This window comes from Chiloscyllium punctatum, chromosome 23 (assembly GCF_047496795.1).
Source record: "Chiloscyllium punctatum isolate Juve2018m chromosome 23, sChiPun1.3, whole genome shotgun sequence".
In the NCBI taxonomy this organism is placed as follows: Eukaryota; Metazoa; Chordata; class Chondrichthyes; order Orectolobiformes; family Hemiscylliidae; genus Chiloscyllium; species Chiloscyllium punctatum.
The window spans coordinates 83305955-84459387 of record NC_092761.1 but is presented as its reverse complement, the minus strand read 5'-3'; the positions used below and the strand labels follow the sequence as shown (position 1 = coordinate 84459387).

Below are 1153433 nucleotides of genomic sequence, written 5' to 3'. Positions count from 1 at the left end.
GTGGCAACCTCCTCATACATCTTTTCTGAACCATTTCTAGTTTAACAGCAACTTTTCTGTAACAGGAAGATGAGAATTGAATGCAGTATTTTAAAAGTGCCCTCCCCAACTTTCGGTATAGCTGCAACATACATCACAATTCCTATACAAAATGCACTGACCAATGAAGGCAACACGTGCCAAACACTGTCTTCACCACCCTGACTATCTGCAACTTCATTTTCAAAGAATTACTCACCTCCACCCCTTGGTCTCTTTGTTTGGCAACACTCCCCAGGGCCCTACCATTAACTGCATAAGTGCTGCCTGGTTTGTGTTTAGGGAGATTGCATATCATATAGTGAGAAGGTTTCCAATCTGTTGTTCATATCTGCAATTCAAATGTCAGTGCATTCTGAAACCTTGGTTAAGAGTGGCAGTTCAAAGCACGACAAATATTTGTATTTTTCTATGAAAATTCTGGATCCATACACAAGCCTAAACAAGAAATACAACCCCACCTAGTTGAACTACACCTCTGAGGAGAATAGTCTTGAACCTCAGAAAATGTAATGTCAAAGCCTTCCTCCACACTCTCCATTAACTTAGAATCGTTTACATTAGTGGGTAAGTGCACCTGGAGTACTCTTGGAGTTGCATTCTGCTATGCATAGCACTGACCCAGTTCTGTAGGTAGACACAGACGAAATGGCTGAGGTCACTAACTCATGAGATTTCTGGCAAACAGGCCCCAACTGGACCCAGTATAAATGATGAGGTTTGGGATTGATCCCTTAATTAGCTGGTGAAAATGCAAGGGAGTGTTTAACAGAGGTACTAGAGATCATGTGCAGAAAGGAGCAAAGGACAGAGAAGTTTGCCCAAATCCTGTCAGATGTGGCTTGGTGTATACATGGCAATCTCCATGCAGTGGCCATCTTGGACAGTCAAGTCCAACAAAACAAGCAGAATCTAATGGATATGCATTGGGAATCATCATGCTATCATATAAACACTGCTAGACCAGCAGGAGGCTGGACGAACACAGCACTTGAACCATGGATGTATTCATTCACTGGCTAGGTAAGGGAAAACCTTGGTCTCCCTCCAGGTGTCTCAGTGCCTTGACTAGTGAGGGATGTGCCATTATGCAGCAAGAGGGAGAAGGGGCGACAGAAAGGAACCTAGGGATTTTCACCTTCGGCCGCTCCAATGTGGTGTGCCACACTACTTTCCTTTTGCTTGGGACCTGATAATCTCCATCAGCTCATCCCATGAATCTGTGTGCCACTGGAGGACACCTGACCATCTGAGCTGAAGCAATCTGGTAAAGCATTTGGCCAGCTTCCTCAGTTCAGCTGCAGCTGCCGACGTGACATCAAGATGAAAGATGAAATATCATTGAAGTCACTTTAGATGCACTGTTGTCAACCTTCCCTATGACGAGATACTTGACACAAATATAATACTGTGGTCTTGTGGTCTCTTTCAATCTGAAAAGGATTCTGACTGTTTTCCTTGGACACTACTTTGAGAGACACTGATCACTACAAATACTTAAATGCGTGTCATGTGGAGCACTTCCAAACTTTAATTCTCTCTGTTGCCCCTGGTGTAGTGATAGTGTCAAGGTCAGCCAGGAGGACCTCATAGAATGAGTCTGTGATTTGGGCTGTTAATTTGGTCTAATCACGGACCATTGGCTGACTGATATAAACAGGAGTGTCAAAGGTTATGTTCATCTGAGAGCTAGCTCTGAGAGGGCTGAGTCATTGCCAAGGACCCTCTACATGTAATTAAAAAGTGACTTGGTGATAGGACAATGGCCTCTGTGGAGTTAGTTTTGTAGCGACAAGAGTGGGATTAATGATTTAACCATGAAAACATGCCTAATAGCTGGATTCCAACTGGACTTCAAATAGACACTACAACTGGCTTTATCATTGGAAAATGTGGCAAATGAAGCATGAGTTGCAGGGTAGTTCGATGGAAGTCGATACCCAAACCAGTCCAACTGAGCTTGGGGAACACCACTTGAGTGAAGGCAATTGCATAACCTCATTCAGGACATATCCTAAATAGAAGTACTCTAGGTCAGCCCACAGCAGAGCCCCAAAACAAAGTCAACTCTCAGCCAAACGGTTAAAATCTCCTTCATGATCCAGGCCAGTAGTCCATTATAGTTGATGCCGGTATGCAGACTTGAGACAGCAAAAGACCTAACTTGAGTAAGAGAACTCGTAGGATGGTATTCAGGAGAGTGCACGCCCTGAGAAAGTCCACTACATGTGGTTTGGAGCATTAAATTCTTTGCAACATCCAAATCAGAACCAATTAAAATTAATGTCTGGTTTAATGGTCATCTATTTCTAATGAAGGTTGATATTGACCCAGCAGTTTCAGTGATTGCAGAATTAGTCTTTAACAAAATTCAGTCTGGACTCTAACCCTTATGTTTGCGCAAGACCTCAGCTAGACTGAGAACGTAAATTGCAGATTAAGGGTACAACTTCGTTTCTGGTCTCTCACAAGAAATAGCTGATTGTAGTTGCCACTGATTATGGGAAAAGTCTCAGACCCAAGCTTAATGAAGCAGAATTGGTTGAAAAAGATTCACCTCGACTGGCTCAACATTTTTCAATTAGAAAATAGCTGCTAGAGTGAAGTCCTGAATAAAATACCGAGAAGGTTTTCAGGAAGATCGAGTAACTATCAAAGGAGCCAAGGCCACCTTGCATGTTGACCGGGAAGCAATTTCACGATTCAGCAATGCCGCCCAGTCCTATTTGCCTTATGTGCAAAAGTAGAGGCAGAAATCAGAAGACTGAAAAACGAAGGAATCATCAAAACAGTCCAGTTTTCAGAATGGGCAGCATTGGTCAGAACAATAGTGAAGCCCGACAGGTCAGTTCACCTTTGTGAGGATTTTAAACAAACAGTAAAGTGCTTTTCACTGCTGGATAAATACCCAGTCCTTCACATAGAAGAGTTAAACACAAAGTTGGGGGTGGTGGGGTGGTTGTTCTACATGAGCGATGCGCACTTACAATTGTGGTTAGATGAGGATTCTCAGACGTATGCTACAATTAATGCCCATAAGGATTTGTACCTGTATATGAAACTGCTGCTCAGGATATCATCACCTTGTGCAGTTTTTCAGTGATGGATGGAGAATGTTTTACAAGTTCTACTACCCCAGTTTACCATTTCTCTAGATGGCATGCTAATAATAGCGAAGACTAATAAGGAGCACTTAGAGTATTTGGACGTAGTTCTCAGACATTTCTCCCAGGGTGGGCTTAGGCCATAGAAGGGAAAAATGTGTGTTCCAGGCACCCCTAGTGATCCACTTGGAGCTACAGTCATCAAGGCTGGGTTACACATTTTGCAAAATAAAGTGAGGGTGATAGAAGGTGCTTTGGACTTTCTTTGGGCTGGTGAATTATCGCAGAAAGTTCCTACATAAGCTGGCCTGATTCTGGCACTTCTACTTCACCTCTTTAAAAAGGCCAGCCTTTGAAATGGTCACGTAGACAAGCCATAGTCTTCAAGGAAGTGAAGAAACAGCTATCGTCCTCGAAGGTGTTGGCACGCTGTGATCCCAAGCAGGTTCTGTTATTGAAATGCGACGCCTCCCTGGGGTAGTATTAACTCGTAGGGGGCCCAATGGAGCGGTACGTCCAATAGCGTTTGTATCCTAGACTTTGTGTTAGCCAAAGTGTAAGTATGCCTAGACAGAGAAGGAAGGTTTGCTGGTCATATTTGGAGTCAGGAAGTTGCACCAACACATTTATGGATGTAAATTTGTTGTAATAATAGACCACACACCCCTGCTTGGTCTACTTAAAGGGACAAGGCAGTGCTGCCCATAGCTTCAGGCTGAATTCAGTGGTGTGCTCTAATACTAGCTCTATATCATTACAAGTTGGAATACCACCCGGGAGGCCAGGTAGCAAATACAGATCCATTGAGCTGCCTCCCGCTGGCAGACCCACCACCGGTGGTACCACCATTGGAACAGGCCATAATGGTTTTAAATTTTCTGACAAACTTCCAGTCACAGCTGACAGTATCAGACTTTGGATGCAGAAAGATCTGGTCCTGGCAAAACTGAAACAGCTGGTGGTGATGGGGGAAACCAAAGGGCCCGGACAGACCAGATTGCAGTCGAGGATGGTATATTATTATGGGGAGTGAGAGTGATTGTCCTGAGCCAAGGTCACTGCTAGATACTGGCTGAATTCCATCAGGGTTTCCAAAATGAAGATGTTGGTGCCAAGTTCTGTCTGGTGGCCAGGACGTAGCCGCATTGGTAGGGCAGTGCCTAGAGTGCCAAGAAGGACAGATGTTACCACCAGCAGCTCCCCCACATTTGCGGGAAAGGCCAGGTAAACCCTGGACTTGGTTACACATCAACAATGCAGGTCTTTTCATGGGCTCAATGTGCTTAGTTACTGTGAATGTTCACTCAAAGTGGCTGAACATACGTAGAGTCCATTCATCAAACACTGAGCCAACAATAGAAAATCTGTGCACATGTTTTACAATCCACTAAGTCTCAGTAGTGTTAGTCACAGATAATGTTTACCAGCAGGGAATTTGAGTATTTCATAAAGTCAAATATATATAAGGACAGCTCCATTTCATCCATCATCCAATGGTCTGGCACAAAGAATAGTCCAAACTTTGAAGGCAAGATTAAAGAAATAGCGTGCAGCTTCAACAGATACCAAACTATCCTGGTTCCTATCTGATTATAGGACCAACCCTCATTCAACCCCAGCAAGGGTGCTAATGGAGACAAGACTCCATACCAAATTAAATCTGATCTTCCTGGACATGGAGGGGGGGGGGGGGGGGGGGGAGGTGGGGGAGAGGGTGAAACGGCATCAGGAATGCCATTGCTGGACACAAGACTGCTAAGCAAGAGAGAGCGAGTTCACTTCAGGGAACAACGTTTGGTGTAGGAGCCATGGGAATGGCCCTGTATGGGTAAGAGGTATGGTCAACACAAAGTCCGGTCCAGTGACTTATAAAATTTGGGTAGGTGCAATGGTCCTGAATAAGCACGTGGACCATATGAAAGCTGCAAGCTCCCAAATGCTGCCTTTCTGATTGTTCCAGAACTTGTGTGTTCTCCCTGTCTGTCAAGTGCTGAAGATACCTGAGAATCTGAGACATGGTGAATGTATCCTTGAAGCCTTTTCTGCCTGAAAAGGAGAATGAATTTCTTCTGAGAACTCCCGCAAGAGGCGAGCTACTGTCCATATCAAAGGCAGAATTGGAGGAACCTGACCTGGTGTTAAAACACCTTCAAGAGGAGCTACAAAAAAAGTCTATGTCCTCAGACTCTGAGGGGGGGGATGTAGTAATTGTAACAAGGTCAGCCAGGTGGACCTTAGAGTAAGGGTACCCTGATTGGGGCTATTAATCTGGTTCAATCAGGGAGCCCTGGCTGACGGATATAAGCAGAGGAATCACAGGTTCTGTTTACTCTGAGATCTGGCTCTGAGGGAACTGGATCAGTGTCAAGGCCTCTCCACATGTGAACAAGGATTTGGTGATGGGATACTGGCCTTTGTGGAATTATTTCACTTGAGAGGTACCTACCAATAGAAAGTGGAAACCTAAGATATTTGGATGTCAGTGGTCAATCAGCACGGTTGAGGCCTTCTTCATCTCTTTTAATAGATGCATCTGCCTTTCACACTGAATGATATAAGCACAGCTTCAATGTAACCCTGCATAACTTGATACTGATGCTCTGGCCATGATGTTGAACAGGAGATTATTGGTGCAAAATGAACAAATTAACTTACAACTAATGACAAAATAACTTAACCACTCACAGGTATAAAGTGAGTGGCTCCTGGAGGGTATGAATTGCCTCTGCACTATATTTGGTTCATAGTTCGGATTATTGCATACATTAATGTAAAATCTCAATCAGGATCAGAAATGTCAGGTTCTTTTGGGCCTGTCTGCCCTGGCATCTTCAACATCATCGACATCATCAGTGACTACATCCTCAGCATTTCCATCAGACTTCCTTTCTCCTCATCTTAGAATATCAGTAGCTGCTCCATCTTCTCCTGATTTCCATATGAAAAACATAAGAAGTAGGAACTAGAGTGGGTCATTGGGCCCTTCATGCTTGCTCTGCCAGTCAATAAGGCTATAGCTTCTCAGAGTTTAGATCAGAGTAGTGCTAGAAAAGCACAGCAGGTCAGGCAGCATCCGAGGAGCAGGAAAATCAACGTTTCGGGCAAAAGCCCTTCACCACTCTGATCTAAACTCTGGTTTCCAGAATCTGCAGTCCTCACTTTTGCCTATAACTTCTCAGTCCAAGGCCTCAGTTCTGTTTTCTTGCCAGCTCCTCATAGACTTCATCTCAAGCAATCCAACAAAGCACTCAGCCAGATCCCTCAACTCAGCTGCTGGTGCTGAGGTGATATTAAGATGAAAGATTAAATTACACTGAAGTCATTTTGGATGCATTAGTATCAATCTTCTGTATGACATGATACTTGACACAAGTACCCAAGCTTTCAAAATCTAGCTACTTCCTCTTTAAATATTTGCATTGATTTAACCTTAGCAAATCTTTGACTAGAGAATTGCAGCCATTTCCTATCCTCTGGGATAGGAAATTCCTTTGCAGTGTTCCCGTATTCTGTAACTGCAGCACCTAGTTTGAGATTCCCTGCTCGTTGGTTCCCGTCTTCAGGCCCTGCTTCCTTGTCTGCAGCTGCAGCTCTTTGAGTCTCATGCTCTGGCCCTGAGAATCCTATCTTCATCTCCTCCTTCCACCTAACTGCAGCAATGCTAAGTTGCCCAAACCTTGGTAAGGAAGTACTGACCTTTGAAGATTTATCAAAATCTTGATTTATATATACTTAAATATCAATATCAAAAAGGAGAGGCTGGATAGGCTCAGGCTCCTTTCACTGAGTTAGTGAGTTTTGAGAAGATTTGTAGCTCAGGTTGGGGTTCTGGATGTAGGTTTACTCACTGAGCTGGAAGGTTCATTTTCAGACATTTCGTCACCATACTAGGTAACATCTTCATTGAGCCTCCGGACAAAGCACTGCTGATGATTCCTGCTTTCTATTTATGTGTTTGGGTTTCTTTGGGCTGGTGATGTAATTTCCTATGGTGATGTCATTTCCTGTTCTTTTTCTCAGGGGGTGGTAAATTGAGACCAAGTCAATGTGTTTGTTGATAGACTTGGACCCGATTTACCACCCCCTGAGGCTGAATGGCAGGTGTCTTCCCTAGAGTGGGGGGGATTTCAAGACTAGACAGCATAATTTTCAGAGGAGAGGGGAAACATTTAAATAATACGTGACAGGCAATTGTTTTTCGAATGGCTCATGTGTGGAATGAACTTCCAAAGGAAGTGGTGGATGTGGGTCCAGTTTAAAAGACAATTAGATAACCACATGAATATGGAGCATTTGGCGGGATGTGGACCAAGAGCAGGCAGGTGGGACTAGTTTAGTTGGAATTAGTTGGGACTGGTTGGACGGAAGGGTCTGTTTTTGTGCTATATGACTATAACTCAGTCAGGAAGTGAGATTTCTGTTTTCCATTTGAGATCTTGACATAGTCAAGATACTTGTTGGGCCCTTATCAGGCTACTCCATACACAACCCCAAACTGGTCAGGCACGTCAGCATAACCCACAACTGTTCTCCTCATCACTCTGCCACTTGCAGGACCTTTGTAGACTTTATCTCTATGTAGCTTTTCATGTATGTGCCAATGAGCTCAGTCTGATTCCTGGTGATCTTCATTATCCCCTGTAATATAGCTTTACAATCTTGGAATGCACAGCCTGTATAACAGTATCATGGTTATGTCCTTCACTTGCAGAAACACAGGCCTGTGAGTGTTCCTGCATGATTTCTTCCAGGCTAGACCATCCTCCAAACCACTCAAGCTCCCCCAACAGCACCACCATCTCTGCCTTTCTTCTCAGTTAATTGAATCATAGGACGTAGTAATGTCCTTGTCATCACTCTCTACCCTCCTCCTCTGCAGTATACATTTCTCCCACATCACTGCAGATGTCTTATTCCATTTACTCTGGTTTCCTATCTGTCCTTCTTTAAACTCCTTCTGTGACTGTCGACCCTTTCATTATACCCGAAGTATTCCAGCTCTTCTTATTAGATCCTCATTCAGATCCTCAGGCATAACCTGACACTGTCACCTATTCATTTCACCAAATTGACTTAATTGCCCCATTGTATTCCCCAGGCTAACTATGCAGTGCCTTCTTGTCCCCCTTTCTCCCAACTCTGACCCTCCTGTTTTGTCCCCCTTTCTCCCTCATTCTGACCCTCCTGTTTTATCCCCCTCGCTATGACACTCCTGTTTTGTCCCCCTTTCCCCCTCACTCTGACCCTCCTATCTTGTCCCCCTTCTCCTCCTCACTCTTACCCTCCTTCTTGTCCCCCTTTCCCCCTCACTACGACACTCCTGTTTTGTCCCCCTTTCCCCCTCACTATGACCGTCCTGTTTTGTCCCCCTTTCCCCCTCACTTTGACCCTCCTGTTTTGTCCCCTGTTCCCCCCTCAATCTGACCCTCCTCTCTTGTCCCCCTTTCCACCTCACTCTGACCCTCCTGTTTTGTCCCCATTTCCCCCTCACTCTGACCCTCCTGTTTTGTCCCCCGTTCCCCCCTCAATCTGACCTTCCTCTCTCGTCGCCCTTTCCCCCTCACTCTGACCCTCCTATCTTGTCCCCTTTTCCCCCTCACTCTGACCCTCCTGTTTTGTCCCCCTTTCCTCCTCACTCTGACCCTCCTTCTTGTCCCCCTTTCCCCCTCACTCTGACCCTCCTATCATGTCCTGTCCCCCTTTCCCCCTCACTGTGACCGTCCTGTTTTGTCCCCCTTTCCCCCTCACTCTGACCCTCCTGTCTTGTCCCCCTTTCCCCCTCAATCAGACCCTCCTGTTTTGTCCCCCTTTCCACCTCACTCTGACCCTCCTCTCTTGACCCCTTTTCCCCCTCACTCTGACCCTCCTGTTTTGTCCCCCTTTCCCCCTCACTGTGACCGTCCTGTTTTGTCCCCCTTTCCTCCTCACTCTGACCCTCCTGTTTTGTCCCCATTTCCCCCTCACTCTGACCGTCCTCTCTTGTCCCCCTTTCCTCCTCACTCTGACCCTCCTTCTTGTCCCCCTTTCCCACTCACTCTGACCCTCCAGTCATGTCCTGTCCCCCTTTCCCCCTCACTGTGACCGTCCTGTTTTGTCCCCCTTTCCCCCTCACTCTGACCCTCCTATCTTGTCCCCTTTTCCCCCTCACTCTGACCCTCCTCTCTCGTCGCCCTTTCCACCTCCCTCTGACCCTCCTGTCTTGTCCCCTTTTCCCCCTCACTCTGACCCTCCTGTTTTGTCCCCCTTTCCCCATCAGTCTGACCCTCCTGTTTTGTCCCCCTTTCCTCCTCACTCTGACCCTCCTTCTTGTCCCCCTTTCCCCTCACTATGACACTCCTGTTTTGTCCCCCTTTCCCCCTGACTCTGACCCTCCTCTCTTGTCCCCCTCTCGCCCTCACTCTGACCCTCCTGTCCTGTCCCCCTTTCCCCCCTCCCCCTCACTATGACCGTCCTGTTTTGTCCCCCTTTCCCCCTCACTCTGACCCTCCTGTCCTGTCCCCCTTTCATCCCTCCCCCTCACTATGACCGTCCTGTTTTGTCCCCCTTTCCCACTCACTCTGACCCTCCTGTCTTGTCCACCTTTCCCCCTCACTCTTACCCTCCTGTCTTGTCCCCCTTTCCCCTCACTCTGGCCCTCCTGTTTTGTCCCCCTTTCCCTCTCACTCTGACCCTCCTGTCTTGTCCTCCTTTCCCCTCACTCTGGCCGTCTTGTTTTGTTCCCCTTTTCCCCTCACTCTGACCCTCCTTCTTGTCGCCCTTTCCCCCTCACTCTGACCTTCCTGTTTTGTCCCCCTCACTCTGACCCTCCTGCCCTGTCCCCCTTTCCCCCCTCCCCCTCACTATGACCGTCCTGTTTTGTCCCCCTTTCCCCCTCACTCTGACCCTCCTGTCTTGTCCTCCTTTCCCCCTCACTCTGACCCTCCTCTCTTGTCCCCCTTTTCCCCCTCACTCTGGCCCTCCTGTTTTGTTCCCCTTTCCCCCTCACTCTCTACTCTTCTGTTTTGTCCCCCTTTCACCCTCACTCTGACCCTCCTGTTTTGTTCCCCTTTTCCCCTCACTCTGACCCTCCTTCTTGTCGCCCTTTCCCCCTCACTCTGACCTTCCTGTTGTGTCCCCCTTTTCCCCCTCACTCTGACCCTCCTGTCCTGTCCTGTCCCCCTTTCCCCCTCACTGTGACCCTCTTGTTTTGTCCCCCTTTTCTCCTCACTCTGACACTCCGGTCCTAACCCCCTTTCCCCCTCAATCTCTACTCTTCTGTTTTGTCCCTCTTTACCCCTCACGCTGACACTCCTGTTTTGTCCCCCTAACCCCCTCACAATGACCCTCCTGTCTTGTCCCCCTTTCCCCTCACTCTGGCCCTTCTGTTTTGATCCCCTTTCCCCTCACTCTGACCCTCCTGTTTTGTCCCCCTTTCCCCCTCACTCTGACCCACCTGTCCTGTCCCCCTTTTCCCCCTCACTGTGACCCTCCTATCTTGTCCCCTATTCCCCCTCACTCTGACCCCTCCTCTCTTGACCCCCTTTTCCCCTCACTCTGACCCTCCTCTCTTGTCTCCCTTTCCCCCTCACTCTGACCCTCCGAACTTGTCCCCCTTTCCCCTCACTCTGGCCCTCCTGTTTTGATCCCCTTTCCCCCTCACTCTGACCCTCCTGTTTTGTCCCCCTTTCCCCCTCATTCTGACCCTCCTCTCTTGACCCCCTTTCCCCCTCACTCTGACCCTCCTCTCTTGTCTCCCTTTCCCCCTCACTCTGACCCTCCTGTCTTGTCCCCCTTTCCCCCTCACTCTGACCCTCCTGTTTTGTCCCGCTTTCCCCCTCACTCTGACCCTCCTGTCATGTCCTGTCCCCCTTTCCCCTCACTCTGACACTCCTGTTTTGTCCCCATATCCACCTCACTCTGACCCTCCTGTCTTGTCCCCCTTTCCCCTCATTCTGACCCTCCTGTTTTGTCCCCCTTTCCCCCTCACTCTGACCCTCCTGTTTTGTCCCCTTTTCCTCCTCACTCTGACCCTCCTGTCATGTCCTGTCCCCCTTTCCCCCTCACTATGACCCTCCTGTTTTGTCCCCCTTTCCCCCTCACTATGACCCTCCTGTTTTGTCCCCCTTTCCCCCTCACTATGACCCTCCTGTTTTGTCCCCCTTTCCCCCTCACTCTGACCCTCCTATTTTGTCCCCATTTCCCCCTCACTCTGACCCTCCTATTTTGTCCCCCTTTCCCCTCACTCTGACACTCCTGTTTTGTCCCGCTTTCCCCTCACTCTGACCCTCCTGACATGTCCTGTCCCCCTTTCCCCCTCACTATGACCGTCCTGTTTTGTCCCCCTTTCCCCCTCAATCTGACCCTCCTCTCTTGTCCCCCTTTCCACCTCACTCTGACCCTCCTGTTTTGTCCCCATTTCCCCCTCACTCTGACCCTCCTGCCTTGTCCCCCTTTCCCCTCACTCTGACCCTCCTGTTTTGTCCCCATTTCCCCCTCACTCTGACCCTCCTGCCTTGTCCCCCTTTCCCCCTCACTCTGACCCTCCTATCTTGTCCCCTTTTCCCCCTCACTATGACCCTCCTATCTTGTCCCCCTTCTCCTCCTCACTCTGACCCTCCTTCTTGTCCCCCTTTCCCCCTCAGTATGACACTCCTGTTTTGTCCCCCTTTCACCCTCACTATGACCGTCCTGTTTTGTCCCCCTTTCCCCCTGACTCTGACCCTCCTGTCTTGTCCCCCTTTCCCCTCACTCTGACCGTCCTGTTTTGTCCCCCTTTCCCCCTGACTCTGACCCTCCTGTCCTGTCCCCCTTTCCCCCTCTCCCCCTCACTATGACCGTCCTGTTTTGTCCCCCTTTCCCCCTCACTCTGACCCTCCTGCCCTGTCCCCCTTTCCCCCCTCTCCCTCACTATGACCGTCCTGTTTTGTCCCCCTTTCCCACTCACTCTGACCCTCCTGCCCTGTCCCCCTTTCCCCCCTCTCCCTCACTATGACCGTCCTGTTTTGTCCCCCTTTCCCCCTCACTCTGACCCTCCTGTCCTGTCCCCCTTTCCCCCCTCTCCCTCACTATGACCGTCCTGTTTTGTCCCCCTTTCCCCCTCACTCTGACCCTCCTGTCCTGTCCTGTCCTCCTTTCCCCCTCACTCTGACCCTCCTGTCTTGTCCCCCTTTCCCCTCACTCTGGCCCTCCTGTTTTGTTCCCCTTTTCCCCTCACTCTGACCCTGCTTCTTGTCCCCCTTTCCCCCTCACTCTGACCCTCATTTTTGTCCCCCTTTCCCCCTCACTCTGACCCTCCTGTCCTGTCCTGTCCCCCTTTTCCCCTCACTCTGACCCTCTTGTTTTGTCCCCCTTTTCTCCTCACTCTGACACTCCGGTCCTATCCCCCTTTCCCCCTCACTCTCTACTCTTCTGTTTTGTCCCTCTTTCCCCCTCACTCTAACACTCCTGTTTTGTCCCCCTAACCCCCTCACAATGACCCTCCTGTCTTGTCCCCCTTTCCCCTCACTCTGACCCTCCTGTTTTGTCCCCCTTTCCCCCTCACTCTGACCCTCCTGTCTTGTCCCCCTTTCCCCTCACTCTGGCCCTCCTGTTTTGTTCCCCTTTTCCCCTCACTCTGACCCTCCTGTTTTGTCCCCCTTTTCCCCCTCACTCTGACCCTCCTATCTTGTCCCCTATTCCCCCTCACTCTGATCCTCCTCTCTTGTCCCCCTTTCCCCTTCACTCTGACTCTCCTGTTTTGTTCCCCTTTCCCCCTCACTCTGACCCTCCTCTCTTGTCCCCTTTCCCCCTCACTCTGACCCTGTTGTTTTGTCCCTCTTTCCCCCTCACTCTGACTCTCCTGTTTTGTCCCCCTTTCCCCCTCACTCTGACCCTCCTGTCTTGTCCCCTTTCCCCCTCACTCTGACCCTCTTGTTTTGTCCCTCTTTCCCCCTCACTCTGACCCTCCTGTTTTGTCCCCCTTTCCCCCTCACTCTGACCCTCCTGTCTGCTTCTCCATTTCTGCTGTCTAATCCCCAGGATCATCTCAGTGCCTCCCACAACAACGCCCTTTACGTTCTGTTCCCTACCATTGCTTTCTACCTAATGCCCCTTAATCCTAACTGTTTGGGTTGTGTCCTGCTTATCAGCTAACCTGACTGGGGCAGGCATCAGCCCAGCTGGTTACCTTGCTTGGGCAGACCTTTTGACTCTTTGAGACTTTTCCCCTTGCATTAAGTGTTTGAGCAAAGAAATGCCTTATTTGGGAAGGTTTGAAATTACTGAAGAAGGTTGAACTAGGTGGAGGTTGGAGAGAGAAGTCAACCCTGCCAGGCAAATGCCTAATGTATAGTCAGGTTTGTGAACGTGTTTTTCTCATTTCTGCTGAACAACATTGCACCTCTGAGAGTATTTCCAGTGAGCTGGGATGTTGATGATTGTTTGTGATACGCTAAAGAATATAAAACAGGTTCCCACCCATGAAGAGACTACCTTACTGACAAGGTTATGAGAACGGAGAAGCAGACAGGAGGGTCAGAGTGAGGGGGAAAGGGGGACAAAACAGGAGGGTCATTGTGAGGGGGTTAGGGGGACAAAACAGGAGTGTTAGAGTGAGGGGGAAAGAGGGACAAAACCGTGGGCGGCACGGTGGCACAGTGGTTAGCACTGCCTCACGGCGCCAGACACCTGGGTTCAATTCCCGCCTCAGGCGACTGACTGTGTGGAGTTTGCACGTTCTCCCCGTGTCTGCGTGGGTTTCCTCCCACATTCCAAAGATGCAGGTTAGGTGAATTGGCCATCCTAAATTGCCTGTAGTGTAGGTTAGGGGTATGGGTGGGTTGCGCTTCGGCGGGGCGGTGTGGACTTGTTGGGCCGAAGGGCCTGTTTCCACACTGTAAGTAATCTAATCTAATCTAATCTAAACTCGATATCAAAACTTTAAACTGCCATCAGGGAGCAGGACTTTACCCTCCAACCCAGTTAAGCGCTCGTACCTGCCCTTCCTAAAGCTCTGTGTGGGCTGAGAAGATTCTACCCTTTGTGTCCATTTCATGTATACAAAGCTCACCAACTATGTAACTGATCAATAAACCAACTGGTTTACTTATGGTTGAAGAAATGGCTAATGTGCCTTTCAATGTTCTTGCCTTCCAGCATTTTGTAGTTTAGGGACATTTGCAGTAGAGGGCAGCATTGCCCAATTTGTTTTTAGTTACTCTATAACTGCCTTTATCCAGTTATAGATTATTCATTTCAACATGATGTCGTTGATCGGTTAGCTAAATCTTTCGTCTCAATGTAACCAATTTTTAAAATCTGTACATCTTATTGAAACTTTGCATATCCTATCCACATCGGACAACAGCATAATCGTGCTTCATGATTAACTCCTATTTTCCCTCTTTTTTTTCCTTTTGAAAGCAAGTGAATAGTTTAAGACCACAGGTTTAGGAGGAGAATTTCGTCTGTCATGTCTGTTCCACCATCCAGTGGGAACATGGCTAATCTGATAATCCTCAGGCTCACTTTCCTGTCTTTTCCTTGATTCCTTTACTAATTAAAAATCCCTGTCTCAGCCTTGAATATTCTTAATGGCGCAGCGTTGAACCCCCTCTGCAGTAAAGAATTCCACAGATTCCCTACCCTCGGAGAAAAAACTCCTCTTAATCTCTGACTTGAATGGGTGACTCTGAGATATTTTGTTGGTTGTAAACTCTAGGGCTTTTGCCCGAAACGTTGATTCTCCTGCTCCTCGGATGCTGCCTGACCTGCTGTGCTTTTCCAGCACCACACTTTCAACTCTGATCTTCAGCATCTGCAATCTTCACTTTCACAAGGAGAAGTAGCCTCTCCACATCTACTCTGTCAAGCTCCTAAGAATTTCACATGTTTCATTTACATTGCATCTAATTCTTCAAAAATCCAATGAGTAATGGCCCAAACTACTTCTCATAAGAACATTTCTCCAAGATCAATGTTATGAACCTTCACTGGACTGCCCCATTGTCAGTACTATGTCTTGTCTTGGATAACGGGACCAAAACTGTTCACAATATTCCAGGTGTGGTCTGACCTTTGCCTTGTGTAGTTTTAGCAAGACTTCCTTGTGTATTTTATTGAATTTCCTTTGAAATAAAAGCCAACATTTCATTTGATTTCCTGTTACCTGCTGAACTTGTTACATGTGCACAACAGTAGTTAAATACGTGTCTTTCTCCACGTTCATGCTCGGAGCCATGTAGCACATTGACACCACAGACAGTGGGACTATCTGCTATTGTTCTCACTTGATGACCACACAAGTACTTTTCAGGAACTGCAGTGGGAATCCTGTGATTGTGTTTTCAATTCTTTGGGATGGGTTGGGGTAGTTTTATTGTCTCCACTCTTACTGACTAGAATCATTCATTTAACCCAATGAAAACTAAGGTTTAAATTTGAAGCCCTCTGATCTGCATGTCTTTGACATAACTACACAATATATTTACCAACAATATTATTTGGGTTCTTTACTTCTAATTCTAATATACTTCTGTATATATATTAAAATTACAAAGTTTTACAAAAGCCATTATTTATACTCTCTGTCCCTTATGTGATCAGTATAGCTAAGTAATCAGGCTCTGAGCAGTTGAGGTTTCGAACTGGTAGCCAAAGGCATTATCAAAGAGCAGAGTTTTGAGAAGTCTTTTTTACGGAAATAGTAACAATAATACTTGGAGTCCTTTGGCACAATCTCTGGAAAAGGTTGGGTTGAAGTTTGTGGCTTAATACTTGGGACCTTTCAATTTATATTTTCACACTCCTGATTTTATTTCATCAGCTTTTTGCAACAGATTAATGTCACAATGAATCTGTGGCTTGTAGCTGCAGGAGATGAATTATGAGTTCTCTTCTGCATAAAGATGACACAACCAATAATGCAGCAGACAATAGATAGATCTCTCCAAGCATGAGACAGCTAACTTTGACTGATGGTGACTGTTTAGTGTGCATGCGTTAATTTGCCATGCTCAGAAATGTAGTGGCTGCTGTTGTGGTTCAGTGTGAATCTTTAGTTGATGCGTTTCAACCAGAATGTGCTTTATAGTTTACATCTTTCAGTACAATGAGATATTTTCAACTTGAAGCAGAGGAAAATTCTGGTTCACTATATAAATTGTGGCCGATCTGATATCTGAGCACAAATTTGAAAATTCATATTCTACCTAAGCACTTTCTTTCTTATCCAGTATGTATCACTGATTTCAATCATAAAGCTTAGAGAGAATATAGAAGCAAAAGAAGAGCAACACCATGCCGCAGTGGTTAGCACTGCTGCCTCACAGTGCCAGGGACTTGGGGAGAATTCCCCTCTTGGGCAGCTGTCTGTGTGGAGTTCCCTGTGTCTACATGGGTTTCCTCCCACAGCCCAAAGATGTGCAGGTTTGGTGCATTGGCCATGCTAAATTGTCCATAGTGTCCAGGGATGTGTCAGCTAGGAAATGCAGGATTATAGGGATAGGGTAGCAGGATGGGTCTGGGTGGGGTGCTGTTCAGAGGGTCTGTGTGAACTCAATGGGTCGAATGACCCACTGCCAAACTGTAGGGATTCTATGAAAGGATTGAAATTATATGACTTAAGCCTGTTAGTTTCTCCACTTCCAATATTTCTTACAAGATGATATGCTCTCTGGATTTGTAGGAAACCAGTGTGTTAAATTCTATTATTATTTTCTGATTAATTTAGAGGTATCTTCTCTCCACAAACTTCCAGTCCGAAGAACACCTTGCTTCTTTAATGTCTCGCTCCTGAGCTTTTCAAGACACAGTAGAAGGAATTATTAAAATTGTTACTTAATATTTAAATGATTACAAAGAATTGTTTAACTTGTTTAATCTTCTTCAGAAATCCAGGAGTATGCTCGTGAGATAGGAATTGATCCTGAAAATGAGCCAGAGCTTATGTGGTTAGCAAGAGAAGGCATTGTAGCACCTTTGCCCCAAGAATGGAAACCCTGGTAAGTTGACAGCAGACTATTTAAGTTTTCAATACGATTTAAGAAAATATAATAATATGGAAGTGAAAAATATACAACAATATTATTGTGCGTTGAGTGCTTCCAAACTTGGGTGTTGTCAAATGAGGGAATTTTGGATTATGTATTATTGATAGTTACATGTCTGTCACTGATTGTGATAATAGTTTGAGTTGTTGAAGCATATTTATATGGTAGTGGAATGAAGGTTGTTTTTTACTGTAGCTTACTACCACACTGATGAATATGCCTAGAGATTACAATCTCTCTCCTATACATGTAGAATTTTCAGAGCTTCTTTCTGGTAATATCCCAACTGCATGTAATATTTGTAAGTCCAAATCCTGCTGCCTCTGTCATGTGGAATGAAGAAGAATCTGGTTGACCACTAAGGCTCACTACTTTGATCGCTGTGACAACTCTTTTTTTTGTTTAATCCCTCCTCTCCAACACTTACTTTCTCCAAGTCTTTTAATATCCTTCCTAAGTAATTAGCTGAACATCTCAGTTGATTTTACATCAAGAACACAACATTTCACATTCTAACAACCTTTAATGATGACAGACTAAGAACTGGACAGGAACGAAGGGATTTGGGTATTAGTGAACACAAATCGCCTGAAGGTGAAGTGTGTGTAGAAAAGGCTGATGGAATATTGGCTTTTATCTTAAGTGGTTATAACAGAATGGGAAAGAAATTATGCTTCAGTTGTGTTAGGCCTTGGTCAGATGCATTTGAGTACTACATTCAGTTCTGGGTGTGACAGTTCTGGACAGTTTATACAATAGGATTTTAAAACTTACAGAAGTTTGAAGTATATTCCTTTCGTCTTCAATGGCAGAGCAGATCGTCCAGTATTATGGAAGGTAAAGAAATTAGAAAGGGTAGGCATGGAGAAACTATTTTCTCTGGTGAACGATATTTCAAGCAAATTAGTGAAGTTTTAAAATTAGATCTCAACTATTCAGGAGCACTATTAGGAAGCTATTTTGTGCCTTAGAAGTCTGGAACTGTTGGTTTGCTGCTGCCATCTCCTTCCAATCAAAAAAAAAGCCCGCTTCCTTACAAAAGCTCTGGACACTGAGGTTATCAGGGATCGGCTAGTTAAGTTGAGGTACAAATCACCCATAATGTGATCCAATAGTGGAACAGCTTAACGGGTTGAATTGCATCCTATTGCCCATATGTAAAAATAGTACTGATCCTGATTTATGTAACGTACCTAGACCATTTTCTAAACATCTCTGTGGTCATCGTATCTTAAGGCGGGACTTGAAGCTAACCCTTCTGGCCCAGAAGCCAAGTAACTGCTGCTGCAACACATGTCCATTATGGTGCCTGGGCATTTTGGCTACTTAGACTCATTACGTAAAACACGTTAGTTATTCTTCCATCTTCCTGCAGTATCCAAAGAAAAATGTTGCACATATAAACACTGTAAAGACAGCTGTTCTTTATGAATGGGTATTTCCTTTTACCCATTAATTCCTGCTCAAGGATTCAGACATTCATGTTTGAGAACATAAATCCCTTTTTAATAGACTTTGTAGATTAATGACAGAATGGCAAATTCTGGTATATTCGGACTTGGGCAATGTGTCTGGCTACACTGCTCAGATATGCACTGTGTTCTTGCATAAAAATCATGAGTGTTTACATGCAAAAGACAAAGGAGAGGTATTTCACATAAAGCAGGATTATGGTATTTGAACTGACGGTGCTTTATTCATACAATATTAACTTTCCAACCTAGTACAAATTACACTGTAGCAGTCACATCTTGGAAATAGTATCAGTGCTACAGAGTTACTATTGCAATATACGTAACTTCATTCTTGTTTAGCTTTTGTTTTATTGGATCCTAATAAAATGATGCTGTTTGCATAGCTGCACAAGTTCAACACCATTGAAAACAGTGCAGGAAGCTGTAGAGAAAAGAATTGCAAACGAGGGAAAGTAGTTGGGTGGGAGGAATTGGTGAGAGTATCCAAGTTGGTTTTATGTAAACAACTGTATTGATGTTACACAGTAGCTTCATAACGCTTCCATTTTAACTTATAAATTAAAAATGCACATCCTCTAAAAATTCAAATGAACCAATCAGCAATAAATGTTGGCAGTCTAGTGTTCACCTGGCAAAAAATAAAACCAGCTGCTGCCTGATGATTAAGTGCCAGGAAGCACACAGGAGCCATTTATTCCTTTGTATACTCTGGGCTCCTGACATTTATTGCTTAATTATAAGTTTCAGTATAGAATAGACAGTGTTTGTTTAGTCATAAATGCACCATTTTAAAGTTCAGTGCAGCCTGCATAAAATCAGTTAATAAAGTCATATTCCTCTTAAAATTTGATCCAGAGTATAGTAATTTATATTGTGATAAATTGATCTTAAGTGACATTAAAAATGGATCTAAAATTTAAATTTCATCTGTGGATTAACTTCTAAAAATGTTGTGTTTGAATTAGCCTAAATTTTTAATACGTTATCATTAAAGATATATTTTTCTCTCCTGTTTTGCATATGAGCAAGGACTGTCTGTTTAGGTGATCAAGTTTGCTGTCACATTATACTCGTTCCCAACCTTTTCTCAACTGGAGTTAATTTTATGCATAAAGCACTCTCAACGGGCAAGTTGCATCCAAACTGATCTGCAGATTAATTGCAATGTTGTTGTCTCCATACTCTGACCCATTCTTTTGCCAGTGTGGAAGTAATTTACCTGATCTTTCATTGTGGCCAAGTCCGTTCATTCCAATAACCCTGAAAAATCATTGTTATACATCCATTCTAGTCTTTCTGAAAATGGAACACTCAGAACTGAACACAGTATTCAAAATTACATCTCACCAGTTTTCTGTATAAAAATAGCAGTAGCAATTTATTTGGTTTGATAAAATGGTAGAAATTGCTGCAGAGAATGAAGGGAGCTCTTTGACCCATTGTGAACTCTTCAGCTTGAGCTAGCTACACTTTCCATTTCTTGCACTTTCTCCATGTTGGCTTATTTATTACCTTGGGGGAAAGTGAGGGCTTCAGATGCTAGAGATCAGAGTCAAGAGTGTGTTGTTGGGAAAGTACAGCAGGTCAGGCAACATCCGAGGAGCAGGAGAATCGATGTTTCAGGCATAAGCCCTTCATCAGGAATTTGGCAATCAGGCATTTGGATGGGTATATGAATAGGAAGGGTTTGGAGGGATATGGGTCGGGTGCTGGCAGGTGGGACTAGATTGAGTTGGGATATCTGGTCGGCATGGACAGGTTGGACTGAAGGGTCTGTTTCCATGCTGTACATCTCTACGACTCTATGACCTGCTGTGCTTTTCCAGCAACACACTTATTTATTATCCTGCCACATACTTATCCAGTTTTCTCCTAAGTTGTGTTAAACAGGATAAATGTTCCTTTAACCTTCTGCGCCGTGGTCGTTTCACTGTGTCACTCATTCCACCTGCTCAAAGATTATTTATTGTACAAGAACATTTCAAATTTATCCTCAATAGCATGACTAAATTCAAACTAAAACTAAGAAGATGTGAAGGTTTTTTTATAGTTGGGTTAGATTGTAGCTTTACACAAGTGTTTGGTAAAGTAAAATAAATCTAATACTCTATCATAACTCAACCAATCGTTTTGGTTAAACTTGAAATTTTGTGCTGTTTTCTCAATACGAGTTCCTTTGTCTATCTCTGCTTTCTGTGTGTCAATGATAACTAGTATGCTATCAAACTGTGATGTTATCACAGAAAAGCTAGATTATCATGGATTTTAGAAATGGTTAAAAGAAATACATTTTTGCATGATTAATTTCTCTTGTCCGAGGCAGCCAAGATGTCACTGGAGATGTTTATTACTTTAACTTTGTATCGGGCCAGTCAACGTGGGATCATCCGTGTGATGAACAATATCGAAATCTGGTTTCTTTGGAGCGTGAGAAATTGCAAGCTCTGAGTGGAAGCAAAAAGAAAGAAAAGAAAAAGAAGAAGGAAAAAAAAGAGAAGAAAGAAAAAGACCAACTTAAATCTGCCACAGTGAGTCTTAATTAATGAATCCAAATTTAGTTATGTCAGCTGTGTATTTTTGTCCCCTCCTTGTCTGTTTTAATTCCACCTTTAACTTCTCTCCTCTTAAAAGACATTGATCTTCTTGCTGCTGTACAATTCCGCAGCTGTTGGTGGTCATCTCGAAGAAGTAGCATTACCCACAATGATCATCAACAAGCTCTTTGCTGGGTCCCAAGCTCACTTGTTATTCACAATTGCATATTTTTGGCAATGTTTTCTGTAGTAAATTTGGGTTGGGAGCTTGGTCAAATTGCCTTGAATCCACTTGTTCCCTAACCTAAGCGTATTTAGACGAATTGTCTCACTAACTGAGTTAATTTAGCACATAGTGCGATCAAACTTGTGCATGTGTAGATGAATTTGGGCAGAATGGCCTGTTTCTCTGTTGTAACTTGTGTATGTTTCTATATAAGTATTCTCGCTATATCTCAGCTATTTGATGTATAAATGGACAGAGCCATTAGACATGGCTTTTTTAAAATTCCTGTTTGAGGCACCAAAGACATTCTAAATTGAAATTTTATTTGTAGTTATGCAAAATAAGTATTTGGTATCAAAGTAATTTAATAAAGACTTGAAAATCCTCTTCAGTCTTCAATGCAATCATTTCTTTGGTGTCTTGCACTACCACTTTTCTCAATTAATATTCACAGTTCATATTTAATTAGCATTAAGAGTGAATGAAACATTGCTTTCCACAAAGTAACTCATTCATGTATGAACTGCAATTCCTATTTCTCCTAGTTGTTTTTCAGAGGAGAAATATGACAAAATATGATATACGAGTTGCAAATATTGTAATTTCAAGTTCCAATTATTTTCACAGAAAAAGGTCTAAGTGATTATGAGAGTCTTTGTCACCTGCAAGTTAGCATGACTATTAAAATAATTATATATATTTTAAAAATGTTATTACTATGATGCTGAATTGTAAGTCTTTGCAAATATGATGATTTTAGAAGAATGAAGGTGATTTTACATTCAGATGGCAAAGCTGCAGCTACAAAGCAAGAGACAGCTGCAAATAGGATTACTGCACATGTGACCCTGACTCTGTTCCAAACAGTGCTCTGCTTCAGTACAGGACTGCAGTATCACATCTATGTTTTCAACGGAAAGTGCTGGAAACCTCAGCAAGCCAGACAACATCTATGCAGAAATGGAAAGAGTTAATGTTTAATGAATGTTTTGTGTCACTGACCTTTCATCAGAACTCAGAAAGAAGAATTTCATTAATTTGAAATATTGACTTTGTTTTTCTCTTTATGAATGCTGCCTCACCTGCTGCGTTTTCCAGTATCTTCCGCTTCTACTTTACTGAAATAAAATTTGTTTTCTATAATTTTTTTAACTCTGTCAAGAACGTGAGAACTTCAATTTTAAAATACTATGTCTTTTTGTCACTTAAGGAGCAAATGTTGACACTAAACCCGTTCTCTAAGCTATAAATGATTAGTCTGATTGGACTTTTGTAGTTTTAAAGCTTTGATTTACCGATCTATTTGTTATGAGTAAGTAGATCATAAGCAGAACGTGCTGGCGAAGCTGGCAGATCTGAACGTGAATAAATCACCAGGACTACACTCCAGAGTTCTGAATGAGATAGTTGAGGAGATTGTGGAGACATCGGTGGTGATCTTTCACGAATTGCTGGAGTCAGGGTCCCAGATGACTGGAAAATGACAAATGTCATGCTTTTTAAGAAGGGAGAGAGGCAGAAGATGGGAAATCATAGGCAGGTTAACCTCACCTTGGTTGTTTGTAAGATGTCAGAAACCATGATGAAAGATGAGATTGTGGAATATTTGGATACGTCTGGTAAAATGGGGCTGAGTCAGCATTGAAGACAGGTCATGCCTGATATGTCTAGTAGAGTTCTTTGTGATAGTAACAAACGTGTTAGACAAAGGAGAACCAATCGTGATCTATTTGGATTTCCAGAAGAGCCATATAAGATGAACCTTGCAGGGTTGGCTGACTGTCAGAAGGCAGGGGATAAAGGAGTCTTTTTGAGGATAGCAACTGGTGACTAGTAGAGTTCTGTAGAGGTCAGTATTGGGACAACAACTATTCATGTTATACTTTAATGATTTGGATGAAGGAACTGAGGGCATTAGTGCTAGGTTTATAGGTGACACAAAAAGATATGGGAGAACAGATAGTTTTGAGAAAATTGGGAAGTGCGGAAAGACTTGACAGGTGAGGAGAGTGGGCAAAGAAGTGGCAAATGGAATACAGTGTTGTAAATTATAAGGTTATGCACTTTGATAGGAAGATTAGATAGAGATTGAGGTTTAGACTATTTTCTAAATGGTGAAAGGCTTCAGAAATCTAAAGTTTAAAGAGACTTGAAAGTCCCAGTTTCAGATTTTATTAGGGTATGCACTTAGATTCATTTGGCAATTAGGAATGCAAATACAATATTGGCGTTCCTTTTGAGAGTGTGAAAATACAAGCGTAGAGATGTACTGCTGAGTCTATATAAGGCTCTGGTCAGACCACATTTGGAATGTTGTGAGCAGTTTGGGCCCCGTATCTAAGGAAGGAAGTGCTGGTCTTTGAGGGGGTCCAGAAGACAAAGAATGATCCCAGGAATGAAGGGCTAGTCATATGAGGAGTGGTTGATGACTCTGGCTCTGTACTTGGAGTTTAGAAAGATGAGAGGGGATCTGATTGAAACTTGAAGAATCCTGACTTGCCTGGATAGAGTGGAGGTGGAGAAAGTCCCTCCTACTCTCCATCTCTACTACTTTCCACTAGTAGAGAGACTATGACCCAAGGACACAACCTCAGAGTGAAGGGACAATCCTTCAGAACTGAAATGAGGAGAAATCTTTTCAGCCAGAGGGTGGTGAATCTATGGAACTCATTGCTGTTGAGGCCAAGTCTTGAAACAGATAGGTTATTCATTAGTTAGAGGTTCATGGGTTACAAGGAGAAGGCAGCAGAATGGAGCTGAGAAACGTAACAGCTACAATCAAATGGCAAAGCAGACTTAATAGGGTGAATGGTCTTGTTCTGCTCCTGAAGCTTGTGGTCTAATAATCTAAATGGTGAAGTGAAAAATAATCTTACAGCAGAACAGGGCTACTATTATATTTTATATCTTTTAAAATAGTTCTTTATTCATTACCTCAGCTTGTATTTTATTTCTATGCTTTTGTCAGTTTTTTAAAATATATGATCTGTGGAAAAAATATAGCGTAGCAAAATTAAACCAGTCTAAAATGATAACTGCAATGTGTCCAGCCTTTCTCCACTTTATCCTATGTTATAAACGGGTTTTTAAAAAAAAAGCCCACTTGTTTGGGGTTGCAGCTATCAATGTAGAGGTTTGTTTACTTTTCTGAAATATTGGACAATAGGGAATTAGCCTGTCAACAAAGTTCCATAATCGTAAACAGCGTAGCAACATGTAGCATAATTTGCAGTTAGGAGAGGAAATATTTAAATTATCTCCTAGCTGAATTATATATTATCTTCAAGCCTTTTTTTATCTTTGTTTAGGGAAACCAGTTAGAACCAGGAATACTTCCTTCTTCATCTTATTGTAACCTAGCTCATGATCCTCTTCACCATTTTGCAAGTCTTGAGTATTTGCCTGATACTCAGATTAGGATTGAGGATACAGACCAGAAAGAGGTCAGGCCTTTGCAACCATCTTTGAAGCCATTACTAGTCAATAAATCTATAACTGTCAATTTCTCAAGTAATCTACAACCTCTTAAAAGAGAAAATGATAATCAAAAAATATTTGCAGACCTCGAGGAAATTCTAGGAAGAACAGTTTCTTTCAGTTCAAGACTTATAGCTAGTCGCAGTGATCTGGATAGGCCGGAAGAAACCAGGAAAGGTCCTGAGGCAGGTACATGCTGGAGTTTCTCTGACTCCAGTTTGGATAGAATGAGCTTGGGACATGCAATAAGTAAACAGCCAGCTAACATACCAAAGAAGTCAACAAATTGTAAGACATTTGCAGAAACGCTACAGCCTGACAACAAAAGAATATCATTTGCACTTGAGGAGCAGGTAATTGTATTCAGTGACATAGAAAACAAGCAAATACCCATTGAAAATCTTCAGAAAAGTAACTCAATTCAGAATAAACAACCAATTGATGAGATACCACAGAGTTTTGTAGAAGAAAACCAAGTTAATGAAAACTTGCCAGCAGGCTGTATTGAGGGGGTTGTTGTCTTGCCAGTTTGTGACACACAAAATTCATGTTGCATTACACCGCAGAGTGACTACTTAAAGATGTCAACATTCAGTGTTGAAGAATGCTTGATGACTAAGGTGCAAACCGATCAGAACAAATTTAATAGGGTAATGAATGAGCCCTGGCTGCGAGACACCAAAGTCATGCAAAATGGACAAACCGCCGAATGTTTTGAGAATCTAGCAACTGGAAACACCAACCTTAAATCAGTTGACTGCTTAAGCAAGGTCTTAACCATAAAAAGGCTTCATGAAACAGAAGGCATTAGGATGAAAACACTGAACAATATTAATATTCCTGAATCGAATTTGAGTGAATTTGTTAATGAAGAATTAGTTACTGAAAAAGTTGATATAAACTCTTTTATTTCAAGTTCCTTAAATCATATGTCACAGAAAGCTGACCACATTATGTATGATATTCTTGAACAGGATAAGGATTTTAAATCAGAGAAAAAAGTCACCATAGCTGCTGTAGATTGTGATCTTCGTAACCTCTTTAACAAGCAGAACTTGAACAATTCAGGAAAAGATTTTGACAGCTTGTCATCTTCATGTGCATTCCTGAAAGAAAAAAGTGCCACTGCTTATAACAGCTGGATTCACAGTTCAGTCTGCCAGGAGTATGAGGATGATTCTTATTCAGAGGATCAGAGATTTTACCAGGAAATTCTCAAAAAAGTAAAAGCAAACCAAGAAGTTAATAAAGAATTTCGTGAAAACAAACAGAAAATTACACAAGGAGGACAACCTCCTGATTTGTGTAACAATCAAAGTGAAGATTTTGATTATGGATTTCATTCAGATGTTTATAATTATGAGCCTCATCCAATTCTTTTAGCCACCTCACATAGTGAGGATGAAATTATTAGAGTTGATCTTGGAGTTGCAGGATGTATAGATGAGCTGCATGAAACAGTTGAATGTTCAGGGTGTGGAGAAGCAGCCTATTTGAACTCCCAGTTCTGCCTTCAAACAGGACCAATCTCTGGAGCAGCAGTACTAACTGGATTAAGAGGTTTGGAAGAAGATTCTATTGTGAATTTTGATCAAGAGGCATGCAATAGCACTAATTGGAATCTTAAAACTGAGGAGCATCAGGCAGAGAGTAATGGAAAGGCAGATGAAACTGTAAGTAAGATAATTGCTGCCTATATACAGTCTAGAATTGTTAAATTTTTAAACAAAGAATTTGGGAAATGTGGAAATGTGCAGAAAGATAAACGTTGTATATCTTTTACTAGAATTGTACACTGGACAGATTATGTTCAAAGATCTTCAGCTATGCACTAACAGAAATTTCAATTCCACTGATATTAACTGGCATAGATGACAAGCAGCCACAGGTGCAATTACATCCTCTCCACGAATAGTTAATGTCAGATTGAAGGCAGGAGAGTGCTACGTTTTGGCAGTTACCATGATCACATAGGCCCTGTAAACCTTTATGAAGGATGCCATCTTGTATTTTGTTTTTGTTTCTAGTTTATTCTGTACCACGTGACTAAGAAGCAAATATTTACTCAACCAAGTGACTGAATGACTAGCATCCCCTAATTATTGCTGGATCTTCTACACTTCTTTTGAATTAGGTTGAAACTTATTGTGTTTGGGTTCGCAATCGTTATTTCTAATGTTTTAAAAATAATCCTAGCCCATTTGATAGTCACAATTAACAGTAAAATAAATCTGGGATTACACAATAGGATTGCCAGGTTAAATTTGAACTAAATCCAGTAATTTGACTAAAGATCAGTGTAATAAAGATTTCTCAACATTAGACTCCTTTAAGCATTCTGAATTACCCTAGATTTTGAATGCCAGTAATCTGTGTAAATCTGGTGCTCTCATTTGGCTGCTTGTATTTCTCAAGTACTGCAAAGGCTAGGCTAATGTTAGACAGTAATTGTCTCTGCAGTACCAAGATTAAAACACAGGTTCTTCCGAGTGTTAGTTTGTCAACTTCCCAAATCTTGTTCATGTCATGGAAAAGTGAACATACCAAAATAAAATTGTGTTTGCAATCTAAAAATGGAGGCATCCCTTGTGGCACAGTGGTAGCATTCCTACCCTGGGCTGGGAGGCCTGACTTCTATTTCCACCTGCTTGAGAGCTGTATAATATCTCTGAGCAGGTTGATTGGGGAAAAAATATGAAATATAAGAAATGGACCCTCAAAGATTGCAATGCTATGGTTTATGGTATTGCAAGTACATTGTATACAGTACTGTAATTAATCACATGATTTGAAGTTCTCATTTTCTGATTACGTTTAGAATTGGTAGTGAACAGTGAGAGTCCAGACCCTATGTTTGTAACTGTTGAACAGTTATTTTAATTTTTGCATACTTCCTGATATGTCTTAAAAAATTGTGAGTCAATTGAAGAAAAGTCCCCTTCAATTTTTTTGATGTACCCTATCTTTTTAAATGCGTGGTATAATATTAGAAATAATAGTAAAAGTTTCTTTCAGTACATAAGAGACATTGGGCCACTTCAAACTGATGCAGGGAGCCTAGTGATGGGAGATAAGGAAATAGCAGGAGAACTTAACAAGTACTTTGCGTCAGTTTTCACAGTGGAAGACATGAGTAATATCCCAAAAATTAAAGGGTGTCACGGGGCTGAGTTGAGTATGGTTGCCATTATGAAAGAGATAGTGCTAGAAAAGTTAAAAAGTCTTAAAATTGATAAATCTCCTGGCCCCGATGGGATACACCCTAGAGTTCTGAGAGAGGTTGCTGAGGAAATAGCAGAGGCATTGGTTGAGATCTTTCAAGAGTCACTGGAGTCAGGAAAGGTCCCGGATGATTGGAAGATGGCTGTAGTAAACCCCTTGTTCAAGAAAGGATCAAGGCAAAAGATGGAAAATTATAGGCCAATCAGCTTAACCTCGGTTGTTGGTAAAATTCTAGAATCCATCATTAAGGATGAGGTTTCTAAATTCTTGGAAGAGCAGAGTCTGATTAGAACAAGTCAACATGGATTTAGTAAAGGGAGGTCATGCCTGACAAACCTGTTGGAATTTTTTGAAGAGGTAACAAGTAGGTTAGACCAGGGAAACCCAGTGGATGTGGTCTATCTGGACTTTCAAAAGGCCTTTGATAAGGTGCCACACGGGAGGCTGCTGAGCAAGGTGAGGGCCCATGGTGTTCGAGGTGAGCTGCTGGGATGGATTGGGGATTGGCTATCTAACAGAAGGCAGAGAGTTGGGATAAAAGGTTCTTTTTCAGAATGGCAGCCGGTGACGAGCGGTGTCCCGCAGGGTTCGGTGCTGGGGCCACAGCTGTTCGCATTATATATTAATGATTTGGATGAGGGAACCGGGGGCATTCTAGCGAAGTTTGCCGATGATACGAAGTTAGGTGGACAGGCAGGTAGTACTGAGGAAGTGGGGAGGCTACAGAAGGATCTAGACAGGTTGGGAGAGTGGTCCAGGAAATGGCTGATGGAATTTAACGTGAGCAAGTGCGAGGTCTTGCACTTTGGCAAAAAGAATAAAAGAATGGACTACTTTCTAAATGGTGAGAAAATTAATAAAGCCAAAGCACAAAGGGATCTGGGAGTGCTAGTCGAGGATTCTCTAAAGGTAAACATGCAGATTGAGTCTGTGATTAAGAAAGCGAATGCAATGTTGTCTCTTATCTCAAGAGGGTTGGAATATAAAAGCAGAGATGTACTACTAAGACTTTATAAAGCTCTGGTTAGGCCACATTTGGAGTACTGTGTCCAGTTTTGGTCCCCACACCTCAGGAAGGACATACTGGCACTGGAACGTGTCCAGCGGAGATTCACACGGATGATCCCTGGAATGACAGGTCTAGCATATGAGGAACGGCTGAGGATACTGGGATTGTATTCGTTGGAGTTTAGAAGATTAAGGGGAGATCTAATAGAGACGTACAAAATAATACATGGCTTTGAAAAGGTGGATGCTAGAAAATTGTTTCTGTTAGGCGAGGAGACTAGGACCCGTGGACACAGCCTTAGAATTAGAGGGGGTCATTTCAGAACAGAAATGCGGAGACATTTCTTCAGCCAGAGAGTGGTGGGCCTGTGGAATTCATTGCCACAGAGTGCAGTGGAAGCCGGGACGCTAAATGTCTTCAAGGCCGAGATTGATAGGTTCTTGTCTAGAGGGATTAAGGGCTACGGGGAGAATGCGGGCAAGTGGAGCTGAAATGCGCATCAGCCATGCTTGAATGGCGGAGTGGACTCGATGGGCCGAATGGCCTTACTTCCACTCCTATGTCTTATGGTCTTATTCAAAATTCTTTGCATGGCCATGCGAGGGGTTGATTTTCACAGGTCTACACAATAATGTCTTACTTACTGTGTTGCTGTGCATGCATGCAGTGCCAGGGAAAGCTTGCGGGTTTGTCAACATTAGTGCATAAGACTGAAACTCCTTCCTTCTACTTTGGGTACCAAATGGCAGTATCCAATGTTCCCTTGTTGTGCTCTAGCCATGTGCTCAGCCCTTTCTCAGAACAGCATCTCTTTCACACCAGTACAATATTTCCCTTACCAATGAACTGCCTCTAGATGAGAGATTGCAAGTTTAGTGCTAATTCAGTGATAGCTTTGCGCTCAGACATCTATTCCATGAGGAAGTAGTTATAGATGTGTCATTGTTAACTTTCAAAATCAGTGAGGCAAAAGTGAGGACTGGAGATTCTGGAGAAGAGATTTTCCTGATGCAGGACTTTTCCCAAAACGTCGATTCTCCTGCTCCTCGGATGCTGCCTGACCTGCTGTGCTTTTCCAGCAACACACTCTTGACTTTAAAAATCAGTGATCTATTTACAGATACTTGAAATAAGTAAATTTTGAAGCCACTTGTATGATACTGTCAGAAGTGAAGTGTTCTTTTGACTGGGGTACCATTATGTTCTTCTATCCTGTGCCTTTGCTTCCATTGCACTCAACATTTTGAAGAAATGTGTGACTATTATGGGAGATAAATGAGTGAAGCAGAAGAGCACCAAAGTCATTGAGTTATCAAAAGCAGCCAGTGAAACAGAAGTTTCCTTTCCATTTCTGGAAATTTCTTTTTCAATTTTTTTTTCCATTTTAATATATTTTTCCACCTGTTGGTCTGCAATCTACTGACATCAGACCATTAGAGGAATCAATGTGCAACCATAAGACATTAGACCATAAGAGGAATCTTAATGATCCACATCATCCTCTACTTTCTCATTCACTGTGCTAATTGGTGCTGCTTACTGTTGATGAGCAGCCCACTGCCTTGGGAAAATGATGTCCTATTCAAGGCAGAGATTATGACTTTAAGCATTGTTACACTCTTCTTTGGAACTGAGTCCAGAAATTAGGGAGCGAAAATGCTACAAACAATGAGCAGGTCAACCCTCATTTTTTGTGGTATGTTATCATCTAGTATGATCTGAAGGTAATCTTGAGACCTAATGAATTGAGAAAATAAGTAGTGCATGTATTAAGTAAGAGTTAATTGGGTTTGAATTGGCTGTATTAATATGGGAGCAAGTAATCAGTGGGGTGAGAGTTTTAGATATCACATGTAAGTTTGGATTTGAATTCTGTTCAAATGCAGTTCTTTTGTGTATAACATTGTTATTCTATGTTAATTGAGTCAAATTGTTAAGTTTTGGGTATGACCATCATTGTTTCCTGAAAGTGAGCCTTAGGATCAGTGAAATAATGAAGCATCTGGGTTATGTCTTTTCCAAAGAGGAAATGAGGTATGGGCTTAACACTTGTATTGTCATACAGAAACAAGACAAGGAAATTAGACCCTTGTGAATAGTTTGAACAGATTGTTAACTTCATGCAGAATATTTATCAAAAACAAGATTTATTGAGTACTTATGAGTCATGGCCATTTTTTTGACAAGTTTAGGAAGACTGAGGACAATACTATGGAAAGTACATTATGAAATTCAATACATCGTACACCAAACTACAGAGGTTTCATTTGGGAACTCCCCAGTCTGTGCTGACCTTTTAAGTTATTGGACTGTGTCAAAGTACCATGCATGAATAGACGTACAATTTTGATAGGAATTACATTTGTGGATAAGCTTCACATAAACACTTCTGGGTTTTCATTTTAACTAAACACTTTTGGACTGGAGCTTTTAAATTAAGCTCCTTACACTGAGCTGATCTATTTAAGGGTTCTAAGAAATTTCCTTTCTTCAGGAGCATCTGTTTTACACATCGAGCTTCCACATAGACTTCTACAAAAGGGAAAAGCAAAACGTTTCTTGAAGTTCTTGATGTTTTCCCTAAGCCAAAAAAAAACACAATTTAATGCTTCTTACTGAAGAATAATGTTCACCAGTTTATGCAGTTCGCTTGTGAAAGTCACCCATTGAAACATCATAGAATCTGTGCAGTGTGGAAGCAGGCCATTCAACCCATCAAGTCCACACCGACCCTCTGAAGGGCAGCCCACCCAGACTCACACTATCCCAGTAGTCCTGATTTTCCCATGGCTAATCCACCTAGTCAGCATATCCCCGAACACTATGGACAATTTAGCATGGCCAATCCACCTAACCTGCACATCTTTAGACTGTGGGAGGAAACCAGAGCACCCGAAGGAAACCCACTCAGACACAAGAAAACTTCGTTCCCCCGAGGGTCAAATCCAATCTGGGCTGTGAGTCAACAGTGCTAACCACTAAGCCACTGTGCCTCCATATTAAAATTTGTCTCCACAAAATATCTCTCTCTGTCCGAAACGTTAGAGATAGAAAGACTGGAAGCATTCAGCCCCAGTTGGTCCTGTCTTTGTTTCTAGGTGTGTAAATTTTGTAAAAAAACAAAAAAAAACTGTGGATCAGAAACAGAAATTGCTGGAAAAGCTCAACAGGTCTGGCAAATCTGTGGAGAGAATTCAGAGTCAATGTTTTGGTTAAGTGACCCTTCCTCAGAACAGTTCTAAGCTTTTCCAGCAATTTCTGTTTTGTCTGTGTAAACTTTGACCCTGTTCAGCATAAATCCTGAATCCCCAAAAGATGTGCCATTCTGTTTTGACTTTTAATTACTACAAAGGACACCTGTGAATGGCCATAAAAAGTCTGTTACCAATTGCAAGTGTAATGACTAGCAAGAACTAATTGTTTACTGCTACCTGCAAAATCGGAGTTTTTTTTCTGAAAAGCAGCAAGTGAAATAACACATGAATTTTGGCAATATAATAATTTGCTCATTTGTCAAATGTAGCTTTTGACTCTGCAAAGATCTTTCATTATAATGCCAAAGCATATTGTGTCTGTCTGAAAATAAAATAAAAAAGAAATTCCATTTTTGGGTTACAAAATGAGCACAAGGGTGTGTTGGTTAATGCAGTTACACGTTAACAGGGCTACAGATGACCCTGTTCATCAGCTTAATTGTTTGTAAGCAGGAGGGTGTGGTTTCTTGCTGTTCTATTCATATGATAATGTAATCAGGCACCAATTCAAGATGTCATTCATAGTGGCATGACACTTAACCCAAGCATGGAAATTGAGGATGAACAATCCTTTAGTGTTTCTTTGCAAAAGATCACTACATTCCATTTTGATTTTCAGATTCAAGAATTCTGAGGAGAAATGACCATGACTATTCCAAATAATCTTCCATACCCATTCATTTTGTTTATTTATTTTCTCATTTGATGTGGCTGTTGCTGAGCGGACCAGCCTTCATGTCAATGCATACCTCCGCCAGCTAATCCACACAGGATCTAAGTGCATGGCCGGGAATTCTGTCTGGGCCTATTGCTTTCCATGAGTTGACTCCCAGGAAGACCGATTTGACGTCTGCAGTGGTAGCAGAGGGAACAGGTGCATCTGGGATTGTCGGGGGGGGGGGGGGTCAGATAGAAAGCATTGAGCGCATCATGGAGGAATGTTCACTATCTTGCTCTGCTTGATTTTCTATCCTGTTATGTCACAGGCAGCGGGAGCCTGTATAGTTGGTTTAGGCCTCTAACTTGGTCCAGTACTGCCTCTTGACATTTCTGATGGTTTTGCAGAGGTCATATCTGGATTTTCTGTATAGGTCAGGGTTGTCCGACTTGAATGGTGCACATCTGGTCTTCAGTAGGGAGTGGATATCCCGGTTCACCCAAGGTTTCCAGTTGCTGCTAATGCTGTTTGGTACACAAATAGTCCTGTTTGGTAACTTCACCAGGTTGTCACCTCGTTTGTAGCACGTCTTCCTGCACTTCCCATTAAACCAGCGTTGATCCCCTGGCTTGATAGCAGTGGTTGAGTGGGGAATATCTTGGACCATGAGGTTGCAGATTGGGTTGGAGTAGAATTCTGTGCTGTTGATCGCCTATAGCGCCTCTCAGAATCATTGAATCATAGAATCCCTACAGTGCAGAAAGAGGCCATTTGACCCATAAAGTGTGCATCAAACCTCTGAAGACCATCACACCGAGACCCTGACCCTGACCCTGCATTTCCCATGGCTAATCCACCTAGCTTGCACTTTCCTGGACACTGTGGGCCCATTTAACATGTTTAATCCATCTAACCTGCACATTTTTGGACTGTGGGAGGAAACCAGAAAAAAACTGGAGGGAACCCACAAAGAAATAGGGAGAATATGTAAGCGCCACGCAGACAGTTGCCCGAGGCTGGAATTGAATCCAGTTTCCTGGGGCTGTGAGGTAGCCATTGAGCCTCTGTGCCACCCTATGCGTTGATACATGCAATTCCGTCATGGATGCACAGTCTTGAGTTGCTGGATCTGCTCGATTCCTGTCCCATTTAGCACTATGGTAATGCCACACAACATGATGAAGGATATTCTCAATGTCAAGATGGGACTTTGTCTCCACAAGGACCATGCAGTGGTCACTTACTGATATTAGAACATTGAACAATACGGCACAGAATGGGCCCTTTAACCGATGATGTTGTGCAGAACGTGATGCCATTTTCATGGACAGATGAATCTGCAGCCAGCAGATTGGTAAAGATAAGGTCAAGTATGTGCTTCCCTCTCACTAGTTCCCTCACTACCTGCTGCAGACCCAGTCTAGCAGCTATGTCCTTTAGAATGTGACAAGCTTGATCTGTAATGTTACTGCCAAGCCATTGTTGGTGATGGACATTGAAATCTCCACCCCAAAGTTCATTCTGTGCCATTGCCACCCTCAATGCTTACGAATGAAGTCCAAATGGCCAGCCAATGCGCAAGAGTATTTAGACAAGTCTGAAACAATCATGTAATAACTGCTGGGGATCGAAAGGAGAAATCATTGCAAATATGCAGCACATCAGTTAGCATCTTTGAAGAAAGAGCATGTATTAATGTCTCACCTGCTGACCCTTTCCCAGAATTTAAATGGTGTATTTTGTTATGCGATGTCCTGGGCAATTCAGAGTTTCAACAAGGTTTCTGATTTTTAACATTTTTTTCAAGGTAGTCACCTGCTTGAATGGAATTAGTAAGTGAATGCGATGTGAGTTTAGAATGCTGTAATGGGTATTATAGTAGGATTGGTTCTTGGTGAAATATTATTAATTTTATCCATTCAAAAATAGATAATTTCATAACCCTCCTGAAAGGGTTGTGATGAGCAAATGTAATTCTTGTTGAATTTTTTGTGTCTCTTGCAGACTCACCATGATTGCTTAATTAAGGTAGGCTCTCTGCAATTACAGTGAGAAAGCCATAGATTTCCTATTCTGCATTCATGTTGTTGGTTTAATTTGTTAGCAACACTTCACTGTGGTCCTGGTACTAAAGCAGGGGAGGGAGAGAGGATGCGAGTATCTAAATTGACTTAAACCATATGAAACATCATTGTTTCATATTCCATATTAAGTTGGAACATTCAGTAGAACCACTACATTTGGTGTTCACGAAACATTCTGGTACATCTTGAGCCATACATATATTTTGTGACACTTAATATGTATGCCCTGATTCGACCGATGTTTTGTAGTCTCCTGAAAGGATGAACTGGTGCCTTGTCCCTGGTCTGTCTGAAAAAAAGGAAATATGACAAAAGGCCCTCAGTGACTTTCCAGTTGTCTTTTTTTTCCTCTCCCTCCATCCCCAGCCCACAGTCATCACTCATGTGAAAGCTTTGACAATGAATGTTGGCAAGCTATTCAATCATGTTAGTGGTAGGGAGGGAACAGCATTACAACTGAGCTCAATCCTGTTTACAATAGAAATAGGAATTGACTTTGTTTTACATGATTTAGTTGGGGTAAATTCAAGTTTAAAATTGCATACCCCAGTTTTGTCTATTCAATAGTTCCTTAATTTAGTGAAATTAGTGCTTAACTGATCATAACAATACAACAAGAACTTTGTAATTATATAATGCTTTCTAATATCGGAAAAAAATCCTACAGAAATGTAATCAGACAAAATTGACATACTCAAAAGAGAATACAGGAGAATTTTATTAAAGGATTGAAATTTTTGTCAAAGATAATCTGTTTTCGAGAGAGGTAAAGAGGTTCATGGATGGAAGTTAAGAGTTTAAAGCCCAAGTAGTTGAAAGCATAGCTACCAACATTGGGGGTTAAAGCTCACATGAAGCAAAATTCAAGAGTAGGCTTTTAGAAGTAAATCAGTAGCAAAAGGAGGAATAGAGCTGATTAGTGACCAAAAATGGTGAAGTGTGGCTGACACACTAAATGAGCATTTTGCATTTGCCTTTAGTTCTTGAGCAGAATCCTTAGTAATGAAAGAGAAGGTAGTTGAGCCACACACAGATAACAAGGTGGTATGAGAGAGACTGGCTGTTCCTAAACTTGTCAAATCATCAAGAACAGATAGGGTGTAAGCAGTGGCCTGCACTGATTCACAAGTTTAATGTGAATCTGGGACAGCAACTTCTGCCTGCAAAATAAGGTAATTTTAAAAAAAATCTTGTGATGACAGCTTTCATGACTGATGGGTCCCTTTGAAGATTGCTGACCCAGTGCCTGAGACTACCTACTCCAACATATTGGGTCGTATTATCCAATTGTCAGGTCTGTGTTTCTACATACATTATAACAGCTGTGGATACACTTTTAAATGGTCAAGCCAGTTTATGCAAAATATATATGCTGTGCTGTTAGCGTATTATCAATCATATGATCCTTTTATTTTTATTTGTAAATAAATCTGGAGGATTTGGCTTGTGTTTGATAGTGCAACGTGGTAATTTTCTGTCTTCAGAAACATTAGGTGAACTTTCTATATATTTTTCAGTAGTCAATTTCCAACTCATCAGGTTGAAATTTTAAGGTTATTACTAACCCAAGCTTTGGCTAAACAAATCTGATATAGAAAAACGTTGGAGGTTTCAGTTGAGAAGTGACTTTACATGTGTTTGGAAGCAGTGAACAAAAATGGTTGGAGGTCGGTTTTGTGGAGATAATAAGGTGCAAGACTGCCACATTTATAAATGAACTTATCAGGATCTCCAGTTGATAGAAGTAATGAGCTGATATTTCTGCTTTAATTTAAATCTCTCCTGTATTGGAGAAGCAAGGTCAACTGTAGCAGCCTTTTGGAGCCTTTGCTTTCGTTTAGTGTGGTTTTTAGAGTTTCCTGGTCTGTATGGCTTAGTCTTAACAGTGGGTGATTCATCAAGTGAAAATGAAAGAGGAAGAGTGTTTTGAGAAATAAAATCTTTGAGTTTGCAGTATTATAAAGAGGATAAAGAGTAGCAGTTGTGGTTCTACTGAATACCCAGATACAGGATCCAACAGTGCAATAAGAAACTGAGCTCCTATTCAAGAAATGTTTGTTTTAGGAAATAATTCTGGATTAAGGAGTCATGTTCAGTTTTTGTTTCCCTCCATCAATACTCAATATCGCGGCAATTAAAGTGCCTCTGAATGCTTTACAGATGCAGTCAGATGATGCTATGCATAGATTACTTTTTTAATTCTCCTTTGAACTCAATCCGACAAATAGACAGAATTCTTGTCTGTAAACCTGGAGTTTGGGAATAGAATTGAGGATTAACCTAGTATACTGATCTCTGCCAAAATTGATATTTAAAATCAGCCTTGCTGTAAAATCCTTATGCCAGCTTATACAAATCTATATTGTCTTAATTATGTGGTGGAGAAATGTTTATTAATTTTTAAAAAATATTTATTGTGCTCCTTAATCATTGTGAGAGTGTTGAAATAAAATAATCAGAATCTTGTCTTTAGAAAACATTTTCAGTGGTGGAAAATTATCTGTATTATCAGCATAAATTAAAATTTCAGCTTGATTAGGCTTCATTAGTGCAGCATCATCAGACAGCATTAATCTCCCTGGTCTAGGCACGGAAACTGACTAGCTGTGTTGCTTCATAAATGGTGCACCACAAAGCTTGATGCAGTATGCCTAATAATACTTTACTGCTTTGCACAGCAATTCGGGACACTGAGTCGATTGAGAGTTTACGATAAAGTGTGAGGAGATCCTTCTTCATCTGCTCCTTTCACCCCCAAACACTATATGTTCCAGCCTGCCTTCCCATGCATTTTTTATATGAGAATCTGCTATAATTTTCCACAAAATAATTGTCTTCACTGCTTAGTTTTGAGTTTTTCTTTAAATTACACACTTGTATTCACTCACATCACAAGATGCTTTTGTGCTGCTTGCTATAAACTGCTGTCATTTGACAGCAGAAGTAGAATGATGTGTTTGTAGTAAAGTGAATTTATTTTGAACTAACGTATCAGCAGTAAGAATTTGGTTTCATTACATAAGCTTTACAGCAAACACCACAGATAGAGTTGACATGTTTGATAAGCCTTATGTTTAGCAGTGACACATTTACTATCAATTAACTGTTGCTATGCCCATGTGTACGAATGGAATTTATATCAAATGTCTTTGTAGCTGAAGAAGTAAAGTGTTTGTACTCTGAATGGAATCAGATATTTACATAATTGATTAATTTAATTCCATTTACAATAACTAATAAACCTTTCTTTTGACTCTTCACAGCATTTTTACTTTAAAAACATTGTAATATCCTTGGCCAGTCTCTATTCCGTGATACAGAGGGCAGACCTTTAAGCAATATGAGAGCAGACTAGTTCTTTTTAAATGTATCTGGGATCAAGGGCACATAGTGGTAGAGACTAATTTTACCTCCCGCTGCTTACAATGTGACTATGATATCAGCATTATGTTTTTGATTGTTGGTGTGCATGCATTCTTCCACTTGTGTGATTTATTGAAGTAGCTATATCCACACTAGGCATATGTAATATTAAATAAGCCTGCTTTTAATTACTAATACTTCCTGAGCAAATCTTCATACCACATTTGGATAACTCAGCATTCACTATTACATCACTCATCAATCAAAGCATTTGTGAATTAATGTAACTCAATTTTTTTCCAAAATAAGTTACCACAGTTGGCTGTTTAAATAAAATCCATTGCTCCATCGGTACTGCAAATAAGGTTGACGTGTTTGTGAATTTAAATTCAGTCAGATTAATGGGTTGGAAGTCTGTTCCAGTATTCAACAAGACTCTTGTATCAAATGGGTAGGTTCAATCCTAGTTCACCATTGACAATCTCATTTAGAGAGAGCCACAAATATATTTACTATCTGGATGGTTCCTGACTTTGTGGTAGCAAATGGGAACCTTTATTTTATATTTGACCAATGATATCCTTGATCTCGTAATTCTTCATTTTTGTACTGAAGCTTTGAAGTTGCCAACTTTTCACCAGTGCTTTGCCTGACCAAAAGTCTAAATTTGAGGACTATTCTGCAAATGCAGTTTCACTTAAAGATTTAATATCATCTTAAATTCAAAACCATAGGCACATTCTTTTTAAAGCAATGAATTGCTGTTTAGATCTTGCATATCGGAGGAAGCTAACTCTCAAAATTGTGGCATGTATTTAAACTAATTTATATCAAGATCCCACTAGGGTGGCAATTCATGGATTCTTATTTATGAATCTCTTGGGTTACAAAATGTTCATTAACTAAATTAGATCATATAAGTTAGTGCTTAATATTTTAAAAGGGGATAAGTTTCATGAATAATCAAGAGAACGAGTTAGAGAAATGCACTTGTAGTCAGAATGCAGGACTTCTTTTCCATTTCTACTGAGGCCAGATGAATCAAACTAGAGCTGGAACCTCAACCTATGTTAATAAGTACATGTCATATATACAGATGTCATTGTACTCTAATCCTTTTGAACATGTAATTATAAGAACATAGGAACAGGAGGAGACCATCAAGCTCTTTAAGCCTGTTCAAGCATTCAATGAGATCGTGGCTGATCTATGGTCCAACTCATATGCCTGTCTTTGGCTCATATCCCTTAATACCTTTACTTAACAAAAAATTATCATTCTCAGATTTTATAAATACTGTCAGGATCAGAATGTAGGTGTTCATTTTAGTGCCTGTGTCCAGTATGTTTACATGTAGGTCTTCTTTCTCCCAGAGTGAGTGTCCCAATTTCTGTAAATAATTCCAACTGTTGCAGCCAAGTCCAGAGGGATGAATAAATTCTTCCCTTTTAGTTACTCCCAAGTTTAGCATAATTAGGTTTTAAATTTTTAAACAGATGTTTTATTCTCCATTCAGTGTGTACTCAAACATGCATTAAAGTGAAGAAACAAGCAGATTGCCAAAGTAATCAAAATTGTGAATTTTAAGTATTGTAAACTCACCGAGGTAAAGTATCACATTTTTTAAAAACGTAAAAGCTTGTCCTGAATTCTGTGACAGAGTGTGTGTCTCTCTCGCACGCATACACACACTCGCACACACATTTGGCTAAGCAAATAGAACAAAGTACAGGGTAGAAGGAGTATAACTGAAAAAAGTGCAGTTCTTGGGTGAAGGAACTATGCATTTTGATGCTGATCTTGAAGTTCCGGAAGAGGTTGTGGCTTGTTCTTTGGGAGAGTCTTTTAAAATTACAGTCAGTCCTTTTTCCAGAGTGGATGCTATGATGCTTGGAGTTCCTTTTTGTTTTTAAGTTCTCAGTATAAGTGTATACCAACTTGTAACAAAGACAGAGTTTCAGCTTGAGAAATTGTAGAGTGAAGGAAATGCTGTTGCATTGTGTGAGGAGGCTTTCTTCAATATTTTATTGGATGTTCCTAGATTCTGCAACAAACTCGCAAGCTTCTTATCATTGCTTTCCTTGGAGGGTTTTTTTTTGTGAAGACTCGGCGTCCACAACGGTGATCATTTATTTTTAACCGTGTGTTTCAATGGTCCAAGATCAGTGGTCCAAAATTACCTGTCAATATCGATAGAGGTGTTTCCGTCCTCCCTTTTGCAGAATGAATTTTGGAAGATGGCCTTTGTTCCGGCAATAGTCGTGAAGTCTTGTCCACCGAGACATTTAAAGGTCACATTGTAGATTCCAGATGGTGAATTTGAATGCCCATGCACCTTTGGATTAATTAATTACCCTTAGATCGTCTTTCCAGGGTATGATGGACAGATTCAGCCATGTTATTTAGACATTCCCTTGTAATTTCCTATTAAGCTTGGCTACTTTAAAGAAGCAATATTACAATGTTCATTTTTGACTCTTCTCTCTCAAACCAAAGTCCAACACTTTTGAGCTAGAGATCTATGGGATTTAAAAATTAGCCGTCCATATTTAGTATCATCATGTCACAGTAGCAAATATTTTGTGAGTTTTAAAGTAAAGAAGTTCATTTATCATCAGACTCTTAATCTGTATTTTAAAGATAAATCTCAATTACATGTCTGTCTCAGAGGCTCACATCCAATACGATGAAGGTAAAATGATATGATTAAACTTCTAATTATCTGTCTTTTTCACGACAGGACAGATGAAGGCAATGAATTGCATTTAAGGTTTCCTACAGTGAAATTTTCAGGAGATTATTTCACAATGTTGAAACAGGTTTTCCCACTTGCAGGGTATTTGCTGTTTATTATCTTGACTACCTGGATAACTCAGATCTATTTTGATAGTTTTCTTTTTTGCAGCTTCTTGCTGTTTTCAAAAAGGAAACATAACGGCTTTCTCACAAGTCAAAAGTCCTTTTTCCATAGAAAGGGTGGTGTGTTGATTATATATCCTGTGTGTTGTGTTTAGTACCTGAAAAGTTTGGGACATAATGAGGGATAGGGGACTTTCATAATGCAATGGGGCATTGATGGGATCCATTCACATTCATCTTACACTTGTTGACTTTTGATGTTTAATTTGATTTTCTCTAATGAAATAGAGATAGGTTGGGTGATATTCCATAACTGTTTTGATGATGTTTCAGTCTTAGCAAAGAATATCCTAGATGGCTGCGAATGTCTGTATTTAATTAGGTATTGCTTCAGATTCAGGATTGTTTACAGCTCAAAGTATCAAAGGACATTTTATCCTCTGTGGTCTCTTCAATAGCCTATCATCAAGATTTTATTGGCCGTAAGTTCTTAATATACTGGAACATGGCAATGCAAAGACAGAGTTTAATGTTGCACAGTATATAGGAAGTACTGAGTAATAAGAAGTGATTCCAAGGAGCTAGTCTCACTGGAGAATCCCAGTCATAAACTATAAAAGCAAAATTTGAGTGATTGACTGTAAACCCAACAATGGGACTAGAGATTAAAAATCACTGTTAGCAAAACCATAATTAATTACCTTGCTCAATCCACTACCTTAAACAGATGAATACCTTCATGGACTATGAAATGCTGTGCAATGTCATGCAAGTACATTAGGTATTTTTCAGCTGTTGTTGTGACCAATAATTTCTAGTCTTAAAGCTCCCCGATACTCTTGCTAGTGGATAAAAACAATGCCTAGTATACCAATAAACCAAGTAATCCAGGATGCTCCAGAGACATCTTGGTCAGATTAGGTTAAATGACAATAGAGAAAAATTAGCCAATGCCTATCTGATGCACACTGACCCTTTTTATATTTGTGTAGAGATTGGGGAAGGCAAGGGCCAGCTTGGCTTTGGTGAATATTTTTCTGGCATTTTCTTGCTCAACTTGTACTTGAAATCCCTTTGTCTGTATGTAAGATTTAAATGAGATAGAAACAGTTGCAGTTGTACAAAGGGAACAAATTATAAGAGGCAGATTTGAGCTAATGTCATTTTAGATTAGATTAGATTAAATTACTTACAGTGTGGAAACAGGCCCTTCGGCCCAACAAGTCCACACCGCCCCGCCGAAGCGTAACCCACCCATACCCCTACCCCTACATCTACCCCTTACCTAACACAATGGGCAATTTTAGCAATGGCCAATTCACCTGACCTGCACATCTTTTGGACTGTGGGAGGAAACCGGAGCACCCGGAGGAAACCCACGCAGACACGGGGAGAACGTGCAAACTCCACACAGTCAGTCGCCTGAGGCGGGACACTTTTGTTTGGAATTCTGGGTCAGGAATTGGAGACAAATTCCCAAATCTTTCAAGATGGCTGTAGAGATGTAAATTTCAATATCTGATGAGCTGAATGATCTCTCATCTATGGCTGTTATTCTGAAAGCTTAAGTAGAAAAATCGAAGACATTTAGTGCCTGTAGAAATATATTAAAATAATCCTGGCCATCAAGGAATGGGGCAGGCTTCATAGCCCAGCATGATTTTTTTCTCTGCTTGTCAATTTTATAAGAATCAATGCCTTCAGGGAGAGAAACTTATTGAATATAAATAGTTACAAACTGATTTCCTATACTAACCAAGGCAATAAAAATATGAACAAACATTTTATGTTGGAAGTGTATATACAACACTGGTTAGACTATTTCTTAGTGTTGCTTATAGTTCTGGTCACCATATTAAAGAAAAGATGTGCTTGTACTCGAGGATGCAGAGGAAGTTTGCAAGAATGTTGCCAGGACTGGAAGATTTAGCTGAAAGGAAAGATTGAATAAGCTTGGGTTTTCTTTCATACTTTGGAGACTAAGGAGTGACCTAATTGAGATGTCAGGTGAAGAATTGTGACATTCAGTGTTATGGACCTAATGCAAGAAGGTGGCATAAGACTTGGGTGTCTTCTCATCCACTGGCACAGGCATAATGCACCAAATAACTCCCTTCTGTGTCACAAACTTCTATGATTTCTATGAATTATTTTCAGTTTATACTTGTTCTCTCTACTTCACCCTTTTAAGGCGCTGTTAGGCCTTTCTTGCACTTCCAGTGTGTAAGGCTGGCTAACTCCAATCAGAGGTTGAATTTCCATGTGTAATTCTGTACCTTTGAGTAATAAATGAAGTCACACTTCATTGTCAAAGGGATATTTGTTTTGAGCCGGTATTTTCCACTACCGGCAGTTGTTATGCCAACATCAACTTAATTTAGCCAACTCATAATCCGCATCCTAATGTGCCGATTAAATTTACAGTGTTATTGCTGCACGATTGCAAGAACTTAATATGTAGTAAATTAATAGGAAATGACACTCTCCTATGTAAAATATATAAAACAAATTTCACAATGTCTGCCACATGAAATATTGCATTGCAGTATTTTAATGGATTGATTGAATGTGCAGCTCTGAGTAATATGTTATTCACACTTTTAATAAATGATCAGGCCTTTATATTCCATCTTTTTCTACACAACTTTGCTGCATTTGTCTGTTATGCACTGAGTTATTGTAAAATTTTTTCAATGTTTTAACCTATTTGGAAAATGCTACTTCTGCTGTCCCAATGGCGAACAGTTTTAGCTGTTCCTCACAGACCACAACTGCCTCAGGAGGAAGCTACTTGGTGCATCATGCTTGTGCTAGTGAAATAAGAGGTACCCAGTCTTATGCCATCTTCTTGCATTAGGTCAATATTATTGCAGGTCACAATGGCTGTCTGTGCTGAGGAAATTCCTGTCCACTGAAGCAATGAAGAGGTGTGGGTGTTATGATTAGCATCAGTACCTCTAGATCAGGAAAAGGGAAATAAGGAATAATTCTGCTGATGGGTGTTGTCCACTGGACATTGCTGGTAACACACCAGTGTGTTAGGTAAAGGTTTGATCAGGTTCAGTTCTGATTCCTCTTCTCTCTTTCTGAACATTCTGCTGCTGCTTGCAGTTAGGATCCCACATAAAGAATGATCACTGAGGCGTGGTACCAAACTCTGCTAGTACAATTGGTAAGACGCAACATCAAGAAATTAATATCTTTGGGTTATAAGAAAAGGCGGGAACAAATCACCAGTACCGATTTGATGATAAACTGATGTTTGATTAGATTACTTACAGTGTGGAAACAGACCTCTCGGCCCAACAAATCCACACTGACCCTCCGAAGAGTAACCCACCCAGACCCATTCCCCTACACCTAACACTACAGGCAATTTAGCCTGGCCAATTCACTTAACCCGCACATCTTTGGATTGTGGGAGGAAACTGGAGCACCCGGAGGAAAACCACGCAGACACAGGGAGAATGTGCAAACTCCACACAGACAGTTGCCTGAGGTAGGAATTGAACCCGGGTTTCTGGTGCTGTGAGGCAGCAGTGCTAACCACTATGCTACCGTGTCACCCTATGTTCTTATGTGGTGGGCAAATCTAGTAGCACATTAGTTTATATCCACAAATTTAAATTTAAATGTATTCTGGGCTGTAAGATGAGAGTTAGAATTCCTTCACAAAACAGCAGTGTAAGAATGTCTTTTTTGTGGAACTATGGTGGCATTTTGGTTTGTTTATTCTTCCATGGGATGTGAAAGCTGCTAGCTTTCCCAGCCAACATTTCTTGCCAATCCCCAAGTGGTGGTAGTGAGCTGTCATCTTGGACTGCTGTAGTCCATTGGGGTAGATGCTGTTAGCAAAGGATTTCTGGGATTTTGACCCAGTGACAGTGACAAAATAGCTATATAATTCCAAGTGAGAATTGTCTGTAGCTTAGAGAGAAACTTTCAGATGATAGCACATTTGAAGCAGAACAGGGGTTGTGGTTTCTTTGTGGTTGCAGATGTGGAAAAAAGTGTTATTAAAATGGAGATGAACAAAATAATGCAGATGTGAAATAACATAAATTAAGTACTTATGAACATATCTGATTATCAGTTTGTCAATAATGAGGAATTGAAGTGACCCATTTAGATGATCAATTAGTAGATTAACATTTTCGAAGATTAGAAATTGAGGCCATTAATCTGTTGCATGAGTGAACATGCTATTTGTGGATTACATAACAACACAACAAAAGCAAATATGAATGTTATTTATTCGTGTCCTTCAATTTTCCCTGTCAGTTTGCCGTTTCATAATTGAAACTTGTCTTTTTGCACATGCCAGTAATCCAAAACAACAGGAGAAAATTCTGCAAACATTCTACAGGTCAATGGAGTGAACAGATAAGGTGATGTTTAGGTTTTATCAATTATACTATTATTACTGATTACAGATTAGTAGACTATTGCAAAATTACCTCTTTCACACCTTAGGCATACCATTCAGCAATTCAGATTGAGGGAGTCAGGATTGGTCTATGTAATAATGTGCAGATTCTGAGAGATGAACTTCAAATATTGTAACACGTGAAGGGACCTAAGACTGCCACTTTCAGACCAAAAAATGCCTATCTGCATCAAATTACCCGAAGTATTGTTTGTATGTTTTTACTATGCAAAAGCAGCATGAGTGATATTTTTCATTAACAGGATGGAGACATTAAGTCCTGTCTCACCTGTCTCCAGCATTTTTGCCCTCACCTTTCTCTTCTTTCCAAGAAAAGTGATGGGGCCCCTGATCCTCACATACCATCTCAAGGAGCATCCATATCTAAAAGATCCACTCCTCCTGCATTCCCCACATCTCCCCATGCTGCCACAGCACCTTCCCATGCAATTGCCGAGGGTGTAACATGTGCTGGTTTGCTTCCTCCTCCTCACTATCCAAGGCCACAGACAAGGCTCACAATATGGCTCACTTATCCTTGCTGGAGTTAGCATATATACATGTTTGGGGCCAAGCCTCTGCGTGATAAAGGAACTTATGCATGCATTGCATCTTTTCAATTAAATAAATCTTGGGAGATACTGTTCAATTGTACATTCCCCACAGTGTGTTTCAACCAGTTAGAATCCCCTTGCAACTGCTTACCACTGTATTTCCCATGCAGTATAAATTTTTGCTCCCTTTAAGATTTGATATGCTTGCATTTGACCTGATGAGTGGAAGATGAGAACCTTCAACCGCATATTTTTTTCAGTAGTACTGAAGTTCTGCTATCACAGGTGGCATGGTGGCACAGTGGTTAGCACTGCTGTCTCACAGTGCCAGAGACTCGGGTTCAATTCCCGCCTCAGGCAACACACTGTGTGGAGTTTGCACATTCTCCCCGTGTCTGAGTGGGTTTCCTCCGGGTCCTCCGGTTTCCTCCTACAGTCCAAAAATGTGCAGGTTAGGTGAATCGGCCATGCTAAATTGCCTGTAGTGTTAGGTTTAGGGGAATGGGTCTGGGTGGGTTATTCTTCGGAGGGTCAGTGTGGACTTGTTGAGCAAAGGGCCTGTTTCCACACTAAGTAATCTAATCAAGTGACTGTTTAATTTTACCTATGTTAAGAATAGGCAGGACCATGAAGTACTAACTAAATTATCAATGAGTTGCTTCAGTAAAGTGTCCAGGAGGTATGACAAACTCCTCAAGCAGTCTGAGACAGGCTGCTCTGGAGGTTTTCCACTCAGTCCCAGGTTATAATCCACTTCCAGAAATCTACATCAATGCTGAAAGTACCATATAAACATACTTTTAAAGCCCTGCAAGCTTTGCTGTGATTTTCCCATGTGTTTAAATAGTCTTGTAACATTCTGTGCCTCTACTCCTATTGAACAATGGAAGGGTTTCACAGAATTCAGCCTAGGCACTTGGGATTATATTCAAGCCGAAGTTTGAACTTTCAGGCAAAGATGGCAGAAATTGAAAGGAATACTTCCTTTAAAGTTTCTGGCATAGACCCGATGGGCCAAATAGTCTCCAAATGGCATCTGTGGCCTATAGACTCTGTGAAGTAAGTGGAGGGTGCCCTTTCTTTAATTATGTTACGATGCTGCTCCTTTAACAAGTTCTTTTTCAAAAGTGTTGTACAAGGCAGAGTTGCCAGGGTTTATCTACTTGACAGGTTTTCAAGTTAAAAAAAACACTTGTACAATGAAAAGGAGAGTGGCCAGTTCTCCCAGCTCAGCTTTTCTCTGGTTTGTTTTGGTTTTAGCAATTAGTTAGTTTTGAGGCTGCTGGTCAAAGAAACAGCTATATGGAAGAAGGTGTTTCATGCTGAATCTCTCTTCCATCTCTGTCTCTGTCTCTCTCTCTCCTGTAAGACCCTGTATTTGATCTTACCTTTTTTGCACAGGGTATTTATGGGGATTGTTGCAGTAATTTGGAACAGCGCCATTAAGTTGGGATAGTCAGTTGGATTTTAAGGTAGTTTTTAAGTTATTCTGTGTTCTGTTCTCTTTTCTTTGTGTTTCATTTGGTACTCTGTAAATGAATTACGTTTTGTTTAAAACTGAAGGGTTTTGACCAGCTGTATCACTCCTGGAATATCTACTTTACAAAACAACTAAAAAAGTTAGGGTCTGGGCTACTTCTTGAAATGTTTTGAGGATGTCTGGCCTGGTTCATAAGAGATTGGAGGCTCATCCACGATTTGTTCTATGGTTCTGATTTGCGATTAGGGCTATTGGACTCAAAGGTAGCAAGTGGTAGGCGTTGGTGTCTTTTGTTCTGGAGGTTGATTTTGGTTGGTTTAAACAGTGCTTGGGAAAGCAATAGCTCTTGCAGTCACTTAAGAGTTTTAGGGTGGTGGAAGAAGTGACTTTGGGGTTTTAGAAAAGGAGAATAAGGCCAAGCTGGTAGAATTATCAGGCAAACTGGGGTTGGAGCTGCCTCCTTCCATGAGAAAAGGAGAGATAATTATAGCAATAGCTCAGCATTTAAGCTTGCTGGAAATGCCATCAGAATCTTTAGAGATGACTAAAATCTAATTGAAAGCAAAACAGCTTGAATTAGAGGCAAAAGACAAGGAAAGGGAAAAAAAATGAAACTGTTTGAATTACGATTGAAAGCAGAGAAAAGAGAAAAAGCAAATCGCTTGAGTAGAACAAAAAGTAAAAGAGAGAGAAAAGGAGAGAAAGGAAGAAAGAGAGAGTGTTTGAACTTCAGAAATTGGCACTTAGACAGGAAAGTCAGCTTAAAAGGATGGAGATGAAGGCTGAGGGTAAGCTTATTGAGGAAGAGCAGAGTGTTAAAACAGCACGTTTAGCAGCTGAAATGGCTGATAATTATGAGTTGGTCCATAAATCAAAGTTTGGCTTCCAACATCAATTTCAATCCGTGAGGGATAGAAATTGGGGAAAAGAGAAAACCTCACATGGAAAAAGAAAGGTAGATCTCGATGAAGATCATAAGGATAACTTAACATAGGGCAAAAAGGAAACCCGTGAAGGAGAAAGAGGAGGTAAAAAGCTCTGGTGTGTTCACTGCAATAAAATGCATGAAATCACAGTGTTGTTGGGTTAGGAAAAGCAATAGGAAGACATATGTAGGAAAACAGGATAAGCCAGTGACTTTTGTTGGAGTGGTTGAAAAGCCAGTGAAAACTCAGGCAACTAAACTACTGAAAGATACAAATCCTGGGATTTTTCCAGACCATGTGGTAATGTGGTCACAAAGTCACCAGTTGAAACAGGAGAGTTCAAAGAGTACAGATAAGAAGGTTAAAGTGGAATTAGCAGAGATCTTGTTTGATCAGATGGTTGAGACAAATCAGGAACAGATAGATGAAAAAGCAGACATCTTTAGTTCAGAGAAATTACTGACTTATAGCAGAAAGATGAGAAACTAAACCAATTGTATCAAAAAGCATACATGGAAGAGGAATCTGATGTATCCTGATGTGCTACTATCTTAAAAATGATGTCCTAATGAAGAAATGGAGACCATCACATAATCAGGTAGATGAGAAATTGGCAGACGTTTGTCAAGTCGTGTTGCCAGTGGGTCACAGAAAGGAGATATTGTGGGTAGTGCACAAATTGCCGGTAGGAGGCCATTTAGGGCTAAGAAACACCCAAGCTAAAATGGTCTGGACTGCACAAGGACGTAGTTGAATTTTGCCAGACCTGTCATACATGTCCAGTAATCGGAAAATCACAGGCAGTAGTAAAACCCATACCTTTACATACCTATTCCTGCATTTGAGGAACCCTTTACAAGAGTTTTAATTGATTGCATAGGACCCCTATCTAAAACAAAAAGTGGGAATCAGTATTCATTAACAATAATGGATGTGTCCACTAGATTTCCAGAGGCCACTCCATTACACAATATCACAGCTAAAAGGATTATAGAGGAGTTAGTCAAATATTTCACTAGATATGACTACTCACACAGATGCAATCAGATCAAGGGCCTAACTTTACATCAAAATTGTTCAAGGAAGTTATGGGCAGCTTTGGAATAAAACAATTCAAATCTACTGCGTACCATCCAGAATCACGGGGAGCGCTGAAAAAGTGGCATTAGACATTAACACCACATTGAGGGCTTATAGTCAAGTCTATCCAGATTGATTGGGATAAGGGAATTCCATTGGTACTTTTTGCTATCAGAGGTGCACCAAATGAGTCGACCAAATTCAGTCCATTTGAATTATGTTTTGGGCATGAAGTGAGGAGACTGCTAAAATTGATTAAGGAGAAATTAGTAAGTCATAGTCCAAATAGGTGGTCTCTGAATTATGTGTCAGATTTTCAGGAATGATTAAATAGAGCAAGGGAGTTGGCTGGACAGCATTTAAAAGTATCACAGCATACAATGAAATGGGAAGCAGACAATAAATCAGAAATTCGCCAGTTTGCTATTGGGGATAAAGTGTTTGTATTACTTCCAGTGATAGGTGAACCTTTAAATGCAAGATTTAGTAGACCCTATTCAAGTCAAAATGTGGTTGAGTGAGGTGAGCTATTTGATAAGGACTCCAGACAGAAAGAAACCTCACAGAGTGTGTCATTTGAATATGTTCAAAAGATAGGGACGGAAAGCAGGAGAAGAATATGTTATTGGTTACAACACAGAGTGAAGAACCTAAATTGGACATTCCTCAAATTAAATCGAATAATAAGGAAGTTGTCAAAAATTAGGATAAATTATTGAGTTATCTTCCAGAGAAAAATCGAAATGACCTGGAAGAGTTATTGCTATTGCATGGGGAGATATGTGGAAATAAGCTGGGAAATATTAACCTAAATATGCATCATTTAGATACAGAAGATGCTGTTCCGAGTAAGTAACATCCTTGTAGGCATAACCCTCTAAAATTGGCACAGGTTCAAAAAGAGGTTGACCACATGCTCCAAGACAACATAATCGAAGTGCGTTACAGTAATTGGAGTTCATCAATAGTAATGGTACCAAAACCAGATGGTACCCAACAGTTGTATGGACTGTCGCAAAGTCAATGCAGTTATAAACACTGATGCGTATCGGATTCCATGTTTGGAAGACCATGTTGTAAAAGTGGGACAAGCAACTTATATTTCTAAGTTGGACTTGCTCAGAGCATACTGGCAGGTACCGTTGTCTGAACAAACAAGACAATTTCGGATTTCGTAACGCCGAATGGACTGTACCAATTTAAAGTCATGCTATTTAGTATGAAAAATGTGCCGGCCACATTTTAAACAATAACCAATAAGGTCATGTCCGGATATATATAGACGAACTAGTGATTTTTCGTCACGTGGAAGGAACATGTGCAACATTCATCAGAATTGTTCAATTGACTTCGGGAGGCAGGCTTGGTGATAAACCTGGGTAAACGACTTTGCCAACTGTCAAATCACCTTCCTGGGCCATGTCATTGGTAATGGACAAATGGCTCCATAGAATGCAAAAACAAAAGTAATTGAGGAGTTTCCCAAATCATCGACAAACAGAGCAGTACTACGATTCCTGGGATTGAGTGGATTATATCAAAAATTCATACCAAATTTTAACAATGTGGTTGCTCCACTCACTGAATTGCTGAAGAAAGTCAAGAAGTTTCAGTAGACAGTGGACTGTCAGAAGGCATTTGACAGCCTGAAAGCTGCGTTAACCACTGCCATGGTATTAGCCACACCTAATTACGCAAAGCTGTTCAAGGTGGCCTTGATGCGAGTGATGTGGGTGTCGGTGCTGTGCTCTTACAAAAACATGACGAGAATACAGAAAGACCTATCGGGTGTTTCTCCAGGAAATTGAATATTCATCAGCAGAAATATTCGACAATTTAGAAGGAGACTGTGCTGGGTGTTGATATAACAAAATTTCAATGCTTATGTTACCAATAATGTATCTGAGGCAATTATATACACTGATCATAATAGATCGATGTTTGTGGAGAAATTTAAGGACAAAAATTCCAAATTGTTTAGATGGAACTTGTTGTTACAGCCATTTTGAAAATTGTGCATATGGCAGGATGAGAAAACGTGATTGGCGACGCATTGTCTAGACTTGGGTGAGGAAAGGAGGTGTTCAGTCTCGGGAGAAAAACAGACTGTAATGTATATCTACATTGTAGTGTACTAACAGTGTAAGATTAAGGGGTTTTAAAATGAAACCAGTTTGGATATTGATGATTTTTTTTAAAGAGGGAGGTGAGATGATGCTGCCCCTTTACCAAGGTTGTGTTGTCCTTGGTGTTTTTCAAAAGTGTTGTAGAAGGCAGAGTTGCCGAGATGGCAGGGTTTATCTGCTTGAAAAGGTTTTCAAAGTTTTAAAAACCACTTGTAAAATGAAAGGGGAGTGGCCGGTTCTCCCAGCTCAGCTTTACTCTGGCTTGTTTTGGGTTTAGCATTCAGTCAGTTTGAGGCTGCTGGTCAAAGAAACAGCTACATGGAAGAAGGTGTTCCAGGCTGAAACTCTTTGCCATCGCGCTCTCTCTCCTGTAAGACCCTGTGTTTTGATCTTACCTTTTTGCCAAGGTTTATGGAGGCTTATGGGAATTGTTGCAGAAATTTGGAACAGCACCATTAAGTTGGGATAGTCTGTTGAGTTTTCAGATAGAACAGAGTACAGAATAACTTAATCTGTTTTGTTTGTGTTTCATTTGGTACTCTGTAAATCATTTCTGTTTTGTTTAAAACAGAGGGGTTTTGTCCAGCTGCATCACTTCTGGAATATCCACTTTACATCTGCTCAAAATAAACACAAAACTCAGGGTGTGGGCAACCTTAGAGTCATAGAGTCATAGAGATGTACAGCACGGAAACAGACTCTTCAGTCCAACCCATCCATGCCAACCAGATATCCCAGCCCAATCTAGTCCCACCTGCCAGCACCCGGCCCATATCCCTCCAAACCCTTCCTATTCATATACCCATCCAAATGCCTCTTAAATGTTGCAATTGTACCAGCCTCCACCACATCCTCTGGCAGCTCATTCCATACACTTATCGCCCTCTGTGTGAAAAAGTTGCCCCCTAGCTCTCTTTTATATCTTTCCCCTCTCACCCTAAACCTATGCCCTCTAGTTCTGGACTCCCCGACCCCCAGGGAAAAGACCTTGTCTATTTATCCTATCCATGCCCCTCATAATTTTGTAAACCTCTATAAGGTCACCCCCTCAGCCTCCGACTCTCCAGGGAAAACAGCCCCAGCCTGTTCAGCCTCTCCCTGTAGCTCAGATCCTCCAACCGTAGCAACATCCTTGTAAATCTTTTCTGAACCCTTTCAAGTTTCACAACATCTTTCCGATAGGAAGGAGACTAAAATTGCACGCAATATTTCAACAGTGGCCTAACCAATGTCCTGTACAGCCGAAACATGATCTCCCAACTCCTGTATTCAATACTCTGACCAATAAAGGAAAACATACCAAACACCTTTTTCACTATCCTATCTACCTGCGACTCCACTTTCAAGGAGCTGTGAACCTGCACTATAAGGTCTCTTTGTTCAGCAACACTCCCTAGGACCTTACCATTAAGTGTATAAGTCCTGCTAAGATTTGCTTTCCCAAAAATGCAGCACCTCGCATTTATCTGAATTAAACTCCATCTGCCACTTCTCAGCCCATTGGACCATCTGGTCCAGATCCTGTTGTAATCTGAGGTAACCCTCTTCACTGTCCACTACACCTCCATTTTTGGTGTCATCTGCAAACTTACTAACTGTACCTCTTATGCTCGCAGCCAAATCATTTATGTAAATGGCAAAACATAGAGGGCCCAGCACAGATCCTTGTGGCACTCCACTGGTCACAGGCCTCCAGTCTGAAAAACAACCCTCCACCACCACCCTCTGTCTTCTACCTTTGAGCCAGTTCTGTATCCAAATGGCTAGTTCTCCCTGTATTCCATGAGATCTAACCATTGCTAATTAGTCTCCCATGGGGAACCTTGTCGAACGCCTGACTGAAGTCCAAATAGATCATATTTACTGCTCTGCCCTCATCAATATTCTTTGCTACTTCAAAAAACTCAATCAAGTTTGTGAGACATGATTTCCCACACACAAAGCCATGTTGACTATCCCGAATCAGTCCTTGCCTTTCCAAATACATGTACATCCTGTCCCTCAGGATTCCCTCCAACAACTTGCCTACCACCGAGGTCAGACTCAGCGGTCTATAGTTCCCTGGCTTATCTTTACCGCCCTTCTTAAACAATGGCACCACATTTGCCAACCTCCAGTCTTCCGGTACCTCACCTGTGACTATTGATGATACAAATATCTCAGCAAGAGGCCCAGCAGTCACTTCTCTATCTTCCCACAGAGTTCTAGGCTACACCTGATCAGGTCCTGGGGATTTATGCACCTTCACCCGTTTCAAGACATCCAGCACTTCCTCCTGTGTAATCTGGACATTTTGCATAATGTCATCATCTATTTCCCTACAGTCTATATCTTCCATATCCTTTTCCACATTAAATACTGATGCAAAATATTCATTTAGAATCTCCCCCATTTTCTGCGTCTCCACACAAAGGCCACCTTGCTGATCTTTGAGGGCCCTATTCTCTCCCTAGTTATCCTTTTGTCCTTAATATATTTGTAAAAACCCTTTAGACTCTCCTTGATTCTATTTGCCAAAGCTATCTCATGTCCCTGTTTTGCCCTCCTGATTTCCCTCTTAAGTATACTCCTACTTCCTTTATACCCTTCTAAGGATTCACTCAATCTATCCTGTCTATACCTGACATATGCTTCGTTCTTTTTCTTAACCAAACCCTCAATTTCTTTAGTCATCCAGCATTCCCTATACCTACCAGCCTTCCCTTTCACCCTAACAGGAATACACTTTCTCTGGATTCTTGTTATCTCATTTCTGAAGGCTTCCCATTTTCCAAAAATCCCTTTACCTGCGAACATCTGCCTCCAATCAGCTTTCAAAAGTTCTTGCTGGAAAAGCGCAGCAGGTCAGGCAGCATCCAAGAAGCAGGAGAATCGACGTTTCGGGCATGAGCCCTTCCTGAAGAAGGAAGCTCTGATCTCCAGCATCTGCAGTCCTCACTTTCTCCTTTCAAAGGTTCTCGCCTAATACCATCAAAATTGGCCTTTCTCCAGTTTAGAACTTAACTTTTAGATCTGGTCTATCCTTTTCCATCACTATTTCAAAACAAATAGAATTATGGTCGCTGGCCCCAAAGTGCTTGCCCACTGACACTTCAGTCACCTGCCCTGCCTTATTTCCCAAGAGTAGGTCAAGTTTTGCACCTTCTCTAGTAGGTACATCCACATACTGAATCAGAAAATTGTCTTGTACACACTTAAGAAATTCCTCTCCATCTAAGTCTTTAATACTATGGCAGTCCCAGTCAATGTTTGGAAAGCTAAAATCCCCTACCGTAACCACCCTATTCTTCTTACAGATAGCTGAGATCTCCTTACAAGTTTGTTTCTCAATTTCCCCCTATTGGGAGGTCTACAATACAATCCCAATAAGGTGATCATCCCTTTCTTATTTCTCAGTTCCACCCAAATAACTTCCCTGGATGTATTTCTGGGAATATCATGCCTCAGCACAGCTGTGATGCTATCCTTGATCAAAAATGCCACTCCCCCTCCTCTCTTGCCTCCCTTTCTATCCTTCCTGTAGCATTTGTATCCTGGAACATTAAGCTGCCAGTCCTGCCCATCCTTGAGCCATGTTTCCATAATTGCTATGATATCCCAGTCCCATATTCTTAACCATGCCCTGAGTTCATCTGCCTTCCCTGTTAGGCCCCTTGCATTGAAATAAATGCAGTTTAATTTATTAGTCCTATCTTGTCCCTGCCTGCCCTGACTGTTTGACTCACTTCTGTTCTCAGCTGTACCCGTCTCAGATCAATCTCTTTCCTCACTATCTCCTTGGGTCCCACCTCCCCCCACCCCCCCCCCCCCCCCCCCACCCCAGCCCCCCACCCCCCCACCCCCCCAGGTCTCTTTTATATCTTTCCCTCTCACCCTAAACGTAGGAGGATTTACTAGTTTAAATCCTCCCAAGCAGTTGTGGCAAATTTCCCTGCCAGGATATTAGTCCCTTCCAATTTAGGTGCAATCCGTTATTCTTGTACAGGTCACTTCTACCCCAAAAGAGATTCCAATGATCCAAAAATGTGAATCCTTCTCCCATACACCAGCTCCTCAGCCATGCATTCATCTGCTCTATCCTCCTATTCCTGCCCTCACTAGCTCGTAACACCGGGAGTAATCCAGATATTACTACCCTTGAGGACCTTCTTTTTAAATTTCTGCCTAACTCTCTGTAATCTCCCTTCAGAATCTCAATCTTCTCCCTTCCAATGTCGTTGGTTCCAATGTGGACAATGACCTCCTGCTGGCCCCTCTCCCCCGTGAGAACATCCTTGATCCTGGCACCAGGGAAACAACACACCATTCTGCCTTTTTGCTGCTGGCCACAGAAACGTCTGTCTGTACCTCGGACTACAGATTCCCTGAACACAATTGATCTCTTGAAACCCGACGTACGCCTCGTTGCATTACAGCCAGTCTCAATACCAGAAACTTGGCTGTTCGTGCTACATTCCCCTGAGAATCCATCACCCCCTACATTTTCCAAAACAGCATACCTGTTTGAAATGGGTATATCCACAAAAGACTCCCGCACTAGCTGCCTTACCTCTCTTACCTTTCCTGGAGTTAACCCATCTATGTGACTGTATCTGAGACTTTCCCCCCTTCCTATAACTGCCATCCATCACATACTGTTGCTGTTGCAAATTCCTCATCGCTTCTATCGGTCTCTCCAACCAATCCACTCGATCTGATAAGATTCGCATCCAACAGCATTTATGGCAGATATAATCCGCAGTAACCCTTAAACTGTCTTTAAACTCCCACATCTGACAAGAAGTACATATCACTGCAAAGACATATTTTTGCTCCTTCACAATCTACAGACCCAAAAATAAAAGTTTTGATAACATGTTGTGTGTGTGTGTGTGTCATAGAGATGTACAGCACAGAAACAGACCCTTTGGTCTGACTCATCCATGTTGACCAGATATCCCAACCCAGTCTAGTCCCACCTGCCAGCACTCTGCTCATATCCCTCTAAACCCTTCCTATTCATATACTCATCCAGATGCCTTTAAAATGCTGAAATTGTACCAGCCTCCATCACTTCCTCAGGTAGCCCATTCCATACACGCACTACCCTCTGAAAACGTTGCCCCTTAGGTCTCTTTTATATCTTTCCCTCTCACCCTAAACGTATACCCTCTTGTTCTGAAGACCCCACCCCAGGGAAAAGACCTTGTCTATTTATCCTATACTTGCCCCTCATGCTTTTATAATCTTCTATAAGGTCACCTCAGCCTCTGACGCTCCATGGAAAACACCCCAGCCTATTCAGCCTCTCCCTGTAGCTCAGATCCTCCAACCCTGGCAACATCCTTGTAAATCTTTTCTGAACCCTTTCAAGTTTCACAACATCTTTCCAATAGAAGGGAGACCAGAACTGCACACAATATTTCAAAAGTGGCCTAACCAATGTCCTGTACAGCCGCAAGTCCATGTTGTGCTTTCAGAATTGTTGCAAATTTGTGACCCTTTTTCCATCTCCATCTTTCTTAGGTACTGGGTTTACAACCAAGTCTTGTCCAGGCACCTCAAGGAGGCCTTGCTCCCCTACGTGGCCTTGGGGACTTCCCAGTGAGTACAGTCTGTGGTTCACTGAGCAATATATCTGGAACTGCCGGGGGACTGATGAAGGGTACTCTAGCAAGCTCTGCCACTTTCAGGGTAAGGGTAACTATGGAGTTACTATGGAAGACTGATTTTGTTTCACCACCGGAATTGTAATTTGAAATTAACTGGATATGTTACCCAAGTAAAAAGAATGCAGCAGATCAAGCATTAAGTGGACTGACTAGTGACCAGTAAAAAACAAATTGTAAGTGTCTATGACAATAAGTTGAAAACATTTCAATGCACCCAACTGTTTCAACCTGATAACAAATGGCAAATAGCTATAAAGTAAGGATTGTCTCTCAAAACCAAGTGGTTGCAGTAAATTATCGCCTTAGTTTAATGTTCTATCTATTTCTACCTGATATTAAGTTATTTTTCCCCTCTCCTATTAATTTTCTCACCTTTCCTCATTGTGTGGCATTGTCTTGTTGGGATACAATTCACAGGTGCTCAGAAGTACCTCACTCCTGGCTTATTCATCATGCGTGAGCTGAAGAGTGAGCGTCAGCAGATATTTACCCACAGGTGGCATCACAGCTGAGTCCAATCTTATTTTCAGCACATATGCATTTTCCAGCAGGGAGCACAGGATATTGAAAGTGGAATCCTTGCTGATTTGTCCTTATCCACTTTGGAGGTTTTTTATAACAAGCCCCTCGACTGTTGTTCAGAGACTTGCTATCGCAGCACCGGGCAAAGAGTAAACTTTCACACTCTGCATGGCCCATGTATTCATTGTCCTCATCAGCATTGTCCCTCTCTTAAAGAAGTGTGTATTATTTTTGATTGTGTGTTTTAATGTTTGAATGCTAAGATTTCCATCTGCAAACCACAAACATAAATTATGCGGTACTTGAATTGCAAGAACAAAAGGTACTCTTAAAAAGTGACATTCAGAAAAGAAGAAGTTAGTATTTCGGACATCTGATCACAGCTGAAAAGCTATAATCATCTCTTCCATTGAGCAAAGTGGATTCGGACAATGGGTGTTTTAGAGTGGTTACAGATGAGTTTGAGTGGATGTGTGAGGATTGATGCAAGACAGACAAGTGTGACATGCCTTGACAGCATATCTCCTGGAAGAAATAGCTTCAAGCAACATTAATGATTACTTAATAGAAACCCTTGCAGCACTTCGCTGAAACTGTAGTGTAATCAAACTAATGAACAGACACAATAGAAGAGTTGCATTAATTCATAATATCCCCAGTTGATTTAGATTTTCTTAATTTTAGGAAAGCAAATCTCAGTAGGACTTATACACTTAATGATAAGGTCCTAGAGAGTGTTGCTGAACAAAGAGACCTTGGAGTGCAGGTTCATAGCTCCTTGAAAGTGGAGTCGCAGGTAGATAGGATAGTGGAGAAGGCGTTTAGTTTACTTTCTTTTATTGGTCAGAGTATTGAGTACAGAAGTTGGGAGGTCATGTTGCAGCTGTGCAGGACATTGGTTAGGCCACTGATGGAATATTGCGTGCAATTCTGGTCTCCTTCCTATTGGAAAGATGTTTTGAAACTTGAAAGGGTTCAGAAATGATTTGTAAGGATGTTACCAGGGTTGGAGGATTTGAGCTATAAGGAGAGGCTGAACAGGCTGGAGCTGTTTTCCCTGGAGCGTTGGAGGCTGAGGGGTGACCTTATAGAGGATTATAAAATTATGAGGGGCATGGATAGAGTAAATAGGCAAAGTCTTTTCCCTGAGGTGTGGGAGTCCAGAGCTATAGGGCATTGGTTTAGGGTGAGAGGGGAAAGATATAAAAGGGACCTAAGGGGCAACCTTTTCACACAGAGGGTGGTATGTGTATGAAATGAGCTGCCAGAGGAAGTGGTGGAGGCTGGTACAATTGCAACATTTAAGAGGCATTTGGATGGGTATATGAATAGGAAGGGTTTGGAGGGATATGGGCTGGGTGATGGCAGGTGGGACTAGATTGGGTTGGGATATCTGGTCGGCATGGATTGGTTGGACCGAAGGGTCTGTTTCCGTGCTGTACATCTCTATGACTCTATGAGTTACCTGCAGATTGCAAAGAGCAATTGTTGGAGGCCACAACGTTGTATTAGTGACAACTGATGTGGAATTGGAAATGCATTTGAGGTCAAATGGGGCAAATAACATATTTCATCTGAATGGAATGTATAAAGAAGGCATGGTACAAAAGTTTCATACATTGGCACAGTATCACAGGATCTTTGTGCCATTCTCCTGGCCTTTCCCCATAAATCTGAATGTTATTTCTGTTCAAATAATCACCTAATGCCCACTTGAATACCTTGAATGAACCTGCCTCCTTCAACTGAAGATGTTCTAAAATAATCAATGTAAGACCTGACAGATGACTTGTAGAGATTTGTAATCTCCAATTTGCTGCAGATCATTTTTTGGTTGTTATTCCATGAAATATTCAGTCCTAAAACTGCTGCCAATGTATGGAATTATTTCTCACCTGTGCATTTTTCACTCAACTGCACGTCCCTACATATTGAAATTATATAACTTCAATATAACGAAACATTGGGTCTATTCTGTCATCTGATGTGAAATAACACACTTCCATTGTCATAGTATTTTCATCAGGATGTTCTCATATTTTGCATATTATTACACATTCAATAATCCTATCCTGTCTTGGGGTTGGTGCGGGGTGCTAAAGATCCCTAAAACAGGTGGCCTTACAAGTCTTCTGGGAGTAAAGCCTGAAGAGAAGATTTCGATGAACTTGGTCGACTTTAGTGAAGATGACGATGACATGAGTGAAGAGAAGGTAGGCACAGAAGTCTTATGATCTATGTACTAAACTCGTAGTCCCAAAATGATGTTGCATTTTCACAATAGCAAAATGTAGTGTGGGTAAGACAATGACACAATAACCCAGAGACCAGGCTAATGCTTCTTGAGGCATAGATTCACATCTCACCATGGCAACTGGTGAGATTTAAATTTAATTATTACTGATAAAGATCTACAATTGAAAGCTAGTTTCAATGTTGGTGATTATGAAACTATCACTGATTGTCGTAAATTCCTTTCTGGTTCACTAATATCCATTTTGGGAATGAAATCAGCCATTCTTACCCTGTTTTGCCTACATGTGACTTCATACCTACAGCAGTGACAAATTAAGTTATTTGTGGTGAATATGTAATTTATTGATTAATGTTTCTCAGAATGTGACTTCTGGTTTTGGTGCTTGAATTTTGAATGTAGGATTAATGGAAAAATTACTGAGAAACTCAAACACTCCTGAGATAATTGCCATTTGAGGTAGTCCATGTTTATTTAAGGAGGACAGAGGTGGACATGTAAGTATTAAGCAGGGTAACCCTTTCCTGAGTCTTGATTCAGGCAAAAAGTCTACAACTGTCTTCGTACAAGATTTAAGTTATTCACAAAGATCCCAGATCAAAGAAAGTTTGGTGCATATCCTAGCACCCAGAGCAAGGAGCATAGAGACCTTTAAGAACCAGTGATGTTCTTGAGTTGAAAGCGCAAACCAGAATTTGTGAATGTGGTTCATGCTTGGAAAGAAAAGTCCAAAATGAACATGGAATGAAAAGTGTCAGATCTGTCTGGTAAAACTAATGGAAGACATTGACAGTGGAAACCTCACAGTGAGAGAATGAGCTTTGGAAGTCAAACTGCCAAACTGAGTAATTGAGGAGAGTCAAAATGAATTGTGAGGGTCTGTGACAAATTGTAGTTTGGTCCTAGGAGAAGTGAAAGAACTCTCACGATCCTGAGAAGTATGGGCGAATGGGATTAAAAACAGAACGGGAGGTGATCTGTTAAGATTTTTAGGTTTGAAGATTGTAGGTTTGCAAAATATGATGTTAAATTAGCAGTAATTGCTTTATTTAATCCTTGTACAGTAAACGATTTTGCTTAAAACATAATACCTAGTGGCAGAGATTATTCATGAAATCACCAGGAGTTTGGACTTCTTTGTTAAATAGTTGATGGTCTGCCTTGAAATTGTAACAAATTAAATTGAAGGAATCAAATAATTCGTGAGTTTGCACAAGAAAAAACATTGCTAGTAACCAGAATGTCATTTGAAGATCCATCCATTTCACAAGGCTCTATAGGGAAGGGAGCTGCCATCTTTATCTGTCAAAGCTGCCTATAAATAAAGCTGTTCTGCACTGTGTGGTTGATTCTTGATGGTCTATGTCTGGACTTCTCAAAAAAGGGGGCTCGACGGGGTGGTATGAGGAGAAGGATGGGATCCCATTTTGGGTTTGCGAGCTCAGATGTAGCAGTGATTGCCTGTAGTGCTGCATCTTCCCATATCTGTCATAGGTCTCTGACCAGTGTTGTCATTTATCTTCCCAAACACAACATTCAGATGTCTCAGAGAGGCTGCAATAATTTTCAAGCCTTGAAATGCAAACACAAGCGGAAAATCTTTGAAAAACACTGCTGTAATAAGTGACAGTCAGATGTAAAAACATTATTCATGAGGAGGACTACTGTCACTCAAGGCAATCAGATGAGTACATAGTGTACCCCATATCTCTTTTAACAAGAAAAAGCAGAAACAGAGTATTGAGTTGGATGATCGGTCTTGATCATAATGAGTGGTGGAGCAGACTCAAAGAGAGACAAATGGCCTGCTGCTGCTTCTACGTTGTTTGGGCATCACCCAGTTATATTTGTTAAGGGCGGAATTAGTGGCCGTATGAAAGTTGACATTCAAATCAGGCCTTTGTTCCCAGTGGATCTACATACAGCTCCCAAAGGTAATGAGAATGTGAACAATGCATCATATCAGCATAATACCTTCGACAGTTTGTGTTTGATTTTTTTTGGTGTTTTCTTTATTTGTTAACTTACTATCAGTATTTCTATTATTGAATGTAAACTAAATGTTCCTATATGTTTCCTTTGGTGGAGATAACTGTTTAATCTGTCACTATTTGCAGCATTGCCTAGGAATGAGAGAATCAATGTAAGGAATATCTAATGTGAAAAAAAATTAAAAGCCACTGCTCTCTTCTCCATCAGTCTTCTTCAGAAATGATAATAAAAAGAAGTAGCAATCTTAAGAAACTCTGAACTAGGTTCTGTGCACTCACATATCATTGCTCTTACATTATTTTGTCATTGAACTGTGTAACAACAACGTGCTTTGATCAGACAGCTTTTATGAAAATGGAATTGTTGCATAATGTTTCTGAATATTAATATCATATACATTATTTATGCAGTATTGGGTTGATATGCCTTAGTATGGCATTTTGTAGACAAAAATAGATTCTTTCCTGCTGATTTCATGAACAAGTGTTTGACTGATGTTGCTTAGCTCTTGTCTTTGTTAATGCACTTGCTTCACCCTATATGCTATGTAATGTCATATTTCGTTCAACAAAGACATTAGGGTTCAATAGGAACTCTGATAAATCTAATGTAAATTGCTGCTTGAACAATGTGCACATATGGGATTTCTGGTATCTGGGGTAGGGTGGTTAGAAAATGATTTTGAGGAGTTCAGAATTAATACAGAATACAAATAATCTATTTCCACAGAGTGCTCCTGATAGTGCTCACCTCATGAAAAACCTGCACATAGATGTGGGGACCTTAGGTGATGGTTTTGAATATGAGGTATGTCTGAGTTTTATTTTGAAGCTTGTTCTATTATATCAAAAAACAAATACAATCTGATCATATTGGCATAAACCTAATTTTCTGACTTTCAATAAAATTGTATTATTAATTCCAAAATAATAGCTCTTTCAAATTCATAGTGTAAGAAACCCATACATCATCAAAGAGCTTGGGATGAATTTGGTTGGGTATGCAGTCTGAACATTTATTCACGACATGTTACTGACAAATAATAAATTCATACGGTGATCCTTATTTTACCTTGATTCCACTGTTGCTTTCTCAACCCCTGCCTTTGCTTCTGATCCCATTCTCAACCAGTTTCCTTGTACATTATTAATCTGTAGCAAAAATATGTCATGAGTGGTGAATTTGAAAAGACTGCATACAACTTGAACTGTAAATGTGAAACCAGTGACTGGCAATGTTACAAGGCAATAATTTACTTTAGCAATTCTGTCGACATCCTAAACCACAGGAGCACAACTTGATTGCTTTATAAAAGTCAGAAAAACAGCAAGACTGAGCTGTTGCTTTCAACCTGTGGGAAGACATTTTGTCATTTTATAATAATACACACTGACGATCCTGTTAATGTAAACTTGTTTGTTTGGACTAAAAAAAACTTGGAACAATCAAAGTTGAATTAAGCAATGTTAGACTGCAGTAAGGATTTTGTGCAAAAAAGAATTCAGTTGAATTAGATGCTCCTATTTAAAAGTAGGCTCCAGCTTTTCTAAATCTGTTAAATTTTTTAATTAATTGTATGTTAGGTGTGCTGAGTTCGCTGGAGATGTGGCACCTTGTACATTATAAGGTAATAAGGGAGACAGTAATGATATAGGAACTGAGCACAGGCTTGACTTCGTAATATTGTGTTCCCAGATTTTTATTTGTTCCCCAGGAGCTGATTACTGGCAAATGCACTAGTTATAATTATTATAGCTACATATTAATTATAGAAGATTATTGCCTATTGAACCATTCTTATTGAAAAACTATGTAAAAATTACATCCTCAAATTCAGGCTTTAACATGGGATAAATATTTCAAAAGTGTTAAGATTAAATTTTTTGAGTAGCATAGTTCGTAAAGGAAGGTTTTGATTCACCAACTTGCTGTAGACATTCCTTCAACCTTTCTATCAGTCTTACGAACAGAATGCAAGTTGTAATGTTCATTAGGTACAAAAATACAACCTTAAATTAAATTTTATTACAATAAACATATAGATGGCAACAATAATATTTTGGGAAAAAAATTCTCACCCGATCTAAATATCATAAGATGCAGTTTTGGACTGAGTGTCTCCAGTGGGGGGCAGTAAAGCGCAGCTATCATAGCTGACCACATCCTGCATAATTGCATTGCAAACAGCTTTAAAAATGTAACATCTGTTGTTTGTGCTCGCCTAAACAAATACAGAATAAAGTCCATTCATAATCAATATACCTAATCTATGACATATGAAGTAGCAGAGTTAATTATTATTTTAACTTAAGTCTCAAGTTTTTTTTCTGCTGTTAACAACTGTCATGCTGTCTGTCACCCATGGTTGCTTTGTCAACGCGTGCCAACTCCATATGTCATTGACTTGCAGTAGCCATCTGACTATTGTTTATGACCATTTGATCTGATCTTCACTATAGATATCAAATTATATTTGATGTTTCAAATATTGAAATGACACTATTTCAAAGAAGAACAGGCTGTCCTGGCAATATTTGCACCTCATACAACATCACAGAACAAGATACCTGTCCCTGTGCAGTTTGTGGGAGTACTGCCATACACTACAGCAATGTTCCAACTGCAAATAATTTTTGCCTTCGCCAATAATAATCTCCAATATGTTCTATGCCGCCCTTAGAATGATGATGGTCCTGCTAATTTCCATGGGATTTCCTTTGGGACATACACAAAGGTTCTGATGCACCTCTTGAGCAGGTGAGACCTGAACCTGGTCCACCTGGTTCAGAGGTAGGCACACTACCACTGCATCACAAGACTCTATCCATTTGTTATGTACAGTTGGGTTGTAAAGCCTCAGCACCATAAAGCGATTGATTATTGTTTTGAATGTCAATGCTTCTAACTGAGCATAATATATTTGACAAAGATTCCATTCAATTAGGCTGCTCAGATAAATAGTGACTGCACTCATAGCTCCAGTTAAGCATAAAGCCAAGTGAAGAAGACTAGAAAAAACTTTGGAATCAGGGAGGATCAGTTCTTAGTGGATCTTTTATTGCATTACTTAAGTGAATACTTTAACCCTTTCAGAAGATTTTCTGACAGTAGAAAGTGCTCTAATATTGGAAATTACTCAATTTATCCCACTTACAGAAAATAGGTAAATCAGATCTGCAGAAATCTCTCCACCAGGAACAGACTGTACTGTACACTATTGACGTGTATAATTTTAAAAATGGTACATTGTTCCATTTTCTTCACAAAACCTAAATAGTCTGAGTTGGAAAGAACGTTAAATTTGATGCACTGAAGGACTGGGAACAGTTGTGGGTCGCCAAAGACATATGTAATGGCTGTGTTAGTCCTAGTGAGGTCTTGCATTATGATTGTGGATAAATAGATTATTGTGAGTGAATGATGGGAGACTACTGGTAGAGTATTGGAATAGCCAATCTGGGAAATATCTATAAAGGCACAAACGGATGTTGCAGCAAGAAGTGGAGAAAGGTAAGTTCAGAGGTGATTTTATAGAGTTGGGAGGGAATGGTCTTTACTGCATAGGATATGTGGTGAAAAAATTCATATAGCATTTTAAATATTATGGGCACATTCTACACTGTTTGTCAATAAATTATATAAGGTAAGAGCACAGGGGAATAAAAAGAGCATCAAGAGAGGCATTGCAAGACCAACAGGAGAGTCATAGTACAGTGGGTGTGAGGAGCAGAAAGAGAGAGTTGGTCTGAGACTAGTTGGAGAGTTGACAGCACAGTGGGGATAAAGAGAGCGGTGAAGAAAGTAAGAGAGGGACTGCATAAACAGCAGAGGGTATCCAGAGTAAATCAATACGTGACATTGCAGGAAACAGGGTAAGTGTATGGGTGGGCGATACTTTGCTTTTTCCTTCAGAAGTTAACAGATTAAAATTTTATTTCAGGTCATTGTTGTGATAAGTGAACTTATTAATTGTAGTAAGGTTTACAATCAGCAGTTACATTTATTAGCTGTGGTGTCTTGAGACATTGTGGGAGGTGAGACAGAATCTGACCTGTCAGGGAAATACCATATTTTATGAATAAAAATGGGATTGTGATGTCACAGGAAAGTCAGGAGTTGACATTGCTCAGAGACATAAGGCAAAATTCTCCCAATCTTAACCAGCATGGGCAATGCAGAGAAAGTTGTGAAAATGAAACAAAACCTGCATCTCAACATTGGAGAAAGAAATCTGATTTTCCCCTTCAGGTTTAAATAGCAAGTTCTGAACACCATGAATGAGTGGTGACTATCTGAGTTCTATTCATCTCATTGGGTAGCTAAACTCAAGTAATACCTATGCAAGTCTGTATTCTCTCCTTCCTTGAGAAACTAGACAGTGCCAATTCCTGACTTGAAAGAGCGTTACCTGGTGCTGATAGCTAGCTGCTTCTCTGGGCTTCAGAAAACTCCACTTCCATCACAATTTTCTTGCTTACTCCATGGACACTGATCTCCTCCACCCTTTGTCCATGCAAATCAATATGGTCACACCACCGGCCTCACCACAACATTGGCTGCTTTCAGACCAATATACGCACGCCTTCAACCCTTCAGGGCTTCACTTTGGATTTTGGGTATTGACTTGTGTGTGCTTCACCCCTGTGGCTTTATGCACAGGGATACAGTTGTATATCATGCATCTACAGAGGATGCATCTTATGGCTGTTAGTTTCCTTTACTCACTTTAACATCCTCTGTTTCTTATATTGGTTTTCAGTACATGGACTCTTCAGTGCTAACTTACAGACAGCCAATCTCTATGATTTGCAATTCTTTTTAACATCGCGTGAGATGTAGGCAGCTTGTCACAGTTCAGAGCACTGAACCAGTCAAGGGGGTGGATATGTTGCTGTTTGGCACCACACTACATCAATGTCAAATATACAGCATGCACCAGCAGTTTATATTGCAAGCACACTATGTGCTTGAAGCAAATGACCACGTCTGAAAGTCCAAGTGGACCAGTTCTTAATGGAGTCAGAGGAAACAACAGTTAATCAGGAGATACTGCCACACAGACAGTAGGCTTCCTTAAGATGAGGTTCAGTGCGAGGACTGCTGCGGCAGGGCCTTACAGGATCACCCAGACAGGATGTGCTGCATAATTGTGGACATCATTCATAACTGAAGCTGACAGAGGGGGGGATGTCCTGGATGCAGAGGAAATGGAAGATCGCCTGCAATCTTCTGAAAATCCATTTGTGCAAGAAGTCTCATTAGTTGCAGTAGTTTGATTTCCAGGTTTCAGAACTTGAGCAGCAACTTGTTCACTGTTGTGTGGTCATGTGCTGGGAGCTTTGTGGGTACCATGTTTATAGATGTGATCATTCCACAGCTTAGGGAAGTTAAGAAATGGTTGACCGCCAGACAGTCAAGCAGAAGCAGGCAGTTAGTGCAGGAGTTCCCTGCACACATGAGAATCAACTTTGAAAGGAAGGGAGATCTAAGAATATTTGATGTGGTTTGCACCATTGAATGTGAGAAGTCAGGCAGAACCTGGTTAAATAAAAGCAAAATACTGCAGATGTTGGAAATCTGAAAAAGAAAGAGATGATGCTGGAAAAATTCAGCTGATCTGGCAGCATCAATGCAAAGAAAATCTGAGTTGATATATCAAGTCCAATATGACACTTCTTCAGAAATGGAGTTGGAATTGAGGGTCTGTGTAGCTGCCCTATTCTCGTTAGAGGTTTGCAGTGTCTGTGTAAGAGAGGGAATAAACTTTGTAAATGTGGTAAAAGCTTGTGCAGAAAAAAGAATTTGTTAGCATTGATGGTAGTGGGAAAACAGAGATTAACAGCACAGTGAAGCATGCAGGGCTGGTTGTTCATTGGAGGTCTCTGCATACCCACGTAAGAGGTCATGCTCCTCTCTGGCTAATTCATGCATTTTCTCCTCATGTAGGATGAAGACTCATGGTGGGTTAGCAGATGCACGTCTTCATCCTCTCAAGCCAATTGTGAGGTTTTTATTTTCCTGGAATGAGACTGAAGGAGCATTGTGTTTTATGGAAGTGGATGGGTGAGCCATTAGTAATGATGCAGCGACAGGACAGATGGTGAGGTGCCCCCACTGAGTAAGTAAGTAGCACAGAGGGCTGGAGGTATTAGTAGTTTGGGAGGGCGAGGTATGTGAAAACATGAACATGATGCATGCAATAGTGAGTGTTGGAGTCCCTGAGCCTTAATGAGAGGTGTCTGCATTGGCAGAGTTTGAGTGAATGATAGCTCTGAGAATGAGAGAAAGAAGATAGAAAATGGTGGCACATAACATTGTGGAGCACATAAGATCAGTCACGTTCTTCCTTCACTCCTGCAAAAAGTGTTTCACCCAGGAAACTACACTGAACCAAGCCTACTACCTTAGCTCAGGCTGCTTAGCATGGTGACAAGGCCTCCCTTGGCAGTCACAAGAGAAAGATGGCCCTCCTTTCTACCATCCTGTCTAGCAGCACCTCTAGGTCTACCTCAGTGAAGTGGGATTCGAGCTTTCGTTTCTAGGCTGTGTCCTTGGGAATAAAAAGGAGTACCAGAAAGTGAAGACCAGTTCCAAGCTTGAAGTGCCATTAAAGTAATTCAGTCCCAAGGATCAACAACTGGCAGGTAAAAAGACTTTTAAAATATCAAGTTTTGATGACAAGTAACATGTGAATCTTGTTTTTTTTTGGATTCTGGTAGGTATATTCAGTAGTGGTATGGTTTATCAGTTTTAGTGAGGTTTATGGTATTAATAAAAGTTTATTAGCAGTAGCAAGGTTATTAATCTGTAGTGGAATAATTGGGGTGCTGCAGTCTCTAGAATGCACATCGTGTGGTACGTGGAAATTATGGAACCATTTGTGCAAGAAGTCTCATCAGTTGTACTAGCTTGACCTCCAGGTTTCAGAACTTGAGCAGCAACCCCCTAGTTCAGTGCTGTGTGATCATGTGCTGGGAGCTTTGTGTACCATGTTTATAGATGTGATCGCTCCATAGCTTAAGGAAGTTAAGAAATAGTTGACTGCCAGATAGTCAAGCAGCAGGCAGTTAGTGCAGGACTTCCCTGCTCACAATCCCCTCTCCAGCCAGTATTCAGAACACTGATGAAAGTAATGGTACATCAAGGAAGTGTAACTCAGAAAATGGAAAAAGCAATAGTCATAGTTGATTTGCTACTTAGGGGAATATACAGGCATTCTAAGTAAATCCCACAGTAGTGTGTTTCCTGGTGCTAAAGTTGAGGATGTCCCTGAACATCTTTAGAGCACACTGAGAGGGCAGGTTGAAAAACTTGTTGTTGTTGTCCATGTCATTGACATAGACAGAAAGAGGGATGTGGGTCTGCAGTCAGAATTTAGGAGACAAAGGAGGAAGTTAACATGCAGCATCTTGAAACTAGTATTGTCTGGATTGCCACCTTTACTAAATGCATATATAAGATAAATAAAACCTTAATTTTATTGCATAAAGAATGGCACCACCAACAATATAGCATTCCCTCAGTACTGCATTGAAGTGACAGGCTAGATGATTTACTCAAGTAACATGGAACACCTTAAACATGTAACCTTCTAGTATGGGACAGTTTCCAGTCATTCCCCAATGGAGTCTTTAAACCTGGACTTATCTGGCATTGTTGGCTATAATAGCTTCAAAGCATCATATTTAGAAAGCCTTTTAGAGAGTCTACTGCAGTTCAGAATTTTTAATATTTGGAGATGAGACCAATTTAAATCATTTAATTTTGTTTTCACTTAGTCATACTGGAATTGCACTGACCCAAGATATACATCAAGTAATAACCCGAAACTTATTTATAAAGTTCCAATCCAGTCTGAAAATATATATGTTCACTTATATTGTGGGTTTCTTACCACAGTGTGAGGCAAGCATAATTGAACTATTTACCTTTTCTTGATATATCAGGTGTAGGACAGCTCATTTGAGTTGTTATATATGAGCCCATTGTCCAAGCAGCTTGACCTACAGAAGATGGCTAAGAAGGAAGTCGGTAACAGGGAGAAAGAGGGAGAATTGGGAGCAGCCTGTTATCTCAGTTCAACTGTGTTGTCTTAAAAAACAATAGCTTGATACCTTGCACATTTTAAATTGGCTTGCAAAAAATCGTTTACATTTGAGAGACCATTAACATGCCTAAACATGTAAATTACCATGGAAATTAACATTTAATATTCAAAGGGATTTCCATTATAATTCTGAAACAGAATTTTGTGATTGAGTCTGTCATCCTGTACCAGTAAGAATCTCTTTTTGCTTAAATTGCTTTCCTGTGGAAAAAGACAGCTGTTTGGAAATGAAAAATGAAACAATACTCATTTGGTTATGGAGATAATGGAGTATTTAGCTGGATTCCAATGTTCAGTCTAATGACAATGTTAATAAGAACAAAAACTAAGTTATTTTGACTGTAATTTGAATCCAAAACACATCTTTTTTTATTAACATGTGCGGTGAAGTTTATTGGAATTGATTTTGTTCTTCTCTCCTTCCACTGAAGATGGCTGTCATGGCAATATCTGTATACAATTGTACACAGTTCTGGATATGAAATCATACACACAACAAAGGACTAACGATTGTGACTCAATTGTTTCAGATTTATCAAATAATTCATTGACAATTGAGTACTAGGTATTAATTGTGGCAGTGATTGCATCTCATTGAGTTGTTTGGAATAACCTTGCAAAGCATAAACTTTGATCTGCTCATGACTGTCAGTCATCTGAATTCTGAGATAATAGGTACAACAATTAATATGAACAATTTACAGTGACTTAAGTTTTCTCAGTCAGGCCTCCTTTTTCTTCTTGTCCTACACGTCCTGAAGACATTGGTTCATATTGCAATACCATTCCGTACTAAACAGTAGACCTCTGATAACTTTACCCAAAAAGGCCATTCAAATTTAGTTCTGGGCAGTGAATGCAAGCTAGCTATTCAATTATTGATTTGAAACTCATTCTGAAATTAGATGCTGCCTTTGATGATGCTTTCTAGCGTGAAATTTTAAATGTTTCAATAAAGACATCTTTAAATACATACGTTTTCACCTATAATGTAGTATTGCCTTTGTTCAAAGAACATCAACTTGCATTTGTGTGGAACCTTTCAATATAGAAAAACCAAGAGAGAAGGTGCTCTGGAGGTAGAAGCAGGTGCTTGTGATGGAGAAGGTATGGACTGAAAGGTTCAACTTGAGGTTGAATGGGATGTCAAGGTTGTAAGCTGTCTAGTTTAGTTTGATATAGTACCCAAAGAGGGGAATCAAGTTGGTGACAAGGGAACAGAGTTTGTGGCAAGTGCTGAAGACATATTTCTGTTCCAAACCTTTAATTGAAGAAAATTGAGGCTCATTCTGGACTGGATGTTGGACAAGTAGATAAATGATACAGAACCAATGAAGGGATTGGAAAAAGTCATGGTAAGGCAGAGATGGACCTGACTACTGCACATGTAGATTATGTAGGGGCTAAGAATAGATTCATGATGGATTCCAGGAGTGGGAAGAGAAACCATTGGAGGAAATTCTTTAAGTATGATTGGATAGGTACACATGAAAACAACAAAATACATATTGTGGCATGCATGCAATTTGAAGTCACTGGTATGTTCCCTTTAAATGTATTGAATTTTTAATTCTCACATACTTAATATGTGGAATGTCACATAAAGTCTAAAAGTTCTCCAGCTGAGCTGAGTGGAGAATCATACAAAAACAAAAATGATTTTCTCTGCATTTTATTTTGAACATAGAATGGAAACTTATGAAGTTATTAATTGCATTTGCAATTTTCAGTGTTTTCTAGACAACCTGAGATTTCTATGTAGATGTTTTTAATGCTGCCTTACTCACAGGGTTAAAGATTGTATCTCCAGTATACTCTCCAGCTGTGGTATAGATGAAGTACCACCCCTGCTGACAGAACGAATCGGGTAACAGTAATTAGATTTTTCCCTCTGGGATTTACAAAAAGCAACACCAAATTAATTCCTAGTTGCTTGAGCTGTTTAATAATTATCTGAGGTGTGTGTGAGTGTGAAAGGAAAAGGAATCTACTGCAGCATTTTCTTCACCATCAGTGTTTTAAAATCTATTTAGTTACTGGTTTATATCCTTATGTTTCTAGGTTTAGCCTTTATCTAGTATTCTTTCAAATATTTTGGATTTTTAGTGTTTTTAGTGAAAAAAAAATGGGAGTACCCGAAAGGAAAGATACAACTAGCTTGTCAAGATCTTACATTTTATTACAGCAGATTTGTAGAATGGTGCTGGATGATTTGCATTTGTGTACCTTAGCAAAAAAAAAATTCCTCAGATTGCATGCATGAAATTCTTAACTGGTGTTAAACACACTGCAGCAGAGGATACTACCAGGATTGGGACACACTTTGCTTTAAAACATATTGAGTTTTCTGTCCATTCTCAGTACAGAGGGCACAATCGAACAAAGAAGAAATGAACGGAAAGTAACTTTTGAGTTTACACTCATAGTTATTACACAGAGTTGCATAGAATTTACATGACAGCAATAGGGCAGTTGGCCTAACTGATCCTTGCTAGAGTTTGTACTCCACATAAATCTCACATGACCCTTTCAACTTAAACTTCTATTCCTCTTGATGAAGGATCCTGCCCGAAAGCTCATCTCTCCTGCTCCTTGGATACTGCCTGACCTGCTGAGCTTTTTCCAGTGCCATACTTTATCGATTCATTCCTCTTGTTATGATACAGCAACAGACAGTTCAACCAAATCAGCCTTCCTACCTTTGTGTTCACAACACTGTATCATTAAAACCTTTAAAGATTCTCAAAGTTGGTCCCAATGATTCCTTAGCAGACTTTTGGATAATAAATCCCAGACTCTGTGAATTGTCAATTCCAGACACTGGTTTGAATCTTAAACAAACAATTTTGCAATTTATTAATGATATAGTAACTTTAGCAGGGTAAAATTAAACAAAGTAATCTAATTGGCCTAAGCTATAAATTCAAAACTGCTTGTTTTCAGCTCTATTCATACAAAAGACAGACAGATAGGCAATCAGACATACTTAAGGGATATGTAAAAGAATAACAAAACTTGCCAGGTTACTGAAGTAGTTTTCATCATGCATTATTCCACTGGCCTAGATAATTTATTTATTGGAGATGTACATCAGGATCATCTTTTCAGTTCACTCAGATAAAGGCAGTAATACTTACAACTTAGCTTTCTTTTCTGAGTTTCCAAGAGCTGGTCTTGGGAGGTTAGGCAAACAGCTATCAAATCTTCATGCTATAGCACCAACATTCAGCTTCCTTTTTCCAACAAACCTTAGTCCAAACCCAATTCAAACTCTGACCACTCCCTGATACACTGACAATCTCCTCCACAAGGTCCGAGTTGCCATTCAGCACCTGCCATGTGCTTGAATATTAAGGTCGTTTTCAGACTTGTTGGAGCCAATTCCCAGACACTGACCTTGTTAATATCCAATTTCTGCAATATATTTAGGTATAATGCTCTTCCCCAGTGACAAAGTACCTGCAGAATCTTGACAAGGAACTAATCTGTAATTGACTTCTAGGCCTAGCCTCACGAATAAACCAAAGCTTCTTTGGTCTGTTTTCCTTCTAACACAAGCTGTTATGTACAGTTCAAAAGCCATCTTTAGTTCACAGTTCCCAGGTCCCAGCTCCAATCCAAAATTAATAAAAGAATAAAGTAAAAATAATGAATAATCGACAAGGATTCCAATGCAGTAATCTTCATGTATTTATCTAATTTACCTTTAAATGCATCTCTGCTGTTTTACCATGTGGTGCCTAGTTCTGGATTCTAACCACTTTTTGGGTAAAGAAGAATATCTGTAAATTTTTAATAGTTTCTCCTGTGGCATTGTACAGAAGGGCATACAATATTAGGAGAACAATTTTTAAAACTGGATTCATCAGAATTTCTGCCACTGGGCCTATTTGTGAAACAGCAACTTGTTTGCCCTGTCTAGTAATGATGGTGGACCCTTTGTGTATTTCCAGCATTTTATTTTTAGACAACCTTTTGTGAACATCCTTGGCAAAGAATCAAAGTTAGGGACTGCCAACTTTCTGGAGAAAGAAGTAAGATCCTACTGCATTATACTTTTTACATTAAATGTATTCCTTTGTCTCATGAGATGTGAAAAAGTAGTAAACAAAATAAGATAGTCACACTAAGACAGCAGTATCTATGACTTCAGATTCATATTGCAATTATTGCAAGACAAATATCATCTGCACATTTGTTTATAGATTTGGCACTTACTGAGAGATTGTATACTGGAGTAACTTCCACCAACTAGTTTGACAGCTAAAGACAAAACCCAGACTGAATCTGATTAAGAAAATTATAACTAGATAGGTGACCTTCAAAAGATCTCTTATTCTTACAGAGGACAAGTTAATGGAAACTCCTGCCTTTGTTTTAATCAATCTGATGATCAGTATATTCCTTTGAATTTTAATTTACACAGCTTTTGTCCATGGTTTGCCCCCTTACAAGAAATTTTAAGATGCAACATCCCATGGTACAGCTTAGGTTGTGTTCTTCATGCCCCTTATATTCTCATTAATTTGAAATGTAATTTGAGAATAAATTTAGTATTTTAAATGACAAAAGTATTTGTCATTTTTCACTGAACTATAGTTAGTAATTTTCAGATCTCCTTATGCAGGTTTATGAAATTGCTGAAAGTACACTTGCAAATGCTAGTATGGAATTGAATTGAATTGAATTGAATTGAATTTATTGTCACATGTACTGAGGCACAGTGAAAAGCTTTATCTTGTAAGCAATACAGGCAGATCAGATCGTTAAATAGCATAGATAAGTAAATAATAGGTAAACAGAGGCAAAAACCAAAACACAGGGACAGGGGAATGCTAGGAGTTTCTGAGTCCATTCAGTATTCTAACAGCAGTAGGTTAGAAACTGTTTTGAAACCGGCTGGTGAGTGTGTTCAGGCTTATGTACCTTCTCCCCAGTGGTAGATGTTGGAGAAAAGCATTGCCAGGGTGGGATGGATCTTTGAGAATGCTGGTGGCCTTTTATTGACAGCAGATTCTATAAATGGGAGGTTGGCCTTTGTGATTGTCCGGGCCGAGTTCAATACTCTCTATAACCGATCTTGAATGGTACAGTTGCCATACTAGATAGTGATACATCCAGACAGAATGCTCTCGATGGTGCACCTATAAAAGTTGGCAAGGGTATTTGCTGACATGCCAAGTTTTCTCAGCTGCCTGAGGAAGAAGAAATGTTGTTGGTCTTTGTAACCCGTGCATCCACATGAAGAGTCCAAGAAAGCTTCTTGTGGATGACCACTGCCTGGAGCTTGATTCTCTCTACTTGTTTCACCGCCGAAAGTCAAAAATGAGTTCCTTGGTTTTTCTGGCATTGAGAGCTAGGTTGTTCTCAGTGCACCATCTTTCCAGGTCTTCCACCTTCTGTCTGTAGTCTGTTTCATCGCCATCTGAGATTTGACCGACTGTGGTGGTGTCATCAGCGAAGTTGTAAATGGCATTAGTCTGGTATTTGGCGACACAGGCATGGGTATACAGTGAGTACAGTAGGGGGCTGAGTACGCACCCCGGGGGCTCCAGTGTTGAGTGTTAGTGAGGATGAAATATTGTCCCCAGTCTTCACTGATTGTGGCCTGTGGGTCAGGAAACTGAGGATCCAGTTGCAGAGGGTGGGGCTTAGTCTGAGATTACTAAGTTTAGTAATCATTCTCAAGGAGATAATAGTGTTGAAGGCTGAACTGAAGTCAATGAGTAGGATTCTTCCATAGCTGTTCTTGGTGTCATGATGTTCTAAGGAGGAATGAGGGGCAAGTGATATGGCATCTGACATGGATCTGTTGGTCTGATAGGCCAATTGGAGTGGGTCAAGAATAATGGGGAGGTTGGAGTTGATTAATAACATCACCAATCTTTCAAAGTACTTCATGGCCATTGTTTTGTGTTATGCTGGTTTTGTATTCTGATTGTTTACAGCAGATATGAAAAAATTAGATCATAGAAATAACAGAATAGGTTTCACATATAGGGGTTAGGTAGGCATTTGTTTGCCATTGATTATGCTGTACATGTTTATTGTTCATTGGTATAACCATTGGATATTTACTTCAGGAAAGTGCAGAAATCGATGAGGATGCAGATCATGACCATGTTGAAGAAGGGACTGAACCTGAGCTTCAAAACCTCCCAGGGTCTGATGAAGAAGCTGGAAGTCAGAAAGAGGTGATTAACTGTGTTGGCATCACAAGACTAATGTCACTGAATATTTGTAGCCTGACCTTCGTAATTCCCTTCCCACCCATTACTAATTACCCTGTTTGTCTCTATTTCTGGATTATAAGCTTTAGAGCTTTTCTTTTGTAGATGGGTTGGTGGCTGTGTACAAAGAATTGGCAAAACTAATTCCTAGATTCAGAGAAAAAACTGAACGACCACACCAAATTTGGCTGGCTGACCAACAGTTGGTATGTGCTCAAAAAACAGAAATTGCTGGAAAAGCTCAGCAGGTCTGTTAGCATCTGTGCAGAGAAATCAGAGATAACATTTCGGGTCCAGTGACCCTTCCTCAGAACTTGCAAGAATTAGTTCTGAGGAAGGGTCATGGACCCGAAACTCTGATTTCTCTGCACAGATGCTGCCAGACCTACTGTGCTTTTCCAGCATTTTCGGTTTTTGTTTCTGATTTACAGCATCCACAGTTCCTTCAGTTTTTAGTTACTACATGCTATTATTTGTGCAATTCATGTCGGTTCTGTGCACCAGATAGTCAAAAAGCTTACTGTCTTCTAGGCTGAGTTTATTGCTTTAAAAAAGCAAGCCAAGAATTCTCGGTGAGGTCAAATATATTCAGCAAGGTAATACATTGTGACACATTAGTTTTCTTCACTGTTTCTAGTTTAGAAATCTGGAATAACTGAGCTGAAATGGAATCCATCTACGTAAAAATGTTTTGATACGTAACTTTCAAAATATAGTCCACTTTCATTAAACCAGGCAACATACTCCATCCTTGTAAAAATTATTTTCTCTGCTCTCTGGTTATTCTGTCCATGTGTGGGAGCCACTTACATTATCTGGAAAAAGGAAGCTCAAGTTTATACTGGTATAAAATTCTTCTCCTCCTCCCCTGAAATAAGCTCTAGCACGTATCACTTCAATGCCTTTTAAAAAGAAATGACTGGAGACTTAGCATCTCTGGTACCCAGTTTTTTTAGCTTACGCTTAACCTCTGAATTGTAAACCCTGTGGTGCTCAATTCCATTCTCCACTTGTCGCATTTTTCATATTGGTCTGCAGAAATCCATTGACTGTTTATAACATGCCAAATTCCATATTCCATTCTCTTCTTCAATGTTGACTGAGTTTATCTGCAGTGAATTATATCCAACACAGCTTAACAAAATATTATCTTTCTTTTAATGAATATGACCATGTCACGTCTCTCTTTGAAGTTGTTCCACACAGCACATCAGTCACACTTGGGATGAATTTGCCCATTTGTGCTGATGTATGCCACAAGATTATGCATGCCACGTAGCATATGCCTGTATTGTGTAGTGGTATCAATGGATGCTTTAACAAAAAAAATCCAAGCAATACAGTTAAAGTTTATCAAACATTTATGTTTTGCTAACCCTTTAAACCTATTACTCTCAATAATTGTAAGCATATTTTACTTCAATGCAACTTAGAGAAAGTGATTTTAAAAAAAGGTTGGCATTGGCTGCTAAGCAGAACTTACTGACCTGTTGTTTTTGATGATTTGCAACTTGCAAATGCAAAACAGGTATCGTATGAGCAAAGCCAGGAAAGAAGTCTACCTGGAAGTGTGCTTGACTCAGAAAGTCGAGATGTGCAGCCCCCAACCCCAAACAAGTTAATCCCTGATAAAGAAGCTGATAATGACATTGACAGTATTGAAGAGAAATTAGACATCCAAAATAAAAGTGGGAGTGACACAGAAAATGATGTCATTCTAATGCAAGCTGAAAAACCAGGTGTCAAGGAATGTTCAATGGCAATTAACGGAGAAGAAAATGATGAAATTGGAGCTGGAGATAGTAAATGTGATTCTGCGGGTAACTCGTCAAAATTGCCTCCAGTTGATGGTGAAGATGTAAAGTCTCAACATAAGAATGGGGATGACCACAAATCAGGCTGTGACACCAAAGATGTGAAAATTAAGGCAGACAATGGATCGAAAGATGGGGACAAAGAAGACTCCATGATGACTCGCGGTAATCCTCATGAACCTCACAAGGTATGATACATAACAAATGAAATATTTAACCCTGTTCACTTCCCATTTTTTTGCAGACTTCTATCAGGTTGGAAAGGACTATTTGCATACTAGTTTCTCTGAATGATTCATAGAGTCATAGAGATGTACAGCATGGAAACAGACCCTTCGGTCCAACCTGTCCATGCCGACCAGATAGCCCAACCCAATCTAGTCCCACCTGCCAGCACCCGGTCCATATCCCTCCAAACACTTCCTATTCATATACCCATCCAAATGCTTCTTAAATGTTGCAATTGTACCAGCCTCCACCACATCCTCTGGCAGCTCATTCCATACACGTACCACCCTCTGCATGAAAATGTTTCCCCTTAGGTCTCTTTTATATCTTTCCCCTCTCACCCTAAACCTATGCCCTCTAGTTCTCGACTCCCTGACCCCAAGGAAAATACTGTGTCTGTTTATCCTATCCATGCCCCTCAATTTTGTAAACCTCTGTACAGTCACCCTTCAGCCTCTGACGCTCCAGGGAAAACAGCCCCAGCCTGTTCAGCCTTTCCCTATACCTCAGATCCTCCAACCCTGGCAACATCCTTGTAAATCTTTTCTGAACCCTTTCAAGTTTCGCAACATCTTTCCGATGGGAAGGAGACCAGACTTGCACGCAATATTTCAACAGTGGCCTAACCAATGTCCTGTACAGCTGCAACATGACCTCCCAACTCCTGTACTCAATACTCTGACCGATAAAGGAAAGCATACCAAACGCCTTCTTCACTATCCTATCTACCTGCGACTCCCCTTTCAAGGAGCTGTGAACCTGCACTCTAAGGTCTCTTTGTTCAGCAACACTCCCTAGGACCTTACCATTAAGTGTATAAGTCCTGCTAAGATTTGCTTTCCCAAAAATGCAGCACCTCACATTTATCTGAATTAAACTCCATCTGCCACTTCTCAGCCCATTGGACAATCTGGTCCAGATCCTGTTGTAATCTGAGTTAACCCTCTTCGGTGTCATCTGCAAACTTACTAACTATACCTCATATGCTCGCTTCCAACACTGATTCTTGTGGCACTCCACTGGTCACAGGCCTCCAGTCTGAAAAACAACCCTCCACCACCACCCTCTGTCTTCTACCTTTGAGCCAGTTCTGTATCCAAATGGCTAGTTCTCCCTGTATTCCATGAGATCTAACCTTGCTAATCAGTCTCCCATGGGAAACCTTATCGAACGCCTTACTGAAGTCCATATAGATCACATATCTGCCCTCATCAATCTTCTTTGTTACTTCTTCAAAAAACTCAATCAAGTTTGTGAGACATGATTTCCCACACACAAAGCCGTGTTGACTATCCCTAATCAGTCTTTGCCTTTCCAAATACGTGTACATCCTGTCCCTCAGGATTCCCTCCAACAACTTGCCCACCACCGAGGTCAGACTCAGTGGTCTATAGTTCCCTGGCTTGTCTTTACCGCCCCTCTTAAACAGTGGTACCATGTTTGCCATCCTCCAGTCTTCTGGCACCTCACCTATGACTATCGATGATACAAATATCTCAGCAAGAGGCTCAGCAATCACTTCTCTATCTTCCCACAGAGTTCTCGGGGACACCTGATCAGGTCCTGGGGAGTTATCCACCTTTAACCGTTTCAAGCCATCCAGCACTTCCTCCTCTGTCATCTGGACATTTTGCAAGATGTCACCATCTATTTCCCTGCAGTCTATATCTTCCATATGCTTTTCCACATTAAATACTGATGCAAAATATTCATTTAGTATCTCTCCCATTTTCTGTGGCTCCACACAAAGGCCGCCTTGCTGATCTTTGAGGGGCCCTATTCTCTCCCTAGTTACCCTTTTGTCCTATATATATTTGTAAAAACCCTTTGGATTCTCCTTAATTCTGTTTGCCAAAGCTATCTCATGTCCTCGTTTTGCCCTCCTGATTTCCCTCTTAAATATACTCCTACTTCCTTTATACTCTTCTCATGATTCACTCGATCTATCCTGTCTATACCTGACATATACTTCCTTCTTTTTCTTAACCAAACCCTCAATTTCTTTAGTTATACAGCATTCCCAATGCCTACCAGCCTTCCCTTTCACCCTGACAGGAATATACTTTCTCTAGATTCTTGTTATCTCATTTCTGAAGACTTCCCATTTTCCAGCCGTCTCTTTACCTGCCTCCAATCAGCTTTTGAAAGTTCTTGCCTAATACGATCAAGATTAGCCTTTCTCCAGTTTAGAAGTTCAACTTTTAGATCTGGTCTATCCTTTTCCATCATGATTTTAAAACAAATAGAATTATGGTCGCTGGCCCCAAAGTGCTCCCCCACTGACACTTGAGTCACCTGCCCTGCCTTATTTCCCAAGAATAGGTCAAGTTTTGCACCTTCTCTAGTAGGTACATCCACATACTGAATCAGAAAATTGTCTTGTACACACTTAAGAAATTCCTCTCCATCTAAACTTTTAACACTATAGCAGTTCCAGTTGATATTTGGAAAGTTAAAATCCCCTACCATAACTAGCCTATTATTCTTACAGACAGCTGAGATCTCCTTACAAGTTTGTTTCTCAATTTCCCCCTATTGGGGGTCTACAACACAATCCCAATAAGGTGATCATCCCACCTTACTAGTTTAAATCCTCCCAAGCAGTTGTGGCAAATTTCCCTGCCAGTATATTAGTCCCTTCCAATTTAGGTGCAATCTGTCCTTCTTGTATCGGTCACTTCTACCCCAAAAGAGATTCCAATGATCCAAAAATGTGAATCCTTCTCCCATACACCAGCTCCTCAGCCATGCATTCATCTGCTCTATCCTCCTATTCCTGCCCTCACTAGCTCGTAGCACTAGGAGTAATCCAGATATTACTACCTTTGAGGACCTCCTTTTTAAATTTCTGCCTAACTCTCTGTAATCTCCCTTCAGAATCTCAACCTTTTCCCTTCCAATGTCGTTGGGTCCAATGTGGACAATGACCTCCTGCTGGCCCCTCTCCCCCGTGAGAACATTCTGCACCCTCTCTGAGACATCCTTGATCCTGGCACCAGGGAAACAACACACCATTCTGCCTTTTCTCTGCCGGCCACAGAAACGTCTGTCTGTACCTCGGACTACAGAATCCCCGAACACAATTGATCTCCTGGAACCCGATGTACGCCTCGTTGCATTACAGCCAGTCTCAATACCAGAAACTTGGCTGTTCGTGCTACATTCCCCTGAGAATCCATCACCCCCTACATTTTCCAAAACAGCATACCTGTTTGAAATGGGTATATCCACAAAAGACTCCCGCACTAGCTGCCTTACCTCTCTTACCTTTCCTGGAGTTAACCCATCTATGTGACTGTATCTGAGACTTTCCCCCCTTCCTATAACTGCCATCCATCACATACTGTTGCTGTTGCAAATTCCTCATCGCTTCTATCTGTCTCTCCAACCGATCCACTCGATCTGATAAGGTTCATATCCAACAGCATTTATGGCAGATATAATCCGCAGTAACCCTTAAACTCTCTTTAAACTCCCACATCTGACAAGAAGTACACATCTCTGCAAAGGCCATTTTTGCTCTTTCACAATCTACAGACCCAGAAAATAACACCGTCTTATCCCTCTACAAACACTGCCCCAGGTTAAATTAATAGCTATAGCTTATATTTTAAGTTTAATCAAGAGACTTATCTCCAAAAACATATAATCAAGAAAGAATCCACTAAACTCACTACTGCAGCCTTTCTCTTGGACAGACCTAAAACAACAATTAACTTCTCTGATTCTGTGCTGTGAACTTCGCCCAACAGTTCTTCCAAGATTAGTTATGAATTGTTACTTTTCCCAGATACACTCCGATTTCCAATGATACACAAATTCAAACAGCAAAGGCGGTAACTGTGCAGGTTTGTTTTCTCTCTCTCTCTCTCTCTCTCTCTCTCTCTCTCCTGCACTGTCCTCACCATGTGCTTCCTTTGTCTGCTCTTCTCCCTTTAAAAACTGCTGTTGTTTTGACTTTTTTTTTCCGAAGTTCCAAAACAATGCAACAGCATATAAAACAGTAATTGCTGCTCCTGGAATTCAAGGAAATCACCTCCAACACCTAAAATACCTCAAAAAAAGGAGCAGCTCTTACAGCCAGAGATTTTTCCCGTCCTACATCTTGGATTACCCAGAATCCAACCTTCCATGTTTAAAATCTTCATCATAACTCCCCTTACCAAAATAATTTGTTTCGTGACTGCTAGAATAAAACACAATTTTCAAATAAAACATTTACTTTGCAAATCTGTTGTATTTTCTCTCCAGAATTTAGTTTACCCTTCCCCAGTAGTTAAGTTAACCTCACCTGACCTGATACAAGATTTGATTGGCATCACATCTGCCTGCTTAAAGATGTACAGTGGCACCAGCATGTACCATTCTACAAGATGCACTCCAGCAACTTAACAAGAATTGTACATGAACACCTTCCAAATCCGCAACCTCTACCAGTCACAAAAGGCAAGGAAAGCAGATGCATAAGAACACCACCACTTACAAGGTCCCATCTAAATCACATTCCATCCTGACTGAAAGCTATATCACTGGTCCTACACTGTTGCTGACGGAACTTAGTTTACCTATACCACATGAACCACAGTAAATCATGAAGGCAGCTTACCACCACTTTCTAAAAGGCAATTAGGGATGGGCTTTAAATGCAGACCTAGTCAGTGATGCCCACATCCTGTGAAAGAATTAAAAGCAAAAGAGGATTTTTCTATCAGGTTTTGGCTAAGCAACCCACCAACATTTCTTCAAAGACATCCTGACAGTGGATTTCTCAAATCCCTATACTGACAGTTGGCAAAAATCAACTGCTTTCCAAGCTAACTCTGCTCACTGCAACAAGACTTTGTGAGGATCTTCTAAATCTCTTCCTCTTGGTTCCAGTTTGACAGACTTCCCAGCTCCCTCTCCCCCTCAAAAATGGTTCCCTCTCTACCCCTGACAATCCTTGTTTATCCTGTTTAGAATCTATCCACCTCTATCTTAGAAATATCCATTGACCCAGCCTCACAGACCTCTGAGACAGAGAATTCCAAAGTTACACAATCCTATGAGAGAAAAAGAAGTTCTCTCTCTCTAAAGGGCAGTCCCTAATTTTAAAACCATTCTCCCTTGTTCTAGACTGTCCATAGAAGAAATGTCCTTTCTATTTCCACCTGTCAAGACATTCATGTTCTTTCAAGTTACTTTTATTCTTCCAAACTCTAATGGAAATTTGTCTAGACAGTCCAACAATCCATTCATTCTAGTTATCAATTTAGTAAACCTCCTCTGAACCTCCTCCAATACATTTTCAACCTTACTTAACTAGGAAACCAAAACAACATACAGTATTTGAGATTTGGCCTCATCAGTGGCCAACATAACTGAATCATTTTGTTGTTAGTGTTGACTTCCATTCCTCTTGTAATAAAAGGGTAGCATTCCATTAGTTGCCTTGTTTATGTGTTGAACCTGCATGCTAACTTTATTTGTTCTTTGTTAAGTAATACTCTACTTTTTTATTTTTCCCAGCAAACATGTTTTCTCCCATTCTACTCCATCTTTCAGGTTTTTGCAGACGCACTCGACCTATCTATATATTCATCTGCAATTTACTTTTTTTTTTCATTAATTCATGGGATGAAGGCGTCACTGGCTAGGCTAGCGTTTATTCCTCATCCCAGAAGGCAGTTAAGAGTCAGCCATGTTGCTGTGGGTCTGGAGTCACGTGTAGGCCAGACCAGGTAAGGATGGCAGTTTCCTTCCCTAAAGGACATTTGGGAACCAAATGGGTTTTTCTGATACCTGCCATAGTCATCATTGGACTCTTAATTGCAGTATTTTTTTAATTGAATTCAACATCCACTATCTGTCATGGTGGGATCCAAGCCCAGGTCCCCAGAACATTATCTGAGTCTCTGGATTAACTGTCCAGCGATAATACCACTAGACCATTACCTCCCCATTTTGTCGTCATCAAAATATACATTCCTATTTCTGAAGAAGTGTCACTAAACTCAAAATGTTAACTCTACTTTTTCTCCACAGATGCTGCCAGCACTCACAGTTCTTTGATTTATGTTAATCGAGGGTTATGGGAAAAATTCAGGAAAGTGGATATGAGGAATGTTGGATCAGCCATGATCCTATTTAATATCAGAGCAAACTTGAGGGCTGAGAAGCCTACTCATTTTCAAATTTCTTATTGTCTTATGGCCTTATTCCTATCACCTTGGTGTTGTTTATAAACGTAGCTACCATGCTGTTGCTAACTCAACAAAGTCATTGATGTTTTTATAATATGCTGAGGCCCAAGAACAGTGAGACTCTGCTTGTCACATCCTGCCAATCAGACAATGATCCATTTATAACAATAGACAGAATGCTAAAGAAACTTGACAGGTCTGGCAGCATCTGTGGTGAGAGAAAAACAGATGCACTAATGTATGTTTCCTGTTTTCTGCCAGCTAGCCCATCTTCAATCCATGCTAATATGCTACCTCCTACAGCATCAGCTTTTATTTTCTGCATTAATCTTTGTAGCACCTTATTTAGTGTCTTTTGGAAATCCAAATATAGTATGTCCACAGGCTGCCCTTTATCGTCAGTATAACTCCTTGAAATAACTTGATTAAATTGTTTTCGCCAAAGGAAAATCTGTTTAACCATACTGACCTAGCTAGATTACCATATGGTTTTCAAATTGCACTGCTATAATCTCATTAATGATTAAGTCTAGCATCTTCCCCATAATTGACGTTAAGCTAACTGGGCTATGGCTTCCTGTTTTCTGCCTCTCTCCCTTCTTGAGTGGAGGGGTTATATTTGCTACTTTTAAGTCAAATGGAACCTTTTCTGAATCTAGTAACTTTTGGAACATTAATACTAATGCCTCTAATCATCAATAGCAACGTCTGTTAAGACTGTAGAATGAAATCCATCTGGACCTGAAGACATATCAGCTCACATGCCATTTGAGACTTAGTGCCACTTCTGTCATGATTGTAATTTTGCTAAGTTCCTTTCTCCCATCACTTTCTGATTTAGAGCTTTCCCGTCCTGTGTAATGAACACAAAAGCAAAATATTTGCACATTTCATCTGCTGTTTCCATTCTATCAATTATTAACTGCTCATTCTCTCTCTCTGTCTCGAGGACCTTTACCTCGAGGGTCTCTCTCTTTACTTCTTTACTTTATAATTACCTGTATGTACTCTTGCTATCTATTTTTACATACCTAGCTAGCTTCCTTTCATGCTCTTTTTCTTTTATTTAATGATAATCCTTTAGTCATTTTCTGCCATTCATATTCTGATCAATAATTTGATCTTTATGCAGCTATATACTTTAGTTTTATGTTTTCCTTGACTAAGTTAGTTCACTAGGGATAGTGGGTCCTCCCTTTAGAGTTTTCCTTTGCAGTAAGAGTGTACTTATTCTGAATATTCTGAAATAACCCCGAGGAGCAGGAAAATCGACATTTCGGGCAAAAGCCCTTCATCAAGATTTATTGCTGTCTCTTTCTCATGAGTGTCCAATATTTCTTTATCTCCTGTTGTGTTTACTGTTGGGGAACCTAGAGATGAGTCGGATTAGTTTCTTGTTTTACCTAATGTTCTTCATCTCCACCCATGCTAATGTTGTATCCTGATCTTTGAACATATTTAACTATTGCACAAATGCCATCCTTGATTAATATTGCTACCCCTTCACCTTTACCTAGCCTCTTGGTTTTCTTAAATGTTGTATGCCCTCAAATTCAAGACCCAATCTTTGTCATCTTGCAATCATGTCTCAGGCATGGCTTCAGATTGCATATGTTTACTTCAAAATGTGCTATCAATTTGTTTACTTAATTTTGAATGCTACATGAATTCAAGGTCCAGGATCAATTCGTATTTATCTCCAACTGTTCTCTCAACTCCATGAGTTGCAGTGTGCACCAGACCAAAGAGACAACTGTCTTCTGTGAGAAAAATCCAGTTAAATTAACAAAAGCACTATCTCACATCCACAGTCCATCTCCATGATAATATACAGGCTTTGGAATGGTTCAAATAGAATTATATATTAAATGTCTTTTTCTTTCAAAATCAAACCCTTTGACCCACATGCATAATCAATAAGTCTAATGGATATAATTGCCCTGTCTCTATGCTTGTTATTTTCTCCAGATGTCTTTAGCTTCTTTCGTATGGGAACTACATAAACAATTTAAATTTTTTAATGAGGCAAGGGTAGGCCTTTTAGCTCTTTTACAAGCTTTAGAGATGGGTCACCCATTGTTCAAGTTATCAACTCTGACCTTGTCAGATAAATAGAGGTTATCTGTGAATTATAATTAACTCAAGCTTATTTAATTTGCTGAGGTACACAGCAGAAATTGTAACCAAGCATTTCCAACATTCCACCACTTAGGGAATATGTCTGGATTATTTCTAGTTCCAAGATCCACCCTAAGGTTTGAGGGGTTTTCAGGTCAATTAAGGGTGAGCTTTCTAAGCTGGAGGGTCTCCTGGACGCCTTCCAGACTGAGAGGAACAGCAGGCTTCTTGAGTGGTATGCAACAGGAAAGTTGTTTCAACATGGAGGTGTCCTTTCTTCAGCTTTGGAAGAACCTTAAATAGAAGACATTCATTAGTTAGGCTACCACAAAGTGGTGTTGGGGAAGTGGGGGTCGTATCTTCTACAGCCTGGTCCACAATTGGCTTCACATCCAGTTAGGCAGAGAGGACTTACAAGACTTCTGCAAGTTCAGGCCCTGAACTGTTGTTTTAATTGGCAAAATTAGCCTTCATTGGCTACCTGACAAATGGATAGCCCTACGGACCTCAGTTTTCCTTCTTCAAAACAGCAAGTGCACAAAGTGATATAGAGTCATGCAACATGGAAACAGACCCTTCGGTTCAACTCATGCGTGCCAACCAGACATCCCAATCTGACCTATGGCCCATAGGCCAGCATTTGGCCAGTATCCCTCTAAACCCTTCCTATTCATATACCCATCCAGATGCCTTTTAAATGTTGTAATTGTACCTACCTCCACCACTGCTTCTGGCAGCTCATTCCATATGTGCACTATTCTCACCACCGTATCTATCTGTGCCTCCACATTCAGTGAATTATGCACCTGCACCCCAGGTCTCTTTATTTGGCAACATTCCCCAGGACCCTACGTTTAAGTGTATAAGTCCTGCCCTGGTTTGTCTTACTAAAATGCAACACCTCACATTAACTAAATTAAATTCCATCTGCCACTCCTTGGCACATTGGCCCCTCTGATCAAGGTCTGATTGTACTCTGAGATAATCTTCTTCGCTGTCCACTGACCACCTATTTTGGTGTCATCTGAAAATTTATTGATCATACCTCATATTCACATCCAAAGCATTTATGTGCATAATGAAAAGCAATGGACCTAGCACTGAACCTAAGCAAGAACAAAATCAATTCATCATTTTTCTAAACTGAAAATAAGCTAATGCTTTTCAAGTTTACTCTGTCCAAATTATAAAACACTCACAATGCAAGCAAATTCCCATTATCACTTCAGAGACTCTGCAGTCATACTGGTTTAAAAAATACATGGCTCCTGAAACGTTGACAAGTTGATCATTAAACCCCCTCATGCACACAGACCTAAACCCACATGCCATAAGTTCAAAATCTAACTCTAAAGTAAATGGTATTTTGCACAGCTATCCAAAAGGAAAGTACAGACCAAGCCCTTACCTGGTCTTGTCTCCACACCAGGCTCCAAACTTCCATGGACTCCAAAATTTGATTTCATTGGGCCTTTGTCATACAGGTGTGTTTTCATAACCCTATGAACTATTGATCTGATCTGCTGAAACTTCCTGCAGTCTTGCTTCAAGTGAACTGACATGGAGACAAGTTGAGGGATAAGGAAAAGGATGGCAATCTGCCAAGTTAAAGTGCAATTCAGAAAGAGAGGGCATACAGGCAATGGTTACAAAGTTGGAAACTAACAGAATAAAAATGGGAAAATTAGAAGATTTGGGGTTTTTTAAGCAGAAAGCAGAAAATTGAGTGATAGGAGCAGAAAAATGAATGTTTCTAGAAAAAAATACAGTGAAAGCTTGCTTTGGAGAGTTGCATACTGTAACAAGGAAAATGGGCCTGACTTGGCTGTGATGTTGTTTGGTGCTGACAAGCCTGCTAATACTGGCCTGAATTCACATAAATAAAGGTGATTTGCACATTTCCAGAGGATAATTGCTTATTGTGCTATACACATGTGGTTGTATAACTGTTAGTAACAGAGTTAAACCTAGCCAGAGGCAGTACATTTAGGAGAAATAGGTAAAAAGAGTTCCTCTTAAAGGGATCAGCTCTGTTACTAACAGTTATACAACCACACGTGTATAGCACAACAAGCAATTATCCTCTGGAAACGTGCAAATCACCTTTATTTATGTGAATTCAGGCAAGTATTAGCAGGCTAGTCAGCACCAAATCTTACAATAATAGAAAATCCATATAACAATTACAACTAATCTCATGTTGATGCTACTTTAACTTTATCCATTTTGAGAAAATGCGAATTAATCGTCTTTTGTTCACATGATCTCAGCTGACACATGTGAGGGGTGACTTTAATAGAGGTTTAAGGCATCATGAGGGGAATAGGTAAGGTGAATAGCAGTTTTTTTTACGTGGAGGATTTCAAGACTAGGGGACATATTTTTAAGGTGAGAGTAGAAATATTTTTAAGAAGACATGGGGGCAATTTTTTTTACACAGAGTGGTTAGTGAGTGGAATGAACTTGCAGAGGAAGTGGTGGATGCGGGTACAGTTACAACATTTGAAAGACTTTTGAACATGAATTGGAATAGTGGGATATGGACCAAGTACAGGCAGATGGGGCTAGTTAGGATTATGGTCGGCATGGATTGGTTGGCCCCAAGAGTCTGTTTCCATGCTGTATGACTATAAGTGCAGCATTTGAGGGATTGCTCCTTTGCCATATCTATTTCAGGTGCGATGTATACCCAAGGTTTTGTCTACCCTCACAGATGCATATGTTAACATTCCTACACACACTATTTAAAGGAGATTACCTGGTATCTTGCTAATATTCAATCCTTTAATTAAGGTCACATAAACAGTATCAGTTAATTATCACATTGCGTTTTAGTGGGCCCTTGCTGTGTGCAACTTTGTTGCCACATTTTCTCTGTCACAACAGTACCCGCACTTTAATAAAAATACCATCTCATTATCTGTAAAGCACTTTGGGAAGTCTTAAGGTTGTGGAAGGTATTATATAGATGCAGACCATTTGTTTTACCAATTGTAAAATAGTTGTTTCCAATCATTCTTTAAACTTCAACACGCCAGTTAGAGTTTGTGCACTGAGTCAGTTAACCTTGCTGTGTTTCCTAGGATACTAAGCATCCTCATCATCTTTGATGCACAGTATGCTTTAACCTGCTCTGTGCATGGCTTCCAAAACTAATATTATAGATGAAAGTCTGATGTATTCTGATTCAAACTGAAATTGTATTTTTTTAATTGTTTTCAACTAATTAATTTGTCAAGAATTCCAGTCAAGTAACTGCAATTAACAACTGACAACACTATTAGTCTTCATTATATTTATTTTGCATGCTTTTGACGTACAATAATGCTGAGCCTCAAATAAGATTTATAAAAATCAATTGCATTCAGATTTAATTAGTCTACAGTTGCCATTTCTGTTGGTAAATTAGTCAATTACTTTTTTTAAAAAAAGAAAAATATAATTTAAAGGAGATTAATATTCGATCTCTGAAGGGCTATTTATTGTTATTGCCTATATATACTTATCAAAAACTGTTGAAAATTTGTAAGAGATTTTCCTTCTGACCAACAACATTGTTCTGCAACTTCATGTTTCAATATTCACATTTAACAGGGATCTGGGGGGATATATTTTGCTACATCTGTATATAAGCATGCAGATCTTCAGAACCAGGAGAACACATGCAAAGCATTTCTGCTCAACAATATTGGTAATGTGATTAAATCTTAGAGATATGTTTTAACTCAAAACATGATGGTTAATTTTCCCACTGAATTTGAAATATGACAATTATCTCATCATCTTGCACAAACATGTTCTAAAATATTGAACTTTCCTTCATTTGTATATTTTAGTTTCATCAGCAATTTTTAAACATCTAGAAGTAAAATACTGGATAAGATGCACAGTATTTTTATATAGCTTCACTATATTCCAAAAAGACTTGTGCTATTATTTTCCCTTTTGCTATTGCTACCAATTTCCACCGAATTTGATGTCCAGTCAGGTATTTGAAGAGAAGGGAAGTTGGTGGAAGTGTAAAGTGTATCAGGTCAGCTATCAGATGCCTGGATACAAGGCATATCAACATACTGTAACTTGACCTGGATGAACCACATCTTTATTGTATCATTATATCCCTGTTGTAGTACACACAGCATTACTGCAAATCCCTCCAAATAGGCTTATTGGTGTGGGGGTTTGTTTGAGAATAGAGGGCAAATATTACCTGAAAACCTTGCAAGATGATAAGCAACAGCCTAGCTTATCATTTTGAAAATACCTCATTGGACGCTTTGTTCTTGGTTTATAAATAATTTAATGTGCTCATTGTTAATTTAACTCTTCAATTCTTTTCAAGAAGTGTCTCAGTTGGATAACTATAACCAAGAGTAGAAGACCAATAAAGATAATGCTGACAATCAATGGGAGCACATTCAAAGATGCATTATAAAATTCAATTCATTGATAAGCTAAAAGAAATTACACATTTCTGTTCAAGGCATTGAAAGTCCAGACTAATCACTCACCATATACATGACTTACTTTTCTCATAGATCCCTAATGACACTGAAAGAGTCCATTTGGCATGTGAAGTCTGTGCCAGTTTTCTGTAGAGCAATCCAGTCAGTCCACTTCTCTAGCCCTATGGCCGTGGATGTCTATTTTCCAGAAGTGCCTGTCTCAATACCTTTTGAAAGCATTAATCATCTTTATTTCCACTATCCTTGCAGGCTGTGAATTCCAGGTCATGAATGGCCTACTTCTGCTCCTACGTTCAATCTATTCATGCAGTTTAAATCCCTAGCCCCAGGACTCATTCTAGTAAATCTCTTCTGCACCCTCTCCCAGGACCTTCACATCTTTCCTAAATTGTTCCAGTTAGAACTAGACTTAAAACTGTAGCCATAGTCTAACTGGAACTTTATAAATTTTCAGCACTTTTTCCATGCTTCTTTACTGAATATCTCAATTTTAAAGCCAAGGACCCCATTAGCCTTTGCTAACTACATTTTCAATATATCCTGCCACCTTGAAAGCTCTGTGCACATGAACTCCCAGGCTCATCCATCCCTGAACATTTTAAAAAAACTGTGCCATGAAGTTGCTTCTTCCCAGCCCTTCTGCCAAAATGCATCACTTCGCAGCTTGGATTGAACATTGTTCCTCTCTCAACCTCATGTATTTGGTCTGGTTCACATACACAATCCTTGTTTTTGTTTTATCAGTCTCCCTCATGATGTAAGGAGCTCTGGCCTTGGATTTTCCTGTATTTCCTTTTTTTTTCAAATGTGCTTACTCTCTGCCTGAAAAGTTACACTATTCTCACTTTCTTCTTTGAAGATGCTCCTTATGTGGTTCAGTGTAAGACTTTATTTTGAAATGCTTTTGTGAAGCACCTTAGGATATTTTTATATATTAAAAGCACTTTCAATAATATAAAGTGTTGATGTTATAGCTTTTCTTGCCAATCTTCAGGTCCATTTTACTCTAGCTAGATCTTCTCTCATCCTATTGAAAATAGCCCTCCTCCAATTTCAAAAAATATTTTAGATTATGTCTTGCTCATTTCCTTAATTCATTTAAATATATTGAAATGATCACTCTTTAGTATTTTACTTAACTTATTTGTTCTAATCAACTTGTTCAGAGCAGGTGGGGCTTGAATCTGCTCCCCCTCCCAGTCCAAGAATACGGACACACCGCAGTGTCACAAAGAAAGTCCAATTGTCCAAGTATTACCCCACAGACCATTTGGCCCACCTCATTCCCCAGCACTGGGTCCAGCAATATCTCCTTAACAAAAGACATACAGGTGAAGGAAATTCTCCTGAACACATTTCAGGAATTCCTTTCCATCCCTTCATTTATTTTCTTAACATTATCTCAATGGTACCCCACACCCCCTGTAATTTCTTTTTCCTTCCAAATTATTGTTTCTAAAATCCAACTTGCCACTGGTGTTAAACTCATCAATTTGTAGTTAGGTATGGCTCTGTGATCCTCAGTGATGCTTGCATATCTGATTTCCTTGTGGATTTGCTCCTGTATCTCACTTCTACTATTTGCCTGGCTGTAGAAAACGCCAGTAACATGATCATCTTTTTACTTTTTGTTTCTAACTGACTGTATTCTCTCTTGTCCCTTGACAAGGCTGAGGTAGAGAGATTTTTAAGCAGTAAAGGAATTGAGGCTGATCGGGAAAAGATAGAAAGATGGAGTTGAGGATTATCAGATCAGCCATGCATTCATTGAATTGTGGCGGCAGACCTGATGATCTGAGTAGCCAATTTCTACTCCTACGTCTTATGGTCTTCTTGCCCTCTAAAGTGCATGCTCTTTTTCCAATATTACACTGGATTTTGTTGCTGGGTAATCCAACAGATAGGTGAGGTTTTCCAATGCATTTAAGTTTATAACAGTTGCCTTGCAGCATTCTGTGGACCAGGAAGCATTACTGATATCAACAGCTGCAGTGTTGCTCATTAAACACCCCAGTAGTCAAAAGCTACTGCCTGAGAAAAACAGGCATCAAAAGGAGACAAATTATTTAAATGAAGGAGGAGTTATGAAGTGAAAGACTTACATCTATATCATATCCTTAAAAAGTTTCAAAACCCTTGAAGAATTTTATTTGATAAATCCTGCCAAATCTACGCCTTTAATGGAGCTCCTGACTTTAATGTACTAGGCAATTGAGGTCATCTAATTTGCCACTGATCATCTGTTCAAAGCTCCTGTAAGGATGAAAACAACAGTAAATGATAGCTGTTTATCATATACATTTTAAAATTAATTCTATTTTTATTTGTCCACAGGACTCTGAGCCCAGTCAACAACTTAAGGGACTGCAAGCATCTGAGGACTTTGATGAAAGTGATTCAAATTTTGTAAGTTATCTTACGTGTAAAATGGCAATATTACATCTATATCATGAATGTATTAACTGGTTGTATCGCTTAGTGCACTGTAATAGAAACTAAGATAACAGTAAGGATATTAACACTAGCCAAATCCTGGATCCCAGCCAATTCATTTGCATGCCCATGCCAAAGAATTGGTTGATTGAGTGAAACAACGGGGGTGTTAACCCTGTGAAGAGCCAGCACATCCATGAAAGGAAGGGTGAAAATTGGATTGAGGGAAGTTTATTTTATAATTCCAAGTTTTTTTTGGAAAACTTCCATCATGTTGCCATCACCCAAGCAACTATTCTCATTCTTGCCATTCTCTATATACTAAAACAACAAGCACCTGAGCTAATGGTTTTGCAGGGATAAATGCAAGCAGAAAAACTGTAGTTCAGTGGTTACAAATTGAAACACTGATTTGGTGACAAATTATTTTTTAAATGGAGATGTTTGTTGCTTTATAGGGCATTAATTCTATATGTTATATTCTATTTATTAAAAACAACTCATTGATCAAAACTGAAGCAGTCTAAAGCTCAAAAAATTAGCTTCAGTGACATTCTTGTAGTTGTCAGGGGAAGCCTTTATTTTGTAGAGCATTTGATCTGTCCTGACCAGTGCATTGTTCAGATAAATATTTGCACAAAGAAGCCTAGCTTGTCAACTTGCCACCAAAGCCTATAGCTGACTGGTAGTGAAATACAAGGCAGTAATGTGATCTGAATCAAGCTGTGTTTGCAGTTCGCTAAACCATCCACTGCTCAAGTGCTTTATAGCTGTTGTAGAATCTTGATACATTGATTCTTTGCAGGTTTAAACTCTTTTTGATGTTTTCTTCATATTATATCTTAAAATTTGTCATCTGACTTATATACTGTGATGAATTCCTTAATTGATGGATTCAAAATTTTAGCAAACCACTTCTTAAATTAATGAAGATACAAATTAATCTGTTTATGATTTCAGCTGTTAATAGTGGACAAGTCTGAAATCTGGCTAGATAGATCGTATTTTGTTTTTTTCTGTTTCAACAATGTGGCCTCTCACCAAAACATAAGCATGCAATGTTACTGATTTGGTTTTAACAATAAAAACAGAATTTATTATGCAAAACAAATTAAGGTTAATAGAATAAACAAAATAGAAAACGTGTTTAAAGATTTTGAAATATGATGTTAAAGCGTAATCCCATTAATCCCAAAAACACGCTTTTACAGTACTTGGACCAGAGAGAATTCCCTTCTCTATCACACTTATAGGGCTTAATTTAGCAGTGGCTTCAACTCTCAGTCTAGAGTATCTGATAGCCTCTTTCACAGCCCTGTATATAACTAAACTTAAATTTTCTCAGCTTCAAATAACCAATCCGACAATTCTACTAAACTCCTTACACTAAAGTCTCACAGCACCAGGTTATAGTCCAACAGGTCTATTTGGAAGTATAAACTTTAGGAGCACTGCTCCTTCGTCAGGTACCTACCTGACGAAGGAGCAGCGCTCCGAAAGCTTGTACTTCCAAATATAAACCTGTTAGACTATAACCTGGTGTTGTGTGATTTTTAACTTTGTCCACCCCAGTCTAACACTGGCACCTCCACATCGTCATTACACTAAGGTAACTTATATTTTAATCACGCTAAATTATCTTTTCCTTTTTTTGAGGAGTAACTGCTTTGCATTTCCAGCTTCAACTAAGACCCTGCAGAACTGTCCAAAACTCAAACTAAGATAAACTTTTTTGTTCCAGCAGTGTCTGCTTCCCCTAATTAGAAAAAAAACCTGAGCATCTAAACTGGAACCTAATTCATAATTGGTTATTTTGCTTGCTCATAAAATTCTTCCAATGTTAAAAAAAAACCATTACACTCCAGAATGTCTTTCCCTCACATTGTGTTTTTAAAAAAAAGTACAGTAGCTACAGAAATACTTAAAAGTTAATCAAAAACACCTTCAGATACACAGAAAACCCATATGCCACTGTTTCAAAATCCAAACTCAGAATTAAAGTTACATAAAAATAAATATATATATAAATCACACACCTTATATCAGAATTACTCATTGTTGAAAGCAGCCTGAATATTCAGGCAGGCTAAGTTAAAAATGTCAAGATTAGAGTGGTGCTAGAAAAGCACAGCAGGTCAGGCAGCATCCAAGGAGCAGGAAAATCAATGTTTTCGGCAGGAGCCCTTCATCAGGAATGAGGGAGGATTTGAAAGAGAAAGAGCATTCCTGATGAAGGGCTCCTGCCCAAAACATTGATTTTCCTGCTCCTCGGATGCTGCTTGACCTGCTGTGCTTTTCCAGCACCACTCTAATCTCCAGCGTCTGCAGTCCTCACTTTTGCCTAAGTTAAAAATGTGCAGAATCACATGATTGATACCATAGTGCTGTATTTGCTTTGACAGCACATAAAGGAAGTGTGTGTGTATATCATATGTAAATATTTTTGCCACTTGCCTCACGTAAGATAGAGAGGTAGATGATTGGCCTCAGCAAAAATGGGGAAATATTAGTCAGAATTTCCACTTTTGGTCACTATTTAGTGACATCACTTATGTAAAAGATGTCTGAGGACAGTTCAAGCTCACAATTGTGGGGAAAGGGCTCCACCACACTTTAGCTAGCACTTGGAAGTGGCCCATTTGGTCGGTTAGGCAACACCTGCAAACCTTTCCTCCATATGAGTCATATCAGGTAGGTTTTCCAAAAAAGAATAATGGGGAAATCTATCTGCTGCAAATACCTGTGTCTTAAATTGCAACGAACCTTAAAAATTAATTGGAAAATGCTTTATGAAAATATGCTCACTTAATTTAAGCATGCTTAATTTAAAGTTGATTTTTATATTCTATGAGTGCATGTTGTTAAAAAAAAGTCAGTCCCTATGGGAATGTGCACAATTTAAATATTCAGAGCTAGGAGGACTGATCTCGCTGCCTGGTTAAAATGAGCTTTTTGAATATCTTACTATCCTGGCCTAATTTCACTGCAATGCTTTCGAATTCCTCATTTAATTGTGCACCAAACTGAAGCATGGGTATGCAATTAAATCTGTTTAAAATGCAGAAGGTGTAAGCACACACAAGCAGAAGAAAAGCGTTAAGCCCTTCCAACATCTGTTCGACTCTGCAGGAAGTGACATTGCCACCTGCCAATGGGAGCAGTCTACACCACTTCTCTGTTGTTGGGAAGGGATAAAAATATTTGTAAATACTAACAAGCACTACAAAGCAAGGTGGTCAATTGGTGATTCTTTGTATTGGTTTAATCTTCCTGTTATTTTAAGAACAGTTACCAAGTTTTGTTAGTATTATTAGAAGAGTGAATTAATTTTTAGGGCAATTTTTCTTTGTTTCTCTTTGTCATTCACGTTCATTGTGTTTCACATTTTTGTGTTTAAAATAACTTTTTTTAAAACAAGGAACAAGCCATAGAACAAGTAAAAGAACTGCTGAACACAAAACCTGGATGCTGAAGAGATGAGAACACATTGTGTTTTTACACCTTTTCTCAAGCCAGTGCATTGTGCTCGGAACAGCAGGCTGCAAGATGACTTGTTGCATTTCACATACGGCAAGTCAATAGTCATACTTGGGCAATCAGGGAGTTTGAGGCTGGCTACTCATCCTGGCTCACTGAATATAGGGCAATTGCAAATAGTGCAGATGCTGAAAATCTGAAACAAGACAAAATTGAAAATGATAGAATTACCCAGTCAGTCAGGTAGCATCTGCATAGAAGGAAACTTAGTATTTCAGGTCCATAACCTCACATCAGAATGGATGGAGTGGGGTTAATGGAATATGGTTTTGTGCTTTATTTATTTCTTTTAATGCAGTGCACAAATCCAATTGGAACCTTTAGTATTCCTTTGGGAGCGATTTAGTTTTATTTTAAACTTGTGTGACAGTAAGTCCAAGTTAATAATCCCAATGCTGAATTAATTTAGCGCATGTAGCTCTGCACTTAATTACTCAACATATTCAAAACTCTAATTAAATAAAATTATAATACTGACATATTTATGGATTAAGTTCCATATCCTACCTTGTGCATCAATTAACATTAGGTAATTTTCTTTTGGCTTAAGTTCACAGGATGGCTTCTAACAATATTTATCTGCTGCAATTGATGCTAAGAGGTCAGGCTAATGATCTTTTACCAGACTCTTCACAACCTTGTTTTAATACCTAACTTGGACATGAGTTTCAAACTTCACAAATGTGCACCATCATCATGAACACCTGTTTATGGATTTGTAAATGTTATTATTTCATTGCCTAGGGAAACTGCCATAGTTTGTTTTCAAGATCAACAATCCATTTAGCAGTCTTTTAGTTGCTGTTGTGGGAAAGTTGTAATGGTATCGAGAATGGAACAAAAATTAAATTTATGAGCGACAGTCAGACTTGGGTTATTCCTGTTCTATTTGTGGTGCATTTGGCCACATCTTCGTTGGCCAGCCCTCAAGCAGTTAAGGATTGTACAGACTTCCTGCGGAAGGTTGCAACATGGAACTTCACTAGGTGGATCAGTTTCCAAGTTATTGATGTTTGCAATTAACCAGGTACTATAGAAATTCAAAGTGTATTTTCATGTTTTGAGAACATGAATCAGTGGGAATGCTTTGCTCACTGTCAGCCAATAATGTTCTCTTAGAGGTCTTTCCCTGCAGATATCAGAAAGTTCAATATGCACTGGCAAAGGAAGCAACTCCAGCTATGTCAACATTGCAGAGCTGTTTCTTATGACTGCCCAGAATTAGATACTACTATATTTGTTTGATGGCTCCTGAGCCAGGTTGAGTAGCAGTAATCTACTGTTTGACCCACTATACCTGACCCATCATCTCAATATTTCAGGTTTGAATTTTCCCCACACTTCACTAGAGTACGTCTGGACATAGCTGATATGGCTACCTGAAAGTTGTAACTGAAAACCTTGTCTGGCTGAAACTGCTGAAACCCTGAACAAATCATGGAGCACATAATTACATTTTCGCTCAGCTCAAATTTCAAGGCAACATCTTTAAGTTATGGTTGCTGTCAAGCAGGACATTGGTCTGGTTAGGGAACTTGATACTAAAACTGTGACAAGAGCTTAGTATATCTTTTGACTCCTAGTGAAGATTGCCTGAGGAAACAAAAGCCACATGAAAGAAGAAGAAAGAAAGAAACATGCTTTATTTCACTCTGCATTATATTAATCTAGTCCTAGAATGGGGTTTGAATGCTTGCTCCTTTTATTTGACAAGAGCCAACTGAAGATGTCTACCCTTAATGCCAACAGTATCTTTACTGCCTTATCCTCATTGAAGTCTGTGTTCCTGCAAAACATCTTTTTGCACTAGCTATAACTCTTAACATTCGGAATTCCAAATCATTATAAATCACTGTGCAATTGCAAAAATGAATGCCGCATCACTACAGCAAACAATGTAGCTGTAGGCTTTCTGATTCCAGGGTTTGACATGAATTTTCATTTTCTTTCCTTTTTAATTTTAAATATATAATGTACACATAATATTTTTGCTTTTGAATAGAAATAATGTTGTCCCACTTTTTTGCATAAACCAGGAAACCTCTGGAGCATGTGTCAGTTTTGAAATTGAGAAAAAAAAGATTTCCAAGGTAGCAAGAATTCTAACCACCTTTTTCAATGTACTAACCTTACTATGAAATGTAACAATGCAGATTCTGTTACCCTTAATACATGCTACAGCTTTGGTAATGGTAACTATTCCTTCCTTTAATGTAGCTTTCCTTTCATACATCCTGCAGTTCACATTATCTGACAATCATTTGAGGTCTATAATAACACTTCACTGTAAACCTATGAACAACTAGGTCATTTTTTACTGATCAAGGTTCAAAGGATACATGAAGCTTATGGGCCACTCGGTTCTCGCATTCTACTTTTCCTAGTCATTATGGATAAATAAGACTTTCAAGTCTCTTGGCACATCTTTTGACTCCTAGAGAAGATAGCCTCAGGAAATAAAAGTGGTTTATTTAGAATGGAAAAGAACCGTTTTTATTGATGACTGAAAATATATTAGTGCTTTGGATCTGGCTGAAGGCTTGCTTATTGAAATCACTTCACATTTAGAGAACAATCAGTGCATCTGCCATCTGGTTAGACCACAGCTGGAGTACTGTTTGCAGTCTGGTTACCTATACTACAGGAAGGATGTGATTGTACTGGAGGGAGTGCAAAGGAGATTTACCAGGATATTGCCTGGGATGGAACATTTCAGCTGTGAAAGAAGGCTGGTTGTTTTATTTGGAGCAGAGAAGGTTGAGGAAGAACATGACAGAGATGTATTAATATTGAGGGACATGGATGTGGTGAATAGAAAGCAGCTGTTTTTCTTGTTGAAGGGTCAGAAAGAGGCATAATTTTAAAGTGAAATACAGGAGGTTTAGTGGGGATTTGAGGAAAATCTTTTTTATCCAAAGGTTGATAGAGGTCTTCAATGCACTGCCTTGGTGGGTAATTGCGGCAGGAATCTTCACAACCTTTAAAAAAGTACTTAGGTGAGCACTTTAAATTTCATAACATTCAAAGCTGTGGGACTAAAACAGGTAATAATATATTTTTGGCAATACAGACTCATTGGACTCATTCTGTACTGTATGATTCTATAATAGCTTTAAAATTAATATTCAAAAGTTTGTCTGATCTATCAGGTGCATATTTTCTTTTCTTATTTGTTGAAGTGTCTGACATTCTGTGGCATGCAAGCTACACAGCTTCCACTAATGCTTGATTGATATAGAAAAGATGTTTCCTCAATTGGGTGTGACCAAAACTAGATACCCATAAATACAACATAGTCATGAATAAATCCACTAGGGAATTCAGTAGAAATTTATTCACCCTGAGAGTATCAGTAGCTGGAATGTAGAACAAACTGTCACATGGAATAGTTGAATTGAATAGCATTCATACATTTAAAGTCAAGCTGGATGAACACGAAAGAGAATGGAAAAGAAGGCTATGCTAATATAGTTAGATGAGCAAGGATGGGAGATGGCTTATCTGGAGTATAAGGATTGGCATGGAACAGTTGTATGCTGTAATCCTTCAAACAAACTCACAAAAATAAAACTGATCAACTGGTTACTTTCACGTTACTGTTTGCGTGTGCTTGCGTTTTGCAAATTGACTGCTGTGTTACCATTATAACAGTGATTTCATTCAAAGAGTGGTCTGCAGTGATGCATTTTCAGATATTCTGTAGTCTTGGAAGGTATTATGTAAAAGCAAGTCTTTCATTTCACTTCATTATTTTAAAAGACAGCATATGAGAAACACCCTGGAGAACTGTGAAATGTGCCACAAAAGTTACTATCATTCACTGAGGTAATTTTACAGCCTAGTTTCCAAAAGAAAAGTGTTCAGATTTATCTGAAGCAGCCATAGACAGCAAAATACAAAACTAAAGTGGGACTGTTTATACCTTTCTTTTCTGTGGTAATAATTATTATTATTATCCTGACAGTGACTTTTGTTCAAAACACTGTTTTAATAAAATTACTGAAACTGAACTGCATATGACATGGGACAAAATGAACTTGTTAATATTCCTATTTACTTTGCAAGAGCCCTGCTTCTCATTGAATTTTTAGAGTCATAGAGATGTACAACATGGAAACAGACCTTTCAGTCTAACTCTTCCATGCTGATCAGACATCCCAAATAAATCTATTCCCATTTGCCAGCATTTGGCCCATAACCCTCTCAACCCTTCCTATTCATGTACCCATCCATATGCCTTTTAAATGTTATAATTGTATCAGCCTCCACCACTTCCTCTGGCAGCTCATTACATACATGCACCACCCTCTCCATGAAAAAGTTGCCCCTTGGTTCTTTTTAAAATCTTTCCCCTCTCACCCTAAACCTATGCCCTCTAGTTCTGGACTCCCCCATCCCAGGGAAAAGACTTTATCTATTTATCCTATCCATGCCCCTCATAATTTTGTAAACCTTTATAAGGTCACCCCTCAGCCTCCGATGCTCCAGGAAAAACAGCACCAGCCTATTCAGCTTCTCCTTATAGCTCAACCCCTCCAACCCTAGCAACATCTTTGTAAATCTTTTCTGAATGTTTTCAAGTTTCACAACATCCTTCCTGTAGCAGGGAGACCAGAATTGAATGCAGTATTCCATTGGCGTAACTAGGTCCTGTACAGCTGAAACATGACCTCCCAACTCCGATACTCAATGCATAGACCAGTAAAGGTAATAGTAGTCACCGAATCTCCTACTATTAACATCATTGGGGTAACCTTTGATCAGAAACTGACCTGAACTAGCCATATAAATACTGTGGCTATAAGAGCAAGTCAGAAGTTGTGAATAAATCTTCAGTACCTCCTTACCTCTATGTCAATCTACTGAAGAATGCCTAAGTCCTTATATCTGAATTTTGCATATAAATCCTTCTGTTCACACTTGGAGACAGATCTGAAGCACTAGTTTAACACTCTTTAAATGCGCTGTGGCTCCATACACACGTTTCCCCCTGGATCCCTGGTGGATGTTGCTGTTTCCCTGGTTATCCTCTTGCCCTTATTATACGTAGAGCATATCTTGTGATTCTCCTTAGTTTTACCTGCCAGTGTTTTTACACGTCCCCTTTTTGCTCTCTTAATTGCTTTCTTAAGTTCTCCCCTGCACTGTCTGTACTCCACTGGAGACTCTGTTGTTTTGCTCCCTTTGTGCCTGCTAAGATTTAGATTTAGATTTCTTACAGTGTGGAAACAGGCCCTTCAGCCCAACAAGTCCACACCGCCCCGCCGAAGCGAAACCCACCCATACTCCTACATCTACCCCTTACCTAACACTACGGGCAATTTAGCATGGCCAATTCACCTGACCTGCATATCTTTGGACTGTGGGAGGAAACCGGAGCACCCGGAGGAAACCCACGCAGACACGGGGAGAACGTGCAAACTCCACACAGTCAGTCGCCAGAGGCGGGAACTGAACCCGGGTCTCTGGCGCTGTGAGGCAGCAATGCTAACCATTGTGCCCCCGTGCCGCCCACCTAAAAGCTTTCTTTCTCGTCTTATCCAATCCTGAATATTCCTTGCTATCCTTGGTTCTCTACATTTGTTGCTCCTAAATTTCATCTTTGAGGGAACATGTTGGACCTATACTCTCCCTGAATCCTTTTTGAATAAACCTTTGTTTTTATTTATCTACGGGATGAGGGTGTCGCTGGATAGGCAGCATTTCTTGCCCATCCCTAATTGCCCAGAGGGCAGTTAAGAATCAACCACATTGCTGTAGCTCTGCAGTCACATGTAGGCCAGACCAGGTAAGGAAGGACATTAGTGATCCAGATGCGTTTTCACAACAATCTTAGACTCTTAATTCCAGATTTTTTTATTGAATTCAAATTCCACTCTCTACCATGGTGGGATTCGAACCTGGGTCTCCAGAACATTATCTGGGTCTTTGGATTAACAGTCAAGCGATAGTACCACTAGCCCCTGTCTTGCTGGAGACATGAAGTAGTTTCTCGTAATGTACTTTGGCCGGATCCTGCCTTATTTTAATATAATCGGCCTTCCTCAATCCAATATTTTCTTGCAGACTATCTTTTTCCTTTCCCATTACAAACTTAAATCATGCCATGTTATCACTATAATACTTCCCCTTACCCGACCTCCAACACCTGTCTTACTTCATTCCAACAAATTAGGTCCAGCATTGCAGCATCCCTGATGGACCTTTACATATTAACTATACAAAGCCTGTCTGCTATGTACATCAGAAGTGTTGTGGAATATTCTTCACTCACTTGGAACAACACTCAAGAAGATCATCACCATTCAGGTCAAAGCAGCCCAAGCACCAACTCGAGCATTCACTCATTCCATCATAAATACATAATGACACAGGGTGTGCAGGGTGTTCTAGCTAGGTGGATAAAGAACTGGTTGAGCAACAGGAGACAGGGAGTAGTAGTTGAAGGGAGTTTCTCGAAATGGAGAAAGGTGACCAGTGGTGTTCCTCAGGGGTCAGTATTGGGGCCACTGTTATTTGTAAAATACATAAATGATCTAGAAGAGGGCACTGTTGGTATGATCAGCAAGTTTGCAGATGACACAAAGATTGGTGGAGTAGCAGAAAGCATAAGGGACTGTCAGAGAATACAGGAGGATATAGATAGGCTGGAGAGTTGGGCGGAAAAGTGGCAGATGGCTTTCAATCCCGACAAATGTGAGGTGATGCATTTAGGCAAGTCTAATTATAGAGCGAATTATACAATGAATGGAAGAGCCTTGGGAAATGTTGATGGGCAGAGAGATCTGGGAGTGCAGGTCCATTGTACCCTGAAGGTTGCTGCACAGGTGGATAGAGTGGTCAAGAAAGCATATAGTATGCTTAGCTTATTGGATGAGGTATTGAGTATAAGAGCTGACAAGTCATGTTAAAATTATACAAGACATTGGTTCGGCTGCATTTAGAATATTGCGTACAGTTCTGGTCGCCACATTACCAAAAGGATGTGAACGCTTTGGAAAGGGTGCAGAGAAGGTTTACGAGGATGTTGCCTAGTATGGAAGGTGCTAGCTATGAAGAGAGGTTGAGTAGGTTAGGTTTATTTTCACTAGAAAACAGGAGATTGAGCGGGGACCTGATTGAGGTTTACAAAATCATGAAGGGTATAGATAGGGTGGATAGAGACAAGCTTTTTCCCAGGGTGAAGGATTCAATAATGAGAGGTCATGATTTCAAGGTGAGAGGTGGAAAGTTTAAGGGGGATACATGTGGCAAGTACTTCACACAGAGGGTGGTGGGCGTTTGGAACGCGTTGCCAGCAGAGGTGGTAGAGGCAGGCACAGTAGATTCATTTAAGATGCGTCTGGATAGATGCATGAGAAGGTGGGGAGCAAAGGGATACAAATGTTTAGGAATTGACTGACAGGTTTATACAGTACATTTGGATCGGCTCAGGCTTGAAGGGCCGAAGGGCCTGTTCCTGGTTTGTAAATTTTCCTTATTTCTTTCTTTGTTTACACCAGTGTATATTAAGTGTATTGCAGCAAGGGCGGCACTGTGGCTCAGTGGTTAGCATTGCTGTCTCACAGCACCAGGGTCCCAGGTTCATTTCCAGCCTTGGGCGACTGTCTGTGTGGAGTTTGCACATTCTCCCCGTGTCTATGTGGGTTTCCTCCAGGTGATCCGGTTTCCTCCCACAATCCAAAGATGTGCAGGTCAAGTGAATTGGCTGTAGTGTTAGGTGTGTTAGTCAGAGGGAAATGGGTCTGGGTGGGTTACTCTTTAGAGAGTTGATGTGGACTGGTTGGGCCGAAGGGCCTGTTTCCACACTGTAGGGAATCTAATAAACTGATCAAAAGTCTTCAGTAGCACCTTCCAAATCTGCAACCCCTATGCAACCTAAAAGGACAAGGGCAGTAATGCATGGAAATACTACCACTTGCAGATTCTCCTCCAAGCTATACACCATCCCAGCTTGGAATTACATTCTTATTTCTACACTATTCCAATATCAAAATCCTGGACACCCTTCTAAATGACAGTTTGGTGCACTTGTATCAGATGGACTGCAGTGCTTTCAGGCAACATCTCAGCAACAACATTTTGAGGTTAGGTATGCCTAATAAAAGCTGGCCTTGCCAGCAATACCCACATCCAATGAATGAATCTTAAAAAGTGTGATTTTTCACAAAATGTAACTGTTACACATCAGTTTAATTAGTTATGACTTCATAACTGAACTTGATTCTGTTTACACATGACGTCCACCTTCCACGTAGATTCTTGATTAGCACTCAGGGTTGGATGATCTTTTTTGGTCCCCTACAGCCCAAGGGCACTGTAGTTGGCTATAATTGCAACTCCTTCCCTCTCTACCATCAGCTAATTCCTCACAGATAGGGCAGTAAACTAGGTACATAAAGCAGAAGTGAGGACTGCAGATGCTGGAAACCAGATTTTAGATTAGAGTGGTGCTGGAAAAGCACAGCAGGTCAGGCAGCATCCGAGGAGCAGGAAAATCGCTGTTTCGGGCAAAAGCCTTTCATCAGGAATGGACAGAGGCCACCACTACGTACATAAGGCAGTTAAGGAGGGAGATGGTTGCAAAGTGATTATGTAACTGGGCTATTAATCCAGAAACCACAGGTGCACATTCTGAGGGTCACAGGTTTGAATCCCACTTTGGCAGATGATGAACTTTGAATTCACTTTTTTAAAAAGTGGAATAAAGACCAAACCTAATGGCCAGGCGACCTTTACCGATTGCTGTTAAAACCCATAAAGCAGTTAATGGGCACACCTAATGATGTGTATGTACATTTATAAATGGAACATTTACTCAGGCATCCATCATTTCACTATAGGTGTAATGTTTATCTATTCAGAAGAATTGTAAATCTTTTTACTTAATGGATGTCATTATGAAAATGCTTCTATCATCTTGTCTTATCATGTCAATAATTGTGATTCTATTTGTGTGTCTAGCATTTTAAAAATAATTTTTAATGTCTATCTCCCCTTTGAGCAATGTCATTAATTCATCTCGTCAAAAGTGTTTTGAGACGGTTGGATTATAAAATTGCTTATTGCACAGTGTAGCCTTACATTGCCAGCCCTCGTGTTTGTGCCTTGGTTAATATTTGTAAGTGCTACCTGACAGGATTTTATTGAGTTTTATTTAGAAGAGGCCGTTGATATATATTTGGTGTATTAGACCTGGGACATCAAATCGAAATAAAAATGAGAACATTGTGCCATTCATCTTTAAATAATGAAAGGGAGAACCTGCTTCCACTTCTTGAAGAGTATTTTAAATTATATCCTAAAATTTGTAGTCTACAGTTAAAGACAGATTCAAAATGATTTGTAACACTGCAGTATGAAAGCGACCAGCTTTGAGAAAAGTGAGGGGAGCAAATGAGTAAACTCAGATCCTTCTAGCAATACTATCTTTTCCTATTAACTGCCCCTTTCTGGAAGTGTTATCTTTTGTGGGCATTCTGTTCAGTATCCCCAAACATTACCAATTCTGACCATATTTGCATTTTCAACACAGTTAAGCGACCTCTCCATCTCCATTTGTGACGACCGACTTGACACTGACATTTTTTACAAACCCACAGACTCCCACAGCTACCTGGATTACACCTCTTCCCACCCTATCTCTTGCAAAAATGCCAACCCGTATTCCCAATTTCTCCGCCTCCGCCGTATCTGCTCCCAGGAGGACCAGTTCCACCATAGAACACACAAGATGGCCTCCTTCTTTAGAGACCGCAATTTCCATTCCCATGTGGTTAAAGATGCCCTCCAATGCATCTCGTCCACATCCCGCACCTCCGCCCTCAGACCCCACCCCTCCAACCGTAACAAGGACAGAACGCCCCTGGTGCTCACCTTCCACCTACAAACCTTCACATAAACCAAATCATCCGCCGACATTTCCACCACCTCCAAAAAGACCCCACCACCAGGGATATATTTCCCTCCCCACCCCTTTCCGCCTTCCGCAAAGACCGTTCCCTCCGTGACTACCTGGTCAGGTCCACAACCCCCAATGACCCACCCTCCCATTCTGGCTCTTTCCCCTGCCACCGCAGGAACTGTAAAACCTGTGCCCACACCTCCTCCCTCACCTCTATCCAAGGCCCTAAAGGAGCCTTCCACATCCATCAAAGTTTTACCTGCACATCCACTAATATCATTTATTGTATCCGTTGCTCCCAATGTGGTCTCCTTTACATTGGGGAGACTGGGCGCCTCCTAACAGAGCGCTTTAGGGAACATCTCCGAGACACCCGCACCAATCAACCACACCGCCCCGTGGCCCAACATTTCAACTCCCCCTCCCACTCTGCCGAGGACATGGAGGTCCTAGGCCTCCTTATCGCCGCTCCCTCACCACCAGATGCCTGGAGGAAGAACGCCTCATCTTCCGCCTCGGAACACTTCAACCCCAGGGTATCAATGTGGACTTCAACAGCTTCCTCATTTCCCCTTCCCCCACCTCATCCTAGTTTCAAACTTCCAGTTCAGCACTGTCTCCTTGACTTGTCCGGACTTGTCCAACCTGCCTAGCTCCTTTTCCACCTATCCACTCCACCCTCCCCTCCCTGACCTATCACCTTCATCTCCTCCCCCACTCACCCATTGTACTCTATGCTACTCTCTCCCCACCCCCACCCTCCTCTAGCTTATCTCTCCACGCTTCAGGCTCACTGCCTTTATTCCTGATGAAGGGCTTTTGCCCGAAACGTCGATTTTGCTGCTCGTTGGATGCTGCCTGAACTGCTGTGCTCTTCCAGCACCACTAATCCAGAAGAGAGCAAGTAAGGTTCACTTTACTTTCCCTTCTTAGTCCAATGACGCAGCATCACCAGTCCTCAAAAAGTTTGCTTAACTTTGTAAAAGCTATAAATCAAACCTTAAATCATCCTTAAATCCCACAACATATAGGGGTGATTCTTATAGGATTTTTTGGGCTAAGTTTCAGGTTTCTCAAATTTAATGAAGGACTTTTCTCCATAAGGCCTAGTAAGCACTCTTGCCATATCTAATCAGACTTAGCCTTGTTAACTACATACCACATCCCTAGCGCACTTCTCTCATCCCATTCTAGCCCCATTCTACCATTCAGCCTACCTGGAATAACTCACATTTGCTGAGATACCCTGGAATTGACCAGCATTCCTAGCACTGACACCGTCTTTAAAAGGCTATTGTGCACTCGGGCAAACACTGTTAGTTGATGCTGCCATGTCCTGGACATTGCAGAGAAGTCAAAGTTGGCACCTTGCTTTATGGACAGGAACTTGGTGGTCCTGGTGGATGGGATAGAGAAGAAATGGGATCCCTCTTTCCTGAGGACCAGCAGAGGAGGTCATGATTCAGACCATGCCATCCTGGTCTGAAGTTTCCATCCAGCTCAGTGCAGATTCAGTCATCTGGAGGAATCCATAGCAATACAAATAGAAAGTCAATGACCTTCTCCACTCTGCCATCTTCTCTCTAGTACCTTACTCTCACACAAACTCTGCAACTGTGTCAACCTCCCACCAAGGCTCATGCTCAACTGCAAACTAAAACATAAATTGCTGGAAAAGCTCAGCAGGTTTGGCAGCATCAGAGTTAACATGTCGGGTTAAGTGACCTTTTCTCAAAGCCTGTAAGAAGGGTCTCTCGACCAGAAAATCTAACTCTGATTTCTCTCCTTAGATGCTACCAGACTAACTGTTTCTATTTCTGATTTATAGCTTCTGCAGTTCTTTCACTTTTCATATTCTACCACTCTCTTTATTGCCTGTTACATTTCCCTTATTTGCTGTCACTCACCTCAACCACTAACACTCACTAATCCTGCATGCCCTACTCTTTTGATCTGAACACCTCAAACGTATTAGCTGTGCCACTCACTTTCATCTCCAGTAATATCTTTCTCGCTCATTCCAGAAGGAAAACAACCCACAGTAAAACAAAGAGTCAGGTTAGTGAGCAACCTAATATTTGGTTCCTCACCCCTTATGGAGAGAAGTTCATGACACTGACCACACTGAGCTGCAGACTGACTGTGTCCAACCCTCTAGACTGGTATTGAAGGTTGCTGTTGACTTATTAATTGAATCATAGAATCCTAGAATCCCTACAGTGTGGAAACAGGCCATTTGGCCCATCGAGTCCACACTGACCCTCTGAAGAGCAGCCCACCCAGACCCAGACCCTTACACTATCCTTGTAACCCTGCATTTCCCATGGCTAATCCACTTATCCCGCACATCCCTGGACACTATGGGGTAATATAGCATGGCCAATCCACCTAACCTGCTCAGGGTTGGAGCGTGGGAGGAAGCTAGAGCACCCGGAGGAAACCCACGCAGACACGAGACTGTTGCCTGAAGGTGGAATCGAATCCGGGTCCCTGGTGCTGTGAGGCAGCAGTGCTGACCACTGACCATCATGCTGCCCAGGTTTGTGCCGGCACTCCCTGAGTTAGGCCTTTAACTCATTGACAACCATGCCAAGCTTCTGCCTTTATGTCTGCAATACAAAAATGCAGTACTATGACGCGCAATCCTTTAGTGAGGGGTAATGTGCAAAGCATGGTAGGAAGAGTTGCAATTCGTGAGCATTCAAGTTGGCTGAAAGTGAGTGAGCATGAAGAGTGCAGACTGGACCACCCTGCATCTCAGGCTGGCTTCGTATCCCTGAGCACAAAATGTTCTTGCTGCAGCTTTGCAATGATACTTACTGTTGAAGTGTAGAGCCTACTGTAAGAGAGATGTGTCATGATGGTTCATGTGGAACACCAATGTCCATGGACAGAGGGTGCATGTGGCCAGTGCAGATGAAACATGCCTTGAGATGCTGTTCCATGGTGACCAGCATGTAAGGTCTTCATAGTCAGTGGTGAGCTGGAGTCACCAGGCGTCCACGCAGACTTCCATGTCGAGAATTCTCAGCATCTACATTGCGGATGGTTAGATAGAACGCTGCTGATTAATGAAGTGAGACGTGCAGCAATAATTCTCTTTCATAAACAACTCTCTGCTGCCTAGTGAAAATCTCACCTTGACTCCTGAAACTCCATTAAAAGTTGCAGCAGTTGTTTCCAATGTCAAGATGTCATTGGACTCCTCGGGTGATTCTACCACATTTTATCACCGCAGCCCACGTTGTTCAGATCGCTATAGGATTCCATTCATAGCGTCTTATCACTGACCCATTCGGGGAATCAAGATTAATAATTTAACAAATCAGTAAAATTTCAAGCAATACTCTTCCTCTAGGATGAAATGTAAAATATTATATGATCTCAACTTTAAAACTGAGACCAGTTTTTTTTTCCAATCAATGGATCTTTATTAGTTATAGATCTTTTCTAATCATTATTATACACCTCTATAATAAAGACTGGGATTTGAACTCAGACCTTCTAGCCAGAAGTAGGGACACTATCAATGCATCACAAGAGCCCTTTCATTAGTTATACAAAGGTTCACTGATTACCATATTGAGGTGTTACTTTACTTTTTTTAAGATTTTATTTTTAATCAACCTGTTCAGACATGTTTTTATATACCTGTGGAGCAGGACTTGAACTGGGGTCTCTTGGTTCAGGGGTGGGGACTCTATATCACTGCACAACATGAACCTTTGAGATTTTACTTTGAAAATTTAAAGGGGGCAGCATGGTGGCACAGTGGGTAGCACTGCTGTATCGCAGCACCAGGGACCCAGGATTGATTCCAGCATCAGGCGACTGTGTGGAGTTTGTACATTCTCCCGTGTCTGTGTGGGTTTCTTCTGAATGCTCCAGTTTCCTCCCACATTCAAAGATGAGCAAGGTAGGTGGATTGGCCATGCTAACTTGTCCATAGTGTCCAGGAATGTGCAGGCTAGATGGATTAGCCATGGGAAATGCAGGGTTTCAGGGATAGGGTAGGGGAGAGTGGGTTTGGCTGGGATACTGTTTGGAGGGTTGTTGTGGACTTGATGAGCCAACTGGCCTGCTTCCACACGGTAGGGATTCTGTGATTTAATGACTAATTAACTGACAGTTGCTTCCAGCCTACTCCAGATTGACGTGGTTGTATTATCAACAGGTGCTGTTTGTCAGTCAAGCTCTAGCCTAAGGCCACATCGCAGCAGCCAGTCAGAGATCCAGCAGTTCAGGCAAATTTAGAAGCCCTCTGAGGGTGCAGCAGGCAGGCACAGGCCTTCCTGGAGATAGAGGACACCTCTATTTTGAAGCATTCTGTCCCTTGCCTACCATCCATTCCATCCTGCTGCTCTTTTAAGCTCAGAAGTGACTGACTTTCCTGTTACCCATTACCCATTGTTACACAGGGAGACCACCCTCTGGCCGTTAATTGCTTGGTCTGTGGTAAACTATGTTGAGTGACTTTCTCACATAGAATTAGAAACTTGGAATAGAGTAGGCCATTCGGACCATCAAACCAGCTCCATCATTTAATATGATCATAATCGATGATTTTGGGTGGCACGGTGGCACAGTGGTTAGCACTGCTGCCTCACAGCGCCAGAGACCCGGGTTCAATTCCCGCCTCAGGCAACTATCTGTGTGGAGTTTGCACATTCTCCCCAAGTCTGCGTGGGTTTCCTCCAGGTGCTCCGGTTTCCTCCCACAGTCCAAAAAAAATGTGCAGGTTAGGTGAATTGGCCATGCTAAGTTGCCTGTAATGTTAGGTGAAGGAGTAAATGTAGGGGGATGGGATGCTCTTCGGAGGGTCGGTGTGGACTTTGGGCAGCACGGTGGCACAGTGGTTAGCACTGCTGCCTCACAGCGCCAGAGACCCGGGTTCAATTCCTGCCTCAGGCGACTCTCTGTGTGGAGTTTGCACATTCTCCCCGTGTCTGCGTGGATTTCCTCCGGGTGCTCCGGTTTCCTCCCACACTCCAAAGATGTGCAGGTCAGGTGAATTGGCCATGCTAAATTGCCCGTAGTGTTAGGTAAGGGGTAGATGTAGGGGTATGGGTGGGTTGCGCTTCGGCGGGGCGGTGTGGACTTGTTGGGCCGAAGGGCCTGTTTCCACACTGTAAGTAATCTAATCTAATCTAAACCTCAATGACTTTCACCCATGAATCTCCAAAATCCTGTATGCCATTGGTATTCAGAAATCTATTTCTTCTTAACACATACTCCTAAATGGAGTTTCCACAGCCTACTGAAGTAGAGAAATCGAAAAATTCACAATCCTCTCAGTAAGAAAAATTCTCTTCATCTCAGACCCAAGTCTTAACTAGAACAGGGTTTGCTGTGGTGGTGGTGGGAAACAGCAAGAGTTGATGGAATATTGTCCAAAAACTTAAAGTCACAAACCAACCATAAAAAAAATACTGCCCTAGAGCAACATAAAGCTGCAGGCAGGAGCTTTTTCAAGTATATTGCAAGGCTTCTCCCTCTCAGTGGAAGGGGTCCTTGGGCCATCAGATCACATAGTCCCAACAGCAACATAACTCAATAACACACACTGCCAGGACTTCACACAGACTTGAGAAGAAGGCAACATGGATCCTGGACTTGGGGTAAATATGGGATTTTTGAACAGGATGGATTAGAGAAAGAGAGGGTGGCCGGGGGGTGCTTTTTGAAATATAGTCTCGGTACCATTTTGGTGATGGTGGTGCCCTTGATGAACTGCAGAGCACTTCCAAAGCTGAGTACAACCATTCTTTCCCATAGCTTCACAAGAGTTGGTGAGAAGGCTGCCTTCTTAATCTCACCCACCGTCCCCCTATATTGTAGCATTGGCCTGGAACTGGTCAGTTGTTTTGTCAACAAGCTGAATTGCCCATTTATATGTGATTTAAAACCAATCACAAGCTACAGTTTTGTCACCTGACTACCGTATTATTTTGGGAAATCAGGAGTTGATGTCATGTTCATCATCTGACATCATCATGATTGAATTTATGCATGCGCAGGGCAGTATGAGTCCAATTTCCACAGTTAAAATCACAGCACTGGCTTCTGACTCCAATTTGAGAGTGCAAACAAAGTCCAGAAGCCCATGAAAGCATTCTTGCCAGGTGTTTCTGATGAAGCCTGGCATGGAAATATTGGAGGAAATTATTTGAATACAAGTGCATTTGGTATGATGGTAAACTCTCATGATAAGTCTCTACTTATGCGCAGTTGAAACTAAATGTTATTTAAAAAGTATTTTGCAAAATCTTTGTTTAAGTATTTTCTCTAGAGCATTGCATTAAATGTTTTTTTTGTGTCGAAAATGTACTGTGTTTTACTTTCTAAATTGTTCATTTAAAGAACTCTCCATTCTTTTTGTCCCGATTGTATTCAGGATCTAGGGATCCAGATTCAGGCTGTAGAAAGAATCCTGAATGTGGGAACACTGTCACCTGCCTTAGACCGACAACTTACATCTGAGGTAAACAGATCAAAATCACTTCCCTTATTTACTCCACAGTTGTCTGACAGTTTCAAGTTCACAGTTGCTGAGATGTTACTGCCTTTTGAGGAGCTGTCTTAAATTGTACAACTTCAGCTTTAGTATAGTCCTGCAGCTTTTCCTGTGTTTATTTATACAGGGATCCCTTTGTTAAAGATGGCGGAGGATTTCTCTTTCTCACTCCTCTCCAAATTATTAATTGCCTCTTTTCTCTGTGTTTTGATGCTGAATCACTTTATTGAAACCATTATTTTTCACTCAAATCAGCATTCCCTTTCATTGGCAGAGGGAAAATCTGTAACTAGACAATGCTGGAGACATTGCCAGCTAATGTAGTGTGAAATAGCTGTTTGTCAAAGGTGATTGAAATATTGATGTTTGTATGAGTAGCTTTTACATAAAGTTTTTATGAAATTTGATTTGCTTTCCAACTTAATCTCTCCTTGTCACCTGCATATCTCCATTGTTGAGGACCAGCAAATCTGTATTAAAGACAATAGAACTGCAGCTGAAGCCACATCATAGCCAATATACAAGCATGGCCATAGCCATTAGTCAAACTGACATGTTAACAATTAAAAGTGGAGCTGTCTTTAAAAGCTGTTATAACGATTAAATTAGCTTGAGATATTTTGTCCACGATTTCTCAGCAATGGAGTGGCCAAGTGGGCGGCACAGTGGCACAGTGGTTAGCACTGCTGCCTCACAGAGCCAGAGACCCAGGTTCAATTCCCGCCTCAGGCGACTCTCTGTGTGGAGTTTGCACATTCTCCCCGTGTTTGCGTGGGTTTCCTCCGGGTGCTCCGGTTTCCTCCCACAATCCAAAAATGTGCAGGTTAGGTGAATTGGCCATGCTAAATTGCCCGTAGTGTTCGGTGAAGGGGTAAATGTAGGAGTATGGGTCTGGGTGGTATGCAGGTCGGTGTGGACTTGTTGGGCCGAAGGGCCTGTTTCCACACTGTAAGTAATCTAATCTAAAAAAAAAACAATTTTACAGTGGTATCCTCTTTGAATCCCTTTACATTTTGATTTAATGTTAATGATAAACAAGTATTCTGCCAACGTTTGATTTTTAGTGTGGGTGGACAAAGGAGATTTGCCACAACATGTACATTTCCACTTGCAAACTGATCTTTTTCCAAAGTTGTATCAATAGTGAACGGCTTATCATCCTTGCCATTTCCTAGAGATAGCAGAGAACGGTGGGCTACTTAGTCAGAAGTTGAACTGTTCGAAATATTTCTTGAAGCTTCTGCTGGTAAATTGACAGCATGTGTAAATATAACTGAATTGTTAGTCAGTAAGGCTTTAGATCTCTGACATACCCTGGATTAGCAAACATGAAGTGGAGTGATAAGATTGCCACTGAGCGAGCGATATCAGGATGAATCATTACAATTTTTTTGGAGAACGTCAGAAGCTGTGCATGTAGATGTGAGTGAAATCACTTTAGACTTTTGCTGTTGTTACATAAGCTGAATTTCATGAGAGTTTATCAACTGTTGTCTTTCACTGAAGATAAAATGGAGCACTTTGGGAAGACGGGGCATCTCATCTCCACTGAAATCTTCCCCAAGGTAAACCCTGTGGCCTGTTTCTTAAGGAGACAGAAACTCAAAACTTGATTCTCATACGATGTGACACAAAGGATATAGAGCTGGCTTTGCTGGTACAGGCTCTATCTTAGAGTCAATGAGGCAGAGGTATGGGTAAGAGGACCCACAATAGGCACTGCTGAGCCAAGAGGGGAAAAGGAGTAATCTTGGCTCAACAACCAAGCAGAGTGATGGTGAAGACAGATCCTTCAGACAAATTGTATGGAGATTTAAAGATGAAAGAAAAGATTGGTCCACGAAAAGATAATGAAGGAAGGCTGTGTGCCAAACCTGAGAGAATGGGTGAGATTTTAAATGATTACTTTGCATCAGTGTTCACTGAGGAGACGAACATGATGAATCTTGAGATTAGAGATAGAAGTTTGATTAGTCTGGAACATGTTGGCATAAGTAGGGAAGATGTGTTGGGTATGCTAGAGATTATTAAGGTGGACAAATCTCCAGGACCGGATGGGATCTATCCCAGGTTGCTGAAGGAGGTGAGAGAGGAAATTGCTGGGGCCCTGACAGATATCATGGTGGCATCCTTAAGTACCGGTGAGGTGCCAGAGGACTGGAAGGTTGCTCATGTTGTCCCTTTGTACAAGAAGGGTAGTAGGGATATTCCGGAAAATTACAGACCAGTGAGTCTGACGTCGGTGGTGGGGAAGTTGCTGGAGAGGGTACTGAGAGATAGGGTCTATTTATATTTAGAAAAGAATGAGCTTATCAGTGATAGGCAACATGGTTTTGTGCGGGGGAGATCGTGCCTTACCAACTTAATTGAGTTCTTTGAGGAAGTGACCAAATTGTTACATGAAGGAAGGGCTGTTGATGTCATATACATGGAATTTAGTAAGGTGTTTGATAAGGTTCCACATTGTAGACAAATGGAGAAAGTGAAGTCACATGGTGTTCAGTGTGTTAGCAAGGTGGATAAAGAACTGGTTGAACAACAGGAGACAGAGAGTAATAGTTGAAGGGAGTTTCTCAAAATGGAGAAAGGTGGAGAAAAGTGGTGTTCCACAGGGGTCAGTATTCGGTCCACTGTTGTTTACAATATAACATAAATGATCTGGAAGAGGGCACTGTTGGTATGATCAAGTTTGCAGATGACACAAAGATTGGTGGAGTAGCAGAAAGCATAAGGGACTGTCAGAGAACACAGGAGGATATAGATAGACTGGAGAGTTGGGCAGAAAAGTGGCAGATGGCTTTCAACCGACAAATGTGAGGTGATGCATTTCGGCAAGTCTAATTCTAGACCAAATTTGCAATGAATGGAAAGCCTTGGGAAAAGTTGCTGGCCAGAGAGATCTGGGAGTGCAGGTCCATTGTACCCTGAAGATTGCTGCACAGGTGGATAGAGAGGTCAAGAAGGCATATAGTATACTTGCCTTCAACGGACGGGGTATTGAGTATAAGAGCTGGCAAGTTATGTTAAAATTGTACAAGACATTGGTTCGGCTGCATTTAGAATGTTGTGTACAGTTCTGGTCGCCACATTACCAAAAGGATGTGGACGCTTTGGAGAGGGTGCAGAGAAGGTTTACGAGGATGTTGCCTGGTATGGAAGGTGCTAGCTATGAAGAGAGGTTGAGTAGGTTAGGTTTATTTTCACTAGAAAACAGGAGATTGAGGGGGGACCTGATTGAGGTTTACAAAATCATGAAGGGTATAGTCAGGGTGGATAGAGACAAGCTTTTTCCCAGGGTGAAGGATTCAATAATGAGAGGTCATGCTTTCAAGGTGAGAGGTGTAAAATTTAAGGGGGATACATGTGGCAAGTACTTCACACAGAGGGTGGTGGGCATTTGGAATGCGTTGCTGGCAGAGGTGGTAGAGGCAGGCACGGTAGATTCATTTAAGATGCGCCTGGACAGATGCATGAGAAGATGGGGAGCAGAGGGATACAAATGTTTAGGAATTGACCAACAGGTTTATACAGTACATTTGGATCGGCTCAGGCTTGGAGGGCCGAAGGGCCTGTTCCTGGGCTGTAAATTTTCTTTGTTCTAATTTTGAGTCGTGCTTCACTACTGGAAGCCCATTGGAAAATGTTCAGAAGACTGAGTGTTGGTACTGAATTTTAAAAGACATTGAAGAACTGAATGGTGAGGCAGGAATGAGACATCCTATTAAAGCAAGCAGGAGCTTAGGGGTTTAAGCACAAGACTACATTTCATTTGAGCTTGATGCTTCTGTGTTAAGAAGTTAACGTGGAGTTTTTTATGTAATTTAGTGCATTAGTATCTAATAAATAATGTATAGTTGATTTTGAGTTAAGTTTATTTATTATAGTAGGAAAGTTGTAAAACTTGAAATGTTGTTGTGCAGTCCTTTGAGTCTATCACTCGAAAATTCACATCTCTTTTAAAATGTAATCAGTCTCTCCTAGGATTGCAACACTGTTGTTCCCCGCAGTCAAATAATCCATTGACAATTCATTAGATGGTTTTGTTTTATGGAAATTAATATGTAAAAATTGGTCAGAATCTTTGGCAAAGGTGTGGTTCGTTCATATGAGAAGTAAGTTTTAAGTTTTTTCAAGAGGATGAGAATACGTAACTATGTTTATGTTGTATGTAGGGATGTATTTGGAAATTTGATACTGTGGTCACTTGATAATGTTTATCGATAATGTGTACCTTTCTAAAATAATCTTGATTGAGTTCAACTCTAAGTAACTTTGTACAGATGCTATAATGTGGTATTTCAAGTGCTATTTTAAGTACTACTTAATAAATTAGTTGCAGGAAAGCTTATATATTATGCACAGTATGCTATGAAAATGGTGTAAATATTCCAATCTACTGACACTTTCTAAGTATGATAGTAAATTAGTATCACAGTCCAGAAGGAGTCATTTAAGGAAAACAACCTGTCACAAGAAATGCCGGTTCAATGATATGTTTGTGGTATGATGCTGGGGATTCCGTCTGTTGATTCTGTTGAGGAATTCCCATGGCTTCTCAGCTGTTTTGGAGAATTCTATTTCTGGACTATTTGTCTGTGCTTGTACCCCCAAGAACAGATGGCAGAGTCACCTTTTAAATACTAAAGGGCTGTGAATAAGGACTTGTATAATTACATTCAGTGATGTAATAGCATGTGGTAGAACTGGCAGCTGCATCTGACTATCCCAAATGACCACATAAATCCCCTATAACCTTTAAAATTACAATTATAAAACATGGATATTTTCCATTCTTTGGGCATCCAGGATGAGAATCAACCACTTAATCGGTTAAATTAGAGTAAGACTCATTCTGCACTTTAATAAATCGCTGGGACTCACCTCCAACCTCTGAAGTACATCCATACTACACTCGTGGCATTTCTTTTGAATGGGATTACCCAAAACAGTTCACAGTTGACCTATTGGAAACAGAGAAGCTTTTCATCTCCTTCTTCACACTGGACTGGTCTGAACCCAAAAGTGAGTGGACAATGTGTTTAATCCACTGCACCACTCAATACTCTTGAAAGTATTTTAAATATATAATGCATATGTATTTTAGATACCTGCTTTTTAGCCTAAAGTTTGTCGTAACAGAATTAATAGAGTTTGGAACGTGCTTTGAGGTGCCACCACATTCTAGGGTTGACATTGCACTCTGAATGTCAAGAGTTTTGGCTCTGTCTTGGGAAGTTAGCTTTTATATTATGAAATGGTGATCTGAGCATTTTCAATTTTATCGTATCTGGGGCACCTAGAATTTTAATAAGTTGGAAAGTAAAGCACAAACAATTCCTTTTGCTTTTGACAAACGAAAGCAGTTGAAAATGTTGTTCGCTGTGAATCTTCCTTCACTGCATTAAAAATCATACAACACCAGGTTATAGTCCCAGCAGGTTTATTTAGAAGTGCTACTTTTTCATCAGGTGGTTGCCAGCCTGATGAAGATGCAGCACTTCGAAAGCTAGTGCTTGTAAATAAACTTGTTGGACTGTAACCTGGTGTTGTGATTTTTAACTTTGTCCACCCCAGTCCAACACCGACTCCTCCAAATCATTCCTTCACTGCTGTTGGATCAAAACCCAGGATTTCCCTCCTTAACTGCATTGTGGATCTACCTACAGCAATCAGATTGCAGCGATTCAAGAAAGCAGCCCACCACCACCTTCTCAAGGGCAACTAGAAACTGGCAGTAAATGTTAGCCAGATAATATTGCCCATATGCCACAAGTGAAATGCAAAACAAAAAGCTGACATTTAAAGTGTACAGTTTAATTTATCAACTTAACTGTAACTAAATTATTGTCTTGATGAGTGAAAAATTAAAAGGTTTTGACCAACATCTTTTTTTTCCAGCAATTGTCAAATTATTTACTGTACTTTGAAGAAGGAATAGATCTGATTATTTTCAAAAAAATTTAAAGTTAGGATGGGTAGAGTGTCAATAGCGTTTAAGGTTTACATAAACCCTTAGTAAAATGTATTGGTCATGGAGAAAAGAAAACCTAGAAGGCTAATAGAATAAAAACTGAAAGAACTGTAGATGCTGCGAATCTAAAACAAAAACAGAAATTACCGGAAAAGCTCAGCAGTTCTGGCAGCATCTGTTCAGAGAAATCAGAGTTAACGTTTCAGGTCCGGTGACCTTTCCTCACACACAGCCATTGGACCTGAAACTTTAACTCTGATTTCTCTTCACAGATGCTGCCAGACCTGATGAGCTTTTCCAGCAATTTCTATTTTTGTTAGGCCAATAGAACTTTAGCTTTGATCAAGAGAGCCAGGATATGAAGTGAAAGGTGTTTTGTCATACTTATACATAGTCCTGGTTAGATCACAACTGAAGTATTGTATATAGGTCTAGGCAACATATCTTAGGATGCATCAGAGGGAGTGAAAGATATACCAAAATTGTACTAGGGTTCCACAGATGCATTGTTTATGAAAAGAAACTATGTAAACCCAGCTGTATTCACTGGAATACAGAAGGTTAATTACTGATTTTTATGAGGTTGTTAGAATATTTGTAGGATAGCAACAGAAGAATCTTTAAACACAAGGGAACATCAATTAAAAAAATAAAGTCAGGCCTTTCAGGGGAGAAGTTAGGAAATACTACTTCTCCTAAATAGTAATAGAAGTACGAAATTTGTTCCCATAAAAAGCAATAGCTGCTAGTTCAATTAGTGATTAAAATCTAAGGTTGGTAGATTTTTGCTAGCCAACAATATTAAAGAATATGGAGTCAAGCTGGGTAGAATGCAGATAAACCAAGATCTTATTGATTGGATGAATAGCCTCAAGAATGTGAATGATTCCCTCCCGTTCCTATGTTCCCATCATTACTGTGTTTGGTTCGTAATAGTTAACGATTATCAGCTAAACACCTTGTTCTGAGATTATCAAAAGATTAATGTGTGAACTGACATGTATTTGTTGTAAGAGATTAAACAAAGTATCAGGTTACAGTCAAAATTCTAATTTTTTTCTCCAAAAGCAGGAAGATGAGGATGACAAGAAGCAAAATGTTGAAAATGTTGAAAGAAGAAAAAGAGCAGAAGTTGCTGAAAGGTAATTATCAGATAATTATCAATAATTACTATATAATATTATGTAACCCTGACTTTGTTGTCCAATCAGATGAGAAGATTGATACTGTTGTCATCTGGATTGTCGACCTTTACCTTGTAGAGGTTGAGCTCTAACTCAAGAACACTTCTTCCTATGTCCCCATCAATGAAAGGAAATATCAAGCAATTGTTTCCAGGACTGTCATTGACCTCTGGAGATCTCACCTCCTCCACAGCTTATCACCTCATAGTACCCATCCAGCACAGCTGGCTCTAACTCCTTCCCAAAACCTACAAACAGGACTCCCCTGACAGATCCATCATTTCAGCCTGTTCTTGCACCAGCGCAATCTTGACACTAGTTTTTCTCCCCTCATCCTGTCTGGTTCTACTTTCCTTCATAAATCTCCTGACAATTTATGTCAGTTCCATAATTTTCACTTTTTGACCCCAGGCACAGGGCCTCTTTACCATGAATGTACAACACCTCTGCCAATCCATCCCTCATCAGGTTGGTCTGATCTTCTTCCTTGAATGAAGATTTGAATGATTCCATCCATCATCACCCTTTCTTTACCTGGCTGAGCTCGTTCTCAGTTTAAATTATTTCTTCTTTGACTGATATTCCTTACTCCAAGTCCAAGGTGTGTCAGTGGGTACCCATATAGATCCTAGTTGTGCCTGTTTCTTTGTGAGTGATGTGGAACATTCCTTGTTCCAGTCTTAATCAGGTCACCTCCTACTACTCATTCTCTAACACGTTGAAAACATAATTGGTGCTGTTTTGATTTTAATTGTTTTGATTTGAAAAATTAATCAATTTTGCTTCCACTTCTCATTCTCTCACCGTCTCCTAGTTCACCTTTAACTCTTCCCTTCCATTAATCATCTTTTTCCATTTCTGCAGATAAATGTCCACCAATACTCATTAAGGTCTGCCAGCTCCCACAAATACCTGACTACACTTTGTTACAGCCTCCTTCCTGGAAAAACTCCATTCCAATCTCTCAGTTCCTCTGTTTCTATCACATCTCTTCCAATTATGGCATCTTCTATAGACTGGCTGTCTCATGTCCTCCTATTTCCTCAGCAGAAAACTGAACGTACCCCACCCCCACACCGCACACGCCTCCAAGGTTTAACCTGCCCTCTCTCTCCCCTCCCCCTGACAGAACACTCAGCCATGTCTGACCTATTTCCTGCACCTTTGCCCTTGACCCTTTTCTTCCCTTCCAGAACAACAAAAGCATTCCCCTCATCCTCACTTTCCCCCCCACTGGACTCCATACTCAAAAGGGTCATCCTGCTCCATTTCCACCACTTCGAGCAGGAAGCCACCACCAAACACAACAAAACATAGAACGTTGAACAGGACAGCACAGTACAGTCATTTCGACCCTTGATGTTGTGCCAACCTTTTATCCTACTCTAAGATCAGACTAGCCTATATACCCTTCAATGTGCCATCTTCTATGTGCCATCTTCTCCTTCCTTTCTTTTGTCAGCATTCTGCAGGAGCCATTCCCTTAACACTCTAGTTCAGTCATAAGACCTCTTCACTAGCACCCCCACCCCATCCCCTCCTCACCCCATGAAACCTTCCCATGTAATCATAGAAGGTGTAGCATTTGCCCTTTTACATCCTCCGTGATTTGTTTGTACTTCTTTCAGTCTTGTTCACTGTGTTCACAATGCTGTGTCTTTTATATTTGCATAACCAAACACAGATTGGGCTTTGGGGAAGAGCTCTGCTCCGTCTGTCAGAATGACCCCGTCTTTCCAGTTGCTAGTTATTTCAGTAAACCATATTGCTCTTGCGCAGTCAATGCTGTCTTACGCCTGCTGTAGTATTCCAGTGAAGCCCAATCAAACTGAAGGGACAGCACCTCATTTTCCACCTAGGCACTTTTGCAACCTTCAGGACACGATATTGAATTCAGCAATTTCCGAGCATGAACACATCATCCATTTGATTACGTACAACACTTTCACTGTCTTGTTTGCATGGGTTTGCTGTCAGAAAAGTTGACCCATTTTCCAGTAGTCACACCTACAATCAGCACCTATTTTGCATCTATATCTTTCTCCTTCTACTACCATTAGCACTCCCTATGTGTTTTGCTCTGGGCAGCCTCACCACCTTTTCTACTCATTCCTCCTTCCCCTTGGTCATCTATAGTGTTCGAGTCCCTTTCATTTCCAAGGAAGAGTCTTATCAGACTCAAAATTTTAACTTTGTTTCTCTCTCCACAGATGCTGCCAGCCCTTCCTGTTTCTATTTCAATTTGTTTCTGTGTGAACAGTCAACCCAAATACCAGTCCTGTTACCACAGCATTGCATTAATAGTGGTCCACAAACTGTGAGCACTCATAGCATGGCATAGTGTAAAGATGCATCTGATAAACAGGTCATATTATAGACAAAACAGGTTTTGTTTCACTCTGTGTGCAAGCTTCATTTCCTCTGGGCTTGTTTAACAGCATTACTTGGTAATTGACCTAAACATGGTGAATAGTACCTATAGTGAGTTATCCTGTTGTGAGGATGCTCCTACACATCCAGTTTGGTACTACCTTTTCGACTTTTCTGTGTTGTAGAATAATGATAGATTGCTTTCCTGTTGCTAATTGTTCTTCTTTAAAAATTAAGGAATTTGTGACTAATAGTAATTTGAAGTTCTTGGGTTCACAGTGATGGGAATCTGATTTATTTCCTTGAAATAAACATATTCTTTTAGTTCTCCATGAAGTGTTAATGTAAAATTTGCAACTGAAGTGGATTTCACCTGACAAAGGAGCAGAGCTCTGAGAGCTTGTATCTATTGAACTATAACCTGGTGTCATGTGACTTCTTGCCTACCCCAGTCTAACACTGGCACCTCCAAATCATTTTTTAGATTGTCTTTTTTTAAACAGTCTATTCCATTCCCTTTCATTTTCCCAACTGAATATTCTGACACTCGGGAATCTGGTATTACTGCTGTCAGTGTGACTGCTTTCAGTGCAGTGTTCAGATGATTGAAGCAGTATCACCTTCACAGACCTTCCATCAGGATTTGACGATTGTATATAATGACAGACAGGAGATGAAAAGAATGAGTCTTTTAAGTAATCTGCCAGACAAGATGGAAGGTAATGATTGCCTTAAATATGATCGAAATATAGTGGAACTAATGACCAGCCTACTGCCTCTTTGGAACAATAAGGTTTCTGAATGAGCTGGTTTTGGATAGTATGTTGGATTATGCATGTTGTCACTGTAGTTTTCTAATACTGCATGTTTTGTGTCTTGCCTTGGTTGTTGACAGGCTGTCCGTAACTGAATATTATTTGCTTTCTCATTCCATCACTAAATTAAATTCTTGCTCTCCCTGTGATTTTTCAATCTACCTGTACACCACAAATTGAATTCAGCTGTTTTGACAGCTGAGCTGCCCAGACAGAAAGAACGTACAGTTGTGACAAAATCATGGAATCACCTAACATAGAAGAAGGCCATTCATCCCGTATTTTTTATGCTAACTCTTTGAAAGCATTATCCATTTACTCCCACTCCACTTTTCCCACAGCCCTGCAACATTCCACCCTTCAAGCAAGCATTCAATTCCCTCTTGAAAATTACTATTGAATCTGCTTTCACTATCCTTTCAGGCAGTGCAGTCTAAATCATAATAACTTTGTATACAACAAGGTCTCATTTCACTGCTGGATGCTAATGGGATAAAATGCTTTCAGCAGTTGCAGTGAAAAAATTTAGTGTTTGCAGTAGTGTCATTTCGAAAATGCTTAAAAATGACCTTTTGTTTGGAAACTTTTAGGCCAGAATTGATAAAGGCTGTAAAAGTAAGGGTAGGGATACCATGACATTGTCACCTTGGATTCTACATAACTAAGTGCATCAGGAATTGGTGTTGGGCTATTCATGATCACCAGGAGAAGAAAAGTCAATGCTCAGCTGTTAACACTACAAAATGTATAGATCTTCATATTCATTTAATATTTAATGTGCAAAAATATACTTTCTATAGACTTTGACAGTTCTCCAGCAGAAATAGAGAAATTGAGAGAAATGAAAGCATGTTTTCGTTTGCGTGAGCTGATTCAATGAACCAGTGTTTGAATTTGAAGCCCAAATATTATCGGTCAACTATCTTTGGAGAGGGTGCTGCTTAAGTCTTTTTATGTGTATTCTTTCTTGGGATGCACAGATTTATGGGACACTAATTTCACTGAGGTATTCATATTGGAGTTGCTGAGATTCCCACTTGGCGAGAAGAATGCCAGTTTATTGATAGTTTGAAAATAGGGGTGAATGGCCCAAAATTGAGAATCCTGCAAAAGATTCAAAAGCTTAGGCATTTGGTCAGGTGAAACCGAGTTTACATTTGAATGTTAAATCAGAGGGAGAAAGGCTGCTGGTTGGAGCCAAACAACTGACATCTCCACTGAGCTTTGACATGAGGTATAACTAGACTTCTCAGAATCCAACTCTAAAGCAAGCCTTCTCACTATCAATCAGATGGACAAGTACGTAATAACACAGAAGATCGTTTTGTGGTTTCTGTGAAGAGAGAAATTCAGAATTTGCGAAGAAATACGGTAGCTTATGACAATCTTGCTCTATTAGGTTTACTTTATTTTTATTCTGAAACACAGATGCATTCAAAATAGATGGAAGCAAGAGCACAAACAGAAGAATAAGGAGCCACTGCAGACACAGAAATCTGTGGAGATGCTACAAGACAAATTGGGTGAGGAGCGAGCAAAAGAAGAAAGACAGATTCTCCATGAGAGAAAGAAGCAGCTTTGTAAACTTCGAGATAAACTCCAGCATGAGGAGGAAGAGGAAACACAGCAAATTTATCGTGAAAAAGAAAACAAAATCAGGTATCATACTCTGAGAAACAGGCAACAATCTTCTTCCATGACTACTAGAAGCTTGAGATTATAAAATAAAATAACAATTTAGCCCTATATTGATGAAGTACCGCATTACTGGGAATTCTATCCTCTAGAAGCAGTGTTAAATAAAGGCTACTGAATCTGCCTATTCAGGTGTTCATTTAAAATCTCATGGCAGTACTTGAATGAAGCAGGATTTACTCCATGTGCTCATCAACATTTCTCCATTAATCACTATATTCAAAGCACGTTATCTATTATTCACCCCATTGCAATTTGCAAGATGTTGCTGTGTAAATTATCATGAGATTTCTCTGCATGTAATATGTTGCATTTTAAACTAATTAAGGGGTCCCCAATTTACAAATGTCCAACTTATGAATACTTGTACTTCGGAGAATGATCCCATACAGAGGTGTAGTTTGAAAGATTCAACATATGAACATGTCATGTACTTACATAGGGTAACTTTATATCATCTTGCATTATGTTCCAACTTGATACAAATCGACTTGTAAACGCACTCAAGAATAGAACCTGTTTGCAACCCGGGAACTCCCTGTGGTTTGGGATAACTTTAAGATAACCTCCCAGCCACTGAGAATAAGATGTAAATAATTCAAATCTTTGAATCTGCCCAATGTCACTCCCTGCTGACCTCAGTAAACCTAGTTTTGTGCCATTCTCGCAGTATCTTGGATTATGTTAAAGTTGTCCCAGCTGTATACATATAAAGTTAATCTTCCTTTTTAATTGGCATCAATCCATTTTTTTTTGTGATTAAAGCAAAAAAATGACTTATTATCTTATCAGTTGATTAGGAGAATCATTTTGGACATATATGACATAACATAATATACCTTTAGTTACGGTCATGTCTTTGTGCATGATCATTGAGAGTTTTTAGTTTTAGACTTTGTGTCCCACTCTGCCACTTCAACTCTTTAAAATGACTTAGTAATGTAGCTTTAAACTGCAGTATTTGGAGCAGTATTGTGTTTCTAAGTTGTCATTGTATATGAGCTTATTATTTCCAGGGATCTTGGTGACCTTCAAAATTCACCACTGAAGTGGTTCCAGTACAATTATAATTCAAAAGATTATTGTCAATGATATTGGACCATGAAGATTGTGACTGTCCAGCTAAACCTTGGTGTACACCAGTGTTCATCTGTATGAATTTACAAGCAGAAATTACTGGAATCCTGATTCTATCCCCCTGCCTATACCCCAAGAGCATTGAGTCGAACTCCAAATAGTGGCTAGCAGAATTCGGCGTTTAAACCTTAAATCATCTTGTCTATCTGAGTTATTGTCATTTTACGAAGGAAAGTCCATTCCACGTCACTAGATGTTAGCCATGTACGAAATCTCATTTTTTTTTATTTCAATCTTCCAGGTTACTAAAAGAGCAGCTCAGTATTGAACAAGGGGAAGAGGAGGCACGACTGAAACAAGAGCAGAGCAACTTGCTTCTCAAACTGCAAACCCAGATTAAAAATGAAGTTGAAACAACAGAAAGGGAAATTAGGTAACAAACAAGAAAAAATGTAAAGTTGAACTGTCTGCGCTGCTCTTGAATCCTGAATTAATTTTCCCAACTAAATTGAAGATTTGAAGCCTGATCTTTTCTAAAAAAAACAACTTTCTGTATTTAGTATTCGTTTATTTGCCCTTACCATGTCCCTGTGGTTTCTTAAGAAAATGGCAGAGCTTATTTTTATTTCAGTGCTCTTAGTGTCATGGCATGTTGTTTTGTATGTTTGGTGTACCTGGTAAATATAAACATTCATAAGATAATTGATAACATTTTTTAAATTTGGTCCCCAAGCTGCTGCCACAATACAAACAGGCTTCTTGTTGGCCAACCACGAATTGCTGCATCGTGCTGAGTTTGTTTGACTTATTGAGCTGCTTCATTCTCAGTTACCAAGTCTGCATGTTTGATTCATGTTAAAATTATTTTACCATACCTTGCATTTATATTGCACTCTTAACCTAATAACATGCCCCAAAGCACTTTATCAGCGCATTGTAACACATTAAGCCATATGAAGAAATGGCAGATAAATGAAAGATAACCAAAAGCTTAGTCAAAGAGGCAGGCTTTACTGTGCCTTAAAGGGAAAGAAAGAGACTTATAGAGGAGATCTTGGTGATGTCCTTATCTGTTAGCCAAGAACTCCAGATTCAAAATCCATATTAGGATTTGATGGCCGTGGGAAATGCGTTCATAATGTGGCCAAACACATTCATTATCAGCTTGTAAATCCTTTCAGTAGACCTGATGGCAGGTTGTAAGAGTGAGAGAAGTTCCTTGTCAGCCATATGCAGAAGACACCAGCAAGCCACTGCAGTACTTTGCAAAGAGTCATTATGGACCAAACCATGACCACCAACACTCGTAGGGTTTGGCACCTGAAAGACAAGGAGAGAATATTAGGGAGAGTCCAGAGCTTGCATCTTGACAGCTGGCTACCAGTGGTGAAGTGATTAAAATCAGGGTATTGAAGATGTTGGACTTGGATGAATGCAGATATGAGTCTTGAAAGGCTGAAAGAGGTTTAATGACTCTAGTGAAGAATTGGAAAGCATGGGTGGGAATCTGGAGAACAAGTCTCCACTGATTGGAGTCTTACCTTTCACAAAGAAAAATGGCTCTGATTGTCAGAGGTCAGTCATCTTGGCTCCAGGATATCTTGCAGGTGTTCCTCAGGGCAATGTCCCAGACAGCTGCTTCATCAATGAACTTCCCTCCAGCATTAAGGTCAGGATTCAGGATTTTCACTGATGACTGTACAATGCTCAGCACCAATCAAGCCTTCTCAAAATTCCGCATGCAGCCAGACCTGGGTAATACTTTAGGTTGACACGTGACATGTAACATTCGTACCACACAGATGCCAGACAATGACCTTGTTCAATGACATAGAATCTAATCATTGAATCTTGATGTTCCGTGGCATTAACATCACTGAATCCCTAACTACCAAACACGATTTTTCTCTAACACAGGGTGGCATGCGAACGCAAGCATCGTGTTATAGAAGAACTAACCGTATGCTGATCAAAGTGACAAGTGAACAGTGGTTGGGTAATAACCTTGGTGGCCTTCGAAGATATTGATTTAATGCTGGTTAGAATGCCTTTATTTTCAATATTCCAGGGCAGAGAATGAGGCTACACTACAACAACTTAGAGATGAATTGAGATCACAGCAGGCTACCGAACAGCAAAATTTGGAAGCCAAAAAATGTGCTGTTCTGGAGCAGATGAAGAAGGAGGCAGATGAAATCTTGAATAAAGAGAAAGTTGCTCTGGAAAAGAAGAAAGAGAACGCTCTTAATGAGCTGAGGGAACAGTTAGAAAAAGAAATAACAGAGGTAGGCCTCAGTTCTTGTCTCCAAATTTGTTGAACTGACCTTGAATATCTGATGCTAACAAAAAAGAATCAATGCTGCTGAACTTATGATAGCATTAGAAAAGCTCAACAGATGTGACAGCATCTGTGGAGAGAAATCAAAGTTGGGTCCAGTGACCCGAGTGTTCTGAAGAAGGGTCGCTCGACCCAAAAGGTTAACTCTGATTTCTCTCCACAGATGCTGCCAGACCTGTTGAGCTTTTCCAGCAGTTTCTGTTTTAATTTTTGATTTACAGCATCTGCAGTTCTTTCGGTTTTTATGTGATATCACTTACTGTGTCCCTGAATGCTGAGTGCCTATGTTAATTTGGAAGAAAGACTGCCATCCAAGAAAGAAAAACAGGTTCTTCTAAAATTAATTGAAAAATGACACTATTTACCAAAGTGTTGACTATTAAAGTCATTAATTCAAGGTGGTAGATTGAGATTGTGGTTATAGTTTTATGATCCAATTTTTTTCAGAATAATTAATAAATGTTTTCTTACCAACCACAGTATTTTCACATGAACTTCAAGTTGATAGAGATAGTTGCTTTGAGAATGGAATAATCCTCAAAGCTAATTCTAACTTTGGGAAAATACATCAAAATGAGGCTGATTTCCTTTGTGTCCTTTAGTGTTTATATCCTTCTTGTTTGGAGCTTGCAATGACTTTATCTTGTTTCAGTTGGATAATGCAATACCTCAGAAGTATTGTCCTGTACCTAGAGCATGGGTTTGATTAGTAGAACATTCATTGCAATTTCGTCCAGAGTTGTACCACTTCTGTGAATGCTCATGAAAAACGATTGAACATTTCAATCTATAGGCAAAAGTTACAGACCGTGCTGCAAGCAGCTTGTTATGGAATGGTTACAACACGGGGTACCGAAAAGATTTTCTGCTAACGTACAGTACTCTCATGGTTTAATGCATCGATGTACAAAGATTTAGTGTTGAAATTTTTGTCGAAATTAGGGGAGGCAATGGCCTAGTGGTATTATCGCTGGACTGTTAATCCAGAGACCCAGAGAATGTTCTGGGAATCCAAGTATGAATCCAACCATGATAGATGGTAAAATTTGATTTCAATAAACATCTGTAATTAAGCGTCTAATGATGACCTTGAATCTGTTGTCAGTTGTTGGTAAAACCCATCTGGTTTGCTAATGTCCTTTACCTGGTCTGTACTACATATAACTGCAGACCCACTATAACGTGGTCACCTCTTAACTGCACTCAAGGCACTTAGGAATGGACAATAAATGTTGGCCTAGCTGTTAATGCCCAGATTAATGAATAAATAAAACAAAAAGAGTATTTGGTTTTCTGCAAAATCCAAGCCTTATTCAAATGTTTAGTCCAGGATTCCATCCCAACTGGATGCTGTCAACTGATCATTTTCAATATCTGTTGTTGCAACCAGATCCCAGGACATTTCTATTCCTTTCTTGATCTCCTATTTGTAGTTTTACTAGCTCTGTATAGGTGTGACATTCCAGAATTTCTGTCCAGACAACCCACTGAATTTCCATCAGCAGTCCATTGTACGTCCATTTTTTAAAAGAAAGCACGTGCTGGAATTAAAGGTTTGAAATGTCTACAGACATTCACAGCTATAATCTGTGGGAAAGCATAATCATTATTCAAGTCAACAGTAGTAGCATAATCACTATCGTGGCATATTCACTTAAGGCATGCTTTGTGCAGTGTTTTATAACTGTTTATATATATACACTGGGTGGAATTTTCTTTTCAGCTACTTGTTTATATATTATAACTTTATTTCCCCTGCAGGAGCTGGAGGAGCTAAAGAACAAACACAGTAGTGACCTTCAAGGACTGAAAACAACAACTGAGGAAAAACATCAAGAAGTGAGTTATAAAAGAAAAAGGATATATTTCTTTCCATAGACAGAATCCAATTCACAACGCTAGGGCAGCTGATGGTGGGGGGGGGTTAATTGAATCAGAAAATCTGTTTTACACAAGCGAAGAGGAATCTCTCCACATGATTCTTTACTTTATCCTGGTCCAAGTTCTGCTGTACTTCAAATGACATAAGAATTAAACCCCAGGGTGACCAGATGGAGGGACACCCCATGGTGCATCAAAAATAATGAGCACACGAGCTGTTAGTACTCAGTGTACATCACAGACTTTGCGAAATGAGTTCTCCAAACTTGAGTGTTTCTGCACTTGTTAATGATGATTTTTTTTTGTACACTCTTCTGTTTGTACAACTCTGCGGAGCTACCTTATCTAAAGGCCTACATTTTTCAGTCTTTTTTGGTGCTTCTTGTCCCACTTGTCAATTTGATGAGAAAGTCAATCCTATCTATCCCTGTGCTTATTTTAGAACGGGTGGGTGGATGCGCATCAGATTTGTCTAGGCTAACAAAATATCCCACATTAGCCCTCACCCCCGTCCCACTCCCATGGGATGCAGATAACCTTTCTACTCAGCACATTCTCAGAAAGCCACAGATGAAGTCAGAATGCAGCAATTAATGCCCAGTGCACTGTAAATTGTGCTCCTGCTGATTACTGTATCTTTCCAGATTCTAAATTATTTTTATATATAATATCAACAAAAACAGAAAATGCTGGTGAAACTCAGCAGCTCTGGCAGCATCTGTGGAGAGAGAAACAAAGTTAATGTTTCAAGTCCGATTTTGACTCTTCTTCAAAACTGTTCTTATATAAATGATGCAACTTTTCAACTGTGCTTAAGTTGTAGATCTTACCACTAACTAGTTTGTGGGTTCAGGTTCCACTCTAGATACTTGAATGCAAAATCGAGTCAAACACTTCAGTACAGTACTGAGGGAGTGGTGCATTGTTCGAGTTGCTGGCTTTTAGATGTGGTGTTAAACTGAGGCCAACATCTAAAACTAGTCATTATTACATTGCTGTTTATGGGGACTTGCTGTGTATAAATCACCTGCTGTATTGCCTACTATAAACAGAAAATCATAAAAAGTAGGAGCAAGAATAGACCATTCAGCCCCTCAAGCCTGCCCTGCCTTTCTATAAGATCATAGCTGCTCTGCTCCAGGCCTCAACTCCTCTTCTGTGATAGTTCATTCAAGTAGTGGAGTTAAGGGGACAATTATTGCTACATAATATAGACAAAGTCACAGTTAAGAGAAGGTTCAGTGCACACAAGAGATGGAAGGGAATATCAGGATATGATGGCTGTGTGAAATGCTGCATTAAAGTTGGCTGAGGCTTGTAAGGAATTTAAAGTGCAGTATAGACTAGTTTGTGCAGAACATTCTGATTCTATGCAAATTCGGTTGATTCTGTATAAAGGATGTGCAGTAAACCATTTGTCTGATGTATTTTACAGCTGATGCAACAGAAATTGATGGAAGTGTGAGAATTAGACTATAAATAAATTACCATTATCTCTAACAAGTTCTTCCTTTTGATTATTCTGTGATATGACCAATTATTTTTGATTTCACTGTGAAAATTGATGAGTTCAAACAAATTATTTTGGAAGGTTTGGTGATGCTCATGGTATAGCAAAGTTGATCTGACATTAACTGTTCGCATGTATTATTAAAGTGAAGTCATCTTCCAATGCCAGTAATGTTAATTCAACTTCCACTTTTTTGGGATCGACTTGTTCCTCCAAACCATTTATGTTATCCTCATGCATTGTCGAAATGAGATACACTGGGAGAATCTATTAGGACATGTTAAGAGAGTGCAGAGCAAAATATCATTGACGGAGAGGCAATGGAACATTTGCATTCATAATTTGCTAAGTGTCAGATGACCAGTAAAATACTATCAATATTGAGGAGTGATCTCCCTCATTCGCAATTGCATTCAGTAAAAACAAAATGCATCAGTATTGACCCTCCAAAGAAAGATGTCCATTGCTCATAGAGCTCTATTTGAATATTCAGGGCCCGACGATCAACACGAGACCAAATTGAAGATTTAACAAAGCTAACCAGTTACGTCATTACTCTAGTGTTTAAACTATTCATTTCTGCTTCTGTTCCAAGCTACTTTCTAATCTTCGGAAACAGATGGCCGATGCCCACAATAATGAGGAAGCCCAGCTACAGCGAGACCTTCAGAAAGTACAGAAGAAAGTGCAACAAATTGCAGACTATGAGCGAGAGGTCAGCAGCCATGTGTTCTCTGAACTCCTCTGGAAAGGACTTATAACATTTGATAATGCATTTGAATATTTTTCGCAGGAATTTTAAGTATAAAAAAGTCCCTGAAAATGCTCTTTTAAAAAAAAAACCATAAAATTGTACAGACTTTGTGTGGTTATGCAATTTTTGGACAATTGACTGCCATTGTGTAATAACAAATTGATCTCTGCAGCCCCTGTGGAATTCTAGTAAGTGTGTTGTGTAGCTGCAGATTCATTTGCATCTTGCTGGATTTTAAAGATTAATTAATAAGAATTGGGCCATGTCCTTCAGGACTAGTCTTGCAGACCAATTAGGCTATATACAGACCTGTCTCACATAGTGGCCATTCTGTGAGTTGCGCTGCACCTTTCCCCTCTTTCAAAGCACTGAAAATGCATTTTATAGATCAAATAGATTTTCTTTCTTGTGATGTTCAAGGCAGTAGCCTATGAAGTATTTTCAAGAAGTGAGTCAAATGTTACATTCATCCTTAACACTGGATGCGTGAATATGGCTTTGTGGCTCTGCATCATGGAACCAAACAGAAATTGCCTCATCTCCTCCTATTTGTGCTGGCCTTAGAACTCCTAGTGAAATGCCAGACATCCACAGAGTACAGGCTGAAGAAACTCCAAAGTAAAACATAGAACCACTTCACCCTATTTTACAACCCCACTTATCAAAGCGTCATTGATTTTGGACAATTATAGGGTATAAGCTCAACTAGTCTAGAGTGTGGTGCTGGAAAAGTACAGCAGATCAGGCAGCACCCAAGGAGCCTCAGATGCTGCCTGACCTCTTGTGCTTTACCAGCACCACACTCTCGACTCTGATCTTCAGTGTCTGCAGTCCTCACTTTCTACTATAAGCTCAACTGGTTGAATAGAGACCATGCAGTAGAAAGTAGACAGCTTTCAGGTGTAGAATCTATTCATAAATATTCAATGGCACATAAAGAAAGGGTGAGGTAATTTTTTTAGGTATCTGGAAAGGGCACTTAAATGGATCTTGGGACCCTTACAAGCCTCAAACCAGAGGCCTAAGACCTGCTTTAGTTGGTTTCTCAAAGTTGGTCTGTTCTGAGCAGACTAGGCAGCTCAATCACTCCGGGTTTAGACATGGTCCAACAAGTAACTGATTCCAAAAAGGCAAGTCATGTTGCTGTTGTACAGTTGACATGAAGCCACGAGCAGAAGGAACATCTGTCCTGCTCCACAACAATCCAAAGATGTGCAGGTCCCAAGTGAATTGGCCATGCTAAATGGCCCATAGTGTTAGGTGCATTAGTCAGGGGTAAATATAGGGTAGGGGAATGGATCTGGTTGGATTCTGTTTAGTGGGTCAGTGTAGACTTATTGCGCCGAAGGGCCTGTTTCCATACTATGGGGAATCTAATCAATCCTGATTGCTGCTACCATCCAGAAAACTTCATCCTCCCAGCACTTACCTGGGAGGGCTACTGGCACGTAATCAGAAAATCATCTGCTTTAAATAGTTGAGCAACCTCTATAATGAAATGACTAATTTCCATAATTATGTCCCTTACTGTATATCACTTCTTTCCCTGCTCCCTGGTACCACCATGAAACAGCGTAATCAAATAGGGTAGTTTGACCACATGACATCTAGATATGGGAAAAGTCTGGGCTGTGGAGCTGGATTGGGTGGCTCCATCAAAGGCCAGTGCAGCACAATGGGCCATATTCTGTGCTGCAGGATTCAATGTGACAGGACAAGCACTTGAAATGAAAATGCTTGTCCAAATACTCCATGTATTCCAACTGAGACCGATTAAGATTACAGCCCAAAGGTTCTGAGACCTGGCCAGTTACATTGTCCTATTCCTTTAGGAAGGCAACAAGCTGCAAGTATGCCCCAGGCACTTCCATATGGAGGTGGAAGGAAGGTCTTTCGAACATCAGGCAAAACACTGGACAGCTCTGATCCAAGACTCTTCCTGCAAAACTAATGACTGGATATGTAAATTAGTATCTCACTATCCACTCCTTTGCCCAACAACCACATTAGAAGGTGTCATTACATGCACATTTATGCTTTGCTAACATTTAGACTTTTCTGATAACTCATCAAAACATGCTTCTGCATTGATGCACTTTCTTCCATAGTTTTACATTGATTTTATTATTTAAAAGAACTGTATTAAACCTGATGTTGGGCACCGTTTAGTTCTGTACATACCTGTAAATCTTTCTGTACATTCCATCTCATCACACATCAGTAATGAAGGATTACTGGCAGTAAATGAGTTAAATTGTGTTATTGTTGTTTGTAGTTGAGTGATTTACTGCAAGACAAACGAGAGGAAGTCGAGAAAGATCATGAATGGAAAATGGAACAAATTAAACAAGAACATAAACAAACCATGGAGAGAATTAGGGAGAAGTATGAAGAAGAGGTGAGCTAAGCAGAATTTCACCTTTCAGCTTGCTACTGTAATTCCCATCTAGATTTTAAAATATTTAAGATTTTCACGATTTGAAGTTTAGCTACTTCGATTAAGAGTAAAGCTTCACATAGATGTTGGGATCATAAAGTTGGCCTTATTTCATTCGCTAATTCTTACATTTCTCCATGTCTGTGCTGACAGGAGGGGAGTATACAGTTGTTCACAGTAAATAGTTGCCTGATTAAAGATGCTGCAAGCAGCCAAAGAATAGCCATCAGATTTGATTTAATTCACCATGATCCCATTTAGTTGTACTCCAATCCATTTTATTTCTCTACATAAAAATTGAAATGAAAAAGACTCTTGCATTCAGACACCATATTTCCACATCCATCACTTTGCTTGTCCTGATCAATGTATTCATTGATTACCATTGTTAGGAGAGGCAGCAGAGAGATAGACTCCTGAAGCAATTACAGGAAGAACATGAACGATTAACTCAGTTCCATGAGCGTGAACTATCGGAGCTTCGTCAGGAATTGGAACAGCATCTTGATGAGTTAAGAAAATCACACAGAGAGAAAGTAAGTGAAACAACAGCTGTGTGCAATGATTTGCCAAATCGTTTTGGATTATAAGGTGCAAAATATGCAGATATGTTCAAGGCGATTTGGAGGCTCTCCTGGAGGTCAGTACATTCCTCTCATTAAGTCCTCAAAATACCATTACCATCTGCAGGAACCAAGTGAACATTGACCCACACAACATCGCCAGAGAAGGTGGAGTAATTCCTGTGCACTTTGCATCAACTAGATTTAGTTGTTTTAGGCACTTTTTAAGTAACTAATTGGCAAGTCCGAATATGTCCTGGCAATACTGTCTTACTTAAGAGAGAGATCATTCCTTTGGAATGCATATCAATATTCCAACTTTATTAACAGTGCAGTTGCAATGTCAATAAACTTCAGGGATCTAAACTTTCCAATGCTGTGCCAGGAACAGAGTTCTGGAGACAACATTTAGGAGAATTGAGTCTGCCACTGCAACTGCGGCCATGCATGATTTCTCAACCAATGATTTTACAGCAAAATAAACAATTACATATAGGACTTATTAACACTGAATAATTATTCAAATTACTTCTTCACCCAAAATTTTAAGAAACTGTCCACTGTGCAGTCATCTGGGATCCTGGGGGCTTCCTTGAAGACTGGTACAATTGTGACCCACTGCCAAAAGAAATTAGTGCTCTTTGGTTCATAGATTTTAGCAGGGAACATTTTTTCGCTGTCCCAACTCTTCAGACCCATTTAGCTTCTATCTTCCAATTAAAAATAACTGCTGAAAATATACAAAGGCAAAGTACAGACTGAACCAAACCTCCTCGAAATATATTAAGAAGACAGCCAAGACCTTAACTTTTTCTTATTTTAAAGGTAAGTCTAAGGCGTTGCATTCCAGATGCAATTCAATTGGTCAAACTACTCAACTTACAATAAAACACACTTTGTCTTTGCACTACAGTTAAAATAGAGAAAACATAAAAATAAAATTTTAAAAATTGATTTACGTGTAACTATTTATAAATAGATATTTTACTAAGCATTTCAAAACTACTGCTAATTGACTATGCCAAAAAATGTGGTGCTGGAAAAGCAGAGCCGGTCAGGCAGCATCCGAGGAGCAGGAGAGTCGACGTTCTTCATCAGGAATGTGATTGCTACATTTTTTGACTCTGATCTCCAGCACCTGCAGTCCTCATTTTTTCCCTGCTAATTAACTATTCCAGTGTAGTAACATCCCATAAACACACCCTCGACAAAGGCAAATTCAGTAAAATAGATTATCTCAGGTGCAATTCGAGCAGCAAGAAGAGAATCCCAGCCTTGAGCTGGAACAGAGACAGAAGAAGAGCTTCCACATCCAGCTTCAAAAACCCAGCAACTGCTAACAGTTAAAACTAAAGGTCCAGGTTCTGGGACCTTGACCCTATCCACTTAGGCTGCTTCTATTGTTCCAACTTTTAAAAAAAACAAAGCCTCACAAGCTGTTTGCTTTATTGACTTTGAGCACATCGCCCTGTTGTCTCTCTCTCCACTTTTTCTCATTTAAAAAAAGAGCAAAATATACCTCTTAAAGTCATAGTATCAACACAAAAATAATGCAGATGTTGGACACCATTGACCAGAAGTTGAACTGGACCAGCCATATAAATACTGCAGTCACAAGAACAGGTGAGAGACATCAAGTGTACAACTCACCTTCAGATGCCCCAAATTGTCTACCAGACACAAGTCACAAGTGTAAAGGAAGGCTCCCCACTTTCCTGGCTGAGTACAGTTCCAATAACACTTGAGAAGTTGGATACCATCTGGGGCAAGCAGTCTCTTGGCTTTCTCTGTGTTGAATTTTAAAATCCTGTTTCGTAATTATTGCATGAGTCTGTTTTCTCTGAAAGACATCCCACAGATTTGTAGGAATACCTGTCGCAAAGCTCTTTTATATTTTTTTTTCTCTCCCACCATTGTATAGAAGCTTTTCATAGCATCTTGAATTTCACATTGCCTTTTGCCATAAAAGTCGTTTTCCATTACCATGGGAAAGTCCCTGCTGTTTACACTACACTTAAAGTGCCACACTTTGTTGTGGGTGTGAAACAATTCCAAAATAGGAAAGCTATTCATTGACCTTGAGCTGAAGCTTTATAATCTTTATAACTGCCCTTTAACTGATGTCCATTTAGTAAGGATTTCCCATTACCTAAATTTTCCTACTTAGAGGAGAGTTCTAAAGGTGGACAAAACTTAACAGTTGAACAGTAGAAAATCTGTTTATGCTCGAGTTATATAAGTAACACGTTTTCTGACTTATTCATGCATCTGCAGGAATTGAAAGTTCAGGAGGCTGAGGAACAGCTGGAGATGAGAATCAAGGATCTAAAAGCAAAGTCCAATCTGCTGCAGAACGAGGTAAGTTAGACACCCAGGGCTGAGCAAAGCAGAAAAGGAAAACATAGTAAAAAACAAACCAGTTCAGTCTCAGCGTGGCGGTTTCTTAATCTCGAAGCCATATTACCAACCATTTGTTTCAAAAAAACCAAAACAAGGCTTTACCTGTTATTTGTAATAACCATTACAAATTCATGGGGCCATCAATGAGTCATAAAGTATAGTGTGTTCTGGGCAGCATGGTGGCTCAGTGGTTAGACTGCTGCTTCACAGTACCAGGGACCTGGGTTCGATTCCAGCCGCGGCAATTGTCTGTGTGGAGTTTGCATATTCTCCCTGTGTCTATGTGGGCTTCCTCCCACAGTCCAAAGATGTGCAGGTTAGGTGCATTAGTCAGGGGTAATTGTAGAGGTTTGGGTGGGTTACTTTTAGAATGGGTGGCACAGTGGTTAGCACTGCTGCCTCACAGCGCCAGAGACCCGGGTTCAATTCCCGCCTCAGGCGACTCTCTGGAGTTTGCACGTTCTCCCCGTGTCTGCGTGGGTTTCCTCCGGGTGCTCCGGTTTCCTCCCACAATTCAAAAATGTGCAGGTTAGGTGAATTGGCCATGCTAAATTGCCCATAGTGTTAGGTGAAGGGGTAAATGTAGGGGAATGGGTCTGGGTGGGTACGCTTCGGTGGGTCGGTGTGGACTTGTTGGGCCGAAGGGCCTGTTTCCACACTGTAAGTAATCTAATAACTAGGATTTTGCAAAAAAAAGGAGGCATGTCTTTTCCTAATTCATGTGCAAGAAATAATTTGTATCTATTTCAGAAATTAAAAAAACAGAAAATGCTGGAAGTGCACAGTGTATCTGTGGGGAAAGAAAATATTAATGTTTCAGGTCAATTACCTTTAATCAGAACATGAAGGTGTCAGAGATGAATAGCTTTAAAGCAAGTAAAAAATCAGCAAAATATATTTGTGGAAAAAAGATGAGAGCGACAAGGTCTGTAATAAGTGTAAGGCCAAAGTGTTTCAGAGACAGGTGGAATCACGGAAAATGAAGGGGGGAATGTATGAAAGATAAAGAAATAATTTTCAACGAAGTCTCAACCAGAGTGGATGCAAGAGGACCAGTAGCTGTGATATGAAGTAGAAAGTGTGAAGCTGTTCATTTTGGAAGCAAGAACAAAAGGGCAGATTATTATTTAACTAGAGAAAACTGCAGAAAGCTGCAACACAAAGTGACTTGGGAGTACTTGTGCACAAAACACAGAAAGTTAGCACAGAAGTACAGCAGCTAATCAGAAAGGCAAATGGAATATTGGCCTTTATTTCTAGAGGGTTGAAAGTAAGAGTAGGGAAATCTTACTGCAAATGTACAAGATGCTGGTGAGACCATATCTGGAGTACTGCAAGCAGCTTTGGTCTTATCTAAGGGAAGATCGCATTTCAGAGGAGATTCACTAAGATTATCCCACTATGGAAGGATTGTCTTATGAGCAAAGGCTGAACAGGTGGGGATTCTCCTCACTGAAGTTTAGAAGCATGAGAGTTGACCTCATTGAAGCATGAATGATTCTTAAGGGACTTGACATGGTAAATGCTGAGAGGATGTTTCCCCTCATGGGAGAGTCCAGGACCAGATTGCGTAACCTCAGAACTAAGGGATGCCAATTTAAAACCCAGATGCGGAGGAATTTCTTCCCTCAAGGCTGAAATAGGCATATAGATTCTTGAACAGTAGGGAGAATCAAAGATTATGGGGAAAGGGCAGGAAAGTGGATGATGTGAGGAAAATATGATCATGAGCAGGCTCAAGGGGTCAAACAGCCTACTTCTGTTCCTATTTCTTATGGCCTTATATTTAGATGTTCAGCATGTGTTCAATAAGGTACTACATGTAAGGCTACTTAATAAGATAAGAACCATGATGTTGGGGGTTGTATATTGCATGGACACAGGAGGATTTGCTTACATACAGAAGGTGAAAATTTGGGATAAGGGATGCATTTTCTAAATGGCAAGCTGTGACTAGTGGGATATCATAGAGATCAATTATTTATAATATATATTCATGATTTGGATCAGGGAAGTGAATGTACGATAGCCAAGTTTGCTGATGACACACAAATTAATGGAAAGCAACTGATGACAATGACACAAAGAGTCTACAGAGGAATTGACCGGAAGAGGAGCCTAGCAGGAAAGACAGTTGAACCGCACTGGCAGGAGTTTCTGGGAGTAACTCAGGAGACACAGCAGAGATTCATCCCGAGGAAAACGAAGCTTGGCACAGGGAGGATGAGGCAACCATGGCTGACTAGGGAAGTCAGGGATAGTATAAAAGCAAAAGAGAAAACCCATAATGTGGTGAAGGCCAATGGGAAATCCAGAGGATTGAGAAGCTTACAAAGACCAACAGAGGGCAACAAAAAAAGAACTAAGGAGGGAGAAGTTTAAATATGAGGGGAAGCTAGCCAGTGATATAAAGGAAGACTGTAAGAGTTTCTTTCAATATATGAAGGAGAAAAAAAAGGCAAAAGTGGACATTGACCCCTGGAAAATGACACTGGAGAGATAGTAGCGAGGAACAAGCAAATGGCTGAGGAACTGAATAATTACTTCATGTCAGTCTTCATGGTGGAAAACACGAGTATTATTCCAAAATTCAAGCGAGTGAGGGGCAGAGGGGAGTATGGTGGCCATCACCAAGGAGAAGGTACTAGAAAAACTGAATGGCCTGAAGGTGGATAAGTCACCTGGACCAGATGTACTACACCCCAGACTTCTGAGGGAGATAGCTGAAGAGATAGCGGAGGCATTAATAGTGATCTTTCAGGAATCAGTAGAATCAAGGAGGGGACTAGAGGACGAGAAAATTGCTAACTTGACCACCCCTGTTTTAAGAGGGAGTAAGGCAAAAGACAGACAATTACAGACCAATTAGCCTAATCTTGGTTGTGGATAAGATCACAATGGAATCCATTGTGAAGGGTGAGATTTCTGAATACTTGGAAGTGTATGGCAAAATAGGGCAAAGTCAGCATGGTTTCATCAGGGGGAGCTCACGCCTGACAAATCTGCCAGAATTCTTTGAGGAAGTAATCAGCAGGTTGGACCTAGGAGGGTCAATGAATGTTATCTACCTGGATTTCAAGAAGGCCTTTGACAAGTTGACACATAGGAGGCTACTGAGTAAGGTAAGGGCCCGGGGTGTTGGAGGCAAGGCCTTGTTGGAGGCTAGCATGGATAGGAGCTTGGCTGTCTGGCAGAAAGCAGAGAGTGGGGATGAAAGGGTCCTTCTCAGGATGGTAGCCAGTGACAAGTGGTGTTCCGCAAGACCCAGTGTTGAGCCACAGCTTTTCACTTTATATATTAATGATCTGGATGAAGGAACTGAGGGCATTCTGGCAAAGTTTGCAGACGATGCAAAGATAGGCAGGGGAACAGGTAGCATTGAGGAGGCAGGGAGGCTGCAGAAGAATTTGGACAGGTTAGGAGAGTGGGCAAAGAAGTGGCAGGTGGAGTACAACATTGGAAAGTGTGAGGTCATGCACTTTAGTAAGATGAATAGAGGCATAGAGTATTTTCTAAATGGGAAGAAAATTCAGAAGTCTGAAGTGCAAAGAGACTTGGTTGTTTTCATCCAAGATTCTGTCAAGGTAAACTTTCAGGTTGAGTCAGTAGTTAGGAAGGCAAATGCAATGATGGTATTTATTTTGAGAGAACTTGAATATAAAATCAGGGATGTACTTCTGAGGGTCTATAAGGCTCTGGTCAGACTACATTAGGAGTATTATGTGCAGTTTTGAACCCCATATCTCAGGAAGGATGTACTGGCCCTGGGAGCATGTTGAGACGAGGTTGACGAGAATGGTCCCAAGAATGAAAAGCTTAACATATGAGGAACACTTGAGGACTTTGGGATTTTACTCAAAGGAGTTCAGAAGGATTAAGGGGGCTCTAATTAACACATATGGAATACAGAATGGCCTGGACAGAGTAGATGTTGGGAAGATGTTTCTATTGGTAAGAGAGACATACCAGAGGGCATAGCCTTAGAGTAAATGGAGATAAGGAGAAACTTCTTCAGCCAGAGAGTGGTGAATATATGGAATTCATTGTCACAGAAGGCTGTGGAGGCCAGGTCATTGAGTATATTTAGGACTGAGATGGATAGGTTCTTGAGTATCAAGGGGATCAAGGGTTATGAGGAGAAAGCAGGAGAATGGGGTTGAGGAACTTATCAACCATGATTGAATGGCGGAGCAGACTCAATGGGCTGAGTGGTCTAATTTCTGCTCCTGTGTCTTATGGGCTTATGGATATAGAGAGGTTAAGTGGTCAAAACTTCAATAGATAAGATATAATGTAGGAAAATGTGAGGTTGTGTACTTTGCAGAAAGCACATTATTTAAATGGAGAAGAGGACAGAAGACCGCAGCACCAAAAGGTTAGGAAGAGGTTAGGCAATGGAGACTGTCTGAACAAAGTTCATGGAATCCCTACAGTGTGGAAGCAGGCCATTTGGCCCACTGAGTCCACGCCAACCCTCCAAAGAACATCCCATCGAAACCCACCCTGCTACCCTATCCCAGTAACCCTGCATTTCCTATGGCCAATCCACCTAGCCTGCATATCTTTGTACTGTGGGAGGAAACCAGAGCACCCGGAGGAACTGCATGCAGACATGGGAAGAATGTGCAAACTACACACAGCCAGTTGCCTGAGGATGGAATCAGACCTGGGTCCCTGGCACTGTGAGGCAGCAGTGCTAACCACTTAGCCACCGTGCCATCCTGTTCATTAAGTTCTGTATGCATTGGAGTTTAGAAGAATGTGATTTGACCTTATTGATACATATAATGTTCTTTGGAAGGTTGAATGGTAGATACAGGGAGGTTTTGTTTGTGGGAGAGTCTAGGTTCAGAGAACATCATCTTAAAGTAAGAAGTCACCTATTTAAAACAGCAGGTGAGGAATTTCTTATCTCAGAGGTTAGTGAATTTGTGGAATTCTTTACTGCAGAATTAATTAAAAGTTGTGTCATTAAAATTATATTCAAGGCTGAGATAGACAAATCTTTAATCAGTAAAGGAATGAAGGGATATGGAGAAAAGGCAGGAAAGAGCTGTTGAAGATTATCAGATCAGCCTTGATCTTATTGAATAGTAGAGCTGAATGGCCTATTTTCTGCTCCAATGTCTTAGGGCTCTGTGGTCTCCATGACTAATTTTCAACCAAATCAGGGGGCTGTTTCAGCATCTTTCTGCTATTTATTAAAATAACTTTCCAATACCTTTTGCATTTAAGCTTTCAAAAGATAACAATGAATGGGATACCCTAATCTTCGTATATACATCGAGAATGAACCTTTGTCAATTGCTGCACTGCATTGTTGAAACATATTGAATATCAGCAGTAGTCGAGAGTGTGGTGCTGGAAAAGCACAGCAGGTCAGGTGGGAGAATCGATGTTTCAGGCATAAGCCCTTCATCAGGAATAAGCCCTTCATCAGAAATTAATCAGCCCTTGAATATCAGCAGTAGCCAAAGCAGCCCATAGTTGACAGCTGTTTGTGGGACAAATACAGCTATGTCCTCAAATTTTGAATTAATAAAACCAGGCAGTTAACTTTGAGATTTGAACTGTTTCCAGGAAATGTCATTGAAATTGAAAAGGCAACAACTTCATACTGAAGAAAAGCAGTTGGAAAAGGACCATGCTGTAAGTATACAACTGATTGTTGAATTTCTGCACGATCTGAACTGCATGTTGAGTGGTAACAGATCAGAGTCAAAAAGTGTGGTGCTGGAAAAGCACAGCCGGTCAGGCAGCATCTGAGGAACAGGAGAATTGATGTTTCGAGCATAAGCTCTTCATTAGAAATATGCGCTATCTGCAGTCCTCACTTTCTCCTAGTAACAGATCACCCAAAGGGTATTTGCATGTAAGCCGGTGCTCAAACCAATTTATTTTTTTCCAATGATTGATCTGGCATCCGTTTATACCAATTTCTGTTTCTTTAGATTGCCAGGGTTCATGTTTTGTTCTGCCTATCATTGGGCAAACCTTTGTGCATATATGGATGGGAAAGTATTTTCAGACTTCCACCATCATCATCACAACTGCAAGATGGAGAAAGTTGGACTGGATGTTAAGTTTAAATAGGAACCCAAACCCCAGTCCAGTTATAACAAGAATGGTCTCCTTGTCTACGGTCGCTCCTCTGGACATCCTGCTTCTCCTTCACTCTCAGCTGTTATACTCTGTTATATATTCCCTCCCCAGCAACCAGTCCCCAGAATGCCAGCTGTAATTCTTTGAATAAAAGAGTTCTGATGAAGAGTTACTGGACTCAAAACACTAACTCTGCTTTCTTCCTGCTGGTGCTGCCGGACCTGCTGAGTTTCGCCAGCAATTTCTGTTTTCGTTGCACTTTTTTGAACACTAGCTTTCCTGCCCAGAAATCTGCTGAGCAGAGAACCTAATTTAAATACAAATGCTAATAAGATGCGCCCTTGAAATGTAGCAAGACCTCTGTGCTCCTGACTTTTCCAGATTTCCCACTACAAACATGAATTTCCATATCTTCCTCACCTTCCTATAAAAGTTTAGAAACAAAATAGCACGGATGCAAAATTATTAAGTGTAGCTATGTGGATTTTTAAATGTTGATCATAAATTTTTCCCTTCAGGTAAGTGTTTCAAATTTTTGGAATTTTTTTTTGTGTTCTGTGCATTTTTCTTTTGGTCCTCATGCAGGAAATCCTTCTGTCACGACCAAATAAACAAGAAGTAGAACAAGCAAAGCGTGAGCACTCCACATTGCAGGATTCAATCCGGAAGGCTCACCAGAACCTGGATAAGCTACAGGACCAACAAGTGGAACTGCAACTAGAGGTTGACACACTCAGGAAAGAAAGCCAGCAACTCCAGCATAAACTTAGGTAACTTGCTTTTGTTCAGCAGAGATTGAAAGAAAGAAGTGCTCGGACTTCACCAAAGAATAGCAAGTTCTGAATCTTATGCTTTTTTTTTGGCCAAGTCTAAGTTATGGCAAGTTTTTTTGGATGGTATGTTTGCCACAATACCTTGAAACTTTTCTCTCTATAATCTTACCGAACTCACCTTATTCGTTACCGTGTGGCATCTCTCACCTCTGCTTTCTTGCAGCAATGTGCCACTTAGCAGTATTCACCCAAAGACCACATCACTTGATTACACGTTGTCTTTTAAGAGTGCAGTGCACTCAGATGGGCACTGGCTTTTCAAATCTGCCCTACTCATTGATGGGCAACATGGTGGAGAAGGGAAAGGTTTGAATTTTTCCAATAGGGCTGTGGACATCAGTGGATGGAGTAGTGCAAAGGAAAGCATTTCTGTTCCTGGAGGAACAGCAGGGGAGGCCATGCCGCCAGCCTAGCCTGCCATTGCTAACTGATTCACTGCCAGGATACAGAAGAATGGCTAGCAATGCAGGAGGAAGGTCATTAACATCTGTTCTGCCAGGTAAGTTCTGCAATGGGATGCAATGACCCTCATTGCCCAGAAGCTGCAACAGTGCAGTGAGTCATGGGACTCTCTGTCTGCCTCCATGGTCAGGTTGATGGCTGTCATGGAAAGCCAGGCCCAGCCACCATCGGGGCTGCTGGAGAGGCACACATACCTACACTCCATCTCCCAGCTATTCTTCCCTAGGACCGAAGGCATGGCAACAGGGAGAAGTGGAATGTTGATTACAATTGCCCTTTGCCCTTCAGTTTCTGTAGATGGACACGTTGGACTGACTGTGGCCTAGGACTGGCATGACTGGTCAGCCTCAGGCAAGATGTGCCCAGACCCCTGACTTGTGCCTATACACCTTCATGACTACATAAGCCCTACCCCCTTACCAGAAGTCTGGGGGTTACCGTCTTAGAGCCAACGGACTGACTATGGCCCATTCCCTGGACTGCAGTGGCATGGATCTGCAGACCAGACACCGTGACTGGGGCTAATTTTCTAGACTGGTATGGGAGTCTGCCCTTGACATACTGTGCCAGGACCCCTGGCTGAGGGCTGCCTCCATGGACTTCAGTGAGGACTACTTCCTTAAGACTTTGAGATTTGCCGCTTGCTTGCTGTGTAATATGCTGGCACGCAGAGCAGGTGTGAGATTTTTTTAAAATTAATTTGTCGGATTAGTGTCACTGGCTGAACCAGCATTTATAGCCCGTCCCTTGCTCCCCTTGAGAAGATGGTGATGAGCTGCCTTCTTGAACCGCTGCAGACCACCTGCTGTGGGTTGACCAACAATGCTATTAAGGAGGGAACTCCAGGACTTTGATCCAACAACTGTGAAGGAACGGTGATATATTTCCAAGTCAGGATGGTGCGTGGCTTAGAGGTGGTGGTGTTCCCATGTAACAGCTGCCCTTGTCCCCCTCATTGGTAATGGTCATGTGTTTAGAAGGTGCTGTATGAGGATCTTTGGTGAATTTCTGCAGTGCATCTTGTTGAAAGTACACACTGTTGTTACTGAGCATCAGTGGTGGAGGGAGTGGATGTTTAGAACATAGAACATTACAGCGCAGTACAGGCCCTTCGGCCCTCGATGTTGCGCCGATCAAAGCAGACCTAACCTACACTAAGCCACTATCCTCCATATACCTATCCAATGCCCGCTTAAATACCCATAAAGAGGGAGAGTCCACTACTGCTACTGGCAGGGCATTCCATGAACTTACGACTCGCTGAGTGAAGAACCTACCCCTAACGTCAGTCCTATATCTACCCCCCCTTAATTTAAAGCTATGCCCCCTTGTAATAGCTGACTCCATACGTGGAAACAGGTTCTCACTGTCAACCCTATCTAACCCCCTAATCATCTTGTACACCTCTATCAAGTCACCCCTAAACCTTCTTTTCTCCAATGAAAACAACCCCAAGTGCCTCAGCCTTTCCTCAAAGGATCTTCCTACCATACCAGGCAACATCCTGGTAAACTTCCTCTGCACCCGTTCCAGTGCCTCCACATCCTTCCTATAGTATGGCGACCAAAACTGCACACAATATTCCAGATGCGGCCGCACCAGAGTCTTATACAACTGCAGCATGACCTCAGGACTCCGGAACTCAATTCGTCTACCAATAAAAGCCAGTACGCCATATGCCTTCTTCACTGCACTATTTACCTGGGTGGCAACTTTCAGAGATCTGTGTACATGGACACCAAGATCCCTCTGCTCTTCCACACTACCAAGTATCCGACCATTAGCCCAGTACCCCATCTTTTTATTACACTTATATTATCTCTTTGTGGGTATGATGCCAGTCAAGCAGGCTGCTTTGACCTGGATGGTGTCAAGCTTCTTGAATGTTGTTGGAGCTGCAGCTGTCCAGGCAAGTGTAAAATATTCCATCACACTCCTTGTAGATGATGGACAGGCTTTTGGGAGTCAGGAGGTGAGTTACTCACCGCAGTATTCCCAGCCTCTGACCTGCTGTGATTATGTGGTGAGTCCAACTGAGTTCCTGGTCAGTGGTAGTCCCAGGATGTTGATAGTGGAATGATTCAGTGATGCTAATACCATTGAATGACAAGGGGCGGTGGTTATATTGTCTCTCATTGGTGATGGTTATAGTCTGACATTTATCTGGTGTCAATGTTACTTGCCACTTATTAGCTCAAACCTGGGCATTGTCCAGATCTTATTGCATTTGAACACTTGCCAATGGGGCCTTTGCATATTGCCATGGCTGAGGACTGTTTAGCATCAATGCAGGCTGCCTGTTTCTGTGACAGCACTAATTGGCACAATATGGCAAGGATGGGATGCTTTAAGCATGTAAGTAGGCACTAAGTGAGTGAGCACTAAAAAATCAAACCCTGAGATGTAGCTTGGCCCTGTCTGAGAGCTGGCTGGGTGCCTGCGCTCACAGTGTCCCGGCTACAGCCTTTCAGTGATAGATGCTGGTGCTCCCTGCTATACAAGTCTGCCCTTTCGCACTGCCTTCCAAGAACTATGCCAGGATGATCATGATGGGTTGGCAGATGCCAGTGTCCACCGACAATGGATGAATGCAGCTGGTGCCTTTGAATTGTGTCCTGAGATGATATTGCTCAGTGTCCAGCATGGATGTTGTTCAGAGAAAGTGGCCAGTTGAGTCTGCCAGGTAGAAGCTCTGATTTCCTGCAACTTTTTCTGACATCCGTCACGTTTGGTGAATTGGATAAAGTGGGAGTGTGAAAATGCACAGGGTGAGTTGTGGTTTATAACAGGGTATTTAATCAGAGTTCATCCTTGTCATTTTGCATCTCCCCTCTGCCAATTGACAATCTTACCACACTGCTTGGGAAAAGCAAAAAAGATAGTGCAAGATCATTTTGACATTATGATGGGTATCGCTGCATTCTCACCCAATTTTGCCACACATCTTGCCAAGGATGCGTTGCTCAGACCTCTGCAGGACTTTGCTGAAATATTGAGGATCAGCCTCTGTAATGTAGAGGTCAGTCCACCAGAGAACAACAGTACCACCCTCATCATCAGGCTTAATTGTAAATTCAGCATTGGATCTGAGATCATAGGATGCAGTCAGTTCACAAGGAGACAGATTGGAATGGGTAGGAGGGCAGAGCAATTGAGATGACCAATGTCACGTCGACAATTCTCAATGAACAGATTGAATGCAGGTAAAAGGCTATAGGAAAGGGGTCAAGGTGGAGGAAGAATGATAGTGGTGGACAAAGGAGTCTGTGAGACAGGACAAGAACCCTTAACCAAAGAATGGGCACAGAGGCGAAGGTGATGGAAGAAACATTCAACATTATGTCCTGCCTGAAATCTATTGTGGTGGAGATGCAGAGGGATAAAACTGAGACCTTTGCTGACTACAGAGCGTTCAGCTTTGGAGAGCAGAAGGTCAGGAGGGACAGCAAATACACCACAGGAGATGGGGTTGTGAGAGGGGCTGGAATCAGAGGGAAGGGGAGGAAGGTTCCAGGGGGTGTGGGTTTCCGAGTTGCTGCATTTTGTTGCAGATTTGTCATTATAGTGCGTAATCCCATCTCTCAGGAATGGCCACAAAGCATTTCAAATATAGCAAATTAATTCGAAGTGCAATGTCTGAAGTAATTCTGTGGAAAATGCAGAAATCATTCTATTCATAATAAACTTCTGCAGTATCAATGAGATGAATGCCTAGTTGATCTGATCTTGGTGATTTTGGTTGAAGGAGGAATATTTACCAAGGCAGCAGGAGAATTGCCTTCACTTCTTCAAGTGACATTGAAATATAAGGTCTGTCAGAAATGTGCAAGAAAAGTCTTAGAATAACATAGCATTTTTAAAATGCTTTATTTAAAAAAAAGATTAGACTATATTACAAAATGCTCCACAATCACAATTACTTGTGTTGTATTAAGATGTGACATCTATAGCCAAACAGTACTTAATGCAATTTAATTCTAAGAAGTACAATTTTGCAGTGAGTTGGAGGTGACAATCAAAAAGAAACAAGAGATGCTAAAGGAAGTGCCTGTAATCAACGGAACCTCTGGTGGTGCAGAAGAGGATGAACTTCATATTGAGGATTTAAACCTACACGTTAAACCGGTGAGAATGAAATTTTAAAGCAAATGTGACCCCTTTTTAAGCCCTGTATTTTTAAAAATTGAGCCTTATTAATCCAGAAAGACCAAGTTTCTTAAACTTTTATACCCTCACATTTTGCCATATTTCTCAACTGATGATCAGACTTGTACATTTTGCAGTTTTATGGGTTTCAGAGGTTTGGAGTTCTATACTGTCTTATTAATACTGAATTTAGACATTTTCTTTGGTTCCCATTCAGTGAAAGGATATCAGTAATAAAAATGAAAAGTGCTCAAAATAGATAGCAGAATCTTAGAAATGGGTGGAAATGCTCAGATTTTGTAAGGAGATCGTTCATTAGAGTTGGCACTTTTTCAAATTTTCAGTTTCTCAGTTTTCTTTTAATTCTGTTCACAAGGAAGTATTTTTGCACATGTATCGTTGCTATCAGTATCAAGCTCTCCTACTTCATTTGTGGCACAGTCAAATGAAGGTCAGAACTATTACTACCTTTACACCTAGCCTCAGAAGGGAAATATTCCCTCAGTTACCACGGCAGCGTTTGTCATTTCTGAAATTATCCACTCTTATGGCCTGCCTAGGTAAGATTGCTAGTTAAAATACTGGGTTTAGCTGAATTGTGGTCACTTTAGTGCTACAAACCCTGACCAAATAATTAATGGACTGAAACTGTCAGAGCAGTACACTGGTAAGATAGGAACCCTATTGAACTCTTCAATTCCTGGACTATCAAAACAGGCAGTTTTGAGGAACTGGATTTCTGTACTGTATCCATGCAATGAATAAAATTACTTTGGGTTTGCTTATTTCTCTGACTTCTCATCTGTTGTATGAAGATTTATTGCTGAGAGATCATAATGCAGCTGTCCATTTCTTGTTTATGCATGTTTAACATTGTCTAAAATATTAATTTTTAACGTTTCAGACAAGCATTCCAACAGCTGGTTTATTTAATAGTCAATTGTAATTTGCCACAAAATCCATTTATAAATTGTTTCATTTGTTTCAACATCTTCAGAATCCAAATCGCAGCAGCTCCCCAGTTCTCAGAACTGAAGATGAGGAAGTCAGCATGGATAAGTAAGTGGGGAATATGCAGCAATTTCAGACCACTTTGCTTCCTGTCATGTCTTCGAATCACGTAATTGTTACAGTGCAGAACGAGGCTGTTTAGCCCATCATGTCAGCACTGGCTATTCCACTTTTGATGTTCAGAAGTAAAAAAGCGAATAAAGTTATTGTGTATGTTTTTAACAGCAATTTTTATATTCGAAGAGTGTGGTGCTGAAAGAGCACAGCCGCTCAGGCAGCATCCAAGGAGCAGGAGAATCGACATTTCGGGCATAAGCCCTTCATCAGGAATGAGGGTGTGGCCCAAGGGGGCTGAGAGATAAATGGGAGGGGAGTGGGGCTAGGGAAAAGGTAGCTGAGAATGTGATAGGTAGATGAAGATGGGGGTGAAGGTGATAGGTTGGAGAGGAGGGCGGAGTGGATACATGGGAAGATGGACAGGTATGACAGGTCAAGAGAGTGGTGTCAAGTTGAAAGTTTGGATCTGGCATAAAGTGGGAGAGGTGAGATGAGGGAACTGGTGAAATCGACATTTATTCTGTGTGGTTAGAGGGTCCCAAGGTGGAAGATGAGGCGTTCTTCCTCCAGTCGTTGGTTGACTAGGATTTGGCCATGGAGGAGGCCCAGGACTTGCATGTCCTTGGCGGAGTAGGACGAGGAGTTGAAATGGTTGGCCACAGGGAGGTGCGGTTGTTTAGCATTTATGTTCCAGAGATGTTCTCTGAAACATTCCACAAGTTGGCTTTCTGTCTCTCCAATGTAGAGGAGACCACACCGACAGCAAAGGACACAGTAGAGGAGGTGTATGAATGTGCAGGATAATCTCTACCAGATGTGGAAGGATCCTTAGGGGCCTTGGATGGAGGTGAGGGGGGAGGCATGGCCGCAGGTTTTACACCTCTGTGGTGGCAAGGGAAGGTGCCAGGAGTGGAAGATGGGTTGGTGGGAGGTGTTGACTAATGAGGAGTCACGGAGAGAATGGCCTCCACAGAGCTGGAAAAGGAAATATATGTCCGGTGGTGGGGTCCGACTGTGGGTGGCTGAAATTGCGGAGGATAATGTGTTTTATTCAGAGATTGATGGGGTGGAAGGTGAGGAGCGGGCTATCCTTGTTGCACTTGGAGGGATCGGGTTCAAGGACTGAAGCAGTCTATGAAGCAACAGGCTATCTGGGATGTTCTGGAATGGATTTGATCCTCCTGGGAGCAGATGTGGAGGAATTGGCAGTAAGAGATAGTGTTCTTGCGGGGTGGGGTGTTGGTTGTGGGAGGAGGTTTAGTCCAGGTAGCTAGCGAGGCAGTGGGTTTGAAGTGATGTCTGCATTGAGTCGATCAAGGAAATTGAGATGGAGAGGTCCAGTAAAAGAAGGGAGGTGTCCGAGATGATCCAGGTGAACTTGAGGTCAGTGTGGAAGGTGATCATGAATTTGATGAACTGTTCAACCTCCTCATGGGAGCACGAGGTGGTGCTGATACAGTCATCGATGTAGCAGAGGAAAAGGTGGGGAATGGTGTCGGTGTAGCTGCAGAAGATGGACTGTTCCACATACCCGACAGAGGTAGGCTTAGCTGGGGCCCATGTGGGTTCCCATGGCTACCCCTTTGGTCTGAAGGAAGTGAGAGGATTTGAAGAAGAAATTGTTGAGGGTGATGACCAGTTCAGCCAATCGAATGAGTACAGTGGAAGGGTACTGGTTGGTTCGGCAGGAGAGGAAGAAACGGAGGGCTTAGGGGGCCCTCATCATGGCAGATGGACATGTACAAGGACTGAATGTCCATGGTGAAGATAAGTGTGTAAAGTTTGGGTAAGACTCTCCCTCCCATTCTGCCAATTTCACATATGTCCTGAGCCTCTTCCATGGCCAAATCCTAGCCACCCAACAACTAGAGGAAGAACACCTCATCTTTCGCCTTGAGATACTCCAACCACATGGAATCCATGTCAATTTTGCCTGTCTACCCATTTCCCGTACATCCACGTAACCCCGAGCTAACCCTCCAACTCGGCAACACTCTCTTGAACTGTCCTCCCCGTCCATCTTCTTTCCCACCCGTCCGCTCCACCCTCTGCTCTGACCTATCACCATCACCCCACACCTTCATCTACCCATCGCCTTCCTAGCTACCTTCACCCAAGCCCCACCCCCTCCCATTTATCTCTCAGCTCCCTTGTGTCCCCCCATCCCCCATTCCTGATGAAGAGCTTATTCTTGAAATGTCGACCCTTCTGCTCCTCAGATGCTGCTTGGTTAGCTGTGCTTTTGCAGCACCACATTTTTTTGACTCATTGGAAGGCCTCTTGTTCAGAACTCCTATATTTTGCATTGATTCTTTATGCAACATTGTCCCAAGGATGTTTATTTCCATGTTTTTGTATTCCCATTTAAAGCAATAGGAAATATATTTTAAAATGAACACAGATTGGAACTTTGAATGCCTTTGACAAGTCATACCAGAATGTGGTTATAATATGGCCAATTTTTGAGTAGCTCTCACTTTGTTCAATCCTACACGAGCAAAGTACTTTTATGAAAATCCCCCTTTAACTCATCAGTGTGTTTTGTCACTTTGGGGTAAAAGATATCCTTGAAAATGGTGACCACTATAACATGGTAGAATTTAACATTCAGTTTGAGAGTAAGAATCTTGGGTCAGAAACAGCTATGTTAAACTTAAGTAATAGTAATTACAAAGGATGAGGGCAGAATTGGCTGGAGTGGATTGAGGAAGGTGTTTAGCAGGAAAGATGGTTGAGGAACAATGGCTGATGTTTCCAGAAATAATGACTCACAGCAAAGATACATGCCACTGTGAAGGTAGGATTCTAGGAAAGGGATTGACCATCCAAGGAAGTAGGATAGTATCAAATTGAAAGAAAAAAAATTCAATGTGGCAAAGATTAGCAGTAGGTAAATCAAAGGATTAAGAAAGTTTTAAAAACCAGCAAAAAAAGGCTGAAAAAAAAGGGAGAAAGTAAATTTAGAGGATAATTTTGCAAGTAATATCAAGACAGACAGCAAGAACTTCTTTAAATATATAAACAGAAGTGAAAGGCCAAAGTGAGCATAAACTGCTTATTGAGTAGGTTGTGTTGGTATTTATTGGAGTTTAAAAAATGAAAGGCAACCTTATCGAAACGTACATTTTTAGTCAGCTTGACAGGATAGTGCTGAGAAGTTGTTTCTGCTTGGTGAAGAGACTAGGACCAGAGGCATAACCGCAGTGTGAAGAGTTAGGACAGAGATGCAGAGGAATTTCTTATGTGAGGATAGTGAATATGTGGAATTCTTTCCTAGAGGGCTTTAGAGGCTGGAACTTTTAGTATATTCAAGGCGAAGATAGATCTTCAATCAGTAAGGGAATTGAGAAATGGCGGGAATATGAGAATATGGAAAATGAAAATATGGCAAAAAGGCAGGAAAGTGCAGTTGAGAATTTTCAGATCAGTCATGATCTCATTGAATGGTAGACCAGACTCGATTGGCTAAATGGCCTGTTTCTGCTTCTATATCTTATAGTTTTATTATGGTTATTATTATGGTCTTAGGTGTATATGAAGCGGCAAGTGTCAAGAAGGATTTGACAGTGAAGATGAGGTAACTCAAAGTTGTAATGACACAAAGTTAGAGTTTTGGAAGTCTATAAATCGTAAGAGATGAAGAGTTTCCAAGTTATCTTAGCATGCAGTGATGAGTGCAGTCATGTAATAAGTCTTGATTTCAAAACTGGAAGGATTTCAAAACTTGTGAATTTTATGAAGATTCAAACTAACCTACATGACTTCTATTACAAATTAAAATGGACTGGTTACTCTACTTTTCCCAGTGTAAGGTACTATATCTCTGCTGAAGGACTATCCATCAATAAAGCCAAAGAATTCCTAATGAGACAGACCCGCTCACTTCGGAAGCGGCAGACAGCACTTAAGTCGGCTAAGCAGCAGTGGAGGCATGACGTCAGAAAAGCACAGAATGACGTGCAAGATCCAAAGAGTAGTCAAATCCTGCAGGATGCCTACAAAAACCTGGAACAGGTGAGTGGATTAGCCTAAAGGAACACCCAATGAAAGCAGAAAATTCACACTCCTGTTAACAGTGTGTGCATATTTTCAACCCTCTGAGTCTTCCGTGAGATGCATTTAAATAGCTTCTGTGAAGGAACAATAGATCAATGATGTGTTTGAAATACATAGATATTAACCAACAAAAAGTTGAAATGCTTCTTCCAAACAATTAAAGGGATCAAAGAAAGCAGATTAGGAGAGATTTTCAATTTAATTTTCTTTCTTTTCCTGGATTATGATTTCACCAGTTTTGGTGATCATTTAGTACCCTGGTCAAATGATTTTGTAAATCCAATGAGGTTGAACAGGCAGCATGACTGCTTATTTCAGTTCTTGCCCTGATTGCATATTAATGTTCACTGATGTGAGAGTTTAGTTTGAAACTCTGAGGTTCATGGCTGAGTGCCGCATTCAAGTACATGAACCTACTCATTCACCAAGGAATAAATTAGCTACTTTAAAACAGTGGCTTAGTGAAACCTAAAGGATTTTGTTTTTGTTTTTGTTGATTCCTTAATATGATGGTCAGTAATGCAGGTGCAAGTGCAGCATTGAATATTAAAAGTAAAAATAATTCTATCAATATAATTGAATGGCACGGTGGTTCAGTGGTTAGCACTGCTGCCTCACAACACCAGGAATCCACAATTTGATTCCAGCCTTGGGCAACTGTCTGTGCCAAGTTTTCACATTCTCCCTTTGTCCGCATGGATTTCCTGTGGGTGCTCCGGTTTCCTCCCACAGTCCAACGATGTGCAGGCTAGCTGGATTGGCAATGGAAAATTGTCCCTAATGTCCAGGAATGTGGAGGCTAAGTGGATTAGCCATGGAAAATGCGGGGTTACAGTGATAACATAGGAGGTGGATCTGATGTTGTTCGGTGGGTCGGTGTCGTCTTGATGAGCCGAATGGCCTGCTTCCCCACTTTAGGGATTCTATGATCCTGTGAAAAGGTTTGAGTACTTGGCTCAGTGCTCATGTTCTTCTGTATTGCTTTAGGAAGCCCAACATCTGGATGAGATGAAAATGACAATGAGGCAGGGCCAGGTGTTATTACAAAAGAAGGAGGAGAAGCTTAATCAGCTGGAATCATCGCTTACTGAAGGGGTGGGTATCTTTTGAACACAACTCACTTAGGTGACTCAGGTCATACCTCTGCAATGCCGAAGGCTCATCTCAATGAATCCAGAGGTGGAAAATGTTCAGCCCTGAGAGATGGTTTCCAAGCTTCTCTAATGGAACCAGCATCATAGAGAAGTGGTTCTTTGCTGTTTTTTGCAAGGAAAACTTTGGGAAAATTGAGTGGCAATGTTCATTTTTGAATCAGAATGACCTGTGTTTTTATGTTACCTGGACTTCCTTCTCCCAGGAATAAGAATTTGAAAATATTGCTCTTCTAATTTCTTCTCCTGTTCTCCTTATTACTTGCAGCAGTACCATTTTACTACCTTACACAAGTAGACACAGCATACACAAGCCTGTACGGTGAATAAATTTGATAGTAGCGCTATTAGTTTCAGCTGAGCCCAGACCTATCACCACTTGTTTTCCAAATTTATGCTTCCTAAAATGGGTGGACGAACTAGCCCATTCTAATCCAGTGGTATCACCCCACCTGAAACCTGCTAACTGAGCACACAGAAGGAAAATTGTATTTTTAAAATGTTTGCCTGCTGTAGATTGTGTGAATTTAAACTTTTCAATCCATTAGATTTCAGATGAAGAAGCACCAAAAGGCACAGGGGACAAGAAAGCAGTGACTTTTGACCTTACAGACTCTGATGACATCAGCAGCATTGCCAGCATCAATTCACCTCAGCAGAAAAGTGAGCTCAAAAACAAGCATTGTTAGTTCTGTAATAAGCAATATTCCCACTGCACATTCTAGTTACAATTACCAAATTTATTTCTGCATTGATCTTGTGTGTCTGTAATATGACTTTTTTAGCTGTCTTACCTTTCATTCTTTCTTTGTTGACCATTTAATGTTCTTCTGCCTTCCATGAGTGTAGATAACCTGCTTTACCAGTCATGATTTGGAGATGCCAGTGTTGTATTGGGGTGTACAAAGTTACAGGTTTTAGTCCAACAGGTTTATTTGGAAGCACCAGCTTTCGGAATGCTGCTCCTTCGTCAGGTGATTGTGGAGAATAAGATTGTAAGACACAGAACTTATAGCAAAAGTTTACAGTGTGGTGTACCTGAAATTATATATTGAAAAAGACCCGGATTGTTTGTTAAGTCTCTCATTTTTAGACTGACCATGTTGGTTTCAGTTCTTTCATATGTAGATCACAGAAATTATTTTTAAAGTTTACATCACACTGTAAACCTTTGCTATAAATTCTGTGTCTTACAATCTTATTCTCCACAATCACCTGATGAAGGAGCAGCGCTCCAAAAGCTAGTGTTTCCAAATAATCCTGTTGGACTATAACCTGGTGTTGTGTGATTTTTAACGTTGCTTTACCAGTGGACCACTAAAAGTGGCCAGTAACCACTGGACAATACAATATGAACATGTTAAAAATACTCAGCACATCATGCAAAATCTTTAGAGAGCAAAAGGGTCAGTGTTTTATGACAATGGCCATTCATCAAAACTGAATAGAGATACAAATGTAATTGCAGTAGGCTTTGAAATATTGGGATATTTCACTCTCAGTTTCACAAGCTGAGCATTCCTTACCTCACTGTATCAATAAATGAAGACAGGAGAGATGGATCAAGATTTGTGACAAACTGAATCAAGTGAAATGCAAGTAAGGCTGTAGTCTAGCATTAGATAGGAGAAAGTGAAGACTGCAGATGTTGGGGATCAGTCTCGAAAAGTGTGACGCTGGTAAAGCACAGCAGGTCAGGCAGCTCCCGAGGAGCAGGAGAATTGACGTTTTTGGCGCAACCCCTTCATCAGGAAGGGCTTTTGCCTGAAATGTCGATTCTCCTGCTTCTTGGATGTTGCTTGACCTGCTGTGCTTTTCCAGTGCCACACTCCTCGACTAGCATTAGATAGACATGTTGTTCCTGAATGAAATCTCAACTTTTCCGAATGCTAGTATTTCAGATAGCTTATGCTCCCAAACAAAAATCCCTGGCTCAACTGCCAGTTACTGAGGGGAACTTTGCAATTGAGCCTGATACTGTCTTCACTTAAGGTCATTTGGGAAAATCATTTCTTTCAAAAAAATAATGGGGCTCTTGTGCAGTGATAGTGTCTGTAACTCTGGAATGGGAGGCCCAATTTCAAGTGCCACCTTCTCCAAAGGTGGGTCATATCATCTCTGAACAGGTTGATTAAAAAAAAGTTCTAAGAATTTTAATTCTCATGACTTGAACATTTTGAATTATCTTTTGTTCTTCTCACAGCAGATTTAAAGAACGAGTTGTCCTTTGCTCAACGTGCCAACATACAGTATCTCAGTGACTCCGTTCAAAAAATTACCAATGATCTTAACAGCGTTCTCTGTGTTCTTGGATCATTGGGAATGCAACAGTCACCTCTTTTTTCCACAGCACAGACCCTCAATGTCCCACCTCCCAGCAATAGTGTGCCTTTGTCTGTGTATACTTCCATGTCAAGGACCCAGAACAGTGGGTCTTTACTTTCCTCCAACACTATTCCCTTGCCTTCGCAGTGGATTTGGAACAAAGGAACAAATGCCACCACCCATCTTCCCACATCTCAATCTGTAGATGATGCATTAAGTGAGAAGTGGCACAAGTACTTCCCAGGTCAGATGTTAATCTTATCTAATCACTAAAGCTTGTTGCAAGTTACCTTTAAACTTCCAACAAAATATTTCCTACTTAAGCTGTATATGATGTTTATTCCTATATATTTTACCTGCCAAGAGGTTGGGAAGTTTGAACAAATGGACTAGTCAATTATTGCAAACTAAAATACTTAGGACATTTGGATCCAGCTTACTCTTTTGAAAAATTTTTTTTGGGGAAAGAAGCTGACTGGTCTTCTGTCCAACATGGGGACCTGCACTTCTATAGTTGATTTTTAAGTGACAGGAAACTTTATACAGTGTATAATCAAATTCAAATTGTGTTTCAAACCTTAGTTTCCATTCTTGGTGATTTGCATTCATTAGGCAAAACTGAAACTGGCACAAAGCACATTTTTATAATGCGCAAATATTTCATGTAATCAGAATTTGACTTGTTTAAATGCACACAGTTATAATTTTTTGTAGCAATTTATAAATTTGTTTCTAATTTTTATTAGGAAAATTACTTGGTAAATAATCTGTGAATTTGATGAGAATACATGCTTGCATCGTGAACTTGTGTAGAAAACAGCATCTAAATGCTTTCTTCAACATTATGGATAACTTTTTAGATGGATGCTATATGCTGAAAATCGTACCAAGTGCAGAGATGCAATAAAATGTGGAGTAATCAAGACTGGCTGTTGAGGTTTCCAAATGATCTTTTAGGAAAGTTTAAAAAAAGGTTGTTTCACCTAGCTGGTGATCCGATAACAAGGAGGTATAGATTCAGAGCTTTCTATAGTAGGCAAGATGAAATTTAGAATGTTTTGTCACACAGCCTAATTAGATACAGCCAGTTCTGCTATAATGCGCATTTCTTCAATGTAAATTGGCTTTAACACAATTGAAGAACTTATATGGTTAAGTATTGGCTATAAAGTGATTCCCGCCCTCGTAGCTTGAATGGGGCAGCTCTAGCGCATTTTTAATATTATGTGTGATCACAGTAAAGTTATAAGAAGAACAAAGTGGCAGAGTATTATTTAAATGATAATAGATTGGGATATGTTGATTTTTTTTAAAGAAAGGACCCTTGTATCCTTTTACCCAAGTCACTGAAAGCAGACAAGTAGTTGCAGCAAGCAGTTTGTAAGGCAAATGGTATGTTAGACTTCATTGATATATTCAAACCCTCTTGCAAAGATGTCCACTTGCAGCTGTGCATAGCCTTGGTGAGACCATACTCGAATCCATGTATACAGTTTATGTCTCTCTACCCAACAAAGGTTGCACAGAGGGTAGTGTGTGTGTCGATTGGGCTGCCAGAGGAAATGGTGAGGGCCGGTACAATTGCAACATTTAAAAAAGCATCTGGATGGGTATATGAATAGGAAAGGTTTAGAGGGATATGGGCTGGGTGCTGGCAGGTGGGACTAGATTGGATTGGGATATCTGGTCGGCATGGATGGGTTGGACTGAAGAGTCTGTTTCTGTGCTGTACATCTCTATGACTCTATGACACGAGAACAGAACTATCATCTTACGTCAGAACCGACTGTATTAAATACCTTTTATCAAAAGTTTGATTGAGGCAGAGACAGCTCTTCTCTGCAACCCAGCACATGTCGGAAAATAATCAATGGGCAGCCCATGATTTTCTATCAAAGAGTATCACTTGATAGTAAGAGCTTTCAAAATCCAATCAATACTTCTTAATTTACCTTATTTGCACTCTCACATTTCTATTTTTAGTTTTGACAGTATTCCAAGCTTATGACCATTTGCTCCTCAGTTGCTTCCCCATCAAAAAATCAAAAGGTCACAAGAGCAGGTCACCTGTCTATCATCTTGGTCAGTGAATGCTCTTTGAAATAGGAAAACTAAATGAGGAGAGAGCAGAAAGAGTTAACTGTAGTATTGAGTGGTAAATTCTTGGATCATTCATATCACATTTTCCTGCTTAGTTCATAAACTATGAAAGCAAATCATTGGATTTTTGTTGATTATTTTTGTTTTTAATCTGATCATATTTTGCTTGTGACCAGGAGGAATCCCAACATTAAGAAGCTCTGCACCCTTTGAGAGCCGTTTGGGATATGTTTCTGCAAGGTAAAACTTCATTTGAGGATAATTCCGTTTGCTTTGAGGTTATTTACCCATTCCATTAAAATTGGGTAACACTTTACTGTGCACGAGAGTGGGTTAGAACTGGGTGCTCCTTGAAACTTTCATTTTATTGAGTTCATTTTCACCCAAGCAGGTCCAACCTCCAGAATTGTCTAGCAGCCTTCAGATCCCTGTTTGAGTTCCTCTCTCTCTAATGCAGAAGTATTCTACTGAGCTAACATCCAGTTCACCAATAAATAACAACTCCCAGAGCTGTGACTAGCAGATTATGGTGCTGAGGAATCCAAGATGTTTCAATCCAGCAGATTAATCATCACCATACCGTGTTTGAAACCATGTGAAATATGGCTTATCGAAAATGAAATGACAAACTCCCTACCAAAAAAAATTTCATGAATGAAGGTTCTTCCAATCTATGCAGTGTTTTGAGCTTTCGCTAAAATCTTCCAACACCTTGTAGGTGTTGTACACTAATGTGTATATTTTTTTCAAAATCAACTTTTTAAATGAGCCCAGACACATTTCTTCTCTATATAATTTGTACACTCAAGGTGAGTCAGCAGTGCAAGAGATCATGGTGTTCCAATCTAGCATTAGTCATCTTTCATCCAAAGCCAACCAACGTCTACTGATGTTATCATCTGATGTGAAGGGTGACAGACGTTTTTTGTGAACACTGCCCGTATATATATATGAGAAAGTCATCATCTAAATATGTGTCACTATCATATAACTCCTTTCCTGTAAAACTATTTGAATAACCTCTGTTATATGACTGCTGAGGAAGCAAATACATCATTGCAGCACCCTTGGACCATGGAAGGATCTAATGAAATAGTAACAGGAGAAGGCTGTCCTACCCCTAGAGCCTGCTCCACCATTCAGTAGGATCATGGCTGATCCGACATTGCTCACGTTCGCGTTTTGCCCTTTCCCCTACTGATCAAGAATCTATCCATATGTCAACCTTAAATATGTATATGGATTCTGCCCTACTGCTCTCTGTGTTAAGGAGTTCCAAAGACTCTCAACCCTCTGAGAGAAATTCCTTCTCATCTAAGTCTCAAATTGGCATCTCAGATTGTGAGACTGTACCCTCTGGTCCTAAACTCTCCCATAAGGGGAAATATTCTCTCATCATTGACCTTATCAAGCCCCTCAAGAACCTGTTGTTGTCAGAGAAACAAGTTGATGTGTGATCAGTAACTTACCAGCAGAATTAGACAGCACAAATATACAGATTTAATTGGTTTTCCAATTGCTAAACAAATTCACAAAAATGATCAGGCAAGTACAGTTTCTTTTCTATGTATGCAAAGTTTCTTTTAGATTTTCTTTCCCTTTTAAATATGAGTTTTCAAGGCAGTTACCAATAAAAATTTTTTGTGGAATTAGCTCTGGGGGACAGCTATTTTTCAGTTCACAGAATCTGGACATACTCTTCAGCTTGTTGGCTGCAATTTAGCAGATATTCAGACTCAAAAAAAATCAGCCATGCCTGTTGGAAGAATGTATCGCACCATAGTGATGCATTTTAGTTTCATATTGTTTTCTGTGCTTAAATCTCAAGACCAATTATCATCTGAATGTATTCTTATTATTTTTTAAACTTATCTTGGCAATAATCTGCAACGTGTGACTCTATTCATGACAGTATGAAGTGTGTCACATTGCTTGACAGTCCTATGAACTTCTTATGCAAACAAGTATGGTTGACTAAAATATGCATTTTGTCTGTCTTTTTATCTGCTTTGATCACCCTTAATGAAAAATAGACAATCTGCATGCTTTCTAGTTTTCATATGTGTTATCTGCAAATATGTTCACAAACAGACCTGTGTCTCATTGAGCTTCCACTTCCTAGTCTATCATGCTATTCCTGATTCCTACTCTCCCTGCTCTTAGTTCCTCCCCACTTTCAATTACGTGTTATGTGGCTCAAATTGGCAGCATTGCTCGGCAATAGTGGTGAAATCCTTTGGAACCTTGAAACTGTTTAATACAGATGAAACGATCTGTGACTAAGCTTTCTTTTATATGGAATATGTTTTTGCAGTCTTTATCTTTTCTCACCAGCATCTGCAGAAATACTCCCTCTGTGTCTTCAAACAACTGGAATCTCTATAACAATCCGCAGTGTATCTTAGCACCACACTAAGTATTGAATCATATGTATCAACTATATGATGTATTCTGTTTTTTTCTCTGAATTTAGTTAAGGAGTAACTATTATTATTAGAAATTCTCAGAAATACACACCGGATCCACCATTGTATGAAAAGAGAAATGTCAAGTTAATTATTTAAGTATAGTCCCATAATCAGAATTTCCTGGTACAAGTAGTTCTTGTACCCTTAAGATAGCAAATTATATAAATATTGTGGATACAGCCAGGGCCAGACGAGATTTGTCCTCGGCTGCTTTGGGGAGCGAGAAATTTGATTGCTTCGCCACTTGCGAAGATCTTTGCATCCTCGCTCTCCACCGGAGTCGTACCTGAGGACTGGAGGGAGGCAAATGTAATTCCTCTCTTCAAGAAAGGAAATAGGGAAATCCCCGGCAATTACAGACCAGTCTGTCTCACGTCTGTCGTCTGCAAGGTGTTAGAAAGGATGCTGAGGGATATGATTTATGACCATCTGGAAGAGCATGGCTTGATTAAAGGCAGTCAGCACAGCTTTGTGAGGGCAGGTCATGCCTCACAAATCTTATTGAGTTCTTTGAGGATGTTACTAGACAAGTTGGTGAGGGTCGAACTGTGGATGTGGTGTATCTGGACTTCAGTAAGGCATTTGATAAGGTTCCCCATGGTACGCTCGTTCAGAAGGTCAGGCGGAATGGAATACAGGGAACTTTAGCTGTCTGGATACAGAATTGGCTGTTGGATAGAAGACAGCAAGTGGTAGTGGAAGGAAAGTATTCTGCCTGGAAGTCTGTGGTGAGTGGTGTTCCACAGGGCTTTGTTCTTGGGACTCTACTCTTTGTAATTTTTATTAATGACTTGGATGAGGAGATTGAAGGATGGGTTCGCAAGTTTGCAGACGACACTAAGATTGGAGGTCTGGTTGACAGTATATAGGGCTGTTGTAGGCTATAGCATGACATTGACAGGATGCAGAGATGGGCTGAGAGGTGGCAGGTGGAGTTCAACCCGGATAAATGCGAAGTGATGCATTTTGGAAGGTCCAACTTGAACGCTGAGTGCAGGATTAAGGACAGGATTCTTGGCAGTGTGGAGGAACAGAGGGATCCCTTAAAATGGCCACCCAAGTGGATAGGGTTGTTAAGAAAGCATATGGTGTTTTGGCTTTCATTAACAGGGGGATGGAGTTTAAGAGCTGTGAGATCTTGTTGCAACTCTATAAAACTTTGGTTAGATCGCACTTGGAATACTGCATCCAGTTCTGGTTGCCCTATTATAGGAAAGATGTGGATGCTTTGGAGAGGGTTCAGAGGAGATTTACCAGAATGCTGCCTGGAATGGAGGGCTTACCTTACGAAGAGAGGTTGACTGAGCTCGGACTTTTTTCATTGGAAAAAAGAAGGAAGAGCTGGGACCTAATTGAGGTATACAAGATAATGAGAGGCATAGATAGAGTTGATAGCCAGAGTCTTTTTCCCAGGGCAGAAATTGTTAACACGAGGGATCATAGTTTTATGCTGTTTGGCAGAAAGGATAGAGGGGATGTCAGAGGCGGGTTCTTTACACAGAGAGTTGTGAGAGCATGGAATGCGTTGCCAGCTGCAGTTGTGGAAGCAAGGTCATTGGGGATATTTAAGAGGCTGCTGGACGTGCATATGGTCACAAACATTTGAGGGTTCGTACATTCGGTTTACCTTATGTGAGGATCAGTGGTCGGCACAACATCTTGGGCTGAATGGCCTGTTCTGTGCTGTACTGTTCTATATTCTATGTTCTAAGAGCAGGTCAGAGACTGGGAATTCTGTGGTGAGTAACTCGCTATTTGTCAACAGCAAGGCAGAAGTCAGGAATGTGACAAAATATTCCTTAGTTGTCTGGATGGGTGCAGCTGTAACAACAATAATGAAGTTTGATACCATTCAGTTAAACCAGACAGCTTGATTGGCATCCCATCTAATATCTTCAACATGTAATACCTCCACCACCATTCCTTCACTATCACCAGGTCAAAAGCTTGAAATTTTCTCCCTAACTGCACAGTGAACATACCTACACCACATGGACTCTGCAACTGTTAAAGAAGACAGCTCATCACCACCTTCTCAACCACAATTAGGGACAGCATCAAGTCAAGGCATAACAGCTAACACCCCCAATAAACCCCTTCCCCCCCCCACTGCTGCAATGAAGAAGTTTTACAACAGAGTTGAATAGTCATCTTTGTAAGTATAACTGTGTAGAAGAGCTGAAGGGTTTGTGAACCTGGTCTCAGTCTCCCTGAGTTGGGAACAAGAAGCTGGCTCGGATATCCACTTGTGCTTTCATTGAACCAAAATAGCAGCAGAGAGAGTGGGAGTTGATACTACAAGATGCATGCTGACATATGGAATGAAGATTTAGCACACACAAGCTCACTTATATTTGGGAGTAATTTGTAAATATACATTTCTGAGTGAGCTTGGTTGTAATGATTGCAAGTGTTCATTCACCTGTTGTGATAAAGTGATGAGATCAGGTACGACACTTGTTTACGTGCTGCTCAGTTGTACACTTTTAGAAAGCAACAACCAACCACCACGTTCCAGTTGGTCCTATGGGATTTTCGCTAACTAAGTTATGTTCAAATTACTCCCCCAAATGTTTGGAGTGACAGTTTGGACAAGTTGCTTAGAAGCAATCAAGACTTTTCAAAGACTCAACACAAAGTAGAAAGAGTAAAAGGGAAATAAATGCATCCCTACGGTACTTTTTCAAAATCTAATTTTATCAGTTTGACAGTAAAGACTATGGTTAATAAGCTAAATATGTCAGATGTGGCAACAAGAAAAATTGTGATCAGTCAATTTAAGACTATTACTTAAGCTCTGCTCTGCAATCCTTTTGAATTTAGCTATTTTTCTGTAAAGTACTTATTTCAAATAGACCAGAGCACATTCACAAAAACATTTTTAAGTCAGAACAGTAAGGTTTTAGGTAAATTGAAATGATAGCCAAATAATCTGAAATTAAATAAACATGAATATGAGAGCAATGGTGAGTTGCTATATTGACCTAACGGAATGTCAACAAACAAAAGTGGTAGAAGGGTTAGTCATCAGCCTGTGCAAAGATAATGTTTTCCTGTTCTATTCACTTGGTACTGTTTAATAAAGGAGGTAAATTTGCACAAATTGTATTTTTATGGTTAATCTGCATTTCATGTTGCTGTTCTGCTGACATTTTGTTTTATTTGAACTGTTGCTTTCTGCAGTGATCAGGTAAAAATGTTACACCAATCGCAATCCAAGATTACACAAGGGGACAGGGACTCTATTCAAGGAATGATTGATGCTAATAAAAAATGGCTGGAAAGCTTCAAGAAGGACCCAAAAACGTATCCTTTAAAAAATTCTGAAACCATATCTAGTGCTGATAGTACGGAGATTCAAGAACCATTCTGTCACTTCTGACTTAAATATGTGAATCTTTTAAAAGAACAAGGATTTAGCTTGCTTCAACCAGGAACAATGTATGGAAAATAAGAAAGAATCATGTAAGCATTTGACTTAGTGCTGATAAGGCAGCACAAAATGCTGGTCTTTATTTGTGCCAATTATAGGTTACTTATGGTGCTGTTAAGCTAAAGAGCAGAGTTTTTAAAACCACTATGAAATATTACAGCAGTAGCGGGGGTGTAGCAGCTGTTGTGGTATCAGAAGAGGGAAAGAAGCACGTCTGCATCTGTTGCTGAGTTAATCCATGGCTCATAGAAATGGAAGTTGTCAAAGAATATACCCAGAGGATTGAGGATATGACAACAGAGCTGGAATGGCAAAGACAGTGACGTCTTTAAATCTGTATTTTAAACAATGATAAATTTTCCTTTGTGAAAAGTGGCTGAATGATGAGTAAGTTGTTGCAGAGATAGGTTTCGGTTTAGATTAGTATTAGGAGAGCTAGGCTGTTTTTAACTTAGCTGTATCTCTACAAGATTAGTTAAATGAAATTAATATTTTTCCCTTGAATAATTGCTTATTCCAGTAATTAATGGTCATTGCATTTGGGGCATAATTTGAATGTAATTCTTTGACCTTTTTAGCTTAATAGGTACAAAATTCATATTAATATTTGCTGTTTGATTATTCATGTGTGTAATTTAGTCTTGGAAATTTCAGACAACTCAGTGGATTGGTCAAATGAAGGAGGGACTGAAATCCTTTCTCTCAGAGCTAAGGTTAAGAGTGTATTTAGTAGATTCATACAGCACAGAAAAGTCCTTCTGGCCCATTGAATCTGCACCGATATAACAACCAGTAAAAATGCCCTAATTCCAATGTCCTTGAATGTTATGATATTTGAAGAACTCATCTAAATATCTTTTACACGTTGCAAATATCTTTTAAAGGTTGCAAGTTTTCAGCCCCCTCTACCTTCCCAGGCAATGCGTTCCAGACTTTCGCCGCCTGCTAAGTGAAAACATTTTTTTTCCCAAATCTCCTCTGAATCTCCTACCCTAGCCCCTTACCCTAAAATTATGCCCTGTTATGATTGACTCCTCAACCAAGGAGAACAGCTGCTCTCTATTCACTGTGTCCATACCCTTCATAATCTTATACACCTCAGTCTTCTCCGTTCTATAGCAAACAATCCACGCCTATCTAGTCTCTCCTTGGAGCTCAATTTCTCCATCCTAGGCAACTCCTGGTGAACCTCCTCTGTACCCCCTCTAGGGCTATCACATCCTTCCTGTAGTGAGGTGACCAGAACTGGACACAGTACACCAGTTGCGGCCTGACCAACATACTGTACAACTTCAACATTATCTCCTTGCTGTTAGAGTCTGTGCCACACGACTGATGAAAGCAAATGTTCCATATGCCTTCTTAACTATCCTATTCACATGCTCTGCTAACTTCAGGGATCTGTAAATAATTACCTCAAGATCCCTCTGTTCCTGTAAGCTATCCAGTGCCCTGCCATTTGTTAAATACTTCCTCATCTTGTTTCTTCTCCCAAAGAGTTTCACTTTGCACTTTAAATACCGTCTGCCCATCTGACCAACCCAGCTATATCTTCCTGCAACCTAAAATCATCATCTTCATTACCAATCTTGGTGTTGTCTGCAAATTTCCCTAACACACCCCTCCAAATTATCATCTATGTCGTTTATGTATATAACAAACAATGAGGGTCCTAATACTGATCCTTGTGGAACACCATTGGACATTGGCCTTCAGTCACTCAAACGGCCTTCTACCACCATCTTTTGTGTCCTATTACTCAGCCAGTTTATGATTCATCTTGCCAAGTTTCCCTCAGTTCCATGTGCCTTAACCTTCTCAATCAGTTTGTACATGTCCCACCTTCCCCAAAAACAGTCCCAGTGATCCAGGAATCTAAAACCTCCTCTGTTGCACCAACTCTTGAGCCACCCATACATGTATCCTATTTTCCTATTTCTAAACTAAACTTGCGAAATAGAGAGCTTGCAGCAATATGAGCTTGTCTGCAACCCAACCATCCTAATTAGTTGTTTCACCTGCTAGATTTTTGTTCTAATGGAAGGAAGAGCTCTTTATTAATAGAACTCACCTCATTCATCTGAGTTCCTTTGTGAAGAGTAAAAGGCAGGTTTGTTGGCAGGACCCATTGTTGGAGAATGTTATGGAGTGTGGGAGAAACTGGTGGGTGTTTTCAACAAATTCCAAGAATTACCAGAGAGAAAATTGAAGGATCTGTTACTTCTGTGACAGAGGTACTACTATAATCATAGATTTTTGAAGAGTAGCTGGAATCAACACTAATGTTAAATCAAAGATTTTGGTTGGAGAGTTGTTATGATGCCATACAACTATCTGAGACTTCATACTGTCTCATTTTCCAAAGCCTTTATGAGCAAAGTGCCAACAGTGGCCAAGTAACTGAAAGAAGTCTCTGCTCCAGGGAGCTATAAATGCTGTTTTGTATGAATCACTAGGAACTGTGCATTGGTGCCCATTAATGAGCTGCTGTGATTTATCTGCTCTCTGACTTTTAGATACCATCTGCTGCAGTGGGTATGAATCATTCTGTGAAGAAAAGGACACGAGTTTTAATTATTTCAAATGCACACTCAAATTTATGTTCTAGTGTTGTAGAATTGATTTGGGCATAAATACCTCACCTTCACTTGATGCCTCCCAAAGCAGTCTGGTCGAAACCAGGAAGTCATGGCATATTTGATCTCATAGACATTAAACTTTGCTGCACTAACACTTAAACTTGTGTTTAGCCCTGTCACTGTGCTATCTATTTAAAAACATTGAGGCTGTTTTTGGGGTTTCTTTAAATTAAACTGCACTGGTGGCATCATCAGAAGAAATGGCTCGAAGGGGTCACTGAGGCTATTAACATAACATATGCACTCGGAGCAGGAGTAGGCAATTCAGCCCCTCCAGCCTGCACCACCATTTGATGTGACTATGACTGATCTCACCTCAACCTCAACTCCACTTCCCTGCCCACTCTCCATGGCCCCTTAATCAATTATTAAATATCTGTTTTTTACCTTCTTAGATTTAATCAATGTACCAGCATCCACCAGACTCCGAATAGTCAATTCCAGAGATTCACAATCCTTTAAGAGAAGTAAATTCTCCTCCTCTCTCTCTTAAATTTGCTACTGCTATCCTAATAGCAGGACCTCTTGTTCTAGATTGTTTCATGTGATGAATCTTTCTACATCTACCTTGTCAATCCTTTCTGCATTTTATATACCTCAGTTAGACCCCCTCTCATCCTTCTAAACTGCAGAGAGTATAAGCCTAAACTGTTTAATCTCTGTTCATAAGACCTCTTTTTTTCATAAACTCCTCATCTCTGGAATCAATCCCGTGAATCTCTCCTGCACTGCCACCAGTAAAACTACATCTCTTCTCACGTAAGGGAACCATGGGAAATGCAGGGTTTCAGGGATAGGGTAGAGAAGTGGGTCTGGGTGGGATGCTGTTCTGAGGGTCAGTGTAAACTTGATGGGATGAAAGGCTTGGTTCCACATTTATGGATTCTATGATTATACATAAATAAATATTGTGCCAAGCAAAATGTCAGGAAGGTATCGAAATCTTGTTATATTTCCTTTACATATGTTTTTAGCCCTCTCTTCACAAGGACAAGCAGGACTCCATCCACTCAAGGTTTAATCCAGCTTGGATTGGATGAAAACAACCAAATCAAAGTCTACCACTTTTGAGAAGCTGAAGTCCTCTAGTGGTAGCTTCCCTGTCAGATGGGTGCATACATTAATATTATATCTGATGTATCTTGAAAAGCACCTATTTAATAAACTGAAATAGTAAATATTTTGAATCAGTTATTGTGAGGAATAAAGTATTTTCTACTCAGTATTTTTCTAAATAACCCAACTGATTATTAAGCATGTTTGTACAAAGTATCAGAAATTGTGGTGGTGGGGTGACCATGATTTTTGCCAGAGATATAATTGATTGAAGTGTGCATAAAATGCTTTATTTATTTTAAAATGCAATGACTTGATGTTTCATTTTGTATACTGTAGTGTTACTGTTGTGTCACTTATTACCCAGAAAAAATATCTGAACCTGGCCATAAAGGAGAATGCAAGAATTTGCAAAGGGACTCTTCTTCTCAGGCTATTTTTTTTCTACAAATCCCAACTGTACTTCATATTATACTCAAGATGTACAATTGCATAGATTGACATCAATCTTAACATCACTTTACCCACAATTCATCATATTCTTCTATCACTTATCTTTCCATGAACATTTCTAGAGGATTTTTGCTTCAGTAGCTGTTGCTGCTAATTTATTCCATGGCCTGTTACCCATTTTATATATAAAAAAAACTTTATTAGTTTCCCCCCTTCTGGTTCTAATCATTTTATGTTCTTAGTACTACAGTTCATGAGGTCATCTTGAAGTCTCCAAAGTTGAACTTTTCATCAACACTGAAATGTTAGAAATGTAACTTGTAAAATTGTGTGGGGGGGGGTGTGGAAGAGTGGAAAAAGTATAAAATGGAAGATCTGTAATAAAATGGAGGACAGGAGGGATTAAATGATAAAAGAGCTGCTTAGTGCTGCCAGAAGCTTTTCTCCACTTATTTACATGGTATATATTGGTCAAATCTTTTACAACTCTTTATTAATTTTACAAGAAAAGCTTTTCATTGTTTTTGAATGTTTTTTATTTGCTTTTGCTTTCTATGATTGACAGTATCAAATCTTCAAACCTGTCAATACTTTGACTATTTAAAAAGTTTTGTCTAGCTCAAAGCATCTTTATTTCTCTGTTTAATCATACTAACCTCTGTTGCCCTGAATCTACTTGGTTTAAGCCAGAGTTAATTTTTAAGTGTAATGTTAGTAATAATTTGTTAAATTCTCTGCACTTATTTATTATGAATTATTATTCAGTGGTTTATCTTGATTTGATGTGGACATAAAATGTCTTGTACTAAACAGAATCAAAAAGTGAAACAACTTCATTTTGTAGTATCTTTGAGATATGTATCAAGATGAACACCGCATCTCAGACCTTGAGCTGACTATACACCATGGGATGTTTCCTTTCATGGTTTATAACACTACCTGAACTTTTCAGTGAACTTTCTATCACTTGTCGATGATACCAAACTTGGAGGAGTGACAATACCAAACAGCTATAACCGAACATAGAAAAATTGGCAGAATAGGTAGACAAGTGGCAAATGTAATTTAATACAGAGATATGCAAGCTGATGTATTTTGGCAGCATAGGTGGTAAGAAGCAAAACAAATAAATCATGGCAAAGTTCAAAAGAGTGCAGTAACTGAGGGACCTGGGTGTCACAGGACATCAGTCCTTAGTGGTAGGGCATATTGAGTGTCTGATTATGCAATGTATATGCAATCTCAGGCTTCATAAATAGAGGTGAGTTTGCAGAAAGTTATACTAACTCTTGATGAAGCTGTGGTTAGGCCCTAACTAGAGTATTGCTTCAAGTTCTGGTCATCGTGTTTTAGGAAGGGAGAGTCCTTGAGAAGGTACAGGATTGGATTATGACAGGATTGGCTGAAGTAGATGAGTAAAAAAAAAATGTTCTCATTAGATAATGGTGCTGATGCAACAAAAAGAGAACACAGTTTTAAAGTCTTCAGCAAGAGATGCAGGGGGGATGTGAGGAAGAATACGTGCATGTGGTAATAGGTGGAAGGTGATGGCCTGGTGGTGTTATCACTAGACTATTAACCCAGAGACCAAGGTAATATTCTGGGGACTCTGGTTCAAATGTTGCCACAGCAGATGTTGGAATTTGAATTCCAGTTTTAAAAAATGTGGAATTAAGAGTCGATGACATGAAATCATTGTCAGTTGTTGGAAAAACCCAGCTGGTTTACTAATGTCCTTTAGGGAAGGAAACTGCCATCCTTACCTGGTCTGGCCTACATGTGACTCCACACGCATGGTAATGTGGTTGACTCTTAAACAGACTTCTGGGCAATTATGCCATCCTGTGAATCAATTTTAAAAAAGAATAAAAAGTACATTATTTAAATGGTGAGAGGTTGCAGAACCCTGAAATGGAGAGCGAGCTGGGAGTCCTAATGCATAAATCACAAAAGGCAGGTACAGTAAGAAGTAATAAAGCAAATAGAAACTTATCATTTATTCATCGAATCGTAGAAGCCTTACAGTGTGGAAAGAGGATCTTCAGCTCAAGTCTGCTCCAGTCCTCCAAAGGACATCCCATCAAGGCTCATCCCCTTACTCTGTTCCTGTAACCGTCCATTTATCTTAGCTAATCTGCCTAGTCTAACAGGTGAATTATTATGCTTCAGTTATACAGGGCAATGTTGAGACTACTTCTGGAGTAATGCGCACAGTATTGGTCTCCTTATTTAAGAAATGATGTGAAGACATTGGAAGCAGTTCAGAAAAGGTTTGCTACGCTCATACCTATGGCCAGTTTGTCTGATGAAAGCTTGGAAGACCTGCCTTTTATCTGTTGTGGTTTAGAAGAGTAAAAGGCCACTTGATTGAAAGACAGAAGATCCTGAGGGGTTCAGACAGAGTGGATGTAGAGAGGGTGTTTCCTGTGTTGGGCGAATCAGAGCCAGGGGTCATTGTTTCAAAACAAGGAATCGCCTATTTAAGACAGAGGAAAGAAATTTCTCACGGGCTCTTGAGTCTTTGGAACTCTCTTCCAGAAAAGAAAGTCGAAACAGAGCCCTTGAATATTTTTAACGTAGGGGGAGATTGATTTTTGATAAGCAACAGAGTGAAATCTTCACTGGATGGGTTAGATTGCTGAGTGTTCAGATCAGCTATGGTCTTAGTAATGGCAGAACCGGCTCAAGGGACAAAGTGGCCAATTCCTGCTAATTTGTATGTTGAATCCATCCTTTCTTATATCCCATTTATCCATCCAAAGAAGGTAGTGGTCAGCAGCTGTCTTGAATTGCTGCACTTCTTGTGGGCAGACCCACAGTGCTGTGAGGACAGGTAAATCCAAGTAAACACCATTGAATTTTGGTGAATAGACAGTATGAGCCTATGATGGTAGTACTGTGATTGCTTTGGTTTGAGTTTCATCTAAATTTACGTCAAGTAGAGGAGTCCAAAATTGCTCAGAAACAAGAAAAATAGCACCTTCCCCAGTCCTTTGGGAAATATTTAAATCCTGTTTTATTTCTGATGAAGAAATCTATGCACTTCTTGCATTACATTTTTGTGATCCTTTGAGGAGTGGAACTTAAAAGCCAAATCTCAAATCTTCATTACTAAGTACTCAGTAAACCAGCCTTTAATGTGGTTTATGATACCTTGAAGCTTCATCGCTCAAGGGTATAAAAAATAGACAAGCATGCAATATTTTAGAAAGTGTTCTAATTCAATTGCCAGACTCAAAATTAGGAGTACTAATTTCAACATTTCCCAAGGCAAAAATATGACATAAAATACACCAATCATTATGCATATTTCATTATACTCTGCCATGTGTGGAACATGTTTAGTTCTCTGACCCTTATTATCATACCAGTTAAAGCGATATCTTGAAAAGTATGACAAACCTGATTAGTGTTGAAATTAAAGGTGTTGAAGGCAAACTGCCATTAATTAATCAGCAATAAATGTTGAGTTTCCTGACTGAATGAATTGAGCTGGACCAGTCAAGTTTCCACTTTCTCCTCTGTATACACAAAGCCCATTCGTGTTCTGACAAATTGAGCTATTTCCTAGTGACGAGCCACTTCTCATCATTTCAGGGGCATGGTTGGAAGATGATAATTATGTTCAACAAGAGAAAGGCCTCAAAGTTGTTGTATACAACATAGGAGGCAGAGTACAAAGAAAGAGCTTGAACTTTTATTGCACCTTTCACACTCTCAGGACGACGCCACAAAACATTTTGCTTGCAATGAAATAAACGTATTCACTACAGTTTAGGAAATGTAACAACAAAATTATGTGGAGCAAGATTCCACAGACAGCACCATGATGATGATCCCATTATTTGTTTTAATGATGTCGGTTGTGGGATAAATATTGAACAGAATCAATAAGAACTTTCATCCTCTTCAAACAATTCCATAGTGCCTTAGGAACTCTTGCACCTAACTGACTGGCCCCATTTAAAGGCTAATCTGGCAGGTCTGATGGCAAAATATTTCCTCAGGATTGTTACTGGAGTGTCAGCCGAGATTGTTCATTCATGTCTGTGGGTTAGGACTTCGATCCACACCCTAGAAGTTAGAAGCAAATGTGATACCACTGAGCTATGGTTGGTACATATTATCTCTCAGTTCAGGTGCCAGTTACAATGATTGTAACGAGGTTAGCCAGATGGACCTCATCGAATATGAGTTCTCTGATTGGACCAGATTAACAGCCCCAATCAGAGAGCCCAGGCTGACAGATAAGAACCAGAGTATCAGACATCCTGTTCATTCTGAGAGCTGTTCTAAACAAAAGGAAAAAAATGGAAAAAAAAAACAAAATTTAACTGTCAGGGGTTCTGTTCACTCTGAAAAAAAATTTAATAGTGTCAGAGGTTCTGTTCACTCTGAGAGCTGGCTCTGAGGGAGCTGGGTCAGTCACAAGGACACTCTACGTATAAGTAAAGGGGGACTTGGTGATGGGATACTGGCCTCTGTGGCTTTAGTTCACCCAGAAAAAAAAAGAACCAGAGGGTCAGACATCCTGTTCACTCTGAGAGCTAGCCCTGAGAGAGCTGGATTAATGTGTGATGGACTCGGTATTTTTGTGTGTAAAGAAGGAGAGGAGACTGACCTCTGAATTTCCTGGACCACACAGTCTATGTGGTCTATTACTGCTGTCGGGGTTTTCTACTGAGGAGGAGAGTGTCTTCCCCTTGTTTCAGATAGACTTTATTTTGATTTCTTTATTTTTCTTTATTATTTATTGTGATTGTTTGTTTTATGGGTTTCTTTCTGTTAATTTGAAGCTGTGCTCAGCTTCACAGGCAGCTACCACCACACAAAAAAAACAGGACGATCAGAGGTTCTGTTCCCTCTGAGAGCTGCCTCTGAGGGATCTGGATCAGTGTAAAAAAAAGAACCAGAGTGTCAGACATCCTGTTCACTCTGAGAGCTGGTTCTGAGGGGTTGGGTATGTTTTGGCGCCACCTTTTGGCACCAATCATTTGGCCCCGCCGTTTTGGCGCTAAACTGGTTTGGCAATCGTTACTTTGGCACTGAGCTGTTTTGGTGCCAATTCAGAATACAAAAAAAAGTCTTGTTTGGTTAAAGAAGAGAGGATGACTAACGACCCGATATAATTTTCTCAACTATCAACTCTTACTAGTTGAGAAAATTACATCGGGTCATTAGTCATCCTTTCTTCTTTAACCAAACAAGACTTTTTTGGTGTGTTCTGAATTGGCACCAAAACAGCTCAGCGCCAAAGTAACGAGCACCAAAACAGTTTAGGGCCAAATGAACTGCGCCAAAAGTGCAGTGCCAAATAGTCCCATTCCGGCTCTGAGGAAGCTGGATCAGTGTCAAGGACTCTTCCACATGTAAATAAAGGGTGACTTAGTGATGGGATATCAATCTCTTGAGTTATTTCAGTGATGAGAGAAAAGCGAGCTCCTGAAGAAATTTGCTCACAACAGTCAACTTTAAGTTGAAGTAAGTATTTTTGTCATCGTGCCATTATTTGTGAAACTTGACTTGTTCAATCCCTCCATCAATGACTGGGCATATTGAGTAGAAAGAATGCAATATTCTTCCAGTCAAATGACGTTGGGGCAAATGAAAAGCAATGACTAATTCTCCTGAGCTTGTGACCGGCAGATTTTTTGTTATTAGGGGCGTGGATTTCCCTGAGGCACCAGATACCAAAACCTTTCAAGAGTTAAGGAATACTACGACTCCAAGCCTCCTATTTCTGAGATACTATCAGTTTTATTCAAGAACCAGAAGAATCCAAAAATGGGATTTTTGACTAGGTTAAGATGATTGGTAGAAACAAGTGACTATAGTTTAACCGTTAATGAGATGTTAAGAGACTGTTTAGTATGTGGGATTAATGATGTGACCATCCAAAAGTACCTACTAGCTGAAGCCCAACTGGATCTCAGAGAGACACTACAACTGACTTCATCACTGGAAAATGTGACAAGTGAAGCATGAGTTGCAAGCTATTCTGATAGAAGTGGATACCGTCACCAGCTGAACTGAGCTTGGGGAACACCACTTGAGTAATGTCAATTGCATAGCCTCACTTAGGACATATTTTGAACAGAGGGACTCTCGGTCAGCCCACAGCAAAACCGCAAAACAAAGCCAAGACTCGGTGAAACGGTTAAAATTTCAAAAATCTGGGCTGGCCAGCCATTGTACTTTCTGCCAGTGTATGCACTCAAGACAGCAAAAGAGGCCCACTGGCCTTAAATTGAATAAGAAAGTACATCGGCCAATAACCAGGAGAGTGAACACCGTGGAAAATCCACCTACATCAGTTGGAACTGATAATTCTTAGTAACATCCAAATCAGAACTAGTCAAAGTGAACATCTGATTAAATAGTCACCTGGTTTGAATGAAAGTCGATACCAGCATGGCCATTTCAGTGATTGCAGAACCACTCTTTAAGAAAATTTGCTCTAGACTTCAACCCTTACGTTTGCAGAAGACCTCGACTGAAAAACTGGAAATGTATATCGGAGAATAATCTTTACAGATTAAGGGGACACTTCAGTTCGGGTCTCTCACGAGCAGCAGCTGATTGTAGTAGCCACTGATTGTGGTAACAGGCTCGGGCCCAAGCTTAATGGGGCAACAGTGTTTGAGAAAGATTCACCTAGATTGGCTTAATTATTTTTTGATTAGAAAATGGCTGCTTGAGTGAAGTCCTAATTCAATACCTGGACCTTTTTTTTCAGGAAGGTCTAGTGACTATCAAAGGAGCTGAAAATGTGTTGCTGGAAAAGCGCAGCAGGTCAGGCAGCATCCAAGGAGCAGGAGAACCAACGTTTCGGGCATGAGCCCTTCTTCAGGCTGAAGAAGGGCTCATGCCCGAAACGTCGATTCTCCTGCTCCTTGGATGCTGCCTGACCTGCTGCGCTTTTCTAGCAACACATTTTCAACTCTGATCTCCAGCATCTGTAGTCCTCACTTTCCCCCCTGAATATCAAAGGAGCCAAGGACAACTTGCATGTTGACTAGGAAGCAATTTCCTGATTCTGCAAGGCATGCCCAGTGCCAATTGCCTTATGGGCAAAAGTAAATCAGAAGGGTGGAAAGTGAAGGGAATCATCAAACCTGCGGAATGGGCAGCACTGGTCATACTGATTGTGAAGCCTGATGGGTCGGTTTGCCTTTGTGGGGATTTTAAAGAAACGGTAAACTGCTTTTTGTAGTTGGATAAATACCCAATTCCTCGCAGAGAGAAGTTGTATGCAAAGCTGTGAAGGGGAGTTGTCCTCCATGTAGCTGGACATGAGCCATGTGTATTTGCAATTGGTATTAGATGAGGATTCCCAGAGGTCTGATACAATTAATACCCATAACAGTTTGTACTAATAAAGAAGACTGACATTTGTGGTATCATCAACCTGTGCAACTTTTCCAACAGATGATAGAGAACATTTTACAAGGTCTACCACAGGTCATCATTTACCTAGATGGTGTGCTAATAACAGAGAAGACCAATAGGAGCACTTAGAGAATTTGGGCATAGTCCTTAGACCTTTCTCCCAGGTATGGGGATATGCCTTGGAAGGGAAAAATGTGTGTTCCGGGCACTCCATGTGACCTACTTGGGCCACAGAGTCGACAAGACCAGGTTACACCCATTGGAAGATAAGGTGATGGCGATAAAGATACCCTGGCTCCCATGTCTGTATTGGTGCTGAGGTCTTTCCTTGGGCTGGTGAATCATTACTGAAAGTTCACACAACCTGGCCTCTGTCCTAGCACCTTTGCATCAACTCTTTAAAGAAAGGGTCAGCCTTGGAAATGGTGCCGTAGCCAAGCCATAGCTTTCAGGGAAGTGAAGAAACAGCTATCAACCTCTAAGGTGTCAGCACACTGTGATCCCAAGTGAGATCTGGTATTGACATGTGATGCTTCCACTAATGACATTGCGGTAGCATTAACTCATAGATGTTCCAATGGAGAGGAATGCCCAATAGCATATGCATCCAGGGCTCTGTCTAATGCACAGTGTAAATGCACCTAGATAGAGAAGGAAGGTTTGGCATTTGTATTGGGAGTCAAGAAGTTCCACCAATACCTTTATGGATGTAAATTTGTAATGTTATCAGGTTTGCCAACTTCAGTGGTGAGCTCTAAAACTAATTGTGTGTAATTAATCAGCGGGGAGGCACGGTTGTTCAGTGGTCAGCACTGATGCCTCACAGCACCAGGGACCCGGGTTCAATTCCAGCCTTGGGCGACTGTGTGGAGTTTGCACATTCTCCCCGTTCTGTGTGGGTTTACTCTGGGTGCTCTGGTTTCCTCCCACAGTCCAAAGATGTGCAGGTTAGGTGAATTGGCCATGCTAAATTGCCCAAAGTTTTCAAGGATGTGTAGGTTAGTGCATTATTCAGAGGGAAATGTAGAGTAATTGGGGAATGGGTCTGGGTGGGTTACTCTTTGGAAGGTCGCTGTGGACTTGTTGGGCTGAAGGACCTGTTTTGACACTGTAGGAATTCTAGATTTGAGAAAATTATAAATTTGAACACCGTCCAGGTAGCAAATGTGGATCCATCGATCTGCCTCCTGCTGGCAGATATACCACCGGTGATACCACCACTGGAAGAGGCTGTAGTGGTTTTAAATTTTCTGGACACACTTCCAGTCACAGCTGACAGTATCAGACTTTGGATACAGAAAGATCCGATCCTGGCAAAACTGAAACAGCTGATGGTGATGGGGGAAACCAAAGGACCATCACAACTAGAATTGAAACCATTTTGGACCTGAAGAGACAAGATCACAGGACAAGATGGCATATTGTTACGGGGAGCATGAGTGATTGGCCCGAGAAAAGGTCACCCCCAGATACTGGCTGAACTCCACCAGGTTCATCCAAGGGTTTCCAGAATGAAGATGTTAGTGAGAAGCAATGTCTGGTGGTCAGGATTGGATGAAGACTTAGCTATGTTGGTGGGACAGTGCCCAAAGTGGCATCAAGGTAAAAAATTACCACCAACAGCTCCCCCACATTCACAGGAATGGTTGGGTAAACCCTAGACTCAGTTACACATTGACTTCATGGGCTCAATGTTCTTGGTCATTGTGGACGCCCACTCAAAATGGCTGGACGTGCACAGGGTTAATTCATCAAACATGGGGATGACAATAGCAAAACTGCACACATATTTTGCAATCCACAGAGTCCCAGACATTTTGGTCACAGACTCTCTGGGTGTAAATAAAGGATGACTCGGTAATGGGATGGCCTCTGGAGTTGTTTCACCAATCATGGCATGAGAATTTTGCTTTTTCTGACTTGTTGCCATTTTGAATTTTTAGTAACAGTTCTGCTGTTTGAGCAAAACAGTACATTTAAAAGTGTACTTTGACGCAACCATAGATAGTTGAGCATCATAATGTGTATTTTTTATTAAATTCCTCTCATGTGTTGAGATGTTAATTTCTGAAGATGTTGAACTTCTGGAAAATCTCCCCAGCTGCTGCACGAGTAGACAGCAACTGACAAGATATAATGCCCTTCTGCACACACACCAGGCCTGAGCATATCCAACTACACAGCAAAGTTTTCGTTGCAATGGACATTGTCTTTGTAAGTGAACTATGTGGAGACCCTTTTGTGATGCAATGATAGTGTCCCTACCCCTGAACTGAGAGGTCTGGGTTCAAGTCCCACCTGCTCCAGAGGTGTGTAATAACTGGTTGATTTTTAAAAAAGACTAAGAGTGCGCAAGCAGTATGATTAATTTGACCTGACACTGTTTCGTGATGTGAACAGAATTAATTTTGGGGTCTTCTCTGACGCACAATGCTTCCCATATCTGCAGCCGCAGGTGGAATCAGCTCCTGTGCTATGTTAAGGTATTTAACCTGGCTCTATTATACTAAGTGTGAGGCTTTCGAAATCTTGAATTGTCATGAGCAGTGGAGCACAAAACTGTCCAGGTTGCCATTAGCAGCATAGACGTCCATTTGAAAGGAATTGGCAGTTTCTCAGTGTGATGTTCATGTTTATTTTCCAAGTGCAAAGTCTACTTTAGGCCATTATTCAAAAGGATGTACCACGCAACACACTGCAGCTGAGGTTCAAGTCCAAGTAAATCCCATGTTGATGCAGTTTATACCACATTCATAGTTCTTGGTTTGTGCTTCGTGTCAACAATTCACTTCACAGGCTTAAGAGCTAGCAGCCAGACAAGACTAATTTTATTACTTCACTTCTTGAAACTATCTGCCTTTGGCATCTGTTCACATTTAATCTACAGTCTTTAGATTTAATTGCGATGTAATGTATACAACTAGAAAGAAAGCTTTTCTGAATTTAGTTAAACTAAACAGTTGCAGAGAAACTGAAGTCAGGCTGTAATGTGTGCTGTGTAGGGGTAAGGACTGTACGCCCTTCACTTTTCTGAGTATCTGCATTCATATTGCTACACTTTGATGTAAATTAAGTGCTTTAAAACTCTTCTAATGTCTCAGGGGAGGCAATAGCCCTGGTGGTATTATTGCTAGACTATTAATTCACAGATCTGGACATTGGTCTGGAGACCCTCGTTCAAATCCTGCCATAGCAGATAGTGGAATTTGAATTCAACAAATACCTGGAATTAGGATTTTAATAGTGTCCATGAAACTATTGTCAATTGTTGGGAAAAATCCATCTGGTTCACTAATGTCCTTTAGTGAAGGAAACTGCTATCCTTACCTGGTCTACATGTGACTCCAGTCCCACACAATATGATTGGGATTTAACTGTCCTCTGGGCAATTAGCGATGGGTAATAATTGCTGGTCTGGCCATTGATGCTCATATCTGGCGTGCATCACTCAAAAGCCACATTTCAGAGTTGATTTCCACACCCATGTTTTAGACCACTCAAAGTTCAGACAGAAGACAGTAGAAACATTCAGTTTTCTCTCTTGTGGTCTCTATTCTGGACTCTTATGGTGCAGTGGTAGTGTCTTTACTTCTCAGCTAGGAGGCCTGTGTTGAAGTCCCACCTCCTCTAGAGCTATGATGTAATACAGATGAACAGTTGGATTTCCAAATATGTGTGACCTCTATTCTGCATCTCCTTTTGGTGTAATCAAGGAGGACATCTTTGTCAGGAAGTAGAACTGTTGTTGGGAAAATCACCAGCCTCTGAGTCAAAGTCGGGGTTCAACAACAGAGTTTATTGTACAAGGAAATACCGGAGCTCTGGGGAGAGAAAAACACTAACACCACAGTGGTCAACAGTCAGTTTCAATGTCTGTGCGGAAGTCCATTGCTGTAGTAATGGGCACTAATCGCTCTTCCTGAGAAGGACGATTACTACAGCCCTGGCTATTATCCCTTTGCATTGAGTCCATATCAAACTGTTAGCATTTCTATCAAAGGTGTTGTCTGGGCAGTATATGTTACTCGTGTACTCTCTCCCCCACCAGCCTTAAACTAATCAACTAGGTTGTGAGTGCATTGTGCTGGCATTCAGGTGGCCCCAGGCAGTGTCTGTGTTTGCTCTGTTGTCTCACTCCATATTGTGGTTTGGCGGCCATCTTGTGTGTCAAGTGGCCAATTTATGGCTTAGCGACCATCTTGTGTGTCCATGTGCATAGTGTCACCCTGCCGCATGCCATCTCCCACTTCAGAATCATCCGTTATGTACATTGGAAAGTCATCTTATGTATGTCTCTCTGTTTCTTCACATGTATTGAAATATCCTTATCGTAAAGAATTGACAATATCTTAATTCTAGTTCAGTTTGTTACTAATACAGATTGGCAATGAATTTGATGATGAGGTAGTTTGATTATCTGTGACGTTTAGAAAAACTGACCTAATTTTTCATGTAAGATTTGTGGTGATGCTACATTTACTGGTGATGATGTTAGTATCTGAGACCTCTGATTTAGTTGTTTAGTTTTGCTGCTAACATCAGATTACATGCAAGTATTACCAGTTTATGCACATTTACTGTAATGCTTCTCAATTCTCTTTACAGTACTTATTCAGACAAAGAAAAATTCAAAATTCTTAGTAAAACTTGCTGTGTGTTGGTTTCTCAAGTAATTTTCCAGACAGTTCGAATTTATCCTTCTCCCAAACTGTTATCAGATCATAAGTCATCTGATCATCAACTGAGTTTCACCTCTTGAGAAACTTTTGGAAGTGTGAAGAAATGAGTCACAGACTGTTTCTCTTGAACACTGAATTGTGGCAGACACTGGCTGTCACCAAACACTATTTTTGTAGCTTGGAGAGGCTATTGTCTGAGTTTCCTTTTAGATTACGTGACACAATCTTCTTTGCTGAAAAACAGACTGTCTAATAACATTGCAAGAAAGGTGTTGTTTTTTTCATAAAATCTCTGATAGGACTTTGGGTGCAAATGCGCAACATGTGAGCTCTCAAACAAATGAAGAACTTTGGATGATGGAGATCTGAAACATCAAAAAACAGAAGTTGCTGGAGAAACTCAGTAGGTATTCCAGCAATTTCTGATTTGGTTCATGTATGAACTCTTTTATTTTTATGTTTGTATTTGTTTGCAGTCAGGACCCTTCCCTGGCTGGGGCAGGTGAGAAGTTTTAGGAAAATCAGGTTGCAGGGAGTTCTAGTAGATATGAAGATTAAGCTTTAAAAAGATTTCACAACGGAAAATGGATCATGATTTTACCCTGAATGGCTCAGCAGCCAGGCATGAAATTTTATTTTAAGAAAGAGCATGTGTTTTGTCTGTGCAGTTTCCCAATGATCAGCTGTCTTTAGCTTGATGGAAAAGTCAAGGTAATGTTCCACCTCAGGCTCGAGTGAAAATCACAGTCAGCAGCCAATAATGCTGACAGTGCAGATTCTATGCCTTGCCTTATGCCAGCCTGCACCAATGTTCTTGGCAGTGGGACATGTTGCGGGGCAAGGATAATGCAGGGAGGGTGAGGGCAATACATATACATCACGTTGTGGAACAGTCACGTAGAGGTAATGTCGCTGGCTTAGCAAACCAGAGGCCCAGGCAAAAATGTTCCAGAGATGAGGATTCAAATCCCACCATGGCAGCTGGTAGAATTTAATTTAAATTCAATTCATTAAAAATTTGGAATTGAATGCTGGTTGCAATAATGGTGACAATGAAGCAATCATGAATTATTGTAAAAACCCATCTGGTGTACTAATGATGCAAATTTACCATCCTTACCTTGTCAGCTTCCACGTGATGCAGACGAACAGAAATGTAGTTAACTCATCTCAAGGGCAGCTAGGAATGGCCAACAAATACAGACATCACATGAAAGGTGTGCAAAGTCAGAAGTTAGGAAAAGGTGATAGAGTAACTCTGTTAAATAAAGGATGTAATTAGTACAATAGTGAAAGTTGGCCTCTGCTTGAAACAGCAAGATGGATAATCTGAGTGGAGCGAAGTAATAACAAAGGTTAGAGGTCACTTGTGAAAATAGTTTATTGGTTCCCTAACAGTAATTAGACTAGTGGTACAGAGTATTCAGGTATAAATAAATGGAGTACGCAAGTAGAGTGCCACAATAATCATGGGTGCCATTGACTTACCTGTAGATTGAGCAAATCAGAATGACAAAGTATCTTGGAAAATTATGAAATATGTTTGCAACAATTTATTAGAGTCCTGTATTCTACAGCCACCCAAAGAGCAGGCTAATCTAGATCTGCTAATGGGCATTGAGACAAGGTTAATCAATAGCCTCGTGGTAAATAAGTCTCAAAGTTATAGCAACCACATCATGATAGAATTTCATGCACTATCTGAAGGTGAGAAGTGTGTGTCTAAAACGTGTTTTGAACTTAAGTAAAAATTATGGAGTAAAACTAGCTAAAATGAAATGGTTACAAAATATAGGATGGTGAAGATGCTGTGGCAGACTTTTCAGGAGATATTTAATTACAGCAAAGATTCGTCCCAGTAAGAAAGGAAGGCTCTGTGAGAAAGATGCATCATCTGTGGCTGAATGAGGAAGTTCACTCCATTGTGGTTCGTGATCACTGAGAAAAAAAACTTCTGGGATTTTTATTTTGAACAAATTAACCCCTTAAGAAATAAAATTGTTTGTTTCAGTAACAAAATGCTGGAGAAACTTAGAAGGTCTGTCCAAACCTGTGGAGAGAATGCAGAGTTAACGTTTTGAGTCCAGTGACCCTTCATCAGAACTTCTCGGAAGAAGTGGTATTTATCTTGATAGCAGGAGGCAGGAGTGAGCAGAAAGGTGGAGAGGGAACCAGAGAGAGAGAGAGAGAGAGGAAAATGGTTAGACTTACAAAAGGATTATTGATAGTATACTAGGGATGAGGACATCGAGATTGCTGATGATGGGGGTTATGAGCCGGTGAAATTGAGTTGATTCTGCTGAAAGCAACCTATGTAATGACAGGACATGGGCTTGGGCAAAAGGAGGTCTTCAGGCTCAACGTTATTGAACTCGAAATTGAACCCTGAAGACCGCAGGGTCCCCAGATGTAAAATAAAATGTTGTTCCTCCAGCTTGTGCTGAGCCTCACTGGAACACTGCACCAGGCCCGAGCCAGCAATGTCAGCCAGGGAACATGGTGGTGTGTTGAAGTGGCAGACAACTATTTGTTTTATTGTCACATTGATGTGAACTAAAAGAAAAACACCCTTACCTTTGCTTTTGATTTATTTACTTCTCTTTGGAACATCACAGCAAAAGAAAGTGAGAGAAATGGGAAAAACAAACAACAGACTATGCAAGTAGCGTTATAACATTTAAAAGTTTTAAAAATGTTGATACATTCAAAGAAAAGCTGGATTTAGTTTCATTGAAGATGATCAGTCCAGGTTGCTTGTGTCTGATACCCTGAAAATATTGAGTCCACAGGCAGAGGTTCTGATGAGTTTTGGTTTCACTCAGCTGCTTCCTGGAATTGACCTAACTATAAACTTGTACCAAATAGTCTTTCATTAAAATGTTCTACCATCCAACGGTTGTTTTCTGCAACAAAATCAGCCATGTGTCTAGATTAGAGTGGTGCTGGAAAAGCACAGCAGGTCAGGCAGCATCCGAGGAGCAGGAAGATAGACGTTTCGGGCAAAAGCCCTTCATCAGGAATCCTCTAGCTATTTCATAGAGTACTTCTCTTCATTGATTGGTGGTTAGAATATAATGAGCAAACTAATCATTGGGCAGATCGGAGGAAGCTAAATGGATGGGAGCAGAGGGGTGCAATTTATTGCATTAATCTGTAAATTTGTGAACATGGAGTGGGCTGAATCGAGAGCTAACATGAAAATTCATTCTAGGGACTACAGTGGTTCAAGATGGCAGCTTGTCACCCACCTCAAGGACAACTAGGAACAGGCAGTAAATGGGAGCCAGCCAGTGACACCCAAGTCCCCTGAGTGAGTTTTGTTTTAAATTTAAAATGCTCCCAAAATGTTACCAGCCTTCCTCTTCACAACATTGGTTTCTGTACCTCCAGCAGCTTTTATTTCAGAAAACCACCATTTGGGGATTTTTTTTGTAATTCAAATATTTCTAGACATTTTAATTTGTCAATTTCCCCCAAATAACGCAGACCAATTTTATTTCAGGCTACTGGGGAATAATTCATTCATGCAGACTTACGTCATTCCTGTGAGTGAGGCCATGCTTCAAGCTGCTACCTGTGCAGCGTCCTTTGTTAATATCATCAGCTCTCCTCAATTAGCACAAGTTTTCTTAATCCCATTGAAAGCAATGCTGCTCAAATTAATTTCTCCCACATTGTCTTTTCGTAAAACTTAATCACATTTATCATGTAGCACAGGTTCTGCTTCAGGACCATTTCAACTAAAGGAGACTTTTATTTTTATTCTTCTACGTTGCAAAACAGCAAATAGAGAAACAACAAGCAGGGACCTGGATTCAATCCCACCCTCAGGTGACTGTCTGTGTGGAGCTTACACATTATTTCAGTGTTTGCATGGGTCCTCTGATTTCCTCCCACAGTCCAAAGATGTGCAGGTTAGGGTGGATTGGCCATACTAAATTGCCTATAATGTGCAGGGTTGTGCAGGTTGGGTGAATTAGCCTTGGAAAGTGCTGAGATAGGGTAGGGGGTGGGTCTGAATGGGATGCTCTTCGGTGGGTCGGTGTAGACCTGATGGACCAAATGGCTTGTTTCCACACTAGGGATTCTAGAATTGTGAATCATGATTTTGGGTATGAGGCAACTTGCAATAATCCTTTTAATTTGATGCTTTAGGTATCTGGTAGTAACAGGGGCCATTGGTTTATTAGTGACTAAATGCCATTAGATGTTTTTTAACCTACAGTTTGGAACTGTTGAACCAGTAGCCTTGATCATAAAGATCCAGTCACCTAACAACTTGGTTTTGATTAATCCAATTTATATGGTGATGTGAATTTTATAGAAGCTTTGCTGATGAATACTCATGACACCAGAAGTGTATGATGTTTAATTTTCTTGGGCACAACTTTCATATCTTGTGACCGGTGTATAATATTTCTTCCTTTTATTAAACTTCTTTTGTATTCTGTACTGGTCGTTCTGCTATACCATGCGTTTAATTAACACAAAATCGCTGTAACACGATTGACAATTAGGGACACTATTTCTAAAGCGCGAACTTTTAAAATGTGTTGGATTTGTAACGCGATTACATCACCAACACTTTAAGCACTATTTCTAAAGCGCGATTTTTCTATAATGCAGAGTTGCACAAGAATGCAATCATCTCTGTAGAAGAGCTATCTGTAGCTAGAAGCGTTATTTTTTGATCACAAATGCTGTGTTTAGTAAAACCTACTGATTATTGTTAATCAAAAACAAGTCACAGTTCAGGCTGATATGAGTGTGTGGTGCTGGAAAAGCACAGCGGGTCTGGCAGCATCCGAGGAGAAGGAAAATCAACGTTTCAGGCAAGAGCCCTTCATCAGGCTAATGCCCGAAATGTTGGCTCTCCTGCTCTGATTTCCACCATCTGCAGTCTTCACTTTCTCCGTGAGGCTGATATCCCTGTTTATGGAGTCTGTTGAAACAATGTTTCATTTGTAACAAACCTGCAAGATTGATACACGAGTTTTATAATCCTATATCATCCATTTAAAATTGTTTTCTGAAATGAAATGTTCAGATTATTTTTCTTCCATTTCAGTCTCTGGCTCATGCTTTTACAAGGTAGCCTCAATAATTGGGTAAAAACAAGGACTGCAGATGCTGGAAACCCAAGTCTGGATTAGAGTGATACTGGAAAAGCACAGCAGGTCAGGCAGCATCCAAGGAGTAGGAAAATCGACGTTTCAGACAAAAGTCCTTCATCAGGAATAGAGGAATAGCTCTATTCTTGATGAAGGGCCTTTGCCCGAAACGTCAATTTTCCTGTTCCTTGGATGCTGCCTGATCTGCTGTGCTTTTCCAGCACCACTCTAATCCAGCCTCAATAATTGAATGATTTACAAACCCTAGACTAAACCTGAACATTGTAATTTTTTGCATTATTCCATCTACTCTCTTTTCCTCAACTATTCTGTCCAATAAACTACTTGTTTTGCAGTTCTTAAAGAGTTACTTCATCTCCACTGGTAAACAGTGGCTCCATATATCTTCCCTCCCAAGTAGCTCACAAAGTCATTTCTGTGACTGCTCAAATGCAAAATGAACTTTAGTAACATTGCAGTATGTTGCAATGCTGATCTCTCAGCATCTATTCCACACAAAAGGCTGCACTCCCGCCATCCACTTCCTGTTAATTGGCTTCGCCTCAGAAAGGAAAATGTGTCAAGACACAATATTATCACATCATTTAATAAATTACATATCTTACCAGAGGTAACAAGATCACACAGGTTACACAAACTTTTCTGCTAACTCTTTAGACGAGTTAACACTTTTTTTTCTGCAGTGATTAAATCTTAGTTGCTTTTCTAACTGGATTTCATTTCACAAAGCAGGCTTCTGCAGGGGGGTGGATCACAAAATGCTGTACCAATCCGACCAACACTGAACACGGGCTGTCAGCAATGACTCTATAAACAGTGCTAATTGTGTTTAAACAAATGTATTCTTTGTACAGAGACTTGATGAATTGTGTGGGTCTCTCCCCGGTAATAAAATATCATTTGATAGGTGATGTTTCTTTCATTGCTTATTAATGTGACAGCATTGAATTACTTTTAGACATCTAATATAAGTCATAATCAGAAATCGGTTCTGGATATTGCACATAGGAAAAAAAATCATTTTACATCTTAAGATGGATCTCAGTTTGAACGAGAGCTGGCAAAGCCTCATTCCAATGCTTTTCGATTACAGCATACCACATAACCATAAGAAATAGGAACAGGATTTAGCCGTTCAGTTGTGCCATTCAGCAGGATTATGGTTGATCCAACATTCCTCATGACCACTTTCCCTGAAACCCTCGGTTCCCCAGCTGATCAAGAGTCTCTCTATCTCAACCTTAAATATACACAAAGTCTCTGACCTCCAGCTCGCTTTGGTAAGGAGTTCCAAAGACACTCCGTCCTGTGAGAGAGGAAAATCCTCCTCACCCCAATCTTACATTAGCATCCTTTTATTCTGAGACTATGCCCTCTAGTCCTAGACTCTCCTATGAGGGGAAGCATCCTCTCATGTCAAACCCCTTATGAATCCTTGAAGATTCAATGAGATCACCTCTCATTCTTCTAAATCCCAATGAGTCGACTCCCAATATGTTTAAACTTTACTCATGAGACATTCCCTGCATACTGGAGATCATCCTATACTGGATTAGTGGTGCCGGAAGAGCACAGCAGTTCAGGCAGCATCCAACGAGCAGCGCTGCTCGTTGGATGCTGCCTGAACTGCTGTGCTCTTCCAGCACCACTAATCCAGTATTTGGTTTTCAGCATCTGCAGTCATTGTTTTTACCTTGGAGATCATCCTGGTGAGTCTTCTCTGAACTGGCCCCAATGAAATGAAACTTTCCTTAAGCAAAGGGACCAAAACTTCACAATACTCTAGATGTAGTCTGACCAACACCTTGTACATTTGCAGCAAGACTTCCTTACCCTCTTACTACCCTCCTCCCTTTTAACAATATACTTCCCCAAGCAGAGTTTCATAACTGGACATGAAGAGTATATACCTACTGGGAATGTGAACTTTTCAATCAGGGGTAGATTTTAGTGATGGATGGAATTGGCCATATTTTATTCTGGATTGGAGAATGCATACTCCCTCACATGCTAAGAAATAACCAGTTGTAGGATTAGGATATCCTAAAGTGCCATCCAGCCAATGAAGATTTTCTTTTAACAATATAATTACTGTTGTGAGGTCAGAAAAGTGGAAGCCAATTCACACATCACATAGTTTTCTTTATTTATTCATGGGATGTGGACTCTCTGGCTAGGCCAGCACTTATTGCCCACCATAATTGCCCAGAGGCTAGTTAAGAGCCATTCACATTGCTGTGGGTCTGGAGTCACTTGTAGCCCAGACCAGGTAAGGATGACAGTTTCCTTCCCTAAAGGGTCGTTAGTGAACCAGATGGGCTTTTCCCAACAATGGATTCATGCTTGTCATTAGACTTTTAACTTCAAGATATTTTTTATTGAATTCAAGTTCCATCTGCTGTAGCAGGATTCGAACCTGGGTCCCCAGAATATTATCTGGGTCTCTGCATTAACAGTCCAGTGATAATAATACTACCAGGCCACCTCCTTCCCCCTAAGCATAAGCAGTAATGTAGGGATATTAATAAAAGGATTTATATTTACCAGACACCAGGAACAACTCCCTGCATACTGTTCTATAAATGGTGTAGTGGTGTCTTTTATATCCATCTGACAGAACAGGAGAGAGCTTGCTTTAAAGTTTCATTTGAATAACTGCATCTTCTTTGGAGTAGTTCCCAGGTATTGGAATTAAGGGCGGAATTCTGTGAAGAGGACTTGGATGAATGACTGCTGATTTAATTGTCTTTCCATGTATAGAAAATGGAGTAGGATGTACAGAAAGATGTGTAAATTGTTTATAATGTTCTTTAGAGCATTGAAGATCAATTAAAATTTACACAAAATTGTTCAAGAATGTTTGCATTTCTGCTTCTACTTTACACAATTGTAAATCTATATCTGGAATAAAACTAATGCAATTATACATTATGTTGGACAAATTCAATATTGATCATTACTTCAAACATTAAATTATTGATTAGATTCCCTTCCTTAATGCCCCAAATAAAAATCTAAAAATGGCTTCAGTAATGTGTTAGTATTTAAATTTGATAGTAATGATATAATTTTTAATCTTGCCCCAATTAATAGTGATAACTCTGATTACTGCAAGGGACCTTCTTTCAAGAATGAGTTATGTTATCTTCAACCCACTTCCTCAACAACATTTAAAATCATAAAGGTGGTGAGCAGTATATAAATATTGCATGCCAAAGTTGTTCTGAAATTGTTACAAAGGTACATTATTGGAACAATATAAAGAGCTGTACACTACATCAGACCCTAAATGCCTAACCAAAACTGTAGTTGTTGGGAAAAGCTCAACAGATCTGGCAGCATCTGTGTCAAGAAATCAAAGTTAAAGTTTTGGGTCCAGTGACCCTTCCTCATAACTCCTAAAATGCCTAAAGCTGACATAGTACTAAGCATTAAAAAGGGGCAAAATGTTTAATGATCTAGCATTGTCTTTTTTTTCTGTAAATTATCCCATACCCAGAATCTGATCTTTCAGAGTAAATTTGGAGTTGTGCATCAATTCAAAGTTAAAGGTAAATTTACCCAACACCAGAATTCATCCTGTAAATAATTGGCAATGTGCAGATTTTTCATACTTTACTATTTTGAAATCAATATGTTCAGATGTTTGTAGCAGTCCACAGAAAGTTGTTTGGTATTCTCAGAGAAAAATATTCTTCAGACCTCACTTTATCCCAAAACTCCTCCAAATAGTAAGTCTGCATTTTTAAATTATGGAAGGTACTTTTCCAAGGAAGGGTAGGCTGTGGTCCTTCATTAGCTAAATGCTTAGGCAGAACCAACTGTGCAGAGACAGTTGCTTGGTGGTAATGTTCTCAGGATTATTATTCTACTGACCAGGCAATGCTTTAGAGACCTTAAAATCTTACCTTGGCAGCTGGTAGAATTTGAAGTCAGTTATAGAGTCATAGAGATGTACAGCACGGAAACAGACCCTTCGGTCCAACCCGTCCACGCCGACCAGATATCCCAACACAATCTAGTCCCACCTGCCAGCACCCGGCCTGTATGCCTCCAAACCCTTTCTATTCATATACCCATCCAAGTGCCTTTTAAATGTTGCAATTGTACCAGCCTCCACCACATCCTCTGGAAGTTCTTTCCATACACGTACCACCCTCTGCATGAAAAGGTTGCCCCTTAGGTCACTTTTATCTTTCCCCTCTCACCCTAAACCTATGCCCTCTAGTTCTGGACTCCCCCACCCCTGGGTAAAGACCTTGTCTTTTAATCCTATCCATGCCCCTCATGATTTTATAAACCTCTATAAGATCACCCCCTAGCCTCCAACACTCCAGCCCTAGCCTATTCAACCTCTCCCTATAGCTCAAATCTTCCAATCCTGACAACATCCTTGTAAATATTTACTGAATCCTTTCAAGTTTCACAACATCTTTCCGATAGGAAGACCAGAATTGCATGCAATATTTCAACAGTGTCTAACCAGTGTCCTATACAGCTGCAATATGATCTTCCAACTCCTGTACTCAGTACTCTGACCAATAAAGGAAAGCATACCAAACGCCTTCTTCACTATCCTTTCTACCTGTGACTCCATGTTTAAGGAGCTATGAACCTGTACTCCAAAGTCTCTTTGTTCAGCAACACTCCCTAGGACCTAACCATTAAATGTATAAGTCCTGCTAAGATTTGCTTTCCCAAAATGCAGCACCTCACATTTATCTAAATTAAACTTTATCTGCCACTTCAGTCCATTGGCCCATCTGATCAAGGTCCCGTTGTAATCTGAGGTAACCTTCTTCGCTGTTCACTACACCTCCAACTTTGGTGTCATCTGCAAACTTACTAACTATACCTCTTATGTTCACATCCAAATTATTTAAATAAAAGACAAAAAGTAGAGGGCCCAGCACCGATCCTTGTGGCACTTCACTGGTCACAGGTTTCAGTCTGAAAAACAACCCTCCACCACCACCCTCTGTCTTCTACGTTTGAGACAGTTCTGTATCCAAATGGCTAGTTCTCCCTGTATTCCATGAGATCTAACCTTGCTAACCAGTCTCCCATGGGGAACCTTGTCGAATGCCTTACTGAAGTCCAAATAGATCACATCTACCACTTTGCCCTCATTAATCCTCTTTGTTACTTCTTCAAAAAACTCAATCAAGTTTGTGAGACATGATTTCCCACACACAAAGCCATGTTGACTATGCCTAATCAGTCCTTGCCTTTCTGCCCCTCAGGATTCCCTCCAACAACTTGCCCACCACTGAGGTCAGACTCACCGGTCTATAGTTCCCTGGCTTGTCCTTACCACCTTTCTTAAACAGTGGCACCACATTTGCCAACCTCCAGTCCTCCGGCACCTCACTTGTGACTATCGATGATACAAATTTCTCAGTAAGAGGCCCAGCAATCACTTCTCTAGCTTCCCACAGAGTTCGAGGGTACACCTGATCAGGTCCTGGGGATTTATCCACTTTTATGGATTTCAAGCCATCCAGCACTTCCTCCTCTGTGTAATGGACATTTTTCAAGATGTCACCATCTATTTCCCCACATTCAATATCTTTCATGTCCTTCTCCACAGTAAACACTGATGCAAAATACTCGTTTAGTATCTCCCCCACCTCCTGCGGCTCCACACAAAAGCTGCCTTGCTGATCTTTGAGGGGCCCTATTCTCTCCCTCATTACCCTTTTGTCCTTATTGTATTTGTAAAAACCCTTTGGATTCTTCTTAACTCTATTTGCCAAAGGTATCTCACGTCCCCTTTTTGCCCTCCTGATTTCCCTCTTAAGTATACTCCTACTGCCTTTATACTCTAAGGATTCACTTGATCTATCCTGTCTATACTTGACAGATGCTTCCTTCTTTTACTTACCAAACCCACAATTTCTCTAGTTATCTAGCATTCCCTGTACCAACCAGACTTTCCTTTCACCCTGACAGGAATATACTTTCTCTTGACTCTTGTTATCTCATTTCTGAAGGCTTCCCATTTTCCAGCCGTCCCTTTACCTGCGAACATCTGCCCCCAATCAGCTTTTCAAAGTTCTTGCCTAATACCGTCAAACTTGACCTTTCTCCAATTTAGAACTTCAACTTTTAGATCCAGTTTATCCTTTTCCATCACTATTTTAATACAAATAAAATTATGGTCGCTGGCCCCAAAGTGCTCCTCCACTGACACCCCAGTCACCTGCCCTACCTTATTTCCCAAGAGTAGGTCATGTTTTGCACCTTCTCTAGTAGGTACATCCTCATACGGAATCAGAAAACTTTCTTGTACACACTTAACAAATTTCACTCCATCTAAACCATTTACACTATGGCAGTCCCAGTCTTTGTTTGGAAAGTTAAAATCTCCTCCCATAATCACCCTATTAATCTTACAGATAGCTGAGATCTCCTTACAAAGTATTTTCTCAATTTCCTGCTGACTACTGGGGGTCTATAATACAATCCCAATAAGGTGATCATCCCTTTCTTATTTCTCAGTTCCACCGGTTAATTAAAGACAAACCTGGAATTGGAAACTAGTTTCCATAATTCTAACTAAAGCCATCATTGTTTATCATAGGAACCCACATGGTTTATTAGTGTCATTTACAGAAGGAGATCTGACACCCTTATCTGGTTTTTCCTACGTTTGACTTCACATGCAATGTGGTTGACTTATAAATGCCCACTGAAATGGTCTGACCTTATTAGTTAGTTCAAGGGCAATTAGAGATGAGTAACAAATCCTAGCCCTAGCAATGTCATAACCAAAGAACAAAGGAAAAGTTGAATCAAATAAAGTCATTTGCATTCCAGATCGGCAGCGCCTAAACACTTATTCAATAGTCATCATTACTGCAGAAAATTTGTCAGTGTTCACATGGAAATGTCATGTCTTCCTGTTACATTATAGCGTCCTATTTTGACATTATTATTACAGCTGTTGTTCTTTCCTCCTCCTCATGTCATTTCAGTGTTGAATCAAGACTGATCATGTGATCTGTTCTATCTCATCATTTAGGAGCCCCTGAACTGAAGAATCTCTTGCCTTTATCTGGTTCAATATACAACACAACAGACTTTTAAAACCCAAGTTTATCATTAACTAATCTGTGTTTAGATCATTTTTTGTAACACTGATGTTTTCACGTGGGAACAGTAATAAGCTCGTTGTACTGTCATTCAGCTCGATCATGGCTTCTACCAATCATAGATCCGTCCACCTTGGTGCCCTGAACTAAAGTCTGTTAATGTTTTGAATATTTCAGTTCATTTCAGGAAGAGAATTTCAGATTTCCACTATACTCTGTGCGTAGAACTACTTCTCCTTTTCACTTCTGAAAGACAGAGCTCTAGTTTTAACAATCTAATTTTTAAAACCTTTTTCCCAATTTCTCAGTAAAACTTCCCTAGAAATCTCACCTAGTTGCTCCAATGTTGTTTCTAAATTTCAGACCTCACATCATTAGGGTGGTGTCCTAGGAATGGTTTTCCATGGCAATGCATTGAAATGCATTGAAATGCTAGAGGATGCGCTGGTTTGGATCTAATAATTAATTACCTTGTTGGGAAAGGACCTTAAGAGTTGAGTGGCCATATTGTGATAGACTTTTATGTTATTCTTGAAGGAAATGGAGTTTAAGCTGGGGCAAAGGTGTTAAATCTGAATAAAGGAAATTATGAACACGAGGCCCAAGTTGGCTGTGCCGAATTGGGAAAATACATTAAAGACTTAACTGTACATTCTTTAAAGAATGATTACATGGCTAACAATAGCTATACCTTAAAGTGCAAAAACTCAAAATAGGTTAGTCAACTGTGGCTGACAGAGGAAGTTAAGGATTGAGTAAGATTAAGAGGGAAGGTTTGTAAAATGGCCATAAATTATTGTGAATCTGAGGATTGGGAAGTTTTTAGGATACAGCAAAGAAAGACCAAGAAAATTCTAAGTAAAGAAAGAATGGAATACAAACGCAATCTCGTGAAAAGAAAAAAACGTAAAAACAGACTGTAATAGCTTCTACAGGTATATTAAAAAGAAACATTTGGTTAATACCAATTGTGTTTCCATTAAAAGCAGAGTCAGGAGAATTTATAATGGGAAATAGAGAAACGACAGAGAAACTAAATGATTATTTTATGTCTATTTTCACTGAGAAAACACAAGAAATCTCCCAGAATTAGCAATCCAAGTGACTAGGGAAAATGAAGAATTGAAGGAAATTAGCATTAGTAATAAAGTTGTGTTGGAGAAATTATTTTGGTGAAAGTTGTTAAGTCCCTGGGGACTGATAATCTGCATCCCAGGGTGTTGAATAAGGTGGCTATAGTGATAGTTGATATATTGATAATTTTCTTCAAAAATTCCATTGATTATGGAGTGACTCCTGTAGATTGGAAGCTTGCAAATGTCACCACATTATTTAAAAAGAGACCTAAGAGGAATCAAACAGGTAACTACAGCCCCTTTCAACCTTGTACCAGTAAACATGAAATCACTACAATCTATCATGGGGGATGTGATAAAAATGATTGATTCGGCATAATCAGCAGAAATTTGAGAATGACAGACCACTTTGACTCACCTGTAGAGGTTTTTGAGGATGTTACAACCTTGATAAGAGGCTTTTGATAGGGTCCTTCACAGGAGAGTGGTGAGCAAACATAAAACTTATAGGAAAGGAGGTAATGTCTTGGCAAGAATTAAGGATTAACTGAAAGACAGAAATCAAAGTGTGGTTTAAATGGATAATTCTCACATCGATAGTCTGTGACTAGTGGTATCGCAAAGTACTTGAACACTAGCTGTTCACAATACATATTAGAGAGTTGGGGACTGTGTAATATTTCTAAATTTGTAGCTGAAACAAAGCTAAATATGAATATGGTATGAGGAAGGTATGAAACATTATCAGGAAGATTTGGACAGGCTTATTGATTGGGCAAGAATATGGCAGATGGAATACAGTGAGGTAAAAGGTGAGATTATACATTTTGCCAAAAGAAACAGATGCTTTTAAAGGGTGAGAGGTTGGACAGTGTAGATGAGCCAACGGATTTGGATGTCCTTGCTAATAAGTTACTAAAGGCTAACATGCAGGTGCAGCAAGCTATTGGGAAGGTTAATGGAATATGAGCCTATATTGCAAGAGTATTTGAATACAGGAGCAGCAAAGTCTTGTTTCAATTTTAGGAGCTTGGTTAGATCACACCTGGAATACTGTGTGCAGTTTTGGTTTCCTTACCTCAGGAAAGATATTATTGTTGTAGAGAGCTCAGTGAATACTCACCAGACATTTTGTTTGGGATGTCAGAACTGTCTAATGTTGGACTTATAGTCTCTGAGGTTTTAAAGAATGAGAGGCGATCATGTCGAAACTCAAAAATACTTAAAGGAATAGACTGAGTAAATGAGAGTATGGTGTTTCCCTTGGCTGTGGAGTGTAGAACCAGAGAGTGCAATCATTAAAAAAGGGGACTGTCATTTTGCACCGAGGTGAAAAGAGATGTTTCTACTTGGAAGGTGGTGAATGTTTAGAATTCTGTACCTGAGAGGGCTGTGAAAGCTCAGTTATTGAGTATGTTTAAGGTGGAGATTGATAAATAATTTTGGTGTATCAATGGCATAAAGTGTTATAGGAATAATGTGGATAAAATGCATTGGACTGTTAGATCAACTGCGATGGTATTAAGTGTGGAGTGGGATGGATGGGCTGAATACTCCTGTTCCTGTGATTCTATCTTGAACAAACTGTATCTTCAAACTGTTCCAACATTTGAAATGGGATGGAACTGTCCCACTAAGCTGACTTTAAAAAAGTTAAGGGACTCCACGGACTGTGGCCTGAGCTGTTGGTGACTGATGGAGGTCCAGAGGAGCGAGGCGTGAGCTGGAGTCACCAGACCACTTGGACTTCCATTACATAACAGAATAGAATCCCGACAATGCACAAAAAGGCCATTCAGCCCATTGAGTCTGCACTGACCCTCCAAAAAGCATCCCACCCCTACCTCCTCAACCCACATTTCCCATGGCTAACCCACCTTAGTCGCCCATGTCCTTAGACACTACAGAAAATTTTAAGTAACCGATCCACTACAACCTGCACATCTTTGGACTGTGGGAGGAAACCCATCTAGACACAAGGAGAATGTACAAACTCCACACAGACAGTTGCCCACCGGTGGGATTGAACCCAGGTCACTGGCACAGTGAGACAGCAGTGTTAACCACTGTGCCACCATGCTGCCTGGTTTCTAGATAGTGGTGAGAATGAGAAGCTATATGTCAATGAGGTGTCATGATGATATAATGAGGATATAACTGTGTGGAAATAAAACTCTCAACATCAAAAAGCTCCTCACTGGACATCTCATGGGATTTTCTCAACTTCTCCATCATGCACACATTGTTCAGGGACTGGGAATATTCCACCTAATGTAACAATCCTGGGTGTGCTGTGCCTTCAGTTGGAATGCAAAAAAAATGAGTTCAAACGGCCATTTTACAGCCAATGATCGATCTGGGGCACCCTCACCCAACTGTTAATTTGGTGCTAATTTGTGTTTTTATTCTGAGATTTTACACAAGCAACAATCAGTACGGCTGGAATCCTGCAAAGCCCTGGAACAGATATGTTGCTGGCTTTGTCTGAATAAAAAGCTCTGCAATTTCAGGAGAATATTTGACGTCAGAAGTCAGTATGTCATGAAATGGGGGAAAGTCAATTTCCCAACACCATCATTCTTCATTTTGATGAGGATATGCAAAAGGACAGCGAGAATATTATGATATGCAAATACATTGAATTTCCAATATCCTCAGCAGTCTCAGCTGATCCATATTTCATAAGCAATTATCCTGTGGAAGCAACATCAGAGTGCATTGCAGCTAATCCAAAATGCTATCTGCAATTATTCTAGTTTTAAAACAACAGCAAATATTGTCCCATAATGCTCCATTCTTATTCAGTTCAAATTTTTTAACCTTTCATCCACTGAGCTCTGTATCTAGACTTACTTCAGTTAAGATTTCCATCAATAAAATTGCATTATGCAAAGTAAGTCAATGAAATCATGACTTATTTCGTAACATTGGCATATCATTTATGTAAAAGATAGTGTTCACCTGAATACATTGTGATGAAAAATGTCTTGTTTATAAACAGAGGATTAGATAGCTTAGACAGTGAAAGTCTTTTTCCTAGGATGATGATGCCAGCTTGTACGAGGGGGTATAACTACAAATTGAGGGGTGATAGGGGCAGCACGGTGGCACAGTGGTTAGCACTGCTGCCTCACAGCGCCAGAGACCTGGGCTCATTTCCTGCCTCAGGCAACTGACTGTGTGGAATTTGCACATTCTCCCTGAGTCTGCATGGGTTTCTAGATTAGATTAGATTACTTACAGTGTGGAAACAGGCCCTTCGGCTCAACAAGTCCACACCGCCCCGCCGAAGCGCAACCCACCCATACCCCTACATCTACCCCTTACCTAACACTACGGGCAATTTAGCATGGCCAATTCACCTGACCTGCACATCTTTGGACTGTGGGAGGAAACCGGAGCACCCGGAGGAAACCCACGCAGACACGGGGTTTGCTCTGGTTTCCTCCCACAGTCCAAAATGTGCAGGCGAGGTGAATTGGCCATGGTAAATTGCCCGTAGTGTTAGGTGAAGGGGTAAATGTAGGGGAATGGGTCTGGGTGGGTTGTGCTTCGGCGGGTTGGTGTGGACTTGTTGGGCCGAAGGGCCTGTTTCCACACTGTAAGTAATCTAATCTAATCTAAATAGATTTAAGACAGATGTCAGAGGCAGGTTCTTTACGCAGAGAGTGGTATGGGCGTGGAATGCCCTACCTGCTAATGTAGTCAACTCAGCCACATTAGGGAGATTTAAATAATCCTTAGATAATCAGATGGATGATTTTGGGAGAGTGTAGGGGGAATAGCTGAGAATAGTTCACAGGTCGGTGCAACATCGATGGCCGAAGGGCCTGTTCTGCGCTCTTTGTTCTATGTTCTATAAAATCTCAAGAATTTCTGCCTTGATGAAGGGTCCCGCCTAAAATGTCAACCCCACACTCCCCCCCCCCCCCCCCACCCCCACCCCCCCCTTCCCCACCCTGCCACTCTTCTGATGCTGCTTGACCTGCTTGAGCCTTTTTCCAGCCCCACGTTTCACCCACTCTGTTTCTGAAACTACCTACCTTTGTGTGTAGTTATGAGGGCTGTGTATGCACTACAATAACTGAACTGGTCATTTTTCTAAGCTGATGCTATCTGACTGACAGAGAGAGACACATGATAGGTTAATGTTGCCCTTATCCAACACTGGACAGTAAGGTTCAGGAATATCCTGCCTGATTACTGTCTCTGCAGCCACAGTTGCTGAAATTAACTTTTAACAGCGTTACATTTCTGAAATTGCACTGACCATAAAGACCAAGAAGATTTTTAAAAATCCTTTTATGTTAGCATTGCTGGATAGGAATTTCCCCAACTCTAATTGCCCAGAGGCCAGTTAAGCGTCAACCACATTGCTGTGGGTCTGGAGTCTCATGTAGGCCAGACCAGCTAAGGATGGCTGATTCCTTCCCTAAAGGACATTCGTGAGCCAGATGGGCATTTATGATAATCAACATGATCACCATTAGTTTAGTTCATCATGCCAGGTGAATTTTGAAGTCATATTTCAAAATTTGCCATAGTAAGATTCAGGGACTTGCACCCCCCAGAAGATTAGCCTGGCGTCCTGCATGATTAGTCCCATGACATTGCCATCATTATATTACGAGTTTGGTTAACCCAGTTTGAAATAGCATTTAGTTTAAGCAGAGATAGGTGAGGAATAATCTTCTGGTCCAGTCAGCCTGTTTGTGAAACATGCTAAAATATACAGACCCCAAACGACCTGGAAACAGATATCCTGTGAAAGACAGCAGAAGCAGATGAAATCACAGGCCAAATGGGGATTGGGGCAATGGGGAGGATTGAAATCTGAAACATTCTTCTCTAACCCTCTTATAAATTCAAAGCTGGCCCAAGACATGATAGTCTTTATTAATGTCATGCAATAGGTACCTTTTGCTCATGGTGACTTCCCAATGAAGAAGCATATCAAGATTTCACTCTGATTGAATTTTGTAAGTCAGTACTTGGTTTGTGTTGCCATGAGGCCTGTGGTTTTAGGCACACTGGCCAGATAATAAATCCTTGTCTCAACCTGGTGCTGTATGGCCTTGTAAATGTTTCCCCTTTTCGATTAGTGACTACTGTCTGACTCTAGAAATTTCTGCAAATTCTTTTATTTACATGACTGTACATAATTTTGCTCTCTGATAACAAATAATTACTTGGTAGCACAGAATGTATACTTTGCTGAAACAAAATACCAAGGTTGAAGCATTTCATCAGAATTGAATGCAAAAATCAAACAAAACAAGAGCACACCAATTTATACAGCTTGAGATGAGGATGCTGTTTGGTTGGCATGGTGATGTAACTGGACATACTAATTGGCCATGGAGACTGCCAATCCCTGCTGTATTCCCCATCGCAACATCCTGACCAATCAGTCACCCAGCTTGGTTTGAGGTTAATCAGCATGATACTGAAGTTTCCTTTCAAACTTTGGATACTTGCATTCTAACTAGGTCAAGAAAAGAAGTTTTGACTCAGTCTCCTTTTAACAATGTTTGTGTTCTGTTCTCTGTAAATGTGTCTGTCTGGTACAGATTGTTCCATCGTTTCTTCACACCATCTCATACATGACTGTTACTGTCATACCATGATATACATCACTATCTCATTATCATATCCATGCTTGTTACGCAACAGAGTTCGCTACGTGGAACCAGCTGCCTGTTCAGCAGCCCCTTAACTCTCTGGAAATTGAACCATCACTTAATCTTCAACCTAACTCTGCCTTATGTTCTTGATTTCTTTACATTTTCATCTCTCAGCTTCCAAATATAATTAGCTCAAGTGAGCTGTCAACATATGTTCCCTAAATTACACAAACCTTGAACAATTCTTCCCGAAAATGGTACCAACCCTTTCTAATAAATACTGGTTCAAATGATTCATCGTTCTATCCCTTTCTAATGACTTGCTGGTGCATCTTGCCTTGAATTCTGTGTAGAGTGATATCATTATAAACAGCTTGAGCTAATGAATCTTCCAAAGAATTTTGGCTGCAATGTATGTGCATCTGTTTATGGGCTTTTTTAAAACTTTGACATCAGCTGATGAAAGGGGCAAGTTGACAATTTTTTTCAGCATTTTTTATGATTTGAGTAATGGATTTGAAGGGTTTCTGGGAAGTTTTCTCTGAAGTCAGGATTGGAAACCAACATTTAGTTGGGCTTCCATAATGAAAATTGAAGAAAATCCCCCACATTACCTCAAAATGATTTGCTTTCAGTTCAGATCCTCACTGCAGCTGCATGTACTCTCTGGGGCTGCGTATCTGAAGAGAGGTGATGGCATCACTGGGCTACTGTTTTTGGGACATGGGTTCAAATCCCACTATGACAAATGGCGACATTTGAATTCAGTAGAAATCTGGAACAAAAGGCATGTCTAATAGTGAACATGTAGCCATTGCCAATTGTTGTAAAAATCCATCAGGTTCAGTAATGTCCTGAAGGGAAATCTGCTGTCGTTATCTGGTCTGTGTGTGATTCCAGCAATGTGGTTGACTCTTAACTGGTGGCTGAAAGAGTTACTGAGCTCAAGGGAGATTGGAGACGGGCCACAAATGCTGGCCTTATGAGCAGCTCCCACATCCCACACAAGAATAAAGGAAAAATAGCTGGTTTTAGGGGACTTCCTCATTAGCTATTGAAATAGCCTTTCTCTTATGCATTTTAAATGTTTGAGCAGCTGTCATTATGATACTCTACTGTAACCCTACAAAGATATAATTGGGAGGTATGCAGTGCAACGATGTTGACCTCTTGATTAGAAACAGCATTCTCAAGTCTCATTCGCCACTGAAATTGGCACTTGAAATCCCCTGGAAGAGAAGCTTCATCAGTCCTGAATATCTGGTGGAGTTGCAAGAGCACTACATGGTTCTTGAAGTGTTTTAAATGTGTGATCTGAGCCTCACTCAAACGTTTAATTTTAATAAAGTATTATAGCAAGCCATATTGAACTTTGGCTACTTTACAACTCTCACGAATGTCAAACAGCAAGAAAAGCAACTAGAAAGAAGCTCTGACCCATCTTTTGATCCTTTGACCCGTTGTAGATAGCCCATTTCTATCCAATGAGTCTTGGCTAACTGACCTGCTAGACCTGAGCTTAGTTTATGCTTCCAATTCATTTTCACGAGTTTGTCCAGTTGAATTTCAGTGACTTGATATTGGAAAGGACAGTTCTTGATTAGCCAGAGTGTCTGGGCTTGGACAGTGGTGTGAACTGTGCTGTATTAGACAGTCACCAGTTATGTCCAGTTTGATATTTCACTGATTGCAATGGCAACTAATTATCGGACAATTTATGATGAGCAGCTAATCTGATAGTGGCCCAGTTTTGTGTCATCATTTAAGTTGAATTTCTAGACCTTGGAGATTTTCGAAAATTTGTTGGGAGGATGGGAAAAAAATTGTGGCTGTAAGAGCTGCTCCTTTTTTGAGGTAGTTTAGGTGTTGGAGGTGATTTCCTCAAATTCCAGGAGCAGCAATTACTGTTTTACATGCTGTTGCATTGTTTTGGAACTTTGGGGAGAAAAGATCAAAACAATGGAGGAAGACAGACAAATGGCAGTGACCACAATGACAGAGAGAGAGAAACAAAACCTACACTGCCAACTGACACAGCAGTGAATCTGCACAATTACTGCCTTTGATGTTTGAGTTCATGTATCTCTGGACATCGGACTGCGTCTGGGAAAAATTAACAAACAGCAAAATTCACAGCTGACCTTGGAGGAACCTGTGTGGGAGAGCTCACAGCACAGGAACAGGTAAGTGCATAGTTTTTCAGTGTGGCCTTGCTGAAAGTCTGCAGTAATGAGCAGAGTGGGTTATTTCTTGGTTGTATGTTTTATTGAGATCTGTCTCTTGATTAATTTTTTAAAATATAAACCACAAATACTAAGTTAGCCTGGAGCACTGTTTTTTAGAGTAAAAAGAGAGTGCTATTTTCTGGTAAATTGTAAAGGAGCAAAGGTGGCCTTTAGTAGAATGATATGTTCTTCCTGCTGAATGTGGGAGTTTAGGGAGCGTTTCCATGTTATTGATGTCTGCAGGAAGTGTCTTTAGTTACAAATCCTATCATATCGCATGGATCAGTTGGAATGGTAGTTAGAGGCAATAAGAAGTTTACAAGAGCTAGGGGGTGTGATGGATGGCAGTTATCAGAAGGAAGAAAAGCCACAGATACAGTCAGGTAGGTGGGTTAACTCCAGGAAAGGTAGCAGGGATATGCAGGTAGTATAGAAGTCTTCTGTGGCTATCCTCATTTCAAACAAGTATGCTGTTTTGAAAAATGTAGATGGTGATGGACTCTCAGGGGAATGTAGCATAAACAGCCAAGATTCTGGTATCGCGACAGGCTCTAATGTAATGAGGGGTACATCGGGTTCCAAGTGATCGATTGTGATAGGGGATTCTCTAATCAGAGGCACAGACAGACGTTTCTGCAGCCAGCAGCGAAAAATCAGAATGGTATGTGCCTCCCTGGTACCAGGATCAAGGATGTCTCAGAGAGAGTGCAGAATGTTCTCGAAGGGGAGAGGGACCAGCAAGAGGTCATGTACACATTTGGAACTAATGACATAGGAAGGGAAAAGGATGAGATTCTGAAGGGAGAATATAGAAAGTTATGCAAGAATTAAAAAAGGAGGTCCTCGAGGGTAGTAATATCTGAATTACACTCAGTGCTTTGAGCTAGTGAGGGTAGGAATAGGACGATGGAGCAAATGAATGCATGGCTGAGGAGCGTGTGCTGGGGAGAAGGATTTACATTTTTGGATCATTGGAATCTCTTCTGAGGTAGAAGTGACCTGTACAAGAAGGACGGATTGCATCTGAATTAGAAGGGTTCTAATATACTGGCAGGGAGATTTGCTAGAGCTGCCTAACAGGGAGGCAGATGAACTCAGGGCATGTTAGGGACATGGGATGGGGATATCATAGCAATTACAGAGACATGGCTCAGGGATGGACAGAACTGGCAGCTTAATTTTCCAGGGTACAAATTTCTTGGGGTCTATGTTCATAGATCTTTGAAAGTTGCCTCTCAGGTGGATAGAGCTTGTAAGAAGGTCTATGGTGTATTAGCGTTCATTAGCAGAGGGATTGAATTCAAGAGTCGTGAAGTGATGTTGCAGCTGTACAGGACCTTGGTTAGGCCACATTTGGAGTACTGTGTGCAGTTCTGGTCACCTCACTTTAGGAAAGATGTGGAAGCTTTGGAGAGGGTACAGAGGAGATTTACCAGGATGTTGCCTGGAATGGAGAATAGGTCGTACGAGGATAGGTTGAGAGTGCGAGGCCTTTTCTCTTTGGAACGGCGAAGGATGAGGGGTGACTTGATAGAGGTTTATAAGATGATCAGAGGAATAGATAGAGTAGACAGTCAGAAACTTTTTCCCTGGGTACAACAGAGTGTTACAAGGGGACATAAATTTAAGGTGAAGGGTGGAAGGTATAGGGAGATGTCAGGGGTGGGTTCTTTACCCAGAGAGTGGTGGGGGCATGGAATGCGCTGCCTGTGGGAGTGGCAGAGTCAGAATCATTGGCGACCTTTAAGCGGCAATTGGATAGGTACATGGATAGGTGCTTAAGCTAGGACAAATGTTCGGCACAACATCGTGGGCCGAAGGGCCTGTTCTGTGCTGTATTGTTCTATGTTCCAAGTTCTAAATGCTACAGGAAGGATAGAAAGGAGGGGAGCCAGAGAGGAGAGGGGGTGGTGTTTTTGGTAAGGGAGAGCATTACTGCTATACTTAGGGAGGATATTCCTGGGAATACATCCAGGGAAGTCATTTGGGTGAAACTGAAAAATAAGAAAGGAATGGTCCTCGTATTGAGATTGTATTATAGCCTGCCTAATAGTCAGTGGGAAATTGAGAAACAAATTTACATTTGATTTTTTTTTGATTACATTACAATGTGGAAACAGGCCCTTCGGCCCAACAAGTCCACACCGACCCGCTGAAGCGCAACCCACCCATACCCCTACATTTGCCCCTTACCTAACACTATGGGCAATTTAGCATGGCCAATTCACCTGACCTGCACATCTTTTGGACTGTGGGAGGAAACCGGAGCACCCGGAGGAAACCCACGCAGACACGGGGAGAACATGCAAACTCCACACAGTCAGTCGCCTGAGGCGGGAATTGAACCCGGGTCTCTGGCGCTGTGAGGCAGTAGTGCTAACCACTGTGCCACCGTGCCGCCCATAATTTGTAAGGAGATCTCAGTATTCTGTGTCGAAGAGTTTGGTGGTGGAAAAGCACAGCAGGTCAGGCAGTATCTGAGGAGAAGGAGGGTCGCTGTTTCAGGCATAAACCCTTCATTAGGAATGTTCATGCCCGAAACGTCGTCTCTCCTGATCTTCGGATGCTGCCTGACCGGCTGTGCTTTTCCAGCACCACACTCTTCGTTTCTGATCTCCAACATCTGCAGTCCTTACTTTCCCCTTGGTTTCAGTTATCTGTAAGAATAAGAGGGTGGTTATGGTAGGGGATTTTAACTTTCCAAACATAGGCTGGGACTGCCATAGTGTTAATTTGCTAAGCGTGTACAAGAAAATTTTCTGATTCAGTTTGTGGATGTACCTACTAGAGAAGGTGCAAAAATTATGGCCAGTGACCATAATTCTATTAGTTTTAAAATAGTGATGGAAAAGGATCTAAAGGTTGAAGTTCTAAATTGGAGAAATGCCAATTTTGACGGTATTAGGCAAGAACTTTCAAAAGCTGATTGGGGGCAGATGTTCGCAGGTAAAGGGACGGCTGGAAAATGGGAAGCCTTTAAAAACAAGATAATGAGAATCCAGAGACAGTATATTCCTGTTAGGGTGAAAGGAAAGGCTGGTAGCTATAGGGAATGCTGGAAAACTGGAGAAATTGAGGTTTAGGTTACAAAAAAGAAGGAAGCATCTGTCAGGTATAGACAGTGGAGGTCGAGTGAATCCTTAGAAGAGTATAAAGGAAGTAGGAGTATAATAAAAGGGGATACAGGAGGGCAAAAATGGGACATGAGATAGCTTTGGCAAATAGTGTTAAGGAGAATCCAAAGGAATTCTATAAATACATTAGGGACAAAAGGATAACTAGGGATAGAAAAGGGCCCCTCAGAGATTAGCAAGGCAGCCCATGTGTGGAAGAGCATGAGATGGGGGAGCTACTAAATGAGTATTTTGTATCATTGTTTACTGTGGAGAAAGACATGAAGACATTGAATGTGGGAAATAGATGGTGACATCTTAAAAAATGTCCATATTACAGAGGAGGTGCTGGATATCTTGAAGTGCATAAAAGTAGATAAATCTCCAGGACATGACCAGGTCTACCCTAGAACTCTGTGGGAAACTAGGGAAGTGATTGCTGGGCCTCTTGCTGAGATATTTGTATCATCGATAGTCACAGGTGAGGAGCCAAAAGACTGGACGTTGTCTAACATGGTGCCACTATTTAAGAAAGGTGGTAAGGAAAAGCCAAGGAACAATAGACTGGTGAGCCTGACCTCGGCTGGGCAAATTGTTGATGGGAATCCTGATAGACAGGATTGACACATATTTGGAAAGGCAAGGACTGATTAGGGATAGTCAGCATAGCTTTGTACTTTGGAAAATGTCTCATGAATTTACTTAGTTTTTTAAATAAGTAAAAAGGAGGATCGATGAGGGCAGAGCAGTGGACATGATCTATATGGATTTCAGTATGGTGTTTGACAAGGTTCCTCATGGGAGATTTGTTAGCAAGGTTAGAGCTCATGGAAAACAGGGAGAACTTGCCATTTGGATACAAAACTGGCTCGATGTTAAAAGACAGAGGCTGATGGTGGAGGGTTGCTGTTTAGATTAGAGGGCCTGTGACCAGTGAAGTGCCACAAGGATCGGTGCTGGGTCCACTGCATTCGGTCATTTATATAAATTATTTAGATGTGAACATAGGAGGTATAGTTAGTAAGTTTGCAGATGACAGCAAAATTGGAGGTGTAGTGGACAGCGAAGAAGGTTACCTCACAGTATAACAGGATCTTGATTAGATGGGCCAATGGGTTGAGGAGCGGCAGATGGAGTTTAATTTAGATAAATGCGAGGTGCCACATTTTTGGAAACTCAAATCTTAGCAGATCTTATACACTTAATGATAAGGTCCTAGGGAGTGTTGCTAAGCAAAGAGACCTTGGAGTGCAGGTTCATAGTTCCTTGAAAGTGGAGTCTCATGTAGATAGGATAGTGAAGAAGGTGTTTGGTATGCTTTCCTTTTTTGGTCAGAGCTTTGAGTACAGGAGTTGGGAGGTCATGTTGCAGCTGTACAGGACATTGGTTATGCCACTATTGGAATATTGCGTGCAATTCTGGCCTCCTTCCTATCGGAAAGATGTTGTGAAATTTGAAAGGGTTCAGAAAAGATTTACAAGGATGTTGCCAGGGTTGGAAGATTTGAGCTATAAGGAGAGGCAGAACAGGCTGGGGCTGTTCTCCCTAGAGTGTCAGATGCTGAGGGGTGACCTTATAGAAGATTATAACATCATGAGGGGCATGGGTAGGGTAAATAGACAAAGTATTTTCCCTGGGGTGGGGGAGTCCAGGTCTTGAGGGCATAGGTTTAGGGTGAGAGGGGAAAGATATAAAAGGGACCTGAGGGGCAACTGTTTCATGCAGAGGGTGGTACATGTATGGAATGAGCTTCCAGAGGAGGTAGTGGAGGCTAGTACAATGACACATTTTAAAGGCATCTGGATGGGTATATGAATAAGAAGGGTTTAAAGGGATATGGGACAAGTGCTGGCAAATGGGACTAGATTAGGTTAGGTTATCTGGTTGGCATGGATGAGTTGGAACAAAGGGTCTGTTTCCGTGATGTACAACTGTATGACTCTGTGATCTTAAGTTTCCATAACGCCTGCAAGGATTTCAATCTGTGTAGCACAGTGCACAGGAGTATAGGCTAGCCTGGGTCCATTGTAAGTGTAATTGTCTTTCTTCCAACTCTTTGGGTAATCCAACCTTAAGGCCTGTTAAAAGAGGTTATTGGTGTTAGCATTGGGTTAAAGAATTAGGTGAGATTCTGAACAATCTGGGGCTGGTGTAATTCAACTCCAGGAAATCTCCCCTCTCACTGAAAACCAACTTTGATATTTTCCTTTGTGCATCACAATAATTTTAACGACGTTACAGAGATGCTATTTGTAAATGTGTTAAGTTATTGCACAGAGCAAAATGTCCAGCCAAAAGCAAATAAAACTCCTCCCCTTGAAGAGGCACTCCATAAGTAACAAAACATACCCACGTCCGCTGAATGCCTACACTGGGACTTCATCTCAATTATAAAAAAACATTGCACTGCAGTAATGATTTTTTTTCATATTTTCCTGGACCAGTCATGTCCATTCTGTGACCTCTTACCACCTGTTCCTGCTTCATCCCCCTACCTTTTGGTGCTAAATGTGACTGTCAATAGAACCATTTCAGTTTTGCAGACCCCTCTGACTTTTTTAATCACTAACACTGATAACTCTTGTTTTGTTAAACTAGGGGGAGGAGTTGGATGTGGCTAATAACCATGCAACCAATGATTTGACTTCCACAGTTCAGTTAGAGAACAGTAAGTGCCCACCTTGACGTAATCTCTCACATGGGCATCAGGCTGACACTATAGATCATATGAAATCACTGGAGGTGGGAAGGGTTCTGGAACAGGCAATGGGACAGTGTGTTGTTTGTGGGGAATCAAGGGTTATGGGGAAGGGGCAAGAACATGGATGTGAGGCATCTTGGATCAGCCATGATCCTATTGGAATAGGTGGGGTAGGCTCGAGGGGCTGAATGGCCTCTTCCTGCTCCTTTTTTTTGGGTCTTACAGCTTGCAATGAAGCTCAATTCTCTCACTCAAAATAATTGGACCACTGTTCAAGGTGGAGGGGAGAAGGAGCCTGTGTGTGCCTTGATCAGCTCTTTGCAGGAACTATCTGATTAATCCCACTCATCTGCTCCTTCCTCATTGCTCTATTACGTTTCTTCCTTTTCGAGTATCTGTCTAATTTCCCTTTATGAGCATCCTTTCAGGCAGTGTGTTCCAGACCATCAATATGTAAGGAAAAAATTTGATGGGAAAATGAGTAAAAAGATGTGTAAAATATTAGATTAATCAATAAAACCATTGCTTGTGAAAAGGGGCCATGCCAAAAAATTATCATTATTTTAATTAACTTTACGTTTCAGGAGAATTGTAGAGTTGACACTATGTATATAATTTACTTGATATAGTCAAACTAAAAGTATGAATGCCATTCCCACTTGTCTCCAGTACAGCAGATTACTGCAGTACAGGCCCTGTATGTGTGGTGCAGTTTAGCATGTAACATTAATCATCCTTTTACAGATCACTAGGGATCTTGCTTTCCAATACAAATTATGCATAAATAAATAAATGATAATGGCGTTGTCAAAGCGGAGAAGGAAGTGTTTGTAGCCCTGTCAATGGGTTGAACTCAATTATATATTGTACCTGTTGTTTTCACTGCTCATTTCAAAAGAAAATATGGAATTATCTTCAAAAATTGACATTGTAGATATCTAGTGCACAAGTCCCAGTTTCATTGCAAAATCCCTATATTCCCTCTGTATTAGGGAGGAAAAGGGCCATTGTATCTCCATATGATCAACTGCTCATTAATGAGTTAGCATCTTTGAGCGCTGTCATAAAATTTTTAGACCTCCTTCCTTTCTTTATTAATATGTTTATATATAAATACTAAATATGACCTGCAGCAAAGTAGCTGGGTCGGATTTATATTAGACTTAATAAATAATACAAAATGTTGGTGGTTTATTTCCATTATTTCTTAATGTTTGTCCCGGCATTTAATGCTGACTCGTTCCTTTTTCATCAAAGAAACTGGGATCATTTGGCATCATTTCATCAGCCAATGTGAGAATTTTTATACCGGAAATTACTTGTCCTCAAGTTCGGGCAACCCCTAATCTAACAGGGGAATTAAGTGGTACATAGATTCTAACACAAATCAGAAAGCATTATGAAAACAGGCGCTCCAACCTTTTCCCATGGGGCTCACCAACAACTGAAGGTCATGGCCACTGAGAGAATGGAATGATCTCTGAGGCAGAGACTGAAGTCATACAGCACGGAAACAGTCCAACGTGTCCATGCGGACCAACGTTCCCCAAGTAGACTAGTCCCACTTGTCTGCATTTGGTCCATACCCCTTGAAATCTTTCCTTTTCATATACCTACACCAAGGTCTTTTAAATGTTGTAACTGTTACCTGCATCTACCACTTCCTGAGGCAGTACATTCTACACACAAACCACCCTCTCTGTGAAAAAGCTGCCTCTGAAGTCGCTTTTAAATCTTTCTCCTCTAGGCTTCAAAATATGCTCCCCTGTTTTGAACTCCCTTACCCGAGGGAAAAGACCTTTGTTTTTTTGTCTTCCCTCTGCCACCATAATTCGAAAGTACTCCTGATTGATGTGGAATGTGAACAGCTTGGTGAAGGGTGAATCCTTCATTCGAAGATGGCCGTTCAGCTGAAGTGGAGAAACACACATTCTCACTGAAAAGTTGATTTTTAAAGCAAAACTAGAATTGTCAGCCCCTTTTGCAATAAGTGGAAGGAGTTTTGGAACACAGGTTGTCTGTCAGAAAACTGCTGGAGATTATTTCAGGGCGTGAAGTGATGCTTGCAAAAGCCCAGATGAGAGTGTGAGATTGCCAACGGTGAACGTAACAGTGTCTTTATTTACAGATAAACCCGAATTCTCGACAAGAGCTGTAATCAATCTGAAGCAGAATGGAAGGTGGGTGGTGTTTCAAAGACATTGGATACATTTGCAGTGAATCGTCTTTTCCAGTGCTTTTCCATTAAACTTATAGGGACCTACAAGGAGAATTATCCCAGGAAAACTGATCACTGAATAAGATGGAAATCAAAGGAAAATATTCCTTGTTGATGTACAACAGTTGATAAACTAAATGAAGGTATCATTCGCTCCTAGATATGGGTGGTTATCTCGAGATTAGATGTAAAGAGATGAGGTTGTGAATGTGATTTTTTTTGTTGATGAATGTTGTTGTCAGGCTATTAATCCCATTAATGACCTGGAAGAGGGGATCGCTCTCTGCAATAACTTATTTTAACAATGTTGTTGATGTAAGTGCCCATAGCTTCTACAACCAGAGTCTAAGATACATGTGAGATACTGAACTATTAACTAACCTCATTTGCCAGAGATCAGGTAACTTGTTATCATCCCAGCTGATGTTCTTGAAGGACAATTCAGATTCAGACTGCAATTTGGCTTGATACTTTTTTTTGAAACGCAAATACACAATGCTGCAGATTTGATTTTATCAATCAAGCAGAAGTTTATTGTGCACAGAAAAAGACAAAAAAAAGCAATATATTCACACATAACACCATTTGAGAGAACAAACAGTGATGCATGTTTTTAACAAGGCATTTTTTGTCTGGTGGTGACTTCTTGTTCATTGGAGTCCCCTGCCTAGTATTAGGACTATCAGGTTGTTTTAGTGATTGTTTTGTATTTTAGTGAGTTTGAAGAAGATTTGTAGCTCAGGTTGAGGTTCTGAATGTAGGCTCGCTCACTGAGCTGGAAGGCTTGTTTTCAGATGTTTCGGCATCATACTGGGTAACATCTTCAGCCTCCAAAGGAAGCACTGGTGGTGTAGCCCACTTACTATTTATATATTTGAGTTTCCTTGGGTCCGTGATGTCATTTCCTGTGGTGATGCCATTGCCTGTGGTGATGTCAGTTCCTGTTATTTTTCTCAAGGGGTGTTATATGTTTATTTTTTGTGTTTTTGTTTTTTTTTAAAATTGATGGCCAGCCTGAGGAAGAAACAAAGCTTCCCAGCTCAGCTTTCTTCATAAAGCTCTTTTCTGAAACTACCCTGTGGTTCCGGTGCAGTAGCAGGAACTTTACCCTTATCTGATCTCTGATGTACATTGAGAAGAATCCTCAATACCATGGTTCATGAGAAAGCTGAGTTAGAAATGATCCCAGAGACATCAGTTTGTGTTTGGTGACATTTGTCTTTGTGTACAGGAAGGTTAGACTGATAACCATCTGAACATCACACACCTTGTCCTTTTGTCTTTCCTATAATAGTGAACAATGATTGACCAAAAGCATTTTTGTGGTGAATCTCTTTGAAGAGGGATTTTTTTTTCCCTTTATAAAGTCTTTATTTGTGAGTAGCAGCAATAGATTTATCTCAGTCGGTTGGATTGTTGGTTTGCTGAGTAGTGTGATGCCAACAGTGTGGGTTCAATTCCAATCACTGGTTTGAGGTTACCATGAAGGACTCTCCTTCTCAACCTACTCCCTTGCATGAGGTCTGGTCGCCCCTGGGTTAAATCACCACCAGTTGTTTCTCTCTAGTGAGAGAGCAGCCCCTATGGGCTGGTAAGACTATGGTGACACAACATGTGTGAGCATCTATTTGTTCACTTTTGTGTTATTTAGAGGAATAAACATTCATGTTTTCATATTATAAACTAAGTATGTTAACCAATTTTGCATCTTCAGTTTGTGTAATAAAAGTAACAATAGAATTATGTTTCTTTTTTAAAAGAAACTTGGTTCATGAACCTTTTTTTCATTCTTTCTAATATAGAGAAAGCACATTATTGACCATATCGGGAACTGGGGAAAACAATTCAATTTATGTTGTGCCTTTTAGTGCAGTAGGGCTAGAGAAGGACAATGCATCCTGCCACCTTAATCATTTTTAAACATTCTACAGAACATTCACTCTGAAATGGATGTGGCCCTATATAAAATAGCTCCATTATTTGTTGCTGCCTACAAAGAGATGTGAACCAGATAAAATAACATGAATGAGCGGTTGCGACAATCTACAATGGAATCTTCTTGGATGCAGGGGACAGTGCAGTTATGAAACTAATTTGTGAAACTTAGTTAACTAGCAATGGAAAAAAAGAAGAAGGAAAGTTAATGGATTGCATTTCTGGAGCAAGGAAGGCAAAGGAAGAGAGCTGAGATTGTTCCCCAACAGCCTCACCAAAGGAATACCCATAGCTGACTGTAAAACTACATTAAGGTGAATGTGGCTCAATCAGTCCTGTATATGGCTTTTGTTCTCTCCTTGCAAAAAATCCTATTCACTCCCTAAAGATATGAAGTGCAATAATGATGCTATTGTGTCTCTTATGTCTGAATTATCATGTCCAAAATGGTTATCATTTGATATTCTGGAGAATTGTAATTGCATGTGCATCAGTGAGAGTTATCAGAAGTGATCAACAGGGTACAGATATGTTACAAAGACACTTAAGCCTGTTTGAAGGTGACTTGATTACAACTGGATTATCTTTCGATGCTGTGCATTCACATTCACTACAAAGAACAGCTTCTGTTTGCAGATCTGTGCCTCCTGTGAAATATAGCTTAACACTATGCGTGAATAGAAATGCACAGGGAGGAACAGTCCCACAGAGGTATCCAGAGGAATATTATGAGATTAGTTACTTAATGGATAGATCTAATTTCTCCATTGAAGAGAAGATAGCATACCAACTAATTACATATTTCAGGCTAAACTACAAATCAAATTTATTATAAGGTGAAAATTATACAGAAGCAAAGTACATAAGCAGATGAAATATTTCAAAATTCTTAGATTACTTTAACTCTGAAATGAAGACTGCTGAAATCATAGGAAGCGAGGGGTGAGCAGTAAACACTGCAAGTGGCATCACATCTCCATAGAAAGTAAAATATGAAGTCATTATTCATAGCATTGAATGCAGATGCAGATATGACCAGTAACAGCACCTGGTTAAAATAAGACAGGGTGCAGCAAGTGTCTGTACAGGCTGTGATGAGATCACTGTTTTCTGTGCTCAGTGAATTATCATTAGTGCAGGTACGTTTGAAAGTGAGCTGGGAAGGTGAGGTGCAGGCTGGGGCCCTGCTCGAAGCAGAGACAAAGGTCTGTACCAGGAGGAGAAGTAGTAATGGGAGGGGTGGGGATGCTGTCTGAATGGGAGCAGGAGCATGAGCAGCCATCCTTCATTTGTCTATTTTAGAGTCATGGAGTCAAACAGCATTGGAAACAAGCCCTCTGGCCCAATAATATTGACCAACAAACCACAAACTACACTAATCCTATTTACCCGCACTTGGTCCATAGACTACTGTGCTCTGGCATTTTAAGTGCATGTTGAGGTGATTCTTTAATGTTGAGAGAGTACCTGCTTCCACAGCTCTCTTAGGCAATGTGCCCAATATTTCTACCACCATCCATTTGAAAACTCTTTCCTCAAGTCTCCTCTAAACCATTTGCTCTCACCTTAAACTTATATCCTTTGGTCTTAGACATAGCTGCCACATGGGGAATAGAATCTTATGACCTTCCCTACCTATGCCTCTAATAATTCTGTCTATCTACTTTCTGCATTCGTTTTTGTTAAGAGATCATTTAAGAATCTGAAGATATTTCCAAAAGGCACACTCCCTGCTGCACCACCTTTGAGACTGCTGTCCATTGCTTACCAATGACATTAAATTTATTTTTGTGTGGGAACGGTCTTTGTACAACTTATAGTTGGCATTCATAGGAATAAAAAAAACACTTTAGCACAATTGAATTTGATCTCATTAGTGTGGAGAGAATTATTGGAGGTAAATGACAGCAAAAGAAAGTAGGAAATGCACTTGGCTTGTCTGGTTTCTTAGCTCAGATTACAATAGGAAAAAGTCCAGATGAAAACCTAACTTCGTCCCCCATGACTGGTAATTGATATTAATGATTGTTATCACCCAGCATGGATGTGTGATGGAATTACACAGACAGAGTCAGAGTCATTCAGTAACAGTCAGCCAACCCAGGTCAATATGGTGATTAAAGTATCTGATAGACTGCAAAGAGGTTGGGTTCTTATTATCATCTTCCAAGAATTTCGGGAAATTCCAAAGGATAGTCACATCAAGATGAATCAAATTTCACGGATAGATGTTTTGAAGATTGTGCTGAAAAGAAAGTTCTCAGTTTCTTGGCTATAAATCTTAGACTAAACACAGATCTCATCCTATTTGGACACCAATAGAAGATTATCTAACAAATCCCTGGCCTGTCCAAAAAAGATACATCATCTACCATGGTGAATGTTTAAGACAACTTTTACTTTGTCCAATTTTTGAACTATCAGTCCTGAAGGTAGGGGATAAAAATAAATGTTGAAAGATGTTTGTTACTTAAGTGTCCCAATGCCATTGAGCTTCATGGTTTTGAAGACAAGCCATTTCTGATATTAGAAGTAATTTCAGTTTTGGCAAAAGATCATCAACCTGAAACATTAATTCTGTCTTGCACTTCACAAAAGGTGCTTGCATTGCTGAATAATTTCAGGATTTTCTATTTTTAGTCTGGAGTTCCAGTATTTTGTATTGGAATTTTTTGGTGTACACGCTTGTAATTCTATGTTGAATCTCAGCCAATGTGAGAAATAGCCTATACTTTGTCCAGGATTCCAAGTCAAGGTTCTGCCATGGGTCTGGTGAGCACTGAGTTTAATGTTGTATTTATGGGCAATGCAGTGAATGAACATGTACAGTAATAATGTTACAGTGCAACATTGTTTGACAATTAATTTCAATTAGTCTTGTTTCAAACTATAAGCTGAAAACAATAAGCAACATGTTACACTTGGATCTATTAATTTTCCATGTAAATATCTATAGTTTACATTTATTCGTTATTACTGTGTTTAGTTATTTTATTCCATTCATTCTTTTTATCAGCCATTCCTTTTCTTTATATATTTTAACAGATATTTAAGCTGCACTCTGCTCTTTGAGTCCATAATGTAGATGTCAATGGTGAATAACATTGTCCTTAGTTCTGCTGTTTGAGGAACATCAGTTCACAAGTTCCACCAAATCTGAATAAATACTTTAAACCTCTGTGCTCCCTGTTCATTATTTATTCCGCTCTGCTGTATTTCCAGGGACAGTTGTGGTTTCCCAGCTGTGTGTGTGTTTCCCTTAGATTCAGGAGCTGAAAATAATTCCATGTTACGTTCGCGCACATCAGCTGCAACTGTGCATGGGCAGGTGGATAGTGGCAGAGACTTCTGTGTTGGCAAGTGAAGGAAAGGAAATGTTGACATTGGAAGAAAGAAATAAATATCAATGACATTTAATGAATCAGAACAGTGTTCTCCTTTAATTCCTCTCACTTTCCTCAGGTCAATGGCATGGCCATAGGTACCCACATGGGCCCCAGTTTTGCCTGTATGTTTGTGGGGTATATGGAACATTCGTTGTTCCAATCCTATTCCAGACCCCACCCATAACTCTTTCTCTGGTACGTTCATGATATCATCAATGCTGCTTCTCTCTCTCTCTCATTCCGAACTGGAAAAGTGAATCAATTTCATTTCCAGTTTCTGCTGTGTCCTCACCTTTGCCTGGTTTATTTCTGACTCCTCCCTTTCCTTCCTCCATATCTCTGTTTTCATTTCTGAGGACAGGCTGGCCAGTGATAAAGACAAACTCACTAACTCCCACAATTACCTTGACTATACGTCCTTACACCCTGCTTGCTGTAAGGGCTCCATCCTCTTCTCTCAGTTTCTCCTGCTCTGTTGCTTGACGTTAGCTTCTGCAAAGCGGCCTCCAAAATGTCTGCCTTTTTCCTCAACTGAGGATTCCCCACCACCGTGGGATACAGCGCTCTCAGACATGCTGCACTTCAGTCCTCACCCCTTCTCTTCCCTCCCACAACAGCGATAGGCTGTTCCTCATTCTCGCCCACCATCCCAGCATTTTTGTCACTGCCATGATCAGACACATATTTCCCTCCCCTCCTTTGTCAGCCTTCCACAGGGACTGTTCCTTCTTGGACACCTTGGTGCACTCCCATCACCCTCTCCATACTCCCATGCCATCTTCCCATGCAATCACAGAAGGTGTAACACCTGCCCGGTTACTTCCTCCCTCCTCAGTATCCAAGGGCCCAAACACACTGATCAGGTGAAGCAGCACTTTACCCGCACTTCAATCACTCTAGTTTACTGCACTCACTGCTCACAATGTGGTCTCCTCCAAACTGGGGAGATGAAAAGTGGACTGGTGACCGCTTCACAGAACACCTACGTACTGTCCACAAAAATGCCCCTGAGCTTCCTGTTGCCTTCAACATCATCACATCACCTTGTTTCCTGGCTAACATGTCTGTCTCAAACTTGCTGCAGTGCTCCAACGAGGCTCATCACAAGCTGGAAGTACGTTTTCTGCTTGGGGACTCTGCAGCCTTCTGGACCTCAATATCAAGTTTGATAATATTAGGGCCTGAGCAGATTCTCCCATGACCTTACCCCAACCCCCACACACCAGGCCTTGTCATCATGGGGGCGACTTCAACAACCAATCCATTGTCTGCTAGTAATGGTCCCCAATAGCAGCTAATGATTCCTCCATATTGACCTTTAGCCATTTCTTTGTCTATCCAACTGGTTTTCACTCTCTCTGGGTTCCATCTTGACCTATCATTTAGTCTTCCCTACCCCTCATCGAGAGCATGCATACCAACTTTCTTCTTGCTGTAAATCAAGTTCTGAAGAAGGATCGCTAGACCCGAAATGTTAACTCTACTTTCTCTCCACAGATGCTGCCAGACTTGCTGAGTTTTTCCAGCAATTTCTGCTTTTGTGTCTGATTTCCAACATCCGCAATTCTTTGTTTTGTTCCTTGAATAGAGTCTGTTTGGCTGATTTGTTTCAATTGTCATCTCAAAGTTCAAAGATTGTGTGTTCAAGTCCCATTTGGCAATTGAATACATGGAAAGACATTTAAACCTGACTCACCAGGTGAGTTTAGATTTAGATTAGTTACAAGTTCACACCGACCCTCCGAAGAGTAACCCACCCAGACCCATTCTCCTACATTTACCCCTTCACCTAACACTACGGGCAATTTAGCATGGCCAATTCACCTGACCTGCACATTTTTGGACCGTGGGAGGAAACCGGAGCACCCGGAGGAAACCCACGCATTGCGGGGAGAGTTTAGGTTGGAGTTTTATAGCTGCTGATGCAGAGTTAAATCAGGGTGAGGTGTAAAACCTGAGATTGCAGGTATTTGTATTTCTGACTCCCACATTCTGACCAGTGTGTATTTGTGTTCATTCTCTATTTTTTTAACTGGTCATATCTCACTTTCATTTCCTCGGTCTTTGAAGAATAATGCTTCGTGTATCAGAATGGTTAGACAATTGGTTTACACTCACTTTCCGAACATGGGAATGATAATGCCTTCTCTCAGAACATGATACAGTTAATTAACAAGACGACATAACCCACTACACTGACTAGGCAGGTGTTAAGAATGTGCACAATGTAAGAACGTTGATGAAATGCACAAGTAACTGAGTCTGGAGGAGTCATTAGCTGCCAGTGGGGACCATTACTAGCAGATAATGGATAACCAAGCTTGTTAACCTCAGACGTGTGTTAATGGTATAAGAAGATTTTATGGCCATTAATATAGTGTGCCCTGTAAAGGTTGGTGGACATGTCCTGAAAGATCAACACAGGAGCTTGTTACCACCAGACATCCTTGAACCTCAGCAAGTGGTATTCCATGCTACAACTTGCAAACAATCATTTCACTTTTATATCATGGAATACCAATTCAGATCACCAATTGGCACAATCACTGTGCAAATGTGCAAACTCAACTTGGCTTTCAGAAATCTGCAATATAATGGATGCTAACAGTACTGCAGCCACAGGGTTACCTGTTTGTACAGATCTCTGTATAGTGTAGCATATGAGTTTAAAACCACAGCTACTGCAGTATAACAAAGTACATGTCACAATCAAAACAGCTGAAGCTGAAGGCACTCTTAACCTGGATCTGGTCAGTGTCAATGTAAACTGCTGTGATTGGCAACTTCTGAAAGAGTTACAGATTATTATCCACGGATGGCCTCACTGCATTGAGGAAATACCTGAGAACTTCTGTTAATTTCGGCCGTCCAGAGAGGCACTTGGTAAATCTTGGTAAATTTTCAAGGGCAAATAAGGCTTATTGCCAAAAGTATTGTGACAGCGACACAGGTAATGAATACACCAGAGAGCTAGCATGTGAGTCTGTGTCTTGGCCAGTGATCGATCCAGATATTTAGCAACTTGTGAATACATGTGAGGCATGTCAGATGTATCCACCCCACAGCAGGTGGGCGCTTACATCAACACAATGTTCCATCCATTCCTTGGACTCGCCAAACTTATACATGGTGCACAGGGAAGATAAATCCTTGCAATGGATTACTTCTCCAAATTTCCCACTGTTTGATGAGTTATCAACAAAAAGAGTGTGACCATCACTGAAATGAACACTGCTATTTGGCCTACTGGAAGGGACAGTGCTTGATAATGAACTGCAATTTGCTGGGAGACTGTTTCACGACATGTGATCTGGGAGTGACCAGAATCATGTCATCACCCCACAATCTGCATGGTCTACTAGAGCTTTCAATACATAATATCAAATTTATGATCAAATGTCTAGCAACAGAGCAGGATTTTTGCATTACCATTGCTGTATTTTTGTTCAAGACCAAAGAACAAAGAATTACCATCCCCATTGCAACCTGTGCTGAGGAAGCAAATGCAACCAATAGGTTCCTAGAGCCATTTGTCAAACCAATCTGAGACCTATTTCTCTCGAAAGACAAAAGAGAGTGAAAGAGATACATAACAAAGCAAGCAGACAGAGAACTAGCACAACAGCATCAGGCAACTGTCTGTGTGGAGTTTGCACATTCTCCCTGTGTCTATGTGGGTTTCCTCCAGGTGCTCCGATTTCCTCCCACAGTCACAAAGATGTGCAGGTCAGGTGAATTGGCCATGCTAAATTGCCAATAGTGTTAGAAGCATTAGTTAGAGGGAAATGAGTCTGGGTGGGTTACTCTTTGGAGGGTCGGTGTGGACTGGTTGGGCCAAAAGGCCTGTTTCCACACTGTTGGGAATCTAATCTAAAAGAAAACTGTGTACTGGACAGGAAATGTCAGAAGTGCAAATACAAACGCTTAGATACCAGCAAAGGTCCATGTAATTCCTGAACAAAAATAGGAATTGCTGGAGAAGCTCAGCAGGTCTAGCAGCATCTGTGAAGAGAAATCAGAGTTAGCATTTCGGGTCCAGTGATCCTTCCTCAGAACATAGCTCACTGGACCTGAAACGTTAACTCTGATTTCTCTTCACAGATACTGCCAGACCTGCTGAGCTTTTCCAGCAATTTCTAATTTTGTTCCTGATTTACAGCATCTGCAGTTCTTTCAGTTTTATGTAGAATTCCCTTCACATGTTTCTCCACCTCTGTCTTCCACACTCTCCACTAAGATAATCCTTCTTAGTCGTCCAAGTCTCGGGTCATCTTCCCTGATGCTTTCATACGTGACTCATCCAATTGTATTTGATGACTCTCTTGTAAAGCGCCTTGTTTTACCACGTTAAAGACGCTTCATAAATGCAAGTTGTTGGACTGAGATCATTTGTCTATGTAAGCTTTCCAGTGTGTTACTATTAGAATGCAGATACCTCCAGGGGTCAGTGTGGGGTATATCGCAGTGACAGTGTGGGGCGTATTGCAGTGACAGTGTGGGGTATATCACAGTGACAGTGTGGCGTGTATCAACTGTCGGAGGGTCAGTGCTGAGGGAGTGGGCACTGTCGGAGGGTCAATGCTGAGGGAGTGGGCACTGTCGGAGGGTCAGTGCTGAGGGAGGGGGCACTGTCGGAGGGTCAGTGCTGAGGGAGGGGGCACTGTCGGAGGGTCAGTGCTGAGGGAGTGGGCGCTGTCGGAGGGTCAGTGCTGAGGGAGTGGGCACTGTCGGAGGGTCAGTGGTGAGGGAGTGGGCGCTGTCAGAGGATCAGTGCTGAGGGAGTGGGCACTGTCGGAGGGTCAGTGCTGAGGGAGTGGACACTGTCGGAGGGTCAGTGCTGAGGGAGGGGGCACTGTCGGAGGGTCAGTGCTGAGGGAGTGGGTGCTGTCGGAGGGTCAGTGCTGAGGGAGTGGGCACTGTTGGAGGGTCAGTGCTGAGGGAGTGGGCACTGTTGATTGAAAGTAGGCAATGGAGTTTGAGGAGGTCCCTCTCCAACTCCATTAGAATTTAGTCCCCCCTCTCTCCTCCTTCCCTTGTTTTTGGGCATTGCTAATAAATTTGTCGCTTTATTAGAAACACAGGTCGTATGTTGGTGGTAATTAAAAGAAATTCAGAGATGCATAAAAGCATCTTATATAAGGAAAATAAAGAGGTGGGTTCCTTAGGGGCTTTTGTGATGCAGTGGTGGTGTCCCTAATGTTGGATCAGAAGGCCAAGGTCCTGCCTCTCTCCAGAGTTGTGTTATGACATGCCTGGCCAATTAGATTATAGAAATTTTAGAAAGTGCGGTGTTCTTTCTGCTTCTCTTTCGCAGTTAGGTTCATGTCCAGGTGAGTTTGACCAGTGAGAATGCAGTGTTCATCAATGGTCTTGAAGCCTTTAGAGATAGATGAGGACTATAAGAGCTGGGGTGCAATATGCCCTTGGATTTAGTCTCATTCCCCCATTTTCCCCCTTTCTGTGCCTTTTTTAGTTCTTATTACAGTGCCCCTGATAGGCAATGATTGTTGGGTTGTTGGATTGATGATTTTTTTTAAGAGAGCTGGGTTTTTCACTGCCATTCAGCTTATGTTATCATGGCTTACTTCCTTTCTGTTTCTCCCCGTTTAATGAATTATATGCTCCTGGGTTGTTGCCAGCATGGAATTAGCTTTTGGACAGGGGAAGGATCTGAAAGGGAAAGGTGGAAACTGTTAGTGCTAAAGTAAGGACTGACAATAAAATGCACATAAACCTTTCAAAGTCTTCTGCTGTTTAATGCAACATACAGTCCTGGTCTGTTAAAACAGGACAGAATGTAGCACTTTAAACTAGTAACTGAAATATGCAAAAATCTTAGTCCAATTCTCTCCATCCTCAACAAATTCTGATTTGAAAGTGACAGGCTTAATTCTCCATGTAAAATGCCACAAGAAATTGATTAGTAATTCCAGAATTGATAATGCTATTTGTATTAAATTCAGAGAAAATGACATTCCAAGTCAGCAATGGAAAGATGATAGTGTTCGACTATAAAGGCAAGTGCAATTTCAAACTAGTGATGAAGAGAGATCAGGTTTAAAATTATTAGCATAAATAACGAAAGAAAATAGAAAGTTTACAAATAACTACAGTAAAAACTCAAGCTGTGAGATTTATGTTTCTATTTAAAATATGAATTCCCCATTCCCCAGTCCACCAAACTCCCACCCAAAGCACTTCGGCAATTTTCAAGATGTGTGACAATCCAATATGAATGCACAATGAGGCGACTATATTAAAGAGCAATAAACTGAGAGACTGACATTTCCATGCTGTTCACTCTCAACACTTGTCAAGTCTGAATGAAAAACCCAACCACTGTGAGACCTGGATGTGGAATACAAGGTTCTTGTTGAACTATTAGTTCGGACTGTGGCAGAGGTATGCAACAGGAATCAATAGCAAGGATATTAATCTAAACAATCACATAGCCCATTTGCATCTACTGGGATTTCACCTCCAATGTAATTGGACAGGAACGAACAGTGTCCCTGGAACAGTCTTATAATTGTTTGATTAAATTAGGACCAACTTTGGAGTGAGTGGTGAGAAGTTGAACTGGAATATTTCTCTAGAATGTTGCAAAAAAATCAGTCGTTCTTGTAGTGTGAGTGAGGTGTGCAATGCGTCCATTGCTCATTTGCCCCCTCCTGCTTGAACCCTCACCCACACGCCTCCTCTCCACTTCCCCCTCTCCTCTTCCTTTACCACAGCAATTGTGTTTCCAACTGCTCCTACCTTGGTATTTTCTCCTGTTTCCTGTTCTTCACTTGTTGTGAAACACTTGGGGATGCTCTGCAGTTCGGATAGGTACCACAGAACTGCAAGTCATGTTGTGGCATTCATTAATGATGTTGGAAAGAGTCTAATTGCACGCGTATATTACACCACCATAAAATGGAAGGCTATTAATGTGCACATTTATATTGATGATCCTGTAATGAATAAGTCATTACTTGACCTTGTTTAGCCCTTTCCAAACAGGACATCAAGATCCACTATGAACTTTCTTATCACGATCGATGGCTTTTACATAATATAGCTGTGATATTCAGTCCACGCCTGACTATTGAACCCCAGTTTGGGATGCAGTAGTGGCATTCTCACTGGCCTTAAAACCTTGAGGCCCACATTAATGCTCATTGCTTCAAACCTCAGTACACCAGCTGGTGCAGTTTAAGCTCAATTCATGAATGTGGAATATAAAGCTAGTCTCAATAAACTATTTTCATGAAAGTCCATCTGGTTCACTCATGCACTTCAGGGGAGGAAATCTGCCCTTTACGTTTGACTACAGACCCACAGCTGCACGGACAACTCTAGCATTCTCTTTATAATGGACTGACTGGCTACTCTGTTCAAGGCAATTCAGGACAGGCAGTAACTTCAGACCACATCGGTGACACCCACATCCTATGAAAGATTAAAGAGTAATCAAAGCATTTTGGTACAACAGAGAAAAAAAAACATTTGTGCCCTATTTGGCTCTTTGAAAGAGCACCTATTCCTCTTCTTTCCCTGATAGCCTTTTATATTTTGTTTTCCATTAATATCCCTTTTGAAGTTAGTATTAAATGTGCTTGCCCTAACTCTGCAATAACCAGACCATTTCAGATGTCCTGTGACTTATTGCACCCTACCTGACCTGGTCATGATTGATGCTGACACTGTAAAGACAAAAAAAGGGTCCTCAACGCTGAGTACTTTCAAATCACTGAGAGAGAACAAAATCTTAAGAGATGTCATTCATATTATTAGGCAGAATGATTAACTCTAGAATTTGCAGGTCATGTCCAAGTTGTTTTAATGTCTTCACAGGATGTAAGTATCACAGGTTATATTACCTGGAAAAGGTCACAAACTGCATACTTCAATGGCTACAGTCCATAAGGTGTAGAAACATCCACATTGCTGTTAGGGAGGGAGTTCAAGGCTTTTGATCCTGTGAAAGTGTAGGATCAGAGACACAACAGGACTCAGGGAGGCAATGGCCCAGTAATATGGTACCTGGATTGTTAATTGAGAGGCTCAGGAAGTGTTCTGGGGAATCTAAGTTCACATCCTGCTATGGCTAATAGTGGAACTTGAATTCAATAAAGAAATATGGAATTAAGAGTCTAATGGCCATGAAACTGTTGTCGATTGTTGAAAAATCCATCTATTTCACTAATGCCCTTTAGGGAAAGGGAACTGCCATCCTTGTATGGTCTGGTCTACATGTGACTCCAGACCCACAGCAGTGTGGTTGACTCTTAAGTGACCTCTGGGTAATTAGGGATGAACAATAAACAATGGCCTGACCAGCAAAGTCCACAATCTATGAATTTCTTTTTATAAATTCCCTTTTGAGATATATTGAGACTTCGAGGGGAGCTTGCAGGTTGTGGTGTTCCTGTGTGCCTTCTGAGTGATTGATATTATGGGTTTGGTCAGTGCTGGCAGAGGAGTTTTGAGAAGTTGCTGTAGTGTATTTTGTAACTGGTACACGCTGGTATCCATTGGGAGATAGGTGGCGGGATGAAGACAATTCAGCCTCACAGCGCCAGAGACCCAGGTTCAATTCCCGCCTCAGGTGACTCTCTGTGTGGAGTTTGCACGTTCTCCCCGTGTCTGCGTGGGTTTCCTCCTGGTGCTCCAGTTTCCTTCCACAATCCAAAAATGTGCAGGTCAGGTGAATTGGCCATGCTAAATTGCCCGTAGTGTTAGGTGAAGGGGTAAATGTAGGGGAATGGGTCTGGGTGGGTTACGCTTCGGCGGGTCGGTGTGGAATTGTTGGGCCGAAGGGTCTGTTTCCACACTGTAAATAATCTAATCTAATCTAATCATACTGGTGACTTTGTTCTAGAAGAAAGTGAGGACTGCAGATGCTGGAATGTCAGAGTCAAAAGGTCAGGCAGCATCCGAGGAGCAGGAGAGTCGAAGTTTCAAGAGTAAGCTCTCATGAAGGGCTCATGCCCGAAACGTCGACTCTCCTGCTCCTCAGATGCTGCCTGACCTGCTGTGCTTTTCCAGCGCCACACTTTTCAACTCTGGTTAATTTGTTCTGAATAATGTAAAATTGTTTGGGTGGTGTTGACTCTGCACTCACCCAAACAAAGTGGAGAGTTTTCTATCATAATCCTGCCTCGTGTCTTATTGATGATGGACAGGCTTTGAGGAGTCAGGAGCCGAATTACTCAGTCCAGAATTCCCAGCCTCTGACTGCTCAGGTAGACACAGCATTTAATGGTTGGTCCACTTCACAGTATGGTCAATTAGAAACTTCCCAGGATATCAACAGGATATGACTGTTGTCCATTATCAGAAGTAAAACTCATCTGGTTCACTAATGCATTTTAGGACAGGGAACTGCCATCCCTACCTAGTCTAGCCTATATGTGACTCTAAGCCCACACAGATATGCTTGTAACTACCCTGTAGGTTAGATTAGTTACATTCTTACAGTGTGGAAACAGGTCCTTCGGCCCAACAAGTCCACACCAACCCGCTGAAGCGTAACCCACCCAGACCCATTCCCCTACATTTACCCCTTCACCTAACACTACGGGCAATTTAGCATGGCCAATTCGCCTAACCTGCACATTTTTTGGATTGTGGGAGGAAACCGGAGCACCTGCAGGAAACCCACGCAGACACGGGGAGAATGTGCAAACTCCACACAGTCAGTCACCTGAGGCGGGAATTGAACTCGGGTCTCTGGTGCTGTGCGGCAACAGTGCTAACCACTGTGCCACCGTGCCGCCCACGGTAGGGATAGGCAATAATTATGATCCAACCAGTGATGCCCAATTCACTGGTTAGTGAATGTCAATTAGAGTAGTTGGACTGTCTCTCATTGGAGATGGTCATTGTCTGCTACTGGTGTGGCCTAAATTTCTCTTGAGTACATTCTGAGAGAACAGAGTTGGAAAACTTACTAAAAATGATTGGCAAGTTAATAAAAATGCTTAACTAACACTTTTCAATAAAAAAGCAATTCAGTGTAGGCTACAGAAAAATATTAAATTTTAATAAAAGTAAAAGAATTAGCTTATTCACTTACACATATACTTTGACAGTGTCTAATCATGTTTAGATATCACACTTCCAATGATACATTGTCACATTTTGTATACAAAACCAACAAATCACAACAAATAGAATTTTTAAAAAGTATATGAAGTGAAAAATAAACCTAGAGGCTCAAAGCATAGCTTGAGATAACCTGAAGAGATTATTACTGCAATAACAACAACCAACAAATTGTCAAATCTCCAAATGACCTCGGGCCTATTTATCATTCATTCACAGGATGTGGGCATCTCTGGCTGGATCATCATTTATTGCCCATCCTTAGAGGGTTGTTACAAGTATATCGATGTCACATGTAGGCCAGACTAGGTAGGGATGGCCATTTCCTCTCCTAAGATTGTATTAGTGAACCAGATGAGTTTTTCTTTTGATAATTGGTAACAGTCATTATTAGACTCTTAACTCCAGATTTTTATTGAATTTAAATTCTACCATCTGCCATGGCAAAATTAAATCCAAGTGCCTGGATTAATAGACAAGTGATAATGTCACAAGGTCACCACCTTCCTGAGGATTGCTGCTACAAATGGGTGTAACTACATGTTAATATAGTTATGCAAGAGATTGGGGTAACTTGATTAATTAACTGACTGAGTAAATATAAGGGGGGGGGGGGGAGCAGGTGGGATTGGTGTGTGACAGAAGCTGTGAGACTGAGTATTTAATTACTTCTGTCCACACAAAAGATGTCATGGTTCCAGCTTGACATTAAGCAATTCCCTTAAAATGTCAGGCTTGGTTCAAATGTTTCTCAAGAGCACAACCACAATAAATGAGCAAGCGTAATTATTCATGTCTGTGTTCACCATAGCTACTGAATTCTGTTCATCACTAGCACAAAGGCAATTCACAAATCAAATCTTCTGTGCCAATAAGGTTAAGAGTAAAAAGTTCTACCTCTGGACTTTGAGTTTCTATAGATGTGTACATCATCATCATCACACGTGTATCAAACTGGCACAGCTGTCCAATTGAGTGACTCATCATCTCTTCAGCAACTTAAGCAAATACATTTAAAAATAAAATCCGTGCTATCCAGATGTCTGATGCATGTAATGGGGTATAGGCAATGTTAGTACTTTGAAATCTCCAACAAAATTGTAAACTGATCCTGTTCATCAACCACAACTTCAATTGTGATGTTAATTCTTCACAACCTGTTGATCTTCCAGCTGAAGGAATTGACCCCGACCGAGTGCTGCAGACTGGCACATTCCAAGGTCCAAGACTATGTGTTGAGGGACGCGCTGAAGCTTGGGGCAGCTGCCGCCAAGGCGCGGTGGGGAAAGACCACCGTGTAAGATCGGCCTGCCTAAAGAAGAACAGGGGGCCCATGCGGACGTTTTTTGGGCTCTGCTGATGCCTCAGCCAAATATATGTATAAGATTGAAAAATGCACAGACCTGTATATGACAATGATAAATTCGAATCTGTGTTTGTAAATGTGGACATATGTATGGCATGACCAAATGTACAGACCATCAAATCATTTTATGAATAAAGTATATTTTTGAAATTAAAAAAAAGTTAATTCTTCACATGAGAAGTGCAATAATTAGTGCAGGACTGAGTCTGAGTTGAGATAGAGGATGGTGATTTGAGTGACCACAGTTTCACAAAGTTGCCTTAGCCAGTGGAGGAGAAAATTCATTCAGTAAACCTTCTCATGATTCAGTTAAAAAATGCATATGTGTGTCACCTAGTTAGGTAAGTATATAGTTCAGCAGTTTTACACCATCATAATGTGAGTGTCTTCAACAGAAACCCTTCAAGAGATGGAATAGCTTAGAATGAGTCAGCCAAAGGAAGGAAAACATTGGAGAAAATGTAACTAAAATAAACCAGAACAAATTACCCATGATCAAATGACAAGAAAAATGATCTTTTTAGAAGTAGGAATGTTGGACAAGGTGAGGGAGCTTTATCTCTGACAGGTTAGGCAAGCGTGCCTTTAGGACTCAAAAATGGTGGCACTGGAAAAGCACGGCCGGTCAGGCAGCATTCAAGGAGCAGGACAGTCGATGTTTCGGGCAGAAGCCCTTCATCAGTAATGTGGAGGGGAAGGGGGCTGAGAGATAAATGGGGGCGGGGGGGGGGGGGAGCTGGGGACAAGGTAGCTGGGAAGGCAATAGGGGAAAGCAGGTAGGGGGTAATATTAAAAGGTCAGTGGGGAGAGTGGAGCAGTTAGGTGGGAAGGAAGGTGGACAGGTAGGTTATATAAATGACTTGGATGTGAACATAGGAGGTATGGTTGATAAGTTTGTAGATTACACCAAAATTGGAGGTGTAGTGGACAGCAAAGAAGGTTACCACAAAGTACAATGGGGCCTTGATCGGATGAGCCAATGGGCTGAGGAGTGGCAGATTGAATTCAATTTAGATAAATGCAAAGTGCTGCATTTCGGAAAAACAAATCTGACCAGGACTTATACACTTAATGGGAAGGTCCTAGGGAGTGTTGCTGAACAAAAAGATCTTGGAGAGCTTCTTGAAAGTTCTTGCAGGTAGATAGGATAGTGAAGAAGGCATTTGGTATGCTTTCGTTTATTGGTCAGAGCATTGAGTGTAGGAGTTGGGAGGTGATGTTGTGGCTGTACAGGACATTGGTTAGGGCACCTTTGGAATAGTGCATGCAATTCTGGTCTCCTTCCCATCGGAAGGATTTTATGAAACTTGAAAAGGTACAGAAAAGGACGTTGCCAAGGTTGCAGGATTTGAGCTATAGGGAGATGCTGAATAAGCTGGAACTGTTTTCCCTGGAGTGTTGGAGGCTGAGTGATGACCTTATAGAGGTTTAGAAAATCATGAGGGCATGGATAGAATAATTAGACAAGATCTTTTCCCTGCGGTGGGGGAGTCTAGAATGAGAGGGCATAGGTTTAGAGTGAGAGGGGAAAAATATAAAAGGGAACTAAGGGGCAACTTTTCCACACAGAGGGTGGTGCATGTATGGAATGAGCTGCCAGAGGAAGTGGTGGTGGTTGGTATAATTACAGCTGGTAAATTAAAAGGCATCTGGATGTGTACATGAATAGGAGGGTTTAGTGGGATATGAACCAGGTGTTGGCAAATGGAACTAGATTAGGTTAGGATATCTGATTGGCATGGATGAGTTGGACTAAAAGATCTGTTTCTGTGCTGTATGTTTCTATGACTCTATGACAAGTCAAGAGGGCAGTGCTGAGTGGGAGGGTTGGATCTGGAATGAGGTGGGCGAGGGGAGATTTGGAAACTGGTGAAGTCAATGTTAATGCCTACAGGGCTAAAGACAAGTGGTTGTCTAGATTCAGAAACCATGGACGTAGTAATGTAATTATTATGCTCCAATCAAAACTTACAGATTTAAATAACAGCCATAGCTCAGAATTTCTTTATGGCCAGCCATGAAGATATGCAAAGAGTGAACCTACTAGAACCTCACACTCGGGTATCGTGCAACCAACAATGCTCCTTGTAAGTGGAGTCGCAGGTAGATAGGACAGTGAAGAAGGCGCTTGGTATGCTTTCCTTTATTGGTCAGAGTATTGAGTACAGGAGCTGGGAGGTCATGTTGTGGCTGTACAGGACATTGGTTAGGCCACTGTTGGAATATTGAGTGCAATTCTGGTCTCCTTCCTATCGGAAAGATGTTGTGAAACTTGAGAGGGTTCAGAAAAGATTTACAAGGCTGTTGCCAGAGTTGGAGGATCTGAGCTACAGGGAGAGGCTGAACAGGCTGGGGCTGTTTTCCCTGGAGCGTCAGAGGCTGAAGTGTGACCTTATAGAGGTTTACAAAATTATGAGGGGCATGGATAGGATAAATAGACAAAGTCTTTTCCCTGGGGTCGTGGAGTCCAGAACTAGAGGGCATAGGTTTAGGGTGAGAGGGGAAAGATATAAAAGAGACCTAAGGGGCAACTTTTTCACACAGAGGGTGGTACGTGTATGGAATGAGCTGCCAGAGGATGTGGTAGAGGCTGGTACAACTGCAACATTTAAGAGGCATTTGGTTGGGTATATGAATAGGAAAGGTTTGGAGGGATATGGGCCGGGCGCTGACAGGTGGGATTAGATTGGGTTGGGATATCTGGTCGGCATGGACGGGTTGGACTGAAGGGTCTGTTTCCACGCTGTACATCTCTATGACTCTAATTGTTTCAATAAGGCAGCAATAGATTAATGCACTGTCTCTGTTTAAAGTGACAATGCCATGGTTGATAGCTGCATGTTGCTGTTGAAAGCACATTTGGAGATTAATAGCATTGGATTAAACCCCTGAGGCTCATTAATATCTATGAGGTTAACTCTATGGGGTTTTAAATGCCCTTGGATGCCACACCAGTGAGGGAACAAGCATTAACTGGGACATTATGTGTGTTGAGGAAATGACCCATAAAGAATGTTAAATAAAAATGGATTAATCGTTTTTAAAAAGTGAGAACCTTTGTGGTTACAGTTGATTGGTATTCTTACTCTATAGGTTATGGCACATGTTAGAGTACATCCCAGAAATAATAACAGATAATTGAACTGTGAAATAGTTTGGGACGAAGATACAATTTCTACCTTGGGGCTCATCCCTTTGAAGGCCCTGAGCATGGACCATGGTAATTTTTTAAATGCATAAATAGCCAATCAGTTTCCTGTGGTTTTGATCATGAATAATCAAACAAAGCATCAGCTTCAGTTGGAATTGGATTAAAAAGCAAAGACAATGGCTAAAGGCTGGACCTCAGGCCCAGTTTTATCGACCTTCATTCTGCCCTATTTTTATGCATCACTTATACTTCATACATTATACTTTGTAGGTAAGTGAAACTGACGTCAAAACCATTAGGACAGTTTGAAAGCTAGTAAACAGAGTTGCTTAGAACTTGTCAAAAAGTGACCAAGAAAGTAAAACGATACAAAACCAAGAAGTTATGGAACTTGAAACGGTGCAGAAAAGATTTACAAGAATGTTGCTAGGGTTGGAGGGTCTGAGCTAAAGGGAGAGGCTGAGTAGGCAGAGGCTATGTTCCCTGAAGCGTTGGAGGCTCAGGGGTGACCTCATAGAGGTTTATAAAATCATGAAGGACATAGATAGGATAAATAGACAAAGTCTTTTCCCCAGCATAGGGGAAGCCAGAACTAAAGGTTTAAGGTGAGAGGGGAAAGATTTAAAAGGCACCTAAGGGGAAACTTTTTCACACAGAAGGAGGTGCATGTATGGAATGAGCTGCCACAGGAAGTGATGGAGTTAACGATAACATTTAAATGGCATCTAGATGGGTACATGAATAGGATGGATTTAGAGGGATATGGGCCAAATGCTGGCAACTGGGACTAATTTAGGACATCTGATCGGACTGGATGAGTTGGACCGAAGGATCTACTTCTGTGTTGTACAACTTTATGACTCTATGACTGTATGTGACCGTGCCATAATTGGTACAAAACCATTATTCACTGTGCAACTAGTTTGTAGTAGCAATTTCAATTCAACATTTGGACATGGCAAAATCCAATATGAAAAAAAAACATAGCAATGTGACAAAAATTGAAATTAAGTTTTGTTTTTAGAGCAACAGCATATACAGACATGAGGATGTTAGTAATGTTACCTCTCTGTATTTTATACATTACATGTACATTTATCTTCTATTTAAGTCTGAAAGAGAAATCAGTTGTTCAAAGAGCTCCAGAGGATTGTTATTTTATTTTCTTTACTCTTTTGGGGAATGTGGACAAGGGTAGAATTTGTTGCCCATCCTTCATGTCCTTGAACTGAGAAACTTACTAGGTCAATTTCAGAGGGCAGTTAAGAGTCAACCACATTACTGAGGGTCTGGAGTCACATGTAGGCCAGAACAGATAAGGACGGCAGACTTCCTTCCCGTAAAGGCAGAAGTGAACCAGATGGAATTTTACAGCAATTGATTTACAGTCACCATTGTGGATGATCAGCTTTTAATTCCAGATTTTCTGGTGGGATTTCAACGCATGTCACCAAAGTAATAGCCTAATCTCTAGATTACTGGTTCTAGCATCATCTACTCCCACCCAATTTCCAAGCCCCACCCCCCCACCATCCCACCCCAGTTCTATTGAGTATATTCAAGGCAGTGCTCAGTAGATAATTGGGTACTAAAAGAATTTAGGAATATGAGGAATGTGCAGATACTCTGGCGGTTTATCTGCTATGCTCTTGTCAAATGGTACAGCATATTTATATGCTCTTATATTTGTCATTCCTAGTACATTTTCCACTTCTCAAGATTCTTCTCCACTTTCTCCCAGTACCACTTGACAACATAGACCTGTCAGCTGAATGAATCATTCCTTTGCTGCATTCTATCTAACCTAATTCATGGCATACTGCATTAGGGATGAATATTCTGCAGCATAAGTACACAGAGTTTATATTAATGACTGGGCATTTTATAACAGTGGCAGAACGTTTGACGAGGACAGCTCCTATGTCGAGAAAGTAAAGCCAGGCTATCCCAATGATCGAGTCAGTAAAATGCAAAGACAATTAGGCCCCTCCTCCTTGCTGCTCAGTTAGATGGTCTCAGCAGGGACAAGAGTCAGATGGATCAAATTAGCTTCACAGTCCATCTCTAAAATAAATTTCCATGTTAAAGCCATCGCTGACATTTATTACCAACCCTTAGCATTTATTGCCCTGCACTGGTTGCTCAGAGGAAATATTGGTGGACCTTTCTATTTCAATCACTGCCATTGAGTGCTTTGCTTGTTCAATTCAAAAGGTAGTTAAGGCCACATTAGTAAGAGACTGTAGTCACAAACCAGATGAGAACATTTGGTTTCAGTTCCTTGATGTGAAATGCAAGGAATAAAAGGGAAGTACCAGATGGTTGGCTGAGCGGTGGGAAACAAAAGTAGTAGCGAATTGTTATTATTTGGTCTGGGGAAAATATGTAGTGGGATTCCCCAGGGACTAGGCCTGTCTTCATTTTCAATGTTGACCTGGGTTTAGCTGTAGAGGACTCAATTTCAACATTTGTGGATGGCACAAAGGCAAAAGTATTGTGAGTTGTGAGGAAGATAGTAATAGATTTCAAGAAGACATTGACAGGTCAAATGGCTGGAGCAGAGGCAGTTGAAATGTAGTGCAAACAAAGTGATCCATTTTGATGCAATGGTTGACGAGAAGCAATACATTGCAAAGAGTAAAGTTCCAACAGGGTACAGTTCTAAAGAGGATGCAGTTCTAGAGAGGGTGCCCAGAGTGGGACACAATATTCCAGGTGAATGTATATATGTGAACAAATCATCAAAGGTATCAGCATAAGTTGAAAAAGTGATTGAAAAGGTCTACAGACTCATTAATTAAGGTGCATAGTACAAAAGCAAAAACGTTATGACAGATTTTTCCAGCATACTACTTCAACCTCACCTGGAATATTGTGTCCAATTCTGGGCTCTGCACTTTATGAAAGATGTGAATGCTAACAGGGGGTACATCGCGCTGAATTCCTATTTTTCTAATCAGTATGCACATGACAGGCTGAATGGTCTCCTGCTGTAGCCATTTTACAATTCTATGCTGCTGCAGCTCAAAGTACCAAATTTATATCCAAAATCAAACTGTCACAGAAGTAGACCATTCAGCCCTTCATGTCTGCTTTGTCATTCAATAAAATCATGGCTGATCTGTTTGTGTTCTGAATTCCACATTCTCGTCTACCCTTGATAACACATCAACAACATAGAAACATAAAATAACCCTTGAGACTCCTGTCCGACAAGAATCTGTCCACGCCAACCCTAAAAATATGCAATGATCCACTTCCTTAGAGAGTTTCAAACTTACAAAACCCTCTCGAGAAAAGGTTCCTACTCATTTCTGTCATAAAACGGTCACCCCTAATTTTGAAGCAATGCCCTGTCAATGTGAGATTAGTGCAGAAGAGGGAATATCCTTTTTATATCAGATGCACAGTGGTTAGCATGGCTGCCTTACAGCACCAGGGATCCGGGTTTGATTCCACATTCAGATGACAGTCTGTTTGGAGTGTGCATGTTCTCTCTGGGTTTCCTCTGGGTGCTCTGGTTTCCTCCCACAGTTCAAAGATGTCCAGGTTAGATAGATTAACCATGCTAAATTGTCCAGTGTCTAGGTGAATTGGGCATGGGCAATGCAGTGTTGTTGGGTTTAGGTGGGATGCTCTTTGGAAGTTTGCTATAGACTGAATGGCCTGCTTCCACACTGTAGAGATTCTATGATCCATCTTATCAAGAATCTTATATGCTTCAATCAAGTCATCCCTCACTCTTTTAAACTCGAGTGGAAATAGGCTCAGTCTGCCCAAACTTTCTTCATTAGACACCCACTCATTCCAGGTATCAATCTGGGAAACATCCTCTGAACATCTTTCTTTAAATAAGCAGACTAAGACTGCTCATGGTATTTGAGGTGTGGAATCACTAATTCCCTCTATAACTGAAAATTAACATCCTTAACTTTGCGTTCAATTCCTCTTGTAACAATGCCAGCATTCCTTTAGCCTTCTCAATCACTCGCTGCACCTGCATACTAACTCTTGTGACCCATCCATTCGAACATCTAGATCCCTCTGCACCTTGAAATTCTGCAGTCATTCTCTGTTTATGTATCACAGAAGTGGTTAATTGTAGAAAGTAGCTATTCAGCCCATTGTTCCTGCACCAGCTCGGCTTGTTCATTCTTCCTGCCAAAGTGAACAACTTCACATTTTTCCTCATTAAGCTCCATCGACCAGATTTTTCCCATTAACTCAACCTATCGACATCAGTCTGCATAATTGTTCTTGGAACCATAGAATCATAGAATCTCTACAGTATGGAAACAGGCCATTTGGCCAATCAAGTCCACACTGACCCTCCAAAGAGTATCCCACCCAAGCGCTCCCATAACCCTGTAACCTGACATCCCGCATAGCGAACCCAACTAGCCTGCACATTCCTGCACACTATGGCCAATTTAGCCTGGCCAATCCACCCTGACATGCACTCCTTTGGACTGTGGGAGGAACCGGAGTATCTGGAGGAAACCCACACAGACATAGGGAGAATGTTCAGACTCCACACAGACAGTTGCCAGAAGTGTGGAATCGGGCGCGGCTCCCGTTATTTGTTGTAGAGCTCCTTGCCTTTTAGGGTGCTATATAAATGTAAGTCATCCTTTTCCTTCTTCCAGGGGTTTTTTTTTGGGCTTCCAGCTAAGGAACACCTGGCAATTCTCCCCGTCAAGGTTCATCAATGAAAAATGGCCAACTGGGTGTTGCGCCAGAAAAGAGTTGGCGTTGGGGAGAAAGTGTGAGCCAGCAGAAGAAAACGTTTTGACAAAAACATAAATAATTTGCATCTGGTTTTTGTTTGGTCTTGAGGGAGTGTGCAACTTTGGTGTTGTGAGACAGTGGGCCAATATGTTTCAACATTAAACAAAGCAGGTTAAACTACACCAATCACTGTAATTTCCTATTTCCCTCTGTCAACAGACCCTTTGAGGACATGGCTGCTGAGATAGAACAGCATCTTGTCCTGTCTTGCCCACTGCAAGCCACAACTTGTTTCTGCCTCAGTTTTAAATCCCATTACTGCTTTTCCCTCCTGGTATCTTGAACAAGTTCACCTCAGAAGTCCTCCTCTTCAATGGGTCATTACTAAAAAAATAGCTACAGCTCATCTTTCAAACAGCTTTGAATCTGGACTTGTAATTGGTGAAGTTATGTTTAGTAAACTGTTTTCCAAGCTTCAATTCTCAAAGCTGAAGTGTCTTTTATTGTTCATTGGTAACAAGGATAAAATATTGTTTACGCAATGTCGCTATTGCATATTCATGGATTTGAATCAGTATGTCCTCAAATAAATCATCATTAAAGAACCCTATAATTTCATTTTTAAAACATGGACCTAACAAATTCGGAGAATCAGGACTGAATATGGAATTATTGATCTTGCATGTTTCTTTAAATACAGGTGATTGACTAAGCGGGGCGTGAGGGAAGGATTGCTTTTTATGTCTATTCATGATAGGCGTTAGTATGATACTGGAAAATCAATGATTAACAAATTAACTAAGTTTATTCACCACATCCATTCCATTAAAGCAATATAAACATTGCATCTGACCGCTCCTTAAAACTTGGCAAGTGAACCACTTTTTGATCAACGTGTGCACATTGACTCTTTAATAGAACTGATTCGTTACCCCTGTAGGCTTCACTCCTGTTGTGCAAGACAGAATGGATTTGCACAACCTACAGCCAGAAAGGGAAAAATGATGTCCTTCCAAACCTGTCATTGTACTGTTTGAGAGAGAGAGGGAGAGAGAGAGAGAGGAAAAGAAAGGGGGTGGGGGGGGAAGGGGGGAGCCGGGGGAGGTGGGTGCGGTGTGGAAATATGTACTCTCTTTGTCTGTTTAATCATTTACAGCAATAACAAACTCAGAAAATGCTGGAAACACACAGCAGGTCTGGTCGCAGCTGTGGGGAGGTTTCTGAGTCTGAGATGATGGTTCTTGCTGGACTCTGAAAAAGAACCACATTTAATTGACAATGTTAACTCAGTCCGACCTGCTGAGTTTTTCCAGCATGTTTCAGATCTCCATTACCAGCAACATTCTTTTGCTTTTTTATATAACACCCACTGAATTTAGACATCATGGGGTCATCCTACCATGACAGGAAGGATGTGAATGCATTGCAGAGATTAAGGGGTGACCTTAGAGGAGTTTATAAAATCATGAGGGGCATGGATCGGGTGAACAGTCTTTTTCCCAAGGTTGGGGAGTCCAAAACTAGAAGACATGGGTTTAAGGTGAGAGGGATGGAGGTTTGCAGATGACACCAACTTTGGAGGTGTAGTGGACAGCAAGGAAGGTTACCTCAGGGTACAATGGGATCTTGATCAGATGGGTCAATGGGTTGAGGAGTGGCAGATGGAGTTTAATTTAGATAAATGTGAGGTGTTGCATTTTGGAAAAGCAAGACCATTGCACAAGGGTTAACTTTTCCACACAGAGGGTGGGGTATGGAACAAGCTGGCAGAGGAAGTTGTGGGAGTGGGTACAAATACAATATTTAAAAGACATCTGGATGGGTGGACAAATTAGAAAGGTTGAGAGGGATATGGGCCAAATGGTGGTAAATGAGACTGGGACAGATTGGGATACCTGGTCGGCACAGATGAGTTGGACCGAAGGATCTGTTTCTGTGCAATATGAATCTATAATTGATTTACAAGAATAGTTCAGGACCTTTAGTGACGAGGATAGTTTGAAGGAATTGGGAGAAGGAGGCTAAAAGGTCAGCTGATGGAGGTTTTCAAAATCATGAGCAGACTGGATAGATTACAGGATATTGGGTGGCATGATGACTCAATAGTTAGTACTGTTGCCTTACAGCACCAGGGACCCGGGTTTGATTCCATCCTCAGGCGTTTACCTGTGTGGAGTTTGCACATTTTCCCCATGTTTCCTCAGATGCTCCGGTTCTTCACACACTCCAAAGATGTGCAGATTAGGTGAATTGCCATACTAAATTACCCATAGTGTTCAGGGATGAGTAGGCTACATGCATTAGCCAGGGGCAAACATGCAAAGTTATAGGGAAAGGGTCTGGGTGGGATTCTCTATGGAGGGTTGGTGTGGACTTGTTGGGCTGAATGGCCTGTTTCCATGCTGTTGGGATTCCATGGTACGTAGTAGGTACACATAAACTGCTTTCAGTCCTAATGTGGCCAAGAACCAGAGGACACAGGTTTAAAATGACTTACAAAAGTAATAAATCCAAGGTGAGAGAAAACGTTATCATACAGTGAGTAGTTAGAGTCTGGAATGCACTGTCTTAGTCATAGAGTCATAGAGATGTATAGCAAGGAAACAGACCCTTCGGCGCAACTCATCCATGCTGACCAGACACCCTGAATTAGTCCCATTTGCCAACATTTGGCCCATCTCCCTCTAAATCCTTCCAATTCATGTACCTATCCAGATGCCTTTTAAATGTTGCCATTGTCTCCACCACTTCCTCTGGCAGCTCGTTCCATGCACGCACCACCCTCTGTGTAAAAATATTGTCCCTTAGATCCTTTTTATATCTTTCCCCTCTCATTCTAAACCTATACCCTCTAGTTCTGGACTCCCTCACCCTAGGGAATAGAACTTGTCTATTTATCCTATTCATGCCCCTCATGATTTTATAATCCTCTATTAAGGTCACCCCTCAGCCTATGATGCTCCAGGGAAAACAGCCCCAGCCTATTCAGCCTCTCCCGACAGCTCAAATCCTGGCAACATCCTTGTAAGTCTTTTCTGAACCCTCCCAAAGTTTCACAACATCCTTCCAATAGGAAGGAGACCAGAATTGCATGCAATATTCCAACAGTGGCCTAACCAATGTCTTGTACACCTGCGACATGACCTCACAACTCCTGTACTCAATACTCTGACCAATAAAGGGAAGTGTACCAAATGCCTTCTTCACTATTCTATCTACATGAGACTCCACTTTCAAGGAGCTATGAACCTGCACTCCAAGGTCTCTTTGTTCAGCAACACTCCCAAGGACCTTACCATTAAGTGTAATGCTCCTGCTCTAATTTGCCTTTCCAAAATGCAGCACTTCACATTTATCTAAATTAAACTCCATCTACCACTCCTCAGCCCATTGGCCCATCTGATCAAGATCCTATTGTATCCTGAGGTAACCTTCTTCGCTGTCCATTATATCTCCAATATTGGTGTCATCTGCAAACTTACTAACTATACCTCTTATACTCACATCTAAATCATTTATATAAATGATGTAGAGTAGTGGACCCAGCACCGATCCCTGTAGCATTCCACTGGTCACAGGTATCCAGTCTGAAAAACAACCCTCCACCCCCTTTGTCTTCAACCTTCGAACCAATTCCGTATCCAAATGGCTAGTTCTCCCTGTATTCCTTGGGATCTAACCTTGCTAACCAGTCTACTATGAAGAACCTTGTTGAATGCATTACTGAAGTCCATAGTTATCACATCCACTGCTCTGATCTCATCAGTCCTCTTTGTTACTTCTTCAAAAAAGCTCTATCAAGTTTGTAAGACATGATTTCCCACACACAAAGCCATGTTGACTATCCCTAATCAGTCCTTGCCTTTTCAAATGCATATACATCCTGTCCCTCAGGATTCCCTCCAACAACATGCCCACCACTGACGTCAGGCTCACTGGTCCATAGTTCCATGGTTTTTCCTTACCAACTTTCTTAAATAATGGCACCACATTAACCAACTTCCAGTCTTCCGGAACCTCAGTTTTGACTATTGAAATACAAATATCCCAGCAAGGGTTCCAGCAATCACTTCCCTAGCTTCCCACAGACTTCGAGGTTACACCTGATCAGGTCCTGGAGATTTATCCACTTTTATGTATTTCAAGACATCCAGCACCTCCTTTGTAATATGGACATTTTTCAAGATGTCACCATCTATTTCCCCACATTTGATGTCTTCATGTCCTTCTCCACAGTAAACAATGATACAAAATACTCATTTAGGATCTCCCCCACCTCATGCTCTTCCACACATAGGCTGCCTTGCTAATCTCTGAGATGCCCTTTTCTATCCTTAGTTACCCTTTTGTCCTTAATGTATTTATAGAATCCCTTTGCATTCTCCTTAACTCTATTTGCCAAAGCTATCTCATGTCCCCTTTTTGTCCTCCTGAATTCCTCTTAATTATACTCCTACTTCCTTTATACTCTTCTAAGTATTCACTTGGAGAAAGTGAGGTCTGCAGAAGCTGGAGATCAGAGCTGAAAATGTGTTGCTGGAAAAGCATAGCAGGTCATTCCTGAAGAAGGGCTCATGCCCGAAACGTCGATTCTCCTGCTCTTTGGATGCTGCCTGACCTGCTGCGCTTTTCCAGCAACACATTTTCAGCTAAGTATTCACTTGCTCTGTTCTGTCTATACCTGATATAAGATTCCTTCTGTTTCTTAACCAAAACCTCAATTTCTTTAGCCAGTCAGCATTCCCTACACCTACCAGCCTTTCCTTTCACCCTATAAACACCCTAATATACTTTCTCTGGACTCTCATTATCTCATTTCTGAAGGATTCCTTTTTTTTTCCAGCCATCCCTTTACCTGTGAACATCTGTCCCAGTCGGCTTTTGAAAGTTTTTGCCTAATACCATCAAAACTAGCCTTCCTTGAATTTAGAACTTCAACTTTAGATCTGGTCTATCCTTTTCCATCACTACTTTAAAACTAATAGAATTATGGTCACTGGCCCCAAAGTGCTCTCCCACTGACACCTCAGTCACCTGCCCTGCCTTATTTCCCAAGGGTAGGTCAAGTCTTTCATGTTCTCTAGTAGGTACATCCACATACTGAATCAGAAAATTGTCTTGTACACACTTAACAAATTCCTCTTCATCTAAACCCTTAACATCATGGCAGTCCCAGTCTATGTTTGGAAAGTTAAAATCCCCTACCATAACCACCCTTTTATTCTTACAGATAGCTGAGATCTCCTTACAAATTTGTTTCGCAATTACTCGCTGACTATTAGTGGGTCTTTCATACAATCCTAATAAGGTTATAATCTCTTTCCTATTTCTCAATTCCACCCAAATAACTTGTAGTGGAGACAGATTCAATTGAGGCAGTGAGGAGGGGCACAAGCTGGTTCTTTCGATAGATACAGTGTGCATGGACACAGGTCGAAAGCAGGACATTGACACTGGGTAATGACGCTTGTTGGAAGAGCCGGTGAAGTCATGATGGGTCGAATAACTTTCAGAATTCTAATGTGCAAAAGAAGGCCATTTGGCCCATCATGGGAATGCCCTCCTGAGATTCTGTGATTCATAGAATCATAGAGATTGGAGGATTTGAGCTGTAGGGAGAGGCTGAACAGGCTGGGACTGTTTTCGCTGGAGCATCGGAGGCTGAGGAGTGATCTTATAGAGGTTTATAAAATCATGACGGGCATGGATATGATAAATAGATGAAGTCTTTTCCTTGGGGTGGGGGAGTCCAGAACTGGAGGGCATAGGTTTAGGGTGAGAGGGGAAAGATATAAAAGAGACCTAAGGGGCAACTTTTTCATGCAGAGGGTGGTACGTGTGTGGAATGAGCTGCCAGAGGAAGTGGTGGAGGCTGGTTCAATTGCAACATTTAAAAGGCATTTGGATGGGTATATGAATAGGAAGGGTTTGGAGGGATGTGGGCTGGGTGCTGGCAGGTGGGACTAGATTGGGTTGAGATATCTGGTCGGCATGGACGGGTTGGACCGAAGGATCTGTTTCCCGGAAGAGTATATTTTCAAAACGAATCCATTGGTGAATGAATCGGTTTCAGAGAACCAACAGAGAGTGTCCAGTTTAAATATTGAAATGCATATTCATGTTCCATTTCGTTTTATCTTCGCGTGTGTCTTTTGTGCCTTCTGGTTGTGATTTGGGGGTTCCTGTCTCAAACGTGTGGGCATTTATTTCTCTTCCGCTCGACTCCTTACAGTCCAGCAGTACTTCCTTCACCGTCCTCACTTCTCACTACCACACAAATGTCAAACATCGAAAACTTCACAACTCAGACTTTGTCAAAGCTTTTGGTTTTGGAGCGGATTTTTTTGTAACCACTGAGATTCTTTGGAATATTGGTGGAAGGTGAGTTGGATATAATTACAGAGCCGGACGGGGGGGGGGGGGGGGGGCGGAGAGTGAAATAGCTCTTTTATAAGAGCTAGTATAGTCACTGTGACTGAATGGCCTCCTTGCACTGTCCCGGTCTATGACCCTGAAACAGAAAATCCATGGACGCTTTTTGTACAATGAAGCACTTGGCCAGTAGAGGGAGTCTAGACACACACGGCTGGAACAGAAACTTTTAGGAAAGATTTGAAACTTTTCAACTTGTGTCTGGGTCAAGTGTCACTGAGACCCACTTTCCCATCTCCGGGGACATTTGACAGTCCGTAGATTTAACATGTGTGTAATATATCATCTTTTTTTAAAAAGTAAAATGCTTGCATTTCCCACATTTATTTTTTGGAATCAAAGCCTGAATCGTGACAGATTGTGCTGAAGGGTCACTCTAAGACAGTTCCTGCGCTCTCTGCTTCTTCCCGCGATTTTCCTTTTTTTGGGGGTGAAAAAATTCTCTGCTGAGCCCCGCTCCCCCAGCCCTTGCCCAATGTTAATTCTTTTCCTGCCCTCAGATCTTTTTGTCCATTGGCTGGCAGTTCAAAGCCTTTCAAATAAAACACACATCTCTTTTAACACAAAAGAGCAGCCTCGCTGACTTCACATGATCTTTGCAACCTGGACAGTAACGACTCCGTGAACACATAACATCATTTAGCATCCCTGGCTTTTTGTTGCTATCATCTCTCTGAATTCGTAAAGACAAGGGCAGACTTTCGGTGACTTTAAATCGAAAATTGGCACCCTTACTCTCCATTTTTTAAAAAAAACCTTACGGTGTGATTTGTCCCTTTAACTGACAAGTGTTAAAATCCCGGTGGGTTTTAACCCCTAGAGTCGTGCAGCATCAGGGACACGTGGTGTCTACACTAGATCTCTGCATGGATATACTCAAAACTATCACTATTTCCCCTGCTTTCATTCTCATGGGGGCTCGTCTCCTTCCTCTTGAGCAAATCCACCGATGTTATTTGGTTTTGCTGTTTTAAAACAAAACGATCAGACAGTCTTGGGTTCGTTAGCTGGTGTACACAGTACGCACGGTGACTGCTGCGTGCGTGTGTGTGTGTGTGTGTTATCTCCAGATTTCTGGAGCTGGGCGGGGCGAGGTTCCTATCCTCCACCTTGCAAGTGATGACATGTCCCGAGTAGGCAGTCGCTGGGAACCGCTGGTTACCTTCACCTCGCACACTCCGGTTACCAAAGCTCAGGATCAGAGCTCTCTCTCTCTCTCTCTCTGTACTGCACTGAGACTTAACACACACACACACACATACACACAGGGAAATAGGTGTTTATGGTATGTGGCTGACCACTCTACTCCTGGTGTATTCTTTAACTCGAGGTACGTCCAATGTATTTTCAAACGGGTGAGATGAGAAGTACAATGTAATTTGCTGCCTGTTATGTTAAACAAATATGATCCATTTTGTTGATTGCAATCTTTAATTTTTACTGTAGACAGGGTTGATTTTCGTTTAAAAATGAGTTTTGAATGTGGGGCTTCTTAAATGTTCTAAATATAAAGCACGTTTCTCTTAAATATGAGCATTTTCACCAAAGGCAAGTATGGAACCAGTACTTTTACATCAACGATTTAAGGCCAATTACATTGAGGATGGTTGTATTCAGGAAGATTTATTGAGGGTGATTACATTGGGGTGATGTATTGGGGTGATTGTATTGAGATGATTATAATGAGGCTGATTGCATGGAGGGTGATTGTAATGAGGCGATTATATATATTGAGGGTAATTGTATGAGTGTAAATGTATAGAGGGTGATTGTATTGAGGACAATTGTATGAGAGTAAATGTATAGAGGGTGATTATATTGAGGGTAATTGTATGAGGGTAAATGTATAGAGGGTGATAAATGTATAGAGGGTGATTATATTGAGGACAATTGTATGAAGGTAAATGTATAGAGGGTGATTATATTGAGGGTAATTGTATGAGGGTAAATGTATAGAGGGTGATTATGTTGAGGACAATTGTATGAGAGTAAATGTATAGAGGGTGATTATATTGAGGGTAATTGTATGAGAGTAAATGTATAGAGGGTGATAAATGTATAGAGGGTGATTATATTGAGGACAATTGTATGAAGGTAAATGTATTGAGGGTGATTATATTGAGGGTGATTGTATGATTTGAGGAGGGAAAAGTAACTCCTGTCTACGTAATGATGTGAGCGTGTTAGGATTATAGATTGTATCAACAATAATCAAAGCCTCGGATATACAGTCTTGCAATGTCTGTTTAAAAGAAGCAGTTTCTTCCTTTTATCACAAGCGGATAGCAATGACTGAGAGACCCAATTTTCCAGGAAAAAAAAGCATGCTGTTTTTATTTTGGCATTATAGATGAAAAATTGAACCGAGCAAATGTATTTATTTCCCTGCAGCTGCCTGGCGTTTTGTTTCCCAGTATCTTATTTTTCATTCATTGTTGGTCCTTGTTCAGAGTGTTTGGTGTGGGTGCTAGGTGTTCCACTCCGGACCCTCTACAGGATTGTCCACCGCCTCCTCATCCCAGCTCACAAGGTGACCCCCCCGCCCCGATACATACACACACCAGGCATGCCCGTGGTGTTGGGGGGAGAATTGGAGCGGAGACCCCCACTTAGAGGGTGAGCTGAAATATTGGTCGGGTTGATTTGACACGCAGGGTATAGTCTGACTACCGAGGCTGCCCATTCGCAGGAGGTGTGTGGCTGGCGTTACAGGAATGTTCACCACTCCTGCTCGCTTCAGAGTCAAGCCCAATTTCCATCGAAATTCTCGGCTCCATCCAGGGACCCTCTCGCTAAGACAGACCCAGACCAGTGCCGGGCAGAGTCCGCAGCAGCCTTCCAGAGAGAGAGAGAGAGAGAGAGAGCCTTTTCCTAGCGGGGACTCACATCTGAAAGTGTTAATCAGCTGTGCCATCTCTGATGGACCTGTCTCTGAATGATAAATTTCTGCAAGGTGCAATGAACTGAAAATTCTGAAATACTGTTGCAGTAGAATCCCCAGTGTGCTCTGTCTGGACTAAACAATGCAAGTGTCTGTAGTGCAGATTCGGGACAATGTCTTGTTGCAAAATCTCTACAGAATTTAGATAATTTTTCCACTTTTGTTTGATTGTGATGATGAAAAGGGGGTGAGGGTGTGTTGGCTGGAGATCTCTTTTATCCTGTTCGCTGGAAGTAACGACAATTGGACAAAATTGCTCTCTCCGGTAGACTCAGTGTCACTAATCAGCTAACGTCACATAACAGCTTTCATTTATCGGTACAATTCTTCATGAAGCATCTTTGTAAACCTTTAAAAAGACAACGTATCTTTAAAACAAAACCTTCAAATGCACTTTAAGGAAATAGATTTTTGCAACTAAGAGGAAGCTGTCTGAAATGTGTTCTCTCTCTGTCTGTCACACTCTGTCTGTCTCCCTCTCTCTATCGTTGTCTTCCTGTTTCTCACCCCATTCCACATGATGGGAAGTGTTCAGATGTATTTGCACGTGTCCCGGAGTTAGGTGCTAGCCCGGAATTATTCTCAGAAAACGCGGCGCAGTCCGACCCCTGGTGACATGTCAGAACCGATGGAAAAATAATTGATTTTTTTTTCCACTTGACAACGGAAAGCCCCAGTGGGAATTTGTCAAGGTTTGCTTGGGGCGGTCAGATGCGTAATTTTCGCTCTCAGTTCGCTCCTCGCTGTTGAATGTATAAGTGGCCGCTCCGTCCAGTTCCTTACCAATTCCATTCTTGCCTGTAGACTCACAGACTGGGTTTCATATAGGATTTCATTTAGCAGTGGTTTGAAGGGGATTCAGTGTTAAAAAAAAGAGACAATTTCAAATAATGAAGTTAGCAGGTGTTGTGGAAATGAATTCGGATGATCCGCTCATTTCTAATGAATTTCTCATTTTACAATCCTGCTTGAAATGTGAATGGTCAGTTTCTGGGGCGCAAACTGGTTCTTTGTGCAATCCAAGCTAAATGCTTGAAAGCTAGAGTTGCTTTCAGTTATAGTTAAACGCATCACACTGAGAAACATATCAATCGCAAACAATGAATTATCATAGTCATGGAGTTGTAGAGAGGTGTCCAGCACGGAAACAGACCCAATCCGGGCCAACTGGTCCTCAGCATTCCGCTTGTGAACAAAAGATTAAAGGACACATCTATACCACAAAATGGAATTACAATCAACATTTGTAATTTTACCAGACTGTGAATGGGAATTAGAATAGTGAAACAAACACTGGTAAATAGCCCTCCCCTCTCAAGTATTTCTTTATTTGGATGTTTTGCTACCAGGATGTATTTTTTTACTGGTTGGTACACAGACTCTGGGGCTGACACACAGAGCAATGCTGTATGTCCCCTCTGGGGATTCCCCTTTATTGTTAGACAATAGAGTGGAGGACTTTCCAATTAGCTTCCCCCTCTGGTGTTGCTGTTCAGAAGCATGGGCACACGTAGGGTTGATACAGGCTACTTATCAACATTAAGAGCTGGAAATCTCTCTATCACCACCCCTCCCCCACCCCACCAAGCACTCGTGCATTTTCTGCATCCACATAAGATAGCAACTGAACGTCTTTTATTGTTCGTTTGGTCAGAAATCAGAATATTTGTTTCCTTTGCTGGGAAACATTGTGTTTTAATTTAGTTTTGGACTCAGCACAATGATAAGAATATAGGTTGAGAGGGATGTGGTTGCTATATAAATGAATTGGGGGGGGGGGGGTTGGTGAGACAATGGAATCATTACAGTTGAAGTAATAATATAAAACAAAAGAAGTGCAGATGCTGGAAATCTGAAACCAAAACAGAATCTCAGCAGGATTGGCTGCATCTGTGCAGAGAGAGCAGAGGGAATGTTTCGGGTCCAGTGGCCCTCATTTAGAACTGCTTTTCATTATTTGAAGCCATGTTGCTGGTCTCTGTGAATGCCCACCCTCAAAATCACTGAGATATTGCTGATTAACCTGCTCAAACATGTCGTGACACATCTCTGGAGCAGGTGGGACTTAAATCCAGGCCTGCTGGCCTAGAGGTAGGGACACTACCACCACAAGACTTCCCCTACCCTCCCCACCCCCCAGAAAACAAAGTCGCAAAGGGGAAGTGAAGTTTGTTGATGACAGTCTTCCAACAGAAAAGTGTCGACATGATAGGTATGCAGTGCACAAAGCTCGGGAAAATCATAAATATTATTTTCTAAACCTGCTGTGGGCATTGGTGACAAAGTCGGAATGTATTAGCCAACCATTTTGTTGCTCTGAATTACAGGTTGTGCAATGTGAGTGTCCATGTCTGTTTTAATGCTACAAAGTGTCTGTCAGTGTCATCTCAGAGGGCATTTAAGAATGAGGTCCATTGATGTCAGAGCTAGAAACACATAAAGCCAGGCTTCCTTCATCCTGAAGGATAATGCTTCAGTTAAGATGTTATGACAATCTAACAGTTTCATTGTCACTCTTATTAATATCAGATTTCATTGAAATTGAAATCTACTGCTGGTGGAAGTTTGAACTCATGTTTGCTAGATTATTAGTTCTGACCTCTGGATCACTCGTCCAAAAACATAACCAACAATACTGTACATTCTGCTCATATTTCATGTTCGCTGGTTTGTCCTTATATGAGTTTTGTTATTCTAAAATATTATTAAAGGCTACTTTTAGTGCTGCTGCCTCAGTTGAGGAGAAACTTTTAAGATGAACACCAGGATTTGTTAGCAACACCAGCTTGGCATACAGGCAATTTAATGGAATAATAGACTTAAGTAATGTGGCTACAGTAGCTCCATGCCATTTATCTAAATAATCCATGAAGTGAAAACATTGAATGTTCTCACTCACTATCTGCATTTGTACCGAGCTCCCCGTGGAACCAAGTGGAATCAAGGCGGGCTATTTTGGAGAACAAGGAAACCAAAAAACTTTTTAAGGTATCGTCAGCCATACCTAGTCAATGAGATTTGGACAATAGTTTCATATAACTGGGGAATTGAGGCTAGAGTTGGTAAGAGTGGAAGATGTTGCAAATGAACAATGTGTGTGTGTTGGGCCAAATGCCAGGCTAATGGAACAGACGCCTCACAAATCTTGATGGAGACAAGAATGTTGAGTTTGATTTGCTGAAGCATTGGGATCTAACTGAGAGGATGTGGAACAATTCTTTAGTTCCTTCTCTGTTTTTCTGTTCAAAGAGGTTCTTAGCAGTTTTTTGTTCCCTCAGTTAGATGTCACCTAATTTAGCACGTGCTCAGATAGCTCAGTTGGCTGCCTACTGTATAGGTTGGTACCAGCAGTGTGGCTTTGATACCTGCACCAGCTGAAGTTACCATGAAAAACTCTCCTTTTCAATGTCTCAGCTCACCTGAGATATGGTGACTCTCATGTTAAACTACCATCAGTCATCTCAATAATGAAGGATCTGCCAGTAGGGCTTCGGTGACTTGACCTCATTTAGATATTGTGTCTTGGTATTCATGTCAGTGTGGTGCACTTCAGTTGTTTTTTGCCATGGTTTTATATGAAGTAAGAGATACCTACCTTAAGAGGTTCTCCTTGGGGTTAAGGTAAAGTAACCATAGTCCCAGATGACCATAGGGCTGCTCTCTCATAGAGAGATGCAACTGGTGAGGGTTTAATATGAGTGTTACCATGCCTCAGGTAAGGAGGTTAAGTACATAGGACCTTCATGGTGACATCAGCTGGTACAGAAATGGAACCAGCACTGTTGGTGTCTCTCTATATCACAAAGCAGCCAGCTGTGCTGACCAAAGCATGCTGACTATTTTCAATAGTTGGAGGCACAAATGAATAATGTCAACATTATGAAGGTTATTATTTTGTGCACTGAAGGTACACGTTCATTCATTTAAATTTACCTCTTTAGAGACCATGAGAATCCGAGTGTAACATACAGTAAGAGTACTGTGCATGGTGATGATCTGAACTTGCCAGAAGGGGTGGAAATAGCCATTGTTATTGGCTGCAGGCAAACTGAATGGCCCAGTGCACATGAATAGGACAACACTGCAGTTTGTTGACTTGCTGGCTAATGTGAGGAGAAAGTGAGGACTGCAGCTGCTGGAGATCAGAGCTGAAAATGTGTTGCTGGAAAAGCGCAACAGGTCAGGCAGCATCCAAGGAACAGGAGAATCGACGTTTCGGGCATAAGCCCTTCTTCAGTTGCTGGCTAATGTGACCATCTCAGAAGCAGCTCCAAATTGTCAAAGTTTTGAATAACTATGCATACATAATAGATGTTTTTCTGATCCAGCTGTTATAGAATCCTTCTGACAGTATAAATGGGGAATTTCATGAGAAACTAGGTTCCTGGGCAATGTTGCTGAACCCTACTCACACCATGAAATAAATAGACTGTAAGAATAATATTAAAGGGTGAGACTGTCATTGTAAAGAGGAGATCCACATTTCATATTACACAGTAGGTAATAACAATAATGTCATTAAAAGTAGACTAATGAATGATCAACCATATCAGGAATTGATAGGGAAACTATTTCTGAGGTGGGAAATGCCTTAAAATTAGAGATGGTGACAACTGTTGATACCAGGGAGCTCTTCTTCCTACAGTGGTCGTGGAAATCTGGAATTCTCACCCCTACTGAGCTGTTAATGTTGGAGGGCAGGGTGAGAGGATGGGTGTGGGAAGGGGTGATCCAACTGAAAATTTGAAAGTGGAGATTGATGGATTTTTGGCAAAGGCTGAAGTGGCAATGGGAAAAAGGTGGCTAGATGCACAAAAGTTACAGGATCTAATTGAACAGTGGAATAACTTGAATGGGCCAAATAGCTAACTCCTGTTGCTAAGTTCCTAATTAGCATTCAAAGAGCAAATCTAAATGAGTAAATTCAGAGTGCTCTGCTTAGAGGAATAATATATACAGGTGGTAGTTCTCTCCATAGTTGTCTGTCATGAGCTAATTCCCCAACAAAATAATCAATGCCCATAGATGATGGAGTATCTGTGCAATGGGAAGTACTCTTCGATGCAAGTCCATAGTTTGATGACTAATGGCTGAAATGAAGGCTTGTAGGCCACAAGATAAAGTTGTAAATTGGATTTTTAATCAGATAGATAATGGGAAACAGAAGGTAGTTATTATTGATAAAAATTCTAATTGGGCAGTTGTGATTGACAGAGTCGCACAGGGATTCCTGTAGTAAATAATAGTGACATTGGTGGAGTTATTGCTGCTGGAATATTTGTGAGTGACAGTAAGTGCTGTGGGAAAGTAAAGCAGTTGAGGAAAATGACGCAGTGACATTGTTCAAGAGAAATCCAGAGGCACTGACTGACTGGGTGGATGAATGGAGAGTGTCATTTAATATTGAAAAATGTAAGCTAATGCATAAGGCAAGGCTATTTTGGGTGTGTTGTCCAAATATTGAAACCATTGTATGGCAGCCAGTAGTTGGCACAGCCCATATAAACTCAGCGTGGATGACAATCTGACATTGGACCTAATATAGAAACCCTGATGAGTGCATGCAACATCTTAAAGTTTCCCCACAGAGGAAGATGAAAAAATTAAGCCGAGGAAATTGTTTAATAACGGTAAAGAAAGGAGATGGAGATATTTTCATGTTGGATGTCATGATTAGATAAAGAAACTAAATTTAAGGGGAACAAAGCCTGAGTATCTTTTCTTGGAGCTAATTTCATATACAAATAGACTTGTTAAACAATTCAGTGAATGTTGAACTACTCAAAAAAAAAGGGAAAAGTTATTTAACTCAAAAAGATTCCAGAAAGATAGAAGCTTGCTAACTGTGCATTTGGATAAATGGAGAGGAATCAAAATAAATGACTTTTTGAATAAAAATTGATGGATCACCAAGAATGGAAGTGTTTGAGGTGGGGAAGTTTGATTCAGAATGATGCCTACTTTACTCTGCTTCAGCAATGTCCTGTAGAACCAAAATCAATGTTAGAACATAGAACATAGAACATAGAACAATACAGCACAGAACAGGCCCTTCGGCTCACGATGTTGTGCCGAACTTCTAACCTAGATTAAGCACCCATCCATGTACCTATCCAAATGCCGCTTAAAGGTCGCCAATGATTCTGACTCTACCACTCCCATGGGCAGCGCATTCCATGCCCCCACCACTCTCTGGGTAAAGAACCCACCCCTGACATCTCCCCTATACGTTCCACCCTTCACCTTAAATTTATGTCCCCTTGTAACACTCTGTTGTACCCGGGGAAAAAGTTTCTGACTGTCTACTCTATCTATTACTCTGATCATCTTATAAACATCTATCAAGTCACCCCTCATCCTTCGCCGTTCCAACGAGAAAAGGCCAAGAACTCTCAACCTATCCTCGTACGACCTACTCTCCATTCCAGGCAACATCCTGGTAAATCTTCTCTGCACCCTCTCCAAAGCTTCCACAACTTTCCTAAAGTGAGGCGACCAGAACTGCACACAGTACTCCAACTGTGGCCTAACCAAAGTCCTGTACAGCTGCAACATCACTTCACGACTCTTGAATTCAATCCCTCTGCTAATGAACAATAATACTCCATAGGCCTTCTTACAAACTCTATCCACCTGAGTGGCAACTTTCAAAGATCTATGTACATAGACCCCAAGATTCCTCTGTTCCTCCACCTGACTAAGAACCCTACCATTAACCCTGTATTCCGCATTCTTATTTGTTCTTCCAAAATGACAGAGTAGAGTCATAGAGTTGTACAGCTCAGAAACAGACCCTTCAGTCCAACTTATCCATGCTGACCAGATATCCTAAACTAATCTAGTTCCATTTGCCAGCATTTGGCCCATATCCCTCCAAACCCTTCCTATTCATATACCTATCCAGATGCCTTTAAAATATTGTAATTGTAACAGCCACCACCACTTCCTCTGGCAGCTCAATCCATACATGCACCACTCTCTACATAAAAAAGTTGCCCCTTAGTTCCTTTTAAACCTTTCCCCTCTCACCATAAACCTATGTCCTCTAGTTTTGAACTTCCCTACCCTGGGGAAAAGACCTTGGCTATCCATGTGCCTCATGATTTTATAAACTTCAGCCTCTCATGCTCCAGGGAAAGTAGCCTCAGTCTATTCAGCCTCTCTCTATAGCTCAAACCCTCCAACCCCAGCAACATCCTTGTAAATCTTTTCTGCACCCTCTCAAGTTTAACAACATATTTCCTATAGCAAGGAGACCAGAATTTAATACATATTCCAAAAGTGGCCTGACCAATGTCTTGTACAAATACCACACTGACCGTGCCATTTTACCATTCATGTTTGTCATTCTGTGGTCCCTCTAGGTGGGACTGTCATGTTATGGGCAGTTTATACTTTGGCTTTTTGCCCAATGGGACCTGGATCAAGACTGCTCAGAAGCATTCATAGACATGGCCTTTTTTTGTTGCAGTATTCTCAAAGATTAGAGCCCTGATCAGAAAGCTCAATGATACCACTATAGGACATGTACTGAGTACAAAAAACATCAAATTAAATTGCTGGAACCTTCTGTTGTGGGGAAAAACACCAGTCTCAGTGTCAGAGTCAGGGGTTCAATGACAGAGTTCATTGCACAAGGAAATATCGGAGCTCCGGGGAGAGAAAGACACCAACAGCATAGTGGTCAGCTATGAGTCTTCTCTTGACCCGGAGCACTTTTATACATCTTGTGATACAATAGGTCAGTGATGAGATTACTGCCTTTGTAACATGGTTTGTTTATGGCAATCATTGCAGAATTGTTGATAGTTTTGATCCAGTCTTCGTCAGTTCCAGCACAGCCTTTGTTAAGTTCTGTGTGGTCATTGTCAGTTTCAGTGTAGATATTGTCAGTTTCAATGTCTGTGCGGAAGTCCATTGCTGTAGTAATGGGCGCTAATCGCTCTTCCTGAGAAGGACGATTACTGCAGCCCTGGCTATTAGCACTCTGTATTGAGTCAAACTGCATCAAACTGTTAGCATTTCTATAAGAGGTGTTGGCTGGGCCCAGATTTTTCGGCGGGACCCAGATATTTCAGCGGGCAGTGCACGTTACTCATGTGTATTCTCTCCCCCCACCCGCCTTAAACTGTGTTGTAAGTACATTGTGCTGGCATTCTGGTGGCCCCAGGCAGTGTCTGTATCTGCTCTGCTGTTTCTCTCCATATTGTGATCCGACGGCCATCTTGTGTGTTAAAGGTTTGTGCGAAGACTTGTAGCTCGGGTGCTCGTTGTTGTGGTCCTGTTCGCTGAGCTGGGAATTTGTGTTGCAGACGTTTCGTCCCCTGTCTAGCTGACATCCTCAGTGCTTGGGAGCCTCCTGTGAAGTGCTTCTGTGATCTTTCCTCCGGTATTTGTAGTGGTTTGAATCTGCCGCTTCCGGTTGTCAGTTCCAGCTGTCCGCTGCAGTGGTCGGTATATTGGGTCCAGGTCGATGTGATTGTTGATTGAATCTGTGGATGAGTGCCATGCCTCTAGGAATTCCCTGGCTGTTCTCTGTTTGGCTGTCAGTTCAGAAATGTTCTTGATGTATGGTAAAGTGATTAGTCCTTTGGGTTGTGGCATGTCCTCGTTCCATTGTCTTTCCCTTAGGCATCTGTTGAGAAATTGCGGGGGTATCCGTTTTTGGCGAATACATTGTATAGGTGTTCTTCTTCCTCTTTTTGCAGTTCTGGTGTACTGCAGTGTGTTGTGGCCCTTTTGAACAGTGTCTTGATGCAACTTCTTTTGCGTGTGTTGGGGTGATTGCTTTCGTAGTTCAGGACTTGGTCTGTGTGTGTGGCTTTCCTGTATACCTTTGTGGTGAATTCTCCTTTCGGTGTTCTCTGTACCATCACGTCTAGGAATGGGAGTTGGTTGTCCTTTTCTTCCTCTCTAGTGAATCGGATTCCTGTGAGTGTGGCGTTGATGATCCGGTGTGTGTTCTCTATTTCTGTGTTTTTAATGATTACAAAGGTGTCATCCACATATCTGACCCAGAGTTTGGGTTGAATTTGCGGTATGACTGTTTGTTCTAATCTTTGCATTACCGCTTCTGCTATGAGTCCAGAGATGGGTGAGCCCATGGGTGCGCCGTTGATTTGTTCATATATTTGGTTGTTGAATGTGAAGTGTGTTGTGTGTTAAGTTAACCAACCGATGGCTCAGTGGCCATCTTGTGTGTCTGTGTGCCTAGTATCACCCTGCTCCATGCCGTGTCCCTCTTCACCTCCTTGTATTCTATTCTTGAATAATAAAAAATTGTGATTGTTGGATAGAGATTTTCAATGTGCCCTGTTGGTTTGTCCCACTTTTGTGATGAATATAGTTGGTCTCAATTGAGTCCTTAGTTTGCTCAAGGTGTCCATACACAGGATTTGTCACTAAATTTAAGACTAAACTGGAAGTCATTGTTGGTCTTAGATTTTGGGTCAGAAGTTTGGAAGAGACTTTATCTATTGAAATTTGTAGTGAATATTCTGTCAGTGAAACATCTATCAGGTCTCAAGCTGAAAACATACTCTTGGGTTTTGGATACTTTAACCTATAGTCCTGCAGACCCTAGTGTTAGGAAATTGAAATAGTTGTGTTGTAGATTTGATTCTCTACAGTGTGGAAAAAGGCCCTTTGGCCCAACCAGTGTACACTGACCCTCCGAAGGATAACTCACCCAGACCCATTTCATTCTGACTAATGCACCTAGCAATATGGGCAATTTAGCATGGCCAATTCACCTTGCCTGCACATCTTTGGACAATGGGAGGAAACCAGAGCAAACCGACACAGACATGGGGAGAATGTGCAAACTCTACACAGACAGTCACCCAACGCTGGAATTGAACCTGGGACGCTGGTGCTCTGAGGCAGCAGTGCCACCCACTGAGCCACTATGCTGCCCAGTTAGGCTCTAAAGTTCATTCATGTTGGTGCAGTGCAAATGTGACTTTTCTGTCATTCTGACACATCTACATTTTTATTTATTAATTCATTGATGAGATGTGGGTGTTACTGGCAAAGCCAGTATTTACTGCTCAAATCTAATTTCTCTTTGTAAGATGATAGTGAACTACTTCTTGAACTGTTGCAGTCCATCAAGGGTGTTGATGCACCCACAATGCTGTGGGGAAGGGAGCTTGACCTAGTAACAAGGAAGAAATGTGATATATTTCCAAGTCAGGATGGTGCATGGCTTGAAGGGAGTCTTGCAGGCAGTGGTGTTCCAATCGACCTGCTGCTCTTGGCTGAACATTAACTCTGTAAATGCAAATATATTCTTTTACTAACTATCTTTTAAATTTGTGAGCTTATCCACCCACCACCACCTCCCTATCCTCAGTGATACTAACTTCCAGAGATACATCTCTGAGACATAGCACCAGGGCTGCAGATCTCCAGCATGAGAATAACAAGGGAATGATTCCTTATGAATTTTCTGCAAATCCAAGTTTAGTATCTCATCTGGAATTTACAGAGGTGCAATCTTTGAGAAAAAAGGAACGTTTGTTATGATGATGGTCACACATTGGGCAAGCTTATACAGATTATCTATGACTTCCTCAAAAAATGTTGGTTTTACAGATGCTTGTATGTGAATATTTATATGAAAAACACAGATGCCCATTAATAAAGGTAAGGTTGCCATAGTCCTAGAAGAGTGTTTTTATTAGAGAGAGACAACTAGTGGTGGTTTACCATGAAGGTCACTTCAGGTGTAGGGCAAAATTGAAAATATGGGAACAGCATAGAAACCTCAGCCTGAACAGGAACTGAACCCATGCTGTTGGCATCACCCTACACTAAAAAAAAGCTGACTAGCCAAGTGAGCTAACCAACCCCAACAAGCCCCAGTTGCTGACTTTATCAAAGCTTCTGAAAAATAGCAGTTGTAGTGTGTTGCAAGATTTAAGCATTTTATTACAATAGCCTTTCTTTCATTGGAGTAAACGCAGTGAGTCCAGTTGTGGCTGTCTGAGGCTCAGAGTACAATACACAACAGGAAGAAGACAGTGAGGCTGGGATGAAATCTTCATTTACATTTCATTTGAGAAATTAAAGACTGAACAACATTGTTGTACATATTTGGAACTCCTAAAGTTGGTTTTAAGCAATTTGAAAGCTCGCTGTGCACGTACATTGTGTTCAGGTACACAATGAGTCAGTACGCTATGTAATTGAAGAAATTGCACTGAGGCATACTTGAAGACAATGAGAGAATTCATACAGTCATAGTCATAGAGATGTACATAGAGAAACAGACCCTTAGGTCCAACTTGTCCATGCTGACCAGATATCCTAGTTAATCTAGTCCTATTTGCCAGCACTTGGCCCATATCCCACTAAACCCTTCCTATTCATATACCCATCCAGATGCATTTTAAATGTTGTAATTATACCAGCCTTCACCAGCTCATTCCATACATGCAGGAAAAAGTTGCCCCATAGGTCCCTTTGAAATCTTATCCTTCTCAACCTAAACCTATGCCCTCTAGTTCTGAACTTCCCCAACTCAGGGAAAAGACCCCGTATATTTACCCTATCCATGCCCCTCATGATTTTATAACCCTCTATAAGCTCACCCCTCAGCATCCAAATCTCCAGGGAAAACAGCCCCAGTTTATTCAGCCTCTCCCTATAGTTCAAACGCTACGATCCTGAGAACATCCTTATAAATCTTTTCAAAACCTTTTCAAGTTTCACAAGACCCTTCCTTTTGGAGGGAGACAGAATTGCACACAATATTCCAAAAGTGGCCTCAGAAATGTCCTGTACAGCCACAACATGAAGTCCCAACAAAAAGAACTGGCATATTCATGAAGAAAGGTTTCACACTTTGACTGAAAATGAATAAAATAGAGATGAAGATAACTGAAAGACTTCCTCACCGTCATGGGATGAGATGTTTTGACATAGTTTCTAACCAATGTTGCCTGCGAGATCTTGGTTTTAGGTACTCTTCTGAGCTTATTGATATAAGGGCTCAAATCATAGCATGACCAAGAGTACAGTTGCACTGAGATTTGCAAACTCTGAAAGCAGCACTTGCAAGTGAGACTGTTACATTCTTGAATTGAAAGGGTTTAGAAAAGATTTACAAGGATGTTGCCAGGGTTGGAGGATTTGAGCTATAGGGAGAGGCTGAATAGGCTGGGGCTGTTTTCCCTGGAGCGTCGGAGGCTGACCGGTGATCTTATAGAGGTTTATAAAATCTTGAGGGGATGGATAGGATAAATAGGCAAGGTCTTTTCTCTGTGGTGTGGGAGCCCAGAACTAGAGGGCATAGGTTTAGGGTGAGTGGGGAAAAACTTAAAAAGGGACCTGAGGGGCAACTTTTTCACACAGAGTGTGGTGCATGTATGGAATGAGCTGCCAGAGGAAGTGGTGGAGGCTGGAACAATTACAACTTTCAAAAGACATCTGGATGGGTATATAAATAGGAAAGGTTTAGAGGGATATGGGCCAAGTGCTGGCAAGTTGGACTAGATTATGTTGGAATATCTGGTTGGCATGGATGAGTTGGACGGAAGGGTCTGTTGCCGTGCTGTACATCTCTATGACTCTAAGCCCTTTCTTCATTGTGGGTATGGTGTGAACTTAGAAATCAACCTTAGAGATACATTGTAAATGGCTTTAAGAACAATAAAATCTGGGCTAAACTTGTGCCGAAAAGTGTGGTGCTGGAAAAACACAGCTGGTCAGGCAGCATCCGAGGAGTAGGAGAGTCGACACTTTGAGCAACAGCTCTTCATCAATCTACATTTGTGACTAAGCAGGGCAAATAAGCTGAAATGGAAGGAGGCCTGCAATGACACTTAAGCTGTGGAAAAGACGTAACAAGATATTCATACATTGAAAGAGAATTCTTTTCCTGAGCCAACAGGAAAGGTGTATTGGATTTCATTGAGATCCAGGTCAAATGGCAAGGTCTCAAGGTCCGAGATCTCAGAATTATCACTATGATCACCACCAGCCTTTGAAGTCTTTCAATTTCGAGGCAAAGTGCTCTACCTTTTTGAATGTTGGTCATATCCAGATGGCATATGGAACAGAGGTCACAGAAATACTGCAGGTTGCAGTCATGGACCAGGTTGAGGACATGGTAGATCTAAAGATAGGAATAGCATCTCGAAATCCTCAAACAGTTGAGTTCGCTAAAGTCTGACATCAAGAGCAAAAGTAAGAGAAAAGCAAGACAAAGTGAAGATATATTATGATACAACAGGCATGAACCTTGGAAAATCACTGAGCTGGGTGATCAGGAAAAGCATTGTAGTTGGAGCCGTTGTAAAGAGACTTGGCACATTCACATATCTAGTGAAGATTAGAGAGTATCTGTCGATAACATATTTTATTTGAATGAAAGAGGAAATATGAAGAAGGGAAAGCATAAGAAGCCTCCTATAAACCAAATTATTCCAATAGCTCCAAGTGAAGGAAAAGAAAGTCAACAAGAAACTGCAAAGTTTGCTGATATTACAGAACCCACTGGTGGGGCAAAGTAAATCAGCGTCTTTGATTAAGACAAATCAAACATTGTAACAGTCCCAACAATTTCATGGAGTTGGTTGTCAGAAAGTTCAGGATTGGCACAGTCTGAGATGTTGAGAGATCAGAGTCAGGAAACTGAAAATGAGAGAAGGTACCCAGACAGAAAGAGAAAGAAGCCAGACAGGTTAGTTGTTAAGATGTAGGAAGGATGAAGAAATAAGCTTCATTACACCTTGTCAATAATATTTTTGTAAACACGGACTGGTGTTTAGCAAAACCACTTCTGTTTCACAGGTAAATTAATCTACCACTATCGGTCATTGGGTTTTTGTTTAGAGTACTGTAAAAATAAGTATGCAACCCAACTTGTTAATTTTAAGGTATTGTTGATGTAGTCATATTGTATTCTGGGAAGTTACCAAAATGTATGCTTTGGCATTTTAATTGACTAGCTTTTTTAAAAATGTAGGATCAGAATGTTATTTATTGCAAGATCTGCGTATTTTGTGATAAAACCCTCTCTGTTGCTCTTACAATGGGGAGGTGTAAATAAAGCTAATTCATTAATAGCCACCTGTTAGTCTTACTGCAATGTGTAACAATGTTCATTTCATATTAGATTCCCTACAGTGTGGAAACAGGCCCTTCGGTTCAACAAGTCCACACTGACCCTCCGAAGAGCAACCCACCCAGACCCATTCCCCTACATTTACCCCTGACTAATCCACCTAACACTATGGGCAATTTAGCATGGCCAATTCACCAGACCTGCACATCTTTGGACTGTGGGAGGAAACCGGAGCACCTGGAGGAAACCCATGCAGACACGGGGAGAATGTGCAAACTCCACACAGATTGTGTTACCCGAAAATGTTTTATCCAGTAAGCAGAGAATCTGTACTGGGTCACTTGCCAGTGGTGGTCAACATTGTTCAAGTTGTAGTTGACAGTTTAAAACAGCAGACTATACCTAGTCTGGTGCACAGGGATGTGATTAAGTTATCAAGCTAGATAGATCCCATTGTCAACAGGAACCATGTGCCTTGACTTCACTCAATGGGCCTCGTCTTTGTTATCTGTCATATTCTTTGTGGTTCTCAACATCCTTTACAATTGGCCTGTTTGTTACAAAGTTCTAGGAAGAAGAAAGATCTTTTGACAATCTGTGCTCACGAGGAATTATTTGGCAATGTCATGTGTGGCCTCATATTGATTATGCAGTTGTTGCCTGGATTTGATGTAGGAGTTCTGACTTTATATGTTTTCTGGTGTCAGGCAAAATTTGAAGCTGGAGTGAGCAAATGGGACAAATATCGACCAAAACTCTCACCATGAGTTAAGGTTTTCATTTCTGATGTTGCTTGCCACTTTTCAAGTTGTCAACAGGTGGCTAGAGAGTAAGGAATAATGAGTTAGTCACTGAACTCCCAACAGCAGATAAAAGATGACTTGTCAGAGGGAAGCATAGTGTTAGATAGGCAGCTATCGAAGAGAGCCAGATTGCAGGCAGGCATTTTGAGCTTAGCTGTGTTTATGACCATCAGTTCTAATGTTCTTAATTCTAATCCTCTCTGTCCATTCTGACTTTGCCATTATCCTGTGTAGATCATTACATGAAAAAAAAGACATTGCCACTGGGTTTTCTTCAAGAATTGCATAGCGACCGACAAAATGGCTTAATCCATGTACCAGTTTTGTTTTGGAAGAATACCTTGCAAATAGTATAATTATTAAGTAAAATCCTAATTCTGGTAACTAAGACCCAAACGAGGATGCATGACACCTTTGATTCTGATTTGACTCGGAGAATGTCCCTGCTTCATCTGGGGTTGCCAACCGTGATTGGGCATTTTCCTGGAGGTCTCATTACAAGACTCCTGTCCATTTGAAAATCCTTTTTCTTCCTTGATCTTTGATAATTAACATTATGAAAACATTTTTGCTCAGATCCTCCTCTGATTTTTAATCACTGTGTTTTGAAGAATAGCCCTTGTTTGTGGGATGACTCAAGAACAACTCTGGGATGTTGGCAATGTGCTGTTCAAGATCATTTTTAATCAACCTATTCAGAAACATTTATTACACACCTGCAGAACAACTGGGGCTTGAACCCAGACTTCCTAGCTTAGAGGAAGGAACATTCCCACAGTGCCACTAGAGCACTCTCAATGAGCTTGTTCAAAATTATTATTGATACGTTCTAATCAACCTTTCAGAACTGTTATTACACATATGGGACTTGAACTCAGGCTGTCTGGCTCAGAGGTAGGGATACTACTGTATCACAAGAATCCCACCAATGTATTATTCAATTGTTCTTCTGTGTTTGACTTTATTAGTCTGATAACTGCTCATGGTGCTTGATTAGTTTAGCCTGTTCAATGTTACTGAGAAAAGTAAGGGGTTACCATAGAAAGACTGGAATCCTACAGAAACATGAAAGAGTACGTCTTTTAAAACATGTCTGCAACAAGCAATCCCTAATATTAATATAAAATAGTTCTGAGGCTGATACTAAGTGAGAACCAATATATTCCAGTGTCCAATCTGGTCAATGTGTGCAGCCGACAAACCCAATAAAAAAAAACCTCGTAGCTAAAACTCACATTTCTTATTATGTAGTCGGGGAGATTATCAATTAAAAAGTCAATGATACGGTTCTAATTAATGTTTTTTTGCTAGATAAGCGCAAAATGAGGTTTGTTTCTGGGATCTTCATGAGTATTGCCTTCAAAACAGCAGGTTCAAATCTCACTTCAGGCCTTGGGTCTGTAATTGTTAGGTCAGAGGGAAAGCTGGACTATCAGAGAACTATCAGACTATCATTGTTCCATGAGAAATACACAGTAACTATGGAATTAGTCAGAAATTTTGAGTGGCAATGGACATCGCAAGCAACTATAAAGAGACCGAGATCACACTCGGCATACAGAAGTTACAATAATAAATGGAATTGAATCAAATTGAATTTATTGTCACATGTACCAAGGCACAGTGAAAAGCTTTGTCTTGCAAGCAATACAGGCAGGTCACACAGCTAAATAGCATAGTTAAGTAAATAATAGGTAAACAGCAGCAAAAACAAAAAACCACAGGTACAGACAAATGCTAAGAGTTCGTGAGTCCATTCAGTATTCTAACAACAGTAGGGTAGAAACTGTTTCAAAACCGGTTGGTGTGTGCGTTCAGGCTTCTGTACCTTCTCCCCGATGGTAGAGGTTGTAGAAAAGTATTGCCAGAGTGGGATGGATCTTTGAGAACCTGGTTATTACCAGATCAGGTATGCCTACCTTTAATAATCTTCAATCCAGTACCATCTCATAGCTGCAGCCTATTGGAAGGATTTTGTGAAACCTGAAAGAGTTCAGAAAAGATTTGCAAGGATGATTCCAGGATTGGAGAGTTTGAGCTATAGGAAAAGACTGAACAGGCTGGGTCTGTTTTCCCTGGAGCGTAGGAGGCTGAGGGATGTCCTTATAGAGGTTTATAAAATCATCAGGGGCAAGGAGAGGGTAAAGAGTCTGGGTCTTTTCCCTGGGATGGGGGAGTTCAGAATTAGAGAGCATTTGTTTAGGGTGAAAGGGGCAAAATTTAAAAGGGACTAAAGGGGCAACTTTTTCACACAGAGGGTGGTGTGTGTGTGGAATGAGCTGTCAGAGGAAGTGGTGGAGGCTTGAACAATTACAATATTTAAAAGGCATCTGGATGGGTATATGAATAGGAAGGGTTCAGAGGGATATGGGCCAAGTGCTGGCAAATAGGATTAATTTAGGATATCTGGTTGGCATGGACGAGTTGGATGGAAGGGTCTGTTTTTGTGCTGTACATCTCTATGACTATGATTCTGTCACCAATGGAATGCTGATTACATATAATCCTCGCTTGAAAGACTAAGACGTTAAGCTATGAGGAGAGGTTATATAAATTAAGCCTGTTTTTCTAAAATTTAGAAGGTTAAGGAGTGTTGGATTGAAGTCTTCAATTGAGGTATTTCAAGATACAGTACTAACAGGTAAAGGTGGGGTCATAGAAAAATAAACTATTTCTGCTGGTTGGGAATTCTACAACTAGGGGGCACAGTCTGAGAATTAGGGCCAGACCAATCACGATAGTTGTTAGGAAGCACTACTACACACAAACCATGGTAGGGGTTTGGAACTCTTTTCCACTAATGGAAGTGGATGCTGGATCAGTTGCTAATTTCAAATCTGATAGAGATTGATTTTTTGAGAAAGATACAAAGATATTAAAGGATACGTGCCACAGGTGTACAGAGCTTGGCTACAGATCCACCATGTTCTTATTGAATGGCAGGACAAGCTCGGCAGCTTGAATGGCCAACTCCTGTTCCTACATTCCTCTGTTGCTACGTTCCTAACTTGCCTGAAATTGTCTGGTGGGAAATGGGATTTAATTTCATGAGAACGTTTCTGTCAATTTCATGTTCAACTATTTGATGTCCTCTCATTAAAAGTGGAAAATTCTGAGCATAAAACAAATTAGTTGGTACCTGAAAGAGAAAGGTGGAAATGTCTTTTAGGTGGGAATCTTTAATGGGAGCTTGAACGTTTATGGGTGGCATGGTGGTACAGTGGTCAGCACTGCTGTCTCACAACTCCAGAGATCTGGGTTCAATTCCTATCTCAGGCAACTGTCTGTGTGGAGTTTGCACATTCTCCCTGTGTCTGTGTGGGTTTCCTCCCATCGTCCAAAAATGTGCAGGTTAGGTGAATTGGCCATGCTAAATTGCCCATAGTTTTAGGGGAATGGGTCTGGGTGGGTTGCTCTTTGGAGGGTAGGAGTGGACTAGTAGGGCCGAAGGGCCTGTTTCCACACTAAAAAAAACTTGTTCAATTGCATTATTTAAAGGGATGAAGGAACCCAGGGTTAAGAGGAGATTTGATTGAAGTAGTCAAAATTATGAATTTGATGGAATAGTCCACTCTCTTTTGATTGGAGAGAGATATTTAGTTATGTAGATCTTGAGGTTAAATGTTAATTAGCATGGAAACAGGTGAGGACAGAAGCCTCCATGAACTATCACAGCCAAGTACAGGGAGGGAAAGCACTCTGTCCTAAACTCCAGTGGTTGAGTTAACTCAACTAACTGAACCCCCTTCCCTCACTATTTTAATCTGTTTAAACTGCTTCCAGTGGCAGAGGAGTAAGCAATGAGAGTACATGAATTTGGGATAATTAACGAAAAGGCAGGGATGAGAAAGTTTCTGCTACCACGAGTTATCACAAGATGATTAATCCAAAGACCCAGGTAATGTTCTAAGGACCTGGATTCAAATCCCACCATGGCTGATGGTGGAATTTAAATCCAGTAAAAATCTAGATTTAAGAGTTAAATGATTGTCAATTATCAGGACAAGCAAATCTGGTTAACTCATGTCTTTTAGGGAAGGAAACTGCCATCCTTATCTGGTCTGGCCTTCACGTTACTCCAGATGAATAGCAATGTGATTGACTCAACTGCCCCTGGGCAATTAGGGATGGGCAATAAATGCTGGCCTAGCCAATGGTACCCACATCTGTGAATGATTACAAAGCACTACCCAAAAAGAATAGAATGGAATAACAACTTATTGTCACTTGTATTTATGAAAATATTTATGTACATGTCGCCAGAATTTTGGTGCCACTTTAAAACAGAAATTATGAAAATAAATAATCGATATGAAGTTAGGATGAAGTTAATCTTTTGTTCCCTCTACGGAAATATGGGTTTCTGATGTGGTGACCATTTGCCACTACCAAAGCAAGGATTTCCCAGCTGGACCCACCATATTGTGACTGCTGAAGCTGACATCGAAGTCATAGCCGGGGGGCAGACCAGACCTACCAGGAGGGGCAGACCAGACCCACGAAGTCACTGATGTTGAAGCCGTCACCACTTCAGTCACTGCCTGAAGCCGCTATATTGTTACCATAGCCATGAGGAGCGAACAGAAACCACCGTGCCACCATACCGGTATAGACACCAATGAACCCGCTGGCAGAAGGAATGGACCATCCCCACTGACAATGGAGCCTTCGGTAAAGCTGTGGCCACTATGGCCACACAGATCAGACACCTGGATCCACCACACTGCCGCCACTGCGGGCCCTCGCAACCTCCTTCCACAGCTACAGAAAAGAGAGAACGGGCAACTTTGATACAAAAGAGAAACGATGAAACAAACCAAAACACACCAAAAAAGAATGCAGCCAGCCAGGTGAGCAGGAGCATGTGGACAAAGAGTCCGAAAACCCCCCTACCCTGCCACCGCCGCCATCTTGAAACAATAAAGGTGGTGGAAACAGATTTGATAGTAAATTTCAGAAGAGAATTGGATAAAAGTTCAGAGGGAAACATTTTGCAGGACAGTGAGGATTGAGGTTGAGCTAACTGCATAATTCTTTCAAGGAGCATACATAAATATGATTGTCCAAATGGCCTCTTCCCGCACTGTATCCTTGTATAATATTTAAATGCATTCGTATTCTTATATTCAGGAGAACACACGCCATTTTCATCTGTTTTTGTCTGAGGAACTATCTTCATTTTTTCATTGTACATCCCTATCTCATTATGTACATACAATCTACTTGGGAGACAAAATCACAATGCTTATTGATTCCGACAGCAATTGTAAGTGATCAGAATTGTGATAATTGAACATACAGCCATTGAGTCCATAAATGAGCAGGTTCTCTTTGACTGAAAGGAAATACATTTCTCTGACTCAACAAACGTCTCTGAATAATCAGTGCAGAGGGTTTGATCATTTTTTTTCACCTCGTTCAGAATGGTGTGATGCTTTAGCGATTAATGGCTGTCACAGGCAAAGCACTCTCAAGGAATCAGGCTTGTCAAATCCAGCTGGAGATAGGAGTTGAGAAACAGAGAATTCTGGAAAAGCTAAGGTCTGGCACTGTCTGTTGAGAGAGAAACAGAGTCGATGTTTTGAGTGTGGTATGATGCTTCTTCAGGATAACTGAGAAAACTGCCTCACCTCCCTTTTAAAGGAGTAATGAGGGGACACAGTGGCACGTTGCAACATGTCCTGTGTTTTCGACCAAGTTACAAATGTGACAACAGTTTGCAGAGTGGGCGGTTACCAACCCTTCAGAATCGGCCTGGAATCTTCAAGAATTTAACATCGTTCTCCAGCCACGTGACGGATAAATATTAGTCATGATACCAGGTGTGGTTGGGGACTCTGGGTCTGCACTCGATGGAGTTCCAAACGATGAGAGGAGGATCTGATTGGATCTGATTAGAAGATGCTTCTATTATCAGGAGAGACTAGACCCAAGGGAATAACCTCCAAGTGAAGGGATGGCCCCTTAGAACTGAGATGAAGAAGAATTTCTTTAAGTCAGAGGATGGGTACGGGTAGAAAGCAAGACAATGGGGTTGAGAAATATATCAGCCATGATTGAATGACAGAGCAGACTTGCTGAGCCAAATGGTTTAATTGCTTCCAACTGAGAGGGTAGATAAGCCCTCGGTTTCATGTTTCATCTGGAAGTGCCTGTGACCATGCAGTTCTCCCTTGGTACTGCACGAGAATGTCAGCCTAGAGTAAGTGCATTTGAATGGGACTTGAACCCATGACTGCTTTGTAAAAGGGTGTGCCACCACACATTAATTTATAATTTGTGAAGACTCAAGGAAAACCGTGAAGGATTGCTGAATGTATGGGCTTGATGGTGCTGCATTAAAACATTTGGAGTGGGGGATGGTGCAGTGTTCTGGTCACAGATGGCTCCTGATGTTGCTGTGATAACAGCAGACACTGAAATGTGTTTTTGCCATTCAGTATGTTTAACTGAGTGACTGTCAGCTGTGAAAACCAACCTTTATGAGCTGTTCTAGATCCAGGGCAGTATTATTGCTTTGCACTGCTGGGCGTTGTGAGCATATTTTAATCTATTGTCCATTTGGATCTATATTTTACTTTGGTTCATTGTGTCATTATGGGCTCAGTGTTTATTGGAATAATTGACACTTGATTAACACAATTTTTCATGTCATGGACATCTGAAAAAAAGGACAGATTTCATTTGGAAGTCAGCGTCCCCTGATTCAGGCGACCTACTGATGATGATTGGTTTTGTTTATTTGTCTTGTTTTTCATTCTCCTCTTGACAAGATGAGTAAAACAGTTTGAATAATGTAATCCATGCAGGTTGCATGGTTTGGGTCTCTTTTCCACACCCAATCTCCCCTGTTCCATATACATTGTAATTCACCTCCTGTTTCAAAGTGTAAGCACATGGCCAACTTCTAGGTCTTGTTGCAATGATATAAATCACCATCAGGAGGAGCACATGAGCAGCATTATTTGAATGGACCAATACTGCCAAGTATCCGTTCCCAATCCCACTCAAATCAGGACTTCAGCTCTTTGGGCGCAGAGAGACACCAACCATTAGTACTCCTGTGTTTTGATTGCTGGGGGTTGGTACTCCTTTTTGATAAAGTCACCATAGTCTTACTGGATCATAAGCTGCTCTCTCATTAGGGAGAGATGACTAATGGTAACTTAACCTGAGCCTCACCACACCTCAGTCAAGGGGAGAAGTTGTGAAGGAGGATCTTTCATGGTAACCTCAGTCAGTGTTGGATTTATAAGACCATAAGAACATAAGATATAGTAGCAGAATTAGGCTATTTGATTCATCAAGTCTACTACACCATTCAATTATGGCTGATATGTTTCTCAACCCCATTCTTCTGCCTTCTCCCTGTAACCCTTGATCCCTTTACCAATAAAGAACCTATCTATCTCTGTCTTAAATACACTCAATGAGTTGGCCTCCACAGCCCTCTTCAGCAATGAACTCCCAAGATTAACCACCCTCTGGCTGAAGAAATTCCTCCTCGTCTCAGTTTTAAAGGGCCTTCACTCTGAGGCAGACCCATTATATCCTAGTCTCTCCTACTAGTGGAAAAATCGTCTCCACGTCCACTCTATCCAGGCCTTTCAGTATTCTGTAAGTTTCAATCAGCTTTCCCCCATATCCTTCTAAACTCCACTGAATACAGGGGCTCTGCTTTTGACTTGCTGACTGCAAACTGAACCTGCAAGTTAACCTTAAGAGAATCCTGAACTAGGATTTCCAAGTCCCTGTGTGCTTCAGATTTCCAAAGCCTTTCCCCATTTAGAAAATAGTCTATGCCTCTACTCTTCCTATAAACATGCATAACCTCAATTTTCCATCTTAGATTCCATCTGCCTCTCTCCTAGCCTGTCCAAACCCTTCTGCAGCTTCTCCCCTTCCTCAACGATGCCAGTCTGTCAACCTATTTTAGTGGCATCTGCACATTTAACAATACAGTAGTGCCCTTAGTTCCTTCATAGCTAGGTAAAGATCGGTATTTATGCCTTACCCCAACCCCCACACAAATGGGCTGCTAACACACAACCCATTGTCAGTCCCTAATAGTCTCCAATAGCAACTAATCATTCTCCTAGGTTGACCTTTACCCGAACCTTTGTCTGTCCAACTGTTTTGCTCTCTCTTTGGGCTTTATCTCCACCTGTGAACCCTCCCCCCAAGTCTACTTCTGCATAAATACCTCTCCTAGCTACCACCAGTTCTGAAGGAGGAGCATGGGATCCAAAATGTTAATTCTGATTTCCCTCCACAGATGCTGCCAGACTTGCTGAGTTTTTCCAGCAATTTCTGTTTTTGTTTCTGATTTCCAACATCCACAGTTCTTTCATTTTTTTAGTTGAAACTTTAAGGTGGCTCGGTTAACTCATTCAATCTGAGGAAAAGGACATTGCCCATGTCCAGAAATACGAATGGACAGCGGCAGAGGGCAGTTAATGGTCAAGGATAATTGTAGCAGCATAATTTTGGCAATGAATATAGAAACAAAAGATTGTGCTCATGTTTTATATAGATCTCTGGTTAGGCATCAGCTGGAGTTGCTCTTACATCACACATTAGTGGAACAAAAGTGGTTAAATTCAAATATCCAGATTTTGTGTCCAAGCTTGTACTTTGTTAAATTTTGCAAGGAAGATACTTGTCTATTTTTATATTTTGCTGGAGTACATCTTTCAAATGAATTTTGATGAATCTGCTGCTGTTCCTGACCTAAGCAGTGAGCCCCATCGTCTCTGGCCTGTCACACCGGACAGCCTGGGGAATGGGCTTGGGCTGCCCAGGGTGGATGTAGACTCTTGGAATTCCATCTGCCTGACCATGTTCGAAGTGTCCGCCTTAGAGGGGTCGTGGGAATGCTCCAGTGGAATGGTCTTCTAATGAGTTTAAAGGAAATCTGGCAGACAGTAAGGATGAGCAATTCCCAAAAGAATGGTCGGAGTTTCATTGGATTTTCTTAATGGGAGGTGTGGGGGGGATGGGAAGAGGAGAAACTGTCGGCGTGATAGTGATGTGATGTACCAGCAGGTCAGATGACGCTTTTTGGTGGGGTTTTACAGTAAAGCTCTTCCAGCAGGTTCATGGAAGGTGTCACTGCATGTGGACATGTACTACTTCAGAACCTCAGGAGTCGTGAATAGAGTCACTCTGTGATTATTGGCAAATAACCCCAATTCTGACCTCATGATGAAAGGAAAGCCATTGATGAAAGAATTGAAGATGGTTGGGCCAGCACATTCCCCTGACACAATTGACTCAACATCTACCAACCAACTTTCTTGGTGTTTGCGATGAATGGAAAGCTTTCCCGTTGATTTACGTTGACTCTAGTTTTGCTTGGACTCTTTGATGCCACACCGAGACAAATGTAGCATGGATGTCAAGGGCAATCAATCTCATCTCATCCCTTGAGTTCAGCTCTTTTGCCCATTTTTTGAAAAATGCTGCAGTGAATGGCCCTGAACAGACCCTGGCAGAAGCTGACCTGAGCCTCAGTGAGCAGGCTGGGGGTGTTTAGTAAGATCCACTCGATAGCACCATCATTGATACCGTTTCATCCCTCCTCTGATAGCTGGAAGTGGACAGATGCGGTCAGATTTTGCATTTCGTGGGCAGGACATTCCTTGCCAGTTTACCACACTGCCAGGTAGATGCCAGCTTTTCTGTAGCTTTATTGTATTTGAAATAATTTGAAGACGCCCATGAGAAAAATGCTGCTCCAGTTTCATTTCCAAATGAAAAAATACTGATATTTGATTTCTCTTTAGGTATGAAACAGGGTTATCACCTCTTTAAAAATCTGGTGCTGTTGCTTGGCAAATGTGTAATTTTCTAGCTTTCCCTGAACAGTTTTATGAAGTATTAATAGCATATATGTTGTGACGGATTGAAGCCAGAGGATTAAAGGTTTTACTTTGAGTCTATTGTACAAATACCAATCATGAAACTTGCATTAATATTAGAAAACCATTAGTGTTGACCCAGGCAATGCAGAATTGTATTTCATATACTTAGGCACCATAATGCTCTTTCTTGCTGCTTGAGAACTTGGCTTTGCTCAGCTATGTCTTTAACTCCTTTGTTACCAGATAGAATAGTAGCAATTCTTTGTTCGATATCATATTGAAATAGGGGATATAGTGAGTTTTTTAGTTTCAATGAAAGAGAAAAATTGCTTTTTAAAAAATTTTTTCCATGAGAATGAGCCATTCAGCTCATCTGGATTACAGATTGTTTATGAAAATTCACCATCCCTTAGTTGACACAAAACTAGGTGGGAAGGCAAGTGTTGAGCATGACACAATAAGCTTGCAGAGGGACATAAACAGTTTAATTGCATGAGCAAAAATTTATAATATGGGGAATACGCAAAGGTATGTACTTTGCAAGGAAGAATAGAGGAGCTGAAATTTTTAAAAATGGAGAAAGACTGCAGAAAGCTACAGCACAGAGTGGGGGTGGGGGGGGGCGGGTTACTGTTACAAAAAACACAAATGGTGAGCAAGCAGGTTCATTGCATATTAGGATGGGCAAATAGGATGTTTCAGAGGGAATGAAATATAAAAGTTAGGACGTTTTGCTAAACTTTTACAAGGCATTAGACAGCTGCTAATATACAAGGTGCTCACTGCCTTTATTCCTGATGAAGGGCTTTTGCCCGAAACGTCGATTTCGAAGCTACTTGGATGCTGCCTGAACTGCTGTGCTCTTCCAGCACCACTAATCCAGAAACTGCTCATATACTGTGACTATTGCAAGGTTTGTAGCTCAGGTTGAGGTTTAAGGTGTAGCTTTGCTCGTTGAGCTGTAGGTTTGATGTCCAGACATTTCATTATCTGGCTAGGTAACAACATCAGTGGCAACTTCCAAGTGAAGCGAAGCTGTTGTCTCCTGCTTTCTATTTATATGTTTGTCCTGGATGGGGTTCCTGGGGTTTGTGGTGAAGTCATTTCCTGTTCGTTTTCTGAGGGGTTGATAGATGGTATCTAGATCTATGTGTTTGTTTATGGCGTTGTAGTTGGAGTGCCAGACCTCTAGGAATTCTCTGGCATGTCTTTGCTTAGCCTGTCCCAGGATAGATGTGTTGTCCCACGTGTGTAGGGCTATGAGGGAGAGAGTAGTGTTTGTAGCAGCCCTTGCATGGAATTTTGTAGATGACGTTGGTTGGGTTGTACTGGGTCTTTTAGGTTTGTTAGTTTTTGTTTGAGAGTGTTGGTAGGTTTGTGTGCTACTAGGATTCCGAGGGGTCTTAGTAGTCTGCCTGTCATTTCTGAAACTTGTTTGATGTATGGTAATGTGGTTAGGGTTTCTGGCTGTGTTTGGTACAACCCATGGACAAAACCAACGTCATCTACAAAATTCCATGCAAGGACTGCCACAAACACTCTGTCGGACAAACAGGAAGAAAGTTAGCCACCAGGATTCACGAACACCAGCGAGCCACAAAAAGATACGACCCTCTCTCCCTCGTAGCCCTACACACAGATGAAAAAAAAAACACCAACTCGACTGGGACAACACATCTATCCTGGGACAGGCTAAACAAAGACATGCCAGAGAATTCCTAGAGGTCTGGCACTCCAACCACAACGCCATAAACAAACACATAGATCCAGATTCCATCTATCAACCCCTCAGAACACGAACAGGAAATGACATCACCACAAACCTCAGGAACCCCATCCAGGACAAACATATAAATAGAAAGCAGGAGACAACAGCTTCGCTTCACTTGGAGGTCGCCACTGATGATGTTACCTAGCCAGATAATGAAACATCTGGATATCAAACCTACAGCTCAGCGAGCAAACCTACACCCTAAATACTGTGACTAGTTTGGACCTGTTATGCCAGGAAATGTACACTGAAATTGGAGGCTATCCAGAGAACAGTGACTAGAAAATATACTGGGTTTGGAGGGACTGTCTTATGAGAGGTTAGTCAGGTTGGGCCTTAACTTATTGTAATGTAGAAAAATGCAAGGCTACCTGATTGAAACATACAGGGTTCTTTGATGACTTGAGCTGGGTAGATGAGAGAGATTACTTCCCCTTGTGGGAGAGTTGAGGACTAGAGGAAAAAATCTCAGGGTAAGGGGTCACCCATTTAAGACAAAGGTGAGGAAGAATTTCTTCTCTTGGAGGGAAGTGAATCTGTGGAATTTCTTTCAACAGTGGGCTGTTGAAGCTGCATCATTAAGGATTTTCAAGGTTGAGATGGATTTTTAAATCAGTAAAGGGAGAAGACAGAAAAGGCGAATTGAGGATTATTTGAGGAGCCATGATCTCATTGAATGGTGAAGCAGACTCGGTGGGCTGAATGGCCCCCTTCAGCTGCTATGTCTATTGATCTTCTAGCCTAGCCCCCACCCTTTCACTCTACTCATCAAAGCACCATTTGGATTGTTTCCTAGGAGGTGGTGGGTCTAATGGTATTGTCAGTGGATTTGTAATCCAACAGGTCAGGCTCTGGGAATACACATTCAAATCCCACCTTGGCAGCAGCTGGAATTTGCATTCAGTTAATAAATCTGACAGATAAAGCTGCACCTCATAGGGTGGTAGAGTGGTAATGTCGCTGGACTAGTAAGTTATTCCTGAGGAAGGGCTTTTGCCCGAAACGTCGATTTCGCTGCTTGTTGGATGCTGCCTGAACTGCTGTGCTCTTCCAGCACCACTAATCCAGTAGTAAGTCAATAGACCCAGGCTAATTTGAAACAAAGAAACTTAAAACTGTGAAGTCTGGAGATCTGAAACGGACAGAAAGTACAGAGAAACTCAGCAGATCTTGCAGCATCTGTGGAGAGAAAGCAGAGTTAATCTTTTTGAGTTCAGTGACCCTTTTCCAGAAGCTGATAGTAGAAGCTGGGAAAAGGTGATATTAATGTTGATGACGGGAGTGGGGGAATGTGGTGAGGGGAAAGGTATAGACAGAGCCCAGAGAATCACAGAACCGAATTATGGAATTCCTACAGTGGGGAAGCTGGCCATTTGGCCCATTCAGTCCACACCAAAGAACATCCCACCCAGACCCAACCCTCCCACCCTATTCCCATAACCCTGCATTTCCCCATCTAGCCTGCACATCCCTGGACACTATGGGGAATTTAGCACGGCCAATCCACCTAACCTGCACATTTTTGGATATCTTTGAAAGAGAAAAAGGTAGGCAGATAGAGGGATTATTGATAGCAAGACAGGAAAGAAGACAGACCCAAGCTAATTAATGCATTGACAGCTTGGTTTCAAATCCCATCACGGCAGCCAGTGGAATCTAAATTGAATTAACAATATCTGGAATTGAAAGCTAGTCTCAGTAAAGGTGGCCATTGATTTATTGTTGATTGTAATTAAAAAAAAACCATCTCACTCCCTAAGGGCCTTTCAGAAAGGGAATCTGCTACCCTTACCTAGTCTGGGAGAAAGTGAGGACTGCAGATGCTGGAGATCAGAGTCGAGAGTGCGGTGCCGGAAAAGCACAGCAGGTCAGGCAGCTTCCAAGGAGCAGGAGAATCGATGTTTCGGCCTAAGTCCATCATCATTCCTGATGAAGGGCTTAGGCCCATAACATTGAATCTCCTGCTCCTCAGATGCTGTCTGACCTGCTGTGCTTTTCCAGTACCACACTCTTGACCCTTATCTGGTCTGGCCTACGTGCGACTCCAGACCTGCTGCAATGCGGTTGACTCTTAACCACCCACTGAAACGGTCCGAGCAGGCTGCACAGTTCAAGGGCAATTAAGGATTGGCCAACAAATTCCGGCCACGCCAGAGACACCCACCTACTATGAAAGAATTTTAAAAACAATTTTAGTAATTTTATATTAAGGTAAAAATCACACAACACCAGGTTATAGTCCAACAGGTTTAATTGGAAGCACTAGCTTTCGGAGCATCGCTCCTTCATCAGGTGGTAGTGGAGGCCTCAATCCTAACACAGAATTTATAGCAAAAATTTACAGTGTGATGTAACTGAAATTATACTTTGAAAAATTGATTGTCTGTTAAACCTTTCATCTGTTAGAATATCATGATATTTTCGTTTCTTTCATGTGTAAATCACAAAACCTCTTTTTCAAAACGTTGCATTCTCGGGTTAGCTGTTAACAATGGTGATAGCTAGACAATATGTTGACGGTGTTAGCCCCCTGTGTTCTCTGTCTATGCCATGATGTTTAGATTGATTCTAATCTAAAAAGTGAGATAACGGAGTTTTACATGAATTCATGCAGTTTTTGAGCTCATAGTTCTACATGAATGCATGCAGTTTTTGAGTAAAGTACAATGTAACCCTGCAAGTACAAATTCACCCCACAAACTATATGTGTGCATGTGGGTCTTTGTGTGTGTGTGTGTGTGTGTCTGGGTTGGGGGTTGAGAGTGTGAGAAAGTGTGTGTTTGTGTGTGTGTGTAGTGAGTGCAGAGTGTCTTAAGTCTGTCAGGGGATGCATGTGTGAGTGTGGGAGTGTGTGTCTGTAAGGGTGTGTGTGGCTCTCTGTGTGCGTGTCTGTGTGTATGTGTGTCTGTGTGTGTGTGTGTGTGTGTGTGTGTATAGGAGTGCCTGTGTGTCTGTGTGCGTGTGTGAGTGTGTGTAGGAGTGTCTGTGTGTGTGTATAGTGCAATGGTGGTCACCTGTAATGTGACACGAACCCAAGGTCCTGGTTGAGGCCCTCCCTATGGGTACCGAACTTAGCTATCAGCCTCTGCTCGGCCACTTTTCGCTGCTGCCTGTCCCGATAGTCACCCGAAGGTCCAAGGCTGAATGTCCTGGACCACTGAAGTGTTCCCCAACTGGGAGGGAACCCTCCTGTCTGTTGATTGTTGTGCGGTGCCCATTCATCCGTTGTTGTAGCCTTTGCTCGGTTTCCCCAATGTACCATGCCTCCGGGCATCCTTGCCTGCAACATATAAGATAGACAATGTTGGCTGAGTCACATGAGTACCTGCCATGTACAAGGTGGAAGGTGTCCCCACATGTAATGGTGGTATCTATGTCCACACTCTGACACGTCTTGCAGAGCCTACCGTGACAGGGTTGTATGGAGTTGTCCTGAGAGCCAGGCAGCTTGCTACGAACAATGATCTGTTTGAGGTTTGGCGGTTGTCTAAAGGCAAGTAGTGGAGGTATGGGGAAGGTCTTGGTGAGGTACTCATCCTCATTGATAATGTGTTGCAGGTCACGAAGAACATGGTGTAGTTTTTCAGCTCCTGGGAAGTACTGAACAATGAAGGGTACCTTGTCGGTTGCAGCACGTGTCTGTCTCCTGAGGAGGTCATTACGGTTCCTTGCTGTGGCACGTCGGAAATGATGAGTTGGGCATCGTACCCTGTTCTTGTGAGGGCATCCCTGAGTACTTCCAGGTGTCCATCATGTTCCTCCTCATCTGAGCAGATCTGGTGTACGCGTAGGGCTTGTCCATAGGGGATGGCTGTTTTAATATGTTTTGGGTGGAAGCTGGAGAAGTGTAGTATTGTGAGATTGTCTATGAGTTTGCGGTAGAGTGTGGAGCTGAGGTTCCCATCCTTGATGGAGATGCATGTGTCCAAGAATGAGACAGATAGTTGAGAATCGTCCATGGTGAGTTTGATGATGGGATGAAACTTGTTGATGTCACTGTGTAGTTTTATCAGTGACTCCTTGCCATGTCATCAGTGTACCTGGTGTATAATGTTGGTTGGAGATCTTGCATAGCGGAGAAGTCTTGATCGAACCTGTGCATAAAAATGTTGGCATATTGGGGTGCAAATTTGGTCCCCATGGCTGTTCCGTGTGTCTGGATGAAGAACTGGTTGTCAAAGGTGAAGACGTGATCAAGAATAAAGGGGATGAGTTGTAGGATGGTGTTTGGAGATTGGCAGTTGTTGGTGTTGAGCACTGAGGCTGTTGCCACGATGCCACCATTGTGGGGGATGCTGGTGTAGAGTGCGGAAACGTCCATGGTGACAAGGAATGTTCCTGGTTCGACTGGTCCGTGGGTACTGAGTTTCTGTAAGAAATCCGTAGTGTCGCAACAGAAGCTGGAGATCCCCTGTACAATAGGTTTCAAGATGCCTTCCACATAGCCGGAGAGATTCTCACAGAGGGTCCCATTGCCCGACACGATGGGATGTCCTGGTGTGTTGGTTTTGTGTACCTTTGGAAGGCAGTAGAAGTCGCCTACATGAGAAGTACGTGGGATGAAGGCGCGTAGGGAGCTCTGATGGACTGGATCTAAAGTTCTGATCAGTGTGTTTAATTGACGGGTGTGTGGTTGGATCAGCTGGTAGGTGCCTATAGTGTTCCTTGTTGTGCAGTTGTCGGTACATTTTCTTGCAGTAATCTGTTCTATTCTGAATGACAATGACTCCTCCTTTACCTGCTGGTTTGATGACAATGTTGTGATCGGTTTTGAGAACCTGGATGGCATTGCACTGTGAACGGGTGATGTCTTGCTCTACCTTGTGGGTACGGCTGATGAATCTGGCATTTATATATTTCCTGACGGTATATTAAGGTAGTGTGTCAGGAGTAAGGGGATGAAATGCCTCCTTGGTGTTTGTGAGTGAGGCCTAGCAAGCCATTCAGATCCAGGGGAACTGGGAAGAAACAACAAGTGCTTGCCCAGTCAGTGTCCTTCCTGTCTCATGGAGGAACAAAGAGAGAAAGAAAAATCCCTCTTTTGCCAAAAAGATCTGGAAATCTGAAATAAAAACAGGAATTGCTGAAAACACTGGGGAGTCCCTACCAATGAGATAAACGTTTTAGGTTTTGCGATAAAATGTCCTGAACAGTTGACTAGTCTATTCTCATTACAGGTTTGGCTGATGTTTTCTGCGTGGTTTATTCACATTATGCCCTGAAGAGCCCTTTCAATGTCCTCTGTCAATCACACACAACTTTGTTGCGAGCTGTGGTGAGGCACTTTTTGAAGTGCTGCAGTCATAGATGTTCACAAAATGCCCACAGTGTGGAAGCAGGCCATTCAGCCCATCAAATCCACACTAACCCTCTGAAGAACATCCCTTAAAATCCAAATTTACCATGTTAACCCACCTGGTCTACACATCCCTGGGCACTACAGGGTAATTTAGCAGGGCCAATCAACCTAACCTGCGCATCTTTGGACTGTGGGTGGGAATCAGAGCATCTGGACAAAACCCACACAGACACAGTGTGAAACATGAAAACTCCACAAAGCCAGTCACTCACGGTTGGAATCGAACCCACCTCCTTGGTGCTGTGAGGTAGCAGTGAGAATCACTGTGCCACCTGGAACAATGTTACATACTAATGTTTGGGGAGGTTGATTCTGTATTTAACTTGAAAATGCTTAGGATGGGCGCTGGCAAGGTCTTTCACTTGTCTTGAATCTGGTCTTCTCTTTGGTTGATTGTAGATATGAAATTATATTCTTGTACTACAAGGACAAAATGCTTGAATGTGGGCCATGACTAAAGATCTGATGATTCTGGAGTACATTTCGAGTGTGTGTGTGTGTGTGTAAATTAACAGCAATTCTAATGTATAACTCCATTCCTGTAAGATTTATTATCTCCATACATTGGGTCACTGACTTATAAGAACGGAATAAATGAATTCTCATTGCCATTGTGGGGTTCTGGGAATTCTAACAGATTGACAACTTTGTCCATTTGTTTCAGAAGGCCAGGGGTCTTGTTTATTAGGATAACAGATGATGTCACATTAGAGTTTGATTTGTTATTGTTTGGCTGTGACATTTTGCCCCATAAAAGGACAATTTATATCCTCTTTGTCAAGAAGACTCAGGAGATTCATTTAATATTTGATATTAATGTCCTTTCAACAGTAATGGAATTGTTCAGGGCGATGTCATTGTAATGACATGAGGTAATTTCTCGCTCATATCAAGTTTTATAAACAGTGTCCATTTCTCTGTTGTTTTGATGAGATAAAGGAGTATGTCAGTTGGACACTTTGGGCTGCTGTGTGTGTAATTGTACTTTGTAGCATTACAGCTGACTGTTTACCCCCTGCCAGCTACTGCACTAAAACAATAGGAACTAGACACTCATCTTGTGGGATCATGCCGTGTGCGTAATGGATGCAACATTAAGCTGGATTGCAAAACCATGCTCCAAACGAGTAGTTGTGTGTGTGTAAGGGCTTTGAGATATTTCTGAGGAACATGATTATTTTTGTCACCTTCACCTCCTACAAGTATAGAGGAAAGCTCTCAAAGCTCTTGGTCCCAACTGAAGTAGTAAATTCCTTTGGCATTGAGGTAGCAGTGCCCATCAAACTCTGCGCAGGCCACATCGGATTCTGACAGACCTGTCTTTTGAAAGATTTCTTCCCACCTTCTCTGAGTTGGTTCACCTGCATTAACCTCCACCAGGAAATTGACAGTAAACCCACCTCTTAAACACCTTTGTTCTGATTACCCAGAGATTGCCAACTCCCCTAACTGCTACCAATCATTGAAAGATAGTCAAGAAATTGTGATGTTCTAATTTGCCCTTTCGTGCAGCAGGTTAATTGAAATATTAGTTCAAATTCCAGCCAATGCACTGAGAATAGGAAATGTAAATTTTTAAAAAGGATTAACCAATCTTCTCTTTAACACATCAATTTGCAAACATTTTATCAAATATAGGCACCCACTTCCAAGAAGTCCCTTCTAAAATGAATACATCTTCAGATAATCTGTCTTAATTCCCGTCAGATAATGTTGGGCAAGCAAAGAGAAACAGCAGCAGCATTGCAGGGAAAAAATGCATTCACATAAAAACAAATAGATTGGCGCACCTGTTAGTTATCTCACACAGAAATCTAAAAGGCTGTAAGAAACTGTTAACTTGAAAAACCCCTCACAACTCCCTTCTGCTGAAACCCGGTGCTTGAGGAACCCCTTTCTGAATACCTATGTAGTAACAAACGATTATATCTTCAAACATGGCCTAGAGGAATTAATAGTAAATGAAGAACAAAAGCTAATGGATGGTGTGAGATTGTGTTAGAAAACAAATCTCTCTGAATTTCAGTCCAAGTGACACTGATTGCCATTATAATGACATAATTCAGTCTCTTTACTGTTTGCTTGCCATCTTCAGCTTATAGATTTTTGTCTGACAGATTACCTTTCAATGTGTTTCATTGCCTCAGTTTTGGAAACATTACAGCAGCCCATGTAAATTGCAGATGAATACCATTGCCCATCCTTTATGCTAAAGTTAGACAAGGAAGACCGGAATTTACACAGTGCCTCACACATCCCTCTAGTGCTTTATACAAAATGGTTTATCATTGGTGTATAGACAAATGCAATGGACACAGTGACGCTATAGGTTGTAGGAGCAGAAGTTGGCCATTCAGCCTATCAATCCTGTTCCTCCATTTCAGTGAAATCACAGCTGATCTGATCATATTTAATGCCACTTTCCTACCTTGTCCCCATAACCCTTGATTCCCTTAATAATTAAAAATCTATCTTAGCCTGAGTGACCCAGCCTTGACAGCACTCTGTGAGAAGGAATTCCTGGGATTGACTTTAATCTGTTTAGTAGCTATCCAAGGAGAAGTGGATGTTGGGAATCTGGAACTTGTTGCCTGCAAGGCTAGATAAAGGTAGAAATCCTCGTAATATTTCAGAACTATTTAGGTATACACTCATGTTGGGGAGGGATAAAGGACTACAAACCCAGTGCTGGAAAATGTGATTACAATAGTTAGGTAGTTGTTTTTGACTGGCACAAGCCAGATGGCCTTTTACTGTGAATGTCTATGACTCTAATTTCCCTGTTCATTGTTTTGAATCATGCCTTTGAATTCGTAAGCCCTGGTTGCAACACAGTAACTGAGACGTCAGCTTAACAGCAGACAAGTCTATGAAAGTTAGAAAACCACTTGTATTCCCATTCAGCCTTCCTCAGTTAGGATGCTTGAATTTTTGCAATGAGATATAAACTTCAAAGGCAGGAACCAAAACAAAACCCAAGGCCAATTGTATTGTGTTCAGTTCTGGTCACCTCATTATAGGAAGGATGTGGAAGCTTTATGTGGAGGAGATTTACCAGGATGCTGCCTGGACCGGAGCCTTATGAAGAAAGGTTGAGGGAGTTTGGGCTTTTCTCATTGGAGCGAAGAAGGATGAGAGGTGACTTGATAGAGGTGTACAAGATGATACGAGGCATAGATAGCCAGAGACTTTTTCCCATGGCAGAAATGGCTTTCACAAGGGGGCATAATTTTAGGTGACTGGGGGAAGGTTCAGGGGAGATGTCAGAGGGAGGTTCTTTACACAGAGAGTGGTGGGTGCATGAAATGCCAGCGGTGGGGGGTAGTAGAGTCAGATACATTAGGGACATTTAAGCGACTCTTGGATAGGCAAATGGATGATAGTACAATGAAGGATATGTAGGTTAGTCTGATCTTAGAGTAGGATAAAAGGCTGGCACAACATCGAGGACTGAAGGGCCTGTACTGTGCTGTACTGTTCTATGTTCGAACTGGAGGTAAAACACTGGGATTGGGAAGACACAGTGCCAGAAGATCTCCCTTTTTTCAAACCTAGATGGAATTGAATTGAGTTTGAATTAGCTCTATTGTCACATGTGCTCACATGAGTACAGTGAAAGTTTACAAGTTACGGGTCTAACCTGAAGATTCCTGAAGAAGGGTTATACCCAAAATGTTGACTTCTCCACCTCCTGATGCTGCCTGGCTTGCTGTGTTCTTCCAGCCTCCTGCTTGTCTTCTTTATAAAGAAGGTAGAGCTTAGAACAGTACAGCACAGGAACAGGCTGATATACATGGTATATACATGGTATAAGAGCTAGGGACTGAGTACCACTGCTCTTAAAACCAGTGGGAAAGGAGCTAAATGGCACCAGTTGAAGACAAGCCAATATTCCTCCTTGAAACAGTTTCACGTCTGTTTATGTGACAACACTGGTGAATGGGCTGGCTGCTGCTTTGTCCTGCAAGAAGATGACACTGCGCTCTGAATAAACAATTGTTTGTGTGGAATTGAAAAACTTGGGCAGTGATGAACGCGTACCATATAATCAATCTGACATTCATTCAGGTTTACCAAAATCACCAGTGGCAGAGTTTCATCAGAACGACCACTAGATGGTGCAGCATGTGACTTCTGAGAGGGGTTCATCACTCAATACTATCACATCTACTCACCTGAATACACATCAGCAGACTTGTGTGCAAATTGATAAGAATCCATTATCTCATGAGTATAAATGTCCCTGAGTAAAATGTAGGATGACTTGGTGGGGAATTGAAGAAGCAGCTTAAAAACTTCTAGGGATAAGACATTTACTGTCTGATTGTGGCTGACACCTCAAACAATCATGTGTACATTTTTCTTCAAAGCCCTGATATTTAATCTTCAGCACCCCCTCCTCCACCCCATCCCACCACACATGCCACCCACATTACATTTTAAAATCACACTCGCATGTCAATACGTTTCTATATTAACTCAGGCTTCAGCAAGTACTCATGGAGATTGTATCTATTGTCCTTTTTAAAGTTCATTTCCTCTTTCAAATTTCACTCCAATCTCACAGCAAGTCTGTAGATCTCTTCACAGTGCAGTGATTCAGCTAAAGCTTCATTTGCACTCAATTTCCAATATCAGTTCTTTGTATTCCAGCCATCTCCCTATTTTAAATAAACATTGAACTGATTTAATGGCAACTGTAGGTTTTGTTTACTTTCAGGAAGGAGGAATTAAGAGTAAACTCTGTTGTCCTTAATAATCTAGTGATGCAGCTCTTAAAACTAGTCAGAATACTGTGGGTCCAAATCCTGTTGTAGGGACATGAGAATGTAATCTATCCTGACCATCCAGTACAATATGGAGAGATGCTGCCATTTTGGAGGTGTTAGACTATAGAGTGGATAGGGAAGACTCTGTGGCACTATTAAAATTAGGGGGAGGGATATATCTCAAGTCACAACAAAAATAGAAATTGTTGGAGAAACTCAGCAGGTCTGGCAGCATCTATGGGAAGAAAGCAGAGTTAATGTTGCGAGTTCAGTGACTCTTCGTTGGAACTGATTTATCTTAAGTGTCCAGGCTGATATTTACTCATCCACCAACCACCAATCTACTTCTACTTAGGAGTGCTTGCTTTGTGCAAGTTGGCAGGGTCATTAAGTGTGTTCAAGTCTGAGATTGACAGATTTTTAATCAGACAGGGAACGAAGATTAATGGGGGTGAAGCAGGAATTGAAAAATGTGGTGCTGGAAAAACACAGCAGGCCAGGCAGCATCCTAGGAGCAAGAGAATCGACGCTTCAGGCATAAACCCTTCTTCAGGAATGAGGCTGATGTACCAAGCGGGCTGAGATAAAGGGTAGGGTGGAGGGAATTTGGGGGAGGGGCACTGGGAATACGATAGGTGGAGGAGGTGAGGGTGAGGGTGATAGGCCGGAGAGGGGATGGGGACGGAGAGGTCGGAAAGAAGATTGCAGGTCAAGAAGGCAGTGCTGAATCCAGGGGTTGGGACTGAGATGAGGTGGGGGAGAGGGGAAATGAGGAAGCTGGAGAAATCTACATTCATTCCGTGGGGTTGGAGGGTTCCTAGGCGGAAGATGAGGCGCTCTTCCTCCAGGTGTCGTGTGGTCAGGGTCTGGCAATGGAGGAGGCCAAGGACCTGCATGTCACTGGTGGAGTGGGAGGGGGAGTTATTCAGGACGTGGCTGAAGAGCTTCAGGGAAGAGGAGATGACCTGGGGGGTGCAGGGAGAGAGGGACTCACTGAGATCCTTGTAGAGGGAGGAGGAGAGCTTCTTCAAGGTAGGCATCCTTGAAAGAGGATTCGCAGTAGAGTTGAAATCAACTCAGAGAAAGTGAAGACTGCAGATGCTGGAGACCAGAGTTGAAAAATGTGGTGCTGGAAAAACACAGTAGGCCAGGCAGCACCCGGATTCAGCACCGCCCTCTTGACCTGCAATCTTCTTTCCGACCTCTCTGTCCCCATCCCCTCTCCGGCCTATCACCCTCACCCTCACCTCCTTCCACCTATCGTATTCCCAGTGCCCCTCCCCCAAATTCCCTCCACCCTACCCTTTATCTCAGCCCGCTTGGCACACCAGCCTCGTTCCTGAAGAAGGGCTTATGCCCGAAACGTAGATTCTCCTGCTCCTCGGATACTGCCTGGCTTGCTGTGTTTTTCCAGCACCACATTTTTCAACCCTGGTCTCCAGCATCTGCAGTGCTCACTTTCTCCTAGTGAAGCAGGAATTGAGTTCAGAGTTTTCCGAACAGCCATGACCTCACTGAATGACAGAGCAGACATGATGGGCTGAATGGCCTTTTTCTGCTCCTGCATGCTAATATCTTATAGCTACCACTGTTAGAAGAGTGACTACACTCTAGTTATAGCGTTATACAATCATAGATCTGTACAGCACAGAAACAGACCCTTTCAACCAACTTGTCCATGCTGACCAGATATCCTAAATAAATTGAGTGCTATTTGCCAACTTTTGTCCCATGTCCCTCCAAACCCTTCCTATTCATATCCCCATCCAGATGCCTTTTAACAGTTGTCATTGTACCAACCTCCTCCACTTCCTCTGGCAACTCATTCCACACACACACCACCCTCTGTGTGAAAAGGTTGCCCCTTAGGTCCCTTTTAAATCTTTCCTCTCTCACCTTAAACCTATGCCCTCTGGTTTTGGATTTCCCCACCCCGGGAAACAGACCTTGTCTATTCACCCTATCTGTGCCCCTCATGATTTTATAAACCTCTATTAGGTCACCCCTCAGCCTCCGATGCTCCAGGGAAAACAGCTCCAGCCTGTTCAGCCTCTCCCTTTGGCTCAAACCCTCCAACCCTGGCAACATCCTTGTCTATCTTTTCTGAACCCTTTCATGTTTCACAACATCCTTCCAATAGCAGGGGGACCAGAATTGCACATACCATTCCAAAAGTGGCCTAACTAATGTCCTTACGCTGCAACATGACCTCCCAACTCCTATACTCTGTACTTTGACTGATAAAGGAAAGCATACCAAACACCTTCTTCCCTATCCTAGCCACCTGTGACACCAGTTTCAAAGAACTATGAACCTGCACTCCAAAGTCTCTTTGTTCTGCAACACTCCCTAGAACCTTACCATTAAGTATATAAATCCTATCCTGATTTACCGTTCCAAAATGCAGAACCTCACATTTATCTAAATTAAATTCCATCTGCCATTCCTCAGCCCATTGGTCCATCTGATCAAGGTCCCGTTGTACTCTGAGGTAACCGTCTTTGCTGTCCACCTCCAATTTTAGTATCATCTGCAAATTTACTAACCAGACCTCCTATATTCACATCCAAGTCATTTATATAAATGACAAAGCAGTAGATTCAGCACTGATCCTTGTGGAGCTCCGCTGGTCACAGGCCTCCAGTCTGAAAGGCAATCCTCCACCACTACCCTCTGTCTTCTACCTTTGAGCCGGTTCAGTATCCAAGTCGCTAGTTCTCCCTGTATTCCATGTGGTCTAACCTTGCTCACCAGTTTCCAATGAAGAACCTCGTTGAACACCTTACTGAAGTCCAAGTTCTGAAGAAGTCATTGGTGTTGAACTGTTAACTCTCGCAGAGATGCTGACAGCCCTGTTGGGATACTCCAGCCCTTTCTGTTTTTATCTTCATGCAGTGGTGTGTTTTCAGATGTCCTGAGGCTGTTAAAGACAGCAACAATTCCATGTCTTTTTTTAAAATGTAGAAATGATTTTAATGCAGGAGAGAAGTTACACCTGAACCTGTCTGAGACTGACTTCATTTTCACAGCTGACAGTGTCAGTGGTTTTTGTTACAATTGTGGATAATGACATTGAAGCCTGCAGGGTGTTTTCTGATAGATAACTGTACCTCTTTCAAAGGGCAGTAAGGTCTGGGACCAATGTAGGTGCTGCGAATTCATCTCAGGATCCCAATGTTTCTGGGATAGTTTTAAACTTTCAAAGGGTCAGTGGGGAAGAAGACAGGAGACCCACTCACCAGCAATTAGCAGCACTGTAAGTTTCATAAGGACCATGTTATGGTACCTGCAATTTTGAAGAAGGGCTACTGGACGCAAAATGTTAACTCTGATTTCTCTCCACACATGCTACCAAGCCTGCTGAGCTTCTCCAGCAATTTCTGACCCTGCCTGGTAACAATTACTACTTTTAAAGCTTACTCTGTCAAACCCAAACAATCTGCACATTGGCGCCTAGTTGTCAGACATTATGCAGACATCAAATCCTTTGAACTTGTGTAATATTGGACATTAGAAAGGCCAACTGGTACTGCTTTGAATCCTGTACCTAAAGTGTATGCTCACTTCCATCTTGCTGGACACTGCTGCCTTTCTAGGGAGCTGCCTGTTCACCTTGATAAGGCAATAGCAGCCTCCAACATGGCTGCCACCAACATGGCCACCACCTGTTTTTGCTACATGCAAAAGGCGGGCAGCTCTCAATTCCTGGAGGCAATTGATGTTGCCAAGTGGTCACTGGGTTCACCTTTGGACCAATTAGGCCAGTTGTATGGTGGTGTTAGAATGATTCAATTAATTTTTTAACATTGTTCTTTCCTGGGACATGGATATGACTGGCAAGATCATCCTTAGTTATACATCCTTAATGGCCCTTGAACTGACTGGCTTGGCTATTTTGGAGGGAAGGCAAGAGTCATACACGTTGCTGTGGCTCACATTTAGGTGACATAGAATCCTACAGTGGGGAAGCAGGCCATTTGGCCCAGCATATCCACACTGACCCTCCAAACAGCATCCCACCGAGCCTCACCCCATTCCTGCACTTACCATGTGGACAATTCGCCATGGCCAATCCACCTAGCTTGCACATCTTTGGACTGTGGGAGGTAACCCATGCAGACACAGGGAGAATTTGCAAACAGACTATCACCAGAGGCTGGGATCGAACCCAAGCCCTTGGTACTGTGAGGCAACAGTGCGGACCACTGAGCTACCATACCGCCCAAAGCTGGAACCTGGCTCTTGCAGATGTCCTACACGTGGCAAAGGTTGATGGGTTTTTGTGATCAATTGCTGATCTTTTCACGATCACTACTACTGAGACCAGCGCTTCATTCCAGACTTTATTAATTGAATTGAAATTCATTCAGCTTTGGTGAGATTTGAACTCATGGACCTAGAAACATTAATTAGTTATTAACTAACATCACTGTCCCCCTTTCTTCAGTGGGGGTTTCATGTGGTCCCCAAAACCAGATGAAAATCCGGTGTCTGCTTTTCTTTTCCTGCCCACGTGGGACAAGTGAAAGGGAGAGAAAGAAGAAGGATCGGGGATGGCACTTTGAGCAGACCGTCAGCCCCAAGTTAGGTCCCCTGAACAATCGCTCCCACCGCTCCCTGCTTCCGAAAGGAACATTTACAGATCCCAAATTCTGAACAGAATGAAATCCCAAATCTGTGAGAGGGACCACCGTAGGGAAGCGAGACCAATCATAGAGAAAGCTTTGAAAACATAACATTTCTCTTTGATGGGCAGTCACAATAATTGGAGTCAATGCCAGCTGTGACCCTTCATCCACTCCATCAGGTGATATATTGAAATAAGCAGCGGCAAGATTGAAGTCCCTGGAAAGCACAATGCAAGCCCTTCACAAATTAAACTCACTGAGAATTATTGCTCATTTTTCATTGTGCAAACTTTAATCGTTTACTCTGGAAGGTGAGGAATGGGAAGAGTTGATTCCATTTTTCTTTCCTCAATCTGTTTCTACCACGACTAAAGTCAATCTTTGAGTCACCAATTCCTGTAGGAATGTCCTGGAGTATGAAGCAATTAAACCTTAAATCTCAAGTTATTGCGGTGACTAAACTCCCTGGAGCAATAACATCAGAGTATTAAAACACAACACAAAAATATTCCATGTCAGCCTTCTCCTGCTAGTGATAAAAATATGGTATCAGTTCTGGTGAAGGGTCACTGGATTTGAAATGATAACTCTTTCTCTCCATGGATGCTGCCAGACTTGCTGAGTTTCTCCAGCAATTTCTGTTTTTGTTTCAGATCTTCAGGATCTGCAGTTCTTTGTTTTATTACAACATTGGCTTTCTGATTGTTGTGTGAATGTGATATGCAGTGAGGTGCTAGGTGACAAGTGGTGGATGGATTAATTGAGATCATACGATGAGACCTCCAGCTCTAGAACCAGCCAGAGTTGGGAACCCCAGTGCTTTATGATCTGGCATGAAATACAATGTTATATTTTCTATTGTCTTTCTAAAGTTGCTGGCCTTGTATGTTGCAAGGTAGTGTAAAGCAGAACTATCCCACATTCAGTGATATGATCTGAACTGAGGTAACTAAATCCAATTGGGTCTAGGGGTCCCAAGTAATTATCAGGCTTCTGGCTCATGTATTACCCAGTGACTAGCGCTGAAAATGTGTTGCTGGAAAAGCGCAGCAGGTCAGGCAGCATCCAAAGAGCAGGAGAATCGACGTTTCGGGCATGAGCCCTTCTTCAGGAATGAGGAAAGTGTGTCCAGCAGGCTAAGATAAAAGGTAGGGAGGAGGGACTTGGGGGAGGGGCGTTGGAAATGCGATAGGTGGAAGGAGGTTAAGGTGAGGGTGATAGGCCAGAGAGGGGGTGGGGGCGGGGATGTCAGGAAGAAGATTGCAGATTTGGAAGGTGGTGCTGAGTTCGAGGGATTTGACTGAGACAAGGTGGGGGGAGGGGAAATGAGGAAACTGGAGAAATCTGAGTTCATCCCTTGTGGTTGGAGGGTTCCTAGGCGGAAGATGAGGCGCTCTTCCTCCAACCATCGTGTTGCTATGGTCTGGCGATGGAGGAGTCCAAGGACCTGCATGTCCTTGGTGGAGTGGGAGGGGGAGTTGAAGTGTTGAGCCACGGGGTGGTTGGGTCGGTTGGTCCGGGTGTTCCAGAGGTGTTCTCTGAAACGTTCCGCAAGTAGGCGGCCTGTCTCCCCAATATACAGGAGGCCACATCGGGTGCAGCGGATGCAATAAATGATGTGTGTGGAGGTGCAGGTGAATTTGTGGCGGATATGGAAGTGTCCCTTGGGGCCTTGGAGGAAGTAAGGGGGGAGGTGTAGGCACAAGTTTTGCATTTCTTGTGGTTTAAGGGGAAGGTGCCGGGAGCGGAGGTTGGGTTGGTGGGGGGTGTGGACCTGACGAGGGAGTCACGGAGGAAGTGGTCTTTTCGAAATGCTGATAGGGGAGGGGAGGGAAATATATCCCTGGTGGTGGGGTCTGTTTGGAGGTGGCAGAAATGACGATGGATGATACGATGTATATGGAGGTTGTTGAGGTGGTAGGTGAGGACCAGTGGGGTTCTGTCCTGGTGGCGATTAGAGGGGCGGGGCTCAAGGGCGGAGGAACGGGAAGTGGAGGAGATGCGGTGGAGAGCATTGTCGATCACGTCTGGGGGGAAATTGTGGTCTTTGAAGAAGGAGGCCATCTGGGTTGTACGGTATTGGAACTGGCCCTCCTGGGAGCAGATGCAGCGGAAATGAAGGAATTGTGAATATGGGATGGCGTTTTTACAGGGGGCAGGGTGGGAGGAGGTGTAGTCTAGGTAGCTGTGGGAGTCGGTCGGTTTATACTTATACAATAGAATAGATGAGATTTTATTGTCACATATACTCAATGAGTATCGTGAAAAGTTTATACATTGCCAATTATAGCACTGACTTAGAAGGACCTCTGCACAGCTTCTCTAGTTATTGGGTGGCACAGTGGTTAGCACTGTTGCCTCACAGTGCCAGGGTCCCAAGTTCAATTCCACCCTCAAGGCAGTTGTCTGTGTGGAGTTCCTCCCACAGTTTAAAGATGTGCAGATTAGGTGGATTGGCTCATGCTGAATTGCCTAGGGATGTTGAGGCTCACCATAGGAAATGCAAAGTTATAGGGATGGGGTTAGTAAATAGAACATAGAACATTACAGCGCAGCACAGGCCTTTTGGCCCTCGATGTTGTGCCGCCCTGTCTTACTAATCTGAAGGTAAAAACAATGACTGCAGATGCTGGAAACCAGATTCTGGATTAGTGGGGCTGGAAGAGCACAACAGTTCAGGCAGCATCCGAGGAGCAGTAAAATCGACGTTTCGGGCAAAAGCCCTTCATCAGGAATACCACTAATCTGAAGCCCATCCATCTACACTATTCCATTTATATCCATATGCCTGTCCAATGAAGACTTAAATGAACTTAAACTTGGCGAATCTACTACCATTGCAGGCAATGCATTCCATATCCGTACTACTCTCTGAGTAAAGAAACTACCTCTGACATCTGTCTTATACCTATCTCCCCTCACTTTAAAGCTGTGTCCCCTCGTGTTTGCCTTCCCCATGCTTGGAAAAAGACTCTCCCTGTCCACCTATCTAACCCTCTGATTATCTTGTACATCTCTATTAAGTCACCTCTCAACCTTCTCTCTAGCAAGAATAGCCTCAAGGCCCTCAGCCTTTCCTCGTAAGACATTCCGTCCATACCAGGCAGCATCCTAGTAAATCTCCTCTGCACCCTTTCCAAAGCTTTCACATCCTTCTTATAATGCAGTGACCAGAACTGTACACAATACTCCAAGTGTGGCCGCACCACAGCTTTGTACAGCTGCAGCATAAGCTCCTGGTTCTGGAACTCAATCCCTCTATTAATAAACGCCAAAACACTGTATGCCTTCTTAACAACCCTGTCAATCTGGGTGGCAACTTTCAGGGATCTGTGTACATGGACACTGAAATCCTTCTGCTCATTCGCACTCCCTAGAATCCTACCATTAGTCCAGTACTCTGCATTCCGATTACTCCGTCCAAAGTGTATCACCTCACACTTGTCCACATTAAATTGCATCTGCCACCTCTCAGACCAGCTCTGCATCCTATCTATGTCTCTCTGCAACCTATTACATCCTTCATCACTATCCACAACTCCACCTACCTTAGTGTCGTCCACAAATTTGCTAACCCATCCTTCTATGCCCTCATCCATGTCATTTATAAAAATGATGAACAGCAGTAGACCTAACACTGACCCTTGTGGTACGCTGCTAGTAACTGGACACCAAGATGAACATGTTCCATCAACTACAACCCTCTGTTTTCTTTCAGCAAGCCAATTACTTATCCAAACCGCTATGTCTCCCACAATCCCATTCCTCCGCATTTTGTACAATAGCCTACTGTGGGGAACCTTATCGAATGCCTTGCTGAAATCCATATACACCACATCAACCGGTTTACTCTCATCTACCTGTTTGGTCACTTTGTCAAAAAACTCAGTAAGATTCATTAGGCATGACCTACCCTTCACAAAACCATGCTGACTGTCCCTGATCAGATTATTCTTTTCTAGATAGTTATAAATCCTATCTCTTATAACCTTTTCCAACACTTTACCAACAACTGAAGTGAGACTCACTGATCTGTAATTACCAGCATTGTCTCTACTACTCTTTTTGAACAAGGGAACCACATTTGCTATCCTCCAGTCCTCAAACACTATTCCTGCAGACAATGATGATTTGAAGATCAATGCCAAAGGCTTGGCAATCTCTTCCCTTGCTTCCCAGAGGATCCTAGGATAGATCCCATCTGGCCCAGGGGACTTGTCTATCTTCACATACTGTAATAATTCCAATACCTCTTCCTTATGAACCTCAATTTCTCCTAGTCTAGATGAAAGTATCTCTGTATCTTCCTCGCCAACACTGTCATTTTCTATGTTGAACACTATTGAAAAATATTTATTTAGTGTTTCCCCTATCTCCTCTGCCTCCACACACAACTTCCCACTACTATCCTGGATTGGCCCTAATTTAACACTCGTCATTCTTTTATTCCTGACATACCCACGGAAAGCCTTAGGATTAACCCTGATCCTATCTGCCAACAACTTCTCATGTCTCCTCCTGGCTCTTCTGAGCTCTCTTTTTAGGTCTGATTACATTCCCATACAGAGTGGAAACAGGCCATTTGGCCCAACAGGTCTATACCAACCCTCTGAAGAGTAGTCCACCCAGACCCATTTCCCTCTGAGTAATGCACCTAACACGATGGGTAATTTAGCATGGCCAATTCACCTGATCTGTACATCTTTGGACTGTGGGAGGCACCCAGAATAAACCCACACAGACATGGGGAGAACGTGCAAACTCCACAAAGACAGGAAGGAAACAAATCTGGTTCTGTGGTGCTGTGAGGCAGCAGTGCTAACCACTGAACCACCGTGCTGCCCCAGGTCTGGATGAGAGGGCTGGTACGGATTTGATGGGCCAAATGGCCTGCTTCCACACTATATGGATTCTATGAAACAGTTTAATTTATTTAATGTAATGGCGCTCTCACTGACATTTTTGAAAACACGCTGCTAAAGATACGACATAATACAAAATATTTTCAATGTGTGTTTGATATTGCAAGAGAGTTGTAGTCGTTTTTCAAATTGTGGATTTGCCATCTTGCCCAAGGTGGATTTTGAAACAAGATGTCGCAGGACTTCAGGACCGCAGATTTCCTAAGGAAATAGATCGATTTTAAGTCTGTCCAGACAGAGAGGATGGTGAGGTTAATTGGGTAGCCCATTCCAAAATAGCCACAAGTTTTCAAGCAATTGAAATAGGGTCACAGTGAGAAAAACCTTTAGGAGACACCATTGTCAGGCTGTGAGACTGTCAGATCATACTTAGCACGGAGTCATTTAAGGATGCATGTTCACAGATATAGGGTTTAAGGAACATCTTACAGGAGGAAGGAAAAAGAGGTAGAGACTTTTTGGGAGGAAATTCTATAACAATCCTCCCAACCTTTTGAAAATTGTTCGTGACTCCCTCACTAGTGGTAGACCTCTGAAGGGGGGGAGGGGAGTGTAAGTGTGGGGGCTTTCTGAAGGGCCAACCCTTGGTACCTTTGAGCTTGCAACCCCAAAATCTCAGCAGGTGACAATGTTTGAAGTCTTGACTCACACTTTGACAAGCCATGCTTTGTTTTAAAGAATCTGGAGACAATGCAGGTATGTGTACCACTGGTGGGGAGATTAGAAATCAGCAATGGGCAGAAACTGGAGGTGTGCAGGTATCTCACAGGGTGGTACAGTTGGAGGATGTTCCAGAAATATGGATCAGATTGCAGTTATGATGGATCTTGATTGTTTGCACGATTTCCACTCTATGATATGTCGTAACTTTTGCGTTCCTCTTCAAAGTCATGATGAAAGATTAAGGTGTGAAATTTAACTCTGTGCCAAACTAACTGAATTTCCATCTCCTCTTTCCCCCCTTCCACCAGCATACAGTGAGGATCCCAGGACAAGCTTGTACTTTGTAAATGACTCACTGCAGCAGGTGATCTTCTCCAGCTCAGTGGGCACGGTGTTGCCGTGCCCGGCTGCCGGGACCCCTGGCACCATCCTCCGCTGGTACCTTGCTACGAAAGACGACATCTACGACGTGCCCAATATTCGCCACGTTCACCTTAACGGCACGCTGCAGCTCTATCCCTTCTCGCCATCCGGGTTTAATAGCTTTATCCATGACAATGACTACTTCTGCACAGCGGAAAATGTAGCTGGCAAGATCAGGAGCCCAAATATCCGAGTCAAAGCAGGTGAGCCTTTCAGATTCGCGGGATTGGAGGCTTAGGTCAGAATACAGGATTAGGCCTTGGGTTTGTACAGTAACATGTGCTCTCCTTGTTTGACTTTGGGGGGAATCTATATACATTGCTTCGTCCCTGTGTTTACCAAGATGGATGAAAACTACTTTCTTCTTTATCTCCAAAACAAAGCATTAATTCATCTTGTGAATATAATGCCGACTGCTGTGATTTGTTCCCTCACCTTTAAGGTGGCCAGGAACATGTTCTTACAGGTTGAATAACTGAACAAAAGCTTGGAAAACCATCAGCCCATCAGGGAAAGGCTAAGGAGAATGTTCATGTTTCAGATTAACTATTTCTTATCAGAGTGCTTCGGGGTGCTCAGTTATCCAGCAGGGATGGTCCTCCATTTGATGCACCTTCACCAAAACAACTTGTGAAGGAAAAATTGAAGAATTATGTCTGGGTAGTCGTGTTGTAAAGCTGCCCTTTATTTGAGGAAGTCATGTGGCCTTGTGAACCATAATTACCAATTGGATTTATGGCTGTCCATGTTAACCTCTTGATTAAATGATCATTTTATTATTCACTCTCAAATGTATACTTTATTCTCCATAAAATATTAAAAGTAGTGCTGAAGGGACATTGAAAAGTGAGAGTCAATTGTGATGATATGGTGGAATAATGTGATTATAATGAATATAATGATGGAATTATTTGAAATCCTACAATAGGTTTGTAAGTCCCAGTGTAATATGAGGTTAGTGACTACCATATTATTGATAATGTTTAATGTGATTATAAAAACTCTTTCTTCATTGTTTCTGAGGAGGCATTAGTGACCTAAGACATATTAATGTAGACAGGTATATCATCTCTCCTTCTGCAGCCAGTTTGAAGTAAACTAAAGTGTCATTAAGAATTTCTCTTGCTGCATAATGTATTTTACAGAAATGAATGGTAAGTAGGTGATCTATTCACAGGTCTCCATTGTAAATCTGATCTCAAGGCAAGTGCTGTTTGCTGTTGTGAAATTCTGAGTGCAAATGTGGGTGGCACAGTGGCTAGCACTGCTGCCTCACAGCAACAGGAGCTGGGTATGATTCCACCATCAACCCAATATCTGTGTGAAGTCTGCACGCTCTCCCTGTATCTGTGCGGGTCTCCTCCCACAGTCCAAAGATGTGCAGCATAGGTGGGTTGGCCATGAAAGCCTCAGAGTTATAGGGTGATGGGATGTGGATCTGAGTAGGGTGCTCTTTGAAGGGTCGGTACGGCCTACTTCCACACTGTAGCGATTCTATGAATGTGTCAGACTGATGGTTGGGCAGTCATGTTGTGGCAGTACAGGACATTGGGCCGGCTACTTTTGGAATATTGCATGCAATTCTGGTCTCCCTGCTATAGGAAGGATGTTGTGAAACTTGAAAGGATTCAGAAAAGATTTACAAGGATGTTGCCAGGGTTGGAGGATTTGAGCTAAGGGAGAGGCTGAATAAACTGGGGTTGTTTTCCCTGGAGCGTCGGAGGCTGAGGGGTGACCTTATAGAGGTTTATAAAATTATGAGGGGCACAGATAGGGTAAATAGACAAGGTCTTTTTCCCCAGAATGGGGCAGTACAAAACTAGAGGGCATAGGTTTAGGGTGAGAGGGGAAAGATTTAAAAGGGACTTAAGGTGCAAAGTTTTCATGCAGAGGTTGGTGGATGTATGGAATGAGCTGCCAGAGGAAGTGGTCGAGGCTGGTGCAATGGCAACATTTAAAATGCATCTGGATGGGTATATGAATATGAAGGGTTTAGAGGGATATAGGCCAAGTGCTAGCACATGGAGCTAGATTAATTTAGGATATCTGATTGGCATGGACAAATTCGACCGAAGGGTCTGTTTTTGTGCTGTACAGCTCAATGACTCTACCTGAACTTGCTATATCTCTATTGGTGACCTTAACCAACTTCAATGGTTTTATGACGATGATGTTAGTTTCTGAACAATGGGTCTCTCCTCTATGTGATCCACTGAGGAAAAGATGAGGATGGTGAAAGGGGAATGGGGTGAGGGGAAGATGGATATTTCAGCTGGACATTTCAGTCAGCAACTCTGTCTGGCTGGTCGTTTTGTGAAAGAGAAATGGTAGCTTATCACAGGATATAATTTTAAAAACAGATTCCAGGAAATGTGATCAAACTGCTTGGATACAATGTGGCCCCACTGAGGTAATGTTGAAGAAATTGTTAAAAAAGCTGATACAAAATGTTCCATTTCCCTATTGAAGCCAACAAAATGCACAACCTGATATTTCTTCATCAAGGCACTGGGAGGGAGAAGAGAAATGTTATTTTAATTTTGTCACATTACAACTTTTAAAAGACCTGCTCCAAAATGATTTCTGTCAGGATGATATATGGATAAGATTTCTACTCCTGAGACTGATAAATCTTGTCATGATGATCTGTTCAATTACCTTACTCCCTTGCAAGACCTCTTCTCCTCTCTACCCCGTTATCATTAGCTTTTAAATATCCATCTACCTGTCGATGTCTCCATGGTTACAATCAATGGTGGGGAGGCTTTTTTAGGTATGCCTGATCTGGTCTACCTGGATATATTCCCAACTAGTCCAACCTCAGTTAACCCACAATAAAACATAACCTTCCAGAGCAACAGCTTCCTTCACCCATGCTGCCTCATTTCTAACAAACCACTGTTCTAAATTATGGAAAAATTATATGTGCAATGCCTATTTTAGTATGAACACAGATGTCATATCATTCAATATAAATGGCTCCTTCGCATTTGAATGATATCAAGACAAACAAAAATGGCTAGAGCCAATTTGACTGCAGTGTTTTCTATTTAATGCACCTCTACCCATGCAGTTGTTAATGCGGGAGTCAGAAGACTGTAAGACATAGAAACAGATGCAGGCCATTCAGCCCATCGAGTCTGCTCTGAAATTCAATGAGAGAGATCATGGCTGACCTGATAATCCTCACCTACTCTTTCCTGTCTTTCCCCATAACCTTTGATTTCTTTGCCCGAACTAAAATCTGTCTGTCTATCTCAGCCTTAAATTTACCTAATGTATACTCTTTTTATACACAGTGACATCTTGACATGTTCTGTTAGCCACCTCCATCCTTTCTTCAAAAGATTGCCCACTCATTCCAGGTATTAATCTATTAAACCTTCACTTACCTACTTCCAATGCATTTACATACTTCCTGAAGTAAGGTGCCCATTATTGAATGTAATACTCCAGTACAGTCTCACCAGTGCCCTGTGTAACTGAAGCATAAACTCCTTATTTCTGTATTCATACCCCTTGAGACAAATGATATAATTCTGTTAGCTTTCCTCATTACTTGCTATCCTTGTGGGCTAACCTTTCATAACTCACACATTATGACACTCAGGTTCCTCTGAATTTTTATATTTTGCCTGTCAAAATGGACAATTTCCCACAGTATACTTCATTTCAGAGATCTTTGCTCACTCACGTAAATGATGTATATCCCTTTGTTACATCCTTATGTAACAATTTGCTTTCTGATCTATATTGTGTCATCGGCAATTATACCTTCAGTCTCTTTATCCCAATGGTTTATATAAATGCTGAGGTCCCAGCACTAATCTCCTTGACATACACTTATTGCATTTTGCTTCCATTATGCAACCAATCTGCTAGCCATGCCAATATACTAGTCCCAATACAACAACCATTTATTATCAAAATAACTTTTGTTGTGGTAGATTATCAAATGCTTTCAGGAAACCTAAGAACAGTATATCCACTGGTTCCCTTTTATCCACTACAAGTATTACATCCTCAAAGTGCTTCAATAGATTTCTGAAACATGATTTCTCTTTCAGAAACTGTATAGACTCTAATTATCTTGAACATCTGTTATAAGTAGTCTGTTACAACTTCTTCAATGATGTAACTAATTGTGTATTCTTGATGTACATGTTTGGATAACTGACCCAATCAGACCTCTTGGCATTGAGTCTGAACCTAATGTTGCTGTTAAAGTCCTCTCAGTCAGTGACCCCAGGGCGGCACGGTGGCACAGTGGTTAGCACTGCTGCCTCACAGCACCAGAGACCTGGGTTCAATTCCCGCCTCAGGCGACTGACTGTGTGGAGTTTGCACGTTCTCCCCGTGTCTGCGTGGGTTTCCTCCGGGTGCTCCGGTTTCCTCCCACAGTCCAAAGATGTGCAGGTCAGGTGAATTGGCCATGCTAAATTGCCCGTAGTGTTAGGTAGGGGTATGGGTGGGTTACGCTTCGGTGGGGCGGTGTGGACTTGTTGGGCCGAAGGGCCTGTTTCCACACTGTAAGTAATCTAATCTAATCTAATCTAATTTGGGATACACACCGGTTGCTGGGATTTCTGATCTCCTAAACTGACCAAATCAATTCAGGTGATCATGGATCTGAATCCCTAGCACCACTGGTTCTTTGTGAGTGGGCATTGCCATGTTTTATTGAACTAGGTTACCCGTTGTTGTTGAACATTGTTCCTGAGGAAGTAAGGAAGACCCTGTTTGTTATAATATGCTGGAAAGATGAGCTGGTGATCACTCTGGAAGTATTGATGGAACTTACAGAATAACACTGTCCCGTAGAGAACAAATAACTCAAGAACCAAGGGAAGGGCTTGGATATTTAGGGTGAAGTCAGGAAACAAATGTCACACAAAGTGAGTGGAACTTTACACTTTCCTCCCTCAAAAGCTATTGAGGCTAGAGTCAAAGACAGTTTCAAAAATGAGATTAATCCAGTTTGTAGGCTAGATACAGATGTTATTGAATCAACCTGTTCAGAGATATTGTTACAAACCTCTAGACCAGGTGGGAACTTGAAGACAGACCCGTTGGCTCAGAGGTTCGGATACTATCACTGCACCGTAACAGCCATTATGTAACTGGTCACAAAATCAAGGTGTTTAATTGGAGTTACGATACAAAAATCAGCACAATTTAATTAAATGGCAGAGTAAGTTAGAGGGGCTGAATGAATGCACTGTGTGTCTCTTTTGCTATTGGAGAAAATATAGAAATTGTGGACCAAGGGATGCTGTTTTCAGGGAGCAGAAAGGCACAATTCAGATGAACAGCCTTCTCCTAATGCAAAATGCATGTGTCCATTCTGAGTGACCTGTGGTTGCCAGCGAACCCTTGAATCAAAATGGGATCATTAGCTCTTATGTGTATACACCCAAAAGCATTTGGGAGGGTTTCCCTCAAAGGATCCCAGTTTCACTATATGTGGCAACATCAAACAGAGTGGCCACAGCTACTGTTCACTGTAAACACACTAGTGAACCAATTGCTTTTTGCAGCAATATTGACTTAACAAAGTGCTGTCGCAGTAATAGGCACCATTTGGGTCAGAGTCTTATCCCATTGGAAAGGGGGAATTGCATGACTACAGTATTGTTAAGGATCTTGAAATGATATGAAGACAATTTGATTATCGAGCCATGGACATCTTGACAGATTCTTGAAACATTCTGACTAACAGTGGACATGATTAACTGGAAGAGTTTTTGAGCCATAGTTTCCCAGACCTCTGTTATTAAACACAAAGGAAAGGATAAAATGATGACTGAGATGAGGAGGAATTTCTTCATTATAACATTATGAATTCTCTTTTATGGAGAGCTGTGGGTGATCAGCCAATGAATATATTCACAACTGAGGTTAAGGGAATTATGGGCACAAAGGGACTAGGTTGGGGAGTTGAGATTGATTTAGAATGTCAGCCATGATATTGTTGAATGCAGAGTAAGTTTAGACGGCCATATAGTTTACCCCTTGTTACGCCCATGGTGAGCACTCTTGTTTTTAAGCCACCGGTCATGGGTTTAAGTCCTACTCCAATAACTTGAGAACAAAATCATAGTCTGATTCTCTGGCTAGTCTTGTGATGTTGTCCATCAAGTGACATGTTAAACCGGGATGCTGTTTACTGTCTGGGGTGGAATGTCATAGGACATAGAAACAGGCCCTCCGGCCCAACTTGTCCATGCTGACCAGGTTTCCAAAACTGAACTATTGCCTGTGTTTGGTCCATATCCCTCTAAATCTTTCTGATCCATGAACCTGTCATAAAAAACATAAGCAATAGGAGCAGGAGTCAGCCATCTGGCCCGTTGAGACTACTCTATCATTCAATAAGATCATAGCTGACTTTTTTGTGGAGTCAGCTCACTTACTCACCCTTTCACCATAAACTCTTAGTTACTTTACTGTTCAAAAAAATCTACCTACCTTTGCCTTAAAAACATTCAATGAGGTAGCCTCAACTGCTTCACTGGGCAAGGAATTCCAAGATTCACAACCCTGTGGGTGAAGAACTACCTCCTCAACTCAGTCCTGAATCTGCTCCCCCTTTATTTTGAGGCTATGCCCTCTAGTTCTAGTTTCACCTGCCCGTGAAAACAACCTTCCTGCTTCCATCTCATCCAATCCTTTCATAATTGCATATGTTTCTGTCAGACTCCCCCCTCATTTTTCTAAATTCCAATGAGTATAGATACATTCTACTCAATCTCTCCTCAGTAGCCAATCCCCTCGACTCCACAATCAACTTCATGAATCTCCTCCACACTCCCTCCAGTGCCAAATGTCAGATTTCTTTTAAATGTTGTAATTGTACCTGCTTCTAACACTTGCTCTGGCAGTTTGTTCCATATACACACTACCCTCCATGTGAAAAAGTTGCCCAGTAGGTCCCTTTTAAATCTTTCCCCTCACACCTTAAATCTATGTCTTTTAGTTTTGGACTCAAGTACCCTGGGGAAAAGACCTGTAAGATATTCATTTTTGAAAATAAGAAGGTGAATGGTCTCCTTTGTCCGAGTCACCATTTATTCCACAATTACTGTCATTCCACACAGATTATGTGGTCATTATCACATTGTGGAAGCTTGCTGTGTGCAAGATGGCTGCTGCATTTCTTATGTCCTGTTAGGGAGTATTACGTTTGAAAAGTAATCCAGTATATATGTACTGCTTAGAGATGTCTTGAGGTTGTGAAAGGTGCTATGTGAATGCTCATTTTCTCCTTTTTAAACCTCGTGTTCTTATGTTTCAGTGTCTCACCAGATCAGGAACCATTTTCAGTTTGAGGAAGACGGTTAAATGGTTCTAATCAGGTCCCAGAGTGGCTGATTGACAGTCCAGAACAGTTTGTGAACATGTTGCTTTCGCATTCAAACAGTTTCGTTCACCATATTTACATGCTTTGTGTTTTCCTAGTTTTCAGGGAACCCTACACCGTAAGGGTGGAGGATCAAAGGTCAATGCGTGGAAGCGTGGCTGTCTTCAAGTGCCTCATTCCTCCTTCGGTGCAGGAGTATGTTAGCGTTGTGTCTTGGGAAAAAGATACAGTCTCAATTATCCCAGGTAGGACCAGAAAATGCAAATCTAAGATGAGGCTCCTTGCATTTCCCTTGTTTGTGTCTCCTGTCCAAACCTTGTGAAATTGCAATGCGGTATTCGATTGTCTCACTCTGACTGCTTTCCAAAAAGAAATGCAATCCTCAAAATGACTGTTGATAAAATATTTTACTGTTCTTAGCTGTTTATGGGCTTTACCCAGAGACTGTTGCCTTTGTTGAATGTGTCAACTGGTTTTGACTTATGAATTGAGCAGATGATCCGTCTTGGTGCACCAGCCTGAGATAGGACTGAGAAGCTGCTGGGTTTGTAATCTGCAGCACTAAATGACTGCTGCGTCCATAGTTTGTGTTGTTCTAAACAGAATTTGGAATTCTCACGGTTGGTGGTTGTCAAGTTGTCAATTCCGTAGCTGAGTTGCTTAATGGTTTGCTTTTGAGGATGTTAAGGTCACGTGCAAAGCTATGTGCAGCAAGGCAAGATACTTACACAAGTACATGACCTTTTACACTGGCAGATTGTTGTAATAAAAGGTCACACAATGTGTATAGCAGCTGATTGAGTGTTAATGCGTAGCAAAGTATGTGGACAGAGGGTGAAAGATGATGCTAATTTTTGCTGGTTGGGTTCAGGTCGAACAAATGTGTGTGTAGGCCAGGTCAATGAGGCCCCCTTCTCTAATAAACATAGAAATTGGTCATTTCTCTTTGCACTCAGTTTTTAAAGATTGTTATTAATTCATATTTTGCATAGGTCCTGAGGGGTATCATTACCCATGTATTTTGAAATGATGCAAGTTCCTTCATCCTTCCAGCAGAGCTCTTATAGTGATGTTGTACTCTGTCAATCCCTGCTTCAGAGCCAGGAGCTGTGGGTTCATATCAGGGCATTGAAGGTGCATTCATAATGCAGTGAAAACAAGTTGAGTATTAACCTGCAAATCCTTCCAACATGTGCCAAAGGCAGGTGGTAAGAAGGGGAGAGATTGCTGGTCACCAAGTGCTTAACCATCACTAACAATAGCTCCATACGATAACATGCAGGTAAAAGAGCATGTTGCTATAGAAATCTGGATGCATGAGCAAACTATTTTATATACATATGCGTTTGCACACATGCATATGAACACACGCTCGTGCTTGCATATACAATTGCACATAAGTACACACTAACAAATGCAGGCACGTACAAAAATGTATGCATGCATATACAAATATGCACTCATGCACATCTACAAATGTGAACACACATATGTATGTGTGTACATATATGCAAACTCTCATATGCACACATGCACATGAGTACATATAGATACATGCGTATATATACTAATGCATGCACACGTACACTCACTCCTTGACACTTTTTCCAAAAATGTTTGTTGTTGATGCCAAAGGGCGAGGTGGAAACAAAATCAAACTGTTGAGGAGAACTAAGAGCAGCATGACCCAGGAACATTTGAGTTGGATTTTTCTCTTTGACACGATAGATCAGGAGACAAAGACGACTTTGAAGTCAGAAGTGCAGAAGATTATTGGTCATTTCCGAAAGCATTGTCAAGCTTTAACAGTCAATAATTTAAGTGTAATATTGTTGGCCTAAGGCCAATATTGTGTTGAAACCCTGAAGAAACCTCTGGCTTTTATTTTTTCAACCTTGGTGTACAAAGGCTTTGTGAGTGTGTGTTCAGAGTCTTCTGCAGCGGTGCTTATTTAAGTGGAAAGCATGGTTTGGCAATGGGAGTTAGTCACTAACTTGTAGTGCACATTGGAAGAGTTTTTACATTTGCTTCTGCTAAAATTAGGTCAAATAATGCTGAACTGGTGCAGCATGAGAGAGCTTGTATGAGCTGCTTGTTGATGGGAGTTATTATCAGTGTCTGCCTGCCAAATGCATATCCTTCACGATCTGTCTCCTTGCTCTCATTACATCCTTCAGGGAAGGAAATAAGGCCATTTGACCATAAGACATAGGAGCAGAAATTAGGCCATTCAGCCCATCAAGTCAACTCAATCATGGCTGATAAGTTTCTCAACCCTATTCTCCCCCTTTCTCCCCGTAACCCTTGATCCCCTTGACAATCAAGAACCTATCTATCTATTTCATATACTTATTGACCTGTGGCAGTGAATTCCATAGATTAGCCACTCTGGCTGAAAACATTTCTCCTTATCTCTGTTCTGCAAGGTCTTCTCTTTACTCTAAGGCTGTGCCTTCAGGTCCTAGTCTCTCCTACCAATCGAAACATCTTTCCAACATCCAATCTGTCCAGGCCATTCAGTATTCTGTATGTTTCAATTAGATTCCCCCAACCATCCCTCCAAACTCCATCGAATATAGACCCAAAGTCCTCAAGCATTCCCCATATGTTAAGCTTTTCATTCCAGGCAACTGCCAACCTTACCTGGCGTGGCCTATAATGTGACTGCAGTGGTACATGTGGTAGCTGCCTTCTCAACTGGCTTGGTGCACGAGCAAATCTCTCATTTATGTATCGGTAATGTGAGTTGTGCAATAAATTCCAGTGACACCCACATCCCTGGAATGCATAAAAGCAAAGAAATAACATCTTTTGAAGTTGAGTAAGCTCTCAAAAGTAGAAGTAGAAATAGAAGGGATGCTCAACACAAAGGAGTCATTGGGGAGGGTGTGGGTGATGCAAACATTGGCCGAGGAGGTTGGGTTTTGAGGATGGTCTTAAAGAAAGATGGGAAGGTGGACTGACAGCAAAGTTTAGCGAGACATTCACCAGCACAGGCACGAAACAGCTGAAGGTGTTTTCAGAGGACATCGGGAAGATTGGAACGTACAAGAGGTGAGAGGAAGAGAGAATTTGGAGGATGGACGTGTGTAGGGTGGGTGGGAGAGAATGGAGGTGGAGGTGTTGGTTTTTGAGCTGTGCTCTAGGATGAAATCGGAGCACAGGTTGGTCACAAGTTGCCAGTAGAACAATGCATTGAGAAAAACTGCTTGTTCTCTTTGGATACAATTTGACATTGAGATAGAGAACAGGAAGCTTTGAGAGCCAGCAAAACCTCTAAAATGACTGAGTGAGAGGAGAAATTTGGGGATAGACATAATTGAGAGTGCTGAGATTTGTGCTGAGTAGATTGTTCAATTCATTTAAACAGCACGACACTGTTGGGAGATGCAAGGAAAGGTAAATGAACAATTTAAATCTATTTGTCTCAAATAATAACAGGGAAATCTTGCTAAAGCTGTACAAGGCACTGGTCAGACCACAGCTGGAATAATGTGAACAGTTTAGGCCCTTAAGAAAGATAGACTAGCATTGGAGGCAGTACATAGAAGGTTCACTTAGTTGATCCTGGGTATGCTGGGATTGTCTAAACTGGATAGATGCAGACCAGTTGTTGGTGAGACAAGGACCAGAGGACATCATCTCAGAATGAGGTGTCACTCAGTTACAACAGAGATAAGAAGGAATTTCCTCTCTCAGAGGGTTGTGAATCTGTAGAACTCTTTACCATAGATGGCAGCCGAGGCTGGGACACTAACGATATTAGGCTGAGACAGATAGCTATTAAAGAGTGAGGGAATCAGAAGTTATAGGGAGATGGCAGGAAAGTGGAGTTGAGGATTTTCAAATCAGCCATGATCTCATTAAATCGTGGAACAGACATGGGCTTACTTGCGCCCATACATCTTATAGTCTATTCATGGATTATTCATTTATCCAGTGCTTGTTGGAGTTAGTGTCATTGCATTTTCATTCTGTTTTGTGAAATATCCTGCTGTCTAATGAAGAGATTGCCTTGGAAAACCCATTGGTTAAAAGTCTGGTGGTTAATTACATCTGAAAGGGACCTGGCCAGGAATGGGGATAATTACCTTTTAGGAGCAGATTTTGTTGTTATACAAATCTTTTTGGCTTGAGGTGCATGAGGACTTGTAGAAATGTACATACATATACTTGGATGCTGCCTGAACTGCTGTGCTCTTCCAGTATCACTAATCCAGAATCTGGTTTCCAGCATCTGCAGTCATTGTTTTTACCTAGAACCAGCAGGAGGCCATTCAGCCCCTTGAGTCTGCTCTGCCATTCAGTAAGATCATGGCTGCTCTGATTGGAACTGGAAATCGATATTCGCGCTTACTCCTGATAACCTCGCATTCCTTTGCTTAACCAAAATCTATCTGCCTCTGCCTTAAAATATTGAAGGACTCTTCCTGGAAAAGTAGTTGGATTAGAGTTCCAAAGATTTATGAGCCTTTCAGAGAAGAAAAACTTGCTTCATTTGTTTTAATGGACCACCCCTGATTTTTAAATAATAACTTATAGTTCTAAATTGTCCCACAAGTGGAAACATCCACTCCCCATCTATCCTGTCCATCACAAGCTTATATGATTTAACCAAGTTGCCTCTTACTTTTCTAAACTCCAATGGACACAATTCTAACACTTTTAACCTTACCTCATAAGGCACGCCTTTCTTCTCAGGTTTTAGTCTAGTAAACCTTCTCTGAACTGCTTTTAATGCAGCCTGGACAACTTTATGTTTGCAGAAATTAATTGTGAATATTCACTTCTTGGTCCGATTGAGATGTTTTCTACAGCATTCCTATCCTTTGGACCCTCGGGCTGCACTTGCCTTTTTCAATCGTTATTCATTCATTTTAATTTTATTCCTGTTTGATATTTAAAGCTAACCGCCTCTTAATGTGTCCATCAATTGATTCTATATCCGACTATTGTGTCCTGAAGAGGTTTCTGGTGATAGTGGGAAAAGACTTCGAGTTTAAGTTGAGGAGAGAACATAGGATATATCTATTCGAGGATAAGAAACAAACAAAGCATTTGGGGCTCATTAAAGTCAATGTTGTTCAACAAAAGGTTTAAACGTTAAGATTATTATAGGATCTTTTCATATTCATACAGACTTACAACATATACAGTTGATGTGTTAAGTGGCACTTGTTTGGAATGAGTCTCACTTACATTGCTTATAAAAGATTTCACTATCTTGTCTGTACATGCCTTATGCTTTGAAAGCAAACAATACATTTCATTGAGGCTGTGACCTATCTTGTTTCCATCACTTGGTATTATCATTGGCAAAGGGCTTTCCATTGATACTGAGATTGAGTTGTGCGAATGAAGGTTATTTCAGCATTAAGTGGATATAGGTTTCCTCGCTTGTCAGCTGGCGGAAATGGAATAATGCAGCAAGGTTTTCTTTCACCTTGGGGTAATGAGGGAATGTAAAATGCAGGAAATTTAAATAAAGTGCCAGGGGGTTGGAAGAAGTACACAGGGCAGGAGGATTCCACATGGCCGCTGACTGAGGGCTAGATAAATACATTGAAGCAAAATGAGCCCAAATGCATCGACAGCCAATCTGTTTTCTCCCAAACCTCCTCCTGTTACAGAAAGTAAAGGCTATGGTGCTGGAAATCTGAACTGAAGACATAATACTGGAAATGCTCAGCAGGTCTGGCAGTATCAGCAGAGAGGGAGAGACGGAGAGAGCAAGAACGTGAATTACTGTCCAAGGTAAATGACATTCCATCAGAACTGGGAAAGGTTCAAGAGATGTAACAGATTTTAAGCAAGGGAAAGGGCAAGGTGAATAAAACATAGGAGAAAGGTTTGTGGTGCTGTGAATGGCAGGAGAATTCATGTTAATACTACACTGATAGTCTCATACACCCAGTGGTTAGGTTGGGATTGGTTAGCTCAGTTGGCTGGCTGACTGGTTTATAATTCAGAGTGATGCCAACAGCATGGGTTCAATTCCCCCACTGACTGAGGTTACCATTGAAGGACTGTCCTTCTTGCCTGAGGTTTGGTCTTGTCTTGCTTCATGTGCTGAGGGAACAAACATATTTGACATTGTCCTCTCCAATCTACCAGTAGTAGATGCAACTGATTTTGGCAGTATTGGTCAGAGTGACCATTGCACAATCCTGTGGAGATTGGCGATCTCTTCATCACATCATGTGGAATCACCACTGTGCTAAACGGAATGGATTTCAAACATCTAGCAACTCAAGAATGAGTTGCTATACGGTACAGTGGAGCACCAGAGGCAACAAAACTGTATTCAACCACAATCTGTGTGAGCTCAAGGCCTGACATATCACAAATTAATCAATAAAAGTAAAAGTCACCTAGAAAGTGGAAGGCGAGTATTGAATGCCAGTCCTGTTTTTAAAAAAACAATTCCTTTCAGTGTATATGCAGCAATGCTGGTGACAAGAAGAATATGCCAATGGCTTGGAGCATCACTGTGTTCCTGACTGAAAGAGGAAATATCACAGTAGGACCTGATACTGGGTGAAAGGTTAATTTTAGTTCTCTGCTATAAATACAGCTCCAGTCGCACACCTGGGATTTTAGATTCTGTCTTCTTGCAAAATTACATTTTACTGGCTAGGCAGTATCCTTTGAACACATTAACGCCAGCTTGTCATGACTCCGACATCACTGAATCCAGGAAAAATACTGGGCTGATGAGACCATTCGGCCTTCAGGAGCTGGGGTGGATCTTGCAAACAGTTGTCCAGTCAATCAGCTTCCCCTTCCGTGTAGCAGTACAAACTGTCACTCCTTTGAGTATTTAACCAAATTCCATTCCAAATGTTGCAACTAGAGCTGCTACCTCTGCTATCGGACAGTGTGTCTCACATCATGATCCCATGGTGCCCAGCTGGGTTTTTCATTAAGATCCCACTGATTCCTCTGCCCGTTATCTTAGATCTGTCCCCTTTCAATATTGTTTCCCATGGCCCTTGGAACAGTTTCACATTGGCTTCAGCAATTGGTCCTTGGGAGAAGGATCAGAATCTTGGACAAATTATTCCAGCTGGACAATATCTTTGCCCCTTTGGCCTAGTCTGGCCTAGCATGGTGGGCAGGCTGTGTGGGTGAGGGAGCCCATTGGAATGCCCGAGGTTCTGGGTAGCCATCACATTGATTGGGGGGAAGTGGGCATTGTCAACACAGGATGTGGATAACCGGATAATCTTGTGAGGGATAGGGGTGTGTTGCTGTAAGACGGAGGCAACCTCGAAAAATGTAAAACAGATTTGACTTAAATTGCAGAGGAAAAGACCTCCCATGGAATGACCTGCATAGAACCCTTTTGGAGATGGGGGTCCAGACCTTTGTCAGAGATCTCACTGTGTCCCTGGCCTTCTGCTCAGTGGTGGCCAACATCCTGGTAAATCTCTTCAGAACCCTTTCAAGTTTCACAATGTCCTTCCTGTAGAAGGGCCTTGGGAATGGAGCTGGCAATAAAATCCTGGCAATGCCACAAATGGGCATGGGCTGGTTACTATCGCATGTCATTGGCCACACCTCTACAAAATTGCTTCATGATAGGAGAGAAACCAGGCCACCAACCCTGGCCCACTACTTTTCATCATTTATATAAATGATTTGGTTGTGAGTATAAGGGGTATACTTAGTAAGTTTGCAGATGACACCAAGATTGGAGGTGCAGCGGATAGCGAAGAAGATTACATCAGATTACAACGAGATCTTGACCAGATGGGCCAATGGGCTGAGAAGTAGCAGATGGAGTTTAATTTAGATAAATGTGAGGTGCTGTATTTTGGGAAAACAAATCTTAGCAGGACTTATACACTTTATGTAAGGTCCATGGGAATGTTGCTGAGCAAAGAGACCTTGGAGTGCAGGTTCATAGCTCCTTGGAAGCGGAATCACAGTAGATAGGATAGTGAAGGTGGTGCTTGGTATGCTTCCCTTTATTGGTCATAGCACTGAGTATAGGAGTTGGGAGGTCATGTTGCAACATAAGGACATTAGTTCGACCACTTTTGGAATACAGTGTGCAATTCTGGTCTCCCTTCTACAGGAAGTATATTGTGAAACTTGAAAGGGTTCAGAAGAGATTTACCAGGATGTTGCTAGGGTTGGAGGATTTGAGCTACAGGGAGAGGTTGAACAGGCTGGGGTTGTTTTCCCTGGAGAATCAGAGGCTGAGGGGTGACCTTTTAGAGGTTTATAAAATCATGAGGGGCACGGATTGGATAAATAGACAAAGTCTCTTTCCTGGGGTGGGGGAGTTGAGAACTAGAGGGCATAGGTTTAGGGTGAGAGGGGAAAAATAAAAGAGACCAGAGGGGAAACATTTTCACACAGAGAGTGGTGTGTGTGTGGAATGAACTGCCAGAGGAAGTGGTGGAGGCTGGTTCAATTGCAACAATTAAAAGGCATCTGAATGCGTATATGAATAGAAAGGGTTTGGAAGGATATGGGCCTTGGGATATGGGATATGGTGCTGGCAGGTGGGACTAGATTGGGTTGGGATATCTGGTTGGTATGGACGAGTCGGACCGAAAGGTCTGTTTCCATGCTGTACATCTCTATGACTCGAAATATAGTTTGCTACAGCGAGAAGATTCTCCCACAGGAGAGGGAGGTTGTCCCCTCGACATTCAAACTCTGTTGAGCGAAGATACGGGAAGGAACATTACAACATGCTGGAATGGAAAACAACCTAACTGTATCACAACAATGATCTGTGTACTTATGAATCTGCAGTTCAAGTTAAGACAGGATGATTAATGATAAAGATCAAAGGTGAAGTCTATCAGTTGTAGCCTATTCTTAGCTTGGCAAGACAGTAGGCATGTGTGTCCATTATTGTTTGATTAATTACCTGTGAACTTGGAAGAAAGGTGCCTCTGAGTCCCCAGAATGCAATCATTAATGAAAGGCATGTTACGACTTGTAATGTTGACACTGAGACCTTGGGAGCATGCAATTCTGTTTGTTTTGACTCTTTCTTTAACCCATGGCATCCTGCAGCATATTGTGCGTTATGTTTTGGTATCCTTTCTTTCACAATTTCAAAATTAAGTGCCAAATGCCTTTTGCAGCTTCTTTTCCAAGCATGCTTTATTGAAGGGGAGACAAATCGCTTTGTGGTAATGTTTCTAGACTAGTAATCCAGAGGCCAACAGCAATCACTTCCTGAAAAAGGGAAATTTGCAACACCTGGGGGAGAAAACGAAGGGGTTTGACACTCGGTGAATTGTTCCTTCTGAGAGTCAGCATAGACATGGCAGGCCAAATGGCCTCCTTCTGTGCAGAATCGGTTTTCTCGAGTCTGTGAAAAGAGTCAGTTCATAAAAGATTTCTCCTTGTAACTTTTTTAACCTTTTGCAACCAGAGTTCACTTGGTCTTCTCCAAAACAATGGATTTTTTAATTCACTCGGGGAGATGTGGACATCGCTGGCTGGCAGCTGCTCCTAGGTGCTCTTGAGCTGGTGATGTTGAGCTGTCTACATGAATCGCTGCAGTCCATGTGCTGTAGGTAGATCCACAATGACTTTAGGGAAGGAGTTCTAGATGTCATGGCATCTTTCAGTTGGCTTGAAAGAATTAACTCGGAAACTTTTGTACAGTCTCCACCCAATGAGAGATAAATGACTGGAAGGAGACAATCAATTCTAGTTGCCTGTTGTAGTTGTTCTCATTTGTTAATCTTATCTCTACTGTTAACAGCCATGTAACATTGGTTAGTCTGGTATCTCGTAGGTGACTCCAATGTCTCTTACTAAGTGCGGTACAATTAACCTGTCTTGAGCTATTCTGACTTGTCAGCTTACTATTATGTAATAAACTACTTAGAGTGGTAGAGTCACACAAATGTATAGTACAGAAACAGACCCTTTGGTCCAACTTATCCAGGCCGAATAGATATCCTAACCTAATTTAGTCTCATTTAAGACCATAAGACATAGGAGTGGAAGTAAGGCCATTCATCCATTTAATCACGGCTGATGGGCATTTCAAATCCACTTACCCGCACTCTTTCCCATATCCCTTAATTCCTTTCGAGATCAAGAATTTATCAATCTCTGCCTTGAAGACATTTAACGTCCTGGCCTCCATTGCACTCTGTCTAATAAATTCCATAGGCCCACCACTCTCTGGCTGAAGAAATGCCTTCTCATTTCTGTTCTAATTTGACCCCCTCTAATTCTAAGGCTTTGCCCACAGGTCCTAGTCTCACCGCCTAATGGAACCAACTTCCCAGCGTCCACCCTTTCTAAGCCATGCATTATCTTGTAAGTTTCTATTAGATCTCCCCTCAACCTTCTAAACTCTAATGAATACAATCCAGGATCCTCAGCTGTTCATTGTATGTTAGGCCTACCATTCCAGGGATCATCCGTATGAATCTCTGCTGGACATGCTCCAGTGCCAGTATGTCCTTTCTGAGGCGTGGGGCCCAAAATTGGACACAGTATTCTAAGTGGGGCCTAACTAGAGTTTTATAAAGTCTCAGAAGTGCATTGCTACTTTTATATTCCAACTCTCTCTTGAGATAAATGACAACATTACATTCGCTTTCTTAATCAACTTGCAAGTTAACCTTTAGAGAATCCTGGACTATCACTCCCAGATCCCTTCGTACTTTGGCTTTATGAATTTTCTCACCTTTTAGAAAATAGTCCATGCCTGTATTCTTTTTTCCAAAGTGCAAGACCTCGCATTTGCCCACATTGAATTTCATCAGCCATTTCTTGGACCATTCTCCTAAACTGTCTAAATGTTTCTGCAGCCTCCCCACCTCCTCAGTACTACCTGCTTGCCCACCTAACTTCATGTCAGCAGCAAATTTCGCCAGAATGCACCCATTCCCTTCATCTAGATCAATAATATGCGGCCTCAACACTGAACCCTGTAGGACATCACTTGTCACCGAAAAGGAAGCTTTTATCCCAGCACTTGGCCCATATCCCTCTAGACCTTTCCTATTCATATGCCCATCCGGGTGCCTTTTAAATGTTGTAATTGTACCAGACTCCACCACTTCTTCTGGCAGCCCATGCACCAATGTGTGCCTTTTATGCTGAAGAATTATTTACATTCATCCTTTGACACTTAATGCAAATAAGTCCCAATATTACAAGAGGGATGTCTACCCAAACGACCTACCAGCAGAGCATCCCTTAAAATGCACATTTGTCTGAGAAGATGCACAAATGCACAGTTTAAGAGATGGTACCTTTGGCGTTGTTGCACTCACTCACATTGGTGCTGCAATGGTGTGTTTGTCTCAAGAGTTTACGCTTCATCTCTATCAGAGGCTGTTACAGCTGAGCCACTTCCCATGGTACTGGTGTATGCACAGGATACCAAAACTTTGGTCAAAGAAATAACTTTTAAGGAGCATCTGTTTTTTTAAAATTCATTCTCAGGGTGAGGATGTTGCTGGCTAGGCCAGCATTTATTGTCCACCCCAGAGGGCAGTTAAGAGTCAACCACATTGCTGTGGGTATGGAGTCACATGTCGTCCAGAACAGGTAAGGAGGGCATTAGTGAACCAGGTGTGTTTTTCCAACAATTGACAATGGATTCATGGTCATCATTAGAGTCTTAATTCCAGATTTTTATTAAATTCAAATTCCACCGTCTGCCATGCTGGGATTCAAGCCTGTGTCCCCAGAACGTTATCTGTGTTTGTGGATTAACAGTCCAGCAATAATACCACTAGGACATCACCTTGAAGGGGAAAGAGAGATAGAGGCTTTTAAAGGTTTAGGACAAGGATTCTAGAGGGCCTAAGAAACTCCAGTATGAGTTCTCTCTCTGATAACAAGTGTTGAATTTGAGATGTCCCTTTATTATTATTGTAGATCATACACATTTGTCAAGCTTTTCTCTTTTGAAAAGAGGATCCTTCAAATTTTGGTTGAAATATTTAACTTAAATTGATGTCACTGACTCTCAAAAAATAAATACAGCTTCACATTTAACTGGGCTTGTGACCTCTTCTTTTCATCTCATCCCATTCTCCTGATGTTGACAGCTTTGACACAAACTGTCTGGGAGATGTGTCAAAAGGAGCGAGAATGATGGAACGTGAGCAATGAGAATCCAAAGCAGATAAACCTTGGGTCACAGTGGGGCACTCCCTATTACAGATTCCCAAACAAAACAATCTTCTCTTTAACTCTGTTTTTTTGTCTGTGTTATTAATGTTAAGCTATGTAAACAAAAGAGCAAGGTGAACGGGGAAGAGTTTTACGAAGTTTTAAATGATCTAATGATATGATTCAAGCAACTTTGAATTAAGGATAGGCTTTATCAATAGGAATCTGAGGTCTGCTAACTCAATCATCATCTCATTTGGAGAACTGAATGGGACATCAAGAGATGGGGTATTCACAAGCTGAGCAATGGTTTCTCCAACCACTTTCACTAACAATGCACCAGACTAACATTTATTTTCTGTTTTCCTTGACATATTTACCAGATTGAATTTAACATTTAATTTGTAAAACACATACAGGCTGCCCAGAGGCATTCCACTTGTATCAATTTTATCAAGGTATGCAACCTTTCAAAAATCCTGGCATAATGTACAATTGTTAGTGGGCCACCTGTGGCATTGATCTCAATATGCCCGAAAATGTGGTGGGAGTTTTGGAGACCTTTGAACTGAGGGCCGAGGGATTCTGCTTGGCCTAGCCAGTGACGCCCTCATCCCACGATTGAATAAAAGACAATTTTGCAAGAATCAGTCAAAAAAGGAGTAGGAACGTTTTCATTGTTGCATGTTCTATTTGTATCTTGCCTTTAAGGATGCCATCTGCTGTATGTATACAATCTTGTGACTCTGCCTGCCTATTAGTCAGTAATGGAGTTATAAACTCCACACACAGGAATCATTTGGTTGCTATGGTGCCTGCTTTATAATTTATAATCTGTTCTGCTGTTTTAAATTAACTAAACCCATGGACTGAACAATCCCTGATGACCAATTGATTATTGGATCATTACCACCAACGTGACATTATGGCACATTAACATTGTAATGTACTGTGTATGAGATGGTGAGACATCAGGATGAGGTAGGGGAATAGCAGTGACTGTGTTGTTCTACGAAGAGACTCTTTGGGGGGGGAGTTCCTCCTTTCTGTTTCATTACGGTTCATTGCCTATACCGAGGAACCTCGATTATCTGAAAGAGTTGGGCGGGCACTATTTCGTTCAGATAATTGATGATTCGGACAATCAATTTTACCTAAACAAGGGAAGTCATGCTGATCTAACGCTGGGCTCGACTAGAGAATTTGTTTAAATCGATAATTTTAACGTATCGAGCGCAAGAGGACACAGATTTCAGATGATGAACAAAATAAAACAATGATAACATGGGAAAACTTTTTTAAAAATGCAGCAGTAGTTAGCATTTGGCAAGGAGTGGTGGAGACAGGATTAAACAAGGCCTAGAAAAGCTTCCAAGATCGCAAGAGCATTTGTCAGTTTCTGGGAACTGAGTCTCGTGACAGAAAGACAGGAGCACAGCCTTGCGCACATGTTTACGTTCTTGGCCATTTTTTCATTAATGGCCCAGTAAAGTGATGGGAATACAATACTGTAAAACACTTAGTTTTGCAAAGAGCTGTGTAACAACCTTTACCTAAAGAATATCCAGTCGCTGATGCTTGAGCTGTTTGAATTTCTTTGTTTTTGCCAGCGTTTTCACATGTCTTTCAGTACAGGTACTCCCAATACATTCACCTCTTTGATTGAATGTTTTTGTGGGACCTTGAAATCTTCTTTGAATCATCCAAAATTCGGATAATCGGCATTCGGATAATTGAAGTTCCTCTGTATATCCAGCCATCAAACACATTTCAGAAAAATTGTTGACGTTCATGTATTCAATCGTATAGAGCCCATTGTAACATCATCCCATACAATACCTGGCCTAAGTGATTGCATTGAGGAATTAATAAGCTTTTATTTATTAAGTAAGACACATTCATTAAAAAATTCTTAAAAATAAGTTTTTTAAACTTATTTTTAAAATATTAGTTTCTTAAAAAATAAGTTTTTAAGCACCAATTTTTGACACTAGGGAAGAGAGAATTAACTCTTGCATTAGAGGACTGATGGTTAAGGTTCCCAGAGCATCAATGTAATGCACTGTTGAGTGATTTACAGAGTGAACCCTGGAAAAGGGCTTTCTTTTATGCCTGCTCTGTTATTCAGTTTGACTGAGTTTGATCTGTACCACAACTGCCTGCCATTTATCCATATTCCTTAATACCCTTACCCACAATGCTATCAATGAAGGAGTTTGGGGATTTCTACCCAGCCACATTGAAAGAAAAGTGATGTATTTTGAAGTTAGGATAGTGAGTGGCTTGGAGGTAGTGGTGTCCCAATATATCTGCTGCCCTCATCCTTCTAGACAGTAGTGGCCATGGGTTTGGATGATGATTTTTCAGGAACCTTGGCAAACTTCTGCAATGCATCTTGTAAATGGCACACACCGCTGCTATTGAGCATAGAGGGTGGAGGAAGTGAATGTTTGTGGATGAAGTGCTGGTTAAGCGGGTTGCTTTGTCCTGGATGGTGTCAAGCTTCTTGAATTTTGTTGCAGCTGCACGCATCCAGGCAGGTATGTAAGGTGTGATTTGTCATGTTAGCAATACTTTTCAATATATCTCGTTACACATGACAATATTAAATCACTTTTGAGGCCCAAAGTAATTGTTAAGTATTTCTCGTTTCCATGTTTGATTTTAATGTCCGAATACAATTGTGGAAAATGTAGATAAATAATAGAGAAGTGGACTAGAACATGTAACAGGGTGTGTAATTAGGGTGATGTTAGGTAACAGCATCTTCAACAATGTTTTGTGGCTTATAATTACTTTTCTTTAAGCAAACTTTCTTTAAATACAACGGTTCAAGGGGCAGCTTACAACCTCCTTCTCAAGGGGCAGGTAAGGAGGGGCAATGAATGCTGGCCACGCCAATGACACTCACATCCCTAAGTGAATGGGAAAATAAGTATTTCATTGGCTGTACAGCATTTTGAAGATATGAAATGTGTAACTTCTTTCTGTTAATTGGCAACATACAGAATTAACTTTGTATCAACCTTTCCAAGCTACACAATGTGTTTGGTTATGAAAGTGAAAAATCACCACTGTACTATGTCATCAGAGAGAGATGACTGATCGCCATTTTAACTTTGAGGGTCACCATGATTCAGGAAAAGGGCGGGTTGAGAAGGCAGACACTTCATGGTGAACTCAGCCAATGTGGAAACTGAACCAATTCCTGTTGGTGTTTGGCTGCATCACAAAGCTCCTGTCCAGCCAACTGAGCTGACTGGAAGCATTTCTGATTACCCGGTTCATAGGATACTATTGAGCAAGATGTAGAAGTGAACATTGATGATGACAGCCTTAAATTATGAGGAGCAGTCCAGGCTAGTTTTCATTGGAACAAGACATCAAACCAATTTTAATTTCAAGATTACGAGGGGAATTGGCACAGTTAGTGCAGGTGAGTTGTCATCAAGGCCGGAGGTTTTGTGAAGAAGAGAGATAAAAGAAAATTAGCAATTTGAAGATAAGTCAAATGTAACCTTTTCACCCAGAGGGGATATGAAAGACATTGCTGGCGAAGATTATTGAAACAGAGAGGATCAATGGATTCAGGAGCTAATTAGATCCATTCCAGAGAGAGCAGGGATTGAGGGATATGCTAAGAAAGCTGGTAAGTAGTATGAATCCAATAAAGGTGCTTGTTAAGCCTTGTGCCCTTTCTCTTGTTTTTAAAATGTTTTATACCATGTTGTAGTTCAAATGTTGCTTCCCTTTAAACAATTTTCTGCAATAGTTTTATTCCTGTGAAGGGTAAAGGAAGGACCTTTTGAGGGTATTCAGTCAGCATTGATTCTTCTTATTGTTCTGAATCACAGAATATTTCTTGGAGATGTATGTTAGCTAACAGAGAGCCTCTGGTAACAGGGAGCAGAAGTTCAGCCATATCTGGTCAATATTCTTTCACCCATTTACATAGAATTTACATTCGGCCCAAATAGTTTACGTTGTTGTTTATGCTCCTCCTGTTGGTACCAACTACTGCTTGCTTGTGTGGCATCCTCGCACCAATCCTTCTTTTCATTGCTGAGTCTAAGGGCCTACCTAATTAGCAACAGAAGGTAAACCACTCTTGAGTCTTAATGAGAAGAGAAATTTGTCTTACGTAACAAGATGTAGGCAGAGATGACACGTGTCTCCAAAGGGATCCTGAACTAGACAACTTCAGCTCCACCCCAGACTGTATGATATCATCATCTTGGGTGGAGCCTAATGCAATCTCCAATATTAACCCTCTCACTCCTCCCATTCTTGTTTTTTCCACCTTATTAGTTTAAACCTCTATACTTCTCTTCCACATGGATTGGTCTCGTTTCTCCTCAAATATGTCAATGCTATTCACTTCAACCACTCATTGTGCTCTTGAGTACTGCCTGCTAACCATGTTTCAGCTATATTGCATCTGCTGGTGGTTATCTTGTATGCACATGGCTCCCAGTTTTGCTTTAGATGGTCAAACATCCAAAGACAGCTTACCACCTAATTCCCACTCTGTGGATGAGACTCCTCAACATAGAGGGAGGTTAAAATAATAGCCATTTATTTTCCATCGGGGAGCAGGAGTACACTGAAGCGCAAGATCTGGTTTGTATTGAATGTTATTATGTTTCTGATTATCTAAGTATGCTGGGATTGACAAGAGGTTGGAGTTTTTAATGACTCGAACTCAGAAGTAGATTTGACCTGTAACACTTCATTTCTTGGCATTTTGTTTCTTCTCTGTTTGTGAAGATTGACCATAGTCCATCCCATCCCTTCACCCCCTACTTTAGTCCTTAGTTTCCCTCCCTTTAAATTATGAGGATGAGCAGCTGTACGTTTTTCTCCAAAGCACTGTTGAGTTTTTTTGTTTACTTAATTGAGTAGGAGGTGGTTTGTGTGACAAGTAGACTCCGATCTCATGAAATCTCCAATATTAACCCTCTCAGAGCCATTACATTATACAACACCCCCCTATTCTTCATCTTCCCAACTTAATCCTCTCTTCCATATGAATTGACCAGCTTAGACTGTGGTGTAAATGGAACTCCTCCATTAATTTGGCCAGCTTCAAATGCAGTGCTTTCCCCCACCCCCACCACACCCCTCACCCCCAACCCTGTATCTCTCCCATTGTGAACACCATGGGCCACATTTGATGCAATTCTCCTCCCCCATCCCACACCTCCTCAACATCAGCTTTCCAGCTGGACCCTAGGGCTGTATCGACCGAGTAGCACCTCTGCTGATATCAGCTAACTTGGCATGAACCAGGAAATCAAAGCTTGGGTTTCATGATTTCAATGCCACACCACATAGAGTGGTTGCTCTCTGGGCCACTGAGAGAAGGAGACAGTACTGCTGTTTGAAGAATGAAATTGTTGGCTATTAACAAATTGTTGACCACAGCAAATTGCCTTTCACATTCTATAAAAGCTCCTTGGGAAAAGTAATAATTTAAATTTTGTGTGCAATAAACCTAGATTGCAGTTCAGCATGATTGCTTTGAATTAGCAGAGATTGCAAACTGGCCAACATTTCGAGGATTCTCCACAGGAACAGTTCAGCCAAATCCATGAAGCAAGCACAAAATTTGTGAGCAAACAAGTGAAGGTTCAGTGAGATTTGGTTTCGGAACAACTTCCAATTTGAGTTTAAGTTATTTATTTCTGGTGCAGCAAATCCTGTACTCCGTGATTCAGGTGTAAATGTCAAAGCTTCGAATTGACTGATGGGAATATTAATGTTCAAATGCTCAACGTGTTGAGAAATGGATAGGAGCAGGCAATTCAGCCCTCAAGCCTGTTGCATGATTGCATTAGCTCCTGGCTAAGTTCCTTAAAACATCACCAGCTGTAAAACTCATTGCAGTGATGCTTCTTCCTCATGGCCATGTCAGAACAATCCTTTGAAACTGTAGGATGCATCTCTTTTGAGTAGAAACACTTCCCCTCCTGCATCCAGCTATGGTAACAATCAAAGGAAAAACACCTTTCTTTTTGCTAAATGCACAGGACCTGTCTGTCTGTCTGTGGTAGCTGTGGACCTGTTAGGAAACCTGTGATCAGATCTCAAAAATGGCTTTCTCTGTTCTCTTCCCCATGGCACCATCAAACACATTAAGCTTGCATTTGTGTAGGGGTGGCTCAGTGGTTAGCACTGCTGCCTCACAGCACCAGGGTCTCAGATTCAATCCCAGCCTTGGGCAGTGTGGAGTTTGCACATTCTCCCAGTGTCTGTGTGGGTTTCCTCCCACAGTCCAAAGATATGCAGGTCAGGTGAATTGGAAGTGCTAAATTGCCCACAGTGTTAAATGCGTTTGTCAGAGGGAAATGGGTTTGGGTGGGTTACCCTTTGGAGGGTCGGTGTGGATTTGTTGGGCTGTAGGGAATCTAATCTAAATGCGGTTTGTGACCCCAACTTTCTTCCACTTCAGTAGTGAATGGACTGTTCACAACCTGATTTCCTCAATAACTTTGGAAGACTTTGGGAATTTGACAGCCTATCTGTTGTGAACTCAGAACTGCTGCCAACAACTTCAAGTGTAAACACCTTGCTCCATCTTCTCCATAAAACAACCGAAGCGTTCTTTTGATCCTGAACCAACAAATTGCCAGGCATGCAGTTTCAGGTCACATGACTTCCTTCATTTGTCCTAAGTTTAAATACACAGTCCCAAAATGTAATAATCTTATAAACCAGAAAATGATAACAGCAATAACCCTTTAATATTCAGATTACAAAGCATTATCACGACTGAGTTCAGATAATGTCATCAAGTTCAGTATACATACAGGGAAATGTATTTGAATGTCTAGGGTTTTTTTTTAGAATTGCTGTATTGTGATAGGAGTTCAAGGCAATTGGGAATTTCCTCTTGGGACTGGGAGTGATTAACCTGTTTCAGACTCAGACATTTCATCACAAATTAATTATGGTAAACCCAGCAGTGCTCTCTTTTTGCTACGCAGTTTTAATTTTCTTAATTCTCCAGTTACCGCAAGTCTCAAGACCTCTTCACCTCCAGCTGCTCGCCCCAGGTATACTAGCTTAAAAGGACAGTCATCATTAACTGGCAGAGTGGGCGACACAGTGGCTCAGTGGTTAGCACTGCTGCCTCACCGTGCCAGGGATCCAGGTTCAATTCCCATCTCAGGCAACTGTCTGTGTGGAGTTTGCACATTCTCCCAGTGTCTGCGTTGGTTTCCTCTGGGTGCTCCTGTTTCCTCCCACAATCCAAAGATGTGCAGGTTAGGTGAATTGGCCATGTTAAATTGCCCATAGTATTAGGTGCATTAGTCAGAGGGAGGTGGGTTACTCTTCGGAGGGTCAGTGTGGACTTGTCGGGTCGAAGGGCCTGTTTCCACACTGTAGGGAATCTAATCTAATCTAAACCATGATGACCTCACTTGAGATCGCCTTATTTATGTGTGTTCCAAGTGGGAGTCCATTTGGAGAAGAGTTGTTTGCAGAGGGTATGGGTCAATTTAGTCAAGCTTAGTCCTGCCCCTGACAAAAACAGAAATTGCTGGAAAGGCTCAGGTTAGCCACTGAGGTTAGCATTTCAGATTGAGTGACCCTACCTCAGAACCCTATTCCCGTTTCTGTCTAGGAGAATGTGAGGACTGCAGATCAGTGTCGAAAAGTGTGATGCTGGAAAAGTACAGCAGGTCAGGCAGCATCCGAGGAGCGGGAAAATCGACATTTCAGGCTTGTGGCCAAAATGTCGATTCTCCAGCTCCTCAGATGCTGCCTGACCTGCTGTGCTTTTCCAGCACCACACATTTTGACCATGTCCCTGTCTGCAGAGGAGGAGCTGAACTGAAAGCCTCTGCACAAACCAGAGATTAGAATGTGAGACTCTGGGCACTTATTCCTGAGGCCAGTGTGAAATGAAGACTCTGATTTTGAGCCAGATGTTTGTGCACACGCGAGTGCATGAAAAGATATTCTCTAGCTCTGCAAAGCTGCTGCTATGACCCAGTCCGTATTTCTGGAATTACAGACTGGAAGTTAGGATAAAAGCTTTCCCTCAATTTACATGCAGTCCCAGCTGGATTATCTATGAAATGAAAAAGTCTTTTATTTTTCATCATGTAGAGTCAGCATTAGCAATTGGTGAGCTGGCCCATTGCCAGAGCACAGCTGGAATGATGAAGACTAATCCTTTAATAATATATACAAGGTACTGGGAAATAGACCCAGTGTCAAACTGCAGAACAACCCTTTCAGTACCTGTCCTGTACTATTTTACTGCTGTTCTCCCCTTTATGTAGCTTGATGCATTTGTCTTATATCTGGTCTTTGGCCCTCTGTGTGGTTTCCTATGTCCACATGCAGTTGATCATAACTGACTGCCCTTACCCAGCACACAACACTTTGAAGTACCACCACTCAAAAATACAGCAAGGATTGGCAACCATTAACAGCTTTGGACAGATGAGGCCATTTGGCCCATTGTACCTCATGCAGTCCTCTGCCTTTTCCCCTAAGGCCTTCAAATGTTTCCTAAATACCTATCCGATTTCCTTTCGAAAGTTGTCGTTGAATCTGCCTCCACTGCTCTTTCAGGTAGTGTGTTCCAGACCCTCAAAACTTGCTGATGTTTGAAATATTTTTCTTAACATGACGACAAGGGAAAACGTTTTTACTCAGTGCTTGGTTAGGATCTGGCATGAGCTGCTTAAATGTGTAGCAGAGGCAATTTTGATTGTTATCCAACTCCTTTTTTGAACGCCACAATGTGAAGGGTGAAACATTCTAAGGTTACAGGGAAAAGATTAAGGAGTGGGACGAGTTGAGTTGTTCTTACAGAGAGCCAGCATTGGTGTGTTGGTCCAGCTTTGGTGACTTCAGGAATACTTTTTGACACATTCACATGTGCACAAATATTTGGCTAAGGATCGGAGTCATCTTCTCATTAGTGGCTTCGGGAATAAGTGTTCAGAGTCGCACATTCAGATCATATTCCAATCTTGGGCTTGTGCAGAGGCTTAATGTTCAGAGCTACTGTCCTCCTCACCCCCTCCTCTGGAGGCATCAGGGGCAGGACTCAGATTGTCTGAGTCAACTGGTCTTCAATTGCATTCCAGCTGGGATCGCAAGTAAATAATGTGACCTCAAATGAGGTTCACAAGGATTAGGGATGACTCCTACACTGGAACAATTCTGTGATTCAGCTCCCAGCGTTTTTCTGCCCATTATCATTGATCAGAATCCTCTGATTTCTGGCTGTTCCTGCCTGTTGAAATGGTTTCTTCCTAATTACTTTTTTTATCATAATTTTGAATGTTATATGATCTTTATTTCCCCCTTTCCCCCATCCAACTTATTGCATCAAGGAGCTTGAGTTAAACCATATAGTTTAGCAGTGTGGAGTGATAATTTCTGTCTGAACATCTCATTGAAAGCAAGTCATTTGAAAACTGTGAAATTCTTCTGATTTTTGTATCTTTTAAATATTTGTATAGGGCAAAATCCTAACTATGTGTGAAGTATGAAATTGCAAGACAGGTTGTCAGTGCATCATCCTATCTGATGTACATCCATAAATATGTTAAGACCTTCCAGTATTCCTTCAGCTATCTGATGCACGAAGTAACAATTATGAAATGAATGTTTTTAGATTGAAAAGCCTTAGTTTCCCTATCTTACAAATTACATTTGTGAAGTCGTGAGATATTAAAAGTGATTCTAATCTTTTGATTTGATGTGTTTTTAAAACATTTCCGAGAGAGCCAGCCTTGGCAGATAACTGGTTTTGGATATTGCTGCAAGGGCTGACACAACAAAAACAAAAATAATTTTAGAAAGAATGATGGCGTATTTAATGAAAGCTGCCTTCACAATGCAGAGAGCTGGAGAAGTGTGCTTTGTGATTGCCTTGTACAATTGCTTTGTATCTCACCTTGACTCATCAGTTCCAGGGTAGAGGGTTGGGGTTGTCAGGGTAAAGGCCCTGTCAATAATGGCACATATCAAGTGAGTTTTAAAGAACGGAAGGACTTGCATTAATGCACCATCACTCACAACCTCAGGGCATCCTCAAAGGCAACGAAGCAGTCATAATCACAGTCATAGAGTCATACAGCATGGGGTCAGGCCCTTCAGTCCAACCAGTCCATGCCGACCATGTTCCCAAACTAAACTAGTTCCACCTGCCTGTGCTTGGTCCATATCCCTCCAAACTTTTTCTATTCCTGTACTTATCCAAATTTCGTAACTGTGCCTGCATCCACCACTTCCACTGCCAGTTCATTCCACACATTAATCACTCTGTGTAAAAACGTTGCCCCTCAGGTCCTTTTTAAACCTTTTTCCTCTCACCTTGAGAATATGGTCCCTAGTTTTGAACTCCCCCTCCTTAGAGAAAAGGCCTTTGCTATTTAGCTTATCTATGCCCCTCATGATGTTATACATCTCGAGAAGGTCAGCCCTCAACCTCCTAGGCACCAGTGAAAGAGGTCCCAGCCTGTCCAACCTATTTTTGTAACTGAAACCCTCCATCTCTTCTGAACCCTCTCCAATTTAGTAAGATCCTTCCTATAACAGGGCGACCAGAACTGCACACAGGACTCCAGAAAAGGCCTCACCAGTGTCCTGTACAACCACAATAAGATGTCTCAATTCCTGTACTCAAAGGTCTCTGCAATGAAGGCAAGTGTGCTAAACTCCTTCTTAACCACCCTGCCTATATGCAAGGCAAATTTCAATGATTTGTATACCTAAACCCCAAATCACTCTTTACAACAACGCTACACGGGGCCCTGCCATTGATTCTATAAGTCCTGCCTTTAATTGTGAAAGCAAGCTCCCATAAACAGTAATAACTGACTGATCTGACACTTTTAAGTTCTGTTGGCTGAAGGTTAGGGACACTGGGGAAAGGTCCACTGGGGAGAATATTGCAGGGATGGGTACACCATCTGAGGAGGTGGGCCAGACCTTGCATTTACAGAAATGAGAGAACAAGAATCCAGAGAAAGCATATACCTGTCAAGGTGAAAGGGAAGGCTGGTATGTATAGGGAATGCTGGATGACTAAAGAAATGAGGGTTTGGTTAAGAAAAAGAAGGAAGCATATGTCAGGTATAGACCAGATAGATCGAGTGAATCCTTAGAAGAGTATAAAGAAAGTAGGAGTATACTTAAGAGGGAAATCAGGAGGGCAACACGGGGACATGAGATAGCTTTGGCAAGTAGAATTAAGGAGAATCCAAAGGGTTTTTACAAATATATTAAGGCCAAAGGGTTAATAGGGAGAGAATAGGGCCCCTCAAAGATCAGCAAGGCGGCCTTTGTGTGGAGCCACAGAAAATGGGTGAGATACTAAATGAATATTTTGCATCAGTATTTACTGTGGAAAAGGATATGGAAGATAAAGACTGTAGGGAAATAGATGGTGACATTATGCAAAATGTCCAGATTACAGAGGAGGAAGTGCTGAATGTCTTGAAACGGTTAAAGGTGGATAAATCCCCAGGACCTGATCAGGTGTACCCTAGAACTCTGTGGAAAGCTAGAGAAGTGATTGCTGGGCCTCTTGCGGAGATATTTGTATCATCGATAGTCACAGGTGAGGTGCCGGAAGACTGGAAGTTGGCAAACGTGGTGCCACTGTTTAAGAAGGGCGGTAAAGACAAGCCAGGGAACTATAGACCTGTGAGCCTGACCTCGGTGGTGGGCAAGTTGTTGGACGGAATCCTGAGGGACAGGATGTACATGTATTTGGAAAGGCAAGGACTGATTCGGGATAGTCAACATGGCTTTGTACGTGGGAAATCATGTCTCACAAACTTGAGTTTTTTGAAGAAGTAACAAAGACAGAGCAGTAGATGTGATCTATATGGACTTGAGTAAGGCGTTCGACAAGGTTCCCCTTGGGAGACTGATTAGCAAGCTTAGACCTCATGGAATACAGGGAGAACTAGCCATTTGGCTACAGAACTGGCTGAAAGGTAGAAGACAGAGGGTGGTGGTGGATGGTTGTTTTTCAGACTGGAGGTCTGTGATCAGTGGAGTGCCACAAGGATCGGTTCTGGGCCCTCTACTTTTTGTCATTTACATAAATGATTTGGATGCGAGCATAAGAGGTACAGTTAGTAAGTTTGCAGATGACACCAAAAATGGAGGTGTAGTGGACAGCAAAGAGGGTTACCTCAGATTACAACAGGATCTGGACCAGATGGGCCAATGGGCTGAGAAGTGGAAGATGGAGTTCAATTCAGATAAATGCGAGGTGCTGCATTTTGGGAAAGCAAATCTTAGCAGGACTTATACACTTAATGGTAAGGTCCTAGGGAGTGTTGTTGAACAAAGAGACCTTGGAGTACAGGTTCATAGCTCCTTGAAAGTGGAGTCACAGGTAGATAGGATAGTGAAAAGGGCATTTGGTATGCTATCTTTTATTGGTCAGAGCATCGAGTACAGGATTTGGGATGTCATGTTGCAGCTGTACAGGACATTGGTTAGGCCACTGTTGGAATATTGCGTGCAATTCTGGTCTCCTTCCTATTGGAAAGATGTTGTGAAACTTGAAAGGGTTCAGAAAAGATTTACAGGGATGTTGCCAGGGTTGGAGGATCTGAGCTACAGGGAGAGGCTGAACAGGCTGGGGCTGTTTTCCCTGGAGCGTCAGAGGCTGAGGGGTGACCTTATAGAGGTTTACAAAATTATGAGGGGCATGGAAAGGATAAATAGACAAACTCTTTTCCCTGGAGTTGGGGAGTCCAGAACTAGAGGACATAGTTATAGGGTGAGAGGGGAAAGATATAAAAGAGACCTAAGGGGAAAGTTTTTCATGCAGGGGGTGGTACATTTATGGAATGAGCTGCCAGAGGAAATGATGGAGGCTGGTACAATTGCAACATTTAAGAGGCATTTGGATGGGTATATGAATAGGAAGGGTTTGGAAGGATATGGGCCAGGTGCTGGCAGGTGGGACTAGATTGGGTTGGGATATCTGATTGGCATGGACGAGTTGGACTGAAGGGTCTGTTTCCATGCTGTACATCTCTATGACTCTATGACATCTAACCAGAAACCCAGCCCAAACAACAATGTGGTACTCCCTCAGGAGGGTAGTGTTCTAAAACCTTTCCAACTTGGAGGCAAGAGCGTTGAGCCAAAGCTAACACAATATAATCACTTGAATGCTCCTGGCATTGGGCATTTAATGTTAGTGGCTTCAGGAATAAGTGCACAGAGTTACACATTCAGATCACATTCAAATCTCTGGTTAATGCAGAGGCTTTAAGCTTAGTGTTGCTGCCCAGTGAATGCCTGTCACCCCCTCCTCTGGAGATATCAGGAGCAGGGCTAAGCTTGACTGAAGTGCCCATACCCCTTAGAATCAACTAGTCTTTGAATGCACTCCAACTGTGATCAGAAATACATAATGTGATCTCAAGTGAGCTGTATAAGGATCAGAGTTACTAGCTAAGATAGGCTCTAAGACAACCAATGGGGAACGTGCTCACATAACAGACTGACATCCTCCTATCACCATGCTTGTGCTGCCCTGGAATTCCAATTTTACCCAAACTACAACTGCTCTTCCACCAATGTCGATCACTCATGATGATGACCCCAGATTCATTCATCATCTCAGCATCATGGCCTGGGACCTCCCAGTACTGTTCTTCAAAAATGGCCAGAGATTTGTTTCAGGGAGGATGCAGAGAAAGAGAAAAACCTTGAAGAAATCATGTGTTGTCCCCCTCGGTGAAGTCAATAGCCAGGATCACATGTAAAGCTGTGGATAGATATATGAGATGTGATTTTGCAGTCATCTGACTCCATTACTGATTTGAACATCACCTCCCCTTCCTAATCTTCACACTGCCAGAATGCACTAAGATTCTGTTTTGTACACGGCTTTATTTTCTGTCTCTTGTTTGTCTTGTACAGGACTCCATGCACCTGGTTCCATTCTTTTCTTTCCAATCACAACCAGGGAATCATTAGAAATGGCTTCTCTTCCTGTCCATGCAATGTAACCTCTGGGAGCCCCCAAAGAATCGATCTTTGGATTGATTTCAATTTCTCATCCAATTTCTCATCTACGTGCTGTCCCAATACCTGGGGAAAATAGAATGTCCCTTTTCCACAGATGTGCTCACAATCTCCAGCACTACTTCATATGATCATAAGAAATAGGAGCAAAGGTAGGCCATTCAGCCCCTTGAGCTAGCTCTGCAAATAGCAAGGTGATGGGTGATCTGATTGTGACCTCAAATCCACACTCCTGCCTGCTTCCTGGAGCTCTGCACTTCCCTGGAGACCACACCACTTCTCTTGACCTGTCAGTACCTCTGAAAGATCAGAAACATCGTCTCATATTCAGCATTTGATGAGCAAAGCATTTCCTCCAGTTAAAAGTTGAAGAGACTGAAGCCATTGAGTCTTGACCCTTTCAGCAATTTTGTTCTTTAGCTATTAACTCCATCCCTGTCAATGACTACTTTACAAATCTTATACACCATCGTGGCATTTTATTGGACTATGAACTGATAGCCTGATCCCATCACTAAGGCTATCTCTGAGACAATGCCCATCTTTCCAACTCATCTGTAACTGTAATGGTCATTGCAACTTTTTTGTTTGGGGAGTGAGTCAGTTAGTTCAGTTAGCTGGCTTATGATGCACAGTAATGCCAACAGCACGGGTTCAATTCTGGCCGAGGTTAATTTAAATGTCCCATCTCTCAACCTCTCCTTTCAACTGAAGCATGGTGATCCTCAGCTTAAACGACCACCAGTCTCTCTCTCTCTCTAATGACAGCACAGTCCTATGGTCTGGTAGGACTTGGGTAACTTTGCCTTTACATTGTTAAATATGAGTCTGATTATTCCTGTCTGTCCTCCCTACCTTCTAAACTCTGTAAACTTCGGCTCATCTGAAATTCGAGTGTCTAGATCCAAATTTGTGTTGTTCACCACTGCACATGCTCTGGACATGCCTCAATTTTAAAATTCTTACATATTTTCAAATCCTTCCATGGCTTCACACCTCCCTATCGATGTAACCTTCCCCAGTTCCACAGATTACTACTTCTGGTGTTTTGCACAATCCCAAATTTCATCACTCCATCATTGCCTGTGGAGATCCTAACTTCTGGAATTCCCTCCCTAAATCTCTGTGCTTACTACAAACATATGAATTCAGAGCAGGAGGAAACACTGGAACCCGCACTGGTGTTTGATGAATTCATGGATAACTCAACAGTCCCACCTACTCCCTGCCTCTTTACCCCGTCTCTCTCTCTCCTTTAAACTGCTCCACAAATCCAAAGTGCCCTCTATTTCTTTCCTGCTGCTTCGTGGACCTCCGAAATCTATGTGCGGCAGTACGTTCCAAAGGGATAGCAATGTGTCAGCACACTCGTTGTTGCTTCAATCCAATCTCTTTGTCCAAGTTTTTGACCAGCTGCCCTAACATCTCTTTCTGTGGCTCAATGTCAAATTTTCTTTGATAAATTGTCCTGTAAGTAATGGGATGTTCTGCTATGTTGATGCTGTCGACGTACAAAAAAGGAATTCCTCATAAAGCCATCACTGCTCTACTTTCTACCTTCTCTACTTGCACACCTCAGAGAAGGTCAGGAGTGTTTGGGGAACCCAGGGCCCTGCTTAACAACAGATGTGATCAAATGTATCTGATAAAATAATACTCCAGGATGCACATTCCCATCATCTATTTAACTAAAATCCCTTCTCCTGACTAGATTCATGCTATTCCATTTATTATACATTATACAAGGTGCATTAAACATGTATGCAGTCAGATGACTAGCTATTTTGCAGCTGAAAATCTCAATGATTAATGAAGTATCACTGTGATACTGTTGATATCTGTACAAGGCTAATCCTGTTTGCTATAGTTAACTCAATAGTAGCATCTGTGGTGTTTTTCAAAGGGAACTTGAGCTTTGAGTGCCTAATCCCATGTTATAAAACACATTTCCATGGAATGCATGGCTGTCCTGGTAAAGCAATTGCCTGATTTTAAAATATTCATGTTGGTTTTTCAATCCCTCTATGGCCTCACCCCTCCTGATCTTTAAGTGCCAATCCCACGAACCTCTGAGATATCTGCACGCCACTAATTCTCTCCAGAGCATCCTAGCTTTTAATCATTGCACCAGTGGTGATCTTGCCCAGACTCCAATCTCTGGAGGAACCACTTTAGGCCTCTGCCTCTCCACTTCTATCTCTCTTTCTTCCTTTGAGATGATCCTTAAAATTTAACTTTGAGCAAGCTTTTGATCATCTGTTCTAATATCTTTCTTCATACCGCGCTGTTATCTTTTCCCATACAATCCTTCTGTAAATCACCTTGGCATTATTATTTTGTGTTAAATGTGCTACCAACGCAGGTTGCTGTTCATGTTGCAGTTATGGATCTTTATAGTTTACGTCACTGACAGTGCCAAGGAACTTTAAGAGAGCTCAGTATCTTAGTGAGCTTTTTAATTGAATTTCTCTTTGGGGTCAGAGAACTAGACATATTTCTTTCTTAGTCAAAAAGTGTGGCGCTGGAAAAGCACAGCGGGGCAGGCAGCATCGGAGGAGCAGGAGAGTTGATGTTTCAGGCATAAGCTCTTCATCAGAAATGTGATCGAGGGATATTTCTTTCTTATCCTGATGTTGAGCCAAAGGGAGAGGTTGAATAGGCTGGAGTATTGGAGAGGTAAAAACAATGACTGCAGATGCTGGAAACCAGATTCTGGATTAGTGGTGCTGGAAGAGCACAGTAGTTCAGGCAGCATCCAAGGAACTTCGAGTATTGGAGGCTGAGGGATGGCTTTACAGAGGTTTATAAAATCATGAGGGGCATGGATAGGGTAAACAGGCAAGATCTTTTCCCCAGGATACGGGAGTCCTAAACCAGATGGCATAGGTTTAAAGTGAGAGGGACAAGATTTAAAATGGACCAGAGTTCAAATTTTTCACACAGACGGTGGTGCAGGCATGGAATGAACTGTCAAGAGTAGGTGGCGGATCTGGTACAATTGCAACATTAAAAAGGCATTTAGGGAGTGTTTTGAGGAATATGGGCCAACTGCTGATAAATGGGACTAGATTATTTTGGGATATCTGGTCGGTATGAATGAATTGGTGAATGGTCTATTTCCGTGCTGTACATCTCTGTGACTGCATTTCTTGCTTCACTTGATTTCCCATTTGACAGAAATCTTTCGGAGATTTTGGCAAGCTACAAGTTCATTTGCTATCTCTGGCTTTGTCACCATAGGCTGTATGGCTCAAAGCTATTAACAATTTGGGATAATTGGCAAAAAAACGGCCATCAATGCCATGAGGAAAAGCCCTTCCATGCCATGAACGGCCATGATTTGGGATGCATGGTGTAGTGGGAATACATTCAATGCTGGCTTTCAGAGGACAATTGGATCAGCACTTGAACTCCAGGACTGCGGAGAAAGGACAAGGATTGGAATGGGATGAGTAACTCTTGCAGTTAGCTGGCTCAGGCAGAATGGTCTCCCCTGCTGTCACTGATCAATGATTAATGTAAAAAAGACCCAGAAATTGCATCAGTTCCTGTTAACCAACTGGAACAATCCCACTGAATCACATTTTCCTGGTCTTTCCCACCTTATCCCTTTTACATTTTTTTAAAGTGCTGCCAATCACCCCCAAGAGAAAAAAAAAGTGACTTGCTTTTTATACGAAGCCTTTCATGACCTTAGAATGTGCACATAATGAAATAATTTTGAAAAGTGTTTCAATGTAGGAAACCCGACACTGGAGCGACCCTCAAACAGCATGATGATGACCAGATAAGCTCTTAGTTGTTGGATAAATATTGGTCGGAAGACGTGAGAGAACACTCCCGCTTAGCTTTGAAGTCAAGTAATGCTGGGGTAAGGTTGCAGTTTAACGTCTGACTTGAAAGAGCACTTTTGACTCTGCAGCTCTCCCTCAGATTAGATTCCCTACAGTGTGGAAACAGGCCCTTTGGCCCAACAACTCCACATTGACCCTCCGAAGAGTAACCCACCCAGACCCATTTCCCTCTGACTAATGCACCTAACACTAAGGGCAATTTAGCATGGCCAATTCACCTGAACTGCACATCTTTGGACAGTGGGAGGAAACCAGTGCACCCGGAGGAAACCCACGCAGACACAGGGAGAATGTGCAAACTCCACACAGGCAGACACCCAAGGTCTGGAATCAAACCAGGGACCCTGATGCTGTGAGGCAGCAGTGCTAACCCCTGAGCCACCGTGCTGCCCACAAGTACTGCAGTGGAGTATTAGCCCAGATTTGGTGGTATAGTCTCATGAGTTGGAACCCACACAGTTTCACTTGGAGACAAGAATGTGACAGGGCGTTTTTTTTGCAAGTGACAGATGTGCTTTTCAAACCAGTTTCTGAAAATTGCTACACATATGGAAAAGGCATGCCAATTGCTATGTTTCTGCTCGTGATCTCCCAGCTATCTGTGAAGTGCACATGGTGGATATTGACCTGTCTTTCATTTATCCTTCAGCCAGTTACTTTCTATGGTGTAAACCACATGTCACTTTCAGTACTTTGCGCTCAGCTGGCCTGTCTGACATCAAGAACTTTGGAAGGAGGGCTGTTTGCAGCTTGTTTACTGACTCCACTGGCTCATGTTGTCACCAGGTCTGAATAATGTATTGGACCATGACTTGCTGCAGTAGGTCATCGAATTGTCTCTGTGGTTAGTTAGCTCTTGCACAAAGGGCACTAAAACTGAAATAAATTTTTAATGGCTTGTTTAATTCATATCTACGAAGACAATACAGGAACTTCTTGCTCTGTTCAATGAACTTCAAAGCTGAAACGGGCAGCAGGATTCTGCTTCACTAGGCTGAAGGCAAAACAACTGAAATAATTAACGAAGTTAAAAATCACATAACACCAGGGTATAGTCCAACAGGTTTAATTGGAAGCACACTAGCTTTCAGAGCACTCCTCCTTCATCAGATGAAGGACAATCACCTGATGAAGGAGCGTCGCTCCGTAAGCTAGTGTGCTTCCAATTAAACCTGTTGGACTATAACCTGGTGTGTGATTTTTAACTTTGTATACCCCAGTCCAACACCAGCATCTCCAAATCAGAAATAATTAACATTGGGGTTTGGTGTGTAACTGCACAACAGTCTGAAGTTGCTCTGCTTTGTCTTTAAATATCAATATAAGCACTATCACCCTTACCATTATTTTGACAGTCACTTGTGTGAAATTGTGCTTTCCACATTCAGCTGGATTGATTCCTAGATGCTAGTTCAAATGTTCACTTTTTAAGGATTAAATTCTTATATTGGTTGAGAGTTTCCTCTCTCCTTTCAACTGTGGGACTCTCAACGATTTCACATAAAGACAAATTATTCTTTCATTTTTGCAACAAAGGGCCTCTGTTTATTTATTCTTATGTTATTCTTTGTAAGTCAAAGATATTGAACAGTTCAGAAAATTAGAATGTATATGATGCTTGGGGCAATGGACAAGATAAACTCTAAGGATGGATATATATATATTTAGAAATCTGGATTTCTTATTGATCCATGAAATTAGAAAGAATATGAGTTCAAGTGTGAGTTTATTTTATGCTGCTTGATGGTCTGATGTGAATTTACTGAGACAGATCATCAGCTTGTTTTGTGACAAATGTGGAAATCAGTGTCAGATGCCGTCAAGGATCACAGTAATAATGTTTTATCTGATGTGACAGTTTTCTGATATTGTCTGTGGATGCTATTACACTTGGAGAGCCCCTGGCTACTACGCTTTTCAATAAAGACACTAATGTAGCAGAAGTAATTGACATAACACACCCATCGCTGTTTCCAAGCTGAGTAATCAGGAGGAACCACATTGGTCCGGTCAACACAAAGTGTGGTCTGATTTTCCTACCAACACTAAGGTTATTCCCCACCTCAGTTTCCCAACCATTTTTCCTCTTTGTAGCCAAAGAATCATTCCTTTGGAAGATGACTACACTAAACAGTTAAATAACAATGAGAAGGATGATTTTTCATCTGAGCAAATTGAATCGAGATTGGATTATTAAAATGAGACCAAACATTGAAAATGAAGTGATTTGTGTGGGCTCAAATACACCACACATTTCAGTTTTGCTCAAGGATGATGTTTTGCCCAATCTTATATAGCTATGAATATTTTGTGTCAGAAATATTTGGAGACAACTCAAAGTCATTTCTATCCATTTCGAATCTACCTCGATGCCCTTAATTTGTTGCTTTCTCTTTTCAGATGGATGACTGGCATCTTGGAAGACTTGCTACATGAAAAGAATAACCTTGCTCTGCTCAGACAGGGCAGCTTGTTATCTATGATAGCACAAGCAAGTGCGACCAGCTATTGACTAGCCAGGCAGGTGACACCTCTGACTGGCATTAGAGTCATAGAGTCATACAGCATGGAAACAGACCCTTCGATCCCATCATGTTCCCAAACTAAACTAGCCCCACCTGCTTGGCCCATATCTCTCCAAAACCTTCTATTCATGAACTTATCCAAATGTCTTCTTGAGAGGAGAAAGATTTTAAAAAGACATGAGAGGCAACTTTTTTTTTTACACAGAGTGGGTCATGTGTGGAATGAACTGCCAGAGAAAGTGGTGGAGAGAGACAGAAAAAATTGCAGATGCTGGAATGTTGTAACTGTACCTGCACCCATCACTTTCTTCCAGTCTCCTGATTGTCTACCTTGGATTCCAGCAACTGCAATTTTTTTGCCTCTCTCCACCACTTTCTCTGGTAATTCGTTCCACACATGACCCACTCTCTGTGTTAAAAAAAAGTTGCCCCTCATGCCCATTTTAAATCTTTCCCTCTCACCTTTAAAAATATGCCCCCTAGTTTTGAACTCCCTCACCCCAGGGAAAAGACCCTGGTCATTCACCTTATCCATGCGCCTCATGATTTTATAAACCTCAATAAGGTCACCCCTCAACTGCTTACACTCCAGTGGAAAAAGTCCCAGTCGTTCCAGTCTATTTTTATATTTCAAACCTTTCCTTCCTGGCAAAGCCCTGGTAAATCATTTCTGAACCTTCTCCAGTTTGAAGACTGGGCTTTCTTCAAGTCATTTTGGCTTATTCATTCAGTATCTCTGGGACATGGGTATAGGAGTACCACAAACCTGTTCTGTTGCTCAGTCAGGTCATGGTTGATCTGTATCTTAACTTTGTTCACCTGTTTTTGTTCACCAAGCTTATTATCCTTACCTAAAAATAAAAGCCTATTTGTCTCAAAAGTCTATTTGACATCTTCAGTAGATCCCCAGCTTCAGCTTTTGGGAGTGAGAGTTCCAAATTTCTGTGGAGTAAAGGGTTAACTATACCTTTACATTATGATTAGCTGATGAGCATGTGTTCAATTAGCTATGTCACAGTGATGTCAGACCATATGAATCTACGCCCTGAATCTGAAGGATTCTCATTTTGAGCCCAGCATGACTCTTCTTCAGAATTCAGTTTTAAAGAAGAGTCTTGGTGCATTTGAAACATTAACTCTTTTCCTCTCTCCACTGATGCTATCTGGCCTGTTGAGCTTCTCCAGCACTTTGTTTTTATTTCAAATTTCCAGCATTTTGCTTTTATTTGAGCACTATGGACAACCTGTTCCAAATTTGTATGCTAGTAAATTTGACAAACCAATGAAAAAGATAGGCACAAATATGGTTGAATTGTCAGAGACCCAGGATGTCAGGGGCCTTTAGAGAGACAGAGGGCTATACAGGGAGTAGGGACTGCATGTGCACTATATGTAGTGTGATGGGCTACTGTTGTAGCGTTATAATGCTGCTGTATAGCTCCTACCCTGTCGCTTTCTATTGTCTTTAACAATTTCCTCAGAAGACCCTACTTAAGCATGCATTGAAAGGAGGTAGAATGAATTGATGAATGTTTCATGTGTTGCATACTATACCTATACGATGCTTTAAAAAATTAATTTGCATCATATGATACCAAGAGTATTTGAAAGGGAAGCCTTTTGGTCAAAATTAATATGGACCATGTTGAATAATCTATCTGCTCCAATGGGGGATATTTATTTATCTTACTCTCAGTTCTACCTTTTTGAACCTCCATAATATTTTTAACTTAAGTTATGATAATAAAATATAAAGGCACTGCTCAGCTGGATGTCGTATCAATGCAGTTAGCTTTAATGGTTGGTCCCTTGATGACAGATCTGACTCAGAGGAATTGCTAAACACTGTGTGTCAAGGCATTGAATATGCAGTCATTAAGAGAGGAGGAAATTCTAGAGAACGTGCACTTGCTGTTCAAAGGCTTCTGATTTCTTAGGGAAGTTATAGCCAGAAATACTTCAGACATCTTCTAAAGAGAAGTATTTCAACTGCAGCCTGGCTCAGTGGTCGTGCTTTTCACTCTGACTAAGAGGATTGCTGATTTAAATTCCACTCTGGAGATTTACTTAATTACATAATCCAGATTGCCACTGTGGTGTAGTCCTGAAGCAGTGCTCCATTGTATGCTAATGCCCATGAATATGGGGTGCTTATGGCTGGTGCCCTTGGAGCTTGCCCTAACAACGTTGGTGTCCACTGTCTAACCTGGAGACTGCTTGGAGGAAGCGGTGACAGAAAGTTTCCAAGTGCCTGTACTGAACTCCATCTGCCCTTCTAGGTAAATGCAAATGATACCCTAGTCCTGGCTGGTAGAAGAGAGGTTGAACTCTTCCTGGTGGCATGACCAGAACTTCATCCCTTAGTGCTATTCAATTGGGTGGTCATTGCAATAAATGGGACCATGCATGACTGGTTTCTCTTACCCTTCTCTGTAGAAAGTACCAGTTTTTGCTTTACACCTTCTTTCAGAGAATGCTTGCACTTCCGGAACTGACAAGACATCGATGAATTGCCAATTAAAAAGGATTATAGATTGTTAAACACAATATTAATAACACAATGACCTTCTTTAGTATTCATCTTATCAAACGTGCTGAACAAGCTGGACATTAAGAATTCTCCACACGGTGTTCAGTGCAAGTATTTGGCAACTTCCTGTCATTGCTTCCTCCAACAACCGCTGGGTTAGACAATGGACACCAATGTTCTCAGGGTATGCTCCTTGGGCATTGGCATCCAAAATGTCTCAGCCTCTAAGGACCCATATGGTACATCTCTGCTTCACTCACAGTAAGTTTCTGCGCTTCAGTGATGCACCACCACTTCTCTCTTCCCTCTAGCCTTGGAATATTCTTCTCTACTCAAGACCCTTCTGTGTAGTCATTGTAATGAAGGCCAGGTGGATCTCATTGACGGAGATTCTTGATTAGGGCTGTTAACCGGGGCCAATCAGGGAGCCCTGGCTGACCATAGAAACAGGAGTTTCCACTCTGAGGGCTGGGTCAGTGAAAAAAATAAAAAATAGAAACAGGAGTTTCAGAAAGTCTTTTCATTCTAGGGAGTAGGTCTGAGCTGGCTGGTCAGAGTCCATGTACTGTGCACATGTAACTAAAGGGTGATTTGGTGACAGGATACCTGCTGCTATACAGTTATTTCATTTTGAAAGCCATTATTGGATCACCACTATAGTTTCAGACAGTACATTTCTTATGCTAACTGTCGTGCTATCACATAGATTTTAGACTAGACAAGCCTGGACCTTTAAGTCAGTCACATGACATCACAACATGGCACACTCCAGTATAAAAATACACACCTCACCTTCCGAGTCAGTGTTGTGACTTTGATGAGCTCTGTAGATATGACGTACAGTACCATATAAACAGCAGTAGGCCATTCAGCCCCTCAAGTTTATTCCACCATTCAATGTGATCATGTCCTGTCTATTGCCTAGCTCTATAAACCTACCCTTGGCCCATATACCTTAATGCCTTTGCTGAACAAAACTTTATCTACCTCAGTTTGAAAATTAATAACTGACCCATCTTCCACTGCCATCTGTGGAAGAGAATTCTGAATATTTACCGCCCTTTGTGTGGAGAAGTGCTCCCGAACATCAATCCTTTTTAGACTATCCCCTCTAATTCTCAAGTCGCCAATCAATGGAAATCAGTTATCTTTATCTCCCCTGTGTTTTCGTGTTAATGTCTTCAAAACTTCAATCATTCAGCCCACATCAACTATTGCAGAACACAGACTGCATGTCTTTGACACTGTAACCATGTGAATAGTCTGTATTGCAAATATACTTAAAAGATATCTGACTCAACAAGAAACTGACTGTGCTGTATGCTACTTGGCATATGTTTTGAATCTATATGACTCTCTACGGAGCCAGCATTTCCTGTTTTCATAACAAATACTCCTGCTCTGTAGACTTGAAAAATACAATACACTCTTTTCTACTAAACGTTTATCTTTATTTATGGTTAAGGTGAATAATTTCATTAATTGGTGAGGTACAAGGAAGAAAACCCAGGGAAACCTTCATTTGACTCCATCTCTAGGCACAGTCAGCTGTTGGATTGAAATATAGGAAATTACAAAGCACAGCAGTAACCAGTATGTGTGTTTTTTAAAATAAAATGATTTCCTAATGTTGCCGTTAATTCTTTTGCAAATTACCTTAAATTGTTGGCATCTGTTTCTCGCCTTTTCGACCAATGGGAATAGTTTCTCTCTAAATACTCTGTCCATGCTCCACATGGTGCTGATTGATCCCCTCTTAATCTTAAAGAGGACAGCCTCAGCTTCTCCAATATATCCACAGAACAAAAATTCCTCATCTCCTGGCTTCCTGTGTTACATTACTGGCCCTAATGAACCCTTGCTCTCCAGAAACTAATTAAATGTTTCATTGTGAAAGCCAATACACAAACGCAAATACAATATGATTTTCCTCTAGGAAGAAAGGTTCCCATTCTCTAATCTCGTTCATTTTCCCAGAGTTTGAGAGAGAGTCAGAGGGGCGTGGGTTACAGCAATTTTCCATCAGTGCAGTTCTTGGCTTGACCACTAGGAGATGCATGAGATCAGCTGTTACAAGGACAATACAAATAATAGGCACTGGGAGGCAGTAAGGGGAGGGCGATGGTGATTGGTGGGAGGTGAGAACATATTACATTTCCATTTCTGGATTTAATAAAATTACATTGTACCTTTATTCACCCTGCCAGACATGACAGGAGGAATTAGCAGGATGCTGCCTTTGATTGTAGGCCTGAATTTACAGGTGTGTTAGCACAATCGGGTGTGTGTGATCCATTTAAAGTGTGACACTGCATTTAATATCTTCCAATCTCAAACTTCCTTCAGAAAATTATGCTGAATACTTCCAGTGCTGATCAAAATGTAATTAAACAGCTATATTCTTTAAACAAGAAGAAAGTACTGTGGATGCTGGAGATCGGAAATAAAAATAGAAATTGCTGGAGAAACTCAGCAGGTCTGGCAGCATCTGCAGACAAAGAAACAGTTAATGCTTTGAATCTAATATAACTCTCTACGGAGCCAACATTCCCTGTTTTTGTAATAAATATTCCTGCTCTATAGACTTGAAAAATACAAAACACTCTTTTCTACCAGGCTTTTATCTTTATTTGTGGTTAAGATGAACAATTTCATCACTTGGTGAGGTACAAGGAAGGAAGCCCAGGGAAACCTTCATTTGACCCCCATCTCGAGACACAGTCAGCTTGTGTGAACCTGGTGTGATAGTGGAAGAGTTTACGTTATTCAGAAATGGTGGCCATGGTACATTTTTCTATTCTTGTTTTCTGGAAACTTGCTCCAGCCTTTAATAGGGTGAAATACAATGTCCTCCTCTACAACCTTTTCTCCATAGTCTAGTTTAGTGGGTCTGCCCCTCATTTGGTTCCAAGCTAATCTGGGCTATTGTACCCAGAGCATCTCCATTCTCTTCACAGGTGCTGCCAGACCTGATGAGCTTTTCCAGCAATTTCTGTTTTTGTTTCAATCTCCATATCTGGTTTCACTTTCTGTGCCACAATGTTAGCTCTGGAATCCTACATGCTTTGATCCTTAGCTCCCTCATCTTTCTCATCCACAAGAAGAAAAATGATATCACTAAGAGTTAGCTCTCAGTGTTCACTGATCACTCTCGGCTCAAGGTCTCTGAGTCATTTCTCAATGTCTGCACTCTCTCTATGTTTTCAGACTGCTTTAAAGCAAAGTGCAGATGTTGGAAATCTGAAACAAACACAGAAAGTGCTGGAGAACCTCAGCAGATCCAGGAGTATCCGTGGACAGAAACAGAGTTAACGTTTCGAATCCAGTATGACTCATCATCAGAATTGAACGCTAACTCTGTTATTTTTCCACAGACACTGAGTTTCTCCAGCCTTCTCTATGTAGTCAGACTGTGTGTCTGAGATGAAGAGAATTTTCTTCACCCAGAGAATGGTAGAAATAGTGGTCAAACAAGGTGGTTGAGACCAATGCATTGAATGATTTCAAGAAGATGTTTAGATATAATTTTTAGGGCTAAAGGGATCTAAGGGTATGGAGATAAAGCAGAAATATGCCATTGAGATAGAGGATCAGCTGTGATCCAATTGAGTAACACAGAAGGCTCAAAGGACTGAGTATCCTACTTCAGATCATCATTTCTATATATGTTTCCTTCATTGAACTGGTCTTGTGCAAGTCATAGAATACAATCTCCTGAACTGGAGAAAAGGTTTATTAGGATGTTGACAAGGTTGGAAGATTTCAGCTCCATGGAGAGGTTGAATAGCCTAAGCTGTTTTCCCAGAAGATCTTATAGAGGTTTATAAAATCAAGAAGGGCATGAATAGGGTGAATGACCAATGTCTTTTCTTCATAGTAGGAAAGTTCAAAACTAGAGGGTGTAGGTTTAGGGTGAGAGGGGAAAGCTATGAAAAGGACCTAAGGAGTAAATTTTTCACACAGAGGTCGGTGCGTGTATGGAATAAGGTGCCAGAGGAAGTGGTAGAGGCTGATACAATTACAATTTTCAAAAGCATCTGGATGGGTACGTGAATAGGAAGGGTTTAGAGGGATATTGATCAAATGTTAGCAAATAGGACTTCATTAATGTAGGATATCTGGTCGGAATGGACAAGTTGGACCGAATGGTCTGTTTCCGTGCTGTACAGCTGTATGACTCTGTGACTGTAATTGTCTGAGAGGAATTTTCCAGGGCAATTCCTGTTAATGGTTTTGGGTCTTCTCCTCTGGCATTGTGACTTTGCCAGACATTACAATATTATGGAAGGGAATACGGGTCATGGAATGATGTCAGGGGAGAGGATGGATCGTGAAAAAGTTTACTCATGACCTTGGAGCCATCATGGTCTTGGGAATCCCCACTCGATCCTTTCCAATCTGCCAATGTCATTTTTTTTTATGGTAGTAATTTCACTATTCCCTCTACCTCACACCTCCGGAAAGTTCCACACTTGAAGGGAAGACAGAATACGGCATAATTGTCCTTTGACAGTATCTCCTCACAGGGAGTGGAGTGGGGCTGGAAATGCAATCTTATTCTGGATTTCAGTTTTCTGTTGTTACTCTTCATAGAGAAAGATACTCAATTGTCAGGGACCAATTTCACTGCTTGTATGCTTTGATTTCTGTAATGAGAATCACTGAATTTTTCACACCTTGAAAACAGATCAGGATCTCTCGTCTACAAATACAAGAGGGAAAAATCTTATGCATCATTGAATTTTTTTCTTAGACAGGAAACAGCCTTAAGAAGGCTGAAAGTCACCAAGAATCAATGAGACTTGCCATGCCCTACAAAACATCAAAAGCTATGAAGCATAAGAAGCATTTTTGTAACAGTCCCAGCATTGAATAATATCAGCATAAATGCTTTTACAAAGTTTTGGCTGCTGATTATCAGAAAAAATGGAGCACAAGTAGCCTTTACAGTGTAAACATTGATACACTCATTAGGAGACAGGCAAATAGGTGAAAGGGCTTTCTGGGCTTTTCATTAGTGAGAAGATTGTAACTGCTATTGCATTACATCTCCAAGACTGAAGCATGTTACAAGAAAATATTTTAAGAGCAATTGTGAGCCTTGCCTTATTAATAGGCGATCCTTTGAAATAAATCTCAGCGCAAAAGAGAATTTTGACATACAGCTCAGCCCAAGGATACAACAACAAATTGTCGAGATTAAAGGCAAGGGAAAACTCTCATCTGCAGCTCATATGTCGAATATTCTTACACTGTCACTTTGCATTTTGCTACAATCTGCCAATCTCTGCTCTGCTGGATTCTGAGTGGTTGAAGTTTTGTTTTCCAAATGTTGACTGAGTCCAAGGTGAACAAAACCAAAATTCTGCTCGCAAAGGATTTCATTTTCTCGTGAGCCAAAGGGATGACAAAAGTCATGTTTTGTGTCATCCATTGGGGTTGCACTGAGAATAGTTTCAGCTCTTCAACCTGAACGGAATGAAGCTGGTCGGGATTATGTTTAACCCCCAACAATAGGCAGTGGCTGTTCTGTGAGCCAAACCTCCAGCACACTTTCCCCTAAGAAATACCAAACCATGTCAGAGCCTGCTGCTCGTCACCTCTGTCCAGTGGAACATTCTTAACACAAGCTTCCAACTGATCACACTGCTCGGTCTGGTATTGAAGCTGCAAATCAGGAGCCACCTCAATCGGAATTATGACTTGTGTTCTGGAGGACAGTGTGGAGACAGGAGGGAGCAAAACTCTCGAGGGAATTAAGTTGAAGAACAAGGAGCTTAGCAACAGGGACAGGAAGCCAGTGAAAGGAATGAACAATGGGGACATGTTACGGGCCCCACGTTCCAAACCTGCTGAGGTTTGCAGGTTATGCATTGTTGGATGGTGTTACAAAAATCAAATCTAGAGCTGATGGAAACTGCGAAGGTAGCTTGGTGCAGGCAGCAAACCCAAGGGGGAATGTGAGGTTTGTGCTAAATGGGACACTGGGATTGCACATTGGCTGATGTAACCTGAATAAGCAATCAAGGATGGTGCAGAAGTCAATAGCAAAGGAGCCAAATTTATGGCAGAACAATGCCTTAAGTCTTCCAAGAGACGAAACAAAATCTCCATGTTCTGAATTATACTTCAAAGTAGCCAGTCCTTCAGAGAGTCCAGCTCTGGTGGTTATATGTTTGTCTTTCTGAAATGATATATTGTACATGTGATTGTTTTACCAATCATTTTGTGTCACTGGTTGTTTAGAATGAGTTGTATCTAAATTATGTCGCCAGGAAAACAGCAGCAATATTCTATTCATTATGATTCAGTAAATGCATATTGCACAAATACAAATGACAGAGAATGTCATTTTGAACAACCCTTCTGTATATTTTCCCACAACAGCTGCCTGAGTAGGTCACTGTTGCAATGTAATGCATAAACTATATTCGCAATCAATTCACCTTGTCCAGCATTTCCTCATTCAATTTTTCCCATCAATCCTCCCTAACACACAGTTATATTGATGAACTGATTGGAAAAGGTTTGCATTGATATAGATTTTCCTTCTGGAGCACTCAAGCATTCAGGGTTGGTGTCTGAAGGTATGAAGCGAGATGTTTCAAACGATTAGCTTGCTTATCTAACATGATTCTCTGATGATTACTATTCTTCCTTTCAGATGTACAACAACCCATTGCAGCTAGTAAATCACATCCATTGCCAAAGACCCACTGTATTCTTTGTTAAAATATGCAATTGGCCATGCAAAATTGTCAAGAGTGTTCAGGGATGGGCTGGCTAAGTAGATTATCCATGGTAAATACAGGGATGAGGTGGGTATGGTGGGATGCTTAGTGCAGAGCCGATGGCCTTTTTCTGCACTGTAGAGACTCTATGATTTTAAATAGGGTAGCACTCCTTCAGAGTCGGTCTAGATCATGAAATCAAATTATGCAGTTGAGTTGAAATTTGAACTCTCAACCTTTCCAGATGAAAGGTTTCAACGTTTCCTGATGAAGGGCTTATGCCCAAAATGTTGACTCTCCTGCTCCTCGGATACTGCCTGACCTGCTGTGCTTTCCCAGCAACACACTCTTGACTCTGAGGTCCAGCGTCTGCAGTCCTCACTTTCTCCACGATTAGCTCAGCACAGGCCAAGAATTTGACTTGGCGTCTTCCTGAAATGTGCAGCTCAGCACTGGACCAGGGGGTAATAAAATGAGAGAGCTAAAGTGGGAATAGAGAATGTAATAAGGGATAAAGATGAAGATGAAATGAAAAGAAGAAGAAAACCTTTCTGAAGAAGGGCCACTGGATCCGAAATGTTAATTCTGCTTTTTCTGCACAGATGCTGCTAGATCTGTGGAGCTTTTCCAGCAATTTCTGTTTTTTATCCGATTTCCAGCAGCCACGGTTCTTTTGCTTTTTGTAAAATGAAACGACTCAAGTTTTCCTATTCACACTTTCATTAACAGCACTATCTCTCCTTTATCACCATTAACACTTTCTTTGCTTTTTCCTCTGGGCACCCTCACTATCGGTTCTGATTGCTCTTCCTTCTCCCTCTGTCAACGTTATAAACAACATCATTTTCCGCTCTCTTTCAATTTTGAAGAGGAGTCAGATTGGACTCGATGTTAACACTATTTTTAGCTCCAGAGATGCTACCAGACCTGCTGAGTTTCTCCAGTGCTGTCTGTTTTTATTTCAAATTTCTAGCATCTGCAGCATTTTGCTTTTACTAGATCAGCAGGTGCTGCACGTACTTGATAAAGCACAAAGGAGAGAGTGGGGCTAAAGCATTTCTAATCAGATTTATACCGATTTCAATGTCCTGTAGATAATTTTATGCACTAATGATCAAGTTATCTGGTCTTTATCACATTGCTACTTTGTGGGAGTGCAAATTGACTGCTGCTTTTCCACAAGTTGAGAGAATAATTCATTGATTCTAAAGTGCTTTGAGATAACCTGAGGTTGTGAATCATTCTTTCAGCATCTAACTCTTCTGCGATCCTCTGAGTAAGGGGCTTCATATTCTGGTGTGCCGGACTTGGTGACTTGCCATTGCTTGCACATATTTAAATATTAAGGGAGTAGAGCCTTTTCAATTTTTTTCTGAAGTCCCAGTGCAAGTCTGGTGGCCTTTTTGTGCAGATTTAATACAAATGCAGTTTTGATGTGGTTTCCCAGCACTCAGGCAGTGCACCTTAATGGATTCTGCTGTGCCCTTGTTCATTAATTCAGACAGACTTTAATGGCATTTTCTTCACCAGTTTGTTCTGGAGGGGCGGGCTGTAGCTAATTTGATCATTGGAGAGAACAGTAAATTGCTTTTAACATAAATATTCAAAAAAGTAAAATGTAAATAATTAATTCTGAAAGCTTGGCTCAGTGTGTCCTTCAGCATATAGGACTGGGTGAAACTGACAGTGATTGTGATGTGGAAATTGTCATATAACTTGGGACTTTGACTTTGACCTCTACCCGTATGATTACAGATACTAGTTTTTTTTTCTGAAAGCAACACAAACGTGACAATATCTTACTGCTTTTATGATAAAGTGGTCAAATGATGCACCTCAAAAATTACTGCTGAAATCACTGGGGCAGGATTCCATCTTTAAACCCCCTTTACCCAACAAGAATGGCAGCGAGTGCAAAATGGAAAATAACATCATTTCTGCAAGACCTCTGCAAGCGAGAACTCCAACTGCAAGCTCCTCTCCAAGTCTCACACACATCCTGACTAGGAATGATATCAATGTTCCTTCACTGCATCAAACTCCCTTCTTCACAGATATTGTGGTATCCCCACACATGATGGATCGCAATGGTGGAAAAAGGCAGTTCACTACCATAACGTCATGGGTAAATCAGGGGTGGGCTTGAAATGCTAGCCTTGCCAATGATACCTGTATTGTCTAAACTAATAATATAAATTCTTTCTTGTCCTAACCTCAAGTAATGTGTAACCCCAGCTCCTCAAAGAAGCTGCTACATGACATCATGCACAAATGTGTAATGTGATGCCCAAGGTCTAGCAGTGTCTGTGGAGAGAGAGGATTAGATAAGATTCCCTACAGTATGGAAACAGACCCTTCAGCCCAACAAGTCGACACTGACCTTCCAAAGAGTAACCCACCCACACCCTGTGTTTACCCCCGACTAATGCACCTAACACTACGGGCAATTTAACATGGCCAATTCACCTAACCTGCACATCTTTGGACTGTGGGAGGAAAATGGAGCACCCGGAGGAAACCCACGCCGACACAGGGAAAACGTGCAAACTCCACACAGTCAGTTGCCCAAGGCAGGAATCGAACTCGGGACCCTAGCGCTGTGAGGCAGCAGTGCTAACCACTGAGGCACCGTGCCGCCAGAGTTAACAATTTGAGTCTGCTATGAATCTTCTTTAGAATATTAAGGCAGTTTCTCTGTCCACAGACGCTGCCAGGCTTATGCGATGTCTAGCCCTCCCAGTACTTTGTTTTTATGCCTCTAGGCTTTTGTTAGTTTCTGGTTAACCTGGGAGAAAACATTGTGGTAAGTGGATTAGAGACATCGAGCAACCATTCCTTAATGGAGCGGTGGAGCAAATTCAAAGGTGCTGAATGATCGATTGACTGATAGAACCATACAATTATTCTGGCACAGAAAGAGGCCATTGAGCCCACCCTGTCTGCAAAGACTTTGAGCATTTTGACTTTGCGTCTCATTCCTGACTTTTCCCATTACCCTGCACCTTATTTCTCTTTAAATAATCATCAATGCCCTGTTCTTGATGTTCCATGCTTTGTACGTACATGGGCTTATAGGACAACATTACCTCTCGTTCGTATCATAGAATCCCTAGAGTGTGGAAGTAGACCCTTCAGTCCATCAAGTCTATACTGACCCTCCAAAGAGCATCACACCCAGACCCAACCCCTTACCCTCTTCTTGTTACCCTACATTTCCCATGGCTGATCCACCCAGCCTGCACATCATGAGCAATTTCGCACAGCCAATCCGCCCTAACCTGCACATCATTGGATTATGGAAGGAAACCAGAGCACTCAGAAGAAACCCGCAGCAGATGTGCAGAGAATATGCAAATTCCACACAGACAGTCATCCAAGGGTGGAATCGAACCCAGGTCCCTGGCACTGTGAGGTTGTATTGCTAACCACTGACCCACCATATAGTTACTGATTCTAATTTGATACAGTAAGCCGTGGGATCCTCAATATATAGAATACTGTGCTGGATTGAGGGTGCACTTTTGGTGCAGAGTAGTGGGGAGTCTTAAAGTATATTGAGAGCACTTAAAGTGGACAGTGAAACAGAAATTATTCTGTTTTCCGCACTAATGTCTCTCACCTGGTGCACAGGAACTTCACGAATACAAAATGAGCTGCACTGTTTGTGAGCTGTCTTTGTATAATACCTTATTTCAATATGTGGTGCTTATTTTAATGTGTAGAAAGAGGAGGCAGCAGCAAAAAGATGGGTCAACTAAAATATTGCATATTCATTTATTCTGCTTTCCTTATGGTGAACATTTTGCTTTATAATAGCAAGTGTAACACAGAAAGCCTTCTTTGTGTGTGTGTGTGTGTTTGTGTGTGTGTGTGTGTGTTTGTGTGTGTGTGTGTTTGTGTTTGAGTGTGTGTGTTGTGTGTGTGTTTGTGTGTGTGTGTGTTTGTGTGCGCGTTTATGTATGTGTTTGTGTGTGTGTGTGTTTGTGTGTGTGTGTGTTTGTGTGTGTGTGTGTGTTTGTGTGTTTGTGTGTGTGTGTTTGTGTTTGTGTGTGTGTTGTGTGTGTGTTTGTGTGTGTGTTTGTGTGTGTGTGTGTTTGTGTTTGTGTTTGTGTGTGTGTGTGTTTGTGTGTGTGTGTGTGTGTGTATACATGTATTATATTTTATACATAAGCAGTCATGTTAAATACCAGTAAAATGGTTGAAACTGGATAATATTGGAGAGGATTTATAAGCTTCCTTGCAGCACAAAAGTAGACTTAATTCCAGTAGGTTTCTTTCACATGAATCACTGACGCAGCTCATATATTGCTTATGTGTTACTATCTAATAACACTTTCTTTAAATCACTTTGTAATCCCCACTCACTCTAATGCGCTCAGATGTACCTCAGAATTTGATAATATATATTGTTTATAGGCCTCTCTTTTACAAAGATTCTCTATTTTTGGAACAGGCATTCAGCTTGGTTCTCAAAGGTCTCATTATAAAGGCAAGTGTGCTTTATCTGAAAGTCCATGTGATGTTGCACAAGTCCCACAGCTTGGCTTCGAGTTGAAGGAACTTATTGTATGGTGACAGGTGGCATATGAAGACCTAGCTTTATTACTTTATTGCAAGCTAAAATTGCTTCTCCCTTTCTCTAAACAGCGCGGGTTGTTCTGCGTGGCTTGAGGTTGCATCTGTAGCACGAGCGACTCTTTCTGTAATGTTGCTTTTTCACTTTAATGGGCAGAACTTTCATCCAGAGGCTGCTGGGTGAAGACTACATTGCTTGAGTTCTTCAAACAAAAATGTGACTGAACACACTTATGTCAGATTTGCATTCTTCTGAAGCGACACTGAAATGAAAATGATGTTTCCCTTGAGAAAGCAGCCGCAGAATAGGGTTGTGGGAAACATAAGAACATAAGAAATTGGAGCAGGAATAAGCTTTACTGTGGCTTGAACCTGATTCACTATTCAATGAACATGGTTGATTTTCATTCTCAGCTCACTTTGCACAGTCTTCATATCACTTGATTCCCTTAATGACTGATTGACGTGATGCCTATTGATCTCTGTCTCAAATGATTGAATATCTGCAGCTCTCTGGGCTAGAGAATTCCAAAGATTCACAACCTTTCAAAATTTCTTCTGTTCTCAGTAGCCAATGTCCTATCTCGCGTCTGTAACCAATACCACCCAGTTCCAGGCTCTCCAAGCGAAATGACCTTTCAGCATCTGTCAATGCTTGGTTCTTGAGTACATTCTAGACAGAGGTTGATAGAGTTTTGCCCACTGAGAGAAGCAAGAGATATGCTGAATGGTTAGGAAATGTTGAGGTACAAGATCAGTCACGATCATTGAACGGCGAAGCAGGCTTGAGGGGTCTCTTTGCTCATCCCGTGTGTTATTAAGTTTTTGGACACAATTGAACTTGCTTTTAAAGTGTAACTATCCTAAGCCTAGGTTCCACAAATGTTTTTTGGTTGTAGTTAAGCGACATTGCTTTCCTCTCTTTCTTATTGTACATGTTTGATCAAGCCTAGCATATTGTATTACTTCTTCAGTCCTTTGCCCAATGCAGATTATAGAATTGGTACAGTGTGGAAGCAGGCCATTCAGCCCATCGTGTCACACTGACTCGCCAAAGAGCATCCCACCCAGACCACACTGCTACCCTATTCCCCTGCGTGTCCCATGATCAATCCATATGGCCTACACATCTTTGGACTGTGGGAGCAAACCAGAACACTCAGAGGAAACCCACATAGACATGAGGAGAATGTACAAACTCCCCATAGTCAGTCACCCAAGAGTGGATTTAAACCTGGGTCCCTGGTGCTGTAAGGCAGGAGTGCTAACAACTGAGCCACTGTGCCTCGCCAATAGTTCAGTGATTCCCCCCACAGGCCAAAAGGCAGGTCGCAAATCCACCTCAGGCAGAATGACGTTCGAAGTGTATGCTGTTGGGACCAATCTGATCCAGGTAAAAACAATGACTGCAGATGCTGGAAACCAGATTCTGGATTAATGGTGCTGGAAGAGCACAGCAGTTCAGGTGCGAAGCTCTGTGGATGCTGCCTGAACTGCTGTGCTCTTCCAGCACCACTAATCCAGAACCAATCTGATCCACACCAGTCATCCAGCCAACTGATAGGAGTCTGAGTTGCTGTGACAACAGAGACTTTTACATGTATAGTGTTGGCTGGAGCTGCTGATAGTGCCGGCAGAGGCTCCAATTTTCCTTCCATCTCATACTTCTATCCCCTGACAATGGCATATGTCGGAAGGATTCACAAATTCACACTGAACTTGATGGGTCATATAAAGGACAGTTTCCTTGGTGGAAGTAGGATCTGGAGTGGGATTTGAACCCAGAGCTTTTTTGGCTGAGACGCAGGAACATAATGCCATCCACAGCAGGGAAAAATATTCTGCTCAAGTGGCGCAACGTCTGCGTGTCTGCGTGGGTTTCCTCCGGGTGCTCCGGTTTCCTCCCACAGTCCAAAAATGTGCAGGTGAGGTGAATTGGCCATCCTAAATTGTCCATAGTGTTAGGTAAGGGGGTAGACGTAGGGGTATGGGTGGGTTGCGCTTCAGCGGGGCGGTGTGGACTTGTTGGGCCGAAGGGCCTGTTTCCACACTGTAAGTAATCTAATCTAAAAAAAAACGTCCTTTCTGCCTCAGTGATAGGGATGTGGAGCTAAAGCAACTTCTATCATGATGCAAATGTGATTTGGAATTCAATAGAAAACCACATTGGATAAGCCAATGTAGGAACACTTTTTGAACTATTCCACCTTTTCACCCACCTCAAACATTTACCAAGACAAACACCCGGTAAAAAGATTAATTTATCCGTAATTCTCCTCCATAAACTTAAGAATGGTTCAATGAAATTGTCAAGGATTTAGTCCAATGCTGACTTTAGTGTGAATGGATTTGATCATTTCTAGGTCCAAATATCTAAACCAAGGGCCAAAGTGTGTTGCAGCAGGAGGAAGTTAATATCAGGGCTCTCTGTACGGCTTGTACAGAATTGTTACTGGCCACTGTTCATTTTGACGGGCGCTGTTCATTTGGACTAAATGAGAGCATCCGGCAGCTGTTGGTTTTCTACAAAAGATGTGCATTTCCACCATGGTTTACTTTACAGGGTTTCAGTTTTCAGGTCTTGCAGTGGTAATGAATTTGCTTAATTATCTCAGCTATATTGGATGACATCATCCTGAATGCTGCACAGAGTCAGAGGAAAGCAGCATTAAGCAGCATCCCTGCCTTCTCTTTATTCCTGTCCCAATTTGCCATTGATGAGGGTCTTTAAGATACGTACATATGCTTAAATGCATACATGTTTGCACACACATACAGGCAAGCACACATAAATGCCCGCAGGGGCATGAATAAATACCCACAAATGCATATATGCCTACAACCTCACAGACATAAATGCATGCATTAAATGTGCATATACATACACACACAGAGACACACACACACACAGTATACAGTACAGTCACATTCACATTCAGCTGTTAATACAGATGCCTGCTGCTGTGCAACACGACCGTTGGATTAATTCTTTTGTGAAAAGCCTTTGTCAACATAATGAGATGAGGTTGCAGGTAATAGATCTGTAAACACAGCTGAGGCTCAGGGTTCAAACACACAATGTGCGGAATCTAAACTGAAGGGGTGGGGGGAGCGTTGGGCCGCGGTACAGAGGGAAGCGAACACCGAGATCTGCTGCAGATTAATAGACTGCGAGAATAGAACCCGACTTTTTCAAAATCACAAATGTTAAGGTGTAGTTTGATTAGAACCATGTCTAGAGCTATTGCCCAGAACCACAGGACGTCACCGTTCAGTCCATCCAGAAACTCCCGCTCACTGTCCTTATCCACAGCTACCTTTCAAACACTTGTCCAAATGCCTAACCTTAGGCAGGAAAGCAAGGGACGTGGAGAGAAAGTGGAAGTGTTGCATTGTGACACAGGATCAGCTCTGATCGTGTTGAACGGTGGAGCAGGTTCCAGGAGCCTACTCCTTCTCTGAGTTTCTATGTTGCTATTTAGGTAACAATGGCGAATGACCCAAAGCAGTGGTCTGGAAAAGCTACACAGTCAGTTTGAGAGATTCCTGTAGTAACTTCTCAATTAACAGTGAAATCCTGTGGGTGCTACAATTCTAAAAATGCTGGAGAAAGGTTTGGCAGCGTCTATGGAGAAAATCATAGAATACCTACAGTGTGGAAGCAGGCCATTTGACCCATTGACCCTCCAAAGAGCATCCCAGCTAGACTCACCCCATCCCTATAATCTCACATTTGCCACAGCCGATCCACCTAACCTGCACATCTTTGGACTGTGGGAGGAAACTGGAGCACTGGAGGAAATACAGACAGACAGGCGCTGCCTGAGGGTAGAATCCCTCAGGGTCCCTGGCACGGTGAGGCCGCAGTGCTGACCACTGAATCACCATGCTGCCCATGAGGAACAGAATTAAAGTTTTGAATCCAGTATGACTGTCCTTCAGCTGAGACCTGCTGAGTTACCACAGGGATAGACATGGAAAATTCTGAAGAAAATCAGCAGGTCTGGCAGCATCTGTAGAAAATTAACTTTTCCAGTCCAGAGCTGAAGAACGGTCATATCGGTCTCGAAATGTTAACTCTACTTCTCTCTCCACAGATGCTACCAAACCAGCTAAGTTTCTCCAGCATTTTCTGTCCCTGTCCCTGTGGTAACTCACCACTCAAGCTGCTGGAACAACTACAGTCTCAACGACAACTCTGACTTGCTGGGCTTCAGACAGAAGAAAAGTTACCCATCAATAGTGTAAGGGGGGTAGCAACTTCTCCATCCATTATAAACCCAATTTGAGAACATGTTTTTACATCCCTTTGAGGATTGTTTGAGCTTGCATTGATGATTCAGTAATGAAGAAGCCTCAGTGGATTTAGTTGTTGTTGAAAGGACTGGAATTGGAACATACAGGACAGAAAGGAATCATTGGACGAGCCTGGTGTTATGCTCTGCATGAACATCTCCACATTCAACTTTATCTTGTTCTTTCAGCATATCTCTCTGTTTCGTTCTCTCACACTTGATAATCCAATTTCGACATTAGCATATCTATGTTATTCATGTCAGCTATTCCCGGTGGTACCATGCTCTGTCTTCTAACTACTAACTGAGTCTTCTGCTGAATTTCATCGTTGTGATTACCTCGTGCTTAGAAGGCGCAAATATCATCAATTTGTAAAGATTTGGGAGGGAGTGATACATTTCAAACCAGGCTGCGTAATGAGTGTGTGCCAACCTCACCTTTCAATTGGTGCCAAGAATGTTTTATAGGACAATGCCAGAATCTAATAGGAAAATATAATCACAGTTTGATACACAGTTCTGAAATTATTTTCTTCAGCTGTTTTAAGATGGCGATTGTGGACATTTTGAAGCTTAGAAGACAATTCTACCCAATAATAGGTTAACTAGCGTGATTTGCAAATCCAGCCATCTGTAAATTCAACACTTATTCCAGAGGGACATTGAGCAGGCTTTAGGGAGTTGGAATGCTTCAGGAAAATCTCTAACAATATTGGCTGTTACCATGGGTTCCACTCTACTCCAATCAGGATAGCTCTCCATCACAAGTACGACTGCTTATTATTGGTCAAATTGTAGTGTCACTCTGAATGAATGTGTCGCAACATTTTTTTGGGGGGTAGGACTGAATTATTGTCTTCAATTGATGGATACATCTGTCTGAGGCAGTAAATGAAAATAATTAAATTGTTTCTTTCTCAAAATAAATATGCTTGAGTTCTTGATAGATCTCTCTAATTATTTCCAATTGTCAGGGATGCACAGAGCAAATAGAGGTAGAAATTATTGAATGGAATAGATAGAACATGGGAATATGACAGTTAGATTGAGGATCAGCCATAATCACATTGAATTGCATAGCAGGCTTGAAAGACTGAATGGTCTACTCCTATTCCGAGTTTCTAGCCTGTGGGATTTTCTGCCTTAGGAAATGGTTGAGACCAACACATTGAATGCTTTCAAGAAGGATTTGGATATAATTTTTAGCACTAAAGGAATCAAAAGGTATGGTGAAAAAGTGGGTACAGGTTACTGAGTTGGATATGATAATGTTGAAATGCAGAGCAGATTTGAAGGGCTGAATGGCCTACTCTCGCTCCTAGTTTCTAATTTGATTTGTTTTTTTGACCAACTTCTTTTCATTTTACGAGTTTGAATAGTCACAAAGGGATGTTGAAATGGAACGAGACCTATTCTACCACTCAGCTGGATAATTGGGGTCTTAACACCATTTGCTCACCTTGGTTCCATCATATTTAACATCCTTGCTTACAAAGTTCTCTTATTCTCTGTTTTGAAATTTTTAATTATTCAGGAACAGACATGTCCAAGTCTTCTCACTGCCTGTTTTATGAAGGATTGCTTCTTGCTATCACTGATGAATGGCCTAATACTAAATAAATTAGCCCATGGTATGGCACAGTGGCTCAGTATTTAGCGCGACTGCCTGACAGTGCCAGGGACCCGGGTTTGATTCCAGCCTCGGGTGACTGACTGTGTGGAGTTTGCAATTCTCCCTGTGACTGCATGGGTTTCCTCTTGGTGCTCCGGTTTCCTCCCACAGTCCAAAGATGTGCAGGTTAGGCGGATTGATCATGCTAAATTGTCTGATGAAGGGCTTATGCCCAAAACGTCGATTCTCCTGCTCCTCAGATGCTGCCTGCCCTGCTGTGCTTTTCCAGCAATACGCTCTTGGCTTTGATACTCCAGCATCTGCAGTCCTCACTTCCTCCTAAATTGCCCATTGTGTCCAGGAATGTGCAGGCTAGGTAGATTAGCCCTGGGAAATGCTGGGTTATATGGCGGTACGGTGGCTCAGTGGTTAGCACTGCTGCCTCACAGCACCAGTATCCCAGGTTCAATTCCAGCCTTAGGCAACTGTCTATGTGGAGTTTGCACATTCCCCTAGTGTCTGCGTGGGTTTCCTCCGGGTGCTCTGGTTTCCTCCCACAGTCCAAAGCTGTGCCAGCCAGGTGAATTGGCCATGCTAAATTGCCCATAGTGTTAGGTGCATTAGTCAGAGGGAAATGGGTCTGGGTGGGTTACTCTTTGGAGGGTCAGTGTGGACTTGTTGGGCTGAAGGGCCTGTTTCCACACTGTAACGAATCTAATCATAAGGTAAGGCGGTGGGTCTAGATGTGAGGCCCTTCAGAGGGTTGGTGTGGACTCAATGGGATGAATGGCCTGCCCCCACACTTTGGGGATTCTATGATTCTAATGTTCAAGCGTTATTCTGCAGACCTGCATATATGGAATAATCTGTCAGTATGCTCCTTTTATTGGATAAAATGATAATTTTGTAACATTAATATTTTAATAGCCTGATACTAATTTAACCAAACAGTGATGCTGATAGCCATAAAAATATTTAGATGCTACTTTATCTCAAGATGTATTTTGAGTAAGGTACCATTAATAAGGTAAAATTTCACATGAACTGTCTATCCTTATCAGTGCAGGGTCAGACCTAATTGAAATGGGAATATAGAATAACTATTTACAGTTTACAATGGCAACACAAAAATCAAGAGATGCTAATTATGCCCTTTGAAAGGGTGTATTATCTTCCCCCATTTGGCACAGTTCTATTTTACATTGTGTCAATAAGTTACGCAGTGAAGGGATTATGGATCCCCTCACCTCCATAATCTATACTAATCTATACTTCTAGCCATGATCAGATCCAACACTCCCCTGCAAATCTATGACTTCACTTTTTAAAAAAATGCACTTCATTTAGTGAAAGAACAGCAAAACAACCATTACAAAAGCAACTCTCCACACCTGAGGCTAGAGGAATATAGTTCACTCAAAATGAAATAAACTGAAAAAAAAACTGCAGATGCTGTAAGTCAGAAACAAAAACAGAAGTTGCTGGAAAAGCTCAGCAGGTTTGGCAGCATCTGTGAAGAGAAGTCAGAGTTAATGTTGCAGGTTGAGTGAACTGAGGAAGGGTCACTTGACCCGAAATGTTAACTCTGATTTCTTTCCACAGATGCTGTCAAACCTGCTGAGCTTTTCCAGCAATTTCTGTTCTTGTTTCACACAAAATGGCACCAATTGCCTTTTTCACATTTCCTTCTTTTTCTCGTCGTCATTTTGGGCAGTACTTGTACAAATCACAGCTAATTTATGCTCCAGACTCATAGGCTCATTAGAAACTAAGGTCTTCAAGTTGTCAATAAATCTCCATTTCTCTCTTCCAGATTCTAATATTAGATATAAAGACCCAAATTTCCATCGACTGTGCCCATCATTCCCATATTAGCAGGACAATATAGCTTTAACTATTCATTTTTAAAATTAATCTGTGGGATATGGGCGTCGCTGGCTGGGCCCAGCATTTATCGTTGTCCCTAGCTGCCCCGGAGAAGGTGCGGGTGAGCTGCTTTCTTGAACCACTGCAACACACCTGCTGTGGGTTGACCCACAATGCTAATTGTGGGGGAATTCCAGGTTTTTAACCCAGTGGCAGTGAAGGAATGGCGATATATTCCCAAGTCAGGATGTAGAGTGGCGTGGAGCAGACCTGAAGGTGGTGGTGTTCTCAAAGATCTGCTGCCCTTGTCCTTCTAGATGGAAAGGGCTGTGGGTTTAGGGCTATTGGGACCAGTGTTTGCCTAAATTAGGGCACTGAGACGGTCCAGGAGTATGGAGATAGGGGCTAAGAAGTGAAAATAAGGAAGGTCAGCCATTAGATGTGCTTTTAATGTTCTTATTCTTGTATCAAACTATAATTTAGAGATGGTGTCATGTATAGTTGTGCTTTTACACAGTGAGGGGGAAGAAAAGAGGTCCCATCATCTTGTGTGGTTAAGATAAATTTCTGTAAGATAAAGGTAGAATAATCATCTGGGAAGAAATGCAGAGAAAAATGCAAGTAAGATGTTTCTGAAGGCCCTTATTAAATTGTATGTTTTCTATCTGCTGGATGTTTTCAAAAGGCTTTTAGTGAATGACAGTACTTTTTAAATAAGTGCATCGGCACATATATATTAAAATGAAATTACTAGCCTTGACTGCTCCCGCTAACAAGCTGTGCTGTCGTAACAATTTAGTTCCTGATTCTAAGAGCAGAATGTATCATTCTCTCTGTATTTGGAGCACTCAATGTTGTATGTGTGCTGACATACAATATTTCAAATGATGTTTTGGCTGGAGGAAGGAGTGTATAAATCAGAATAATGGTTTGTATGGGAATGACAGCAAACATGTGGGAAGCCAAGGGGACATCCTGAGGGCCTATCCTTTTATGGATCACGGATATCCATGCTTTGCGTTGAGGAATTTTTCTTGCTTTTTTTTCTCTTTTATTGTCTTCAGTTTGCTGCACGGCTTTTCAAACTGGGATCCCTGGTCCCTAAGGGCGGTGCCTACCAGCTCATCAGCATTCTGCCTGTCATCAGATTTCTGTCTTTTTTCAGGAATGTAGGGGGTTGAGGGGTGACCTTATTGAGGTTTATAAAATCATGAAAGGCGTAGATAAGGTTAATATTCCAGGTCTTTTCTCTAGGGTGGGGGAGTTCAAAACTAGAGGGCATTTCTTTAAGGTGAGAGGAGAAAAATTTAAGACACCTGCAGAGCAACCTTTTCACACAGAAGGGGTTCATACGTGGAATGAACGGTCAGAGGATGTGGTAGGTGCAGGGGACAGTTAAAAGAAATTTGGGACAGGTACATGAATGAAAAATGTTTAGACGGATATGGGTCAAATGTTGGCAAGTGGGATTAGTTGAGGAAGTCTGATCAGCATGAACGAGTAGGACTTAAATGTACGCTGGGTTCACACTTCATTACATTGGGCTCATTCCGCTGGATGTTTTCAAAAGGCTTTTAATGGATATCAGGCAACATATGTTTGAAGAACCATGTAGCACAATGTATTCTATTGGATATTGGGTTGCTACTATAACTGTGGCGATGCAACATAATGATTTAGAGTCTCATACAGCCCTGTGGAAGATGTAGGATAGAATTGTAAGCTGTTGTTCAGTTCCTATTTCGCGTACATCAGCAAACTCCTCAAGTGTTTTATATTAATCTAATAACACTACAAAAATTGTAGAACATACAGTTAATGACTGGGATTTCTTTAATTGGCTGTCCTGCTCTATCTCTGCGGTAACCCATTTCGAGGGAAGACTCCTGCACATGTAGGTATTACCTACCTTCCTCTCTCACATACCCCTGCTATACACTTCTGAGAATGTTTTACCAAGTCATGGCACCAACCCTGAACCTTCAGTATGATTTAAAATCACTTGCATCTTCAGGGAATGACTTGCAGGCAGAGGCATTGCATTGATATCGGTCATCAAGAAAATGTTTATCAGTTTGGTGCTGCTTTTATTGCTATATGTGTTTCATTGGGAATTATCTGATAATTAGAATATCCACCACAAATATTTATTGCCAGCTATGTGAGTATGGGAAGACATTTCATACAGACAGCCTCTGGATTATGAACAGATTCTGTGTTGGAATCAATTCACAAGTCGATTTCTACGCAAATCAGAACAAATCCAAAATTACAGCTCTGTATGGGATTAGTGAGTACCAGCGTTTGGAAGTTCAATGTTTCTAAGTCGTTGACTCCTTCTCATGTAAACTGGAAACAAGAAATGCTGGAGATCACAGATGGTCAGGCAGCATCCATGGAGAGAGAGTGAGCTAATGTTTTGAGTCTGGATAACTCTTCATCAGAGATGATGTGAAGTGTGGAGGGGCAATATCTACGCAATTTCACTGGTGTTGAACAATATGTTTACCAAAACTCGCTTTCGCAGCGTATTTCCTTTCTCAGCGACTGCGAATGACTCAGACCTACCCAGTATGGATTTCAACTCAAGTTTACCAACATCCTTTCTCCCTCAGCACTCCAAACCCCCAGTCCCACCCCATCCCACTATTCTGTCCGCTCCACACTCCATTTCAGTTCTGATGAAGAGCCATTTAGACTCGAAACGTTAGCTTGCTCTCTCTCCACAGATGCTGCCTGATCAGCTGTGATCTCCAGTATTTCTTGTTTTCAGTACAGATTTCAGCATCACAGTAATTTACCCATTCTAGTGGGTTTCATGGCCTAGAACAATAGAACCATACAAATGATACAGCAAAGAAAGGGGCCATTTGGTCCATCTTATTCATGGTGATCCAAAGGCACTCAGAAACCTTCTAATTCCATCTTCCTGCATGCATAGAATGTCCAAGGGTATCCCAGAAGCATTATACTGTAAATTAAGTCTGTGTTGAAGTGTGGTCACTGCCATGGTGTCGGAAATCATTGTTGTACTGGTTAAAGCAGGCTTCCTAACCCAGTCCTATTTCCATTCACTGCTGTTCTCCAGACAAAAATTTGTTATTCATGTCCTGATTCTAACTCATTATTCACTTTGAATTAAAATCAGGCTAGTGTTTCTTGAACTCTGGCCTTCAGTAAACCTAATTAGAATTTAAAACCTTTGTATAATGTGTTTCATTTCAACCCTCAAAATGTCTCTTTCATTCCTTGAAGCATCAATCTTATTTACCTGATTAGTTGACCTTTTGAGCGGTTTGAGTATAATTTGAAATATAGACTTGCCTCCTCCTTTGCACTTGCTTCTAAAATATTATCCTAGGGATTCTGCAGAATACGGGGACAGGACGAAACTGACGGACGCTGAGGGAAGGGATCTGATTTATTATGGAAAACATGCACACTCATTCAGCTGAGCAGTGGGACACTGCATAAATCCAATTCATTGCATGTGATTGTCAGAGCGCAGAGGTACTTTCTATATACTCACTGAATCAAATGCAAACACTATAGATTGTCCAAGTATTGATTGCAGAGAGACAACTTGGTAAAGATATTGACCTCAATGTTACAGAGTATGTCAACAATTTTTTTAAAAATAGTCACTTCTGTGATGAAATTCAAAATGCTCAGCACATCTCTGGCTAGAGATCTTCTGTCTACCTGTAACATCCCTGAAGTGGAATTCTTGGGGTTGGATATTTCCGGATTCTTCAGAGATGTGGCAATACCCCTCGCTGTTCTCCCTCGCTGCTGGGTATGTCCCTCGGGAACCTCCAGTCTGTTGCTTGAGTGGACACTCAGCACAGATGAGATTGGACAGTGATGCTTACGCTGCGGGGATGGAGGAATATCACAACTGGGCCTTAGCCTAATTCACAGATGTGCGTTCCAGGGGAAATCACTGAACCAAAACCAATCAGTGCTGGATTTTTCCTTTGTCTTGCCAGAGGGAGCAAAGGTTTGTTGAAACAGCACACAGGAACTAAACTCAAGACTTTTGGGTTCGATACGACTTAACAGCAGATGACCATGCAGGTCTGTTTTGGTATAATGTTATAAAGTTTGTTATAAAGGGATACAGAGACCTGCTGAATTTTCAACTTTCAGAACAAAGAGTCTAGAAGATTATTTTGTCCAAACCCCTCTCTAAACTGCAAAAGTGAATACCTTTTGGTTTCAAATTGTATCTTTCCTTCTCCTGATTTTTCCTTTCCTCTGTGCCAGCTTCCATCTAGTCGATTGAGATCATGCTATGGACAGACTATCCATCTGTCATGAGTGATGCAGATGACCCCCTCCTGCTCCTCAATCATTATAAGACAGCCCAATGTCTACACTGGTGCCAGTGTCATCTAGGGTTAGTGGCTATTGATTAGGAGCAGCTCTCCTGGTTGAATTCTTTTTGAGAAAAGAATGGGGGAGCACGGTCTCTGGAGTGATCAATCTTGGGTCCTCATTACTCTACATGCTTCAATGCCACACTGGATAGCAAATAGAGTCATAGAGATGTACAGCACAGAAACAGACCCTTTGGTCCAACTCGTCCATGCTGACCAGATATCCCAACCCAATCTAGTCCCACCTGCCAGCGCCCGGCCCACATCCCTCCAAACCCTTCCTATTCATTTACCCATCCAGATGCCTTTTAAATGTTGCAATTGCACCAGCCTCCACCACTTCCTCTGGCAGCTCATCCCATATACGTACGACCCTCTGCATGAAAAGGCTGCTCTTTAGTTCCCTTTTATATCTTTCCCCTCTCACCCTAAACCTATGCCCTCTATGTCTTGACTCCCCCACCCCAGAGAAAAGACCTTGTCTATTTACCCTATCCATGCCCCTCATGATTTTATAAACCTCCATAAGGTCACCCCTCAGCCTCTGACACTCCAGGGAAAACAACCCCAGCCTGTTCAGCCTCTCCCTATAGCTCAAACCCCCCAACCCTGGCAACATCCTTGTAAATCTTTTCTGAACCCTTTCAGGTTTCACAATGCAATTTGGGAATTTTATTTTGTTGGGTGGAGTGGGGGTGGGAGCAGGGTGCATATACAGCAACCAACCCCCACCCCGTTCACTCTTATTGTATGAGATAGTCTTCATGCCAGCGTTGACAAGGCTGACTTTTACCTTACCGCTCTATTTCAGCCAGATTTAACCTGGTTAAAGCATCCATCAGTTCAAACCCGTTTTAAGGCATTACTAACTGGGAATTTCAGAACCTATCAATCTGACATTGCCTCACTGTTTCGGAAAGGAAAGGCGATGATCACATTGTGTGCTGTTTAGGCTACAAAATGGGGTTGGAGCGTGCAGGCAAGCTGCATTAATGAGCTCCAGTCCTCTGCTTCCAATGAGCCTTTTGGGCAATTTGTTAAATTCAGAATCAACCAAGCGATGATCGTTTAGAACCTGAGGTGATTCTGTTCATTTTTTAAAAATGTATCTGTTGTGCTTTCAATCAATTGATTATCGAAAGAAAAGAAATGAGAAAACTTGTTGCCATGTTTCACATGGTTCAAGGGGAAATAAAAAGAATTAGTCAGCGTTTATTAGGTGATGACGCTGTTTCACAAACAACAACCCCAGGGTGGGGAATTATGATTGTTATTTCTACGTGAACTGTGACCTTTACAGAGTTGACCAAACTAGGAAATTTATTCTTTCATAAACTGGATTATTCTCTAAATTGTTACAGACAGTTACTTTGCCACCTAAACATTTGCCTACGGATACTGTTCAAACTAAATATTTGGAATGAGAAAGGCAACCACCTTGGAAGTAGGCCCCAAGCCTTGATGTTGCCTTGGTAACCCTTTTTGAGGTTCAGAAAAAGAGGCAGCAAATTGCAGGGCTTAGGAGTGAATTTGTAACTTGTGTTCCATTGCTTGTTTGGATATTGTTGAACGTTCATCAAAAACAATAATAATTTATAACTTTCACAGAAAGGCACAGTGGGATAAACTGATTTATATTTTAGACACATCAGTTTTAATGCTACAGTTGCAGAAATTATTTCTCTTTCTTGTTATCAGGATGTGACAGTTGCAATGCTATATTTATGGCCAATCTCTAGTTGCTCCGAGCATTTTCTCAGCCAAAAAAGGAGAAGAAAATCAGAAGGACATATTACACAAGGACAGAGCGAGACAGACAGCGTGAGAGACAGAGAAAGAGAGACAGAGACAGAGTCAGAGAGAGAAAGAGAGACAGCTACAAGAAACACTTGTGGCAATTCAGCCACTGTGTCCAGGCTCTTGGTCCTTACAGCCCAAGCCAGAAAGAAAGATTTAGTGGAGGGGAAGAATGGAAACTTGTCCAAAAGTCTGATATTGATGTAGCTATCTGAAAATGGACACTTCTTCATTTCCTGGCATTCCTTTCCACCTTCTCTTTAGTGCAAAATTCACTTTTTTAAAAATTGTTATGAGCATTTAATGGAATAGCCCTCTGATCTGAACATGACACTTCTGCTAACCTGGTCACACTACAGTACATCAGTTGCCAAGTCCAGCTTGCTGTCTGGATCAATATAGGTTGAAGCTGTGTAAAAGATCCAGTAATAAGTGATTCGCTTTTACATAGTGTGATAGTAACACAGTTCATTTTCTCTGTTACGTTGGAACAAGATGAGGACATTCAGCCCCTCAAACCTGTTTCACCATTCAATTTGACTGAACTGCATCATTGCTCATTTTACTTGCCTTGTTTCCATTGGTGGAAAAGGGACATAGAAACACATGGACAGAGTTAGACCAATTCATCCTTTGAACCTATCCCACCATTTACTAACATCATGGTACATTTGGCTATGGTCTCTACCCACTTTCCTGTCTATCCCCTGACCCCTCCCTATAGTTGCTGAATCAGTTAACTATCAAAAACCTTGATTAATTGCAATGACTGGCCTCCACTACTTCCTAGGCCTGGGAATTAATGAAACAGCCCATGGGCTAACAGGCCTCAGAGAAATAAAACTCCTCTTCCCTGCCTTAAAACTTGACACCTCATATTCTCAAACTATGAAAAGTAGGAACAGATATGGGCTGCTTGGCCCTTTAAGCTTGCTCTACCATTCAATTCAATCATGGCTGATCCCACATTCCTCATGTCCACTTTCCTGCCTTTTCTCCATTGACTTTGATTCCTGTCGTGATCAAGAATCTATTCATCTCAACCTCATATACAAGGACTCTGTTCCCACAGCTGCCTGTGTCAGGGAGACTCTCAATCCTCTGATAGAAGAAATCCTTCCTCATCTCAGTATTGAACTGCCACCCCTTTATTCTGAGATTATGCTTTCCTGTCCTAGACTCACCCATAAGAGGATACATCTCCTCAGTTATGTCTAATCCAACCATGCTCCCTAATTTTAGTCTGTGTTATAAGGGAAAAATCATCCCACTATACCCCTCTACAAATATAGTGTCTTTGGATGAATGTGGAAACCAAGTGGTTTCAATAGCTCCTAACGAACCATTGTTTGTTTCTCATGTAACACTATTTGAAAAGAGGATCTGATTGGCATGCAATTGTTTGAAGTGGGGTGGGATTCAATTAGTGACAACAAATTAAAGTCACATTTGTCATGGAGTTTAACAGGCTGTTTGAACTGGTTTTGTGAGGTGTTTTAGCATTGATTTAATGGAGTGTTATATTGTGTTGGTTTAATGAGGTGTTAGTTTTACTGATTTAATGGGACGTTCTTGGCTCTGGGTGTAATGGGATGTTGTGTTGGTGTTGGCGCTGTGGCAAATATCCTTAAACTTGGTTGAAGTATTGTTTAATTAAGATGTGACCTAAAGAAAGAGAGCAATGTGGAGAGCTGGAGAGGTCTAGGAAGGGAATTCCAGTGCTTCGAGGCCAGACAGATATGACTGCTAACATGGAGGGCAGGAATTTGAGGATATGCAAGAGGCCAAAATTGGAACCTTTTAGAGATCTCCTCTCTGAATAGAAGATGTCATAGATAGGAAGAGGTGACAACCTCTGTATTACCAAAGCATCTATATTAAAGAAATAACTTTCCTCCTCAATCCAGGGGGTATTAACAGAAATTCTGAGACACACATACTCCCACAGTGGGAAGAGCAACATTGGATGGTCCTTCACACTATCAATTTCCAAGTATATCATTCCACTGTGGAAATCTTCACACCAGAAGCACACACCTTGATAGATATGGCTTGAGGATGACATTGGAAGCAAATTGTGTTAGCTTTAGAAAAGGTGAAGAAACTGCTTGAATTCCCTCCATCTTCCTTTTCCTTCACCTGCTGCTAGTTCCTGGCAGACATATTGAGCTTGCTTAGTTCCACATCACTGTAGCGAATAAGTCAATAACAAAAAAAAAATTCTCAAAGGGAATACATTTGTAAGAGTGCGCGACTTGCAGTGATGCCAAGTGGAAATCATTTGTATAACTCCAGTTAGACGACTTGGAGTATTAGAAACCATTCTAGGGCAAATAAACTAAGGAAAGCTATATTGACTTTGAAGAGAATGCAGTGTAGATTTTCCAGACTATGGACTGTAAGGGTTAAATTATAAGGATAAAACAAACAAACTGGGATTGTAATGCTTGGAGTTAGAGAGTTAAGAGGTAATTTTGATGTTTGCTGTAGATAGGGATTAGATGAGCTACATAGCAGCAAACTACTTTCACTGGTTGAGGAGTTAAGAGCTTTGTGTGCAGTCTGAAAATTAAAGTTAGACCTTTCACAAGTGAAGCAAGGGAATTGTTCCACACACAAGAGGTTGCAGAAATGTGTAACTCTCTTCCACAAATGGCAATTTGTTTAAAACCAATATTGGTAGACTTTTGTTCACCAATAATATTAAGGAAAATGAGGTAAATATAGGAATGTGGAGTAGGGTCACAGATTAGCCAAGTTGGGTCACAGATCGTGAGGTATTTGTCACTGCAGCCTCTTCTGCATTCCAGCCTGCAACTTGCTCTAATGGTTTTAACAAAATCTATCCCTCAATGTCTGCAACTTCCTGACTACATAAATAAATGCATATCCATATTAACCAGTTTGCATATTTGTTGTCTTTTTCTCTGTTTGCTCTCATTTAATTTCCTTGCATGCTGTTTTAGTTCATTTTCAAGTTTTTGTTAAACTGCTGTCTGTGTTATTCCAACAAGGCTGTTCAACCTGTTTAGAATAAGTGGGTTAATGATTCCATTAAAATAGCACAGATGAGAACTTGGCAACTGTGTGAACTAATACACCTAAATCAAGGCACACAGAAACTTAAACCTGTCTAGATGTTTCCCTCTTTAGGTAGTCTAAGGGAGATCTCTTTACCTCTTTTGTGTGCTCCTTTGGATTTGCAGGGGATAGTTTCCAAACACCATTAGGAATCTAGTACAAGGGAACTAGCCATTGCTGAGGAGAGGTGATGGTCATAGAGATGTGCAGCATGGAAACAGACCCTTCCGTCCAACTCGTCCATGCCGACCAGACATCCCAACCCAATTTGGTCCCACCTGTCAGTACCCAGCCCATATGCCTTCAAACCCTTCCTATTCATCTACCCACCTAGATGTCTTTTAAATGTTGTAATTGTACCAGTCTCCACCATTTTCGCTGGCAGCTCATTCCATACATGTACCACCCTTTGTGTGAAACAGTTGCCCTTTAGGTCTATTTTATATCTTTCCCCTCTCACCCTAAACTGTGCCCTCTAGTTATGGACACCTCCAGCCCAGGGTAAAGACTTTGTCTATTTACCCTATGCATGCCCCTCATGATTTTATAAACCTCTACAAGGTCACCCCTCAGCCTCCGACGGTCCAGGGAAAACAGCCCTACCCTATTCAACCTCTCCCTATAGCTCAAATCCTCCAACCCTGGCAACATCCTTGTAAATCTTTTCTGAACCCTTTCAAGTTTCACAACATCTTTCAGATAGGAAGGAGACCAGAATTGCAAGCAATATTCCAACAGTTGCCTAACCAATGTCTTGAATAGTCACAACATGACCTCCCAACTCCTGTACTCAGTACTCTGACCAATAAAGGAAAGCAAATCAAATGCCTTCTTCACTATCCTATCTACCTGCGACTCCACTTTCAATGAGCTATGAACCTGCACGCCAAGGTTTCTTTGTTCAGCGACACTCCCTAGGACCTTACCATTAAGTGTATAAGTCTTCTTGTGGTATTATTACTGGATTATTAATTCAGGAAATCCAGGTTGTTCAAATCCTGCCATGACTGATGTTGGGATTTGAATTCAATAACAAATTTGGAACTAGCTGTCTAATGATGACCATGAAACTGTTACTGGCTGTTCACTAATGTCCTTTAGGGAAGGAAACTGCCTTATTTGGTCTGACCTGCATGTAACTTCAGAGCTATACCAACGTGATTGACTCTTAACTGTCTTATGGGTAATTAAGGATGGGCAATAAACGCTGGCCTATCCAATGATGTCTATGTCCTGTGAATGAATAAAAAAGAAAATTCAACACAATTATCTTTTCATCCTACTATTGGACACGAGAAGCTGTTTAAAGGAGATGGAGTATAGTCAATGAAAGCATGGGACTATGTTACTGAAGATTTACCTGGTTTTACCCCATTTCTTCTAGCATTTCTGCCTGAGGTCACTCCTTTCAAGGATTCAACCTTTAATTATTACATAGAATGTACAAAATGTAAACAGTCCATTCAGCCCAACTGGTCCGCGATGGTATTTATGTTCCACTCAAGCCCCTGTCCATTCTCTCTTCATCTCACCCCTTCAACATAATGCTCCAATTTATTCACACTCACCAGGTCATTGAGCTTCTCCCTCAATACAAAAATGCTAGTTCATCCTGTCCCACATTCCTGCCTCTCTGCAGTAAAAACTTATTTCCTTATTGGATTTGTTAGTTACCATCTTATATGTATGACTCCAGTCTGGTGATTCACATTTTTAAAAATATTCATTCATGGAACACAGGTGCCACTGGATAGGTCAACATTTATTGCTTAATCCTAATGACCCAGAGCACAAACTAACTTGTGGAAGTTGAAACATCTACCCGACATAAATCCACAAGACATAGTAACAAAAGATTCCTGATGAAGGGCTCCTGCCTGAAATGTCCATTATCCTGCTCCTGACCTGCTGTGCTTTTTAGTAACAAAAGTAGACCATTCAACCCATTGAGTCTCCTTTGCCATTCAATAAGAAGCTTCAACTCCACTTTCTTGCCTCTTCCCCACAATCCTTGATTCGTGACTGATTAAAACTCTGTCTGTCTCAACCTTGAATATACTTAATGTGCTAGCCTCAACAGCCTTCTGTGATAAAGAATTCCACAGATTCACTATCCTCTGAGCAAAAAAAATCCTCCGAATTTCAGTTTTAAATGGACAGCCTTAAGTTCTGAGATTGTGTCCTGTGGTCCTAGACTCTCCCAGAGGTGGTAACAACTTTTCTACATTTACCCTATTAAGCCTCTGAAGAATTGTACATGTTTCAATAATGTCGCTTCTCATTTATCTAAATTCCAATGACGACAGGTCCATCTGATTTAATGTATCCCCATGAAACAGTCCCTCCATATCTGCTTACATTTATTTGATCAAACCCAATCATAATCTTAATAACCACAAATAGGTCACTCTTTAGTGTAGAGAGTGTGGTGCTGGAAAACCATAGCAGGTCAGGCAGCATCCGAGGAGCAGGAGAATCGATGTTTCAGGCAAAAGCACTTCATCAGGAATGATCCTCCTCATTCCTCATCCTCATTCATGATGAAGGGCCTTTGTCCAAAACGTCCATTCTCCTGCTCCTCGGATGCTGCCTGACCTGCTGTGCTTTTCCAGCTCCACACTCTTGACTCTAATCTCCAGCATTTGCAGTCCTCACTTTCACTCTTTAGTGTTGCCTTTTCTGGAGAAAAGAGCTGACCAGCTTCTTCACTGTTCTTTGATGGCGTAACCTCCTTAATTTGTTTCCATGTTTTTAAGGTCCTTTTGGTGCACCTTCTTCAGTAGCTTGGTATCGTTTCATCACGTGAAAGCCGGGATTGCCAGTATGTTTTAATGGGTCTATATATAGAATTCATGCAAAATAACATGTTTGATCTGTGGAGAAAGTTCTGCCATAAAGTAGCACAGAATTATAAGCACACTCTAGATAGAACTTGTACATGGACAGAATCATAGAATCTCTGCAATGTGGAAAGAGGCTATTCAGCCCATTGACTCTGCACCAACCCTCCAAAGAGCATCCCACCCAGCTCCAGCCCTATTCCAGTAACCCCAAATTTACCATGGCTAATCCACCTAGCCTGCACATCCTTGAACACTGAGGACAATTTAGCCTGGTCAATCCACCTGACCAGTACATCTTTGGACTGTGGGAGGAAACCAGAACATGTGGCAGGAACTCAAGCAGACTCTGGGAGAACATGCAAACTCAACAAAGACAGTCACCCAAAATTGGAATCGAACCTGAGTTCTTGGCACTGTGAGGCAGCAGTGCTAACCACTGTACTACAGTGCCACCCAATTCCAGAAGCCAATTCCAGCCACTAGTTTGCTCACATCGACATAAATGAAGAGATTGATTCTGACTGGGTTTGTTCATACTGTGTGTCTGCCAGTGCATCAGCCCCTGACTCAAGTACCTGATGATATACGCTGACCTTCACTGTAGTTCCATAGCCTTCAGGTTGCCCTGCTCTCAGCGAAACAATTTAAATGTCCTCTATGTAACCTTCCCTCAGCAATTGTCTGCTGTAAGAACCGTACCACTGCTATACAAACACACTGTTTATACCTGATGCTAAGGAAGCCCCATTAAACCATCTGCTCCGTAAGTAGCCTCTGACTAGCTCTTTAGATTGCACCATTATCTTTGGCACATATATGTTTTATGGTTGCCTCACTTAAAGGGACATTATCTGCATGAAAAATGGCCAAGCTGATCTCTTTGTGAATATTCAGTGCAAAAACGAAGGTGGTTCAGGAGGAAGAGCTTGAATTTGATGTCCTCCGGCAATCACAAAACACCTTGAGGCCAATGAATTAATTTTGAAGTGCAGCCACTAGTATGTAGGCAGCGCTGCGAGAAGCTACAGTTATATCGTCCCTTTAGCCTGAGGAAAGCGACCCGTAATGTACCCTGGCAATGTATTAAAAAAATAACATGACAATGAGCTGAGGAAGAGGTTTAAAAGCTGGAGGAGTTTAGAATCTTTTGGAGGCCAAGCCCATAGAGAGATATGGACACCAGAATCCCATGATCCCTGTTGGTGTGGCTTGTTGGTGTTAAGTATTGGGAGAGGCAAAATATTTTCAGGGCATTGAGAGAATATACCTCCTTTCATAAAGTCATAGCTTTTTTCTGCGTAGACCTGCCTCATTGAGGCTCTCTGTATAGCAATTTAATCAGTCCACATTCCCTGCTTTGTGCCCATAGCATTATTCGTTTAATTCCCTCAAAGGCTCTTCCAGTTTTATTCCAAAATCGTTCATGGTCGCTGCTTCCACCTCCCTTGTGAACAGCAAATTCCAGATCACTACCTCTCACTGTGTTATTTCTGATGTCACAACCTGCAGCTCTTCCAGAAAACCTTACATCAGGGGCGGCATGGTGGCTCAGTGGTTAGCACTGCTGCCTCACAGCGCCAGGGTCCCAGGTTTGATTCCAGCCTTGGGAAACTGTCTGTGTGGAGTTTGCACATTCTACCTGTGTCTGTGTGGGTTTTCTCCAGGTGATCTGGTTTCCTCCCACAATCCAAAGATGTGTAGGGCAGGCGAACTGGCCATTCTAAATTGTCCACAGTGTTAGGTGTGTTAGTCAGAGAGGGGTGGGTTACACTTCAGAGGGTCAGTGTGGACTTGTTGGGCCAAAGGGCCTGTTTCCACACTGTAGGGAATCTAGTCTAATCTAGTCACCCTCATCCTCAGAAAAGCAACCGCCCTTGCCTAAACTTGCCTTGTATATCTCCACCAAACCATCCAAGTTTGAAGGAGGACAAGCCTTGATTGTCCAGCGTAAATGAAATTAAAAGCTCTCACCCATAGAACTATTCTGATAAATCGCCTCTGCACCGTCTGAAGGACCTTCACATCCTTCTTAAAGTGTGACAATAGAGCTGGGTGCAATTCTCTAGTTGTGACTTAATCAGAGCTTAATTGTGGTTCCTTGCTCTTTGACTTGATAACTCAACTTATGAAGCTCAAGGTCCCATGTACATTTCTAATTCTTTCTCAGGTTATTCTGCCACATTCATGCATACCTGACTGTCCATCCCTGTCCATTCTTTAGAATTGTCTTAATAATATATATTGCCTCTTCCTATTTTGTCTGTCCAAAACCTTTCATTTCTCTGTATTAAGCTTAAATTTAGTCTGCCTATTCTCTTCACTTGCTTCTATTGTCCTGTTGCAATATATTAGTATCATCCTCACTGTCACACCTCCACAATTGATAGCATTTGCAAATTTTGAAATTGTACTTCATACACCCACGTCTCAGTCATTAATATTGATGAAGGGAAGCATGTCCTAGAACTGACCCATGGGGAACAGCACGGCATTCCTGCTTTATTCTGGAAAACAAATGTTTACCACCACTCTCTATTTCATGTCACTTAATCAACATCTTGCCTGTGCGGTCAGAATCCTTTTTATCACATAGAGTCATAGAGATGTACAGCATGGAAACAGACCCTTCGGTCCAACCCATCCATGCCGACCAGATGTCCCAACCCCAATCTAGCCCCATCTACCAGCACCCGGCCCATATCCCTCTAAACCCTTCCGATTCATACACCCATCCAAATGCCTCTTAAATGTTGCAATTGTGCCTCAGTTTTGCAAATGAGTTGTCATACTTTATTAGCCACCTTTTGGAAGTCCATTTACATTGCAGGAAACACATTATCTTTTGAAATTTAAAATAATAGAAAACACTGTACAAGCTGAAGATCTAAAGGGAACAAAAGCCAAAGTCGTTGGTGAAAATCAGCAGGTCTGGCAGCATCTGTGAAGAAGAGTTAAAAAAGGATCTGAAGAAGGGTCACAGGACTTGAAATGCCAGTTCTTTTCTCTTCACAGATGTTGCCAGAGCTGCTGAGTTGCTCCAGAATACTTCCCTCAGAACGCTTCTTGGTTACCACATCAAAAAACTCAAGTTAATGAAACTTCTTTTGTCTTAAATAAATCTATGTTGCCTTTCCTTAATTAATCCAGCCCTGTCCAAATTATATTCACTTTTGTCCCAAATGATCATTTCACAAAGTTTCATCTCAATTGAGATGGGCTGTGGTCAATGGGCTAATCTTTACCAACTTTTTAATCACCAAGAGCATAAGATTTGCAATTCTCAAGCCCTCCAGCACCATCTCTGAGTCTAAGGAGGGTTGGGAAATCATGGCTGTTGCACATTCTCAATTATTGCCTGGAATTCCCTCACCATTCTAGGATGCATCCTGGTGACCTGTCAATGCTTCCCCCAAAACCAGGTTAAATATCCAAAGCCTGGCACCCTCATGCCCGAGACTGTGCTGGAATTTGGATTTTCTCAGATTTTCGATTGCCTGCCTATGGAATGGGCAGCTTTGTCAGCAGTGAAAGAGAGTTAGTAAGAGACAGATCTTCAAACACAGCAAAGGACTCTGGTCTGAGCTGGTAAATTAAAGCCAGCTAGCAAAAAGAATCATTTTGGCATATCTGAACATAACTGTTATAAAGGTTTTGGACCCAAGAGATATCTGTAATTTCCCTTTTATTATACAAAATTATCATGGCTTTTGAAGTCTGTTGAAACCATTTTCTTTTTGGAAGAATATGCATATGGCGGACACTAGTAAATGCACAAATGAACAATCAAAAGGTTTAACTACTGTTCCAGAAGAAGTGGCCAGGTGTCCTTAGAGGGAAATGCCCTGTTTCCAAACGTTTCCAGTTTTCAGACTGTCAGATTTTAGGTAATGTATCTGTAATGCTAAATGTTCACGTGAAGAGGCAGATGTAGCCTTGCTCAGTGTCTTATCTGGAAGTAGATGCATATTGTTGTTGCCACCCAGAATGTAAGTAGGGTGGAAGCCATAGCCCTGGGGGCTTCAACACATGACAGAACCAATCACAGTAACAGTTGTGTAACATAGCTGGAGTGTTTCATTATGATCACATACTGTTGATGGATGTCTCTCATTAATAAACATTGTAAAACATCTTTTCCATAACTTGCGATTTATCATTATGTGCTTTGTATACAGTGCCAGTATGTTATGTCTTTCAAGGACTGTTACAGCAGAGGTCAGCTGGATTTTGATATTAATTTATATGGAGTCGTACAAACCTCCAGTTTACTGCTCCCTAAGCTGTCCAGATTCTGAAATTCTGAATTACAAATCTTGAAAGGTCCCATTTTTCTTTTTGCAGCCTTTATATGATGGTAAGTGAATATAATTTGAAAATGACAAAGGATGCCTGATGCATGAGAGGTTCACATTATCCTGGGATGGCCTGAGGGAAAGGAGAATGGTCTCTGCAATTAAATGCAAATAACATCTTGGTCAGAGCTTTCTAATTTTGACTGAAATTCTTTTAAAACCGTCCAGATTTTTTCTAGCAAAACTGCACCTTGTCGTCAGGAGAACGGTGGTGGAAGTGTATTGTATCACTGGGGAATAATGTCGACACTTGGGGCTGGATTTTCCTGTGCACTTTTCAAGATGTGGAATTGCCTGCCTCCACAGCGTGAGTCCTACAATGCAAGTTGTGGACTCAATCTAAGGACTAACAGTTTGGGAGATTCAGCAACTTCATTGGAGAAGGTGGATGTTGCAGAGGCAGTGAATGAACTGTAAGGGCATGGCTCACACTTGCAAACGCATTACACCAAAGACTCCAGAAACCCAGAGGGGTATCAGGTTGGAGAGAAACACTTGTACATAACTGGAGATAGCTGTGATTGTGGTCTTTTATCCATGTAATATTGTCTTTGTGGCAAGGAGCATCCTTCTCCAATGGGCCTCTCCATAAGATCATTACAGTAAATATAGAAATAAGAAGTAAAGGATCCCACAGATTCACTACCCTCTGAGAGAAGAAAGAATCCTCCGCATCTCAGTCTCTCCCCTCAGATCTTTGCACGTGACCAATTGGTACATCAATGGGAGACTTTTGGCATTACCGGAAAACTGTGTTAATTTGCTCCTTAATTGTTCTGATTGGCTGTTCACCCCTTCCCAGCCATCACTACTACCAGCCACGCCAGGGAATAGTCTGTGGCTTTTTGACCTCCGGAACAGGTGGGACTTGTACCTGGGTCTTCTGTCTCGGAGATAGGGACACTATCCACAGCACCAATAGAACCCTAATGAGTATATGGGTTTGACGTATTTGGGAGTGCTTTGAGGTTATCCTGAAGTGTTTCTGCTGTTCTCTTGGACATCTCCCACCACAACCGAGCTCTGTGTAAAGCAGTTGTTTTGGGAGTTTGAGGTCTGACGTTAGATGTGATGTGCATGTTGGCTTGGGAAAGGACATACTTTTGGATCACCTTGTCACCAGATTAGCAGGATCTTGAGAAAGTATTATTGGTGGTATTTTTCCCTGTTTTGAGATGTCTGCTTAGATCATCCAATGCATATATGAGCATGCAATCACTGCTACCTGATAAACCATGGCATTAGCCTCTGTCTTGGGATCCTGGCCCTCAAATACTCCCTTCCTCAGTTGGCTGAAGGCCTGAGCAGACACATTGGAGCTGATGAACCTGATTTAAATTGTGGAACCTCCCAAGTCTCTGAGGTGTGGCTTCCCACTAGATAGGGGTTAAACAACTAAATAGAATTCACAGTGCAGCTGGAAGTTCAACATTTAATTTAACCCATTAAGACACAAGCTTCTCTTTCAATGTCAATGTAAACTGAAATGAACGGAAATGGGATTTTCTGAATCTCATCTGTGCAGGAAGATATATTTGAGCAGTTGAGCTTTAGTTGTTTATTGTAAATCTTCAGGGCATCTTGGTGATAGGTTTTTCATTTAACAAGAATCAACAGCACTTCCTTTGTTCAAGTGACAGGTCATCAATAATGTTAATACACTGGCAATGTGTTAAAGTCCCTGCTTGGGTTGATTCAGTTGCAGGATTCTGCTCCGTCAGCTTTGTAGTGCTGGCGGTATGCAAGCAACACTTCTCCTAATCTCTGACTGAATTAAAGAGCTTTTGTACAACTTGGTCTGGTGCTTGGGGAAGGCTTAAGGGCTAATACGTAGAGGATGGAGAGGAAACACTGGTAGGTTTGTTGCTGCCTATTGAGCTGGTTGGAACTCTTGGGATCAGGGAGTGAGGTCAGGGTGGGGTATGAAAGGGTGTTCGGTACAGTGTTGCGACTCTCCCTAACCCCTGAGGGAACACAGATGGCTGGCGTGGAGCAATAGATGCACCGACATGGATAGTTATAAGGTCATGTGACCCCGTATGAGGATTATCTGTGTTGGTTTAATTAGCTTGTACTCACTCATGTATTGTCTGGAAGACATCAAATGAAGCAATTGTAACACAAGATGTTAGGATTTTCTACTCTATACACATGAGGCTGATGCGGTCTCCAAAGATAGCAGGAGAGTGTTTGCAGAATTTTGTTTCTGTCATTTCAAAATCGTTTGACATTTTCTTGGCACTTGTTCCAATGTAGAGTCTGGCTGTCGTGTTTACACTGCATCATATGTGAAGGATAATCTGTGTGCCGCATAGCTAGAACGTCAAGGGGTACTTGGTGAAGAGATGGCAGAATCCAAAGTCAGGGGAAACTGGGATATTTGGGGAGAAAAAAATCCCAAAGGAACGTGGATAGGGAGAATAGCCAAGGTCTTTTTCCGAGGATGGGATAGTCCAAAACTAGAGGGCGTGTGTTTAAGGTGAGAGGGGAAAGATGTAAAATTGGACCTGAGAGGTAACTTTTCCACACAGAGGGTGGAGCGTATATGGAATTAGCTGTCGCAATGGAGTGTGTGTGTGGTGTGTATGTGTGTGTGTGTATATGTGAGCGTGTGTGTGCAAATATGTATGTGGCTATATGTGTGTGTGTGCACGTGAATGGATTCTTATTTATGTGTGTGTGCATTTCTATGTGTGCAAGTATGTATGTTATTGGTGGGGGAGAGGGCTTAGTACAGTGTGTTTGCAGAAGTAGTAGCAAGGGGAGCTTTATTGAGTCTATCACAAAGGAATCTGGAGACCTTGGCTGAAACCTGTATGAGGTCATTAAATAATATTTGTACAAAGTACTTTAAAACATGATTTTTACGTTTATATGATTCACTTTATATGATGTATAATAACCAAACTTTGTGCAATGAACACTTTATAACTGATTTGTTTGGTGGGGTGTGAGGGTTGTGTTAATTTCCTGGTGTAAGAATAAGTTAACATTGAGAGCCAGTGTGGGAAGCTGTACCCAAATTTGCTGAGGATATGACCTTCAATGGGAGGGCTCAGAAACTTGGGAGGGTGGGCTCGGAGGAGGGTTGGTGGGGAGTGTGTGCCAGTGATAGAGGAACACCAACTGCTCAGGGGGTATTCGAGCCAGATGAGGTTATGGAATTAGGGAGGATTTAACCTATTGAAGGATTTAAACATTAGGCTGACCTGAGTCTAGTGTTTGTTCTCATGGTCCTAAAAACAAGTGGAACAAGTGGTCCGCCGTAAGGGATAAATATAGGGGTGGCACAGTGTTTAGCACTGCTGCCTTACAGCACCAGGGATCTGGGTACGATTCCAGCCTCGGGTGACCGTCTGTGTGGATTTTGCACATTTTCCCTGTGTCTGTGTGCGTCTGCTCCGGTTTCCTCCCACAATCCAAAGATGTGCAGGTCTTCTGAATTGGCCATGCTAAATTGTCCATTGTGTTCAGGAATGTATAGGTTAGATGCATTAGTCAGGCGTAAATGTAGAGTAGTAAGGGAATGGGTTTAGGTGGGTTACTCTTTGGAGGGTCAGTATGGACTTGTTGGGCCGAAGGGCCTGTTTCCACATTGTGTGAATTCTGTGAACATTTACACATGATCCCATGTTATGTTATTAAATACTGAATCATATTGAAAGGAATGCTACACAAATATTGGTTAGGATTGATCTGCAAATATCACCATCATAATTCCTACATGTTAATCAATAATTTTATCCGATGGAAACTGAGCCCTTAACCTCATTCCTTGAAATTTTAATCTTAATCTTCTTTGCTGCAAAGTTTTATCATTTATTTCAGTAAATCTTGCATTATTCTGCTGGATTAAGCGTGTTGTGCACTTTATCATTGAGTTCCGAGTGACCTCTGACTTTCTCTGTTGTGTTTAGCTGTTTTTAAAGCTAAGGGGAAGGGGCTGCCCAAATTAGCACCCAGCTTGCAATTGGGGCTATAGACTCAGTCAGGGTATAGCACAATCCTTCCCCTTGTGACGGACATCCCCATATGACTGGTGTACCTGCAGTGGAGAATTGTCCCTTCCTATTTTGTGCTTTATTTTTTCATGAAGGGTAGGGGCTTGTTTTCCTTTTCTGAAGTGTCAAAGTTCAATGGTAACAGCTTGCGTTTGGGAAGGTTATAAACATTGTGAATCAACAGTTTGGCCATTCAGCCCCTCAACCATGCTCCCTCATTCAACAAAATTGGGGCTGATCTGATTGTAATTCATATCCACATTCCGCTGATGACCTCTGAATCACTTAACAAGCGCCTGTTAAATTGTGCCTGAGAAATATTCAAGGACTCTGCTTTTCATGGGGAGAGTTCCAAAGACTCATGATTCTCTGAGAAGACATCTTTGGTGAACCTCAATTTTAAATGCACAACCCCTGAGTTGGAAGCAGTGGCTCTTGATTGTAGTGTCTTTTATAAGAGGAAACATCCTTTCTACATCTCATCTTTCAAGACCCTTCAGGATTGTATCTACCGTATTTCAATCATATCACCTCTTTTCTTCCCAACTGCTACAAGCCTAGTCTGTGCAGCCTTTTATCAGAAGACAATTTGCCCATTCCAGGTATTTGTGAGATCAACCTTCTTATGGGGATAAGGCAGGAGCAGGATACTGATTGTGGATGATCAGCCATGATCATAACGACTGATGGTGCAGGCTTCAAGGGTCAAATGACCTACTGTTGCACCTATTGTCTACTGTCTATTATCAACCTTCTCTGAACTGCTTCCAACATATTTACATCCTTCCTCAACCAAGATGACCAATAATGTACACAGTTGTCCAGATTTGGTCACACCAGTGACCTGTATAACTGATGATGTGGTGGTACTGGTGTTGGATTAGAATGGACAAGGTCAGAAGTCACACGACACCAGGTTATAGTCTAACAGGTTTATTTGAAATCACAGGCTTTCAGAGCCCCGCTCCTGGTGAAGTCTTCACCTGACAAAGGAGTGGCATTCCGAAAGCTTGTCGCTTCAAATAAACCTGTTGGACTATAGCCTCATGTTGTTTGACTTCTGACCCTGTATCACAACCTCCCTATTTGTACTCAGTTCTCCTTGCAATATGTAATAATATTCTATTAGCTTTCCTGATTATGTACTAACCTTTTGTGATTCATGCAAAAAGCTATAGGTCCATCTGCATCTCAGAGCTCTGTCATCTGTCACTATCTAGATAATGCGTTTTGTTTTTATTCCTCCCTCCAAAATAAACAATCTCAAGTTATACTCTGTTTTCTATTTCTTCACTTACCCTATCGGTATCTTTCTGTAACCTCCTTGTATTCTCTTCCTTTCTTTCCTTTCTTTGTGTTGTCTTCAAATTTGACACCATACCTTCCACCCTTCCATCTAAGTCATGTATGTAAATTACGAGGTCCCAGTGCTGATTCCTGTGGCACACCATTGGTTACAAAGTGCCAACTAGAAAAAGACCTTGGGTGAGTTGTTGGAATGACGGCCGAGCTGTGGGCCTTTACTTAGTCGGAGAGATTAGAAATTTAGGGATTTGAGCAGAGTCAGCCAATGGGATATTTCGTAGAGGTGTTCAAAGTCACGAAGGACCTTAAAATGTGAGCTAAAGGGAAGCACAAATTTATAGAAAGGAGGCAGAAGATCGGATGCATTGATAATAAATGGTAGAATAGACTTGAGACACCACATCATTTACTCCTGCTCCTACTTCTCATGTGAAAGAGGTGGAGGTGAGAAGAGATTGTATTTTACACAGTGAGTAGTTGGTATCCGGATGGCACTGCCTGAAAGGGTGATGCAAACTGGATTCAATAGCAAGTACATTCAAAAAGAAACTAAATTTGCGAAACAATTTTCAGCATTATGGAAAAAGAGGAAGAAATTAAGACAAACTGGATGGCACTTTCAAAGAGCCAGCACAACTATGAATGGCCTCTGTTTGTACTCTAAAAGTAGCCAGGTTGTAGCTAAAAGTCTGTTTGTTTAAATGTGTAACATTTGGCTCTGAAGTTCCCTAATACGTAGATGATGCCACGGCATTACCCTTGATTGGCACACAATCAATTTTCACATTGGACTTTGTGGGCTTTTCAGTGCTGACTGGGCCAAATGTGTGCACTTGACCGAGTCAGTTTTTATCCATATATGATCAAGGCACCTGTTGCACAGATAAGGGATGCAGGACTAACAGAATCTGTGCCAGACAGACTAATAAAGGCAAGGGATTGAGAGCCTGTGAGCATCATAGGATCCCGACAGTGCGGGAGCAGGCCATGCTCATTGAGTCCACACTGACCCCCCGCACAGTGAGGCAGCAGTGCTAACCACTGAGCCACCATGCCACCCTACAAAAGCATACATCCAGAACCCTGGATAATTTACTGACCGAACTACAGCTAAACTGTCAACATGTTGCTTAAACTGTTTATGAGAGACAATCGGTGAGGTAACCTCTAGGCGAACCTAATTAGAATTACAGCCCTGAGTCAATAAATACTTTCCTGTTGGCAATCTGTCTGAAGTTGGAAGGACAAAGTATTATTCACCAACTGCCTTTTTAAGAAGCATTTACATTTTAAAGCTAGAACATTTTTACTGATGTTTTCAGGTTAATTCTGGGCTTAATTTCATGATCAATTTCAAAAACAAACTAGCACAATATTTCTTTTAAAGCAAAAGGTTTTTAGTCACACAATAAAATTGTGAGGGAAGATCAAGGTTGGGGCCAGAAATGGTGGCTAAAAGATAGCATCAAATGAATATCTCTGGTGCATGTTTCAAAGCAGATTCAGAAGATTCTTTTCCTTTCTGTCTGGCATATTCTTCAAACTGTTAAACCTAAAAACACTTCAAAAATAATGATTTTCTTTAAAAATGCAGTGATCCACAAGGGAATTATGTAGTTGTCTTCATATTGGTTGGGAATAGTGTTATCACTGTACACAACTTCAAAACAAAAACTGTTTTAAAACCAAAGATTGTAGAAAGAATTGTTGCACCTTTAAAAAAATCGATCATATTGTGCTATTTACACGAGTGTTTGTTCAACCAGTCAGGAAGGTTTATTTGCAGACTAACTGGTGCCAAAGCGTATGTAAAAAAGAATTCGGCCGTCAACAAGTAGCTGATTGGTCTGTGGATCGGTGAGTAGTTGTCAATGATAAAGGTCTTCTGCTTGCCAACAATTAGATAATTGGCTCCCAAACAGCCTGTAGATGTGACTGATACTGTTAAAAGCCATTGGACTTCTAGAAAAGAAGTATTGTCTCCGTCTCTGCTGTGAGAAAAACAGTGAAGACAGCTAATTTATTTTCTTTCTATAAGCTGTTGCTCTTAATCAATAAGTCAGAGACCTTATAATTTGTGAACCAGTTGCTCTGTGCTTCCTGCAAGGAAGTGAAAATTACTGGAAGAGTGAGAGAGCATAATCAGCAAGTAGTCAAGTCTTGACAAATCAGAAGGTCAGCTCAGTGACCCCTGAGGTCAGGACCCACCAAACTGCCTTCCCAGCTTTTCCCTTTACCTGTTGCACCAATGTTTCTGTGTCTGTCTGCGTACGTGTGTGGAGGAGTTTTATAAGGGGTTAAAGCTTTAGCTGGTAGAATAATATGTCAATGATTCATAATTGTTTACTATAGGCGGCATCTATTTATTTGTAATGTACAGTAATCCTTGTTAAATACAGAAACCTGATCTGTGCTTTTGGTCAACATGGATGTCAAAGACAGATAAATTGGGGAATTTCATTTTGTAACATCTGTAACTTTTCTGATGATACTGGGAATGGTTGGGGTGTGGTGGTGGGGGTGGGGGGTGCGGGAGAGGGGAGTACTGCTTGATTTCCAGCGTGCAACTGCAGTGAGGCGTTACAAATCTGCAAACTAACATTCGAATCTAATTTGTCTGCAACATGATAAAGAGTGGCAAATAGAATCGTGGAGCAGATTCAATGGCCTACCCCTTTGTTCACTTCACAGTGAACCTTATTAACTCAGTGTCATGCAAAGATTCTCTCTTTGGTAAATAATCTTCATCTTGAAGTATTATAATGTGTTCTTGCACAGAAGACACAGCAAAATCATGGCTCCTGCAGATTCCATTTGCAGTCAATATTGTTACTCTAATTGGGGAGAGAAGAATAATTATTTTGATCCATGGCCTCAAAAGACTGCACTTGGTTTTTGATTTAATGAGAAGCTGAATGCTCTGTGGCCTGTGCAAATGCCTGAAGCTGAACTGAATTATGGACAGCTGCCTTGTATCCTAACTAATTGCAAATAAAGTTGGACTGTAGATGCGTACAGCTGGTGCTGAGGAAACAAACAATAACTAGCCACTGAGGACAAGGGGCAAACCTACTCTGCAGGGTGTCAACAGTCCTCTAGGCCCCGACTTCCATCAAATTATAGACTGAATTGCGCAGCATGGAAACAGACCCTTCGGCCCAATTCGTCCATGCTGACCATATTCCCAAACTAAACAAGTCCCACCTGCCTGCATTTGGCCCGTAACTCTCCAAACATTTCCTATTCATGGACTTAAGAACTAGGAGCAGGAGTAGGCCATCTGCTGCCTCGAGCCTGCTCCTCCATTCAATGAGATCATGATTAATCTCTTCATGGACTCAACTCCACTTATTCACTCTCTCATCATAAACTCTTCATTCTTTTGCTGTTCAAAAACCTATCTACCTTTGCCTTAAAAACATTCAATGAGGTAGCCTCAACACATGACTGGACAAGGAATTCCACAGATTCACAACCCTCTGGCTGAAGAATTTTGTCCTTCTTATCCAAATGTCTTTTAAACACTGTCACTGTACCCGCATCCACCACTTCCTCTGACAGTTCATTACACACATCAACCACTCACTGTGTAAATTAGTTGCTCCTCATTTCCTTTTTTTAAAGCTTTCACCTGTCACATTAAAAATATGTCCCCTAGTTTTGAACTCCCCACCCAAGGGAAAAGACCCTTGCTATTCACCTTATCTATTTCCCTCAAGAATTTATAAACCTCTATCAGGTCACCCTTCAACCTCCTACACTCCAGTGAAAAAGTCCCAGCCTATCCAGCCTATTTTTATAACTCAAACCCTCCATTCCTGGCAACATTCTGGTAAATCTTTTCTGAACCCTCTCTAATTTAATAATACCCTTCCAATAACTTGGCAACCAGAACTGCACAAAGTATTCCAGAAGAGGCCTCACCAATATCCTGCACAACCTCAACATGGCATCCCAACTCCTATACTCAATGAAAGCCAGTGTGCTAAGTGCCTTGGTAAACCACCCTGTCTACCTGTGACACAAATTTTAAAGAATTATGCACCTGAACCCTAGGTCTCTCTGTTTTACCGCACGACCCATGGCCCTACCAGTATTCGTATAAGACCTGCCCTTGTTTGTTTTACAAAAATGCAATACTTCACATTTATCTAAATTAAACTTCACCTGCCACTCCTCAGCCCATTGACCCTAGTGATCAAGATATCTTTGTAGTCTTTTCACTGTCCACTATAACACCAATTTAGGTGTCATCTGCAAACTTTCTAATTATGCTTCCTATATTCTCATCCAAGCCGTTTATATCAATGACAAGCAGAAATGTACCGATTCCTGTAGAACACTACTAGTCACCGGGTTCCAGTCTGAAAAACAACCCCACACCACTACCCTGTGACTCCTACTGTCAAGCCAATTTTGTATCCAATTGGCAAGCTCACCGTGAATCCCATGTGATCTAAATTTATTAATTAATCTACCGTGGGGAACCTAGTCAAAGGCTCAAATGTATGGCAATTGGCAGAATTAATACTGGCAGGATGTTAGTATTATACTAATACTTAGTACAAGGTGTCTTGCAACAATCCATAAGCTTCAGAAACCTTGAGGAGGGTGTTGGGATAGGCAGTGGCAAAGGTGAACCTTTTGAATGTGGACTGCTTTGTACTGTGAGAAAAGTCTGTCCTTTTTAGCAAAACTGCATTTTCAAGGCAAAATTGTACAAGATTTTGTCCCTTCATTGAAATATTTTTGATTAAACGACCACATTTAATTGTGTCGATGCATTTACTTAAAGTGCTGAAGAAGAGTTGAATGGATAATATATTTGAAGCTTTTGTGATTTTGTTTGTTGTATGTATCATCATTGCTTTGTGTTGTGCATGGAGAGAGTATCTGTCATATTGTTACACTTGATAGTCTTCCATATTTATACATGCTATCTAGGTCAACATTTGTTATCTCTGCATTTTCACATCAGGAAAAAAAAATTACACTTGCATTTATATAATCTCATCCCTGACCTCCAGAATATCCGAAACTTCTTATAGCTGAAGAAGCACATTTGCTGTGGGGTCACTGTTTATGGGATCTGCAATTGATCCTCCGAATATCACAGATATTCCTACTCCAGGTTCAGGGGAAGAATGGTAAATTCTGAGCTGCTTGCTTGTGAGCACAAGTCTTGCTTATTATTTTGTTTCTGTTCAGGGACTATGCCTTTTCATTGCGATTTTTCACAGTTGATGTGATTAATTTGAGACAGAATCACACAAACAAAGACAATCTTCGCTGGGTGATATTGTACCCGGTGGAACTTATATTCTTCATAGTAATTGAAGCAGGAAAAGGCCATTTGGCCCATCGAGCCTGCTCCTCCATTTATTAAGATCATAGCTGATCTATCCATTGTCTCAGCTCCTTCTACCTGCATTATCCTGACATCCTTAAGTCCCCTCCCATCCAAAAAAACTATCCAACTGTGTCTTGAATATACTTAACTTCTGAAAGTTCACCCAGATAACCCTAATCAAACAGGATTTCAATCCCAAGAAAACACTGAGAATTAAACTCCTTTCTTTATTGTGAGTCTTATTTCATTTATAAGAATTCATAAGGAGATAATTATCATCAAATCAACAACTCACCAACTTCCAACCCTTTATCAATGCCTGTTTACTGTATACAGAAACAAATGGAGAACAAGGTGATTCTTTGTTAACCATATCTCTTGCTCTCCCTTTGATTATGTGTTCAATATGAGTGCAACTGCAAAAGAGAAACAGCCCATGTAGAATAGTTGGCCTTACCATTGTGCTTTTGTGGCTTCAGGCATTGCTGATTGCTCGAGATACAAAAGCACTCCCAAGTACAAATGCTACTAAATGGTATTAAAATGATATAGTCTCCTGGAACCACAGTTTTCTCTTGTCTTCGAATAAATGTTTCAAGTCCTAATAAATAATGCAGCTACAAGGGATATTGTGTGAACATTTATGTGGGTTTGTACGTACACTTGAATGCGTTTAGTCATGAGATTTTTTTTCAATGTGTCTGTGTATACATGATTTATTAGATTGTGGACAACATGTTGCTTGAACAAGGTGAGAGAAACTTCTGTTTTATAAATCGGCAGCAAAATTCTGGAACGAAAGCAGAAGTTGCTGAAAAAGTTCAGCATCTGTGAGGAAGAATCAGAGTTAATGTTTCGGGTCCAGTGATCCTTCCTCAGTTCTAGGAGGAAGTGAGGACTGCAGATGCTGGAGATCAGAGTCACAAAATGTGGCGCTGGAAAAGTACAGCAGGTCAGCCAGCATCCGAGGAGCAGGAGAATTGACATTTTGGGCAAAAGCCCTTCCTCAGGTCTGTCAGATCTGCTGAGCTTTTCCAGCAATTTCTATTTTTGTTTCTCATTTATATCATCAGCAGTTCTATTGGTTGTAATTTAGTGAAATTCTGGAATTGGGATCAAACTCCTCCTCCTAGTTCTATACACGTGTGTGAGTCTTTATCCAGGGAAAGTCAGTCAGTGATTGCCATTCACAATTGTTTGAACTCTCCTGCAGTAACGTGTTGGATTTTCCCTCCCTCCAGGAGGGAAGAGAATGGGATACCAAAACCTATTGGAAGTAGAGGCTTTAGGTCCTTTCTGAACAAGGGTTGCATATGATTCTCAATCAAATCAAGATTCTATGTTTGACCTGTGCCTGATTATTGATGTACTGGTTAAAAAAGAGTTTATTTAACTTAAACCTTTTCATCAGTATTTTTCTTGGTCTCACATCAGGATGAAGATAGTGTACCTTTGCATTTTTATGAACGGTCATAAATATTTGCATAGTTGTACAACATGTAGCATGGGCAAATTTAGCCAAAAATGTTCATGCACAGTAAATTTATTTCTCTACATCACTCTCTCATTAATGGCAATGTTGGATCTTCAGTTTTGGACAGAGAGACTGTGACATTGTCACACACCTCCATCCTTTGGCGCAGTACAGAGTGAGACATTGTCAGGGTGTTTGGTTTCCGGTCATGACCTTATCCTCTGCCTTAACCAACTAACACACTAGAGTTACTCTAGAATAGGAATCCTTTCAAGGACACCTTTAATTTGTGGAGAGAGAGGGAAGCTAGGATTTTGAGTTTAGATGACACTTCTCCACCCGCTCCTGGTGAATCAGGCCGCGGAGGTGGTTTGTAATGAAGAGTCATCTAGATTTGAAACATTAGCTTGCTCTCTCTCCATGGATGCTGCCTGACCCACTGTGACCTCCAGCATTTGTTGGTTTCAGTACAGATTCCAGCATCTGCAGCCATTTGCTCACCCCTTTATTTTAAATTATGTATGATTAACAGTCTCCATTAAATTCAACCAGTGTCGATATTTTGAATGTATCTGCATATCTTTCTTCTGAGAGCAATTTCCATTTGAGGGAACTTATGCTACTGTTACTGTCCAGATCTTTCACAACTCTATTTTTCTTGCTGTAGTTTTCTCGCCATGTTGTGGTCAGAGTTAATTGTACAGGGAATCAGCTGAAAAGGAATTGTACTTCACACACAATTCATGTTGTTTAACCCTTCTTTGGGTGCAATGCTACCCCTTCCTGGATAGACTGATATGAAGTCCATAAAGATCAATGACCAGTTAACAAAACCCATTCCACTGTTTACAGGCCAATCAAAACACTGACAGGATTACTTTAAATAAACTAATGATTTGCTTCCATTTAGAATAGAGTCAAAAAACGTGGCGCTGGAAGAGCACAGCAGGTCAGGCAGTATCCAAGGAGCAGGAGGGTCAACGTTTTGGGCATAAGCCCTTTATCATATGTGGGCGGCACAGTGGTTAGCACTGCTGCCTCACAGCGCCAGAGACCTGGGTTCAATTCCTGCCTCAGGCGACTGACTGTGTGGAGTTTGCACATTCTCCCCATGTCTGCATGGGTTTCCTCTGGGTGCTCCAGTTTCCTCTCACAGTCCAAAAACGTGCAGGTTAGATGAATTGGCCATGCTAAATTGCCCGTGGTGTTAGGTGAAGGGATAAATGTAGGGGAATGGGTCTGGGTGGGTTGCGCTTCGGCGGGTCAGTGTGGACTTGTTGGGCTGAAGGGTCTGTTTCCACACTGTAAGTAATCTAATCGCAAAATAGACTCATTGCATCCACCTAGCCATTCAGCTCACCTGATGTAGGGCTCCTGACCAGTCTGAAATAGACTTTTCTGTTGACCATTCCACTTGTTTTGTCTTGGTGCCATCAAATAGCTTAGAGCAAATTATTTCAGCATTTCTAGATCGCTAGTGGCAAACCCAGCTTGGATTGGCGTCAGTACTATTACCAAAATGTTGTTAAGGCCCATGATCCCTGCAGTATCTAGTGCCTTCAGCTGTTTTGTGATATCACATGGAGTAAATCAAACTGACTGAAGACTGGCGTTTGTGATGTTGGGATGTCTGGGACATCACTGATTAGGCTGTCATTTATTGCCCATCAGTTGCCCCTTGAGAAAACATGACTCTTGGATCCAGCTCTTGCTTAGAAGCTCTTTTCCAATTAGAGAAAGGAAATATAGACAGTTAGCAGACTGAGGGGGGAATCAACTGACATCACAGGATAACTCTTCCCAATTGAACCTTGGGTGGGGGGAGTGTGTCCATCCATCTGTCTGGTAATGCACGTTTACGCATACGTCCATCCCAGATTCCAGTAGAGACCATCATCTCTTTCAGAGTGAATGTAAATAGTCATTCAATACGATGTAATGAGACTATTTATCAAGACTGTGCCTCTTTCCTGTTGAAGGCTTCATCTGTGTATCCTTCCCCACTTGATTAACATCAAGATGGAGGATTGGCAGCAGTGAATCTACCCAGCCATTAACCATTTCTGGTGAACACAACATCAACATTTGCCATGTTGGCAGAGTGGTGGATTTTCACCTTATATACCAGTAAACACCTACTGGATGCATGTTCACTGAGTAATAATTAACCAGTAACTCGCTACTGCAGCAAGTATGGCGTGATTTACAACAGAGCAGCCAGTGCCCGTAGCAAATAGGTGCCATTTTCAGGAGAAGAGGAGATTATTGATAAGGAGACAGCAGAGAAATCTACCATTTGCTGCCTGCGTGGATGTGAATTTGTTGTGTTACAGTGCAGTCTAGACAACTCGGCAATTTGTTTTTAAATGATAGCCCTCTGACAGTTGTGTTTTCCAGTTTCTATTTTGCAAATATCAAGATGACAGAAAGCACAACCTGTCGCAACATCCCGGTGTCAATCAAAAGAAAGACTTGACGCTTGTTAAAAGTTAAATCCCAGGTGCAACTGCAATGATGTCAAGTCAGGCAGTGAAGAATTTGACAGGCTGCTCTAGTCACTGGGTTTGTTATGCAGCTGATTGGCTACAGTAGCCTCCGTTAAGGCCTGTTTTAAATCCCAAAGTGCATAAGGAAGATCTGAAGGCCCTGTAAATCAGTCGTGGTGGCTCCCAGCACAACTGAGGACCTTTGGTGTGTGGTTATGCGATATAACCTAGAAAGAAGAGAAAAGCATAAGTGAGTGATTGATTAGATTCAATACAGTGTGGAAACAAGCCCTTTAGCCCAGCAAGTAAACCACCCAGACCCATTTTCCTCTGTCTAATGCACCTAACACTATGGGTAATTTAGCATAGCCAATTCACCTGACCTGCACATGTTTGGAGGGTGGGAGGAAACCAGAGCACCCAGAGGAAACCCACACAGAATGTGTAAACTCCACAATGACAGTTGCCTGAGGCTGGAATTGAACCTGGGTCTCTGGTGCTGTGAGGCAGCAGTGCTAACCACTGAGCCACCATGCCACTCATAACTACCACGCCGCCCATATGAATGAGTGAGTGAGCGAATAAGTGAGTGAATGACTGAGTCAGCATTTTATCTCCATGACCGAGACTCCCAAAGCAGGTGCTCTACTCCCTGCTCTGAAATGGCAAGCAAGCCCCAGGTGAACAGAGGAAGTGCTTCAGGGATATCCTCAAGGCCTCACTGGCAAAGTGCATTATTCCCACCGACGCTTGGGAATCACTAGCCCAAGACTGTCCAAAGCAGAGGAGGAATATCTGGCAAGACATTGGATATCTGGAGACTTGCCAACTGGAAGAAGCTGAAGCCAGGAGGAAACAGTGAAAAGAATGCCCTGCTCCACCCACCCCTTCTCACAACCACCACCTGCCCCAGGTGTAGCAGAACTATATTGGTCTGTAGAGTCACCTATGGACTGCCCTGAGAGTGGAAGAGAGTCACCATCATCTACGAGGGACCACTGATAATGAGTGAGTGAGTGAATGAGGAAGTGAGAAGCAAGCTCACTGATGCAACCTCAGGATATTGCAGCCAATGAAGCACTTCGTTTCTGTTGTCAAGTCCACAAAGTGGCAGCCATTTTGTGCTCAGAAAGTTGTCACAAACAACCATGTGGCAATGTCCTTTTTTTTTATTTAAAGAGTTGTTTGGGAGTAAACATTGCGAAGGACATGAACTGAATTATTTGAAAGAGTACCAGTGCATTGTCTGCCTCCACATGAGAGGGCAGATGGAATCACCTGAAAAATGGCATCTTTGACAATGTAGCATTGCTTCCCATTGAATGTGTGAGTGTGTGTATGCCCAAACGTGTGCACCAGATGGGATGTACACAAGAGAAGAGAGTGCTTCCAGCAAGCTTCATCTGACATCTAAGTTACTGATGATTTATGTCCAGAGATACTACTAGGGTATAGGTTGTAAGCGAAAGTGACCCTGCAGTGAATTCCTGTGCACTGCATGTTAAAATTTATATGTAATTATGAATTTTAAATGCAGACTCCACATAGTGTTATAACGTACATTCTACAAGGTTTTCACTTGCTCACTGGTTTATTTTTCACACACGCAATTTCTAGAAAGATTCTGCTTGTGAGTGAATCCAGAACAAGATGCTGTTAATGGAAATTCACTGTAAATCTAATAAAGAAATAGGGAGAACCCTTCTTTATCTAGAGAGAAGTTAGAACGTGGCACTACCACAGAGTACAGCAGACCGAGCAGATAGCACTGATGTTTTCAAATGGAAGCTTGGTGCATTTGTGAGGGAAAAAGGATCGGAGAATATATTGATGAATAGGGTTCAATGAAGGGCTTAAGAGGAGCATAAACAGCAATAAATCTAAAACAAGGGCATTCTTTCAAAATAAGGATTAAGGTCATTTAAGGCAGAGATGAGGAGGATTTCTTCACTCAGAGGGTAATAAATCGTTAGTATTCGCTTCTTTTGGAAGCTCAGTCATTGAATATGTTTAAGACAAGAGATTAATAGAATTCTATGTACAAATGACATCAAGGGTGACAGGGATAATATGGGGAAGTGGCACTGAGATAAATGATTGTCAGCAAGAGAGTTAGGAGTGAGATGAGGAGAAACGTCTTTACTCAGAGAATTGTTAGGATTTGGAATGTGCTGCCTGGGAGAGTGATGGAGGGGGATTCCACAGGAGGTTTCAAAAGTGAGCTGGATAGATATTTGAAAGGGATGAAGTTAGAGGGATACTGTGATAGTGCTGGAGAGTGGGACTAGCTGGATAGCTCTTTTGGAAGCCAGACTGGGTCAAATAGCCTTTGTCTGTGCTGTACAATTCTCTGATTCTATCAGTCATGCTTCAGAATGGCAGAGCAGACTTGAGAGGCTGAATGGCCTTCTTCTGCTCCTATGTTCTATGTTGTTTGAACACAATCTTCACCACTTCTACTGCCCATGCTCAGTGCAGGTGGCCGTCTAAAGATATTTTTAGGAGAAAGTGAGGACTGCAGATGCTGGAGATCAGAGCTGAAAATGTGTTGCTGGAAAAGTGCAGCAGGTCAGGCAGCATCCAAGGAGCAGGAGAATCGACGTTTCGGGCATGAGCCCTTCTTCAGGAATCTCTCAGGAAAAAATAAAGATATTTTTAATCAACTTGTTCAGACACATTACGACACACCTCTGGAGTGGGTGGAACTTGAACCCAGACCTTCTGGCCCAGAAAAATGAACACTACCACAGTTCCACAACAGCCCTAAGTAACTACTTGTACCACTGGGCAATTAACGCTTGTCATTTTCCATTCGTATAGAATCAATTACAGCATATTAAGTGAGCCTGCCTTTCAGGCAGTTTTGTAACCTCTTTGCACCTTCATTGCAGATGGAGAGCATTTGTATTCCAATAAATTACCCTGATTTTTCGACTGCAAAGTTAATTAAACAAGTCAAAGGAAACTGCACTTACCCATTTCTCTATCAAAGAGGTTGAAGGTTATAGTTAATGGCTACAAACTGCCCTTGTGAAAAGTTCAAAGTTCCCAAACCTCCAGTCTTTATATTTAATGAAGCAATAATTTGAATACATTAAAATCAACTTTGTGCCTCTAAGTGAAGCAGAGGATTTAGACTAGAGAGTTTCTATATCATGTGGTGGTAACCATCCATCACTAACAGTAGGTGTATTATGTTACCTCCACCATTGCTACTGTAAGTATTATGAACCAAAATAATAAGACATTGATGTGCCCACAATCCAGGAGCTAAAGTGACAAAGGCACCTAATTGCTTTGTCATCAAAAGGTCAGACCTGTCCTTCTTTTAACTCTTGTCCTTGCATTTCACACTGAGAGATCAAAGTTGAAATCACAGCAAATTCATCAATGATCCTCAGCCAATGCCTTCAAAACCCACAATCGCTTCCATCTAGAAGGACAAAGACAGCAAATAGATGGGAACACCACCCCCTGCAAGTTTCTCTCCAATTCACTCACCATCCAGACTTGGAAATATATCACCATTCCTTCACTGTTGCTGGATCACAATCTTGGAATTCCCTCCCTAATGGCATTGTGGGTCTGCAGCTGTTCAAGAAGGCAGCTCACCACCACCTTCTCAAGGGGAACAAGGGATGGGCAATAAATGCTGGCTCAGCCAGTGACACTCATGAGTGAATTGAAAAAAAAATAAGTTCAATAATGCAGTGAGTCAAAATGCCCCATTCTGAGCTGTGACTTCTCTGAACCATGAACATAAATTAATAGAATCACAGAATTGTTACAGTAGAGAAGGAGGTGGTTCAGTCCATGATGTTTCCACTGGCTTGCCATGATCATTTTGATGTAATTTTTAATATATGTTTTTTGGGACTTGGTGCAACACCTATGCTTTGTCCAATCCAGGGAAGGCAAATGGCTGCTGTTCCAGCATCTACCTGGATTATCCAGTTTTTCTGTTTCTGTTTCTCTTTCATGTCCTTTAGGGAAGGAAATGGCCTTCCTTACCCAGCCTGGCCTACATGTGACTCCAGCCCTGGAGCAACGTGGTGTGTTCTTTGCTGCCCTCTCTGGAATGGCCCAGTAAGCCATTCAGTTCCAGGGCTATCGTGGGTGGGCAACAAATACTGGCTATCCTGTGATGTCCACATCTAATGAACATGTAATTTTTAAAAAATGCCATTACCCCTCTAATGCAACCCACCTCACTCCCACCTTCATCACAAAGGTCATGTGTGGGCTTTAGTTCTTCTGGAAGCCCATTATCTCTACTCTTTAACCCCCAATCTCTGAGTACTCACAAATGCAGGTCGATGGAAGTGAAGCTTCCATCTGGGGCCATTTATTCTTTCCCACATTGATGTAATTTAATTTTAAATAATAGAATGGCATAAGTAGGATGGGTTTTCATAACCCTGTGCAGCTTCTCACTGAAAGAGCCCACTTTGCCTGTGGCAACTCTTTGACAGAACTTTCCAATTAGTCCTAATGCATCCCCTCAGAGAAGACCTGCAAATGTTTCCTTTTCAAGTATTTATCCACTTCCCTGTTGAAAGTCACTCTTGAACCTGTTTCTATTATCCTTTCAAGTAGAGGATTTCAAGTTGTAAGAAGTAGTTGAGCAAAACAAAAAGCAATGAGGCGATGATGAGTTTTTTTTTGTTGAGTATCCTCTGATGATTGACCTTCCTACTGATGGGAGCCATTTCTCCTTCTCTGTTGTCTGAAAGCACAGTGTAACTTTAATCATCAAATGGTGATTGTCTCTCACCTCCCCTCATGGACTTCTTTGAGATGTGGTTTGTGAGATATGTCCTGGGGATTGTCTGATATAACTGGTCTCATAGTGGTAATCTAACACGGGAAATCTGTGCATTTGAATGTGCTGCCCCTTCCTCACCAGCACATGCAAACCGAAAAACAAATGTGCCATCAGATACGAATGCCCTGCAGAGCACTTGCATTATGAAGAGCCCATTGCCACGGCATCACGCTTGGTGTTGGCAGTCTGAGTTGAGTCAAGGTTGAAACCATACCAACATCCTTGGGTGGTTCAGGAATGGTTGTTATGTAGCCACTTTGTTTGTATTCCTGATGTGTGCCTAGTCTTGTCTTCATTATTCAGTCCCACGAGTTGGTATATTTAATTTGTATTTTCCGGCTGTTATTGTATTTCTTGTTTGGATCACTCCTTCCCTCCAACTAAAGCATAATTGAGCTGTCAACAAAGGCAGGTGATGCAGTCAAAGTAAGGTCCCTGCAGTGGGAACTTCATTAGTTGCTGAGTTTTGTCAAACATAGCTGTTCTATTCAGCCTCTGAATTATCATCTAATTTTGTTCCACATACAAGCAGCTGAACTCAACAATTAATATGAAGAGAAATCACTCAAAATAAATTGCACAGGAAGATCCCATGTTGCTGTATGATGCACTCTCTGCTCGAGGTGTGGCAATGGGGCAGTTAGGGATGTTGTGAGTTTAATTCTCATCATGGTGATTTGCAGAACTGCATTCAAATATGGTTGTTTGTGAGCAGACTCCAAGAAGCAATAACTGTGGAAGTTACCAGATTGTCATTCAAAAAAAAAGAAGGAATTTGCCACATATGACTCCACTCCTCTAACTCTCCTAGAGGTAACGCTACTTTAGAAACAATTTAGATTTCCCAAAAATATGCTTTATTTATAGAATTTGTAAATATACATAGCAAATATATTAGCAGGACAGCAGGGTGGCTCAGTGATTAGCACTGCTGCTTCACAGCACCAGGTACCAGGGTTTGATTCCAACCTCAGGTTTCTGTCTGTGGAGAGTTTGCACACTTTTCCTGTGTGTCTGCATGGGTTTCTTCCGGTTGCTTTGACTACTTCCCACAGTCCAATGATGTGCAGGTTAGGGTGGATTAGCAATGGGTAATGCAGGGTTAAAGGGATGGGAGTAGGAGGATCGGTGTGGGCTTAATGGGCTGAATGGCCTGCTTGCACACTGTAGGGATTCTATGAGTTCTAAATCATTACAACTTGAATATTATCAAAATTACATTACAATTCAACACATCTCCATACAATGTGTTTGTAATCCTCTTAATATTAGGCTCTTGTTAGTTAAGAAGAGGTGCTGGCATAATGGTAATATTCCTGGGCTAGTCACCCAAAATCCCAGGATAATATTCTGGGGAAATGCATTCGAATTTCATCACTGCAGATGGTGAAATGTGCATTCAGTAAAATTCTAGAATTACCAAACTAATTTAATCGTGACTGTGTAACCACTGTTAATTGTCATTTTTAAAAAAGAAGTTTGGATCATTAATGTCCTTCAGGGAAGGAAATCTGCCTGTATTACCTGGTCTGGCCTACATGTGACTCCAGACCCACAGCAATGGGGTCGACTCTTAACTTTAGGATAATGAGAGGTAGGCAAAAACTGCTAGCCAGCAACACCCCCATCCACAAACAAATAATTGAAAGAAACACAATATACATTTCATCTCCAGTATACAGCCCGAGGGGGACAAACATTTCAAATTGTAAATTACCAGAAGTGCAATAAGAGTAGACTTTTCTTTATAAACCATGTTCCACTGTGAGGTCCATATAAAAACAATTGCTTTCAAGAAGTGAGTGTTAGATTGTGTCCTGATCCGAGTTCTCCAGGTCTCCATATAAGGTCAGGCTTGACTTTTTCATTACTGTTTATTATTACAATGCTCAGTATATGATGGTGGGGCTATAGAGCAACATACTTTGAGCTATACCACATCCACCGTCTTCGTTGAACATTTCCTAATACAACTGAGGTCGCAGTCACATCAGAGACTCTTCTATACATTAATTAAGTTTTCGTCTACACGAGGAATGGGTGACAACAGTAGCCTATTGGTGTCATCTGAGTTCTAACACTAGAAATCATCCCATTTTTACTCCATCAGCTCCTCTCTCCAAGGACTAATTTCCTATGATTTCTTGTCACATGTACTACAATACAGTGAAAAGTATTGTTTTGTGTGCTATCCAGGCAAATCATACCTTACATCAGGGTAATAGAACAGAATATAGAATACAGTGTTACAGCTACAGAGAAGGTGAGGAGAAAGATCAACTCTAATATATGAGAGGTCTATTAATAAGTCTGATAACAGCAGGAAAGAAGCTGTTCTTGAATCCGTTGTACGTGTTTTCAAACTTTTGTACCTTCTACCCAATGGAAGAGGCTGGAAGAGAGTATAACTGGGTTGGGAGGGGTCTCTGATGATGTTGGTTGCTCTCCCGGGCCAGGGGGGAGTATAGACTAAGTCATTGGATAGAAGGCTCGTTTGCATGATGGACTGGACCGTGTTCACAACTCTCTGTAATTTCTTGCAGTCTTGGGCAAAGCAATTGCCGTACCACGCTGTGATGTACCTGGATAGAATGCTTTCTGTGCAGCATCTGTGAAAATTGGTAAGAGTCATTGTGGACATGTTGAGTTTCCATAGCCATCTGAGGAAGTAGAGGCATTGGTGTCTTTCTTGACTGTAGTGCTGAAATAGATGGACCAGGCCAGATTGTTGGTGATATTTACTCTTAGGAACTTGAAGCTTTCAAGCGCCTCCACTTCAGCACCATTGATACAGACATGGTCATAAAGCAGGGTGTCAGCTGTGATAGCATGAATGGCTATCTTACACAGCTTCATGGATGAGCCTGGTCAAATGATGAATTCAACCCCGTAAGAATCAAGATGCTGCCAAAATTTGCCCCTAATGCTAGTTTCTAGCAAGAATTGGGAAGACAGTTGTGTGGTGAAAATGTCACTGGATCATGTTAAACGTTTTTGTAACATGTAAAATTTCTGTTTTTGCATCCAAGTAGATCTGGCTAGTCTGTGTGGTTTAAATGTGTCATGCGATAAGTTAATGCTGTGATATTGGGGTTTGGGAATGTTGGGATTGGAGGCAATGTCAGACCACGGGGTTTAGACGCCTAGCCATTCTGTCTTTCCGATGTCTCATCGGCTATTTGAGCGAGGCCAGGCAGTCATTGAATGAACCTGCTGCATGTGAATCATAAAGTGAAAATTTCCATTCTGTGGAGATGGAGTTATTTGCAAGCTCTTGAATAAAACATGGGCTCTGTAGGCCCCTCATATCACATCAGGATTTTCTCAATCTCTGGAGAAATGCAAAATAAGTTAGTTTGAGGGGAAAAGAACATCATCGTGTTTTTATAATGAGCTTTCGAGTATTCTGAGAGCCAATGCTTGTGAAGCTTACAGAGAGCATGTCTCACTCTGAAAACACTGAAAGAATTAGTAATTATCAAATAAAGGGACATGTATATAATATATACACAGGAAACAGGCGTGTAAGAAAATATATTCATGTCTGAGTTTATTTTTATTTTTGTTGTGTGCAATGGGACAAACTTTCTTAGGAAAATTGTGGCTCCAGCTTCATTTGTTCTTTAGGAGGGGACACAGTTAGCATGCAAAAACAGGGACTGCAAGGAAATCTAATCCAGTCTCTATGCATACGCAGCCAATCAACCATATATTTTTTTCAGTTATCTTGCCTTTAAGGCATTTTTAATAGACCATTAGTACTTTGGAATTTGAATGGCTTCTTTACTTCTGCTAATTAAATGTGCTGCCTGTTTGTTTATTGGGATCTTAACCTGCTCCATAGTATTATTCCTGCCTTCACCTTCTCCTGTCCTGGGGAAATAAATGTTCCACAGGCTCCTTCCATTATCTTCAGCGCATGTGATTAACCTTCACATTTGAGCTTCCACAGTGAATGGCAGATGATTGTTCCTCCATCGCTGGCATTGCACTGCACCCAGTTCTTGCCCTCAGCTGATGTAGACGTGTGAGCATTTCTTTCAGCGCAGCCTACTCAATAATGACACATATACAACCCCTGACTGACTCATTTGCACCTCACTCCCTTCCTTCCCAGCCCCTTGAAACTGGAAGTGTATGGTCCCCTTTACAAGCGCAGAATGCAGAATCATCACAATTCACTGAGGGATGGATGAAGCTGTGAATTAAGAATCAGAGCAGGCCATTCAGCATCAACATTTTATAGGATAATGGCTAATCCGATTGTGACCTCAAATCCACAATCTTGTCTGTCATAAAAGTATTTAATATTCCTGCCTTCAGTCCTGTCAGGGATACAGCATCCCAAAGACACATGACCCTCAAAGAAATAAATCAACTTCATCTCAGTCTCAAGTGGGAGATTTCTTATTTTTAAGCTGTGTCCTCTAATTCAAATCACTCCCACAAGAAGTATCAGCATCCATTGTGGTAGGCCCCCGTAGGAGTTCATGTGGTTCCAGCAGATCACCTCTCATTTTCCTAAACTTCAAAGCCTCTCCAACCTTTCCTTTATAAGATGATCCTTCCCCCTCACCCCAATCCAAGATATCAGTTGAGTGAGTTTTATCTGAACTGCTTGTCATACATTTACATTGTTACTTCAGTGGCACTGCTGCCTCACAGCACCAGGGACCTGGGTTTGATTCCACCCTTGGTGACTGTCTATGTGGAGTTTGCATATTCTCCCCCTGTCTGTGTGAGTTTCCGTTGAGTGCTCTGGTTTCCTCCCACAGTCCAAAACTGTGTAGGTTGGGTGCAAATGTAGGTTTACAGGGATGGGGTCTGGGTGGGATGTCCTTCGGTAGGTTGGTGTGAACTCATTGGGCTGAATGGCCTACTTCCACACTGTAGGGATATAAGGAGACCAAGTTATGCACTGTGCTCCAGATGTGGTAGCACCAACATTCTGTACAAGTGCAGCAGAACAGCCTTACTTATATATATTCCATTCCATTGGTAATATACAACAATGTTCCATTTCCTTTCCCGATCAGTTGCTGTACCTGCACACAGATCAATATCTGGTGATGCACACACCAGAATGCCCAGACCTCTGTACCTCTGAGTTCTGCAGCCTCTATCCATGTCAATAATATGCTAGTATTCTATTGCAGGTGAGTTCAACTATACCCACTCTATACTCAATTTTTAGCCCATTCACTAAATCTGCTTATATCCCTTTGCACATCCATTACGTCCTCTTCACAACTTACGTTCCTACCTGTCTTTGCATCATCAGCAAATTCAGCAACCATACATTCAGCCCAAATCATTTCTATACATTTCAAAATATCGAGGCCTCATCACTTTTATTGCCTCTAACTTTTTCTGCTGCCCTCTGATGCCTATGCATGGCAGCAATGTCTGGAATCCGACATCAATGCATGCACCACCCCTCAACCTACACAAACTTTCAGTGTGGCTTGGCAGGAACATTGTCAATCAGTGACTCCTGTGGCACACCACTCACGGTATCTTGCCAACTCAAAATGGACCAATTTATGCACACCTGCTTCCTATTAGGTAACCAGCCCTTCTTCCCTGCCCTTATGGTACCCGTAGACCGTGAACTCTGACTTTGTGCAGTAACATTTGATGTTCCACCTTGTCAAATGCCTTCTGGAAATCTAAGTACAGTACATTCACTGGCTCCCCTTTATCTATGTTGCTTGTTATTTCGACAAAGCATTGTAATAAATTAGTTAAACATGATTTACCCTTCACAAAACCATGTTGACTCCATCTATTGCTTTAAGATTTCCTGAAAACTGTTTAAAAAACTCTGTCATCATAGATTCCAGCCCCCGCCCTATGACAGATGGCAGTCTTACCTACCTGCAGTTTCCTGCTTTCTGTCTCCTTTTTTTGAATACACACTTGGAAAATTGCAATCTAAGGAAAATCTAAGGAATTTCAGAAAATTGAAACCATTGGACACTTCTTTTGACACCCCAGGTCGAAGTTCATGAGAATGGAGATCGGAATTTTCCCCCTTAGCTGTGAAACATTTCAACACGAGACAGTACAGTTACCCACTGAGCCATAGAAAGCTGAAGTTAATAATTCTGATAAGGATTATTTGCTGATTATTTGATTAGTTTTTTTATTCATTCACAGGATGTGGACATTGCTGCATAGGCCAGCTTTTATTGCTTATCCCTAATTGTTCAGAGGGCCATTGAGAGTTATCCACATAAACAGTGAGAACGATTGGTATTGAAAAGCGATAGATATTGACAATAGAAATGAGACAGTCAGGGGTTCGAGATGGTTGGGTAATCATTTTGTTGAGCTGGACCTGTTCTCAGCCCCTTCATATTCTCAAACTCAAGGAAGAGCTCCCTTCACCAGCAGCAGCATCAACATTTATTGTTAAAACACTTAGACTCTCTCACAGAATTGCAGTGCATCATTTCCTTTCATGCTCTTTTGGTGTAGCCCATTTCGAAAAGGTCAAGTGACTCCAAGTCCATTGCCATGCTGAGGGTGGCTGTCAGTTTTGTTAACAGTTAACCCATCACCATCATTGCCGATGGGGGTGATTGTGTCCTTTCCAACAGTCACACTGCTCACAGAGGCTGATCAGACACAAGTGGCACATCGCAGCTTGGCCAAAATGTTGGGACTTGGTTGAGATCAGTGCGGAAAGAATTGCAGAATCATTACAATCAATCTCTACCTTGATTTGTCTTTTTGAGTTGTGACAAAGTCATATTTTCAGATACAATTGCCACTAGCCTGTGGTATTCTGGTTTGGGTAATTAGCTGCCACTCATCCTTTCTTTATGTTGAGTGTAGAATCTGTCTAATTATCTACAGTAGGTGGTCGACCACTGGGTGAGTCTAAACAGGAGAGGCGCTTGTTTTACACACCAAAGTAGATTATTGCATGATAGTGATAGGTACAGTTTTCATGACTAATCTGGCATAATTACCATGGACTTTCTGGAGATGTACAGAATACAATTGCTCCCTTCTGGAACCTGTACAGGAGAACTCAACTGTCTCCACCCAGAGACTGCATCACATGATCAAATTCAGTAGAGCTCAATATGACACGAGCAATTAATCCTCCCAGAATCATTACCTTACGCAACACACAACAGTGCCACATTTTCAGGTGACTGCCTTATTTTCGTCATTTGTATTCAGCAGCCTCAATCATTGGTCCTGTTTTGAGCTGTTGCTTTATATAAGGGGTAGTCTTGGGCTATCTATCAATGGGAAGCAGATTAGGAGTGGGCTTTCTTAGATGTGGTGGTGGGGCATGTTAAAATAATGATTTTATTTTGATTAAAGCGATCAACTACCGAGCACAAAACTAGCTAAAATTAATAATGGTCTGCAGGCCAACGCAGCAGATCCAATCCATTGTACTCATTTTCATCAATTTGGATGTACCATGGGACATTTCCTGAAATTAAAATTATGTATCCTGGTCTCTCCCTTTTGTTTCAACATATAGCTGAGGGGTGATCAGTCAGGTTTGACAAGATAAGGCTGTAAAGGCATCCTCATTAAAGAGACACATTTTGATGTCTTTTTTGACCTCCTTGAGTACAAGTGACTTTGAGCCATTGTGTGGACAATTTGTTGCCATAGCAATAGGTAGAGGTTATTTAGAAAGATGTTCTTTCACCTCAGGCTGAAAAGGGCTTGCTGTACATCAGTCCAATTCTGGTGAATTTTCTGAAGTATTATTGAGTTATTGTGCAACAGCTTATCTCCCCTGCAATTCTGCTCAACAATAATCATGATTTGGATGCTAAATGATGCTGTCAGTCTCTCGTACGTCACCCAATCTTACATCCCTCTGCAGTGCTTTCTTAAAATTTGTCTGTGGGATGTGGGTATTGCTGGCAAGTCAAGCAATTATTGCCCATTCCTAATTGCTCTTGTGAAGGAAATGGCCTTTTCACAACTGTGGTCATATGCTGTAGGTATACCCGCAGCATTGTTGGGAGGTAGCTCCAGGATGTTAGACAGTGACGGTGAAATAATAGTGGTACAGTTCCACTTCGGAGTGGTGTGAGTTTTGGAGGGGAGCTACCAGATGGTGGGGTTTGCAATCCTTACTCTGTGATCTATTAACGTTGTGGTTTTGGAAAGTGTTGCTGGAGAAGTATTGGCAATGCAATGTGTAGATGGTATATACTGCTGCCACTGTTTGTTGGTGGTGAAGGGTGTGAATGAATCATAGAATCCCTATAATGCAGAAAGGAACCATTCAGCCCACTGAGTCTGTACCAGCCCTCCAAAGAGCATCACACTCTAACCCTGTAACCATCTTGGTTAGTCCACCCTGGATTCTATGGGGCAATTTATCTTGGCCAATTCACATAACCTGCAAATCTTTGGTCCAGGGGCAGAACTACAGCACCTGATGGAAATCCTCACAGATGTGGGGAGTGCATGTAAACTCCATACACACAGTCCCCCAAGGCTGGAATCGAACCCAGGTCCCTGGTGCCATGAGGCAGCACACCACTGAGTGACCCTGCCCAAATGTTGAAGTTGAATGGGGTTCTGCTCAAACAGGCTGTTCTATTCCAGCTACAAGCCCCCTCCTCCCTCCCACTCTGATCCAGCCACCAACATCTTCCAAATGCTTGAAGTTTGATGTGTCCCTTATCCTTTGCACACCAATTATCCACGCCCCTTAATCCAGCCTCTTGAGTCCTGCAGCATTGTTTGAGCTCACCACCTTCCCAACAACAAGGATGTTTACCAAATTGTAACTTCACTCAAACCACAAGTCGGCACAGTTTTAATTTGATTTTCAAACCACTTTCTCCGAAGCCTTCAGGTAGGGGGGGACAGCTTCTAATTATGCAAGCTGCTCCCGTAACTCCCCCAAATGGCCACTTGCGTGTTTATCCCTGGGCAGCAAGTGTCCAGAAACCTTTTCTTGATTGCAAGGAGTCTTTGTGATGAGTGAGATAGCATGGCTATTGTAACACTGAAATCTCCAGAGCACTGCAAACCTCATAATGGCAGCTCACGCTGCTTTGAATCTTCTTACCACTTTAATTTTATGTCACTCTTTGAGTTGCACCGAAGACTTCAAGGGCAATCAACCATCCGTCGTGAGCAACCGTTTTGTTTCTGACATAATTTATGGGATGAGGGAGGGTGAGAAAGGGGCTCGTATTTGCATTGGCACGTACCCCCGCCGTCTGTCGCTGCCAGTGCATGTCAGGCACTGATGGATAGGTCAGGCTGATGGGTCAATCAGGATCGGGCAGCAGGGGATGAGGCAGCAGTCTGTGTGCCTTCACTATGTGTAGCCAATCATTTCAGTTACACAAATGGAAGGTTACAGACAGCGCCTTCGGGCTGCCCAGAGTTAGCCTCAGCAGAGCGCAGTCTGTGCTCAAATCTCTCTTCACGCTTGCTTAATCGTGACTGTCAGATGGTTTTACCTGTTTTTCGCGGTGATGGAGATATATTAATTCCACCACAGATAATCAACGGTCCTCATGACTGTTTCTGCCAGACCTCATCCTTTGTCTTTCCTTTTTGCCAAAGCTCCGTTTTCATTGTGCGCACATTGAATTCTGCTTTTTCCAGATTACATTTTTCAAAAAAGCATTGCGTTCAAGTGAAAGGCTTGTTATCATTGATTTTTTTTTTTCTTTGTGCTCTCATGGATGTGGGCTTTGCTGCTTGGAACAGCCCAGGAGAAAGTGGTGGTGAGCTGCCTTCTTGTCAGAACTGAGTTAAGAGTTAAGGTGTGGAGTCACATGTAGGCCAGGCTAGGTAAGGATGGCCTTCCCTGAAGGACATTATTGAACCAAATAGGTTTTTTGGACATCATGGTCATTAGATTCTAAATTAAATTCAAATATCACCACCTGCTGGGGGGATTTGACCCTGGGTCCCCAAAGGTATTAGCTAGGTCTTTTGGATAAATAGTCAACAATAATAGTACTCAGCCATCACCTCCCCCAGCATTGCACAAGTGAGTGAACATATTCTTTTTCTCAATTTGCAGCTCCTAGCATGGAGTGGGGGAAATGTGAACAGAGGTGCAAAGAAATTACATTCCAGTAGTGGTCTGATTGTTGAAAGTTTCCCACAAACCTTCTCCCATCTTGTATCCATTGTCTTACATTTCTGACCCCCTCAACTGCTGGAAGCAGTTTGCTCCTATCTATCAGGCACCCTTTAAACTCTTGTGTTCCATCCACCAGAATCTGCATTTCTCTCATGAAGGAAGCTTCAATTTTTTGAACTGTCATTCATTTCAGTAGATCAAGCAGTGGCCAACGATGAAGTAACCTGGCACACTCTCCAAAGATTAGGAAGTCCTTCCTACACTGTGAATCCTAATATGCATACATACGCGAACTGAACCTTCAGATTTTATTCAAGCTCCTCATTACCCCTAGATACATCAGTCAAAAGCCCAGGAAAAGTGAAATAAATTCCAAGTAGTGATTAGATGAGTCTGAACTTGGAATCTGGAGATGATAGAACAAACACATAGACATGTGTTCTATCTACCTACTATGTTACCTACTATGGTGACGAAATGTCTGAAAAGAGTTTTCCAGCTTAGCAAGCAAACCTACATCCAGAACCTCTACCTGAGCTACAAATCTTATCCAAACTCACTAACTATGGAACAAAAAGACGATTGAGGGAAAAATAGATGTGACAGGTTCAGTATTGTAAGAAAAATACCTTATTTTCCCAGAGTAACTCTTTACCGTTTATCCATCTGGTCTGTATAGATAGGTCTGTTTCCATACAAACACGGATGGGGGAGATGACAACGATGTTGGACACTTTACTCATGTTGAAACGTCCAAAAGATTGTGCTATTTCCCAGATGACTACTAGAGTCACCCTTGGTGTTTGCTGCTTCTACCAGAATGTGGTGCTGCTTGTGTGAGGTAGTTCACTATTACCAGATTTTCTTTGTCTTTGCTTTATCTTTGGCCTCTGTAGCAATTGGTGGTAGAGAATACACCGCTGTAGAGTATCAACAGAACAGGCACTGTTCTTAGATAACAGGAAGGTTTGTATCATGATAGAATATGTAAAACTACATTTGGTCAGGCATAAGTACTAGGACCTTCGGGAGCTGGTACAATCGCTGCTGTTCTCTCCAAAAGCTCGCATAGAATTCATTGTCTCCAGCAGAGACAGTGTAAATGACGTTCAAAGAATGGGTGGAGTCAATGTAATGTAAACATTAACCCCTTCAGGACCTTTGAAAAAAGGTTATCAAATGAATCAGTACTTGCTCCTGACATGGCATCATGCTAACATTGGGTTTGAGAAGCCTGGGTGACAAAGTCCCTTGTTATGAACTGTGAGATTATTAGGAACGAAACCATGAGCACTTGATATTATTTCAATCTTGCCACTCACCAGACAGAAAGCTTTCATCATTTTCATCCAGGTCACGATAGCAGAAACAGTCGCTTTCCCAAATTAGAAATTGCTCCATATTAAATAGAGATATGGTCCTGCAGTGGCCTGACTACACACAAACGTGTGAGCGACTCATTAGTAAATGTTTCATTAGCAGTGTTAGTTATAAACTAATAATACACATTAAAGATATTATCAAATGTAGGCCGTGATTATAATTCTACTGAAATAAATGCCTCATTATTTTATAGCCATATCATCCAAACTTAATTAAGCACCTTTACTGTTGGCAGTGAAATCATTGTGATATTAAAATAATTTTACGATAAAGGCACTGTGACTTTATACGTTAAGTTGTTCATCCAGGATGCATACAGAGGAGAAAGAAATTGCATTTATATTCTGCCTTTCACAATCTCAGTATGTCCTTTGTAACCAGGCTAATGCTTTTGAACTACAGTCACTGCTGCAACAAATCAGGTTGCAAGTTTTCACGTGCAGCAAGCTCCCGTGTAATGCAATCCAATGACCAAGTAATCTGCTGTTGTGGTAAAAACAGAAGAAAATTAGAAAAGCTCAGCCCATCAGGCAGTGTCTGTGGAGCAAAAGAGTTCATGTTTCATGTTGATGACCTTTCATCAGTTTCAGTGATGTTATTGAAGGGTAGACATTGACCAGAACACCAGAGTGGTCTTCATATAGTGTTAAGGGAGCTTCGAGAGGCTAGAGAAGGCCTCAGTTGAATGTCTCATTCAACGAATAGCACCACTGGCCATGCAGACTTCTCTTGATATCTGCTCAAAATGTTTACAACTTATTCATTCGTGGGACAAGGGTATCGCTGCACCATTCATTACCCATCCCTAATTGTCCAGAAGAGTCAACCACATTGCTGTGAGCCTAGAGTCATGTGTAGATCAGACCAGATAAGACTGGCAGGTTCCTTCCCTAAAGGGCATTAGTCAGTTTTTCCGACAATTGACAATGGATTCATGGCCATCATTAGACTTTTAATTCCAGATTTTTAATGAATGAATTTATGGTGGGATGGGAACCCAGGTCTCCAGAAAGTTACTTGGGTCTCTGGATTGATGTCCAACTTGTTGGAATGGACAACAGAAGGATTTGGATATCACACTTGGGACTAAAGGGATTAAAGGGTATAGGGGGAAAAGCAGGATTGATTTGGATGATTAGCCATGATCAGTTTGATCAGGCCTACTCCTGCTCATATTTTCTATGTTTCTATGTCACTGTAACCTTTTGACTGTGAGGTGGGAGTGATATCACTGATTGAAGTTTTATGTTCAAAATAAATTGGCAATTTTTTGTCTGAAAATAAATAATCTTCTATTTGAAAGTAAGCTAGATTAAGATTGTAGGAAGTTGAGGGAGGGTTGGGCAGAGTGGACAAGAATCTTGTAATGAGGGGGAGGGCTTAAGGTGAACAGTGATGTGTGGGGGGGGGTATTGGAGTTCAGTAAGGTTAAAGTTTATTGGTGTTGCTTACATAGTTCAGTAGCAATTGCTAAGGTGGTCATCAATAGCTCTATATTTTTATAAAATCTGAAACACTAAAATGCTTTAATAATGCATGTAGAGTTTATCTAAATAGAGAATGGTGTTGGGAGAGGTCAGTGAATTCAAGTTGCAGACTTCAAAATTTCTGGTCACCTAAATGATTGGCTGGAAGTCAAGCATTCCAATGTCCTGAGCTAATTCTCCTGTTTGCTGTCCATGTCAGACAGAGGGAACACTATATCAAAACATAGAAACAGGAGACCCTGATGAAGGGCTTTTGCCCGAAACGTCGATTTCGAAGCTATTTGGATGCTGCCTGAAGTGCTGTGCTCTTCCAGCACCACTAATCCAGAATCTGGTTTCCAGCATCTGCAGTCATTGTTTTTACCTCGTTGATTTTGACCCTACTGAAGGCTGGTTAGAAAGATTAAAGAACATTGGGCAGGAGGTAATACACTGACATGGATTAATGATTAGCTAACAGAAATTGGGAAGCGGGAATAAATGAGTAATTCTCATGAGGGCAGGCTGTGACTCATGGGATATCATCAGGATCCGCACTTGGGCCCCAGTTGTTCATTATATAGAGCAGTGATTTGGAGGTGGGAATCAAAAATAGTATTTCCAAATTTGTGAATGATACAAAGCTAAATGGGAATGTGTGTCATAAGGAAAGAGTAAAGCAGCTTCAGAAAAATTTCGGCAAGTGTAATGAATGGGTAAATCATGGTAAATGAGATGTGATGTGGGAAAATGAGAAATCATTCATTTTGGTAGAAGAAACAGAGTGTTTTTTTAAATGGTAAGTGGTTAGGAAGTGCAGATGCACAAAGGGACCTGATGATAAGTAATTGAAAACTAACAAGCGGGTGTAATATGCTATTAGGAAGGCTAATGGAATGCTAATCTTCATCGCAAGAGTATTTGAGTGCAGGAGTAGTGAGGTCTTGCTTCAGTTGTATAGGAACATGGTTAGACCACATCTGGAGTACTGTGTGCAGTTTAGATTTCCTTATCGCTGGAAAATATCATTGCCATAGAGGGGGAGCAATGAATGATCATATTCCTGGGACAGTGAGGTTGTCCTGTGCAGAGAGATTGGGAAAACTTGGACTGTGTTCTCTAGAGTTTCAAAGAATGAGGCGTAATCTCATTGAACTTTACAAAATACTTACGGGATAGACAGGCTAGATGCAGGTAAGGTTCTTCCCTTGCTTAGAGAGTTGAGAACCAGGTGACTTTGTGTAAAAATAAGGGATATCACTGAGATTGGAATAGTAGAGGATTTGTCTTTACTCAGAGGGTTGTGAACCTTCAGAATTCTCTACCATAGAGGGCTGTCAAAGCTTAGTTTATGAATTTGTTCAAGATACAGATTGATAAGGGTTCTGATTACCAATAGTGTACAGGTTATATGCGGATCGGGGGCGAGTCAGAGGCATTGAAATGTTCAAAAATCCATGATCGTATTGAAGAGCTCAGTGGGCTGAATGGCCTATCCTTATCTGAAATCAATCTCCGAAGACAATGGCTGATCTTAATGGACTGAGATAATGGTGTCAGCTGTGAGAGGGAAGCTTAAACAGTCAATGTTTTGTGAACCCTGAAATTAAATTAATACCTTGAAATCATTCCAAGCACGGTATGAGACAAAGGGCAGTAATCTTTTCCATTTTTGAAAGCTAATTAGAAGCATTTTTTAAACATACTGTTGGTCCGACTGCCCCATTGTCACTTCAAGTCTGTTGGGAAATAAATAAACATTTGATTACTGGGATGTTCAGTGGGCAGTGTGTATGTTAGTATGTTAGTGATTATTAAATATGCAGTTTGTTTATCTTCCAGTGATTTGCTTGATTTTGTTTTATTGAACTTCAGCTTCATCTTTTAACAGAAGATGCAATAAAATACTCTGGATGCTGGAATTATGAAATACAAACAGAAAATACGAGAAATACTCAACAGGTCTGGAGCATCTGAGAAACAATGTGGAGCTTTTGTCAGTTTTAAAACCATTCATGTCAGAGCAAATTACTGCAGATTCTAGAAGCTGTACTGAAAATTAAAAAATGCTGGAGATCACAGCGGGTCAGGCAGCGTCCATGGAGAGAGAGAGCAAGCTAATATTTTGAGTCGAGATGACTCTTCACCAGAGTCATCTGGTGAATCATTAGGGGAGGTGGTGCCCTAGTGGTATTCTCACTGGACTAAGTTCTAGTCTAACAGGTTGAATTAGAAGCACTAGCTTTCAGAGCACTGTTCCATCATCAGCATTTTTGCTATAAATTCTGTGTCTTGCAATGTTATACTCACAACCACCTGATGAAGGAGCAGCACTCCGAAAGCTAGTGCTTCCAATTAAACCTGTTGGACTATAATCTGGCGTTGTGTGATTTTTAACTTTGTACACCCCAGTCTGACACTGGCATCTCCAAATTATCACCGGACTGTTAATCCAGGGAATGTTCTGGGGACTCAGGTTCAAATCCTACCAAGGCCATCAATCAAAACAAAAGCTGTAATTAAGAGTCTAACAGTGACCTTGAATCCATTATCAACTGTGGGGGAAAAGCCATCTGGCTCACTAATGGGCTTTAGGGAAGGAAGCTGCCATCCTGCTACATGTGACTCCAAACCCACAGAAACGTGGTTGACTCTTAACTGCCCCCTGGGTTCTTAGGGCTGAGCAATAAATGCTTCTGGCCAGGCACACCTTCATCGCATGAATCAATAAGGGAAAAAAAGTGCTGATGTGAAGTTGAAACTATTCATTCTTTGAGTATTGCGTGATCTGCTGAGCATTTGATTTGACTTAACTTATTTATTGTCCTATGCATTTTGTTACAAATGCAGCGAAAAGTATTGTATAGTGTTGCCACTCTCCAGTGCCATCTTGAAACATAGAAAACAAACCAAAACATACAAAGTAAACTGAAGAAATGTTCAACTTAGCTTAAAGGCTTTGCCGTGGGCCTGGATCCAGGTGCTGCCCTACCCTGATGTTGAGACCAACACAAGCAGGGAGCAGTTGGCCAGCCTTGAGTCCCTTCGGCCCACTGCCACTACTGGAACAGAGTTCCTATTCTTTAGTACCATATTGCTTTTATTGATGCTATCGCCGCCATGAATCCACACTGGGTTGCCCTTGCCAATGCAGGTACCATCGATGCCACCCGGGTCTGCACCGGGTTCAAACTCCACCTCACTGCTGCTGACTTGGGTCCGCGCTGCGGTCCAACCACACCAATGAAGCCACTTGGACTGGGCCCAACCTCACCTCTGCCGCATCAGCCGGGAATCCAAAAACACAGCATACACCCCCAATGGAACCACATCCCCATTCTTAATAAGGAGATAAGTTAGAAAAAACTGGAGAAATGCAGATAGAGCAGACAAGACCAGGCTCAGGAGTCTGAATGCTAACTACTCCATCTCCGCCATCTTGAATGAGTTCCGTATTCATTTTTGATACTTGCTGATTTGCTTTCAGCTTTGCTACATCTGCAGGTTTTTAACCTCCTTTTTCAACCTGGTTCATTCATCGCCTAATGATGTGTGGCTCAAGCATGACCCTGATTTCTTTTTGATTCTTATTGTCCAAACCTGCAGTGGTTACTCTGTACTTTGAGAGATAAATAATATCTGAACTTTGAACACATCTTGCCCCCAGTGCAATGTAACCACTGGTTAGACCGAGTCAGGAAGGTCTCTGCTGAAAGACAAAGCCAAGTCTAATAGTAGCTGAACATTGGAATAGGAGGAGGCCATTCAGCCCCTTGAGCCTGCTGTGCTATTCAATAAGAACATGGCTGATTATGTAACTCAATGCCTCTGGAGATGATACATCAGGATTCTCCAATATCTTGACAGGTCAGACTGCTGGAACCCCCTCCCTAACAATTTGTGGATGTCTCTCCCCCAAGTACTGCAGCAGTTGAAGGTGACAATACACTGCCACCTTCTCAAGCGCAATTAAGAATGGGCAATAAATGCTGGGTTTAGATTAGATTAGATTCCCTACAATGTGGAAATGGGCCCTTCGGCCCAACCAGTCCACACCGACCCTCTGAAGAGTAACCCACCCAGACCCATTTCCCTCTGACTAATGCACCTAACACGATGGGCAATTTAGCGTGGCCAGTTCACCTGACCTGCACATCTTTGTAACTGTGGGAGGAAACTGGAGATGCAGGCGGGTGATAAATGGTTAACTCTGAATCAAAAACCTTTCCTCGTGGTATTTGTTAAAGTTAGGCTTAATTTTAGTTGTTTGTCTAAATCACCCAATGTTTAACACAACCTTTGAAAATATAGAGAATATCATTGAACTTTCTAACCTGCCAATTTCAACTCCGGCTCCGGGTGTAATCCCATTGCCCTTCTCATCAGCCCGCAGTGACTGCTCTTTGTGTCTGAATCAGTGAATATTGCCAAATAGTTCAACCAAGTGAAACTGCACCTCATATATGCCCTTAGATAGCTGGGTGCGGGTGAAGAGCAATAATTTTGATTTGGGTCCCTGACTTGGGACTTTAACATGGGAGCCTTATGATCTGTAAAACACCTCGCCAATAATTAGCAGTGTACTTGCCAAAGGAGCCATATGGTAGTGTCGGGGTATGGGAGGAGAAGGGCTAAGTTTTCCAGGAGATAGTATTATCTTGTCATAAATTGTTAATGAGTGATTGATCTGACAGTTATCAGGCTTTAATACTGAATTAGTATTATCTCCTGTAAATAGACGCCTTCAACTGGTTCATTAATATGTGGCAACTTTGCAATTAAATGACATGCAATCACCTTAAGACTGGTTGGGAAACATTGCTAAATTGCATGATGTTTCAGCCAGAATTGTTCAATGCCCTCATTTTTGACACTGCTACACAGCTGCCATTGAAGTGGAGTGAACCTTTGTCAAGTAGCCCATGCATATGTTGGTGCTGTGCAGACATATATGAATCATACCTGGTAGTGCACTTTAGTGCATGGGTGATGGCACAGGAAGATGAAACAAATTGTCATTAAATTATGCTTTTAATGTGGAATTTACAAACCTCATTCATAGGAGAGTTATCAAAAAATGGAATTGGCATTGAACTATGTGTGGAAATGATCAGGACAGGTGAACAAAAGGTTGATGAAAGACACCAGCTTTTTTCTATGTTATTGAGAAACGAATGTGAATACCGGATGCCTGGCCCATCTGATCCGAAGGCTGAGGTTCAGTTTAACCCGAACAGTTCTCTTCATTGGTGCCCTCAACTACAGACTTATTGCCCACGCCGACACGCGTTGTAGCATGTATCATTCCAAACTATCAAAGCAAATTCAGCAGAAACTGCTCCCCTCCAGCCCTGTCCTGTGACTGCTACTCCCACAGCCAAAGCCCGCAATTAAGTGTGAACCCCATTATTGTCCATTTAGTGTCAGATAATCATTGAGACATCTAGTGGAACCAAACTCTTTGGTACAACTTTTCCGTGCTGATCAGATTTCTTAAATTAATCTGGTCCCATTTACAAGCATTTGGCCCTATCCCTCTAAACCCTTTCTAGTCATGTACCCATCCAGATGCCTTTTAAATATTGTAACTCTACCAGACTCCATCACTTCCTCTGGCAGCTCATTCTGTACACGGGCAGGCTAAACAAAGACACGTACAGGAATTCCTAGAACCGTGGCATTCAAACCTGAACTCCTTTAACAAACATAGATTTGGACCCCATTTACCAACCTCTCAGAAACAGAACCAGAAGTGATATCACCCACCACAACAGACCGAGACAGATAAACAGCAAACGGGACAGAACACCAATGCTTCATCAGAGGCTCCACTGATGGTGTTACCCAGTATGGTGACGAAACATCTGAGGACAAATCTACCAACTCAGGGAGCAAACTTACACCCTCCTTCGACTGACTGAACTGGTCCTCACTCTGAATGCCTCTTCGTCGGATATGTGGACACCCACATGGGCCCCAGCTATGCCTGCCTCTTCGTCGGATATGTAGAACAGTCCATCTTCCGCAGCTACACTGGCACCACCCCCCATCTTTTCCTCCGCTACATCGATGACTGTATTGGCGCTACCTCGTGCTCCCACGAGGAGGTTGAACAGTTCATCCACTTTACTAACACCTTCCACCCCGACTTCAAATTTACCTGGATCGTCTCCGACTCCTCCCTCACCTTCCTAGACCTCTCCATTTCTATCTCGGGCGATCGACTCAACATGGACATTTACTATAAACTGACCGACTCCCACAGCTACCTAGATTACACCTCCTCCCACCCTGCGCCCTGTAAAAAAGCCATCCCATATTCCCAATTCCTTCGCCTCCACCGCATCTGCTCCCAGGAGGACCACTTCCAATACCGAACAACCCAGATGGCCTCCTTCTTCAAAGACCGCAATTTCCCCTCAGAAGTGGTTGACGATGCTCTCCACTGCATCTCCTCCACTTCCCGCTCCTCTGCCCTTGAGCCCCGCCCCTCCAATCGCCACCAGGACAGAACCCCACTGGTCCTCACCTACCACCCCACCAACCTCCAGATACATTGTATCATCCTTCGTCATTTCCGCCACCTCCAAACAGACCCCACCAACAAGGATATATTTCCCTCCCCTCCCCTATCAGTGTTCCGGAAAGACCACTCCTTCCGTGACTCCCTCACCAGGTCCACACCCCCCCACCAACCCAACCTCCACTCCCGGCACCTTCCCCTGAAACAGCAAGAAATGCAAACCTTGCACCCACACCTCCCCCCTCACTTCCCTCCAAGGCCCCAAGGGATCCTTCCGTATCCATCACAAATTCACCTGCACCTCCACACACATCATTTACTGCATCCGCTGCACCCGATGTGGCCTCCTCTATATTGGGGAGACAGGCCGCCTACTTGCAGAACGTTTCAGAGAACACCTCTGGGACACCGGCACCGACCAACCCCCGCCCCGTGGCTGAACACTTTAATTCCCCCTCCCACTCCGCCAAGGACATGCAGGTCCTTGGCCTCCTCCATCGCCAGACCATGGCAACATGACGCCTGGAGGAAGAGTGCATCATCTTCTGCCTAGGAACCCTCCAACCACAAGGGATGAATGCAGATTTCTCCAGCTTCCTCATTTCTCTTCCCCCCACCTTATCTCAGTCCCAACCCTCGGACTCAGCACCGCCTTCTTGACCTGCAATCTTCTTCCCGACCTCTCCGCCCCCACCCCCTCTCCAGCCTATCATCCTCACCTTAACCACCTATCGCATTCCCAATGCCCCTCCCCCAAGTCCCTCCTCCCTACCTTTTATCTTAGCCTGCTTGGTACACCCTCCTCATTCCTGAAGAAGGGCTTATGCCCGAAACGTCGATTCTCCTGCTCCTTGGATGCTGCCTGACCTGCTGCGCTTTTCCAGCAACACAAGGTTAATAAATGAGTCCACTTCGCAAAAAGAAAATAATCCAAACTTTAGGAAGCTGTATACTGAATTTAATTCCACCTCTGGAATAATTGACTTCAAGGTGCCTCTTGACATAGTTAAATATTTTCCGCACGCACATTCCTTGACTTGCACAGAAATTCATCAATAAAGAATGTTTGTTTTGTTTTGAAGAAACAATGTCGAGCTGCTTCAGGGACAGAGGGGACTGGGAGCTTCACAATGAACACAGGTGTGTGGCAGCAGGTAAATGATAGGGAGCACAAAGGGGGCGTTTTCAATCTGTTTTTAGCTCTGGATTTGGCAAAGATACAAAAAGAGGATAGAGGAAGAACAACTTGCAGTGAAATTTTGCTTTATATGTGGAATATACAAATGTCATTTACAGGAGAGTTATCAGAAAAAGAATTGACATTGAGCTAAGTAGGAAAGTATTCCGAAAGGCGAATGAAAGATTGGTGGAAGAGGTCAGCTTTAAGGAATGTTGTAAAGGAAGAGAGGTGTGTGGAGAGGCTGACTGAGTGAATTCAGGAGCTCAGGGCCTTAATTGCTGTAGATTAATGAGGATATATATGTTCATGAGATAATGATTTATATGTTAGTGATATCAGCCATCACATGAAAGAACTGCACAAGATGGCTATACTGCAGGGATCAGAATTCTGTTTATAGGAACTCAAGCATCAGAGAATGATCCTCTTTGATACGTTAGGCACAGCGATGCATCAAAATCAAAATTGGGACTGTGCAGTCTAAGTGAGCAGCCTCTATAGCGTAGGACCAAATCCTGACACCCAGACCTCACGGTAGGCAGAATGCATGAGGACTGGTCAACCAAGGGTCATGGCCATGGAGATCGATCGTTCTGTGGTGTCAACTCAAAACAATATCTATAGCCATTGCCACTGAATGCAGAGAGCTTGGAGTGCAGTAGAGTTGAAATTGTGGAAAGAAAGAGGGAGAGGGAGATGGTCAAACACAAGAATGAGAGTTTTGAATTTGAGGTGTTGCAAGATTGGGGACTGGTCTAAAGAGGGTGAAGGGACTATCAATTTGGAGAGGTCACTAAAGCAGCATTTCATCAGCTCTCCAAGGCTCGAGCTAATATCTGAACCTCTATCTGAATTCCAGTAATCAGAGATCAAAGCAAGTACAAATTTGAGGTAAAACAAGGACAGAAATAACTGGAGAAACTCAGCAGGTCTGACAGCATCTGTGGAAAGAAAGCAGACACTTTCTGAATCCAGTGACTCTTTTCAAATGCTGCCAGATTTGCTGAGTTTCTGCAGCAATTTCTGTATTCATCTCATATCTTCAGTGTTCGCAGTTCTTTGTTTTATATTATTTGTGTGTTTGAAGTTTGTACACTTGAGGTACATACATGGATTTCAGCAATGTGTTGTCAGCTGGTGGGCACAATCTAACAAAATTACTCCTCTGAACAATGGAGATAGTTATAATCGTCCCCAAAAGTATTTACATTTTGCTCTTACAAATCTTCTGGATCAATTTTGTGACTCATGATACTTTTCAATGTTGTGCTGGTAAAAGGAAAGGATGCATCCGAAATCTTGCCAAAAAACAGGAAAGAAAGTAAAAGAGAATTGCATTCATGAAACACCTTCTCACACATCTCTGAGGAATGCTTCAACATGTTTTACATACAGTTAATTAGGAGAAGGTGCAGTGATTGTTATCATGTAAGAATATGGGAGGACATTTTGTGCATCGTACAATTGCACAAAATTACTGGGAAAATCCAGACTCATTAGAAAGTATGATTGAGTCTTTGGGTAAATGACTGATGAGCTAGATTGAGCCTGTTTTAACATTTCATCGGAAGTGTAACACCTTAGTATTGGAGTTAATTTTTAAATGAATTGAACTGAATAGATGCAAAGTTATATATAAACATAAAGACTTGTATAGATTCCTGCTTAGAACACACCTAGAGATTGTGCTTTGTCCTGCTCTCCACAGAGTAAAAACGTGATATCTAGGAAAGGTGCAAAACAAATGGGAGGGTAATGCAACAATTGAGAGGTTATATTTAGCAGAAAACACCTAGCAAGTTGATTGTATTTCTCTTTCGAAAAGAATGGGTGACATGATTGAGATCATTGGTGAGACCAATCTGGACTATTCTGTGTACAGTGCTTACAGAAGGATGTAAATGTATTGGAAACAGTGAAAGTTTACGAGACTAACACCTGGAATGGACAAGTGCCTCAAGAAGAAAACTCAGACAGGCTAGGCATGTAGCTGCTGGAGTTTAACAGAGCAAGAGAAAATTGGGTTAAACGTATCAAACCTGAGGGGCCTTGATAGGGTGGTTGTGGATATGGGATAATCGAGAATGAGAGGTCACTGTTTCAAAATAAGAGGCCACCCATTCAGGGCAGAGAGAAGGAGATTTTCATTTCTCACAGAGGGCTGTGAGTCTCTGAAACTGTCTTGATCAAAAGGCATTGGAACCAGAATCCTTGAATCTTTGAGGCAGAGGTAGATGAGCAAGAGGGTGAAAGTTTTTCAAGAATACGTAGGACAGTGGATTAATCAGATCAGCCACAGTCATACTGAATGGTGCAGCAGACTCAAGGGGCTGAATGGTTTACATCTTCTCTATTCTACATGTTACTATGATAATGTGCAGCAGAATTATAAAGTGGTTTGATAAAGTAGAAATAGAGAAAACATTTTTACTCTTGGGGGAGTTCCATTCTATAAAGGTGAGAAATATAAGATATTAGTGAAAAACACAACTCAAGAGAAACATTTTAACTCAAGTGTGTGGTTAAATTGTTGAATTTGCTTTTACATGGAATAGTTGAAGTTAATAGCATAAATGCATTTAATGGGAAGCTAAACTAACACTTAAGGGAGAAATATATAGAAAATAATGTGGATAATGTAAGGTATAGTCAGGTTGGAATAAAGCTCGATAGGAGCATAGATGCAAGCAGAGACTAGTTGGGCTGAATGGCCTGATCCTGTCTTGTAGACTCTAATTCTGTGTACTGAAGCCCACTCCTCTGTGTTGTACTGTTGTTCAGTTGAGATTATTCATTCTGTTGAAAACATTAAAAGAAAACTTACGTTTTGTACATAACCAGGTTCAGTGGTTAGCACTACTGCTTGACAGCACCAGGGACCTGGGTTCAGTTCAATCTTGGGTGACTGTGTAGAGTTTGCACATTTTCCTTCTCCCCCCCCACCCACTCCGGCCTACGTGGGTTTCCTCTGGATGCTCTGGTTTCTTCCCACAGTCCAAAGTTAGGTAGGTTGGCCATGGGAAATTGTAGTGTCCACAGATGTGCAGACTAAGGAGTTACAGGGATGGGGTAGGGGCTTGGATGTGGGTAGATGCACTTTTTGGGGGCGGGGGGGGGGGGGGGAGGGGGTGGAATCAGTGCAGACCCAATGGGCCAAATAGCCTCTTTCTGCACTGTAAGGGTTCTATGATTCTTTGTCAGCTTGAGACAAGAGCTCTGGTTCATACATAGGCTACATAGGCAGTACAATGTTACCTTTGTGGTATTGATGAGGAGGGTCAAGAAGGCTGGTGTGGGGGATGGTGGAGAGAATGGAACCATAACCATTGAAATGTGCCACTGAATGTACAAATGCACTGAATGTTCCTCCTGAAAACTTTAAATGATGGAGAGCCACAAAGCTGAAGAGATTGAAGCGAGTTCTCTCACAAAGACATAGGAATCCCAGTTTAATTTATTGGCTGGAAAAAGTAGCAACTTGTATCTCCAGGAGCAGCAATTCAGCTGCCACCTGAAAAAGAATGAGGTTCCTGGACGAAGATGCATCTTTATAAATTTACGTTTATGTGATTTAGATCGGAGCTGTAAAGGAGCTGCCCACACACCTCCGGTGAAAGTGGCTCATTCAATCTGTTTTAATTAACCCCAGAACAGATTGATGTGATTTACCTTCAGCCCCAAAGGTTTGCACAGATCAAATCATTCATAGGATAACAATCAGTTTAAAGATGTCAGATGCTGCTGAGCCTGGCTGATCAGATTAGGTCATTACAAACAAATGGAATAGTGAGTAGAAGTTGGCTTGTGTGCCCTTCTCACTATCGTTTGCTTGCTTCTTTGTGATGCCTCCTTTTTCTGCCTTGCTTTGACATTTCTTCTCCTCTCTCTTACCTTTCCTTCTCACTTACTATCTTGTTCTCTCTATTCCAAGTTCTTTCTTTCCCTTCAAAGTTTCTCTTTCTTTTGCTTTCTCTCTCCCTGATTTTTTCTCTCTCTTTCTCTTATTCTTTCTTTCTTTTTTCCTGGTTCTCTCATTAGAGTCACAGACTTACAGAGATGAACAGCATGGAAACAGACCCTTCAGTCCAATTCATCCGTGCCGACCAGATATCCTAAATTAATCTAGACCCATTTTCCAGCATTTGGTCCATATCCCTCTAAACCCTTTCTATTCAAATACCCATCTAGATATCTTTTAAATGTTGTAATTGTACCAGCCTCCACAACTTCCTCTGGTAGCTCGTTCCATATATGCGCCACCATCCGAGTGACAAAGTTGTCCCTTAGATCTGTTTTAAACCTTTCCCCTCTCCTGTTAAACTTATGCTCTCCAGTTTTGGACTCCAATACCATGAGGAAAAGACCTTGTCTATTCACCATATCCATGCCCCTCGTAATTTTATAAAATTCTATAAAGTCACCCCTCATCCTCTGACGCTCCAGGGAAAACAGCCCCAGCCTATTCAGCCTTTCCCTACAGCTCAAACCCTCTGACCCAGGCAACATCCTTATAAATCTTTTCTAGACACTTTCAATTTCACCAGATCCTTCCGATAGTAGGGAGACCAGAACTGAATGCAGTATTCTAAAAGTGGTCTAATTAATATTCTGTACAACTGCAAAATGACCTTCCAACTCTTGTACTTAATGCACTAACCAGTAAAGGAAAGCGTACCAAATGCTTTCTTCACTATCCTATCCACCTGAGACTTTGCTTTCAAGGAGCTATGAATCTGCACTCCAAGGTCTCTTTGTTCAGCAACAGGACCTTACTATTCAGTGTATAAGTCCTACCCTGATTTGCCTTTCCAAAGTGCAGCACCTCACATTTATCTGAATTAAACTCCTTGTGCCCATTGGCCCATCTGATCAAGATCCCATTGTACTCTGAGGTAACATTCTTCACTGTCTACTACACCTCCAATTTTGGTGTCATCTTACTAGCCATATCTCCTACATTCACAATCAAATCATTTATAGAAATAACAAAAAGCCATGGACCCAGCACCAATCCTTGTGGCTCACCATTGGTCACAGACTTCCAGTCTGAAAGGCAATCCTTCACCACCACCCTCGACCCTCAAGACAGTTCTGTATCAAAATAGCTAGTTCTCCCTGTACTCCATGTGATCTAACGCTGCTAGTCAGTTTACTGCATGGAACCATGTTGAATGCCTTACTGAAGTTCATATAGGTCACGTCCACCACTCTGCCTTCATCAATCCCCTTCATTACTGCTACAAAAAAATTGAATTAAGTTAATGAGACATGATTTCCCACCCACAAAGCCATGTTGACTGTGTCTAATCAATCTTTGCCTTTCCAATTACATGTACATTCTCTTTTTCTTGCTCTTTGCCTCTTTGTTTCTCTGGTTCATTCGCTCTTTTACTCTCTCACTCAGGTGAAAGTGAAGACTGCAGATGCTGGAGATCAGAGCCAAGATTAGAGTGGTGCTGGAAAAGCACAGCAGGTCAGGCAGCATCTGAGGAGCAGGAAAATTGATGTTTTGGGCAAAAGCCCTTCATCACTCTCTCACTCAGACGAGTTAAACAGGATTCCAACACCATTCTCCATTTATTTATATAAAACTTAAAATTCTCCAAACATTCCCTAATGCTTATCAGACTCTTTCCCAGAGAAAGAAATGTTTAGCCACATAAAGAATTATCAGGCCAGGTGACCAAAACCTTGGTCAAAGAAGTCATGTTAAGGAGTGATTTGAAGAAGCCCTTAGGTAGTTTGGAATGGTCAGTCAGGGTTAACTGTTGAGAAGCACACAAAGGCTTGAACAGAAACAAAAGGTGTTGGGAGAGGGATGCAGAGTTGAAGAGTGGTGGGTCTGCTGGTTAGAATAGAGTCATACAACTGTACAGTATTGAAACAGACCCTTTGGTCCAGCTCATCCAAGCCGACCTGATATTCCAAATTAATTTCCCATTTGCCAGCATTTGGTCCAAATCCCGCCAAACCTTTCCTATTTAAGAACCCATCCAGATGCCTTGGATACCATGGAGTCACTGGCAGATGGGATCCTTCCCTTTCCTTTATGAAAAACTTGCAACTGAGTCAGCTGACCTTTCTCCATGCCAAGCTGAATCTTCTGAAATTGTCTCCTTGCTACAATAGGGTGGGTAGTGTGCACAGCTACTTGCTCCACTTGTACCTTTCGGTGCTTGTTGTGGTACACCTTTAGGTGGGTGTGGTTATTCTTTCTCAATATGAGAGGAGAGCATGATACAATGCATCATGGGATTCAAACTTGGCTTGCTCAGCTTCCAACTCAGATATATGTACAAGTTCTCCAACTGTGTAAGATAACCAGCTTCCCAATCCTTCACACATGAACCAAAAACAGAAATTGTTGGAAAAAGTCAGCAGGTCTGACAACATCTGTGGACAAAGAAACAGTTAATGTTTCGAGTCCAGTGACCCTTTTTCAGGAACGCGAATCTCTGTTTTTGTCGGGTTAACCATTCATGTGTATGAGTTTGTGGATGGGTGTGTGTATGTGGTTGTGAATGTGGATGTGTGCATGTAGGTGGGTGTGTATGGGTGGCTGTGTATGTGTGGGTTGGTGAGTGTGAGTGTGAGTGGGTGGGGTGTGAGTTGGTGGGTGGGGTGTGAGTGTGGGTTGGTGGGTATGTGTGAATGGGGTGTGAGTGTGGGTTGGTGGGTATGTGTGGGTGGGGTGTGAGTATGGTGTGAGTGTGGGTTGGTGGGTGTGTGTAGGTGTGGTGTAGGTTTGGGTTGGTGGGTGTGTGTAGGTGGGGTGTGAGTGTTGGTTGGTGGGTATGTGTGGATGGGGTGTGAGTGTGGTGTGAGTGTTGATTGGTGGGTGTGTGTAGGTGGGGTGTGAATGAGGGTTGGTGGGTGTGTGTAGGTGGGGTGTGAGTGTGGGTTGGTGGGTGTGTGTAGGTGGGGTGTGAATGTGGTTTGGTGGGTGTGTGTAGGTGGGGTGTGAATGTGGTTTGGTGGGTGTATGTAGGTGGGGTGTGAATGTGGGTTGGTGGGTAGGAGTGGATGGGGTGTGAGTGTGGGTTAGAGGGTGTGTGTAGGTGTGGTGTGTAGGTGGCGTGTGGGTGTGGGTTGGTGGGTGTGTGTAGGTGGGGTGTGAGTGTGGGTTGGTGGGTACGTGTGGATGGGGTGTGAGTATGGGTTGGTGGGTATGTGTGGGTGAGGTGTGAATGTGAGTGGATGGGGGGTGGTGTGTGAGTGTGGGTTGGTGGGTAGGAGTGGGTGGGGTGTGAGTGTGGGTTGGTGGGTAGGAGTGGGTGGGGTGTGAGTGTGGGTTATTGGGTAGGAGTGGGTGGGGTGTGAGTGTGGATTGGTGGGTAGGAGTGGGTGGGGTGTGAGTGTGGGTTGGTGGGTAGGAGTGGGTGGGGTGTGAGTGTGGGTTATTGGGTAGGAGTGGGTGGGGTGTGAGTGTGGGTTGGTGGGTAGGAGTGGGTGGGGTGTGAGTGTGGGTCGGTGGGTAGGAGTGGGTGGGGTGTGAGTGTGGGTTATTGGGTAGGAGTGGGTGGGGTGTGAGTGTGGGTTGGTGGGTAGGAGTGGGTGGGGTGTGAGTGTGGGTTGGTGGGAAGGAGTGGGTGGGGTGTAAGTGTGGGTTGGGTAGGAGTGGGTGGGGTGTGAGTGTGGGTTGGTGGGTAGGAGTGGGTGGGGTGTGAGTGTGGGTTATTGGGTAGGAGTGGGTGGGGTGTGAGTGTGGGTTGGTGGGTAGGAGTGGGTGGGGTGTGAGTGTGGGTTGGTGGGAAGGAGTGGGTGGGGTGTAAGTGTGGGTTGGGTAGGAGTGGGTGGGGTGTGAGTGTGGGTTGGTGGGTGTGGGTAGGGTGTGAGTGTGGATTGGTGGGTAGGAGTGGGTGGGATGTGAGTGTGGGTTGGTGGGTAAGAGTGGATGGGATGTGAGTGTGGGTTGGTGGGTAAGAGTGGATGGGATGTGAGTGTGGGTTGGTGGGTAGGAGTGGATGGGATGTGAGTGTGGGTTGGTGGGTGTGGGTGGGGTGTGAGTGTGGGTTGGTGGGTGTAGGTGGGGTGTGAGTGTGGATTGGTGGGTAGGAGTGGGTGGGATGTGAGTGTGGGTTGGTGGGTAAGAGTGGATGGGATGTGAGTGTGGGTTGGTGGGTAAGAGTGGATGGGATGTGAGTGTGGGTTGGTGGGTGTGGGTGGGGTGTGAGTGTGGGTTGGTGGGTTGGATGGGGTGTGAGTCTGGGTTGGTGGGTAGGAGTGGATGGGGTGTGAGTGTGGGTTGGTGGGCTTGAGGGGGTGGGGTGTGAGTGTGGGTTGGTGGGTTGGATGGGGTGTGAGTGTGGGTTGGTGGATTGGATGGGGTGTGAGTGTGGGTTGGTGGGTTTGTGGGGGTGGTGTGTTAGTGTGGGTTGGTGGGTTTGGTGTCTTGATGTTTATCCAACAAGTGAACTCAAGCACCAAGTATACTGATAGGGCTCGAATGGAGGCTCTACTACATTTTAAAAAAAAACTTCCAAAGCAATAATTTCATGATTACTACCTGATCCATGGACAAACTGGCGTAGGGCAAATAAAATCAAGGAGTTAAATGATTGATGGGGGAGAAATGGGTTTCAATTCATGGGGAATAAGGATTCTGGATTCGAGTGGTGCTGGAAAAGCACAGCAGTTCAGGCAGCATCCAAGGAGCAGGAAAATCAACGTTTCGGTCAAAAACCATTCATCAGGAAGACAGGCAGTGCCTGAAGCATCTGCAGTCATTGTTTTTACCTCATGGGGAATAGATGGAGCTTTAGTTTAAGCACACTCCATAATACTCATGTCACTGATTAATGGCTCACCATATTCTTACACCCAATTCTCACCTAATTCACCTTTTATTAATATGTTCATCACCTGTTCTCTCATTTGGTCAGGTCTTAGGCATTCCTTCAGCCCATTTTCAGTGATTACATACTGGGATAGAAGGGAGCTGTTCCACTTTGATGGGCTTCACCTGAACAGCGCTGGGACCAGTATCCTAGTGTTCTGAATAACTAGGGCTGTAGAGAAGACTTTAAAATTAAATAGAGAGTGGGAAAGTTATGTCGAGGGGAGACTTAGGCTTATAAAACAAAAGGATATGATAGCACTGCTGTAGCAGAGTGGGACAGGAAGGATCAGAGTGTACAACCATTTGAAAAGAATAGCATATAAGATCAAAGGAGATGAGAGGGACAATGGTAAAAACTACATGATTAATGGCTCATTACTTAGATGTATATAGCATTTAGAACAAAATAAATGAACTAGTGGCCCAAATGGCACAGTGGTGGCACAGTGTTTAGCACTGCTACCTCGCAGCGCCAAAGACCCGGGTTCAATTCCCGCCTCAGGCGACTGACTGTGTGGAGTTTGCACATTCTCCCCGTGTCTGCGTGGGTTTTCTCCGGGTGCTCCGGTTTCCTCCCACAGTCCAAAGATGTGCAGGTCAGGTGAATTGGCCATACTAAATTGCCCGTAGTGTTAGGTAAGAGGTAAATGCAGGGGTATGGGTGGGTTGCGCTTCGGCGGGGCGGTGTGGACTTGTTGGGCCGAAGGGCCTGTTTCCACACTGTAGTAATCTAATCTAATCAAATAGAGGTTAATGGGTATGATCGTATAGTCATTCGGGAGATAAAAGGATCAAAGCTGGGATCTAAAAATTTTGGGGTGCGTGACTTTTCAAAATGACAGACTGGAAGAGCTTTACTAACATGTGATAGAATAAACATAATATTAAGAGACAGAGGGTGGTGGGAAATGGTTGCTTTTCAGACTAGAGGCCTATGACCAGCAGTGTTCCACAAAGATTGGTGCTGGATCCACTGTTTTGTGATTTGAATGATAATATACGAGACGTGGTTAGTAAGTCAGTGGGTAACACCAACATTGGTGTTATAGTGGACAGTGAAGAAGGCAGTCTACAAATACAAAGGGATCTTGATCGATTGGGTCAGGGGGCCAAGGAGTGTCGGATGGAGGTTAATTTAGATAAATGTGAAGAATTTTGGTAAGATGAACAAGGACCAGACTTATGTAGTTAATGATAGGGCCCTGGAGAATGTTGTTGAACAGGGGGTCAGGCACATAGTTCCTTGAAAGTGGCATCACAAGGAGACAGGGTGATAAAGAAAGTGTTTGGCATGTTTGCCTTCCTCATTAGAGCATTGAATATCTGAGTTGGGTGTCATGTTGAGGCTGTATAGAACATTGGTGAGGCCACTTTTGGAGTACTGTGTACAGTTCTGTTTTCCCTGCTATAAGAAGGTTGTTATTAAATTGCAGAAAATATTTACAAGGATGTTTCTAAAACTCTAGGATTTGAGTTATAAGGGTAGGTGGTGATGTTTCTCACCGGGAGTTTGAGGGGTGACCTTATAGAGATTGATAAAATCATGAAGGGCATAGATAAGGTGAACTTGCAAAAGTCTTTTTGGTAGGAGAGGTCAAAACTAGAGGGCATAGTTTTAAGGTGAAAGGAGAAAGATTTAAAAGAGACTTGAGGGTGTTTCGTATGTGGAATGAACTCTCAGAGGAAGTGGTAGATGCAGGTACAGTTTTAAAATTTACAAGACATTTGAATAGGTACATAAATAGGAAAGGTTTAGAGGAATATAGGCCAGCTGTAGGCAAACTAGACTAGCTTAGTTTAGTTTGGGAAAGCTGGTTGTTATGGATGTGTTAGACCAAAGTGTCTATTTCCATGCTGTATGACTCTGACTCTATGAATCTTTCTTCTTGGATCAGAAGACATAGAGTTCGTATGGGGTGGAGGTAAGAAATAACCATGGAAGAAGTAGCCATGAGGAATTAATTAGTATTTTTGAGAGAGTTTCCTGGAACAGTATATTGTAGATCCAGGGATCAGGCTATTTTAGATCTGGTATGAGGCCAGTTTAATTAATGATCTGAGTAAAAGGTCCTGAAGGAAATAGAGGCCATAATAGGGTAGAATTTATAGAATTCAGATTGAGAGTGAGAAACTTGATTTGCAACACCTGAGCTAAACCCTAAGGGTAATTCCAAAACAGTGAGGGTAGAGTTAGCTGGAATGGGCTGGAAAGGAGGTAGCAAAGATAGTTGATGAACAATAGCGGATTTCTAAGATAATGTTGTGAGTCATGAACTAAAAATATATCCCAGTGAGAAAGGATTATTGTAGTAAGACAATGAGCCATGTTTTACCAAGGAAGTTAGGTATTGCAAAAAATTGAAAGACAAATAAATACAATATGCTAAAGCTTAGTCAACCAGAGATTGGGAAAGTTTTTTAAAAGAAAACCGAAAAAAACCAAGAAGATAAACTTTGAGGGTAAGCTAGCAAGTGGTGTAAAAATAGCTTCTTGAAATATTCCTGCAGAAAGGAAGATGAAAGGCCAAATGGAACAAAGGAAGAGAATAAATATAATAATTACTACATGGCACAAAGTACCAGGGCACCAATTGTTAATGGTTGATAATTGCCAGCCATCTAACGGTGGATTATTCTGCTGTTGCTGATGGCTTGCATGCTCGAATGTTAAAAGATACTGCTATCGATCTTCCAGGGATTCTTAGATTCTGGAAAAGTCCAAGAGAATTGGAGAACTGCCATTTTTATGCCTTCTCTCAAGAGAACAAAGAACAAGTAATATATGCCAGTTATCTTAACATTGTGAACATGTTAGTCTGTTATAAATAATGTAATAACAGTATATTTAGAAATCATCTAATTAAACAGACTGAAAATATAGGGAAAACCCACGCCTGAGAAATGTATTAGAATTCTTTTGAGGAGGTAACAAATAGGATAGATAAAGGGTAACCATTAGGTGTAACATATTTGGGTTTCCAGAAAGCATTTGATAAGGTAGTCATGATTAGAAGATGCCGGTGTTGAACTGGAGTGGACAAAGTTAAAAATCACACAACTCCAGGTTATAGTCCAACAGGTTTATTTGGAAGCACACGAGCTTTCGGAGCGACGCTCCTTCATCAGATGTTTGTCTTAACAATCTTGTACTCCACAACCACCTGCTCCAAAAGCTCGTGCTTCCAAATAAACCTGTTGGACTATAACCTGGTGTTGTGTGATTTTTTAACTTTGATAAGGTAGAATACGTAAGTCTTCCTAATAAGGTAAGAACCAGTGGTTTTGGAGAGTCAATATATTACTATTATTATGATGGATAGAAAATTGGCTGACCATTGGAAGATAAAGGATTAGGATAAAGGGGGCATTTTTATGATGGCAATTTGTGACAAATACACTTCCACAAGAATCAGTATTAGGGCTGTAATTATGTACAATATGTATTAATGACTTTAATGAGGGAGATTAAGAACATAAGAACTAGGAGTGGGAGTAGGCCATCTGGCCCTTCGAGCCTGCTCTGCCATTCAGTAAGATCATGGCTGATCTTTTTGTGGACTCCGCTGAACTTGTCCTCTCACCATAACCCTTAATCACTTTACTGTTCAAAAATCTATCTTTGCCTTAAAAACATTCAATGAAGTAGCCTCAATTGCTTCACTCGTCAGGGGATTCCACAGATTCATGACTGCTTTTGGGTGAAGACGTTCCTTGTCAACTCAGTCCTGAATCTGCTTCCCCTCCTTTATTTTGAGGCTATGCCCCCTAGTTCTAGTTTCACCCACAAATGGAAACAACCTTCTTGCTTCTATCTCACCTGTACCCTTCATAATTTTGTATGTTTCTGTATGATACCCCCTCATTCTTAAATAATACAGTCAATATTTTTAGATAACTGAAAGGTAGTTGGGAAGGCAAGGAACCAGGATAACATTGAATCTACAGAGAGACAGCAGTAGGTTAAATGAATGGGTGAAAAGTTTTAGCAGGAAGAATAAGGGAGCTAAATATAACTTAAGGCATTTGGATATCCTCGTGCGTAAATCCCAAAGGCTAACATAGACATTCAGCAGGTAATAGGGAAGGCAAATATATTGTTGATTTTTATTTCAAAGAGAACAGAGTATCAAAATAGGAAACACTTCCTACAGCGATACAAGACACTAGTCAGACGACACCTAGAATACTAGGTCATAAGAGGCTGAGGTAGACACATTTTAATCAATAAGGGAATCAAGGATTATAAGGGAAAGGCATGAGAGAAGATTTGAGGGTTATGCAGATCAGACCTGATCTCATTGAGTAACGGAGATTTAATGGGCCAAATGGCCTACTTCTCTCCTTATAGTCTAAGGAGAGAGAATAAAAAAACCACTACAATCTCCTATTGCATCCACACTGTATCCTTTTTCATTTTTGGCTCATTGACTTTTCCTCTCTTATGCTGGAGGACAGGGTTTTGTGCTGCGATTATTTGTTAAATACTCGAGGCAGAAAATTTGATTTGAAGAACCATTTTTCTCCCTCAAAAGGCCGAAGGGATTGTGTCTGTATAATCTGCCCTAAACTGTCTGGTGTTGCTTGCATTGCAATGCTGGTATCAGCATAGAAAAAGGGATTAGTGAACAAATGTCTGTGTGAAAGCTTTCACGGTTTGAAGGCCTTTGCAGCACAGATAAGATTTGTGTGATGGGTCTGTTTTTTGTTTTGAAAGCAGAGTTGTAGAACGGGACCAATTGCTTGATAAATGTATTTGTATCAGTTTTGCAAGCCCACTAATACTGCTTTCCTTCGTGTCTGCAGACCTTACATCAATGTTGGATTGGCTTATCTGATAATGCCATTGGCTTTGAATCATTGGTTTCAAGCTGTATTCCCGGATTCTACCTCATTATCTGGACGGTTACTCTGGTTTGTAGTGAGAGAGCAGTGGACTGGATTGTCAGTTTAGATGGTATGATGTAGGTTGGTTTTAAAAAAAAACTTCTGCCCATGTTGCATGTGTGGGTAAAATTGTGTTCACAATTCTATTAAAACCCTATTAACTCTCCTCTTTTTACCTTATTCATCCTTGTTTTTCAAGAGCTGAGCACAAAATGTTCAGTTGACTATTCAGTGCAGTATGTAGTGAGGGAATAATAGTCTTTGATGATACGTTAGACCCATCTGAAGAGCAGGGGTATTATCCCCAGTGTCTCAGCCCACAGTTATCCCTCAACTCCTACTACCAAAGCAAATTGCTTAGTCATGATCACATTGCTATTTGTGGGAGCTTGCTGTTCACAAAGCAGTAGCAATATTTCATTCATTACAACAACAACTGAACTTCAAAGAATACTTCATTTGCTGCAAAATGCTTTGGGAAATCCAGAGGTTGTGGAACTGTCTATATAAATGCAAGAGCTTCCCTGTATCATCTGTGGGTCAAAGATATCAAGGACCAATCCAGATTCATCACTGTAGGTCCTCCCCAGTCACTGACTTCTGAGGCACCGGTTGTGTAACACCCACGTGTGAGGAAGCATCAAATCTAGAAGTATCAAATCTAATTTATGTGCTGAGTCTCCAGTTGGTGCTTCATGTTGAAGTTACTCTTTGTTATGCAGCTCCACGGATCAATGTTGAGAGCTGGCACAGACTTGATGGGCCGACTGGCCTTCTCCAGTGCTGTAACCAATCTATGGCTCCATGTACATGAAGATTTGAAGTTACACATTGTGACTGTGTTTTGGCCAACTTGGCAGTGGAGTGGGGCTCCCATACCAGATCTTGTCCACTCTGTCCCGTATGTTTCTTTGCCTTTTGTGTGTGCTTTTTCTTTAAACTTGAAACTTTATAAACTTCCTCGGATGGAACTGGGAGAGGAGGCGAGTCCCGGACTGGACACCTTCATGGGGAGGCAAGGCACTTTGTGGGCTAGAGGCAAGACCTGCATGGTCTGGAGGCTAGGTGCACGCACAGACTGGGTGGAAGGAGTGTAAATTGAGTACTTTGTTTTTCCTTTTTAGTCTTACAATGAGCTTTTCATTTATTATTTGTCTATTTTATACCAAATGCATAAGTATGTGGACCCAGGTATCTTGTACCAAAGATGGTGCTGTGAGTGGAAACATTGCAAACTTTTCACTGTACTCATGTGACAATAAAGCTAATTCAATTCAACTCAACTGTTCGATACCAAGAGCTGCACACTGGTGCCATTAAGAACACTGTGTATGGGATTGACAAACTGGCCAATACCCAGCTGGTCTCTAGAAAACCAATTAGGAGATAGTTCATCCATTGTAGATGCCTGGACTCCTGCAGTGTCTGCCAAAACCAATGGTGACTATGCAGTCAGCTAGACAGCAGCAATGACATTCCAATGTTCAACACATCATCTGCCTCACCAGATACCTGTCTACCATCCACAAGGCAAACGTCAGGAGTGTGATGGAATGTCTCTACTTGTCTGGGTGAGTGCAGCTCTAACAGCAGTTGAATTCAGCACCATTTAGGATAAAGCAGTCCACCATCTGTTACCTTCAACATTCACTACATGATGAGCTGCAGCGACCATCACAGTTCCTTTACCAGCACGTTTCAAACCTGCAGCATCCAACATTCAGAAAGACAAGGGTGGCAGCTACATGGGAATACTTGCACCTTCCCCTCCAAGCCGCACACCACCCTGAGTTGGAATTTTTCACTTGTTCCTTCACTGTCTTGCAGTCCAAATCCTGTAACACCCTTCCTAACAGCATCATATGGACTGTAGCAGTTCAAGAAGGTAGCCTGAAACCATCTCCTCAGACCAATGTGGGGTGAGCAATAAATGTTGACTTTACCATTGATTCCCACAGCCTGTGAGCAAATAAATAATATAAAATGCTTTGTATATTTCTCTATGCTTTATATATTAAGGGCATCAATAGAATCTAGGCTTGCAGCAGCATTTAACTGGCATAATACACTTGAACTGGGAGAAATAATCAATTTGGATAATGGGTTACTTTGTATTCATTGTCGATATTGCTTCAGACCAAACCAGAAGGGGTGCACAGTGAAGGGGTCAGTGGTTAGCAGTGATGCCTCACAGCGCCAAGGACCCAGGTTCGATCCCAGCCTTGGGGGGGTGACTGTCTGTGTGGAGTTTGGACGTTCTCCGTTTCTGTGTGGGTTTCCTCTGGGTGCTCCGGTTTCCTCCCACAGCCCAAAGATATGCAGGTTAGGTGAATTGGCCATGCTGAATAACCCATAGTGTGTTCAGGGATATGTAGGTTAGGTGCCTTAGTCAGGGATAAATTACAGTAATAGGGGAATGGTTTGGTGGGATACTCTTCGGAAGGTTGGTGTGGACTTGTTGGGCTGAAGGGCCTGTTTCCACGCTGTACGGATTCTGTGATTGCAAGAAACAGATGGGCACATTTTTGGAGTGCATGCCATTTGGTATATTTAAATCTTTATTGCTGTGTTAAAACTTTTTAAAATCATTGGTTGGTTAGATGGAGCATTATGTACAATTCAGGGCATTGCACTTTCAGAAAGATGTCGAAGGTTTAGAGGATGAAGAGGAAATTAGCATCTGGAAGTGATGGGATAGGCAGCATGGATTCAATCTGGAGAATGTGGTTTGACAGATTTTTTTTTTGATCATTGATTTTTTTTGAGAATGTCATGAAAATAGTAGGCAGTGGGAATGCGGTGAATGTAGTAGATCTAGATTCTTTAAAGATTTGCACATTGGAGTTTGCATGTTCTCGCTGTGTCTGCGTGGGTTTCCTCCCACAGTCCAAAGATGTGCAGGTTAAGTGGACTGGCCATGCTAAATTGCCCATCGTGTCTAGGGATGTATAGGATAGATGGATTAGCCATGGGAAATGCAGGGTTACTGGTGTGGGGGAGGTGGAGGGTGTGTTGATAGATTGCTATTTGGCGTGGGCCAAATGGCCTGCTTCCACACTGTAGGGATTCTACGGTTTTGGATAGAGTGCCTTATAATTGATTACTGAAGAAGATCAACGAATGTGGAGTCAGGAGAGAAGTGGCAGAATGGATTACTATCTGACCTATTTTTATATTATTTCATGGGATGTGGGCAGTGCTGGCCAGATTAGCATTTATTGTCTTTCTACAATTGTCCTGGAGAAGATGGTGGTGATCCATTTTCTTGAAATACTGCAGTCCTTGGGGAGAAGGAAGCTGCATAGTGCTGTTAGAAAATCCCAGGATTTTGAATTGGCCAAGCAGCAATGACGAGGTGATGATATGGTTCCAGGCCTGCATGATCTGAGGCTTGGTGGGCAACCTCTAGGTGATGGTGTCCCCATGTATCTGCTGTCCTTGTTCTTCTGGATGGTAGAGGTTGTGGGTTTGGAAGGTACTATCAAAGGAACCTTGGTGAGCTTCAAGCAGAAAATGGTGGGAGTAGAGGGAAGCTCTTAAGATTTGTTAAAATTATGAAAAAGTATCCCATAAGCATCAGTACTGATATAAGTATTCACAATTTCAATTAACAATTTGAACTTTGAATTCTAAAATTGAAAGTTCAAATTTTTGGATGACAGTAGATTGAACAGGGAAGAGTCACTGCTGAGGAGAATTGCAACAAATTCTAACAAGGACATTACTAAACTTGCAGAATGGACAAACAATTAACAAATGAAATTCAATACAGCTCAAAGCAAGGTACAGTTTGAGAAGAACAAGGGATTCCCCTAATTACTTGGAAAATATCAGTCTAGATGGGTGTAGGGTCAAAGGGATCTCTCAAAATACACTAATCATTAAAAAAATGTGCCATAAGCTAGCAAGGTCATGACATAAGCAAACCTAGTGCTAGTTTTATTTCTGGAGAGATGTCAATGAAAAGTAGGCAAGTTATACTGAGCTGTGTCAAAACTTGATCTTATATTTAAGTGTGCCGCATGTGGCGGTCATCACTATATTATCAAAAGATAGGGATAATGAGAGGGTATAAATGAGATTGACAAGGATGAGAACAGAGTGGATAGGTTTACTTATGAGGAAAGGATTGACAGACTGGGTCGCTTCTGTCTTGAAAAGATGAAGGCTGAGAGGTGACTTGATTGAGGTCTTAAAACGATGGACAGTTTTGATAATGTGGATAAAGAAAGAAGGTTTTCTCTTGTGGTGTAGGCTACAATCAGAGGGCCATTGATATAAGATATTCCTGATTGGATTTCTTGGGGACTTTGAAAGAAACCTCTTCACCCAAAGTGTGGAGAGAAAGTGGACTTTGCTAGCACAGGGTGCATTAAGAGGAAAGTGTGCAACAGAGAAGGAAAAGAAGAGTTACAATGGGAGATCTGGATGAGAAAAAGGAAGGGAGGAGGCTGAAGTGCAGGACAGATTTGTTGAGCTGATCAGCCTATTTCTATGCTGCACTTCCTGTTTACTCAGATATCAGTAATACCCAATGTCAGCTATGTGGAGACATCAAGAAAACTGGGATTGGTTTATATAAAGCAGAGAAATGTTAAATGGAAATATAATAGAGGTGTACAAGGTCATGGGTACTGTGTACAATTCTCGTTGTCCTGCTATAGAGAATGATATTACTAAATAGGAGAGGGTTCAGCAAAGATTTACCAAGATGTTGCTGGGGCTTGATGGTTTGAGTTACAATGATAGGCTGGGATGTCTTTCACTGGAGGTTAGGAAGTTGAAGGATGACCTTATAGAGGTTGATAAAATCATGAGGGTCATAGATAAAGTGAATAGTAAAGGTCTTTTCCCTAAAATGGGGGAAGTTGAAAACTAGGGGGCATATTTTTAAGTTGAGAAAAGAAAGAGTTAAAAGGGACCTGAGGGGCAACTTTTTCACACTGTGTGGTTCGTGTGCGGAATGAACTACCCAAGGAAATGGTAGATGCAGGTACAGTTGCAACACTTAAAAGACATTTGGTTAGGTATATGAATAGAAAACGTTTAGAGGGATATGGACCAAATGCAGGCAAATGGGAAACTTGGTCAACATGCAGTTGGGCCGAAGGGTCTGTTTCTAAGCTGTTTGACTGTAGAACTGCTTCTGGCGACCAAAGTGAAATGAAATTGGATAGGTTTTTCAAAGACTTAGTGAAATAACTCCACAGAGACTGGTATCCTGTCACCAAGTCACCCTTTATTTACATGTGGTGAGTCCTTGGCACTGGTCCAGTTCCCTCAGAACAAGCTGAGAGAGCCAGGATGTCTGAAGCTCCTGTTTATGACTGTCAGTCAGGACTCCCTGATTGGTCCACATTAGCAGCCCCAATCAGAGAACTCCTATTTTGAGGCCCACCAGGCTGACCCCCTTGTAGGGAGCACAGACATGATGAGTTAAATGGCTTCTTTCTGTGGTGTATGATTCTATAATTAAATCTCAGCTATACTTAGTGTGCAACTTGTTTCCACAAAATTAAGGTATTTCCAGAAGGTACACTGCATATCATTTTGGAGCAGTAATTCAATGCTTGTTTGAACAAAGGCTTCCCTCCACCTGCTTGAAATTGACATTTTATTTATCTTTCCTGAACTAACAATGACACCCGCTTCTTGGCCAAACCTAGCATTTGCAGTCCTTAATTTGTCAGTTGAAAATTTGGTTCCCATAACCTTTTCTGTGGAGGAACATGAACTCTGGGCACACCAACCTCAGTTGTGGGTTGATCCAGTTTTTGAAGTCCATACCATGCATTTCTGTTAGTAACCCTCTGAACCAGCCCCAAGCAAGCGTGGTGGCTATTGCGAAAGTAACAGTAGTTTGTGTTTAACCTCGCGCTACCCTGTCCTCTAAGATTTCCAGATTATGTGGTTTTTGCAGCACAGTAACAGGCCATTTGGCCTACATGCTCATTGCTGATATTTATGGGGAGGCAATGGCCTAGTGGAATTATCGTTGGACCACTAGTCCAGGGAACCTGAATCCTGCCATAGCAGATGGTGGAATTTGAATTCAATAAATATTGGAATTAAGAGTTTAATGGTGACCATGAATCCATTGCTGATTGTCGGGAAAACATCCAACTGGTTCCCTAATGTCCTTTCGGGAAGGAAATATACCATCCTTACCTGGCCTGGCCGACATGTGTCTCCAGAGCCACAGCCCTCTGGGCTTTTAGGAATGGGTAATAAATGCTGGCCCAGCCAGCAATGTGCTCATCCTGTGAGAGAATTTAATTATAGTCCACACCAGCCTCATCTCCTCTTCATCTCACATTTCAAAGGTGGCACAGCCTTCTTTTTGAAAATCATTACCTTGAATTGGAGGGTGGTTTCCTGGTTGTTGGGAGATAGGTGAACATCTCAAGTGTCATTTAAATTACAATAATTTCACATTGGAGTAGTAGAATTTCTTCCTGCTCTGATTCAACGCAGTTTGAGCTTTTGTGTTTGGCAACTGCAGAGGGAAAATTTTCCATGAAGATGGCATCTCTCAGTTCTTTGATAATGCTGCTATACACTCCCTCTCAAGAGGGCAGTTGGATGAGCTATTCCGAGGCATTTTTTTGCCAGTGCCCGTGTTCAAACTTACCAAAAGATCATAAGATGAAGAAGCGGAAGTAGGCCATTTGACCCATTGAATCTGCTCCACCGTTCAATCTCTGCTTCCCTACCGTTATCCCATAACCCTTAATTCCCTTACTATTAAAAATGTGTCCAATCACAGTCTTGAATATACTTAAAGGCCCAGTCTCCAGAACCCTCTGTCCTATAAAATTCTAAAGGTTCGCTCCTGTCTGAAAGAAAATATCTTCTTCATCTCCATCTTAATTGAGCAACCCCTTAACTCTGAGCTTATGCCCTCTTGACTGTCCCACAAGAAAGCATAATGTCTCCATATCTACTCTGATGAGCCTCCCAAGAGTCTTATCTATTTCACAAAGATCACATCTCATTCTTTTAAACTCCGGTGAATACATGCACAAACTGTACAACCTCTCTTCAGAAGGAGGTCCCTACGTGCCTGGGATCAACCTAGTGAACCTCCTGCTGGATTGTCTCCAAAGCCAAAGCCAAAATGTCTTTCTTTAGATAAGGAGATGAAAACTGTTCACAGGACAAACAAGTGCTTGAAGGTGTTCCTCTTCAGGGTCTGGTGCTGTATTGATGTAGAACATCAAGCTAAATCTGATCAATGAACTTGTAATATTGAGCTCAGATAGCCCCGTGCTATTATATATTTGCAATCATGATTTTCTTCTCCAGTTGATTGCCATGCTTGAATTTTTTTGAGAACTCACGTAGGATTACAAACTCTGTTTGGACGTATTTACTGAGATGTCGTCACTGATGTCCCTCATTTAGTTCCCTATCATCTATTAATTGATGTCCATCTTACATTGCTTTCCATTGCCAGTTAAGAAATGGACATATTCTTCAATAACCTATTGATTGGTTGTTTTGTTGTTAATCAGGCAATAAGTAACAATTTTTCATCTCTTCCTTATCCCAAAGGCACATCTCTTTTCCTCGCTGATCAATCTGAAGTAGGTCCTGTCCTTAAGCCTTCCATTGTAACCAGAGTTCACCTCATTAGCTGACATTCTCTTCCATGAGACAATGACCCTGAGCTTATGAGTGGTGTCTTTGGTGTTAACCGTTGAAGTCTGCCTCCACATTCAGAACTGAGTTGAAAACTTGGTCAAATTGGAAATCTAAGTAGTTCCATTTGAATATTGAATCATAATATCAAAAAATCCTGCTCTCCTTTTGTTCAGTCACAACTGAATCCTGACCTAATTGGATTTGAATATGATGGATGTAGTCTAGGTTTAAATGTTTGCTTTTCACTTGCTGTGGCTGCATGTTATATAACATTAGAATTACAAAGAATGGAAGGAACTTCAGGACTGAACTGAGGTCTTTCACATGAGCTTGTAAATGCTTTGACTCTTGACAGCTCATGGTTCGATTAAGATTTAGTAATAGCTTTGCAATCTGTACCCTTGATTATAACTTTATAGTATTTGAGGTATTCAGTGTGATTTTTAATGCAAATGTTTCCCTTTAATTGAATTATTGCAGAATAATTACTCAGCACTTTTACTCCACTCTCCTGAATATTGCTGATTTATGCTGTAGTTTAGCCTCAAATCTGGAACCGCATTAATTCTTAATATGTGAGTCCTAGCAAGCTAATTAGTTATTTTTTCTCAATGTTTTATAATCAAATGAACCCTTGTTCTGACTGGATGTTTATAAATATTTACTTGCTAGCTGAGATCATTAATAGCAATCTATATACAGAGCCCTGACGAATATCCATCTTCGCACTCAAGCATTGGGGAACTGACTCTAATTGTTAATTTTCAAGGGATTGACAAAGCTTGATCGAGCAAGACTTAAGACCTGGTAACAACCTGGCCTTTTTTTGGCTTAGTGTCACAACTAAATTATGTGTTTGGTATTATGTAAGGTAATACTGTTAGATCCACCTGATCTGATGATGTTATAAGGAGGTCAGTGGGGAAAAAGCAGAACATCTTAAGGTCTTGCAGGGTGAAGACCTATATCCACAGGTCAAATATCTTAGTAACAATGTCTGATTTACAAATGTATCTTAAAATACATTTTGTGAAGGCATGAGCCATTTCACCCTAAGAAGGTTTCTCTCTTCCACTGTACACCAAGTATACCCCAGACCTAATCAAGGAAGGTGGATGCTGGCACCAAGCTACACAGCCATAAGCTGGTAATGGTTGGCATTGTGCAACATCCAATACTTGTCAGTCAAAATATTGGAATAACTGCTTTTAAGTGTACTCAGGGAAAGAACAGAACACAGGCACAAAACCCTTTATAATTATCCTCACAAATAATCATGAGACACACTCAAATAGTGAGGAGTCTACCAGGAGACACAAAAAACTGGCCAAATGTGGTGGAAGGCTTGTGGACTCTTGTTCCTTCATTTCCCTTTTTGGTACTCTTATGTAGTTCCAATCCCACCACGCCTGTTATGAATACCATAAATCCTGGGATAATAGATACTTAAGACTGTGTTGCAAGGCTTTTACACATCGGAGGGTTCAGGTACAGTCATCAATCACAAGAGTGATGTTCAAACTCTTTATGAATAGTTTCTGTCATTTGAGCTCCATAATGTGCTGCGGCCTTAAAGCTCTCTGTTATGTATATTCTTTATTTTATCTATAATCTATATGAGATTTACTGGAGTATGTGGTTCTGCTGAGGCTGTAACATTGGGAATTTTGGCTGAGCTGCTTAATGCTGATCTCCTAATGACCGATGGTAGGCTGAGAATCTGTAATAGCCGCAGTGCACAGGGACAAATTAGCAGCTAGTGCATTGTGACATTGTACTTGAAGCAAGATTACATCATACTGTACTTTGGGCCTTTATTCTATGATTAGTTCTACCTTGCGTGTGGTATACCACATTCAACCTTATCAGCCAATAGAGAATGGTTCAAAGAATCACTGCCCAGGTCAGCATCAATAAGAAATGAACAATGATCCCTTCTCAGAAATTAATGCATAGGCAGACATTGAGTGAAGGTAGATTTAGCAGCTTATTTGGAGTTTACTCAAATATGGCCATCCATATATAGATAAGCATATTGGAGGTCACTAGTGAGAAATGCAAAGATTGGGAAACTGTGAGGTATATGAGAAAGCTTGTTCTATTTTAACACATGCAAGAGATGACAGAAGATTCTGACTTTAATGACCAGGCTCACTGTGGAAAATGACAATAACAGAAGTATTAGAGGGAAATGCCAGTGCAACCTCATCTTAACAAGGGGCAATGGTTCCAATAGGGAAGAGCAATTTAAAAACCGATTCCCAGAGTTGTCTTTTGTCAAGTGATGGTATCATGAAACATCACATCCAAGATGTTCATTTCCTGCAGTTACATTGTGTTTTATGATTCAGGATATTGAGCTTTGTTAACAGACCTGTCAAACACTCATACTAAAAGTTGTAGGTGGCTTTGATTTAGAGTGATCAGTAAGTGGGTTTAGAATGGAGTTCATGAGAAAGTGTGATGCAGAGCAAAAACCCTCCAATTCTGATAATATGTCCTCTTCTAACCATGCAGAAGGAAGCATGAGCCACTAGAACATAGAACATTACAGTGCAGTACAGGCCCTTCAGCCCTCAATGTTGTGCTGACCTGTGAAACCAATCTGAAGCCCATCTAAACTACACTATTCCATCATCACATTCCATATGATTATCCAATGACCACTTAAAGGCCCTTAAAATTGGCGAGTCCACTACTGTTGCAGGCAGGGCTTTCCACACCCCTACTACTCTCTGAGTAAAAAAACCTATCTCTGACATCTGTCCTATATTTATCACCTCTCAATTTAAAGCTATATCCCTCATGCTAGCCATCAAGATCCAAGGGAAAAGGCTCTCACTGTCCACCTTATTTAATCTTGTGATCATCCTCTATGACTCTAATAAGTCACCTGTTAACCCTTTTCTCTCTAACAGAAACAGTCTCAAGTCCCTCATCTTTTCCTCATAAGGCCTTCCCTCCATACCAGACAACATCCTGGTAAATCTCCTCTGCGCTCTTTCCAATCCTTCCTATAATGTGGTGACCAGAACTGTACACAATGCTTCAAGTGCAGCCGCACCAGAGTTTTGTACAGCTGCAACATGACCTTATGGCTCCGAAACTCAATCCCTCTACCAATAAAAGCTAACACGTTGTATGCCTTCTTTCAACCCTATCAATCTGGGTAGCAACTTTCAAGGATGTATGCACATGGACATCAGGATCCCTTAGCTCATCCACACTACCAAGAATCTTAGAATTAGTCCAGTAATCTGTATTCCTGTTCCTCCTTCCAAAATGAATCACCTCACACTTTTCCACATTAAACTCCATTTGTCACCTCTCAGCCCAGCTCTGCAGCTTATCTGCGTCCCTCTACAATCTGCAACATCCTTCGGCACTATCTACGACTCCACCAACTTTAGTGTCATCCACAAATTTACTAACCCATTCTTCTACGCCCTCATTCAGGTCATTTATAAAAATGACAAACAGCAGTGGCCTCAAAATGGATCTTTGTGGTACACCACTAGTAATTGAATTCCATGGATGAAAATTTCCCATCAACCACCACCCTCTGTCTTCTTACAGCTATCCAATTTCTGATCCAAACTAATAAATCACCCTCACTCCCATGCCTCCGTATTTTCTGCAACTGTGGGGAACCTTATCAAACGCCTTACTGAAATCCATGTACACCGCATCAACTGCTTTACCCTCATCCACCTGTTTGGTCACCTTCTCAAAGAACTCAATAAGGTTTGTGAGGCACGACCTACCCTTCACAAAACTGTTTTGATTATCCCTAATCAAATTATTCCTTTCTAGATGATTATAAATCCTATCTCTTATAATCCTTTCCAAAACTTTGCCCACAACTGAAGTAAGGCTCACTGGTCTATAATTGCCAGGATTTTCTCGACTCCCCTTCTTGAATAAGGGGACAACATTTGCTGTTTTTCATTCTTCTGGCACTATTCCTGTAGACAGCGATAACATAAAGATCAAAGCCAAAGGCTCGGCAATCTCTTCCCTGTCTTCCTAGAGAATCCTAAATCTCATCTGGCCCAGGGAACTTATATATTTTCACACTTTCCAATTGCTAACACCTCCTTCTTGTGAACCTCAATCTCATTTAGTCCGATAGCCTGTATCTCAGTATTCTCCTCAACAATATTGCCTTATACCTGTTTGAGTACTGACGAAACATATTCATTTAGCACTTCCCCCATCTCTTCGGACTCTACACACAACTTCCCATTACTGTCCTTGACTGACCCTAACTCTAGTTATTCTTTTCTTCCTGACATAGCTAGAGAAAGCTTTAGGGTTTTCCTTGATCCTACTTGCCAAAGACTCCTCATGTCCCCTCCTGGCTCTGCTTAGCTCTCTCTTTAGGTCCTTACTGGCTATCTGTAACTGTCAAGCGCCCTAACTGAGCCTTCACATCTCATCCTTACACAGACCTTCTCCTTCCTCTTGACAAGACTTTCAACTTCTTTAGTAAACCACGGCTCCCTCACTTGACTACTTCCTCCCTGTCTGACAGGTACATACTAATCAAGGACACACAATAGCTGTTCCTTGAACAAGCTCCACATTTCCATTGTGCCCATCCTATGTATCCTAAATCTTGCCTAATCACATCATAATTGCTTTTCCCCAACTATAACTCTTGGCCTGCAGTAGATATCTATTCCTTTCAACTGCTAAAGTAAACATAATTGAATTGTGGTCACTGTCACCTACCTCCAAATCCAACACCTGGCTGGGTTCATTACCCAGGACCAAATCCAATGTGGCCTCGCCTCTTGTTGGCCTGTCTACATACTGTGTCAGGAAACCCTCCTGAACACACTGGACAAAAACTGACCAACTTAAAGTACTCGAACTGTAGCATTTCCAATCAATATTTGGAAAGTTAAAGTCTCCCATAGCAACAACCCTGTTACTTTCGCTCCTATCCAGAATCATCTTTGCTATCTTTTCCACTATATACTCTTTGAAGGGTCGATGTGGACTTGTTGGCCAAAGGCTCTGTTTCCACACTGTAGGGAATCTAATCTAATCTAATCTCTGGAACTATTTGGAGGCCTACAGAAAACTCCCAATGGGGTGACCTCTCCTATCCTGTTTCTAACTTCAGCTCATACTACCTCTGTAGACGAGTCCTCATCAAACTTCCTTTCTGCCACCATAATACTGTCCGTAATATTGTAATACAATGCTACACCTCCCCTTTTACCACCTTCCCTGATTTTACTGAAACATCTCAACCCAGGAACCTGCAACAACCATTCCTGTCCCTGCTCCACCCACGTCTCTGAAATGGCCACAACATCGAAGCCCCAAGTACCAACCCATGCTGCAAGATCACTCATCTTATTCCGATGCTCCTGGCGTTGAAGTAGACAATACACTTTCCTGCCTGCCTTGAAACCTTATTCATAATGTCACTACTGCCAACCTCCTACACACTGGAGCTATAATTCAGGTTCCCATCCCCTTTTTAATTAGTTTAATTCCTCCTGAAGAGCATTAGCAAATGTCCCCCCCCCCCCCCACCCCAGAATATTGGTAGCCCTCTGGTTCAGGCATATGCCATATCGTTTCAAGAGGTCCCATCTACCCCAGAATGAGCCCGACTTATCCAGGTAACTGAAACCCTTCATCCTCCACCATCCCTCTAGCAATGTGTTCAACTGCTCTCTCTCCGTGTTCCTCGTCTCGCTAGCATGTGTCACAGGTAACAAACCAGAGATAGCAACGCTGTTTGTTCTAACTCCAGAGTACATTTTGTGCCCTTGTCATCTGCAGTGCTTCCTCTGTGTGTTGCACAACATGGGTGAGTATCGATTCATCAGCCGAAGGAAGACAGTACGTGATAGTCAGCAGGAGGTTTCCTTGCCCCTGTTTAACCTGAAACCATGAGATGTCATGGAGTCCGGAGTCAATGTTGACAATTCCCAGGGTAACTCCCTCCAAACTGTGTATGGCTGATGCCACCATCTCTGCCAGGACTGACCTGCTGGTGGGAAAGGACATACCCAGGGATGATGATAGTCGGGTCTGGGATATTGTCTGTAAGGTATGATTCCATGAGTATGATATGTCAGGTTGTTGCTTGACTAGTCTGTGAGACAGCTCTCCCAATTTTGGCACTAGACCCTCCCAATGTTAGTGAGGAGCACCCGGCAGGGCTGTTTCTGCCATTGTCTTTTCTGGTGACTAGCTGATGATCCATCTGGTTTCATTTCTTTGGGAATTTGCAGCAATTAGTACAAGTGAATGACTTGCTGGGCCATTTCAGAGGGCAATTGAGAGTCAACAACATTGCTGTGGGTCTGGAGTCACATATAGGTCAGACCAGACAAAGATGGCAGATTTCCTTCCCTGAAGGACGTCAGTGAACCAGATGGAATTTTCCGACAGCTGACAATCTGCTTATTGAAAGACCAGTGATTGACAGATGATAAACTAACATGGTGAATTGAAATATATATGCACTTAAATGGGGCAATTTTGATTGAGAAGTTGATTTAAAGCAGAGATGAGGAGGAATTGCTTCTCTCAAAATGTGACGAATCTATGGGATTCATGGGTGGATTCCAGAACACTGAATAAATTTAAGGAGGAGATAGACAGATGTTTAATTTTAGTCCTAGGAATGAAAGTTTCTGGGGAGCAGGCAGGAAAGTGGAGTTAAAGCTGAACTGAGATCAGCCATGATTGTATTAAATAGCAAAACCAGCTTGCTGGGCTGAACTGCCTACACCTGCTCCTGGTTCTTATGTTCTTATGTTACACACAGTTGGATGGCTGTAATGACACAGTGGTAGTGTTCATACGTCTGGACCAGGAGGCTTCTTTTTATATCTCACCTGCTTTAGAGACATGTCATGATCACGCTGATTAGTAATACTACATACACACATGTACATACACATGTGTATACACACACACACACACACACACATCTCCTTCTTCTTGGGCAAGCTCTCAAAATGGAGGACAACTTTCTTTCCCTGTGGATACAGAGGTGACTGAACAATCCAATGCTGGATCTACAAACTCTGACATAGCTGGGGCGGTTGGTGTTCAAAGAGGTGGGAGGCTTACTCCTGCTGCTGTTTACCCTTGTTCTGGGACTGTCGGAGATGGTTGGCATCCTTGTGGATCCTACTTTTCCAGTTTGGCAGGTCTTGGGCAGGAGATTCCAGTCAGTCAAGTGTATCACATTTTTCACAGCACCAAATACACACACACACACACACACACACACACACACACACACACACACACACACACATTCCAATAGAGAGACACAGCAACACACAGACCCAAATAGAAATATACACAGCAACACCTCACGACTCAATGTGCACGCTGACACACTTATTCAGGTAAGCATTTAAAGACTCCAATGTGCACTCATTGACATACCCATTCGCTTGCATGCATCAACGCCCATACACTCACTGACTCTCACCTCAATACATGTCGATGTACACACATTGTTGCAAAGACACATCGAAGTATATGCACACCAATACACACAGACATTGTCACAGTTGCCCCAATACACGCATCAACAAATGCCAATTCACATATGTGAGCACACACACCTACACTTACCCAGCCTTTCCACAATCGTTTCTGATCAAAGCCGGTGGAACATTGCCGTCGTCGGGGCAAACAGGGCTCTGACAGACGGACAGATCAAAGAGAAGGAAAGCACAGCAGGTGCTCTGCTGAATGCAGGTGAAAGAAAGAAGATGTCATGAGAGGCTCAGTCTCTCTGGAAACAAAGTGCTGCAATAATAACACACCAGATCTCAAATTGTTTTATGATCATTTATCTTTAAGAAAACAAATAATGATTAAAATTAAAGCGAAGTCTCTCTGTTGATAGTAAAACGGGTCATGCTGTACTAGATTTACCAGATTTGTGCTGGAGGAATATATTATTTGCATGCTTACACTATGCTCAACTATAGGAACTAGTAGGTGCAGGTGATATGAACAAAAACTATCTTGGAAAGGTTTTGGAAAGAGATATCAAACTGACTGATCTATTTCACTTTTTTCCAAAAGAAGTTACTGAAGTGGGCACCTTGGGAGCAGCTCCAATACGAGCTAAGAGCAAGGCCTAAAGACCTGCAGGCAATCCAGGAAATAGAGCAAGGCATTGAGCATTTGTTGGGGTGTAGTGATGCATTAAGTACTTGCGTGCTCTGCCTTTGGGATCACTGCTGGCACTAATAAGATTCGCTGGAAAGTACATCGCAAGTTGGTCAAATCTAAGATGATCTCAACAAATAGTCAGGCTGTCAAGTCTGATGAAAGCCCACCGCAAAATGTGAATGTCATGGAGTCAACAAGGAACACAGGAGGAGTGGATTACTACAGACACTGGAGTCTGTGCTGAGAACATACAATGCTGGAAATCGCAGTGGGTAAGGCAGCAGCCATGGAGAGAGAGCAAGCTAACATGTTGAATCCAGATGACTGTTCATCAGCTCTGATGAAGAGTCATCAAGATTCAAAATATTAGCTTGCTGTCTCACCATGGATGGTGCCTGACACTGTTTTTTCCAGCATTGTATGTTCTCAGGAATACAGGAGGAGGCTGTTTGTCCCATTGGTCTCTCTATTGAGTTGCAGACAGAAATGGTGCCACTGAAATTACATTCAGCCTCTTTGCAAGGTCCCCAGACAAAAGAAGATTCTGCGTCCTTTAGCCAAAGGAGCTGTTCCACTTGTCTGTGACTGATCAGTTTCAAACTTTATCCAGCTGTCTTGGCTCCACAACCCCTAATAATACCACTGGACGAAAGTTAGGCTGTTGCTCTAATTTATTAAGAAGCCTTGTGGAAATGTTAGGAGGTTCAGTCCTTGGCATGTTCTGTCATTGCACAAAAGCAATGATCAAAACTAATAGAATTTGGAGCTATGGTATTCAAATCAGTAGATTATAAATCCGAGACTGAAGCTGAGTAATGTGATAGGGCCACACTTTTTGAGCACTGTCTGGGGTTATGTTCACTGCGGCACAATGGATAAATAATTTTGAAAGAATGTGCAGAAGGACTACAAAACCGATCTCACTGTTAGCGGTCTGAACAATAAAGAAAATTCAGATTTGATGGGTAAGTGACTTCCCTCACCTGTACTTATCCATTTGATCATGTACTTGTACAGTTGTTCAAAAGTCATGTTTGGGAATTATTGTTCCTCCAGCTAGACATTCCGGCTTATTTCTACTTTGAACTGAACCATTTGAGCACACACATTTGTATTACCTTAAATAGATAAAGTTTCTGGCTCTATGTCCAATGGAACAATATCTGTTCAAAACTGCTGTTTATTGCAGGTGATCGCTCTTAGAACTCAGATAGCCAGATGATGAATAGTAGAACCTTGGACGTTCTAGAGTTGCTACTTACAGAGACATATAGTCCACCTCCAACCAACAACCCTTTAACTATTTTAGCTAACTAATATCCATCGCCTGAACAAGTTAACGTCATAGAATCAGAGAATGGTTATATCACAACAAGAGGATATGCAGCCATCATGTTTATGCTGAATCTATGCACAAGCCCCTCAATTAATTCCACTGACCTGCCCTTTCTTTTGCAAATTTAACTTCTAATCCAATTCCCTTTTGAAAGTCAAGTGTGCCTCCACCACACACACACAGGCTTTTCCAGCATACACTCATCGACACATGGCCCATCAAGCCTGCTCTGTCATTCAATGCAGTCACAGATGACCTTCAAATGCATTTTCCTGTCCATACATTACTTGAAGTTTTTTTTAAAGGAAGACTCCTCATCTTGCAGTTGAATCTACTTGTACTCAATTAGCAATTAGAAGTAATGGGAGAAGAATTGTCAACACACTGCAAACTGACCTCAAATCTTTAATGGACTTCATACAAATGTGGCAAGTATTTTTCTTTCTCAAACATGAAGTCTATTTTACAGCTTAAAATTTTGGTCTGTCTGTCTTCTATCTGGCACTTCATTAGAAGGTTGTGAATCTATGGAATTCTTTACCTCAAAGGGCTGTAGTGGCTGTGTCATTAAGTATATTAAAGGCTGAGATAGACAGATTTTTAACCAGTAAGCAAGTCAAAGTTTGTGGAGAAGAGGCAGGAAAATGACATTGAGAATGATCAGATCAGCCATAATCTCACTGAATACAGGAGCAGACTTGATGGGCTGAGTGGCTTATTTCTGCTGCCACATTTTATGATCTTCATTCAAAGTTGTTACTGTGTGATAGCTGGAGCTTTTCTGTTGGAATTTCTAGAGGTTACAGAAGCTGCAAGCATTTAGAAAGACAATTTGCCATTACATTTTCTGTGAACTTATATTAAGCTCATTCAGTTCCTGCAATTTCCTGATCGCCTTATGGTAGGGGTAGACCATATAGCCCATTGAGGAGAAAGTGAGGGGTGCAGTTGTTGGAGATCAGAGTTGAAGAGTGTTGGTGCTGGAAAAGCACAGCCGGTCAGGCAGTATCCTGCTCCTTGAGGATTTGCCTGACTGGCTGTGCTTTTCCAGCATACACTCATCAACATATGGCCCATCAAGCTTGCTCTGTCATTCAATGCAGTCACAGATGACCGTCAAATGCATTTTCCTGTCCATTCCCCATGTCCCTGATTTGCTGAGAGAGGCAGCCAATGTGTAGGAGCACTGCTACCTGCACACGCACTATGCGGACATGCACTTATAAAAACATTCCTTCATGTCGGAATGTCAAAATTCAGGAACTTCCTCCTTTAACCGTACAGTGTGAGCCCCTTTCCCACATGGATTGCAGCACAGTTCCAGAAAACAGCTCCTTAGCATCTTCTCAAAGCAAAGCAGCAATGGACACCAAATTACAATTAAAGCCTTCAAAATGTGGTTGGCATTAAGGGAAGGAGAGAAAGTTTGGGACATTTGAATATCTTTTCTTCAGAACCTGGGTGGCATAGTAACTTAGTGGTTAACACTGCTGCCTCACAGCACCAGGGTCTCAGGTTCAATTCCAGCCTTGGGCAACTGTCTGTGTGGAGTTTGCACATTCTCCCCGTGTCTGCGTGGGTTTGCTCCGGTTTCCTCCCACAGCCCAAAGATGTGCAGGTCAGGTAAATTGGCCATGCTAAATTGCCCATAGTGATAGATGCATTAGTAGGAGGGTAGTGGCTCTGGGTGGGTTAATCTTCGGAGGGTTGCTGTGGACTGGTTGGGTTGAAGGGCCTGTTTCCACACTGTTAGGAATCTAATCTAAAACCTTGGCTTTAGTTCTAATCTGAATTTAATGGCAATTGAATAAGGAAATTATTCTGTTAATGTGCTACATCATGGAATATGCAGTGAGGAGCTGTACCCCGATACCTGCCTCACCTCCCCCTACATTGTGAATCTTGCCTGTGTAGATGGTGCCCTATATAGCAGAGGAAAATGAAACCCGATCAGTGCCCATAACTTTCTTTTACACCTTATAACAGTAATTCCATATTTTGATGCAACGCAGAAATTGCTGGCTGGTCTGACAATATATGTGGAGAGAAAGCAGGGTTAACATTTTGAGTTCAATGACCCTTCTTTGTCTGAAGAAGTGTCACTGGATGCGATACATTAACGCAGTTTCCCTCTCCACAGACACTGCTAGACCTGCTGAGTTTCTCCAACAATTCTTTCTTGGTTTCAGATTTCCAGCACCTGCAGTTTTTTGTTTTATTTTATCACTTTGGAATATGTTAATCATGAAATCCTACAGAGTGAAAACAGGCCATTTGGCCCAACAAGTCCATACTGACACTCCAAAGAGTATCCCACCCAGACCCATTCCTCTACCCTATTACTGTACATTTACTGCTGACCAATGCATCTAACCTACATATTTCAACACTGTGGGCAATTTAGCATGGCCAATTCACCTAACCTGCACATCTTTGGACTCTGGGAGGAAAATGGAGCACCCGGAGGAAACCCACACAGACACAGGGTGAACGTGCAAACTCCACACAGTCAGTCACCGAAGGGTGAAATCAAACCCAGGTCCTTGGAGTTGTGAGGCAGCAGTGCTAACCACTGAGCCACTGTGTCAACCCTTTGTCAGAGATTAAAAACAGGTCGCTTACAGTTAACCCTGACCGAAGTCCCTCATTCCTGTTAGACAAATCCAGGCCATTGACTGCAGCAGGTTAGAAGTCATTAAGATGCATTTGTAGCTATATGCAAAATTAAGACTTCAGCTGAAGCCTGAATTTCTATTTCATGAACTGTTTTGCATCTGTAATGAAGCATGATGAGTATCCATTAGATGAGACATTATTGATTAATTCTGTTTATATACTGGCTTGGAGTGTGTCTGTATATTGACCCCTTGCTGATTTCAGCATTGGGCAGGAGCTGTATTCTGTTGGGATACTGCTGGCTTTGAGAATGGATTTTGAATATGGTCAGCATTTCTCTTTAAATCCATCTTCATTGTTCAGTGGATCTAAAGCCAAATGATTGAACACAACTTGAACTGCAATAAAAGAAAACCAGGTAGTTTTGGTGAAAACCTTTTATTTTCCATTGGCAACACTTTATGTTGATTCACCTTGCGTAACCTTTGCCATTGATTTTTTAAAAAATTCATTCACTGGATAAGGGTGTCGCTGGCAAGGCAGCACTTATTTCCCATCCATGATTACCCAGAGGGATTGTAAGAGTCAATCATATTACTTTGGGTCTGGAGTCACGTGTAGGCCAGACCAGATAAGGATGGCAGTTTCCTTCCCTAAAGGACATTAGTGAACCAGGTGGGTTTTTCCAATAATTGACAATGGACTCATGGTCATCATTAGACTTAGAGCCACAGCCATGTATACCAATGAATTTTGCTTTGCCAATGAAGCCACCAATTTTATTGATGAGCAGGGCATTTTCTGTGCAGAGTTGATAACATGCGGAGCTGGAAAAAGCACAGCAAGTCAGGCAGCATCAGAGGAGCAGGAGCATCGACATTTTACAGAGAACCCTTCGTCAGGATCCTCTGATGCTGCTTGACCTGCTGTGCTTTTTCCAGCTCCACACTTTATCGACTCTGGCTTTCCAGCATCTGCAGTCCCCACTATCTCCATGTTCTGTGCAGCTAAGCTGAATTACTTCGCCTCAACTTGACTAGAGGCTGTCCCATGGGACTCAGAGAAAAGGCTAATGCCAAATTTCGAATTGACTGATTTTTTTTTTGTGTTTAAACTGTATTGCCAAGGAATGAGTTACTTTAACCACAGTCTAATTTTCAGAATGAGAGTGTGAGATTTGTAACTGTCATATCTAACAATGCCGTTGCATTAAACTTTTCCTTGGTGCTCTGTTTTTAGTAAAAATGAGATCTGATTTACTTAGAGTTGTTAAATGAGCTGTTCCATTTAATGAAAATAATGCAGATCTAAATCTCCTCTTGTTTTCTGTAATTGGGTTTTTACTCAGAAGCATAAATAACCTATATCTAGTATTCGTAGTGACTTTTTTTTTCCCTGAATGAATAAACCCTTCTCTTAATTCTGAGTCTTCCCTTTCCTGAATCTTTGCAAAATCGGAGCTTTGTACCTGAGACCCGGGCAGATGGTGTGGAGTTTCCAAAGTGATGCTGAGGGGAGGGACAAGTCAGGCAGGAGAAGCTTCTGCAGCTCAAATGGTGGTAATGTGAGACCTCTGACCTTCCAGCAGAGGATCATAGCTTATGGCTAATTAATGAAATTGAATGGAAAAGCTGTACCTGAAACACAAAGGCCACAGATTGCATCAATAATTAACCCTGCTGCTTTGTTATCAGTTTGAAACCTAGCATAGTCTGTGCAACAAATACCTGCCCAAGTGCAGGAATACGTTTAATCAAGGGACAGTATTACCTTATGGTGGTGGCTAGGGGTGTGGGTAGTGGGGAGGGTCATGGAACTGGGGAGAGTGGGAGTTGGGGGAGAGTTTCTTTATTAGGCAGTCAAGGGTATGTAGATCTGTTCACTACCACGGGTCACCAAACCCATTTGTTTCCCACGTCATGTGAGCCCGAATTTGGTGAAACGTTTTCCAAGCCACATGCTTCTCATGGTAGCTGTGCCCTGAACAGAATTCACTCCCTGGACTTGTGGTGGAGATAGGTTCAACTCAGGAATTTGGAGGGCATTGCATGATTATTTGGATAGAAACCGGGTATGTGGACAAAGCAGGAGATTGGCAGGAGATAATGGCGCTTAATTGATGGGCCAGTGCAGCCACAATGGACCAAGTAGCCTCTATCCATGCCATAACAATTCTGCCATTCTTTGCCGCAGCACCAGACTACCATCAGCAAAATAGGGAATGATAAACCAAATCTGAGCTCCTCCTCCTGTTCCATATAGTGTGTATTCAGCAGCTAAAGTCTGCTCATCCCAAGAGTCTGCCCAATCACTGTTCAGGTTACTGAGAGCAAAAATGTATGAATAATTAGCCAAGGTATTTCCCCTTGGGATTTTCCTTATCTGGCTTACTAAGTATTGCCCGATTCTGGTATGATGATGGTACGATTGAGAGCAGAAATTCTTCAATTTAGAGGAGACATTTAAGTACACAAATAAGATATTATAGAGGATTAGGCTATTGGAGTTAATAAAAACAGGAAGTAAAAGTTAAGTGCTAAGGGCACTGAAAGTCCGAAACAAATATTGAAAATGCTGAAGAAACTCAGCAATTTCTGAAGACTCGAAACATTAACTCTGTTCCTCTCTCTTTAAAACAAATCTACTTCTTCAGGAGGATAAGGAAATGCAGCATGTCCACAGGACTCTTACTAATTTGTATAGATGCACCACAGAAAGCATTCTATACCACAGCTTGGTATGACAACTGTTCTTTCTGAGACCACAAGAAACTACAGAGAGTTGTGAACACAGCCCAGTCCATCACGCAAACCAGCCTTCCATCTATTGACTCCATTTATACTTCCCACTTCCTTGGGAAAGCAACCAACATCATCAAAGATCCCACCCCACCACCGTTATACTCTCTTCCATCCTCTTCTGTCATGCACAAGTTTGAATACACATACGACAGATTCAAGAGCAGCTTCTTATCAGACTTTTGTGTGGACCTCTGAAATGTTAAATGTTGACCTCTTTCTTTGGGACCTTTTCTGTGGCTGTAACACTGTATTCTGTACTCTGTTCTGCTAACCCAATACACTTTGTATGGCATGATTTGCCTGTTTAGGATGCAAAACAACAGTTTTCACTGTAGCTCGGTGTATGAGAGCAATAAATCAAACTCTGACTCTTTTATAATTTCAAATAATGCAATTAAATCATGCCTTATTGCACCATCTTCACGTCACCCATGAATGGAAATGCTCTTAAATTCAATTAGCATCAAGACAAATACAATGGCAAAAAAAAAAGTGTGTCTAACAGACAGGACTGCTTTAAATAAAAACAGAAATTGATGGAGGAACTCCACAGGTTCAGCAGCATCTGTGGAGAGAGAAACAAAGTTAACATTTTGAGTCCATTGACTCTTGTTTGGAACATCTGCAGCATTTTGCTCCTTTAAATGACTCCATTATTCACTGGTGTTACCGATGTGAATGAAACATTAAACTGTACTGTTGAAATAAACAATTTAAAGAGTGTGAATGAGACCATTTTGCTTGTCAATGTTGATCTTGTATATGAACTGCTAATGATGCTCAGAATGGGTGAATAGGAGATATTCTGCCTTTAAGCAATAGACAATCCCTCAGTTACTGTCCTTCTGTAAAAGTCAGGCCCTTACAAAGGACTGCCTTAACAGCCCATTCTCTCACTGGCTGTTGTTGACTTTGTGAAGTGTATGATGAGTAAGAAGGGACTGTTGATGAATTGCTCTCAACAGCTTGGACTGACCGTTCAGTAGCTCTGGGATGAGGAAGTTTAAATAACTGAGACCTTGCAACTGGGGATTTGGACTAATGAGAAGTCAGCTCCCTCCCATGGCCAGGCACAGCAACTCCTTCAGGCCAACTCGTCAGCTGCTGTCTCCTTTCACAATTAAAAACACCTATAAAAGGAACAAATACTGACAGCACCAGCTGTAGGGCTTAGGACAGAAGATTTTTAACATCATGTGTTCCTTTCTTTTACACTACCTCCTGCCTCTGCTAATCTCTTTCAAAACTCCTCTGTTTTATTATCATTCTCCCAACTTCAGAACATCCCCTCAAAAACAAATCTCTTTGTGTCAGTTTTCAATTGTTTTCTCTTTCCATTTTTTCATATCATGATCGGGGGGGGGGGGGGGGGGGGGGCTAGTGGGGGAGGTGTGAGGTCACAGAATGAAGAGAGCAAGATTCTAAGTATTGGTGTAGATTTGGGCTAGAAGCAAATGAAATTTTAGGGAGGAGAGGGAGATGGTGCAAAAACCTAAAACCCAAATCTTCTAGAAGCCCCTCACTACAGAGATCTCTACAGCACATGAGAATTAGGTGATATGCTGGCTTTCTTGTTTCAATAACTTGTTCTAGATAGAGACAAAATAAAAGAAGGAGTAGGCCATTGATCCCCTCAAGCTCTCTGTGCCTTTTACTAAGATCATGACTAATCTGATTACAACCACAACTCCATTTTCCTGCCTACCCCAAAAAGCCATTCACCCCCTTGCTGTTCAATAATCTATCCACCGCTGCCTTCAAAATATTCAAGGACTCTGCTTCCACCAGCTTTTCAGGAAGAAAGTCTCAAAGACGCACTACTCTCAGCGAGAAAGAAAATTGTGTTCAGAGGAGGTTCACAAGAATGGTCACCAGAATGATAAGCTTAACATGTGAGGAACGTTTGAGGGCTCTGGGTTTATGCTCAATGGAGTTTAGAAGGGTGAAGGGGGAGCTCATTGAAACATACGGACCACTGAATGGCCTGGGCAGAATAGATGTTAGGAAGCTGTTTCCATTGATAGGAGAGATTAGGACCTGAGGGTACAGCCTTAGAGTAAAGGGAAGACCTTTTCGAATGGAGATAAGGAGAAACTCCTTCAGCCAGAGGGTGGTGAATCTATGGAATTCACTGCCACTGAAGGCTGTGAAGGTCAGGTCATTGAGTATATTTAAGACTGAGATAGGTAGGATCTTGAGTATCAAGGGGATGAAGGGTTACGGGAGAAGGCGGGAGAATGGGGTTGAGTAACTTATCAGCTGTGATAAGTAGCAGATTCAATGGGCTGAAAGGCCTAATTTCTGGTCCTATGTCTTATGGTCTAAATAGGCAATCCTTTATTTTTAAATAGTAATCCTTTGGTTCTAGATTGTTCCACATGAAGAAACATCCTGTCCATATCAATCCTGTTAAGACCCCTCAGGATCTTTTGTTTTTATTGAGACATGGTGACTCAGTGGTCAGCACTGCTGTCTCACAGCAGTAGGAACTGGGTTCAATTCCACCCTTGGGCGACTGTCTGTCTGGAGTTTGCACGTTCTCCCTGTATCCGCATGGGTTTCCTTCTTGTGCTCTGGTTTCTTCCCATGAGCCAAGAAGGTGCAGGTTAGGTGGATTAGCCGTGCTAAATTGTCCAGGAATGTGTGGATTAGCCATTGGAAATTCAGGGCTATGAAGTAGGAAGCTGGGTCTGGATGGAGTCCTTTTTGATGGGTTGGTGCAGACCCGATGGGCCGAATGTCCTGCTTAGGCAAAAGTGAGGACTGCAAACGCTAGAGATTAGTGTCAAGAGAGTGGTGCTGGAAACGCACAGCAGGTCAGGCAGCATTCGAGGAGCAGGAGAATCAACGTTTCAGGAAAAAGCCCTTTATCAGGCATGAGGCTGTTAGCTGAGGAGGTGGTCAGATAAATGGGAGGGGGCTGGGGCTGGGGGGATGGTAGCTGAGAGTGTGATGGGTAGATGGAAGTGGGGGTAAAGGTCAGAGAGGAGGGTGGAGTAGATAGGCGGGCGGAAGGAAGATGGACAGGTAGGACAGATCATGAGTGCGGTGCCAAGTTGGAAGGTTGGAACTGGGATAAGGCAGGGGAGGGGAAATGAAGAAACTGGTGAAATACACTTTAATGCCATGTGATTGGAGGGCCCCGAGGTGGAAGATGAGGTGTTCTTCCTCCAGGCGTCGGGTGGTTAGGGAGTGGCGATGGACGAGGCCCAGGACCTGCATATCATTGGAGGAGTGGGTATGGGAGGGGGAGTTGAAGTGTTCGGTCACGGTGCGGTGGGGTTGGTTGGTGCGGGTGTCCCAGAATGTTCTCTGAAGTGCTCTGCGAGTAGGGGTCCTGTAGAGGAGACCGCATCGGGAGCAACGGATACAGCAAATGACATGTGTGGAAGTGCAGGTAAAACTTTGATGGATGTGGAAGGCCCTTTTGGGGCCTTGGATGAAAGTGAAAGGGAAGGTGCGGCCACAGGTTTTGCAATTCCTGCGCTGGCAGGGGAAGGTACCAGGAGGGGAGGGTGGGTTGGTGGGGGGGCGTGGATGTGACAAGGAAGCTGCAAAGAGAACGGTCTATATGGAAAGTGGATAGGGGTCTTACCATGAGTCGTTTACAAAGGGTGAACTCTCTTTTATTTTGTGAGGCGATGCAGTGGTGATTTACTATCCCTTAATATTTAATAAACTTGGAGTTATGCACTCCATCTACTTGACACGTAATCTACAAGATTTTGTCTTCAATAAATGTGGTCAGACTGTTGAGTTCCCATCGTACAATCTATCATGACACTTACAACCTACACCAATAAGTATGTCAGAAGGCTGATTGATCTTAAACATTTACTGTCATTAATACAGCTTTTGTTTCCTGCCTCCAAAATTGTCTTCACACTACTTGTTCAAAGCTTGACTTCCAGAGTTAGGAACCTCGTTGTTAACGCAGGGCCAACTCTTTCTTTTCTCTACCTTTTCTTGGAACCTGTCCTTGAACTGATTGGTTTCTTGAGCCACTATGGAGGGCAGTTAAGAGTCAACCATGTTGTTGTAGGTCAACCAGATCAGATAAGGACAGATTTTCTTCCTGAAAAGATATTGGTGAAAAACAGGGTTTTTTTATAGCAATTGTTATTTTACAGTCACCATTATTAATATATGTTTTAATTCCAGAAGCTTAATAATTGAATCTGAACTCCACCTGTGGGGATTTGAAACTGTGTCCCTGATTCAGGACTTTCGGATTACCAATCTAGTTTTGCTGTCACTGTGCCACTACCTGCTCCGAGCTTACCTGGCCTCGCACCATGACCCTAAGTTCCTTTATCGTTCAAAAATCTGTCCATCTTTGCCTTAGAAGTACTCAATGAGACAGCCTCTTCACTGGGCAGAGAATTTCACAGATTCACGACCCTTTGGGTGAAGAAAGTCTCAAAGAGAAACTATTGAGTTTGAGGCTGTACCTCAAAGAAACATTCAGAAGCTAATGAGGATTGCAGATACTGGAGCGTGGATAAAGTGTGGCGTTGGGAAAAGCACAGCAGGTCAGGCAGCATCCGAGCAGCAGGAGGGTCATGGTTTCAGGCATCAGTCCTGAAGAGGGGTCATGCCCGAAACGTCGAGTCTCCTGCTCGGGTGCTGCCTGACCTGCTGTGCTTTTCCAGTGCCACACTTATTGAGTCTAGGGCACAATATGAAACAAACAAAAATTGTAGCCTCACAGTTCCATTGTCAAAGTCAGATATGCTTTTGTTTAGGAAACAGTTGGAGAAGTTTGGAACTCTCTTCCACGATAATTCGATAAATGATAACAATTAAATCTAAGATTAATCGATATTTGTTATAGAAAATATTCCTGGATGTGCAGGAATGTTACCCATATAAAGTTAGAACACATTCCAGCCATGATCCCACTGAATGGAAGAACAACACTGAGTCCTAGGGGTAAACCAAACAAGATTCATGTTATTTGAGTCAAAAAGTGTGGTGCTGGAAAAGCACAGCCGGCCAGGCAGCATCCGAGGAGCAGGAGAGTCGATGTTTCGAGCATAAGCTCTTCATCAGGAATGTTGAGGGTGGGGGTGCTGGAGGGTGGGCATAGGCATGGTGGGCAGGGGGCTGAGAGATAAATGGGAGGGGCTTGGGCTGGGGGCAAGCTAGCTGCGAATGTGATAAATAGATGAAGGTGAGGGGGTGAAGGTCGGAATGGAGGTTGGAGCAGATAGGTGGAAAGGAAGATGGGCAGGTAGGATAGTTCAAGAGGTTTTAGCATTACACTCTCGACTCTGCGATAACCCCAACCTCACCATCAAACTGGGGGGTGGAGGGGGATTGCTGGGAGGTGGTGGTGGAGGGGCGCACTGATTTTTTTGCCGCACAGACCTCTACTCTGCTGAAGCCAGGTACCAACTCACGGACACCTCCTCCTACTACCTCCTCAACCACGACCTCACGTCCCATCACCAAACCATCATCTCCCGGACCATCCACAACCTTGGCACCTCAGAGGATCTCCCACCCACAGTCTCCAACCTCATAGTCTGGGAACCCCATATTGCCCGGTATTACTTTTCAACCAAAATTCACGAACCTGACTGTCCCGGTCAACCCATTGTCTCCACCTGCTCCTGCCCCACCAAATCCTGACACTGTCCTGTCCCCCTTGGTCCAGGAACTCCCCACATACATTTGGGACACCGCCCACACCCTCTATGACTTCTCCATGACTTTTGTTTCCCTGAACCCCATGCCTCACCTTCACCATGTACATCCAGTCCCTATACACACTCGTCCATCATGACGAAGGCCTCCAAGCCCTCCATTTCTTCCTGTCCCACCGACCCGACCAGTACCCTTCCACCAATATACTCATTCGATTGGCTGAACTGGTCATCACCCTCAACAATTTCTCCTTCAAATCCTCCAACATCCAACAGACCAAAAGGGGAGCATGGGCCCTAGCTATACCTACCTCTTTGTTGGGTATGTGGAACAGTCCATCTTCTGCAGCTACACTGGCACCATTCCCCACCTTTTCCTCCGCTACATCAATGACTGTATCGGCACCACCTTGTGCTCCCATGAGGAGGTTGAACAGTTCATCAACTTCACGAATACCTTCCACCCTGACCTCAAGTTCACCTGGACTACTTCAGACACCTCCCTCCCCTAGCTGCAGAAGATGGACTTTTCCACATACCCGACAAAGAGGCAGGCATAGCTGGGGCCCATGTGGTTGCCCATGGATCCCCCTTTGGTCTGTACCTCTCCATCTCCATTTTCGGCAACTGACTCAACACGGACATCCATTTCAAACCCACCGACTCCCAGAGCTCCCTAAACTACACCTCATCCTACCCGCACACCCCCTTTAAAAATGTTATCGCTCACTCCCAATTCCTCTGCCTTTGCTGCATCTGCTCCCAGGAGGACCTATTCCACTCCAGAACATTGCAGATGGCCCTCTTCTTCAAGGACTAGTCAACAATGCCCTCCAGCACATCTCCTCCACTTCCTGCACCTCCGCCCTTGAACCCCACCCCTGCAATTGCGACAAGGACAGAAACCCCTTGGTCCTCACCTTTCACCTCATCACTATTTTCACCACCTACAAACAGACTACACCTCCAGAACTATATTTCCCTCCCCAAACCTCCCTGCATTCTGCAGAGACCATTGCCTCAGTGACTCCTTTGTTAGGTCCATGTTCCCTACTAACCCACCCTCCACTCCTGGCATCTTCCCTTACCACTACAAGAGGTGTAAAACCTGCGCCCACACCTCCACCCTCACCTCCATCCAAGGCCACAAAGGGCCCTTCCACATCTGACAGAGATTTTCCTGCACCTCCACACTCATCATCTACTGTGTCCGTTGCTCTCGATGTGGTCTCCTCTACAGTGGGGAGACAGGATGCCAACTTGCGGAATATTTCAGAGAACATCTCTGGGACACCCGCACTAAACAACTCCCTCACCCTGTGGCCAAACACTTGAACTCCTCCTCCCATTCCGCCAAGGACATGCAAGTCCTAGACCTCCTCCACCGACAAGTGCTAGGCACCCAATGCCTGGAGGAAGAACGCCTCATTTTCCACCACACACGATCAATGTTCATTTTACCAGTTTCCCCATTTCCCCATCTCCCACCTTATCCCAGATCCAACCTTCAACTCAACACAGCCTTCTTAAATGGTTCTACCTGTCCATTTTCCTTCCCACCTATCTGCTCCAGCCTCCACTCCGACCTATCACCATCATCCCCCATCTATCACATTCCGGCTGTCTTCACCCTAGCCAGACCCCTCCTATTTATTTCTCAGCGCTCTCGCCCCCTCCCCCCCCCCCCCCCCCCCCACCCCTTCCTGATGAAGACCTTATGCTCAAAACGTTGACTCTCCTGCTCCTCGGATGCTGCCTGACCTGTGCTTTTGCAGCACAACACTTTTTGACTCTGATATTCCAGTATCTGCAGTCCTCACTTACTGCTTCATGTTATTTGAGGCAAAGTGACCAGTGTTCAGGGAAACAGTGGCATAGAGCATGCAAAGTTCAGCAGTAACCTGCCCGTTAAAGGTATTGTGCATTGGATTCATATGATGCTGCACTCATCAAGGATCTAAAGCACAGCTGTACATAAACTGACAATAAATAATGGAAATAATTTTTTAAAAAAGAACAGACACGAGGGTTAAGTGACCTCCTTCTGCTCCCAAGCTCCTTTATTCATCTGTGAGCCTTTCCCTTTAAATAATGGAAATGAAGATTGAGGATGATGTGTGAAGACTGCATTCAGTTCTGGTGGTGATTCGGGCTCAGAGGTGATCTGTACATAATTTGCCATGCCTTCAGATGATGAGGCAAGATTAGTCTTGCCAACAGTGAGTCCTTCATGACATTGTCATCAGTGGCTTTAGTGAAGGGTTTTATTTTGCGATAAAAGAGAACGGACAGGGGTGAGATTGTTGTTGAAGTCCTTGCTTGTCCTTTCTTTGCTGCTGAAGCAAGGTCTCTTGAAATCCTTACTCTTCAATATCTTTCCATTTGAAGGCGCAGAACTAAATGAGAATTGTGTGCTGAGAAACAGGTTTCTCCTCGATGTAGAAATTTGATCAGTCTCACATTGTGACTGGTTAGACCCCCACAATTTTGGACCCAACAGGAGTTTAAGATGCAAGATATGGTTCTACAGCAAAACCCTAACCAATATGGTAGGCAGTGCACATATAACATGGAGGTATAGTTACAATGTTTAAAAGACATTTGGATAAGTACATGAAAAAAGAAATGTTTGGAGGGAAATGGGCGAGGTGCAGGCAGGTGGGACTAGTTTATCTTGGGATTATGGTCAGCATGGACTCGTTGGGCCGAAGGGTTTGTTTTCGTGCTGGATGGCTCTAAAATGTGGAATGAGTGCAAACGTGCGGTATAATTCAATTTTGAGGCCCTCCTGTACAGCTTATATTGTGAAAGCCTGGAATATCAGCTCAAAAATAATATATTGTGGTGAATTGCAATGATGGATGTTTAAGCTGGTGGTTTGACCACCTTTCCCACATGAGTCACTCAGGAATAAAACTCCATCTGTTGTTTTTCCTGAAAATTTAGACAACTGGGATAATTCATTTTGTCTTCTCACAGACTCTTTGAGTCAAATTATTGGCAGCAAGCTTCTGTCACCACGAGGCATATCTGTGCAGGGAAAGACCCTATTATACAGCTCCATGCAGCAAAATGCTTCAGGCCCAAAGTCTAGAGAATACTGTTCAAGTCAGCTGCTCCTTATACCAGCTGTTGCTTGTGTGCCTCTGACAAACATTGACTGACTACATGGGCGACACGGTGTCCTAGTGGTTAGCACTGCTTCCTCATAGCGCCAGGTATCCAGATTTGATTCCAGCCTCGGGTGACTGTCTGTGTGGGGTTTCCCTGAGTCTGCATGGGTTTCCTCCCACAGTCCAAACATGTTAGGATTGGTCATGGGAAATACAGGGGTCGGGGTGTGGGTCTGGGTGGGATGCTGTTCAGAGGGTTGTGGTTGTGGAGATTGGGTAAGATCAGATGGGATGCTCAATGGAGGGTCAGTGCTGAGTTGATGGACTGAACGACCTGTTTCTGCACTGGAGGTATTCAATGCATTTCACTTGGGAGCCTCCACTTTGAAATAAAGATGGATACTTATTTGAAAAGGCAGTGTTTTCAAGGCGATGGGAGTGGTACTGATGATATAATTTGAGGTCTTGTGGTACAGTGGGTAAAGTCCCTGCCCCAGAGTCAAAGCTCTGGGTTCAAGACCTGATGATCGAGAAGCAAAGCACGGCCAAATAGAACACATACCAACTTGTAAATCCTTCTCCGTATAAGCAAGAGAGATTCCTGGTCGGCCACCTGACAGAACAAACAGTGGAGAGTGTACCACCACCATTCATAGCTCCAGACTACAACTTGCTGGTAAAAATGCATGTTGCCAAAGCAACTCAACTCATGGAATACTGAAACACACGGCCACTGGTTAGATAGCTCTTTCAAAGAGTCAGCACGGGCATGATTACCCAAGTCACCTCCCTCTGTCTTTTATGATTATCTCAGAGAGAATATCTTCCATGAATCCCAGCTGGATTTAGTCTCACCTCTTCTAGCATTACTCACTGAGTGTTGGAGAGTCAGAGAGCTCTCCAGCACAGAAAAAGGACCTTCGGCTCATCAGGTCTGCACTCCACTAGTCAAAAAGCAATCACCTAACTATTCTAATCCCAATTTCTAGCATCTGTCCCATAGCCTTGTCTGTCTTGGATTTAATTGACATGGCTGTAGTTATCAAACTGCTTGAACCAAATTATTAGAAAAGTTGGTAGAACAAAGAACTGGGCAAAATCTATTTCTTGGAATTGTTTGTTGGAGCACTGCAGCAAACCTGAGAAAAAATGTTGGCCATGGAAGATGGCGGTGTATTGGAGTGGCAGGTAACAGGAAGTTCAGGGTCACTTTTGCATATTCCTCTGGCATGATACCAAGTGGTCCTCATGGTAGCTTGAAAATACTCCTTGTACGTGGTGTGTTAATGACCTTTGTGAATGGATCAGCCATTACTCTGAGGCGCTGCCTCTGCCAATGATCTTTTCTGTCACAACTTCCAAAACTGATTGTAAACTGGGCATTTTCTTGACACGTGGGGACAGCCACGCTTTCCATATCTTGCTACATTTGGGTCTTCTAGTTATTGTGGCAATTGTCGAGTTTCTACTGAAGTCCTGTAATCTCCATCAACTTGTGAGGATCATTTTGTACTTGTGCCAGACCTCAGTATCTCTTTGATACAGTCAGTGTTCAGTTTATAGATATTTTCTAATTAATCTGCTCACAGCACGTCGTCCTGGAATGCATCCATGGGGTGGAAACAATCAGAAACTCAACAATTCTGTTTGGGCTTCTATCTAACTGGTATAAATTCAAGTCAATAAATATTGAAGTTTAATCTAACTTTGAATTGGTTTTCTCATGCAATTAATGTACCATAGCAAAACCTCCAGATACTGAAAATCTGAAATACAAATGAAATTTGTTTGAAATATTCAGCAGTTCAGAGAACATCTGTAGAAACAGTAATGGGATTAACATTCCAGTGAAAAGTTTTCATCAGTACTGGTAAAAGTTGGAACTGTGACCAGTTTACAGAAAGTCAATGAGTTTTCTATTTGTCTCTTATGTACCTGGTGAGAACAATGATGAATGTGTTTTACACTCATCCAACATCAACTCGCAATCCTCTTGTTCCACCAAGTCTTCAATTACCCAATTTGAGAAACTAAATCAGTTACAAATTTTCATATTCTACCACTGTCACGGAATTGTACTCCATCCAATTTAGCACCCACTAACTTGAACTCTTATCTCATTCAGCTCTCTCTGACTATGCTGGAACAATAACCTTCTGTCTGCTGTCCCTCTGCTTTCACCATTCCTATCTAAACATGAAAAGTAATATTAAGCATTAAAATGAATGAATCAACAGCCACTCCTAGGAATTACAATGTGTCAAGTACACACAGACTTCTGAAGCACCCTGAAGAGCTTATTATTTTTGCTATTGACTACTTGGTAATTGTCTTTGTTTCTAATCAACTCACGGACATTAAAAACCAGCAAGTTGCTCAATTTTAAATTAATGAAACTGACTTGAAATGGACCAAGTTGATGACCGGCTATATACACAGAGGCGTTAAGAAGAATAGTCTCAGATTGCACAGTAATTCCCTCCTCTGCATAATTAAAGAACAGAACACAAAGTGATTTACTCACTTCCTTTTTCACATTTGGCCAAGTATTTCAGGTCCTCCTCCCATCTGTCTCTCCAGTACCATAAGCCATGAGTGACCTACATACCCCTGGCTTCCTTTATTCAAGAATGGGAGTTGATATATTTAACTTGGGTACTAGCTGAAAGGCACCCAACAACCAAATGCATCAAAAACACACAATAAAAGTGTACTTCATGATATTTTTCATTAAACATCATTCTTCCAGGCCCACTGTCTGAATAACAGAAGATAGTTACATGAAGAGGCTTTGACACAGTAAGCCATCCAAGATTCTGAACAGGTTAATGAAACAAAAACCAATCCAAACAGCAGCTCCGGTCTAAAGGTCTGAGCAAAAATGAAAAGAGAGAAAGAGAGAGAAAAAAAGAGAGATGGAGGGTTATCTGAACATCTTTTTTGGAACCTCTGATGTTTTGTTTTCTGCTAAGATGGACCAAATATGAAAATTTCTTCTGCCAGTTTTGCCGAATTGAAAACTCTGCTCTCCATTCCTTCCCAAGAACATCATCACAGGGAGGTGCCCTTTCGTAAGCTCCATCCTGGCTCTCAATAGCTTGTATGCAGCATAAATGTTATTTTATGGAACAGCCAGTGCTTAAACAAATTCCCATTGATGTCAACCTTAGACCATAAGACTATGAGGAGCTGGAATAGGAGCAGGCTGTTCAGTCCGTCCAGCCAGAACTTCATTAGGATCATGACTGATCTGATTTTCCTCACATCCACTTGCCTGTCCTTTCCCCAAAACCCTTGATTTCCTGTCTGATCAAAAATCTATCTATCTCAGCCTTAAATGTACACAAAGACTCTGCCTTACCATGCCAAGGAGTTCCAAAGACTCTCAGCCATCTGAGAGAAGAAATTCCTCCTCATCTGAGGCTTAAATCGGCATCCCTTTATTCTACGATGATTTGGTCATAGATTCTCACATGAAGGAAACATCCTCTCAGCATTTACCCTGCCAAACCCCTTAAGAATCCTAAAGGTTTCAATGAGGTCACTTCTCATCCTTTTCAATATCAGTGAGTAGAGTCACAACTAATTTAACCTTTCCTCATAAAACAATCTGAGAAAACTCTCTCTGAATTGCCTCCAAAGAAATTATATCATTCTTCAGATACGGAGACCAAGACTGCTCACAGTACTCCAGGTATGGTCTCCCAAGCATTATATTTCTGCAGTAAGACTTCCTTATTCAGATACTCCAACCCCCTTGAAATAAGGGATAACATTCCATTCACCTTCCTGATTAGCTGCTGCACCTGTGTGCTAGCTTTCTATGTTTCTCGTACAAGTTTCCCCGAGTCCCTTTGTGTTGCAATTTTGCTCCATTTAAGTAATACATTTTTCCTCTTCTGTTCCAAAATGAACTTCACATTTTCTTGCATTATTACTCCATCTGTCAATTTTTTACCCACTTACTCAACCCATCAATATATCGCTGTAAACTGTTTACAGGTATCCCCCACTTTTAGAACGATCAACTTTGTGCAATTTTGCTTTTACGAAAGACCTCCATTAGTACCTGTTTTCATGAATTCGAAGAGAATTTTCAGTTTTATGAAAAACGGCAATACTTTTTCCCATTAAAATTATGCACCTTCGCTTTTCAGCTAATGAAAGGTTTCTACTTTCGGATAGCGGGGTCTACCGTATATTCCTTTCCCTTTCCACCCCGGTTTGTGTCATCTGCAAATTTGAGATCTGCATATTTGCTTCCTTCAGCGATCTCTTGTTCACTAATGAATCCTAACCATTACTCACTACATGGTATTAACTAGGTGGACTCTTGATCATCGGAACATATTTGCAGCTACAATCCTCTTTTTAAGTTTGGATCTACAGGGCCTACTTTCTCCAATGTTGTAGAGGAAAACCATTTGACAGTCTTACAAGAAAATGCTCTTGTCTTTAACAAGATGTTGTTTATTGCATAACAACAAGAGGGTTGGAATATAAAAGCAGAGATGTACTACTAAGACTTTATAAAGCTCTGGTTAGGCCCCATTTGGAGTACTGTGTCCAGTTTTGGTCCCCACACCTCAGGAAGGACATACTGGCACTGGAACGTGTCCAGCGGAGATTCACACGGATGATCCCTGGAATGACAGGTCTAGCATATGAGGAACGGCTGAGGATACTGGGATTGTATTCGTTGGAGTTTAGAAGACTAAGGGGAGATCTAATAGAGACGTACAAAATAATACATGGCTTTGAAAAGGTGGATGCTAGAAAATTGTTTCCGTTAGGCGAGGAGACTAGGACCCGTGGACACAGCCTTAGAATTAGAGGGGGTCATTTCAGAACGGAAATGCGGAGACATTTCTTCAGCCAGAGAGTGGTGGGCCTGTGGAATTCATTGCCACGGAGTGCAGTGGAAGCCGGGACGCTAAATGTCTTCAAGGCCGAGATTGATAGGTTCTTGTTGTCTAGAGGAATTAAGGGCTACGGGGAGAACGCTGGCAAGTGGAGCTGAAATGCGCATCAGCCATGATTGAATGGCGGAGTGGACTCGATGGGCCGAATGGCCTTACTTCCACTCCTATGTCTTATGGTCTTATGGTCTTATTACAAGTCATATTGGTATAGCAGGCATCATTGCTAAGACTGGTCGGTGCTAATGAGCCAAATGGCCTCTTTCTGTACTGTAGTGATCCTATGCTTCTATACTTCCAAGGAGTCTTACGTGGTGGGGTCTGTCACCTTCAAGTTCCAAAGCTGCTCACATCGACTTAGTGTATTCTTCAAACTTAACCCTTTCAGAACTGAACACACACAAGAAGTAAATCAGGGCGAAGGGAGAGTGAAGTAGACAGGAATGCTGGATGAAGAAAGGATCAAACTGTGCTTTATTTGTTCTTTGATGGAAAGGAAGGTGAGCATCAGATGCCCCTTTTGAATTACCCTTGAACCAAGTGGTTTGCTAGGCCATATCAAGGAATAGTTATGAGTCAACCACATTGCTGTGAATTTAGTCACATGTAGGCCAGACAGCTAAGGAGGGCAAATATCCTTCTCTAAAGGATATTAGTGAACAAATATGTTTTTACTACAATGGTTGAAAGTTTCATGGTCACTATTACAGAGACTAGCTTTCAATTCCAGATTTTATTCATTGAATTAAAATGCCATCAGCTGCCATATGGAATTGTGAATCTCTGTCCCCATGGCACTGGCCTAGTGCTCTGGACTATAAATCTAGCAACATTACTGCTAGTCCATCATCTCCCCCACTCCAGTCCACGTCACACAATCAAAGATTGTTACACTTGAGGTGAAGAAAAACAAAAAAAAACAAAACATCTTTGGATCTGTTCAACATACATTAGATATTTGAGGGGAACAGGTACTGGACAGTCATCAACATTGAAGAGAATTCTGAAGGTCTGTAGACTCTTTCTTCACTGTGCCAATAATTTAACTCAGGAAAGGAGAACATTTGGAGAATTAAAAAGGGAATAATCTGCTTCAACACCTTGTAGCTTCAGAAATATGCACTCCTGAGGTACTGAGAGTACCTGCTTTGCAAATTGACAAAGGTGTGATGCAAGTATGGGAATGCAAGGAGGAAGGACTGAGCACAGTCATATCCCAGTGAAGGATTCCACAGTTGGTCATTCCGCATTGTAATGAGGGTGGGGATGGAACAACTAATGATCCTTTTGCAACAGCCAGCAGAATTGTTGGCACAATGATATTTCGTAGGGGCAGCAAGTGGAAGTCAATGATCCAATTTCTGAATTCTCTTTTACAAATGGTTTGTTTTTCCTATTTCCGAGCTATGATTGAACACCTGCCTCATGGCTCAGTTGCCAGATGCTCTTGTGAGTTTGTATCATGCAAATTGATTGCTGGTAAACATTCCTTAAATAAAAACAAAAGAAAACCCCACGTGATTGTTACTTCCCATGCATTTCTTCCAGGAAATCATAACATATTGTACAATTCCAAAAGATGCCCCACATCCGCCTCAACCTCCACTGAAGAACAGTGATTTTGAGGAGATCTACTGATTTGATTCTGCATTTCTACTTCAGAACAGGAAGTGCTGTACACCTTGGAAATCCAGTCATGGGAACAAATAAGCTTCCAAAGCTACAAAATGAATAGTCAACAAAGGGTTAATCAAAGATAGTTACATCTGAATGTTGGTTACAAAAGGAAGAATTAATTTAGAATTTAGAATTTGCTTCATTGTCACTTGTACTCAAGGATGGAAGTGTAGGAGTACAGTGAAATGTTCACAATGTTGCCCCACATGACGCCATCTTAGGTCAAGTACATCGGTACAAATCTAAGATACAAACTGGAGAAATGAAGAAAAAAGTTGCATTACCTTACAGTTATTCATTACCTTACAGTTCCTGCAGTAGATCAGCACAGGGAGCTTTCACCCATGATCTGATTGGACTCTCAAACCGTTAACTGCCTGCACTGGTCCCTACTCCAATAACCGTCCCCGTTCTGGGCACTCTGGCCATCCCTGCTCTGCTCGGGCCTCCAGCCCACCTCCCCATTCACATGAATATAGCGTCTTGCACAACCTAAGGCATGTTGAATTATTTTCAAGCTAACAAATTACGTTTTGAATTATCACTGCTGTAGTTTAGGAAAGGCAGCATGCAAATTAGCTGACAGCAAAATCCAACAAACTGTAAAGCATCATGACAAGATTTTTTTTATTCATGCACAGGATGTGGGCGCCACTGGCTGGGCCAGCATTTATTGCCCATCCCTAATTACTCAGAGGGCTGTTAAAAGCCAACACACTGCTGTGGGTCTGGAGTCACATGTAGGTCAAACCATATAAGGATGGCAGTTTCCTTCCTGAAAGGACATTAGTGAACCAGGTGATTTTTTTCCTGACAATCAACATTGGATTCAAGGTCATTAATAGATTCTAAATTTCAGATTTTTATTGAATTCAAATTTCACCATCTGTCATGGTGGGATTCAAACCCAGATCCCCAGAACATTAACTAGGTCTCTGGATTAACAGTCCAGCAATTATATCACAAAGATAATTTGCATTTTCTTTTCAAATGGTGTTAGGTGAATAATGAATGAATACTGAATATGAGGCCAGGCATAAAAATGTTAAGAATGCTGCCACAGGGTTTTGGAAGTCCACCTGAGCTGGCAGGTGGAATGTTGGTTTCATGCTTCAACTGTGAATTGGCACTTCTAGCAGAGCAGCATCCCCTCAGCTGCACACTGCAGAGGCAGTCTGGACTTTTGCTCAACTCCTTGAACAGCATCGCTAGGGGTGACACGGTGGCTCAGTGGTTAGCATTGCCACCTCACAGCACCAGGGACCCAGGTTTGATCCCAGCCTTGAGCCACTGTCTGTGTGGAGTTTGCACATTCACCGCGTGTCTGTGTGGGTTTCCTCCAGGTGCTCCGGTTTCTTCCCACAATCCAAAGACGTTCAGGTCAGGTCACTTGGCCATGCTAAATTGCCTATAGTGTTAGGTGCATTAGTCAAGGATAAGTATAGGGAAAAGGGTCTTTGGAGGGTCGGTGTGGACTTGTTGGGCCGAAGGGAAGCTAATCTAAACTCACAAGCTTTCGGTTCAGAACAGAGTGTGTTACCCACTGAGCCCTGACTGAGGAGAATTGTCTTCACCCAGACAGCAATATTCTGCTGCAGAGGTCAACATATTGCATATTTTCAAGGATTTAGATATATTTCTCAGGCCTAAAGCGTCAAAGGGTATTGGGAGGAAGCAGGAACAGGTACTGTGTTGGATGATCAGCTGCGATCATATTGACTGAAGGAACAGGGTTGAAGGACCGAATGGCCTACTCCTGCCCACCTATTATCTATAATTCTATGATGCTATATCTTTGGAAGTCTGTACTTCATTTCTTGTCTTGTAAAATTCAATGTTCCTTTTATTTCCAATTTACAATTTGGCACTGAAAGCCTGTTTCCATGGGCAGCAAACAGCAAAGTGACTTTGCTCATTTAACACTTGATTTTTTTTCTACTGACAACAGCGAGGCAGAAGCACCAGAACAAAAAACATTGGACTCATTCCTAAATCTTACTGGGTACAAGACAGGCAAAAAAAAACTCTGCAAAGCCGGAATAAAGATAGAAAGTGCTGCACATGTAGAAGGTCAGTCAACTTCTGAAAGAGAAATGACAGGTTACTATTTTTGGGGCATTCATTCCCTGCCCTGAAGGAGGTGGTGGCTTGTGGTAATGTTGCTGGGTTAGTAATCTAGCAGTCCAGGCTAATACCTGGGACGTGAGTTCAAATCCCACTGTGGTAAGTGGTGAAATGTGAATTCTGGTTAAATCTGAAATTAGAAAAAAACAAACCTAATGGTTACCATCTGGTTCAGTAATGCTCTTCAGGAAAGGAAATCTACCAACCTTACCTGGTCTGGCCTTCATGTTACTCCAGACCCAGAGCAATGTGGTTGATTCTGATCTGCCCTCTGGGCAATTAGGGATGGGTAAGAAATGCTGGCTCCACCATGTCTGATAAACAAAGAAAAAAAATACCCAAAACAATGTTCCTCTACATTCTGTTTGGGAAGCAATACATCTTCAATGCTTTCTGGTCCATGGCTTGGTAAAGAGACAGTAGCTCCATTAGGGAGAGAGAAGCACTCTTGTCTCTTTTCTGAGGTCATAGGTTCAAGTCCGATGGGAGTAGTTGCTGGTTTCCAACAATACAAATCTACTGAAATGATTATCTGTTCATCATCGCATTGCAGTTTCCAGGGCCTATTTGTACACAAATTACTCGTGTTTTCTATAACTGTGACTGCACATCAGAAAAGTACTTCACTGGTTGTGAATTGCTTTGGCATGTAATAAGATCGTCAATGGTACTGGGCAAATGAAATTTCTTCTTTTATTTGCAGTTTACCATTTTAGTATTTCATTCATCCTTTGATATCAAAGACAGACAGTAATCTAATTTTCTACATTGATTGGACATCATCTTCAAGTTTCATCCATTCTACTCGTGTGACTGAAGAACCATATTAAAAATTCCACAATACAATTCACTCGGACAATGACCTTTTTGTTGGGCTGTATACAGACAGCAAATTCGGCACTTCCAAGTAATTTTAATGCCTGAAGTGTTTTGTTTCTAAGGCATGTCGAGATGCCAATTAAATGTAAATCTTTCAGTGAGGAACATTGGAACAGGAGGTAGCCATTTAGCCCTCGGGCCTGTTCTACCATTCAATTAGGTCATGGCTGATCTGTACCTTAACTTCATTTACCAACCTCAGCTTCACATCTTGTAATCCCCTTATTAACAAAAACATTTAATTTCCATTTTCGGGTGAAATAGTGCAGAACTATTAATGTGTGATGACCATGTACTTCCCTATTTTGGCCTAACGGGGAAAAAGGTAAACAAATAATCTTCTGAATACTAGATTAGATTCCCTACAGTGTGGAAACAGGCCCTTTGGCCCACATTGACCCTCTGAAGGGTAACCCACCCAGACTCATTTCATTCTGACTAATGCACCACACACTATGGGCAATTTATCATGGGTGATTTACCTGACCTGCGCATCTTTGCATCGTGGGAGGAAACCAGAGCACCCAGAAGAAACCTGCACAGACAAGGGGACAACGTGCAAACACCACACAGACTGTCACCCAAGGCTGGAATCAAACCTGGGTCCCTGGCACTGTGATGCAACAGTGCTAACTACTCTGCCACAGTATTACTGCTTAGTAATAATGTCCTTTATGCCTAAAATAAAGTGATTCTTGATATGATCAAAATATATTGATATTAAGTAAATTAGACTTTTGAGGAGAAACAGTGATTTACACTTAAATCAAACACAGCTGATTCAGAGCTCTGTGCCTGTAGCTTTGGGAATCTCCACTCAATGAGCTGCTGTTTATTGAGAAGTTCATTTTATTTTCCTCGTCTCTTTACTATAATCATTTGCAAAAATCAATTCTACCTCAAACACAATGGGAGGTGTATTCAAGAAACATGCCAAGCATTTAGACAGGCCCTGGAAGGCAAAGGGAGATCGATTTTGGAGATAGCCCAAACTCTAATCAAACAGGATGAGCTGCACGGTGCATCCATGTGGCAAGCAATACTGCTCCATCCATTAACTTGCCTTCTTCTCTGTGCATTCTCGAAGTTAGACAGCAGCATATCCAAAATTAACTCCTCGTTCTCCACTCCGGTAACTTTAACAACCATTTGCCATCTCAGCCAATTTTAAATGTTCCATTTTTAAAACAGAGCTTTCAAGGTCCCTTAACCTCAATAATCAGTGCAGGCTGGAAGAACAGCACCTCAAGTTCTGGTTGGGGACTCTGCAGCCTTCAGGATTCAATATCAAGTTTGATAGTGTTCGAACCTGAGCACAGTTTCCCATGCCCTTACCCCAACTCTTAACACCTCAGGCCTTGTCATCACAGAGGGGGGCAGCTACCACAAACAACCCTCTGTCAGCTACTAAAGCTCCCCATGAGCAGCTACTCACTATCCCAGCATACCTTAGTCCTCACTTTCTCTTTTACCTAAACCTTTACCTGCTCAACTGTTGTTCTCTCTCCCTGGGCTCAATCTCCACCTGTTGTTTGTCCCTTCCCCTTTCCATCTTCAGCAGATATAATAAACTTTTCCTGGCTACAATTCGTTCTGAAGAAGGGTCACTGGACCCGAATCTGCTTTCTCTCCACAGATGTTGCCAGAGATTAGATTAGATTACTTAGTGTGGAAACAGGCCCTTTGGCCCAATAAGTCCACACCGCCCCGCCGAAGCGCAACCCACCCATACCCCTACATCTATCCCTTACCCCCAATTCACCTGACCTGCACATCTTTGGACTGTGGGAAGAAACCGGAGCACCCGGAGGAAACCCACGCAGACACGGGGAGAACGTGCAAACTCCACACAGTCAGTCGCCTGAGGCGGGAATTGAACCCGGGTCTCTGCCGCTGTGAGGCAGCAGTGCTAACCACTGTGCCGCCGTGCCGCCCAAATTACTTTCCAGTAATTTCTGTTTGTGTTTCTGATTTCTGGCACCCATAGTTCTTTGGTTGTTTTGTGAGGGCATGACATGCTGGCAGTCCTGTAGTAACTGGTCCAGTAGCATCATTGACTCTCCTGCTCCTCGGATGCTGCCTGATCAGCTGTGCTTTTCCAATGTCACACTTTTCGACTCTAATCTCCAGCATCTGCGGTCCTCACTTTCTCGTACTCAAGGGGTGAATATTCAAAAACCAGGAGAACATTCCCAGGCTCTCCTTCAAATAGTGTTGTCTTCCTTGGAGTGGCAGAGGCTGAGGGAAGACTTGATAGAAGTCCGTAAAATTATGAGATGCACAGATAGGGCTGAAATGTCGAAAACTTGGAGGCACGCACTTACGGTGAGAGGGGGAAAGTTCAAAGGAGTCGGGAGGGGTATGTATTGTACAAAGAGAGTGGTAGGAGGGTAGAACACGTTGTCAGTGATGGTGTTGGAATCAGATACGACAGAGGCATTTAAGGGAGTTTTAGACAAGCACATGAATATGCAAGGAATGGAGGGACGTGGACCAAGAGAGGGCAGAAGGAATTAGTTTAATTTGGTGTCATGTTCGGCACCACATTGTGGGCCAAAGGGTCTGTTCCTGTGCTGTACTGTTCTATGTTCTATTATGGGATCCTTTATATCCATCTAAAGGGGTAAGTTGAGATAAGACCTCATTGGAATGAAGCACCACTGACAGTGTGGCACTCCCACAGTGCTGCACTGAACTCTCAACCTGGACTATATGCTCATGTCTGTGGAGTATGGTTTGATATAACCTTGTGGCTCGAGGCGGGTATGTTGCCACTGAACCACATTAAGTCATTTTTCTTTACCTGACTGCTTTTTAACATTACAATTAAATTTTGATGCTGATAGTCAAAAATTCATGAGAATGGAGAAGTTCCACTTTAAACGTCCATTAGTTTTAAAATCAACAGTAAAGTGGCTGTGGGGAGTGAGAGAGCTCTGGGACTAATGTATCGTTTGGAGTTGTTGAAATCAGGCTTGGCATACACCCCTCCAATCTTGGTTAAATTCTGGATATCAGCTCCACCCTATGAAAAATTGATGTGCTTCAAAAGATTCCCATTTCTCCTGGCTTTGTGAATTGGATCAATTTGAGATGCACACTACACTTAAAAAAAAAATTAATGCTTCCAGTGGTCAAATGAAGGGCAGAGATACACAAGCAAAGAGGGAAGATATAATAGTTATAGCGCAGAAACAAGTCATTTGGCCCAACTGGTCTATGGCAGTGTTTACTCATGCAACCCCCTTCCCCCATGTCTTCATTTAACCCAGAGGTACAGTAGAGGAATATAGCTCAACTATGTTATAGAGAAAGAAGATGACAGATTGGGTAAAATATGGGAAAATGTGAAATAGTTCAAATTTTGCAGGAAAGATGGAAAGTAGCATTCCTATCACTTAATGTGAAATATCAACATTTTTTCTTCCCCAGCACTCCAAATTACCCTGGCCCCCAAATTATTGCATAAATGCAGCCCCCTCCACACTTCACCTCACCTCTGATGAAAAGTCATCTAGACTTGAAATGTTAGCTTGCTTTCTCTCTCCATGGATGCCGTCTGACCCACTGTGATTTCTAGCATTTTTGGTTTTCAGTGCAGATTCCAGTATCGACAGTAATTTGCTTCCAAATGGAATCCAGGATGTTTTTGAAAAGGTGAAAAACAAATACAGGTTGTGATATACACAAATCAATAAAAGTTAACATCCAGGTATGGCAAGAAATTTATTGGACAGAGATTGACCATCACTTCCTCCTCCAGCATCCTTCCACTGTTATCCAGCTGGAAGCAACTCAGTTACATTGCCTCACTCTGCCCATGCTTCACTCACCTCATGCTGAAACCCTCATCCATGCCATTGTTGATCTTCTCCAGCAAGCCAGAGAGTGAAGGATAAAACTAGAGCCAATCTTTATATACCGTTATGTTCATTAACTGAGTTACGCATTGCAAGCATTGATCTCCTAGCATGGCAATCCCAGTTTTGTGTTTGTCAGTTTGTAGGAGGCTCATGTGAATGACATCCATATGTATAATTAATCTCAACACAATTAATATACAATCAATGTTGTTATCTCTTATTTTGACGATTTTCATATACTCCTAGAAGGCTACACACACTAGCTATAAATGTGACATCATCCAAGGCTTTGCAAACAGCATTTTAACTCACACCAGGTCCTTTTGTTCATAAGCCCATGTGGTTACTGATCTACACTTTGAGCTATCAGTGCTCTTTTAATTTTGGCCTCTTAAGATTCTTGATGCTTAGCACTCATCCGATGGCTATACATTCAGTTGCTGGGGCCGTGGATTCACATTTATGTTTAAGCGTCCACATATTTTCCAGGTAATAATTGATAATTGCTCAATAATATACCAAGTATAGTTGAATGTGTGAGTCAACTCTGATTATACAGGTGTGGATTTTCCAATGACCAGACAGTGGTTATCCAAAGGTAGACAGGAGCTGTGCATGGGCAGCCTGAAGAATTCCCATCATAGCACATTCCAAGGGAATTCTATGGAATATTAAAGATTCTGCTGGGCAATTCCCCTATGCTCGGAATTCGTCAAACTGATTGATTATTAAAAGGAGAATTCAAGGAGTTCCAATGAAATTAAATGAATCGTTACTGGGAAAAGTTCGACTACTAATTCAATAGTCCGACTCCTGAGTGAGTGACCTCATGGGGTTAGGAGTAATTTATTAGCTTGGATAGAGGATTGGCTTAAGATAAAGATTAAAGTTAAGATAAATGGTTTGTTTTCTGATTGGCAAGATGTAACAGTGGGATGTCCCACACTCCTGATTTTGATGTGGGGGGGGAGGGTAGGCCAGAGGACCTCTTTGTGGATCTGTTCCTGGGCCGGGCCAAACTGGCCATAAATAGGTCCAGGAAGTGGGCCATGGAGGGGGTTGTTAGGGCTGATTGTTTGCCCCTCTTCCGTGGTTATGTTCGAGCCCGGGTGTCCCTGGAGAAGCACCATCCACCAACACCCTTGAGCTGTTCAGCGAGAGGTGGGCATCACAGGAAGTGGAGTGTTTTATTTCCCCCTCCGACGTTATTTTGATTTCATCCTTGCCCTCCCCTTCACTTTTTTGATCATTGCCCTTTGTCAAGATGGCACTACTTGTCACTGGCCAATCGGGTATTTCCTTTCAAGATTTACGCACTTGTACTTCACTGTGTCCAACACCTGCACACACACAACATGGGTGCAGGGGAAAAATAAGCACTAACGCTGTTAGGTGGTAGTGTGGGGGAAAATTTTTAAAAAACAGTGGGATGTCACAGGGTTTGGTCCTAGGGCCCCAACTATTTACAATCTACATTAATGGCTTGTATGCAGGAATAAAATCTACTATAGCCAAATTTTCTTATGATACTATAATCACTGGGAATGTAAGTTGCAATGAAGAAATAAGAAAGAGATAGATTAGGCACATAGGCCAAAGATTTTCGTCTTATTTGTGACTGCTGTCATTAATTTAGGCACCGTAGTATGGCAACTTATAAGACTTGAATTTTTGTTTTGTAAAAATACATGGCGACAGTGACTTGCTATTCTGTTCTATTCCTACCATTCGGCCACCTATCGTAACTGGCGCTCTAATTACTTAATACCCTACCTCCTACCTAAGGGGCCCCCTACCCTCCTGGCACACTTAGGTTTTATAGCAGCTGTGGGTGATTCTGCACCTTTACATTAACTGCTGTAAAAAAGAGGATGTGGTTTTCTATCCCCCCATGGTTCTCTGCTCCAAGAAAACTGGGAGAGTGGAAGAGGAGCTCCATATTTCTGAAGGAGTCCTAGTGGGAATCTCCCGTCAGAAATGTGGAGGTCTCTCCATTTGTAAAAGTAGAAGCTGTGGCTATCAGTGTGGAATTGCAGCTCTATGGAAAATCTGGCCCATTATATCTGCTACAGTAACTGCAGCCAGCTTGAAAAGATTGTACATATTTCTTTTCCAAATTTCACTGTCATTATTTTTTAAAAATGGGTTCGCACAAAGCAATAATATCATCTCGACCCTGAGGGAACTTCATGATGGAATTTTGTTGTATGATCGTTCCCAACTGACAACTATACTCAACCAATATTTTCATTTTAATTGAAGCTGCTTAAAGCTGAGTTATTTCTGAATAAAAAAACATATTGCCGATTCTTTTTGTCTTGCATTCACCAGGACAAATGCAAGAATGTCAAATTTCAAGCAGTTTTAACCTTTTATACTGAAAGAGAAAAGGAGGTGGTATTTAGTTGGCAAGTCATCATTTGATTGGCAGAGACATTACATAGAAGGAAATGGCATGGCAAAGCTTGGGTAAGAACTCTTCTGATTTCAGCAATACTTGAGTGAGACCATACAAATGCTGAATTATTGAAACTCATATTTCTAATATCCAAAACATTCAAATTTCCGGAGCAAAATCCCATTGTTTTTCCCCAGCACTCGAGATTAATATTGTAATATTTTTGAACTGTGGGGCAGAAGTACGCAGAAAAAAATAATTCTCTCCATTATGTTAGGACTGTTTTCAATGAGTCATCCACTAATGTCCTCACTCCATTTCGTATCCCATAACTGCAATTTTCCACTTGGAGTATTTATGAAATTCTCTTTTGAAAGTGACAATTGTGACCAAGTTTTCAGGCAGTGTTTTCTGAACAGAAGCACATTACTACTGAATTTTCTTCATGGCATTTCTGTCTCTTTTGCCAATTCTCCTTGAATCTGTTTTCCTGATCACTGAAATCTGAGGGTGGCACAGTGGCTCAGTGGTTAGCACTGCTGCCTCGCAGCACCAAGTTCAATTCCAGCCTCGGGCGACTGTCTGTGTGGAGTTTGCACATTCTCCCCGTCTCTGCGTGGGTTTCCTACTGGTGCTCCGGTTTCCTCCCACACTCCATAGAGATGCAGGTTAGAGATGCCCGAAACGTCAATTTTCCTGCTCCCCGGATGCTGCCTGACCTGCTGTGCTTTTCCAGCACCACTCTGATATAAACTCTGGTTTCCTGCATCTGCAGTCCTCATTTTTGCCTTATTCAGCCCTCCGAACATGCTCTGCCATTAAATATGATCATGGATGATTATGCAGCTCAATAGCCCATTCCATTTTTCCTCTGTATCTTTTGATCCCTTTAGCCCCAAATGCAATAGAAATACAGAAAATAAAACTGTAAATGCTAAACGGAAGTTGCCACTATGTTCTACACTGATAAACCAGCGTTGATTGGAATCCTTGGACACAGTAGAGTTTATACCATGAGCTGCTCAGGGTCAGGATTTTGAGATTTGGTTGAGGATCCTGGAGTCAAGGTCAAATAGGAGTTGTGGCTGTTCTCTGTATCAGTTACCTGAGAGTAGTTTGCCCTGATTCATCCAATCAGTGCCTTGAGGATGGATTCACCATCCAAGAAGTTACTTTCAGTTACTGGAGGCTAGGTGCTGACATGGACTGGGTTGTTACTCTGAACTTCTTATTTCTTTATTTTTCTAATACTTCTTCCCCCAAGAATTTATTCTTAGGAGTCTGTGCCTTGTACCTGAGGTGGTGCCATAGTGTGGCGACTTGTAAACTTTTCCCTGTACACATCTGAGTACATGTAAGAATAAAGCTAATTCTAATTCAGGAACAGTGGCAGGTTCCAAAAGGAGTCTCTGCACAGATTAGGAGGTAAACCTACCACTCACATGAACGAGAGAGATGCCCATCCTGAGGTACCCTCCTTGTAAAGTATGGCCAGGCAAGGAGGACTCACAATCGAAGAGTGTGGCACTGAAAAAGCACAGCCAGTCAGGCAGCATCCGAGGAGCAGGAGAATCGACATTTTGAGCATAAGCTCTTCATTAAGAAATCAGGACTCATAACCTCAAGCAGTGGGTGTTCATCTCTGTCTTGCTGCTGGAAAGCAGTCTCCAGGCAGCTGACATCATTTCTGAAGGATTAGTTCGGAGTCGGTGGGGTGGTGAGTGATGTGGGCTGTCTCAAAGCCTGCCTGGAAGATTCCTAATAGTCTTTGACAGTAGGATTTGAAAGGTCATCAATGGGGCAAAATTGGCTCATCGCTCCTTGGATATCACCTTTCCCCGTCCCGTGAATACCCTGCTCTGTTTTATTCAAAGTCATAGAACGATTTGCAGCAAATGAGGTCAAACAATGTCAGTGGCCAGAGCACTCAGACTGAAAATGAGTAAGTAATAAATAAATAATAAATCAGAAATAATAAAATAATAAAGTGAGCTGTTCAAAACAGTGTTGTGTTGATGGAGTGAGGAAATCCTTGAGGTTCACCTTCATCTGGACCAGATGCATAAGAACAAACCATCAGGTCATTTAGGTAATCCTGTGATGTGTATGTGTAAACATGACAAAGACGTAGATAAATGTCAAAAGGAATTGTTGACCTATGATGCAATAAAATACTCCCTAAACACTGGAGGGTTTCTTCAAAATATATAGTTAAATTTTAATAAAAATCAATAGAAGAGACAACAAAACCTCAGCGTAAGATCTGATACCATTAAAACAATCATTTTGCTCTTATTGTATAGTCACTGACCCAAGACTCTTAATTGCCATCGCATGCTAGACAAATGAACCGCTATTAAAACACTGTTTCAGTGACAGTAAAACAAATTATTTTGCCGTTACTGCTGTACATACATTCTTATAGGAGGTTGCTGCTGTCAGGATGACATTAGGTAATGGGATTTGTGGGCAGCTGGGCTCTTGCAATGCATTGTAATGAGGTGACCCCACGCTGAGCTGAGGTGAATTGTGTAGATACGTTTATGGGGAAGGATCATAAAGATGGCCAGAGGGGGAAATGAGTTGAAGGATATTTTGATTGGCTTAGCCAGGCCATTAACATCAGCATTTGGACTGAATAGTCTGATTAGATTCCCTACAGTGTGGAAATAGGCCTTCAGCCCAATCTGACCCTCCAAAGAGCAACCCACCCAGACCCATTTCCCCTCTGACTAATGCACCTAACACTACAGGCAATTTAGCATGGCCAATTCACCTAACCTGCACATCTTTGGACCATGGGAGGAAACCCACGCAGACACAGGGAGAATGTGCAAACTCCACAAGACTGTCTGCCCAAGGCTGGATTCAAACCTGGGACCCTGGTGCTGTGAGGCAGCAGTGCTAACCACTGAGCCACTATGCTGTTCCCTGTTTCTTTACTGCATGTTCTTCAGAATCGTGTGAAATACTGAGGGATGCCATTCTACATCGAGTGACTAGAAATGAGATAACAACACTCCCACTATAAACTAATGCAACAAAAAACTAATTACACTTCTACTGATTGCAGAAGGCACATACTCTTCCAAGCTGTTACATGATTACATACAGGCATTATCCAAGATTTGCCAACTGTTAACAATCTCTTGTTCAACCTTATAGTATGTTTTGAAGAAAGGTTACTGGACTCAAAATGTTAACTCTGTTTTCTGTCTCCACTAATGCTGCCAGATCTGCTTGAGATTTTCTAACAATTTTTGTTGTTGCTTGTGACTGCCAGCAGCCCCAGTTCTTTGGGTTTTTTTGTAGTATCTGAGATTTGGAAGAGGATAAAGATATTTTATGTAGTGGTCATTCTGACATTGCAATGAATAAAGTCATCATAGGAACAGAGGACTATAGGATTGCTCTCTTACTAGAGTTTGAAAGATGACTAGTTTTCCCTGGAGCATCAGAGGCTGAGGGGTGACCTTATAGAGGTTTATAAAATTGTGAGGGGCATGAATACAAGGTCTTGTTTCATGGGGCAGGGGAGTTCAGAACTAAAGGGCTCGGATGAGAGTGGAAAGATTTAAAAGGGACCTAAGGGGCAAAACTTTTTCACGCAGAGGGTGGAATGAGCTGCCAGAGGAAGTGGTGGAAGCTGATATAATTACAATATTGAAAAGGCATTTGGATTGGCATATGAATAGGAAGGGTTTGGAGGGAGATAAGCCAAATGGGAATAGATTAATTTTGGATGTCTAGTCGGCATGAACAAGTTGGACCGAAGAGTCTGTTTCTGTGCTGTACATCTCTAGGACTCTAGAGTGGTTTAAGCTGACAGTCAAGAATACCTTAGGCAAGGGTTGAGAAGGTGAGACCTCAGGTGATGGAGGAATTGAACCTGTGCTTGTTCGTGTCACTCCACATTGCAGACCAGCTGGACTGCCAACTGAGCTAACTGACCCTCATCCCACTCTGAAATAGTGTATTGTTAACCATTTGCAGTGGGTCCAGGGAAAGCAGTGATACTCTGTTAATTTGTTCAAATGATAGCTCAGCTATTGCACCAATAGTCATAGTTAGTCATATAGTTGAGGCACCTGTCAATGTGCTTGGAAGTTGTCGGTCTGATTTGGGTCTGCAGAAATCTATGGAGCCCAAAGATATGGTGGGAAAGTTTATTACTTCGAGGCTCACCGCTGGGTAATGTGATAGCGGGCGCAGTTCTAACCCTGGGGAAACCTGCAGCCACCTGATGACTGGGCAGGAGCTGGTGCCATCTTTAAAGGACAGCCAGCCTTATGTGAGAGCTGGGAATTGTCCTGAAGGCTTTCTAAGAACTTTCTTTTCGCTCAAATCTCCATAATTTCTGCTGCCCCAGTGCAAAAATAGTTCCAGAGTCCAGGGAGGAAAATTGCTCTTGAATCACTCAAGATGGTGTCAATGGATTCAACTGATGTCTGAGGGTCAACACATTCCCCTCTAACTCACAAGGATAAAGAAGGACAGAGTGGATGATCCCATTACTGTCACTGCCTCTTCCTTTTGTTGCAAGTGGTCTTCAAAATCTTTGGGATTAACCCTAACTCTGTCGCACTTGAAGGCATGATCCCTCTGCACCTAAGTGATGCAATACCCCTTTAAATTTTGGAGTTAGTCCTGCTGGGTTCTGGCTTTCCTGCCTGCACTTCCATCACCATAGTGTCAGTGTGGTAATTTCACAACACCGAGATAATGTTAATGAATCTAGTGGCCTCTGACTCGGTTTCTGAAGGTTTGACGGATTCACACTGAGTCAAGGAAGCCACCAGCTTTCACTGAATTGAGTGTCTATGTGAGACATATGCATAACTGGGGGTAAACACAGCTACTTCACTAACTAATATGTTCACTGATGCTATGACACTCCCCAGAGCAGGTAGGACTTGAACCTGGGTCTCCTGGCTCAGAGGTATGGACACTACATCGGCAACACACGAGCCCTCCCAGGTAGTAAAGTGCATTTGTGTTATATGCACGTGAGGAATTTAATACAGATATCCCCTGTTATCCAAAAGTAGAGCGTTCCTATGAAAGTTTTCATAAGCCAAAATGGCGTAAAGTGAAGAAGCACTTGCCATTAATTAAGTTGTATTACGCCTTCTTTTGTAAAAGTGAAAATGCTCTTCGGATTTCTTTCGGTTAGCGAAACCAAGTAATAATGTAGGTCTTTTGTAAAGGCAAACTTTCAAAAAGCAGGGGATACCCATATGTAATGTACCTGCCACCATGATCAGGACAAGCTTCCTATTCTTATACGTTCTGTCCACTGACTGAATCCTGACGTGGGGGCTTCCATCTAGTTCCCTCTACCCATCCTGCCACCTTTACCCACTCCAGCGAGCCCTGACGACCAGCCCAATAGTTGTGCCCCCAGAACGTGTCCAACTAGAAGCTCTTAAAGCAGTGAATTCACAGCCAAAACATGCTGTTTCAGGCTGCACACACCTCCCCTTTAACCATGCCCTACTCAAGGCAGTCAGGATGTGCAAGTGCCAGTGTTGGACTGGTGTAGACAAAGTCAGAAATCACACGACAGCTGGTTATAGTCCAACAGAAACCGAAAGAACTGTGAATGCCAGAAAGGAAGACAGAAGTTGGTGGAAAAACTCAGCAGGTCTGGCAGCATCCATGAAGAGAAATCAGAGTTAATGCTTCGGGTTTGGTGATCCTTCCTCAGAATTCAAGGGACCTGAAACGTTAACACTGATTTCTCTTCACAGATGCTGCAAGACCTGCTGAGCTTTTCCAACAGTTTCTGTTTTTGTTATGGTCCAACAGGTTTATTTGAAATCACAAGTCTCGGAGTGCTGCTTCAAAAGCTCGCGATTTCAAATAAACCTGTTGGACTATAGCCTGGTGTTGTGTCGTTTTATGACTCAAGGCAGTTAAGATGACTGGGATCCTAGCTGAGGTCTCTCCACTCCATTTAATAAGCGGGATCTGCAGAGAAATTGGAAGCATTTGTAAAGCCAGAATCCTGACATGATACTCAATAGGTTTCGCTTAGTATTGACCCACGTCCTTGTCTTCAGGAGATTTGATGGATTCAACCACATTTTTGTTATGAAATATTGATGTGGATGAAAGCCAAAGGCAATATTTTTGTCATTACATACAAATACCGTTATCCATTCACACAAGCCACACTGAGACTAGGTAGGGGCCCTTGAGGCTGACTTCAGGATGTATTAGGTTCATTTGTGCAAATCCTCGGGCAAAGATTTTGCTTGACACACCTCGTCTAGGGTTAATTTTTGATTTCTCACCTAACAAATTAAAAACCGTGTCGATTTTTTTTATTGAAGGCATAAGTTTCCTGTTCTCCAGCCGAGACCAGAGGGTCAGTACGATATTGTAACTATGAACCTCCAGGTCCACAGAAGGAAGCCTGGACCAATTAAATTGAGGGATTACTGAATTGAAATGAATAATTGCTTTAATTCCTGCTTCATGGCAAATGAGCCTTTGCTCTCTCCCAGCCTCGCGGTCCACCCTAAACTTGCTCCCCTCTTTCCTTGGGGTCTCGATGGTAATTCTGTGGACAGATGGCCTGGCTATGTAAGTAGGTTTGAACACGGGTTCCTAGTTGGATAGATTTTGGGAACACCCGACAGACAGGGGTGTTCAACAAACAGGGGTCATAGATTCAAGCTAAGTGGCAGAAAGGTTAGAGGGGACGGGAGGAAAAATGTTTTACGCGGAGGGTGGTGGGTGTCTGGAATTCGTCGGCTGAGTTGGTTGTGGAAGCAGAGACCCTGTTTTACAAAGAACCTGGACCTACACCTTAAGTGATGTCAACTCCAGTGCTCTGGGCTGTGTGCACCAAGGTGGCATTAAAAAGGCCATCTGGATGTCTTTTGGTTGGCACGAACAAGATGGGCCAAATGGCCTCTTCTGTGCTGCATCATTTCTATGGTTTCTAAGCTGCTGGGTAATTGGAAAAAGTTAGAATCCCTACAGTTGGAAACGGGCCCTTCAGCCCAACAAGTCCACACCGACCCTCTGAACAGTAACCCACCCAGACCCATCCCTCTACCTTTCACTTACCCCTGATGAATGCACCTAACCTACACATCCCTGAACACAATGGGCAATTTAGCACAGCCAATTCACCTAATCTGACATCTCTGGACTGTGGGAGGAAATGCACACAGACACAGGGAGAACGTGCAAACTCCACACAGACAGTCACCCGAGACGAAAATCGAACCTAGGTCCCTGCCGCTGTGAGGCAGGAGTACTGACCACCATGAGCCACCATGCTGCCTTGTTCAAAGGCTTTAACAAACATATTCCTTTTGTTTGCAAAGAATGAGTCCCTGTTTATGAATGTCAATTGCTTCTGTTCAGGGTAAATGAGTGACGTTATGAGTTTAATGGACTGTCCATTGTGAGTGTAGCTCTTGATGGAGGCAGGATCAGCATTAGCAAGCCACCTGAGAATGGAAGCTAGAGCAGGTTTAGCCTTGTCCTGAGTTGAAGGGACATGCACGTTCTAGCAAACAATGATTGGCAATCAGGAACAGAAACTGTCGCTGATTTCCTGCATCCCCAGCTGTTTGAACCTTTGTGTAACAACTCCATCACAAATGGAGTACAGCTCAAGTTAGCTCCGTGAGCAAAGATCCAGTTCCAGTTTGTGCAGCTTAGCTAAAGTTGTCATCAGCTTTGTCATAGAATTCCTACAGTGTGGAAGCACGCCATTCAGCCCATCAAGTCCATACCAACCCTCCGAAGAGCATCCCACTCAGACCCACACTCCTACTCCTGTAACCCTGTATTTTGATGGCTATCTCTGCCCATCCCTGGACACTGTGGTGCAAGTTAGCATCGCCAATCCATCTAACCTGCACATCTTTGGATTGTGGGAGGAAACCGGAGCACCCAAGGGCAAGCCACACAGACATGGGAATAACCCAAACGCCACACAGACATTCGCCTGAGGCTGGAATGAAACCCAGGTCCCTGGCACTGTGAGGCAGCAATGCTAACCATTGAGCTAGCAAGTGCCACCCCAAGCACTAACACTTCATTGCATTACAGAGGGAGTGCTGCATTACCAAAGGTGTGGCCATTCAGATGAGATGTTAAACAGACAGTTTGATACAGAGGTGAAGTTTGGTGTAAGACTCATAGAAATAGCCCCAGATGGGTAAGAGGCATTATTGGCATGAGGTCAGGACCAGTGATCGATCAGGTTTGGGTGGGTGAGACCGTCCTGAACAAGCATGTGGACTGCATAAAAACAGCAAATTCTCAAACGCTGTGGGAGCATGCCCCTCAGAGCATTCAGAAAAGCTGCAGGAATCCCTGGATTTACCTTCTCCATCAAATGTTGTAGATTCCTCTGAATCAGAGAGGTACGTGATGGATGTAGCTATCTCGAGGCCTTTGCCACCAGAAAAAGAGGTTAAGGTTCTGCCATGGTGCTCCTGATGCACAAGGTGAGCTTCCGTGTGGTACACGCTGACCGTATCAGACACTGTGTCGGAAGCATGCCATTCAGCCCATCAAGTTCATAACAATCCTCCGAAGGGCATCCCACGCAGACCCATACCCATATCCCTGTAACCCTGTATTTCCCATGGCTAACCCTGCATATCCCTGACAAGAACCTGACCCAGTGCTAAAATGCCCCAGGAGGCTCTTTAAGACAAATGACTGGTCCATGTCCACAGACTGAGAGGGGTAGTGATGGAATGATAGTAATGAGGCCAGCTAACTGGACCTCATAAAATATGAATTCTCTGATTGGACCTGTTAACCGGGTCTAATCAGGGAGCCCTGGCTGACAGATAAAAACAGGAGTGTCTCCGTGGTTATGTCAGCACCTGGGTGTCCCTGGAGAAAGAGCATGCGGTATCCCCAACACCCTCGAGATTTTCAGGGAAAGGTGGGCACCGCAGAGAGTGGAGTGTATTCTTTCCCCCTCCAAATCTATTTTGAATTAGTTCCCACCATCCCATTCACTGTTTGATCGCACAGCATTGCCCTTTGCAGAGGGCACTGCTTGTCACTGGCCACTTGGGTGCTTCCTTTCTTCCTGGTGGTGGAATATAAATGAAGCTCTCCACACTTGTTGTTTTTCACTGTGTCCAGCACCTGCACACACATGACATGGGTGCTGGGGAAAAATAAGCACTACTGCTGTCAGGCGGTGGTATGGGAAAGGACAAAATAACAAAAGGGTTCAGAAAAGATTTATAAGGATGTTGCCAGGGTTGGAGGATTTGAGCAAAAGGGAGAGGCTGAACAGGCTGGGACTGTTTTCCCTGGAGCATCAGAGGCTGAGGGGTGACCTTATAGATGTTTATAAAATCATGAGGGGCATGGATAGGGTAAATAGACAAGGTCTTTTCCTTGGGGTGGGAGAGTCCAGAACTAGAGGGCATAGGTTTAGGGTGAGAGGGGAAAGATATAAAAGAAACCTAAGGAGCAACTTATTCACAGAGAGGGTGGCGCATGTATGGAATGAGCTGCCAGAGGATGTGGTGGAGGCTGGTACAATTGCAACATTTAAGATGTATTTGGATGGGTATATGAATAGGAAGGGTTTGGAGGGATATGGACTGGGTGCTGGCAGGTGGGATTAGATTGGGTTGGGATATCTGGTCGGCATGGACGGGTTGGACCGAAGGGTCTGTTTCCATGTTGTACAGCTCTATGACTCTATGACTTTAAGTCCGGTAGTATTAGACATCCTGAAAAAAAAACAGGAGTGTCAGAGATGCTGACACCTTGGTACCTGACTCTGTATGAGGCTGGACCTTGACCATGTTTATAGGGCTATAGGACTGTTTATGTGTCAATAAAGGGTGACTTGCTGATGGGATTCCGGCCTACGGGAGTTATTTCATTAACCAACATCACTTTAAAAAAGGCTACTCGGGTATCTCATTTGCTGTTTATAGAATGTTGGTTTCCACAGGTTGGCTGCTGTATTACAACACTGATTCCAAGTATTTTATTGGTTCTAATGTCCCTCATGATGTCCTGAGCTCATGAAAGATGTTATATTATACTTTGTCCAGTTGTACACTCAGTCATGATGTTTGTCTTGATACAATAACTTTTTCCCATATTGCCATGGGAATGATCGGAAAAGAGATTTGCCCAGCAAAATTCTCGATTTGAGCTGGGATTTTTCTCAGTTCAGAAATTGTTTCGCACAGTAATTGCCAGTGAGCGAGGAAGCAAGGAGGCAGGAGAACAGGATATTAGAGCAACAGGGCCACCATGAAGGAAGCTGTATTAAGTGAAGTGTGATGAATAGGCCCAGTGGCTGTGGGCAGCACACAGTGACAAAAGATCGATTCTCAAGCAAGTCACAGGCATTGAGCTCTGTAGCACTAATCTAGAGGAATCACCCACTCAATAAGGGGAAAAAACCAGTGTGGCAAAATGGAAAGGGAATTCTTCAGAAAAACGATGTGGACGTCAATAGAAAGTGCAATAGATCTGAGCGTATGTCACAACTGGATGTGAGCAACAGCCTTGTTAGGGCAGTCGATGGGACTGGCTTGTAAATTTGAACAGGTCCACACTTTATGTTGCCGAGCCTATTGATGACTACTGGATGATAAATCATGCCGTTTCCTATTTTCACTTTAAATTAACGGCATTGTGTGTAATAAGACAGATTTCAAGATGTGACCAGAGAGCTAAACTCCTCTTTAGATATAAGATGACAATATTACTGTCACTCTTCCATTGGGGTAATTGTTGTGATATAGGTCAAAAAAGGCGCATCTTGCCTCTTTGCTAATATTCCTTCTCTAGGCCACATTCAAACAATTATTGTTATTCCTCGTCCATCATTTTCTTTGGCCTTCCTGTTAGACAGTTTTCTTGTAATGATTTAATTGTGAGCCAAGACCAAACCTTGGAGTTTCTTGGTATTTGCTTTGTTTTTGTTTCTATTGCTTGTGGAGATAGTAAAGGTGTACAGTAAAATATTAGGACCAAACCATCAACATCTAATCCAGCAGTTGCAAAATTGTCCATGTCTGTGAGGGGAGTCCAAACTGACTCAGTAGTAAAACTTTTAATTGAGAAATGCTAATAACTTACAGGTAGATAGGCATAAATATATAAATAGTTTAGTAAGTATATATCAACATCATAAAACCGTGAGAAATAAGAACAGGGAGTAGGCCATTCGGCCCCTTGAGCTTGCACAGCCATTTCATAGGATCACGGCTGATATTCCTCATATCCATTTTCCTTCCTTTCCCCATAACCCTTGATGGTTACATTGAAATATATATTTAAATAAATAAAGTATAAGTAAATTCTCTAGGTATCTGTTTATGTCTTTATAAGTGTGTATATCACATTTAATAGAAGTCTGAAAGTGGGAATGCTATTTTACATGTATTGTCCCTTTTATATTTATAAACATATAAAAAACAATGAAACAGGATTTCATTGGGAAACGGAATCTTCAGGATGGAGTTCAGTGGAGAATCCTGATCATGCTGGAAAATTGAGCAGCAGTTGGAGGTTTCACTCCGGAATTACAATCCCTTGCTGTTGTCTAAACGCCATCTCCATACCAACCGAAAACTCCAGAGTGATTAGCTCTCAGTTTTCTGTTGGCGCTGGCAAAACACCCAAAGCCTACAGTGTCTAACTGCAGGCAGGATGCAGGAAATGGTACGGCAGCAACAAGGGAAAGGCAGCATTGAATTATTGAGATCATACAGTGCTTCAGATAATTTACTGTAATGTTATTATTGCAATGTTGTTCTTTAAGCACCCATCCTCCCTTCAATTGGAAATATTCATTGCCATGTTCTGTGATATCTGTAACCCCTGTTTTGGATGTAAAATTAATCAATTTCTTCCATTTCAGTTGAGGTGTTCTCATTCCCCATGCCCCACCCCCCCCCCACCACCCAACTCCCTGTTCTTCAGATCTCTCCTCACTCCCTGTCTCACTTCTCACCTGCCTTGTCTGTCTCCATTCTACAGCTCTCCTTCCTGACCTCCATGTTCCTCCCATTCACTGTATTCGCCCCATTCCCCGTGTCTCTCCTCCACTCCCCATGTCTGTCTTGATTTGCTGTGCCTCTCCCCCCATTTCCCCATGTCACTTCCTCAATTCCCGATGTCTTCCCCAATTTTGTGTTTCTCCCTCTTACTCCCCATGTATCTCTCCCTACTCTCCACACCTCTCCCTCTACTCCCCATGTCTCCCTCTGACTCCTTGTGTCTTCCCTGCCGCTGCCCATGTCTCTCTTCATTCTCCGTGTCTCTATCCCACTCCCAATATTTCCTGCCACTTCACATATTTCTCTCCCCACCTCCTATGTCCTTCCTCCCAACCCCATGTCTCTCTTCATTTTGTATATCTCTCCCCTGTTCCCCATGTTTCTCTCCCCGTTTCCCATGTTTCTCTTCCACTCTCCATGTCTCTTCCCCAATCACCATGTCTCTCCCCCACTCCCCATGTCACTCCCCCACTCCTCATGTCTCTCCCCCATGCCCTATGTCTTTCTTCCTATTCCCCATGTGTCTCTACATTCCCCTCGTCTGTCCTCACTCACCATCTACCTGCCTGCTCTCTGTGCTTGTCAATTGAATGGAAAAAGGAATGGGCACTCATGGATGAATTGCTGGTACGCCAAAGTCCTTTGGATCTCAAAATAGACATGCAGGTGTTTACTGACAACCAAAATTCAATGGAAGAATTTGAAAAATATTGCAAACTAAAAGAAAATGTCTTTTGGACTTATGTCTGAGCCTGTTTTGTCTTGCTTTCCCTTCCTGTGCTGTTTTGTTCTCATTAGATTAGATTACTTACAGTGTGGAAACAGGCCCTTCAGCCCAACAAGTCCACACCGCCCCGCCGAAGCGCAACCCACCCACACCCCTACATTTACCCTTTACCTAACACTACGGGCAATTTAGCATGGCCAATTCACCTGACCTGCACATCTTTGGACTGTGGGAGGAAACCAGAGCACCCGGAAGAAACCCACGCAGACACGGGGAGAACATGCAAACTCCACACAGTTAGTCGCCTGAGGCGGGAATTGAACCAGGGTCTCTGGCGCTGTGAGGCAGCAGTGCTAACCACTGTGTCACCATGCCACCCACTGATTTATTATCTGTTGCAGGGAAAAAAACAGAATGGGAGTGGATCTTATCCCAGCTTTTTTGTGTTATATGCCAAGTGCCAGTGAATGGTAGTTGTACAAAATGATCCCTGACTCATGGTAGATGTGGGGATAGGGGGCAATGGGGGGTAGGGGCAGAGATAGGCAGATCAATCTGTTGGCAACACCTTCCTATGTGATTCAGGTTAACAACAACAATCCAGGAATGGTGAGCAATCTTCAGCTGATTGAGGTAGGCCCAAGGCCTGGCTCCTCACTTCAGGATATACTACAATCCACTAAATCATCTTGCAGTTTTTAAAATAGTCTCTCTTGGGATTTGCCCATCCTAGTTGCCCTTGAGAAAGTGGTGGTGAGCTGCCTTCCTGAACCACTGTGGTCCAATTGCTATAGGTAGATGTACAATGGTTGTTAGAGAACGAGTTCCAAGATTTTGACTCAGCGACACTGAAGGAACAGTGACATATTTCCAAGTCAGGATGGTGAGTAATTTGGAAGGGAATTTGAAGATGGTGGTTTTTCCATGTATCTGCTGCCCTAGTCCTAGTGTTTGTGGGTTTGGAAGGTGCTGTCTAAGCAGTCGTGGTGAATTCCTGCAGTGATTTTTGTAGATGGTACACACTGTTGTTACTAAGCATTGCTGGTGGAGGTAATGATTATTTGTGGATGTGGTGCCAATCAAGCCAGTTGCTTTGGCCTGGATGGTGTCAAGCTTCTTGAGTGTTGTTGGAGCTGCACCATCGAGGCAAGTGGGGAGTATTCCATCACACTCCCAACTTGTACCTTGTAGATGGTGGACAGGCTTTGGGGTGTCAGGAGGTGAATTATTCACTTAAATAATCCTAGTGTCTGACCTGCTTTTGATGCCACTGTGTTCATGTGGCTGGTCCAGTTCAGTTTCTGGGCGAAAGTGAGTACTGCAGATGCTAGAGATCAGAGCCATGATTAGAGTGGTGCTGGAAAAGCAAAGCATCTAAGGGGCAGCAAAATCGACGTTTCGGGAAAAAAGCCTTCCTGATCTCCTGATGAAGGGCTTATGTCCAAAACGTCGATTTTCCTGCTCCTCGGATGCTGTGCTTTTCCAGCATCACTCTAATCTTGACCCAGTTCTCTCTCTGGTCAACAGTAACACCCAGAATGTTGTTCGTGGGTAAATCAGTCATGGTAGTGGTTTTACAAAACGCATTAATTTGCAAAATGATTTGGTGCTTTTGTATTTCTGCTCAAATATCGAAAGCATGTTGGAAAGTAGGGAGTGCAAGGTGCAGAATCTTTTCTCAAAGTGTCACCTGAACAGGTGGCATTTCCAGACAGAAGTGCAAAGTCAAATAGTTGTAATGTGCTCCCGTGTTTAAATGTATAGACATTTAAAGAATATGGACATGCACTTTTTACATGTTGGAAACAAGCCGAAGAAATATGAACAAATAAATGCCAGTGACGCCCACATCCTACGAGTGAATTAAAATAAAAATCACATCCAGAGATGCTGGAATGTTTAGGGAGCATTGATAATACAATTGTGAGATTGCTGCTAGGTAGTCCTATATCCCTGTTATGTTGCTGCTTTTTAAATTCAGATTCAGAACTAGACTGGACCATTGGAACAAAATAAGACTCTGGCTTAATACCCGATCTATATAACACAGGCTTAGTATTGGTGCAAAGGAGAAAAATCTTCTCATGATTATATGAGTACTTATACCTTTGCAGGTGGTTGAATGGATAAATCTCACAGGAGTGTACATTCCTGGCCCCTATCTGCTTTGACTGCATGATCTTTGGTAGGTTAGTTACCAAAGTGTTTCTCTGGACTTTCACTAATGGTCTATCCAAATCCCACCTCCTTTTCATATCACAACAACACCGATTTACATTGAACAGCACCTGTAACTTCATACAAATTCCCCCTTCATGGTGGCATTATCAAACAACATGTCACACTAAGACCCATTTTGGGAGTTGGTCAAAGAGGACAGATTCAATTGACTCTGGTAAACATGAAGAGAGGGATAGAGAGATTTAGGGAGGCCAAGCAGCTGAAGGTATAGCTGTCAGCAGAGGCGGGAATAAACATGGGGTTATGCTGGAGCCTGGATTTGGAGTAATTGGAGATCTGGAGGAGTTGACAGAGACAGGAAGCAGGTGAAGTCATGGAAGGATTTGAAAAGAATGAGAATCTTCAAGTTAGAGCATTATTGGGCTGGGAATCAATGTAAATGAACAAGCACGGGAATGATTAGAGAATGAGCTGTGGAATGAGCGAGTGCAAAGATGTCTGTTCACACCGAGTTCTCTCAAGCAGTGTCTAATGAAGTGTCACTGCTGTTTGACCTTCTTCCTATTTGGGGTGATCCCAACAGATGGTCAAAATACTGAACTGGACAATGATAGGCAGTGGGCCTCCAGACTCACATTACCTAGCATGGCATCGAAGAGTGTGGCTTCCTCGTAACAGCTTCAGGTTGGATGGGCTGAATAGCCTCCTGCACTGCAAGGTTCTCTGTTTGGCGAAGACTCCAGCTGTGAGCCCGTCGTTTGCAGCTGATATACAGTTGCCTGGTTTCAGAAGGGTCTTCCAAATATTAACGTGCGTTGAGGAACAACTGACAAGAGTCCAGATCACAATTTACAGCAATGTTGAGATCGTCTGTTGCTGTAGTGTGTGACATCAGTGGGACCTCTTGTTTCATTTACTCCTTGTATCTATTATCAAATATACAAGAGAGAATAGGCCATTAACAAGTTGCAGGTGTTCCCATTAAGAGATGATTAATAGCTTGCAGATGTAGCCGGCGTCCCGTGATTAGCAGTGAATGGATTTGTTCTGCACCAGCGTGTGTGGGGTGTGATTTTAAAACTGGGACATTGCAGGGTGCATGAAATTAAATGTCTGCATTCTCCACGGGATGTAACCAAGCATCACCAAACCGGCAATTTACAATGTGTGACTTCCATTGTGGAACTGCATTTTGTGTACCGCAGTCTCAGGAAGGTGCAATGATATAATTTCTGTATTACTTTTACAGATGGGTTTTTGTACTTATTCTGTCTGCAGTCTTGTGGAAGATATATTTTCCATAATTCTTATCTCAAAGAGAGAAAGGAAGATTTTTATGATGGTTCAAATGAAGCTGGCTTTTGTCATCACATAAAAACTGGACATCTCTCTCAACCCCCTAGCATAGGCATTCATTGTCACCTTGCCTTACGTTTAAAGTTAGATCCAATGAGGATGCACTCATGTACTTGGAAAGGAGATGTTTGCAGAGAAATGGGATCCTTCTTCACAAAGCTCACACTGTCAAGGCAGACCAAGTAGCTTTGCATTTAGCTGTAGTTATCCAAGAGCGGTGATCTCGAGTGATTTCAAGATCAGAAAATATTTACGATGCAGTCCTGAGGAAGGATCACACGACCTGAAACATTAACTCTGATTTCTCTCCGCAGATGCTGCCAGACCTGCTGAGTGTTTCCAACAATTTCTGTTTTTGTTTCAGAAAATATTTATTATTGAGGAAGTTATTTCTTCATCCAACCATCCATAATGACCCCTGTGGATTTTTTTTATCCAGAGTTTATCCGCCCTGAATGAAAGAGAACTCCCTGCTGTGTTAGTCCTAAAGTTATCTTTCATTAGCTTGAACCTCTACCTCTTTGTTGCCCCGGTAACAGTGATGATACATTGGCATAGGTAAAGGATACAGGAAAGAATGAGGGTTTTAGTCATGGAGCTATATTCAAGACTCTCTAGTCCAGATACAGTGAAAACACATGTTGGTCCTTCAATAGCTGGTCTAGTGAGCAGGCAGTCGGGTAGTAGAAATGTCATTAGCCTTGTAATCTAGGACTCAGGTGAATGCTGTTGGGTCATGGGTTCAAATCCCACCAGGGCCTCTGTGAGTTTAAATTCAATTCATAGATCTGAAATTGACAGGTGGTTTCAATCATGACCATGTTACTAAAAAGCTCAGCTGCTTTATTTCCTTCCTTTAGGGATGGAAATCTACTGTCTTTACTAAGTCTGGCCTATGTGTGACAATAGACCTACAGCAAAGCCCTTTGAAATGATCTAACCACTTGGGCAGTTCAGAACGGTCAACAATTGCTATTCCCTGTGTCATTTTCACTGCTACAGGCCAGTAACTCTATATTAGAGAATCATTACAGCACAGGAAGAAGCCAATCAGTCCATGTTCCTGTCTTTGACTTGGTCCAATACCCTAGCCTCTCTTGCACAATCCTGGCAAACCATCCATCAGTAATGTCCAAATTGTCTTGGAAATTGTTATGGAATTTGACTCCCCCCAGGTGTATTTTCCCATTAAGGTCATGGTCTTGCTCCTGATGTTCAGGCCTGTTCCATATCAGGTATTTGTCCATATCATTTACCTGTGTGCTCTGGTAGAGGATACTTGAGAAGAGTGGTCTCTGAATCTTTGACCTCTGCTCACAAACTGAAAGGAGAGATCAAATTGAGGTATTCAAGATGATAAAAGATGTGGATGAAATAGGCCGTGGAGCAGATATTTCCTTTTGTGGGGCATTCCAGGACAAGAGGTCAGTCTTTGGATAAGGGGTAGCAAATTTAAAACAGAGTTGAGGAGAAGCTAGTTCTCCCAAGGGGTTGTGGATCTGTGGAATTCACTATCCCAAAGTGCAGTGGATGCTGGGACAGTGAGTAAATTGAGGGAGGAGTTAGACAGATGTTTGATTGGTGATGGGTTGAAGGGATATGGAGAGAAAGCAGAAAAATGAGGGGGAGGAGCATATCAGCCATGATCGAATAGTGGAGCAGGGTCGATGGGCCGAATAGCCTAATTCTGCTCCTATACCTTATGAACTTATGAAACATTCAGTGTGAGGGTGACAGCACAGGCTCAATATCAATGATCCTGTTATGCATCTTGCTCTCTATCTTGACAATTAATCTGATTAAACAAAGTTTCATGTTTGCATATTTGGGCCTTTACTGCAGAATTGATACACGATTGTGTCCCTCGAGTATTTTGTTGTGTGCTGGTCTCTATCTGGGTAAAGTTACATTTGCCCATTGCTCTGCAAAATCAACCATCCCAACCTCACTTCTGAAAGTAGCTCGGCTAAAACTGTCCATCTCGAACCTCAAGGTTAGCCCAGATTGTGTTAAAGTCCTAGATTCTAGTAGGTGACCAGTTCAGAAATGTAATTACACACCTCTGGAGCACATAGAACTTGAACCTGGGTCTCCTGACTCAGAGACAGGGACACTACATTGTCCCACAAGTGCCAGAAAGTTAAACCAAGAGTCAGTTCTTCACTGGGATGCCAGCAATGCATGCAAATATTCCTGCCTGGTTTTGACCCAGGCTCTTTTCACATGCAAATACCATTTCCCTGTTTCATGCTCACCCAAAGACAATCAAGGGAAAAGGTAAAGTTGCCATATAATAGGGCTGCTTAGACAGAGATGACTGGTGACTGCTTAGCCTGAGGGTCACCATGGCTCAGGCAAGGGGAGAGGTTGAGAAGGAGAGTCTTCGTTGGTAACATCAGCCAGTGTGGGGATTGCTATCACTCTGCATCACAAACCAGTCATCCAGCCAGCTGAAGGATATAACAAAGCTTCAGAATAATGAACTAAGAGGACAACCAGCAGTGGTGGATTTCAACTGCAGAAATTCACCAAAACTCCTCAGTCAACACTTTCCAAACCCACGATCATTTCCATCCACAAGGACAAGGGCAGCAGATACGTGGGAACATCACCACCTTCAAGTTCCCCTCCAAGCCACTCACCATCCTGACTTTAAAATATATTGGTGTTTTTTCACTGTCACTGGGTCAAAATCCTAGAATTCCTTCCTGAATGTCGTTGTGGGTTAACCCACAGCAGCGGTTCAAGAAGGCAGATCACCCCCACCTTCTCAAGGGCAACTAGGGACGTGCAATAAACGCTGGCCCAGCTAGCTATGCCAATATCCCACAAAGTGAATATTAAAAAAACCTATGCCATTGAGAGGCAGGAAACATAGTCTTGCGCCTGATCACCAGCTGGTCTCACTGTTTCGATGTCCTGTTCTAAGGTACAGGCCAAGGAGCTGCGTTTAGAGCAAGTTTAAAGTCTTCTCGTGTGGGTCCTGACATTGGGAAAACGTGAGGCTATGAAGTAAAACTCAAAAGAGTCAGTGAGGTAAGAGACATTGGGGATGTGAATTTGTATCAGTAAGGGATGGAGCAAGAAGGTGAGAAGACCTTTTTTATGCTGTTACTTGGCAATAAGTTGGAACTTACCGCCCAGAAAATGAGGTGTAATACGTGACAAGATGGCCACTTGAATGACAGTAACCTTGCAGGGCTATGTGATAGAGTGAAGAAACAGGGTCTGCTTCCATTGTTCTACATTGAGCTAGTTGTGAACTCAATGGGCTGAATTACCTCCTTTCCTTGATGACTCTTGAACAAGGAAGATTATAAAGTGGTATCATTGCTGATTTGTACAACTGTTACCAGTTTCATTCAAATATGTGATCCTTAGCAACATTTGTAATTTTGTCTGAAAGAAGTTGACAACTGTTCTCATCCTTGCTTTCAGGTCTCTCCATTGTCCCACCCCTTCCTTTCTCTGTAATCTCTTCCAACCCCACAACCCTCTGAGGTGTCTGCATCTTCCTAACCTTGGCCTCGTCTGTATTCCCAACTATAATCACTTCACCATTGATTGCTATGTCTTCAGTTGCCTGGGCCCCAAGTTCTGATAATCCTTCCCGCACCTCTCCACCTCTGCCTCACTTCTCCCCTTTACAATGCTGCATAACCACTTTGTCCCTTACCAAGCTTTTGGTCATTTGGTTAAATATCACCGAAGTGGTATTTCCAGTGATAATTCTCCAGTGAGGAGGCTTGTGGTGCAATGGTAGTCCTCTATATGTAGGCCAGAGAGGCCTAGATTTGAGTTCCACCTGCATTGGAGATTTGAACAGATTAACTAAAATTAATTAATAATGGTCCTGTGAAGGGTTGTGGGGAGTTTTAGGTGAAAGGTGCAAGACAGATAAGATAAAGTATGAGGAAAGATTCAGATTTGGATGAGGCGTCTCTTATAGACAGGCAATTTGCTGACAGGATTAGTATCTGATTGGTAATGGTGGAACCATTCCCTGGCATGTATATACATACCAAGCAGGAGAAAGGATGCAGCTAAGGGAGACTTAAAAGAAAATCTCCTTGTTTTTGATAGGAATTGGTTGCTTCTCTGCTTATTACTTGGAACGCTTTGAGAACAGCTCACTTCAACCTAATTAGTCTGTGTTGGTATTTATGCTGCTCTGGTGCCTCCTTACACCTTGCCTTATTTACGTATTACTTTGGTAGTGTGATTATTCCACATGGAATAACTTGGAGGATGAATTATTATGTTTTAGTCATTAAATCATGCATCAAGAAACGTGCTTTTCAGGTGGCAATGATTTTTCCAAAAAAAAATTAATATTATCCATAAATAATATCGAGGTAGAATCAACAATAAAAGATGTGAACTGAGTTTCGCTTGGTGTAATGGAGTTGGGGAGTTGATATTCCACCCTGGTGATGTATAACCTGTTAGTGCAGTGCTGTGTGAAGGATGTCAGGGATTTGTTCTGAAGGTTACCGAGATGTGACTTTACATCTGTAAATCCATTCACGCTTCACAGCTCAGGCGGAAGAGTGGACCATGTGATACGAGCTGCTTGCAAGGCAGTCTGCTCTCCAGTGTGCGCGGATACTTGTCTTTACCTTTTGCCATTGATAAATTAACCCTCTGTCACCCAGTGGTCCCTTGCAGAACATGTTCCCAGGCTTCTGACAGATGGGCAGTGTCCCATTTGGATACACGACCCCACCATAACCACAAGGAGTAATACATTCACATCATTGGCCGGTTTCAAGGAGTAATGCATTGGCTAAGGAATAATAAATTCACATCATTGGCCGGTTTTAAGGAATAATGCATTCACAGCATTGGCTCATTTGTGAAGCAGCTCTCCAAAGAGACAGCAATGATGTTTAGCGTAGGTCTAACAATCGCTGTTTCTCAGGCGGGAATATTTTCAGAAACAAAAACAGACGTTGCTGGAAAAGATCTGGCAGCATCCGTGAAGAGAAGTCAAAGTTAATGTTTCGGGACTGGTGGCCCTTCCTCAGAACTGCTGGTACATAGGAAAATGTCAGCTTATATGCAGAAGATAAGGTGGGGAGAGGGGGTAAGGAGTAAATCATAGAATCATAGAATCCCTACAGTACGGAAACAGGCCATTTGACCCATAAGTCCTCACTGACGCTCCGAAGAGTAACCCACCCAAACCCATTCCCCTACTCTATTACTCTACATTCACCTCTGACTAATGCACCTGATCTACACATCCCTGAACACTATGGGAAATTTAGCATGGCCAATTCACCTAAACTGCACATCTTTTGACTGCAATTACATACTACCTATTGTTAGCCACTGACAGTCTCCATTAATAGCTATTCACCCTCCCAGCCAGATTATCCACTCCTTTATCCAACTGTTCTTCTCTCTCCTTGGGCTTTATTCCTACCTATCATTTACTCCTGACCCTCTCCCCCCACTCTATCACCCCATAAACCAACAGACATGTTCAGACAACAACTTACCAGGACAATAGACCTGATTCCCATCATTCCCACAATGTAGTTTACAAGATTCCATGCAAAGACCATATGAAACACTATATAGGGCAAGTAGGCAGACAACTGAAAATCCACATCCACGGACACCAACTAGCCACTAAATGCCACAACCAGCAGTGTCCCTAGTAGCCATGCACACTGATGACAGGAACCACAAATTCGACTGAGACAACACAATGATCATAGAACAAGCTAAACAGAAGACAGCCAGAAAATTCCGAGAAACACAACAATCTTCCACAGACTCCATCAACAAGCACATAGACCTAGGCCCAATATATCGGCTACTCCAACAAGCAACTGGAACCGGAAACCGGAAGCATCAGGAACAGAACCATATAAATTCTAGAAGAGGCAGTACAGCAGCGTTTCACAGGAGGCTCTGAAGCACTGATGATGTCACCTTCCCAGCTCGGCGAGCAGACTCACAACCACGGCAACCGGCACCTGAGCTACAAATCTTTCCATAAATCTTGAACTTCTGTTTCTGTTTCTGATTTACAGCATCTGCAGTTCTTCTGGTTTTTATTTTGGGAATATTTTCAGTTGGGAAGTCTTGGCAAAAGACCTTGTGCAACTGTATAGGATATTTATGCCATTGAAGATCATTTTTCATCATTTTGTTTGATGCCATGCCATGAGTTTGGGTTCGTTAAAGAAAGGGCAGAGTAGAGGATTGTCTTCAGCCTTAGACTTCAAAGGAACATGATTCTATATTCATGCTAAACACTGCCGTCCATGGTAATCATAGATACCAGGTTCTGACTTACTGTTACATTGTAAAATAGAAGTAAGCCATTCGGCCCTTCGAGCCTGATTCACCATTCCCCATGATCACGACGGCTCATCCAACTCAGTCACCTGTTCCCACTTTCTCCCCATACCCTTTGATCTCTTTAGCCCTAAGAACTATATCTAACTCCTTCTTAAAAACATTCAATGCTTTAGTGTAAAGTGCTTTCTATTGTAGAGAATTCCACAAGCTCACCACTGTCTGAGTGAAGAAACATTTCCTCATCGCAGTCTTGATTAGCCTACCTTGTATCCTTAAATTGTGATCCCTGGCCCTGGACCACCAACCACCCCTGCTGCCCACCAACCCCACCCCCCCACCACCACCACTACCCCCAAGTCATTGGGAGCATACTTCCACTATTCACCCTGTTTCATCCTGTGAGAATTTTATCAGGTGTTCTGAGATCCTTGCCCACCACAACATTCTTCTGAACTCCCATGAATATAATCCCATCTGATCCAGGCTCTCTTCATTAGCTAAGCACTAATCTAATTTCTTTGTGTGTTCATGTGTTCTCAATTTATCTTCCACACAGCAGAGAGTTCTGGTGTTTAATCTTACAGTCTTCTTCCGGAATATTCTAGCAGTGCCTCCTTTGTGTTATTTATACATATTGACACATGGCTCTGTGACATATTGCAATGTTGCTCAAAGGCAACATTCACTTCAAGTATCTTACTGGATGCATGGGCCTCTGAAGTCAGAACTGACTGCTGTGATTGGCATGCTCGCACTTAGAGCGGGACATTGGAGCTGCTGCACATCAGTACAACCACACAGCTTACAGCTAACATTTCCCCAGGGTCTTACTGTCCTAAGCACAACAGCAAATAGAACTTTCCTAACACCTTGGAGGCCAATATCCAGAGGTAAGGCAAAGGCCGATAAGCCTCGGGCCTAGTTGTTTGCAGGAGTTGTTAGAAACTATGTGCTGGAAGGTATCAGAAACTGCAGAATAGGAGTCCACTTTGGATTTTACATTGGGTTTCCCTTCATATTGAACTCTCTGCTGTTTTGGCGGGGTCCGGGCCATTCTCTTTGCTCTCCTTACTTGAGAAAGGACCTACTGGCAATAGAGGGGGTGCAGAGGAGGTTTGCTAGGTTGATTCTGGAGTCGAGAGGAAATGGTGGCTCAGTGGTTAGCACTGCTGCCTCACAGCACCAGGGACCTGGGTTTGATTCCCGCCTTGGGTGACTGTCTGTGTGGAGTTTGCACATTCTCCCTGTGTCTGCATGGCTTTTCTCCCACAATCCAAAGATGTGCAGGTCAGGTGAATTGGCCATGCTAAATTGCCCATAGTGATAGGTGCATTAGTCGGGGTAAATATTGGGCCTTGGTTGGTTACTCTTTGGAGGGTCAGTATGGACTTGTTGGGCCAAAGTGCCTTTTCCCATAAAGTAGGGAATCTAATCTCAGGAGGGATTGAGTAGACTGGGGCGATGTGCATTAGAATTTAGGACAATAAGGGGGGATCTTATAGAAACGAATTAAATTATGAAGGCAATAAATAAGATAGAAGCATGGAGTTTGTTTACACTGACTAGAACTACAGGGCATACAGGGGGAACAGATTTTGAACTGGGTTGAGGTGGAACCTCTTCACCCAAAAGGTTGTGAATTGGTGGAACACCCTGCCCAGTGAAGCAGTTAAGGCGACCTCACTGAATGTTTTTAAGGCAAAGATAGATTTTTGAATAGTAAAGGAATCGAGGGTTATGGTGAGTGGTGGGTAAGTGGAGTTCAGTGGACAGAAAGATCAACTGTGGTATTGTTGAATGGCGGAGCAGGCTTGATGGGCCAGATGGTCTACTTTTACTCTTGTTTCTTATTTTTTTATGTTCTTATGTCTTGTCAACCTACAGGATCACCTTCCTCCTGATGCAGCTTCAGCTGTGATCCTCTTCCATCTGATAGGCCAGGTACCAACCTCTCTCATGGTGATCTACCCCATCAATACCCAGAATGCCTAAACCCCCTCAGTAAAATCCCTCCTCCTAACCGAGGTATCCATTCAAACACCGGGCAGTGTAACAACTTACATTTCTTCTTTCAGGCTTCTCCTGATCCCGAGTCCTCACTTGGCCCCAAGCTTCACCCCCGCTTTGTGAGAAACCACAGCCTGCTCTAGTCAACCGTCTCATCTGCAATGCCCCTGAGCAAAGAGAACTTCTGGAGTCACCATGTTCAGGCACATCCCATCTCTCGTTCTTAGCTCAGCAGCATACAATACCTGCAGTCATTTGTTGCACACAAAGGAGCTTCATTATGTCCTCTTAAGTCCTCAATGTTCCCTGGAGTAACAAACCACATAATAAATTTATTTTTATTCATTCACCGTGAATGGACATCATTGATATGGCCAAAATTATTGTCCATCCCTAATTCCTGGAGGAAGTGTTGGTGAGCTGCCATCTTGAACTGCTGCAGTCCTTGGGAATGTCGGAAGCCCACAGTGCCATTAAGAAGGGTATTCTTGGGTCTTGACCAAGCAACAGTGAAGGAATGGTGATATATTTCCGAGTCAGGATAGTGAGTGGCTTGGAGGGGACCTTGCAAGTGGTGGTGTACCCAAGGAACCTTGGTGAGGTTTTTCCAAGCATCTGGTAGATGATACACACTGCTGCTACTGAGTTTCAGAGGGGGAGGGAGTGGATGGTTGTGGGTGTGGTGCTAATCCAGGCCTCTCAACTACCAATCCAGTAACTTGATCACTTTGTTATCCACGCTCTCTTGCTTTCCAATTGCCAGGAAGTCTTTGTTAAGTCTGCTGTTATGATAAAGTGCTTCATTTATGTAAAGCTTTTATATCCTCGTAGTCAGGTTTCTGGCAGGAGATGTTGTCACTTCTCTCAATAGTGCAGATCAAACAAATGTTTCACAATGTTTGAGGCCTGGTGCGGTTCTGACCCACTGCACAGAGCAATATGAATTCATCGCAACAAAAGCCACAACCAAGGACAAAATAATGGTTAGAAATAAACAAAGAAATGGTGAATGCTGTAAATTTAAATCAGAACAAAGCCTACTTGGTTTAAGGGACAGAACAGCATTCAAAAGAGAAAGTTTGAAGGACATTTCATCACCTGAAACATTTTATTATTTTACTTTTAAATGCTTTAGAACTGCTGTGCATTTACAGCACTCATCTATTTTATAGATAATTAAAATTTTTTCCAATGACAGTCAGCATCATTGGCACAGTATTTGCTGGGAGAATAATGGTAAGTTTAATGTACTTGTCATTACTATTAGTGTGTAAATAACTCAGCTGTTTCTTCTGAGGTGAAGATATGCCATGAATTACAAATTGCTACAAATAGCTGGACGATTTACTGCTTGAACTGTCTTGAGTGAATAGGTGCTCACTCTCAATGAGTTTCAATATATGACTAGATTTGAGATCTTAGTTAAATTAATTGCAGAAAATTTCAACCAGTTAATGATGGAAGGATCCCTTAATTACAATATTTATGTTCCTGCAATGCAACTAAACCTCTTTGTATTAGAAAAGGAGGTGTTAAGTATCATAGGCCCCACTATCTTCAGCTGCTTCATCATTGACCTTCCCTCCATCATAAGGTCAGAAGTGGGAATGTTCGCTTATGATCGCACAATGTTTAGCAACATTCGCAACTCCTTAGATACTGAAGCAGTCCATGTTCAAATACAACAAGACCTGCACAATATCCAGGCTTGGGTTGACAGGTGCCAAATAATGTTTGAACCACACACATGCCAGGTAATGACCATCTCCACTAATAGACAATTGAACCAATTCCCCTTGACACTTCTTTTTATTCTTGCTCATTAATGGTAAGACCAACTTATGTGGGGAAATGGATGGTGACATCTTGAAAAATGTCCATATTACAGAGGAGGAGGATGTCTTCAGGTGGAAACTGGTGAAATCAACATTGATCCCATGTGATCCACGCACCAATCAATCCCACCGCCCTGTGGCCAAACACTTCAACTCCCCCTCCCACTCCGCCAGGGACATGCACTTCCTTGGCTTCCGCCACCATCAAATTCTAGCCACCCGATGCCTGAAAGAAGAACTCAACATCTGCCTTGGGAACCTCCAACCACATGGGATCAATGTCGATTTCACCAGTTTCCTCATTGCCCCCACCTTATCCCAGATCCAACCCTCTAACTTGGCACCACCCTCTTGAACTGTCCAACATGTCCATCTGCCTTCCTACCTCCAGCCTCCTCTCTGACCTAACACCATCACTCCCACCTTCATCTACTGATCACGTTACCAGCTACCTACCCCCCCCCCCCAGCCCAAACCACCCCCTCTCATTTATCTCTCAGCCCTCTTGGGCCTCCCTCACATTGCTGATGAAGGGCTTATGCTCGAAACATCAACTCTCCTGCTCCTCGGATGCTGCCTGACTGGCTGTGCTTTTCCAGCACCACACTTCTGGACTCATCTCCAGCATCTGCAGTCCTCACTTTCTCCATAGAGACATAACAACACAGGAGCAGGCCATTCAGTCCATTGAGTCTGTCTGGTTATTTAATGCAATTGTGGCTGATTGAATACTTCAATGCCACTTACCCATTCCCATAACACCATATATCATAGTAAATCAGCAGTCTATCAATCTTTACCTTCAACATACTCAAAAAACTGAGCTTTTACAGTCTGCTGTGGTGGAGAATCCCAAAGGCTCATAACTCTGAGTAAAATAATTTCTCCTCTTTTAAAATTGTGCCTTCTTTTAGTATAATGCAAAAAAGCCCTTCGCTTTCCAATACCTTTATCCTCACCATTTTTCAAAATATTAATTTTGAAGTATTTGCAGTGGGAATAAATTTTCCCTGTTTATCTCATTGTAGCTATGAAACTTTGGATCAGATGCTCTTTAAATCTTCCCTCTGACTGTGGTCGCGTAAACATGGGCTTGTGGGCCTTCAATTCTCTGAATTCGAGTGGCTTCAGACTGGGTCTGATTGATTGTTGTATCTGAAATGAGCAAGGATTCTATTCCCCAGCCCTGTGGTGAATGCAGTACCAAAGATGGCCTTGATAAGATGAACAAAAAAAACCTTTCCCAGCAAGAATGCATTCTATAGAATTCGACTGGATCAAATTATTTGCTATTGAATCTTGTGCTTCAAAATACCTAAACTCTGAACCTGATATTATGTCATTTAGTAACTGGGATGGTGCTGACCCATTGTCAATTTTTAGTCGGAAGCAACAGACAATTTTTTTTACAATGCATTTAGGGAGTTTATTAATGTTGTTTTTGGTAATGAATTGTTAATTATGGTTGTTTGTAATATAGTCGATAAACATTGTAATCTAAAAGAAATGATTTTTGAGAGGTCGGTTACATGATTATTGGATAAAGCTGTACTTCATAAGGAGGAATTAATGAACATTGATTCTATTATGTTTTAATGAACTAAAAATCTAATATGTCTAATGCTACCTTTTGAATTCCTTTGTCTATATTTTGGTAAAAGGCAATTGAAGCACAATCTGTCCAACTGAAGTCAAAATCCTGTTTTTTCTCAAATATTTCTCCTTTTATTTGAGTAGAGGATGTGTTCGCCTGATGAAAATGAAGTTAACTGGTTACCTTCAGCTCATGTGAGTTGTCGGCTTCCTGACCTTTGACCCCAACCACGTGTCTGTGATTGCTCAGGGACATATCCTCTGCACTCTTATGCTTTTGGATTGAGTTTGGAAATGTTCTCAGTCAATGTCGGAGCCATTAGTTCAGCAGTGGCAAGACATGAGTTTGTGCAATGGCAATTGTCTTAAGGTTAATCCCAGCTCTAGCCTTGACATTTGAGAGACTAAGAAATCTTTGAATCTTTTTTCTCATGTGTCAAGATGCCTTCACGTTGAGGGGCTTTGCGGTGCTGGTCTTGCTGTGTCTCGATATTTAGCAACTGTTGCAATGAAGAGTAAAGCAGTGCTGTGTTCCATTGAATGTGAAGTATGTATTATAGTAGATTCAGTGTTTTGTACCGAACTGGAAAACACATTGGATCACATCGTAGGATCTGTAGCACAGCCAGTTTAACCGACCAGCTTCAGTGATCGGGTGATATTACTGTTTTAAGCTAGCATTTATATTTTTGGAGCAAGAGACAGATCTGTGTGTGAATAACCCACCACTTATGGAGAAATGCAAGCTGCCATACACAAAGCAATGAACTCCCACTATACGTGAGGGGCAAGATGCCACAAGGTTGGCTGAATGGACCTGTCTAATTTCCAATCTTATGTTGATCTTGTTTTGTACACCTCTTGTGTAGCTGTAACCTTGTACGCCTCACTCTGTCTAAGCACCCTATGATCTGTATGTCCTTGAATTGTGTGATCTGCCTGTACTGTTCGCAAAACAAAACTTCTCACTGTACTTAGGTACATCTAACAGCAATAAACCAAATAAACACTGTTTAGAGGTTTAGGGTGAGAGGGGAAATATAAAAGAGACCTAAGAGGCAACTTTTTCATGCAGAGGGTGGTGCGTGTGTGGAATGGGCTGCCAAAGGAAGTGGTGGAGGCTGGTACAATTGCAACATTTAAAAGGCATCTGGCTGGGTATATGAATAGGAAGGGTTTGGAGGGATATGGGCCAGGTGCTGGCAGGTGGGACTAGTTTGGGTTGGGATATCTGGTCAGCATGGATAAGTTCTACTATAGGGTCTGCTTAAGTACTGTACATCTCTATGACTCTAAGACACAGAGTTTATAGCAAAAGATGACATTGTAATGCAACTGAAATCATATATTGAACAAACCTAGATAGCTGTTAAGTATTGCATCTTTTAGAATGGGTTGCAGGTTTTGGTTCATTAATATGTAAATCCTAGAACTTCTTTTAAGCCCCATTCTCAAAATAACTTTAAGGTTTCATAAAAGCAATGACATCGCAGCTCAGACAATGTATTAAAGGTGTGAGGTTAAAGTCTGTCTGTGACCCAATCCTGAGTCAGACTAGTTCTATTTCCAACGTAAGAATTTATAAAATGCTATATGGATAGACTGCCTGCAGGTTGTGTGTATTTTGAGCAAAAATAGAACGTATCTGCAAATATAATTCTGCAAATGCAAATTTACCCCATAGACTTATGTGTGTCTGTTTGTGTGTGCATGTGAGAGGTAGTGTGACATGAACCCAAGGTCCCAATTGAGGCCACCCTCATGGATACTGAACATGACGATCAGCCTCTGCTTGGCCACTCTGCATTGTTGCATATCCCAAAGTCCGTCTTGGAGGATGGTCCCTAAGAATCCGAGGCCAAATGTCCCTGACCACTGAAGTGTTTCCTGACTGGGAGGGAACATCCCTGTCTGGCGATTGTTGAATGGTGATTGTGCAACATTGTGATGTTTTGCTATAAATTCTGTGTCTTATGATGCTGTCCCATTAGTTACCCGGTGAAGGAGCTGTGCTCTGATAGCTAGTACTTCCAAATAAACCTGATGGATATCTCTACAGAGAGCTGGCATGAATTGATTGGCCTCTATGGAGGACTTGCTTTCCAAATAGAGAGCTGACAGGAAATATGCCCGAGATTAGAGTGGTGCTGGAAAAGCACAGTAGGTCAGGCAGCATCCGAGGAGCAGGAAAAATCGATGTTTCAGGCAAAAGCCCTTCATCAGGAATGGGCTTTTGCCCGAAACGTCAATTTTCTTGCTCCTCGGATGCTGCCTGACCTGCTGTGCTTTTCCAGCACCACTCTAATCTAGACTGTGATTTGCAGCATTTGCAGTCCTCACTTTTGCCTAGGAAATCCGGAAGGTCTGCCAATCTACAAGCCAGTCAGGCAGTGACCGGACTTCCCCTGGAGTCAAACCCCAGCCAGCAGGTTAGTGGGCAAAATTCTGAACCTACCAAGATCTGCTGGCCAATCTGTGGCTGCTGGCCTTTTGCCATCAGCACCACAGGGAGGCAGTGACTGCTCCTGGAAAGACATCCTCTAGAGTTCAAGGATCCCAGAGTGACATAGACTGGGGCTACATCATGTCAGGGGGATTTTTGCAGGGTGGGAGTTGTGGGGGAGAAAAGTACAGGACTTGATGGGGGTGAGGAGCGTGTGCATTTAGTCACTGTATCAAGAACTAAGGCCTTTAATCAAGTGGCCGTTGCCCCACTGCTGAGAGCTAGGACAAAGTGATAAATAGGTTCAGCCTCCAGGCATGCTACATGATGACTGAGCTGCCTGCAATTGGATTAACCACAGTGGCAGCAGAATGAGGTCCTTACGTGGTCATTATTGGAGCATCTGGGGGACTTATGGTGGTCATTATTGGAGCACTTGGGAGAGTTATGGTGGTCTTTACTAGAGCACCTGGGGGAGTTATGGTGGTCATTGCTGGAGCACTTGGGGGAGTTATGTTGATGGGCAGAGGAAGTTCCAGCATGGACCTTCTCCCCAAGAGCACATTCCTAGAGGATGCTGTGAAGGCAGTGTTCCAGTAGATACCCTTCCTGCTTCCAAACTTACCACCAGCAATTTCAAAATTCTATCTTTATAGTATGCATTATTTATCCATTGAGTCATACAGCACAGAAACCGACTCTTCAGTCCAATCTCACATTGTACTGTGAGTGTGACATTTGCACTCTTTAGCTTCAGGCTCACACTTTGTTTAATTTAGTGGACCCTGTAGATACTTGCCACAGACCCTCAGAAGTCTTGATTTAGAGCCACTATGCCAGGCTAATGGCCAAGTGAGCTAAATCTATACCAGGAGGAGTTGGGTGGGTACACAAGGAATTGTAAATGTGGAGGAGGCGAGGAGTTAAGAATAAATGCAGGACTGATTGCAGAAAGAACTATCAATTGCAGAATACCCTCCTGAATGTTTCTTTCTATCTTTATAATATGCATAATTCAATAAAATACAACAGCTAAAAGGATTAAATATCTCAGAAGCAGATTGTAAAAGCAGCCGTTGTACCACCTACTATTCCTATTACAAGGTGGGAAGTGGATGTCACCATGAATTATAAACCAGCAATCCAATCATAGATTCCAAATTGATTCACACACTACAGGATTCAAGCATGAGTGGTTCACAGACAGTATTGGAACCCTTGAGATTCATTTAGATTTTAAAATCCATTTTGAGCTCTCTGTGTTCATTTTGTAATAGATACGAGGGATCGTATGCTTTCATTTTCAAATATTTTTTGTAACATTCTGGTGGACTCTCTGACAGTTTCCATCAAGCAAATTAATTCAATGTTTTGAGAATTTTCAGCCATTTGTCCAGGGAAGGAATTAGAGTAATTGGTATTAAATTAATTATATTATAGACAGAGTGTGTGAGAGGGAGAGAACATTCCACTTATGAGCAGAAGCAAAGCCAGGAGCAATCTATACAAGAGAGTCACCAAGAATTAAACAGGGAATTCAGAAGAAACTTCTTTACTCAGACCATGGTGAGAATTTGTCTTTTTTCCCTTTATTCATTCACGGGATGAGGGTATCATTGGCTAGGCAGCATTTATTACCCAGAGGGCAGTTGAGAGTCAACCACATTGCTGTGGGTCTGGAATCACATGTAGGCCAGACCAGGTAAGGATGGCAGATTTCCTTCCCTCAAGGTTATTAGTGAACCATTTCCACGTGAACCAGATGGGTTTTCACAACAATTTGCAATGCATTCATAGTAGTTAGTAGATTCTTAATTCCGGATATTTATTGAATTCAAATTACACTGTCTGCCGTGGCGGGATTCAAACCCAGATCCCAAGAACATTATCTGGTTTCCAGATTAACAATCCAGTGATAATACCACTAGGCCATCAATTCCACCACTGTGGAGCTTGTTACCATAATGAACTGTTTAAGCAAAAACTGGTATGGATACATATCGTGACAAGCACATGAGACGGAAGTGAATAGAGGACTACATTTAACACAGTAAGGAAAGGAGGATGTGGCTTTGTGTTATTCGCTCGTGGAATGTAGGCGTTGCTGGCTGGGCCAACATTTATTGTCCATCCCTAGTTCCCCACAAGTAGATGGTGGTGAGCTGCCTTCTTGCAGTCTGTGTGCTGTAGGCAGACTCACAGTATCGTCGGAGAGGGAGTTGCAAGATTTTGACCTAGCGACTCTGAAGAAACAGTAATATATTTGCAAATCAGGGTGGTGAGTGGCTTGGAGGGAAGCTTGCAGATTGTGTTATGCTTGTGTATTTGCTGCCTTTGTCCTTCTAGATGGAGGGCAGCATAGAAGTTCTCAGACTGGCTGGCCTGTTTTTTGTCCTGGCCTTTGTGAATTAAAATGAGCTCGAAGGAGATTAAAATCCTCACAGCAGCTCGAGGTTGTAATGGTGGGAAGTTAGGGCATGAGTGTAGTTGGAGGTCCTGCGATTGTGTACACTGCTGAAGCTCGGATGGACCAATTAATGAAACATTACTCCATAGTAACCATTTCCACTTGAGAAGACGGGAGTAATTATTACTGGGAAGGATTCATTCCACACCTTTCCTGGAGCTAATAAGTTACAGGAACACAAGATGGGGAGTAAACCTGGCTTCTCACCCATTTCAGTTTTCAACAAGAATGTCAGGTTAAGCTGAGTGCAGGTGGGAACTCGGGTCACATTGAGATGGTCTATGGTCCTATCTTGGCCTGGAACAACGACAGCAATGGCCCCTGAAGGATTCCTAACAATATTACAACAGGTTCATCAAAAATATTGAAGGAAGGTTTAAAAGAAAATTCCCCATATAATGTGGAAGAATACCTACATTACAGGTGTTCTGAGAGAGTTTGTCTCTCTAAACAGGGCCATTGCATTGTGGAGATAATTCACTCTGTGAAATGTTTTGAAACTTTTGGCTACAATTGAGGTCAGCTACAATGTCCCGAGAAGAATGACATGGAGCGGAATGTGTAGACTTAACTGTACTCTGTAAAGACATTTTTAATCGTGCAGACACCATTGCCGAACTCTTAAAGAAAGATTTGCATTTATGTAGCAACCTTCATGACCACTGGATTTCCCAAGAGCTTAAAACTAATGCAGAGCTTCAAAAGTATCTCAACTGTAGTATTGTAGGAAGGACACTAACTAACTTAGGTACTGCAGACTCACACAATGGGGTAATTACCAGCTAGTTTGTTTTGTGGATTGTGGGTTGAGTATTGGTCACAACATCTGTTCTTCTTCAAAATAGTGCCATGCAGTTTTTTATCCCCATCTGACAGAGCCGACGGGGTCTGGGTTCAACATCTCATTTAAAAGTTAGCTAATGTTCAAGTCTTTTACATTAAAGAAAGGAGATTTGCATGTTTCTTTATTATACCTACACAAAGTAATGTACTATTAGCCTGGAGGATAGTTATCATTTAATCCAATATTAGAATGGAGTGTCAGCATAGCAGCACTGAGAGCTGTGAATGTATGTCAAGGTACAGAGGCTGTTAATGAATGTCAGTACATCTCTGCAGTGTGTAATGGAAAAAGTGGCATTAGTGTGGCAGGAAAGTTGTAATGAGAGTGTGAATAGGAATCTGCCAATATTACATGTCTTACACTGTTCATCTGCAGACTGAATGCTTTGGAGATTATTAAAATGTCACAGGTTGATTTTGTGTTAGAGTTCCTGCTGTAGCTTCATCTTCCAGTGTGGCTCCCTTCTAAGCCTCTCAAATGAAAAGCACAGTCGAAGAGTGAATGAAGCCATCAGCAGCAGTAGGAGGCCTGTCTTTGAGGCTGCTGGACAAGTTCTATTATCTGCATTACACTGAACACTGCTTCATGTTGTTAGGAATTACTGACGCATAATATATGTGTCTCATTGTGTGTCGCATCGGATTTTAAATGTCAGATAAGTAAGAAACAAGTTGCAAGCAAGATCCTATATGCTATTAATTAATTCTAGACATTGCCCCATCTATATTGTGATCATCTGAACCCTCCCCCTCCTTTGCTGATGTCAGTTTGGCACAAGTTGGTTCTAGGAGAAAGTGTGGCCTGCAGATGTTGGAGAGTCAGAGTTGAAAAGTGTGGCGCTGGAAAAGCACAACAGGTCAGGCAGCATCCGAGGAGCGGGAGAGTCAATGTTTCGGCATCAACCCTTCATCAGGAATATGGGGGTGGAGGGGAGGCGGCTGAGAGATAAATAGGAGGGGGGAGGTAGCTGGGAAAGCATGCAGGTGGTGGGGGGGGGGGTGTGTGTGGGGGTGCGGATTGACGGTTCCACTCACATTAAGGCTGCCAACTCTCCAGGTTTGCCACCTGAAGTGTGGCATCTCTGATAGAGTGGCATTCTTGCAGTGCTGTCCAGCTTTAGATTTTGTGCTGCAATTTTTGGACTGGGACTCAGACCTCCTGCAGAGCAGAGGAGCCATTGGCGAAGCTGAACACACATCTGCAGTGAAAAGTTTACCTAATGCAGCACCCTATTTAACTGTCAAAGTGATATTTAAGAAAGCTGCAGTCATGAATATTGCACAATGTGTTGAAGACAAAGTATAGGATGCCATGTCCAATTGCCTTGGTAGAGTGTGATCTGGAGATAATGAAAATTCAAACCTCGTTAGATTGTTGTATAAGAATGCAGCTGCATTTCTCGAAGGGGTAATTTAGTCAGCAATCTGAAAGTTAGTTCAGCAGCGATTCCCTTTATAAAACATTGCACGGAAAAATATATCCAATAGCAGCAAATAGATATCAATCCCAGATGGATTGCATGGAAAGTGGGAAATGCTGAAAGCCTCAATATTAGCGTTTAGTCAGGAAAACTAAAAATGTAAGGAGGAAGAATTTATTAACAAGCCTCTTGCTCCCTTTTGCTCTCTCCCCCTTTGGGTAAAGGCTGATCAATAATCTAGGAGAAAGTGAGGACCGCAGATCCTGGAGATCAGAGTCGAGAGAGTGGTGCTGGAAAAGCACAGCTGGTCAGGCAGCATCCAAGGAGCAGGAGAATTGACATTTTGGGCAAAAGCCCTTCATCAGCCCTCTTGATGAAGGGCTTTTGCAGGCAGCGTAAATTCTTCTGCTGATCAATAATCTCTCCATCTTTTTTTCCTTCGAAGCTGTCGGATGAGGAGAGGTCAGGAGAAAGTGCTTCTTTCCACAGTGATCGTTTAAGTCCGCTCACGACTAATTAGTTTAGTTGGACAACATGCTTTTTACACTTCAGGTTATTATCACTGATATATTCTGCCTTCGCACCTTCCCCTGTTCGCACCTCCTCAACAAAAACAAAAGTTCTTTCAGAAATTTTCGTTCTTGTTTTTTTTCCCAATTCAAATAAAAGCCCACAATCATAAGATGTAATCTACTGGGTGTAGGGGTTTACTTCCTACGCATTCTCTCTTCCCCCTCGACCTCATACGCTCCTCAGTTCACTTCTTCTCATACCAGCTGCACGTGGCCACAGTCCACCTTCTATCATCCTCCCATATTCTCACTCTCACTCCTCCTGTCACTCATCTACCCACCCCACCCCCCAAAACCTCGCTCTCTTTATCGTCACTTCCTACCTCCTTAATTTCCTTTCTCCGCTCCCATTCCTGTTTCCTTCCTCAACATTCCTAACCTCTCCAACCCTCATCTCCTTCACCTTCCCTCTCCCATTCTCATTCCCTGTTGTACACAAGCCTAGCTTCACTCACTACCTCCTGCGTTGTCATTCCTAAACCCTTCGATATCCCCTGCTCAATTCCGGCTCTTGAAACCAATTCAAGCAAAGATTTGGAATTGAATTGATTTACGCATCAGGAGCAGTTTTAGAAATCTCTGATTTTGAAGCAAAATTAAGCCATCTTGATGCAAAGTTTAGAAGCAAAAGTATGATTTGAAGGTGAATGGATAATGTATTGGTATTAGCTGAGACCGGAACTTGAGGAGAAAGAAGCAACACATTCAGAGGTTCAGTGGAGCAGAACTCCAATTATTGGAAAACTAATGATTGCACACAAAGATCTTTATCTCCATATTATCAGGAAAAGTGAAGGTTTTATACTGAGCCCTGGGGAACTCCACTACACACCTTCCTCTTGCCCAAAACATTTCCATTGAGCACTTCTGTTTCCAATCACTCAGCCAATTTTCTACCTGTGGTGTTACCGCAGGAGAAAGTGCTTCTTTCCATAATAATTGGTAAAGTCCGCTCTCGACGAATTAGTTCAGTTGGACAACATGCTTTTTACACTTCAGGTGATTGTCACTGATACATTCTGCCTTCCCACCTTCTGCCGTCCCAGCCTCCTCAGTAACCTTCCGCACAGGTCTGTTGTGCGGCACTGTATTGAATGCTTTCTAGAAGTCCATGTTCCGACAGTACAGCATTTCCTTCATTAACCAATTCTGCTTCTTCACTGAAAAGTCTCCAGCAAGTTCATCAAACATGTGTTCTCCTTTCGAAATCCATGCTGGCCTTTCCATTCTTTCTCCATGCAACTACTGGTTTATAGAATCATAGTCATGCAGCGTAGAAATGAGCCCTTTGGTCCACTGTATGTATGCTGACTGACAGACATCAAACTACACTAGTTCCATTTATCCACACTTGGTCCATAGTCTACAAAGCCTTGGCATTTTAGATTAGATTACTTACAGTGTGGAAACAGGCCCTTCAGCCCAACACGTCCACACCGACCCTCCGAAGAGTAACTCACCCAGACCCATTCCCCTACATTTACCCCTTCACCTAACACTACGGCCAATTTAGCATGGCCAATTCACCTAATCTGCACATTTTTTGGACTATGGGAGGAAACCAGAGCACCTGGAGGAAACCAACAGACATGGGGAGAATATGCAAACGCCACACAGTGGAGTTCCTGAGGCAGGAATTGAACCCGGATCCCTGGCGCTGTGAGGCAGCAGTGCTAACCATTGTGCCACCATGCCACCCAAGTGATCACCCAGTTGCTTCTTCAATGTTGCAAGAGTACCTGCCTCCACCACCCTCTCAGGCACCATGTTCTCTGTATCTACCACCCTCTGGGTGGAAAACATTTTTCTCAGATACCTTTGTAACCATTTGTTCCTCACATTAAACTTGTGGTGTCTGGGTTTAGACAGGTCTACCATAGCGAAGAGATTCTCACGATACACTCTGTCTATGCCTCTCATAATTTTCTATAGCTCAATCAGATCCCTCCTCTGCTCTAACAAACCCAGCTCATTCAGTCGCTTCTCACAATTAAGACATTTCATCCCAGGCAACACCCTAGTGAATCTCCTCTGCACCTCCTCCAGTTTACTCACATTCTTCCAATAGTGTAGTGACCAGAACTGCACACAGTTTTCCATCTGCGGCCCAACCAATGTTTTATAAATTCGTAACAAGATTCTTTCGGTCCTGTATACTACACCTCAGCAAATGAAGGCAAGCATGCCCTATGCCTTCTTCTCCACCCTGTCTACCCATGCTGACACCTTCAGGGATCCATGGATTTGTCCGCCAAAGTTCTTTGTTCTTCAGTACTCCCGAGTAACCTACTATTTGTTGTGCACATCCTTCCCTCAAGACCTTCCGACAAGCATTACCTCACAGTTATTGGGATTAAATTCCATCTGCCATTGCTTTGCCCAATTTACCAGCTGATCAATATCACATTGAAGCCTGAGACCATTCTCCTCACTATCGACAACACCCCCAAAATCCGTGTCCCTCCAGAAAAATAATTTCTAGAAATTTTCTCACCACTGAATTTAAACTGTAGTTACTGAGCTTATCTCTGAAACCTTTTTTGAGCAAGAAGTAATGTTTGTAATTCTTTAGTTCTCTCGTACCTCCTCTGAATCTCGGAATGTCTGATGATTATGGCCAGTGCTCCTGCAATTTCCACTCTTACTTCCTTCAATATTCCCATGCATCTGCTGTCATTGTCCTTTTGGGTGGTAGAATTTGTGGGTTAACCAGATGTTGTTGGAGAAGACATGGAGAGTGATGTTGGGTTCATATCTAACTGCTGCATGGTAGATTATAGAACCTTTCCCTTTAGATTGATGTTCACTGATATTTGACTATTCAGAAGATAGTCTTACTTCTGTTTGTTGATATTAGTATAGTGCCAAGGAACAGCATCAGAGCTGGGTTTTTCAATTCAGGTCTGAGGGATCAAAGTTAACTAGATGTAATTCCCACTAGGTGACGGAACTCTGAGCTTTAGCTATATGGGATTCTTCCTTATATCCCTGAATACTCATGCACTCTTTCCAACCCCACTTCCATGACTAGTCCTGGGGAAATAAAAACTGTTCTAAATTACTTAACAGCGCTTTCACACTCTCATGTACCTGATCCTTTGCCTTTCTTTTACCACAATCCTTCATCAGTCACTGATCCACGTCATTACAGCTTCACTTGCACCTTCAATGTCTTTGACCCCATGCACTCTCTCACCCTTGACCTTGCCCTTGGTGCAGATGCCTTCATACCTGCCCTAAATCCACAGGATGAAAATTTAAATGTTTACAACGTGCAACTATTTCTGTCATTCCGTACCAGATTTGGCTATGCCACATTGGGTCCAATATCCTCGCCATTCCACAATTTGCTGTGAATGCAGCAGTAACTCTAATCTTCTTTACAAAACTCCATCGCCTTGATCCAATTAACCTTACCCACCTTGCACTCATCTTCCTGGTCACAAAGGTGAGGTTTCTTTGTGTCCAAGCTTTGGTCACCTGTCCTAAAGTTTCTTTCTTTGAGTCAGTGTCAACTGTTGTCTGATCCTGAAAACCAATTGTGGTCCTCTATTATCACCTGCATGGAGATTATTTACCAACAACATTTGTGTAATGCCACCAGTGCAACAAAACCAGCTTCATAGGAGCAAATATCAAACAAAATTTCACATCCAAGAGTTCTCAGACAAGTGACAAATAATGTAGCCAGGCAGGTAGATTTCATTGTAAAGAAAGAGAGAGATAGGTGACAAGATAGAGATCTCTGGTGGTGAATTCTAAAGGTTAGAGTCCAAGTAGCTGCCCGAATACAGTGGAGTGAAGGAAATCAGGGCCCCAGAACAGAGATCCTAGATAGGGCAGCATGGTGACTCAGTGGTTAGCACTGCTACTTCACAGAGACAGGGATCTGGGTTTGATTCCAACTACAGGCAACTGTCTGTCTGTGTGGAGTTTGCATGTTCTCCCTGTGTCTGCATCGGTTTCCTCCTGGCACTCCAGTTTTCTCCTACTGTTCAATGATGTGCAAATCAGGTGGATTGGCCGTGGGAAATAGCCCATAATATCCAGAGATGTGCAGGTTAATGGATTGGCCGCGGGGAATGCAGGGTTGCAGGGATAGGGTGGGTCTGGGTGGGATGCTCCTCGGAGGTTGATGTGGACTCAATCAGCCGAATGGCCTGCTTCCAAAGGGATTCAGCATGTGGGTTCTATGCTCTCAGGAGTTAGAGGAGATGACAAAGATATGGGTGGGTAAGGCCACATACTCAGTGCCAAGATGGGTGGTGATTTAGCTGAGGCATCAAAGTGTTTTAGACTTTCCTCATTAAAGAATTTTCAGTTCTCAAAGACGGGAAGATTGCTACAGATTCAGTTGTATCTCAGTCTGTCAGCCAATATGTTCAAACTGACACCACTAAAACGAATTCATGTTGATTGATTCCTGTTTTAAATTCTTTAATAATCCTAATTTACACAACAACAAAAAAAGCAGACACACATGTTGAGTAAGAGAACATTAATGCGTATTGTTCAGCACATACACTGTACTTGTACCAAGTTCACAATATAGCTGCCTTCTATTTTGCAGAATCTCAACATTGGAAAGTTTTTAGTTCCCTTAAACATCACTCTGTGTACTAAACCTCAAGCTTTGTGTAAAAACAGGGGCTGCAGATACTGGAAACCCGATTCTAGATTAGAGTGGTGCTGGAAAAGCACCTCAGGTCAGGCAACATCTGAGCTCCAGGAAAATCGACATTTCGGGCAAAAGCCTGATTCCTGATTCCTGATTCCTGATGAAGAGCTTTTGTGCCGAAACATCGATTTTCCTGCTCCTCGGATGCTGCCTGAACTGCTGTACTTTTCCAGCACCACTCTAATCTAGAACCTAAGCTTTGTGTCTCATGGCCACTACAAAGGACAGCGCAGATGTGGAAGGGCCGAAGGTCGTCCTCTGTGCTGTGTGGCTCTAAAGCCACTCTGCGTTTTAAATTTCTTTTAATTACAATGGCAGTTATAGATCAGTGGCTCTCTCGCAGCTCAATTAGATTAAAGCCTGTGGATGCTGGAAATCTGAATCCAACACAGAAAATGTTGGAGAAGCTTAGCTGATCTGGCAGTATCTGTGGAGAGAGAAACAGAACTAATGTTTCAAGATCATTATGACTCCTCTTCAGAAGCCTTGTTGAATTTCTCCAGCATTTCTGTGTTGTAGATTGGGGTTTCAGGCACAGATAGTATAAACTGGTTTGGCCCTTCAATACAGCACTGAGTGAGTGCCGCACAAACAGAGGGTGCCAGGTTGTGGCATTAAACTAAGGTCCCCTCTCTTCTGTAAAAGATCCCACAGATCTATTTGAAGGGCTGCCCATGTCACTAGCAATATTGACCATGCACCGACATTGGCATTTATAATATATTCCACACCTAAACGTCAATCACACTTCACTTTGTACAAAGCTATAAAGTGTATTGGAGCACACTGTTGTTGTGAAAGTTGCTATATAAATACAATTATGTCTGTTGTTCCTTTGGTACTTTCCTGTTCTGCGGATTTTGGTCTTTGTCTTTGGTTTCTCAAAAACATTAACTGAAAGCATGGAAAAGCAGAAATCACTGCAGAAACTCAGCAGGTCTGGCAGTATCTGTGAAGAGGAAACAGAGATAATCTTTCAGGTCCAGTGACCCTTCTTCAGAACTCCTCCGATCCTTCATCAATCTGTGAAACCTCCATTTCTTTCTCTTCCATATGCTCATCCAACACTCCTTAAAACATATCTTGGATCTTCCCTTTAAACTCTGTGAATAATACATTCTGGCTAAATCTGTAGCTCAGTTGGTAGCCCTCTCATCGCTTAGACACACGATTCTGGGTTGAAGTCCCACAACAGGCTCTGAGCACAGATTTGAGGCGACACTCCAGTGAAGATCAGTGGGAGTGCTGCATTGCTGGAGGTGCTTTGGATGAAATGTTAATCTAAGACCTAATCTGCCTGCTCAGGAAGATGTAAAGGATCATGACGCTGTTCTGTAGAAAGTCAGGGGAGTTATTGCAGGTGTCTCCAGGCCAATATGTAACTCTTAAACATTGAAATCACAAATGGTTTGCTTATTTTTACATCGCTGTTAGTGGGAGCTGGCTATATGCAAATTGGCTACAGCAGTTCTGACATTACAACAGTATCTACATTTCATAAGTATGTCAATGACTGTGATCTGTTGCGAGACATCTGCTGGCCATGAAACATGCCATATAAATGCAAGTTTCTACTTCGTTAAAAATGTTTCTCCTGAGTTCCATGTAGTGTGTGTTAGTGGCTATCTTATTTCCATAACATCTTGTTTTGTACATCCCCCACACCATCCAAGCCCATTCAAAATCTTAAAAATTTCTCTCAGGTCATTCTCCAAGTTTTCTCTGAGGTGTGTGTTGTCATAATTGCAGATCAGAGGCTAGACTTTTAACTTCTAATTCCAAAATATGTTTTTTTAAAATGAGGACTACTATAGATGAAAAAAAAAGAGATTACAGATGTAAATTCAGTGATGTCTGGCAAAGTCCCGTGTGGAAATGCCCCACCTTGTGGGCGGCATGGTGGCACAGTGGCTAGCACTGCTGCCTCACAGCGCCAGACACCCGAGTTCATCCCTTCTTACTCAGGAGATTAAAGAGTTATCCATCTGGAACTGTAATGCTTTAGAGAACCTTTCCCAGGATTGTAATCGTGTGCACATTTGTGTGAATGTGTTTTTGTGTGTATATTTGTCTACATGTGTGAGTTTTTGTCTGTGTGAAAGTTTGTGTATGTGTGCATGTTTGTGTATGTGTGCTAGTTTATGTATGTGTGCTAGTTTATGTATGTATGCATGTTTGTCTACGTGTGCATGTTTGTGTATGTGTGCATGTTTATGCATGTGTGCATGTTTGTGTATGTGTGCATGTTTGTGTACGTGTGCATGTTTGTGTAAGTGTGCATGTTTGTGTATGTGTGCATGTTCATGTATGTGTGCATGTTCGTGTATGTGTGCATGTTTGTGTATGTGTGCATGTTTGTGTATGTGTGCATGTTTGTGTATGTGTGCTAGTTTGTGCATGTTTGTGTATGTGTGCATGTTTGTGCATGTGTGCATGTTTGTGTATGTGTGCATGTTTGTGTATGTGTGCTAGTTTATGTATGTGTGCTAGTTTGTGCATGTTTGTGTATGTGTGCATGTTTGTATATGTGTGCATGTTTGTGCATGTGTGCATGTTTGTGTATGTGTGCATGTTTGTGTATGTGTGCTAGTTTGTGCATGTTTGTGTATGTGTGCATGTTTGTATATGTGTGCATGTTTGTGTATGTGTGCATGTTTGTATATGTGTGCTAGTTTATGTATGTGTGCTAGTTTATGTATGTATGCATGTTTGTCTACGTGTGCATGTTTGTGTATGTGTGCATGTTTATGCATGTGTGCATGTTTGTGTATGTGTGCATGTTTGTGTACGTGTGCATGTTTGTGTAAGTGTGCATGTTTGTGTATGTGTGCATGTTCATGTATGTGTGCATGTTCGTGTATGTGTGCATGTTTGTGTATGTGTGCATGTTTGTGTATGTGTGCATGTTTGTGTATGTGTGCTAGTTTGTGCATGTTTGTGTATGTGTGCATGTTTGTGCATGTGTGCATGTTTGTGTATGTGTGCATGTTTGTGTATGTGTGCTAGTTTATGTATGTGTGCTAGTTTGTGCATGTTTGTGTATGTGTGCATGTTTGTATATGTGTGCATGTTTGTGCATGTGTGCATGTTTGTGTATGTGTGCATGTTTGTGTATGTGTGCTAGTTTGTGCATGTTTGTGTATGTGTGCATGTTTGTATATGTGTGCATGTTTGTGTATGTGTGCATGTTTGTATATGTGTGCATGTTTGTGTATGTGTGCTAGTTTACGTATGTGTGCGTGTTTGTGTACGTGTGCATGATTGTGTATGTGTGCATATTTGTGCATGTATGCATGTTTGTGTATGTGTGCTAGTCTATGCATGTGTGCATGTTTGTGTATGTGTGCATGTTTGTATATGTGTGCATGTTTGTGTATGTGTGCATGTTTGTATATGTGTGCATGTTTGTGTATGTGTGCTAGTTTACGTATGTGTGCGTGTTTGTGTACGTGTGCATGATTGTGTATGTGTGCATATTTGTGCATGTATGCATGTTTGTGTATGTGTGCTAGTCTATGCATGTGTGCATGTTTGTGTATGTGTGCATGTTTGTGTACGTGTGCATGTTTGTGTATGTGTGCTAGTTTATGCATGTGTGCATGTTTGTGTATGTGTGCATGTTTGTGTACGTGTGCATGTTTGTGTAAGTGTGCATGTTTGTGTATGTGTGCTAGTTTGTGCATGTTTGTGTATGTGTGCATGTTTGTGTATGTGTGCATGTTTGTGTATGTGTGCATGTTTATGTATGTGTGCGTGTTTGTGTACGTGTGCATGATTGTGTATGTGTGCATGTTTGTGTATGTGTGCTAGTCTATGCATGTGTGCATGTTTGTGTATGTGTGCATGTTTGTGTATGTGTGCTAGTTTATGCATGTGTGCATGTTTGTGTATGTGTGCATGTTTGTGTATGTGTGCATGTTTGTGTACATGTGCATGTTTGTGTATGTGTGCATGTTTGTGTATGTGTGCATGTTCATGTGTGTGTGCATGTTTGTGTATGTGTGCTAGTTTATGCATGTGTGCATGTTTGTGTCTGTGTGCATGTTTGTGTACATGTGCATGTTCATGTATGTGTGCATGTTAGTGTACGTGTGCACGTTTGTGAATGTGTACATGTTTGTGTATGTGTGCTAGTTTATGCATGTGTGCATGTTTGTGTATGTGTGCATGTTTGTGTACATGTGCATGTTCATGTATGTGTGCATGTTTGTGTACGAGTGCATGTTTGTGTATGTGTGCATGTTTGTGTATGTGTGCTAGTTTATGCATGTGTGCATGCTTGTGCATGTGTGCTAGTTTATGCATGTGTGCATGTTTGTGTATGTGTGCTAGTTTATGTATGTGTGCATGTTTGTGTATGTGTGCATGTTTGTGTATGTGTGCTAGTTTATGTATGTGTGCATGTTTGTGTATGTGTGCATGTTTGTGTATGTGTGCTAGTTTATGTATGTGTGCATGTTTGTGTATGTGTGCATGTTTGTGTATGTGTGCTAGTTTATGCATGTGTGCATGTTTGTGTATGTGTGCATGTTTGTGTATGTGTGCATGTTTATGCATGTGTACATGTTCGTGTATGTGTGCATGTTTGTATATGTGTGCATGTTTATGTATGTGTGCATGTTTGTGTATGTGTGCTAGTTTATGCATGTGTGCATGTTTGTGTATGTGTGCATGTTTATGTATGTGTGCATGTTTGTGTATGTGTGCTATTTTATGCATGTGTGCATGTTTGTGTATGTGTGCTAGTTTATGTATGTGTGCATGTTTGTGTATGTGTGCATGTTTGTGTATGTGTGCTAGTTTATGCATATGTGCATGTTTGTGTATGTGTGCATGTTTGTGTATGTGTGCTAGTTTATGCATGTGTACATGTTTGTGTATGTGTGCATGTTTGTGTATGTGTGCATGTTTATGTATGTGTGCATGTTTGTGTATGTGTGCTAGTTTATGCATGTGTGCATGTTTATGTATGTGTGCATGTTTGTGTATGTGTGCTAGTTTATGCATGTGTGCATGTTTGTGTATGTGTGCATGTTTGTGTATGTGTGCATGTTTATGTATGTGTACATGTTTATGCATGTGTGCATGTTTGTGTATGTGTGCATGCTTGTGTATGTGTGCTAGTTTATGCATGTGTGCATGTTTGTGTATGTGTGCATGCTTGTGTATGTGTGCTAGTTTATGCATGTGTGCATGTTTGTGTATGTGTGCACGTTTGTATATGTGTGCTAGTTTATGCATGTGTACATGTTTGTGTATGTGTGCATGTTTATGTATGTGTGCATGTTTGTGTATGTGTGCTAGTTTATGCATGTGTGCATGTTTGTGTATGTGTGCATGCTTGTGTATGTGTGCATGTTTATGTATGTGTGCATGTTTATGCATGTGTGCATGTTTGTGTATGTGTGCATGCTTGTGTATGTGTGCTAGTTTATGCATGTGTGCATGTTTGTGTATGTGTGCATGCTTGTGTATGTGTGCTAGTTTATGCATGTGTGCATGTTTGTGTATGTGTGCACGTTTGTATATGTGTGCTAGTTTATGCATGTGTACATGTTTGTGTATGTGTGCATGTTTATGTATGTGTGCATGTTTGTGTATGTGTGCTAGTTTATGCATGTGTGCATGTTTGTGTATGTGTGCATGCTTGTGTATGTGTGCTAGTTTATGCATGTGTGCATGTTTGTGTATGTGTGCTAGTTTATGCATGTGTACATGTTTGTGTATGTGTGCTAGTTTATGCATATGTGCATGTTTGTGTATGTGTGCATGTTTGTGTATGTGTGCTAGTTTATGCATGTGTGCATGTTTGTTTATGTGTGCCTGTTTGTGTATGTGTGCTAGTTTATGCATGTGTGCATGCTTGTGTATGTGTGCATGTTTGTGTATGTGTGCTAGTTTATGCATGTGTGCATGTTTGTGTATGTGTGCATGTTTGTGTACGTGTGCATGTTTATGCATGTGTGCATGTTTGTGTATGTGTGCATGTTTGTGTATGTGTGCATGTTCATGTGTGTGTGCATGTTTGTGTATGTGTGCATGTTTGTGTATGTGTGCATGTTTATGTATGTGTGCATGTTTGTGCATGTGTGCTAGTTTATATATGTGTGTATATATGTCTACGTGTGCGAGTTTGTGTATGTATGCATGTTTGTGTATGTGCGCATGTTTGTGTATGTGTGCATGTTTGTGTATGTGTGCTAGTTTATGTATGTGTGCATGTTTGTGTATGTGTGCTAGTTTATGTAAGTGTGCATGTTTGTGAGCATCCGTGTTTGTGTTTCAGTGTGTGCATGTTTGTGTGTGTGCATGTTTCATATGTGTGCGTTTGTGTGTGCGTGTTTGTGTTTCTTTGTGTGTGTGTGTATATGCATGTTTGCATATGTGTGTGTGTGCTGTGTGTGTGCATGTTTGTCTGTGTGTGTTTGTATGTGTGTTTCTGTTTCTGTGTGTGTGTGTGTGTGTGTGTGTGCGCATGCACGTAAGCCACTGCAGTAAACATAACAGTGTGAGATTGTGTGCATTAATACTGCGTAATAAATGCAATGCGACAGCTCTGCTTGTTTTCTTCACACTGAGCAAAAGATGATCATGAATTTGTATCAGTTTGTGCCTCTATCAATTACTTAGCAATTGTGGGAAACAAACATGGTATTGGCACAGATACCCCCGTTGGACCACAGACCCACATTGTAACAACGACCAGTGCCTGTATAAATGGCGGGGTCCTGTCCAGCCACAAAAGAATGTGGAATTTTCACAAGCTGGCCCCATGAATAGGAGATAAATCCTCATTCTAGCATGGCACTGCATTGTGTTTATAGTTGCATTTTTGGTAGGTTTGGACAAGAAGTAGGCAAAGAATGAGACTTAACTTGCTTTATGTACCAGCACACAATGGTCATCTCCTGCTCTAAGTCCCTTGACCCGAACACTTTTCTTGTTACCTTCCAGGCAATTAAATCTATGATTGTGGATGAGAACTGAGGACTGAGTTAGTAAAGACAAATACTCGAGACATAGAGGAAATAGGAGCAAGAAGTACAGAATCTTTGAAGATAGTATTTATGATGAGAAAAAAAATTCCTATCGTGTGTGTATAAAAATTCACATTTTAATATGATACAAGCACCATTGGGCATGAATAATGTGGAAAACACAATCTAAAACAGTCTAGGATTTAGGACCAGACAATTCCAGACAGATGTTAGGAGGCCGTTCTATGCTAAAGGGCAGTACAGGTTTGGAATTCTCTTGTACGAATGACAGTTGATGCTTGATCACTTGTTAATTTTAAATCTGAGATAAATACATTTTTGCTGAGTAAAGTTATTAAGGGATCTGGACCAAAAACAGGTATCTGACGATAGGCTACAGATCAGCCATGATCTCACTGAACAATGGAACAGGCTCAAGGAGCTGAATGACCTATTTCTATTCCTATGTTCCTTTTTTTTTGAATTAGAATTTGAATTGTTACAGTGTGGAACAGGCCCTTCAGCCCAACAAGACCATACCGCCCCTTCAAAGAGTATCCCACCCATACCCATTACCCTACATTTCCCCTGACTAATGCACTTAACCTATGCATCTCTGAACATTATGGGCAATTTAGCATGGCCAGTTCACCTGACCTGCGCATCATTTTGGACTGTGGGAGGAAACAGGAGCATCCAGAGGAAACCCATGCAGCCATGGGGAGAATGTGCAAACTCCACACAAACAGTCGCACGAGGCTGGAACCAAACCCGAGTCCCTGGTGCTGTGAGGCAGCAGTGCTAACCACTGAGCCGTAAGTTAAGCGTACAGTTAGGCAGTTAGCATCTAACAGAGAAACGTTTTAATACAGATTTTGCTGTTTATTTTAAACTCAGATTTCCAGTTTTGAAGGTTACTTATTCGCCCTGCAGGAGTGTCAAAGAGGTCTACAGCAGAGAAAAAAGCCCATTAGAGGGATTTTACATCTTGTATACCCGACCTGGATATACAAGCCACCTCCACCAATATTTATTATTGCACATAATATTGATATCACCCCAATTTGATTGAACTTTGCATTGATGTGACCTCTAATTCTGTCACTTGGCAATGCATTAAATATTTATTACATGTTGCTGGTGTTCAACAATTGGCTTTAGTGAAACGAAGCAGCATGTTATTATAAATAAGCGTTGATTTTTCTAATGCAATGGGAACCTATTGAACACCAGTTTCCAGCTGCCCCCCCCCCCTTCCCCCCACCACCACCACAGTGAGGAAGCTTGGATCCTTATTTGTTATGGATGAACAGTGGTGAGGTGTATAAAGCTAAACTGATCAGCTTGGTTTGTAATCTGAGCTCCTGGTTCTGTATGAGCAGAGTCCTGTTCTGCAGATGTCAACTTGTGTTGCTAACCAACAAATAGTAACCTTCCTCTCAAAGGCTAATAGAATATTTGTTGTGTGTGAAAAGAATCTTCAACCTGTAACTGAGCCTAAGCATAATAGTTCACTTAGAATTTTTAAAAGAATAATTTTTACAATTTTTCTCCGATATCTACCATTGCTTTGGTGGCTGCACACTATATATTTTTCAGCTGTGCAAATTAAAATTGTGAAGTCACTCAACTATCATTTATCCTCATCAGGCATAGCATGTTTAAGAATTTGCAATGGGGTAGTTTCCTGCTTTTCCTGAAAAGAGATGCCAGGCAGATCTGCAGTGAGTATCATTATAAAACAAATCTAAAATTTGCTACAAAAGTGACTTTTGGTCCTTGGTCTGCATGGTAAGAATTTGACGAGAGCCGGAGAATGTGCAAAGTTGTAGGAAGTTCTCATGGTATGTTTCCCCATTTGTGAAACGTGGGCTTTGCTGACAGGTCCATTTATTGCTTATTCTGAATTTCCCTTGAGAAAATGGTGAGGTGCGTTCTTGAACCACTACAGTACACGTGATGTAGGCTCACCCACAATCCTGTTAGGGAGGCAATTTCAGAATTTTGGCCCAGGAACGATGAAGGAGCAACAATCAGTATTCCCTCTAATTTTTTTTCCAGTGCGTGGACCTCAAAGGTGCACGTGTCATCAACCTCCAAACCTGGATGCCAATGCTTTGGCAAGCCTGGAACCTTGGAGGAACCTCACAGCAGCTATACAGCTGTGCATTTGGTAGCAATATATTTCTGAGTTGGAGTAGAGTGTGGATAGAAAGATGGGTAATTAGTTGGTTTGTTGAAAAATCATCATTGCAACAAATTGTGATGACAGTACAAATAAAACAAGTACTCTGACTTCATACCACAGTTATAGGCAATCATTAAAACAAAATATAAAATAATAAAAGAATTGCTCAGTTATGATAATTTCAGTATACAGACCATTACAATACATTGCATAATGTAAGTCTCCTTAATTTATAAGATCGAAATGAAAGGTCTACTGCACTTTGCATTTTATATTAATGTTCCCAATTCATGCATGGTTAGATTGATTTTATTGAACTCTCAAGCATTTTAATTAGAGTCATGAAGTCATAGAGATACAGCACGGAAACAACTTGTCCATACTGACCAGATATCCTAACCTAATCTAGTCCCATTTGCCAGCACTTGGCCCATATCTCTCTAAACCCTTCCTATTCATAATCCATCCAGATGCCTTTTAAATGTTGTAACTGTACCAGCCTCCACCACTTCCTCTGGCAACTCATTCCATACACGCACCACCCTCTGTGTGAAAAAGTTTTCCCCCAGGTCCCTTTTAAATCCTTCCCCTCTCATCTTAAACCTATGCCCTCTAGTTTTGGACTCCCCCACCCTGGGGAAAAGACCTTGTTTATTTACCCTATCCATGCCCCTCATGATTTTATAAACCTTTATAAGGTCACCCCTCAGCCTTCTACTGTTCAGTGAAAAATGTCCCAGCCTATGCAGCCTAGTTTTGTAACTCCATTTCCGGCAACATCCTGGTAAATATTTGGTGAATTCTTTCCAATTTAAGAACATCCTTCCTATAGGAGGGTGACCAGATCTGCACACAATGTCCTGTTAACTTCAGTCGGTGGAGGGACTGATGCTTGAGTATAGTGAGCCCCATTGTGAAGAGTGACAACTCAATAATCATTAAGAGTCAGAGTCATACAGCATGGCAACAGGTCCTTTGGCCCAAGTCATCCATGCAGACCAAGTTTCCGAAACTGAGCTAGTCCCATTTGTGTGTGCCTGCCCATTGGCCTGTATCCCTCTTTCCTATCCCTCTACCTGTCTTTTAAATGTTGAAATTCTACCCAGCCTCCACCACTTTCTCTGGCACTTCATTCCATATATGCACCACCCTCTGGATGAAAATGTTAGCCTTCAGCTCTCCTTTAAATCTTTCACTTCTCACCTTAAGCTTAAGCCCTCTAGTTTTGGACTCCCATTCACTGGGAAAAATACCTTAGCAATCCACCTTATCTGTACCCCTTATGGTTTTATAAACATGTATAAGGTCACCCCTCAGCCTCCTATACCTCAGGAGCAAAAATCCCAGCCTATTCAGCCTCTCCTTGTTACTCAAACCCACCAGTCTGGGTTACATCCTCGTAACTCCTTACTGCATCCAGCCTAATAACATCCTTCCTGTTGCAGGGTGACCTGAATTGTTCACAGTATTGCAAATTTGTGCTGATTCAATTCCCCCATACTAAGAGAAATACCACACAGTCAATCTACCCTCCTCACTGGTCTAATATTAGTGTACGAATATTTAAAGAAATCATTTCAATAAAGAGCCAAAAGAATTTAAAATTTGTAACTGTGCTGAGACACGCAGTGTAGAATATTTTGAGTTCAGTGCACAATGCGTCTCTGTTGTGGAACGCATTTGGCATTGGGTCACCATTTGAGGAAATGTGGTTGATGGTATTGGTTTTCCTTTTCTCCGAGAGTCAGCAGTTCCTTGTTACGGAGGAGCTGATGTTGTAGGTTGCAGGAGGAAAAGAGGGCTTGCTCCATATTCCCCAGACCAAAAGAAAATGCTATGTGAGGAAGATTTACGTCAAAATGGCAGATGTTTCCTTTCATGCATCTTCATGTAGCTTTAAGCGATCTAATAGCCAAAGATTTTGTTTGTGCACTGCTGGGAATTGTGAGAAATTGTCTCTTAGTTGCTTCAGAAAGTTGCCTGCTCTTTCCTGAGGGCCTCTGTGGTTTTATGTCTTGGTTTTGTGAATGGTAATGACATTGGTATTCATTCAGAGCACTGCCACAGCCATAATGACTCTATACCTTATACCTCATCGTTCCAACACCTGTTCTCCTAATGCCATTATCCCCCACAGAGACATCCCTCCCTTTCTTTTGGTTTTGTCTCTCTCTAATAAAACTCTCACCAACTCCACGCTGCTGGGTTGAACCCCTTGTGGAAATATCCTGTTGGTTTTCTGTGACCTCACCTTTATTAATGCACCCCTCAACTTACCCACCTCCACGTCACTGAGTGAGTCACTGAAACTGGGTTCAAAGGCCTCACTGAATCTCCCAGGGACTGCATGAATTATGAACCCTCCGCTCGTTGCCATGGCGATGTCAGGTTTATTTCTCTTCCTAAATCTAATTACTGTCTAATATCCAGCATTTCAGAAAGAACATCAGAGATGTATAGTGCAGTGGCAGCTGGCAGAGAGAGGCCAGCCTGCCTTAGCAGCAGCTGGGACAAATGAATAATTTGTATCCTATCAGTCTGAAAGGCTCGTAGAATGTAAATTTCACCTCATCCATCACAGGAGAGCAGTCCAGAGACGAGAACAGAACCCGCAAGAGTGAGCAGGCATTTGCATTTGGCAGGATGGCAGTGTGAAAGGAAATGAGGGCAGCTAGGAAGGGTCAGGGGCTGTAATGCTGATACATACCACCCTCTGGTGCAGATGAGCTTGCTTCGATTGCTTTGTGTAAGGTACACAGCGAATGCCAGATCAACCCAGCAGGTCCGGCAGCATCCGTGGAGACAGAAACAGAGTTAACATCTCACGTTGTGTTCGACTCTTCTCCAGTCCTGTAAATTCAAAGTTCTCCAATCAGCAAGAAAGTGTCTGAGCAAAGGCGGGACACTGCTGACGGTGAAATAAAACCAGAGATTGCTGAGAAATTCAGCAGGTCTGGCAGTATCTGTGGAGAGAGAGAAAGCAGAGTTAATGTTTTGTGTCCAGTATTCAGTTCTGAAGAAGTGTCACACAGGATTTGAAATGTTAACTATCTCTCGTTCTCTCTCCCTCCACATTCGCTGCCAGACCTGCTGAGTTTCTCCAGCACATTCTGTTTTTATTTCAGATTTCCAGCATCAGCAGTACGATGCTTTTATTCAGCTATTTCCTTTTGTTTTGAGAACTTCATCTCTTTTTAAATTGAATATATTTTTCCAATCAACCTGTTCAAAGAGGTAATTACAACACGTCTAGAGCAAGTGGAACCTGAACCTGGACCACCTGGGCCAGGGGTAGGGACACTACAACAAGAAGGCCTCCAAACTTCAAATCTTTTTGGAGAGGGAAGCAAATGATCTTCCCCCTCTAACTACCCCCTTACACCACCCCCATCCCACCAAAACTAAGATATCTACCACCCTCCATTTGTGCCACCTGTATAATAATGATGTCTTGAGAGCAATAGACAATAGTCAATAGGCGCAGGAGTAGGCCATTCAGCCCTTCGAGCCAGCACCACCATTCAATATGATCATGGCTGATCATCCACAATCAGTATCCTGTTCCTGCCTTGTTCCCATAACCCTTGATTCCATTATCTTTAAGAGCTCTATCCATTTCTTTCTTGAAAGTATCCAGAGACTTGGTCTCCACTGCCTTCTGGGGCAGAGCATTCCATATATCCACCACTCTCTGGGTGAAGACATTTCTCCTCAACTCAGTCCTAAATGGCCTACCCCCTTATTTTTAAACTGTGTCCTCTGGTTCTGGACTCACCCATCAGTGGAATTCTGCCTCCAGAGTGTCCAATCCTTTAATAATCTTATACGTCTTAATCAGATCCTCTCTCATCCTTCTAAACTCAAGTATATACAAGCCCAGTCGCTCCAATCTGTCAACATATGATAGTCCCGCCATTCCGGGAATTGACCCCGTGAACCTACACTGCACTCCCTCAGCAACCAGAATGTCCTTCCTCAAATTTGGAGACCAAATCTGCACGCAATACTCCAGGTGCGGTCTCACCAGGGCCCTGTGCAGCTGCAGAAGGACCTCTTTGCTCCTATACTCCGATGTTATGAAGGCCAACATGCCATTAGCTTTCTTCACTGCCTGCTGTGCTTGCTTTCATTGAATGATGTACAAGAAAACCTAGATCTCATTGTACTTCCCCTAACTCCATTTAGATCGTAATCTGCCTTCCTGTTCTTGCCACCAAAATGGATATCCACACATTTATCCACATTGAACTACATCTGCCATGCATCTGTCCACTCACCTAGCGTGTCCAAGTCACCCTGTATTGTCATAACATCCTCCTCACATTTCACCCTGCCACCCAGCTTTGTGTCATCAGCAAATTTACTAATATTACTTTTAATGCCTTCATCTATATCATTAATGTATATTGTAAACAGCTGCAGTCCCAGCACCGAACCTTGTGGTATCCCACTGGTCACTGCCTGCCATTCCAAAAGGAACCCGTTCATCACTGCTCTTTGCTTCTTGTCAGTCAGCCAATTTTAAATATCCAAGCCAGTATTTTGCCCCCAGTACCTTGTGCCCTAATTTTGCTCATGAATCTCCTGTGTGGGACTTTATCAAAGGCTTTCTGAAAGTCCAAGTATACCACATCCACTGGCTCGCCTTTGTCCATCTTCATAGTTACATCCTCAAAAAATTCCAGAAGATTAGTCAATCACAATATCCCCTTTGTAAATCCATGCTGACTCTGACCTATCCTGTTGTATGTCAGGGATTGGAGGAGATATGGTCATTCACTGGAAAATGCTTTCTCAGAAGAAGCTGCTGGTATTTCCCAGCAAAAGCAAAACAAAAAGGAACAAACAAAAAGTAACACCAAGATTGATTGCTTCACGGCTTCTTGTGAACACAAATTTCCATTTTTGAAGGATTTTTTTGGTGTTTTTTTAGACTGGCAGCATCATACCTAGATTTTTTCCCTTCAGTTGGTTCTTAAAACAAATAATTGGAATTATAAAACCTCACTTGTTTTACCTTTTCAGTATTTATCAAATTCCCTTTAGAAAGTTGCTTTTGAATCTATCCCTTTAAGCTGTGCTGTCTAAATTACAACAACTTACAGCAGAAAGCAAAATCTCCTCAACTCTTCGCTGATCCTTTGGCCACATATTTTAAATCTGTGTCCTCTGGTTACTCAGTTGGAAAGGTATTGGTGTGGTAGTAATGTTTGGGGTAATATCGCTGAATTAATAATCAAAAGCCCAAGCGTTCTGGGGACCTGGTTTAGGATCCCATTGTAGAAGATGGTGAAATTTAAATTCAAGGAAAATCTGGGAAAAAGGACTAGCCTAAAGGTGACTTAATGGTCAATTGCCACTAACAGTCACCCCATTCCCTTAGGAAAGGAAACCTTCCGTCCTTTATCTGGTCTGGCTAACATGTGACTCCAGGAGAAAGTGAGGACTGCAGATGCTGGCGATCAGAGTCGAAAAGTGTGGTGTTGGAAAAGCACAACAGGTTAGGCAGCATCTGAGGAGCAGGAGAATCGACGTTTCAAGTAGGAATGTGGGGGGTTAAGGGTAAGGCTGAAGGGGACTGAGAGATAAATAGGAGGGTCGGGTTGGGGGTGAGGGCAAGGTAGCTGGGAAGGTGATAGGTAGATGCAGGTGGCAGGTGATAGTGATAGGTCTGTGGGGAGCGGATAGATGGGAAGGAAGATGGAAAGGAAGGTCAATTCAAGAGGGCGGTGCCGAGTTGGAGGGTTGGATCTGTTATGAGGTGGAGTGGGAGGGGAGCTGAAATTGGTGAAGCTGACATTGATACAGTGTGGTTGGAGGGTCCCAAGGCTGTTTTCCACCAGGCATCGGGTGGCTTCGATTTGGCGGTGTTGGAAGCCCAGGACTTGCATGTCCTTGGCAGAGTGGGAGGGAGAGTTGAAGCCATTGGCCACAGGGCGGTGGGGGTGTTTGGTGCATGTGTCCAGAGATGTTCCCTGAAATGTGTTGTGACTTGGCGTCCTGTCTCCCCAATGTGGAGACCACATTGAGAGCAACAGACATGGTAGATGAGGTGTTTGAATGTGCAGGAAAATCTCTGCCGGATATGAAAAGATCCTTTGGGGCCATGGAAGGAGGTGAGGGGGGAGACCCTCAGCAATGTGGTTGACTCTTTACTGCCTTCTGGGCAATTAGAGATGGGCAATAATTGCTGACCTAGCCATCAATGCCTACACCCTGTGAATAAAATTTCTCCTGATGTTAAAAAACCATTTCTCTTCTTATTAAAACCATCCATTAAATCTCTACTTAATCTTTGTTCTAAGGTGAATATTTCTCTAGTCTCTTGAATAGCTCATGTCCCACATCTCATCTAGCCATTATTAGGTCATGATGTTCTTCTTAAAGTATGGGTTTGATAACTGGAATATGCTGAGACATAACCAACGATGCTACAGAAAGTGTTGGAGACCAAAACATTGAGTGTTTTCAAGAAGGAGTTAGAATCGTGTTTACAGCTAAGGGATCAAAGGTTACTGGGTGAAAGCAGGAACTGGGTACAGAGTTGGATGATCAGCCATGATTGTATTGAATGGTGGAACAGGGTTGAAGGGCTAATTGGCCTACTCCTGTGCTTACTTTTTAACTATTGATAAAAGTTGAGTGTAGTTAACTTTGTGCGAGAGAAGGGAAAAGGATTGCAGAAGACATTATCATCAACAGGTATGGTAAGTGCAGTGATTGGAATGAGGTCAACCAGGTGGACCTCATAGAATATGAGTTCCCTGATTGAGGCTGTTAATCTGGTCCAATCAGGGAACCGTGGCTGACAGACAAGAACAGGAGTGTCAGACATCCTGCTCACTCTGAGAGCTGGCTCTGAGGGAGCTGGATCAGTGTCAAGGACTCTCATGTGTAAAGAAAGGGTCACTTGGTGATGGGTTACTGGCCTTCATGGAGTTTTTTTTCAGTGAGTATCAGGATTTATGGTAAAAATTGGAGACCAAAACAATGATGCAATGGAGAGAGAGAGAGACTGCAGATGAAAGAAATTATCTTTATCTTGAAGAAATCATGCCTGAAAAATTCTATTTTAGTCTATAAAACATCAGTCCTTTTGAATATTCAAAAGCCATCTTTATGTTGTGCTGATATAATTGATGCTCACCTGCAACTGAAGGCAACACTAGCACATATTTCCAAATTTGCCACGGCAAGTGGGAGGTATTTTGGACTGGATCTCACTGAGATTTCCCCATCCTATTGTCTGGCTGGGTTTTAAAGGCTGCTGAAGTCTATCGTCTGGATTTTCTAATCAGCATTATTTCAAAGGATTATCACGGGCATGAAAGTAATGCCAATTGGAAAATTCCAGCTCGTGTTTCTGTTACCCTGATTGTCAGATTATCTCAAATCTTTATCCTCCTTCATCTGAAGAGGTTCCTTTTATGAAAGAGAGGCAGCATTCTTCCACCTACCTCTAGATTGCATGTATTCCTCAAGGTCCAATCGAGTGACTGCCCCTTACCTCAATCCCACCATTGGTCCAATAAAACAAGCAGCTTAAAAGCCTACTGGTTTCCATCACCTGCTGGGAGGCAAACGGACTACGTTTGGACTCCTAACTTTAGTCAAAACCATCATTTCCCACTCCCACCCCTATTTTTGTAACTATGTAATATGTAAGTGTCCAATGAGAGAAAAGTGCACCATTTTTTAGCATATTATTTTCCTCCTTGATTCAGCCGATGGAGATTAATGTTTCATTCTTGGGTGTTTGTGGAGTGTTGGTTTTCCAATTTCCCCATGGCCTTGCCTCCTCCATATCTCTGACATCCCTCAATCCCATCAACCCTTCTGATTCCTGCACTCCCCAACTCCTGCTTCTGGAGTATCCTGGATTTTAATTGTTCGACTGGGAGCCAAGTCCGTGCCCTCCATTTCTCTCATACGTCTCTCTGCCTCTCTCTTTGAAACCTACTGTGGATGGCACTACTTTAGGAAGGATGTTACTAAACTGGAAAGGGCGCAGAAAACATTGACAAGGATGTTGTTGGGACTGAAGGGTTTGAGTTACAATGAGAGGCTGAACAGGCTGGGGTTGATTTCCCTGGAGCGTCGGAGGCAGAGGGGTGATCTTATAGAGGTTTACAAGATCATGAGGGGCATGGATAAGGTGAATAGCCAATGTCTTTTCCCCGGGATGGGGGAGTCCAGAACTAGAGGGCATAGGTTTAAGGTGAGAGGGGAAAGATTTAAAAGGGACTTAAGGGGCAACTTTTTCACACAGAGGGTGGTATGTATATGGAATGAGCTGCCAGAGGAAGTGGTGGAGGCTGGTACAATAGCAACATTTAAAAGGCATCTGGATGGGCAAATGAATAGGAAGGGTTTAGAGGGACATGGGCGATACGCAGACGAGTGGGACTAGTTAGGTTTGTGAAACCTGGTCATCATGGACAAGTTGGGCTGAAGGGTCTATTTCCATGCTGTATGATGCTGTGCTGTGCCCTTTTGACCATGTTCATGGTTACCTGTCCCTTATGTGTCTGGGTCTGTTTGATAGTGCTTATGTGAAATACCTTGAGGATAACTATATCAAAGGTGCTATATAAATGCATATGGCAGTGACTGTAAGGGAGCTAAGGAAACAGGGGAGGCGTCCATTTGAATATAGACATTGTCCCAGACTCTCTGTAATGGATCTGTTAAGGCAGTTTGTGAAATGTAAGGGACAGTAGTTAAAGTATGTGTTATATGTCAAGCCTGGATACACTAAGAGTTTGTGCAATACTGAAGTTAAGACTTGTACAAGTGTATGTAAGAAATCAAATGGTTGCAAATTAAAGTCATGCCATGTCTGGTGGAATCAGTCCAGGCCTAAATGCTCAATTCTGCCCCAGGGTTTACAGGTAATAGAACTATCATTGAAAATGAAGTTTAATACTGGATCACCATATTCTATGAAATGTAGACAACATATATCAAAGCAAATGGGTCTAACCTTTGGTGGTAAATAACTGGTTTAGGTTTTTGGTAAGTGCAGTAATTGCACAGAGATTGTTTTCCCTTGGGGAGAGTCTTGGAGGAAAGGGTATAATCTCCGAGTAAGGGGTTGCCCATTTAAGACAGAGATGAGGAAGAATTATTTTCTCTCAGAGGGTGATGAACCTGTGGCATTCTTTATCACAGAAGGCTGGAGAGACTGGCTAGTTACGTGCATTCAAGGCTGAGATACCAGCTAGTTAAACATTGAGGAAATCTGGAGTCATGGGGTCATGGCAGTAAAGTAAGAGTTGAGGTGGTTCAGATCAGTCAGTATCTCATTGGATGGTGGAGCAGATTCGATGGGCCAAATGGCCCACTTCTGCCTTGTCTCAAGGTCTCATGGTTTGTTCAATGTGCATTATTGCTCACTCCTCATGGTTAAGGCTGTATTTGCTGTTTGAATGGGGGGAGGGGTCAGGGGGGTGAATATAGTGAACAAGTTGATCTAAAAGTTCCAAATGAAGTTTGCTCTCCTCTTGGCCTCTGCCTCACCCCTTGCTGGAAATCATTCTTCATCAGGAGCCAAATGTTGGGTTGGGGTTGCAGTGCTCATTGTGCCATGCAGGCAGATCAGACATATTCATAGAGTCATAGAATCCCTGCAATGTGGAAGCAGACTATTTGGCCCATCGATTACAGAATGACCCTCTGAAGAGCATCCCACCCAGTCTCACTCCCCTATCCTATCCCCATAATCCTGCATTTCTCATGGCTAATCCACCTCACCTACAGAACCCTGGATACTAAGGGCAAATCAGCATGGTCAATCTGCCTAGTCTACAGATCCGTGGACACTTTGGGCAATTTAGCATGGCTAATCCAGCTAATTTGCAGTTCCCTGGATACTCTGGGCAATTTAGCATGGCTAATCCATCTATCCTGCACGTCTTTGGATTTGATGCTTAGTGTGAGCTGCCTGAAATGGGGGAGGATTGATGGAGACTTTGTCATCTCCCAGTTCAGAGAGTCATGGGCATTTGTTGGGTGGTTCATATTTGGAACGGCATGGTTGGCATCTCATGGGGAGGGGGTGCTACATTGCGTTAGGTAGGATACATGAAGCTTCTTGGGTTTGAGTTACTTGTCCTGTGAGAATTCGCTGCGAGCCTTCCCTCAAAGTACCAGTTTGAGTTGCCAACCCTCCAGGACTGGACTCTCCAGGAATCAAGCTACAGGATGCTGTTTTACTCAAAACTCTTGAGTAATGTCATAGGCAGGAGGAGGGTGTTGAAAAAAGTCCGTGTTTTTAATTTCCTTTGTTTAGGAAGTCAAAACGTAGCATCGCTTTTCCCGAACCTGGAGCTCTGAGTTCAGGTCCCCTGCTGCGTCTTGGTGGTGGTAAGAAGATACGTTCGTAACATCCCCAGTCAGGTTCATTGCCAGTATGTCAACCCTTCTGATGGTTGGGGGGGGGGGGAGCATAAGAGTGAGAAAGTCCCCTGGTCAGTTGTCCCGCAAACCCCTGCAGTACTTCATCCATCAGTGTGAAGCAATCCAATGGAAATACATGGCCCCACCTCAGAAACAAGGGCAGGAGAATAGGCAAACCCTGTTGTTCATTACTTTGTACAATATAACTGGCTGGAGGGTTATTGGTGGAGTGGGAGTTGGGGGGAAGAATAATCCGCTGGACTGGGTGGGGCAGTTAGATACTAGAAAAAATCTGCAGAAGTATGCTCCTAAAAGAAAATGGCCGTGATTTTTAAAAGGGAAAAAATAATTTGCAAAGGGCTGAATGTTTCCATGAGTAATAACCCTCTCTTCTTCCATTTCCTTTTTTTTTAGAATTAATGTTGTTTCAAGATTTGAAGATGCCGGTTTTGTTCTGGGGTGTACAAAGTTAAAAATCACACAACACCGGGTTATAGTCCAACTGGTTTAATTGGAAGCACTAGCTTTCGGAGCGCTGCTCCTTCATCAGGTGGAATGTTGTTTTAATATTTCTCCAATTATGTGACCATCAAAACATTTTGGATTGAGTCCCATTGCAGTTACACTTTAAGGTTGGGTTATAAAGATCTTGAGTATCCAATAGAAAGTTTGTTGTGATGTGGCACTGGAAACACTTGCCAATGTTTCAGGAACTGATTCCTATGAACAGCTCTCATGAACCTGGGTTGAAGCTAGGCAACACGATAGCTCAGTGGCTGGCATTGCTGCCTCACAATGGTAGGGACCAGGGTTCAATTCTACCCTCGGCTCTGTGGAGTTTGTGTGTTCTCCTCTGGTTTCCTCCCACAGTCCAAAGATATGCAGGTTAAGTGGATTGGCCGTGCTAAATTGCCCATAGTGTCCAGGATGTGTAGGTTAGGTGGATTAGCTGTGGGAAATACAGGGATAGGATGGGGGAAGGTCTCCTGGTGGGATGCTTTTTGGAGGGTCAGTATGGACTTGGTCACCAAATTGCCTGCTTATATGCTGTAGGGATTCTATGAGTAGTTGTCTGTGGTGTACAGCTCAGCCTCCCTAGACAACAAGTGAGAGTTTACCCAAGGCCAGTATTTTTGCTGCCATCTCTGCTGGCTGTGTTCATGTCCAGAATGCCCACTGCACCTAGTGAATGAGCAGCGCTCCGAAAGCTTGTGATTGAAAACCAACCTGTTGGACTAGAAGCTGGTGTTGTGTGTATTTTGATTTTGTCCACCCCAGTCCAACACCGGCTCCTCCACATCAGAATAACTGTGTCTGAGGAGCAAGACTGTAAGAAAAGGACCTGCATTTCCATCACAACTCTCATGATCTCAGGTCACCCCAATGGGTATTACAACCCATTGAAGAGCTTTTAAAGTGTAGTCACTGATGTGATATGGGACACACGGCTGTCAGTGTACGCAAAGCAAGCTCCCCCAAATAGCAATGTCAAAATGACCAAATCATCTGCTTTTGTGACTTCAGTAGAGGGATAAATATTGGCCAAGACTATTCTGCTTTTCTCTGGAAGAGGTCAGTTCCAGCCATATTAAAAAAGACAGATTTAATTTCACCTCTCAGCCAAAGGGCAGCACCTTTGACAATGCAGCAATCCCTCAGGCCTGCTGATCTGAATGTCATGCACAGTTCTCCAGGATGAGACATAAGCTTGCAATCTTCCGAGAGCTCAGTGCAGGCAGTATTCACAGAGCCGCTGCTGTCAATGCTGGAAGGTCTGTGCTCTGAAGGAGAATAACTAGGTCCCGCAGTGGATCCAAACACAGCACTGACTGTAGCTCTCTGGTACTGTTTGCTGTAGCATATTGCCTTGCTGTCATTTCAAAGGCGATACTGTTTCAGTCATTTATTGCTCATTCTGTCATCAAGGATTACTGCTATTCTAATGTGCTGCCAATAAATGTGTGCGCTGTTGCTTTAATAATTATTGATAAGCTATCATTCACATGTGTTCCAGTGATTGAACTGAAGTCCACCTCCTGGAGAGTCGATGTGTACAATAAAGCTCATCTTGATGGCTTTCATTCTGAATTACTGCATTTGGTATTGCAGATGCAAGCACACAACACTTAAACCGGCAGCGTTGACAGTGTAGGGAAGCATCTGCTGCTCTTGTTCAGCTTGCAATTTAATTCCTCAATCCTCTCCTACCTTACCCAGTGTGGTGGGTTTGACTGCTGCGCTACGAACCATATTTTCGAATATTCTAGATCTTACATAACAGGAAGGAAATGTTTTTTTGGACCAAAGCTGTTTGATTGAATGGGCCTGTTTCATTTACATCGCGTTAACTGCATATTTCTGCAGTGCCCCACTTTCTCAGGGTATCAGCTATTCCTCGCTGTCTAACTGCTGAATTCATACAAGGAGCTTTCCATGGTGACTGCAACATTTATTTCCTTTGTTCCTTAAGCTCTTCACTGAAGTGAGTGACCTCTTCTGCCTAGTTGGGTCACCCCACATTTCTTATTCCAACACATCCAATTATCATTCATATTGCAGCTTACAATAACAACTTGCATTTACATAGCTGCTTAACGTAAGGGCAGGAATTGAATCTGCACTGTTGGCATCACTCTGCAGCACAAGCCAACTGTCCCAACAACTGAGCTAATTGTTCCCCAGCTGCTCCCCAGCTGCGCTTATCATGAAAGTCCCACCTTCTCAATCTCACACCTTGCCTGAGGCATGGTGACCTTCAGATTAAACTCACCACCAGTTGTCTCTCTCTCTCTCTCTCTCTCTAAAGAGCGAACAGCTCAATCCTTCTGCAAGAGTATGGTGGCTTTACATGAATGTAGGTACACACACCCAACTCTTCACAGGGGTTTAATAGATTAACACAACAAAGCAAAAGAGGACATAATTGGAATGAAAGAAGCAAAGAGGAGAGACTGTGTGGAGAGGCAGAGAGTTGGCGGATAGAAGTTCAGAACTTGGTGCTTAGAGGGCTAAAGGCAAATGAGACCGTGATGGGATGAAATGTTTGACAATAATTGACAGAGTTGCTTGCAGTAATACAAAGCCAAGAGGGTGGTGCTGGAAAAGCACAGCATGTCAGGCAGCATCTGAGGAGCAGGAGAATCAACATTTTGGGCATAAGCTTTTCATCAGGAATGAGGCTTATGGGCTGGGGGGAGCTGAGAGATAAATGGGAGGGGGGTTGGGGCTGGGGGAGAAGGTAGCCAGAAATGTGATAGGCAGGTGAAGGTGGGGGGAGGGGGGGCGGTATGGCGAGTAGTAATACAAAGACCTTGGGATGATACCCAGTGATCAATTCAACTTCTTAATGCAGCCAATAAGATTGATAGTTTTTCCTCATAATATCTGTGGAATGAGAAACAGAGTCAATGTTTTGAATCCAATACGTGGTGTTCTGAAGAAGAGTTTTACTGGACCCTAAATGTTGTCTCTTTCTCTCTCCATTGATGCAGCCAAACCTACTATTTCCAGCAGTCTCTGTTTTTTCTTTCAGTTCTCCAGCAGCCATGGTACCTGTTTTCATTTCATAACTTGCCTTGGTTGAAGTCCTTGTGTTCAGGGATGGGGAGGGGGCAGAAGTCTAAACAAATATTTTTTATTGCATTCACTGGTGGCTTCATGTGTGTCTATCTTCACAGCCAGAGGTATGGTCCAGCTCAGAAACAAGTTTTCCATGAAGCAGTTTCTGTAGATTAGTGAAGAGAGGTTGTGGCAGAGTGACAAGGTCTCTGGCCTTAGTAATCTAGAGGTACAGCTGTATAGATCCATGTCCTGCTTGGCAGTTGGTCAGATTTGGAAATAAAAATTAGTCTCAGCCACAGTGACCGAGACATTGTCATCAATTGGTGTAAAAAAAAGGGGTATGCTAATTCTCTTCAGGGAAGGAAATCTGATCAGGGAAGTTCTGAGGGTCTTGACAGTGTAAATGTTGAAAAAATGTTTCCATGCATGCAGGAATCTTGACCTAGGGGACATAGATATAGAAAAAGACCACATTCTTTTAGAACTGAGATGTGAAAGAATTCCTGTTCGCGAATTTACCTTATTCTGGATCTAACCTGGGATGATCCTGATAAAAGTGTTTGAGGCATATCCCCTTCCCACAGTTTTATTACATCTCAAATCTCAACACCCCACCGTGTTCCCTGGCCAACAGCCCTGTCTCAGGTTTGCTACAATGCTCCAGTGAAGCTCAGTGCAAGCTGGAAGAACAGCATCTCATTTACTGCGTAGGGACCCTGCAGCTTTAGGACTCAATATCAAGTTCAATAATAGGGCCTGAACACCTTCTTCCATTTCTTTACCCCAACCCCACAAAACAAGTCTTGTCATCACATGGGCTGCTTCCACAGCCAACCCATTGTCAGCTATTAATGGTCCCCACTCGCAGTGATTGATTCTCCCAGGCTGACCTTTCCTCATCCCTTTGTCTAACTAATTGCTGTCCTCTGTCACTGGGCTCCATCTCCACCTATCATTTACTCCCCTTCCTTCACCAATCTTCAGCATGATATACCAACCTTCTCCTCGCTACAATCAGTTCTGAAGAAGGGTCCTGAAGTGCCAACTCCGCTTTCTCTCCACAGATGCTGCCAAGCGCCAGCTGAGTTTCTCCAGCAATTCCTGTTGTTGTTGTAAATAAATACAAGTTGTGCTTGTAAACATGCCCTTACCATTAACATCATCCCCTTAACGAGTATGAGATTCGAGGGCTGTCTAGGCAGTAGAGCACAACCAACTGGGAACTATCATAAAGAAATCTAAATATGTTCGTTTAAAAACACATGAAGACTGGAACCAGTATAGGTCGTTTATCAGACTCTAACTGCATGCTCCACCCTGTAAAACACAGACCTTGGTGCACTCCTAAGTGTTTTCATAGCCTGCCAATTAAACGGCTTCTAATTTGGAAGCTAATATTCACTGTTTTATTACCCCTTGACTGACAGTGTGCAAAATAATTAAAACATTCTGTGTGTGATTTCAAGGCTGATGACACCCTTGGAAGCAATAACAAAAACATCGCTTGTGTGATATTTTGAGATTTCAGTCCTAGGATTATTTTTGTTGACATATAAAGACCATAATTCACAACACACTTTCATACAATGTGCGTAATCATTTAGCGATTATCTTTGTTAAAGTCTGATGCCTTCTTTTTGAGATTTTGGATAATTTCACCCCCTGCTTTATTGAAACAATGAGAACAAGCCACGTTTATATCGAGATTTTAATTGGGTAAAATGTCTCAAGGTATTCCAGTTTTAAACAAAAATTGACATCTAGCTATATTCAGAGATTTTAGAGCAGATAACCAGAAACCTGACCAAAAGGTCAGCTCTGAAGGAGCATCTTAAAGGAGGAAGATGAAGTCGAGGGATGAAAAGATTTAAAAGAGTAAAATTTCAGAGCCTAAGACATCAATAATGGAAGGCTCTGTCGCCAATGTTGGAGTGATTAAATAAATCAAGAGGTGTTAGAGAACAAGAGAGATCCCAGAAGATTTTCGGGCTGGACGACATTGCAGAGATGAAGAGGGGTGAGGCTGTGGAAGGATTTGAATGCAGGGATGAGAATTTGACATCAGGGCATTTGTTTCTTAATCAGGAGCCAACGTGCATCAGTGGGCACAAAAACAGAGCCCAGACCTTTCGTCTGTGTGTGAGAGAGAGCGAGTTTGTCAGTGTGAGTGTGTGCATGTGCATAACTTTATTAAAATTGAGGAATTTAATAGGGTCAATGAACATGGTTACACAATGCACAAGTCTGCGCTGAAGGAGATGCAGCATCTGATCTCTTATTATGATATTTCCTAAACACAGTGATATTTCTTTATGGTGGTGGCTTCACCTTAAAGGGGCTCCACCAGCTTGCTGCAGGAAAACGGTATCTGGTATACCTCATTCCTTGATCTAAATGGAATGAGGGTTCGCGGTCACATGATGCCTACCTTTTGAACAGAAAGATGCCGCAAACAGTTTGTGAAATGAAGAATCTGACTTAGGTGAGAAGAGAGTTCCAGTAGAAGAGGAATCTCAAACGTGGGAACATAATTACAGAATAAGGCCACACTCATTTAGAACTGAGATTCCTGTTAGCAAATGTCCAGAATTCTCTACCCCAGAGAGGTGCGGAGGCTAGATTAATGAAAGTATTAAAGGAGCAGGGTAGATAGATTTTTGATCTATTGGGGAATTGAGGGCTATCAGGAAATAGCACAAAATTGGAGTTGAGATCTGGGCGAGATTAGCAGTGATCTTGTTGAGTAGTGGGCCAGGTTTGAGGAGCTGAACGGCCTACTCTTACTCCTAGTTATTATGTTCTTGGAGAAAGTGAGGACTCCAGATGCTGGATTTCAGAGTCGAGAGTATCTTACAGCCATGGGTGGTACAATGGTTAGTGCTGCTGCCTCACAGTCCAAGGGACCCAGGTTTGATTCCACACTTGAGTGATTGTGTGGAGTTTGCACATTCTCCCCTGTGTCTGTGTCTGTGTCTCCACTGGGTGTTTGAGTTTCCTACCACAGTCCAAAAATGTGCAGGTTCATTGGATTGGACATGGCTTTATCAGAAAATTGCACAAATCTTAGTTGTTTATATTTTGTATATAGTTCCTCTTCAATGAATTCTCAATGAAGGGCTTATGTCCAAAACGTTGATTCTCTTGCTTCTCGGATGCTGCCTGACCTGCTGTGGTTTTCCAGCAAAACACTCTTGACTCTTTATCATGTTCTTGGAGAAAGTGAGGACGGCAGATGCTGGAGATCAGAGCTGAAAAATGTGTTGCTGGAAAAGTGCAGCAGGTCAGGCAGCATCCAAGGAGCAGGAGAGTCGACGTTTCGGGCATAATGATGTTTCTTCACTGTCACTGGGTCAAAATTCCCTCCGTAATGGCATTGCCGGCCCACCCCCAGCAAGTCAAGAAGACAGCTCACCATCATCTTCTCGGGCAGTTAGTGACGGGCAGTAACAGCTGGCCCAGCTCACATCTCACAAATGAATAACAAGAAATGCCCAACCTTCTGAATTGTGAGTCTGAAGGCACTACCAGTAAAGAGAATGCTGGAGAAACAGTACAAGTCTGGGCAGCATCTGTGGAAAGAGGAACAGAGGTGACGTTTTGAGTCTGATAGACCTCTTCTTCAAAACTGAACATTAACTCTGTTTCACTCTCAACAGATGCTGCCATGACCTGCTGAGTCCCTCCATTCTCCAGTGTTTCACTGGCTTTCTCTGCGCCTGTTTCAAATCATAGAATCCCTGCAGAGTGGAAGCAGGCCAGTCGGCCCATCGAGTCCACACTGGTCCTCCGAAAAGCATCTCACCAAGACCCCATCTGCATAACCCCACATTTCCCAGGGCGGATCCTCTTAACCTGCACATCCCTGGACACTATATGCAATTTAGAATTTTAGAAACGTACAGCGCAGTGCAGGCCCTTTGGCCCTCGATGTTGCGCCGATCCAAGCCCACCTAACTACACTAGCCCACTATCCTCCATATGCCTATCCAATGCCCGCTTAAATGCCCATAAAGAGGGAGAGTCCACCATTGCTACTGGCAGGACATTCCATGAACTCACGACTCGCTGAGTAAAGAATCTACCCCTAACATCTGTCCTATACCTACCACCCCTTAATTTAAAGCTATGCTATGTTCAGCAAGACTCCCCAGGTCGTTACCTTTAAGCATATAAGTCCTCCCCTGATTTGCTGATCCAAAATGCATTACCTCACATTTATCTAAATTAAACTCCAGCTGCCACTTTTCAGCTCATTGGCCCATCTGATCAAGCTCCCAGTGTACTCTGAGGTAACCTTCTTTGCTGTCCACTACACCTCCAATTTTGGTTTGATCTGCAAACTTACTAACTATACCTCTTATGTTCACATCTAAATCATTTATATAAATGACGAAGAGCAGTGGACCCAGCATCGATCCCTGTGGCACTCCACTGGTCACAGGCCGCCAGTCTGAAAAATAACCCTCCACCACCACCCTCGGTCTTTTGCTTTCGAGCCAGTTCTGTATCCAAATGGCTAGTTCTCCCTGTATTCCATGAGATCTAACCTTGCTAATCAGTCTCCCATGGGGAACCTTGTCGAATGCCTTGCTGAAGTCCATATAGATCACGTCCACTGCTCTGCCTTCATCAATCATCTTTGCTCCTTCTTCAAAAAACTAATTAAGTTTGTGAGACATGATTTGCCATGCACAAAGCCATGTTGACTATCCCAAATCAGTCCTTGACTTTCCAAATACATGTAAATCCTGTCTCTCAGGATTCCCACAACTTGCCCACCACCAATGTCAGGCTCACCGGTCTATAATTCCCTGGCTTGTCCTTACCACCTTTCTTAAATAATGGTACCATGTTAGCCAACCTCCAGTCTTCCGGCACCTCAATATCGATGATGCAAATATTATAGCAAAGTGCCCCATAGTCACTTCCCTAGCTTCCCACAGAGTTCTAGGGTACACCTGATCAAGTCCTGGGGGTTTATCCACTTTTATGAGTTTTAAGACATTCAGCTCCTCCTGCTCTGTATTTTGGATATTTTTCAAGGTGTCACCATCTATTTCCATACATTCTATATCTTCCATGTCATTCTCCACAGTAAACATTGATCCAAAATACTCATTTAGTATCTCCCCCATCTCCTGCGGCTGCGCACATAGGCTGCCTTGCTGCTCTTTGAGCAAAGCCCTATTCACTTCCTCGTCACCTCTTTGCCTTTAATGTACTTATAGACCCTTTTTGAATTCTCCTTAACTCTATTTGCCAAAGCTCTCTTATGACTCCTTTTTGCCCTCCTGATTTCCCTCTTAAGTATACTCCTACTGCCTTTATACTTTTCTAAGGATTCACTCGATCTCTGCTGCCTGTACCTGACATATGCTTCCTTCATTTTCTTATCCAAAACCTCAAATCCTCCAGTCATCCAGCATTCCCTACACCTACCAGCTTTGCCTTTCACCCTGACAGGAATATATTGTCTCTGGACTCTCGTATTCTCATTTTTGAAGGCTTCCCATTTTCCAGCTGTCCCTTTACCTGCGAACATCTGCCCTCGTTCAACATTTGAAAGTTTTTGCCTAATACTGTCAAAATTGGCCTTCCTCCAATTTAGAACTTCAACTTTTAGGTCTGGTCTATCCTTTTCCATCACTATTTTAAAACTAATAGAATTATGGTCACTGGCCCGAAAGTGTTCCCCTACTGACACCTCAGTCACCTGCCCTGCCTTATTTCCCAAGAGTAGGTCAAGTTTTGCACTTTCTCTTGTAGGTAATTCCACATACTGAATCAGAAAATTTTCTTATACACACTTAACAAATCCCACTCCATCTAAACCCTTCACACTATGGCAGTCCCAGTCTACGTTTGGAAAGTTAAAATCCCCTACCATAACCACCCTAATATTCTTACAGATAACTTGAGATCTCCTTACAAATTCATTTCTCAATTTCCAGCTAACTATTGAGGAGTCTGTAATACAATGCCAATAAAATGATCATCCCTTTCTTATTTGTCAATGCCACCCAACTAACTTACCTCGATGTATTCACAAGAATATCCTCCTTGAGTACATCTCAAAATTCTCCAGAATCTTGTGTATAAACAAAGGAAATAGTGAGCAGAAGTAGGCCATTCAGCCCCTCTGCCATTTCTGCCATTCCAGATCATGGCTGATCATCGACCTCAATGCCATTTTTCTGTGCTATCTCAAATTATCAACATATTTGGTGACTGAGCTCCCACAGCTCTCCAGGACAGTGAGTTCCAAACACTTAGTTCAGGTGAATGAGTGAAGAAATCCCTCCTCATGTCAGATCTAAATGTTTTGCACCATATTCTTAATCTGTGACCCCCTACTGTAGACAATCACTCTCAGCCATGAGGAACATCCTCTCTCCAATCCCAGGCTAGCCCTTTCAGAATTTTGTAAATCTCAACAGAATCACCTGTCATTATTCAAATCTCTGGCGAGTACAGATCAAATCTCTACCCAACAGGTTGTCGTGACTTTGCATGAATTGGTCTGGGGAATGTATTTCCTTTCAATTCTTGAAGATTCAGCAAGAAAATTTGGAAGCTTGGAGATGATGGATAGACAGAGGAAGTTAAAAAAAAAACAGATGTCAATGTGGTGTTTACTTTAATTCTCTGTCCAGTGACCTGCACCTGACAGTGGTTAAGAATATGACCAGAAATGACCACAATCACACTGCGGGGTTCAAAATGGACATTTGCAGGACTCTTGGCCTCTGACGAAGGCAGGTTTGTGATCAGTAAGGATGTAAGAGGGGAGTTGTCAGCAATCCAAACAATCACCTCTATAAGGGAGGCAAGGGAAGTGGTACAACAGTGAGAGAGAGAGATGGACAGAGGCAGACCTGATACATACTCTGTCAATCAGTGATTATTATGTACAAATTTTGCTCAGTCATATTCTTCAGTTAAACTTCAATAAGGCCGAGTGTTGAAAAATGGGATCAGAACAGTTCTGAAGAAGGGTCACTGGACCCAGAATGTGAATTGAATTGAATTGAATTTATTGTCACTTTTACTGAGGCACAGTGAAAAGCTTTGTCTTGCTAGCAATATAGGCAGATCACAGAGTTAAGTAGCATAGATAAGATAAATAATAGGTAAACAGCAGCAAAAACAAAAACACAGGTACAGACGAATACTAAGAGTTTGTGAGTCCATTCAGTATTCTAACAACGGTAGGGTAGAAGCTGTTTCAAAACCAGTTGGTGCGTGTGTTCAGGCTTCTGTACCTTCTCCCCGATGGTAGAGGTTGTAGAAAAACATTGCCAGGGTGGGATGGATCTTTGAGAATGCTGGCAGCCTTTCCTTGACAGCGAGCCTGGTAGATGGATTCCAGAGATGGGAGGTTGGCCTTTGTGATTGTCCGGGCCAAGTTCACCACTCTCTATAACCATCTCCGATCTTGAATGGTACAGTTGCCATACCAGGTAGTGATACATCCAGACAGAATGCTCTCGATGGCATACTTATAAAAATTGGCAAGGGTGTTCGTCATCATGCCAAATATCCTCAGCTACCTGAGGAAGAAGAGACATTTTTGGGCCTTTTTTAACCAGTATGTCCATATGAAGAGTCCAAGAAGCTTGTTATGGATGACCACTCCCAGGAGCTTGACACTCTTTACTTGTTCCACTCTGTGCTGTTAATGGGGGGGAAGGGGCATGAGTAACATCCTGCCGAAAGTCAATAATGAATTCCTTGGTTTTGCCGGCATTGAAAGCTAGGTTGTTCTCAGTGCACCATTCTTCCAGGTCCTCCATCTCCCGTCTGTAGTCTGATTTAGTACCATCTGAGATTCGACCAACTATGGTGGTATCATCAGCGAACTTGTAAATGGCGTTAGTCTGGTATTTGGCAACATAGTCATGTGTATGCAGTGAGTAACAGTAGGGGGCTGTACGCATTCCTGGGGGGCTCCTGTTTTGAGTGTTAGTGACGTTGAAATATTGTCCCCAATCTTCACTGATTGTGGCCTGTGGGTGAGAAAACTATGGATTCGGTTGCAGAGAGTGACGCTTAGTCCGAGATCACAAAGTTTAGTAATCAGCCTGGAGGGGAGACTGTTAGCCCTCTCTTCTCTCCACAGATGCTGCCAGTCCTGCTGATGTTTTCCAGCAACTTTGGTTTTTGATTCAGATTTCCAGCATCTGCAGTTCTTTCTTCTTTTGTTTAGAACAGTCAGGTGGTTGTTTCTGACCAGTGCAGACTTGATGGGCTGATGGGTCTTTTTTCAGTGCTGTAGACCTCTATGTTCCTATAACAGTTTACATTGCAGGAAGTAGAATTGTTGGCCAGTTCTGATTGAGCATGTGGCCAGTCACTGGCACTGTCTGACAAATGACCTTTGTTACAGGCGAAGCAAAGATCTTTTCATTTTTAAAGGTGGCATGTCTTTAAAGAGATATTTCCCAGACCCTCCTTCACAATGCGATGTAGGAAATTACAGAATGGCCAAAATGCTTCATGCCATTATTACAATGATAAAGAATTATGTAGGGTATACAGGTTTACAAGGATAGGGTGGGGGGAGTGTTTCTGGGTGGGATGCTGTTTGAAGGGCTGGTGTGCACTCAATGGGCCAAATGGCCTGTTTCTGCACAGTAGCAATTCCATGATACAGTAAACAGATGGACAATGTAGCCAATGAAATGCTTATGCACTGCAGTCACTGTTGTAATGTCAATATAAGGCAACCAATTTACAGTCAGCAAGATCCCAGTATTGGTGTGGACACCAGGGCTAACTCCCATGATCTCTTAAGAAAGTATTGTTTTGCAACAATCTGAGGCCAAGTTGACCCCCTGAGGTGAACATCCCCACTGAAAGGTGACACCTGCAACACTGTGGCTCTTCCTCAGTGGTGCGGTGAGGTACAAAGAACAAAGAACAAAGAAACTTACAGCCCAGGAACAGGCCCTTCAGCCCTCCAAGCCTGAGCTGATCCAAATCCACTGCCTAAACCTGTTGCCCAATTCCTAAGCATCTGTATCCCTCTGCTCCCCACCTACTCATACATCTGTCCAGAAGCACATTAAATTAATCTACCTGCTGCCTCTACTACCTCTGCTGGCAACGCGTTCCAGGTACCTACCACCCTCTGTATCAAGTACATGCCACGTGTATCCCCCTTAAACTTTTCATCTCTCACCTTGAACACGTGATCTCTCATTATTGAATTCCTCACCCTGAGAAAAAGCTTATCTCTATCCGCCCTGTCTATACCCTTCATGATTTTGTAGACTTCAACCAGGTCCCCCCATCTCCTTTTTTCTAATGAAAACAATCATAACCTACTCGACCTCTCTTCACAGCTAGCACCTTCCATACCAGGCAATATCCTCTTAAACCTTCTCTGCACCCTTTTCAAAGCGTCCACATCCTTTTGGTAATGTGATAGCCAAAACTGTACACAGTATTCTAAATGCGGCCGAACCAAAGTCTTGTACAATTTTAACATGATCTGTGTCAACCCGGGATCTGTGCACAGTCTCTGGAGTGGAGCTTGAACTGCCCCCTTCTGAGATACGTACTTTGCTAGCTGGGCCATGGATGATGCATGAATCGCCTTCTTGACTTCTGAATTGAAATGCCCTGAACACCAGTGCGTTGGGGCTACCTCTAATCCCAGCGCCTTAACGAATTGTTTTCCTTCCTCAGCAAATGCCTGCCACCAGACTTGGCTGAATTACTGTCATCTTAATTATATTTATTTTCACGAAAAAAAAACGAGCTTGATAGCTGAAGGAGATGAAGGAGGATGTTATGCAAATCAGATGTGATAGTTATTATGATGAACGCAATCTCTGTGAGCGCAAAAACAGAGCCAAATCATTTGAAAGCTATTCCCATGCTGCCTCTGTTGGGGACTTCTGACCTTTAGTGGGCTGGTAAATGTGTGTTATTTACATTGCTGAGAGAAAAGATGCTATATGCTATCCAGAGAAATATACCACTGGGATGTTCCCAGAATCTTGAATATTAGATGAGTAATTTAATGTGTTATGCTGCAGAGATCGACTCTGAGACTGCAGAGTCCCCTTTGTTTTGTTCTACATAGAAGCATATCTTATGTATGATTAAGTTTGATATATACCTGTGTACCTTGTTACCCTGTTTTCCATTTGCCTCAACAAAGTCAGCACCAGCAATCCCTCCTCCACATTGTCGAATAGCTTCTCTCTCTATACCTGACCGTTATGTATTTGGGGTGGCATGGTGGCTCAGTGGTTAGCACTGTGCTGTCTCACAGTGCTATTGATCTGGGTTTGGATTCCAGCCTCAGGCAACTGTCTGTGTGGAGTTTGCACGTTGTCCCCGTGTCTGCTTGTGGTTTCGTCCCACAGCCCAAAAATGTGTAGATTAGGTGGATTGACCTTGCTAAATTGCCCCTGGTGTACAGGGCTGTGCACGCTAGGAGGATTAGTCATGGGAAATGCAAGGTTACAAGGGTAGGGTAGGGGTCTGGGTGGGATGTTCTTTCTAGGGTCAGTGTGGACTCAATGGGCTGAATGGTCTGCTCCCACATGTAGGGATTCTGTGAACTTAGGTACTTTGCAGCTAAACCATAAAAATGCATACAAATGTTAAATTAAAAAAGGCTTTGATGAAGCAAACACAGAGGGGCACATGTTCCCTCCAGGTATCGTCAATGTCAGACAGTCACCGAGAGATGTAATAGAAACTCTTGCCCAGACATTGGGGAGCATGTGGAACTTGGCCTAAATTCCATGTGGTCCAGGCAAATTATATTGTTGCACCCCAGAGGAGGCTAAATGAACTCACCCAGCATAGGGATTATGCCAGTGGAGTTAGACAAAGAAAGCTGGAAGGTGGTTCATGTGCAATGTTGGAGCAAATGGCCTGTTTCTGTGCAATTCTATACAATGTTCTTGTATTCAATGAGGAATGAACTCTTATTTTCTCTTGTAATTTCAACAATGAGATTCTGTCCTAAATTACATTCAAGGCATCAACTTTTCTTACAATAAATTTGGCAACTTTTGCAAAATTCTTCTTTTAAATATCTATTCTGCAAAGAACAGGCTCTTATCTGACTATTTCTGAGCCATTCTCTGTGATCACTTCAAAAGTCAAAATGTGGAGATGCTGGTGTTGGATTGGGGTGGGCAAAGCCAGAAGTCACATGACACCAGGTTATAGTCTAACTGGTTTATTTAAAAACAGAAACTTTTGGAGCGTTGCTCCTTCGTCAAGCAAAGGTACTATATAGCTGCAACGCGACTAGCTAATATTTATACTCTGTGCCCTGATCAATGAAGGTAAGCATGCCGTATGCCTTCTTGACCACCTTATCCACTTGTGCAGCCACCTTCATGGAACTATGAACCAACATGCCCAGATGTCTCTGTACATTGATGTGACTCATGGTTCTGCCATTCGTTGTATTCTTCCCCTCCACATTCAATCTCCTAAAATACATCACCTTGCTTTTGTCCAGGTTAAATTCCATCCGTAAAAATGTTCTTCTTCACATCCCCTCAAAGCTCTCTGCCCTTTACCTTAAATCTATGCCATGGTCATTGATCGCTCCAACAAGAGAAAACTTTCACCCTGTCTAATCTATCTTATCTATTGCGAGGTTACAAGAAGGTAGGAATGCCGAACTTGCTGTTAATATTACACTAGACAGCTTTCGTAGTTTTGATGCAGAGCCACGTTCTAGATCACATGGGGCTAAGGGCTATGTCAACTGTGGTAATTAGCTTTAATTGAAAGTAAAGATAAGTAAATTTGAAAGAGGTTCACAAAATTATGAGAGGCATGGACAGAATGAAGTTTTGGAATCTTTTTCCCTGAGTAGAAATGTCAATTATTAGGGGACATAGGTTTTATGTAAAAAAGGGGGTGAGTTTAAAGGAGATGTGAGAGGTAAGTTATTTTACAGAGGATGGTAAGTGCCTGGAATGTGCTGCCAGAGGAGGTGGTGAAGCAGATACAATAACAATGTTACACATCTTGACAGACGTATGAATCGACAGGGAATAGAGGGATACGGATTGCATAGAGACAACTGTTTTTAGTTTAGACAGGTGTCATAGATTGGTGTAGGTTTCGTGAGGCAAAGGGCCTATTCCTTTCCTGTACTGTTATTTGTTCTTTGTTGAGTCAACTCATCCTCTGAACAGGTTAATGCCTTTTTTGTTTGCCATTGAGATGAAGGCTGGCGTTTGGAGCCAGACGCATGGACAATAATGTGAAGGGTAAGTACATGTAGTCCTGTGAATGGTCTGAATGGGGCCTGTCTGATCCAACAGGAGCATGTTAGAAAACCGATTCCCAGGGCCTGTGTGCAGTCGTCCTCCCCAGCGCCTGTACATCTCATTTTGTGATGGGCAACCAGAATTTAATGAAATTAGGGTTTGGTTGGGGTATTGTGATGTCACGGCATTAATTAAAAAATGAAAGAACACAGAAAGATGGACATTTCTATAAAGACCTTCCTGGACATGATCATAGAGTAAAGCCAACCACAGGGCACCACAAAGTAGTTTGCGGTCAATTAAATATTTTTGAAGGAGAAAGTGAGGACTGCAGATGCTGGAGATCAGAGCTGAAAATGTGTTGCTGGAAAAGCGCAGCGGGTCAGGCAGCATCCAAGGAAAAGGGTTCATGCCTGAAACATCGATTCTCCTGCTCCTTGGATGCTGCCTGACCTGCTGCGCTTTTCCAGCAACACATTTTCAGCCCTAAATATTTTTGAAGTCTAGTCGCTTTCATAATGCAGGAAATACAGCCACCAATATACATGCAGCAAACTCCTCAAAATGGTCATCTGATCCTGACATGATGGCCTGGTTGGATCTTGTTGATTGAGGGATAAACATTGGTCAGGATACTAGGGAGAATTCCTCCCTGAACTGGGAGTTGCAGTATCTTTTACATCCACCTGAGAAGACAGAACAGGCCTCTGTTTATGTCTCATCCAAAGGCAGCACCTTCAACAATGCAGCATCACCTCAGTGCAGAACAGTGTTGGCAGTCAAGATGTTTGTGATCAGATCCCTGAACAGAGCCTTCAGAACCTTCTTAGTCAGAGTATCACTAGCTGAGCCATGGCTAACGTGAAGACTAGTGTTATAGACAACCCGTTATTTAAGCACGTAGAAGTTGTTAGTGACTTGATTGTCTTCTATGGGTCCTTTCATGACCAAAGAATGGGTGGCAGAGTGGCTCAGTGGTTAGCACTGCTGCCTACAGTGCCAGGGATCTGGGCTCGATTCCAGTCTCGGGTTACTGTCTACCCCTTATGTGGAGACAACAACTGTGAATTGTGTGGCGTTTGCAAGCTTTCCTTGTGTCTAAGTTTCCGCTGGGTCATCCAGTTTCCACCCACAATCTAAAGATATGCAGTTTAGGTGGATTGGCCATCCTAAGTTGTTTAGTAATATCCAGGGATTTGTAGGCTAGATTTATTGGCCATGGTAAATGTGGGGTTACAGGGATAGGTTGGGGGTCTGCTTGCGAGGTTCTTCAGAGGGTTGGTGCAGATTTGAAGGGCTGAACGATGTCTTTCCCTACTGTAGGGATTCTATATTCTCTGTCAGCCCAGTGCAGGATTAGCATGGGCCTATTGGCTATTGTTGGTTCTTTACTTGGGGCAACCTTTGCAAACATGCCACCTTTACCACAAAAAAATGGCAGTAAATCTGCTGAATGCAATAAAACTGGTCTGACTTGTCTTTGTATATTTCAAAATGGAGCCCCAGCATGACCAGTACATTCATCTCCAAGAATGCTGGTTCCTTTTACTGCTTATTGCCTACTGGGGTGACCTGCCTCTGGGCGTGTGGAATGTTATGAGTTTATGTGCAGATGCTTATTCAAATATTCTTAACTAAACCGCCCACAAGGGTGACTTCCTCTGAGAGATGGTCTGCATTTATATGGCTTTTGTTGAGGAATGTCCCTGTATTGTTCATACCAATCATCTTTTGCCCTGAGATGGAGAAGGAAGTTTTTTCCTGATGAAGGGATCATTGTTCAGGGGAGTGGATTAAAGGTAGGGGGGCAAATGATGTAATAGGAATGTGAGAAATTTTTGTTTCACTCAGACGGTGGTGGGAATCTCGAACTCACTGACTGTAAGGGTGGTGGAGGCAAAAAGGCTAATGACCATTTGCAAAGTGTTTAGATGTGCACTTGCGATGCCAGGCCATACAAGGCTATAAGCCAAGTGCTGGAAAATTTAAATTTGAATAGTTGGAGCATGTTATTTACTGACATGGATTTGTTGGACCAAAGGACTTTTTTTCTGTGCTGTAGACCTCTATGACTAAGATCGCAAATACCAAAAACATACTATGGATGTTGAAAATCTGAAATAAAAACAGTTCATGCTGGAGAAACTCAGCAGATCTGGCAGGAGAGAGAAACTGACTTCCAAAGAAAAGTCATATCAAAGAACAAAGAACAAAGAACAAAGAAAATTTACAGCCCAGGAACAGGCCCTTCGGCCCTCCAAGCCTGAGCCGATCCAAATATACTGTTGGTATATACAATATACAAATATACAATTGACCTGTTGGTCAATTCCTAAGCATCTGTATCCCTCTGCTCCCCACCTTCTCATGCATCTATCCAGACGCATCTTAAATGAATCTACCGTGCCTGCCTCTACCACCTCTGCTGGCAACACATTCCAAACGCCCACCACCCTCTGTGTGAAGTAATTGCCGCATGTATCCCCCTTCAACTTTCCACCTCTCACTTTGAAAGCATGACCTCTCGTTATTGAATCCTTCACCCTGGGAAAAAAGCTTGTCTCTATTCGTCCTATCTAAAACCTTAATGATTTTTGTAAACCTCAATCAGGTCCCCCATCAATCTCCTTTTTTATAGTGAAAATAAACCTAACCTACTCAACCTCTCTTCATAGCTAGCTTCTTCCATGCCAGGCAACATCCTCGTAAACCTTCTCTGCACCGTCTCCAAAGCGTCCACACCCTCTTGGTAATGTGGCAACCAGAACTGTACACAGTATTCTAAATGCGGCCGAACCAATGTCTTGTACAATTTTAACATGACTTGCCAGCTGTGCTATCAGAAGTGCTATCTTCATAATGCTTACAGTCTGCAGTCTCCATTTCGCTAGGTAAAACAAGGACTGCAGATGCTGAAAACCAGAGTTTAGATCAGAGTGGTGTTGGAAAAGCACAGCAGGTCAGGCAGCATCTGAGGAGCAGGAAATTCGATGTTTCGGGCAAAAGCCCTTCATCAGGAATAGAGGCAGGGTGCCTGTAGAGTGTCATCTCTCCACCCTTCAGGCACTCTATTCCTGATGAAGGGCTTTTGCCCGAAACGTCAATTTTCCTGCTCCTCGGATGCTGCCTGAACTGCTGTGCTTTTCCAGCCCCCCTCTAATTTAGTCTCCACCTCGCTGCCTACTTGTTTTCTCTTCGGGTTTCCAGCCCCCTGCCACATTAGTTTAAAACCTCCCCAACAACAGTAGCAAATACTCCCCCAAGGACATTGGTTCCGGTCTGGTTCAGACTTGAAGCATTGACTCTGTTTCTCACTTTATATATTACCAGACCTGATGAGTTTCTCCAGCATTTTTATTCCATAAATTATATGGGGATTGGGTATTTTGTAGTCATGCATGTAGGAGACTGCCATCAAAGTTGAATTTTCTGGAAGGTGGCCTCCATGTCGCCAAGTCCAGCATTGATGAAGGACCTCATTTTTTGTGACTTAGTCCTGTCATTGAATTCAAAGGAAAATTCTCATACCCTGGTATTGTGCTAGCTTGGGATGCCACAAGATGTGAAAATATCTCTGCCCAAAGCCAGAAAGTAGATTCAGCCTACAGTTGTCTCCATCATTGCATCTGGAAGGAATATGCCATTCAGCTGAAGGCTAAAATCAAACCAGGCCATTGTCCTTAGGAATCTGCTGGATTACACAGTCTTGAGGCAACTATCAATGTTCTGGAAAGCTTTCACCAAACACACATTGACTGCTGTGGCATCATAACCCAGTCAAATTGCATGTGATCAGCAAATATGATACACTTACCTTTGAGTTCGTATTTTAACCTCAGCATTCAATGAGAATAGAATATTAGAGGTCATGATGGGTCCAACTCATCTGATTCTTACTGGCCGGACACTGCCCATCATTTTCACAAGATCATCTGGTCAGTCAGTGAGGCCCTCCCAATAGGCTTCATTGAAACTCAAAAATCGGGGACTGAAGATTTAGTTTAGGTCAGACTATATCTTAAATCAGAATTGCAGCACTCAGTTACTCGATATTAATTATCCTACAGACCCTGGCAATTGCCTTATCTAAACAATACATTGAATATTGTAGAATTCATAGCATATATTCATCACTAATGATATTCTAATACATCATACCTGATCAGCATAACTCTTCATTTCCTTTCTCTCTTGTGCTTATTTAGCTTGCTCCTAAATGCGATGGTGCTGTTCACCTCAACCATTACATGTTCCATGACCTCACTACTCTCTGGGGAAGCATGTTGCTCCTCAATCCCTCATTGAATTACTAATTAAGTTATATTCATGGCCCCTAGCAATGGACTGTCCATAAATGGAAGTTTTCTTTTCTACCCCTGACCTATCACGCCCATTCATAATTTTCAAGATCTCTGTTATCTTTTCAAAATAAAATCACCTAAACCGATTTAGTATTGCCAGGTTATTATGTTGATGTATACATTTCAGCTCTTAATGACTGTGTTGATTACCAGATAATATTAAAGCAATTGGTGCCTCACACTGCAGTCACGCCAACCTCTCAGTACCCTTACACTTGACCACAAGCTTTCCACAGGGTTTATTGCACTGGAACTTGCTGGGATTAGACAGCAAATTTGACACAATGGACACATGTTGGTTCTGTAGGAACAGGGCATGATGTTGTACATCCCCTTAATCAACCAGATTAAGAAAATCCTCACTGAGCACTGCAGAGTCTGTACAAAGCACTGTACTAGTTAATATAATGTCAAATGATGTACAGCAGTCAAAATAGAGAGAAAGAAAGCTGGGGTCAAGAGGGACAGAGAGATAAAGTAGAAAGAAAGGATTTAAATTCATTTAAGTTTCTAACACTGATTAAAATCTAAAAGAATGAGACTACACACACGTAAAGAGTTAGTTTCTAATACTGAAGAGGTTAACGAGTTTTGAGAAGATTTGTAGCTCAGGTTGTGGTTCTGGATGTAAGTTTGCTCGCTAAGCTGGAAAGTTCATGTTCATGTTCAGACGTTTCATCACCATACTATGTAACATCATCGGTGAAGCACTAGTGTTAGTGACCCGCTTTTGATCTATGTGTTTCCTTGGGTTGGTGACATCATTTCCTGGGGTGATGTCATTTCTTGAGGGTGATAAGTGGGGTCCAAGTCAATGTGTTTGTTGATAAAGGTTGCTGAAGAGGTTGTTTGACCAGAACTAAGCCATGTCGTGTTTTTAAGCATGTATATGCACTGGCGGTAGGACAATCTCATAACCATTTCTGTTGATTTGGTGGGTATTTGTTTGAAAGGTGCAACAGATTTATGCTTTATGACATACTTCGCTGCTGAGTGTCTCAGAAGGTTAGTGGTGTATGCAGCTTTTTGAAGGAGCAGGACCTTCCTTGGCAATGGCAAGTTGCTTCTTTCTGTGAAAACCTTGTACTGAGCTGTGGGAAATTGCTGTGCAGTTTATACTTCAGCCATTATGAACTCTGTACACATTGCTTTTAGTTCTCCAACAAAGTCCAGTGCCTTATTTTTCCACAAAGGCTGAACTATGACTTTTTGATAATATCATGATTACACATAACCAATTTCAAGAGAATTATCACAGTGGGGTTTGTAACGTCTTGAGTCAAAAAATGATCTTTGCCCTACCCTCACTAATCCCAATGCTCTGAGCAGACCTATGTCCCTGCCACATCCTTGTATATTATTGTGACAGGCCTAATCTCTATCAGCCTTTATTCAATGACAGAAGGTCAATGTGCTTTCTACCAAGGTTAATATGATTTGATTAAAAAATCTTCATCTAATCTAATGTCAACATGGCTTCTGGGGAATGAGGGAGCATGATAAGCAAAATAAAACACAGAATGAACTTGATACCCAATGAAATATTGTCTTCATTAGTGAGGCCAGAAATTGTTTCTGCAACCACTGCATTATCTTCAAGCCTTACCTTTACTGCAGTCAATGCAACATTAAAAAGTGCAGTATTAATACAGGAGACCTTTGAAATGTATTGCTTTTGTTTTATTTTCCGTTCTTCTTCCAGTTTCTGGGCTGAGACCCAAGAAAGGCATTGAACATAGAACATAGAACATTACAGTGCAGTACAGGCCCTTCGGCCCTCGATGTTGCGCCGACCAATCATATCAATCTGAAGCCCATCAAACCTACACTATTCCGTGAACGTCCATATGCTTGTCCAATGACGACTTAAATGTACTTAAAGTTTGCGAATCTATTACCGTTGCTGGCAAAGCATTCCATGCCCTTACTACTCTCTGAGTAAAGAAACTACCTCTGACATCTGTCCTATATCTATCACCCCTCAATTTAAAGCTCTGCCCCCTTGTGCTCGCTGTCACCATACTTGGAAAAAGGCTCTCCCTGTCCACCCTATCTAACCCTTTAATTATCTTATATGTCACCTCTCAACCTTCTCTCTAACAAAAACAGCCTCAAGTCCCTCAGCCTTTCCACGTGGTTCAGTGGTTAGCACTGCTGCCTCACAGCACCAGGGACCCAGGTTTGATTCCACCCTTGTGTGACTGTTTGTGTGGAGTTTGCACGTTCTTCCTGTATCTGCATGGGTGTGCAGGTTAGGTGGATTGGCCATACTAAATTGCCCATTGTGTTAGGTGCATTAGTCAGGGGTAAATATAGGGAAGGGGAATGGGTCTGGGAGGGTTATTCTTTGGAGGGTTGTTGGGCCAAATGACCTGTTTCCATACTGTAGAGAATCTAATCTTAAAAGGAGGGTGATTGACAAGAACAGAAACAGTTGTTGTGGCAGTTCATGACAAAATTGTTCTTGACGTTTTAGCCTGGCGATTTATAAAATCATGAGGGGCATGGATAGGATGAATAGCCGAGGTCTTTTTCAAGGGTAACGAAGTCTAACACTAAAGGGATATATTATACTAATGATATATTATACTAATGTTGCATAGTATAAGTTTGCTCAAAACTGTGGAATCTTGTTTTTATGGTGAGAGGGGAAAGATTAAAAAGGGATCTGAGAGGCAACTTTTTCATGCGGAGTGTGGTGTGTATATGGAATGAGCTGCCAGAGAAAGTAGTAGAGGCAGGTACAGATACAACATTTAAGAGACACTTGGACAGGTGCATGGATAGGAAAGGTTTAGAGGGATTTAGACCAAATGCATGAACATGGGACTAGTTTAGTTTGGAAACCTTGTCGGTATAGATATGTTGGGCCGAGGGTCGGTTACAATGCGCTATTGAGGAGGGGTTTGAATGTCAGATCAACAAAAATAAAGAACTCTAATCCCTTTTGAAGTTTAATGAGATTTAATGATTTGCCATGCTGTTAACATAGGGAGTGGAGTTGCTGAGAAATGTGTGGGATCTGTCTTGATTGCATTTGCTATTTGATGCACTCTCTAGTATCTACGATCACACACTAGTACCCATGTCTACAACATATTAATTCCATGTGTTAGCAGTAGATAGCACGTGTTGCAGATTGTATTAAACAAAAACAGAAATTGTGGGAGAAGCTCAGCAGGTCTGGCAACATCTGTGGAGAGAAAACAGAGTTAACGTTTCAGATCCTGCGATGGTCAGTGACTGAGTTTCTCCCGCAGTTTCTGTTTTTGTTTGTTTCAGATTTCCAGCATCCAGAGTTTGTTGTTTTATATACTTTTTCATCTTTGTTTTATATCATCGCAGATGATATATTATACTAATGTTGCATAGTATAAGTTTGCTCAAAACTGTGGAATCTTGTAACTTTATTCACTTAGTGCATGAGTTCTAGGGACTTACTATCTACTTTCGAAGCAAAAAATACTGGTCCCGAATGAGATTGTAGCATAGATTTAACAGTTGGGTCTGCATTGTCAGAGTTAACAGCAAGATCAGGATTTTCGAGGGGTTTTCCCTTGGTCCAGAGCAAGGCTACCATTTGTTGCATAGACAAACAGGAGGCTGGAAGAACACAGCAAGCCAGGCAGCATCAGGAGGTGAAGAAGCCTATGTTTTGGGTGTCATCCCTTCTTCTGGACCTGGAGAAAAGTTGATACCTGAAACGTCAACTTCTCCACCTTTTGATGCTTGCTGTGTTCTTCCAGCCTTCTGTTTGTCTACTTTGGATTCCAACATCTTCAGTTTTTTTGCCTTTTTTGCCCCTACCATTTGTTGTGGTCTTGCCCACATTTGAGCTGAGAGTATGATGTCAGTATAGTCCTGAGATGGAACGTAATAGTTAGTCTTTAATGACTAATTTGCGCATTTTAGAACTAAACCTCCTGGAGTCTGTAGATCTGCTGCAATATTGCAAATTCTGGATTAATGGTGCTGGAAGAGCGCAGCAGTTCAGGCAGCATCCGAGGAGCAGTAAAATCGATGTTTCGGGCAAAAGCCCTTCACCAGGAATGAAGGGCTTTTCCTGATGAAGGGCTTTTGCCCAAAACGTCGATTTTACTGCTCCTCGGATGCTGCCTGAACTGCTGTGCTCTTCCAGCACCACTAATCCAGAATCTGGTTTCCAGCATCTGCAGTCATTGTTTTTACCCTGCAATATTGCAAAGCAGATTTGGAGCCACAATGATTCAGAAAAGTTGTATTAACAATGACAGGTCTCACATCTTGAACATGCAGTTTTTCTCACGATTTATTTCCACTTGATCTGTGTAAATGCACGGCTGCAAGGACGGGAGATATTGGCTTTTTTCACAGCGCCTTTCATGACCTCAAATGGTTGCAAAGTCAAACGCACTCAATATTACCAACAGATAATGGGGCAGACAAGTCGCGCACAGTTTTAGTTATGTTCATTGAGGAATACTTAAGTCAGGGCATCAAGGCAGCTTGGTCAGCTATCTGGCATCATGCAATATACGTCCACCCATGAAAGCAAGCAATGCCTCCCTTTTGGGCAATGAACCCTTAAGATGGCTCCTCAGGCACTGCAGCACTCTGCTGAAGAGTCACATTGGGCTCAAAATGTGAACTCTATTTCTGTCTCCATAGATGCTGCCTGACCTGCTGAGTTTCTCCAACGTTGTCTGTATTTGTTACTGCAGCAGTCTCTCTGCAGGGTTTGTTTTGTTCAGGGTGAAGACCTCTATATCACCGGCAGGATCCTCACCCTGTGCAGAATCAGGAGCAATCACCAGACATTGGTATTTGTTGGATTAAGATCTGGGCTGTGCTCGTAATTCAAACAAAGTTGGAGGCGAATAATGACATATTCACAGCTCAGCAGTCCATGATGGGAGCTGCCAATGTTTGTATGCGAGACAGAAAGAGAGAGAACAAATACCTTGCTATGGAGAGATTCAGATTCACTGAAATATTTAATATAAGAAGAGCCAAAACTGCATGGTCCCAGTTCCTGGCAAAGTGACCTCTCCATTGGAAAGCCAATGGGTGAGCACCCTGAGCTCAATGAATTATCCACTTCCCATCAGGAACCGCCTGCTATTACACGTCATGTGTGGGACTCATCTGCCAACTGAACAGTTCAATTGGTATAAGAGAAGGTTCCTTAACCCACCCCAACTGATTGCCCACCTCTTTCCTGCTTCAGCTCCTGTCCTGTCCTGCCTTCCATCCCGTGTCTCTCCACTGGTCTCTGAAAGTCCTGAGGTGTCAGCCTGGATAATGAATTCAGAATTTTAGAGTGACATCTGAACCCAGAGCCTGCCATTCTCAGAGCTGATTGAGTTATTGTCTGAGACACAGCTCATATTTCAGCATTAGTATTTGTTCCAAGCCTCTTACCCATGCAGTGCCCTCTATTCTCTGCAGCTTTATAAATAGAAGAATATGGAATGAAACCTCTACAATGACTCATGCTTGATGGAATAAATTTATTTTTTAACTAGAACTTTTGCATAAAATTATCACCATTGTGTTTCAACAGTGACTGCAGAAATAGCAACCGACGGTTTCAGGAGCTGAGCAGATGGTACTCGATGCTCTCTGATCAGTTTTCACTTTAGCAACTTATGATAGGTCTTCGATCATTTGAAGGTGAGCAGCTCTTTATAACATCAGTACACTGCTGTTCCTATGCAACTTGCATGGCCCGGATTTCCATCCCAATGACCAACTCATAACATCACTGTGGGCTGCAAAAGAGGCTTTGTAATAGTGTCAAGATTAGAGTGGTGCTGGAAAAGCACAGCAGGTCAGGCAGCATCCTAGGAGCAAGAAAATCAATATTTCAGGCAAAAGTCGTCCATCAGGAATGACGGGCTCTTCTCATTCCTGATGAAGAGCTTTTGCCCGAAATGTCGATTTTCCTGCTCCTCGGATGCTGCCTGACCTGCTGTGCTTTCCCAGCAAAACTCTAATCTTGACTCTAATCTCCAGCATCTGCAGTACCCACTTTTGCCTGTCTTTGTAATAGACAGGATTGATGTCTCACCAAAGGCTTACTCATTCTGTGATCCATAGCACCATAAGACTGTAAAGACATTGGAGCAGAAATGAGGCCATTTGGCCCATCAAGTCTGCTCTTCCATTCAGTCATGACTGATAAGTTTCTCAACCCCATTCTCCCACTTTCTCCCCATAATCCTTGATCCCCTTGACAATCAAGAACCTATCTAGCTCTGTGTTAAATATACCCAACGACCTGGCCTCAACAGCTTTCTGAATTCCACAGATTCCCCACTCTCTGACTGAAGAGGTTTCTCCTTATCTCTGTTCTAAAAGGTCTTCCCTTTACTCGAAGGCTGTGCCCTTGGGTCCTAGTCTCTCCTACCAATGGAAACATCTTCCCAATATCCACTCTGTCCAGGCCATTCAGCATTCTGTAAGGTTCTATTAGAACTTCCCTCACCCTTCTAAACTCCACCGGATATAGATGCAGAGTCCTTAAACGTTCCTCATTTGTTTTTATTCCTGGGACCATTCTCGTGAACCTCCTTTGGACCCGTTCTAGGGCCAATACATGCCTCCTGAGATATGGAGCCCAAAACTGCACGCAGTACTCCAAATATGGCCTGACTTGAGCCTTATAGATCCATATTGGCACAAATATTGGTGCACGCACATGCACATTTGTTATCAAAAATATACTTAATTATAGACGTACTCAGATGCCAGGATTTACCCATAGCCTTGGTGTGGTTCTAACAATAACCATAATATTGGTCTGATTAGTTTTTATGAATACCAAACTCACAACTCTATCTCTATTTATCTATTTACTCTCTCTTCTACCCTTTTCTTCCTCTATCACCCTCCTCTCTATACTCCACCTCATTCCTTCTCTGTCTCACACTTCCTCTGTTTTCTAGATAGCTGTTTGACAAGGTAGAAATTGGAATGTGTTGACCAATTATTTTGAAGAGTTCCTCTGGTGAATTGGAAGCATCCCATATTTAATGGTTGTGAAGGATGGATAGCAACTGATATAGATGTCCATTCAAAATGAAGTTGAGTTAAATTAGGTGCATTATGTACTAACTTGTTGTCATACACACACCCAAATAAAGTCTTGTGTTTTCTGTAAATTTGGCAAGATCAGTGCAAGACCCAATTTGTTCCATATTTCCATTTGGGTAAAGAAACAGACCTCTTTTGATCATTAGCAGTGTACTACTGAGGCCGAATAAGGCTCTGGTTGGACCACGTTTGGAGTGCATTGAACAGTTTTGGGCCCTGTTTCAAAGGAAGAATGTGTTGGCTTTGGAGCGAATCCATAGGAGGTTTACAAAACTGATCCTGGGGTTGAAGAGCTTGATATTTGAGGAGTGGTTGAGGATACTGTGTCGTACTTGGAGCTTAGAAGGATCGGGACAATCTCATTAAAATTTACAAAATACTGAGAGGCCCGGATAGAGTGGATGTGGAGAAGTTGTTTCTACTAGTAGGACTGACTAGCACCTAACGGCACAGCCTCAGAATGAAGGGGCAAACCTTTAGAATTGAAATGAGAAGGAATTTCTTCAGCCAGAGTGTGGTGACTCTGTGGAACTCTTGCTGCAGAGGGCTGTGCAGGCCAAATCATTTGAGTGTATTTATGACAGAGATAGACAGGTTCTTGATTGTTAAAGTGATCAAGGGTTATGGGGAGAAGGAAGGAGAATGGGGTTGAGAAACATATCAGCCATGAGCAAATGGAGGAGTAGACTCGATGGACCAAGTGACCTAATTATGCTCCTATGTCTTATGGTCTTATCATCTGTGACTGTGGTCAGCACCAATAATTGCTGGTAAATCTGATGGAGCTTTTGGTGTTAGCTATATTTTCCAATATTCTAATAGGAAAGGAGGGGTCAGTGTCAGTACACTAGACTTTGTCCATTGAACAAGCAGGTTAGTATGCTGTTTCTTGTTTTTGTCCACGTAATTAAAATATTGATGAGGATCAACTTCTGTTGCAGCACAATGTTTGAGAGCTGAATTGAAGATCAGCCATGTTCTAACTGAATGTTGAGTAGGCCCGAAGGGCTGAGTGGCCTTTTCCTCAATGTCACGTAAAGGGACCAAAATGCAAAAATGGCTGCTCCATGCTCTTCTCCTTATATCCCTTTCCTCTGTTCCCTACAGGAGATTCCAACTTGTCTAAGTGGTGGTTTTTCACTTGGGTATTGGTTACTGTAAATTAGTTTCTATCATTTGGCCACTTTATTTTAGTTGTACAAGGGATGTGAATTTGGCTGGTTAGGTGAGTATTTATTGTGCATTCCTATATCTTGTAGCCTTCTTTAACCACTTCAATCCATGTGCTGTAGGGTCATTGAGGGTGTTGTTAAGGAGACTGTTCTGGGATTTTGACCCTCAAACAGTGAAGGAACAGTGATATAGTTCCAAGTCAGGATTGTGTGAGACTTGGAGGAGAACCTGGACATGGTGGTGTTCCCAAACTTCTGCTACCCTTGTCCTTCTCCTGTGGTGGAAGTAGTAGATATGGAAGGTCACTTACTGCAGTCCTTCTTGTAGATGCTACACACTGCAATGTCTGGAAGACACTTAAAAGTGGGAAACTGAACTGACTACTGCTGAGTTAGATATTTAGAGATTCCCATTTACCATGAGGTCTTCACACTGAGCAGCTCCCGAGGACACAATCTCATGGATGGTAAGACTTGGATTAAATTCCACTCTGTTCTACACAATAAACAACTCGAAGGGTTAAAAATGATTACTGTGCAGCCCTCTGGGAAGCTAGATCACCACAATCAGGATTCCTGCTTTTACCATTGCAGTTAGTTTATAAAGAATTTCTCCTGGCTGCAAGTTTCTCACAACAGAGATGTATCTCGCAATAAAGTTTCTGAGGCCAGTGTTCATTTGTAAATTTGCCAGACTGCTCGACAAGCTGCTGAACTCTGTCAGTTTGCCAAGTTCAGCTGTGTCCAAGACTAGCTGTGTTTGACTGAAACCCAAGGAGACATCAAGTATATCCTGATGATGCACTGTACAATTTGACAGCTCTGTCTAACTCCAGTCACTGCCACTTTTCTTTCCACGTCATGGCTTGTGATACAAACACATGAAGGAAGAACTGTGCTTCTCATAAGAATGCAACAGCAGGTTATAGCCCAACAGGTTTATTTAGAAGTGCAAGCTTTTGGAGCGCTGCTCCTCCATCAGGTAGCTAGCTACCTGACACTAGCTGCCTGACACTAGCTACCTGATGAAGGACTAGCACACTGAAATCTTGTATTTCCAAATAAGCCTGTTTGACTATAACCTAGAGCTGTGATTTTTAGCTTTGTCCACCACAGTCTAACACCAACACCTCCACATCATGACTTGTGAGAACTGAAGTCAGTTATTGATCCATCACACGTGATCTGCTGTTCAATAAGATCATGGCTGATCTTCTGCAGTACCTCCATCTTGTTCTCCAGCACTTTCCAGCACTAAGGTTATTTAGTTTCAAGAAAGTCAGTAAAAATAACCTGACCTGGTTCAATTTCTGTTTGTCACTGCAGAATAGCTCTGATGATAGAGACAGTGTCACCTATGAAGTGAGCAGTGTCCATCCTCATGCTTATTTGGAGAATCAGCCACTGTGTCAGTGAATTCTTTGTTCTGTGCGTTTCTCATCATCAAGTGATTCCATTAAATACTGGCATGCCTTGAAGTCCTGATGAAGAGTCCTGCCTGAAACGTTGACTGTCCTGCTCCTCAGATGCTGCTTGACCTGCTGTGCTTTTCCAGTACCATGCTTTATTGACTCTCACTCTCCAGCATCTGCAGTCCTCACCAACTCCTATGCCTTATAAAATCACAATCAATAGGCTGGTCCAACCTGGGGTTTCCATCCATATCATCATTCTTCTACTCAGAATGTTGCAGCTCCTGAAGAGGGTTCACAATAAGAGTATGGGTCATTAACTGAATTATTTGCACAGACCCTAATGACTGGATATCAGCATCTCAGTGGCTATTTGCATTTCCTTTGTTGTTCCCTAATTTGATTGAAAGGTTCACTTGGGGAGTTTAATTCACAATTATTGTTGTTTTTAAAAGAAGTGTTCTATTTTTCCACTCGTGTTTCCAACATGTTGTTTTATTACCTGTTGTGTAATCTCAAGAAGCTAAGAAATAGGAGCAGGAGTAGACCCATCCAACCTACTCTCCCATTCAACAAGACCCTGGCTGATCAATCACAACCCCATTTTTCTAAACCTCGGTTCCCTTGATTGCCTCAGAATTTAAAAATTTTGGTGGGACAGACTCGATGGGCTGAAGAGCCTCTTCTGCACTGTATGATTCCGTGATTCTATGAACATGCTGAATTGCTGACCATCCCTCTGAGGCAGAGAATTCCAAAGATCCAAAACTCTCTGAGTGAAGGAATATCTTTCCAACTCAGATCGAGATGGCTGACCCTTATCCTGTTCCCCAGTTCTAGAACCTTCAATTAGGGGAAACAAGTCTGTTTCAGCATCTATGCTGTTAAGTAGATTCACCTCTCAGTGCATTTGTGAAAGCAGGGGTCATTAACCCAACACAACCTTTGAGAATTTGGTTGACATGCCAACTAGTATGGAGAGCAGCATTACAAAATGGCTTCCCCCTCCTCTTACGCTGCACTTTCCTCTCCAGGCAGCGAAAGCCCATGAAGGTATAACCTTTTTCAAGTTCCGTTATGGGATGTGGGTATGTCTGGCCAGATGAGATTTTACTGCCCATCCCTAATTGCCCTTGAATTGAATGGCTTGCTAGGCCAGGTCAGAGGGCATTTAAAAATGAACCACCCTCTCAGTGCCTGGAGTCTCATATCAGCCTGATCGTATAAGGGCAACAGATCTGCAGTGCTGTGCACAATATTGGTCACCTCATAACTAAAGAAGGATGGAAATGTGTTGGAAGTATTTCAGACAGACCTCTCGTGGGTTAGTTAGTTCAGCTAGCTTGATAGCTGTGTACAATGCAGGGTAGTGCAAACAGCATCAGTTAAAATCCCAGCTGGCTGAGGTTAAAATGAAGGAGTCTCTTCCCAACCTCTATCCCCTCACCTGATGTCTGGAGACCCTCAGGTTAACCCATCACCAGTCACTTGATCCTAATGGGAGAGCAACATTATGGCCTGGTAAGACTATTGGCAATTTTACCTTTCACCTGGGTTCAGTTATGAGAAACGGTTGGGCAGAATAGGTTGGGATTCATTAGAATTTAGAAATGGAAGAGGCGGCTTGATTGAAGCATACAATATCCTGAGGGAACAAAACAGAAATTGCAGGAATAGCTCAGCAGGTCTGGCAGCATCTGTGGAGAGAAATCAGAGTTAATGTTTCGAGTCCAATAACCCTTCCTCAGAACTGGATCCTGAGGGGTTTGACAAGGTGTGCAGTCAATGTATCCATTTTTGGAGATTCTAGTATTAGGGGATCATGGTTTGAGTATAATCACTGCTTACCAACCCTGAGAGCATATGCACTTGCTAAACAAAGAGTGACAGGTAATGACAGAAAATGATAAAATGTGTTAAACAAAGTAGAAGTTTTACTTTTTATTTTTAAAAATCAGCTTAATATTGTGCACGCATATGGGGAATTGGAAATAATCAGCAGTGAGAATGTGCAGTCAGTAATCATCATTGAAACATTGGTGTCATCAATTACATCATTAAACATAAGTGCCCCCTGTTGAACACAGAAATCAGACCAGAGAACCGATTTTTTTTTCTCTCACAAAGGGTCTCTTCCTGAAAACATAGTGGAAGCAGAATCCTTGAATATTTTTAATGCAGAGGTAGATAGTTTCTTGATAAGCAAGGAGTTCACTAGGTTACAATCAGATCAGCCATAAACTTATTGACTGGCAGAACAGGCTTGAGGGGTCTGTTTGCTCCTTCCCTAAAGGACACTTTCTGAACCAGATTTAACAACAACACACAAATTCAACCAGCTGCCCTCCTAGCCTGTCCTAAAGGAATAAACTAGTTCTCTCCATTACTACTCCAGTGACATTGCCACCATGTTAATGTCACTTCTTCAGGTCAGAATCCAGCACCTCATCCGACTTGTCAAGTCATCACTTTGTGAGTAGAGTTGGCAAATATTTTGTGAAATATTTGAACGATGGTGAGTGGCCATTTCACATACAGGGATGAAGCAAACTTCCAAAAGGTAAACTAGTTGGGGATATGATAGTATCATTACAATCTCCTCTCCTTCATGATGCTACTGTTGTTGGTAGTGTTGTTGTCAACCTGTTTTGTACATGGTCCAGTGGAGTTTCTCATGCGTTATGTTAATTAGCACTGGAACAAGCAATGATGACTTGATGAACAGATGAATGCTTGGCAATTTTTATTCATAATGCACACACAGTAAGGATAAGCGACAGGAGGACAGTTGGTATCTATGGGTCTGTAATCCACTGTGGCCTCAATAGCTTTAAGTGAGAAGAAACATTAAGATGTCTGAAACATGGCATGTTCCCCTTGGGTGTCAATGTGCAGCAAAGTAATCTTCTTCATGCTCAAAGGCACTGGGGATTGAACCTACCTCAACGTCACCTGCAAAGTTATCATAGCCAGCTAGGGACATGTGGTGAGCAAGGTCTAAAGAATGAGTCACTTCAATTTTACTTCAGATATGTCAGGCCAATATTAAGCCCAAAGCTATCCAGCTTAATTTTGATTTGAATTTAACTCTTTTGTTTCTTTTGTAATTCCAAATTTCTGCCAGAGAAGAACAGCACAAGGTTTTTATCAGACTATTTCTGAAAGAGGCACGTGATCAGATAGCTGGTGGTAAATCAGACTTGGTAGGGTATACGTGTAATGCAACCAGATTAATATGATACAAAGCACACACCAATTTTATTTCATTTTTTGACGAGGGTTGATAAGGTAGATGTGGAAAAATTGCTTCCCCTTGTGGGAGTCTGGGACCAATGGGGTATACACTCAGAATAATGAGTGCCCTTTTAAGACAGAGATGAGGCAGAAATGTTTCGCCGAGGATGGTGAACTTGTGCAACTCTTTCCCTCAGAGGGCTGTCAAGTCTGGGTCATTCAGTCCATTAAGTATGAGGCAGAGCTGGATTTCTAATCTGTGAGGAATCAAGGGTTATGGGGAAAAGGCAGCACTTGGGGATAAAAGAAATGCAAAGAATGCTGGAGAAACTCAGCAAGTCTGGCAGCATTGTTAAAGTTTCAAGTCTGGTATGAGTCTTCTTCGGACCTGAAAGGAATGGGAAAGTGGATACTTTAACAATTTCGACAAAGGTGGAGGAGTGGCATAGTGGTTTAAGACCAGTGCAAAAGAAAAGTAGGTTGTTAATGACAGTGAAAGAGAAAAAGAGATGTTCTATGCTCTATTTGTTAAAATAATTATAAATTAAGGTGTGAAAGCAAGGGAATGGATCCACTCTGTTGAGAGCAAAATAAACACGAAAAGGCTACGTTGAGGTGGGGAGAGGGAGGGCTGATCATAGAGTGGAGAATGTAAGAAAATGTATGAATGTAAGAAATGTACTTAACTATCCTCAGACAAAGCATGTTGCATTACTGTACATTGTCATGCTCTGGGAACTAGGGTTTGAATCTCACGCCGACAGATGGTGGAATTCAAACTCAGTAAAAGAGAGTCATTGTTAGGAAAAGCCCAGCTGGTTCACTAATGTCCTTGAGGTAAGGAAACTGCCATCCTTACCTGGTCTGGACTACATGTGACTCCAGACCCACATCAATGTGGGTGACTCTTAATTGCCTGTGGGCAATAAATGCTGGCCTAGCCAGTGATGCCTAAATCATGTGAATGAATTATAAAAAAAAAGTTTCATGGCACAGCTACCATGTACCTTTGTGATGGTATTGACCATATCATGTGACATCATGGTATGAAGCTTTCCAGCACCATCTTACTGAGCTCTGTCCTCTTGCAGCATGACATGACATCGGAATTGGCTCAGCTTCAGCCCAGACACTCATGTGTCTCTGAATGCATTAGAATTAGGTTTTATGTCATATGTATTCAAGTACAGGGATGCAAAAGTACAGTGAAAAGTTCATAATGTTACTATTCCTGGTATCTTCTTAGGTATAAAGGTACCTAGGTACAAAATGTTAGGTACAAAGTAGAAAACTATCTGTGTACATGTGTAGATACCAGGTGCTATTATAAAAGATCATTGAATTCTTCTGTACGACATGACCCCCAGCTGGCTTTGATACTGGCTTCTGGGGCTTGGCGACAAATCCATTCCACATTTTTGGAATGACCTCTTAGAAGAAATAAGTTTCAAATACAAACTGAATTTGGAATCATGTCGCAGTGGGAAAAGGATTTGAGTTTGAGGTTGCAGAGAAGAGGGATGGTGTTTTATCTATCTAAGTTATTACGCTATCTCCACCAGACTGAAATTTTAACATTTATTCTGTGCTTTCTTTCTGGGAAAAGTTGAAACTGAGGACCCATCATTCCAAAATTTCTGGCGAGCTGTGATATACTATACTGCTGAATTTATGACAAGTTCAAATCCCAGCCTCAGATAACAGGAGTCCAGTCAAAGTGGTGCTGGAAAAGCACAGCCGGTCAGGCAGCATCCAAGGAGCAGGAGAGTAGACATTTCGAGTATAAGTTCTTCATCAGGAATTTCACATGTGACATTCTTCATGAAGAGTGTATGCTCGAAACGTGACGCATTTGCTTCTCGGACGCTGCCTGACTGGCTGTGCTTTTCCAACACTCCACTTTTTGACTTTGATCTCCAGCAACTGCAGTCCTCACTTTCTCCTGACAGGAACCCAGCCAATGTTAATCCTCCGAGCAATATCGCTGAACATCATGTTGAAGTTGTACAGGGCGTTAGCGAGGCCTCTTCTGGTGAACTGTGTGCGATTCTGGTCGCTCTGTTGGAGGAAGGATATTATTAAACTGAGAGGGTTCAGAAAGGATTTCCCAGGATGTTGCTCGGTATGGAGGGTTTGAGTTATAAGAATAGGCTGATAGGCTGGGACATTTTTCACTGGAGCATAAGAGGTTGAGGGGTGACCTTATAGAAATGAGGAGCTGAGATAAGGGGTAAAGCAAAGCTTCTTTTCCTTAAGGTGGGGGAGTTCAAAACGAGGGGGCATACTTTTAAAGTAAGAGGAGAAAAGGACTTAAGGGACAACGTTTTTACACAGAGAATGGTTGGCATGTGGAATGAACTGCCAGATGAATTGGTGAATGTAGATACAGTTACAATGTTTAAAAGACAAGTATATGAATGTGAAAGCTTTGGAGGGACATGGACCAAATGAGGGGCAGGTGGGACTAGTTTAGTTTGGGATTGTGGTGGGCACGGACTAATTGGACCAAAGGGTTGATTTCCATGCTGGATGACTCTATGATACTCAAATAGATTTTCCAGTCATTGTCTCACATTGTGGCATCTTGGTGTGCACTGCCTCATTTCCCACAACAGTGACAACATTTCAAAAGCACTTGATTGGTTGTGAAGTGCTTTGGATGCTTTGAGGTCTGAAAGGCACTGCATAAATGTGTGTTATTTCTCCTGTCTTCATTTGTGCTTAGAATTTGCCCAGAGAGCCCACGGGGTTTCAGCAATGTTTAAATAATTTGGCATCACCAGTCCTTGAAAGTAGCTGCTTACATTGCTATATCCCGACAATTAGGCTGCTTAGAGCAATTCTCACAGAGTATGACCTTAGTGTGACTGAATACTAAATGTTAGTTTTAAAATCCATTGTGCTAGTGTCAACTTGTATAAAATAGGATCGCTGCTCCTCACACTAAATGCTGTCTTTTTTATTACAAAACCCTTAAAGAAAGTGCTATCACCACAAAAAAAAGATTCTGCAAAACCTCAGTGTGCATTGCAGGAGTGTGCAATTTCAGTCACGTGTCATGATAATGTGATACTTGAAATTGAGCTCATTGTGACAGTATGTGAGTTGTCTTCTCCACTCCCCCTACCCCCACCCCCAACCATTGAAAACATCGCTTTCTTAAAAGAGCATGTAATCCCAAATTGAGGCCTTCTCTGGTGACCTCTTCTGTCTTCTTCATTATCTGAAGCTGGATTTCTTTCTGTTCCCATAATCTTCTGTTCTGTGTGAATGAAGATCACGAGGAGATTATTTTTGTGATAGTTGACGTGATTGCTAATGAAAAGACCAATTCTTTCTCGACAGGAGAGGTAGTGACCTGGTGGGAATGTTGTTGGATTTATTATCCATGATCTCCAAGCTTATGCTCCAGAGACAAAAATAGACATTGCTGCAAAAGCTCAGCAGGTCTGGTCTCACTTGTGGAGAGAGATCAGAGTTAACATTTCAAGTCCAGTGAGCCTTCCTCAGTTCAATTTTAATTTTTGTCTTTGATTTACAGCATCCACAGTTGTTTCAGTTTTAATCCTCTGGAGATGTAGATTTGATATGGTAGATGGTGAAATTTTGAATCACTAAAAACAATCTATATTTTTACAAAACGTATGAACTAATCTAATGGTGATCATGCAGTCATTGTTGTAAAATTCCATCTGATGGACTAATCCTCTTCAAAGAAGGAAATCTACTGTCCTTACCTGGTGTGGCTTACATGGAACCCACAGAAATGTGATTGACTCTGAATTAGTCCAGGGATCCAATCAATTTAAGGGCACTAAGAGATGGTCAACAAATGTGGCCTTTCCAACGATTCTTACATATCATGTAAGGATGAAAAAAAGCTGGTTAGGAGGGACTATGACAGAAGCAAACCCCTCCTGTTACCCGCACCTTCCTTCAGCAGTCTCATATCTGTTTCTTTTGCACATATGGCTTGCTTTTGTGGTTGTTGGGTGCTGTCAATGTTTGTTCACAGAACCACAGAATTGTTATGGTGCAGAATGAGGCCAACGGCCCATCATTCCTGTACCAGACCTTCAATTGAGCTCATGACTGAGTGTTAATCTGCTTTTCCCTGTTATCAGCTTTCTGCCTCAATGCCTGTTGGCCCATGGCAGCAGCAAGTGAATGTATTTCAGTAGATTTTATGTGACGTTCACCTTAGTCTCAGTTACCAGGGTACTATTCATCATTGTACATTACTTTGGGTATTGTGGAAAGCTCCATGTATTGTAGGAGAACGTATTAGATGTTGGACCAATTGATTGTATTGGGGACTGTTGTTGATAATGTCGTCATGTCATCTATTGTTGATGATGGATTGAAGAATGTGTTGATGGATGTTTGTGTTTAGGGTCTAACTCTAGACTCTTGTTATCTCATTTTCTCATTTTTGAAGGCTTCACATTTTCCAGCCGTCCATTTACCTCTGAACATCCCACCCCCCCCCCCCCCACCCCCACCTCCCAGTCAGCCTTTGAAGGTTCTTGCCTAATCCCAGCAAATTTGGCCTTTCTCCAATATAGAACTTCAACTTTTAGATCTGGTATATCTTTTTCTATCACTTTTTTAAAACTAATAGAATATGGTCGCTGGCCCCTTGTGCTCCCCCACTGACACCTCAGTCACATGCCCTACGCTGCTTTATAGACCGATGAACCTGACATTATTGGTGGGCAAGTTGTTGGAGGGAATGCTGAGGGACAGGATTTACATGTATTTGGAAAGTCAAGGACTGATTAGGGATAGGCAACATGGCTTTGTGAGTGGGAAATCATATCTCATGAACTTGATTGAGTTGTTTTAAGAAGTACTGAAGAGGTAAGATGTGGATGTAATCTACACAGACTTTGGTAAGGGAGACCTAGCCATTTGGATACAGAACTGGCTCAAAGAGTGGTGGTGGAGGGTTATCTTTCAGACTAGAGACTTGTGACCAGTGGCGTGCCACAAGGATTGGTACTGGGTCCACTGCTTTTGGTCATTTATATAAATGATTTGGATGTGAACATACAAGCTATAGTTAGTAAGTTTGTAGATGAAACCAAAATTGGAGGTGTAGTGGACAGCAGATAAGGCTGCTCCTCGGATGCTGCCTGAACTGCTGTGCTTTTCCAGCACCACTCTAATCTAGCCCCTACCTCAGATTAGAACAGGATCTTGATCAGATTGGCCAATCGGCTGAGGAGTGGCAGATGGAGTTTAATTTAGATAAATGCATTTGGGGAAAGCAAATCTTAGCACTTATACACTTAGTGGTAAGGTCTTGAGAGTGTTGCTGAACAAAGAGACCTAGGAGTGCACGTTCATAGTTCCTTGAAAGTGGAGTCTCAGGTAGATAAGACAGTGAAGAAGGCGTTTGGTATGCTTTCCATTATTGGTCAGTGTTTTGAGTACAGGAGTTGGGAGGTCATGTTGCAGCTTTCCAGGACATTGGTTATTTCACTATTGGAATATTGTGTGCAATTCTGGTCTCCCTCCATTCAGAAGGATGTTGTGAAACTTGAAAGGGTTCAGAAAAGATTTACAAGGATGTTGCCAGGGTTGAAGGATTTGAGCTATAGGAAGAGGCAGAATAGACTTGGGCTGTTTTTCCTGGAGCATTGGAGGCTGAGGGGTGACCTTATAGAGGTTTATAAAATCACGAGGGACATGATTAGACAAGGTCTTTTCCCTGAGGTGTGCAAGTCCAGAAGTAGAGGTCTTAGGTTTAGGGTGAGAGGGGCAAGATATAAAAGGAACCAAAGGGGCAACATTTTTCACTCAGAGGGTGGTACATGTATGGAATGAGCTGCCAGAGGACGTGGTGGAGGCTGGTACAATTACAGCATGTAAAAGGTATCTTGATAGGTATATGATAGGAAGAGTTTGGAGGGACATGGGCCAAGTGCTGGCATATGGGACTGGATTAATTTAGGATATCTGGTTGGCATTGACAAGTTGGACCAAAGGGTATGTTTCCATGCTGTATATCTCTATGACTCAATGACTGTATAACTTGAATTAGGCTCCAAAAAATTGTTTATGGAAGTTTCTGCATGAGCTCCTTATTTACAGCTTGATATATACTTACATTCTCTTTGCAGTAGATTAGAGCTTCAACTCATTTCCAGCTCTCTCTGCATAGTCCTGTGGCTCCAACATTCTATTATCTATGCTTCTGATGTTAAGTAGAAGCCTTTCAGCAGTCACACATGTTTTCTTTACAGAATCTATGTGAGCTGGTGACGATGACAACTGTTTTATATATTTTGAGTTTTGGTCACAGTGAAATGTTTCACAAGAATCACATTAAGAGATAGCGAAAGGGTCTGTTGCCCTTTGACAGTGAATTATCTATGTTCTAGTCTCCAGTAGGCATCATCTGAGGTAAAGCTACCTTGGTAGGTTAACTGATCACTACCTTGAGGTTATTGGTGTGAGTGTTGATGTGTAATGGATTGTAATTTTTGTGTGGTCATGGCTAGTCCATTACTGCTGTTCTACCAAAACACCTTTATCCATCAAACACATTTTCAGGAATGTTCACAATGTGAAACACCCAGTAAACACTTGCTCCATAAATTGTTTCCATGCCTACAATACCAGCTTCAAGGAAAGCTCACACTACACTAAACTCTACATCTGCTGCACTGCCAAGTGTTGTAACCCAAATTCTACAGCATAGTGAGCTGATATTATATCTACTGGGATTTACAAAGACCTGTTATGAGACGAATATTAATCTTAATCTTCTTTTTGTGACATTGATGATCTCTCCCATTTACTCCTTCCACATCAGGTTTTGATGCATTTATTAATCTGGATTATTACTGAGTAACAACTCAAGCTGTATGTATTCTAGAGATTTCATCATGTGACTTGCTGACTTCAGTTCCCCTCCTCACACGCCAGCAGCTTGTTACCCTACACGTCCACCCTCACCACAATGCACCCAGCCTCGTGCAGGTGGAAAGTGACCAGACTTTTTATTTTATTCTTTAATGGCATGTGGGTATCTCTGAAGACCTGCGTGCATTGCCCATTGCTAAGTGCTCTGGATAAGGGAGTAGTGAGCTGTAATCTTAGCTGCTGATGGCCCTAATGGTGGAGATGCAGACACAGAGCTGTTAGGGAGGGAGCTCCAGAGGTTTGACCCAGCAACACTGAAAGAATGGTGATAACTTTCCAAATCAGGATGGTGGGGGGCTTGGAATGGCGTGTTGGAGTTGGTGTGTCCATGAACCTGCTTATCCAGGTGGTAAAGGCTGCAAGTTTGGAAGGTGAATAGAGAGATGCTTAACAAAGTGTTGCATGCATTTTCTAAATGCTGATGTCTGTGGAGATAGAAAGAATAAATACTTAGGGTCATAGATGGAATACTGCTTTAGAGTAGAAGTGCTCGATGGTGTCTAGTTTCTTGAGTGCTGTTGGAACTGCACCCATCCAGGCAGGTGGAGATTATTCCATCACATTCCTGACTTTGGCATTGGGTGACATGGTGACTCAGTGGTTAGTACTGCTGCCTCACAGTGCTGGGGCCCCATGTTTGATGGCAGCCTTGCGTGACTGTCTGTGTGAACTTTCCACATTCTCCATGTGGCTGTGTGTCTTTCCTCTGGGTGTGCCAGTTTCCTCCCACAGTCCAAAGATGTGTAGATTAGGTGGATTGGTCATGCTAAATTATCTGTAATGTCCAGGGATGTGCAGTCTAGGTGGATAAGCCATCGAAAATATGGGATTACAGGGATAGGGTAGGGGCTGGGTCGAGGCTGGATGCTCTTCAGAGGGTCAGTGCAGACTCATTGGGCTGAATGGACTCTTCCTGTACTGTAGCGATTCTATAATTCTGTTCTACAGTTGGAGATGGCGTGCAGGCTTTGGGTGTCAGGAGGCAAGTTATTCTTCAAGTTCCTGCTTTATGATTTTTGACTGTCGAATAAAGTCTTTTTGCTCCATCTTTAATCCCTTTATCAATAATAAATCAAAGCAATAAGAGTAGATAAACACAATTACACTATGACTTTCTTTCTCACTAGAATTTTCTTGCCGGGGTCGCATCTGCAATTCCTGGAGACTCTGAGGCAGTGCTTGAGGTTTGGTAACTCCCATTGTCCCTATTTTCTGTCCCAAGTTGGGTAGAATTGTAGCAAGAGAACAAGGGAAAGAACTAAGCAGAAGGTCCACCGTTAACCCCTCTCAGCCATCTCGAGCTTGCTGAATGCTTGCTCAGTGCTTTCCTTCAAATGGTTAACTGCACCACTTCACCACCTCATGGCAAATCTGCCAGGGACCACCAACAAGAGAGTGGCACTTGGTTCCATTGAACTCCCTTTGGGTGGCAGACACAGCCGTGGGCACACTGTCCTTCCCAAAATGCCCCGATGGAAATGAGGCCTTTTCCCAGGTCAGTCCATCGTGCGTCTGCGATCCTGCCCTGCATCATGACCGTCGGTAAAAGCACTTCCGCCTGGCCCTGCTAGACCTGTAGTCTCAGTGGGCCTTCAGTTAGTTTTGTTGCTGCTGCTTAAAGCTGAAACATGAGTCACAACGTCATAGCACAAGTTATGCCGCGGATGGAGCGCAGATCCCAATTCTGTCATCTCTTCTGTCGTTCTGCTATAACGTGCATTTCATGAGCGCAAATTGGCTATGACATGATTGACGAATTGTGGATGTTGCTTGGATTAATGCGAACTTTCCAGTGAATGGGTATAGTGATTTTCTATTAGTGATCTTCAACAGTGCGATTTTCTACAGCAGTTTCCCATAGTGTGATTTTCTATACTGCAACATTGCAGAGGAGCACAACAATCGTATTATAACAGAACAACCTGTATTGACTTATGAATGAGTCACACAAAACTGACATATTTATTGAGTGCCTGCAAACAAACTATGTGACATATTCAATCTATTGAGAGGGCTTTGGAAACATTGATGGTTCCCGAGTATGTAAAATAGGGAGGTGATCTAATGGAGGTGCTTAACATTTTGAAAGAAATCCACGATGTGGATATGGAGAAATGGTTTCCTTTGTTGGGGGAGTCAATAACCAAAGGTCACCATCTTAAAATTGTTGTTCAGCCATTTGGGGCAAAATCATTTGTCTTCCCAAAGAGCGATAGGAATCTGGAACTTCCTTCCTCAAAAGGCTGCCGACTCCGGGAGTGAGTTTGAGCTCTCAAGACTGAGTAGGATCCATTTTCGCTACGGAAGTGTTTCAGCGATATGGGGCAGAGGTGTGTGAATTCAGTGACTTAACTGGATGAGGCTCATGGGATTGACTGGCCTAATCTGTTCCTACCTCTGTTTTATTTTTGTTGTGAGGGATTATTTGAGTTCTGTTCAACAATTTTTTTTCCCCTATCTGAGGGCCGTGAGACTTTGGAATTCTCTTCCCCAGAAAATATTGGAGGCAGAGGTCATTGGATACTTTTAAGGCAATGACACAAAGAAGTAGGTGGAAATTGAGGCTACAGTTAGATCAGCCATGAGATATTTGGATGGTGGAGCAGACTAGAGGGACTGAGAGGCTTATCACAGTCAGATTTGTTTATTCATATGTCTCCATTGAGAGTGCATTCAGTCCATTAGCTTTGGTTCATGTTTAAGTGGAGCTTCTCAGCTCATTTATTGATATCGTTCTGCCTACATCTCGTCCCACATCACCCAACTCTGGCCTCCGTGTCAAGATGCCAACTAGCATTACTGAAAATCCTTACTTCGTGGTTATAATCTAATTTTTATCAACCATGAATGGGTGATAACTACAGTAAGGAGTTTGTTAAGAGTAAAATTTTCACCATTACGTTTTTTTCCGAGAAAATGAAATACTCCAGCAAGTCGCATTGAATGGTGTTAAATAAAATGCTGCAGCCACTCTCCAGTAATGCTGCGCAGTGCTGTAGTACCTCTACCCTGACCTCCATTGTGCACTACAAGATATAGGAAGAGTTTCAGAAAAATGTTAAAAGTTACGCTGTGCAAGGTGGGAAGAATTGGGGTGCTTTTAGTGAGAAATTGAAAGTTTTGAGATGCATCACTAACGTAGATATCATAAATGCAAATTTGTATCATGCGCCTTAACTAGAAAAAATACCTTGTCGGTTTCTGAGACATCTCCCTGGTAGGAGCAGTTTTCTCAAGATTTGCTGACTTACATTAAACTCTTCGTTTCTTCTTTATTCATGTGGGTAGCACTGGCAAATTATTGTCCCTTCCCCCGTTGCCTTTGAGAAGGTGCTGGTGAGGCATCCTCTTGAATTGCTGCAGTCTGTGTGGCGTGGAGGCACCCAAGGTGAACTTAGGGAGTGAGTTCCAGGATTTTGACCACGACAATGTCATCTAAGTCAGAATGGTGTGTAATTTGCATGTGGTCATGTTCCCGCTTATCTTGCTTTGGTTCACTTCTGGGGTGTTGGCATCACTAACAAGGCCAGTATTTGTTGCCCATCCTTAGTTGCCCTTGAGCTGAATGGCTTGTTAAGGCCATTTCAAAAGGGCAGTTTAGAATCAACGACATTGCTGTGGATCTGGAGTCACATGGAGGCCAGACCAGATAAGGATGGCAGATTTCTTTCCTTAAAGGTCCCAACTCTGGCCTGATGGTTACTTATGACAGTTGACAATTTGCATTCCAGATTTTCATTGATTTTAAATTTCGCCATTTGCCATGGTGGGATTCAACTCACATCCTCAGAATATGAGTCTGCTGTTCTGCATTGGGAGCTTGACAACACTACTGCTACACAACCACCTCCCCCGAATCTATTGCCCCTGTTTTCTAAAGGGCAGAAGTTGCAGATTCCAAAAGTGCTGTCTAAGGGGCCTTGCATCTTGACGATGGTGTGTTCATTACGAAAATTAGATGATAACCCTTGATGTAAAGATTTTCACTAATGTTAATTGGCATATTGACGTGGAGGCCAGAGTTGGGTGTGGGGAGAGATGTAGGCAGAAAGGGATAGATAAATGAAGAAGCAGCTGAGAAGCTTCATTTTAAACAGATACACAGCTATACGTGAACTGAAGCTAATGATTTGAGTGCTGCACATTGCCTTTGACAGTACTGGATGCTCACTATATATAGTGCTATAGCTATTTCATAAAACCTGGCACTTATTGATTCCTGAAAAGTTAAAACAGCATCTGTAAGATAAAAATTGGCCCACAAGTATCCAGGGATGGATAGCTCATTAATTGAATGAACTATTCAGTACATCCTGGCCTCAAGTATTGTCCTCATTATTTTTATAAATCTATATTGGATCGAGCACTAGCAGTAACACATATTGATTGATCTTCTTCTTTCTGCAGTAGTGTCTCCCCTCTGGGCCATGTCTTTCCAGGCTCATCTAGTCAGTGTGTCCTAGAATGAAGAGCTACTTTTTTCTCTAGTTAAAGTAAGTTGCATTTGACAAGCTTAAAACGTCCTGTGCTTGGCAATTGCTCCCTTACAGACATGGAATTCATATTGATGGACACTCATCATCTTGTTGGGGGTCTATTGTGTGTATAAATATTTCTTGATGTGAAAAATTTAGCTTGCCAAGGAAACGGCTGCTAACGTTATCATTGTAGTTTTGTCTCGCATGATGAAGCAGTTGGATTGTTATGACAGTTCAACAGCTTTCATGGTCAGTTCGTCAAAGCAACTTCAAAAACACCAGTGTCAGACCAAAGCAATAACTAATCATCAGTGCCCCACAGTGATACAATCCCAATGATCTTTTAAAAACTGATTCATGGGATGAACGTTTCACTGACTATTCCACCATTTATTGCCTGTCCCTAGATGCCCTTGTAAAGGTCCTAAAGTCTAACGATCAGAAAATGTCTTCACTTGCTTTGAGAAGGATGAGAGGGGATCTGATTCAAATGTATAAAATTCTAACAGGGCTGGACCGCCAAATGCAGAGTGGGTGGTTCCCCTGATTGGAGAGTCTCGAACCAGGGTCACATTCTCAAGATACGGGGTAGACCATTAAGGACTGAGGTGAGGAAACATTTTCTTAATTGAAAGGATAGTGAACCAGTGGAATTCTCGACCACAGGAGGCTGTCGAGATCAAGTCACTGAATATATTCAAGAAAGAGATAGATACATTTTTAGATATTAAAGGCATCGACGGGGAATGCAGAAGATGCAAGAATATGGCACTGAGATAGAGGATCAGATATGATCGTACTGAATAGTGAGCAGGCTCAAAAGGTTGATGGCCTACTCCCACACCAGCCTTTTACATTGCCATGCCTGCAAACCCAGAGTTTTAAAATCGGGTCATACCTTCAAAGACTAAATGGCCTTGTGTCGCTTGGAGAAAGTCAGAAGCTGAAACTGCGAATGCCTAATGTGGAGAAAGACTATCGGCAAGCAGGTTCCCTTTAACTCAGTGCACTCCCACTGGGGTCGATCATGTGAACCTAATTAAGTTGGGCATTAGTTAATGCCTGTAATTTATGATGAGGTGGATAGTAAGTAGATAAAGTTTATGAAATATTAGAGCCGTCTCTTGGACTGGCAGGGTAGTTTATAGTCAAGGTAAATTTCAGGCGGGACAGTGAGACAGTTCCACAGGGAATGCTTTATATTCTGGTACTAAGTCCTGTCTCCTCATAATGAGCTAACAATAAACACTTCTTTTACTTCTTCACATTTGTGTGGTGCTGAGATTGACGGGGTAGGAGACAGCGCTTGTGTACTAAAGAGTTTCTCATGGGTTTGTCAGCATCAAAATCTCTTGAGGCAATGATAGTTATTCATAGGCTTCATAATTAAAATAAGATGGTGAGTGAGGAAGGGACAAATTCAGTTCAGGTGAACCTGCACAGTGTGTCCAGTTAGTGTTAAGAAAAACTAATTGTACATTTATGCAGCGACCATGTTTGTACATGACCAGATGCAGTAGGAAAGGCCAATCCTTACAATCAAATAGCGCCTTTCCGAACCCTCAGAGTGTCCCAATGTGCTTTACAGTCAACAAAATAATTTCCAGATATGGTCACCATTAGACTGTTGGAAATACAGTAGCAGTTTTCTGCATAGCAAGATATCACAAAGAGTAATGACCTTTTTATTATTGACTTTGTTAAATAATGTATATTGGTCAAGCCATGTTCATCTACTAAATAGTACTATAGGATCTTACACATTCACCTGAGAAAGCAGTTGGGGGTTGGTTTAACCACCGATCTAAAAGACGGTGCAGCGTTCCCTTGGTCCTGCATTGGATTAACAACCAAGATTTTTGGGAGTATGACCTTGGAGTGGGTGCTGAACCAACAATCCTCTGACAGAGACAAACAGACAGCCATCCTGCCACCATTGCTACTTTGACCTTAGATGGACTGCAAAACCTATTCACCATGGCCTTAAGGGTCTCACTAAGAAATCAGGGGGACAGGTTTAGCCGAGTTTGAGTCTCTGCTCTGGCACTAATGGGCACTAAATTGGTAATGTCATGTCTTGGTTGCAGAACTGGTTAAACCAAGACTGTTATCGAACTAGAACAGCATTAAGGCACTTTTTTAAAAAATTGTCCATGGGACACAGGCAACGCTATCTCGGCTGGTATTTATTGCCCATCCCTAACAGCCAGAGGGCAGCTAGGAGTCAGCCACATTGTTGTGGGTCTAAAGTTCCATGTAGGCCAGATCAGGTCCAGAGAGCAGATTTCCTTCCCCAAAGGACATTAGTGAACCAGATGGGTCTTTTTTTAACCTCCGAACAATCAGCAATGGTTTTACGGTCACTCTTAATTCCTGATTTTTATTGCATTTAAATCTGTCACAGTGGGATTTGAACCGGGGTGCCCAGAACATTACATGGGCCCTTTCAAAAAGTCAACCACACTTGATCAGTGTCTCTACAATATAATAGTGGACACATTGTTTGTTTTTCTCTATTCAACCTGGGATGTGGACTTCATTGGCAAGGCCAGCATTTGTTCTCCATCCCTAATTGCCCTTGACCTGAGTGGCTCACTCACCCATTTCAGAGGGCAACTAATTGTCAACTAATTTGCTGTAGACCTGGCGTCATATGTAGTCTAGACCAGGAGGGATGGCAGATTTTTTTTCCCATTAGAGGACCAGATGGATGTTTTATGACAATAGATGATAGCTTAATGGTCACCATTAGGTTTATTTTCTGTATTTCCTGATATAATATAAATTCCATCAGCTGCTCTGGTTGCATTAGAACATATGACCTTGGAGCATTTGTCTGATTCACTGGATTATTAACGCAGTGAGTGACAATACCATTATCTCGCCATCTCTCTTTGTGTAACATCTGGATGTCCAGGAGCAGGTATCCTGAACCCTAAATCTATTTAACCTGATTGGGGGAGAGGGCTGGAATAGGAAGAACTCTCTTTAGAGCATCAGAAAGGAACTTTTCCAAATGATTTAATTAATGAAACAAGGTTGCTTTTGAATAGTCTCCATAATATTTGTTCAAAGTTCTGCAGCTTGTGGTTGCACGTTATTTGGCAAATAACATAGCTGTGTCATTTTCTGCTCAAATGTAATGTTTGGTGGATCAAATTTTCATGGCACTCCTACAGTGCGGAAACAGGCCATTCAGCCCATCAAGTCCACATCAACCGTCTGAAAATCATCCCACCCAGACCCTCTGCCACTGTTTCTCTGTAACCCTGCATTTCCCATGACTAATCCACCTGACCTGCACATCTTTGGACTGTGGGAGGAAACGGGAGCACCTGGGGGAAACCAACGCAGACAACGTGCAAACTCCACACAGACAATCACCCAGTGGAGGCCCCTGGCGCTTTGAGGCAGCAGTGCTAACCACTGAGCCACTGTTGTGCCCAATTTTAAGGTGATGATTTGCATTACATCATACTGTGACAGCTGCACTGTTGCTCAACACATGTCTGCAGTGCAGTGGAAAAACCAGCATGCCACATATACATTTTCAACAATTAGTTTCCATTTCTTTACGCATCATATCACTATGTATAAGATAATGCTTTCCCCCCTGTGTATTTAGATGCAGCAGTCTGCAAGAAATTAATATTTAATTCCTGGAGACATCAGAGTAAGCTTGGAAGGGTGTCAACTCTAGTTGAAGATGTTCAAATGCCATTATCACAAACTATCTGTGAAACACAAGAAAAACCCTCTTAAATAATCGGCTTCAATCTTGCTTCTCATACAACAAAACCTCAGTGTGCCTTATGAAAGAATTGTGTGATCACCCACACAGAATATTCAAAGAAACAGTCAAGTGCTGCAATAAAATGTGCGTGAAAAATGCATTCATTGCTCTGTGACAACAGTGTCATGTTATAAACTTTCAATATCATAGCATCACTACAGTCTATAAGGAGGCTGTTCAGCCCACGCCAACACTCCAAACAGCAAATCACACAGTCCAACCCCTGCCCCCATCCCCACAACCGTGCATTTCCCATGGCTAATCCCACCTAGTCTGCACATCTCTGAACACTATAGGCAATTTAAGCATGACCACTATACCTAACCTGCACAGCTTTGGCCTGTAGGAGAAAACCAGAGCACTCACAGGAAATCCACACGGGCAAGGCTGGATTCAAACCTGGATCCCTGGCCCTGTGAGGGGGGCAGTGCTAACCGCTGTCCTACCAGTGGGTTCCTGACAAACATTATACAGCAGAGGCCAGCTGCCCCAGGTCACAAATCTGTAGTTTCAGAGAGGATGGTGACTTCACTCTGTAAAAGGAAAAAAAGTCACTTTGCATTTAGGGTTGGATTTCATGTGGCTGCCAATGTTTATCATAGTCATAAACAATGAAAATGTAAGTTAAAAATAAGCCCTGACAGGATCTCCATGAACTACTGGATTAGTGGTGCTGGAAGAGCACAGCAGTTCAGGCAGCATCCAAGGAGCAGCGAAATCAACGTTTCGGGCAAAAGCCCTTCATCAGGAATAAAGGCAGTGAGCCTGAAGCATGGAGAGATAAGCTAGAGGAGGGTGGGGGTGGGGAGAGAGTAGCATAGAGTATTCTTGTAGAGAGAGGAGGAAAACTTCTTCAAGGCAGGCATCCTTGCAAGAGGATCTCCATGAAGTTAGAGTATTGTATGCAGCTTTGGACCCCATATCTGAGGAAGGATGTACTGACCTTGGAGCGTGTTCAAAGGAGGTTCACAAGAAAAGTCCCAGGAATGAAAAGCTTAACATGAAGAACATTTGAGGACTCTAGGTTTATACTTGATGGAGTTTAGAAAGATGAGGGAGGAGTCTAATTGAAACATGCAGAACACTGAATCCCCTGGACAGAGTAGACGTTGGAATGATGTTTTCACAGGTCGGAGAGACTAGGACCTGAGGGCATAGCCTTAGAGTAAAGGGAAGACCTTTTAGAATAGAGATAAGGAGAAACTTCTTCAGCCAGAGAGTGGTGAGTCTATGGAATTCATTGCCACAGAAGGCTGTGGAGGCCAGACCATTGAGCACATTTAAAACTGAGATAAAGAGGTTCTTGAGTATCAAGGGGATCACAGATTACAGGGAGAAAGTGGGAGAATGGGATCGAGAAACATATCAACCATGATTGAATGGTGGAGCAGACTCGATGGGCTGAATGGCCTAATTTCTGCTCCTATGTCTTAAGGTCTTACAGTCTAAGTTTATCAAATCGTTTTATACCCTACTTCCCAAAAATTCTACCGCACTCAAATGACTGTATATACGGTAAACAGAATGGTGCGCAGAATTATTTTTGTTTTACCAGTTTAGTCTGCAGGGTAGATGGAAAATATGACAAGATAATCAACTGCCGGAGAGTGTACGATGTGTGAGTGAGCTCCGTGTTTGTTTAGTGTGATTTCCCAATATAGAGGAGATAGTTGCTCTTAATTGGGGTCTAGGCTGCCAACACAGTGCCTGTCAAAATCATCCCTGACAGAGAAAGTGTTCAGAACGGAAGTGCTCCAGCATCCTGCTGCCGTGGTGTACTGTACAATCACATCATCTGTAATACATTTGAATAAATCAGGAAGAAATCAGTGCAGCTTGTAAAAGGGTGAGTCTGACAGATGCACCAGTGAATATATGAGGCTCTCCACCAATCTCGCAGAATGTGAACACTGCTCAGCAGTAATGAAAGGATGTGGCAAGCATCTCAATATACATGCAGTGTTGCAAGATGATTAGAGGGCTGTATTGTTAAAGCCAGCTCACCACTATTGGAGTCACTACCCTGAGTGTAACATTTAACTTAGACATTAAAAGTCCATTTTTTAAAAAAGATCATATATTGCACACATTAAGTGTCTTGAAATGGAGACATTATTCACTGTGAACCTGATTTGTTTGAACTCAATATGTATTTACATTTAATTATAAAAGATCTTTTCTCTATCTGATGAGCAGAATAGAATACTATGTTTCCCAAACTAAAACAATATTCTTGAAATTGTGTGTTATTACAAATCAGATCATTGCAAAGATTGGACAAAAATATCCTACTGAAGCTTGTTAAGGATTGAAAAGACAGTTGTGATAATTTAAACCCAAATTGCTGGTCACTGACTAGGTCAGGGGGATTCCCGGTTAACTTGTCTCATGAGATAAATTCCACTAATCATGGATCAGCTCACAGGATTGCAATGGACATTGAACTTTGCAAAGTCAAAGCAGAGTCAAACTGTGCGGACATCACACCTGATAATCTGTTTTCCAGGACTGGTCTGTTTCATTGTCAATGCTAGATGAACACAGCTCGACTGTCATTGGGTCTATTATGAAATTGTACTAGTGGTTTTAGGACAACACTGGATTAGTGGTGCTGGAAGAGCACAGCAGTTCAGGCAGCATCCAACGAGCAGCGAAATCGATGTTTCGGGCAAAAGCCCTTCATCAGGGCCCTTCATTAGGACAACAGTTAAGCCTTAGACAGAATCCTTACAGTGTGGAAAGAGGCCAATCAGACTGTCAAGTCTGCACTGGCCCTCTGGAGAGAATCCCACCCAGACCCAGCTTCCCCACTCTACCCCTATAACCCTGCATTTACAATGGTGAATCCATCCGACCTGCAAATCTTTGGACTGTGGGAGGAAACATAGGCAGACATGGAGGGAACATGCAACTGCTAAACAGTCACCCAAGGATGGAGTTGAACCCAGGTCCTTGGCACTGTGAGGCAGCAAAATTAATCACTGAGCCACCATGCTGTCCATTTCAAAGGATTGAATCCGGAACATTACCTGGGGTCTTTGAATTAATCGCCGAGAGATATTGGCACTAGCCCATCACCTCCCCCAAGTCTTATCATGCTAATGAATGGTATAAGTTATCAATGATGCCTGCTGACATTCTCAGGCAGACTTGGAGGTCGGGCTGAGCTTTCAGGAGGCTAGCACTCTTCCCTTTCACCCATTTATATATCTAATAAAATAGTTAATGAAAGGTTGTTCTTCACCAGTATAGGGTCAGACTCACCTTTTGCAACAATCCCACAAAGTGCTTTGTACCCAGATCTCCTTTCTTGCTTGTCACCGAACTATGAAACTTGGAGAAAGACAATACCAGAAGAAATATATTCTAATATGTTGATCTTTCTCTACTGACCAAGTCAAAGTTTCGAATAAATTTTTGTCTTTCTATTTATCCATTCACGGACCTCACTGCAGATGGCATTTATTCACCATCCATAGTAATGTGGTAAGGAGTTGGACATTCAGCCCATTGAATCTGCTGGGCCATTCAGTTAATCTGGTAATTCTCAACTCCACTTTCCTGCCTTTTCCTCATAACCCTTGATTTCCTTTCTGATTAAAAATCTGTCTGTCTCAGCCTTGAATATACTTAACGACCCACCTCAACAGCCCGCTGTGGTAAAGAGTTTTACAGATTCACTAAGAAAATAAATTCCTTGTCTCTGACTTAAATGTGTGGCCCCTGGCTCTGAGGTCATACCTTTTAGTCCTAGACCCTCCCACAAAAAATAAACCTTTCCACATCCACCCTGTTAAACCCCCAAGGAATCTTATAAGTTTCAATATGGTCATATCTCTTTCTTCTTAACTCCAATGAGTTTAGGTCAAACCTACTCAGCCTCTCCACATAAGGCAGTCACGGCATATCTGATCTTAGCCTAGTGAACCTCCAATGCCAGTATATCCTTCCTTACATAATGGGCTCAAATCTGTTCACAGTATTCCAGCTATGGTCTGACATTTATATTCAATTTCCTTGGAAATAAAGACCAATTTTCCTTCCCCATGACTTGCCGAACTCAGATGCCAGCTTTTTGTTGCTTATGTACAAGGGCTGTCATGTCATGGGGCAGCATGGCAGCTCTGTAGTTCACACTGTTGCCTCACAGCACCAGGGACCCAGATTCAATTCCTGCCTCAGGTGACTGTCTGTGTGGAGTTTGCACATTCTCCCTGTGTCTGTGTGGGTTTCCTCCCACCAACCATTATGAATTGTTCATGCTAAATTGCCCATAATTTTAAGTGCATTAGTCAGAGGTGAATGTAGGGAATGGGTCTGGGAGAGTTACTCTTCAGAGGGTCAGTGTGGTAAGTGGAGCTGAAATGCGCATCAGCCATGATTGAATGGCGGAGTGGACTCGATGGGCCGAATGGCCTTACTTCCACTCCTATGTCTTATGGTCTTATGGTCTTATGGACTTGGTGGGCAAAATGGCCTGTTTCCATACTGTAGATAATCCAATCTTCCAGTATTATATTCCTTCTGCCCACTCACTAAACCTGTCAAAGTCCCTCTGCAGACTCCACGTGACATCATCACCACCTGCCTTCCCTTTGTTTTCTGTGTGCTATTCACAAATTGATTGGCTTCCTGGACCTTTTCAGTGCGGAATTAAGAGTCAGTAACAACTTTATAGGTCAGGTGTCACATTAATATTGGATTTCGTGACAATAACAGATTTTTTTTTTACCTGAAGAACATTAGTGAATATTGCAATAGTGTCATGATCAACATTCTAGTTTTTGTTATTCCAGATTTATTTAATTAACTTGAGGGTGACACGGTGGCTCAGTGGTTAGCACTACTGCCTTCCAGCACCAGGGATCTGGGTTCAATTCTAATCTCAAATGACTATCTGTCTGGAGTTTGCATGTTCTCTCTGGCCAGGTGCTCCAGTTTCTTTCCACAGTCCAAAGATGCGCAGGTTAGGTGGATTGGCCATGCAAAATGTGGGGTTATGGGCATGGTGGCATTGGTCTGGGTGGGAGGTTCTTAGAATGTCAGTGCAGCCAATGGCCTTCTTCTGCATCATAACGATTTTGTGATTCTGAAATTCACCAACTGCACTGTGGGAATTGAACTCACTGAAATATTGAGTTTATTAGTGTAAACCTCTGGATTACTGGATCACTAGCACTATCATTACGTTACCATATTGGCTTTGTTCAAATCCGAGGGTGAGATCCACAAGTTACAGTTTGTGATGAAACTGTAAATAAATAATGGGTAGTTGAACAAAATTGTTTTGGGCATTTATTTAGACCAGGTTTACAAATTCTCTTAAAAATAAAACCCACCTCAGGAAACCGTTTGCTTTCTATTTACGATGTTACTGCACACAGCAACCTAAGGAAAAACCGCATCCTTCTTTTCTCTGTCTCATTCATTTTGCCAATTTAAAAAAATCCCATTTCTCTCACTCCTCTTTCCTCTTGGCCTCGCCTCCGTTTTGTGTAATTGTACGAGACACCACGATATACTGCATCCCGCAAGAGATTACACAGCAATTACTCACAAGCCTGTGGTGTATTATTGTTATAAATAAATGATGTGCTATCTCTTTGAGTTTATTTGAAGGAGTCTACCAAATCTCTCTCTGTAAACAAATGCAGAAATTGCTGGAGAAACTCAGCAGGCCTGGCAGCACCTGTGAAAGAGAGATGTAGAGTTAATGTTTCGAGTTGGGTATGACTCTTCTTTACATCCTTTTCTCTTTCTCTCGGTCTTCCTCTTTCTCATTTTCTCTGATTCTCTCATGAACACGGAGAGTCCACTGGCAAAATAAGACAGGTATCAAGATGGTCGGTTCAGGCAAAGGCAAATACTGCGCACACTGGAAGTCTGGCACACTGAAATTGCTGGAGAAACTCAGCAGGTCTGGCAGCATTGCTGGAGAGAGAAATGTTTTGAGTCTGATGTGGTCAGTTCATGTGTTTGCTGATGTCATTGTGCATTGACTATCTTCATATTAGTACATAACCCTGCCTTATGATCAGCTTTGTTCTGCACCACTTTGATGCCAAATAATTTGGTCTCCTCCATCTTGATGTAGGTTGAGTTGCAATTGAATACAATTTGTGTTTTCCCAATGGTTTGCCACATCTTATTTTTACCATCGACAATGAATTTCCTCTCTCAGAGAGTTGAGTGTCTTTGGAACTCCTTGCCACAGAGAACTGTGGGGTCCTTGTGCACATTTAAGGCTGAGGTTATTGATCAGTTGGGAAATCAAGGGTTATGGGGAAAATCCAGGAATGTGCATGTGAGGAATGTCATATGAGCCATGATGTCATTGCGTGGCAGAGCAGGATCAAGGGGCTAAACAGCCTTCTGCTGTTCCTCTTCCTTATGGTCTGTGGTCTGAGGTTGTAGGTATAGTGTTAGAGACTATATATGTTCTTTTTGTGAGACTAGACACTGGAATGACATGATTTGTCAAAACTTCCAGGGGAGGTTTGCAACTTGAGAATAAAGTGCTGCCTGTGTTGTTGAGTTGTGTAATACAATGTTGCTCTTTTAATTGGTAAGAGCGAGAATTTGAGACTGAGCAGCACTAAGTCTTTTAATTTGAGGAATAGCTACCTGACAACAGCTCTCTGATTGGCTGGGCTGCAGTTTCAAAAGTCTTTTAAGTATCAGGGAAGCAGCAGAGGAAAAGCAACGCCGAGAGCCTGCAGACAGAAAGCATTCATCTCGCCCTCTCCTTCTCTTTCTCCCCATGTGGAGAAAAAAAACCGCAGGAAACCTCACTGAAGCTTAAAAGTTAAAAAAAAACTTAAAGGAACAGCCTTGATCCACATGATCAACCTAGGAATTGAAAAGTGACTGGCATGTTCCAGACAACAGCATGTCGTCATTGCTAAAAGTTACAGAACAGTGTGAGAAAGAAACTTTCCACTTTGCAGCCTAGACTTCTGATCTTTTGAATTTTGTTTACTTTGTATGCATTCGTTTATCCCCCTTAGTAAGTGTGTTTATCCATATGCTTTTTGTCTGTCTTAATCTCAGTTGAGTGCATCTATATTTAAGGAATGGAGTTTAATTTGCACAGTAGTCAAATAAAAATCCTTTTCTTTTTTGTATGTAAGTTAACTGTATCATAGAAACCCTACAGTCTGAAAGCAGGTCATTCAGACCATCAAGTCCACAGTGACTTTGCTAAGAGCATCCCATCCACAACCAACTCCATGTTTCCCATGGCTCATTCATCTAGCCTGCATGTCCCTGGACACTATGGGCAGTTTAGCATGGCCAATCCACTTAACCTGCACATCTTTGGACTGTGGGAGGGAACCAGAGCAAACCCACACAGACATAAGAGTCAATGTCATAGAGATGTACAGCATGGAAATAGACCGTTTGATCTAACCCGTCCATGCTGACCAGATATCCTAAAGAGCAGTTCAGAGATCTCCAGGACACCCACACCAACCAACCCTACCACCCAGTGGCTGAACACTTTAACTCCCCCTCCCACTCCACCAAGGACATGCAGGTCCTTGGCCTCCTCCATCACCAGTCCCTAACCACCCAAGCGCCTGGAGAAAGAATGTCTCATTTTCCACCTCAGGACCCTCCAACCTCACAGCATGAATATGGATTTCACCAGTTTCCTCATTTCCCCTCCCCCCACCTTATCCAAGTTCCAACCTTCCACCTCAGCACCGCCCTCATGACTTGTCCTACCTCTCCATCTTCCTTCTCACCTATCTGCTCCACCCTCCTCTCCGACCTATCACCATTACCCCCACCTTCATCTACCTATTGTACTCTCAGCTACCTTCCTCCCACCCCCACCCCCCTCCCACTTATCTTTCAATCCTCTCGGCTCACAACCTCATTCCTGATGAAGGGCTTTTGCCTGAAACGTTGACTCTCCTGCTCCTCGGATGCTGCCTGACCTGCTGTGCTTTTCGAGCACCACATTCTTGACTCTAATCTCCAGCATCTGCAGTCCTCACTTTTGCCTAGATATCCTAAATTAATCTAGTCCCACTTGTCACATATCCTTCTAAATGCTTCCTATTTATGTAGCCATTCAAGTGCCTGTAAATGTTGTCATTTTACTATTCTCCACCACATCCTCTGGCAGCTCATTCCATACATGCGCTACCCTCTGCATCAAAAAGTTGCCCCTCAAGTCCCTTTTAAATTTTTCCCCTCTCACCTTAGACCTATGCCCTCTAGTTCTGGACTCCCCCATCCCAGGGAAAAGATCTTGTCTATTTCCACTATCCATGCCCCTCATGATTTTATAAACCTCTATAGGGTCACCCCTCAGCCTCCTATGCTCCAGGGAAAATAACCCCATAGGAGAATGTACAAACTCCACATTGACAGTTGGCCAAGGGTGGAACTGAACCAGATCCCTTGAGCTAACCACTGAGCCATTGTGCCACCCTAATACACTCTATTACAGTAAATAATGTTATTTTCCTGTTACTGATGAAACCTGGCTGCCAGTCGGGTAAATTGGTGATTTTGGTGGTCACAATCGGATTGTACACATTTTATGGTGACTTATGGAAGAGTGAGGCACAACTGGGGTGGCACAGTGGTTAGCACTGCTGCCTCAGTGGTTAGGAGCGCCAGGGACCCGGGTTCAATTCTCGCCTCAGGCAACTGTACGTTCTGAGTTTGCACATTCTCCCCGTGTCTGCGTGGGTTTCCTCTGGGTGCTCCGGTTTCCTCCCACAGTCCAAAGATGTGCAGGTTAGATGAATTGGCCATGCTAAATTGCCCATCGTGTTAGGTGGATTAGTCAGAGGGAGATGGGTCTGGGTGGGTTGCTGTTCGGAGGGTCGGTGGGGGGATGTTGGGCTGAAGGGCCTGTTTCCACACTGTAGCGAATCTAATCTAATCATCATTGGGGAACTCTTCCAAGATAAATTGTGACAACATCATCAGCGCTTGTTGTTGCTGGGTGATCTGCCTGATTTCATTCCACTCATCAGGCTTTATAGCAGATACATCAACATGACTTGCTCGAGCTATTTCAAAGGGCATTTAAGAGTTAGCGATATTGCTGTGGATCAGGAGTCACATGTAGGTCAGACCAGATGAGGACGGAGAGAGTGAATCAATTGGGTTTTTCCAAAAATTGATAATGGTTTCATTCCAGATTTAATTTATTAATTGAATTGAAATGTCACCATGCGCTGTGGTGAGATTCGAGGCATTAGCCTGGACCTCTGGATTACTAGTCTCGTGTTAATACTGTCACTACCTCCTGAAACATATTCTTCTTGATTGCACCTTGCCTGCCTGTGAGCTGATGGTGAGATTAGAGATTTTATGACTTCATGGGAGACATTGAGGTGAGTCAGACAGATGCCTTCAAGAGGAAGGTAAAAACAAGGATTGCAGATGCTGGAAACCAGACTCTAGATTAGAGTGGCACAGCAGGTCAGGCAGCATCCGAGGAGCAGGAAAATCTACATTTTGGGCAAAAGCCCTTCATCAGGAATAGAGCCTTTTCCAGCACCACTCTAATCTAGCCTTCAAGAGGAAGGTCCATTTGTTCTTGTAGCTTATGCAGAGTCATCAGGAAGGCGTAGTGCCACATACATCACAACCATCTTGTCACCAACCTGTCTTCAGAGCCAATTGGATTAATTTTAATTTCTGCTTGATAATTGAAGGGTGTTGGAAAAGCTGAAGTCTTTGCTCCTTCCTCTTGGCCTCATGCCCAAGAATGGATCTCTTCATCTCCATCATCAAGTTAGGACAATGGTTTTTAATATTGATACAATATTCAATATATATTGTACCTGACCTTATTGAAAAGTGACCCCTCTAAGCACCTTTCCAGCCAGCTGCTCAACTCCATGTATGACTTCCTCAGAGGTCAGTATGTGATAAATGGGTCTTATCTTCTTACAACATCTGTGCTGTGACTTGTCAGGAGCTAAGACCCCACTATCTACTGTATAAGGGTCTGAAAGTGTTAATAATGAAACATGCCATATGCACAATCCACTATTAACATTCCATAAGATTTGGTGTGAGAAAAACTCAGGATCTTGAAGGAATAAGAATGACCATTCTCGTCCTCCTCATCGTTTCTGTAGCAGTGTGTATCATATCAGTGTAAATTACACTTTTCCTTAAATCCAACAAATTAATTATTGTTTAAGACAAGAGCTCTTCTCCTGAGACCACAAAATGGTTTTCCTCTACCACCCCAGAAGATGACGGTGCCAGTGAACCCAGCCCACACTGCGCTATGGTGCTGAGAATCTCACACAACACTGCAGTATGCGACAAGGGCTGTGGGCGCAACAATGTGCCTTATCTTTATTAACTGTCACATCAGTGCTACTGTTCATTGTGCTGATGGTAGCATTCCAACATATTTAAGACAGTCGCTGCAGTCACATTCTGATAGTTTAATGCCCACTGTCTCTTTCTGGTAGTTTAATGCCCACTGTCGAATTCCATCTACATTAAAGAAGAGCAAGGCAGCAAATACAAGCAGCTCAACCTTCTCTGCTTCTGTAAAAGTTACAAAGTTGCCTTCATTGCCTACGTTCATAAGACCAAAGAAATGGCTGTAACATTGGACTAGTTCAGTTAAGCAGAGCTTGACTACCCATGGTAAAGAATTGGATATTTTCAATGCATTGTTGAGCTTAAAATAGAACTTTGTAGTCTAGATGCTGAGCTTATTACTCTTCTGCTTGCAAACTGCAAGGTGTGACCTATCATGTGATGTGTAGGTCAGATGATTTTTAAAAAAAACTTGGCATGAGGTGTGGGCATCACAGACCAGGCCACCATTTGTTGGCCACCCCCACCCCTATCTCTAACCATAACCATAACCATAACCCTATCCCTAACCTCAACCCTATTCCTAACCCTAACCATAACCCTATCCTAACTCTAACCATAACCCTATCCCTAATCCTAACCCCAAGCGTAACCCTATCCCTAACCATAACCCTAACCCTAATTCTAATCCTAACCATAACCCTATCCCTAACCCTAATGCTAACCCTAACCGTAACCATAACCCTATCCCTTACCCTAACCCTAACCCTAACTCCATCTGCTCCAACTGAAAGGCTTGCTTGGCTATTTCAGAGTGCAGTTAGTTGGCTTTGGGTCAGAAGTCACAGGTAGGGTTGGCAGATCCCCTTCCCTAAAGAATAAGAATGAACTGGACGAGTTTCATGGTCCCCATTACTGAGATTCACTTCCAAAAGCAGAATTTGCAAATTGAATTTAACTTCCTGTGGGGCCCAATGCATCTCCCCAAACATTGTGCCCTTGTTCAAGAAGGGCAGCAGAGATGACCCAGGTAATAATAGACCAGTGAGCCTTACGTCTGTTTTAGGAAAGGTTTTGGAAAGGATTATAAGAGATAGGATTCATAACCCTGTTAAGAAGGCATGCAGTGGGTTAGGTGTTATTAGTAGAGAGATTGAGTTCCGGAGCCATGATGTCATGCTGCAACTGTACAAAATGCTAGTGAGGCTGCACTTGGAATATTGTGTACAGTTCTGGTCGCCCCATTACAGGAAGGATGTGGAAGCATTGGAAAAGGTGCAGAGGAGATTTACCAGTATGTTGCCTGGTCAGGAGTGAAGGTCTTATAAGGAAAGGTTGAGGGACTTGTTCTGTTCTCATTGGCAAGAAGAAAGCTAAGAGGGGATTTAATAGAAACATACAAGATGATCAGAGGATTAGACAGGGTGGACAGTGAGATCCTTTTTCCTAGGATGATGATGTCGGCTTGTACGAGGGGACATACATGCAAATTAAAGGGTGATAGATTTAAGACAGATGTCAGAGTCACGGTCTTTACTTAGAGAGTGGTAAGGGCATGGAATGCCCTGCCTGCCAATGTAGTCAACTCAGCCACATTAGGAGAAAGTGAGGACTGCAGATGCTGGAGATCAGAGCTGGAAAAGCACAGCAGGTCAGGCAGCATCCAAGAAGCAGGAGAATCGAGCCCTTCTTCAGCCACATTAGGGGCATTTAAGCAGTCCTTAGATAAGGACATGGATGATGATGGGATAGTGTAGGGGGATGGGCTTAGATTAGTTCACAGGTCAGCGCAACAATGAGGGCCAAAGGGTCTATCCTGTGCTGTATTGTTCTATGTTCTATTTTCTAAGACACTGGTCTGAGGTTTGAGATAATAATCCAGTGACATTACCACTACACTACACTCTTCCATTCAGAGGGTAATCAACTTGATGCCATGAGCCCGCTTCCTATAGCAGGAAGGAAATATGACCTCATTATTATCCCAGGTTTGTCAGCTTGGAAGTTGGAGCACTCAAGGAGTTTTGCTCTCAGGCTCAATGACAAATAAATAAAACAAAAAGAAAATAATACAGATTTTTTTAATATAAAGCCTGTATTTTTTTCTCCAGGATTTTGTGCACTGCAATATCCAGGAGATTAATCTTTAATGCTGGAGAGACTGGAACAATCCTGGAACCAAAGCAACTCAAAGTCAGACTCCTTCAAATCGATATTGTCTACCTCCATGTCAACCCTGAATGTTTTTACTAGATTTACTGCCTCATCTTCATATTTGATCACAGTTAAAAAAACAGACATAAGTATTAGTAGGGACAGCTTTTTCTGCCTGTGGACATTTTGGAATCCTTGTATGCATTACCTCAAACCCAGAGATAGTCTTTAATTCCTGAATTAAACTTACGGTTCAATCTACAGGTTACATTGCGTGAATTTGCATGAGTGTTGGGGCTAGAGTACATTTTCACGGAATATATTGATATGTCAAGCAGCCGAATGCAGAAATGGTTGCACTGTTTGGTAGAGTGCATTGAAAATCCCACTTTTAATTCCCCATATTTTGTACAATCAATTATAGAAGCAAGAAGGCCAGATGATGGTGAGCTGCTCCATGCATAGCCCTGTGAATAGCTGTTTTTGTCTTGCAGGGTGAACTATTGATACCAGGGAGCACATATAGAAGTTTAATTTCACGTTCTCATTAATGTGCATGAATTGCTGATTATTGTGTCTTGCACTGAATGAGAAAATTCTTTTTAGCTTCTGACTGCCTCAGTCACCAATTTAAACTGATGACCCTCATGACTGACTGCCCAACCAGAGGAAATTGTTTTTCTCCTTTTGCATTATAAAACCCTTTTTCAATTTTAAAATCCTATTATTTCTCCTCTCTGTGCAGAGGTGCCATTCCACAAGGTACCGTGCGCCTTCTGGCACTTTCCCAAATGATAATTTCCTCATGGGTCAGGTTGGCAAACTTCTTTCTCATGGACGAGTCATTGCAAAGCTTCTGCAAGGATACACTTTAGGTCAGATGTCATTGGCAGTGATTGGTAAAGGGAAACTCCTGGTGAGTTCCCCCTCAATTAGGATGGCTTTACCCCAATTGCCATCGTTTCACTACTCTGTATGTGATTAGAAATTGATCTGGAGCCTCTCCAGAGAACATAAGATTTAAAAGAAAAGTAAACATCCAGAAGACCCAATAGAACAGTTTATGAAGGGTTATTAGTCAGAACCATTGACTTACTTTTCACTATCTTTTATTCACACATTCATTTGCACTATTGTTTGGATTTGAGCTCACACTTGATATGCATCTTTTCTTTTGTCTCATCTGACTATTGTTCATCTCCTTGTATGCTTCAGCTCTCATGTGAAATAAAGACTAATACAATTCACATCATGCATGCACAACTGATGTTTGCAGCAGCTCCTTGGATGGATTAACCTAATCCCACTGATTTCCCCCCGCTCAGTTATCTCACATGCTAGACCTTTTCAAGAAGCTTTTGTTTTCTGACAAAAATGAACAAGAGATACGACATCAGGAAATGTTGGTGGAATGAATGGGACATGATTCACAGTGGGACCACCAGGCATGGGTTGATGCTGTCAATGAATTCTGGCTGCTACACCATCCATTTTGAGAGACAGCATCAAGTGCTGAGTGAGCCCTGAGTTGATGGGGGCTCCTGACATTCTGCTGCGGCCCATGGGTTGAAGATACAATTGCCACACCATGGCAGTGTGATTACACCTGATGCAGTCTGCCCTCTAACATTAACCTGGGAGTGGGGGGTGTGGGGGGGCGGGGGGGGCGGGGGGGGGGTGGGGAAGGGGGGAGGGGAGCTGTATGTTTGGTTTATTCATTGCTGTGGCTACTGCTTCTTATGCTGCAAATTTTTTCATCATCCCATTGACTTTGCAACGTTGCCACAGAAGTAAGAGAAAGGTAAGTGATGCTAGGTATAGTATATAAAAGCAGTTAGCTTATTTTACAAAGAGAGGAGGACCTTAAATAGGAAAGGACAAACTGCGGCAATCAAATTCTCCTACCAGACAGTTGATGAAGTTCTAGGATGATTGAGCACATTGCCCTGAGAGTTTGGCAGCATATTCTGTGCTGTTCCATAGGCGTATTGTGACTCTCATAGAATTTACATAGGAACTGACATAAAACCTTCAGGCTCTCTCTTCCCCCCATCATTCTGTTGTTTAATTAGATCACAGCTGATTTGTATCTTCACACCAACAAACCACCCTGACCCTGAAAAACTTAATACTCAAATCTAACAAAGACCTGCCAGTCTCTGCTTTAAAGCTTTGCAATTGGCCTAAGCTTTAACAGCCTTGTGTTAAACATTCCCAAAAATCAAAAAGAATTGCTACCTCAATGACACAACTGGTACAAAAGGATGAAAGATTTGCAGTTTGCTATCGCCCTTCATGACCAGCAGCCCTTTCAATGCATTTTACAGCCAATGGTACTTTGGGAGTGTTGTCAATGTTGCAGTGGAGGGAACATGGCAACCAATTTGTACACAGCAAGCTCCCACAAATCACAATGTAACAATGAGCAGAAATTATTAGTGTGATGTTGATTGAGGGATTAATAGCACCCAGGATACTGTGGCTCAGTGGTTAGCAATGCTGTTTCATAGTATCAGGGACCTGGGTTCAATTCCACCCTAAGGCAGCTTGTGGATAACTCCAAAGAACTTCTTCAAAATACAGCAGACCCTAATTTACAAATGTCTGACTTAAGAAGGCATATATTTTTTAATGCAATCCCATACATAGTTATAATGTTAAAGACCTGAGACAGGGACTGTTTCCTGTACTTATGAACAGCTATTCTAAATTGCCCTGCATTGTCTTCTGACCTGAGTCTGAATTAGTTTGAGAACAGGCTCCAGAAAGGAACCCGTTCCCAATCCCAGGATTGCCTGTAGTAAAACAGATCTTTGGCATCCACTCAAGCAGGCTGAAGATGTCTCTTCAGAAAGAAGGAGCTGCCACCAATGCAGCAGCTCCTTCACAGTGCCCTATTGTGATTTTTCTGCTCAACGCCTGGAGTTGGACTTGTTTCCAGGGATATGAGCATTATCACAACTGGCACTGGGCTCTAACTTGGTCACAAGTCGACACATTTAACCCCTTCTGTGTGACGTAGAGCTTGAGGTTGAATTGGGCTGGGCTGGTTGAGGGTAGCTAGCCTTGCACAGACTGGGGAGTGCAACAACACACGCAGCTGTGTGTGTGATGCAAAGGAGAATGATAGGTCTGTGGGTGTGATATAGAAAAGCTTCTCTAGCAAGCTGCTCTCTCAAGAATATGTTTGATAAGGAATTCAAATGAGATCCTGGGCTGAAGCAGTAAATACAAATGATTTATCAATGTTACCTGGTTCTCTTAATTCTGTCCTTGACTAGCCAGCTTCCCATGTTACTCTTTTAAACATACAGGGGGAATGTGTGAGCTAAACTCTATTCTACAAACAAGGAACAAAGAGCTTACTTGATCCTGTGATTTTAATGGCAGCAACAGTTGATTTTGTTTCCCCCACGTGATTTACCAACATGATGTGCCCTATATCTCGCAACACTGCATTGTCTGCATAAATAATGAAGCTGGAACAGAATCGAGGGTTATGTGATAGGAATACACAAAGCCTGCGCAGAGTCTCCAACTGGTGGACTAGCCAGTGAAGTATCTGTAATTAAACATTGAAAATAGGTGCAGGAGTAGACTAATTGGTCCATTAATCTAGCTTCACCATTCAATATGATCACGTCTGATCTCAACACCATATTCCGATACTCTCCCTATTCCCCCTTGATGCCTTTAAGTATCTAGAAATGTTTCAATTTCTATTTTAACACCATTCAATGACTTGGCCTCCACAGCCTTATACAGTAGAGATATCCACAAGTTCAGCTCTCTTTGAGTGAAGAAATATCTCTTCATCTCTGTCTGAAATGGCTAACTCCCTACCCTGAGACCCCTTGGTAACACCACTGCCCCACCCCAGATGTGAATGGGTTGTAGGTAGGTTAGCTTGCTGAGCTGGAAAGTTTGTTTTCAGATGTTTCGTCACCATGACTAGGTAACATCATCAGTGAGAGTCTCCGGTGAAGTGTTGGTGGTATGTCCCGCCTCTCTATTTATCGGTCTTGGCTTCTTAAGGTGGGTGATGTCATTTCTGGTTCTTTTTTTCAAGGGAAGGTAGATGGGATCTAAATCGATGTGTTTATTGATGGAGTTCCAGTTAAAATGTCATGCCTCTAAGAATTCTTCTGCGTGTCTTTGTTTCGCCTGTCTTAGGATGTGTGTGTTGTTCCAGTCAAAGCGATGACCTTCTTTGTCTGTATGTATGGAAACTAGTGAGAGTGGATTGTGTCTTTTGGTGGCTAGTTGGTGTTCATATATCCTGGTGGTAAGTTTTATTCTTGTTTGTCTGATGTAGTGTTTATTACAGTTGTTGCATGGTATTTTGTAAATGACATTAGTTTTGCTGGTGGCATCTATTGGATCCTTTAGGTTCATTAGTTGCTGTTTAAGAGTTTTGATAGGTTTGTGGGCTACCATGATGCCAAGGGGTCTGAGTAGTCTGGAATTCATTTCTGATATGTCTTTGATGTAAGGTAATGTGGCTATAGTTTTTGGTTGTGTTGTGTCTGCTTGTTTGGGTTTGTTTCTGAGGAATCGGTGGATTACATTTATTGGGCATCCATTTTTCTTGAAAACGTCGTATAGGTATTTTTCTTCTGCTGTTTGTAGTTCTTCGGTGCTGCAGTGTGATGCAGCTCGTTGAAATAATGTCTTGATGCAGCTCCGTTTATGGGTGTTGGGATGATTGCTTCTGACGTTTGTTTTGTCTCAGTAGCTTCAGAGCCACTGGGGGTATTTTACAGAATATTGGGGTAGGAAATGAGATGAGCTGGGGAAGTGGGGAGCAGGCGGGGAGGGGTGAAATTTGGTGAGTGAGATACTGGTGCCATTGAAATCACTAAAATGAAGCCCAGGTAGTTTATTTTGTCATCACGGACCTTAAGCCTCATTGAAGTGCACATCGTTACAGTATGACATGATGGTGACACATCAGTGATGTTGAATACCAATGTATTTCAGTGACAGAATCGTCCCTTGAATTAAAGGATGCCAAGCAGCAGTGATTGTGTGTCAGGTTTTGTATTGTCGTCACCTTTGTGATTTGAGACCAGTGTAAATGAGAAAGATGAGGTGATGATTTTCTCTTCCTTGCGTGCGATTGGCTGGAATAAGTTTGGAACACGTTCCATCTAGTTTCTAATGGAAAAATTACTGCCCATAATTCCCCACTAATGGCAGAAAATCGACACCTTCTGTATGGGCAGGGCCAGCATGGGAGAGACACAAATGACAGTGATGGGGAAAGGCTGCTCGTTAGAGGTAAAATTATGGGATGTTACTGAAATGCAGGACTTTTATTCTTCACCCAGCTCTTTGATCTCAGTTTCAGTCAATTGTTGTAAAGTCTTCTCATTTTCTCAATGTCAGCTTTTCTCTGATTGGGCCCCTGTGAAGCTCCCTTTTTGAGCTGTGTCACTGCGCTGAAGGTACATATATAAATGCAAGTTGTAGTTCAGCTAACTAGAAAGTAACCAATCCCTGACACACCAAATAAAAAAAGTCAAGTAAATGTTGGTCAGTGCTGACATCTTGTATCTCACTCATCAAAACTCACCCCCAACTCATCCCACCTCCCACCCCAACATTCTGAAAAATACCCCCGCTCTGAAACTACTCAGATAAGCCATTCATGTCTGTAGTGGGGCAGTGGTGTCACAAGGGGGGGGTCTCAGGGTAGGGAGTACAGCATTTCAGGCAGACACTAAAGAGGTATTTCTTCGCTCAAAGGGAGGTGGACCTGTGTAATTCTGTAACGAAAACTGAAAGTACTGTGGATGCTGTAACTCAGAAACATAAAACAGAAATTGCTGGAAAAAGCTCAGCAGGTCTGACAGCATCCATGGAGAGAAATCAGGCCAAGTGATCCTTTTGTTTCTGTGGAATTCCCTATTGTATAAGGCTGTGGAGGCCAGATCATTGAACATAGTTAAGAAAGAATTTGATATGTTTCTAGATATTTAAAGGCATCAAGAGGAAATGGGGAGAGGACAGGAATATAGCGATTGGCCATGATCATATTGAATGATGGAGCTGGATAAATGGACCAATTAGTCTACTCCTGTTCCTAATTTCTACATTTCATTCTAAATATTTCAGTGGCTGGTTGGAGTCTGTGTGAAAGTTTTGTGTGTTCCTATCACATAAATTCCATCAGCAAACAAAGCTCAGTGAGTGCAAAGGTCACTCATTGAAGCCTGAGGATTATGTTTCATATTATTATTTCTGTTCAAGAGTGAAGGAGATGTGCTCCCCCCACTCCTCAGAAGCATCTGCCTCACCATTTTAATATCTGCCTCCAAGAAGACCGCAGTCTCTCCTAGAATATAAAGGAGCGCCATTTAGCAGGGAACATTAAGAGAGCCCACCACCTTTTATTATTACAGTGTGGGGAGTGGGGTAAGGGTCATGCTGAGCTACATTCCATTTGCACATGAACAGAAATGGTTTTAAACAAAGTCCAGTGGGGCTGTGTGAGGAACATGCTGCTGCACATAGTGACACTATGAGACCCAGCTATAAAGCTTTGGGACATCCTGAGGTTGTGAATGGTGCTATAAAAATGCAAGTTCTTTCTTTTACTTACAGGACGAAACCATCAAGGAGCATATCCTATTGAAAAGGAAGGGATCTTTAAAAATGTTTAATTTAAATCCAGGACTCTCTGCTGTTTCTCTACACTGCTAATAACCATCATGACAATTACAGAAAAATACTCCTTTTGACGTTCCTGAATTGAAGTCTCACATTACTGCCAAAGCCGACTTATAGAATGGCTATTTGAAATCTAGTTGACGTTGAATGCTGACAAGATTCTGAACTGATTTTTTTTTTCATCCTTGTCTCTAGGGAGTAGATTCCACATCACATCATATGGAGCCTTGTACATATCCGATGTACAAAAGGAGGACGCGCTGTCTACATACAGGTGTATCACCAGACATAAATACAGTGGAGAAACGCGTCAGAGCAATGGAGCCCGTCTCTCAGTTTCCGGTAAGCGTGTAACCCTTGCTGTTAACATCCAAGTCTGGTATCTTATCTTTCACAGACACCCAATATTCCTAAATCCCCAGGATTGTCCTGATACCTCCAGACATTAAGCCTGAGTGTTAAGGCCTTGGAGAGGATGCAGAGGAGAGTTACCAGAGTGGTTCCAGGGATCAGGGACTTCACTTACATTGACACAACAGGGCTGTTCAGAATCTTTCTTTCTGGTTTGAGATGCCCCAGTGGGGTTTGCTTTATTTTTTCGGTTTTCTCAACATCTTTTTTGAGAACAGCTACCAAGGGATGTTACTTCTCCACACAAGAGGGAGGGAGCAAGATTTAGGTGCTTTCTCTTTGTAAGCTAGAAGCTTCCCCAATATTAACCAACTACAAGGCTGTAAACTAGGAGAAAGTGAGGACTGCAGATGCTGGAGCTCAGAGTTGAAAGTGTACTGCTGGAAAAGCACAGCAGGTCAGGCAGCATCCGAGGAGCAGGAGAATCAATGTTTCGGGCTTAAGCCTCATTCCTGATGAAGGGCTGATGCCCGAAATGTCGATTCTCCTGCTCCTCGGATGCTGCCTGACCTGCTGTGCTTTTCCAGCAATACACTCTCCACACAAGGCTGTAAACCTCCAGCCCAGGGACCAACCTCAAAGCTATTGTGCTGAGCACTCCTGAACCTGCACAAAACTGATCCTAATTTTTTTAAAAAACAATCAAAAGACTGCCCTGAACACACACACCCACATGAACAAAGCACTGCTTGAATAAGGCAGCATTGGAAATACAACTTGCAATGAGTTGTGTCACTCTTTTTTAAAACTGCAGATACCTTCCTACACAGTTTATTTAGTTAAAGCAGGATCTTTTCCCATCTTTTAGTCCACACTCCAAAACCAAAAATAAGTGATCTTACAGAACCTTGGGTTTTACACTTTCTCAGTGATATAAAGCTCAAATGATCTAAAACATGGAGAAAGGACACATGTTCATGCTATGGTTAGTGCTCCAAACAAACCTCTCCTCCCGTTAATCACTTAATCTCAAAGTGTTCATCTATTTGTTTCTTCCTCACTTGTTTTTCAGAGTTAGAATTAGGTTTTCTTGTCACATGTACTCAAGTACAGGGAGACAGGAGTACAGAGAAAAGTTTGCAATGCCACCACTTGCGATGCTGTCTTGGGTACAAAGTACCTAGGTACAAAATCTTAGGTAAAAAGGAGAGAAATAAAGACATGAGTTAGAAGTTCAACCTTACAGTTCTTCTCAGTAGACAGGTAGTTCTCCTAAAATGCTCTAAAGTTCCAACGAAACCTCACTTAATAGAAAATCGCTTAATATACATAATAGGGTGTATGGGAAAAGTGGAGTTGGGGCAGCCCAGCAAAACATACCACTCACGATCTCTTCAAAATTGAATTGAATTTATGAATTGAATGGAATTTATTGTTACATGTACCAAGGCACAGTGAAAAGCTTTGTCTTACGAGCAATACAGTAGATCACAGAGTTAAGTAGAATAGATAAATATCTAATAGGTAAACAGCGGCAAAAACAAAAACACAAGTGCAGGTGAATGTTAAGAGTTTGTGAGCCCATTCAGTATTCGAACAACAGTAGGGTAGAAACTGTTTCGAAACCGGCTGGTGCGTGTGTTCAGGCTTCTGTACCTTCTCCTCCATGGTAGAGGTTGTAGAGAAATATTGCCAGGGGGAATGGATCTTTGAGAATGCTGGCAGCCTTTCCTTGACAGCGGGCCTGGTAGATGGATTCTATAGATGGGAGGTTGGCCTTTGTGATTGTCTGGGCCGAGTTCACCACCCTCTGTAACCGTCTCCGATCTTGAATGGTACAGTTGCCATACCAGGTAGTGATGCATCCAGACAGAATGCTCTCGATGGCTCATCTATAAAAGTTAGCAAGGGTATTCGCCATCATGCCAAATTCCCTCAGCTGCTTGAGAAAGAAGAGACATTGTTGGACCTCTGTAACCAGTGAGTCCACATGAAGAGTCCAAGAAAGCCTGTTGTTGATGACCACTCCCAGGAGCTTGACACTCTCCACTCGTTCCACCTCTGTGCTGTAATGTGTGTGTGTGTGTGTGTGGGGGGGGGGGGGGGGAAGAGCATGAAAGTCAAAATCACCCAAAAGTCTGATGCAAAGAATAGCACAGCTGGAATGAGAGTTGAAATCATATTTAATATCAAAACAAAAGTAAATTTGCCATAATACATTTAAAAAATTTAAGAAAGCTGCTCCCTGTACAGTACCTCTCAGATAAAGGGGGTCAAGGTGAACAGAGTGGGGCTGTCAGGTGTATGGGGGAAGGGAGTGGTTGTTACCTCAGGGAAAGGAGGAGTGAGTGATCAGGTTGTAGTGTAGTTGGGACTGTGCGAATTAGGAGAAAGTGAGGACTGCAGATGCTGGAGATCAGAGTCAAAAAATGTGGTACTGGTAAAGCACAGCAAGTCAGGCAGCATCCAAGGAGCAGGAGAGTTTTGAGCATAAGCCCTTCATTAGGAACATTCCTGATGAAGAACTTATACCAGGCCCGCTGTCAAGGAAAGCACCCCACAGTCCTGCTCCTCAGATGCTACCTGACCGGCTGTGTTTTTCCAGCACCACATTTTATGACTGTGAGAATTAAGTATTGGATCAGTTGAATAGTCACTCAGGAGTTAGATTATGCATTTAATGGTCTTAAGTTTCCCAGGTATTATGGGGAGGCAATGGTCTCATGGTATCATTGTTGGAGTATTAATCCAGAGACCCTGGTAACATTCTACAGACGTGGGCTCAAATCCCACTCTGGCAGATGGTGGAATTTCAATTAATTTCCAATTTTAAAAAACCCCTGGATTTAGGAGCCTAACAATGACCATGATTATCTGTTGATTGTCAGAAAAACCCATCTGGTTCACTCAAACCCATTAGTGAAGGAAACTGCCATTTTTACTTGGTCTGGCCTACATGTGACTCCAGACCCACAGCAATGTGGTTGACACTTACACTGCCCTCTGGGTAATCACGGATGGGCAATAAATGATTGCCTGGCCAGAGATGCCCTCACCTTGTGAATGAATTTTTAAAAAATAGCTTGGTTTCATCAGAACCTTCCAAATTCTGAGTAAATTGGATACATTTTAAGCGCACAGGAATTACTGAGCAAAATCTTCAGTTTTCTTAGTAATTCCTTCAGGGTCTACTATGCTGGGGTTTCCACGGCATCCTTGTGCATTACTCCCATCTCACCCAGGAATAGTGACCGATGGCAATCAGAAAATCCAAACGATTGTTTTACCAATCCTTGCAAGGGACCTGTACGTTTACATTCAAGATAGGAACATGACATGATAGCAGCTGGTGATTTCCAAATAATTTTTTAAAAATTTAAAGATGGCATCTGTAGCATGCTTGCCTCATGATTTTTGAAAATCTTACTACAAAATTTACAAATCTCGACTCTGACATGTCTCATTTAAACAAAAAAAAGGACCAAAACGATGAAGAACCAGCTTTCAAAAAGCCTCGCTGTGTGGAAGCGATTCTGTAGCTCCTTAGGAATTCTACATCCAGCACGTTTTCTTTCAGTGATCACACCCCACAGCAGCCAGCAGACTTCAGATCCTTGTAAATTGTTTCAATCTGGGAAAGCATTAACAGTAAAGTCCAGTTGCCGTGATGCTTAAGCAGGAATAGAATTGAAACTGCAGATTGCAGGTGCTGTCACTTTAAGGAGAGCTTGCAGACACCCCGGGACTCTACGTTTGTTTCGGATTCTGGTGAAGCAAATTACGACACTTCGAACCTATCCAGGAACAGCCGGGACTAGAGGCTTTGAGTTACAGGGAGAGACTGAAGAGACAGGCGTTTTTCACTGGAATATTAGAGGTGTGACCTTGTAGAGGTTTATAAAATCATGAAGGGCATGGATAGGGTGAATAGCCAAAGGCTTTTTTCTCGGGTGGGAAAGTCCAGAACTAGAGGGCATAGGTTTAGTATGAGAGGGGAAAGATTTGAAAAGAGCCCAAGGGGGGTAACTTTTTGACACAGAGGGTGGCGCAAGCTGCCAGAGGAATTTGTGGAGGCAGATACAATTGCAATATTTGAAAGGTATCTGATGGGTTCATGAACAGGAAGGGTTTAGAGGGATATGGGCAAATAGGGCTAGAGTCAGATTGGGATGTCTGTTTGGTCTGAAAGATCTGTTTGTGAGGTGTATGACTCAATGACTCCATAACAGCCAGACAAAAAGTTTTTTCCACTGTTTACTTACACTTTTCCAAGTCCGCAGCCATTTCCCTCCAAGATACAGTTTTATGGAACATAGAAGATGAAACTGTCAAAAACAAAGAGCTTGATAAGACCAAAAACTAAATCTAACAATAACCTCTGACCATTTATAACTCTAGGAAAGTTGGAATGAATTGTTCAAATGTTCAGGTAACATCCCTGCAAAAGGAGCCCATATTTCTGAACCAGAAAAACAAGTATTTAAGTTGCTATTGGCAATGAAGGCCCTTACAGACTGAGCATGTCAGGTCTGTCCACATCCATTGTTAGCTTCTGGAAAAAATATGGTCGACTGTCAAAGATCAATAATAGCTGAAGTTCAACTTTAGAGTTTCCTGTAAGTTTTTTTGTTCACAGGATGTGGATCTTGTTGGCTAGGCCAGCATTTATTGCTCATCCCTAATTGCCTAGAGGGCAAATAAGAGCCAACCACATTGCTGTGGGTTTGGAGTTACATGTAGGCCAGACTAGATAAAGGTGGCAGTTTCATTCCCTTAAGGGGATTATAGAACCGGACGCTTTTCCCTGACTATCGGAAATGCATTCGTGGTCATCACTGGACTCGTAATTAAAGATTTTTATTGAATTCAAATTCCAACATCTGCCATGGTGGGATTTAAATACAGGACTCCAGGGCATCACCTGGGTCTCTAGATTGAAAGCCCGTGATAACACCATATTGCTTCACAACCAGAAACAGTGATTAGTCCTATTGTGACTAGAAGGTTATCTAAGACATAGCACAAACAAAATATTCCAAACCATAGGTTCTGAAAATGGACAGCAGCTTCTAAGAAAGGTTGCCATAACTAAGACTGGATGGATGAGCAACCATTTAAGAGAGTTATAAATGTATTGCTATTGGTTAATGTGTTGTTCTTTTGTTTTGCTGCCTTGTAGTGTTTGATTCTTTAAGGATAAACGTTTAGTTAAATAAAGGAATATTCTGATGGGATGACATTGCATATTTAAGGGGCATATCTTAAACTGTTGTCAATCATTATCTACCCTGACAAGATCTGATGGATTAATCCTATGACTTTGACAGCAGTGTGAAGTAGGACTGATAGGAATAAGATGTATTATACTTATATCCCAGTGGACATTATCTGTAACCAAAAGAGAAAAAACCAAAAGAGAAAATGCTGGAAAATCTCAGCAGGACATTATCTGTATATAGTCTTCCCTTCAAATAAAGAGCCAACATTATTATTTAATCAATCCCAATGTGTAATTGGTAGATTTAGGCAATGGAGAGTGTAACTGGGTGGAGGAGTCAGGAGAAATAATATTATGTGAATTATACATCAAACATGTCAAAAAACAGCTAACTAATGAGGTGTATAAATTATCGTACTTTATCATCACATTTTACATAAATATGGCCTTAAATTGGAAGAGGTCCAAGGTCATGATGTATTCTCTCAATGGGTGATCATGCAGTAAACTGAGAGACCTTAATGTCTGGAATGAAGGGCCATATTGTCTCTCTCTATGTGCTGTTTTCTAATGATACAGTAGGAGGCTGGTGTTAAACAGTGAGGCAGAATCTAACAGAAATGTTTAATGATTCAGACAGATTGATTTGAGGTAACCCTGTGTGCAACACCGATTAAGCCCCTTCTCTCCTTCCACCAACTAAGCCATATGGAGTCCTGGTGAATCTCCCAGTGGGTTGGAGGATATTATGTTGAAAAAGTGGCTAAGCTATGTGATCCCAACAAAGCATGAAATACAGCACCCCCACCCCCCGCTCAGCTTCAGAACACAGATTCTCTCTCTGCACTTTCTAAACCTACTCAGAAGGGTCAATTTGCCTGTCCAATCTCCCAAGTGTACCTTTGCCACTGCACCCCCAGTCTGTAAGTTCCCAATCTCTTCCTGCTTTACCAGTGTCTGACATTCAGTAAATGTTTTTGTACATTCTATTTCCCTGATATATGATGCACTTCCTTGCCTGGATTATTGGTGAAATGAATAGTTAGGAAATTTTTGGTGGCTGTCTTGCTCATTTTAATGCATTGGCTTTAAAATCAGGAATCTCCATACCCCAAAGCTGTCAGCTTGTATGAACATATAGCTCAGGAGAGAATTGTTTCCCTGATTTTTGTGTGCAATAATTAGAATGGATGAAAAATGAGACAGTTCTGTTGTAGCTACATAAACCCACTTTGCTCCATGTGTAATATTTTCAGGTACAGCTGTGCAATCTTTTTCTCTCTCTGAGGTGGCTATGCTTTGAGCTTGTACTAAAACAGAACACTAATATTTTGACAAATAAAGCTACTAGCATGCCTCAGATAGTTTTATTGCTGTAATAACAATCTTAACCATAAAATAAATATTCAAAACACAATTAAAAATGTATTTTCAACTTCAGCTTGATCTGTGTTCTACCCTATTTTCTTATTTGGAGAGAAAGGTTTCCACTACAGGAGTGTTGGTAACTGGAAGGCACAGACTTAAGAGAATTGACAAAACTATCCAGGGGTGAAAACAGGACTTTTTCATGCATCAAGTTGCCATGATTTGCAATGCACTGCATGGAATGGAGATTAGAAGCAGATTCGATAATAATTTTCACAATGAATTGAATCTATACCTGCAGAGGTATCTGCACAGCCACAGAGAAAGAGCGTGGCAGGGAAGCTGATTGTGTAATTGCTTCAAAGAATCAGCACCAGTGCTGCGGGCCGAATGGCCTCTTCCTGTGCTGAAAAATCTTATGATTTTGTAATTATTTCAATCCTAATTTTACTTTTTATGTACCCCACTTCACTCAACTTTTCTGTCACAGAATTGCTGCAGTGCTGATGGTGGCCATTTGGCCCATTGTGTGAGGGCTGCCTCTATAATGGGCCTGTCACCGGGTTTCGTTCTCCTGCTTTCCCCCTGTAACTCTGCCCATAGTTCCTTCTCAAATAACTGACTCACCCCTTTGGAATACCTCGATTGAACCTATCTTTACCACATGCTTCGGCAGTGCACTCCAGCCCCGAACTGCATGCTGCATAAAAACATTTTTCTCATCTCATTTTTGCACCTTCTACCAATTGCTTTAAATTTGCGCCATTTTGTTATTGTTTTAAATTTTGTCCCCTTTCCTTGGCTCTGGATTCTCCAGAATTGGCAGATTCATTTCAAAACAGCAAAATAATTAGTGTTTGGGCTGTTGCCATGCCAATTTTGAGGCCCTTGGTTGTGAAAGCCGCAAAGTATGAAGTGGATAAATTTAATGATCGTCAGTCACTAACCCCACTTTGATTAGATTACTTACAGTGTGGCCAAACAAGTCCACACCGCCCCACCGAAGTACAACCCACACTACGGGCAATTTAGCATGGCCAGTTCACCCGAACTGCACATCTTTGGACTGTGGGAGGAAACCCACGTATACACAGGGCAAACGTGCAGACTCCACACAGTCACCTGAGGTGGGAATTGAACCCGGGTCTCTGGCGGTGTGAGGCAGCAGTGCTAACCACTGTGCCACCGTGCCGCCCAATTATTTGGTGAGTGAAATAATTCCTATTTGCTCAAAGTTTAAAAATATTACAGTCTTTGTCACATCAAAATGATAAGTACCAACAGTCAAGTAAATCCTCTCACTGCCAGTCATGGATATGGTCTATTCATTTTCAAGACAAAGTGAACATGACCTCCTCAAGTATTACTGTTCACTGAGACATAGAGGCACAGAGGAGAAATCTGTATAATCATTCATCCGTGGGAAATGGGTGTCACTGGCTGGGCCACCATGTATAGTCAGTCCTAGTTGCCCTTGAGAAAGTGGTGGTGAGCTGCCATCTTCAACTGTTGTGTTCCATTTGCTGTAGCTACATACACAATGCTGTTAGGAAGAATTCCAGAATTTTGGCTTAGTGACACCGAAGGAACAGCGATTTAAATACAGGACTCCAGGGCATCACCTGGGTCTCTAGATTGAAAGCCCGTGATAACACCATATTGCTTCACAACCAGAAACAGTGATTAGTCCTATTGTGACTAGAAGGTTATCTAAGACATAGCACAAACAAAACATTCCAAACCATAGGTTCTGAAAATGGACAGTCACAATGGTGAGTGCCTTGGAAGGGAACTTACAGGTTTCCATGTATTGGCTGCCCTTGTCCTTCTAGATGAACTGGTCACGGTTTTAGAAGGGGCTGTGTAAGGCGCTTCGGAGAGCTTCTGTGGAACACTGTATTTCCAGTGTTGTTAGTTTTACGTCATCCTGTGGAATGCTTTGGCAAAGGAATTACGCAGCTTGGTGACTAAATTTAACGATTAGAATTAGAAAAAAATTGCAATTAGTGCTGGGTTTTGAGAGCAAACATAAAATAGATACGTTAAAAAATGGCAGATGATTGGACATTCAGCTTTGAGTGAGTTAAACATTGGATCAATCCCAATCCTTAATTCCATTCAAGAAAATAAATCTCCTTCATACTGTCTGTTTCTCCAACTATTTTGTGCTTCCTTTCTTTCCCACTCCTCCTTTTCTTCCTGTTCATTATCCCTTTAGTGTAATCACTGAATAAAATTGAAAGGGCAAAAAATTTGGTTTTGAGTGATGCAAGTTGATTAATCCCCCTCCTCCAACCTTTAAATCTGATTGGTTAATTGTCCTCCTATTTACATTTAAATCTACATGGTTAATCCCCCTCCTCCGACATTTAAATGTTCATGGTTAATCCTCCTCCTTCCTACATTTAAGTCTATGTAGTTAATACCCCGCCTCCTACATTTAACTCCACGTTGTTAATTCCCCTCCTACCTATATTTAAATCTACGCGGTTAATTCCTCTCCTACCTTTTTTTAAATCTATGTGGTAAACCTCCCTCCTACTTATATTTAAATCTACGAGGTTAATCCCCTTCCTACCTATTCAAAGTTTGGGAGAAGATTTGTAGCTCGGGTGCTCGTTGTTGTGGTTCTGTTCGCCGAGCTGGGAATTTGTGTTGCAAACGTTTCGTCCCCTGTCTAGGTGACATCCTCAGTGCTTGGGAGAAGTGCTTCCTACCTATATTTAACTCCATGTGGTTAATCCCACTCCTAACTATATTTACTTCTACATGGTTTCTACCTGCAGATCCTATGGAATCAGCGCCTACAGTGTTGGACAGTTTTCAGTCCAAAGAAGTTAAAACCGGGGAAACCATGGAACTTCCATGCATCGCTTCAGGTTATCCAAACCCAGTGATCCGCTGGCTGAAAGACAACAGGCCATTGCCAGTCGACAGCCGGTGGACCAAGCGTATTACAGGCCTGACGATTAACAACCTACATGTGGAGGACAGCGGCATGTACATCTGTGAAGTGACAAACACCTTCGGCTCAGCGGAAGTGACTGAAATCATTAAAGTCATAGGTAAGAGCTTCTCGCCTTTCTCTGCTATCTGCTGGGAAAGACAAAGGCCTCAGGGTAAATCCCAGCAGAGAAGATTAAGAGGTGTTCAAAATTATGAACAATTTTGACAAAGTAATGAAGAATATTCTGTTTCCATTAGCTGGTATGTCAGTAGCTCTGAGATAGTGAGGACTGCAGAATGCTGGAGAAGTCAGGGTCAATGTCGGGTGGCATTGGATAAAGCACGGCAGGTCAGGCAGCGTCTGAGGAGCAAGAGAGTCGACCTTTCAGGCATAACCCCTCATCAGGACTGTCGGAAACTATTTCAACATTGTCAACAAGCGAGCTAGGAGTGAGATGAGGATAAACGTCTTTACTCAGAGAGTTGTGAGGATTTAGAATGTGCTGCCTGGGAGAGTGATGGAGGTGGATTCCACAGGAGGTTTCAAGAGAGAGCTGGATAGATATTTGAGAGCGATGAAGTTAGAGGGCTATGGAGATAGAGCTGCAGAATGTGACGAGCTGGGTAGTTCGTTTGGAAGTTGATACAAATATGATGGGTCAAATGGCCTCCTGCAGTTCTGTGAGAGTCTACGTTTCTGTAATGGGAATTGGGAGTAAACTCTCTGTTGCCCAGAGTCAAAGGAATCAAAGGAAGATGGTCGTGAAGGTCAGTCATCTCAGCTCCTGGACATCTTTGCAGGAAATCCTCAGAGTAGTGTCCTTGACTCAACCGTCTTCAGGTGCTTCATCAATGACCTTCCTTTCATCAAAAGCTCAAAAATGGGTGTGCTTGCTAACAATTGTGTAAAGTTCAGCTCCGTTTGCGAAGCAGTCAATGTCCAAATGCATCATGAACTGGACAATATCCAGGATTCTACTGACAAGTATTAGGCAGTGACTATCACCATCAAGAGACAATCTGATCATGGCCCTTTGACGATGACGATGACGATGGTATTGTCTTTCCCATTGAATTCTCCACTATTATCCTGGGGGTTATTATTGACCAGAAACTGAACTGAACTGGCCACATAAACATAGTGGCTGTAAGAGCATGTCAGAGACTGGGAATCCTGCAACGAGTAACTCACCTCCTGAATCCCCAAAAATTGTCCACCATCTTAAAGGCACAAGTCAGGAGTGTGTTGGAAGACTCCCTACTTGCTTGATGGGTGCAGCTCCAACAACATTCAAGAAGCTTGACCCCATCTAGGATAAAGCAGCCTCTTTGACTGGCACCCTATCCACAAATATTCAGTCCCTGCACCATTGACGGTCAGAAGCAAAAGTGCACAAACATCCACAAGGTGCACTGCAGAACATCACTAAGGCTCCTCACATAGCACCTTCCAAAGTAATGACCATTTCCAGCTAGAAGGACATAGGCAGCAGTTACTTGGGAACGCCCCCATGTACAATTTCCTCTCCAAACCACTCACCGTCCTTTCTTGGAAATGTATTGCTGTTCCTTCAGTGTCTCCAGGTCAAAATCTCACTTTTTCACCCACAGAGCTGTGGGTCTAACTAACCAATTTGACTGCAGCAGTTCATGAAGACAGCTCGCTGTCAACCTCTCAAGGCAACTGGGAATAAATGCTGGCCCAGCCAGTGATTCCCACAGTCCCAGAAAGAATAACAAAACAGAAATCTCGGTCATTCTGCTGAATGTCTGAGTTAAGTAGGTGACTAAAAAATTTGGTGTTTGGGTGTTTTTGTTTTCCCAAGTATCACTTGCACTAAAAACTCAGACTGATACCCCTCATATGTTTGGACTGCTCTTAACTTTCACTTGGAGACAGTGAGGGGGCATTTATCATTGGCCTGAGGAGTCAATGCACTCACCAGTTCCACCCTTCACTTTCAGAATCAGATCCATCCAAATTCTGGGCTCTGAGCAAGGGTCACTCGACTCAAAACGTTAAGTCTGATTTCTCTCCACAGATGATGCCAGACCTGCTGAGCTCTTCCAGCAATTTCTGTTTTTGTTCCATCAGAAGTTTGGGTTGCTTCTTTTGTCCAAAAGCTGGACCCTTCCACCTCCCAATCTGCAGACCTGACAATCTTTTCAGCATCGCTGTGCGTTATGGAAAAGCACAATCTTTTGTTTTTAAAGTGATAACAAAAACAATCTGAAAGGAACAAAGGCCAAGACACAGTTGGACTTCCTTAGAGACAAAAAAACTGCAAAAGCTGGAATCCAAAGTATCAAGCAGGAGGCTGGAGGAACACAGCAAGCCAGGCAGCATCAGGAGGTGAAGAAGTCGATGTTTCGGGTATAACCCTTCTTCAGGAACACTTCCAGACTCCTACGTGTCTACCTTGGATTCCAGTAACTGCAGTTTTTTTAACCCTTTTTACACAGGCCGACAGGAACCACAATGAAATGGAAATGCCAAACATTGAGATCCTATCAATGAATCAATGGGTATTTCCAGGAATTTCCAGCAAATTTCAGAGACGAACCTTAAGACTTCTTGTTTGAGAACATGCCCACACTGTTTGGAAGGAAATATTCATCCATTTTGCAAAGTCCACCATTGTCCTAAAAATAGCACATGTCTACGACTATATTTTGTCTCTGATACTTACAGCAAGGGAACAGGGCTATTACTGTGGGAGGGAATCAATTTAATATGTCCCACTCAACCCGGGGGCAAAATTAACATGCTGGTCCCACACATCCCGCCCCCTATTTCTTTTACCATTTAGATAAGAGAGGCAGGGACGGGTTAGCCAGACAGAATACAATGCAACATATAGGAGATAAATTTTTAAAGAACTGATTTAATATTTTATTTTAGCAAATATAAGCGATTTACTGGGCCATCAGTGCAGGACACTATCATCGCCATGATCCCTTTAGTGCAGGTGGATCATCCGATACTGCTGTCATGCCAAGTGCTACAGAATTGCGTGATGCGTTCTACAAAAGGAAGGTGGATTTCTCATCCTGACAGCCCGTGGTGTTGTGTCTATGACATGTGAAAGTGAATGTTGCACTGGCTGTCATGGTAATGTAAGGGATCACAGTCAACTGGAAAGCATTGTGCTGTACCACCAGCTACTCATTGACATTGAGAGGATCAGTGCTTTATATTGGAAGACAGGAATAATCTAGACATCGTAGGTGAGTCAGCATGACCGCGTTTACCTATGAGACAAAGTAGAGTGTGAGGAGATTCTAGTGGACCAAAAAACCAGCCGCACCCGGGGAGGCAGAGTGCTATGGGTCTGTGCCGTAAATTCATCATAGAATTCCCACAGGCCATTCAGCCCATTGGGTCCCCACCAAACCTCCAAAGAGCATCCCAGCTAGATTCACCCCATCCCTGTAACCCTGAATTGCCCATGGCTAATCCACCAAGTCTGCACACCTTTGGTCTGTGGGAGGACACTGGAGCACCTGGAGGAAACAGGGATAATGTGCAAACTCTACACAGACAGCCACCTGAGGGTAGAATCGAACCTGGATCCCTGGCGCTGTGAGAGAGCAGTGCAAACCATGTCGTTCTCAGTGTAGGTTTATGTCACTGGACTTTGCTGCTAAATGCATTAATCTAATTTGTAGAAATAAGATGCTCATTACAGAAGAGGAAACCAAATGCTTTAAACTTACTAATTCTTATCAGTTTTTCTGACACTCCCCAGACTTGTCCACTGCTGGATTATGTAATTTATGTTTTATGTTCCTATTGTTCTGACTTTCTCCGTCAAGAACTCTTCTCTGTTGCACACAAACCTCTCCAGCTATTGAACAAAATGAGAGAGTGCTTCCCACTGATCTGTAAGGCTGTTTATCCCTTGGCTACCAAAAAGAATGTACACACATTCCTGAAGGAGAGAGGGTGTAGGCAAAGAGGATAAGAGTGGGGCCAACTAGATTGATCTGTAAAAGAGCAAGCTCAGATTTATAGGCAGATTTATCACCTCTGCCCATGTGTTGTTCTATGATGAGTTTCTTTACATTCCTTCATGAATGTTGGGTTTGAACTTGAGGGTTTGCATTCAGAAAATGGCAATCTATTTGTGTGAGATATTGATATGCTTAACTGTTATACTCAAGTCATAATCTTTGCTTTGTATTTCCGTTGCTTTTGCAGATCCGCTGAGGGTAACAGTGACTCCAAAGAAACTGAAGACTGGAATTGGCAGCACTGTCATTCTGTCGTGTAGTGTGATGGGTTCTCCTGAGTACATCATCAGGTGGTACAGAGACACGGAGCTTATCATTCCCGATGGTTACATCTCTGTCCGAGGAATCAATAATGACACATTGCTGATCACATCTGCTCAGAAGAGTCACTCAGGAGCCTATCAATGCTTTGCCACCAGGAAATCCCAAACTGCACAGGACTTCTCCATCATAGTGTTAGAAGGTACTGACTTCTTTTTAAGAAAAGCAAAACCATCAGATGTTCTTCTCTAATTTGTAAATGGGATGAGGGCAGCAATGGCTAGGCTGGCCTTAGTTCCCCAACCCCTACAGTCCTTGAGAAGACAGTGGCAGGCTCCCTTCTTGAAACCACTGCAGTCCATGTCATTGTGGGTACACACACAATGTTTTTTTTAGATTTAGATTAGTTACAGTGGGGAAACAGGCCCTTCGGCACAACAAGTCCACACCGATCCGCCGAAGCGCAACCCACTCAGACTCATTCCCATACATTGACCCCTTCACCTCACACTACGAGCAACCTAGCATGGCCAATTCACCTAACCTGCACATTTTTTTTGTGACTGTGCGAGGAAACCGGTGCACCCGGAGGAAACCCACACAGATATGGGGAGAATGTGCAAACTCCATAGAGTCAGTTGCCTGAGGTGGGAATTGAACCCGGGTCTCTGGCGCTGTGAGGCAACAGTGCTAACCACTGTGCCACCGTGCCACCCAGGGTTGTTGTCGGGGAGGGCTTTCCCGGATGTTGGCCCAGCGAAGGGGAAGGAATGTGAATGGTGTTCCAAATCAGGACGGTATGTATGGTTCCGAGACAAACTTGCAGATGTTGCAGTTCCCACCATCAGCCACAGATATGGACCAAACCCCCTCAAAATATATTCAGAAGGTAGTCCAGATGCAATTCGATTGGTCAAATTACTAGACATTTATTTTTACACTGCAGTTAAGATACAGACTAAATAAAAATAAAAGATTGGCTTAACTGCAACTCTATCTAAATGCTTAACAAAATAATAGATTTTAAGATTTGTAGCTCATGTTGAGGTTCTAGATGTAAGTTTGCTTGCTGAGCTGGAAAGTTCATTTCCAGATGTTTCGTCACCCTACTAGGTAACATCTTCAGTGGGCCTCCAGGCGAAGCACTGTTCATGGTTCCTGCTTTCAATTTGTATGTTTGGATTTCCTTGGGTTGGTGATGTCATTTTCTGTTGTGACGCCATTTCCTTTTTTTTTCTCAAGGGGTGGTAGATGGGGTCTAACTCAATGTATTTGTTGATAGAGTTTCGGTTAGAATGCCATGCTTCTAGGAGTTCTCGTGCGTGTCTCTGTTTGGCTTGTCCTAGGATGGATGTGTTGTCCCAGTCGAAGTGATGTCCTTCCTCATCTGTATGTAAGGATACTAGTGAGAGTGGGTCATGTTGTTTTGTGGCTAGTTGATGTTCATGTATCCTGGTGGCTAATTTTCTGCCTGTTTGTCCAATGTAGTGTTTGTTACAGTTCTTGGAGAGAGAGAGAGAGAGAGAGAGAGAGAGAGAGGGACAGAGAAGCAGGGAAAGATGTCCTACAGCTTCCAAAATTTGCTTCAAACCCCAGCAACAACTGCTACCAAAAAACTAGAACTAAAAATCCTGATTCTGCGGGAGCTTGATCCCACCCATTTAGGGCGCTTGGTTCACAAGTTTATAAAGTATAGGAGCAGAATTAGGCCATTCAGCCCATCGAATCTGCTCCACCATTTGATCATGGCTGATATACTCCTCACCCCCATTTTCCTGCCTTCTCTCCATATCCCTTCAACCCATTACCAATCAAACATCTGTCTAACTCCACCTTAGATTTATTCACTGTCCCAGCATCCACCACACTTTGGGATAGCAAATTCCCCAGATTTTCAACCCTTTGGGAGAGATAGTTTCTCCTCAACTCTGTTTTAAATTTGCTTCCCCTTATCCTAAGACTATGATCTCTCATCACAGAATGCCCCACAAGAGGAAGCATCCACTCCCCGTCTGTTTTATCCACACCCATCCACATTCTTCTAAATTCCACAGAGCATAGGTCTAAACTATTGCTTCTGTGGTTCCCACTTTAAAATGAAAACCCCAGGTTGGGGCTGGTTTCCCTGGAGCGTCGGAGGCTGAGGGGTGACCTTATAGAGGCTTACAAAATTATGAGGGGCATGGATAGGCTAAATAGACAATGTCTTTTCCCTGGGGTCAGGGAGTCAAGAACTAGAGGTTTAGGGTGAGAGGGGAAAGGTATAAAAGAGACCTACAGGGCAACTTTTTCACACAGAGGGCGATATGTGTATGGAATGAGCTGCCAGACGAAGTGGTGGAGGCTGGTACAATTGCAACGTTTAAGAGGCATTTGGATGGGTATATAAATAGGAAGGGTTTGGAGGGAAATGGGCCAGATGCTGGCAGGTGGAATTAGATTGGGTTGAGATATCTGGTCGGCGTGGACGGGTTTGTTTCCATGCTGTACATCTCTATGACCTCACAAGCTCGTTACTTAATGGGGTTTGAAGCAGACCAGTTGGTAGCTCTGATTCTAACCTTTCTTCACAAAAAAAAACAAAATATACCTCTTAAAGCCATAGTCCTGCCCCTCTCTCTCCAAGAACTGTAACAAACACTACATTGTCACACCACCACATCTGGGATGAGTTTGAGCTTCTTCAACAAGGGGTTCAGAATTGAAGACAATGGGATAGCATCTCTCTGATGCATATGTGGCATGGGAAATTGGACAACTCGTATTGGCATCATAAAGGTGAACTTCAAGAGATGGGCGTAGCTCATCTGCCCCACCACCAGTTGGGGGAAACTTGCCATGGGGGTGGGGTGTGAGGCAGTTGATCCCCTGAAATAGAGCTGGGGGGTTTTGTTGCTACTCTTTCTCCCTGATCTGGCTGACAAAGATTTGAAAATTTCAACACGTCAAGAACATCGGTCAAATGTTTTTCTGTGAATGAGAGGTGGGATGATGTTACTTGTGCCTGATGACCATGCTAAGCATTGAGCACCGCAGCAACTTTCCCAAACAGGCAGAAGTGTGCAGGCAGGGGAAGGGTTCAGGAGGGCAGAGGTGAAAGAGAAAGGAGTAAGAGGCAGAAAATAAGTTTATGTATTTTCTTTGTGGGGGGAGAATATCTGTGGAATTGATGTGGAATCACTTACCAGAGTCTTTTCTCTGATGTTTTGTCTCATGGTCAGTCTGTCAATAATCTTGTAACAGACATGCTCATAATATCAACGCTCTCATAACATGTGACTTGAAGGTATAAAGGTCTCATACTCTGTCTTACCCCGGGACCACAAGAAGAATGACAGTCTACTGGAAGCATGTTCCATTGATATATTGTAATAATTTTACAATCCATTGGGGTATCACTCTGTAAATTGAGCCACACTATTCCTGAAGTCATACTAAATGTTAAAGTACTTTGTAAAGTATGCACAGTGCTCCAATCCACCTGAATTCCCAACCGAATTGATAGAAAGCACAGACCAGCTTTCTATATTGACCAAGAATTGCTATGTATTATAGATTATAGCTACAGATAAACAGATATAAATTAATGGCATAAAACACAACTAACTAAAACTCTAATCCCCTTATAAACTCCTCCTTACACACACAGTCATAGATAAACAAATGGGGAATATAGGTTATTTGCAGAAGTAGAAGACACTGAAAGTCAGTTCCACAGTCTTTGCTTCCCCGATTCCAGTGTTGAGATGACCCTACATTAGCTAACCAGGCCCATCGTGCACAGTTGTCTTTCACCGGAAGCCTCCATTTATTTGAAGGAAATACAGAGCAACTTATTCACTTGGAAAATCTCTTAATTTCAAAAGACACAGTTGACAGCAACTGCTACAGAAAAGGGAATTGAGTTTCTTCAAAATTAAACTGAGTTTTTTTACTGCAGAGAACAGGCAGCTTCTGCTGGGAAGAACCAACAGTGCACTCTTCTGTGTTTTTCTCTCTCTCTCTTTCTATCTCTGTCTCTCTCTCTCTCTTTCTCTCTCTCTCTGTCTGTAACGTGTTTCCAGTTCCAGCTAACTGAGAACCAATTAGCTTCCCTGGTAAATAACCCCTTTGTAGGAACTCACAGTCACAAAAAAGCAGAGTTCACAATAGATATTAAATTCCTTCTTGTTTCTTGCGAAATTATTCAGCCATCATGGTAAATCCATATATTTAGCAACAGACTTTTTTCTCCTTACAGTCTTCAGTTTTTAAAGACACAAAATAAAAAGACATGGTTCTTCTAATAGCTTAAAAGTAGCCCACCATTCATGTGCCTGAGGTATGTAATTGCTAACTATAATAAATATCTGTTGGACTCTTCAATACCATGATATCAGTGCCTAGTTTCTATGGGAGGGAACATTAATATTGCCACATCAGGTAAAACACCATGTTCAGGGGAAAGCCTATACCATTTTCCCTTTGCAGGTGTTAAAATAACTTGCCCAGGAATATTCATGGTGAATATAAAGTCCCATACTGCCTGAAATCCATTTGTCACAACAAGCAGGAAAGGTTTTGTTTCAAGTTTTGAAAAAAAAACAATGGCTGTGTTTGGACACTGAATGCCATATGAACTCACATCTGTAGCTTTTCCCAAGAGGCTGCTCCTTTCCTGATGAAGGGGCAACAAAATTAACCATTCCTTTGATTTACTTTAACTCTCCATTACCTTTCCCTGCAGATGGAACACCCCGGATCATCTCGTCCTTTAGCGAGAAAGTGGTCAACCCAGGCGAGCAGTTTTTCCTCATGTGCACTGCCAAGGGTGCCCCTCCGCCGACCCTCACCTGGACGCTGGACGACGAGTTGATTATCAGAGACAGCAGCCATCGGTCTAACCAGTACACGCTGACAGATGGCACTGCCGTTAGCCACATGAATGTCACCAACCCGCAGATCAAAGATGGAGGGGTTTACCGCTGCGCAGCAAGAAACCTCGTCGGCAGCGCCGAATATCAAGCGCGAATAAACGTAAGAGGTGCCTGTCTACTTTTCAATATCCGATAGGATAATTTCTGTTGTGAAGTGTGTTGTGTTAACTGGATATTTCATTCCAAGCTCATGTTTGTTTGATCTTTCCTCAAATAGCTACATTCCCTCCTTGAATCATCATGTGAATGTACTCTATCTTTGGTGATGGGATATTTTCCTCCCGTGTTCATTTCAAAGTCTCATTTCCTTCCCTACTCCAAAAGCACTGCACAATACACCTGAGTGGCACCATGATCTGAGGCAGGTATTGTCTTTGCTCTTGGGTATCATCAACCGGAAATGTGTATAGCACTTAGAATTGTCAGTAAGGGAATAGGTCTAACCTCTGAAGAAATGGTGACATTAGAACTGGGAGCGTGGGAGACACCATTTTGCTGAGGGTCTGTCAATCTGCTGCTGGATATGAACTCAGAGTCCCTTTGTTCTGAAAGTGAGAGTTATGCATCTTCACCATCTTCTAGTTCTGAGTGCTGGTAGGAAGGAATTAACTCTCAGTAGTTGGCACAAAAGACCCCTGTTTGAATGCTCCTTTCCTAAAACTATGATCTAAAAGTCCATGTATATCTTGAAAGGCCTTCCTTAGATTAGAACCGGAGAACACAGTTAAAGGCTGACCCTATATACATTCCCTGGAACATCTAAGAGTATCCATGACCCAGAACACCTTGCCTTTTCTGTCACCTGTACCAGACAGTTGTGAGAAAAACGGGAAACCTTTATTATGTCACCACTTGCAGTAACATAGCACCCAGAATAAATATACGTAAATTAAGCCTGGTAAAGGATGGCTGACATGAATTTTCAACATGGACTCTTCCATTCACCTTGTGAAGTTGACATTATGACATTATATTTGACACAGCTGTTGATTAAAGAAACTTTCAACCAAACTGCACAGTTACCTATCGCCTTAAAACTGAGGGTTAGTTTTCACCTACAATGAAAGTGATGACACAGTGGGTAGAAAGTGAACATTCCTGCACCCAATTCACATGCGTAATACAAGTGCAATGAGGTCTACCTTTAGTCACTAATGTTTGATAGACTAAAGATACCAGAATGACATCCAACCCAAAGTTAGGTGAGGGAATATCTCATGCATCTCTTGTAGCTGCAGAAACCCAACAGTTCGACCCATTCTGTATGTAACACCTGCTTTTGGAAGCCCTGTGAAAACCCGTGTGTCAAGGAGGCTACACAGGCCTCAGACTTACTCTGGTCAGATTGACCTGCACTGGGTTCTAGCCCAGGGACTGATCACGGCTGAAAAGGTGAGATGTTGCATTTAGAATAATTCACGTCAAACTCAAAGGGCCTTTCCTCCGAGCATCACAAGCCCTTCTCCTGTAGTCACCTTTGTAAAGATTTCCACTGCTCACTGGGCTGTGAATGTTGTTGGAAGCAGCTTCACATGCCACTGCTCTGGAGTTTTTCAAATCAAATTTGACAAGCCTGTGGTTTGGATTTTAATTTTTGTTAATGTTGTGTACACTGCATGCTTGGGTTCCCCTCCACCTCCTCTGTGGTTTATCGCACACAGTCATGTTTTAGCAAGCAGCACATTTAAAGAGGCAGTGTCCCATTTTGATGCCTTAAATGGAATTATAATTTAATTTCATTTGAAATTTTGATTTTTTTATTCCCCTAACTCTGGTACTGGGGAAATGTGATTACTTCAAGCATGTTCGGGGGATCATTATCTTGGATCCTTCAAGGGTAATTGCATTCCTGAGAGGTGCAAGTTAATTCCTTAATTGCAATGGACTAATTAATGCCTCCAACCTGCCAATTGCGATAAACTGACAGGCCAAATTTCCTTGCAGCTTTTGATAATTATTACAAAAACAAATGAACAAAACAACAATTGGATCTCGGAAAGCCCAAATTCTCTTTAATTTACTTGTCGAGGTGTATCCCAGCGATCACACTTGCCCTGTTAAATCACCAACTCCCTGATGGCCCAAGTGAATCCAGTCGTGTAGCACTCACTATCCTTGCCTTGAGCTGCTTCGTTCTTGTGATCTGATCATCCCTCAATGTCTTCCATTATTTGTTCACTGCTCAAGAAAAATTGTTGCTTAATGCTTTCTGTGCAGTGCATCGGTAACTTGGACAACACTACGTTCAGCAGGAGAATCGTTGTTTCGGGGATTCCTGATGAACGGCTTATGCCCGAAACGTCGATTCTCCTGCTCCTCGGATGCTGCTGTGCTTTTCCAGCACTGCACTCTCGACTCTGACCTCCAGCCCTCACTTTCTCCCAACATTACATTCATCATTGATGAGGGCATTATATTGCCATGGTTGAGGTTCCAGTATTGGTGAAGATTTCCATCTACTTTGCCTTTCCTGTTGGGAGGGTCCTCTGCACAACAGTGTTCAGGTGAAGTGTAGATATTTTTAATCCATCTGTTCAGATATTTTCGTGCACAGCTGTGGAGCTGGTGGGACTTGAACCCAGACCGCCTAGCTCAGAGGTAGGGACATTACCACAGTGCCAGGAGAGCTCACTCACATAGAGTGCACACTTATCCAAATAGAATTCCTACAGTGTGGAAGTAGGCCATTCAACCCATCAAGTCCACACCGACCTCCATAAAGCATCCCACCCAGACCCACCCCACCCTATCACCCTGTATTCCCCATGGCCGAACCACTTTGGACTGTGGGAGGAAGCTGGAGACATAGGAAGAATATGCAAACTCCACACATATAGCTGCTGGAATTGAACCCGGGTCCCTGGTGTTGTGAGGCAGCAGTGCTAACCACTGAGCCCTTGTGGAGAATTTGGAAACCGGTTCTTCATGTCTTCAGCCTGCAAGAATTCACAATTCACTTTCATCTGATAACCTGTGGCTCTCAGGATCTAGCTGGACCAGGTCATCCAGTGTCACAGGTACCAGCACTTGTATGTGATGGTGGGACAGGCTTTGGAACCACACTGTCCCTTCTCTGGTGGCCAGGGCAGGGTTTGGGGCTGCTGGGGTCGGGTGGGTCTATTTAGGATGTGTGCTATAGAGGTTTTAACTGAGCATGGAGGCAAACTGGCCTATCGCGTTCCCAGCTACCTTCCCCCCAACCCCATCCCCTCTCTCATTTATCTCTCAGGTCCAGCCCACAAGCCTCATTCCTGATGAAGGGCTTATGTCCGAAACGTCGATTCTCCTGCTCCTCGGATGCTGCCTGACCTGCTGTGCTTTTCCAGCACCACACTCTCCACTCTCCACTCCTTGCTTTCTCCTTTCCATGATGTTGCAATGTATCTGACTAATGGCCAGTGCTAGCCTGTGTCCTCATGAACAGAATACCTCCAAATCCAAAGCCTTGCAATCTGAAATTAACATGACTTCAGAGTCATGGGCAAGTTCAGCGGGACATTGCCCTTTTAACCCTCGGAATCTAATAGTTCTTTTTACGAACGAGTGGGAGAATAGGGGATCTCATTTTAGCCGTAGATTTTATGAGCAGACATCACTGAGCTGGAGGCTGATGTTTGTTGTGTGAAAGAATGCTGCTGTTGGTGTTTTAATGCAGGAATCCTTTCTACAGGCTCACCCAGTATTCGCCCCATGAGGAACATCACTGCGATTGCTGGGAGAGATACTTTCATTAACTGCCGGGTGATTGGATATCCGTATTACTCAATCAAATGGTACAAGGACTCAATATTACTTCCTGACAATCACAGGCAGGCAGTGTTTGAGAATGGAACCTTGAAACTGATGGATGTGCAGAAGGGGATGGACGAGGGAGAGTACGTGTGTAGTGTCCTGGTGCAGCAGCAACACTCCATCAGCCAGCGAGTGCATGTCACCGTGAAAGGTAGGACCAAGTGAAGCTCCAGTTGTCTTGTTGCATGGTCAACCTATAATGAACGCAACTGCTATCATTGAGAGAAAAACCCCTCTCACACCACCTTTCCCCTCCACCAACCTCTTCCTCCTCGCTGGCCACAAGCTTTCTGTCCCTCTGTCCTACCCCTCCCTTCCTTAATCTTGATGTGCAGATGCCGATGTTGGAGTGGGGTAGGCAAAGTCAGAAGCCTCATGACACCTGATGAAGGAGCAGCACTCCGAAAGCTTGTGATTTTAAATAAAGTTGTTAGACTATAACCTGATGTCATGAGATTTCTGACTTCCCTTAATCTTGCTTTCCCCACCAGCCTCCTCACCCTCGGAACCACAGCCCACTCCCCATTCCCTACTCCCTCTTCCACGCACACTACCTGCACCTGCTATCTGCATTCCCCCCTTTCCTTCATTTCTCCATCAAGCCCTTCCATCTGACCTGCTCCTCCTTCCACTGCCCCAATCCCTCCTCCTTGCCCTCTGCTCAACATCATTCTCCATTCCTGAGTTAATCCTTGCCCCGACTCTGTCTATCTCCTTCCTAAAATGTCCACCCATACAAAAACTCCAACGAAAACTTAAAATTTGGCGAGTTGTTTTTGTGGAAAAAAATGGACAAATGAACATTATCCTTCTATTTCCTTTCTCTTGTTTTTGATCATCCATTTGTCATTTATAATCTCTGTCTCCTTTACTTCCTTCCTATTCTATGTCTGTTGAGCTTTCAGATTTTGATGTATTTACCCATCTCCTGTTGGCTGAGTTTGAGTAAAAGGCAAAGAGAGATGGAGGTCAGACACAGACTTGAGCACTTTGCAGAAAAACCAGCATCTTACAAGATTGAAGGGCAACTGAAGCAGAACAGGCAGAGTTCAGGGCACTAATAGCCTTGAGTTCTACTTAGAAAAGGCACATTTTTGAAACTTTTCATCTTGCATTTATTAGGACAAGAATATCAATTTAAGGGGAAACCAATACTTCAACTGCATGAGTGGAGACTTCGGATTGGATGGCAAGTGAACTCTGATTGGTGAAGGTGTTGCCATGGAGAGTGATCTTTAACAGTGAGCTGCCAGGCACATTGACTGCCCTCAGTCATAGTATTGCCCTGAGAAATGAATCGGCAAATGGGTATCTTGTTGGGTTGAGACAGGTGCTGGACATGTTCTTTCTGTCTGCAATTGGACAACATTTGCTGAATAATCCTAAGTGTGCAAACAATTACATTGACAACCAACTTAGAGCTTTAAGTCACACTCACAATATTTTGCAACTGCATGTACCAGAACCTGTGTATATTCATACACACGGCCCTGTTCTTTACATATAGGAAGACCATGAACATGCACTTCACCCGTTTCAGCTCAATAAAGTAGAGGTTAGACGTTACTGGTTCATTTCTTAAGGCAGTGCCTTGACAAATCAAAGACAACAGTCTGGTTTAAAATTTAGCAAAACCTTTCAGTAAACTGTCAATCATCATCATCTCATACATCTTCCATAGCAGATTTTCTACATAGCAAAGTCCACTTGCCAACCAATCAGCATTCTGCTCTCAAACAGTATAAATGCTATTTTTCTCCTTAAATTGATATTCTTGTGAATTTTCCTGATGACTCTAAGACAAATTGTCTTTTTGAACAGTACTCAAGTTCTATACTGCCAAACGACTATTAATAGCCGAGTTCTCAAAAAAGTGTTCATGTCCATAACTGATCATATATTTACAAGCGAATGACAAAACTGTTAAGCTAATTATCTAACTAATGGAACAATTTCAAATGTTGATCTGATGTCAATCAGAAAATCGATATCTTAACACAAATTGATTAGCCCACCAAATATTTTTGCCCCTTTCTCCTGCCATCATCTCATGTCCAGACCCTGCCCAGATGAGACATAGTGACTACCAGGACAAACGGACAGATGTCTTCCCTTCTTATTCCTGAGTTGGTTGCTAAGAGTTGTATTTGGAGTTTATTCCCACTCATCATCTTCCCTCAAGTGTTCTCCACAAGACCATTTATTATGTCCTTGATTTTCCTCACGCCTCACTGACATCTTTACAACAATCAGCCATCTCAGCTGTTTATTAGATTGACCTTGTCCCTCAGGATTGTGGGATAGGATTACTTGACTGCCAAAGGTCCTACTTTTAGTCATGAATCAGGGTCCCTTGATTTTCAAGTCGAAAAGTGTGGTACTGGAAACATGCAGCAGATCAGGCAGCATCGAGGAGCGGGAGAGTTGACATTTCAGGCATAAGCCTTTCATCAACAATGATGCCCGAAACATTGACTGTCCTGCTCCTCGGATGCTGCCTGACCTGCTGTGCTTTCCCATCACCACACTTTTCGACACTGATCTCCAGCATCTGTAGTCCTCACCTCCTCTCCCTTGAATCTCAAACCTACAGTGTGAGTTTATTAAAAGAGCCAGTTAATACCTAAAAGGGTTAACTGAAGTCACAAGCTCCACACAGAAGGATATAAATGACTGTTCCTGGGAGGTCCTGACCAGTTCTACCTTGATTCCAGTCTTGTTCACAAAATGTGAAAAAAGTCACCATTCCTCTCACTATAGTGAGACAGAACTCAGTGGTTGTTTTAATTTGAGGATCACCACTTCTCAGGCAAGGGTAAAGGTTGAAAGGAGAGTTTGTCAGGGAAACCTCAGCCAGTGCAGGAATTGAACCGATAATGCTACGACACAAACCAGCCATCCAGCCAATTGATCCATTTTCTCATTAGAGAATGATGACTAGTTTTGGTGTAACTTGAGGGCTATCACATTTCAGGTGAGGTTGAGAAGTTGGGACCTTCATTGTAGCCTGAATCAGTGTAGGAATTGAACCCATGCTGTGGCATAACTCCACATTGCAAACCAGCCATAGATCCAACTAAGCTAACTGACCTTCCTGATGCATACTTACTCTTCAGCCTAGCCTATGTCATTCAGATGTAATATAAGTAGCTACTAAGTACTATGTAATAAACCTATTTTGTTTTAAGACCGAGCATCTCTTCCGCTGAAGACTTTGTGTGGGCATCCATTACTAGTTAGTAAGAGGAACAGAGATGAGTTGGAATAAGAATAATTTGTGTCAGTGAATGTGCCCGAAGGCAGCTCAGATTAATCCAGAGGTCATTTGCCCACAACAGATATCATGAGAGCTGAGCAGGTATCCAAAAATATTCCAAGTTCAAGCAAGTGAGCCATTATGATATAACTGTAAAAGTAAAAGCCTATTACCTGGGAAATTCCTCAGTATTGTTTCCACTCCCCACAGACGGAAGTGTGGTCAAAGAATCCAACAGATTTGTGGTGAAGTGAAGCCAGCAACTCTGAAGAACTTACTGGCCATGTATCTTTATATCTTATGAGATGATGGACCTCACTTTCTGGACATGTTGTTTCGTTGAAAGAGGGATGTACTTTATCTCAGTACATGCTGTTAGGGCTAAATGTTCAGCATTATTTACCATGTGGGGATCATTCAAAACATTTTGCTTGTGACAGGTGTTTGGATAATTGCAAACAGTAAGTTCCAATGGTCTGAATGTTTGCTTCTCACCTCTGACTTTCCTAATGTCTTTTAATGTACTAATTAATGAGTGTAGGTAGTTTAATCATTGCAGATGATCATGTTAGTCAACTTTTGCCGACACTTTGAGAATATTACTCACATTTACGTATGTTGGAGGCAGTTGTTATAGCAGTGTTATCTAATTGTGTAAGTGGTCCTACAGAGAGAGAGAGAATGAAGACTGTGAGGTACTTGTGAGCATTAATTTAAGAAATACATCTATAGGAGTTCTTGTGGCACAGTGGTATGTTCTACCTCTGAGTCACAAGGCCAGGGTTCAAGCCTCGCCTGCTCCAGGAGTGTGTCATAACCACTCTGAAGAGTTTGATTATAAATTATCAATTAGTTCTGTGATTCAACTGTCATTGTGCAATTGACTGTGGATGTTAGCCAAGCTTAAAGGACAGGATTATAAATTAAATAGAGTCTGTGCAGCTCTGTTTGGCAGCCTCACTCCCTGTGAAATTATGGTTTGCAATGTGGTGGTCAACTCTGTGTTAAACATCAACTGATGTAGTTCAGGAACTCCACACTGACATGCCTTGTTTGCCACTGGTGAAGACAGTAAGCTGAGAAGATGCTGCATCAAAGCAGAATAACTATGATGTGCTATTAACTCCTGCCATAACGTGTTGGACCATCCACAATCCATGTGCTCATAGAGCTTGGCACTGCACAGCAGAAACGCCAGTGTAATTGGCTGGAAGGAATCAGTTGGTGTTTTATTATTTTAAAAAAAGCCTGATTGTGAAACACAATCAACCGTCCGAGCTTGTGCCTTTGAGAAATACTCTGAATAAAAGCTGAGCTTAGACAGATTCAGCAGACCACACATGCTCCTCCACACAATAATTAGCCGAGCACTGGTGGCTGTTGGAGATTACAGTCAACTCCGATACAGCGTTTGGCAATTCGCTGAAGTGTGCGGAGTGGCCTGCCAGATATCTGTCAGCCTTTGACTGGAGTGACGCTTTCTCTTGAGAAAATTGCAACAGCAGTCTCTGCGATAGACACTTTCAAGGTTCAGTAGTGCCACCATGACTGTGTGCCAATCATTCCTTCATTCACTGGCATATACGGGACTTGAATTTGATTTTTTCCAGAGGTAAGAACTCTCCCCTCTGGGTTTTGATGCTCCATAGTATCAGCTAGCAGTTTTACGCAAGACTTTAAACTATACACTTTTTCAATTTGATTATAAATATTTGCCAGTGCGTTTCTACATCGATGTCCAGAGGAATAGTCACTGGACTCAAAATGTCAACTCTGTTTTGCTCTCCACAGATGCTGCCAGATCTGCTGAGTTTCTCCAGCCTTCTCTGTGTTTGCTTCAGACTTCCAGCATCCGCAGTTTCTAAGATACAGAGGAATGTTAATATGCGGAGAGGATAACAATATAAAGATGGACTTCTCTTCTCTTCAGTTCTCTGCCCAAAGAGGCTTGATGGGCCCAGTCCACTGTGACCATGGGTTGGTCAAGCAGGCAGGTCTGACACCCAGTCCAGCCAGAATTGGGATCAAACCCCGTATCATGGCACCCAGTCTGATCTCCATTGGCAGTCCAGCCAACTGGCACCCTCCACTCCCCAAACCCTTGCCTGCCAATACCACCATGACCTGAGAATCCGAGTTGCTGTGTCAAAGTGCGTTTTTGTATGTTGTGGTCTGGACGCTGGGAGAGGGTCCAATTTTTTTCCAACAAATGTTAGACTGTGAATCTCTCCTGCCCTTACCTAGCCTGTCTGCCTGCCAGCCTGCCATTGGCATGTGCTGGTAGGATTTACAAGTTGATCCCAGTGATCTCAAATGCCACAGTGATCTGATTCAACTGAAGCCCAGCAGGCTGTGATAGCAGAACAACTGGCCTCAGCATTCCTGGGCAATCAGCAACAATAAGGAGCAAGTTTCCCCAACCTCATTTGCCACAACTCTGTCCCTGCTGAAAGATTATCTGTCAAATAATTACTGCCCATTCTCCCACATGAAAAGAGGTCACTTGGGATAGCAGCTGAAGGTGGTTCAGTCTAACCTGTGAAAATGAAGGATTGAGATTTATAGGCATGATACTTGGTTCAACATCGAGTGTTTTTGGGACTCTATTCTCCAAAGAGCAATGAAGGCAGGGTCTTTGAATATTTTTAATGCAGTGGTAGATAGTGTCTTCACTTCCAAGGGAATCCATAAGAATCTGGGGTGGGGTGGGAGTGGTTTGGTTAGGCATGAATGTGGTACTCAGGTGGCAATCAGATCAATAGTGATCTTATCGGATAGCAGGACAGACTCAAGGGGCCAAATGACCTGTTCCTGCTCCTAATCCATATGTTGGAATATCTAGTGCCAGGAACCATTCATTATTCTTGAAAGTCATTATTATGGCTCAGCCAAACTTTTCATTGTGTTTAAGAGTAAATTGCTGACTGGGTGACATTAAAGTAATTAAAAAACTGTCATGAACCTTAGACAGAGCATTTTGTATACGACCAGTTCATCTAGTATCTACCCTTACCCCACACACTGTCACAGTTCTTTCATTGAGCTGGAATCTTGTGGGTTTAGATAATAGGGAAATTATAAAATAATGGATTATAAATAAACATTTCTGCCACTGAGAATGTTGCAATTGAAACACTTAACATGTCAACCAACATTTTAGTTATTAAAAGACTAAAAACTTTAGTTTATTTGATGTTGAAGTCAAGAGCCCATTATTATGTGATGAAAAAAAATTAAGCTAGGAGCAAAAATGGGTGAATGGCCTTATGAAATTCTCCTCCTTGACAGATGTTTTTGGTTAAAATGAGGGAGTGAGATGTATCTTTTCACTGTAGAGGTGGTGAAAGATTGGAAATCCCACACCACCTCCTTAAAGGCTGTGGGTGCTGAGATAATTGAAGGTTTTGTAGCTGAGATCAATGGATTCTTTTTTGTTGTTCGGCAAGGAAGTGATGGCCTAGTGGTATTATCACTGGACGATTAATCCGTCGATCCAAGTAATGTTCGAGGGATTAGGGTTTGACTCGCACCATAACAGATTGTGGAATTTGAGTTCGATATAGTCACAGAGTCATAGAGATGTACAGCACGGAAACAGATCCTTCGGTCCAACTCATCCATGCAGACCAGATATCCCAACCCAATCCAGTCCCACCTGCCAGCACCCGGCCCATATCCCTCCAAACCTTTCCTATTCATACACTCATCCAAATGCCTTTTAAACGTTGCAATTGTACCAGCCTCCACCACTTCCTCTGGCAGCTCATTCCATAGGAGCTAATGGTGGCCATGAATCCATTGCCAGGAAAAACATGTCCAGTTCATGAATGCACTATAGGGGAAGGAAACTGCTGTCCTCATCTGGTCTTATCTACATGTAACTCCAGAGTTACTCTCTTGCTACTCTCTGGGCTATAAATGCTAGTCTAGCCAGTGATGCCCTCATCCTATGAATGCATTTAAAAACTGCCAAGAGGCATGGACTAAAATTGGGCAAATGGAATTGAGGTATAGATCAAGCAATATTGAATGGTAGTACAGGTTTGAGGGGCTGAATGGCCTACTCCTGTTCAGATGTGTCAAAATTCAAGAACCAAGTGTCTTAAGGGACTTGAGCATTCCAATCCCTGTGCACATTGTGGTCGTGGCTTCTTTGCTTTCCTGCAGTTGTTTTCATTTAATCAATACTTGATTTTTCCACTGTGATGCCAAGGTGTCGAAACAGAAACCTTCCCACCTTTGAGTATGTTCCTGCCAGCCACTGTGATCAGTGCTCCTGTATCACCCAACTGAGAGTATGTCTGAAACAAACAATTAAAGTAAAGCAGAATCACAGGACTCAAAATATTAACTCTGCTTTCTCTCCAAAGATGCTGCCAGAATTCCTTCAGAAATTTGTTTTTATTTCAGATCTACAGCATCCGAGTAATTGCTTTATTAAAATAAAGCATTGTTTTGTGTTCCAAAAATTGAAGCGGGGTTAAAATCACAGCGTGGAAACCTGTTATAGATAAAGCAACACAACATTGAACAAGACCACCCACACAAAGTAATATAATCATTTGTTTCCAAGACAGTGTGTGAACAATCTTTCTTCCCAGGAGAAATCCCACAGTGGAGCAAGCTACCGAAAGAAATAGACACAATCTCATTGCTCAAAATCTTCAAGATCCTTTTGATTAATGACATTTAGATTTTTCATTATCGGAAGAACCATTTCAACAGTCTTTCCTCCAAAAATGGTCCTGAACTTCCAATTGCCTGCCACTACAACACGCCACCCTGTCTCCTGACCAACATCTCTGTCTCAGGTTTGCTACAGTGCTCCACTGAAGCTCAGTGCAAGCTGGAAGAACAGCGCCTCGTTTTCTGCTTGGGGCCCTGCAGTCTTTTTACATTCAATATCAAGTTCAACAACTTTAGGGCTTGAGCTCTCCCATGTCCTCACCCCAACCCCCACACACCAGACATTATTAGCACATAGTCTGCTATTACACATTGTTAGCTACCAACAGCCCCCGTTAGTAGTTATTCTAGCCAACTCAATATCTGTTCCTTTGTCTGTCCAAATAAAAACTGAAAGATCTGCGGACACTATAATTCAGAAGCAAAAATAGAAATTGCTGGAAAAGCTCTGCAGGTCTGGCAGCATCAATGGAGAGAAATCGGAGTTAATGTCTTGGGTCGAGTGACCCTTCCTCAGAACTGTTCTTCTCTCTGTTTGGGCTCTATCCCCACCTACTGTTTACTCTTTATCCCCTCTCCTACCCTACCTTCTGCATAAAAAGTCAACCTTTTCCTGGCCACCATCAGTTCTGAGGGAGAGTCACAGGATCTGAAACATTAACTCCAATTTCTCTTCACAGGTTGCTGAGCCTTTCTAGCAATTTCTGTTTTCGCTTCAGCAGGTCATGCCTGGTTCCGCTAGCTTAGAAATAAAAAAAAGAAAGTGTTGAAAAGCCTCAGCAGGTTTGGCAGCATCTGTGCAGAGAGAAACAGAATTAACTTTTCGAATCCAATGACATTTTCAGAACAGAAAGGGGCTGTGCTATGCAACAAGTCCTGAGGGTGCCCAGAGCAAAAGACAGATGGAGTGATGTGGTAGAGAAGGAGAGATAGAGATGTAAAATAGTTAAAGTAGTCTGTTTTTCCTCTGTTTTTCAAGAATTCAGTTTTCCTTCTCTCATCTCTTTCTGTTTGTATATCTCTTCCTCAGTTTATTTCCTTGTCTCTCGTTTCACTTCCCCAATCCTTAAGTTTCTTCATTTAAGGAAATATAATGTTGGTCCTATCAGTCTCTGAGGTGACCCGCTGCCCTTATTGTTGCCACTTCTCATTCACTGTTCGTAATGACCTGCAGACGGTTTTGGGTCAGTGGGTGAGAGAAAGAGCCTACCAAATGAACCACATTGCGAGATGAAAACAAAAAAATGCTGGAAACGCTTCGTCTCTCTGATTGTGTCTTGGGAAGACTGAAGTGGAATTAACAATTCTGGGGGCTGTGACCTTTCATCAGAACTGAGAGAAGTTAGAAATGTGATAAGTTTTTTTGCAAACGACAGGAGGTTAGAAGGAAAGGAAAACAATAGTGGAGGTCTACCTCACAATGGAGGGCAGAGCAGATTAAATGGCACAAGATTTAATTGTGTAAATCCAACGAAGGAGATAAATAAATAATGTCCAGATGAGATGTGGATAACAGGATAGTGGCTGCCTGAATGGAAAGTAAATAGATTGTGAAAGAAGCAAGTGAAAATAAATGAACCAGTTGAAAAAAAATGACATAGAAACAATCTGGGGCCAAGAGGAGATAATCTAAAATTGTTACACTCAGTGTTGAGTCCAGAGAGCTGTATTGTGCCCTGTTGAAAGATGAGGGGCTGTTCCTCACACTTAGATCAAGCTTCACTGGAGCACAATGAGATGTGCCACTCTTCCCAAATCTGGATCAGCCAAGGTATCATTGGGTACCTTCATTTTTAAGGACAATGGTAAACTGAGTGCCTTTAGAGTTGTTGGTGAAATTAAATCAAATGGCTTAAATTCCCCAAGTTTTTTTTTTCAGAGGAAATCCTCGTGTCTTTTTTAAACAAATGCAGCAAGTCAGCCAAAGAGAAGGGAGAGAAATTGCTGGGAGCAACACAGTTTGTTGGTAACATAAAATGTAGGTATTTCTGACATGCAAAAACAAGGTTTTCAGACTGTCAACAGCATAGTAAACATGGGACTGGCACTGGCCACATCTCTCCCCACGTTGTTGCAGTGTTTTTTAAAATGGTTTGCTAGCTGCTTTTTTCAAAAAAAGCCCCTAATTTTAAAGCGCTCAAGGAGACATCTAAAATGCATCTCACACACATTAATTATTCAGGACTGTGCAGGGAGCTGTGTGTTCAGAGTTTCCTAGCCTTGCCGTGATTAAATTCTGATTATGCTTCATGAGAGTGTGGCTTGTGTCCTTGAGGATTTGGCTGTGCAGATGTGGATCTGTAATACTTTAATTCATTGGAAAGACACGGATTCCCTATGAGAGCTTCAGACTTTAAAACTGAAAAAAATAACTGTGTTTATCATCCACTCAGCATACTTGGATCTTCAGACCCAGCAAAACTTTTGATTTGCTGTATCTTTCAACTTGATAAGCTTAGTTGTCATAAGCAGAGCTGCTTGGTGGTTAAAAGGACCGACTCCTTTAAACACAGACTCTCTCACACAAACACAAACACGTATTCACACATACATAAAACACACACAAAAACAAACAAACATGCACAAACACATATACACATAAAGACACACAGGCACACACAAAAGCACACACACACACAGACATACATACAGACACACAAACACACAGATTACGTATACACAGACACACACAAAGACACATACACAAACGCATACTCTCTCTCTCTCTCACACACACACACACACACAAATACACACACATGTTTAGGCGTATATTTTAATGTAAGACTGAGATTTTCAAAACTCTGACTGGAATTTAGGAGTCTGTAAAGATCCCAAATTTCACTGTACCCATGGTCTGATCTCCATCTTAGCAGTGTGTCTAGTTAGTTTTAATCAATCTGTTCAGACATGCTAAGGCACTTGTCTGGAGCAGGTGGGATCTGAACCCAGGACTCCTGGTTACGGGAGCCACACTGGTGCACCTATAGTGCCAGTCAAGGCTAAAGTTGATGGAGCACGCCCTCCCCATCCTGGTGGCACCATAAAGGTAAAAGGGCCTTTTGTTGGAAAACTGATGAAAAGAGTCAGGGATAAACAAGATGGAGATCTGTCTGTGTTAAAGGGCAATATCACTGCCTGGCTGATGGTGGTACAACAGCATCATTAGCAGCATCGAGGAGCTTGTGACAGGTTGGGGCTGAACATAAGGCTTGGTGGCAAATAATTAACATTTATCAATCATAAACGAAAGACAGGAGCTAAAGTGGAGCAGAGTTTCACCAGGGGCTATCTTCCATCAGGTCTCACTCCTGTGTGAGCTGATGTCATATTGACTAGCTCCTTATACACAGTAACTCTTGTTGGAACCTTGATATAGTTAACCCTTTATTTTACATGAGGAAGCTATCATAGTCAAGTGGATCACATGGAAATAGATAGATGGAAGGGTCTTAAGGCCAGATGATGGGTAGGGGAATAGGAAGGGTTTAGAGGGATATGGGCCAAGTGCTGTCAAATGGAACTGGATTAATTTAGGACGAGTTGGATGGAAGGGTCTGTTTTCGTGCTGTGCACCTCTATGACTATGGTGCTAGACAGGAGTGAATTATAACAGAAATCCATTACCTGAGCTGCTGTCTTCTAAACCCGCTTTTACTTCTTCCTGTATACAGTATAGCTAATTCTTCTGAAATAATAAAATTAGTGGTTTTACTGTACAGAGGGACCTCAATTATCCGAATGAGATAGACGGGCAGTATTTCATTCAGATAATTGATTATTTGGATAGCTGATTCAATGCCACTCCTCTGGGACTCTGAAGTTTCTTTTTTCCACGCTCTGCCTGCCTTACTCCCTCTCTCTGTCTCAGGGTTTGTTTCTGAACAGACATACACTTGTGTGTAAGGGATCTGCAGAATTGCTGAAGCCTCACCCCTGCCACCCCTGCAATCGGTTCAATGGGATTGACACAGGAAGCACTTGCTAAGTCCGCTCCCGTTCAGGAGACTAGGCAGCAGCACACCGTGTGTGAGCCCAACTCCCCCCGTCAGCTCCCCACTCCAGATCCCATCGTTCACCTTCATGTCTGCCCCAGACCCTCCCTACTATTGGAACAGGGGGTCCCTAATTTATTAATGTCTGACTCAAGAACAATTATACTGAGGCACATGGGAGAGGTTTGGAGGGAGATGGACCAAACGCAGGCAAATGGGACTAGATAAACTGTGAAAACTGGGCAGCATGGAATACTTGGGCTGAAAGGCCTGTTTCCTTGCTGTAAACCTCTATGACTTTATAATACCATGCAGAGGTGTAATTTTAAAGACTCAACACATCAATGTTTCCTGTACTCACGAACAGCTTCTTTACATTGTCCTACACTGTATTCCAAATTGTGTACTAACTGACTTGTGAATAGAAGCTGGTCACAATTCAGGACACACCTGTACATCCTCTCAAGTGTGCTATCTTCCTCACCTATGGGAAAAGCATCCAGCTCTTTGGATTTGCCTTGGCTGTTTGTAAAGTCATTTCCTTCTCAACATTTTAGAGGGGTATAGACTAAGTGCTGGCAAATGGGGCTAGATTAATTTATAAAGTTGGACCGGAGGTTTGTTTCCTGCTATAGATCTCTATCCCTCCATAGCTCCCCATTTCATAGGTTTTATGTTGAATATATTGATAAAACAAAGAAGAAAACCCTCTGTTGTTTCAAGCTTCTCTGCGGCATCCTGAAGGTTAAAGTTCAATTCCTGGAGACTCCAGGATGATTCAGAGAGTTAGCCATCTTTACCCAGAATAAATAACACCAGAAATGGATTATATTTGTGTTTATTTTTGAGGGAAATCACTATGGGACAATCCCTTTATACATTTTGACTTTAGTGTGCCTTTGTGTTTATTTTCATGGTCCTCATGAAGTCAATAGTTTAGGCTTCTGCAAGGTCATGTATTGAAATCCCATTGAGTACTCATCCCAGTTGCTGTTCCCTTAATGTAGAAACAGTTGTGCTACAATTAATGAATGCAGAGGGCCTGAGGGCAGGATTGGAGACAAATGGCCCTGTTGTATCGACCAGACAACTCATTACACTCCTTTGTGTCCTTCTTTCCAGTTCCTCCCCTAATCCAGCCCTTTGAGTTTCCGCCAGCATCGATAGGACAGCTGCTCTACATCCCCTGCGTGGTGTCCTCAGGTGATATGCCCATCCGCATCACATGGAGAAAGGACGGTCAGGTGATTCTCTCTGGGTCAGGGGTCACCATCGAAACCAAAGAATTCATGAGCTCCCTGCAGATCTCCAGCATCTCTCTGAAACACAATGGCAACTACACTTGCATTGCCAGCAATGACGCTGCGACGGTGATGAGAGAGCGACAACTTATTGTACGAGGTGAGGTACATCCAAGTCACTTATTGAGTGTCTCTGTATTTTTGTTCCGGTGCCCATTCAATCGAGTGCTTATGGTGGCTTTCCTGTGAGCAGTTGGAGGTACGCAGTTGGGAACAGGATCTGTCTATTCCATTTTAACCAAAAAAATTGGGAGATGGCTTTCCATTCAAAAGAGCCACAAAGAGGGTGTACAATAAATTGGTGTTTGAAAGATCTTATTATGTGTAAATTGGTGTCTTGTTTGTTGACACTCTGAAGTCCCAGTGTGCTGGCCACTATGGGAAATCATCAAATCCCTACAGTGTGGAAATAGGCCATTTGAGCCACCAACCCTCTGAAGAGTGTCCCACCCATTCCCACAAACCTGCATTTCCCTTGGTTAATCCACCTAGCCAGCACATCTTTGGACTGGGGGAAGGAAACCAGAGCACCTGGAGGTAACCAATGCAGACACAAGGAGGATGTGCAAAGTCCACACAGACGGTCCCCCGAAGCTGAAATTGAATGTGGCACCCTGGCACTGTGAGGCAGCCGTGCTAACCACTGAGCCACTGTGCCACCCCTCTGAGCTTCCTGCAGGCAAACTTCTTGCTTCCAGGACTCTCCAAAAGTCTCCAACCTTAGAACTGACCGTTCAATCACTTGCCCCCTTTCCCCAACTCTTCTATGACTTGACTGACTGACCAATTACTCCCTCAACCCACCATACATCCCTCCCAGCCACAATAACTGTTATTGCCCAACCAAACACTGACGGTTATATAAGGTAATGGTTTGCAAAAGGTGAATTAGCTTGTACACAATCTGATGATTCCACGTAGCCCTGGGTGGAGGACTAGTGAGGACTCTAGATCCCAGTGAGGTCACTTGTCTTACCCCTGGTGACTGATCTCTATAATTGTGCCTAACTATCCGGTGTAACTTGTAACTATTGTTATTATGCAATAAACTCCAACTTGTTATTAAGATAAATGCCTCTCCTTCTCAAGGCTCAGATGCGGTTAATCCAGTACCACTTAACTGAACTTGGATTCACTATAGAAAAAAGGATTCCAGTAGGGATCTAGCTTAACCCAAAGTTGACTTCACAGACACATGCCTAAAACCGTACCTGACTACACTTCCCCACCTGACCACCTGACCCTACTTGACAAACCCCGACCTTCCAACTACCTGTGCTCTCCCCAGCAACCAGACCCGACCTACCACCTGATTACCTCCCTCCCTGATCTGATTACCTTTCCTATATGGTATTGAGAACCCACTGACCTAGTTATCCATGCACCCAGCTAACAGCTAGTCACCGACCAAACTTACTTATTCACTAATATTCACCCAGCCTGAGGCTTTAAATTTACCTAATGCTATGAATCAGGGGCATGGTTTGTCTTCCTCTTCGCCACAACCTTGTGACTGGGCTCTTCAAGGGACACTATGCTTTGCATTTCTGGAAAATCCAGTCTCAGATGATTCAGCAAGAATTGTGGAAGTCTGTTGGGGAATGGAAAGTGTCAGACAAGCAGCAATCTGAGGATGATTGCCACTTCACTGAAAACCCAGGCCAATGTCCCACAGAAAGGACAGCACCTCTGACAATATAGCACTCCCTTAATATTGCACAGATATGCCAGTCTCAAGTCTTGCAGTGAGGCTTGAGCGCACAAGCTTCTAACTCTGAAAGGAAGGTGCCATCAGATGCACCACAGCTAATTCATCTTTATAACCAAGGCCTGCATTTTGGCTATTTGTATAACCATGTTTGGGTACCAGTAAAATCTAGAAGGAAGAGTCTAATGATGACCATGATCCCATTGTTGAAAAAAACCGAGCTCATTCACTAATGTCCTTTAGTGAAGGAATCTGCCATCCTTACCTAGTCTGGCCTACATGTGACTCCAGATCTGCAGCAATGTGGTTGACTCTTTACTGCCCTCTGTGTAATTAGCGATTGACAATAAATGCTGGCCCAGCCAGCGACAGCCTCGTCCTTTGAATGAATAATTAAAAAAAGGTTCCTCTCAGGCTAGTACATGGTGAGCAAATGAATTATCTGGGGCACCTCAGCAATATGCCTACCTGAAGGAAAGCCAGAGCAATCATATTGAGCATTGAAGCTCGCCTTTGCCACTGTAAAAGCCCCCCAAGTTACTTGATCAGCCCTATTGTTTTTACAGAGACCCAATTGTTGTCTTTTTTTCTCTATTTTCCAGTTCCGCCTCGTTTTGTGGTTCAACCCAACAACCAGGATGGCATCTATGGCAAGGCTGGAGTTCTTAATTGTTCTGTCGATGGTTACCCTCCTCCAAAGGTCATGTGGAAGCATGCAAAAGGTATTTATAAACTTACTCTTCATTGTTTTACTCGTCTCAGCTCTGGTGGTCATCTCTACAACTCGACTCTCACTAAAATGTGCCACTTGATGGTGTATAAACCTCAGCTGGCCTTGTGTCATTACATACATGTCATTCTCCAGCTGCTCTCCCATTAGTCTCCAAGCGTATCAATTCTCCCTCCGACTGACCTGATTGGATGATTCTTGACTGCTTGTCAGTGCCCTCCTCCAAGTTATTATAAATTACAATCTTAAGCTTTCAGAGAAGATCTTTTATTCTTAGCTTGCATTTTTCTTGGTAGTCAGGCAGGAGGCTGGAGGAACACCAGGCAAGCCAGGCAGCATCAGGAGGTGGAGAAGTCAACAGTTTAGGTATAACTCTTCTTCAGGATTATTAGTCCTGAGAAGGGTTATACCCAAAACATTAACTTCTCCACCTCCTGATGCTGCCTGGCTTGCCGTGTTCTTCCAGCCTCCTGCTTGTCTACCTTAGATTCCAGCATCTGCAGTTTACTTGTCTCTAACTAAGTATTTATCTTGGTTGCATGAAGCAGTGCCCTGAGATATTGTTATTAATTGGCATCTCTAAAACATTTCTGGAGACTTGGCAACTCAATCTATGCAATCTTGATGTATGTTTACTCGGAACTAAACCATGTAAAGAGTTTTGCTTGGGAATCTGCCTGGAAATAATTTTTCACCATCATTGGTTTCTGAAATGCAGGGCACATTTGCTCTACATAGCTCACTGAACCCAAGAAATAGGAGTGGAGTAGACTGTATAGTTCATTGAGCCTCCTCTAACATTCAATATGATCATGGCTGATCTTGCAATTCACCTCCATTCTCCCACCCATTCTCCATACCTCTGGAATATCCAAGAGAGATTAAAAATCATTTATCCCAGCTGGAAATGTATTCAATGCTAGAATGTCCATAACCTGCTGGGGTAGAAAATTCTAAGCCTCCACAGCCCTTTGAGTGAAGTAATTTCTCATCACTGCATGCCTTTTCCTTCTGCTGCCTTGAAGGTGTGGGGAGGAAATGGCTGAGTGGTATTATCACAGAACTATTCATCCAGGGACCCAAGTTCGATTCTTAACCTGGGCAGATGGTAGAGTTTGAATTCAATAAAACTTCTGAATTACGAATCTCCTGGTGACTGTGAAATGATTGTTGGTAATCATTTAGTTCACTAATGCCTTTTGTGGATGGAACCTAGTCTGCCTGCAAGTGATGCCAGACTCACAACATTGTGGTTGCCTCTTAACTGGCCGCTAGGCAATTAGGGATCGGCAATAAATGCTGGTCTAACTAGCAACAGCCTCATACTATGAATGAATTTTTTAAAAATACCCTGGTATGCAGTTTTTTGATCAATATCTTAAATTAAAAGATCAAAAATTGACACTATTTCTAGTTCAGTGTCAATGTTGATATGACATTTTAAGGAGGGCTAAATGTTCAGTAGTTCAATTTATAATTCTTCCAATGGTGACCAACTGTGATCTTCTTTATGGGAGAAGTATAGACCTCTTGTGCCACACACTTGGCCATTGCCTTCATGGTGTCCTTGATTAAGAGAAGAGGTTCCTCTGATGGTTCCATGGTACTTAGTTCTTATATACAGAAAGGTGACCAAATGTGCCCTGCATTTCAGAAAATATTGATGGTGAAAAATGATCCGCTGGCTGCATTTGGTTTTAGTCTTCACAAAACTCAGGCTAGACTTTGAGGTTTATTTTCAACAATATTCAGTATATACATCATGACAAGGCAGTGGAGATACTGGTTCTAATCTTCTAGTAGAGTCCCTTACACATGGAGTTGCAGATGTGTCACAGTATAACATATCCATTAAATCTGAATACCATAGCCTGGAGGTGAACGGTAAAATTCTGGTTATGCCACAACTAGGTGTCGCTTAGTTGGCTGGACAGCTGCTTTGTGATGCGGCGTGACACCAACAGTGGGGGCTCAGTTATCAAGCAGTCTGAAGATCTCTGAAATCCTCAAAGTCTAGTCTGAGGGAAAAAGTGAGGACTGCAAATGCTGGAGATCAGAGCTTAAAAATGTGTTGCTGAAGAAGGGCTTATGCCCGAAACATCGATTCTCCTGTTCCTCTGATGCTGCCTGACCTGCTGTGCTTTTCCAGCAACACATTTTAAAGTCTAGTCTGAACCTTGTGAAGAAAGGGAACCCAGACTAAAACCAGGTATAACCAGTTTTCAACACTCTCTCTGTCTCTCTCTCTCCCTCTGTAATAAGAGGGCAATCCTATGGTCCTCTGGGACTATGGTGAGTTCAATTATTACATGCTGTTCTGGTCACCATATTGTTAGGAAGGATGTGTTTGCACTTGTGAGGGAGCAGAGAAAATTTGCCAAGATGTTGTCTGGGCTGGAGAGTCTGAACAAATGGAAAGATTGAAGCGTTTTGTTAGAGCAGCAAAAGCCAAGAGAGAATCTGGTAGAGGTGTGCAAGATTAAGCGATATGGAGGTGCTGGTGTTGGACTGGGGTGGACAAAGTCAGAAATCACACAGCACCAGGTTACAGCCCAACAGGTTTATTTGAAATCACAAGTTTTCAAAGTGTAGCCCCCTTTGTCAGGTGAAGTGTGAGAGAAGCACACAGACACAGACCTTATGGGCAGAGAGATCAAAAATTCACACAAAGTGGTGTAAGTAGACTGTTGAATAATAAGTCTCTGCAGGGGACCAATGGTGTTAGACGGTGGGAATATAGTTGAATAACAAGCAACAGAATGACTGGTTAAATGAGGCAGAAAGATAATTATAAGATTATGAGAAGAATCAATGTGGTGGATGGGAATGTAGTTTTTCCATCAATCGGGGGGTCACTAACCAGAGGCATAGACTTAAAGTGAGAGGAAGAAGGTGTTGAGGAGATTTTTGTTTTGCTTAGAAGTTAGCTGAGAGTCTGGAACTCAGTGACTGAAAGGGCAGTTGTATCAGAAACTCTCACAACGTTTAAGCAGTACTTAGATATTGACTTGCATTGCCATAGCCATCAGGGCTATGGGCCAAAAGCTACACAAAGTGATCAGCGTGGTCACATCTTTGTTGACCAACAAGGTGACAATGGGGCAAGAGCCCTCCTTCTGTGGTGTAAACATCTGAATCCATCCTTGTTGGCATCAGACCAGCAATTGAAACCAGAAACCAGGGCAGAGAGTTGGATACATGGGAGGTAGTGGGGCTAGGGGGAAGATAGCTGGGAGTGCGATAGGTAGATGGAGGTGGGAGTGATGATGATTGGTCAGAGTTGAGGGTGGAGCAGATAGGTAGGAAGGACGATGGACAGGTAGGACAGGTCATGAGGGCTGTGCCAAGTTGGAGGGTTGGATCTGGAATAAGGTGGGGGGAGGGGAAATGAGGAAACTGGTGATATCCATATTGATGCCATAGGGTTGGAGGGTGCTGAGGTGGAAGATGAGGTGTTCTTCTTCCAGGCGTCGGGTGGTTAGGGAGCGGCGATGGAGGAGGACCCCCTCCCATTTACCTCACCATCCTCTCGGCTCACAGCCTCATTCCTGATGAAGGGCTTTTGCCCAAAGTGTCAATTCTCCTGCTCCTTGGATGCTGCCTGACCTGATGTGCTTTACTAGCACCACACTCTTGACTCTAATTTCCAGCATCTGCGGTCCTCACTTTCTCCTAAAGAGAGTCGGATGCTGTGTCTGTGCACATCTGCATTTTGGACCAGCCAAGATTAACTCAAATCCTGGTGGCTCAGTGGTTAACGCTGCTGCCTCACAGCACCAGGGACCTGGGTTTGATTCCTGCCTCAGGTGACTGTCTCTGTGGATTTTGTACATTCTCCCTATGTCTGTGTGGGTTTCCTCTGGATGCTCTGGTTTCTTCCCAGAATCCAAAGGTGTGCAGGTTAGGTGAATTGGCCATGCTAAATTGCCCATATTGTTCAGGGATATGTAGGTGAGGTGCATTAGTTAAGGGTAAATGTAGAGTAGAGGGTGAATGGGTCTGGGATGGTTACTCTTTGGAGGGTTGGTGTGGGCTTGTTGGACCAACGTTGTGAACTCATTTCCCTTGCTGTGCTCAGTTTAATTCTCTCTCATTAGCTTTTACTAATCTTTATAAACACAAGGTTGATTGAAATGATCACAGACGCAATGGGAAAAATGTTAAATAAACATTGAAAATGCAACTTGCAACCTAAAGGTAGTAGTCAGTTCAATTCATGTGTATATATCAGAGATATGGAAAGAACTTACCTATTGCATTACTTTAGTTTAAAGACAAACCAATACTTGCTATGGTGAGAGAACTCACACAGATCAGCTTGGGCTGCCTTGGTCATTATAGTCTCCATGAATTTCATTATAAAGTTAAAGAACAGTGTGGTATTGTTATGATACAGGACGAGTTAGATCCCAGAGTGAAACCTGGCTTGTTAGATCCTAACTTTTTTAACCGTGGAAGTCAGGTTCTGAACACATTCACAAGAGGCTGCCAGTGTTCTTTTAGTGTAAAGAAGAAAACTTTTATTGAACAGGTAAAGCCATGAATCATATCGCACTAGACATAATGAAAGGTTGAAAAGATTTTGTTACAGACATTAGAAAGGGATTCAGCTTCACACTACTCATTTTGTTCCAGTAACCTTTTTATATACATTCAAACCTTAGTGAACAATCTCTGATAACCTCACACTGAAGCCGCTTGTGTGGACCCGGCGTGGGAAAGGGGGTCAGCTGCAGCCAACTTGCTTACAGTGAATATCTGTGCGTCAAAGTGTTCTTGTGGTGCTGTGGTAATGTCCCTACCTCCTAGCCAGGTGGCCCACGTTCAAGCCTCACCTGTTCCAGAGTTGTGCAATATCATCTCTGAGCAGGTTGATTAGAAAACATTTTATCTGTGCTATCAAAGGCTAGTGTAGAGATAGTGTTCCTATCTCTGGACTAGGGGACTCACATTCAAATTATGCTAAGCACATAGGTGTAATTTGTCTAATCTGGAGATTCTTATGGCACAGTGACAGCGTCCCTGCCTCCATCCCAGTTCAAAGCCCACTGCTACAGATGTGTGTCATAACTTATTGAGGAAGTTGATTAGATTCCCAACCAGTCCACACTGACCCTCCGAAGAGTAACCCACCCAGACCCATTTCCCTCTGAATAATGCACCTGACACAAAGGGCAATTTAGCAGGGCCAATTCACCTGGCCTGCACATCTTTGGACTATGGGAGGAAACCGGAGCACTTGGATGAAACCCACGCAGACACGGGGAGAACGTGCAAACTCCACAATGACAGTCACCGAGGCTGGAATTGAACCTGGGACCCTAACCACTAAGCCACCGTGTTGTTGAGAATTATCCATAAATGTAAATGTATACTCTTCTGTAATCTCAATGTTAGTATTTATGGCTCCTGTGCCACAGTGAAGAGTGACTCCATCAATGAGACAGAAAGTAGGGTTCAAGTCCCATCTGTGCTACAAGTGCATACCAACACATCTAAACAAGATGATTAAAAGAAAATATCTGTGCAGTCACTAGATGCTTTTTCCCTTCATCGGGCTATCCTTCCCTAAAGCAAACCTAAAGTCATTTTTTCTGCAAAACAGATATGTGTTCCTCAACTCAGCTGCCTTGCTTCTTACCTTCACTATCTGGCACACCTACACCCAGATTGACTCTGCATTGGTGTTTCTCGGTCTGTCTGAACACTGTCACTCGGTAACAGCACATTGTTTTCTCATTCACCCTTATTTGCAATGCACTGAACTGTTTAGCTCAAAGGTGTTCAGAACCTTATTAATATGCATATAAACAGAACAAATACCCATACTCCCTAGAACATCTCTAAAAGGAAACCAACCTGTGTGTTCCTGTACTTAAAATGAAAAAAAAATACAAAATGTAAGTCTAATTGAAAATTATACTTTTGTTTTTAATAGTTTTCAGCACAGTGAAACACTTTGTTAAAGGAGAGGTGTCAAGAGACATTTTGCTTTTAGAAAACCCACTCTATCTGTTTCCTAGTGATGATGAGGTGATAATACTCACCAGAATATCTCCATGATTAAGCATGTATCTCTAGAACTCGATATGATTAATCTACCTGTCATATCTCACCAATCTTCTGCTTTCAATAATTGCATCATTGACTTTATTCTTTGCAGGAAGTGGAAATCCTCAGCAGTACCATCCAGTTCCTCTGACAGGCCGCATTCAGATCCTGGGAAACGGTTCTTTGCTAATTCGCCATGTCTTGGAAGAAGACATTGGGTACTATCTGTGCCAGGCAAGCAATGGTGTTGGCACAGACATCAGCAAGTCCATGTTCCTTACCGTGAAGAGTAAGTAGTTTGTTTTCAGAAAGGGTTAATTGAACTGCACTCATGTTGAATCTGCACACAATATTGTCCAACATAGGAGACAACTGCATCCCAAGAACTTAATTGATACTAACTGGTTGACTACAGAGGTGAAAGAAAATGTTCTAACTTATTCATCAAAGTCAACTGGACAATTGAGTTATTTAACACAGAAACAGGCAATGGTGAGGCAATGGTATGGTGGTGTTATCAGTGGACTAGTAATCCAGAGCTCTAGACTAATATTCTGGTAAACGTGGTTCAAATCCCACCATGGTGAAGTTTGAATTTAATAAAGCAAAAAGAACTAAAACTTTGTTAATTAGTGACCAGATCATGATTGTTGTGAAAACTCATCTTCCCTAAAGGAAAGGAAATCTGCCAACCTTAATCAGTCTGCCTATATGTGAATCCAGATCTCCAGCTGTTTTCTCTAAATGGGTCTCAGGGAGCCAATCAATGCAAGATCAACTAGAGATGGGCAAACCAATTACTGGCTTTGCTCGTGATACCCACAACTCATACAGGAATGGAGGGTCTGATCCTACTCTTTATAAGTACAATCATTGACAGCACAGGAGGACATTTGGCCCATTGTCACTGTGCCAGTCAAATAAAGATCTGACTGCACTGAACTCATTTTGCAGCATTTAGCTCACAGCCTGGAGGCTATGGCAATGCATAAATGTTACTCAGCCATGCTTTCATACAATGAACTCCAGACTCACAACACACTCTGGCTGAAAAGATCATTCTAACCCATTGCTCTGACCAAAGCCCTGAACACTTGTCCTTTTTAAGCATGTATTTCATTTTATATCAATCTTATGATTGAAGTGGATTCCCCGATCCTTCCACTTGCTGTGTGCAACTTGTAAAAGCTCGGCATTGAAAAATATTTTCATTTTCCTTTTAGATATGTTGCCAATTACCTTAGATCCATAACTTCAAGTTATCCTGCCAGTAAAAATCTACTTCTCCTTATTTGCTTTCTCAAAATGCCTCACCATATTGAAGTCTTCCATTACATCTCCCAGAAACCTTCTCTGCTCTTAGGATCAATCTAGCAACAGAAAATTCAAATGCTCCCATACACACTCAGGCCTACAGATTGTGGCAACCTGTCTATTTTTGTTAACTTCCCAGCACTTCCAAGATCCGTGAATGAACAGAAACAGAGGGATGGTGTTCGGAATGTGTAACTCAAGGAACATTTGATACTAAGCTGGCATGCAGCAGTTGAGTCTGCGATTGTACAAATTAGAATCTTTTCCCTTCACCTCTAGGCTAGAGCTCAATGGCACTGAAGTGTGAGTCACACTCCCAGTTTGATGGATAATAAAGACCTGAGAGAAAATGTGACATTTAGATGACTGCTACTTTATAATCCTACAAGAGAGAGGGAGAGAGCTTCTTTCATTAATACAAATGACTTGGAATAAGAAAAGGTCATTAGACGCAGGAACCTGCTCATTTTTATAAGCCAAACAATATCTAACTACCCTTGCACCAAGTCGCAATCAGTCAGGTTTCTGGAAATCTATTGTCTCTGGTAACCTCAAACCAGTGAGTTAACTGAGTAGACTGGCCTTGTCTTTCTCCCGATTGTTAATTGTTCTCATAGGCCTTCACCTGTTCCACTGTGAAACCAGCAGAGCAGCAAAGAACCTGCCAATACAGTATGTTCCATTGAGAGATTGATCTCATCAGAGTTCATTTAGTTGCGGTTTAATAATGCACTTCTGTCATGCTGTAGTTTCCCATTTCATTATAATCTTAAATTGATGTAGTTAACAAGCTCCATGCTTTCAGATGTTTGCAGTTCTCTTGGTGGGGGAAGGGAAGTCAGGTTTGGCTTCCAAGAACAACAGACAGAAGCAGGAAATCAATACTGAATGATGAGAAGTGATTGATTTCGTTCCTGTGGGATTGTCACACAGAGCACAATAAAAAAATGCTTTCTCCTCAGTGTAATGGGCTAATCAATCTGGAGCCCGCTAAATAAAAGGGGGCTTAATAGCTGGCTCCTCATGAGCAGCAAAGCACAACCAAACGTTACCCTGAAGGAGGGAAATAGCCCCTCCTCTCTCCAAATCTCAATATTCAAAAAGTAAGTTTTCTTAGTGTACACAGCAATATTCCTCTCTCAGCTAACTTCACCAGAATCAGGTAGAAACTAAGCAAGAAAAAAGCCATTCAGACCATTGCACATGTTGTGGTGCTCTGAAAGATATGTCTTATTCCTCCCAGTCTCCTGTCCTTTCCTCATAGCCCTGAACATTTCCAAAGTATCTCAACAATTCCCAGGAATTCTTGCGGGGAATGTCCCTACTACAGAGCCAGGCGGACCAGGTTCAAGTCTCATCTGCTCTTGTGGAATGTCATGACAACTATAAATGGGTTGATTAGAAAATATCCATAAACAAATCAGAAAGCTACGTTTGAATCTGCTTCCAATTTCAGGCAGTACATACGTGGATCAGTCATCTTCTTGTTGTCTATGGGACAACGATGATGCATGATGGTCACTGCACTTGGCTACATAGCACTCATAAAACTTGCCAATTAATTCACAATGTGTGATGTTTCAACATGCCTCTTTAAGTGCAATTATAGAGTCATAGAGAGATACACCACAGAAATACCTTCGGTCCAACTCATCCACGACCATCCCAATCTGACCTAGTCCCATTTACCAGTATTTGGCCCATATCCCTCTAAACCCTCCCTGTTCATATGCCCATCCAGAGGCCTTTTAAATGTTGCAATTGTACCGACCCCCACCACTTCCTCTGGCAGTTCATTCCAAACACATACCATCCTTGTGAAAAAGGTACCCCTGAGATCCCTTTTAAATCTTTCACCTCTCACTTTTACCTATGCCCTCTAGGTTTGGACACCCCCACCCTAGGAAAAAAGCCCTTGGCTCTTCACCTAATCAGTGCCCCTCATGATTTTATAAACCTCTATAAGGTCACCCCTCAGCAATTGTTGCATTTCTTTATTCGTGTGTAGTGCACCAATATCTCTAGAGGCTACAAGGAAGGACCATGATGGATAAATGGTGGAGGAAGGAGTCAGGGTGTTGGGGGGGAACAAAAATAAACCTTAATTACAGTATACAAAATATAACGTGCTTAAATCCCAAAAAGTAAGCAGAACAGAGCAGGGTGGGGAAGTAGTGGACGTAGTTTTCTTTTAATTCCTTCATGAGATGTGGACATTTTTAGATGGGCTACTATTCATTTCTCATTGCTAATTGCCCAGAAAGTGGTTAAGAATCAACCATATTGTTGTGGGTCTGGAACGGAGGAGATCAGCCTCCTTCCCAAAATGACAGGAGTGAACCAGTTGGATTTTTCACCAACAATTATTTCATAGTCATTATCAGAAGCTTAATGTTTAAGGTTTTTATTGAATTCAGATGTGATTATCTAATATGGCAGGATTTACACCAGAGTGTCTGGATTAATAGTTAAGCAATAATACCATTAGGCCCTCACCTCACCGTTACGTGAGGTGTGTAACACTGGTGTGGATCAGAGGCACAGACTGTAGCCCTGGTTTTCTGACCAGTGTCTGTTGTGCTGGGAGCAAAGTTGCAACATTAGCAACAAATGAGGGGAATGTAATTGTAAATTACAAATTAGATGTCAAAAAGAATGTTCTTCAGGCAACGAATGAGGGATAAGAAGAATAAACTGCCACGTAGCCTGGGAATGAAGGGGGAACGAAGCTGACAGGAGACAGTTTAGTTGAGCCCTGTGGGCTGAGGAACAATTTTTACATTGTTCCATCTGTTCAATTCCAACCATTTTAAAGACGAAAGAAGAAGGACTTGAATTGATATAGCACCTTTCATTACCTCAAAATGTTTTACCAACTAAGTATGTTTTAATTAGAGATAACGTGGCCGATAATTTGCTCACAACCTACAAAGTACAATGAGATGAGTGAACTGGTAATCTGTTGTAGAGATGGTGGCGAAGGGTAAATCAGTCTGGATACAGGGGCTGTTTACCTGCTGTGGGGTCTTTTACATCCATTTGAGAAAGCACATTTGTGCTTAATCTGTCATGTGAAAAATGGCACCTCAATCAATACTAGACAATACAATCGAGACACTGGTTTGGGACTTCAGACCATAGCTCCTGACTGCAAGTTGGGTGTGATATCTCTGAGATCTATAATTTGCTTCCTTGCAACTTTTTTTATTCTCTTTAATCAGTCAGCCTCCTCAGGCTAATTGTAAGCCATTCTACTTTGTTCCATCTCAGTTACCTATTGCTGATGTATTAATCATAATTTCAGACAACAGGATGTTGCAGCTTGCCAGCAGTTGAACAGATGGTCTCCTTAGTCATTCCAGGGGGAGGCATATACAACAGAAACCTGAAGGTTTGCTAATGTTTCACCTTTCCAAGCTTGACCAGGTTGAGATTGGCAAACTAGTATCATCAGTCAACAGAAGTCTTTTGCAAGTTGAATCAGATTTTGCTGGAAATGCTTTTTTTCCCCCACTGTCTTGCCAAAGTTCCATCTCACTCTCTGGGCAATCTCTGAAGATTTTCGCAGCCTGATTCTGAGCTGAGTTTCCAATGCTAAATCCTTACCATCAATAGGGACATCTGAGTGCAACTTTGCAATATTTCCCCTGTTCCCAAAACCTTCATTAAGAATTTTCTTTCCATCTGGATCAGCTATACCAATGTTGGAGGTCTCTTAGCTCAGTTGGCTAGTTTGTAATGTAGTATGGTACCAATAGTGTGGGTTCACTGGCTAATGCAATAATGAAGGACTCTCCTTGTCAATCTCTCCCTTTACCTGAGGTATAGTGACCCTCAGGTTAGCCCATCAGCAGTTATCTTGGTGTGACGAGAGAGCAACCCTCCAGTCTGAATAGGACTATGGTGAATTTTATTCCAACATTGTATTGAATGGTCACCCCTTACAGGCAGAAAATCCTTTTATCTCCATAACTCACACCCACCCCTGTGCTCAGTGATATCCAGCACAGCAATTTAAAATTCATGTCCTTGAATTAACATCCCTCTGTAAGTCCTTGCTTTCTCTATCCTTTCAGCCTTCCAAGATTGCTGCTCTCTGACATCACATGTCACTGAATTTCTTTACTCTAACCATTGGCAGTCTATCTATCCAGACTACACTCTGGTGTTTCTTCTCTGGACCTTTATACCCCTTTCTCCTGCTTTTACTTGGTTGTGGTCTCTATCTTTTTGACTACCTGTCACTTGTCCTAATCTCCCCCCTTATGTAGCTCTGCATGAAATATTGTCTGATTACTCTCCCCTGGAGCACCTCTGGACACGCTATGACATTCAAAGTGCTATGTAAGTGTGACTTGCTGATGCTTGGCCCACCTGATTTAACAATTCCGTGCAGGCCAGGTCGGCATTGGGCTAGCCTCAGATGACCATCCATTCAGGTGGCAATTGTTGAGTGAGGAAGAAGACAGGGGAAGTCCAAACAGTTGAGAAGCTCTGTCGCCTAATTATTGTTTCTGATAAACATACGCAGTAAAGACAGAGAAATTACAAACAGAAATTCTGGCAAAAGGAAACAGATGTATTTGAGTGATCCTATTAACATTCATGTAATTCAGCACCCTTTGATACTGATGTTGGCAGCTTACTGTTGTTACACACACCAGTGCGGAAGCTTTTCTTTGAGTGTGTTATCTCTGGTTAACAAACAGAACTCCACGTCTGTCTTCCCTTTGTAAGCCCATGAAGGGGCATTGAGCAGCAAAGGGACTCATTTCTGATTCTTTTTTTCTACTCTTCTTGCAAAGAATGTCCTTTGAAAGTAAAAGGGAGCTGGCCTTGTAACACAATCAATCTGAATCAGGGTTGGTTGTATTCCGAGCCTTTGAAGGGAGTTGAGAGTGTATCAAGAGGTTTCAAACTTAGGATGCTGGTTTTGAATGATATGTGTCTACCTCGGTGTTTTATAGGTGCATTTAAAGCATTGACAGCCAGCTAGTGTGTAGAGGTGTGACATTCCATTACTGATCTCCTTGTGCATGTCCATTCTTAAATCCCTCCTTGCTCTCCTTCCTCCCTAACCCTGTAAAATCTGGTCTCTGACATTGAATCAAGTGGATCAATAGGGTTCACGTACAGATTGGCCATAATCTATTCTGACTGAGTGATAGAACCAGACCCAATTGGCCGAATGGCCTATGTTGCAAAGCATATCCCAATAGAGCAGGGCTGGCCAAAGTGTGGGTCAGGACCTTAAGTGAGCTGAAATGTTAGAGTCCTGAGCAGTGATCGCCATGGAGCAACACTGAAACTATATGAGCAATGTTCCTATTCAAACAAGACCCTACTCTTGCAATCTCCCCTCCTCCCCATCGCCCCCAACCCTGCTCCCACAGTTCACACAGTGAGGGGTCGCGACAATTTTCAAGCCTGAATATGGGGTCACTTTGGGAAAAGGTTTGGGAAATCACTGCTGTAGGAATCACACTGCTACATGGATAATTTCAGAATGAGAACCAGGTAATTCAGGAGTGACTTTCCTCATTCAAAATGCAACATGAATCTGAAACCCATGAAAGCTGTTTTGTCTGGGGCTTAGCCATCTTTTCTCCTGCCCCAGTTTCCAGATGTTAGACCATGGACTTCCACCAGATTGTTCCATGGTGATGGGTAAAGTGCTGCAGTGTTTTGCCATTGCCTCCTGCAGGTTGTCCAACCAGGAGACTCTCCACTCTTGCTGTTTACCATCATGAGGTATCCATGAGGATGGCCTCAACTGGGGTGTTGGGTTCATGTCACACTACAGGTCACTCCACTACACTATGTACTCCCACATACACACACAAGCACACACACACACTCTCTTACATACACAATTAAAAGCAAAACACTGCAGACGATGGAAAACTGAAACACACACAGAATGTTGGAGAAACTCAGCAGGTTTGGCGGTATCTGTAGAGAGACAAACAGAGTTAAAGTTTTGAGTCTTTGCTTCAGACCTATGTTCCTACTGAATTCAGGACACTAAGTCTGCTTCTTTCTCTACCGATGGTGCAGTGGAGAATTAATCTCAGTTTTCACATATCAACTAACTCCCGCAGGTGTTGTGCAATGGGGAGAGTCCCTATCTCTGAGCCAGAAGCTACAGGTTCAAGGACACACACAAGGACTTGGTGGCCTTGGAAGATGAACGAATAACAAAGCTAATCCGGTTTGCTTGCGGTCTGCAAATCCTTTCATTGTGCCTGAGTTAGAAATCACCCAATACCAGGTTACAGTCCAACAAGTTTATTTGGAAGCACTAGCTTTTGGAGCACTGCTCCTTCATCAGGAAGCTGTGGAGCAGGACTATAAGACACAGAATTTATAGCAAAAGATTACAGTGTCATGCAACTGAAATGATATATTGAACAAACCTAGATTGCTGTTCAGTCTTTGATCTTTTCGAATGGGTTGCAGGTTTCGGTTAATTAATATGTAAATCCCAGAACTTCTTTTAAGTCACGTTCTCAAGATAACATAAGACAATGCATTAAAGGTGTGGGGTTAGAGTCTGTCTGTATGCCAGTCTTGAGTCAGTCTGGCTTAATTTGCAAAGTGGAATTTATAAACTATTACATGGATTGACTGCCTGCAGATTGTATGCTTTTTGCGCAAAATAGAATGTACCTGCAAATATAATTCTGCAAATGCATATTCACCCCATAGGCTTATATGTGTGCGTGCATACATGAGAAAGAGAGAGAATGTGACTGTGTTTCAGAGAGTGTGTGTTTGCATGTGTGCATGCGTGGTAAAATGTGTGTGTGTGTGGGGGTGTGATGGAGTATAAGTCTGTGAGAGGGTGTGTACTTGGGTGTGAGTGTGGGGGGTGTATGTGTGTGTGTGTGTGTATGTGTGTGTATTTATGTGTGTGTATCAGAGACAGCATTTGTATGAGAGAGGGTCTGCGGGAGTTAGTTGATATGTGAAAACAGATTAATTCTCCACTGCACCATTGGTAGAGAAAGAAGCAGACTTAGTGTCCTGAATTCAGTATGAACATAGTTCTGAAGCAAAGACTCAAAACTTTAACTCTGTTTGCCTCTCTACAGATGCCACCAAACCTGCTGAGTTTCTCCAACATTCTGTGTGTGTTTCAGTTTTCCATCGTCTGCAGTGTTTTGCTTTTAATTGATAGACTGTTGTGAGGTAAGAGTGTTAAGGGTCATTGAACCAAGCTGTAGAAGTAGGTGAACTGTGGTCATTGAATGGCAGAGCATTCTTGAGGGGATGAATGGCCTCCTACTGACCCTATTTTCCTGAGGCTATGCCTGGGTATGAGAAGGCCTTATTGTATTTACATTGCAGTATGTGTCCACTCAAAGTTAAAGCTGATACCCAAGTATTATTTGTTCCACTTTGACCCATGCCATAATCCACTTCCTGATTTGTAATCGCTCTAGCTACTTAGAGAGATCCCCAACTGGTTGATTCCCAATTTAAGAAAATTGACCTGAAATTGATTAGCAAGTTGTTTTCTGAGGGACAGCGCATTTCTTAATTGTCAATAGTGTTGCTGTGACTGTAAATTTCGTATCGATTAGGCTGTTGGAGGCCATTTATTTTTTGCACCAATTAGTGCCCATTATTGGCTTTGCATTCTGCACAATACTCTGTAACACAGCACAGGGAGAGCCATTGATCCCTCTAATATGCTGTTTACATAGTAGTCTATTCACTGCAGCCTCAGTAGCACCTGCCATTTGAGACAGCAATGTGCGCAAGCTGAGGAAAAAGCACAAACATTAGCACCGTGGAAGCAGAACATAATTGTAAAAAATTTTTTATCATCAGCCAAGCTGGTGACAGCAAACTGGAAAGCCAGTCTCACAAATAGGAGCTTGAAGAGTTTGCATTGTTTCTAAATATTTTGAAGTTTGTGCCAGTAATGTTCGACCTGTGCCCCAGCATGTGGCATGTTTGTTTGCATGTAATAGATGCAGTAATGTTCAGAATATGAGAGCACACACAAGCTGAGCCTTGCTCAATACAGTGAAGTTGTTTGCTGCCTCCATCCTTGTGAATTGCCAGTCCAATCATACCAAAGGCAGGCAATTTATATTAATACCAGTGTTAGTGTACTGGACACATTTGTGAATTGATTATTAATCAGTCAAGTACAAGCATGGAACTTCAAGTAGGTTTTTGATTAATTTCACAATTGAAGTAAAGTACTGGAAATGGAACCCACTTTGTTTAATCATACAACACAGAAGGAGGCCATTTGGCCCATTGTGCCTTTGCAGGCCATTTGAAATGAGGCATCTGACTAGTCCCACACCCCTGCCCTTTCTTTCCATTGCCCTGCGATTGTGATTCCTCTTGAAGTACTCATTCAATCCCTTTTGAACGTTCGTGTTAAACTATTTTCCAGATCGTAAACTGTTGTATTTTTATATTTCAGAGCTTTGCAGAGATGATATTGATTTCTGTGCATAAAATAGGTTCTATTCACAGAAATTTAAAATGTCTGTTCATGATTTTCAGCCCTAGTCCCAGCCATGGTTTTCTTATGTTTCCCTGAATGAACACTCAGATTCAACCAATCAAGCTGATCAATAATAAACAGACCCATGGAATCAAGCACATATTAACTAAAATCATTGAACTTTACAGAAGCAACTTGTGTAAAACATATCCCAACTGGTTCTTTCTTCAGTTACGTTAAGTCTGTAACAGAAACAGAAATTGCTGGAAAAGCTCAGCAGGTCTGGCAGCATCTGTGGAGAGAAATCAGAGTTAAAGTTTCACTTCCAGTGACCCTTCTTCAGTTCTGAGGAAGGTTCATTCGACCCAAAATGTCAACTCTGGTTTCTTTCCACATATGCTGCCAGACCTGCTGAGCTTTTCCAGCAATTTCTGTTTCTGTTTCTGATTTACAGCATCTGCAGTTTCTTTTTATTTTTGATTCATTTGTGGGACTTGGACATCACTGGCTGGGCCAGCATAGATAGCCCATCCCCATTTTCCCTTAAGAAGGTGGTGGTGAGCTGCCTTCTTGAATTGCTGCAGCCCACTTGCTGTGGGTTGACCTACAATGCCGGTAGGAAGGGAATTCCAGGAGTTTGATCCAATGCCTATGAAGGAACGGCGATATATTTCCAAATCAGGATGGTGAGTGGCTTGGAGGGGACTTTGCAGGTGGTGGTGCTCCCAAATACCTACTGCTATTGTGCTTCTCGGTGGAAGTGACCCTGGGTTTCAAAGGTGCTGTCCAAGGATCTTTGGAGAATTTCTGCAGTGCATCCTGTAGAGAGTACACACTGCTGCTACAGAGTGCCGGTTGGGGGTGGGGGGTGGGGGGGGGTGTGTGGGGGCGGGGGGGTGGGGAGGGTGGGTGGGGGGGGAAGTGGGGGTGGTACACATGCTTGTAGATGTGGTGCCAATCAAACAGGTTGCTTTACCTTGGATGGTGTCAAGTTTCTTGAGTGTTGTCGGAGCTGCAACCATCCAGGCAAGTGGGGGGTACTCCATCACACTCCTGACTTGTGCCTTGTAGATGGTGGACAGGTTTTGGAGTGTCAGGAGGTGAGTTACTCGCCGCAGTATCCCTTGTCTCTGACCTGCTCTTGTAGCCACTGTATTTATGTGGTGAGTCCAGTTGAGTTTCTGGTCAGTGGTAACTCCAAGGATGTTGACAATGGGGGATGCAGTGATGGTAATACTGTTGAATGTCAAGAGGCGGTGGTTAGAGTGTTTCTTATTGGTGATGATCATTGTCTGGCATTTGTGTGGCGCAAATGTTACTTGCCAGTTGTCAGCCCAAGCCTGGACATTGTCCAGATCTTGTATTTGAGCACGGACGGCTTCAGTATCTGGAGTCGCAAATCATGCTGAACACTGAGCAATCATTGGCGAAAATGGCCACTTCTGACCTTATGACAGAGGGAAGATCATTGATGAAGCAGCTGAAGATTGTTGGGCCTAGGACACTACCCTGAGGAACTCCTGCAGAGATGTCCGTGAGATGAGATGACTGACCCTCCACAACCACGACCATCTTCCTAAGTGCCAGATGTGACTTCAACATATGGAGAGTTTGCCCTTGATGCCCATTGATTTCAGTTTTGCCAGGGCTCCTTGATGTCACACTCGGTCGAATGCAGCCTTGATGTCAAAGACTGACACTCTCACTGCCCCTCTGGAATTCAGTCCAATCTCCATGTTTGAACCAAGGCTATAATGAGGCCAGGAGCTGAGTGGTTAAAAATGTGTTGCTGGAAAAGCGCAGCAGGTCAGGCAGCATCAAAGGAACAGGAGAATCAACATTTCAGGCATAAGCCCTTCTTCAGGAATGAAGAAGGGCTTTCCTGAAGAAGGGCTTATGCCCAAAACGTCAATTCTCCTGTTCCTTTGATGCTGCCTGACCTGCTGCGCTTTTCCAGCAACACATTTTTAAGCTCTGATCTCCAGCATCTGCAGTCCTCACTTTCTCCCAGGAGCTGAGTGGCCCTGATGGAACCCAAACTGAGCGTTAATGAGCAGGTAATTGCTGAGCAGGTGTGGCTTGATAGCACTGTTGATGACCCCTTCCATCACTTTACTGGTGATGGAGAGTAGACTGATTGGGTGATAATTGGCTGGGTTGGATTTGTTCTGCTTATTGTGTACAGGATATACCGGGCAGTTTTCCACATTGTCTGGTAGATGCCGGTGTTGTAACTGCACCAGAAGAGCATGGTAAGGGAGCGACAAGTTCCAGATGACGCATCTTCAGTACTATTGCCAAAACGTAATCAGGGTCCATTGCCTTTTCAGTATCCAGTACCTCTAGCCATTTCTTGACATCACATGGAGTGTATCGAATAAGATAAAGACTGGTATCTGGGGACTACTGGAGGAGTCCAAGATGGATCATCCACTCAGCACTTCTGACTGAAGATTGTTGTGAATGCATCAGCATTATCTTTTGCACTGATGTTGTGGGCTCCTCCATCATTGAGGATGGGAATATTTGTGGAGCCTCCTCCTCCAGTGAGTTGTTTAATTGTCCACCACCATTCACGACTGGATGTGGAAGGACTGCAGAGCTTAAATCTGATTAGTTGATTGTGGGATCGCTTAGCTCTGTCTGTCACTTGCTGCTTATGTTGTTTGACACGCAAGTAGTCCTGTTTGGTAACTTCACCAGGTTAGTACATCATTTTCAGGTCTGCCTGGTGCTGCTCCTAGTAAGCCCTCCTGCACCCTCCATTGAACCAGGGTCGATCCCCTGGCTTAATGGTAATGGTCGAGTGGGGAATATGCCAGGCCATGAGGTTACAGACTGTGCTGGAGTACAGTCCTGCTGCTGTTGATGGCCCACAGCACCTCATGGATGCCCAGTCCTGAGTTGCTAGATCAGTTCGAAGTCTGTGCCATTTCGCACAGTGATAGTGCCACACAATATGATGGACGGTATTCTTAATGTGAAGGTGGGACTTTGTCTCCACAAGGACAGTGCGGTGGTCACTTTTACCTATACTGTCATGGGCAGATGCTTTCGCAGCTGGCAGATTAGTAAGGATGAGGTCAATTATGTTTTCTTTTTCTCTGGTTGGTTCTTTCACCACCTGCTGCAGACCCAGTCTTGCAGTTTAGGACCCGACCAGCTCAATCAGTAATGCTGCTGCCAACACACTCTTGGTGGTGGACATTGAAATCTTCCAGCCAGAGTACATTTTGCACCCTGTCACTCTCGATGCTTCCTCCAAGTGTTGTTCAACAAGGGTGAGTACCGATTCATCAGCCGAAGGAGGACGGTACATGGTAACCAGTAAGAGGTTTCCTTGCCCATGGTTAACCTGAGGTCATGTGATTTCATGGGGTCCAGCGTCGATATTAAGGACTCCCAAGGCAACTCCCTCTTGACTGTAACTCACTGTGCCACCACCTCTGCTGTCTGTCCTGCTGGTGAGACAGGACATATCCAGGGATGGTAATGGTGCTGGCTGGAGAGTTATCTGTAAAGTATGATTCCGTAAGAATGAATATATCAGGCTGTTGCTTGACTAGTCTGTGAGACAGCTCTCCCAGTTTTGGCACTAAACCCCAGATGTTGGTAAGGAGGACTTTGCATGGTCAATAGGGCTGTTTTTTAAGGTTAAATCTGTGTTCTCAGCTTACCACCTGCTACTAGAAACAGTTGCTACTTCATATTGGGTCAATAAATTTCACAAAGAAAAGTCTTTGGATTAAATTTCAAATGCAATTGAATTGGAGATTATAGGAATAGGTATTCCCCCGAATGATGGAAGAGTGCGTGGGATTTGATGGTGTTTGCGGTGGTATTGGGCAGTTATAATTTGTCTTAATTAACCTTTTGGGCTCCTATCAATGCAGCAGAGAATGACAGATACAGGTTGTAAAGAACACGGCTTGTGTTACATAGTGGCAATTATTTCTTCAGACACCCTCTTTGGAGAGTGGGTGTAACGGGAGAACTAAAGTTTACACTTGGGATACAATTAATTAAATAGTTAAAATAAAAAGTCTGATTTGAAAAATGTTTGTTTCCTCAGTTTTCACTCAAACTGGTTTTCAGATTGTTGAAAGCACAACCTGCCATGGACTGTGTAATTAGACTTCTTTAAAAACATTTTTTATTTAGAAAACTCTTGCTTTAAAACTAACTTTTATTATATTTTAACTGGTAACATAATATGGCTGAAACAGGTCTATCACAAAAAGTTAGCATTTTCAACCAATGTCAATTCATCATTTCAAAATAGTTGCCTCTGGAATTTGTAAAATTCCTTTTATAAAAGAAATCATCCTGCTATAGGAATGATGTCATGAAACTTGAAAGGGTTAGGAAAAGATTAACAAGGATGTTGCGGAGTTTGAGGATTTGAGCTCTTAGGAGAGGCTGAACAGGCTGGGGCTGTTTTCTCTGGAGCGTCGGAAGCTGAGGGGTGACCTTAAAATCATGAGGGGCATGGATAGGGTGAATAGCTCATACTTTTCCCCAGGGTGGGGGAGTCTAAAGCTAGAGGGCATAGGTTTAAGGTGAGAAAGGAAAGATTTAAAAGGGATCTAAGGGGTAATTTTTTCACATTGAGGGTGGTGCCTGTATAGAGAGAGCTGCCAGAGGAAGTGGTGGAGGCTGGTACAATTACAACATTTAAATGGCACCTGGATGGCTATGTGAATAAGAAGGGTTCGGAGGGATATGGAAATGGAATTAGATATCTGATCAGCATGGATGAGTTGGACCGAAAGGTTTGTTTCTGTGCTGTACATCTCCAAGATTCTATGGCTGTCAGCAAAACTAGTTCCTGGTTAGATTGTGTTAGAAGTCAATTCCTTTGTAAACATTATTTCTCATTCACTCTCGTATGGGATGTAGGTATTTCTGGCGAGGCCAGTGTTTGTTGTTCATCCCTAGGCACTATTGAACTGAATGGTTTCCTCGGGCCATTTCAGAAGGCTGTTAAGAGTCAATCACATTGCTGTGGGTCTGGAGTCATGTGTGAGTCAGACCAGCTAAGGATAACAGATATCCTTTTCAGCAAGCCACTATTGAACCACTTGGGTGATTATTACCATCAATAGAGGCTGTGTGTTCAGCGTTAAACTAACTTTCATTACAGATTGTGTTAAATTCAATTTTCACCATCAGCTACATAGGGATTTGAGCCCTTGTCCCCACAATATTAGATTGAGCTTCTCAATTATGAGCTCAGTGACATTACCATCACATTTCCAAATGCCTGAAAAATTAATTTTCTAACCATCCATAAAATCTCACAAACCAACACACTTGATAGTTTGAAACGAGCACAGAGAATGCTGGAGAAACTCGGCAGGCCTGGTGCCATCCGTGGAGAGAGAAGCAGAATTAACATTTTGGATCTGGTATAACTCTTTGTCAGAACTATTCTGAAGAGTCATACCAGACTTGAAATGTTAACTCTGCCCCTCTCTCACAAGGTGGGGATGCTGGTGTTGGACTGGGGTGAACAAAGTTAAAAATCACACAACACCAGGTTATTGTCCAACAGCTTTATTTGGAAGCACTAGCTTTCAGAACGCCACTCCTTCATCAGGTAGCTAGTGGAATAGGATCATAGGACACTATAAATTCTGTGCCCTATGTTCCTGCCCCACTAGCTACCTGATGAAGAAGCAGTGTTCCAAGTGGTTATACTTCCAAATAAATCTGTTGGACTATAACCTGGTGATGGGTAATTTTTAACTGTCTCTTCACAGGTGCTGCCAGACCTGCTCAGTTCCTCCAACATTCTCGGTGTCAGTTTCAGATTTCCAGCATCCAGCACTATTTTGCATTTATATTTGATGGTTTTGTTCACCGGGGTTCCTTCCGATGCAATGTTTATCAAACTAGTGCAATAGACCACAGAGGCTTTGATTTACGTAGGATGCAATTTGTGCTTAAAATTCCACAAACATGGGGATAATCCTTCAGGGATTGAATGGTTGGGTAGAGTCCGTAACGTTTTGAATATGGACAACTAAAGGAGCAGGTTCAATGATAGGATTAAATCTTCTTCTGTGACTCCTAATTTCCTTCTTTGAAGCAGGCCTTGACTGTTTTGACTATAATTGTGTGTGGCTTTTCAGCAGACACAACTCAAACAGAGTTCTCATTTAACCTGCAGTTGTGAGTATCCTTTTCCATGACCTTTTTTTTTATTTCAAAAATATACTTTATTCATAAAAAGATTTGATGGTCTGTACATTTGATCATGCCATACATTTGTCCACATTTACAAACACAGATTCGAATTTATCCTTGTCATTTACAATCCTGTGCATTTTTCAATCTTGTACATATATTTGGCTGTGGCATCAGCAGAGCCCAAAAAAACGTCCGCATGGGCCCCCTGTTCTTCTTTAGGCAGGCCGATCTTACACGGTGGTCTTTCCCCACCGCGCCTTGGCGGCAGCTGCCCCAAGCTTCAGCGCGTCCCTCAACACGTAGTCTTGGACCTTGGAATGTGCCAGTCTGCAACACTCGGTCGGGGTCAACTCCTTCAGCTGGAAGATCAACAGGTTTCGGACCGCCCAGAGAGCGTCCTTCACCGAGTTGATGATCCTCCAGGCGCAGTTAATGTTCGTCTCGGTGTGAGTCCCGGGGAACAGGCCGTAGAGCACGGAGTCCCGCATCACGGCGCTGCTCGGGACGAACCTCGACAAGCACCACTGCATTCCTCTCCAGACTTCCTCTGCGTAGGCACATTCCAGAAGGAGGTGTGTGACAGTCTCGTCCCCCCCGCAGCCACTTCGAGGGCAGCGTGCGGTGCGGCAGAGAGTCCGGGCGTGCATAAAGGATCTCACAGGCAGACCCCTTCTCACCACCAGCCAAGCCACGTCTTGGTGCTTGTTGGAAAGTTCTGGCGATGAGGCATTCTGCCAAATGGCTTTGACAGTCTGCTCAGGGAACCGCTCGACAGGATCCGCCGTCTCCTTTTCCCGAAGGGTCTCAAGGACGCTACGTGCTGACCACTTCCTGATGGACTTGTGGTCAAAGGTGTTTTTCTTCATAAATTTCTCCATGAAGGACAGGTGATACGGAACGGTCCAACGACTCGGAGCGTTCCGCGGCAGCGAGGCCAGGCCCATCCTTCGCAACACCGGGGACAGGTAGAACCTCAGTACGTAGTGACACTTGGTGTTTGCGTACCGGGGATCCACGCACAGCTTGATGCAGCCACACACAAAGGTGGCCATCAGGGTGAGGGTGGCATTGGGCATGTTTTTACCCCCATTGCACCGGTCTTTGTACATAGAGTCTCTTTGGACCCGGTCCATCTTTGATCTCCAAATGAATTGGAAGATGGCCCGGGTGACTGCGGCGGCACAGGTCCTGGGGATAGGCCAGACCTGTGCCACATATAGCAATACTGAGAGGACCTCACACCTGATGACCAGGTTTTTTCCCGCGATGGAGAGCGACCGTTGCCCCCATCTGCCTAGTTTCTGTCTCATCTTCCTGATCCGCTCCTCCCAGGTCTTGGTGCACGCCCCAGCCCCCCCGAACCAAATACCCAGCACCTTCAGGTGGTCAGTCCTGACGGTGAAGGGGATAGATCCTTTTCCATGACCTGCCCTGAAATTGAAGTGATGCTGAGCGCATTGTAGGCTTTAGCTTGTTTTCATGGGAGCTATTAGGGGTATGGAACTCCACCACTTTATTTCGTCAGAGCTACCTCTCCCCTTGCTCCAAGGCTGACCGACTGGATCACCTTGCTGAAAAGAGTCTGAAATGGGAATTTGAAATTCAGTTTATCAAACTGCCTCAGCGTCAAAAAGTTTTAGTTTTGCAAAATGTGCAGAAGAATCAGCATGTAAAGCAGTTGCTTTTAAAAGCATGCAGTGAAGATTGAGGCACTATGGTAGGGAAGGGCACTTTAGTAATGTGACAATCCATGGAGTTTCTGGCATCAATCTTAATCCTGATTAAACCGACAACTAAAATTGTTGAACTCAACCTTTCCATTCTTTCGTTACTGCCTTAGGAGTTGTGTTTAAAGGGTTTTGTAACTAAACCTTTACAATCATAATCCAGCAGTTTACATCATCTATACTTGCTAAATGCCATGACCCATGTTGGGCAAATGCTGCTGTTTATCCCTACCATTGGCACTCACACCTCTTGTCCCCCCATTAACATCCTTGGGTGAGCAGTTAATAATGATTGATTGACTGTTGTCTCATGTACTGAGATACAGTGAAAAGTGTTGTTTTGTGTGCTATGCAGACAGGTCATACCATATAAAGTGCATCAGGGTAACAGAATAGAGTGCAGAATACTGCATTACAGCCACAGAGGAGGTGCAGAGAGAAAGAGACAGATCAGAATTAATTTGAGAGGTCCTTTCAAACGTCTGATAACCGTAAGGAAGAAACTACTCTGGAATCCATTAGTACATGTATTCAAATTTGTATAACTTCTGCCCAAAAGAAGAAGGTGGAAGAGAGTATAACCAGGGTGGGAGGAATCTTTGATGATGTTGGTTGCTTTCCCAAGGCAATGGGAAGTATAGATGGAGCCAATAGATGGAAGGTGGGTTTGTGTTATGGTCTGGGCTGTGTTCATGACTCTCTGTAGTTTCCAGTGATCCTGAGAAGAGCAGTTGCGAAACCAAGCTGTGATGCACTTGGATAGGATTCTTCCTATGATGCATACATAAAAATTGGTCAGAGTTAGTGTGGACATGCCGAATTTCCTTAGCCTTCTAAACAAGTTGAGGTGTTGCTGTGCTTTCTTGACCATTGTACTGATGCAGATGGTTCAGGACAGATTGCTAGTGACCATCACTCCTAGGAACTTGATACTCTCGATCATCTCCACCTCAGCACCATTGATGCTGACAGAGGCCTGCCCTCCATTCTCCTTCCTTAAGTCAATGACCAAATCCTTCATTTTGCTGCCGTTGATGGAGAGCTGGTTGTCTTTATACCATACCACCCTATCTCTGACTTGTGTTCTGTCTCGTCATTGTTTGAGGTCCGACCTACAGTGGTGGTATTATCAGCAACTTGTAAATGGAGTTGAGGCAGAATTCGGCCACACAGTTGTGAGTGCATAAGGAGTATAGTAAGGAGTTGAGTACGCAGCTTTGCGGGTCACCCGTGTTTACGATTATGGTGGAGGAGGTGTTGTCACCTATTCTTACTAATTGCAGTCTATGGATCAAGTTATTGAGGATCTAGTTAGAGAGGGAGAAGCTGAGACCTAGGTCTCAAAGTTTAGAGATGAGTTTGTTTGGAATTATAATGTTAGCGAGTTTTGAAATTTGTAGCTCAGGTTGAGGTTCTGGATGTAACCGGAACTCTAACAACAAGCACATTGACTTGGACCCCATTTATCACCCCCTGAGAAAAAGAACAGGAAATGACATCACCACAGGAAATAACATCACCAATCCAAATAAACCCAAACATATAAATAGGAATCAGGAATCATCAGCAGTGCTTCGTCTGGAGGCTCACTGAAGATACTACCTAGTAGGGTGATGAAACATCTGAAAATGAACTTTCCAGCTCAGCAAGCAAACCTACATCTGGAATTATAATGTTGCAGGCAGAACTGTAGTCAATAAGTAGGAGCCTAACGTTGGGTACTTTTGTAATCCAGGTTTGTTCCAGGGATGAGTGTAGGGCCTGGGAGATGGCATCTGTTGTTGAGCCAGAAGACGAACTCCAATGGATCAAGGCAACGTGGGAAGCTGGAGTAGATGTGAACCATGACAAACCTTCCAAAGCACTTCATAATTATGGAGGTCAGAGCCAGCGGATGGTAGTTATGGAGGCACGCTGCATGATGTTTCTTTAGTACCAAGATGATGGTGGTCTTCTTGAAACAGATGGGAACCTCATACTGTAGTATGGAGAGGTTAAAGATTAATGGTATGGTCCTGGGGAGTGTTGCTGAACAAGGAGACCTTGGAGTGCACATTCATAGCTCCTTGAAAGTAGAGTTGCAGGTAGATAGGATAGTGAAGAAGGCATCTGGTATGCTTTCCTTTATTGGTCAGAGTATTGAGTACAGGAGTTGGGAGGTCAAGTTGCAGCTGTACAGGACATTGGTTAGGCCACTTTTGGAATATTGCGTGCAATTCTGGTCTCCTTCCTATCGGAAAGATGTTGTGAAACTTGAAAGGGTTCAGAAAAGATTTACAAGGATGTTGCCAGGGTTGGAGGATTTGAGCTATAGGGAGAGGCTGAACAGGTTGAGGCTGTTTTCCCTGGAGCATCAGAGGCTGAGGGGGTGACTTTATAGAGGTTTACAGAATTATGAGGGGCATGGATAGGGCAAATAGGCAAAGTCTTTTCCCTGGGGTCGTGGAGTCCAGAACTAGATGGCATAGGTTTAGGGTGAGAGGGGAAAGATATAAAAGAGACCAAGGGGGCAACTTTTTCACACAGAGGTTGGTACGTGTATGGAATGAGCTGCCAGAGGACGTGATGGAGGCTGGTACAATTGCAACATTTAAGAGTTATTATGATGGGTATATGAATAGGAAGGGTTTGGAGGGATATGGGCCGAGTGCTGGCAGATGGGACTTGATTGGGTTGGGATATCTGGTCAGCATGGACGGGTTGGTCCGAGGGGTCTGTTTCCGTGCTGTACATCTCTATGACTCGATGACTTTATGTCAGCGATACTCCGCCAGCTGGTCCACACAGGATCTGAGTGAACAGCCAGTGACTCCATCCAAGGGCAGTCTCTTTCCCTGGGTTCCCCCTCAAGAAGGCAGCGACTGTGGGTACAGGTGCACCCAAGGTTGTTGGGAGCAGGTGACATTGTTTCACTGACCTTCTGTTCAAAGCAAGTGTAGGATGCATTGAGCTCATTGGGTAGGAATGTACTGCTGCCTGTAATTCTGTCTGACTTTGCTTTGTAGCCCTTTCTGTAGTGTAAGCCTGTCACAAACAATGGCTGTCTGGGTGGTTGGTCTGTGCCTCAGGCTTAATTTGGTATTGTCTCTTGCAGGACAGTCAATTGAATTGATTGGCACTCCGTGCATTACCTTTGGAATTCACTTCCTACATTACTGACAAGGAGTAGCAGCATGAATATAATGGATAATCATCACTGCAGCAACTCCAAACCTGTGTCCTCTACCCTCTGGAAGGACAATGATAGCACGTGTATGGGAACAGCACCACTTGCAAGTTGTCCTCCAAGTCACACACCATCCTGACTTAGAAATATATCACTATTTGTTCAGTGTTGCTTCGACAAAACAATGGAAATCCTTCTCCAACAGTACAATCGGTGCACCACATAACATAGACTGCAGTGGTTCAAGAAGGCAACGCATCAACACCTTCTTAAGGGCAATTAAGGATGGACAATAAATGTTGGCCCAGTCAGTGACACCAAATCCCATAAAAACATAATAAAGAAAACATGGAGTTGAGTCTTCCTTTTCCTCCTAATGTCCCACACTAATTAGCTACTCAGAACTGCAGATGAAGAACCCAACAAGGTACCAGAGAGTGTTTAACATTGGGAGGAAGTCCAAATGAGAGGGGGCAATGTCTACTCATTGTCCAGTGGACAGTGATGAGTACAGTAAGCTTGGCAAGATAATCAGAAAACCCAACCTGAAGAGGAGCAGAAAATCACTGAGGGGAGTAGGAATACCAAGGACACATTGCTGTTTAATTGGAGTTTGGAAGTTTTAGTCTGGAAGAGTGTGCTGCCAAATCTCTTCAAGCACTTTGCTATATAATTACGACAGCCGTAGTTGACAAAATCTAAGTAGTCCGCTCTATCAGCAATAAGGAACTTTCAGGCAGAGTTCATGCAAATCTATTTTATTTGCAAGCAGGATAATAGATTGCATTGGAAAGGGCACATTAAGTGGAGAGCAGTGCAAGGAGTCGGCCAGTCAATGCTAGATAAGCTATAAGTAATTTCACAGCCAATGGCCACTTACATTGTACTTTGACAACATCTTGTTTTCTGGATCAATATCAGCTCCAGGAGGGTGCTGTGCTTTATTGATTGAACTGTTTCGCACAGTGCCTTTCTTCCCACCTCATGTCTGATGCTCAGTCATGACAGCAAAAAGCATCCCTTGTATTCAGTCAATGTACTGTTGATAGCGGATGAATAAATAATGAGAACAAAAGGCTAAAATCTATCAGGATCCTGATCCAGAAGTAACAGGCTGCATTCTTGTGAAAGAAGGAAGAAAGAATTTGCTTTGAGCTATAGGAAGCAGACGCTTATGAATGTTTGAGAAAATGAAACAAAGCCGGAAAATCGTTAATGTTTAGTCAACTTGTGAGTTGAGGCTGGTTGTCCAGACAAAATTGGAGAATCAATGGGCCACAGTTTCGACAATGTTTCACTTCCCCAAGTTTAACAAAGCTTAGTCTCTTTTCTGTCGTGAGTGGTCAGTGAGGGGAGAGGGGAGGTTGAAATGAATTGAGGGCAATTCTCTTGCACTTTTTGCCCTTCTGTCACACTTTCAGGACTGAGGGTAGTTTTACGAGAGTGCATTTTCTTTCCCATGTGCTGTTCATCAATACATTTTATCAGAAGTTCATGTTTTTGACTCTGAAAATTATTCTTGGTATGTGCAAAGAGCTATAACTAGGTTGAAGTTATTCCGTCCTGATCATAGATGCCTGATGTGTATACTCGATTACCGCCCATGTTTTATCCTGGCAGGGCGTTTACAAAAAGGCGCATGCACAGAACTTTGAGTAAGTGCAATGAGAACTTTCTGATGGTGTCAGGTGATGCAACCCTATAAATAATATTGTAGGTAAGAATACCCCTACCCATCTTCTCAGAGAGGAAAAAGAGCCCCTCCTTTAAAATCCAGTGCAGTAATGAGGGAGCCCTGCACTGCCTGGGGATGTCACTTTTTAGGCAAGGCCCTGTTTCTTCTTTGCAGTGAACACAAAACATCCCACAGTGATATTTTGAAGAAGAGCAAAGGGGTTATCACTGGTGTTCTGGTCTTATTCTTTGCAACAGCACTAACTTAAATTATCTGCTCATTATCGTGTTGCTGTTTGTGGAACCTTTCTATCTGCAAATATATATACACAATTAACAACATATTTAGGACTAGCAAGTCTTACTCAAATTGAGAATCAAAGGTGCTAAATGCTGCTCAAAGGGACTGTATCTTGGGAAATGGTGATCTGAATGGGTTGCCACCATTACCATCAGCAATATAAAGGGCTGAGGGAACTGAGCTTAAGGAGCAGAGAAGGTCACTGTCATAGCAGACTAGGAGTTTCATCTTGAAATGTGCCTCCTGTCATTTGATGCATTCCCCCAGCCCTCTCAATCGTTCTGCCCTCTTGAATGATGATAGTTTCACGTCAAAGTCTGAGGCATTTAGAAATGTGCCAGCAGCTGGAAACGTCTTTCATTCCTTTTCTGAGGCATTGGGTCAATCACTGCACTGAAAATGGAACTGCATCTCAGCAAGCTCTTTAACAAAATCAGAAATTGCTGGCAAAATTCAGGGAGGGTGCAGAGCTAACCTTTCGAATCCAGTGAAAGCTCTTTGTTGATCGGTTCTGGAGGTGGGCTTCATCACAATGCCTCTTGCACCTTCCTAGCTAGCCTGCATTCTCTTTACGTCATTGCCCATGGAGAGGTTGTCTCTAAGTTTGGATCGAAACTCCAAGTGTGACACTTTGCAGAGAGGAAGTTGAAAGAATTGGAAGAAAAATTGACAGTGGCTTTCCATTTTCTGCTTAATGGAGAATGTCAAATCTATGTCGCCCTCCACTATTACCAGTGGCATAGCGCATGAATCTGCAGGGTCCTTTGTTTATGTATTAGGGTTTGGATGAGCCATAGTAACAAGGCAAAGTATACCCCCACCGCCACTTTCCCGCCCCACTGCCTTCTGCCAATCCTCCATTCCCAGGACGCAAAATACATTAGTGTCCTTTCTCACTCCGAGGATGAAGAATGGCTTTCCTGAAAGCAGAATTTGTTTTCCTAAAGTAAGATTAACTGCCCATTTCCAATGTAATCTGCTGCCTTCACTTACTGGAGTACAATCCAGTTCACTTGGGGCTACGCTCTGGAAGGTTTTATGACTGTAATCAATGTAGCTCGTGTAGCAAGCTGCATAGAATGGCCTCTCTAAGCACAAAACAAAGGCAGCAACTATTCTGTGTACATTAAAGTTTATGGACTCATTATTAATTTTATTACTAATTAAAATATTTAATGCAAACAGGACATGAATAATTTAATTCTCCATTAGCCAAACAAAGGTTGTATCAGCTGATTCAACAACTGGTCAGAGCCTGATCATAGACATCAGATTTCCCAATGTATGGAATTCTGAGACCTGTTCTTCAGACTTTGACATCCTCTTTAATCTTATAGTTCAAGCACAGGGATTTGACCAGGGGACATAAGAACATAAGCACTAGAAGAAGGGGTAGGCCGTTTGGCCCTTCGAGCCTGTTCCGCCATTCAGTAAGATGATGGCTGATCTTTTTGTGGCCCTAGCTCCACTTACCCACCTGCTCACCATAACCCTTAACTCCTTTACTGTTCAAATATCTTGTCTATCTTTGCCTTAAAAACATTCAATGAGGTAGCCTCTACTCCTACACTGGGCAGGGATTTCCACAGATTCACAACCCTTTGAGTGAAGAAGTTCCTCCTCAACTCAGCCCTAAGTCTGCTTTGTTTCGAGGCTATGCCCCCTAGTTCTAGTTTGATCCACCAGTGGGAACCATCTCCCTGCTTCTATCTTATCCCTTCCCTTCATAATTTTATATGTTTCTATAAGAGTCCCCCCCTCCCCATTATTCTAAATTCCAATGAGTATAGATGCATTCTACTCAATCGCTCCTCATAAGCCAAACCCCTCAACTCCAGAATCAACCTAGTGAACTTCCTCTGCATCCCCTCCAGTGCCAGTACATCCTTTCTCAAGTTGGACAATATGAATCAGGTTAAAAATCTCACAACGCCTGGTGTTGTGTGATTTTTAACTTTGTCCACCCCAGTCCAACATCAGCTCCTCCAAAATATGAATCAGAAGAGATAGCATTTCTAACATTTTAAAATAGTGAATGAAAATGACGGTAAGATGTTAAGAGCAGAAGAAGGCCATTCACACCATCAATGAGATCATGGCTGATCTGATAATCTTCCACTTGACTTTCCTGCCTTTCCCCCATAACCTTTGATCCCCTTACTGAGTAAAATCTGTCTCTCTCCTCCTTTAATATTCTTGATATGGAGATGCCTGGGAGATGTTGGACTAGGGTGGACAAAGTTAAAAATCACATTATAGTCCAATAGGTTTATTTGGAAGCACTAGCTTTCAGAGCAAGGAGCAGCACTTCAAAAGCTTGTGCTTCCAAATAAACCTGTTGGACTATAACCTGGTGTTGTGTGATTTTTAACTCTAATATTCTCAACAGCCCAGCCTCAACACCCCTCTATGGTAAAGATTCACTACCCTCAGAGAGAAAAACATTCTTCTCATCTCTGTCTCAAATGGGTGACCACTCACTTTGAGATGATGCCCTCTGGTTGTAGACTCACCAACAAGGGAAACAACCTCTCTGCATCTACCCTGAGAGCCCCCTAAGGATCACCTCAAATTCTTTGATCCTCTAGTGAATACAGGTCCAACCTTCTCAAATCCTCCTCATATGCAAACCCCATCAAATCCAGCAACAACCTTGTGAACCTTCACTGGACTGCCTTCAATGCCAATATATCTTTACTTAAATAAGGAAGACAGAAATGTTCATGGTTTTCTAGATGTGGTCTGCTTCTGTATTCCTATTTTTAACCTCTCTATTTTTATACTCTTTTCTCTTTGAATGAAAGCCATTATTCAATTTGCCTTTCCTATTACCCACTGAATTGTTTGCTACTTGCTTTTGTGATTTGTAATCAAGGGCTTGGCAAATTCCTCTGAGCTGCAGCTTTCTGCAGTCTTTTTCCATTTAAATAATATTTGGCTTCTCTAATCTTCCTGACAGAGAGATTACAAGCACAAAAGAACCAGCATAAGTACTATGGGCTGAATGTCTGATACCGCTGTCCTGAGTGAAAACTGTGTGAAAGTGGTGGTTTCCAATTCATGATTGCTCATTGTGTGCTAATTTCCACAGGCACCCATTTCACTCCCAATCATGTTCTTAGAAATCCTTCAGCAGGTCAGGAAACATCCGAGGATCAGGAAAATCAATGTTTCGGTCAAAAGCCCCTCATTCCTGATGAAGGGCTTTTGCCCGAAACATCAATTTTCCTGCTCCTCGGATGCTGCCTGACCTGCAGCAATAAACCCCTTTCCATTCATTGTCTAATCTGGTGTTTCGGCTTTTATTTCAGATTAACTAGATGGGCTAATTTGAGTGCCCTGATTAGAGTGGTGATGGAAAAGCACAGCAGGTCAGGCAGCATCCGAGGAGCAGGAAAATTGATGTTTCGGGCAAAAGCCCTTCATCAGGAATGAGGGGCTTTTGACCGAAACATTGATTTTCCTGATCCTTGGATGTTTCCTAACCTGCTGCGCTTTTCCAGCACCACTGTAATCTTGACTCTGATCTCCAACATCTGCAATCCTCACTTTCACCTAATTTGAATGCCCTGCTCTCGCTTATGTTTTATAATCTAGTTGCTTCTGTCTGTCGCCTATTCCCCTTCCAGGCATGTCAGGTTGCTTTGTAAGCTGCAACATTCTTGTGCCTCTGTTAAACCAATCTGATCAAGCTAAACCAAGGCGAAATTGGAAAGACAACAAGGTTTTCATTAGTTCGTGGTAGGATAAGTGAGGTTGCTATCTAAATTTATCTGAAAAAAGATGGAAATTATGAATCAACATTATATTGATGCGCAGGTTGTTTGATGTAATTTGAAGCTGAAATAAAAGTGGGCTGGACAGAAAAGAACACCGTCTCCTTGGTAATTAAAAACTGCAGTGTGTTTAGGTCATTAACAGTGATCTTTAGTTTATTCCGCTCAGTTACCTGAAATAGGGTGAGTTCCTTAGGAGCCATAAGATCATAAGCATAGGAGCAGAAATTAGGCCATTCAGCCCATCAAGTCTGCTCCATCATTCAATCATGGCTGATAAGTTTCTCAACCTCATTCTCCCACTTTCTCCCCATAGCCCTTGATCCCCATAAGAACCACCTCCACTTTCTGATTAGAATGTGCAAAAGATGGCAAATAGCTACAACTTTCTGGAATCCCTCAACCTCAGCTCATTGTTTGCACTTGCACTTTGTTCCCTCCAGCTTTCTTAACATGCTAAGTGTTGCAGAATGTAGAGTGTAGTCTGTTTGGAGAAGGTGAACCCCCCAGGTTTGAGTCCTGCTCAATTCTGAGGGAGCACAAGTTGCCTCTGGGCCCCATGGTTGGCTAACAGTGTCATTTCTGTTTAGAATAATATGTAAAATGTAGAAAGAAATTAGTGCAATTGCAGAGACACCCAAATAGCATTGAAGGCTGTCCAATTGCATTGCATATTGAGACAATTATCAGAGTACTGTTCCTTGATACGCAGGCAGATATTGGAAGGCAAAGAGCTAAATTGATGTGTTCATTACTGTTTCAGTAATTGTTTAATTGATTTGTTAAAAATTTAGAAAATCCTTTCCCAGAATTACTAATGTCAATGGACAATGTCTGAGTGGTCTTAGTGTTTTATTCAGATTGATTTAGAGACATCTGTGTTGAACAGTATTGTGTGGACATTAAATTTTCTAACTCCTTGACCAATCCCTTTTGTTTCTCGCAAGCAACTGGCAAAAACACCAAGTGATGTTCATTTCATGAGGTTAAAAATCACAGTACACCAGGTTATAGTCCAACAGGTTTATTTGGAAGCACTAGTTTTCAGAGCACTGCTCCTTCATCAGGTGGTTGTGGAATATACTCCACAGCTACCTGATGAAGGATCAGTGCTCTGAAAGCTAGTGCTTCCAAATAAACCTGTTGGACTATAATCTGGTGTTGTGTGATTTTCAACTTTGTATGCCCTAGTCCAACACTGGCATTTTCAAATCATTCATCTCATGAAGCTTGATTTAGGCTTCCACTCTCTGTTCACTCTGGTGGTGGGTTCATTAGATTAATTCAGGTCAGGATTGAAATGTATCGCCTGAACGCATTATAAAGACCTTAAATGTAGGGTTATGCAGGGTATCCATTATTGAGTGTGAGAAAAGTGCTATTTAATAGTTATTCTCTTCTCTGTCATTGTGAACTTAAAGTCAAGAGGCAAAAGAATGCACAGGTAACCAGCTGCTTGAGGGAGAAGCTGGCGTAATGATAATGACATTGGGCTAATAATTGAAAGGCTCAAACTAATGCTCTAAGGACATTGGTTCAATCAATAAAGAAACCTGTAAAGTGAAGCTATTTCCAATAATGGTGACCATGACAGCTGGCATGAATTGTTGTAAGAATAAACCTACTTCACTAATGCCTTTGAGGAAGGAAGCTACCATCCTTACCAGTCTGGACTACATGTGACTCCAAGCCAACAGCAATGTTATTGACTATTATACCTGAGGTATGTAAGAGCAGCATGGGGCAATAGTTTTGAGTATTTCCCTCTATTCTTGTGGGAGGACATTGGTTTTGGAATACTGCGTGCAATTCTGGTCTTCATGCTATAGAAATGATATTGTGAAACTTGAAAGGGTTTAGAAATGATTTACAAGGGATGTTCCCAGGGTTGGAGGGTTTGAGCTGTAGGGAGAGGCTGAATAGGCTGGGGATGTTTTCCCTGGAGCGTCGGATGCTGAGATGTGACCTTATAGAGGTTTGTAAAATCATGGGGGTATGCATAGGGTCAATCGCCAAGGTCTTTTCCCCTGGGTAGGGGAATCCAAAACTAGGTTTAAGGTGAGAGGGGAAAAATTTAAAAGGGACTTAAGTGGCAACTTTTTCACATAGAGTGGTGCGTGTATAGAATGAGCTGCCAGAGGAAGTGGTAGAGGCTGGTACAATTACAACTTTTGGATGGGTATATGAATAGGAAGGGTTTAGGGGGATTATGGTCAAATGCTGGAAAATGGGCCTAGATTAATTTGGGATATTGGGTCAGCATGGATGAGTTGGACCGAAAGGTCTGTTGCCATGCTGTACACTCTATGAATCTATGGCCCAGCTCAATTTAGCAGCAAAGATGTGAGAGATCAACAGGGTTGGGACAATTTGGTAATTACTGTCCCAGAAGTTGTGTCCAGATTGCAATGCCTCAGGAACAGTTTATAATTTTCAGTGTTGGTAAAGGGAGCCTGCACACCTCTGATTTAATGGCCTATTGAACACTTTTAGGAGCTTATTGCTAAGTACAGAATGGCAAGAATGACATTTTCACAGGAACATTGGCAAACTCTGACTCTCGTGCATGCTTGCATTATCAGGTTTATTGTCGGGGCATCTGAATATTTTTATTAGTTGAGAGCTACTGCTCCATAAGTCTATTGGTGGTAGGGGGTTGAATGCTGTAAGTCTTTTGTTCCTGCATGAGTACTTTCCTTTATCTTGACCTCTGAGGAGCATGCTCTCTTTAGCAAGGCATTGATGGCAAACCCAACACTTATCACCCACACCTATATCACCTTAATGAGATGGTAGTGAGCTGTTTTCATCGGCCATGCCAGTCCATGTGGTGAAGATGTTTCCACAGCGCTGGTTGTCAGGATGTTTTAAGCCAATGTAAGGTAGCCGTAGGCCCCATGATAGGCACTGTCTGTCTTTGCTATTTGTGCCAGCTAGGCCCAGCTCCTGAATGTGCATGGTGTTACATGAATAACACAATTGCAACATAGGTTTACACCTGGATTTTATCCAGGCATTCAGTTCCCTACCCTATTTTTAAAAGCTGGCCCATGATATCCGCTGATGCAAAAATTGGGACTTGAAACACTTTCCTTTTTGATATAGTTTACCTCAAAATCACACACCACCCTGACTTGGACATGTATCCATCATCTCTTTATTACCAAAACTCCCTCTCAACAGAGCTTTGGAAACATGAACTGCTGTGACCCAAGACGAGAGCTCTCTACCAACCTGTGGAAGCACAGTTGCTCAGTGGTTAGCACTGTTGCTTCACAGCACCAGTGACGTGGGTTTGAGTCCAGCCTTGGGTGACTGTCTGTGTGGAGTTTACAGAGTCTTCCTATGTCTGTGTAGTTTTCCTCCAAGTGATTCACTATCCTCCCAGAGTCCAAAGATGTGCAGGTTAGGGTGGATTGGCCATGCTAAATTGCCGCATAGTGTTCAGGGATGTGTATGTTATTTGGTTTAGATTTGAGAAATGCAGAGAATAGGGTAAGGATGTGGGGATAGGGTAAGGAAATGGGGATAGGGTAAGGAGTTGGGGATAGGGTAAGGAAATGGGGATAGGGTAAGGAAATGGGGATAGGGTAAGGAGTTGGGGATAGGGTAAGGAAATGGGGATAGGGTAAGGAAATGGGGATAGGGTAAGGATTTGGGGATAGGGTAAGGAAGTGGGGATAGGGTAAGGAAATGGGGATAGGGTAAGGAAATGGGGATAGGGTAAGGAGTTGGGGATAGGGTAAGGAAATGGGAATAGGGTAAGGAAATGGGGATAGGATAAGCAGTTGGGGGTAGGGTAAGGAGTTGGGGATAGGGTAAGGAAATGGGGATAGGGTAAGGAGTTGGGGATAGGGTAAGGAGTTGGGGATAGGGTAAGGAAATGGGGATAAGGTAAGGAAATGGGGATAGGGTAAGGAGTTGGGGATAGGGTAAGGAAATGGGGATAGGATAAGGAAATGGGGCTAGGGTAAACAGTTGGGGGTAGGGTAGGAAAATGGGGATAGGGTATGGGGTTGGGTTTGGAGTAAGGGGTTGGGGATAGGGTAAGGGGTTGGGGATAGGCTAAGGAGGTGGGGATAGGGTAGGAAGGTGGGTTTGGATGTGATGCTGTTCGGAGGGTCAGTGTGGACTCAATGGGCTGAATGGCCTGCTTGCATACTGTAGGGTTCTATGAATGAAGGGGTGCTACAGAATGAAAATACATGTTGAAATGAACACAGTGCCTACATTCCATAAATAAATATATGCATTTTATTGAAAAATAAATAACTCTGTGCAGTATAGCTCTTGACTAATCATAGTGACACTAGTTTAGCCATTGGTAGGACAATGATCAGCTTCTTTGGTCCCATCACCTACTTCAGTAGGGTCTGTTACTTATTTTGCCTTTCATAATTGTGTCTTTCTTCACTCCAGTCCCAGCAATGATAACTTCTCACCCCAACACCACCATTGCCATTAAAGGCCAGAACAAGGAACTTAATTGCACAGCCCGTGGAGAACGACCAATCATTATTCGTTGGGAGAAGGAGGACACAGTAATTGACCCAGACAGAATGTTCCGATATTCAGTGGCTACAAAGGACAACGGGGAAGAGGTTGTCTCGACTCTGAAGGTAGGATTTTCTTTTAGTTGTTCATGCAATGTGTGCATCACTGGCTAGGGCAATATTATTACTCATCTGTCAGTCCCTGGAGAAGATGGTGGTGCTGTCTTTTTGAATTGCTGCAGCCATTAGGTTATAGGCAGATCCTCACTGCTGATATGAAGGATTTTGGCATAGTGACAATGAAGAAACAGTGATTTAGTTACAAGTCAGGTTGGGATGTGGTTTGCAGGGGAGCTTGCTGGTGGTGGTGTTCCCGCATATCTGCTGCCCTTATCTTTCCAGGTGATGGAGGTTGTGGATTTGGAAGGTGCTGTTATAAAGCACCTTTGGTAATTTACTGCTGGACATCTTGTGGATTGTGTGCACTGGTGAAGAAAGTTGAAAGTTGAAGATGATAGATGTGGTGCCAATCAAACAGGCTGCTTTGCCCTGGAGGGTGTCAGGCTCTTTGAGTGGGCCTGGACTTATCCAGGCACATGGGAAGTATCACACTCCTTCCTTATGTCTTGTGGACAAGCACTGGCGAGGGAGGAGGTGATTTATTTGTCCAAACACCCAGTCTTTGATTTGCTCTTGTTGTCACAGTATTTATATATCTGGCCATTCAGTTTCGGGTCAATGGTAACCCTCAGCAAATGATAGTGAGGAATTAGCAATGGCAATGCTATTGAACATCAAGGGACAACATATTGATCCTCTCTTGTTGGAGATGGTCTTTGCCTGGCACTTGTGTGGCACAAATATTATTTGCCTATTATCTTCCGAGCCTGGGTGTTGCCCACATCTTGGTACATAAGAGCACATATTACTTCCATTTTGAGGAGCTGCAATTGGTGCTGAACATAGGACAATTATTAACGACCATCCCCACTCCTGACCTTATGATGGAGGGACGATCATTAATGAAACAACTGAAGTTGGTTAGGGCTGGGGCACTACCACTTGCGGTGGTGTCCTGGGGCAGAGATGATTCGCCTCCGTCAACCACAAACACCTTCCTTTGCATAAGGTACAACTCCAAACAGCAAAAAGCTTTCCCTCTGATTCACACTGATTCCTTAATACCATACTTGGTCAAATGTCAAGGGCAGTCATCCTCATCTCCCCTTTGGAGTTAGCTCTTTTGTCCATGTTTGGACCAATGCTGTAAGGTGGTCAAGAACTGTGTGCCCATGACGTAGGCCAAACAGAGTGTCAGTGAGCAGCTTATTCAAGGGAAATTGACAGCAGTATCGATGAGGTCTTCCATCACTTTACTAATGATCAAGTGTAGACTGTTGGAACAGTAGCTGATGCTGGTTGGTATCATCCTGCTCTTTAGTACAGAGACTACACTTTGGCAATTTTCCACATTGTTGGGAGATGCTGTGTTGTTGCTGTACTGGAACAGCTTGGCTAGGGGCATAACTAGTTCTAGAGCAGGAGCATTGTCAGGTTCCATTAGCCTTCACAGCATCCAGTTACATTTAAATGGATGATCTAATTCTTCAAAAAAAAATTGATATTATAGAACCTCTATGGTATGGAAACTGGCCATTTCATAGAATAGGATCATAGACTCCCTTCATCATGGAAGCAGGCCATTCAGCCCATCAAGTCGACACCAACCGTCTGAAGAGCATCCCACCCCTCCACCATATACTGTAACCCTGAAGTTCCCATGGCCAATCCACCTAGCCTGTACATCTTTGGACTGTGCGAGGAAAATGGAGCATCCAGAGGAAACCCACACAGGCGCAGGGAGAACATGCAAACTCCACACAGACCAAGAATGGAATGGAATCCGGGTGCCTGGCGTTGTAGGGCAGCAATGCTGACCACTGAGCCACCATGCTGTGGCTGTACAATGATGTGAATAAAATGTTTCAGTCGTAGGAGAGTTCAAATCTGAAAGTCATAAAATGAATTTTCGTCACTAATGAGTCCAACAAGCAAATTAGGAGAAATTCCTATGCCCACAAAATAATTAAACTGTAGAACTTGCATGGAATGGTTGAAGTGAATAGCAGTGATGCGTTTAAAAGGAGTATATGAACATGTGATAGAGAGCAGGGTTACGCTCAAAGAGTCAGGTGAACAGGGATCAGAAAAGCTTATATAGACATATTAGTTGGGCTGAGTGGCCAGTTTCAGTTTTGTCAGCTCTAGATTATGTGAAGGGTTATCCACATTTACTCTGGTTAAAGCATGCATCTTAATGAATTCCACCCGAATACTGCAAACTGTGTCCTTTGTTGGATAATTTCGTTATGTATTCTCCTGTAGTTTGTGTCCATTCAGCAGGGCTTTTCAATATTGTGGTTTTAAAAGGGTCAACGTTCAATGTGCACAAATCCCTCAGGTTATAAATAGGTTATGTTAGAAAATGAGGTTAATCAAGACAGAGTAATGCCAAAATTGGGTCTTAATCACCTTGGAGAATGGAATGGGTTTTGAGGATGCAGAAAATAGCAAGTTAGTTTAAAGGAACATCAATGCACCGTTGCGTTATTTTAAAACAGACTGACTTTCTGACATCTTCTGTTCCAAATCTCTCATCCCCAAAACCATTGTTTAATGGTCGTGGCAGCCATTTTAAGGAGAAATCTTTATTAGTGAATGAAAAAGTCGCACTTTTAATATGTAAAGGTTAGTAGAGACATACGTGATCAGCAAAGTCATGAGGAAATCAACATGCTGGCCAAGTCACTGCCTCCCCTCCGAAAAAAGGAGAAAAATGACAAGTCACATCAGCAGATGGGAATGTTTTCATCAAGTGACCAAAGCTACAGTTGATTATTTACCCAAGAATCATTTTAACTCCTTGGCTAGCATGAGACTGTGTTATTGCACTGGAAGAAGTGCTTCTATAATTGTGCTCTCTGTGCACCGTTGGAAGGAACAAGAAGCTATTGTTGAGAAAATTGCTCCTTAGCAGCAGACCACAGTATCCTGCTGAAGTCTCATTCTAATCAGCACATAGCTTCCTAAAGTTGTGAGATCTGATTAAGACTGAATCACAAGTGAGAAATGCCTCAACACTGATTAGAATTGATCCTCGGCTTTCAGTGGACAAAGGGTTCCAATCTTGAAGATGAATTGACCACATTAAATGTTTAATCGAACAATCCAACAACCTGATATGTAACCAATTGTTTTTGCCTGCTCTGTGATTATTTTAAAAACTCACTTCTACTTTGTGAGACTCTCAAAAGGTGATGTTCTAAATGAGGTCACCCTTGTTGCATTCGTAGCTGAGTTGTCATTTATCTTTGAAAATGGAAAGGAACCTGTCAGCACGATGATTGCTTTGAAAAATAACAGATCTCCATATGCACATTTTAAAGGAGCAATCTACTAGACGGAAGCACACTATGTTACTCATCCCTAACAATGCCCTCGGTGAAAACATTGCTAATTGCAGGGGGGAGGGTCTTCTGTATTATATTAAAGAAATACTTTGAAGATCCTTTTTAAGGGGTGATTTGATGGCAGTGTGGGATACAGGAACATGGGATTTCCTAACCTCCTGATGTTTGTGTGGCTCTCTCAATAACCTTTAGCCAGAGCGTTGTGTGTGATGTGAGTTCAAATTCTACCAAGGAAGCTAAAAGACTTGAAATAAATAAATCTGGAATAAAAAGATAGCATCAATAACGATGATCATGAAAACCACTGGATTACCATAAGTAATGTTTGTACACACAATGCACACATTATAAGTTATAGTCTAAGGCATTTTTAAAAAGTGCATGCGGTTTGCTACAATGATAAAGTTATGTCTGATTGCTTGCTTGCTTGTCTCCTGTAGATCACGCCGGCTGACCGAGGTGACTCTGGCTTCTTCTCTTGTCACGCAATCAATTCCTACGGAGAGGACAGAGGACTTATTCAACTCACTGTTCAAGGTATTCCATTTGTTATGTCTACACACGTGTATAGTCTGTTTGATGCATTTCAATAATGGGAGAAAGTACAGCGTGTTTACACTCTTTCAACTCTATTTCTTCAGCACAATTTCAGCTGAAAGTGAGACTATTTTTATCCAACTTTCTGTGTAAAGTAGCACCTCAAGAATCTCCACCTAAAATTACAATCACTCAATTAGTTTTGCCCAGAAAGTCACAGGGAAGGCATTGAGAATGTCACCAGAAACTGTGCTCAGATTATTGAAAAGAGTTAAACAATGAAAGGACATACTTGTGAAGGCTATATTGAGATTTCACTATTGCAATAGTACGGAACCCTAGTGATTAGATTTAGGTTTAGATTTAGATTCCCTACAGTGTGGAATCAGGCCCTTCGGCCCAACCAGTCCACACCGATCCTCCGAAGAGTAACCCGCCCAATCCCATTTCCGTCCGACTAATGACTATGGGCAATTTAGCATGACCAATTCACCTGACCTGCACATCACAATTATCAATGGAACTAATGCATACACGTGCTACCAACTCCTTCTCAATTGCAACCTACATTCATTTCTGATTCATAAGCTAATATATTATGTCAGCACTGTGTTTACTGAGATAAGGGATAGTTACAGTCAAAGGTCAATTGCTCATAATTGCTATCCATGTCTCAAATTTCCTGATAAGTAGGGGTTAAGAAAACAATAGGTATACTTAATAATCTAACTATAGGGCTGCTCTCATAGTGGTTTAATCTACGGGTCACCACATGTCAGGGGCATGGAGAATTAAAGAAGAGACCTTTGTAGTAACGTCAGCTGGTGTGGAAATTGAACCCACTCTGTTGGCACTGCTTTGCATTGCAAACCAGCTGTCCAAACCAACTGATGCCCTCAATAAAACAATAAACTTCATTGCTGTTCATGATCATCTAAGGTATGACCTTGGGAGAAAGTGAGGACAGCAGATGCTGGAGATCAGAGTCAAAAAGTGTGGCGCTCATTCCTGATTAAGGACTTATGCCCGAAACTTTTCAACTAATCACCTGGAAACTTTTCACCTGGAATGTTGACTTCCTGAGCGATGGAATTGAATTTTGTTCCATTGGCTTTGGACCCAAAGTAACAAACTGTGTGTGTATGTTGAATATTGTAATAATATTTACTGATTTTAGAATGTTTCAAGTCATGGTGGAGAGTGGAAAATGCTATAGTAGTTTTAAGTTCTGTAAGCTCAGTGATGGCTGGTCAGCTGGGCAGAAAAGTGGCAAATGAGATTCAATTGTATAATTCAAACAAAGTGAAGGAGTAGGCTGTGAATGGGAGATACTGAAGGGTGGAGTCAAAAAGTGTGGTGCTGGAAAAGCACAGCCAAATCAGACAGCATCCAAGGAGCAGGAGAGTCGACGATTCGAGCATAAGCTCTTCATCAGAAATCAAGATGCTGAAGAGTGTAGACAGAGCATCCATGAAGTGCGAAGTATGGGATATCATAGCTTGGCTATTCGCAGAATATTCACTTTATTTTAAAGAGTCATACACTTTGTTTAACTTTCCTTTCCACAGAGCCACCTGACCCACCTGAGCTGGAGATCAGAGAGGTGAAGGCACGTAGCATGAATCTCCGCTGGACTCAGAGATTCGATGGAAACAGTCTGATCCTTGGCTTTGATATTGAATACAAGAATAAATCAGGTTTGGGAAGTCACTGGATTCACTGGAATGACTCGTGCTGATCCTACTCTGTAATATGTCTCTTCTTTGCATCAGGTGTCCATTTTATTTCCAGCTATTCCACCTCCCTTCCTGGCAACTGGCAGTCTGACCGTTCACAGCCTCAGTGTTCTGTTTAACTCTGAGCTGAGCTTCCACCCCTGGGTTAAGTAAATTCAAGGAGGGGCAGGGATTTGAGGGGGGCAAAGATTTGAGGTTTTGGGAAAGACCTACATTGTGATGGAAGCTATTACTCCACACTGGGCTAGCACTCTGGATATCAAGCCCCATTACTCCTGAAGTTATCACCAAAGTTAAAATTTTTATCAAAGTATGCATAATCTTCAATTTACCTTCCAGGTGGACTCAGATTAACAGAAATGATGACCAGATGTATGAAGTTAACGAAAAGTCAAGAACTACTTTTCTTACAAATATGTAGAATCTAACTATGAACTGTTGACATGGAACAATACCAGTTAAACACTAACTCCCTCCTAAACACACACACACACACAGATGAAGAGAAACAGAAAAACATTGGTATTAAAGGTGTAAGGAACAAAATTGGGGAAGCAGTTCAATAATGATGCCAGTCCACAGGGTTTGTGGAGATGATCCTTTCGTTTGCTAGGACTTGCTATTCTTCCATCTACATTCTTCAGCCTTTTTCCACTCCTTCATAGGAGGTCCAGGCAATTACCATTCTAATTGCAAAACCTCTTAGTTACTGATTAATAACCACAACTTACCACAACTGGTGAGATAAAATAAGCTAACTTTATTCAGGCTTTAGGTACTTTACTGGAGAGAAAGATACATCTTCTGTCCATTGCAGCAATCCCAAGGCTTCTGCCATTATTGTGCACATCTACAAGCTGTTAGCTACTTAGGAGACAACCAGATATTATTGTCAGGCTGATAGCCTCTGGCATCCACAACTGATTATAACTCCACAAGCCAATCCTGTTGTCAGCTAAATCTCACTTTGTATATACCCCCTGGTGCCAGTCCATCTGCATACAACCTCCCCACTGCTTGAGTAAAATAGCAGTGTAACCACCATATGCAATGGCATTCAGTGAAAAGTGAACTTGCTTTTTTAAAAGCACAGCAATTCCTTCCACAATCCTTAGTGTTAAAACTGTCCTTTTAGTCCACAATCAAAAATGTAGAAAAATAGGAAAAGACATTCTTTACGAAGAATGTCTTATACAATGTGTATGAAGGTGTATGAGGGTGGTGGGAAAGGAAATCAGTACCAATTTCAAAAGGATGGCACATGAGGGACTTCTGGGTAGAAGGGGTGAATGGAAATGACTGGATTGCTGTCTAGAAACTAGCATAGTTTTGATGGACCAAATGGCCTCTCTTTGTGCCCATAATAGCACTATGACAGTACATCCTGATCACCATCCTGACCACCTACTTTTACCTTTTTAACTTTGTGCACTCTCTGCAATTATCACAGTCCATGTTTTTCTTATCTTCAATTTCAACTACTTCAATATTTTCCTGGCAATCTCATAGCCCTCTATTCTCCCAACAGTGTGAACTCAACCCCTACTGTTCTGCAGTTTTCCTGATTTTAACCTACTGTACTCACTGAACGACATTCATTCCAAGTGCAATGTGTGAAGCCACCTGATGGTAATTCTAGACAAGTCAGATTCCAAAGTGAAATCTGGCTTGATTGACCATAAGTTTTATTTTTGTGATTTGGTGGCATGTTGGTCAGTTGCTGAACATGTTCACACAAAGCACTTTTAGTAGAAGAATGAAAGTTTATTACACAAAAGAATCAAATTATATATATAATATAAGAAAGCTCTTATCACAAGCAGAAAGTGTGAGATTCAGTTCCATTTTTCTCAGCAATAATCCTTGCAGATATTCAACCCATTGAATTATCACTCCTAAATTCACTTTAAAATTCGTAATCAACCGATGAGGTCACAAGTGTATCCTTTTGACACCTGTCTGCTCATTCACCAGATGTAATCCTCTCTGTCTTACTCACATATGCAAACTGTTACCACCTACTCACTGAACTTGAAGGAAAACACAGTCCTGTCTTCTTGAACTGCTATACCAGCATAAAACATCTTCCCAGCTCTATTAGCTTAGGAACTTGCATAAACTAAAAAATACTGCCCTTCTGCTAGAATTTGTTCTGAAGTCAAACTGCTTCTGGTCCCAAGCCATCTGTCTTTTCTGTAGCTCACTGAAATTCTACTTAATTATTATCCCAGTGATTCACTCCCCCAGTAGCTTGCTAGTTGTTTAACTAAGTTCAAATGCTTTTTGAAAAGGCCATTTTGTACTCTGTGATCAAAATATATTTTTAAAATCATTTATGGGATGTGGGCATTGACAGCTGGGCCAGCATTTATTGCCCGGCCCTAGTTCCCCTTGAGAAGGTAGTGATGAGCTGCATTCTTGAACCACTGTTGTCCACCTGCTGTAGGTTTACCCACAATGCCTTTATGGAAGGAATTCCAGGATTTTGACCTAGCAGCAGTGAAGGACCAGCAATATATTTCCAAGTCCGGATGATGAGTAGCTTGGAGAGGAACTTGCAGGGGGTGGTGTTCCCATGTATCTACTGTCCTCGTCCTACTCGATAGAAGTGGTGTTGGATTTGGAGGGTGTTGTATAAAGATCTTTGGTGAATTGCTGCAGTGCGAATTGTTGACAGTACACACCACTATTACTAAGCAATGGTTGTGGAGGGAATGGATTATTGTGGATGTGGTGCCAATCAAATGGGCTGCTTTGTCTTGGATGGTGTCAAGCTTCTTGAGTGTTGTTGGAGTTGCATCCATCCAGGCAAGTGGGGAGTATTCCATCACACTCCTGACTTGTGTCTTGTTGTTGGTGGACAACCTTTGGGGAGGCAGGAATTGAGTTACATACAACGGTATTCCTAGGCCTCTGACCTGTTCTTGTATCAATTGTCTTTATATGCTGAGTTGAGTTAAGCTTCTGGGCAATGGCAACCCCCAGGATGATCGTAGTGAGGGTTTAGTGATGGTAACACCTTGGAATATCAAGGGACGATGGTTAGATTGTCCCTTACAAGAGATGGGTGTTGCCTGGCATTTGTTTGGTGTGAATTACTTTCCTTTTAAAAAAAGTAATCTTCACAGAATTAAAAATAAAAATCATTTGAAATCCACTTTAGAAACATGTATCCAAATAATGAAATGTCATAAACTTTCATCATACTACTCAAGTTTAAATCCTTCCATGTTTTTTACCTTTTTTTAATCACTGTATCATCTTCCAGCCCTACAAATCTTTAAGAATCATACATTTCTCTAATTCTGGCCTGGTGTGTGTCAACGATTACCTTCAGTATTCCAGTATGGACACTCCTTTACCGCATGTGCACTTATCTCTGAAATTCTCTCCCTAAACCTCTCTGATTCTCTGCTCTTTGTTTTTAAGATGCCTTTTGGAACCAATAATTGAGTTAGTTGACCTGATTCTTCCATCTTTGGCCTGATGTGAAATTTTCTTTGTTGGTGCTCCTGTAAAATACCTTGTAACATTTCACTGTGTGAAAGGTGCTACATAAATGCAATTTGTTCCATCAGACAAAGCACTGGCCTTTGCGGTTTGTAAGCAAGATGATCACTTTTCCTGGACCACCATGTAGAAATAGAGGTCCAGTACAGCAGACATTGTTCATCACTTCCTGAATGCAGAGAATCCCTTTAAAATACCCATTTAAGGAAATTGCCTTTTAGGCTATATTTTTAAAAAATCAGTCTCTCTCCACTGTTTCATCATTACTCAAAATGTCTAATTGAAAATTTTAATTCATTGCTAGAAATTTAAATCCTGTTGCTGCCAAACTGGGACAGATTAAAATATGATTAAATTTAACAAATTAATATTGTTCAAGAACTGCAAATATTAATTATATGCAGTGCACCCTACGAGAGTTTGATAAGATTGGTGAGCCTTTTATTTATCATGCTTGTGCATAATAAATTCTAATCTGGTAAGTTATTTTGTTATGGTTAATTCATGCATAAATGTAATGCTCTTCTGTCACGTTCATAGGTGTAAATACATCAATTTAAGAAAGGTCTTTAGCTGGGAGATTTCTGTTTCCAGGATCAGCATCTGTTGGATTTGAACAAAATTATTGTTAATTTGTAAGAATATAGTTGATGAGGCATTGTTTCCCGATATTTCTAAGATTACCTTGTCTTCACGCAGCCATGATCAGTTTTGTATAAGGGTCAGGACAAATATTAAGTACAGGGACAAGTTTCTTTACTTTTAAATACTTATACTATACTTGTAAAAACTATTTATTTTATTTTATATTATTTTCAATTGTGGACTGAATTGGGAAAAGGACTGTTTTATAATAAAGGATTGAGGAATTGAACAGCTGTATTTTTAAAAAGCAAGTTGCAGAGCCTCATTGTTGGTTATGTTTACACTGCTGCCTTGTACGAGATGTTTGTCAATGGACCGGCACCATGGGGTGTATACAAAGTGAGTTTAAGCTGGCAACAGGTTGCTAATTGGTCTCTGGCATTCTGACCAATGTGGATCACAAAGGCTGACAACAACAGTCTAATTGACATCAGGGTGGCGGAACAGCTTGTGGGTGTGCACAATGCATTTATGTAGCACCTTTTAAACAGTGAAATGTTACAAGGTATTTCACAGGAGCACCAACAAAGAGAATTTCACATCAGGCCAAAGATGGATGAATCAGGGCAGCTAACTCAATTATTGGTTCCAAGAGGCATCTTAAAACAAAGAGCAGAGAATCAAAGAGATTGAAGGACCTCAGGAAGGAAGGGTGTGTCTCTCTCATCTTGAGTAAAATACCTGAAGCTAAAAAGAGCCAGCTGTTTTCTGCCATCAGTTTCTGTAAGCAGTTACCTTTAACCTAAAAGTCAGAGACTTTATCATTTGTGAACTAGTAGCTCTGTACCTCCCATGAATAAATTAAAGAACCTGAAAGAAAGGACTTGGGAAACAAAAGGAAATCTTCCATCAAATCCTGACAACGGGTGCCAATGAACGATATCATTAGTTTGTTTTTCCCCTTCATCCATAATCCCAGTGTTTGTGTGTGTGTGTGTGTGTGAAGGGAGTGTGGGTGTGCAGGCAGTGTGTAGGGGCGTGTAGAATTTTGAGTCAAGATTAGAGTGATGCTGGAAAAACACAGCAGGTCAGGCAGCATCGGAGAAGCAAGAAGATAAATGTTGATTTTCCTGCTCCTTGAATGCTACCTGACCTGCTGTGCTTTTCCAGCATCACTCTAATCTTGACTCTAATCTCCAGCATCTGTACCCACTTCTGCCTGCATATAGAGTTTTAATGAGTAGAGTTATATGTCGACAGTTCATTACTGTTTACTTGTCATTAGAGTCCATGTATTTGTAATAAAGAATTGTTCATGTTAAGTAGGCTCGGTGCATTAGGGGAAATGTAGAGTAATATGGGCAGGGGAATGGGTTTGGGTGGGATACTCTTCAGAGGGTCAGTGTGGACTTGTTGGGTCAGATGGCCTGTTTCCACACTGCAGGGATTCTATGATTCTATGAGAACAGTAACCTGGTTCCTGTTTCTTTTGTTAACCTGAGTCTATCAGAGAAATAAATTGGAAGTTTTGCATACTTTCATGGAGTTTTTCAGGAATTATAAGGCTTGATTTCAGTGTGCTAATAATTACACTTTCTAAGTAATTTACGTGAAAAGGATGTTGATCCCATCTCATCAAAGCTCTGTGGGATATTTATTCTGCCCTGATTTTGCAATGGGAAAATGAGCAGGAGATCTGGTTGCATCCCCATTCTATTGCATGCATACTGTGCTGTAAAGGCAGGTTCTTAGCTCACTGTCTCCTGATATTTCCTGTTTGCTTTAATCAGACAGAGGAAGCCTTGCTCAACAGTACACCTCACTGGAGATTGTGGATGGGGGAGGATGAAGAGAGGCTTCCTGACAGACTCTCCTGATGATTCAGTGCTGCTTTTCACATAGAAAATGGAATCAATCAATAATTGGAATTGACAAACATGAATAATTCGGCAGATTTGAAACATAGCGCTTAAAAGGTTGAATTATCAATGAGGGTGAATGAAGTAATTTGGAATCAACTGGAATTGATTGTAGCAATGAGCAGCAAGAGTTCTATTCTTCAATATACACACAAAGTAACGGTGATAGTAAAACAAAGTACCTCAGAATATCTTGGAGGACTTAATTTCCAATTTAATACTTTAAGGTCTAATTACTGTGGTGATGAAATCTAAAGTTGAAGCATTCTCTTCAAACTTTATGACTAAAATACCTTTTGCTCAATTGCTATGAGCTGTGAATGATTGTCTCTTTCAACCTTTTTTCGGTTTGTATGTACAGTCTCTGACGGTAAAGACATATACAAAAAAAAAACTAAAAATACTTTCTTTTTTCTTTTCCAGACTCCTGGGATTTAAAGCAGAGCACTCGGAATATCAACCCAACCATAAACCAAGCCAACATTGTGGATCTGCATCCAGCCTCTGTTTACAGTATAAGAATCTACTCCTTCAACAAGATTGGCAGAAGTGAACCCAGCAAAGAATTAACTGTGAGCACAGAGGAAGCAGGTACAATGTGTGACAGAGATAGAGCGACCATCTTTCACCATTATTAGATAAACAGAACATACAAACTGCAACAAACTGAACATCTCTGAGTTTGACTGCGTAGCCATTTTAATGAAAAGCAAAAGAGTTTGCCTCATTGGCCAGGCCTCAGTTGGAGCATTATGTTAACTCTAAGCACCCCTGTATCGGAATGAAGTTAAGGCCTTTGAGAAGCAAAAACAGAAATGGCTGGAAAAGCCCAGCAGCTCTAGCAGCATCTGTGTAGAGAAATCAGAGTTAACATTTCCATTTGGGGGTAGCACTGTGGATCAGTGGTGAGCACTGCTGCCTCATAGCACTAGGGACCCGGGTTCGATTCCAGCCTCGGGCGTCTGTCTGTGTGGACTTTGCACATTCTCTCCATGTCTGCATGGGTTTGCTCCAGTTTCCTCCCACAATCCAAAAGATGTGCAGGCCAGGTGAATTGGCCATGCTAAATTGCCCATAGTGTTCGGTGAATTAGTTAGGGGTAAATATAGAGTGGGGGAATGGGTCTGGGTGGGTTACTCTTCAGAGGGTCAGTGTGGACTTGTTGGGCCGAAGGCTCTGTTCCCATACTGTAGGGAATCTCATCAATCTCATTCTAGTGATCCTTCCTCAGAGCACGTGGACAGTTCTGAGGAAGGGGTATTGGACTCAAAACATTAACGCTGATTTCTCTCTTTCTCTCCAAGATGCTGCCAGACCTGCTGAGTTTTTACAGCAATTTCTACTTTCATTTGTGATTTACAGCAACAACAGTTCTTAGTGTATTTTTAATTAAGGCCTTTGAGAGGTTAGAGTCATAGAGTCATAGAGATGTACAGCATAGAAACAGACCCTTCAGTCCAACCCGTCCATGCCAACCAGATATCCCAACCCAATCTAGTCCCACCTGCCAGCACCTGGCCCATATCCTTCCAAACCCTTCCTATTCATATACTCATCCAAATGCCTCTTAAATGTTGCAATTGTACCAGCCTCCACCACTTCCTCTGGCAGCTCATTCCATACACGTACCACCCTCTGAATGAAAAAGTTGCCCCTTTGGTCTCTTTTATATATTTCCCCTCTCACCCTAAACCTATGCCCTCTAGTTCTGACTCCCCGACCCCAGGGAAATACTTTGTCTATTTACCCTTTCCATGACCCTCATAATTTTGTAAACCTCTATAAGGTCACCCCTCAGCCTCCGATGCTCCAGGGAAAACAGCCCCTGTCTGTTCAGCCTCTCCCTATAGCTCAAATCCTCCAACCCTGGCAACATCCTTGTAAATCTTTTCTGAACCCTTTCAAGTTTCACAACATCTTTCCGATAGGAAGGAGACCAGAATTGCACGCAATATTCCAACAGTGGTCTAACCAATGTTCTGTACAGCCGCAACATGTCCTCCCAACACCTGTACTCAATACTCTGACCTATAAAGGAAAGCATACCAAACGCTTTCTTCACTATCCTATCTCCCTGCGACTCCACTTTCAAGGATCTATGTTTACTCCGAGGAACTTGAAGCCCTCGACCACCTCCACCTCAGCACCATTGATACAGATAGGGCTGTATCCTCCATTCTGTGTCCTGAAGTTGATGACCAGCTCCTTCACTTTGCTGACACTGAGGGAGAGATTGTTGGCTTTCTCCCATGCTGCTAAGCTGTGTATCTCTTTCCTGTACACTGTCTCATTGTGTTTGAGATCCAACCCAGTGTAATGGTGTCGTCAGCAAACTTGTAAATGGAGTTAGACCAGAATTTGGTCACACAGTTGTGAGTGTATAAAGAATGTAGTAAGCAGCTGAGTACACAGCCTAGTGGGGCACTAGTTTTTGGGATTATTTTGGAAGAGGTGTTGTCTCATATCCCTACTGATTGTTGTCTATGGGTTAGGAAGCTGAGAATCCAATTGTAGGATCCAGTTGCAGTTGCATCTGCCACTTGAATGTTGTTCTGTACCACAATGCTTTGGTCAGTTTACTCATCCTCCCTACAGTCTGTGCTCTTGTCCACACCAGGAACAAGAACTTCATACCTATTGCACAAGGGCACTAGCTGAAGCTTGTCAATCTAGATTCTGGATCTCCCTACGTCCTTCATTCCCAGGCTCATTGACCATGGATCAGATTTAATGTAGTTAATCTAAGAGGTGGTGACTGCCTCCTGAAACTGGGTCCAGGTAGCTCTCCTCCTCTCTGATGTGTCACAGTGCCCGCAGCTTGGACTCTAGCTCATCAACTCTGAGTTGAAGTTCCTCAAGCAACCAACAGTTGATGCAGATGTGGTCACTGTGGATTGCAGCAGCACCCAGACAGTACAGCTGCAAAACATCCCCTGCCCAGCCATCTCTATTCTATTTTGTGAATTAAGTTGAATCTTGGTGTAGTGTGTAAGTTTCCAGAAATAGAGTCTGCAAATTGGTCAATTACAGGGGTCAACTGAAAGCTAATCTTGTTTCTACTTGCCACCTACAATTGCCAAGGCATTCAAGATTATGGGCAAAGTGCAGGAAAATGAGATCAGAATAGTTGGGTGGTTGTTTTTTTGACTGGCACAGAGTTGACGGGCTGAAGGGATTTCTCTGTGCTCCAAATCTCTATGACTGAGCTCTGGGTAATTTGATGTTCATAAGAAGCTGCATGTGGGCCTGATTTTTCCCTCTCCTTTGCTTTGATGCCACTGAGCCCAGTCTAATCCATCAGCTGTAATGAGCAAAGTGAACACACACCAGGGATCGATCATGGGATCCTACTCAATTGCATGATGTCATGCTATTATTGAGGCATGAATTTAGTTGCTGTGGCACTGGGGAGCACCTTGATTTTTATCATGAGTATTCTTCAAGCGGAACCTGTTTTTAACGAGCAGAGCTTGTTGTCATCTAGTCACACAAAGTGCCTTCCTTGTACGTGCATTGATGATGTGCGACCCTGCAAAATATTGGAATATCATTATGGCATTCCAAAAAAAAAAACTACTGATGAGCCTAAGTCTTGTGACCTGCTTGTGAGAGGGAACCTAGCTGTTGCTAGTGGCTGATGACACCATTCTTCACAGGTCTGAGGTGACTAGGCCATCACAGTCTATACACTTACATCCCACCATGCATTCTCTCAGAAGAGGGGAGAAGTTTTGCTAAAAAACTACACCAACTGGACGAAAGGAAAAGCTCTCCAACCCATTTTGACCACAGAACTTAGTCTGGAAAGTCATTTTGATCTTCATTAAAGTTCCATGGTCGAGAGTATTGTGCTGGAAAAGCACAGCAAGTCAGGCATCATCTGAGGAGCAGGAGAATCGACGTTTCAGGCAAAGTCCTTCATTCTGATGAAGGGCTCTTGCCCGAAACATTGATTCTCCTGCTCCTCAGATGCTGCCTGACCTGCTGTGCTTTTCCAGCACTACATTCTCAACTCTGACCTCCAGCATCTTCAGTCCTCACTTTCTCCTAATGTTCTGTGGTACCCACCTCATCGACATCTCTGCCCCCCCCATCCAGAAGCGATACAGTTCTTGTTTGAAGGAATGAGTGTTCATTACATAAACTGGCAGTCAGTTTCTCTGCTGCTTTTAGGGAGCTGCAATCTAGTATATCACTCCCATCTGGATTGCACTGCCCTCACACACGATCTTCTGTAGTCACCGTGTAGTTTTTGTTTTGAAGCACATCATTTAACTCTTCAGCTGATTATGTCTAGACTACATTGTGCTAGACCAAGTCTAGGTTGGCCCCTCTTTTCCTGCTGTCCATTTTGTCTTTAAAAAGAGATCTCTGTCTCTTACAGCTCTGATCAAACAGCTAGAATACTGGCATTTTCTCTGGGTGCATATCACCTTTTAGAGTTCTTTTTACTCTTGTAATTTAAAATACCTTCCTCCTGGCATCTAGTTTATTTCTGGCCTGACTCAGCCTGACATTGCAAACCCTGTTCTTTTCTAATCTATTTACATAGTTGAGGCGGTCTACAAATCTTTTTAGGCTAACTTCAATTCTCTCTAAGTAGGCTTGGCAACAGACAGGCCTTGGGTTCTATTTCAACAGCAGGGAGCTCTCCATGGTGCTGATTAAGTACCAGGGGAAATTTACCTGGATCTGTTGTTGTTAAAAAATGGCTGTTTGCCATTGTAAAGATGTGCTCAGGGTTGCTTAACATATTTATGGATTCACAGACTGGTTCAGTATAAATGCAGCTGAATCACTGTCTTAAAAGTGTAGGTTGTATTAATTGCCGTCAGTTTGTGCTTTAATGGGAAGTCACACCAGAGCAGCAGCCCACATCAATTATGAGATACATTTTGATCAATTCTCAACATGTCTTTGCACCAATTATTGCCCATACATCGAGTGTTATGTCTCAACTATTCCATTGCAGGAGATCATGGAAGGGAAGGGAAACTAGGTCCCTGAGCCTACGGGTGGCTGTTCCCAAGTCACCAGATCATCCCATCAGCTGGAGAATCAGTTGATGTGCTTCAAAACAAAAATAAATACTATTTAAAGGTTTCGGAATAAGTCAGAGGTGTAATTTCAGCAATGTGAAAAGATTTGCATGATTTTTAAAATTATTTCTAGGAATGTGAGCATTACTGACCAGCCTAGCATTTATTGCTCATCCCTAATTACCCAGAGGACAGTTACGAGTCTACCACACATTGCTGCAGGTGTGGAGTCACACATAGGTCAGACCACATAAGGATGGTATTTTTCTTCCCTAAAGAGTATTAGTGAAACAGTTGAGTTTTTATCATGGTCGATAATGGTTTCTTAGTCATCATTAGACTCTTAATTCCTGGCTTCTATTGCATTCCTTTTCCAACATCTACCAGGGTGGGATATGAACCTAGGTTCCTGAAACATTAGTTGTGTAGCTGTATAAATAGTCTAGTAATAATGCTCAAATTTGATGACCTGCCTCATCAACTTTCTGTGTCCCCGGTGACACAGCGCTAATGGTTCAGAGTTAGTTCGGTTGGTTCGGATTAATGCAGAGTGACTCCTGTTTAACATACCATACAAAGGGCAGCACATTTAATGATGCAACATCCCTCAGTTGTGGAATAGGATTTCAAACTTTAAGTTTATGATCCAGGAACAAGTACAACTACTCACATCCATCCATGAATGATCAATTGTTCTTTGAAGCATAATTCCCTATGTTGCTATGGTTGTATCACAAGTAGCTACTTTAATTGTTTTTCTTGGTTCTTCTATTAACTTGCAGTAGTTGCTAGGAGAACTTCTGTTGTTTGATACAAATATCCACCAGTGATAGCGTAGAGGCAGCAGGTGTTGAACTGCAAAAAATAAGTGATCCATTTAACCAAAGTATGAAATGAAAGTATTCTTTTAAAATTGGATCATTGGTGAATGGTGTAAGAATAGATAAGAATGCCGTAAGATCCTTTACTCTGCCTGTAAGCTTAATTGCCTTAGTGCTCTCACATTATTATTTCCAATAAATGTAGCAATGTAATCTTTGTTTGGTTTTAATATATTTTTCTCAGTTCCCCTTTTTTCCTTTACTTGCTTTCTTGAAGGTATTGACTTTCTTTATGTAAGATTCTTTGGACATTCTCTGGATTCTTAGCCAAAGACCTGTGCTTCAAGATTGAGTGTACATGCAATCTATTCAACTGTAGAAATAAGGCAGCTGAGGTCACCCTTCCTTTTATCCTGTGTAGACATGCACTTCCCTGAAGTTGATAATAGTTTCATTGGATAGAAACCAAATGCATACAGGCTGGCTGATTTCTCCTTCCCAATTCTGATATGCCATTGTTTCCAACTGCTGTATGGAACAGTTAAATGGAGTAGGTTCTATAACTATTGAAGCAGCCTCTTGATGTGGCTCTTGAACCAAATGTCACTTTGGTTTAAAAGTCAGCTTCCTCTTACCATTAGTGAAAGGTCATTGCTTCCTGTCCCAGTCCAGCACATGATCTGGGTGAATGCTTTTGTGTAGTATGCAGGGAATGCTGGACTGTTAGTGATGTTGTCCTAGGATAATGTTACACTAAGGCACCATCTCCCTGTTCAAGTGGTCAAGAAATATTCCATGGATTTTTTTTTTGAAGAAGAGCCATACCCTGGCCAACAATTATCCCTTAATCATCGCCATCGAAAGTAACTGTCTTGTTTTTACCACTGTTTCCAAGAATTTGTTTTTTTGGCAATTGTTTGAAAAAAAAAGGTGTCCTTAAATTCAAAGTAATTAATTGGCACTTTGGAAAGAGAAAAATGCTATAGAAATTCTGGTTCCCCATTCCTTTGACATATTCACCTTCTTCTCCCCCAAAGTTCTGAGTCCAATTAGAAGTTTGAAGATTGAAATTGTTGGATTTTTGTTTTGTAAGGCTGTTGAGCAATGCGAGGAAAAGGTAGATAAATTCAGTTGAGTTACAGATCAACCTTGATTTAACTAAATGATAGGGCAGGTCCAAGAACACCTCATGTTCCTGATATTCCTAATGGTTTGTCCATGGTAAGTTGGACGTTTTCTGTACCTACGTACAGGAAGCATGAAAAATGGATATATGACAAGCAGTGACAGTGTAATTGTTGCCTGCCTATCACAACTCCAGAGATTCAACCTGTCCACAAAGCAGAACTGTTAAACAGAGAGCTTTGAAGGCTGGACTCTGGGAGTTGCAGCCTCAGTCACTTGGGATTGAGCATAACTGGCTTCCACTTTAGTTCTGTGATTTCTAAATAGCTGCTATGTCCAAAGTACCATCTTTCGATTCTACCAAATGTAGGAAAAATTGTGCTCAAAGGGTTGCATAGAAGGATTGTTTGTGGGTTTGTGTGCTCCCTCTCTCAAATTGCTTCTGGAGATGTATCTTAACAAGTATGGAGGCTTCCCAAATGAACCTTCTCTATTTTGACCAGTCAGAAACAATGGTCTCCCATGAGATGGTAGACATGTTTGATGACATCTCGAAGTTCCTGCTGTCCTCCTGGGGACCTCTTTCTATGACTACACTCCAAGTAGAGCAATTGCATCGTGAGTCTGGCATTAGGAGGATCAGAAAAATGGATGAGTTAGACCAGAGGGTCTGTTTCTTTGCTGTACAACTCTGACACTATGTCTCAAAGGCCTACAGGATTCTCATGGTCCAAGCTGTTTTGACTTGCAAGCATGCAATGTTGCTTTAGTTGACTGAAATAAAAAGGAATATACTGATGGATTAAATATTTTGTACTTTGATCACTGAATTAAAATAGGGCTAGTTTTATTTTATTTGAATAACTATAGAGATACTGAAATGAGGTTTAAAAACAGGTGATGATAAATCCACTCAAATGTGGAAATTGAAGTTAATGAATGTAGTCTCTCTCTGTCAATGAGTCCAATTAATGATTTCCTATGTGGTTGAAAAACCAATTCAGTACAATTTTTGAAACCTTAAAGATAGCAATTTGGATATGCGAAGCAAAAAATAAAATTTATGACAAAAATACCTTGCATGAGGTTAAGTTTGAAGATTATCTGAACTTTGGGAAACATAAGTGTAAGCAGCAACTAGATTTGGATTTCTTGTAAGAGTATAAGTGTGATGGAACTCACATTCCAGAAAGCTTTACAGAAAGAAAGAACTTGCTTGTATAAAGCAAATTTCAAGTTTTAATGTGATGTAAGTTTTACAATTTAAATATATTTTAATAAAATCTATTCAATAGTTTGGATTTGAGCTTCTAGTACGTGGAGTTTGGTTTATGTGTCTGAAGGGATTTAATAATTTACTTCTATGTATTCTTGTAGCCATGGTGATTTCTTTCAAAAGCAAAACACAGTCGCAGAGAAGGCTGGGCACCTGTTTCTTGGAAAAAAGCTTCTGGATTTCAGTTGGCACATTTTGCAGAGCCTTATTAGCAGCTAGAAATGTAAAACAGTTGATCTTGATGAAAGAAGATGATTGAGAATTGTTATGAAATAGGCTACTTCAGTGTAAGGAAACTAGTTCCAATCCAAACTTTTTGATTACTCCTGTTTTACTGTTAAAATCAAATCTGCAGCTTTGAATGTTTGTATTTCAGTGAAAGTCTACCTCATTAATAACATGAAAGCAATTATCTATCAAACTAGATTACGGTCTAGAATCTAATTTGTCCAGTAACAACATCAGTTGGGATAATAATATTCAGAACATCCCAAAGTACTTCGCAATCAACCTAGGCTACTGTTGAGATTATTTACTTTAATGGAACTAGTTGAGGGATAAATGTTGACCAGGACATCAGGAACTGTTCCTGCATTTCTGCAATTAATGGCATAATTATTTTTCTTTCACTTCAACACGTAAATGGACCCTCCATTTATGATCTCATTAGAAAGTACTTCAGGCGACTGACTGTGTGGAGTTTTCACATTCTCCCCATGTCTGCGTGGGTTTTCTCTGAGTGCTCCAGTTTCCTCCCGCAGTCCAAAACTGTGCAGGTTAGGTGAATTAGCCATGCTAAATTGCCTGTAGTGTTAGGTGAAGGGGTAAATGTAGGGGAATGGATCTGGGTGGGTTGCGCTTCGGAGGGTCGGTATGGACTCGTTGGGCCGAAGGGCCTGTTTCCACACTGTAAGTAATCTAAAAAAAAACAGTGCAGTGCTCCCTCAGCATGACACTTATGTGCCAGCCTAGATTGTGTGTTTAGATCCTGTGTGTTTTGTGAAATGAGCTCATAGTCTTCTGACTTAGATTCAGGAATATGAACACTGCTGGCACTAGACTGGGAGATGATCGAAGAGAGGTACCTTCCATGTTCAGTTGCATATGCTCATTGCCTAAGCTTCTCCTTCATCCACTGAACTAATCAGAATACACACAATTTTCCAACATCTGTGTGGACGATTTGAAAAATTAAGCTTGAAATGCAGCATTAAAATAATTCATGTGACTGAAGTAATGATAGATTGAAGAAGAAAAGGTTGTTCTCTTCAGAGAGGGAAAGTTTGGTGAAGGTTTAATGGAAATACTCGAAATCACAAAGGCTGTAGACAGTGGGGATAGAGTCATAGAGTCATAGAGATGCATAGCATGGAAACAGACCCTTCGGTCCAACCCGTCCATGCCGACCAGATATCCCAACCCAATCTAGTCCCATCTGCCAGCACCCAGCCCATATCCCTCCAAACCCTTCCTATTCGACTGATTAGCAAGGTTAGATCTCATGGAATACAGGGAGAACTAGCCATTTGGATACAGAACTGGCTCAAAGGTAGAAGACAGAGGGTGGTGGTGGAAGGTTGTTTTTCAGACTGGAGGTCTGTGACCAGTGGAGTGCCACAAGGATCGGTGCTGGGCACTATACTTTTTGTCATTTACATAAGTGATGGATAGTGAGAAACTGTTCCCCTTTGGCAGAAAGGCTGAGTGTCAGAAGAGACAAATTTGACAAAAGATCCCAAAAGCAACATGAGGAAAAAAATTGTTCCATCAGGGAATGATTACAATCTGGGATGGACATGTTGAGGATGGGTTTCAAAAGGACATTAAATAAGCAACTGTTAGGAAAAATATTGCAGGGTTCTGGGGAAAAGGTGAAGAGACTGGGAATACTTAAGTTGCTGTTGTAGAGAGCCAGCACAAAGTTAAACAGAAGTTACTGGAGAAACTCGACACGTCTGGCAGCATCTGTATAGAGAGAAATAGAGTTAATGTTTCGAGTCCCATTCTGAAGAAGGCTCCCGGGACTTGAGACGTTAACTCTGTTGTTCTCTCTATAGGTGCTGCCAGACCTGCTGAGTTTCTCCAGCACTTTCAGTTTTTGTTTGTTTCAGATCTCCAGCACCCACAGTTCTCTGTTTTATTTGATTTCAACACAAACATGATGGGTTGAATGGCCTTGTCCAGTGTTATCAGTATTCCAGTATTTCTGTGATCATTATAGAGGATCCAGTGTACACCCCTAACATTACACCACCATTTTATCTTTTTCAGCTCCAGATGGGCCTCCTATGGATGTCATATTACAACCCGTCACATCCCAGAGCATCCGAGTAACTTGGAAGGTAAATTCATTCTTTGACCATTGTAAGCTGTCAAGGCGGTGAAATTTCAGGTCACTTCTCCATTTTAATCCCCCACACAAGACGCCTCTGATAACAATGTCATGTTTGTTTCAAAATCCTTTGTGAATTTTCCAAACTTTTCTCTGTGGAAAATCTTCCTTCATATTCTCCAGCCACCCGTAATGCTTTAGTGCCTTGCTCAGAATGTCCCTTCTTCATGTGTGAGTCGGCACACATTGCAAGTGAGCTTCTTATTCAACCATGGGGGGCATCATTCAATCCTGAACCCAACCTCAGTAGCTATTTCAAATTCTGCTGAGGTGAAAAGCCAGAAGGTGTCAGTACCAGGCAGGCATTGGACATTGAGATCACCCTCAGTCTGAAATAGGACCTTTTCAAGTTTATTTTGATCTGACCAGTTGCTGCACTTTCTCTCCTTTAAATGTAGACTGTGAGAAACTTTCCCAATGATCACCATGTGGGTCTAAATGCTGACTGTCTTTAACATGTTTGGTCATATTCAAGTCTAATTCCATTTTCACATTATGTCACAAACACACATATACAGCACACAGGGTGGTTTACAGGAAAATGGAGCCACATAGGAACCTCTAATGGGAAAATACCAAAACCTATCAAGTTTATCTCCTCCCATCTTGGTAGTTGCATTATAAGAGAATAAGAACATAAGGACTAGGAGCAGGAGTAGGCCGTCTGGCCCTTGGACCCTGCTCCACCATTCAGTAACATCATGGCTGATCTTTTCATGGACTCAGCTCCACTTACCCACCTGCTCATGGTAATCCTTCATTCCTTAACTGTTCAAAAGTCTATCGATCTTAAATTAGATTACTTACAGTGTGGAAACAGGCCCTTCGGCCCAACAAGTCCACACCGCCCCGCCGAAGCGCAACCCACCCATACCCCTACATCTACATCTACATCTACCCCTTACCTGACACTATGGGCAATTTAGCATGGCCAATTCACCTGACCTGCACATCTTTGGACTGTGGGAGGAAACCGGAGCAAACCCACGCAGACACGGGGAGAATGTGCAAACTCCACACAGTCAGTCGCCTGAGGCGGGAATTGAACCCGGGTCTCTGGCGCTGTGAGGCAGCAGTGCTAACCACTGTGCCACCGTGCCGCCCACCGGCATTTAATGAGGTATTTAATGAGGTAGCCTCAACTGCTTCACTGGGCAGTAATAATGGTTATTGATGAGTGAAAAGACCCAATGATTGTTGGAAGAGTGGCTTGTATTCATTTAGCACCTTCCACGACATGCCAAAGTCGTGACATTGTTGTAGTGCAGGTACACCAGCCAGTGTATGAAAAGTAAGCTCCCACCTTGTGACAATGACCAACTAAGCCAAGCTATTTGCTGAGGGATAGATTTCAGCAAGGGCAGTTGGGATATTTCCACAGGCCATTGGCACACTGTGCCATGTGAGTTTTCTCATTCACTGAGAGGAATGCCTGGATCTTAGTCTAACACCTTACCCAAATAACAGCAACTTCTGAAAAGTGGGAGAATCAAAAAGTGTGGCGCTGGAAAAGCACAGCAGGTCAGGCAGCATCCGAGGAGCAAGAGAGTCAGTGTTTCAGGCATGAGCCCTTCATCAGGAATGTGTTTGAGCTTATGCCTGAAACGTCGATTTTCCTGCTCCTTGGATGCTGCCTGACCTGCTGTGCTTTTCCAGCGCCACACTCCCTACTCTGATCTCCAGCGTCTGCAGTCCTCACTTTCTCCTATACCCTGGAGTATCAGCCAGAGCGAAGTGCTCATGTTTGTCGGAGTGGGAACTGACTCAATGACCTGAATTTATTACCTAAGCTGATCTTTTCTGTTCAAAGCCCAACAATGCTTGCTCTGGGTGAGATTGGTTAATGCAGCGTGAACCAAGGATCAAACCAAGATCCATCCTGATTCACATAATGCTGCTCATTAGGTGGATAGACCTGTATTGAAACTGTTACCCTTACTGGGTGTTATGGGAAGGTGGGGGTTAAGAGATTTGGGGAAGAGAAGAATTGGAAATGCTAAGAGAGGAAGTAAAATTCTCAAACAGTGAAAGAAGTAAAAGAAAGTATTAGCAGGTGAAGGTTGTCTAATTCATTCAAAGCATTTTTAAATGTGATCTCAATTAAATAAACTGAGGAAACTCAATAGGAATTGGTGAACAGAATTTATTCCACATGTGAATCTGCTTGGTAAATAATAAGTGAGCCACTGCAGAGTTAATTTAAAGTAAAACTAAAACAAATGTAATTTGTCTTTAGTGGACATTACAGGCTCAGAGGGCACACACATTCTTTATTAGATTGTGAATCTTTGCAGAAATATATGAGTTAAGATAGTGTTTGCACATAACCTGCTGGACAATTAAGACTGTGAGCATGTTTTATATCTGTGATTGCACCTTCGAAGCAAAACAAGCCAAATTATTTTTAATAGATCTTGGTATATTTGTAAAATAAATATAAACCTCCTGAGAAATTCCCTGATGTCTGAGCAGATAACACGTTCTTATTTATTCATTCACAGACTGTGAGTATCACTAACTAAGCCAGCATTTATTGCCCGTCCCTAACATAGGTTGAGAAGGTGTTGGTGAACTGCCTTAAATGGCTGTAGTCCCATAGTGCAGGTACCCACACAGTGTAGTGCTTGGATTTTAACCCAGTGATGATGAAGAAACAGTTGATATTATTTTCCAAGCTGTGATTTTGGTGAGTCACATTGGAATCCTATCAGGATCTGAGCAACGTAGGCTGTGGTGAGATGAATGGCTGAAACGGTGAGCTGTCTCGACACCAACAACATCTCACTGCATCTTGTATGATTTTCTCAAGCGGTGTGATGAGATTGGCACTAGGGCAGCAGCATGCTCCCAGTTGGTGCTTGTTAAACATCTCACTGACGGTCCAATTTGCCACAAGTTGCGATCTTACCGAACTCATGACAAACCAGTAATCGGCGAAACTCAACATGAAAACCGGATGCAGTTCTCAGCTGCTTCAAACCCGTGCTGGGCATCAACGTCTCTGGCACACTCCAAGGGCACAGGCCACATGCACCCCACCTCCATGGACATTGACACCAGATCTGTGCCACCCTCTCAGAACCCTCCTGTTATATCTCCAATAGATTTACAGGACACTGCTGCAGTTGAGTGTTACACCTTAGGCTTCATTGTAATGCTGCAGCAAGGACACTGTGCACTCAGATATAGGCACCCAGCTCAGAGACTGGACCAGGCTGTATTTCTACACTCTTTGCTTGCTGTCATATTGTTCACTCTCTCTGAGTCTACCTGGATGCTTACAGTGTCCTTGCTTTGCCTTTTTACACATTGACCCCTCAGTCAGAGATGCCAGGTTCATGTGGTTGTGGGTATGTTCGCCGAGCTGGGAAGTTGATTTGCAGACTTTTCATTCCCTGTCTAGGTGACATCTTCAGTGTCTAGGAGCCTCCTGTGAAACGCTGCTGTACTGTCTCTTCTGGAATTTATTTGGCTCTGTTCCTGCTGCTTCTGGTTACCGGTTTGTTGTAGTGGGCCGGTATATTCGGTCAAGCTCCATGTGTTTGTTGATAGAGTCAGTGGATGAGTGCTATGTTTCTAGGAATTCTCTGGCTGTCCTCTGTTTAGCTTGTCCTGTGATCGTTGTGTTGGCCCAGTCGAATTTTTGATCCCTGTCATCTCTGTGTATGGCTACTAGGGACAGTTGTGGTGTTTAGTGGCTAGCTGGTGTTCGTGGATGTGGATTGCTAGTTGTTTGCATGTTTGTCCTATATTGTGTTTGCATACCAGGTTGCATACTACTGTCCTACTGTGCCATTTAGCACAGACACAAAGGCAGGACATCAGCAGACTTCAGTTCAGGGAGATAGCCTTTGCTCAGGGGATCCTGTTGAAGGGCTTATGCCCGAAACGTTGACTGTCCTGCTCCTCAGATGCTGCCTGACCTGCAGTGCTTCTCCAGTGCTGCACTTTTCAACTCTGACTCTCCAGCATCCGCAGTCCTCACTTTTCTCCCAGGGAATCCCAGAACAGTAAACCAGTCCACACCCTTGTATGGGCTGGTCAGATTCAGGATGCTATCCACATCCAGGATGAGGGGCCCAGTGACGGTCTGCCCACCACCCAACGTGACTCTTTCTGTCCCACTGTGGGCTGCTTTCCTCCTGGAATGAGGGAGAGAGATGCAGGGATTAGTGGGTGGCACAGCTGTTATTGATGGCACAGATGAGGAGGTTTGCCAAGTGAGTGAGTAGACAGCATAGGGGGCATGTAGGGTGAGTGATATCACAGTTTGAGACGGGAAAGGACATGTTGGGAAGATGTTACATGTATTTGTGAGGGTGGCAGAGCATGAGGCTTGGTAAGTGGTGGGCCCAGAAGCAGAGATAGCGTGAGTGTGAAGGATCGGAGAGAAGATAGGAAAGGACATTGACCTTCTTTCCACAACAGTGGGCATTTCTCCATGTGGCTGAGCCTGCTGTAACATGTGTGGCAACCTCAGGCCAGGCTGGCATGATTGAGTATTGTGGCCTCTGCTGCTGGTCCTGACAGAAGAGGCAGTCTTGCCCATGCCCACGCAGGTCAGAACCAAGCTCTCTGGACTGGCAGTGTCTGGGTACACAATGGGTATTTAATTTTTGGCAGCAGCCCCAAGGATACCAGACAATTCTGGGATCTCCAATGAATGTCGAGGTGCTCTGGGAATGGTGCCCAGTAAGATTGGTTGGAAATCAGACGTGATACTTGCCACATTTATTGGCGTTTCAGTCGTTACTGAAACCTCACAATGTGAATCAATCCATTAAACACAACGCGACTCAGACTTTGAGAGACGATGTTCATATGCCCCCTGCTGCCCTCCTATTTCAAAGTTGTGGGTTTTGAAGGTGCTGTTTGGCAAAAGCCTTGACAAGTATATCATATAGAGGGTCAACAAATACTGGCCTTGCCAACAATGCCCACTTTGCAGAAAGTAAATAAATTGAAAACACAATGCAGCAAATGTGCAGTGAGTAAGTATTTGAGGTGCTGGATAGGGTGTTGATCCAGCATGCTGTTACAGCCTGGGTAGCATCAAACTTGATTGTTACTGGAGCTGCATTCTTACAGCAACTGATGATCTGTCACACTTGTGCCTTGTAGATGCTGGAACACTCTTGGAGAGTCAAGAGGCATTCTCAGCAGGTTGCCCAACCTCTGGCTTTCTCTTTGAGCCAAAGTATTTATGTAGCTAGTCCAGTGATGTTTCAGGTCAATGGTGACTCCCAGGTGGTAAATTTGGTAACGGCAATCCCTTTGAAATTCAAAGGGAAATAATTAGACTTTCTTGTTGGAGATCTGCTCCTGGTTATGCTACTGAATTCCATAAAGTGGGAAAACTCAATATTTCACTTTCCAGTCTCCACAGTGAGTTTATGTAGCAATCTTCCATTATAAATGTGGACAGTGGAATTTACATGTAAACATATTCACTGGACTGACACCTAAAATGATGGAGTTATCTTTACAATGAAAGGTTGGGCAGGCTGGGCTTACACCCATTGGAGTTGTGAAGAACTGGCTGAAAGGTGTAAGATCCTGAGAGGAATGGATGGTGGATGTTGAGAGGATGCTTTCCTGTGTGAGTGAGCAAGACAAGCAGTTTACAAGCAAAAGCTCTCCTATTTAAATCAGACATAAGGAATTTCTTTCTCTGCATCTGTGGATCTCTCTTATCCAGAGAGCAGTGAAGGTGAGATGTTTGAATATCTTTCAGGCAGATTCTTAACAAACAAGGGGGTCACTGGTTATCAGGGTTATCCATGAATATGGAGTTGAAGTCATAATTGTATCACCCATGAGCTTATTAAATGGGGAAGCAGGCTGGCAGAAGCCTACTTTTACTCCTAATTTGGAAGTTTGGAGACAGGTATGAGATTTCAAATACATGAGTCACCACAATCCCAGATGACTGTAGGTCTGTTCTCTCATTAAAGAGTGACAAGTGCAGGCAGTTTAACCTGAGGGTCGCATTGCCTCAGGCAAGGTATGAAGTTGTGAAACGGAGTGTTTTGCAGTAACTTCAGCGAGGACAGGTATTGACCCCAAGCTATTGGCATCACTCTGTATTATAAATCAGAGAGCCAACTGAGCTAACCAACCCCCAGCAAATCTATTCTATCTTAATCTGTTAAATAGATGCAATAAAGTATAAAAATATTGTCAAATCAGTCATGATCTCATTCAAAAGCAGACCAGATTCAGTGGGATATATTGCCTATTTCTGAACCTTTGTCTTATGGTCTATAACACAATTATAAATTAGATTGTGTGATTTTTGGCCATAGTTATAGAGTCATACAGCATGGGGAACAGACACTTCAGTCCAACTAGTTCAGAGGAGGTTCATGAGAATGATCTCAGGAATGAAAAGCTTAACATATGAGGAACATTTGAGGACTCTGGGTTTATACAAGATGTAGTTTAGAAGTTGGTGGGGGTGTGGGGCAGAATCTAATTGAAACATTCAGAATACTGAATGGCCTGGACAGAGTGGATGTTGGGAAGATGTTTCCGTTGGTCGGAGAGACAAGGAGCTGAGGGCACAGCCTGACAGTAAAGGGAAGACATTTTCGAATGGAGATAAGGAGGAACTTCTTCAGCCAGAGAGTTGTGAATCTATGGAATTCATTGCCACATAAGGCTGTGGAGGCCAGGTCATTGAGTATATTTAAGTCTGAGATAGGTAGGTTCATGAGTATCAAGGGGATCAAGAGTCACGGGGAGAAAGCGGGAGAGTGTGGTTGAGAAACTTATCAGGCTAAAGTTGAGGACTGCAGATGCTGGAGACCAGAGTCGAGAATGTGGTGCTGGAAAAGCACAGCAGGCCAGGCAGCATACGAGGAGCAGGAAAATCAATGTTCCGGGCAAAAGCCCTTCATCAGGAATGAGGTTGGGAGTCTCAGGGGATCTCTCCACCCCCGAGGCTTCCAACCTCATTCCTCATGACGGGCTTTTGCCCGGAACATCGATTTTCCTGCTCCTCAAATGCTGCCTGGCCTGCTGTGCTTTTCCAGCACCACATTTGAGAAACTTATCAGCCATGATTGAATGGTGGAGCAGACTTGATGGGCTGAATGGCCTAATTTCTGCTCCTATGTCTTATGGTCTTATGGCCTAACTAGTCCACACCAACCATGTTCCCAAACCTTTACTATTCATGTACATATTCAAATGTCTTTTTCACATTGCAATTGTACCTGTATCCACTACGTCTGGTAGTTCATTCCACCTACAGACCACATTCTATGAGAAGATGTTGTCCTCTTTAAATTGTTACTTTCTCACCTTAAAAAATAATTAGATTAAAAAGGATAAATGCAGCTTTGGAGTTTGGAATTGTCTTGTTACAATGCTGATCTCTCAATTCTTGAAAGATTTGGCTGAAGGATAATAAATGATTATTTTCCTCCAACAATCTATCCATTTCTCCATTCACAGGATTGGCACCTTCATCTTTCAGTTGCAGATTTTAAAATTTTCTGATTCATTTTTCACATCAAATCCATATCTTATCAAACACTGGTATTCTCACACAAAATGCAAGTTCATGTTTTGGAGATGCTGGTGTTGGACTGGGGTGTACAAAGTTAAAAATTTGCTCAAAACCTGCATGAATCCATGTAAGACTCTGTTAACTCATTTTTTAGATTAGAATCAGTCTAAACATTATGGTACAGACAGCACCACACAGGGGGCCAACACCTTCAACACATTATCTGGGCTGACACCAATTGTTAAAGTTAACTTGAGAATGTAACTTGTTAAAAAAAGTTTTGTGATTTACATATGAAAGAAGTGAAACTAACATTGTCATCTAACAGATGAGAGACTCAACAAACAATCCAGGTCTTTTTTCAATGTATAAGTTTAGTTCAATCACACTGTAAACTTATACTATAAATTCTGTGCCTTACAATTGTGTTCTCCTGAACCACCTGATGAAGGAGCGGTGCTCCAAAAGCTAGTGCTTCAAATTAAACCTGTTGGACTATAATTGTGTGATTTTTAACAAAATATGAGGTGTTTTCTTTGAAAAATGACTTACGCACTCATTTACTCAAAAGCAGGTTCAAGGCAAATATTTCAGTGGATATGCTCAATACTAGTCTACATTTTGTAATTAGTAACAATATATTAAAAGCGACAATTTTGTCATTGCTTTCAGTGGAACACAGCAAGGTTTTCTGGATTTACTTTGTTACAAAATGATTAAAAATGTAAGTAGTGGAACACTAATCAATATTTCCAGCCAGAGCAAATGAAGGAAAACCTCCTATTGTTGTAGTCTGCATTGTTGATGGCTTAGTGGTATTATCTCTAAGCTATTAACCCAGAGACACAGGTTATGTTCCGGGGACTGGTCTTCAAATCTGGCTGTGGTAGGTGGTAGAATCTGAACTGAATAATTCAACTTGTAACATACGGAGTTTCACATTTGTGTTCCTAATCTCCTGCCCGTTATTTAAGGAAGGATGATTAGGCCTTTTAGAGATCCTGCACTGCAAGACTTTTGCTCTGTTAAGATTAGATTCCCTACAATGTGGAAACAGATCCTTCGGCCCAAAAAATCCATGCCAACCCTCTGAAGAGTATGCCGCCCAGACCCATTCCCCTACCCTATATTTACTCCTGACTAATGCACCTAACACTATGGGCAATTTAGCATGACCAGTTCACCCGATCTGCACATCTTTGGATTGTGGGAGGAGACCCACACAAACACAGGGACAATGTGCAAACTCCACATATTCAGACTGGAATCAGACCTGGGTCCCTGCTGCTGTGAGGCAGCAGTGCTAACCACTGTGCCACCGTGCCGCCTCTTAAAGTCGAAGGTAACTCACAAGGACATTGTTTATGCTTGTATCTAAATAATATCATACTGACTAGAATGGTACTGAGGAACCAAATACACTGTGAATATTCCCTGTGCTCCCTGCAGTCCTCATCCTGATGGACAGTGATCAGTATAAGTTTGAATGCTGGAGAAATTCAGCAAGTCTGTCAGCATAAAATCCCTACAGTCTGAAACCAGGCCATTTGGCCCATCGAGTCCACACCACCCTTCTGAAGACCCACTCCATCCTTGCAACACTGCATCTCCCATGGCTAATCCATCTAGTCTGCACATTCCTGGATTCTGTGGGTAATTTAGCATGGCCAATCCACCCAATATGCATGTCGTTAGACTGTGGGAGGAAACTCACGGGGAGAATGTGCAAACTCCACACAGACAGTCACCCAAGGCTGGAATCAAACCCAGGTCACTGGCGCTATGAGGCAGCACTGCTAACTACTGAGCCAATGAGCCACTAAGCCACCCATTTGAGGAGAGAGAAACAGAGTTAACATTTTGAGTCCAGTATGACTCTTCTTCAGAATTCTTGAGTTCTGACAAAAAAGCCTGAAAAAGAGTCGTACCCAACTCAAATCTTTAACATTACTTCTTTCGTTGTAGATCCAGCCAGATCTGCTGAGTCTCTCCAGTATTCCCTGTGTTTGCTCCAGATTTCTGTGTCCACAATACTTTGCTTTTATATCAGGTTGGAATCTACTAGGGAGGGGAAAGGTTTGGCTGGGCCTCTGGTTCTGAGCAGCTACTTTACTGGGACAGAAAGCACAGTTGATGGATTATTACTTGGGCCTGAATTTGTGACACGCTTTCTGTGTATTATCCAGGCACCCAAGAAGGAGCTTCAAAACGGGGTAATCCGAGGTTACCAGATCGGTTACCGGGAGAATGGGCCTGGCAGCAACGGTCAGTACAGTATTGTGGAGATGAAGGCCACAGGCGACAGTGAGGTTTACACCTTGGACAACCTGAAGAAGTTTGCACAGTACGGTGTTGTGGTACAGGCATTCAACAGAGCTGGAACAGGTCCGAGTTCCTCAGAAATCAATGCTACAACACTTGAAGACGGTAAGATTTGCACTAAATTAAGGTAGCAAAGTAATTTTATATGGTTACTAACATCTGTATTTGTTGTGGTCACCAATATTCGAGAGATGCTGAGCAATCATACTCTTTCCAGTTCAGTCATTTTCAGCTCAGGGTTGATCACTGGCTTGACCCAGTTATGAAGTCAAAGTGAAACTCCATTCATTTATACCAACTACAGGCCTTCATGCTAACCTCCGCAAGGGATCTTCTCCCGCGCCAGCAGACTGTAATTACTGTCTGTGAAAGTGAGTCAAAATTGGAACAGCTATCCTTTCAGGGACCCAGGCAATGTATGATGTTTTCCTTTAACAGGTACAGGCTACAGTAAACTCTTCCTCAGCAAGGAGCATTTGTCCCAAACTCAAAAGATCATGCCATAATCTATGTTTATATGAATGAGGAACTTCACTCAGTGTAGAAATCAGAAAGGGTGTCATTGACCCTGTGGAAAGTTTCCCTGAAATGAGGTCACAAAGAGCCAGGAGTAGACTTGACAGCTTCATGTTTAGGATAGGGGTTTACACACGCACATGCACATACGCGCGCGCACACACACACACACACACACATATACGCGTACACGTGCACACACACGCACAGACACACATACACATGTGCACACGCACACACATGAGCACACGCGCACACACATACACACACGCGCACACGCACAGACACACATATGCACACACACGCGAGCACACACACTCACACACACACACACACTTGCTCACTTGCTCACTCACGTACGAATTTGCTCACTTGCTCACTCACTTACGAATAGGCTAGCGGGATTATTGGTGGGCAATTAGTCCAGACACCCAGGTAATGTTCTGGAGACCTGGGTCTGAATCCCACCATGACAAATGGTTGGAATATGAATTCAATAAAAATCTGGAATTGAGAGTTTAATGATGACCATGGATCCATTGCTGATTGTCAGAAAAAAATCCATTGAGTTCACTTGCATCCGTTAGGGAAGGAAACCACCATCCTTATCTGGTCTGGCCTTCATGTGACAATATGGCTGACTCTTAACTGCCCTCTGGGATGTGCAATAAATGTTGGCCCAGCCACCGATGTCCTCATCCCTCGAATCAATAACAAATGTTGAAGTAACAATTGCTAGGAAGCTATTCTTTGAGTTGATGAGAGCTGTTCACAGCACTTCGCTCGAAAATCAATTCATTTCTTTTATAAGTAAAATTGTCTGCGCTGTTGGGTTCATGCCAACTGAATAGCTTCATTCAACTGAGATCTGAACTCCTCTTACTCACTCATGGAATCCCGGAAGAGGAGTAGTTAGGTAACACAGTAACGGTAACAGGGAATGCGAGTTAAGGATAAACCTGACACTGGAACTGTTGCAAACAGAGGTCCTGGGAAAGAGGTTTCTGAACAGATTACATGGACTGTCAGGTAATAGCTGCAGCCTGGGTGAGTTCATATTTATATTTAGCCCCCTCCAGCTATTTAAAGGGACTTCTCCTCAGTGACTGGATGCACTTTAGTGCTGTGCTCCCTGATCTTTGATTGTGCCATGGAGTGGAGCTCCCTTACCTGGCCAAGATGGGTACCCAGAGGTCTGGACAATGTCTGGGGTCACTCAGCCTGACTGCCTCTAATCTGATCCACCATTTTGCCTTCTGAGACGATATCAGTCACTGCTGCGGGAATACAGAACTTTAATTCTGCCGGGTTTGATCTGAGGAATTCTGGTCTCCCTCCTAGAGGAAGGATGTTGTGAAACTTGAAAGTGTTCAGAAAAGATTTACAAGGATGTTGCCGGTGTTGGCGGGTTTGAGTTTTAGGAAGAGGCTGAATAGGCTTTGTTGGTCAGTGCACTGAGTATAAGAGTTGGGAGGTCATGTTGTGGTTGTACATGGCATTGGTCATGCCTCTTTTGGAATACTGCATTCAATTCTGGACTTTCTGCTGTAAGAAGTATGTTGTGAGACTTGAAAGGGTTCAGAAAAGATTTTCAAGGATGTTGCCAGAGTTGGAAGGTTTGAGCTACAGGGAGAGGCAGAACAAGCTGGGACTGTTTTCCCTGGAGTGTCGGAGGGTGAGTGGTGACCTTATAGAGGTTTATAAAATCATGAGAGGCATGGATAGGATAAATAGATGAGATCTTTTCCCTGGGATGGGGGAGTCCAGAACTACAGGGCATAGGTTTAGGGTGAGAGGGGAAAGATATAAAAGGGACCCAGGGGCAACTTTTTCCACACAGAGGGTGGTGCGTGTATGGAATGAGCTTCCAGAGGAAGTGGTGGAAGCTGGTACAATTACAACATTTAAAGGCATCTGGATGGGTAAATGAATAGGAAAGGTTTAGAGGGATATGGACCAAGTGCCGGCAAATGTGACAAGATTTATTTAGGATATCTGGTCAGCATGGACGAGTTTGACCGAAGGATCTGTTTCTGTGCTGTACAGCTCTACAACTCTATGACTCTAACTGTGTTATTTTGCCTGCCCCAGCCCTTTATTAAATAGCCCACCTACCAAGATAGTAAGTTCCCTGAATTACTTCCTTTGTTTTGCTGGCTGTTTTGGCTAGTACTACTTTTCACTTCCAGATTTCAGGAATTTTTATGGTTTTTCTCCTGGCACCAATCTTACAACTTCCTGATAAACATGTGCCTATTCCAGAAGAAAAAAACAAATGAAGAAGTGATCTTACAGAAATGACAGATTCTCATATATTCAGGAGCACAAATCTGACAGCATTGATGGCACACTGTCATCAGCTGGAGCAAGATTCCTGTGCAAGTTAAAATAAAACACTTCAGGGAGTAAACACTACACCACTGGCATTTTTTTTGTGATTAGTGACAATTTATGAGAAGCTATAATTTTGTTGTTGTTGTAAATGGAGGATAGCGAGACAATCTTGAGTTTTCTCTTTTTGTCTTCCTAATTGTTTTGTAACAAAGAAGCACCAATCAGCATTTACAGGATCTCAAAATCCAAATTACAGTGGATCTGTCATCTAATTAAACTGATGTCAGCCTGGATTTACAATTCAATGATCAGCTTTTAATGAGTGTAGTACCCTGTAATCTCCCAACACCGTCATCAGGCACTGTATCTCTTAAGCCTGTTATCAGCATAATTCAGCATGGAATAATTGATGTCACACTATTCTAACACATAAAGAGGGGGAAGATTGCTCTGCTTCTAAACACTTGGTAAAACCATACACAAAAACATCAGCTTTGGATTCTTATGACAGAGCGACATGAATTACAACTCAATGTCTACCTCACCTGGTGATTTTATTTTTGAGAGAATTGTTGTGGTTTTGGCAGGTGTTCAGTTAAATGGGTTTTCCTTTGTGTGTGGAAAGGATGCTCGTCAGTGTCTGGGGCATTGATATGTTTGTGTTTTGTTTGAATTTAATGTCTCCCTTCTTTGTTCATCCTCCCACCAACTGCTTTCCACCTCTCTCCTCTTTCTGCCTCTCACTCTCTCACCATCTGTGTCATGCCCCTCTGTTCCTCTCTCCAGTTCTAACCTTCCAGCATTACCTCTCTCCCTCGTTGCTTTCCCTTTTCCCCCTCTTGAGTCAGCCCCATCCCCTCTGCCCCGTGCTTCTGTATCCCTCCAACTCTGCCTCTCCCTCCTCTGCCTCTTTCCCTTCTCCCCTCTCGTTGACCCATCCCACCTGCTTCCGTCTAGTCTGCTCATTCCCCTCTCCTATGCTGTGGCTCTCTTCCTCTGCCCTTTGACCCTCTCCCATTATAAACGTCCCTCTGACCGCCGCTAACTTCTGCTCCTCACCCATCTTTCTGTGTGCCTGACCTGCTTCTCTCACCCTCTGTCTCCCTGCCCCTCTATTTCCCATTACCCTACTCTCTCCTCAGACTGGGTTAAGCATTGCATTACAATGTGTGATGCAGGAAGGCCCCTTTCCCTCACCTTTAACCTCCTGACCCTCTGCTGAGCTGGTTACTCTATCCAGTATGGCAGTGGCAGTGCCCAAGATGGCTTCCACCTTCCTTTGGTGTTGACAACAGGTAGGCAGATCTTGCCTCACAAAGATGCTTAGCAAGACGGCATGGTGGCTCAGTGGTTAGCATTGCTGCCTCACAGTGCCAGGGACCTGGATTCAATTCCTGCCTCAGGCAACTGTCTGTGTGGAGTTTGCACATTCTCCCCATGTCTGTGTGGGTTTCCTCCAGGTGCTCTGGTTTCCTTCCACAGTCCAAAGATGTGCAGGTCAGGTGAATTGGCCATTCTAAATTGCCCATAGTGTTAGGTACATTAATCAGAGGGAAATGGGTCTGGGTGGGTTACTCTTTGGAGGGTTGGTGTGGACTTGTTGGGCTGAAGGGCCTGTTTCCACACTGTAGGGAATCTAATCTAAAAATGACCAATGTAGTTCAGGCATGGCATTGGGACCTGGAATTCTTGTGTGAGTTGTCATCCGTGTCTGCTCAATATCATTCTTTCTGGCACTAGTTTTTTCCCTTTGTTCTATTGCATGTGTACCTTGCACACACACACACACACACACACACACACACACACACACACACACACACACACACACACGTAATATATACCCACAGAGTTAATCAATCTCTGGTGAGCAATTGATTGTCAGACCATCATCATTAGCATGATATTTCTTTCTCTCTGTTTCTCCCTCTCATTCATCATTTTCTCATGTACAGAAATCCTGGTTGTCAGGAATTATCTACTTCCCTATTTGTTTCCATAGAGGCTGAGAGTGTGCTGGGATTGTCACCTTGTGATTCCAGCATCTGCCATTTACCCCTGGTCTGATAACTCGATCATGTTCAATTACCTGTGGTACACATTGACAGTACAATAAACATTTAATACAACACCAAGTGGTCAAAGCTGATGTGATTCCAGCTTTCAAATTTCAGAATGGACTGGCTACTTTCCACCTTGCCTAGAGGATAATAACAAGAATGTCAAAGTCTCTCAAAGCTGAGAGAAGAAGGAATAAAAATGTATTGATTGCAAGCGTGTTATCACACAAGTGTTTCCGTAACTGTTATTCGAAGTGAGAGATTCTCAGAGAGCATTTTCAGTTAAATTCCTAAAAATGGCTCAATCCAATCTGGGCGATTTTCACATTGAGGTTGTACAAATCAGCAGAAAAAGCAAACACTGCAGTTGTTCTGCTCTGAAACTGGTCTTTAAAAAGAAGTCTTTACAATAAACACTTTGACATCGCTCAGCAATGCAATGTCACTGTATAAAAGTTTATTTTATGGCACACTGCAAAACAAACCTTTACATTTATATAACACCTTTCACTGAATGTTTCAAGGCTCTTTAATGCCAATGGAGCACTTATTGAAACAAACACAGACCATTGCTGGAGAAACTCAACAGTCCTGGCAGTATCTTTGGAAAGAGAATTTTAGAGTCTAGTTGAACTCTTCTTCAGAACTGAAGGATGTTGGAAAATGTTTCCCTTATACTTTTCACAGAGTCAGGGGCCCAGTGCTTTTGCCTTTTGAAGTGCAGTTGCTGTTGGAATGTGCACATCAGCCAATTAATGCACAGCAAGTTCATGCAAACTGCAGTGTGATAATGAGCGAGTGATGTTAATCGAGATTTAAAATATTGACCAAGGAACAAACTCCTCTTTGAGATCTTGTATATCCACTGAGCAAGCATTTGAGGCATGTCTGAAAATCAACAGCATAGAGCTCATCAGTACTGCAGTGGAGTATCAGCTATTGATCTTTGCACTAAAGACCTGGACTGGGGCTTGAATCTAGAGCCTCTGTGAGTCTGAAGCAAGTGGGCTGCCAACTGAGCAATGGCTGTCACTTTCTACAGAAAACAGATGCTCATTTGCACTCAGGCATCACATTTGCTGCTCATCCTTTGAAGTAGGAGAATGGGTGGGATATTGGTTGAGGAACATTCCCACCAAAACAACAACTTACTTTGTGTCAGTTATCAGAAGGTTGAGACCACTCATGTCTCCGAGTCACAAGTAATAGAATTCAGGTCACATTCCAGTGTAACTCTGAGGGAGTGTTACTTTGCCAGAGGTGGCTACGTTTTGACAAACTGTTAGGCTCCATTTGTTCTCCTAGGGCAGAAAAGATCCTATGCATCTCATTCAAAAATGAGTGGGGAGTGGGGAGGTGTGGCATGCCTGGTGTTGTTGCTACCGTCTATTCTATAATCAACATCTCACACAGGGATTATCATATTGCCACCTTTGAGATCTTGCTGTGCATCATTGGTCTTTGCATTTCCTAATGACAACAGCAACTCCATTTCAACAACTAGGAGAAAGTGAGGACTGCGAATGCTTAAGAGTCAGGAATTCCTAATGAAGAGTTTATGCCTGAAATGTCAACTCTCCCGCTCCTCAGATGCTGCCTGGCCTGCTGTGCTTTACCAGTGCCACACTTTTCAACTCCATTTCAAAGCCCAATGTTGATTAGAAAGTACTTTTGAGATGCCCAAAGGTGGTGTTGAAAAGTGCTTTTTTTTATTTCATTGCTGGCTAGGCCAGCATTTATTGCCTGTGCCTCTATGCTCAACGGCCAGTTAAGAGTCAATCACATTGCTATGAGTCTGGATTCATATAGTCAAACCAGGTAAGGATGACAGTTTCCTTCCCTAAAGGACACTAGTGAACCAGATGGGTTCTTCCTCGCAATCGACAATGGATTCGTGGTCATCATCATTGGATACTTAATTCCTTAAATGCAACATTTTTTTCCTTTCAGGGAGACATGAAGTGAAGCAATGATTAGTTAATAATCTACTCTAAGCAATAATTTAAAAGTATTTAAATTGCAGCAATTAAAACACCCTATCTGATCATCAGATTTGAAGCATAGTAGGGAAAATTATTAGTAATTATAAAGAATAGTGAAAATATCCTGAGGTTTTCAAGTGTAAGCCTGTTCATTTTTCCACTGGTTCGCACACTCCTGGCCAATTCTTTACTTGCCATTTCAAGTTTGACAAGGGATGGGGCAGGGGGTTGATTTGAACTTTCACAAGGAGCCCGGTTTCTAGGCAAACTCTGAGCATGGGAAGGTTGCAATCACTCAGAATTGTGTGAATGAATCAAAGCGAAAAGGGCACAGTTTGCCCAGCTATTATTAGGTGGGCGCTCCATTCAAGGGCCACACGTGTTGGAGGATAGCAGCTGTTGCACTCGCTAGGCACAGCAATTGTAGGTCTGCATTTATTCACAAAGACAGGTCGCCACACCTCTTAAGAGGCAATTAGGGTGGGACAATACAAATGATAGCCGTGTCAGTGAACATCGCATACCCCGGAACAAAGGGAAAAAAATCGATACAAAGCAAAGTGGACACATTTGGGAGGGGTGACTAAAAGCATGAGCAGTGAGGTTGGTTCTAAGGAGCTTTATATTCGGCTGCTGGTCTGGCATCTCATAGAAACATAGAAGATAGGAGCAGGAGGAGGCCATTTGGCCCTTCGAGCCTGCTCCAGCATTCATCACGATCATGGCTGATTGTCCAACTCCATAACCGAATCCTGCTTTCTCCCCATAACCTTTGATCCCATTCACCCAAGTGCTACATCTAGCCACCTCTTGAATACCTCCCAGGGCAGTTTGATTGGATTCAGTTCTGTAAGTGTTAGGGTTAGAAGTACTCAGCACCCAAACCTGGCCACTCTTCAGTGACAGTGACTCCTGCTGCTGACACCCAGGGAGAAAACTGGATTGAGCTGAACTGCGAGTCCTGTTTAGTTGTTAAAAAGTCCTGTGGACAACCTTTAGCAAGAACCTCAGAAGGAGAATTGCCCTTTGAATGAACAGTCTCAGTCCTTGAGGTGCAATTGTTGTCCGAAGCTTGGTATCAGTTGTGTGATTAAGCTCCAAGGGGAATATAAATGTTGTTGTCGAGTAGCACAAGGTTGATTTGATTTGATTGCTCATTGTCACACGTACCAAGACGCAGTGAAAAGTATTGTTTGGCATACTATCCAGGCAAATCATACCTTACGTAAGCACATCAGGGTAATATAGCAGAATACAGTGTTACAGCTCCAGTGAAGGTGCAGAGATGGATCAACCCTAATATCTGAAAGGTCTGTTCAAAAGTTTGATAACAGCAAGGAAGAAGCTGTTCTTGGATCTGTTGGTAGCAGGTTGACACATTCGTAGAATACTTGCTCAGGTTTTTATTAATTAGAAGGAATAATGAATGTACATTATGGTTTTCCAGTGTTTTTCCATAATCAATCTTTGGTTCATTTCACAACTTGGTCCAATGAGTGGTGGTACCAAGGGGGAATTGGGAGAAAATGTTATTGCAAGATTCATTGCGGATACCTCAGAAAACACCTTTACAGATGGATGTAGATGCCAGGGGGAGTGAGAGGAGGCTAAAGAGGAGTTGGAGGGCAGAAATTATCCTTGGGGCCTTTGAGGGGAAGGAGGTAATAAGGTGGAGATGCTGATGGGGCAAGAGCTCCAGCAGGCAAGAGGACACTGAGGAAAGAGGTGGGGAGATGGTTTGTGAAAGTATATCGAGAGCTTTGTTGCAATGTACTGCAGCCGCGTGGAAACAAACTCGCAACAAAATTATGAGGGAATTGGATAGGGTAAGTAGGCAAAGTCTTTTCCCTGGGGTCGGGGAGTCCAGTACTAGAGGGCATAGGTTTAGGGTGAGAGGGGAAAGATATAAAAGAGACCTACGGGGCAACTTTTTCACATAGAGGGTGGTACGTGTATGGAATGAACTACCAGAGGAAGTGGTGGAGGCTGGTTCAATTTAAGAGGCATTTGGATGGGTATATGAATAGGAAGGGTTTGGAGGGATATGGGCTGGGTGCTGGCAGGTAGGACTAGATTGGATTGGGATATCTGGTCGGCATGGATGGGTTGGACCAAAGGGTCTGTTTCCGTGCTGTACATCTCTATGACTCTATGTGGAAACAAACTTGCTACTACAGTCATGTGACGTTCCTCAGCTGCTCTATAGCTCCTCTTCCACGCACCCCTGATCCTTAACAAGGGTTGCACCTGAAACATTGACTTCTCCACCTCCTGAAGCGCCTGGCTTGCTGTGTTCTTCCAGCCTGCTGCTTGTCTACCTTGGATTCCAGCATCTCCAGTTTTTATCATCTCTAACCAAGTTTGTACCACGGCAAAGTCCCTTCAAAGAACATCCACTTTGATGCAATAGGACATCTTTTGAAATTTATGGATGCCGGAAAACATTGGAAAAAAAACTAAGTCTGTAAATGGCAAAGACAAAAGATGAGAGACAGAGCGAGAGTGCAGGTAAAGACCATATTTTATGAGTGAACTGTACATTCTCTGACCCAAGCAAGCCTTTTGCAGATGTCAAGAGGTTAGGAAGGAAAGCAGGGCCTGATACATTTTATTACTCTTCTACAAATGGTGTTATTGATTGCTTTTCAAAAAAAATCAATTGAGAGGATTCAGTGTTTTGACACCTGACAGGTTTGATATACAAAAGTACTAGTGAGAGCAGAGGGACGTGGAAAAGAAATGATATAGTGGAGAAAGTCTGAGTATGAGAAAATTCCAAATCAGCAATGCCAGCTCCCAAAGATTTGAATCCCCTTCCCACAAACAGCCATTGGCATGGCTTTTACACCATCAAGCTCACATTTTTTAATGAATTCTTACTCACAGACTTTTGAATTATGAGGATGGGTTCAATGAATATGGCTCATATTCCAAATGTATTTGAATTTTAGTTTAGATGGGTGATTGAACTGGAGTGTTTAGCTTAATAAAAAGGATTTGATAGGGTAGCTACAAGGGGTGAACAGTTTGGTGGTAGCTATTTCCATTAGATAGGTTGCTAGGATGTGGTTCAGGATAATGCTAACTGAAAAGATTTAATCTCCCTGTACCTCAGAGTGGAAAGCGATGGGAAAAATCACTGCTAAAACCTGTCCAGGGAAGAAGCCAAAAGGATCTTCCTGGGGGCAGAACAGCCATGAATGACGGCTCACTGCAAAAACACAACAACCTCTAATGGGTCTCTAAAGGGAGTGCTAGTCCAGGATTCTCTAAAGGCTGACTTGCAGGTTGAGTCCCTGGTTAAGAAAGCAAATGTAATGTTGTCATTTATCTCAATAGGGTTGGAATGTAAAAGCAGTGATATGCTACGGAGACTTTATAAAGCTCTAGTTAGGACCTATTTAGAATACTGTGTCCAGTTTTGGGCCCCATACCTCAGGAAGTGAAGGGTGTCCAGCGGAGATTCACATGGATGATCGGTGAATTGGTAGGCCTAACATACGATGAATGGCTGAGGATTCTGGGATTGTATTCATTAGAGTTCAGAAGGTTGAGGGGAGATCTAATAGAAACTTACAAGATAATGCATGGCTTAGAAAGGGTGGATGCTGGGAATTTGTTTCCATCAGGTGGCGACACTTGGACCCATGGGCACAGCCTTAGAATTAGAGGGGGATCGATTTAGAATGGAAATGGGGAGACATTTCTTCAGCCAGAGAGTGGTGGGCCTGTGGAATTCATTACCACGGAGAACTGTGGAGGCCGGGTTGTTAAATGTCTTCAAGCCAGGGATTGATGAATTCTTGATCTCGCAAGGAATTAAGGGATACGGGGTGAGAGCGGGTAAGTGGGTGAATGGCAGAGTGGACTCGATGGGTCGAATGACCTTACTTCCACTCCTATTGCTTATGGTCATATGGTCCAATGGATCCAATCCAGATCAAAGAAAGGGGCACAGTTAAACAATGGACTATTCAGGGATCAAAACAGGTCATAGCTTTTCCACATGAAAGGTAATGGGAATCGGGAATTCCAACATCAAAGACTGTGAATATTTATGATCCAAAATTTTCAGGACCGAGATTGATAGAACTCTTTCTTAACTCAAGGTAGCAAGAGATATGAATCAAATGTAGGTTAGATTTGGGTTAATGGAACCAGCTGAAAGGGTGAGATGGCCTACTATTATTCCTAGGTTCTCCACAAATCACAACGTGACCTTAAACAATACGATGAAAATGTAGCGTCATCCAGCAGTATTTTTTTGGAATGCCATGGTGTGATAACCAGTTGATGAGTCAACATGAACTCTCTTTATTGAGGTCAGACGTTCACATGAATAAACACTCATCAGACAGTGTGGCTCATACTATAAAATGCAAATCAAATTTATTAAAATGTAAAATGTGGGTAACAGCCGATAATCAGAAAGGCAGTTTCATTTAATTGCAGAATGTTTAACTTGGCCCTCCTTGGACATACAAAATAAATAATTAAACGAACAAAGCCTTTGCTAACTCTCTTAGTAAGACTAAACCAAAACCAGCATCCATAATTTTAAAAAGCACAAGACTCCATCTAACCAGCAAAGAGTATTCCAGCCTCTAGTTCAGAAGAATAGAGAGAAGGTAATATCCTTTATTCGGCCCATTGGCTGTCCATCAAATGGATGTCTCAGAAATCGGTGGCTGTCTTTCAGCTGTTATCAAGACTAAAGCCAAGCTTTGAATATTTTGCATCAGGATGCTGTTTCTGTGATAATCATGTCTCACGGCCTTAGCTCTGCACCATGTGGCCAGGCAAACATTATTAACTGATTTTGTCACCACACACCATCCAGTGTTCCCCTTTATTTTGACACCTCCCAAAACTCATCAGTCTGTGAGTTGATGTCTTACAACTGAGCAACCTTCTTCAACCCCTCCAACATGGAGGGCATGCAGATTGCTGATAAATAGTCTGCTCGAGATTTGAAAATGAAATGTTGTCTGCCCCAATCAACCGATGAACTGAACTTTGTGGAATTTAGGTCTCTCCTAGTCCGGAACCACAGATAATCATCAAAATGAATCTATTGAATGAATTACTTACTGTGAAAATGGGAATAGGATTCTAAATCCTTTTCCCTTACTTCTGCTCTTCAAGACCAGGAAGCAACACATGAAAACCAATTTGATCCTGGCAAAACCACTAAAACTAAAAGCTTTGGTAACAATGATTATTCTCACCTTTCTGCAGCGAGGTGGTCAGTCTACTTTCATATGGGACTAGCAACTTCCATTTATAGTGTAGTTAAAATAGTTAACTTTAAAATGTGGAGAAAAGACCACTTTTGACTTCAGTTTTAGGTCTAAACTAAGAGAAATAGGAATAAGTCTCAGGACCTGTTCCAAAACAAATAATTCTAAAGCTAGAGTGTTACATTTAACTTTGGTTTGAATTGTTTCTGTTGTGTGAGAACTTCCTACCCTTGGAGCAATCTTGTGATTGTGATGGAACTGCACATCACTGAGCATAAATAGCACAGTGAGGGTGGAGTTAGAACTGGACTAGAAAGACTGAGAGAGCAAAAAGATAGAATAGTCTTTGTTACTATGGGATCAGAGCCTTCAAAACCTATTAGTAATCATGTTTAATAAATGGTTTAACTCTAAAGTTTAAACCTGAAGATGTTTCTTGACTTTGCCCCCCCCCCCCCACCAATCTGTTTTGAATCCAAACACATCATGCAGCATCAAGCGACATCACAAAGAGTGTGGATTCTTGGAATTTTTTGCTTCCTGATGATGCTGACACTTTCTGGAAAGTGGTTTGAAAAACACTGATATTCTTTTCAAAATAAAGAAAAAAAATAGCAGTCCTATTGAAAAATGTCTTAAAAGGCCTCTTGCTTAGTAAAAAAAACTTGCTTCGAGTCATAGTCATAGAGTCATAGAGATGTACAGCATGGAAACAGACCTTTCGGTCCAACCTGTCCATGCCAACCAGATATCCCAATCCAATCTAGCCCCATCAGCCAGCACCCAGCCAAAAAATAATAATTTTTTTTGAATAGGGAGCAGGAAAGGAGTCAAACAGTAATTCTGAAGCCATTTTGTGAATAAGGTGAGCCAATTCTATATCACACCTGTCATTGCGCGAGTCTGTGTAAGGAGGACAAAGAGTTGGTGTTCTCCTAGATTGAATCCCTTTCAAAGTAGGAGAATGATTTGTGGAATGTATGCATTGTTAGGAATCTTGAGTTGTTAAGCTGTCACTTTACCAAGGTATTGTTCCTTCCCTAAATACTGTATTACGCCCTCACAGCCTGGGAATAATTTCCAGTTGTTTGGAGGATCGGTGAGGTTTACTTTGTGTTCTTACTTGTCTTGTCTTTTCACAGTTCCCAGCCAACCTCCAGACAATGTGAAAGCTGTATCGATCTCATCTGACGTTGTCACCATTGTCTGGTCACCACCTCCACGAAGTACCTTAAATGGAGTGTTAAAGGGCTTCCGAGTCATATACTGGTCCGTGCACCAAGATGGAGGTCAGTTGCAAGCTGAGCATTATTTTTATTTTCTCCGTCTCTTCAATTTTTTTCTCTTGCCGTCTTGAAGGTGCTCTCTATATTCTGGGTTAATGCTCCAGCTCTAACCCTATACGCAGGTTGTTGCTATCCTTTCTTGACCTTTAATAATGATCCAGTTCTCAAAGAATCATTGAACAGTTACAGCCATAAAGTTTATTCAGCCCATCACATCCATGTTGGCTTTTCACAAGAGTAATTCGGTTAATTGCATTGCCCTGCTTTCTCCCCATAGCCCTTCTTTATCTCCTTTCAGTTATACAATTCCCTTTTGATTGAATTTCCACTACCCTTTCAGGATGTGCAGTGTAGATCTTAACCACTCACTGGGTAAGAGCAAGAGAGGAGCCACCAGTCTAAAATGAGTATATGAAGAGAGAGAACTTTGACACTGTATTAGAGAGCTGGATTTAGTAGCTTACTATGTACAGCTGAAAATAACGGAATGTTCAGCTTGCACGTTTGCTCGCTAAGCTGGCAGATTTGTTTTCAGACGTTTCATCACCATACTAGGTAAAATTATCAGTGAGCCTCCATTGAAGCGCTGGTGTTATGTCCCACTTGTTATTTATGTGTCTTGATCTCTTAAGGTGGGTAATATCACTTCTGGTTCTTTTTCTCAGAGGTTCTTTTCCTCAAATGATATCCTGAAGAAGGGCTGATGCCCGAAACGTCGATTCTCCTGTTCCTTGGATGCTGCCTGACCTGCTGCGCTTTTCCAGCAACACATTTTCAGCTCAAATGATATCACCCACCTTAAGAGACCAAGACACATAAATAGCAAGTGGGACAGACACCAGTGCTTCAGTGGAGGCTCACTGATGATGTTACCCAGCATGGTAACAGAACGTCTGAAAACAACCCTGCCAGCTCAGTGAGCAAACATACAACCTGAGCCTTAACCTGAGCTACAAATATTCTCAGAAATTGAATAAAGGAATGTTTCAGTACATAAGGAGTTAAAGAACTTTACTTAGTGATAAGGAGTGAACAGCCTCAGGACAGTGTATGTGCAGAAGCACAAAGTCTGAGATGTTCCAAACTGGTATAAGACCATAAGACATCGGGGCAGAAATTAGTCCATTCAGCCCATCGGTCTGCCATTCAATCATGTCTGATAAGTTTCTCAACCCCCATTGTCTCATTTCCTCCCCTTAACCCTTGATGTCCTTGATACCCTTGATATGCAAGAACCTATCTATCTCAGTCTTAAATATTCTAAATGCAGATAGCAGTATTGACTTAAAGCATAAGATAACGCAATCTGGTTTCCAGCCCTTCCATCCACAGGAACAGCTTCTCTCACCTACTCTGTCCAGCTGCAGCATGATTTTGAACCTCCATAAATCTTCATTAATAATCGGCCAATGGAGGTCTACAATGCAAAGAAAGACCCTTCAGCCCATCAAGTCTGCATCAGTCAAAAACAAGCACCTAACTATTCTAAACCCAAATTCCAGCACTTGGCCCATAACCTTGCCCGCCTTGGCATCACAACTGAACATCTAAATACTTCTTAAATGTTACAATGGTTTCTGCCTCTATTATTCTTACAGGCAGTCAATTCCCAATGTAATTATGTAATAATTTGGATCTATCCCTCCCAGAACAAGTGGCTCTGAGGCTTTAATTCACAGCTGAGATGTGTGAACCCAGCATAAATCAGGAAAGGAAGCTGGAAATATCCGGCTTTGTATAATGCAGAGACATTCTGCATCTCTGTATTCAACCAACTGTGTTCCAATGTTAGTGCCATCATATAGCATTGTGGGAAGAAAGAGGGGATATTGGGCAGAACTGAGATCAGTCACTGTTTGGTTTTGTGAATGGGAATCAACAGGTTCTTCACTGAGCTGAGAGGATTCCCACATATGTCGCTGCTGCTGCATGTGGTGGAGGATCAATGTTCCCACAGAATGAAGACATATGCAGGGCACAGAGTGGTTTGACTAATAGCTGAGGGAAAAGGGGTTGAGTCCCACATTGACAAATGGTGAAATCTGAATTCAATTAACTAACAAATGCATTGAAATGATGATTTTTGTTTAAAGATCAGGAATTCAAAATTAGTATCATTGATGGTGACTGTGAACATACTCACAAGTGTCACAAAAACACATCGATGTCACTGATGCACTGTAGGCAAGTAAATCTCCAACTTCTTTCTTGGCCTTGTCATGTGACACCAGAGCCACAGCAATGTGGTTGCTCTGAACTACCCTCCAAAATAACCGAACAAGTTCAACTGTAGTTAGGCAACAAATACTGGGACGGGCAGATCACATAAAAGAGTTGGGTAAGAATGAGGTAAACATCATCTCTGTTGGTATTATCACAGACCTCAGTCACAGCATGTGACCAATAGTTTACAAGTCAACTGGAGAGGGAAAAACTTGTTTTATCCATTCGCTCTCTCTCTCTGGTCACATTGTCCCAAGTTTTTTCCATGTTTTTGGGCAGCAATGGAAACTTATTAAAATGAAGGGCAGGTGAATGACACATTGTACTTGCCTAAAAGGTCACATTACAATTAAGCATCATGACCATCAATGTTGCCACTCACCCACAGCCATCTAATCTCTCAATAAGGTCAGAAATTAACAGATCTATTCTTAAACAAAGTCCAACTGAAGGAAATATGAATCCTCAGAAATTTCTTTCAATTAAAGAAAGTTCCAAAAGGATGATCAAAATAAATTCCACAAAGTAAAGGTAAGGTAAAGTCAGCATAGTTCCAGAGGGCCTTGGGGCTGCTCTCTCTTTCGAGAGAGATGGCTGGTGGTGGTTTAACCTGGAGTCACCGCACCTTAGGTGAAGGGTGAGGTTGAGGAGTTGGCATCTTCATGATGATCGCAGCTGGTATGGGAAAAGAACCCAGGAAATACTGATGGCCCTGAATAATCTCAGTCAAAATTCACTATCTATCTCCTGTGCATAATGCTATCAATCTCAGCTAGGTTCCTGTCCAATTGCTTTCTGATTATTTGCACAAATTCTGCACTTAACCATTCTAGCTCTTTCATCTTCAGGCTGACCTATACTGTGAACTTCTCCAAGTGCTTTTATTTCTGATTTCTAGAATCTGCAGAGTTTCATGCTCACCAGCATATTTTAAATTAAAAGCTCCCTGCTGGAAATGTCACTGTTCGTGTTCCACTAGTTGTGCGCTGCCCCCTCAACCAAGTACCTCTGGTCTGAAATTTACTGATTCAAAGTGACATAAAGCAAGAGTCCTACAGAATCTCTTCCCACTTGTACAAAAACAATTGGTGATTAAATGCTGCAGCCTTGCTGTGATCCATGTCTGTGTGTGTGTGTCTAAATGGGTGTGTGTCTATGCGCATATGCATGTATGTTGAGGGGTGGAGTGGTTTACATGGGGGCCTGCCAATATGGCAGTGGTTCAACATATTGTCTAGCTAACACCAATTGTTACAGTTAAACTGAGAATGCAACTTTTTTAAAAAAGTTTTGTGATTTACACATGAAAGGAATGAAACTATCATGGTATTCAAACAGATGAAGGACTCAAAAGACAATCAAGGTATTTTTCGATGTATAATTTCAGTTACGTCACACTGTAAACTTTTGCACTAAATTCTGTGCCTTACAATTGTGTCCTCCACAACCACCTGATGAAGGAGCGGCGCTCCGAAAGCTAGTGCTTCCAATTAAACCTGTTGGACTATAAACTGGTGTTGTGTGATTTTTAACTATGTCTGTGTGTGTGTGTCTAAATGGATGTGTGTCTATGCTATGCGCATATGCATGTGTGTTGAGGGGTGGAGTGGTTTACACCGGTGCCTGCCAATGTGGGAGTGTGTCTTTGCCGGGGTGTGTGTATGTGTGTCAGATGTCTAAATAATCCTGGGAATGGGACATTCCCTTTTATCTCAGTGTAAATATAAAACACTCTCAAGCCATGTTCGCTATTAGAGTGAAGCTTCCTTTAGCCCATCCTAATAATGTGTCTTAGTCACAGTCACATACAATTTCTTTCTTTTGTACTTTTTTCAATTCTTACAACAGCTATCTTGTGCCAATTTGTGTGAGCTTTGTGAGGTGGATTGGTTTTATCAATTTCACCTGACATAGAACCCTCACAGCTGGCCAACTCCCATCTGAAATAGACTTCCCCTGATCCAAAACCTAGCTGAAGAAGTGAAGCCATCCAGCCAGTGAAATTAAGTCTCTTGTTCCACTGCCCCACATTCAGTCCAATTTTCCTTTTGTACTTTGGTCCAGACTGGGGAGAGATGCAGAACATCACCACCATGGAGAACCGAGTGGAGCTGAAGGGATTGGAGAAATTCACGAATTACAGTGTGCAGGTGCTGGCATTCACACAGGCGGGAGATGGAGTGCGTAGCTTGGTGCTCTACACTCAGACAAAAGAAGACAGTAAGGACCCTCTCTCTTTTTGTTCTACTGTAGACATTGAGCAAGTTTTGTTTTTCAGATTTTACATGACATAGCCGAGTCTTCAGCAGCACAACATGACCAGGGTCAACAGCACACAATGATGCTTTCAATGAGGAATATTTCTGGAAATAATTGTTGCCAAGGAGACTTTCAAACTCATAACTCATGGATACAGCATTCCTTTGTCAACTCCTTTAACATTATTTTATGCAGGTCAGCAGGTGGCATGGTGGTCAGTTGCTAGCACTGCTGCCTTACAGTGCGAGGGACCTGGATTCAATTCCAGCCTTGGGTCACTGTCCATGTGGAGTTTGCACATTTTCCCCGTGTCTGTGTGGGTTTCCTCTGGGTACTCTGGTTTCCTCCCACAGTCCAAAGATGTGCAGGTTAGGTGAATTGGCCGTGCTAAATTGTGCATAGTGTTCAGGGATGTGTAGGTTAACTACATTAGTCAGGGGAAATATAGGGTAGGGAACTGGATCTGGGTGGGATATCTTTGGAGGGTCAGTGTGGACTTGTTAGGCCAATGGTGTGTTTCCACACTGTAGGGGATTGATGATTTAAAAGAGCATTGAAAATTTCTCTCTGAGTGTCTTTTTTGTCAGATGACACTCTATAGTTCTTTGGGTTTTAGATTAGATTAGATTACTTACAGCGTGAAAACAAGCCCTTTGGCCCCACAAGTTCACACCAACCTGCCAAAGCACAACCCACCCAGATCCATTCCCCTCCACCTAACACTACAGGCAATTTAGCACAGCCAATTCACCTAACCTGCACATTTTTGGACTGTGAGAGGAAACCGCAGCAAACTCACACAGACACAGGGAGAATGTGCAAACTCCACACAGTCAGTCGCCTGAGGCAGGAATTGAACGCGGGTCTCTGGTGCTGTGAGCCAGCAGTGCTAACCACTGTGCCACCAGAGTATTTGCTGTTACCTTGTTTTAGCTAATCTTCCCACCTATTCTTTTTAATCTCAATTACATCCTGACTTTTGGGCCTTGGCTTCTTCTCGATTAAAGGGAATGTTGAAATTGGGCTTATGTAGAGCTATCAATTAAAATTCTCCATCTGTCAATTGGTGCTTATTAATTTGTATCTCCTTCACAAATTGGAGCCAAGTGTTTGGTCTTGGCAGACATGACAGTGTGTTCAAGATGTCCTCTTGATAGCGCTGGCAAGTTTTCCAAGTAGTTTCGTGGATGAGTTATGTTATGGTTCCATTGGTGAGCTGCTAATCAATTGATCCTGAATATATGACAGGGAACTTGGCTGACCTCAGCAAGTTGGAAGCTTAGGAGACAATGTCCCCAGAGGGTTTTGAATGGCTTAGATTAATGCTTGTTCACTTCAGGAAGACCATTCCTCCTGACCCTGTCAGGTTTTGGGATGCACTTTAATTGTAAGCCTAAATTAATGGCAATTATAGACTGAATTTGGAGAAAGGAGAAAGTGAGGACTGCAGATGCTGGAGATCAGAGCTGAAAATGTGTTGCTGGAAAAGCACAGCAGGTCAGGCAGCATCCAAGGAACAGGAGAATCGACGTTTCTCCTGAAGAAGGGCTTATGCCCGAAACGTTGATTCTCCTGTTCCTTGGATGCTGCCTGACCTGCTGCGCTTTTCCAGCAACACATTTTGAGCTCTGAATTTGGAGAAAGCCAATCTAAAGTTTACTCATCCTGATTAATTGCAAGATCCATTTCAGTTACAAATACCTTTTCACAAGTTTTACAGAATATATTACATATATCGAGACAAGTACAAAAGAATTGATTCTTAATAAAGTTTTCAGCTTATCAACACTGGCGTAGCAATTTGCAAGACTGGTTGACTATCTCTTTATCTGTTCTGTTCACTAAAGTTCTTCTTCTGTCTTCTTGATATACATTAAACCACTAAGACCGAGGCCTTATTAACCCTTTCTCTCCAATACTCACTGTACATGAGCAAAATCATCCTGAATTTGCATTAGCATTAGCTACAGGAACAGTTCATGGACAATTTTGACATGGCTAGGTAATCTATGCCTAATTCCTGATTGATTTCTTTAAAAGTAACGGTCGTCTGAGCGATAATCACTTCCTTCTGTCTCCTTATTAATTCTTTAAGATGCCAATCACATTTGTCCCTTTTATGATAGCCTGTCCCTCTAAGCTAACCAACTCCATAGATCATTACTAAGATGGTCAGGCGGCATCCAAGGAGCAGCAACACATTTTTCAGCTCTGATCTCCAGCGTCTGCAGTCCTCACTTTCTCCTATAAAATAAGATGGTGCCAACAAACAATTAATGCACTGAAAACAACAAATACTGGTGATCACAGCAGGTCAGGCAGGATCCATGCAGTGAGAGCAAGCTAATGTTTAAAGTCTGGATGATTCCCCATCAGAGCTCTGATCTCCAGCATTTGTTGTTTTTGGTACAGATTGCAGCATCTGCAGTAATTTGCTCCTAAACAATTAATGCATCTGCTTAAATCGTGAAATGATTGATTCTCACCCCCTATTGACCCAAATGATACATCTGAATGTTCTATCAACATCTTTTCACTACAAGAACCATATGAGACTCCACAATAACTGTTAATGCTTAAAACAAATTAAAGCTCAAAATGACCATACAACTTAATACACATAGGCCCATTACATACATTTAGTTATCATTTTAAACCAAAAGTGCATCTTTGAGTACAAGTCTTTTACTTAACTGCATTCTTTTCTGTGTTAGCCTAAGTTTGTATTAGTCTGAGCCATAAAATAGAATTAAAATGATGCACTTTATCTTTAACACAACTTATATGCCTTTCTTCCCCACTGGAATTAATACAACGAGCCACACTCAAACAGAATACACTTTAGTTCCTCACTTGTTTAATCAAGTCAACATATTTATTATTGAAAAATAACTCACCCCTACAACTCCAAAATATATCACATACAAGCTGTTTTTTAAACTTTCCTTCTGTGACAAAGGAATCCCCTATTAAAGCCAAATGGTGAGATTATTCAATGTAAACTGCCAAAGGGTTGGATGAGCAGTGTGGCCAATCAGTGCTTCACATTGGTGTTGCATTGATGTTACAGTAACCTTACACTGGCCTTAGATGAGCATGGCCTTGATTTTAAAATTCTCACCTTTGAGTTTGAATCCCTTGTCTCTCCCTATCACTGTGACCTCCTCCAAAATTGCTGAGCTCCTCCAATTCCAGCCTTGTTGCTGCACTCCCAATTTTAATCACTTCACTGTGCCTTCGACTATAGACCATCACTTCTGGAGTACTCTTGCTAAACCTCGTCACCTCGCCCTCTTAAGTCTTTCCTTATAACCTCGATGTGAGTCGCGATACATTCTGCGGAGTTTTAAAGGAGGATCAAGAGCACTATCCAGACACTATTATAGATAGGATAGATTCTTCAATTTAAATTTCTGTTTTAACAGAGTTAGCAAACAGCCATGCATCCTGTTACCTACTTCACACCCAGCAGAGTTACTGATAAACAAATGCCAATCCCAACCCCCAGTGCTGCAGCATGTTATGGAAATCAACATTGCTTTTTCTGTGTACATGATGCAGTCAAGGAGAGTTTCTGATTGTGCTAGAAATTGTATTGAGAAACTGCCAAGTTTAATGAGTAGGAAATCAATCTCTCATTTAATGACCCGAGTTTCAGCTCTTTTGATGATTAGAATCAGCCTTCTTTAAAGCTTTTGTGTTTGGACTGTTCAGATTTGCCCCACCAAATAGGCAACCACTGGACCATGTGCGGGAGGGAAAATTCTGTGCTGTAATGGGTACTGTCTCGGCCTCTGAGCCAGACACTCCAGGGTCGAGTCCCACTCCGAGACAGCTACAGAAGATGTGTTCATTACACAGCCAAAATGATTGGTTGTTGACTCACCTCAGTTCATCAGTGGTTGGATGGGAGAGCCAGCAGTGCAACAGCCTTTCCAAATGTAAAGCTTCCACACACAAGCCTTTGCTCTTCGCTCCACAGCAAGCGCTCACCATCCTTTGCTGATGATGGACATGGAGTCCTCTACCACCTGAGGAGAAGGTTGCCAATTGTCTTCTACCTGACCAAACCAATTGGACTGACACAACTCACCCTGGCATACAGTGGTAGTAAAGTAAATGCTTCCTCTCTATTGAAAAACAGAAACCGCATTTACCGATTCTCTGACATCTTAACTCACTCTGCTCAATCATCCCTCACTTAAATAATGGGACCTGACCAGCTGGTGAACACCATTGGTTTATTGATGGTGAAGAGTGTACCTTAATTAAGTGAGGATGGTGACATCATGGCAAATTTCACTGAGAGGACCGTAGTGGTGTAAGTGGTTCATTTACTGAACTAAGAATCTTAGAATCATACAGTATAGAAGAGTACCTTTGGCCCAGCAGATCTGTAATTCTATAAAAATAGTTAGACGGCCTTCATTGGTAATCCAATAGAACATGACTCAATACCCGCCATTGCATTCTGAGAATTTCACCCTTCCTACTTTAGTAAATATGTGTCGCGTCAGAAAAAGTGACAGTAAAGCTGATTTATTAATCTCCTTTGGGGAGGAAATGTGGTCAGGCTCCGATCCTGTTGTGGGGTGGTTCATTCGGAGATTACTCAGTTGTAACAACCACAAATAGGCAATTAATGCTGCTGCCTCCACCACAAATTCTTGCCACGAGCTTGGTGCTTCGTGTCTTCATCACTCCGAAGGACTGCTGCGGCTGATGATGATGGAGATAAATGAACGCTGGCAAGGAATATAAAAATATAAGGACATCAGAATATAAGAAATACCTCCTGGGATAAATGCAATCCTTTCTACAGTTGGCCATCCATGTACCAATGAAATACAACAGGAGAAAAACAATGAGAATGTAAAAAATTAAGATCATAAGATTTCGGAGCTGAACTGACTAGTCAGACCATTGAGTCTGTTCTGCCTTTCAGTGAGATCTTGGTTAATCTGATAATCCTCAACTCCACCTCCCTGCCTTTACCCCATAACCCTTTGCTCCCTTACTGATTTAAAAATTTGTTTATCTCAGCCTTGTACATACTTAATGACCCAGCCTTGGCAGTTCTGTCCATATTCCCAACCATCTGAGAGAAGAAGTTCCTCCTTATCTTTCTCTTAAATATGCAACCCCTTTTAACAGTTGAAAATCTCTGGTCCTAGATTCTCCCACAAGGGAAAACAACCTTTCCACACCTAAGTCCTCTAAGAATCTTGTCAATGAGGCCACCTCTCAATCTTTTATATTTCAATGAGTGCAAGCCAAATCGACTCAACCTCCGCTGATATGTTTGTCTGTTCATACTTGGCATTAGCCTAGTAAACCTTGTCTGCAGTGCCCCAATCCTAGTGTATCCTTCCTTAAATAAGAGAAGCAAAACTGTTCATTTGTTCCGATTGTGGTCTGACTGGCACCTAGCACAGTTTTAGCATCGAACTCCTTCCATCGTCCATTCTGCTCTTTTCGATTCGGCCGCTCTGCATTATTTAGTGACTGTGCTGAAATATTCAGAGATGTCACCAAGATCCAAATGACTGCAGCCTTGCCAGGTGGAAGTGATGGTTATTAAGGGAAAAAAGAATTGTAATTGGACAGCAGGCGAGTGAAAGACTCTGCTGGGAGAGGCGAGCGTGGATGGAACTGTAGTTGTCCAGCAAGCTTGGCTTTTGACCGATGAAGTGATTTAAAATTAAAATGTACCTAATTATAGACTGCAGTCTGAAATTAAGGCTTCAGTTCATGCCAGAACAAATCCTATCATGTTCAGATCCATTATAACATGCCACCTCCAAGGTTATTAATTGTTGCTTGATTGCAGTGGATAGTAAATCCTGATGGAATTCTGCCAGATCAACTGGATGACCCAGTTTCTCCCACAAAGTGGGATCTGCATGCAGTTTTTTTAATGCCAGGGGTCCCATGTATTTGCATATTTTTTCATTAACTAATCCTTTCTCGCATCAAAGTTAAGAGTAGGATTTGTATTTTCCAATTCAAAAGAAAATCCAAGATCCCTGAATAATTATTAATGTATTTAATCATCTCTAGCCCACAGATGATGATGCTGTCATTTTTTTTGTTTTCAGCCACATTTAATCCTTCTGGGGGAATAATGCATGATGATGAATGAGCTGAGGTTTGCATGTTTCCCAGTGGCCTTTAAGTCATGAATCCGTGTTGCAGTTGAGTCCCCTCTGGGCTTGCTGCTACCTTCGTTGATAATTATTGTGCGTCTGGATAGTGGCAGCTGTCTTGAGAGGAACCCTGTGCACTTTATGAGTTCCCAGCAGACCACTGGACTAGACAGGGAGCTGATTATGCCCGAGGCAGGCTCAAGCATGGCAGATACTCCAACATTTCTCTCAAGATTATCAAAATAGATGGGTCAACAGCTACGTCTTGCATCCAACCCAGGCTTTTAACATGGGGAAAATGACCCAAAGCACTTTGTATGTATGAAGCATACATCTAGAGGGTGATGAAATGCAAGGTGAAAGAGGAGGTTTTGCTGAGCCTTTTAATTCAGGTTTTCGCTGCACCATCGTGCCAAGGCAACCCTGCACTGTCAAATGCAAAATGTAACATTTGAGGCCCCATTTTCAATCTCAAGTGGTTACGGAAGATCCCACAGCACTATTCAGAGAAGAGCTGGAGAATTCTGGCCAATATTCATCCAAAACAGCCAATCTGCTCACTTTTTTTAGATTCACTCATGGGCATGGGGATGGCTGACTGGGCCATGATTTATTGCCCATCACTAATTGTCCCTTGATCTCAGTGGCTTCCTGGGGCCTTTTCAGAGGATGGTGAAGGGTCATACATTTTGCTGTGTGTCACATATCAGCTAGACCAGGTAAGGACAGCAGATTTCACTCCCTAAAGAGGGATCATGAACCATTTTACATCAATCATCAATGCCTGCATCGCTGCCAGTAGGCTGATTTTTTTTTCAAATTGAACTCAAATTTTACCATCTGGTGCAATAGGATTTGAATCCCTGTGCCCCTCGAGCATTAGCCTGGATAACATTTTCCCTGGAGCGACAGAGGCTGAGGGTTGACATTATAGAGCATTATAAAGTCACAAGGAGGATGGATAGGGTGACTAGGGTCTTTTCCCCAAAGTAAGGGAGTCCAAAACTAGAGGGCATAGGTTTAAGGTGAGAGAGGAAAGGTTTAAAAGGGGCAACATTTCACGTAGAGGGTGGTGCGTGTATAAAATGAGCTATCAGAGGAAGTGGTGGAGGCTGGTACAATTACAGCATTTAAAAGGCATCTGGATGGGTATATGAATAGGAAGGGTTTAGAGGGATATGGACTGAATGCTAGCAAATGGGACTAGATTAGGTTAGGATATCTGGTTGGCACGGATGATTTCGATGGAAGGGTCTGTTTTCATGATGTACAGCTCTATCTCTCTATGATGTATTGATATTACCACTACACCAGTGCCTCCCTGATTCTAATGCCTGAATTGCTGCTGAATTTCTCTACATTATAATGGTGAGAGCTTTTTAAAGGTGCTTATTTGGCTGGAATATGCTTTTAGGCATCCTGATATCATTCTGATTCAATTCAACTTTTTTCTCTTAAAGCAACAATAGAGCAATAACAACATGATGGGATGAGGTAAAGGCAGGTGAAGTTGTGGAGGGGCTTGCTAACTCAAAGTACATGACCAGCTCTCAGGGGGCAAGAACAGCTTTGGCATAGCGAGGTCATGAGGAGAATGTGGCCACGGGGGTGGTGTACTACACAAACATGTCAACTGAAGACAAAAAATATGTCAGTGGCCCTAACCCTAAATCCAATCCAGCAAACTTTCATGGCACAAGACAATCCTGTAAAATCTGGTTGTGTGGAGCATTCTGGGTAAACTTTGGTGGAGTTTTTCTAGATTGAGTATTTTGGGAGATGTGCAGTGGATGTCAACAAGGACAAAGATGGGTATGGGTGTGGAATTGATGCAAGATTGAGGTTTTTTTGGATATAAGGTAGTTTAGATAGTGAAAGGTGAAGTTGCCAGAATCCCAGATGACTGGTGCTGATTTAAGCTAAGGGTCAGTATACTTTAGGTGGTGGGAAAGGTTAAGAAGTAAAGTCCTTCATGATAACCTCAGCCAGTGCAGGAATTTAACCCACACTGTTGGGGCCGCTCAGCATTGCAAGTTAGCTATCCAGTCAGGCGGTATGGTAGCTCAGTGGTTAGCACCAGGGACCTGGGTTCAATCCCCTCGGACAGCTGTCTGTGTAGAATTTGCATGTACTCCCTATGTCTGTGTGGGCTTCCTCTCACAGTCCAAGGATGTGCAGGCTAGGTGGCTCAGTCATGGGATTGCAGGATTACAGGGATTGAGTCTGGTTGGGATGCTTGTTGGCGGGTCAGTGTGGATTCAATGGGCCAAATAGCCTGCCTTCACACTGTAGGGTTTCTATTCTGTGAGCTTACTGGGCCCCTCACTTCTAGAAAGTGGAAGTTTAAAAATCATTCATGGTCCAGCTTTTCTGTCTTTTCTCATGGTACTTACTAAGAGAGAATCAAGCACCTACTGAATGCAGCTCATGAACATGGAAAAAGAAGAGCTCATTAGTATAAAAATTATGACCATTATTCACAGCTAGAATGCATATAAACCGCTACATAATTGTTATTAAAAAATGGCCACTGCCAATGATTTGAGCCACATCTCCTGCCAGCCATAATGTCGGCTCAATTATTCAGTAATTTATCGTTTGAATATTTCACATAAAATCTGTAGCTTGTGCTGTAAATAGAATAGCCTGAAGTTCAAAATCAAATAAGTGGTGCTGCACTTATGCAATTTTTATGAAGAAATAAAGGATTTGTACCTATGGCCTCAGGGGCTTTGTCACAGATTAATCTACATACATAGGTTCTGATTTGAACCCTGCCATCCTAAACAGGTGCAGAGAATGTGGATTAACTTTGAACATGGATTAAATTGTGACGATGTAGCCCCTGGTAGTCTTAAATATTAGAATTTATCTTTATTGGTCCAGTCATAATGCTTTCACATTAAGGATGTAATGCTGAAAAATGGAGGCTTAAGCTCTTGGCTGCCTGTATCATCTCTTTCCCCCCTTCAGTCTCTTCCCAGCAACGTGATCTCCCCCTACACGCTACCCCCCCCATCCCCCCCTCATCACAACAAGCCACATTGCTTAATACCTGTAAGCTGCTCAGAATTCAGTATCTCGTGGTAGGTAGGATTTGAGCAGCCTATCTGAAAATGATGATCACGATTGTCTCATCATCTGTCATTTTCGTATTAATTATCACACCCCTTAAAGTGACAGAGGCCCTTCTCTCCCCCACCACCTCAAACCTTTTTGAGAGGGAGGTCTGATTTATACTTCTGAGCATAATAACTTGAGAATAATTTCGAGAATAAACATGTTCTTTAGCTTATTCCACTGTCTGCTATTTTATGTATAACACACACACGCACATGCACACACACACATACACATACACACATGTACGCACACACACTCATACACATACACACTTATGCACCCACACATGCATATACACGCACGTTCATAAAATTTTGTAACATCAGCACGATGATTCCTGCATTTATTCACAAATACTGCATTGCCTAAAGGGGTGTTTTCTTACTCTTCCCTGCAAAAGGAAATTCTTACTTTTCACTGCAAAGATGTAAAGCTTTCTCTGGAATTCTAGAACTGCAAAAGGGACACAACATTTTTCACATGAATAACAGTATCCATTTCAATTTTCCAACTCAATTTCAGTGAAGGTGGAGCCAGTCGTAAGGTTGAATGCTGGTGTCCCTCAACCCCCAGCCCGGGTGAACAGTGAGCCTGCAAACATCAGCACCTTCAGACTGTTAACCAAATCACAGTTTAGTCTGACTTACTGGGCCCACAGTGGAAACTAAATCCTGCTTACTCCCCTCTGCTAATACAGCATTCACATCTTGACATTAATCAGACCTGCTTTATTCCCAATTCATGAAGTGAACCGAAATGACAATCAGGAAGAATGTGTCAGAAGTCACATGACATCAGATTATAATCTAACAGGTTTATTTGAAATCACAAGCTTTCGGAGCTTTCACCGAAGGGGCAGCACCCTGAAAGCTTGTGACTTCAAGAAAACTTATTGGACTATAACTTGGTGGCATGTGACTTTCTGACTTTGCCCATCCCATTCCAGTGCCAGGCACCTCCACATCAGGGAAGAACATGGTGAAGTAAGTAGGCCCTAAGAAACCTTCAGGCGGAGGTGGGTACTGCAGATGCTGGAGATTAGAGTCAAGGTAAGTGTGGTGCTGGAAAAGCACAACAGGTCAGGTAGCTGGTGAAGTCCACATTGATGCCATGAGGTTGGAGGGTTCCGAGGCAGAATATGAGGCATCCTTCCTACAGGCTTCGGGTGGTAAGGGAGTGGCAATGGAGGAGGCCCAAGACCTTCATGTCCTCGGCAGAGTGGGAGGGGGAGTTGAAATGTTTGGCCACGGGGCTGTGGGGATGATTGGTGCGGTGTCCCGGAGATATTCTCTGAAGCACTTGGCAAGAAGGTGTCCAGTCTCCCCAGTGTAGAGGAGACTGCATTGGGAGCAACGGATACAATAAATGGCGTGTGTGGAAGCGCAGGTGAAACTTTGATGGATGTGGAAGGCTCCTTTGGGGCCTTGGACGGAGATGAGGAGGGAGGTGTTGGTGCAGGTTTTGCAATTCCTGCAGTGGCAAGGGAGGGTGCCAGGAGGGGAGGGTGGGTTGTTGGGGGGGGGGGGGGCCTGAATCTTACTGGTAGTCATGGAGGGAATGGTCTTTGGGAAAAGCAGATAGGGGTGGGGAGGGAAATATATCCCTGGTGGTGGGGTCCATTTGAAGATGGTGGAAATGTCAGCTGATGATGCGATTTATGCAGAGGTTGGTAGGGTAAAATCAGAGGAGTTCTGTCCTTGTTGCAGTTGGTGGGGTGGTGTTCAAGGGCGATGGTGTGGGACGTGGATGAGATGCATTTGAGGGCATCTTCAACCATGTGAGAAGGGAAATTGTGGTCTTTAAAGAAGGAGGTCATCTGGTATGTTCTGTGGTGGAACTGATCCTCCTCAGAGCAGATATGGCAGAGGCAGAGGAATTGGGAATATGGGATAGCCTTTTTGCACAAGGTAGTGTGGGAGGAGGTGTAATCCAGGTAGCTGTGGGAGTCAGTGGGTTTGTAAAAAATGTCTGTGTTGAGTTGACCATCATTGATGGAGATGGAGAGGTCCAGGAAGGGGAAGGAGGTGTCAGAGATAGTCCAGGTGAATTTAAGGTCGGGGTGGAATGTATTGGTGAAGTTGATGAACTGTTCAACCTCCTTGTGGAAGCATGAGGTGGCGCTGATGCAGTCATTAATGTAACGGAGGAAGATGTGGGGACTGGTGCTGGTGTAACTCCGGAAGACAGACTATTCTATGTCGCTGACAAAGAGACAGGCATAGCTGGGGCCCATGCGGGTGTCCATGGCTACTCCTTTCATCTGGAGGATTTTAAGGAGAAATTGTTGAGGGTGAAGACCATTTCAACCAAACAAATAAGAGGGTCAGTGGAAGGGTACTGGTGGGGAACCTTGCTAATCCATTCTGGAATTTATGCAAGACATATAAAAGTACGAGGGTGTGCAAGTCCTGTCATTCACTATCAAGAATCTTTGTTGTCCTTTCATCATTCTCGAAGAATTAGTAATTTGTCAGGGAGATGGTGGTGCTGCAGTACTACCATTTAACTGGGAATCATGAAGCTCAGGTTAATGTTTTGGGAAAACATGTTCAAATCCCAACAAGGAAACCGATGAAATTTAAGCTCCACTAATTAAGTAAGACGTTGGAATTGAAAGCCGGTTTCAGTGATGGTGATTGTTAAACAATTATTGATTGGTGTGAAAACCCAGCTAGTTCACTGATGTCCTTTAGAGAAGAAAATCTGCCATCCTTAGCTGGTCTGGCATACATGTGACTGCAGACCCACAGCAATGGGATTGACTCTTGACTGCCGTTTGAAATGAACATGGGAAGTCACTCAGTTCAGAGAGAGTTCAGGATGGGTAATAAGTGCTAATCTGGCCAGTGATGCCTACTATCCATGAGCAAGTCACAAAAGTGGATAAAATTGTCCAGTTTGTCATCAAAAAGCTTCCAAATCATTTCTGTTATTAAGATTAGATTCCCTGCAGTGTGGAAACTGGCCCTTCGGCCCAACAAGTCCCCACCGACCCTTCGAAGAGTAACCCACCCAGACTAATGCACTTAACACTGTGGGCAATTTAGCATGGCCAATTCACCTGACCTGCACATCTTTGGACTGTGGGAGGAAAACTAGTGGGACTGTCTAAACCACTGAAATAATAGGAGAAAGAACATTTATAAAAACAAGTTCAACAAGAAGAGATTTGTTTAAAAACATGAAGATTGTATGATTGATGTGATAGTTTTATGACGGAAATGAACACTAGTGTCAGCACTCAAGATTTCTGGGTGTGTCATGGTTTGGTCAAAATAACAGACGGTACTCTGCCCAAGTTTTTTTATATATGCTTTTGTGGGATGTGGGCATCACTGGCTGGGCCAGTATTTATTTCCCAACCCTTATTGCCCTTGCACTGAGTTGCTTACTTGGTTATTTCAGAGGATAATGGAGTTGACCATGTTGCCAGGGGTCGAGAATCACAAGGAAGCTAGACTGGGTAAAGAATGCTCATTTCCCTCTCTCAAGGACATTAGTGAACCAGAGGGGTTTTCAGGACAATTGATTGCAGTCATGTACTCAAGATTAACCAGCTTTTGATTCCATATTTATTCAGTGAATTCAAATTTCACCAACCGCCATAGTGGGATTTGAACCCATATTCCCAGAACATTTGTGTAGGATAAGACCATAAGACATAAGAACAGAAATTAGGCCATTCAGCCCATCCGATCTGCTTCATCATTCAAACATGGCTGATAAATTTCTCAGTCGAAAAGCGTGCGCTGGAAAAGCGCAGCAGGTCAGGCAGCATCTGAGGAACAGGACAGTCAATGTTTCGGGCATAAGCTCTTCATCAGGAATGTCATTCCTGATGAAGGGTTTATGCCTGAAATGTTGACTCCCCTGTTCCTCGGATGCTACCTGACCTGCTGTGCTTTTCCTGCGCCACACTTTACAACGCTGACTCTCCAGCATCTGCAGTCCTCCCTTTCTCCTGATAAGTTTCTCAACCCCATTCTCCAGCTTCGTCCCCATAACCGTTGATCCCCTTAATACTCAAGAAGCTATGTATCTCAGTCTTAAATATACTCAATGACCTGGCCTCCGCTGCCTTCTGTGGCAAGGAATTCCATAGATTCACCACTTTCAGACTGAAGACATTTCTCCTCATCTCTGTTCTAAATTCATTCTGGATTGCTAGTCCAATGACATTAGTATGACACTACAACTCCCTAACTGATATGCCTAAGCTTCCACCACAGTTGAGGAACCTTATATCACATCATTTGACATTTTCTGCATCCAACCCCAGTTAACCTATGGTTTGTGAGAGGCAGTTAGCAGCTAGTGGTTATCATTGAGGCTCTACTTTAGAGTCTTCTGAGGATCTGATTGAAATATCCCAGCACACGTGCCACCAAACCTTTTAAAGGAACCAATGGTTCTCGTCAAGACTGTTTCAGTCTGGGCTGCGTTCTGAAGCTAGATCAAGGAGCTGAAAGACACACTGTTTTTACAAGGCCCTTCACTGTCTGTAGGTTGCCATAGTCTGTCCTCAAGACTGACAGTCAACCATTGACCTTCAGGTAAAGATCACTTTCCGAGATTATCAGATTGGGCTGATACCTGTGTGCGTACTGGGGAGACTGGGTTCATTGAAGGCATCAATCTTACAAACATAAAATTTCATCTACCAAGAGCAGGTAAATGGAGTTGTGAAGCAGATCAGTCACGATCTAACTGAATGGTGATTTTGGATATGAGGATTATTTACCATGTAACTGCACAGAGGTCCTGTCTATTCAGCAGGCTAATGTTGATATTATGTACAGGGACAATCAATGCTGAGCAATATATCTTTTAAAAGTACAATGTTTTTCCATGCCTTCCATAATAATAGACTTTATTTGCCCTTTTCTGCATATATTACAATAGGTTATGTTTTGGGAAATAGATGTTTACCATATTTTCTTTCGGATTTTTACATAATAAAATGATTACATCAACCTCTGTGAAAACAAGTAGAAATCAATAAGAATTTAGGCAAGTATGTTTGCTGAAGTCTCTAGGGTAATCGTTGATATGCCTTAGTTTTGAAAAGGCAGACTTTTGTGGCACATGCTGGTCTAGGAATTAATAAACAGCTTGACTAAATGTTATTAAAGCTGCTTTTCTTTATTTCACGCTCTGTTTATTCTTCGATTCAGTTCCAGGGCCTCCTGCGGAAATCAAAGCAGTACCCTCCTCAGCTAACAGTGTGGTGGTGGCCTGGCTCCCCCCTACCAAGCCAAATGGAATCATCCGCAAATACACCATCTTTTGTTCGAGCCCTGGATCTGGGCAGCCAGTAAGTAGCAACTTGCCCCAGAACTTCATTCCCCATCCATTAACATTCAATATTAGCAACATACCCCAAGAACACCAGGAAATTAAACAATCTGTAACCTTTCAGTCAAACTCCACTCTGGTAAATTCTGTGATTACAAAATAAATATTTACTGGGAAACTTTTTAAGTCTATGTAAGATTTCAGTCAGTCTTTCCAAGACACCACTGTTATGTCTCTCATTAGCCCTTACTAAGAACAACTCGTCCCTTAATCTTCCTCCCATCGAAATTCCCCATTTCACTATCTGCTCACCTCCTAAAGGGAGCTTATGATTGTGGTATCAATTTTGGGCTGTTCAGCCAGGCAAAGATTTTTGTACCTCTGAGCAATTTTTCACTCTGTAATGCCCAAGACTGGACAAGAATTGAATAACGTGTTTATTCATGTGAGAGCTCATCTGCATCTCCCTTTGCATGTCTGAGTGCACTGATTGGTTCACTCAGTTCCCCTTCTCTGTCACCCAGTAACATCACTTCTGCCTGTTTCTCAGCTTCACTTGGGATTGTTGCTTCTCTTTAATTTGCTTGTTCTGACCAAACTGCAAAGTTGCCATGTCCACATTCTTCCTTCCCCCTACAATATCACTGTCATGGTTTTCCACTTGATTAAGTCAGTTCTGGGAACTACATTTTGCAGAACTCTAGACTTTTCCCTCTTTCAATCTCCAGGTTTCCAAATAAACTAAAAGTTGGTGTCCTCAATTATTTCCTTTTGTTGAACTCCTTTTCTGTGGCTGTGTGGGGAGAACCAATGTCTTTCAGTCTGAAAACTGTTGGTTCAAGCTCACTCTGGAGACACAAATGTACAGACTGATACTCCAGTGCAGTGCTGAGGGTGTACTGCACTCCTGAAGGTGCTATCTTTTGGCCAAGATGTTAAATCAAGCTTGTGTCTACCCTCTCAGATGACAATAAAATATCTCGAGGCACTCTTTTGATGAGACATTGGGGTGTTATTCCTGATTTCCTATCCAATATTTACCCTTCGACTGACATCACTGAAAAAAACCCAGATTATCTGGTCACTGCAGTTTGGGGAAACTTGCTGTGCATAAATAAGCAACTGTATTGTCTACATTACAACATTTTAAAGCATTTTATCAGTGGCAGTGTTCGCTGACCTCAACAACAGTGCATGCTCACAAATCAGGAAACATACATAGGCAGAGTTCCACCTAATAAGTCATGACATACAATTTGGTGTCAGCCAACGCAACCTTTATCAGCAGTAAATTGCTTTGGGACTAAACTAAATTCATGAATGGCACTATTTAGATGTAAATCCACTTTGTTGTCTTTCTTGCTGTTTTTATCCTTGTGTCTTGCGTTAAGAATCTTCACCTGGTCTTCCCCAGTGAGTCACGAGCTAACACATATTTTCTTACTGGGCCAGCTGAGGCATTGTCCATGGCTCGTTTACTTTGCCCATGAGAGAAATACGCAAACCATCTGCTCAACAAATATCAGGAAAATTGAGAATATGCAGCAAAAAAAAATCCACAGACAAACTCAAGAAGAATATTGAATAAATTTGAGATTGGATGGTTAAATTGCTGACAATTTCGTTATTATGCTGTGGTATATTCTTGTGCTAACTGTGATGTGATAATTATCATAAGCACAAGTGCTGTACCCGGAAATGCTTTGGGAGCGTGGTGTGGCTGTATGCTCATTTTTTAGTGACTAATCTATACTATTTCAACATCCTGGGCAAGCGTCCGTGACCAATCACTGCTGTTTCCAAACTGGGCTTACTTTGTAACAAACAGTCTGGTGACATTTAGCAAGGCAGTGTCACATAGCAAAGTGCCCATTCAGAGAGGTTTGCCCAGTTCAATGTGCAGAATGACCTTAAGAAGGGTCTGAGAAACCTCAACTGTTGTATTCATCTAACTTTCACAATATACGCTGTGGCAGTCAAGGGAGTGGGACAACGAAACAGGAACACGGATTGTGTTCCCCATTCAGCTCAGGGATTATCATGTTGCATTTCTAGTGCAACAGCTCATGTCATACTAGGCTATGCACAAAGTGCTGGAAAATGAGATTAGATAGTCAGGCGATTTTGCTTGGCACAGGCATGATGGGCTGAACCGCCTTTTTCTGTGTACTAAACCTCTATGACTCTATGACCCATTCAAAGAGTTGAACCACCTACTCAGTATGAAGTCTTAATTACCTTGGTATAATCTGTTAACAGTGTACTGAGTGTAACAAAGTCAGCAGAGTGGACCTCATAGAATATGAGTTCCCTCATTGGGGCTGTTAATCTTGTCCAATCAGACAGTCCTAGCTGACAGACAAGAACATGCGAGAGGTTCTCGTCACTCTGAGAGCTGACTCTGAAGGAGCTGGATCAGTGTCAAGGATTCTGCACATGTAAGTAAAGGGGGACTTGGTGATGGGATACCAGCCTCTGTGGAGTTATTTCAAACAATAGCAATATACTGTCTTCAAGTGTTGCAAATGTGTCAAAAGCTTTGTGGCAGAATAGCTAAATATCCACTTTCTACAGTGCTGGCCAGTGACTGTACAATTATTAGTGAAGGTACCTTAACATTGCATTGAGCCCTGTGCTCCTTTAAGATTGCCTCTTTTACTGAGATAACTGCACAGAGGTCAGTGTCCCGTAACCAAGGCACCTTTTATTTATAGCTGTAAAATACACTAGCTGTGGCCAGACAGCTCAAAGCCAGTCCCTTGATTGAAGTGAGCTTCTGAAATCCCTGGTTATATCTGTCAGCCAGGACTCCCTGACTGGTCCAGGTTAACAGCATCAGTCAAGCAACTCATGGTCAATAAGATCCACCTGGTTCCAGTCACTTCGTTAAACAATTTCATTAACCAAATTACAGTTTCTTGTTTCACACCTCCAGCGTCCACAGTACCTTTTTTACAGTCGGTTCTGCTATTGTGCAGTTGTTCCATTCTCGTGCAATCCCGTGTTATAAGAAAATCATGTAATAGCAGCACCATTTAAGCTAATGGGGCTGGAATCACATTATAACCATTACGCAGTTTAAAATATTGCACTTTAGAAACAGTGTCCTCAATTTGTCGATTGTGTTATAGCAAATGTGTGTTAACGAAACGCGTTATAACAGAGCGATCTGTATTTTGTTTATTATATCACCACTGCCTTATTGTTGGAGCTGTCATGTTACCTTCGGGATGTCAAATTCCAATTGGAAATTAACCACTTCATCTTCCCGATGAAGAGCTTATGCTCGAAACATCAACTCTCCTGCTCCTCGGATGCTGTCTGACCTGCTGTGCTTTTCTAGCACCACACCTTTTGACTCTGACCCTCCAGCATCTGCAGTCCTCACTTTCCCCTAAAAAAAGCAAAATTGGACAGATGCTGGAGATCTGAAATAAAAACAGAAAGTGCTGGAAGAACTCAGCAGCCCCGGCAGCACCTGTGGAGAGAGAAAGAGAGTTGGCATTTCAAAAGCAATATGACATTCAGTGGGAGATACTGAATGCTGCCTCTAACCGTGACACATCAAGAGAGACCTTTGTGTAGCTTTATGTGGCTCATGACTCATTGTAGGGGCCTCAGTTATTCACTACTGAAATCAATCTGGATGTGGCTGGGTTGAGGGTAGTCATTCCTCAGCCAAGAGGAGAGAATAGTTGAATCATCTCCAGCTCTGTGTTGCCGTCTGTTTGAATACCGAAGTATAACCCCATCACTGGCACAGGAAGCCACTTCACAGCAGTTCTGATGAAGACTCACCGGACTCAAAACGTTAACTCTGCTTTCTCTCCCTGGATGCTGTCAGACCTGCTGAGTTTCTCAGGCAATTGCAGTTTCTTGTTTCACACTTCCAGCATCCACAGTACCTTTTTTACAGCTATAGTGCAGTAATTCCGTTCCTGTGCAATCCGTGTTCCAAGAAAATTGTGTAATAGCGGTACCATTTACACTAATGGGGCTGTAATCGCAATTATAACTATTACACACTTTAAAAGATCGCGCTTTAGCAACAGTGTCCCCCCATCGTCAATTGTGTCATAGTGAATATGTGTTAACAAAAACACGTGTTATAACAGAGCGACCTGTATTTTGGTTATTATATTGCCACTGCCTTATTGTTGGAGTTGCCATGTTACCTCCAGGTTGTCAAATTCCAAAGGAGGTTTTGTCACGTGGCCACCCAAATCCTACTCGCGGTCTTCCCTTTTGCCCTCACTCCAGCCTCTGCTCAAACAGCTAATGGAAGCCAAAAGGCTCCTCAGTGAAGGAGCTTGATTATCAGTCAAACTCATTTAAAAAACAATTATCTACAGATGTGGGTATCACTGGCTGGGCCAGCATTTGTTACCCATCCGTAATTGCCTGGAGTGCAGTTAAGAGCAAGCACAAATCATGGGTCTGAAGTCACATGTAGGCCAGACCAGGTAAGGATGGCAGATTTCCTTCCCTCAAGGACATTAGTGAATGAGATGGGTTTTTCCTGATAATCAATTCACAGTCATCATTAGATTCTTACTTCCAAATTATTATTGAGCTCAAATTCCACCATCGCCCACAGTGGGATTTGAACCCAGGTCATTACCTGAATTAACAGTCCAGTGATAATGCCACTTGGCCACCACCTCCCACAGTTTCTTCAGAGCTCCCTCGTATCACCAGTATTTCCAAATACATCAGTGAAAGGCTTCAGAGAAAAGAATACCCATTTCTGTTCTTTCAATGCCCCAATTACTTTTTTCACCAGAAGTGCTCACTATTGTATCCTGGAAAATAATTATCGAGTCCTGAAGGATTCACAAGCCCAAGTTGTATCCCTTTGATAAGGATTCGGCTTTGTAGAAAATTGCAGGCCCAAATCCAGGCTCCATTTTGCCAGAGTGGTGAGGAGAGAAGGAGAGGTGAAGCGAGGGTCGCTGGAAAGGATAGGTTTTCCCGCATTAAAAGGGTCTTACCTCGGGAGTCGTGCCTCCATTTGCGGAGAGGTGCGAGGGAGGAGCGAAGGGCTTCTGGGAAGTCATATATTTGTGTGGTTGCGTTACCCGAAAACCTACTCGGGTAGTGTCTCCCACCCATCCTCCTCCTCTCATCAAAAAAAGAAGACCTGTGCACCAGATTGGTAAGGTAACAAGTTTTTGTTTTATTCCTTATTTTTTCAACAGTCGCTTTGGGAATTTAGAATAGTGGGATTGAAGGTTAGGGCAGTTGAATGTTGCTCCTGCAGAATGTGGGAGGTAAGGGTCACCACTAGTGTCCCTTCTGACTACATCTGCGGGAAGTGTACCCAACTCCAGCTCCTCGAAAATCGCGTTAGGGAACTGGAGCTGGAGCTGGATGAACTTCAGATCATTTGGGAGGTAGAGGGGGTTATTGAGGGGAGTTACAGGGAGGTAGTCACTCCTAAGGTACAAGAAAAAGACAAATGGGTTACAGTCAGGGGACAGAAAGGGAACCGGCAGGCAGTGCAAGGATCCCCTGTGGCCATTCCCCTCGACAATAAGTATACCGTTTTAGATACTGTTGGGGGTGGGGGGGGGGTTGGTGGCGACTTACCAGGGAAAGCATTGGGGTACAGGGCTCTGGCACAGAGTCTGCCCCTGCTGCTCAGAAGGGAAAGGGGAAGAGGAGCAGAGCAGTAGTCATTGGGGACTCCATAGTTATGGGGACAGATAGGAGGTTCTGTGGGAATGAGAGAGACTCGCGGTTGGTGTGTTGCCTCCCAGGTGCCAGGGTTCATGATGTCTCTGATCGTGTTTTTGGGATCCTTAAGGGGGAGGGGGAGCAGCCCCAAGTCGCGATCCACATAGGCACCAACGACATAGGTTGGAAGACAGATGGGGATTTAAGGCAGAAATTCAGGGAGCTAGGATGGAAGCTTGGAGCTAGGATGAACAGAGTTGTTGTCTCTGGTTTGTTGCCCATGCCACGTGCTAGTGAGGTAAGGAATAGGGAGAGAAGAGTTGAACACGTGGCTACAGGGATGGTGCAGGAGGGAGGGTTTTGGATTCTTGGATAATTTCACGGGTATGTGGGACCTCTACAAGCAGGATGGTCTTCATCTGACCAGAGGGGTACCAATATCCTGAGGGGGGGATATTCGCTAAGGCTATTGGGGTGGGCTTAAACTAATCCAGCCAGCAGGGGGATGGGAATCAAAATTGTAGTTCAAGTATAGAGAAGGTTGAGAGTAGGGAGGTCCAAAATCAAGTTCCAGGGACGCGAGATGGCACCGGCAAGCAAGAAGTTGGTTTGAAGTGTGTCTACTTCAATGCCAGGAGCATCCAGAATAAGGTGGGTGAACTTACAGCATGGGTTGGTACCTGGGACTTCGATGTTGTGGCCATTTCAGAGACATGGATAGAGCAGGGACAGGAATGGTTGTTGCAGATTCCAGGATTTATATGTTTCAGTAAGAATAGAGAAGATGGTAAAAGAGGGGGAGGTGTGGCATTGTTGGTCAAGGACAGTATTACAGTTGCAGAAAGGATGTTTGGAGACTCGTCAACTGAGGTAGCATGGATTGAGGTAAGAAACAGGAAAGGAGAGCCCACCCTGTTGGGAGTTTTCTATAGACCTCCGAATAGTTCCAGAGATGTAGAGGAAAGAATAGCAAAGATGATTCTCAATAGGAGTGAGAGAGAGAGGGTAGTCCTCATGGGGGACTTCAACTTTCCAAATATTGACTGGGAACACTATAGTACGAGTACTATAGATGGGTCAGTTTTTGTCCAGTGTGTGCAGGAGGGCTTCCTGACACAGTATGTAGACAGATCAACAAGGGGCGAAGCCACATTAAATTTGGTACTGGGTAATGAGCCCGGCCAGGTGTTAGACTTGGAAGTAGGTGAGCACTTTGGTGATAGCAATCACAATTCTGTTATGTTTACTTTAGTGATAGAAAGGGATAGGTGTCTACCACTGGGCAAAAGTTACAGCTGGGGGAAAGGCAATTACAATGCAATTAGGCAAGATTTAGGAAGCATAGGGTGGAGAAGGAAACTGCTGGGGATGCGCACATTAGAAATGTAGAGCTTATTCAAGGAAAAGCTCCTGTGTGTCCTAGATAAGTATGTACCTGTCAGGCAGGGAGGAAGCTGTAGAGCGCAGGGGCTATGGTTTACGAAGGAAGTGGAATCTCTGGTTAAGGGGAAGAAGAAGGCTTATGTGATGTGAAGGCTCAGTTAGGGCGCTTGAGGGTTACAAGGTAGCCAGGAAAGACATAAAGAGAGAGGTCAGAAGAGCCAGGAGGTGACATGAGATGTTGTTGGTGGATAGGATCAGGGTAAATCCTAAGGCTTTCTATAGTTATTTAAGGAATAAAAGAATGGCAAGAGTAAGATTAGGGCCAATCAAGGGTAGTAGTGGGAAGTTGTGTGTGGAGTCAGTGGAGATAGGAGAAGCACTAAATGAATATTTTTCAATAGTATTCACTCTAGAAAACGACAATGTTGTCATAGAGATTACTGAGATACAGGCTACTAGGTGTGATTGAGGTTCACAAGGACGAGGTATTAGAAATCCTGCAGAGTGTGAAAATAGATAAGTCCCCTGGGCCAGTTGGGATTTATCCTAGGATCCTCTGGGTAGCCAGGGAGGAGATTGCCGAGCCTTTGGCATTGATCTTTAAATTGTCATTGTCTACAGGAATAGTGCTAGAAGACTGGAGGATAGCAAATGTGGTTCCCCTGTTCAAGAAGGGGAGTAGAGACAACCCTGATAATTATAGACCAGTGAGCCTTACTTCAGTTGTTGGTAAAGTGTTGGAAAAGGTTATAAGATATAGGATTTATAATCATCTAGAAAAGAATAATTTAATTAGGGATAGTCAGCACGGTTTTATGAAGGGTAGGTCGTGCCTCACAAACCTTGAGTTCTTTGAGAAGGTGACCAAACAGGTAGATGAGAATAAACCGGTTGATATGGTGTATTTGGATCTCAGCAAGGCATTCGATAAGGTTCCCCACAGTAGGCTATTGTACAAAATGCGGAAGAATGGGATTGTGGGAGATATAGCAGTTTGGAGCAATAATTGGCTTGCTGAAAGAAGACAGAGGGTGGTGGTTGATGGGAAATGTTCATCCTGGAGTCCATTTACCAGTGGCGTACCGCAAGGGTTGGTGTTGGGTCCACTGCTGTTTGTCATTTTTATAAACAACTGGATGAAGGTGTAGAAAGGTGGGTTAGTAAATTTGCAGATGACACTAAGGTCGGTGGAGTTGTGGATAGTGACGAAGGATATTGTAGGTGACAGAGAGACATAGATAACTGCAGAGCTGGGCTGAGAGGTGGCAAATGGAGTTTAATGTGGACAAGTGTGAGGTGATTCACTTTGGTTGGAGTAACCGGAATGCAAAGAACTGGGCTAATGGTAAGATTCTTGGTAGTGTAGATGAGCAGAGAGATCTCGGTGTCCAGGTACACAGATCCTTGAAAGTTCCCACCCAGGTTGACAGGGTTGTTAAGAGGGCATACAGTGTTTTAGCTTTTAGACAATAGACAATAGACAATAGATGCTGGAGTAGGCCATTCTGCCCTTCGAGCCTGCACCGCCATTCAATATGATCATGGCTGATCATTCCTAATCAGTATCCTGTTCCAGCCTTATCTCCATACCCCTTGACTCCACTATCTTTAAGAGCTCTATCCAATTCTTTCTTAAAAGAATCCAGAGACTGGGCCTCCACTGCCCTCTGGGGCAGAGCATTCCACACAGCCACCACTCTCTGGGTGAAGTAGTTTCTCCTCATCTCTGTCCTAAATGGTCTACCCCGTATTTTTAAGTTGTGTCCTCTGGTTCGGCACTCCCCCATCAATGGAAATATGTTCCCTCCTGCCAGAGTGTCCAGTCCTTTCATAAGCCTATACGTTTCAATCAGATCCCCTCTCAGTCTTCTAAACTCAAGGGTATACAAGCCCAGTCGCTTCAGTCTTTCCGTGTAAGGCAATCCTGCCATTCCAGGAATTGACCTCGTGAACCTACGCTGCACTCCCTCAATAGCCAGAATGTCTTTCCTCAAATTTGGAGACCAGAACTGTACACAGTACTCCAGGTGTGGTCTCACCAGGGCCCTGTACAGCTGCAGAAGCACCTCTTTGCTTCTATACTCAATCCCTCTTGTTATGAAGGCCAGCATGCTATTAGCCTTCTTCACGACCTGCTGTACCTGCATGCTTGCCTTCATTGACTGGTGGACAAGAACACCCAGATCTCTCTGAACAGCCCCTTTACCTAATTTGATACCATTGAGGTAGTAATCTGCCTTCCTGTTCTTGCCACCAAAGTGGATAACTTTATTAATAGAGGGATTGAATTCCGGAACCATGAAGTTATGCTGCAGCTGTACAAAACTCTGGTGCAGCCGCACTTGGAGTATTGTGTACAGGTCTGGTCACCGCATTATAAGAAGGATGTGGAAGCTTTGGAAAGGGTGCAGAGGAGATTTACTAGGATGTTGTCTGGTATGGAGGGAAAGTCTTACGAGGAAAGGCTGAGGGACTTGAGGCTGTTTTCGTTAGAGAGAAGAAGGTTGAGAGGTGACTTAATAGAGACATTTAAGATAATCAGAGGGTTAGATAGGGTGGACAGGGAGAGCCTTTTTCCAAGTATGGTGACGGCGAGAACAAGGGGACATAGCTTTAAATTGAGGGTTGATAGATATAGGACAGATGTCAGAGGTAGTTTCTTTACTCAGAGAGGAGTCAGGGTATGGAATGCTTTGCCTGCAACGGTAGTAGATTTGCCAACTTTAAGTACATTTAAGTCGTCATTGGACAAGCATATGGACGTACATGGAATAGTGTAGGTTAGATGGGCTTCAGATTGGTATGACAGGTCGGTGCAACATCGAGGGCCGAAGGGTCTGTACTGTGCTGTAATGTTCTATGTTCTATGTTCTATAAATCCATCATCCATCCTTTGTTAGGACAGAGTAAAATCGAGGGACATTCTTCAAACGATCGTTCTGCAACTCACAAGTTTCAAGTGAACCAAGGTCTTCTGTCAGGAGCTAGGCAGTCAGTGAAGCAACAATCACATCAAGTGTTGCAAATTGCAGTGGTCCCCGTTGTGAAAGAATGGTTGGTATCTGGGCATTTGACAACTTAGGTCAATCTATCAAATTTGAATTTGCGTTTAAAATTCTATCATGACCGGGGCCAAGTGAAGGGGAGGGGGGGTGGGTTGGATGGTGGAAGGGGAGGGGAGAGGTAGGTTTCTATTGTAATACAGTGTCCCTAAAATTACAAGTATTGTGTCCAATGTTATTGTCGATTTTCCAAGGCAGTTTTGACAACATGCCTGCAAATAACAGTATCAGATCCCTATGGTTTTAAACAGCCGCTTTGATGAACAGATTACATCTCCATGACAACGCATGGCTTAGATATTGAAATGAATTTGAAGCAGAGCTTTTGATAAGTAGTAATTTGTAGACCTCCTGTCTCCTCGTCAGTCGAGTGGAAGGCCAAGCTTACAGACTCAACTCTGGGGTTTTTTTTTGTTCATTTCTGCTGTGGTCTTTTTGTGAACCTGTAACCAAAATTGGTGGAATGATAGGCATATAACTGACAGCTCTCCTCGTCATTTCCCCCTATCAGACTAATCAGCAAGGTATGGCACTGATCCTTTTGATTAAAGTCGATGCACCCCTTGGAAGTATCGTGAACCATGTGGGGGACAGTGCAGAACTTCAAAAGGGCACAGACATATGGGGGATGGGGAAACAAGTGGCAGAGGAAGTTTAATGCAGAGAAGTGTGAATTATTTCATAGGAAGGATGCGGACAGGCAATATTAAAATAAAGATAGAATTCTGAAGGAATTGCATGAGCAGAGAGACCTGTGTGTATGTGTGCTTAAGACTTTGAAGGTGACAGGACAGGCTGAGTGAGCTGTTAATAAAGCATACTGCATCCTGGCCTTTATCAATAGGGACTTTTAGAGTACAGAAGCAAGGAGGCTCTGTTAAACCTATTCCTGATGAAGGGCTTATGCACGAAACGTCGACTCTCCTGCTCCTCAGATGTTGCCTGACCTGCTGTGCTTTTCCAGCACCACACTTTTCGACTATGACTCTCCAGCATCTGTCGTCCTCACTTCTTCCATTTCAAGCACTGGTCTGGTCTCCTCTGGTCACACTCTAACAGGATGTGAAGGCATTAGAAAGGATACAGAAAAGATTCAAGAGAACAGTTCCAGAAATGAAGAGCTTCAGTTATCTGGAAGGATTTAACTGTCATACTTAGACAGGAGGAGATTTGATCGAGGTTGCTCCAAGCTTACACCACAACAGTCCTGTTTGCACTGTGTCTTTATTGCCCTTGCTGTCAGATGGCTGCCTAGTGTTGTGGCGGATGTCATATCTAGTAACCAGGAAGCACATTACTAGAATAATTCTAAACGCAATAATGCTTATTCTGAAGAACAGATACATTGAACTCTAATTAACTTTGTTTCTGTCACCACAGATGCTGTTGGACTTGCTGAGTTTCTCCATCATTCTCTGTGTTTGTTGCAGTGCATTAGTACAAGTTCCAATCAAATGTTCCCCTTGTCTTAACCTAAAGCAAATTTGTATGCACAGTCATTTCCATCAAGTTGCCCATGATGCAAACTGTTCCCACACATTAGATTCCTTACAGTGTGGAAACAGGCCCTTTGGCCCAACCAGTCCACATGGACCCTCTGAAGAGTAACCCACCCAGAACCATTTGCCTCCTAACACTATGGGCAATTTAGCATGACCAATTCACCTGACATGCACATCTTTGGATTGTGGGAAGAAACCCACACAGACACAGGGAGAATGTGAAAACTCCATACAGATGGTCACCTGAGGCTGGAATTGAACCTGGGACCCTGGTGCTATGAGGCAGCAGTGCTATCCACTAAACCATCGTTTGTTTTCAAGGTAGCCCTACTTTTGTCAGTCTCTACATACATGACATGAATGTGGGTTGACAGTGTTTCGGATGGTGGAATGAATGACATCTTCCTTGCTGATTCCGCTAGTTTACACTGTTGTCTTCGATGCTTCTTTCCTCTAATTGCATAAGTTGTCCCCAGCACATTTTGCTCTTGGACTTTGGCATCAAGTTTCCTTTGTCATCCTGAAGGCAGACCCTTTTGGTCACCCTCTATTTGATTGGTGCCCAGCAGTCAATGTGCCCTGTGAAACACTGTAGATTTCCTCTGGCATGTTTCGCGTTATGAGTTCAAGCATTCAACCAGCTTTAACTGAGACAAGTGGCTTCACCTTGGTTTCCAATATCTGGAATTCCAGATCTTCAGTACTGTCATTACATTGGGCTCTCAGACTAATTTGTCCTTTCAGTGTGAGCTTCATTCTTTCACTGAGCTTCAACTTAACTTACAAGGGTTTAATTTTTGTGTTGCCAGCTGTTATAACCATACAGAGGTCTGTGATGCTCATAATGTGACAAGGTGCACCAGTGTCTATCTGGCACTTGATGTTTGTTCAATGCTTTTGTTTTGCTGTTTTCATTGCAGTTGTTACAAAGCATTCTTAAACTTTGGGCTTGACAATGCCAACCTGCTCTAAGGTGTGGAATAATTCACCTGAATCTTCAACTAGCACCTCTCCAGCAACCAAACGTGATTTGTCAGAATTGGCATCCAACAGTTGCCTCTATAAGTTTTTGGAGGCCTACTTAGAAGCAAAATGCTTCAGATGCAGGAAATGTAATCTTAGCAGGTCTGGCTGCATCTGTGGAGAGAGAGAAACAGAGTTAACATTTTGGGTTCAGTGTGACCCTTCTGCAGAAGGTGCACGTATGGTCACTCGATCCATGTACAACACATTTCCAAAGTGCAAACCCATCGCAGCTGCAAACACAGGAAGCCTATGCGCTGCTCGTTGGATGCTGCCTGAACTGCTGTGCTCTTCCAGCACCACTAATCCAGCATTTGATTTTCAGCATCTGCAGTCATTGTTTTTACCAGGAAGCCTATGAGTCAGATCCTGATTTAATTGAATCCCATCTTATGACCATTAGGTGTATCTCATCAGTAACCGTGAAACATTGAACTATTGACTGACAAAATCCTACTGATGGCACCAGAGATCGAAGACTCTCGTCACCTTGGAGACCACAATAACTTACGAGTTGTACAGATAGAAGGGAAGCTAGGGATTTTCAAGTTTAAACAAACGTTTCTGGATTCCTAGTGAAAAAACCTTTGAAAAGGTTATCTTACCAATGGCAGTTGGTTTCTAAGTTTGATTTAAAGACACCGCATGATCATAAAAGGTGAATTGGAACCCTGTTCATTCATTATTAATACACAACATTATGGGTGGCACGGTGGTTAGCACTGCTGCCTCACAGCGCCAGAGACCCGGGTTCAATTCCGCCTCATACAACTGTCTGTGTGGAGTTTGCACATTCTCCCCGTGTCTGCGTGGGTTTCCTCTCACAGTCCAAAAATGTGCAGGCCATGCTAAATTGCTCATAGTGTTAGGTGAAGGGGTAAACATAGGGGAATGGGTCTGGGTGGGTTGCTGTTTGGAGGGTTGGTGTGGACTTGTTGGGCTGAAGGGCCTGTTTCCACACTGTCAGTAATCTAGATTACAATGTGTTGAAAACGATGGTGCTGTTTCCTCAACCAATGCAAAAGACACAAAACCAATGACTTAATTATGAAGATAGCGGGTCTTTAATTCACCAGCTGAGAGCTACTGACTCAAGTTTAATAGCGTTGAAACTCTTGTAAAGCAAACTCAGTACAGAGGCGATTCTTTCCCAGTCAGCTTCCCACTCTTTGCAACTTGAGGTCATTGAAAACTTTGCTTTGAGAGCAGAGTTGCCTCTGCTTTGCATGTACTCAACAAGTCACCCCAAATGCAGCCAGCCAATCGCTAAAGAAGACTCAGTCTGAAACCTCTGAGTGTCCCATCTCTAAGTTTGCAGACAAGATAATGCTGGGTGGGAGGGTGAATGCTGAGGAGAATGCAGAGATGCTTCACTGTGATTTGGACACATTGAGTGAGTGGGCAAATGCACAGCAGATGAAGCATAATATGTATAAATGTGAGGTTATCCACTTTGGCAGCAAAAAATAACTCAGGATAGATTATTATCTGAATGGGAATACATTGAGGAAGTGGGAGACTTGGATGACTGAACACAAATCGATGAAAGTAAGAATGCAGTTGCAACAGGCTATGAAGAAGGTAATTGATATGTTGATGTTCATTGCAAAAGGATTTGAATATAAAGCAGGGAAACCTTACTGCAATTAATTGCACAGGGCCCCTGTGAGACCACACCTGGAGTATGGTTTACTCTCCTTACCTGAGGAAAGATGTTCCGGCGATGGAAGGAGTGGAACAAAGGTTTACAAAACTGATTCCTGGTTTAGCAGGACTGATGTATGCAGAGAGATTGGATCAATTAGGACTATATTCACTGGGGTTTGGGGGAAGGAGAGGGGATCTCACAAAAACGTACGAAATTCTAACTGAACTTAACAAGACAAACACAGGAAAAATGTTCCCGATGACTGAGGCGTTCAGAACCAGAAGTGTCAAATTCAGGACACACAGGGTGGGCCAGTTAGGACTGAGATGAGGAGAAATGTCTTCACTCAGAGAGTAGCAAGCCTGTGGAATTCTCTGCCACAGAAAATGGTTGAAGCCAAGGCTTTGAATGTTTTCAAAAAGGAGTTAGGTATAGTTCTTAGGGCTAAAGGATCAAAGGATATAGGGAGAAGCAGGAACTGTGTGTTGATCAGGCATGATCACATTAGAGCAAAAGGAACAGGAGCAGAAGTAGGCCGCCTGGTCCTTGGAGCCGGCTCCGCCATTCAATAAGATCATGGCTGATCTTTTCATAGATTCAGCTCCACTTACCCGCACTCTCACCATAACTCTTAATTGATCAAACATCTATTCATCTTTGCCTTAAAAACATTCAATGAGGTAGCCTCAACCATTTCACTGGGCAGGGAATTCTACAGATTCACAACCATTTGGGTGAAGAAATTCCTCCTCAACTAAGGAGTTGTGAATCTGTGGAATTCCCTGCCCAGTGAAGCAGTGATATTGCATAGCAGAACAGGCTGGAAGGGCTGAATAGCCTACTCCTGCTCCCATTTCCTAAATTTCTACAAACAATGGAGGCTCACCTGAGGCAGTGCAGTCGGTGGGTTGTGGGAGATCCTAGCCTGAAGGTTAGATGTGCGAATCTCCTGTAAATTACTTCTGACAACATTGACCCATTTGTGCCAGGGCAGCTGCCAGGTGCAGCAATTGCTCTTGGTTCGCACTGACCAGACTGTTTCTGCCCACAGGCTCCCAGTGAATATGAGGCATCTCCAGACACCCTGTACTACCGGATCCCCAACCTGAACTATCAGCAGCAGTACCTGCTGTGGGTCGCAGCAGTCACATCGGCAGGCCGAGGAAACGTGAGCAACAAAGTCACCGGTGAGCCAGCAGCAAAGGGTAGGTCAGTCTTCATCACATTTCCTGTTGGCTTTGCACTTTTGTCCTCTATTGTTTTCCTTCCTTGTCTTTCAGATACCTGCATCCTACATTTTTGATAAACAGCGTTAGAGCCAATCGCAGAACGGTTGGGGTAGTGTTGCTTGAGGGGAAAAGCTAACTTTGGGTTGAAGATCCCAAAGCTCTCCATCGCTGAGGCTTTGCACTTCTCCCGTCTGTTGTAATCTCATTGACTGAGGCTGCTCATTGTGCTGAGGCAACCCTTGCTATGTTATTGCAGCATCTTAAAGGGCTTGTGGGCCATGCACCACTTTTAATGTTCGTCCCCAACAGTGTGTACTGCCCGCGAGATGACATGCTGCAAATGATCAAGGCTCCTTCAATCGTGCTTTCCAAACCTAACAACCTCTACTAACCAGAAGGATGAGGGCAGCAGATATATAGAAACACCACACCTGCAAGTTTACCTCCAAACCACTGAATATCCTAACTGAAATATATCGCTGTTCCTCTAGTGCATCTGGTTAAAATTCTGGGACTCCCGTTCTGATGGTACTCTGGGTGTCCCTTCATCACATGGACTGCAGTGGTTCAAAACAGGCAGATCAGCACCGTGTCCTCAAAGGATTTGGGATGGGCAATAAATGCGGACTTTATAACTTAACAGGAAGGATGTGGAAGCACCAGAGGCAGTATAGAGGTTTACCAGGATGTTGCCTGGGATGGAGAAATTGAGTGATAAGCAGAGACTAGATAGATTTGGGTTGTTTTCTTTAGAGCAGAGAAGGTTGACGGGGTCATGATTGAATGTACAAGACTATGAGAGTTATGGACAGAATGGGTAGAGAGCAGCTGTTCCCCTGGGTTGAGAGGTCAGTCATGAGCGGGCATAGTTTTAGGGTGAGGGGTAGGGGATCTAGAGGGGATTTGGGAATCAGTGGGTGGTGGGAATCTGGAATGAGCAGCATGGGAAGGTGATGGAGGCTGGAAACGTTACAACTTTTAAAAAATATTTGGTTGAGTACCTCAAATGTCATTATATTCAAGGGTTTGGAACAAGTGCAGGAAATTGGGGTGAGCACACTGTAACTGGTAGTTATGTCAGTACAGACTTGATGGGCCAAAGGGCCTTTTCTGTGCTGTATGGATCTATGAACCTAAGAACAATTTTAAAAGAAAAAAATCATTTGATTACCAGAGTGACAGAAGGTGAGCAAGATGGACACTGGTCTTTTTTCTACTTTTCTATGCATGGCCTGGCAGTTTGTTCCTTTTTGACAAGATGGAAAAGGCGAGGTCTGGGATTTGGAAGAGGGGCTGGGAATGCAGGGGCTGGGGTTGGAGACAGGAGGATGAAGGCATCGCATTTCTCAAATTAAACTGTGACGTTATGTCCCCTTGTTCAAATCTGCAAACAGCTGTATTAATGCATGGTGGCATTATTCAGGTCAGACTGTCAATACTTTGTCAGTCACTAGGGGAAAGTGGGACTAGTGAAGGTGGTACAGACCTGAGAGTCTGAAGGGCCTCCTCTGTGCTGTACGATTCTATGGTTCTGTAATTCTAATCTGATGTTAGTTTTCTTTTAAAACAGAAACATCTGAAACCCCTTCTGCAGAAGGGCCTGCCCCACTAATGTTAACTTGATTGTTTCATCTATGGTTATATTGTTTTTTAACTTCTCTCTGGAGAAGCAGTGAGAAGTTGAATACTGAAAAAGCTGTGTTCTTTTTCCTGTCCATTTCCACATGTCTCACTCTAATCTTGTGCATTTTGTTAATAACGCTGTCGTAGAGTTATAGACATGTACGGCATGGAATACAGACCCTTCCTTTCATCTTGTTTTTTTTTTCAAAATACCATTCCCCATACAATGCTCATCTTTCAGTTGATTGTACGTAAAAATGCATGTTCATTTTTTTACACTTCACAACTTTGATTAATGCAGTAGGTCAAGCTGCCCTGTCTGGTCATACTATTTTTCCCCTTCATTTTTTTTGTGGGATGTGGGTGTTGCAGAATCTGTGGCAGAATCCCTAATTGCTCTTGAACTGAAATACTTTCTGGATCATTTCAGAGAACAGTTCAGAGTTAACTACATTGCTGTGGGTCTGGAGTCACATGTAGGCCAGACCAGTATAAAGAGGGCAGGCTTTCTTCCCTGAAGGATATTAGTGAACTGGATGGGTTTTTATGACCATCATTGATATTTGTCACAATCACCTGATTAATCTATAAATGGAATTTAAATTTCACAAGCTGCCGATGTGGGATTTGAACTTAAATTTGCCAAAGCAGTAGCCTAGGCGTCTGGCCGAGCAGTCTATTGATCTTACTGGAACATGACCATGTCATCCTGGAAGCAGGAATAAATTATTCCAAGTAGCCATTGGAAAGTTTTAGCTGTCATTAAGAAGGTAGCATGCTCAATAATCAACTTCTATGCTTTGTTGAAGATTATAAGATGTAGCAGCAGAAACAGGCCATTCAGCCCATCGAATCTGCTCTGCCATGACTGATGTGACATCCCTCAATCCAACTTTCCTGCCTGTTTCTTACAGCTTTTGATTTTCTTACTGATGACAAATGGTAGATGATAATACAGAATGGACTGCCACTATGTCTCTTCCTTCTGGCTCTCAGACCTTGTGTGTTAACAAGAGGAATTGATGTGATAGCTCAATAGTTGTCCTTTTTGGTAGCAAGAAAAAATTGATTCCCCTTTGAAGCCAACATGTCCTTGGGGTGTGAGGCATGGGTTAAAAAAAATCCTCATCCATAATTATTCACGAATAAGCTTGTGCTATTATCCAATGGGGTTAGTCCCTCGTGTTCTGCATCCATCATTGAAAATGCTGTTAATTGGCAAGACTCGGCCATTTGTACTGGGGAAGATGAATGAGGGCAGATCTGAGAATGACCTTGTTTAAGGGTTAGATTAGCATGCTGTACATTCCATTTGTAACTTGAGTAAAATAATGTTGCCGTCAGAGGATATAGACACTAGCTGATGTTGTGTTGAGGATGTCAACTCCTGGCCTTTCCCAAATCAGCAGATCGAGCAGTAATTGGGACTCAGCAATGGTGGGACCGGCCCGAGGATGACAGACATAGCAATCAGCGAGGGTTACTGCTCCAATGAGCCCAGTCACATGGTTATAGAAGTTGATTGATGGCAGAATGGGGTCTGTTGGAAACAAATGAATAATCTCTTGTCCCTCGTTATCCACTAAACATGTGCAGAGTCCAAGGTACTGACTGAGGTATTGCTCCAGAGACACCAACATTCTTCCAATACCGTGGAGGCAGGAATAAATTATTCCAGGCAACTACTGGAAATGTTTAGGTGTTGTTAAGATGGCAGTAGGCTCAATAATCAACTGATTTTTTTTGCTGAAGATTGTAAGATGTAGCAGCAGAAACAGGCCATTCAGCCCATCGAATCTGCTCTGTCATGACTGATATGATATCCCTCAATCCAACTTTCCTGCCTGTTTCCTATAACCTTTGCTTTTCTTACTGATTAAAAAGTCTGCCCCAGTTTTGAATATACTTAAAGACCCAGCATCAACATCCCTCTGTGGATGAAAATTCCTCAGATTCATTACCCGCTGAGTAAAGAAATTCCACTCATCTTGGTTTTAAATGTGCAAGCCCACATTCTGAGATTCTGGATTAGTGGTGCTGGAAGAGCACAGCAGTTCAGGCAGCATCCAAGTAGCTTCGAAATCGACGTTTCGGGCAAAAGCCCTTCATCAGGAATAACATTCTGAGATTGTCCCCTCTGACACCCTCAAGGCTCACAAATATAGGATAGGAAAGAAAATCTGCTGGCCTTACCCAGTTTATCGGACTCCACATCCACAGCAATGTGTTTGACATTCAACTGCCTTCTAAAGCAAACAATTCAGTTCAAGAGAAATTAAGGATGAGCAGCAAGTGATTGCTTACTTAGGTCTTTTTTAAATAATTCAATACATATTGTTGTATATGTATTGTACACCAAACACTGTGTTGCACTATGTATTGTGCCTGATATGCTGTAAATTATTATATCAACTGTACCATACATTGTATACATTCCTGAATATTATGCCTCTGGTATTGTGAGCTTTGTGCTCAGTATAGTATACTGTAGGCATGTTGCATGGATGAATAGCTAAATAATCTATATTTTGTGTTCCAGTCCCGGCAAAGATTATTGCATTTGGAGGAACAGTAACCACTCCTTGGATGAGAGATGTTTTTCTGCCGTGTAGGTCTGTGGGTGATCCAGGACCAACGATTAAATGGACAAAAGACAGGTAAACATGTGCTCTGTGCTGCAACAACCTTTTTACAGCTGAATCCTTGGTTCCTAGCGGCCAGGCCCACCCCGCCGTTTTAAGAGCATTATCCCAGTGGTTAATCATCACTGGGAAACCCAATGTTTGGATATTTGGACAGCGCCCAACTGGGAGAGTTTTCAGGATCAATATTGAAGCGGAAATTCCTCTGGGGGCCTGTAATGTGAGCCAGCTCATTTTGTGAAGAGGGGTGGGCTGTCAAGCCTCTCTGTCCCTTCAAATTAGGCTATTTTGTCGACCCAATCAGACAAAGAGCATAGGTAGTTGCCATGGAGATGTTTGCTGTTTGGAGTTCTAATGATATTCAATGGGAGAAGAAAGATGATAAAGTGAAAGTGGACAGCAGTACAGTCTGACAAGTAATAACTCTCCAACCAAACAAAATGTTATTACCTTGACATTTTTGTTGTAATATTAACCCCCTGAATGCTTATGCTAGTCCTTGCTCCACTATTTGAAAATAGGCAGCACCCATTTATTGTAAGTGGTGCAGTTATAAGGAGTACAGTAGACATGTTAGTTTCTTGAACTGAGTGTTATTAACGCTGGGCTTTTGTACAAAATGCTGTGATAAAATTGTAATGCTTCAACATGATGGTGCAGCACAGCACGGCACCATGGGGCTTAGACCTACAACCACTCCAGCTTGCTGAGAGCCTGCTCTCAACCAGGTCCTTGGGGTGAATACTGGAGAGTGGTCAAAGATGTGCTCCAAATGGAAAACCTTAATACAGAGACCAGGAGAGAAAGACAACAACAGGAGAGAGAAAAACATCACCTCTTTCACAGATAATAACATAAAACAAAGAACTGCGGATGATGGAAATCTGAAAGAGAAACCGAAATCACTGATGGATTAATGTCCCTTTTTCAGAACTGAAAGAAGGGTCACTGGGCCCAAAACGTTAATTCTGTTTCTCTCTCCACAGATGCTGCCAGACCTGCTGAGTTTCCCCAGCAGTTTTTGCTTTTGTACCTATTTCAAGAATCTTGCTGCACATTTCCAAAGTACCAACTTCAGAGAAGCATTTGCAGAATCTCTTACAGATTGTGATTGGACGTATCATCTCAGGACATAGCAGAAAAGCCTAGTCACCTGTTCCACATACATCTCAGGCTTGACCTGAGTGGTTGAAGATTAATCTCCAGACCTCTTACTACTGAGACCAAACAGCAAGAAAAATTATCGGGGCATTAAAATAGAGAAAAAAAAAACGTTGTTTTTCTTTTCCCTTTTTGTTGAGTATCATTGCTTATTAGTTTTGAGATTATTGGAGATCGAGACCAAAAAAGCTGTTTAACTGAGAGTCAGTTATCACTCAGTTAAGTGACCAGGAGTTAACTCATTGATTGGGGAGGTGGGGCAAAGATGGATTTGTTAAACAACCAATGACAGGAGAGTGGTCGGAAGCAAGTTGTCATGTGATGAGCCTCCAGGAATATGGCCAACCAGTATTGATAACCCTGAGTCCAAAAGGACTAAGATAGATTAAACAAAGGAATGAGGAGTTGCATAACAGAACATAAGTTGTACTCTCGGAAGGTTACTGAGGAGGTGTCACATCAGACATTTTAAAAATTACGATAAGAAAACTTAATTAGGAAGAATCAAATTAGAATGCTAATTCCCCCTTGTGTTGTTATTAACAATAAACTTGTGTTGTTTGCAGTAAAGACTCTGCCATCCCAGTGCAAGTTGATGGCCACAGAATGATCTTCAACAATGGGACATTGTTTCTTCGTTCAGTAAGAGCAGAGGATTCTGGGTATTATACTTGTACAGCAACAAACACTTTGGGCTTTGATATGATTACAGTCAACCTTCTGGTGCAAGGTAGGAGTGTCTGTGTTTGCTCATTTCTCCCACAGTGTATAAATCTTCCCTTGACATCCGTTTGCCTAATTACTGGTGGTTGATTCTCAGGTAGTGATAGCCACACTCCCTGGAATTCCTTCGGTGAACTTCTCCACTTATTGCACTCTCCCTTCATCATTCAAACCTTTCTCAAAACTGATCATTTTTGCCTAATGTCTCAATTCCCCCCCCCTCCTAAACTCACCCTTCACTTCTTCCTCTTCACTAATCCTACTTATTTCTTTCTCTCTCTCATCTAGGACAGTGTCTTCACTAAAGGCAGTGGATTATTGTTGTTTTCATCGAGGTTCATACCTCATCAGTAGAGAATCCATATTGCAGTTGCTACATGGGATTCTGAACAGAATAGATAGGGAGTAATTTTTTTCATGAGCACAGATCATTGAGTGTAACAGGATGGATAGAGAGAGCACAAAATAAAGCATACAGTATCTTAATGTTTATCAGTAGGAGCACAGAATACAAGAGTGAGAAGGTGATGTTGCACATCTATAAGACACTTATTAGTCCTCACCTGGAGTATTATGTGCAGTGCTGGACGTCATAATATAGGACAGATGTAGATGCCCATTGTAGAGAGTGGAGAAGCGGTTTACAAGAATGGTGCCATGGATAAAGAACTCCAGTTATGAAGATAGATTGAGGAAGTTGGGACTGTTCTCCATGGAGAGAAGAAGGAGATCGGATGGTGGTTTTCAAATTCATGACTGGGCTCAATAGAGTAGGTAGGGAGAAACCGTTCCTGGTTGTAAAAGGAACAAGCATGAGAGGACATAGATTTAAAGTGATTTGCAAAAGAAGCAAGGGTGATATGAAGAAAAATGTCTTCACTCAACAAGTATTTAGGAAATAGAATGCATTGCCTGGAAATGAGGTGGAGGCAGGTTCAATTCAGTCATTCAAGATGGACGTTGGATGATTATTTGGATAGAAATACTGTGCAAGGGTATGTAGAAAAGCAGGAGGTTGGCAATCGGTCAACGATGCTCATTTAATGGCTGGTGGAGGCATGAAGGGCCAAGTGGCCTCCCTTTGGGGCTAAAATATTTCAGTCATTCTAAGTGGCGAAGCAGAGGGCAAGAGGATAGGATCTGGAATGCACTGCCTACCAGTGTGGTGGAGACAGAATGCATCATAGATTTCAAAATGGAATCAATTCATTATCTGAAAAGAAATGTACAGGGCTGTGGGTAAAAAGGCAGGGCAGTGTGGGAATGGCTGAGTAGCCATTATAGAGAACCAGCACAGACAGGATGTACCGAATGGTCTCCTTATATGCTGTATGTAATTCTATCATTCTATTTATCCCGTGGAGTTTAGTTGATAATTCATGTGTGATTCCGAGTTACAATGCTTCAGAGATCTGACTCTGCAAAATTCGATGAGTTTGTACAGTAATTTGGACTTCAGCACTGTGACAACTTTGATATATCCGTTCATTTTTAACATTATAACACATCTCCCCCTTCCACCCAATGCCCTCCCCTTGCTACGTGGAAAGCATAAGTTACCTTTTGTTCGTCCATACATGCCACTGGGTGTCTTGTTCACAGTTTGAGAGTTTGTGAACTTTACCTTTGTGGGAATTCTCAAAGACGAGGCTGATGCTGGCTTTATCAGACACCCCAGCACTTAAATTCCTCAGGAAGACCACTAGACTGTGATCAGGAGCACAAGTGCAGGGTATTTAGCTGTTTTTCATGCTCTCATGTCTGTCCCACCAGCATTGCCACTATGTTATGTGCCTTTTTAAAATAATTCACTGTGGGTATCACTGAGTGGACTAGCAGTTAATCCCCTTGAGAAGGCAATGGTGAGCTGCCCTCTGGAGCCACTGCATTCCATTTGGTGTATGCATACCAGATGCACTGTAGATATTCACCAAAGATCCTAAGACAGCACCTTCCAAAGCCATGACTATCTCCATCTTGAAGGACAAGGGCAGCAGATACATGGGAGCATCACCTCCCTCTATAAGTTCCCCTCCAATTCACAGACCATCCTGACTTGGAAATATATTGTGTTGCCTTCCGAATTGCTGGAACTCCCTCCCTACACAGCACATGGACTGCAGCGGTTTGAGAAAGCATTTTGGTAATACAAACATGGGCAGGACTTGTACAATTAATGGTAGGTCTCCAAGTAGTGTTGTCGAGCAGTGAGACCAAGGAGTTCAGGTACATAATTCTTTGAAATTTGCTTCACAGATAGACAGGGAGGTTAAGAAGGTGTTTATCACACTTGCCTTCATTGGTCAGACCTTGAAGTATAGGAGTTGGGACGTCATTTTGAGGTTGTACAGGACATTGGTGAGGCCTCTTCTGGAGTACTGTGTGCAGTTCTGGTCATCTTGTTAAAGGAAGGATATTACTAAAGCAAAGAGGGTTGAGAGAAGGATCTTGCCAGGAATGTAGGGCTTGAGATATAAAAAGAGGGTGGAAAGATTGAGACTTTTTTCACTGGAGTTTAGGAGGTTGAGGGGTGATCTAATAGAGATTTATAAAATGAGGGGTACAGATCATAGCAAAGGTCTTTTCCTGAAGGGGACATAATTTTAAGGTGAGAGGAGAAAGATTTGAAAAGGATACGAGGGGGCAACTTTTTTTTCACAGGAAGTGGTTAATGTGTGGAATGGATTGCCAGAGGAAGTGGAGGATGTAGGTACAGTTACAACATTCAAAAACATTTGGCTAAGTACATGAACAAGAAATATTTAGAGGGATATGGGCCGAATGCAGGGAGGTGGGACTAGTTTAGTTTGGGAACATTGTAGGCATGAACTGGTTGGAGTGAAGGGCCTGTTTCCATGCTGTATGATTCTATAACTCTATGACTGTTTAAAGCAGCTCACTACCACCTTCTCAAGGACAACCAGGGATGGGCAATTAATGCTGGACATCCAGTATTGCCCATATCCCATAAGAGAATAAAAATATACACAAACTATGCCGTTAGGGAGATGTTCTATGGCGATATATTACCAAGTCAGGGTGGTGTGTGGATTGGAGGGGAACTTGCAAGTGGTGGTGTTCCCATTGTATTTGTTGCCCTTATCCTTCTAGATGGAAGCAGTCATGGGTTTGGAAGGTGTTCTCAAAGGAGCCTTGGTGGATGTTGTTACACAGTCAAGTAGTTAGCGTTATAATGTATGTTCTATGTATTCTAAACTAGGTGTCATAGAGTCCTCACTGATAAACCCAATAAGTAATACAAAATAAACTCACAGTCCAGAGTGTGGCAAAATTGCTTTATTTGAAATGAATTGAATAGATACATTTACAAAGAAGCATGAGGAAGAAAAGCAAAAGCTAATGCTGGCAGAGTTCAATGTTCAATGGACTCAGTTAGGACAAGACCTACTGGCTGACTGACATTTGATCACAAAAGGAAGTCACTCTATCCATAATGTTTTGCACCAGTCAACAAAGATCTGCCTACACATCTGACCTTACAGGCAATGGCCTATTATTGCTAGGCTATTAATCTAGGGAATCGGTTTAGCTTAGTTGGCTGGATTGTTGGTTTACAAAGCAGTATGATACCAACAGAAGAGGTTCAATTCCCATCACCAGTTTGAGGTTATCATGAAGGATTCTCCTTCTCAACGTCTGCCCTCGCCTGAGGTCTGATGGCCCTCAGGTTAAATCACCACCAATCGCTTCTCTCTAATGAGAGAGCAGCCCCTGTGGTCTGGTAATACTATGGTGACATAGCAATTAATCCAGAAGCCCAGATTCAAACTGTGCCACTACAGCTGAAGAAATTTGAGCTCAATTAAAAATATTGGAATTAAGAATCTACTGTTGACCATCAAATCATTGCCAACTATCAGGAATAACCTATCTGGATCACTAATGAGTTTCAGGGAAGGAAATTGGCCAACCCCACCTGGTCTAGCCTACATATGACTTGTGACCCACAGCAATGTGGGTGCCTCTCAACTGTCCTCTGGAATGGTAAGCCACTCAGTTGTATCAATCAAAATGAAGTCTCGACAAAGAAATGAAACCAGATGTATTACCATGCATAGATCTAGGCATTGAAAAAGACAATGGCAGAAACAGCCCTGTCAACCCTACAAAGTCCTCCTTGTTAACATTTGGGGGCTAGTGCCAGAATTAGGAGAGCTGTCTCACAGACTAGTCAAGCAACAGCCTGGCATAATCATACTCACAGAATCATACCTTACAGGCAATGTTCCATACCCCACCATCAATATCCCTGGGTATGTCCTTTCCCACCGGCAGGACAGACCCGGCAGAGATGGTGGCAACAGTCATACAATCGGGAGGGAGTTGCCTGGGATTTCTCAACATTAACTCGGGACCCCATGACATCTCATGGCTTCAGGTTAAACAGGGGCAAGGAAACCTGCTGCTGGTTATTATGCACCACCCTCCTTTGGCTAAATTCAGCACTCGTCCATGTTGAACAACACTTGTAGATCGCACTGAGAATGACTAGGGCACAAAATGTACTCTGGGTGGGGGATTTCAGTGTCCACCAGCGAGACTGGCTTGGCCGTAGTACTATTGATCGAGCTGGTCGGGTCCTAAAGGACATAACTGCGAGACTGGGTCTGCGGAAGGTGGTGAGGGAATCAACAAGAGGGAAAAACACGTTTAACCTCATCCTTACCAATCAGCCAGCTGCAGATGCATCTGTCCATGACAGTTTTGGTAAGAACAACCACCACACAGTCCTTGTGGAGATGAAGTCCCACCTTCACATTGAGAATACCCTCCATCGTGTTGTGTGGCACTATCACCATGCTAAATGGAACAGAGTTCAACCAGATCTAACAATTCAATTCTGGGCATCCATGAGGTGCTGTGGGCCATCAACAGCAGCAGAATTGTACTCCAGCACAATCTGTAAGCTCATGGTCTGGCGTATCCCCATTCAACATTTACCATCAAGCCAGGAGATCAACCCTGGTTCAATAGAGCGTGCAGGAACAGCACCAGGCAGACATAAAGATGAGATGTCAACCTGGTGAAGCTACCAAGCTGGGTTACTTGCATGGCAAACAACATAAGCAGCAAGTGACAGACAGAGCTAAGCGATCCCACAACCAATGGATCAGATCTAAGCTGTGCAGTCCTGCTGCATCCAGTTCTGAATGGTGGCTGACAATTAAACAACTCACTGGAGGTGGAGGCTTCACAGATATCCCCATCCTCAATGATGGAAGAGCCCAGCACTCTGCAAAACATAAGGCTGATGCATTTACTCTGAAGCCAGAGTGCGGAGTGGACAATCCATCTCGGCCTCCTCCAGTGGTCCCCAGCCTCACTTGAGATTATATCCGCTTGCCCCACCATTTCAGGCAGAGCATTCCTCACCATAACGCCTTCACCTTTATTTTAGTTCTAAGTCCTGATTACTGACCTTGCCTGTGAAAAACATTGAACAACAGAGCACTTGATTTGCTCAATCAAAAAGTCTGCATGCTTTTGGATACCTTTATTGAATCACCCTAACCATTTCCATTTTTGGAGAGTGATATTAGCTTCTCTCGTCTCTCCACATAGCTGAGCTGCCTCATCTTAGCTTCCATGCCACACACATTCTCTGTGGCCTCTCCATGGCCTTAATTTAACCAAATGTTTTTCTGAGAATCTCAACTTTTAACAGCTGCCCAAGTTAGTTTTGTATAGAAACCGGCTAGCTGGCTAACTTCTAGATCATCAATTTGGTTTGAATGGAAGGAAAGAAATGATTTATAAATGAAAATATGTTTATTTCACTCACTGTGTTCACAGTTAAATTTGTTTTATAATGTAATGTGGGTGAATCTGATTCTACTATTAAATTAACCATAAATTTTCCCCTTCCTAGTGCCACCTGACCAACCTCGTCTGACTGTGTCTAAGACCTCATCCTCCACCATTACGTTGGCTTGGATTCCTGGTGACAATGGTGGCAGCTCTATCAGAGGTAAGTTGATCTCCTCATGGCATCTGTTATGTCCATTCATCCCCCAGCAGAAACCACACTGGTGTGTTTTGTTCTTCACATGAGTGTCAGCTTGACCTGGTTGGGAACACATTCACTCCTGAGTCAGCGTTCTGATGAACCATTAAGCCAATAGATTAGAGTGTCCTAATGTTGAGTAGTTCAGTTCGATGATGAAAGAATCAAACAACAAAATAGCACAGAGTTATGCCTGGGCATCATTCCTATTAGATTACCAAGTCTTTCATTTCATTGCTGGTTCTGGATCTGTGCTATGTGTAAAATGGTTGGGACACTTGGTAGTCTGAGTCACAACCCCAGATCTACAAAGTGACTCTTTATCTTTTATTTATGCTGAAGGAATGCAATCCATTTCCAAGTCGGGATTGTGAGTAACTTGGAAGGTGTGGTGATCCCCTGTACCTACTGCCTTTTCTGGATGTTAGTAACCTCAGCTGGTACACGTACTGAACCTACACAGTTGGTGTAACTCTGTATTTCCAACCAGCCATTCAGCCAACTGAGCTAGCTAACTCCTCCGTAGGTGCAGGATGTGCAATATTCCTTTTTACACTTTACTCTGCTGATTTAGATGGCTTTCCTTTGATGCTAGAATCCAATCTCCTAAGTTTGAGCAGCCCAGTGGCAAAACATAGATAGGTGCGGCCAAGCGTTGGGCCTCATTTTCCTGCTGTCAAGTCCAACCTCCAGTTGCTCATCTTGTAGAAGGTGGCAGCAGAACCAGAGTGCCAGTGGCAGTAGTCCTCCTGTCCTCAAATATAGACAGTGAACGCTTCCTCTCCTTCCTGTTCAACATTCCAAAGTCTCACCTTCTGAAAGCCTTGAACCTGACCATTCTCTCCCTTTAGATTCCCATCTATCTCTTTGGCAGATGTTGTCTCCCTCTTGATAGTGAAAGCACACTCTGAAATGGCAATGGTCAGTGAACCCAGGAAGATGAAAGAGAGGGGGTGGTGGGTGGAGGAAGGCCTGCCCCATTACATATCCTGTCACATATAGGAACACTTATATCTTGGACAGGAAATTTCTTTGTTCATTGAGATTTGGCTTTAGTTTTGCCAGGGATATCTTGGTTACAAGGGTTGATATGGTAAACTTCAGACATCTTTTTTCATGTAACCCAACACTTTTTTTTTCTCTCTAGAGAAAGGTATAGGAAAGATTGCAAAGGCCAATTAACATTTGTTTTGGGTCACATGAGTGCACCTTCCATGACAAGGTGTAAGTGGGAATTGAACCCTGATTCTGATTCAGAGACTGGAGGGATGCACTGTGCATCGTGATATAGAGCTTCCCTTGTGACTAGACAAAGAAGCAAATGAAGATATTTTCTCAGTAAAAGGCCATTAGACACAATAAGCCTTTTTGATAAATCAATCCCATCTGTCCATTCCCTCATCTTACACCTCAAATCCTTCTCTCTCCAAAAACCCATCCCGTTATCTCTTGAATCTATTTGTCACCAATACAATGGCCTGGGATCCACAGACTTGTGCAAGAGAAAATTCTGTCTGACTCCTTGTCTAGGTCATACCCTGGTGCTTGAACTCTTTTCCGTAGCAAATCTTCAGCAGTGTCAATCGCCTTCATAATCTTGTACCATCAGTAGGTGTTATTGCTGTCCTCTGTTTCATCATTTCATTTTCACACCTAAATCCAGCTTGATGCAAGCAATCTGTGATGTCTTTTTGGTTGATATGATTTGTGTTCTATTCAGCAATTGCAAATCTAAGTGGAAGAAGTTCTGGGATCGTACATTCTGTGTCAACATAATGTTTAACAAAGTGGTTTTATCTGCTCTGTCATGCAGCTGGGTAATCTTCTGACCCAGTTATTGGCAAGATTATTGCTTACAAGGTGAATTACACCTGCATTAACATCTTTGTAGTCTCTGGGAATTTTTAGTCCAGCTCCTCCCTGTATGTTGCAAGTATTTTCTGAGCCACCTGTTCTGAGGTGTTATGACGCCCCCTCTGCAGCAGGTGAGACTTGAACCCAGGCCTCCTAGCCCAGAGTTAGTGATAGTACCACTGTGTCAGTCCTACGCCACTAGCACTGCTGGCAGCAGTGAGATATAGTCACATATCTCCAAAGAGACTGGAGCTTTAATCCAGTGCCTTGTGCCCTACAACACTCCCACCACATTACCACCCATCCCTTAAAAAGGTTTCACTCAGAGGCTTCTGTATATAAAGGTCTTAAAGGAGAACACTGTGGCTTAGTCATTAGCACTACTACCTCACAGCACCAGGGACCTGGGGTTGATTTCACCCTCAGGTAACTGTCTGTGTGGAGTTTGCACATTCTTCCCATGTCTGTGTGGTTTTTCTCTGGGTGCTCTCGTTTCCTCCTACAATCCAAAGATGTGCAGGTTAGATGAATTGACTATGCTAGGTTGGCCCAAACAAACAGATCTAAAGCTCTTGTACCTTTCGTGAGGTCATGATTCTCAATTTTCAGTTGTTTTTATTTTGAACATTTTAGCATTGAACAGACTTAATCAAACATCAAGTACTATGAGCAGATCTAGACAACACACTTTAGGAAGGATATAATGGGAAGATGCTTTAGGATGGAGATAAGGAGAAATTTCTTCAGCCAGAGAGTGGTGAATCTATGAAATTCACTGCCACAGAAGGCTGTGGTGGCCAGGTCATTGAGTATATTTAAGACTGAGATAGATAGACTCTCGAGTAACAAGGGGATCAAAGCAGGAGAATGGGGCTGAGAAACTTATCAGCCATGATTGAATGGCAGAGCAGACTCAATGGGCTGAATGGCCTAAATTCTGCTCCTATGTCTTATGGGCTTATAATGGCCTTGGAGGATATACAACATCAGCTTTGCAAGAATGGTGCCTGGTCAAGTTATGAGGAGAGATTATACAACTCAGACCTGTTTTCTCGAGCACTTAGAAGGTTAAGGGGTGATCTTATCAAAGTTATCAAGATAGTAAGAGGAAAAGATAAACTGTTTACACTAGTTGCGGATTCATGAACTATGGGGCCTAATCTAAAAACAGGGGCCAGACTGTTAAGGAGAGATGTTAGGAAGCACTTCTACACACAGTGGGTGGTAGGGGATTGGAACTCTTTTCAACACACAGCAGTTGATGCTAGATTATTCATTAATTTTAAATTTGAGGTAAAGTTTTACTAATTAGAGGTATTATGGGTCAAAGGCAGGTATGTGGAGTTAGGCTAGAGATCAGCCATGATGTCATTGAATGGCAGAACAGACTCGAGGGGCTGAATGGTCTACTCCTGTTCCCATATTTCTGTAAGTGTATTGCCAAGCAAAAACATTGTAATGTCTTTTCACGATTCACTTGGGCACATACCCAGGAGTAATTTTAACCTAATCTGCAAGGTTCTGGGTTCAAATCCCATTCCAGGAATTGAGGTTAAAAAGTGCAGGTTGACACTCCATTGCAGTCTTGAAGAGCACTGCATCGTCTGAGGTGCCATCTTTCAGAGGAGACATTGAACCAAGGTACCATCTGCTGGCTCAAATAGATGTAAAAATCCCAAAACATCGGTTCAAAGAATGGGGGAGTTATCCAACGTCCTGGTCAGTATTTATCGATCAGTATCACAAAAAACAGATCATTTGGTTATTATCCCATTGCTATTTATGGAAGCTTGCTGTGCACATTTTAGTTGCTGTGTTCCCTACACTGGAACGAAAGAACTGCTTCACTGGCTACAACGCACTTTGAGATATACAATAATTGGGAAAAGTGCTATGTAATCATAAGTTCTTTCAACACTCCCTTTTGAATGTAATGTTTGGTTTATGCTCTTTCAGAATCAATTGACTCTGCCAGATGGCATGGTGCAAACCCACTGATTGACCGTATCCCATCCATCCAACTGTGGAGCTGAACAAAACAGAATTCCGTTTTTGCACTTGTTTCCTTGCCTCTTGTGTCCTGTTGTTTGGGTTTCCAGTTCATTTCCATCTTCAGATCTCCAGGCTGGATCTACAGTCCACTCCCCTCAGTCCTTGCCAGTCCAGTTCCAGCCTAGGGGGCCCCCTCAGGCAGAGAGAGCAAGTGCACTGAAATCCACTTTAATACTTCTTGATTCTCAAGGTGGCTTATCAAGCGCAAACCTTTCTTTATTAATCCTCTGGTAGTGAATTAGAACAAAGCCCATTCAGCAGTAATTTCCTGTGTGCTAATAACATTACTGCCTTTTTAATTCAGCTGCACATACACAGCAGCAAGGGCAGAGAAGTAGGCAGACCATCCCAGCAATTAATTACCAGAACACAATTAATTACCTACACCCATCATTAAAATCCCTTGTCTCTCAAATTGGCCTTGTTGATAAACTTTTCCCTCAATTGGATTATCAATGTTAAAGAATAAGTATGCAATACAATTATCGCAAGTGCTTTCATCTCTATTCAGGCTTTGGCATAGGACATGTGAAGAAATGACACATGATTCCTCGGATATTGATACTGTCAGGAGAAAGAAGTTTGATGCCAAAGTTTGAATAAGATGTGTGCACTGCAATTTTAACCTGTTTTTCTTTTTGCCTTGTTATATTCTCATCTGTGGAGTCAATTGAAATGTGTTACATTCTGCAAATCAACTGCGGGCCCTCCTGTGAAGAACTTGATTGGTTCAAGAAACCATGTTCACCAATTACACTAAAAGTTATGGCAGTGAAGAGTTGGTGGAAAGGTCCAACAGGTTGCTGTGTGGCAATTTTAATCCTTTGTGCCTGATGAAAGTGGAATGCGCTGGGTATTGTATTTCTAGCAGTTTTGCCATTTATCAAATCCTTATTGGACTTGCATTTCCTAACCAATCAAAATCACCCATGCTTCAGGCAGAGGAGAGGTTTGTTAAAATTGAAAGGATTTTCCCTCTTGAAGTTTTGAAAAAAAAAATCATTTACCAGGATGTAGGTGTCTCTGATTAGGTCAGCATTTATTGCTACTTTCCCAGGGGAGTAGTCAACCACATTGCCATGGCCTGGAGTCACATACAAGGATGCAATTTTAACCTGTTTTTCTGTCTCCCTTGTAATATTCACATTTGTGGATTCAACTGAAGTATTTCACATTCTGAAAATCAAATGCAGGGCCTTCCAGATCAGGTAAGAATGAGATTTCCTGATCATTCAATTATGTATTGAATTCAGTTTCCACTATCTGCCACAGTGGGGTTTGAACCCAGGCCCCCAGAACATTACCTGGGTTTCCTGGATTAATAGTCTAGTGATAATTCCACTAGGCTATTGCCTCCTCAGTGGCTATACTCCCTTTTTTTAAAAGTTGGGACTGCCACATCTCACGTTCGCTGAAGCTCCATTGTAAAGGAGTTAAAGGTGCTGATGAGGGCAGAATCAGTAAGTTGTATCTCCTTCTGAAAACTCCATCTGGAACAGGAAGATCTGGTCCCTAAGTTTCTCTCTCTTGACCACAGTCAATTAACCACCCTGCTGCTCACACCATGCCAATCATTGATGATACTTGTTTCTGTTGATGATAATTTTCTTCTTCCCCCCCCCCCCCCCAACAACCCTCTTCCCACAAATCACAGAATCATTACAGTGCAGAATGAGGATATTCAGCCCCATTGTGCCTGCATGATTCTATCACCTTTGCCAATCTCCTGCCTTTTCCCATTTTTCTGTACACTGTGTCTATCCAAATAATTATCCAATACCCTCTTGAAAGCTTCAATTGAAACTGCCTGCACCACATTTCCAGGCAGTGCATTCTGTACACTGTTTGAAAAAGTTTCTCTCTCATTGTCCTTGCTCATTTGCACCCTTTCTTTAGCTTTTCTAAGCAGTTATGAGTGGGGATGAGGCCAGCACAGATCAAACTGACAGACTGGCTATGCCAACAGTGTGATAACATTGTACCAATGTACACAAATGCAGGGTGAATTACAACCACTAACACATCCCTTGCTGGTGACAATTGTATACTATTAGGACATGTAATCCTCCCTCAGATTAACCCCTTCCTCAAAATTCAATTACATCCTCACTTTGTTCCTTTTTCACTTCTAGACATGGCAGTTCTCCTGAAAACAAAAAAATGCTACAGATCACAGAAGGTCAGGCAGCATCCACGGCGAGAAAACAAGCTAACGTTTCAAGTCTAGATGGCTCTTCATCATTTTCAGTACAGACTCCAGCACCTGCAGTAATTTGCTCCTGTCTGTTCTCCTTGTTGGTCTCACACCTTCTATCTTCTGCTTTTTCAAAGTTTTTTGATGATTTAAGTCCTCTAGGCACCAAGTCCAATTCCCCAGCCATCTCTGTGTCCACTGAACTGCATTGATTCATGTCACCAGTTTCCCCATTTTCCCTCCCCCTACTTTATCCCAGTCCCAACCTTCCAACTTTGCACTGCCCTCATGAATGGTCCTACCTGCCCATTTTCCTTCCCACCTATCTGCTCCACCTTCCTCTCTGACCTATCACTTTCACCCCCACCTTCATCGACCTATCGTATTCCCAACTACCTTCCCCCCCAGCTCCACCCCCCCTTCCATGTATCTCTCAGCCCCCTTGGCCCACAAGCCTCATTCCTGATGAAGGGCTAATGCCTGAAGCACATATTCCCCTGCTTCTCGGATGCTGCCTGATCAGCTGTGCTTTTCCAGCACCACACTGTTCGACACTGACTCATGTTTAAGCAACACTTGCAAAACTCTCACCCTTCTTTATAAACCTCAACCCACTCTTTTCATGTTTGCAATTCCTGCACCACCAAAGTGCAAAACAAGCCCCCAACACACACAAGAGAAAGTGAGGTCTGCTGATGCTGGAGATCAGAGTTGAGAGTGTGTTGCTAGAAAAGCACAGCAAGTCAGGCAGCATCCAAGGAGCAGGAAAATCGACATTTTGGGCCAGAGCCCTTCATCAGGATGCTGTGCTTTTCCAGCAACACACCCCCAACACACATAAACAGCCCACTCCACTCCTACTCCCGTTCTTTTGTTTCCGTGGAAATGTCTGGCTCCAGGGCTCTAGCTGCTGCCTTATTCACACACACCAACCATTGACTCTGGATGAGAGACAGGATTGTATCTGGTTCCACTTAAATGAGACCTGGAGTTAATAGGGCCCCTGGTCAGTTGGTTGAGTTTAACCCTCTGCAAGCACATCACAACCAGTGTTAAAATCAGGGTTCTGGCCTTTTAGCATACCTCAGAATATTCCAGCTGTTCCAGCAAAGGACTGTTGCAAGCAAAACACTTGGAAGGGTTCAGAAAAGTTTTACAAGAATGTTGCCAGGGTTGAAGGGTTTGAGCTCTAGGGAGAAGCTGACCAGGCCGGGTATTTTCCCTTGAGTGTTGAACGCTGAGGGCTGACCTTATAGAAGTTTATAAAATCGTGAAGGGCATGGATAGGGTGAATAGATAAGGTCTTTTCCCCGGGGTAGTGGAGTCCAAACCTAGAGGGCATAGGGTTAAGGTGAGGAGGGAAAGATATAAAAGGGACCTGAGCAGCACCTTTCTCATGCAGAGGTTGGTGTGTGTATGGAATGAGCTGCCAGAGGACGTGGTGGAGGCTGGTACAATTACAACATTTATAAGGTATCTGGGTGGGTACAGGAATAAGAAGGGTTTCGAGGGATATAGGGACAAATTCTGGCAAATGGGATTAGATTAATTTAGGATATCTGGGCAGCGAGGACAAGTTGGACTAAAGGATCTGTTTCCGTGCTGTAGATCTCTGACTATATGAGGATAAAAGGGTCTTTCTCAGGATGGTAGTCAATGGCAAGTGGAGATTTGCAAGGCTCAGTGTTGGGACCACAATGTTTCACATTGTATGTTAACAATCTAAATGAAGAAACTGAGGGCATTCTGACTAAGTCTGCCGACAATACAAAAGTAGGTAGAGGGACAGGGGAGGCTGCAGAAGGATTTGGACAGCTTAGGAGAGTGGGCAAAGAAGTAGCAGATCGAGTACAATGTGGGATCGGGTGAGGTCATGACTTTGGTAGGAAGAATGGAGGCATGGACTGTTTTCAAAATGGGGAAAAAGATTCAGAAGTCTGAAGTGCAAAGAGACTTGGGAGTCCTAGTCCAGGATTCTCTCAAGGTAAACTTGCAGGTTGAGTCAGTAGTTAGGAAGGCAAATGCAATGATGGCATTTATTTTGAGAAGACTTGAATATAAAAGCAGGGATGTGCTTCTGAGGCTCTATAAGGCTTTGGTCAGGCCACATTAGGAATATTATGTGCAGTTTGGGGCCCCATATCTCAGAAAGGATGGACTGACCCTGGAGCGTGTTCAGAGGAGATTCACGAGAATGATCCCAGGAATAAGAGCTTAACCTATAAGGAACATTTCAGGACTCTGGGCCTATACTCAGTGCATTTAGAACAATGAGGGGGAATCTAATCAAAACATACTGAATACTGAATGACCTGGTCAGAGGTGATGCTGGGAAGCTGTTTCCATTGGTAGGAGAGACTAGGACCCGAGGACATTGCCTCAGAGTAAAGGGAAGACCTTTTAGAATATAGATAAGGAGAAACTTCTTCAGCCAGAGGGTGGGGAATCTATGGAATTCATTGCCACAGAAGGCTGTGGAGGCCAGACCATTGAATATATTTAAGACTGAGATAGATAGGTTCTTGAGTATCAAGGGGATCAAGGGTTACGGGGAGAAAGTTGGAGTATGGGGCTGAGAAACTTATCAGCCATGATTGAATGGCAGAGCAGACTCAATAGGCTGAATGGCTTAATTTCTGCTCCTATTTTTTACAGTCTTATGGACTCTATGACTTTGCAAAAGATCGACTTGTGCTTATTAATTTGAAAATTAGAACAGTCAAGAATGACCGATAATAATAATATTTATAGTTGTGTGTGTAGTTCCATTTCACAGTTGAGTTAGTGCTTCACAGAGTCCTTTGCCTGGGGCTATTGGTTCTACTGAATGGAAGGAATACAGAAAACCTGCACGATATGGGTGAGGGGTGCAGTCAGGGTAAAGTGCATGACCCACCTTTCCCCAATAAAACAAAATATTTTACTTTATATAACACCAATTACAGAATTCAAAAACAAAACAAAATCAATAAAGAATTAATGCAGAGAGATGGAGCAGTTGGAGCTCTAGACCGGGTCTATAATATGTTTGTTCTGAATTTCCAACACTTTGCCCTTGGCATTGCCCAGGGGCATGAATACGTTTTCCAACTCTATTCAAAGCATCTCACTGAACCAAGTATACATATAGTCTTTGCTCTGAGTATTCAGAGGACAGGCTGGACCCAGTTTCACCACAGGGCTGCCCCAGGCTACAAAGAAGATGACTAAACAGTAAAGTATTGGTAGTCTTGTTTGGCTCACCTGGGTAGATGGCTTTTAGTGCCAGGAGTGTTTATATAACAGTTTAACAATCCAGTCTTAATAAGCAATTCAAGGCACTGACCTCCCTGTGGGGAGGAGCATCTTCCAAAGTTATCTGCCCCTTAGTCCCACCAGAATCTCTGAAGTTGGAAACATCCTGACAATCTTTAGTGCCAGGAGTATTCATTTCTCAGTTTAACAGTTTGTTATAATTTACAGCTTTATTTTAATCTAAACACTTCCCTTCTTTAGTCTGCAGAGGCAAACCAACAACCATCAACTTTAGTTTATCTTCTCCTGATTCAGGTTCTGGACGCCAGGGTGTCTAGAAACAGGCAGTAAATGGTAGCCTTGAGCAACAATGTCCTCCTTTCCCAAATCAACACAACAAAAGATTGATGGGATTGCAAGTGCCTCCTTCTTTTCAATGCCATTGCCAAACATTGTATTCAACTTTCCATCACTACAGTAGTTACTGATTACAACAGGTGGACTTTTGATAAATTCATCACATTTCAGGGCTATCACTCAACAATGACCATGCGCCCTTCCAGATTAGCAGAAATAATCCAATGGATTCACTCATGCCCTTTAGGGAAGGAAGCCCATTGCTGTAAGCTGCCTGATAACAAATGTGTCTGCAGCCTCTCAAATGTGGCTAACTCTGGGAGAAGGCTCAAGTGGACCATATACATCAGCATGGACTGTTTGAATGGCTCAATCTGTGCCACCTATCCAATATACTGGGAGGTGGTGGGGCAGTGGATAAGTATTCCAGACTCTCAGGCTAATGAGAGTAGGGGTTCAAATCCTATCATGGAAAATGGTGAAATTTGCATTCAATAAAAAGCTGGTCTAATAGCAATTGTGTTAGTTGTTGATAAGAAGCTATTTAGTTCAATCATGTCTCTTAGAAAAGGGAAATCTACTATCCTTACGTGGGCTGGTCTATGTGCAACTCCAAACCACAGCAATAGGGTTGACTGTTAAATAATTTCTGAAAATGGGTTTCCAGTCCTAAAGAGCCATGCAGATCATGGGCTGGTTAGAGATTAGCAATAAATATTGGTACAGTCAGTGACACCCATGTCCCATGAATGAATACGAAACAGCTAAATCTCTCCTGAATCTACTGTTGTTTAGGATGAAGGGATGTCCAGTTGACACAGCCTGCTTAGATTTTTGGAATGCTATTTGACAAGATGCCACACAATAGACAGAATTCTAAGGAGGTTCTGTAATAATTTCCTTCACAGAAGGAGTTTATGACCTTGCTGTAAGTATACTTGTTTACTGTTTGAAGACTATCCTGTAAAATGTAAGGCACATCTCTTTTTGCTTAGCATTCTAGTAATCCAGTACAAAGCTGAACATTTCAGAGCACTCCCACAGGAGTTAGTTAAATAAGGATCTCTTTTCATAGACTAAAGCCAATCAATGGGTAACTAGAGCCGCAGCTTTGTGTAAGAGCTAGGAACTGCCCAGAGGACTAATGAAAGAAGCTCGAGTCAATTTCGCAGCAAGCAATGTGAGTTTCAGAGAACAGGAATTAGAATGTTTTTGCTGTGGCTGGATATTTGTGACCGCCTTCTCTCCTACATTTGTATACTAAAAGTGGATGGCATGGTGGCTCAGTGGTTAGCACTGACACCTCACAGTGCCAGGGATCTAGGTTCCATTCCCCCACAGGCAATTGTCTGTGTGGACTTTGCACATTTGGGTTATCTCCTGTGGGTGTCCTCTGGTTCCCTCCCACAGTCCAAAGATGTGCAGGTTAGATGGGTTGGTCATGGGGAATATGGGGTTACAGGGATAGGATGGATCTGGTTGGGGGATGTTCTTTGGAGGGTTTGTGTGAACTCAATGGGCTGAACGGCTGGTTTCCACAATGTAGGGATTCTATGAAAAGTGTTTGCAAATAGGTGCTCCTGTTTGGAACATCTCTTGCAAAGGTAGAATTTTTTGGTAAACAGAAGGTCACTGGAAAAAGAGGGTGTGCCTCACCAAGCTAGTTGAATTCTTTAAGATGTTTACTGAGTTAATGAATTAAGTTAGGTTTCCAACCCTCTAGTTCTGCCCGGCGCTTCAGGGAATTGGAAACTAGTCTCCATGTAGTTCCAAAGAGAGTTTTCGGATTTAAAACAATAAATACTGGTCCAGCCAGGTGCCATGAAATAGAAAAAAATCAGACTTGGCATGGTGGACTGATACTGGATTAGTGGTGCTGAAAGAGCACAGCAGTTCAGGCAGCATCCAACGAGCAGCGAAATCGACGTTTCGGGCAAAAGCCCTTCATGATGAAGGGCTTTTGCCCGAAACGTCGATTTCGCTGCTCGTTGGATGCTGCCTGAACTGCTGTGCTCTTCCGGCACCACTAATCCAGTATTTGGTTTTCAGCATCTGCAGTCATTGTTTTTACCTTGGTGGACTGATAGTCAAGGATTTCCCAATCTATTTGATTTTCAATTGGTTGGGTAGGAATAGCATTGTGAAGATGGACATGCTGGGTGGAAGAAGGAAACAACTCCTGGAAATACCTAACCCCAAAATTGACAACTCACAGAGGAAGGCAACTCTGTTAATACGTCATAGATGGATGTTTTAAAAAGCTTTTGACAAACTGCTGCACAAAAGGTCAACTTGCAAGGCCATGAGTCCTATGGGATAGGATGGTCTAATGGTAATGTCACTGGATTAGTAATCCAGATCACACATTAATCTTCTAGGTGTGTGGGTTTACATCCTACCAAGACAGATGGTGAAATTTGAAGTCAATAAAAATATGGAACTAAAATCTAGCCTAATGGTGGCAATAATCAATTGTTGTTTTTATAAGAAAATCAGGTTCCCATGTCCTTCAGGAAAGGAAATCTGTCTTCCTTTCCTGGTGCGGCCTACATAGAATCATTGAACCCACTACAGTATGGAAGCAGACCATTCAGCCCATTGAATCCATACTGAGCCGCTAATGAGCATCCCAGCCAGGATTTGTGTTGATCTTAAAAATTCTGAATGTGAAAAAAAAGGCTATAATCAAATCTTGACATGAGATGGAAAGAGCTCATATCTGACAGGTGACATTTAATGTCCATAAATTTACAGGGCAGTGCCACTGAAAGTTCTTTGCTAAAATCTTTGAAACAATGTTGTAGAGCATGAGTCTTTCCAGGTTCATAATCCATACCACAAGGCTCCGATAAAGATGCAGAGAGCTGGGACAAATTGCTGGGACAATTCTAACAAATAATAAGGAACGTTGTAACACCTGAATATAAAACATTATTTGGGACCATTTAGAAATTGTGCAGTTATTTTGTCTCCTCACTTGTTAGGAGATATAGATGGGAAATTCCCTAGTGTCTGATCCTGCTTCACCAGCATTACTTGGCTATAATCACAATAGAAAACTCAGGGGAAAAGGTGGGTAAATCTCTGGCTGCATTTTATCCATCCGTCACCCCAATCTGTACGTTAAAAAGCCACTCCCCACTTTTTCCCTCACAACCATTCCCTTAGCATGCTCAGAGAATTTGTTCCTGGATCCTTTAGATGGTTAGTGAGAGATTGCCTCCAATGCTTTTTTTCTGAATTGACCAAGAGTTTATTTTTCATTTGTTTTGAAGGTACAATTAATTCATGGGCCACATTATTGCAGATGGAGGTGGTTGCTGGGGAGGGTCACAAAGCATGATGCACATGAATCAAATTCAGTAGATCAGCTATAACAGGAGTCATTAGCTGAAGTACTATCATGGGAAGTGTAATTACAGTGTGAATACATCTGTAGGCAGTCTCCATGATCCATTTGGATACAGTAACTTACAATGGAAAAGGTTGACATAAAAGTGTTACAAAGACGTGACAACATAATAGAGTTTAGACAGTAGGAAATGAGTGCAAATGTGACGTGTTGGTACAGCTTGACTGAAAATTAATATGAAGGGTTTTGTCCCCTTGATGCAAAATAATTGATCAGCACACTGCCTAGATCTTTTTCAGTATAATGCAATATTACCTTTCACCTGGCATTGACTACATTTAAATAATAACAATATTCAATGTGATTGGTAATGTTTGTGCTTACACTGCTGAGAAATGACTTAAGCCACACTTAACTTTTAATATTTCTGGCACATTTGAACATCAGTTTTAACCCGGGATAAACAGCAAGCAAGTAAAAGGACAGCTGCAGACTGGGGTCCCATACAGTGGAGGTGTGATTAAAAAGGCTTGATTGCACTGATTAGTAATGTTAGGAATAGTGAGCTTTTTCCCCCTTTATCCTTTCATGAGATGTGGGAGTGTGATTGGCAATTTGTTTCCCAAATCTAATTGCCTTTGAACTGAGTGGCTCACTAGCCTATATCAAAGGGCAGTTCAGAATCGACCACATTGCTGTAAGTGTGGGGAATGTATGCACCAAAGTAAACAGCCCGTCTAAAGATGATCACACACACACATCCACATTATTTATAACAGACAACTATCTTGGCTGCATCTACAGCAAACAGTACTGATTGGACAGGCACATTTTATCAGTATTCTTTTTGCTAGGCTTTATTAGGCCTGAATATCATTGGATAACCTGATGGAGATATGAGACAAATCAAAAGAATGATAAGGGCCATATTATGCATCTGATTTTGTCGTTGAGCAGGTTAAGAGACAGGTTAGAAAGGCCTGGAATTAAGGCTTCACTGGAGTGCAGTGGAGGCAGAATCAATCAACAGATTCAAGAAAGAAATAGGTATGTTTCTGATGAAAAGCAGAAAAAAGGGCAATGGGGAGCAGGCAGGAGTGAAGAGTTCAGACCATGACAAGATCAGCCATGACCATGTTGAATGACAGAGCGGGTTCAAAGAGCTGCCTATTCCTGCTCCTAATTCCTACGTTTCTCTGTTCAAGGAACATGTACGATTTAATTACAACAACAACAACAACTTATAGTTATACAGCGCCTTTAGCACAATAGCATATTATCAAATGAAAGTTGATGCCGAAGGAAATATTAGCACCAGCCGAGGCACATTCTTTAAGAATGTCTTAAACAGCTGTATCCCCACTACGGGGAAAATTGTAAACCAGAATTTTTTTTTAAATCGCATTAGTTGAAATACAATTAAATTTCAAATGTAGTTATTTCTCCCCAGTCTTTATCTGCTCCAAATATGGTCTCCAAACCAAATATTAACCAATTGTTTCCTTTCTTTTGATTGTTGACTTACTTACTGTGTGTTTACAACAATCCTCATTTTCTTTAAAAAAAGACATTATATTCTGTTTGTTTGTTCCTGGTGTTATAATTTCCCATTGCCATTAAAAGATGAATAATACTGGTATGAGCTGCTGAGTTCTTACTGAAGTCTTTTGAACATCCTGAAATCTCTTTGCTCCCAAGTCAGATTGCAATCACCATCACTGCATATTCTATAAAGCAGCTGCATCAACTCACATTGAACAGGGGAGTTTGAATAGAATTGAATTTGCTCAAATCTCATACGAGTAAGCCACCTAAAGCAATGAATCACAACGTGTGATTGAATAGTAATCCATTGGAATTTGATTGCATCGTGTTTTTTGGCTGGATGCGCTCGCAAAGGATCACTCCCAGGTTTCGTATATTGGCAGAAGGATTCTTAAAATGGCAGTTTACACGTTTTTGTGTGTGTTCTTTTTTAATAACTGCATCATTTATTGGCTTTATTCAGCCCAGTTGGTAGTTCTCTGACTTCTAAGTCAGTAGTTTGAGGTGTCAAGTCCATTGCACAGCACAGTCAGTAAGTTTAAACGAGTACTGTAAAGGCCACTTATTGAGTTCACTCCACTGATGGGAACTGTGACTTCAGCCCTGAAATTCCCTTTCTAAAACCTCTTCACCACTCACCACTCACTCGTGCATTAAGACATAGCTTAAAGGCTACTTAGAATCATACAGTTATATAGCAATGAAACAGACCCTTTGGTCCAACTGGAAGACGCCAACCAGATATCATAAATTAATCTAGTTCCATTTGCCAGCATATGTCCCAAATCCCTCTGAACCTTTCCTGTTCATGTACCCATTCAGATGCCTTGTAAATGTTGTAATTTTACCAGCCTCCACCACTTCCTCTGGCAGCTCATTCCATACACGCACCACCCTCTGTGTGAAAAAATTGCCCCAGATCCCTTTTAACTCATTTTCCTCTCTCCTTAAACCTATGCTCTCTAGTTTTGGACTCCCTTACTCTGGAAAAATAACCTTGGCTATTCACCCTATCCATGCCCCTCATGATTTTATAAACCTCTATAAGGTCACCCCTCAGCTTCCAAATCTCTAGGGAAAATAGCCCCAGCCTATTCAGCTTCTCCCTATAGCTCAAACCCTCTAACCCTGGCAACCCCCTTGGAAATCTTTTCTGAACCCTTTCAAGTTTCACAACAAACTTCTTACAGCAGAAAGACCAGAAGTGAATGCAGTATTCCAAAAGTGACATAACCAATGCCGTGTGCAACCACAACATGACCTCCCAACACTATTACTCTGTGCACTGGCCAATAAAGCCTATTGAGTACAGTCTGAACCCATCAAGTCTCTCTTCATATGTTAGTCTTGCCATTCCAGGAGTTAGCCTGTTAACTCATTGTCACATTACATTGATAACCAGAACATCCTTCCTCAGGTAAGGGGACCAAAACTCCATACAATACTTCAGGCATGGGCTCACCAAGAGCCTGTGTAATTGTAACAAGAAGTTGCCTTCTGTAGGATGGCTCCACTCTTACCAGCTGCCGGGCGAAAGTGAGTCCTGCAGATGCTGGAGATCAGAGTCAAGATTAGAGTGGTGCCTTTCCAGCAGGTTCATTCCTGATGAAGGACTTTTGTCCGAAACTTCGATTTTTCTGCTCCTTGGATGCTGGCTGACCTGCTATGTTTTTCCAGCGCCACTCTAACCTTGACTCTTATCAGCTGCCATCAGGATCATTGGAAGTATTTGCAGGCTGAGAATTAATTGTTTGGCCACATTATGGATGTACCTTCACTGGCCAACAGGACCTGCCCTGGGACTCAATCTGAAGTGTCTAGCCCATAGGAAAGAATGCTACCCATTACATCATAATGTCTCCTATATTTGTCTACTCATTCTTTCGTTTGTTGCATAGTAAGACACTCCACTCCATATATATTTTATTGTGTAGCCCAGAGTTAGGAGGACTTGTCTTGCAATGGGTAATGTCCACCTCACCCTGAGCCAGAAGCTTTGGCCCCACCAGAGTTTAATGGTCAATGAGGGTATGTTCATAACATATAGTTAAGTATCAACTTCTCAATCCTTCCAGCACAAATCAGATCATAAGATTCCTGGTCAACCATATGAATCACAGAATCCCTACAGTGTGGAAGTAGGCCATGTGGCCCATCAAGTCCAAACTGACCATCCATAGAGCAGCCCACCCAGACCCATTCCCCTACCCTGCATTTCCCATGGTTAACCCACCGAGCCTGCGCATCTCTGGACACTATGGGCAATTTAGCATGGCCAATCCACCTAGCCTGCACATCTTGGGGAGGAAACTGGGGTACCCAGAGGAAACCCAGACATGTTTCTGAGCAGGTTGATTAAAATGACGAGAAGCCCGGTATGTCCCAAAGCGCGGACCACATCATTTATATAAACAGTTTGGATGCAAGCATAAGAGGTACAGTTAGTAAATTTACAGATGACAAAATTAGAGGTGTAGTGGACAGCAAAGAAGGTTACCTCAGATTACAACGGGATCTTGATCAAATGGGTCAATGGGCTGAGGAGTGGTAGATGGAGTTTAATTTAGATAAATGCGAGGTGCTGCATTTTGGGAAAGCAAATCTTAGCAGAACTTATACACTTAATGGTAAGGTCCTAGGGAGTGTTGCTGAGCAAAAAGACCTTCGGTGCAGGTTCATAGCTCCTTGAAAGTGGAGTCGCAGGTAGATAGGATACTGAGGGTGGTGTTTGGTATGTTTTCCTTTATTGGACAGAATATTGAGTACAGACATGTTTCTGAGCAGGTTGATAAAAATGACGAGAAGCCCGGTCTGTCCCAAAGCGAGGACCACATCATTTATATAAACATATATTGGATGCAAGCATAAGAGGTACAGTTAGTAAATTTACATATGACAAAATTAGATACAGGAATTGGGAGGTCATGTTACAGCTGTACAGGACATTGGCTAGACCACTTTTTGAATATTGCGTGCAATTCTGGTCTCCTTCCTATCGGAAAAATGTTGTGAAACCTGAAAGGGTTCAGAAAAGATTTACGAGGATGTTGCCAGGGTTTGTAGATTTGAGCTAAGCCTGTTTTCCCTGGAGCGTCAGAGGCTGTGAGGTGATCTTATAGAAGCTTATAAAATCAGAAGGCGCATGGATAAGGTAAATAGACAAGGTCTCTTCCCTGGGGTGGGGGAGACCAGAACTAGAGGGCATAGGTTTAGGGTGAGAGGGGGAAGATATAAAAGAGACCTAAGGGGCAATGTTTTCATGCAGAGGGTGGTGCGTGTGTGGAATGAACTGCCAGAAGAAGTAGCGGAGGCTGGTACAATTACAACATTAAAAGGCATCTGGATGGGAATATGAATAGGAAGGCTTTGGAGGGATATGGGCCGGGTGCTGGAAGGTGGGACTAGATTAGGTTGGAATATCTGGTCACCATGGACCTTTTGGACTGAAGGGTCTGTTTCCGTGCTGTACATCTCTATGACCCTATGACATAGTTCGAGCACAGCAAAGTTTTTATTTTGCACAGGAGGTTCTACCCATGTCCGGATCTATCTGAATAAATAGTGCCTTATTGGACTGTGTTAAACCTTTCTTCCTTCAGTGTTACTTTCAGCTGACATAGCAACAGCCCATGCAGCTGCACCGTTTCCCTGAGGCCTGTCTGTAGAGGACGGTTGATTTCCAATGCAAATATAATCTCTTTGAGATGGGAAAGAGTGTGTGTCTGTCTGCTGCATGTGAGGGGAGTATTGTTTAACACCAATAGAAATCGGTAGCCTGGTTTCATACATATTAATGTAGATGGAAATCATTGTTTTGCCTGTTTTATTGCAATATCATCCTTGCTCCGATCGTCACCCTTCTTCTGTTTGCCTTATCTGTGGCACAAAGTAGGAGAGATGAACATCATCAGGAATGATGCACAGCGATCGACAATACACTGATAACTCCCCCCCCTCCCCCACTCTCACCCAGAACGCACACTGTCTGTGGTAAAATGGAATGCAATTTCCAGCCCCATTATGTTCAAAATAACTGAACGCATTATGAGAAAGAATTGTTTTTGTTCCTGCTGCACAGTCACGTTAGAGCTTGCAAAAATGATCTGTTATCCTTGGCATTAACTCTTCGAGGGACATTACCTTTGCTTTTAATCTCCTGCACAAGTTTGACATCTCCTGAATCTTGTTTAGTTCCAAATCTATTTACAACAGGTACTTTCTTCACTACATGTGTAAATCTAAACTGCAAAATATTCATCCCTGGGTGCGGAGTTAGAAGTTGGGGGTGATTCTGCCCTCCCTCTACTCTGGTCTCAAATTTATATTCCTTCAATTAGTTCCCTTCCACACTGCCTACATCTCTCTAATGTTTCATTCCTTCTTCCCTCATTCTCTTCCTCCCTTCTTTCCTACCTCCATCCATCTTTCTTTCATCCCTCTTTCCTCTCATTCCTTGTATTGTACCAACCTCAGTCCACATGATCCAACCAGGCAAAACACAAGTATAAATCTCTGAGTTCCTGCTTGGTATAGAACTAGTCCACAATAACCAGTGTGTGTTCACCCAGTGAAACATCCTGTTCAGGTGTTCAAAAACTTGCAACTTAAGGATTAATTGACTTTTTTTTTACTGTCAACATCCATCACAGACATTTTTTACCGTTTTCAAATTATTTGATGTAAAGGTAGGAAATTTGCTAATCGACTTTGTGAAAGATGCCAGGTCACTGTAGCCATCAAAAGATGCCAAACAGCGCCCCCTTTAGGATCTCATCTCAATGCCACACAAACTCATCCAATATTACCCCTGCCTGTCAAAATATAAAATGTAATTAGGAGTCCGTGTTCCAGAAATATTTCACATTAATGTTTCTTTGACTTCTTAATACTTTGTGATACAAATTGACAAAAGGACATGTGTAGCTATAATTATGTAATGCAAGATACTGTTTATCTGGCAAAAGTTTTAAATTAGTTTAAATCAGTGATTGGTCTGATTAGATCCCCAGGGATATTAACAACCCCACAGATCCTCAGGATGTTGCATTGTCCGAGGATAAGTTGCCAGTATCTATTTTGCAGCTCTCTTTTTCAAACTCCCCCTTTGTCTCCTTTCTGATTGACTTCACCTTTTTTCCTCTTTTATAATATTGATGCTGTGATGAATCTGGCCCATTTCTGAAATTCAAAATTTGCATCTGATTTTCTCCATGATTGCTGCTCCTATCGCAGCTCATTTCTTGAGTAAGAAATAATTTTCATTTAAATGAGCATCTCTTCACAAACTTCAAAGTTCCCACAGGGCTTCAGAACCATCGAAATGGATTTTTGAAGCACATTTATTTGACTATGTATTCCCTCAGTGCTTCAGCCTTTGAATCAGAATGGAAGATGAATGAGTGGTCACTGATGGAGATGAAATTATGAGGGAATCCAGAAGGAAACAAATGGGAAGGAGGAAGACCTCAATGCAATTTGGTTGTCCATTGTAAGCCACTTCCAACTATCTCATGGTCACAAGCTTGGGCAGCACAGTGACTCTGTGGTTAGCAACTGCTGTCTTACAGCACCAGGGACCCAGGTTCGATTCCAACCTTGGGCGCCTGTCTGTGTTTGCACATTCTTCCTGTGTCTGCGTGGGTTTCCTCCCACAATCCAAAAATGTGCAGGTTAGGTGAATTGACCATGCTAAATTGCCCATAGTGTTTAGGGGTGTGTAGGTTAGGTGCATGAGTTGAGGTAAATGTAGAGTAGGGGAATGGGTCTGGGTGAATTACTCTTTGGAGGGTCGGTATGGGCTTGTTGGGCCGAAGGACCTGTTTCCACAGCTAAGGGGTTCAATGATTCTATGAAGCTTAACACATCAAAAATTACACACCTTGGATTTGTCCCACCTATCCCCTGGTTCTTAGTCTGGCTTTGGCAGTATTTCCAGTGTATTGTTCTTCTGGGCTGGTCTTTGAATGAAAACCTGATCTCCACCTACACAACACGATATAATTGTTACAAGGTTTATTTTTATCCTTTTCTAAAACAAAATAGACATACTGCTGAAGCTTTTTGTATAACACATGATCCATTAGGACATATGCAAGAATACCAAATTTCAAATGTTCACAGCAATTTGTATGTCAGAGTTTATATGTTTGGTTAGAAAATTATCTCTGATTGGCCAAGGCATTAGCCTGGGGAAAGCAATGGGAGACTTAAGACTCCTCACATCCCTAGGTAATTCAAAAACATGCCAGGTAATATTCTTTTTCTCTTGCAGAGAATGGGCCCCTCGGTATTTATACTTACTGTATAAATTGTTGCGATTATTTGAAATTTGGCATTCTCGTGTTTGTCCCAATAAGTGCAAAATGTAGAACTTCAGAAACAGGGCTCTCTTAAGCAAGATTTCAAGTTCTGTACTAACAAGCAAAAATAAGATGTAGTGTTAGAGAGGGATGTTGTTTATCTGTGAGTTCCCAACCCTGGCAACATTTAAAGCTTTTTTTTTGTAACAGCTCCCACAGGTGACCTAATGAAGAGTTCTGGTTCTGCCTGTGCAATGGCTTTTCTTCCAAATCTGAAACACTCTTTTGTTTAGCTGATACGTGTTTTACACACATCTACTGCTGGCAGAGTTTGGGACTTTCTGTCTTGTTACAAACAGCATTCTGTTTTGTAACCTGACCCTGAAAGTCTCCCCAACGAATAATTTCCATCTGTTGGAAAATGTATACAAGATAAGAGATTTGTTACATAGGTTTACACCAAAGCTGTTTTTTCAGCAAGGTCACGCAATGGCAAGAATTTATTTTGGTGGGTTTAGGAGAAGAGTATTAGCAAGTACATTATTAAATATTATTGATATGAATAATGCGTTAGTGAGCGGCGCAATGGCTCAGTGGTTAGCACTGCTGGCTCACAGTGCCCAGGACCCAGGTATGATTCCACCATCAGATGGCTGTCTGTGTGGATTAGATTAGATTACTTACAGTGTGGAAACAGGCCCTTCGGCCCAACAAGTCCACACCGCCCCGCCGAAGCGTACCCACCCATACCCCTACATCTACATCTACCCCTTACCTAACACTACGGGCAATTTAGCATGGCCAATTCACCTGACCTGCACATCTTTGTGACTGTGGGAGGAAACCGGAGCACCCGGAGGAAACCCACGCAGACACAGGGAGAACATGCAAACTCCACACAGTCAGTCGCCTGAGGCGGGAATTGAACCCGGGTCTCCGGTGCTGTGAGGCAGCAGTGCTAACCACTGTGCCACCGTGCTGCCCATGGAGTTTGTACGTTCTCCCTGTGTCTGTGTGGGTTTCCTCCAGGTGCGTTGGTTTCTTCCCATAGTCCATGGATGTGCAGGTTCAGTGGATTGGCCCTGGGGTATATCGGGTTATAGAGATGGGGTGGGTCTAAGTGGAATGCTCTTTGGAGGGTCACTATGGGCTGAATGGCCTGCTTCCACTATAGGGATTCTATGAATTGGCTTTTCCAATTAGTCTGCAAAAGAGTATATTTTAGAAGCAGTTTGCACTGAATGAAAGTATTGAATCAGATCATCTTGGTATAATTTATTCAAAGGATTTATCTCCTGAACAATTACAATATTCACAGTTCTTTCTGACACCAGATGTTCATTTATTACTTCAATTTGAATGCACTACATTGAAACTTCATTGAATCATTTTAGGAATGATGCTGTCCAATGTAGAATTTGCTGACTACAGAAGGTGCATACATAATATGGCCAAACAAGTTCATTTCTAGTATACAAATCCTTCTTATGTACCTGATGGCCAGGGGTGACAGTGGGTCAGTCTCCTGGTCAGAAGACTGTTTCAAACTACTGCAGTATTTTGCCCTTCTCATGCAGCGCAGTTTGAGGACAGGCAGGCAGTAGTTTAAGTATCAAACACACAGATTCCTGGAGAACTCAACAGGTCTGGCAGCATCTATGGGGAGAAAAATAGAATGAACATTTTTGAGTACTAAACTAGAAACATTATCCCTGTTTCTCCAGCATTCTCTGTGTTTGTTTCAGATTTCCAGCAACCAACAGTATTTTGCTATTATACTAGTTTAAGTAAGGTGTCCCAACCCAATCGCCCTGTGGCTGAACACTTTAACTCCCCCTCCCACTCTGCCAAGGACATGCGGGTCCTTGGCCTCCTCCATTGCCAGACCATGGCAACACGACGCCTGGAGGAAGAGCGACCCATCTTCCGCCTAGGAACCCTCCAACCACAAGGGATGAATGCGGATTTCTCCAGCTTCCTCATTTCCCCTCCCTGCACCTTTTCTCAGTCCCAGCCCTCGGACTCAGCACTGCCTTCCTAACCTGCAATCTTCTTCTCCGCCCCCACCCCCTCTCCGGCCTATCACCCTCACCTTAACCTCCTTCCACCTATCGCATTCCCAACGCCCCTCCCCCAAGTCCCTCCTCCCTACCTTTTATCTTAGCCTGCTTGGCACACCCTCCTCATTCCTGAAGAAGGGCTTGTGCCCGAAACGTCGATTCTCCTTCTCCTTAGATGCTGCCTGACCTGCTGCGCTTTTCCAGCAACACATTTTTAAGCTCTGATCTCCAGCATCTGCAGTCCTCACTTTCTCCCATGGAGGAGAGCACTTATTCATTGAGCCCACGACTGAATTTTATTCCTAATAAGGAGGATATGTTTGTGCAGACCCAGTAATGTATGCAGGATGGCAGGTTGGGGTGCCTGAGGATCTTGCAAAATGTTCCAAGGATTTTAAAGAGCAGGATCAAGTCGTTGGTAGGGAAAGGAAGCTGAATCATGCATAGATTGAGTGTTGCTGAAGATGGATGAACATAGGTTTTCGCCTCCACTGGAGCATCCTCTTGTTACTTCTGACCTACACCTCTCCTCTGGTCACTCTACAGGACATTGGTGAGGCCACTTTTGGAACACTGCATGCAATTCTGGTCGACCAGCTATAGGAATGATGTTGTGAAACTTGAGATGGTATAGAAAACATTGACAAGGATGTTGCTGGGGTGGGAAGGTTTGAGCTACAGGCTGAGACCTTTTTCCATGGAGCATCGGAGATTGAGGGGTGACCTTATTGGGGTTGATAAATTCATAAGAGGCATGAATAGAGTGAATAGCCAAGTTTGTTTTCTTAGGGTAGGGAGTCCAAAACTAGAGCAGATAGGTTTAAGGTGAGAGGGGAAAGATTTAAAAGGGACCTGAGGGATAACCTTTTCAAACAATGGGTGGGGTGTGCATGGAATGAGCAACCAGAGGAAGTGGTGGAGGCTGCTACAGTTAAAAGGCATCTGGATGGGTGTATGAATAGGAAGAATTTAGAGGGCTATGGGCTAAATGGGACTAGGTCAGATTGGGATGTCTGGTTGGTGTGGACAGATTGGACTGCAAGGTCCATTTCTCTGCTGTACAACTGTATAGCTCAGTGAGCAACATTGTGTCCCTGGGAATTGTGCAGAGCTGTGTCATGCCTGAGCAAGTGCAGTGGTATAGGTTGCCCAGGAGGTGTTGGAAATGAGGAGGCAATGTGGGTTCTGCAGGAGGAACAATACAGCCCCAGAAGAGATGTCAAGTCCCTACCTAACTGCTTGGGAACACCTTTACCACAGTGACCACATCCCTCCATCCCGACTGTGTTGCTGTTCCTTCACTGTTATAGAATCATGGAACCTCGACAGTGTGGAAAGAGGCCACTCACGCCATTAAGTCTGCACCAACCAACGAAGAGCATCCCAACCAGAGCCAGCCCCCACCCTATCCCACAACCCATAATTCCCATTGGCCAATCCGTCTAACCTGCTCATCTTTGGACTGTGGGAGGAAACCGGAGCACCCGGAGGAAACCGCAGGGAGAACTTACAAACTCCACACAGACAAATGGGCTGTAAATCCTGCCCTTGCTAGCCACACCCATATCTTGTGTATGAATAAAAAATAAAAGTCCACCACCACCATCTCGGGGAACACACAAAGATGGGTAGTAAATACTGACATCACACAGCAACATCCACACCCACAAAAAATGCCTTTTTTAAAAATGATTTCTTTCACAGGGTTATGATTTGGGAATGTTTCCATGCAAAGAAAGTTTTGCTGATGAAGGAGCTAATTCGATGAACCTGAGCAAGAATTGTCTGCCCTTCAAGAAGACCGACACAGGGTTTCGTTTGAAATTCAATTTACAGAATTAATGAGACATTGATGCTCTTTTCTCTGTCTGACAGGCTTTGTGTTGCAATACTCTGTTGATAACAGTGAAGAATGGAAGGATGTCTTCATCAACCCAACTGAGCGCTCCTTCAAACTAGACCACCTCAAATGTGGCACTTGGTACAAGGTGAAACTGGCAGCCAAGAACAGTGTTGGAGCTGGGCGCATTAGTGAGATTATTGAAGCCAAAACTCACGGGAGAGGTAGGTCAGGATAAAAAGAAAAATTGTTATGGATGTAAGGTGTTGAGATAAAACCAATCATGAATGCTGCATTTTCTAGACTAGAACAAATGCAAACTGTTCTGAGACATGTTGTGCTGCTCATACAGAGATAAGAGCAAGATTAGACCATTTAGCCCATTCAAACCTGCTATGCCATTCTAGCTCATTGATGATCATCTGCTTTGACTGGTCCATATAGTGGCGGGTCAACATATTGACTTCCATTTTGGGAAAGTCATTGATGTGAAGAGACCATGGAGATCTCAACAGAAGAAAGAAAATGAGATAGAATGTAGACCATTTTCCCATTTTATTTTCCTTTCAGTTTTCTCCATGCTACATGGGGCCACCACAATTCTGGTTGATGACCTTGATGTTGACCTTTGTTTTTGCATTTGCCAATTGTTTTTGTAGTTAGATAGTCTTCAAGATGAACATGCCCCATTTATGTGAACTAGAAACCATAGCCTGGCTAACCAGGAAACCTAGTCACTCAACCTCTGCCATAGACATGTTGGAGGGAGTTACTGGGGGATTTTCCTGTTTGACTGCTATGGAAACATACTTTCCTCTGCTTTCCAATTCTGGAGGAGGACTTGAACCCAGAGCTTCTGGCTCAGAGACAGGGAAACTACAACTGTGATACAAGACCTCCTAACTTTCCCACTCTATAAATTATTATTCAAATGAATAGGAAAGCCTAAGGGACAACCTTCTCATGCAGAGGGTGGTGTTTGAATGGATCAATCTGCCAGAGGAGATGGTGGAGGCTGGTACAGTTACAGCATTTAAAAGGCATCTGGATGGGCATATGAATAGGAAGGGGTAGAGGGATATGGGCCAAGTGGGACTAGATTAGTTTGGCCGGCATGGACAAGTTGGAACAAAAGGTCTGTTTCCATGCTGTACGTCTCTATGACTGTATGATTTCAAAATCAAGCTGCCATAGAACCTTTCACATTGTAGTAGAGAATATTCAGTCCACCATGTCCCTGCTGGCTCTTAGAAAGCGTGATTCACTCCAAACCCATGTTTCCTTGTCAAGCATATATCCAGAGTCAATAGATGTGGAGCTGAAAAAGCACAGCAAGTCAGACAGCATCCAAAGAGCAGGAAAGTCAATATTTCTACTGCTTTCCTGCTCCTCGGATGCTGTCTGACCTGCTGTGCTCTGCCAACATCATTTCAGGGTCAGAAGTCATACCATACAAAGTTATTGTCCAAAAGGTTTATTTGAAATCACAAGCTTTTGGAGCTCTGCTCCTTTATCATCTGACCACAATGACATACTGTTTTAAAAGAAATCTCTATCTACCATTCAGTTTATTTCCAAATTGCCTCAAATCTTTAGTTAGGGAACCACCCACTGGTGGGAACAATTCATTGTTTACTCAAGAAAAATGCCAAAGAACTTTGAATGCTGCTGAAATTCTCCTTTAATATTCTCTGCCGAAAGGGAACAATCCCAGATTCTCTGGCATTGCGATGTAACTGCAGTCACTTATCCCAGTTAAGAACCCCGATTGGAAAACACTTGCTAAGCAATCCCAAATATGCTGTGAATCATATTGACAACCATTTCAGTGTTGGAAGCTGCATCTAATACTGCACAGAGTCCTGGTATTTGCAGATTGAAAGATTATGTGCACGCATTTCAACTTAACCAAATGGGTGACAGTTACTCTCCATTCATTGCCTTGATCAGTCAGAGACAAACTGCCCAATTTAAATTTAAACAAAGCTCAACAGTTGTCTGTCAGTCATCATCTACAAGGTGCTTACTCAATGGAAAGCCTCCACCAGAGTCCATTTGCCAAATATAAAAATGTTGATTCACTTAGTATCCATGCAGATGCCGTGACGAGTGCAAGATGAAAAGCTCCAACAAAATCTATCCTTTTTATTCAGCTATGGTTTAAAGTTATGGCTAAAACATTTTTGGTAAATCTCTGCCCCCTACTCCCCCCTTTTTGCTAGTCTTTCACAGCCTTCCAGTTGTGCATGGCCAGACTTGGATGCAATGCTTAGGAAAAGACCTGTCCAATGATCGATAAAGGTGAAGCAAATTATTTTGCCTTAGTGTTTTAGGCATCTGTTTGCAAGCCTTTTTATTAACAGCTTGATCAATCTGTCCTGTCATATTCAGAGATGTGTAGCAGTCCCTCAGATCTGTCAGTGCCTGCATCTATTTTAAAGTCGTATCATTTTATGTACATTGTCAAATTTCCTGGGATGTGTTTCAATTACTTTATTACCTGTAACGTGTGCCTCTAGTTGTCAATGCAAAGAAAAATAAAAATTGGTTAAAGTATGAAATAGGCTTTCCAAACTAAACCAACCCCAGACAGAACATTTTGACATTAGAGATGTCAGTTATTAATAAGCAATTTGCTCAAATCCCTCCCTGTGGCCTCTGGTACAGATTGAGAAAGGTCACATCAAGCTTGTGCAGTTTGAGTTCAGTAACTCCCAGTGTTTCGGAATCGCTCAGGTTCAGGTCCCAGAGCTGGAGATGGCATCCAGCTGTTCCTGGATCTGTCCTTGCATGGACTGTTCCTGCCAATCAAAGGCAAACAGAACTACTTCCACATTTAGGGACCGTCTGGCTTGGCATTTAAAGCTGGGAATGTGAGAAGCTGCCATCTCGAAGCTACAAGGGAAAAGGACAACGTGAAAGAAAACCTTCGTTTTTACAAATTTTTCAGTTCCAGCTTTGTAATTGTGAACATCTTTCCCAACTCTGGGATCTATAGCAATTAGATTTCGACTATGTTTTGCAACTAATATTTTAAATAAATGATTTTAGCATCATCCTTTCATGTGTCTTTTTTTGGGCAGGCACGGTGGCTCAGTGGTTAGCACTGCTGCCTCACCATGCCAGAGGTTTGATTCCAGCCTCAGGCGACTGTCTGTGTGCAGTCTGCACGTTCTCCCCGTGTCTGCTGGGTGCTCTGGTTTCCTCCCATAGTCTGATGATGAGGTTAGGTGGATTGTCCATGCTAAATTGACCATAGTTTCCAAGGCTATGCAGTTGGGTCAGCAATGGTAAATGTGAGGTTACAGGGATGGGGTAAGATGCTATTTGGAGGGTCAGCACAGGCTGCATGGCCTCCTTGTGCATTGTGGGGATTCTGTCATGACTTTAACAAGATGTATTTAAAATGTGAAGCTAGGGATGTTGATCAATGTGCCTCTTATTTCTTTCCTTTTTGTTTCATCTTCCAGAACCTGCTTTCGACAAGGAACGGCATCTCTTTACCCACATTAACTCTACCCATGCCAGGCTCAACCTCCAAGGGTGGAACAGTGGTGGCTGCCCCATCACAGCAATCGTCATGGACTACCGTCCCAAAGGCACCTGGCCTTGGCTTACGTTAAAGACCAACTTGTCGCATGAGGTTTTCCTACAGGACCTGCAAGGGGCCACTTGGTATGAGTTGAAAATGAGAGCCTGTAACAGCGCTGGATGTGGCAACGAGACAACACATTTTGCCACACTCGATTATGACGGAAGTAGGTGTGGGGAGTGGCTGTGGGGAATTTAACTTTTCACCTTCAGGTCGTGGCTTTCTTGAGAAAACCTATTTCTTCACATGTAGGACCCAGGGTACCCTGATCCAATCCCAATTTCGCCACAGAAACACAACACTGCACTTCCCAGATGTTTTTTCCTTAAACATTACCATGGCACACTCCCACACTTTCACTAAAGCTGGGCAGCATAACTGATTTGTGCTGGAGCACTGAATTGAGGACATCTATTTACATTTAACAGTGTGATAGACATCTGATACTCCATAGCTCAATAACTAGTAACAAGGAACTGAGTGCTCAATTCTTCAACTCTCCATGTCCGACAGAGGCACCATTAGAGCAGATGTGACTGGGATGGAGTATCAGAGAGTGAGGAAGAGGTCCTACAGGAGTAAGGTGGGAAGAAGTGAGAGAAATATAATGGGGAGAGGAAGTAAATATCTAGTAATATGTACAGCTGTAAGTTGATAAGAAGTACAGTCTTATTATCAAACAGCAAATCCTTAAAGGTAGTATGTGACGTTCAGGCAGAGGAAAGAATGGGCAGAGGGTGAAGATTTGAAGCACGGTAAATGACATCTTTGGGAATCAGAGGAGTTCGGAGCTGCATGAAGTCAGTTATCAGAGTCAGAAAGACAAAAGATGATTGGGAAAGGGTGCAATTATAAAATGGCCACTAACAGCTCAAATAAAGAAATTAGGAGGAATTTCTTTATACAGGGCATGTAAAACTCCTTTCCGCATGTCTTGAATGAAGCAGAGAGTGCCATTGCATTTCAGGAGAGATGTGATACACACAGGAGGGAGCAGGCATGAGGGGATGTTGGGGGTGACAACGAAAGGAGCATTAAAAGCGGGCACTGTCTCACCCGCAGTATAAACACAAGCATGGACCAAGATGGGCCGAATGGAGTGTTTTTGAGACAGTAGACTCTTTATATGTCGAAGCTGAACACCCAATATTGCAATCGTTATTACTTTAATGTAAGTTTTGACTCCACCTAGAGGCTGAGTGAATAAATTTCTGCTGACTGAAACTGAGTGTTAGGGAGGCTGCTTCCCCATTCTCTTTAACTGGTTCTTCAAAAGAAATTAAAGTTGATCAAAGGATTAAACAATGGTGAACCTCAAGCCCTCCAAGAACTCTGTGTTTATTCAAACCTGCCCATCGCCCACTTTGTTCGCACGAAGGAAACCATCCAGGTTTTATACATTGAAAATGAAAGTCTTAAAATAACAGGATCTGCCTGTTACATTTAAAAAGGCATTGGGTTCCAGAGTAGATCTGGAGGGAATGTTCCCATTCATGAAAGGATCAGGAACAAGGGGACACAGAATAAAAGTAATTCAGAAAAGAAGCAAAACCAATGAGGAAAGACATTTTTCACACAGCAAGTGGTTCAGCTGTGGAATACATTACCTGAGAGTGTGATGGATGCTGGGTCAGTCGAGGCATTCTACAGGAAAGTTAAACAATTATTTGAGATTTTTCCATGCTCTTAGGGTAGTGGCACTAAGAGAATTGTCTCACTTGGAGAATCATTGAAGCCACAATAGCCAAATAGCCTCCTTCCACAATTCCACAGCTGGGTGTTACTGGCCATATTTGGCTCCATTAACAGCAAAAACATTTCAGTTAGGAGGTTTTGAAAGTCACATAGATCAGGGATCTTGAGTTCCAAGTCTGTGGAATAGCGTTTCCTTCACTCCATCAATGGTGGCCATTGCTTTCAGTCATCTGGGATCTGGAATTCTCTCGCTAAATCTCCGTATTGCTCCCACCTCCTCTCGGACCCTCCTTAAAACTCATCCATTTCATCAAGCTTTTGGTCACCAAAATCTCCTCTTTTCAATTTTGAACTGATTGTGTTCCGGTGAAGTACTTTGGTAAATTTCGCTTAGTGGCAGTTACTGTGTAAGGGCAAGTTGCTCGTCGTATTTGCAGAGGTGGGGGAATCCTCCCTTCCCCCACTTGCCTGCCAAGGCTTGTGGCCAGTGAGGTTGTGCACTTGATGCAGTCACGAGGAGAGATAACTGCCCCTTCTACTTTGCCCAGCACACAAGGAAGCACAACAATTTGTACACACCACCCCAAGACAACTGAGTGCATACAGGGTGGCACGTTGGCTCAGTGGTTAGTACTGCTGCCTCACAGTGCCAGGGACCTGAGTTCGACTCCAGCCTCCAGTCTGTGTGGAGATTGCACATTTTCCCTGTGTCTACAGAAGTTTCCTTCTGGTGCTCTGGTTTCATCTCACAATCCAAAAATGTGCAGATTAGATGAATTGGCCATGCTAAATTGCCATAATATTTAGGGATGAGTAGGTTAGGGGTAAATGTAGTGTAGGGCAAATAGGTCTGGGTGGGTTACTCTTTGGAGGGTCAGTGTGGACTTGTTGGGCTGAAGGGCCTGTTTCCACACTGTAGGGATTCTCTGATTCTACTGATCAGGAGTGCACTGTGCTGTGTTCCAAATCAGAAGGCGTCCTCGTCTTTATATGAACTGCTGCAGCATGTGGAGTGGACTTTTGAATCACGCAGTCCCTGTTACAAACTGTGTCCTGCGGTCAGACCTTGTAAGGGCTGTCTTGAGGTAACGGTCAATTATTCTGGCACCTGCTCCCCAGCGCTGAGCAACAAATGCCACCAGCCCCTGCTGGGATTTCCCCAGGCTCCCTCAGAGAGCCAGGCACCGATGTGCTTCAAGATGACAGGGCAGGCAGAGAGTGACCTTTACCTGGCCACCACCATTATCACATTAATCTAGCAGGTTTGTGGGAGGTAGAAGCAGTGAGAAAAATAGCAGGCTTGCACGATAATAGGACTTGAAGTGTTTCCAACTGAGTGCTAGCCTTCCTCTGTTCTTTAATTCTGCAATCAGTAGTACTGGCCATCTGCTGCTGCTTCCAGAGCCTCAAGACATGTTGGACTGCAAATTTTTTCTCAGAGATTTAAACCTTTCCTGGTCAAGATTCCCAAATGTACAGTGCGTCCTAGTGAAAGTTCAGGAGTAACATCTTCACTTGAGAGTTGTCGCTGCAAGGCATGGTTGAGGTGAATGTCATGGAATTATTTAAGGGGGAGCAGAATAGGCTCCAGAGAGAAAATAACTAAAGTTAGATGATGAGGCAAGAGGTTTGTTCAGAGTTGAAACTCTGGCCTGGACTGAACACAACAAAGAACGGCAATGCTGGGGATCTGAAACAAAAGCAGAAAGTGCTGGAGAAACCCAGCAGTTCTGGAATGTTTCAAGTCCATTGACTCTTGGTCAGAACTGAAAGCAGCTGGGAAATGGTAGTATTCATACTGCTGACCGAGCGGGAGGGCTGAATGCGTTTTGCTGATGTACATTCCAAAGGAAGAAGGTAAAGGATTAATGACCAGACAGTTACTTGTCACACAGAGAAAATGCACAGCCAACCTTAACATTCAACAGTTTGCAAGGACTGCAATGAAACTGAGCTGTCATCATCCAAAGGATGTACCTAGCATGGCCTCTTAGTTCTTCCTCTCCGTACTGTCACTGTGAAATGCAACATTGATATGAAACATTAGCCAAACAAAGAGTGTGAATTGTATGTACTATTCTGTGTGAAAAATAACAAGAATTCTCTTCGCTCCTTTATAGTTTGTGTGATGGCTTCACTTTGGAATTGCTGACAACTTTTTTGATTGTCAGACTGCAGTTTGTGTCATAAAGCAGTAAATGTTACAGGAACATGGGCTTGTAGCAAATTGCCAACCTGTTTCCTTTTCACTTTAATGGGTGAGAAATGGGTGTGGTTTAAACTGGGCCTTCTTCTGCCTTCTTCAGGGCTTGTACTCTCTGGCATTTAGAAGAATGAGAAACATTAAAACATATAAAATCCTGATGGGACTACACATAAGAAGAATGTTCCTTATTTTGGGGAAGTGCAGAACTAGGGGTCACAGTCTAAGGGGTAAGCCATTCGGGACTGAGATGAGGAAGAATTTCTTCACTCGGTGAGTTGTGAACCTGTGGAATTCCCTCCCACAGGAAGCTGTTGGGGCCAGTTCATTAGATAGATTCAAGAGGGAGCTGGATGTGGCCCTTGTGTCTAAAGGGATCAAGGGGTATCGAGAGAGAGTGGAAGTGGAATACTGAAATTGCATGATCAACCGTGATCATATTGAATGGTAGAACAGGCTCGAAGGGCCGAATGGCCTATTCTTGTTCCTATTTTCTATGTCTCATGCTATTGGAAAACACCATTCTTAACCCCAAAGGGATTTTTATGCAGATAGTGCACTTCCCTGTGCAGTTTCCTCTCTGTGAGCAGACATTGCTCCTATTCCAGGTCCAGTGGCCCTGTGTACACTGCTTTGTTGTGGACCATGACCTTCAGGCTTGGCCTAAGCTACAATCGACGCTTCAAGATTCATCCTGGCAACTGAAAGCAACAACCTCCCTCTCTTTGTTTTATTTTATATCCAGAAGTGCTCTCACACACAACTGAACATATCTTTTTTCTATCACCAAATCATCCTTTATTCACCACCTCAAAATCACCCGTGTTTCCAAATAGTGAAGTGCCAGGCGAGGGAACTACAGACCAACAAAGTGAGGGAGAGGAGTTGGAGAGGGAAAGGGGTTACATCAAAATGGAGTTGGGAGCACTCCACCCCCTACAGTGCCCTAAATGACGAACATATTGATGGACACTGTGTGATCACTCTCCAAGGACACCCAGGTGTGAACATAGCCATGGAAACAAGGATGGCATTCAGAAACCATGCCCCCCCCCCCACACCACTCCAATGCCTGTTGCCTGGACCCTGGCTCCTCCTCATTGTATGACAGTTATTTACCAAGGAGACCTGCTGACTTTGACGAGTTTATGAGCTTCAAGTCGCAAAGTGTTGCCTAGCAGCTTCCTCTGAAACATTAGAAGTCCCTGTTTATAGCAGCGTCAAAGCAAGCATAAGAAAGTGAAAAAGAAGCAAGTCTGTGTCTTCCAGCTGTAAATTGTTGACAAAAATGTAAAATCCAATAAAATGAATGAGTATTTTGCCAAATATAATGTAGTGGGTTAAAGGAGCACAGATGTACTGTCTGGAATATGTCTTTATAAGGTGCAATAAAATAAAGGAGGGGACCTCATGCTGAGAATTGTGGTGTGGCCAATGCACCCATACACTAGCATGCCAGCTATTCCAAACAATAGTTATATCTCAATAAGCCTGCCATTTCAGAACTAATGTAGGAAATAAACAACAGAACTATCAGCATTTGTGCAAAGGGAAAGACAGGTGAACGTTTGATAGGTATTTCCTGTATGTTGCTGGTTTGGTTCCAGATTTCCCAGATTTCTTTATCCTTCCTCTCTTTCTACTCTCACAATTAACCTCGGAATCCCACTCTTAGACCACACCAGCATTGTTATGAACCAGGACAGACCTCCTCAAAACATTATAAGAAGATAGCCCAGGCCCTAACTTTTCTGACTGCTTTAAGCAGGTATATAGTGGATTTTCCAGGAGCGATGCAGTTGGCCCAGCAACTCAGTTTTAAACAAAACAGAATTTATTTCCATATGAGCAAATCGAAAACCAAATTTAGAATAATATCCTATTTCTAAACCCAATCAACATGAAAACGTAACTTAATTATGCTGTTCCAAAAACTGGCTACATCCCCATAAACACCCTCTCAGCAAAAACAGGTAAAATCAAACACAAGTTCTTATAGGAGAGATATCAGAGAGAGACACGTTTCTTTGGGTCCAGCAGCTTTTCTGGGTTCCCAGCTAAAACTTTACCAGTAGCTACAAACAAAACAGCTTGCTAAAACCAAACCAAACCAAAACCTGAACTGGGAGAAATGGCAACTCCCCTTTCATTGTATAAATATTTTTAAAAGCTTCCTCTAGTAGTTAAACTAGATATATTGGAACCTCTGCCTTTATGACCCCTTGAAAAAAAACCATAACCTTGTTAAAGGAGCAGCATTGTCACAACATCCGATTTTGCAAATATCATGAGTATCACAGAATTGTCGAAGTACAGAATAAGGCCATTCAGCCTGTCATGCTGGGGCTTAGTCTCTGAAGATGTAGTTCACCCAGTGCCACTCTCCTGATTTCTACCCCATAATCCTACACATCCTTCCCTCTCCGATAACAATGTAGTTCCCCCTTTGAAAGGCTCAGTTGAACTGTCACTTGAACCATACATTCCAGCTCCCAACCAATGTCTACGTAAAGAGAAGCTTTTCTGAACACTGTCTTTGCTTCTTTTGCTCCAATATACTCTCCTTTCGAATTCTGTCCAAAACAAAGCTGTCACTTGCAGGGTTCAGGCAGTTCCCCCAGTGCCCCTTTTATGATATTTTCTAATCAACCAATTCAGAGATACACACCTCTAGAGCAAGTGGAATTTGAACCCAAGCCTCCTGGTCTAGAGATTTGTATCGTGCCACTGCTACCCAAGAGCCTGCGCTTTGTATTTTAATTCCACATTGACTGATTAATCCATTCATAGGAACATTACAAGGAAGAGGAGACCATTCAGCCCCTTGGGCATCTAGCCTACAGCTCAATTGGTTCAAAGTTTTAGATTAGATCAGATTCCCTACAGTATGGAAACAGGCCCTTCGGCCCAACAAGTCCACACCAACCCTCTGAAGAGTAACCCACCCAGACCGATTCCTCTACCCTCTATTTACCTCCCAACTAATGCACCTCACACTATAGGCAATACACCTGACCTGCAAATCTTTGGATTGTGGGAGGAAACCAGAGCATCCGGAGAGAACCCATGCAGACATGGGGAGAATGGGCAAACTCTACACAGACAGTCCCCGAGGCAGGGATTGAACCTGGGTCCCTGGTGCTGTGAGGCAACAATGCTAATCACTGAGGCAAAGTTGATCTGCATCCAAACACCATTTCCAGATTTTACTCCACTCCCACAGATCACTAATAATCTGAATTTTAAAAGCACCAACTGGTCAATAACACAACCTCATCTGTAAAGGTTGGTCTCATTTACTTCAACCTTCCAATGAGACATTGTTCAGAGCTAATGGCATTATATAAATGGAGCTTGCTCCTTTTAAAACTGTAATGATTGCATTTCTCCAGTCAAAGAAACTCGGAGCAAGAGTAGGCCTGTCCTTCCAAACCCATCAATGCTTTTAATATCTAAATACTTATCCATCTCTTTCTTCGATATTGTCAGTGACCCAGTATCCACAACCTTCTGCTGGAGTGAGTTCCACAGTTTAAACACCCTCTGAATGAAGAAATGTTTCCTAATCTCAGTTCTAAATGGCCCGTTGGCACAGTGTCCCTATGTCTGCCATCAGGACACCTGTACTCAAGTCCCACCTATTCCAGAAGTGTAACATAACATCTCTGAATGGGTTGATGAAAATTATCCAGCCAATGTCTTGACACTGTGATCCATGGTTCTGGACTCTCCAAAATAGGGTGCACCCTCCTGCATCCAACCTCACTCTCCCTGTTACAATCTGACACATTTCAATCTCCTCGATACTTCTAAACTCTAGTGAATACAGTAACAGCAACAATAATTTGAATTTATAATCAATCTTAATGTCATAAAATATCCAAAAATGCTTAACAGGAGAATAACATGAATGAACGTTTCACTGGTATTGACTTGGGATGGTACTTTAAGAGCGACCAAGTGAGCTCTAAGTCATTTATGAATAAAAAATGTATATGTTATAAATAATTTCAAAGTCACTGAAATCTAATTTCAGGCCTAAGGCACTTGTGAACTATTTCAGGATCCTCATTACGGTTCATGACCTGTTTCTAACCCCCTCGGAATTTGTTTCCAGGTATCTCTCATCATTTAGATGTTGATTTTTTTTTAACATGTTCTGATATGTTAGGCACTATCCCACCAATCAAATCGATCCAAGGAGAGGGAGATGACGTGAAGAAATTGTTCACCATAGCTTGTCCTGTGATCCTGGCAACAGTTGCCGTGGCACTCCTGTTCGTCATCAGGAAGAAACGGAAGGAGAAACGCCTGAAGAGACTGCGCGGTAAGTGGGAGGGGTCAGAGAACATGGGGGAGTACCCTCAGGTCAAACTAATTATTCCTGAGGTGATTGCAAAGCTCTCTCTTGGTGGCTCAACTGATTAAAACACAGTGTGCGTTTGAGGGCCAGGGTCCTGGAGTCATTGGGTCAAAATCCACTCCCAGATCGAATTGTAGGTCTATTTACCCAACCATGGGGACTACAACAGTTCAAGGAGGCAGCTCACCACCACCTTCTCAGCTTAACCCAGCCACCGACACCCCCATTCCCTTGAATGAATGAAATGAAGACCCCCACAGCCAAAGACTTTGACCTGAGTAACAGTGGGGATTCTGGGATTGACCTTTTGTGCTGGAGTTGGGTGCTTCTCACCCCCACCCCCAAACCAATCTATCCAGAGATTCCCCCACCTGGTGGAATCAGCATGTCAGTGAGCACAAGATTGTGATTCCATCAGCTACTGACTCTCAGTGACATCGAGTGGCTACCTAGGAGAGATATGAAAGGGCTACTTGTTACATATGAATGAGTTACATTCTGGGTAAGGAAGATTAATAAAAGTTGAATATATCAGTTAGCTGAGTCAGAAAGTAAAGTCTGTTCTTAGTGAGAATTTGCTAGTTTTGATTTAGAACTTTGAATTTCATCAAATCTATAATATAAGAATGCTGAGTTACCATCTGTTTAAAGATGAGGTCTCTGTGATTTCTTGTCTTGTTTTTGTCTCCCCCACGAGGTTGAAGCATTCCTGCTGTGAATTGTGTGCAGTCCATTTAATACAATGGAACTTGAGTGGACCTTTCTAGGTTCTGTGATTTTAATTTTTATACCACAACACCTTGGATGCCTAATTATTTCCCAACTGTTAGCAAGCCAGCAGGAGCTTTGTGATGCTGATAGGATGTGTCCTTACGTTCTGTTCACGTTCCCTGGCTGTGCCAATTACAAAGAGAAGAAATCTGGCTGAGATTGCACTGGAGTCTTCTCCTTTGAAGTGTGCCATGATAGCACAGGTGGTTAAAGGAGGGCAGTGCTGACCAGATGGTCACCGATTTGAGTTGGACGACCGGCTTGGACAGTGCCGACAAAATCCTTGGATCCATTTAAGGGACATTTGGGAGAGATGATGGGAGGAGGGTGGGTTTCTACAGATGGATGAACTAAGATAGAAGCTGACTGATTTTCTTCATCAGTGAAGCTTTGCTGGAGTTTAGGTTCTGACTGAACGCTCCATAACTGGCCAAGTCTTGAGTCTGCCTCAAAGCTCAATTGCAATCAATCTCAAAACTCCCTGAGATTTACCAGCTGTACACTTCAACTCTTCTCACTCACGGCATCTTCATGATTATCTATGCCCCATGGCACATACACTCTCTCTCTCACTCTCTCTCTCTCTCTCACACACACACACACAAACACATGCACACACACACAGACATGCACTCTCTCTCATACACACACAAACACACACACACTCTCACACACACAAATAAACACACAGACACTCTCACACACATACAGGCACACACTCACACACACAAATACTCACACACTCTCTGTCTCTCACACATAGAAACAAATACTCACAAACACAGACATTTACACACTTGCACACACAAACACAGACATACATATACACATGCCCACATAGACACGCAGAGATATACAGATGCGCGTGCACACACACATAAACATACACACATACTCACACACGCACATATACAGATGGCCATGCATACATGCACAGACAAATAAATACACCCACACACATATACATGCAGAGAAATACACACAACACATACCCACATACACAGGCATGCATAAACATATACACACACCCACACACATGCACTCAGACTTATACATACACACACACATACACATGCCCACCCACACACATACGTACAGACTTACACACACACACACACACACACACACACACACACCAATAGTCCAGCAATAATACCACTGGACTATTAATCTAAGTAATATTCCAGGAACCTGGGTTCGAATCCAGCCACGGCAGTGATGGAATTTGAATTCAGTAAACATCTGGAATTAAAAATCTAATAGTCACCATCAATCCTTCACCAATTGTTGAAAAGCCCATCTGCCCTTTAAGGAAGGAAACTGCCATTCCCACATGATCTGGTCTCCTGTGACTCCAGACGCACATCAATGTGGTTGACTCTTAACTGCCCGCTGGGCCATCAGGGATGGGCAATAAATGCTGGCCTAGCCAGTGATGCCCTCACCCTGTGAATGAATAACAAAAAACACACCCACACACACGAACCTCTTACCCCAACCCGAGGAATAGTTGATCTTGTGGGTAGCTTGGAAGGGAACTTGCACACAGTGATGTTCCCAAGCACCTGCTGTCTTTATTATTATCGGCCACATATTGGGAGGTACTGCGATAGAAGGAGCCTTGGTGGGTTTTTGCAGCCACTGTGCATGAATCGTGAAGGGAACAAATGTTTAAAATGGTGGCAGTGTGTCAATCAAGTCGCTGCCTTGTCCTAGACGCAGCTTAGCTCCTCATGTACCAACCAAACCAGGGTGAGAGGCCTCCTTGTTAGCACACATTTCTAGTTTTCCCCAAGGTAAATTCTTAGAGCACCGAGCTAATGCCAGGTTTAACATCCATCTCTTTTCACTGGCCTTCTCTCCACTGTTATACCACCCATTACTGTACAGAACAGAATTACATGACCTCATAATATTCTGCACAGGGATAAATCATGACCCTTTCATAAGAATATAGTTAGTTTTGCAAAGTTTATATCCATTTAAATTCATACTTTCCTGATGACTGATGTCAGTAAATACGGCTTTTATCTATTTTTTCTCATTTCAACCAGACATCTCTTGTCATTGTCATTGAGCTCATTTATTGAAGATATTCAAATGGGATCTCTCCCATCTGACAGGAGTTTTGAGTGACATGGCTGATTTCAAATCTGCCTTTGCCTGCCTGTGTCCCCTGGGTTTGGACTGAAATTGGGACACTCATTTATTAAGTGTGGCTAGCTGAAAGAGATATTAAAAAGACCGCTGATGCCTGTGGAGTTATAACCCATTTAAATGTCACAGTGTTGGGTGAGAGCGGAACAGCTGGTAGCGGTTCTGCTCTCTTACAGTACATTCTTTTTTTAAAACCAGTCACTCATGCTTGCCAATCATAATGGATGATAAATTTCATCAGTGCTCTTTCTGGCTATCTTTCAAATTCCATAAAAATCAAAGACAGTTCTGTCAAAATTCTTCTCATATGGAGCTTTAACAGTTAAGCAATTTTTCCTTTTCTTGGAAACTAATCATTGCATTTTTTCATATTTTTCAGATGCAAAGAGCCTGGCGGAAATGCTAATAAGGTAAGGCATGCTTAGAAACCTGCAGCAAGAATCACTGCATCTATATGTTTCTACATAGTGAATAATAGCACATAAAGTATCTACCAAGAGTATCTGCAGTCTGCATCTGGAGTATCCGCACCTAGAATATCTACACCTTCAATATCTGCACCTGGAATATATGCATTCACAGTATCTACATCTAGAATATCTCCATCTACAGTATCTGCACCCAAAATATGTGGATTTACAGTATCTACATCTAGAATACCTTCACCTACAGTATCTACACCCAGAATATGTACATTTACAGTATCTACATCTAGAATATCTCCACCTACAGTATCTGCACCTAGAATCTATGCATTTACAGTATCTACATCTAGAATATCTCCATCTACAGTATCTGCGTCTAGAATATATGCATTTGAGGTATCTGCATCTAGAATAGCGACACCTGGAATATCTGCACCAGAGCAGCAACACCTTTAACATTTTCATAAGAATCTCTGTATCTAGAGTGTCTGCATTTTGAATTGTTGCCAGTCACAAAAAGTCAGTTTCCTTATAGTTAAATTATATTATTTATATTGTTGTTTCCTGACTGAGGATGTCCCAAACATACTTTAAAGCCAGTAAAGTCAATTTAAGGTGCAATCACTGCTGTATTGTAGAAATCATAGCCACAAATGTGTACGCAGCAAGATCCCACAAGTAAGACAAGAAGATAATGAGCAGGTAATCAATTCTCAGTGTTATTTGATGAGGGATAAATATTGATCAAGGCACCATGAATTCCCATGCTGTTCTTCAGAATAATGACACACAATCATTTACATCCAGCTGAGACGGAAGGTGAAGCCTCAGTTTAACATCAGATCAGAAAAACAGAACCTCCAACAGTGGAGCACTCCCTCAGCACAGCATTTGAGTGTCTGCCTAGTTTTTGTGCCCTGGACTGGCTCTTGGACTTACAGTGAGCTTGTGAGGTGGGAGTGTTGACGCTGAGCCACAGCTTGTTCAGAATAGAAGCAGTTTCCCCTTTGTATCTCTGTAATGGTACAGAGTCAATCAGTGGTAAGGTTCTTTGATTTTCACTTGATTTTTCATCTGCAACTTCAAAGCAAGCATCAGAAGAGAACTGGAAGTTCCTCCCCAACCCCCCTCCCAACCCCCCCCCCCCCCACCCCACTACCATTTTACCTTTTTGGTTTTCAGTGACATGCTTCCTGCTGCAAAAAAAATAATTTAAATTCTTGTGTTCAAAGAACAAAAAGAAAAGAAACACAAATTGAGGAGATGTCTCTCATTAGATGTGACACTGATATATTGTTGCATGGCTCAAAGTGGAAATCACACTCAGAGTGAAGCAGAGTGCTTTGAAAGGAACAAGACCTCAAAGTAGTTTTTGAAAATGAAATTGGAAACGGTGGTAAAAGAGTCTGGAGGTTCCGAGATTTTCAAACCAACGCTGTTGCAGGAAACAAGGAAAATAGAAGCTGTAATTATTTTGACTGAATGGAAATTGTTTATCACCTGGTCAGTACCAATAAGATTGAGAAACAAATACCCTGAAAGGATACAGTCAGCACCACAGGTACACAGAGAGAGTGAGAGTCTCTTGTGGAATATTAGCTCAGATTTTATTTTCAAATGTCAACCTGCCTTTCCCATTTTAATTCACCGACCTGCCAAACCATGCATGAACACTGGTTATTGGCCAGGAATTCTTTGTTTTTTTTGTAAAACACCCAGCCCAACCCCCAAAATATTCAATATTTGAAGTGGGGTGGTTTGGTGAGAGAGCAAGGGGCTAGGTGTGCTGTGGCTTGTGTCCTTTTAGGAAACAAAAATGAATTCTTCCTGATGTAGACATTGCTAGCAAGTTCATTTCATTGCCGGTCTTGTGGAGTCACTGAGTGGCCTGCAAGGCTACTTCAGACGTCAGTTAGAGTCGGACAGGAGTCACATACAGGCCAGATTGAGTAAAGCTGGTTTCTTTATCTGAAGGAGATCAGAGAATCAGTTGGGCTTTTCTGTCGATAACTTACTGGTTCCTGCTTCTTATTAAAAACCAAAACTGGTTTGGGATTCTCAAACTGATTTGAACTGGTGCTCCCTGACTCCAGTTGTCCAGACCAATACCATGATGACTGACCTCAGCACATAGTCATAGTCATAGAGTCAGAGAGATGTACAGAATGGAAACAGACCCTTCAGTCTAAACTGGCAATGCCGACCCGATATGGTGTAGGTTAGTTCCAGTAGAGACACTGACTGGAAAATCAGGCAGACTTCTGAATGATACCTGATCAGATGTTGCCCATTCTGCAATGTCCTGCCACAGTTTGTCACACACCAGTCCCCACGAAGCTGTCCAGCTGTGCATGTATACAGGGGAACGTGAGGACTGCAGTTGCTGGAGGTCAGAGCTGAAAAATGTATTGCTGGAAAAGCGCAGCAGGTCAGGCAGCATCCAAGGAGCAGGAGAATCGATGTTTCGGGCATAAGCCCTTCTTCAGGAATGAGGAGGGTGTGTCAACCAGGCTAAGATAAAAAGTAGGGAGGAGGGACTTGGGGGAGGGGCGTTGGGAATGCAATAGGTAGAAGGAGGTTAAGGTGAGGGTGATAGGCTGGAGGGGGGTTGGGGGCGGAGAGGTCAGGAAGAAGATTGCAGGTCAAGAAGGCGGTGCTGAGTCCGAGGGTTGGGACTGAGATAAGGTGGGGGGAGGCGAAATGATGAAGCTGGAGAAATCTGCATTCATCCCTTGTGGCTGGAGGGTGGTGGGAACAACCCAGATGGCCTCCTTCTTCAAAGACCACAAATTCCCCTCAGTCGTGGTTGACGATGCTCTCCAACGCATCTCCTCCACTTCCCACTCCTCCGTCCTTGAACCCCGCCCCTCCAATCGCCACCAGGACAGAACCCCACTGGTCCTCACCTACCATCCCACCATCCTTCGTCATTTCCGCCACCTCCAAACAGACCCCACCACTAAGGATATATTTCCCTCCCCTCCCCTATCAGCGTTCCGGAAAGACCACTCCCTCTGCGACTCCCTCGTCAGGTCCACACCCCCCACCAACCCAACCTCCACTCCCGGCACCTTCCCCTGCAACCGCAAGAAATGCAAAACTTGCACCCAGACCTCCCCCCTCACTTCCCTCCAAGGCCCCAAGGGATCCTTCCATATCCGTCACAAATTCACCTGCACCTCCACACACATCACTTACTGCATCCGCTGCACCCGATGTGGCCTCCTCTACATTGGGGAGACAGGCCAGCTACTTGCAGACCGTTTCAGAGAACACATCTGGGACACCTGCACCAACCAACCCAACCACCCTGTGGCTGAACACTTTAACTCCCCCTCCCACTCTGCCAAGGACATGCAGGTCCTTGGCCTCCTCCATCGCCAGACCATAGCAACATGACGCCTGGAGGAAGAGTGCATCATCTTCTGCCTAGGAACCCTCCAACCACAAGGGATGAATGCAGATTTCTCCAGCTTCCTCATTTCCCCTACCCCCACCTTGTCTCAGTCCCAACCCTCGGACTCAGCACTGCCTTCTTGACTTGCAATCTTCTTCCCGACCTCTCCACCCCACCCCCTCTCCAGCCTATCACCCTCACCTTAATCTCCTTCCACCTATCGCATTTCCAACATCCCTCCCCCAAGTCTCTCCTCCCTGCCTTTTATCTTAGCCTGCTTGGCACACCTTCCTCATTCCTGAAGAAGGGCTTATGCCCGAAACGTCGATTCTCCTGCTGCTTGGATGCTGCCTGACCTGCTGCGCTTTTCCAGCAACACATTTCTCAGCATGTATACAGGGGCTCCATTGTCCTACACATGGTGATTATTTTCAGTGCACCAATCACAGCATTCGCTTCTGGCACCAGGAGTAAGTGCCAGGCATGGACCTCAGAGGCTTGCACAGCCAATAAGAAAACTAAAGGGAATGCCGAGTATCAGCTCTCTCTGCAAGGTACTCCTGCCCTGTTTTGTGCCTTGCTTTCATGCCCATTTATATTGGAAATTGATGCAATGCTGTGGTATTTCTCTGTAGGAGGATACACCCACCAATCCTCTTTGACTTAGTCTGAGGATCTATTTGGTTTATATTGGTGGAGGGTCAACCATTAGTGATTCTTAACAAGAAAAGGCTCTTGTCTTAATTAAATACAATTTATCATACAACAGTAATTAGGTACAATTCACACAAATTAGTTAGACACTGTTACTTAGACTATTAGGCGAAAGAGAGGGCACATCTGGCCCCTTTGAGATCCCGAGCTATTCTCATGATTTCCCCACCCTAGTCTGTACGACATTGTCAGATCGAGTGGAGCTTAGTGCAGTCTCCAACATTAACCCTTTCAGAACCATTACCTTGTGCAAACTTTAGTCTAACAGCCTGAGTTGAACTTGAACTGAGGGGGAATATATTTGTTCCTTGAAGCATTTGAAGAACATATGAGGTCAGAAAATACTTCTTTCACATGGGAACAAACCAATCAGATTCCAGTTCCTGTACATTCATCGTGTCTTTGAGGTAAATAGTGAAGTATGACAAAGTGAGTCAAAAATGAGTTAAAATCATTGGCAAAACAGCTGGACATGAGACCAGGAGAATTTTTCTCAACAAGAGTTGTTAAGATTTGCAACCTTCTCTGTGGAGAATTACTTATTCATTACTTATTACTTAATTAATGATTCTATAAGTAAATGTAAAATCAAGTTAGACAGGTACTTGAGCATGAGAAATATGCAGATTATAGACAAAAGGCAAAGGGACTATTCCTTTTCTTATTGTTCACAGGACATGGGCATCATTAGCTCTGTCAGCATTTACTTTCTGCCCATAATTGCCCTTGAGAAGGTGGTGGTGAACTCTCGTCTTGACCCACTGAAGTACCTCAGGGACACTCACGGTGATGCTAGGGAAGAAGTTTCCGGATTTTGACCCAATGACATTGAGGGAACTGAGATATATTTCCAAGTCAGGGTGGTGTGTGCTTTGGCAAGCGGCTGATGGTTGGTGGTGACCCCATGTATCTGCTATCCTTGTTCTTCCAGGTGGTAAACTTCATGGGTTAGGAAGATGCTGTCAAAGGATGTTTTGTGAGTCATTGCATTTTGTTAGTAATGGGAATCAGTGGTGAAGGCTGAGAATGTGAAAGGTGATGGATGAGGTGTCAGTTAAGCAGGTAGCTTTGTTCAGAATAGTGTTGAGTTTCTTGGATTTTATCGAAGTAACACTGTGGATATGGATTTTTTTAAAAAAGTATTTAAATGGTGCCACACTTTGGATTCAAGCAAAAAGTTAGTTTAGATTAGATTAAATTCCCTACAGTATGGAAACAGGCACTTCAATCCAACAAGTCCACACTGACCCTCCGAAAAGTAACCCACCCATACCCATTTCCCTCTGACTAATGCACCTAATAGTATGGGCAATTTAGCATGCCAACTCCAAGTGAGTGGAGAGGAATTCCATTCTCACTCACACTCCTGACTTCTGCCTTTGTTTATGGTGGAGAGGCTTTGAGGAGTCAGGAGGTGTGTTACACACTGCAGAATTTCAATCCTCTGACTAGGCACAAAGTACAACTGTTATTTCAGAGAGTGAAAAGAGGCAGAATGGGCCAAATGGCCGACCGTGCCAGATATATCAACATTTCTTTGATTCTAGGTTGCACTTATATTAAAGACATTAAACTGAAAACTCATTCTAGCCACCAGTTCATTGAAGAGAGATTGCTTGCTCAGAAATGTCACTATGGTTTTTCAGTAGTAACCTTTGCTCAGATTCTTCACTACATTTCATAAGGGATACCTAATGCATTGCTGTGCACCCTGGCATGGACGTTCCCCAAAAGGATCATCCGCAGATTATCTCTTGATGTGTTCCCTAATCACCTTCTGTAAATATCATCACTGACTTAGACTGCACAGATGGTTGGCATCAGTGCAAGCACTTGCTGTGGGGACTGTAGTAAACCCCAAAACTAAATAAATCCCTCCATGAAGTTAAAGCAAAAGTAATTACCAGAAGCAATGTGTGGTAGTTTGGCTGCAGTGAGGGAATAGGAGTTTAGCATGCCAATGTAACGGGGGAAGGAAAACTCAAGGATAAGTCTTTGTTGAGAACTCGTAATCATAATCAGCATAGCACCCTGTTACTCCATCAGAAAGTTATTGGTTCAAGATCTGTGGTTTAAATTCTAAATCTAGGCTGAGGTTTCAGTGTATTACTGAGAGATTGCAGCATTGCTAGAGGTGCTGTCTTTTGGATGTGATATTACACTCTAATATGACTGTTTGGGTGGACAGTAAAGGACGGTAAAGTATGAAGAGGAGCAGGGGAAATCTCTCAGTCTTGGCCAAGATGTTCCTTCCACCAGCACCACGTAAAGGCAAAATTGTCACTATTTTACTATTGGGCAATCTGGCTGTGTGCAAATTGGCTGCTGCTATTGTCCACACTGACTATGACGCAAAATAATCCATTGGCTGTAAAGTCACAAGGACGTAAAAGGTGCCACATAAATATAAGTTCTTTTTCTTTCTGATGAAGACATGACTCTGAAGATAAAGAGTAATTTCTGATAGAAGTTGGCATGCTATAAATATATATCGGAAAATCTGTTGATTTTGGTAATGATTCTCGTTTCAATTGCCAGAAAACACAGAGGTAAGTCAAATGTTTGGGAAGCTACACACAATTGATTTGCTTTGTTGTCACTCGCACTTTCAGATTTATTTTCTCCAGAATGAAAGGCAGGGGTCTTCCTTTGGGAATTGCTAGCCGTGGTGCTGAAACCAACAGTAAACTGATTTGGGTAACATTATGATCTTGGATTGGGTTGTTACTTAACAACATGAAGAAACTGTCATAGGAGCACTACATGGTTTAACAGAACATAGAATAGCACAGCACAGCAATAGGCCCTTTGGCCCACCATGTCTTGTGCTGACCATGATGACATTCTAAACCAGTCCCATCTGCCTGCACAAGGTCTGCATCCTTCTATTCCCTGCCTGTTTACGTCTCTGCCTACATGCCTCTTAAATGTTGCTAACATATATGCTTCTACCACCTCCCCTGGCAAAACATTCTAGGCATCTACCACACTCTGCGTAAAAAAATTGCATATCTCCTTTAAACTTTCCCCCTCTCACCTTAAACCTATGTCCCCTTATGATTAGATTACCTACAGTGTGGAAACTGGCCCTTCGGCCCAACAAATCCACACTGACCCTCCGAAGAGTAACCCACCCCCCTATATTTACCCCTGACTACTCCACCTAACACTACGGCCAATTTAGCGTGGCCAATTCACCTAACCTCCACATCTTTGGAACTGTGGGAGGAAACCTACGCAGACACGGGGAGAACGTGCAAACACCACACAGACAGTTGCCCGAGGTGGGAATTGAACCCGGGTCCCTGGCACTGTGAGGCCGCAGTGCTAACCACTGAGCCACCATACTTATATTTAACATTTCCACCCTATCCATGCCGTTTATAATTTTATGCACTTCTAACAGGTCACCCCTCAACCCCCAACAATCTAGCAAAAACAATACAAGTTTGTCCAATCTCTCTTTATAGTTAATACACACCAATCCAGGCAACATGCTGATAAACCTCTTTCAAATCATCTCCAAAGCCTCCGCATCCTTCCTATAGTATGGTGACCAGAACTGCACACTATACTCCAGATGTAATCTAAGTAAAATTTTATGCAGCTGCAATCTGGCTTACCAACATATACTCAATGCCCAAACAAATGAATGAAAGCATTCTATATACCTCACTTTACACACTGGAACTGCCACTTTCAGGGATCTTGCACCCCAAGATCCCTCTGTAGATCTTCCTAACTCCTAAGGGTCCTGCCATTTACTGTATACTTTTCTTTTGCATTTGACTTCCCAAAATGCATTGCCTCCCACTTGTCCAAATTAAATTACATTTGCCATTTCCCCAAGCAACTTTCCAACTGATCTATATCCGGCTGTATCCTTTGACAACTACTCTCACAATCCACAACTCTAACATTTTACATGTCATCTGCAAACTTAGTAATCATATCACCTACATTTTCATCCAAATCATTTATGCTAATGGTTCTGGGTTTGATCCAGTAACTGAGCTGTCCTCACTGTGCTTGCTTGGTGAAGCCTGGGTTTGCTGATGAAGGGCTTATGCCCGAAACGTCGATTCTCCTGTTCCTGTGATTGCTGCCTGACCTGCTGTGCTTTTCCAGCACTGCACTCTCGAAGCCTGGGTTTGATCTCAGAGATGAGGAAGCAGACACCCAGATCAACCTGGAAGCTCAGCTGCAAGCATGAGTGCAAGCCTTTTGTAACTGTCCTGAGATAAACACCTATGAACTTCCTATTTTCCTTTGAATCTGTCAGATTTTACTTCATAATGTTGCGGCGAGACACCTTGGCACTTTTACTATGTTGAACGTGCTACATAAATGCATGTTGTTATCTGAACCATGACAGTCTTTTTTCAAAATGTTTTCTTACAGCAAGAACAATCGGAGCTTCGATACTCCAGTGAAGGGGCAGCCACAAGGACCCCGTCTTCACATCGACATCCCTAGGGTGCAACTGTTGATAGAGGACAAAGAGGGGATTAAACAGCTGGGTATGTGACCAGTGGTGACACCATGCTGGGTCATACTTAAAATTTCCAGAAGTCATAGAACCTTACAGTGTTGAAAGGGGCCTATCGAATCTGCACTGACCCTCCAAAGGGCATCACATGCCAGACCTAGTTCTCCATCCTATCTCTGCACTCCCCATGGCTAATCCACCCTAACCTGTACATCTCTGTGGACTGTGGGAGGAAACCACAGCACCCAGCAGAAACAGAGTGAACATGTAAACTCCAAACAGACAGTCACCCGAGGCTGAAATCGAACCCGAATCCCTTGAGCTGTGAGGCAGCAGTGCTAATGACTGAGCCACCGTCCCACCCAACTGCATTTGTTACATCTGGTGAAGGGTCCCAATGTCAATGGACAAAAATTGAAAAAGAATTAGAAACCTGAGCGTAGGATGAGAAGGCACATGGGATGTTACCACGGAAAGGTCAGGGTGCCATTGAGAGACAGCTTAGAGATAGATAAAAAGGGCAATTTGACACCCCATTGGATAGAGGAGCAACTGAGGCACAGGTTGGGAGGTTGAGTCAGCAGAGTTGGACAAACAAAGAGCAAAGCAGTGTTTTACTGTGCCCCATGATTTGTTAGACCTGCTTTTTCTATCATTCATTCATGGGGTGTAGGGCGTCATTGACTGAGCTGGTGTTTTATGGTGGTGAGCTGATTTTTGAACCACTGCAGTGTAGATGCTGTCTGTACATCCACAATGCTGTCAGGGACGGAATTCCAGGATTCTGACCCAGCAACTCTGAAGGAATGGCAATATATTTCTAAGTCAGAACGGTGTGCTCCTAATGGCTGAGGTAAAGTGGGTGAACAGGGGGAATTGTTTAGGGGGCGAGGATCCCTGTCTGGTGTGTTATTTTATAACAGCAACCTTCTTGACCTGTCCCATTTCCACTCCAAATATTTCTATGATAAGGTGAAACAGGATCACTGTACAGAGGAAACAAATGGGACTGATCTAACAATCTATTCACATTGATTTCGTGTTCTCAATATCACCGATGATTAATATCTTGCTCAAATGCATCTTGTTAATTTAAATTTTCAAGAGTGCAATTGATAGATTTTTTAAGCCAAGGGTTTGAAGGGTTACAGAGTTGTGTGGATTAGGGCACGTGAAGTGCCAATCAGTAATGACCTGACTGAATGCTGGAACAAACCAGAGGGCTTGAATGGTCCATTGGGTTCCTGTATAATTAGACCACGTAAACTTTGCCTGTTTAGAAATTGTGGATTTATTTGAAGAACTACCCAGATCGTAAATCTTATATTGGGAAGTTATCCTTATTCTAGTGAAAGGACAGAATACAATGCTGTACTTGACTTGCTGAAACTACTGAGCAACAGGTATCACCAATTCACGGGGAGAGTTGTACCTTTACAGATTACAGCTGATTCGCTTTAATAAGATATTAAATATGTGTCTTTGATTTGGGATTATTTGGATCTATTTTGATGCTCATTTTGTTTCCGGACTTCTAGTTTGAGGACTTGAGTACAGGAGTAGTGATGTCTTGCTTCTATTGTGTAGGAGCTTAGTTAGACCACACCTCGACTTGAAATATTCCTCTCTGTCCAAGGATGCTGCCTGACCTGCTGTGATTTCCAGCACTTTTCGTGGACAGTTTTGGTTTCCTTATCTCAGGAGAGATATTATCACCAAAGACAGTGAGACAGAGAGAGAGAGAGAGACAGTGTGTGTGTGTGTGTGAGAGAGAGAGAGAGAGAGAGAGAGAGCAATGCATGTTTACCAGACTTGTTCCCGGAATTGTCCATGAAGAGAGATTGGCTTATGTTCTCTCGACTTTCAAAGAATGTGAGGTGATCTCATTGAAACTTGCAAAATAATTGAAGGGATGGACAGAATTGATGCAGCAAAGATGATTCCCCTGCTTGGGGGGGTCTAGAACCAGGGGCCACCATTTAAAAATAAAGGGGATGCCAATTTGTTCCAAGATGAGGCAAATATTCTTTACTCAAACGGTTATGAATCTTCGCAGTTCTCTACCACACAGGGCTGTGGAAGCTTAATTTTTAAATAGAGTTAGGTAGAACCTGACAGCTCTTTGCCAGTGACAGACAGAGATCTGGGGATAGGCTGAGTTGTGATCATATTGAATGATGGTTCAGGAGTGAGAAGCTGAATAGACCACTCCTGTTCCTATGCTTGGTCTACCTTCCGCCAGCTGAGGAGGAGCAGGCCCCATCTCCCCCAGCCTTGCTATACAGTCATAGAACTAGAGGAGATCAGAGCAGCGAAAGAGACCTTTTGGCCCATCCTGTCTGCCAGCCCTTTGATAATCTGCCCAACTACACCAAAATTGAAGCACTCCAGATAAGGGCAATCTGAAATGAAAGCAGAAAATGGTGCAAGTACTCAGCTTGTCAGGTAGCATCTGTGGGGAGGGAGTGAGTTATCATTTCACATCCTACGGAGAGATCACTCAGTTGTTAACTCTGTTTCTCTCTCCATAGATGCTGCCAGACCTCCTCAGTACTTGCAACATTTTCTGCTTCTAATTTCCCTGTTCTTTCCCTGCTTGGGGGGTCTAGAACCAGGGGGCACCACTTAAAAATAAAGGGGATGCCAGTTAGTTCCAAGATGAGGCAAATATTCTTTACTCTAGTTCTATGACTGTATAGCAAGGCTGGGAGAGATGGGGCCTGTTCCTCCTCAGCTGGTGGAAGGTAGACCAAGCATATGGCTTTGCAGATATTTTCCCTTAAAGGGTTCTATCCCACTGTGTAACCTGTTTCTTATTCCTGTTACCTCTGGTTCTTCCAGCAGTGACATGTACAGAAGCACCTCACATTTTCGCTTTCTGTCTTCCTGTGGCTATAGGAGACGACAAGGCGACCATTCCTGCGACAGAATCCGAATTTAGTCAGTCTGTAAACCCCCAGAGTTTCTGCACTGGTGTTTCTCTCCACCATCCAGCAATGATCCAGAACACAGGGCCACTCATTGACATGTCAGACATCCGACCTGGAACCAGTGAGTACCAGAGCCTTCTAAGGATTTATCGAGAAGCTGCGAATTGATGGAATCGAAAGCTGAACTGGTTAGAATATGGAGCCTGTCCTAATTGATCCAAATAACATAGATGCATTTGTACAGCAGTACATGAGAGAGAAAGCGATAGAATAACAGCCTCAATGGAGTTAAACAAAGAAGTGAGAGTTTGTGTGGGGTGTTAGCATTTGCACATTTAGGGGAGGTATATTATCACTGGATTATCAATCCAGAGACCTGAGGACTTGGGTTCAAATTCTGCCATGGAAAATGGTGATTACATTCAATTTTTAAAAATCTGTAGTTAAGAGTCTAATGATGATCATGAACCTATTGTTGGTGAAAAAGCCCATCTGGTTCACTAATTCCTTTTAGGGAAGGAAATTGTCATGCTTACCTGGAGTAGGCTATGTGAGACTCCAGATCCACAGCAATAGGGTTGACCTGTAATAGGGATGGGCAATTAATGCTGGCCCAGCCAGCGACACCCTCATCCCATGAGTGAATTTAAAAAAAACACTTTGGGCTGGGTGACCTTTTTTTATTTCATAAATGTACATGTCTAATTTTATAAAGTTCAAACTTCAGTTCAAGGTTGGCAATAGGAGCTGTACCTGTACAAGCGCTGAAGCTTTAATGCCAGACCCTTTTAGAATAGGAATTTCTTTATTTACACATGACCAAAATACTGCGGATGTGCGGTATCGGAAATGAAAAGGCAAGCCAGTGGAAATCCAGCAGGTCTGGCAGCCTTTGTGGTGACAGAAGCAGAGTTAACATTGTAAGCCAATGTTAGAATTTGACTCAATCTGATTGTGCCCTGAGGTGTTAGCCTTTTCCCTTTCCACAATGGCCTGTAACATCCTCTGTGTCTTTCCAGCGTTTGTTTCTACTTTCAGTTTATAAACCCTTTAGCAGACAGAAAAACTGGCTCCTGGTGGTTTATTTAATAAAGGGTAACGTAGCAACAGAGTCACATTGGCCAGAAGCCTTAGTATGCATTGAATGACACACTGGACATTCCCAAGCTAGGGGATAAACAAAACCTTAGTGTTTCTTTCTCCTGTCTCATCCCCTCTCTCCTCCATAATTTACTGCCATGGTTTGTACCCAGACATAGAAATAACACAAGATATGGTGTTATCAATATTAGTGACTTCAGGAGGACCCTGATTTCCCACCTCTAGAGGAAGCTGTGGTGTCATGGTTATGTTCCTGAACTAGTAACCTACAGGATCAGACTAAGTTTTTCCATCAAAGCCGCTGCCCATCTGTTAATAAAATCTGGAATTGAAAGTGAGTTTCAGAAATGATGCTAGGAAACTACCGTCAATTGTTGGTTTTTTAAAAAAAAATCTGATTCACAAATGCCCTTGAGGGAAGAGAATCGGCCATTCTTGCCTGGACTAAATGTAAATTAGACCCGCAACAATGTGGTTGATTCTTAACTGCCCCTTGAAATCCAAGCTGACATGCTGGTCTTGCCAGGAATGGCCACATCCTGTGAAAAAAATAAAGGAAAAATAAATGAAGGTAACTTGGTGAAAAATATCTGAAGATGAAGCATTTGCACACAGATAGCACTGGCCTTGCCACTTTTGTATCTATTTTTATTTTTGCCCTTCTATGGTAAGGAATTGAAGAGCAAAGAATGAGCCCCAACTATTGTTATGGAACATAAACTTAGTTACCTCAGTGCTCTGACTCCTCCCGTTCTGTCAGATCCTGTTGCTAGGAAGAGTGTCAAATCAGCACACAGCACACGGAATAGATATTCCAGCCAATGGACCCTAACTAAGTGTCAAGCTTCCACCCCAGCCCGGACTTTGACCTCTGACTGGAGAACGGTGGGGTCACAGCATGGAATAACCGTGACCGAAAGTGATAGCTACAGCGCAAGTCTGTCCCAGGACACAGGTAGGAGAGCTAACACTGGATCAGAGCTTCCTCATCCTTGTTCTTTTCTTCATGCCATTAATCATTTGCAATGTTACACTGTGTATTTTAAAAAGCAACATTATTTGTTGTAACACTGCCTGATATTTCAGGACGCACCACCCCCCACCTACACCACCCCCAATCTCATCACTCCCCACCCTCACCGCCCCCAATCTCATCACTCCCCACCCTCACCACTCCCCACCCTCACCACCCCCAATCTCATCACTCCCCACCCTCACCACCCCCAAGCTCACCACTCCCCACCCTCACCACCCCCAAACTCATCACTTCACACCCTCACCACCCCCAATCTCACCACTCCCCACCCTCACCACTCCTCACCCTCACCACTCCCCACCCTCACCACCCCCAATCTCATCACTCCCCACCCTCACCACTCCCCACCCTCACCACCCCCAATCTCATCACTCCCCACCCTCACCACCCCCAAGCTCACCACTCCCCACCCTCACCACCCCCAAACTCATCACTTCACACCCTCACCACCCCCAATCTCACCACTCCCCACCCTCACCACCCTCACCCTCACCACTCCCCACCCTCACCACCCCCAATCTCACCACTCCCCACCCTCACCACTCCTCACCCTCACCACTCCCCACCCTCACCACTTCCCACCCTCACCACCCCAATCTCATCACTCCCGACCCTCATCACTCCCCACCCTCACCACACCCCCACCCTCACCAGTTCCCACCCACACCACTTCCCATCCTCACCACTTCCCACCCTCACCACACCTCCACCCTCACCACTCCCCACCCTCACCACTCCCATCATTCCTGGTCTCTGTCATCCCCTCTCCCTGTCCCTCCATCTCCCTGACCCACCCTCACCACACCCCTATCTCACCAGTTCCCACCCTCACCACTCCCTATCCTCACCACTCCCCACCCTCATCGCTCCCCACCCTCATCACTCCCCACCCTCATCACTCCCCATCCTCACCACTCCCCATCCTCACCACTCCCCACCGTCATCACTCCCCACCCTCACCACTCCCCACCCTCACTACTCCCCACCGTCATCACTTCCCACCCTCACCACTTCCCACCATCATCACTTCCCACCCTCACCACATTCCACCCTCACCACACACCCCCCTCACCACTCCCCACCCTCACCATTCCCATCATTCCTGGTCTCTGTCATCCCCCCTCCCTGTCCCTCCATCTCCCAATCCCTACCTCTCCCAGTGCCTCCTCCTCCCCATTCCTCTGCCTCCCCGTCCCTCTCCCTCCCTGTCCCTCCCCCTCCCCATCTTTCCCTCTCCCCATCCCTCCCTCTCCCTGTCCCCCCTGTCCCTTACCCTCACCATACATCCCTCTCCCCTCCCTCCATCACCCCATCCCTGCCTCTCCCAGTGCCTCCCCCTCCCCATTCCTCCACATCCCTGTCCTTCCCACTCCCTGTCCCTCCTCCTCCCCTCTCCCTCTCTCCCTCTCCCCATCCCTCCTCCTCCCTGTCCCATCCCTCCCCGTTCCTTACTCTCACTATCCCGCCCTCTCCCCCTCCCTGCCTCTCCCTGTCCCTGCCTCTCCCGTCCCTCCCCCTCCCTCTCCCCCCTGTCCTCCTGCTTCCTGTACATTCCTCTCCCTATCTCTCCCCCTCCCCCTCTCTCCCACTCTTCCTCCCTTCCCCTTCCTGTCTCTCCCTCTCCCCGCCCCTCCCAATCCCATCTCAGCCTCTCCCCATTCCTCTCTCTCCCTTTCCCTCCCCCTCTCCTTTTCCACCCACTCCCCATCCTTCCCTCTCCCATTCCATCCCGCTCTCGTCCCTCTGTCTCCCCATCCCTCCCACTCCCCTTTGCTCCCACTTGTAGCCTCTGTCACTTGATTGCGCCCTCCCTCTCCATTATCACTCTCACACAACCGGGAGTGGGAGGGGCATGGAACAGGAAGGTGAGTGAGAGAGACAGGGAATTGGAGGGATGGTGAATGGTAGGGTTGATGTGAACCCATGTCCTCTGTCCAACAACCCTCCTGAACAGGGTCCTGTTACGTTCATTGACTCACAGTGATCTCCCTCTTACATTGTTTCGTTAAAAGATAAAGGCCGGAACAGCATGGTTTCCACAGAGAGTGCCTCCTCCACCTATGAGGAGTTGGCACGAGCCTATGAGCACGCTAAGCTGGAGGAGCAGCTACAACATGCCAAGTTTGAGATCACCGAGTGCTTCATCTCCGATAGCTCCTCTGACCAAATGACAACTGGCACCAATGAGAACGCTGACAGCATGACGTCTATGAGCACCCCGTCTGAGGCTGGCATCTGCAGGTTTACAGCTTCACCCCCACAGCCACAGGATGTTGACCGAGGAAAGAACGTTGCTGTGCCCATCGCCCACAGAGCTGGCAAAGACTTCCACAGCCGTGGCATCCAGCGCACCCCAGGTACAACTCTAGAACCGTACATTGTGTGGCAAAGCGGCCTGCTTTATTTCCGGGTTCTGCTGAGCAATTTGAAAGATATAAACGAGAAGCTGAATCCTGTGGATGTTGGAAATCTGAATGAAAAGAACACAAAATGCTGGAAATGCTCAGCTGGTCTGGTAACTTTAAAGAGAAAAGCAGCTATTGTTTCCCCAGAAACCTTTGACCTGTCAACAACACAATTCTGATGTAAGTTTTCTGAAAAAAGGTGAAGGCAGCATAGCCCTACCCTGTCATTAGAGAGAGAGATGACTGGTGCTATTTTAACCAAAGTGTTACCACATCTCAGGTGAAGGGAGAGGTTGAGAAGGAGAGCCCTTCATAGTAACCTTTGCAAGTGCAGGCATTGAACTTGCATTGTTGGTGTTCGTCTGCATTGTAATCCTCTCACCCACTGAGCTCACTAACCAAAGGAGGCTCCAACAGAAATATCTAAAGAAACTTCATTCTGCAGGAGGGGGCACTGGACTCAAAATATTAACTCTGTTTTCTCCCCAAATACACTATCAGACTTGTTGCATTTCTCCAGCAATTTCTCAGTTTCTTTCAGATTTCCAGCATTCACAGTTCTTTGTTTTGTTCTAGTGACCTCGTGGAATGTTTATTGTGTTCATTTGTTCTGTGGTTAAATGAGTCTGTTTACAATTGATGCTCACTGTGCTTGATTGCAGTTAGGCCTGGGTATGGACTCAGAGCAAAGTAACTCAGAGCAAAATTCTTTCAAAAGCACTAGAAGCTGGAGCGTGGCATTGATATTTTACACCTCTGAATTGGTGTGCAATATAAAGTATACAAGTAGGTCATCGATCTGAAAATATTCATTCTGATTCTCTGTCCACAGATGCTGCCTGACATGCTGAGTATTTCTTGTTCTGTACTTGAGTACTAAATTAGAATTCAGATCAGAAAGGGCTACCTGTCTAAAAATCTCACATCGTTACAGTTTCTCAGCTGAAGGCTGTTGCACGTGTTGAAACGGGAGAGATAGAATTTTGCATTTAATCTGACCTGACAGCGTTTAATAGAAGCAGAGAATGGTTACAGGACGGAAGGAGACCATTCTGCCCATTCTGTCTGTGCTGACTGTGAGAGCTGCTCAGTTAATGTGCATTCCAGATCTGAACCACACTCTTCCACATGTTGTTGTTGCTTTTTTCACCAGACATCTTAGATCAATGTCCTCTGGTTCTTGATCCTTTTTGTTGAAGGGAAAGATATTTGCCCAACTAGAACCTTCATGATTTTAAAAACTTCTAATTTTCTCTTAACCTTCTGCCTAGTATAGCAGTCCCAATTTTCCCAATCTATCCACCAAATTGGTGTCCCTTATTCCTGGAAATATTCAGATCATGTTTTTTATTTCTGCATTCTCTCTAAAGCCTTGACATCTTTCTAACTTATTATGCCCAGAATTGCACACAATGCACCAATTGATGTTAGGCAAAAGTGAGGACTGCAGATGCTGGAAGGGCTTTTGCCCGAAACATCGATTTTCCTGCTCCTCGGATACTGCCTGACCTGCTGTGCTTTCCAGCATCACTCTAATCTAGACACCAATAGACGTTGACAAGGCTTGGCTTTGATTCTCACCTGGGCTATAACTTACTCTAGATCGGTCCGCTAACTGAAGCTTTACTCTTTAACTAAGCCTGTTCTTTATCAGTCCTGGGAGTGTTTGATGGGGACAGTGCAGAGTGAGTTTTATCTTGTATCTAACCCCATGTTGTATCTGTCCTTGGAATGTTTGATACTGATGTTGAATACAAATAATAAATGTTTCTTTCTAGCAGGCCACAAGGGGAGGTAATGGTCGAGAGGTTTGTCACTAGACTATTAACCCAGGGTTCTAGATATTATTCTGTGCATCTGGGTTCAAATCTCACCATGGTAGATGATGGGATTTGAATTCATTGTTTTAAAAACTCTGGAAATGAAGGTTTAATTATGTTTAGGAATCTGTTGTTGATTGTTGCGGGGGAACAATTCACTAATGTTCTTTGGGGAAGGAAGCAGTGTGAGCTATAGCTGAGGCTAATCAATGTGATTGACTCTTAACTGCTCACTGGGCAATTGGGTATGAGCAATAAGTGCTGGCCTAACCCACATCCCATGAATGAATAAAAAAGACCTTCATTATTGACAAGCTCACATTGATAAAGCTTGTTTCTAAAAAAAATTCCTTTGAGACATTGCTTCCTACTAAGTATAATTAATTCAAATTGCCATGGTTACAATTATGAGCAAAAGCCTCCAAAACAGCATTTTATCACGCAATCTTAAATAACTATGTTGTTTCCCTTATAGTGATCCCATTTATAGGCAAAACATATTCTCTTGTTCTGTGGTTATGTAGCTGCAGCTTGACTTCTTGCTAACTCTGTGTCTAGGAGACAAAAAAAAACTGCAGATGCTGGAATCCAAAATAGACAGGCAGGAGGCTGGAAGAACACAGCAAGCCAGGCAGCATCAGGAGGTGAAGAAGTTGACATTTCGGGTGTAACACTTCTTCCGGACCGTGGGGAGCTGCAGATAAAGGGGGGTGGTGTGGGCAGAGTGGTGAAGTGGGGATAGGTGAAGACAGGTGGAGGGTATGACCTGGTTGGTCAATGGGAGGCACAGCGTTGTGGCAGAGAGAAAGAGACTCCGTTTTTAACCCATAGATTTCTTTACCAGAAGCCAGCCTTTTAATTTTCAAAATGCAGATGTCATCCATATAGGTGCTTTTGTCAGATTACGTGGTCACATAGTCTGTGGAAGACACACTGTATCAACAGACTGATTGGACCAGGTCTGTGCCCTTGATTCCTCACTCCCACAAATTGTTAACCATTACTGACGAACCATCTGGATCACTAATAATCCTGAGAGAAGGAAACTGCTGTCCCCACCTGCTCCGGCCTATATGTGACCCCAAACCCAATAGCAATGTGGTTGACAATTAACTGCCCTCTGGGTAAATTATGGATGGGTAATAAATGCTGGCCTAGCCAGAGATAACCACATCCTGTGAATGAACGTTTATAAAACTGGTTCAGTGAGACCAAATCTCTAGACCTTGAAGTGCTTGCTACCTTGCTTTAGCAAGCAGTGGTCACGTCAGTTTGGGGGATAGGCTGGTACAATTTGGCGGATGACACTGCAACTTGCCTGCGTGATGCTACCTTGGTGCCAATGTTAATGTAAGAAGCTAAGTGCTCCTGTTGGCTGAGAGGGAGACAAAACCAAAATGAGGTTACCTTTATCTGAGCAGGTATCTCCTGCCAAGGCTTGCAGTGATGATATAGGTCCACTAAATCATCCAGGAGAAAGCAAACTGGAGCTTTTTTTCATTTTGTTATTGGATGTGGACACTGCTGGCAGGGATAACATTTGTTGTCCATCCCTAATTGCCCTTGAACTGAGTGGCTTGCCTGGGCATTTTGAAAGGTCATTAAGATTCGTTCACATTGTTGTGGGTCTGGTGTCCCATGAGGCCAGACTAGAGGTAGAGAACTAATTTCCTTCCCTAAAGCATATTTGTCAATGAGATGGACTTTTACAACAGTTAGCGATAGTACCATAGTTGCCATTACTGAGATGACTTTTAGATTCCACATGTAGTAAAGAATTTGAATTTCATTGTGTGCTGCGCTGTGATGTGAACATGAATCTCCAAGCCATTAGCACAGACCTCTAGTTACTACTGTGCTCTGCCACTACCTCATTTTACCTTCAGCTCATCATATCTGCATCAGGCATTGAATATCCATCTATTCGAATCCCATTTTCCAACATTTGGCATGCCAGAGTTAGCCACCTTTTAAAAATGGTTGAGTTTGGCTTTATGTATTTGTTTTAATCGTATTTTAAATGCATCCATTTCTCAGGTGACTATTGCAACCTTCCCCTCTACGTCAAGTCGGATGCTTTCTTCCGCAAATCAGATGTCCGTGATCCTTGTCCGGTGGTGCCGCCAAGGGAAGCCTCCATCCGGAACATGGCCAGGGCTTATCAGACGCAAAGCCGGCACATGACCCTCGACCCCAACAGCAAGCCGCCCATCCACCCGCATGCCACAGCCACATTACCTCAGAGAACTGTCACCGCGTCGAGCTCCACAGCCACTGCTTCTGCCAACATGGCTGCCGTCACCGCCCCTGCTTCCACCGCAAACGCCCCGGCTGAACCGCGGCTGCCCACGCACACCAAAATCGGCGGCTCCAGAGACTCACTACTAGAAGTGAGTACAGCCGGACTGAACAGGTCACAGAAACAAGGAGCAGGTGCCTACTCAAAGTCCTACACCCTGGTGTAAGGCGCACGCAGGCCCCTTTTCACCCTCACCCTTGTTAATTTGTAATAAAAATATTTCTTGTACATAAGGAACTCTTTTTGTATAAATAATACTATTTTCTTCTTCTGCAAACTGACCAGTGCACAACAAAAAAAAATCAAAATGTGATGTTATTTAAAAAAGAAAAACAAAAAAAAAATTCACATTGTTTTGAACGAAGAACACAAATGAGGTTTTTTTTCTGATGTCGTGAGTTGTTTCGAAGCCAATTCCTCAGAGCCAATGCATGCGGACTATTTTACTGTTAAAATCAACCACTCATAAAGAATCTGCTTCTATTTGCAAATGCTTGTGTTAATACCTTTTTTCTATGAAGAAACTCAAGACGCCGTGTGCAATAAAACATTTGTTTATACGTTGTTGTTTTCTAATTGGCTTAGCCTCTTTCATTGCTGAGTAAATGGGACGAACCCAGGGCATTGAAACAGGAAGAGGCCATTCAGCCCACTTGAGCCTTTTACCCCATTAAATTGAAAACATGGCTGACAATTATTTTCCAAGCTTTCAATTGCAGTCTGTCACATTTAGGAACGGGCATATAAATGAGGAGCAGCTTACATTTTGATTTATAATGAAAGTCCGTTAGAATGGGTCTCACTATAGTACTTAATCATTTATGGGCATGGGTCTCATGGCTTTCAAATTAAACTGCAGCTTCGATTATCCTCATGAACATCTCACTTAGTTGAACCTTTGTGGCATAGAGTAATCACAACTGCACCATCGACAAAGTAGTACAGCTTTTACATGATATTTAGAAAGTGCCTGAGCTTAATCTTGAGATGGTCCCAGGGTACACAACTACCTCCAGTCTGGGCTTTGAACCTCTTCAGATGTAGCCTCCTCTGTATTCCTGATGAAAGGCTTTTGCCTGAAACGTCGATTTTCCTGCTCCTCAGATGCTGCCTGAACTACTGTGCTTTTCCAGCACCACTCTAATCTAAACTCTGGTTTCCAGCATCTGCAGTCATTGTTTTTACCTAGATGTAGCCTCCAGCGTGCCATGTGTTGACTGGCCAGATGTCTCATCGAGTCAAGAAATTTGATCAATCACCCCCACAACAAAACCATCCCCCACCCCACCTCCGCACCCCCCCAACCCTCCACACACACACACACACCCTGCCCCCACACACCCACAACCCTCCCCCACCAAATGCATGTTATTCAACCGGATGGTCAGGGTCATTTTCACAAATTTAGCCATTGAGGTGAAAAAAGTACTGTATAACTGTAACATGATCCATAGAAAACAGAAGACCAACAACCTAGAACCGTTGAAACAGTTACATCATAGGGAAGGCCATTCAGAATAAGCAAGACGTTTAAATGTAATGGTTGTTTCACTGCTCAGACATCAACATTCACATTATATCAGTCGTCCACTGTAGATCCTCATTACTATTGAATTGTCTTATTTCCAATATCCTGCCTTGGTACACTTTAGAGTTGAATACCCCAAATATTCTTTGAAGTTTGTTTTTATGTGTTCATCATTGGATGTTCATTCTGAAAAATAGAACATGTTTCACTGACCTTCAGTCACTGCCATGTGAGGTGTAATGTGGTTAGTTACAAGCAATACCTTCCTCTGCTCATCTCCAACCTTTGATGGACAGCCACCCTTTCAGCAATATGACACTTTCCATTGTAACCCTGAAACCACCCTGTATTGTGGTAATAACCTTTCTGATACAGAAAGGTGCTCAGAGAAGGAAATCAGGCATCCTTACCTGATCTGGCCTATATGTGACTCTAATACAATGCAATACCATTGACTCTTAACTGCCCTCTGAAATGGCTGAGGAAGCCACTCAGTTCAGGGAAATTAGAGATAGGTAACAAATGCAGGCCTTGCTAATGATGTCTACATCCCAAGAAACAAATATAGCAAATGAGCTCCCACCTTGCCTCATGTTGTCCTATGAACCCATGCCAACTAAGAACGGCATCAAACTCATTCTGAAAAGCCAGGTAAGGCCAGGAGACTCTCATTTATGCAACCAGACTGGGGTTGAACCCAAAGTGAAATAATTAAGCATTGTGAAGACAGACATGTTTCTCAAAGGTGGGAATGCTTGGAGCAGGACTTGTAGAATGTACTACATGTGTCAGCTGTAGTTCAAAGGCAGCATGCCTACCTCTCAGTCTGAAGGTTTTAGGGTCAGGTGTCACTTTATACACTTAAGCACAAAATCTGGGTTGATGCTATTGTAGATGTCATCTTTTGGATGAAATGTTAATCAGATGTCCCTTCTGTCTTGTCAACCCGATGTGAAAAGATCCCATACAACTGGTTTAAAGAAAACCAGCACTGTTCTCCCCAGCATCCTGGCTAATATTGATCCCTCATGAAGGTAAACAGTAAAATAGCTCTTCTGGCTATTCTCACACTATGACTTGTGGAAGCTTGCTGTATACAAGATAGCTGAGTGAGAACAGCAAGTACATTTCCAATACAATACTCCATTGGCTGAAAGTCACTAATGGATGTCCTGAGGGTCATAAAGGAAATTTAATAAATGGTCTTTGTTTTCTTTTTGCCCTTTAAGACTAGGATAAAGGCGGCACGGCGCCAGGGACCCAGGTTCAATTCCCACTTCGGGCAACTGTCTGTGTGGAGTTTGCACATTCTCTCTGTGTCTGCATGAGTTTCCTCCCACAATCCAAAGATGTACAGGCTAGGTGAATTGGCTATGCTTAATTGCCCGTAGTGTTAGGTGAAGGGGTAAAATGTAGGGGAATGGGTCTGGGTGGGTTACGTTTCGTAGGGTCGGTATGAGCCAAAGGGTCTGTAGGGGATCTAATCTAATTTGTGTCTGACATAAGGAAGTGGGATGAGTGTCTCCTCTGTCTTTTGGCCAGAAGAATTTTGTAATGAAAGTGGCAGTGCAGTGTCATTGCCATACAATTCTTCAATCATTCAGAATGTCAATGTTTCTATGGTGGGAGTTAAGGGAATGGTTAAGGCTTACTGTTGAGGTTAATACAGATTAACTTAACATTATGATATCAGAGGCAAGGATGATTGATGTTAGAACTGGGTCTAAACGATAGTCCACTGCCTTTCAGAACCCTCATCAAAGTAGACCCATAAAACACTCAGATCCCAGGATTGTCGGTTTGCGTAACAAAATCACCCACCCACCAAGAACATGCCTTAACTCCTACCCCAACACGCCCACTCACCCCAAACCCAAAAACATTACTCTACAATTGTGGCACTTCCTTTGCCTTTTCTAAGACTGTCAGTTTTTGTGAAGATTTTGCTAAAGATTGTCATCATCATTTGGAATGTCAATGTTGAAAGAGAAATATTGTCAGCTTGTTTACACGGGCAAATAATTTGACTTGTTACAATGTTTGTCGAGACCATTACTGTTTGAAGAGAGATTCTAGCACCTAGCAATTTCCTGAAAGAATGAAGCCATAATTCTACATTTTTAATACAAATTGATTTTGTGAAAAAGGATGATGTAAAGCAAACACTATTAATAAACACAGTCTTCGGTAAAGTGAACAAGGAACAGGAGTTGGCCATTCACCCTTTCCAGCCTGCTCCACCATTCAGTAGGATCATGGTTGATCTGATCTTAGCCTCAGCTCTACATTCCTGCATATCCCAGAAAAAATTCCATCCCATTCAATCAATCATTTGCATAGCTCTGCCTTAAAAATATTTAACGATTCTGAATCCACTGCCTTTTGTGGAAGGGGAGGCTCTCAACCATCTGCGAGAAAATAAATTTTCCTCATTTCTATTTTAATTGTTTCTAGTCCTCTCAGGATCTTATCTGTTTCAATTAATTCACCTCTAAGGCTTCTAAACTCCAGAGGATACAGGCCTGCCCAGCCTTTCCTCATAAGGCAATCTGCTCATTTCAGGTATTAGTTCAGTAAACCTTCTCTGAACTGCTTCCAATGCCTTAACATCCATTCATGAGCACGGGGTCCAGCCCTGTGTAACTGAAGCCTAACATTTCCTACTCTAATTACTTACCAGTTACTTTGAAACACACAAACACTTCTACTTCAGTCTAAAACTCTCAACTGAGCCTATCCTATTTCACTACAACTTCCCTGAAAAGACTTTGGCTATTTATCAGTTACGTAACCGGTCAGAAAAGTACAAGTCCATAGTGTAGAGATGAATGTGATCAATTGGATCCAAAATTGGTTCAGTGACAGGAAAACAAAGGGTACCAGTCAATTGGAAGATTTTAAAATTGGGAAATGGTTTCCAGTGACATTGCATTGGGTTCAGAGCTGGGTCCCGTGATGTTTGCCACATTCATTAATGATTTGAAATTGAATGCTGAAAGGCATAATTTGTCAATGATGCAAACGTTCGCTTTGGAGTTGATAGTGAAGCCTCTAGAATGATATCAATGACTGGGTTGAGTGGACAGAGAAGTGGCAAATGGAATTCAATGTGAAAATGAGTATGGTAATTGATTGGGGAGGGCAAACAAGGCAAGGAAATACACAATAAAGGGAAGGGTATTGAAAGGGATAAGCAAGTGAGAGATCCTGTAGTACATAGTCACAGGTCCTTGAAGGTGGCAGTTAGATAAGGTGGTAAAGAAAGCATATGGAATGCAGTCCTTTATTGAATGCTGTATAGATTAAAAAAGCAGGACACTATTGAAACTGTACAAAATGCTGGTTAGGCCACAGATACGTTTTGTGTACAGTTCTGGTCACTGTTTCTCAAGAAGGATGTAATTGCTGTAGAGAGAGTACAGAGGATATGTACAAGAATGTTGCAAGGATTTGAAAATTGCAGCTATTTGGATAGATCGGATAGTCCAGGGTTGTTTTCTGTAGAACAGAGAAAGCTGAGGAATGACTTACAGAGGTAAACAAAATAATGAGACACATAAATAGAGTCCACAAGAAAGGCTTGTTTCCCCTAGTAGAGAGGACAATTACCAGAGATGACAGCCTTAAGGTAGAATGATTAGAGGGGACAAAGGAAACTCCTTCTCCCCAACAGAGTAGAAGAATTCACTGCCCAGTTTGGTTATGGGGGCACAAACCTTCATCTCATTTTAAAAAAAAGCACATCTGCAGGCTACAAGCGAGGTGCTGGAAGATGAGTTTATAATGTATGGCTTATTCATTACTGCTGGCACAGAAACACCTGGCTGAATGGCCTCTTTCAGGACTATAACTTTTCTGTGGCCCAATTTCTTTGGACAAACTTCCAAACATTTCATAACTGCTTTGTGGGCTGAGATTTTCATCTCAAACCTGAGATTCACTCACAAGCCTTGTGTACAGTGACTTAAGGAGAACATTAGACACACCACTGGTTAACATCTGCACAGCTCCATCTGAGTCATTTTCCACTGCCTTCAGATTTCAGGCTTTAAACCCATCTGCAATGATTGTAATGAGGTCAGCCAGTCGGACCTCATAAAATATGAGTTCCCTAATTGCGGCTGTAAATCGGGTCCAATCAGGGAGCCCTGGCCGACAGATAAGAACAGGAGTGTCAAACATCCTGTTCACTCTGAGAGCTGGCTCTGAGGGAGCTGGATCAGTGCCAAGGACTCTCCATGTGTAAACAAAGGGTCACTTAGTGACAGGATACCGGCCTCTGTGGAGTTATTTCAGTGACGTCTAAAGAAAAGCACATACCTGAAGAAATTTGCTCAGAACGGTTATCTTTGAGTTAGGGGTAAGCATTTCTGGCAACATGCTGTTATTTTGGAAGCTTGACTCATTCAATCCTGCTGTCGAAGCTGGGCCCAGTACGTGGAAAGAATGCATTATTTTTTTCCAGTCAAACAACATTGGGGTAGACAAATAACAACGAGTAATTCTCTTGACAGCTTGTGGACCCGCAGCTTTTTTGGTCATTAGGAGCCTAACTTTCCCTAAGGCACCTGACAATAAAACCTTTCAAGAGTTGACAGATACAGTTAACAAATATTATGACCCCAAGCCTCCTCCAATTTTAAGACATTATTGATTTACTCAGCAATTCAAGAACCAGGGAAATCCGTACCGGGATTTTTGACTAGGTTAAGATGACTGGCAGACGCATGTGACTTTGACCCTTAATGAGACACTGAGAGTTTGGTATGTGGGATTAATGATGTAACTATGCAAAAGCACCTACTAGCTGAAGCCCAACAAGACTTGAAACAGGCACTGCAACTGGCTTCAGTGTTGGAAAATGTGACAAGTGAAGTATAGTGGTGCCTTGGAATCCGAATTTAATTCGTTCCAGGAGTCTGTTCGGATTGTGAAAAGTTCAGATTCCGGAACTATTTTCCCCATAAGAAATAATGGAAAGTGAATTAATCCGTTTCTGTACCCAAAAAAACATTTTCAAGACACTTTTAATAAAAGCAAGAAATAAATATACTAACATGAAAATAACTTCATTTACCTTAGTGAGGAGTACTAATGGTGAATGCACTTATTTCCTTCACTGCTCTTCTTGGGTGTCATGGAGAATGCACAAGGATGATAATTAAAAAAACCCAGCACAAATCACGAGGTAAACTTGTGATGGACACACGAGAGATGCTTTCACAACTACTTCCGAGGATGAACTGAACAAACAATGTGTGACCTGAACGGTACATGGTGTTCGGATTCTGAAAGTGTGTTCGCATTTTAGGGCAAAATTTTCTCAAAATAATTGTTCAGATTCCGATTTGCTCGAACAATAGGGCGTTCTGATTCCGGGATCACCACTGTATCTGAACTATAGAATATTCCAAAGGAAGTGGACACACATAGCAGTCTGACTGAGCTTGCGGAACACCACTTGAGGGAAGGAAATTGCATAGTCTCACTCAGGACATATCCTGAACAGAGGGACTCGGAGGCAGCTCACAGCAAAACCCCAAAACAGAGCCAAACAATTAACATTTTCTTCAGGATCCGGGCTGGTAAGCCATTGTAGTTGCTGCTAGCATGCGAACCCAAGACAGCAAGAGTCCCATTAGAGCTAACTTAAGTAAGATAACTCATGGGCTGGTATTCAGGAGAGTGTGCACTCTGAAAGTCCACCTACGTCTTGTTTGGAACACCTTGCTTAGCAACATCCAAATCAGAACCAATCAAAATAAATATCTGGTTAAATATTGCCCCAGCTCCCATGTCTGTACAGGAGCTTAGGTCTTTTCTTGGGCTAGTGAATTATTGCAGAAACCAGGCCTCCATCCTGGCACCTTTGTATCAACTCTTAAAAAAATGGCCACCTTAGCCAAGCCATAGCTTTCAGGGAAGTGAAGAAATGGCCATCGTCCACACAATGATCCCAAGCGATTCTTGTAGTGACATGATATGTCACCCCCTACTGCATCGGAGTAGTATTAGCTCATAGGTGGCCCAATGGACAGGAACACCCAAAAGTGCATGCATCCAGGATTTTGGCTAATGCAGGGTGTAAATACGCCCAGCTAGAGAAAGAAGATTTGGCGGTCATAGTTAGATTCAGGAAGTTCCAGCAATACCTTTACCGATGTAAATTTATTATAATAGCGGATCACACACTAGTTCTACTTAAAAATGACAGGGCAGTGCCAAATTCAGGCTGAATTCAGTGGTGGGCTCTAATACTAACCTGAGATTTTGGAGAAGATGTGTAGCTCAGGTTGTGGATCAGGTTGTAAGTTTGCTTGCTGAGCTGGTCGATTCGTTCTCAGACGTTTCGCCATACTAGGTTACCATACTGGGTAACATCATCAGTGAACCTCTAGTGAAGAGTTGGTGTTCTGTTCCGCTTGCTGTTTATCTGTCTCGGTCTGTTGTGGTGGGTGATATCACTTCCAATTCTGTTTCTGAGAGGTTGGTAAATGGGGTCCAAATTGATATGTTTGTTAATGGAATTCCAGTTTGAATGCCAGGCCTCTAAGAATTCCTGTGCATATCATTGTTTAGCCTGTCCCAGGACGGTGGGACCAAGTTGCAGATGGTGATGCTCCCAAGCATCTGCTGCCCTTATCCTTCCAGGGTGATAGAAGTTGTGGGTTATAATAAAGGCATGGTGGGTTATTGCAGTGTATCTCTTGTCGATGGTATGCACTGCTGCCACTATGCATTGGCAGTGGGGGCAGCGAATGTTGCAGCTCATGGATTGATTCCCAATCAAGCGGGCTGCTTTTCCCTGGATGGTGTAGAGCTTCTTGAGTCTTGTTACAGCTGCACCCATCCAAGCAAGTATTCTATCACACTCCTGACTTGTGCCCTTGCAGATCGTGGACAGGCTTTGGGGAGTCAGGGGATGAGTTAATCACCACAGGGTCCCAAGTCTTTGACCTGCTCTGGTAGCCACACTATTTATATAGCTAGTCCAGTTCAATTTCTGGTCCTATGGTAACCACCAGGATGTTGATATTGGGGGATTTAAAGGTGAAAGTCCTAGCCATTCAACAAAACTTGCAGTCAACTATGATGCACAATCCTGTAGTCCCAGCCATGGCCTTGTTTCCACATTTATAGTAACAGGTCAAGGGCAGGCTGCAAGGAAAAGGGTGAACATAGTGTATTGAATATTCCTTAATTGTGATTGTTCCTCAGCTTCTGGGACCATTAAGCTGCCATACCCACTTACATTGTGTTACAACGCACTAGCTGGAATCTCCCTCAGGAGTTGAAATAAACTGTATCAAGTCGATGATTGAATGGATTATACATGATATGTCGAAGGGTTAACCTGATGGACCAAGAAAAGACATTTAATGTCATGTTTTGCACTGTTAGAGCATGCCGCTAACCTAATTAATAATTTAATGTTGCAAATCTTTAAGGACCTTTGCTCTGTTCTAAATGTATGAATTGAAATTAGCTTATTCAGAAATGTATAATTTTGTTCTAAACCATTTCTCTTACATTTGTCTAACCCACAATTAAGATGTTGGTCTGTTCATCTCCAGAAGTGCCTTATTAAATTGAAACATCCCAGAACACTTTGGGTAGTGACAGTTGCCATGCAGATACACAGGATTACGATTTTACAGGCTGTTAGATTGTGGAGCAGGAGACAATGAAGTTCAGACTCCTCAGAATGCCAGAGTCCACAGGTTAATCAACAATGGAGCTGTTTTAAGTTATTTAAATTAAGTCTCAAGAGTGTTTCAGGATTCTGAAGTCTGGGATTAGGCAGTTAATGAATTGTTGGGGTCAGTGGCAGGGCAGTAGAACATGTCGGTGAACATTGTTTCAGATGGATTCTGAAAGGTACTAGTTCTGTGGTTGTTATTTCCATACCCAGGAAAGCAGGACAGTAATGAGAGCCACTACCTGCTAATGATCACAAGCCCTGAACAGAGCAATGTCACTTTTATAATGCGTTGGCCTTTCTCACTGTTTTCCTCACACTGGTTAGGATTGGTTCTGCTTCCATTGTAACTGGCTTTTGTAAAATCTGTGCTCCAACCAGTGTTGTTCCAGACTTCCTTTTTGCTTCATTACTGCCTTGCCAACTCCACGTGACTGGCTGCAGCATCTGCTCATTTGATGCCTGTCCAATATTTCAGGTTATTAGCCCTCAGCTTTTCACAAAAGATCAATCAAACCCTGGGAAACAAAGCATCATGGCTATTCAATATAAGAAGCTTTATTTGTATCACAGCATTAGAGATGCTTTGGGACGCTTTGCTATCTTAATGGTGGGTTGCAGGTGCAATGTGTTATCATGAGCGCTTTGCTGAACATGTGAATGTGATGTTTAGTATTCCATTTCTGACTGAGCCATCCAGTGAAACATAAACTTGAAAGGGTTCAGAAAAAATTTACAAGGATGTTGCCAGGGTTGGAGGATTTGAGCTATGGGGAGAGGCTGAACAGGCTGGGGCTGTTTTCCCTGGAGCGTCGGAGGCTGAAGGGTGACCTTATAGAGGTTTATAAAATTATGAGGGACATGGATAAGGTAAATAGACATAGTCTTTTCCCTGGGATGGGGAGTCCAGAACTAGAGGGCATAGGTTTAGGGTGAGAGGGGAAAGATATAAAAGGGACCTAAGGGGAAACTTTTTCATGCAGAGGGTGGTACGTATATGGAATGAGCTGCCAGAGGATGTGGTGGAGACTGGTACAATTGCCACATTTAAAAGACATGTGGATGGGTATATGAATAGGAAGGGTTCGGAGGGATATGGGCCAGATGCTGGCAGGTGAGACTAGATTGAGTTGGGATATCTGGTTGGCATGCACGGGTTGGACCGAGGGGTCTGTTTCCATGCTGTACATCTCTATGACTCAATATTCTGAACCATGTCAGACTTCTAAGCAAAAGATAGTTCCTACTGCATTCAGTTTCAATTCAGCTATATGGCAGCTATGAGGATCAATGTATGAAAAATAAATTCTAAACAGGTGGCTTATTGCAAGTTTTCCACTTCAACTATTTCTCCAATTCTTTCTATTTTGGATGCTCCTTTCAGACTGTCCTTCCACCTCTGGATTGGGTGACCACCTATTCAAACTCCAACAGCCTCTGCTTCATTGCTACAAGAAAGCCCAGAGAAAAGTCATAGGAGCAATATAAAGGTGTTTTAATTTTATTTCAATGCTCTTGTTTGCTGTTTATGAAATTCTGTTGTTAGACTGATAGTCAAGGAGCAGCCAACCTGGTAATGAAAAATTTATTCACATTTCATATGTTAAACCTTATTGAGATTTATAAAATCATGGGGGACTTGGATAGGATGAATAGTCAAGGTCTTTTCCCCAGAGTAAGGGAGTCCAAAACTAGAGGGTATAGGGTTATGGTGAGTGGGGAAAGACATAAAAAAGACCTAAGGGGTAATTTCTTTCATGCAGAGGGTGGTGTGTGTATGGAATGAGCTCTGAGAGGAAGGAGTGGAGGCTGGTACAATTACAACATTTAAAAGACATTTGGATAGGGATATGAATAACAAGGGTTCAGAGGGAGAGACCAAACGTTGGCAAATGGAACGAGATTAATCTCGGATATCTGGTCGGCATGGACAAGTCAGACTGAAGAGTCTGTTACTGTGCTGTACATGCCCATGACTCTAGTGCTCTGTAAGGATGGATATAGCAATGATCAATGGTAGACATGTGAGAACAGGGAGTTAATAGACTTCGGGTCATGTGATTACACTTCTAACAACCTTAAACCTTGTCACCTGGGTTTCAACTTTGCAACCTTGAAATCTCCAGGCTGTCAGGTTCCCACATGTACTACGTTTGGTTATGCTCATCCCAACTTCTAATGGGAATTAGACAAAGTGCATTTATTTGGTAATAAATGAGAATCTGAACTTGACAAAGACATGGAAAAATAGACATGTTATGCTGGTGTAATGGGAGTACCCATCAGAGGTTGTGGAGACAGACAGAGTTTATCTTAGCACCAAGCTTTGCACACACTGCTAGCAACATCCCCCATAAAAATCCCAAACCATCAACAAAGGAACTAGAGTGAGTGAAGGGTCCCCAGTCCACTCTATTTACAGAAAAAAGCTTATTTCTCACGGAAGGAAATCGCTGCAAAGTTTACAAGACCAATTTAAACGTTGCAAGGGTGAGAGTGTGGTGCCTGAAGTTGCAAGGAACGAGAATTAATGTGAGGCTCGACACAATAGGAAAGCAGGACATTGATTGCCGTAGTGTTGTGGCCAGCTCAACTGAAGTGATCCATCATTCATTTGATGTTGTCATTCCACAATGGCTTCTGAACATTGTAAGGTAATGATAGTTCTCCAGCCATATGTGTACTTACTGCTCAGTTTCATTGTGAAGCTAAATAGCAACACTTGTTCTCTTCTGAAAGATGGTGACATCAACCCCTCACCAATTTCTTAAATGGGATGGGAGCCACTTAGTGGCTGTCGGAGAACATAATTAGTCTTATTGAGAGGAACACAGACAGAACTACCTAACTGGATAAAAATAGAAAGGATACAGACTGGTACTATGGGAATGTGGAACTGGCAGACTGACTGATCACAGGGAAACAGGGAATTGCATTGCCAAAGATTGAGCTTCCATTAATATATCAACAATCATCAATGGTAACTTTCTGATCTGCATAAGCAAATGGGCAAATTTTCCCACCTGTATTCACTAGCCTTATACATTCAATATTACCTTCTAATGACATGAAGCTCTTAAACCTTCAACTTATTCTACCAATTAACTGAACAAATCTGATTGCAGTCTGCTCATCCTAATTCAAAGACACTGAATTCAAAAGATATCCTGGTGTTCAAATGCTTCTATTTGAACTAACTGACCACTGTACTGTGTTCTTTATCATTAGTGAATTCAACTTACTGAATTATTAACTGGTTTCAGTATGTAAACAAGGAGCAGAAGTAGTCCATTCGGCCCCTCAAACGGGCTCTGCCATTTGATAAGATCTTGGTTGATCTGACTGTAATCTCAGCTCCACATTGTGTCTATCTTCAATGACCCTTTCATCCTCCCTGCTTTTCGAGAATCAATCTCCTTCTGTCTTGAAAACATTCAAAGTCTCTGCTTCCACTATCTTTTCAGGAAGAAGGTTCTAAAGACTCTTAGCCTCTCAGAGGAAAAAAAAATCACTTCATCTTTGTTTAAATGGGTGACTCCTTTATGTTTTTAAACAGTGGCCCCAAGTTTGAGATATTTCCCCTTAGAGCGAATCTCTTTTCCACATCTACTTTGTCAAGACCCCTCAGGATCTTATATGTTTCAATGAAGTTTCAGGCCACAAATAAAACATGACTTCAAATCAATACCACTGGGACATAACTTGCAGTGACAAATTAAAATTAAAGTGGAATTTAAATGATAGGATTCATTGAAGATGGTGAGTTTCTGTTTGAGCCTTAAATGTTAAATGCCTTCTCTCCATTTTATCTTGCTTTACCTTTTCTGTTTTTATCCTTAAAAATGTTGTGATTGCTGCTTCTCAAACATTCCTTTCATTGTGGATCGACATCTTCAGGCATATCTTATCAGAGAAATAATTTCCTACTTTCAGCTGCTAGTGTTGACATCAGGCGCACCAAAATCCAGTACATCTGAACTGTCCATAACACACAGCCTTGGAGCAACAATCTTTTTTCGTGCCAATGTAACTTCACCCTTTCTTCCATTCTAGTGGCATCTGCGTAGCACTTATGGAGTCATAGAGTCATACAGCGTGGAATCAGACCGTTCGGCCAAACCACTCCATGCCAACCACAATCCCAAACCAAACTAGTCCCACCTCCTTGTACTTGGCCCATATCCTTCCAAACCTTTCTTATTCACGAACTTTTCCAAATATATAAGATTTTAAACATTGTAACTGTACCTGCATGCACCACTTCCTCTGGAAGTTCATTTCACACACGAACTACTCTCTGTGTAAAAATACTGCCCCTCATGTCCATTTTAAATCTATCTCCCCTCACCTTAAAAACATACCCCCTAAATTTGAACTCCTCCACGCGAGTCTTGTCATTCACCTTATTTATGTCATTCACCCTATGTATGCCCTTTATGATTTTCTAAACCTCAATAAGGTCACCCTCAACCTCCTTTGCTCCTATCTGGGTAAATTTATTTTTGCATCGTGGATTCTTAGTTTGAAAAAAAACTGGGTTTAAACTGGCCAATTTTACTTTACAAAGAATGCCTAGGGGTGTTTAATAAAGGGAGTTCCCAAAGTTTTACACAATGGGCTGAAATGAAATCTGGCCCACTATGATGCTGCCAGAGGAAGGAGCAGAGGCTGGGACAATTGCAACATTTAAAAGGCATCTGGATGAGTATATGAATAGCAAGGGTCTGGAGGGACATAGGCCAAATGCTGGCAAATGGGACTAGATTAGGTTAAGATATCTGGTCAGCATGGTTGCGTAGGACTGAAGGGTCTGTTTTCTGTGCCTGCATCTCTATGACTCTATGACTGTACGATGACTGTACCCTCACTTTGCAACTCTTGACAATCAGTATCTTGTGCACGTTAAATTTATAATTAGTTATACATGTTACCCACAACATTTCTCCTGTAGAATAAGTATTTCTCATAGTAGAATAATACAGATTAACAATTACAGACAGCAGCCACTTTCTGTATAACTCTGAGCAGCTATTTTATTCGTGTGAGGCCCAGTATGATATAACCAGCTAGTTATGAACATTCTCCTAACACTTGGAGAGAAATGAAACCATTACACGTTGCAGCAAAGCCTTCAACGAGGCACATTTCAGCCTTTATAGGTCACGTCCACATTTCTTCCGTCGCTGGTACCTCCTGTATTGTGACTGTATGGTTACGGCTGCTCTCTCACAGTTAGATTCTAGGAAATTGCTCCTTCCCTCTGATGAAGGATGTGGTATGCCTGAAGACGTAAAATGAAGATTTACTTTATTTAAAAAAGACATGTTAATTTATTTATTTTAAGTTAAACATTTGAGAATGAAAATGCAAAATGCTGCAGGTGCTGGAACCTTGAGAAAATTGGAAAATGCAGGAAACACCCTAATGTCTGGCAGCTTCTATTGGGAGAGAAACAGAGTTAACATTTCAGATAGCTGACCTTTCACAGTTTCGAAGCCAGTGACAAAGTCAGAAGTCCCTGGACGCCAGGCTATAGTCCAACAGGTTTATTTGAAATCACAAGCTTTGGGAGCAACACTCCTTTGTCAGATGCCATCTGATGAAGGAGCAGTGCTCCCAAAGCTTGTGATTTCAAATAAACCTGTTGGACTATAACGTGGTGTCCAGGGACTTCAGACTTTGTCCACCCCAGTCCAACACCAACACGCCTACATCATTGAAGACAGTGAGGCAAGGAAAGTAAAATGGAGGTGCTGTGGGAACAGCAAAAGGGGAGATGGTACTGAGATTATCAAAAATAATAGATGATTCAATATGACAGGTGAAATGGCACCAGCAGAACCATTACTATCACCTCTGATGCCTGAGAAAGTGGGAGCAGTGTGTGACAATACTATGGCTTTGGGAAGGGTATTTTGTTCTGTTTGTTTTTGAAGAGAGTTTTTGAGACAGGGTGCTGAATTGTTTCTTCTAAGCCAATAAACAGCTTGTGGGGCCCTGGATGTTTTTTTTTAAGTTGGAACAATAGAAATGGTGGACAGCCATTTGTCAGCTGCTATATGTTCCCTTTAGCAGCTATTTATTCTCCCACAACTATAACATGGTGTCCTGGGACTTCAGACTTTGTCCGCCCAACTGTCTGCCCAACTGCTTTTCTCTCTCTGAATTCCATCTCCAGCTATCATTTACTCTTACCCCCTGATGCCCGCCCCATCTTCTAGGATATATTTATATATATATATATATAAAACCTTTTCTTAGCTACGATCAGTTCTGAAGAAGGATCTCTGGCCCTGAAAATTAACTCTGTTTTCACTTCTCAAATGCTGCCAGACCTGCTGAGCTTTTCCAGCAATTACTGATTTTGTTTTTGATTTCCAGCATTCGCAGTTCTTTAGTTTTTTTTCTGGACTCATCCTTTTTGTCATTTAATCGCCTCCAGCCTCTCCCCTTCCCTCTTCCTATTTGTTTTCTTTTTTCTCTTAGTTATGTGTTTACTTAAATATCACTCAATCTCTAACTTCATCCAGGTCATCACGCCAAAACGTTACCCCTGGTTCTCAACCCACAAATGTTGCTTGACCTCTTATGTTTCTTCATCAGTTTCTGTTGTTTATTTCCCAATCGAAATGTTTCTTTGACTTCTTTTGCACACGTGTATGGAATGAGCTGCCAGAGTAGGTGGTGGTATCTGGATGGGCATATGAAGAGAAAGGGTTTAGAGGGGAAATCGAAAGAACTGCGGATGCTGTAAATCAGAAGCAAAAACAGAAATTGTTGGAAAAACTCAGTAGATCTGGCAGCAACTGTGCAGGAAAATCAGAGATAATATTTCGCGTCCAGTTCTGAGGAAGGGTCACCAGACCTGACACATTAACTCTGATTTCTCTTCACAGATGCTGCCAGACTTGCTGAGCATTTCCAGCAATTTCTGTTTTTGTGTAAGGGTTTAGAGGAATAAGGGCCAAATGCTGGCAAATGGGACTAGATTAATTTAGGATATCTGGTCGGCATGGACAAGTTGGACCGAAGGGTCTGTTTCCATGCTGTATAACTCTATGGCTCTACATATATGGTTTTTCTCTTTTTTTTTCATTTTTCTTGGGCTAAATGGCCTCCTTTTACAAAGTAACAATTCTGTGATTCATCCAATTCTCTACTTTCGTGTCTTCTGAGTTACCTCCTCCAGAAGGTTGGAATGGTCCAGTTTCTCACCCATCAAAGCTCCTCAATAATTGTTCCAGGAGGTGGCAATGTGAGTTACAAATAAATAGAAAAGCCAATTTTGTTTTCACTCTGATATTTGGAATCAGGATTGAAACAATTCCTCTTGATCTCCTGATGTTTGGACTGACTGAACGTTAGTGCCAGCAGTAATGATAATTTGAACCTCATCTCTGGAGAGTTTTTGTTGCAATCCAATGCCACCTATTGAGTAAGGTTAAAAATCACACAACACCAGGCTATAGTCCAGCAGGTCTATTTGGAAGCACTAGCTTTTGGAGTGGTGCTCCTTCATCACTTAGCTGTGGAGCAGGATCATAAGACACAGAATTTATAGCAAAAGATTACCGATTGAGTATGCTGCACTGGCAAGCACTTGGGAGAAGAAAACACGCCTCTATTGAATGTAAAAAAAAACCGACCTTTTCCAAACAAATTGTTGGCAATGTACCTACCTCTGTAGATGTATTATTTCCTTTCTATTTTTGTACACTAATACATTCTGCCCAATGTTTCTCCCTCCTACATTAGTTCAAGCACAAGAGGCAACTGGGGTGTGATTAAAAACATTATTTATTCACCAGCGAAAGTGGTTTTATTCAGACCAGACCATTTCCACAGATATTGAATAAGTAGAATCATATTCACAATCGACTTTTTAAAGTGAGAGCCAAAAGCATTCAGAAAAGTTCAAGCATTGCAATATTTCTTTTAATTTGATACCATCTTTAACTTGTTCCGCAAGCCAAGGATGGCTATTGTGGCCTCCTCCATTTAATAAATCTTTTTAACAGTCATAGAATATCACTGAGTACAAAAACATAAAGTGTCTTAGCTTAATAAATAGGAAACAACCAGTTGGTGAAATGGTGAAGACCATGGGACAAGAGGACACTGATTTAAAACAAATTGTAGAAAAATCAAAGTGAAGTGAGGGAAAGCTTTTTTTTCCTGGATGTTTAGCATCTGCAATGTAGTTTGATTTGGGGGAATTCAGTCATGTCATTCAAAAGAAGAATTGGTTAATTATCTGAAGACCAAAGATTTGCAGGGCTTCTGGTTAAAGGTAGCAGAATGGAGCTGTCTGAGGTCTTCTTGCAGAGGACTGTTGTTGTGTCTTCCTTCTGCATCGTAACCATGACTATGACTACATAATATTTCTTTTTCAGCCAAATATCTCTCAAATAGCACTTAATATTACTGTTATGAAAGTTTTTTTATCCTAACAAATCTAAACTGAAGACTTTTCAACCAAACTCTCTCCCTCTTACTCAAGCAGATGTACAGTTTACCCTCCATTAAATTGTTACATGGTCACCATTAGGCTAGCTCTTTATTCCAGGTTTTATTGATCTCAATTTTCACCTTCTGCCATGATGAGATTTGAACCCATATCCCCATGAACTGTTATGATGTTAACAAGTCACTCCACAGGTTTCAACTCTTCACCAACCCTAAAAGTAAATCAAAGTTCAACAAATCAGCAGTTGGGAGTTCTGCCACGGGTTAAATTGACCTAAACTGACTTCTAGATTGGGCATGGTAGGTTGGAACTCCATGTTTGACTCAGTCCTATATTGATCCAAATTCCACCATCAGAGCCCAGTTCCTAGCTGTTCCTGTCAGATTTGCAGTCCCTCTTATGATTGTTTTCTAAAAGAAATCAGTCTTCACACACCTCCATTCAGGGTATATTTACGTGAATTTAGGAAACGTCCTATGATATTAGACATCTTCATCTAGACAAAGAAAAGGTGAATTTTGTTTGGAGGCGTAACTGGAGAGAAAATCCTGAAACCTCAGGCTCCTTTGTGACTCTCTGTGGTACCAGGAAACAAAATTCTTCTCAGTCCTGAGCCTTTTTGATCACTCTAAATCAGGAGGTAAGACCTCACAGCCAAACAGTGCACGTGACTATACACAATCCACTCAATAAGACGTTTCAAAACTGGTTTAAACTTTCAATCAGTGCTCAGGGAAGACTCCCACCACAAAAATAATTATTTGATGAAGCATTAGATTAGATTCCCTACACTGTGGAAACAGGCCCTTCGGCCCAACCAGATCTCCGAAGAGTAACCCACCCAGACCCATTTCACTCTGACTAATACACCTAACACTACGGGGCAATTTAGCATTGTCAATTCACCTGACCTGCACATTTTTGGACTGTGGGAGGAAACCAGAACACACTGAGGAAACCCACGCAGACACGGGGAGAGTGTGCAAACTCCACACAGACAGTGACCCGAGGCTGGAATCAAACCTGGGACCCTGGTACTATAAGGCAGCAGTGCTAACCACTGAGCCACCATGTCACCCTTTATAATATCGTCCTCTAAGTAGACACTCAAGAATGGTTGTGGTTGATGATGATGGAGAAAACTATAGCTGCAGTAAGAGATCAACTGATTAGTGGGAATAAACATGGAAAATAAAATTCAATCCAGTGAAGTTTGAGGTGAATGCATTTGGAGTGAACAAACAAGGGAAAGGAATACTCAATGACTCACTGGATACTCAGAAGATTGAGGGGCATGTTTATATGCCTGAAGATAGGATAATAGCTGGATAAGGTAGTTAGGAAGATGTACAGATTAGATTACTTACAGTGTGGAAACAGGCCCTTCGGCCCAAAAAGTCCACACCGACCCTCCGAAGAGCAACCCACCCAGACCCATTCCCTACATGTACCCCTTCACCTAACACTACAGGCAATTTAGCATGGCCAGTGCACCTAACCTGCACATTATTGGACTGTGGGAGGAAACTGGAGCATCCAGAGGCAACCCACACAGACACAGGGAGAATGTGCAACCTCCACACAGAGAGTTACCTGAGGCGGGAATTGAACTCAGGTCTCTGGCGCTGTGAGGCAGCAGTGCTAGCCACTGTGCCACCGTACATTTTTTGATTATTCGAGGCATTGAATAGATGAGGGAGGCTACACTCGAATTGTATAAGAGTCCAGTTAAGCTGTAGCCAGAATATTATTCACCACAATGCAGGGAGGATATGACCACACACTGGAGAGCGTACAGGGGAACTATTTATTCTTTATTCTTTCGTGGGATGAATGCATCATTGCTAATTCCAGATTGGCCTTGACTGAGTGGCTTGTCAGGCCACTTATTGCTTTGGTTCTGGAGTTACATGGAGACCAGACTGGGTAAGAATTGCAGACTTCCTTCCTTAAAGGGCGTCAGTGAAACTGAATGGTTCATACAACAATAAAAATCATAAGACTAACTCTATTTTCCAGATTTACTAATTGAATTTAAATTCCACTGGCTGGTATCACATGACTTAAACTCACACTTCCACAGCAATCATCTCGTTTTCTAGCCCAGCAACATTACCATTACACCAGCTCCACTCTACAACATACAACAATGCATTTATGCATTAAAGGGAGACTAGATAGACTGTGATTGTTTTGACTGGAACACTGGCGGCTGAGTGGAGATTTAATTGCTGTGCATAAAATTACAGGGGGAATCCAGAAAGAGTGGACAAGATGGATCTAATTCCATTAACATAGAGGACAGGAACCAGGATAAATAGATTTGAAGTGGGAGAATTAGAGGACAGTTTTGGAAAAGTTTTTCCACCCAGAAAGTGGTGACTGTCTGGACCTTAGAGCCTGAAATTATGGTAGAGACAGAAACTGTCTTCAAATTAATGAAAGGACTTCAGCTGATAAAGCCAAAAGCTCAGAGCTGGAAAGTGGATGAGAACGGATGGGATAAAACAGCTGCTTATTGACTGGAATAATTTCCTGCTTCTGAGCAATAACTTTCTACGATCTATTAATATTTTCCTCACTGATAGTTGCTAATAGTGTGTGAGTCTGGCAAGAGTGAGAAAGGGGTGGGGGGGAGGTGGGGAAGGTTTAAAGACTGTGATTTCTGAGCTTATCATGCTTTTTTGGGAAGGTTTAATGATTGCTGGAAGGTAGACAGCCCACTTCGTCCAGACTCGATTCATTTCTGCAAATCAACAATGAAACAAGACGCCAAAAATAAGTTAAAGTTCAAATCTTCCAAAACCTACTACACCCCAGACGCTATTTTTTATTAAGAAGAGGAAATGGGAGATATTCACGATAACCCTTTATTGAAGGCTATGATTTTTCTCTTGTCACACAATAGCAGTTCTAAAATCGTTGAGTTAAATGTGTGTCCTCAAAGCAGCAGTTTATAAATGACTAACAAATGGCTCTCCTTTAATACTCAATATGCACATTTCATCTCGTACCCGCCAGTGTTAATTTTTCTCACATGCGTTGCTTGCCACAAAATTAAAAAAATATAATATAGGCCCCTAAGGTGGAACTGCATTTCCAAAAGCATCTTTTTAGTGTAATGAGCTTCCAATCCTATCGTTTAAAAATACCAGCATATCCCACATTGCTCTCTATAACGGTGGATTTGAAATCTTGGGATGCTTATGTCTGCTATATCACATCAAACATAATATCCACAATTAATGAGCCAGCATCAATTCCACTTCTTGCTTCGAACAGTCAAAATAGTCGGGGTTTTTTTTTCGATTAACATTTTAATTTCCAGCACTTTTCTCACAGAAGGTAAATTTGGAAGCAAAGTATTAGTCAAATTGTGAGGCTCAACCACAAACAGGAACTGGATTAATGGCCAGGTCAGGTCAAGAGCTGGGTTCCTCCGCAGCGATTGACTTTTAGCTTCTCCACAAGCTCATGATCAGTTCCTCCTTCCTGACAGGTCCTCCACAATTCCAGTTTGGGTGGCACAGTGGTTAGCACTACTACCTCACAGCGCCAGAGACCTGGGTTCAATTCCTACCTCAGGCAACAGTCTGTGTAGAGTTTGCATGTTCTCCCTGTTCTGCTCCGGTTTCCTCCCACACTCCAAAAATGTGCATGTTAGGTGCATTGGCCATGCTAAACTCCCTGGAGTGTTAGGTGTAGGGGAATGGGTTGCTCTTTGGAGGGTCAGTGTGGACTTGTTGGGCTGAAGAGCCTGTTTCCACACTGTAAGTAATCTAGAATTTAAGACTAAACATCTTTGTTGGAATTTTCGCCTCCCTAGTGGCATAATTATTAAGCTTGTTAGGCTTGGAGAGATATTCGCTTCCTCCTTGCCACCTCAAAAATGATGTGCTGGATGAGAAAGTCTACTGGGGACTTTCTTGAATTGTAAGGCCTTAAGTGATCACTTAACAGCCAACTAAGGGCCTCAACTTATCACTGTTCCACTGGTCACTATCTGACCTTTTGGTGGCTGATTTCCAACTGGGAAAGCAGAGTAACTGACCTGCTGGCTTAGGTTGTGGGGGAACAGCCTTCATTCGCCCCAGTCTGGGAGCAGTCAGAGGCAAGGAAAGCCATCCCATACCCTTGTGTCTAACCTTTCTCTGACCGATTGGTGCCATTCTGCATTACAAGCCAACCATCCAGATAACTGAGCTAACTGACACCCTGGCTTGGAGCATATGCCTCTTCCTAATGACTGTGTAAAGAGATTTCTCCCAACTGCCTCCTCTTCAATTTTCTTAAGTCTGTGCTATCTTCTGATTGCCTAAGCAACTGTTGGGATGCAATGTACATGTACCTTTCATATCTCATACAGGATAGGATGTGATGTCCAATAGCATGACTGAATGGACAGAATGCAGCTGCAGTTGTATGGATCAGAGAGTTATACATGGCCTTGAGTTTACCATTGCCTGAATTATCAAGGTTTGGAGGAGCCGGTATTAGATTGGGGTGGACTAAGTTAAAAATCACACAATACCTGGTTATAGTCCAACAGGTTTATTTGGAAGCACTAGCCTTCGGAGCACTGCCAGTCACACAACCATCTGATGAAGAAGCAGTGCTCCGAAAGCTAATGCTTCCAAATAAACCTGTTGGACTATAGCCTGGTATTGTGTGTTTTTTAACTCTGAATTGTCAAGCCTTCAAACAATGAATCTTTATTTCTTTAGCTCCTAGAGGCTTTCAGAACCTTCAGTTCTGGAGCAGAGTCACTGGACGCGAAATGTTAACTCTGATTGCTCTCCACAGATGCTACCAGACCTGCTGAGCTTTTCCAGCAATTTCTGTTTTTGTTTCCAGCATCCGCAGTTCTTTGGGTTTTATGAAAGATCATTTCTAATTGTTTTCCCAATCCTTCTCTTACGATTGGTATAATTTAGACAAATAGAACACTGTGCCAGGCAACCAGTGGGGTGTCACTTAGCTCAGTTGGCTAGATGGCTTGTGTGTAACGCTCTTTGATGTAGGGTCAACTGCCACATTGACTGTGATCATTAAATAGACCTGTCTCCTTGCCCAATGCCATGCTTCTAGTGCATGCCCCCATGGTCCGACTGGAGTATAGAGGGGTTTAAACTGTGCTGTAGTTTGTCTAAAGCCTCTAAAGACTTCTCCACTCACCTGGACACCATTTCCTCATTCCTTCCCTCTTCATAGGCTGTTGCTCGGTTGAAATGATGTCTGAGCATCTGCAACGACTCTGAGAAAACTTTAGTGTCCCTATTCCATCACCTTCCTTCAGCTCGTCCCATTCTTTTGATTACACTGGCAAGTTGTTAAACTCAGATGGTGATCATGCACAGGCACAAACCTGTAATTTTGTTTGGGGTAATGATGATACTGAGCTGACTACAGAAAATTGGACTGGAACAGCTCAGTTCAGTTCAACAGAGTGCTGCATCAGCCTCTATCACAAAGACAATGTCAGAAAGTCTACCCTGCTTTCTTTTTCTGGCGGAGCCATTCCTCTCATAATGTGAATGTCTTTTATTCGCTTGTGGTACATGTGCATTACTGGTTGGGTCAGCATTTATTGCCTGCTCCTAATAGCCTTTGAGAAGGTACTGGTGAACTGCCCTCAAGGCACAAGCTTGTACTGCCCATGGGTTATATAATCCTGAACCTTAAAGCTTCATGTCTGCTACTGTCTCAATTTATTTCTTTCCTAAAAGGGAGATAGTTGGCCATCACCAGTTTGAGTTAAGTGAATTCTTGACTAACTATGGAATCAAAGAGAATGGGGATTAATGGAAAAATACAGGCCACACTCAGGTCAGCCATAATCCTATCAAATGGCACAGTAGACTCGTGGGCTGAATGGCTTACTCATGTTTTGAGTTCAGATTTCTGCCTGTTTGCATGATTCCAAATCCCTACATCTTTATCCAGATCAAAGCATGCGTATTTATCCATTCATCTTTGGACAGCTGGATGTACGCCTCTGTAGTGATTAGAATGAGATTGGCCAGGTCGATCTCGTTGAGTATGAGATCTCTGATTGGGGCTGTTAACCTGGTCCAATCATGGAGTCCTGGCTGACAGAGATAAACAGGAGCATCAGAGAGTCTCCTTACTCTAGGAACTAGCTCTGAGCTCAATGGGCAAAGACCATGTACAGTTCATATATAAACAAGGGGTGACTTGGTGACAGGGTACTGGTCTTTGTGCAGTAATTTCAACCTCAATGTAGGTCAAAAATCTGTCCAAATCAGCATTGTATACATTGAATCACCCTGAGGTAGAGAATTCCAAAGATAACCAACTTCTGTGAGATGAAATTTGTCTTCATCTTTGTCTTAATTGGGGACCCCTTTTTCCATGCCCCAAATTCTAAGGTCTGCAGTGACAGGAACCATCCCCTCAGCACTTACCTTTTCAAACTCTGTCAGAATCTTATACAATCACTTTGCATTCTTCTAAACTCCATTGAACATTGCCCCACATTGTTTGCTTCCTCATATAACAGCACCTTCATCCCAAGATCCAAACTGGTCAATATTCTCTAAACTGCCTCCTGCACAAGTACAATTAAACTGAAAGTGAACTTGTTCCTCTCACCTACCTCCAAGTCTAACAGCCTCCCCAACCTTAGGGTGGCACAGTGGCTCAGTGGTTAGCACTGCTGCCTCACAACACCAAGAAGCTGGGTTCAATTCCCACCTTTGGCAGACTGCCTGTGTGGAGTTTGCACATTCTCCCCGTGTCTGCGTGGGTTTCCTCTGGGTGCTCTGGTTCCTTCCTACAGTCGAAAGATGTTTGGGTTAGTCATGGGGAAATCCCAGGGTGTTGGAATGCTCTTCAAAGAGTCAGTGTGAACTTGATGGACCAAATGACCTGTTCTGACACTGTAGAGGTTCTATGATCCTAACTTCCAGAGGATTTGGGTGGATAAGAGTCTCTTACAAGTCCCTGACAGAACAGTTATGTTTGCATTGAGAGAGTAACATCAATGTCAGAAGTTGATGTTTGCAGCTCAACTTCTGAGTGACCAAATAAAAATTTGAAACCTACCTTTCACTGTGCTATTCTTGAATGAGTTAACACTTCTTCGCCTGGATCCTGCATCCTTCTGAAAAAGAGAAAATATTGAGTAAGTCAAGGGCTGCTTTATTGGGAACCTCACCACTGTAACAAGCTAATTAATTGGGAATCAGTTAGAACCCATTTTAAACACATCTGATAATAATGTTTTGAACCGAATTTTGTGGTACTATTGGAAACAAGATGCTTGATTTTATTACAGCTCTGAAATTGACAGTCACTTGGACGGTCCACACACGTGCACAGCTATACACAAAAGTCCAGACGTTGTAGCCGATTATTCTACTCTGCTTCGCAGAACACCCAGTTGAAGTTGCCACATTAATTTATAACCTTTGAAACAAATAGAAATCACTGAACCAATGAGAATTTGCTCTTTAACATGTTTAGTCTCAGTGTGAAAACTGTATCATAATTGCAAAGACAGGTCTGCAATTCTTAGTGCAGAAATGAACTGAGTTAATAGGTCAGAGTAAACAAACAGCAACACAACCTGAAAAATCAGCGACTTCTTACAAATTATTTCATGGGATGTGGGTATTGCAGTCAAGGCCAATATATGTTGCCACTTGTTGATTACCCTTGAAATGAGACTTGTTAGGCCAGTTCAGAGTCAACCACATTGCTGTGGATCATGTAGGCCAGACCAGATAAGGGTAGCAGATTTCCTTCACCAAACAGTATTAATAAGACAGACAACAATGTTTTCATGGTCTCCAGGTTTATTTTCCATGTTTAATAAGTAAGCTTGAATTTCACAAGTTGTTATAGTGGGATTTGAACCCACTTCCCCAGATCATTATTGTAAGCCTCTGGAATATTTGTCTAAAGACATTACCACTGGCTCCCTGATCAGTATTATAAGTGAACAACAGTTCAATAGTTTGTGACTTTCTGCTGTGTCAACAATGACTCTGATGGAACAATCTTGTCCCTGAATTACAAGGTTCTATGTTCAAGATGCAATGCAGACATACCGTACAGCAATAAGATTGACACTCCAGTGAAGTACTGAGTGTTGGGTGAGAGTCTAGATCACAGTGCTGCTGGAAAAGCACAGCAGGTCAGGCAGCATCTGAGGAGCAGGAAAATCGACGTTTTGGGCAAAAGCCCTTCATCAGGAATAGAGGCAGGAAGTCTCCAGGGTGGAGAGATTATCATTTTATCTCTCCACCCTGGAGGCTTCCTGCCTCTATTCCTAATGAAGGGAATTTGCCCAAAACGTCAATTTTCCTGCTCCTCAGATGCTGCCTGACCTGCTGTGCTTTTCCAGCACCACTTTGATCTAGACTCTGGTTTCCAGGATCTGCAGTCCTCACTTTTGCCGTGTTAGGTGAGATGTCAACCGAAGATCTTGTCTACCCTTGCAGGTCGATCTCAAAGAAACATGTCAAAAAATAACAGGGGAATTCACCCTGGAACTTCCTAAAAACCTTTCCCTAAGTATCACAGGAAAAAAAACCAATTTGGTCTTTATCATGTTGCTACTCGCCAAGAAAGAGAAAGCTGAATAGATGTTCTGGGATGGACTTTGTGATTATCTTGAAACTGGTTCAACACTCACTTGAACTGAGCCAAAGTTTGTGAGAAAATATACAGTCAGCCTCGAAAATCCTATCATCTTACTGCATCGATGAACAAATGTAAAATTTCCATTACATTTCTAAAGATCACTTCAAAATGTTAATCAATTTAGATGAAGAAATTTGTCTTGCCAGCAATTGACCTTTCTCTAGGTTTAGCCTACGTCACTGTTGCTGGGACACAATTCAGTAATCTTCTCAGTAAAGAACGCTGTGGAAGAACCATCAAAGCACAGAAGCTAGAAGCAGAAGTAGGCCATTCGGCCCTTCGAACCTGCTCTGCCATTCAACATAATCACAGCTGATTCCTCCATCTTAATGCTATAGTCCCTCTTGCTGTCCTTACCCATTTGATGCCTTTAATATGCAAAGATTAATCAATCTCTTTCTTGAATACAGTTAGTTCTGCGATAACGCGTGTCTCTTCAACACAAACTAGCTTCAAACGATTGAAGAATTTAGACCATTATTTGTAGAACGCAAACTTTCCTTACCTGTATTGGCTATAACACGATTCTAGTCCCATGGATCTAAATGGTGCTGCTATTACGCGATTTTTGTATAACAATGGATTGTACGGGAACTGAACTATAGTGTTATATCAGAACAGACTGTATTCTCAGTGACCTGGCCTCCTCCACCTTCTGTGGAAATGAATTCCATAGACTGCCCACCCATTGAATGAAGACTTCATTTCTCACCTCAATATTAAGGTACCTACTCTATATCCCGGGACTGTGTCAACATTCACCCTGCAACTACTCTGTTGAGCCCTGTTAGCATTTTATCCACTTCATCAGATCCCCTCTCATTTTTCAAAACTCTAGTGAATACAGACTCAATCCAACCAATCTTGTCTCATTAGAAAGCATTTGCTATACTCCCCCCTTTGCAAGTTTACCCTCTCCAAGATAATGAGACCAAACCACACAGAGTACTCCTGGTGCAGTCTTACCAGGGCTCCTGCAGTAAGCCATCCCTACTTCTGATCTCAAATCCTTTTGCAATGAAGGCTTCAAACAGAGAAAGCAGATCCTCAATAAGTCTTCAAGGGCAGTGGGGCATGTACAATAACATTTTGGCCTCTCCAATGATGCCTTCATTTATAAATGAATGTGTACAAATATAATTGAACACAGATAATCAAAATTGCATATCGACCCCCATCTATACCAATACATAATAATAACCAATGATACCAATATCAATACTAATTCATTCATTTTGATTCTAAATAGCTGTAAACATAAGTTATGGAAAACATGGATTGATCCCCAAAATGTTATTAAACTCTTTGGACTCCAAATTAAGTAATTATGGTCACTTCTGCATCAAGGAAAGGAGTTGTGCTGGCTTACAGCTGACATTCTGAATGGATGAAGAGTGCCTGGCAAACTTTGTCTTGGCAAAGTCCAAAACATCATTGCCAGAAAATTCCATCCGTCATTTTCCCTCGGCTCGGTTGTTCTCCCCCTTGTGTTGGAAGGTCATATTCCTTCTTCTGGAGATGCACAGATGGTGGAGGACACAGCAGGGATTAGGGAACTATAAATGTGTCCGTGCTGTCTGGGCGCTACATCAGTCAAGGCACTAAACACAGGCTGCACACTGATTCCTTTCTCAGCTGTTCAAAAGCATCGCCGGTGGAGGTGTCTTTTACGATGGTGCTGCTTCCTTCGTTGCTGGAGATCACAGTGCAAGAATCTTACCAAGCCAGCATCCTTATCAGTCATGTTTTGTCCTCAGAGAATGCAAAGTGAATCCTAGAATCATAGAATCCCTACAGTGTGGAATCAGGGCATTCAGCCCATTGAGTCCACACTGACCCTCTGAAGAGTATCCCACCCAGACCCAACCGCCTACTCTATCCCTGTATGAGGCTCGGGATGGGTAAGGCCATGTGACTTGGTTCTTAAACAGCAAAATGCAATGAAGTGTCAACTGCACCACCTATCTGCCCTGAGGCACAATAGCTTGTGGTTGATCATCCATTAGGTGCCCAGGGAAGGGTAACTCTAGATAGCCAATGCAGCTGGGCATCAAAAAGGCCAAGGGCACTAGGGATCTCAAGTTGTCCCAATGTTTGCCCAGTGGGAGAAAATGATGGTGGGAGGGGTGGGTGGAGTGTTACCATGGGATGTGATGCACAGGTAATGAGGCCACTCTGGGAAGATAGTGCGAGAAAAAAATGCCATAAAATTCATGAAAAATGATGGTTAGCTGGTTTCTTACAAGATTCGGCTCAAGAATGCCTCCACTTCACGCATTTGTCCAAGAGCTATATTAAAGAGCAGTCCTTGAAATTGGAACAACTGCTCTCAGAATGAAGACAGGAAGAGGTTAATCCAAATCAAAATAAAATAAAGAACTGAACATGCTGGGAATATGAAAAAAAATGGAAATTGCTGGAGAAACCACCAACTGGGAAGAAAACCATTAGGATTTCGGGTGCAGTGACCCTCCTTCAGAAGTTCTGTAGAGGAGAGGTTAATCATTACAGGCATTGATGTGAGAGTAGCAATTGAATAAACATTGTAAATCCCACATGTGAAAGATAAGACCTCTGGGCCATGTTTACCTTGAAGACTGGTCTTTTATCTGCCAATAATCCATTTAATTGCGTGCCACTTGATCAATGCCACTTAGGTACATTACAGCATACATTGCACTCTATATGTCACCTCAGGACATATTAATTGCACAATGACCAAAATGATCGTAAAACTCCAATTTATGGACTCTCTATGAGGATATGAAAAGAAATAAAATTCCCATGGATCTCAAAGTGGATTAAACCGTCGTTCTTTAATTGAATGGACTTGAGATATGGGCATAGAATGTTTGTTGCCTCCAACAGCCAAGGGTCCTAATTGAATGGGATCATCCCTCTCAAAATTTCCTTTGAGCCCATTTATTTGTCCCTCCTTAACGTTTCTTGGTCTGATTTTCTCCGGTAAAGGAGTATATATCTTGCTGTCATATTCTGAAACTCACCCCCTGTGACCAACGTAGGAAGTTCTCTTAGTGTTAAAATCCATCCAGAGTGACGAAGAACTTCCAGAACTAAATATATACAATCCATAAATAACTTCTCAGAAACAACACAAGACACCTCTTAAGATTCTATTTTTGTTCATTTATAAGATGCGGCCATGGATGGCTGGGTCCAGCATTTTCTGCCCATCCATAGTTGCTCTGCAGAAGGTGGTGGTGAGCTGCCTTCTTGAACCATTGCAACCCATGTTCCTTCGGTTGACCTACAAGGTTGCTAGCTCAGAATTCCAGGGATTTTCACCCAGTGGCAGTGAAGGAACACTCAAATCCATGTCAGCGTGGTACATGGCTTGGATGGGAACTTGTGGATGATGATATGTACCTGCTGCCCTTGTCCTTCTAGTTGGAAATGATCATAGGGTGCTGTCTAAGGAGTATTGGTGAGTTTGCTACAGTGCATCGTGTATCTAGTACATACAGCTGAGAGCCAGCGGTCAATGGAGACAACATTTGAAGATGTGGCACCAATCAAGTAGGCTGCTTTGTCCAGGATGGTATCAAGCTTCTTCAGTGTTGTTGAAGCTGTCCCTATCCAGGCAAGTGGGGAGTATTCCATCACACTCCTGACTTGTGCCTTGTGGGTAGTGAACAGACCTGACGCAGAACAGCATGCACTAATTGTGTACCGATTGTTCCACTGTAAGCAAGCAAAGTTTGCATAGCAAGATCCCACCAAAGTATTATAATTGTGACACCATTAAATTGACACTCTTAAATTATTGGAATTCAGACTCTGAAAAAATTCATGAGAATGATTCCAAGGATGAGCAGCATCATAAATTGAGAAATTGGACCTGTTCTCCTTGAACAGCAGAAGGTCTGATGAAAATATCTGAACTGTTGAGGAGTCTGAACAAAATAGCCAGGAAGCAATGGTTCCCGTTCATGAAAAGCTAGCAGAGGAGAAGGCACAGATTTAAAGTAATTGGCAAATGAAGAAAAAGCGAGATAAGGATGAAGTTGTAGACAGTGAGTGGTTCCAATCTGGTTTCCCTGCCTCAGAGAGTGCTGGAGGAAAGACAAATGGAAACATCCAAAAGGAAGTTTGGTTTGTACCTGAAAAGGATGCAGGGTTCTGGGGAGAATGGCGCTAAGTGAATTGCTCAATTGGTGGGGACGGTGGGGGGGGAGGGGTTGGAGTGGGTGTTTCTGGCAAGTGTAGACAGGATGGGCCGAATGATCTCTATCTGTGCTATCACAGTTCTGCCACCCTGTGAACTCACAACAGATCCACAATACTCATTGAGCTGCTCAGAAGATGATAACACTGTCCGGTAGGAACATGCTGCAATGGTCAATGTGCGTGTCCCACTAAGTGCCTGGAACGATTTCTGTTTTACCTCCTCGAGCTGGCTGGATCTGCGATTCCGATTGTGTCGGACACTCTGCACGTACCAGGGCAATGGCTGGTAGACCCGATAGCGGACAGGCTCCTCCCGGAACATCTCAGTCCCAAACTTCCAGGTGGCATGCAACAGCATTTTGAGAGCATTAAGTAGTAAAAGAAAACATGTTAAGAAAAACAGAAATATAAAAGGCAGGGATAATAACTTCCTAGTTACATCCATAATATCAGTGTTCACTGCCAACTCATGACAATCTACAAAGTTCCTTTGTTCCAGCTGGTGTGAATGTGCATACATAAGCTGTCAAGCAAATCTCACAACTACATAATTTTCCAATTTTGCAGACTTGGTTCGGAAAAGAAGGTCAATGATAGAATCTTGCTTTGAGAGCTGCTGATGTTACATAAACATACACTGTTTTAAATAACCTATTGGTTGGCGTGTTTTCAGGCTTTGCTGTATCTTCAGTGTTGACAAGTAAATAGTGAGCATGTCAGTCAGGCATTGTCACCACATTATCCAGCGAATTCCTGGCTGAAGCCAGAATTCAGCTGCACAATTATTTCAGGTAAAAGGATAATGCACGACAAGGGGGAGAGAGAATTAGCAGTGCACTCACTCACAGAGGGGTGCAAAGGAAAGGATGAGACCAAAATTTTTAGAAAATGAAGCTGAAAGTAAAGTAAAAACATGCTGGATTCCCAGAATTGTAGAATCATGCAGTACTGAACAGTCCTTTCAGGCCATTGAGTCTGTAATGCCAAAAACATGCACCACCATCTGCACTAGTCCCATTTTCCCACACTAGGCCCATGACTGTTATAGCATTTGAAGAGTTCATCCAAATACTTTTAACGGTTGTGAGGTTTGCCACCTCTATCTTCTTATGAGACAGTGCATTCCAGACCCCCACTACCCTCTGGCCATAAGTATCTTTCCCTAATGCCCTCTAACCCTCCTGCCATTCACTTGAAAAGTGTGCACCTTCATTCTTGACCCTTCAACTAAGAGGAACAGCTGCTTTCCATTCACCGTCTCCATGTGCCTCATAACCTTCGACACCTCTATCAGGTTCCCCCGCAACCTTCTCTGCTCCAAAGAAAACAAGCCGAGATTATCCAGCCTCTCTTCATTGCTGAAATGTTCCAACCCAGGCAATATCCTGGTGAATCTCCGCTGTACCCCCTCCAATATAATCACATCCTTCTTATAGCGTGCTGATCAGAACTGGAGCCTAACCAAAGTTCTATATAGCTCCAACATTCCCCCTCTACTCTTCAAATCACTGCCTTGATTGGTAAATGCAAACAGCCTTTATGTCTCCTTCACTACCCTATTAACATGTCCAATCAAGTTCAGGGATCTATTCCTCTGAGCTTCCTGGTGTCTGCCATTCAGTGAGTACTGCCTTGTCTTGTTATTTCTTCCAAAGAGCATCTCCTCACCTTTATTACAGTTGAATTTCATCTGACACTGATCTGCCCACCTGACCAATCTGTTTATGTTCTCCTGTAAGCTAACAGCTTCCTCCTCAATGTCATCTATAAACTTACTTACCATTGTCCAACATTCTCCACATCATTTGTGAATATCACAAACAATAAGAGACCAAGCACTGATCCTGTCACTGCACACTGGGATCCAGTCACACAAGAGCCTTCTAACCACCACTCTCTGTCTCCTGCCACTGAACCAATTCTGAATCAAAAATCATGGAAACACTCACTTGGGCAGGTCAGGTATCAACCTGTTCAGAGGAACATAGAGCTGAACCTTACATTGTTTGGGGCTAAGTATGGATTCCACTGAGCTTTTGCTTGCACATAAAGCACCCCTTCAGTAGCCTTTCGATACTGGTTGCCAGTGTGCCCTACAATGCATTCCAAAAGGGCTGATGCCCGAAATGTCGATTCTCCTGTTCCTTGGATGCTGCCTGACCTGCTGCGCTTTTCCAGCAACACATTTTCTGCCCTACAATGCAGCTCCGTTCTTCCTGCAAGTGGGTCCGAGAGGTGTCATGAGGGGTTGGCGATCACCAGGTGACAATGTCTGTGAACGAGGGGTGTGTGTAGCTGGTGCCCAAGGATCAGGCTCTGAGGAATGTGAAGACTCAACAGGTGTCTGCTGTGACTTCCTGCTGTTTACACATGGCGACTGGTAGGATAGAAAACTGCACACTAATGCAGTGAGACATGCAGTTAATAAGGTCGTTAACAAGCATCATAACCCCTTAATAAGCAACTACTTGCCTCACCCTGGACTCCCAGAATTTAGTTAAAAGATGCAGTGAGTTGCTCCCATTGTCAAAATAGACCTCAATGGCTTCTCATTTCTCAAGACTCATTGTCATATTTCCTGTCCTAGCCCATGTCATTTAGGCTCCTATAAGATTCCACTCAGAGTTAATAGTTCAGTTCCAAAATAAACACTCAGAAAGACATGAAACAGCAACAAAACGTATCAAACGGTGAAAAGGGAGAGAAAGCAAGAGATATGGAACCAGAGCAAAAATATGGAATAAGAGAAAAATACAGAGGCACAGAAAAGTAAGAGAGACTGACAGACATGTGTGAGAAAAGATAAAGCCACATATCACAAATCATTTGTTTACAGATGTCTGACGCACACACACATGCACACACCCTCCCGACACACACACACACACATGCACGCACCCTCCCGACACACACACACAAACACACACACACACACACACATGCACGCACCCTCCCGACACACACACACATGCACACACACATGCACGCACCCTCCTGACACACGCACACACACATGCACGCACCCTCCCGACACACACACACACACACACACACACACACACATGCACGCACCCTCCCGACACACACACCCTCCCGACACACACACACACACACACACACATATGCACGCACCCTCCCGACACACACACACGCACCCTCCCGACACACACACACACACACATGCACGCACCCTCCCGACACACACACACACACACGCACGCACCCTCCCGACACACACACACACACACACACACACACACAGTGCTGTACCAGCTTTTGTTTTGCTCTCTGTCAAAATGCCATATTTCTTAAGAGAAATGAAGCTGCAAATTCAGAAAAGGCTTCCTGCTCTAAAACAAAGAACTGCTTGAAGATTTTTCAGAAACAATTAAAGGTAGTTCTGAATTTGTAATAATGCAATGGTTTGAGGTACAATATTAAAAGCTAAAAAGCACATTGTGCTCACATGCAATACCTTGTCATCCTCATGATGCTCCACACACTGTGAGGATTTTGTGAAATGGCGGTAATGCATCAGTCCACAGGGAAAGGTCAAGAGGGTCAGAGGTGCCCCTCCAGCATATGAGTGGTTACTTATAGAATGGTCATTAGCAGAACCTGAGAACAGGCCACATTGGCACCATTCTAGCTACAGCTGGTACACAAAGACTCATGGAAAGTGAAAGGAGTCTGGAGAATGGGCTGCTGCAGGTTAATAAATGACCACTGTGTCAGGGGGTAATGTCCCTGGGAGGGCAGCTTGAACAGAAGACAGGGATTCACTTGTGACATGTCTTTACGGTGGGCCTTCGTCGCAGATGTACAGGACATTGGTGAGGCCACTTTTGGAATGCTGAATTCCAGTCTGGTCTCCCTATTAGAGAAAAGATGTTGCTAAACTTGCAATAGTTCAGAAAAGATTTGGGAGAATTGTAACCTGTGTGGAGGGCACTGTAGAACTTCAAAAGGAAGTTGGTTGAGTGAGGTTTTAGGTGGTAGATAAAGCTCAAGGTGGAATAGTGTGAGGTGATGGTACAAGAACACGGAGAGACATTATAAACTAAAACATATTATTCTTAAGTTTGTACAGGAGCAGAAAGACCTGAGTGTAAGTGTATGTAGGTCAGAAAAGCTTGCAGGACAGGTCAATAGAACTGTTAATAAAATGTAGAGTATTCTAGGTTTCACTAATAGAGACATGGAGTCCAAGAGTAGAGACGTTACTCTGTAGTAAAATAAGATATTGGTTGACCTCAGCTAAAACATTGTGTTTAATTCTGGGTGCCATATCACAGGAAGATTGTGAATGCACTGAACAAAACACAGAAGAGGTTTACCAGAATGTTTCCAGTTTTGAGGAAAGATTGGAGAGGTCAAGGTTGTTTTCCTTGGAGAGTAGAAAGTTAAGAGGAGATTTGAGAGACATTTTCAAAATCATGAGGGATCCGGATAGAATGGATACTGAGGCTGTTCTCACTCAACAACAGATTGAGAACCAGAGGACACAGAGTTAAGGTGTTTGCAAAAGAAGCAAGTGCACTGGATGTAGGCTTTCTCACTGAGCTGGAAGGTTCGTTTTCAGACATTTCATCACCATACTAGGTAACATCTTCAGTGGGCCTCCGACTGAAGCTCCGAATTAAAATGTTACCTAGTATGGTGATGAAACGTCTGAAAGTGAACCTTCCAGCTCAGTGAGCAAACCTACATCCAGAACCTCAACCTGAGCTACAAATCTTCTCAAAACTCACTATGCAAGTGCACGTTGAGAAACAAAAATCATATGGAGAGTAGTGAGGGTATGGAGTGCACTTCCCAAAAATGTGGTGGAGACAGGTTCAACTGAGGCATTGCAAAGGGCATTGGATAGTTATTTGGATAAGAACAATGTGCATGGTTATGGGAAAAAGGCAGGAGATTGGCACAAAATTGAGATGCTCAGTTAGCTAGTACAAACACAATGGACTGAATGGCTCCTTCTGCAATTCATTGTTGCTGTGCCAACAGAAGGGTGAACCAGAAGAACCTGACTCTTTTTTAACCTGTAAGTCCAGTGAATCTTTCACCAGGAAAGCGGTACGTTCAGGCTTGATGTTATCTGTGTCCCCAGTGACCACGTGAACTAAAGTTTCAACAGGAGTCGCTGGACGGCATTGGGAACATGACAGAGCTTTGTGCTGTCCCCCTGTGTAACTCGGGAGACCTGTGACACACATTACTGTGACTGAGATTGGCATGGATAAGGAATCAAACTAGGTCTCTCCTAATCTGTACATCTCAGCATTATGACAGAACAGGTGGAAGTGGAAAATACATGTGGCTTTATGAAAGTAAGCAAGATGAAGAAAAGATCTTCGGAAAATAATCAGATTTAACATCAAGAAGCTGCCACTACCTTAAACAGTAATTTATATGGTTCAAGTTTCTCAGTTTAAACTCACCTTCCCAACCATCCTGGCCACAAGGAACAGTACCGTCATCAGGGTACCCAGCATTTCCTACCTCCCTGTGTGAATCGCTTCCTTCTGATGTGGTTTTGGTGATTTTCACACGGTTGAGAGTTTCACTGAATGTACACAGCAGCCTGGTCAGTGCCAGCACAATAGCTTAAGACCTCTAATGAGCTTAGAGGCCTGATTTAGAGCCTCCGTGTAATATTTAACTGTTTATCTTGTGTCCTTGTAATCAACCTTGTGCAGCTTTATCACAACACTCCATGCTCGAGTCTGTGAGTGTAAGATTGGGGAAAGCAAATCTTAGCAGGACTTATACACTTAATGGTAAGGTCTTAGGGAATGTTGCTGAACAAAGAGACGTTGGAGTGCAGGTTCATAGCTCCTTGAAAGTAGATTCGCAGGTTGATAGGATAGTGAAGAAGGTATTTGGTATGCTTTCCTTTATTGGTCAGAGTATTGAGTACTCAGTTGGGAGGTCATGTTGCGGCTGTACAGGGCATTGGTTAGGCCACTTTTGGAATATTGCATGCAATTCTGGTCTCCTTCCTATCAGTCATAGAGTCATAGAGATGTACAGCATGGAAACAGACCCTTCAGTCCAACCCATCCATGCCGACCAACCCAACCCAACCCAATCTAGTCCCATCTGCCAACACCCGGCTTATATCCCTCCCGGCTCATATCCCTCCAAACCCTTCCTATTCATATACCCATCCAAATGTCTCTTAAATGTGGCAATTGTACCAGCCTCCACCACATCCTCTGGCAGCTCATTCCATACACGTACCACCCTCTGCGTGAAAACGTTGCCCCTTAGGTCTCTTTTATATCTTTCCCTTCTCACTCTAAACCTATGCCCTCTAGTTCTGGACTCCCCAACCCCAGAAGGATGTTGTGAAAGGGTCCAGAAAAGATTTACAAGGATGTTGCCAGGGTTGGAGGATATGAACTATAGAGAGAGGTTGAATAGGCTGGGGCTGTTTTCCCTGGAGCGTCGGAGGCTGAGGGGTGACATTATAGAGCCAATGAGCTGAGAAGTGACAGATGGAGTTTAATTCAGATAAATGCAAGGTGCTGCACTTTGGGAAAGCAAATCTTAGCGGACTTGTACACTTAATGGTAAGGTCCTAGGGAGTGTTGCTGAACAAAGAGACCTTGGAGTGCAGGTTCATAGCTCCTTAAAAGTGGAGTCGCAGGTAGATAGGATCGTGAAGAAGGCGTTTGGTATGCTTTCTTTTATTGGTCAGAGTATTGAACACAGGAGTTGGGAGGTCATGTTGTGGCTGTTCAGGACATTGGTTAGGCCACTTTTGGAATATTGTGTGCAATTCTGGTCTCCTTCCTATCGGAAGGATGTTGTGAAATTTGAAAGGGTCCAGAAAAGATTTACAAGGATGTTGCAAGGATTGGAGGATATGAACTATAGGGAGAGGTTGAATAGGCTAGGGCTGTTTTCCCTGGAGCGTTGGAGGCTGAGGGGTGACCTTATAGAGGTTTATAAAATCATGAGGGGTATGGATAGGGTAAATAGACAAGGTCTTTTCCCTGGAGTGGGTGAGTCCAGAACTAGAGGTCATAGGTTTAGGGTGAAAGGGGAAAGATATAAAAGAGACCTAAGGAGTAACTTTTTCACGCAGAGGGTGGTGCATGTACGGAATGAGCTGCCAGAGGATGTGGTAGAGGCTGGTACAATTGCAACATTTAAAAGGCATCTGAATGGCTATATGAATAGGAAGGGTTTATAGGGATATGGGCCAGGTGCTGGAAGGTGGGACTAGATTGGGTTGAGATATTTGGTTGGCATGGACGAGTTGGATCAAAGGGTGTATTTCTGTGCTGTACATCTCTATGACCCCATGACTAAGTAATCAACCCAAGTGATGCATTTCTCATCCGTTATGAGTTTTTAAGGGAAAGGAAACAATTTGCAATTAATGTGGAGTGTGGAGCTTCACCGCCAAAACCACCTCTTTCCACTGTCATCACAGCTTCCACACCTGCCTCACCCTTGACTTTCATACCTCCAACCTCAACCATTCAAATTATCGCCTAGCTGGTTTCTCAATTATCAACTCAAATGAACTTAAACTCATTAAACATGCTGCTGTCAATAACCCTCAACTCAAAGCTCCTGATCACATATCACCCAGTGACTCCCTAATCCTGTCCCTCTCTGCTTTGATAGCCCTCCTTAAAATATACCTCAGTGTTCAGATGCTTGATAATTAGTTTCCGAGTCCCCTTTTGCAGCACCTCAAGTGTCAAAAGTTGCATTGATAATACACTTGTGAAAAGCCTTGCCAAGTCGTTAAGAGTCATGTTTAAAATGACGCATAAATGTGCCTTCTAATTCACTGCCAAATTTCAGCTCCTCTTAATCTTAGAAAACTTCATGCGCTGACATGAGGAAGATAAGGCTTATGTCTGTTTTTCATCGCTTGCTTTTCTTGGAACAAGGCATCACTTCACATTAAGCATGGCTGATAAGGAGTTGCTCCCACTCTTACTCTCTGCTAAAGATACACTTCAAGGATTTCCAGCTGAAATCTACCTGTTTCATACATTACAAACAGAACTTCCATGACCATTGAGATCTTGGAACTTGAACAAAATGAGATGTGATTACACTGGAGAGGGTGCAGAGAGGTTTACCAGAATGTTGGTGGGCTGGAGAGTTTCAGTTGTAGTCATAGAGTCATACAGCACGGAAACAGACCTTTCGGTCCAACTTGTCCATGCCAACCAGATAACCTAGATAAATCTAATCCCATTTGCTGGCATTTAGCCCATATCCCTTTAAACCCTTCCTATTTATGTACCTGTCCTTTTAAATGTTGCAATTGTACCAGCCTCCATTCTGGCAACTCATTCCATACACGCACCACTCTCTGCATGAAACAGATGTCCCTTTAAAATTACTATTCGAAACCCTACAATGTGGAAACAGGCCCTTCTGCCAACAAGTCCACACTGACTCTCCAAAGAGTAACCCCCACCCCACCCCAAGGGCCATTCCCCTACATTTACTCCAACTAGTAACCTATGCTATGGGCAATTTAGCATGGTCAATTCACCTCAGTTGCACATTTTCAGATTGTGGGAGGCAACTGGAGGAAACCAATGCAGACACAGGGAGAATGTGCAAACTCCATGCAGATAGTCACCCAAGGCTGGAATTGAACCTGGAGACCCTGGGGCTGTGAGGCAGTAATGCTAACCGCTAAGCTGCCATGCTGCCCACACAGCCTAAACCTTTCCCCTCTCACCCTCAAACTATGCCCTCTAGTTCTGGACTCTCCCATCCCAGGGAAAAGACCTTGTCTATTTACCCTATCCATGCCCCTCAAGATTTTATAAACCTCTATAAGGTCACCTCTCAGCCTCCGATGTTCCAGGGAAATCAGCCTCAGCCCATTGTCCTATTGCTCAAACCCTCCAATCCTGGCAACATCCTTGTAAATCTTTTCTAAACCATTTCAAGTTTTACATCTTTCCTATAGGAAGGAGACTAGAATTGCACGGAATATTCCAAAGGTAGCCGAACCAATGCCCTACACAACTGCAACATGACCTCCCAACTCCTATACTCAATGCACTGAATAATAAAGGCAAGCAATACCGAATACTTTCTTCACCCCTAAAAACAATCCCCACAAACACCCCTCGGCAAAAAAAGGTAAGATCAAACACAGGGTCTTACAGGAGAGAGAGAGAGAGATGGCAGAGAGAGATTCAGCCTGGAACACCTTCTCCCATATAGCTGTTTCTTTGACCAGCAGCCTCAAAAAACTGACCGGCAGCTCTGAACAGCCCGACTGTTAAAACCAAACCAACCCAAGCCAGGGAAAAGCTGAGCCCACTCCCCTTTCATTGTACAAATCTTATTTTAAGAAAACCTTGAAAGCCTGTTGCCTAAGGTAGTATTTATTAGCTATAATCAAATTGACCCTAAAACCCATCCAAACCAGACACCCTGGAGCATCTGCATTTACGACCTCTCTGAAAGAAGTCCAAGAATAACATAACCTTGTTAAAGGAGTAGCATCATCTCACTTAAGAGCAAAGGTTAAGCAGGTTAGGATTCCACTCGTTAGAGTTTAGAAGAATGAGAGGTGATGATATTGAAACATACTGGATCCTTAAGGATCACTGATTAGCACTGCTGCCTCACAGGACCAGGGACCTGGGTTCCATGCCAGCCTCGGGCGACTGATGTGTGGAGTTTTCACATTCTCCTCATATCTGTGGGTTTCCTCTGGGTGCTCCGGTTTCCTCCCACAATCCAAAGATGTGCAGGTTAGGTGAACTAGACGTGCCAAATTGTCCATAGTGTTCAGGGATGGGTAGGTTAGGTGCACTGTTCAGGGGTAAATGTAAATTAATAGGGTAGGGGAATAGGTCTGGGTGGGTTACTCTTCGGAGGGTCGGTGTGGACTTATTAGTCTGTTTTCACACTGTAGGGCATCTATGAAATTCTATGAAAATGTAAATACTGAGAGGATGGTTCGCCTCATGGGAGAATCTAGGACCAGAGGGCATTGTCTAAAAATAAATGGGCACTAATTTAAGACTTAGTTAAGGAGAAATTTCTTCTCTCAGAGGGTTAAGAGTCTTTGGAAATGGTTACCACAGAGACCTGTGGAAGCTGAGTCCTAGTGAATATTTAAGGCTGGGATAGATATATTCCTGTTCGTTTGACAGAATCAATGGTTACGGGGAAAAGGCAGGCAAATGGACATGAAGAATTTCCGATCAGCAATGATCATATCAAATCGTGTGGCAGGCTCAAAGGTGTGAATGAGGCACCATCCGAGAGCAGGAAAATCAATGTTTCGGGCCGGAGCCCTTCATCAGGAATGAGGGGGCAGAGTAGAGGACAATGAGAGAGGGACTCACTGAGATCTTGACACCTCATTCCTGATGAAGGGCTCTGGCCCGAAACATCAATTCTCCTGCTCCTCGGATGTTGCCTGACCTGCTGTGCTTTTCTAGCAACACACTCTCAACTCTGATCTCCAGCATCTTCAGTCCTCACTATCTCCTCAAAAGTGTGAATGGCCTACTCCTGTTCCTAATTCTTACAGTCTCATATGAGTTATATCAGACTGGAAATGCTAGCACTGTTTCTCTCTCCACAGATGCTGCCAGACCTGCTGAGTTTCTTTAACACTTCCTGTGCTTGCTCCTGAACCAACAGCTGTAACATTGCCCCTCAAGTAGATGAAAAGCTTGTGGGAGTGAACATTTGGTTAAAAGCGATCAGACCTCTATCAGTCCCATTTCACTGCAGTTAAAAAAAACCCTTAAGGAAGCTGGTTTATTTCCCTGATCTGTTGCTAGAACCTGTTGCTTTTGACTGATTAGTTAGAGACTTTACAAGTTGTAAACCAGTTACTGTGTGCTTCCTAAAAGCAAGTTTAACGACCTGGAGAAGAGGGCTTGAGGAGCAGCACGTTCAGACAAGCAAAAAGGATCATCTCAGCAAACTGTTGTGCAGGGACCATTGAATTGTGCTCCCAGTCTTTTCTTCCATCCATGTTACCCACATTTCTTGTGTCTGTCTGTGCGTAGGAGGAGTTTTATAATGGGGCTAGAGTTTAATGAGTGCAGTTGAATGCTGATGGTTCATAACTGTTTCCCAGTCACCAGATTCTGTTTGTTTCTAACAGTCACTCTTGTTAAGTACAGATATCTGGTCTGTCCTTTGTGTTAATCTAAAAGATAGGTAAATTGGGGATTTTGCATACCTTTAGACAATCTTTACGTTTGTGATGACGCTGGGAATAACAGGGCTTGATTTCCAGCCCACTACCCCACTGAGGTGTGACATTGAAAAGAGGTAGGAAAAAGACCAAACAAAAACTTGAGCCAATTAGGGAGAAACATTACTGGAAATGCTCCTCTCTGAGTCCCATTTAAGCAATTAAAATTAATCTAAATGACCACTCTAGTTCTGACCTACCAAACTCTATTGAAGGTAATCTCTGTCCATGACAGGAACAAATCCAGCTCTCACTTTGAAGAAATTTACTGACATCACAGAAACAGCTCTGGGCGAATGCAGTGCATTTCTATATAATTCCAGTAATTGTGAAGATGGAATGATTTCATTATTTCTGGACCTTTCCCATGGACAATCATGTGAAGGCTGATGAAGGTTGTGAGAGGTTGAGATATGAGCACAGATTAATGTCTTCCTATCAACCAATAGGCCTTTTATGGCAAGAGGTTTCTCGGCCTCTCAGAACATGGGTGACCAGGCAAGGGGTAACCTTGAGAAACACTAGTGTCCTGCTGGACAAATAGATAATGAAAAATGTGACCAAAAGAATTTTAAGAAGCATCTCAAAGGAACAAAGAGAGTTAGAAAGATGAAGCAGCTAAGGGAGGGAATTTCTGAGCCAGTCTGGTGAAAAGATAGTCACCAACCATAAGATCATTAGATAGAGGAGCAGAATTAGGTCATTGGGTCCATCAAGACTGTTGCATCATTCAGTCATGGTTGATAGGTTTCTCAACTCCATTCTCCTTCTTTCCCACTGTAATCCTTGATCCTCTTACTAATGAAGAAGCTATCTACCTCTGTCTTAAATACATTCACTAACTTGGCCTCCACTGCCTGTTGCGGCAATGAGTTACACAGATTCACCACCCTCTGGCTGAACAGGGTCATTCCTTCACTTAGAGACTGTACCCTCAGGCCCTGGTGGCACAGAGGATAGACTGCTGCCTCATAGTACCAGCAACCCAGGTTCGGTTCCAGCCTCGGGTGACCGTCTGTGTGGAATTTGAACATTCTCGCCCATGTCTGTGTGTCCCCCCTCTGGGTGCACCAGTTTCTTCCCACAGTCCAAAGACATGCAAGTTAAGTGAATTGGCCGTGCTCAGGGATGTGTAGGTTAGCTGCATCAGTTAGGGGAAATGTAGAATAATAGGGTAGGGGAGTGGGTCTGGGTGGGTTACACTTCAGAGAGTCAGTGTAGAGTTGTTGGGCCAAATGTTTCCTCACTGTAGGGTTTCTTGTCTCTCTTCCACTCGTGGAAATATCTTCTCCATGTCCACTTTATCAAGGCCTCTCCACGTTTCAATGAGATCCTCCTCAACTCCATTGAGTACAGGCAGTAGAACAATTAAAATCACAGAGGTGCAAGAGACTAGGATTTTTTTTAATCCATTCATGGGATGAGCCACTGGCTGGTCCAACATCTGTTGGCCATCCATTATTACCCTTGAGGAGGTCGTGGTGAACTGCCTTCCAGAAGTGCAATCCTTTTGCTGTAGGTATACCCACTGCTGTTAGAGGGTGCTCCAGGATTTTGACTCAGCAACAGTGAGCAGCAGTGGTATATTTCCTCATGAAGGTGGTGCTGGGCTTAAAGGGGAACTCACAACTGATGGTGCTGAAACACTCCGCAGCCTTTATCCCTCCAGTTGGGGAAGAGGTTGCAGGTTTGAAAGGTGCTGCTGAAGGAGCCTTAGTGAATTTCTGCAGTAAATCTTGTAGATGGTACACACAGCTGTGTACAAGTGCTGGAGGGAGTGAATGACTGAGATGGTAGATGGGGATGTCAAACAAGCTGCTTTGTCTGAAACAGCGGGATGTCAAGCTTCTTTAGTGTTGATGGAGGTAAGTTTGAAGGAGTGCAGAGGTCTCAGGCGGTTGTAGGATTGGAGGTGGTGGTGTATGAGGGCATGGAGCAATTTGGAAAATGAGAATGAGAATTTCAAAGTTATAATATTGCTAAATAAGGAGCGATTATAGGTCAGCTAGAACAGAAGTGCTGAGGTAAAATACTGCAGCATTCGATTTCCATTATTCCATTTATGGGATGTGGGCGTTGGCGGCTGGGCCAGCATTTATTCACCATACCAAGCAGCCCTTGAGGAGGTGGGGGTAACCTGCCTCTTTGAACTGCTGCAGTCCACGTGCTATAGGTAGACCCACAATGGTGTGAAGGAGGGAATTCCAGGAATTTGACTGAGCAACAGTGAAGGAACCTCTGTTTGGGGATGTGGTGCCAATCGAGCAGGTTGCTTTGTGCCAGATGATATCAAGCTTCTTGAATGTTGTTGGAGCTGCACCAATTCAGGCAAGTGGGTAGTTTTCCATCACACTCCTAACTTGTGCCTTGAAGACGATGGACAGGGTTTGGGGAGATTTTTTGAAAACAGCCTTCTGATAGCACAGAAATTTTTGACTATTGTAAAACTGCATGTTTATCCCAGCACTCCCATGTTACTTTAGAAGCAGACTCCAGGGAAGCAGTAAAATTCATTTCAATATCTATCATTGGGCTATAAATACCAGAGTGTGTGATAGTGAGAGTGATAATCATGGTAATGATACTACATTGACACCCCATTTAGTGAAATGTTGATTTACTTTACCTAAGTACTCATTAACATCGGGTAGGAGTGAAGTCAGTAATAAAACAACTTAAACTATTCTAAGTATGTTTTGACTCACAGAGATTTCAGCTCTGTTCCTTCCTCCTGTTTCTCAGGCCCAGTGACTCTTTGCTGGGGGTCCTGGCTCAGGGCTCCATTAATTCCCGACCCAACCGCTCATTCTCCTTGTATGAACATAGACAAGGAGCGTTAACAGGGAACATAACAGTGCAGAATATCTCAGACAGGCTCAAGCTGATAGCGATGGGGATGGAGTGTATGTTAACCATTTGAATATCAACATGCATTTTTTAACTCCTGTTTTATCCATTGGCAGATGTGGGCATCACTGCCTAGCCTGGCATTCATTGCCTGTTCTGTTTGCCCTGGAGAAGGTGGCAGTGAACATCCTTCTTGAATCGCTCCAGTGCTTTTGATGTAGCCATACCCATACTGCCATGAGTGGGAACATCAGGATTTTGACTCAGTGACACTGAAGGAATGGGCGAGTGGCTCTGAGGGGAAGTTTATAGGTACGGTGTTACCAACGAGGAGAAAGTAGAATTGTAGATGGTGGAGATGTGAGGCGAGAGTGTGGTGCTAGAAAAGCACAGCCAGGCAGGCAGCATCCGAGGAGCAGGAGAATCAACATTTCAGGCATAAGCCCTAATGATAGGCTCATGTCCAAATCGTCGATTCTCCTGCTCCTCGGTTGCTGCCTGTCTGGCTGTGCTTTTCCAGCATCACACTCTAGACTCTGGTGTTTTCATCTGCTGATCTTGTCCTCTGGCGTTGTAGAGGTCATGGGTCATTGTTTAAAGGATACAAGGTAGACTTTTTTTTCCATTAAATTTCTAGAATTTATTGACCATCCCTAATGGCAGAGATGGCAGTTGACAGTCAACCACACGGAGACATACAGTACAGAAACAGACACTTTGGTCCAACCAGTGCATGACAACCATAATCCCAAAGTAAATGGCCCCATCTGCCTGCTCTTGGCCCATATCTCTCCAAACAAAAATGTCTTTTAAACATTGTAACTATACCTGCGTCCAGCACTTCCTGTGGAAGGTCATTCCACATTGCTGTGGTCAGAAGTCACATGTAAGCTAGATCAGGTCGGGTGACAGGTTTCCTTCCCACTGAGTCTTTCTGGAAACCAACAACAGCTGACAGATGGTCATCATTAGACTCTTAATTCTAGAATTCATTTTTCCTCCACCATCCACCATGGCAGATTTGAACCTCAAGCATGACCTGTCGCCCTCGATTAACCATCTATGAAACTACTAGGCTTAGTACCTTTCCTAGACTTGTCTTCAGGCAGAGGGTGGTGAACCTGAAAATGTTTTATCAGAAATCAGTTGAGGCCAAAATATAGAATGTTTTAAAGACAGAGCTAGATATAGCTCTTAAGAGTAAAAGGTTCAAAGGTTATGGGGAGAAAGCAGGGACAGGGACACAGTTAGATGAGCAGTCATGGTCATATTGAATGGTTGAGCAGTTTGAACGACTAAATGGCCTGAACCTGTTCCTATTTTCAATGTTGCTATTGGTTTGGAAAGTACTGTCTAAAGAACTTTGGTGAATTGCTGCTGCTATGCATCGAATATTGAAGACGGTGGATGGGGTGCCAGTGAAGTGAGCGGTTTATTGTTGATAGCGTTAATCTTTTGGAATGCTCTTGGGGATGCAGCCTTCCAGGCAAGTGGACAGCATTCCATCACACTCCTGACTTGTCCTTTCTAGATGGTGGACAGATACTCACTGCAGGATTCCCAATCCTGTTTTGTAGTCACAGTATTTACATGGCTAGTCTAGTTCAGTTCCTGGTCAGTGGCAACACCCAGGCTGTTGCTAGGTGCTACACGTTCAACTGACATTTTAACATTCTCTGTGCAGATTCCAATATGACACCTTGAGTGAGATACCAGAGGACATGTGTAGAATGGTGACTCGAAAAAGGAGCCAATACCTTCACAAAAGAGACTGGGGAAGGATTGTCCAGGAATATGATAACAGGGATTTAAATTATAAATGCATACAAACCCAAAAGGATTGGACAGCTGTGGTCTCCACTCACCTGTGAAGATTGTACTGGTATACAGTCTCCCCCAAAGACTCAGATTTTCTCCCTGCGAACACTGCACACAGCAAATATTCTCACCAATTGGAAATAGGTAAAGGGGAGCTTGCAGATGTATTAAATGTCTATCTAGGGGCTAAGAAAATAATTTGCAAGATTCTATATGATTAGCAAATTGTTCAGAGCTCTATTAAAGCAACTTTATTGTACTGCGTGAATTGGATAATGCCATCACTATTAGCAACAGTTTCTGCTGTCGTGCTCATCCGGTCAAGGAACAATCAAATTCAATTTCCTCAATAATTTGACAATTTAACTAGAACCTTTGTTGCAGTTAGTGTGGTACATTACCTCCTACTGCCAATTAGAAGATGGATAACACTGATTCTGCTGTAAGGTGAGGCTATTAGTAAAGGGTTCTGTGCACTATTATAAACAAGCTCACTAGCAAATACAAATGTGACAATTTCCAGTGAGTGAGTGAGTGAGTGAGTGAGTGAGTGACACTGTTTTGCTATGGATTTACCTACATTCCCAAAAAAAATGGGGATGGAGGAATTGCCCCCTTCAGCCTCGAAAGACTTAGTTTGAAGACCATACAGTCAATGCAGAAAGTGAATAAAGGCTAGGCTAATGTTGCAGAGCAGAGGTACTGAGTGGGAGTGAAAGATGCTCATTTCGGATATTAAAAAAACCTGTTTACACATAATTAATGGCTATTTACATATTTTACTGACACAAGATGACACCTTCAGGGAAAGATGGCAGAAGTAAACTTTTAAGGCAACCCCAGTAAATCCAGCCAGTCCTTACATCTATGAAATATGCCCTGAATTAAAAACAAATTGCTGGAGAAATCTATGGAGCAAGAGATCAAATCAAGGGGTTGACACAAAGGAGGAGTATAACATTTGAGATCCACTCTTTGTAAATGTGGAGTCCAATATGATTATTCTTCAGTATGAATTACACCCACTGGAAGATAGATTTTCTTTGTTTACTCGCTCAACTCTTTATAAAAGATTTTAATATGCATTTGGAATAACGAGAGCTTTCTTATGCATAACTTCCATTATGGTTTTGAGCTCTGCTGAATGGAAAACTACTTAAGATACAATACAGTCCAAGAGCAATGAAGGTAAGTTGCCATCTAGTGTTTAGTCAGATTACTGGGACCTTGTAGATTTCACCAGCGTGCAGTGACACCTAGTGAAGAAAAATACAACATCTTAATAGAAGCAGTTCAGAGTGTTCAATAGCAAGGACATGGTCAACCTCAGGCATTGAGGTGTCTGGGAAGGGACAGTTCTCCATTTCGAGGTGGATGTGCTAAGGCAAACCTTTTGACCCTACACACAGAGGTGAGTGAGTGCTAGTGAGCCAATTTTGTAGAAATACTCCAGAGAATAACAGGGGTCAGGGAAAGGGAACAGTGTCCCTCTCAGTTGTGCAACATACATGAACTGAAAGCAGCTACAGACCTTGATTACTAGAGGTCTTTCAACAAGAGGAGTGCCTTGTGGGTTGAGCATTCAGTCAAATGCTGAGAACACAGTACCACGATATAATTTCTCAGATTCACAGCTTTCATAATCAATGGTAAATAAGTTCTTACCTAGATAAAAATCTGCAGAGCAAGAGATCAAATCAAGGGGTTGACACAAAGGAGGAGTATAACATTTGAGATCCACTCTTTGTAAAGATTTGTGCATTCACCATTTGAAAGCAGAGGTTGGGGCAAGTTGGGAGATTTTCCAACTGGAAAATAGGTTGCGTCCTTGAGTGTGGTCAAAAGGTGGAGATGAACAGCATCAGACTCTGTTAGGCTTAAGTGCACCACACAGGACAGTAAGTGTGGACATAGTCTGGAATCCCCCTGGCTCAGGCTGCACTTAAAATGAGGAATTACAGAGAGAAGAGGAGAACATCTCTTGATGGTTGTGCGACTTTGGAACTCTACCACAAAAGGCAGAGGAGAGGAGGGCATTGACTATTTTGAGGGTAGAGGTAGGTAGATTTGTGTTAAGGCCCTGGAATCAAGAGTTATCAGGAATAGTCGGAAATGTAGAATTCTAAACACAAACAGGTCAGCCATGATCTTACTGGAAGGTGGAGAAGGCTTCAGGGGCTGAATGGCCTAATTTCTCCACTTATCTTTGACTCAGATTCCCAAACATCCCTGCCATGTGAAGCAGTTTGCAGTTTAGATTCTCAAGGGCAATTAGGAACAAACAATGAATACCGGCTGAGCAGTGATACCCACATACTGTAAATAAATTAGAAGTTCTAACAAACAGTTGTACTAAAGGCATGCTGTCTGGTAACTGAGGCATCCCTTCAAAAGGTGGTGTCGTCCTGCAAGATACATCACTGCATTCGTCTTTGTCACGTACCCTCACCTCATTGGAAACATTCCTACCTGAAATCAAACCACCACTACTCTAGAAACTTGAGCCCCAGAACCCAGGCTGATAACCTAGAGCAGTATTAGAATTCCTACAGTATGGAAACAGGCCCACGCCGACCTTCCAAAGAGTAACCCAGCCAGACCCATTCCCCTTTTCCTCAACACTTCCCCCTGACTAATGCATCTCACCTATACATCCCTGAACACTGTGGGCAATTTAGCACGGCCAATTCACTTAAACTGCACATCTTTGGACTGTGGGAGGAAACCAGAACACCCAGAGGAAACCCACACAGAATGTGCAAACTCCATACAGTCACCAGAGGCTAGAATCGAACCTGGGACCCTGATGCTATGAAGCAGCAGTGCTAACCACTGAGCCACAGTGCCACCCAATACAGAGAGAATGCCACACTGTCAGAAGTGTTTCTGTTCAGGAGAGACTTTAAACCCAGAATCCTGCCCTTCCCCCCTCAGGTGGCGAACATGGAAGGACATGAGTATGATTCAGGGAGGACATCTCTCTGGAATCCTGGCCACAAAATGAGACACCTGCACACACACAAATGCATATATAGACATGCATAAACACACCACTAAGTTCACACTGCTTTCAGACATACACATACACTATGCAGTAAAGGGTTAATTATTCCTTTACTGAACATGGGCATAAAGAGTTATATCATAGTGAATGAGATCACATGGAACTGCAGCCTGAAAGAGCCTTCCAGAAAAGTGTTTTCTCCTCTTACTAACCCATGTGTACAGCTATGTTTAACAAGGCCAGGTAATATTCACTTACAAGCAAATCAATTTGCCATCTAGCCTCCAGATCAGACCATGCTACAACATCTTATAGATCCTGGTCAAGAAGTATATTTCCTTATCAAGAATGATGCACTTTCAATTTCTGATGGAGTTCTGGGAATATCCTTGTCTGTAGATAAGATTCCAAATCAATTCTCACAGCAAACTCCCACAAGAAGTAATAGTAATGATGGAGAGATAAATATTGGTCAGGGCATTGGAGAATGCACCTGGTCTTTCCCTGAAGGATTTTAGAGTCAGAGCTGTACAGCACAGAAATCGACCCTTCGGTCCAACTCATTCATGCTGACCTAATATCCTAAAATAATCTATTCCCATTTTGCTAGTATTTGATCCCTATCCCTCTAAACCCTTCCTCTTCATACTCCTGATCTTAAAAAAAATTTAAATACCCACACAAAATTAAACAAATTAAAACAACTCAGTCATAATATAGAAGTTGTGATAAATGATTCCTTATGAGATAGCAAACTCCATTGGTAGGCTTGTTCACTAAAGCTGCACTGAAGTGTCATGAATCATTTATGCCACATGGGGGAGACATGCACCTTCATGCTTCAAGCAAAGCCACACTCTGAACTTGAGCTTTTCATTCTTACATGGGATCCAGGTCTCGTTGGCAAAGCCAGCTTTTATTGCCTAACTCTCATTACCCTCAATGTGATTGGCTCTTCAAACCATTTCAGATAGTTAGAGGTTAACCACATTTCACCAGACCTGGAGTCACATGCAGGCCAGATTAGGGGAATTTGACAGATTCCATTCCCTAACACATAGTCAACCAGATTACTTTTTTTTGACAATTGACTACAAGGTCAGGAAGATATAGGAGTGCTTTCTAAAAAAAAACAATTCCGGATTTTATTCTACTCAAATGTCTCTAACTCCCCTATGGTTAGCTTCAAACCCATGACTCCAGATCATTAGCCTGGCTATCCAAAATACTGGAGGAGAAAGTGAGGACTGCAGATGCTGGAGATCAGAGCTGAAAATATGTTGCAAGAAAAGCGCAGCAGGTCAGGCAGCATCCAAGGAACAGGAGAATCAATGTTTCGGGCATAAGCCCTTCCTCAGGATACTGGCCTATTTACAAAGTCACAACATTACCTTGTCTCCATAGGTAAAGTTACCCAGAGGACCATGCTGTCAGAGAGGGTGAACAGACAATGTTTAGCCCAAGGGTCACCACATCACAGGCAAGGGGAGAGATCAAGAAGTTTGGATCTTCGTGGTAACCTCAGGAACTGAACCCACATAGTTGGTATTACTCTGCATCACAAACCAGCCATTCAGCTAGCTGACCCTCATCTCCCCATCCACAACAATGCTCTCAAAGTATTGACAATATGCAGCATGGTGGCTCGGTGGTTAGCACGGTTGTCTCTCAGCACCAGAGATTGACTCCAGCTTTGGGTGACTGTAGAGTTTGCACAATCTCCCCATCGGTGTGTGGGTTTCCTCCCACAATCCAAAGACGTGCAGGTTAGGTGAATTGTCAATGCAAAATTACTCCATAGCATCCAGGGATGTGTAGGTTAGGTGCATCAGTCGGGGCAAATGTAGTGGGGAATGGGTTTGGGTGAGTCTTTGGAAGGATGAGTCCACTGGTTGGGCAGAAGGGCCCATTTCCACGCTGTAGGAATTCTATTGCTCCTAAGCAGTAGATACTGATGCTGGTAGGAATAACCAGGTCAGTCAACAAATGATTAAAAATCACAACACGAGGTTATAGTCCAACAGGTTTATTTAGAAGTACCAGGTTTCGGAGTACTGCTCCTTCATCAGCTGATTCTCCAAGTCAGGAAATGATCATCATACCACCCACATTTCTTTTGAATGTCAATCTGGAGAATATCTTGGCCTGATTAATGTTTATAAGGAAAAAGATCTACGTCACAGGCAATACTGCCTCTCACTTCCTTAGTGGCTGTGCAGACCTCTGACAGGCAGCATAGAAACAGGCCCTTTGGCCCATCACGTCCACACTGGTGAAAAACCACCCAACTATTCTAACCCCATTTGCCAGCACTTAGCCTTGTATAACCTGGCATCTTTACCACCCTTACAGGCAAAGTTCCACATTCCCATCACCCTCAGGATGAAAAGGTTTTCCTCATCTTCTCTAAACATTTCCCCCCCCCCCCCCCCCAGTCATTGATCAAGTGCTTTCCTGTTTATCTTGTCAATGTCCCTGAATTGACACACCTGGATCATGCCCTCCCATCCACCCTAAACCCACAGTCTCCTCTGTTCAAAGAAGGACAACACCCATTTATTGAATTCCACAATTTGGGGGAAAACATCAAAGGGGTCTTGCATACACGATCATGAGGAAGTTGCAGTTACGCTGGGTTTTGTCATGGTAAGCCTGCAAGATAACTTTATGCATAGATGAGTACAACAAAACCAGAGGGAGTCAGAGTGAGAACAAGGGGTAGTGATAACAGATTAAATAATTCAGAACCAAAAGCAAGTCAGATCTGTTCAGAAAGATTGCACAGACTGTGCCTCTTTCTGTGGAAGTGCGTCATGTCAATTTAACATTGTTCTCAAAAGTTTGATAAGGTATACATTAAAAATACTCTCACTCACAGGTGTGGCTCAGTCATAAGTACCCGATAGTCACTAATAAATCCAAATACAGAATTCTAGGGAACCTTTACCAGAAAAATGCTTTGAATGTGGAACTGACAATGAGCGGAGTAGAGAAGGACTTATGTCGAAGCTGATAAACAAGAGAAAAGAACAGAAAGATACATGTAAAGGGAGAGATCAAGAATTGTGCTGAGCATATAGACCATACGGAAAGGCAAGGGTTAGATGGGATGAATAGCTTGCTTCTGTGCTGTTTTTAGAACAGCTAAAAAATGTTGGATTTTGCTGGTTGCTTTAAGCTAGAGAGAAGGATGTTGTTAAAGTGTTGTTAAAGACAGCAATGAAGACAGTGCAGAATCCATTCACAAGGTACCAAGATACAACTTAGGTACAAAATAGTAAGAGAAAATGCAAGTTATAAAGTTAGCCATTACTCTGTAGAATAGTAGAAAAGAAATAAAGCCAATAGTTATCATTAAATTCTTTTGTAGTTTAAAGTAGGAAAATAAGGAGCAAGTTATATGCACAACAGGTTTTGATGAGGCTACTGCTTACCTTGTGCTGTCTGTTCTTGACACCACCACAGATGTTGGCTCCAATGCAGAGACTGATGCCTCTAATCTCTTCCAGTGCCTCGGGAACATGTCCAGACACAGTCCACTCACACACCTAGCTGAGACAGCCATGGTCTGTTGAGAGACCAGCCGACATACTGCTGAGGGAGCAGGCCAAAACCTGGTACAAGGGAGGGGAACACCAAGACAGGGAAAGCACCAAAAATTCAGTTGGTGGGAGGGAAATCCCGATCTAACTTCACCAATCTCCATTTGGATGGCTGTAATTGGCCATGTTGCTGGGGAGGAAGTGAATTGGAAAGTTTTGATTTCTTCCCCTGCTGTCACTCTACTCCCTACTCGATGCAGAAGGTAAAACTATGCAGGTCAACTGAAGAGAAGATGAACTTCACCTCAATGATCAATGTCTCAATTCAAACATAAAATGGCCTTTCATCCTTCTGCTACCAAGGAGCTTTTCCAGTTAAGAAACGTAACAATGAGAATTTTTTAAAAAATTATATTCAATTACTTCATTCATTTTAGGCAGTTTGGGCAAAGTTTATTTTGAGTAAAAAAAAAGTTAAAATCATGATAATATAGCCTGGAGTAGTCATTAGTTACCATTCTCAGCAGAACAAAAGTTCTGCAACAGAAAAGAATTGAGCTACATTGAAAATTAATCAAAACAGAGAGAAAAAAAATTGGGTAACATCTAGTTAACATGGCCAACCACATAAGCATCTTCTGCATAATTGCACTGCATTGTGGTCAGAAAATAGTGTATTAAAATAAGATATATCATCTTTTGGCAATAAATACTTGCAGAGCTTTTGAAGAGGAAATCGTTTCAGGGGTAGGAGATAAGGGGAGACGAATTAAACAGTTGTGTCAGCTCACAGGTGCTATAAAATTCTGCACTCTTTTATTCCTTTCTGGGCTGCAGGTGCTGACTGGGCCAACATTCTTTGTTCATCTCTACATGCCATGGAGACTATGGCCGTGAGACATTTTACTGAACTGTTGCAGTCAATCTGATGTAAGCATACCTTCAGCATTTGATCCACTGACGACAAAGAACAATAATTATAATCCTAACTCAATTAGAAGGAAACTTGTAAATGGCGTTCTCATGTCTGTTTCTCTTTTCCTTCTGGGTGGTAGCAGTCAGGGGCTTGGAATGTATTGTCAAAAGAAGCCTTGGGAATTGTTGTGCATAGCAAATTCCATCTGCAAGTTACACTTATTCACCCAGTCTAATGATGCCACTTTGCAACTTTCTGCTCCTATACACAATACTTAGTCTTCCACCTCATGGCATCTACAAACCAGGATACACAGCTTTCAATCCCATCATTTATGTCCAAAGCAAATCTGGTAATGATCAGGAGACCAAAGTACAGATCTGATAGGAAGTTACACTGCCAATTTGAATTGCTCTCGTTTTCGTTTTGTTTCTGTAGTTGATTTGTCAAATATTTTGGAATATGATGTTCCTTAAGAGTAGAGAAGCAGCTCAAATAAGATGCAAAAATTTTTTAAAAAACACACGTAGTCCTCCACATGAACCGTAGTTCCACGGCTCTAAACCAGCAGGTTCACTGGCCCTTGCAGTTGCGACTCTGTATGAGTTGGACTGGTTGCTCTTAACTGAGTTAAAACAGAATTCTCAGCAAGGTGGTTGCGAGATCAGAATCTGGAATGAAGGAGTATATACAAAAAGAGTCCCGATTTTCTGTTTTAAAAAAACAGACTTGAGTCTCCAAGATTTTGTCTTTCTACCCAATACTGATCATTAATAACAGGTTCAGATGGACTGGAACTCAACTTACAGGTATAATTCGAATGCTAAGCCCTTTTTAGGTACCACTTGCCATAAGAGATTCAAAACATGTTCATAGAAATCTTGGTAAATAATACTTATTTTCAGGGGTCCACAAGCATCTGTTAAAGTCTAATAATCTCGGTTACAGGGCAAAGCTACTTGATTTCAAATTAAGCAGCTTGCAAAAGGATGAAGACCACCACATATTCGTTCCCTGTTCATGCACAAAAACCTGCTAAAAATTTCATAAATGCAAAATCACTGACTACTGAAAAAAAACCCATGAATATGGAATAATCTCAGGCTCAATTGATATTGTATTTTTATACACATGCTTGCACAAAGTGCACTGCAAGGAAGTTGGCACAGGCCAAAAAAAAGCATTGTATCTGGTTGTCACCTCAAAAGAGAGAGAGAGAGAGAGAGAGAGAGAGAGAGAGAGAGAGAGAGAGAGAGAGAGAGAGAGAGAGAGAGAGAGAGAGAGAGAGAGAGAGAGAGAGAGAGAGAAAAAAGGGAAACAGCACCTGCAAGTTTTTCCCCCCAAGTCACACCCCAATTCTGACTTTCACATGATATTGCCTTTCTTCACAGTGCTGTTATTAAACAGAAATTACATTCCCTAAGCCCAGATAATATTGATACTTCATGAGCCACTGTGACTCAAGGAGGTAGCTCATCATTTTATGAAGGGCCAATAAAAGCTAAATCAAAAGATTCATGTTAATTTAAATTTACCTTTGCATTTTCCCAGTTAGGTGAGAGTAGGAAGAGTGGCTTCCTGGCTTTGAAGACTGCCAAATATCTACTTTACTGTCACTTTTATCTGAAAGTCATAGGCAAAGTATAAATACTTCTGATCCAGGTCAGAGTTAGGGATACTCAACACACAAGCAATCTTAAACAAAAATAAACACCAACTCCTAACCAGAAGTACATATGCCTTCCAGTACTGGCCATGACCAATTCTAAATGTAGGAAGTACATGGAATCAGTTTGTGTTAGCCAGTATCCTATTGAATGACAGAGCAGGTTTGAGAAGCCAAATGGTTGACTCCTGATCCTGTTTCTTATGGCGTTAAGATGCTTTGTATTAGCAAAATTTAAAAGCAGCGAAGTATCCATTCAGCTCACAGTTGTCCCTCGTGTACAGCCCAAACACACCAGAAAGCAGTTGAGGCTCTCAGTTTGGAATTAAAACATGTTCCATTTGCACTGTCAGCTAATTTACAATGTATACTCAACATGGGGTGTACTTTAAAATCAGCAGCACACTGTGCTACCATCAATCACTAATTTCAACAAGTTAGTAATGGCTAAAGGTAAATGGAGAAAACATCTTTCACTGACTTATGTTCTCATACAATGAACTCTGCAACTAGAAGATAATCCAGCTACCCTTGTGCAATGCTTGCTACTGTGGTGCAACAAAGTCTTAGTGCTAATAGGGGGCATGAAGTGGCCAGCAATTCAGACTAAAACAGTCAGAGTCCACTTTTACACAAGAAAGAACGCAGAATCTAGGAAATTACTATAGCTTGGCGTAAAAAGATTCAAGGTGACCTATAGCAAGTATCTTGTAAAATAGGTATCAATGTCTAATCAGAAGTAGCACCTCCTTAGGTTTAATAGAACATTATTCGCCTTAGGCCCTTGATGTTGCGCTCACCTGCAAAACCAATCTGAAGCCCATCTCATTATAAATACAATCTTCAGGGTATAATCTTTACACACCACTCATTATTATTCAACGTCAGTGGATGGTTAGATCAACACGATTCACTAGTGTCTGGAATCCTTTGTTTTAAGGACTGCAATTTGGCTAGCCAGGCAGGGATAAACTGGTGTGGTAATGTCTAAATACTTAAACCAGACAAATAGCTTGGGATATTCATCCTAAGACTTGCTTACATACCAGCATAGCTGTTCACTATTTTGCCTGTCTTCCAATACAACATACTAAGTTGGGAGACTAAACTGGGCAACTGCTTGAGACCACATGACCCCCAAGCTTAGTTTACCACTTTAATAGGTTATGCAGGTGAGAAGCAGCTTTTACTGTTATACCACAAGCTCAAAACAGAATCCCTGCCCTTGAGCAAAACCAGGCAGGGTACAAATCCCACCTACTTTGTAGGTGCAATCACAGCATCTTTGAACAGATTGATTATAAACATCCATACTATATTTCTACTGTAACCAGAGCATCTTTTAAATTCCATTTTCAGTCAGTAGGCACAGGAGTGGAAGTGGTCTGACTCGTGTTTGAAATATCCCATCAGGTAAAATCTTCACTTCGACATTTCAGTGTTTCCTACTCACAGACTACATTGGCTTCCTTGCCAGGTTCTCAACCTTTCCCCAGTGCAAAGCCTGCACCTTCTCTGGAGTCATTTCTCCCTACCATTTTCTCAATACCTCATTGTCTTGTACCACCATAGCATTTTGACGTTTAGCCATTCCTGCCCTCCACCTGAAGAGGCTTCTGTTCACTCATATTAAAAACATGTTCAATGTGTGGCAATACCTGTAAAAGAAGTCACTTCAAGCCAATGTCCTTCCACCACAGTAAAGTTTGAACATTCCCTCCTGTACCTGGGTGCATACTGCTCATTAGAGTAATCTAGGATGTGCATATCTATTATTTTAAGTATGTGACTTTGTGTAGAATAAGCATAAACCCTAGCAAACACTGCACATGGGTTAAAATCCTACCACTGTAGATGGTGCAATTGACATGCCCTTAAGTCTGGAACTGAAAACTCAGTAATGTTGACTGCGATCATTTCTTGCTGTAAAAACAAAACCTACTGGATCTGTAATGCCATTTGGGGAAGGTAATCTATCATTTACACTGTCTGTCCAAACAGGATTTCAGACTCACAGGAACAGCTTTGACGGAGTCTCCAAAATACCCTGCTGGCCTTTCTGGAGACAACTCAAATTCCACGACTGCTAAAGATCTGTAGAGAAGTTAGCATTGATTCAGACAGGACAAATGGTTGACTGGAGACAAAGAAAAATCCCTGTCATTACTTATTAGCTAGGAACTCAGGGACTGGTTTGTGTGCACTGGTCAAGAGAATAACAAGAAATAACTAAACCCAACACAAAGGCACAATTACAGATGCTAGAAATACTCAGCAAGTTAAGATAGCAAATGTGGAGAAAATAAATACTGCCTGACTTTTGTGAGGATTGCTGCTGGAGTTAAATGTCAATTCCTAGCAGGCTGAGATGGTAAGCCAACATTTGCTGCATTTATACCAGACGTACTGGTGGACGAAGATGTAATTACATTGAAAAGGCATCTAGATAGGCACATGAATAGATGGGGCTTAGAGGGATTATGGCCAAACAGGGCTAGATTAGTTTAAGAATCTGGTCAGCACAGACAATTTGGACCGAAAGGTCTATTCCCATGCTGTATAACTGAATTACTTTGGGAGAACAAATAGTACACCAAGTCACTCTTACTGACCCCAAAGACAGCAAGTTAGGTTAAGTATACAGGACCTTTGCCTTTATCAATCATGGCATAAATTATAAAGAGCACGTAGTTAGTTCAGAATTGCAGAAAAAGACTTGGTTAGGCCACAGCTTAAGTATCAAGTGTAGGTCTGGCCACTACTACAAGAAAATGCTATTGTAATGAATGAGGTGCAGATAACATTCAGCAGGATGTGGTCTGGAATTGAGTTTTTTAAGCTATGAAGAGGCTGGATAAGCTCAGGTTCTTTTCTTTAGAACAGAGAAAGCGGAGATGAGACCTGATTGAGGTTTATGGACATGCAAACCTAGCTGAAGGGGTCAACAACAGCAAACAGTTTGGAAATGGTATGAGACTGAGGGGGGTTAGAGGTTTGGAGGCACTTCATAGAACCCCAAGTGTGGAAAGAGGCCATTTGCACCATCAGGTCTTCACCAAAGAAGATGTTACCCAAATCCAGTCCCACCCTACCTCTAGATTTACTAGACCAGTTCCACCTTACTTCAACATCCTTGGACAGTGGAACGAAACCAGAGAATCTGGCAGAAACTCATGCAGACACATTCAAACTTCAGTCACCCACAACTGGATTGAACCCAGGTCCCCTGGCACAGAGAGGCAGTATCACAAACCACCCTCAGGATGGTGGGAATACGTAACGGACTGCCTGATAGGGTAGTAGAGGTGGAAAATCTCAATCTTTCAGTTGTACATGAATATTGTGTATTTTTTAAAATTTGATTCAAAGCTACAGGGCCAGCATTGATTTAATTTTTGTTCAAGCACAGAATAAGCTGAAGGACCTCTTCTGCACTGATTTTCTGCTAGCACATCCTGAAGGGTAATACTGAATGCAGAAATGCCATGGCCAGACAGTGAGGTATAATTGTTTGTGCTGTGTTACTTAAAAAAGCGAACTATGTGCAATATGCCACATGTATGTTTCTTGGTATCTTCATGTTAAACAAGAGGAACTTGAAAATAAAATCTATACAAATTCCAAATTTCGAAAAGTAAATAGGTAAATCTTTATTCTGAACTGACTAAAATCTCCTCTCACCCATCTAAGTCAAATAGCTTGGCAAAGAGCAGACCAGACAAATTGTTTCACTTTTATATACATGGAATGCCACTGTTGTATCTAAAGACAGTTCAAACATGTTTCCAAAATCAGTGTAAATTCAGTTATACACATGCCAAACAGAGTCTACAAAATGCCAGCTGCACTCACCTACTAAAAAGGCAGCTTTACTCAGTTTTCAAAAATTAATCTCATCTCTAATCTTGACTAAACTTAATATGCAGTTTGAAATCAAATTACTTGCATTAAGGACAATGCCAGAACACAGTAATCTTGACGTTATACAGGAAACCTCAAATGTAAATGCAGTTGGATACTTGAGGTAGCACCACATTTGTCAGAGAAAAAAAAAGATTGATTTAAAGAACACTTACAGTTGAGGTTACACACAACTCATTTACTACTGAACTGCAAAGGCTACAATTATATTGGGACAAGCACATTTCAATTACAAGTCTTGAAACAAATCTCAAAAAGAATCTAATGAACTGCCTTGCTGCAACAGGACAAAAGTTGGCAACAGCCTGCAGCTCAACACAGCTATCTTGTCAGACTTGATTAAGAAAGCATCTCCACCCCAAGTGAATACTGAAGTCTTCAGTAAAGCATTAAAAAAACAAGTATGTCACCCTCCCATTGCAAAAAGTTTAAGGCAAACTTAGAGAAAAGAAAACTGACTAAATACCATAATAAATCCAACCCAGCTCCACCAACCCCCAAAACAAAGACTTGAATGAAACAAGAAATTGATTGGAATTTCTTTCAAATAAAAAAATACACAATATCGGCCACAAAAATAAAACAGAAAACATATGAATGCCAGGAACCCCTCATGTCCATGTGGGTGGCCCTGAGAAGGGCCATTGATGGGGGAAGGGTTTAAAGTCTGTCACAATGTCCACCTTGTGATTTTCTTGCAGTATAAAGGAGAAAAAAAAAGTACACGAGACAACAAGAGAACTTGCAGGGCAAGAGAGAGAAGGAAGGGGTTCAGGGAAGCGTAGAAGTGAGGAGGGAGAAATCTGAGAAAATTAAATGTTTGGGAGAGGGGTAGTAGAGTTGGTGGGATGATGGGGGGGAAAAAGGGAGTCGAGGAAAATGAAAGGCAGTTGGGGGGGTGGGATGAGGGAAAAAGGGAGTCAAGGAAGATGAAAAGCAGTTTTGGGGGGGGGTGGGGGAAGAGAGAAGACGACTGGTGGGATTAAGGGAAAGGGGGCAAGAGTCAAGGAAAAAGGAAGGCAGAGTTGGGAGGATGGGGGAGAAGATTAGTGGGATGAGGGAAAAGGGGAGTCAAGGAAAATGAAAGGCAGAGTTTTGTGGGAATTACGTGGGGACAACAAACAGGACTGGCAGAGAATTGGGTAATGTGAGATGGGGAAGAAGGTGAAGAGAAAATAAATTTGGGGGGGGGGGGAATTGAAAAGGGAGAATGCGGGGAGAGGGAGAGGGGTTTTTTTTTGGGGGGGGGTAAAGCAGGTGTGGGCACGAAGGACGGGCAGGCATAGAAAGGGGGAAGGATCTAGAACTCCTGTGACTGCTGAGAGCTCTTCTTGCCCCCGCTCTTGCCTCCTCCACCACCTCCTCCGCCGCCGGTGACCGGGCCCGAGCCGGATTTCTTGGGCAGCAGCACGGCCTGGATGTTGGGCAGGACGCCTCCCTGGGCGATGGTGACTCCCCCCAGCAGCTTGTTGAGCTCCTCGTCGTTGCGGATGGCGAGCTGCAGGTGCCGGGGGATGATGCGGGACTTCTTGTTGTCCCGGGCCGCGTTTCCCGCCAGCTCGAGGATCTCGGCGGTCAGGTACTCGAGCACGGCCGCCAGGTAAACCGGGGCGCCCGCCCCCACACGGTCCGCGTAGTTGCCCTTGCGCAGCAGCCGGTGCACCCGGCCGACCGGGAACTGCAAGCCGGCCCGCGACGACCGCGTCTTGGCCTTAGCTCGGGCTTTGCCGCCACTGCTGCTCTTCCCCCGGCCGGACATCTTCCTCCCAGCGCGGTCTTCACCTTCCAAAATGGCGCCAGGCCCCGGCCTGCTCCCTCCTTATATAGTCCTCCCGACCCCGCGGCGTCACACAGCCTCCTCCTATTGGATAGTCCTGCTGCCGACCCCACCTCCCATTGGATACCGCCCACGTCCATCAGCCTATATCCCCGCCTTGCCACACCCCCTCGTTTGATTGGACAGCCCCCTGGGCCGCCGGCCAATGGTGGCCGCTCCCGCTCCGCGACCCTCCATTCAAATCTTTTGAATGGGAAAAGGCGCGCAAATCAGAGCGGGCTCTTGTCGTAAACTAAATGTCAAAGTGCTTTTCCTTAAGATTTAAACTTCAATTATCTATATTCCATTAAAACATGAATCGGGTCCCATTTTAAGGTGAAATAAATCAAGACTATTCCTAGACATAAATATATGCAAAATACAAAAGGATATTTGTAATGTAACGAGTTGTTTCAGATACTTTCTTATCAACATGTCTTTTTTAATTCATTCACAGAATGAGGGTGACTAGCAATGCCAACATTTATTGCCTATCCCTAATTGTTCAGAGAACAGTTAAGATTCAATCACATTGCTGTGGGTCTAGATTCACATGTAGGTCAGACAGGGTAAGGTTGGCAGATTTATTCCCTAAAGGGCATTAAGACATATTGTTACATGCCTGTGGAGTAGGTGGGACTATAAACCCTGGCTCAAAGGTTGGGACACCATCACACGTGCTTTGCGAGTTATTTATAAATCCCATCCAAACTTGGGAAGAAATGTTTCCCCTTTCAGCAAATGGCCAGGGGAGAGTTTAACGCAAAAGTAGGAATAGAACAGGTCTGAGGAAAGCCACTCGACTCGAAACGTTAACAAATGCTGCCAGACCTGCTGAGCTTTTCCAGCAATTTCTATTGTGCTTTCTGATTTACAGTATCCGCAGTTCTTTAGGTTTTTAATTTGGAAACACTTTTTAAGAGTTATGGTGTAGCTTCTGTTTTCCTTGTTTCAATCGGCTTTAATAGAAACTAAAATTGTACGAGGTGGGAGAAATAGGAATAGCGAATTTTGAGAAGATTTGTAGCTCAGGTTAAAGTTCTGGGTGTAGGTTTGCTCGCTGTGAGCAAAACTATATCCAGGACTGTCTGTCCCAGAAGATATAAACACGGGTTATGAATGGACCTCCGGCCCCATCTCTTTCCAGCACTCTATTATTTCAGACTGCTTTGGTCAACAACAACAACAACATGTGTTGATATAGCACCCTTCCGTCGGTAAAGGCACGATATAAAGCAAAATTGGATATTGTGGCGCTTAAGGACCTATTAGGGCAGATGGACAAAAAAGTTTGGTTAAAAGAATATAGATTTTAAATAGCATCTAAAAGGAGGAAAATTAAAGTGAGGTTTATTCTTAAGGCCCGGGCAGCTGAAGGCGGTGGTGGACCGATTAAAACTACACAAATACAAAAGCCACCTTCTGACGGCTGCGGGACTCAAAACATTAAACTTCTCGCTGCTGTTTCCCTCGACAGATGCTTCCGGTGCCCGCCTAGTTTCTCCAGGACTTTCTGCTATTGAAATTGGAGATACTGAGGAGGTCCTGATTAGCCAAGTACAGAGATCTCAAAGGGATATTCGCCTGGAGAAGGGAAATTACAGAGATAGAGGGTGGGGTGAGACCATATGAGAGAGATTTGAAAATAAGAAAGAAAATCGCTTAACCGGAATTCAATTTCGGTCAGAGAGCAGGAGGAGTGATGGGTGAACAGAACTTTAGATCTTAAGCAGCAGAGTTGTGAGTGAGATCAAGTTTGCACATAGTAGAATGTGGGTGGTAGCAGAAATGAGAAATTAAATTAAAACCACACAGCACATATATTTGCCAGCGTACCGACAGAATAAACTAGAAGCTGCAATTTAATAACAGTGGAAAAAGTGCGTGGGTAACTTGCAAAGGGAATTGGAAACATTACGAGAGTACATGAGAAAGCATTGCCTTGTAGAATGAAGGAAATCACAAACGGTTTTATTAAAACCATGAAGAGCAGGCAAATAAATAGGGAAAGAATATGGCCATTAGAAGTAATCCATGTTGTCCCAGCAGCCAAAAGCACAGACCTCTATGAAAAATTTGAGTTGGCTTTCACAATGGAAAGAGACAACACAGGTATAAACATCAAAGGGGAGAATTGTGAAACAGAAAAATAAACTAACATGGAGATGAGGTCTGAAAAGCAGATAAGTCTACAGGCCTGGATGAGATGTATCCCAGAAACAGAAATTGGACAGAAGCAAAGCTTTGAGTTTGGTCAAGACAGAATCAGCAAAAAGGATAGCAAGGGATCAGAACTGCAGAATTTTGGTTGAGATACATTTTCTCTGTCAGCACTGTCAGGAAATGAGGCTCTATAAACAGAAGCGTCAAAAAAAAAGTGGACCCATTCTCAGCTGTCTCTCAGGAAACAGGCACAGAAGTTGTCAAAAGGTAGAGAAACCAAAAGTCAAAAGACAAATGAAATTTTAATTGGGAACTGGTTGAGGTATACAAGCAGCCACTTGATTTTTGGGACATACAAAAAAACCATTTTCATGATAATGGCGTGAGGAATGGCATTACCTCAATACTATGGAATATCACAGATTGCTTACAGCACAGGAGGAGGCCATTCAGTCTCAATTCTACACTAGCCTCTGAATGAGAAATCCAACCAATGCCTTTCACTTTCTTTCATCCTGCATCTCCGCATGCTTTTCCTTTTCAGATAATAATCCAACCCCGTTCTGAATGACTCCATTCCTCCTGCCTGCAGCATATAATCAGGCAGTGCATTCTAAATCCGAACCACTCGTAGTGGATAAAAGTTTCTCTTTATGCCAATGCTTCGTTTACCACCTCCTTTAAACCTGCCCCTTCCCTGTTCTTAACCCTGCCACAAGTGGGAACACTTTTTCTCTTTTTGCTTTGTCCAGACCTCTCATGATTTATGTCTGAACTATGAACACAAGGAGAGCAATCCCAACCTCTCAAAGTTATCTACGTAACTGAAGTTCCACATCCAGGAACCATTTTGTTGAATCTTTTCTGCACCCTCTCTACTACATAGAAATCTATAAACACAAGAGGATGCCAATTAGCTCCTCAAGCCTAACTGAACATTCATTGGGATCAATGTAGACTTATCCACTACCCCTCAATACTTGTGGTTAACAAAAATCTATTAATCTTTGATTTCAAATAAATAATCGATTCAGCATCAGAGAGAGAGTTCCAAATTTCTACAATCATTTGTTTGGAAAATTGTTTCCTAATTTCAGTCCTGGAAAATATAGCTCAAAGTTGTGGCTATGGTGCGTAATCTTGTGCTCCCAACTAGCAAAAGTGGTTTCTCTTAATCTACACACATCTATTCCAGTTATTACCAAAACCTTCAAAATTTTGATGAAATCATGCCCTAAGATCACGAACAAGCAGTTGTGGAGCTGATTGCAAGGTGCTGTTTCTGGCAGGACCAGAGCAATGTGACTTAGGAGACGGAGATGATTGCAATGGAGAGAAATGTTGGAGATTGGAAATGAGAATAACTTTACTCATAAGGTGCAAGTGCAATTTTTGGACTTCATTATTTATTGAACTGACTGCTCCATTTATGACCACTGGCCACTGACATCTGTAAGGATTCCTACAAAGAAATGATCTTATAACATGATCTTGGAATCATCTGTATCCCATGAATCATGCACCAATGCAACATTTACTACATACCTGGGATGACCGAACAGAGACAGTGACAGATTTTTGAAGCTTAGTTGAGGCAGGTTCAGCACATCAGTGATTATATTCCAAGCCATTTTCAAAAATACCAGGTCAGAATCAGGAGACATAATAGTTATCTCCCACAGGAGCACCTTACAAAGCACTCTTTCCAGAAGGACAAGGGCAGCAGATACATGGAAACACCACCACCTGCAACTTCCCCTCCAATTCACTCACTGTTCAGACAAGGAAATATGTCACGATTCCTTCAAGATGTTGAGTCAAAATCCTGGGATTCCCTCTCAAACAGTACAGTGGATGTGAAATAGGCTGTAGAGGTTCAAGGCAGCAGCTCAGTCCACCGTCTCAAAGGACAATTGGGGATGGGCACTGCATGCTGGCTGAGCATGAAATAAATAAATGAGCAGGGTGCAGCAATTCAGGGGTCTGTATATGCCCCACTCCTGTGCCCACTCAGATTTTCCAGCAAACAACCTGCTGCCTGGTGGTATCTGAAAGATAACCAACGAGAGGAAGTAGCTTTGCAGCATTTTCTCCAGGAGATCGTCATAGCAACATTTGCCTCTTTGTTCTTTCATAATTTTAATGCTTAGAGGGTGATTCTGCCTCTTGTGCTGTCCGACATGCACCAGCAGCTTCCACCCAGGATGGTGGGGTTGCCAATGTGCCATTGCTGGAGAGATCCCTATCAGCTCCTTCACCTTAGGAACAAAGCTGCAATCCTTAAATGGATTGTGAATGCCTTCATGTCTGCCCACAGGGCCATTAATTGACCTGGCAATAATAAAAAAAAATCACATCAGATGTCTGCATTTTTGGAGGTGTCTGCATTAGTGCAGGTTTGGGAGCTGGAAATTTCCCATATATTGGATTCTTGACTTCAGAGGGAAAATCAAGCTCCAACTGTCTCTCAAAATGTGGCAGGAAAATGATTCTGAGAGTATATGAAAATATCAGAGGAAGCACCTCCTACCTTTCAGCTTTGGGCTCAACAATCCTTTATGACTTGCTCAGACCAGACAGCAGAGTGAAAGTTCACTTGGCTGATAACAGGGTTGGCAGGACTGTCATATGAGGGGAGGTCAGTTTGACTGGGCCCATATTCACTCATGATCAGAAGGATGAAAGGAGGGGATCTCACAGACGTCTAAAATTCTAACAGGACAGACACACCCAATGTAGGGAGGATGTTTTCCATGGTTGGGCAGTCTAAATCAGGATCACAGGCTCAGGGTATGATATAGGCCATTTAGGACTGAGATGAGGCAACATTTCTTCGCTTTAAGGGTGGTCAACCTGTAGAATTTACTACTACAAAAGGCAGCAGAAGCCAAGTCATGAAATATATTCAAGAAAGAGACCAAAGAATGTTTAGATGTTAAAGACATCAAGAGGCATAGACAAAAAGCAGCAATATGGTGTTGAGGTACAGGATCAGCCATGATCATATTCAATGCTGGGGCAGGCTCAAAGGGGTGAATGGCCTACTCATGCTTCCAGTTTCTATAGCAACGATGGAATCCAAGGAGTCCTTGCTCAAAGGTGTTATGCCTATGGTGAAATTAGGGAGAAGTGATGACTAAACAGAGGAGTTCTCTCATTCTCAAACAACGGAAAGTCCCTGCTTGAAAGTTTAGTTAACAAACCAATTGGAAATTCCAGAGAGTTCCTATCATAATTGGGTCCATCAGGAACAAGTACTGGCAGCACATTGCAGGTCTCACTGGTGGAAATCTCTGATGGGACAAAAATCAAAGACCAATTCTGTGGTAATGACACTTAGAGGCTGCCCACAGAACTAATTTTATTTCAGATCAATATGTTCAAACATAGTAAAAGTAGAAATCAGATATCATTGATCAACTCCAATACATTCCTCCCCGTTAAGCTGATGCACTGAGTTACAAATCTCTCCAAACAGGTTTGTTCACCCAACACAGAAGTTTAAAATCCGCTGCACAAGGTAACTATGACCTGCTGCGTGGAATACAAATAACACCATATTAAAATCCGATGTCCTAGCCTGTACAGTCATTGAGTTGGAAACAGACTCTTTGGTCTAACTCGTCCATGCTGAACCAAGTTTCCTGAACTAACCTAGTCCCACTTGCCATTGGCCCATGTTCTTCTAAACCTTTCCTATCCCTGTACCTGGCTAAATGCCTTTTAAATGTTGTAATTCTGCAACTACCACTTCCTCTGGCAGTTTATTCCACACATGCACCACCCTCTGTGTGAAAAAGCTCCCCCTCAGGTACCTTCTAAATCTTTCTCCTCTCATCTTAAAAATATGCCCCCTAGTTTTAATCTGCCCCACCTGAGAGAAAAGACCTTTGCTATTTACCTTATCTATGCCCCTCACGATTTTATAAACCTCTGTAAGGTCACCCCTCAACCTCCTATGCTCCAGTGAAAAACGTCCCAGCCTATCCAACCTCTCCTTATAAGAAAGTTCCTCTGAGTGTCTGTTCCAGTCAGATCTCATTGCGAGTTGTCCACCTGTTACACAAAAGCCAACACTTCACCTGATTCACTTCACAATGTACCCAATTGTCACAAGTTTCACAAGTAAGGTGGGAGCTGCACAAGTTATGTAACAGACAGTGGGGAACAACCGTGCAGAAAATACCATTTCATCGAGTACAAGAATCTGATGGCGAAGACATTCAAACATAAACCGAGAACAAAGTATCGATTGTATATTTAAATGACAGGCCACATGACAAATTACTCAGCTGGCAATACAGAACCCACCCATTTTTCCAGACTCTGTTGGAAACTTTAAAGGGAATTTGACAACATGGTTCATTACCTTTTACTGCTGTTGCTGGCATATAACCGGGTTTGTCAGAGTGGATAAATATGACAATCCTGTGTTTTATATTCCAGTATCAACCCATTCAAAATGCTTAAATGCCTTTCATTAAATGAACAGAGTTACAGGAATATCATTCATTATGAGTCATTTTAACTTGGACTATTGGGCAATAGAAAATCATTCCCTATTCTATACAGTAGATCTGATATATGCCACAGGAACAGGCCATTCAGCCAAATAGTCTGTGCTGACTTTATGCTCTACTTGAGCCTCCTGACTCTATGATTATGACTCTATCTAAAACTCTTGGCAAAAACCTCAATTCCTTCTTCCCTCATCTACTTGTCTGGCCTCTCCATAAATGCATCTGCACTAGTAGCTTCAACTATTCACTGTGGAAACAAATTCCACATTCTCAGCACTCTTTTGGCAAAGGTGATTCCACTGAATTTCCAATTGCATTTCTTGGTGACTATCTTAGACTCTTATTTTGTTTGTTGCTACAAATAGAAACACTTCTTCTTTGTCTACTTTATTAAAACCTTTCAGAATTTAGAAACCTTTATTACATTACTCCACAGACTTCTCTTTTCAAGAGAGACAGACCTAGACCTGATTGGTGTACCCCACATTCCTGGTTTCATTGCTGAAAAATGTGAGTCCAGTGTCTCTAGATATTATTCAATTTCTGGAGTCCAGAACTGTACATTGTACAGTAGGGACTAAGGCTTGATTCAAGCTTTTTTTAAATCCATAATAATTTATTTTATACATTATATATAAACATTAATGGAAAATAAATTCATGCAAGGTGCAAAAAAGCAGCTGCTGATTTCTTACAACCTGTTTTAAATAGCAATGGAAATTAAAATGATCCCACCTGCTAATATTACTAGCAGTGATTTCTAGGCCCTTCTGATTCTGCCACTGAAGATCTTTCAGGTAAAATTGATACACATAACAAATCAAAACCCCATAATTTCCAGTAAATCTCTGGTGTCTCACCATATCTGAGTGGGAAAGGGGATGGCAGCATGCTGTACGATCATACTGGAGCTGATCTGATAAATCAGCCATCACCCTTTTGTACTTGATGGGCCGTGAGACAGATGGAAACATGGTGACCATCATTACATCTGATGTTGGCCACTGACATACACGGAGTTCAGATTGTGATGTAAATTCTTGACTGTAAATATAAACACTCAGAAAACATATAGATTCTTCATTGAAACCATTCAGTTGTAACGTGCTTCATATGGTTTATAAATCAACTTTTATTTTCAGGGTGAATAAAGATGTTTACGCTCTCTTAGGAGTCTGGGTTTAAAGTAGCATTCAGGACAGTGCAACCCGTAGAACTCCATGGGAAAATGTCTCCAGACCATTTTTAGTGTGTCCTCTCTTCAAATGAAGTAATCCTATTGTGACTAGACTGACCCCTTTCATAGCAGCAAGTACCACTCTGAAAATACAAGCAGCTACTGTGTGCTTGATGACCTTTAAAGCTCATTGTATGTCTCTACTTTCACTCTCTTAGTGATTCAGGTATCGAGCAGGGCATTTGGTCATGTTTTGAATCTTTTAGAGCTTTTCAGCTGATCCAAGCCTCTTTCTCTGGAAGCATTTCGTTTTTGAAGGTTTTTTTGATAACATTTCAAACTCAGATCTTCAGCTCCGATCAGATTCTCAGCACAGTTCTTCCACCTGAAAAACTGCATGGATTGAAAGCAAAATTGCTTTCAATGATTTCCAGAGTGGCACCTGCCACTATTGAAGTGATTGCCTGTGGTTCTAAAACAATTCTGCATCATAAATACCCTCATTGTTCCTCACCATCTTCCCCAAATCTCAAACACAAGTTTAAAATTTACTATGTACAATAAACTTTTTACACTCATATCTCACAAAAAAAATCTACATACATCTCTTCAAACCAGCACGCCATCTCCATTATAATGGCAATTGAGATGCCTCATTGTGTACCTGAAAAATAAAATCCAGCAAAGTATCTATGGGTGAGTTATCAAGTGCAAATTACTCAGCTGGCAATATCAAGATGGTTTCTGTTTACTCATTTCCCTCAGTCCTGATGACATACTGGAGCCATGGTTAAGAGAACAATTCAACTATCTGTTTTTACACAGAATCCCTGCAGTGCTGAAACAGGCCATTGAGTCTACACTGACCCTCCAAAGTGCACCCCACCCTATCCCTGTAATCCTGCCATTGCGACTCCACCCAGCCTCCACATCTTTGGACTGTGGGAGAAAATCTGAGCACCCAGAGGAAATCCACACAGACACACTGGGAGAACTTGCAAAGTCCACACAGACTGTCATTCAAGGTTGGAATTGAATCCGGGTTGACACCGCTTATCTTACCTTGCTTTACATGTAATCTGTGCAGCCAGGAAACAAGATACCTGGCAACCTCTTCAGTCCAGAATGCTTTTGAATTTTTTGACCATAGAAAGACTTAATGTGTGAATGCCCAAGTCTGTGAACTGGAAAACATTCTAGATAAATATCTACTGAAGCATAAAACAGTGATCAAACACTATGAAGCAGAAATTTTGTATTTACTGATCCAAGTATGTACTTTCCAGATTCCTGCTCCCAAATTACTGAACTAAAATGGGTCTGCTCAAAAGAAATTCTGGACAATTGGTAATTTCTGGATTGAGAAGTTACAGATTATTGTTGAGGGGCTGGGTTGCTGGAAAGTCTGGTACAAAGCAGTATTTTTGCTTTCCAGACTGATTCCAAGTTACATTTGCACTACCATAGATCTATATGCAATACGGCTGCCAATGTTCCTTCAATACCACATTAACCTATTCAGTGAAGATGTCATTATGATGATAATCAAAGGCTGTGACACTGGTTACATGCCACTTGTCAAAATTCAATGTACCCTCAATTGTTGTCATTTTAACTTTCACTCCAAATTCTAGCCCAAGTTTCTAGCTTGCAGATAGTATTTTGACAGAAAGCAAAGTGCTGTACTGTGATTGCTGGAAATTTGAAATAAAGACAGAAAGTGCTGAGCAGTTTGGGCAGTATCTGTGGAGAGAAGGATTCGAGAGGAAGTTTCTCTCTTCACTGACTGCTGCACAACCAGCAGGGTGCTTTCCAGCACTTTCACAAAATTGGCCTAGTCCACTCCATCATTCCCCAAGGGTGTGGGCTTTTCTCCGCCCTTTGTACTTAACCAACTCCTTTCTGCAAATGACTGTCAAATCCAATTCTACCACCTTTTAGGCTGGTGTGCTTCAGGTCACAACAACTCACCAAATTTAATTCCTTTTAAAATCCCATTTTACCTGTGGTTCCTCTGTCAAGTAACTTAGACCAAGCTATCTGACCATTGACCATTCCTCTTGTTGGAAACAATTTCTTCTCAGGTACTCAATTAAAACCCCATGTATAATTTTGAACAACCCCACTGAATTTCTCTGGAACCATCTCTACTCTTAAGGAGAGTCACCCCAGCATGTCTTGATGGTAACGCAACTGAAGTCCACACATTGTTGGTAATGTTTTAGGAAACCACCATTACACTTTCATTAAAGGAATTAGTTCAGTTCCTTAAAATGTCCAGAATTGAATTCAATACTTCAGCTTAAATGTGTCACACAAACATTTAGAAAAAACATAAGAAAACATCTGCCATTGTGATCTGTGAACTGGAACAACTAAGTGCGGAATACAGACAAAATAAAAAGTCCGGTTTGCTGACATTATCCTTCAGTCATGTGAAGATAACTCATCTCACTATCCACTTCTCGGTTCAGTTCAGGGAGTCAATCGGTGCACCAAAATCAAGTCATGGTTTGTTTTTTTTCCCTCTTTTTGAGTTGTGAAAGAGTTTACATTTATCTTTTCAGCTACATTTCCAAAACATCAATATGATACATCTCAGCAAACAGTAAAGAATAGTTAGCAATCAACAAAGTGACTTGCTTCATTTGTCCCAAATAAAACAATAAAACAGGATTTCATAGAATCTAGTTCTTCTAAAACATTTTGCTGCCAAAACCTCTGACGCCGTTATAGATTTTCAATAAATAAAGTTGGGGAGAGGTGAAGAGGGTGTCGAGATAATTTGCATTCAAAGCTAGTGTCACCAAACAAACACCTTCTGTCTCAGTTTGTGACTCAAGGTCATTCTCAGCTCCAGGACGTTAAAAGCGTCAGGTATTCTCCACACGTTGATGTTATGTAACGTAACCAAGGGGGACTGTCACTGCACAGTGGCTTTTACAAGTGATGGTCGATGAAAGTCGGCAGTACACCTGTCATTTCATGGGAAGTGTCATTGAAAAGGGACCAGGATACAAATTGCTGCAAAACCCCCACTCGGCCCAAGTGCCTCGTTGCCTGTTGCTCTACCCGAGGTAGTCCAGCTCCCAGGCGTTTTATCACACAAGCCTCCCTGCAGAGCGCAGTGCGGTCAGTTCCCACTCGCTGCAGTGCTGCCGTTGGCACTGGCCTTAGATTTTGACTTGGACTTGAATGAGAAACGCTTGATGAGCTTCCGCGAGAAGCTGCCTGATTTTTTCCGCGTGGAGGCAGGGCTGTCACTCACATTGGACAGGTCATCATGCGAGTGACTGAAACCTGGATCCTTCTGCTTGCTCCTCTTCCGGAACAGGAGCTTGGTGCTGCTGCGCAGAAAGCCAACTGCAAGAGGAGAGGGAGCTAAGGTTAGAAATTGTAGCATCTTGTCACAAACACAGAACGCAGACAACATCAACCACGTCCAAACATACAGGGCAGTAGCAGTCACAATGAGGGGTGATTGAAACATTAATCCAGTCTGTTAACTCAGTTTGGCTGGATTGCAGTGCACAGTGACACCAACAGCATGGGTTCAAATCCCGCACTGGCTGAGGTCACCATACTTTCTCAAACTCATCCCCTTACCTGAGGCGTGGTGACCCTCAGGTTAAACTCACCACCAGTCACCTCTCCTGTAATGAGAGAGCCGCTTTGTGGATCTGTGACTTTACCTTTATCTCTATAAATGTGTTCTGTTAATAAGATCAAAGATTTTCTTTTTTAGGACTGAGATCAGTGTAGCTATCATTAATTTAAAAAAAAACAGGTTTATACTCATCAGAGACGGTACTGCAGGGTTTCTCTGGTTAGTTAGTATTTTATGTATTCGAAACTAGACTCCTCTCATGGTTCAGCTCAGGAACAGCGCTGTTTTGCAAAGGTCACGTGCAAAAGCTCAGCTTAGGATCTTGTATTGTGCTGGACAGGATACTAAGTTCTGCCTACTTACTGACACCTCACCAGGCGGAGCAGATTAGTCACGATAAAAATCCAACGTTACCGGGATAGAGTGGGAGACTGGGTTGGGTGGGATGGTCTCCAGAGGGTTGGTGCATATCTGATGGACAGAATGGCTCATTCTACACAGTAGGGATCCTATGAATCAAGAAGGAGTCAGATATTGTTCATAGGGCTAAAAGTATCAAAGTGTATGGGGAGAAAGTGCTAACAGAGTATTGACTCAGACAATCAGCCATGACCATATTGAATGGTGGAGCAGGTTTGAAGGGCTGAATGGCTTAACCCTGCTGGTATTTTCTATCTTTCTACAGTACACATTGCATGGTATATCTACCAAAGTTTCTGGAAAAACTCATGTCTGGCAGCATCTGTGAAGAGAAATCCAAATTAACATTTCAGGTCCAGGTCACCAGACCTGAAACGATAACTTTGATTTCTCTCCACAGATATTGCCAGACCTGCTGAGCTTTTCTAGCAACTTCAGTTTTTGTTTCTGGTTTACAGCATCCGCAGTTCTTTCAGTTTTTATTTACATGGTATATCTATCTTGAGAGAGGATATGGAGGGACACGAGAGAACGATTCAGTCAAGATCAAATCCCTTTTACCTTTGTGATCCTTCAAGCTCCTTGTTTCGAGCGCTCCTGTTGACCCAGTTTCTGATTCAACGTCATCCACCGAAGGCCGCTCGGAGATGTCTGACACAGCTGCTTCATCCAGCTCCTGACTGACCACCTGCCGCTGGCTCTGGGAGTCGGCGGATTTCGGAGATTCAAGTGCATTCTGTGCACTGGAGTGGGGCAGAGCCGCCAAGCCTGGCTCCCCCTGCAGTGAGGCATCCATGGAAGCTGCATAGCCCACAGAAAGAGCCATTTCTTCCTGATCGATGGGGGCCTGGGTGACGGGGTAAGAGAGGATTTCAGCAAGTACACGGCAGACGTTGGAGTGATTAGTACGTTGGGCATTATATATAGACCATCAAGCTGGTTAGCAACACCATATGAACACAACACCATACAAATGAAACATCACTGACTGATTATATAGTAAAAAAAACTATCAATTTCCCAGCAAAATACTAGTTTCCCTCAGCCCTCATCTCCACTTCAGAGATAAGTGTGTCATACACAAGATTATACACACAATATACATATATTACAATTTGGATCATGTACACATCCTCCAATTGACTCTGAGCTCTTTCTTAAATAAAGGTTTAGCTCCCTTAAAGTGATACACATCAACATGGTGCAATGTTTATAAAACTCTTTATAAAACAAAACACCTCTGACTTGTCATGAGCAACATCACAGGAGAATTTCTGATAATATTTTATTTGAAAAAACACTTCATAGTTAATACTGTCTGGAGGATTCAAATTTTGAAGGATTGTGGAAAAACTGGCTTAGTTCAGGTTTTGTGGAAATACATAGACTGATTTCTACAGAGGCGATTATTGAAAACTCATTGTGGACATTGGACATTTCAACAAGGCTTCCTCGAAATTAGGTGACTAGTGTCAACTGCTTGCTTTGCTGTCAACCCTTCCTGAGCCTGTGTGAGTGGTGACTGGATGGAGAACGCTTTTGTATCTGGAACCGGTTGAGTCAGAAGCTTGTCAGGAAGGCCTGCCTCATTGATCGCTCCAAACTCTGAAGAAAGCCCCGCTTTGAGTTCAGGCTGAAACCTATTTGTACTTTATCCTGAGCAAGCCATGTCTGGTAAGATGCCAGAGATGACAGTGTGTGATTAGTGACTTGACCACATTTGCCAGAATATCAGAGCAACAGGCCTTGAAACATTCTATGCCTTATTCTTTCTTTCATTCACAAATAACCTGAATAGTCAGGAAGTACACCTTTTTTCTATGAAGCTCCACAGACAGAAATAATTTGTTTTTCTCTTTTCCTAAAGAGAGAGAGAGAGAGACTGTGTGTGTGTGTGTGTGTGGATACACGTACATACATAGTTATACTTCTAGATTACTGACAGTATAAGCCAACAATTGAATAAGATTTTGGTTTATTATTAAAACAACAATGTGTTTACTAAAGAATTCTGATTGGTAGATGCTTTAAAATTAAAGCATGGCTTAGATCAGGCATTTAATTTTCCTTTTAAATATTTTTATTTAATGTTACCATGGTCTAATGGGACTAGAATAAGTGTACTCCTGCAGTGTTGGTCATAACACAATGGCTGAATTTTCCAATGGTCAGGACATAATCTTGAAAGTGTATAAGTGAGAACAGAGATGAGGAGAAATTTCTTCTCTCAGATGACAGTGAATCTGTGGAATGCTTTACCACAGACGGCTGTTGAAGTTGGGTCATGAAGAACATTGAAGGCCGAGATAGATGTTAAATCAGTTAGGGAATCAACTGGGGATAAGGCAGGAAGGTGGAATTGAGGATTATCAGCTCAGCCATTAACTTACTGAATGGTGGGACTGATTCATTGGGCTGAATGGCCTACTTCTGCTGCTACGTCTTATGGTCATATGCATGGGGACCCTGCCAAATGTCCAGTGTAGCAGAATCTGAGGGAATTGTTCAGGAAATTGAAGATAACGTGAGGTAATTCTGCTACGCCTGGAGCCCACCCAAATACCCCTTTAAAGTCAGAGCATTCAGAGGGTTCGGATGCAGTTAAGTAAGGTTGCAAATTTGCTCGCTGGGCTGGTAAGTTTGTTTTCAGACGTTCTGTCACTGTGCTAGGTAACATCAATGAGCTTCCGGTAAAATGCTGGCGTTCTGTCCCACTTACTATTTATGTGTCTTGGTCTGTTAAGGTGAGTGAAATCACTTCCAGTTCCTTTTCTCAGAGGTTGGTAAATGGGGTGCAAATTGATGTGTTTATTGATGGAGTTCTAATTTGAATGCTAGGCCTCTAGGAATTCCCGTGCTGTGTAGGTATTTTTCTTCTGGTGCTCATAGTTCCTAGGTGCTGCAGTGTGTTGTGGCCTGTTTAAATAATGTCTTAATGCAGCAGGCCAGACAGGCAGGAAATTAGCTACCAGGATACATGAACACCAACTAGTCACCAAAAGACATGACCAACTATTACTAGTATCTTTACACACAGACGATGAAGGACTCCACTTCGGCTGGGGCAATATATCCATCCTGAGACAGGCTAAACAGAGACACACATGGGAATTCTGAGAGGCCTTGCATTCAAACTGGAACTCCATCAATAAACACATCAATCTGGACTCCATTTACCAACATCTGAGAAAAGGAACCATAAGTGATATCACCCACCTTAACAGACTAAGACACATAAATAGAAAGTGGAACAGAACACCAACACTTCACTGGAGGCTCACTAATGCTGTTACCTAGTATGGTGAGGAAATGTCTGGGAACAAATTACTTACAGATTAGATTACTTAGAGTGTGGAAACAGGCCCTTCGGCCCAACAAGTCTACACCGATCCACCGAAGCGCAACCCACCCAAACCCATTCCCCTACATTTACCCCTTCACCTAACACTACAGGCAATTTAACATGGCCAATTCACCTAACCTGCAATTTTTGGACTGTGGGAGGAAACTGAAGCACCCGGAGGAAACCCACGCAGACACGGGGAGAATGTGCAAACTCCACACAGTCAGTCGCCTGACGCTGGAATTGAACCCAGGTCTCTGGCGCTGTGAGGCAGCAGTGCTAACCACTGTGCCGCTCACATGTTAGATATTACAAAGCTAGTCTAACTCCAGTTAGCTCAGTGTTAAACCTACCCCATAACCCAAAATTGCACCAGAACCTGTCCTGACTTTCCCTTTTCCCCTGGAACCTTAACCCTTTCCCTACGCATGTATTCTTGCTCCCTACGGAACCCCCCCAATCCAACCCTGGATCTAATTCCCCTTCCTTCCACCCTGGACCTGACCCCGCTTTTCTGCTCTGGCAATGCAGATACACCCTGTTCCGGATATGCCCATACCCTGGAACCTAACACCGTATTCACTCACCGCTGGACCCAAACCCACTTCATCTGCCACCAAACCGGACCCTAGGGTACCAGCAACTACCACCCTGACACACTCCTCGGGCTCCACCTGTAATCTCTGACCTACCCTAAATAGTCCACCACTCATCTGGCCCTCTTGCTATCTTGTGCAGTTGAACCCTCATTAACAGGCACTTTACCCACCCGGCACTCTACCTCCAACTACCTGCCTCCCCCTCCACCAGGAGATTTGCTCTTCCAACATCCTAGTCCCTCACTTACTTTACCGATTCACCCTTCCCCCGGGAGTAGTCAAAATGGCTATCCACTGTGCTGGATCTTTACATCATCGAAAAGTAATCACTGACTGGTGTGGAAGTATAGATGAGGTTTGCCTTCTCCGATTGTTCTACACCATGAGGAACCAGTCAGAATGGATGTGCAGCAAAACCCCTGAATCGCTACCTCCTGTTACAAATATAGAGCTCGCTTAAAAATAGAAGGAATGAGTGGCAACCTGAATGAGATTGTGACTAATTAGAAAACGTGGTCCAATATATTCATCAATAATCTTCTGGAAGTAACTCGCTTTGGAACATATTATCAAGGAAACTATATTCCACGAGTAAGCTTCTGCCACTAATTTGATTTTGTGATTTATGTTGGTCATTTGAACTTCACTTTCACTGTTCGTTGCTGTATTTCATCCTACCTAATTGGCTGATTAAATTACTACTCCCTAACTTAAATGAGGTGGAGATGCCGGAGTTGGACTGGGGTGGACAAAGTCAAAAATCAAACAACACCAGGTTTAGTCTAGCAGGTTTGCTTGAAATCGCAAGGTTTCTGAGCTCAGCTCCTTCCTCAGGTGTGGAGCGATAGCGAGGTATAAGACACAGTATTAAGAAACAAAATGTTAGCAACTTTAAAAACGAGCTGCCCTTGTTGAATCCTTTAATCAGTTAGGAGATAGATTGTTGATTAAAATGCAAAATCCAAATTCCTTTCAAGTCTTTGTCCCTAACCTGTAGCCCACTCTCAATCACTCCCTAATGGGTACAGGAGCAACATTGGAAGGGAAGGCCCAGGGAGCTGCAGGAATCAGAGTGAAGTACTTGAAGCAAACCGCGAAAGACAGAACGTTACCTTGGAGATGCCTGATATAATCAGGGTGCTGCGTTTCGTTGGAGTCCTTTTGCTGGGCTTGTTGGCGGATTCTGTCAGCTGCCGGATTGCTGTTTGTACCACAGGATCCAAACCATTGGCCAGGTGATTATCCGCTGCTTACCACACAAACAAACAAGATGATTAACACGAGGCACACTGACCGAGAGAGAGAGCGAGAGAGAGAGAAAAGAGAGAAATAAAAGAGAAAAGAGAGAAAGAGAGAGAGAAAAATGAGAGAGAGAAAAAGAAAGAGAGAAAGAGAAAAAGTGGAAAAAAAAAGAGAAAGAGAAAAAGAGAGACAGCACCAGGGAGAAACAAAGAGAGGCACAGAGAGTGAAGGAAGGTGTAGTAAAGGTGACAGAGGGTAAGAGAATCGTAGAATCCCTACAGTGTGGATTCAGCCCATTGAGTCCATACTGACCCACCAAACATCAGACTACCCAAACCTAATACCTTATCCTATCCCCATAACGCCACATTTCCCATGGCTAAACCACCTAGCCTGCACATACTGGGACACTATGGGCAATTTAGTATGGCCAGTCAATCAGGCTACAACACTATAGCCTGTCGCATAAAGTTGTGATGTACAATATAGATTCTCCCACTCCACCAAGAAATGGCAAAACGATAGAAAACTCTAACCAATTAGGAACAAAGGTATTCTGAAAGAAAGTCTCTGACCCCTGTAAACAATCAGAGTTACTCTATGACATGTTATTCCACATGATTGTGCCAAACTGACGATTACTGACTATCCATTCATTTACAATTATACATTCATTTCCTCTGACAATTTTACCAGCCACTTTCCTCTCCACTAGGTGTTGGCTCCATGTTTGTGTACAGTGCCCTGGGCACTGGTGACCCTCCATCATCTCATCTTTTTTATGTGGAGGCCTTGATAACAAATGTCTGTGAGCATCACAGAATCCCGACAGTACAGAAAGAGGCCATTCGACCCTCGAGTCTGCATCCATTCTCCAACCCAGCCCTACACCCTTGCTGAACTTCTGAAGAACAGTCACTGAACCCGTAATGTTAATTCTGATCTCTGCCTGACCTGCTGAGTTCTTCCAGCAATTTCTGTTTTTGCCACATCCTCACTCCATTCTTGTATTTTATCATGGCTAATTCTGGACTGTGGACAGAAACCGGAGCACTTGGAGGATACCAACGCAGACTCGGGGAGAATGTGCAAACTCCACACAGACAGACACCCGAGGGTGGAATCGAACCCAGGTCTGTGGTGTTGAGATGCAGCAGTGCTCACCAATGGTTAGCTTCAGCTCATTCCTACCCTATTTTCACTCACTGGCCATCAGTGAATAACAACTAGGATTGGAACCGTGGCTGACTTAACCAGGATTATAGTTCTTTATAGCTGTCTTGACAATGCTCAGTGGACCCAGTGCAGTGCAACAATTAAGTCAGGAACCACTCCTGATCTCTTCCTCACAGCGAATACATGAATTGGATTCAGTAGCAATTGGAAAAGACCAGGCTGCTTCTAACATTCCATTGCCAGAGAGCGCAGAGTGGTGATATGATGTTCTATGAAGTTAGAGGCTTTTGGAACAAAATAGCATTACTGGATCTTGAAACCATCATCATGTAAAGAAATCTGGGTCAACAAATGCTGAGCCTAACACTTAAGGAGTTTTTTGAACATAAAATCACAAGATGTAGGAACACAAGCACACCATTCAGCCATTGAGTCTGCTCCACCATTCAAGGAGATAATGGGAGTACAGTTAGGTCATTCAAGGCCAAGTACAAGCGTCATGGAGGACAGACAGTGATTCAACAGAGTTGAGTCGATAGAGATCTGATTAACCATGACCTTATTGAAAGGCACAGCTGGCTTGAGGGGCCCTCTCCTCAGTTTTGTGTTCAAAAGGAACAATCTTAAAATATTAAGAACAGTTTAAATGCCCAGCAAATTCTCTAAAGGGGCAGAAGGTTTAATATCCCTCATTATCTCTGAGCACAACTAGGCAAAACACTTCAAATATCGTGTGAACCTACCATTACTGGGAGACACATTGACAGAACTATCTTCCATCTTGATGGACCTCTTGTCTGTTACTTCCACCTTGGAAGGTGACCGTGTTGGAGAATCTGTGGGTGGATAGGCGTAATTGGTTATAGAATGACAATAGAGAGACTCTAAATATGTTACTGTAGCTGTGTTTGAGCTCAACGAAGTGGTGACAGCCATGGGCACTATGAACCATGATGATACCTAGCTCGGACAATAAATTAAGTGCGTTATGTGTAATTACACAGTATATGCAGCACAGAAACAGCATCAAGCCGACTGCACCACATGAGAATTCTCACACCTTTATTTTATTCCACCCAATCAGCATAATCCTCTTTGCCTTTCCTGTTCATATATGTATCTAGCTTCCCTTAAGCCAACTGAAGTTATTCCCCTAAACTATTCCTTACAGTGGCAAAGTCCACATTCTAATCACTCTTAGTGTAGAAAAGATTTCTATTGAATTCACTGAAATCATGGGCACTTAAGGAGGACAAGGGGTGATCTAGGGCTAGATTGGATAAACACATGATGGATGATCTAGATGACCAAGGAGTTCAGAACCAAGGGTCATCATTTGAGGATTTGGGGTAGGTCATTTACAAATGAGACGAGGAGAAATTTCTTCATCCAGAGAGCGGTGAGCCTGTGGAATTCTCTGCTTCAGAAAGTGGTCGAGGTCAAACAGCAAATATTTTCAAGAAGGACTTAGATACAATTCTTCAGGCTAAAGGGATAATAGGGGATGGGTGAAAGTGGGAACAGGGTAGTGAATTGGATGATCAGCAATGGTCCTGCTGAATGACCTACGCCTGCTCTGATTTTAGAGTCATAGAGTAATACAGCATAGAAACAAGCCCTTCGACCCAAACTGGCCCTTATTGATCATGGTGCCCACTGAGCTAGTTCCAATTGCCCTTCCCATCCATGTACCTATCCAAATGTTTTTTAAAACGTTGCTATTGCAACTGCCTCAACCACTTTCACTGGCAGCCCAATCTGTATACAGAGGAACCTCGATTATCCAGCATTCGATTATCAGATCATCAGATTATCCTGCAAGATCACAAGGTCCCGATGCTTGGCTATTATCTAGCATTCAATTATCCAGAATTTGATTAACTGAATGAAATACTCCCTGCCCGTGTCCTTCGGATAATCAAGGTTCCCCTGTACACAGTACTCTCTACATTAAAAAGTCACCCCCTCAGGTCCTTCTTAAGCCTTTCCCCTCTCATATTAAACCTATGCTATCTAGTTTTCAGTTCCCCATTCTGGGGGAAAAAAAAGACAATGTACATTGTTCCTATCTACGTCCCTGATGATGCCCCTTTTCAATGTTTCAATGTTTAAGAGGCTACTGTCCTACCATGTCTGTCCTGGCCAACAAGCTGCCAACCAGACCAAGCCTGCTTTCCAGCTCCTGGTCCATTGTCCAGTAGCTTACAGCATTTCCAAGTGCATTGAAAAGATTATGCGACATTTTAACTGAACCACATGTTCAAACCTTAAGTTCTGGATCCCCTGTTGGAATTATTCTTGACTATCTTAATTATGGTTCCCCAAAAGTTAAATCACGCTACAATTACATTAGGGTAATCGTAGACATTCATCAGTTTTTGCCACAATCTTTCCTTTCCTAGAAAGCAGAGAGCACCAGCCTGTTCAAACTTTCTTTATCGGTACAGCCTCCCATTGTATTGTTGTAGAGCATTTTCACATCTCCTCCCATGCCTCTGTGTCCTATGCATTGAGAACTAAACTGATCAACTCCTCCACTTCTTATTCTACAGTATTAACAAATTGCCGAGTGCACTGGGGTTGAAGCAAGAAAGAGAGTCCATAAACTCAATGGCTGCACATCTGTCTAAAAAGAGAGAGAAGATGAGCAGATATTGGAGAGCATGAGGAAAGTGCCTTCATTGAAAGACTCTATCCAACACATGATGTGTGTCATCCAACATTACTTCCAGGATGAAAGACACAATCCATATTTACGCCCGTTGTCCATTGTCCAATATTTAACCCAGGTGACCATTCCTAGGTGAACCTTTGTTACCAGTGGGCATGCCTCATAGCCAATTCTGGTCCTGACTTCTGTTAGCAGCTATGGGAACTGCAAACAGAATCATAAGCCCTTCTTCCACTACACCATTGGAGACATTATGGAAAATCAGACAGGTCTGGCCCTAAATTGCAGAGAGATCAAATTTTGTAATATGAAGTTTGAAGAAAAGTTAACAAATTTGGGATTGTAAAAATGGTGATTCAAGAGGTGCTGACATTTTTAATTTGACTGAAATGTTGACGAAGGTGTTTCAGGTGAGATGTTCAATATCCCATAATGCAGAAAGAGGCCATTCAGCCCATCGAGCCTGTACCAACCCTCCAAAGAGCACCCTTCCCCACCCTATCCCCACATTCCCCAGGGCTAATCCACCTGCATATTCCTGGACACCATGGAGCAGTTTAGCAATGCCAATCCACCTAACCCATATAGCTTTGGACAGTGGGAGGAAACCCGAGCACCCGGAGGAAACCCATGCAGACACAGGGAGAATGTACAAACTCCACACGGACAGTCACCTGAGGGTGGCATCGAACCCGGGTCCCTGGTGCTGTGAGGCAGCAGTGCTAACCACTGAGCCACACGTAGATTAATAGGATATTATCAATAGACCATCATCTCCTATTTTCTACCTATAATCCTTAACAATGACAAGGTAAAGCTGTCAATGGCCTGCATGTTTGTGAATTATGGTTAAAAGCATGAATCAAAGAAAAATGAACTCTTGCACAATTGGACCAGTGCACGGACACTGTGGCCTTCCTTATAATCTGCAGTTTTTAAAACAGACTATTTTCTGTTTGCTTTCCAAGGACAACCAGAACTGAACCCTCCAATCCATAAATGGAACAGCTGTCACCATTGTCAGCACAAATAGAAATTGTAACCTTACCTATCTTTCCATCGACCTTGGGCCGGGATTGGATGGTCGTTACCGTTGTCACTATGGTGCCATCGGGCATTATGGTTCGATCCATTTCAATCTTTTTTGTAGGGGTGACTGTTCGTGCAGGAACCAGTGGCTGGACTATCTTAGAATCTGCAGGTTCTATATAACTCAACTGCAAAAAAAAAATCCATTGTTTTATTACTACATATTTCTAACTGCAAATTCCCTCCACTCATCGCGTTTCCACAGCCATCGATCTTTGCTATCCTGCTCACTAGCCAATTAAAAAAAAAGGATTTGTTGGCTATCTTAGCATTTATTGCCCAACTCTGATTGCCCTTTAAAGGATGAGTTATAATTTTAAATAATATTAAAAATCACACAACACCAGGTTATAGTCCAACAGGTCATAGAATAGAATCTCTATAGACCATTCAGTCCAACAGGTCCACACCGACTCTCCAAAGAGCATCCCAGCCAGAATCACCCCCCTACCCTACCCCGGAACTCTGTATTTCCCACAGACAACCCAGATATCTCTGTACACAACGGGCAATTTAGCATGGTAACTCCACCTAATCTTAACATCTTTGGACTGTGGGAGGAAACCGGAGCACCCAGAAGACACCCACGCAGACATGGGGAGAACGTGCAAACTCCACACAAACAGGCGTCCGAGGTTGGAATTGAACCTGGGTCCCTGATGCTGTGAGGCAACAGTGCTAACCAGTGAGCCACCATTGTTTCTAAGTCTGGAGTGACATGTGGGCCAGACTGGGTTTAACAGAAGATTTCCTTCTTTAAAGGACACAGGATTTTTACAACAACCCAGTACTTCTGTCACCACCTCCCATTAGTGATATAAATGTTTTACTCCTCACTTACTTACTTGATATTCACTGGCTGCCACAGCAAATGGACCAGTGTCTCCAGGTTTTTGTGTGACAGATTCAATGACTTTGCAGAAGGAGGCCATTCAGCCCATCAAATCTGCACCAGTTAACAAAGTTCTGACTGCACTAACCCCACTTTTCAGTTTATTGAATCTACCGCCCTGAAGGCTGTTGCAATACAAGTGAATATCTAAATGTTATTAAAGTTCTGACTCGACTGTTTCAGTCTCCCACTAGAGTGAAAATAAAACCTTCAACTCTCCTCTTTGCCTTCTCGTTCTTACCTTAAATCCAACTCCACTGCTTCGTGGTCCCTCTACAAATAGAAAAAGTGCCTTTGTATCCACCATCTCTATATCCCTCATAATCTTACACAGGTTCTGTCTTAGCCTTTGCTGCTTCAAACAAATAAGCCCCAGCCTATCTAATCTTTCCAAATAACTTAGTTCCTCCGATCCTGGCAGTACCTTTGTAAATCCCTCTGTATTGTCTCTAATGCAAACACATCTTTCCTAGAGTGGTGACCACAACAGCACACCGTACTCCAGTTGTGGCTCAACCAGTACTTTATACAGTTCCAGAATATTATTATATAAAGACACTCTCTGCTACTTGGCCCCATTGAACTTTACCCTACACTTGCCTCGATATCAAACAATTCAATGATAAGATGGTTCAAAACAGAGCTCTACACATAATAGAGGATTAAACCTAGAATTGGGCGGCTTAATTACTGGATGCAGGTTTGCTCGCTGAGCTGGAAGGTTCACTTTCAGACATTTCATCACCATACTAGGTAACATCTCCAGTGAGCAGGCGTCCTTTTTGAGTGCCCCCTTGACAACTCAGGAAGTGCAGGAGGCGGTGAGGCTGCTCCAGAGTGGTAAAGTGGGCCAGATGGATTCCAAACTGAGGACGTGGACCCCATTTACCACCCGCTGAGAAAAAGAATAGGAAATGACATCACCACAGGAAATGACATCACCAACCCAAAGAAACCCAAACATATAAATAGAAAGCAGGAAACATCAGTAGTGCTTCATCCGAAGGCTCATTGAAGATGTTACCTACCATGGTGACAAACGTCAGCTCAGCGAGCAAACCTACATCCAGAACCTCAACCTGAGCTACAAATCTTCTCAAAACTCGCTGGCTTAATTACTCACGAGCTAAAGTCTGTAAGTTGTTTAGGTTGAATGTACTTTCCTTGTCACTATTTTGAGCCAGATGCACCTGTTCAATATTTGTGGCCTGCAACATGAGCTATTTTCACATTTACATCAAAATTGAACAGAGAGGATTTTTCAGTTTGAGTGCGCCACTACATCCTTCGGAGGTACCTAACAGTTTCTGATTAAAGAAGGGAGACCAAAAGGCAGAGACAACAAAATGGAACAAGCAAAGGGCTTAATAAAAGTAAAAGCAGCGTTTGGCAAGACTGGTGGGTTACCTCCAGTGACACTGATCCAGTCAGAGTATTTGACATCTTCGGAGTAGCTGTTAATGGAAAGTTATGACATCCAGAAGGGGATCTCCGAGATAAATCCAGTGGGATCACACTCTGCCCTAATACCATGTCTGCAAAAGAATGAACAGGGTCGGGTGATTGCTTCTTATACTGGTCTATATCATCTATTCACCCATCACTGGGTACAGTGCACAAACAGGTCCTCACATACTCCATGATGACCCAACTGAGACACAGTCTATCAACCCATGAAGCCATTGCACAACCAGCTTCAGCACTTTTTGTGACATTGGAATTCCTGGAGATTTTTGTAGTACATTTTGTTAGGTCTGACTGTATGTGGTATGATTCTCAGACAGTATACATCATCACAGGAAGTAACAGAATGTCTTAAAACCTTGTCCTCTCTTGCAACTTCATGTTAAGTTGAAACCATAGTAAGATGTTTCTTTATAGAGTTATAAAGATGTACAGCACCGAAACAGACCCTTTGGTTCAACTCTTCCGTGCTGACCAGATATTCTAAATTAATCTAGTCCCATTTGCCAGCATTTGGCCCATATCCTTCTGAACCTTTCCTATTCATATACCCATCCAGATACCTTTTAAATGTTGTAATTGTACCAGCCTCATTCCATACTCGCCCCACCCTCTGCATGAAAACGTTGCTCCTTAGGTCCGTTTTAAATCTTTCCCCTTTCACCTTAAAACTATCCCCTCTAGGTTTGAAAAGACCTTGTCTATTTATCCTATCCATGCCCCTCATAACTTTATAAATCTCTATAAGGTCACCCCTCAGCCTCCAACACTCCAGGAAAAATAGCCCCAGCCTGTTCAGCCTCTCCTTATAGCTCAAACACTTCAATTCTGGCAACATCCTTGAAAGTGATCAAAACAAATTTAAAAGTTTCACAAATAGCAGGGAGACCAGAATTGCACACAATATCCCAAAAGTGGTCTAACCAATGTCCTGTACAGCTGCAACATGATTTCCCAACTCCTACATTCAATGCACTGATGAATAAAGGAAAGCATACCAAACGCCTTCTTCATTATCCTATCTACCTGAGACTCCACTTTCAAGGAGCTATGAACCTGCACTCCAAGGTCTCTTTGTTCAGCAACACTCCCCAGGACCTTACCATTAAGTGTATAAGTCCTGCCCTGATTTGCATTTCCAAACTGCAGCAACTCACATTTATCTAAATTCAAGTCCATCTGCCACTCCTTGCCCACTGACCCATCTGATCAAATTCCCGTTGAACTCTGAGGTAACCTTCCTTGCTTTCCACTGCACCTCCAATTTTGGTATCATCTGCAAACTTACTAACCGTACCTCTTATGTTCACATCCAAACTATTTATACAACTGACAATAAGCAATGGACCCAGCACCGAACCTTGTGGCACACCACTGGTCACAGGCCACCAGTCTGAAAAGCAACCCTTCACCACTACTCCCTGTCTCCTAACTTCAAGCCAGTTCTGTAACCAAGTGGCAAGTTGTCCCTGTATTCCATGTGATCTAACCTTGCTAACTAGTGTCCCATGACGAACCTTGTCGAACGCCTTACTGAAATTGAAGACATCCCTTGTGCAGCATTAGAATTATTATTTGATTTGTCACAGCAGAATTTTTCATTGTCCTTTAACAATACAATAAGACCAAGAGTGTGTTATAATTTTCTCAGTTGCTCAAGAAAAGAAAGGCATATGCTCCCCTCTCATTACGACCATAACAACCAGTAAAAAAAGTTAAGATTCAACTCTTGTAAATTAGTCTCTTTTCCTGCCTAAGGGCTACTTAGCAACACCAACAGTTCAATAATGAGCCAAACAGAAATTTGGTCCAGTTAGTTTGGATTGCTACACGTGTTCGATGAATAGGCAGAACTAACCAGGGTGCCTAGGAAATTTGGGATTGGGGTCTTTGGGTTATGTGTCCCTCAATGATATATATTTAAGGGAGAGGGATGAACACAGACAAAAGAAATGAATTATACAGAAAACTTGTCTACATTTAGTGCTTTGGAAGCTGCCAGATCGTGAAGTTTTAAACTGAGTCAGGATGGAGGGGTTGCAATTCTACTCCAAACGCTTGATCACAAAATTAACCTGACAGGCCAGTGCAGTACTGAGGGGGCACTGTACTGTAGGGGATACCTGACAGGCTAGTGCAGTACTGAGGGGGCACTGTTCTGTAGGGGATACCTGACAGGCCAGTGCAGTACTGAGGGAGCACTGTGCTGTAGGGGATACCTGACAGGCCAGTGCAGTACTGAGGGAGCACTGTGCTGTAGAGGATACCTGACAGGTCAGTGCAGTACTGAGGGAGCACTGTGCTGTAGGGGATACCTGACAGGCCAGTGCAGTACTGAGGGGGCACTGTGCTCTAGGGGATACCTGACAGGCTAGTGCAGTACTGAGGGGGCACTGTGCTGTAGAGGATACCTGACAGGCCAGTGCAGTACTGAGGGGGCACTGTGCTGTAGAGGATACCTGACAGGCCAGTGCAGTACTGAGGGGGCACTGTACTGTAGGGGATACCTGACGGGTCAGTGCAGTACTGAGGGGGCACTGTGCTGTAGGGGATACCTGACAGGTCAGTGCAGTACTGAGGGGGCACTGTGCTCTAGGGGATACCTGACAGGCCAGTGCAGTACTGAGGGGGCACTGTACTGTAGGGGATACCTGACAGGCCAGTGCAGTACTGAGGGGGCACTGTGCTCTAGGGGATACCTGACAGGCCAGTGCAGTACTGAGGGGGCACTGTGCTGTAGGGGATACCTGACAGGTCAGTGCAGTACTGAGGGGGCACTGTGCTCGAGGGGATACCTGACAGGTCAGTGCAGTACTGAGGGGGCACTGTGCTGTAGGGGATACCTGACAGGTCAGTGCAGTACTGAGGGGGCACTGTGCTCGAGGGGATACCTGACAGGCCAGTGCAGTACTGAGGGGGCACTGTGCTTTAGGGGCTAGCTGACAGGTCAGTGCAGTACTGAGAGGGCACTGTGCTCTAGGGGATACCTGACAGGTCAGTGCAGTACTGAGGGGGCACTGTGCTGTAGGGGATACCTGACAGGTCAGTGCAGTACTGAGGGGGCACTGTACTGTAGGGGATACCTGACAGGTCAGTGCAGTACTGAGGGGGCACTGTACTGTAGGGGATACCTGACGGGTCAGTGCAGTACTGAGGGGGCACTGTGCTCTAGGGGATACCTGACAGGCTAGTGCAGTACTGAGGGGGCACTGTGCTGTAGGGGCTAGCTGACAGGTCAGTGCAGTACTGAGAGGGCACTGTGCTCTAGGGGATACCTGACAGGTCAGTGCAGTACTGAGGGGGCACTGTGCTGTAGGGGATACCTGACAGGTCAGTGCAGTACTGAGGGGGCACTGTACAGTAGGGGATACCTGACAGGCCAGTGCAGTACTGAGGGGGCACTGTGCTCTAGGGGATACCTGACAGGCTAGTGCAGTACTGAGGGGGCACTGTGCTGTAGAGGATACCTGACAGGCCAGTGCAGTACTGAGGGGGCACTGTGCTGTAGAGGATACCTGACAGGCCAGTGCAGTACTGAGGGGGCACTGTACTGTAGGGGATACCTGACAGGTCAGTGCAGTACTGAGGGGGCACTGTGCTCTAGGGGATACCTGACAGGCCAGTGCAGTACTGAGGGGGCACTGTACTGTAGGGGATACCTGACAGGCCAGTGCAGTACTGAGGGGGCACTGTGCTCTAGGGGATACCTGACAGGCCAGTGCAGTACTGAGGGGGCACTGTGCTGTAGGGGATACCTGACAGGTCAGTGCAGTACTGAGGGGGCACTGTGCTGTAGGGGATACCTGACAGGTCAGTGCAGTACTGAGGGGGCACTGTGCTGTAGGGGCTAGCTGACAGGCCAGTGCAGTACTGAGGGGGCACTGTGCTGTAGGGGCTAGCTGACAGGTCAGTGCAGTACTGAGAGGGCACTGTGCTCTAGGGGATACCTGACAGGTCAGTGCAGTACTGAGGGGGCACTGTACTGTAGGGGATACCTGACGGGTCAGTGCAGTACTGAGGGGGCACTGTACTGTAGGGACCAGCTTCTAGATAAGAAGCATTGTCTGATTACTTCACTGAAAGTTAAAGTTCTCATTTTAATTTAAAAATTTAAAAAACAGTGGACAAGTTCTCAGTTCTCAATTTTGAACCCTTGAGTAATCGTACTAGAAGTACACTCGCTGGTCACCATCACATTACAGTTTATAGGAGCTCACTGTACAAGCGTGCTGATACGGTGTTTCAAACATTTAGTGACGTTTATTTTTGGGACATCTTTAGGTTCCTGAACGTCACCATATAAATGCAATATTGCTCTTCTTGTTTATTTCCCTATTTGACCAATTGAACACAAGGCCTCTGGTCATTTCGAAGCTTGTTGTTAATGAGATTGAGTTCCAAGCGAACACTTACTCTCACTTCGCTCCAACTTCTCCATGATTTTCACCTTCATCTCTTTGCTTCTTGCCCCCAGCTCACTAGAAAAGAACAGAGAGATGAAGAGATTAATGGGAGAACACTCAATACCAAAACAACCATTAGAAGCAGGCAGAAAGAATAAAACGAATGCAACTGGATAACTCTCTGAAAGAGAACCACCAGTTCCTGCCCCGTGGAATCTGTTTCTTTCTACCTGGACTCAATATGTTTCTCCCCTTGTCCAGTCCCTCCCATTTACATCCATGATGCTTCTAATGCTTTATATTAGTTTCAGAATTTCCAGTTTGCAGAAACCAGCCACTTCCTTCTTGGACGTGCAATCACTTGACACATCCATCCCCGGTTAGGATAGTCTCAGCCCTCCACTTATTTGTGGGAAGAAGGACTGTACTATCCCCATCCACCCCTGATCCTCCTTGGCCTGTCCAAGCCAGTCCTCACTCATCCAAATTCACTTTGAACAACTTCTCTTTTAATTTCTCTCATTTTCCTCAGGACAGAGGGGTGGCCGTGGGTAGCCTGTCTCTTTGTGGGGTACATGGAACATTCATTGTTCCAGTCCTATTCCGGACCCCACCCATAACTCTTTCTCCGGTTCATCAATGACATCATCGGTGCTGCTTCCCTCTGTCATCTGGAATTGGAAAAATTTATCAATTTCGCTCCTGATTTCTACCCTGGTCCTATCTTCACTTGGGCGAAAGTGGGTACTGCAGATGCTGGAGATTAGAGTCAAGATTATAGTAATGCTGGAAAAGCACAGCAGGTTAGGCAGCATCTGAGGAGTAAGAAAAATCTATGTTGTTTCGGGCAAAAGCCCTTCATCAGGAATGAGGCCTGACCTGCTGTGCTTTTCCAGCACTACTCTACCTCTGACTCCTCCCTTCCCTTCCCTGACATCTCCGTTTCCATTTCTGGGGATAGGATGGTCACCAATGTCCACTACAAACCCACCGACTCCAACAGTTACCTTGACTACACATCCTGCTTCTTGTAAAGACTCTATTCCATTCTCCTAGCTCCTCCATCTCTGTCACATCTGTTTTGGTGATGCCAACTGCTGCAGGGGGGGCTTCAGAATTGTCCACTGATTTCCTCACCAAGAATTCCCCACCATGTGGTAGACAGGGCACTTAGCTGGGTCTGACCCATCTCCCACACTTCCCCGTCAGCCCTCCTCTTGCCTCCAACTACAGCGATAGGGTCCCCCCCCCAGTCTTCACTTAAGCCCCCAACCCCTCCCCCTCAGCATCTACACCGAAAGAGTGTAAGCCGCATTGGCCAGGGTCCCAGGTTTGATTCCAGTCTCAGGTGACTGTGTGGAGTTTGTACATTCTCCCAGAATCTGCATGGGTTTCCTCTGGGTGTTTCGGTTTCCTCCCAAAGTCCAAAGATGTGCAGATTAGGTGAATTGGCCATGCTAAATTGCCCATAGCTTTAAGTGCTTTGGTCAGAGGGAAATGGGTCTGGGTGGGCTATTCTTCAGAGAGTCGATGTGGACTTGTTGGGCCAAATGACCTGTCTCCACACTATAGGGAGTCTAATCTATTTTCCATCACTCCCAACAGCATGTCCAGACAAATATTCCCCACTCCTCCCTTGTCAGCCTTCCACAGAAACCATTCCCTTTGAGAACTCCTCCAATCCCAATACCTCCCCACACTCCCACCGCACCTTCCCATGTGACCACACAAGATGTAACATCTGCTCATTTACTTCCTCCCTCCTCACTATCCAAGGCTCCAGAACCACCTTCCAGAAGAAGCACTGATTCACCTGCACTTCACTCCATCTAGTCTACTGTACTCGCTGATTCGTCTCCTCTGCACTTGGGGAGATGAATGTGGAGTGTGTGTTAACTTTGTAAAAACAATGACTGCAGATGCTGAAAACCAAATACTGGATTAGTGGTGCTGGAAGAGCACAGCAGTCAGGCAGCATCCAACGAGCAGCAAAATCGACGTTTCGGGCAAAAGCCCTTCATCAGGAATAAAGGCAGAACGTCTACAGTCTGTCCACAAAATGACCCTGTCTGCAACTCCAACACACTGCCGTGCTCCTACACCAACATTGCTGCTGCAGTGTTCCAGTGAGTCTCAGCACAAGGGCAAAGAATAAATCTCATTTTCCTCTTGGGGACCCTGCAGCCTCTCTCACTCAACATTGAGTTCAATAATTTTACAGCTTGATTCCATCCTTCCATGTTTTGTACCCACCTCCACACCCTGTTCCTGTCATGACACAGGATGCCTACAGCACTGCACACCCATTCTCTCCTACTCTCAGCTCTCATTCCACTTCTTTAGCTTTTCTTCTGTCCTAGCCTGCTATCAGTAGTCCCATCCCTACCCCTTTCATATATCTTTCTGTCCAGGCTCCATCGACACCTATCCACTCACCTCTCCCCCACACCCACACCCATACCTCAACTTCAGCAGAAACATCACATTTCCTAAGCTGCCTGCAGTTCTGATGAAACTCAAAATATTAACTCTGCTTTCACCCGTCAGATGTTGCCAGACCTGCTGAGTTTTGCCAACTGATTCTATTTTTGCCTGTAACATAACCATCGTTTTACTCTGAAAATAACAGATCACTAACTCGCTCTCTGAATTTGTGAGCCTCCGAAATATACACCTCCGTTTCCTCCGAGTCACTGCCACAACTATTGCCTCCAGGTGGCACTACACAATAGTCGGGCTGGAAAAGCACAGCAGGTCAGGCAGCATCCGAGGAGCAGGAGAGTCGACGTTTCAGGCATAAGCCCTTCAACAGGAATGAAACATTGATTCTCCTGCTCCTCGGATGCTGCCTGACCTGCTGTGCTTTTCCAGCACCCCACTCTCGACTCTTATCTCCAGCATCTGCAGTCCTCACTCTCTCCTAGTTGATTTTGATACTGCAGAATAGCAAGACACCCACAAAGTTCCAAACTCTCTCTGGACTGTTCTGCACCATCAACTTGTGCAGTAAGTCCATTCAAAAGGAACAAGCTTTGGACTTTGCTATGTACCTTAAACATGAAGGAAACTACATCCAAGTATTATTATTATCTATAGACTTAGGGATGGCTTATTTTAGTTTCTAATTCTGTCCCAATTGTTTATATTAATGGGCACATCTTTCAAAGGCTTCTTCGTCAATGCTACAATACAGCTTTTCAGTCAGAATCTTACTAATTACATAACATATTACACTGTTCCAGCTCAGATTTTTGCTGTTCTGACAAAACATCAGAGACCTAAAACATTCTCTCTCCACAGATGCAGCCTGAGGTGGGAGCATGTCAAACATTTTTTGTTCAGCCTTGCATTATCAAAGTTCATGCATACCTGTGCACGTAAGCTGTGTGTAGATTCCTGTCAGGGTCATTAGATTCTCTAACTGCATGAGAAAGCACAATTTTATGCTTTAAGGGCACAGCCTAGAGCTCATATTAAATACTGGAACATACATATGAGCCACATGTGTACTGTTATCAAGTACTCTAACGTGCTAACCTGTGCTGCGGCTGACATTTGAATCTCATCACTGCCAAACCTTCTTGTTAAAAATTACACAACACCAGGTTATAGTCCAACAGGTTTAATTGGAAGCACTAGCTTTTGAAGTGCTGCTCCTTCATCAATCACCTGATGAAGGAGCAGCTCTCTGAAAGCTAGTGTGCTTCCAATTAAACCTGTTGGATTATAACCTGGTGTTGTGTGATTTTTAACTTTGTACACCCCAAACACCGGCATCTCCAAATCAAAGCTTCATGTGGTTACTGTTTCTAGAACTGATTTTTGTTTTTTCTTTTTGATTTATTATTGTCACATGTATCTAAAAGGGTCTCTGTATAGAAACAATGGATTGCCCAGTTATGACAGAGACATGGAAGTTTGGTTTCTCACAGATGGCTATGCATCTTAGAAATCCTCCTTCTCAAAAGACAGGGAAGAAGAGTCTTTAAATATTTTTAAGGTGGATATAAGTGGATTATTAATACGCAAGGGATAGCCAGGAACATCGGGTAATCAGATCGTCTGTGATCTTATTCAAGGGGCTGAGTGACCTATTCCTGCCCTGATTCATATATTTACACATTCACTTCATAGGCCCACTTGGTTTTCTCTCCATTTTGTATTTAACTTATTCACTTTAGCTGCTACAGTTTTTTTCTCTGTGTACATTTATTTCAATTGTCGCACTCACTAATACATATCCCTTTAAAATCTGCCATCCTTACCTAGTCTGGCCTGCAGGGCAGGGAAATCTGCCATCCTTACCCAGTCTGGCCTAGCGGGCAGGGAAATCTACCAGCCTAACGCAGTCTAGCCTACCAGGCAGGGAAATCTGCCATCCTTACCCAGTTTGGCCAACAGGGCAGGGAATCTGCCATCCTCATGCAGTCTAGCCTAGCATACAGGGAAATCTGCCATCCTTACCCATCCTGCATATTCAAGTATCTGACAAGCTAGCTCTTGAATGTTGCTATTGAATCTGCCTCCACCATCTCTTCATTCCAGAGACTTACCACCCTCTGTGTAAAAAATCTGCCTTTCACATCTCCTTTAAACTTATCCCCTTTTACCTTAAACCAATGTCCTGTAGCAATTGACATTTCTACCCTGAGGAAAAAACTCCGACTATCCATTCGATTCATGCCTCTCATAATTTTTTAATATCTGTCAGGTCACCCCTCCCTCCCTGCAGCCATTGAAGTTCAAATAAAAACAAACCAAGTTTGGCCAATCTCTCCTTATGGCTAATTCCATCCAAAACAGGCCACATTCTGGTAAACATTCTCCGCACTCTCTCCAAAGCCTTTATATCCTTCTGTGGTGATCAGAATTGCAATATCCCAAAAGTAATTTTACTGAAGTTCTATAGTGCTGCAAAATTACTTGCCATTTTTTACATTCTATGCCCTGACTGATGAAGGCAAACATGCCATTTGCCTAGATGCCTAAATCCCTTTGTATGTCAATGCTTCTAAGAGTTCTGCCATTTACTGTATATTTTCTTCCTGCATTGGAGCTACCAAAATGCATCACCCCATATTTGCCTGCATTAAATTCCATCACCCACGTCTCCACCCAAGTCTGTAGCCTATCTATATCCTCCTCGCTAATCTTTGTTCTATAGAGGATGATGGAGGTAGATTCAACAGCAACATTTGACACATAAATTAGACAAACACTTGAAGAGGAAAAGTTTGCACACTATAGGGAGAGATCAGAGGGTTGAGACTAATTGGATACCAGCACTGTGGGCATACCTCAACCACAACAACCACCATGGTTAAAGGCAACAGCTCACTCCCACCTTCACAAAGCCAACCAGGAATGAGCAACAAATGTGGAACTTTTTCAAGGAGCAGATACGACGTGTCCTTGATATGTATGTACCGATCAGGCAGGAAAGAAATGGTCGTGTGAGGGAGCCTTGGCTGACGAGGGAGGTTGAATGTCTAGTAAAGAGGAAGAAGGAGGCTTACATAAGGTTGAGGAAACAGGGTTCAGACAGAGCAGTGGAGGGATACAGGATAGCCAGAAGGGACCTGAAGAAAGGGATTAGGAGAGCTAAGAGAGGGCATGAAAAATCCTTGGCGGATAGGATCAAGGATAACCCCAAGGCATTCTATGCGTATGTGAGAAACCTGAGAATGACGAGAACGAGGGTAGGTCCGATCAAGGACAGTGGTGGGAGACTGTGTATTGAGTCGGAAGAGATAGGAGAGGTCTTGAACAAGTACTTCTCTTCAGTATTTACGAACGAGAGGGACCGTATTGTTGAAGAGGAGAGTGTGAAACGGACTGATAAGCTAGAAGAGATACCTGTTAGGAAGGAAGATGTGTTGGACATTTTGAACAACTTGAGGATAGACAAGTCCCCCGGGCCTGACGGGATATATCCTAGGATTATGTGGGAAGCAAGAGAGGAAATTGCAGTACCGTTGGCAATGATCTTCTCGTCTTCACTGGCAACGGGGGTGGTACCAGGGGACTGGAGAGTAGCGAATGTTGTGCCCCTGTTCAAAAAAGGGAATAGGGATAACCCCGGGAATTACAGGCCAGTTAGTCTTACTTCTGTGGTAGGCAAAGTAATGGAAAGGGTACTGAGGGATAGGATTTACGAGTATCTGGAAAGACACTGCTTGATTAGGGACAGCCAGCACGGATTTGTGAAGGGTAGGTCTTGCCTTACAAGTCTTATTGAATTCTTCGAGGAGGTGACCAAGCATGTGGATGAGGGTAGAGCAGTGGATGTAGTGTACATGGATTTTAGTAAGGCATTTGATAAGGTTCCCCATGGTAGGCTTATGCGGAAAGTCAGGAGGCATGGGATAGAGGGAAATTTGGCCAATTGGATAGAAAACTGGCTAACCGGTCGAAGGCAGAGAGTGGTGGTAGATGGTAAATATTCAGCCTGGAGCCCAGTTACAAGTGGAGTTCCGCAGGGATCAGTTCTGGGTCCTCTGCTGTTTGTAATTTTTATTAATGACTTAGATGAGGGAGTCGAAGGGTGGGTCAGTAAATTTGCAGATGATATGAAGATAGGTGGAGTTGTGGACAGTGAGGAGGGCTGTTGTCGGCTGCAGAGGGACTTAGATATGATGCAGAGCTGGGCTGAGGAGTGGCAGATGGAGTTCAACCCTGCCAAGTGTGAGGTTGTCCATTTTGGAAGAACAAATAAGAATGCGGAATACAGGGTTAATGGTAGGGTTCTTAGTCAGGTGGAGGAACAGAGGGATCTTGGGGTCTATGTACATAGATCTTTGAAGGTTGCCACTCAGGTGGATAGAGTTTGTAAGAAGGCCTATGGAGTATTATTGTTCATTAGCAGAGGGATTGAATTCAAGAGTCGTGAAGTGATGTTGCAGCTGTACAGGACTTTGGTTAGGCCACAATTGGAGTACTGTGTGCAGTTCTGGTTGCCTCACTTTAGGAAAGATGTGGAAGCTTTGGAGAGGGTGCAGAGAAGATTTACCAGGATGTTGCCTGGAATGGAGAGTAGGTCGTACGAGGATAGGTTGAGAGTTCTCGGCCTTTTCTCGTTGGAACGGCGAAGGATGAGGGGTGACTTGATAGAGGTTTATAAGATGATCAGAGGAATAGATAGAGTAGACAGTCAGAAACTTTTTCCCCGGGTACAACAGAGTGTTACAAGGGGACATAAATTTAAGGTGAAGGGTGGAAGGTATAGGGGAGATGTCAGGGGTGGGTTCTTTACCCAGAGAGTGGTAGGGGCATGGAATGTGCTGCCCGTGGGAGTGGTAGAGTCAGAATCATTGGCGACCTTTAAGCGGCATTTGGATAGGTACATGGATGGGTGCTTAATCTAGGATAGAAGTTCGGCACAACATCGTAGGCCGAAGGGCCTGTTCTGTGCTGTATTGTTCTATGTTCTATGTTCTATAATGCTAGTCACAATAATACTCACAATCTATGGATGTAAGCTTGCTCGCTGAGCTGCAAGGTTCATTTTTAGATGTTTCGTCACCATATTAGGTAACATCATCATCTGGTGAAGCTTCACCGGTGGCTCACTGATGATGTTAACTAGTATGGTGACGAAACATCTGAAAATGAACCTTCTAGCTAAGGGAACAAACTTACATTCAGAACCTCAACCTGAGCTATAAGTCTTCTCAAAACTTGCTAACTCAAAATCTATGGAAAAATTAAAAAAAGGATGGTTCTTTCAAATAGTCAGCACAGGCATAATCGGCTGAATAGTCTTGACCTGTGTTGTACGGTTCTACATTTCTAACTCCTCAATCTCAAAGGAAACAATTGTTCAAACCTCCCCTCTCCCTTCTTCAACATCCCCAGACACATATCACATCCAGTCAGCCTACACAGACTGATCAGTAACAGATTGTATACGCAGTGCAGAGTGTATTCTCAATGGATTTTCAGAATTCCTTTCAGAATTTCAGGGTACTACTCACTCTTTGAAAAGACCCTAGGTTTCTGCTTGGTCAACATGTCCAGTTCAGAGTCTGGGTGAGGACAAAACTGAACAACTGATAAGAGATTGTGAGTTTGCACCCTAACTGCTGGCAGAGCAGGAAGTCCGTGCGTGATTTCCAGACCAAAATGGAATCATTGCTAAATCTATACAGATGGAAACTGTCCAATTTGTTGTTGTGATGTGATCCACTTACAGTGCACATTATTCATCTGGAATAAAAAGCTAAAATGGATGAAAATAAAAAAAGTGTTTTTTCTATTCCGAATGCATTAAAATATGTGTGGTTACAAAAAGTGACAAACATTGGTTTGTTCAGACTTTTTTTTTGCTTGAATCAATAATAGTTCCAGGAAACATTAAATTGGCCCCAAATTGATATGCCTTGAGTCATTTTGCTTTCAACGGCGTTCAGAAATGTTGCACATTGTTTCTTCTAGTAACAGAGGTTTTTAAAGTAGTCATTTGCAGTTTGCCTGCTCATGGCTACGATTTAATATTCTAGCCAGAAGCTATTCAGCTGAATACACACCATGAAATAAACATTTACGCAGACATTCTAAAGATGTCTAAAGTCTAAAGATAGACGTCACTAGGGGGTGATGCACAGTCCCTTAACAATCTACAGGGTTTGACCAAACCTAGAAGTGCAATGACATTTTTAATCTGTTTATTAGAAATTTCTTTCTAATATTGTGGAATTTAGTCTTGACACATCAATTTTCCAGGTAAATGCAGTCACGGAATGCTTGCAGCTGCTGATTAAAATGGTTCCAGCATTAAAACAAAAATCCCCAGAATAACTTTCAATTCCCCATTTGGGTCAAATCCTGTTAAGTTGTGCTCATTGTGTTGGAGTGAGTCACCACTTTTCACTGATGTACAAACAAGCTGAGGTTTGGGATCTCAGTTGATAATATTCTGGCCAGCTCACTGCTGTAGTGATGCCAATATAATGAAAAGAAATCAGAATAGAGGGATTGGTATCTGGGCCTTCAGTAAGCAGCAGTTATTCGGGCCTATGTCAGGGAACACCAAAGAATAAACAGACACCAGTGTCCTGTGTTACATTGCCTCTTCCACCTACCGCCTGCCCAAGCAGTCCCCATAGGAGTTTAACTGTCATTATAATTCTCATGAAATGTTCAACTATTTCCCTCTGTACAGTTACAGCCAGACCTGCAGATTATTTCCAGCCTTCTTTGCTTGTATTTCAGATTTCCAACCCTGCTGTATCTTGTGGATCATAGGTCAGAATTGTGTTATTCTGCGGCACTCTCGAATCAGGAGTCAAATTCAGTCCTGCACCCAGTCAGATCATCTCAAAAATAACTACAAACAACCACATTCCATTACCTTAATTAAAAGCATAGTATTACAGAATAAAAAAAAATTTGCCAAAGTGTTTTGTCTTGTACTTGTCAGGGCAATTCACAAGAATTACCCAAATTCAGGGAAAATAGGATTTATACCCATATGAGAAAGAGTGATGATTGTTTGGCAAATAGTCTCTGATTGACAGAATGCATCAGCTAATGATGACTGACAGTTAATTGCCTTCCAGAAGTGACCGTGAGCTGGAAATCCCAGTTACTTGGACCCTTAGAAATCCACAGTCAGTTGTTTTGGTTTCTTCCGTGTATATGCCTTTCTGTTAGCTCAGTTGACTGGATATTCCCCAACTCAACTAAAAGTAGGAACTGAGGCATAATGTCTACACGGCATGGCAGCAGCTAACTTCAGATTCATAGATTGTTGAGCGATGAAATGAATCTCCTCTATATCCAAGTTGCATTGGAATTTCTTCAAGGAAAAGCAAAAAAGCTCTCTCAAATAACACTGCGGTCATCTTAAATGTGGGGAAATACCGGCAATCTCGGATTTCTTGTTGGATGTTTCTTTGTTTTGTTTAGTGATAGAACAAATGGTTCAGCTCACTTACAAGATCAGCTCATCATTCCACTTCAGTTCAGAGTTTGCACTTAGAGACTTGGGCAGAACAGTTGTTGTTCTCTTAAGCTGTACGGGGCTGTCAAGTTCCAATACACAGCACAGCTCTCCACTTCCTGTAAGCAGCAAGAAAAAGAAAAAAAAAGCATTAGCTTGCACAATGCAAGATGTGTAATTGCAATCCACATCTACAGTGACATTCTTAAGTGATTGGCATTACAGAATAATATCAGTCAGACTCCACGGAACCACACTGAGAGTCAAGCCATGTTCTAGATCCAGATCAGTGCAGTATTCTGGCAGTATTGAACTGTAGCAGTACTGTACTAGAATCATAGAATCCCTACAGTGCAGAATCAGGCTATTCGGCCCATTGAGTCCACACCAACCCTCCAAAGAGCATCCCAGCCAGATCCACCCTCATACCCTATCCCTGTAACCCTTCATTTCCCATGGCTAACCCATCTAGCCTGCACATCCTTGGACACCCCCTCAGGATAATTCAGCACGGTTCATCCACCTAACAACTTTGGACTGTGGAAGGAAATCAGAGCACCCGGAGGAAACCCACACAGACGCGGAGAATGTGCAAACTCCACACAGACAGTCACCCAAGGGTGGATTCGAACCTGGGTCCCTGGTGCTGTGAGGCAGCAGTGCTAACTACTGAGCCAGCTTGCTGCCCTTCAGATCAGTTGTTAAACTGAAACCCCATTTTCATTTTCTGATGGACCCCATTTTATTTGAAGAGCGGATGATGGACTAAATGGTCTATGTTTACCCCTGAATGAACAAGAGATTAACTGACCACTGCCGCTCGTGGGTCCTTGCTGTCGATCAACGTGGTGAATGATTTTATCTACAAACCAAGCGACCAAGCTTCAATAGCATTTAATTGGGAGTGTAGCAGTTTGGGATACATTGAGGGCATGAAAAGCACTTTATCAATTCCAGTTACTGCTTTATTTGTTTTGCTTCCTTGACAAGATGCTGTCTGCTTCATTTGCCACCTCATTTTCTCCCTACGTCACACTCAGGTCAGACATCAGCGGCACACAACAGGAGCCCATCAACAACATACCCAATAACCCAAATTTTCCCTTCAGTATCTGCTGTGGTTTAGCTGTTAATCTTACCCACTCCTTCTGCTCTGCTCACGCTTGCCTTCAGCTCCCTGACCAGCAGCCTGCATCCGGCATTTAGTGCTGCTTTTGATGGAGAGGCCAATCCCTTCCCAAACTTCTCGGCAAGTGCCTAGGCAGAAGAAAGAAAATGGTTTCGTTCTCCTGGAATTCAGTCTGACTGTTGGGTTGATTTTTATGAGGTTTTGTGATCAGATCACTAGCTCACAATCCATCTTTCTCACCACATAAGCAAAGACATGTGACTGATCTCCATACGCTGCCAACCCAACTGCAACCAATAGGAGATGCTCTTACTATAATGAGGTACACTGGGTTTTTATCATGGTGACAGATGCTTTACTTAAAATATACCTTGTTAAAGTTATAGAGGTGCACACCACTGTAACAGACCCTTCGGTCCAACTTGTCCATGCCAACCAGATATCTGGAATTAATCTAGCCAAATGTGCCAGCATTTGGCCCATATCCCTCCAAACCTTTCCTATTCATATACCATCCAGAAGCCTTTTAAATGCTGTAATTGTCCCAGTCTCCACCACCTCCTCTGGCATCTAATTCCATACACACACCACCCTCCACATGAAAAAGTTGTCCCTTAGGACCCTTTTAACTCTTCCCTCTCTCGCCTTAAACCTATGCCCTGTAGTTTTGGACACCTCCACCCCATTGTAAAGACCTTGTCTATTTATCCTATCCATGCCCCTCATAATTTTGTAAACCTCTATAAGGTCACCCCCTCAGCCTCCGATGCTCCTGGGAAAACAGCCCCACCCTATTCAGCCTCTCCCTATAGCTCAAACCCTCCAATCCCGGCAAAATCCTTGTAAATCTTTTCTGAATCCTTTCAAGTTTCACAATCCAGCCTCGATGTTACCGAATGCAATGTATTTCTCAACTAAACTGTAATTCTTTCCATTCATGTCCAGGTCAAAGGTCAAGTGAACCTCTTTTTCCTGCTTTCCCAAGCTGTAGTTGTCACTGGAAAGCCCAAAATTTCTTCCTCTGTACTGTAAGATTCTCTAAAACTTGGAAATGTCTTTCATGAGGGCTGTTGGTTAGGTTTCTTAATAAAAACAATGCATTTTTTTGCTATGATTATAGCAGCAGTTCCAGAGCTCTGGAACAATTAACCATTTCACAAAAAGGTTCTTGCAGTTTTAAAAAAAAAACTAGTGACAGAAATGGATTAATAGCATCCAACACCTCCACCAATCATGGATACATACATATGGAGAATCTTTGGGTTTATGATGATAAAAGACTACATTGGGATAATATTTAGCAGGGTCAATCACTGTAACATACTCTGGTGATTGTTTTAGACATTTGTTCCTATCACTTGACCATCTCTATCCATCCAACATAAAAGATGTAAGTGCTGTTTGCAGGTTTAAGGAACTTATGTCCTTTTCAGTTAAGTCAGAAGTTGTTGCTTTCCAAATGGGAGAAGATGGATTTCGTGTTAGAATCCATACCGTGTGGAAATAGGCCACTTGGCCCAATGGGTCCACACTGACCATCCGAAGAGCATCCCACCCAGAGCCATCCCCCTACCCTATCCCTGTAATCCTGCATTCTCCATGGCTAATCCACCCAGCCTGCACATCCCTAAACACTGTGGGGCAACTTAGCATGGCCAATCAACCCTGACCTATACATCTTTGGACTGTGGGAGGAAACCACGTAGACATGGGGAGAATGTGGAAACTGCATACAGACAGTCACTGGAGGGTGGAATTGAACCTGGGTCCCTGGCACTATGAGGCAGCAGTACTAACCACTGAGCCACTATACTGTCCACAGTGGGACAGGGATGTCCGCACAGTTTGCCTTTGAAGGGCTCCCACAGTATCACAGAGTGCCTTGGGTTTACATCTGAAGTTTACATGCAACGTTCCCACTGACGAACAACCACTGCCAAGCCGCAGCTACCTGGGGAACTTGTCCCCGAGTTGCTGGATTTACCTCTCATGTATCTCAGAGTGCTGAGATCTGATCTGCAGAAAGCCTCCGATTGATTCAAACAGGAGAAAATGTTGAGAAATGCTGGGTCAGAAAGAACTAAGCTGCCAGATTTTTGTAGGCTATTACTGACCCTCAGGCACCCTGTCTCTTCCATCCACAGTTTGTGCCACCATGGTAGCTGATGAATCATATACAAGGGCATAAGGAATAGGAGATGGAATTAGTCACTTAGCCCTTTAAACCTGCCCTGGTATTCCACAAGATCATGGCTTCTCCTTCAATGTGACCTTCCCATGCTATCCCATATCTCTTCATACTATTAGTACTCAAAAACGTATCAATTGCAGTCTTACAAACAGTCAATGACGGAACACCCTCAGCCTTCTGGAGCAGTGAATTACAGAGCTTCACAAACCCCTGAGTGAAGACATTTCTCCTCATTCCAGTCCTAAATGGACCAGTCCCAGAGGGGTAGTGGAAATTCAATCATTGAGTGTGTTCAAGGGAGAAAGCAGATGTTTGGAGACTGGTGACTTTAAGGCATATGGTGATAGTGCAGAAAAGATAGATGATCAGTCACCATTTATTTGAATGATAAGGCAGGCTTGATGGCTGAATGGCTTAACTGTGTTCCTCTTCCTGAGGTTGTACCCCTGTATGGTCAAGGGAAACATCTTCCCAGCATCCAACTGTTAAAACCCCCAAAACACTTTCTATGTTTCAGTGAGATCATTCTTCTAAACACCTGGAAATAGAGGCCAAGCCTACTCAATCTCTTGTCCTAAGAGAATCCCAGGAACCTCTCTGGTGAACCTTTGCAGCAGTCTACTCATTAGGAGCTAGCAGGGTTGAAATTGGACTAGAACAGGGGTTCAAAATAGGCCATCACATAATGCTTGTCCTGACTGATTTCAATGGAATGCACTATTGGTGATGGGATACAAGACACCACAATTCTGGCATTACTCATGTCCAAACATCACCTCCCCTCCCCCCCCCCCCACCACACCCCCCCCAGCCCCCAGCCAAGTAGCTGGAAAGAAAAAAAGCCTTTGCTTAGTAACTACACTGCTCTTCAGTTCTGAGAAGGGACAAACAACTCAGTCATGCATATACTTTTGGGAACATTGGAGAGAGGGGAATGTGGCTGTCAGAGATGGAACAGGTAACATTGATAGAAAGTTTCCACTTACTGTTGTATTTGTTATGTGTGCCTTGAGATTGACCAACATGGCTGGACTAGTGCTGACGATTGTATCCTCAATCAGTTCCTGGATGGTGGAAACATCTGCTTTCCCCTCATTCCCCTGTCCAGGCAAAACATATCGAAGAGGTGAACGAATTTACAATCTCTTTCTCAGTGTAGTGTTGGAGAACAGAGATAGTCCACTTCACTGCTGGCAGATTACAAGATAGGGACATAGGTGTACAGCGCATATCTGCCAAAGTAACATCATCTCTGTGTCACCTTGCAACCATGAGTTTGGGCTTTGCAGCCCAAAGACTGGAAGGAAGCTGCTGAGCAAGAATCCAACCCAAAGCGGGGCGCATGTTGGTAATGGCCAACCTCAAACAATCCACAGAGACTCCAAACTAATTCCAACTCGGACCAAGTCTGCAAGTGGCTGCAAACTTTGTCGGTGCCAGACATTTCCTTACCATGACTTCATTCACTCTAAAATACGGAGGTTACCAATGCTGTCAGACCATTGCTAATCAGAACATCAAGTCCAAAACGGCATTGCTCCAAGCATGAAGAGCCTTGGGACAGTTTGTAAATGATTACCAGTGGAAAACTGTAAGTTGCTGTTGTTCTCAATGGGTGCTTCTGTTGCTATGAATCCAGGCAAACATCCACTAACCACAATTTCTCCAATGGATTGCTATTGTGATAATGCTGCTATGGTCATAGGGCAACTTGTCCCTCAGTGTATTTCCATTCCCTTTTCTTACAAAATGAAAGCACACAAGTCCTCACAGAAGCATAGAAGATAGGAGTAGAAATAAGCCATTTGATCCCTGGAGTGTACTCCGCTATTCAATATGATCATGGCTCAATACCTTAATCTCGTCCTCCCCTATGTTGGATTGAAGGGGGGGAAGAGATAAGGGCAGTCATATTCAATGGCTCAGCATCAGTAAATATCCAACATCAAAATAACTCATGCAATCTACACCTGTTATTTGCACTGATGGCCCCATAACAGATTCCTCACTGGATTCAACCAGCCAGAACTTATTCCCCTAGTCACCTGTTATTACTTGACAACAATTCTTCATCAATCAAATGAAACAAATGTCAAAAATAACAACAGCAGAAAAAAAAATTGTTCACTTTCTTACCCCTTTTTGTAGTTTGGACGTGACTGTGAGGGATAGAGCAGGGGGTTCCTTGAATGACCAAGTGACCAGCAGCCCCTCAACCTCTGCTTCTTCCAAACAAATCTCCATCTGCAGAACAAAACAACAGCTAACAATGCAACGCCAAAGGACAGCCACATCAAATATACATCTCCCAGAGAAGCTACAGTGAGACTGGTAGAGTATTGGAGTTATTTTGCTTCCAAAGTGCACCTCTAGATGGCCCTGCAGTGCAACACATCTATAGGTTGACACTTGCTGTGCCAAGCAACAGCCAGACACAAATTCACAGCCAATGCCAATCAAGTGAAGGAGCCAGCAGAAAGCATGAGATTCCACTTGCCAGGTAATGTTCCATGGGCATTGATCATCTAGTACCACATCTACGTGACCATTGTGATGGACGTTTATAATATGTCATTCTTATTTGGCAACTTGCTTCTAAAGTAAAATGCGTTTTTTTTGTTCCCAGTTCTGTGAAGGTGAACTTCTTTGTAAGGGTCAGAAACTCATTTTCTTTGAGCACTTGGTCAGAACAACATTTCCCAAAAGCAAATGATACAAGCCGAATGAGTGTAGAAGCTACCCATGAAGATGCCTGCAGCTTAATGTTGACTCGAGTTTTAGGAGGCTCAGAAAAGAAAGGTAGCCAAAGCCATAAGCCAGTTGAGTTCAGAATTATAGTTTCATTTTGGCAGCAGTTCGAGACATCACCACCTTCTCAAGGCCAGTTAGGGAAGGGCCCAATCAATTATGCCAACATCCCACAGGTGAATAAACAATAAGCAAGAGCAGTTTAATTTTTAAAAACGTTAAGGTCATCAGGAAGATAGGCCTGAGCTGTTTTAGCAACCTCAAAGTAGTCAGAGAAAGATCAGTGATTAGCCCATCTGTATGTTTCAGGGAGAGATGAAGAGTATGATATCTTGTGACTGTGCAGAGAGTGACCTAAAAGAAATTCTTGCGACCAGAAGAGCGAAGAATAGGAATGATACTTGAATGGGGTTGAGATTCTGTACAGGTTATTGCTGGTAAAAAAAAGGGCTGAATCTTTCTTTTTGTTGCTTACAAGATCTTTCCACTTTGTCTTGTGTATATAGTTTTGTATTATTTTAAACTTTTCTTTTGTATAATTAACATGTTATTTCGGTAGAAGTATATTGGCAGCCTCATGTGAAAATATTTACTGACTGACTGACCACAGTAAACAAATTGCAAAAATAAAACTTATTAGTTTGTCAAACCTGATTCTACTCTTGAATCTCTTGTCTTGTATTGAGTATCATTAAAAAGTCTGATTAAAGGCAAACCACTGCAGACATTGGAAATCGGAAACAAACACAGACAATGGCTCTGAATCAGGATTACATTGGAGTCAAAACATGGAATTTGTTTCTCTCTCCACTTCCAGACCTGCTGAGTTTGTGGATGTAGGTTTGCTTGCTGAGCTGGATGGTTCGTTTTCAGATGTTTCGTCACCAAACTAGGTAACATCTTCAGTGAACCTCTGAATGAAGCACTAGTGGTATAGCCCACTTACTATTTATTTGTTTGAGTTTCCTTGGGTTTGGTGATGTCATTTCCTATGGTGACATCATTTCCTATTCTTTTTCTCAGGAGGTGATAGATGAGATCCAAGTCAATGTGTTTGTTGATAGGGTTCCGGTTGGAATGCCATGCTTCTAGGAATTCTCGTGCAGTCTCTGTTTGGCTTGTCCTAGGATGGATATGTTGAAGTGGTGTCCTTCATCATACGTATGTAAGGATACTAGTGTGTCTGTGTCTGTATCTCTGTCATAAAATAGTTATCAGGCTCACAAATATCTTTCAGGGAAGGAAATTTTCCGTCCTCACCTGATCTAGGCCTACACATGATTCCAGACCCACAGCAGTGTGGTTGCCTCCTAACCACCCTCTAAAAGTGATTCAGTTCAGGGGCAATTAGGCTGGGCAGCAAATGCTGACCTTTCCAGAAACACCCAGATCGTATGAAAGGGAAAAAGAACAGCCATAAATCCACCTTACGGCTATCCCAATTAAATAATGTGTTTCCTTTGAAGGTAACTCACCTTGCAAAATCCTGAAGTAAATGCCTCTACCTTCACTAAGTTATTCCAAGTACAGACCACCAATTTAATATTTCCCTAACTCTTGCATATCCTTGTTTTGTCACCCCTTGTACCCTTTCACATCTTGTTTTCTGGTCCTCTCAGCACTCTTATTGTCCATCTCTGTAGCTTCACCAGCTTCAGGGGCATCCTCCTGCAAGGTGAATCCCACTCTTCACTCCAGATGCAGCCCAGTCCCCACCCAGCCCTTCTCAATCTGTCTCAGTGAGCTGTTACCATTTTTCCCCGTTTACTCAGTTAGTTTTCTACAAGGCTTTTGAACAAAAGCTTTATTAAAATGTTTTCTTTTCTTATTGAAAAGCCTATTTGGGTTGGTAAGAGAGATTGCAGCTGAACGTCATGCTATTTGTATTTAACATTCAAACAAGCACCTTCCAGTAGCCAGCACTGGATAGTAATTAGCAGCTGGCATTGTTAGTTCAATCACATTGAAGCAGTGATAATGCTGCAACAGGCACTCTCACTGAACTCAGGACATGTTTTATATTGAACCCAGGGCCTTGGATATTGTGCAGTGAATTGAATTAATGAATCAAAAGGGGAAGATAGCAGTATTTTCTGTCCTCATCATCAGTTTATCAAGATGTTCTATTTGGGGGATATCTTGGATCAATAGTTCCTTGAGGATGGCAAGTTGCATATGGAAGATTAATTGTGGTTATCCAAAATTCTGGTTTTAGTTTTAATTTATTCTGTAAATAAAATGGAGTGTCTATAATGGCAGCTTGACAAGGTAAATACCAGCAAACAGCACTCTGGTTTTTGATAAATACCCTTGCAATTTAGCCCTGGCTCCTCTTCATCACTGCAAGTTAATGATCTCTCGTCATCATTTCAGTGGCTGGAGAAAACTCTCAGATATATTGCTTCTGAGTGTACATAAATTGTCCTTGCAACAGCTTCCCTTTTGACATTATCAGGCAGCTCCTGATAGCCATTACACCTCCCCATTATTAATTTATTTTCCAGCTAAGTGCTCCTTTAATGCTAATTAACATAACATTGATCATTTCTTGATGTGGGTTTCTATTCGCCTGCATTGGGAGGCAGGTGATGTCATGACTGTATTTCACTGCAGTGATGTTTCTGCTTTGTCTCTTTCTTTGATTAAATGTGTCTTGCTAATTAACAGTCATGGAATGAGCTGGATATCTTGTTGTGTTTCTCAGCTCAAACACCCAGCTCCCTGATTTCACAAGTGAGCAAAGGAAGGCAAGGTGTCTCTTCATGCCTAATAGCATGTACTGATTGGGTTCTCATAGTCACATTAGTGATCTTTTCTAAACTGCTCCTAGTTATTCAAATATTACTAGATAAGTTCCTGTAATAAGAGGGACAGATTGAACAGAACTGGCCAGCAGTCTCTCTCAGGCTTAGAAGTATGAGAAGTGATCTCATTGAAACATATAAAAACTCTTGAAGAAGATGTGACAGGGAGGATGAAGGAAGCTGGTCAGATAGCCTAGAACCAGCAGCCATAGTCCCAGAATTAGTCATCGGTCAGTTAGCACAGAGCTGAGGCAAACAGCTGGACTCTGGCAGCAGAGGGATTCAAAGGTTCACAACGCTGCGAGTTGTCCATGCTCAGTCATCGAGTGCACCAAAACTGAGGGGGACTTTACAAAAGGTTTATAAAATCATGAGGGATATTGATAAGGTGAATGACCGGTGTCTTTTTCCTAGGGTGGGGGACTTTTTTTTAAGGTGAGAGGAGAAAAATTTAAAAAAAGACATGAGGGGCAATTTTTGTTTTTAACAGAGAGTGGTTTGTGTGTGGAACAAACGTCCAGAGTAAGTGGTGGATGCAAGTATAGTTACAATGTTTAAAAGATATCTGGGTAAGTACATGGATAGGAACAGTTTGGAGGGAAACGGGCCAGGAGCAGGCAGGTGGGTCTTGTTTATTTTGGGATTATGGTCGGCATGGACTGATTGGGCCGAAGGGTCTGTTTCCGTGCTGTATGACTCTGTGACTCTATACAATTAGGGGAAACTAAGATTAGGCAGGATGATCAGTCACAGTCTTATTGAGTTGTAGAGCAGGCTGAATGAGTCAGCTGGCTTCTTGTGCTCCTGTTTCTAATGTTTCCATCACAGTTGGCATTGGCACAGGTGAAGGAAAGCCAGATCCCTGACACAGATTAAAATATTCCCGGCGCAACTCAGGCTGTAGCTAAGCAGCGGGCAGTGAACCATCAACCATTGTTTATTAGCAAATGACCTTCTAGAATAACTTCACATGTGGAGATTTATGGACACAGCATTCTTGATGATGGTTAGGATTAGGACATTGAGGCACTCAGCTCTGCTATTCAGTTATATCAGGGATAACATTTACCTCATCTCCACTTTACACTCCATGATGCCATAATTGGGCAAAATCTGTCTATCTCAGTCCTGAAAGGTATTTAAGCCACCTCCCCCAACATCCACAGTGTGGGGTCCAGTGACAAATTTCAAGAACCATATTCCTAGAACAGTACTTCTCCATTTCACTCCAGCCTGGAATGACTTGGCTGTACTTTAAGATGAGATGAAATAAATTCTCTGTATCTAGCCCCATCAAATCCTTCTTTTATACTTTAACAAGGCAATACAAGTCAAGGTCATGCATGCTGCCTTCATTACTTAACCCTCTTAGTGAGATATTAAAGAGTTGATTTGCTCTGCTGACCTGCAAGAAATCAAATGCCCCAGGGGTAAGGTGGTGTGTCTTTATCTTATAGGTGGAATGTGGGAGGTTGACATGGCCATTTCCTTACCATTCAGGGATGATTTACATTGTCATCCAGAAATCAATAAGAACATTACAGTTCGAATTTGACTACTCCCCTATAGTTAGGACAAACATTTTGCAACAGATTTGACCATTAAGGGATGATTAAATTGTTGCTGGGGTGGTCACTGCATTGTACCTGGAGTAGCATGTGACTATGAGGGGATGGCTGAGGGTTGTCTTGCGGGCAGTACTAACTGTGATGTTCAGAGTTTTGTATAAAGGACAGACTGTTTCCTTTGATCAGAGAGAGCTTTTGCCACGACCCTGGGAGCCCTCCCAGGTGTGTGTTGAAGGTCTCTCCAGAGAGACTGCTGGACACGACTCGCAAGCACGGTGAAGAGTATTCAGGGTTTCTCCAAAGCTCATACTGTACTGGACTTAATAAAATTTGGTTTCTTGTTCACACCAGTTGGTGTGTTGCAGTTGCATCACGTGTGTAAGAATCTCAGAATAAAAGATCCCAGAAGAAAGAGCAGTTCTCCAGATGGGGCCTGAGGAAGTCTCTCTACTGTTGAAGCTTACCTTTATCACATTTGTGTTCCAAGCGTCCTGTGAGATAAATGGAACTTTCCGGCAGCCTCTGATTGATTAGATTAGATCAGCTTACTTACACCTAACACTACGGGCAATTTAGCATGGCCAATTCACCTAATCTGCACATTTCTGGACTGTAGGAGGAAACTGGAGCACCTGGAGGAAATCCACACAGACACGGGGAGAATGTGCACACTCCACACAGACAGTCGCCCGAGGTGGGAATTGAACCCGGGTCTCTGGCACTGTGAGGTAGCAGCGCTAACCACTGTACCACCGTGCGTTTGCTGTTTACTGATTTTTTTTTTAAATGTTTCAAAATTATAGCAGTTGTAAGGCTCAACAATTCTGCAGTATTTTCACCTCCAAAACATCACTCCCACTCTATAAACTAACATTAAAATCCCTGGAATAACCATGAAGTCAGGGAGCCAGCAAAACAAGTATGAGTAAAAAAAGATAGAATATGCCACTTTAAAATGTCAATATAACTTCTACAAATACTGGGACCCAGCTATACACAAATATGCTCTTCAGTTTATCCGCCATTATTGAATGTAGGGTTGGAAGGAGATTATACAGGCCATTGAGCTTGTTCCATAAGACAAAGGAGTGGAGCAGGCCATTCAGCCCATCGAGTGTGCTGCATCATTCAATGAGATCATGGCTGATTGGATAATCCTCAACTCCATTTTTCTGCTTTATCACAGAATCCTTGGCTCCTTTAATGATTACAAAGTGTCTCCATTCCACCATTCAGTGGAGACTTCAGTTAAACTGCACCCCTTAATACTTAGGTTCACATGAAAATCCATCAACCTCAGATTGAAAATTTACAATTGTTCGAAGAGGAATTATATTTGTGGAAGTGTGTGTGAAACTTACTCCACTGTTTGTGTAAGTAAATGCTTGTAAACTCCATCCAGAGCCTCTGGCTCTGAATTTTAGATAGTTCCAACCCATCTTAAATTCCCAGCCAACAGAAAGGGTTCCGTTCTGTCCATCCTTTCCCCTTGAAGGGCTCAACAAAATCATCCCCATATCTTTGAAATTCCAGGGAAACTCCCTTCTGCCCAAGATAATTTTATTCCTTTTCTTTATTCTATCATGGAATGTGGGAGTCATCGGCAAGATCAGTATTTGTTGCCCACCTCTAATTGCCCTTAACAAGGTGAATTGCCTCCTGGCTATTTTGCAGGGCAGTTAATAGGCTGCCACTATGTTATGGAGTTACATGTAGGCCAGACCAGGTAAGTACAGCACATTTCTTTGCTTAAAGAACATCAGTGAACCAGATGGATCTTTACAATAATTGACGATAGTAACTAACAGTGATACATTTAATACAGAGAGGAGGAGAAATTACTTAATTCAAAGGGTGGAGAATCAGCGGAATTCATTACCCCAGATTGTGATGGATGCTGAAACACTGAGTAAATTGAAGGAGGGGATAGACAGATTATTAAGTAGTAAAAGATAAAGGTAAAGTCACCATATTCTTACCAGAACCTATCTGTTCTCCTATTGGACAGAGGATGGTGGTTTAATCTTAATTTGAAGGTTATGGAGAACGTGCAGCAAAGTGGAGTTACGGCCAAGTTAAGATCAGACACAATCGAATTAAAATGGTATAGCAGGCTCGACAGGCTGAATTGCAAAGTCCTAGTTCCTATAAACCAGCTGTCAATTCCAGATTTATTAACAGAATTCACTCCAGTGGCTGTGGTGGATTTGAACCCATTTTCCCAGAGGGCTGAATTACTAGCTTATTGACATTACCACTGTACCACCATCTCTCCTTCCTAAGGCCTGGTACCTGGGACCAGTCACTGCGTAACATCAGACTGCCATTGAGACTTCTGTCAAATCTTTTCACAATGAACTGGAACATCATTTATCATTCACCAATGTTAGCAACGATGAATCATTTATTTGAGTATGACGTTACACTAAATACCTGAGCTTTAAGTGGAGCCAAGGTCACCTGGTAGGATTCCATGGAAACAGCAGCTGGAGACTGCTGGGTAACAGAGACAGGGAACTGAATTGCATCGACCATCAACTGACAGCAAAGAACCTGCAGCAAACAAACAAACAGTCAACAACAAAGCTTTTTAAAAAGAAAGAGTTTGGTTCCCATCGCCCTTTCTTCCTGAAAATTCCTCTGTGTAGATATTCATTATTCTAAGCATTTAAAAAAAAATTAAAGCAAAACATAACATTAGCATTCCTGATGAAGGGCTTATGCCCGAAACATCGATTTTCCTGCTTCTCAGATGCTGCCTGATCTGCTGTGCTTTTCCAGTTCCACTACAATCTTGACTCTAATTTCCAGCATCTGCAGCATCCACCTCTGCCTTGCAACCACAAAGTCAAACTGCTGTAGGAGACAGCTGACTGGGGAGCTGGCCATTAGATTTGGCTATAAATTGAGAAAGGGGAATGTGCAACAAGATCTTGAGTGGCCTTGTGCACCAGTCGCTGCAAGTGCAGCAGATGGTGAGGAAGATAAATGATATGTTAGTGTTCATAGTGAGAGGATTTGAGTACAGGAGCAGGGATGTCTTGCTACAAATATACAGGGCCTTGGTGTGACCACACTTGGAATATTGTGTGCAGTTCTGGTTTCCATATCTAAGGAAGATATGGAGAGAGTGCAGCAAAGGTTTACCAGACTCATTCCTGGGATGGCAGGACTGACATATGAGGAGAGGTTGAATTGGTCAGGACCACTGTTGCTGGAGGGATCTCATAGAAATCCACAAAACTCTAACAAGACGAAGGAAGGATATTCCTGATGATGAGCAAGTTCAGAACCAGGGGGTAAATCATTTAGGATTGAGAATGAGGAGAAATGTCTTCAATCAGGATTGGTGAGCCAGTGGAGTTCACTGCCACAGAAAGCAGCTGAGGCCATAACAGTAGGATTTCAAGAAGGAGTTGGATAAGGCAGTTGGGGCTAAAGAGATCAAAGGATATGGGGAAAAGCAGAAATAGGCTATTGACTTGGATCATAATGAATGGCAGAACTAGCTCAAAGGGCTGAATGGCCTAGTCCTGCTTCTATTTTCTATGTTTCTATGTAGCACCTCTCAAGGCCACCATACTTTTGTAAACACTTGACAGGCAGAGTCATTGAGATGTTCAACATGGAAACAGAACATTCGGTCCAACTCATCCATGCCAACCAGATATCCTAACTAATTAGATTAGATTAGATTACTTACAGTGTGGAAACAGGCCCTTCGGCCCAACAAGTCCACACCGCCCCGCCGAAGCGCAACCCATCCATACACCTACATCTACCCCTTACCTAACACTACGGGCAATTTAGCATGGCCAATTCACCTGACCTGCACATCTTTTGGAGTGTGGGAGGAAACCTGAGCACCCAGAGAAAACCCACGCAGACACGGGGAGAATGTGCAAACTCCACACAGTCAGTCGCCTGAGGCGGGAATTGAACCCGGGTCTCTGGCGCTTGGCCCAGATCCCTCTAATCCCTTCTACTCAACAAACCTATCCACATGCCTTTTAAATGTTGTAATTGTACCAGCCTCTATCACTTCCTCTGGCAAATGTTGCTCCTTAGGTCCCTTTTATATTTTTCCCCTCAAGCATTTTATTTTATTAACTGGTGGGGCATGGGTTTGGCTGACTCATTGCCAGTCCCCTCTTGCCCTTCAGGTGGTGGTGGTCAGCCATCTTCTGGAACTGCTGCAGTCCGCAATGCTGAGAGGGAGGCAGTTTGAGGATTCTGGACAAAAGTGAGGACTGCAGATGCTGGAAACCAGAGTTTAGACCAGAGTGGCGCTGGAAAAGCACAGCAGGTCAGGCAGCATCCGAGGAGCAGGAAAATTGACATTTCTGGCAAAAGCCCTTCATCAGTTTGAGAATTCTGACCCAGTGACACTGAAGCAGTAGCAATATATTTCCAGGTCAGAAAATTGTAGCATTTATAGGAAAGGCAGCAAGCAATCTGTACTTAGCAAATTCTTGCCAACAGCTAAGTACAACTGGATCAGTCTTTACAAACATTTTTTGGTTAAAGAACTCTTTAACATACTATGAAACTTTGTGGAAAAAATTCCTTTGTCCTTCTCATCAGTTAAAATCAAAACAAAATAAAATAATTTTTTAAAAACATTATTTAGTGATAAGGATGTCACCGGCTAGATCAGCATTTATTGCTCATCCCTAATTGCCCAGAGTCAACCACATTGCTGTGGGTCTGGAGTCACATGTAGGCCAGACCAGGAAAGGATGGAGTTTTCCTTCCAGAAAGGACATTTGTGAACCAAATAGTTTTTATTCTGACAATCGAATCATGGTCACAATTAGACTTTTAATTCCAGTTATTTTTAAATGAATTCAAATACCACCATCTGCTGTGGTGGGATTCGAACTCAGACTCCCAGAATATTATAAGGGTCCCTGGATTATATCACTAGGCCGTCACCTCTCTAAACTATAATGTTAAATACTGCATATCTGTAATATAATATTGTAGACTGTACAATGCTAACTAAACATAACATATTTCATTTCAGTTTTTTTGACACAGTTTTAAAGAAACTACTTCTGTATCTGTTGGCATTTTCAAATTATTTGAAAATTGCATTAAACCATTTGGTCATGGGTTCTCGAGAAAAACATAAAAGTGGAGTTGAGGATTATTGAATCTGACAGTGATCTCAATGAATAGCAGAACAGACTCAATGAGCTGAGTAGCCTCCTTCTGCTTTTACCTCTTATGGTTTCTTTTGAGATCCTGTGGGATGCTAGTTGAAAAACACAAACATATTTGTTTCGATGATGCAGATTGAGAGATAAATATAGGTCAGGACGCCAGGGATAACTCCTCTCCTTTGAAAAGGGTGCCATGAGATCTTTTACCTCCACCTGAATGGGCAGACAGGCAGGCCTTAGTACAAAATCTCATTTGAAAACCAGTGACTTTGACAGGCAGGATCTCCTCATTTTCACATTTGAGTGTCAGTCTTGGTCTTTGCGTTCAAACTTTCAAATGGGACCTGAATCTGGAACATTCTGCCTCAGACTCCCAGAAGCAGGAACACTACCAACCAAACCACAGCTGAAAACAGAAATGTATCATCATTGATTTTTAACAGCGTGGAAGCAGGCTATTCAGGCTATTCCGGCCACACCGACCCTCCAAAGAGCATCACACCCAGACCCTATCCCTGTAACCTTGCATTTCCTGTGGCTAACCCACCTAACTTACACATCCTTGGACACTATGGGAAATTTAGCATGGCCAATCTACCTAACCTGCAAATCTTTGGATGTGGGAGGAAACCAGAACATCCAGAGGAAACATAGGCACAGGAAGAGTGTGCAAACTCCACCAACAGTTGCCCAATGCTGGAATCGAACCCTGGTCCCTGGCATTGTGAGGCAGCAATGCTAACCACTGAGACACTGTTCCGCCCACTCTTAACAATGTCTTAACAGAATAACTTGAATAATGTTTGCTGATCCCCATTTCATTGTTTCATGTCAGTTTGACTGGAAATGTGATTTAGAGATGCTCCTTAACAATTAGCATCTGACAATGCTGCAAACAACTAGTCTGTGCTGGCAAAACTGAAGGCGATGGTTTCTGAAGAAGACAACTATGAAATGCTGCTGTGTGGAACGTGGGAGTAGGATTCTAGGACTACTTACTGATATGGAACAAAACAGCAACATTGTAGATTCAAGACTGAAATTGCCAGATCTTTGAACATTGAGGGAGTCAGCTGGTATGCAGATAAGACAAAAAGATGGAATTGAGGTAGTAGGTCAGCCATGACCTTTTCGTTCAAGAGCATGCCTTCTAACTGCTCCTGTTTTTAAATGTTATCTTGTGCCATGACGACTTGAGCTTACTTTGCAACTTCTGTCTAGTTCAGCGATTAATGTACTTTGCAGATTCCTCCCTCAGTTTCTTTGGGCAGGAAGTTGGAGGGAAGTAAAAACATCGAAAATCTAATGAGGTGTTGAAAATGGGGTGCGTGTACAAAAGGCTTATACAATTTTTGACCATAACCTTTGACCCGGAGAGGTTATTTACTTTGGTAAAGAGTTTTGATAAGTCCACACCACAGTGTGAAGTGACAGTGGTTTTTATACACACACAAAGATAACTGCATTTAAATAGATTTGAATCCACACTTTTATTTATACTTTCACTTCAGTTAACCACAGATCTTAAAACTTTCACCCTGCTGATTACTAGCTCTCCATATTTATACGATCAATCCAAACCATATTAACCCTTAACTAGCATTTCTATCACCCTGTACTCTTTGCACTAGATCTCAGGGATTCCTTCAGACCACATTATCACTCTCCACTGATCCCTTTTGACACAGCTAGCCTATTGGTTTCTCCCATCGCCCGTGTCTATACGTTCCATTCACTAACACTGGGGAACACAATCAGAAGGTTCTAGGTTCCAGTCTCGCTCTAGCCAGTTAAGTCAAAAATCCAGTTGAGGGCAGTACAAAGAGTACAGTTACAGGGTTGTCTTTCACAACAGACCTTGCACTTCAAAACTAGGGGGTCGCTTCGGTGGACAGAAACAACTTATTTTGAAGAGGCAGAGGGGACTATTTTTCCCCTGGTGTCCTGGCTCAATATGTATCCTTCAACTGACCTCATACTATCAGATTATTATTGCGTTGGTGTTTATGGTACACTGGGAGAAGGTGAGGACTGCAGATGCTGGAGAGTCAGGGTCGAAAAGTGGAGGTGCTGGAGAAGTGCAGCAGGTCAGGCAGCATCTGAGGAGCAGGAGAGTCAACGTTTCGGGTGTAAGCCCTTCATGATGAAGGGCTAATGGTACACGGTTTATGGTACACTGCTGTGTGGAAGTAGCCATCGTGTTTCCAAATTCCGAATACTGAATCTTGTTCTATCTATATTGTTTTCTTTATTCTTTCATGGGTTGCAGGTAATACTGCCAGGGCCAGTATTCGTTGTCCATTCCTAATTGCCCTTGACCAACGGACTGGTTTGCTAAGATTATTTCAGATGGCAGTCAAGGGTCCACCATATTGCTGTAGGTCTGGAGTCAGACCAGGTAAAGGCCACAGATTTCCTTCACTAAACCTCTTTAGTGAGTCCAATGCATTTGTACCATAATCGATGATAGTTATACAGTTACTATTAAACTAGGTACCATAAGCAGAAATAGGCCATTTGGCCCCTCGGGCCTACTCTACTATTTGATAGAGTTATGGCTGAACTGATTGTGACCTCAAATCCATAAGACTTAGGTACCCTCTGACAAGCTTTCACTCCTTTGTTGAACAAATACCTATCCCACCTCTGCCTTTCAAAATATCCATGTACTCTGCTTTTGCTGCATTTTCAGGAGTAGAGTTCCAAAGGCCCACGATCCTTGGAGTAAAAATGCTACCCAGTCTCCGGGACGGCATGGTGGCTCAGTGGTTAGCACTACTGCCTCACAGTGCCAGGGACCCGGGTTTGATTCCCGCCTCGGGCGACTCTGTGAAGTTTGCCCATTCTCCCAGTGTGGGTTTCCTCCCACAGTCCAAAGATTAGATTAGATTAGATCACTTATAGTGTGGAAACAGGCCCTTCAGCCCAACAAGTCCACACCGCCCCGCCGAAGCGTAACCCACCCATACCCCTACATCTACATCTACATCTACCCCTTACCTAACACTACGGGCAATTTAGCATAGCCAATTCACCTGACCTGCACAAAGATGTGCAAGTCAGGTGAATTGGCTATGCTAAATTGCCTATAGTGTTAAGTGCATTAGTCAGAGGGGAAATGGGTCCGGGTGGGTTGCTCTTTGGAGGGTCAGTGTGGACTGGTTGGGCCGAAGGGCCTGTTTCCACACTGTAAGGAATCTAATCATGTGCAGGTCAGGTGAATTGGCCATGCTAAATTGCCCATAGTTTTAGGTGCAATAGTCAGGGATAAATATAGGGTAGGGGAATGGGTCTAGGTGTGTTAGTCTTCAGAGGATCAGTGTGGACTTGTTGGGCTGAAGGGTCTGTTTCTATACTGCAGGTTATCTAATCTAATCTGCATTTTAAATTGACAAATCCTGGTTTTGAGGAAACGAGCCTAGCTTTCAATTCCAGGTTTACTAACTTACCATACTCTGTTCGGATTGGTCTGTACATGTCACGTGACTGATGCTGGCTGTTGAGGGTAACTGCGGTCCCTCTTCAAAACTGATCTGCACAGAGCTCTGAAATAAAGACAAACAAAGAATAAATGAAACATGCAAAAGCACCAATCACAGACCACTGACTCACACAGCATAGTCACCAATTAAAACGTTTGATTGGAAAAAATCCAGACAAAGGAATATCTTCCAATTTTATTGGCAGCTTTAAGACCTTACTTCTCTCAGTCATAGCTCAGATTCACAAGATCCGGGGAGAAAATCCCACTCCACGACACAAGAACAAGTTGACACTCCACTATGGTACTGAGGGAGTGTCACATTGCTGCAGATGACATCTTTCAGATTAGACAATAAATTGAAGCCATGGTGATAGAGAGCATGTTTCTTTTCACAGAATTCACCTCATGAAATAAGTGACCATCCAGCACTGAAAACGCACTTTGATCAAAAGGAGGTGTCCCTTGGCTCCACCAATCTGCGGTTACCCATTCTCCTGTAAATTGTCCTCCTCTTTCAGAACAGCCACTGCACATCAGAATGTGAACCAGCCTGAGATACCTCTGACAGATATGATCATCAATTTTTACAACTCATTTCTTCTCGGTTTTGTTAGGGGTTTGGAGGAAGGGGATAGATTTGAGATTTGCCACAGGACTGGTAATCAAAATCTAATTCTTTCACGGGATACGAACATCTCTGTTAGGCCAGCATTTGTGGCTAATCTCTAACTTCCCTGCAGGAGGAGCTAGTGAGTCATCCTCCAGGACTGCTACAGGTCCACTTGGTGTGGCTGAACCTGTGACTTGGTGAGAAAGGGAGTTCCAAGATTTGATCACACACTTACGAAGGAACAACAATCTCACTCCCATCACAATTCCACAGCTGTAGAATGTGCCACTTCATTCAATTGGTCGGGTCTTTCATAAAAGCAACTGTGAAGCTAACTGTGATGCAGGAGTAAAGCTCTCACATCTGGAAAGGAAGGTCTAGGGTCAAGTCCCACCTCAAGATGTGATGGCCAAGGAGGTGTGATATAACACAGAGTCATACAGCATGGAAACAGACCCTTTGGTCCAACTTGTCCATGCTGACCAGGCATCCCAATCTGACCTAGTCCCATTTGCCAACATTTGGCCCATATCCCTCTAAATCCTTCCTATTCATTTACCCATCCAGATGCCTATTAAATGTTGTAATTGCACCAGCCTCCACCACTTCCTCTGGCAGCTCATTCCACACATGCACCCCACTCTGCGCGAAGATGTTACCTCTCAGGTCCTTTTCAAATCTTTCCCCTCTCACCCTAAACCTATGCCCTCTAGTTTTGGACTTGCCCACTCTAGGAAAAAGACTTTGGCTATTCACCCTATCCATGCCCCTCATGCTCCAGGGTAAAAAGCCCCAGCCTATTTAACCTTTTCCTATAGCTCAAACCCTCCAGTCCCAGCAACATCCATGTAAATCTTTTCCACACACACTCAAGTTTTACAACACCCTTCCTGTAAAAGGGCATATCTGACCAGATTGATTATTTTAAAAAGTGAAACAAAGCCACAAAAGCTTTTCTGTAACACCAGCTGGATTCATTGAACATTCTGCAGGGCAATCCATGCCTAATTAATTAAGTTCACCAGATGTTTCTGCCACTCTGTCATTTTTGAATACTAATGTGTTCATTACTCCACCAAGCCTTTGTTGTACATCTGATAGGAGTACAAGGAGGTTACAGCATTAGGCAACACACACACGTGTGCTGAGGGTCTTTCAGATAGATTGTGACATTAGAGGAATCTGAATGCAATTAGTGGCGTGATAAATTTAGCAATGTTTTAAAGTACCCAGTAGATCAAATAGAGCATGGAATGTTTCAGCCCAGGGTGAAAGGTTAAACTCATGCCCATAATCCTTGTTGCAGTGGCTTGGCTAAACTTTAAACCACAAGAAATGGGAGAGAAAGAAATCATTTTTAGTTTTTCAGGAAACTGTTTATGTCCAATGCAGGAAATCAGTGTTGTTCACTTTAAAATCAATCCAAAAAATTAACAGAATGCTATTAATATATTTTAAGATGAGGTTTATATGAGTCATGCATTTGTATCAAATCAGCACAGCAATTAGTTACATGATGGAAATTTTTGGCCTTTTGTTTTAAATGGCTCAGCAAGCAATGACAGCTCACACAGCCATGCTAAAATGTGGAGAAGTGACCACAAGCGAAACCAAAAAGCAAACTGTTTTTATTTTAAAAGAAATGTTGAGACATAAGGTTGGCTTGTAATGAGGACTGACAGTATCATCAAGTTATGGGAGAGCAACGAGGTCCATGCAGCTAGGTCCATACAATCATAGAATCCCTACTTGTGGAAAGAGGCCATTCAGCCCATCGAATCCACACCAACCCTCCAAAGAACGTCCCACCCGGCTTTATCTCTGTGCCTCACTGTGGCTAATCTACCGAGCCTAACTCTGTAGTCCTGCATATCCCAGAGCTAATCCAGCTAGCCTGCACGTCTTTGGACTGTGGGAGGAAACCAGAGCACCTGGTGGAAATGCACTCAGACACATGAAGAATAAGCAAACTCCACACAGACGGTGGAATTGAACCTGGGTCCCTGGTGCTGTGAGGCAGCAGTGCTAACCATTAAGCCCCCGTGCCCTCCATAGTTTGGATCTATTTTTACATTGTCTGTCACCTAATCCAAAGCCACCTCCCATCTGCAATATTTTTAGAACCAAGAGAAAAGAGTCCTTAAAATAAACCAAAAAAAGCACACATTTTTAATTCCTCCAAACAATTTGCTCTTGGGTTGCTCGCAGAAGTTTAAGCTTATATTCCTGAAGATGCTGGGGCAATCCTGAAGAGACAGCAATCTGGGGTGTGGGCTCAGTTCTTCACAAAGGCCTCACATTTCGTTCTCAACTACTGTACAAACCTCAGGGTCTGATGTGGTGTCTCTGGGAAATTGAAGATTAATCTCCAGGCCACTCACTACTGAGAGCAGCCAGGGAGATAAATCATTCGAGCATTAAAATTTAAAAAAAACTTGAGTTTTCATTCTCGTTTTAGATTAGATTTCCTACAGTGTGGAAACAGGCCCTTCGGCCCAACAAGTCCACATCCACCCTCCGAAGGGCAATCCACCCAGACCCATTCCCCTACATTTACCCCTGACTAATGCACCTAACACTACAGGCAATTTAGCATGGCCAATTCATCTAACCTGCACATCTTTGGACTGTAGGAGGAAACCAGAGCACCCAGAGGAAACCCACACAGACACTGGGAGAATGTGCAAACTCCACACATTCAGTTGCCCGAGGTGGGAATTGAACCCAGGTCCCTGGCACTGCGAGGCAGCAGTGCTAACCACTGTTTGATGAGCATCGTCAATTACTAGTTTTGACAATATTGGGGATGGAATTAAAAAGGTTGTTGGAGAGTCCAGTGTGACACCACTTCCACTCCCTCCACCAATGATGTTCAGTAGCAGCAGTGTGTACTGTCTACAAGATGTACTGCAGAAATTTACCAAGGCTTCATAGACAGCATCTTCCAAACCCACAATCGTTTCCATTTGGAAGTACAAGAGCTATAGATACATGGGAGCACCACCATCTGCAAGTTCCCCTCCAAACTACTTACCATCCTGACTTGGAAATATATCCCTGTTCCTTCACTGTTGCTGGGTCAAAACCCTGGAATTCCTACACAACACCATTGTAGATCTACCTACAGCACATGGACTGCAGCGGTCCAAGAAGGCAGCTCACAACCACCTTCTCAGGGGCAACTAGGGATGGGACAGTAAATGCTGGACTACCCGGCAATGCCCACATCCCACAATGGGGTAACCACGACAAATTTCCAATTGACAAGGACACTGCAAAGATTGATATGTGAAACAACCAACGGTAGGAGGTTGACATTAGAGTGTCTGGGGCAAGAGGTCACGCGACAAAACCTCCAGGACTATGGCCAGCCACAGTTGACAAATCAAGTGGTGGCACATGGTGAACTGGGACCAGGTGACTCCTGCCACAGGGTGAGGCAAGAATCAACAATGGAGCATCAGCACACATCTTCTGGCAGCTATCTTGGGGTGTCTCTGGAGGATGCTGGGATCTGGCTATCCCTAAATTTCCTTGTTGCCATAGTGAACTGTCCTTTGTATGCCTTACATTATATTTCCCATTGCAGTTGAGGCCACAATCAGGTACGTATCTAATCTGTGCCATATCCTTCTTGATTCTTGTAGGGGCACAACCAGTTTCTCCTGACCTACTGTATCCAAACCACTAATGAATTTGAAAACTTCTATCAGATCTCCTCTTAACCACCTTTACTTTAAGGAGATCAGCCCAATGGCTCCAAACCATTCTCAGATATGAAGTTTCTCATCCCTGGAACCCTTCTCTTCCGCACTCTTTCCAACGCAATTGCATCTTTCCTATAACATAGCACCCAGAACTCTATACTATACTCCAGCTGAGGTCCAAAAGTGCCTTTGGTATAGTCACTCCTTTCTCTGTACTTTATCCCCCCCCACTAATAAAGTCCAGGATGTTGTGTGCTTTATTAATTGCTCTCACAACCTGCCACTTTCAATGATCCATACATATATACATCCAGGTTCCTCCACTCCCGCACTTCCTTCCCCTCCCCCAAAGCAACAGTAACAAGTTGCTAACATGAATTAAAACTGCATCTTATTAACCACAAAATACTCTTTCAGTTAGACCAGGAAGTGGTTTTGGTCTACTAAGCAGCCCAGTAGAGGATGGTGACAGCAACTCTACTATGAATACCAGGTATATGATATACCATGTATAATATAGTATAGGGATGAGCTGACCAAGGCCCTAGAGTCCTTCGAAAAGAATAAAACTCCTGGAAGCGACGGCTTACCAGTCGAACTCTATTCTGCTCTGTGGGACTTGATTGGCCAGGACCTGCTGGAGGTGTATGTCAGTATGCTTCGGGCAGGTACCATGAGTGAATCCATGAGGAAAGGCATCATCACCCTCATCTACAAGCGGAAGGGGGAGAGGAAGGAACTCAAAAAATTGGAGACCAATCTCACTGTTGAACGTGGATTACAAAATTCTGTCAAAGGTAATCGCCAACCGGGTCAGGTCTGCTCTGGGGTCGGTGATTCACCCTGACCAAACCTGTGCTGTGCCGGGCAGGAAGATCGCTGAGAGTCTCACACTCCTCAGGGATACGATCGCCTACGTGCAGGACAGAGGGTTGGACACCTGCCTGATCAGCCTGGACCAGGAGTAAGCCTTTGACAGGATATCACACAGGTATATGAGAGATGTTCTCTCCAAAATGGGCTTTGGGGAGGGAATCTGCAATTGGATCAGACTGCTCTACACCAACATTGTCAGTGCAGTCTCAATCAATGGGTGGGAATAGATAGCTTCCCAGTCAGATCTGGAGTCAGGCAGGGCTGCCCTCTCTCTCCTGCCTTGTTTTGTGTGTTGCATAGAGCCATTTGCTGAGTCCACCAGGATGGATGCGAGCCTGAGAGGGGTGACTATTCCTGGCAGTGGGGGCCTGCAGGTTAAGGCCTCCCTGTACATGGATGACATCGCCGTTTTCTTCTCGGATTCGCTGTCCATGCGCAGACTCATGTGCATATGTGACCAGTTCGAATGGGCCTCAGGGGCCAAGGTAAACCGAGGCAAGAGCGAGGCCATGCTCTTCGGGAACTGGGCCGACCAATCCTCAATCCCCTTCACCATCAGGTCCAACCACCTGAAGGTGCTGGGTATTTGGTTCGGGGGGGACTGGGGTGTGCGCCAAGTCTAGGGAGGAGCGTATCAGCAAAGTGAGCCAGAAACTAGGCAGATGGAAGCTACGGTCGCTCTCCATCGCGGGAAAAGAACCTGGTCATCAGGTGTGAGGCACTGTCATTGCTATTATACGTGACACAGGTCTGGCCTATTCCCAGAACCTATGCCGCTGCAGTCACCCGGGCCATCTTCCAGTTTATATAGAGGTCAAAGATGGACCGGGTCTGAAGGGACTCGCTGTACAAAGATCTGGGCAACGGGGGGAAAAAAAATACACCCAATGCCACCCTCACCCTGATGGCCACCTTTGTGTGTGGCTGCATCAAGCTGTGCGTGGATCCTGGTACGCAAACACCAAGTGTCACTACGTACTGAGGTTCTACCTGTCCCCAGTGTTGCGAAGGATGGGCTTGGCCTCGCTGCCGCGGAACACTCCCGAGTCGTTGGACCGTTCCGTATCACCTGTCCTTCGTGGAGAGGTTTATGAAGAAAAACACCTTTGACCACAAGTCCATCAGGAAGTGGTCAGCACGTAGTGTCCTTGAGACCCTTCGGGAAAAGGAGAGGACGGATCCTATCGAGCGGTTTCCTGAGCAGACTATCAAAGCCATTTGGCAGAATGCCTCATCGCCAGAACTTTCCAACAAGCACCAAGACATGGCTTGGCTGGTGGTGAGAAGGGCTCTGCCTGCGAGATCCTTTATACACGCCCGGACTCTCTGCCACACACCGCACACTGCCCTCGAAGCGGCTGTGGGGGGGGGGGGGGGGGGGGGGGGGTGAGGAGACTGTCACACACCTCCTTCTGGAATGTGCCAATGCAGAAGAAGTCTGGAGAGGAACGCAGTGGTGTTTGTCGAGGTTCGTCCCGAGCAGCGCCGTGACGCGGGACTCCGTGTTCTATGGCCTGTTCCCCGGGACGCACACTGAGACGAACATCAGCTGTGCCTGGAGGATCATCAACTGAAGGACGCTCTCTGGGCGGTCCGAAACCTGTTGATCTTCCAACTGAAGGAGTTGACCCTGACTGAGTGTTGCAGACTGGCACATTCCAAGGTCCAGGACTACGTGTTGAGGGACGCGCTGAAGCTTGGGGCAACTGCCGCCAAGGTACGATGGGGAAAGACATCTGCCTGCCTCAAGAAGAACAGGGGGCCCATGCAGTCATTTGGGCTCTGCTGACGCCTCAGATAAAAATGTAATCGTACAGACCTGTAAATAGGAATGATTACTCTGTTTTCAGTATGCAAACAAATGGAATGTTTACATATGTATGGCATGCCCAACTGTACAGACCATTAAAGTATTTTATGAATAAAGTATATTTTTGAACTATAAAAAAATATAATATAGGGAGCCGATTTGCACTTATAACAGCTCCCAGCCAAGCAACATGTAGATTTTAAAATCCTCTTTCTTGATTTCAAATCCCTTCATTACTTTGTTCCCCCTCTCAGTCTGATCTCCTCCAGCAACACAGTGCTCCAAATTCACGTGTAATCCTTGAATTGGAACCTGCAGAATTCAAAACTGCAGCCCAAGGACTGAGTATCCTTGTGCAGGAATCACGAAACATTACTATCCAAGTTCACAGACAAACGGGCTGCTGCCTTTATTTCAATGACGTGGAAGTGCCAGTGTCAGACTGGGGGTGGACAAAATCAGAAGTCACATGACACCAGCTTATAATCCAACAGGTTTATTTAAAGTCACAAGCTTTCATAGCACTGCCCCTTCGTCAGGTAATATAATCTGGTGTCGTGTGGCTTCTGACTTTATTTCAAAAGGAATGATGTATACAAATATTAATAGAACTATACATGGCACAAGTCAGACACAACTGGAATACAGCAAGCAGTTTTGGGCCCTTTATCCAGGAAAGATATACTGACATGGTAGGCAGTCCAAAGAAAGTTCACTAAGTTGATTCTGGGTATGGAGAGATTTTATTATAAAGAGGTTGAGTAGTTTCAGACTTTACATCGGAGTTTAGGAGAATACAAGGAGACCTTTTTGAAGCATAGAAAATTCCTAGAAGCTTAACAGGGTATGTATGGAGAGGTTATACAGTATATGGAAAGGTTATATATGGAGAGGTTGTTTCCCCTTGTGGGGGAGTCTAGCACTAGATGGCATAATCACAGAATAAGGGATCATGTGTTTAAGATAGAGATGAGGAGGAATTTCTTCCTTCTGTGAATCTGTGGAAACTCTTTATCATCGAGGGTTGTAGAAACTGGATCATTAAATATATTGAAAGCTGTGATAGACAGATTTTTAATTAGTAAAGGAATCAAGGTTTATGGGGAGAAGGCAGAGCAGTAGCGTTGAAGATGATCAGATCAACCATGATCTCAAGTGAACAGCAGAGTAGACTCAATGGACTGAATAGCCTACTTCTGATCCAACATCTCATGCCCTCACAGAACCTCTAGACAATCCCAATTTTGATTGTTCCATCAGAGTCGCAGTGCTCTTAGTACCACGATCCAAAATTGGGATTCTCACCTCTTTCCTTTAAGACCTTTCTGGGTGGCAACAGTGGCTCAATGGCTAGCACTGCTGCCTCACTGCGCCAGGGACCCCTTGTGATTAGCCCAAAACATCGATTTTCCTGCACCTCGGATGCTGCCTGACCTGCTGTGCTTCTCCAGCACCACTCTAGTCTTGACTCTGATCTCCAGCATCTGCAGTACCACATCCGTCTGGTGATCCAGAGCCCCAGACTATTGCTCTCTGGCCATAAGTTCAAATCCCACCAAAGATCCCAGTAGAATTCAGTTCAAGGACAATTAGGAATGGTTAATAAATGATGACCTTGCCAGTGATGCCCACAATTGTTGAAAAGGGGAAAACAATTTCACTGCTCAAGAGATGCCTGTTCACCCCATCGTGACTCTGAAAAAGTCCCTTTCCCTGTAGCCCTGGAAAATGTTTTCTCTTCATTGTTCATCAAATTCCCCTTTGAAAGCCGTAATGGAATTGGTCTCCTTTACTTCTTCTGCCAGTTGGATTAAACCCACATTCCATGTTCCATACTGGGATCACATTGGAAAGAAGTATGGGAAGCACTGGCCTATATATTAAAAAAAAATTAAGATTATAAATGGCATCTCAGTTATTCAAGATATTTTCTGAAGTTAACCTCTTGTATATGTGTTTTGGAAACTGCATTCACAACAATTGCCCCTCTCCCTTTGCCAACCCCCCCCCCCAATAACCATTCAACTACTGGAATACAGGGATTTTCTAACCCCCTGAAAACGAGGTCATTTCGTGAGAACATCTAGAGTGTTTTTGGAATGCTAACTGTCAGAGCCGTTTCTCCTTGTCGATGTGTTATACACAGAGTCAGCTGTCAAAGGACAATAATAGTTCTGTTAATAATTGAATAGCGTTACTCCTTTTAGATTTTGATTTGGGAGTATTGATTTTCAGTGTGCTCACTCACAGAATGTGCGAAAGTAACTGCCAGCGGAGTAAAGGAAACCAAGAGTTATTTTATTTTACTCTGGGAATTTTGATTGCCCAGCAGAGTGACAAATTGCTGAGCAGCATCATTGAGTTACAGGACATGACTCTGCTACCATCCCTGCCTTGATCCTTGGTTGGGGATATCTTATCCCTCACCCTATCCAAGATAGGATCTATTCCTGAGAGAAGGAAATTTTAGGGAGTGGGGGGACAGTTTTAAAGGGTAGGGTTAAGAGCAGATTCAGTAGAGGCACTCAATGTCACATTGGGCTGTGATCGTTTGATATAAACTACTGCCACCAATCCTCTTTTCCATTATTTTGAAACAACTAAACTAAATAAAATTTGAAAGTTGAATCTGTTTCTGCCTCCTTTTCAGGTGGTACAATCCAGATCACCTGCTACACTAAAAATAACATCATCATTTGTGGATCATCCTTTGATCTGTATTTAATGGTTGCCAACCTTTTGACCTGGATGGGCAAGATAACAAAAAAAAATCAAAATTTCAAAAGGAAATTTATTAAATTTAAATAAAAATATTATTTTTGAGGGTGATGTTGTATGCTAACTCCCAATGGTGCCTAACAGTCAGAGAGGCCTGAAGCAAATTGGCAAACACCATGTGCTCCCTCCCCCTTTGCTGCAAATTGCTGAGTCTTCAAACCTCTAATTATCTGCAGTACAAGACAGACTATTGCCAAGTCTTAAGAAGGACTTGTCTTTTTTAAAAAAGTAGCCAATTTCTTGGCATGAAAGCCAAGCATAGAAGTTACATTGTCGAGTTAGGCATAATTATTTAACACCAGCAGCAATCAGAGATGAGACTTCTGACACCCGTGAGATCTCAAGGAATACTGACCTGCTACTGTACCCAAGTCTGCATCAGATTGACTGAGTCTACTGCAGCTTCAACATGAACTCTTTCAGAACTACTATGTTGTACATTTATAGAATCACGGAATCATACAGCGTTAAAGTCATTGCAGCTCCAGTCAGGTAAATACAGAGGCGTTGGTTTGATTTGAATGTACAAATTAGAAACAGGAGTAGGCCATTCAGTCCGTCCAATCTGTTCCACTCTTCAACAAGATTAAAGCTAATCTGATTGCAGCCTCAACTCCACGTTCCTGCCTACCCTCTGTTCAACTCCCTCATTAGTAAAATCTACCCACCCTGCCTTAAAAAAAATTCAATAACCACATCTCCACTACTCTGAGGAAGTAAATTACAAAGAATTGTAACCCTCAGAGAAAAATTTCACGTCATCTCTGTTGAAGAATAATGAGCCTTTCATTTAAGATGGAGTCCCCCTAGTTCTCATCTCTCCCATAAAGAGCAACACTCTTTCAGATTCCACGTCTTCAGTGTCCAGTAGTCAAAATCTTGGTAACTAGAGAACACAGTTGAAAGGATGATTCACAAATGATAATGAAAAGGTTTTTTTTGCAGAGCGGGTGATCTGGACTGTACCACCTGAAAAGGAATCAGACAGATTCTCCAGCTTGCAGAATCTAGAACACAGGGACATAGAATTAGGGGCCAATCATTCAGGACTGAGATGGGGAGAAATTCCTTCACTTAAACGGTTGGAAATCTTTGACATTCTCTACCTTGAGAGGTGGGATTGCTCCATCACTGAATATAATAAAGGTTGATTTTGTTCTCGTTTCTCAGTTAATTGAGGGATTTGAGGAAAGTGAAGCTAATTAGATATCTCCATGACTATAATGAAAGGTAGAGTAAGCTTGGTGGGATGAATAGATCTATCCTGCAGCTAGTTCTGAAGCAATAATAAATGTGCATGGGAAGTATTTGCAGGGCATTTGTGGAAGTTTAATTGGGCCTTTGAAAATTCATGCCTTTGTAAGATGGATCGAATGCTCTCTTCCAATTCTGTACTATTGGATGTAGCTTTGCTCACTGAGCTGCAAAGTTCATTTCCAGATTTTTTTTTAACCTTACTGAGGCCCACTGAAGATGTTACCTAGTAGGGAAACGAAACGTCTGGAAATTAACCTTGCAGCTCAGCGAGCAAACCTACATCCAAAACCTCAGCCTGAGCTGCAAATCTTCTCAAAACTCTGTACCATTCTACAATTCAAGCAGCTGACCCTTACAACTTTTCATATTTTCGGGTGCCAGTTCAGGTGGGCATGACGGATCCCACAGGTTTTGCGAAGTACCCAACAGAGGCCCCCAATCCCCTGACCAATGTTTCTCCCTTAACCAGTCCAATCAAAAGTAGACGATCTGCTTATTCCCTCCTCAAGGAACTTCCTGTGACCAAATTGGCTGACCTCTTTCCCTACATCATAATAACTGCAATTCAGAACTAAGATCACTGTTCAGGAGAATACTTTGAGTCATCTGTAGAAAAAAAGGTCATCTCTAAAATGTGATTTAATGGCAATGTTAGCATGGATAATGAAAATTAAACAAATATTTTATACAGCAAGATCCCTACCACTCACTGACATCGGCAATCTCAGGATATCCATATTACAAACACAATCCCTGGTGTACAAGGCAAGAGAATGGGCAAAATTTCAAGTGAGATGAGCGTACAATTACCTTGTGACTACTGAAGCATTTTTAAAAAAATGCTAATAGGAGCTCAGTGTCAAACATTGAATCACGTTTGATTGAAAAGTGTGGTGCTGGAAAAGCGCAGCAGGCCAAGCAGCATCCGAGGAGGGGAAATCGACATTTCGGGCATAAGCCCTTCTTCAGGGATCACGTTTCCACTGGTATTGGACCATTCCCAGCTCATCCCATCAGCTCACGCAGGAACCCTAAGCTTTTATGCTTCAGAACTAGCTGCAGGATAGGTCTATTCATCCCACCAAGCTTGGTCTACCTTTCATTATAGTCATGGAGATATCTGATTAGCTCCACTTTCCTCAAATCCCTCGATTAACTGAGAAATGAAAACTAAGCTCCAAAAGTATCAGGTTACCATCAGAGCAGCAAACTGGCTGAAGTGAAGAACAAAACCAGCTGATCCATTGTCTCCTGTGCAGATGGTATGAAACACAAGCAGCTTGGCGCACAGCAAATATGTGACACCAACATAAAAATCCAGGGACCAACTGTGTAACTTTTCCCAAGGCTGGAAGTTCAAAGCTGCAGTCTTTATCCCCCTCATTTATGAATTAATCCCTCATTGAACAGTTACAGCCCCATGTACGGCAGCTTTGGACCAGCTGAACTCTCAGACCTGGGCTGTCCAAACCCTAGAGTGTCAACTTTAGAGCTGATGTTTAAATTTCTATAAATAATGGTGGTGACCCATTCTACTTCTGATGTTGCAACTGAGTGAGGAAAGTCCCACTGATGGCTGCTTGTGATGTTTAAGGAAGGATGCATTGCTGGTGACAACTGTGTCTTTAAAATTTATAAATGAAGCAAAGAGCCTACTTCAAGTCTGATTTTAATCCTAAAATTGAAGCCTAATTTGCAAGGTCTGTGGATTGTGTGCAACTACTAACACAAGCTTTTCTTTTTAACTTATTGCCAGATGTTAAAATGATAGTTAGCCAAGATTTGGTGTCCTTTGGAGTAGGGTGGCCATTGGCAGAGGCTGAGAGTAAAAGACACGTACCTTCCCTGTCTCCCCGGGCCTGCTAACCATCTCACATGCACAGAGGCAATTTGCTTTGAGCTGAAGACCTTTTAACTTTTATCATAGAGTCATAGAGATGTACAGCATGGAAACAGACCCTTCGGTCCAACTCATCCATGCTGACTAGATATCCCAACCCAATCTAGTCCCACCTGCCAGCACCTGGCCCTTATCCCTCCAAACCCTGCCTATTCATACAGGCAGAAGTGAGGTCTGCAGATGCTGGAAACCAGAGCTTAGATTAGAGTGGTGCTGGAAAAGCACAGCAGGTCAGGCAACATCTGAGGAGATTTTTCTTGTTCATTGGATGCTGCTCCTTCCTATTCATATATCCATTCAGATGCCTTTTAAATATTGCAATTGTACCAGCCTCCACCACTTCCTCTGGAAGCTCATTCCATACACCTACCACCCTCTGCATGAAAAAGTTTCCCCTTAGGTCTCTTTTTTATCTTTCCCCTCTCACTCTAAACCTATGCCCCCTAGTTCTGGACTCCCCCACCCCAGGGAAAAGACTATGTCTCTTTACCCTATCCATACCCCTCATAATTTTATACACCTCTATAAGGTCACCCCTCAGCCTCCGACGCTTATCTTTTAACTTTTTTTTATCTTCCTAATTTACACTACAGAGAACTGTAATGTAGAACTTCTAACTTTTCCTCTTTATTTCTCTACTTTTGTAGCTAATTTATTTTCATACCTAAGTTTTGTAACGAGGTACCTTGTACCCAAGATGGTACCTTGTGTAAGGAGAAAGTGAGGACTGCAGATGCTGGAGATCAGTGCTTAAAAATGTGTTGCTGGAAAAGTGCAGCAGGTTAGGCAGCATCAAAGGAACAGGAACCGAAACATCGATTCTCCTGTTCCTTTGATGCTGCCTGACCTGCTGCGCTTTTCCAGCAACACATTTTTAAGCTATGGTACCTTGTGTGGCAACATTGTACATATTTCACTGTACTCCTATACTTGAGTCCATGTGACAGTAAACCTAATCCTAACCCTATCAATATTAAGACAAGTGATGATAACACTACAGTGATCCTTCTTCATACAACTGAGGCAAAGAGCTAGGAGGAGAGGCAAGATGTTGGATTTTGTACTGGACAGTCCCAAGTCAGCATACTTGACCTCATTCTGCAAACGAATATCCCAAGGCATACAGCATTGCTGCAATTACTTGAATCACTTTATTGATTTAAGTAATAATTAACAGTATGAGTAATATCTCAACTAATAATTTAAATACACATACCACAGACTGATCTAGAAATGATTTTGAATGAATCATATAGATTGTGGCCAACATAACCATTGCCTAATGTTCAAGGTTGTGTCACAGGGAGACACGCCACATTCAATGGGACTTTTTGTCTTAAAGACTCGCTGACCATCCTTAACCAATGAGGCTGCTTGAACGAACATTTGGAAATGTCTAGCTTGAAACTGACTGAAAAAAAAATGTGCAGAATTAAGAGTCTACTGTGCTTTGACCAGACCCCTTCAAAATATTTTAAGGTAGCCCAGATCCTAGTTTTTCTTCTTTATGATTTGGAGATGTCGGTGTTGGACTGGGGTATATCAAGTTAAAAATCACACAACGCCAGGTTATAGTCCAACAGGTTTATTTGGAAGCACTAGCTTTCGGAGCGCTGCTCCTTCATCAGGTGGTTGTGGAGTATGGAACTAAAGTGGGTAAATAGAAATGAAATTCAGAACTGCAATAATTGAAGCGAATGGTGGAACAAACTTAGAGTCATAGTCATAGAGATGTACAGTGTGGAAACAGACCCTTTGGTCCAACCTGTCCATGCCGACCAGATATCCCAGGTCCGTTTCTATCTTCCTATTATGCTCAATGGCCTCTTCCTCTTTCCATGTCTGCTCAAAAGACAATGGGTGACTCAGTCCTAGTGCAAGGTTGCTAGCAATAACATCGAACCAGGTCTATTTTCAAAGCCCAGTTACTTGCAAAGAATATTCCTTTGTCCATAGAAAGTGCTCGCTTGGCACTGTCTATATTCACCATCAGTCATGTCAATCCCACCAAGGCCTACACTGTATCCTTGGCCTCAGTTTGTGTTCATAGCAGCAACAGCAACGTGAGCCAGAAATATTTGGTGGTAGGAAGAGCTCTTTAACTTCACTGAAGCAAACATTAAAAAAAGCAAAGTTGTTGTATTGCAGATGCCAGTGCTTTGGCTCGGTTTACAGATTCAGCTTGCTGGCTCAAATAGCTAAAGAGCTCAGTCCTTGGAGGTTGGCTCCTCTCTCGCTGCCACGCTGCTGGTTTCATTCCCAGACCATCCCTCACGTACTGATTTCTGCCAACTACTTTCCACACACGTGCATTAAAATCTGTGCTGTTTGTAAGTTCATTCAGAGGATATTTCACAGCACTGGAAGTGGCCTTTCAGTCCACTGTACATATGCTAGCTGTTTGAAAGTGCTACTCAATTAGTCCCAAGCCCCTCCCTTTCTCCCTTTTCCCTGCCAATTCAAACATCATCCTCATATTAGTAGATAGTCAAGATATTGGACCACTTTTTGAAGGAGAATGGGGCATTGTCATGGTGCCCGAAGTAAATCTCTTTCTCAATCAGCATTAACGACTACTTGAAGTTATACAGCGTCTGAATGGAGCTGCAACATCCACCCTGCTTCATGAGAGCAGTATAATCTGGGATTTACCACTGAACCACATGAGGAGATCTTAAGGTTGATGGCAAAAGATTGGATCAAAAGAGTGGGTTCTAAGTCATGTCTTAAAAGGAGAGATTTCAAGAAAAAATTCTGGAACTTATACCCTACATAGCTTCATCAATGAAGGAACAATTTTCACCAGTTTCAGAAGGCACATTGGTATTACTACCTCTTTCCCATGAATGGTACAGATATTGAGAGAGTCATGTAGCATGGAAACAGACTCTTCGATCCAACCAGTCCATGTTGAACATAATCCCAAACTAAACAAGTGCCACCTGCCTCCTCCTGGCCCATATCCCTCCAAACTTTTCCTATTCATGTACCTATCCAAATGCCTTTTAAATGTTGTGGCTGTGCCCACATCCATCACTTCCTCAGGAAGTTCATTCCACACACGAACCACCCTCTGTCTAAAAAAAAAATTGCCCATCATGTCTTTTTCAAATCTCTCTCCTCCCATCTTAAAAATATGCCCCTTAGTCTTGATATCTCCTAACCTAGGGAAAAGACACCTGTCTATACCCCTCACAATTTTATAAACCTCTAAGTTAATCTCTCAACCTCTTACGCTCCAGTGAAAAACCTCCCAGTCTTTCTTTATAACCACAATTGTGTTTGGCTGTTTAATTGCCACCTGATCAAAATATAACATGGACATTGGTGTGAAGAGTGCTAAATAGATAATAAACAAAGCTCCAAGTAGATTGACAGTAGCAGAGCGAGTTGTCAGCACATTAGCTGGATCTGATGACACTCACCCAATAATGGATTTACCAGGAGCTCTTGTGTTGCAGTGGTAGTGTCCCAACCCTTGGACTAGGATGCCCATGGTGAAAACAATGACTGCAGATGCTGGAAATCAGATTCTAGATTAGAGTGGTGCTGGAAAAGCACAGCAGTTCAGGCAGCATGGTCTCATCTGCTCCCGAGGTATGTAATAACATCACCGAGCAGGTGGATTCGAAGACCAGGTTAACAAAAAATGCATTTTGCAGGGCTTGAGTGTTGTAGCGGTGGTGACCTTACCTCTGAGCCAGGAGACCTGGATTCAAGTCCCAACTGCTCCAGTGGTGTGTGAAGTAACATCATTGAACAGGTTGACTAGAAATACCTAAATGCGTTTAGCAAAAAGAGTCATTGTGTAGCAATAAGGAGTGTAAACACGAACTGAACTCCCCCCTCACTTCTGAGAACAGAATCACTTGCTGAATCATGGGCCTGACATGGTGAAATCAGAATAACTTAACAAGTGATGTACAAAGTTGAATCTGAAGTCAGTTGGTGATTTTACGCACAAATACTTTCCTCAGAAATTGGTTTATCCATGAATACAGCTGCTTCACACCTATCTTGTCCCAACTGTCTCTCGATATGTATTCTGAGTACTTAATTAACCAATGTCATTCACTGATGCGTCTTAATGACAATCAATATACATTAAAATGTAATGGTCTGTAATAGAATGGTGGAAGGATACATGATAGATGAAGGACATGTTTGTTCTTTGAAACAGTCATCCAATTAATCCCACTCCCTTTACCCCTTTCCCATGCCTCGTGTTTCCTGTCAGCCAGAAGACCAGACAGCAATCCAGAGGATACCACACCAACCACATACAAAGCATCCCGTTTAAGCTGCCTCAAGCTCACTGGCACACAAGAGATAAAGTAAAAGTTACTACCCCTAACCAAATAGGCCATGATCAACAAAACAAAATTTGTTCCCTAAAGCTTTCCAAATTGTCCCCTTTGCAAAACACATTCAATTCCCTCTTGAATTTGCTTTCACAGCTCTTTCAAGCATTGCCCTCAATGCCAAAGCTACTCATTGTATAAAATTATACTCATCAACCTCCCCACCAATTATTTTGCTTAATCTCTAGAGCTTACAACTGAGGAAACTGTAGCAGAAGTAGACCATTCAGCCCCTCAATCCTGCTCTACCATTTACCAAGATCACTGCTCATCTGAGAGTGTTTTGAATTCCACATTCCCGTCTATTCCTGGTAACCCTGGTTTCTCATGCCTAACAAGAATTTTCCCATCTCGGTCTTAAAAATATTCAATGGCACCATCCCCACCACCTTCTGAGGCACAGAGTTCCAAAGGTACACAATCCAGTGAAAAAATACCCTCATCTCCATTCTAAAAGAATGACCACAATTTTAAAACAGTGTCCCCCTAATTCTGGAGTGACCCACAAGAGGATACATCCTTTCCATGTCCACTTTGTCAAGACCATTCAGGACCTTATACGCTTCAATCACTCACTCCCCTCACCCCATTCATCTCAATTCCATGGAAACAAGCCCAGTCTGCCAAACCTTTTTCCAAAAGATTATTTGTTTGTTTCATGTATCAATCCAGTTCGGCCCGGACAACCACAAAGGCCAACCTCCCATCTATAGAATCCATCTACCAGGCCCGTTATCAAGGAAAGGCCGCCAGCATTCTCAAAGATCCATCCCACCCTGACAATGTTTTTCTACAACCTCTGCCATCGGGGAGAAGGTACAGAAGCCTAAAAACACGCACCACCTGATTTTGCAACAGTTTCTACCCTACTGTTGTTAGAATACTAAATGGACTCTCAAACTTTTAACCTGTGTTTTTGTTTTTGCCGCTGTTTACCTATTATTTACTATCTATGCGACTTAACTCTGTGATCTGCCTGTATTGCTCACCAGACAAAGCTTTTCACTGTGCCTTGGTACATGGGACAATAATTCAATTCAATTCAATAAATGTCCTCAGAACCAATGCATTTATATCTTTACTTAAATAAGGAGACCAAAACTGCACACAGTATTTGAGATGATGTCTTACCAGTGCCCTGATGCATAACATCTTTACTTTCACCTTCATCTCTTTTCATAATCCCATTATCCTCCTTGATTACGTGCTAAGAATTTGTGACACATGTATCAGAAACAGCTAAATCCCACAACATCTCGGAATTCTGAAGTTGTTCTTCATTTCAGTTATACTCTATTTTAGTTTTTGCTGCCAAAATTAACAATTTCATATTTTCCCACGTTATACCACACTTGCCAGATTTGCCCATTCACTAAACCTATCGATATCTGTCTGCAAGCTCCTTCTGTCTTTTTCACAACACATATTCCCAACCATCTTTGTGCCATCTACAAATTTAGCTACTATGCCTTCATTCCCCTCAACCTAATGGTACTTGATATCAATGTTCTCTCAGATCCTTCACCTTCAATATAGTCCTCGTCAACCACTTTAACAAATATATTTAAAGCATTCCACAGATGAACACCAAGAATATATAATTTATCGGTGCAGTGCTTGTCCCTTTAAGTGAGTGTTGAAATTTCCTCAGTCTAATCTCTCATGAAATTGCGTGCGGTAAGATTACTCTTCCCGAAAGCAGCTTATGTTATACGTTTCGTCCAAAGCAATTCAATTAATCCTGTCGTCTAGGTCAGTAGCCTTCTACAAAAGCTTTCATACCTACTCAGATATCCAGTGATCTGAAGCAATCTTCAAGTCATAAGCCTAAGAATTATTCTGGTAATAGGAACAAGCTAGAGGTTAGTAATTGTGTATCCCAGTGCCCACCTCTACCTTTCATTAAAAGTAGATTAAGGGCTGCACAGTTGAACGACATATGTTGTTACTCACTCATATTCCGAACAATAAAATCAAGCCTCTGGTTTTTAAGTTTGTGTAACATCCAAATAAAAAGCCGACAGAGAGAGAACGCTGGAAAATAATGAAAGAAATCCTAGGTGATGGAAGGAGATACAAAAGGGGCATTGAAAGGACTTTTAGATAGCTACATGTGTAGGCAAAGAATGGAGGGATATGGACCAGGGGCAGGCAGAAGGGATTAGTTTAATTTGGCATCATGCTCGGCACAAAAGCATAGGCCGAAGGGTCCGTTCCTGTACTGGACTGTTCTATGTCCTATGTGGCTCTCCATAATGTTCAAATCCCTCAATGGCCTATGTCTCCTATCCACCTCTGTCACCTTCCCCAGCAGTACAACTTCTGAGATCTCTGTGCTCCTCCAATTCTGCCACTAAGCAATTTCCCAATGTTCCTCACTCCATAGTCGGCACCCGTGTCTTCATTTCCCCCCCCCCCTCCCCCCCTCCCAAGTCCCAAGCTCTGTAATTCCTTCCCTAAGTCTTACAGTCTCTCTATCTCGGTCAACATTTTGATCACCTTTCTTAACGTTGTATCTCAATGTCACTTGTTTGGAGTGCCTTTATAAAGGCCAGCTGCTGTTGCAATAATGCAGTTTGATGAAGTACAGTGTTTCACAAGCAACTGGCCCGTCTCAAGATAAGTCCACAGTTGTAATCTTCCAGGGTAGAGTCCCTAAGTGTCAAATGAGCTCCTCTTCTTCCCTCAAATGGTCATATTTCATATAGAAAACTGACCAGCAAATATGAATATTTGCATTAGGATCAGAAGTAAGCCACTCTGTGCCATGAGCTTACTCTGCCTTTTGATGAGATCGCAGCTGATCTGATTGCGGCTTCCACCTTTCTGTGTATACCCCAAAACCCTTGCCTTCCCTTAAAAACAGAAAGAACTGTGGATGCTGCAAATCAGAAACAAAAACAGAAATTGCTGGTAAAGCTCAGCCGGTCTAAGAGCATCTGTGAAGAGAAACATTTCAGGGTCCAGTGACCCTTCCTCAGAACTAGTTTTGAGAATATTAAATGATATGGAGACAAGGTGGATTAATGGGAATAAGGTTCGAATCAACCATGATCTCAATCGGTAGTCGTACAGCTTAAGGGGCTGAATGGCCTCTTCCAATTTGCATGTGGGAGCTATTCAATGAAACAAACAACATTGCAGTCTTTGTTCTCAACCTGCTGAACTGTGCAAATCCCCCTCCCCGAGCACTGTCAGGAAGCACAGAAATCTCTTGTTTCCGATATTAATCCATCTTGTCAAATTAGCTTTTGCAGCTGCATTTGCATTTTTGTAGTGTGCTACCAGAAACATTACTGCACTGAGTGATCTGTGATGTTTTAAAGAGCCGATCCAAAAGCATCACTTTCAGCCAGAAACAAAGTAAGACGGACAGTAATTGCCTTTACTTTTCGGATGTTATTGAGGAAATCCAACAAGGATTTCGGAGGACGAATTTTCCCACAGTTTCTGGGACCCTGACGTTAGGGGGTTCCAGATCCCAGAAACACTACCTGTTCTCCTCCACCCCTCGCAGACAGGAATATAAGACTCTACTGGGCATTAACATTCACTTTAACAGGCTGATGGCTCAGCCTGGCCTGTGAGCTCAATCCTCGGGAAAATGCTCAAAGCTGACAAATGCCTGACCTAGACCCGAGCTGATGAATGACTGAGCCAAGCCAGCCACATCTACCATCACCCCTGGGGGCTCTCTCATTTCGAAAACAAAAAAAAAGCTGTAAATTGTCACTCAGTGTGGCACAGCCGGGGAATGACAATGTCATTTCAGCAAGTGGTGAAGGTGAATCAACAACAAGAAAAAAGGACAAAAATAGGTTGATGCAGAGCAGGGGAAAGCAGCTGATAAAAAAATTAAAGGAATCTCCAAAGCATAGCCTGCAGTATCAAAAATGGCATTCTGATATTTCTCTGGAATCCGGATCTAAATTTTAAAAATTTATCATAGCCATCTATTTTTAGACAAAAGATATAAATATTAAATCACTTACTGAAAACAAAACATGCTGGAAATCACAGCGGGTCAGGCAGCAAACATGGAGAGAGCGCGAGCCAACATTTCGAATCTTGCTGACTCTTCATCAGTGCATATTAACATATAATATATATAGAATTAGAATTAGGTTCATTGTCACATACTCACATGAGTACAGTGGAAAGTTTAAAAGTGGTCACTGAAAGCACCATCTTAGTGCATATAGACTATATATTCAAAATAGGGGCAGGGGTAAGCTATTCAGTCCTTCAAGCCTGCTTTACCATTCAATATGATCATGGCTGATCATCCGAGTACTGGTGTTGTGGCTGTACAGGACATTAGTTTGGCCACTTTTGGAATATTGCATGCAATTCCAGTCTCCCTGCTCTAGAAAGGATTTTGTGAAATTTGAAAGGGTTCAGAAAAGATTTACAAGGATGCTGCCAGGGTTGGAGGGTTTCAGCTATACAGAGCCGCTGAATAGCCTGGGCTGTTTTCCCTGGAGCATCAGAGACTGAGGGATGACCTTAGAGAGCACTGCTGCCTCACAGCGTCAGAGACCCGGGTTCAGTTCCCGCCTCAGGCGACTGACTGTGTGGAGTTTGCACATTCTCCCCGTGTCTGCGTGGGTTTCCTCCGGGTGCTCCGGTTTCCTCCCACAGTCCAAAGATGTGCAGGGTCAGGTGAATTGGCCATGCTAAATTGCCCATAGTGTTAGGTAAGGGGTAAATGTAGGGGAATGGGTGGGCTGCGCTTCGGCGGGTCGGTGTGGACTTGTTGGGCCGAAGGGCCTGTTTCCACACTGTAAGTCTAATCTAATCTAAAAAAAAATCACAACTGGCATAGATAGGGTGAATAAACAAGTCCTTTCCTGGGTTGGCTGAGTCCAAAACTAGAGGGCATAGGTTTAGGCTGAGAGGGGAAAGGGGCAACTTTTTCACACAGAGGGTGGTGCATGTATGGAATAAGCTGCTAGAAGAAGTGGTGTAGGCTGGTACAATTACAGCATTTAAAAGACATCTGGATGGGTAAATGAATAAGACGACTTTAGAGGGATATGGGCCAAGTGCTGGCAAGTGGGAGTAGATTTATCCAGGACATCTGGTTAGCATGGACAAGTTGGACCGAAGGGTCTATTTCCGTACTGTACGTCTCTATAACTCTATGATTCTAGTCAGTGCTGTTCACACTTTCTCCCATATCATTTGATCCCTTTAGTCCTGAAAACTGTATCCAATGCCTTCTTGAAAACAGTCAATACTTTGGCGTCAACCACAGAGAATTTCAAATGCTCACCATTTTCTGGGTGAAGACATCACTTCTTTATTCATGAATGAGTAAATAAATTAATACTCATTCATGCATATAGTCATAAAGTCATACAGCATGGAAACAGATCTTTCAGTCCCTGCTGAACAGACTCCAAACTAAGCTCGTCCCACCTGCCTGTTTCTGGCCCACATCTCTCCAAACTTTTCTTATTCATGTACCTATCCAAATGTCTTTTCAATATTGTATTTGTACCCACATCCACCAATCTCTCAGGAAGTTCATTCTACACGTGAACCATCCTTAGTGTAAAAAGTTTGCCTCTTACATTTTTTTTAAAATCTCTCTTCTCTCACCTTAAAAATATTCCCCCCTAGTCTTGAACTCCCCCTTCCTTAGGAGAAGACAACTACCATTAATCCTATCTATACCGCTCATTATTTAATACATTTCTATCTGGTCGCCTTTCAATTTCCGATACTCCAGTGAAAAAAATCCCAGCCTTTCTTTATAAGTCAAACCTTCTATATCCAGCAAAACCCTGGCAAATCTCTTCTGAACCTTCTCTAACTTAATAATATCCTTCCTACAACAGAATTAGACACAGTATTCCATAAGAGACCTCACCAATGTCCTGTACAATCTCAACAGGTCTTCCCATTCCTAGGGTCGAGAGTGTAGTGCTGGAAAAGCACAGCAGGTTAGGCAGCATCCGAGGAGCAGCAGAATCGATGTTTTGGTCAAAAGCCCCCACTCCTAGGAATGAGCAATGAAGGCCAGTGTGCAAAATGCCTTTTTAACCATCCTATCTCTATGTCATGCAAACTTCAAAGAATTACGTACCTCAACCCCTGGGTCTCTCTGTTCTACAACACTACCCAAGGCCCTACCATTAATTGTAAAAGCCCTACCTTGTTTGTTGTATCAAAATACATCTCCAGAAAAAAAATACGAAGTTAACATTTCAGGTTGAGAATATTTTATTAAAACCTTTCATTGATCTGAAATGTTAAGGCCTTCTCTCTCCACATGACACTGCGAGATTGGAGGATATCTATTGAAATTTCAAACTTTCAGCGTTTTGCTTTTATATCTTGGTTTTGTCTACTGGATGAGACAAAGCACTGTCTGACCTCTCAAATGAATGTAAAAGATCTCACAGCAATGTTTCATCAAGATATTGTTGTCAAGAGTCCTGGCCAGCATTTATCCCTCCAACAGGATCACTGAAACTGATTTACTGACCCTTTATTACATTGTCAGTAGCTGGAACTGGCTGTGTGCAAGCTGGTTTCCTGCATTATAATAACAACTATTCTTCAAAAATATTTAATTCGCTTTGGAATGTCCTCAAGCGATGTCCTCATCACCACTGCCTCAAAGTAGGTTTTTCTTTCTCTTTTTTTGTAACATTATTTTGCTCTGATTATCAGTTTTATTTTGACTACATCTTATTTCACAAATGTGCTTTTTGTGAAATGCTGTTCTTGTTTTTTTAAAAAAGGCACCAACCAAACAGAAGCAATGGACCATAATGACATCAGTAGCAGGCAGGAGACAGGCTTGAGGCCTAGAGCATTTCAGATATATCAACAGACTGGACCTTCCTACCCCCTAAAATAACTGCACAGAGGCCAGTATCCTGTCACCAAGTCACTCTTTACTTACACGTGCACAGTACGCTGGCTCAGAGTCAGTCCCTGGTGTGAGGAGATTCTAAATCCTCTGTTTATATTTTTTTTTCTTTTCTTCTAACATGCAGACCGATTATCAATTCATAGAATCCCTACAGTGTGGAATCAAGCCACTCTGCCCAGTGAGTCCACACTGACCCTCCAGGGAGCATCCCATCCAGACCCATCATATCCCTGTAACCCTGCATTTCCCATGGCTAATATCCCTAACCTGGACACTGTCGGCAATTTAGCATAGCCAATCCACCTAACCTGTACATCTCTGGACTGTGGGAGGAAATGTGCAAGCTCTACACAGATACTTGCCGGTGGGTGGAATCGAACCAAGGTCTCTAGCACTGTGAGGAAGCAGTGCTAACTGCTGAGCCACTGTGGCACCCATCCCCTGTTTATATTTTTTCTCTTCTTATGGGCAGCTGGTCCAGAGTCAGTCCCCTTCCACTCTAATACAGTCAAGAAGGAGAGTCCTTGCACACACACCCTGGTCCAGCTCTCAGAGTGAACAGAACACACTCCTGTTTATCTTTGTCTTTTTTACTCCGTTTTTATTATTACCCCCACACCACCATCTAACTGCAGTAGTGCATTTTTTTTCCCCCCAGCACCCATGTTGTGTGTGTGTAGGTGTGACACACAATGAAAGACACAAGATGCACAAATCTTTATTCAGCTCCCACCACCAGGAAGAAAGGAAACACCCGAGTGGCCAGTGACAAGCAGTGTCCTTCACATCAAAGGGCAGTGCTGCATGATCAAACAGTGAAGGGGAGGGCAGGGATTAAATCAAAATAGAGTTGGAGGGGGAAATAATGCACTCCACTCCTCGCGGCGCCCACCTCTTCCTGAACAACTCCGGGGTGTTGGTGGACACCATATGCTCCTTTTCTAGAGACACCCAGGCTCTAACGTAACCGTGGGAGAGGGGCAGGCAGTCGGTCCTAACGACCCCCTCCACGGCCCGCTGCCTGGACCTGTTTATGGCCAGTTTGGCCAGGCCCAGGAGCAGACCCACGAGGAGGTCTTCAGACCTGCCCTCTCTCCTCCGTACCAGGTGCCCAAAGATCTGGAGCGTGGGACTGAAGTGCAACCAAAAGCAGAGGAGAAGGTTTTTAAGGAAATCAAAAAGGGAGTGCAAACGCCCACACCCAATATATACATGGTCCACGGACTCCACAGCGCCACAGAACAAGCAGTTGTGCTGGGGGTCCGTGAACCACCGCAATCTGTGGTTGCAGGGGACCGCTGCATGCAGCACCCTCCACCCCAGATCCCTGAGAGAAAGGGGGAGGACCCCCGCGTAGAGAGCCCTCCATTGGGGATCTCCACGGCCTGGTGGCAAATGGGCACAACAAATCCCCTGTTTATACTGGTCAGCCAGGGCTTCCTGATTAGCCCAGCTTAACAACTCCAATCAAGGATCTCATAGTCAAAGATCCACCTGGTTCCAATCACTACACCCCCATTCTGTCTTGGGGTGTGAGGATCTCTTGCGGTTGATGCTCTTCCCCAAGTGCTCTTGAGAATCCGCTGCACTCTTTGTGGTGTAAGGACAGACACAACGTTGTTAAAAAGGGAGCTTCAGAAAATCGACCCAGTGTTGCTGAATTAATATAGTGCCAAGTCAGGACAGTGCCATTTTGAAGGGAAACTTGCAGATAGCAGCGGTATTCCACTGTATCTGTGACCTTTATCCTGCTCGGATGTTGATATTGTAGATTTGGAAGGCGCTGTCGGTGGAGCCTTAATGAGTTTCTGTCGATGGTTCTCACTGGTGCCTGTGTACATTGGTGGTGGTGGAGGCAGTGAATATTTGGAGTGATGGATGTGGTGCCAATCACATAGGCTGCTTTATCCTGGATGGTGCTGAGCTTCTTGAGTATTGTTGGAGACACAGATACTAGCAAATAGAGGGGTGTGTGTGCGTGCGCGTGTACACGCGTATGTGCGCGCGTGTACACGCATATGTGCGCGCGTGTACACGCGTATGTGCGCGCGTGTACACGCATGTGCGCGCGTGTACACGTATGTGCGCGCGTGTACACGTATGTGCGCGTGTCCCTAATAGCTCAGAGAGCAATTAAGACTCAATCACATTGCTGTGGATCTGGAATCACATGTAGGCCAGACCAGATAAGGACGGCAGTGTCCTTCCACTAGGTGACCGAGACGAACAATCAATTGTTCTGAAACCAAAAGAGAAAATGCTGGAAAATCTCAGCAGGTCTGGCAGCATCTGTAAGGAGAGAAAAGAGCTGACATTTCGAGTCTAACTGACCATTTGTTAAAGCTCGTGACAAAATATGTGGGGGATGGGGGGGGGGGGGGATGGATGAAGCAGAGGCAAAATGGAAAACAGGGGAGAAGGGTAGCAAAGGGGGAAGAGGAGAGGAAAAAGGTGATGAGAGAGTGGGGAGCAAGAGAAAGAGAGACAATCAAGAAATAAGAGGTACAGAACAGTGAAAAAAAAATTAAAAAAACAAAAATAAATGAAGCAGAATGAAAACAGAGGGGTCGAGATGGGATAATCATCTGAAGTTGTTGAATTCAATGTTGAGACTGGCAGGCTGTAACGTGCCTAGTTGTTCTGGTTGCCAATAGACTTTTAATTGCAGGGTTTTTTAAAAAAATTGAATGTAAAATTCCATAGTGGGATTCAAATCCAAGTCTCCAGAACTTGACCTTAACTGTCCTTGACCTTGGCATTACAGTCCAGTGATAATACCACTAAGCTATTGCCTTCTCATATTATACATCCATATTATATACCTGCCAAATTGTATATACATAGGAATGTAAATTATCTTGTTCCATTGACATTCTGTTTGTGCTAATTGTGATCATTTGTTGTGCTGTTGTTTTTCTTGGTAATGCCTTGTTCCACAGAAATATCCATCCAACCTCCCTGACCCTGACATCACTGTATGGTTAATGCAGTTTAGCTGCTGTGTTCTGACACCATAAGAAAGGTTACAAATCAAGCAGTGAAGATAATTCTCTGCTTCAGGCTGTGCCACGAAAGGCGGTGTGATTGTGGGATTTATGCCAAGCTTCACTCTAGGTGATCCCAGTGGGAGGGGGGGGCAGGCAAGTGGAGCTGGGCGGGGGAGGGGGAAGTGGGTTGGTTTGGTGAGGAAATATACACTGCTATTTTTATATCGCTTCTGCCAGCTGGGATTTTAGTAATTTCACACCAAATATGCAGAAATAAAACAAAGCGAAACTTCTAAACTCACACCAAAAGTTTGAACTTGCATTTATGTAACAGCTTATCGCATTGGATAATCAGCCATGATCATATTGAATCAGGACCAGGGACTGAATGAAGGGCTTTTGCCCGAAACGTCGATTTCGAAGCTACTTGGATGCTGCCTGAACTGCTGTGCTCTTCCAGCACCACTAATCCAGGGACTGAATGGCCTACTCCTGCATTTATTTTCAATGTTTCTATCTCCAGAAACATTCCACACCATTCTACAGTCCAGGGACACTGTTGGTACTGAAACACACCAAATAGAGGGGCCAAACCAGCATTGAATTTATATATCCCCTCCAGCAGGGTGAATATCAAACAAATAACTCCCGACAGGCTGCATCGAAATAAATACTCTGACAGAGTGAGTGTAAACAAATACACCCCCCAACACACCATATATAAATACACTTCTGACACATCACATATAAATACTCCAACAGGCATTTCCTGCATTCTGACACATTGGTCAAATTAGTCCGATGGATTTTGCCAGCAGGATCTGAAGTGGAGAGCAGACTAACTCATTGCAATGCAGCCAACCTGCAGCTAGTCAGAGGGGGCACGTACCTGCCTGATCCATTTCATTTCAACTGGAAGTTATTCCCTGTGTCCAGAGAGGGTGCTGCAGAAATAGAGGCAATCAACCTATCAACAAGTCAGCCAACGTGCCTCAAAAAGCCTCTTACAGAGGTTGCACGACAAGTTCTTTCGGAAAGTGAGCTCCCCTGTGTGAATCAGATAGCAAAAGGAACAGCATAGGCACCTGGAGTGGTCTTGAGACCAGAGGTATCATTACTTGCTACTGCCAATGTTTTTTTGCTCCCACCTGCTCATGAAGGCAGCTCAATATAAAACAGAAGCAAAATTCTACAAGTGCTGTAAAATCTAAAATAAAAACAGAACATCCTGGAGAAACTCAGCAGCATCTGTGGGAGAGAGAAACAGAGTTAGTTTACATTTCAAATCTCTGGGACTCTTCTACAGAGCTGAAAGGAAAATAGAAAATGCTGTGGCTTGAGGAAGAGGTGGTGTAAGTGAAACAGATTGTGTGGGCGCCCAGAGCAAAAGACAAAGGCAATGAGAATCCCAGTAAAGGAAAGATAGAGTTGTAAAATAGGTGTTAATGTTAGCTGAGAAGGAGAAATGGGATGACTGGAAGAGCGAAGCCAGCAAGAGATAGCTGGGGAGGATGAAAGAAAATGAAGTACAGATGTTGTACTCTGAACTTGTGGAACTCAATATTGGGTGCTAGAGATTGCAAAGTGCCTAAGTCGAAAGTGAAGTGTTGCTCCTGTAGCTTGCATTGAGCTTCATTAGAACACAGTAGCAAACCCAGAACTCAAATGGGAGCATGAAAGAAAGAAGGGCTTTATCAACATGGAATTTAATCTGGCATCCTCACCTCAGTTGATACCAATTTCTCACTTTACAGTCAGCACCTTGTGGGTCCAAACATTCCACTCCGGAGAGTTCATAATCTCAGTTTATATGCCCAGCACAGCATTGGCAGAATGACTGTCTTACATTAAGCCTTGAAAGTTAAGTACGAAGAGTAATGAAGAATTTTTGTTGTGTTCTTTCATGGGACATGAGTGTCGAGGGGAAGGATGGCCAATGTCCTTTTGTAAAGGACGTCGATAAGTGAGCCAAATGGGATTTTACACAATGACAGTTTCATTATAATTTGCACTGCTGACCACGAACTGAGATCAGCTTTCAATCCTACGTTTATGGACTAATAGAATTTAAATTTCAGTGCCTGATATAATGGGATTTGAATCCAGGGGCCCACAGCATTATCCTGGGCTTCTGGATTACTAGACCAATGACATTACCACAATGATGGTGTCTCCTCAACACTGCCTATGTGGTGTCCACATGTCCTTAATTACTCGCCAAATCATAAACAGACTGTGAAATAAAAACCCAGATAGATTACTACATCTTCCTCTATGCACCATTTTCTGACTAAGTCACACACTCATTTATAAAGTTCTCACTTTTTATTCTGGCAAATAGCCAGGGGAGAGGTGAGTACAAGTTATTTATGCAATAAGTTACAATCATGTGGAATGCAACATCTGAAATGACACAAATTCAACAAGAACATTCCAAAGTTGAACAGGTAAAACCACACCGGGACTAATTCGGAGTTAGATATAGATCCTGAGGCTAAAGGGATCAAAGGGTACAGGAATACGTTACTGAGTTACATGGGGTGGCATAGTGGCTCAGTAGTTGGCGCTGCTGCCTCACAGTGCCAGGGATCAGGTTCGATTCCACCCTCGGGCAACTGTCTGTGTGGAGTTTGCACATGCTCCCTGTGTCAGCATGGGTTTTCCCTGGGTGCTCCGGTTTCCTCCCACAGCCCAAAGATGTGCAGGTTAGGGGAGTTATCCAAGTTGAATTGCCCATAGTGTGCAGGGTTACAGGGACAAAATTTGGGGGTTGGTGGGATGTCCTTCGGAAGGGTAGCGTGAAGTCAATTGGCCGAATAGCCTGCTTCCACACTATGGGGATTCCATGACGATCAACCAGAATCATATTGAATAGCAGAGCAGATTTGAAGGCCTGAATGGCCTAATCATGTTCCTATTTTTGTTCTATGTTTTCTTAAATAGCACTTTCACAGGCATGATGGGTTGAATGGCCTCCTGCTATGCTGTAAGATTCTCTGGTTTTCTCCACGTGGTCTTTGCTACATCAACCTTCATGCTGTCGACTGTGTAACAAGCTTCAGACTCTGAAACATCTCGAATATCTGTACAATGCAGCCTGGTATGCCACACTCCCACAGGAGAAGGGAAATATTCCTTCCTCACAAAGCAGCCACTTGCCTTGCTACATTCACTGTGGGCGGGTGTCAACGGGGAAACAGTCTGGCCACACCTAAGAAGGTTGTGGGTGTCACTGGCTAAGCCATTGTTTGTTGCTTGTCCCTAATTGACTTTGAGAAGGAGACAGCAAGTCCATAGGAATTACCCTAATCTTCCACCTGCTAACCATTTTGATAAACCCCCATCTTTCCATTCTCACATTTCTGTCTAGACTTGCTACAGTGTACCAATGAGGCTCAATGTTAGCTACAGGAGCAACATGTTATTTTCGACTTAGGCACGTTACAGTCAATAGCATTTCATGTTGAGTTCCACAAGTTCAGAATACAATGTCTGTAATTCATTTTCTTATATCCTCCCACCTTCCCTGGCTGTCTCTTGTTGGCTTACTCTCCTACCATCTCTCTTTAAACAGCTAACATTGACACCTACTTCTCATCTCTGTTTCTCCTTTACTGGCTTTTGCTCTATGCACCCACACAATCTGTTCCACTTGCACCTCTTCCCCCTCAGTCCACAGCATTTTCCATTTTCCATTCAGTTCTGAAGAAGACTCATACAGATTCGGAAGGTGAACTCTGGGTCTCTGTCTCTCTTTCTATCCACAGACCTACTGAGTTTCTCCAGCACCTCCTGTTTTTATTTCAAATTTCCAGCATCTGTAGAATTTTGCTTTTGCTCTATATTGAGCCATTCCAGTCCATGAATTCATGAAATTAAATACTACTCGTACCTAAAATGGCTACAGTGCCATACCTCACCTGTTGGATTAGATGCAGGGGATTGGCCAGCTGAACGAGGGGTCAGGGTGTCATGGATATTACTGCGTCTTCAGAGTGGTAGAGGGCAGGGATTGGCAGATAGACCTTGAATATAGTAATGGCACCTGTGGTGGTCTCTTTAAGGACCACTGGCCAGTCATTGTACATGAATGTCATCTTCAGGTTCCTCTAACCTGTGAAGGCCCGCTGATGAGCACAATTGAAGGAGCCTCGCAATTGCTGGAGGAGACTTACTGACTTGTAAAATCTGGACTTCAGAGCAATGGGAGCACCATTTGTGTGAGGTGTCAGACAGCTGCTGGGGATCAGCAACAGACTGTACTGTCTGGAAAGGAGGAGAGGGATTAAAGTGACAAAGGAAGGTCGAATCACTCAAAGGAGGCCCAGTCCAAAATATCACAAACCCTCAAAAGTGAGAACCAATTTGAGGAAGGTATGAATTGAGAAGGACCTCACCAGCAGTGTCAACATTGATGGGCAATGATGGTTAAGCATTTTAATTAATGATGGTAGGTTACTGTGCTGGGAGTATGTGGTGGAATTGGTAAACACTTATTCTGGGGATATGTGACAGGATCAGAGAATCAAAACGCAGGATGTGTGCAGAGCTCTTTCTCAACTCAATATGGTCAATGAAAAAAATAGTCAAGTTTGAAAATCAAAGATTAAAACTCCCTGATAAAAGTATCGAGAGAGACAACACTCCAATGTTCACTGTCTGTTCAATTGCTTCTGATTCACAATCTGAGAGAGTGTACCCAGGATGGACTCACTCAATAGAACCAGTCTGCACCCATCCCAGGAGCAAGCGTTGCCAAGGCAGAACAAATTGTAAATATTATGGGGCAGCTATGGCCAAGTGGAATTATCGCGAGACGGTTAATCCAAAAACCAAGAGTGTGGCACTGGAAAATCACAGCCGGTCAGGAAGCACCAGAGGAGCAGGACAGTTGACATTTCAACAATAAGCTCTGATGAACAGCTTATGTTCAAATACTGACTCTCCTGCTCCTCGGATGCTGCCTGACCTGCTATGCTTTTCCAGCACCACACTTTTTGACTCTGATCTCCAGCATCTGCAGTCATCACTTTCTCCCTGTTAATCCAGAAACACAGCTAATGCCCTGGAGACCTGGGTTCAAATCCTGGAATTTGAACTCAATAAGTAATTTGGAATTAAGGGTCTAATGATAACCATTGTTAATTGTTGGGGGGAAAAACCTATTTGGTTCACTAATGTCCTTTCAGGAAGGAAATCTGCCTTCTTTCCCTGGTCTGGCCTACATGTGACTCCAGACCCACAGCAATGGGGTTGACTACCTGCTGGGAAATAAGTCAGGGCCAATAAATGCTGCCTAGCCAGACAGGCCCACAACTTAAGAATGAATAAAGGAAAAAATTAAATACCATAGTTACTGGAGTAAGAAGGGAGGCAGTGGCTTGATGGTAATGTCACCGGACTAGTAACCTGAAGCCTGTGTTAATGCTTTGTGTGACACAGGTTCATACCCCACCAAGACACCCAGTTAAATTTAATTTCAATGAATAAAAACCTTCAACTCTTGGCTTGACTCTGTAAAGATGACCGTGAAACTATCCTCAATTCTCGTAAAAACACTAATAGTTCACTACTATCCTTCCAGGGTGGGCGGCACGGTGGCACAGTGGTTAGCACTGCTGCCTCACAGCGCCAGAGACCCGGGTTCAATTCCCGCCTCAGGCGACTGTGTGGAGTTTGCACATTCTCCCAATGTCTGCGTGGGTTTCCTCCGGGTGCTCCGGTTTCCTCCCACAATCCAAAAATGTGCAGGTTAGGTGAATTGACCATGCTAAATTATCTGTAGTGTTGGGTGAAGGGGTAAATGTAGGAGTATGGGTCTGGGTGGTATACGCTTCGGCGGGTCGGTGTGGACTTGTTGGGCTGAAGGGCCTGTTTCCACACTAAGTAATCTAATCTGATGTCATTAACCAGTCTGATCTGCACATAACTCCAGGTCACATCATAATTTGGATAATGTTTAAATGGCCCACTCTATTAAGGAGCAAAAGCAATGGACAACAAATGTTGGTCTTGCCATATCTCAACATAGACCAAAAATGAAAAACAATTCATCTAAGATCATTGCTAGAAAAGAACATTATGGTGGCAAATATCCCGTGGATTTTGCCGTGATCTTCTTGGAAACAGATGTCCACGTTATCAAGATATGAAGAAGAGGCTTAAAAATATTTTTTAAATGGCAAGTAGTTCCCACATTAAATCTTGCACACTAATCCCTCTTGGCTACCGACAGCTCCTCTGTGCAATTTACACTGACCAATGATTTTTAAAGATCATCCTGTATTATAGGTCTGGGATCCATTTTGTTTGGTTTCAAAATGCAAAATTGAGCATAGTTACAGACAAGTATTTAAAAATTGAGGGGCAGGAAAAGATCAGCAAGTTGGTCAAGCCTGCAACACACACTTGTTATGATCCCAGCTGAGGGTAATACTCGACAAGTCAGATTCCAGAGTGAAACTTGGCTTCATGGATCATAATATTGGTAATATTGTTACCCTGGCGATCAGACACTGAGCATATTCACATGAGGCTGTCAACATTTTTTTCACGAAAGAACACAAATTTATTAAACAAAACAAAACAACAGTTTGGAAAGATCTTAGCATAACCAGCAAGATGAACCTTTTTCAAAGACACAAAACTCCTAATGATTTACTTTCGTCACTCTTACTCAACTGATCACATCACAAGCATTCTCTTCTGGTACCTTTTGGCATATTCACTAGAAGTCTCAGAGATACACAGACAGGCTAATGCATCGAGTTTTCCTCACTGCACTCGAAGAACGAACTCTGGGCTTTTTAGAACGGCGAAAACAGCTTTTGAATTCTTTCCAATCCTGATAGCCTGGAGACTGCCAGAATTACATGCGCCGTTCTGCTAGCTTGAATCTTTTCTCCTTCTGAACTGGACCTGCTTATGGCCCCCGGCCCCTCTTTCTGCCGATCACATAAAATCAACTTTATACAACACCTCGGTTAGCTCATTGAATAAATGCAGTCATTTAACATAAACCACAGGCTTTAGCTCTTGTGGCGCAGTGCTTGTATTTGCACCACAGGGCCAAATGGCCAGGGTTCAAGTTTCACTTACTCCAGAGATGTATCTTAACAACTTAGGGGGTGGCACGGTAGCCCAGTGGTTAGCACTGCTGCCTCACGGCACCAGGGGCCCAGGTTCGATTCCACCCTCAGGCAACTGTCTGTGTGGAGTTTGCACATTCTCCGTGTCCACATGGGTTTCTTCTGGTTTCCTCCCACAGTCCAAAGATGTGCAGGTTAGGGTGGATTGACCATGCTAAATTGCCCCATAGTGTCCAGGGGTGTGCAGGCTAGGTGGATTAAGCTTGGGGAACGTGGAGCTACAGGCAGTGGAGGTGGATCTGGATAGGATGCTGTTTGGCGGCTTGGTGTGGACCAGATGGGCTGACTGGCTGAATGGATTCTATGATAACTCTGAACAGAATAATTAGAAAATATCTAAGACACATGCTTCCTTGCAAGTGCTGTTTTCAACTCACTGTTTGAGATACCTTTCGGATCATAGAGTCATAGAGATGTACAGCACGGAAACAGACCCTTCAGTCCAACTCGTCCATGCTGACCAGATATCTCAACCTAATCTAGTCCCACTTGCCAGCACTTGGCCCATATCCCTCTAAACCCTTCCTATTCATATACCCATCCAGATGCCTTTTAAGTGCTGTAACTGGACCAGTCTCCACCACTTCCTCTGGCAGCTCATTCTATATGCACAATTGTGGAAGCCATTTCTGAATTTAAGTGACGCTTGTGAAATGTTTGGTCTACAAGTTGTCGCTGTGAGTGGGTCTGGTTATCTTTTATCTGTACAGCACCAGAAGGAAAATAGTGGAATGTATCACATGATTCAGACTTAGGCCCAGACGTTCATTGAGTCAGGATGACTTGGGGGATCTCTTTATAAATAGCAGCCAGGATCCAATTTCAGGATTCCTGATCCCATTCCCAAAGTTCCTCATTTTTGTCAGTCTTACCAAGGATACTGGCTAGTTCAGGTCATAAGCCCATTCTCGACACAAACAACCTGACTGCCTCCATTGTTGGAATGTTCTAAAAAAGGCAAGGCACCTTCAGAAAACTAGAACCAAAAACCTATTTATCACTTCTATACACACCAAGTTCCCAAAATAGTCAAAATGATAAACCTTCATTGCACTCTCACATGCACAGCCCCATGATTAGATCCTTCCTTCACCTTTTGTATAGAAAAAAAACAGCAAAAATCCCAGCAGTGTCATGTGTGTATGTGAAAGTGAATGTGAGATTTGGTTCATTGATGGAAGATAACATTGGAGATGTACAGCAGATAGAGCTGCACATTTAACTGGGAGCTTACACCTCAATGACTACTCTGCCACCACTCAGATGCTGACTGACATGCTGTGTCATATTTCTAGTATTTTTCCACTTGGATTCTGGACTTCCAGCATCCCAGATTTTTCATCCTATTTCTGGAAGTGGGGAAGATGATCAAGATTTTGAATAAAAGGGAGAGAAAAGTAAAGCAGGAGCTGAAGCAATATGAAATGGAGCTCAAAAACAGGGAGGCACTACTTGATTTGTACATGTTTCCAGCTGAGAGCACGTTCCCACAAGAACGGACTGCCAACAAAGTGAAGAGTCTTTGAGACACTAGTCAGAAAATTCTCCCTCCCCAGCCAAATTCCACTGGGCGGGCGATTGCGGGAATATTGATGCTGTGTGTGCCCCAAGCCTTGCCAGCGCGACTGCTCTTAATAGGAGACAGTGATGAAGAGCTTATGCTCGAAATGTTGACTCTCCTGCTCCTCAGATGCAGTCTGACTGGCTGTGCTTTTCCAGAACCATACTTTTTGGCTGTTCTCAATGCCTGCATTCATGTTGAACAACGACACAGATGCAGGACGATTCGATGGTGGTGGGGTCCGAAGTAATGCTTTCATCCAAAGATGTGCAGGTCAGGTGAATTGGCCATGCTAAATTGTCCATAGTGTTAGGTGCATTAGTCAGGGGGAATGGGTCTGGGTAAGTTACTCTTTGGAGGGTCAGTGTGGACTTGTTGGGCCAAAGGGCCTGTTTCCATACTGTAGGGAATTTAATCTAATCTAATCTGGTAGGGTGTGAAATGGATGTCAGAGACTAAATGGAACTAGGGAGGAGCTGATGGTTATATATTAATTAAAGAGTAATTGGCTGAGCATTGAGTGTACTTGTACATGGGGAAGAAATACTCATTGTGTCTGATTTGAAGCTATTTGGATTAAATTCTAATCACAAAAGCGTATGTACAAATTCTGTTTAACTAACATTTAATCACTTACAGAATTGTTATTGCATAGAAGGCGGCCATTCAGCCCATCGTGCCTGCAACAGCTCTTCAAATGAGCAGCATTACCCAGTGCCAATCTCCTGCTTTCTCCCCATAGCCCTGCACACTATTTCTATCCAAATACCTGCAATCCTCTCAAACCTCTCGAATACTTTAATTTAACCTGTCTCTACCACACTTCCAGGCAGTGCATTCCGTATCCTAACTATTCACTGTGTGGAAAACCTTTGCCTCACATCACACTTGCTTCTTTAATAGACTCAGATGTACAGCATGGAAACAGACCCTTCGGTCCAACCTGCCCAATCTAGTCCCACCTGCCAACACCCGGCCCTTTTCCCTCCAAATCCTTCCTATTCATATAACCATCCAAATGTCTCTTAAATGTTACAATTGTACCAGCCTCCACCACATCCTCTGGCAGCTCATTCCATACACGTACCACTCTGTGTGAAAAAGTTGGCCCTTAGGTCTCTTTTATATCTTTCCCCACTCACCCTAAGCCTATGCCCTCTAGTTCTGGACTCCCCAACCACAGGGAAAAGATTTTGTCTATTTATCCTATCCATGCTCCTCATAATTTTGTAAACCTCTATAAGGTCACCCCTCAGCCTCCGTCTCTCCAGGGAAAACAGACCCAGTCTGTTCAGCCTCTCCCTGTAGCTCAGATCCTCCAACCCTGGCAACATCCTGGTCAATCTTTTTTGAACCCTTTCAAGTTTCACATTCACTTTCACATACACACATGACACTGCTGGGATTTTTGCTGTTTTTTTTCTATACAAAAGGTGAAGGAAGGATCTAATCATGGGGCTGTGCATGAGAGAGTGCAATGAAGGTTTATCATTTTGACTATTTTGGGAACTTGGTGTGTATAGAAATGATAAATAGGTTTTTGGTTCTAGTTTTCTGAAGGTGCCTTGCCTTTTTTAGAACATTTCAACAATGGAGGCAGTCAGGTTGTTTGTGTCGAGAATGGGCTTATGACCTGAACTAGCCAGTATCCTTGGTAAGACTGACAAAAATGAGGAACTTTGGGAATGGGATCAGGAATCCTGAAATTGGATCCTGGCTGCTATTTATAAAGAGATCCCCCAAGTCATCCTGACTCAATGAACGTCTGGGCCTAAGTCTGAATCATGTGATACTGGAGGTGGCACAGTGGTTAGCACTGCTGCCTCACAGCGCCGGAGACACGGGTTCAATTCCCGCCTCAGGCGACTGACTGTGTGGAGTTTGCACGTTCTCCCCGTGTCTGCGTGGGTTTCCTCCGGGTGCTCCGGTTTCCTCCCACAGTCCAAAGATGTGCAGGTCAGGTGAATTGGCCATGCTAAATTGCCCGTAGTGTTAGGTAAGGGGTCGATGTAGATGTAGGGGTATGGGTGGGTACGCTTCGGCGGGGCGGTGTGGACTTGTTGGGCCGAAGGGCCTGTTTCCACACTGTAAGTAATCTAATCTAATCTAATCTTTCCGATAGGAAGGAGACCAGAATTACACACAATATTCCAACAGTGGCCAAACCAATGTCCTGTACAGCCGCAACATGACCTCCCAACTCCTGTAATCAATACTCTAACCAATAAAGGAAAGCATACTAAACGCCTTCTTCACTATCCTATCTACCTGCGACTCCACTTTCAAGGAACTATGAACTTGCACTCCAAGGTGTCTTTGTTCTGCAACACTCCCTAGGACCTTACCATTAAGTGTATAAGTCCTGCTAAGATTTGCTTTCCCAAAATGCAGCACCTTGCATTTATCTGAATTAAACTCCATCTGCCACTTCTTAGCCTATTGGCCCATCTGATCAAGATCCTGTTGTAATCTGAGGTAATCCTCTTCACTGTCCACTACACCTCCATTTTTGGTGTCATTTGCAAACTTACTAACTGTACCTCTTATGCTTGCATCCAAATCATTTATATAAATGACAAAAAGTAGAGGGCCCAGCACCGATCCTTGTGGCACTCCACTGGCCTCCAGTCTGAAAAACAACCCTCCACCACCATCCTCTGTCTTCTACCTTTGAGCCAGTTCTGTATCCAAATGGCTAGTTCTGCCTGTATTCCATGAGATCTAACCATTGCTAATCAGTCTCCCATGGGGAACCTTGTTGAACGCCTTACTGAAGTCCATATAGATCACATCTACTGCTCTGCCCTCATCAATCATCTTTGTTACTTCATCAAAAAACTCAATCAAGTTTGTGAGACATGATTTCCTACGCCCAAAGCCATGTTGACTATCCCTAATCAGTCCTTGCCTTTCCAAATACATGTACATCCTGTCCCTCAGGATTCCCTCCAACAACTTGCCCACCACAGAGGTCAGCCTCACTGGTCTATAGTTCCCTGGCTTGGCCTTACCAACCTTCTTAAACAGTGGCACCACGTTTGCCAACCTCCAGTCTTCTGGCACCTCACCTGTGACTATCGATGATACAAATATCTCAGCAAGAGGCCCAGCAATCAATTCTCTAGCTTCCGACAGAGTTCTCAGGTACACCAGATCAGGTCCTGGGGATTTATCCACCTTTAACCGTTTCAAGACATCCAACACTTCCTCTTCTGTAATCTGGACATTTTGTAAGATGTCACCATCTATTTCCCTAAAGTCTCTATCTTCCATATCCTTTTCCACAGTAAATACTGATGCAAAATATTCATTTAGTATCTCCCCCATTTTCTGTGGCTCCACACAAAGGCCACCTTGCTGATCTTTGAGGGGCCCTATTCTCTCCCTAGTTACCCTTTTGTCCTTAATATATTTGTAAAACCCCTTTGGATTCTCCTTAATTCTATTTGCCAAAGCTATCTCATGTCCCCGTTTTGCCCTCCTGATTTCCCTCTTAAGTATACTCCTACTTTCTTTATACTCTTCTAAGGATTCACTCGATCTATCTGGTCTATACCTGACATATGCTTTTCCTTCATTTTCTTAACAAAACCCTCAATTTCTTTAGTCATCCAGCATTCCCTATACCTACCAGCCTTCCCTTTCACCCTGACAGGAATATACTTTCTACTTGACTTTAAATCTATGCTCTCTTGTTCTTGTTGCTTTTACAAGTGGGAACAGCTTCTCCCTATCTACCCTGTCCACCTGCACGTGCTTATTCTCTTCAAAGACAAAAGTCTCAACCTCATAATGAAAGTGAAAACTTCAAAAAATCTTCACTGTTTAATAGGTCCATTCCTTGTCCAATCCCATCTCTCATGCACAAATGTACATATGTGCTGAAATAAACATGTCTGTGTGTACACACACACACACACACACACAGACAAAACGTCTGCGTATACACACACACACAGACAAAACGTCTGCGTATACACACACACACAGACAAAACGTCTGCGTATACACACACACAGACAAAACGTCTGCGTATACACACACACACACACAGACAAAACGTCTGCGTATACATACACACACACACAGACAAAACGTCTGCGTATACACACACACACAGACAAAACGTCTGCGTATACACACACACACAGACAAAACGTCTGCGTATACACACACACACAGACAAAACGTCTGCGTATACACACACACACAGACAAAACGTCTGCGTATACACACACACACAGACAAAACGTCTGCGTATATACACACACACACACAGACAAAACGTCTGCGTATACACACACACACAGACAAAACGTCTGCGTATACACACACACACACAGACAAAACGTCTGCGTATACACACACACACACAGACAAAACGTCTGCGTATACACACACACACAGACAAAACGTCTGCGTATACACACACACACAGACAAAACGTCTGCGTATACACACACACACACAGACAAAACGTCTGCGTATACACACACACACACACACACACACACACACACACACACACAAAACGTCTGTGTGTACACACACACACACACACACACACGAGCAAAACGTCTGTGTATACACACACACACACAGACAGACAGGCAAAACGTCTGTGTATACACACACACACACAGACAGGCAAAACGTCTGTGTATACACACACACACACAGACAGGCAAAACGTCTGTGTATACACACACACACACACACAGACAGGCAAAACGTCTGTGTATACACACATACACACACACAGGCAAAACGCCCGTGTGTGTACACACACACACACACACAGGCAAAACGCCCGTGTGTACACACACACACACACAGGCAAAACGCCCGTGTGTACACACACACACACACAGGCAAAACGCCCGTGTGTACACACACACACACAGGCAAAACGCCCGTGTGTACACACACACACACACACAGGCAAAACGCCCGTGTGTACACACACACACACACAGGCAAAACGCCCGTGTGTACACACACACACACAGGCAAAACGCCCGTGTGTACACACACACACACAGGCAAAACGCCCGTGTGTACACACACACACACACAGGCAAAACGCCCGTGTGTACACACACACACACACACAGGCAAAACGCCCGTGTGTACACACACACACACACAGGCAAAACGCCCGTGTGTACACACACACACACACACACACACAGGCAAAACGCCCGTGTGTACACACACACACAGGCAAAACGCCCGTGTGTACACACACACACAGGCAAAACGCCTGTGTGTACACACACACACACAGGCAAAACGCCTGTGTGTACACACACACACACACACACACACAGACAGGCAAAACGCCTGTGTGTACACACACACACACACACACACACACACAGAGACAGGCAAAACGTCTGTGTGTACACACACACACACACACAGACAGGCAAAACGTCTGTGTGTACACACACACACACAGACAGGCAAAATGTCTGTGTGTACACACACACACACACACACACAGGCAAAACGTCTATGTACACACACAGGCAAAACGTCTATGTACACACACACACACACACACAGGCAAAACATCTATGTATACACACACACACACACACACACACGTACACACACATACAGGCAAAACGTCTGTGTACACACACACACACACACACAGGCAAAACGTCTGTGTATACACACACACACACACACACACACACACGGAATGACACAACTGTCTGTCCCATTAACTATCGTTCAATAGCAGGAGAATTTGAGACTGATTTTATTCATTCCCAGGAATCTCCGCACATTTGTAGTGATAGAGACTGCAAAATGAAGTGTCACTGGGAAGGACTGGCATTTTGCTTTGAAAGAATCTACACAGAAAATTCAACAAGTCTGAGGCATCCAAGTCCAAGCCAGTTTTGCAACTCCAGCGATGTATTTACAATGAACTGCTGAGTTTATAGATGACTATCAATGTCACATTCCGAAGCTGAAAAAAGGTGATTAAAATGGCTCAAAAGTTGTTCAGTGAAAGAATTAGAATTTTACGAAAAGCAGTGACAAGATACATCACCTCTTAATTTGCGTTCTCTTGTTATTCTAGTTTTGTTAAATGGCAAAGCAAGCTTTTCAACTCTGTGGAAAACACAGTCTCCATGACAACAGTCAATGTTTCAGGAGTTGATAAAGTAATGAGGGGTATAGATAGGGTTAATGGTCATTGCCTTTTACCTAGGATGGGGGATTTCAAGACTAGGTGGTGAGAGGAGACAGGTTTAAAAAAGATGAGATGGGGATTTTTTTTTTTTACACAGAGGGTATGTCATCTATGGAATGAACTTCCTGAGGAAGTGGTGGATGTGGGTACAATTACAATGTTTAAATGACATTTGGATACGTACATGAATAAGAAAGGTTCGGAGGGACATGGGCCAGGAGCAGGGAGGTGGGACTAGTTTAGCTTGGGATTATGTTCGGCATGGGCTGGTTTGACCAAAGGGTTTGTTTCTGTGCTGCATGTCTATGTAACAGAATTCATGTCAGTAATGTTTGATGATCCACTTCAAGCGATGGGCACTTGGAGCATCGGGGTTAAATAGTTTTCACTCAATGTGACTAATGACTCACCCCGTGAAGGATGAGGCTTCTGCTCCTTGCCATCTTAGTGTTATTCTCAAAGCCTAGTTCAGTAGAAGTGGACTGGGCTAACGGGTGGTAGTGATCTATTGCCATTGTTGTTCAGACCAGTAATCCAGAAAATAATGAAAGCAAAATACTTCAGAGATGGGAAATTTGATCCAAAATACAAAATTTTAGAAGCAAAAATACAAAATGCTGGAGAAATTCAGCAGGTCTACCAACATCTTTGGTAAGCTAAATAGAGTTAACATTCTGAATTTGATAGATTACTTCAGAATTCATCATCCAGATCCCCAGACATTAGCTGGGTCTCTGTGTTCAAGCAAAAGAAATCTGGAACTAAAAGCCAAACGACGACTATGAAACTATTGCTGATTATTGTTAAAAACCCACTTGGTTCACTATTGTCTCTTAGGTCAAGAAACTGTCATTCCCAGCTGGTCTGGAAAAACACCTGATGAAGGAGCAACCCTCCAAAAGCCAGTGCTTCCAAATAAACCCGTTGGACCATAACTTGGTGTTGTGTGATTTTTAACTTTGTACATCCAAAGACAACTAGGAACGTGCAAAAAATGTTGGCTCAGAGAGTGACACCCACACCCAAAGCAAAGCATGAACATTTTTTTAAAAAGAGATAATGTGTTCAAATTGTAGTCTTACAGCATATTGGATTAGGCTTCAGAGATTGCATGGTCAACTCCCACTTCTTGGAGATAGTGAGGACTGCAGATGCTGGAATGTCAGAGTCGATAAATTGTGGCGCTAGAAAAGGCACAGCAGGTCAGGCAGCATCAGTGGAGCAGGAGTGTCGACGTTTCAGGTCAGGACCTTTTATCAGGTGAAAAGCTCAAATATGTCAAATAAAAAATTAACATGACCTGCCAAATACGTGAACAGTCTGCTCAATACCCAACTGGTCAGAAACAGGCAGCATGCTGTGCAGGGCAAAGTTGTTCATTATGCCCATCGATAGAAGAACATTCATAAAATCCCTGCAGTGTGGAAAGAGGCCATTTGGCCCATCATGTCCACACCAAGTCTTCAGAGAGCATCACTCCCAATCCCCATAAACCCCGCATTTACCATGGCCAATCCAAGTAACCCAAACATCTTTGGACTGTGGGGGAAAACCAGAGCACCCAGATGAAATCCATGCAGTCATGGGGAGAACATGCAAACTCCACAGAGTTACCGAAGGCTGGAATTGAACCCAGGTCCCTGGCACTTGGAGGCAGCAGTGCTAACCACTGGGCTACCAGGCTGCCTATATCATATGACCTTCAGGAAGAGTTGGCATTCCTACTCCAGCAAAGCACCACTCCCCCCGTACTACACTGGGACATCTGGACAGACCACATTCTGCCTTAAAATTAAGATTGAGCTTAATGTGACCCAGAGGCAAGCTTGTTACAATTTTTAAGGGGTCTTGTGGTGCAGTGATAGTGCCTCATCTCTGGATCAGAAGGTCCAGGTTCAAGTCCCAATTGCCCCAGATGTGAGTCATAACATTGATTAAAAACCACTGGGACATTTATGAAATGCTCCAACTCATCCATTTGGGAAACCTCCATTGTGCCATTGTTAACTTGGGAAATGTAACATTTCAATACACAGCTGTACTCCCGCTTTCCACCCTGTTTAGGCATGAGCTCGTCCAAGACACTTACTGCCCTCATCCTAACTGGCAGGATATCCTGTTCACACAGGACTCATGGCTCACCGACTTACACTGGCTGCCAATCAAGAAACATCTTGACTTTATGAAATTCTCATCCTTGTTTTCAAATACCTGCCTTATTTCATCTCCTCCATTGCTCTGTAATTTCCTCTGTTGCCACAAGAGATATCTGTAGTCCTCTCATTTTAGCCTCTTAACCTCAGACTTGAATTGCTCCAACAATGGCGGCCATGCTTTCAGTTGCCGAGAACAAAGGCTTGTGAATTCCTTGCCTACATCCCTTTGCCTCTCTATCAAATGCTTTTCCTTTGAACATACACTTTTTTTGATGATGCCTTTGGTCATTTGACCAATATTTCCTTTCACTTTTTTAAAAAACTCTTTCATGGGATGTGATCATTGCTGGCTGGGCCAACCTTAACTGTCCATCCATAATTACCCCCTGATTTGAGTGGCTTCCTAGGGCCATTTCAGACAGCAGTTAAGTGTCAATCACATTGTTGTGGGTTTGGAGTCACATGGAGACCAGACCAGATCTGCAAGACAGATTTTCCTCCCTGAACAACAATTTTACCACAATTGACGGTGGTTGCGTGGTCACAGTTAGGCTTGTTTCCAATTCCAGATTTTTAAAACTATTAATTCAAATTTCACCATCTATCACAGTGGGTTTAAACATGCATTCCCAGAGCATTATTCTTGGGTTTTGGACTTAGTAATTAGTCCAGTGTCTTTATAATTATATTGATTTATAACACTCTTATGAGTTGCTTCATAGAGTCATAGAGATGTATAGCACGGAAACAGACCCTTCGGTCCAACACGTCCATACTGACCAGATATCCCAACCCAATCTAGTCCCACCTGCCAGCACCCGGCCCACATCCCTCCAAACCCTTCCTATTCATATATCCATCCAAATGCCTCTTAAATCTTGCAATTGTACCAGCCTCCACCACTTCCTCTGGCAGCTCATTCCATACATGGACCATCCTCTGTGTGAAAAAGTTGCCCCTTAGGTCTCTTTTATATCTTTCCCCACTCACCCTAAACCTATGCCCTCTAGTTCTGGACTCCCCGACCCCAGGGAAAAGACTTGGCCTATTTATCCTATCCATGCCCCTCATAACTTTGTAAACCTCTAAGGTCACCCCCTCAGCCCCCGACCCTCCAGGGAAAACAGCCTCAGCCTGTTCAGCCTCTCCCTGTAGCTCAAATCCTCTAACCCTGGCAACATCCTTTTAAATCCTTTCTGAACCATTTCAGGTTTCACAACATCTTTCCGTTAGGAAGGAGGCCAGAATTGCATGCAATATTCCAACAGTGGCCTAACCAATGCCCTGTACAGCCGCAACATGTGTTATTACATTAAAAGGTGTTATACACAGAAGTTGCTCTTGCAATAATTGGCACGTTTGTTGGGGCTATAGACAAAATTGTATTCTGGATTTGCAGTGATATAGCATGCATGGTTTGAAAGAGTGTTAGACACAGACTGAAAACGGCAATTTGGGGTTGGAGTGGGAAATTGGATTACATATTTGAGAAAAAAAACATGCCAGCCTGTGGGACATTTTCCATCTTGGAAAAAGGCCAATTTTCTGATCATAGGTTGCTGGGTTCCATCTTGCATTCCCGATCTTTCCTAATTGTGGGCCTGCGGTGGATGAAGTTGGAAGGATATCACTTTCAAAGATCAGCGCTGTACCCATCCTCAGCATCAGCAACAGATCAGGCAAGTAGTTCCACGTATAGTTTACAAACATGAGCAACTGAAGTTACCAGAGCAGTTAATATGTTGGATTAAACTCAGCTGTCTAATCAGCCTAAAATAATAGAAAATCATCTACTCAGAAATCTGCTTCAAAGCCACACTGAAGGATATCAACTGAAACACTCAAAATCATGAAAAGTACACAAAGAGAAATTATTTCAATGGCAGCAGAATAACTAAACTAAATATATAAAAGGTAACTCATGAAAGAAACAGATGAGATAGAATCATAGAATCCCTACAGTGAGTGGATGCAGACCATTTGGCCCATTGAGTCAACATCAGCCCTCCAAACAGCATCCCATCCAGACCTAAACAGCTACGCTATCCTTGTAATCCCATGGCTAATCCACTTAACCTTGGATACTCTGGGGCAATTAAGCATGGCCAATCTACCCAGCCAATAATCTTTGGACTGCAGGAGGAAACCGGAGCATCTGGAGGAATTCCCCACAGACATGGGGAAAATGTGCAAACTCCACACAGACAGACAGTCACCCAAGGGTGGAATTGAACCTGGGTCCCTGTGCTGTGCGGCAGCAATGTTAACTACTCTGGATGTAGGTTTGCTCACTGAGCTGGAAGGTTCATTTCCAGACGTTTTGTCACCCTTCTAGGTAACATCTTCAGTGAGCCTCCTGGCGAAGCACTGTTGATAATTCCTGCTTTCTATTTATATGTTTGGGGTTCTTTGGGTTTGTGCTATCATTTCCTGTGGTGATGTAATTTCCTGTTCTTTTTCTCAGGGGGTGGTAGATGGGGTCTAACTCAATGTATTTGTTGATAGAGTTCCAGTTGGAATGCCATGCTTCGAGGAATTCTCGTGCATGTCTCTGTTTGGCTTGTCCTAGGGTGGATGTGTTGTCCCAATCGAAATGGTGTCTTTCCTTATCTGTATGTGAGGATACTAGTGAGAGAGGGTCATGTTGTTTGTAGCTAGTTGATGTTCATGTATCCTGGTGGCTAGTTTCCTGCCTGTTTGTCCAATGTAGTGTTTGTTACAGTTCTTGCAAGGTATTTTGTAAATGACCTTAGTTTTGCTCATGGTCTGTATAGTGCATTTCAAGTTCATTAGCTGCTGGTGGGTTTGTGGGCTACCATGATGCCAAGGGGTCTGAGTAGTCTGGCAGTCATTTCTGAGATGTCTTTGATGTAGGGGAGAGTGGCTAGGGTTTCTGGATGTGTTTTGTCTGCTTGTTTAGGTTTGTTGCTGAGAAATTGGCAGACTGTTTTCATTGGGTACCCATTCTTTATGAAAACACGGTATAGGTGATTTTCCTCTGCTCTGCGTAGTTCCGCTGTGCTACAGTGTGTGTCGGTTCATTGAAGTAATGTTCTGATGCAGCTTCATTTTTGGATGTTGGGATGGTTGCTTCTGTAGTTCAATATTTGGTCTGTATGTGTTGGACATCGAGTTAGACCCCATCTACCACCCCCCAAGAAAAAGATCAGGAAAGGACATCACCACAGGAAATGGCATCAGCAACCCAAAGAATCCCAAACATATAACTAGAAAGCAGGAATTATCAGCAGTGCTTCACCTAGAGGCCCACTGAAGATGTTACCTAGTAGGGTGATGAAACGTCTGAAAATGAACCTTCCAACTCAGCGAGCAAACCTATATCCACCTGACCTACAAATCTTCTCAAAACATGCTAACTATTGCGCCACTCTGCCGCCCTGATGAGATTTATCTTTACCATAGGTAGTTATGATCTGGAATCCACCACCTTCAACATTGTCTCTGTCCACCACCATGCACAGTGTCAGCAGTGTCAATGTATACTGAAACAACTCCAAAGAGTTCTTTTGGTAAACATTAAGATTGATAAGTCCCCAGGGCCAGACCAGATTTATCCCAGGTTGCTCCGGTAAGTGAGAAAGGAGGTTGCTAAGCCACTGGTGAAGATCTTTGCTTCCTCATCGTCCATGGGAGTCATACCGGAGGATCGGAATGAGGCGAATGTTGTTTCTCTTATCACGAAAGGTAATAGGGAAATCCCTGGCAATTACAGACCAGGCAATGTTGCGCCTGTAGTCAGCAAGGTTTTGGAAAGAATTCTGAGGGATAGGATTTATGACTATTTGGAAAAGCATAGCGTGATTAAAGGCAATCAGCATGGCTTTCTGAGAGACAGGTCATGCCTAGCTAATCTTATTGAGTTCTTTAAGGAGGTGACAAGACAGGTCAATGAAGGTCAAGCAGTGGATGTGGTGTATATGGACTTCAGCAAGGCATTTGATAAGGTTACCCATGGTAGGCTCATTCATAAAGTCAGGAGATATGGGATACAGGGAGATTTGGCTATTGGATTCAGAATTGACTGGCTGACAGAAGGCAGAGAGAGGTTGTAGACAGGAAGTATTCTGCCTGGAGGTCAGTGTTGAGTTGGGTCCTGCAGGGCTCCTACTCTTTGTAGTTTTTATAAATGACTTGTGTGAGATGGTTGAGGGATGGTTAGTAGATTTGCAGATGACAGAAAGGTTGGAGGTGCCGTTGATAGTATTGAGGGCTATTGCAGGCTGCAGCACGACATAGACAGGATGCAGACCTGGGCTGAGAAATGGCAGATGGAGTTTAACCTGGATAAATGTGAAGTGATACATTTTGGAAGGTTGAACTTGAATGCTGAATATAGGATTATTGACAGAATTCTTGGTGGTGTGGAGGTACAGAGGGATCTTGGTGTTCAAGTATATAGATCCCTCAAATTTGCCACCTAAGTGGATAGGGTTGTTAAGAAAGCATGTGGTGTTTTGGCTTTCATTAACAAGGGAATAGAGTTGAAGAGCTGCGAGGTTTTGCTACAGCTCTACAAGGCCCTGGTGAGACCACACTTGAGTATTGTGTCCAGTTCTGATTGCCCTACTATAGGAAAGATACAGAGGCTTTGGAGAGGGTGCAAAGAGGTTTACCAGGATGCTGCCTGGACTGGAGGGCTTGTCTTATGAAGAGAGGTTGACTAAGCTTGGACTTTTTTCTCTGGAGAGAGGGAGGAAGAGAGGTGACCTGATCAAAGTATACAAGGTAATGAGAAGCATGGATAGAGTCACTAGCCAGAGACTTTTCCCAGGGGCAGGACTGACTGGCACAAGGGGTCATAGTTTTAAGATATTAGAGGAAAGATATAGAGGAGATGTGATAGGTTCTTTATGCAGAGAGTTGTGAATGCATGGAAAGCGTTGCCAGCAGTGGTGGAGGAAGCAGAGTCATTAAGGACATTTAAGCAACTGCTGGACAGGCACATGGACAGCAGTGAATTGAGGGGTGCGTAGGTTAGGTTATTTTGTTTTACATTAGGATTAATCCTCGGCACAACATCGTGGGGCGAAGGGCCTGTTCTGTGCTGTACTTTTCTATGTCCTGAGAGGCCGGTAACCCATCACCAAGTCACCCTTTACTTACACATGGGGTTTCCTTGACACCGGTCTGGCTTCCTCAGAGCCAGCTCTGAGTGAAGAGAACTCATTACATTCCTATTTATAGCTGTCAGCCAGGGCTCCTGATTAGACCAAGTGGTCAACCCCAATCAGGGAACTCATTCTTTGAGGTTCCACCTGGCTGACCTCATTACAATCACTACGTATGCCATCAATAGGAGGCACTGAAAATCACTCTGGTGCTGTCGAAGAAACCTTCATACCCACAACCTCATCCATCCACAAGGACAAAGAAAACAGATGCAAGGGAACCCCACCACCTGCAAGTTCGCTTCCAAAAGTCACACCCCCGACTCAGAACCATTTGCCATGCCTTCATGGTCGCTGGGCCAAAATCCTCTAATTATTCCCCAAAACATATCTTTGGATGTCCTTACACCACATGGAATGCAAGGGTTCAAGTAGGCAGCTCACCATTCCCTCTCAAGGACAATTAGGGATGGGCAATTAATGTTGGCTTAGCTGCTTCATAACCCATAACCCATGGGTTATAGTGTTAGGATACCAGCAGATTTTATCATGTCAGATCCTCAGACTGAAATCTAGTTTGATCAAACTAAAGAAAAAGAGTATGATCTAACGAGGTGGTCTCTCACTGAAATAGATGCACATGTTGTTACCGATTTGATTTTAATAATAAAACAGAAGCTTAATAAGCAAAAGAAATGGAGTGGAATAAAACTGACTCTTTATATACAACACAAACGTAAAGATTTCAGACACTCAGTAACATATAATACAATTAATCTCCAATACACTCCTTTTCAGATCCCTAAAACACCCCTGTGTAGACTGATACTGCAGTAACATCTCTTTCTCTCACCTCTCGATCGGCTTAATTAACTGTGACTTCAACTCTCAGTCCGGAAAATCTGATATCTCCAGGCAGAAACTTTCATTCAATTGAGCTGATATGTCTTCAGCTTCAAATAACCTCTTCAGGGTTTTATCCAAACACCTTCTGCTCTTGGACAATCACGAACCTCCTTACTCTGAGGTAATCTATTTTATTATCTTTTCCCTTTGTCAGGAGCACTGTTTTACATTCCATCTCCATCCATGACTTCTGCAGAATTGCCCCAAACATAACTTAAAACATGTTTTTTTAAGTTATGGGTGTTTCTGCTATGTTTAAAAATAATAAAAGTTCAGGCATTACTGATTGAAATCTTGATGCACAATTCATTACCTTGCTTGGTTGTAACCCCTTTGAATATAAACAAAAACTCATTAGCTCTAGAGGTTACTTCTCTATCAAGTTGTTTTGAAATAAATCATTATGGCTGCAGAAATATTTACAAGTTAATTATGATGCCGTCCAGCCACACAGTAAAACCCATATGTCACTAATTCAACAATCCTATCTTAAAATAACAAATGATATTTAAAATATGGATTCAACAGCCAATTTCTGAAAGAAAATGGATAAATACTTGAACGAGAGAAAGTTGCAGGGCAATGGGGAAAACATACACTGTTTTAAAAAGGTTACATAGGCTGATAAATTAGTGATTTACAATTGCTTTGTCAGCATCTGGGAATTGTAAACTAATTTTCTAGATATGAATAGTTTCCCATGTGCTTGTACTTGCTTTTGACACAGTAGCTGTTGTGATCACTTTTGGCAGTAAACCACTCCCACCTGACAAAGTAATTAGAATCATAGTCTCACACAGAATAGAAACAGACCATTCGGTCCAATCCATCTGCACCGACCAGATATCCCAACCTGACTTCATCCCATTTGGCCCGTATCCCCCTCTAAACCCTTCGCATTCATGTAGTCGTTTAAACACCTTTTAGATATTGCAACTTGGCGATGTTACTTTCCCATCACAACACAAGATTGTGCTAAGTGGCTCAGTACATGTAGAGGGCCAATAGGAGTGGAGGCCAAAGTTCACCTGTAGAGCAAAAGACCCGTGCCAGAAAAAAGTACACCACCATGAGCATCACGCAGTAATTTTAACGACAAACTGGCATTTGTCTGGCACTTTCCATGGTTCATGGCATCTCAAAGCCCTTCACAGTCAATTCATTACTTAAGAAGAGTGGTCTCCATTGCAACACGGGAAAATGTAGCTGCTAATTTGTGAACAGCAGGCTCCCACAAATAGCAATAGTCAGATGCTTTTAGGTTTTGGTTGAGGGCTAAATGGGCAAATTCTTCTCCTTTGCTTTGAAATAGCACCATAGGTTCATTTACATCCACCTAAAAGGGCAAACAGAGTCTCAGATTACATGTGTCATTCCAAAGAAGGCCCTCCAGGAGTACAGCACTTCTTCAATATGGTAATGGAGATACGGTCTTGATTAAATCTCTGATGCCGTATTTGAACCCATGACTTCTGACTTTGGGGTGAGACTGTTACAACTGAGCTATGGCTAACTCAAAACCTACTCTATCATCAGCTGTCCACGCCACAAGATCCACATCAAATTGACTTCACTACAGTGAGGTAAAACTCTCTTGGAAGTTCTGTTCTCTGGTCATTCATTTCATTGTGTGCGTGAAAGGGCTAACCAATTCTTGCTACCCCTTGTCCCACAACCCAAATTCCTCGCTGAAAGTTACTATTAAATGAGTGTATTGTTTTTTCATCCAATGGATTCCAACACATCGTCTGCAAAACCCATCAAATGTCTCTTCAGGACTTATCAAACCAAGTTGCTCACACAGGACTGCACTTTTGCCATAGTTTCCCTGTACTTAAGTCAACAACACAGCAACATCATGAGAGACTGAACTGGAGAAAACATCCTACTGCTGATACACAGCAACAGTAATAACCATAAACAAGTAGTGTAACAGTGCAAGTAACAGATTGACGCAGTTGCTAGACCAATTATCTCTGGTTGGGAGTTCAAGTCCCAAGCCAGCATATAAACACAGGATCCAGTCTAATGTCCTGGTGCTATAACACTGAGGGGGTACTACAGGTAAAACCATGGCCCTGCCTCAATGGTTCAGCTGTTTGATGATCAAATAGCATTATTTTAAGAATGGGGAGTTCTTCCAACTCCCTAGCTATCATTCCCTCACCCTTGTGAAGAGAAGATTGATCAGCCGCTGTTATTTTCCGCAAACTCTCAAATGCAGCTTTGCTGTCGTGTTTGCCTTCATTACAAGTGACTGCTTTTCAAAACTATTTCCCTGCGTGTGAATCACTTCAGAATGCCCCGGGAGATTAAACAGGATGCTATGTAAATGAAAAGCCTTCGCAAGCGTTTCAGTTTCAAGAATTAGATATCGTTGATTGAGTAGACGTACAACGACAAGAGTAGCTTGGCTTGTTTATGCTCCATTGCATTCTGAGAAAAGCAGCGGTTTGTGGAGGTCAGATGAGAAGATCATATTCTCAGCAGCAGGCTATTTATTATTAAAGTAGCACACCAGGAGCATAATGGCAATTGCTGTGGAGGATATTATGCTGACTCTCTAAGTCTGCAAACAGTCCCCTGGATCTCAGTGTTGCCACTGAGGAAGCCATTCATTGAGTTTTCAGAGCCAATGGTATTTGACATATTGAAGGTCAATTCCTGAAACGCCAGTGCCCATATTACTTTGGCACTACACTGAAGTCGGATTAGAGGGTGTGAAGATGTTGGACAGACTCGGTGAATCATTGGTTTATTCAGTCCCTTGAGCCCCACACCAACAATTCAATTACATCACAGCTGGTCCATATCTCAACTCCATCTACATACCTGCTTCTTTAACCTGCTTCTTAATAGGCCTTATTTAACACATGAATGTCAATTTTGAAACAGCCTGGCTCTAAAGTTTAATGTTAGACATCCCTCCCAAACCTCTACTCGCCCTGCTACAGAAATGCCACAAACACTGCAATGTATTTGCGATTCGAACTACAGAGGATGTGGTGGAGGCTGGTACAATTGGAACATTTAAGAGGCATTTGGATGGGTATATGAACAGGAAGGGTTTGGAGGGATATGGGCCGGGTGCTGGCAGGTGGGACTAGATTGCGTTGGGATATCTGGTCAGCATGGATGGGTTGGACTGAAGGATCTGTTTCCATGCTGTACATCTCTATGACTTTATGACTCTACTGAAACTGAGTCAATACTCAAAGCGTCAGTCGTGAGGCTGTAAGACCATTCACTACAATGGGCTCATGTAGAACAGTTTAGGATTTTGAAGGATTGAGACCGGACTGCCTCACCTTCCTCAAACAATATCAACATAACCTGTAATGAGTTGCTAATGTGCAATAAACTGCATCTTATTAACTCAAAGAGACTGTTGTAGTTAGACCACTGCAGTGATTGTAACGTGGTCAGCCAGCTAGACCTCAGAGTATGAATTCCCTGATTGGGGCTGTTAATCTGTTCAAAATACAGACCCCTCTGGCTGACAGTAAGAACAGGAGTATCAGACACCCTCTTCACTCTGAGAGTTGGTTCTGAGGGAGCTGCATTAGTGTCAAGGGCTCTCCACATATAAATAAAGTGTGCCCAGGTGATAGGATCTCAGTCTCTGTGGAGAGATTGCACCCAAAAAGTGTTTTTTCTTTGCCACACCAGACCAAACAACTCCTGTAGTTTCCTCCACTTAAAGCAGCAAAATCCATCATGAGAAGAGTGTGGGGAGTTAGCATACCCTTACTCCACCATTCCTAAAGGGAGACCAGTGTATCACAATATGGATAGGGCAAATACACATGGTCTTATACCTGGGTTGAGGGAGTCCAAAACTAGAGGGCATAGGTTTAAGGTGAGAGAGGAAAGATTTAAAAGGGAACTAAAGTGAAACTTTTTCACCCAGAGGGTGGTGCGTGTATGGAATGAGCTGCCAGAGGAAGTGGTGGAGGCTGGTACAATTGCAGCATTTAAAAGACTCTGGATGGGTATATGAATGGGAAGGATTTCGAGGGATATGGGACAAGTTCTTGCAAATGGGACTAGATTAATTTAGCATATCTGGTTGGCATGGACAAGTTGGACTGAAGGGTCCATGCTGTACATCTCTATGACTATCACAAAAAAGCACCTGGCAAATACTGTATAACCTCGTATAAAAATCAATTGTTTTAGACTTATCTTTAAGATTAAATTTATCAAGTCAATGATGACATGAATACTACTTTTGAGAGGCTGAAATGCATGCACAATGAATTATGGTAATTCCATGAGTGTTACAGGTAAACTGAGCTGCACCCAAAGGGAGGTTGTCACCTGACTCTGATCTGATGCATCTTAAACTTTCCAGGCCAAAATCTTCCATTTCCCTCCATTTTTTTCTTGCTTACTGTTGTTTTAATTTTTCAAATTAACACGATTTTTTAAATCAGAAATAAAAGCAATCATACACTTGACTCTCATACAGTCTCACTGATCACAGCAGCTGTGAAAAATCATTAACAGCTGTCCAGTAATTATAGTGAAGTAAATGCGTATAGGTCTATCTTGTATAGGAAATGGTGGCATGATAAACTTTGTATCACACTAATTATCCTATTTATGGTGCTCGGTCAGTTACAAACTTAAGAAATCTGTAGGCTAAGGGTGTGAATTGTACATCAAAACACATAATAGACTGAAAAAAAATCATTCCCTCATCGTAACACTTATGTACAGGATAATATCTTCACTCGCAAATGGTGATTTGGTATCTGTGAAGAAGTAGGGTTGACTTTTACATGAGATTGACTTTTACTCGAGTATATACAGTAGTTATTTTCTTTCTCAGACCATTCCCACTAATGCTTTCAAAGGTACAGTTTTTTTTTTGGTTGGTGTTGCTGGCTGCCCAGAGTCAACCATATTGCTGTGGATCTGGAGTCACATGTAGACCAGACCAGGTAAGGATTTCAGTTTCCGTCCCTAAAGGGCATGAGTGAACCAGATGGGCTTTTCTTGACAACAGTCTCATCATCATTAGACTCATAATTCCAGAATTTTATTGAATTGAAAGGCCTCCATTTGCTGTGGTGGGATTTGAACCAGTGCCCCTGGAATATTACCCAGGTCTCTGGATTAAATGTCTAATGATAATACCATTCGGCCACTGCCTCCGAGGAGCAGCAACATTGAGGGAGTGCTACATGTTAAACCACAGCACAGGCTCAACCACACTACTAACCACAAGGATAGGTCTACCACGTACTTCACCAGTTTCCTCATCTCCCCTCCCCCACCTTACCCCAGTTCCAACCTTTCTGCTCAGCACTGTCCTCATGACCTATCCCATCTGTCAATCTTGCTTCCCACCTAACCCCTCCACCCTCCTCTCCGACCTACCAACTTTACCCCTTCCTCCATCCACCTATTGCACTCCCAGTTACCTTCTCCCCAGCCCCATCCCCCTCCCATTTATCTCTCCACTTCTGAGGCTCCCAGCCTCATTCCTGATGAGGGGGGTTCTGCCCGAAACATTGATTTTCCTGTTCCTCAGATGCTGCCTGACCTGCTGTGCATTTCCAGCACCACTCTAATCTGGACTCTAACCTCCAGCATCTGCAGTCCTCACTTTCGCCTACTATGTACAGCTCTCACCTCCATAGTACCAGAACAACAGGACATGGAGGTACAGCAGAGGTTGTGGAGAAAGTTTTACAAGGATGTCATATGAACTGAGAGGTTACAGATTTCAACAACAGCCTGGAGTCCTTTTCTCAGCCACAGAGAAGGTGGAGGGATGGCCTACAGGGGCTGTTTACAATTAAGGGGTTGGACGGACTGGAGAGAGGGGTCCGATACCAGGGGGCGGGCGTCACGAACGCGTCTACTACAGACTGTCTACTTCATGGGGTAGGCGAGGAGGAGGAGGAGGAGGAGGAGGAGGAGGAGGAGGAGGAGGAGGAGGAGGAGGAGGAGGAGGAGGAGGAGGAGGAGGAGGAGGAGGAGGAGGAGGAGGAGGAGGAGGAGGAGGAGGAGGAGGAGGAGGAGGAGGAGGAGGAGCAGGAGGAGGAGCAGGAGCAGCAAGGTGGCTCACTGGTTAGCACTGCTGCCTCACAGCACCAAGGACACGGGTTCGATACCAACCTCGGGCAACCATGCGCAGTTTGCACGTTCTCCCCATGTCTATGTGGGTTTCCATCTGGTGCTTCAGTTTCCTCCCACAGTCCAAAGACATGCAAATTTGGTGGATTGAGGGGTTATAGGGATGGGTTGTGATATTCTTCAGAGGGTCAGTGTAGACCTGATGGAACGAATGGCCTGCTCCCACATTTTAGGGGTCTCTAAGACAGAGCATGGATATAGTAGCAGAGCTGCATTGTGACAAACAGCCTGTTCCTGTGCTATACAGTCCATGTACTTCACCACCTCACATGTACCAGACACAAATCCCCCTTCACACATCAAGCAGCTTTTTAACAAACATCATTTCATCCATGGCCCCTCTCAATTAAAGCGTACGGAAATCACGTGGCGAGAAATGTGATCTTTTGTTTTCTCTGGCCTGTCATCCTCATCAAAAATCCCAAAGTCTGCCAGATGCTCCACTTCCCCAGAACCCTTCTGTCTGACTCATTCTCGCCTTAACCCAGCAACAATCTGTATACAGTTAAAAATTTAATTTCTGACTATATAAAGAGAATTCTGCCCTGGAGAGGAAGAATCATTTGTTAAACTTGGTGCAATTCCAGCAGCTTCTATTCCCCAGTGTGGCTGAGCTGAGTCATGCCATGAGTATATCACGTTCCGTCAGAAACTGTCAGCCCTCCTAATGGGCTCGCCTCTGTGAACAAAATGCACAGAGCGCACTTCTGCTTATTCGTAACTAATTTGCGCAGGAATTGGCTCCCAATTTTACAACATGATGACATTTCTCCATGATTTCACTGCCAATATTGCAAAGGAAACCTTTGGCAACGTGGATTCCACCTAATTTTTCAAATTTCATTTGTTTTGTGTGCTAATTGTTCTTAATTACTCTGACACCCACACTTGCAGCAGTCGTCAGGCTAATGGGGCAACAGTAGGTGCACTATGCACTCTGCTTAACTCAAGCGTGTAGACAAGACTATTCCCAGGTCAATTCTGGGCCTGGGCTGACTGCAGCCTGACTGATCATCAGTGCCTTTATAACTGATCACAGTGGCACTCAACTGTACACTAGGAAAAGAAACAAAGCTTTGCATTCTGCACAGACAGAAAAGAAAGCTCAGTCTGGATTTCTGTCCCTGACCATTATTCAGTCCATGTGGATTTCAGGTCAGGACAGGAATCAGCTTCAACGTGATGATATCTAAAGTCAAATAGCCTGACCAGGGCATTTACAGATTTATAATGATATGGGGATGTCAGTGTTGGAGACTGGGGTGGACAAAGTCAGACATCACACAACACCAGATTATAGTCCAAAAGGTTGATTTGAAATCACAAGCTTTTGGAGCACCGCTCCTTTATCACCTGACGAAGGGGTAGCACTCTGAAAGCTTGTGATTTTAAATAAATCTGTTGGACTATGATCTAGTGTCGAGTGATGTCTGACTTTGTCCACCCCTGTCCAATACTGGCACTTCCATCATTTTAACATGTGATCACCTCACCTGAAACAGTTTTATTTTGCAATTCTAATTGTCACACTAATCTTACACATAACCTGGGTCCATCTTTCCTCAGTGTTTCTGATGAAAGATTATTGATCTGGAACATTGACACTGATTCTTGTTTGGCAGGCGCTCCCTCACATGTCAAGTGTTTTCCAGCATCCTTTTCTTTCCCACATTTGTTACACAAAAATGTTCTTTTTTCCATTGACCCCCTTTGCCAATCAATCATGTGTACCCTCCAATTTATGGTTGACCTCTCCCTTTTGCATGTTTCCTTACTCCCTGTACCCTCCTTCTGGGATCGATCTGAAATAACTCCCCAACAGTTGGTATCCTATCAAATCACCCTTTACTGATGAACTCATTCAGAGTCAGGTACTAGTCAGCATTTTTGAGAAGATTTGTAGCTCAGGTTGAGGTTCTGGATGTTGTTTGCTCACTGAGCTGGAAGGTTTATTTCCAGACGTTTCGTTACCCTACTAGGTAATATCTTCAGTGGGCCTCAGGCGAAGCAATGCTGAAATTTCCTGCTTTCTATTTATATGCTTGGGTTTCTTTGGGTTGGTGATGTCATTTCCTGTGGTGATGCCATTTCCTGTTCTTTTTCTCAGGGGATGGTAGATGGGGTCTAACTTGATGTGTTTGTTGATAGAGTTCCGGTTGGAATACCATGCTTCTCGGAATTCTCATGTGTGTCTTTGTTCGGCTTGTCCTAGGATGGACACGCACGGGAATTTTGAGAAGCATGGCATTCATATCAAAGTACCCTTCATATCAAAGGGCTATACTGTGTGATCAAACAGTGAAGGGAAGAGCAGGGATTAAATCTAAATAGAGTTGGATCCAAAATGCATCATATTTATTATTTTAACCACTCAGCCACAAACACTAGCGCATTCCCATTTTTGTTGGTCAGCCAGGGCTCCCTGATTGGACCAAATTAACAGCCTAATCAGTGAACTCATATTCTATGAGCTCCATGCAGCTAACCTTGTTACAATCACTGCAAATCAATAACTGTTTAGCTCCAAGATATTGTGATGGAAGGTCATCAATCAGCAATGTTAATCCTGTTTCTCCCCCTCCACAGGTGCTGCCTCACAGTCTGAATGTTTCAGCATCTTCTGCTTTTAGCTCCAAAGATACAGGTGCTGTCACACCTTGCTTAAAGGTGAGAAAATATCAACTGATCGACAAAGTGGAGATAAATGAGCTTGCAGGTTAGGAGGTATGTTATCTCAGCATCTACTGGGGACTTCCCAACATGGTCAATTGTGCAATCTGCCCTGGAAGAGGTCAACGCTGTTGGGAGGAAGCGTGCAGGTTCAGCCAGAAGGATACATCAAAAGATACATTTTTTTTTAGATTAGATTACTTACAGTGTGGAAACAGGCCCTTCGGCCCAACAAGTCCACACCGCCCTGCCGAAGCGCATCCCACCCATACCCCTACATCTACCCCTTACCTAACACTACGGGCAATTTGGCATGGCCAATTCACCTAACCTGCACATCTTTGGACTGTGGGAGGAAACCGGAGCACCCAGAGGAAACCCACGCAGACACGGGGAGAATGTGCAAACTCCACACAGTCAGTCACCTGAGGCAGGAATTGAACCCAGGTCTCTGGCGCTGTGAGGCCTTTCATTCCCAACTCCAAGAAATCATTGCAATGGATACACGAAAGCATTGCTTTTATACAATATCTCCAATTACGCTCGAAATACAGGCGTCTATTTTGTGGGTAACGAAGACAACAGTTTTATACACCACCCAGCTCAACAAACAGTGACTGAAGTTAATTGCTGGTCCATTACCAAAATCGCAACATTTCACAAATCCAATGCCAAGGACAGAGACACCATCACCTCCCAAGCCCCACACAATCCATCCTGGCTAGGCCACAGATTACTGCTCCTTAATCATTGTTAGGTCAATATCCTGGAACACCCTCCCAAACAACACACACAGACACACAGTGATCATTCAAGGAGGCAGGTCAAGAACCAATGATAATGGCAGCTGTGCCAATGGTACCCTCCTATTCATTATTGATTCAATTGAATACTACATTCATTTTTAAGATTTCAAACAAAAAGCCTTGTATTTATATCATCCCGTGGTCATGAAAGGCACATCTCAGTGCTTCACAGCCAAGTGATTTGAAAGTACAATCATTATTATAATGCAGGAAACACAGAAGCCAATTTACTCACAAAAAACATTGGCCTGGACAGCAGGAATAACTTCCTCACTTCTTGTTGAAAAAGTGTCATGGCAGCGTTCACATCCATCAAAGAGGGTAGATAGAGTTTTCGATTTGAATTTAATGGAGAAATGACATCTCTGACAATGTAACACTTCTTCACTACTGGCCTAGAATGTCAGCCTTAGATATTTACCCTCAAGTCATGGAGTGAGACTTTAACCCACAACGTCCTGACTCGGAGGTGGGAGTGTTACCCACACAGCCACAAATGACATGGCCAGGATGCGAGGAGACACACTGTTTAGTTTGGTGAGGATGGGAGAAATAGCAGGGGGCTTACTGGTTAAATTCACATTATTGCTAGTGGCAGAAATACAGAATCAATTATAAAGGCAATGCAGTGCACTTCAGAGACAGTTGCTCTGATTTTAAAATGTGATGTATCAGATCTGTTAAAACCCAGAACACAATATGAAATATCCCACCAGCCTTTTGTCTTTAATATTTGGCCCACTACACATAGCTACTTAATCTTTTCTAGCAATGACAATGAGTTTTAAAGTCAACCACTTTTATTAAAAATATTTGCTTTTGTTTGAGTTGAATTATTGTACATTTAACATGGATGCACAAATGTTTTATGTCTACCAGGAGCTTTAACTGGGGCAGGGACACTGGTTAAACAGTTGCCTATTCATTATAGTGTCAGTCTGTTCCAATGGCCCAACAATTTGCCAGTGCATTCCAATTATTGCATTTGTATAGGCCTTATCACATTTGTTCAAAGTTTGTGAGAAGATTTGTAGCTCGGGTACTCGTTGTTGTGGTTCTGTTCGCCGAGCTGGGAATTTGTGTTGCAGACATTTCATCCCCTGTCTAGGTGACATCCTCAGTGCTTGGGAGCCTCCTGACTTCACAGGGGACGAAAGGTCTGCAACACAAATTTCCAGCTCAGCAAACAGAACCACAACTTATCACATTTGAACAGGCCAGTGTGTTTCAGATGATGTTTTGCTTTTGGAGGGTACAGAATGTTGCTGTTCAGGCAAACAGACCAATTGTTAGGAGGCAATAACATTTGACAAAAAGCTTTGAGATGAATAAAGCAAAACAGAATTCTGTGCTCTCAATGCAGGGCACAGAGCACTCCTAGTAAAAGATGGCTGCCATAATTCATCTGCACATGCTCAGATGCACAAGCAGTGTAACGGTATCTGTCAGGATTGGAGATTGGAAATTGAAAATTAAATTTATCAAAACATATAGATTTGTCAGTCCGAGGTGCTCACTAAAAAATGCAACTTGTCCTCCCCCATGTGTTTGTGTTGCAGATTCATTGCACCTTTTAGTAGTTGCCTTGCCCATAAACATTGCCAAAACAAGAAGAGAAACTGCTGCAAGTGCATTGGAGATGGGACAACATTTGTTTCAACACCACATCCCGCATTCTGGCCACAGCTTTCTTCAGGTGGTTCCCAGCAATTTACACAATGCATGGGGCATGACAAATGTTGGCAAGGCGGGGTTAATTGCCCATGAGAAGTTGGTGGCAGTGGCGTGCTATCTTGAATCCCTGTTGCCCATGTATTGACGCTGCTCCCAGCAGTGCTGCTAAGGAGGGAGTTCATGACCGAGCAACAACAAAGGAACAACTGCTGTATGTCAAGTTGTTCCTTTTTATTTACCACACAGAGATCAATGAGAAGCTAATTTGTTTGGTGGCACTGGTTGTGAACTACGTGTCAATCCTGCCAGCATATGGATCCTTCAGATCATAACATTTGTAATTTATATCCCACTTCCATCACAGATCCGCCTCCAAACCAAGCAAGCCAGTGAATCAGGAACTGTGCCAATCTGGGACAAGTCCGTCTTCTTCATCAATCACTGTCACTTGCAGCCTATCAGCAGAGTTATCTCCTATTTCAGATGCTGACTGATTTCCAACCATGAATCCCTGACGTTTCAGATAGGGTAATGCAACACAGAGTGATGCCATACGTTAATCTGAAACCAATCCTAATTAGAGTTTTCAAACACATTTTCCATTCATCACGGAGCTTTGACTCTTCTATTTAAATATAGCCCACCAAACAAAACACCATCACAAGTTTGGGGCTGTAATTCTGCTATACAACAGAAATATCTGTTCATTTTGCTTCAAGTATAAGTGTGTCAGGATGTTATTAAAATGCCACCTATCAGCATTTGGCTCTGTTTAACTATGGTGCTTAAATCACAAAAGAAGTTCAACCTCTAAGTCTTCAAATTACATTTTGACATCTATTCATGACAATTGTTCAATTTACAGTGTGGAAAATCATTTACTTTTTCTATCACAGAAACAAGTCGTTCAGTCCATCAACCCGATTCCTGAAGAAGGGCTTATGCTCGAAACGTCGATTCTCCTGCTCCTTGGATGCTGCCTGACCTGCTGCACTTTTCCAGCAACACATTTTTCAGCATTCAGTCGATCAAATCCATTCATGTGCTCTTACCAATTTAAACTTGATGAGATCTTGTTTCTCTTTCTCAAATATTTAATTCCCTTTCAAACATATTTGAGCACTATCTCAGATTTGGCTTTCAGGGAGAAAATTCCTCCAACTGCAATCTGCACTTTTCTAAATCCCACTTTAATCAGCTTAAGTTTTCTGCCCTCTTGTTCCAGATTGAATCACCCATTTGGCTGAGTCATCAGCTGAATTGTTTACCTGATCGGAATCCCAAAAACCTGTGTCAGTTCTGCTCCTGAAATAAGTTATCGATGGGAGAATTTATAGTGGAGAATAAGCAAACATTAGAAAAACTAAACTGTTATTTAGCATCTACCAACATAGAAGAAGGTACAAAGATTTTCCAGAAATACTAGGCAACCAAGGGACTTGTGAATCTGAAGAACTAAAAGAAATTATTTGAGTAAAGATAGGTAGGTATTTATTAATTCAGGGTTTGTGGGTGTTGCTGGCTGGATGAGCATTTGTTGTCCACCCCTGGTTGCCCTTGACAATGTGGTAGTGAGCTTCCTTCTTGAACCAACACAGCCCTTACTGTGTGGATACACCTACAACCCTGTTAGGGAGGGAGTTCCAGGATTCAACACAGCAACACTGAAGGAATGGCTATCTGATTCCAAGTAAGGTTGGTGAGTGGCTTGGGGGGAACTTGAAGTAGCAGAGGGGGTTCCCATGTATCTGCTGCCCTTGTCCTTCTAGACAGAAGTGGTTGTGGGTTTGGAAGGTGCTGTAGAATGAGCTTTGGTGATTTTCTGCAGTTCATCTTGTGGATAGTACATACTGCTTAGTGTGCAGAAATGGAGGAGAGTGGATACTTGTGGAAATGGTCTTCATTAGGCCTACTCCTTTGTCCTGGATGGTATCAAGATTATTGAGTGTTGTTGGAGCTGCGCTCATACAGGCAAGTGGACAGCATTCCTGATTCCTGATGAAGGGCGTTTGCCCGAAATGTCGATTTTCCTGCTCCTCGGATACTGCCTGACCAGCTGTGCTTTTCCAGCACCACTCTGATCTAAACCCCAGTATTCCATTACAATTCTAACTTGAGCATTTTAGATTGTGGACAGATTTTGGAAAGGCAGGAGATGAGTTACTCACTGCAGTATTCCTATCTTCTGACAGGTCTTGTAGCCATGGTATTTATGGAGCTAGTCCAGTTCAGTTTCTGGTCAATGATAACTGCAGGATGCTTTTAGTGGGATATTCAACAATGGTAGTCCCATGTCAGTGGCTACTTATTAGTCCAAACCTGGATATTGTTCAGGTTTTGCTATGTTTGAACATAGATAGCTTCAGTATCTGAGGATTCATGAATGGTACTGGGTGGGATGCTCTTTGGAAGGTAGGTGCAGACTCAATGGGCTGAATGGCCTTCATCCGCACTGTAGGAATTCTACCTTTCTATGACTGGAAAGAAATAATTTAATCCAACAGTTTAAGAAGTGAGGAAGAGGGAGAATGGAGAAGTAGTTTGATGTCCGTAGTGGGAAAAAGGGGCTTGATTAGCTTATTTGGCAATACAGAGTGATACCAACAGCGTGGGTTCAATTCCAACACCAGCTGAGGTTACCATGAAGGACTCTCCTTCTCAAATCTCTCCCCTCACCTGATGCATTGTAACTCCCAGGTTAAACCAACCACTGGTCATCTCTCTCTGTAATGAGAGCAGCTCAATGGTCTGGTAGGACTATGGTGAATTTCTTAGAAAGGATGTAATAACTGGATAGGATCAAAGGATGGTAGAATTTGGCCGAATCATTGTGGATTTATGAATGGAAAAGAAGTTTGACAAGTTAATTGGATCTTTTTCAGATTGTTCATTGGTCCATAAATAAAGGGGAACCAATGGATGTGCTAGTATTCAGATTTTCAGAAGGCCTTTGACACACAAGACGTTCGTCAACAAAGTTAGGGCACTTGAGATTGATGGCAATATATTAATATGGACTGAGAATTAGATGACAGACACAAAGTAACAATATTCACCACAACTCCTGAGACAAAGCAAAGTCTGCACAACTTTGTAGTTTGGGCCAGTGTTTCAGATAAGCAGTTCTGAGAAGGTCCACTAGACCTCTACCTGAAATGGACGAGGAGAGGTTGGACAGGCTGGGTGTGTATCTGCTGGAGCTCAGAACTGTATATTGATTGAAAAATATAAAATCCTGAGGGGTGTGGACAGGGTGGAAAGGATGTTTCTGTTGTGGGAGAATCTAGAATTAATGAGTCATTTATTAAAAATAAGGGATCACACATTTAAAATACAGATGAAGTGAAATTTATTCTCTCAAAGCATCGTGAGTCTTTGAAACTCTGCCTCAAAGCAAAGTCTGCCTCAAAATTGAAACATTATAAGAGGTTGATAAGCAAGGGAGTGAATGATTATTGAGGGGGGGGGCACTGTTGATTAATCACAGATTAGCCACAATCATACCTAAAGCAAACTCGAGTGGCCTACTCCTGCTCCCGATTCATATCTTCATTTGATCCACAGACCCAGCTTCTCAAACATTAACACGGACTACATTTACAAACTTACAGAAAAAAAATAAATAATCATGCAATGTACATTTACCTCCTCCACACTCCCACCCCACGTCTATTCCTGTTGTGTTTTATTTTGGAATATTAGTGCTTCCACAGGAAACAGCGATGGGATCATGTGTCAATCTGTTGGATGGGTTTTGGAACCCTACAATCAGAGTTAATACGTTGGTAACAGCATGACCAATCAAGTGAATGACAGCCTGATGAAGGAGCTGCGATGGGTTAGAGATAGTGCCCTTATGTGTAATTCATCTTGTGGATAGCTACAATCACATCGATATCCTTTGTTACTAATATTACATTCAGCTCCTGTCCACGGACTTCCATTCACTTTAGGTGAACTTATTAATTGCGTTAGAACCAAAAGAACTGTGGATGCTGTAAATCAGAAACAAAAACAGAAATTGCTGGAAAAGCTCAGCAGGTCTGAGGAAAGGTCACTGGACCTGAAATACTGGATTAGTGGTGCTGGAAGAGCACAGCAGTTCAGGCAGCATCCAACGAGCAGCGAAATCGACGTTTCGGGCAAAAGCCCTTCATCAGGAAGGCTTTTGCCCGAAACGTCGATTTCGCTGCTCGTTGGATGCTGCCTGAACTGCTGTGCTCTTCCAGCACCACTAATCCAGTATTTGGTTTTCAGCATCTGCAGTCATTGTTTTTACCCTACTGGACCTGAAATGTTAACTCTGGTTTCTCTCCACAGATGCTGCCAGACCTGCAGGTGATCTTTCCTCAGACCTACTGAGCTTTTCCAGCAAATTCCGTTTTTGTAACTCACTAAGTTTTCTTGTTACTTCAAGTCATTGAGTTCCCCCTTAAAATGGAAGAAAGGTATCATTCTTTTGAATCCTATTTGATTTAATGAAAGACACTCAAAGGGAAAACCTTAAAACAATGAATGTCAACTGGGGTCCCATTCTCATCCCTGAAACACAAGGGAAAAGTTTTACTCCATCAAAGCTGATTCTCTTGTTGTGGGGAAAATCACCAGTCTCGGTGTCAGAGTCGGGGGTTCAATGATAGAGTTTATTGCACAAGGAAATACCACAGCTCCGGGGAGAGAACGACACCAACAGCACAGTGGTCAGCTGCGAGTCCTATTTCAACCTGAAGCACATGTCAAGACACTTCTATGCATTTTGTGATATAATAGGTTGGGGATGAGGTTATGGTCTTTGTAACATGGTTTGTTTATTGTAAACATTGCAGAATCATTAATAGTTTCGATGCAGTCATTGTCAGTTCCAGTGCAGACATTGAAACTGAATGTCTGCGCGGAAGTCCATTGCTATAGTAATGGGCGATGATCGCTCTTTCTGAGAAGGACAATTACTACAGCCCTGGCTATTAGCATTTTGAATCAAGTCCGTATCGAACTGTTAGCATTTCTTTCAGAGGCGTTGGCTGGACCCAGACACTTCTGGACAGTATACACTACACATGGTGTATTCTCTCCACCACCCACTTTAACATAATTAAAGGTTGTGAGAGCATTGTGCTGGCATTCTGGTGGCCTCAGGCAGTATCTGTGTTTGCTCTACTGTCTCTCTCCACATTGTGGTCTGGTGGCCATCTTGTGTGTCAAGTGGCCAACTTATGGCTCAGTGACCATCTTGTGTGTCCATGTGCCTAGTGTCACCCTGTCCCGTGCCATCTCCCACTTCACTCTGTTGCAGATGCACTGGCAGATGCACCATCTTTTGGTTGAGTCCCACGTGCCTCAGAGACCCCTGGTACTATCTTGAGGAATAGCTGTGTTATCCTGGCCAATATCCATCCCACAATCAGCATCACAAAGCAGATTATCTGGTCCTTATCAAATTGCTGAACATGAGAGAGCTTACAGTGCACAGATTGGTCAGGCTTGTTCCTTCATTGGAGAACAAACCACTTCATAGGCTGTAAAGTAAACCCATGATGTCCGATGGTTATGAACATCATTATAGAAATACAATGCACATCACAAACCAAATTTCCAATTGCTTTACTTTCCTTTCATAACTTATCTTATCACTATCCTGACATTTGCCTCACATCATCATTCCATCACTAATCATTCCTTCCCTCCACCATACCCCTCCACCAGGCTTGACATATGCTTAAAACATACAAAGTCTCTAACTCCTTCCACTTCTAAAAAAGTCAGTACTCTAATCTTTCTCTAACTTAATGAATATATCTCACATCTAACGCACACATCTCTGAACACTATGGGCAATTTAGCACAGTTAATTCACCTCACCTACACATCTTTGGATTGTGAAATGAAACCAGAGCACCCGAAGGAAACCCACGCAGACACGGGGAGAATGTACAAACTCCACACAGACAGTCAACCGAGGCTGGAGTCCAACCTGGGTCCCTGGCACTGTGAGGCAGCAGTGCTAACCACTGAGCCACCGAGCCACCTCACATCTGATACAAAAGCTTCTGGGAGCATAAAGAATAGAAAGTTCAGATACAAGTATTGCTGCCTTTGTCTGATCAACGTTTCAGAAAAACAGCCAGGGAGTTCACATCTATGCCTGTGAAACAGCATATCATGAAAACCCAGTTAAGTAACCCAGTTAAATTTGTTCCTTTCTTTCATTTATCCCATTAACTGTGTTTATCTATCTGTCTGTCTTTTGCGTGGATGAGAGCTGAAAACAAATGTTTTAGGTTTCAAAACACAAACATTAATCATCTTACGTGTTTTTTCTTTATTTTCTCTCTGCTAAAGTTATTATGTATTTAATAAATAGTTAAATCTTTTGTTTGAGATACAAATCTGCCTCTGGAAATTAATTATTCACAAAGTCTGGGAGTGATTATTGGAAAGCTTGGTTAAAAAGTGTTGGAGTGATAATTTGGGATCTTCAAATGTTTCATTCTTCTGTTTCAGGAATACAGAGAAAAAAAGGCTGATTTGGTTTGGCTACCTGTCTCTGTTTCATAACAATGGTTAACCCTCCGATTAATGAAATGGAACAAAATGATCATCATCATTTTACCTCAGAACTGTCAAAGCCTTCACATCCGCCAACCTTCTCTTCAATCTACCGGATCTTAGCCCTAAAACTAAAAACTGCCACAAAACATATTTCTTTCTTTTAAAAACCGAAAGAATTGCAGAGCCAGAAGTCAGAAACAAAAGCAAAAATTGCTGGGAAAGAGCAGCAGGTGTGGCAGCATCTGTAGGAAGGGACACTGGACCCGAAGCGTGAACTCTAATTTCTCTCTACAAAGGCTGCTAGACTTGCTGAGCTTTTTCCAGCAATTTCTGTTTCTCTTTTTGTTTACCTCTATTCTGTTTTGTTTGAACTTTGGTTCTTGTTGTACACCACGCACATGCACTTGATGTTTGATTACATGTGCCTGACTTTAAAAATAAGTCAAAGTATTGAATTTATCTGTAGAATGAAGCTAGGATCCACCATCTTGCAAATACTGTCCAAACAGCCACGGTGCTGTTTAACAAAGAGCAACAATACTAAATTGTAATAAAACAAAAGCATCTATTCCCGATGACACTACAACAGCCAGAACACAGTAGCATTCATGGCAGTTTTTGAACTGAATCAATTTCGAGTCCTGCAACAATCAGCTTGTTGTCATCACTGCGCTCCAAGAGCTGACAGTAATCTCACTCAGAGATCCTCACGTATTAACAGAGAGTTACAACTACAGAATCAAACCAGAATCCAAAGACATGAGGGTCTACCAACATGTTTTTGTCACCTTTTCCATCTTTTGGCTTAGAGATTTAATGGGGTTAGCATCAGCACGGACCTAGTCAGCTGAAAGACCAGTTTGAGAACAGTGGTACGGCAAACAAAGGTGGTATCGCACTGGTCAGTAGTTTAAGTGCGACCCTAGGCTGTAAACAAGTTAGAAGAAAGTGAGGACTGCAGATGCTGGCGATTAGAGATTAGGCCTCATTCCTGATGAAGGGCTTTTGCCCAAAATGTCAATTTTCCTGCTCCTTGGATGCTGCCTGTCTCTCTGTGCTTTTCCAGCACCACTCTAATCTGTGAGCAGGTTAGCACAATCAAGCTTGCTGATAGTTTCTGTGTAGTATCACAAGACCTGAACATTTTAATATTTTGCTCACTCTGCTGGCAAAACGTAAATAATAAAGTCATTTTCTCAATAGTTGCCTGTAGTTAAGGAGATGTCAGTCTTACTCAGCACAGCACATTTAAAAGCCCATAGCTCAGCTTCCCAAAAGCTCAAATTGAAATGATCATTCTGCCTCTTAAAACCATTCAAGGCCTCACCTCTACCTTCCTCTGTAACCCTTTTTATCCCAAAACTTCCAACTTTTCATTCCTCTGACTCCAGCTTCTCAGCATAAGAACTAGGAGCAGGAGTAGGCCATCTGGCCCTTTGAGCCTGCTCCGCCATTTAACAAGATCATGGCTGACCTTTTCATGGCCCCAGCTCCACTTACCCATATTTTCACTGTAACCCTTAATTCCTTTACTGCTCAAAAAAAATTATCTATCTTAGCTTTAAAAACACTTCCTGAGGTATCATCAACTACTTCAATGGGCAAGGAATTCCATAGATTCGCAAGCCTCCGGGTGGAAGTAGTTCCTTCTCAATTCAGAGCATCTCTTGCTCTCTGTATTCCATCACTGACCACTGCAGCTCCAAGAGCAGTTCAAAGGCTGGGAATTCTGTGGCAGGAAATTCACCACCCAAGTCTCCGAAGTCTGTCCACCACCTACAAAGGCGAGTCAGGAGTGTGACAGAACATTCTACACTTAGCGAGACAAGTGCAGCTCCAGCAACACTCCAGAAACCTTGACACTATTCAGGATAAAGCAGCTCACTTGGTTGGCGTGCAATGTCGATCTTCAGTATTCACTCCCTCCATCACTGTTGCTCAGTGATAGCAGTTTGGGCCACCTACAGGATGCAGAGCAACAACTCACCAAGGCACCTCCAACAACACCTTCCAAAACCCTCAACCTGTGCTACCTAGAAGGATAAGGGTGGCAAATGTATAGCAATACCACCACCTGTAAATTTCCCTTCCAATCCATGCACTATCCTGACTTCGAAATATATCGTTGCCCCTGCAGTGTCACTGGGCGAAAATACCAAATCTCCCTCCCTAACAGCATGTAGGATTCCCTACACCATAGCGACTGCAGCAAATCAAGGTAGTAACTCACCATTGCCTTCTCTGGGGCAATTAGGGACGAGAACTAAACACTGGCCGAGCCAGCAATGTCCATATCCCATGAATAGATTTTAAAGAATGATAGGATACACTCTCTTTGAACCCCTCAAAATGTTGCTTCCCGTCTCCCAATGCCCCCCTGATTGAAAACGCTCCATAATTCTCGTCTCATGGAGCAAGTGAACTCTAATGTCTTTGGTCTCAATGCCTATTTTGCTACAGCTGCATTTCTGTGAAATGTTTAATGTTTCCTCCTGTAAAGGTGCTAAAAATATTATTTTGACAGCAACACAAACAGCACCACAAGAGCATTGATAAAGTGGAAATAAAGAAGGTGGGAGAGAATAGAAAGAGAGGGAGAGAGAAGGAGAGAGGGGAAAAGAAAGAAAGAGATAAAATGGGGGAAGAAAAGAGAAGGCCAAGGGACAAAAAGATAGAGAGGGGGAGACAAACCCGTAGACGATAGGAGCAGGATTGGCCATTCCTCACCTTGAGCCTGCTCCATCATTCAATAGGATCATGGCTGATCATCGAGCTCAATACAGTCATCGCACCCTCTGTCCAAATCTTTTGATCTCCTTAGCTACAGGAGCTATATCTACCTCCTTCTTCAAAACACAATGTTTTGCCCCCAACCATTTTTTGTGCTAACGAATTCCACAGGTTCATCACTCTCTAGGTGGGTCAAAAGTGAGTGAGTGAGTGAGTGAGTGAGTGAGTGACAGAGAGAGAGAGAGACAGAGAGAGAGAGAGACAGAGAGAGATAAATGAGGAGTTTGCAAATACTGAAACTAGCCTGGACTGTAAACTCACTGCACAGCTTTCATGTTTCAGGGCGAGTCAGCTATTAACTTTCTACAATAGAGCCAAACAAGTGAGAAGCATAGAACTATGATCAGCCCTATCCACCCTGAGCCCCCAAATATCTTCCCATCAGCTTGGCCATCAAACCCAGGTCAATGTGCAAACAATCCCTTACAAAGGGCTCTTGGTATCATAATGACATGACCCCAGTGTTTACAGTTTGCAGTCCTTTCTGAACATTGTAAATAGCAGCAAAAGTGCATCTTTGGATATTCCCTATGAGGGAGCAGAAGTGTGATATGGTTGGTACTTGTAAAGACCATTTACTCTATTTTTGATCATGAACTGAAAGGGGAAACTGCCTATTTTTAAAATCAGTTGCTATAGGTTAGGTGGATTGGCTATGCTAAATTGCCCATAGTGTCCAGGATGTGCAGGCTAGGTGGGTTAGCCATGGGAAAAGTAGGTTACAGGATGGGTAGGGAGGTTGGTGGTGTGGGTGGGACGCTCTTCAGAGGCATTGTGTGAACTCGACGGGCCGAATAGCCTGCTTCCACCCAGTAGACATTCCGTGGTTCTATAAACTATGCCTTTTAATTAATTATTGGAGGTTCTTACAAGGGTGAATTGTTCAACCCGTTTACTGCAAACGTGAAATTATCTGGACAAGGAAGGTTGAGAAGCAGCATTTTGATCAGTAAAAGAATCATTGCAGCAAACCTTGTGGACATGGACCACCAAATTGCTTTCCCAGTCTTTCCCTCTGCCCATAACACCCATGTTTTGTTTGTTCATGTCCACGCGCGCGTGTGTGGACGGTGAGTTTTATAAGTGGGTTAGTTTTAACCAGTAATTTTAACCTGTGAAATTTTAAATAACTCCACAGAAGGAGACTTTGATATAGAAATTTTAACAGGCATTTACACAGTGCCTTTCATGACAACACGTTATCTGCAAGTGTTTTGCAGCCAATTCAGTTCTTTCTTGAAGTGTTGTGATGTGGAAGAATGTTTTAAAGCATTTCACAGAGGGTTAAATGACCTCACAAACAGTGATGGGAGACAGGCAATGTCACTAGGGACACGGTCATAGATTTGAGGGAGGAAGAAACACAGGAAGGTCCAAATGCATTGCTGGAAACTAAAGCAGCGCCAAAGGGGCACGTGATTCTTTTTGCCACAGCAGATGGGTAATGGAGGGGCACCACATAAATGTTGTTACTTCAAAGTCTATGTCTGAACACTGTTCTTGTCTTTGCCTCCCTTTATCCAGTCTGTCTCAAACCTCAATTCGTAATGTGGCATCAAAGCACACAATAAGGTTGTTAGGTTAGTTGAAGAGGCTGGTGAGAAATAGACTAATGTGGAATACTGACTGTTGGAAAATTACCTCCTCGAATACTGGACATTTTACCAGTGGGTTGTATTTGGTTTCATCTCTTGGGCACCAGCCGGAATCACAGATTCATGCAGCACAGCAAGTGGCCCCTCAGCCTTGTGTGCCCATGCTAACTCATTGAAGAGGTGTCCACTTGGACCCTATCCTCCACTCTTTCCCCTTAACCCTATAAACTGTTCATCTTCAAAAGTTATCTAATTCCCCTTTGAACCTTTGCTGTTGTAGATCATAACTCACTGCATTAATGTCTCTCTGATTCCTTTAAAAATTGCCTGAACTCTGTTCTCTGGTTACCATCTGCAAACAATTCCTCTTCAGCTCTTCAATCACCTCCATCAAAACTCCTTTTCCCATTGTGTTAATTGGTCAGACAATCCTAGATGTCATCAGTTCTCCAAACTGCTCGCTGATTACTTCATCATGTGCAGTGATAGAAGCAATGACTTTACCCACAGCGCCTGGACCACAGTATTTCAAAAGGTTGGCTCACCACCTTTTGGACAGCAATAAAGGCTGGCCAGACCAGCAATGAATTGTTTTAAGGGTGGTAAAGTGGCTCAGTGGTTAGCACTGCTGCCTCACAGCGCCAGGGACCCAGGTTTGATTCCCGCCTCAGGCGACTATCTGTATGGCGTTTGCACATTCTCTCCGTGTTTGCGTGGATTTGCTCCGGTTTCCTCCCACAATCCAATGATGTGCAGATCAGGTGAATTGGCCATACAAAATTTCCCACAGTGTTAGGTGCATTAGTCAGGGGTAAACGTAGGGGAATGGGTCTGGGTGGGTTACTCTTTGGAGGGTCGGTGTGGACTTGTTGGGCCTGTTTCCAAACTGTAGGGAATCTAATCTAATCTATAAATTCAATTGTAAAACAGAAGAAAGGTAGAATTCATTATGCGTTCCAGGTACATTAAGTAAACCGAAGCCTTCATTTTCATGTTGGTTTTTGATTTGTTGGAGTTAATGCTGCCACAGGCTGTGGAAGTTGCAGTGGGAGTGGTCCTGCATCACAAAGTGAGCGAGTTATTAACACTGACATCTTCGAGGGATTTATTAGAGGCACTGCCTCTATCCTTACCAGGAGACAACACTCCCCATTACTTACACTGCACTGGTGCTTTGACAGTTTAATGACCTACTTTGATGTAACCTCTGCTATGCTGCTATTTTTGGTGAACACAAAACAAGGGAGAAAAAGAGATCTTTGATGTAAACAGAAAGTGCTGCAAGCACTCAGCAGGTATGACGACATTTGTGGAGACAGAGGCGGTATTAATATTTCAGGTCTTGCGTCATAACTTGTGAAAGAGCATCAACTTAAAACATTGATTCTGTTTCTCTCTCACTGATTCTACTTCACCCAAGTCTTTCCAGCACTGTATGTTTTTATTTCAGATTTCCTGCATCTGTTGTATTTTATTGCCGCTTTAGATTCTTTAATAGTTCTTGACTGATGTTGGAGTTCAGTCGCTCCTGTCCTGGAAATGTCTATGTTGTTTTATTTTGCCATTGCAAATACACAACTCTGTAATTTCCCGTTCCTGATTAATTTGCCCCTCCTGTCTAAGGATGCTGATAGTTGGTTCTTATTCAAAGGACTATTTTTTTTACTACTGTGGACTGCAATAAGATAGAACAGTTGTTAAAAACAGGACGTTTGCCAATATGATTTCACAGCAAGGAATTCGAAACCTATCATGCATTCTCCCATGGCTGTGAAATTCTGCACATCTGGATGAATAGGGCTGAGAAATTGACGTGAAGCCGATTGGGTCTCAGCTAACTGAGCAGGTTGGAACTGGAAATAAGTTAGAGTCACAGACACAGATAGAGAAAGCCTCAGAAGGATGTGTTGCTCTTGTCGCCAGCAGAATCTGCCTGTTCTCTGCAGTAAAAGAGACTTGAAGAAAACCAGCTCCAATTCCTGCAGCAGTTGCCGTGAGCTGCGATGTCTGAATTTATAAATCACATTGTCCAAGTAAATCAGCTGCTCTATACTTCTTATAAACCAGAGGAAGTGAACAGCTGTACACCAAGGACTTGGCTAGTCAAAGAAGGATCATCTCATGCAAAGATCATGGAACTGACTTTCCTTCTCGCTTGTCTGTGTGTATGTGTAAGGGGAAGCTTATAGGAGGATTAGAAATTTAGTAGTGTTATACATCAGTAATTTATATCTGGTTATCTGTAGTTATAATCTAATTACTTAAAATAAATAATAATTCTTGTTTAATACAAATACCAGGTCCATGCTTCCCACCAACCTTGGGGTCAAACCAATTAGAGAACTGTGCGAATCTTAAGAAGTCTTTAATGTTTGATATGACTTGGGAAATAGCATTTTCCTGGTTTAGAGAGCAAACCTAATAAATTACAGCATGATTGGGATCATATCCAGGGCTGTCACAATTAAATAAAGCCAATGGCATCAAAATCCATAAGACCCTGAGAGAGAGGAGCAGACTTAGGCCATTCAGCCCATTGAGTCTGAACTGCTATTTCATCATGCCCATGGCGGACATTTTCTCAAGCCTATTCTCCTGCATTCTCCACACAACCCTTGATGCCCTTATTAATAAAGAACCTATGATAGTCTGGCTCAGTGTGTAACACCATGGAATTAGTAGGTTGAGGGTTCAAGTAGTGTGTGCAATTCTGGATTCCTTCCTATTGGAAGGATGTTGTGAAACTTGAAAAGGGTTCAGAAAAGATTTACAAGGACGTTGCCAGGGTTGGTGGGTTTGAGCTATAGGGAGAGGCTGAAGCAGCTGAGGCTGTTTTCCCTGGAGAATCGGAGGCTGAGGGGTGACCTTATAGAGGTTTATAAAACCATGAGGGGCATGGATAGGATAAATAGACAAGGTCTTTTCTCTGGGGTGGTGGAGTCCCATTCTTAAGGTGAGGGGGGAAAGATTTAAAAGAGACCTAAGGGGCAACCTTTTCACACAGAGGGTGGTGCATGTATGGAATGAGCTGCCAGAGGAAGTGGTGCAAGCTGGTAAAATTACAATGTTTAAACGGCATCTGGATGGGTACATGAATAGGAAGAGTTTAGAGGGATATGGGCCAAGTGCTGGCGAATGGGACTAGATTAATCTGGGATATCAGTTTGGCATGGACAAGTTGGACCGAAGGGTCTGTTTCCAGGCTATAAATCTCTGAGACTCTAAGTATCACATCAGTGTAATAATCATTGCTGAATGCTCCAATCCATCTCTGAGGGAGCTCTGCACTACTGGAGGTGCCCAACCTTCCAGATGAGACATTAAATCAACCCTGTCTTGGTTTTGAACAGGAGCCAGGGGATTTTTATTTCCCCACTGTTGATCTCATTACCATTATGACAAAACTAAACAGATCAGCTGATTGTTGTCAGGTCTGTATTTGTTTGAGCTGGCTTTATGCAAACTGACTATCATATTTCATAAGCGACCAAACTTCAGAAGTACTTCACTGGCTGCATGAACATCACTTTGGAACATCGAAGATTATGAAAGGCGCTGAATAAACACAATTTCTTTCCCTCCAATTGTTTAATCAGTCATCCCGTATGACAATACACAACCCAGGATCAGACTTAAACAGCTGGATTGCTCGCATGGTAAAAATTACATAGAATAAACATGTCCATGAACTCCCTCCCGAATGGCATCATTAGCCAACCCACAGCAGGTAAACTGCAGCAGTTCAAGGAAGCAGCTCATCACCACCTTCAAGGGCAACTAGGGACAGCAATAAATGCTGGGCCCAGCCAACAATGCCCACATTCTACAAATGTTTAAAGAAAAAAAGCTGTCTTCGCAACTTCGGTCTCTTTTATTCTGTTTTTGCTCTCCTGATAGGTCAATATCTACCAGTCTTGGAGATATTTCCAAATCAATCTGTTTGGAGATGTTATTACACACCTCTGGAGCAGATGGGACTTGAGCCTTGGGTCTCCTGGATCTGAGGTAGGGGGCACTACCCTGGACCACAAGAGTCCTTAAAAAGCAGAGCTTTCTGACTGGGTTAAAAAACTGAAAGAATTGCGGATACTGTAATTCAGAAACAGAAACAGAAATTGCTGGAACAGGTCAGCAGGTCTGGCAGCATCTGTGGAGAGAAATCTGGGTTAACGTTTTGTTTGCTGAAATGTCAACTCTGATTTCTTTCCACAGATGCTGCCGACCCGCTGACCTGTTCCAGCGATTTGTGTTTTTGTTCCTGATCGGGTTGTCCCACAGCCTCTCTCTGAATGAAGAACACAGTGTATGGCTCTGGGGAGGAGTTGACTGAACCCGAGAAACATCTTAGCCCTGGAATTACCAGAGAATGAAGAGGATTTCAGATCTCCAGCCCGACTCCGACATGAGAAATTCTTTTCAAGTGAAGAGTAACCTTCTTCCATCTCTGGACTTCCAACAAATTGGAAGAATAGAAGGGAGATTGAGAGAAGGAAGGAGTTCCCTGCTTTGAGGTTCTGAAAAAGAATGAGTTATTCTTGATTTTGGCTCAGAGAATCAGTGGGACGTTCAGATGGCGGTGCCGGTGTTGAGTGACCTTTGAATGCCTAAACCCGATTGTAATTCTTCCGACTGGACTCTTGCCAAAGTTGGGGGTGGAGGGCATGGGATGCCAATTGGCTTTGCTTCAATGCCATGCCTTCTTGATATTTTACTAATCAAATTGTTCAGAGACAGTATTATACACTCTGGAGCAGGTGAGACTTAAACCCAGACCTCCTGGCCCAGAGGTAAGGGCACTACCACTGTGCCACAAGACACCCCCATTATGGTTTTTAAATACCCCACACCTGATGATAGTGTTGCTACAGCCAAGTGATTTGTATTATTAGCATGTAACACAGATTGAGTAACATGGTGAGCTCAAATGCATTTAATGACATCTCAGACCACAGTTTGCAGTTAAAAATAGCCATGTATGCAAACTCCTACCAGCATATTTCCTGCTGAAATGTGCAAAGCACTTAGTCATGTGGTTTATATCCTAGTCCTTCACTCGTTGGCATAACAAGCTCTTAAAGCAACAGTACCCTTAAAACAATCACCTAACAAGCAGCAGGAGGAGGAAGGGTGCTGAGGCCAGGAGTAACTTGGTAACAGATATTGGCAGCAGGGTGATAAAGACAGGAGGTATGAGGAAATGGTATGGCTGTGGCAAGAGAGAAACCAAAGGCTTCCATAACACAATAGGAACAGGAGGGAACCATTCAGTACCTGCTCCACCACGGGTAGGATCACAACTATGACACTCCTCACATCCAGTTTTCTGCCATTTCCTTGTAACCCTTGAATCCTTAACTGATCAAGAATCCATCTCACCTTAAAATATACACAAGAACTCCCCCCACAGCTCTCTGGGGCAAGCCATTCCAAACACTCACAACCCTCAGAGAAGAAATTCCTCCTCATCTTAGTCTTGAATTGGCATCCCTTTAATTTGGGGGAATCTGATTGATACTTATAGAATACGGAGAGGCCTGGATAGAGTGGATACAGAGAAGATGTTTCCACTCGTAGGAGAGACAGTGACTCAAGGGCGCAGCCTCAGAGTAAAGGGACAGCCTTTTAGAACTGAGATGTGAAGGGATTTCTCCTGCCAGAGGACAGTGAATCTGTGAAACTCATCCCCACAGAAGGCTGTGTAGGCCAAGTCAATGAGTGTATTTAAGATGGAGATAGATTGGTTCTTGGAGTATTAGGGGGACTGAGGGTTGAGGAGAAAACAGGAAAATGGGGCAAGAAACATAGCAGTCATGATTGAATGGTACAGCAGACTCAATGGGCCGAATGGCCTAATTATGATCCTTTACCTTATTGCCTTATGGTCTTAATTTTGAGACTATTCCCTCTGGTTCTAGACTCTCCCATGAAGGGAAACATCCTCTCAGCATTGACCCTTTCAAGCCCCTTAAAAATCCAATACGTTTCAATGAGATCACCTTGTATCCTTCTCAATGTCAGTGAGTAGAATCCCAATCTATTAAACCTTCCAGCACTTCACTGCTTCTGACCCACAAATAACGCCTCATTAACACAGAAGCCCTCCCTGCCCCGGGTTCTTCCACCCTTGTATTTAATGGTGGCATTTTCCCTCTGCAGTGGGTCTAACTGGCATGGTATTTTCACCATCCCTCAACAGATGAATATTCATGGACCCCTGTTCCTGCCTCACATCCCTTTCAAATGGTGGGAGTCATTGTGCAGCTCAAACATGGGGTGTCTGAACCCTAGTACAATATTAACCCCCTGCTCCTGCTGTAGGTGTGGATGCAGAGTGTTAAACTCGGAGCAGGAAGCAGAATAAAAACATGACTGAAACCTGCTTGGGATTGTTTCGGCCTATTCCTGGGGGTTTCAACAGACTTTGCACCTTCACCCCTCACCTCTCTGTTCAGACAGCTGGCTTTCATTGTATTGTAAAAAGCAACAGAAGTAGGCCATTTGGCCCTTCGTGTCTGCTCCACCATTTGATACAATCACGACTGATCATCCAACTCTGTCGAAAGTGAGGACTGCAGATGCTGGAGATCAGAGTCGAGTGTGTGGTGCTGGGAAAGCACAGCAGGTCAGGCAGCATCCGAGGAGCAGGAAAATCGACGTTTTGGGCAAAAGCTCTTCATCAGGATTCCTGATGAAGGGCTTTTGCCCAAAATGTCGATTTTCCTGCTCCTTGGATGCTACCTGACCTGCTGTGCTTTTTCCAATACCACACTCTCGACATCCAACTCTGTACCCAATTCCCACTTTATCCCCAAGTCCTTCGATCCCTCTAGCCCCAAGAATTATATCTAACGCTTTCTTGAAAATATTCAAGGTTTTGGCCTCAACTGCTTTTTCTGTAGTCGAGAATTCCACAGGCTCACCACTCTCTGGGTGAAGAAACATCTCCTTATCTCAGTCCAAAATGGCTTACCCTGTATTCTTAGAGCATGACCCCTGGTTCTGGACTCCCTGATTATCCTTCCTGCATTTACCAGGTCTAATCGTGTTAGAATTTTACAGGTTTCTGTAAGATAACTCCTCATTCTTCTAAACCCCAGTGAATACAGTCCTAACCGATCCAGTCTCTCTTCATACATCAGTCTTGCTATCTCAGAGATCAGTCTGGTAAACCTTTGTTACACACCCTACATAACCAAAGTATCCTGCCTCCAATAGGGAGATCAAAACTGCATGTAATACTCTAGGTGTGGTCTCATTAAGGCCCAGTACAACTGCAGCAAGACATCCTTGCTCCTGTACTCAAATCCTCTCATTACGAAGGCCAACATACCATTTACCTTCTTCCTGCACCTGCATGTTTACTTTTAGCGATGAGTGTACAAGGCCAGTCCAAGTCTTATTGCAGCTCCTACTTTCCCAGTTTATCACCGTTCAGATAATAATCTGCCTTGTATTTGTTACCAAACCTCATATGGTGCTTCACTGGCCATGCAGGTGTCCACTAACCCACTGTGTCCAAATCACTGAGGCATCTCTGCATCTTCCTCCCAGTACCCTCTCACCCAGCTTTGTGTCATCTGCAAACTTGGAGATATTACATTTAATTCCTTCATCAATATCATTAATATACATTGTTGGAAGGTGGAACCAAGAAATATTTTACTCCATGCCCTGCTGACCTCTCTCTCTCTCTCTCTGCACTGCACCACCCCTCCCCCCCACCGACCCCCTGCCTGCCAGTTGCTGGGAGCCATGATTAATGCCCAATTCTGGAAAATTCCCAGACAGACAATCATGGAGGTGGGCAGCATGGTGGCTCAATGGTTAGCACTGCTGCCTCACAGCACCAGGGACCCGGGTTCGATTCCACCCTTGGGTGACCATCTTAGCGGAATTTGCACATTCTCCCAGTGTCTGTGTGAGTTTCCTCCCACAGCCCAAAGATGTGCAGGTTAGGTGGACTGGCCATATTAAGATAGATTAGATTCCCTACAGTGTGTAAACAGGCACTTCAGCCCAACAAGTCCACACCAACCCTCTAAAGAGTAACCCACCCAGACTCATTTCCGTCTGACTAATGCACCGAACACTATGGGCAATTTAGAATGGCCAATTCACCTGATCTGCACATTTTTGGACTGTGGGAGGAAACCCATGCAGACACAGGGAGAATGTGCAAACTCCACACAGACAGTCACCCAAGGGTGGAATCAAACCCAGGTCCCTGGCGCTGTGAGATTGCAGTGCTAACCACTGAGCAACTGTACCACCATAGTTTTCTATAGTGTCCAGAAATATGTAAATTAGGTAAATTAGCCATGGGAAATGCAGGGTTACAGTGATAGGGTTGGGGTGAGTCTAGGTGGAATGCTCTTCGGAGAATCTGTATGGACTTGTTGGGCCGAATGACCTGCTATCATACTGTAGTGATTCTATGAATTGGTGAGTGGGATGGAGGAAAAGGGTACAGGCCTCAAATAGAAATTAGAGGTCATCAGTGACCTGCCTGGTCTCTCGGGCTGGATTCGAGTCCAGACAGAACCACACAGTATGTGCCCAGAAAAAGGCGAGGTTAATATGAGTCATACTGGAGATGGAGGGGCGGAGGTGGTTAAGGCAAACTGAAGAGACGACGCAGGTTAATGTTTACATAGCTGAGTCATCAAGGAAAATTCTACTCAGTAAAATCCAGTTTCTTGGAGATCAAATTCACTGTACCGAGGCTTCAAAATCAATCCAAAAGAAACGCTTCTAAATGAAATACTGCACATTACAGGTAGGCATGGCAATACCTGCCCACACTGTTACAGGTCGATCCTTCAGGTCATTGAGTAGAATGAACCCTTTGTTCTTCAGAGCTTCAGAAGAATGAAATGTACCCTCCTTGGGATATATCAAGTGTTTAGAAGACTTGGCAAGGGTCAATGTTGAAAGGCCATCTCCCCACCTGTGCTTGGGGAGTCTCAGGAGTGCGTCACAGACTCGGGACAGAGGGTGAAGCATTGAGCACTGACTGGAGGAGGAACCACTTCCCTTGGAGGGCTGTGAATTCTTGGAATTCTCAACCTCAGAAGCTTATGGTCATTGAGCTCTATTAAGCCTTGGAGATTGGTTGATTATTCGACTATTGGAGACCTTATAGGAGGTTTATAAAATCATGAGGGGCACGGATACGATAAATAGACAAGGTCTTTTCCGTGTGGTGTGGGAGTCCAAAGCTAGAGAGTGTAGATTTAAGGTGAGAGGGGAAAGATTTAAAAGGGACCGAAGGGGCAACTTTTTCATGCAGAGGGTGGCGCGTGTATGGAATGAGCTGCCAGAGGAAGTGGTGGAGGCTGGTGCAATTACAGCATTTAAAAGGCATGTGGATGAGTATATGAATAGGAAGGGTTGAGGGATATAGGCCAAATGCTGGCAAATGGGACTAGATTAATTTAAGATATTTGGTCAGCATGGACGAATTGGACCGAAGGGTCTGTTTCCGTTCTGTACATCTCTATGACTCTAAAGGAATCAAGGGTCTATGGGGTTAAGGGCAAGAAAGCAGGACAGAGGCAACACTAGTAGGATGGCAGGGTTACAGGGATAGGGTGGGGGCGGGGAGTCTGGATGGGATGCTCTTCGGTGGGTCAGTGTGGACGTTTTGGGCCGGGTGACCTGCTTCCACACTGTAGGGATTCTATGGAATACAAACGGAATGGAGGAAAAGGTACAGGGCTCAAATACAAATTAAAGCAGATCATGTGACCTGTGTGGTCTCTTTATAAACATTTATAAAGGTCACCGATAGTCCAATAATCAACCGATCTCCCAGCTTTAATAATGCTCTATGATTAGAAATGGAGAAGCTTCATTGGAATAAAAGAACAGAAAAAAATGTCAAAACTTTCAAAAAGTCGAACTCCACCCACCCTCCTCCTCCACAATTTAGACACGGCCCATAACACAAAGCAATATTGTTTCCCTTATGAAAACAATCGGAAAATATTTGACAGGCTCTTTACATTTCTCTGACTTTAATGCATAGTTTCTCTATTTTCGGTGTAGTTCAATTACCTATTTGCGAGCTTGTTTTAAATGAGCTATTTCTTTCCCAGCCAACTCAAACGTCACCTCATTCAGGCGTTTGCACATCTCAAACTGCCACACGCAGGGGAGTGAGGTACATTTCCCTCATCACCTGGGTCTGCTGCTTTAACCCTTCCTGCTTTCCATTCCTACTCATATGAAGGTTTCACAAGGGATGGTGGCACATTCTTTGAAAACAAGTTCACAAGTCAACAAACAGCTTTCAGTGGAATCAACAACAGCGAACAAAAGGTCGCTTTCTACCTAAAGTCAAATGTTGTACATTTTGTCAAAACAGTTGTAACGAGAAAAAAATGGCAAGGCAAAAACAGCACGTGGACAGCACACAGCTACTGCAAGACCATTCTAGGCTCCAGTGCACAATCGATCGGTTATACTGTCACAATAACAGAACCTGCTGGGTTAGTTCAGCAGGTCTGGCAACATCTGTGGAGAGAAATCTGAGTTAACGTTTCAGGTTGAGTGACCCTTCCTCAGTTCTGAGTCACTTGACCTGAAACATTAAATCTGATTTCTCTCCAAAGATGTTGCCAGACCTGCTGAGCTCTTCCAGCAATTTCGGTTTCTGATTTATAGCATCTGCTGTTCTTTCAGTTATACTGGTCGCCTGGTTTGAGTGGTGCTGGAAAAGCACAGCAGATCAGGCAGCATTCGAGGAGCAGAAAATCAACGTTTTGGGCGAAAGCTCTTCATCAGGGCTTTTGCCTGAAATGTTGATTTTCCTGCTTCTCGGATGCTGCCTGACCTGCTGTGCTTTTCCGGCATCACTCTAATCTGGACTCTGATCTCCAGCATCTGCAGTCCTCACTTTCACATGGTCGCTTGGTTTGCTCAAACTTTCCAGTGATTTCAGAGGCGGTTCCAGGACACAGATGCAAGGATAGGTCACCTGCTTGCTAATACCCAAATTCATAGGAATTGGACATCACAGACAAATTTTAAAATGTCAATGATTGTTTTAAGTTTGAAACCTATTGCTGCAAAGTCATTGGAATCTGCTGTTACCCAACAATACACAGTTAGTGAACTACTGCATGATTAGTGGGTAGAAAATAGGAGATGAGCTAGCTTATCTCTCCACGCTTCAGGCTCAGTGCCTTTATTCCTGATGAAGGGCTTTTGCCCGAAACGTCGATTTCGCTGCTCGTTGGATGCTGCCTGAACTGCTGTGCTCTTCCAGCACCACTAATCCAGTATTTGGTTTTCAGCATCTGCAGTCATTGTTTTTACCATAGGAGATGATGGTCTAGTGAGAATATCCTATTAATCCAAGCGCGGCACGGTGGCTCAGTGGTTAGCCTTACAGCATCCACGGTCGATACCACCCTCAGGTGACTGTCTGTGTGGAGTTTGCACATTCTCCCCGTGTGTGTGGAATTCCTCCATGTGCTCTGGTTTCCTCCCCACAATCTAAAGATGTGCAGTTCAGGTGAATTGGCCATGCTAAGGTGCCGATAGTGTTGAGGGATGTGTAGGTTAGGTGCATTAGTCAGGGGTAAATGTGGGGAATGGGTTTGGGTAGGTTAGTCTTCAGAGGGTCAGTATGGCCTGTTTCCACATTGCAGAGATTCCATGATTCTTCATGGATAATGCGTCTTATTATTTGGCCTCCCCCCAGTGCTGCTTGATAGGGAATTTGAACAGGTTGACCCACTGATAGAGAAGAAATAACTGATATCACATTGGGGGATAACATGAAGCTGACAGTGTACCTGAGGTGTTCCAAGTGAAGGAGGTCACTAAGCCTTGACAAGTTGCTTCAGGGGATCTTGCAGCCTAACCTTCAAAAATAACTCTGCACACCAAACTTCAGATAGTTCGTCTATAACATGATGATTGTGTTCTTGTGCAACACTGCAAGTTTAGAAAAAGTGCGCTTTAGAAACAGCGCTTAAAGTGTTGGTGTAATCGCATTACAGTCAACACACATTTTAAAAGTTCATGCTTTAGAAACAGTAACTCCAATTCATCGATCGCATTACAGCAAATTTGCATGAATGAAATGTGCGTTATAGCAGAATGACCTGTAGATAAAAAGCACTCACGCCTAACTACATCCGTCACCTTCCAGCACTTGATTATTAACTTCTAAGTAAATGCTCTTCAAACATACCATTCTGATCATTAAATCATTCCTTCCAACACCAATCTTCTTTCTAATAAATACCTGTCAGCTGCCTCTCCAATGGGTGCCTGCTATTGACCGGTTACCCATCTCCAGATGGGCGATAGTAATTGGAGACTGGGGCTAGGCAGAGCGAGCATGAGCTGGGCTGCTATCAAACCTCTTCCTCTTCCCCCATGGGGCTGAAGAACATCCAAGCTGATCAACCAACTGTTAGCCACCCAGGCGGGTAGAAATGGCATAATGGTAACGTCACTGGACTAGCAATCCAGATCTCAAATCCATTCATGTTCCATGGTATGTAGATTCAAAATCCCTTGAGGCAGATGATGACATTTGAACTTTTAAAAAAAAACTGGAATAAGAAGCTAATCTAACACTGAATAGGTAACCAGCATCGATCATTGTAAAAACCCCATCTGCTGGTGATAGAAACTGAATAAAGATTTGTGCACCTTATGTCTTTCACTGTGTCTCACACCTACACACACACAACATGGGTGCTGGGGAAAAAGTAAGCACTACCGCAGTTAGGCTGTAGTGTCGGGGTTAAAAACAAACAGGATTGTCAGAGATTCTAAAAAAAAAATAAAAACCCCATCTTGTTCTCCAACGTCCTTCAGAGAAGGAAATCTGCCGTCCTTACCTGGTCTGGCCCACATGTGACTCCAGACCCACAACAATTCTGATCTGCTCGCTCGACAATAATCTAGGCTGTAGCGCCCAACACTATAAATGAACAAAGCCCGTGACTAGTCCGCAGACGAGTCGGTCAACCTGAGGAAAGGAACCTGGAGTGTACAGAAACTGCAATATACACGTAGTGACTCTCTTCAGTGTGTACCACGATTCCTGTCCTTTGCTTTCAGTTTTGGACCAGGGATATCCCGGGCTAAACCCTTACTGGCCATCCGTAACTGCTCCGGAGAAGGGGTTGGTGAATCGCTCTCTCAAGTTGCTGCAGTCCACTGGGAGTAAATGCTCTCACAATGCTGCTAGTGAGGGGGGTTACAGAATTTTGACAGATATTTTCGTAAGTGTTTTAACAAGAATAATTAGATCTATTAAAATAATGATTCTGCTCTCACACTTTGAAAGCACAAGACTCCAGAAATATGAATTATATTTACCCCTTCTCCCTCACGTCTAGCTTCATCCTCTCCTCACTCCCACCACATGCTTTCAATAAACAAAAAGACAATCTCCTCAGTAAGCACAAAAAAAGGGGAATTATTAACACATCTTCTCCACACTTCATTTTAGAATGGGAACATCTCCCCAGTGTTCACGTCAATCAGCCTGTACTGCTTGTGATAGTCCCACTTAGAGTCATAGAGATGTACAGCATGGAAACAGACCCTTCGGTCCAACCCGTCCATGCTGACCAGATATCCCAACCCAATTTAGTCCCACCTGCCAGCACCCGGCCCATATCCCTCCAAACCCTTCCTATTCATATACCCATCCAAACGCCTCTTAAATCTTGCAATTGTACCAGCCTCCACCACTTCCTCTGGCAGCTCATTCCACACAGGTACCACCCTCTGCATGAAAAAAGTTGGCCCTTAGGTCTCTTTTATATCTTTCCCCCTTACACTAAACCTATTCCCTCTAGTTCTGGACTCCCCGACCCCAGGGAAAAGACTTGGCCTATTTATTCTATCCACGCACCTCATAATTTTGTAAACCTCTATAAGGTCACCCCTCAGCCTCTGACGCTCCAGAGAAAACAGACCCAGCCTGTTCAACCTCTCCCTGTAGCTCAGATCCTCCAACCCTGGCAACATCCTTGTCAATCTTTTCTGAACCCTTTCAAGTTTCACAACATCTTTCCGATAGGAAGGAGACCAGAATTGCACGCAATATTCCAACAGCGGCCTAACCAATGTCCTGTACAACCGCAACATGACCTCCTAATCCTGTACTCAATACTCTGACCAATAAAGGAAAGCATACCAAATGCCTTCTTCACTATCCTATCTACCTGCAACTCCACTTTCAAGGAGCTATGAACCTGCACTCCAAGGTCTCTTTGTTCAGCAACACTCTCTAGGACTTTACCATTAAGTGTATAAGTCCTGCTAAGATTTGCTTTCCCAAAATGCAGCACCTCGCATTTATCTGAATTAAACTCCATCTACCACTTCTCAGCCTATTGGCCCATCTGGTCAAGATCCTGTTGTAATCTGAGGCAGCCCTCTTTGCTGTCCACTACACCTCCAATTTTGGGTGTCATCTGCAAACTTACTAACTGTACCTCTTATGCTTGCATCCAAATCATTTATGTAAATGACAAAAAGTAGAGGGCCCAGCACCGATCCTTGTGGCACTCCACTGGTCACAGGCCTCCAGTCTGAAAAACAACCATCCACCACCACCCTCTGTCTTCTACCTTTGAGCCAGTTCTGTATCCAAATGGCTAGTTCTCCCTGTAGTCCATGAGATCTAATCTTGCTAATCAGTCTTCCATGGGGAACCTTGTCGAACGCCTTACTGAAGTCCATATGGATCACATCTACTGCTCTGCCCTCAATCATCTTTGTTACTTCATCAAAATACTCAATCAAGTTTGTGAGACATGATTTCCCACACACAAAGCCATATTGACGATCCCAAAATCAGTCCTTGCCTTTCCAAATACATGTACATCCTGTCCCTCAGGATTCCCTCCAACAACTTGCCCACCACAAAGGTCAGGCTCACTGGTCTATAGTTCCCTGGCTTGGCCTTACCACCCTTCTTAAACAATGGCACCATGTTTGCCAACCTCCAGTCTTCCGGCACCTCACCTGTGACTATCGATGATACAAATATCTCAGCAAGAGGCCCAGCAATCACTTCTCTAGCTTCCCACAGAGTTCTCAGGTACACCTGATCAGGTCCTGGGGATTTATCCACCTTTAACCGTTTCAAGACATCCAGCACTTCCTCCTCTGTAATCTGGACATTTTGCAAGATGTCACCATCTATTTCCCTAAAGTCTCTATCTTCCATATCCTTTTCCACAGTAAATACTGATGCAAAATATTCATTTAGTATCTCCCCATTTTCTGTGGCTCCACACAAAGGCCGCCTTGCTGATCTTTGAGGGGCCCTATTCTCTACCTAGTTACCCTTTTGTCCTTAATATATTTGTAAAAACCCTTTGGATTCTCCTTAATTCTATTTGCCAAAGCTATCTCATGTCCCCGTTTTGCCCTCCTGATTTCCCTCTTAAGTATACTCCTACTTTCTTTATACTCTTCTAAGGATTCACTCGATCTGCCCTGTCTATACCTGACATATGCTTCCTTCTTTTTCTTAAAACTCTCAATTTCTTCAGTCATCCAGCATTCCCTGTACCTACCAGCCTTCCCTTTCACCCTGACAGGAACATACTCTCTCTGGATTCTTGTTATCTCATTTCTGAAGACTTCCCATTTTCTAGCCATCCCTTTACCTGCGAACATCTGCCTCCAATCAGCTTTTGAAAGTTCTTGCCTAATACCGTCAAAATTGGCCTTTATCCAATTTAGAACTTCAACTTTTAGATCTGGTCTATCCTTTTCCATCACTATTTTAAAATGAATAGAATTCTGGTCGCTGGCCCCAAAGTGCTCCCCCATTGACACCTCAGTCACCTGCCCTGCCTTATTTCCCAAGAGTAGGTCAAGTTTTGCACCTTCTCTAGTAGGTACATCCACATACTGAATCAGAAAATTGTCTTGTACACACTTAAGAAATTCCTCTCCATCTAAACCGTTAACACTATGGCAGTCCCAGTTGATGTTTGGAAAGTTAAAACCCCCTATCATAACTACCCTATTATTCTTACAGATAGCTGAGATCTCCTTAAAAGTTTGTTTCTCACTTTCCCTCTGACTATTGGGCTGGGGGGGGGGGGGGGGGGGGGGTGGTTCTATAATACAATCCCAATAAGGTGATCATCTCTTTCTTATTTCTCAGTTCCACCCAAATAACTTCCCTGGATGTATTTCCAGGAATATCCTCCCTGAGCACAGTTATAATGCTATCCCTTATCAAAAATGCCACTCCCCCTCCTCTTTTGCCTCCCTTTCTATCCTTCCTGTAGCATTTGTATCCTGGAACATTCAGCTGCCAGTCCTGCCCATCTCTGAGCCATGTCTCTGTAATTGCTATGATATCCCAGTCCCATGTTCCTAACAATGCCCTGAGTTCATCTGCCTTCCCTGTTAGGTCCCTTGCATTGAAATAAATGCAATTTAATTTATTAGTCCTACCTTGTCCCTGCCTGCCCTGACTGTTTGACTCACTTGTTCTAAGCTGTACCCATCTCAAATCGATCTTTCCTCACTATCTTCCTGGGTCCCACCTTACTAGTTTAAATCCTCCCAAGCTGTTCTAGCAAATTTCCCTGCCAGTATATTAGCCCCCTTCCAACTTAGGTGCAATCCATCCTTCTTGTATAGGTTACTTCTACCCCAAAAGAGATTCCAATGATCCAAAAATGTGAATCCTTCCCCCATCATACACCAGCTCCTCAGCCATGCATTCATCTGTTCTATCCTCCTATTCCTGCCCTCACTAGCTCGTAGCACTGGGAGTAATCCAGATATTACTACCCTTGAGGACCTCCTTTTTAAAATTCTACCTAACTCTCTGTAATCTCCCTTCAGAGTCTCAACCTTTTCCCTTCCAATGTCGTTGGTTCCAATGTGGACAATGACCTCCTGCTGGCCCCTCTCCCCCGTGAGAACATTCTGCACCCTCTCTGAGACATCCTTGACCCTAACACCAGGGAAACAACACATCATTCTGCTTTTTCTCTGCTGGCCACAGAAACATCTGTCTGTACCTCAGACTACAGAATCCCCTAACACAATTGATCTCTTGGAAGTCGAAGTACCCCTCGTTGCATTAGAGCCAGCCTTGATACCAGAAACTTGGCTGTTTGTGCCATGTTCCCCTGAGAATCCATCACCCCCTACATTTTCCAAAACAGCATACCTGTTTGAAATGGGTATATCCACAAAAGACTCCTGCTCTAGCTGCCTACCTCTCTTACCCTTCCTGGAGTTATCCCATCTATGTGACTGTATCTGAGACTTTCCCCCCTTCCTATAACTGCCATCCATCACATACTGTTGCTGTTGCAAATTCCTCATCGCTTCTATTTGTCTCTCCAACTGATCCACTTGATCTGATAAGATTCGCATCCAACAGCATTTATGGCCGATATAATCCGCAATAACCCTTAAGCTCTCTTTAACCTCCCACATCTGACAAGAAGTACATATCACTGCAAAGGCCATTTTTGCTCCTTCACAATCTACAGACCCAGAAAATAACACCATCTTATTCCTCTACAAACACTGCCCCAGGTTAAATTAATAGCTATGGCTTATATTTTAAGTTTAATCAAGAGACTTATCTCCAAAAACATATAATCAAGAAAGAATCCACTATACTCACTACTGCAGCCTTTCTATTGGACAGACTTAAAACAACAATTAACTTATCTGATTCTGTGCTGTGAACTTCGCCCAACATTTCCTCCAAGATTAGTTGTGAATTTCACTGTTTGTTAATTTTCCCAGATGCACTCCGATGTCACAACAGTAAGCAACTGAAATTGATAAACAGATTACAAGCTGTGGCCATAAAGAGCTTAATTCAGGGAGAGCAGCTTGATGGGAAGCAGATAACACACTGGAGGGGAGTCGATGGCTTAGTGGTATTGTCACTGGACTATTAATGCAGAGAGCCAAGATCAGAGTGGTGCTGAAAAAGCACAGCAGGTCAAGCAGCATCTGAGGAAAATCAATGTTTCAGGCAAAAGCCTTAATCAGGAATGAGGCTGGGAGCCTCGGGGGTGGAGAGATAAGTGCGGGGAAGGTGGGGTGAAGGTAGCTGGAAGTGTAATAGGTGAATGGAGGTGGGGGTAAAGGTGATAGGACAGAAAGAAGGGTGGAGTGAATAGGTGGTAAGGAAGATTGATCTATGAGGACGGTGCTGAGCTGGGAGGTGGAAACTGGGGTAAGGTGGGGGGAGGGGATGTGAGGAAACTGGTGAAGTCCACATTGATGCAATGGAGCAATGGAGTAGCAATGGAGGAAGCCCAGGACCTGCATGTCCTGGGCAGAGTGAGAGGGGGAGTTAAAATGTTCTGCCACAGGGCGGTGCAGGTGTCCTGGAGATGTTCTCTGATGCGCTCTGTGAAAAGGCATCTGGTCTCCCCGGTGTAGAGGAGATTGCATCAGGAGCAACGGATACAATAAATGACATGTGGAAGTGCAGATGAAATTTTGATGGATGTGGAAGGCTCCTTTGGGGCTTTGGACAGAGGTGAGGGGGGAGGTGTGGGCGCAGGTTTTGCAATTCCTGCGATGGCAGGGGAAGCAGGGGAAGGTGGGTTGTTGTGGGGGGGGTCGTCGACTTGACCAGGCAGTTGCAGAGGGAATGGTCTTTGCGGAAAGCGGATAGGGGTATGATGGGAAATATATCCCTGGTGGTGGGGTCCGTTTGGAGGTGGCGGAAATGTCGGCGGATGATGCAGAGTTTGGCGAGGTGGAAGGGGAGGACTGGGGGGGGGGTTCTGTCCTTGTTGCGGTTAGAGGGGTGGGATTCAAGGGCGATGGTGCGGGACGTGAATGAGATGCGTTGGAGGGCATCTTCAACCACGTAGGAGGGGAAATTGTGGTCTTTAATTAAAGAAGGAGGCCATCTGGTGTGTTCTGTAGTGGAATTGGTCCTCCTGGGAGCAGATGTGGCGGAGGTGGAGGAATTGGGAATACGGGATGGTATTTTTGTAGGACGTAGTGTGGGAGGAGGTGTAATTCAGGTAGCTGCAAGAGTTTGTAAAAAAATGTCAGTGTAGAGTCGGTCATTGTTGATGGAGATGGAGAGGCCAAGGAAGGAGAGGGTGGTGTCAGAGATGGTCCAGGTGAATTTAAGGTTGGGGTGGAATGTGTTGGTGAAGTTATTGAACTAGATAATGTTCAAGGGACTTGGCTTCAAATTCCTGCCATGGCAGATGGTGGTCTTTGAATTCACTTTAAAAAAATCTGGAATTAAAAGTCTAATGGTGACCATGAAACCATTGCTCATTGTCAGGAAAAACCCATTTGGTTCACAAATGTCCTTTGAGCAAGGAAACTGTCAAGTGACTCCAGACCCATAACAATGTGGTTGCCATCTAACAGCCCTCGGGGATGGCAACAAGTTGTTGGCCTAATCGGTGACCTCCCCCCCCACCCCCATCCTCCTATGAATGAAAGAAAACATTCTCTACAATGTCACAGTATAGTTACAAAGCCAGTAACTTTATCTTTTCATTCATTCATGGATGTGGCATTGCTGGTTTGACCAACAATTAATGTCCATCCCTAGTCACCCTGGAGGAGGAGGATTGGAGCTGTTTTTTTGAACCACTTCAAGCCATGTGCTATAGATCGATCAAAAATGTCCTGCGAAGAGAGATCCTGGATTTTGACCCAATAGCACTGAAGGAACAGCAATATATTTCCAAGTCAGGGTGATGAGTGGTTTGGAGAGGAATTGTACTTGGTGGTATTCCCACATATCTGCCACACTTGTCCTTCTAGATGGAAGTGACTGTGAGTTGGAAGATGCTATCAGAGGAGCGTTGGTGAATTTCTACAGTGCATCTTGTAGATAGTAGCAGCAGTGTGTACTGAGTGTTGACGATGGAGAAAATAGACTGGATGCCAATCAAGTGGGCTGCTTTGACCAGGGGATTAACCTTCTGGAGTGTTTTAGGCAGCTGCACTCATCCAGGCAGCTGGGGAGCATTCCATCACACTCCTGACTTGCACCTTATAGGCAACTCTGATTTGAGGAGTAAGGAGGAGGGTTACTTGCTGCGGGATTCCTTTAGCTTCTGACCTGCTCACGTCGCTTTGGTATTTGCATGGCTCATTCAAACGCATTAAATATGGAAGAGCAACACACAGATGGAGCTAGAATTTCAGATTCAACTTATAACATCTGCAAGTGTCAAAACTCAACTAGCGCTGACTTCTGCATTGCTACCCAGGAAATTTGAATATTGTTGTCCATTTCCTGGTGGCCACCACCATTGACCAGTTAAAGAACTCAATTTACAGGTACCAGTAAAGACAAGGTCTCTAATTTTACATGGACATGTTCCTGGCTATTTCATCACATTTACCTCCCTCTCTAACCATCTCATCCCTTGTCATACAGTCTTTCAGTCTCATCTTCAACAATTTTTCTTCAAAACAATAACAGTGAATACTCAAAGAAAATTGAAAATCAATATTTTTGTTTTCACTGCCTCTAACATTCTCCAGAGTCTTGTTTGCAATGCATTTTCTTGGAAACTAATCCTAGAAGGGTAATCCTAGCAACAGGAACTCACTTACCCTTTGCCAACTACAACTTACAATTGTATAGTTAAATCGCATCTTTAGTGTACAGTAATGTCTGAAAGTACTTCACAAAGTTACAATTAAATAATGATTCACCCCTGAACTGTGTCTAAGAGGGTTGCCTTTATCATAGAATGGATCCATAAAGCCAACTAAGTGGCCTCCTAAAATAATGGAGTCAATCAATTTGGTTGTGAGATCACTCAGCGCTGTCTATTATATTTCACTTCTCTTGTCTATCACGCAATATAATTTCCTGTCAAGACGACATTGCATGGTCCACTGGGCAAGGTGTGACTTTATCATGTTCACGGTCTAGGTTTTTAGGTTTTTAACTTAATTGATAAGCAACCCGTTCAATGGGTTCAGGGCGGCACGGTGGCACAGTGGTTAGCACTTCTGCCTCACAGCGCCAGAGACCCGGGTTCAATTCCCGCCTCTGGCGACTGACTGTGTGGAGTTTGCACATTCTCCCCGTGTCTGCGTGGGTTTCCTCCGGGTGCTCCGGTTTCCTCCCACAGTCCAAAAATGTGCAGGTTAGGCGAATTGGCCATGCTAAATTGCCCGTAGTGTTAGGTGCAGGGTAAATGTAGGGGAATGGGTGTGGGTGGGTGCGCTTCGGCGGGTCGGTGTGGACTTGCTGGGCCGAAGGGCCTGTTTCCACGCTGTAAGTAATCTAATCTAATGAAGTAATCTAATCTAAAAACATACTATCATACCGCTCCAGGGTAGGTGGGACATGAACCAAGACCTTCTGGTCAAGAGGTATGGACACCCACCACAAGAGGCCTTTCCTAAGTTATTCATTACAAGTTTGTTTAATTAACTCAATTCAAAATTGCTGAGTGTTATGGCTGGATCTAACTCATCTCAGCCATTAATTCAGGCGTCGAGATTACTAGTGGACTAAAGTGATCACTGTGAGTCAGTGCGCATAAGGCACACAAGCTAAACCTTCACATTAATTTCACTCCTCCGCTGTTATACCTTAACACACCATTTTTGCCCCTGAAAATTCAATTTAACAAAGCTGTTATTCAATGGATGAACTGGAATTTTTCAAATCAGAACAGGAATGGTAGGAAATGCTATTAGACACAAGACACAAATACCAGGAAAATTACAGTAATCGCTCATAAGGTTCAGGTTCAATGCGATCTCAATGATCGAGTTCTGCTGTGTCATTCACCGTTATTTACTGCGCTCCACACAATATCCTGGGGAGCAGGTCCCTAGAGAACTGAAGCCAGGAGAAAAAAAAAAGCCTTCCATTTATATCAGAAACAAAAACAGAAGTTGCTGGAAAAGCTCAGCAGGTCGAGCAGCATCTGTGAAATCAGAATTAATGTTTGGGGCCCAGTGACTCTTTACATAACGTCTTTCAAAGCTCTTTCCAACTAATGACGTACTTCTGCAGTGTAGTGGCTATAGCAGTGCAGGAAACACGATTGATTTAACTTGATTGGTTGAATCACTGAATTATTTTGTCCCAACAGCCTCCTCCCCCAAAAATAACAGTCTGCACAAACTTAAACTAGGCACTTTGCGTGTTTAGAACATTAAACTCAACGGTCATAAAACGAGAGCCAAAATGTACCAAAGCAACCAGTCAAAAATGCTCTCACAATGCCCTTGTTATTGTTCTATTAAAATTTGGCATTACTTTCAGAATTATTTGAACGGTGAAAGGGAGAATGTGAGAGCAAAGATCTGCTTTAACCCGGTACAGGGGAACAAGATTAATGAAGCCGTCTTTCCAAAACCGTGTTCAAGATCTGTGACAATGCAACTCAGTTATATACGCCTTCTGAGACTCCAGGATGTTTGATGCACTTCTGAGGATCAACTACTGGGAATGTGAATGGACAGTGTTTTTCCCTCCACTGCACCTTTCCTGCATTAACTATTACTGAGGATCAAAGGTTTAGAAAAGTGAAAGGAACATTTCAAAGTGTAAAGAAAGAAAGGGGGGAATTTATGATACTCTGAGGTACATGATTACCAGAAGTATATTCCATACCAGATCATATAACTGCAGCATGCATTTCAATTAATGCTTTTAGATGCAGAAATTCATTCCAAGATACTTCACATCAATATAATCCAACAAAAACTAACATGGAGCTCCATCAGACATTATCAAACAAATGGCTAAAAGCTTGGGTATTGAGAGATTGCCTGTATCTCATGTCTTATTGAGACTGAGGGGTGACCTTATAAAGGGTTATTAAGTCACAAGGGGGATGGATAGGGTAAATAGACAAGATCTTTTCCCCAAAGTAGGGGAGTCCAAAACTAGAGGGCAAAGGTTTAAGGTGAGGGGGAAAGACGTGGGTGGCAATGTCTAGGCCAGCATTTATTGCTCATTTTTAATTGCTCTTGAGAATGTGGTGAGTCAGAGTTTGAATTGCTGCTGTAGTGGCTGGCAGCATCTATGGAGACAGAAACAGAGTTAACATCATGTCCAGAACGACGACTCTTCAGTAAAGTAAAAGAACTGAATAAGACACACTGGACTCTGTTCCTCTCTATAGGGGAGCAAATCATGCTTTTAATTTGCTACTGGTTGGTTCATGCAGCTGACAAAGACCACGTAGGAGAATGTAGGAGGACATGGTTAGTAAGTTTGCAGATGACACCAAAGTTGCTGCTATAGTGGACAGTGAGGATGGTTATCTAAGATTACAAAGAGATCTTGATCAATTGGAACAATGGGCTGAGGAGTGGCAGATGGAGTTTAATTTGGATAAATGTGAGATGCTGCATATTGGTAAAACAAGGGCAGAACTGAGACAATTAATGGTAGGGCCCTGGGTAGTGTTATAGAACAGAGACACCTAGGGGTTCAGATATCTAATTCTTTGAAATTTGCATCACAGGTAGACAGGGTAGCTAAGAAAAGGTTAATCACGCTTGCCTTGATTGCTCAGACCGTTGAGTATAGGAGTTGGGACATCATGCTGAGGTGTACAAGACGTTGGTGAGGCCCCTTCTGTAGCATTACGTGCAGTTCTGGTTGCCCTGCTATCGGAAGGATATTATTAAACTGGATGGGGTTCAGGAAAGATTTATCAGGATGTTGCTGGGACTGGAGGGTAGGAGTTATAAAAATGGGCTGAATAGGCTGAGATTTCTTTCACTGGAGTGTAGGAGGTTGAGGGGACACCCTATAGAAGTTGATAAAATCATGAGGGGCATTGATAAGGTAAATAGCAAGGGTGTTTTTTCTAAAGGGGGAGGGTGTTCAAAACTAAGGACCACACTTTTAAAGTGAAAAGAGACAGTTTAAAAAGGATATGAGGGGTAATTTTTTTACGCAGAGAGTGATTCATGTGTGGAATGAACTGCCCAAGGAAGTGATGGATGCTGGGGTCGCTACAGCATTTAAAAAACATTTGGATAAGTACATGAGTAGGGAAGGTTTGGAGGGATATGGACTAAATGCAGGCAAATGGGACTAGTTGGACCGAAGGGTCTGTTTCCATGCTGTATGATTCTATGACACTATAACAGAGTGCAAATGCAAATTTTGTAACTTTGATGTTAATAAGGGGATGGCATGTCCGAACTGGATCAAATGAGAGTTAAACTTTCTTTGGTGATACAGTTTCCGTCACCAGTCCCCAAGTGTCTACACTTTTACCCTCTAATCTTTCCTTAGCCTCAAAGTTCTTTTCCTTTAAAGCATCTTCTCCATGATTGTTTCATTACCAAATATCTTTGCTCCTCCTCCCTAATTGCTCCCTCCTTGGTTTGGCATCTCAAGTCCTCAACAAGTGAGGGTTGGGAGTATGAACCAAAAGGTGTAAGTTGTTGTTGTACATTCACATAGCCAGTCATACTGATTGCTCTTGGAGCTGTCATGACAGCAACGATGAGTGGAGTCGCAATGTAACCAACCTCTCTTGCATTTTTCAGAGGGAGTTCTCTACTGTACAGCATCAAGTCAGAGCAGATTCACCCAATGCAGTGACTCACAGATGGGAGTTCCGAGGGTGTGGAAGAAATTAAGAACTCCATTCGCAAACTACTAGAAAATGATTAGAGATCTGATTTTGCAAACTATCCATCCCCCACTCTATTGACTTGAGTTTGCACATACTTTGCAGAGGTAGGTAGGTTGCCAAGCAACAGAATGCAGAAAGGTGGTAATGAAGCTGTTCCCTCTTCAGCACGGCAGCAATAAAGCCTTCCAAACTGCAAGAGACAAGTTTCCTCAAACAAAAGGCATCCCTGATTTTATTTCTAAATAATTTTTCATAGAATTCTGAGAAAATCTTGAATGACTTTCTGACAACGATAATTGCAGCATTCATTAAATACTTCGGACTGTGGGAAAGCATGGAACTCTGGCAACATTGTCAATAAAATGAATGAGGAGCCCAGCCAAGATGTATGCTTAAACTGTTCACCAGGACTTCAGCCAATAGGCTGGTCCCTTGGTATAACATCCACATTGCCTTTTAGATGAGATGAGAATACCAGATCTTGCCTTATCTTTAGGTGGACATTAAAGATTGTATTGAATCACAGGGAGAACAGTTCAGCTGGAGCCCTGGGCAATATTCCTCCACCATACAGAGACTGGTCAAACATTAGGGATTGTGCCATGTATAAGTGTAACAGCACGTTTGCCAATAGAGCAGAATTGATTGGACTATAGTTAATAGTCCTGTTGAAAGGACTAATAACAATGTGCTAATCTAAAACAAGTTCCCTCTTTTAATGTTCTCTCTTTGCTGCTCTTTTCAAGGCAAAATACGTCCTATTCAGAAGATCAACAGAACCCATTCCCTCAGTAAGTGCCACATAGGCACAGTGTTCTACTTTTACCATTCAAACCCAGTCAAGTAGACACCACATCACGAAAACAGAAGCTGACGATATTAAATTGAGTAAATACCATTGAAGGAAAATGTGGTTAACTTTCAGAAAAAAATGTCTCATGCAATGTTTAGATTCATTTCATGAGGTTTCAAACAATGTCAATGTCTGCGTCAAGTAAACGCATGATCAAATTGTTTCTTCTGTAGCCTCAGGATTAAAAATTACTTGATTTATTCCATTAAAGTGGCACAAACTCTTACTTGCTTGGCAACAGCTTTGGTGATGGACTGAAATCAAGATTTTATTTTCTCTCAGAGTAACGCACTGGGAAAACAGTTGAGTTGCTTCCAGTATTGTGAATTGTCACTCTTGCTGTCAGTACAGTTGGTTGCTATGGAGTAGGTGTTATAACAGAGGTCTATCCCAGCAACACAATGGCATCACGGACACTCAACTCTGCTATATTAGCAAATCCTGATTAATTCAACAAACACAGGAATTGAAGTCTTTATTACAGCCTTGCCATCACTGACAGTAGCTACTAGGTTCTTAACTTTCCCAATCTTAGACTACAAGACACAAGAACAAAAGCTGGCTATTTGGCTCATTGGATCTGCTCTCCCATTTATTGCAATCATGGTTGACCTACTCATCCTTAACTCCACCACCCTTAACCTTTGATACCCTTCCTGATTAAAAACATCTCAGCCTTGAATATACTTAACACAACCTCAAAAGCTCTTTGCTGTAAAATCCACAGATCCAATGTTCTCTGAGAGAAGAAATTTCTCCTCCTATCTGGCCTTAAATGTGCAACCTTTTATTCTGGGATTATACTCTCTGACCCTAGACTCCCCCATAATGGGAATCAGTCTCTCAGTGTCTACCTTGTCAGGCCTTTAAGAACCTTCAATAAGGTCCCATGTTTCTCAACTCCAATGAGAAGAGGCCCAACATATTCAATCTCTCTCCATTAGACAATCCCTCCATACCCAGGATTAACGACTACTTCTCTCTCTTTCTCTCTCTATATATATCATCGTCACATCTAAAACATGATCTCCCACCCTCCAGCGCAGAAGGTAAGTCAAGCAATGATTGCTTCACAAATCTCTACGAAGATCCACTGACATTGCAAACTCTTTGGTTTCAGACTGTCCTGCTTGCTGCTGGTAGAACCATACATTTCCAGCTTGAGCTAATACATATCCAGTCAAGATTAAAGTATGGTGCTGGAAAGGCACAAAGGGTCAGGCAGCATCCGAGGAGCAGGAAAATAGATGTTTTGGGCAAAAGCCCTTCATCAGGAAATGATTTTTGATCGAAATGTCGATTTTCCAGCTCCTCGGATGCTGCCTGACCTGCTGTGCTTTTCCAGCACCACTCTAATCTTGACTCTAATCTCCAGCATCTGCAATACCCACTTTCACCTAATATGAATCCAGGCCAGCAGCAATACTACAACTACAACTACAACGACAACGACGACGACGACAACAACGACAACAACGACAACAACGACAACAACTTGTATTTATATGGCACCTTTAACCCAGTAACAAGCTCCAAAGCACTTCACAGAAGTGCTTTCGAATGGAATTTGGCAATGAGCCATCACTGAGATTAGAGATTTGCAGGAGTGATGGGGCCACCAAGGGGTTACATACAAATTCGGATTGGGCCTTGGATCCCTTTAGCTTGCTCTTCTATTTAACACGATCATAACTGATCTGATTGTGAATGCCGGATTTGAGGTTACAGAAAAACATTTCACCCCCTTGGCTTTCTAAGAATGACTACACCTCTGTCTTTGAAATATTCAAAGACTCTGCTTCTAAGACATTTTGAGGAAGTGACCCATGACCGTCTGTGAGAAACAACGTCTCCTTATCGCCATCCTAAATGGGTGACTCCTAATTTTGAAATCAATGGCCCTGAGTTCTCGATTCTCCCTCAAGAAGAAACATCCCTTCAACATCTGCCCTGTCAAGCCCTCTCAGGACCTTGAGAGCTGCAAAGGCCAAGGGATTTGGACAAATGTATCTTGAAATGGGTGAGAATTTTTTGACTAATCATTGATTGCGTTGGTTAAGCCATAGACAGTGAGACATTTATTTGATCGGAAGAACTCTTTTTATGATATGAATATATGTTTATTGGATTTCACAACAATGAGAGTGTATTGTGTAGAAGCCAAGAAATCTGTTGCAACACAACACCAGCAAAGAAATTGTTCTTGGCAGCTTAACGGTCAGCAACTTAAAATAGCTCAACAATTCTACTCATCAGCACAACAGTGCCGCTGATGTAAGGGAAGTCTGAGGAGGTGAACTTATGATGACAGTTTCATCAGCTGCCACTTAGAAAACTTCCAGAGTTATTATTGTAGTGTCACCATAGTCTTACCAGACCATAGGGGCTGCTCTCTCAGTACAAAGAAGCAACTGGTAGTGATTTAACCTGAGGGCCGCCAGACCTCAGACAAGGGAAGACATTGAGAAGGTGAGTCCATCATGGTAACCTCAAACCGCTGATGGGAATTGAATGGGAATTGGCATTACACTGCTCGCAAACCAAAAGTCCAGCCAACTGAGCTGAACCAGAGGGGAGAGGATACTAATGCAGAATGTAATGGAATACTCTCCACTTACCTGAATGAGTGTAGCATTAAAAATGCTCAAGAAGCTCAACACCATCCAGAGCAATGCAGCCTGCTTGTCTGCAACCCACTGCAATGCTACCATTGTCAGCACTGACTCTCTCACCACGGGCTCTCTCAGTGAGGGTGTGTGTAACATATACATGATACACTGCAACAATACACTGAGGTCTCTCTAACAGCACCTTTTACAGCCTGCACTCTCTGTTGTCTGGAAAGAACACGACCAACCAGTAATTCCTCTCCAAACCACTCACCATTGTGACATGGAAAATACACCAACATTCATTCACTGTCACTGGGTCAAAATCTTGGAACTTTCTCCCTGGCAACACTGTGGGGTGTACCCATAGCAGATGGACTGCAGCACTTCAGACAGTTGGTTCCACCATCACCTTCTCAAGGGCAAGAGGCAGCCAGTTTATAAAGAAGGTGAGAGTTTGGATGAAACAAAACCACAACCAATCCCCAGGTTGTAAACAGGTTCCACTGATAAGTCAATTTGTACTCAAGTCAAAACACAATACAGGATAGCTGCTTGTAAGTACAAAGAAATGTTCACGTCAGATCTTTAAAATGAATATTAATATACCTCTGTATGGGATTTTGTTCATAAGTTGGACAGTCATAAGTCAGGGACTGCCTGAAACAGGCAAGTGTATGCCTGGACTTGGTCTAAAAGAATTTAACTCAAGAGTATAACATACTTGGTAAGAGGATACTCATTTGAAGAGTTGGAGAATGCTTGATATGCTGAATTCTATGGAACTCACTGATGAAGGACATTTACTCCAATTCAAAATTCACATTAACTGGGCTTCCTTACCACTGCAACATATACAACCTTATCCAACAGCACTGGTAAAGTATGCAAGATACACAGCCATCTCTCACACACACAGCTTTGTAGCTGCTCAGCATTCACTGAGATACAGGTAAGCAACACACAGGATTGATCATGTCCCATGATTACAGAGAACTGGGGATCAAGACTGGGTCACAAAATGTAAAACCCACGAAAACTGCTCATGAGCAAACCTGTTCAATCATCTGGTGGTAAAGTCAGGGAGGAGCTGACAAAATCTGATAGCATGGCACTCCCAATATTTCCTGATAACCAATTCAGTCACTTTTTAATCAAGTCAAAAATCATATGACAAGCTTTCAGACCCCTGCTCCTTCTTCAGGTAGCTAGTGTTTTCAAACAAACCTGTTGAACTGTAACCTCCATACCACATTTTAATAAGCCCCATCTTCACCTTTGGTAGACTCAGAGGTGATAGCACCAGGCAGTGAAGGTATGACTCACCTGTACAGTAAGCGTTAAGCAGAGCTCGCTGATACGATCATTGTCTGAATATGCATAGCTTTTAACTCCTCCTTGTGTTTTACAGCAGTAAACCATCACAGCCCTGTAGCTTCACAGCCAGCTTCATTCTTCAACGCACAAAGCAAAACTGCATTCGCAATGACCCAAAGCACAAGATCCAATGAACTGTGGCTCCTTTACCGAGTTAGTTTGCTTATTTAAATATATTTGGGAATGTAGGAACAGATGTAAACTTCTCGGCTCATCAGACTGTTTTGAAATTCAAATAGTTCATGGCTGATCTGTCCTTCAATTCCATTTACCCAGTTTTGCTCTGTAATGCTCTCTCATTAGGGAGAGAGATGACTGGTGGTCTGAGGTAAAAACAATGACTGCAGATGCTGGAAACCAGATTTTGGATTAGTGGTGCTGGAAGTGCACAGCAGTTCAGGCAGCATCCGAGGAGCAGCAAACTCTGAGGGTCACCATGTCTCAGCTGAGGGGAGAGGTTGAGAAGGAGGGTCCTTAATATAACCTCAGCTGGTGTAGGCATTGAACCTATGCTGCTGGCATTACCCTACACTGTAAACCAGCCATCCAGTCAACTGAGCTAACTGACTCATTTTGCTCCATATTCCTCAATACACTTTCCCAGCGAAATGTCAAATGAAAATAATTTCAATTGACTCCCAGGATCCAGAGCTTTTTGGGGGAGATCATTCCCATTACCCTGTGAAAAGGTGCCAGGTCAGGTTACTGCAGAATGGACTATCTGTGATGACATGATTATACTGTTTCTGAATATCTATTTCCATAATATGAAATATCTTCTCAAAAGTTACCCTATCAAAAGCCTTAATCAGTTGAAACTACTTGATAAAGGTCAACCCCCATCGTTTCAAACACAAGGGAAGTTACATTTGTATAACTTACCCACGTGATGTTACCCTTTGCTATAACATCATAAACCCTAGTATAATTTTTCCCAGTCGCTACTGTACCCCTTCAAAGCACATTGGCATTGGAAATGTCTGGGAGTTTATCATATTGGTGACTAATAATTGCACTCCTCTGTTATTTTAACTGAGATAGCCTTTCTAAAATAAAGTGAGATTATTCATAATGGTGCTTTTGGTAATTGAGATAAAATGAGAGGAAGCGTGACAGGAAATGAATATGATACTTGCAGGAGGCAAACAGCATATGTAAGACTTTTACGGTCTTGGTTTGAATAGTGAACAGAGCTATGCAGTATGTTTGTATACAGTACTAAAATAAGTTTACTTTATTATTGTTATTGAAATGATATCACCAATTGCACTTCTAAGACAAATGTTTTCCTGTAAGTTATGCTCAACATCAGCCCCATGGATGGAGCATTTTCCATTTTTAGTGCTTATTATATGAGTCAAGCATTTTTATCTTCATTCTTTCACGTGTTGTGGGCGTTGCTGACAAAGGTTACCGTTTGTTGCTAATCCCTAACTGCAATTGAATTGAGTTAGGCCGATTCAGAGGACACTTTACACTCAACCATGTTGCTCAGTCGTTTGTAGGGCAGACCAAGCAAGGATGGAAGGTTTCCTTCCCTAAACGATGACTTTAACATCGATAGTTGTCGTCATTACCTGAGACCACCTTTCAGTTCCAGATTTATTACTGAATGTAAATTTCACCAACTGTCGTGGTCAAATTTGAATTTATGTGCCCAGAGCATTAGTTTGGGCCTCTACATTACTAACAGAGCGACATAACCACTATGACCATCTTTCCCCAGTTGACAGCTAATCACAGTAATGGCAGCCTAACCCTAATGTTAATCCTGTCAAAGATCATTGTAAATTCCCACCTGTCTCACTGATGTCCTTCAAAAGGAACAAACTCTGCCCTCCTTACCTGGTTTGCCCTACAAGTGACTCCAGACCCACAGCAATTAGGTTGACTCTTAACTGTCCTCTGAAATGGCTTAGACAGCAAGGGCAATTGGGGAGGGGGCAATAAATGCTGACTTGGCTAATTAAGCCCACACCCAATGAATGAAACAAAACCTTGGATTCTATTATTCTTTTTATTCTTTTATTCTATCAGCCTGTTCAGATATAGTATTCCACACCTCCGGTGCAGCTGGGACTTGAACGCAGGAGTCCTAGCCCAAAGCTAGGGACACTACTACCTCTGTGTCACGTAAACCTTAAAATCCAGGTTTTTAATTAAATTCAAATTTCACAGCTACTTGACATTATCAGGACATGAGCCCAGGTTCCTGGATACCAGCTCATGTGCATTTACACCCTTGACTCCTGGGTTCGGAATCAGATGCACAGTGATTCTCTCTTCTACCCAACAAACTGAAACTTCATTTTAATGTAGCATTAATATGACTATAGATTGTTAGAATTTTTTGAAGAGGTAACAGGTAAGTTAGACCAGGGAACTCCAGTGGATGTTATCTATCTAGACTTCCAAAAGGCCTTTGATAAGTGTCTCACGGGAGGCTGCTGAGTAAGGTGAAGGTTAAAAGGTCCTTTTTTGGAATGGCAGCTGGTGACAAGTGGTGTCCTGCAGGGTTCAGTGTCGGGGCCCCAGCTCTTCACTTTAGAAATAAATGATCTGGATGAAGAGACTGGGGGCATTCTGGCGAAGTTCACCAATGATACAAAGTTAGGTGGTCAGGCAGGTAGTTCTGAGGAGGTAGGGAGGCTACAGAAACATTTAGACAGTTTAGGAGAATGGTCCAAGAAACGGTTGATGAAATTCAATGTGAGCAAATGTGAGGTCTTGCACTTTGGAAAAAAGAATACAGGAATGGACTATTTTATACACGGTGAGAAAATTCATAAAGCCAAAGTACAAAGGGATCTGGGAGTGATAGTCCAGGATTCTCTAAGGTTAACTTGCAAGTTGAGTCCATGGTTAAGAAAGCAAATGTAATGTTGTCACTTATTTCAAGAGGGTTGGAATATAAAAGCAGTGATGTGCTGAGACTTTATAAAAGGTCTGGTTATGCCCCATTTAGAATACTGTGTCCAGTTTTGGGCCCCACACCTCAGGAAGGACATACTGGTACCGGAGTGTGTCCAGCAGAGATTCACATGGATGATCCCTGGAACATAGGCCTAACATACGATGAACGGCTGAGGATCCTGGGATTGTATTCATTAGAGTTCATAAGGTTGAGGGGAGATCTAATAGAAACTTACAAGGTAATGCATGGCTTAGAAAGGGTGGGAATTTGTTTCCGTTAGATGGGGATACTAGGACTCATGGGCACAGCCTTAGAATTAGAGGGGGGTCAATTTAGAACTGAAATGAGGAGACATTTCTTCAGCCAGAGAGTGGTGGGCCTGTGGAATTCACTACCACAGAGTGCAGTGGAGGCTGGGACATTAAATGTCTTCAAGGCAGAGATTGATAAATTCTTAATCTCGCAAGGAATTAAGGAATATGGGGACACTGCAGTAAGTGGTGTTGAAATGCCCATCACCCATGCTTGAATGGCGGCGTGGACTCGATGGGCCAAATGGCCTTACTTCCACTCCTATGTCTTATGGTCTTATTCCTACCTTCCACAGCAACAGCACATACTCTGAGCGAGGCTATTCACTGCAGACCAAGTGTGGACAGTTCTGTGATTTAGCTCCTTAACTATGAGGAAATGGCTTCTGGCCAGGCAATCCTGAATTATTTCAAAAGTGGCCGTCAGTCTGGATTGGATTCAAACATGGATAAAGGTCAATGTTTCAACCCAGCCTGTCTGTCAGCCAGGCAGTCATGCTTCAGACATTGTACCAGATTAACACATCCCAATGTTGCACGCAACCCTTCCAGGGGACGGAGTGCCATTAAGAGGTTGGCCAGCATGAATCAGAGACAAGCATTCTGGATAGATCAAGTGGCATAAACAATAAGATAGGTGATGGATTAGTTAAAGGTCACAGAATAAAATGGATTCAGATATCTTACTGAAGGGACATATTGCTGGATATATGATTGTACAGATTAAACACAAGGCAGGTTCCCTTTAGCATACAAAATGTTCAAAATTAACAATTAGCAAGACTGAGGCTCACAGCCTACTATGCATTCAATAAGGTCACACAACACCAGGTTATAATCCAACAGGTTTATTTGGAAGCACTAGCTTTTGGAGCACTGCTCCTTCAAACAAACCTGTTGCACCATAACCTGGTGTTGTGTGATTTTTAACTGTGTCCACCCCAGTCCAACACTGGCTCCTTCACATCATACATTCAACAAGGCCATGACTGGTTTGAGTATTCCTTCTCTGCCTGAAATCATTTCACTCCTTTGCTCATCAAGAATCCATCCCCTTTGTCCTAAAAATATTCAAAGACTGCTTTTGTGGAAGAGTTCCAAAGACTCATGACCCTCCGACAAAAAAAAATTCTCCCATCTTTCTCTTCAATGATCAACCCCTTAAATTTTAAACAGTGACCCCTAGGGTTAGATGCTCCCACAAAAGGAAGCGTTCTCTCTAAATTCACTCTGTAAAGATTCTCTAGGATCTTGTATATTTCAATCAAGTTGCCACTTGATGAATACAAACCTAACCTGTCCAACCTTTGCTCACATATTCCAGGTATTAGTCCAAACTACTTCCAATATGTTTATGTCCTTCCTTAGATAAGGAGACCAGCACTGTATACAATATGACAGATGTGGTCTCACTAACACTTTGTATAACTGAAGAATAACCTCCCTACTTATTTTGTATTCAATTTCCCTCACACAGTTGTATTAGTTTTCCTGATTACTTGCTATGCCTTCATATTAAACTCTTCATGCGCTCAGAGACTTGCAGCTGATCACCACTTAAATAACCTGCTCCTTTCTTATTCTTCATTCCAAAATAACCAGTCTCATGAATTCCCGCATCATATTCGATTTGCCAGATCTTTACCCAGTTACTTAACCTTTGGTAGCTACGTTATGTCCTTTGCACAATTCAGTTTCCTACCTATCTTTGAGATGTCAGCAAATTTAGCAACCATACATCTTGTCTTTTCATACATCAGTTGATAAATTGTAAAACAGCTCAGAAGTGACCCTTGTGTCATATGACTTGGTACATCTTGCCAACCAGAAAGTGACCCATTTATACCTACTGTTTCCTCTCAGTCAGTCAATCTTTTTTCCCCATTTCCAACGTTACCACCAATGACATAGAACTTACAGGCAACCCATTATTATCCTTCCTTTACAATAGATAACACCTATTAGCAACACATTTTATCTCCTCAAAACATATTCTCCACTAAACAATATCAAAATGTACAGAAGGGAAACTTCTGGACCAACACACCCTAGGACCTGATTTATTTTTCCAGCAGACTTTCTTTAGGTTTCTGATACTGACTGCTTCCAAGAGGTTTAAAGTACACCATCTGGGTTGCTGTTCAGCTTTTACCATCTTGAATGGGCAAAAATAAAATTTGCAGTCTGTGCAGAAGGAAGGTTTCTCTCAATGTCCCCCAGCTTATCCACTGCTGAATGCCAATCGATAGCCCTCAATTATACAGAAGGGTACTCGGGTGAAGGGGAGGTAGAGCGTACAGGTTGCTAATCCTCCAGGATCGCCCAGCTATCTCACAGGATGAAACATTCATCTCCAATATACAATGACGAATAAAGAAATAAAAAGCTTAAACAAAACTCTCTACACCTCTATTTTTTGAAAGCTTGTGTTTATTAACTGTAAAAATGTTGGAGATGGAGCAGAAAACTGGGTTTGACTAGGTGGGCCAATACAATGTCCAGAAATATGTCCAACCATAACAAGGTTGGGGGAAATGGGTAGAGAATGCTTATATGACCAGGCTCAACTGTGATTTCAAATTGAAAAGCTCACAGTTTTTAATTGGACAAATTTACAGGAGTGGCCAAGGTTAATGTCCACAGACAGTGCTCCAGTAAGGAACGGGATGTTCAGTGCTCGAGGACCACAATGAAAAAAGGTTTTAAAAAAGTCAAAGAAATAAAAGGGCAATGAAAACACAAGTCTGCTGCCAATGTCACCCAACAGATGCAGTTAAGTGTCAAGTCCCAGTGAGTTAAAGACTCTCCATAAATCATCCCCAGCATCCAGAAAGCTGCTCATATCACAGGCCCTGCTGCTCCTGTCAAAATGCAACTTTGCCAACCTCTCAACACAAGAGGGGCCCGATTATTTTACAGTCCTAGGGTAAAAGCACTGGCTCCAGGTACCAACTCCAAAACAAACTCAAAGACAAGAAATCATTCCAAATTTCTGCACTGGGTACAAGGCCGGCAGTGTGGACCTTGGACTCACAAGCCATCAGCTCTGGCTGGTGGGGTCGAATGAATACAACCGGCTGTAGGGGCCTGAACCATGACATCTTAAGGACCATGAGAACACAGTTACCTACCCCAATGCGACAAGCCTGGTCGTTCAGCGCTTTGATCCACGTCCTCTGCCAATTGTCTCTGAAGGACTTGAAGGAGAACAGGGAAGTGACGAGGCGCCTGAGCCCCGAGCCGGAGACGCTGTCTTCCCGGGAGCAGCCGAGTTTCAAGAGAGAGCTCCAAATGCCCAGGCTGGCAGGAGGACGCTGCCTGTCCCCGGCGCCTCGCCTCCAAATCCCGAAGGAATACTGCACCAGCCAGGTCAGGACGGTCACGATGGAAGCTGCGAACAGAAGCAGGAGGGCGAGCCAGCCGGCGTGCTGTAGGAGAGCCGGCCCAGAGGAGCTGCCGAGCAGGCTGAACAGCACAGACATGACGGGCATGCAGAGAGGGGGCCGCCGGGCTCAGACATAAAGAGCACAGCCGCGCAGTCCGCCTCTCCAATTTGACAATCCCCCGCCTGGATAAAGTGTATCCTTTCCCGGCGACACTGTAACAAGCGAAGCAACCCCTCCTCCCTTGCCTGCCGCTAGATTCACAGCAACACCTCACACTCGCTACATTGTATCGAGGAGGCAACTGCAACATGAAACGTTGCAACTTGACAGCGACAGAGTCCCCCCCCCCCCCGGGCGGCAGCGATCCTTAACGAGGTGATCGATCCATTGAGGTCCTGGGTAATGCTCCCGAGGCTGGAGCTGAAATTGCTGGCGTGGCAAGAACCACCAGGTGATTTCCCGGGACGGCCGCACTGGATCCCGCCCTCCCTTCTCCAGGAGACGCTGCTGCTGCTGCTGGCTGTAATTCTCCGTGTCTCTGATTAAAACGGCAGAGTCAGGCACAGAGCTTCCCCTCGCACCCTGCCTGCTCCCGGGCTCAGCCCGGAGTCGAGATGGCTCCGGCCCAGCATTCAGAGCGCTCCACCCCCCCCGACAAATACACACGCCCTCCCCTGACACACAAATACACACACCCCCTCTCCCCCCCACATACACACAACCCCTGACACACAAATACGCACACCCCCTCTCCCCCCCACATACACACAACCCCTGACACACAAATACACACACCCCCTCTCCACCCCCACATACACACACCCTGACACACAAATACACACACCCTCCTCTCCCCCCCACATACACACACCTCCTGACACACAAATACACACACACCCCTCCCCCCAACATACACACAACCCCTGACACACAAATACACACACGTCTTCTCCCCCTACATGCACACACCCCCTGACACACAAATACACACACACCCTTCCCCCCACATACACACATACCCTGACACACACATACACACACACACCCTCTTCCCCCCCCACATACACACACCCCCGACACACAAATACATCCATACACAGACACCCCTCCCCAACACACACACACACATTCCCCCAACACACAGATACAGACACTCACACACTCCCACACAGACACATCCTTACACACATGCCCACACATAGACACACCTCTGCACACATCCTCACACAACCCCCTCCACATACACCCAGTGACACACACCCACCACCACACACAGACATACACCCACACAAATACACCCCACACACCACCCTCAAAACATCCTCACACACATGCCCACACATAGACACACACACAGACCCCCCCACATACACACCCCACACACAACCCCCCACAGAGACAGGCCCCCCCCCCACAACACACACAAACCCCCATACACAAACCCCCCAAGAGGTGGGGGATGGGAGTGAGGGGTGGGGGAATGGAGGGTGAGGGGTGGTGGAGAGGAGATAGGAAGAGGGGAGGTGGGGAAAGGGAGATGGGGAGGGGAGAGGGGGATGGGAGTGAGGGGTGGGGGAATGGAGGGTGAGGGGTGGTGGAGAGGAGATAGGAAGAGGGGAGATGGGGAAAGGGAGATGGGGAGGGGAGAGGGGGAGTAGGGATGAGGAGAGGGGGATGAGGGGAGTGGAGCAGCAAAGAGGGAAGGACAGGGGGGAAGATAGCAGGGGAGGGAAGAGGGTGAGGAGGGGGGGAAGGGAAGAGGGAGTGGGGAAGGGAAGAGGGAGTGGGGAAGGGAAGAGGGTGAGGAGGGGGGGAAGGGAAGAGGGAGTGGGGAAGGGGAGAGGGTGAAGAGAGGGAGGGGGAAGGGAAAAGGGAAGGGGTGGGGAGAGGGTGAAGAGAGGGAGGGGGAAGGGAAGAGGGAAGGGGTGGGGAGAGGGTGAAGAAAGGGAGGGGGAAGGGAAGAGGGAAGGGGTGGGGAGAGGGTGAAGAAAGGTAGGGGGAAGGGAAGAGGGAAGGGGTGGGGAGAGGGTGAAGAAAGGGAGGGGGAAGGGAAGAGGGAAGGGGTGGGGAGAGGGGTAAGTGGTTGAGGGGAGGAAAGGGTGAGGATGAAGTGGGGTGTGAGGATGAAATTAGTGGGAGGGGATGGTGACTGAGAGAGGGTGAAGTGAGGGGAGAGGGTAGGGTGAAGAGGGAGTAGTGGGGCGTGAGGGTGACGGGGGAGGGGAGCGGGTGAGGAGGGAAAGGGGAAGGCAGGGGAGACGGTGAGTTAGGGAAGGAGAGAGGGTGAAGTGAGGAGTAGGGAAGAGGTTGTGGTGGAGGGAGGGGAGGATGATAGGGTAGGTGAAGTGGGGCAGGGGAGAGATGGGGATGGGGAGAGGGTGAAGTGGGGGGGGCGAGAGGAGAAGGGAAGGGGGAGGGTGAAGAGGGAGAGGGGAAGGAGGTCGGGAGGGAGCAAGGGGAAGTGGTGGAGGGGGAAGGAGGAAGAGGGAAGGGGTGTGGGGGAGACGTTTGGGGGTAGGTGGAAGGGAGGAAGTGATAGGAATGGGAGGGGAGGGAAGAGAGTGAGAAAGTTGGGTGGAAAAGAGAGGGAGAAGGTAAGGGGCAATGGAAAAGGAGAAGGGAGGGAGAGGGCAGTAGGGAGGAGGGAATGTGGAATCAGGGGAGGTGGAGATTGAGAGGATGGGAGATCGAGACCAGGAGGGAGGGGAGGATGGGAAAGGGGAGAGGAAGGAGAGGGAGTGGGGCAGAGAATGAGTGGGGCAGAGAATGAGAGGGGAGAGAGAGGAACTGTGTCAGTACCATTTTCTTAAATTGTGGTTTATTATCTCGGCTTTGTAGTATTACAAACACAAGCAGCAACTACTCACAATCTTCGAATACATACAGATGTTGAGACATTCTGCAAGGGACTGTCTTGGTCTGAAACTGCAGGAATTGGAGTTTATTTTCCAAAGGGGATACAGTTGGTGGTGCCAAAGGGTATATGCTGCATGTAACTAGTATTATTATCCTGCAACCGACAGGGTACCCTTCGTTGTTCAGTATTTCCCAGGAACTGCAAAATTACACCATGTTCTTCGTGACCTGCAACACATTATCAATGAGGATGAGCACCTCACCAAGACCTTCCCCACACCTCCACTGCTCGCCTTTAAACAACCACCAAACCTCAAGCAGATCATTGTTTGTAGCAAGCTGCCCGGCTCTCAGGACAACTCCATACAACCCTGTCACGGTGGACGCTGCAAGACGTGTCAGAGTGTGGACATAGATACCACTATTATGCGTGGGGACACCTCCCACCTTGTACATGGCAGGTACTCATGTGACTCAGCCAACGTTGTCTATCTTATACGTTGCAGGCAAGGATGCCCAGAGGCATGGTACATTGGGGAAACCGAGCAAAGGCTACGACAACAGATGAATGGGCACCGTACTACAATCAACAGACAGGAGTGTTCCCTCCCAGTTGGGGAACACTTCAGTGGTCCAGGACATTTAGCCTCGGATCGTCGGGTGACCATCCTCCAAGGTGGACTTCGGGACAGACAGCAGAGAAAAGTGGCCGAGCAGAGGCTGATAGCTAAGTTCAGTACCCATAGGGAGGGCCTCAACTGGGACCTTGGGTTCATGTCACATTACAGGTGACCACCATTGCACTATACACACACACAGACACTCCTACCCACACACACAAACTCAGGCACTCCTATACACACATACACACGGACACACATACACAGAGACGCGCACACAGGCACACACACACACCCTTACAGAAACACACACTCCCACACTCACACATGCACCCCCACACAGACTTAAGACACTCTGCACTCACTGCATACACACACATACACTTTCTCACACTCACAACCCCCAACCCAGACAGACAGACAGAAACACACACAGACAAGACAAAGACCCACATGCACACAGATATTTTGTGGGGTGAATTTGTACTTTCAGGGTTACATTGTACTTTGCTCAAAAACTGCATGCATTCATGTAGAAGTCTGAGCTCAAAAACTGCATGAATTCATGCAAAACTCTGTTATCTCACTTTTTAGATTAGAATCAATCTAAACATCAGGTCATATACAGAGAACACGGGGCCAATGCCTTCAACATATTGTTTAGCTATCACCATTGTTAACAACTAACCCAAGAATGCAACTTTTTTTAAAAAAAGGTTTTGTGATTTACACATGAAAGAAGTGAAACTTATCACTGTATTCTAACAGATGAAAGGCTTAACAGACAATCAATTTTTCAATGTATAATTTCAGTTACATCACACTGCAAATTTTTGCTATAAATTCTGTGTTAGGATTGAGCCCTCCACAATCACCTGATGAAGGAGCGTCGCTCCAAAAAATAGTGTGCTTCCAATTAAACCTGTTGGACTATAACCTGGTGTTGTGTGATTTTTAACTTTGTACACCTCAGTCCAAAACTGGCATCTCCAAATTGTCAGTATTATTATCGATAGCCTCTCCTTAAACAGACCAGAAAATACATATACCCAGAATGGTGTTCTCAAACTTCCTATAGTGAATTGTTATTTGTTAGTTCAACACTGGGTTCCAGCACCTGACTAACTCAGTGTACTTGTTTTACATGTTAGATTTTATTTCATTGTAATTGTATTTTTTTCATTTATAGAAGCTTCATGGGGTGGGTTACAAAGGCATTGTTTTTACTAAAACAAAATAACTGAATGGAGTGGAGCCAGGATTTGAAAGTAAAAAAAGGGAATGATTTATTTCAGTGAGCTGACCAAGCTGGTATGACCTAATTCAAAGACATATTGTGGATGCAGATCTCGTTGTAATTTGGGAACAGGAATTAGTTAGAGCTCAAGCTGCTGCTGTCTTGATCCATTCTGAGGCAAGACATGTAACATTTTGTCTCTGTCATTGCACGGCTGCTGCATGGAGAATTGGGGCAGAGCTGCAGATGGGCCCGCCTGAAGGTTGCCCTCTCTTCAATCCATTTGTGTTTAACATCAACAGCCCTCTGGTAAGATAGCAGGAGTCTTCCACCGTTCATTTCTCCGCCCCTTCGATTCTCTTCCCTTTTCTCTGCAAGGTGCGAGAACAAGTTGCCAGCAGTCCACCAAAAGAGAAACTTGCATTCTTATAGCGCCTTTCATGACTGTGGGACATTCTAAATCACATTGCAGCCACTGGAGTACTTTTCAAAGCACATGTGCACCAGTCAATTTGTGTGCATGACAAGATCCCAAAAAACAAATAAGATGACAAGGACCAGATAACCTGTTTTTCTCATGTTTAGACAAGAGATGAATAAAGGAAGCAATACAAGTAAGGACAGATGTAGGTCACTCTCCGTGCTAAATGAGTTGCCTTTTATACTGAAACTGTGTCTTGTTAAACTAGACAGCACCCAAGAAAGCATCCTTTCCTCAAATTGTGGCTGGGAATACCATATTCTTCAAAGGAGAATTTTTTTCTGGCCATCTGAAAGGGTAGGCAGTGTTTGACTTCTCATCTTAAGACATCACATCCAGCTTTGTCACCCTCCCTTGATTACTACGCCATGTTCATTTTGATTTTTCTACTCAGGTCCTGAAGTTTCTGAACTGCACTCTGAAACTGCTGCTACTACAATTGCAGTATGGAGAACAGAAAGAAAACTGCTCAGCATGTTCTCAGTTACAGAGTATAATTTTGGGAGCTTGGGCACTAAGCTAAGCCATGATAATACGTCAAAGGGTTTCAAGTTCAAACTAGCTTAGAAATGATCACTGGAACTATGAAGGGAGATTAAAAGCGCTGTGAATATTTACTGTAAAAAAGAGATGGTTAAGATGAATACAGAAGAGGTTTTTTTTGAAAAATACACATTCACAGGATATGGACTTGCCATCTGGTCAGCATTTATTGCCCATCCCTAATTGCTGCTTTGAAATGCTGCAGTCCTTAGGATGGAGAAACACCCAACGTAATGTTCGGGAGTGTCTTCAAGACCCAAGGCTATAAGACATAGGATCAGAAGTTGGCCATTTGGCCCATTGAGTCCGCTCTCCCATTCAATGGAATCACGGCGGATCTGATAATTCTCAACTCCACTTTCCTGCTATAAAATCATGAGGGGCATGGATGGGGTAAATAGACAAGGTCTTTTCCCTGTGTTGGGGAATCCAAAACTTAGGGTGAGCGGGGAAAAATTTGAAAGGGACCTATGGGGCAACTTTTTCACACAGAGGATGGTGCGTGTATGGAATGAACTGCCAGAGGAAGTGGAAAGCGGAAAAAACAATGTGTCCTGTCACATGTTTGTGGCTCTCCCTCTCTGCCAGGAGCTCTAATTTCAAGTCCCACCTACAATAGCAAGTTTTGAGAAGATTTGTAGCTCAGGTTGAGGTTTTGGATGTAGGTTTGCTCGCTGAGCTGGAAGGTTCATTTCCAGATGTTTCATTACCTTACTAGGTAACATCTTCAGTGGGCCTCAGGCAAAGCATGGCATTCCAACCAGAACTCTATCAACAAATACATTGAGTTAGACCCCATCTACCACCCCCCTGAGAAAAGGAACAGGAAGTGACTTCACCACCGGAAATAACATCACCACAGGAAATGACATCACCAACTCAAAGACCTACCCAGGGCGGCACGGTGGCTCAGTGGTTAGCACTGCTACCTCACAGCGCCAGGGTCCCAGATTCGACTCCAGCCTTGGGGCGACTGTCTGTGTGGAGGTTGCACATTTTCTCCATGTCTGCGTGGGTTTCCTCCCACATTTCAAAGATGTACAGGTCAGGTCAATTGGCCATGCTAAATTGTCCATAGTGTTAGGTGCATCAGTCAGAGGGGGGTGTGTTACTCTTTGGAGGGTCGGTGCGGACTTGTTGAGCTGAAGGGCCTGTTTTCACACTGTAGGGAATCTAATCTCATCTAAACAAACCCAAATATATAAATAGAAAGCAGGAATTTTCAGCATTGCTTCACCTGAGGCCCACTGAAGATGTTACCTAGTAGAGTAACGAAACGTCTGAAATGAGCCTTCCAGTGAAATGAGCAAACCTACATCCAAAACTATATTACAATGGTCTGACATTTTTCTGATTTTCTGATTGTTAATTGAACCGTGTGTGTTGGGCTCTGTCTCTGCTGAAAATAAATAACTCCAACTCAGTTAAAGGAACCATTAATTTGGTGGTGGGGGGGTGTCTCTTAATGTTTTTAAGTCCAACCTACTCCTCATAAGGAAATCCCTCCATACCTGGGGTCAACCTAGAGAATATTCCATGGACTGCCTCCACGGGCCCTTCATAAAAAAGTAAAGGAAGACATTATTTTCTTTCTTTAGGAGTTTATAATAATGAAGATCTTTCAATTTAAGATTGTCACTAAGAGTTCAGGAGAAATCTGATTTCACAGATTGCTGGAATGCGATTCAGACACTGAGATGAAGCTATAAATATTGAGAGAAATGGAAGGTTCAGTGAATGGAGTGAACAGGGCAATGGGTTAGTTTAAGGTTGCTGCTGTAGGGACCTGGCACACACATGATAGAACACGTCTGGTGGATCATCTCTGTGGTTATGTGAGACATTCTGTGAAGAGACCCATCTAAAGGGAAGATTCTTATTAGAATCGGTGATGGCATGTTCCAGCTCGGCTGCAAACTGGTGCTGACATCTCAAGATGAGAATTTGAGCAACTTTCTGTTCATTGCCTGCTAACTTCATTGTACAGTGAAGTCCTCCTGGGGTTGGTTTTCTGATGTGGTTTTTAAAATTTACATTTTCATTGTGGCATGTCCCTTTTGATCTTGGAAACTATATTCAGCCTGCCCCATGCGGCTCTGTTACGTATATTCGGTGTGGTTATTTTTGATTCAGGCATTGATGACCTTCTGATTTTTCCTTTGCTCCCTGCAAGGAATACTTCTTGCTAATAGTATCCACAGTCTTAGCAACCAGTACTATTTTATATTGGCTTGTAAATTCTGGATTATAAGATCTCCAAGGCTCCCTCAGAGCCTGTCTACCATATTCCTGGTAGTATGAGTATGATTCCAGCCATCTCCTTACATGTGAGTGTTACGTGTACTGTATTCAAGTTGTTGTTCCTTGGGTCACTGACTGTTTGCAGAATAAATAGCAGGTTAATTGGGATTGGGTGCAACACAGCTAATTGGAATATTTGGCATTTAAATGTCTGCTGTTAAGGTGCCTTTTACACCCAATAGTCTTCTACCTTGCCAGATGCTTTCTACAGATGGTTAACCTAACAAAATTACCCGTTTTCATTAAAACAATCTAATATTGTTCTGAAAACAAAAAACGCTGAAGATTCCAGTGGGTCAGACACCATTCATGGAGGGAGAGGGAGCAACCAAACATTTCGAATCGAGATGACTCTTCATCAGAGCTGAAGTGAGGTGTGGAGGAGATGGCATTTATGCTATTGTTTTGGGGGGGGGGTGGGCGGTGGGGTGATGGTTCTGGGGGAGAAAAGATGTTGATAGTTCTGTTTAAGTGATCAAAATGTGAGAATGGCGGAACAATGGCGTGTCTCACTGCCAGGCTGGAGATGACAGTCCGACTGGGGTGGGGGCAGGGGAGAGGGGACGTGGTGACAGAGAATGTAACAAGTAAAACTAAAAGAAAGGGAATGAAATGGGAATTGCTTTACAATTTGAAGGTATTGAACTCCTCCAGAGGGCTGTAAGGTGCCTGGTCTGACAATGAGATGTTGTTCTTCCAGTTTGTGCTGGGATTCACTGGAACACTGCAGCACCCCAAGACAGACGTGTGAGCATACGAGCAGGATGCTGTGTTAAAATGATCGGCTACAGGAAGGTCAGGGTCATGCTTGTACACAGACCGGAAGTATTCTGCAAAGCGGTCACCAAGTCTGCGTTTGGTTTCTCCAATGTAGAGTAGGCCACATTGGGTGCAGCGAACACAATCCACAAGATTGGAGGCAGTATGGGTGAAATGCTGCTTCACCTGGAAAGCCTGTTCAGGCCCTTGGATGGTGAGCAGGGATGGGGTGAAGGGGCAGGTATTGCTCCTTCTGTGGTTGCATGGGAAGGGGGGTGGTGTTGGTAGTTGTGGAATGGGCTAGGAGCGATCCCTGCAACATGCAGATGGCGGAGTGAGTGGAAGACGTGTCTGAGAGGTGGCGTTCTGCTGGAGTTATTTAAAATGGCGGAGAAGATTCTTTGAATGCAGCGGCTGATGGGAGGAAAAGTGAGGACAAGGGGAACCCCAAGCACCCTGTTGTGAGCAATTGGAAGGGTTAAGGGTGGAAGCAGGGGTGACAAGTCGGATGCGGTTAAGGGTCAACCACAGTGGCAGGAAACCATGGTTATGGAAGAAGGAAGCCATGTCAACTGTGCTGTTTTGGAAGGTGACATCATCTGAACAGATGCAATGTGGGCAAAGGAACTGGGAGAATGGGATGACGTCCTTGCATGCTGTGGGCCGTGAGGAGCTGTAGTGAAGGTAGCTGTGGGAAACAGTGACATTGTAGTGGATGGCAGAGGACATCAAAATGGAGACAGAGAGGTCACGGGAAGAAAGCATCGGAAATAGACAATGTGAAAGTTACAGAGGGGTGGAAGTTGGAGGCAACATGCTCAAAGTTTTCAAGGTCCTGGCAGGAGCATGTAGCAGTTGTCGATGTACACTTCCGTTAGGAAGATTGTTTGCTATCTGTGGTATTCTCTTCCTTTCGGGATTTGTGGGGTGCAATTTACGGATGATTGGTTTGTGGCCAAGTCCAGCAATTACTGAGCTGTACAAACAGGAAGTCTGTTATCAGCTGTTTAGTCCTAAAGTTGAAAGGACAATGTTTTCTAACCCATTGCACCACCTACAGGACAGAAAATATATTGATTTCCCCAAGTAAAGCAAACTTACACCTTATTGGAAATAAAGTGTAATGCTTTCACAATTCAAAATTAAAAATAATGTTAAAGTGCTCACTGATTGGACTGTATTAGCAATGTAGATGTGAGCATGTTTTGATTCACTCATTCAGGGATGTAAGCATCACTGACTTGGCAGACAAAGTATTTTCCCTGGTGTGGGGGAGTCCAAAATTAGAAAGCATAGATTTAGGATGAGAGGGGAAAGATATAAAAGAGACCTAAGGGGTAACTTTTTCACGCAGACGGTGGTGTGTGTATGAAATGAGCTGCCAGAGGAAATGGTGGAGGCTGGTACAATACAACATTTAAAAGGCATCTGGATGGGTATGTGAATAGGAAGGGTTTGGAGGGATATGGGCCAGGTGCTGGCAGACGGGATTGGTTAGGTTGGGAAATCTGGTCAGCATGCACAGGTTGGACTGAAGGGTCTGTTTCCGTGCTGTACATCTGTATGATTCTATGTCTGTATTGTACTGTTTCCGTGCTGTACATCTCTATGACTTTATGACTCTATTGCTCATCCGTTCCAAATTATTTCAGAAGGTGCTGGTGCACTGCACTAAGACAGTGTTGCATTGTTGCTGGTACAAAGTTCAGTCAGGCCTTTCCCTGACTGTTTAGACTGACCAGCTGGGTAGAAAGGTCTTGAAGCATTGTGTATTAAGAATTGATTTGCTGATCAACACTCTCCCTACTTTCACTCTCACTCCACACACCAACAAATGGCTCTTTATTTTATGTGCTGCTGGTGAGATGAAGCCATGCACAATCTGGCTGTTATCTTTGTATAGAACACGACTTCAAATTAATTCCTTGGCTATAAAATAACTTGGGGGCAGCTTCAGAATGTAAAGATTTGTAGGTTTGTTGTTGTTACTGATGTCCAGTAGTTTACAAACCTCTTTTTATGGATGATCATTTATACTGTTTGTCCCTCTGCTGTACTTTTGATCACCCCTACCTTCTGTCCTGGTGTGATGAAACAAAGTTTGTGGATAACAATGAGTGGTAGAGCGAAGTATGCAGAGGACTGTGAAACTTGACAAATGGACATAGACAGTTTGAGTGAGTGGGCAAAGGTCTGGAAGATGGAGTACAATGTTAATAAATGTGAAGTCATCCATTTTGGAAGGAATAACAGTAAAATGGATTATTACTTGAATGGTAAAATGTTGCAGCATGCTGCTATGCAGAGGGACCTGGGTGTCCTTGTGCATGAATCACAGAAGGTTGGTCTGCAGGTACAACAAGTAATTAGGAAGGCAAATGGAATTTTGTCCTTCGTTGCTAAAGGGGTTGAGTTTAAAAGCAGGGAGGTTATGTCACAGCTGTACAAGGTGCTGGTGAGGTCACACCTGTGTGCAGTTTTGGTCTCCTTACTTGAGGAAGAATATACTGGCATTACAGGGGGTGCAGAGGAGGTTCACTAGGTTGATTCCGGAGTTGAAGGGGGTTGGCTTATGAGGACAAACTAAGAGATTGGGATTATATTCATTGGAATTTAGAAGATTGAGGGGGGATCTGATAGAAACATATACAATTATGGATGGATTAGATAATATCGAAGTAGAGAGGATGTTTCTACTAGTGGGTGAAGTTAGGACAAGAGGGCGTGGGCTCAAAATTAGGGGGAGCAGATTTAGGACTGAATTGAGAAGGAACTTCTTCACCCAGAGGGTTGTGAATCTATGGAATTCCCTGCCCAGGGAAGTAGGTGACACTACCTCAGTAAACGGTTTTACAGCTAAGGTAGATTTTTTTTTAACAATAAGCGAATGAAGGATTATGATGAGAGGGTGGTAGGTGGAGCTGAGTCCATGAAAAGACTGGTCAAGATCTTATTAATAGGCCAGATAGCCTGCTCCTGCTCCTAATTCTTGTGTTGTGAGTGAGAGTGTGTGTGTGTGTGTGTTTGTGTGTGTGCGTGAGTGTGTGTGTGAGTGTGTGTGTGTGTGTGTGTGTCTGTGTGTGTGTGAGTGAGTGTGTGTGTGTGTGAGTGTGTGTGTGTGTGTGTGTCAGTTGTGATGCAATAATCATTCATTCCAGTTAGAGCAGGAGTGATGCAGCAATGACGAGACTTTTTATGCTTCTAACATAACTTCCAAACAGAGATGGAATGACTATTATTTCAAATTTACTTTGGAACACACACAATCGACAAACATCCACACAGGTGGGGAAGCTTCAGGGCAGAGCTTTTAATTTCCAGCCCAAGTTGAATAAACACTGACACAAGTAAACACAGATGGAAATGGGGAGTTTATACAGCTTGAAACCATCAGCGTGACTGGCACAGTTAGTTCTGCTCTCAGGTATCAGTCTACAAGTCTGCCCTAACACATGTACCACACAGTATCAGGAAGGAGTGGCATACCTTTCTGAACGACTATACAATGGTTAATAGCATGTCATTCATGCTAATTAAATTTAAAAACCACACAACTCCAGATTTCAGTCCAACAGGTTTATTTGGAAGCACTAGCTTTCGGAGCACTGCTTTTTCATCAGATGGTTGTGGAGTATAAGATCAGAAGATTGTCTTACAATCTTATACTCCACAACCACCTGATGAAGGAGCAGCGTTCCGAAAGCTAGTGCTTCCAAATAAACCTGTTGGACTGTAACCTGGTGTTGTGTAATTTTTAACTTTGTCCACTCCAGTCCAACACTGGCACCTGCTAATTAAATGCATTCATCAACTCCCTCCTCTGATACTTCATTCAAAATACCTCAAATAAATTGAAATAGATTTTCCCCTAAGCCAACTGAATTACTGTTTTTTTAATTAAAAATATGATCTTAAAATTTATAAAAGTACATTCGGCAGCTGTTCAAAGTTAACATGACATAACATGAAAATCAGATTGGTTTCTTCCAATCCTGCATTGACAGGAACAGTTAACATTAACAAGATCAGTTTACATGTTATACTGCCCAAGGGATTTTACCCAGTTTCTAGTCCCTTGGGGTGCAATAGGCAAAAGGTCTCAGATGGTGACCTTCCTCACTGCCTCTTTGAGATGGTCACTCAAAACTTTAGGACATTAATCAGCTCATAGTCCTGGACTTTAGAATAGGCAGCAGTTATCCATAGACAAGCTTTTACTCTGGAAGACCAGTAGGTTTCAGGCCAATCAAATCATGTCTTTCAGTGAGTTGATGGTCCTCCAGCTGGAGTTAATGTTTGTCTTGGTTGTGTCCCTGGGAGCAACACATTGACCACGGAACCCTGTTTCTTGGAACTGCTTGGGATGAACTTTGAAATAAAAACTGTATCTCTTTGCAGACCTACTTTGAAATGTCATGTTCAAGAATGAGGTTGGCAATGCTTTGTATTATAAAAAAGCAGAAACTGCTGGAAAAGATCAGCTTGTCTGTGGGGAGAGAAACAGAATTAACATTTTCAGTTCAAAATGATTCCAAGAAACTTAGAAACTAGGCTGGAATAGGCTATTTGGCCCTTAATGCCAGGTCCTCCATTCAATGTAACTGATCCCCTGCTTCTGCTTTCTCCCCATACCTTTTGACCCTAAGAGCTATGTCTAACTCCTGTTGAAAACATTCAATGTTTTGGCCTCAGCCACTTTCTGTGCCACAGACCTCCACAGGCTTACCACCCTCTGGGTGAAGAAACATCTCCTCATCTCAGTCTGAAACGGCATACTCTGTATTTTTATACAGTGGCCCCTGGTTCTGGACTCCTTGATCATCAGGAACATCCTTCCAGCATTTGCCCCATCTAGTCCTGTTAGAATATTATAGCTTTTTTATGAGGAACCCCTCATTTTTGTAAATTCCAGTGAATATACGATCCAGTCTCTTTTCATACATCAGTCCTATGTGCTAAGGAATCAGAGTTCCAGTTTCTTCAGAATTGTTCTGAAGAAGAATTGTATTCGACTGGAATGTTAACTGGGTTTCTTTCTCTACAGATGCTCCAAGGCTTGCCAAACTCCTTCAATATTTTCAGCTTCCATTCCAGATTTCCAGCATCCTCAGTATTTTGCTTTTGCAGAATAATTGTCTCTGTAAACGTGCAGAAAGATTTGACGGAGGTCAGTGGCCAGACCACATCTTGGAGCTTGTTTGAATGTTTTGACAATGAGGCATTTCACCAAATGACTTTGACAATCTATTGAGGGAACCATCTGACAGGATTCACCTTTACCTTTGTTGTGGGCCAGGCCATGACCCTCTCAAAACATTTGAAGAATGTAGCCCAGACCCTAACTTTGCTAGTTTGTTAAGCAGGTGGAAAGTGGATATTCCAGGAGTAATGCAGCTGGTCAAACCATTTAGTTTTAAACAAAACAGAATCTAATAACAAGATTACTGAACAAAACACAAGGAACAGGAAACAGAATACTGAACAACTTATCCTATCTGAAAACACAACAGATTATCCCAACTCAATGATGCCATTCCAAATACTTGCAAAATTCCCCATAAACACCCCCTGGCACAAAAGGTAAAATCAAACACAGGGTCTGACAGAAGAGAAGTCAGAGAGAGAGAGGATCAACTTGGATCTGCCTCTTTGGATTTAGCAGCCTTTCTGTTCACACTCCTGTTTTAAAAAAAAACCAAACCAGAGATAAGCTGAGCTGGGAGAACTGGTCATTCCCCTTTCATTGCACAAGTGTTTTCTTAAAACTTGAAAGCCTTCTCCCTGAGGCAATCACTGTTATCTTTTACCAACTTGGTTCTAAAACCCTTCAAATCTAGACCTTTAGGACTCTATGTTGTTTATGACCTCTCTGAAGAAAAAGCCAAAGACTGCATAACCTTGTTAAAGGAGCAGCTTTATCATACCTTTCCCCATAGGCCCTTTAGGACATTGTTTCTGAACAAATTCCCGGTGAACTTGTAATCAAATGTGTTTTTCTGTGTTATTACTGCTCCATTTATAACCTAAAGTGACCAGCCAATACTTGCTTAATTTCATCTGTGGACTACATTTGCTTAAATATTAGACAATAGACAATAGACAATAGACAATAGGTGCAGGAGTAGGCCATTCAGCCCTTCGAGCCTGCACCGCCATTCAATATGATCATGGCTGATCATTCCTAATCAGTATCCTCTTCCTACCTTATCTCCATAACCCTTGATTCCACTATCTTTGAGAGCTCTATCCAACTCTTTCTTAAATGAATCCAGAGACTGGGCCTCCACTGCCCTCTGGGGCAGAACATTCCACACAGCCACCACTCTCTAGGTGAAGAAGTTTCTCCTTATTTCTGTCCTAAATGGTCTACCCCGTATTTTTAAGCTGTGTCCTCTGGTTCGGCACTCACCCATCAACGGAAACATGTTTCCTGCTGCCAGAGTGTCCAATCCTTTCATAATCTTATATGTCTCAATCAGATCCCCTCTCAGTCTTCTAAACTCAAGGGTATACAAGCCCAGTCGCTTCAGTCTTTCAGTGTAAGGTAATCCCGCCATTCCAGGATTTGACCTAGTGAACCTACGCTGCACTCCCTCAATAGCCAGAATGTCTTTCCTCAAATCTGGAGACCAGAACTGCACACAGTACTCCAGGTGTGGTCTCACCAGGGCCCTGTACAGCTGCAGAAGAACCTCTTTGCTTCTATACTCAATCCCTCTTGTCATGAAGGCCAGCATGCTATTTGCCTTCTTCACTACCTGCTGTACCTGCATGCTTACCTTCATTGACTGGTGTACAGGAACACCCAGATCTCTCTGTACTGCCCCTTTACCTAAATTGATTCCATTTAGGTAGTAATCTGCCTTCCTGTTCTTGCCACCAAAGTGGATAACCATACATTTATCCACATTAAACTGCATCTGCCATGCATCTGCCCTCTCACTTAACTTGTCCAGGTCACCCTGTAATCTCCTAACATCCTCATCACATTTCACCCTACCACCCAGCTTTGTATCATCAGCAAATTTGCTAATGTTATTGCTGATACCATCTTCTATATCATTAACATATATCGTAAAAAGCTGCGGTCCCAGCACGGATCCCTGCGGTACCCCACTGGTCACTGCCTGCCATTCCAAAATGGAGCCGTTTATCACTACCCTTTGTTTCCTATCAGCCAACCAATTTTCAATCCAATCTAGTACTTTGCCCCCAATATCATGCGCCCTAATTTTACTCACTTACCTCCTGTGTGGGACTTTATCAAAAGCTTTCTGAAAGCCCAGGTATACTATATCTACTGGATCTCCCTCGTCCATCTTCAGAGTTACATCCTCAAAAAATTCCAGAAGATTAGTCAAGCATAAATCCATGCTGACTCTATCCTATCCTGTTACTACTATCCAGATGTGTCATAATTTCATCCTTTATAATAGACTCCAGCATCTTTCCCACCACTGAGGTCAGACTAACTGGTCTATAATTTCCTGCTTTCTCTCTCCCACCTTTCTTAAAAAGTGGTATAACATTAGCCACCCTCCAATCCTCAGGAACCAACCCCGAATCTATCGAACTCTGGAAAATAATCACCAATGCATCCACGATTTCCCGAGCCACCTCCTTCAGTACCCTGGGATGTAGACCATCAGGCCCCGGGGACTTATCAACCTTCAGACCTAACAGTCTCTCCAACACCAATTCCTGGCAAATATAAATTCCCATAAGTTCAGGTCCTTCAGCCACTGTTACCTCAGGGAGATTGCTTGTGTCTTCCCCAGTAAACACACATCTGAAGTACCCATTTAATTCTTCTGCCATTTCTTTGTTCCCTGTAATATATTCCCCTGTTTCTGTCTTCAAGGGCCCAATTTTAGTCCTAACCATTTTTTTTGCCTTGCACATACCTAAAAAAGCTTTTACTATCCTGCTTTATATTTTTGGCCAGTTTACCTTTGTATCTCATTTTCCCTCTGCGTATTTCCTTCTTAGTAATCCTCTGTTGCTCTTTAAAACTTCCCAGTCCTCAGTTTTCCCACTTATCTTTGCTATGTTATACTTTTTCTCTTTTAACTTTATATGTTTCTTAACTTCTCTCGTCAGCCACGGACGCCCATGCCTCCTCCTGGGATCTTTCTGCATTATACACAGAAATATCCGCCATTGTTCCTCCACAGTCATCCCTGCGAAGGTATTGCACCATTGAACTTTGGCCAGCTCCTCCCTCATAGCTTCATAGTTCCCTTTATTCAACAGAAGTACTGTCACGTCCGACTGTACCCTCTCCCTCTCAAATTGCAGATTGAAGCTTAATGTTTTATGGTCACTACTTCCCAATGGCTCCTTCACTTTGAGGTGTCTGACCAATTCTGGTTCGTTACACAATACCAGATCCAGAATTGCCTTCTCCCCGGTCGGCTCCTGCACCAGCTGCTCTAAGAATCCATTTCTGAGGCACTCCACAAAGTCTCTTTCTTGAGGTCCAATACCATCCTGATTCTCCCAGTCTACCTGCATGTTAAAATCCCCCATAACAATTGTAGTAACATCTTTGCGACAGGCCAATTTCAGCTCCTGATTCAACTTACATCCGACATCCAGACTACTGTTTGGGGGCCTGTAGATGACTCCCAAGCGGGTCTTTTTACCCTTAGTATTTCTCAGCTCTATCCACACTGACTCTACATCCCCTGACTCTAGGTTCCCCCACGCAAGGGACTGAATATCCTCCCTTACCAACAAGGCCACTCCACCCATTCTGCCCATCAGTCTATCCTTACGATAGCATGTGTAGCCTTGGATATTCATTTCCCAGGTCCTGTCCACTTGAAGCTACGTCTCAGTTATCCCCACAATATCGTATCTGCCAATTTCCAAAAGAACCTCAAGCTCATCCATTTTATGTCTAATGCTTTGTGCATTCATGTATAGTATTTTTAATTTGTTACTGCTCTCACCCTTCCCATCAACCCCTATTTCACTCAACTTTACAGCATGATCCCTTTCCGAGTTTTCTGCCTCATTGATACAGTTGTCTTTCTTGACTTCTCTTGTTCTAACTTTCCCTTCAATTTCCTTTTTAAACATCCAGTTTGTCCCCTCCCCCCCGGAGACACTGGGCTAGAGACCGTCCCCACATCCCCACATCCCCAGGGTCTCCAGCCCACTGACCATCCCCACATCCCTCAGGTCTCCAGCCCACTGACCGTCCCCACAACCCTCAGGTCCCCAGCCCACTGACCATCCCCACATCCCTCAGGGTCTCCATCCCACTGACCATCCACTCATCCCTTAGGGTCTCCATCCCACTGACCATCCCCTCATCCATCAGGGTCTCCAGCCCACTGAGCATCCCCACATATCTCTAGGTCTCCAGCCCACTGACCATCCCCACATCCCTCAGGATCTCCATCCCACTGACCATCCCCACATCACCCAGTATCTCCAGTCCACTGACCATCCCCACATCGCCCAGTGTCTCCAGCCCACTAACCATCCCCACATCCCCCAGTGTCTCCAGCCCACTGACCATCCCCACATCCCCCAGTGTCTCCAGCCCACTGACCATCCCCACATCCCCCAGTGTCTCCAGCCCACTGACCATCCCCACATCCCCCAGTGTCTCCAGCCCACTGACCATCCCCACATCGCCCAGTGTCTCCAGCCCACTAACCATCCCCACATCCCCCAGTGTCTCCAGCCCACTGACCATCCCCACATCCCCCAGTGTCTCCAGCCCACTGACCATCCCCACATCCCCTAGTGTCTCCAGCCCACTGACCATCCCCACATCGCTCAGTGTCTCCAGCCCACTGACCATCCCCACATCCCCCAGTGTCTCCACCCACTGACCATCCCCACATCGCTCAGTGTCTCCAGCTGACTGACCATCCCCATATCCCCCAGGGTCTCCAGCCCACTGACCATCCCCACATCCCCCAGTGTCTCCAGCCCACTGACCATCCCCACATCCCCCAGTGTCTCCAGCCCACTGACCATCCCCACATCGCCCAGTGTCTCCAGCCCACTAACCATCCCCACATCCCCCAGTGTCTCCAGCCCACTGACCATCCCCACATCCCCCAGTGTCTCCAGCCCACTGACCATCCCCACATCCCCTAGTGTCTCCAGCCCACTGACCATCCCCACATCCCCCAGTGTCTCCAGCCCACTGACCATCCCCACATCCCCTAGTGTCTCCAGCTCACTGACCATCCCCACATCCCCTAGTGTCTCCAGCCCACTGACCATCCCCACATCCCCCAGTGTCTCCAGCCCACTGACCATCCCCACATCCCCCAGTGTTTCCAGCCCACTGACCATCCCCACATCCCCCAGTGTCTCCAGCCCACTGACCATCCCCACATCCCCCAGTGTCTCCAGCCTACTGACCATCCCCACATCCCCCAGTGTCTCCAGCCCACTGACCATCCCCACATCCCCCAGTGTCTCCAGCCCACTGACCATCCCCACATCCCCCAGTGTCTCCAGCTCACTGACCATCCCCACATCCCCCAGTGTCTCCAGCTCACTGACCATCCCCACATCCCCCAAGGTCTCCAGCCCACTGATCATCCACACATCGCTTAGGGTCTCCAGCCCACTGACCATCCCAACATCCCCAGGGTCTCCAGTCCACTGACCATCCCCACATTCCTCAGGATCTCCATCCTACTGATCATCCCCACAATACCCAGTGTCTCCAGCCCACTGACCATCCCCACATCGCCCAGGGTCTCCAGCCCACTGACCATCCCCACATCGCCCAGGGTCTCCAGCCCACTGACCATCCCCACATCGCTCAGTGTCTCCAACCCACTGACCATCCCCACATCCCCCAAGGTCTCCAGCCAACTGACCATCTCCTCATCCCCCACGGTCTCCAGCCCACTGACCATCCCAACATGCCCCAAAGTCTCCAGCCCACTGACCATCTCCTCATCCCCCAGTGTCTCCAGCCCACTGACCATCTCCACATCCCCCAAGGTCTCCAGCCAACTGACCATCTCCTCATCCCCCACGGTCTCCAGCCCACTGACCAGCCCCACATCCCCAGGGACTCCAGCCCTATGACCATCCCCAAATCCCCAAGGTCTTCAGCCCACTGACCATTGCCTCATCCCCCAGTGTCTCCAGCCCACTGACCATCCCCACATCCCCCAAGGTCTCCAGCCAACTGACCATCTCCTCATCCCCCACGGTCTCCAGCCCACTGACCACCCCCACATCCCCAGGGTCTCCAGCCCAATGACCATCCCCAAATCCCCAAGGTCTTCAGCCCACTGACCATTGCCTCATCCCCCAGTGTCTCCAGCGCACTGACCATCCCCTCATTCCTTAGGGTCTCCATCCCACTGACCATTACCTCATCCATCAGGGTCTCCAGTCCACTTGATCATCCCCACATATCTCTAGGTCTCCAGCCCACTGACCATCCCCACATCCCCCAGGGTCTCCATCCCATTGGCCATCCCCTCATCCCCCACAGTCTCCAGCCCAATGACCATCCCCACATCCCCAAGGGTCTCCAGCGCACTGACCATCCCCACATCCCTCAGGTCTCCAGCACTGGCCATCCCCTCATCCATTAGGGTCTCCAGCCCACTAATCATCCCCACATATCTCTAGGTCTCCAGCCCACTGACCATCCCCACATCCCTCAGGGTCTCCATCCCACTGACCATCCACTCATCCCTTAGGGTCTCCATCCCACTGACCATCCCCTCATCCATTAGGGTCTCCAGCCCACTAATCATCCCCACATATCTCTAGGTCTCCAGCCCACTGACCATCCCCACATCCCTCAGGATCTCCATCCCACTGACCACCCCCACATCACGCAGTGTCTCCAGCCCACTGACCATCCCGACATCGCCCAAGGTCTCCAGCCCACTGACCATTCCCACATCGCTCAGTGTCTCCAGCTCACTGACCATCCCCACATCCCCCAAGGTCTCCAGCTCACTGACCATCCCCACATCCCCCAGTGTCTCCAGCCCACTGACCATCCCCACATCCCCCAAGGTCTCCAGCCCACTGATCATCCACACATCGCTTAGGGTCTCCAGCCCACTGGCCATCTCAACATCCCCAGGGTCTCCAGTCCACTGACCATCTCCTCATACTGCAGGGTCTCCAGCCCACTGACCATTCTCACATACCCTAGGGTCTCCAGCCCATTGACCATCCCCACATCCCCCAGGGTCTCCAACCCACTGACCATCCCCACATCCCTCAGGGTCTCCAACCCACTGACCATCCCCACATCACTCAGGGTCTCCAGCCCACTGACCATCACCACATCCCTCAGGGTCTCCAACCCACTGACCATCCCCACATCCCTCAGGGTCTCCAGCTCACTGACCATCCCCACATCGCCCAGTGTCAACATGCCCATTGATCATCCCGACATCACTCAGGTTCTCCAGCCCACTGACCATCCCGACATTCCCCAGGGCCTCCAGCCCACTGACCACCACATCCCCCACGGTCTCCTGCTCACTGACCATCCCCACATCCCCCAGGGTCTCTAGCCCACTGATCATCCCCACATCACCCAGTGTCTCCAGCCCATTGACCATCCTCACAACGTTTAGGCTCTCCAGCTCACTGACCGCCCCCACAACCCCCAGGGTCTCCAGCCCACTGACCATCCCCACATCCCCCAGGGTCTCCAGCCCACTGACCATCCCCACATCCCTCAGGGTCTCCATCCTACTGACCATCTCCACATCCCCAGGGTCTCCAGCCCACTGACCATCCCATCATCCCTCTGGGTCTCCAGCCCACTGACCATCCCCACATCCCTCAGGGTCTCCATCCCACTGACCATCCACTCATCCCTTAGGGTCTCCATCCCACTGACCATCCCCTCATCCATCAGGGTCTCCAGCCCACTGACCATCCCCTCATCCCTCAGGGTCTCCATCCCACTGACCATCCACTCATCCCTTAGGGTCTCTATCCCACTGACCATCCCCTCATCCATCAGGATCTCCATCCCACTGACCATCCCCACATCACCCAGTGTCTCCAGCCCACTGACCATCCCCACATCCCTCAGGATCTCCATCCCACTGACCATCCCCACATCACCCAGTGTCTCCAGCCCACTGACCATCCCCACATCCCCCAGTGTCTCCAGCTCACTGACCATCCCCACATCCCCCAGTGTCTCCAGCTCACTGACCATCCCCACATCCCCAGTGTCTCTAGCCCACTGACCATCCCCACATTGCTCAGTGTCTCCAGCCCACTGACCATCCCCACATCCCCAGTGTCTCCAGCTCACTGACCATCCCCACATCCCCCAGTGTCTACAGCCCACTGATCATCCACACATTGCTTAGGGTCTCCAGCCCACTGACCATCCCAACATCCCCAGGGTCTCCAGTCCACTGACCATCTCCTCATACTGCAGGGTCTCCAGCCCACTGACCATCCCCACATCCCCCAGTGTCTCCAGCTCACTGACCATCCCCACATCGCCCAGTGTCAACATGCCAATTGATCATCCCGACATCGCTCAGGTTCTCCAGCCACTGACTATCCCCACATTCCCCAGGGCCTCCAGCCCACTGACCACCACATCCCCCAGGGTCTCCAGCCCACTGACCACCACATCCCCCAGGGTCTCCAGCTCACTGACCATCCCCACATCACCCAGGGTCTCCAGCCCACACACCACCCCAACATCCCCCAGAGTCTCCAGCCCACTGACCATCCCCACATCCCTCAGGGTCTCCAGCCCACTGACCATCTCCTCATACTGCAGGGTCTCCAGCCCACTGACCATCCCAACATCCCCCAGGGTCTCCAGCCCACTGACCATCCCCACATTCCTCGGGATCTCCAGCCCACTGACCATCTCCTCATACCACAGGGTCTCCAGCCCACTGACCATCCCCACATCCCTCAGGGTCTCCATCCTACTGACCATCCCCTCATCCATTAGGGTCTCCAGCCCACTGACCATCCCCACATTCCCCAGTGGGTCCAGCCAACTGTCCATCCCCACATCCCCCAGGGTCTCCATCCCACTGACCATCCCCTCATCCCCCACGGTCTCCAGCCCACTGAACATCCCCACATCCCCAGGGTCTCCAGCCCACTGAGCATCCCCACATCCTCCAGTGTCACAAGCCCACTGACCATCCACACATCCCCCAAGGTCTCCAGCCCACTGATCATCCACACATCGCTTAGGGTCTCCAGCCCACTGACCATCCCAACATCCCCAGGGTCTGCAGCCCACTGAGCATCCCCACATCCCTCAGGTCTCCAGCCCAGTGAGCATCCCCTCATCCCTCAGGGTCTCCATCCCACTGACCATCCCCTCATCCCTCAGGGTCTCCAGCCCACTGACCGTCCCCACATCCCTCAGGTCTCCAGCCCACTGACCATCCCCTCATCCCTCAGGGTCTCCAGCCCCCTGACCATCCCCTCATTCATCAGGGTCTCCAGCCCACTGACCATCCCCACATCCCTCAGGGTCTCCACCCCACTGACCATCTCCACATCCCTCAGGGTCTCCATCCCACTGACCATCCCCTCATCCCTCAGGGTCTCCATCCCACTGACCATCCCCTCATCCCTCAGGGTCTCCATCCCACTGACCATCCCCTCATCCTTCAGGGTCTCTATCCCACTGACCATCCCCTCATCCCTCAGGGTCTCCATCCCACTGACCATCCCCTCATCCCTCAGGGTCTCCATCCCACTGACCATCCCCTCATCCCTCAGGGTCTCCATCCCACTGACCATCCCCACATCCCTCAGGGTCTCCATCCCACTGACCATCCCCTCATCCCTCAGGGTCTCCATCCCACTGACCATCCCCTCATCCATCATGGTCTCCATCCCACTGACCATCCCCTCATCCATCATGGTCTCCATCCCACTGACCATCCCCTCATCCCTCAGGGTCTCCATCCCACTGACCATCCCCTCATCCCTCAGGGTCTCCAGCCTACTGACCATCCCCACATCCCTCAGGTCTCCAGCCCACTGACCATCCCCTCATCCCTCAGGGTCTCCAGCCTACTGACCATCCCCACATCCCTCAGGTCTCCAGCCCACTGACCATCCCCTCATCCCTCAGGGTCTCCAGCCCACTGACCATCCCCTCATCCCTCAGGGTCTCCATCCCACTGACCATCCCCTCATCCCTCAGGGTCTCCATCCCACTGACCATCCCCTCATCCCTCAGGGTCTCCATCCCACTGACCATCCCCTCATCCTTCAGGGTCTCTATCCCACTAACCATCCCCTCATCCATCATGGTCTCCATCCCACTGACCATCCCCTCATCCCTCAGGGTCTCTACCCCACTGACCATCTCCTCATCCATCAGGGTCTCCAGCCCACTGACTGCCCTCACATCGCTCAGGTCTCCAGCCCACTGACTGTCCCCACGTCCCTCAGGGTCTCCATCGCAGTGACCATCCTCACATCCCTCAGGGTCTCCAGCCAACTGACCATCTCCTCATCCCTCAGGGTCTCCATCCCACTGAGCATTCCCTCGTTTCTCAGGGTCTCCAGCCAACTGACCATTCTCACACCGCCGGGGTCTCCAGTGGATCATTTACAACCTGTTGGTTCCAGTTCCATCATTCAGGTTGGTGAAGAATTGGCGCTGATTCTTGAGTGGAGAAATATCGACGCAGATCAAAAAAGAATTTATTTTTATTTTTACATTCATTGGCTAAAGTGATAACTGTTCAAAATGAACTAGTGCCAAGAATTTTGTCATGACACTTTTTACATACATAGAGGAACAGATCATGAAAACAAAATACATTGATATCGTGCCATTCTCAACATCAGTTGATCCTAAAACTCTTCAGAGTTATGCCTGTTGTAACATACAACAAGATCCCAGGAAGTGTGGTAAGTCTGAGTGATGCAGGATTATACAGGATAGCCTGGATGGATCATAGAATCCCTATAGTATGGAAGCAGACCATTTAGCCCATCGAGCTCACACTAACCCACCTAACAGCATCCCACCCAGATCCAACCCCTTAAACCTAACCCTGCATTTCCCATGGCTAACCCACCTAGCCTGCAATCACCTGGACACTACGGGCAATTTAGCTTGGTCAAGCCGCCCTAATCTGTGCACCTTTGAACATTGGGAGGAAATCAGACCACCCAGAGGAAACCACGCAGACATGGGGAGAATATGCAAACTCCACACAGACAGTTGCCCGAGGCTGGAATTGAACCTGGATCCCTGGTGCTGTGAGGCAGCAGTGCTAACCACTGAGCCACCGTGCCAGTAATGTCTTGATGCCCGACACTGTGCAAAACAATTAGCATTCACCCAAACTACAGCAAGGTGGGTTCATGATTGAACTCTTTAATGGAAGAATTGTATCTACAATGTCAGACTACAATATATGCCCAAGGAATTGAATCAACACATTCTTACTGAGGAATAAGAGCTTTATACCAACTGAGTCAAGTGCACAAGCACAGAACACACAGTCTGACTGCATTGATTGATAACTTAAATCAAAAAAATGCAAAGACGTTGGTACTAAGGGAGCAAGCACAGCAATCAGACGGATTGATTAGTTTAGAAAACAGACCAATTCCATTGCTTCAACTGCAGATGTATGGACGCTCTCATTAACCTACTCTTAACAAATCAATACATGCTACATTTATTATTCAACAAATGAATCACTAAGGATTAATGTCAGCAATAAGTGCACATAATTCCCACTTTTTACTTACAGTAAAGATTCCCTCAAGAAACTGTTTCATTAAATTCTTGACATCCTGGTTTTAAGAACACTAGTTCACCCAGTGGTCCATGGGAGCAAATGATGATGTTGATTTTTACATTGAGTGAGGACAATTAGCACCATTGATCAGATAGGTGTCAAGGATCGCTTTGTGGGATCATCACTTACTGGCAGTTCTTTCAGTTTTTATTTAATATTTAATATTTAACTGACTGCCACATCTCTTCCAGGTATGCCCACCTTGAAGATGTTCTGCTCCTCCCTCCGACAGGATTTCCATTCCAATCATTTTTCTTGGCCACCGTCATTAGTTTCGCTGTCACTCCTTCGCTGTTTGACCAGGTCTTTCTCGTTTCCACAGCCACATGACGTTCCTCAGTGACTGCCCCTGGTTCAGATTCACCCCAGGTGGATTCCAACTCGAGTTTCATCCCTCGCACTTTGAACCCACCCAGGATCACAGGTATCTCTGGAACGTGTGATGTTCCACAGGCAGCTGCTCTCACTGCATCCTGAGATCCACACTCAGTGCCACATGGTGTCACACGCACATTCTTGACCCCTCTCACTCTCCAACAGCGTCACATCATGCTGGCTCAGGGCTGCATCACTCACCAGTTTCACTTCCTCCTCTGGCTTATTTTACAGCATCCACACTTCGTTTGCTTTTCGTCACTCACTGGGATCAGTATCGTGTGATGCTGCACTGAAAGCTGCTCTCTTGTCGGCCACAGTGAAGTGCAGTCCAGTTTAAAAAAAAAGCCAAATGATCCACACCTGTAACAGGAAGATCAGGTTATTGCAAAAGCAGGAGCAGCAGCAGCCCAGTGAAATCCTGGGTTGGGATGTCACAGATATTCCACTACCTTGCTGACTTTTCACCATCGCTATCTGGAAGAGGACTTCAAACATGCTTCAGTTTCTTGATTTAAAAGAGCCCTCAATCAGCAGATAGAAATGACGCACTCCTTTCCCAACTTTCTGCTTTTCAAAAATTTTAAAATCAATTCATTTTTGCCCCCCTAAACCATTCCTGTACTTGACACTGGTCCAGGTGTAGGACAGTAACAGCTAATGCAGTGCTCAGAAATTGATGCAAAGGTAATTGCTTTTAATTGGGGGATTATTGTAGCAGCACTTTGTGTCAGTTTGTATCACACTCCGCTTTGGAAAGCTGCAGTAAAGCCTTGGGTTTGATTCCCGCCTCGGGTGACTGTCTGTGTGGAGTTTGCACATTCTCCCCGTGTCTGTGTGGGTTTCCTCCAGGTGCTCCGGTTTCCCCCACAGTCCAAAGATGTGAAGGTTAGGTGAATTGGCCACGCTAAATTGCCCGTAGTGTTAGGTGCATTGGTTAGAGTGAAATGGGTCTGGGTGGGTTACTCTTTGGAGGGTCGGTTTGGACTGGTTGGGCTGAAGGGCCTGTTTCCACACTGTCGGGAATCTAATCTAATTTAAAGCCCGATAGAGTCATAGAGATGTACAGCATGGAAACAGACCCTTCAGTCCAACTCGTCCATGCCAACCAGGTATCCCAACTTAATCTAGTTCCATTTGCCAGCACTTGGTCCACATCTCTCTAAACCCTTCCTATTCATATAACCATCCAAATGCCTTTTAAATGTTGTCATTATAACAGACTCCACCACTTCCTCTGGTAGCTCATTCCATGCACGCACCACCCTCTGTGTGAAATGTTTGCCCTTTAGGTCCCTTTTAAATTTTTCCCCTCTCATCCTCAACCTATGCCTTCTAGTTCTGGACTCCCCCACCCAAGGCCTTGTCTATTTACTCTTGCACCAAAACAGTTTTGCCTGTCCCTTTATTTGGAGGATTACGCTAGCTGAATTTTAAACAGCCTCATCAACTTATGACAATTATTTAGGAGTATCAGACTCCACATCAGAAAGCTCCAGAAGCACTTGACAAAAAAAAAACAAAACACATACATACCACCCCCACCCCACACTCGCCCCATGTCCATTCATAACCAACGATTCAGTTATGGAATGAAATTGATCAGATTATTTTCAAAATTTGGAAATTTTGCAAACGAAGCAAGGGTGATGTGAGAAAGAGACTTTTTATTTAGTGAGTAGTTAGGATACAGAATATACTGCTTGAAAATGTGGTGGCTGCAGGTTCAATTGAGGCATTGGATGGTTATTTGGGTAATAATGATATGCTGTGATATGGGAAACAGCAAGAGATTGGCACTAGCTAAGAGAACAGGTGCAGGCACAATAGGTTAAAGGCTTTCTTCTGCACCGTAATAAGTTCATGATTCTATGAATTATCTTTCAATCTTCCCTGGCTTTGGAGTTGGTGCCAGAGGATGATAGAATTGCAAATATTATGCAATCTCCCTACCCCCACCCTCCTCTCATTTATCTCTCCACCCTTCAGGCATTCTGCCTCTATTCCTGATGAAGGGCTTTTGCCCGAAACATGATCTTCCTACTGTTTGCCCAAAGTAGTGTTTGTTATAGTTCTTGCAAGTATATTTTGTAAATGACATTAGTTCTTCCCACCCTAACTCCTGCAAAAATGCCATCCCGTATTCCCAATTCCTCCGCCTCCGCCGTATCTGCTCCCAGGAGGACCAGTTCCACCATAGAACACACCAGATGGCCTCCTTCTTCAGAGACCGCAATTTCGCTTCCCACGTGGTTAAAGATGCCCTCCAACGCATCTCGTCCACATCCCGCACCTCCGCCCTCAGACCCCACCCCTCCAACTGTAACAAGGACAGAATCCCCTTGGTGCTCACCTTCCACCCTACCAACCTTCTCATAAAACCAAATCATCCACCGAAATTTCCGCCACCTCCAAACAGATCCCACCACCAGGGATATATTTCCCTCCCCACCCCTTTTCGCTTTCCGCAAAGACCATTCCCCCCATGACTACCTGGTCAGGTCCATGCCCCCCCAACAACCCACCCTCCTGCCCTGGCACCTTCTCCTGCCACCACAGGAATTGCAAAACCTGCACCCACACCTCCTCCCTCACCTCCATCCAAGGCCCTAAAGGAGCCTTCCATATCCATCAAAGTTTCACCTGCACATCCACTAATGTCATTTATTGTATCCGTTGCTCCCGATGCTGTCTCCTCTACATTGGGGAGACTGGGCGCCTCCTAGGAGAGCGCTTTAGGGAACATCTCTGGGACACCCGCACCAATCAACCACACCCCGCTGTGGCCTAACATTTCAACTCCCCCTCCCACTCAGCCGAGGACATGGAGGTCCTGGGCCTCCTTCACCGCCGCTCCCTCACCATCCGACGCCTGGAGGAAGAACGCCTCATCTTCCGCCTTGGAACACTTCAACCCCAGGGCATCAAACTGGACTTCAACAGTTTCCTCATTTCCCCTTCCTCCACCTCACCCCAGTTCCAAACTTCCAGCTCAGAACTGTCCCCATGACTTGTCCTACCTGCCTACCTTCCTTTCCACCTATCCACTCCACCCTCCCCTCTGACCTTCATCCCCACTTCTATTCACCCATTGTACTCTTTGCTACCCTCCCCCACCCTCCTCCTTGACCTATCACCTTCATCCCCACCCCCACTCACCTATTGTACTCTATGCTATTTTCTCCCCACCCCCACCCTCCTCTCATTTATCTCTCCACCCTTCAGGCACTCTGCCTGTATTCCTGATGAAGGGCATTTGCCCAAAACGCGATCTTCCTGCTCCTCGGATGCTGCCTGAACTGCTGTGCTTTTCCAGCACCACTCTAATCCAGAATCTGGTTTCCAGCCTCTGCAGCCATTGTTTTTACCTCTTACTTTGTTTGTTGTCTGTATAGGGTTTTTCACGTTCATTAGCTGCTGTTTCAGCGTGTTGGTGGGTTTGTGGGCTACCATGATGTTAAGGGGTCTGAGTAGTCTGGCAGTCATTTCCGAAATATCTTTGATGTAGGGGAGAGTGGCTAGGGTTTCTGGACGTGTTTTGTCTGCTTGTTTAGGTTTGTTGCTGAGAAATCAGCGGACTGTGTTCATTGGGCACCCATTCCTTTTGAATACACGTTATAGGTGATTTTCCTCTGCTCTGTCATAGTTCCTCTGTGGTGCAGTGTGTGTTGGCTCATTGAAATAATGTTCCAATGCAGCTTCGTTTGTGGATGTTGGGAGGATTGCTTCTGTAGGACAAAGTGAGGACTGCAGATGCTGGAGATCAGAGCTGAAAATGTGTTGCTGGAAAAGCGCAGCAGGTCAGGCAACATCCAAGGAGCAGGAGAATCAACGTTTCGGGCATGAGCCCTTCTTCAGGAATGAGGAAAGTGTGCCAAGCAGGCTAAGATAAAAAGTAGGGAGGAGGGACTTGGAGGAGGGGCGTTGGAAATGCAATAGGTGGAGGGAGGTCAAGGTGAGGGTGATAGACTGGAGTGGGGGTGGGGGGCAGAGAAGTCAGGAAGAAGATTTCAGGTTACAAAGGTGGTGCTGAGTTCGAGGGTTGGGACTGAGACAAGGTGGGGGGAGGGGAAATGAGGAAACTGGAGAAATCTACATTCATCCCTTGTGGTTGGAGGGTTCCTAGGCGCTCTTCCTCCAGCCGTCGTGTTGCCATGGTCTGGCGATGGAGGCGGCCAAGGACCTGCATGTTCTTGGTGGAGTGGGAGGGGGAGTTGAAGTGTTGAGCCACGGGGCAGTTGGGTTGGTTGGTGCGGGTGTCCCAGAGGTGTTCTCTGAAACATTCTGCAAATAGGCGGCCTGTCTCCCCACTATAGAGGGGGCCACATCGGGTCCAGCGGATGCAGTAAATGATGTGTGTGGAGGTGCAGGTGAATTTATGGCAGATATGGAAGGATCCCTTGGAGCCTTGGAGGGATGTAAGGGGGGGCGGTGTGGGCGCAAGTTTTGCATTTCTTGCGGTTGCAGGGGAAGGTGCCGGGAGTGGAGGTTGGGTTGGTGGGGGGTGTGGACCTGACGAGGGAGTCGCAGAGGGAGTGGTCTTTTCGGAACGCTGATAGGGGAGGGGAGGGAAATATATCCCCGGTGGTGGGGTCTGTTTGGAGGTGGCAGAAATGGCGACGGATGATACAATGTATCTGGAGGTTGGTGGGGTGGTAGGTGAGGACCAGTGGGGTTCTGTCCTGGTGGCGGTTGGAGGGGCGGGGCTCAAGGGCAGAGGAGCGGGAAGTGGAGGAGATGCGGTGGAGGGCATCATCGATCACGTCTGGGGGGAAATTGCGGTCTTTGAAGAAGGAGGCCATCTGGTATTGTTCGGTATTGGAACTGGTCCTCCTGGGAGCAGATGCGGCGGAGATGAAGGAATTGGGAATATGGGATGGCGTTTTTACAGGGGGCAGGGTGGGAGGAGGTGTAATCTAGGTAGCTGTGGGAGTCAGTCGGTTTATAGTAAATGTCCGTGTTGATTCGGTCGCCCGAGATAGAAATGGAGAGGTCTGGGAAGGGGAGGGAGGAGTCTGAGATGGTCCAGGTGAATTTGAGGTTGGGGTGGAAGGTGTTAGCAAAGTGGATGAACTGTTCAACCTCTTCGTGGGACCACGAGGCAGCGATGATACAGTCATCGATGTAGTGGAGGTAAAGGTGGAGGTGGTGCCAGTGTAGCTGCGGAAGATGGACTGTTCCACATATCCTACGAAGAGGCAGGCAAAGCTAGGGCCCATGCGGGTGCCCATGGCTACTCCTTTGGTTTGGAGGAAGTGGGAGGATTGGAAAGAGAAGTTGTTCAGGGTGAGGACCAGTTCAGTCAGTCGAAGGAGGGTGTCAGTGGAAGGGTACTGGTTGGTATGGCGGGAAAGGAAGAAGCGGAGGGCTTTGAGTCCTTCGTGATGGGGGATGGAGGTGTACAGGGACTGGATATCCATGGTGAAGATAAGGCGTTGGGGAAAATCATGGAGGAGGTGGGGGACGTGGGTGGTGTCCTGAACTTAGGTGGGGAGTTCTTGGACTAAGGGTCGAAGTATGCAGAGATGAGTTTGGTGGGGCAGGAGGAGGCTGCTAGGAAGAACTGTTTGTTTAGTGCATGGATTCTTCTGTGGATGAAGAAGAGTAGAGGTCCTTCGTAAGTCTGTGAGAGTGTTGTCCTGAGCTGGGGTAGGTTTAATTGCAGGGAATGTAGGTAGCGGCGCATGGCTGCAAGCGTGGAGTGGAGGATCCGGAGGGAGGTCTGTTGCTGGAGGCTTTGGATTTGTTGTAGGTACTGGTTGTCCTGGTTGGGACCAAACTTTGTTGGTCTGAATGTAGTCCGGAGTCCGTGCGGGGTCAGTTGGTTCAGTAGGCAGGTGCTGAGGAAGGAGATGTGGCTGTGGTGGCGAGTCTGTTTCAGGATGTGGCTGAAGAGCTTCAGGGCAGAGGAGATGACCTGGGGGGTGCAGTGAGAGAGGGACTCACTGAAATCCTTGTAGAGGGAGGAAGAGAATTCTTCAAGGAAGGCATCCTTGTAAGAGGATTCGCAGTAGGTAAAACCTTCTAGGGGAAAGTGAGGACTGCAGATGCTGGAGATCAGAGCTGAAAATGTGTTGCTGGAAAAGCGCAGCAGGTCAGGCAACATCCAAGGAGCAGGAGAATCAACGTTTCGGGCATGAGCCCTTCTTCAGGAATGAGGAAAGTGTGCCAAGCAGGCTAAGATAAAAAGTAGGGAGGAGGGACTTGGGGGAGGGGGACTGCGATAGGTGGAAGGAGGTTAAGGTGAGGGTGATAAGGTGAGGGTGATAAGGGCCAGAGTGGGGGTGGTGGCGGAGAGGTCAGGAAGAAGATTGCAGGTTAGGAAGGTGGTGCTGAGTTTGAGGGTTGGGACTGAGACAAGGTCGGGGGAGGGGAAATGAGGAAACTGGAGAAGTCTGAGTTCATCCCTTATGGTTGGAGGGTTCCTAGGCAGAAGATGAGGCGCTCTTCCTCCAGCCGTCGTGTTGCTATGGTCTGGCGATGGAGGAGTCCAAGGACCTGCATGTCCTTGGTGGAGTGGGAGGGGGAGTTGAAGTGTTGAGCCACGGGGTGGTTGGGTTGGTTAGTCCGGGTGTCCCAGAGGTGTTCTCTGAAACGTTCCGCAAGTAGGCGGCCTGTAGGTGGCATGATTGCTTCTGTAGTTTAGTATTTGGTCTGTACGTGTTGTTTTCCTGTAGATGCTGGTTTGAAGTTCCCCATTGGCTGTTTCGCTCTACTGCGATATCTAGGAATAGCAGTTTGTTGTTGCTTTCCTCCTCTTTAGTGAAGTTTATGCCAGTGAGGGGTATTATTGATGGTCTTGAAGGTTTCCTCTAATTTGTTTCATTTAGTGATGACAAAGCTGTCATCCACATAGCGGAGCCAAAGTTTGGGTTGGATGGTTGGCAGAGCTGTTTATTCGAGTCTCTGCATTACTGCCTCTGCTAAGAACCCTGATATCAGAGATCCCAGGGGTGTTCCGTTGGTTTGTCTGTAAGTTTTTTTGTTGAAGGTAAAGTGGGTGGTATGGCATAGGTCCAGTAGCTTGATGATATTGTCCTTGCTGATGAAGTTAAAAGTGTTTGGTGTATGTGTCTTTGGTTCTTCTAATCGTGTAGTCAGTGTTTCTTTGGCCAGGTTGATGTTGATGGATGTGAGCAGGGCTGTTACGTCAAAGGAGACCATTACTTCATCCTCTTCTGCCTTGGTGTCTTTGATGGTCTTCAGGAATTCTTGGGTGGAGTGGATGGAGTGGCATGAGTCTACTCAGTGTTTTAGTCTTTGTTGTAGATCCTTAGCCAGTCTGTAAGTTGGTGTTCCAGGTAGTGAGATTATGGGTCCGAGTGGTGCTCCTGGCATGTGAATTTTGGATAATCCACAGAAGCGTGGTGTGTTGGATCTGTCTGGCTTCATTTTTTGGAAGTCGGTCTTATTTATTTCTCCAGATTTCTGAAGGTTTTTGAGTAGGGCTGTGATTCAGTTCTCTTGTTGTGGGGTCAGGTCTATCACCACTTCTTGATGAGTGTTGGCACCTGTAAGTAGTACGTTCACTTTCTCAATGCAGTCTCTTTGATTTAAAATGACTGTCAAGCATCCTTTGGCTGCAGGTAGGATAACAATGTTTTGTCTTTCTTTAGTCTTTCTAGCACTTTCCTTTCTTGTGCAACGAATGTGTTTCCTTCCCTTTTCCTGCTTAATATTGGTGCGACTGTCTGTCTGACGGTTTGCTGGGTTTATTCTGAGAGTTGGTTATCTTTCAGTGTTGTTTCTAATGCTGCGAAGAAATCTTTCTTGCCCGCATCCTGGAAGTTGTAATTTAATCCTCTTACTAAGGCGGCTTTTTCAGTGTCTGTTAAGGGTCGGTCAGATAAGTTTTTCTTAATCCATGCTTCTGTGTTGTTATTTTGTGTAAGTTTGTCTAGTTATTTTCTGCAGGTCCAGTTTTTTTTTCATTTCCTGTGTTTGTTGCTGTCTAATATCTATGGCTTGTTGCACTGTGTCTGTCCATTCATGGTTTGTTGCATTGAGTGAGTAAAGTTTTTTGGCGCGAACTTTCCCAGTTGCATTTACAAAGTCTGTTGTGGGCATCATTAATCACTTCTCTAAGCATTCTGCGGCCATTTTGTTCTGCTTTTTTTTAGCTAATGGGGTGTTAAGGGGAAGTTTGTATTGAAAATATTTAGGTAGTACTTGTTTCTTTAGGTGTTCGTGCGGAAGTACAGCTGTTCATAGGTGGCGCCGTGTCAGATGGCATTGGTTTCCCATTTTCGGGCCAGTTTTTGCATAATGCACCCATAGGTATTATTGAGTTTTGAGAAGCGTTGTAGCTCAGGTTGAGTTTCTGGATGTAGGTTTGCTCACTGAGCTGGAAGGTTCGTTTTCAGTCGTTTTGTCACCAAACCTGTTAACATCTTCAGTGAGCCTCCAGATGAAGCACTGGTGGCATGGCTCGCTTTCTATTTATGTGTCCAGGGGTTGGTGATGTCATTTCCCTTGGTGATATCATTTCCTGTGGTGGCGTCATTTCCTATTCTTTTTCTCAGGAGATGGTAAATGGGGTCCAAGTCAATGGTTTGTTGATAGAGTTCTGTTTGGAATGCCATGCTTCTAGGAATTCTTGTGCATGTCTCTGCCTTGTTCTAGGATGGATGTTCTGTTCCAGTTGAAGTGGTGTCCTTCCTCATCTGTATGCGAGAGTAGGTCATGTCTTTTTGTGGCTAGTTGATGTTCATGTACCCCGGTGGCTAGTTTTCTGTCTGTTTGTAATGCCTGCATTAAAACATTATTTCAATGAGCCACCAAACACTGCAGCACAGAGGAACTACGCAGAGCAGAGGAAAATCACCTATATAGTTTATTCAGAAAGAACGGGTACCCAATGTACACAATCCATCGATTTCTCAGCAACAAACTCAAATAAGCAGACAAAACATGTCCAAAAACCCTAGCCACTCTCCCCCACATCAAAGACATTTCGGAAATGACTGCCAGACTACTCAGACCCCTTGGCATCATGCTAGCCCACAAACCCACCAACACACTAAAACAGCAGCTAATGAACTTGAAAAACTCTATACAGACAACAAACAAACTAATGTCATTTACAAAGTACCTTGCAAGAACTGTAACAAACACTACATTGGACCAACAGGCAGAAAACTAGCCACCAGGATACATGAACATCAACATGCCACAAAATGACATGAGCTGAAAATGTGTTGCTGGAAAAGCGCAGCAGGTCAGGCAGCATCCAAGGAACAGGAGAATCGACATTTCGGGCATAAGCCCTTCATCAGGAATGAGGAAAGTGTGTCCAGCAGGCTAAGATAAAAGGTAGGGAGGAGGGACTTGGGGGAGGGGTGTTGGAAATACGATAGGTGGAAGGAGGTCAAGGTGAGGGTGACAGGCCGGAGTGGGGTGGGGGCGGAGAGGTCAGGAAGAAGATTGCAGGTTAGGAACGTGGTGCTGAGTTCGAGGGATTTGATTGAGACAAAGTGGGGGGAGGGGAAATGAGGAAACTGGAGAAATCTGAGTTCATCCCTTGTGGTTGGAGGGTTCCTAGGCGGAAGATGAGGCGCTCTTCCTTCAACCGTCGTGTTGCTATGGTCTGGCGATGGAGGAGTCCAAGGACTTGCATGTCCTTGGTGGAGTGGGAGGAGGAGTTGAAGTGTTGAGCCATGGGGCGGTTGGGTTGGTTGTTCCGGGTGTCCCAGAGGTGTTCTCTGAAACATTCCGCAAGTAGGCGGCCTGTCTCCCCAATGTAGAGGAGGCCACATCGGGTGCAGCGGATGCAATAAATGATGTGTGTGGAGGTGCAGGTGAATTTGTGGCGGATATGGAAGGATCCCTTGGGGCCTTGGAGGGAAGTGAGGGGGGAGGTGTGGGCGCAAGTTTTGCATTTCTTGCGGTTGCAGGGGAAGGTGCCGGGAATAGAGGTTGGGTTGGTGGGGGTTGTGGACCTGACGAGGGAGTCACGGAGGGAGTGGTCTTTTCAGAACATTGATAGGGGAGGGGAGGGAAATCTATCCCTGGTGGTGGGGGCCGTTTGGAGGTGGTGGAAATGACAACGGATGATATGCTGTATATGGAGGTTGGTGGGGTGGTAGGTGAGGATCAGTGGAGTTCTGTCCTGGTGGCAGTTGGAAGGGCGGGGCTCAAGGGCGGAGGAGCCGGAAGTGGAGGAGATGCGGTGGAGGGCATCGTTGACCACTACTGGGGGGAAATTGTGGTCTTTGAAGAAGGAGGCCATCTGGGTTGTACGGTATTAGAACTGGTCCTCCTGGGAGCAGATGCGGAGGAGATGAAGGAATTGGGAATATTTGATGGCGTTTTTACAGGGGGCAGGGTGGGAGGAGGTGTAGTCTAGGTAGCTGTGGGAGTCGGTCGGTTTATAGTAAATGTCCATGTTGATTCACTGGATGTGAAACGTTAACTCTGCTTTCTTCTGACAGATGCTGACAGACCTGCTGAGCTTTTCCAGCAAGTTCTGTTTTGTTTCTGATATCCAGCATTAGCAATTCTTTGTTTTTTTTTAACTTATTAGAGTTTTTCGAAGAGGGTAGATTTTAAACATTTGCAGTTCTGGAATTCACATTTTACAAGCGATATGATTGCACTCGAGAATGCGCAGAAGAGATTTACAAGGACTTTGCCCAGAGAGTTTCAGTTTTGAAGAGAGACAGATCAGACTGATTTCCTGAAGGGAGAGGATATTGAGAGGGGACATGACTGAGATGTATAAAATTATGAGAGGTCTAGACAGATTGGATAGGAGGAGACTTTTCCCTTGATGGAGGGTCAATAACCAGAGGGGATAGATTTAAGGAAATGGGCAGAAGGTTTCAAAGAGATGTGAGGAAAACTTTTTCATCCAAAGGGTGATGGGAATCTGGAACTCGCTGGGGTGTAAGGGTGTTGAAGGCAGAAACCCTCATAAAACATTCGAGAAGCATTTGGATGACTTGCAATGTGAAGACATACAGAGCTCTGAGCCAAGTGCTGGAAAATGGGATTAAAATAGTTAGGCCATTGTTTTTGACTGGGGCAGACATGATGCGCTGATGGGTCTTTCTCTGTGCTGTCGATCTCTATGACTCTATGCAACAAAGACAATTGATAACAAGAGTATTGATGTGGTTTGCATGGACCTCTCAATGGTGTTTGATACAATGCCAGAGACACCTTTGTGAAGAAATTTATTGAAGGTGGAATAAAAGGGAGAGTTACAAGGTGGATACAAAACTGACCAATAGATTGCAAACAGAGTTAAGGTTAATGGGTATTGTTTGGGCTCGAGAAAGCTTTTTAGTGGATTTCCCTTCGGGTCAGTGTTGGGATTTTGGCTTTTATTGATTCTATGTAAATGATCTACATTTTGGTGTGCACAGGACAATTTCAACTTTTGCAACTGGCTCTAAACTTGGAAGAATTGTAATCTGTGAGGAGGAGAGTGTAGAACTTTCGAAGGTCTGTGACGCATTGATGGAACGGGCAGATATGTAGCAGATGAAGTTTAATGTGCATAGGTGTGAGTAATACATTTTGATACAAAGAATGTGGAGATACAGAATAAACTATTCTATAGAGTGTGAGGGGCAGAGAGAGAGACCTGGATGTATATATGCATAAGTCTTTAAAGATGGTAGGACAGGTAGGGAGATCTGTTAACACAGCATACAGAACTCTCAGCTTTCTAAATAGGGGTAGAGAGTACAAGAGCAGGGAAGTGATGATAAACTTATATAAGCACTGGTTAGCTCTCCGCTGGAGTACAGGGTACAGTTTTGGATATCATACAACAGGAAGGATGTGAGCATTGGAATGAGGGAAGGTTGAAGAAGTTGGAATTGTTTTCTTTGGAGAGGAGAGCTGAGAGGACATTTCAAAATCGAGGCGTTTGGCCAAAGTGCATTCAGAGAAACTGTTTCCATTCACAAATGGATCAAGCACCAGAACAGACAGTCTGAAATTGTTTCACGAAAGAAGCAAAAGCGAGCTGGGAAAAAAAAAGTTTTCACACAGTGAGGGGTTTTCAAACTAGAATGCACTGCCTGAAAGAGTATTGGAGGCAGTTTCAAAGGAGACATTCAAGAGGGCATTGACTGAATACTTAAATAGAAACATTGTGCAAGATTACATGGAAAAGACAGGAGATCAGCACTAAGTTAAAATACCCAGAGAGCCAGTGCTGGAATAGGAGGCCCACTTCTGCACTGTCATAGTAATAGATTTGTAATGGTTCTGTGATTCTATTGAAATCTTGGCCCACATGTGTCAATCTTAGATTGTAGCTAACCACATCTTCAGTGGATTGGACATTTTAACATGTGAAAGGTTCAAAATGACCTACTCCTCCAATTATTATATTGCACACAGCCTAAGGAGTTCTGCATTTATTATAAAAATTCACGAGAAATATAGTAACACAGAGAAAAGTGCGCTTACTTAACATTGCCACAGCCAACAGTCAATAGTTCTATTTTGATAAGGTGCAAGATCATTGCTGCAATTTTATACAAAGCAAACAAGATATGTTCAATCCCCCACCCTTCATGTGTCATTAGTTATATTCACTCTACGTTCCCTCATACAGCTCAGGGTTACCTCACCCAGCGAAAGATGTAAAAGATTTATATTCTTTAGCCTTATTGTCTCTGTTCTTAAGTGAAGAACAGTTGAACAAGAGTATAAGCAAGCTCTTTTCGCTGACCCACATGCACACAAATAGACTCCTATGCAAGCACTGAACATGCGGACTGCATATTTCTGTCAGTCAGTGTAAGCCACGATTGAAGCACTCTAAAACCATCTGTACAATCGGATTCCACTTTCTCAATTACAAGCAGGGGATCCCATTACAATTTCAAAATTGAACAAAGTCTGTTCCTAGTGTGGTGTTGCAAATCTCAATGCTGAGACATCAGTTACGTGCAATTCATAGGAATGGTTTGAATATATCTGCGTTACTGGTGATATAAAACCGGGAATGGAAGTAAACTTTGAGGAAAATATGAAGACTGCAAACGTTAGATGAATGAGCCACAAGGTGACAGTATATAATGGACAAAGTCTGAGCTTATTCAGTTTAAGTGGGTAGAGAGATAGACCTGGACCCAGTGCCAGCCTCCGAGGCACGGTTGGTGGAGACATCAGTGGCCCAGAACAGAGATGCCAGTGACCAGAGAGGAGATGGCACTGGCCCAGAGCAGAGTACCCAGAGTGCCCAGAGCAGAGTGCCCAGAGTGCCCAGAGTGCCCAGAGCAGAGTGCCCAGAGTGCCCAGAGTGTCAGCCAGCGGTCAGATAACATGGAAGCCTTTTGCACTGGTCTGCTGAAGGGAGCCTTTGGAGAGAGACTGTGATGTTTATCTTTTTAACTGCGTCTTATTTTTCTGGCCTATGGTTATACTGTCTACAGCTGCAATGTAACTTTTTCCTCTTTATTTCTCTATTCTGTAACTACGCATTGTGCCCAGGTACTTTTGTACCTAAGGTGACTCTGTCAATGGCAACTTGTAAACTTTTCACTGCACTCATTTGATTACATGTGGTAATAAAGCTAATTCAATTTATTCTATTTCTTAAAGGTGAGAAACTATTAAATGCTGGTGGGTTAGAGTACAAAAGGAAAAAAAAAACTCCTTTAATTGTACAAGGATTTCCTGAGACAACGGATAAAAGCAAATTACTGCGGATGCTGGAATCTGAAACCAAAAGAGAAAATGCTGGAAAATCTCAGCAGGTCTGGCAGCATCGGTAAGGAGAGAAAAGAGCTGACGTTTCGAGTCTAACTGACCCTTCGTCAGAGCTTTGACAAAGGGTCAGTTAGACTCGAAACGTCAGCTCTTTTCTCTCCTTACAAATGCTGCCAGACCTGCTGAGATTTTCCAGCATTTTCTCTTTTAGTTTCCTGAGACAACACTGGAGTACTCTGTACAGTTCCCACTAATGGCATCACGAGTCTACCTCGACCAAACAGACTGCAGCAGTTCAAGAAGGCAGCTCACCACCACCTCCTCAAGGAGCAGTCATGGGTGGGCAACAAATAGTCACAACCAGTCGACGCCCACATCTCAGCAACGAAGTTTTAGTAAGGTACAAAAGGCCTGCCCTTTCTGGAGCTTAGATTTCAATGATGAGTTGGAGTAAATAAGATTCAGGGAGAACTTGACGAGATTGCTTCCCCCAGCAGCCTCACAGGATTATCTCAGAGAAAAGGAGCCATCCAATCAGGACTGAGAAGTTTCTTCTCCCACAAAGATTTTGAATTATTGGAATTCTCTATCCCAGAGGACTGTGAATGTTGTTGAGAAAATTCAGAGCGAAGATCTATTGATTATTCCACTCGAAAGGGATAAGCGATCAGTCAGCAAAGTGGAGTTGAAGATTAGTAATGGTCTTATTGAATGATGGATCAGACTCTCACTCCTATTTCTTATGAAATCACTGTCTTCAATATTTTCAACGTTGTTAAAATATGAACAGACAAACCACTGATTTGTGAACTTTGAACCTTCATTACTAAATTTACAACACGGGCTGAATCAGGTGGACATAGATGTATCGTGAGACTGGAGCACCTGCAGGTAACTCAGTCACTGGTTTCTGTTACTCTTGTTCTGTTGGAAAGTTAACCTGTAGCTGCACCCGAATGCTGATGGAATTACCGATTATTCTCAGCATTTTCACATTTCAAGCTATGATTTTCTCATTTGTTCCTCAACTGATCACACAAAAGATAAAACAACAGAAGTAACTCTAGGTGCAAGACATCCCTCAAAATCTGTTCACCTCTCTCCGTTAATGTGGAAGTACATCACTAACATTGGGGACATGAATAATCATAATACAGTGAAACTAAACACATGAACAGTAACATTGGAATAACGTAGACCATTTAGTCCTTAGAGGCGAAAGTGGGTACTGCAGATGCTGGAGATCAGAGTCAAGATTAGAGTGGTGCTGGAAAAGCACAGCAGGTCAAGCAGCATCCAAGGAGCAGGAAAATTGACGTTTCAGGCAAAAGCCCTTCATCAGGTTCCATTTTATCATTCACTTTTGGAATACTGTGTTCAGTTCTGGTCTCCCTGCTACAGGAAAGATGTTGTTAAACTTGCAAGGGTTTCAGAAGAGATTTACAAAAATGTTGCTGGGATTGGATGGTTTGACCTACAGGGAGAGGTTGATAAGGCTGGGGCTCTTTTCCGTGGAGTGTCAGAAGCTGAAGGGTGACTTTACAGAGGTTTATAAAGTCATGAGAAGCGTGAATAGCCAAGGAATTTTATACAAATCTACAACTAACGAGAATAGGTTTATGTTGAGAGGCTAAAGATTTAAAAGGGACATGAGGGAGGGACAACTTTTTCACGCAGAGGGTAGTGCGTATATAGAACGAGCTGCCAGAAGTTGTGGTGGAGATGGGTACATTTACAACAGTTAAAAGGCATCTGCATGGGTATGTGAAAAGGAAGAATTTAGAGGATTATAGGCTCAGTGCTGACAAATGGGACTAGATCAGTTGAGGATCTCTGGTCAGCACACACGAGTTGGATTGAAGGGTCTGTTTCCATGCTGTATAACTCTATGGATCTAATTAACTCATTGCTGATTGTATTCTAATTATTTACCCACCTTTGCCTCAGATCCATTACTACCTTTCATTAACAGAAATCTAAGTCACAGATCTAATTAGCATTTGGCTTTGCATCAAATACAATTCATGGAAGACAATTCCAAATTTCAACTATCCCTCAGGTGTATAATTGTTTCTTCCCTTCTGAAAAGTCTGATTCCACTTTTAAGGCAAACTGCCTTAATCCTCAACTCCTCAATGTTGGAAGATAGTGCTGGTTTATGCACAGAGCCTGCAGATCATGGTTGAATACAATTCTGCAGCTACTAATGGTCCACAGACTCATGGGTGCCCAGTTGACCGAGTAGAACTAGTCGAAATTAATGCCATTTAGCACGGCGTTAATGTAACACGACACAATGTAAAATATTGATATCCTCAAGGACTGTGCAGTGGTCACCCCTGCTGATACTGTCATGGACTCATACATTTGCTGCAGGCAATTTGATAAGGATGAGGTCAAGTTATGATGCTCTCCCAAGTTCTGGCACAAGCCTCCAAATTCCTGCAGTTAAAACTGGAGCCATTCACTGTTGTCATTTCCATTGCCTTGATTAATGCCAAGTTTATCCCTCTGGCGTCAGTCCTTTTAGCAGCCTATATAGTGGTTCGATACAACTGTGCCTTGCTAGGTGATTTCAGAAGGCATTGAAGAGTCACCACATACGAAACCTGGGGTCATTAACCTGAAAGGCTAACTCTTATTTCTTTCATTGATGTATTTCAAGCATTTTGTTATTCTAGAAGTTTAGTACATTGCTCAGTCAAATTTTAAACTTCCCTAAGTAATGCAGTACATTTACTAGACCAACCTTAGCTAGCTATACCTAACTTAACCCTTTTTGACTCCTTTTATGGACAACACAGCTCCTGACAAACACAAGATGCCAAAAACAATTTAGCCTGGGCAACACTGAATATAAATTTAGCAAATATCCAAATGACTCATTAAATCATTGTAGTCTGAGGAGTGAATGGACTGCTTTTCATTAAACTGAAGCACATATTTAGCAAAATGGAAATTCCACTGACTTCCCCAATTTTGGATAATTTCAGATGTTCTCCTTGTCCTACCCCTGGACCATATTTTACTGCAGCAATCACAATTTTGCATTGTGGCAGTCTCTCTTCTCACACCACATGTTAAAAAAAAGGTCAAATTCTGTTAAAAATGTAATAACTAAATCCTTTGGAGTCAGTGTGATGGATTGCTCTTCCAGTGTTTCCCATTAACCCCTGGTAGCAAGAGTACAGAGGAGGAGAACCATGTCAAAAGACCATATAGCTTTCATTAGAATCCACCGATGGCATACTTTGACATCTATGCATTCTGCAGTTTTATCTCACTTGGAGAAAGTGGGAAGCTACATTTTATCAGGGAGAAAGTGCCTTTGAATCTGAAAATACACTTCCCCTCGTCTGCCCCAGATAATGAACTATCAATAGAGGGGGCAAAGATATCTAAGTTGCAATTTCAAACTTCCAATAGAAACAGGAAGAACATGTTCACACATTTAGATGTACTGTGAAACTGGACTTGCATAATGCCTGCATTAAAAGGGAAATATTAATGCATTTCTTTTCATTCTACTTTTATCAATTTCCTATTTTAATCTTCCATCCTTAAGACAATGTCAGTTCTCTCTGATGCTTGTTTTCATACATGATCCACTCAGTTTCTTGTAAAGGAACAATGTTTACACACAAGAATTGAACAGGATGGGCTTCAGGGTGGAAACGAATGCTACATTGATCCAATATTGATCCAATTGATCCACCAGAAATTGCAGGGTTGCATTCGGGAGAGCAAATGATAGTCCATTCACTACCACCATCACTGTCCCTGCCCCAACCACAAAAAAAAAATACAGGTTGTGAAATCCCCATGGCTATTTATGAGTACAAAACTTGCATGACAGCCAAGCCTTCAGGGAAGGAATCAATGTATTTTTCATTTGTATTTAATTGTACAGAGATACAAGATTGTCTTTTGCTCCCCCCCATACTGAGTACTACAGATGTCAGCACTGCTTCTATCTTGTGCTGCTGAGCAGTCCCCACTTTCCAATAGTTGGGAAGGCATGGCCTGGTGTTATTAGTGTTAGTCTATTAGTCCAGAGACCCAGGGAATGGTCTGGGGCCAGGGTTCAAATCCTGCCATGGCAGATAGTGAAATTTGAAATTAATTCTAGAGTATAGAGATGTATGCACAGAAACTGATCCTTTGGTCCAAGTTGTCTATGCCAACCAGATATTCTAACCTAATCTAGGCCCATTTCCCTCCTAAACCCTTCCTTTGCATATACCCATCCAGATGTCTTTTAAATGTTGTAATTGTACCAGTCCCCACCCCTTCCCCAGCAGCTCATTCCATAGATGCTCCACCCAATGGCATAAAAATGTTGGCCCTTAGGTCCCTTTTAAACCATTCCCTCCTTAACTTAAACCTATGCCCTCTAGTTCTGGACTCCCCCACCTCAGGGAAAAGATATTGGCTCTATTTACTCTATCCAGACCCCTCATCATTTTATAAACCTCCCTTCAGCCCTGATGCTCCAGGGAAAACAGCCCCAGCCTGATCAGCCTCTCCCTATAGCTCAACCTTGGCAACATTTTTGTAAATCTTGGAAAAACCTGTTTGGTTCACTGATGTTCTTTAAGGAAAGAACACTACCTGGTCTGGCCTACATGTGACCCCAGACTCACAGCAATGTGGGTGACTCTTAACTGCCCTCTGGGATGGCAATAAAAGCCAGCCTAACTGGTGGAGCCCTCATTCCATGAGTGAATATATATAATCCACCACTAGCAGCCCTGTCTTCAACTGCTTGGGTGTTAAACTCTCGAATGTCTCCATTAAAACTCCCATCCATCCTCCCTCTGTCTTAATAACTCATGGTTTTGGTGTCATGTTTTATTGGATAATGCTCCTGTGAAGTACTTAAGGACATTAAGGTGCTTACGCAGCCACAAGTTGTCATTAGTCCCTGCCGACACATTCTTTATTGTTACATGTAAATTGGTGCTCTTAAGTGAAAATGTAAAAACACAATCCCCCCTATAGAATACACGATAAGGCCAATAATATATGAAATCAGTACTGCACTCCACCTGACCTGTCTTCCTAAAGAAAGAAAGATACCGAGTGGAGGTTGTGTGACTCTTGGCGTTGGCTTAAGGCTCAGGGGTAAGCACAGTCCAACACTTCAAGGAATTGATGAATACAAAGTTGTAACTCAAGAACTGGCCAAAACAAAATTTAGCACATGCTAGTGAATAGCAGGTTAAGCAAACTTGCTCACCACACTATTCGAACACAAATTACATTACAATAATAATTTAGCTCAATCATAACTATTAGAATACTCCACTTTAATAATTTCCCAAGAAATCAATCGTACATTTGTCAAAATAACACCACCTTCTTAGAAGCATACGTGGCGTTAGTTACATTGTGAGTGTTAGTTCAATTATGAATCCATAGCAAGCTGGTAAACACACAGGCTTAATGTTACATGCCAAACTTGACACTTGAAACTCACATCACATCATTTGTTACTACTTAGTAGTTAAAGATGCTTTTAAAAGTAGTGCAAGATTCTAAGTCAGACTATAAGTCTGAAGTAGGTTGCATCATATTCTCAGCTGAAGGAGATAGCAATCTCAGATTGAAGTGTTGGTGCATGGAATTCAGCCTCAGTCTATTTGATTCTGTTTGACTCTGAGTAGCTGCAATACAAATTCAAGTTAAAAACGTACAAACTTAAAAAGATGGGCATGGAATCACAAGGATGGCCAGATATGCAGATATCTGATGAGAGTTCAAAAGGTGCTTAACAACAGGAATGTAAATGGAAGAGAATGTGGATGGGTGGAGTTTGAAGATAGGAGTATGAAGAGAAGCTAATGGTAAAATACCACTGTTACTGAAAACATTGATCTTTATTACACTGGCTGAATATCGTGTTAATATAATACGAACGGCCCATGTGCGATGCAGATACTTCTGGATCAAAAGAGCATAAATCAATGGCTTACAAGAGAAAGGACCTCAAATCATCCTGTTAATCTGTGTAATGTCAGACCCTATGGTAACAGAGGAAATTTTTACAGCAATTTCTACTCCTAAAAAGAGTAAAAAAATAGTAAGGACCTGTTTGGGTGTTGGACGGCCAGGCTAAAAAAGGACATTTCACAAAAATGAACAGTAACAGTACAGGATTTTTACACAATAAAAATACTAGTGAGAACTGCATTTGTATTGACCATCCAGAACCTGTCAAAATCTATTTTCTAATAGATTTGTCTAATCCAATGATTTAGTATAATTGAATAGGGACTGCACTGCATCTGACAGCATTACAGACAGAACATAACAAACCTCTTGTTTTGAAGGGAGGGGGTACATTAGGAAAAAAATGACCACCACAAATATGGTCTGAGTCTCCCAACCAAATCGATACAGCATCACAAAGCTCATTCTTGACTCGACTAAAACAGAATATACAGATCAGACCAAATAGCAGTTTCCCATCAAGAACAGCAGCAGTGATGTGAGTGGACCATTAATCCTAGCCGATTATTTGAATGCCTAGTTCTTCTGCAGTCTTTTCTATATTGTCAGTTGAGGCTCCCTCAATCTCCATATTCACATCTTCACCAGATACTTCAGCGTTACCCGGGCTGGGTGGTGCATTGGTCAGAACATAATAAACAGTTTCATTCTCTCCGTACTCATTCGTCCGATTGACCACCCGGATGATTGGACTTTTATTTGTATCTGGGGAATTCGACTGCGATTGTTGGAGCTGTCCCCCACCAGCAACCTCATTATGACTGGGCTGTTGCAAGGTCTCAGCTGTACAATAGTTCAGAGCATCAGGACTGCGCTTCCCTGTGTCTTGTTCCTCACTGTTTGACTCTTCCAGCGGCTCTAGTATAATCCCTCTTAGATTTGCTTCTGACAGAAACAAACTCTCTGACATGCTGTCCATGCGGCCATCCTGCTTTTCCCGGTCTTTCATTAGCTGCTCGGACAGTTCAACACTCTCATAACGAACCAACTGCAGCCTCATGTAACCATCTTCATGCTCTTTGTACCTGAGGAATGGACATTAATGCAAGTGTTGAGAGCATGCAGTTTGTGCCTCACATTGACTCTCTTCGCTCTACCCCAGAGTTGTAACATTTCTTAACCAGACAGGAGACAAATAGCTAACCACCTCTTATTTCCAGTAAAGCAAGATCTGGGCAGAGACACTTTCTGGATCTTCAGAGTGAAGCAGTTGGGAAAAGGTTCTTTTTTCCTTCTCCCTGAAAGGAAATGGCTTGTAATTAATAGTTATCAAGCACTGGCAAATGAGATTAGGTTAATGTAGGATATATCTGGTCGGCATAGACGAGTTGGACTAAAGGGTCTGTGTCAGTGCTGTACATTTCTATAACTATTTACCAGCTGCTATATGGGACATCGCAGATTTGAATTCACAACAAATGTATCAATTTGTGTGCCAATGTGGCCACAAGCCATACCACATTATGAGAATGCTTTCTTGTTTATATGAATATACAAACACTGAGCCATGTGGCTCCTCAAGCCTAGTCTTTCCTTTAATAAGATAATGAATGATCTGGTTGACAGAGGCAAAGAAGGTGGCACTGGAAAAGCACAGCCGAGGAGCAGGAGAATTGATGTTTCTGGCACAAGCCCTTCGTCAGGAATGCTGATGAACGCTCATTCCTGATGAAGGGCCTATGCCCAAAATGTCGACTCTCCTGCAGTGCTTTTCCAGTGCCACACTCTTTGACTCTGACCTCTACTACCTGCAGTCCTCACTTTCTCCTGATCTAGTTGACAGTCCAAATCCCTGATAACCTTCCAGCCCCCATATTTATCAAGTATCTATCCACCTCTGTCTAATTTTGGTACATTTCCTCCAGGTATGACAAGGAAACATCACCCCAAAACTGGAGCCATTCAGGTGGAGAGTTAGAAATATTTTCCCCCACAAAGGGTAATCGATATGTGGAACATTATCCCACAAGAAGCAGTGGATGTCAGCTCAACTCCATTTTCAATCAGAGACTGATGGATTTTTATAAGCGATGGGTATAGGAATAAAGAGCTAAGGTTGGCAGTGATTAGCAATGTCATTTCATTACATCTCACTGTTCCAAAGTTAGTGACTTAATACCTACTTTCCTGGACATTTCACTTCTATATTTACTCGCACATACTTTGTTCAAACCTAAAGGGACCGTGAAATGAAGAATCGCTTTAGACTTTAAAGTCCATGCTGGGGAATGAAACTCATTTTTGCTTTAGTCACAGCTGATAGACATAGCTGCACTGCAAAGCGCTCTTGACAAGCCCAAAAACTGACCCAAATCAGTTCGATTTCTCAAAACAGTCACAGTCATGGTCATCAAAACTGAGGCGGCTCCAAGCAACAAGCTTTGGGCAACAAATTTGCATCTTTTGAGTTGTGGCTGCAGTCACTCATTTCAAGGGATAGAAGTCAGATCAGCCTCCCAGGTCATAGGGCTGGGGGGTGGTTTAAACTTGAGGTCACCACATCTCAAGCGAGGGGAGAGGTTGAGAAGGAAAGATTTCCACATACCCTCAGTTGGCGCAGGAGGTGAACTTATGCTGTTTGTGTCACTACATCACAAACCAGCGGTCCAGCCAACTGAGCGAACTGACCTCATAAAATAGGATAAGGTAATGTGATAACATTAGGACAATGTGATGTGACAATATGAAATAAAAAGTTACACGATAACGTGAAGTAAACATACAATATATCAACATACCTGAAACGTGGGTGACCTGAAGGCCACTTAAACTGATGCTTCTTCCTGAGGTGCACAGTCAGATTGTTACCTCTGGTGAAACATTTGTCGCAAACATGACATTTATATCTGGGTTCCTTATCCCCCTGGGAAGGAGAATTCAGTGACACTGAATTAACTAGGAGCCACAATGTAAAGTTAAACTGTAGCCACAACTACCCTCAAAGAGGTAGCCCTTATCAAAACATACAGAGAAGAAATGTTTATGATATGAAGAATTAAAGTTATGTGAGATGTGCAAGAATTAAAGTTATTTGGGTCCTGTTCCTTTAAAAAAAAAGGGGTGAAAATTTAGATCTTCCAATTTTGGAAACTGTTTTTTTTTTGAGAATTACTGTGCCTTTATAACAGATTCAAACCAATAAGTAGCTGAAGCTAACAAATCCATAGTTAATAAACAAAATCCACAGTGTCAGCCATCTGCTGTCACAAACACGCTTAGATAACTGCTTCAGAGCGGTTTAAACCATGTTACTCACTTGCCTCCTTTTCAAATTGTAGTCAGGACAGGGGGATCAAGCAAAGACAGAAAGCACAGTAATTCAGCTTTCATCAATAATCAGACATAATGGATACGTCAGAACAGATTAACTCCATCATCTCGTCCATTTTCTAGAAGGGATACCTTTCAAGGAGTCAAACTCGAGCTCATCAACCAAGATGTTTGAGAAATATAAAGTACAGTGACATTATTTTTACATTTTCATTAGCTTTTCACTTGATATCAGCAATGGTCAAACACAATTACTGCAAGGATTGCAATAAAGTATCCTTTTCTTCATTGATGCAACATCCCACTTCAGGTGGGAGACTCTTATAGGTAGATTGGAAATGTTGCGATTGGATCTTGCAAAATGCCACAAAACACAGCATCACTTTCAAAGCTTACCTCATGTACTCTCCTGTAATGGGACTTGATGGAATACTGGGATCGTGCAGTGAATGTACAACCTGCAAACTCACAGCGGTAGGTTGGATCCTCACTGTGTGTATCTAAATGCTTTCTTAGATCCACCAAGTTCTTGCAGCTGGGTAGAAACACATTACAGCAAACATAATTTTCAAAATACTTTCAATACAAATCTCTAAAACCCCTAATAATATTGAGAACAACCCAACATCAATAACAGCTCCAAACTGGAGATATATCATTAGGAATGCTGCCTTTCTTAAGTTTACAGATTTTGTTGTGGGGATCTCAAGTGATTTTGTAATGTTGGTAGATAGGCACCTACTCTCCACAGAGCGTTAGCAAAGACCTTAAGTGACAATGTTAGGATCCTCCAGCTTGTACATCACACTGGATCCCAGATACTAAAGATTAGTTTCACCATTTCTATCTAAAAGATAATTATCTGGAATAGCAAGGGATTGGTCACATAACCAGATGTTTATTACTGGCTGCTGAATAGTGGAACAACTGAAATTTAAAAAAAAATAGAATAGTGGGTATAAATAATAGCTGTAATTGAAGACATTTGAATTATCCAAAGATGACTGAAGACAAGAGGAACAAAAGGAGAATATGTCATTTAGATTAGTTAGGACTGCTCCACGTCAGTACTTGGCCACTCCATCAGAAAGTACTGCATGACCATGCTCTGGTTAATGAAAGGAGCTGTAGGGAACCTGAAAACTAAGTCGTATTTGGAAATCACTCTGCATGATTCAATTAACTTAAAAGAGAAGCCAGAAAATAAAGAGAGCACACAAGAGTACTTTATATCTTCCCCTGTTGGAACTGTAAAGAGATTATAGCCAGGCTGAATGATAATGCAATTACAGCAGATAAACCACAGCAGGGAACATTAGCAAAATAAAATCTAAATGACACACAGCAGATACACTACCAGTAAAATAACAGCCATGATCAGAATAGGGAATTATTAATGAAGGGGAAGATTTATAATATTTTTGCTATTTTCCAAGTCCGTATGTTTTATCTTCAGTATCACTCAGATGGAGTAACCAGGATTGTGCATTAAAAAGTAGTCACTGCCTACAATTAATTGATTTGTAGGTGGTTACAGAACAAACAGTGGGTCCTAATGTTCTAAAAAAAAACCCAAAAAAACTATGGATGCTGGAAATCTGAAAGAAAAACACAAATTGTCGGAAAACTTGGCAGGTCTGGTGGCATCAGTGGAGAGAGAAAGAGTTAATATTTTGGGTCCAGAAACCTTTCTTTGGAATGACTGTAGCTAGAAGACTGATGTGCTGAGGATGGGGTGGGGGTGGAGAGGATTTGGGGAGTAAATTGTAGGTGGACAGCCCAGGGAGAGAAAACAGTTGGTTAGATATAGGTCAGTGTAAAGGATAGCCTGGGAGAATGAACTGCTGCTAATATGGATCTTTGTCTCTGACAATGGGTTGTTTGTGATGACAAGACTAAGGACCTGGGAGAAAGTGTTCAAGCCCTAAAATTGATGAACTCAGTATTGACTTCAGAAGATGACAGGGCTCCCATGTGGAAAATGAAGAATTTCACTGCCTTCAAGTTAATGGTAAAAGATAGCTTCTCCTATCTTCCCTGGACCATGGAACACCAGGCCATTGTGTCCACGCTGGTCACTAATCTCATTTTATCTGATGATCTCCCCACCATTGCTTCAAGCTTGTAGTAAAATCAACACACCACTGTAATCCCTGGCCAAAGTCTCTGACTTAGGGTTACTGTTGTGCTCCAGCAAAACTCAGCACAAGCTATAAGAGCTGTACTTCACTACTTACCTCTGCCTTCTCCCAGCTACAATCAGTTCTAAAGAAGGGTCTCTGCACCTGAAACATTAACTCTGTTTCCCTCTCCACTGATGCTACCAGAGCTGGGTTTCTCCACCAATTTCTGTGAAGGCTCTAAACACTTTGATGAAGGAATGACAGCTGGTCACTTTGTTTCTTAAAAGAAGAGTCTAAGAAAATTATAGGCTAATTAGTCTTTCTTCAAGTTGAAAATTTCTTGCATGGAATGAAATTACTTGAAGAAATAAATTTTTCACGTTAAACGAACAGCATTTCTGCAAGACCTAAGCATGAACAACATCAAAATCTGAAGTGGAAGAGAATACACGAAATTCAGTGCGTTATTTCCGGAAAGTGATGGGATCAGCTAGCACATAAAATACTTGGAGCTTAATTAGTGGAACATCAGGTGGCATGGTGGCTCAGTGGTTAGCACTGCTGTCTCACACTGCTGTTAGCACTGCCAGGGACCTGGGTTCGACTCCACCCTCTGACTGTGTGGAGTTTGCACACCCTCCCGTGTCTGTGTGGGTTTCCTCTGGGTGTTCCAGTTTCCTTCCACAGCCCAAAGAAATGCAGGTTAGGTGGATTGGCCATGGGAAATGCAGGGTTACAGGGATAGATTAGGGGGATGGATCCAAGCGAGATGCCCTTTGGAGGTATGAGCTGAATAGCCAGCTCCCACACTGTGGGGATTCTATGACTCTTCTACGATTCTATACCATAATGCGACTAAGTTTGCATCGATCTTATTGCAGGATAAAAGGCAGCTCTAACAGCTTGTCATATTCTGACTGGACAAGTGTGGACTGCCACATGGCTTTCCTCACCACATGAATGGGGTTCACGTCAAAGTAATGCAAACCTTGCACACAGATTTATTAGTACACTACCAAGTGTGCAGAGATTTAAAATTAGGAATATAGTTTACAATGAAAAAGCGAAGGGATTAGTTCACAAAGATCATTAAGACTCTGCAGGGTTACAATTGGGAACAATCCTACCAGAATTTACACTTCAATGAAATGATAGGGAGAGCATATAAAATTTAGAAGGTACATCAGAAGTAAAGATAGCCATGAAAAATCCAGACCAACTACTTCTAGAAGCAGAAAATAATGTGGTAAAGCAGAAATATCTGGACAAAATACACCATTATGTGAATTGAAGATAATACCTGTATTCACAATATTCGCAACTAAATGGTTTCTCATCACTGTGACGGAATTTGACATGGTTCCGCAAGGCAGAAGGTGCTGGACAGGTCATATCACAAAATGGGCACTTGTAATAGTTCACTAGAAAACAAACATTCAAGTGTTCATTCAAACCCAGCTAAACATTTCATCTATCCCCTCACAATGAGGGTTAGTCAACTGTTTACTGAGACACGGGATGATGGACATTCCTTCTGATTCCAAAAGAATAGAAACTTTTACCACACTGTAACATCACAATGTTTTGTTTTCTTCCTATTGATTTGCAAGATTTTTATATCCAAATCTGATTTGAGAGAAGCAAACTTTCTTTTGAGTGGAGGGTAATAGTATGGTGTTTTCCAACTAACTTTTTTGTTAGGACATAACATGGACTCTGGACCTCTCTTCTCTGCAACCATTACTGTTCACTTTGCCTTATGTCATCTGATATCTGTACTATCTAATGCCCGTCACCCAGTATCCTTTCCCTGACTTTGCCTCCTGTTCCATTTGTTCCTCTACACCTTTTGCTACGGTAAATACCCAACACTATTTTACTTCTCTTCTTAGACTGTGCTGTTTATTCTTAAAAAAAGATGTAAATGGTGTGGGTGAAAGCTTGATATTTTATCCTTCTGAAAAGAGACAGTGTAGCTAAAACAGTCAGCAGTTTGTAAGAAATTATCCCAGATATGAAGATTAGTAACAGCAATAAAACTCTGCTTACCGTGATGTCGCATGTGATCCCTGAGTAGTCTTTCGGTAGCGAATCTCTTTGAACAGTGGGAGCATTGAAAGCGTTGGTCTGCCAAGACAAAATGGTGGACAGCATGTAATACATTTAGAACTAGGATAAGCACCCTGTAAAAACATACATTTGCATGCTGCCTTTGTGAAGCTTTGCACCTGCATCAACAGCATTAAATGGCATGCTTAAACACAACCCAGTTTGAAGTCATAGCTTTACACTAAAATTAAATTATGAATAACTAGCACAATATATTGTCACACAGACACAACGAGTCAGTACACTCTAGAAACCAATTAACACTTTGCTAAGCCACGTTACGCATTATTTCCAAGTTCCAAATTGGTTTAAGGTAATAAAAACTGCTATGGTTAAAAAAAAAATCAGATTTCCAGGCTCCAGAAAGGAATTAAAACATCAACTGAAAAACCACATCCTTTTCAACATTCCAAAGATATTTGACTTACATTCCATGGCCATCTGCCTGCGGATGTGATCAAAGAACTTAGTGTTGCTTGCAAACATCCCTCCACAGGTGGGACATGCTACTACTTTCTCCTGCGTGTGGCTACGTAAATGCTCTCGAAGCTTAAATTTCACTCTGAAAGTTGCATCACAATCTAAAAAGACAGCAAATGGGAAATGAATTGCTCCACTAAATGGAGCTTGCTGCCAAATTTTCATAAGACGACTAACGACACATCAAAAGCAATTCATTGGCTATGAAGCACTTTGGGATGTCCTGTGCTAACGAAAGGTTCTGTCATAATTAAATTGTCAAGGGATGCTCCCATTAAGCATTATCTTGTCGTCAATTGCGCCTATTTGTTAAAACAGGAATGGTGGAAACAACCACAACTTGCTTGGTAGTCTGGCTTCCCAAGAACATACCTTTCCAACGACAGGGAATTATTAGATTAGAATCTGTGGTTGCATCCCTGTCTGAACACATTCCATGCATGTCCACATGCCTGTAGAACCATTCTGGATTCTCAAATGTGCTCTAGGGAGAAAGTACAAAGACTGAAAAAAAAGTGTCAAAGCCCATATGGTTCACTAGAAACTGTTAAAAACAAACTTCAATCTGTGCCAATTTCACCATTACTATAAAATAGTAGGAACCAGCACAAGTCAGGTCAGTGCCCTTCTGGGGGCAGCTGATTTTAATAGTTCACGATAGGAGGTTCATCCTGTCTGGTCAGTAAAAATATAAACATATAATACACAAACGTAGAGCAGAAATAGGCCATCTGGCCCCTCGAGCTTTCTCTGTCATTGCATGAGGAAAAGAAACAAATTCAATGCTTCAATTCCAACGACAGCATAAATATCAACTCTATTTCTCTCTCCAGAGACGCTGCCTGACCAGAGAATGTTTCCAGCATTTGGTGTTTTTATGTCGGATTTCCAAGATCTGCAGCGTTTTGCTTCTGCAGCAATAAAGATGCTGCAGGGGTAACAAAGGAGCTGAAAATCTGCTGCCCGAAAGGAAGTTTTAGAAATGCTAGTTTCCTCTCCCATAAAGCATCACATTCTCTGTGATAGTATCATCCTGCTCACCTCTAGAAATTTTTATGTTTAGTCATGGGGGCGACACGGTGGCTCAGTGGCTCGCACTGCAGCGTCACAGTGCCAGGGAACCGGGTTCGATTCCAACCACGGGCAACTGTCTGTGTGGAGTTTGCACATTCTCCCCGTGTCTGCGTGGGTTTCCTCCGGGTGCTCCGGTTTCCTCCCACAATCTAAAGACGTGCAGGCTAGGTGAATTGCCAATGGTGTAGGTTATGTGCATTAGTCAGGGGTAAATACAGAGTAGGGGAATGGGTCTGGGTGGGTTACTCTTCGGAGGGTCAGTGTGGGTTTGTTTCCACACTGTAGGGGTTCTATTGAAGCTCAAAACAAATCTCTTTAAAAAGAAATCTCAAGGGTAAAACTGAAATAAACACGAGTGCACAGAGTACTTGATACGTAAAGACGATTCAGATTTGCATGGCTGACTTACATCACAGTGGCCCCAGAGACAGACAAAACTCTCTGGGATTTCTGGAATGACGTTGCGGCTCTGCTGATCCATTATGCAGTGTTCGAGTTCGCTCTGAGCCTGCAGGGACTGCAGACCCCAGTGCTTCAGTTTTGTGTGGTAGGCATGAAAGTAAACATGACGGATCAGGTCAGCTGAGCTCTCCACGGAGTAGAATCCACACTCTGCCCACAGACACTGGTGCTCCTCTAGGAAACAATGACACAAAACGGGTTCAGCACAGCCTGGATTATTTTGATCAGGCAAAAAGACTTTCACAATTAAGAAAAGGTTAATCCTCCAGCATTCAAGTCAGAGTCATCTATATTTATCATTGACAAACATGCAGCTTTATTCTAAAGGGGAGAATTTTTTTTTTCTCTCTTATTCGTTCACAGGAGGAGCATGTTCTACTGACTTTCTCTGTAACCCATTCAATTTAATTGCAGGACATCTGCACACTTTGCATAGTTTATCAGTTCTTTCTTGCCACATTTGAATGGCTGGTTCATTTGATTGGGTCAGTGCTATAGCAAAACTCCTCAGGTGAATTTACAATACAGTCATTGTACAACTGTGTCCAATATTAAGTGAATGAGCATGCATAGAAGAGAAAAGGTCTAAAATAGTAAATGTTGCAGCATAGGTCAGCAGTAATGGTGTTAACACCAACCACAACTCCATTTCTGTTGTCGTGTATAGAATTTGAGCTATTCAAAACTAAGTTACTGTTTCAATTAGCTGCATTAACAATAATGGAAATGCTTTTCCAGACAATACACCATGCTCTCAGAAGCATGAAGGAAAAACTGTTTAAGATTAAAATGCGAATTTACCCACAGTTACTGGATGAAAAATAACAAAATGCTTTTCAGAACATTTTCAATAAACATTTTCTTCTGCAGAATGGGAAATGGTCATGTAATTTTTAACATTCCACAATCTCCAAATTATCCCAAAATTTCATTCCATCATTTAATATTGTTCACCCATCACCAGATTCTCATCAACCTGCATTGCCTCGCTGTCCCAGAGTAGTATAACTTAAAGTTTTCAAAGACAAGAACGAACTCAAACACCTTTCCCAGCCTCGGATAGGTCCAAGTTGCTTTGCAGACAATGAGGTGCCTTTGAAATGTGGTCACAAAAGGGGAAAGAGGAGTACACCAATTATAACAGGAATACAAAGTTCTGCATTTTCAAGAGTTGCAATTATGGAAATCTGGAAACTAGTCACTCAGTGACAGAGTTGAGAGTGTGTTGCTGGGAAAGCACAGCACGTCAGGCAGCATCCAAGGAGCAGGTGAATCCTGATGAAGGGTTTATGCCTGAAATGTCAATTCTCCTGCTCCTCGGACGCTGCCTGACCTGCTGTGCTTTCCCAGCAACACACTCTTGACTCTGATCGCCAGCATCTGCAGTGCTCACTTTCCACTCAGTGAGAGAGCCCAATTTAAAAATAGGAGGGGAAAAAATGATCAAAGTACTTTTAAAAATTCAAAATATAATTGGTTAGTTCCTCAGTTATTTGCATACATCATGCCATACTGTAATTATTTGTTTTTATATCAAACACTGTCATTGACACGTTTTGTGTTTGACCCTCTGCGCTGTTATCTTACCTTGTGGTTCAATGTCATTTTCATCCCCCTGGACTTGGTCCTTTAAATGGCCTGCAATGTGATTGCTGAAATCTTCCATTCCAGATGCAGTGAATCCACATGAGCTCCATTCGCACAAAAGCACCAGAGAATTATACTTTACACTCTTCCCAGCTGCCATTATATTGCACCTAATCAAAATAACAAAATGCACTCGGTGCATTACAAGTTTTTAAGAATACTTCATCACATCTTGTGGTGTCAGCTTGTAATGTTTTCTCCTTCCTAATATAACAAGATATATTACAGAAATTGGCAAAGTGCTTTAAAAGCTCCTGTTTCCCTTTCCGGAAGGTAATAATACACTTCTCAACTGTTAATGTCTCAATTTTGTTTTATGAATCATAAATATCTGCTGATTTGTAAAGAACTGAATGTAAAAAAAGGTAATGCCTTATTTTCAGTCACAGAGTGAGAGACAATTTCAGTATCTGCCGATAATTGGCTAGATCTTTGCCTGTTGTTATGAGATGAATACAGAGCAAGAAATACAAAGAAGCCTTTAAATTGGATTTAAGGCAATGTGCTTTAAAAGTTGAATACCCTACCATAAAACCACTGACCAGAATCTGAATTGGACCAGCTCTGACAAAGAGTCCATCTGGACTCTGCATGGATGCTGCCAGACCCGCTGTAATCTCCAGCATTTGTTGCTTTCATTTCAGATTCCAGCATCTGTAGGAATTTGATCCTATGATCTGACTTGTGCCTTTTAGATGGAGAATCCGCTTTGGAAGTTAATTGGTGAGCCAGTTGCAACAAAAACTCCTAGCCTCTGACTTGCTTTGGTAACCACATTATTTATATACGGCTGGTCCAATTCAGATTCTGATCAATGTTGACAGTGAGCAATTCAGTAATGGTTGTGGCATTGAATGTTGAGATCGATGGTGAAACTCTCTCTTTCTGAAGATGCTCATTATTGCTACACAAGTGGCAGGCGATGCTAGTTGCCACGTCAGCCCAAGCCTGGACATCCTCCAGGTATTTCTGGGGACTGCTTCATTATTTGAGTCATGAAGTATGCTGAAAATTGTGCAACCATCAGTGAATATCTCCACTTCCGACCTCATGACGGACAGGCTTGTTGATCAAGTAGCTAAACATAGCTTGGCCTAGAACACTACTCTGAGGAACATCTGCAGAGAGATATCTTGCAGCGAAGGTGACTGACCTCCAGCAACTTTCTTTGAGCTACATAAGACACTGACCAGTCGATACTTTGCCCATATTTCCATTGGAAGTTGGAACTTTATCAATGTTTCTTCACTGCTGCTGCATCAAAATTCATGCCCTCTTCCTAATAGTACAGTGGGGGCCGTTATAGCCCAAAGACTGCAGCAGTTCAAGGTGATAGCTCAACACCTCCTTCTCCAGGGCGATAAACGCTGGATTAACCATTGATGCCCAAATGTGATGAAGGAACAATAATAAAAAGCTACATCATGACATCTGTTGATATGCTATTGTTCAGACTGCTCCAGTTATTACTGACTGACTCACATTCACCATTACATAATCTCCACTGACAGAGTTTATAAGAACTAGCATCTACATAGAACCATATTTTATGCCAGAATTGACAAAGAACTACCTTTGATACCAAAATGCTGGAAATCTGAAATATAGATCAGAAAATGGTGGAATACACAGGTCAGGTAGACCTGAAATACTGATCTGTTTTTTTTCTCTCTGCAGATGCTGCCAGAACTGAGTATCTTCTGCATTTATTTTTCAAAATAACTTCAAGATATGTTTTGCCAGCAATTCAGCTAGTTGCCATAAAATATAACCTTTGGAAGGATAAAAAACTTTCACAGTAATACAAAAACTTTCAAAGCAGATATGGGGTATGATCATTTCAAACCTGAAGAGAAATATAACAAATAAAAATTCAAATAACTCCGCAGGTCTAACAATCTCTGTGGGTAGAAACAGTAACCGTTTCAGATTGATAACCTTGCATCAGAACTTCATCATCAACAGGGTTAACATCTGATGAAAGATCAAACTGAAACATTACCTCTGTTTCTCTCCACAGGTGCATTCAGACCTGCTGAGCTTTTCCAGCTATTTTTGTTATTTCCAATTTGCAGTATTGGGTTTTCTTAATTTCAAGTGAAGCCCAACGGAAGGGACTCCAAACATCAAATCAGAATACTTCAGTCCAGCTTTTTCATCCATACGACATTACCTCTGTAACAAACCACCCCAAAATGGATGTTACATTATCAAACACTATCTAACCACGTGTTATTTAAAATAAACCTTTTAATGCTGACCATTTCTTGCTTTAGATTCAAATGTCTCACTTCACTCCCAACAAGGTGGTTTAGCTGACCACGGAACCCATAAAAAAAGGAATGAAGTCATACTTAACAGAAATAACAAGATACTATCATTTAAGGATCTTTGTATGTTTAACAACAGAATGCATGGAATCAGTGCAGACACGATAGACCAAAGGGCCTCTTGTATACTGTGAGATTCACTGTCTCGTTGCCACACGCAACCTCACAAATAAAAACTTTAACTTTAAACCTATCAAAGAGATAGTCCACCATGTTTCCATTTCAAGAGCAGATTGTTCACCTACAGCAATAAAACCAGAAAATGCTGCAAATACCCAGCAGATCTGGCATCATTTGTGGTGAGAAACAGCAGTTAACAACAAGGTAGGAACGTTTGCTCAGGAAATGCCGAACAACATATTTATAGGGAGAAAGCAGAATTAGGCTATTGGGTTGGACAATCAGCCATGATCATGATGAATGGCACAGCAGGCTTGAAGGCCCAAATAGTCTCCTATAGCTCCTATCTTCTTTGTTGCTTCACATTCAATAACAAAACCTACAAACAAGTCAATGGAACACCCATGGGATCACCAATAATCAGGGCTCATAGCAGAAGCAGTAATGCAGAGACTTGACCAAGCTGCCCTCTCATCTATCCAACTCAAACTTTGGGTCCGCTACATGGACACCTTTGTCATCACAAACAGAACGAATTAGAGGAAACATACAGTGCTATTAACAATATCCTGACAGGCATAAAATTCACAAAGGAGAAGGAGGACGACAACAAGGTGCCCAACTGTCAAGACATGACAGTTGAATGTACAGTTTACAGAGAGCTTCAAACCAGCATCTACAGAAAAACAAACACAGACCAAATACTTAACTTCAGAAGTATTCACCCCAACACCCACAAAGAGAGCTGCATCAAGACATTATTTCAACGAGCTACATCACACTACAGCACCCAAGAACTACAAAATGAAAAATATCGATCCAACGTTTTCAAGAAAACAGACACCCAATAAACACAATCTGCCGATTCCTCAGAAACAAACCCAAACAAGCAGACACAACACAACCAAAAACTATAGCCACCTTACCTTACATTAAAGACATATAATGAATGACTTTCAGACCCCTTGGCAGCACAAACATACCAACACACTTAAATAGCAACTAATGAACCTAAAGGATCCATTAGATACCACCAGCAAAACTAACATCATTTACAAGATAACATGCAAGAACTGTAAAAAAACACTACATTGGACAAACAAGCAGAAAACTTGCCACCAGGATACACGAACATCAACTAGCCACCAAAACACATGACCCACTATCACTAGTTTCCATACATACAGAAAAAGGACACCACTTTGACTGGGATAACACACACATCCTAGGACAGGTGAAACAAAGACATGCACAAGAATTCTTAGAGGCATGGCATTCGAACCAGAACTCCATCAATAAACACAGCGATTTAGCTCCAATCTACCTCCCCTTGAAAAAAGAACCAGAAATGACATCATTCACCTTAAGAAACCAAGACCTATAAATTGAGAGACAGAACATACCACCAGCACTTCACCGGAGACTCTCACTGATGATGTTACCTAGTCATGGTAACGAAATGTCTGAAAACAAACCTTCCAGCTCAGGGAGCTAACTTACATACTTATCAACCTGTGCTACAAATTTTAAAAATCACTTTTTTGTTTCTATAAAGCAAAGGCAAAAATAGGATTTTCTCATTCTTTTAAAAAAAAATCAAAATTTTCAGGATCAAAGAATAGTAAATTACTTTTAATCTTTCACAGGTTGCAAGTGAATTTGACCCAAAATTAATTGCTGCTGCGAAGGTGGTCTTCTTGAGCCACTGCAGTGCAAGTGGAACAGATACAACCACATTTGGGTGGGCAGTTACATCATCTTGACCCAGTAAAGCAGAGAAGGCACCCCAGCCCCCAATCTCACTCTTAAGGCTAATAATATCAAAATTCAAGTACTGAAGAAGTCATATAGGACTTGAAATGTTAACTGTTATTCTATCACCACAGATGCTGCCAGACGTACGGAGTTTCGCCAGCAATTTCTTTGTGCTTGTTTCACTCGAGACTGCAAACTGCCCTTATTGGGCTGGATTGGTTACAACATAGTTGCACCAAATTTGTTCGAGGATCATCTCAACCTTACTTTTTGACAACTTGTAAAACACAAGAGGCGTAAAATGGTGGTGAGGAGAAAATATATAAACTGAATCCTGCCACCCCCACCTTTCAATAATTTCCTCCATCCTCCACAGGAGCAGGTGAAAGCCTAGGAGGGATCATAGTGACTGGGGAAGACTGCTCACACGCATCTTCTTCTGCTCTACACTCATCTTCCCTCCAGCCTCACCTCTCCTCCCTCTTCCTTCTCTCATTCCCTCCTTCTTTCCTTTCCTCCACCTCTCCTCCCACTTTTCATTTTTCTTCTTCCCTTTCTCCCTTTTTATTTCTTCAGTTATACAGTGACAGAGATGTACAGTAAAGGAACAGACTCTTTGGTCCAATTCATCCATGCCAAACAGACATCCAAAATTATTCTAGTCCTATTTGCCAGCACTTGGCCCATAGTCCTCTAAAACCTTTCTATTCATATACCCATGCAAATGCCTTTTAAATGTTGTAATTGTACCAGTCTCCAGCACTTCCTCTGGCAGCTCGCTCCATACATGCACCACCCCATGTGTGAAAAGGTTGCCCCTAGGTCCCTTTTAAAACTTTCTCCTCTGACCCTAAACCTATGCCCTCTAGTTTTGGTCTCTCCTATTCTTAGGGAAAAGACCGTGCCTATTTATCCTATCCATGCCCCTCAGGATTTTACAAGGTCACCCCTCAGCCTCCGACGCTCCAGGGAAAACAGCCCCAGCCTCTCCCTGTAGCTCAGATCCTCCAACCCTGGCCACATCCTTGTAAATCTTTTCTGAACCCTTTCAAGTCTCACAACATCTTTCCGATAGGAAGGAGACCAAAATTACAGGCAATATTCCAACAGTGGCCTAATCAATGTCCTGTACAGCCGCAACATGACCTCCCAACTCCTGTACTCAATACTCTGACCAATAAAGGAAAGCATTACCAAACATCTTCTTCATTATCCTATCTACCTGGGACTCCACTTTCTTTCATTCCCCCTCCCCCTCCCCCTTTCTCCCTCTCTTCTTGCCCACCTCACCTTTCATTTTATTTTATTTTCTTTCTCCCCTCACCTCCTCCCTCCCCTCACCTGGTCTCAGTCCCAGGTCAGGTCAGGTCAGGTCAGGGGGAGGAAGTGTACGTACCGGAAGTGCGGACCCCACAGCACCCTCGCGCCTCCCGGCCGGCCACATCCGGCGCCCCAGCCCAAGCGGAAACCAGTCGCTCGCGCCTGCGCCAATTCAAACGGTAACGGCCGCCCGTCGGAATGTCCCTCTCTGTCTCCACTCAGCTCGTTAAACAAGATCCGTCGCCCTCGGATTAGACTTTTATTTGTTCGTTTTGTTTAATCATTTCCCCGTCCGTCTGTCCGTCTCTTGAGGAGACCAAACGGATTGAAATTCCTTGTTTGCCGGGCGGTGGGCCGCTCTGATTCCTCCAATCACAGACGAGATCCCGGGACGGCTGACCAATCAATAATTGGCTCGGTCGACGGTGGGCTCTGATTGGTTTGTGTCAGTTTCCGACGGCTTCAGCGTCCGGCCGGAGCCGTCAAACCCGAATATAACGTTCCCTCTCCCACTCCACCAGGGGACTGGACATAAAGGGACAGGAGTCTGAGCCAAGGCTGGAGAGTTTGTGTGGTGTGGTAGTAGTGCCCCTACCTTAGACCAGTAAACTTCGATTCAGTTCCCATCTGCTCCAGAAATGTGCCTTAATATCTCGGAGCAGGTCCATTCGGTTTGACTGCTCTACACCAGCATTTATTATTTTTCTTATTTGTTCATGTTTAAGGGCAGCATTTATTGTCCATCCCTGATAGCCCAGAGCACAGTTAAGAATGTTATCACATTTGCAGTGGGTCACATATAGTGTTGATAAGGAAGGCAGATTTCCTTCCCTAAATATAGTAAACCAGATAGGCTTTTAAAACAAGTTAAATGGTTACCATTAGCCAGCTTAAAAACAATTCTAGATGGTTATTGAATTCAACTTACACCATCTGCCGTGGTGGAATTCGAGCCCGTCCCCAGGATATTCATTATTACCAGTGGCTCCACATGAGCTTTCTTGGACCACTATTCTTCATCTAGGAATACCAACATTTCCTTCCATGGTTTTTCACTCACATACATCTAACTTCCTTGAAATAGAACTATGCTACTCACCATTATGGTTAAAGGTTTTTCCTGCATTCCTCATTAAATTTGGTAGTATAGGATGTAAATATTGCAGGAAAAAAGGACCAAAAAATTGAAGTTCACTGCAAGACAAAAAAAAAGTCTCTTAAAACTTAGATATTATGAAAAAAGGTGGAGATAATTGGGGAGAAGTTTGTTCTTTTATGTCACCTCAAGTATGAAAAAAAGGGTAACCTTGCAATCAGTGTGTCTTTCACAGTCACTGGATGTCGCAAAACTCCTTACAATGTGATAATGATGAGCTAATCTTTCACTGTGATGTTTGTGGAGGGCTAACATTGTCCGGACATTGGTAATAACTTCCTTGCTCTTCAAAATTGCATGTTTTCTCTACTTGAGAAGACAGGCTTTAGTTCAACAACTCATCTGAAAGATAACACCACTTCTTGTATGGCACTGGTATATCAGCACTTTTGTGTTCAAGCCGGGGAGTGGAAATTTTTCCCAAGGAACACTGACTCATGTAAAACTACCAATGCAACCTTAATGGTAAGGTCCTGGGGAGTGTTGCTGAGCAAAAGAGATTTTGAAGTGCAAGTACACATGGTAGTGAAGACAGCACTTGTTTCGCTTGCCTTTATTAATCAGTGGATTGAGTATACAGGTTGGGAAGTCATGTTACAGCTGGACAGGACATTGTTTTGGCCACTTTTGAATACTGCATTCAATTCTGGTCTTCTCCTAGAGGAAACATTTTGTTAAAATGGAAAGGGTTCAGAAAGAACTTGCAAGGGTTATGCCAGGGTTGGAGGGCTTGAGCTATAGGGAGAGGCTGAATAGGCTGAGACTATTTTCTGTGGAGCATCAGAGATTGAGGGTGACTTCATTAGAAGTTTGTAAAATCAAGTGTCAAGGTCTTTTCTCTAGGGTAGGGGAGTCCAAAGCTAGACAGTATAGGTTTAAGGTGAGAGGGAAAGATTTAAAAGGGACCTGAGGGGCAACATTTTCATGCAGAGGGTGGTGCATGAATGGAATGAACTGCCAGAGGAAGTGGTGGAGGCTGGTGCAATTACAACATTTAAAAGGCATTTGGATGGGAATATGAATAGGAGGGGTTTAGAGGGATATGGACCAAATGCTGGCAAATGGGACCAAATTAATTTAGGATATCTGGTCGACTTGGACCGAAGGATCTGTTTCTCTGCTGTACATGTCTGTGAATCTATGATGATTGACTGAACCAAGGATAACACTGCAATAAAAATGTAGGAAGGTACTGACCAGCCTCAAAGGGCGAATTAACTCATTCCTGCTGTTATTTCTGACATCCTCTCAAGAGCAGCAATTAAGCGGAAAGTGCTGGAGAAACTGGAGTGAGAAGAATCGAGTTCATGTTTTGAGTTCTATATGATATGTAATTAATAATCTTAAACGTGAGGTTGTCGAGATGTGTTAACTGAAGTTAGCTTTTAAAAGGATAAAGTGCCAAAGTATGTATGTGGAATTAGATCACAGTTTAGCCGTCATCTTATTGACTGACTGAAAAGGTTCAAAGAGCAAAATTACCTATTTCCATGTTGGATGTGAAGTAGTCTGAGATGACCAGAGTTGGAGAAAGGCTACAAATACAAGGATTTCTTTTTGTTTCACCTCAGAACAAAACTCATATTCAATATTCACTTATACCGCACTTGATAAAGCAGTGCAAAATTATTCCATTTGGAATTTGTTATGCATGTTATTGGATCATTAAAAAAATGCTCTTACTAGGTCGTTTCTTTAAAGATTTTATTTAGATACTGAAGTCACAATCTCAAACTCATGTTTGCCATTTATATTAACCAAATTCCAGAGTATCCGAGTTTCAATTATACACTCGCACACAATTCGTATAATCTAGCACATAAAAAGCAATATGCTCTTGCACTTTAATCAATTATTCATTCATTAATCTTTTCAGTTACCATGCACTGAACTGAGGTCATACCACATCAACAGCAATTGAACAAAGGTGTGAATTATTCACACAAAGGACTTATAAACAGTAGGTATCTATGTATGGTTACTTCAGTAACCATGTGCATAGCCTGCAACAGCTCATCTTCACAGTGAAAAGTGTCTCTCTGACTCAAAATATCCAGACAACAGAATTTCTGCTTCTGATGCAAATTAAGATTAAATAAGTGTCAAATTCAGCTTAGTTGTTAGTGTGTCCCATCAAGACCAACATAATAATTTTATGCATTTTCAAATAAGTTGGTTACAGGTTGATTTGAATTCCAAAATGTTAAAAAAAAATTACTAGCACCTGAAGCATGCTAGTTGTATTTCAAAGCAACATTTCTTTGACTTTCATGCACTGTGTGATTTGCTCATACATTCATTCCCAGTCTCCATGTATAACACTTCGTTTTCTCAACACAAAAAAAACTAAACAATAGCATTAAAACCAAAAATGCTGTAAACAATCTGCAGGTCTTGCAGCATCTGTGGAGACAGAAATGAAGTCAATACTTCAGGGTGACCAGCCTAAACATATTGACTCAGTTTCCCTCTTTACAAATATTGCCTGAATGCTTCCATTTTCTGGCATCAGTTTGGATTTCTAGCATCCACGGTATTTTGTTTAAGTGGCAAGCAATTTCTTTGGATTTTTACCCTTGGCAACAGACTGCCGAAAGCAGACTCATTACCAGCCAATGGCATTTGGGAATATCACATGCCTTAAATGTACAAACCACTTTGTTGCAGCTGCTTGACCACCATTTCCTTTTGAATGCAATTTGCTTTTTAAATCAGGATGGCAATTTCACCAGCATTCTGGCCAGATTATTATCTTTGACCGATCCTGCAAGAGTTGTAAACACTGTATCGTTGACATTGCCAAAATGTTTGCATATTCTGGAAAGTTGTAAGAGTCACTGGAGAATGGGTCACCTAACCAGATTGCATTGTACCCTTTTCACCTGTGTTTGCTTTTGTATTTTCCTGAAATTATAAAATGGATGCTGCCTGTTGAATAAGCCTGCAGACATACCCTCTGATATCATAACTAGTGTTTTGACAATGTAGTCATTTTAATATCTGGTCACACCATATTCAAAATTTCAAGCTACACATTCTTTGGGAGAAGGCTCGGGTATATGAATGGGCTTTCTCCTCACTTACTGCCAGTGTACACTATTGTCTAAGTGAGGACTGTTCTTGGTTCTCAAATTCTTCATTCCTTCAAAGATCCAGTGCACAAACAATGACAGACACTATTTAAATGCTAACACTGTTGAGGAATTGGAAAAGATATTTTATGGCCGAATTTAATTCAGGATGCTAAACTTCCAAGTCTAAACAGGGAAGTGCAATAATACAGGAGATTGTGCCTTACCGCACATTACAGTCCAGAATCACTAGAACAAAGAAGATTAAAGGTAAGAATTAGTCTGAAGATGACAAAGACTTCTGGTTTTAAGGTGTTCAAAATACTATACCCACTGTAAAGTAAACTAAAGTCCTTAAATATTGCACTGAATACTACAGGAACATATATCAATGAGGTGTGCAATACACCAAGTGCATGCTCAGGGAAAATTTACATTGAATTTAAATTATCCCCACTAACTGGAGAAAACATCTTGCCATATTATTTCAAGTGATCCCTTAAAATACAAGAACAGAAACTTCCCTATTCCATCAACTGATTCCTAAAATTTCTAAGGAAATGGAACCGAAAATCTTCAAACTTAATTCTTAGGCACATTATGTAAGATGAGACAATAGATACTTAAAACAGACAAAAAAAAACACACATTCATCTAGAGCAGTGATTAACTCTCCAGTATCCCCTGAGTTGGTGCAGTAAGGGGGAAAATAAGGTAAATAGCTCACTCCCAAAATAGGAATAATCCAAACTATATTTCAAGTATTTTTGATTCCGAATCAAACATCGTAAAACCAGCGGACCAGGTGATAACGGACCATGAAAGCAAACGCACTTCCAGTGACCTGGATGTTGGGAGTGAGAAGACAAATGCAAGGTTAAAAGCACAGAAACAGCAAAACATTCAAATTGGTTTGTGTCCTTGAATCTTTTGTAGAGTTGAACAAATGTAAAATGCATTTGATTTCACATATTTAATCAAATAGATGCCACAGATAATTAAGTGCAGCAGTTAAAAACGTAGGAGCTAATACCAGGAGTAGGCTATTCAGCCTTTAACCTGCTCCATCATTCAATAAAATCATGGCTGATCTGGTTCACTTCACTTTCCAATCTGCCCTTGCCTCATAACCACATACTACTTTTTCCAAAGTCTACGAAGCTCTGCCTTGAATAAATATAGTCAATGATCCTATCTCCTCTGGAGAAGAGAATTCTACAGACTAATGATTTAGAGAGAAAAAAATGTCACCTTTTCTTTGTCCTAAAACAGGCAATTTATTCTTAAACTGTCCTTTAGCTCTTGTCTGCTCTACTGTTAATTGCAGCCAGTCCATAGACAGGAAACAAAACTCAATCTCCAGGGGTCATAAAACCAATTTTTTTGCAGATTTTATTAATTCATGCATTCAGTGCAAAATTTGGAACTAGAATTTGGAAGGTCTGCTCAAAACGACTACTAGCTTTGCTGGAATGATTGTAACGGAGGGGGGCTATGCACATCACTATTATACTTGACAGCATAAATCACATGAATAATAATAAAAATCATCAGCAAAAAACCTTTTCGCTCGCACCCTCAAAGGACTAGAACATAGACTACTCAGATGTCACAGTAGATTGTGGTAATACAGTAAATGTGAGGTATTCAGTTTTGGCCAGTTTGTTGAGAGTGCTGGTTCATTAGTTTCTAGTTAAACAAAGTTTGCTGTATCACCAAAGATTACAATCTTGCAAAAGGCTGATTTCTACCCTGTTGTCCTAAAGCCAATTATACTTATTAGAAAAAGTCTGTTCCACTTATTGAGTGACTGTGGTGAACTGAAAATAATGGGCTTTGTTCAGGTTCACAGGTCACAACATCTACCTTTGGTGAATTTGACAAAGCTATGTGTACGTATTTACAGATTAATTACAGCAAAATTATAAGAAACCACTAAAGTTGTCCATAGCAACTTTGTCTCCATAGCAACAACACTTTAAAATATCTTCCATCTGCTCTACTGATTAAGTTGAATTGGTGCAAGATTTTTGTTGCCTGCAGCAACTCTCACCTGGATGAACAGAAGTATAATGGTCAGGGTTCTCTCATGTGTAGGGCCAATCAGCTTTAATACAAAGTTTAGCAGAGTGAGGTTGTTGCACTGTATGTACTCTTTGTTGTCTCCAATTCCACGAGTCACTTCTACCAAATGGAATTTTTCAGCCACCTACAAGAAACAGTGTTAACATTCATTCCCAAAATGAAGTTTTCACTGCTTCCCCGCTATTTTAAAGAAAGGTGTCCCTCCACATGATTTTGGTCTGATTATCTGTGAGTGGCTGATTGGGTGAGATTAGCTAGGCCTCTCATTGTGAAAGGTGCCTTGTGTTGATTTGTCTCACTTTGGGTAAACACAAATTTCATTCGTTTAGGGAGTACATTTTTATTTATTCTCTAGCTTGTAATTTTAAACATTGATCACATACAACCAAATCACTGTGGTGCAAACAGCATTAACTTTCTACAAGTAGTCAAAATCAAATCAAGCAAACAGATTTACAGGTCTAGGTCGAAATTATTAAATAAAAGTGTCTACATAAAATAAAAAATTGGCAGTAGTGTGTAGATAATAGTACAATAAAATTAACTAAAATAAATTGATGCTTTAACTACAAAATCAGTAAACAGCAAACCCGATATCAGGAGGAAAATGATGGGCTAGATTAAAAGAAAAATAAATTGAATTTCTATCGTGACAAGTAGCTAAGGCACTAAGTGCTACACAGACAATAAATGTTATAGTTTAAAATGTTTTCAGTGTTGTAACATAGGAAATGCATGTAGCAAACTTCCACAAAAGCAACTCAATAACTGCTAGGTAATCTGCTTTAGTCATGTTGACTGAGAGATAAAAATTGACAAAGACAGTCAGGAATCTCAAATCAAACTAAAATACTGTGAACACAAATACTCAAATAAAAACAGAAATTACTGAAGCAACTCAGCAGGTCTGGCAGCATCCATGGAGGAAGAGAGTTAACATTTGAAGACTGATATCACCTTCACATGGACTTGAAATAATAATGATGGCAGCATCATCTCCACAGATCTACGGAGTCTCTCCAGAATTTTCTATTTTTATATATAGAGATAGTTCCCCTACTTTTCTTTGAAATAGCATCATTACATCTCTCTCATCCATCTGAATAGGTAAAAAGGACATCTGTTTAATGCCTCAATAGAAAGATGCTGTTTCTGGTTGCTGTATTCCCTCAATGCTGCACGAGAATGTCAGCCTCACTTTTTACGTTAAAGTCATTGGACATCCTTCTGACACAGATACGGTTGCGCAATATCTGCCACTTTAACTCAAAAGGAACTTCTATTTACATGAAACCTCAGCATACCTCAAACACTTCATTTACAATAGCACAAGCACAAAGAGTCATGGAGCAGTATAGCACGGAAACAGATCCTTCAGGCCAACTTGTCCTTTCCAACCAGGTATCCTAAATTAATCATAGAATCCCTACAGTGTGTAAACAGGCCCATTGGCCCAACAAGGCCACACCGACCCTCTGAAGATTAACCCATCCAGACCCATTCCCCTATCCTATAGCTCTACATTTACTCCTGCCAAAGCGCCAAATCTACACATCCCTGAACTCTATGGGTAATTTAGCATGGTCAATTCACCTAGCCTGCACATCTTTGAATTGTGGGGGGAAACCAGAGCACCCAGAGGAAACCGATGCAGACATGGAAGAATCTGAAAACTCCACACAGACGGTTGCCCGAGGCTGAAATCGAACCCAGGTCCCTGGTGCTGAGAGACAACAGTGCTAATCACCGAGCCACCGTGCCACCCCAATCTGGTCCCATTTGCCAGCACTTGGCTCAGATGCTTCTAAACCCTTCCTATTCACATATCCATTTAGATGCTTTTTAAATGTTGCAACTGTACCAGCCTCCATCACTTCCTCTGGCAGCTTGTTCCATACACATACCACCCTCTGTGTGAAAAAGTTGCCACTTAGGTCCCATCTTCCCTCTCACCCAAAACCTCTAGTTCTGGACTCGCCCACCCCAGGGAAAAGACCTTGCCGATTCACCCAATACATGCCCCTCATGATTTTATAAACTTCTATAAGGTCATCCCTCAGCCTCCATTGCTCCAGGGAAAATAGCCCCAGTCTATTCAGCCTCTCCTTATAATATAAACCCTCCATTCCTGGCAACGTTCTTGTAAATCTTTCCCAAACCCTTTCAAATCTCACATCCTTCCTATAGCAGGGAGACCAGAACTGTATAAAGTATTCCAACAGTGGCCTAATCAATGTCCTGTATAGCTGCAACATGACCTCCCAATTCCTTTACTCAATGCACTGACTAAAATGGCAAGCATATCAAATGCCTTCTTCACTATCCTATCTACCTGCGACTCCACTTTCACGGTCACTTCACACAACTAGCAGGACTCTTATTGTTGAATTCATAATGGTGGCATGTGAAGGCTATTCCATTTTAATTTCGGTATCTTGTTTTTTGAATGCAGAAGATTTCAGGCAGATGTGATAACGACATTCGATTAACATGATTTAAACAGAAGTGACACTAGTTGTATTTCACAGCATTAGGACTTGGATTTGTTACAAGGAAATACATTTTGTTCTAAAGCAAAAGTTGCAAAGGAACTAAATGGGGTGTTTCCAAACCAAATTTGGCTCAACTTTACATTGAGAAGCAGTTTTCTCTTCCCTCACATGCAAAAACAAAACTCCTTCCAGCAACATGGTTGGGTGGTCTGCAGCAGAGAGTCCAAAGAGGGACAAAATACATACACACATACAAAGATGACAAAATGTTCATTATATTTGCATCTTTTGAATTGGCAATACTGCCGGCTCCCAGTATGGAAATTAATAGGTAGCATTTCCCAATTTTTCCTCCAGTGTTGGTGTGGCTTGCAAGAACCCGTGTTAAATTTACTTACTCCTGCCATGGTGCAATAACCCTTGTTCAGATCACAATGATAAATGCAGTTACAAAGACATTCCACCCCAACCAAGGCCACAGAAAACACAGCAGTTAATAAAACAAGTACCCTTAATATGAAATCTCCAAGTCTAGGCAAATCCTTAGTTTTGAACGTTGAATAACTCATTCCCAGCTTTCCAGTACGAGGATCTAATCTGGATGTGAAAGCAGAGAAGTAAAATATGTATAATGCATTTTTTTCCAGCACATATGTCATATCCTGTATGCGTAATACAAGATCTATTTATAGACATATTTACACAGTATCTAAGACAAATTCATGGTTACATATGCAGAAAGCAGTTGAAATCCCTTCAACATCCCAACCTACCAAGTTTAACATTAGATACTGACAATGTATTTAAACTATTTTGTGCTCCTTCAAAAAGTTCTCAGTGGCCTTAACTTGCTTCATTATAATTAATTGGTTCACAAAGGTTCACCAACAGGTTGCACACGGAAATAGCGGTTTCCTGAAAGAGAGTCATTTTCCAGTTCTTATAAATGTATATCCGGTATGTAAACGTGGATGTACCTTGGCAGTCTGTGTCGTGGGCATGGAATGATACGGAAGAGCTGAGGCACTGAGTAGAGAAAGTTGAGCACCTGAGGGATGAAGAACAGCATCATGGTCTTACTGAAGTGGCCAAGGATCCCAACCACTGCGAATGTCATTCCCGCAAAGTAACAGAACGTGTCGCCCACAAAGACTTTAGAAGGATACCTGCAGCACATGAAGGAGTACAAGTCAAAACAGCTTTCATAAAATAGAGTCATAGAGTTCCAACAACTTGGAAGCAGGCCATTCAGCTCATCAAGTCCATACCGACCTTCCAAACAACACCCAACCCTAACCCTTTTTCCATGGTTAATCCACCTAGCCTGGATATCTCTGGACACGATGGGCAATTTAGCACAGCCAATCAACCTAACCTGCACATCACTGGACAGTGGGAGTAAACTGGAGCACCCAGAGGAAATGCACGCAGACATGGGGAGAATGTGCACACTCCATATAGACCGTCACTCGAAGGTGGAATTGAACCCAGGTCCCTGGTGCTGTGCGACAGCAGTATTAACCACTGGGCCACCGCGCTACCAACAAACTGCGACACATCTCCAAATATCCAACATGAAGAGTAAATCACAGTGGAGTAAGGAATTTTGACTGCCTATTCCCTCTCTGTTCTGATGGTGTACACATGCAGTGATCCCATATTCAGTTTCTTTTTAAAGAAGGTTTTCCATTTTTTGCTGCAGTCTCTGCCTTCTACAAAGGGATATGGAAGCATAACAGGACAATCCATTTAGTTGGATTTTCCTTACACTTACCAGTTAGAAAAGGGATTTTAAAAAATGCAGCTTCCACAATATGTGGGCATAAAGAGCATGACTGCCCTTTGAGTACAGTACTTGAATTCTCAGACGACTTTCGATAAAGCTCCACACAGGTTAGTAAACATGATTAGAGCACATGAGATGGGGTAATATATTGGCAGGGACTAAGGATTATTTAATGATAGGAACATGAGAATAAGAATAAATAGGTTATTTTCAGGGTGATATGCTGCGACTGGTGTGGTATTGTATCCATTGGTCCTTAGGCCCCAACTGTTCACATTATGAAATCAATAATTTGGGTATGGCAACTAAGTTTAATGTTGGAACTGACAGGAAATTAAGTGGTGATGTGTGCGTGAGGATGAAGGAGAGACATTTCAAAGGGATTGTGACAAGTTGAGTGAGTGGGAAAAATATGGCAGAAGGAAAATGTGAGGTTATCCATTTTGGTAGGAGGAGAAAAGGTGTAGAGTAGTGTTCCTTCTAACATTTTCTTCTTCTGTGTGGACCTCTAAGTTACGTGCGCAGCAGAGACCTCCAGAACTGAAGTAAATCATGCCGATTGCTGTACGTGGAACATTGGAGCAGCTGTGGGGACATTAGTGTGGAGTATTTATTAAAGGATGAGTGTGTGGGAGTGTTAATGTGCTAACAACCTGGGTTGCCTTGTACATAACTCACTGAAAGCTAACATCCAGGCAGAGATGGCAATTTGGAAGACTGTTGGTCTGCTGGTCTTTATCACAAGACAGAATATATCTTGCTTCAATTGTTTAGAATCCGCTGAGACTGGACCTGGAGTACTGTGTGCAGTTTTGGTCCAATGCCTAAAGAAGAATATATTTATCACAGAGCAAGTGCAGAGAAGTTTCACCAATTAATTCTTGGGACAGCAGCATTGAGGAGACTGGGCCTGTATTCTCTAAAGTGTAGAAAAGTGAAAGATGATCTCATAGAAACTTAAAACTCATAAAAGGGACAAATGCAGAAAGGATGTTTCATCTGATTGAGGTGGATAAGTCCAGAGCCAGAGGACACTGTTATCATTGTATATGGTCTGACGTGATGCTCGAGACCTCATGCATTGAGGGAACAGGTTGATGATGTTAATTAAAGAGGTGATTGGATGTGAATTGATCATATAAGTACAGGGAGTTAGTAAACAGTCAGATAAGCATTTTATTTAGGCAGTGATTGGGACACTAACTCTGAATCAGGAGACCTGGCTTCAAATCCCACCTGCTCCTAAGGTGTGTAATAACATTTCAGAAAACAATGTGATGAGAAAGTATTTTTTAAAACAGTGGGATGAAAGTTTTATGGAGCATAGTTAACCAAAATAAAATTCTCACTGAAAATGTGGACATTTACACTATTCAAAAACATTTCTCTCCCACTGCATATAACACACAATCTCAGAGTATGGGATGAGTAAGCCATTTTGGATTCAAATAGGGAAAGATTTCTTCACTCTAAAGATGGGGTATATTTAGTATTGTCCACGTGAGGGAGCTATAGAAACTTGGCCATTAAATAAATTCAAGATTGACAGATTTGTAATTACCAATGATATCAAGGTAGATAGGAATGGCATGGGAATATGTCATTGAGGTAGATGATCATCTGTGATCTAGAATAGTGGAATAGGTTCGAGGAGCTGAATGGCCTGCATGTTTCTAGGTTCCTCGCTTGACAGGTATACCGAAGTAATGTGACTGGGAATCTCCAGGATTGCTTCAATACTTGGCAAATCATTCTCACATGCAAGTGCTGAAAATTAACTGTTCTAAATAATAGATTCCTTATTAAAAAAAAATGTTTTCTTTAATAGAGCAGATATTCTGCAGATGTCCTCCCACTTGGGACTTGAATAGCTAGTTTCATTTAAAACAACGACGATATGCAAATACAAGCAAATTGCTTTGCAGATTTGCAAGGAATCCAAAGGTCTTTACATAGAAGTTAGTTTCTAATAAATCCAATAAGGAATTGAAGAGCAATTTGTTTTCTCAATCACGTGGAGATGGCTGTGACAAACAGGAGGCATCTTTAATTTGAAGCCAGCAAAATACATAAAGAAAATAAGAAGAAAAAAGGATATGCAGATAAAGTTGGATGAAATAGATTTGGGAGGCGACTCTGTGGTAATGAAGATCAGTACTGACCAGTTGGTTCAAACTGCCCAATTTTGTGCTGTAACTTTTTATTTTGAAATCAATTTTATACATCAAAGAAGGTGTAAGAATTGAACTTATCTTATTGTTCTGTTGGTCACTAGCTGCAACATTCTATTTGCAAATGGTTGCTGCCTTTCTGTACCTTCATGTTCCCTTTTGAATGTGGTTTGTTTGATGCATATTTTACTTATTGAGTAGGGAAAAGGCCGAGTCCAAGAAATGCACAGGAAGAAAAAAACATCATTGCAAATATGATTGCTGACGAGTGTACACTTCCTGAGTTGATACTTGCAAGTATCGGGTACATCTGTACCTTGTGTTAATTGTATGAAGTGAAACAACATAATGTAAAAAGTTACCATACCAGTTATGGTACAGAAGCCCTAAAGTGGTGAAGAAAAATGGTATCATGAAGTACAAGGAGAATATGTGGTCATCTTTGTAGTCACCTAAAAGGAGAAAACAAAAATTGTTAATATTTATTCCATACACAAGAGAGGGTACTATTACCCAGAGCAGTTGTAATCTCTTGGTTTAATCCTTGCATTTAAATTTGTTTTCTTTTTTCTCAACACGAATTTACAGCTAAAAGATGTTGCTTTTCTGACACTCTGGAATCTAATGTAACCATTTGTTCACAGGATATTTTTCCAGGAGGCCTAACCCAACAATATCCTGATTATCTGCTAATTATCACAGTGCTATTTATCACATTGGATCCTGCATTTTCTGCATTGCAACAGTGACCATATTTCAGATTAACTTAATTGTTTGTAAAACTTTGGCAGCCTGGGATTGTTAAAAGGTGCTATATAAATGTTCAAATTCTTTCACAGCAATACTCTTGCCAATGTTCTTTGGTGACTTCCTCAGCTATTTCTCCTTCCTCAGTCAGTCGCTCTTGACCCTGATCTTGATCCCTGTCTAGTTTGCTCCACTCTGGAAAAATACTCTCAATCGCTGTGCTGCAATCTGAATTGAACTCCCTTCTTTAATCCCTCCATCTTACTTCTCTCGCTGTCTTTTTATTTAAAATGTCTTTTTAAAACTTTTCTCTTCTATTATTTTTCACTGGGCCTCCCCATCTGACTATGGCCTCACCTTACACAGACTTGCGTTTCTCAGCTCTGTAGCAGATTACAACGAAGAGAGACTTCAACATTTTGCCCTCCCTGACTTCAGATGGCTAAGACCAACTGCCTGACCTATAGCACCACCCTGGCTAGGATTGGCCGAGAATACAAATCAGGGATCTAACATTTGGTAGTTAGTTTCACTAATGTTTGTGCTCACCTTGGGTTAAATGATAAAAGAATGAGCTTGGTGTTTATACAATGTTTTTTAAACATAGTTTAGATCAGCCAAAGTATCTAATACAAAATTAACTCTCTTTTTGTGCTTTAGCCGTTGCTACATAGGAAACGTGTCTAAACCGAGAGTGTCCTTTTTGATATGAAACATCATAAATTAAAGACTGAGAGAGGAGGAATTCCTTCTCTCAGAACGTTTGGTGTCTTTCGACCTCCTTGCCACAGAGAGTTGTGGGGACACAATCCTTTTGTATATTTAAGGCTGAAGTAGATAAATGTTTGATTGGTAGGAGAAATCAAGGGTTACAGAGAACAGGCAGGAAAGTGGATTTGGGAAATGTTGAATCGGCCATGATTCTATTGAATGGCAGAGCAGGCTCAAGGGGCCGAACTGCCTACTACTGTTCATATTTCCTAACCTGATGGTCTAAATAATAATTTGTATTTATTTATTTTGCCCTTTTAAAGAATACCAAGTCAAAATACTACTTTGGAAATGCAATATATAATCTAAAGTAGAAAATGCTGGAAATATCCAAGTCTACTGGCATCTGTAGAGACCAAAACAGTTTTAGTCAGATTGATGATCTTTCAGGTGAAAGTTTAAAAAGTGTAGAGTCAAAGAATCATTTAGTTCATTTCCTGAGCTAGTTGAGGTCACAATTAAAGTCCCACTTTCTTGACCTTGCCCCTTGCCCCTTGCCTGGAGTTTTGTGACCTGCAGGTGAAATCACCACCAATTGTCTTTAATAAGAGACAAGGCCCATATCCCTGTAGGTTTTTTTACAGCAGAGATACAGCCATTATGTCTGCACTCATCATCAAGCATTTATCTACTCTAATCCTATTTTCCAGCACTCCGTCTGTAGTCTTCAGTTTGGTCTATCAGATACTCATCTAAATACTATGACAATGTCTTGAAGCTTTCTGTCTGAACCCTCTTAGGCAGTGAGTTCTAGATACACACAAGCCTCTGGGCGTAGAGAAAAAAAAAATCAAATTGTCTCTGAACCTCCTGATCTTTATCTACAGATTTTAAAAATGTATTTTTGCTCCCAAGTGCAAAGAATGTTAATGCAAGGGAATGTAGCACTGTCCTTTTTTAATTCCTTATTTCAACATCAAAGATCTTCAGACTAGATACAGACTCTGTAGGACAGCAATATGGCTACAACTCAATGAGCATCCAGTGTCAGTGTGTAAAAAAGGTGAGGGTGAAACATTATCTAAAACATACTTTTTCAACTCCATAAGGAACAAGTAGCTACAGTTCAACTTATGATAGGAACATAGCTTGGCCATTCAGCCTCTCAAGCCTGTTCTACCATTCAATGAGATCCTGGCTGATCTGTGGCCTAACTCCATACAGCTGTCTTTGGCCCCATATCCCTTAATACTTTTGCCTAACAAAACAAAAAGGTTTATCTCAGATTTAAAACTAACAACTGATTCTTATTGTCATTTGCGAAAGTGTTCCAAATAGCTAACACCCTTTGTGCATACAAGTGCTTCCTCACATCTCTCCTGAACAGTTCAGCCCTAATTCTCAGACCATGCTCCTCAGTTATAGATTCTCCAACCTTTATCTACCCTGTCTTTTCCTCTTCAATCTTGAAGGTTTCAATAAGATCACCCTTTAAACCTCTAATTTCCAGATAAGTCTGTACCAGCTCTCCTCATAACTTAACCCCTGAAATCTAGGCATCATTCTGATAAACCTATGTTGTACTCCAGCATAGACGGTACATGACATTAGGATAAAAAACACTTCATAATTTATCTTTATTCTGTGAATCATTATTGCACCTAATTTTGTATCTAGTTAATAAGTTCCCTTAAAATCTTAGTGTTAGGGTATTTGAAATACTGAATCAATTTTTCCAAATTTTTATTGGAAAATGATGGTCTACTCTTTCACATTATATAAGCTGACCATATGAGGAAAGGGACAGAGTGTCATGGCATTATCAAAACAATCAACTGGGTTCAGGAAGAATAACACAAACCCCAAACATAAAGTAAGATGAAAACGTCCTGCCTTCGAGAACATGAGGCTGAAACATCTAAATTCCACATTCTGGTCAACTTACCATTTAACTCGACTAAATTGAAAACAATGATGGACATGGCAATCACCAGAGATTGTCCAGCCTCAATGCCATTGATCCCTGCCAGAATGTTGATAGCATTTGTACAGAAGACTGCTAGCATTCCCATATATGCATAATAAAGGATTCCTGAAAGGGAACAACATAAACAGAGAGATGGATATTTACACAGGAGTTTATTTGATGTGTCCAATAGAGAAAAAAATCCATTTATTTGGTATTCAAATCTACTGACCCTCAAAAAAAATTAAAACTTACAACATTGCTTTACATCAAAAACAGGTTAATTCCCAATTAAAATAGATCTAAAATATGCATGGTCCTAGTTAACTTGTGAAAGGAATTATTTCCTGCATACACTAAAAAATAGATATAAATACTGCCTCATGACTATATCAATGTATACCCAAATGCAATGTCAGCAAAACTAGCAAACAAAAATCAGAATAGAAATTTCTTGATATAGGTTATACATCTTCACTGGTCTGCCTGCACACGACTTCTCTATTGAGATCACTAGGGAGTTGGCTAGCTCAGTTAGCTGGACAGCTGGTTTGCGAGGCACAGCGATGACAGTTTCAATTCCTGCACTGACTGAGGTCATCATGAAGGACCCTCCCTCCATCGGAGGTGTTAGGTTAAACCATCACTGGTCATCTCTCTAATGTTTTTCATATGGTACGATTGGCTATGTTGACTTTATCTTTGAGATTACTGTCCTGTAACTACATGCTAGATCCATTACTCACTATACCACCCTCCTTTTGCTCTGTGGCAGTGTCACCAACACCTCCACACACACACACACCCCCCATACCAAGGTGACATCGCAATGGTCCTTAACACTTAGAACTACAACCTCTATTTATAATGCTAATGTCCATTATAAATCTCCAACTGTAAATGACCAGCCTAACTCAGTTTGGGTTCAATAATGATTGCTTACAAAAGGGAAACAGATTGGCTTGTTGATGCATAACATTTTGTGAAGTTGCTTCACTAATTCCATGTTGTTATAAACATAAAATTTACCACAGAGTAGAATCTTGGCACTACTGTATGTATTAACAATAGAAAATGCTAAAGACCAGACTTATAATAAATACTACATCTGTTTCTCACAAACCTGTGAAGATCAACAGTGAAGTAAACGCCCTTTTTGTTTTAGTTGAACAGCAGCTATGATGCCAAAACATCAAGAGATGGCTAGGTATAGCACTTGGGGAATGGGATCAAAGGTAATGGGGAGAAAGCAAGATTATGCTATTGAGTTGGGTAATGAGCCAAGATCATGATGAATGGCAGAACAGGCTCAAAGGGCCGAATGGCCTTGTCCAGCTCCTATCTTCTATGTTGCTATGATAATGCTGCTGGCATGTAGTAGACTCCAAGATTCAGAACTTACCCAAGTCCAAATGGAGACCCAAAAGAAAGCGAAATGGCTTTGGCACGACAATCATGGTATTACCAAAGTTGGTAAAGTACACCATGAGAAGGGGCAGGGATGCCATGGTCGGCAGTAGCAACTTGTGTCTCCATTGCAAGTTCAAGACGTCATCTGCGAACCCTAGGAATATCATGCAGCAGATGGCAAGGAGTGCCCCAATCAGCTGTACAAACTGAAAACACAAATTCAAATAAAATCACGGCATTGAAAACTTTTAGCAATGACTTCATACTTTGTCTCTTTCCTGTGATTCACAGCACAAATCTCTATGAAATGCCAGTTTCTATTCATGCTACTGCCAGATGCTCAGGAAGATCATTAAGAGGCAAGTAATGCAATTTAGACACCATTTTTCTGTCTTCTGAGTTTTATTGTACACCATCTGGATACCCGATGAGGCCTCATGTCTTTACATGACACCCCAATTTATGGCACTCTGGGTAAAATATGTCCGTTCCACAGCGCTTTTGTTAACATTTGCAATTTGTCTGCTATTTATCAACACCATTGTAAAACTAAATACTTCAGACAATTTTTATTGGGGCAAACATGTGAAAAATATTATTTGTTTTGACAAATACATTTATAATACATGATAAATGCATGTGCTTACACACCACCTTTAATGTTCCAAGACACACTCAGAACTGTCAGAGTCAGAGATGTACAGCAAGGAAACAGACCCTTCGATCCAACTCATCCATGATGACCAGACATCTTAACTTAATCTCGTCCCATTTGCCAGCATCTGGCCCACATCCCTCCAAACCCTTCCCATTCATATACCTATCCAGATGCTTCTTAAATGTTGTAATTGTACCAGCTTCCACCACTTCCTCTGGCAGCTCATTCTATACACGCACCACCCTTTGTGTGACAGATTTGCCCCTTAGGTCCCTTTTAAATCTTTCCTTTCTCATCCTGAACCTATGCTCTCTAGTTCTGAACTCCCCCAACCCACGGAAAAGACCTGGTCTATTACCCTATCCATGCCCCTCATGATTTTACAAACCTGAGATAACCCCTCAGCCTCTGACACTCCAGTAAAAACAGCACCAGCCTATTTGGCCTCTCCGACAGCTCAAAAACCCTCCAACCCAGGCACATCAGATAAAACTTGACATTAGGTTACATAAGAAGAATACAAGGACAGGTGACCAAAAGCTTTGTAAAAAGGTTACTGTAAACTTCTTTTAGATTGAGAAGAACACATTTTCACAACAACAATCTGCAACTTTCATCCCCTTATAAGGCTGCAGATATGATGAATAAAAACATATTTATGGAACATCTTAAACATGTCACACAAGCATGATAAAACAAAATGAGCCACATTAGGACATAGTGGATCTGATGACCAGTAGCTTGGTCCAACAGATAGACTTTAGGAAGTGTCATCAAGGAGGAACGTGAGGTGGAGGGGCCTTAGGGATGGAATTCAATATTAACATCAATTCCTTTAGCCCAACATCAGAAATGTGGGAGCACAAAACTGTCTGGTTAAAGGAACCGGTTCAGCAATGTAACTGCTGGAACAGAGAGCACAAGGCACTGGTGGATGGTCGAAAGTTCACAGATGAAGTATACCCAGTTCCATGTTACTAAAACAACAAGGAAGATTACTGATGGGGTATTATACATACAAGCTTTGGGAACTCATGGAAGTTACCTCAAGATAATAATGAAGGATGTGCATTTATATTGTGAATTTTATGACCATGGCATGCTTTACAGCTCATGAGGTATTACCTTGAAATTATCATTGTTGTAATGTATAAAATTATATAATACCATAAATGGTTGCTTGATTTGTCAATAGTATTCCATTATGGATGTAGGCTTTCTCGCTGAGCTGGAAGGTTCGTTTTCATATGTTTCGTCACCATACTAAGTAACATGTTCAGTGAGCCTTCAGACGAAGCACTGCTGATGGTTCCTGCTTTCTATGGGTCGGTGATGTCATTTCCTATGGTAACGTCATTTCTTGTTCTTTTTCTTAGGGATGGTAAATGGGATCCAAGTCAATGTGTTTATTGATAGAGTTCCGGTTGCAATGCCATGCTTCTAGAAATTCTCGTGCATGTCTCTGTTTGGCTTGTCCTAGGGTGGATGTGTTGTCCCAGTCAAAGTGGTGTCTTTCCTTATCTGTATCAAACCCACCAACACACTAAAACAGCAGCTAATCAACTTGAAAGACCCTCTGCAGACAATAAGCAATAAACAAAACTAATGTCATTTACAAAGTACCATGCAAGAACTGTAACAAACACTACATTGGACAAACAGGCAGAAAACTAGCCACCAGGATACTTGAACATCAACTAGCCACAAACAACATGACCCCCTCTCTCTAGTATCCATACAGATAAGGAAGGACACCACTCCAACTGGGACAACACATCCATCCTAGGACCTGCCAAACAGGGACATGCACCAGAAATCCTAGAAGCATGACATTGCAACAGGAACTCTATCAACAAACACATTGACTTGGTTCCTGTTTACCACCCCCTGAGAAAAAGAGCAGGAAATCACATCACCATAGGAAATGATATCACTACAGAAAATGACGTCACCAACCCAAGGAAACCCAAATATATAAATAGAAAGTAGGAAACACCAGCAGTGCTTCATCCAGAGGCTCACTGAAGATATTACGTAGTATAGAGACAAAACGTCCGAAAATGAACCTTCCAGCTCAGTGAGCAAACCTATATCCAGAACCTCAACCTGAGCTGCAAATCTTCTCAAAACTCGCTAATTGTCCATTATATTTGTCATACAAAGGACTAAACTGAATTAACATTGCTCAGTCCCTCTGGTGTTTGAGCAGTCTCTAGGAGATCACAGATGAATTTCAGATTTGACCGCCCAGTATTGCTGTTAAAGTATTTTAGGTACAGGGTAACATTGTCTGAGTTAGGAATAGCATACTGAAAACCAGCTTAGGGATATGATAGCAATCCATAGGCATTTTGGGGTCAGAAGCAAATAACTTACCACATCATGAGGAAAGCTGATACATTGCTCTTTCACCCAGCAATGCAGAAAAGGAACAGGGATGAAACAGAAAAGAATGATGAGGAATACAACACCACTGATTACTCCCTGGGATTCTGGGCTGCAAGACAAATAAGCAGAAATTTAACAGGAATGCAACTGAACAAAAGTCACTCTTTAACAAGTAGTTTTGAACAGAGGCATCCAAGCAGGAGTTAAAATTTTATAGCATTACCAGGCTGGCTGTATGATTGAGAAGCAAGCTGAAAGCATATTACTTTGCAAATTATTGCAGTGTTTATATCCTTTGATACGACAGCTTAGTTTATTAACCCAAAAAAGTCCTAATGCCTTCAGTGGTGTGCAAAGTTAACATTACATCAATAACGTTAGCCAATGAAAAGTGTCAACTGTGGTTCACAGGCTGAAGTAACATGTCAGAATTAGAAAGTTTTAAGTTTAAGTCCCACTTTGGAGAGCTGAGCAAAATCTCTAAGATTCGACTGCAGTACTGACTGAGTGCTGCACTGTTAAAGCTGCCATCTTTCAGGTGTGTTATTAAAATGAGGCCCTGTTTCTTTTTCAGATAGATGTAAATTATCCTACAGAACTGATGCGAAAAAGGACAAGAGAGTTCTCTACAGTGCATGGAATAATACTTACCTCTGCACATTAAATCAGAACATCTGCTCACTGTTTAGTAAGCAGCCTGACATTTTTCCTATATGTAGATCTGGGTGTTCAGGCCCATGGTACCCTGAAGTTGGCAATGCAGGTCAATAGAGTGGTCAAGAAAGCATACAGCATGCTTTCCTTCATTGGACTGGCTACTGAGTACAAGAGTTGGCAGGCCATGTTCAGTTTATAAGACCTTGGTTTGGCCACATTTGGAATACTGCATATAGTTCTGGTCGCCACATTACCAAAAGGATGTGGATACTTTGGAGACGGTGCAGAGGAGGTTCACCGGGACATTGCCAAGTACGGAGGGCACTAGCTACGAAGAGAGGTTGAGTCGATTAGGATTATTTTCATTAGAAAGACAGAGGTTGGGGGGGGGGGGGGGGGGGGGGGACTTGATTGAGGTCTACAAAATCATGAGGCATAGACAGGGTAGACAGCAAGAAGCTTTTTCCCAGAGTGGGGAACTCATTTACTAGGGATCACAAGTTCAAGATGAAAGGGGAAAAGTTTAAGGGAGATGTGCGTGGCAAGTTTTTTTTGCAGAGGGCAGTGGGTGCCTGAAAGACGTTGCCAGCAGAGTGGTAGAGGTGGACACGATAACGTCATTTAAAGATTTATCTAGACAGATACATGAATGGGCAGGGAGCAGAGGGATACAGATCCTTAGAAAATAGGCAGCAGGTTTAGATAGAGAATCTGGATTAGCGTGGGCTTGGAAGGCCGAAGGGCTTGTTCCTGTGGTGTAATGTTCGTTGTTCTACATTACAACAGTGAATACACTTAAAAACTATTTCATTGGCAAAGAGCATTTTTGACCATCACAAGATAATTAAAGTCACTCTATAAATGCAAGTCCTTCCTTTCCACTCTCATCAGGACAAATTGACACTCCCTGTTTTAGTTACATGTATTTCAATACTGGCAAGTTTATTGAGGCATGGGGGTATGAAATAGGGCCGGTTAGTTACCTTGGCTATATGGCTAGTATGTGGATCAGAGCAACACCAGCTACAGGGAGCTCAATCCCTACCTTGGCGGAGGTAAACCTGGGACACACCTTGTTCTGGCCCAGTGTAAAATTACAATACAAAGGCGATTCTTTAATCCTCAAATCGAGGATGCTACTTAAAAGTAATAGTCAGGCACGAAATGGATTACTTACATTTGTGTATTATAATTCATGAGATGTGTTTAGAAACATAATGTTCAGCAATCAGATGTCTAGACATACAAAATTTGTAGCACCCAACCAATAAATTTCTGATCATTTTGAAACAGACTGATCAACTACCAAGGAAATTCAACTTTTACATGAGTTTGGTAGGACCAAATTTTGAGTTAAAATGGAGGGGTTGACTTTTGCACATGTAAAATCTTTGGAGGTCTGAAATCCCACCTCATTTATTATCTTGCTAATGCACAGTTGCCTCATAGAAACTGCTCCTGCCAAAGTTTGGATACTTTAGCGAGAAGTGGAAATGACATTAACTAATATTTACATTCACGCAGTATATTAAAGTGGGCTCAGCTTGAAAATTATTTCATTTGCTGTAAACTCTTTGAAGCTTCTGCTGGTCATGAAAAGCCTGATATAAATGAAAGCTAACTTACCCAGCAACGAAGTACTAATTACTCAAAGATCAGCACCACCAGATGAGAGACGGAGTTCATGGACCTGACATCAGAATCCCAAAGCAACCACTCAACTAGAACTTAGTCAAGGGGGAGATTTCAGGAGGATAGTGGGGAAACATTTTAGGGATGCCCTCAAAGCATAATTGAAGACGTCAAACAAACATACCTGTGGATTCATGGATGACCTGAGCTTACGATCAACCAAAATATAGGTTTATCCGGGAAAGTACCAAACAGATTAAGACTTTATTGAATTGGTTTCAGGCTATTGGATAGTGCGCACAAACCACCAAATAACCCATTTCACCAACCCCTCAATCAACACCACACAGAAGAGTCCACAGATAACATGAGTGACTTTTCTGCTATCTCAAAACCTGTTGAACTGCAGTAGTGGCAAGTCATATTCAATCCAGAGGGACTACTTATGAAGGAAACAGCAATATGAATGGGAATCTCTCTTTCTTCTTCATTCTCTTGGCACAGACACTCTCAGAATATTAGTCATACAGTCATAGAGATGTACAGCACAGAAACAGACCCTTCGGTCCAACCCGTGCATGCCAACCAGATATCCCAACCCAATCTAGTCCCACCTATCAGCACCCGGCCCATATCCCTCCAAACCCTTCCTATTCATATACCCATCCAAATGCCTCTTGAATGTTGCAATTGTACCAGCCTCCACAACATCCTCTAGCAGCTCATTCCATTCATGTTCCACCCTCTGTGTGAAAAAGCTGCCCCGTAGGTCTCTTTTATATCTTTCCCCTCTCACCCTAAACCTATGTCATCTAGTTCTGGACTTCTCCCACCCCAGGGAAAGACTTTGCCTATTTATCCTATCCATGCCCCTCATAACTTTATAAACCTCTATAAGGTCACCCCTCAGCCTGCAACACTCCAGGGAAAATAGCCCCAGCCTGTTCAGCTTCTCCCTATAGCTCAAATCCTCCAACCCTGGCAACATCCTAGTCAATCTTTTCTGAACCCTTTCAAGTTTCACAACATCTTTCAGATAGGAAGGAGACCAGAATTGCACACAATATTCCAACAGTGGCCTAACCAATGTCCTGTACAGCCGCAACATGACCTCCCAACTCCTGTACTCAGTACTCTGACCAATAAAGGAAAGCATACCAAACACCGCCTTCACTTTCCTATCTATCTGTGACTCCACTTACAAGGAGCTATGAACCTGCACTCCAAGATCTCTTTGTTCAATAACAGTCTCTGGGACTTTACCATTAAGTGTATAAGTTCTGCTAAGATTTGCTTTCCCAAAATGCAGCACCTCACATTTATCTAAATTAAACTCATCTGCCATTTCTCAACCCATTGCCCATCTGATCAAGATCCTGTTGTAATCTGAGGTAACCCTCTTTGCTGTCCACTACACCTCCAATTTTGGCGTCACCAGCAAACTTACTAACTGTACCTCTTATGCTCGTATCCAAATAATTTATGTAAATGATGAAAAGTAGAGGACCCAGCACCGATGCTTGTGGCACTCCACTGGTCACAAGCCTCCAGTCGGAAAAACAACCCACCACCACCACCCTCTGTCTTCTACCTTTGAGCCAGTTCTGTATCCAAATGGCTAGTTCTCCCTGTATTCCGTGAGATCTAACCTTGCTAACCAGTCTCCCATGGGGAACCTTGTCGAACGCCTTACTGAAGATATAGATCACATCTACTGCTCTGCTCTCATCAATCCTCTTTGTTACTTTTTCAAAAAACCCAATCAAGTTTGTGAACATGATTTACCATGCATAAAGCCATGTTGACTATCCCTAATCAGTCCTTGCTTTTCCAAATATATGGATATCCTGCCCCTCAGGATTCTCTCCAACAACTTGCCCACCACCGACATCAGGCTCACTGGTATTATGGTGACGTCACTTCCGCCCCCATCGACCATGCAGCCTCCGCGATCGCCGCCCAGACAACCGCCTCCACGATCGCCAGGAAGACCATCGCTGACAGATTTGTGGCCTCCGCGGGGTCCACGGCTATCGGGAACAACACCGTTTCTGCCGTCGCTACAGCCACTTCCGCCCCTGGGGTTGCCGTCACCGCAGCCACTTCCGCCCCCAGTGCCATCACTCACATGCACAACGACCACGCTGCATGCGTCTCCGCCCCCACGCCGATCTCCGTCCGCACGCCTAACCCCGCTCCCACTCCTATCTCCACCCGCACGCCTAACCCCACCCTCACTCCGATCTCCGTCCCCAAGCCGAACCCCACCCCCACTCCGTCCCTGCCCCGATTCCCGACCCCAAGCCTAACCCTGTCCCCACTCCCAGCTCCAGCCCCACACCAGGACCTAGCTCCTAGCCCTGCCGTATTTTTACCATCCCTCCAGAACTACCCCCTCTCTGAGGATGAAAGATCAGTCCTCAGTAGAGGCCTCACCTTCATTCCCCTACGCTCTCTGATTAACGAGTTCAACACACGGCGAGACATCGAACAATTCTTCCGCCGTCTTCGCCTCCGTGCCAGGAATCTCGCCAACCCTCTGACAACCCCTTCGCCCATCTCCAACACACCCCGTGGACACCCCGTGCTGGCCTCTTACCTGCCCTCTATCTCTTCATAGCCAACTGCTGCCATGACATTAACCGCCTCAACCTCTCCACCCCTCTCACCCACTCCAACCTCTCACCCTTGGAACGTACAGCCCTCCACTCCCTCTGTTCCAACCCCGACCTCACTATCAAACTGGCAGACAAGGGAGGTGCGTTGGTAGTTTGGCACACCGATCTTTACACCGCTGAGGCTAAACGCCAGCTCGCGGACACCTCCTCCTTCTGCCCCCTTGACCATGACCCCACCTCCCACCACCAAACCATCATCTCCCAGACCATCCATAACCTCATCTCCTCAGGAGATCTCCCATCCACCGCCTCCAACCTCATAGTCCCACAACCCCGCACCGCCCATTTCTACCTCCTGCCCAAAATCCACAAACCTGGCTGCCCCGGCCGACCCATTGTCTCAGCCTGCTCCTGCCCCACCAAAGTCATCTCTGCATACCTCGTCACGGTCCTGTCCCCCTTTGTCCAAGAACTCCCCACCTACATTCGGGACACCACCCACGCCCTCCACCTCCATGATTTTCGCTTCCCTGGTCTCCAACGCCTTATCTTCACCATGGACATCCAGTCCCTGTACACCTCCATCCCCCATCACGAAGGACTCAAAGCCCTCCGCTTCTACCTTTCCTGCCGTACCAACCCGCATTCGACTGACTGAACTGGTCCTCACTCTGAACAACTTCTCTTTCCAATCCTCCCACTTCCTCCAAACCAAAGGAGTAGCCATGGGCACCCGCATGGGCCCCTGCTATGCCTGCCTCTTCGTCGGATATGTGGAACAGTCCATCTTCCGCAGCTACACTGGCACCACCCCCCACCTTTTCCTCCGCTACATCGATGACTGTATTGGTGCTGCCTCGTGGTCCCACGAGGAGGTTGAACAGTTCATCCACTTTCCTAACACCTTCCACCCTGACCTCAAATTTACCTGGACCGTCTCAGACTCCTCCCTCCCCTTCCTAGACCTCTCCATTTCTATCTCAGGCAACTGAATCAACACGGACATTTACTACAAACCGACTGATTCCCACAGCTACCTAGATTACACCTCCTCCCACCCTGTAAAAACGCCATCCCATATTCCCAATTCCTTTGTCTCCGCCGCATCTGCTCCCAGAAGAATCAGTTCCAATACCAAACAACCCAGATGGCCTCCTCCTTCAAAGACCGCAATAGCCCCCCAGACATGGTCGACGATGCTCTCCACCGCATCTCCTCCACTTCCCGCTCCTCCGCCCTTGAGCCCCGCCCCTCCAACCGCCACCAGGACAGAACCCCACTGGTCCTCACCTACCACCCCACCAACCTCCATGTACAGTGTATCATCCGTCGCCATTTCTGCCACCTCCAAACGGACCCCACCACCAGGGATATATTTCTCTCCCCTCCCCTATCAATGTTCCGAAAAGACCACTCCCTCCGTGACTCCCTCGTCAGGTCCACACCCCCCACCAACCCCTCCACTCCTGGCACCTTCCCCTGCAACCGCAAGAAATGCAAAACTTGCGCCCACACCTCCCCCCTTACTTCCCTCCAAGGCCCCAAGAGATACTTCCATATCCGCCACAAATTCACCTGCACCTCCACACACATCATTTACTGCATCCACTGCACCTGATGTGGCCTCCTCTATATTGGGGAGACAGACTGCCTACTTGCGGAACGTTTCAGAGAACACCTCTGGGACACCCGGACCAACCAACCCAACCACCCCATGGCTCAACACTTCAACTCCACCTCCCACTCCAGCAAGGACATGCAAGTCCTTGGATTCCTCCATCGCCAGACCATAGCAACACGACGGCTGGAGGAAGAGCGCCTCATCTTCCGCCTAGGAACCCTCCAACCACAAGGGTTGAACTCAGATTTCTCCAGTTTCATTTCCCCTCCCCCACCTTGTCTTAGTCCCAACCCTCGAACTCAGCACCACCTTCCTAACCTGCAATCTTCTTCCTGACCTCTCCGCCCCCACCCCCACTCCAGCCTATCACCCTCACCTTATCTTCCAACTCCCCTCCCCCAAGTCCCTCCTCCCTACCTTTTATCTTAGCCTGCTTGGCACACTTTCCTCGTTCCTGAAGAAGGGCTCATGCCCGAAACGTCAATTCTCCTGCTCCTTGGATGCTGCTTGACCTGCTGCGCTTTTCCAGCAACACATTTTCAGCTCTGATCTCCAGCATCTGCAGTCCTCACTTTCTCCTTACTGGTGTTATACCAGTCACACTGGTAGCACGTGTTGCACAATGAAGGCATAGCGACACTGGCCCCTGGCTTTGTCAAGTCTTTTCCAGTTCAGACACTCTACCAGGTTACAACTCACCCTGGTGCCAATTATTACTGCACATGGCTGGCATGTACCGTCGATTTCGCCGCTCCTTGGATGCTGCCTGAACTGCTGTGCTCTTCCAGCACCACTAATCCAGTATGTGCTCCTCATTCCCAGCCTAAGCTTCCCTCCCCAGGCTAAGCGTCCACTTCCTGAATCTCCCCTTCCCCACCCCACCCACACTCAAGGCTCTATCCAAGCTCTCTCCCCATCGTCCCAGAGTCTTACCTCTCCTTCCCCAGGTTTTACCCCAAGGATTAACACCCCCCCAGACTGTCTGTCTGTCTCTCTTCCCCCCACCCCCTCAGGGTTCCACCCCCCAGCCCCAGAGTGTGTCTCCCCAGAGTGTGTCTCCCCCACCTCCTCCAGGGTTAACCCTCCCCAGACTGTCTCCCTTAAGAATGTCCCTCCCCTCCTAGTGGGTTTGTCCTCCTCACCCTTCCCCCTCCCCTCCCCTCCCCCTAGTGGGTTTCTCCCCTTCTTCCCACCCCCCCAGTGGATTTAGATTACTTACAGTGTGGAAACAGGCCTTTCGGCCCAACAAGACCACACCGACCCGCCAAAGCGCAACCACCCCCCACCCCAGACCCCTACACTTACCCCTTCACCTAACACTACGGGCAATTTATCATGGCCAATTCACCTGACCTACACATCTTTGCAGACATGGGAAGAATGTGCAAACTCCACTCAGAGAGTCGCCTGAGGCAGGAATTGAACCCGGGTCTCTGGCGCTGTGAGGCAGCAGTGCTAACCACTGTGCCACCCACTCCCCAGTGGGTTTATCCCCAACCCTCCTCCCCCAACAGGGTGTCCCCCTCCCCAACAGGGTGTCCCTCTTCCTTCCCCCCCCCCAAATCAGGGTGTTCCTTCCTCTCCCCCCCCCCCCCCCCCCCCCCCCAAATCAGGGTGTTCCTTCCCCCCCCCCCAAATCAGGGTGTTCCTTCCTTCCCCCCCCCCCCCCAAATCAGGGTGTTCCTTCCTTCCCCCCCCCCAAATCAGGGTGTTCCTTCCTCCCCCCAAATCAGGGTGTTCCTTCCTCCCCCCAATCAGGGTGTTCCTTCCTTTCCCCCCCCCCCCCCCCCAAATCAGGGTGTTCCTTCCTCCCCCCCCAAATCAGGGTGTTCCTTCCTCCCCCCCCCAAATCAGGGTGTTCCTTCCTCCCCCCCCCCCCCCCAAATCAGGGTGTTCCTTCCTCTCCTCCCCCCCCCCAAATCAGGGTGTTCCTTCCTCTCCTCCCCCCCCCCAAATCAGGGTGTTCCTTCCTTTCCCCCCCCCCCCAAAATCAGGGTGTTCCTTCCTTCCCCCCCCAAAATCAGGGTGTTCCTTCCTTCCCCCCCCCCAAAATCAGGGTGTTCCTTCCTTCCCCCCCCCCAAAATCAGGGTGTTCCTTCCTTCCCCCCCCCCAAAATCAGGGTGTTCCTTCCTTTCTCCCCCCCCCCCCCAAATCAGGGTGTTCCTTCCTCCCCCCCCCCCCAAATCAGGGTGTTCCTTCCTCCCCCCCCCCCCAAATCAGGGTGTTCCTTCCTCCCCCCCCCCCCCAAATCAGGGTGTTCCTTCCTTCCTCCCCCCCCCCCAAATCAGGGTGTTCCTTCCTTCCTTCCCCCCCCCCCCAAATCAGGGTGTTCCTTCCTTCCTCCCCCCCCCAAAATCAGGGTGTTCCTTCCTCCCCCCCCCCCAAATCAGGGTGTTCCTTCCTCCCCCCCCCCCCCAAATCAGGGTGTTCCTTCCTCCCCCCCCCCCCCAAATCAGGGTGTTCCTTCCTCCCCCCCCCCCCAAATCAGGGTGTTCCTTCCTCCCCCCTCCCCCCCCCCCCCCCCCCAAATCAGGGTGTTCCTTCCTCCCCCCCCCCCCCCCAAATCAGGGTGTTCCTTCCTCCCCCCCCCCCCCAAATCAGGGTGTTCCTTCCTCCCCCCCCCCAAATCAGGGTGTTCCTTCCTCCCCCCCCCCCCCCCCCCCACAAATCAGGGTGTTCCTTCCTCCCCCTCCCCCCCCCCCCCCCCCCCAAATCAGGGTGTTCCTTCCTCCCCCCCCCCCAAATCAGGGTGTTCCTTCCTCCCCCCCCCCCCCCCCCCAAATCAGGGTGTTCCTTCCTCCCCCCCCCCCCCCCCAAATCAGGGTGTTCCTTCCTCCTCCCCCCCCCCCCCCCCCCCCCAAATCAGGGTGTTCCTTCCTCCTCCCCCCCCCCCCAAATCAGGGTGTTCCTTCCTCCTCCCTCCCCCCCCCCCCCAAATCAGGGTGTTCCTTCCTCCCCCCCCCCCCCCCCAAATCAGGGTGTTCCTTCCTCCCCCCAAATCAGGGTGTTCCTTCCTCCCCCCCCCCCCCCCAAATCAGGGTGTTCCTTCCTCCCCCCCCCAAATCAGGGTGTTCCTTCCTCCCCCCCAAATCAGGGTGTTCCTTCCTCCCCCCCCCCCCCCAAATCAGGGTGTTCCTTCCTCCCCCCAAATCAGGGTGTTCCTTCCTCCCCCCCCCCCCCAAATCAGGGTGTTCCTTCCTCCCCCCCCCAAATCAGGGTGTTCCTTCCTCCCCCCCAAATCAGGGTGTTCCTTCCTCCCCCCCCCCCCCCAAATCAGGGTGTTCCTTCCTCCTCCCCCCCCCCCCCCCCCCCAAATCAGGGTGTTCCTTCCTCCTCCCCCCCCCCCCAAATCAGGGTGTTCCTTCCTCCTCCCTCCCCCCCCCCCCCAAATCAGGGTGTTCCTTCCTCCCCCCCCCCCCCAAATCAGGGTGTTCCTTCCTCCCCCCAAATCAGGGTGTTCCTTCCTCCTCCCCCCCCCCCCCCCCCCCAAATCAGGGTGTTCCTTCCTCCTCCCCCCCCCCCCAAATCAGGGTGTTCCTTCCTCCTCCCTCCCCCCCCCCCCCAAATCAGGGTGTTCCTTCCTCCCCCCCCCCCCCAAATCAGGGTGTTCCTTCCTCCCCCCAAATCAGGGTGTTCCTTCCTCCCCCCCCCCCCCCAAATCAGGGTGTTCCTTCCTCCCCCCCCCCAAATCAGGGTGTTCCTTCCTCCCCCCCCCCCCCCCCCCACAAATCAGGGTGTTCCTTCCTCCCCCTCCCCCCCCCCCCCCCCCCCCCCCAAATCAGGGTGTTCCTTCCTCCCCCCCCCCCCCCCCCAAATCAGGGTGTTCCTTCCTCCCCCCCCCCCCCCCCCCAAATCAGGGTGTTCCTTCCTCCCCCCCCCCCCCCCCCCCCCCCCAAATCAGGGTGTTCCTTCCTCCCCCCCCCCCCCCCCAAATCAGGGTGTTCCTTCCTCCCCCCCCCCCCCCCCAAATCAGGGTGTTCCTTCCTCCCCCCCCCCCCCCCCAAATCAGGGTGTTCCTTCCTCCTCCCCCCCCCCCCCCCCCCCCCAAATCAGGGTGTTCCTTCCTCCTCCCCCCCCCCCCAAATCAGGGTGTTCCTTCCTCCTCCCTCCCCCCCCCCCCCAAATCAGGGTGTTCCTTCCTCCCCCCCCCCCCAAATCAGGGTGTTCCTTCCTCCCCCCAAATCAGGGTGTTCCTTCCTCCCCCCCCCCCCCCCAAATCAGGGTGTTCCTTCCTCCCCCCCCCAAATCAGGGTGTTCCTTCCTCCCCCCCAAATCAGGGTGTTCCTTCCTCCCCCCCCCCCCCCAAATCAGGGTGTTCCTTCCTCCCCCCAAATCAGGGTGTTCCTTCCTCCCCCCCCCCCCAAATCAGGGTGTTCCTTCCTCCCCCCCCCAATCAGAGTGTTCCCCCCCCCCCCGGGCTCACTCACATTTGCTGTTTGGAGGTTTTGTTGAGGTCGATCCCATAGAGTCTGGCGGCGATGAAGTGCTCCCTGAAGGCGGGGATGAGGATGAGGGTTCCCAGGAAGCCCAGGAACGAGCAGCTCAGGTTGATGAGCAGGGGGAGTGTGGGCAGGGCCGACATCGGGTGGGCGGCCGGGGGGAATCAAACAATAACCAGAGAAAACGCGGCAAACCGAATGAAGTCAGCCCCCACGGCACGGAAACAAACTCGGGGTCTGCAGGTGACATTCGCACACCGTGCGAGGAGAGTCCGTGTCACCGCGTGAAGAGGTAGCGTTCTCCCAGTTTCATTCCCCACAACGTCCGGGACCGGGTCCGCAATCAAGCCCCAGGTCGGACTAGGCCTCAAAGAGCGAGCGCGCGTGCGCTATCAGTTGCACATGCGCACTCGCACCACGCGGCGCCATGCATGCTGGGAGTTGTAGTCACTTCCCTCTTCCACCAGGTGAGTTGGTCTCTGATTTATTATTGTCACATGTGCTGAGATACAGTGAAAAGTATTGTTTTGCGTGCTATCCAGAAAATCGTACATGAGATAAGTACATCAAAGTAATAGAACAGAATGCAGAATATAGTGTTACAGCTACAGTGAAGGCTTACAGAAATTCTAACTTGAATATATGAGGGGTCTGTTCATAAGTGTGATAACCGCGCAAAAGAAACTGTTCTGAACTTTGTTGGTATGTGTTTTCATACTCTAGTATCTCCTGGCAGATGGAAGAGTGTTTATCCGAGGTGAGAGGGGGTTTTGGTTACATTGGCCGCTGTCCCAAGGCGGTGGAAAATGTAGACATAGTGGAAGAAAGGCTGGTGGGGAAGGGGGCAAGGAGTAAACAATAGGTAGAGATAGAGCTCAAAGAGAGAGAAAGAGACACAGACACTTGGACAGACAAAGGAGTGATTAACGATCAGGATAGGAGAGTGAATAGTATTGATGGGAACTGTTAATTGTTAAAAAGGGGTTGTGTGTAACAGTAGACTATGTTAGAACAAGTACTGGATTAGTGGTGCTGGAAGAGCACAGCAGTTCAGGCAGCATCCAACGAGCAGCGAAATCAACGTTTCGGGCAAAAGCCCTTCATCAGGAATAAAGGCAGTGAGCCTGAAGCATGGAGAGATAAGCTAGAGGAGGGTGGGGGTGGGGAGAGAGTAGCACAGAGTACAATGGGTGAGTGGGGGAGGAGATGAAGGTGATAGGTCAAGGAGGAGAGGGTGGAGTGGATAGGTGGAAAAGAAGATAGGCAGGTCGGACAAGTTAAGGAGTTAGTAACTGAGCTGCAAGTTTGAAGCAAATGTGGCTGTGGTACCGAGTTTGTTTCAGGACATGGTTGAAGAGCTTCAGAGCAGAGGAAATGACCTGGGAGTTGCAGTGGGAGAGGGACTCCCTGAGATTCTTGTAGAGAGAGGAGGAAAACTTCTTCAAGGCAGGCATCCTTGCAAGAGGATTCGCAGTAGGGTTAAAATCAAAGCGCTCGCTCTTTGAGGCCTAGTCCGACCTGGGGCTTGATTGCGGACCCGGTCCCGGACGTTGTGGGGAATGAAACTGGGAGAATACACGGTATAGGTGATTTTCTTCTGCTCTGCATAGTTCCTCTGTGCTGCTGTGTGTGGTTGCTCATTGGAATAATGTTCTGATACAGCTTCATTTGTGGATGTTGGGGTGATTGCTTCTGTAGTTCAATATTTGGTCTGTATGTGTTGTTTTCCTATAGACACTGGTTTGAATTTCCCCATTAGGTAAAAACAATGACTGCAGATGCTGAAAATCAAATACTGGATTAGTGGTGCTGGAAGAGCACAGCAGTTCAGGCAGCATCCAACGAGCAGCGAAATCAACGTTTCGGGCAAAAGCCCTTCATCAGGAATAAAGGCAGTGAGCCTGAAGCATGGAGAGATAAGCTAGAGGAGGGTGGGGGTGGGGAGAGAGTAGCACAGAGTACAATGGGTGAGTGGGGGAGGAGATGAAGGTTAGAACAAGGCCTGGGTTGTGGAGGTTAGGTGAAAGTGGGTACTGCAGATGCTGGAGATTAGAGTCAGGATTAGAGTGGTGCTGGAAAAGCATAGCAGGTGAGGCAGCATCCAAGATACAGGAAAATCGATGTTTCAGGCAAAAGCCCTTCATCAGGAAGGTTAATGTCAGGTCATGGGAGAAGCTGAAGCCCTAAAGTTATTGAATTTGATAGTGTCCAGGAGGCTGTCAAGTTCCAAAGTGGAAAATGTGGTTAGCGAGTTTTGAGAAGATTTGTAGCTCAGGTTGAGGTTCTGGAGGTAGGTTTGCTCGCATAGCTGGAAGGTTCATTTCCAGACATTTTGTCACCCTACTAGGTAAGATCTTCAGTGGGCCTCCAAGCAAAGCACACTTGATAATTCCTGCTTTCTATTTATATGTTTGGGTTGATGATGTCATTTCCTGTGGTGATGTCATTTCCTGTTCTTTTTCTCAGGGGGTGGTAGATAGGTCTAACTCGATGTGTTTGTTGATGGATTTCCGGTTGGAATGCCGTGCTTCTAAGAATTCTTGTGCGTGTCTCTGTTAGGTTTATCTGAGAATGGATGTGTTTTCCCAGTCGAAGTGGTGTCCTTCCTGATCCGTATGTGAGGATTCTAGTGAGAGACAGTCATGTCGTTTTGTGGCACGTTGAAGTTCATGTATCCTGGTGGCTGTTTGTCCAATGTATGTTTGTTACAGTCCTTGCACGGTATTTTGTAAACGACATTAGTTTTGCTTGTTGTCTGTATAGGCTCTTTCAAGTTCATTAGCTGCTGTTTCAGTGTGTTGGTGGGTTTGTGGGCTACCATGATGTCAAGGGGTCTGAGTAGTCTGGCAGTCATTTCCGAGATGTCTTTGATGTAGGGGAGAGTGGCTAGGGTTTCTGGACATGTTTTGTCTGCTTGTTTGGGTTTGTTGCTGAGAAATCTGCGACTGTGTTCATTGGGCACCCATGCTTTTTGAATACACGGTATAGGTGATTTTCTTCTGCTCTGCATAGTTCCTCTGTGCTGCTGTGTGTGGTTGCTCATTGGAATAATGTTCTGATACAGCTTCATTTGTGGATGTTGGGGTGATTGCTTCTGTAGTTCAATATTTGGTCTGTATGTGTTGTTTTCCTATAGACACTGGTTTGAATTTCCCCATTAGGTAAAAACAATGACTGCAGATGCTGGAAACCAGATTCTGGATTAGTGGTGCAGGAAGAGCACAGCAGTTCAGGCAGCATCCAAGAGCAGTAAAATCGACGTTTCGGGAAAAAGCCCTTCATCAGGAATAAAGGCAGAGAGCCTGAAGGGTGGAGACATAAGCTAGAGGGGGGTGGGGGTGGGGGTGGGGAGAAAGTAGCATAGAGTACAATAAGTGAGTGGGGAGGGGATGAAGGTGATAGTGCGAGGGAGGGTGGAGTGGATAGGTGGAAAAGAAGGTAGGCAGGTAGGACCAGTCATGGGGACATTGCTGAGCTG

The 1153433-nt window shown here is 42.7% G+C and overlaps 7 protein-coding genes across 28 annotated transcripts in view; 2 read left to right on the top strand and 5 right to left on the bottom strand.

Moving 5' to 3' along the window:
• The window catches only part of LOC140494195 (centrosomal protein of 164 kDa-like), a 209979-nt gene extending 38872 nt beyond the window's left edge, over positions 1-171107 (top strand). For 5 of the 14 annotated variants that reach the window (XM_072593326.1, XM_072593325.1, XM_072593324.1 and 2 more), the window contains 30 exons: positions 16990-17101; positions 20948-21152; positions 57408-57575; positions 60178-60288; positions 63051-63128; positions 74382-74462; positions 76512-76622; positions 78187-78660; positions 93801-93872; positions 113735-113821; positions 120894-120967; positions 125623-125853; positions 127268-127399; positions 129035-129251; positions 131066-131143; positions 133291-133410; positions 135725-135847; positions 136279-136422; positions 138724-138807; positions 144430-144498; positions 145537-145721; positions 150245-150371; positions 151390-151451; positions 155267-155474; positions 156504-156611; positions 157216-157330; positions 158871-159236; positions 161269-161332; positions 166744-166866; positions 170607-171107. In XM_072593326.1, coding sequence (XP_072449427.1) covers positions 16990-17101; positions 20948-21152; positions 57408-57575; positions 60178-60288; positions 63051-63128; positions 74382-74462; positions 76512-76622; positions 78187-78660; positions 93801-93872; positions 113735-113821; positions 120894-120967; positions 125623-125853; positions 127268-127399; positions 129035-129251; positions 131066-131143; positions 133291-133410; positions 135725-135847; positions 136279-136422; positions 138724-138807; positions 144430-144498; positions 145537-145721; positions 150245-150371; positions 151390-151451; positions 155267-155474; positions 156504-156611; positions 157216-157330; positions 158871-159236; positions 161269-161332; positions 166744-166866; positions 170607-170703 — 4226 coding nt within the window. In that variant the 3' untranslated portion in view covers positions 170704-171107. Of the gene's footprint in view, positions 1-16989; positions 17102-20943; positions 21153-26382; positions 26535-57407; positions 57576-60177; positions 60289-63050; positions 63129-74381; positions 74463-76511; positions 76623-78186; positions 78661-93800; positions 93873-113734; positions 113822-120893; positions 120968-125622; positions 125854-127267; positions 127400-129034; positions 129252-131065; positions 131144-133290; positions 133411-135724; positions 135848-136278; positions 136423-138723; positions 138808-144429; positions 144499-145536; positions 145722-150244; positions 150372-151389; positions 151452-155266; positions 155475-156503; positions 156612-157215; positions 157331-158870; positions 159237-161268; positions 161333-166743; positions 166867-170606 lie in introns of those variants that run through there. The other 9 variants (XM_072593337.1, XM_072593328.1, XM_072593327.1 and 6 more) reach the window with 9 other exon arrangements.
• A 73499-nt stretch (positions 171108-244606) lies between these two features.
• On the top strand, positions 244607-828897 carry dscaml1 (Down syndrome cell adhesion molecule like 1). The gene is made up of 33 exons (XM_072593321.1): positions 244607-244812; positions 293581-293898; positions 301154-301300; positions 600265-600411; positions 609793-610071; positions 614154-614429; positions 618954-619250; positions 622814-623086; positions 635995-636273; positions 638484-638603; positions 644775-644951; positions 675702-675901; positions 679686-679782; positions 681351-681479; positions 687956-688123; positions 698065-698135; positions 707885-708125; positions 721295-721441; positions 725726-725881; positions 740364-740503; positions 755830-755983; positions 760170-760287; positions 762000-762163; positions 768047-768145; positions 793004-793192; positions 796439-796726; positions 804630-804785; positions 808129-808159; positions 816687-816805; positions 819673-819825; positions 821566-821760; positions 823854-824198; positions 828104-828897. The coding sequence occupies exons 1-33, from the start codon at positions 244770-244772 to the stop codon at positions 828529-828531; spliced, it is 6144 nt and encodes a 2047-aa protein (XP_072449422.1). The 5' UTR covers positions 244607-244769; the 3' UTR covers positions 828532-828897.
• A 13702-nt stretch (positions 828898-842599) lies between these two features.
• LOC140494193 (uncharacterized) lies at positions 842600-864536 on the bottom strand. 2 transcript variants are annotated; one of them, XM_072593320.1, is made up of 5 exons: positions 864356-864536; positions 859132-859248; positions 853125-853182; positions 844176-844283; positions 842600-842873 (listed from the first exon to the last, which is right to left on the bottom strand). In XM_072593320.1, exons 1-4 carry the CDS (start codon positions 864407-864409, stop codon positions 844192-844194), a joined length of 321 nt encoding a protein of 106 aa, XP_072449421.1. In that variant the 5' UTR covers positions 864410-864536; the 3' UTR covers positions 842600-842873; positions 844176-844191. The 2 variants fall into 2 exon arrangements, with proteins under 2 accessions (XP_072449421.1, XP_072449420.1); XM_072593319.1 differs by lacking the exon at positions 844176-844283 and having other exon boundaries at positions 864356-864534.
• A 23014-nt stretch (positions 864537-887550) lies between these two features.
• Positions 887551-889650, bottom strand: h2ax (H2A.X variant histone). The gene has a single exon (XM_072593317.1). The coding sequence runs from the start codon at positions 889603-889605 to the stop codon at positions 889147-889149; it is 459 nt and encodes a 152-aa protein (XP_072449418.1). The 5' UTR covers positions 889606-889650; the 3' UTR covers positions 887551-889146.
• Positions 889651-895169: 5519 nt separating this feature from the next.
• c2cd2l (c2cd2 like) lies at positions 895170-1056648 on the bottom strand. Of its 2 annotated transcripts, none has more exons than XM_072593312.1 (14): positions 1055760-1056648; positions 947423-947518; positions 941242-941361; positions 933825-933932; positions 932675-932788; positions 929508-929625; positions 928364-928487; positions 918439-918503; positions 913969-914096; positions 911629-911797; positions 908653-908745; positions 906604-906740; positions 902111-902396; positions 895170-900885 (listed from the first exon to the last, which is right to left on the bottom strand). In XM_072593312.1, the coding sequence occupies exons 1-14, from the start codon at positions 1056117-1056119 to the stop codon at positions 900656-900658; spliced, it is 2148 nt and encodes a 715-aa protein (XP_072449413.1). In that variant the 5' UTR covers positions 1056120-1056648; the 3' UTR covers positions 895170-900655. The 2 variants fall into 2 exon arrangements, with proteins under 2 accessions (XP_072449413.1, XP_072449415.1); XM_072593314.1 differs by having other exon boundaries at positions 906604-906737.
• Positions 1056649-1100936: 44288 nt separating this feature from the next.
• On the bottom strand, positions 1100937-1118696 carry hinfp (histone H4 transcription factor). Of its 6 annotated transcripts, none has more exons than XM_072593307.1 (10): positions 1118423-1118696; positions 1112762-1112931; positions 1111122-1111348; positions 1110011-1110122; positions 1109587-1109739; positions 1109099-1109176; positions 1108350-1108470; positions 1105323-1105461; positions 1104395-1104519; positions 1100937-1102681 (listed from the first exon to the last, which is right to left on the bottom strand). In XM_072593307.1, the coding sequence occupies exons 2-10, from the start codon at positions 1112919-1112921 to the stop codon at positions 1102153-1102155; spliced, it is 1644 nt and encodes a 547-aa protein (XP_072449408.1). In that variant the 5' UTR covers positions 1112922-1112931; positions 1118423-1118696; the 3' UTR covers positions 1100937-1102152. The 6 variants fall into 6 exon arrangements, with proteins under 6 accessions (XP_072449408.1, XP_072449409.1, XP_072449410.1 ...); XM_072593308.1 differs by lacking the exon at positions 1118423-1118696 and adding an exon at positions 1118317-1118419; XM_072593309.1 differs by lacking the exon at positions 1118423-1118696 and adding an exon at positions 1118368-1118388.
• Positions 1118697-1121192: 2496 nt separating this feature from the next.
• On the bottom strand, positions 1121193-1150325 carry dpagt1 (dolichyl-phosphate (UDP-N-acetylglucosamine) N-acetylglucosaminephosphotransferase 1 (GlcNAc-1-P transferase)). Of its 2 annotated transcripts, XM_072593315.1 has the most exons (9): positions 1149944-1150323; positions 1138976-1139096; positions 1135934-1136147; positions 1134511-1134657; positions 1131475-1131559; positions 1128128-1128316; positions 1127660-1127747; positions 1124627-1124782; positions 1121193-1123417 (listed from the first exon to the last, which is right to left on the bottom strand). In XM_072593315.1, the coding sequence occupies exons 1-9, from the start codon at positions 1150096-1150098 to the stop codon at positions 1123352-1123354; spliced, it is 1221 nt and encodes a 406-aa protein (XP_072449416.1). In that variant the 5' UTR covers positions 1150099-1150323; the 3' UTR covers positions 1121193-1123351. The 2 variants fall into 2 exon arrangements, with proteins under 2 accessions (XP_072449416.1, XP_072449417.1); XM_072593316.1 differs by lacking the exon at positions 1124627-1124782 and having other exon boundaries at positions 1149944-1150325.
• Positions 1150326-1153433: the final 3108 nt, after the last annotated feature.

Bases quoted from the DNA above. Each gene is read 5' to 3' on its own strand.
- LOC140494193 (XM_072593319.1), bottom strand. From the start codon at position 864,409: ATGCTGGGTACCCTGATGACGGTACTGTTCCTTGTGGCCAGGATGGTT. The intron at 859,249-864,355 runs GTGAGTTTAAAC...GCCACCTGGAAG, and splicing joins TGGCCAGGATGGTTGGGAAG to TTTGGGACTGAGATGTTCCG. The intron at 842,874-853,124 runs GTAGGTTTCAAA...TTACGTCTTCAG, and splicing joins CAAGAATAGCACAGTGAAAG to GCATACCACATCCTTCATCA.
- dpagt1 (XM_072593315.1), bottom strand. From the start codon at position 1,150,098: ATGTCGGCCCTGCCCACACTCCCCCTGCTCATCAACCTGAGCTGCTCG. The intron at 1,139,097-1,149,943 runs GTGAGTGAGCCC...TTTGTCTTGCAG, and splicing joins AAAACCTCCAAACAGCAAAT to CCCAGAATCCCAGGGAGTAA. The intron at 1,131,560-1,134,510 runs GTAAGTTGACCA...TTCTCCTTTTAG, and splicing joins CAATTTAGTCGAGTTAAATG to GTGACTACAAAGATGACCAC.
- hinfp (XM_072593306.1), bottom strand. From the start codon at position 1,117,393: ATGGAGGAAATTATTGAAAG. The intron at 1,112,932-1,117,373 runs GTGGGGGTGGCA...TATTTTGATTAG, and splicing joins ATGGAGGAAATTATTGAAAG to GTGCAATATAATGGCAGCTG. The intron at 1,102,682-1,104,394 runs GTATGTTGATAT...TCCATTCCTCAG, and splicing joins TCAGGTCACCCACGTTTCAG to GTACAAAGAGCATGAAGATG.
- dscaml1 (XM_072593321.1), top strand. From the start codon at position 244,770: ATGTGGCTGACCACTCTACTCCTGGTGTATTCTTTAACTCGAG. The intron at 293,899-301,153 runs GTGAGCCTTTCA...GTGTTTTCCTAG, and splicing joins AAATATCCGAGTCAAAGCAG to TTTTCAGGGAACCCTACACC. The intron at 721,442-725,725 runs GTCAGTTGCAAG...ACTTTGGTCCAG, and splicing joins GTCCGTGCACCAAGATGGAG to ACTGGGGAGAGATGCAGAAC.
- c2cd2l (XM_072593312.1), bottom strand. From the start codon at position 1,056,119: ATGCCCGTCATGTCTGTGCTGTTCAGCCTGCTCGGCAGCTCCTCTGGG. The intron at 932,789-933,824 runs GTAAGAAAGTGA...TTGCCTGGACAG, and splicing joins CGTCCAAACTACAAAAAGGG to GGGAATGAGGGGAAAGCAGA. The intron at 906,741-908,652 runs GTAGGTTCACAC...TTGTGTGGTAAG, and splicing joins CAATGTGTCTCCCAGTAATG to CAGCGGATAATCACCTGGCC.
- h2ax (XM_072593317.1), bottom strand. From the start codon at position 889,605: ATGTCCGGCCGGGGGAAGAGCAGCAGTGGCGGCAAAGCCCGAGCTAAG.